General features: G+C 44.6%; 1 protein-coding gene across 5 annotated transcripts; it reads left to right on the top strand.

Annotated features, from left to right (window-relative positions):
* Window positions 1-239,428: 239,428 nt before the first annotated feature.
* LOC138300066 (receptor-type tyrosine-protein phosphatase V-like) lies at window positions 239,429-812,799 on the top strand. 5 transcript variants are annotated; one of them, XM_069238932.1, is made up of 49 exons: window positions 239,434-239,546; window positions 363,845-363,908; window positions 369,092-369,155; window positions 390,687-390,767; window positions 441,343-441,406; window positions 446,816-447,082; window positions 454,575-454,844; window positions 460,698-460,967; window positions 464,652-464,921; window positions 468,603-468,872; window positions 472,546-472,815; window positions 476,496-476,765; window positions 480,158-480,427; window positions 486,998-487,267; window positions 494,165-494,437; window positions 515,461-515,727; window positions 532,530-532,805; window positions 558,128-558,397; window positions 590,980-591,249; window positions 613,471-613,743; window positions 629,956-630,228; window positions 633,982-634,254; window positions 636,061-636,333; window positions 640,398-640,670; window positions 649,439-649,711; window positions 654,321-654,593; window positions 656,465-656,737; window positions 658,768-659,046; window positions 668,168-668,302; window positions 682,033-682,249; window positions 689,857-689,924; window positions 695,808-695,934; window positions 697,562-697,609; window positions 698,305-698,398; window positions 706,186-706,276; window positions 710,145-710,221; window positions 715,759-715,893; window positions 730,750-730,872; window positions 740,989-741,149; window positions 748,857-748,992; window positions 753,501-753,580; window positions 761,195-761,282; window positions 762,584-762,677; window positions 763,527-763,603; window positions 765,683-765,817; window positions 771,974-772,090; window positions 782,052-782,209; window positions 782,398-782,533; window positions 811,846-812,799. In XM_069238932.1, the coding sequence occupies exons 4-49, from the start codon at window positions 390,699-390,701 to the stop codon at window positions 811,903-811,905; spliced, it is 8,736 nt and encodes a 2,911-aa protein (XP_069095033.1). In that variant the 5' UTR covers window positions 239,434-239,546; window positions 363,845-363,908; window positions 369,092-369,155; window positions 390,687-390,698; the 3' UTR covers window positions 811,906-812,799. The 5 variants fall into 5 exon arrangements, with proteins under 5 accessions (XP_069095035.1, XP_069095033.1, XP_069095034.1 ...); XM_069238933.1 differs by lacking the exon at window positions 239,434-239,546 and adding an exon at window positions 316,799-316,899; XM_069238934.1 differs by lacking the exon at window positions 363,845-363,908 and having other exon boundaries at window positions 239,429-239,546.
* The last annotated feature ends 340,634 nt before the right edge of the window (window positions 812,800-1,153,433 follow it).

The following is a 1,153,433-nucleotide window of genomic DNA, read 5'->3' as shown; positions in this document are numbered from 1 at the left end:
ATTGTGGCTTGCTGCACCTGTGCCCCGAAGAGCTGGGGCTCTACACGGACTATTTCCTCCACCATGACCCTGAGTTCGGCGTCACTGAACCTGGGGTGTCTTGGGGGGGCCATGGGGTGGTGTGGTTGAGGTGTGGGGTGGCGTTTGTGGTGATGAGTGTGGTGCGTGTGGTGGTGTGTGGTGTTTAGTACGTGGATTCTGTGTGGGTGATGGTGTTGTGTGCCTCTGTGTTGTGGGATTCTCTATTCTGTGCTCTGTCTCTAGCCTTCGTCAATGATTTCCGGTGGTAGGGGCTTGTGGGTTATGTGGGTGTGTGTTTTATATTGTGTTGGGTGTGTGGGAGTGGTGTTAGTATGTGTATCAGGTGTGTGTATTGCGAAGTGACCAATGTGGCTGAGTTTTCTATGGGTGTGTGTATTTTGACCGCAGCGGTGTGTACCGCCAATGGAATACCGCGTTTGAAAGAGCGCCGCGTGGATTTGTGGATCGGAATGGTATGGGCGTATTTCTGTTGGCGTGACGGTGGAGGTTTGGTCAGCGCCATTTTTTTGCTGACCTTTGGTGTGACGGATTATTGAGGATGTCGGGTTTTCGGCGGTTTGGCAGTTGCGGGTCAGAATGACCGTGGCGGTTTACCACGGCCGCGGCGGTGTTGTGGCGGTCTTCTGACCGGCGGTAAGCGCCTTTTACCGCCGAGGTCAGAATGACCCCCAATGTATCACGTGACCTTGTGATTTTAAATCCTACTCCAACCAGAATGCACTGGAAATGTTGCCATATGTTCCCTTAGACCCCAGTGCATTATTTTAAAAACAGCAAGATTGCATTCAAAGCGCTGTCATCGCATCAAAATGCCCCCCTTTCCAGTGCACTGATATAAAGTCTCTTCCATTTAAAGTGACCACGTGCAATTAGAAAACAGCCTTGCATAACATTTTAGTAGCCTTATAAACCTTCAGCACATTAGAAATAAATTTATATTAGCTCACAACTGCAGTGTAAAGTGTACTTTATCTTCCAATATAAACATAGTATCCCAGTTTCAAATTCATATTTGATACGTACCATGCGCTGAGTTCATTAATGTACATCGTGCCAACCCAGTCACTGACATGTCCTTGGAACACAAGGGGTCTGAAAAAGTAGAGACGAGGCATATTGTCCCTCCTACATCCCTTGCTACACCTCTGTGCTCCAAAACAGCAGGCTAAATGCTTCACTTTGCATGGGGTCGAGCGGATCATGCTCCCAAAATGCATCCAACAGTCAGTCTCCGAACTTAGGGAGCCCCTGACCTTGCAAGGTAGCTTCAGCAATTCCAGGACGGAGCACCCCAGTTTGTTTGTAGTACCTCGCACTTTGCATTTTGGTAATTATAATATATGAAATTGAATTCCTTTAAAAAGCACATAGGTTGTACCGGCTTGTGCTGTCTCCTAGATCTGCCTTGCGAATGGATAGTGGACTGGGGCAGGCATTCTCAGGAGAGAGAATCATATATTAAGTGCTCTGTATACACCATGTAGCAGGAGTTTTCAAATTCCATTGTTGTTGGTATATCATGACTTATTTTTAGCTGGGTGCTATCACAATACTCGCCAAGAAAGGTCAACAAATGTTTCTAACAGAGTGAAGTTGCCTTAACATTACCAGGTTGTCCACACAGAAGAAGAAGTGTAGACATATTGTGTCCACTCATGGGTGGAATCCCTTAATTAGGGTCATTTCATAATTAAGTTACACGATAAATAGATTGAAAACATGGGGCTAACAAGCAAACTATGGATTCCAACATGCATTAATTTAGACATGCATTTAGACCTTACAAGCATCACAGCTACACACAAAACTTCTCAAGACCTGGCTGTTCGAGCAGTAGCAGCACTTCACTCCCTTCTCCCTCCCCCTTATCAGCACTTTGAGACCCTCACGGAGGAGTAGTGCACTTTACAAAATCCTGATTGATTGACATAGATATGCACACCATTAATGAATGTCTCATATTCAATAGAGATTTGTTTAAACAGGGTGGCCAGTAGGCATCCCCCCACCACCACAAAGGGCTCAGGTAAAATGGCCTTTCCTTTCCTGTAACTACCATCAGTATCTTGTAGCCCAGGCAGAAAGGGCAGTAGGCACTCTCTTACAGCAAATGCAGATAGAGTGTCTCCGCAACCTCAAACCCCATCAAGGAAGTGTCCTGAGTGGAGTTTCATGATTGCCAAATTCACGGGTCGGAAAAAGAGAGGATCAACAGAAAGATGTCACAAACCACTGCATTACATTATTTCAGAGCCATTAAGAGGACTTTCCGTCCCAACATTCGCCAATCAATGTTTTTTTTTTTCCTGGTTACTTTCATCTTTCACTTATTCTTACGCAATTTCAACTATTTTTTTTTTATATAACCTAAAGTTTTACTTCAATACGTTTCCTGTTTAGCCACCAGTGGACTTCATCCTCTAGCTGATCATGAACCTTGTCCTCACCACCGTTGTTCAGTCCTGGCTTCCGCTACCACACTACCAACATTATCTGCATTTGGAATGCCACGTACATAGATGTCGAGACGCCGAGATCAACGCCCTCCTCAAAAAACCCGTGGCAGACCCAAAGGACCTCAAGAACTTCCAGCCTATCTCCCTGCTCCCCTTCCCGGCAAAAGTCATCGAGAAGGCCATCAACAGACAACTAACCCACTTCCTAGAGGAGAACCGGCCCCTGGACCCTTCCCAATATGGAGTCTGCAGCAACCACAGCACCGAAACCGCCCTCATCGCCGCCACGAACAACATCAGAACCATACTGGACAGCAGCGAAACCGCGGCCCTCATCCTCCTGGACGTGTCAGCCGTGTTCGACACCGTCTGCCACGACACCCTATGCTCACGCCTCAGCAATGCTGTAATCCGCAACAGAGCCCTGGACTGGGTCACCTAATTTCTCACCGGCAGAAACCAGAGAGTCCGTCTCCCCCCATTCCGCTCGGAGGCCACCGAAATCATCTGCGGCATACCCCAAGATTCGTCCCTCCGCCCGACCCTCTTCAACGTCTATATGGCCCCGCTCGCTAATATCGCCGGATCCCACAACCTCAATATCATCTCATCCGCCGACGACACCCAGCTGATCCTCTCCCTCACCAAGGACTCCGCCAAGACCTACCTCTACGAAGGAATGAAGGCCATTGCCGAATGTATGAAGAGCAGCTGTCTCAAACTCATTTCGGACAAGACCGAAGTCCTTATCTTCGGCTCCACCCCCTCCGCATGGGATGACCCCTGGTGGCTGCCACTCTCGGAACCGCTCCGACTTCCACCGACCACGCAGGCAACCTAGGATTCATCTTGGACCCCTCACTATCCATGACCCAGCAAGTCAACCCCATCTCCTCCTCCTGCTTCAACACCCTCCGCATGCTCTGAAAGATCTACAAATGGATACCCACCAAAAACAGAACAGTCACCCTATCCCTCGTAAGCAGCAAACTGGACTATGGCAATGCCCTCTACGCGGGAACCTTGGCCAAACTCCAGAAGAGGCTGCAACGCATCCAGAACACCTCCTCACACCTCATCCTGGACATCCCCCGCACTACCACATCACAGACCACCTGCACTGGCTCCCAGTCAACAAGAGAATCATCTTCAAACTCCTAACCCACGCTCACAAAGCACTGCACAACACCTGACCAGAATACCTCAACAAACGACTCTCCTGCTACACCCCGACAAGGGTTCTCTGCTCCACTGACCTCGCCCTCGCAACTGTCCCATGCGGCGGTAGATCATTTTCACACCTCGCCGCCAAAATGTGGAACACTCTTTCCACCCACCTACACCAGACCAAAGACCTCCTTACCTTCAGGAAACTTCTCAAGACCTGACTGTTCGAGCAGTAGCAGCACCTCCCTCCCTCCTTCTCACCCCTCCCCTCCTCAGCACCTTGAGACCCTCACAGGTGAGTAGTGTGCTTAACAAATCCCTGATTGATTGATTGATGTCTTTTTTGCCACTATTGCCGTTACTGTGCCTGGCGCGTCTGCCTTTATCAATCATGAGTCTTAGGGCTTGATTTAGATCTTGGCGAAGGGATTACTCAGTCACAACGTTGATGGATATCCCAGCCGCCGAAATCTAAATACCATAGAAAACAATGTTATTTAAATTTTGGAGGAAGGGATAACCATCACCATTGCGATGGAGTAACCTCTCTGCCGAGATCTAAATCAGGCCCTTAATTCGCTGTTCTGTATCAGTTCATCTGAACTGGACATTAATTCACTTATATTGAGTCTCGTTTAAGTTAAGGAATTTAGAATCAAATGCAAGAGTTATGGGATGAAGCAGAATTGTTCCTAAAGATCTCAGCCAATGGTTCCAAGGCAATAGATGCTACGCCCTCATGGGAAGCCTGCTACAACCAGGCACTCTTGGAAAACGATGTAAACAATTTTCAAATTATCCTGCAAGATAAAGTAATTTCTTGATGGATTTTAGCCGAATTGCCACGTACATCTTCTTGTTAGTATTTCTGGCCAATCACAGGTTTAATACCACCCTCCTATTCAGGGTCGGCTCTCAAATCGCCTGGGAAAGAATTCACTGTTGCAATCATTCTGGTTTCCAAACTGTTTTACATTTTTCTAAGCAGCATGAGTTGTTTGCTTCACCAGCTTTTTAAAGTCATTATTGTTTCCGGTTTAGTACTGGTGAATTGAAAATAATATTTTTTGTTCTTTACAACCATTTTAATTACAATGACTTAGAAGAGGGGCTTGCAGAAAGAATTTCAGACCTCATGGTAAATACAGGAAGGTTGTTTGCTGTAAGTGAGCTTGTCACTTTATTATTCAAACCATCTTCACGGCTGGAGTCTGTGCTATCATATGCAAATATCACAAGCTCCTAAATGGCTATATACTTACTTATTTCTTACATATAATAATTACTGTCTTACCCTATCATCTCTTCGAACTGAACCGTCTATGTTCTAATCTTGTGTTGATTCTACCCTTTTTATTCCATTTCAGAATCTCTAATAAACAGTCTGTATTACATCACTTACATCACATTACTACAGAGTCAAGCACGTCTATCACTTATTTCCCCTTTGCTGATATGGAAGGTAAGAAAGTGGATAAAGTGTATAACAGAAGTCAGAAAATTATATGCATCAGTAACCTAATTCTTAACATTATTGTTAAAGAGAGGCTTTATCGTATCTTTGTGAGTAAAAGGCAACCCCAGCTCTCAAAAGCTGGACAAGCATCCCTTATATCTGGCACAAATGAGTCTATCAGAAGAATGGGAAAAGTCAGGTGTCTTCTGAAAGACTGCCTTCCTGCCCGAGAGAATCTATTAAGCAAGTAAGGTTTGATGAGTCTTCATCAAGGCTCTTCTTCGAGCGCGATGTTGGAAACCCTCAAGCTGAGTCCCACTAGGAGCTGGTGCCCAGTCTCCCATTATCTTCTCTAAGCTCAGCCTCAGAGTAAGGCTGCAAGGAGAGTCGCCTTCCACTGTATCTCATGGTACCAAGCCCAGAAGGTAAACACAGATAGCATGTCAGCACTAGAGCACTTCTTTTAGCGCTAGAGGCACTACAAGGAAATCCTTGAGCAGAGTCCCTCCTTCGATCTATTTGTGCAAGCACAGCATTCCGTAGAACACCTCAGTGACGGTGTGCATTAACAGCGGATTGTGAGGCTATCCCAGATGGTAAACAGAAACCCACGGTATGCCTTACATCGCAAAGTATGGCAATCAAAAAACTATTCACAACTCAGGATGCACATGACCAGCCCGGAGAGAAAAAAAAAAATCATACTGAGAAAAGTAACTGCAACATCAGCACTGCCTTGGAAGCACTGATGACCAGTGGAAGGAGGTTATGTCATGGGGCTGTGTAACCCTTACACATCCCAGCATCACTGCACCATATAGAGCACAAAATCCAATAAGCACATCTGAAATGGCACTAGATTTAGTTAGAAAGAAGTTGGCAGCCACAGGAGTCACTACTGGGCAGGTATGGTTAGGTGATGTGTGTTGGCAACCTATGAGTTCTGGTTATAGGTGATAGGGTGCTCACTTTCATGTACAAGTAGTACTCTATAACCCCTGATATTGGTGTTTCTGGTAACAGCCAGGCCAACAAAAAATGCAACAAAAGGGATATGACATTCATAATGTTCTGTCAATGAGAGCGTCACTGACTTGTGGATCACAAAGACACTGCAACTGACACACGGCAGACAGTCACTGCACCAATATAAGAAGATGAACCCAATACATTTCCACAACCATACTTGTGTGCAATATATTAGCTTGCACAGTCTGTAGAAGTCACCTAAGTTATGCATCTATGAGATACATTCAGTGTAGTACACCTTTCATGGGTTAGCCACTGCAAACATTCCATCTACCCAACTTGCACATCTTGGTTCTGATTACACTCTGCATTCTCTTCATCTCTGCTACGGGGAAGACCTGTGTTTTGCCTTTCTATTACCCTCGCCTAATTTGCCTTCTAGCAGCAATCATTGCCCATCCCCAGACCAGTGTCCTAAAGCTCAATGATGGGTCCCAGAATTTCACGTCCTCTTGGGTCTACTGTCCCTGGAGGTAAGTCATTAATCTTCTTGTTATTGAAATGTCCTGTTTGTAAGTGATATTCCACTCTCATGAGCAAAGCCCTCTGTTCCACACAATACTCAGTGACAGTGTCCGACTCATGCAAGACAAATACCCCACCAGCCTCAATCACACATTTCCACAGCAGTCATATAGTGAGAGTTCAAAGCAATGTATTTGTTCAATTGTTAGGTGATTTAGCTTAGCTTTGCTTTCTTATTCAACCTTGGGCATATGTGATTGACGTCAGTATTGGCTTATGCCATTGTGCATTCATCTATTCGAAGACAGATAGATTTGATAACCATGCAGTCACACATGGATACATAGAAAGAGTCCTACATGCTTCTTTTGCCATTTTAGATCTAACATGCAGAAAACTTTGAGCAGTGTCCATGTTGCTCCCCAGCAATACTTCCTCACCCAGTCGCTCCCCACTCTTCCAAATGTGGTCTTTGGGAAATAAAAGGTTTTTTATCGATTTTGTTTTTGGAAGGCCTGCAGCTGCCACCTACTCACATGCTGCAGGGTCGCTACTTTTTTAATTTGTGATTTTTGCATGTTCAAAAGAGTTAATGCATTATATAGGTTTTATTGTAAATAATATTTAAATTTCAAAATTCATTACACCAATGTAAATATATTACTAAAATGTTACCAAACTGAATAATATTTATATAAATTGATCATTTTAGAGCACATTATTCTTAACTTTAAAATGAACTTAAGTAAAATTACCTTATATTTAATTCTAATATTAAAACATATAACTAGGTCTGAGAGAAATGTTAACTCATCTAGAGTAAGTGACATAATTTAGGTAGCTTTGCCTAACACCATTTACACAGAATAACTGACATTACACTATTATGCCACATTTTGTAATTTCAAGGGGAAAATTTAATGCAAGATGTACCATTTGGGTAACTTTTGAGCGCAAGCAGTATTTCAGGTAGTTTTTTTGTCCAAACAAACTATTGAGGTAATTATCCAAACAAGAGCAACTGGAAATCAACTTGTAATTACGTTTTCGAGTTGAATTGTTTACCTGAAAAACCCCTGTAATTTCATTTGTTTTTGCTGTCACTTTGTGTGATATATGTATATACACAGGTACTGACCTATTGAAAGAGATTAAATTATAGATGTTATAAATCATCTAATAAATGAGATTAGCTATCACTTTACCCAGTGCTTTAAATGGGCCGGTACTCTCCGGTACTGAGTACCAGCACTTTTTTATTTTGAGCGGGAGAGTACCAGCACATCTCAAGAAAAAACGTAATACTTTTAATTGGAGAGTACCGGCACTTCTCAGAAACAAGCAGATACTCTGGCACAGAGTACCTGCACTTCTATTTTTCCATTTAAAGCACTGACTTTACCCATACCATTTTGACAATTATAAGTGATTTATCATTATTTTTTTTCATTATAGTTGTTGTAGAATTACATTTCATTTTCAAGTGTTGTTAATATTGAAATTAATATTGTGAGGCCCCCTCTTGATGGATCTGCACAAAACTTGCCATGAAGAACCCAAAGTAGATGTACTTTTTTGGAGGCTGCAGAGGAGACAGCAACGAGAGCAGTTCTGATTAACACTTTCTTCTCTGTCTCTTCGGAGTCCCTGTCTCTTCATGCTATTGGACGAGTATGAGAGGCTGTCTATGAAATGTATCCTTGAGGACAGGCATGGAGAAATTGTGACAAAGTTGATTGTGTTGAAGGCAAGGTAATGTAGCAAGCACTCTCAGTTCTGATAACATGTTTATCGTTGCCTTCTCCCATCCTTAAGTGCACACTGTACCTTTTGATGGAAAGCGATAGTTTAATGCTCCCTCTGTCCACCGCTGCACAAATTTAAAAACGAATCTAAAGGCCCGATTCAGGTTCAGTCTGTTAGCTTAGTTAGCTCAAATGGGGCTGTTAAAAGTGACAGGGCTCATCCTCACATATCCTGATGGACCTGTCACCAATGGCTTCTTCTTCCAAAACGTTACGGAAAGAGGTGTTTTATTGTCAATTATGGGGATTTGCAACATATCATTGTCGACCAACGGAAGCCACATAGCTTCTACTATTTGGTATGCCTCAGAGCACACCCTTTCGTGCTGTTATTATAGTTTACTTGAGTTGAATGTCAAAACATTGTTAACAAAATTATAGTTTGACATAAATTTCGTGCCTGCCTATTAGTACCTTGAGGCATTAAGAAGGATGAAATGCGATTGAATTATCTTGTTTTCTTAATATGAAACCCAGAAGGATGCCACAGTTACAGCAGTATTGACCATGTCTGCGGGGCACGGTGGAAACTGAATGATCACATTGAAATAAATAAAAAATGCTGTTATTAGCCACTAGCCTTTGTTTTGTCAGTGGTGTTCAGAGGAAGGGCTGAGAGTCGACTTTGCGGGATTCACAAATATGAGGTGCAGCGAGGACCAGTTGTGGTAAGAAAATTTCGTATTTGCCGGTCGGTCTGTCTGGAGCGTATCAGTAGATTGTACCTGTTCTCTTGATTCCGGACCCACCCCACACTTAAAAAAGTGACAATGAAACAAGGCACACGAGATTAGGTTAGACAAAAAAACATAGTTTGACTCATAGAAAGGTACTCAAAACTTGCATAACACTATTGTCTTTGTTATTTCCGTGAATGAGGTAAACACAAAAGAAGACTCTGCAGCAGCAGAAAAAAAATCTATTGACAATGACGTTTGTTTGCAGTGCAGCGCGCGCTTTGTTTCCAGTACTAAACATGCCACAGGAGCATACCTGAGCGGCAAGGGCGCCGGCCTGAATTACTGGTGTGTGTTTGTGTTTTGGTCTGACGGCATTGCACACAGGTGATGTTGTGTCTTGTGATCAGGTTTGGGGATGCCACTGCGTGACTTGCACGGTCTTATTCAAATCATGGCACAGAGCTTCAAAAGTAAACTTGTCAGACACTTTATTCTTGATAGCGTTTTAAACTGTTATTCTAGCACCCACCTAATCCAACGGTATGTACAGAGGGAATCTCAAGAGATGAGGGCACAAAAGAAAAGGTGTTCCAGGATATGCGGCTGTTAGGATTGTACCAGCAATGGATTATAACACTGGGAACTGCCCTGATGAAGGTGACCTCAGTAATAGAGGAACACCGAAACGTGTGTAGGCCCCTGGTTCCTACTGTATTTTATTGATATTATAGCATCATCATTGTTCCTTCTTAGCCATAGATCTTTTATGTATATGTTTACAGAGTGTCATCGTAATCTCGTTAGTTTTGTATATTTTCCAATCTTTTTATTGACATGTAATTGATCGCCATTCTTGGCCTGTTTTTTGTCATTGTTTAATTGTCATTCTCTGGGACTATTACAGTCCTTTTCTGTAGGTTTGTTTTCTGTACCTTGTATCTTAGTCATCCTTAGCCTGGTATGTATGTGGTATGGTTGAGATAGGTTATTCGTTTCATTTTCTCAGTATTAGGTTTAGTGTCATTAGTATTTTGTATAATCATTCAATACATTTATATTTTGTCCATAGAATTTGCTCTCTTGTTATTCAACTTGATGTTCAGCTTTATTGTTTATCCATGAGTCATTGTCATTCTTTCGACATACAACATGACGGGTATCGATATCTATTGAGATATGAGACCTGAGGAATATCCATCCTACAGGTAAATTGTTGTAGCTCTTTATTTAGATTTCCTCTATAGTAGCCATTTCCCTGCCAGAGCTACATTCATTAAATCAAAGAACCCCTTTTTGGTATTTCTCTAAAGGCCAGCCTTTACCTGGGCTGTTTTGCAGGGGCGGTACCTCCACTTGGGCGGAGGAGCGTCGCCCGCCCAAAAAATGACCCCCATAACAGAAAAATAAAATGGTACTAAACTTAGTTCATTATATGGTGACCAGACGTTCCGGATTTCCTAAAACAGTCCTGGTTTTTAGAGGACTGCCCGGTGTCCCGACACTTCTCGTAATTTTAAATAAATGTCCCGGTTTTTGGGACAAAGGTCAGATTATTGAATAAATGTCCCGGTTTTTGGGACAAAGGTCAGATTACTAAATGAATGTCCCATTTATTGGGACAAAGGTCAGATTATTAAATAAATGTCCCGGGTTTTGGGACAAAGGTCAGATCATCTAGGGAAGCATACGTTAAAGAGGCCTACAAAGTATGAAATAATTAAAGTATTTTATCTGTTACTGTCAGGCAACACAGTCCCCTGTCTGCTCCCAGCAGAGGGATGTAGTGGGGAGCAGAGAGAGGTGGTTGGGGGTGCAGGGTGGGAGGTCAAGACATAGCTCATTTTATATATGTAGTCTTGTAAATGTGTGTGTGTGTGTGTATATATATATATATGTGTGTGTGTGTGTGTCTGTGTGTGTGACACACATACACCTGTATAGGCACACATTCACAAAGCTATGCAAAAAAACTGGACAGGCCAGATATAAAAGTGACAGTAATGTCTTTAGTCCTTCTTTTATGTCTGACCTGTCCCAGTATTTGCTTCTCAAAATCTGGTCACCCTAGCTTATTACCATTTTATTTTTCCAGACCCCGTCCTGAACCTAGTGTCAGGGCAGGGCGTGGCAATTGCTGCCAATGGCAGCAAGGAGCTGTGGTCTTGTTTAAAGTGTGCATGTCCCTTTGGCCAGCCATCTTGCAATGGCCAATCTGACCTGTGCACTTTAAACATCTCTAACTCAACTGTCTTAAGACAGCTCGGTTAGAGAAAGCATAGGTCCTCCAGTCCTCTGGTGAGTGCTAAGAGAGCCTGCTCCCACCAGTCCTGACATAGGTTTCATGCTGGTAACCAGCATCAGGATTGGCTTGTGCAATTTCCTGGGTCCCATGACTGTTGCGCTTCGGAGATGAGAGAGACGACGCAATGTGAGGCGAGAAGATCGTCAACAGGTTGGTGCCATTTTTTACATTTTTTTTTTATTGTATCCCCCTCCAGCCGCCACATTGCAAAAATGAGCTGGCCGCCACTGCTCTTTTGTTCTCTCATTAATCCATGGTACAGTGGCATGATCCAAGAGAGGATTCCAATGCAATAGCATGTACTCTGTAGAAGGGCTGGATGTTCTTCTAAAATATCAGTCATGCAACAAAATGAAATGTCAATAAGGACTGAATGCCACTAAGTAATAGCTCTCATAATATAGTGTGCACTATGTAGAAGGGCTGGATGTTCAAGTAATCTTCATTTCATGTAGGTGCGGGTGAAAATTCCGCTCCACCAGTGCAGTTTGCATAGATTTGCCCACTCCGTAATCCTCATGGAGTGCAGAGTTCCAGCAAAACTCTGCCAACCGCCGCCTGGAGGAGTTTTTTCTCATGGGCGTCATGGTAACTTTAAATTGGTGAGCGCAAACAAGAATTTGCATTGTCTAGTTCAATTTACAGATGCTAGTACGACTCCGGGCGCAATTTCTCAATGCCTACTTGAGTGGCAGAAAGAAGCAGCACCCTCTAGCGAGCCATGTGGTGTAGTTTGCGCTGAGTTTACAGCGCAGAACAAGCTCCTGGCGCTAAAAATCAGCGCAAGCAGTGCAATGTGCTGGAATTCCACCAGCAGAACTCCAGGGAATCATGTGGAGTTTTATGTAACTCTGCAAAATTCTATGGAGTGAAACTCTGCGAGTTCCTCCCAGGCCTAATTTCATGGAGTAGAGTGGGATGCTCCAGAGATACACTTTCTTCGAGATAGAATAGTGTTACTACCCTTGGTATAAAATGGGATGGTATGTTATGCTGGAAAAATTATAATCCTGTTCAAAGACCCTTAAAACATAAATTGCTGACTATGAATCAAATTTTCCCTCTCACTGCTCACATACAACTGATATTGGAGAAAATTACTGAAAGCTTAAATGTCAGTCATTAAAATGATTACCATTGCTGATTGCCTACAGCTACATAACTGCATAAGAAAGCACTCTGTACTACTTTTTTCATCATAATGGAGAGCTTGCAGTTCTTACCAGCTGCCAACCATTGTCACCAAGATATCCCTGTCTTGCTTGTCCCTAGAAATATCCAGAAATCTAGATTTACTTGGACACCCTCAATACAAGATGAAGTAGTAAGAAGAAAGGGAAGGTACCAAACCTAGACACACAGGACCAAACTGATCCACAGAAAGACTTCATTCTCCAGAAGTCTCCAAACTGAAATGAGAGAGGGAATTATGAGGGCAGAAAAATAAATAATTTATAAACAATATCTGTCAAAGACTACTAATTACCTTACATGACTTTGAAATGAAAGAAAAATCTAAGAACTCAAAAACAAGCCTAATGTGAATAGCCAATACAAAATGCAAGGGAAAACACTATCCTAACTATCCCTAAGCAATCCCTTTACCAAGTATCTTTAGAGGCTAAGGGGGTTATTCTAACTTTGGAGGAGGTGTTAATCCGTCCCAAAAGTGACGGAAAAGTGACGGATTTACCACCAGCCACATTACGAGTCCATTATATCCTATGGAACTCGTAATACGGCTGGTGGTATATCCGTCACTTTACCGTCACTTTTGGGACGGATTAACACTCCTCCAAAGTTAGAATAACCCCCTAAGTCTCTCATTACAACTTTCGGGGTCCGAGGACTGCCAAAGCAACAGTGGTGGCTGGACCGCAGCACTCCTGGCAGTCCAACCACCAAATTACGACCCTAGCGGTTGGACTGCCAAGGGATCACCACCACCACTAGGAACAAGGTTAGCGATGGTGTGGTGGAGGTCAGAGTCGTGGTCAGTCACAGCGGTGCTGAGCTCAGCGCCACTGTGCTGATTCCAGTTTCTGACAGACTTTTCATGGCGGGAACTCCATAGTGGGCTTCATGGAGGGGCCCTGCACAGCCGATGACATGGGCAGTGGTGTGGCCCCCCTGCCCAGCACCCTCGGAATGCACACTGCTCCAGCAGACAGTGTGCATTCCGAGGGAGCTGGGAGCACCCTCATTGTGAAAGCATTGGCCTCGGATTCCTAAGGAGCCGAGGCCAATGCTGCCGCATGGTTTTCACTGGGCGAACCAGCGGAAACCTCCAATTTCAGAGGTTTCCACTGGTCAATCCAGTGGAAACCTTGCAATGGGGCCTGAGAGGAGCCCGCCAGCTCTGCGGCAGTCTCCTCTCTGGCCCCATCAGCCAAGATCCAATGGTAAATAAATGTCATAGGATTCACGTGTCACTGGATGTGCTCACAGTTCCAGATCATTTCCCCTCTCCAGGAATGGCAGGAGAATTGCCCCAACCAATCCTGGAATCCTGCTCCCACTGAGACCACAACAGTGGCCAGCAGGGAGGTGGTCCAATGAAGACCGGAGATGGCCCTAGTCATGGCTAAGTGGCTCCATATGTTAGGCAGCCCTGAAATGCCAACCAGCCCAAGAGTGAAGCTGTGACAAGGAAAAAACTCTTTCTCCTTTCTCTAATCTCTAATGTTTTTGCATAATTCTATTCTTCTCACATACACAGCATGCACACATTTACAAAAAACACACTCACAAACTCACTCAACACAGTACAAGGAAACACCTGCTCACAAAAACAAAGGGCCTCATTCTGAGGCCGGCGGACGGCGGTCGCCGCCCGCCTGGTGGGAACCGCCATATGGCCGCTCCGCGGTCGAAAGACCGCGGAGGCCATTCTGGCTTTCCCACTGGGCTGGCGGGCGACCGCCAGAAGGCCGCCCGCCAGCCCAGCGGGAAACCCCTTCCCACGAGGAAGCCGGCTCCGAATGGAGCCGGCGGAGTGGGAAGGTGCGACGGGTGCAGTTGCACCCGTTGCGAATTTCAGTGTCTGCTAAGCAGACACTGAAATTCTTTGTGGGGCCCTCTTATGGGGGCCCCACGACACCCCATACCGCCATTCTGTTCCTGCCGGGCGAACCGCCAGGAACAGGATGGCGGTATGGGGTGTCGGAATCCCCATGGCGGCGCAGCAATCTGCACCGCCATGGAGGATTCCTGAGGGCAGCGGAAAACCGGCGGGAGACCGCCGGTTTTCCCTTTCTGACCGCGGCCAAACCGCCGCGGTCAAAATGCCCTTGAGAGCACCGCCAGCCTGTTGGCGGTGCTCTCGCGGTCGTTGACCCTGGCGGTCAATGACCGCCAGGGTCAGAATGACCCTTAGAGTACTGTATTTTCACATAGTCCTTTGGATTTACATAGGTTTCTGTCTAATGGTGCTTGATGTACTACCTATACTGATCTTGACTGTAATGGGTGCTTCACTAACACAAGTAATCACTCTGTAAATTCATTAGTACATTTGCCTACTTTCTCATTCTATCACATTTCTCATGGCCTTGCTTACTCATAGAAATATTTTACCCGGCGGCCCATCTGTCAAAGAACCACTGGTCCCAGCGATGTTCATATTGCCAAATTTAGAGTAGAAGGGTACTTTGACAGAATATCGGAATTTGAGTTCTAAAACTTTACTGTAAATAATAAAATAAATATTTAATTAAAACATTATATTTCAAAATATATAACTGTTTAATTTAATAAAGTGAACTATATAGAAAACTAAATAAAACTAAATAAAACATATTTTTTTATGATTAAAATGTTTTTAATTTTTTATGTTGAAATTTATATTATTGTAAAAAACAAATGTAAAAAAAATTGGTTTATATAATTCTTAAGTTAATGATTGTTAATTTTGAACAATAATATTATTTCATATTTTATGTTTCCACATTTAGAAATGGTAGTTAATAATTTAAAAAATACATTCATTATTAATAATGTTAATGTTTTTTCACATTTTACTGTTTAAGTATGAATCTATAGGTTTGTAGTTTTGGTTACTGTGTGTTTTTGTGTGATTTTAGTTTATTTTATATATTCAAAATTTTGCATGAGTATGTACTCATTATTGTGTAAAGAAAAGTTGTACTTTGTAGCATCTTGCAAAAAGTGTTTTAGATGATAGCAGAAATAGTAAATTCCACCCCTTTAGTGTCCCGAACCTTTCACAAATTGGTATAGATTGTAGTGGGAATAGTAATATCACCCCTTTAGTGCCCAACACTTTTATCAAATTGGCTTATCTTGAGTGGACATAGTAAAATTCAACTCTTTAGTGTCCAACACTTCTCCCAAATTGGCTTAAATTGGAGTGGCAATAGTAAATGTCACCCCCTTAGTGTCCAACTATTTTCCCAAATTAGTTTAAATTGGAGTGAGTATATTAAATGTTACCCTTTTAGTGTACAACAGCTTTGCAAAATTGGTATAGATTGGAGTGAGAATAGTATATGTCAACACTTTAGTGTCCAAAACCTTCACCAAATTGGTATAGATTGGAGTGGGAATAGTATATGTCACCCATTAATGTCCAACACATTCACCAATTGGTATAGATTGGAGTGGGAATAGTAAATGTTACTCCTTTAGTGGTTGCCCGAGACATTGTTTGCAGGCACTGTAGATTTATGGTGATCATCTTAGAGAGAAGGCATCATTTGTAGTGAGACCAGCCATGCTTATTTCGTGGGGGAAGTTGCGTATCTGTCTCAGCTCAGAAGCAAGCTAACATTTTGGTGTAAAAGCCTAATATAAATAACGACCATGATATCTCTGAAACCACTGATTGTTGTAAGTTGGTTGATTTGGATGGCACAAGTGTGATGTGCCTTTGGAGTAGTGGATGTGAGGTTCTGTTGAGATACTGAGCCAGACGACTTGGTCTTGAGAAGACCGTTTAACTCACAAGGGTCCGAAACATCAATATACTTCTCTCTTGGTTTCTAGATTATTTATAAATCAACATTGTTCGATGTTGTACACACATGTATGTGTTAGAAAAACTTTGTTGTGAACTAGGGATATTTCTTGGTGTCTTTTATAAAGATATTACGTGTTTATGCACTCACTTAAGCACTGCATTGTCTTCACTTTTTTGATCTTAATTGTACTGTCATTTGCATCTGCATTGGAGAATATACAGCTGCAACAGAAACTTTCTCAGTCTTAGATGTATTATCTATGTAACCTGAGTGAGAATTCACCACTGGGCTACTCAAATAATATACTGATTGCTGGTCTCCCGAAACCAGTGTGAGAGGGTGGTCCACTTGATAGAATGAGACCAATGGTGGACTCTGTTTAAATAGTAAATGCTGACCCTGGTCCCCGTGGACATTTAGGATTGTCCTTGTGATACTGTACTCTTTTATTGTCCAACACTTTAAAAAAAATTGTTTATGTTGGAGTGTGATTATTAAATTTTATAATTTTAGGGTGCAATCCATTGTTTATATTGTATTTGTATGTAGTAGAAATAGTATGTGTTACTTAATTAGTAGTGTTGGTGTTTAGTAATATAATAAAAATAGTTTTATGTTTGTCATAAATAATATTATTAATTGCATATTTTTATATGATACAGACATGTAACACATTTTTGTAAATGTATTTATGTTTTCACAGTTTATTTTATTTAAATCATTTTTAAGTATACAAATAATATATATATATATATATATATACATATACATATCTATAGATAAATACATAAAACATTTTAAATAATGTTTATTATTACATGAAAATGTAAATAATATTCAAATTGTATTGCATGTGTTACATTTTCCACTGGTTTCCCTATTGTATAATATTTTTTTAACTTTTCCTAAAGAGTTTTATAAACATATTTTCTACATCATATTAAGATACGTTATTTTAGTTTATATTAAATAATTGTATAAATATGTCATACTATTATTTAATTTATATTTTACATTTTCTACATTTCTTTAAACATTTTTAATATGTTGCATATGTTTAATATTTTGTTACATTTTTAAATACATGTGTTCCTCATTTTTCCATATTATACCATTCAATTCTATGGGGAGATAGTCTTTTTTTAGTTTCATTTAGCAACCATTTTTTTTTAACTGCCACCTTCTATTTTGTTGTCATTTTTAGTCTATTTTCTGGAATCCAGGTCACAGTAAGATGCTGCAGTTCTTTGGAACAGGTAAATCGTTTTTAAAGGTTTTTTAAGGGAGGTCTAGATGTTAGTTATAGTGGTGTTTGTGGGCGGTTTGTACATTTAGGGCCTGATTATGAGTTTGGCGGTCAGACCGCCAGACCTTCATGGTGGCGGCCACCAAAAGACCGCTATGTTGATGGTCAATCAGATCGCCGTATTATGAGTCACACAGACAGGACCGACAAAAGTCAGACAAAAGTCAGGCAAAAATCCAACACCGCTAGTACTTTGGAGGGCGCAAAATAGGCGGTCCGACCACCAGCTCTGACAGTTCATCAGCCAACCACCAAACCTATTACAAGTACAAATACCGTCAGCCATGGCGGTCCGAACCCCAGCGGTTTGCAGTCAACAAAGTAAAACACAACACAACAATGGATGGATTTGAAAACAACACAGCTGACACATGTTGCCACACCCGACACATCTGCAAAGTACACCATAAAACACACCCATTCACACAACACAATCCTTTGAATCCACAATGCCAAAGACAGTAGCCAGAGTACATGATAAAAAAAATGAAACCATAGAATAGGCATACCACAAACTTAAACTAAACACATATCCCACACCCTCAACACACTATAACATCCATTTGTACCACACCACTCCATTTACTCCCTGTCACTTCTTTAATTCTCACCACCTATCAAATTTTTATTATCAGCATGTCACTCCAGAAACATCCCAGTTTCACTGAAGATGATTTAGGGTTCATGGTGGATGAAATCAGTAGAGTACAGTGACATCTATTTGGAGCGCAGGTCCAGCACACTACTATCGCCAGAAAATGGAAATATGGCAAAGGATAGTCGACAGAGTGAATGCTGTAGGCCCCACCCCGCACACAAGGGACAACATCAGGAAGAGATGGAACTACCTCAGGGACAAGGTCCATTCCATGGGATCCAGGCACCAGCTGCAAGTCCAGAAGACTGATAATGGGCCCCCACCTCCTCCCTTACAACTCAAATCCTGGGAGGAGAAGGACTTTGCCATACTGAGGGCTTGACAGGAATACCTGGGGAGTGGATCGGGTAAGTCACTACAACAAAATGTCAAAATGTTTTATTGTCATGCATGCTCATTGATCACCTTATGCCAACTTCACTGTCAAACCACTCAACAGCCCATTGTCCACCTGTCCATAGACCCCTGTCTGTCCTCCAACGTGTGAACTAGACTCACCTGGGACAACAGCAACTCTGTATTGTGTTTGTAGTACAGGGATTGACAGCACTACAATTCCCAGCAGGCATTGTTGCACCATCACTAAAACCTGAACAGTATATCCTACTCAAAATTATGTTGGTTGTCACCTCCACATTGGAATGTACAAACCTGAGAGGATGCTATCTGTATATCGTGTGGGTAGGAATGGCACTGACAGGAAGGCTTAGGCCAGGTGGCACTGCTACTCTGACCCCATTCAGCCACCATTGCGTCCTCTGGTCCAATTACCCTTCTCCTTCTACTCAGCATTTGACCTGTATTCACCTGAGAGGATGCCATCTGTATACTGTGTGGGTAGGACTGGCACTGACAGGAATGCCAAGGTCAAGAGGCACTGTTATTTTCACTCCCCTTAGCCACCACAGTGTCATCTGCTTCAGATACCCAGCCTCTGAACTGTACACATCTGAGAGGATGACATCTGTATACTGTTTGTAGTACTTGGAGTAACATGACTTTAGATCCCAGGAGGGCCAGTCCCTGTAACTCCAATAACCAGATCAGTGTCAATAGGACATTTTGCATCTGTCAGTGAACTCACAAATTAAGTTTAACTACCTGGGAGGGACCAACATACAGACCAGGGTACAGTCTGTGATGTGCCATACACCTAGATCTATCTTGAGCAGCTATGCCAAGATTAAAATATTGTGAGCAGGAAGGACAGCTCAACCTGTGTGCGAAAACAATTTAAGACAGACCATCGTATGAATGGTACTGGCAGCAGACACATTCACAATGCACTGACCACATGACGACAACTATCACATATACAACAAGGTTCTGAGCCTGCCTGCATAACAGTCAACTAGGTATTAAAATGACCTAAACCACATCCTGCACAGCCACTGTTTCGCCTGCACTGCTAACAACAAATGAATCTATGGCAACCCTTCCAAGTGTTATGAAACTAAGACATTCTGAAGCTAGGTGACTGAAATGGAATTGGTATGTTACCCAAATCTCAGGTCAATGCAACCGATAGCATGTCTACCTGTCACATAAGGGAAATCTGCAAATACACTGTGTACGTGGCCTCAGCCAAATGTCACTGTTCACTATTGGAGGTAGATGTCACAATACAACCTTTAATATTGTACCTCTCACATCAACAGGTCTAGCTGCCACTGTGAGCCCACTGAGGAGACTGCCACTACCCCCATGGATGAGGCCCTCAGTGAAGACATCACTCCTGGATGTTGAGGATGATTCTAGCTTATCTGGGAAAACTGGTCAGACGATACCAGTGAGCCTCACCCTGACCACATTAATTCCATCAAATGGGCCCCCAAGTAACCATTGAGACATGATGTAGGCAGCATATAAGTTATGTTGCACTGTAATTGCTAGGGCTTTGGCATACATGGCCTTACATTACATATTGACAATGACGAGGTCTGCCTAGGTACTTACCACATCTAGTACTATCCCATTGGGTTCAAGGTTTCATCCCCACAAGTCTAGCAGTTATGAATGCATGAGGATTGCAATCGGACCAAATCAAAGGTACTAATCAAACTACCCTACTTTAGCAATTTTCACATACCCAATAGATAGCAGATGGCCAATATATACAACTATCAAGCCATTAGTCCAGTCCTATACAGGCCATATCTGTGGTGGAAATGTAATGGCTGCCACACATGGAGTCAATAATATAACCAATTCTTGATGTATGTAGTCCCAGTGACAAAAGTTGAATCACACAGTTGCAAATACAGGTGTGCATACAGATGGGAATGGACTGACAGCCCAGAGCCACAAATATCCAGATGCATATGGATTGGAAAGGTCATACTCAATGGGTAGGGTGTTACACAAGCTCACATCCATAGTAAAGGCAGGATGTGGTCACACGTGTGCAATTGTGATTAGACCATCACTACAATGCAGAGAAGTCTGGATATGGGAGATGACCATCCACTGACAGCAAACCATCAAAACACATCTACAACTAATACTCAGGCCGGGTGGCTACTACCCATTCCCCCCAAGTCTACATACATGTTGCATTGACTACATTGTCACATAAGCTACAGTGAGGCAACTAATTCCATACAACCCAAGTCAAGTCCCAGGATACAGTCAGCACTCACCCCCTTGTGGCTGCTGTGCTGCTTTCAAACAACCATCCACCTCAGGGTAGCCACCGCCAAAATGCAGGCCACTGGGGGGACAGGCTTCAACAGGCATCCCTCCCTCATTGGGAGGACATCCCCAGCTGGGCCTCTGCAGTCTTCCGGGCCCAGCATCTCAGGTCCTGCCACTGCTTGCGACAATGGGTGCTCCGCTGGGTGTGTTGGCAAGCCAGATCCCTTTCTTCTGATGGGTGTACACCTTCATGGATGAGACAAACCAAAGGAGAAAGTCATGTACACTGGCAACATAGCAACAGGAGTGGTCTATTCACTTCTGACTCCACTCTGCCCACACACCTTCACTTTATGCCCCCTGCCAATATATACTCCCTCACCAATACACTTACCCCATTCACCGTCACACGCACCCCTATCACATATGACTTTGGCATTAGGCTCACCTGCTCCTCTGGTGCCCTATATAGCTGTTCATACAGGGGTAGGAACCCGTCAACAAGCTTCTCAAGCTCTTCTGGGGTGAAGGCTGGGGCCTTATCACCTGCAGGATGTGGCATGATGGCTCCCAGAGACAGCACACAGAAGCTCAGGTCTGGGAGGTCTTGCTAGCTACAGTGTCAGGAGTCAAGTGAGCAAGGCTGCAGAAAATGGTGGTCACAGCCACCACGTACATGACCGGCACTGCCAGCGGTCCTGGCCATTGACCCTAGTCCACATAGGCAGCAATGTTAACCAATAGATGCACAGCAGTTGCGACTGCCTACCGCCAAGATGACATATGCCGGCGGACTTAGACCACTTTCAACTGTCCAGTGCTGCAGGACAGGCAGCTGCCATTTTGTACCCATATCATGCTTTGATGTGCCAATTTAAGTGCCCTATGCACATATTTGACCAAATTGTGAAGTAATCCTAGGCAGTGCCATCATGGTAAACTACAGACATGTGACATGCATGACACAGTGACGCGATGTGGCAGTATATCTGTTGGTGAGCTTGCTTAGGTAATCGGAGGCACATAGGTGGCAGCCTGATTTAGGTATATCCCATTACTTTTGTAATGATCAGTGCAGGACAGCTCAGTCTGCCACATATGGTACATTACACATGTGATATGTGTCCTATGCGACTTACAGGTTCAGCATTGTGCTGCTAGGCTGGTGTCCAAAGCGATTCAGCATGCCCATTATAGTATATCTCAGCAGTGCTACACATGTCCTACAGTGTGGGCACCTCGGATCCACGCAGGTTTGGGATGACTTTGACGCCCAGGGACGATGCATGAGAAATCCGCATGGTGTTATAAAAATGCACTGTGTGGGGGTTTGCGTCATTATAAGCAGCTGCAATCGGGTGCTGCGCATCGTTTTTGTCCAGCCACGATGTGTTGAACTCCCAGCTGCGATGCAGTTGGAGTGTCAATTTCAGCCGCAAAGCTGGCAGCGTGTTGTTTATTAGCTGTGTTGCAGATGGTGCATCGAAAATTTACCCGCATGCTGATCTGTTCGTGGATTTCAGCTCTTGTTCTGCCAACTTTACCTTTCAAGGGCCCAGGGACTGGATAGGACACCACACCAAACTCCATATTTCTATCTGCACCCAAAGAGAATTTGCACTTAAAAATGATTTAAATGCAGCCCCCATGTTAACCTATGGGAGAGACAGGCCTTGCATACTGAAAACTGAATTTAGCAGTATTTCACTGTCAGGACATGTAAAACACACCAGTACATGTCACACCTTTAACATTCACTGCACCCTGCCCATGGGGCTACCTACAGCCTATATTATGGGTGACTTACATGTAGAAAAAGGGAATGTTTAGACCTGGCAAATGGGTACACTTGCCAGGTTGAATTGACATTGAACACTGCAGTGGCAGCTCAGAACCAAGTTTACAGGGCTACTAATGCGGGTGGCACAATTAGTGCTGCAGGCCCACTAGTAGCATTTGATGTACAGGCCCTAGGCATCTCTAGTGCACTTTACTAGGAACTTACTACTAAATCAAATATGATAACCATGGAAAAGCCAATTACACATACAATTTACACAGGAGCACTTGCACTTTAACACTGGGCAACAGTGGTAAAGTGCCCAGAGTACAAAAAACTGCAAAAACAAAGTTCAGCACACAGTAAAAACTTGGGAAGCAAAGGCAAAAAAAGACAGAGGAGACCACGCCGAACATGCCAAGTCTAACACATCCAGACCTATCGTCTGAATCGTCATACCATCATGGATCTATGTACACAGTTGGAGCCTAATCTCTTACCAACTATACTCAATCCCTATGTTATCCCTCCCACAGTACAAGTCCTGTCATTGCTGCATTTCCGTGCCACAGGTTTCTTTCAGAATACAGTGGGCTTGACGGCAGGGATGTCAAAGCCCATGGTCAGTCTTGTGTTGAAGGATGTACTGTGTGCATTGTTGAAACACCTGGATAGCTACATCAGGTTCCCCCAGCGTGCAGATTTGGCCTATGTGGAGGCAGACTTTTATGATATGGGGCACATCCCTCATGTGATAGGGGCCAGTGATGGCACCAATATATCCCTGGTCCCCCCCAGTGCCAATGAACAGGTGTATAAGAACAAGAAGATTTACCACTCCATAAATTTTCAGGTGCTGTATCTGGCAGACGAGTACATCTATGGCACGACTACACACGGAGGGCGTGGTTCCTTGGTATGTATACATGTGAAGGTGTTTCACTGTTCTGGCACCTGTCATCATATTCTTCCCTCTAGCTGTACCTGTAATTTCACTGGTTCTACATTTTTAAACACAGGTGACTCTAGCTATCCTAACCTTCCCTGGCTGTTAACACCAGTGACGTACCCTGACACAAAAGGAAAGGTATGTTTCAATTAGGTCCACAGGAGGACAAGGCGTGTAATTGAAAGAACATTTGGTCATCTGAAGGCAAAATTCTGGTGCCTGGACCTATTTGGAGGTGCCCTCCTCTACCCACCCCAAAAGGTATGCCAGATAATAGTAGCCTGCTGCATGCTCTACAATCTAGCTCTGAGACATCGGGTATCATTGCTAGCTCATGAGGGTGTGGCAGCTGGACCAGTGGCTGGTAATGCTGACATGGCAAGTGATGAGGAGGCAGAGGAGGAAGGTGCACTGACTCTAGGACTTAGCTCACCAATCAGTACTTCCAGTGACATACAGGTATGGTGAGTGTGGGTTAACAAGTGTTGTATATCCACATGATTGTCTGACACTAGTCCTCCTGAGTTGACTCATCAGTGGGGGTGTAATGTGGTCATATCCCTGTGTGTGTGTGTGTATAGGGGGAGCAGCCTGATTGAATGTAAGGTGCACAGTAAAAGTGTCTCAAATCTAACAAGTGTACTCACTGAAGTTTCCTAGATTCACATCTCCAATGTACAGACCAGTATTGAGCTATGCTTGCTGCATTCTCCTGTTCTCATGTCACTCCACCCACTTACTGTGATAAAGAAATATGTGCCTCTGCTACCTTTGGCTTGAGGTATTCATAGTCACTAGCCATTGCTGATTGATTTGAGAATTGAGGGTTGTAAATGAGAGATGGCAGCCACAGCAATTTATGATGAATAATTTGTGACTGATGTTGGTTAGGTAAACTCTGGGGGGGGTCTGGTTAGGATGTATTCTACACTGGCCACTACATATATGTGCTGCATATGTGCTTTGTGTGGCTCCAAGCCTTCCATCTTGACGGTACTCTCTGTCATTGTCTTTTTGCAGGTGGGAATACTGACTATACTCTTGTGTGGGCCAAGATTTTGGATTGTCTGAAATGTGTCCTGGGACATACCTATTGTACTGTATTTCCTGCTGAGGATGCCTGCCTCTGCTGTCCATCACACTGCCTGTTAGATGTAGGAGTGCATTACCATTGCACATTTAGCAATCAAGATTTTTGTTGATTTTGTGCCTACAGAGCGGGGAACTTGCTGGGCTGCGCAGCAGCAGCGCGCTAGAGCGTGGCATTTGGGTTGCTGGCTGTTGGAATGCGAGGTGAGACGCCCAAACGCGATGCAGGTTTAATGTGCCAGCTCACGCTGTGGGGTTCAAAGGCTTACCTGGGAGGAATTGGCAGCTCGCTCTGGACCACTACCTGGTATCGAGCTGCCCTGGAGCTCCTCAGGGGCCACAAAGCAGCCGTGGGTGTCCCCCTCTGGGGGACGGAGAGCAGGGTCAGCACAAGCAGGAAGTGTTTGGCAGAAGTCACAGGAGTGGATGGTGAGGTCAGGAAAGCGGGGGAAACGGTTGTGGAGGGCGAAGTGGTATGCTGCCATGAGGTGGGAAAGGTGGCTCACGCTGGGACAAAGGCTGTGGGACTACAGGATGAGGTAAGCTGCTATTATAAGATCAAAACATTGGATAAAGTCAGTTTAATGAGGGAACATACCCGGAGAAGTGAAAAATGGCAGTTTCAAGTCAGAAGAGAAGTTGTACAAGTTGTGCATGAGAATACACTGAGTAGAAACAGTAAAAAGGGTAAAACTTCCAAACTTAAGATCAGTCTCTCGTTGAGGACATCCTTTAAGGCATTACCATCAGTGGTGAACATTAGCACCCCAAATATAATGGAGCATGGATTAAATAAGAGGCCCCTCGATTTTCAAGACATGGAGGACAGAGAGGACAGCGATACTAGGGAGAGCAGACACTTGGCTCCAGGGAATTTGGGTGCTAACCCCGAGGATTCAGTTGTCCAGCTGGGCGATGGTGCAACATGTCCTCCTGTAAGAGCCACCACGAGGTTATCAGCGCCATCAGGGCCCTCTCAGGAAGTCCTTGATTCAACAAATAGCGTGGCTCTTTCCGCACCTGCATTTGAAACTATGCTATTATCTCTATTAGATTATATCAAAAGGGGTTTTGCGGTCTCCGAGACGAATCAAGGGGAGGTAAGGGTAGCCTTTGAAAATTTGGAAAATAAATTTGGGCCCATATTTATACTTTTTTGGTGCTGCGTTTGCACCATTTATTTACGCAAATGCGGCGCAAACTTACAAAATGTAATTGAGCTTTGTAAGTTTGCGTCACTTTTGCGTCAAAAAACAACGCAAATGCGGCACTAAAAAAGTATAAATATGGGCCTTGATCTCTTGGCAATTAGAACTCAGGCTCTTGAAGAGTCAGTTGGAGCTATGCAGGACAAATTGAGAAACAATAAAGAAGAAATCCAGTTGTTATAAGAAAACAAGCAGGAGCTATTAAATAAACTAGAGCAGCTGCCAAACAGCTCTAGAAGGAACAACCTGAGAATTTTAAATGTCCCTGAATGAGTGGAAGGGGACGACCTAAACATTTAAGTGGTCTCTAACATTAAGATGGCAGTCTTGTTGGAGAAAAGTAAGGAAGAGATTGCAAATTACATCCAGAGGATTCATAGGGACCCATTCAGGAGAAACCCCAAAAATAAGAAGCCGTGAAAAATGTTGTTGAATTATCAAATGTATGTCCTAAAAGAGAAGATACTGATGAAAGCGTTAAAAATGAAAACACTGAGAGGAGAGCATATTTTCTTTGAGGTTAGGTCAGATTTGTCTAGGGTGACTTTAAATAGGCAATGGGAGCTAGGGAGACATCTGGAGGAGTTACAAAGTTGAGCACAATGGCCCAACTCAAACTTCTGGCTTCTCTCTGAGTCATGTATAATAGCAAGATGCACAACCTCAGAGATCATAAAGCAGCAGATGAGCTGCTGGAGGCTATTAAAAGTAGTGATGCCTGTTAATTAAGGGCTAATCTGTACAATGATGTGTGATGGCTGGGAAACCCATAAGCGCTCTTAACCAGGACTAACATCAGTCCTTTGAATCAGGGGGTGCTCGCCTGGGTGGTGGCAAACAGGAGAGGTAGCACGGGGGCACAGGGTGAGGAGCATGTGGGGAAAGAAAGCAAGAAAAAAACCTCACTCACCTCGGTTACTTGTTGCAATCTATTAGATGGTTAAGATTGGTGGTGGCAAGGGAGACAGCAATAAACTAATCCAAATTATGTCCTGGAATGTTAACAGTTTGCATACTAAAGGGAGGAGTAGTAAGATATTGAAGTACTTGAGGGATTATCCAGCACATTTACTAATCCTGCAAGAAACTCATTTAACCAGAGCAGAATCCACGGAACCGTTTATGTCCCAAAGATGGGTTCAGTGTTTCGCTTGCACAGAACATAATTTTAACACTAAGGGAGTTGCAATTTTGATTAAACAACAGGTTGGTGCAGTAATAATAGAGGTGTTATCAGATAAATCAGGGAGATGGATCATAGTCAAATTGCAATTATATGGTAGGGGACTCATGCTGGTGGGGTATTAAGGCCCAAACTGTGACGATATATAGAGCCATTCAGAAAGGTCTTCTCTCATCTTTTGAATTTCCCTGATCCAGTCATTATGGCTGGTGATTTTAATGTGGTCCTGGATAATAAATTAGATAGAACAACGAAGTGTAGATCAATAGGCACCCTAAAATCACAGCAATATCTTAGACGGATGATGAGGGAATTCAGGCTGTGTGATCTGTGGAGGCAAAGCGCTGGTGCAAAGAAGGGTTTTTCCTGTAATAACAAGAAATATGGTCATGCCTCCTGGATTGATAATTTTTTAGTGAATCAGATGCTGTGTGATTCAGTCGAGGGCAATGCATATCTTGCAGCACACCTGTTGGACAACGCAGCTGTAGTTCCGAAAATTAGTCTCGTGCAGGAAACAGGAATAAGGAGTTGGACACTTAATCATATGTTATTGTTGGATACCGAGGTTATATCTCAACTCCACAGGAAGATGGAGTTATGTCATTGAACAGTCAACTGGGTGTCTCAGGGGCACACAAGGGAGACAAATCAAATGAGGGTCACTTTCTAGGCAGTGGGTATGGTCTTGGCATCTGCTCCAGTCGGATGTCTGGATGGACGTCCACGTTTGTGGGGGGGTTCTTCAGCTACAGAAGGATAGGTGTCTGAGGGCTGTGATTCCCCTGGCAGGACCTCCATTCCACTAGCTGCCACTGATGTGGATGGCTCAGATGTTTTGTTGCTAGCAGAATGGACCTGCTAGTGGGTGGAGGAAGTACCCAGGGTGGTGTTGATATAACTCAGCACCCCTGCAATGGTGGCCATGGTGGCATAGTGGACCTGCCACTGCTTCATGGCATCCTGGTGGTATTCCCTCTGCAGCCTTTGGTTTTCCCCCCAACATGGTGATAGTCTGGCCCATCCTGTCCTGGGATTGTTGGTATGCTACCAGGTCTTGGGAGATGGTTTCCTGGTCAGTCAAGTCCCTTGGGGGGCCCCATGCTCTGGCCCACAGCTTCCCTCCCATGGCCCCTACCACCATGTGCCTGTGCCCCTGGCACAGTGTGCCTACTCCCAGTGTTTGCAGGACCTTCATTTTCAGGGGTCTGAGGGGTTGACTCAGGTCCCTGGTCTATGGGGCACACAATAGTTTGATCTGTCCTTGGGACACAGGTTTGGGAACAAAGGGTTGGCTGTGATGTAAAAGCCACAGGGTTGGGGGGATTAATGTAGGCAGGGTGAGGCTGGGAGTCGTAGACTGACCAGGTGTCCCAGATGGGCCAGGTAGGTTGTCAGTGTCTCGACATCCACGCATGTTGTCCTAACTGGGGCCTACATCCTGAGGTGGGTTGGCAGTCTCTGGTATCCTTTCCATGGTGGCAGTGGTACCTGTAGATGGAGTGAGATCATCATATATGTATACAGTGGCTCAACACGATTCCTAGCAATGACAGTGACAGATACTGCACAGCATACCATTGGTGGTAGATAGTGGTCTGTGACATATGTACCATACTCCATTTAGGTTGGTGTCATTCAGGTTTAGTTGATCTAAGTGTGTGTATGGTTACTGGTACTGACTGATAGTTCACATGGTACTATTCAAACTTGTTAGTTGTGAGTGGAAAATGGCTGGACACAGCAGCATGGTGTCCCAGTGATAGAGGGTATGGGAGCATGCAAGGTTAATTGTCCTGTCTGCATATTGTGCAGGTGCATGGAGTCTGCCATCTTAAATTCCATACCATGGGGGGTGACTTTGTGGGTTGTGGATACTGATTAGTGGCCAATGGAACAGAGTTGTAGCTGTGCTGAGCCTTGTTTGCCATTGTGCTGCGCCATTGCATTGCTGACATTGCCATGTAGTGGTCCTTAGTCGTAGCATCTAGCTGTATTAGCTAGTCCAATAGTCATACATGCAAGAGTTGTGATGTGATGTGCACATTCCAGGTATGTACGTAGATAAGCTAGTGTATTGTGGGAGTCATAGTGATAGTATTAGCCAATGCTATCCATGCCTTTGGCAAGGGCTGTCTTGGCAGTTGGGCTGGGTGGAGGTGTGGCATGCAGGAGAGGGGCATTAGGTGGATGAGTGGGATGTGTAGTGAGACATGCAGTACATTGGCGAGTATTTGGGTGGTGAGGAAGCATGTAGGACACAATTGTGTGAAAAGGAAGTTGTGTGTACTTTCCAGAGTCCAGTCCGCCTGGTATTTCATTCCGGCCCTCAGGATGCAGAATGTCCAAGACCTTCTCCTCCCAAGATGTGAACTGTGGGGGGGGAGGTGAGGGCCCTCCACCAGTCTTGTGCATGGAGATCTGGTATTGTGAAGCCATGGAACGCACCTTCCCCCTAAGGTCCTTCCAGCTCTTCCAGATGTCCTCCATTGTGGGTGGATGGTTGCCTACTGAGTTGACCCTGTCAACTATTTTCTGCCACAACTCCATTTTTCTGGTTGTCAAGATTTGCTGGATCTGCGTCCAAACAGTTGAGGCTCCACCCTGACAATTTCATTCACCATGACCCTACAATGGTAGTGGCTGTGTTGTCAGTGGGAGGGAGAGTGTAGTGTGTGTGTGTAAGGGTGCAGTGAAGGGTGGTTGATGGGGTGTGGGTGGTGCGTAGTAGGTGATGGATGCTTGTGGTGTGTGTGTGGTCGTTATGTGTGTTTTGTGTTGGTAGTGCAGTCGTGTTGTGGGTGCTGGATGAGATGTCTGTGCTTATGGAGTAATGGTGCTAAATGAGTGTATTTGCCTGCTCTCTGTGTATGTGTGAATCAACTTAGTAGCAAAGGATTTTGGGCAGTGTGGGGTGTGTTATACACTCCAGTGAGTAGGTGTGTGTGGTGTGTGCATGTGTGTCAGGTGTGGGATATTCAAGCTATCCATTGTGGTGTTGTGTTCTTACAGTAGTGGTGTCTGAGTGCGACGGTTCGCACCACCAATGGTTTTTCACTGTGAAAGAACTGCTGTGGTGATTTGTGCCTCGTAATCTGGTGGGTGGAATTGTGTCGGGCTAGTGGTGGAACCACCTCTTTCCCGCACTCCTGTCTCCTGGCGGTGTCAGGTTTTTGGCTGTTTTTTAGTAGTCTTCACTGTGTGAGTCGTAATACAGCAGTCAGATTACTGCCAACATGGCAGCCTTTTTAGAGGCCGCCACATCAGTGGGCTTCTGAAAAGACCATCAAAGTCATAATGAGGCACTTTGTTGTATTAATAGTAGTACTTTTCACTAGAGTGTAGTTTATGGTTTCCATATAGTGTTTTAATAATGTTTTGTTATATTACTTTATGCTATGTTGCACTTTTTGGACCTTATGTATTAAAGGATTTTGCATTCGCAAACAGTGCGAATCCCAAAATTCCACCATTTGCGAATGCAAAAATGCCTTTCAAGATTTATGAAAGGCATTCGCAGTGCAATTTCAAGGAATCGCTAAAATAGTGATTCCCTGAAATTGCGACTCCATTTAGGGAATCACAAATTGTGACTCTCTAAATAGGAAATCGCAAATAATGAATTCCTATTTGAGCTTTCCAAAGCACATGTATCATGCATTTCGTAAATGCGAATTGGGCATTTAGGAAATGCAATTACCACCAAATCCAATTTGGTGGTAACCATGTGCAATTTTAAAAATGCTTTTTTTTAAATGACATGTAACGCACACATGCCCCAATGGCATGTGTGCGCTTCACATGTCCACTAATATTCTTTTGGGGTACATCAAAGGGAGCCTCAGGCCCCCAGCACCCTGGGATTTCCATTACCTAATTTGCAAATTCCTAATAGGAATTCACAAATTCAGAAATGCAAAACCATTCACACATATGGGCCTACCTATCAGCCCGTAGGGATGAGTGGAGTCCCATTCCCTAATTGTGATTCAGTAATAGCGATTGCAACTATTAAGAAATCGCTATTACCGAATCCCAATTTTCATACATCCCATTTTGCATTTCTTAACTAGCGATTTCTCAAAAATCACTACTTAGGAAATGCAAACCGGGATAATGATACAGCTAGCCCTTTATGAGGATTCAGTGTAATGTAGATGTATTTTTCGGAATGTTACATGTTTTGCGGGTGGGTTTCCTTGCTTACTTTATGGATTTTTGTCAACAAACATGACCTATGGGCATTGGGAGATACCTTTTTCTTTAAGGAAACTGTTGTGGTTTATGATGAACCAATATTTTTAGCTTTGATTTCCTTTTTTAGGTTTCCAGGAGTGTTTCTCTTTTTAAAAACTTTTTTGGTTTTTTAATGGTTCCCACACACTTTGGATTGCTTCGATGGATGTCTATTGGATGTGTTTTATTTCTACATTTTTTGAGAGGTTTTGGAAAATATTTTTCTCATTTTGGTGGTTTATTACTTTTGACTATGTGGACACAGAAGAAGATCTGCAGCTACTGAACAGTAGGTTCTATATATATATATTTGTATTTTTTGGGTCAGACATGTTATATTTTATTGCTTGTCTAAATATTATGTGATTGTTATTTGGAAATGTATGGTTTCTGTATTGTATTTATTTTATGTGATGGTTTAAGTTTTTTTTGTGCATTTTGGTTAGTCATGTTTACTATTTCGTTTTTTATAAGCTTTGGCTATTACTTCTAAGTAAAATACTCTTTTGTTCTTTATGAGGAGTTTAAATTTAAATATTAGCATGTTGATTATACTTTTGGTTTATTTGCTTTGTTTAGGTGCAATTTGGATAACAGTTTGCTCCATTCATAGTTGTTGGTAGCTTTACTCTTTTTTGTAATGCTTCTATAAATTTATCGAGTTTATGTTGGGGTCTGCCTACTGTGGATTAGAAGGTATTGTGCCATCCTTCCATTGTGTTGTTTGTAGCTTCTTGTGCCATGGTGCTGCCATTGACATTCCACCATGGTATTTGGAATTGGGGCCAGTGTCTGTGCCAAGAGCAATGCAGTCTGCCAACACACGTGTCTTCGAAATAATCCATTAGGCAGCTTAGTTTGCCTTTGTTTTGTTGGTGGAAATGACTTTGTATCAGTAAAGTGTAAAGGGTAGCTACCTCTGTGACAGGGACATAGGCTGGTGCTATATTGTTTTAATTTCCCAGGTGAATTGGCTATTTGCAGCATATTCTAGATTTGGTTCAAATTGTTGGAAGTGTCTCCCTACTCTTTGATTGAAATGGTAGTAGAGTTTTCGGGCTGTGTGGGGGTACATTTTCAAAATGGTCTGAATCATGACTTGTCCAACGTCTATGACTTCTTTTGTGGGTAGTAATTATTTGTCTTGTGTTTAATGTGGGTTAAGATTTCATAGTAAGCCCTGCTTTGTTTATTTGGTAGTACGTAGTATATAAAAGGGATGCATGTGTGTGTTATGATATTCACCATGTATGGTCTGTATCTGAGTGAAAGGTTTGGGAGACATTTTTCAGGTCACATCCATCGCCCAGGTTTGACAATGGATTAGTGTAGTAAGTTATTTGCTGTGGAGAATATTAGGATTTGTTTCTCATTGTTTAGGTTGCTATATAAAAAAAGGATCCTCATTTGTGCCATTGTTGAATGTTTAGGTATTCCAATGTCTTGATATGTTCTAGGGACAGCGGGGGTATCACTGGTGACTTTTTTAGTTCATGCAATTAAACATTTTAAAGTGATTATAGGAGGTAGTTGCCAGTGATATACTCGTGGACATTGTGTGGTATATCTTTTAGGCTTTTGCGTGTGGGTTCCTGGAAGCTACTGCATTCCTGTCTTATATTCTTGTATACCTCACTTTCTTCTATTTCTGTCATATTTGAGGGGGGGAGTTGTGTTCTCTTACATGAGTTACAACTTCATCTTTTGTAGTGGTCCCCCACGGCATATATTAAAATAATATTTGGTGCATTTCCAATTCACATATTTTGTTGATGCACTTTCTTGGTTGTAGGTTTAACCCATGTGATTTAGTAATTGATTTTCTTTCCAGGATATTATATATTTGGCTTGCTTTGCTATTGTGTCTCAAAGTAGTGAATTAGAATAATTCAATACATTTTTGCTAAAGTTTAAATGGTTGGTACTTAAATATAACATTATGCAACTACTTCTATTTATACTTACATGTATGTTCTGTTTAGATGTTTCACACTGTTTTGCAGCTTTTCCATTGGGAGTGTTGTGATGTGGAGCAGATGATTCCTTCTCTGTTGGAAAAAAACACACATCTTAATAATTTGTTCAGCCTTACTTTGTTACATCCTTTTGATAGTTTGTTATAGGTGTTTCTTTCTGGCAAATTAACACCTTTTGGAGTCAGTGTTTTAGAAGTTGGAGAGTGTTTTGTTAATTAATTTATAGTTTACATTTTTAAGTGTATCTATGAGTATGTTTTAGTTTAAATATCAGTTTTACTTTCTTGGTTAGGCAGTTGTTGACATGTATATATTTCTTCTTTAAGAGTCTGGTTCGAGAATCCAGCAGTGTTTCTGATCTTGCAGTATTTTTTGTTTCAGAAGTATTTTGTTGCTAAAATGAGTGTGCCTTTTATATTGCTGATTTAGGGCCAGATGTATCAAAGGTTTTTACCCATTCTATGTCTATGGGAAAACGTGTTCATACATATGGCCCCTAATTTTTTATCTGATTTTTTGGGTTAAGGCTGTTTTAAGTTTATTTTTTTTATCAGTTATGTCCTTCTATGGTAAATGCTAATTTAGGTTTTAATAGTGGGGGCCAAGAAAAAGCGAGCAGTCAAAAAAACGTGTGTTTTCCATGTTAATCCCCATAGGAATTTTGAACATGACTACAGCCCAACCCGCTGGACAGAATTACACCAAATTTACACCAAATGTGGCAGAAAGCTAGATTTTGTTCTGCAGATTGTGCTGTTTGTTATTTGGTGTAAATTCCTTCAGTAGTTTTTGAGATATTAAAGGGAAAATAAATGTTTATACCTAGGGCTGTTGATCCGTCAAAAAACATTTGCAATCATCGTGGTGTATTCGCAAATGTACGTGCTACTAGAAATGCTGTGATTGGATGGCCACAACATGAGCAGAAAGTTGCTGCCACTATTTTAGGCTATGGGACATGGTCCCCAGGGCTGAAAAATGAAATAAAAAGTGGTATAGGGGGTCAGGGTGGAGTTACCCCGATCTCAGGGGTGAGATAGATTGGTGTTTATTAGGGTACAATGATGAGTTTAAAATGATTTTTTATACCACATGCAACATTCATGAATACTTCACAACGCTCAGCGTGCCCCCGTGTAACGTTGCGACAAATTCGCGAATAACACTGAAAAAAAGTAATTTACTCAGATACTCATGCACCACTCACAGACCCACTCATGCACCCACTCACAGACCCTCTCAGACATTTATGCACCCACTCACAGATGCACTGAGGCAATCATGCACCCACTCACAGAGCCATTCCAACACACATGCACCACTGACAGACCCACTCAGACAGTCATGCACCCACTCACCAACTCACTCAGACTCTGATGTACCCACTCACAGATCCACTCAGACACTCACACACCCACTTACAGACTCACTCGGAGACTCATGCACCTATTCACAAACTCACTCAGACACTCAAACACCCATTCACAGACAGATTGGGGCACTCACACTCACTCAGACACCCACTCAGACACTCCTGCACTCACTCACATACTCAATCTCAAAGGTTTCTGTTACAGTTAGGAAATAAAATTAAAAAACCTCTGAAAATCACTTAAAGAATCAAAGGTTACAGGGACGATATAGTTAGGCTAAGATATCGTACAAACCATAGAAATGCAGCTGTTACAGTTACCTGTAACTATAACTTACCCCTCCGCATTACACTGCTTATGACCTCACATACTACATCACCCATGGCATAGTCAGTGCCATCACTGATGACAACACTGACAACATCTCAAATGACATCACTGATGACATCATCCACAGACCCTCTCACACCCACTCACACCCCTATACTACCTGTCTAGGGTACCCACACTCACACAACCACTCACTTACCCATTCAGAGACCCATACAAGTACTTACACAACCAGTCACGCATCCATACAGCTACTTAAATAACCAGTCACTCACCCATACAGTCACTTACACAGCCACACACTCACCCACATAGTTACTCAGAAACCCACTTATCATCCTATACAATCACTCATATACCCCCTCACTCACCCATACCACCTCTCAACACAGCCACTGAGTCACCCATACAAGTACCCACACACCCACACAACCACTTACATACCCATTCACACATCCATAGAAGTATTCATACATCCACTCACTGACCCATACAACCATTGAAACAAATACTCACTCTCCAAAACAGCTACCGGCACACAACCTCACTTAACAAAACACCCACTCACTCACTCATACAGTCATTCAGATACCCATTCACTCACCAATACAGTCACTCACAGTCACTCACCCACCCACACAGTCACTCACCACTCATACAGCCACTAAGTCACCTATACATCCATTCACACACACTCATTCTCCAACATAGACACTCATTTACCCATAAGGTTACTCACACATCCACTTATACACCCATCCAGCCCCTGGCACACCCACTCACGTACCCACACACCACTCATGCACTCAGTCACTTACTCAAACAGCCACTCACACAACCATTCACTCACCCAGCCAGCTACTCATACAACTTGCCACTCACCCATACACCCACTCATAAAGCCACTGACTCACCCATGCAGCGACTCACACACCCTCGTAGACACCCATACAGTCACCCAGATACCCACTCTCACACAGATACACAGTCACACAGCCACTCATGTAATATATGTTAGAAGTATCACCACTCATTAGTAGTACACCTAGTATAGTAATTTAACTTTTGTAGTAGGTTAGTATATATGTCTAACAATTAGAAACTTATAGAAAACACATTCACTGGATGATGTCATCAGTGATATCATCATTGCTGTTAATTGAGACGTCATCAGTGATGTCACTGACCACAACATGAGTGATGTAATATGTGCGGACATAAGTAGTGCATTGTGGAGGCATACGTTATAACATCCCTGTAACCTTTGTTTTTTTCAGTGCATATATTCACTATGGCTGTGCAAGAGTGCATAGCCCACAGGGCTGGAATTGCAGATAAGGAAAAAGGCAGCATTCTGCACAGTAGTGAACAGTGGAATGTGTTAACTAGTAGGAATGTATTTTAAATTATGTATTATTGTAAGTGGATGCCGGCAGATCTAAGTTAATCTGTGAGTGCATTGGTTGTCCATGTGGACATGAAATTATATTGTGTGCGTGCTATATGATCCCCAGCCCACATGGGCAGAATTACTAGTATAGATTGTTAATATGTTTTACATTAAGAGTACTGTCAGGCATATTCCACTTTATGGACAGTATTAATTGTACTGTATAAAAACGGTGAAATTGAAATAAGGTATTGTCATGCAAAATGAAAGTCTGTTGTCTATGCCATTGTCACATGCACTTTATAAGCTAGAAGGAAAATGTCCCCTCTATGTTGTGAGTAAGGCTATAATTCAGCTGAAAAGCATTAAGTCCTGAGAACGAAAACAGTTTAATAAAATCTGGGAGGTTCTGCAAGGGTGGTTGATTTGGAGGGGAGAGTGCTAACTCTGCATACAGCTTACACACATTCTGATATGCAGTGCGGCATGCAGCAACTGCCAGCAATAAGGATATATATATATATATATATATATATATATATATATATGTTTTAACAGATGTATATTGCCTTAACCTTATTGGTTTAATCATGTGGGTAGGTTAAAGGTTAAGGCAACATGGAGCTTCAGTAGATGACAAAGGCATTGTTTTGCCGAAACGCGTTCTTGTTTCTGCCACAAATAAACTTTGATGACACTTCGTTCTCCGAGTGCTGTCCTTCTTTGGATGTGAGGACAGGAGAGCCTGAATATATATTTTTATATATATATATATATATATATATATATATATATATATATATATATATATATAAAACCAAAGGTGAACGGGACGTTTACCTGACCTAATGCATGCTTAGTCTCACACATTTCATCACTAATGACATGGTCAGTGACATCACTAATGACATCTCAAATAACATCACTGATGACATCATACATTAACATTAACTTAAATTACTTGATAAAAATATATTTACATTTTTTAAAGTAACAAGAGCTCACTGTTTGTATTCTTTTACACAACTTGGATTTGCATTGACTTTGCTGTCATCAAATGTAACTAGATACAAACTGGGTAGTGTTCTAACTTGAGACAAAGCCACATATGACATGCCTTCTTTAAATACTGTACTACCAATATTAATAAATGCTGCATAAACCTTGACATTTATGAATGGTAACATCATATGCTAGAGAAACTGGAGACTGTTTTTGTTGAACATATATGTCTTTCAGAAGTAAAAAACATACAATAGACCTTTCAATCTGCTTTGCATTTTCACTCTGATCAAATTTAATAATTCCACCTCATTCCTATTAGGATAGGAAATAAAATCAATAACTGTACCCATAGCACCATTAACTAATCCTTCTTCAACATTTACATTTTTGCACAAAATTACTCTACCGTTCTTGCAAATACTTAAACATTTCTCCAATTCTGCACCTGGTGAAACAGATTTTTCAGATGAATTCAGTTTTACTTGTAACTTGTCCTTTAGCTATACTATGACACACTGGTGTTTCATTTTGTCTATTGCTATCAGTTCCACCAATTCTTCTTTCTCCAATTCCAGAAATTCTTTATTGAAAGAAGCACACTACTCTAGTGTGGGCAACAATAACACTAGGTTTTCTTTCAGGTATGAAAGTGAACATTAGGTCTGCTGCTGTCTTCTTTGTTGGAAACAGTTTTTTTTAAATATGACTTTCTAGCAAATGCCTTTCCTCTTTTGAAAGATTAACTACTCTAATCATTGAGAATATTCCTATATTCAATGTCAGATGCTTGTTGCATATTCCTATTTAATACTTTATATTGGAAGTTTAACCAAATATTCACATTTTCAATGCTTCCCAATGAATACCGAGTTTCATCCTGAAGCAGTGTTTTGAACAGAGGTTGTCCTTTGAAAGGTGTAAGTTACAGTAGATCTACGAAAACAATCACACGTTTTTCTCCAAATAAGACATTATAGTCTGCTCTTAGAATCCGTTGCATTCTCACATGTACAGAGGCAGGCATTAATTTGGAGACCATACTCAATTCATCGATAATGAAAAGTTTAAACTTTTTTTTGGCAGTTTTGACAATTCATGGTAAACTTCACTGGATAACTTTTGGTATTCCAGTTTGTTGTCTTTCTCCACAGGCAACTAAAAAGTAAAAGTAAAATAATTCATTTAATATTGAGTGCAGTTAATCCAGTGGGTACTGTAACTGCACATGACAAATTACATTCTGTAGTCTTCTGTTGGAAAATAGTTTGAACTTGTACTGAGAAGCTTTTACCGGTACCACCTTGATATACAACAGTATAGGCTTAAATGTTGAGCATGCACACTGCTTCATGTCATGGAGCAATCCATCTGCAACCATGGCTTTCACCTCCATACATATTGCCTTTTGTACACCACTAAGTTGTCCAACTAATTCTGCCAAATTAATTGTTTCCTGTCTTGCTTGTTCCATTGCTTTGTCCACCTCATTCATTGCTATGGCAGCTTCATTTTCAACTGTTGGCTGTCCATGTGGATCTTGACTTGGTGGATCTGAACTTTGGATGCTTCGTGAACTCTCCTTAGTTACCTCAGCAGCAATTCCTATTCAGTTTTATCATTGAACATTTTAAAATGGCTAGGAAATAGTGAACACTCCTTAAAAGAGGTACAAAGCAAGATAGCCCTGTGTCACCCATTCTGTTTGCTCTTTTTATTGAGCCTTTAACCATTGCATTAAGGCAAGATTTGCAGGTTTGGGCTCCCATTCAAGATACACCCAAGATAAAACTCTTTGCAGATGATATGTTTTTTGTATCTGGCCACAGAGGAGCAAAATTGTCTCAATGCATTTGCCAAAATTCAGGCTTTTACAGATATTGGAGGCTACAAAATCAATCATGCCAAATCTGAAGCCTTCCTCTTCAACAGTACCCTAGTGGTTTTACCAGCCGCAATGAGATCTCACTATTCTAGTTCTCATCCCATTAGATACCTGGGCATCTTTGTTACACAAAACATTTCAGATCTATTCAAACTAAATTATGCTGCCACCTTCATCAAGGTGCATGGGTTACTACTTTAATGGAACTCCATGCCCCTTACTATTATAGTATGTGTAGCTTTAGTCAAGATGGCTTTTCTTCCAGTATTCGTCTTTATCTTTTTTAACATCATGATCTTAATTCCCCAGTCTTTTTGCAATGAAATTGATTCAATGCTTCATCACTTTTTATGGCAGGTGAAGAAAGTTCACACCAATTTGAAGACTTTACAGCTGAATGTTGAAGATGGAGGGTTAGCTCTGCCACAACTTAAAAAGTACTACCAAGCTGCATTCTTCAACTGGCTTGTTCAAGGCTGCCACTTTGAGTAATCTCTGACACTAGATACAAGGTACCTCACATTATGTTTTTTGGATATGCTAAACTAAAAGAATAATTTCAGATTCCTCAGTTTCATCCCCATATTCCTTTGAGGGAATGTCCCTGGTTAGGATTACAATTATACATCGCTGTCACAAGGGGATGGAAAAGGGCAGGATTTTACAGGCTCTGTGATTTTATGTTGACTGAGATGGTGAAATCCTAAGAACAGTTGACTACCAAAAATTCTGCCATCTCTCCATAACCGCGAAACACTCATTTTTTAGGGACCTACAAACAACCTCCTAATTCACTTTCCAGGGACATTACTCAAGCCTATTTTGTGACTAGCCTCACTACAATACGGAATTGGTACCATTATTATATCAGAAGCTGCGTGAGGCAGTGGTCCCTGCATTTTTACTAATGTGCAGACATTCACAGACCGCAAGATTGATTTATGGTCATGGGTCCGGTATAATCAAATGGCCCACAAAGCTGTTTGTGGAGCAAAAAAAAGGATGGCTTTTAATTACGAATGGCGGTGTATTATACTCACCTTTGAATGCAAAAAATGTTTCCCATCATCTCCGCAGTTTGTTTTAGATGTGGCTACATGAAGGGTGACTGACTTCATATCTGTTTTACATGCCTGGCTCTTCACCGTTCTTGTAAAAAAATATTTTGTTTTATTAGCGATAAGCTGCAGGTTAGCATTGTCCAGACCCCTATGGAGCTTTATTCCGCATGTGTCCTCCATGTATCCAAATTACACTACATTAGCAACAATTTATTCTTATTACTGTGCTTATTGCTAAAGCTTTAATCATGCAAAAGTAGAGATCCTCTGAGGTCCCTACCTTTAACCAGGGGTTGGGGAAAATGAAGGGGGTGAAATTCTTTCAAGAGCTCTATGCACAAGGAGTAGGTGCTATTACAAATTTTGGGAGATATGACATGATTGGTTGGACTGAGTCATTGTATCATGCTTTTAAGTTTTGCCTTTAATTTTAGCTGTGTCAGTGTTTTATAACATGTTTCCGATTTTGTGATGTTTGCTTTCAATGGATGGTATAGCCTTCCTCTTACACACTCTGCTGGATATATGTTTTACTTCTTGTATTTGAAAGAACTCCTGAATCATGATGGATATTTATAATATTTGTACATAACTTTCTAACTGATCAATGAAAATAAAATAAAAAACACTCAATACTATCTTTGCAGCATTAAAAGAGACGCCATAGCAATCAAACTTTTCTTGTAATTCTGATTCAGCACCAAGGTTTAAATAGCTTCAAAAGTGCCAAATAGAAAAACTCTCTTTTTTCAGTAGTCTGGCAACTCAGTTGTCTATGGTTAATTAGACTGCCTTAGCTCTGTTGTACCAAACTATCACAACCATCTGCTGCAAATTTACCATCATCCACATTTTCTTTGACATTATTTCTATAGCTGTAGTTTTGAAATATTTCATAAAGACAAATATTTTCAAGATGTACAATCCTTTATGGATAATAAGTATCCAACATGTTTGTTTTTACAATACCTGTACTTTCTGGGTCACATTCTGCAAAGTATTGAATTTCTGGAAAAGACTTCAAAACTCAGTTTTGTGTGCATGCTAGGCCTAGATTCACCCAAACAATTTATTTTGAGTTAGAGTATAAACTAGGTGAGCTCAACCTATCACAGCACTCATAGGATCCAATTTCCCTACGTGAAAGCATCCACAAACTGAAGCTGTACAATTTCTTTGTTACTTTTCAGCAGAGATCTCTTCCCACACATCTTTCATCTCCGTCTTCTCAGATTTTCTTAAGTATGAAGTTAAATAGCGAGCAGCAGCTATAGCGGTGTCTGCCACAAACTGAATATCCATATTGGCATTCAACATTTTGAGAACAGCAGGATTGTAGTCATTAAGATAGTTCAATACCTCTGTTCTCCTCAGGTTGTAGGTGTTTTTGGATGATATACAAGTAAGTGTATGTCTCACTGCAGACTAAAAACTGTTGACTCTTCCTTTTGACATAACAGGTCTTGGAAATCCAAAAAGACATTTAGTGTAAATTTGCCTTTTGTTCTGTATTTCCGCTGATAGTACTTCCCACTATGTGATTGAAAATGCAATACTTGCTGTTTTAGCCCTTTCTCCTCACTGTCTTTTGGGGGATGCTACATGTAACATACTTTTTTATGAAAGAAAGTACAGACTCAACTGTGTCTGGGCCAGATTTTGTTGCATTTTTTATCCACAACAGCATATGAAAATAAGGAGTGCCTTTTGCCTGGTACTCTTTACGTCGAAAGAAATTAGCAACGTCTACAAGAAGTAGGTATTTTTGTTGCAGATGAAGGAGAGTATGGCTTGAAACCTGTGATAACAATGCCTACAACCATTTGCAGGATTCTCCTGGTGTCTTCAAATGGATGCCCTTAATGTTATAGTTTGCTTCTCTTAAAAAGCCATGCAAGTCATCCCATGCATAATCTGCAAAATTCAGGGACACAAACCAAGTTGGTGCACCTAACTTTTGCAACATACACTTGAATTCACCAAGACGATGAAACCAGTACACATTTGTCCCACGTTGGCATGTCATTAAATTTATCAAATTGTGTTTCAAATTCTCATCTTTTCATTGAAGTTTTCAAAAAACTATTTTGCAGACATGTTTTGTAGATTAACTCCTGTGTTAAGAATTTGGTTAACAGCATATGATAGTCCAGGCAAATTCACTTCCAAATAAAAGATGGAATATATATGGAATACTTTGTTGAAGTCTTGGGTCCTCCGAAGATAATCTTGACCTATACTCAGCCACCTACACCAGTTGAAAACAGTTTTGGAAAACAAAGAGCCTCTAAACCTGTCTCTGATACACTCGTTGGAGTTCTAGTTGCTTGTTTCATCTCATATAGTTCAATGGCATCCACCATAACCTCTTTTGAATGCATTGGATATATACTATAGGGCTCATATATTTCTTCACATCTACTTTTATCCACTTTTTGAAACCGTCTACTTGAAGGCAATATTTTTTCCTCCATGCAATTTCCATATGCAAGAACATCTACATCTTTGTAATAGAGATTATTCTCTTTGAGATAGAATGTCGTTTTCTTTGCCTTATTACCATCTAGTAGTTCCTGACAGATTTTTGTCTTTTTGTAGGGACACCTTTGAATAGAATAACATGCTGCTATTCCAAATCTCTCTCTACACCCACAGATTCAAAATTGGGTTTAAAATATAAAGGTAAGTACTCACCTCTACCCTTAAGGCCTTTCTGTAGCCCAAGCAACACAAAAGGATGATGGACAGAGTGCTGAACAATGCAAACACTCACCCCCAGTCACAGATCTGGGTTTAATCCATCGTTCTTTTGCTCACCATGCCACCCCAGTTTGGACCCAACCATATGCAAATCAGCCTTGACCCTCTTCCTTATGGGAAGGTCCTCCCTAGGACCGGTTTCAAGGTGTCACCCTTCTTCAGCCAGGATAGCTTGAATCCAGTGGCACAGTGAGCAAGGGACCCACGTCTGGGCATTCTGTAGCTCAGTCAGAGGTAGTTTGCCACTCTTTGGTTCCATACAAACTACTGCTTAGAAAGGGTTATACATTGTACCAGTATTGCTTCATAAACATTTAGATGTCGAAGTTCCTCTGGAATTTGAATCAACTCTAAGTTATTATCATTTATTGTTCTGGCAGGTATTTTGTTGTCCTCTAATTAGTCATAGCAATACTTACATATGATCACCTCCTGTGCTGACAAATCAAAGTGTTCTTCCCCAAATAAGTACACAGCAAATTCTAGCTACTTATCTCTTGCTCAGTTTTCGAGAACATATCAACATTTCGAATTTGGCTTTTGTAGTGAGTTCATCGACAACAGTTACAAACATAATTTGATTTCTCTGTACAAACTGTATCAAACGTTACTATTTCTTATGCAAAGCTATCAGTACTAATATCTGTGTTTTTCCATCTACTCCAGAAAAGACCACTGACTCATTTCCATGAGACTCTACTTCAGGATGAAAAACCTAACTGAATATCTTCGCAAATTTTTTCAACTTCTCATACTTTCCCATACAAAAGTGCTTTGTTCATTTCTTCTAAACACAATGCAGGACTTTTTACAAAATAAAGGGCCTGATTTAAAACATGGCGGTACCTGACCTGCTTTCACTCTTTCATTTGAAAACAAATGCGCCGCCATGACTTCCTGCTCTATGTAAGTGTTAGCGGGACCATGGGCAAAAGACCGCAGACGGTCTGCTGTCACCGCCAAGAATCTCCACCCATGTTGATGATGCCATAGGCAAAAGTGGCTGGCGTCAGGACTCCATCCCCTTCTACTACCGAGCCAATCACGATGTGCATTCCCACCGATGCAACTGTGGTGGCTATACCTCCACACCTGAGTTAGCAGATTGAGAGGAATAAAAGCATGAAACTCATGTTTTTTCCACTTTTACCATTTGCTGCCATCATGAATCCTATTACCAGTCTGACCTTTGCTGTTGCTGCTGGACAAAGACAAAAATTGACCCAATCATGGCCCCATCGCCAGAACAGAAAGTAAGTCACTCTTTTATATGTCATCCTTGGAATTGTCACTGTACAGAAGCACTGTATTCTAGCTTGTTTGCCAAAGGTTTGCAGACAAAAGTACAAGCATGTGCAATGTATATGTCTGTAATGTCATATTTAGAAAAATGTTTAAAAACACACCTCGAGATGTCAGTAGTACCCACCAACCTGGCACTAACTTCCTTCATGGCAGTGGACACCTCTACCAAAAGTCCCAGCAATCCCAAATAAAAAATGATCTCTACAGGTGTGTACAATAACGTTCCCTAATCTAACATATTACATATATTTACAGTATACACAATGGGAACAACTCATATTCCTGACACTGTAGCAATTGCACTACAAAATGCTTCAAAGGGATGTACACAGAATGTACAAACAATCCTACCTCCAAAACTGCAAACATGTCAAAGATCTATGAAGGTCACATGTCCCCTTAGTGTGTGCAATTTTTAAAAACCAGTAAATGACATTTAACCCCAAAGTGTCATGTTCCCTCTGTAATGCATATGTGCATATTGTTGACACAACCTGTCAAAATAAGCACACATGCATTCTCCAGTCTCAATATCAGAAACATTTAGGTGTAAGTGTCCAGTAGCATGATGAATGCTTGCACCAAAACTAATATGTCCATACAAATGTACAACAGAAATGTATGCATTTAAAAAAAAAATAACTAAAATATACAACCTGTGCTTGTCACTGTCACAAATGAGACACATGGCACACACATTAGCAGAAATAACATCATCAGCAAACAAACAATACAAATCCAAAAAATAAGACCAGGTCAAAAGTATTCAAAGTTAAATGTTTTTTAATATTGGTATGAGATACTTCTCTCATTTAACTCATGTTATTATCAATGAGTAATGTCTAAATTGTCCACAACTGGACACATGATCTGCAGGCCCTGAACCTGCCTCCTAATTGTACTGCCATGTACAACCTCCTCAGGAAGGGGCATCTACTGTGCAGAGAGCAGGCACTTCAATGATTTCACTTGTGGTGTGGGGGTCCTTGGGTTTGGGAGGGGTGGCTTTGTGTTTGGGAGTGGTGGGTTTGGTTTTGGAGGGTTAGATTTGGTTTTGAGAAAGGTGGGTTGGAATGTGGAAGTTGTCGGTTGGAGTATGGAAATGGTGAAAAGATGTTTGGGAGGGGTGGAGTTACATTTGGGAGGGGTGGTTTGGATTGTGGAAGGGGTATGTTGGGGTGAGGAAGGGGTAGTAAAACATTTGGGAGGGGTGTTTTGGGATGTGGAAGGGATCAGGGCCAGGGCAAAAATAAGGTCCTCCTTGGGAAAATATGTAGGGTGGTTGGCAGGGAGTTTGGGCTGAGAGGGAGTGGTAGTATCTGATGTGCATGCATCTGTTGAAGGTGTGGATCCCTTTGGGTCTGGTGTATGTGCTGTTTGTTTTTCTTTGCATTTTTTACTGGTTGTCTGATGTTTGGGTGAGCGTGTGTTTTTTTTTCAGTATGTGTGTGTGTGAATGTGTCTGTTGTGGAGGTGGTGTGTGTTGTTGTGTTATCTGTGAGTGTCCTGGTACATGTGTGAGTTGTGGGTATGCTGACTGCAGATGTGCTGGTTGTGTGTGTGGGTGTTTGTGTTGGTGTGGGTGTTCTGACTAAATGTGTGCTGATTGTGTGTGTGGGTGTTTGTGTTGTGGTGGGGGTGCTGACTTCAGGTGTGTTGGTGGTGATTATGGATGTCTGTGTCATGGTGGATGTGGTGACTGCAGGTATGCTTGTGGTTGTGGTGGTGTGTGGTGTCAGCATGTGTGTGTGTCTGTGTTTTTTGCTGTGCTTGTGTGTTTGTGAGACTGTGCTGCTTGTGTGTGTTGGTGTGTGTGTGTGTGTAAAGGTGTGCATGTACTATGGATAGAGCTGTTTAGAAGGATTTGGATGGGTAAGGGGTGGGAGTTGGGTCACAAGGTTGGGGTGGGTGGGAGGCTGCAGTCAATGAGAAGGCCAGACCCTGGAATGACAGCTATAGGCAAGACAGAGTACTGTGAATACCATTAAGGTAAGACAGCATCTGGGTGTTCTCACTACTCAGCCCCTGGATGGCATTCAGAAGTTTGGCCTGGCCTACAGTGATAGTCTGCAAAAGAACTATAGCCTCCTCATTAAGGGCAGCCTGGGACAGCAGGACAGGAAGGGGAGCTGCCTGCAGCAGTGGTTATGCCAACCCTTTCAGGGTTGTGCCTATGGCCAAATGGGGGAGAGCAAGTGGGTGGAGATTGTAACGTGGGTGGCAGATGATGAAGCAAGAGTAAAAGTTGCTCACGGGTCCACCACTAAGGGCTGGTCTTCATAGGACTTCTCCAAAGAATATGTTGAGTCACCGGTGGCCTCCATGTCAGTCCCCTCACCATCCATGCCACTGGGTCCCTCTGTGTCTGTGGTGTCCACACCCGAGCCACAGTGGCCAGCTTACTACCCACTGACATGGCTGCTGTCACCTTCGCCTTGCCCAGATGATGCTGAGAACATAGATACAACAGTTTGAGAATGTCTGTGTGAGGGAGGTAGGGCGATGGTCGGGGATGCAGAGAATGCGGACACAGATCTTAAACCCTTTTGTAGGGATTTTTTCTGTTTTATTTTTAGATTCTTATAAGAGGGTGAATACAAATAGGATAGTGTCCTTCCTTTCCTCCTTCTTGTTCTTCTTCTTCTATTCTGAGGGAGATCCGGGGTCCTTAAGGGTTTTTAATCTTCTCTCTTTCAGATGGCGAGTTTCAGGGGTCCTCCCCTCGTTCCGCGCTTCCCTCGGAAGAACAACAGAGGATACCGCGGGTAAGTGGGACGATATTCCTTTGGTTTATGGGTTTCTGTGCTTAGTGAGGGGAGAGGGGCGGTTGTGAGGGAAGTAGTGAGGGATTAACAAACTCTAGTATTTCTATGGGGTTCTTCCTTCAGTGCATATAACTAAGGGTTTTGTGCAGAGGGGGGGAGTTTTTTTTCCCTTTATCTAAGAGTGAGTGGGAGGGTTCCTGGGTGTCCTTCCCTGGTTTCCCCTTCTCTTCCCTCCCCACCTTCCCTCTCCCCCTTCCCTTCATTCCCCTTAGTGTGAGTGCCCTTAAAGAGGGCCCGTACCTTGTTTAGCCACGACCCTCCTGGGCCGTGGCAGGCTACTCCGTGTCCTCTGGGGTTCGTTGCACCAGCCGTTTCCTCTCTGCTGGAGTCCGCTCTCGGCTCCTGTTCGTCTTCGTTGGGGTCTGCAGGGAATTCCTTCGGCTCCGATTTCACCGCCCGTCCTCCTCTCTCGGCGGCGTCCATTTTTAAAGAGCCGGCAACCCGGAAATCGGGTGCCGATTGCCGTCTACGCCCCCACGCGTCTCCCTGACGACGTGGGTGGAAGTCGGGGAAGGCGTCGGCCATACGCCAGGTTTGACTGTCCGTAGGCGAGGCGAGCGACGCCCGCCTACAGTCTGTTTAAATACAATCGAACATGAACATTGATCACACAAATTCCCCTTGCTAGCTCCTACATAATGTTTGCCTTTGCCTCTTATACACTTGCAGTCCTCTCCATGACAAAGGGCACAGCATGGGTAAACACATAGGCCTTGAGACATTTCAACCCCACTGCAATACAGAGCTTAAATATACTATAATTTCCAAAAGTATCATATTTTGGGCACGATATGGACTTCTCAAGATGGGGCACCACAACATGTGTGTGATGTAACCTCTGATCTGCAAATGTCCATTTAAGCATCACATTTCTCCCCATCATTGATTTCCCATCTGGACAAGACTAAGGCCTGAGAGAGTGCCTTAGAGCCCAGTGGCAAGCAAGGCTAGGCACATTGTGAAAATACCAGGCTACTGGTGGTGACAAGCTGGTTTGCAGCTGCTAATGCTGGGCCCCAAATAAAGGGTGGTCTGAGGTTGTGTGTAAGTGCATAGGAAGCAATTGCAAGGCTGGTGCAAGACAGGGGGTGTGCTTGGCCCTCTGTACCAAGCTCGTGAAGGAGGGCAGTTGGTAAAGGGAAGTGTGCAGGTTTGGAGAGCAGCAGGCTCCAGACCGGTGAGCTGTGTGTCAGTACAAGAGGCTTGAAATGTCAGCTTTCGCTGCCTAGGGACCTGACCCGAATGCACCCGATCACAGAAGTGCTAAGGTGGGTCTGGCCTGGTTAACCAGCCCCAATCCTGCTTAGCATTTCTGGAATCAGGCGCATTCAGCCCAGGTTGCCACTATAGGGCAGGTGGCACTCCGCAGCATGTGGAACTTAGCAGAATTCCACTGAGTTTTAAGTCAACTCCACAGATTTCCATGGAGTAGAACTCTGTGAACTCTGTCCAGGCCTTTTCGTGACACACACAACAAATGCTACTGCAGTCCAATTTATACACAGGGGCATGTCTTTGCCTTTCTTATACCTCTTTAGCTATCTCTTCCCCTACATTTCTAGGAACCATCTCCTCTTCTGCAATGGTAGTACCATATTTTACCTCATAGCATTGGCCAGTTGATTCAACTGCATGTACAAATGTGTTCTGTTATAAGTAGCTTACTTCAGTAAAGAAACCCCCCAGACTAGACTTATGTTTTCATTCTTCTTTGAAAATTGTTTGCAAAAAGTACTTTTATTATTAAACCTTTTTTGTCTCCTTTACTTAATAGACAATACTGTTTTATCCAGTGTTCTCATTCTGTTTAGTATAAGAATAAACAATTTGCAATTCAAGGCAAATGCTTTATCAACCACACTCTTAATATGTTCTTTTTGCTTCAACACTGCACTTCTCTTCTTGTACTTCTTCCCGTTTCATATCAAATTCTGTATTACCCTACTTCTAAACATTCCCATTCGTATTTCTTTAAATTGTGTCTGCCTCCTTGTCAGAATAAGTGTTTTTATAACATTTTCCACTTTGAATGTGACTTACTTCTTTTCCTTTGTGAGTTGATCATAAACCTTACTTTTTATTTGCAATATTTTCCACATTTTTTATTTTTCCACATACTGTTTTAAGAAACTCCTTAGTTCTCTTACCAGCATTTCTTTTTTTCCCACTACATTTTCTCCATCATGTTCTTTTTCATTTCAGTGTTATGTGGATAGCACTGTTCCTTCAGTTTTTTTGTCTCCTCTGTTCCATTCTTGTCATTATAAATCCTTCTTTTTCAACAGAAGAAGGTATCTAAAAACCAAATACAGAATATATTTAACTTTACATGACATACTATTTGATTACATACTATAAGCAAGTGAATACCTTTATAGTTGATCAGTGTCAATCCATTCCGGAGGAATTAAATATGACAGCTCTACTCCCTCTCAATCAGGAATAACAGCTTATTAAGTGTGAAAGGAATCCCCAATGTTATTTTATGAAATGAGTAGGCATCACACTAGTTAAAAATAAGTTTTAAAGCTTTTCATTACAAGGACATCCAAAACTTAAAAGTAGGCCTGTGCAAGGAGCTCCGCTCCACTGGCGGAGCTAATGGAGTTTTCTGCTAGCCCCACCAGCGGAGTGGAGCTCACCCGAGTGCGTTGCAGCCCAATAGGGGCTGCACAGCACAAGAACAGACAGTCAAGACCGGGAAGACCCACGTAAGTCCTCATCAATGTTTATTTTATTGTTGTTTGTGCACACTGGTGCACAAATAAGGACTAAAACGTCAGCTTTCGCTGTCTATGGCCCTGGCCTCTATTCAGCCCAAGGCCGTAGGAGGCAAAAGCTGCTGTTTCAGGTTTTTTGTGCACCGGCCTGCCCCGTGTGCAGTGCACATGGAGCAGGCAAGTGCACAAGATGCCTGGCAGATTTCATTGAGTGGATGTGTGAGTGTCTGTGTGGTTTTCTAAGTAGGTATGTGAGTGACTGTATAGGTGTTATCCCTGGGTGTATATCAGGGTATATGGGTGTCTAAATGTGTGTGTAAGTGACTATAACTTAAAACAACAGCCCATATTTATACTTTTTTAGCCCCGAATATGCATAATTCTTTTACTCAAAAGTGGCACAAACTTACAAAATCTAATTGTATTTTGTAAGTTTGCACCACTTTTGCATCAAAAAATGACGCAAATGGAGCGCTAAAAAAATATAAATATGGGCCTACATGTCTTACCTTTTAACTTAACAGCAGCCTGCCCTTTCCGCTACTTAGTGCCCACCTTAGGGGTAATGTATGTTGAATAAAAGGGGAGTTTATGGCTTGTCAAAGGGTTTTAAATGCCAAGTCGACATGGCAATAAAACTGTACACACAGGCTCTGCAGTGGCAAGCCTGAGACATTTTTAAAGGTATACTTGTGTGGGTGCAACATCAGTGCTGCAGGCCCACTAGCAGCATTTAATAACAAGCCATGGGCACAGGAAGTGCATTCTACTAGTGACTTACGGATAGATTAAATATCACAAATTTGGATCAGCCAATGGAACCTTGTTTAGGGGAGAAGCACATGCACTTTACAACTATCTAGCTCTGTTAGTGCTGGATACATAAGTGTTGAGTGGGTGTCCGTATTTTAACCCTTTGTAAGACTCCTGTTAAGAAGTCCAATTTGGTAGTGTTTTTGAGCAGATCTGTAGATCTGTCATGGTGCTCAGTGCAGTCCCATGTAAACTCACTGTGGACCTGAAAATCCACACGGAAGCCCATAAAATCATTTAACATTGTACTGTTAAGGTTTTGCATCTACATTTCACTTTGTACGAAACTACTGAATTAGAAGGTCAACAGTCCCTAATAAGTAATGTCCTTTTAATTTTCACTGTGCAGTCTTTTTTTTCCCCTTCTCCCACTCTCTTTTAAGTTTCCATAGTAACCATATTTGGAACACTCTTTCCTAGGACTAGGTCAAACTGTGACCAGCATATTAGCTTCAAATTAAACTGTAGCAGATGCGGTTGCCTGTTTGCAATTCCGAACATATTCCAACCACCATATCATTTTTTATTTTTCAAACGTCATTCACAGAGTTACTTACTTTGTTTTCTTTAAATCACTACCTAATACACTTCCTTGAACATCTTCACCATACAATCTTCAAAACACCCTCATTCAGCAGCAGCCTTTTCCTGAGTACTATTCCTGCTTGCCTTCACAATGGTCAGAGGGTGAATTGTTGGTCATGGTTTTGTGTTTTGGGCCAGAGAAAGTGCTAGAAAGAGTGGCATTGGCAAAGACTTGGTTTTTCCTAATTGAGACATTACCTGGGTTGGCCAAAGGGGATAAAGTGGCATCAATTGCTGCCTTTAGTTGAAAGCATTGTGAACTGCCAACTTTCGGACCTCATGATCGTGCACTGTGATGGCAATGACCTAGGCACAATTACTGGGGTAGGACTGGAAATCCTAATGATGGATACCTTTGGTAAATTAATGACACTTTTACCACACACTTCCTTCATGTTCTCCAACATTTGCCAAAGGCATAAGTGGAGGTGGTCAAACAAATTTTGCCCACAGACAGACACATCCAAGAAACATGTGAATAAAACTGTTTCTGCATTCCACAGAGACCACAACATGGGCTCAATATATAACACAAGTTATACTTTGATATGGATGGAATATGTTGAAACGATGGTGTTCATTTCACAGTGAAAGGCAATAGGGTATTTCTCAACAACTCAAATAACTGCATAACGTTCTATCTGTCGTTATCATCTACTCATTATAAACATAAAGGTTCTTTTCAGAGCCACCCTTTTTCCCCAAACACTGGTTTCTTTTATTTTCAATTCCATTTTAAAAAAAAATTCATTAGGGTCAGCAGATTCATCGCTGATCTACAAACCAAAACCAAACATCCAATACACAACATGAACACATATGGGCCTATGAGTGGGTGTGTGAATGTCTGAGCAGTTCTGTGAGTGGGTGTGGGAGTGTCTGATTGGATCTTTGAGTGGGTGTGGGAGTATCTGAGTATGTTTGCTAGTGGGTGTGTGGGTGCCTGAGTGAGTCCATGAGTGGGTGCGAGAGTGTCTGAGTGGGTCTGTGAGTGGGTGTCTAGTACTGCATTGCAAGTTTTGGGCCGAGAAAAGGGGTGTGTCAGAAAATGTGTTTCCAATGTTATTTCCCATAGAGATGTTAGACACAACTACATCCCGAACCCTTGGATGGAAGTAAAACAAATTTGGCTAGCTTTTGGTCCGGAAAGAGCCCTTTTTGTTATTTGGTGCAAATCTGTTGAGTAGATTTGGAGTTATTAAAGGAAAAATATATTTGTATATCTAGGAATGCAGATCCTTCGTGGATCGGACAGTAGGAATCCCCTGGCCCCCTAGGCCAGTGCAAAAAAATGCTTTAAAAAAATGGTGCTGCAAATCTACGGATGATCCATGAATACATGCAAAAATGTAAAAAAAAAAAAAACAAGGGCAGTGTGGTGGGGTATCGGCGCTACTGAGGAGTCTGAGCCATATATAGAGTGTGAGAATGTATTATTCTTTTGGTAAGGTGAAACTATAAGTAATGTCAAGTTAAAGGGGTACAACAATTCCAGTTGACTCTTTCTTGTTTTAACCGTCTCTGTTCTTTGTCATCGTTTAGGTCCGGATGGCGTCAAATCATGCGGTCTCCCCGTTGGTACCGGAAAAATAAACACAGGAGCAAAACAAAGGTAAGTCGTTGTGGGGTTCTGGTATAGGGTTTTAGTACTTAGGCATGCAGGAAGGGAGGGGACTCTTGAGGAAGAGGTGGAGGTGGAGGTGTAGAAGGATAGGTCCTGTAGTGAGGGGTGAGGGGTTTTAGGTACTCGTGACACTCTCTCTCTCTCCGTGCACTGTCCAAGGGCTCACCTGTCTATTTCCCTCCTTTGTGACCCCTTTTCTCCCAGCCCTCCTCCGTCCCTCCCCTCGTTTCTCCGTCCACCCCCTCCCTTGCGTTCTAAATAATATAACAGGCTTATCGAGGTCCTTGTAACAAGGACCGTACCTTGGCAAGCCACGACCCTCCAGGGTCGTGGCGGGAAGTGCACGCTTCCGAGTCTCGGCTTGGATGGTCTCCGCGGGATACGGGAATCCCCTCCGATCCGGTCTCCTCCTTGACAGCGCACGGCGTTCCTCTCTTCTCCGTCTTCGGCGTCCCTCCAGAAAACTCCTCCCTCTCCTCTCTGCAGTCCATCGTTCCTTTTGGGCCAGGAGCCCGGAAATCCAGCTCCCAAGTGTCTGATGGCGTACCCATGTCACCATGGGAACGCTGGAGGTCTCCAAGTGAGGCGCGCGAAAGGCGCCAGTCCGAGGAGTTGCAAGACCCGTTCGAGGAGACCCGTCTACACTCCCCATCCCACGATCGGAACTAGAGGACCGAAGAATCGGGAAACCAGGACAGAAAATCGGCAGGGCCCTGCTGGGAACCCGGAACATGGCGGACCTGAAAGGTAAAAGGCTGAAGCTCAAGAAACCAACGCAGCACCCTAGAATTGGAGTCCTTATGGGAGGCCAACCAAGTGAGAGGGGCATGGTCGGTGAATAGGATGAAAGGTCTGCCCAAGAGGTAATATTGCAAATTCTCTACGGCCCACTTAATGGCCAGACACTCCTTTTCAATAGTCGGGTAGTGGCACTGCCTGGGAAGTAGTTTCCGGCTGATGAATACAATGGGATGTTCGTGTCCCTCACTGTCGGGTTGAGTGAGGACAGCACCCAAGCCGACGTTGGAAGCGTCGGTATATAAGTGGAAAGACATGGAATAATCCGGGCATTTTAGTACAGGTTCGGTTGTGAGGGAGCGTTTAAGTCGTTCAAAGCTGTGGAGTTGAGAGCTGGTGAACGAGGGTAATTTGGTGGGGTAGTGTTTTTTTAGGAGATCCGTGAGAGGGGTGGCAATCGTGGAATACTGGGGAATGAATCTGCGATAGTATCCCACCAAACCTAAAAAGGATCGCAGTTCTTTCTTGGTCTTGGGTTCCGGTACCTGCAATATGGCCTCAATCTTATCTTTCTGTGGCTGTAGCATCCCGTTACCTATAAGGTAACCAAGATTGGATATTTGCGTGTTTCCTATAGCGCACTTTTTTGGATTGGCGGTAAGGCCGGCCCCAGCCAAGGCGCTGAAGACTTCCTCGACATGATCAGCCCAAGTATTACTAAATATTACAATGTCGTCTAGGTAAGCCGCTGCAAACTCTTGGAATGGGTTTAACAGCTGATCCATTAAGCGTTGAAAGGTAGCTGGAGCCCCATGAAGCTCGAAGGGAAGGACAGTAAAATGATAAAGGCCTGACTGGGTTGCAAAAGCTGTTTTCTCTTTGTCCATGGATGCGAGGGGGATCTGCCAGTACCCTTTCGTTAGGTCCAGGGTGGACAAATATCGGGCCCTCCCTAATTTCTCCAGTACATCATCTACATGTGGAATAGGATATGTGTCAAAGAGAGATATGTCATTTAACCTACGGAAGTCGATGCAAAACCGAACAGACCCATCTGGTTTTGGAACGAGAACCACCGGGGAGCACCAGGGGCTCATGGATGGTTCGATAATTTTCTTTATTTCTTCTTCAATGAGATATTTTCGTGCTTCGGGGATTCGGTAGGGCCGTAGGCGAATAGTTTGGCCCTCCGGTGTTCTAATTCTGTGGTGAATTAACGTAGTTCTGCCTGGTGTCTCAGAAAAAAAATGCAAGTGGTTTTGTAACAGGGAAGATAGTTGGGACTTTTTGTCTTCGGTAAGAGAGCTGTTTATACAGGGACCCTCCCACTGTTCTTTGCTCGGAGTGGGATAGAGCTCCATACCTAGAGCAGTGGTGGGTGTTATTAGAAACCCGGTAGCAGAGGTGTTGGGAATGTCTTCTGGTGTTTCCCATTTTTTTTGTAAATTGACACGGTATATTTGGGTCCTCTTAGGATTTTGATTTAATTCGAGAAGGTAGGTGACGGGGGAAACTGCTTTTATCACTCTGTAGGGCCCTTGCTATTTAGCTAACAGTTTATTTTCTGAGGTTGGTCGCATTATTAGGACTTGTTCATTAGGGTGGAAAGATCGTAGTTTGGACCCTTGGTCATAAGAAGCCTTTTGATTTGCCTGTGCCTTCTCTAGATGTACTCTTGCATCTTCCCATATGGTTTGTAAATGTGATTTCAGTTTATGGACATACTCGAGTAAGGGTTTTTCTTCTTCTTCCCACATTTCTGCGGCCATATCAAGTAGATTACGGGGTTGTCTCCTAAACACTAATTCGAAGGGCTATGTCCCGTGGAGGATTGTTCATGAGTCCGGATGGCATAGAGGACCAGAGGCAGTTTCTGGTCCCAGTCCCTTCCAGATTCATCCACTGTTTTCCTCAACAGGGTTTTGATAGTGCGGTTATAGCGTTCTACTAAACCGTCAGTTTGGGGGTGGTATACAGAGGTTTTTTATCTGAGAAATCCCTAGTAATTTACAGATCTGTTTCATAAGGGCCGACATAAAAGGAGTACCTTGGTCGGTTAGGATTTCTTGGGGAAACCCTACTCTAGAGAAGAAGGTTATCATGGCTTTGGCTACCGATTTTGTGGTCATACTGGGTAAGGGAATTGCTTCTGGATATCTGTTAGCGTAGTCGACCAAGACTAGTATATAAGTGTGACCTTTGGATGATGGCAAGAGGGGTCCGACCAGATCCATACCCACCAGATGAAATGGAATCTCAATAATGGGTAGGGGTTGTAAAGGGGCTTTCCTCAAGGTTCCTGGTTCTGTTAATTGACACCTAGGACACTGGGTGCAGTATTTTCTGATTTGAGCATAAACCCCTGGCCAATAGAACCGCCTTAATAGATATTCCTCAGTCTTTTCCCGACCGCAATGTCCCCCCCCGGTTGGTTATGGGCTAAGAATAGGACCTGATTCCGATAGGATTCAGGTACCACTAGTTGTTTCTTCTCTCCGTTTGTGGATGTAGTAATTCTATACAGAAGATTCTTATGAATTAGAAAATAAGGACCCACCTCCTTTGTGGATTCCGTTTTGGCATTTTTCCATGCGTGACCTAGAGTGGGGTCCTGTCGCTGGCTAGCCCTGAAAGAAATGGTGGAGTCGTCGGTACTGGCTAGAAGTTTCTCTGGGGTCTGTTCAGGCCTTGACTCTTGATACCTTTGTTTTTCTTGTCTTTTCTCTCTCCTGGTTATGTTTTATGCGAACTGGAGGACTCTCGATGTGACTGTTGGAAAACAGTGCTTCCGTCCACCAATCTGGAGACTGCATGGGTACTCTTGTTTTATCTAAGAGATCATAGAAGAGGATATAATCCGTACCGATGATACAATCTTCTATCAATCTGTCCATAATCCCTAGGGGAAGAAAATCGTGATACTCTCCCCACTCTATTTTGACCAGCCCTAGCGGATAGTGTTCTTTGTCTCCATGAATGCAACAGATAGTAACCCACTGGCTTGGGGTCTTATCTGTTTGGTTTAACAAGTCTCTGCGTATTACTGACTGGCTACAGCCCGAATCAATTAAGGCTTCTATTGGGATTCCGTTTATGTTTATGATCTGTTTGAACTTACGGTTCCCTCTGCCCGTACATAATACTCTACCCCGGGTGACCCCGATTTCCATAGGTTCCACCCCATCGCCTTTTCTTGGGCACCCTGTCGCAATGTTTCCCCACTCTCCACAACTAAAACATTGGGGTTGTTGTATGGGGTTACCCTCTCCGTGTTTGTGGGTCCCTGGTTCTTCCACTGATCGTCGGGGAGAATATTTGAGTGAACCCACGTCGGTCTGACAAGGTTTCTGGGGCCTAAAGTCTTAACATCCACTGATCGGTGATAGGCGCAGGCTAGGTCTATAGCCAGTTCCGTATCTATCTTGGGATGTTGTCTTATCCAGTTCCTGGTACTGCTTGGGAGGGAGTCTAGGTACTGTTCTAAAATAACCGCTTTAATGACATCTTCACGGTTTGTTCCTACCGGTCCCAGCCATTTCAGTCCCAAATCCTTAACCTTGAAATAGAAAGTACGGGGATCTTCACTCTGTCCCCATTTCACCTTTCTGAACTTCATTCTATAGTATTCCGAGTCATGACCGACCCTTTCTAGGATACTGCTGTTAATATCCTTGTATGGAGTGGTACCTCCGGGATTAGCGGCCTGGTATGCTGTCTGAAGGATTCCCGTTAGGAGGGGTGCGATATACTAACCCCATCGTTCCTCCGGCCACTGGGCCGAGGAAGCCTCCCGTTCAAAGTTTGTGAAGAAGGAGTCAGGGTCTTCCCCTTTTTGGAATTTTTGCAAGACGGAGCTCGGAACGTTAGGGTGTACTTTGCTGGCTGAGATGGTGTCAGTTAATTTCTGTAGTGCAGTCTCATGCACCGGCTGATTATTAGCCATAATGGTGGCTTGGCTTTTTTAATGCCGTTTGAAGGGCCTCTCTGTCTTCTTTTGCCTCCCTTTGAGGAGCCTCCCACACCAAATGGAGGTGTCGTTGTCCCTCCGCCAGCTGTTTAATCATGTCCTCTAGCGTAGGCTTCTCCCCCATTTTGTTCAACTCTTTGTACCGCCTCTGGTTTCCGATCCCACTTCTGACACCACTGTGGTGGGGTATCGGCGGTACAGAGGAGTCTGAGCCGTATATAGAGTGTGAGAATTTATTATTCTTTTGGTAAGGTGAAACTATAAGTAATGTCAAGTTAAAGGGGTACAACAATTCCAGTTGACTCTTTCTCGTTTTAACCGTCTCTGTTCTTTGTCTTCGTTTAGGTCTGGATGGCGTCAAATCATGCGGTCTCCCCGTTGGTACCAGAAAAATAAACACAGGGGCAAAACAAAGGTAAGTCATTGTGGGGTTCTAGTATAGGGTTTTAGTGCTTAGGCATGCAGGAAGGGAGGGGACTCTTGAGGAAGAGGTGGAGGTGTAGAAGGATAGGTCCTGTAGTGAGGGGTTTTAGGTACTCGTGACACTCTCTCTCTCTCTGTGCACTGTCCAAGGGCTCACCCGTCTATTTCCCTCCTCTGTGACCCCTTTTCTCCCAGCCCTCCTCTGTCCCTCCCCTCGTTTCTCCGTCCACTCCACCCCTTGCGTTATAAATAAAAAAACTGGCTTATCGAGGTCCTTGTAACAAGGACCGTACCTTGGCAAGCCACGACCCTCCAGGGTCGTGGCGGGAAGTGCACGCTTCCGAGTCTCGGCTTGGATGGTCTCCGCGGGGTACGGGAATCTCCTTCGGTCCGGTCTCCTCCTTGACAGCGCACGGCGTTCCTCTCTTCTCCGTCTTCGGCGTCCCTCCAGAAAACTCCTCCCTCTCCTCTCTGCAGTCCGTCGTTCCTTTTGGGCCAGGAGCCCGGAAATCCGGCTCCCAAGCGTCTGACGGCGTACCCATGTCACCATGGCGCCATTCCGAGGAGTTGTAAGACGCGGTCAAGTAGACCCGTCTACAGGCTGTCTCCCGCACTTGTTTATACTGCAGCCCCGTTGGGCCAGGTCCCATGGCCAATGTTAATATATAAATATTGTTTTTGTTTTTCCCCTCTTTTTCTCTGCTTTCTCCTTTCTTTTTGCACCGTTTTTTGTGTGCCTTCTCCTTGCTTTCCTTTCATTTTCACTGCTTTCTCTTTGCTTTTTCTGGTGCTTTTTTGTGTGCCTTCTGCTTGCTTTTCTTTTGTTCTCACTGCTTTATCCCTCTTTTCCCCCATTTTATGTGTGCCTTCTGCCTGCTTTTCCCTTATTTTAACTGTTTTCTCCTGCTTCCCCCTATTGTTTTTCCTTCTTCTTGCTGTTTCCCCTGTATTTTATGTGCTTTCTCCCTGTTTTTCCCTTGTTACTGCCAACTTCTTGCTTCTTCTCCTATTTTTTGTGTGCCTTCTCCTTGCTTTTCCCTCTTTTTCACTGATTTCCCCTTGCTTTTATCCCTGTTTTTGTGTGCCTTCTTCTTGCTTTTCCCATGTTCTCACTGCTTTCTTTATGCTTTTCCCCCATATTGTGTGTGCCTTCCCCTTCCTTTTCCCTCATTTCACTGCTTTCTCCTTGCTTTTCCCATTTTTTTAGTGCCTTCTCATTGTTTTCCCTAACTTTTACTGCTTTCTCCTGCTTTTCCCCCATTTATTTTGTGCCTCCGTCATGCTTTTCCCTCATTTTCCCTCCTTTCTGCTTGCTTTTCCCCCAAATTATGTGTGCCTTCACCCTGCTTTTCACTCATTTTCACTGTTTTCTTCCTGCTTTCTCCCTATATTTTGTGTTCCTTCTCCTTGCTTTTCCCTTATTTTTACTGCATTCTCCTTGCTTCTTCTCCTATTTTTTGTGTGCCTTCTCCTTGCTTTGCCCTCATTTTCACTGCATTTCCCTTGCTTTTACCCCTGTTTTTTCTGTGCCTTTATCCTTGCTTTTCACATGTTCTTACTGCTTTCTTTATGCTTTTTCCACATATTTTTTGTGCCTTCTCCTGGCTTTCCCCTAATTTTCACAGCTTTTTCCCATTTTTGTGTGCCTTCTCTGTTGTTTTCCCTCGTTTTTCCTGTTTTCTCCTTGCTTTCCCCCCATTTATTTTGTGCCTTCTCTGTGCTTTTCCTTCATTTTCACTGCTTTCTCTTGCTTTTTCCCATTTTTTGTGTGCCTTCTCTTTTGTTTTTCCTCATTTTTCCTGCTTTTTCCTCGCCTTTCTCCCCATTTCTTATGTGCCTTCTCCTAGCTTTTCCCTCATTTTCACTGCTTTGTCCTTGCTGTTCTACATTTTTTGTGTGCCTTCTCTTTAATTTTACCTTGTATTCACTGCTTTCTCCTTGCCTTTTCCCCCTTGCCAGTCCTGCATGTGGCCTGTTATTTTCTGCCTTCCGCCTAGCCCCGCCCAAAGCCTCCCATCACCCCTCTCTCCTCCCAGGACCTTCACTGGGGCTCCCAATAGACCCTCCAACAAGGAGGAAATGTGTGCCTAGGGTGGGTTATAGGGCACCCAATTATTTAGGGTGAGGCACTGAAAGATGGGTTTCCTGGGGCCGATATTGGCCCTGGGAGGGGGGGCACATGCCTCCTTTTAAATGCTGGGCATACCCAAAGGAATGGGATCCCAGGGCCAATACTGGCCCTGAGAATGGGCTGTATGCCTCCTTTTAAATGTTGGGCAGGCCCCTGGGGAATGGGGTCCATGGCCCAACATTGGCCCGGGGAGGGGGGTAGCATGCCCCCTCCCCCTTAAAAAGGTGTTAGGCCACAGGGGATGGGGTCCCCTGGACTGAAATTGGACCAGGGAGGGGGGGCTTCATGCCCCTCACCCATGTTGACTGCTTTTAAGGGGTTGGCCAAAGGGCCCGGCAGCAGGCCAGGCCTTGCGGGCAAACCCCTGTTGTGTACGGCCGAACGCTGTGCACATCATGGGGTTGGCTGCATGTGGTCATGTGAGGGGTTAGCCGAAAACCATGTGCAGCAGAGGTTGGATTAACGTATGGTAATTAATTATTACTTTATGTTACAAAAGAGATAGAAATTCACTGAAATAAACAAAGATTACAGGTATTTTACAGTAAGCACACAAAACCATAGAAATTCAGCAGCTATAGTTACAGTTATTTCAAGTAACTATAACTTGTGCCCTATAGTAATTATAACTCATACCTTTGCCATGCACTATAACGTTCCTGTAACCTTTGATTTTTAGCGGAATTTTGAAGATTTTGAATTTAAAAAAAAATGTGTTTCCTAATTATAACATCTCTGTAACCTTTGTTACACCTTTCCAGCTCCTGATGCACCCAATTTCTCCTCAAGCACGCACAGCCAAATGGAAATTGTAGATGAAGGCAGTACAATTTAGGTCAAAATCTGTATCTTTATTTCATACTTGCATCAACACAGTAGTGCACGGGTGGTTATTCACAAAACATGGCAATGTGTTTCAACTGTAGCCTTCAACTGGCTATATATATATATATATATATATATATATATATATATATATATATATATAAAGTTCACTTAAAAAACAGAGGTTGTAGGGACGTTATAGTTAGGATCACATATAAAATGTACAAAACCATAGAAATTCACCTGTTATAGTTATGGCTATCTCAAGTAACTATAACTCGTGCCCTAAGGTAACTATAACTCGCTCCCTCGCCATGCACAGTTTTTTGTAAAAAAATGTACTGTTTAGGGGAAATACAATGTTGTGTAAGTTTATTGTGCAGATATTAAAATCCATTACAATTTGAAACCAAGAACAAATAGTGCAAAACAAAAATTACTGCAAATATTACATTGATATGATTACTGATGTTATTAATGATGTCCTGAGTGCTGTAATTTTTGGGGTTGTTAGCAGTGCATGGTGAGGGTGTGAAGGACGTGGGCGGTGGCAGTTGGCAACAGGGCCGGGCCAACCCCCTGTAAGCACCCAACCTTGCACCATGCATGGCCTTCGTCCATGAGCAGCAGAGGTTGCCCACAAGGCCTGCATGCAGCCATTTCCTGTGGCCAACCGCCCAACTCTACTCTGAACACAGCTGTTTGGCCATGCGCTACAGGAATTTACCTCAGCCTAGCTCTCTCTATGTGAAAGAATATGTGTAAGAGGGTGTATCTGGGGGTGAGAGTGGCTGTGAGATCTCTGTCTGGGTGTGAGAATTTGTGCATCACTGTCTTAATGGGTGCGTTAGTGTTTACACAGGTGTGTGAATGGCTGCATGAGGATGTCAGTCAGTCTGTGAGTGAGTGTGTGAGAGTCTGAATGGGTCTAAAAGTGGGTGCGTGAGTGTCTGAGTGGGTCTACGAGTAGGTGCATGAGTGTATAAGTGGGTCGGTGAGTGGGTACGTGAGGGTCAGAGTGGGTCTATGCATGGATACATGACGGTCTGAGTGGGTGTGTGAGTGAGAGAAAGAATTACAGAGAGAGACAAAGAAAGAAAGAGAGTGAGAGAGATAGCGTTTTAGGTGCTGATGGATGAGTTCTTTACAATAAGAGATTTTTGCACAAATTGAAAAATAAATGTATTTGTCAACTAAAAAGAGTGAGCTCACCTTTCAGTATGAGCCTTAATCATGTGAATTAAAATGAAAGAGGAAAACGACCAGGGACACACCTGGAATCAAACTGTCAATGCTCAGTGTGAAGGTCTGTGAGCTATTTAAATTTTTTTCATCATTTTTTTTAGCCCTTTATGGGCTATCTAGGACAGTGGGGGAAACCTCAAGGCCTCCTCTGAGGTCCCTGACTTTTATTTTATTCATTTTTTACTAAGCCTTTTACACCTCAAGGCCTCCGGAACAGTCACATTGCTTCAGCAAGCTTTCTACAGCAGCTCCCTGCTTGCTGAAGCAAAGCTTCATCTCTGTTCCCTGCACACAGAGGTGAAAACTCAGCTTTTTGACAGCAGGACCGGTTTGATAAAGCGAAGTGTTTGCTGTGACTTGGCTGCAGCTGTCAAAGCTGCAGCTAAGCTACAGCAAACAGCTATGTCCCAGGAATGGGCACCCTGGGACATAGCAGGAGCCAACCCTGGGTGTTGTGGTACCTAGGCCAGAAGTGGCTCCATGAGGGGGCTGCATGATCCCCAGCTAACATGTATAGCCCCAGGAGGAGGTGGTCACCAGGGTTAATCGGGGTCCGAAACAGACCCCCTATAATTATTTCTAATATACCCCCGGGGAGGTGGTGGTCCCTGGGCTGATGGGGGCCTGCGCATGCCCTGCACCCGATTCCTGTAATGCCCCAGGGTGTGGTGATCCCTGGAGTGTGGGGGGGCCGTGGGCCCCCCGCACATAATTTAATATATTGCCCCGGGGAAGTGATGGTCTGATGGCCGCCCCCACATTATAAAAGCATTTCACCCCAGGAGGCCTCCTCTATTAAAAAGAAAACAGTGCCCCCGGGACCTGGCTTATTTAAAAACACACATGGGAGTACGCACTTATATATATATTTTTTTTTACCACAGATTTATGACCCTGTCACAATTTTGCGGTAAAACATTTAACAAATGCTTTTTAGCCCTGGGGGTCCCTTTGGGACCTCAGAACCAGATCTAAGAGGTTAGGTTATTCATACCCTGGCCCCTTTTGTATATTCTTTTTTTCTGGGACTCAGCTAGAGATAGCTGCCAACACTTCCTTGTTGAAGCATTGGCAGCCAATCAGATCTCAGCACGAGAACGGAAGGTGTTGCAAATCCTTCATGCCCCTATATTTACAAATTTAGATTTCCATACATTTCTCAAAAACTACTGAACGGATTTACATCAAAAAGGGTTCTTCTGGACCAGGAGCTACCACTCTTCCAAAATTGGTGTAATTCCGTCTAGTGTTTTTTGTGTTATCGCTGTTCAGTTTTTCCTATGGGAATTAACATTGGAAATGCTCTAAGTTTCACCCCTCCTTTATCTCAACCGCTGCTTGACGGATCACCCCAAAACTTTCCAAACAGTTGCTCACATGACTGTTGAATTCTGGAAACTTTTGTGAAGATTTGTCAAGCAGCGCCAAAGATATAGGCAAGCAAAAAACAGCTTCTTCTATAGAATATATGTATATATATATATACACTGAAAACAACAGAGGTTTACATGGACGTTATAGTTAGGTTCATGTTCAGCAGTTATAGTTATTTTTAAAGTTATACTTATGTTCAGAAAGTTGTGTGAATTTTGTGTGGGTAAAACATGAACCCAACTACAATGTTCTTGTAACATTAGTTTTTTTGTGTGAATTTCTATGTTTTCTTTAACGTAAAGTAATATATAATTACTGTATATTAATACAGCCACTGCCGCACATGGCCTTCGGTGGGGGTTGGCTGCAGGGCCTGGCCTGTGGCCAAAACTCCTCATGCACCCAACCCCATGCTGCACGCCGCCTTCAGCAGTGTGCATCGGGGGTATCTTGTGAGACTGGGTGAGGTTTTGTTTGTTCAAATGGGGGGGTCGCAGTGTGCAATGTAGTGGATCTGTGAATCGCCAATTGGCAAATTAAAAAAATGGGCAACTTTTTGCACAGGAGGAGTCCCTCAGAGTCTTATGGAGTCAGGATACCTGACCCTTATGTGTGCTTTTATTCATGTTTTCTTCCCGGGGGCCCAGCTAAGAAACAAAATAGTGGCCAATCAGCACCTTGCTTTTTGCCCTGATCTGCGAGTACATGCAGTACACCCACAGATCCAAAAGGGTCCAAATCCTTAGATATATACTTTTATCTCTTTATTAATATCAAAGCTACTGAACAGATCTACACCAAATTACAAAAAGAGATCTTTCTGGAGCAAGATCTAACTTTCTGCCAAATTTGGTGTAAATCTGGTCAGCGGTTTTGGCTTTAGTCGTGTTTAAAAAATGAACAATCCCCATAGTCAATGCATGGGGAAAAGCAACCCACTTTGGAAAATATTATAAAATGTGCAAGACTACATTTTCAGAATGCACTTTTCAACTCACTTTAGAGGCCCACTGGGGTAGAACTGATATTTAACAGAGTAATCAGGTGCCTGCAATTAAAACCAGCTGAGCACCCATGCACTTGGTCTTTGAACAGGGGAGGAGATGTCTGTAATGCTTTCAGCACTGACCTCACCTACTGAGGAGAAACACTACAGGCTGCATTTCTCTGCTGAGGAAAGGATGAACCCAGAAACATGTGTCCAGAGATGAATGAAAATATAAGGCCAGGAATAATGAAAATGTCAAAAGAATTCACTGTAAGTTGCTGGCTTGCCATATTCCCTAATATAAGCTTTTGGGAGTGCGCTTTCATAGAGGACAATCCCTGTATATATATATATATATCTATGTATATATATATATATATATATAAAACTGCAGTAGTGAGGAGAATTATGCTATAGAAGAAAAGATCATGATGAAGAGATTCTGTGAGAGAGGCTATCCCGAAACGTCACTTAGGAGAGCTAAGAGAAAAGTGAGGGATATCTCAAGCGATACTATTCTCTTCCAAAGCACACAAACCCCCAGGGAGAGGGAGGAGGTGACCACAAAGTTTATAACTACCTTTAATGTTGAGACTTAAAAAGTTGCGAAAGCTATCAAGAAAAATTGTAATACGGTTACCAATGATGCTACGCTAGGGCCCATAGTTGGCAAAGAACCTAGTTTTACCTACAGAAAAGGTATAAGTTTGAGAGATATGTTGGTGAGAAGTGATATCACTGTCAATGCCAAAGAGTTCCATCCGTCTGCAACTGTAAGGCGTGTGGGTATAGTAACACAATTAGACTATTTGTACTGTATGGAAATGGTACCAAAAAAATCAACCAATTTCTTACCTGCAGCGCCCCCTATGTTGTTTATATTTTGCAATGCCCCTGCAACAAGAGGTATGTGGAGGGCATGATTCACGCCTTGAAGAAAAGAATCCTGGAGCACATGTGGGCCATAGATATGGTGCATCCCTATTAATCTATGGGCAGACATTTTGAGGAGGCACAGTAAAGAGACAAGTAAACTTGAATTCTTTGCCATTGAACATATTGCTAATAACAGAGGGAGTGGCGATATGGAGTTGAGGTTAAGGCAAACGGAATCACACCACATGATTGATTTGGAAACCAAAACACCTGGCAGCCGGCTCACAGAAGAAAAAAATGAGGATTCGTCTAATTGGAGACTGAAGGGTATCTGTGATACTTCTGTACCCTACTATGCAGAGTATTAAGAAGGCTGTTTTTTCTTTCCTTTTAAAGTTGCGGATGCTGGATTAATTGTAGCTGACTGTTGATTTTCGTGTCTTTCTTTACAGGAGAAAAGGGAAGCTCTCATTTGGTATGATGCCTCCCTTCTGGCAGGAGCCCCCCTATCCTTATTCTCTATTCTTCTTGATTTGTAACCATGGAACAGCGTACATTTTCTTTCATTACGATTATTTTTCAGATATTTCGAACTGTGATAATGATCTCTGGGAGAAAGTGGCCACCATAATAATATGGATGTTCTTGATTCGAGTAGTACAGCTATGGCCGGTCCACTTCGGCTTTATGTATCTCACTCGGTGGGGCTAGCTGCTCTTTAACCTTTCTAGTTTTGATTTATGATATAAATCCTAGTAATAAACTTGAGGAGTCGGGGTACTGCACATTCTGTATGTATAATGTCATTAGTTTTTTTCTGAAGATGTGAGCCAGAGACTACTCGGTTTGAGCAGGATACTGATTGTAATGTGTTATTTATAATTATTCTTACAACAAAAAGTTTGCAGGTCACTCCGGAAAGCCGCCACCTTCTATGCTATGTACTGTTTGCATTTATATTACTTTTACATAGCCTGGCCACTCGAAGACATTTGGCCTTTCTCTCCAGTACCAGCCTATTCTGATTTTATTTGAACGTTACAAGATGGTGCATTATGGTTGGAAGAAGTACCTTTTTCCTTTCTTGAGTTTCCTTTTTTATGTTCATAATTTGTGGAGTTTAAATTGCCATGAGTGATGGTCATGTGATCAAGGCCGTGAGGCCGAAGCCCGTCATGGGTGGGTATTGACAATAAACTTGTGCTGCACTTTCATCACGCTTCGTGGGATAGCATTTTTTGCATTGCGAAGTATCTATCTATATATATATATATATGTATATATATATATTTATACTAAGAGAAACCAAATGTTACAGGGACGTTATGGTTAGGTTCAGATTTTACACGCACCAAACCATAGTAATTCAGCTGTTTTAGTTAGAGGTATTTCCAGTAATTCTAACTATAACAGCTACATTTCTATGGTTTTGTGCATATAAAATCTGAACCTAACTATAACGTCCCTGTAACCTTTTGTTTGAGCAATCTTAGTGAGTTGAAATGCGTTGGTGGTCGCTGAAACACTGAAATAAAGATACTTTTTGGGACCTTCTGGAGTGTGGTGAATTACCTTTTGTAACAATTGTTGCCTGGAGGATGGTCCCCTCCATCACCAGCACCAGCAGCTGAGCGCGATGACCAAAAGTCTGTTCAGACTATATTGCATCACAAACTTTTGTTTTTCTAGTGAATTTTTAAGGTTCTTATTTAAATCTGTTTCCTAACCATAATGTCCCTGCAACATTTGTTTTTATCAGTAAATTTCTATTTTTTTTAAAATGTTAAGTAAAATGCCTATTGCCATGCGTGGCGTTGGGGATAGTTGCACACAGGGCCTGGCTTGGTATTGTGCTGCTCCCCCCCCCACCCAAGCTTGCTGCTCCTGCCCCTCCCTCCTTGCCATCCATTGTCCAAGTCCATGCCCCTGCTCCCTCATTACAGCCCTGTGTCCAATGTTCTTCCACTGCCCTTGCCTTCTGCCCTGATCAGTCAGCTTACTGCCCTAGGCCCCTCCTCCCTATCCACTGTCATCCGCGTCTATGCACCAACCCACTCCTGCCCTGAAAGGTTTGATGTGCTGCCACTGCCCTCTATTTAGCCTGATGTCCCTGCCCACTCCTCCTGCCCTCCGCTGCCCAATTCTATGCCCCATCATTGTCCTCCTGCTTAGCCTCTTCCCTTAGCTTGCTGCCCCTACCCTCCTTTCCCCTGCCATCCAATGTCTTTGTGCTTACCCCTGCTCCCTCCTTTTTGCCCCTCATGATCCATTAACCTGCTACTGCCTCTACTTTCTACTGTTCTGTTGTGCTTCCACTGCCCCTCCCAGCTACCTAGCCTGGTCAGTTGACTACCGCCTGTCCCTGCCACCTCCACCCTGCCTGTCCAAGTTTCATGCCCCTATCAACTCCCTCATGATCTCCATGGTCCATTTTGCTGCCATTCCTTTCTGTTCTCCATGCTCTGTTGGGCTGCAACTGCTTCTCCTGCCTACCCAGCATGGTCTGTTGTGAAGCCCCTTCCCCTGCCCTCTCTTGTCTGTGTCCAGCACCTACCTACCCCTTCTGTCCTACATGGTCCTCTGTGCATGACCCTGCCCCCCACTTGCCTACCATGACCAATCTGCTGTCACTAACACTCTCACTTGCCATGCATGGTCTTCTGTGCTGCCACTGCCCCTACCGACTGCCCTGTGTGGTCACCTTGCTGTACCTGACCCCCTTTCACCTTCCTTCTTCTGTCTGTGTGTATGCCATTATAGTCTCACTGTTGCCCTCCATGGTGTGTTGTGCATCCAGTGCCAATCCTGCCTGCTCTGCATGGTCAGCTTGCTGCTCCAGCCCTGACCCCTTCCCATCTGTTTTCCATGTGCAAGCCTCTATCTCTCTCCCTCCTGCCGTGTTTGGCCATTTGTTATGCTGCTGGCCCCCCTGCCTTTCATGGTCCATTATACTGCAACTGTCCATTCAGTCTGTCCAGTATGGTCAGCTTGCTGTCCTTGCCTATTTCCCCTCTGCTCTCTGTTGTTCATGTGTATGATCCTGTCCCCTTCCAATAGCTTTCCATGGTCTGTTGTGCTGCACTGCCATCCCGCTTGTCCTGTGTGGTGTATTGTGCTGCTGCAACCCCTGATGCCTGCCCTTTGAGGTCAGTTTGGTGCCCCTGCCCATCTCCCTCCTGCCCTGTGTTACCCAAGTTCATGACCCTACTCCGTTCCTCCTGCCCTCTGTAATCCACTGTACCATACTTGCCAACATTTTGTACTCGGCAAGAGGGAGAGTTTAAGGGGAAAAAATCCCTAGGGAGGCTTAGGAGTTTGAACCGCTTGAGGGAACATAGAAGTAGCTGTAGATCAGGTTTTCCAGTCCATCTTATATATAGGTACTTAAGGCTTCTATAAAAGTAACTAGAAAAAAGGCATTTCCAAATACAGGTGTGGAATAAAGATGAACCAGAGAGGAATTAATTCAACATAGCCATTGGGATAGTGGTAGCTGCACCCAGGAGGACAAGACTCCTTGGATAGTGAACTAGGAACATATCAAAATAATTAATACTGACCTATGAGAGTGGTGTGAGTATGTATCTCCCATTAGTCAACCAGAGCAAATATCAATCACAGTTGGGTCCTAAAGAAGAAGGATTCTGTATTTTTCATCACCCACGGAAACAAGCATTGACTGCTTTTAAGAGTGATCACAGCCCACAACACAACAGTGGTTGAAATTGAGGCTCTTTTCCTGCTGTAATCTTGTGGTGTATGTGGGGTGTGGCTGGGATTTGTATGAATGTTGTATGTGAGAGGATGTATTCTGCGAGATAGAGAGTGGATTGATGAATGGGGAGATAATGATGTATGTAGCATAAATTTAATATGGTGTACTGATGATAGCTTCATGTAAAACGTACAAACGTGTTTGAATATTGTATAGAAGCACTTAAAATATATGAATGAGAATAATACAGATCTGATGATTTGGAAAAAAGTAAATAATATATTTTTGGAGTAAGTACAGAATTAAATGTTCAGCAATGAAAAATTGAAAAACGAAAGCAAATAAAAATAATGAAAATGTATGAGTTGTAAATTGGTTGAATTTGTCTTTGGTCAGTACATATGCACATTGAGCCATCATAGAAGGAATACAGGTCATGTGGGATGTTGTTCTTTTATTGTGTTTTCAGTTCCCCCCGATCCCAGACCTAAATGAAATTTAGTAGGGGGTTCCCTTCTTTATTGTGATGTATGGCTCTACTGCCTCTACCTCTTCTTTCTGCCCTCAATAGTCTGTTATATTGCTACAGCCTCTGTTGCCTGTCCTGCATGGTTGGTTTGTTGCCTGTTCCAACCTCTTCCCTGTGATTCATGGTCCATTGTGCTGCCACTGCCTCTCCTACCTACCCAGCCTGGTCAACTTGTAGCCTCTGCACCATCCTCCCTACCCTCAATTAACCAATTCCATGCCCCTCACCTCTGCCTCCCGACAGTATTGTACTAAACAACTAGAGTGATAACATTCTATATTTATTACAAAAGTGTGGCATGCCTGACGTCATCTTGATGTAATCAAAACTGTAATACCTAAAGCATTTCCTTTTTGGAATTATAACACTTAGAGGGTCTTATTTCCATAGATATTATAGTTAGTGCTCTAAAAAACTAAACTGAGGACATATTTCTTGAGCTCTCAAATAGCAATGAAGCACTGTCAAATGATTTGCTTTATATCCAGTTGATCACTTGATTATATCTTACACTTAAAGGAAAGGATATAGGTGGTCATTACAACTTCGGCGGTCTTTTAACAAGACCGCAAGACCGCTGAGGGACCGCCGTGCGGAAGACCGCCAGTAGTGGCGGTTTGCCGATCGGCGTATTATGACCGTTGGCTGCCCTCCGTCGTTTGCCCGACGGAGAGCCGCCAACAGCCATACTTGCGGGCGGCGGGGAAGTGGAGGTTGCTCCACCTCCTACGCCACGCCAACAGAACACCGCCCAGTTAATCACGTCCTGTGATTCTGCGCGGCGGTGTTCTGTTGGAGGTGTGGTGTCGGCGGAGCTGCCCCCATGGCTCCCGTCCCCTCCCGGCGGATCGACGGAACAGGTAAGTCGATCGTCCGTTAGGGGAGGGGGATAGGGAGTGTTGTGTGTTATGTGGGTGCATGGGGGTGTGCGTCTGTGTATGTAGGGGGGGTGTGAGTGCGTGTATGCTTGCGGGGGTGGTGCGTGTTTTGGGAATGAGTGTGTGTATGTCTGTAGGTATGTCTGTGTGGATGTGTGCGTGAATGTGTGAATGTGGGTGTAAGTGTCTGAATGTGTGTGTGGATGTTGGCATGTATGTCGGTGTGTGCGTGTATGTGTATTGGTGGTGCCTGCGTGCGTGTTGGGTGTGTATGTGTAAGGTAATGTCGGGGTCGGGGTGGAGAGTGGGGCCCTGCCACCTTTGGGGGGTGGCAGGGGTGGTGGGGGGTGTACGGGAGGGAGTCGGGGTGGGGGTGGGGGAGACCCTATCAGTGCCAGGGAAGGAATTCCCTGGCACTGATAGTGCTTACTGCCATGGATTTCATGGCGGTTCCTACAGCTGGAAATCCACGGCACTCAGCAGGGTCAAAATACCAGCGGCGGTGTTGTCACAGCCGCCGGGCTGGAGACCCAGGTCTCCAGCCCAGTGGTCATCTCAGCCATGGAGGGCGGAACGGAGAAGCAGCGGATGACCATGGCGGTAACTGCCATGGTCATAATACTCAAAAAAAGACCGCCAGCCTGTTGGCGGTCTTACCGCCGCTTTAACACCGTCCGCCAGGGTTGTAATGACCCCCATAGTGTTACAGCCAGAGCTGCTGACTTTGCAACTGGGGAACCAGTTTTTAGTTTTGGTATCAGCTCGTCATCCTGTGATTCGGGCAAATCACTTAATCTCCCCATGCCTAAGACCCAGCCAGCCTTCCCGCCGTGCAGATTTAAATGTGCCTTACTGCCAAGGAAAAAGTGGCGGTCCGACCTCCACTCCTTAGTTGGTGGAATGGGAAAAAAGGGGGTGAAACTCACCTTTTTACCACTCCCCCTGTCTTCGACTGGACACAACTGGACAAGACCTGCCATCGCTGCTGCCACCGACCCACGGAAAAAACACAACCTCCCCCCACCGTTGATGGACTACAAGGTAGGGACTTTGCATTGCCAGCATATGCTGGGTGGGCACTGTGGGAGGTGGGGATTACTGCAGACATATAGATGTCACAGTCATGTTTTTAAATCACTGTGACATGCATATGTCCAGGAATCGAGTGGGTCAGACATGAGTGGGGGCACACTGGTACACAACACATTGTACACATACACAACTGTCATTATGGTGTCAGTATTCATTGCCAAAGAATGCTGGAACCATAATGACATTACATTCAGACCTGTCACGTGTGTCCATGTGTGCACATTGCCATGGGACCTGTACCTGTCACATTGTGCTGTGACTTGTTTGTGTGAGTCAAGTATGTGTATGTGTGTATGCAATGTGATTGGCTGAGCAACGTGCATGTGTTTGTGTAGCTGAGTGTGTGGTTGTTTGTTGTGGTTGTGTGGTGTGTGGGTGCATTGTCAATACTTTGTGAATGTTGTGACATGGATGTGTGTCAATGTGTGTTTTTGGCATGTACCGGTTGTGGTGTGTCGGGCTGGCAATGGATCACTGTGTGTAGGTGTTGTGTAGTGTAAGGGTGCACCTATTGCTAAAGGACAGTGTGTGTGTCCCTTACCTCCCTTCCATAGCTGCTGCCATTGCATGAAGTCTAACAAGCTAACGAGTCCTGCCACCGTCTCCCGCTGTCAGCGAACCTCCACCAGTTCACTACCAGCATGACTGTTACATCTAAATATGGCGGGTGGAACACCGCCAGCTTGACGGTCTTCTCGGGCCCAACATGGCTTGGCGGACACACTGCTAAAATCTAAATCAGGCCCTAAGTGTTTTGCACAGTTCTGTCATAGTACTATACTTGGGCTAGATTTGGGTGATACTTGTGTTACATTTGGGCTCTTTTTTATCTGGTGGCCACCTTGGGAGATATATTTGTTATGAAGCACCCTAATTTCCTAGTTTCCTGCAGTATCCTCAGTAGAAAATGCTTTCCGTTTTCCACTTCGATTCCATCAAGATGGCGGTCAGTGTGCCACATTTTTGCCATAAATTGAGAATGTCAGCACTCTAGTTGCTCATTAGAAAACTGTAGTAAACTGCTGGTCACCAAGGAGTTAACTGGAAGTCTGCAGCTTGTGTTGAAAGCACAGTCTCCATATGATGATATTTTAATGGAATAGAAAGAAAGATATTTGAGAACTCACTTAAACGTGCCCTAATTTCTTTTTCTATTGCTTTAACCATAATTTCTATGACGAAATGAACCCCCTCATTTTGTTACTTTCTAAATTAAATGCTTTAGTTTTACCAGTTTGATTCAATCAAGATAGCTTCAGGTGTGCCACACTTTTGTCATAAATTAGACTGTTATCACTATTGTTGTTCTTCAGAATATTCTGGGAGGCTGCAGTAGAAACACAAGGGAATCAACTGACAGGTTGCTCCTGTTGGAAATATGTTTTACTGAGAATGTCAGACTTTATTCTCATATGGCTGAGAAAGATAGTGTGAATTTACAGAAAATATCCTCTCATTTTAGCTTCTGGAGCACCTTCCATAACTTTTATGGGAAAATCATGAGAAAACAGTTTTCTCTCAAACAAGATTCATGAAACCCCAGCAGAAGACTTTTTCACAGGGTACACTCACCTCAGCAAAAAATTATTTATATTGTAACTAAAATATGTTATCACCCTTTATACATTCTTCTATTTGTGACACTAAAACCTGCCATTCACTGTGATGCATTTACATTTGGTGCTATCATGTATATTGGTCCCAAGATGGCTGTCAGCCATTTCTGGTTGAAGTGCTGAAAGCCAATCAGATCTCACCATGAGGTCTGTGGTTAGGCTCAGCCCAAATAAACAAATTTGGTTCTCAATAAATATCTGAAAAACAGATTTACACCAAATAACAAAAAAGGTGCTTTCTGGACCAAGAGCTAGCTTTCTGCCTCATTTGGTGTAATTCCATCCAGCGTTTCGGGCTGCAGTTGTGTCTAAAATCCCTACGGGTATGAACATGGAAGCACACTTTTTTGACCCCTTCCCCTTTGTCTCAGCCCCCACTTGGCAGAAACTTTCCATCTACAACAAGACCTTAGAGGACACTTTTCTTGGAAGATTTCATGAAAATTCATCAAATGGTACTAAAGATATAGCCAAAAATGATTTTCCTATAGCTACCTCTAGTAGGATATATATATATATATATAGGTTACAGGGACGTTGAAGTTAGGTTCTGATTTCACTCGCACAAAACCAGAGAAATTCAGCAGTTATAGCTAGAGTTATTTCAAGTAGCTATAACTCACGGTCAAAGGTAGCTATAACTCGCAACTCCCTATGCACATTTTTTTATTCAATTATTTGACATCTTATCTTTCACTGACATTTTTATTGGCATAATTAGCAGTACATGGCGAGGGTGCAAGTAATAGTTACCTTAGGGCCCCCCCACTATTTCATTTAAACCTCAGGGAGGTGGTGATCACCAGGGCATAAATAAGCCCAGAAGAGGGGTCTGTGTTTCCCCCGCCTTCATTTTTTATGTGTCCCCTGGACCTGGCCGCACCTATGGGCTTCACTAAACAAGCTCAGGATTTTTTGCCTCAAATTTGCAATGTCACTGTGAATTTGCAGCAAAAGTTTTTTTTTTAAACTGCTTTTTGCCCTGGTGGGGACCCTCTGGGACTCCAGCACCAGAGCTAAGAGATCAGGGTGTCCCTACCCTGCCCCCTTTTCTTTTCTTTTATGTTTTGTCTGAAGCTGAGTCCCAAGATGGATGCCAATGCTTCCTGATAGAAGTGTTGGCAGACAATCAGATTCCTGCACAAGATCCGGAGTATTTGCATAGTCTTTGCACCTCCAGATATCTATATTTAGTTTTCTTTTAATATTTCAAAAACTACTGAACAGATTTACACCAAATAACTGAAACACTCTTTTTGGACCAAGATCTATCTTCCTGCCAAATTTGGTGTAATTCTGTCCAGTGGTTCGGGCTGTCATCATGTCTAAAATCCCTATGGTAATTAAAATGGGAAATATACTTTTTTTGTCCCCCTTTTTCTCGGCTCAAGCTTGACAGATGGCCCAGGAACTTCTAATGCACCACAAGAATTACCAGAACACTTTTGTTTGAACATTTCGTGAAGATCCGTGAAATGGCGGCATAGATATAGGCAAGTCAAAAAACACTTTTTCTATGGAATCATGGTCCTAACTATAACTACCTACTGGGCTATATATATATATTTATGTATTTATATATGTATATATATATATCGTCTTTATCTAGGGAGCTCTGCAATTTATTCTTCAAGCAATCCCAGGAGATGGCACAAATCCACTACAATTTATTGCTTTTTTATAAAGAATTTATTGTTTCATAACAATAAAGTGCAAAGTGTGAGGTACCACCAGAAAAAATGGCCTACGCATTTCGGCAGAAGCCTTCGACTCAATATGAACATATATATATATATATATATATATATATAGTCACTGAAAAAAACAAAGGCTACAGGGACATTATAGTTAGGAAATAGAATAAAAAAATAGTTAGACCACGCCATGCAAAGCTTTTTCATCAGAAATTTCACTGCAAATATTACATAGTGATATACAAATATTATCAATGATGTTATCAACGATGTTAGGAGTGTTGTAATTTGTTGAGTAATTAGTGGTGCATGGCAAGGGCGCGAGTTACAGTTACCTTAGGGCGCGAGTTATAAGTTATTTGAGATAATTCTAACTATAACGGGTAAATTTCTATGGTTTTGTATGTTTAAAATGTGAGCCTAACTATATTGTCCCAGTAACCTTTGTTTTTTTTTCAGTGAATTTCTATGTTTTTTTAAATGTAAATTATCATTACTATACGCTAATCCAACTACGGTTGGCCACAGAGCCTAGTCTGCTGCCAGACCATGTAGCCGACCTCCAAAACCACCCAACCCCACACTGCACAAAGCCTTTGACCATGTCCACCAGGAGTTGGCCTCATGTCCAAACAGCCTCCCTCCCCCAGCCGATTTCAGCCTGGGGACCACATGCCCTGTGCCCAGCCTATATAAAAAAGTTTTGGGTGGAAGAGGGGCTGCGAGCCCACCTCCCCTGGCCGATTTCAGCCTCTGGGATCCCAGTCACAGGGGCCCGGCGTTAATATATATATTTTTTTGGGGGGAGGAGGGTCCCGTGACCCTCCTCCCAGACTGACCTCCGCATCGGGGACCCCAGGGCGCATCCTAAATATTTATTTTTGGGGGATGGGGAGCCACAGGGCTCTGCTCCCCAGCCCGATCTCGGCCCCAGTGACCTCATCCTCTGGGCTCAACCTATTGATTTAACTGTTTTTAGGGGAGGGTGGCCACATGGCCCACCTCCCTAGGCTGATCTCGGCCCCAGGAACCCATTCCCCTGGGGCCTGGTCAAGTGCCTTGGGTGCCCTCCCAGGGCACCCAGTGACAATGTTGGGGACCATGGGCACAGCCTGAAATCCCCTGTGGTCCCAGCTGGCTTCCCACTTCCTGTGGGAGCCGGCATTGTTGTCACAGAGAGAGACCTCCTAAAGCAGCTCCCTCTTTGTGAGAGCAATGTTTCTTGTTTTTCCCTGCCTGCATCTTTGAGGGCAGGGAAACGGAGGCAACCTCCGCTCACAGCAAGTGAGAGCTGCTTGACAGCTGCGAGTGGAGTGTTTGCTCTGACTTGGCAGCAGCTGTCCCGTCGATGGCACTCCGGACACATAGCAGGAACCAGCCCTGGGATGATGGCAGTCCACAGGGATTTCAGTGGCTCCTCGAGGGGGGACACGCGGCCTCCTCCAATGAATAACACCAGGGAGGTGGTGGTCCCCGGGGCCCAGCGGTCCAAAACATACTCCCTATATTTTATCAAATTAGCCCTGGGTAGGTGGCATTCCCCGGGCTGCGAAGGTGGTAGAGCACCCCCCCTGCATTTGATTTAAAGTTTTGCCCTGGGGAGGTGGTGGTCCCAGGGGCTGCTGGGGTGTGGGAGGTCCCCCTGCATTTCATTTAAAGATGTGACCCAGGGAGGTGGGGCTGCAGTGGGGCCGCATGGCACCTCGTTCCAATTAAAGTTCTGCCCCAGGGCGGTGGTGGTCCGGGGGGCTGCGAGGGGGTCAGGCAGCTCCCCTGCATTCCATTTAATGTTGTGCCTCAGGGCGGGAGGTGGTGTTCCTTCGGGTTGCAGGGGGTGGGTGACCTCCCCCACTGTTTTTGACTAAAGCCTCAGGGAGGTGGCAGTTCCCGGGGATGCAGGGGGATCAGGCGGCCCCAGCATTTTGATAATTTCAATGCCCCTGTGACCTAGCCCACCCGGGGGCCTCACAGAAACAAGTGTGGGTGCCTGAGCTCGTTTTTTTAAAAATAAATTCAATGGATTTGCCACAACTTCTGCCAAAATTCAATGAAGAAAATGTTTTTTTGTTCTAGAGGGTTCCCCTCTTGGACAACAGCACCAGAGCTGAGGGGTCAGGGTGTACCTACCCTGTCTCCTTTTGTTTTTTTAAATAATTTTTTCTGGGACTCAGCTGAAGCCAAGTTCCAAGATGGCTGCCAACACTTCCTTGCTGAAGCGTTAACAGCCACTCAGATCTCAGCATGAGATCGGGAGGGTTTGTGGAGACTTTGCATCCCTATATATGCAAATTTGGATTCTTCTTTAATTTCTTAGAAACTAGTGAACTGATTTACACCAAACATCACAAAGGCTATTTCTGAACTATGAGCTACCGTTCTGCCAAATTTGGTGTAATTCCCTCCACTGATTCGGGTGCTGTTCAAAATCCCTATGGGAATTAACATGGGAAACACACCTTTTTTGACCCCCTCTTTTCTCGGCCCCCGCCTAATGGACCGCCCCAAAACGTTTCTGACAGCAGCTGACATTGCCGCGTAGGCTCTCATTATTCTAATGAGACTACTGGATTTGAGCAGCAGAATCACCTGCGGGGTGGGAGACTGAGTCTAATCCACAACAGGTGTCACCTGTCGTCCAAATCTGGGCTTTGCTTCACCTCTAGCAGTGCCTCATCTCTACCCCCAAAAGCAGGGATGATTGGGCAGCCAAGCGCATGACACAATTGACTGCTCAGGGAAATTGTGGTCACTCAGATCGCATCAGTTTCTCTCAGTTACATTAGTCTCACGTATCCAAGGACAATCAGAGGCAGTATAAGTTTCAATAAGGTTTTTAATAAAGCAACTGCATCTTAGATAATAAAGCATGTACTGCAAGAACCAGGACGATGAAACATGACAGGATTAAAATTGTGACAAGAAGAGTGAAGCATAGAAATAATGCTATAATATTGTCACTATAATCATTAAGCTAATTCCTACCTAGACTATATTAAAGTACAGCATGTTAAGCTCTAGTTCAGCCCTTCAGGTTCCCCTGGGAAGACATCATCCCCCATACCTGAGAGAGCCTGAAGTCTGCATAAGCAGCTATAGAGAAGAGTTCAGCAATCAGCATGTAGTCGTGGTCATCTGGCTGGAATCTCCCTCTAGCCTGTATGGGACAGGGAATTGTTTTTGTAATAAAACAGCTGGTGTTCTGAGAAAATGTCCGTAGTAAGGATGTGTATGTTTCTATGAATACCAGAGACAAAGCGTTACCACGTTTACCGGCAACCTATCTTACTGCAGCCTTGAGAGAAGCACAGAGTGAAAGAAATGTCTTGTTTGAGAACGCAGTTCTGGCCTAGGCAAAGAACAGCTAGATAGAGAGAAATAAAACAAGAAAGCAAATGTGGCTATTGTTAAAATAATAAACAAAGCTGAATAAAATATATCTAGGGTAAAGTGCACAGCTGCAGGCCTGGTCTTGCTAAAACAATGTGCATGGAGCTATAACTAAAATGGCTACACACACAACATGACTGTCAAATGTTTGGGTAAAATTTTGTGAAGATTCATCAACCAGTGCCAAAGATATAGGCAAGTAAATAAATGCTTTTGCTATAGAAACTAGGTCCTAGATACATATTTATATATATATATATATATCTATATAGATATATATATATATATATATATATATATATATATATATATATATATATATATCTATATAGATATATATATATATAACCTAGTGGCAGTCGCTCCTAGGTAGTTATAGTTAAGACCTAGTTTCTATAGAAAAAGCATTATTTTACTTTTACATATCTTTGGCACCACTTGACAAATCTTCCAAAAATAATTCATGCCCTAAGGTAACTATAACGTGCACCCTTGGCATGTCCTGCTAATTACCCCGCAAATTACAGGACTCATGACATCTTTGATAACATCACTGATAATATCAATATAATATTTGCAGTAAAATTTCAGACATAAAAAGTAACTATAACTTGTGCTCTAAGGTAACTATAACTCGTTCCCCACCATGTCATCACAAATTTTACTGCAAATATTACATACAGATATTATCAGTGATGTTATCAATGATGTCATGAGTGTCATAATTTGTGTGGTAATTAGCAGTGCATGGCAGGGGTGCGTGTTATGGTTACCTTAGTGCACGAGTTATAGTTACTTGAGATAACTCTAACTGTAACAGGTGAATTTTTATGGTTTTGTATGTTTAAAATGTGAGCCTAACTATAACATCCCAGTTTTTGTCAGTGAACATATATATATATATATATATATATATATATATATATATATATATTCCCCAGCAATTGTGAGGTTTCCCGGAGCTAGGCACCACTTAAGAAGTAAGAGATGGAACAAGGGATAAGAGATTTTGTTTAACAGCAATGTTTAATGAAAAGGCATTTAACCGGAATTGGCAAGTGGGTGCCATATAAGTGATGTAAAGTTCGCATGACTATGCATAAAGTTTTAGAGCCAGCTGATTTATTTCAAAGTATCACAAAGCACGGAAAGTGTATTAGGGCCTGCTTCTGAAGAAAATAATTAATATAAAGGAAACTGGTAATAATGAACTCTAAAAAACTGAAGTGAAACTGGAGTAATGGCTTGGAGAAGTATTTTTACCATGTTGGTTGTAACTGTCTCACGTGCAAAGAATACAAATCAATTAAAGACAGTATTTTTCAGTTGACAAAGGCTGTACAATCAACCGAAACGCATTCTGAATTGGAGACAGTTCTTACAAGAGGATTGACTGGCACCACTAGGATATATTGGGCACTGCTAAATGATTGAATAAAAAATATTTGATCCCAGTTCGAGTGCAGGTGTTTCTCTGGAGTGAAAGAAATTAAGGGGGTCATTCCAACCCTGGCGGTCAATGACCGCCGGGTTGGAGGACCGCGGGAGCACCGCCGACAGGCCGGCGGGGCTCCCAAGGGCATTCCGACCGCGGCGGTAAAGCCGCGGTCGGACCGGCAACACTGGCGGTCTCCCGCCAGTGTACCGCCGCCCTTTGGAATCCTCCAAGGCGGCGCAGCTAGCTGCGTCGCCGAGGGGATTCCGACCCCCCCTACCGCCATCCAGTTCCCGGCGGTCCACCCGCCAGGAACCGGATGGCGGTAGGGGGGGGTCGCGGGGCCCCTGGGGACCCCTGCAGTGCCCATGCCACGTAAGAGGGCCCCTACAAGTATTTCACTGTCTGCAACAGCACCCGTCGCACCTTCCCACTCCGCCGGCTCGATTACGAGCCGGCATCCTCGTGGGAAGGGAGTTTTTCCAAGGGCTGGCGGGCGGTCTTTTGGCGACAAAACTTAGAATACCCTCCGCGGTCTTTCGACCGCGGAGCGGTATTTCGGAGGGGGGAAGTCTGGCGGGCGGCCTCCGCCGCCCGCCAGACGTGGAATGACCCCCTAAGTTTTGATGCTCAAAGTGCATTGGCGGTAGCACTTTACCTTGCACCACCAGTGATTTGGAAGCACACCGCAACTCAAGTGTTATATATATAAACTTCCATCGACACACCTGGATTAAACTCTTGAGCTATGACATTTTTTGTATCTCTTTATTTTTACAGCCCTTTATGGGCTATCAGGGACCGCAGAGGGAAGCGTCAAGGCCTCCCCGCGGTCCCTCACTATTTATTAATATATTTTGTGATAGAACTTTACTTGCTATCAGGGACCGCTGGGGAAGCCTCAAGGCCTCCCACACTGCCCCTCACTATTTTTTAATTTAGTTTGGAATATGCCCTTACATGCTATCTGGGACTGCGGGGGAGTCTCAAGGCCCACTCTGTGGTTCCCATTGCTCCAGGAAGCAGGCAGCTGCTTTAACCAGCAGCTGCCTGGTTGCTGGGGCAATGCTTCATCTCTGTTACCTGCACACATACCTGCTTCCAGGGATCAGAGATTAAAAATCTGATTTTTGACAGTGGAACCTGTTTGACAGGTCCCACTGTCAAAAAAAGGACTTTGTTTGCTGTGATGTAGCTGCAGCTTTAAAGCTGCAGCCAAGCCACAGAAAACAGCTATGTTCCAAAGGTGAGCATGCCAGGAGATATCAGGAGCCAGCCCTGGGGGGTGGCGGTCCCCAGGGCCATCAGTGGCTCTATGTGGGGGGCCGCTCGGCCCCCATCATCGTTGAAAAGCCCTGGGGGAGGTGATGGTCCCAAGGGATTGGGATTCTGAAACTGACCCCCTTTAGATTTTTTAGTATTAAGAGAGTTGGTGATCCTCAGGGCTGCGGGTAGCCCACCGCGCCCAATTTCTTAAATGCCCCGGGGTATGGTGGTCCCTGGGGATGCGGAGGGGGACGATTCCTTAACTGCTCTTGGTGGTGGTGGTCCCCAGGGTACGAAGGGGGGCTGTGTGGCCCCTGTTCCTATTCCATTATAGCCTTGGGGAGGTGGTGGTCCCCAGGGCTGTGAGGGAAGCCCCGTTTTTAAAAAGAAAAGAGTGCCCTCGGGACCAGGCCCACCCAGGGTCTTATATAAAAACAAGCACAGTAGCCCGTGCTTGTTTGTTATGTTTTTTTCACCACAGATTTGTGACCTTGTCACGAATTTGCAGTAAAATATTTGGAAAAAATGCTTTTTAGCCTTAGGGTGGGGTCCCTTTGGGATCCCAACACCAGAGCTAAGGGGTCAGGGTGTTCATACCCTGACCCCTTTTTGTATTTTTATTCTTTTTTCTGGAACTCAGCTTCCGCCAAGTCAACAAGGAAGTGTTGGCAGCCAATCAGATCTTAGCATGAGATTGGAAGGGTCGCGAATCATTCACGTCCCTAGATGTACAAATTTGTATTTCCTTACATTTCTCGAAAACCACTGATTAAATTTACACCAATTAACAAAAGGGCCCTTTCCGGACCAAGAGCTACCATTCTGCCAAATTTGGTTTAATTCCATACAGTGGTTTTTGCGCTATGGCTGTTAAATGTTTCCAATGGGATTTAAAATTGAAAATGCTCTAAATTTCATCCCCCCCTTTTATTTCGCCCCCACTAATTGATGGATGTTGGAAAATGGGTTACTAGTAAGGGCAGGTAAGTACCTACACTTAGCAATAGGCCACTAACATCCACTTAGGTCCAGTTAGGTCTCAGTAAATTAAACCTAGCTCAACCCTTGGTAGCTTGGCAACGAGCAACAAGGCTTAACTTAGGGGACATGTGTAAAGTATTTAAAAAGCATATAAAAATCACAAAACAGTAAATAAGTAAAACACAAAACACAATAAAAATCCAACACCGATTTATAATAATAGATTACATTTTTATCTTTAAAATGACACCAAAACAAATAAAATTGGATAAGGGGAACGGGAGAAATGAATTTTTAAAGAATTACTGCTTTTTAGCGCTTAGAAATGAATAGTGCCAATCTGGTCATCTGGTCGCACCTTGAACGGGGCAAAGTCAAAGCTGAGGTCGACCGCAATGGAGCCCTGCTCGGCTACAGGTCACGGGAGGCCTTAGTCATTTTTCTGGAGATTTTCTCCAGCGGGACCAAGTCGCCAGTCCAATCCAACCTCCTTGAACTCTTCCTCGGATACATGTCGTGGTAGCCCACTGTGGAGATTTTACCTTCGGACTTAGTCATTTTTTTCTAGATGAAAATCCTTCGAACGGGGCAAACCTGAATCTTGATCCGACGTCCCTGGAACCCTCTTCGGATACGCTGCCTTGGAGGTCTAGGTCAACTTCCTACGTTCGAACGTAGTCACTTTCTCTGAGATTTTCGTCACCGGGATGAACCTGCAAGTCAGGCAGGGCCGCGGTTGAGGCAAGCTGGCTAGAGTTGCTGTGGTGGGTCGTTCCCTTTATGGAGCTTTTTTGCAAAAGTTCTTCAAACTTCTCCAAACTTCTTGATCTTCTTCCAGATATTCCTTTAAGGTTCTTTTGAGGTCCACAGCTCATCCCAAGGTTCCAGAAGCTCTGAGATGCTCTTTGAGGGTGTGGACTACAACTCCCAGAATGCACCTGGTGCAAACTCCTTTTTGCCCACTGGACAGTGGTCAGCTGGTTGGTTTCTACAGGAGTTGGTGCAGGGGACTCTGGTTAGCAAGTTTTCACCTGTATCAAAGAGCGAGTCCCTCCTTGAACCAGTTGAAGCCAGACAAAGTCCTTCTTGTGGTGAAGCCCAAGTGTGCAGCTGGTGCAGTCCTCGAGATTGCAGTGTCCAGGTGCAGGTCAGGGGTCCAGCAGGGCAGTCCTTCTTCTTCTGTAGTTCTTCCTGGTAGGGATCTGGTAGGGAACTGAGGTGAGGGTGCAGGTCTGTTAGTTTTATCCTTGTTCCTGGGTAAAAAACAGGGGGGCCCTAGTTCTCCAATCAGGTACAGGGTCCTTCCCCCTGTGATGACCATTTCCTGGGAAGCGTGGCAAAAATCAATCCCATGGCGCAACATTCCTCAAAAATCCATCATGGCTGAAAGTGATTTTTGGAGGTTACATCTGGCTGAGCCCACCCACTGGTGTGGCTAAAAATCCTAAACCCAGCCCTCTCCTGCTGTCGCCTAATCTAATCAAGGGACACCTAATTGTCTGGGATTGCAGGATGTGAGGGAGATGCTGGATTGCTCCAAATGTCCTTCCATGCCTTTGAAGACCTCTTCCAACTTCCCCAGCTGCTGAGGGAAGATCTCCTCCCCAAGGCACATCTCTTTGTGTTGAGCCAGGCCACTTTAGACCTCATCAAGGCAGCCTGGCCCAGCTGCCAAAGGCTGGCCAAACAGATCAAAGCAGCAAAAACACTGCAGGGCTGAAGTTGGCAACTTTTCGGGTAAAGTTTAAAACTTTTTACCTGAACAAGTCATATTAAATCCCACAACTGGAAGTTGTGGGATTTATTATAACTATTAATTTGATACCAAACTTGAGGTATCTGTACTTAAGGGGAATTTTAAAATTAAAATAAAGTCTCCCCATTCTAGCCATTCACTACAATGTGGGAAAAAACGAATTTGGCTGTTTTTCCTCACCAGGGCTTATAAAACTATTTGTAGAAGGTCCCTTCTTATAGTTACATGGCGCCCAGCCCTATGGGCACATAGGGCACAACTTAGGGGTGACTTATATGTAAAAATAAGGTAGTTTAAGACTTTGGAACTACTTTTAATTCCAAAGTCAAATTTGCATGTAACTTTAATTTAAAAGCAGCCAGCAAGCCAGGACTGTCTTTAAAATTACACTGGGCACCTCAGCAGTACACCTATGGGGGCACCAACTATGTTGGGGTCCCTAAACCTACATGCCCTACCATATACTAGGGACTTATAGGTAGGTTGACTTAGCCAATTATAATTAGCCTAACTTGCATACTGATTTCATACAAAGCACAGGCACTGGGACTGGTTAGCAGTACCCAGGGCACCATCAGTCAGGAAAGCACCAGCAAAAAGTGAAAAATGGGGGCAAAAAGTCAGAGGGGCCTCTGCAATCAGCCATGTTTTCCCACAAGGGAACTCCCCAAAACTTTTCTGACAGCAGCTCCTGTGACTGTTGAATTTTTTAAGAATATTTTGTGAAGATTCGTCAAGCAGCGCCAAAGATATAGCCAAGCAAAAAACAGCTTTTTCTATAGAAACTAGGGCCTAACTATAACTACCTAGTAGCGACCACCATATGTATACACACACACACACATATATATATATATATATATATCAATGTAGATATATTTGTAGTTAATTGAAATATTGTTTTTGTTATATTGTTATGAATTTAGTAATATATGTTTGGGGTGAATTGTAAATACTTTGGTAATGTAATGTATTTAGTTTTAATTTAAACATGTGTATGAAATGTTTCGTGTTTATTTTTAATAATTATTTTACATAAAAAAATGTTTTATTCAATATTTATTGATATTGTAATTATTTTGGTGCTATTATAGTAGTCTATATTTCTGACATATTATATATTTATTTAATGGTGACAATACTTTTGTTTCCAATATTTGTGTTTTCAGTATAAGTAGAAATCAATATTTTTAACAACAATATTTGTGTTCTCAATATTTGTCCTTTTTTAGTTAAGTATAGGAAGCCAATATGTTTGTAAACATTATTTATTTTCTGATATTTTGTGTTTTTTAGATTGTATGCATCAGTATCATATCAGTGATCCCGGTAGAACGACCATCATTCAATTTTGCTACTCAGTTCTGCATTATGTGTAATGACCATCCTGGTAAGGGACAATAAACCATGGTCCTGAAGGTCAGAGAGAAAATTCCTTGACCACCAAGGCCATTTGTTTTTTTGTATCTTTAAGAAGCAAACTCTCACCTTAGGAATTTGTTTCAGAAAAACAAGAAAGTTTAGTGGTGCCAAGTAATTTATTGACTGCTCAACCTTCTGCTCTGCCTTTTGAGCATTCTCTGATATGTATCGTTCAGACAGATAGAGATCTCTAAGTATGGTGGCCATTCTTCCACTAGAGGAGCCGCTGCTGGCGCATTTTGCAACCAACTCAGCAGCTAGACCACCCAACAAAGTATAACTGAGTCCATAACTCTTACAGCTCTAAGATCTATGCTTGGGATCTCGTAATGCTGTGCTAGAGAAGATGAGAGCCTCAAGTCTTTTCACAAATGCCTACAAAAACATATCAGTTTTCTCAAAGTTTTGTGACATTGGTTTTCTCAAACCTAGTGAAAGAGGCCAATGACTGGCTTTTTTCACTTGTACACTACACTAAAGCATAACCCAAAATTGTTTTATTTTCATGTAAGATATGTATTCCTTCAGTAAGGGATTTGGATTACAAGAGCATATCAAATGGAATGCAGATCCTGAAAGCTGGCCTTTGGTAACACATGAAATGTGCATTATCCTTATGTAATAATGTTACCACGATAGAGTAATTTTAAAGGTGCATCAAATTTGACATATATACAAAGACTGGCAGGAAGTGGAAGACTTTTTTCTGAAATAGTTATAGTTACCTTATGTATTAAAAGCATACTAAATAGATTTCTTTTGAACATTGAAATTACGGCCCTATCTGTGATACAGACCTACTTTTGGGGTTCCATGGTTAATCACACAGGTTTGATACTTCTGGAAAATGTATGTCTAGAACAAGAAAAATGTGGTCTCAACATCACATTCAGCATGGCCTAGCAGTGCCATTATCAAATTTAATGATGATGACTACCCTGTCCAATATATATGAAAAATGTCTTGAAACTAATGGGTAGTAGAAATTCTATACATTGGCTCAAATTACCTTACCAGACAATTGACAATTTTCTATTCCATGTGGGGAAAGCTATTAAACGTCACCTAAACCTTAGTCAGAAGACACAATTCTGAGCCTCTAAAATTTAGAAATTACTGCATACCACTCGACTCCCTTACATACTTTGCAGTGATCAAAACTGTTAATCACTACACAGTATGCAAGGGCACCGAGTAGTATTTGGCTGAGCTATTTTCATAGTGCAAAGTGCACCCTCGCAGCCATTTCTGGGCACAAGGGTGGATTTTGCACTATGATGATAGCTCCAAAAGCCCATTCTGCACCGTTGTGGAATTTCCCTGAATTTGAGCCAATTTTAATGTAATTCTGCATGATTCCATGGAATCAAACTCTACCAATTCTGCCCACCCCTCACTCAGAACCACTGCTTTGAAAGCACTCAGATGCAGAGCATTATACTGAGAGCACCTATGCCAGACTTCATCTTCACTGGCTGGAGATTGTTTTTCATTTTGCAATTCACATAAATTATTCTACCTTCTTCTGTGCTACACTGTAAGACAAATTTCTTTATTATTTCCCTCCAAAACATGCCTTCTTTCACCGCTCTTGGTTTGCCTTGGTTTCACAGTTCCTTTTGTTGCTTATTTTGTTTATGGCAGTCAAGGCAGTGACGGATTCACCTTGTGTTAGGAGAGGCAATGCTTCTCTATGTGGTGTGTATCGCAACGCAGGGGGTTGTGCCCTTGCTCTGCTGACTTTTGCCCATCTGAAAGCTATGGTACATGCGCAGTGTTACAGGTAAGTCGAGGCAGTGCAGGCAGCAGTAAAGGAGGGTGCAGTTGACTTGCATTGCTCTACCAACCTGTACAATGAGGCGACTTGACGGTAGTCATGCTTAGTTTAAAGAGGATGCACATTGTGTGTCCCACATGAACACAGGACCCCACTCTGGATCGCAGTCTGTGGCACTCAAATTACCCCTAAGTGGAGTGTGGGGGTGGTTGCAAAAGCTTAAAGCTTGTACAATAAACTTGAGGAAGGTGTGCACGATATTCAGAGTCATGCTGGTCCAAGGGAGATAGACAGATTTCAAGTGAGGGAAGAAAACACATCATATTCATTGTCATTTAGCTTGTGGTACACGTCAGGCATCCTTAATTAATTCACACCTTTTTTCAAATATGCCATGTAAATGGTTGGTATTTCTATTTTAACAGCAGATATGGATTATGGCAGCATCTGGAATCAGTCCTGTTACTTTTTTGGAGTAACTCTGGGATTCGCTGTTTAAAATTCAGTTAATTTATTCTCATGTTCTAATTATTAGTGCCTGTCTCCTGCTTCATCTATTATTTTATTGCCATTGCTTTCACAAGGCCATACCAACACTTCTCCTTTGTGTTTTAATTTTTTAAACAAAATGTACCATTGGGTCTTCTTGTGAAATAGTTACTGTTAGACCTGACATGCGTTAGGGTGGTCACCCCTAACTTTTTACCTGCCTCCCTCCACTTTTTGGACTCTGTTTTTGCTTGCTCTTAGACTCTGCACACTTTACCACTGCTAACCAGTGCTAAAGTGCATATGCTCTCTCCCTTTAAACATGGTAACCTTGGATCATACCTGATTGGACTATTTCATTTACTTATAAGTCCCTAGTAATGTGCACTATATGTGCCTAGGGCCTGTGGATTAAATGCTACTAGTGGGCCTGCAGCACTGGTTGTGCCGCCCACTTAAGTAGCCCCTTTTACCTTGTCTCAGGCCTGCCATTCCAAGGCCTGGGTGTGCAGTTTCACTGTCACTTCGACTTGGCATTTAAAAGTACTTGCCAAGCCTAAACCTCCCCTTTCTCCACATATAAGTCACCTCTAATGTGTGCCCTAGGTAACCCCTAGAGCAGGGTGCTGTGTGGGTGAAGGGCAGGACATGTACCTGTGTAGTTTACATGTCCTGGTAGTGTAAAACTCCTAAATTCGTATTTGCACTACTGTGAGGCCTGCTCCCTTCATAGGCTAACATTGGGGCTGCCCTCATACAGTATTGAAGTGGTAGCTGCTGATCTGAAAGGTGTAGGAAGGTCATATTTAGTATGGCCAGAATGGTAATACCAAATCCTACTGACTGGTGAAGTTGGATTTAATATTACTATTCTAGAAATGCCACTTTTAGAAAGTGAGCATTTTTTGCACTTAAATCCTTCTGTGCCTTACAATCCATGTTTGGCTGGGCTTGATTGACAGCTCCTTGTGCATTCACTCAGACACACCCCAAACACAGGGTACTCAGGCTCACTTGCATACATCTGCATTTGGAATGGGTCTTCCTGGGCTGGGAGGGTGGAGGGCCTGCTCTCACACAAAGGACTGCCACACCCCCTACTGGGACCCTGGCAGACAGGATTGAACTGAAAAGGGACCTGGTGCACTTCTTAGCCACTCTTTGAAGTCTCCCCCACTTCAAAGGCACATTTGGGTATAAAACAGGGCCTCTGCCCTACCTCATCAGACACTTGCTGGAGAAGAAACTTGAACCAGAACCTGCATCCTTCCAAGAAGAACTGCCTGGCTACCTAAAGGACTCACCTGACTGCTTTCTACAAAGGACTGCTGCCTTGCTGTTGCCCTGCTGCCTTGCTGAACTCTTGTCTGGCTGTAAGAGTGTTCTCCAAGGGCTTGGATAGAGCTTGCCTCCTGTTCCCTGAAGTCTCAGGACCAAAAAGACTTCTCTTTTTCATTTGGACTCTTCGTGCGCCGAAAATTTCGACACACAGCTTGCTCCGTGGCGAGAAAAACACTGCACACCGATGCTGATCGACTCAATGCCTTCGGGACGACCGGAACTTCGACGCACGGCCTCGCAAGGACAACGCCGCTCGACTTCCAGAGGGGAAATCGATGCAACGCCTGCCGTGAGAGCGAAACTTCGACGCACAGACCTGCAGAACGACGCACAGCCAGAAAACAATCCACGCACAGACCCCGGAACATCTGGTAATCCCGCAACCCACAGAAAGAGACTGTCCGAGCACCGGAAAACGACGCCCTACTTCCCCGCGTAAAGAATAACAATGCAAGTCCGTGTGTGCTGGGGAGAAATCGACACACACACCATTTTTCCACGTATCTCTTCTTATGCTGCCCTTTGCGGAGATTTTCCACTCCAAACCAGGTACTTTGTGCTTGAAAAAGACTTTATTTGCTTTTGAAAGACTTAAGACACTTTATATCACTTTCCAGTGATATCTCTACAATTTCACATTACATCTTTATTCGTTTTGACCTACAATTATCCTGATAAATATTATATATTTTTCTAAACACTGTGTGGTGTATTTTTGTGGTGCTATATTGTGTTATTGTATGATTTATTTCACAAATACTTTACACATTGCCTTCTAAGTTAAGCCTGACTGCTCGTGCCAAGCTACACCCCGTTTGCTGGTGGTCCCACAGTGTTACCGGAAATTCCTACTAGGCCTGGCTCACAACATTCTGGCAGGACACCTGGGCCAAGGCAAGACCTTTAACAGGCTTGACATCCACTTTTATTGGCCCAGAATGAGGACAGCCTCATATAACTTCTGCAGAGCTTGCCCCACCTGCCAGGCTAGTGTGAAGACAGGGAAACGGCTTAAAGGTCCCCTAATCCCACTCCCAGTCGTTGGCACCCCCTTTGAAAGGGTGGGCATTGACATTGTTGGTCCCTTGGACCCCAAAACTGCCTTGGGCAACAGGTTTATCCTGGTTTTGGTGGACCATGCCACCCGCTATCCAGAGGCAATCCCTCTGAGAACACTGACTGCACCGGTGGTGACCAGAGCCCTGTTGGGAATATTTACCCGTGTGGGATTCCCTAAGGAGGTCGTGTCTGACAGGGGCACAAACTTCATGTCTGCATACATGAAGGCCATGTGGGATGAGTGTGGGGTGACCTACCGGTTTAACAGTTACTTTTTATTGTTTTCGTACATATCTGCATTGTGTTCATTGAAATTCTATTAAATAGCTGCCCTGCAAATGGCAGCATTGTTGCATTGTACATGTACAGTCTGTTTGTAGTTCTATGTATAAGCGCAAATTAAACATGGCAGCTTAGCTTTCTTACTGTGTTCACGTTCTCATATGTTACTTCTTAAAATGAGTTCCAAAAGGCAATCAATGGGATTTAGTATTCGCGTCCATGTACTAAGCCTCCAGTTAGAAGGGGATGTTGTTCTGATCCTAAATAATTGGAAAAATTCAATTAAATGCAGTGCAGTTGTTGCACGTTGTTAAAAAACATCAAATGCAAGAAGAGTAATTTGATTTGTTAAATCGCGAAATGTTAATTTGTTTTTGATTGTGCACTTCTCCAGAGTATTTCTCTATCCATGCTTGCTTTGGTGTTTCTGAGGACCATGAACATTATTGCTCTGGTTAAGTTATGGGGCCTCATTACGAATTTGGTGTCCAGGAATCACCACGTGGTGTTGGCGATACAGCTGCCATCGGATTGGCGGTCGGACTGCCTTATGACGAGTCATGTGCCCCTAAGGAGCAAAGAACTCCGTGGTCCCGCCGGCACCTCCAGGCAGCACAAACTGCCACAGTCACAAGGCTGCACAAACAGGCCTGTGTTCCCGCTGGCCAGATTATGAGGTTGCACACTACCAATGTGACTGTGGTGGTCCAACAACCATGTTTCAGCAAGCGGAAACGGGGAATATAAAGGGAGACACTCACCTGCAGGCAGCCTCATACGTCTGGTGCCCCATTTGAGCCCGTCACACACGTCCTGCTGCTGCTTATCATCAACGACGGAGCACAAAATCCATGTCACACACCTATCTGTCTCTTTAACCTTAACAGCGTTGCGCTGTCATCCACATCATATGGGGGGTCACGCGAAGGGTACCAAGTACACTTGGCATTGTGTCCTACATCGGAATAAAACACAAAGAAGGACACAATCACAGTCACACACACACCCTTTGGGCAGGTCACTCACACTGTACTGCAACACTACACAAAAACACATCTGCTCATCTCAGGCACAGGGACAATTAAATGTACACAACATTGTCTCAAACAACACTAACAACAGACCAACATTGCAGCTACAAATACAACTATCACACACACATTGCACACATGCCATGGACTGTCATCACATTCAACATGAATATGTATGGATGTGGCATTGAACACAAACGCCACTACCATCAAACAGCCCTGCAATGGACACACATCACCCACATTGCAGCACAATTGAAGGACAGTGGGATGCACAACAGTAAGACTGAGACAAATATGCAAAGAACACTATGCAAACAATGCGGGCAGAATAGGGTCAGGGCATCTGGAACACTCAGGGAAGGAGTCTGCACTGAGTCACATATCACATTGCACTTGCCCCTTCAAAAAAGACATTTGCACAGGAACTGGCCCTACATGTATCTCAGAGACAAACAATACTAGACCCAAATGACATGCCTATCTGCACAGACCAACTAAATGAACACATGCACAATCAAATGCAAACAAAGGTAGCACAATTGATCACACTCCTTGTCTGCACAAACAAATCTCAGACTGACACACATTAGATTAAGCCAAATCGGGGGTAAGTCTAACACCATACATGCTCACATTGGACAACATAAGATGAAATACTTACCATAATACACAGTCCACAATCCCATGACACCACCATTGCATTTACAACCATATCCATACAGTCAACATATACCCTTGTCTTGGAGGACACCAGCACTCCACACAAACTCAGATACTGCAAACAATAGGAAATGGCACAGCAAGCAGGCTGAAACACACACCTGTAGACACACAACACGCGTCACTAAGGAACAACATAAGGCTAGAAAAGGAATTTCAGGACAAAGGTATACCCCAAAAAACAACTGTTTGGGTTTATTATATTGAAATTTAGTAAAGACCGTTGGCCAGTGCAATTGTCCTGGCACAGGCACATCATGGTGTCATTACTTGACCCCTAACTGCCAGAGAACCTCCACAGGAAGGGGCTTCAACGGGGGAGGCAGACACCTCAGGGATCATCTTTGGGGGGAGATATTTCAGATGGGTGTGTTTGGTCTTGGGTCTAGGAGAGATGGACTGCTTTTCGGTAGGGGTGGACTTTTTGGGGGAGAGGTATGGGTGCATGTAGGGGGCAGATGTGACAAGGGAGGACTGGGAGGTGGAAGGGAGTGGTTGGGAGGTGGGTAGGGTCTCTTGGTTTTGGGCCAGGGGGTAAAGGAAACAGGGGAAAGGGAAAGGTCAAACAAAAAGCTTTCTTATTGACATAGGAACGGCAATCAGAAGGGGTGGGGATTTGGAGATCGAGGGAGTGCTTGTCTGCTGTGCTGGTGTGGATGTCATGGGTGTGTGTATGTGAGAGGTATTCTTGTGTTTGGAGTGTGTCTGTTGTGTGAATGAGTGTGTGCATTTGTGTGTCTTGGGGTCTCGGGGTGAAGGTGCTGGAGGATGGAGTGGTCGATGCGTGTGTATTTGTTGGGATGATGTCTGCGGGTATGTTGGATGTGGTGGATGTGAGTGTGTCTGTTAGGGTGGCATCTGCGGGTGTGCTGGGTGTGGTGGGTGTGTCACTGACTGTTGTGGTGGTGCCTGAGGGTATGCTTGATGTCCTGTTTGTTATGCTGGGGGTGGTGGAGGTGTCTGAGGAAGTGGTGAGTGAGGTTGTGCCTGTGGATGTCTGTTGTTTGCTTGCATGCCGGTGTGTTTTGTGGTGCTTGTGTCTGTGTCCTGCTCTTGCGTGTTGAGATGGGGTGTGTGGCTCTGTTTGTGTGCTTTGGGTAGGTAGAGGAAGAGGGGAATTGGTTTGAGAAGAGGGAGGTAGAGGGGGGATGGAAGGTGGAGGGGGGATGGAAGGTGGGGGGAACTGGCTGCAGTCAGTGAGGAGGCCAGGGCCTGAAAAGATCTCTGTAGACCCGACATTGTACCATAAATGCCGTCTAGGAATGAATTATTCTGCTGGAGTTGGGTTGCAAGTCCCTGGATGGCATTCACATGACTGTCTGACCCACAGAGATACTTTTCAGGAGATCAATATCCTCTTCACTGAGGGAAGCAGGGGTAACAGGGGCTGGGGCAAACAGTGCCTGTGGAAAATGAGATGCATGAGGGAATGTGTTAGCCAATAAACAATGGTGACACACTCCTGTATGTGGCACAATATATAATGTACCCCCACTGTAAATGTCTCATTCAACACACAGGTTGTCATGCACATAATTGTGAGGGAATACAGACATCGGCCTGTAGTGTAGCCATTTTTAATATAGCTTTATGCGTGTTAGCTTAACGTATTAGGCTTCTGTGCACTTTGCCCTAGGTACATTTTATTTAACCTTGCACTGTTATTTTACAATAACCAGTTTCCCGGTCTTGTTTTTATTTCATTCTATCACACTGTTTAGCTTACTTCAGCACTGTGTTCTCAAACAACGCATTCTTGCTCGCTCTCTGCTTCAGTCAAGGCTACAGTCTGGTACATTGCTGGTAAACGTGGTGGAAGTTTAGTCTCTAGTGTTCGTAGGAAATACACATCTTTACGTAGGGACATTTTCTTAGAACATCTGCGTCTTAGTTATAAAAACACTTTCTAGTCCTAGTACAGGTCAGAGGGAGATTCCGACTAGGAACCTACAACTAGATGCTGATTGCCCCGTTGCAGATGCTGATGCAGAATACAGGCCTTTGCTCAGGTATGAGGGTTGATGTCCTCCTGGGGGAACCTGAAAGGTAGGGTTAGAGCTTTACATGATGTGCTCAGACTATAACTTAGAGAGAACCGAATCTAGTTGCACTATGATAGCCTGATTCTTGTGCTTCACTCTCATCGTTACTATTTTAATCCTACAGTGTTGTATAGTTCTGGTTATTGCAGCTCAAGCTTTGCTATCTAAAATGCAGTTGTTTTATTAAACCAATCTTTAAAACCTAAACTGCCTTTGTCATTTATATATGAGACCGCATTGTGTATGAGAAACCGGTTGTGACCTGAGTGACCACGACTTCCCTGGGAAGTACTAAGATGTCATGTGCTCGGCTGCCCAATTGTCTCTTCCATTTGGGAGAGATGAGGCACTGCTAGTTAGCCGGAGCAAAACCCGGATTTAGAGTCACAAGGGTCCTTCACCGTGGGTCAGACTTAGTCTCCCACACTGTGAACGATCTTGCCGCTCAAAATCCAGTAGTCTCATTAGGATAATGAGAGCCTACGCGACAATCCCATCAACACAGGTAGAGCATGCATGAAACAGCAGTTTGCAAATATGTTGATAAAAAGAAGGAGACAAATGCTGACATGTAGGCACAGATAATGTTGGCAACAGTCATGGCACATAAATCGTGTCAATGGACATTCACCACTTTTTAAGGGAAAGTTATGAGCTGTAGCTGCACACAAAGAAAAATTTATGCAGGTCACATGTATGATGGCCGTCTTCACATGACAGACCATAGTGAGACATCAGCACCCGTCGCAAGCTGAAGACAACTGGCGTCTGGGTGGCAGATTCTAAAGTATTCATCCGACCAGACAAATGGCTGAGGAAAGTGATTCAATACTTCCTTACCTTTGGCCTGGAACACTGGGGAGTTGTGGTCTGTTGTATAGAATTAACACCCACACACCAACAAACAAGACTTGATTGATCACTGTACACAGCCATCCCGTCCCTGGAGAGCAAGTTGTTTGCGGATTGTACACATTTGTGACCTAGGTCCCTGGGCCAATAGGCAAGGCATATCAGTACACAACACATGACATGCCCACACAACCATTCAGTCATCCACTGTGTTACACGTGGCTCATCCCTAGTTATCGGGGGAGATGTCAGAAACTAACATACTCACTTTGCAATGTGACAGGCAGGAATATGCCCTGTATTCACCCCCTTTTGGCTTCTCAGCTGTCCTCAAATCCCATCCAGGTCTGAGTAGGCCACCACCAGAATGCAGGCCATTAGGGGGGGTCACGATCCGACAGGCACCCTGTCCCCGTTGGGAGGACATCCCCAGCTAGACATCTGCAATCTTCCAGGCCCAGAGTCTCAGGTCCTCCCACCTCTTCTGACAGTGGGTGCTCCACCGGGCTGTGGACCTCCAGTGTCCACAGGGATACAATCACAAGATTTGGTCACAAAAGGTTGAGTCACATACATGTCAGAAACACCAAGCTAGACATTTTCTATGAACACTCCACAAGTGTGAAACACACAAGCCCATAAGTACAGGTACATGAGTATAGACATATGTATTTTCATCTGCTGACTAACCCGGTAACCTGCCCAGGGCCTGCATTGACTAAGCAAGCTTACTGGCATTAGGAAGGCTATGCTCCATCAACATGTACTGTGAAACTATGTGGCTTATGAAGGCTTAACTCCTTAGGCCTGAAAGGACAAACATATTCACACTCTGTGAGACTGACTCTCTGAGCACAGTCCCTACAGGCAACTGACATAGTACAAACTTCACCTTTACACTTCGTTTACAATGGGGCTGGCAAGGTTGGCACATAAGATTCCTTCCTTGTTGGTATGTGAACATGTGTCATAGCAAATGCATAAGTGAGTTCTGTGGCATGTACATGTACCACAACACAATCCTTTGGACATACGTGTCTATCCTACAGAGATGGCACACAGTGGCCAAAGGCATGCATTGTACAATTAATGCTATGTGACCTACTTATTGACTCACATATCAGGGCCTTCCAGGAATCTACACACTCTCCGCACTGTGGGAGTGTCATTTGTGCAATAAGCCTATATGACAAATGAGGCCTATGTGAAGGTGATAACTGAGCATCATGTGAGGAACATACACATTGCTCACATGATTCTCTGATGACGGATACCAGATGCATACACAGCTCATGCTGTCATGCACATACATGTGAGGTAACATTTACAAATATCGTAAAGAAAAAGATATCAGTGGATGGCAGTAAAGTCTCCTTAGCCAGTCATGTTCATACAACTCATGGAGGATCCATGACCGCAGATTAGCTCACACTACACAAAGTGGCTGAATTGAACATACGGTACTGCCCACCAATACCTGCACCATGTACATTCTATTGATGCCACATAGACCACAACAACAGGCACACAGGAAGTCTAACTGGCACACAGGGGCACATTATAGCCTGTGAGAAGAGAAAGGATGGTGTCAAACAATATTGATTGTGCCTATGGAATTCTTACCTGCTCCTCTGGTGAGCCACAGAGCTGTCCAAACAGGCATAGGACCTCATTAACTAGACTTTCCAGTTCCTCTGGAGAGAAGGAAGGAGCCCTGTCACCAGCTGGATGTGGTATGATTGCTCTAAGAGGTGGCAGTTAGCAGCTCATGTTGTGGAGGTGCTGCTGACAGAAGTGTCAGGAGTCAAGTGAGTGATTTGCAGAACATGGCGGTCACGTCTGCCATGTACGCAGTTGTCACTGCCGGTGGAAGCAGCATTTGGCCCGCGACCACCAACGGCAACAATGTCAGCCTATGGCTGTATCCGCTGTGGTTGCAACCACCTGCTGCCATGACAACCTCCACCGGTAGAAGCGGGCGGGCGGGCGGTTCACAATGTCCAGAGGAGTAGGTAAGGCAACCTCCATTTTGGCACCCTGAAATGCTGTGCTGAACTTTTTGAACTGTGTCACACCCTAGATATATGTCATGTTACCTTACAAACATCTTGATTTTGTATTGCCAAGTAGGTCCTTCTACTCAACCAACATTGATGCATGTTACAGGGCACAGATGGCATTTAACAGCGGTGCATATTCCACCACCGCAGATGATCATTTTTGTGCTGGGGAAGGCAGCCACATGTAGAGGTGCAATTGTGTAACACAAAATCAAGTTTGGTACAATGCTATGTGGTGGACATGTGTGGGAAACCATATGGGTCACATGTGACAGTGGTGTAGTTGTCAGCTGGGATAAGTACTGGGTGCCATATCCATACAGTCAGAAATGCTATGTCACATGATCATCGTGGCATTCATCATGTATGCTGCTGTGGGCACAATGATTGACTAATGTTACAAATCATTTCTTGTCACACATAGGTACCAGAGAGAGACAGGAGCCAACAAACTCCAGTCTACCATCCACTGACAGACCATGGAGCAACATCACATAATCATGTAGTACCGCCAGAATAGGAAAACAATTGTGGACTTATGCCACCAATTGGATCCAGATCTGATACCAGTTATTAGGTGTCCAACTAGCATACCACCATTATACAAGTCATGTTAGCATTGCACTTCCTTGCCACAGGGTCCTTCCTGCATACCGTGGCCCTATGTGCTGGGATGTCCCAGCCTATGTTCAGTCTGATGTTGAGGGATGTCCTCTCAGCAATGTTGAAACACCTTGACTCCTATATCCGTTTCTCCCAACATGAATAATTCCCCAATGTGAAGGCTGACTTTTACGGTTTTGCCCACCTCCCGCATTTGGTGGGGGGCATTGATGGGACCACATGTTGGCTTGGTGCCACTGCATGCCACTGAACAAGTCTATTGGAACAGAAAGAACTTCCATTCCATTAACGTGCACGTTGTCTGGCAGATCTCTACATTTCACATGTCTGTGGGGGTCATTTCAACTTTCCCACTGGGCCGGCGGGCGATCTCCAAAAGATCGCCCGCCGGCCCAGCGGGAAAGCCCCTGCAAAAGAGGAAGCCGGCTCCGAATGGAGCCGGCGAATTTGCAGGGGTGCGACGGGTGCAGTGGCACCCGTCGCTATTTTCACTGTCTGCTAAGCAGACAGTGAAAATCTTTGTGGGGCCCTGTTAGGGGGCCCCTGCACTGCCCATGCCAGTGGCATGAGCAGTGCAGGGGCCCCCAGGGGCCCCACGACACCCGTTCCCGCCAGCCTCTTCCTGGCGGTGTAAACCGCCAGGAACAGGCTGGCGGGAAGGGGGTCGGAATCCCCATGGCGGCGCTGCATGCAGCGCCGCCATGGAGGATTCCCTGGGCCAGGGGAAAACTGGCGGGAAACCGCCGGTTCCCCTTTTCTGACCGCGGCTTTACCGCCGCGGTCAGAACGGCCCGGGAAGCACCGCCAGCCTGTTGGCGCTGCTTCCTCTGCCCTCCACCCTGGCGGTTTGAAACCGCCAGGGTCGGAATGAGGGCCTGTGTCTGTTATCCAGGTTTAGTCCATGACTCCTTCCTCATGCAAAACAGCACCATACCCCAGCTGATGTCACAACTGAGACCAGAGAGGGCCTAGTTGGTTGGTAAATTTTGTCTGTACTAATTCTGTGTGTGCAATAACAGGTGCTATAATCATAAATTGTGGAACTCATTGATGCAAATATGTCCCATTCCTTGAAAGGAGATTCTCCACATCCAATCCGTCCTTGGTTGTTGACACCACTAAGGAATCCAGCTACGCCAGGGGAAGTCTGCTTTAATGAGGCCTGTGGAAGAACAAGGTGGGTTGTGGAGTGGGCTTTTGGGCTCCCGAAGGCCAGATTTCGGTGTCTTGATTGGACAGATGGAGCACTCTTCTACTCACCCAAGAAAGTGTGTCAGATAATTGTGGCATGCTGCATGTCATGCTGCATGTTCGACAACCCTGCCCTGTGGAGAAACATCCCATACATCCAAGAGGAGGGGGAGCCTGCAGTGACACCGGGTAAGACTCTTGAAATGCCAAATGAGGATGACAGCGGTAAAGAGGAAGGAGCTGACTTGCAGGAAGATCTCATCAACAGCTACATTTCCATGAGTGTAAATATGTCATGTGCTGATATGACTGTAACTGTACAATGAACTGTAGTTGTGAAAATGTGTATAGTTAACTGTGCCAAAAACAGCTCTGCAATAACCAGCCAAAGGTTGCTTGATAAATTTGCTTTTGACACATCCCCACCTAGATAATGTTGCTTTGTTTCTGTAAGTTTCCCTGCAATGTAAGTGGTTTTCCAGTTCCTTGCAATGTGATTTGAGTAATGGCCATGATTCCAAGCCAATACTCTTTGTTTTGTCTTTGTACAGGTACCTTCACCAGGGCATATCAGAGTTGTGACATTGGCAGATATGTGATGCTGGTCTGACATTCGAAGTGGACATGGATGATCCAGGTAATGTAGGCCACAGAATTTGGGTGTATGAGACCTGTGCCTAGACAGCTTGCACAGTGCCTTGGTGGAAGTTCAGAAGTGTCCATTGATCTTGTTGTGTGTGCTGTGGGGGGGAGCAATTGCATCATGTGTGTCATTATGTGGGCATGAAATACGTAGTCATAGATTGCAAATAAGTCATTTTCCCTTCACATTGGCTAAACACTTATTGCTTGGCCACTGTGTTGTTGTAGATATGTTTAATCATTGCAGGCCAAAGTGCCTGGACTGTTGTACTGTCATCTGTCTATATCTTTGACTATGAGATATTGGATAACTTTGGTGTGGTATGTGATAAGGCTTAAGCTGGTAACATCATCCACTTCCATGTTTGCCTATTCTATGTGTCAATGTCTGGCAAATCACTTTCCTCTGTGGTCTGGGGGCTGTACCTTGGAATATGGACTATGACTCAGTATGAGTTACACATTCTTATTTCTAAAAGTCCAGACATATGGAAAGCCTATGTGCTGTACACTGTAATAAAAACATTTATGTGACTAGATACTTGTGCTAATGTGTTGGTGTGTAATTATTATAGTCCTTGGCAGGGCACTGTGTACCTGTGACATATCCCTCCTCACACAAGTAGCTTGTGTCCTCATCATATGGTTCACATAGTCTTACATCTCTACATAGCAATTAGTGGAAATTAAACAAGCAGATAACAAGTTTGTGATGGGTGAATTTAAAACAATGCTGTTGCAGAACATAATCTGTGGACAGACAAGAACCTAAAAATAAAATGAAGGGGTCAGCCATGGTGGAGGAAATCAACTGAGCAGATACCACACCATTGTGAGTCCAAAGTCCAGAGTACTTCTCCCATTGGAAATGGTAGGTGGTGCTGGATCAGTCAACAGAGTGAATGTGTGGCATACAAAGGAGGTCCATTAGGAAGTTGTGACTTGCTGGCAGTGGTGGGTGTCTTGCATCTGCACCTCCTGGATTCTTTGCAGGACCTCCCCACTTGCGAGGGGGATTATCAGCTGCTACAGAGGCAGAGGTGTCTGGGTCTGGTCCTTCCCCTGGCAGGTCCTCTCTTTCAGTGGCTGCCAGAGGTGTCCACGTGCTTGGTGTTGTTGTGCCAAATGAAGGGGTGGAGCGATGTTGACTAGCCCTGCCCAGGGTGATTTTGATGTCCCTCAACACCCCTTTTAGGGAAACCATGTTTATATTCTGTATTGGTATTGCATGTCCCTATGAATATCCCTCTCTAACTGCTTGATTTCCTGGAGTTCAGTCACTATCTATCTCATCATGCCTTGGGATTCGTGATAGACCCCCTAAGACATGGATGATGGTGTCCTGTCTGACGGCAGCCCTAGTGGTCTCCTCCCGCTGGCCCATAGCATCCCCATGTGCACAACACCACCATGGGCCTGTGCCCTTGCAATAAGGTGCTTTCTCCAACTTGCTCCTGGATCCTGATTGTCAGAAGTGTTTCATCACAACTCAGGATCCAGGACTAGGGAGCACGAGATGGTAGACATTGTACTCGGTACACAGGTTGGGGGGGCGAATGGCTGCCTGTGATGTGGAGGCATCCGAGCTGGGAGGTGTTGATGTGGGCACAGTGAGACTCACTGCAGCCATCTGACTAGGTTGCCCAGATGGGCCAGAACCAACCTCCATGTCCAGCGGTCCAGGAGTGCTGTCCTCAATGATGGCTTCATCCAGGGGGGTGGTGGCAGTCTCCTCTGTGGCCTTTGTGTGCAGGTGGCAGGTAGACATATGGATGTAAAACCTACAATGTTACTGGTTGTAGTGTGACATCTGCCTCCAACTGTTTAGTGTTACAGTAAGCAGAGAACTAGTACAAAGTGGCATTCCAATTAATCCAAATGTGGCAAGAACCCATGGTATTGGTTGTATTGACATAACATTTGTGGAGCATGCCAGATTCTTTTGGTTGAAACAGCTGCAGAAATGTGCAACTCATTGGCACTTGGAAGTATGGGTTGAGAATTCCTTTGTTCCACCACTGCTGGCAAAACAGTGGCTATGCAGGATATGGCTTTGGTCATTTGGTGACCAAGTTTATTGTGATGCAGGCAGAGGCAGGCGTTTGTTGTATATGTGACTGCAGTGATCATGTCGTCAGTGGAGTGTGAATGTGTCTGCTGCCAATAACATTCTGGCCTTGGGGATCCTTTTTTGCAAACTAGGCAAGCTGTCCTTCCTGTCCTCAATAGTTTAATCTCTTTTCACAATGGAGCTAGGTAGCCAGACACATCTCTGAGTGCAGCATGATCTGTATCTTGTTCACTCCCAAGTGACCAATTGAGAGTTAGCAAGCAAGTGTATTTTGACAAGTGACCATTGGTCTGGTATTTGGAGTAACAGTTACAGGGCCTGCTGGATGTTGCAGTCAGATCACTCCCTATACTCCCAAACACTTGACAGGTGAGTGAACTTCAGCTGAGATTTAACAAACAGGGGTATTTTGGCAAGTGACCACTGGTTTGTGTTTGTAGTTTCAGAAACAGGTCCTGGTCTTTGCAGCAATGTCACTCCCTTTACTTCCCACAATTGACAAATGTTGTCCCCCCAGGTGGGTACACTTATTTTGTGAGTTACCAAACAAGAGTACTTAGAGATGTGAACACTGAACTGGTGGTTGGGGTAACAGTAACAAGGCCTCTTGGGAGTTGCAGTCTGGTCACTCCCTGTACTAAACACCCTTTACCAATGTTCTCCCCCTAGGTGAGTAAACATAATTTGTAAGTTGAGACACTGGTGTATTTTGCCTGAGATTCACTGGTATGATGGTTTGAGGTACAGAAACAGGGCCTATTGGGATTTGTAGTCAGATCACTCCCTGTACTTCACACACTGGACAGATGGTACCCCTCCCAGGTGAATAAACATCATTTGTAAGTTGAGATGTAGGTATATTTGACCTGAGGTAATCTGGTCTGGTGGTTAGAGTTACAGAAACAGGGCCTATTGGGAGCTGTAGTCAGCTCAATGCCTCTATCATACACCCTCTACCAATGGTATCCTCCCAGGTAAGTAAACTTCAATTGAGAGTTAACAGACAGGGGTATTTTTTTCAAGTGACCACTAGGCATGTGTTTGGAGTTACAGGAACAGTGCCTCCTGGGACTCACAGTCATGTCAGTCCCTGTGCTACACACACTATGCAGATGTCACTTCAATAGTGAGTTGCCAAATGGATGTCTTTGGACTGGTGGAAACAGGGCTGGTGAGTGGAGTAACAATAAATGAGGCAAATGGTGAACTAGGATCATGCATTATATAGCTTTTTAGTGACATATTTTTGTGTTGTGACTTACCAGACTCCACTCGCCCAGGTGTTCCTGTCAAGCCTTCATGATGCAGGAGGCAAGAACCTTCTCCTCCCAAGGACAGAGTACTAATGGGGTACTGGGAGGGCCACTACCAGTCTTCATGGCCTGCAGCTGGTGCCTGGAGGCCAGGGAACGTACCTTGTCCCTGAGGTCGTTCCACCTCTTCCTAATGTCCTCCTTTGTGCGCAGGGTAGTGCCTACTGCATTCACTCTGTCGACAATCCTGTCCCACATTTCCATTTTTCTACTGAGAGGAGTATTCTGGACTTGGGATACAAATAATTGTGGCTCTACTCTTATGATTTCATCCACCATGATTCTCAACTCATCTTAGGAGGAACAGGGATTTTTTTAACGTAACATGGTGTGAAAAGTAAATGTGTGGCAGTGACTTACAAAACAGGGGAAATACAAAAGGGTGCAAATGGACATAAGTGTGTAAAGGGTACTCAATGGGATGGTGAAAAAGGGGTGCCTAATATGGGACTCTGTGGGAAGGAATGCACTCTGTCTTTTGTGTGTTCTGTGTCAAATGCAAAGTGTTATGGTCCGTTAAAGGGTGTGTTTTATAGTGTCCCTTGCAGGTGTGTCTAGTGTGGCAATGTATGTCAGCTATGTTGATTACAAATTCCTCAAATGTGCGGTTGTGTATTGGTTTTCTGATGGCGAACTGCTGTGGTTCGGATCGCCACTAGCTGACCTCCATGTGGGTCTGCCATGGTGGCTGTGTGCTTGTAATATACTCAGGGGATGGTCAGGGGGCTGGCAGTAAAGGAGGTTAGTCCACCCTATTTCAAGCTGCCATGCAGCTGATGGTCTGCCTGTTTTGGTTAGCTGTCGGCAGTCCTGCCTGTGAAACACGTAATAGGGCGGCCTTAAAGACCGCCAACATGGCAATCTTTTGTGGGACCACCAACATGGCAGTCTGGTGGTCCGACTTCCCAACTCGTAATGAGGCCCATGGACTAAGATATCGGGTGTCCTTCATCTAATACAGGGACTCTTAAATGATTCAACAGTTGGGGGTTCAAAAGAACTAAGATCATTAATGCCATTGTCTGCATGTTCCTGACAACTTCAGGCTAGACTCCTGTCTAAGCAGCCACATTGAACTTCTAGTGTAAAGTTAGGTGATCGCCCTGTTTCTGAAGTAAGAGACATCTCTAGTTTCACAATGCAATAGCCTGAATGGTGGATGTGCAACCTTATTTCAAACATACAGACACTTTCAAAGTTCAGAAACTGCTCACAAGAGGACCAAAGGTGATGATTGACCAAAAACTGGATGTGCTGATGAAATGGCAACGGTGATTCAGTTTTTATTAGGGGAGCAATAGCTGGCCTTCAATTTTAACTTTACTAGAAACTAGAAGCCAGTGTATTTTGTAGCTTTAGAATAAGGTTCCTTAGTCTCATAATGTGCAGAGCCTTAGAAAAGGATGGACTTCATTTTGACACTCTTGTCTCTAAGCAAGATGGCCACTGATAGATGTCAAAGAATACTGACACTTAAACCAGGGGCAGCTCCTACACTATGGCAGAGGAGGGTCGCCCCCGCCTCCAATCCCCCGCCAGCAGCAGCAGCTGCAAAACTTTTACTATAAAACCATATGTTTATTATGTTTTTATAGTAAAAGGGGTGGGCCAGGGGGCTGTGCTGAGCGGGAGGGGAGTGCACAGCACTCCCTCTTCGTGCTGTATGTATGACCGGCCTTTTCGGGTCAGCCAAACACACATGTGCACTGGGCTCACTCGAACCCAGCAATGCAGGCACTACGATGCCAGGTTGGAGACAGCAGGCACAGACTTTCACTCTGCCTCGAAGTGCCCTGGCTTGGCGATCCATCCAATCCTAATGCTGCTTTCATGCTGCCAGCAGCATGAAAGCAGCGTTAGGATTGGCTGCAGGGCAAGCTGGGAGCCTCTGCCTGTAGTAGAGGAGAGGTGCGGAGCAGATCACCGGCTTGGCTCGCCAGGTAAGTTATTTTATTATTATTTTTTTTTGTTCTCCCCCGCCATGCGTTGCACTGCCCCTTTCCCCTCCCTCGAGCCACCGCCGACTAAATCAGCTGTTGGCTGCCACAGTGAATCCTGCAATGCACTTTAACCTACCCATTGTATTTGATCAATCTCTCGCCACACACTGCAGACCTGTCAGTTAATCCTAGTGAATGAAAGAGGTGCTATTTTACATCTATTTTGCAGAAAGAATCAATGAATGGAACATTTCAGACCTTTGAAGATTTCGGAAGTTGGTGGCAGGATGTTGGGACACTCTCTTCAGAAGATTCTGCCTTGCAGATGATCAGTGCATAGCAGCTGTTGCCATTCAAGTTGGAAAGTGCCTTAGAATGAAGCCAGGCTTACATCTACCATGCTGAACTTTTTCAAAACATATTTGTCATTTAAGTTAACATCCATTTTTTATCAAGTGGTTTTTCACTGTGTGGGCAAGCACCTGTTTATCAGCAACAGGAAACACTATTGTCACAGAGAGTAGCAGACTGAGAGGAAGTGGTCAGGCTTTCTCGTCTCCGGTTGGTGTTTGTTGCTATGCAACTTGACGCCCCCGCGTCCTTTGTGCACACTAAACGGGATGTTGTCCACAACCTATCTGTTAACTTGATTGGCATGTGTACCCAAGATCAGACACATATATCTTTCCAGGGAACTGGAAGAGGAAAGAATAATATAAGCCACATAAATTGGGCACATTGTTTCCTGATTTAATGAGAGTTATGATGAGTCCATCCAGCATGCAATATGACCCATTCATTCGGGTGAGAATGGTATCTTATTCAGATAGGCTTTACAAATGTTTTCATTTCTCACATATGTTTTACTCTTTTAGGTTCATCCCTTATTCTGCACCAAGGAACTTCAAAGTAAATGTGCACTTAAGATGTAATAAAAAAAAATATGTAAGGAAACTTGAAGAATGTTAATGCTTTAACCCCTTAAATATATATGTATGAGTAAGTCAAATTATTATTTTTTTGGGGAGGGGAGACAGATATGTTTTTCATTGAGATACGATTTTCATTAGGCGGAAGCTCCTTCAATGAATGAATTTAAACTATGCTTGATAAATACGTTTAATAAAGAGGATTTTAAGCTCTACGAGATGTCGCAAAAAATACAAAATCAACCTTTTCCAGAATTCTACAGTATAAGACGTAAGCTAAATCAACATCTTAATATTTTTCTAAATATGTTCTGGTATTTCAATTGTCATTCATACTGAAGCTGGCCGTTTGATTCAAGTCTTTCATAGCATAACATAATATTTTGCTGTGCAACATTTACCCAAAATATATCAAAACCCTCATCTACATAGTATCTCATCAGTGATGGGCATTTTATTTCATATCTTCAATAAATAAAATTTAAATGTACTACCTGTTGGGTTATTTTTCCTTGCAATCCATCCACTTTACACGTTGTTATACCAATATTCACTAAACAACTATACATTCAATTCAACTCGGAGATTATTTTAAAATTGAATTTAACAAGAAAAAACAGAAAACCATTAGCTTCTTATTATGTGATATGTAACATAAAAATATAAATAACAATATTTGCAAAATATTTGCAGATAGCAAATAAAATATTGGCCACGATATTAAACTAGCAAAGCTCACCTAGGGAACTGTGAGGAGGGGGGAGTGGCAAATACCTACCACTTGGAGGAAGTGCGCCACAGCAGGAGCAGGGCCCAGGTCTAAGGGAAAAATTAGAAAGAGAGAAAAACATGATGCAGTCACAAGCGTATAGAAAAAGAAGACAAACTATGAAAAATGAGGAAGGAAGGAAAGAGACAGAAGAAGGACTAAAAAAAACTCTCTACATAGGAAGAGGATTCACAGCAGCAGGAGAAGTGGATAAGAAGTGAAAATAAAACAGGGACAAAGGGTGAGATAAGAAGAAATAGATGGAGAAACGAGGAGAAGTGTGGCCTGTCAGGACGAACAAGGGAGAAGCAGATGGAGCAGAACCCAAAGCCAGCCGAGGAGAACGAGGAAGAGAGCAACCCAGCAGGCTAAGACTCAGGTGAGGAGCCTGGTGTTTTCCACCTGGGTTGACCAATTTAAAAGAGCCCCCCACAATTTAGGAGGGCTGACGTGAGTATAGATGGGTGTCGGGAATTAGGGGGGAAGAAGGAGGAAATAACGGAGAGCAGAAGACATGGAGTCCAAGTTACAGTCCGACGGAGTAATACTAGCATAGTCTATTGGGCCTATGAATCAGACAAGGCCAAAAAATAAATGTATTTATGGCACACAACACCGCTACAAACCTTGGTTCTAACCCTAAGACTCATAATATATGCTGTTATGGTGATGTTTTTTATTTTCCCCTTTCTACTTCTTTGTTTTCCCCATTTTGGATTATACATAAAATTATCGCTATTGAGATAAAAGGGATTGAAGAGAGAGATATAAAGCACACATAAGAAACCCTGAAGAGACACTTTTTTTTATTTTTAGCACTTCCTTTATATTTTCACTTACCTGAAACCTCATTGTTTTTTCATGAGGGACACTCTCTGGCCGAAGATGCCGCCGGTGTGTCCTAGAAGAGAAACAAACCCAAGTGAACGAACGAACAGTGGATTTTTTTTTGTTTCCTGTGAACTTATACCCAACCATATAACCTGATATTATCTGGGACAATAAACACACAACATCAGAATTATCAGAAAATGTCCATTTGTGTAAACTCGCCCTTTCACAGAAACCTACATTGAAAAAATATATATTTTTATTTGTTTCTGTTGAAACATAGAATGAAACATATTTAATACAGTTGCTTATTTCTTAGTCGCAGAACACCCAAAAACCGATGAAAGCTTTTAAATTCGCACTCTAGCCAAAATGAACAACTCATGACTTGACATTGTTTTTAATTGAGTGTGGTTTTACCTACCATCCATGTATTTTGCTGAATTTGTATTTAATAAATATTCTTCTCATAATTGATCTATGTATTTATTCATTTACTGATTAATAAAGCATGAGTACACATAAAAAGGCACATTCCAATGTTGACTTTACTGATGATTGCCCGGTTTGACAGAAAGATGAAAGTGGTTCCATCGTTGTGGCTCATCTTTCGGAGCACTTTGCCTCCTACAGACTAAGGGGGTCATTCTGACCCTGGCGGCCGGTGACCGCCAGGGTCACCGACCACGGGAGCACCGCCAACTGGCTGGCGGTGCTCCCGAGGGCATTCTGACCGCGGCGGTTCAGCCGCGGTCAGAAAGGGTAAACCGGCGGTCTCCCGCCGGTTTACCGCTGCCCCAATGAATCCTCCATGGCGGCGGCCGCCATGGGGATTCAGACACCCCCTACCGCCATCCTGTTCATGGCGGGAAACCCGCCATGAACATGATGGCGGTAGGGGGTGCCGCTGGGCCCCTGGGGGCCCCTGCAGTGCCCATGCCAATGGCATGGGCACTGCAGGGGCCCCCGTAAGAGGGCCCCGCAAAGTATTTCAGTGTCTGCTTTGCAGACACTGAAATACGCGACGGGTGCAACTGCACCCGTCGCACCCCTGCAACTACGCCGGCTCAATTCTGAGCCGGCGTCCTCGTTGCAGGGGCATTTCTGCTGGGCCGGCGGGCGCTCTTTTGGAGAGCGCCCGCCGGCCCAGCGGAAATGTCTGAATGGCCGCCGCGGTCTTTTGACCGCGGTGCGGTCATTCGGCGGTGGAACCTTGGCGGACGGCCTCCGCCGTCCGCCAAGGTCTGAATCAGGCCCTAAGTGTTCCTCATGAATGATGGTGGAGAGGGTTATGGCTTTTGGTTCTCCTTCTGACCCAGTTGACTGTGTTGTGGTCCAGAGTGTTTGGTAGTCAGTGGAGTAGCTGTTGAATTTATAGGGTAGGTCAGAGGGACAGTGCATAAGCAAGTCACTTGTGAACAGGATGGTATGAGTGAGAGCGCAACACAGAAGTTTACAGATCATCCCTAAATTCTCTTGGATTACCTTGCTGCTCTGGTGGTTCTGAAGGTAAGATTTTTGTATCTAGTTTATGCAATGTCTGAGAAGCTGTTAGGAAGGGGGCATGCCTTAATCTAAAACTTTGTAAAGACATTGGTATGTGGGTGATTAGGATAGGCTAGGATAGGTAAGTATGTTTGTATATGGTGCTTCTGTAGTGCAAACCTAGCCAAAGGACAGAAAAGGGATGTACATTATGAAAGACATCCTTAAAGTCAACGACTAATAGTAGAGGAAGCTGGGTTGGGGATGGTTAATGCATTGTGATATAGTGTCCTTCAAAGAGGCAAGCATTGGGGTAGTCATGATGGCTACAGGAATGCTGATCCATTTAATAACACAAAAGGATGATGGACGGAGTGCTGAACAATGTAAACACTCACCCCCAGTCACAGATCTGGGTTTAATCCATTGTTCTTTTGCTCACCCCAAGTGGGAAGGGTATGCCCAGATGTGGGTCCCATGCTCATTATGCCACCAGATTCAAGCTAGCCTGGCTGAAGAGGGGTGATACCCCGAAACCGAACCCAGGATGCTTGTTTCTGGTCCAGGGAGGATCTGGCCTTGCAGTTTTGGCTGGACTGTTTCCATGGTGAACAGGGTCAAGACTGATTTGCATATTTCTAGGTCCAAATGGGAATGTCATGGTGAGCAAAAAAACTGATGGATTAAGCCCAGATCTGTGACTGGGGGTGAATGTTTGATTTGGTCTACATTCCGTCCATCAACTGTTCTTAATCCATTTAATGGCTACATAGATGGAAAAGGCCAGTTGTCTTGTTTTTTCTTTTTCACACTTTTTATTCTGCTGTCTGATGGTGTCCTGGCTGCTGGCGTTCCAAGATCCACCACAGATGGTGAGTTTGCCTGCAACATGAAGGGGGGTGCTTGTTGCAATGGCTTTGTAAATGATGCAGTTAGTTGCAAAATGTTAAGGGCTGGCAAGGGAAGCCAATGGAATTCTATTAAGATGGGGGTGATGAGATCATAATTTGTCAGGCCCTGGATGAGATGTGGTGTGGTGTGTTGGATGACCCTATGGGGTACCAGTTGAGAGTCGGGGAGGCACTGGAGTAGGGCATTACCACCATCCACAGGTGAGAGTTGGAAGGCTTGAACAGCAGTTTTGTACTTGCTTTCTGGAAGAAACAGATTGCCTCTCTTTAGAGCTGTAATATATACGGATAGCCAAGCCAGAACGACGCAGCCTGACTTCCTGCGAGAAGAATCGACGCAGTGCCTGTCGTGTGACAGAAATTTCAGCTCCTGTGACTTCGTCTTGAATGCCCAGGATTTCTCCACATCTTCCCTGGGGGGTCCAAAAACCCCACAACCCTAAGAGGACTCAAGTCTGTGCGCCAGAAATCAACACAAGGCCCTGGCTGCGTGAAAAATATTGATGCATCGTCTGCGTGCGCCCGGTGAAACCGACGCACAACTCCCCGTTTTCCACGCATCTCCACCTCTGGGGACCCTTGCGGATAATTTGTGATGCAAACCAGGTACTTTGGGCTTTTTAAAGACTAAAGACTCTTTTTATCATTCTCTAAAGTGATATTTCAATGTGTACTTATCAAATCTTAATCATTTTGACCTGCAGTTAATCAGATAAATATTCTATATTTTTCTAAACACTGTGTGGCGTATTTTTGTGGTGTTATACTCTGTTATTGCATGATTTATTGCTCAAATACTTTACACATTGCCTTCTAAGTTAAGCCTGACTGCTCAGTGCCAAGCTACCAGAGGGTGGGCACAGGATAATTTGGATTGTGTGTGACTTACCCTGACTAGAGTGAGGGTCCTTGCTTGGACTGAGGGTAACCTGACTGCCAACCAAAGACCCTATTTGTAACACAGGCTGTATTTGTTTTCTTTGTCAATGTGTTCCTTGTAGGTGAGTATGGTGTCCAGGGTGAATCAATGTGACTTAGCATTCACTGAGAGTTGAGGTTTGATGGCGAAAAGGTTCATATCATTAAGCCAACAAACAACAGGAATTTTAGGCCTGGTTAATGTGCAAGCAGTGTTTGAGGCATTAGATGTCTGAAGCAGAGGATATGTTCAAGTAGGGTTGTGTATCATATGCATATTGTTGAGTCTTGATGCTGTTATATGTGATTAGAACACCAAGCATCACCATGTGATGGTTGAAGTTGGAAACAGCATGGGAACCTGGAGACTTCCACACATGATAGAGATCTTCTGCTTAGGAGTGTGGGATGGTCGATTGTGCAAAGGCAGCTGAGCAGCCCAATAATATCAGGAGACAGGGACTTAGGTTAGGTCAAGTGGTTTGACGGGGGATAAGTTAGGTTTGAACAGGTTAAGCTGAGATAAGTTAGTTTATGTTATGTGAGGGTAGGTTAGAAAATAATAGGCTTGTTCCTTCCAGAATAGCAAATATTCACCTGGCAAAAGTATTTATGTGCAATCCTTCATGATCAAGTATCACATCGTCAGGCGGCATGTGAATGAGGCACTGAAACAATTGTTAACAACATTTCTATAACAAGACTTTTGTCTGTTCCCTTGAGTTCCCCTGATCTACAGTGATAAAGTCCAGCCTGCCAAGCCTCGTTTAATAGGGGTGTCCATTGGAAACTTTCTTTTATAATACCCACCCCGCACAGGGAGTCAATGAAGAAGAATGCATAATCTATTTCATATGACTTGGATCCTAATAATTTGCAACATTTCCAGCATCATTCCAATTTTCATTTGGAGTGTACAAAGTCCGATGATTGATATACCCACAGTTCAGTGCTTCTGCCACATAGATGCTCTGACATAGTTTTTCTAAGCAAATTGACTTTTTTGTCATAGTGTTTTTTGCCAAGGAAAATGGATGGTCTGATTTCCTGCGAGTTAACTTTAAAACCATTTCCCTCAGGATGTTGAAACAGAAAGTATGTTTATAATCTTTTTTCTCTCTAATCAGCGTTAAAGAGGCATACGAATTTCGGTTTTACATGAATATTCACACGCACAACACAAGTTTTAAAACCCGTTGCAGGCAGTTTGAAAGAGGAAAACGATTTCACCTTCACACGTCTCCAGCTTTGGAATGCAATGCACACGTCTCCAAAGAACATTTATGTGTATTGCACACCTAAGCAGGTAATGGAACATGGGGGGAATGTGTGTGTGCATTCCGCTGGTGCTGGACGGGGGGCCCCTGCACTGCCCATGCCATCCACATGGTCAGTGCAGGGGGCCCCCTGTGGTCCCCTGCACTGGCTTTCTTACAGCATTTAGGCAGGCATACAGCTGAGTTGTATTCAGCCAGGCGGCAGTGAGTTCAGTGCCGCCCTGGCTGGTTACAACTCAGACCTCAATCGGACTGTCGGGAACTATGTTCCCAGTGGGGACGGCGGTCCCCTGGTGGGTCCACCCACCAGGGTTGTAATGTGGCAGTCCGGACCGCCACAGTTGCAGCAGCCTGACCGTCACTGCCAGGCTGGCAGTCCTTGGACCGCCAGCTTCGTAATCAGGCCCTAAATTTCTCTTATTTCACAACCAAGCAAAACCTGAGGTCCCAGATAATATTGACTTACACCTTTGCTCAGGTGTTTTCCAACAGCCTAACAATACAAGTTTGTAGGTTGTGGGTCCTCCAGTAAATGTAAAATGTTCTTTCAAGGATGTCAGATTGTTCACATTTTCAATCCTGTGAAGAACCAGATGAATAGCTCTGGTCATTGCTTCTATTGACTCATTTCAATGTACTGAGCTTATGAAGACAGACTAGACGTGTCACTATTGTATTCCTTTTAAGGTAACAGTTCAAGGTGGGTGAACCACTGAAAAATATAACTCCAATGTACACATGTAAGCCTTTCATTCTAATTAAGTTACCCCTTGCTGTAAGGAAGACAATATTGATTCTTTTTTAACTCTAGGACCAAATGATTATTCATTTGAAATTTCCATGTTCTAGAAAATAGCTTTCTTTGTATTTTCGAGCACTCCAGGGTGGTTAGCATACAGGGAAATATTCTGTTGCAGACAGTTCACTGCTGGAATTCCTCCATCTTGAAATCACAGCCTGTGCCCAGGCTCTGCCCTGTTAGCAAACACAGAAGTTTATTCTGGTGTATATTTTTTCACCACGTAGTGCAGTGCAAGACACGTGCAAACTGTATGGTTTTTATGTTTGTTTTCTTTAATTCTATGGGCAGGGGAGAGGTGATTATTATTCCCAACATGTCCTATACCACAGTTTCCTTCACAAGGATGAAGCAGGTGCGCTCGGGGTCCCCCTTGTAAAGACCCCGCTTCAATTTCGGACTTTGTGATAACTAGCCTACGGTTCTTTGCACTTGGGAATATCTTTTTTGGTTAAATGTTTCATTATTTGCAGAACAAAAAAACAGTAACAGTGCTGCTACAATTCAAGTAAAACATGTGACAGTATTGCAAAAGTGAAGATACACTATGGGCAATAGGAGCGAGGGATACATAATAATCAGCGAACACAGCAACTTGTCCGTACAGGCAGACTAGTCTAAACATACCAACAGTGGCTCATTAGGTGGTGGTGTTATTCAGAGTCTGTATGGAAGTACGCAAAGGGGCCCAAATGTCTTTGAGTCTAGAAGTGGAAAGTTGAAGGGAAGCATAAACCTCATTAGTTATGTCACAGTATTGCATCTCAGTTAGCCGATCAGCTGCTGTGAGTGGGGAATTGTTGCCCCAATGGACGGCAATGCCACGTTTAGCAAGGATTAGGGCCATTGCAGCATATCTGAGAGCACCCGGGCTCAGGGGATTAACATATCCCAATAAAGCCAGGAAGGGGCCGGGAGCTGCTGTCAGATCGAGCATGGTGGAGAGTGTGGTAAAAATATCCACCAAGTTAGCATGAACTACCCTGCAGGTCCAAGTGACATGATCAAAGTATACCTGCAAGTCTGACAGCAAGGGCAATAATGGGACCTAGAGGGGTCATAAAGGGCCAGGGCCTTCGGCATGATGTGAGCCCAATGTAAAAATGCAGGAGCTTATGTTGACTATTAGGGGAGACTCGTTGTTTTTGTGTACAGAACTATGTCCAAGTCTTGTCAGAAATGGGATGACCTAGGTCCCTCTCCCAGACTGTCCAAGCAGGGGAGGTGCATGCGGATTTCAAGGTCAGGCTTGCATGACTATAAAGACAAGATACCAATCTGGAGCTATCCACTGAAGCAATCACCATGGGGCAAGACAAGAATGTAGTTGGCGTGTTGGGGTAAAAGGAGAGTTTCTCATGTAGGGTACTATGTAGTCACATGCAAATGAACTTGTCAATCAGGGAGAGAGCCTCAGTGGAGTCGAAGTTAGGACGGAGGTCTATGAGACCAACTACGACCAAATCCGCCATAGTGTGAAGGTGGCGAGACGTCAGTGTGCGCTCCACTATTGCTTCCTAACAAGGGTTTCTCCTAAGAGGAATATGTGGAGAATATAAGAGAGGGGCACCAAGTATCTTATGGAGTTTGGTCCAAGCCCAGAAACTTGTGGAAAGCATGTGTATATCCGTGGACTCACAAGGTAAACCCAGAAGTAGGAGTGATACCAACAGTGTTGGGAGTGCCTGTTGAGATTCTGGTTTGAGGTAAGGGAGTCAAGCGTCCGGGTTGTACCAGTAGTATGACAAATGGCATTGGGCCAGCAAATGGCATAGCTGGAAGTAAGGTACTGCACAGTTGCCCCGCTCATTAGGGAGAGTTAAAGTGTCCCTGCTAATTCTGGGGAGGCGATTGGCCCACATAAGTTGGAGCAAAAGGCCGCGCAGTGTCAAAGAGAAGGAGTTTGTTAGGGAGATAGGAATATTCAATAAATTATAGAGTAAACCAGGTAGCACCACCATTTTAATGATAGCTATCCTCCCGGCGATAGATAGTGGGAGCCGGCCCCACCTATCAATTTGAGATGAAAGTTTATCAATCGCTGGACCATAATTGGGGCGGATAACTTCCTCTGTATTTAGGAAGATACCAAGATATTTAGTGGGGGAGGTGAGTCTGGGGTTCGCATACAAAAAGTAAAATATCAACAGCATATAGAGAGGCCCTTTCATAAATTGTAAACCTCTGTGAAGGTGTTGGTCCTGAACAAAAGCAGACGAGAGGATCAAGGGCAATTATAAAAAGAAGAGGAGATGGGGCAGCCTTCTGTAGTGTCCCTGGATATGGGAAGGCCTCAGTCATGTGGCAACTGACTCAAAGGTGAGCTGTTGGGGAGGCATAGAAAAGCTGTATAAGATCGCAAAAATTGCGTGGGAATTCTAGCTTGAGTAAGGGGGCCTTCAGAAAGGGCCATTCAAGAGAACCAAATGCTTATTCAGGGTCCAAAAGGGTTGCAGCCATGGGAAGAGTGGGAAACATTTGATTAAGGACTGAGAAGACAGTACGCAGGTCAATGGCCGTAGAGCTATGTGGTATGAAGCCCATCTGCAAAGGAGAGATAATCTGATTTAGCAGTAGGGACAAGCGGAAGGAAATCACCTTGGCCAGAATTTTGTTATTGTGATTTAGAAGTGATAACGGACGGGGCGACATGCAACTGTCTAGGGATTTGCCTTGTTTAGGCAATAAGGCAATTACTGCTTCACGCAGAAAGGGAGGATAAATGCCATCTTCGAGGGCCTTGGTATATAAATGTAGAAGATGGGGAATAAGCACCTGCTTGAAGCTTAATAAAAATTGCCGCCAAGGCCATCAAGGCCGTGGGCCTTGATCCCTCTGAGGTCATCAAAGGCTTGTGCAATCTCATCCACCTAAATTGTGGTCACTAAGAACTGTTGTTGCCCATCCGTAATCCACACCATAGCCACCTCAGAGAGGTAGGAATGAAGGGCGTTGAGTGAGCCCGCAAGGCAAGAGAAATAAAGGTGCCGGTAAAAGTAAAGGAACTCCTCAATGATTGCTGCGTTATCAGTAGCAGTGGTACCAGAGTCTGTAGCTATACTTTTGATGTAAAAGGCTTGGTACTTAGGGCAGAGAAGTCAGGTGATTGTCCGTCCAAGCCGATCGCCCTTTCTCTAGCTCTGGGCCAATGCATATTTGCCAAGATAGGCTACCTCGCACTCTGCCTGCTCCCTAGAGTCTTTTGAGGGGGTAGCACACCAATAGGCATGTGGGGCCGTTGATGCATCAAGAGCGCAGAGTTCGCGCTCTACCCCAGCCAACTCAGCATGAATGCTGCTCAGGATGCCAACCCGCTTAGAGATACAGATGCCATGGATGTAAGCCTTAAAGACCTTCCATAGTGTAGCATACTTGGAGAAATAACCCCTAATAAGTTGAAAATATTTGATAATTGCAGTTAGAAGCTCAGATTTGAAAGCAGTGTCAAATTATGCATTATCGGGTAGCTGCCAGGTGTGTGCACAAGGGGAGAGGGGCGGGAAGGCAATAGTAAGCAATACCAGGGCATGGTCTGAAAGTGTTCGGGGTAGGTGATCTGTAGCTGAAAGCCTCAGCATAGCGACTGAGAAATCCATGGGTTTATTGAGTTCATGGACATTCCAGGAAATGGAGGTAAAGGAAAGGTCAGTGTTCACTTCTGTATGGGCTGCATGTTAAGGGCTCGGAGTGGTACAAAGCAGGGCACAGATAACACCAACTCATAGTTGTAGCAGGCAAATGGTGGCAACAAACATAAAAACAATAAAACACAACAAACAAGGGAGGTTGATGAATCCCTATCCAAACACCTCCCCCAACTCTCAAAATCTGGCATGGCCAGAATAAAAGCATAACAGAAAAAAATAAAACATCATAAAAGTTGTGTACACTGTGGGAGGTGGTAACGTCCCAGGGAGCATGGCCGTCAGCTGTGACAGTGAGGTCTAACAGAAATGAATGACATAAAAGATTTGCAGAGAAGTGGAGTAGTATCCAGTAGGGACGAACCTCCAACAAGGGCACAGCAAGTGTAAGGGAGTGTCCCAGCTTTTATCGGGGAAAGTACAGAGAGTGAGGAGGCCCATGCCATGAACCTCAGTCTGGTGGATCATGAGCGGGTGGGTGAGCTGTCACATCCTCAGTTGGGGTGGGGAGCAAATCTTTGGATGGCTCAGAAGAGTTCAGATGTTATTTGCAGAACTGTGCTACTTCAGCTGGGCTGTTGAAAATTTCGGGGCGATCCTCGAGATCCAGGCGAAGGCGTGCAGGGTAAAGCATACTGCACCTCAAGCCTTGTTTGCGAAGAAAGTTCTTGAAATCAGCATATTTCCTCCTAGCATCTTGCACAGCTTGTGTGAAATCCGGGAAGAATGATATTATAGCATCTTGGTAGTTAATAGGACATCGTTCACAGGCCAGTCTCAGGGCTGTGTCACAGTAATTAAGGAGCAGTGCGATGATCGGGCAGGAAGGGGCGCCCACAGGTGGACGAGGGGCCAAAGAACGATGTGCCCGCTCCACCACAAACATGTCAGTGAAGGACTGTCTACCAAAGAGTTCCACAAGAAGATTTTTAACAAATATGTAGTGGCGTGTAATGTGAGTGTTTTTCGCAATCCCCAATATGGTTTTTACGGCACAAGCATGCTTCCAGATCTATATTTTTCGCCTCTGTAGTCTTGAGGAGGCATTCAATGCATTCCATACGTTTGTAAGGGTGTAATTCTTGTCCTCCACAGTAGATAATCTCTGCTCAGCCTCACCAATATGGGTGACATGGCGCTCAATGCATTTGCAGTCCAAGCGAGCATTGAGGGAGTCCAGACGCATGTCAATTGCTTGAATACTAGCACGTAGCTTTGCCATGATGGCAGATGCGGCATTAGCGGCCATAGCATAGTCACCATCAGGAAGAGAGTCATCTGTATCAGATGTTTGCTCACTACACGGTGTGCGCAAAGCCTCAAAGGTTATTTTCTTCTGTCTAGGGTCACCTCAGCCCATAATGTAGTGCCGGAAATGTAATCAATAGACTGTGGTAAGCAGAAGTGGTGCTGGGTGAGACTGTCGCAGTGTCTCCTGGCTAGAGAGGGAGCCACCAGGCACTGTGAAATAAAGCAGCAGGTTCCTCAAACGGTGTAGGCAGATGTAGACTTGGGGGGGAAGTGAAGCATAGGCTGTGAAGCAATAGAGCATAGAGCCCCCCCCCCAGTACTCACAGAACACTGCTGCGTATGGTGGATCGTGTCAGTTGGCCTCAGCATTCAAGTTCATGGAGGGCTGAGAGATGTCACTGCCATCTGGCTGGATGTGCAACTAAACCTGCAACCAGGAGAGCCACGGCACCTGCCGCAGTGTCGTCTCACCTCACAGGCCCATCTGCCAGGCCCACCAACCAAGACAAATCGGGTGAGAGGCTCAAAGCTGCTGCACCGCCCATGGGCCGAGCAAGATCGATCCAGGGCTGGGGGGAACCGCATGCAAGTGGGAATTTGGGGGCACCACAATGCACAGCAATGAAAGGCGGCACAGCCAGACACCCACACCACGGGCCCGCCCTCAGGCTCACCAGCGACTACTGTCGTCATGGGCCACTGAGGGACATGTCAGGCCACGAAGGGGATCAGTGGCAGCAGGGTCCTCAGGCATGGATCCTGGCCAGAAAGGCAGCAGCTGGGTGACTGTCAGCTGAGGGAGCGGGTCCCAAGGAGCAATCACATTGCAAGGCACGGAGAAGGCCTGGATATCAGGAAAGACATCTGCCGTTCCTCTGAGCTTCAACGTCCCACGGCCATCTTGGCTGCTGGCATGACCACGCCCCCCCACTAGGGAATTTCTGATATTGCTAATTATATAGAATAATAGCCAGACCAATATCTACATGGGCCCCAATGAGTGAAGCACTATAGTAGGGATACATTTCACAATGTCTCAAAATGTAAAGAATATCTTTAATACCCCAGGGTAGTGAAAAAAACTATACCCAATCAGTTAATTTCCCAGTAGGTAAAACATTGAGACAATTCTGGAGTGTCCATGTGAAATTCTGGCCTGACTATGGCCTTTACATACCAGAAAATTGTGAAAATTGACATGGATAGCTATGATGCTCTGCATACTGGGGCTTTGTGAAAAATGTTCAGGCCCTGGTGTTTTAGATACTGAGGGCCTGATATAGAGCTTGACTGTTGGATTACTCTGCCAACAAACGTGATGCATACCATGTCCCCCCTATCACAACTCCATTATATACTATGACTCTTGTAATAAGGTGCACATGCCTGCCTAATGTGTTTTATATGTTGTGAAGAAGGGCATGGCTATCGTATTTTACTTATTGATATCAGGCTGTGTGATGATGATAAAGGAGTGCTAAGCCCAGAGCTCAGTTTGGCTATGGCACGAAGTCTGACCTATTGCCAGGCTATGTTCCCCATGCCCCCACTCTTGAAGTCTACCTGACATCGTTTTTAGCCATGCCAAATCTTTTCAGGGTGCCAAGCCAGGCCATCAGCCAGGCCTTTATACTAATCTGTAGATATAACATCCCTATTTCCAGGGCCCACCGCACATGTACCTGTCCATCAGTGGGCTCATGACATGGGCCTGAAGGCCAGACCCTGTCAGGTTCAGGACTCAGTAGCCATAGTTTTAGGACCCACTGGACATGGCCTACCATTATGCTTAGAGGACTCTGACTTGCGTTTCTAGTCTTTCCCAAGCACCCACAGTGTTAGTCTCTTTCCCAAGCACTCACAGTGTACGACCTCAACAGTGACCACTGGTCTCTTAAAAGAAAACGCGCATGTTTACCCCTCCTCTAAATTTATCAGGCAGCATCTTTAGCAGGACACAGGAGTTTTAGGCAGATAGGTAGAAATGCCAAGATAGAACCTTCTTATCTCAAGACACAACTCTCTTACGTTACAGTTTATTAACCATGCTTATTCTGAATGTGTATCCTTATCTTAGGTGTACTGCAAATACCCTATGAGAATATGTGAATATGTGCATGTGCTCTATATCAAAATTAAAGAGGCTGTATTATTAGAGACTGTATGGTTAGTTATCTTCAAAACACCTAAAAATATTGCTGCAAGAATAGGTAGTGTTCCCACCCCACACTGACAAAGAGTTCCCTGCAGCGATTTATTTAAAAAGTTTTAGGGGGTACACAGAGGACCAGAGTAAAATTTGAGGAACTACATATCATGGATCATCATTAAGAATGTCCCCATATGTATTTATGTGAAAATAAGGTGCACTGGGTTGCCACTTGGTATTTATAGTTAGGATAGTGCCTTTTTGTGTTGCTACTAACTTTGGTGCCGTTCAACAAATCTCTACGAAAATCTTTAAGCTGGTGTTACTGTTTGACTAGTTTGCACATGGAAAAGTTTGAGGTGATCTGTCAAGCGGAGGCTGAGAAAATGGGGGTTGCAAATCAAGTTTTCCCCATTCATTTTTCCATAGGAATTTAGAGCCATAAGTGTGTAGCTTTTTTCAAGTCGCAAATGGAGCAATTAGCTGAATAAGGTCCTTTGCCACCGGAAAAAAGCATTTTCTGATGTACCAACCTATTTTGCAATTCGGTAGCCTATTACTGAATCACAAAATAGGTTAGCGATTCAGTATTAGGAAAGACGTGTTAAGTGTGTCCTGTCCTAATAGTGATTCACACTGGTATGTATGAATGTTTTGCAACCAAAATGCGGTCGAAAACTCTTGCTTTTTACCACCAAATGCAATTTGGTGGTAACCCATTCGCAAACTTAAAGAGGTTCCTAAGTAACCCATTCCCCTTTGTGAATTCATGCAAAAGCGTTTTTTAAGGGCAGGCAGCGGTCCAATGGACCATTTCTTACTCTTAAAAAATGAAACTGAAACGTTAATTTTTTTTTTTCAAACACATCCTGTTTTCCTTTAAGGGTTGCATTTAAAAAAAAGGGTCTTTATTTAAAAGCAAACAGAGACATGGTGGCGTGCTGTCCCAGCAGGCCACCACCTCTGTGTTTTTAGTGATTCCAAATGGGTCACAAATTGTGACCTACCTCATGAATATTAAAGAGGTAGGTCATTGCAACCCCATTATGAATCGATAAATGTATCAAGGACACATTAGTATATAGGTGTTTGTGATTTCCCAATAGCGAATCGCAACGATTTGCTATTAGGAACTCAAAAATAAAACCTACGTACGTGTGGCCCTTAGACACAGCTACAGACCAAATTACATAAAATTTGTCAGAAAGCTAGATCTTGGTCAAGAAAAAGTGTTTATTGTATTTTGTTGTAAGTCTATTCAGTAGTTTTGGAGATATTAAGGGTTAGAGGTTAGAACATATATATATACCATGCCTCAAAGGGGTCCGAGGACTTGAAAAACCTGAAGCTGAGAGCTCATTGGCTACCACCACATCAATTATGATGAGGCAGCAGCCATCTTAGGGCTCAGGACTCATTTCCGAATCCTAAGGAAAAAGGTACAACAAATACATAACAGGCCACAGTGGGGATACCCTGAACCTCCTAGGCTTGGTAGTGAGTTCCCAGAGGGAGGGACCCTACCTGGTGCCAAAAATGTTTTGTTTTTTAAATTTTCATGAATTTGTAGGGACTCTTGTGCATCTTTTTTTTTTTTTTTACTTCGGTTGGCAAGGGCCCAGAGAGGCAACAATAAGTTTATATTTTGGGGAGGGGGCACATGGCTCCCTTCCCCAAATGCCCTGTGGAAGCCATGCCCCGGGCTGTGATTAAAAAAAAACATAAGCAGGAGGGGGTGCATGGCCCCCTCCCTGAAGGTAATTTGGCCCCGGAGACCCTGTCCCCTGGGGCTATGTAAATAAATAAAGGGAGTGGGGTGTGCAGCCCCACTCCCATAGTCTAATTAGTCTCAGGGACCCCATTCCCTGGGTCCGTGAGCATCATTAATTTTGCCCTGAGGAGCCCACCCCCCGGGACACAGTAGTTTTCCTGCTCGCACTAGCTAGGGCAGGGAAATATAAGCTTGCTCCTGACCAGAGGAGCATTTTTAAATCTCTACCCAGACCAGAGAAATAATGCAAGCCTGCTCCCACCCAGCAGGAGATTTATACATGCTCCCACAAGCTGGGAGCAGACTTCTGTTTTGCACTCCTGTGGACAGGGAAACAGAACATATATTGCTCCTGTCTGGAGGGAGATGCAGTGTTGTAGAATGCAGTGGTGCAGATTAGAGTGGTGCATAGTAGAGTAGAGTGGTTTAGAGTGAAGTGGCACAGAATAGTGTGGCACAGAATAAAGTTGCGCAGAGTTGAGAGACACAGAGTTGAGAGACACAGAGTGCAGTGGTGTAGATTAGAGAGGCGTAGGGTGATGCAGAGTGGAGAGGCGTAGAGTTGAGTGATGCGGAGGGCAGTGTAGAGTCAAGTGGCAAAGAGTGCAGTGGCATAAAGTGCAGAGTAGAGTTAAGTGGAATAGAATGCAGTGGTGTAGAGTGGTGCAGAGTAGAGTACAAAGCCATAGAGTTCAGTGGCATAGATTTCAGTGCTGCAGAGTAGAGTAGCATAGAGTGGAGTAGCTTAGAGTGTTATAGTGCAGAGTAGAGTGGCGTACAGTTCCGTAGCAGAGAGTGCAGTGTTGCAGAGTAGAGTGTCAGAGTGCAGTGGAGTAGAGTGGCACAGAGAGCACTGGCATAGAGTACAGTGATGCAGAGTAGAGTGCAGTGGCATAGAGTGCAGTTGTTAAGAGGAGAGTGGCAGAGATTGCCTTGCAGAGTGGAGTGGCACAGAGTGGATTAGAATGGCATAGAGTGCAGTGGCATAGAGGTGGCAAGGGTGCAGAATATATTATAGTGGGGTACAGTGGATTGGCTTAGATTTTAAGGTCACAGAGTTGAGTGTTACAGAGTAAAGTGCATTGGTATCGCGTGTATTGGCATAGAGTGCAGTGGTGTAGAGAGCATTGTTGCAGAGTGGCACAGAGTGCAGTTGTGCAGAGTAGATTGGTGTGGCCTAGACTGAAGTGGGGTAGAGTGCAATGGCAAAAAGTGCAGTGGTGAAGAGTGCATTTACATAGAGTAGAGTGGTACACTATAGAGTAGAGAGGCCTGGGGTGAAGTGGCAGTGGTGTAGAGTGGAGTGGTGCATAGTGCAGTGGCGTGGACTCGTGTAAACTGGAGGGGTGCAGTGTAGAGTGCAGTGGTATGAAGTGCTGCAGAGTAGAGTGTAGTGGAGTGCAGAGTATGCATGGTCTGGTAGCACAGACAATAGATTTTCAATTGAAATGACCATAACACTTGCACAGACATACAGTTTTACTAATAAAACTAAACAGTGCACATATGAAAATGTGTCGTAATTGCATCACCTAGCGTAATGATTTGTTTTGATGCAGAGTGGAGTGATGCAGATACAGTTTTAATAATACTACTATAAAATGCACTGACGAAAATGTGTGGAAATTGCATCACTTAGTTTAATGATTAGGCCCACCTTGTTGTCTTTTGTTTTGCTTGGTACTGTGGTTCAGAAAGTGGGCTTTTTGTGATTTGGTTTTATATCCGTTCAGTAGTTTTTGAGAAATTAAAGCTCAAAATGTATAGAACAGTGGTTCCCAACCTGTGGTCTGGGGACCCTTGGGTGTCCGCGAAGCCTTCTCAGGAGGTCCCCGACTGCTTAGAAAATTAAATAATATTAACAGATTAGGTCCCCAGCTTTTAGTAATGACTCATTAGGGGGTCCCCAGATTCCAAAAATGATTCAGTGGGGGTCCCCAGGTTCCAGTAATGATAATGTGGGGGTCCACAGATGTCAAAAGGTTGGGAATCACTGGTTTAGAAATTTCTTGTCATGGACAATCCTCAAGATAAAATCAGATTGGCTGCCAGCACATCAATAATGATGTGGCGACATACATCTTAGGACTGGGGACACAGTCCTGAAGCCTATAAAAAAGTATTAAAAAAAGATTTAACGAGGGCAGGAAAAGGATACTCTGCTTTCCTATGCCTGGTAGCCGTGGGGTCAAAACATATTGTTTGCATTTTTTTAATTAATTTGCAGTGTATTCATGAATCTGCAGCAAAATAAAACTTTTTAAAATAACATGTGCTCCCATATATTAATATAAATTAATCCCCCATTGTGGGGGAACTGCATAATTCGTCTTGAAGGGGAGGAGGCATTCAGCCTGCCCTTCCCTGAGCTTATTCAGGCCCATAGACCAAATACCCCAGGGCTGTTAGCATTTTGAAAACATGCAACCCCCACCCCTACCAAAGCCTTTAAGAAGCCCAGGGAACCCATCCCCTGTGGCTGTATTTTTCTTTAAAGGAGAGGGGGCATATCCCTGTGTCCTAGCTGCAGCCACGCATCTCTGTACAAGGCGTGCAGTGCAGCTGACAAACCAGAAGTGAGAAGAGAGGCCAAGGCAAGGGATGTGGTCTAATCTTTATGCCTTCCCCTCCATTGGTCCTCCTCTCAGAAGCAGAGCTGGTCACAGCCAGGTTCCTTCAGTGCAGCATCATAAAAGTTGCTCTCAGGAATCAATTTTTACCTGTTACTCTTTTCTTGTAATGTTATGTGGTGATTGTCACACACAAAGGTATCCAGATGCTGAGTATGTCAGTTTAGGTGATTGGTGAGGCTGTGCCTCAGTTTAGCCAGTCTTAATGGTCCCAGAAGAAGACTAATTGAAAAGCCAGGTCTTCAGCTTTGTCACAATTCCATCTTGAGCCCTATGTGTGGTGGGATTTGCCTGCTGGCCTTATGTCACCCTTCCTTTTTGGTGCCTCCCTAACCTGAATAATCCTAGTCATGCTATGCTTTCCCCCTTCTGCTGAAGTCAGAACCATTGTGCCTCCTGTTGTGTTGCTACGTGTGTTTCTTTCAGTTTGCACCTGCATATATCACGTGCTCATTTACAATATCCATATTTCCTCTGAAGAACAACCAGTTGTACCATCATGCACTTGAGTTCCATTGCCATGGTCATGTGTCAATTACTATTTCTACGTGTTACTTGGTAGGTCCATTTCCCCTGTATGCAACATGTGTATTCCCCCCCCCTCAGGTTCATTATAACATTACACACCTCCATGTGTCTTCTAGAACACTCCTGGCTTCCTGTTTAAATACCCTCCTTGAATCTCCATCAAGTCTTGGCTTCAAACCTGTTCCCGATGTTCACCAACATTGTTTCTGCACTCATCTTCCTGTCTCCAGTCCAGTGCAAATCACATCGTGCACCAAGATTTCTGTTATTTTGGATTCCAGTTCCAGAATTGTTAAGGCTAAGTACTTAAATCTCAGGTTAGTGGGCACTAAACCATAGATTTGTGATATCTCAAGACTTTTTCGCTGAGATGCTCTGAACTCTTCATATATGAACTGAAAGTTTGTCATTATGTTTTGGAAAAGTTGTATGTGACACCTTGGACTAGGTTTGAAGAGACTATTATATGTATTCAGACTAAGAATTCCTGTGCGTTTTCCAGAGTTCCTGAAGTTCTTCTTGAATAGACTGCTCTTCTCTCTTTTATGAAATGTTTATCATGATGCCTGTGAGTTTACCGAAAGTATAAATAATTGTTTTTGGGTTATAAGTGGGAAATAGTAGGTAATATTGTTTTCTGTTGTTTGTAGTGTATCACATCTGCATAGAAGATATCGAGGCCTAGAGAATACAAAACATCTAGGCAGTTTATAAGAAGTCGAGCAGTTTCTGCAGTGATGGGGATATTCTTTTTCTTGTTTTATCCCTCTTTGCCCTATGGGGGCTGTTGATGGGACCAGACAGTCATTACTTATTACACTGTGCAGTCGAGAATGTAGGTCCAGCATCGTCCCCGCCATTGGAACCAGGTGACTGCCTGCAAAGCTTTTTGCAAAATTCAAAAAGTGAGAGAGAAGCCCTGAGGTGTTGGGGGAGGTTGTTCCAGGATTTGATGACTTGGTAGGAGAAATATTGACCTCCCATTTGGCTTGTGTGGATGCAGGGTGTGTGCAAGTGAGAGTGATGCTGAGCGAAGTTGTCTGGTGGGGTGGTGAAAGTAAAGCCGGTGAATGAGGTATATGAGTCTTGTGTAGTGACTTGAATGCATGTATGAGAAGTTTGAACCTGCAGCACTTCTGGATGTGGAACCAGTGGAGCTCTCTGAGGAGTGAAGTAGTGTAGTGTGGTGTGGTTTGGCACTGGAGGTCCAGGACAAGTCTGTCAGCTACATTTTGAATGGTTTGAAGTCTGTGAAGAAAATGGGTTGGATGTCTGCATAGAGTGCATCGCCATAGTTCACTCTGCTTGTGATTAGTGCCTGCATGATGGTGCATCTGGTGTCAAGCGTGAGCCACTTGAAGATTTTACATTACATAAGGAGGATGTGGAAGCATGAGGGCATAATTATGTTGATCTGGAATATAATGGTGAGGATGGTGTCTGGGATGAGTCCTAGGTTCCTACCATGGGCGGTTGGGGTGGGTGTGGGCCCAAGTTTTGCAGGCCACCAGGTGGAGTCCAAAGGTGAGCTTTTATTCCCAAGGAACAGCACTGCAGTTTTGATGGTGTTGAGCTTTAATCAGTTTTCTTTCATACAACTGGCTGCGCTGGTCATGGATTGTTTGAAGTTTGTCTTGGTGGTAATGGTGTCATCTGAGAGGCAAAACATGAGCTGAGTATCATCAGATTAAAAGATGATGTTGATTCCATGGGATCTGATGATGTTAGTCTGACAAGTCATGTAAATGCTGAAAAGTGATAGGCTCAGTGATGATACCTGTGGGACTCTGCAGATGAGGAGCATGGGTTCTGATGAGCCTGTCTCGTTGTATTCTTCCAGTGAGGAAGGACACTATCCATTTGAGTGCTGGTCCTTGTATTACAGCTGTGTGTAGTCTGGTGATGAGTGTGTGGTGGGAGACAGTGTCAAAAGTGATGGAGAAGTAAAGGAGGATGAGGGTGGCGGTCTGTCCATGGTTGAGGCTGGTGTGTATGTCACCTGTGGCAGAGATGAGGGCTACCTTGGTGCTGTGGTTGTTTTGGAATCCTGATTGCGAGTTGTCTATGTGTTTGTGACTTTCTAGGCAGTCAGAGAGTTGTCTGTTGATGCTCTTCACAATGACTTTGCCAGGGAAGAGGTGAAGCGAGATGGGTCGGTATTTGCGGAGTACTTCAGTAACGCCTCAGGGTTTTTTGAGGATGGCAGTGAATCTGTAGTGTTACCAGCTAACTTGGAAGGTGGCTGTCTTGATGGGGTCGTTGATGATAGAAGTGAGTGCAGTGCTGATCGTGGCTCTTACCAGGTTGTAGACATGGTAGGGGCATCGGTCTGTGAGTGCCCTTGTGTGAACTGTCTTCATTATTGCTGCAGTGTCCTGGATCGATAGAGTGTTCAATGCTGTCAGCTAGTAGACTTCTGTTGATGAGGTTAGCAGGCTGGGAATGTCGATGGAGGGTGGCTGGGGTTCGTAGTTGCTGTAGATCTTAGTGCTTTTTAATGAAAGAAGTCAAAGAGGTTGTTGCAGAGTTCTTATGTAGGATTGATGGTGTTGATTGTGGCTATTAGGTTGAAGATGGTAAAGAATTCCTTGCCATTGTTGGAGCTAGATTTTGATTCTCAGGGTTAGAGCCTTTTTCTTGGTCACTTGGTATTTTTCAGGGGCACCAAGGTATTGATGCAGGTGGGGATCCAGTTATTGAAGTTCCTTGTGTCATTGCTGAGGTCCTTCTGTGGGTTCTGAGTAGCTTAGCTGGATGTCATTGAGCCATTCCGTTTCTGTAATTTGTTTCTTGTAGTGGCTTGCGGTGTTGCTAGACTCCGTAGGGGTGGTTGGTGGCTCTGTTGTGTGGAAATGGAGAATGGAGTAGTCCATCCATGTCAGTGGAGTGGTGTGGCTGACTTTAAGCATGTTGCTGTCTGAGAAGATGGGTTCCAGGGTTTATTCTGGTGATGTGGGTAGATCCTGGTAAAAAATGGGTGAGGTAATGTTCTGTATACTTTTGAGCAAGTCCGTGGACATGGAGTCTGTGGGGCCATCAAGATGACAGTTGAGATCGTCTAAGAATATGAAGTCTTTGGTGCCCATGGCAAGGAATGAGGTGCACTCAAGGAGGCGGTTGCTAAAGTGGGTGTGAGGTCCTGGGGGATGGTAGGCGAGGGTGCCTTTGATAGGGGTTTTACTGTCTGTTTGATGCTTAAAGTGCATGTGTTCCATAGATGTGGCTTATGGATGAGTGTAAGGGGTACTTTTGATGGTGTCTTTGTGGATAATAGTGAGTTCTCTTCCTGGTTTATGGGGTCAGTCCTGGTGCAGGATTTTGTATCCAGTAGGGATGGCTGAGGCAATATCCGGCGCCAATCTGGGGTTGAGCCAGGTTTTAGTGAAGAAGAGGAGGTCTGGTGAGTTGGAATTAATGAAGTCCCAAAACTTGGTGGGGTGCTTGCAGAGTGAGCATGTGTTGAAGAGCAGGGATGCGAGGCTGTGTGAGTGCAGGTCTTCAGTTCTGACTAGGTGAGGGGTGCGGTGTGTGTGTGGGCAGTGGGAGCATATGTGAAAGGCATGTGAAGTAGCAAATAAGGGTAGGCAGAAATCACAGAGTTTCACTCCATGGATGTCACACCTACTGTGATCCATATACCAGATACGGCAGGGAGCAGCAGGCATAAAGCCATTCTCACCCGGCAGGAAACTGCTTGGCATTCTAGTGTTCGCACCTGCAGTTTCCTGTCATCTGGTTCACTTATCTTCCACTTCCAGGTTACTACACGCCGCATTTGGTGTTTTAGACAGTTCTACATCGGTCTTGTCTGTGCTTCATGGATTCCTCAGTATCCTGCATTGCAGTTCCTGCTCAGCTCCCAAAAATGTCCTCCAGAGACAAAGAAGGAAAAAACAGGACATTTAAAGAATTGCATTTCTTCAAGCATATTGGTGGTAATGCATGCAGCGCTTCTAGATTATTTTACTGTATTATATGAATCTGACCACAGCATTCAGCCTCAGCAGTCCTCTATTCTGACACATGAGGAGATAATCATATGGACAAAAGTGATAGAGATAAGTACTTGTTCCTGAACGCTACAGACATAAGCACAAAGGAATTTTATCAAGGCTTTATATGTTTCTGTAGTGTTGAGCCATTTATTATCTTCCTGAACAGAAAGTTATCAGGTATGCTTAACCCTCACATAATTACATAGGATATGTTGTGTTCTTTATATTTGTTACCACATAACTCGTTACTCTATTATATTTCATTAGATTGCATAATACTTCATTGATGCCACCATTTGTCTACTTAACAGAAGAGGGGATTCACTCAGGTATTCTCACACCAGTAACAAGCTATATCTACACAAACTGTACAGTTTCTATGTTCCTAGCAAATTTACTGATTCCCACTTTCCCTGTAACCTTTGGTTATTTATTGAATTTCTATGGGGTTTTTACATTCTGTTTCCTAACAATAACAACCCCATGCTACATCAGAGGAAAGGCCATGCACTGCTTGCGATTGGCTGCCTGCGGAGGGTTTGCCACATGGAATAAGCACAGGCCAGGCCCTGTGGCCACCCCCCCCCGTGCACGGCAAAAGGCCAGGTGGAGTAGGATTTGGCATTACATATTGTGATAAAATATTACTTTATGTTAAAAATAAAACTAGAAATCCATTGAGAAAAACAAAGGGTAAGTAATGTTATAGTTAGATGTGATAAAAAACCTGTTTTTGTTTAATAAAACCTTAAAGTCACTGAAAGAAACAATTATTAAGGTAATTTTATAGTTGGGTGAATATATCAGCGACAACTTTAACGTTTTGAACTAAAATAAACACAGAACTTCACCAATTAAAGTTAGCAGAGCTATAACTTGCACCCCTACGATGCATTGCTTATGACCTCACAGATTCCATCACTCATGACGTCTTCTATAATATCATTTTTGAAATCACTGATCCTACCCCTAACATCCAGGCCCCTAAACGATTATCCAAAATGAGCACTGCCAGCAAGAGGCTCACCAGTGGCTGTACACAATAAGGGGGAAAATGGTCACCCCTATCTAGTGCCCAGTCCCACAATACAGGAGTCAGGGATACATTTACCCAATGCGGACCCCGGCTGTAGGAGCCAAACACAACAGCACAGTCCATTGTACATACCATAGTCTTATAATAGGAAGGGATTCATGACAATTTTAGGATTAACCCAGGTATGAGGGTAGGGTAATGTCAACACATGAACCTAAGCAACCAAAACACAACAACCCAACTCTTCAACCCCAGGACAAGAAGAAAATGCCTCCCCAGCCAAACCTCAAAACAAGCATACAACTATGTGGAGTCATCATGCGCATACTTTGAAATGGGACATGCACCATCCACAACACCTCCTGGGTTCACATCACACCATCCAGAAGGTGAATAGTGAGATCATGCCCACAATCGACACAGCCATCCCTCAATAAAATAGAAGGTGCAGTATGCAAGCATTCCTGGATTCTCTCCTAGTATCAGACCACAGCAACATTAGGGCAATTAAATAATTTCATCAGAAGTGGAGGGGTGACCAGAGGAAACAAGTCCCCTGAGCTTCTGGTGGAGGTCGAAGCATGATCAGAGTCAGTGTCTCTTGGGTCATCTTCTCCCACCACACAGGGGAATGGGAGCCGGCTCTGCACATGGCCACCACCGCCTCCACCACTCTACGCTGTTCATGCAGTTCTTTACAGTTTTAGGACCCTTCCTTGCTTTCCAGGGAGACTCCTGGGTGTCTCTCAGTCACCAACCTGCTCTTCTTCTCCCACGTGGGAAGGCCATCAATCAAGTCCCAGAGCGGTGGAAGGGAGTTAAAAAAGTGCACTGCGTACTCATGAGTTACATGTAGCCGAGTGGGGAATAGCATAGGAAATTCCTAGTTCCCTGAGGCACTCCTTGGCAGCCTGGAAGGAGGCCCACCACTTTTGGAGTTTCATGGTAAAGTCCAGGAAGATCATCATCTTCTGGTTCTCCACAATGATATCACCTTTAATCCTGGCCTGCCCGAAGTTATGGTCAAAGCAGCTGTAATGCAAAAGTTTGACCACCGACGGTCTGAGAGGTGCCCCGGGTAGTGAAGTTTGTGCCGGCACTCGATGGACTTGTTCCAGTGCATAGTATGGAGATAGCCCCTGTGGGGCCACTTCTTTGTGGACCCAGGCCGCGGAAAAATTCACCATATTCCTTCTGCGGCCTTTGATACACTCAGGCAGACCTATAATTCGAAGGTTGTTCTTCTTCGCCCTGTTATCGGCGTCTTCAGCTTGGGCCTCCAGTGTCTTAACTTTGCTCTCTACCGACGTCAGCCGTTCCCTCATGGAATCCATTTCAGGCGTAACTTCCTCCATTGTGCATTCCATAGCTGTACCTCATTCGGCCGCCAATTGCGGGTGGTCATCTCTCAATAGCCCAAAGTCAGAGGCAACTGTGTTGATTTCCAGCTCTCGAGCTTCTTTATAGGCGCCAATGGTTTGGAGTATAGTGTCCAATGTAGTACCTTATTCTCTCCCGGGCAAAGACCCTGCACTAGAAGCCATCCCATCCAGGGCATCAAGTTTTGAGTCCTGGGAGGAACTAGGGTCTGAAAATTCCTTCTTTTTCATGTTTATGCACCAATACAAACTCAGTAAGATGACAAAAGAAGGCACAGCAGGTAGGGCACTATTGTCTGGGAACAGAGCTGCCGAGCACAAGAACCACATGTTCATAGGTTAGTACCTGGTGCACATAATCTTCTATGTTATGTATTGTCATTCTGTCTAATGACTCAAGTCTGCTCACAATACTACATAGAATATGTAGATTCTTTGCTCTGTTGAAATCTTTTTCTGCGGAACCAAACAATGTGTATTGCATATCCTGGACACGAGTCATCAACTGTTGTTTTCACACAGAGTTACTCTTCAATACAAAGCTTTATAATATGTTCGATACCTCGCCACACTTTTGATGCATTGGAAGCACATGTATTTTGTGAGCACATTACACCCATTAGCTGTACAGCGGCTGTCCAAAATTAGGTAGAAAACTAACATGGTAGCGATCAGCCACAATGTAAACTACAAAACACTCATTGGATGATGTCATCAGTGGTTATCATTGATGATGTTATTTTTTGGGATGATCACGGGAGTTAGAGTACAGAGAAGCCCATGCACAGAGGAGGTTAAACACTGGTGGGGGGTTAGCCACAGGTCATGGCCCAAGGTCAAAAGCTACATTTGCCTTGGTCCAATCTAAAATATTATCAAAAGACCTCAGAAATTCACAGACAAAAACAATAGAAAACGTGAGGTTCAAATGGGGTTAGATTACAAGAACTTACCTTAAGTTAAACAAAATTTACTGAAAAAACATATATTAAAGTTATAGTTCGGTGCTGGAATGAGACATGAGCTTACATAAAAAAATAGATACAATAGATAAAGTTAAGTCAGCTAACTATAACTTATCATTATACCTTGCTTATTACCTCACACATTATATCACTCATGACATGTTAAAATTTTAAAAAGGGATGAGAATGTAAGTTGAAAGTTTGTAGAGAGATAGTTGCAGTGCTTGGCCTAATGCCAGGTTTGGATCAAATTACATGCAGTGAATGCAAACACGTAAAGGTATGAGGGGGAATGGCCATAGTACATTCCTGAAGATCAGCCCTAAGGCTAGCACCTAATATGCATGGCCAGAAGTAGGAGTAGCAGGGTTGCAACATACATGTTTGGTTGAGGGATGCCCCACATGGCGGGTTGGGCACAGGGCTGAAGGCTGTGAGCAGCGGGTATCAGCTGAATGCAGGGTGTTGGGTGGAGGCACTGTCACTAATCCCTACTGCACATCTGAAGCTGTGCACAGCACCTGTGCCATGCACTGCTAATTATCTCTGTATGACAACTTCTAAGACATCATTAAAATATAAGTGAAACATTACCAGTCAAATTATCGAATGGGCACGAGTTATAGTTGCCTTAGAGCGCGAGTTATACTTACTTGAAATAACTGTAACTGCTGAATTTCTATGGGTTTGTATGAGTAGATTTAGAACCTAACTATACTACTGAAACATCCCTGTAACCTTTGTTTTTTTCAGTGAATATATATAAATATTCACTGGGTAGGTCTTGGGCTCGAAACAGGCAATACCGCAACATAGCATACCTGTTTCTGGGCAACGCACTTTCCTATGGAGCCCAGTCCGTAATGAGGGATGGGCGACTTGTTGTTTAAGACTGTCCGCAATGAGCAGTTAAAGTAAGTGATCAGTTATCTTTCATTGACTGTATCCGAATCTAGGCACTTTCTCCAGGAGGAATTATGTTTTGTTGGTCCTGAGGAAGCGTCATTGTACCCTTTCTGGCCACCTAGACGCGAAACATGTCATCTTCCTAGTTGAGCGTGAGTGCAGTCGAGCATTATTTCTTCCAGTACTCCCCACACTTGTTTTTAATCTTGGCCTGGACCTTTCCTTACTGAATTAATAAATGTGATGCTTGTGGTTCAGAGTCAATTTTATAAAAAAAAATATTTTCTCCTGCACACACCTTTAGTGTGTGTCCCGTACAGGCACGCGCATCATTGGAAATATGTTCATCGGTTAAGTCCCACCCTTTCCTCTTTGAAAGGGCGGTCCATCAGACACTGCAGTGCCGGTCTGATGTGGAGCTTTGCGCAGTGATGAAGCTTGACATCCTATTGGATGGGTGAGGGCTGCTTTGCTCCATATTTTTTCTGTTTCCCTATAGACTAGTTGTGTTTCTTTTTTTGATTCTTTTTTGTGTGGAACAGTGTACTGTATTACTATTAATAGTCTTGTCAGGGAGAGTGTAAACTGAACCAATAATCTCCCTTTCTCTTTGGTCTTACTTTTTATATATATATATATATATATATATATATATATATATATATATATATATATACACACACATATGTATGTGTGTGTGCAGTTTTTGTACCCTTAATAAATTTGCTCCTTGGCCAATCTGCACAAATGTTCAGTACAACATTTAAGAGTGTGCTATATATGGTGCAGATTAGTGAAATGATTCAAAGACTATAACGGAGGTTCAATTTTTTTTCCAAAAAGCGTAAAATGAGATCTCCCATAGAATAAGCATATTAACTTCATTTGAGTGCTTTTGGCACAAGTGTTTTCGCACAACAAATCTATAGCATGAATGATTTATTACAATACTATTGGAAGATGAAACAGTAGTGTACACAAATTGACTTCAGCAGTAATTCGATGGCTTCAAAATAAGTAAGGGGCCGCTTCACTATAACGCAGTCGAGAAGAGAAGAGAATTTTGTGTGTGACTGTGATACTGCAGTATAAGGCTGTCCAACATCGTGGCCTGCCTTGGCGCAAAACACAGGGTGGAAGGTAGTTTACTTATTCACTCCCTAGCCTTACTTAATGATCAGGGAGGGATGAAACTGCACCCATACCTTCGTGCATTTCTCAGGGGTGCTAGTACAATTTAAATTCCGCTACATCGGCAAAGTGAATGCGGAGATTTAGTCGACCCCCACCCACCTTGTCCATGGGCAACAGGGTGACAAATGGTCTACTCTCCCCTACCCCCCAAAAAATTCAAATAATGTTTGCTCTTCTGCTGGAGTCTTCTGGTAGTTTTACATTTTTCCAAAGAATTAGGTGTGTGTCTCCTTCTAGTATCTATTTTCTAACTGTTTTCTAACTGAAGAGGAAATGCCATCTTCTTGCATAGTAGAAGTTACACAGGGCGGCTCCTCCTTTGGGGCGGAGGAGCGCCGGAGGAGCAGCTGCAAAACCTTTCACTATGTTTATTATCGTTTTCTTTGAAAGGGGTGGGCCATGGGGGTGACGGGCTGGCCAAACACACATGCGCACAGGGCTCTCTCAAGCCCAGCAACATAGTTACAGGGCTCCAGTCACCTTCTCATTTGTTCTGGTTTGAGTAGAGCTTTCCTTCTTCAGAGGCATGGAGTGATCCCCTCTCTAATTGTTTTGTCATTTCCTTCTTGCTCAGGAATGTAGTAAACCTTGAAGGATGTGGCCGACAAGATGGCCGAATGGACATGAACTTACACAGCTCCATCCAGCTCATATTAAACCCCTGCAAAATTCTGAGTCTACGGAAGAATCCAATAACCTAAATATTGGAATGAGGTTTCCAGATAGCCTGCAAGTCTGTGTAGATGGAAAAGAAAGCAGCAACCCAGACGTGAAGAGATCCATAGAGGCTTGAATTTGCCTGAACCCAAGATAGTAGCAACTATGAGGTAGGAGCAGCGGCTCAGCCTACCATTATCAAGCACCATGTTTAGAGTGACATTGGCATCTAAGGCGCAGAAATGAAGTAAGGAGGCCTGAAGCCACAACGTTTGAGAGCATGAGTGGAGAAGCAGCAAGCCTTGAGAAGAAAGCCCCGCATGTATTGCGACTGAAGCATAGGTTGTCCTTCAATCACATCCTTCATCCCCACACAATTAGCATGAGGGCCAGGGCAGGACCCAGAGATGGAGGGCACAGGTTGTACGAAGGAGAGTGACCAGGGTTTGCGACCCCCAGTAATTACCAGTAGCTGAGATTAATTCAAGCATTCTATCCATCCATTTTTTGTATATTTCAGTGTGACGCCCTAAGTGGGACTGGTATGCTCAGACGTAAGTCCTGTGCTTTCTGTGTTGAAGGAAACAAGCCATACCTGACTGATCTGCCCTAGTAAGGGCAACACCGGTCTTGGGTTGTTTGTGTTCGAGGTCAGGAAGGTCATGGCTTGGCAGTTCCATGCTGGTCTTTTTCCATTGGAGCGGGGTCAAAAGTGATTTGCATATGGCTGGGTCACTAGTGATGTGGCAAAAATGCAAAATAACCATAGGTTTGGAATGCGGCCCAAGTAATTACCAGTGGCTGAGATTAATTCAAGCGTTGCATCCTTTTTTTTTATATACTTCAGAATGATGGTGGCACTCCTGGTGCCATAGTGGGGGTCCAGAATAGAAATTCCAGTGAGTAGTAAAAGGGGGAAAAGGCATTGACTTCCCCCTCTCTTGATGTGGCCCCAAGTAGAGACTGTGGAGAGAGTTTCCACTGCCGACCGAGACAGTTTGAAGATACTCACATGGCACCATTGGAGGTTGAGATACTGGAAAAGAGGAAGTGAACCATACACAAGTAAAATCCAAGGCGGGTATTCCAGGACCCTCACCCCCACCCCAACACATATAGAAAGTGATCAACACCACACAAACAGGCTTATGTAGGCAGAGTGTGCAAATGGAAGATAGAAGGAAATATGTACCCAACTTCTCTTGCAGGGTGATTCCCCAGTAAAGATGATGAAACTATGTGAAATGGACATCCGGCCAATGACCTGGAAGGGACCACTTAGAGAGTGGAAGGGTGAGACCACTTAGAGAGTGGAAGGGTGAGCCAACAGAAGTATTGTCCCCTCAACTGAATAGGCCACAGAGTTACAACAGGAAGTACCGCCTCTTGGATGTCTTAATATAGCTCCAGAGCACTGACCAGTGAACGCAGCATCCTGGGAGGGAGAGAGAGTGGAGTGATGACAACGGTGCAGCATACCACCCTAGGGATGTACAGCCCCCAAACATGGGAAACATGGCAAAAGTGTCAGGACAGACACACTAGAAAGATTACAGGCACACAACTAGTGGCCAAAGATAAAAGACACCAGAAAACAAAACAAGGGAATATGGACGTGTGCACCTAAGTATTACTACTGTTTCTGAGACGGCTGCATCAGCAGACAGGAGGCTGAGGAGGCAAAGGAGTGGGCCTCCTCTGCCCTTAAGAGTTTTAATGATCAGGGCATATAAAGCTCCAAAACAAAATCCTCGAAAATACAAATTAGTAAAACAGGACGTATGCAATGTTGTGGCAAAAGCATTTTGCGTGGAGTAACAGATCTCAGACCTAGAGGACACAGTCATGGTTCTCAAGACCCCAGTGACTCAGTGACTCATGTCCTCAAAGCAGTTAACAATGCGAGTAGAGGGCGTGGGAGGCCCCTGGTAGTGGAACAGACTGTGATTGATAGACTTTCATTAGGGAATAAAGGGGAGAGATCCAAAGGAGGTTTTAACCTGGCTGACCACAATCATCGTGTGAGAGAATTTCACATCAGATTTTGCAACAGAGAGGGCACACAGTGCTCCGCACCAAAGCCATCCTAGCCGCCAGCCAAACCAATGATTGCTGGCTTTCTGGGTTATAGCGAAGGAGATACGATCCTCTAGGAGATCAGAATTAAAGGAGATGATTAATTTGAGAAATTCCAAGCAAAATCGTATTTCTTTGAGAGACTGGAAGAAATATAGACCAGGGAAGAGGAAAGTTCCCAAATGTGTGCTGTGATGGTCTGTGGCTGAGGACAAAGAGCACCAGCATGGCTGGTAGTGAAGCCCAAGAAGCAAAAGGCATCTTACCAACATCAACTAAGGTTAAAGGGGTGGCAAAGAGGGCCCAGGCTGCCTATTGGAAATTGTGAAAGTATTATCTCCAGAGATGAATCGTTGGACACAGATCGCGCCTCGGAAACAGAGAAAAGGCACAACGAGTGGGACAAAGCAGAAACCAATCGACTGCAGAAGTGGAAAGGTCAATACCTACTAAACTCTAAGCCAGAGAAGTTAAACAGTGGCATGATGAATAACAATGATCTGGAAAGAGAGTTCCCTATGTTTGTAAAATGGGCTGGATTTGGGAACGTGTTGTCTCCTCCATGAAACTAATGGGCCTTTCAAGGTAGACTTCAGCCAGAATGTAAATAGGCAAAAAACGTACAAAGTTTGCTGTAACAGGGTACCCACAGGAGTTCACGGTCCCTCACGTCCTGTGGCTGACAATGCAGCTTGTGTGAGATTCATCAAAGAAGTTGGAAAACAGAGAGGTTAAGCGTGGGTTAACATATTGGTAAAATATGGGAGAGGGAAGGCAATAGAACTCGCCAGTCTTTGCAGGTTAGTAGTTTTAAAGTTAGGAAGTGGATAAGTGGGGAGGGAGAGGAAGAGAGGATAGGGAATGTTACAGTTTAGAATACAAAATCCAATGACCACCATCATACATAAACAAGCTACACAGGTGAGAGGATGGGCACAGTAAAGGAAAAGGGGAGAATAACATAACACAATGACACGTATGGCACAAAATGAAAAAAATAAAAATTATCTTATTAAATGTAAATGGCCTTGGCAGCAAACTAAAGAGACAGCAAACTAAAGAGAGAAATAGTAGCCCAGTACGTAGGTCGACATGCACCAAACGCAGAGTTTATCCAGGAAATGTACTTGATGGGAACGAAGTGCAAATTCTCAGGGAGTGGTCAGTATGTCTTGATGGCTCTTTTTGGGCATCTACTAAGGGTCTAGGATGGTGAGAGTATTTATGAAGAGAATGCCTCCTTTCAAAAGGTTTAAAAATGAAATGACCCTATTGGGTGTTAAATAGGACTGCAGGGAGCATGGACAAACATAATGTCACTATTATAAACATCTATGCACCACCTAGATCTCAACAAGCCACACTAGAGAAAGTGGGAACCATACAGCCAAAAGCAGGCTGACCGTTGCATATACTATAACGAGACTTCAATGATGTCATGGCACCAGAGGTAGATAGGATAGAACCACTTGCTATCAGTACGTACCTTAAGCCAGTTATCTCAATATGTCAGAGACAAGTTCCTGAAGAACATCTAGAGAATGAAACACGCCGTGGAGAACCAGTACTCCTACTTTTCCTGGGCACATTAGACTTCCTCTAGGCTTGATCAAATATTCATCCCAACAAGGGACTTTTGTCTTATTGGGGAAATAGAATACTTTTCAAGGGGAATCTTAGACCACTTCCCATTGGTCATAACATTGGGGAGAAACACTAGGTGGAGAAGGTGTAACTGGAGGTTAAATCTATGGGAGTTGAGCCAGAGATGATGGCCGAGTTTCTGGCTGATTCCACAATATATTTTCAGGAGAATACTGACTTGATAGGATCCCAGATGGTATTATGGCAAGCGTATAAGACAGTACTCAGAAATCAAACACAGAATGATGTCGCTCTAATGAAGCAATAGATGATAGAACAATTCAGAGCACTAGAAACCAAGCTCTTGAAGATGGAAAAATATTCATAAACCGGCCCTACCACAGAACAGTCAGAAAGACTAGACTAGATAGTAGGAAAAGACTACCAGAGGAAGTACATTATGCGGTGCACCAGCACTCTTTTGCATCTACTTCAAATTCCGTTCTTTCATGCATTCCATCAGACACAGTCTCTTTGTGTCCTTTAATTTCTTGATCACAACCTCTTGGAAACCTTCAATGGAATCAAATGATAAATTCCAGACACAACGTGATTTAGGTTTTTTTTCATTCCCATTTCCTCAAGTGTTCTTATCATCGCCTCTGTATCCTTTATGTTTTCAAGGTTTTCCAATGTGTCGAGATTTTTGCCCAGGCTTTGCACCCCTAATAATTCTTCTGCATCGTCTGCAGTCCATGACCCTATTTCCACAGTAGGAGCTGGAGTTCCTCTAATATTTTTCTTATCATTCATGACGGCATGTGCTTTTATCAGTTTCAATTGTCGAGTTAAATTAAATAGGTCAATCCTTGTATTTGGGTATTTAAATTCAGCTGTGGGCAGAAAGATAACTCTAGATTTAAAACGTGCTCATTTTAACAATTGATATGTTGGGACCCCACATACTCGTGTCAGCTCAAGTCCCCATAGAAAGAGGCCAGTCCTTCTCATGAGGTCTATTACAGCTAGCTTTTACAAACTGCATACAACTGGGTAAAGGTGATATCCATATAGTGGGAGCGATGCTCTAACGCCACCACAGTGTCAGTCATTTCACCGACTCTCTGCAGCAACTGGTAAACAGAGGTGAACGCTTGAATACCTACTACAACTTTATACTTTATACGGTGGCCCCTCCGTGCTTGGATCCATGCCTCTAGCTGATGGAGATCCATCCTATCTCCATCATGGTGCAAGAATTAAAAACACTCTCAACAGACAGGGTAGAAACAAAAGAAATCTCCGAAGTGCCTCCATAAGGTGTAGGAAATGTGCAGTCAGTGTAAGTAGGATTCTGTGCACTAAGGGTCCAAAAGGAGTATCCACCCTGCCATGTCCTGGGAATAGTTTGGTTGAAGCATTTAATGTGTGTCCAGAGTCATGGAGAAAGAACAGATTGATAATATCTCCAAGAGAGTTTGTGCAGGGTTTGCTATCATGGCGTTGGCTATGTCAGAAGAACATATTCCTACACAAGGGTAGACCAGCCCGGTCAAAAGAATAAGCAGACATTTAAAAAGAAACACAGCTGGTCATGCGGTATATGCCTTGGAAACAACACATCAGAGCACCACAAATAGGCAATATACATGAAAAAAACATTTAAAGAACTTGAAAACTGGATATATTCACCACACGTGGTGAAGCAAACGTTAGTGCAATAGCTTAACTTGGTTCCCTTCCCAGAGATGCAGTGCATTTCCTGTTGTTGAGGCAAGCTGGTCATCACAGCACAGTTAGGATCTTTTAAGAAGGTAAATTGTCTGCAGACATGTGGTGATTCACATTTAGGTTGTACCGTTTGTGCCACCAGCAGTGGCTTAGCCCCTGGGAGGCATAAATAGATAAATGAGCGGCCAGGATGAGCTGGGAAGCCAGAGATAGTTCAAGTCCAAAGCACCCGATGAGCAGCCGAAATGATGGAAGATGATGTAGAAGCAAAAGAAGAGTCTTACTTGTCCAGTCGGTTGTAACAGCAGGAGCGTGATGAGACAGTGCAGGGCCATCAAATAAGAATGAGGCACAATGTAGTGGGGGATAAGTAAGCTACTGGTTTCCAGCACTGAGATCACTAGTACACTGAGAAATGTAATGGTCAACACTTTTTGTTCATGATCGAAATGGCATAGATCTTAATTTAAATGGTTAAGAAAACCAAGCTCATTAATTTGCGTTTGCTCGACTGTCAAGTTGCAGTCAAGTGTCAGTAAAAAAAAGTTTACATTCACTAAGTTTGACCGAAAAGGTGCAGTTTTGTGTTTCAGCATTACAGGGGTCCGAGCTCTCCGTGGGTGGTAGGCCCTTGATTCATAACCTCTGAGCCCTCCTGTAGTCAGTATACCGCCATCGGCTCTCCCATTCTGAGAAGCCCCATCTCTACTCGCGCGTAGCAGAGCATAGGGTTATCAGGGTCACTTTCTTCTTTACACAACCCTTGTGGCGAGTTGCACTGATTCTTTAGTCGGGCTTCATAAAAATTCCTTCCCAGCACTTGAGCGCTCCCCTTCCGTTCTCCTCTGTCTCGCTCAAGCACGTTGGTGTTCAACCATGTGCTACTGACAGAGCTGAGGCAGCCCACTGTCTCCGACAGAGCTCTATGGCCACTAACTATCTTTCCAGAAGTTACAATCAAAATTAGATATTCTTCGAATGTTTACCATTTGCACTACAGCCTTAGCCTTTAACATTGGTGACATCTGTAGGAAGTTGGCTCTGTATGTGCTATTTCAAAGTAAGGAATAGCATGCACAGAGTCCAAGGGTTCCCCTTAGAGGTAAAATAGTGGTAAAAAATAGATAATACTAATGCTCTATTTTGTGGTAGTGTGGTCGAGCAGTAGGCTTATCCAAGGAGTAGTGTTAAGCATTTGTTGTACATACACATAGACAATAAATGAGGTACACACACTCAGAGACAAATCCAGCCAATAGGTTTTTGTATAGAAAAATATATTTTCTTAGTTTATTTTAAGAACCACAGGTTCAATTTCTACATGTAATATCTCATTCGAAAGGTATTGCAGGTAAGTACTTTAGGAACTTTAAATCATAAAAATTGCATGTATACTTTTCAAGTTATTGACAAATAGCTGTTTTAAAAGTGGACACAGTGCAATTTTCACAGTTCCTGGGGGAGGTAAGTTTTGGTTAGTTTTACCAGGTAAGTAAGTCACTTACAGGGTTCAGTTCTTGGTCCAAGGTAGCCCACCGTTGGGGGTTCAGAGCAACCCCAAAGTCACCACACCAGCAGCTCAGGGCCGGTCAGGTGCAGAGTTCAAAGTGGTGCCCAAAACACATAGGCTAGAATGGAGAGAAGGGGGTGCCCCGGTTCCGGTCTGCTTGCAGGTAAGTACCCGCGTCTTCGGAGGGCAGACCAGGGGGGTTTTGTAGGGCACCGGGGGGGACACAAGCCCACACAGAAATTTCACCCTCAGCAGCGCGGGGGCGGCCGGGTGCAGTGTAGAAACAAGCGTCGGGTTTGTAATGGAAGTCAATGGGAGATCTAGGGATCTCTTCAGCGCTGCAGGCAGGCAAGGGGGGGGTTCCTCGGGGAAACCTCCACTTGGTCAAGGGAGAGGGACTCCTGGGGGTCACTTCTCTAGTGAAAGTCCGGTCCTTCAGGTCCTGGGGTCTGCGGGTGCAGGGTCTCTCCCAGGTGTCGGGACTTAGGATTCAAAGAGTCGCGGTCAGGGGAAGCCTCGGGATTCCCTCTGCAGGCGGCGCTGTGGGGGCTCAGGGGGGACAGGTTTTTGTACTCACAGTCTTAGAGTAGTCCTGGGGTCCCTCCTGAGGTGTTGGATCGCCACCAGCCGAGTCGGGGTCGCCGGGTGCAGTGTTGCAAGTCTCACGCTTCTTGCGGGGAGCTTGCAGGGTTTTTTAAAGCTGCTGGAAACAAAGTTGCAGCTTTTCTTGGAGCAGGTCCGCTGTCCTCGGGAGTTTCTTGTCTTTTCGAAGCAGGGGCAGTCCTCAGAGGATGTCGAGGTCGCTGGTCCCTTTGGAAGGCGTCGCTGGAGCAGGATCTTTGGAAGGCAGGAGACAGGCCGGTGAGTTTCTGGAGCCAAGGCAGTTGTCGTCTTCTGGTCTTCCTCTGCAGGGGTTGTTCAGCTAGGCAGTCCTTCTTCTTGTAGTTGCAGGAATCTAATTTTCTAGGGTTCAGGGTAGCCCTTAAATACTAAATTTAAGGGCGTGTTTAGGTCTGGGGGGTTAGTAGCCAATGGCTACTAGCCCTGAGGGTGGGTACACCCTCTTTGTGCCTCCTCCCAAGGGGAGGGGCTCACAATCCTAACCCTATTGGGGGAATCCTCCATCTGCAAGATGGAGGATTTCTAAAAGTTAGAGTCACTTCAGCTCAGGACACCTTAGGGGCTGTCCTGACTGGCCAGTGACTCCTCCTTGTTTTTCTCATTATTTTCTCCGGCCTTGCCGCCAAAAGTGGGGCCTGGCCGGAGGGGGCGGGCAACTCCACTAGCTGGAGTGTCCTGCTGGGTTGGCACAAAGGAGGTGAGCCTTTGAGGCTCACCGCCAGGTGTGACAATTCCTGCCTGGGGGAGGTGTTAGCATCTCCACCCAGTGCAGGCTTTGTTACTGGCCTCAGAGTGACAAAGGCACTCTCCCCATGGGGCCAGCAACATGTCTCGGTTTGTGGCAGGCTGCTAAAACTAGTCAGCCTACACAGATAGTCGGTTAAGTTTCAGGGGGCACCTCTAAGGTGCCCTCTGGGGTGTATTTTACAATAAAATGTACACTGGCATCAGTGTGCATTTATTGTGCTGAGAAGTTTGATACCAAACTTCCCAGTTTTCAGTGTAGCCATTATGGTGCTGTGGAGTTCGTGTTTGACAAACTCCCAGACCATATACTCTTATGGCTACCCTGCACTTACAATGTCTAAGGTTTTGTTTAGACACTGTAGGGGTACCATGCTCATGCACTGGTACCCTCACCTATGGTATAGTGCACCCTGCCTTAGGGCTGTAAGGCCTGCTAGAGGGGTGTCTTACCTATACTGCATAGGCAGTGAGAGGCTGGCATGGCACCCTGAGGGGAGTGCCATGTCGACTTACTCGTTTTGTCCTCACTAGCACACACAAGCTGGCAAGCAGGGTGTCTGTGCTGAGTGAGAGGTCTCCAGGGTGGCATAAGACATGCTGCAGCCCTTAGAGACCTTCCTTGGCATCAGGGCCCTTGGTACTAGAAGTACCAGTTACAAGGGACTTATCTGGATGCCAGGGTCTGCCAATTGTGGATACAAAAGTACAGGTTAGGGAAAGAACACTGGTGCTGGGGCCTGGTTAGCAGGCCTCAGCACACTTTCAATTGTAAACATAGCATCAGCAAAGGCAAAAAGTCAGGGGGCAACCATGCCAAGGAGGCATTTCCTTACACAACCCCCCCCCAAACGAAAGAGGATGAGACTAACCTTTCCCAAGAGAGTCTTCATTTTCTAAGTGGAAGAACCTGGAAAGGCCATCTGCATTGGCATGGGCAGTCCCAGGTCTGTGTTCCACTATAAAGTCCATTCCCTGTAGGGAGATGGACCACCTCAACAGTTTAGGATTTTCACCTTTCATTTGCATCAGCCATTTGAGAGGTCTGTGGTCAGTTTGAACTAGGAAGTGAGTCCCAAAGAGGTATGGTCTCAGCTTCTTCAGGGACCAAACCACGGCAAAGGCCTCCCTCTCAATGGCACTCCAACGCTGCTCCCTGGGGATTAACCTCCTGCTAATGAAAGCAACAGGCTGGTCAAGGCCATCATCATTTGTTTGGGACAAAACTGCCCCTATCCCATGTTCAGAGGCATCAGTCTGCACAATGAACTGCTTAGAATAATCTGGAGCTTTTAGAACTGGTGCTGAGCACATTGCTTGTTTCAGGGTGTCAAAGGCCTGTTGGCATTCCACAGTCCAGTTCACTTTCTTGGGCATTTTCTTGGAGGTGAGTTCAGTGAGGGCTGTCACAATGGATCCATATCCCTTCACAAACCTCCTGTAATACCCAGTCAAGCCAAGGAATGCCCTGACTTGAGTCTGGGTTTTTGGAGCTACCCAGTCCAGAATAGTCTGGATCTTGGGTTGGAGTGGCTGAACTTGGCCTCCACCTACAAGGTGTCCCAAGTAAACCACAGTTCCCTGCCCTATCTGGCATTTGGATGCCTTGATAGAGAGGCCTGCAGATTGCAGAGCCTTCAAAACCTTCTTCAGGTGGACCAGGTGATCCTGCCAGGTGGAGCTAAAGACAGCAATATCATCAAGATAAGCTGTGCTAAAGGACTCCAAACCAGCAAGGACTTGATTCACCAACCTTTGGAAGGTGGCAGGGGCATTCTTTAAACCAAAGGGCATAACAGTAAACTGATAATGCCCATCAGGTGTGGAGAATGCTGTTTTCTCTTTTGCTCCAGGTGCCATTTTTATTTGCCAGTACCCTGCTGTCAAGTCAAAGGTACTTAAGAATTTGGCAGCACCTAATTTATCTATGAGCTCATCAGCTCTTGGAATTGGATGAGCATCTGTCTTGGTGACAGAATTGAGCCCTCTGTAGTCCACACAAAACCTCATCTCTTTCTTTCCATCTTTGGTGTGAGGTTTGGGGACTAAGACCACTGGGCTAGCCCAGGGGCTGTCAGAGCGCTCAATTACTCCCAATTCCAGCATCTTGTGGACTTCCACCTTGATGCTTTCCTTAACATGGTCAGACTGTCTAAAGATTTTGTTTTTGACAGGCATGCTGTCTCCTGTGTCCACATCATGGGTACACAGGTGGGTCTGACCAGGGTTTAAGGAGAAGAGTTCAGGAAACTGTTGTAGGACTCTCCTACAATCAGCTTGCTGTTGGCCAGAGAGGGTGTCTGAGTAGATCACTCCATCTACTGTGCCATCTTTTGGGTCTGATGACAGAAGATCAGGGAGAGGTTCACTCTCTGCCTCCTGATCCTCATCTGTTACCATCAACAGATTCACATCAGCCCTGTCATGGAAGAGCTTAAGGCGGTTCACATGGATCACCCTCTTGGGGCTCCTGCTTGAGCCCAGGTCCACCAGGTAGGTGACCTGACTCTTCCTTTCTAGCACTGGGTAAGGGCCACTCCATTTGTCCTGGAGTGCCCTGGGAGCCACAGGCTCCAGAACCCAGACTTTCTGCCCTGGTTGGAACTCAACCAGTGCAGCCTTTTGGTCATACCAAAACTTCTGGAGCTGTTGGCTGGCCTCAAGGTTTTTGGTTGCCTTTTCCATGTACTCTGCCATTCTAGAGCGAAGGCCAAGTACATAGTCCACTATGTCCTGTTTAGGCTCATGGAGAGGTCTCTCCCAGCCTTCTTTAACAAGGGCAAGTGGTCCTCTTACAGGATGACCAAACAGAAGTTCAAAGGGTGAGAATCCTACTCCCTTCTGTGGCACCTCTCTGTAAGCGAAAAGCAGACATGGCAAGAGGACATCCCATCTCCTTTTGAGTTTTTCTGGGAGCCCCATGATCATGCCTTTTAATGTCTTGTTGAATCTCTCAAGCAAGCCATTAGTTTGTGGATGGTAAGGTGTAGTGAATTTATAAGTCACTCCACACTCATTCCACATATGTTTCAGGTATGCTGACATGAAGTTGGCACCTCTGTCAGACACCACCTCCTTAGGGAAACCCACTCTGGTAAAGATACCAATGAGGGCCTTGGCTACTGCAGGGGCAGTAGTCGACCTAAGGGGAATAGCTTCAGGATACCTGGTAGCATGATCCACTACTACCAGGATATACATATTTCCTGAGGCTGTGGGAGGTTCTAGTGGACCAACTATGTCCACACCCACTCTTTCAAAGGGGACCCCCACCACTGGAAGTGGAATGAGGGGGGCCTTTGGGTGCCCACCGGTCTTACCACTGGATTGACAGGTGGGGCAGGAGAGGCAAAACTCCTTAACCTTCTGGGACATATTGGGCCAGTAGAAGTGGTTGACTAACCTCTCCCACGTCTTGGTTTGCCCCAAATGCCCAGCAAGGGGAATATCATGGGCTAAGGTCAGAATAAACTCTCTGAACGACTGAGGCACTACCACTCTCCTAGTGGCACCAGGTTTGGGGTCTCTGGCCTCAGTGTACAGGAGTCCATCTTCCCAATAGACCCTATGTGTTCCATTTTTCTTGCCTTTGGACTCTTCAGCAGCTTGCTGCCTAAGGCCTTCAAGAGAGGGACAGGTTTCTTGTCCCTTACACAGCTCTTCCCTTGAGGGTCCCCCTGGGCCTAAGAGCTCAACCTGATAAGGTTCAAGCTCCAAAGGCTCAGTTCCCTCAGAGGGCAGAACTTCTTCCTGGGAAGAGAGGTTCTCTTTTTCTGACTGTGTTGCAGTTGGTTTCCCAACTGACTTTCCTTTTCTCTTGGTAGGCTGGGCCATTTTTCCAGACTCCAGCTCTACTTTTTCACCCTGTGCCTTGCATTGTGCTCTTGTTTTTACACACACCAGTTCAGGGATACCCAGCATGGCTGCATGGGTTTTTAGTTCTACCTCAGCCCATGCTGAGGACTCCAGGTCATTGCCAAGCAGACAGTCTACTGGGATGTTTGAGGAGACCACCACCTGTTTCAGGCCATTGACCCCTCCCCATTCTAAAGTTACCATTGCCATGGGATGTGCTTTAGTTTGATTGTCAGCATTGGTGACTGTGTAAGTTTTTCCAGTCAGGTATTGGCCAGGGGAAACCAGTTTCTCTGTCACCATGGTGACACTGGCACCTGTATCCCTCAGGCCCTCTATTCTAGTCCCATTAATCAAGAGTTGCTGTCTGTATTTTTGCATGTTAGGCGGCCAGACAGCTAGTGTGGCTAAATCCACCCCACCCTCAGAAACTAGAGTAGCTTCAGTGTGGACCCTGATTTGCTCTGGGCACACTGTTGATCCCACTTGGAGACTAGCCATACCAGTGTTACCTGGATGGGAGTTTGGAGTGGAACCTTTCTTGGGACAGGCCTTGTCTCCAGTTTGGTGTCCATGCTGTTTACAGCTATGACACCAGGCCTTTTTGGGATCAAAGTTTTTACCCTTGTACCCATTGTTTTGTGAAGAGGCTCTGGGCCCACCCTCCTGTGCAGGTTTTTGGGGGCCTGTAGAAGACTCTTTACTATTTTTAGTTTTGGTTGTCTCATCACCCTTCCCCTGGGGAGTCTTTGTGACCCCTTTCTTTTGGTCACCCCCTGTTGAAGTCTTGGACACCCTTGTCTTGACCCAATGGTCCGCCTTCTTTCCCAATTCTTGGGGAGAAATTGGTCCTAGGTCTACCAGATGCTGATGCAGTTTATCATTGAAACAATTACTTAACAGGTGTTCTTTCACAAATAAATTGTACAGCCCATCATAATTACTTACACCACTGCCTTGAATCCAACCATCTAGTGTTTTCACTGAGTAGTCTACAAAGTCAACCCAGGTCTGGCTCGAGGATTTTTGAGCCCCCCTGAATCTAATCCTATACTCCTCAGTGGAGAATCCAAAGCCCTCAATCAGGGTACCCTTCATGAGGTCATAAGATTCTGCATCTTGTCCAGAGAGTGTGAGGAGTCTATCCCTACACTTTCCTGTGAACATTTCCCAAAGGAGAGCACCCCAGTGAGATCTGTTCACTTTTCTGGTTACACAAGCCCTCTCAAAAGCTGTGAACCATTTGGTGATGTCATCACCATCTTCATATTTAGTTACAATCCCTTTGGGGATTTTCAACATGTCAGGAGAATCTCTGACCCTATTTATGTTGCTGCCACCATTGATGGGTCCTAGGCCCATCTCTTGTCTTTCCCTCTCTATGGCTAGGATCTGTCTTTCCAAAGCCAATCTTTTGGCCATCCTGGCTAACTGGATGTCCTCTTCACTGGGGCTATCCTCAGTGATTTCAGAGGTGTTGGTCTCTCCTGTGAGGGAACCAGCATCTCTGACTATTATTTTTGGAGTCAGGGTTTGAGGGACCCTGTTCTCCCTAGATAGGACTGGTAGGGGGGAATTGTCCTCCAAGTCACTATCCTCTTCCTCTGAGTTGCCACTCTCAGAGGGGTTGGCCTTTTCAAACTCTGCCAAAAGCTCCTGGAGCTGTATTTTGGTAGGTTTGGGGCCCATTGTTATTTTCTTTATTTTACAGAGTGACCTTAGCTCCCTCATTTTAAGATGGAGGTAAGGTGTGGTGTCGAGTTCCACCACAGTCACATCTGTGCTAGACATTTTGCTTCTAAAAGTTGGAATACTTTTTAAGAATCTACAACTGGTTCTAGAATCTAATTCAAACTTTTACAAACTTTTAAACTCTAAAAGAAATGCTAAGCAGGGACTTAACACACAAGGCCCTAGCAGGACTTTTAAGAATTTAGAAAACTTTTCAAATTGCAAAAATCAATTTCTAATGACAATTTTGGAATTTGTCGTGTGATCAGGTATTGGCTGAGTAGTCCAGCAAATGCAAAGTCTTGTACCCCACCGCTGATCCACCAATGTAGGAAGTTGGCTCTGTATGTGCTATTTCAAAGTAAGGAATAGCATGCACAGAGTCCAAGGGTTCCCCTTAGAGGTAAAATAGTGGTAAAAAATAGATAATACTAATGCTCTATTTTGTGGTAGTGTGGTCGAGCAGTAGGCTTATCCAAGGAGTAGTGTTAAGCATTTGTTGTACATACACATAGACAATAAATGAGGTACACACACTCAGAGACAAATCCAGCCAATAGGTTTTTGTATAGAAAAATATCTTTTCTTAGTTTATTTTAAGAACCACAGGTTCAATTTCTACATGTAATATCTCATTCGAAAGGTATTGCAGGTAAGTACTTTAGGAACTTTAAATCATAAAAATTGCATGTATACTTTTCAAGTTATTGACAAATAGCTGTTTTAAAAGTGGACACAGTGCAATTTTCACAGTTCCTGGGGGAGGTAAGTTTTGGTTAGTTTTACCAGGTAAGTAAGTCACTTACAGGGTTCAGTTCTTGGTCCAAGGTAGCCCACCGTTGGGGGTTCAGAGCAACCCCAAAGTCACCACACCAGCAGCTCAGGGCCGGTCAGGTGCAGAGTTCAAAGTGGTGCCCAAAACACATAGGCTAGAATGGAGAGAAGGGGGTGCCCCGGTTCCGGTCTGCTTGCAGGTAAGTACCCGCGTCTTCGGAGGGCAGACCAGGGGGGTTTTGTAGGGCACCGGGGGGGACACAAGCCCACACAGAAATTTCACCCTCAGCAGCGCGGGGGCGGCCGGGTGCAGTGTAGAAACAAGCGTCGGGTTTGTAATGGAAGTCAATGGGAGATCTAGGGATCTCTTCAGCGCTGCAGGCAGGCAAGGGGGGGGTTCCTCGGGGAAACCTCCACTTGGTCAAGGGAGAGGGACTCCTGGGGGTCACTTCTCTAGTGAAAGTCCGGTCCTTCAGGTCCTGGGGTCTGCGGGTGCAGGGTCTCTCCCAGGTGTCGGGACTTAGGATTCAAAGAGTCGCGGTCAGGGGAAGCCTCGGGATTCCCTCTGCAGGCGGCGCTGTGGGGGCTCAGGGGGGACAGGTTTTTGTACTCACAGTCTTAGAGTAGTCCTGGGGTCCCTCCTGAGGTGTTGGATCGCCACCAGCCGAGTCGGGGTCGCCGGGTGCAGTGTTGCAAGTCTCACGCTTCTTGCGGGGAGCTTGCAGGGTTTTTTAAAGCTGCTGGAAACAAAGTTGCAGCTTTTCTTGGAGCAGGTCCGCTGTCCTCGGGAGTTTCTTGTCTTTTCGAAGCAGGGGCAGTCCTCAGAGGATGTCGAGGTCGCTGGTCCCTTTGGAAGGCGTCGCTGGAGCAGGATCTTTGGAAGGCAGGAGACAGGCCGGTGAGTTTCTGGAGCCAAGGCAGTTGTCGTCTTCTGGTCTTCCTCTGCAGGGGTTGTTCAGCTAGGCAGTCCTTCTTCTTGTAGTTGCAGGAATCTAATTTTCTAGGGTTCAGGGTAGCCCTTAAATACTAAATTTAAGGGCGTGTTTAGGTCTGGGGGGTTAGTAGCCAATGGCTACTAGCCCTGAGGGTGGGTACACCCTCTTTGTGCCTCCTCCCAAGGGGAGGGGGTCACAATCCTAACCCTATTGGGGGAATCCTCCATCTGCAAGATGGAGGATTTCTAAAAGTTAGAGTCACTTCAGCTCAGGACACCTTAGGGGCTGTCCTGACTGGCCAGTGACTCCTCCTTGTTTTTCTCATTATTTTCTCCGGCCTTGCCGCCAAAAGTGGGGCCTGGCCGGAGGGGGCGGGCAACTCCACTAGCTGGAGTGTCCTGCTGGGTTGGCACAAAGGAGGTGAGCCTTTGAGGCTCACCGCCAGGTGTGACAATTCCTGCCTGGGGGAGGTGTTAGCATCTCCACCCAGTGCAGGCTTTGTTACTGGCCTCAGAGTGACAAAGGCACTCTCCCCATGGGGCCAGCAACATGTCTCGGTTTGTGGCAGGCTGCTAAAACTAGTCAGCCTACACAGATAGTCGGTTAAGTTTCAGGGGGCACCTCTAAGGTGCCCTCTGGGGTGTATTTTACAATAAAATGTACACTGGCATCAGTGTGCATTTATTGTGCTGAGAAGTTTGATACCAAACTTCCCAGTTTTCAGTGTAGCCATTATGGTGCTGTGGAGTTCGTGTTTGACAAACTCCCAGACCATATACTCTTATGGCTACCCTGCACTTACAATGTCTAAGGTTTTGTTTAGACACTGTAGGGGTACCATGCTCATGCACTGGTACCCTCACCTATGGTATAGTGCACCCTGCCTTAGGGCTGTAAGGCCTGCTAGAGGGGTGTCTTACCTATACTGCATAGGCAGTGAGAGGCTGGCATGGCACCCTGAGGGGAGTGCCATGTCGACTTACTCGTTTTGTCCTCACTAGCACACACAAGCTGGCAAGCAGGGTGTCTGTGCTGAGTGAGAGGTCTCCAGGGTGGCATAAGACATGCTGCAGCCCTTAGAGACCTTCCTTGGCATCAGGGCCCTTGGTACTAGAAGTACCAGTTACAAGGGACTTATCTGGATGCCAGGGTCTGCCAATTGTGGATACAAAAGTACAGGTTAGGGAAAGAACACTGGTGCTGGGGCCTGGTTAGCAGGCCTCAGCACACTTTCAATTGTAAACATAGCATCAGCAAAGGCAAAAAGTCAGGGGGCAACCATGCCAAGGAGGCATTTCCTTACAACATCCATCTAATTCCTTTAGTGCTGTCATTCACCTATTTATCCAGCCAACCATCCAGGCACGCATTTATCCAGTGATTCATCAATTCACTCATCCATTTAGCCATCAGTTATCGATGCACCTAATCACACACACACACATTTGCCCATGTACTCGCTTTCCAAACAACTGTTGACTTAGTCTCACATTCAGCCTCGTATCCACCAACACAACCACACACACACATGTGCAGAGCTTCACAGCCTTTTGGCAAGGTTCAACCTATGGAAATACTGTATACATAAATAAACATATACACTTGCTCGCCAATTCAAGTACTTATACTAATATAAAAAACATCCCTATTGGCTTTACCAGTGCGTTTTAACTTCTGCGCCTAGCACTGACTTTGTCAGGTCTGAAGCTAGGGGTTGCGTGGACAGTGTTAGAATATCAAGACCCTTTGGTGGCCCCATAGTGACATCCAAGTAGATACATCAATGGGGGACAAAACATGGGTACCCAATCTCAGTGTTCCCAAGCACTTCTATGCACACTTCACATGCAATCAGAAGGAACAAGGGGGTGAAGCTTGACACACTACACACATTTACCAGGACGAGGTAGTAGACTCTTTGGGATCCAGGTAAAAAGGCCTGTACCTACTACTATAATCAGCTGTCTTCAACCATTAGCTGTACCTTGGCTATGTTAAAAAGAGCACCACTTTCAGAGGACCTCAATACCCCAACCATCTCTAGCACTCTATTGGCGAGCCTGCACACCATAAGCATGCACAACATTTGTCAGCAGACTTGTGAAATATGTACTTTGCACGCAAAACACATCAGGTCTTCCAGAATTATGAAATGAGTTGAAGGTTGTCACAGTAACAGAGCACCAAGGATTCAAGACTCCGGCCACTCACGAAGGTTGGCATTCATAACCAGTTTCAACCAGTGCACACTGCAAGAAGCAGCCGCAGGTTATCACTAGTTACTGAGCTTACACCGACACATGACATGAGCCTTGATCTCCAGACCACCCCCTCCTGAACCTTCGCAGGCAAGTGCTCCACGCGGCATCTTTCCTACAAAAAGTGAATAATAAAGAAAACAAACTGTCCACACGGGTTCTAGTTTATTTAAAGCATACGAAATGTGTTGTTCACAAAGTTCTTTTTATTAACACATATTTTCCTCAAATATATCATTCTGTGTCATTCAACTGCTTTAGAAACAAATTAATTCTGGTCAATAATATAATCGATTGAATTGAAATGCTGAAAAGGAGACTCAGATTGACATAATCCTAGGGCTTCCCACAGGAAAGACATATGGTTTGGAAAGTACTGAAAGGGGTGAGGTGGAACACCTGTGCAGCTCTCTGCACTTTGTGGGCCCCACTGCTGCAACAGGAAGCGCGGGCGGGCTGCTGTCCAGGCGCTATCCGGAACCCGTGGGAGGTGTTTTTCAGAGGCAGTGAGAGCGGAGTTTCTCACATGCGGTGAAAACCCGATGGTACCAGAATCGATGCACCATGACCAATGTTCCCTCTAATTATATTTTTTCTTTGTGAGGAAGCAGAATGTTTGTGAGCGCGCTTCATTCAGCTCTGTGCGAAGTCAAGCTTGTAGCATAAATATGAGCTTTGAGGTGTGCGCCCCCCAGTAGTTACAACATATAGGGACAGGGATTGGGTTTCCCTTCATCAATACAGTGTAAAGTGGTACAGCGTGGTAGAATTTTAAAGCAGACATACATTTTGTATACATGAAAAGTAGCCTTCAGTCAAACCTAATGAGATTTAAGAATAACTTTACACGGTCTTGTACGTGGGATTTTGGGGGAAATCAGAGGTACAGTTTGAATTATATTTGGTCAGTAATGGTAGTGGAAACGTAAAGGCATTTAAAAATAGTAGGACTTCACAATGCTGTTGGGACTACATCTGAGACAATTATTGAAATAAGAATCAGATATTTAGCTTGAAACATTGATCTTATATGGCAACAATTTAAACTTAGAAGCACTGCTTAATTTGTGAACGAGTAAGTACTGTGCCCACATTTTCCTCAGAAGTCCACTAGTGTCACTGTTGAATGTCGGGGTTGCTGAAAGCTAAGGCTCTCTTCTCTTAATTCCACCTCACGCTTCCTTCATCCACCATCGTACTCTCCTCACCCTTTACATCACTCTTGAAAGTTGTTTTGTTTCCCTTCTTTCTCCCTTTTGTCACCGTTTTGATATTTCTGTTAATTAAAAACATGGTCTAGTGCCCCAGACAAGAGTTCTAGTGGGTTCCACCTTCAACCACTAGCTCAAATAAGCACAGCTTACAGTGGTGCAAAATGTTTGGAAAAATATGTGTTTTCCATTGGATCTGAATGGATTTTGAAGGCAGCTGTAAAGAAATTGATGGAGGTAGCGGCATGACTGCCTCATACTATCCTCAGTTTTTGCAGCAATGACTGCAAAATGTGGTCTGGAAGAGACTGCTATCAGGATGACAAGTGGTTACGGTAGGGCTAGTCTACTGGAATGTGTGAACGGTGATTTGGGAATGACTGTGCAAAGGGTGGGAGCACTGGCTGCATCTCCATTCACAGGAACAGAACTAACTATGTCTCGACCAGTATCTGGAAGTGAGTTTTAGTGACACAGGTTTGGTCTAGACTACCTGTTCATGGTAGTATTCCTCCTCCTCCAGCACTACACATGCCTTTTGGCTAAGTAAGCACAGTGCATAGCATTTGAAATGGTGAGAAAGGTCAAAACATCTAGTGAAGGAACCACCACCATCTCTTTGATATTTAGCTGGACTTGATTGCACATACAGATAGGCTTATACAGATAGGATTTCTCTCTCTTTAGAAATGCAGAATATTGGTGCTGCGGGGTTGGCGGACGGCCCAAAAGGTGACAGGGTGGTGGGGGTGCCCCACCCAACAGACCACACTATGGCAGGGAACACATTTAAGAGAAGTGGCAGGTCTGGAAGGATTCCAGAAGTGGGACAGCATAGGTATCTCTACACTGTGTGACGTATGGGACGGCTCACACATGCGCTCTTTTGAAGACCTCCAGAAAATGTTTTCACTAAACAAGACGCAATTCCATAAATACCTCCAGATCCGCCACGCCCTACTGACAGAAATCCAGACAGGGGACAACATACCTGAGTATAGCCCTATGGAGGCGAGAGTTCTGATGGGGAACCTGGGTAGAGGAGGTGTCTCCCAGGTATATCGTTTGTTAATCGCCACCACTGCCGGCTTCCTGGAGGGGCTCCGCCGGAGATGGGAGGGGTGGGTGGGTCCTATGGAAGAGGTGGACTGGAACGAAGCATTAGCAGCTCCACACACTTTAACGATGACGACTCGTCTCCGACTAATACAGACCTACTATCTCCATACGGCCTACCTAACACCCGTCAGGCTGCACAGGGCAGGTCTCCGTACCGCAGCCGACTGTCCACGTTGTATGGGCCCAGATGCAGACTTTTTCCACATGGTATGGACTTGCCCAACTATTAAAGCCTTTTGGGGGGCTGTTACAAGGGAGATCTCAACGGCCTTAGAGACGGACATGGGGTCGACACCAATGCCGCTCCTGCTGGGGATTATGGGTGATACTGGACTGAGGAGGGCGGAACGGACCTTTCTGGGGGTGGCGTGCCTGGTGGCCAAAAGAGACATAATGACAGACTGGAAAACCAAAAGCGCACCGGCTTTGACTAAATGGAGGCAAGGAGTGGATTGGTGTGCTCAGCGTGAAAAACTCGTTTACGAGGCTAGAGGGTGCCCGAATAAATATAAGAAGGTGTGGGGGAAATGGGAAGCCGCAACAATCAACCTCCCTGCACTACCGACTGGCTCAACACCAGAAAGAGCCTGAACAAGCTCCTTCCTTCTCCCCCTCCTAATGGGTGAAAACATTCACGAGACACTTTTACAGGGAGGTGCATAATCTTCCCACTCAACGTATTGTCCAGGACTCGGGATTGACCATTGTTCGGTGCCCGTTGGCGCCTAGTTACATGTATGTATCACTGTTTTACCTTTTGCAAAACCAATAAAAATGTCTTTATAAAAAAAATAAATGCAGAATATTTACGCGGATAATTTACAATAGTAAAAAAGAGGTCACTAGGACCATGGATAAAGCTCCACAGTGTAAGGCAGTTTCCTAGTTCAATAAAACTCATGATGGAGCCAGCACTGCTGAAGAGCCTTGTATACTTCTCTTTGTAATAACTTCTCAGCAGACCACTCTTTTGATACGACGGTGTCCACATGTCCTTGCAGGGACATTTTTACTATGTTCTATTATTCAGAAATGTTCAAAGAATAAAAGTAAGGCTATTAATATCGGCCAACATTTGAAAGGATTTTAAATTGCACTCTGTAGAGTTATTTGAGGATTTTTCTGTCAAATAAATGTTTGACGCTGAATTCCCATTAGTTCATTCAGAATTATGTGGGGCCATGTACAGTGATTCAGATTTGATATTCTTTGAGAACTCCATATATAGACCTAACTCACTTTGTTCCTCTGTTTGTCTTAATTTATCAGATTGTCTGTGTTTGACTTTTTTTTGCTTATGCAGGGTCATCCCCAATCGTTTTGCCTCCTGCTTCCTATTTTGTCTGACCTGTTGCTGTTGGCTTTTGAACTCTGAGCACGTTACCACTGCTAACCAGTGCTAAAGTGCATATGCTACCTGTGTAAATTGTATGTAATTGGTTTATCCATGATTGGCATATTTGATTTACTAGTAAGTCCCTAGTAAAGTGAAGTAGAGGTGCCAGGGCCTGTAAATCAAATGCTACTAGTGGGCCTGCAGCACTGGTTGTGCCACCCACATAAGTAGCTCTGTAATCATGTCTCAGACCTGCCACTTCAGTGTCTGTGTGTGCAGTTTTAACTGTAAATTCGACTTGGCAAGTGTACCCACTTGCCAGACCTAAACCTTCCCTTTTCTTACATGTAAGGCACCCCTAAGGTAGGCCTTGGGTAGCCCTAAGGGCAGGGAGCAGTGTATGGTTAAGGTAGAACATATTGGGCCAGATGTATCAAAGAATTTTGCATTCGCAAAGGGTGCGAATCGCAAAATTTGGCTGTTTGCGAATGCAAAAACATGGTCTGCGATGCATGAGAGGCATTCGCAGACCAAAAATAAGAAATCGCAAAAATTGTGATTTTTTGCGTTGCGACCTGGTTTTGCGAGACGCAAAATGTGAATCGCAAAACCCAAATCGCAATTCGATGCATCAAAAAAACAAATTGCAATTTTTAGCAGAATGGCATTTTGCACATGCAAAATACCACTAAGTGAAACCAGGTGGTAACCAGGTGCAACCTTTATAAAGAGGCCCAGAATGCCTCAGACTCTTTTCCATCATGGCGAAGAGGATGAGGATCTCGGCAGGTTTGAGGAGAGGGAGGAGGAGACAGGAGCGCATTTTCAGAGTGCGCATCACACTTTTTGACCAGACAGAGGAGGAAATATTTGAGATGTATAGGTTGAGCTCAGCCATGATACTTGATCTGATAGCTGAGCTACAACCCATACTGCAGCACAGAACACATAGGACCCATAGCATCCCCACCCATGTGCAGGTATTATGCTCTCTGCACCTACTTGCCTCAGGGAGCTATCAAGGGGTCATAGCAGCAGCTGGAGGGGTCTCACAGAGTACCCTCTCTAGATTTTTCAATGCATTTATTAACGCCATGATGAGCAGAATACACCAGTACATCAGATTCCCCCACATCCCATAGGAAATACAGCAGACAAAAATAGATTTTTACCAGATAGCACAGTTCCCCAATGTCCTAGGTGCCATAGAGGGGACACATGTTGCAATATGTCCACCATCTGCCACAGAGTATGTGTACCGCAACAGTAAATACCAACATTCAATGAATATACAGGTGATATGCAATGCCTCCTATATCATAACTGATTTCGTGGCCAGGTACCAAGGGAGCACCCATGATTCGTACATCTTTTGCCACAATGGCATTCACACAAGACTGCTAGCTGGGGAGTTTGGTGAAGGATATCTACTAGGTATTGACAATCTGTACACTAGCACATTGATGGCGTGCTGATATCAGATGGCTCAGTTACTCAATATACCCTCTGTCCCTTCCAGGAGACAGTGCGCACATACATGATGATGCCCTACCTAAATCCTGCAACACCAGCAGAACGGAGATACAATGCAGCACACAGGGCGACCCGCAGCGTGGTGGAGCACACCTTTGGCCTGCTGAAGAGTCGCTTCCGGTGCCTCCACAAAAGTGGAGGGGCACTACAATACAGCCCAGAGACAACATGTAGAATAGTGGCTACTTGTGCAATCTTGCACAATATAGCTACCACCAGGGGCATACCTGTGGAAATATCGGAGCCAGACTCAGATGAAGATGATGATCCCATACCACCCCTACAGCCAGCAGACAGGACCAGTGCAGCAGAGGGAAGGCAAAGGCGTGCTGACATCACACACAACCATTTCAGATGTAAGTATGTAAACACAAATCCACTGACAAATGTACCTGTAGTGAGTAAATTTATTACCTTAATGTCAGGTAATGTTAGTCCAACGAATACCCACAAAAGTGATTGTGAAAAAAAAATAGCAGTTCACAGTAAAGCACTATTCCTTCATAGTGTACTCATTCCAGACACACCTACAGTCCCCTGTGGCCACTACAGTCACTTCTTTCGGCCATGCACGCCACTCAAGTGCGCAGTTGCCTCACTGGCACCTCGATTGTCTGCTTCTGTGGCAGAGCTGTGCCTGGCACTGCGCCGTCTGGTGTCCATTGCGCACACAGCTAGGCTGCTGAGGCTGGATGTGTCCTCCTTGTCCCCCAGTCCAAGCTCGCTAGGTGTGGCTGACCGGTTTCCCATTAGATTGTCGATCACATTAGTGATCTTTACAAGTCCTTGGGCCACATCCCTGCTGCTGTGTGCTGCCTCAACCTGTGCAGCCACTGCACAACGCGATATTTGGGAGGTGGAAGTAGCCAGCCTAGTCACAGAGCGACAAAATCCTCCAAACATGCTCATGAAGCGTCGCTCCTGCCTGCGATGGCTCACCCTGTCATGGCGCAGCTCCTGACATGGTTCCCTCTCAGCAGTAGTGAGCTCCCTTGTGTCCTGCGAGGCCTGGACCTGTCCCTCATGCAGCTGTTCAATGTTGGCATTTAGGCACTCCAGCTGGCGATGCAGGCCCCCCATGTTAGCATTATGTTGCTGCATCTGCCTTTGTAATGCCGTGATCTTTTTATTTTGCAGGCGCTGCTGCTGCAACATAGCCGATTCCAGGCCACCAAATATGGATGTTCCCTTACCTGCCTCATAAGCCTGTGCACCTGCATATGTCGGCATCCTGCGGGGTGCTGGGGTTTGCTGTGAAGAGGGCTCCTGCATCTGGGTGCATCTGCCAGTTGGGGACGGTGTTTGTGGGCCTTCCTGCTGCTCATCTCCCCTGCACTGGCACATGCTGTGGCTGCTGGGCCTGGCCCACCTGCAACGACAATATGCAGCATGTCAGTTATGTTTGTTACAATTAAGGTCACACAATGGTAATAAAGGTACAGGTACTTCTCTTCACTGTGTTGTGGGTGTTGTGTTCTTCTGTGTGTCGCTCTGCCTCTTACATTGTATGTGCTACTTTCAGCTCTGGGTTGTGGACTACCACTCCCATAAGGCATTGTTGTGCTGCTTCTAAGATGTGGAATGGACTACTTCTCACAATGTTTTACATTACTTGCTAATTCCTAAGGGGCTTTTGTGCATACACATATGGGGTTACAATTCAATATTGCACTTACCTTTGCTGGTACTTGGTGTGCCGGAGGTGTCAATCTCAGTGACCCCACTGACTGCTTCCGGGAGGAGTGTGGACTCCACTAGGTCCTCTATCGGGGTGGAGGGTGTCTCTGTGGGTGGTCCGCCTCCTGTGCTCCTGGCCTCCTGCAGTTGTCTTACCACCCTCTCCTTGGCACGGGACCGCAGGTCGTACCACCTCTTCTTAATTTCTTCTACAGAGCGCTGTGCCACTCCAACGGCAAAGATCTTTGTCTGGATATCTGCCCAGAGTCTGCATTTTTTACTCTCAGGCACTTGGAGTGAGCTTTTGCCAAACAACCGGTCATGGCTCCTGACCACATCCTCTGTCAGTACCTCCAGCTCTTGCTCACTGAACTTCAGCTTGCGCTTTCTTTCTCCCTTCTCCTTTCCTTGGGTAGAGGTGTCCATGGTTGTTCTGGTGTTCTGCCTCCTTCAGAGTGTTGCTCAGTGTGGCTGGGCTGCAAAAATGACATCTAGGATGAGTCCAGTGAAGTCGCAAACTGGAGTTTCCTATGCAGAAATGCATTTTGGGAGTCGGGACCGACTCGCAAAATGCATTTCCGACTCGCAAATAGGAAGGTGTGTTCTCTTCCTATTTGCGACTCGCAGTGGTATGCAATTCCATTTGTGACCGCGTATGCGGTCGCAAATGGAGTCGCAGTTACCATCCACTTGAAGTGGATGGTAACCCACTCGCAAATTGGAAGGGGTCCCCATGGGACCCCTTCCCCTTTGTGAATGGACCCCAAAATATTTTTTCAGGGCAGGTAGTGGTCCAAGGGACCACTACCTGCCCTGAAAAAATACCGAAACAAAAGGTTTCGGATTTTTTTTAAAGTGCAGCTCGTTTTCCTTTAAGGAAAACGGGCTACACTTGAAAAAAACAAAACTGCTTTATTAGCAAGCAGTCACGGACATGGAGGTCTGCTGACTACATTAGGCCTCCATGTCAGTGAGTGCCCATAGTCGTTATGGGGCCGCAATTTGCGACCCACCTCATTAATATTAATGAGGTGGGTCTTTGCGACCCCATAGCGACTCGCAGACGGTGTCTGAGACACCGTTCTGCATAGCAAATTGCGAGTTGCAATTTGCGAGTCGCTCGGACTCGCAAATTGCAAGTCGCAATTTGCTTTGTACATACATCTGGCCCTTCGTTCTGTATTTCTCCAAGGCACTTGTTTCCTTTTGCCCTGTTTTTTTTTTGTGGTATTAGGATATCAAAAGATCCCTGTAGCCACTCATTTAGGGGCATATTTATACTCTGTTTGCGCCGAATGTGCGTCAAACTTTTTGACGCACAATCGGTGCAAACACTGCCCCATATTTATACTTTGATGTCCGACCCCGCGGGCGTCAAAGTTCCACCATGTGCGTCATTTTTTGGAAGGGGGAACCAGCCTTGCGTTAATCATATGCAAGGTAGGCGTTCCCTTCCAAAAAATGACTTTAAGGCCTGTGCGCCTTATTTATACTGTGACGTCATTTTGCCTGGGTCAGGGCAGGCGTTAAGGGACCTGTGGGCTCAGAAGGAGCCCAGAGGTGCCCTCCCATGCCCCCAGGGACACCCCCTGTCACCCTTGCCCACCCCAGGAGGACACCAAAGGATGGAGGGACCCATCCTAGGGAAGTTAAGGTAAGTTCAGGTAAGTATTTTTTTTCGTTTTTTTTTGTGTGGCATAGGGGGGCCTGATTTGTGCCCCCCTACATGCCACTATGCCCAATGACCATGCCCAGGGGACATAAGTCCCCTGGGCATGGCCATTGGGCAAGGGGGCATGACTCCTGTCTTTGCTAAGACAGGAGTCATTTCAATGGGGGTTGGGCGCCCAAGAAAATGGCGCAAATCGGGTTGAGGCCAAACTTTTGCCTCAGACCTGACTTGCCCCATTTTTTGACGCCCAAGCTCCATTTTCCCCCTACGCCGGCGCTGCCTGGTGTAAGTCATTTTTTTTTACGCACACCAGTCCGCAGCGCCGGCTAACGTCATTCCATAAATAAGGCGCCCGCATGGTGCTTTGGAATGGCGTCAGCCGGCGGTAAAAAAATTTACGCACAACTGCGTTGGCGCAGTTGTGCGTCAAAAAGTATAAATATGGGCCTAAGTTTTTGAACAGAATTTATTGTGTCTAGATCTGTGTTGGCTGTTAGTTGTGTTTCTAAGTATTCAAAACTGAGGTTGTTCCAAGGTCGATAGGTGGATTTATGTAATGTGGTCTTGGGTGTGTTAATTTCTGGTGTTTTGTGTTGGAAAGTTACCAAACGGTGGCCTGACCATGTGACTGGTGTGATGCTTTGAACGGTAACTAGTTCTTGGTTTGCAAAAATGACATCTAGGATGAGTCCAGTGATGTGTGTGGGTTTGTGTACTATCTGATGTATGTTCAATGTGACTAGGTCAGTGATAATAGCTTTTGGATGGGTTTGTCAAACCATATGCTTAGGTCCCCAAGAATGAATAGGTTTTGAGTATAGTGGTATCTGGTTTGAAACTGTGTCTAGAAATGTGTCTAGGAATGTTGAATTGCTAGATGGTGGTCTGTAAAGAAGAAGGATGTTACAGGAGAAGGATGGTGTAGGGGTGCATCTGGTAATAAGGGTCTCACAACCTTGTTTGGAAATGTCTGTTTTGCTGAGATTTTTTGCTTGCTGAAATATCACAGCTAGTCCACCTCCTCTTTTGCCTTTTCTTTTTTGTGTGATGGTTGGGTAGCCTTGAGTAGTGGCTTCATTCAACACTGGGGTCATGTCATCTCCCAACCATGTTTCAGTTATGAAAAGTAAGCCAGGCTGTGTGTCAGTAAGTAGGTCATACATGCGGTGCTTGTATTTAGAGAATGATCAAGCATTTATCAGTAGGCAGTTTAGAGTTTGTGCTTTGGCGGTGGTGTGATTTTGTTTTGTAGAAGAGTGATCAGTATATTTTGAACTTGTATCAGGTGTGTTATTAGTGCTGATAGTAAATGTATGTGGGTCACAATAGTGTTGTTTTTCTATATTGTGTTCCTCATCCAGCAGGCTTGGAAGGCATTATGGGGGTCATTCTGACCCCGGCGGGCGGTGGGCGCCGCCCGCCGGGCAGAAACCGCCCAAACACCGCACCGCGGTCAAATGACCGCGGCGGTGATCACAACTTTCCCGCTGGGCCGGCGGGCGATCTCAAGCAGATCGCCCGCCGGCCCAGCAGGAAGGCCCCAGCAAAGATGAAGCCGGCTCCGAATGGAGCCGGCGGATTTGCTGGGGTGCGACGGGTGCAGTGGCACCCGTCGCGATTTTCAGTGTCTGCTTTGCAGACACTGAAAATCTTAATGGGGCCCTGTTAGGGGGCCCCTGCAGTGCCCATGCCAGTGGCATGGGCACTGCAGGGGCCCCCAGGGGCCCCACGACACCCGTTCCCGCCAGCCTCTTCCTGGCGGTGTAAACCACCAGGAACAGGCTGGCGGGAAGGGGGTCGGAATCCCCATGGCGGCGCTGCATGCAGCGCCGCCATGGAGAATTACCTGGGGCAGGGGAAAACCGGCGGGAAACTGCCGGTTCCCCTTTTCTGACCGCGGCTTTACCGCCGCGGTCAGAATTGCCCCGGAAGCACCGCCAGCCTGTTGGCGGTGCTTCCTCTGCCCTCTGCCCTGGCGGTTACAAACCGCCAGGGTCAGAATGAGGACCTATGTTTGGTCTGTGTGTGTCGGTGGTGGAGATGGTGGTTGCAAGTGACATGGTGTGTTGTGCCCTTTTTGTAGAGTAGCTCTGTTGTGTAATAGACATGGGGATGCGAAATTGTAAAGAGTGGCATGTTGTTTATTTAGTTTACATCTGTTTAGGGTGGAAGGAGTATGGGTTAGAGGTCGTGGTGGAGCATATGGGTCATATTCCAAAGCTCTAAATTGTGCCATGGATGAGATGCAGATAAATGAATGTGGCTGTGTTGGGGTGTTTGTGGTAGATGTTGGTGATGACTGCGAGTGTAGAAGTAAAGTTGGTTCAGGATTTGTATTATTTGTGTAGTCATGGCGCTGGTAGTGGGTGTGATGGAAAGTGTCATGACAGTGTGTGTGTGTGTGATTTTGATGTGCTGGTGTGTGTATTTTTTTTTTTTTTTTGTGGAGTAGTGAGAGGAGATATTGATGAAGTGGTTTTCTGTGAAAGATTTGTATGTGAGTTACTACTGGTGAGTGGTTTGTAAAGAGTACCGGAGGTGGTGGTGTGTTTTGGAGAAGAGTGTATGTGGTGTGTAAGAGGGATGGACAAGAGTTATGAGTGTGTTAGATTTGATCACTGTAAGAGGTAATATGTGTGGTGGAACGGAGTGTAAGGATTGTACAGTTGTGTTTAATTGGTAAAAAGAGAAGGGTATTGATGGATGGTGTGATATACGGCTGAGTATAGGTATGATAAAAACCTATGTTTTGATAAAAAGGGATCTGTTAGGATGAAGTAGAGGTTAGAGCTGGTGTTTGTATGAACAGGAAATGTGTCTGGATGAATTAGTGTTATGTTTTGCGGCTTTGTGTTGTGTTGGTGATGTGTGGATTTGTTAGTGGAATGGGACAGAGTTGTGTTTTGTGTGAGAATGAATGTGCCATTGTGTTGTAGCTGTGGCAGAAAAATGCATAGTTGTGGTTTGTGGGGTTTTGTAGTGGTTGTTGAGATATTGAAATCTGTATGAGATTTGTTTGTGGTGCATGAGTAGAATGTATTAGCTGATATTGTGTTTGGATGTGGGAGAATGTGACGTGATTAAGGTGGTGTCTGGTAAAAGAGAAATTGGGCAGCATCTCTGGCCCTAGGCCTGACCTGGCCCAAACAGGCCCAAACAGCAACTGCCCTTTTCCTCTCCGCCCTTAGTCTCAAAGCCCGGACTGAGACACCCTGAGCCCTAAGGGTCAATAGACCTATTGGCCAATGAACCCCAAGCCCTAACCCTAACCAATCAGAATACTAACCCTAAAACCTAGAGCCAATGGGCGGCCTGGCTCTATTAACCAATCACAGCCCTAGCCCTAACAGCCAATCAAAACCAAAGAACTGTAATCCTAAACCCTTAGTCTAGTAGTCAATCAGAACCAATCAGCCAAACACGTCAAACCGTAAGCCCTTAATCCAATAGAAATACTAGCCCTAGCAACTAATTACAGCAACAGATGCAACAACCACTATAACCTTATATAGGGGGCAAGTGACCTTAAGCTGAGGCTGCTAGGGCAGGAAGGTGCTCCTCTATTCAAAATCTCCTTGGATAAAGACATGCACAATCCACACTTTCTAGCTATCAGATTCTACTTTTCAGGTAAGAGACAATTTTGAAACCACTGAAATACAGATTTTCCCGCTCTTAAACTAATCACTTTTTCAAGCCAAAAACAAGTGCTACATACACTTTCCAAGCACAGTTTAAAACACAGAGCAGATTAAGCTGTCTCCTAAACGCACTCTGGGTCGCCACTGAGGTATACTTAGCATGTTTTAAACCTTGTAAGGAGGGTGTTGAGGCTTAATGCAGTCTTTGTGAAAAACTAGGAAGGAAATGCATGCAGTCACAGTTAGAACAAAAACAGCAGTTTAGGGGTACCAAGTTTGCAGATAGACAAGAGGTAAATTCAAACAGTCACAGGCAGAACAGAACAACAGTTTAAAACAAATGTTTGCAGAAAACCAAGATATAAATTCATACGAACACGGGTAGAACAAAAGAGCTGTTTAAAATACCCAGTTTGCAGAAAAACAGAGAGCCAAATATAAACAGACAAGAGTAGGGAAAAATAGCTTTTTTTTAAATTACAAGAATACACAGAAAGTCTGTGATCTTACCACCTTCTTTGACTCTTGCTCAGTGGGATGTTTAAGGCCCAGGCAAGATGGGATCACAAAATGACAAATATCACCATTCCATAGCAAAACTGAAATCTCAAGGCTGCATTCAGAAATTAAAACATGTTATTTGGCATGTTTTTAGAAACTAGCCATGCTGCTTTTCATTTCCAGCCTTTGAACCCTTACATTTTAAATAAAAGGAAAGCTGGCCTCATGGGGAACTGTTAACCAGCTTGCATAAACAAATGACAGAATGTTGATGAGGAAACAGTTATCTCCATTAGGACCATAGATCATTTAAGCCTGTCACTATCACTTTGACATTTATATATGTAGCAAGACCATAAATCGCCCAGCCATAAACCATTTTGGTTTCGAATACATTGAATCTTGGCGCTGGAGTTTGTACTTTCCTGTGGGGGGGTACTCCTTTTAACCCTTTTTGGCTTAACTTGTTACCTTTGGTCATTCGTTGGTGCTCTGGCGGACCTGGGCTGCGAGCACCGTGTTTCATGTACCCCCTCCACCGACTGTCTTACCATGCAATAACGCATCTTAAGGTAAGTAGTGTTGCCACCCCATCATCCTTAAGTTCCTTTCCATCATTCCGCCTTTGGGTTACCATCCAATGGCAGCTCCCCCAAATTTCAGCCCCTTTATTTACAGCCCACTCGTTTCATGGCTACCCGAGGTTCACCCAGAAAAACTCTGTCCCTTCTGTGGACGAGTGGACCCCATCGTCTTGGAAGTGCTCCAGCCTCTGCAGGTTGATGAGGCCCTGCCTGATGCTTTCTCAGCCGCTATCAATGCAAAACATTTTTATTGCCACATTAAGCTTCTTTCTTGACTTATCCAGTGCTTCAGAGGACCTGGCTCCCCTCCATTTCTGCCTTGGAATGACCCCTGACCAGATCATCCTTGAGTTAATGAATAGCCCTGCTGCCTCCGTTAAATTCAACCTAATGAGTGCCAGGAGCTTCCTCCTCCCCAGCTTCTCCAGGTTGTTGACCCCCAGGTGCATAATCAGAATGTCCTACTTTCGTGGCTGGATTGCCTGCAGCTTTTTGAGTGTAGGACTTAGTTGTCCCCATCGCATACCTGGTAGCCCGAACCATTCAATGTCAGTCTACTGTAGGTGTAGGTCCTCCAGGCCTGTTTTTTCTGCACAAATGAGTGGCTGACCACCCAAGCTGTTTTGCGCTCAGTACACATTTGTGATGTAAGCGCAGGAATGTCAGGCTCTCGTTTCCAACTGTTCCCCCCTTGTCCCCTCTGTAGGGGTGTGGGTTTGTTGCTGGTTCTTTAAGAGTGTGTGTGGGGGGGGGGTCACCCTCTAAATGCTCCAATTCCTGCCCAGGGGACTGTCCCCAATGTAGTTCCTATATGCGTTGGATTGCCATTTACCTATTGTTTTGATGCCTGCAGCTGGCAAGCCGTAATGGGCCACCGTGGTTGCTGCCCCTCTGCGGAATGAGTGTGTGCCAAAGCGGTTTGCTGCCAATCCTGCTTTGGTCAGTGCCATCTTCAGCACTGTTTTAAACAGAAAGGAGCTCAAGCATTCTGTATTGCTGTGCAGAAAAAGCACATTGTCCCCTGTTGGTCACAACACTAAGGCCCTCATTATAACCCTGGCGGTAAATCCTGTTTGCCGCCATGCTGATGGCCGTCAAGATACCGTGGCGGAAATTCGCTACAGGTATCACGACCCACAGCTCGCAATCTGCCACAATTTAGGCACCGACACAAGTCCGCCCCACCAAAGGTCAGTGATAAACTAGCGATAGCAAAACCTACACCGTCACGCCAACAGAACTACGCCCACACTATCACGACCCACGAATCAACGCGGCGGTCATTCAACCGCGGTAATCCATTGGCGGTACACACCGCCGCGCTCAAAATACACACACACATACAAAACACAACCACATTGGACAATTCAAAATACACACACCTGATACACATACACACACCACGCCCACACACCCAATCCAATATAAAACACACACCCACATTACCCACAAACCCTTACAACAATATTTTTGGAAGAAGCACAGAGAGAGAGAATAGCAAACACAACACCAGCATCCACAGGCACACAACACCATCACTCATACAACATCCACCAACCTTAAACAACACACCCCAACACAACACATCACACATCACAAAAAACAGCACCTCACACATCACCCACACCACATCATGGCACCTCAAAGACACCCCAGGTTTTCTGAGGAGGAGCTCAGGTTCATGGTGGAGGAAATCATCCGGGTAGAGCCACAGCTATTCGGATCACAGGTACAGTAGACATCCATTGCAAGGAAGATGGAGCTATGGCGGAGAATTGTCGACAGGGTCAACGCAGTGGGACAGCATCCAAGAACATGGGATGACATCAGAAAGAGGTGGAACGACCTGCGGGGGAAGGTGCGTTCCGTGGTGTTCAGACACCGGGTAGCAGTACAGAGGACTGGCGGTGGACCCCCACCTCCTCCCCCACAACTAACAACATGGGAGGAGCAAGTCTTGGTGATCATGCATCCTGAGGGCCTCGCAGGAGTAGCAGGAGGACTGGACTCTGGCAAGTCATATCTTTACTACAAGATCCCCCCACCCTACCTGCATGCCATCACAAACTCCTAGCCCAAACCTCACACCCATCACCCCAACACCCCACAGTTACCCCACTATCACAATCCACACATCCCTAAACCAAGCCCTGCATGTCACACCAATGCATAGACACCCATCACCAAAGCACGTCCAGTACAGATACTCACCCAGGCCCCAAAATTAACAATCACACAATGCCAAAGACAATAAGCCAACCAAAGGAGTAGAGGGTAACTCACACATTGGACAAGAGGACACACACAGATACAATAACTATGCATTTACACCCCAACAGAACCCCTACCCAACGTCACCGGACAGGAGGTGCCAGACATATCCAGTCCCCCTACAGAAGAGACCCACAGTGACGACAGCAGCTTCGTACACCTGGATCAAAATGACCAGCCCGGCCCATCTGGGACCTAGGGACAGTTGGTTCCCCTCCCACTGTCACAAACAACCACAGGAAACACAAGCACAGCACACACCCAGCGGGCCCATCCCTCTGTCCCCAGGACACGTCAATCAGCAGTGTGTCCACCACTACAGGGACCCCAGGCAACCCCACAAACACAGGACGATAAGTGACCTGGTGGCAGTGTCAGTGGGCACACGGTTCAGGGGACAGAGGCACAGGATAACAGGGAAGCTGGGAGGACTGCTGTGCGACAGGGGGAGGACAGGCCCAGGGAACCCACTGTCCACGAGGCACTCTTCAACATCATGGGAGCATACCATCATTCCCAGGAAACCATGGGCACAGTACTGGCCAAGTTTCAGGAGACCCATTGGCTGCAGGAGGAACACTACCTGGGGATCAGGGAGGACTTGAAGTCCATTAACAACACCCTGGTCACCATTGCAGGGGTGCTGGCAGACATGGCCAACACCAAGAGGGACACAGTGGCACACCAATGGGACCCTGACACTAGCCTGAACGATAAACAGCCCTCCACCTCCGCCAGCGCTAGTGGACAGGAGGTCCCACCACAGGAACAACAGGCCACCAGCACCCCACCCCCTGCAGAAGGAGAACCACCCCGCAAACGGTCCCTGGGATCCTAAAACAAGACAGAGAACATTGCCAAGGCCCCTGCCAGGAAATAAGACTCTCCTGATTATCACCCTTCTGTCCCACTCTGTTACCCTGTCTACCTTCAACTGCCATTAGTCCACTTCCTATGCCCCCTTGGACAATGCTCCTGTGATGCCAATAGACTGGACTCCACCATGGACATTCCTCCACCATCACCCCAGCCCATTGCACAGCCCCCTCCACTTATTAGCACAGAAATAAACACCCTTGAATCACAAAACAATCTGGAGTCAGTCTGTACTTTCACAAATTTGTTATTGCAACCTCTCAGAAAAATAGCAATGTCAATGTTCATCTTCAAATACAAATGTTAGACAGTTGTTGGGCAGCAGTAAACATAGCAGAAGGCAGAAAGTGGTACAGAGATCTGTAAAATGGAAAGCCAAAGTGAACTGTCAGGGTCCATACACAGAGGCAAAAAGGCAGAATCATGCAATGTCCTAGAGTAGTCTGATATGAGAGAAGCAGTGCCAGTCTCTTACCTGTATCTCACTGGAAGTATTGCATGATTTTGTTGTTTCGGTTGTCTATATCTTCTTCTTCTGCCTCCTCCTCTTCTTCACTGTCCACAGGCTTCACAGCTGCCACAAGACCAACATCAGGCCCATCCTCCTGCAGCAAAGGAACCTGGTGCTGCAAAGCCAGGTTGTGCAACATACAGCATGCCACAATTATCTGGCACACCTTCTTCAGTGAGTAGTATAGGGAGCCACCTGTCAGATGGAGGCAGCGAAGCCTGGCCTTCAGGAGGCCGAAAGTACGCCCAATTATCCTCCTAGTTCTCCCATGTGCCTCATTGTAACGTTCCTCTGCCCTTGTGCTGGGATTCCTCACCAGGGTCAGTATCCATGCCAGGTTGGGGTAACCAGAGTCACCTGCAAATATCGAGGGACAACTGTGAGACATACACCAACCATTAGGGACTCTACCATACCCAGACAACTATGTAATCTTTGTTGGGGCCTTGGGCTCACCTATTAGCCACACACAGTGCCTCTAGAGTTGCCCCATCACATAAGGGATGCTGCTATTCCTCAAAATGTAAGCGTCATGCACTGAGCCAGGATAGTTGGCATTGGCATGGGAGATGTACTGGTCTGCCAAAAACACCATCTGCATATTAATCGAATGGTAGCTTTTGCAGTTTCTGTACACCTGTTCATTCCTGCGGGGGGACAAATGCCACATGTGTACCATTAATTGCCCCAATGATGCTGGGGATATGTCCCAGGGCATAGAAGTCACCTTTCACTGTGGGCAAATCCTCCACCTGGAGGAAAACGATGTAGCTGCGCATGTGTTTCAGCAGGGCAGACAACACTCTGGACAATACGTTAGAGACCATTGGCTGCGACATCCCTGATACCATGGCCACTGTTGTTTGAAAGTACCCACTGGCCAGGAAATGGAGTACTGACAGGACCTGCACCAGAGGGGGGATTCCTGTGGAATGGCGGATAGCTGACATCAGGTCTGGCTCCAACTGGGCACACAGTTCATGGATTGAGGCATGATCAAGTCTGTAGGTGATTATGATGTGTCTGTCTTCCATTGTTGACAGGTCCACCAGGGGTCTGTATACCGGAGGATGACGCCATCTCATCATCTGCCCCAGTGGACGTGCCCTATGGAGGAGAAGGGTGAGCAGAGGGTCATACACCACATAGGTTTCATAAGGGTGTTTAGAACAAATGTGATGTAATCTGTGTTTAGCGCTGTATGTCCGTATTCCTGCACCAAACTGCTGTGACGCAGTTAGTTGGCCTGCCATGTGGCCACCTGAAATGGCAGATGCCTGACCTGTAAGGAGGGACAAGGGGAAATGAGGTAACTGCGCTGGCGTTGTACAGCGTCACGGTAGGCGGACGAAGACCGCAGGGCAATTCAGCATTGGTTATCATTGGGGTCTATGGGTTCCACGAGCCAATGACGATGTACGCCGGCAGTGACGGTACGCACCGCCGCGGATGTGACCGACATTTTCTATCTGTTCACTCACTTGATACACGCAACTCTACGGTCCACCAGACAAACAGGTGAGTACACTGTGAGCATGATGAATGGGACATGAATGTATGGAGTGGCATCGATGGAAGATACAGGTGGGGGGTGGGCAGAGGCCAGCATGTGAGGATGGACAGTGTATGTGTTTGTGGGCCAGGGTGGGAGGTTGTGGCCAATGAGTAAGAATGACCGGACGGGGGAGTAAAATCCATTCCTACTTTACATTTCCTCTAGGTCAACGCCCACGAGAAGAAGGGTATTTGCCGTGCCATCGCCAAGGAAGTGTGGACCCTGGGGTCTACCAAAGACGGAGCACCCACTGCCGGAAAAGATGGGAGGACCTGGGCCACTGGAGCAAGAAGACAGCGGAGTCCCAGCTGGGGATGGCCTACCAATGTGGAGGGGGTGCCCGTCGCACCATGACCCCCCCTGATGTACCGGACCCTGGCGGTGGCATATCCTGAGTTGGATGGGCGCTTGAGGGCATCACAACAGCCACAAGGGGGTGAGTACAGTCTCATGCAGCTGATTCTGCGTGCTTTATGAGGTTTCTGGGTGTGGGAAGAGGGCTGTGGGTTCCCCTAGGGCAGGGCAAGCGTGCCAGGGTAGATCCATTGTTAGGCAGGCTCAGTGCCAGTCCAACCCTAAATGTTGTAGTGGCCCTCTACACCTAGTCAGGCTCCTGTGGGTTCTAGGTGTGCATCAAATGGGTATGGCATGTGAAATTCCCCTGAACTGTTAGTGCATGGCCTAGTGCATAGGGCGCTCCCTGTGTGTTGTGTGCGCCAATGATGGTGTTGTTGCAGGCATTGACCATGTGTCTCCTCTGTCTTTCCCCCCTTTTTTTTGTCACCCTGTCCTTGTGTACATTAGCATCATCTGGTGGAGGAGCAGTGGCACCGGAGCAGGAGGGAGCTGTGACTCACATGGCCCTGGAGGGTAAATGTACGGAGTCTGAAGGCACCAGTGGGACGGAGGGCGAGGGGAGCTCAACGACGGGGACAGGAGGAGACACCAGCGACAGCGACTCCTCCTCTGATGGGAGCTCCCTTGCGGTGGTGGGCACCTCTGTGCCCACCGCAACAACAGGTACAGCCGCCACCCCCCCTACCAGCACCGCCCTCCCAGCAGCCCCTCATCGAGTTTCCCGTGCTCGCTCACCTAGGAGGGTGGGCATCTCCTTCGCCCCGGGCCTCTCAAGCCCTGCACCAGTCAGCCCTGCTGCCCTCAGTGAGGAGGCTATTGACCTCCTGAGATCCCTCACTGTTGGGCGATCAACCATTTTGAATGCCATCCAGGGTGTCGAGAGGCATTTGTAGCAAACAAATGCATACCTGGAGGGCATTCATTCTGAAGTGGCAGCCCAACAGAGAGCATTTCAGGTCTCTGGCCTCAGCACTGATGGCAGCCATTGTCCCTGTGTCCAGCCTCCCCCCTCCAACTTCCACTACCCAGACCCAACCCCTGTACCTCAGCCTATCCCAAGCACACCATCAGAGGAGCATGCACACTCATCAACACACAAGGCGTGGACATGGCAAACATAAGCACCACACATCCCACAGGCACTCACACAAGCACCATCCCCATGCAGACACACCAACATCCACTGCCTCCACTGTGTCCCCCTCCTCCAGGTCCTCCTCCTCCCTCCCAGTCTCGTCTCCACTCACACCTGCATGCACTACATCCTCAGCCACTACCTCCATCACCAGCATGCCCATCACAACACACCGCTCACGTGCAATCACCACTCCCACTACCATTCACACGTCCCCTGTGTCCTTTCCCAGGGTGTCTGTGAGCCGTCCTCCCAAAGTACACAAATGCCGGCACACACCCACTCAACAGCCATCCACCTCACAACAGCCTCCAGCCCATGCACCCTCACCCAAATTCAGCAGACATACACCTCCTACAACCACTACCTCTTCCTTCACTCCCAAACCCCCTCCATCTTCCCGTCCCAGTGTGCCTAAAAAACTTATGCTCGCTAACTTTGACCTCTTTCCTATACCTCCCCCCATCATTCCCCTAGGGCCAGGATATCCAGATCCCAGCCCAGCACCTCAGCCACGAACTCCTCGAGCACTGTGGTCCCTGCAAGTCCTGTAACATCGTGGGCTGCACCCATCAGGGCTGCCAGTGTACCACCTAGTGAGGCCAAGTATCACCCTATTCCGCCACCTGCCAAGGTGAAGAAGGGGACAACATGCCGTAGGGAAAATCCGCACCAACCAAGCAGCAAGGCCTCCTCCAAGACAAAAGAGGACAGTGCAAAGGTCCCAGCAGGGACTTCCAAGGTGGGGAAGGGACACAAGGCTAAAGGGAAGTCAGCTCAGGGCACAGAGCCTCAGGGTGAGGGACTATTGACACCCCTTCTGCAGGACAGAACAGCAACCTGTACGGCGGTGGCCACCACCGCAACCACGCCACCTGCACGACCACCTGCACACCCACCTGCACGTCTGCTGCCTCTGCTACAGTCCCCAGCATCATCCCCAGTGGGAAGCCGTCTGAGGATGCAGGAGACGTCCTGGTGTCTTCCTCCACAGGTGCTGACACATGCACCACGGCCAGCATCTCTGCTGCTGACACCACCGGAACCACCACAACCACCGCCACCTGCCCGCGACGTACTAAGACTGTGCCGCCACAGCCGACATGGACATCATCCCCAGTGGCCAGTCGTCCAAGGCTGCAGGAGACGTCATGGACCCTGCACAGCGTACATGAGGCACCACAACAAGCACTGGCAGTACCAGCAGTTGGCAGGCTATGTCGCCGCAGGGTGGAGTGTGTCTCTGCCTCCATGGAGTATCATGCTACCTGTTCCCAGGAAATCTCATGGCTCTGACACACAGGTGCAGGAATGGGAACTGACACACACCATGTGAAGCACTGTGGGCACCAAGCCCCCTCCAGAAGCAGAGGAGAGATACATCCACTACCCCAGTCCTTAGCAGGATGAAGCACTCTGGGCATCAAGCCCCCTCCAGAACCAGTGGAGAGATAGATCCACTACCCCAGTCCTTAGCAGAATGAAGCACTCTGGGCACCAAGCCCCCTCCAGAACCAGTGGAGAGATACATCCACCACCCCAGTCCTTAGCAGGATGAAGCACTCTGGCACCAAGCCCCTCCAGAACCAGTGGAGAATAGCATCCACTGGAGAGACTGTGGCTTTGCACTCCCCAGAACCAATCAGTGGGCAACCCACCCACTTGAGAGACTTCTGAGACTGTGGCTTTGCACTCCCCAGGACCAAACAGTGGGCAACCCACCCACTTGAGAGACTTGTGAGACTGTGGCTTTGCACTCCCCAGGACCAAACAGTGTGAGACTGTGGCTTTGCACTCCCCAGGACCAAACAGTGGACAACCCACCCACTTGAGAGACTTGTTAGACTGTGGCTTTGCACTCCCCAGGACCAAACAGTGGGCATGGAGCCCCCTCGAGGAGTAGTGGAGTCGTCCCATCATCCGGCTGAGGTGCCCTCCTCCCCTTCCCCCTGAGGTGCCTGTTTTTTTCCGACCTGATGGCCCAGCAGTGTTCTCTCCGTTTTGAGGCAGGTATCATGTGTGGGCTTCACCCATGCATTTTGGGACACTGGTCCACAGACAATGAATGGAACACTATCCGGACTTGTGTAGTTACTGTACATATTTGTATATAATGACCTGTTACAGACCTGTTTCCATATCTGAGTTTTCGATGATTACACTCGTTACAATCATTTCCTTTTGTCCTTGCGTTCTTCCAGAGGGTTACGGGGTGTATATGTAATGTTGCTGCATGTATTTGTGTGCATGGTGTTGTGGGTGGGGGTGGGGGTGGGGGTGTTGCGTGTTGCGTGTGTGCGTCACTCTCTTTTTCCTCCCCCCCTCCCCTGGGTGCTAGGTGCAGTACTCACCTTGGTCGTCGCCGCCGTCTTTGATGTTCCAAGTAGAAGAAGAGGTAAACCAACATTGGAAGCACCTGTAACTCGGGATCCACTGCGTCCTGGTTCCTTGTTGGGTGTCGAGAGGTGAGTGGTTTCCATTCCAAGTACTGTTTCCGCTGTGCTTTTGATGGCGTTGGTACTGCCCCGGAAAAGCTGGCGGATTGGTGCCTTGTAATACAGTGGGTCGTACATTGTCCTCTGCCTGTCTGTTGGCGGTTACCGCCGCGGTGTTTGTTTCTACCGCAGTGGCGGTCAGAGTGTTAAAGTGGCTGGCTGTGTCAGCGGTTTCCGCCATGGTCGTGATTCCCTTGTTTTTACCGCCGGCCTGTTGACAGTATTACTGCTGCTTTAACACCAACTGCCAGGGTTGTAATGAGGACCTAAGTATCTCCTGACACTGCACACCAGGTGTAGATTATAGTCGCTAAGGTACCTCAATATCACCATGACTCCTTTACCTAGCTTGTCTTGGATCTCCTAAGTAGTACTTGCATCTGCCCTGTGCTTATCTGTACATCCTTGCTCTGTAGGCATGACTCACATCTGGCCTGCTTTGAGGGGGCCACTAGTTCATTCACTCTAAAACCCTCAAGGAACGCGTGTGTGAATGCTGCTTTGAACAGCGTAGTCTCAAAGCTGTCTGAGCACACCACATCCAGCACCCCCACCAGCAGTTTCACTGTGTGGATTTCAATCAGGTGCCTTGCATCCTATGAAGCCCCCTCTACCTCTGGCACTCTTTCATGGCCACCCTTATGTAATGTGAGCTGGTGGGGTCCCCTCCTGTTGTGATACTGCTAAAGTACTCCTATGCCCAAGACTTTTATTTCTTCTGGTTGAACGCCCACTGTATGAACCTCTCCATTGCCTGGTCTGTTGCCTCGTGATTGTCAAAAGATATTAGCCCCATCATCCTATGGACTGTTTGCACATGTCATATAGTGTTTGGCTCTCTTTGGGGCTAAAGCATGCTCTATTAAATTTGACAGGTCACCTCTACCAGTTCTCACAAGCTGTTTGGGAACGATGTCAAACAATGCTCTGCTTCCAGTGCCAATCTCCTGAATCCCCCCATCTGGAAGCGAGAGAGTGTATCTGCTTTAGCAATATTTACTCCCGGGAAGTGCTTTGACCTGATGTCTTGGTTGCTTGCTAGCTGGATTTTTATCAAGTACTAAAGCAATTTTAATACTTGCGGGCACTGGGCTGCCCCTTTGTTAATTGTGTGGACCACTGCCTGGTTATCTGAACACAGTGTGAACTTCATGTTTTTTAACTGTTCTTCCCATGTTTTCAGAGCCGCCACTATAGGGAATAGCTCAAGAAGCATAATTGTCTTGGTGAGACCTGCCCTAGCTCATTCCTGTGATTATCCCTTGGCACACCATCCATTCTTAAGTATCGCACTGAAATCTAGGCTGCTAGATGCATCTGTGTATAGTTCTGTCTGCCTTGCTGGCACCCAGCTCTCTCTCCAGATGAGGGTACCGTTAAATTCTTCCAAAAATGTTAGCATTGTTTGTAGGTTCTGTTTCACCCCTGAGCCTAGTCTTGCCTGGCGATGCTTTTTCTGAAGCCCTCTTGTCAAGTCTACGAGTTGTCTTGCGAACACCCTCCCTGCTGGGATGACTCTGGCTGTGATATTCAAGTGCCCAATGAGTTCTTATAGTTTCCCTAGTGCATCCTTCTGTTTACTCAATAGCGCTTTAATGTCCTTTCTCATATAATGCACTTTATCCTGAGGTATGCTGGATGTGCTTAATCTAGAATCCAATTCTATGCCTAAGAATACCAACTTGTAATTGGATCCACTGTCTTGTCCTCTGCCAGAAGAACGCCGAGCTCTGCTGCTAAGATTTGGAATGCCCTTAGTAACTCTCCACACTGTGGCCCATCTGGCTTCCCTACAAACAGAAAATCATCCAGGTAATGTAGCTTTCCGCCCCCTGGGTGTGGCTTATATATGGTACACTCCAGGAAGCTGCTGAATCACTCGAATTAGGCGCATGAAATGGAGCACCCCATTGGCATCACTTTGTCAAAATATGTGTCCCCTTCAAATTTGAAACCCAGGATGTGATAGCTTTCTTGATGAACTGAGAATAATCTGAAATTGAATTCAGTGAATGCCCACCTTCACCATCAAAGCTCCTCACCCATTAAGTGCACTATCTCTACTGTGTCCTCTACTGATGAGTACCCCACTGTGCAGTCTTCAGGGGCGATTCCATCATTCACTGATTCATCTTCTGGGAATGAAAAATGGTGGATGACCCTGAATTGGTCCTGCTCTTTCTTGCCAGGGGGCCACTGTCCTATAAGGGGCTCTCCACCCTCCCCAGCTCCTTCTATTTGTTGATTTTCTTCATGACTATCTCTGGGTGCTCGCTTGCTGAGCGGAGGTTCCTTGGTTATTTGCTAGGGACTCTCCCTTTGGATGGGATTCTAAATCGTTGCTCAAATCCTTCACACAGTAATTTAGCATCCTCTTTGTTATCGTATTTGTTGGCTAGTGGCCTTAACCTGTATGCATTGATGGGAGATCTAGCCAACTCCACCTCTCCCCCTGACCAGGCTTTGCGCTTGCTAGTACTACTTCGTCTTCTCTTTGTCCCTCTTGGGGCTGCCTGCGCTGCATTTTTTGCACTCTGCTGCTGAGTGACCTCCTCCACATAATGCCTGAATTTGCATACTGCTCCCCAGGTACATTTGTCCTTGTTGTATTTAAAACATATGTATGATGCACCTTCCCCTGACTGTGTTCCCTTTCAGCTTGTGTAGTGTGGCTGCTTGTAGTAGGGCTTCTGCTTCTCATGTTTCCCTTTCTGATAGTTCCCACAAAAGGGCTGCTCACTTTTCCCAGAAAAGCTCTTGCTATCATCATCATCTTATGCATGTACCCTGCCATGGCTTCCTCATCCCATTTCATGTCTGAGTGAGCCTGGATTTTTAACCTGAAATCTTTATCATAATCCAGCCATGCATCACTAACAAACTTGCCTCTGTGCCTCATGTATCTTTGACTCAAATAGCTATAGGTCATTTTTGCAGTGGGGGAACTTCTCTACTATGATACAGGCCATGACCCTAAAGGCATCTAGCCAGCTGTCAAAGTTCCTCTCCTTTCTAATCCTATTTCTCTCTGTTTTCTCCTACTCTTTCTAATCTACTGTGGTCAGATCGAGGCCCTCTACTTGTATCTCCAAGAGTGAGAAAATGTCAATGAATTCCCTGTGCCAAATGAGCTTTTTGACCGCCAGCGGTGTCATGCTGTCTAAACCAGGGGCTCAGGTCAATCAGGTTCTTGTAAAGCATGGCTAATCACCCGTTAGGCTCTCAAGGCACTTGGGGGTGTTAGGAGCGTAGGAGGCTGTCCTGGCTTGTAGTGGGTACCTGATGGTACTTGCATCTTGTGCCAGGTCCAGTTATCCCTTATTAGTAGATGCGTAGTGTTCTAGCAGCTTAGGCTGATAGAGATAGCTATAGAAGAGCAGTTTAGGCTGAACTAGGAGATATGCAAAGCTCCTACTATACCACTTATATCATATAGCACTATATCATAAGAATCACAATACTCAGAGTTACTAAAAATAATGGTACTTTATTTTAGTGACGATGTGTCAGAAATATCTCAGAGGATATACTCCCTTAGGAGATAAGTAAAATACACAAAATATACACATAAACCAAAATCAGGTAAGTAAACAGTTAGAAAAGTAGTGCAAACACTGAAGAATACAATAGGGTGCAATAGGCCTAGGTCATCACAAACCATATACTAAGAAAGTGGAATGCAAACCACTTAGGGACCCCTTGCCTAGTTTAGTGTGTAGAGGGTCGCTGGGAGTGTAAGAAAGCACTAAGGGTGTCCAAGATACCCAACCCCAAGACCCTGAAAGGTAGGAGTAAAGTGAGCCTACTTTCCCAGGAACACACTAAAGTCGTGATAGGAGATTCTTGAAAGACAACGACAGACTACAAAGCACTGAAGATGGATTCCTGGACCTGAGGACCTGTAAAGGAAGGGGACCAAGTCCAAGAGTCACGAAAGTGTTTGGGGGGGCAGGAACCCACCAAACCCCGGATGAAGGTGGAAAATGGCTGCCACTGGGCGGAAGAAGCTGAAGATTCTGCAACAACAGAATATGCCAGGAACTTCTCCTTTGCACAGAAGATGTCCTACGGAATGCTGGAGGAGTTGTTTCTTTGGAGAAAGACTGCAAACAAGCCTTGCTAGCTGCAAAGGTCACAGTTAAAGAAAATGGGTGCTGACCAGGCCCAAGAAGGACCAGGAGGTCGCCATTTGGAAGATGAGACAGAGGTGGCCCTTAGCAACAAAGAGAGCCCATGCAGAAGAAGAAAGCACCCACAGAAGTACTTGAACATGGGTTGAAGAAAACTGAGCATGGCGGTCATCTCAACACTACAAAGGAGGGTCCCACAAAGCTAACTCAGCAAGTTGAGCAATGCAGGACTGAGTGCTGGGGACCTGGGCTAGGCTGTGCACGAAGGATTCCTTGCAAAAGTGCACAGAAGCCCTAGCAGCTGCAGTTCACGCAGGACACAGGATTACTATCTGACGAGGGGAAGCAAGGACTCACCTCCTCCAAATTTGGACAGATGAACCATTGGACTGTCAGGGTCACTTGAATCCAGCACCTGTGTTTCAGGGACCAGACTCATCACGGTGAGGGGGGACCCAGAGGACCGGTGAAGCTGAAGTTTGGTGCCTGCATTAGCAGGGGGAAGATTCCGTCGACCCATAGGAGATTTCTTCTTGGCTTCCAGTGCAGGGTGAAGGCAGACAGCCCCGAGAGCATGCCCCACCAGGAAACAGTCGAGAAAGCTGGCAGGATTAGGCGCTACAATGTCGCTGGTAGTCTTCTTGCTACTTTGCTGCAGTTTTGCAGGTGTCCTGGAGCAGTCACGGTCGGTCCTTGGCAGAAGTCAAAGAGGGAGATGCAGAGGAACTCTGGTGAGCTCTTGCAAATTGTTATCTGAGGAAAAGCCCACAGGAGAGACCCTGAATAGCTCTCAGAGGAGGATTGGCCACCTAGTCAGGTAAGCACCTATCAGGAGGGGCCTCTGACATCACCTGCTGCCACTGGCCACTCAGAGGCCTCCAATGTGCCCTCACATCTCTGCATTCAAGATGGCAGAGGTCTGGGACACACTGGAGGAGCTCTGGGCACCACCTCTAGGGTGGTGATGGAAAGGGGAGTGGTCACTCCCCTTTCCTTTGTCCAGTTTTGTGCCAGAGCAGGGCTGGGGTTTCCCTGAACTGGTGTAGACCGGTTTATGCAAGGAGGGCACCATATGTGCCATTCAAAGCATTTCCAGAGGCCTGGAGAGGCTATTTCTCTCAGGCCCTTAACACCCATTTCCAAAGGGAGAGGGTGTAACACCCTCTCTCAGAGGAAATCCTTTGTTCTGCCTTCCTGGGACTCGGCTGCCTAGACCCCAGGAGGGCAGAAGCCTGTCTGTGGGTTGGCCGCAGCGGTAGCTACAGAGAAAACCCCAGAGAACTGGTTTGGCAGTACCCGGGGTCCATGCTGGAGCCCCGGGGATGCATGGGATTGGCACTCCAATACCAGATTTGGCATGTGGGGACAATTCCATGATCTTAGACATGTTCCATGGCCATATTCGGAGTTACCATTGTGAAGCTACATATAGGTATTGACCTATATGTAGTGCACACGTGTAATGGTGTCCCCGCACTCACAAAGTCAGGGGAAATTGCCCTGAACTATGTGGGGGCACCTTGGCTAGTGCCAGGGTGCCCTCACACTTAGTAACTTTGCACCTAACCTTCACCAAGTAAGGGTTAGACATATAGGTGACTTATAAGTTACTTAAGTGCAGTGTAAAATGGCTGTGAAATAATGTGGATGTTATTTCACTCAGGCTGCAGTGGCAGTCCTGTGTAAGAATTGTCTGAGCTCCCTATGGGTGGCAAAAGAAATGCTGCAGCCCATAGGGATCTCCTGGAACCCCAATACCCTGGGTATCTAGGTTCCATATACTAGGGAATTGTAAGGGTGTTCCAGTGTGCCAATTAGAATTGGTGAGAATGGTCACTACCCTATAGTGACAATTTTAAAGACAGAGAGAGCATAAGCACTGAGGTTCTGATTAGCAGAGCCTCAGTGACACAGTTAGTCACTACACAGGGACACACATTCAGGCCACACACTATGAGCACTGGGGTCCTGGCTAGCAGGATCCCAGTGAGACAGGCAAAAAAACAAACTGACATACAAGTAAAAATGGGGGTAACATGACAGGCAAGATGGTACTTTCCTACAAGGAGTTCTGTTGAAGAGCCACGTCTTGAGGTCCTTCTTGAATTGAGGTAGTGAGGGTGATTGCCTGGGGTGTAGTCGGAGAGCATTCCAGGTCTTTGCAGTGAACTAAGAGGAGGATCTTCCTCCAGCTGAGTTTCTGCATATCCTTGCGGGTGAGGCAAGGACCAGTTGGGCAGAGCAGAGGCGTTGGGTAGGCATGTGGAAGGTCAGGCGGTGTTTGAGGTTTGCTGGTCTGATGTGGAGGGCCTTATATGCATGCATGAGGAGCTTGAAGGTGATTCTTTTGTTGACCGGGAGCTAGTGAATGTCTCTCAGGTGACCAGAGATGTGGCTGCGGTGGCGGATGTCCAGAATGAGTCTGGCTGAGGTGTTCTGGATTCTTTGAAATTTTTGTTTGGAGTGCTTGGGTGGTGACAGCGTAGAGTCCATTGCCGTAGTCCAATTTGCTGCTGATGGGCACCTGGGTGACTGTTCTCCTGTAATCGATCAGGATCCATTTGAAAATCTTTCGGAGCAGGCTGAGTGTGTGGAAATACGAGGATGAGATGGTGTTGATTTGGCGGTTCATTAAGAGTGAGGGGTCGAGGATGATGCTTAGGTTCATCCCAGGATGAGTATCTTGGTTTTGTCCGAGTTGAGTTTCAGGCAGCTGTCCTTCATTCAGGTGGCAACTGCCTTCATTCCATTGTGGAATTTGCTTTTTGCAGTTGTAGGCTCGTCGGTGAGAGAGAGGATCATCTGGGTGTCAGCATGGGAGACGATTTTGAGTCAATGGTTTGTGAAAATGTTAGCAGGGACATGTAGATTTTGAGGAGGGTGGGGCTCAGAGAGGAGCCCTAGGGAACTCTGCAGCTGATCTCTGTCGATTTGAGGAGAATGGTGGGAGCCTGACTCTCTGGGTTCGGCCAGTGAGGAAGGAGCAGATCACTTCTAAGGCTTTGCTGCTGATGCCAGCGTAGTGAAGCCTAGTGCAGAGGGTGAGGTAGGAGAAGGTGTAGAAGGTGGTAGAGACATCAAGTTGGATGAGGGCTGTGGTGTCATCTCGGTCGAGGAAAGTGCGGATGTCGTCCGTTGCTGCAAGGATTGTCTCAGTGCTGTGGTTGCCTGAAGCCTGATCGGGACGGGTCCGAGATGTTTGCTTTCAATCATATAAGGGATCCCTAGGCTACCTCTTTTGTATGCTTCTGGGGCCATCCCTCCTGTGGCTGCGCTGGACTGCCTCTGCCCTTTTAAATCCCAGTTCTGTGTCCCATACCTGTGTAGGCAGGGCCACAGCTCTTGTTGCTGGCTCATCCTCAACCCTCTATGGTGATAGGCATCCCTCACTGTGCCCCACTGCATGAGGAGATGGAGACCTATTACTTGGGTAGCTTGGTGTAACCCTGGCTTCTTTGAGTGCTTCAACCCCACTCCCACCTGACGTGACCAAACTCCCTTTGCATGCAAACAACAATTACACAAATGACTTTAAGCATTCTTGTACTATTGCGCTGATTTGCTCACCAATATTGCTGTCACCATGTCTCCCTTGTCCTTCTTTTCTCCTTTCTTGCCGCTTCTGCTTGAATTTCAATGCTGTTTCTTTGGTTGCTCAATTGTGTCGGTCTCTTCCCTGGTTATTCCTGTGTTGCCCTTGTCGCTGGGCGCTTCATGCGCAGGCCGCTCCCTTGCTCCCTCTCCCCTGATTTGGAATAGAAGCCACTCTTTACTCTATGTCAATTCTGCTTCCCTTGCTGCCTTGTGAATCTCCTCAAGATAGGACTGCTGGCTGATACTTTGGGCTTCATGCTCAAGTTGTGGGGGTGGTTTCAGTTCTCACTGGCAGCTGGGTCGGGTTGCCTCAGTAGGCTGCCCCCAGCTTCCTGATACTCAGTGATCTACAGCCTGTCCCTGACTGTTTCTTGCCTCCTTGTTTTATTAGCCGGTTCGCTGGTCAACTCTGGTCATGTCACCCTTACGTGTTTTCCCAGGTTGTTTCTGTATTGCTTCTAGAACCAGGTTGGATCGCCAAGAGGCTGCCCCTGGCCGCCCCCTTTGTTTGCTTGCCTCATCTGCAGCTGAAGTTGTCCTGATTTGTATGATAATATTGTATGCGGTGCCTTTCCAGTGTTAGCCCAGCTGCTAAGGAGCTTATTGCCTGCACTAACCAATGTTCATGCAGCAATGCGGGAGTCCCTTGCTTAATGTGTTTTCTGTGATTTGCAACTAAGATCACGGTGTGCACTTAGTACCTAGCTAGATTTGCTGCTGATTACGAGTAATGTTCAACTTATGTCCTGCAGGGTTTGTAAAGGACTTAAACTTAACATTTTTACATTTGGAGATGCCTTTCATTTAAACACGAATGTCCATGATCACCTGACTCCAACCCGTAACCTTCAGAGTTAGAGTCCAGAACCTTTAACACTAGGCCACAGGTCGCTTGTGCTGGACGGCTCCCGCGCTGATGTACTAACGAGTGGGCCCACTAGCATGCAACGCTTACCTGCCCTCATTGTTGCAGGACACTCTGGTTCCCTAGCGCTCTGACAGGCTGACAAAGGGTTAAAGCTGTGAAGGGCATGGCCTGGGTGCCCCATCTTCCATGCTGCTTCTTCCGGCTCCTTTGCCGGCTGACCTGGCTTCTCGCTGGATCTGCTGCTTTGGTGGGGGCCCCCTGTCCTCCCTCGATCTGCAGTGGTTCTTCCGGCGTCCTGGATTGCTGTGCTGTCATTCTTTGCTCAAACCTGGCCTACGGTGGTGTACTCGCTCCCTTAATGGCTGCTAGCTCTTTCTCCTGTGCTGCAGAGACGGCTTGGTACTCCTTACCACCCCCTGGGTTGCAGGGTGGAGAATGGGCTCTCCTGTGTCTCGGGAAGCAGTCAGACGCTCCAAGATAAGGCTCCTCTTCCTTGGCTGTGATTCCTGGGTCTGCGGCGGTGCAACCACAGTGTCCCTCCAGCTTCTTGGGCTGCTGGGCACTTCCCGCTCGTTGCAGTAACCTTCTGCGTTTCTGCTCGTTCTTTCTTTCATAATGGATTGCTGCCCGGCCACCCTGCTGAAAGAAGGGTTCCTAGCTGAAGCAGACCTTTTATTGCTCCCCAGGAACCTTCAGGGTGTGAAGGGGAGAATTGAGACTTAAACACGGCCTACTATTGGCCACCTGAGTTCATGCCCTTTCTGTCCGTTCCCCTTTCCATCTTCCTGGCAACAACAGGGGGTGTGGGATGCCACTTCCTATTGGCACCTTTTTGCATTGTGACCTCCCTTTCTTGGTTGGCATGCTTTCTCCCGGGACTTAGCTGGGTTTCGACTCCGGCCCCTTAGTCCTCTTCGGGTGCGGGCCTTCACCCTAACCAAATTACAGAATGTCGACGAGGAAGCAGTCATCATTCATCTGCTACCTGAAAAGTGTGTGCGCTGTAAATCCCTCTGTGTGCGACATCAAGTATGAAAATGAGTGGCCCTGCACAGGGAACAGCACGATGACCAGGACCGGCACTAGGCATGGGCAGTTTGGCCAGCTGCTCAGGGGCCCGCACCCACCCCATCAGCATGGGGCCTTGCACCTGTGCCTTACGGTCAGGCTGGTACACTAATCCTCTTGTTCTTCTCCCAGTTAATTAACAGCAAGGTTTGTCTCCTTGTTGGGAAAGGGGAGAGGGCCCTCCCTTCAGCCTAGCAGCCATTATGTAGTGCTGTGAGACCAGGGAGCTGTGGGCTCATCCCCTGGCCCGGGTAGGTGAGATAAACTGTGAAATTATGTGAAGCAATCAGGTCGTCTATCTCACCCTGAAAAGCACTGCAGGATGTATATTGTCTCTTAGCAAGTGTCCCACCTTGTTTAACCCTTTCAAAGGCTAGGCAGCTCCTTGAGCCCTTTAAGGGCCATGAAAGAGGTGCAAGGCCGGACTGGCTGCAGGGGACATCAGCCGTTTCCTGTGAGGATGGAATGGTAGGGGCGCTTTTGTCATTGGGGGGACGGTTTTGTAGTACTGCAGCAGATTTAAAAAGACTGAAGATTTCTTTCCATATGCAACAGTTTTCAGGCAACAATAAAAGTGCTAAGAAAATTCCAGTGATTAATGTACCTTATGGAGCGAGATCAGAGTTTTGTCTAGTGGCAGTTTTGACTCATGTAAGGTAGCGCAGATGGTTATACCTGCTACAAAGAACTTGTGCTCCGCAGACCACAGAAAAGTATTTTATGTTCAGTGCTCAGAGAGATATTGCTTTTGTCACAGAGATTCTTTTGTTACTGTAACGTTCAATAGTTACAATCATAATCTAGCACAGTGAGCTGTGAATTGCTATCAAAAAGCTGCATGCAAACAGGTTAGAAAGTTATGTATGTTCCTTGTCTTTGATTATCCTACATTTGCTAAAAAGGGTTTGTTTGGGTAGACATAAATTATTAGTAAAGTCAACCATACTCTCTGTGTTACATGCTGAATCCTGACTTCATGCTTCCTCAGACCAAGCACTCTTAAAAAACTGTCTACCAGCTTTAAAATTGAGTGTTTATTTCAGCATATTTAGGTGAGTTGGTAAAGCTGCAATTAGATGTTAAATATCCTAGGACCATGGATAAACCATGCCCACTGGAACAGGTATTGTGGCAGTCGATAGTTATTGGACAGTAGACATTGATATTTACTACTACTGTTTCAAATCATGAGTATTTCATTTGTTTAGATACTAGAGTTGTTCACTGTCTAAATCCTTCTCTCAAAAATTGCATTAGCAAACAGTCAAGGTTTACTTTAGGAGGTGGTAAATGGATTAAAAATCAAATTCAGCGTGAATAGTAATCACATTCAACAAGGTCAATCTCCAGCAGAGTTATCTTATAAGATAGACTAATTTAGAGAAGGGAATATAGAATAAAACAGCAAAATTGTGCCATACGACTTGCAGCCCCTGCTCCCCAACAAACATCTTCTGATGTCTCTGCATTTGCAAGGTGTCTCTGCACACACACATCTTGTGATGTGATAATATAAGGTTTTTCAATGTACTTGGGCCTCGTACACCTAAACCATGGCTGCAAAGTCAAAGGCAGTGGGGCACTCTTCCATGGGCCTTGCAGCACTATCCATGCCTGTGAGGACTATCATCCCTCACAGCAAAAAACTATGGCAGGGGGGACTAAGGATAGTGGGGCCCCTTCCACTGGATCGCTAGACAATAGATGTGAGGCCCAGGGAAAAGCACTAAACCACTGCTACGAGTCCCAGAGTATAGGACTCTCATGCCCTGTGCTCCTGTCCCCTGGGCCTCACAGCACTAGTCCTAGGTCTCTTAGCTGTATTGTTGGGCTAGAAGGTCTTGGGAAGGGCCCCCTCCTCTGGGTCCAAATTCAAGTGCTTCATCTGACTGTTCTATGACAATATGTATGGAACCATGCAAGGGACTTAGCCATCAGCAGTGCAGCAGGTGCAGTGGCACTGAGCCCTAGAGGTACTTATTATGTGGCCAATTTACCCAAATTATGGCTATACATTAATTTGTAGTAAGGAGACAGGATGTTGGACCCTTTTACTTTGCAGGAAGACCCAGTGCCACCATTGCAATACTACTTGCCTCTCTTTCATTAACTTCACAGTCATAGTTAGACACATAGGAGAGGGGGGTGATCAACTATGGGCTTTGCAGAGTTGAACTATGGCTGTGAGGCCTAAGCGATAAAGTCTCTCTCAGCTATCAAAAATACAACAAGTGCAGTGGTACCAGGGCTTAGGAATGTGAGGGACCCAATGCACCCAAATTATAGCTCTGTTTTACTTTCCAGCATATTTGCTTTCTTTAGGGGTCGTTGCTATGCTACTGGCCACTTCTCTCATGTCTCATGCAACCATTGCCTCCTATCTCATGTCTCTTGCAGCCATTATCCATACTGAAAGGTCCATCAACCCCAGGGCCTGCAGCCATTGGCCAGTGCTGCGAGGCCCAAGTGAGGGAGCTTCCTCCCCTGGGTCTCGCAGTACTGCACAATGGCCAGGCCCAGGGGAAGGGCACCTCTGAAGAGCTTGGCACTGTGGCACTGTTGGGTTATGGGCCCAATGCACCCAAATTGTGGCTGTGTTTTACTGTCAAGTAAGTGACTGGGGTTCAGATGGACAACAATTTACATTGATTGCGCCAGAGCTTGTTGCACCATTGATACGCCATTGGGTCTCCTGACTAGGGGCCTCTCAGCCATGGTCATCCAATGTTCCCCTGTGAGGCCTAAAGAAGAGCGGAGGTGCCTGGGCTTCCCTGGGCCTACAGCAAAAACACCATTGCTGCAAGGCCCATGTGATGAGGAGACTCTCACTGGAGCCCAGGAGTATTAGGGTTTAATTTACATAAAGTATGACGGTAGTTTACTGTCTAGCCAGTGGATGGTTAGTGAGGGGGGAGAGAGTGATCCATTTATCTTGCTTTCACCAGGGCCCATAGCACCATTGTTACTCTACTGGCCTCTCTCCCATGACCCTTGCAGTGCTAGTCCAGTGTTTAAGTCCAGCCTAAGGTTGCAAGGTGCAGGATTGTCCCCCATTTCAGGTACTTGTCCTGCATCCTCCAGTGAGCTCCTGCAGGATGCCAAATGTCCAACTTCGTTTTGCTTACCAAAAAAAAGATGCAGGTAAGTGGGCTACTCAGTAGGAGATATAAAACAAATAGGCCAGCTGCAAAGCCTGGAGGTGCCCAACCCAGACGGAAGCACTGACCATGGGAACAACCACCTTATATAGGTACGTGAGGCCAGAATTTGTTAACATGGGAACTGGGAAGGAGGACATGTAGCACTGGAGGTGACCTACAGAGGCTACTTTAATAAAATGTATACTTTTAGGCATGCTAAAAAGGATGTAAAAGTGGAAAGTGAAACAGCTCAAAACAAGTAGGCAACCACCTTCAATTCTTTTCTTTTAGATTATGACCAGCAAACACCTGCAATAATAGCAAATAAGGAGAAAAGGCCAAGAGAGAACATCATTTTCCCAAAATCAAACTATTTGGTCAAGTAGGAGAACCAAAACTGCAACACAGGACTGCTTTTTCAAGACACATACATTTCTAATTACACCACATACTTCATCTGCTAAAGATTTTAGTGGCCTGAATTAGAACACGGTGCAATGGGAAGAAGAGCCCTGCTGGTGGCCAGATTGTTATTCATTTGCATCAGCAACTCACTACCAGCTACACTTCTCCTATGACTTTTTCAGGATGAAATATGATATTAAAGACTGTTGACAGGTCTAAAGGTACCAGTGTCTCAAAACCTCCATTGTCAGCCCTGTGACAAAGATCAACCAAGCCCAATACAATCACCAGAACTGTACTGTATCCGGTCTAGAATCTGGCTTTGACGGTATCCAAAAGATTGTTTTCAAAAAACTGTTTGAGCTATTTGAAAAGTTTTTTCCAAAAGTTTGCCATGAAATAGTACAAGGCCAATTGGCTGAAAGTTGCTGAGATCTTGTCGGTCAAGGGTGTTTTTTAAAAGACAAAAATAGACATTGATTTCTCAGTGACTTTTTTCCATGCCATGTAGAAAGTACCTTGTCTTGAAGAACAGTTAAACATGTCCAGGAGTTGAGCTATCAGAAAAAGGAACAGAAGTTGCATGACTTTAGCTGGGTGTAAACAGATAGGATGACAGATTGTAGCGGTGGAATCAAGATCAGCCCCATCAATAGATGTGAAAGGGTTTAAAGTATGTGTATTTTGAGTTGTCACAGAGATGTAATCGGGTGTAGGAATTTGTTCTGCCTGGATGTTGTCATGTAATAGTTTACACTTGTTGAAGCTGAATTGAGCAAGATTATGAAATATTTGTTTAGAGTGTTGTGATGTAGCAGAGGGCTGAGGAAGCTGAAGGAGGTTGTAGTTCTACTGCCATATGGAATAAGTATTTTAATAGGATCAAATACGATGAGAGAACTAGCTTTACTTGGATTTGCTGATTTGATAATTATATCTGGTAGCTAAGTTGTATTTATTTAAATACTGACTTTTGTTCATTTATCCAATGTTTCTTCTGTTTAAGCATGTAAATACTGGCTGTGCTAGTAAAACTCTAGGCCAGGTGTCAGTGCTTAATTTGAAAATAAAAATGTGCCGGTGCCCAAAGCTCTCCTCTGAAACACGTGTCTGCTGCAATTAAATGTGCGAGCACGGAATAATGAGGTAACGTAATCCTGAAGCCATCTCAGGCCTCTTTAATCCATTTACAACCACTCCCTGCTCCTCCAGCTCACTCTTACAGCTTTCTGCATTCTCCCTTTGTGAAGCTTTTTCATGTTTCTCTTCCTCCATCTTTCTCAAATGAGTCTTTTGCTCGCCTGAAATGCTTGAGGCAGAAAAATAAGTGCCGGCCCTCCAAAATAAGTGCCAGTGCCATGCACCGGAAACCACTGTCTCAAATTAAGCATTGCCAGGTGGGAACCCAAGAGGCCTGTTCCCACTCCACAGGGCCTTGCAGTCAAAGTCCAAGGAGACTAGCCTGCATCACCTACAAAGCCATTATGACTGGTGCCTCTATCTACTTGGATGGTAAGTTCTCCAGCTCCAGTGGTTCTCCACACATCCTCAGTGTTAGAATTTGGGTTGTCGGTTGGCTGAGGGTATGCCCTGGTCACGCGGCAACCACAATCCTAGCAGGGTAAGGTGCAGCCAAACCCTAAAGTGACCTTTGTTTACCCTCTGGTAGCTTTGCACAAAGAAGTCAGGCTTAACTTAGAGGTAATGTGTAAAGTATTAGTGCAACACTTCAAACAGGAAAACAGGGAAACCACCCCTAAAAAAGATTCCATACCAGTTTAGAAAACTAAAGCAGTTTTTAATAAATAAAACAAGACCAAAACGACAAAAATCTAATAAGTAGAACTTGAGTCATGAATTTTTATAGATTAAAATGTAAAATAGCACTTAGAAGCAAAAAGCACCATCCAGGGATATTTGGTCATGCCGGATCAGGACAAAATCAAAAGTTCAGACTGGCTGCGATGGAGTGCAGGCAAGATATAGGGACCCAGTGAAGCCCACTGAACAAAAGTATCTTAATCCTGGTTGCGTCGACAACAAAGGTATGGGTTGCAGCTGAAGCAATGCCCTGGTGTCAATATCCACAGCAGAGGAGACGCATTGGGTTTCGCCGTGCAGTAAAGGAGATGCATAGATTTTTTTCACGCAGCTATGCATTGGTGCCAGAATGCGGCAGGTCTGAAGGCAATACGCTGGAATTGATTCTTGCAGCGGAGGAGATGTGTTGATTTTCCCCACGCAGTAGAGGTGGATGTGTCAATTTTCTCCACGCAGCAGCATCGAAGTGTGGGTTCTGAGATGCGATGGGTCCGAAGTCCATGCACTAGTTCTATTCCTGCAATAGCTGAAAAGCATTGGAGTCAATCCCTGCAGCAGAGGCAAAGTGCCTGTTCCAGTTCACGCAATGAGGGTGATGTGCCAGTTGCGATCCATGCAGCAATAGCAATGTATCAGGTCGACGGAGGATGCGTCAGCTCGGCTGCAGCAAGCACCTCAGGCCCACTTTCAAGGGTCCAAGCCTGGAGTAGTACCATTTGGAAGAGCTGACTCACAGTAGGCAGATTCAAGGGGCAGTCAGCTGGCCCTTAGAGTCACTCTGGGTTCTGTGTTGAAGAGATGCAGGTCCAGTCCTTCTCAGTTCTAGACAAGAGGGCAGCAGGACAACTCAGTAAATCAGGAGTCCAGCAGAGTAGCAGTCAGCAGAGTGGCAGTCCTTGTTGGAGCACTGCAGTTCTTTGTCCTGGCAGGGTATCCACGTGCCCTGAAGTGGACTGAAGTGGTAGTGTCAGAGGTCCAGTACTTATACCCAGTTGGATGTTTGAGGTGAGGGAGACTTCAAAGACAGGTCTTTGAAGTGCACAGAGGACCTGCCCTCTCTGCCCCCCCTGCCCTGGCTCCAGACTCACTACAGGAGGTTATGCAGCCCTTTGTGTGGGGACAGGACAGGTGTAAGCGAGATTGTGGCCAGCTTCTCTCTCCCATCCTGCCAGGATGGCCCATCAAGGCCCATCAAGTCACATTTAGGCTCCCATTGTGTGTGGCTGTCTAGGGGGGATTACACAAAGCCCAGCTGTCACCTACCCCAGACAAGTGATCAGAGACCGGCAGCAGGCACCAAATGGCTAAATTAAGACTATGCCAATGTTCTAAATCCAAATTCACCTAGGTGAACTCTCTGGGGTCTTGGAACAAGACCTTGAATTAACCGCCGGGTTGACCCTATTAGGCATGATCGACAAGATTGCAGCCCACAGGCTCACTGCACGTTTGTGGGCTTTCCCACACTGGTCGCTAAACGAGACCTCGCTCAAAGGTGGTACGCCCCAAAAGCCTCTTTACTGGTGAAATGGAGGACAGGAGTGGACAGGTGCACCAAACTGGAAAATTATGGTTTGGGTTGTGATTTGTCGAATGATAAATTGTACTGTGAAGGTGCAATGCAGACACAATTGTTCCCCATTTTGTGGATTTCAAAAATGTAATAACCTTTTGTTATTAAAAAAAAAAATCTGACTTCACTATACATTGTGATTTTGAATTGTGATTCCAGAGACAAAAAAAAATGAAAAGTTTCTCTTTTCATGGTTGTGAATTACACTTATAAGATGTAATATAGTAATCCCAATGTTATCCTATGTAAGAGATGGGCCTTGCTGTAGTGAAAAGCAAATTTGGAATTTTTTCACAAACAGGACATGTACAACTTAAAAGTGACTGTCTGCCTTTGAAATACATTGCTCCTTTCCTCTGGGTTACCCTGAGCCTACCTTAGGGGTGGCTTATATTTACAAAAGGGAAGGTTTGGGCCTGGCAAAAGGGTTATTTTGCCAAGTCAACATGGCAGTATAGAACTTCACACACAGGCTCTGCAATGGCAGGCCTGAGACATGGTTAGAGGGCTACTTAAGTGGGTGGCACAATAAGTGCAAAAATGGAGGAAGTAGGCAAAATGTTGGGGGTGACACCACCCTAAGGCTGTCAGGTCAAACACACAGCAAGGACACCTATCAGACAGAAAACAAAGTGTAAAAAAGAAAAAACAATACTCATTGCTTTACACTACATCATGATGTTGTAACAGTCCACAAGCTGGCTACACGATCTATCACATATTGACTATGTTTTTAACTTTGATCATCTCTCTTTCACCTCACGACTAGGTTTGTGCTACGCAATACCAACATACATAATACATAAAGGAATACGGTAATCTGGAAATAATCTGTTAACGTTTGGTTAAAGGTATACATTTTGAAGAGAGCTGGGTGAAATTTGTCCACCCAGTGTTACTAATATAATGTATTAGCGTTGTTATTTATGTTTTTTATAGTTTAACTGCTATACACACCACAAAAGTAGCTTCTTCCAAACTTGCTTTAAGATGCACGAGGACAACAATTAATGGGACTTCCTGTGATGTAACTTCTTGGGCTGTCACATATGGTTTGCAAATTAGAAGTGCCATCGCGTGTTCCCTTTCTGCCTAGGCCCCCAAAAATCCTAGAACCGGCCCTGGCCATGACTAACAAAAAGGTTTTCAGCGCCTACTCGGAAAATGGTGGCTGTTATTACTAGTTTTTGCTACATAAATAAGAAAGTACAGTGCCGAACAAACTGAAAAACACTTGCTTAATTATTCTTGATTGAAATAAACCAGTCTGGTTGTGGAGCATATAACATTTCAATATTGTTGTCTCACGGCCAAAATTGGTATTGAATTTCACTTCAAAATGCTAAGAATCAGCGCCAGGTGGGAAAAATTCCTAATTGTGGACCTTTTAGTGCCATTTCTGAAATTGTGTAGCCAACTGAAGAACACAAATCTTGTTCCCTGTGATGTGCTTGTAACATAGGCGCACGCTTACTGTCACGCAAACATCGATTGGTAAAAGCCTAGTCCTCTGACACTGAAATGCTACGAGTACTGTTACTTTTCACTGAAGGTCAGCAGATTTGATAGCTATTTATCGAAGGACAGGCAGAAGGCAAAACGCGATCGATTAGGTGCTACTTTTTTGAGACTATCAGAACACTCAGAGCTCTGCCTGCTGCTTTTTCTTAAAATGAGAACTCAAGAGACATTTTCCATGTCTAAGACATAATCGCGAAATTCACTGGAAGTGGGAGGAAGCACAACGAGGATAAAGTGTGGACAATAAAGAGAGAAGCAGAACTCAGAGAAATACTTGGAAAATATGGGGAGTTTAATAGGACACATAAGCAGGGACCAATAATGATAGCACTCATAGACTAAAGGCAGTAGACTACACTGAAATGAGAATGATACCCATATTGATGCATAAAAGAGGAAGTAGAAGGAGGAGGAAGAGAAAAAAAAATAGAATTGAATTTACAGTAAAGTGAGAATGGTAACCAATAAAGATGATGCATATCAGAGGAAATAGAGAGAGGAGCAAAAAGAGAAACAAGCTTTGGCAAAGTCAACAAGCCTTGCCTATGGGAGACTTATTGGCTTTTACAGTTTCATTTCATCCATGTTGTACAGATGCGCGGCTGCTGTACAGCATAGCTGAAAGTAAGGGAAAAAGTGCTATGACGTGGCCAGTGCTGACTGCAAGGGGAAGTGATACATTTTCTTAGTATGGGAGTATTCTCTGCATTCACATAAAAAAAGTTTAGTTATCCCAGGTCCGAGCTGAAGTTTGCAGCGTTGGCCCTGCATGAAGACAGTACCAAGAAGGCCATGCGGAGCAGCGAGCCCAACTCACTTTGCATCTTTGTAACATCTTCAAATCTGTTGGTGCGACTTTTGGACTCTTTTTCTTCTGGTGAGATGAAAGGGGCGATCAATAAAGGGGGAGTGGGTGGGGTGGATGGGGCAAGCAACAGCTGGGAATGAGCGAAGGCAGACAGAACAAACAACAATGCAGGAGGAGGGAAGGAGCAGGGCAGGCAATAACATCAGAGGGGAGAGGGGAAGGGGTTACAAGTAAAACCAAAAAAGGTGGCTCTGAAAGAAATGACCATTGGAGGGACACTGGCAAGAGAAGCAGTATTTGGGTCTTGCTCCAGAGTAGGGACAAACATGAAGAGGAAGAGAAGCCAACAATCACTGACTAAAGAGATGGAAGAAAATGAGAGGACGAAGAAGCCAACCATTGGTAAGCAATGGGTGGGCTCTCAGCATGCATGCTCTGTTTCAGTGAAGGCCTACAGTATAGGGTGTAGAGGGACGGAACGGGGAAGTGTCAAAACAGTCAAAGAGGAGAAGGTACCTTCCAAACATACAGCAGGACATGAAACAACTGATAGTGCCCATAAAACATTTAGCAGTGCTGGAGTGAACTCAAGTAAGAGTGTGATGTGTCCTGTCTGAGAGGAAACAGCATTGACCATGCAGGACCTTACCACACATATTTACCACACAGGTAATCACCATGTACCTGACCACGGGGCTAAAAAACTGTTGAGCCCTTTTTTGGGGTGGGGGCATGGCCATGACCATGGCAGGCAGCCCCTATATTTCTTAATAATTGTCTCTATTTTCTAATGTGCTATCTTCCCCTGTGGTGGAGGGTCAGGATGTGAATAATAGCCTCATCTGCTGCCCAGGAAGAGGGGGCATGAAAACTACAGGTGCCTTTTTGGGGTGGGGGCATGGCCATGCCCATGGTGGGTGTCCCCCACCCCTATATTATTCTTTAAACATTTTCCCTGGGGCCTAGTGAGCTTTCTGAGCCCCCCTCCCCAAGAGGTAGTCACCCACATCCACTACCTGGGAGAAGGCAGAAAGACTTACATTTTCAGGGATTGGGAGCTGGGAGCTGGGGGTAGCACAAGCTCTTGCCTAAGGCTGCTCCTCCATGTCTCTAGTGTTTAGTAGATAGATTCCTGCTAGGGGATCGCTCTCCTGTGGCGATCCCCAAGCAGGGATCTACCAGGAAGAGAGACCATTGGAAAGGGGAGATACTCCCCTTTGCAATGATGCCTCTCCCAAGCAATCAGTGTTCGGGCGCTCAGATATGCACCCCAAGCACTGATGCAGTGAAAATAAAACAAGACTATCGAATCATTTTTCTTTCACTTTGCAGTAATGACGTCAGCTGACAGCCAAGGCTTGAAAAGAGTAATTGTGCTGCATCATATATTGATGTGGATGAATAATCCTGCCCCTAAATATCGACATGAACAAAATCGTAAAGCCCATTGTAATAGCCCTGGAAGAAACCTTTGCAGTAGTTGTCCTGATCACTTGTTAACTAATTGATCTAGTCTCGCAAATTACTTATTGTGCTTGTTCCTGGACCTCTGTGCTTTGAGACATTCAGACATACCTCATGAAGAGTCTTATTCAGAGCAAAAACAAACCTACTAAATCAACAAAGGAACCTGTTATACTTTCTCTGCAGGACATGTTGGTGAGAAGCAGGTTTGTCTACTAGGCCCTACAGAGGAGATGAGCAACATTCCTACCTATGCACACAAAACAAGTATCAAATCATGGCTGCTCCAGCATGTCCTCAGTCCTTCTCTATCTAGATTGCAAATGCATAGGTTGTTTGCAGATCCTCAGCTCCCATATGAATACTGCATCCGCCAAATCACAAGGGGCACAGGAATAGTTTCAACAATGCTGCTATATGCTTAAATCTCGGTACAGGATAGGCTGAACTTAATATTCTGTCTGGAACATCAGCAATGAATCAAAGTGCCCTTACATATTTAGGGAATGGAGAGCACCAGGAAGCAGGTACTCATATCAATGGCATAACATAACGACATATTTCAATGCCACAAAAAACATAACATTTACAACAAGAAATATATTTACAAAGGGCACTTTCACCTGATTAGGCAGTTGAGAAGGGTTTTTTTCCTGCTAAGTCTTGAATATGAGGAAGTATACCTAATGCCAAAGATGAACAGGCAGATAGATCCAGCTCAATTGATCCTGGACCCGGTGAAACCTGTGAAATGCCATCAATCGGTGTCCTGCCAAATACATAGGCATGATCAGATGCTAGGGACCCTGAATCACAATCACACTAAATTGCCGTTCATTGTGGGCACAGTGGATAAATGATTTTAGATATCACAAACTTTCAGTTCACAAAGGATACAGAGAAAACAGAAGCATTAATAACTCAAAATTGCAGATCAGCATGGGCAAAGGGAAATTACCACTTACAATTGAAGTTCCTATAGGGTACTGTGAGCGAAGGGTTACCAACCACTCCAAATTGCGGCATACAAAGAATATAATGACCACAGAGGTATTGATTACTCAGAATGATAGTTTAGAGTGGGTACAATGAGAACAACATTTGATATGATCCAGTGCTTCTTTTATATAAGGGCTGGAGGCAATAGTTTTTTTGAGGAGGAGGTCACCCAATTTCCATACTGGAGCTGCCCACTTCCACCAGTGACTCTGCCCATTGCCTGCAAGGATAATCCTGGGAGCTGGAGAGCAGCACCTGAAGCAGGAAAGCCCACTTTTTCAGAAGATCCAAGGGGTGATCTCAACCACCTAAGACAAGTTTTATAAGTAAAGGGCAGAGAAGAGCATTTAGCACCAAAAATCTACACAAAATGTATGTAAAGGTCTTTTTCTTAGTTTGAAAGGGAATTCTGTCTCGTGTTGCAGGGTATCCCACAGCTCTTTCTGCTGTTTACCATATTCTCATCATCTCTCTCTTTTACTCTAACACCGTATCTGTTTCTCTTCTTTTTCTGTCATTCTGTTATCTTCTTTGCTTTTTTATGTCTCTTCCACGCTCTTGCTTTTGCCACATTTGTTCTGACTATTTTGTGTCTCTCTCACTTTTTTCCACTTTAAAAAAGGCTCATTCTGATTTTACATGTTCTCTGGCTAGTCCGTTGTTTCTATGGGCCAAATGTATCATTATTTCAAATAGTGACCGCCTAATTGTGATTCTATGTGAATTTCAATTAGGTAATCGCTATTCTAATGTATGAAACTCCATGAGTTTCAATTAGCATTTCCTAATGGGTCGCAAATCGATCTACCTCATTATTATTCATGAGGCAGGTCACAACTTTCAGCCCATTATGATCCCCAAAATTCACATGGATGGTGGCCTGTTGGGGTCAGAAGACCACCATACCTGTGATTGCTTTTCAATAAAGCAACTGGGATGTGTTTAAAAAAGAAAAATGAAAAGTTATCTTTTCATTTTTTAAGAGTAGGCAGTGGTCCTTAGGACCACTGCCTACTCTTAAAAACGTTTTTGCATTCAATCACAAAGGGGAAGGGATCCCTTCCCATTTGCAAATGGGTTATCACCCTTTGAAGTAGGTGGTAAAATGTGAATGTTTTGCAACAGCATTTTGGTCACAAAACATTTCTTCATATCGCTGCCATTCGGTATTAGAAAGAATGCCCTGATCAGGTCCCATACTAATACTGAATCGGTATGTATTTCGCAATTCCAAATTGCGGTTAGGTAACATGTTACTGAATCACAAATTGGAATTCCTACATAACAAAATGCAATTTACCTATTGCAAAACGCCAGATTTTGTGAATCGGGCCTTTTGCCAATCTAGCCTGTTGTGAACGGTAAAATGCATGATACATATGGCCCTATTTTACATTGATTTTATTTTTTGCTGAAATTTTGTGGGACTTTTGCTTACTTCATCGCTAATTCCATAGTACTCTTTATCTTTACTACAAAGTAGTTCAGGGAGTTGAAGATTCACTACAAAGGTCTGAGTGTGCCCTGCAGAAAAAAATAGAAATCCCAGCAGAGACCATTTATACTCTCACTTTCCAAAGACAAAACATGTAATAATAATGAAGCAGGTAAAACCAAAGGCATCATCAAGCATCATGTTTGTTGTTACTAGGCCTTTTTAAATGTTATTTCTTGCCTTGTCTCCATGCCCCTTTTCCCGCATTTTCCTCCACAAAGAAGTACTGATATTCATATGATTAATTTCTTTCTTCCTTTCCTTTCCTTCACAATCTTTATCTCTTTTTCTTGATTGTCATTCTCTACTCTCTCTTTTGCACCTTTCTCCTCTTCATATTTCTATGCTAATTGTCCTAATTTTTCTCACTTTTCCCCTGCTTTCATTGAATCATTATTACATCTTTTTTTGTTTGACTAATTTCTACTGTCTTTCCTCTTAGCCATTTGTAAATCTTATCCTCTGTTCTTCTTTCTTCATTTATATTTTACTGTCTTCTCTTTTTTTTCTTCTTTTGATTGCCTCTGTCTTGTCATCTTTTAATTTTCCGGTCTTCATCTTCATTCTAGTATCCTTATGATCCCCTTCATATATTTTCTCATTTCTTTACTCAACTTTTCCTTCACTCCGTTTAGTGTCTTTCTAATGAAAGACATCAGACGGAGTTATGTCTTCTCACTTTCATTTATGTGCATATTTTACATGAATTCCCTTTAAGTCTTTTTACTGTTTTCACTTTTCTTTCTTCTGCTACTTCGCTCTACTTCCTCCTCATTATTATCAACCACGATAATTTCCCTGTTTGCCTCTGCAACTACTATTTTCCTACCTGGATCTTTCACTCTTTTCTTCTTTCCTTTTCATCTCTCTTCTCTCTAACTTTACCTCTTCACTTCATTGCTTTTCCCCTGCCTATTCTCCATTCACTCACTTCTCGTTTTACTCTAATTCAATCTGATTTTTTTCTGAAAATATTCCATAAAATCCATACATTAATTTTATATTTAAATATATATTTACATTCAGAGAATGCTTTGCAACATCCTGAAATCCCATGTATAATAAACCACCAATCATTACCCTGAAAGAAACAAAATGTTCCGAATCAATCCAGAGTTGCATTTAATACAAATTCCTCTACTGCAAATTTTAAAAACAAACACACCCTCGAATATGACATATTCAAATTTTCAGACTACAAAAAAACCGCACCGATCCTTTCATGTTTATCTGCCAGTCTTCATCCACTGCTGGGTGGCTTCTACACTCCGTTTTCAATTTTTGGGCCACCATCCCAGTCTTAAAATGACAGATTCTATATTCTTTCACACTTTTGTTTCTTGCTAGTGAAACCTCTGCCAATTTAGAAGACTATTCCACTAGTTCCAGTTAGGTCATCATTAAGCAACAGCAAAATAGCTGCCTCCTTGCAATATCTTATGTCTTCTTTTTCAACAAGGGTACTAGCAATACTGTCCACCTCATACCATGCACATATTAAAAACAAATGGATCATATCATCATTTACATTGCCTCTAAAAAAAAAAATCAAGGCTGCCTTACCCGTTAATGATTGTTTCCTTTATTCGTGTTCTGCTCACCAAAGATAAGTTCCCCAGCCCGGCTGTTGTTATCACCACAGGGTCAGAAGCACCGTAGATTTGAGCTAAATAAACCCTCATCTGTTAAAACAAAGAAGAGCAGGCATTCTGCAAATGCTGCCCTGTCATATTGCTCTTCAACCTTTCTCTTAATTTAAAGTCACTAAATATTTCTGATAACTGCATTTTGGACCACATGACCATTCATTAGGCTGCTTCAGCAGAAGGCGAAAAACAGTGCATGCGACATCATTGTCAGGGGAGCGCTAGGGAAGATATAAAGTCTCAAGTTGAAAAAAATCATTGCACCAGATCTGAATTCGCCTCCCTCTTGTGCGCTGCTACGCTCAACCTAATAATTGCACCAGATCTGAATTCCCCTCCCTATTCTTTCTCTTTTCCACTTTTGTTTTTTAGGTCGAGCATAGCTGCTCACAAGTGCTACTTTTCCAACGTGTTGGTATATATCTGGGCTTTTAACCACACCCATCACTATCATTCGTTCATGGGCTTGTCCTTCAAAAATCCTTTATTTTCATTGGTAACTGCTTTATATGTGCCCCTCCTTGGGGCAGTTTAGTTACCGCCTTGGACATCTCCCCTGTTACATGGCTAATTGCACTTTTGTCTATATGTTTGACTGCGAACTAACTTCTTTTTAGAGTCAAGCGCACAAGCGCTCCATCTCTATTGTAATCCCTCTTTGGGCTTTTAACCACGCCCATGTCACGCCTGTCACTTTCATTGAGTGGTGGGCTTGCCCTTTAAAATCTGTTTGATTTCATTAGTGAAAGGTAGGCATGGCTTTTCTTGTGTTTAGCCCTCCTCGGGCGCACTGACCAACTACTAAAAACATATGAGGCTCCATGTTTACAGCCTGGTTTCTACACTGCTTTTTCTTTTAATTTTCCATGCAGTCCGATAGCGCAGGGTTTTACAAAGCGCGCTTGTTTTTTTTGTCGTTTTTTTTTCAATTTATGTGGCAAGAAAAGTCCAGTTAGGCGTTTACAACCCTATTGGCTCCAGCTGGTGCAAACGCGAGACCCGTTGCATTGTAAATGCGTGTTCCTGTTGTGTGCTGCTTCACGCTGATGCCGTGGAGCTTTGAATCAGCTCGCCTATGTGAAACTGTTTTACTTTTACTCTTCAATTTATGTGGCAAGAAAAATCCGGTTAGAAGCTTACATCGCTAATAGCTCGAACTCGAGCAAATGCGAGACCCATTGCATAGCAAATGCTTGTTCTCTCAAGTTTTCCACTCTTCTGAAATACTGCAGTAATTTACTTCAGTTTGGTTAGCCAAGGCAGATAAGTTCCTTTAAAGCGTTAGAATTACACAGAGGTAGAGTTATAGCTTGTTTCCTGTCTGCCCTCCGAGGTACATTTTCGTCAACGTTTATTTTTAGATGCTACGCGCCACCTCGTGTCAGAAATTAGCACAACGTGCTGTTTGACAGTGTTTGCCTACGTCATCCCCGAGGCGTAGATCGTTGCTTGAAGGTTCCAAGAACAAATGCTGCTCACGCGCTGATTTATCACCTTTCCTTGGTGGGGTGCGATATTTCTACGTTTCAAGCATGGTGATTGCCTGGCGTTGACACGCCTCTCTCAGTAGATTATTTACCTTAGAAATTTAATAAAATGATTTGAGGAATGTTGGTTTTTTACTCCACATCCTAGCAGACCCTCATTCTGTTGTACTGTATTGTAGAACGTATACAGCTCTTCTTACTACCGAGGCGGCGGTGGTTATAACTTTCGCCAAATTGTGCTGGTTTGTATGTTCCCTCTGTCTTTGTGTAAACACAACCAAATGCAATTATGCAAACTCTTAATAAACAATAACTGTGAAAGAATATTCAGCGGTCTCATGGAAATACGACAGTGCCTACCGTTATTCTCCATGTGTTTGGAAAAACGGCGAATTTGTCTTTTTGTTGTAATTCGAAGTTCACACTAGGTGGCACCCTAAGACTATTGCCACAACTCGCCATGTAGAAGAATCGACTCAGTTGGTAAGCCGCGAATCGAAAGCAAGCAGGAAACCAGAAAGAGGAGCAGGGAAGTGGTAGCTTCGTGGGGCGGGGAGCTTGCGGAGTGTGGAGGGACCTTTTCCATATGGAGGGGAGATAGGAGTTTGGGGCTATGGGTGGAAGCTGAACTGGGCACAACAGTCACAACTGTTGTTACAGGCTGGGAAGAGATGTGCGAGCTAACATATTAACAGAAAGAATCGAGCCTGAAACGAATCACGGATTAGGCTTGGAACTAAAAGCCGTGCACTAGTAGAGACATGAAAATATTTGTCATCTAAATCATGCAACATTATGTAAAAAATATGATCAAGTCGCTTAACTTTTTTAAACATGCAAATGTGTTTTACCTTAGTGTTTAAGATTACATTGATGAACTGAGAGCCATTTATCAAAAGTAAAAAGTTCTAAAACCTAGGTTTAGAAATATTTATGCCTCCTCTTACTTGACGACAATGACACTACTGAAATCAGAGGCAATTCAGTTGTCATGTGTAAGAAATTGAGTCTTTAGTTGGCATAGGTATCACATAGGGACCACAATCATAGCCAGGGTAAGTCAGTTACAGACCATAAATTAACCTTTGCCTATCCTCTGGTGGCTTGGCCCAAAGCAGGGACGCTTAACTTAGAAGGCAATGTGTAAAGAATTTGTGCAACACTTAAGACAGTAAAACAGTGAAAACACAACATAAAAAGAGTCTACACTCTGTTAGAAAAAATAGATTTAAATTAATGACCAAAACATGAACAAGACATGAACAAAACGACAAACATCTAATAAGTAGAAGTCAAGATATGAATTTGTAAAGAATATCTGCAATTGTAGTGCTTAGAAACTTTAATCACCAACCGGGGCAACCTGGTCCTGCTAGACCGGGGTAACTCTAAACGTTCAGGCTGACTGAGATGGAGCACAGGCTGGCTACAGGTACCAGCTTTGTCCCGATGAAACAGTACCTTGTGTGGAGGGTTGCTTAGATGTCGAAGATCCGATGTGAGGAGCAGAGGAGATGATGTGAAGACGATGCATCAGTTCCAATCAGTGCAGTCAGGGATGCGTCACCATCGAGCTGTGTAGTCATTGACACAATTTCCTCAAGGTTCGGCGTTGAACCCTTTACGATGAAGGCGTTGCATCATCATCAAGCAATGCATCCGACAATGCTAAGGCGATGCGTCGGGCTGAGGGCGATGCGTTGACGTTGAGTCCGAGCTGTGAAGTTGGTACTGCGATGTTCTCCTCCTTGCAGCAGTGGTGATGAGTTACTATTGGGTAGAGATGCGGCGGTTCCCATCGGCTCAGTGATGACGAAGCCTGGATTTCTGTAGAAGACAGCTTCCCAGGGCCCAGGACTGGATTGGCACCACTTGGCAGGGTAGGACTCAAAGTTGTCAGAGTCCAGAAACTGTAGCAGAATTGAATGAAGTCTTTGATGTCCTCGAGACTTTGGAACATGAAGCAAGCCAACAAGCCGTTGAAGTCACTTCGGTTCTGGGGATGTAAAGATGCAGGTCCAATCCTTCTCAATCCCAGGCAAGGAGGGCAGCAGGATAGGCATAGCAAAGCCGAATTTCAGCAAGGTCCAGCAGAGTTCCAGTAGAGGGACAGTCCCTTTAGGAGCACAGCAGTCCTTCTTCCTAGCACAATGTATTCAGGTCTAAAAGTGTAAGTCCAGTTCTATACCTAGTGGGAGTGACTTCAAAGAGGGGCTAGCTCCAGACACACTACAGGGGGGGTATGCAGCTCATTGTGTGGGGCAGACTCTGCCCTATTGAGGTACAAGTGTCACCTCTTCCCTCCCATCCTTCCCAGGATGACCATTCAGCCTGGTAATGCCCCATCAGGCACACCTCAGTTCCCTTTGTGTGTGACTGTCTATGAGGAATATACAAAGCCCAGCTGTCAACCAGTGCAGAAACGTATTGGAAGCAGGGCAAGACACACAAGGCTTAAGAGCAGAAAAATGCCAACTTTCTAAAAAATTGCAGTTTTGAAGTTGCAATCATAAAATCAACTTTAACATTGAGGAGGATTTATTATTATAAGTCCTTTAGGTACCAAACACAACAGTCCTATTCCTTCTCAATCAGGAATCACACATAACTGTAGTAAGCAATCCTCAATGTTATCCTATGTGCAGAGTAGATGTCACAGTAGTAAAAATAAAGTTGAGAGTTTTTCACTACCAGAACTTGTCAAACTAAAAAGTGTATGTCCTGCCTTTTACTTGCACCACACTGTGCTCTATAGGCTACCTAAGGCCTACCTTTGATGTGTCACACGTGTAAGAAATTGGGAGTTTAAGGCTTGGCAAGGGGTTTTAAATGCCAACTCGACATGGCAGTGAAACTGCACATACATGCTCTGCAGTGGCAGGCCTGAGACATTTTTAAAGGGGTACTTAAGTGGGTGGCACAATCAGTGCTGCAGGCCCACTACTACCATTTAATTTACAGGCCCTGGGCACTTATAGTGCACTTTAATAGAGACTTATAAGTAAAGGAATTATGCCAATTGCGTATTCACCAATGTTACCATGTTTTAGGAGAGTGAACATGTGCACTTTATAATTGGTTAGCACTAGCAGTGGTAAAGTGTCCTCAATCCTAAGGCCAACAAAAACAGATCAGCAAAAGTGAGGGAAGCCAGGCAAAATGTTTAGAGATGACCCTGCAGAAAGGGCCTGGTTCAACATCATGTGAACACCATATGTGGCCTACATTATTATATATTGAGCAACATTATAATCTTTTGAAGTGATATTTATGTTTTAGAAACTCAGCATCTGGGGCTTCAAACCACTGAGCTGTCCAGTAGTGAGAGACCATTAATACAGATGGCAAGACATATCCTGCATTGTGCATCTCTGACTGGCATTTATGTTCCCTTGACTAAGACTTTCTTTGTAGATATATGGGTTACAATAGATGCATCATAATGTTTTCCAAGCCATTTAGGAAAAGAAAAAGATCATTTGTGGTGACTTATCTGCTCTAGCAGGTTCTAACACCCTTTGGCTTTCACTATTTATCAACATTTTAACTGTTCTGTTTACTTTTGCTGTAAATGTAATTCCCCTTCTTTCAAGGTCATTTAAATTAGGTCCGGCTACCACCTTTGACTGTTGTGAATTTTGGGACTCAATTAATAAAAGGTTTTGCAGTCGCTTCCCCTGTGGGGCTCAAAATCAATGGAATTAGGCCTAAACATGTTGTTTAGCAATCAAATAAACCTATTTTCAAAGTTATAAAAGCATTTACGGCTCGCAAAATATGTTTTGCACTTCTTTATTAATTGCAGTTAGGACGTGGTGTAAATAGGCTTTTCCCTCGGAACTGCCTTTAAAAAAGTGTCAATATATTTTAATAAAAAATTCCTTAGGCATGGCTTTTTGTGACCTTCTGTGAAACAACAATTTGTGATGCAACGTGTTAGTATTTAGGTCGCATTTGAAATTACATCCTCATTTCCAAACCAGTTAATGTGCATCTTACCCATTCCTGCTTCTGGGAGTGCAGTAGTGCCTTTGATTATTATGGAACCTTTTCCTGAACTGTCTCTAAAACGTTTTTGTTTTCATACTTTGGCTTTTCTTTATCACATTCAATTACTTCTAGAATTCACTCCTTATTTTTCTATCTATTTTTTCTTTTTTCAATCCATCCCTTCCTCCCATGGCCATTTTTTTATATTTCTCTAGTGGATTTTTCAACCAGGGAACGTTATTTCTCCGTTTTATATACCCTTTTCGTGTAGCGCTGATGTTTTCCTCATTAGTAATCTTTCTGGTACATGATGGGTTGCTCCTTTGCCTTTTTTCTTTTTTCCTTTCGAAGCACATCACTGTTCAGCTTTCCTGAATTATTTTATTTATCTATTTGGCTACCTAATTCTTTAGTCATTTGCTTGTACTGCCAAGATGTATTTCGTTCAACTTACTCTATGTTCGAATATCTATTTCTTTTCATTTATTTCTTTGTTCATGCTGTAATGGTAATTTTGTTTTCTATCTGATGAATTCTTTACTTCACAATTTTCGTTTATTGGTTACTGCTCCTTCTTTTTGTGTTCCCTTTTTGTATTATTCCCTTATCTTTATTTTATTTATTTCTTCTGTAACTGTTTTTGAAGCTTTACTTCTTGGCTACCTCTCCTTATTTTCGTCTTGCTTGCACATTTGTTTCTTTGTTTAGATCTTTCTCTTGTTTCTTCCGTTGTTGAACTTTTGGCTCTTTTGTCCTCTTTCTCTCGTCTTACATCAACTCTTGATTTATTCCCTTCCCTGTACTTTCCATCTTTTCATTGCACCCTCTCTTTCAACTCTATTAAGAATGATTTATTTTAATTGGACACTCCCAGTGCTCGAGCACGCAATCACTCACACTTTGCAATTCTCCAGTCTCCTCCTCTCACAGGGGTAGACAAGAGATAATCCATTTCCATTCACTGTGCCTTTACAAAACTCAGTACACTCCCTTGGTGACTCAGGTTACTAATGAAAAGAGGTTTTTGTTACTGAGCCAACAAGCACAGTCATCGACCATTTTAAAGCTCATTTGAGTGCCAGAGAAGGGCAACATCGCATATGCAGAAAATGAGGCAATGCAATGTGGCCTGTAAACTGTTAGCTCTCAGAAAAACAGCTGGCTTTCTTAAACAGTGGTGTATTAGCTGAAGGTAAGTCTACCTCTCTCGGCCACAGCTCAAATGAGTTATTTAAACTGGGCCCTGGGTGGGTGTTAGGCAGTGGGTGGATATGTGATTGATTGACTGGTCAATAGGTAATCAGAAAGGAGTCAGGCAAGTGTTTGAGAAGTGTGGCAGGGCGAATGCAAGAGGTCACTTGGTTAACAAACAGAATATGTGCTGTAATTTAGGTGAGGCAACAGAAAGTTTTAGCCACCGTACAAAGCTCATGTGATAGCAAAAAAGAGAATGCAGACTGGCTTTTAGTGTTGAGGTGCATAGTTATTTATTTTCCATTGCGGTTTTGCATTCGAGAGGAAGCAAAACAAGACGTGTCTTTCCATGATCGCACTATGGTGCTTCCATGACCCCAAAGCTGCCCCTGGCTCTCCCTGTGTATTTGTATTTAGCGTAATAGAGCACGCTGCCCCAGAGGTGTCATGGCACTATGAACCAGGAGAGGCAGAAGGAGACAAACTGTGAAGAGCAATGGAAGAGTTATTGTTTGAAGAGACATGTCTTTAGGAGTTTAAGAAAGATGCAGATCATTTTAGGCTAAAGCTGTGCAGAAAGGTAAGTAGCCACCTTCAAGATATGTTCTGCGAACCTTAGGAACAGAAACAAGGTTAGCTGTGGAAGAAAGAAACCTTCTTGGGGGACTGTTCACAAACACCGAAGTGATGTGGCTGAATGGCAGAAGAAATGTGAAAACAGGCTTGTAACAGAAGCACACAGCTCTAAATAGACAGCGTTTTTGAACGGGAAGCCAGTGTAGGGAGTTTAGATAGGAGAGATGCTGACCAATGAAGGTAAACTCACGACAGGTCTGGCAGAGGTGCTCTGTATAAGCTGGAGTTTATGCATCAAGAGGGAAAGGCGTCAGACTAAAAGCACACTGCAGTAGTTAAGCCTGCTTGATTAGAGCCTGGATTAGAAGTTGCCTAGCACAGGGGATGAAGGGCAAAGAAGCCTCAGAAGCTTGATCATAACAAGTAGAAGAGAGTATATTGATGTGGGCTTCAAAGGACAGCTTGGTGCAAAATATGACACCCAGCTTGGGTGTATGAGTAACTGAAGAGGGACAGAAGCCTACTTCTGATAGCCCCCAACCAGGTGACCAACTGAGGGAGTCAACCAGCACCAAGATCTCATTCTTGTCAATGTTAAGTCTGAGATCAGCATGCATCCAAAGCTGAAACCACATCTACCTCCACAGCTCTGAGCACAGCTATTTGCTATGCGCAATTGCAGGGCTTTATACATATGGCCCTTAGTGCCTTTGTGCAGTTGCACATTTCTTTTCTTTTTTTTTTGTCCACAAGAAGAATATTTTTCCATGTGGAAATATCACTTACCTATCAAACTTACTGTCCCACTGAGGGTGAGTCAGGACTAGGGTTGGGCAAAAATTAAAATTACGCTGATATAATTTGTGTAATTTTGGAATTTTCAAGTTCTACTTCAAGTTACACCACTACCCCTATTAACGTAATTATGCACCATCACCGTAAATATATAAAGTAAATGCATCATTTATGGTAAAAAAGTTAACTGGGGATTGTAGGAAGTTGGCTCTGTATGCACTATTTCAAAGTAAGGAATAGTATGCACAGAGTCCAAGGGTTCCCCTTAGAGGTAAGATAGTGGCAAAAAGAGATAATACTAATGCTCTATTTTGTGGTAGTGTGGTCGAGCAGTAGGCTTATCCAAGGAGTAGTGTTAAGCATTTGTTGTACATACACATAGACAATAAATGAGGTACACACACTCAGAGACAAATCCAGCCAATAGGTTTTGTATAGAAAAATATCTTTTCTTAGTTTATTTTAAGAACCACAGGTTCAAATTTAACATGTAATATCTTGTTTGAAAGGTATTGCAGGTAAGTACATTAGGAACTTTGAATCATTTCAATTGCATGTATACTTTTCAAGTTATTCACAAATAGCTATTTTAAAAGTGGACACTGCAATTTTCACAGTTCCTGGGGGAGGTAAGTTTTTGTTAGTTTTACCAGGTAAGTAAGACACTGACAGGGTTCAGTTCTTGGTCCAAGGTAGCCCACCGTTGGGGGTTCAGAGCAACCCCAAAGTTACCACACCAGCAGCTCAGGGCCGGTCAGGTGCAGAGTTCAAAGTGGTGCCCAAAACGCATAGGCTTCAATGGAGAGAAGGGGGTGCCCCGGTTCCAGTCTGCCAGCAGGTAAGTACACGCGTCTTCGGAGGGCAGACCAGGGGGGGTTTTGTAGGGCACCGGGGGGGACACAAGCCCACACAGAAATTTCACACTCAGCGGCGCGGGGGCGGCCGGGTGCAGTGTTAGAACAAGCGTCGGGTTCGCAATGGAAGTCAATGAGAGATCAAGGGATCTCTTCAGCGCTGCAGGCAGGCAAGGGGGGGCTTCCTCGGGGAAACCTCCACTTGGGCAAGGGAGAGGGACTCCTGGGGGTCACTTCTGCAGTGAAAGTCCGGTCCTTCAGGTCCTGGGGGCTGCGGGTGCAGGGTCTTTTCCAGGCGTCGGGACTTAGGTTTCAGAGAGTCGCGGTCAGGGGAAGCCTCGGGATTCCCTCTGCAGGCGGCGCTGTGGGGGCTCAGGGGGGACAGGTTTTGGTACTCACAGTCGTAGAGTAGTCCGGGGGTCCTCCCTGAGGTGTTGGTTCTCCACCAGCCGAGTCGGGGTCGCCGGGTGCAGTGTTGCAAGTCTCACGCTTCTTGCGGGGAGATTGCAGGGTTCTTTAAAGCTGCTTCTTTGGATAAAGTTGCAGTCTTTTTGGAGCAGGTCCGCTGTCCTCGGGAGTTTCTTGTCGTCGTCGAAGCAGGGCAGTCCTCAGAGGATTCAGAGGTCGCTGGTCCCTTTGGAAGGCGTCGCTGGAGCAGAGTTCTTTGGAAGGCAGGAGACAGGCCGGTGAGTTTCTGGAGCCAAGGCAGTTGTTCTCTTCTGGTCTTCCTCTGCAGGGGTTTTCAGCTAGGCAGTCCTTCTTCTTGTTGTTGCAGGAATCTAGTTTCTAGGTTCAGAGAGAGCCCTTAAATACTAAATTTAAGGGCGTGTTTAGGTCTGGGGGGTTAGTAGCCAATGGCTACTAGCCCTGAGGGTGGGTACACCCTCTTTGTGCCTCCTCCCAAGGGGAGGGGGTCACAATCCTAACCCTATTGGGGGAATCCTCCATCTCCAAGATGGATGATTTCTAAAAGTTAGAGTCACCTCAGCTCAGGACACCTTAGGGGCTGTCCTGACTGGCCAGTGACTCCTCCTTGTTATTCTCATTATTTTCTCCGGCCTTGCCGCCAAAAGTGGGGGCCGGGGCCGGAGGGGGCGGGCAACTCCACTAGCTGGAGTGTCCTGCGGTGCTGTGACAAAGGGGTGAGCCTTTGAGGCTCACCGCCAGGTGTTACAGCTCCTGCCTGGGGGAGGTGTTAGCATCTCCACCCAGTGCAGGCTTTGTTACTGGCCTCAGAGTGACAAAGGCACTCTCCCCATGGGGCCAGCAACATGTCTCTAGTGTGGCAGGCTGCTGGAACTAGTCAGCCTACACAGACAGTCGGTTAAGTTTCAGGGGGCACCTCTAAGGTGCCCTCTGTGGTGTATTTTACAATAAAATGTACACTGGCATCAGTGTGCATTTATTGTGCTGAGAAGTTTGATACCAAACTTCCCAGTTTTCAGTGTAGCCATTATGGTGCTGTGGAGTTCGTGTTTGACAAACTCCCAGACCATATACTCTTATGGCTACCCTGCACTTACAATGTCTAAGGTTTTGTTTAGACACTGTAGGGGTACCATGCTCATGCACTGGTACCCTCACCTATGGTATAGTGCACCCTGCCTTAGGGCTGTAAGGCCTGCTAGAGGGGTGACTGACCTATATTTGCATAGGCAGTGAGAGGCTGGCATGGCACTCTGAGGGGAGTGCCATGTCGACTTACTCGTTTTGTTCTCACTAGCACACACAAGCTGGCAAGCAGTGTGTCTGTGCTGAGTGAGAGGTCTCCAGGGTGGCATAAGACCTGCTGCAGCCCTTAGAGACCTTCCTTGGCATCAGGGTCCTTGGTACTAGAAGTACCAGTTACAAGGGACTTATCTGGATGCCAGGGTCTGCCAATTGTGGATACAAAAGTACAGGTTAGGGAAAGAACACTGGTGCTGGGGCCTGGTTAGCAGGCCTCAGCACACTTTCAATTGTAAACATAGCATCAGCAAAGGCAAAAAGTCAGGGGGCAACCATGCCAAGGAGGCATTTCCTTACACAACCCCCCCCCCAAACGAAAGAGGATGAGACTAACCTTTCCCAAGAGAGTCTTCATTTTCTAAGTGGAAGAACCTGGAAAGGCCATCTGCATTGGCATGGGCAGTCCCAGGTCTGTGTTCCACTATAAAGTCCATTCCCTGTAGGGAGATGGACCACCTCAACAGTTTTGGATTTTCACCTTTCATTTGCATCAGCCATTTGAGAGGTCTGTGGTCAGTTTGAACTAGGAAGTGAGTCCCAAAGAGGTATGGTCTCAGCTTCTTCAGGGACCAAACCACAGCAAAGGCCTCCCTCTCAATGGCACTCCAACGCTGCTCCCTGGGGAGTAACCTCCTGCTAATGAAAGCAACAGGCTGGTCAAGGCCATCATCATTTGTTTGGGACAAAACTGCCCCTATCCCATGTTCAGAGGCATCTGTCTGCACAATGAACTGCTTAGAATAATCTGGAGCTTTTAGAACTGGTGCTGAGCACATTGCTTGTTTCAGGGTGTCAAAGGCCTGTTGGCATTCTACAGTCCAGTTCACTTTCTTGGGCATTTTCTTGGAGGTGAGTTCAGTGAGGGCTGTCACAATGGATCCATATCCCTTCACAAACCTCCTGTAGTACCCAGTCAAGCCAAGGAATGCCCTGACTTGAGTCTGGGTTTTTGGAGCTACCCAGTCCAGAATAGTCTGGATCTTGGGTTGGAGTGGCTGAACTTGGCCTCCACCTACAAGGTGGCCCAAGTAAACCACAGTTCCCTGCCCTATCTGGCATTTGGATGCCTTGATAGAGAGGCCTGCAGATTGCAGAGCCTTCAAAACCTTCTTCAGGTGGACCAGGTGATCCTGCCAGGTGGAGCTAAAGACAGCAATATCATCAAGGTAAGCTGTGCTAAAGGACTCCAAACCAGCAAGGACTTGATTCACCAACCTTTGGAAAGTGGCAGGGGCATTCTTTAAACCAAAGGGCATAACAGTAAACTGATAATGCCCATCAGGTGTGGAGAATGCTGTTTTCTCTTTTGCTCCCGGTGCCATTTTTATTTGCCAGTACCCTGCTGTCAAGTCAAAGGTACTTAAGAATTTGGCAGCACCTAATTTGTCTATGAGCTCATCAGCTCTAGGAATTGGATGGGCGTCTGTCTTGGTGACAGAGTTGAGCCCTCTGTAGTCCTCACAAAACCTCATCTCTTTCTTTCCATCTTTGGTGTGAGGTTTGGGGACTAAGACCACTGGGCTAGCCCAGGGGCTGTCAGAGCGCTCAATTACTCCCAATTCCAGTATCTTGTGGACTTCCACCTTGATGCTTTCCTTAACATGGTCAGACTGTCTAAAAATTTTGTTTTTGACAGGCATGCTGTCTCCTGTGTCCACATCATGGGTACACAGGTGTGTCTGACCAGGGGTTAGGGAGAAGAGTTCAGGAAACTGTTGTAGGACTCTCCTACAATCAGCTTGCTGTTGGCCAGAGAGGGTGTCTGAGTAGATCACTCCATCTACTGAGCCATCTTTTGGGTCTGATGACAGAAGATCAGGGAGAGGTTCACTCTCTGCCTCCTGATCTTCATCTGTTACCATCAACAGATTTACATCAGCCCTGTCATGGAAGAGCTTAAGGCGGTTCACATGGATCACCCTCTTGGGGCTCCTGCTTGTGCCCAGGTCCACCAGGTAGGTGACCTGACTCTTCCTTTCTAGCACTGGGTAAGGGCCACTCCATTTGTCCTGAAGTGCCCTGGGAGCCACAGGCTCCAGAACCCAGACTTTCTGCCCTGGTTGGAACTCAACCATTGCAGCCTTTTGGTCATACCAAAACTTCTGGAGCTGTTGGCTGGCCTCAAGGTTTTTGTTTGCCTTTTCCATGTACTCTGCCATTCTAGAGCGAAGGCCAAGTACATAGTCCACTATGTCTTGTTTAGGCTCATGAAGAGGTCTCTCCCAGCCTTCTTTAACAAGAGCAAGTGGTCCCCTTACAGGGTGACCAAACAGAAGTTCAAAGGGTGAGAATCCTACTCCCTTCTGTGGCACCTCTCTGTAAGCGAAAAGCAGACATGGCAAGAGGACATCCCATCTCCTTTTGAGCTTTTCTGGGAGCCCCATGATCATGCCTTTTAATGTCTTGTTGAATCTCTCAACTAAGGCATTAGTTTGTGGATGGTATGGTGTAGTGAATTTGTAAGTCACTTCACACTCATTCCACATGTGTTTTAGGTATGCTGACATGAAGTTGGTACCTCTGTCAGACACCACCTCCTTAGGGAAACCCACTCTGGTAAAGATACCAATGAGGGCCTTGGCTACTGCAGGGGCAGTAGTCGACCTAAGGGGAATAGCTTCAGGATACCTAGTAGCATGATCCACTACTACTAGGATATACATATTTCCTGAGGCTGTGGGAGGTTCTAGTGGACCAACTATGTCCACACCCACTCTTTCAAAGGGGACCCCCACCACTGGAAGTGGAATGAGGGGGGCCTTTGGATGTCCACCTGTCTTACCACTGGCTTGACAGGTGGGGCAGGAGAGGCAAAACTCCTTAACCTTGTGGGACATATTGGGCCAGTAGAAGTGGTTGACTAACCTCTCCCACGTCTTGGTTTGTCCCAAATGCCCAGCAAGGGGAATATCATGGGCTAAGGTCAGAATAAACTCTCTGAACGACTGAGGCACTACCACTATCCTAGTGGCACCAGGTTTGGGGTCTCTGGCCTCAGTGTACAGGATTCCATCTTCCCAATAGACCCTATGTGTTCCATTTTTCTTGCCCTTGGACTCTTCAGCAGCTTGCTGCCTAAGGCCTTCAAGAGAGGGACAGGTTTCTTGTCCCTTACACAGCTCCTCCCTTGAGGGTCCCCCTGGGCCTAAGAGCTCAACCTGATAAGGTTCAAGCTCCAAAGGCTCAGTTCCCTCAGAGGGCAGAACTTCTTCCTGAGAAGAGAGGTTCTCTTTTTCTGACTGTGTTGCAGTTGGTTTCCCAACTGACTTTCCTTTTCTCTTGGTAGGCTGGGCCTTTCTTCCAGACTCCAGCTCTACTTTTTCACCCTGTGCCTTGCATTGTGCTCTTGTTTTTACACACACCAGTTCAGGGATACCCAGCATGGCTGCATGGGTTTTTAGTTCTACCTCAGCCCATGCTGAGGACTCCAGGTCATTTCCAACCAGACAGTCTACTGGGATGTTTGAGGAGACCACCACCTGTTTCAGGCCATTGACCCCTCCCCATTCTAAAGTTACCATTGCCATGGGATGTGCTTTAGTCTGATTGTCAGCGTTGGTGACTGTATAGGTTTTTCCAGTCAGGTATTGGCCAGGGGAAACCAGTTTCTCTGTCACCATGGTGACACTGGCACCCGTATCCCTCAGGCCCTCTACACTTGTCCCATTAATAAAGAGCTGCTGCCTGTATTTTTGCATGTTAGGCGGCCAGGCAGCTAGTGTGGCTAAATCCACCCCACCCTCAGACACTAGAGTAGCTTCAGTGTGGACCCTGATTTGCTCTGGGCACACTGTTGATCCCACTTGGAGACTAGCCATTCCAGTGTTACCTGGATTGGAGTTTGGAGTGGAACCTTTCTTGGGACAGACCTTGTCTCCAGTTTGGTGTCCAGGCTGATTACAGCTACGACACCAGGCCTTTTTGGGATCAAAGTTTTTACCCTTGTACCCAGGATTGGTTTGTGAAGAGGCTCTGGGCCCACCCTCCTGTGCAGGTTTTTGGGGGCCTGTAGAAGACTCTTTACTATTTTTATTTTTGGCTGTCTCACCACCTTTCCCCTGGGGAGGTTTTGTGACCCCTTTCTTTTGGTCACCCCCTGTGGAAGTTTTGGACACCCTTGTCTTGACCCAATGGTCCGCCTTCTTTCCCAATTCTTGGGGAGAAATTGGTCCTAGGTCTACCAGATGCTGATGCAGTTTGTCATTGAAACAATTACTTAACAGGTGTTCTTTCACAAATAAATTGTACAGCCCATCATAATTACTTACACCACTGCCTTGAATCCAACCATCTAGTGTTTTTACTGAGTAGTCTACAAAGTCAACCCAGGTCTGGCTCGAGGATTTTTGAGCCCCCCTGAATCTAATCCTATACTCCTCAGTGGAGAATCCAAAGCCCTCAATCAGGGTACCCTTCATGAGGTCATAAGATTCTGCATCTTTTCCAGAGAGTGTGAGGAGTCTATCCCTACACTTTCCTGTGAACATTTCCCAAAGGAGAGCACCCCAGTGAGATCTGTTCACTTTTCTGGTTACACAAGCCCTCTCAAAAGCTGTGAACCATTTGGTGATGTCATCACCATCTTCATATTTAGTTACAATCCCTTTAGGGATTTTCAACATGTCAGGAGAATCTCTGACCCTATTTATGTTGCTGCCACCATTGATGGGTCCTAGGCCCATCTCTTGCCTTTCCCTTTCTATGGCTAGGATCTGTCTTTCCAAAGCCAATCTTTTGGCCATCCTGGCTAACTGGATGTCCTCTTCACTGGAGTTATCCTCAGTGATTTCAGAGTTGTTGGTCCCTCCTGTGAGGGAACCTGCATCTCTGACTATTATTTGTGGAGTCAGGGCTTGAGAAGCCCTGTTCTCCCTAAGTAGGACTGGAGGGGGGGAATTTCCCTCCAAGTCACTATCTTCATCCTCTGTGTTGCCATCCTCAGAGGGGTTGGCTTTTTCAAACTCTGCCAAAAGCTCCTGGAGCTGTACTTTGGTAGGTTTGGAGCCCATTGCTATTTTCTTTAGTTTACAGAGTGACCTTAGCTCTCTCATCTGTAGATGGAGGTAAGGTGTGGTGTCGAGTTCCACCACATTCACATCTGTGCTACACATTATGCTTCTAAAAGTTGGAATACTTTTTAAGAAACTAAAACTGGTTCTAGAATCGAATTCAAACTTTTAACAAACTTTTAAACTCTAAAAGAAATGCTAACAGGGACTAACACAAGGCCCTAGCAGGACTTTAAAGAATTTAGAAAACTTTTCAAATTGCAAAAATCAATTTCTAATGACAATTTTGGAATTTGTCGTGTGATCAGGTATTGGCTGAGTAGTCCAGCAAATGCAAAGTCTTGTACCCCACCGCTGATCCACCAATGTAGGAAGTTGGCTCTGTATGCACTATTTCAAAGTAAGGAATAGTATGCACAGAGTCCAAGGGTTCCCCTTAGAGGTAAGATAGTGGCAAAAAGAGATAATACTAATGCTCTATTTTGTGGTAGTGTGGTCGAGCAGTAGGCTTATCCAAGGAGTAGTGTTAAGCATTTGTTGTACATACACATAGACAATAAATGAGGTACACACACTCAGAGACAAATCCAGCCAATAGGTTTTGTATAGAAAAATATATTTTCTTAGTTTATTTTAAGAACCACAGGTTCAAATTTAACATGTAATATCTTGTTTGAAAGGTATTGCAGGTAAGTACATTAGGAACTTTGAATCATTTCAATTGCATGTATACTTTTCAAGTTATTCACAAATAGCTATTTTAAAAGTGGACACAGTGCAATTTTCACAGTTCCTGGGGGAGGTAAGTTTTTGTTAGTTTTACCAGGTAAGTAAGACACTGACAGGGTTCAGTTCTTGGTCCAAGGTAGCCCACCGTTGGGGGTTCAGAGCAACCCCAAAGTTACCACACCAGCAGCTCAGGGCCGGTCAGGTGCAGAGTTCAAAGTGGTGCCCAAAATGCATAGGCTTCAATGGAGAGAAGGGGGTGCCCCGGTTCCAGTCTGCCAGCAGGTAAGTACCCGCGTCTTCGGAGGGCAGACCAGGGGGGTTTTGTAGGGCACCGGGGGGGACACAAGCTCACACAGAAATTTCACCCTCAGCGGCGCGGGGGCGGCCGGGTGCAGTGTTAGAACAAGCGTCGGGTTCGCAATGGAAGTCAATGAGAGATCAAGGGATCTCTTCAGCGCTGCAGGCAGGCAAGGGGGGGCTTCCTCGGGGAAACCTCCACTTGGGCAAGGGAGAGGGACTCCTGGGGGTCACTTCTGCAGTGAAAGTCCGGTCCTTCAGGTCCTGGGGGCTGCGGGTGCAGGGTCTTTTCCAGGCGTCGGGACTTAGGTTTCAGAGAGTCGCGGTCAGGGGAAGCCTCGGGATTCCCTCTGCAGGCGGCGCTGTGGGGGCTCAGGGGGGACAGGTTTTGGTACTCACAGTCATAGAGTAGTCCGGGGGTCCTCCCTGAGGTGTTGGTTCTCCACCAGCCGAGTCGGGGTCGCCGGGTGCAGTGTTGCAAGTCTCACGCTTCTTGCGGGGAGATTGCAGGGTTCTTTAAAGCTGCTTCTTTGGATAAAGTTGCAGTCTTTTTGGAGCAGGTCCGCTGTCCTCGGGAGTTTCTTGTCGTCGTCGAAGCAGGGCAGTCCTCAGAGGATTCAGAGGTCGCTGGTCCCTTTGGAAGGCGTCGCTGGAGCAGAGTTCTTTGGAAGGCAGGAGACAGGCCGGTGAGTTTCTGGAGCCAAGGCAGTTGTTGTCTTCTGGTCTTCCTCTGCAGGGGTTTTCAGCTAGGCAGTCCTTCTTCTTGTTGTTGCAGGAATCTAGTTTCTAGGTTCAGGGAGAGCCCTTAAATACTAAATTTAAGGGCGTGTTTAGGTCTGGGGGGGTAGTAGCCAATGGCTACTAGCCCTGAGGGTGGGTACACCCTCTTTGTGCCTCCTCCCAAGGGGAGGGGGTCACAATCCTAACCCTATTGGGGGAATCCTCCATCTCCAAGATGGAGGATTTCTAAAAGTTAGAGTCACCTCAGCTCAGGACACCTTAGGGGCTGTCCTGACTGGCCAGTGACTCCTCCTTGTTATTCTCATTATTTTCTCCGGCCTTGCCGCCAAAAGTGGGGGCCGGGGCCGGAGGGGGCGGGCAACTCCACTAGCTGGAGTGTCCTGCGGTGCTGTGACAAAGGGGTGAGCCTTTGAGGCTCACCGCCAGGTGTTACAGCTCCTGCCTGGGGGAGGTGTTAGCATCTCCACCCAGTGCAGGCTTTGTTACTGGCCTCAGAGTGACAAAGGCACTCTCCCCATGGGGCCAGCAACATGTCTCTAGTGTGGCAGGCTGCTGGAACTAGTCAGCCTACACAGACAGTCGGTTAAGTTTCAGGGGGCACCTCTAAGGTGCCCTCTGTGGTGTATTTTACAATAAAATGTACACTGGCATCAGTGTGCATTTATTGTGCTGAGAAGTTTGATACCAAACTTCCCAGTTTTCAGTGTAGCCATTATGGTGCTGTGGAGTTCGTGTTTGACAAACTCCCAGACCATATACTCTTATGGCTACCCTGCACTTACAATGTCTAAGGTTTTGTTTAGACACTGTAGGGGTACCATGCTCATGCACTGGTACCCTCACCTATGGTATAGTGCACCCTGCCTTAGGGCTGTAAGGCCTGCTAGAGGGGTGACTGACCTATATTTGCATAGGCAGTGAGAGGCTGGCATGGCACTCTGAGGGGAGTGCCATGTCGACTTACTCGTTTTGTTCTCACTAGCACACACAAGCTGGCAAGCAGTGTGTCTGTGCTGAGTGAGAGGTCTCCAGGGTGGCATAAGACCTGCTGCAGCCCTTAGAGACCTTCCTTGGCATCAGGGCCCTTGGTACTAGAAGTACCAGTTACAAGGGACTTATCTGGATGCCAGGGTCTGCCAATTGTGGATACAAAAGTACAGGTTAGGGAAAGAACACTGGTGCTGGGGCCTGGTTAGCAGGCCTCAGCACACTTTCAATTGTAAACATAGCATCAGCAAAGGCAAAAAGTCAGGGGGCAACCATGCCAAGGAGGCATTTCCTTACAGGGATACACAGGAACAACAAAGTGCTAGCACCTGTTGTCTGTGATGTTTTTGGATGTTTGCAATTTTTTTGGGCACAAAATACATTCTCAAGTCAAAAATTCACGCAAGGACGTGTTTCGCGCTAAAACAGTGCAAAATGACAGATTTGCAATTTGCATAATTGCACATAATTTTAGCTGTAATTTTTCATAATTATGCAAAAGTAAATTATGGGAATTTCACACACCCAGGGCTGCTCACACTTTCCTACCTTCTTCTCCAAGGATGCTAATATAAGCATGCCTGAGAACAGGGAGGAATGGGGAGTGGGAAAAGAGGCATATGCTGGGTCGCACCCTCATCTGGACTTGGTGTGGATTCTTCTCCTATCCTGTGTTTTAAATATCTTTTGTGCTACAATAGGTAAACTAAGGCAACATTACCACCCCAATGTTATGAAATTAACTCCCTTAGAAAATTAAGTTATTATGTACCTGTTATGGCCAGCGACCTTCTGCCGCTACATTTGCTTATGAAGATCAAGTGATTCTCCTGGAACACATTTGACTAAGGTTAATATAGATTTCAAAGCCTCCTATAGTATTCTGAAACACAACACCTCCCTTGTAAGAGAAGTATATATCCTTTAAAATACTGGCAAAGAAATTCTGGGCAGAAACCATTGTCAACGAAAAACTCCAAAACCTGGAATGAAGAACATGGGAAACACTGATCTAATGATAATCATAGAGAAACTGCATTCAAGTAGAGTATGACACAACCAGTTGAGCAATATTTGGAAAGAAAGGATGTTCATCCTAACACTTGGTGGTTTAAAAATTGCTACTGCCAAACAGTTTGCATTTGTTCTCATTGAAGATGCAAAATCTCGTGTGGAGTTGGCCACCATCTTGAACTGTGAAAATTCACAAGTCTTTTTATATACGACGTCACTGTTGACAGACACATTACATATCGGAAAGGATATTCAAGGCATACATCAGATGTGGAATTATTCTGGGAAGACATGGTATTAAAGAAGTACATATTATTTTATGACCTAGCCATAATGTGCATCATGTCCAATTTACCTTTAGTGGCCCCTGTAACGAGTAGGAATGGGTGCAAATCCGGGTAGCATACCTACGTGGAATTACCTAAGAATTCTGCAAGATTGTGCTTGAATCACGAGAGAAGAGAAATTCTGCACTTAAATATATTTATTCAAGTAAAAATGCCCCCATGTCCAAAATGGACTTGAGGATGCATTTTGTGTTAAGAAATAGCGCTACATGCAATAGACCACAAATACCAAGCACGAGCAGCCACTCACGCTAGCTACCAGTTTTCTTGGGACAGGATTTTCCCCAACTTACTAATGTCATTTAGCACTAATTTCTTAGTGCAAAATGCACCTTTGCTTCCAAATTGGATGAGCTAAGAAACAGTGCTACATGCAGCAGAACATAATTAGCAAGGTCGAGCAGCTGCTCGCACGTGCTAAATGTACTCTTGCAGTATGATTTTCTTTTTCTCCAATTACTCCTAATTGTGTAATTATTAGTAATGCCGCACAAAAGAGTAATGCGAAGTTACCAAATTACTCTGATTACTCCAGCATAATCAGAATTCTACCAAGGCTTCGTAACGAGTCCTCTGTAATTTGACCGCATGTCAGACACACTGTGTTAACTTTCCTGACATACCCCACGCCCTCAGAAAGTTTAAAGGTATTTCCCTCACGTTCTGATCTTGGACATTAATTTGCTCCAGACATTTTGATAAGCAAAGTTCTGATCTTTTTTAAGATGGTAACGTGGTGGAGGGGAATTTGTAAATGTTCATATACTCACAAGTTAGTGAATATTTTTAAACCTACACAGCTACATATGCCATGGGATGCTTACTATTCACTCCATGCGTATGGGTTAGTCTGTGGAACTAAACATAGGCATGGTGCACCTTAAAAAGGTAAACATGGTTGTGAACCTGCAAATTATCTGTAGTTGTATTTTAAAAATCGACTATTTTTCTATATTTTTAAAATTTCTACGGCCCTGGTCAGGTCCCTAAAATAGTGATTATAAATTAAAAGTCTTTACTATAGTTAGGCTTTAGTTTTTTGAAAGTTGGCAAAAGTATTTCTTAAAGTCAAAAAGGTCCCAACTTTAGTAAATCAAAATGTCTAATGCAGAGAACCAGTTTAAGGAGCTCGTTCGGACCCCTTGGCTGGAGTTGACATACCCCCTGTCACTAAGAAATCACACGAAATACTTTTATGAATGGTTATTAGGTTTAAATACAATAATTTCCGTAGCGATTTCCTACATTCATAAACAAAAGTGCTATTTTTAATGGAAGCCCATGTCTCAAGTTTATTCTTAAAAGTAAAAAAGCTCTATGCTGACTCCAACTGTGTGTAAAACTAAAACGTTATCAATTTCACAGAATAAATAAATGCACACACCTTCAAAGATTAATAGCTTGCAGGCAGATACATACTTGGATTGTGTCTCTTGGAAACTTTAGCCTTTCAATGTTTACTTAGGTTAAACATCAGATTTGGTTGAGGCGTGAACATAAATATTTTCTTATAATGAAATGACCATGAGCATAGAATGTTTAAAGCAATGTTGGTGACTTTCCTATAGTAACTGTAGAATTGTTCAGTACTATTTAAAAAATGCTAGCGTAAACTAAAGCATTTTGCACTTTTTTCCCTTATTTTTCAGTATGGCATTGTTATGACATCGGTTTTGGGCACCCAAGTAGCTATGGATTGTTAGCTCGCCCTGTGCTTACAGGTGGTAAGTATTTTCTGCACATTGCTGAAATAATTTGTAATATGAAAATTTGCCCTGCTGCATGGATTTATCATCAGAGGTTTCACTGTTTGCAAATGAGAGATGGGCTTGGGACAATAAAGGTGTTACTCAGCCTTTTTGTCGCAGCAGTTTTGCAGTCTGCTCTCTATCTCTCACTACGGAGCAGGGATACATCATTTTAGCTGACCAGATCACCTCTAATCCGTCTTTTTCATCCACTCACTCCCACTTGCCACAGGAGGTCAATATTTCTATTTTGAGACTGCCTGTGACCTTGGCAAATCTTTTAGCTCCTCGATATCTCTCCTTAGGCTGACTAGGTGGGTTTCATGACTATGTCCTTTCAGTCAGTGTGTGGAATATCACCTAAAATACTTCTTTCCCTTTCACTTTCTATCCCTTAAATACTGATGCTATCATAGCAAAGCATTGCAAATCCATGGTCCGGTGGATCCTAGTTTAAACCACTTAGGTAAAATATAAAGTCTCAATATATAATGGCTCACTTTAGACTGCACTTGATATCCTACACATATACTCTTTGTTCCACAGGGCAAGCTGAATTAAAAAATAAATTCCAGCTGATATTTTAATTAGTTTTGGAAATCACTTTATAATATAGATAAAATGCATCACTAGGGCTGAAAACATCTACTCATGGTGGATGATAAAAGAATAGGTAAATGTGTAGGTACATTTGCTGATGCAACAATATTGCTTCTCAGGTGCCTCCATGCCATTGCATCACCTTGCATGCTCTCACTCAGTAATGTCCCCTTACATGTACATGGCATGCATGAGCCCTGTGTATACCCAGGACAGACCGTGAATGCATTGATAAGACAGTGCAGACATCGTCCAGCTGAACATACACAGCCTGACCCACAAATGCGCACAAAACGATGATCACATGTATTTCCTTGAAGAAACATTTGTTTGTCAGTGTGCTTGACGGGGTAATTCTTAACACCCTTTTCTATACCGGCTATTCTTCTAGATACTAATCTGGAATCACGTTTTTATGTGTCTCTCCTAATCCAGATTGCTGATGAACTGAAAACTCACAGTGAACTCTAATCCACACTGGGTGTGCAGTGCCACGGTGGTGGTATAAGGGTGAGCACTGGTAGTGTGCAGTTACAGGGTTCGTTAATGCTAAAGTCTGCAGTGTCTTTGAGGGCAGTTTAAAGGTGGCAAAATGATGGTGGGCTATGTTCAAATTGGCAATTACAGCACAAACCTTTTGTGTGTTCAGTGTCAGAGTTGCAAGAAGACTCTAATAGCCAACATAGTTATGCATTATTATCTACAGCGTCATATATCTGACCAATCTTCACTAAACCACAAGATGATGCCTGGTATCCCACAAAGGTAAGAACAGAAATCTGGCCACCATGCCCAATACCAAAACTCATTCCGCATAGGCTGCTTTACCCACCAACACTCCGCCTCATGGATGACCATAGAATTATTACTCTACTCCTCTGGATATCGCTTTGGCATCTCATCAAATAAATAATGTACTATATAGATACAACTGCAATCTAATGCAATATATGGTTGTTCCACATTCATATCTGGTCCGCATCTCAGATAACTGAACAGATTCATGTATAGGCAACAGTGAAACTTGGAATGGATCACAAGTCTTTGCTCCTTTTAACGTCTGCAGCCTCAAACTGGATGGAGAACCCCAGACAGTTTACAACTGTACTCATCTTTAGCTTCTCTTTCTACACGGTTCCAGGGTTAGGTCTACGGTGTGTCTCGATTCACCTCCATCTCTCAACACTTTTTGTCCTGTCCCTTACCAATGGGCTTCTTGACCATGTTGATCACTCATATTTTCCCCCTTTTGCTCATACACTGAATAGTGTCACCTGGAGGACATCATTAATTGAATATAAAGGGCCTGGATTGGAGCATAAAGGCCAGTGCACAGCGATCAACACAATTCTACTTTTGTATATTTATTGAATTGTGATAGTGCTTTGCGTATCATTGCACTTGTGACAAGTGGCCATGTACTCGGAGCAGTGCCTGCTCTTGGTATGGGACTTACCACTCCAGGGTCATTCTCCTAGGTGCTGATAACCCCACATGCCCACAGATGATACTTTCACACCAGCAGCAACTCAATCTGTTCTAGGCCCTACCCAGAAGGGTAAAGTCATCACTAGATACCTGGGGTAGGGGGCTCAACTGGTCTTAACTACTATTCTCGATTGCTCACTGGATGGCTGATACACCCACTCTCTCTATAGTGAAACTACGAAACTAGACTTTCTTCCTTTGATATGGTAGATCCACTCTCCATACTGCACTGTACTGGAAGAACTGGGATTTGAAAAATTATACCTCGCCTTGATGAAGACTTATGCAGACAAAAAAGAAGTCCTACTACCGGCCGGTAACCAGGCCCAAAAACTACCCTGGATTCTGCCAAGCATGAGGATGCAGGATGAATGTGACACTGCTATCACAATCCTGAACATGCCCTTTGAGCCTCTTGTACTCTTGGATTTATGAGCAACTACTATTGTGATAGGCCAAAAAAACACCAGTGAGCCCGCTGACACACCATACCTGGATCTGTGAGTTCATCAACAAATACATGACAATAGGAAATTTGTGCCCAAGAGGAGAATAATGCCCAACTCATCCGAGGATGTCAACCTGTGAATCAGAGCAGGTCCTTCTCTGTGATCAAACACGTCCCTACTGAACATCCTCTCCCCAGCTGACTCCAGCCAATGCACAGTCAGTGATCACTGAGGCAACCATCAGATCAGAATAAGGACTTCATTATCATTCTTTTCACCTGCGATCATAAACCACAGAGAAAGAAGGTGGAGTTCAAGTGGATATTGTGGGGCAGCATCCTTCATGCAACAGAAAGCCAGGCCAGAAGGATAAAATGTTCCACTCGTGGGAAGGCCAAACTCTTCACAAGTATGTGCTGGCATGGCTTCAAATACAGTTAAAATAATAGCCCAGCATGCAATTCGTCCCAGACAAAATGCAAAAGATATGGAGCAAAACAATTCCAGAGAGATTAATCATTTCAGAGACATGAAAATTGTGATACTGGCTTACAAAGTACTGAGGATAAGGTCATATCATAAACATCAAGCCAGGAATACACACAGGAAAACAGCACTTCTGTGGACATTATGTCATGTGAACATTTACTGTCTATCAACTGATGCTTACCCTTGTGCCAGTCCAAAATATGTATCTATGCCAATGGCCACACATCTCCCAGCCTGCTAAGTGGAGTCTTTGTCACTAAAATATCGAATAACCTCCCCCTCCACCTCATAGGTGCTTAGTAGTCACTCTGTACAGTTGGGGTGGTAATCTCTCAAGCAAACGTAAGGTTATATTGCAGTAATACCACACCAATACAATGCAATTATGAGTTAAAGCCCAGGGAATACGAATTACTGTGTGGGACTAGATTTACCCATTTACAACCACACACAATTCCCAGTTCCGTGGGGTTTAATGTGTAGGTTTGCCATAACCTTTAGGTAGGTGGTAAATGTATGCTGTGCCTTCGGTGTGAGGTACGGGTGAAGGGAGTGTGGTGTGGAGGGTAGGGAGAATAAAGAAGTCAAATTCTGGAATGGGGAAGCTTTTTTATGCTCCCTTCCCCAAACCCCATCAGACAAAATGCAAAAGAAGCTTTGCTACTGCTTCAGACAATGCCTAATGAAATGTTTCCAGGCAGCATTACTGCCAGGTGAAATCTGGTATTGTTTTCCCACAACCAGGAAAACCAGGTGAAGAACACCAGTCCACTAAGAATTAGGCAATGTGGAGTTCCATATAGTAATTCCAATCCACCTGGCTCATAGTTTAGGTATTGGAAATTGGGTTACAGGTTGAGGGAGTTGAAACTCTACTCAAGCTGCAACCTCAATTCTCGTTAGGATGAAACACAAGCAAATCTCAAGTTAACTGGTGCTTAACCCTCAGGGAACTTGGCACTGAGACTTAACTTAGAGGCAATGTGTAAGGTTTACTTTATGTAGTACAGTAATAAAGTGAAAACACAACTCAAGAAAAAATCCACATCAATTTAGAAAAATAGAGTAAACTTTATTAAACTATTTGATACCAAAATGACAAACATCAAATCAGTAGAACTTGAGATATGTGATTTTAATGATTTAGGTCAAAATAGTGCTTAAATGCACAAAGAGCAAGCAGTGGTTATCTGGTTGCACCAGACCGGTATAAAGTCACAAGTTCAGGCTGGCGGCTATGGAGCGTGGAAGTTAGTCCCACTTTGAAATGTAAATTAAATACAGATTATGGAGTGTTGGGCAACACAGCAGCAATCTCGAGGAACAATAAGAGTTCCTGCTATGGGGATGTGTTGCACAGCAGTGGTTCCAATGAGCCCTGAGGGCTGCAATGTGGACCTGCAATGAGGCTGCTTCGGTTCTGTTAAGGCGCTGCAAGGACCTACGTTGCATGTGTAAATCCGAGTCGAGACCACAGCTGGGCTGGCAGAGCACTTTTAGACCCACTTCCAAGGGTCCAGGACTGGAGGGGCACCACTTGGACTCACAGCAGGCAGAGTCCAGGTGGAGGGGTGAAGCTGGTTGGAGCCTTTTTTGTCCCTGAGGCTCTGATAAGGAGACCAGCCAACTAGCCCTTGGGGTCACACTGGTGGTCCAGGGTTCAAGATTCAGGTCCAGTTCTTCTCCCTCAAGCAGCAGGGCAGGAGAGTAGCATGGCAGACATCTTCTGAGTCTTCCACATGTTCAGAAGTGAACTGAAGAGTTAGATCTGAGGGTTCACTACTTACACCTGTTGCCCACTTTAAATTGGGAGAAGCTTCTAGAATTCCCCCCTGCAGAGGTGTTTGGAATTTCCTGTCCTCCTGTCCCTTACTTGTCTGAGATCACAGAAGATTAGTGCGAAACCTTTTGTGAGTGTGCTCAGCCAGAGTCTTTGGTATGTGCAAGTCCGGTAGGTGAGAGTGGTGACCTCCTATCAAATCAAAGATGGCCCATCTTTCCACCATCTATTCCTCCTTTGTCTCACTGTTCGTGAACAATATGCAAACACCAACTGCCAGCTACACCTAGTCATGTGACCCATGATGCAAACTGCCGTCGCAAAATGGTAGGGACAAGAAAATGCCAACTTTCTAAAAGTGGCATTTTTAGGTCGAGCATAGCAGTGCGCAAGCGCTGCTTTTCCGACGTGTTGGTATGTATCTTGGCTTTTAACCACGCCCACTGCACGCCCATCACTATCACTCACTCATGGGCATGCCTTTCAAAAATCCTTTGTTTTCGTTGGTAACTGCTTTATGTTTGTCCCTCCTTAGGACAGTTTTGTTATTGCCTTGGTCATCTACCCTTTACATGGATAATTGCACTTTTGCTGATAACTTTGTCTGAGAGCGAACTTCTTTTTCCTTTAGTCTCACTCTTCTCGCTCACGGCGGTGCTTTGAATCGGCTTGTTTATTTTAACTGTTTTACTTTTTATTTTCAGTTTGTGTGGCAAGAAAAGTCCAGTTAGGAATTTACAAGGCTAATAGCTCTACCTTGAGCAAACGCAACACCCATTGCATTGCAAATGATTGTTTAGAATTGTGACTAAAAATCCAACTGTACCATTAAAGAGGGTTTTAAATTACAATTTTTAGACACTAAACTCGACAGTCTCATCTACTCCCAATTGAAAGTTTTAACTTTTTTAAATGTAATATGGTAACCAATGATATTCTATGGGAGAGGCAGGCCTTGCAGTAGCACAAAATGAACTTGTATCAGGTAGAAAAATCCATAGCTCCAGGGTTAAACCAGGTACCAGATGAATGTGATCATTTAAAGGTTCAAACATATTGGGGGTCATTACGACCTGTACCGCCGTGCTGAAGACCGCCAGTGGTGGTGGTCTTTCACTCCGCGTATTGTGACCGCTGGCAGCCCGCCGTCCTTTTTCGTACGGAAAGCCGCCAGCAGCCACACTGGAGGACGGCGGGAAAGTGGAGTTTGCTCAACCTACACCGCCACGTCAACAGAACACCGTCCACTGAATCACGTCCCATGATTCGCTGTGGCGGTGTTCTGGTGACGGTGTTCTGGTGGCGGAGCTGCCCCCATGGATCCCGTCCCCTCCTGGAGGATCAACGGACAAGGTAAGTTGATTGTCCGTTAGGGAAGGGGGTGGGGGGTGAGTGAGTGAGTGTATGCGTGCGGGGGTGTTGTGTGTATGGGAAATGTGTGCAGGTCAGACGGTGTGCATTTCTGTGTGTATGTGTGCGGATATGTGTTGTCGGGGTGTATGTGTGCGTGTAGGGGTGTGTATATGTGCATGTTGGAGGTGTGTGCGTGTAGGGGTGTGTATATGTTCATGTTGGGGGTCGGGTGGGGAGGGGGGTTGTGCCACCTTTGGCGGTGGCAGGGGGGTAGGGGGTGTGGGGGGAGGATTCGTGGGGGGTGGCAGGGGGTGGGGGAGACCCCTATCAGTGCCTACCACCATGGATCTCATGGCGGTTCCCAACCACCAGAGATCCATGGCCGTATGCAGGGTCCTGATACCGTTGGCGGTCCAGTGCCGACCGCCGGGCTGAAGACCGCAATCTCCAGCCCAGCGGTCTTCACCGTCATGGCGGTCGGAATGGTGAAGTGGCGGATGACCGCGGCGGTCATAATTCCATTTTTTTTTCCACCGCCCTGTTTGCTGTCTTACCGCCGCTTTACCACCAACCGCCAGGGTCGTAATGAGGGCCATTGTGTTTTATTTAGGTCACTATTCTAGCAGCAATATGACAAAATGTTTTGTGCTTCAAACAATGAGGAAGCACCTTGATTGACTAAGGTGAATTGTTGTGACATGCAACTTGTTGTGATGCATAGAAATGCAATAAAATAAAAAATAACGTTTTTCACACATAACATATAAAACTTAAATGTAACTGTCCAACTTTTTTAATGCACTGTATCGTGGCCTATGGGCTGTTTAGGGCCTACCCTAGAGGTGATGTACATGTATTAACAAGCATTTGCAATGCAACGTGTCTCGTGTTTGCTCGAGTCAAAACTATTGGCACTGTAAATTCCTAACTGGATTTTTCCTGCCACATAAATTGAAAATGATAAGTAAAACAGCAGACATTAGCTAGCTGATTCAAAGTGCAACGGCCGCCATAAACATGAGTGCAAAGGAGAGACACAAAAAGAGGAAAACAAGTTTGATCACAATCAAACGTATCGGCAAACTTGCAATTATGCTTGTAACAGAGTCAATGGTCAAGGCGGTAACAAAACCACCCCAAGGAGGGACAAATGTAAAGCATTTACCAATGATTACTAAGAATTTTTGAAAGGCAAGCTCATGAACGAGTGATAGTGATGGTGGTGCAGTAGGTGTGGTTAAAAGCCCACTGATAGATTACAACAGGCCAGAGCGATTGTGCCCTTGACCTAAAAAGGAAGGTTTATGCCTGGCAAAAGTTTACTTTGCCAGATGGAAATGGCTGTTTAAAACTGCACACAGAGGCTTCAACAGGGCAATAAGTGCTGCAGACCTACTAGTAACGTTTAACTTTGATGCCCTGGGGACATGTAGTACCACTCAACTTTTCTGTGGACTTACAAACAACTTTAAATGTACCATTTGGGTGTAAGTCAATTTTATCATGTGAAGAGGAGAAAGCACAAACACTTTAGCCCTAATTAGCAGTGGTATGTGTGCTGAGTCCTAAGGCCAGGAAAAACAGGAGGATTGAAGGCAAAAAGTTGGAGAAACCCACACCAAGAATATCATATCCAACATTAGATTGTACATTTTAGTGTAAGTATTCAAACCTGTAAAACAAAGGACATACTGAAGATAGTCCAAATGATTTTCAGTTGTCAAACAATTTGCAGAATCAAACTCCATGTTGATCAAACAATGTAGCCTACTACCCAGCTACCACAGCATAGAATTCAACATATGGAGGAAGGCCTGTTCAAAAGACATAATTAAAAAAGATCAAAGGATTGACAATTAGGTATTACCAGAGAGCAGTTCATTCTAAAAAATTAGCCTGGAATATGGGCACTATTGGTATTGGTCCATTACCACATTCTCAACTCATGAAGGTATTTGAAATGGGAAGCACCTAAAAGGTCATCTCTAGTGCGTTCAAGATATTGAAAACCTGCATCATAAGCTTCTTGTCAGAATAACACCTTTGTTCACACAGTCACTATTGAGCAACACGTGACAGGCTATACGTTTTCTGAAAAGGAAAAGTGATTTAACCCTGTTAATGCACCAACATCGAGTTGTTTGTCTACCAACCCTCAGCAAAGGCAACAGCTCCTGAAGCCAAGGAAGTGTCAGAGGTGTAACTTGGTCAGTAAGACTAGGGAGGGGGAAGCTTCAGATTTTCCAACAATCACACTGGTGTTAAATGTGAAAAAGAATTATACAAGCAGGTGACATAAGAGGGGCTAAAGGGGCAGAGGAAAGGAGAGAAATGCGGAATGGTAGCGGTACTAAGTGAGAGTAAGCACAGTATTTTGAAAATAAACAACATTTCTGAAGACTTTCAAAGAGGGTGGGAGAGAGTGTGTGCGTTTTTGTCTTTGTTTGTGTAAACATTCCTTCTGAAATCTGCCAGACACCCCAACATATCCGACTCAAAGCACCTGTCTCCAACTATTTTCCAGATAATACATTAGGGGGGTGTAACACACCACAAACACCCCCCTGAAGTTATGCTCCTGAGAAGGGCCAGATAACAGAGCCACTTCTGCCTTCCCCAAGCTACATACTGCAGATTCTTCTCCAAGAATGACATTTTTCTCACTTGGCCGTTGCAGGCCCCACTCAAGGTAACTTCAGTCAGGGAGAGGACTGAAGAACACTACTAACATTTCCAGTTCAAGGAAAGATATGTTGTAATCATACACCACTCATTTTGATATCACTCCAACAGAACCAAAGTGGTGACATTGATGAAAGCCCGAGACCTTGGGGGGCACTCTCCAAAAGCATGAATCAGATGAGTGGGCCTCCACTGACTATGCCAGTTGCACATTTATTGCTGCTTACAGAGCCACGCTACTGCCACATTAAAACAAGCATTGGCAATGCTTAAATGGTCTTACTTTGGGACAGCAACGGCAAGATGTTGCGGAGGGCGGCTAAAAGAAAAAATAGATAAATAAAAAGGTGCAGTGAATCACACACATCATTTTGTAGGTGCGCACGTGTCATTACCCATGCACAACTACAAAATGACGCAGGTGCCATTTGTTTTTAACAAATCCGAGGTGAATCTGTATAAAAGAGTATTGGAAAAAAGACGGTGGCAGTGGGGGACAATGGAGAAGCATGTAAAGGGAAGCAACAGGGAGTGGGTGGGTAAGAGAAAGGTAACACACATAAGAGGGCAACAGAGGGGTTGGGGGAGACGCATGTGTGTGAGAAAAAAACACAGAGCTGGGAGGAGGGAAGGAGTTGGGCATGAAGAAGCACACAGGAGAGAGTTTGCATCAGCTTCACGAGGGAGACAGAAACCCAGAGCTGAGGGTGGAGATCTTTGGCAAGTGTGGGAGAAGCACATGAAGGAGCAAGGTGGAAAACGTGAGCACTTTCATGGAGTGCTTAAGTTAAAGGAAAAAAAGTTGTTCCATAAAAGTCAGCAGTAGATGGATAGAAGTCAGCTAATCGGATAGCTGGTAAGGAGACTATGATCAAGAGGAGGGACAAACACATCGAATAACAGGCAAGCAAACAAGAGAGACCAAGTGACCCTAAAGCCAACCAATGGAAAGCAATGGCTCGACTGCAAACCCTTGTACGTTCCAGGTAAGCCCACAATAGGTCATTTGCAACCAGACTGTCTGCCCTGTCTGATAGTCTTGATCTAAAAAGGAAACATTAGCAATAGTTAGGGGATGAATCCAGCCATACTTGTACTGACATTATTTCCATGTAGTAATAGGTTTGGAGATTTCATTAAACTTCCACAAGGCTCTTACATTCTGTTTGATGTCACCTATGTTGCTTTTCTTCTTTGTTGCCAAAGCTGGATCATGGCTTAGATAAGAACTCTAATGGAAGGACAGGGATGAGGAAGTGAAATGTAGATGTAATGTTTAGAGTACTTGTGGTAGTTCAATTACTCCACTTTTCTATTCCTGTCCCATGCCTTGCAATCCTTTTGCCCCTCCTCTTCCACGCAGCTTTGCCCTTGGGCTTGGACAGTTGTTCCAGGGTCATGCACCTTTATTTATGGCTGTATGGGGGGGGGGATTAGGCCTCGTCTCTTTTTTTTCTCCCGGTGGTCCCTTCTTAAAGGTGCGTACAGGGCAAAGCAGTCTCCTTTAAACTTAGGACTGTACGATGAAGGAAATAAGTCAGCTTAGTGATTACAATACGTAATCTTAAAAATACCTGCTTTATATTTGATGAGGACGGGGCGTCATGCCCAGAGTTTAATTTGTGCTGGTGGGTGCATTTGGTGGAACATTTTTGGGGCACCCAGACTAATTCTTCATCAACCAACTTTGACTCAGAGCAAGAGTGAAAGGCACAATGGGGGCAAAGAAGTACAGGATGTATTGCTTTGTGAAAAAGTCATGAGGTGGAATCAAGACCACCTTGGTATCTGGAAAACCTTGACATTAGGCAAACTGTGATAAAATCCTGGGCACCAGCTCTTATTATTTATTTATAAACTAAGCAGTCTACATTATGGCCTGTGTTGGGTTGTATACCTTGCGCCTTGTCTCGCACCCTCTGTCGCGTGCCTCGTGCGGTGGAACGAGGGAATGTAGAGACAATGGAATGAGGAATGTTGTGGGTGGTTTGTAAGCTGCGTGGCAGTTGGGGTCGGAGAGTCTGAAGAGGGAGGACGGGAGTTGAGGCTGTTGAGCATGTTAACTTCTCAATAAACATTGTGAACCTACCTGGTGTTTGATGTCCATCTGACTCTTCAGTGGCGACGAGGGTCATCTCCACGAACCTTCCTCCCGGACGCCAACATGAACAAACCATCGACAGCTTCTTCATCCGTGTGTGGAGAGCTCTGTTTTTTCTCCGGCGATGTCTACACGACGTTTTCTCCTTGAAAAATTGGCTTGCAGACGCCTTGCTGAACGTGTCATTTAAGCAGACGCGTTATCCCTCTGAACTCGTCACGTGAGTACTGATATTAAATAAACTAGAGCGCATCACCTTGGTGGCCATATTGGAGTAAGCGATTTGCATGTCACGGTGACATGCACACCTACGGCGGCCGTTTTGAGTGCAATCGATATCAAAAGTTGCGTGCCACAGTGACACACACACCAAGCTGAACTGTTATTTTAACATATTACAAACTACTTTGCGTGTCACGGTGACGCACACACCTACGGCCTGCTGCACTGATATTTTAACACATTAAATACTACTTTGCATGTCACGGTGACGCGCACACCTACGGCGGACATTTAACTGTAGACAACATTAAGGATTTTGCGTGCCACCCACACCAGTCTGCATCTATAAACCGATATTGGCACACCTTGGCAGCCATGTTGAGGGAACATTTCATTGGGCAATTTCCTGAGCACCAAGCAATATTTTAACCATTTTCACTTTCGTGTACGGTGATACGCACACCTTCTTTTGACTTTGTGTATAGTTAGTGTCACACACATTTTGAATTGAATGTATATTCCAACACATCATTTTTTGTTTCAACGCTGTTTATTTATTTTTCTCTTTTAATTCTTCTTTTTCTCCCTTTTTAATTTTATTCATTATGCAGCAGTCCATCTCTCCACCGCCCTCTTTTGTTCCTAATCCGGCTCTGCCAGATGCAGATTGGGAGCAATGGAAAGAGGCATTTGAGGCGTATTTGGATGCTCTTGAGGGTGAAACTTTCACCCACAAGAGGAAATTTGCGATTCTAAGGCATTATTTGGGGAATGAGGGACATAAAATTGTGAAATATATCCCTAAGGTAACTGTCGTAGCTATGGAAGGTGAAGGTGATGGTGTAGAAGATGAGTGCGAAACTGCAATTAAGTCTCTGGATGCGAGGTTCAAGAAGTGCAGAAACGTCACATTGGAAAGACATAAATTCTACAAAAGGGTCCAAGCTGAAGGCGAATCTGCGTCTAGTTATGTGGGGGCATTGAGGCTTTTAGCGGTTTCTTGTGACTACAAGGAATTTGAAGAAGAAATGATTAAAGACCAACTAGTGGAAAAAACTAATAACAAGAAAGTACAGGAGGCCTTGTTATCTACGCCCAACTTAACTCTACATAAAGCAATAGAGATCGCCACCAGAATTGAAAGCACTGTATCGTTCATGGAACAAATGTCAATTTCTGACAACAGATGCCAGTCTCCACAGCCCGATGTGCTTGCGATCAAGACAAAATACAAAAAAGGAAACAGGAAGAGTGGGAGTACACCACAATCTACGGTTGGCAAAACTGAAAAAAAAAATTGTAACAAAACCTTGGAATGTTATAGATGTGCTAGCACTGCTCATTTGGGTAATGCTAAGTAATGCCCAGCTATTGACAAAATGTGTGCTAAGTGTTATAAAAAGGGACATTTTGCGAGAGTATGTAAATCCAATAGGTCCAACAGATCGGACAGACCGGATTCCAACAGGGTCAACAGTGTCGCTACGAATAATTCCCCATCTTCTACTAGTGATGAAGGGGAAGTATTTGTAGTGAATAGCAATGATTCCTTGATTGGTGAGTTAAAGAATTCTTGTATGAAAAGACCGTTTTGCCTGCTAGAAATAAATGGTGTTCAGGTGATGGCTGATTCTGGATCACCATTTACACTTTTGAGCGAATCCAAGTGGAACGAACTGTTCAAGAGTCAAGGGGTCACTCTAACTCAGTCCCGAATTCAGCCAATTGGATATGGAGGGAAATCAATTGATGTGGTTGGTGAATTTCAAGCCGAACTCAGATTTAAGAATAATGCAACACCAGCAACAATATATGTGGCCAGAGATAACGCATGTCTCTTAGGGTGGTTTGATCAGGGCAAATTAGAATTAGTGTTAGACCCAATTAACCCTGAACAATTAGTAGTGAGAAGTGAATACATGCAGGTGTCTTCTGTTACATGTGATAAATGGGAGTCACGTTATCCAGAATTATTTAAAAGTGATGTGGGATTATTCAAGGGGTTTGCTCATAAGATGAAGATCAATGAGGATGCTCAACCAAAGGTCCATAAGGTACGGAAAGTTCCCCTCACTTTGAGAGATGATTTTAGGAAAGAATTGGATAAGTTGTGTACTCAGGACATTATTGAACCGATTGAGTCCTCGGATTGGGTTGCACCCGTAGTCTTGGCTCGCAAGGAGAATGGTTTGTTGCGAATGTGTGTGGATTTACACAACCTTAATGATCAAATTTGGGTGGACCAATATCCTCTACCCAACATCTCAGAAATGTTATCATCCATCAGGGGTGGTAAAATATTTTCCTTGCTTGATATGACGTCTGCATACCATCAAATTAGTCTACATCCGAGCTCAAGACATTACACGGCTTTCATTACAACATTTGGTTTATTTCAATTTAAACAAATGCTGTTCTAATTGGCGTCTGCTTCTGCTGTCTTCCAGAGGACGGTAGAAAGTATGTTCAAAGGTATGTGTGGTGTGAAGGCATTTCAAGACGACATTTTGGTTTATGGCAAGGATGCGTGTGAACATGGTGAGAGAGTAGGCTGTGTGTTGGAAGTGTTGAAATTGAAAGGTGTGACTCTCAGTTCCAGTAAGTGTTGTTTTGGTGTATCTGCTGTGAATTATTTAGGCTTTGAGTTGTCAGCGGATGGCATCAAACCCAAAGTAAGTTTAGTAAAAGCCATTCAAGATTTTGTGTGTCCAGAGAATAAAGATCAGTTGAGGTCCTTCATGGGCTTAATAGAGTTTTATGCCAGATTCATACCTAATTGTTTAGAAAAAACACATAATCTAAGGAATCTACTGAAGAAAAATATTAGATTTTTGTGGGATGTTAGCTGCAACCGTGAGTTTGAGAGCATAAAGCAAGAAATTATTCAGCCAATTCCTTTGAAACATTTTGACACCAGAGATCACACTATCATAATGACTGATGCAAGCCAAAAAGGTTTGGGTGCTGTGTTGTTGCAAAGAAGGGATGGCAAGGAGGAAGTGGTTGCATTTGCATCGAGGAGTTTGAAAGGAGCTGAAGCAACGTATTCGGTGATCGAACGTGAAGCCTTAGCGTGTTGGTGGGGCATTAATCACTTTAAACAATTTGTGTGGGGCACTAGGCTTACTGTAAGGACTGATCACAAGCCTTTGGTCCAATTATTTACAGCCAATGGTGCGGAGAAAGCCACACCATGGATTGCCAAGTGGCAGTACAAATTGTGTGAACACAATTTTAAGTTGGAGTATGTTCCGGGTATGAAAAATGTGTTGGCTGATTGCTTGTCTAGATTGTCCAGCACTGATCCCTCAGAAGATATAACTACAGACATTAGTTCCAAGGATGAAGATGGTGAAGTTGTAGTGTGTTTGATAGATGAACAATTGGATGGGGCGTTGGACGAACAGGAGTGGAGGAGAGCTTGTGAAGAGGATCAGGATATGAGGTAAATCATGCATGGAGTTGTTGTGGGATGGTCGCAGTGGACTCCTGGAGGTGAACTGAGGGATAAGTACAAGCATGTTTTTGATGAGTTGTCGGTTATCAACGGATTATTATTCCGGTCAAAGTTGTTAGTAGTGCCGGATAGCATGAGAATGAGAGTTTTGAGTTTAGCACATGAAGGTCACATTGGAATGCGTGCCATGAAGAGGAGGATTAGAGAAGGTTTTTGGTGGCCAGGAGTGGATAAATGCTTAGAACATTTCGTTAGGGATTGCATGTGTTGTGCTGTCAGTGGCAAGTCCCAGGTTACAGTACCAAGCCCGATAGAAGTGGTGAGGGTTCCAGACAAACCCTGGAGCAAGCTAGCAGTTGACATAATAGGGCCAGTGAATTTGTCCCATGGATCTCAGGAATGCGGCTTAGTACTTATTGATTATTAAAGCAGATGGCTAGAAGTAAAATTTGTGAAAGTTCCTGACTCTAGCAATGTGATCCAGTGGTTGGAAGGGATTTTTGCTAGGGAAGGGATTCCGGATGAGATTTTGATTGATAATGGGTGTCAATTTACTTCGGGACAGTTTGAAAAGTTTGTGAATTTTCTGGGCATTAAACATTCTAAAACATTGTTGTACCATCCAAGGAGTAATGGACTTGTGGAGAGGTTTAATAGGGTCCTCAAGGATAATATTCAGTTATCCAAGGCGAGTGGACTGCACTGTAAATCTGAATTAGCAAAGTTATTGTGGGCAGTGCACACTACGAACAATTCTGATACACATGTATCACCTTTTGTACTTCTACGAGGTTGCATTCTGTCCTCAAAACTAACTAGAGAGTGGATGGGTTGTTTTAGTGTGCCATGGCACAAAGTTGATGGTGTGATGGCAAAACGAACGGCGGTACAACAGAAGTATATGCAAAGTTCACAAAAGGTTCATCATCGTAAGTTTGATTGGAAAGAAGGGGATGTAGTGAGAGTGAAGTCTCCGAGAACCATGGGAAAAGGCATGTCTAAGTTCAGTGGTTGTGTTGGGTTGTATACCTCGCGCCTTGTCTCGCACCCTCTGCTGCGTGCCTCGTGCGGTGGAACGAGGGAATGTGGAGACAATGGAATGAGGAATGTTGTGAGTGGTTTGGAAGCTGCGTGGCAGTTGGGGTCGGAGAGTCTGAAGAGGGAGGACGGGAGTTGAGGCTGTCAAGCATGTTAATTTCTCAATAAACATTGTGAACCTACCTGGCGTTTGATGTCCATCTGACTCTTCAGCCTGCATCCCATCTGATAATGTCATTCTCCTCCTCCACACCCGCTTTGTTTTCCCTGCAAACACTGACTGGTGTCACACATGAGACACAGCTAAATGCATTGAGTGCAAACCCAAGAGCGCATTAATAAGCCAAATCGCAGTACTTGTGAGCATCAGTGATGTACTGCAAAATGATGGGACCTATTGTCATGAGGGCCTCTAGACGCCCATCTATCACAGTTACTTAGGGCCAGATGTAGCAAAGGGTTTTACCCATTTTGTGTCTATGGAAAAATGTGTTCCTACATATGGCCCTTATTTACCTTAGTTTGCAGTAGGCAGCCCCTTCTAGACCCCTTGCACCACACAGGCTTTCCTTAGGCTGACGGCGTGCATTTATTCTAACTGGTGCATTCTACAACATAGTAGCCGTCTGGGGCGTGGATGTAGGGAATGCCGACTCTAGATACTACACAGGGGCATCTGACGGTAGAAGAACACAGATATATAGATGTCGGGGTCAGTACGGCCTGTTGCCGAACTTCAGAACAGATTGCTAAGTATGTACATCAGCGCTGGCCGTTAGTGGGGCTGAAAGTCACGACGTGGAGTTAACTACCCTAAATCGTGAGATTAAACAAAATCGATTTCACTAGACGTTTGTGAAGGCGGGAACAATGTTATATTTCAGCTCGGTTGATGGTTACTAGACGCCCCGTGCTGCCAGAGATATAACGACATTCCAGGCCTGGGCTTTCTCGATAAGTTCAGAAGCATCTTTCCAATTGATGCAGTTACAATAACTGACAAGAGGCATTTTGTTCTTAAACAAAGCCAGGGCTAAGAAATGTACCTCTGGTAATACTTCAGCACGGTATAAATCACGGGTACACAAAAGAGGTCGAGGAAACATTAACTACACACACCAGAGCGTGCATGAATAATTATTAGGGGTTGAGCGCTTTAGATGTAATACGCACACTGTGTTCCGTAAGCTTCACAAAACATAACCAGGTTAAGCCTCATCGAATGCTAAGTACTCCGAATATTTGCTGATTTCGATTCAAGGAATTTCTGACTTTCGCGCGGTTTCGTGCAAAATGTAAGCTGGAACCATGGGTAAAACGGGCAGTTGCCCGGGGCTCCACCTTCCACGGGAGCCCCAAGGAGAGTGAACTTGCGCTCTTTCTCTCACCTCTGTCCATTTGTGTACGTTAACCTCTCTCCTCTCTGATTACCCCGATTTCTCATTCTTCATCTCTTGCATAGGGTTATTTTAAAGACTTTGAGGCCCCGCAGAGGGCACATTTCAGGTGTTTTTGAGCGACCCCCATTCTGAATAATTCTTTAGTTTCATACAACTTAAATTAGCATAAAATAGGAAATAAAATGCGAAGTTGCTTAGAATAGATCCCAGCCAAGGGATATTTCACCCGTGACCCGATTCCATTAAGTTATCAGCAGCAAAGTGCTTGAAGTAGAATAAAACATGTAATGACATTCAAAGTGTTCCGAACAGAGCCTCTAAATATGTGTTGGCCAACGCTCTAAAATCAGGACACTAATTTAACTTCTGGCATTTTTGCTAAAATCAATTTGAATTCTGATATTTAGGTGTAACTTTACTGCGGGACTGACGTGGAAATTATTGAGCTAATGAGAGAAGTGGTGGCTGAACATCTCGCAGCTGAAAAGGGTCAACTTGGGAGCTCTTCATTTTTTGTTTACTTTGTATCACGAATGAATATGACAAAATGTTGAAACCGCTTATTTTTGTCATAATTATATAATGTAGGACATTCCATTACCTCTGAATAGTAAAACAAACCAAACATGCCCCATTCATTTTAAAACAAAAATGACAAATTAATATTGCAGTGTAAAATATTAGCTTTTTTTTTTTAATCCGTCAGCTCTTTGCATTTTGTGGGCCAGAGAGCCGTGCGTGCAATAGAAACTGCATGTCCCAGAATGCAAAGCGGTCTTGGGCAAAAAGCCAGGACTCGCGTTCGTGGCCGCGCTTGAAGTCGAGTCCACTTGGCAAGAGTCAGTGATGGACCCCTCTCCATGATGCACACCAACCACAGATGCATTACCCCGCGTTCGAGGCTTCTTCTTGTTAAGCATTTTGCAAATCCGCGGTGAATGGACTGTGCGTGTCTTTCGCTTTACAAGGAGGCGCGGTGAAAGGGATACCCTGCTGCGCCTTTCCTTCCAGTCCCTCCACCTGCTGCCAGGTGAGCTCAGTGTCGGCTTCTCTCGGCGTTGGCAGCCGGGCTGCAACCTCTTCCTTGCCGGCCCCTCCCTGAGCCCTGCAGCTACCATGAGAGAAGGCAAGCCGAGGCACCTCTAGCCGCTGCCAGCCGGGACATGATCCGGGGCGGCGGGCGAGGGTAGCAGGAAGAGCGGCGCGAGGAGCTGCAGTGCGCCTACAAGGAGCGAGAGCCCGGCAGCGGTGGTCGCGTCGCGAGGCAGCGTAATCGAGATCAGCAGAAAAACAGGTATCGTAATAGAGACGGTCCTTCTCCCTGTCACATTACGAGCAAAATATGCCGAACAGCCGGTCTTGTAAATCGTAGCAAGGGGATGGACTGTGATGAGTGGAAGCTGGGGCATAGACAGTCATGTCTTCAAAGATCAATGGTTTCATTCGACCGTGCTACCTTCGGTCTGACCTAGATTTTTAACCAGCAACGTTTTGCATTCTGGGGCTTGTAGTTTCAAGATTTAACCTTGTGAAACGGCGTGGCAAATTCCAGCAAAGTGCTGCGGTTAGAAACATGGATTGGATGATGACGCCGGAAAGAGTATCACTTGTCTGCTATGACATCCCATATGTGATGTGACTAGCTAATCCAGTTGCGCCCGTTTGCTTTTTGTCATTTGTTGTTTTGATATTTACGTTATAAACCTGGACAGCATGTACCAGAATACAAACAGCATACTAGAATTTCATGCGCCACTAACACTTGTTTTGGGCGATCTCCATTTCAATATATGTGAATACACCTTAAGCGCCAAGGAAAGGTTTATAAGGACTTGTTGGGCATGGGTCTATCATTTTTTTACGATAAGCGCTCAAGGGAAGGGATAGGACTTTGCACATTGTTTACTGATTGAACGCGCACGAGGCTCGTGTATTGCATGTCTTTATTAGATACATTTTTTCAGAAAGACAATGTGCGAAAGCTAGATCAACATTTCTAAAGGGGAATTAGAGACACATGTGGCTACATTGGAAGTCATCGCTCATTTCTCATACCTTTAGCAACCAAGCATTATAACATTTAAGGGTGAACTTTTACTTGTTGAAAAACTTCCCATTTTAAATGCAACAATCAATTTGCAAAAGTAGTTTTAAAATGTTACTTTGAGTCATTCTTAAGGTGAAATCCCCAATACATTGAAAATGTGCATCTGATTTACATTAGTAAACTAAATATTAATTTCACATTTCCAAATGGGTTAACATCTAGTTTATTATGTATAGTGTTCAAATTTTGAGTGTGGAAAAACTGGGCTGATTGCAGAAGCCCCCTCACCTTTTGCCCCAATTTTTAGCTGATACTGGTGTTTTCTGACTCTGACTGTGCACTGCTAACCAGTCCCAGGGCCAGTGCTCTGCATAAAATGGTATATGCAAATTAGGCATAATTATAATCGGCTCTGACAACCTACCCATAAGTACCTAGTATATGATAGGGTATATAGGTTTAGGGATCCCAAGGTAGATAGGACGCCCTTGGGTGTACTCCTGTAGTCCCTGGTGTCCTTGTAAAGGCAGGCCTGCCTTGCTGGCTGCTTTTAAGTTGAAGTTAACCTCAAACTCAACTCTGGAATTAAAAGTACTTCCAAAGTCCTAAACTACCTTATTTTTACACATCTCCCCTAAGGTCTGCTTTAACTATCCCCAAGGTTGGGTGCAGTGTAAATATAAGCAGGCACTTTATCAAATATGTTTTATAAGCCCTGGTGAGGGAAAAACAGCCAAATTAGGTTTTCCCTATTGTAGTCAATGGGCCCCATAGGCTGACATTGGAGACTTCATTTTAAAATACTAAAGTCTTCTTTTCCAAAGAGATGAGCTAAATATAGCAAGTTTGGTACCAAACTAAATGTTATATTAAATCCAACAACTCGCCAATGTTGAATTTAATATAACTAGCACAGGGAAAGAGTTTTAGAACTCTTTCTGAAAGTTACCAAATTCAGCCCCGTAGTGCCCTTCCCTGACTGGTCAGCCTCTGGCAGCCTGAGCCAGGCTGCCTTAATGAAGTATGAAGTGGCCTGGGCTGGCACAAAGGAAGCAGATGAGGGGGCAGAGAACTGCTACAGCAGATGGCAGAACAGGATTGGAGAAGATTAGCCAAACTCTGCCTTCAAATGAGGGAAAGCAACTTGGACAGAAATTGGACCTCCCCCCATTTCCTGCACTCTTAAACAGGTAGGAGCCCCACTGATTAGATTAAGAGATGGGCTGGAGGAGGTTCGGCAAACAGCCAAATTAGTTTTTCCCTATTGTAGTCAAAGGGCCCCATAGGCTAACATTGGAGAATTTATTTGAAAATACTAAAGTCTTATTTTCAATAGAGATGAGCAAAATATAGCAAGTTTGGTACCAAATTGAATGTTATAATAAATCCAAGAACTTGTCCATGCTAAATTTAATATAACTAGCACAGGGAAATAGTCTTAGAACTCTTTCTGAAAGTTGCCAAATTCAGCCCTGTAGGGCCCTTTCCTGATTGGCCAGCCTCTGGCAGCCTTAATGAGGTGTGAAGGGGCCTGGGCTGACACAAAACAAGCATCTGGGGAGCGGGGAACTGCTCCAGCAGATGGCCGAGTAGGATGAGGAAGAGTAGCCACATTGGCCTTCAAAGGCGGGAAAGCCACTTGGCGCAGAAACTGGACATCCACCATTTTGTACACTTTCAGACAGGAGGGAGCTCCACTGGTTTGATTAACAGGGTGACTGGAGGAGGTGCGGCAGGGAAACTTGACCAGACCTTTGGATGGGCTCAGACAGATGTAATCTTAAAGGAGATATTTCCTCCATGTTGGATTTTTAAAGAATGTTGCTTTCTGGGATTGATTTTTGCCACAATTCCCAAGAAGTGGTCATCCCAGAGGGTATTGGCCTGCACCTAATTGGACAGGAGCACTCCTCGCTTTTGACCCCCAGGAGCAAGGATAAATATGGCAGAGCTGCCCCACAATCCAGATCCCTGCTGGAAAAATATACTGGAGCAGAAGAACTGCCTTGCTGGACCCCGGGTCTCCATTTGGACACTGCACACACAAGGACTGCACCAGCAGCACACTTTGGAGTTCAACTAGAAAAGGACTTTGCCTTTCTTGTGCAACTTCAGGAGTTGACTCCATATAAGCTACAGGTACACTGGAGCTGCCCAGAGTCCCCTGCATCAAGTCCTGCAAGAAGTGCCAAGCTTACCAGTGTGCAGTGGCCATTTGAGGATTCTGACCAGGTGCATTCTGGGAATTGTAGTCCCAACACTCAAGGAGCAACTCAGAACCTTGGATCAAGTTGTGGACCCTTCAATGGCCCAGAAAGGACCTCTGGAAGAAGATCCAGAAGTTTTTAGACATTTGAAGCAACTGTTGTGAAAAGCTTCATAAGCTGAGACAGTGCATTGTGGGAATTGTAGTCCCAGACCCCAAGCTGCAGTCCAGACCCTCTGAACCCTGGCTGGTGCTGTGGACCACTTTCCTTAAGTGTAATAGAGCTCCATCGTGGGTGACCTGAAATCTGGACTTTGTCCCTGTCCAGTGCAAACTTTATTTTTAGCCCTTTGAGTGCTATTTGCTTCTAAGTGCTAGCTTTACTTTTAGTCTTTAAAAATCATACCAGTGGTTCCATACATTGGATTTTTATTATTTTAGTGTCATTTTAAAGATAAAAATATTTAAATTTTTTATAAAGTGGTGTCAGATTTTTATTGTGTGTTGTGTTTTACTTGTTTGCTGTTGTGCTGATATTAAATGCTTTACACACCTGTCTCCTAAATTAAGTTTAACTGTTCGTAGGTCAAGCTACCAAGGGTTGAGCAAGGATTAATTTACTGAGACCCTGATTGGACCTAGTGGGGGTTTGTGGCCTATTGCTAAGTGGAGGTTCCTACCTGCCCTTGACAATAATCAGCTTTCCAACATTGAGGAGACCTCTTCAGTGCACCAATAAAAACATAACTTGGTAATCAACCTCTCAGAATCCCTACTTGTGGTTTATATATAAAGCTATGCTATATATATCACGTATTAACAAGCATATACAATACTAAGTTTTTACCTCTGCTATAAATATAATGAAGGGTGTTTATGAGGTTGCAGCAACACTTCGTTTGATGGAGTGACATTGGTTCACATCGTCTTCATGTATTTTTTCCCCATCTGTTTTTAATAGTACTTGGTCCCTGCTTTTAGGGTTCAAGGGAAGCAAGCGTGGATGTCCATCATTTAGTTGGCTGGCGGTATGCTATTTTTTTTTTTTTTTTATAAATACGTTGCTTTTTTATTGTTCTTGAGTTAGGATGTTTACTTTCATTCCAGGCTCTTTTCCATGGACTGTCACGCTTATGAGTAAGGGCTCACTGTGTGACACACGTCATTTCACTCATACAAATTGGACCGCATCAATAATTTGGTGAACCTGGCTCCTATGTACAAGATGCTCAGTTTTTGTTTTTGACTCTATTGAAGGAGCAGCATAGTACGTGACATTTGGACTTCACTCTTTTCTGGACTGTAGTCACTACATTTTTCTTTTCAAAAATGTTTTTTTCTTACAATTGTTTTACACACCTTTAAAAAGTAGAGCTGTGTTTTTTTTTTTGTTTTGTTTGTTGAAAGGTTTTGTGCACTTCCCATTAGATCACACATAAAGAAAGCTCTGCACTATCTAAAGGGCTAGTGCTAGATTTCTGGAAGGATATATTAGTATGATGACAGGTTTGAGAATCAATGTTGCCATCTGATGTCAAATTCGGCAGCATCAGCCTGGTATCAGGTTTACTGAGGACAGGGGTAGACTAATTTCAGTTCTGCAAGTGATGTCACTGTCTGAGGTGGAACTTTATTGGTGATATCAGTGCGTGAGATCTAGTTCCATACTCTGACTAGATAATTGCTAGATAGATGCTGTTTGCATTAGGTGGTGATCATTGTGTGTGGCACATATTATATGACCTGCTTTCATAGGCACTGAACCCTGTAAGTGCTACGCTGGATAGTTGCTCAATTAAAGTTGCTTTCAGTACATGCTGAGCAGACGCTGACTTGTTATGGGATTTTGATCACTCACTTATGTCTAAATGTGCTACAGTCTGTTGGCCCACGGCATAGCTATCAACAGTGCAGGAGGTGCAATGGCACTGGTCTCCAGAGGTGTAATGGGTCCACTGGACCCTAATTGCTAAACTGTGAGAGTCTTCCCTTTTAAAATGAGCTGGAGCTCCACACAGCTAAGACAATCCAGCACCCTGAAGTGAAAGCAGGTTTCAGTGAGGAATTCCAAGCCTGCTCTTGTCAGCTTAGCACAAGCAGAATTGCCTTTTTGGGACTAAATGCATGTTCTTTTTTAAAAAAAGACACCAAAATGATAAAACTTGAATACGAGATATGACGTTTCAAAAACACATCCATAGATGACAATGGGGTTTGTAAAGTAAATGTTATTCTATGGCGAGTGACAGACAAAGTGCTTAGCACCGTTTGTAGTGACTGTAACAGAGCGAGGCCAAAGAGGAGTGAGTCTCAACTAAAGGTTTTTTTTTTTTTTTTGTTTCTTTAAAATTTGCATTTAGGCCCATATTTATACTTTTTTAGCGCTTGCGCCGCTTTTCAAAAAGCGGCGCAAATGCGGCGCTAAAAAAGTATAAATATGGGCCTTAGTCTTTATCTTGGAGGTCAAAATCTGCCAGGAAGGCAAGCCAGGAAGCAAGGGCTCAGATGAGCTCCACAAGTACAGACACACCTCTTTTGCAGTCCCACTGTAACTCCATTCTGAGCTGTAAAAAGCACAGTGCAGAACAAAGATTTCAATTTTAGTTGCTGTTGGGTACATTTTAGCACCCTTTACCATTCTCATGGATTTCCATAAACTGTAAACATTTTTCTTTGGGTCAGAATCTGTCAGCGAGGCAAAGCTGAAGTGTATCACTGGGCAGCCTGCCATGAGGCTGGATACTTTCTTCATAGAGTCCTACCAAATCAATGTTTCCTGTGGCAAAAAAGCTTTAAGTCAGGCAAACCTGAAAATCTTGGGCACAAAGCTCTTTTTCTCCAGGGAACCTAGGCAACTTGTCCATTTCCTCCAGAGATGAAAATGTTTCCAAGTTCCTGCTATTAGAATTTGCAAACCTTGTTTCTTCATTTCTGAGTTTTAAATATCCCCAAGTATTCAGGCACTGCTTTTTGGACACAATTTACAGGTTAAAGTAGAAACAGTGATTTCTGTTTCTACTTGAACCTGATCAAACCCAGATCGAAACATTAGTTCCAATGGGTCTTGCTGGTTCATCTTGCAAAGATGTCCTGGACACTTGTTTCCTTGTGTGTCTTCTAAAGGCAATGGTCCCCCAAGAAAGTAGCCTTTACAGTCAGCGATTCAAGGAGAGGAGAAGGAGGAGAATTCCTGTACCCTGCTGCAAGTAAAAATGACTTCCCAACACCAGTCTCCTTCTTTTTGTCACGTCACTGGAGATGCCAGCAGCACTCTGAGCTGTGAGCGATGGGAGCAGTGTTTTTTTTGTAGATGCTCCAGCAGTCCCCTGAGGTAAGCCTTCTGTTTGTGAGATCTTGCAGTTTTAAAGGGAATGTCGCTGGGGTTCAGTTGCTGAAACATAAGACAGAATCCTCTTTATGAAAGATGGTTTTGGGAAATCTCAAACACACAAAAGGAGATGGAAGAAATGCTTGCAAATAGTTTAAACCACTGGCAATCTCTATAGGTAGGATTCCAACCTGTCACTTTTTGACATTTATTTCAATCTAGAGAGAGGCATGCCTTATGCAACTTAGTACTGACCCTGCTCCTCATGACAACAGTCCACCCGAACTACCAGATGATGCCTCACCATAAAGCAACACAAGCTACACCAGTCCAATTTCAGCCTTGTAAAGCTTTGTCATATCTCACCTGCCAGGAGGCAGCAAGACCAGAAAACTGTCCGTGCCTCGTCTGAAAAGGCTTCTATTCACTGGCAATCTGCCTTTCACAGATGTCAGTCCAGCAGGATAGGAGTGAAGCTCAGAGGCTATTGTACATCATCAGACATCCCCCACATTGAAGGAGGTGCAAAAGAAACTAATTACAGGTTCCTTGTGAATAGCCCATCCTGACAGAAGATGCCAGCCACCAGGTGGAAAAGGATTGCTTTAAGGGCGGAAATATAACAATCTTATCTATAATTGTGACATTTAAAATAAGAATCGGTTTTGAATATTGTTTTTATTTTTGCTAATTATTTATGTCGCAAGAAATGACCTTGCTTCTTCCCAGCCAAACATAGAAGACTTGGGCTTTGGACATGGTCTAGAGTGGAGTAGTTTACGTGTAAAGTTACTGCAGCTTCACAAATAGCGTTAGCATTACACTTAAAGCCCATGTTGATAATTTCTGCTTGTAAACAGGTGCAGCTCACATGTTTTAAAATTGAATGATCTGCAAGTGGATCTCAGTGCTGCAAGCTACAACTGTGGCTGTCATTTCTATTTTTACATGTTCTACTGCAATATAAACAAATTCGGATTTGTCTGCAGTATTTGCACCGCTACCTGGCCTACTGTGTGAATGAAAGTTTTTCGTTCCTCTTGTTGTGATTTTCCCTTTGTCTGTTTCACAACAGCCTCACTGTTGCCCACATGCCGATTTGATTTTTACAACCCATTGCGGTTCGTGCACAATTAAAATTAAAAAGTAAATTACTTCAATTAAAGTAATGAACTAGATACCAAAGTTTAAAGACACGTGCACTGCCCAGAGGTCAGAATCATCAACAGTACAACCAAACAAGCATTTGCAATGCAATGGGTCTCGCGTTTGCTCGAGTTAGAGCCATTAGTGTTGTAAATTCCTAACTGGACTTTTCTTGCCACATAAATTGAAAAATAAAAGTAAAACAGTTGACATCAGCACGTCAAATCAAAGCGCCATGGTCACCATGAGCGTTAGTGTGAAGGAAAGACACAAATGGAAAAAGAAGTTCATTTGCAGTCAAACATATCGGCAAACGTGCAATTATCCATGTAACAGGGTCGATGGTCGAGGTGGTAACAAAACTGCCCCAAGGAGGGACAAACATAAAGTGTTTACCAATGATAACCACCACAGATAGATTACAACACATCAAAGCGCTTGCATGCTCGACCTAAATACCCCTCCCTCACCATACATACACTGAGCAACCTCCCCTCATCATTACAAACAAATTCACTTATATCCACTCTTTGATTTTACGTATGTGGATCAACTCCTTATGCTACATCCTAAACTGCTGTTCACTCATGATCTGATGGTACCATACATTGAATTGTTTCTCTTTATTTTACCTTTATGTTATATTATTCTTCTGTTGTATACAATCTCAATAAAACACTCTCTTGAAATAACATTTAAAAAAACACAGCATCGCCCTTATGTCTGATACCTTAACCCAGTACAAAGATTCCCTCACTTCTGCCAAATTTAACAGCAGTCTGCAATTAAAGACACACATGAGAGGGGAATTCTTATGTCAGATTTGGAAACAGTTATTTATGATGTAGTCTTTAAGAAACGTAAAGCACAGGGACAACACTTAATGCGATTACCCATCTTCTGTGTGGCTTCAGGCTTCCTGGGCCACACTACAGAGCTATCTTTCGATTATTAAAGACTAAGGCCCTGAGCTGATGTGCATCACTTGGTCAGTTTGTTACATCAAGGCCAACACCCTACAGATTTTATCTCAACGTCCTAACTATGAATTTGCATTTGTTTAGCACCACAGCCCAGAACTTATTTCAGCGTCAAATACAGAAAACGTTTCCACCTGCAGGGTGGAACCAGCCACCACTATTCTGCTTGAGTGTGTGTGCGGAAGGGAATAAGACCATTATTATTCCAACAACATCAGTACAATTTATCATATAATCTTTATGCTGTCACTTCCAAATGTTCAATTATTGGCAGTGCATGCTCACGCTAAGATTCTAATTATGAGGCATTGGAAATAAATGGATGATTTTAAATGTCTAAAAAAATCAAGCAAAACGGACAAAATACAGGGATGTATGGCTGAAAAAGAGAAATATTTTACGGATAATAAACATTAAGTTGGCTCTGTCATAAGGTATTTAGAGGGAATCACTAGGTGGCTGGAATCAACAGCCCATTTTAGGACGTGCTGGGCAAAAAAACAATATTTGACATTCGCAAAAATAGTAGGATTCTCTAAACATTTGGATGGATCATTCGATCGAGCATAGAGGCAGGAGGTAGTAAATCACAGTCATAGCCAACTCACTAGCACCCCAGAGTTTGTGATCAAAGAGATCGTTGGGTAAACTGGATGACCATGTCCCTCGGGTCAGTGACTACTGTAATCTAGCATCTGTGTCACAAACTTGGGTGGGGCAGGGGCCAGTGGCATAGTAAGTGTGTCATGGGCCCTACTGTAAGGAAGGAAATGGGTCCGTGGCCACCGTTCGAACTGTGAAATACAGCAATATTCATAGCTTAGTGGGCCCCTCAGGCCTCTGGCCCGGTGACACTGTACCTGCTGCACCAATGGAAGCTGCGCCCTTGTTGGGGGGATAAAATATTTGCAAGGCCACTTTTAGGTTTCTTAACAAAAAGTAGCTCCTAATTAGGAAGACGTACACGGGGTAAAGTTAAAACACTGCATTTGGTGTCACCCAGTGGTATTACTGTGCTAGCTGTACTTAGGCAGCCCAACTCTGTCTTTCTTTGTTAGGTTTCGCATGCACAGCGCTTGTGCGGTGCTTGTGAAATCTGTTGTAGTCAACATAAATCTTCATACATTGAAAGGAAAAAACAGCGCTGCTACATTTCACTCGTAATGAAACCATTCGGCAAAAGTGCCACTATCTACGTAACCGGCAAAAGTGCAATTAACTATGTAACAGTGTTGATGTTATGCAAAGTGCTTGACTTCTGCCAAGCGAGATCGCAATGCGAACAAAAGCTAAAAAATAGTCCACAAACCTGACGGGAAACAGCGAGCCTCGCATGTTTTCAGTACTTGGTCGCTGCGCTCGAGGAGGGCTAACCACCGGAAAAGGCATGACATATATGCGTGCCTTCCACTAACGAGAGCAAGCAGATTTTGAAAGGCAAGCCTACGAACCAATGAAAGACACTGACGTGACGTGGACGGGGCTCCAACCCCTTTTCTAACTCCTAAAGCATCACGCAAGCGCATGCGACGCAGACTCTACCCTAAAAATGAGGGAACCAAGCAAAAAGGAGGATATGAAGGTATATCTTATTCTGAAAGTGTGGCATGTATGCGGTCCTCTTGGCCCTATGTTGTATACCCCTGTTTTATTTTGTCTTCAGTGGCCGTATTATGAACCGGAACAGAAGTGAGTGTGCTACCATTTTCCAAGAAAGCAGGCAGCAGTGCTTAATTTGTAAATAAAAAATTGCCGATGCCCAAAGCTCTCCTTTGAAACACACGTCTGCTGCAGTTAAGTGTAACTGAGGAAGCATAAACCTTGAAGCCATCTTGTGACGCTTTAATTCATTTACAGCCACTCCCTGCCCCTTCAGCTCACTCCTGCAGGTTTCTGCTTTCTCCCTTTGTGACGCTTTTTAGTTTTTCTCTTCCTCCGTCTGTTCCATATGTGTCTTTTGTTAGTAGTAAATGATTGTGGTAGAACAATAAGTGCCGGCCCTCAAAAATAAGTGCTGTGCGCCCTCACCGGAAACCAGCGGCTCAAATTAATCACTGGGCAGCACTAACCAGGTAACTCCGTTATGGCATTCGCTGTAGACAGCACAGCTCTTGCGCTGGGAGCGTTGGTCAGTGTTCCTGGAGAGTGCCATGATTTTAGTGTGCAAGTGCATATAGATGCAGAATGGAGCTTTGTGTCACCCTTTTAAAGCATTTGCTCTTCTGGCTATGCATGGTCTTCTCCAGCGAACGCAGGCCGAAAAACTCATATAATGAAGGAGCTTGCCTTTGGCAATAAATATTTCAGCAGCAGTACCGAGAAATTTCTTGAAAAATCAAAACAGGCACCTCACTTGCACATCTTTGTCAAAGATGTCCTGTATGCAACAACACATGTTCAGCAGACAGATTCTTGAGGCCAATTTGCATAACTTCGTTCCACGTTTGTGTCAACTTAGAAATTACAGGTATATTTCAGTTTCTTTATGCATAAAGAGTTCTAAGGTTCATATAACTAAGTTCAGCATTGACACATTGCATCTAGAAATGCAACAATAATATTTAACTTTCTGCCTGCTCATAAACCAAAACTGGGACATTGTTCATCTGGCAGGGGCATTATGCTGTAACCAAAGGGAACCAAACTATTTTGCATTGGACTGAGCGCTGACAAGCCAAAGAGCTCACTTATTTTAAAATCACATTATAGATATCATTATAAGAGGTGTGCGAAATTAATGCAGTTTGCTTTCGCATAATTACTCGAAATTTCGGCTTTTTAGTACAACATGTGTCCCCGAGTTAGTTTTTAGAGGGAGGACACGATTAAGAAAAGCACTGCAAACAGCAGCCGCTCCTGTTCTGTTTCCCCTTTCCACTCAGTAAATGTGTACCGCACATGGGTTGTTCGTGGTAAATACGTATTGCAAATTGCAAATACGTATGTGAAGTGGCGTGATTTCGGGAATTTTACCTAGCAAGCGTTACACAAAATTCCCCAAAAACGCAAATTACACTGACATATTTTTTATTTCACCACAAGACCTAAAATTAATAAATATATATTATTCACCTACGAAAGCCACAGTTAAATTGCAGTCACGGTTATGAATTTCCTAAAAAACACTGAAATTCATTGTGATTAGGACCACAATATGTAATTCACACCACAGTTATGCAAACCATAACTCACACACAAAATGCAAGGCTCATGACTTCAGCCTTAATGAAAGAGATGCAATCACAAATGTTGTATATCATTTTAAAGGTGAGACAACATATCTCATCACCCATACTACTTTGTCAGAGACAACTTTGAATGTACTTTTATTTATTGGTTTCATTATATATTATTTTTAATTGCATTTTGCTCTTCGCGTTGTCACTTTTTGGTAAAATGTTTGCGAGGTCATCCTTGTTGCAGTTGGTATGCGACTTGTGGAGGTATGGCTGTAGTTTGACATGTGGATTGTGGTCCTAACCATAACTTGAGAATTTCGGTGTTTTTTTTTTTTTTTTTTTTTTTTTTTCCGCTTTTCATTCGTAGCCATGACTGCACTTTATCTGTGTGTGTTGTGTGTGTTTTTTTTTTTTTTTTTTTTTTTTTTTTTTTTTAAGCACTGTGTGCAGTGAGCTCATGTTGCTGCGGGTGGCCAATATCCACTTTTAAAGTCCTACAGACGAGTTCAGTGAGGATTGGCCATAGGGCTTGGCCTCTGGCCTGGCCATGAACCCCACCCTCCACAGGTGACCAACCCCCACTGTTAACAAACTTCAACCATGCACAGCCAGAGTTGGCCACAGGCCAGACCTCTTGCAATGGAGGCTGGCCTCCTGCTGCAGGAAATACTCCCAGGGTCCTGCCTCTGGCCAAGCCCTGCTTCCAACTCTTCCCGGGTGGCTAAGTCCCACTGTACATAACCTTTGGCTGTGCACAACATATATTAGTTGCAGGGCATGGCATCCTAAAACTGGGGTTGGTCTTGGGGCCTGGCTTTCTCACATATACTTAAGGTGGCCATTCCCCACTGATTATGCTCTTTGACCATGAGTAGCGGGGTTTGGCAAAGGAACTTGACTGCTGCTTCACCCTACTCCCACCCCAACATGTATGGCCAATGCTTACATGTGGCAGTTGGCTAAGCACAGCAGTAGGACACAACATTTTTCTCCACTTGTGTTAACCCGATTTGAGGGTCCACTGTTGGATTCATGAATTCTGGACCCAAATAGGCCTGATAGGGTCAGTGTGTACAAACTGCCTAATTATGCCTATTTTCTTCTGCTATTTCCCAAGATGGTGCTTAGTGCATGATGTTATGTATTCGTGACTGCAACAGACAGGTTTCTGTGATGGCTAGCCACTCACAAACCAGTGTGTTCATAAATCCACTGCCAGATCCCAGGATCTGCAACGCACAAAGGAAGAAAAATCTCCCTAGTACTTTAGTGTGCATTGATTTTTTTTATTTTTAATATGACTCTCAAACTCTCTGTAGATTCGCAAATTCACTATGTTAACTATTTAGATACTTCTAAATTTGAACTTCTTCATGGCCAACTCAAGCACTATTTACATATTTAAAACATGAAGGGCCACATGTACAAAGCATTTTGCACATCGCAAACAGCGAATCGGGCCATTTGCGACGTGCAAAATGCAGTTTGGGATGTACAGACCCATTTTTGTGATTCGGTAATCTATTTACTGAATCACAAAAAGGGTTTGCGAGTCTCAATTAGGAAGGGGTGTTCCCTTCCTAATTGCGAGTCACAGTCCCATGCGTAATTGTTTTGTGAATGCGGTCGCAAAACAGTCACAGTTAGCACAAGTTGCAAACTGATACTAACCCATTCGCAACCCCTTCCCCTGGGAACCCCTTCCCTTTTGTGAATGGCAGCGAAAACATTTTTTCATTTTCTGTTTTAGAAATACATCTCGTTTTCCTTTAAGGAAAACGGGCCGTATTTAAAAAAAAAAAAAAAAAAAAAAAAGAAAAGAAAATGGCTCATTTAAAAGCAGTCACAGACATGGTTGTCTGCTTTCTCCAGCATGCCGCCATCCCTGTGAGGGAGGCCATTCCCAATGGGGTCGCAAGTTGCGACCTACCTCATGAATATTCATGAGGTAGGTCATTTGCGACCCCATTGAGAATCGCAAACCGTGTCATTGACACTGTTGTACATAAGGTTTTGTGACTCGCAAATTGCGAGTCACTCTGACTCGCAATTTGCAAGTCGCAAAATCTATATTTCATACATGTGGCCCTAATTTCTCAAAAACTACTGAATTAATTTATACCAAACCAAAAAAAGGCACTTCCTTTAGTAAAGTTCTACCTTCATGTGGAATTAGTGTTATTCTGCTTAGCCAATTTGTGTATGTTGAAGAATCAAAAATCCGACAGGAATCAAAATGGGAAATTGCATTTTGGGACCCCTTTTTCATGGCTCCCGCTTGATGGATCTACATGAAACATGCCATTAGGCACCTAAAGTGGATGCCCTTTTTTTTTTTTTTAAAGTGTCATACAAATTAGTCAAACTGCATCAAAGTTAAGAAAACAAAAAGAAATGCTGACTCAAACATAATTACACTGGTGCTCCCAGTGCCAGTGTAAAATATACACTCAGGTGCTTTCATTTGCTTTTTTCCGTTCTGTGGCAAATATTGTTTTAGAAATGGCACAATTAAACCAGCCTTTTTATGAAGAGGAAAATTCTAATGAGATTAAAAGCATTAGGTCTGCTGCGTTTCCCCAAAAAGGCTTTCACCTTTAGCAGGATCCCTCTATTCTCCTCCATTACACCACCAGCCTGTGTGATGAAACTACCGCTTTGATGTGTAAAGGTACCTGTTACGTCTGACACTTTCTTGGAAATGGCCGTTCTCAGTTTTAGGCCTCTTTGCACTCATGCATGAAACATTCTCATCAAAGAATTGGAAAGAGTTCTGGTAGCATGGGGATCACTTTGTGTAGTACGAGTCCTTTCCTGAAAAAAGTGTATCCTTTACAAAGTGAATTTCTTAGTTCCTGAAATAGTATAGTATAAAGATTATTAAACAATTGAATACACCAGAAACCGGGCTACACCATGTTCTGAAATGGAACTTTTTTATGTCCAGTTGGAGTCTCCTGAATTAATTTCTGTCAGCTAAAAGTGGAAAGTAATCCTACAGTAAAGAATCCACTGCATTTACAAACTTTAATTAGAAAAGAGCTAATGCCAAAGACAAAGAGACGTCTTGATAGTCGTCAGCAATGCATGTATTGCAAAAGCTTGAAAAACATTACTAATAAAAAACGTAAGAGTGGTTCAGAGCTTGGTAAGTTTTCAAATGATGGGACCAAGTCCAAGCGTAGTAGTTTGAAAATTCAATGTTTTGTGTTTCTCATCTGCATCAGACAAGTAATATTTTCATGTGAATCATGTTGACCATGTGTTTTTTTAGCACTCCGTTTTTTCTCGTTGTTCCTTATCAACATTCATTACTATTTTTTCTATGATCATTTTTTTTCAACTCATTTATGTATCTACCTATAACTGTCAGGATACCATATATATATATATGTGTATATATATATATATATATATATATATATATCGCGCCCCTGAAATGTACAGTTTTCTTATCAATAATTTTATTGCAAACATTGCAGTGAAATCAGAAATGCCATACAAGATCTTATCAATGACATAATATGTGGAGTAATTAGCTGTGCATGACGAAGGCACGAGTTATAGTTACCTTAGGGCGTAAGTTATAGTTACTTGAATGAACTCTAATTATAACCTCTGACTTTCTATGGTTTTCTACGAGTAAATTCAGAACCTAAATATAACATCTCTGTAACCTTTTGTTTTTTTCTGTGAATTTCTATGTTTTTTTTAACATCAAGTAATTTTAATTACTATACATTATTCCAACCTCCGCTGCGCTCAGGCTTTGGGCCGTGCGCAGCGGGGGCTGGTCGCAAGGCCTGGCCTTGCAGCTAAGCCCTTATAACCACCCAACCCCCCACAACGCATGTCCTTTGGCCGTGCGCATGTTGGCCACAGGGCCTGTCTCTGTCAGTGGAAGTGTGAGTAGGTGCATGAGTGTCTGAGTGGGTGAATGGGTACATGAGCCTTTGAGTGTATGTATGAGTGTAAGAATACATGTTTGAATGAGTCTGTGTGTTTTTTTTTTCTTTCAAATTTTTTCATAATCGCAAATATTTTGCAAAAAACTAGAATTGTCACCTAAGACACAACTTTCTAGTCAGGTTGCGGTCAGCCAATTGCAATGCTTCTTTTCACACTCGTATTCGCAAAAATTTGGGAATTTCGCAATTAATCGAGGACAGAGATGTACACATTTATTTGCATTTAAATATCTCCTAAACTACTGAACAGATTTACACCAAATAACAAAAGAACAATCTGCCTACCGGCAGCTATCTTTCTGCCAAAGTTAAAGTTAGAGTTAATTCAAGTAACTATAACTAGTGCCCTAATGTAACTATTTTTTCTGGCAAATTTATTACTGCAAATATAACATTGATATTATCAAAGATGTCATGAGTGCCGTAATTTGTGGGTTAATTAGCAGTGCATGGTGAGGGCACAGGTTATAGTTACCTTTAGGGCGTGAGTTACAGTTACTTGACATAGCTCTAATTATAACAGGTGAATTTCTATAGTTTTGTGTGTTTTAAATGTGAGCCTAATTATGATGTCCTTGTAACCTTTTGATTTTTAAGTGAATTTCTATGGGGTTTTTTAAATTCTATATTTTTTTTTTTTTTTTTTTTTTTTAACTATTACGTCCCTCTAACCTTTGTTTTTTTCAGTGAATTTCAATGTTTTCATTAACATAGAGTAATTTTAATTACTGTATGTTAATCCAATCACCGCTATGCACGGCCGTGCATGGTGGCGGTGGGCCGCAGGGCCTTGCCTGGGGCCGAGCCCTGCGGCCAACCACCTATATCCACCCAACCTTGCACTGTGGGTTTAGCCATTGGACCTGGTGTGTGTGTGTGTGTGTGTGTGTGTGTGTGTGTGTGTGTGTGTGTGTGTGAGAGAGAGAGAGAGAGAGAGAGAGAGACTTTGATGAATTATATATTTAGAATGAGATATTTTTGGACAAATTTGAAAGAAAAGTGTATTTGTCATTTAAAATAAGTGAGATCACCTTTCAAAGTTAAGAGCAATTAAAGAAGGAAAATGACCACTGACACACCTCGAGTAAAACCCTCAACTTTTAGGATGAGGATCTGTGACCTTAATCTTTTTAGGTTATAGGTCACTCTATACTGTGATGCTTCCAGACATACCTACGACAGTCAACCCACACGTAGTTGAAAAGAAACCTGAATGTTCATCACTATGAAAGATTAAAAGTCAAAATACTCGTAAATAAATGCACTGCCAAGCGATACTAGAATATGAACCTTCAGCCTACTGAGCGACAGCACAAAACCTTGACCATTACATTTGTACCAAACATCTTGCTAGTCTGTCTCTTTGAAGTCATTGCATGGAGGGACCATTGTAATGGCAGTCTCTCTCTCTCTCTCTCTCTCTCTGCCATCTCATTATGGATGGAAGAGAGAGAGAAGGAGAGGAACAGAGAGAGAGAGAGAGAGAGAGAGAGAGAGAGAGAGAGAGAGAGAGAGAGAGAGTTTGAGTGAGTAACAGGACTGCAGAGGGGCCTCAAGGCCCCGTGGTCATAGCCTGCTCGCAATGTCGTGCAGGAGCCTGCATTGCTCCCAGAAGCAGGAAGCTGCTTTAAATAGCAGCTCTTGCTTGCTGGAGCAATGTTTTCATCTGTTTCCCTGCAAGCATATTTGCATGCAGTGAAACAGATGAAAACTTCACTTTCTGCAAGTGAGAAATGTTTGGCAGCTCTCACTTACAGAAAATGAAGTGTTTGCTCTGACTTGGCGGGAGTTGTTAAAGCTCCAGCCAAGTCAGAGCACACGACTATGTCCTGGGGGTGGGCACCATGGGACAAAGCAGGAGCCAGACCTGGTGGGTGTCAGACCCCAGGGCCATCATTGGTTGCTTGAGGGGGGCCGGGCAGCCCCCTCCAACTCTAATTGTCCTAGGGAGGTTGTAGTCCCTGGGGCTGGGGGTTCAAAACGGACCCCCTAAGTTATTTAAATTTAGCCCTGGGGACTTGGCAGCCCTGTGTCTGCAGGGGAGTGAGCACTCACCCCCATATTTATTTTCAAAATCTGCCCCAGGGAGGTGAAGGTCCCCATTGCTGCGGGAGGCCAGATGGCCCCCCACATTTCCTCACAAACTGTGCCTGGGGAGGTGGCAGTCCCTGGGGCTGCATGGGGGGCAAGTGCCCCCCACATTTAATTTCAAAATCTGACCCAAGAAGGTGGCTGTCCCTAGGGCTGTGGGGCATTGGGAAGCCCTCAACATTTATTTACTATGAAGCTTTGGGGAGGTGTCAGTCCCCAGGGCTGCGGAGGAATTGTGCAGACCCCTCATTCAATTTGTTTAAAGCCCCAGGGAGGTGGCGCTCCTCAGGGCTGCTTTGGTGGCAGGCAGCCCCCAGCATTGAAAATGGCAATGCACCTCGGACCTGGCCCAATCAGGCTGCATTTAAAGCACAAAAGCCGCAGCTCCTGCTGAAAATTGTTTTTAAAAATACTTTTTTGCTCTTGGGGGTTCTTTCAGGGACCCAACCACCAGAGTTAAGGGGTCAGGGTGACTCTACCCTGGCCCCTTTTGTTTTTTTTCATACTTTTTTTTTTTTCATGAGTCCCACATGGCTGCCAAAACTTCCTTGTTGAAGTGTTGGCAGCGAATCATATCTCAGCAGGAGATCAGGAAAGGTTTGTGGTGCCTTGGCGTCCCTATATATACAAATTAGTATTTTTAAAAACAAATATTTTAAAACTACTGAACAGATTTGCATAAAATAATAAAAAGGGGGCTTTCTGCACCAAGAGCTACCTTTCTGCCAATTTTGGTGCAATTCTGTCCAGTGGTTCGGGCTGTAGTCCTGTTCAAAATCAATATGGGGATTAATGTGGGAAACTCACCTTTTTTGACCCCACCCCTTTTCTCCTACTTGACGACACCCAGAAACTTTTCACACACCAGCTGACGTAAGCGTCAAATTTTTTGGGAACATTTTGTGAATATTCATCAAAGATATGTGCAAGTAAAAAAATGTTATTTCCACAGAAACTAGGTCCTAACTATAACTGCCAACTTGTGTGTGTGTGTGTGTGTGTGTGTATATATATATATATATATATATATATATATATATATGTGCTTGGTCAGTTTTTAATTGTCCTATATTTTAGAAGCCCCAATGAGCATTTTTGGTAAAAGTGTTCCAGTATATCACCATTTTATGACTTGTGCGCAAGCGAAATGTGACGTCATATGTCTGTGCAGGAGCTGGGATATCAGTTATCTGTTCATGAGAAAATACACCACTTCATGAGGAAGGAATCACCGTTGTTCTTCACAGGCCAATGGATTTTTTATGGTTACTGGGATTTATCAGGAGCTGTACTGTTTATTAAATTGACATCACAATCTCTAGTCCATTTTCAGTCAATAATGAGAGTTTGGTATGAGGTAAAGGGTTTTATTCATCAAATCTCTTAGTATTTCATCTTTACTAGAATCAGCATATATATTAATCAATATCAGTCATTAGGTTTGTCAGTAATCTAAAGGAGTCATCAATAAATAATAATAAATGCATTGAAGTGTGTTCCATAAAGGAAAGAATCCCTAATCTAGGAATGGGAATGAAGTGGTGTCTGTCTCAAAAACCCATAAAGAGTTCTGATTCAAGAGAGAGATCATAAGCATAAAGCTTCAGCATCAAAAATTAGTTCAATAATCAATCAAAGCACAACTTCTCATGAAGAGAGGTTCAAGAAACTTGGTAACATTTCCAGCGTAGACAAAGGTCTAGGTTTGTGGGAGAAGGGGAAGCAAGAGTTTCACCTACTCTAGGAACAGACACTATTATAGACAGACAAAATGCAAGTTCATGTTGTTTCTTCTATCTTCAGTTGACCAATCAGATTTCAATGCTTTCGTAGGAAATGGATCTCTCCTCGCCTTCTCACCTGGATCACAGTAACTTTAAATGGCAGCTTTCAAGACCTCAACTATTTCTTATCAAATAACTGTTTAGTATAGTTTTCTCATGACTCATTCTACTGTTCAAAAGTACTTTTCCATGTGTGGACTTTCATATCTGTCTTTGGTAGACAGTTGTATTACTGGTTTTGAAAGGGCAGGCTGTTTGGAAAATATAGGAGACTTTGCTGGGTAAACAGTTTTTTTTTTTCTTGTTTTTTTAAACATTACTATCACGATCCTTTTGAAAATCTGCAAATTACTATTTAAAAAAAAAAAGAATTTTACTAATTTTTTTTAATAAAAGGAATGAAGTTATATTTGCCTCTAACCTTGTTTTTGTCAATGGATAGGTCTTCAGCTGCAGATGGATTGTCAGTCAAGACGTTAAGGTTTAAAATGTCACTGGGTGATATTGTTTCAATTTCTGCTTCTTAATCCGTATCATGTTTTTTAATCTCAGTACAGATGAGTGCTAGCACAGTGACTTTTTTGAATGTACGTTTACTAATTTGTGTAGATTTGATTTTTGAACTGAAGGCTTGTAATCAATGTTTATCTGTTTTTTTTTTTTTTTAAATCTACAAGAAGAGACTGTTGGAGTGTTGGATCAAGTAAGGGGGCTCAAGTGAATGAATCCTTGGCATTGTCAATCTCTTTTTGAACCCATTTGATCAGGAAATTTAGGTTGCTCATGTGTTTTTTTATCAGTTGACACCATTAATTCATGCTTTTTTTCCAAAAGTATAGATTGATTTTCCTGAATGAGCAGTTGTTTAGACAGCACCCTCATCATTACATTTAGAGCGGCTGGCATTTCAACCCACGGGCTGTATTATAGAAAGTGGTTTGAGGGCATATGTGCCCACTTTGTGTGCCACTGGGGCAGCTTGGTATTACAGAAGGGGCAGTTGACACTTTTGCGGCCCCTTCTGTAGTATTATTAGAGCTGGCATACATGTAGTGCCAGCTCTATCTCGAGAGGGTGTTCCCTCATTTGCACAACCCCATGCAAAAGAGAGAATCTCCTTATTATGGATACTAGTGCAAAGCCAAAGAAGCAGTCCGGAAGCTCGCAGTCAGTGCGCCCTGTGATGGCACCCCTCTAGAGTGGGTGAAGGGGGTCGACAGGGAGGGAGAGGCTTTGCTAGTAGATCCTCATCTGGAATATGTTTGACCTAAATCATATTGTTTTCTCATGAGTCCAATTTCTTTATTAAGTGGACTTGGAGATTTGCTGCTATTTCATGTATCAAGTGTGCCTCCTGCCATTGGGGAAGCAATACTATGGTTATTTTAAATTGCAGTTTGCCTTGGATTTTTACTTCTAATCACTTGATTTTAGTAATCGTGAGGGTAGTTCCTTTAACGCGCGCTAAGTGTGTGGAAGTAGTGCGTCTGCAGCTATATCTCTACTTTTGCATTTGGATTTTGGCCCCTTGATGTTGAGTAGTTGCATTGTTTTATGAAGTCTGGCCCCCCTCAGATGCTTTTCTAGTAAGTTTAGGCAAAAGGACTTATGAAATGATTTGCTCCACGTATTTTGGTTTTATGGATTAACAATGTTATGAATTTCAATAACGACCACTGTAATGCAGTACTCTAGGACCCCTTTGGCGTGGGTGAGGAAAAATGATCTCTCTCTGGGATAACAGATTTGCTCCTAGCTTTGGTATGATTCTGATGATACTTTTTGGAGAGCTCGATGTCAAATATACTGAGTTTGAATTCAAGGTTGAGTCAATGTAGGTTCTCGTTGCTTAATTTGTAAAACAAGTGCTGGGACTCAAACCTTCGCTCAGAAGCTGCGGCTGGCGCTGCAACTGATTGTTCAAGGCTGTGAAATCTTGATTCCCGTTCATGTGTCTTTAATCTTTCAGCAAACAATCCCTGTCCCTCAAAGACACTCCCGCGCGCTCTTTTTCGTCCATGCCTTCTCTCTTTGTCACTGCTTTTGCATGTTTCTATTTCTCCTTCTTTCTCCCTTTTATGTTTTTCTTTCACTGTGTCAAAATCTGATGAGGAAAAATAAGCTCCTATGGGCTCCACCTGCATCCACAAGTTCCCCAGAGATAACTTCACTTTTCTTCACGTTTCTTTTGTGCGCGCTTGACCTGCAAACTCCACCAGCACCGCGCGCCTCTCCTGCACGGCCCGGCTTCCTTCCCACACCCCTCCCAGCACACCGCCTACGATGATATCAGCCCACACCCAGGTTCAACTCCTTGACCGAGAAAGGGAAAGAGAAAGCTGGCGTGGCTCGTGCAACCGGGGTAGGGAGGTACACAAAGCAGCAGGGGCACAGAGGTACCGGGGAACAAAGTCTCCCCTAGAGGCAGGACAGGAGCATGCTAGCAATTTCGGCAGGGAGCCCCCATACGGCAAAGCCTTCATGCAGCATAGCGCTACTGCTTGTCTGCCAAGGTTTCAGCCTGCTATGTGTGACATTTTTATAACTTCAGTGTAATTATGAGTGACATTTCAACGACTATTGAATGAATACTCTTTCACGAGCAAAATCAAGCAATGAAGACAAGGGAAACATGGAACAACATTTACCACTGTGAACATTGGTGGTGGGACATCTAGGGGGGCTGGGCTACTGGGAGAGTTGCAAATTAGGTTATGATAATAAGATAAGTATTCTTCATTCAGACACCGTCACTCATTATTCATGAAAATGTTATTGCAAATGTCACACGTATGTATGAAAATGTTATTGCAAATGTCACACGTATGTATGCGAACGCCACTAGAGAAATGTTACACACTGAACTGAAACTTGGCAACAATTCTTTGGAAGGACTGCAGTTTTGTCGTCAGGCAGTGCTCGGCTTGTACTACAAACTCGTACCGTTTCCTAGTCATAATTCTGGCGCCTAGGGCGTGCTTTGACTCCCGTGTTTATACTATGTAGTATTAAGTCAAAGAATAACGTGGGACCAGGGTTTGCGACAGGACCTGTTCCAGAAAGAAGCACCCATCGCATCACGTGCACGCCACCTCCATGTGAGGCCGTGTGTAAAGCAATAATTGTAGTGGGCTGTGCCACTGCCATGTCATCACATGCATGCATGCATGCATGCATCCATCAATCCTATGCAGATGAGAGGCGAAGTGTTCTTCTGGTAGAAGCCAGAGCTGAGTGTGGGCATTGGTATGGGTTCTTTAGGTGAGAGCACCGTTACCTCTGTTCTGTAGGGTATCCTTGAGGATCACTCTGTACTGCTGATGCCACCCAGAACAGGGTTGTCCTCCCGCTGCGCCTTCTGCTATAGGCACACTCTGATTCTTACTGGTCACATGGCCGTGACAGCCACAATGCCACTAGTCTGGGCGGTTGTGGTAGGGAAAAACAAAACAATTCCTGGTGCTGCTGCTTGCTCCAGTCATGCCGCTATGAGAGCTTGGCTGTTCCTGGTAAACAACACAAAGATCCAGGACCCACTTGAGGTGTGGACCCTTAACTTCAGGCTGTTTGTCCAGTAGTCACCGGTTGACCCAATGCCACATGTGAGTCTGAAAGGGCCCAGACCACGACTGCCAACTTGTTTTTACTGCACAAAATCGGTGTATACAATGTATCCAAGTACAAAAGACGGGGCTGGCCCAGTTCATCATTGCAACAAGTGAGGTCTCCCAGGCCAAACCAGGAGACCATTAACATGTGAATTGCTGAGCGGGCAGACCACTGAGCAGTACACAGTAAGCGACACACGGGCTGCTTTTATAAAAGCAGAGCACCTCATTGAGCCCACGGTGTTAGAAGGAGCTCTGTAAGCATAACTAATGCATTTTAGTGTGGTGATGCGCTCGTCAGCGCAAAAAATGTGTTAGTCTAACACAAGATGCTGGCACCCAGCAGGGCTGCTACTGCAGGTTCAAAGAGCGAGCAGTTCCGCCAATGGTGCTTCCTGGGGCTACAAAATGTTACAATGAGGTGCAAGGTACCACCAGCAGCCTCTGAATCACTTGGGCCATTGAAATTCTAGGGACACTCGGGTTACATCAAGCTTCAGCCTCGGACACAGAACCAACAGGCTCTTCTCTAGGGGTTGGTCCTCTGCTTCACTCTGGCACATTTTGTTTGTCCATGTCCATGAAAAAAGCCCCTGTATTCGGACTACTAAGTCTAGATTTTGAGGTTAGACACTCAATACATTTCTTTGTTACTATGCTGAATGTTAGTCTAGACTAGCTACTGTTTGAAAAATAAAGAAATGGTGAAAACACTCTGACTGTAAAGTCTCGGGCGCACTCAAGTCTCTTCTCCTGGCAATTACTTTTCCCTTGACACATCCTATTGTAATAGCGTTTTTATTCAGGAAACTGAAGCAAATCCATTTTTTTGTGTCCCTGAATACGCTCCAGACAATCGTGTCTCTTAGGCTAGGCAGGAGATGTGCTTTCAGATATTAACCAAACTCGGTGTCTGTCCCTTTTGCTAGTAGTAGCAAAAAAATCCACTAAATATATCTGCTACTTTTACTGGATCTTCTATTAGAGCTGCCTGAGGTTTTGTCTGACCTGGCTGCATTCCTAGCAGTTTAGGTGGAGCTTCGAGACCTGTTGTGTTCTCTTTGTGTGCTCTGAACACTCCCACTGCTTTGAATTCTTTTGTTTCAGTGCCCTTTAAAAATCCTTGCTTTCTAGTGGTATTTGTTCCCATTTGTCCCTCCTTTTCTTAGTTTGTTCCGTCCCATGGATCAGACAGTCAGGACTTGTAGCCTTCCACTTGGGTGCATTTAGACTTGTCTTGACACTACTTTTATCTTTTTATTTCTGCAGGCCACACGGGAAGTCTGTCTGGTAGCACAGCTGCCCCCCACTCTGTGTCGCCGCAGACTGCCCCTTGTGTGCGCTGGGCTCAGACCAACCTCTGTTGCTTCCTCTGGTTTGCTGCTCCTGTTTGAGGAAAGGCTCTTCTTGTACATGACCTGCAGCAAGTACTGATGTTAATTGTGCTCGTGGAAAATGGCTAAAGGTTTAGCATGAGAAACCCATTCACCCTTACATCCTCTGAGGCTCAGGCTTCAATCCATTTAGAGCATATGACACCCCTCCTGCTCTGCCAATAACACCCGCCTAATCCCGGCACATGCCACCAGCCACTACAGTAATCCTTCCCCTTCCACACAAAGTTTTTCAAAAAACCTTCTAAAGCAGCCCAAGCTGTTAATAAAGAAGGTCGTACGTCGCAGGCACAGGGCAGTGTGGCAAAGAGGAAGCTTCGCCCAGCCGCAACAAAACTCCATGCAAAGGAAATCAACAAACAGAAAGAAAGTGACATCTGCCACATTACTGCGGTAAAGTAAAGTTCAGAGTATAGAAACCGGCAAGGAGAGAGAGGAACCTGGCAGCTTCTCTCACGTCTTGAAGTTTGGATCCTTGGCACCGGCTGGAGTGCTGCTGCCCCTCTGGCAGCCAGCGAAGCCTCAGTCTCTGCAGGGACCCTGGATGCTCCAACCAGAGGAGAGGAGATGCCCACCAGAGGAATCGCCTATGGCAGGTTCAGGAGCCCAGGGGCTCCTCCTACTCTGCTCTTGAGGAACATCTCACCCCCTCCCTAATGGTTTCAAACCTTAGGAATGAATGTGTGTAAGTGGCCTCTTGCCCTGTGTTTACAGAAATGTCCGCAGGAGAAGTCAGTTGTATTTGTTTCTGTCACTGGAGCATATTACACTTTCACCTTAGAGAAAAGCATCCAACACTGAAGAACGTTTTCACGTTATGTCCACTTGGCTTGTGTTTCCTGTTTTCAGGAGTGAGTGATTTATTTAGTCCGTTTTGTTCTTTCCATTCCGATTCCTGTTCATTCCATTTTGAATTCAATGACATGATGATAACAAGTCAATCAACAAAGTGGGGTAAATGGGCTACTTATTTGTTTTTTTAAAAACTCAGAACCTTTGATTTACCTTTGACCATCAAATAGGCGCTTATAATGACACTCTCTGGATAATAACTTAATTTGACATTTCCCTCCCAAGTGAATGTCCTGGTCATCTGATGACTTTTCAGTCAACAGCAATTTGCATGCTACGACTTGAAGGCTCAGTCTTATAGCAAACACAAAACTACAAGTCCCGTCATGCGAAGTTATTTTGGCTTCTTTTAATGCTAAATCCTCTAACAGACATTGGGATAATGAAGCAATGGGGTTATGTTGTCAGTCTTGCATCTTTATAAAAATGAACAGTTAAACAGCAGCTAATAAGTACAGTTTTTTTAAATTACCAGGGCACTAGTCAACACTTGGTGTTTGAATGCACAAAATCATACTCATTAATCAGCATATATCTGTGAACGACCGGAGAAAGTGCACAGGAAATTGCCTGCCACACTTGCCCTGAAGACTTTGAACTTAAAGTCTGCCTGCTCTGTTGTGATAAAGAAGTGGGTCTGGGAATAAGGCCCCAGAGCTCGCTTTGGCAGCATTCTTGTCTGGACTGAGGTTTCAAATGCCAAATTGAAGAGCAGCCACAGATGGGCCACCAGTGGCCCTTTCTCGTGTGTGACACCTACAGCCAGTCCTGGCTCTGTAGTCCACAACACGTGTGATTTGCAGTGAGTAGTTTCACACATATCTTGAGGACACTTGAAAACTATTAAGTTTTGTGTTGCATGAATTGTGTTGCCAAGGGTTTTAGAAGTACGAAGAATGTTTATGACCCTACAATAATGGAAAATAAAGTTGAAGATTGCTGTAGAGCAGTGGTTCCCAACCTTTTTATTTCTGTGGACCCCCACTTTAACATTAATGGAACCCAGGGACCCCCACAGAATCATCATTGGAATCTGGGGGCCCTCGCATGAGCCATTAGTGGAGGCTAGGGACCTAATTTGTCATTATTTGTTAATATTTTTGAACTTTCCAAGCTCTCGCGGACCCCCTGAGAAGGCTTCACAGACCCCCTGAGAAGGCTTCACAGACCCCCAGGGGTCCCCGGACCACAGTTTGGGAACCACTGCTGTAGAGGTATCACTTCCACTTTTTAGTTTAAAAGATATAGCTAATCATCTGCTAGTACGAAATCCAACCTTTTAGGTGCCTCAGTTCCACAAGTATCTGTTCCAGTCTAAGATGTTTTTTTTCCATTCTCACATTAGTACGTTTGTTGAGTGCATCATCAATTCAGGACTACAAGTCCCACAATTCAAAGAACTGGATGCAGTACTCCTTCAAAACCTGGGAAGCTTGCGGGGTTAACAGAGCCCACTACAATGTTACCAGATGATGCCATTTCAGGCCACTTCTCCAGATTCTGGTGGATTCTGTGTTATTGGGCAGTCGTGGCAAGTTTCAGCTGTTGTATGTGGTTTCAAGGGCTGAGTTCCTACTGATCGAAATGCCATGAGCCTCCTAATCGTGATTTAACTTTCAAGTGGAAGAGATTAAGAGGTTAATGCATGCCTTAATTTGAAGGACGTCATTTAGGGGTTGCAGCTGCACCCCCAGGCTTGCCCCTTGCGACCCCTGGCATTGCCTTTGCGACCCTTGGAGTCAGAGGTAGTAAAATCAGTACCAGGAGCACACAGGCAAGTCGTCCTTATGGACGTCGGTTGGGGCACCACTTTCTTTGTTTTCTGTCAGTATTTTATTACAGTAAAAGTGACTAATATATTATTCACTATTATTGTAATCAAAATGGAGTACAATTTGTTGGATTATGACCCTCTCTGGAGGCCGAAGTAATTAAAAATACTTTTAAATGTCTGTTGTCTACGGGCTTGAGGGTGAGAGTCTATGTGAGAGAGGGAGAGAGTGTATGCGCGAATGTATGTGTAAGCATGTGTGTGAGTAAACGTAAAGGTCAAATGGGGAGTGATGTTACTTCCGCTGCCCCTGATCTTATGACAAATTGATGTTCAATGCATAATTTGAGGCTCAGACCTTAAACTCTACTAATCAAAATCACCTAGAACATGGAGCTTCTCACCTCCTATAACCAAAGTGTGGGAGTACAATAACCTTGATGGAGTTTATTACATGCAGTACTACTTTCAGCTAAATACAGAAACTGACTTTCTTTGTAGGATAAAGCCCCTTTGGAATTCTTCTGCAGATAATCCTCCACGTCGCTATGGTTGCCACCCATACAATATTATGGTTTCTTTCCGTTTTAAGATTCTGTAAGTGCCACACGTTGGTTCTTTGATATAGATGTTCATAAAATTCTCTGTATTCTTTTTTTAGCCTGCCAATTGTGCATATCGTGGATCAAAAAATCTCTTACACAGTTCTCAGTTACTTTTGATGTGATTTCGTCATGTTTATGCTGTTTCAACTTTGTCTAAAACTCGGAAAAATGCAGGTGTTGTTGATTTTTCATAATTATTTCACCAGCTATGACTTGCAAATTCAGGCTTAGCTTCTGAAATGGTGGTGCGTGTTTCAGTAGCTTGTACATTCCAGGATTTTTAGAGTGCATTCTGGGACTTCTTGTCCTGTTTAGTCCATTTTAACAGTTTCAGGATGCAAAGCAAACACCTGGACTGGATGACCTTTTCATATATGAACCTGGAAAACATGAAAGCTCTTCCATCTTCCACCCATCTCTTAATACTTTTGCTTATACATTGCCTGACCCTTACACCTCTTCCTTCCCCTTGATTGCCTATTAATGTCACCGCACTAGAATAATAGGCTACATAGTGACTGATCTCTTTGCCTTAACGTTCTGATCCGTTTCTAATGTTTGCTAATGGTGTCCCCTGTGATCTCCCATCTTTTTATTGTGTTCCCTCTTAGTATACACCTGGGATGGAATTGGTAACTAGCGTCACCGGAGAGAGGGGTCCTGTTTATGTTGCTCACATATCTGTGCTTTCCGTGTCTTGGTACTTACTGCCTCTGGCATATAGTCCCACATCTGCTTTGTAGAGTAGCCTGGAGTATGTGTAAGACTACTTTTTCTTCTCGTTACTAGACAGGTGTACTCCTTCCCTTGCATTATTTTTGTGCGTGCTCTTTGTAAATGTAACTTCAAAAATCAGTCAAGAAAAAACACAATAAGGAATTCGGAGAGTGTATTTTCAAACGTAAACACTCGTGCCCCTCCCTCTCAGATGAGCTGCCTACACAGGCTAATGAGAACACTGGAGATCACCATGTGGCAGTCACTGGGCAGTGGGAGGACCCCAGATCTCCCCGCCCTGGCACCAGACTTCCACCCCACCTCTCTTCCTTCTGAGCGTCATAAGGAATCAATTGCCAGCAGGAACGGGGAACCACCAAAAGGGGAACAGTAGTCAGGCATGTCTAAGTCACACATGTGGGAGCAGGCTATGAATGGGGTTGGCAGCGTCGCGTCTGACCATAGCGCCTTCATGCACAATAAAAATGTTGTCTCAATGCACCCCATACATCGCAAAAGATCAAAATGTATCTAGAATCATTTTATAGACCTTATAGCAGTTCATTAGATGCCTCAAGCCCCACGCAACTACAATTATATCCAGTGGAAACTGTTCACAAATTGCATACTGGAACTTACTCCTAGGCTGCCAGTGAAAGCTAAAGAATATCTTCAATTAGAGCAAAGTCATGGGCCTGATCCCTGCCGAACTTACATGATTGCCATCGCAATACATCAAACCATAGAAGCCCGATGCTGTTGAAATGTGAGTGATCCAGTTTCGACATCTATGTCTCAGGGCCTGATTTAGGTCTTGGCGGAGGGGAATACACTGCTACAAATGTGACCGCTATCCCGTCCGCCTTATTACGATCTCATGATATCATATTGGTGATCGCAATAAGGTGACCTGGACATCAGTCATATTTGTGACTGAGTATTCCCTCCATCAAGACCTAAATCAGGCCCCCAGTCTTCGAGGATAGTTTTTTTTCTGTTTCGTCATTCTCACACACGACTCAATCCTCGGAGTCATGTGCTGAGAGGGAGATTCCTATAAGAAGACATAAAATGTGTGCCTATTCCTGAACTAGTATCTTCTGCAGTATTCTCTTTTCTCTCTGTTTTATTGTGCCATACTTTTGACCATGTGTAACATTGAATTATTTTTTAAAATGTCAGTTTTTAAATATGTAAATGTGTACCATTTAAGTGCATGATCTTTCTCATTCGTCTTTTCTCTAAGGTTATTATTTTATTCCTAATAATTTAAATCTATGAATTTAGTTGTTTTTGTGTGGTTAAAATATGTCTAATGGTTCTGTTCTTCTTAGTTTGACTCCGATACCAGTGTTAGGCACTTTTTGCTAGTTTTTGATGACATGCTTTTCTATCAGTCCATCCCGCACTTTTATCTATTATCCATGTGCTAGAAGGGAGACCTCTATAAGAAGACCAGCGTTGCACATCCGCACAGCATGTTTAAAACAAGCCAGAGAAGAATCAGAGTATTATCAGTTGGGGCCTTGGACTTTATCACTCAACACATTTAGATCTACCATGTTACTATGATATTTTTGCTGCGCTCATTCAAACCAAGAAAATGCGGATCAGCAGGTGATGCTCCCTCATCCAGCACAATCCTGCCTTTCTTTACCTTCTAAGGGTATAGCTCTTCTATTTGGATAGTGATAGCCCTTCTGTTATTATTCTTACTCTGTTGGAGGCTCCTGAATGAAGTTTCTTCTGTTAACACTCCTCTCTCTTAAGCTGCTCGCAATAGTGTCCCTCCTTGCTGTGAAGAACATTCTTTCCTATAGGTCTTTAAAATGTATCATTTTCCAAGTTCCCCTCTCCAGGACCCAATTAGATATTGGCATTTTAATATTCGTACTTTAGACCAACACCAATGGAAACACGTTTTTTTCATCTATTGACAGTAGTGCCTTTGATTTTTTTTTTTTTTTTTTTAATGGTCACCTTGCTTCATGAGGCTTCTGTGTCTGAGACTGTATTTGCCTTCCTGATAGACATTCCATGCTTTTCCATACTAAGGAGTGTCAGGAAGGACAAGGGTTTTGCCCTAACACCTAAAACGCATCTAAAGATTTTATTAGCTGAATTGAAAGAAATTCACTACCATCTAGCAGAATGTTGCCTTCTATACTTTTAATTTATTGATTACCCTCCGCTCTTAGAGCATTCTTGGACTGCTTATTGATGTGATTGGCTCTGTTAATCTAAAGGGAGATGGGATAATTGTCCTGAGGATTTTCAATATCTGGGAGGATGATCACCGTAGTAGAATTTCTAGAAGTCATGTCAGGGTATGGCCCCTCACAGAAGGTTTCTGGCCCCATTTATTAGACAGAGTATATGATTGATCTTTTCCTCAGCTGGTTTAGTTAAGATATGGGAGGTTCTACCTCTCAAGCAGATTAACTCTCATTGATAATGTTTTATGTAATTGTGGCTCAAAATATTTTTACTAATCTGCATTCTATACAACTATGGTCAGTGCATGCTTGTAACAAACTAGATTCAGTGCAGGCAAGTGAGATTTTTAGACAGCTGTGGAATACTTTGCAACACTCACAATCACTGAATAATACGTATGACACTTTCTGCACTTATTTTTCAATGATGATTCTTCGGGCGAAGAAAAGCAGAAAAATATTTTGCAATACGGCCGTCAGAGCCAAACCCCAATAATTATCTGAATCCCAATACTTGAACACCCCACATTTTTACCTGTTCAGTTTTTGGCTCAAAATCTGCTGTTGATCTCGCAATAAGAGACTACACTCCTCATCTACAACCTCATAGCAGAGTTAAAAATAATATAACTTCAAAAGCATTACTAACTGAGTTCTGAATCCGGATTAAGGAAAAATAGATTTATTACATAATTGGTAAATATGTGCTACAAAGAAAAATGTGGAAATCGCCATGGAAGTTCAAATCTAGAATTGTAAATGTAATAAAGCTATTATTATTGTAAAAGCCCAAGAGAGTCAACTTCATAAAGAGTACTGGCAGCATCCCAATAGGGAATCTAAGAACAAATGGACAGCAAAAAACAAAAAGCCTAACCTACAAGTCCAGCAGATTCTCAAAACTCAAGAGGTTTTAAAGGAAAATCACATAGGCTATTAATAGATTCTGCAAATTCAGCAAGGTATGATCATTGTTAGGGTCGCTTTGGCAAATCAGAAACAACAACGTATTACCTTAAATCCTTCACACTAATCCATTTACTAAGGTAAAATAAATTGTCCATCCTCTTCTCAGCAACTGCACTCTGGAGTTGTACAACCCAAAATGAAACATTTCTCCAATAATGGTTCATAGAATTAATACCCTTACATTGGGGCTTCCAAAGGAAGTCCATGAATAATTTACCATGGGTACATAACGGAAGCTTCATTAACCATAGACACTTCCTAATACAATGGTTTATTCTCACATCTTTGACGTCATTCACTTGGTGTCTGTGGAAACAATGAGAAAAGTGACTTGCCGTGGGACACTGATTGGGAGAGGTCAATGCGACGGAAAAACATGAGTAGAAAACATCAGAACTGCATTAATTTTAATAAAATAATGTCTTCCACTATCATCTTGCATAATTTCCTTACAAAATTAATTACACTTCCAGGTGTTTTTAGCAAATTTGTTTCACATGTAATCTCATTAGTTCATCAATTACAACTCAATGTATTATTAAAATCATTAATGTTCTAAAATAATTTTCACATGGATTTGCACATTTTCTAAAAGAAAATGTATATTACACAGCTATTCCCTGGTTTATGCCCGAATTAAGAAAGGAATGATTCAAGGTCCAGCTAGCCTAAAGAACCTGCTGCTGCACTCACTCAGGTAAGATGCTAGCAGTTATTTGTGTCCAACTAACAACCTACACATGAGATCCAGTTGAAATAAAATGACTTTTTGCAGTAACACTAGCTCTATCGCTGTCAATTCAGACAAAACTTTATCCAAATTGTTATAGCACCCATGAGTCCTGATATTTTGAAATCCAATACCATATTCTCACTATTAATATTATTATCTCTCTATTTTTTCATAAAAACATCAAAGCTATACATTCAGAAGGTTGTCAGATGCGTGACCAAATCTGCGTTGGTTTCCAGGTGCAAAGCAAAACCAGTTTAAGGCTTTATTTCTCTGTTGCAAGGTCTTTAAAAAGATTGGCTAAATTTTTCTCCAGAATCTGTTTCCCAGAATCTCTGTCGGCGCTCCTTGAGATCAAGTTCTGTATCTCAGCTGACAGTCCGATGCTTTTCAAAAACTAGAATAGGATATCAAGCCTTTTCTATTGCCACACTTCCCCTTTCTTGTTTCCTAATCAAAATCAGCAACTTTTTAGCAAAAGACTAATTAACTTCATTTTCTGTTCAATTTGGCGCCGTCAACATCACATGTTCAGCACCAGGATGCCTTCAAGCAAATGCTAACGTTCTTTTAAATTATGTTCATTGATTCATTAATAAATGACCTTGCAAGCACAGCTCTTTGGGGTAGTTCATCTGTCTACCTTCTCTTTTACTTAGATTATGTACATGTGCACTCAGTTTCATTGGATGATCGTTGAAGAGCTTCCAGAAAATGTAAAGTCACCCAAATAGTGAGCCTTAACATGAATCAAAGGCAAAATATGGTAGAATGGAAAGGGTATTACGCATTGGAACCTCTACCTATCCCATGAGATGCTATATTGTTTGCACATATTCCTCACGCAGATTAAAATAATCGATTGAGGGCACACTGCCAAAGCTTCTCTTTTTTATATTGATTGGTAAAAATAACTGCCCAGTGGTTTAACTCTGGTTCTGAAAATATCACTCGATAATTTCTGACTAATGCTCAGATCCACTTGCTTGCATGTTTTTATGGTAGTGTTTGATAATCTTGGTACCATCCGGGGACAGCTAGACATGTTGTCACTGTAGCCCACCTCTAGACCTCTTTGACTACTTTCCCCATTCTCCTAAGTCCTGTTTTTTAAGGTTTCGTAGACTTTGATTTGACGCTAACAGCTTTTATTCCTTGGTGAATACTCCTGCATACTTTTAATGTGCACACTCTTGTGAAACGTTGCCGTTCTTAGCAGCGTTGCTTCAACATTGCCACTTTATGGGGGCTTAGGCACACCCTGTGGGATCTTCATTTGTACAGCAACCTCAGTCTCCTGCAAACTAAAGAGAGAAACAACTTCTACTTTCTGCAGACACCAGATGTTCATATATCTGCTCCAAATTCACACCACCTTTGCTCACTCTTTTATTCATATACCCACGACTGTCTACCTCTCACATCGATCTGTCTGTCGAGACAAAGAGGTATAAGTGAGAGATAAAGGGCATATCTGTCAGTTTCTGTACAGAGTCCTGCAGATCCCAGGTTCTAGCCCCAGCTCACCTGTGTTAGCCCTGTCAGCCTTAGTGTGGTATTCCCCCCCCCCCCCCCCCCCCCCCCAAACGGGTGGCTCCTTCCCTCTCCCCCATCCCCGGCCAGCAGCAGCTGCAAACCTTTTACAGTAAAACTATAATAAACCATGTTTATTATGGTTTTATTGTTAAAAGGGGCGGGACCACGGGCGGTGACCGAGGGGGAGTGCACAGCAGTCACCCTCAGTGCTCATGTATGCTTGGCCTGCCGTCTCGGGCTGGCTAAACACACATGCACGCAGGGCCTGCAGCACTTATTGTTCAACCCACATAAGTAGACTTTTTCAACATGTCTCAGGCCTGGCCTGTGTGTGCAATTTTAAACTGCTATTTCAGCCCGGAAAAAAAAACTGTTGCCAGGCCAAATACCTCCATTTTAATACATGTAAGTCCCCCTAGGGTAGGCCATGCACAGCCCAAAGGTACAGTGCAGGGTATTTACAATGTTGGACATGTACTTTTAAGATTTTCATGTGTGGGTAGTGAAAAACTCCTAAATTAATTTTTCACTACTGTGAGGCCTGCTTCTCCCACAGGACAACATTGGGCTGACTTATGCCATTTAACAAGTGCTAACTTGCTAACTTTAAATTGTAAATACATATCTTCTCCCATCGTAAATTTGCATTTTAAGTTAGAGTTTTGAAAAGGCCACTTTTAGGAAGTTGCCATTGTCCGACCCTAACTATTTGGTGCCTGCAGCCTATTCCTATACGTGTTGTTGACAGTTGGACTTTGTTTTGTCCTTCCACACAGCCACACAATAGAGGGATTAGGTGTGCCTGGATGGGCTGTCAACTGGCAGGATGGGGGTAAAGCTGGGCATAGCCCCACTTGCAACTGAATAAGCTGTGCTCTGCCCTCACACAAATATCTTATCAGCACTGCACTGTTGATTCAGCCAGCTTGGAGCTAGGACAGAGGAAAAAAGAAAATTCAGTTATTTCAAAGGGAATTCTTTAGAAACTTCTCCCACCTCAAAGAAGGCACCAGATATAAATAGTGCACCCTCAGACTCAACTCTTCAGCACACTCCTGGACCTGTAGGCTCTATAGAAGAAGAGCTGCTGTGCGGGTTTGCTTCCAGAAGAACTACAATTCTGCTGCACTGCTACTCTGCTGCCTGCAGCCTTGCTTGCTGAGAAGAATGCATCCTTCATACCAGGCTGAAGTGACCCTGAGGATTATCTAGCTGACCTCCTGTTCAGAGCTATGGGGACATAACAAGCTCCAGAGGCTCCCTGCAACTGCCCAGCCAACCTGCTGCCTGGACCTTCAACTGAACCTGCAACTGGATCTACCTGAGCCCTGCTGGGGTCTGCTGGAGTGACTTCCTGATTCCCAAGTGGTGCCTTTCAGGTCCTGGACCCTTGGTGTGGCATTAATGTAACTCTTTCCTTAATGAAAGGAGAAATCCTGAAGTTTTGAGCTTTTAGTGAACAGGCCAGTTTGTGCAAAGATCTTGCCGCTTGTCATCGCAAAGATCTGGTGAACCCAACTGTTCGTGCCACAATGACTGCCAGCAACACACAGCTGCGGGAGATCTCTGCTTCATGATACAGCATCGACAACTCTTAGTGATCACAAAAGCAAAGCTCCAGCAACAACTGTTTGTTACCCCTGGAGGAATATTCACGCTATAGCAATGACAGTCCATAACATCTGGCCTGCTCTTCGGGCTAATTCAACGACCATACAGACGCTTTCCTTGCTCCTAGCATCCCCCTCCACCATGAACAGACCTCTTTGCGATGGACTTTGAAGATAGCTCTTTCTGTGGGATGAATCTGGTCCCTGTATTTGGCCTGCGCTCCATCGCTGTTGGCCTGAACCGGTGACTTTACCCTGGTCTTGCATGACCAGGTAACTGTGAGTGGCGCTTTCAGGCTTTTAGGCACTTTATTTCCCTGAAATCTTTAAAATTGTGTGTTTCTAATTCTACTGATTGGATTTTTGTTGTTTTGGTCTCAAATAGTTAATTAATATTTACCTAAGTTGATGTGGGATTTGTCTTGTAGCGTGATTTTACTTTATTAATGTTTCCAGTGTTGTATAAATTCAATACACCTTAATTCTAAGTTAAGCCTGAGTGGTTTTGTGCAAACCTACTAGAGGGTTGAGCACAAGAGTTGTGGTTGCTGATTGCATACAATTTCACCTCCCTCAAATATTAACCCAATTTCCAATCAGTTTGTATTTTAAAAAATTGGCTAGGGAGCTCTTTAATACGGTCAATTTCCTGGTAAATATCAACAATAAAAATACCGCTGGCCATAATCAGCCTTTCTGTGATATGCTGGATAAATACTTTCAACATAAGGTAAATGAGGTTTATAACGAATTCTCTTTACATTTTCATGTTATCTCTTGCCTGATTGTTCTATCTCCACGCAAGAACATCTCACAGAACGTTCCCCTCTGTCAGTAGAGTTGGTATATAAGCTCATGGAATCCATCAAAACAGGTGCTCATAATGATCATTGCCCTCCAAAAATCTTGCATCTGGTCCCAAGGACAATAGCCACTCATCTTACCATACTCTTAAATAATATCTTCAAATCTAGATACTTCCCTAGAACCTGGATAAAGGAATCAATCATATCTTTAATAAAGGATCCCTCATAATCCCACTGGAAGTTAGTAGCTAATGGCATGTCTCACTACATCTGTTTCCGAAAGCTATGAATACTGAACTGTTGTCTTTCCTTTCTACTAACCAATTGCTCAATAATTCATTTTCAGGATGATTTTAAAGGTAGTCACAGTATGGAATCTGCTCTGATTGTAGCTACTGAGGAGTTTAGAGAGATAATTGACAATGGTGGCAAAGCTGCCCTCAGTCTTTTAGATTTATCAGCAGCTTTTGACACCATCAACCACAAAGTACTGTTGGCCCACCTGAAGAGTACTAGAATCAGCGATTGTGCTCGGATATTGTTAGGATCTTTTTTTAGCAGGTCAGTCACTCTTAGTAATTTCATCTCTAAGCCATTCTCGCTTCCATGTGGGGTCCCACAGGTCTCAGCATTAAGCCCCGCATTGCTTAATGTCTATGTTATGGGTTCTCCACAGTGTTATCTGATGATGACACCCAGATAGCGGGCTCCATTTTCACTAAACTGCTCAAGGTAGCTAAACGCTTCTGTAACTGTATGCAGGAAGTCTGTGAATGGATGAACAAAAACTGTCTTAAACTAAACTCGGGGAAAACATAGGTTCTTCTATTTGGTCACAATACTTAATTCTGGTCCCCCATGTAGTGGTCTCAGGATTTAGGCAACCTGCCATGTCCAGTCAGGACAGTTAAAAACCTTGTAGTCTACTTTGACGACAAGCTTACTTTTGCAGACTACATCAGTCAAGTCACATCGACTTGTTTCTATCTTCTGAAAACCCTGAGGAAATGTTTCCTTTTATCCATTTTGAACTAAGGAAAATGGTAACTGTTACCTTTCTACCATCTAGAATCTAGTATTGTAAGTCCTTGATGTGGGTTTACAACTGCAACTGCTGAATAAACTTCAAATCTTGGACTCACTCTGCTTTGAACTGTTTACAGAAGTAGTTAAAGAAAAGTACATCCACTGCCATGAGCTGGGAGACAGAGTTCTTTTTTAGGTCTAGCTAAAGACAGCTACACTTTAGATTTATTGCAGATACAGGGCCTAATTACGAGGTTGGCGGGGGGGGGGAGAGTTACTCAATCACAAATGTGACGAATATCTTGCCCGCCAAATTTCAGTTCCATTATAGCCTATGGAGCGTATAATATGGCAGATAGGATATTCGTCACATTTGTGATGGAGTATCCCTTCCGCCACACTCATAATCAGGCCCATAGTCTTATTAATTATTTAATCAGACCTAAAGGACCCTTCTAGTCCTCCTCACTGTAGTACTACTCTCTCATCATATGCTATAGACTGTTTGGTTTATCATTCTGCATCATATGGAGTGTTTCCTTGGCCAAGCATAAGGGACTATTGTGCATCTCAAAAGCAGACTCTGTCATCACACTTGAAATTCTCTGTTTTTGTGAATTATTATATGCATAAATGAATATTTTACCCACAGAATCAGATTTGTTTTTTGCTAATTTTGTAAAATCAAGAGTACCAGCTTGGTACTAAGATTGCTGTATATTATCTTTGCGTATGGATGGCCTGACCCAAAGATAGCTGCCCTCAAGTTTTGATTTTGCAAGCATCAATTATATTATTCTAGCATTTTTTGTCCAGGTTTGGTTTCTCTGCTGTCCTGAGAATGTGCATTTTTTTTTTTAATAACTCCGTGTTTAGGAATTGCTTTTTGACCCCTGCGGCAGCCTAAGTAAAGAGCACTTGGCGCACTAATCTGATCAGCGCTGCTGCCTCCTTCTGTCTCTGCAGCAGTTTCCACTGCCCACGCTTGCAGGTGCGGCCTTCCTCTCACACTCCTAACCCCACTGCTGCAGGTCACCTCACGCGGGGCCTCCCCCGAGGCTCTTGCCATCGCCATGGAACTGGCAGTGCAGCCTTCTGAACATTACAGCAGAGGTAAAACTGGGTTTCCTGACAGAGTAGGCGTGGAACCTTCGCGCTTCGTGAACCCGAGGCTCCTCTTCTACCAATTACAGCTCGGTGGTTTTAAAATAGTCTTAAATGCCAATACATGTCGTAGACTCAAGTCTGTTTTTTTACAGCAGAAAAAACAGCAGCCAATGCAGTTCTTAAGAGTTTCCCATTGAAGAACTTATAAATGGCCTGAGGCACATGAAGTGGTTATACTAGTTCACTTTTGGGGCCTGTGTTCTGCATGCTGTAACATAGCGACAGATATTTATTTTCTCCTCTAACTAAAAGCAGTGTATCTTCTGAGGTCTCCCTACTGTTACCGTCCCCACGACTGGCAGCATATTTAGCATATACAACACTGTACACTACTCAGATGTATGGTGAACTTGTAAGATAAGTCCGCATTAAATCTGATAATTAAAGTGTAGCTGGCAGGTCGTGTTGCAGCCATACTGTTAGGATTCACTGGAATAATATTGGCATTACTTTGCATTGTAATAACATTATCACTTCTGTCGATATGGGGCCGAGGCCTTTAACATTTGGGTTTTCATGTCTGCCTGCATCAAGGCACTTTCTTATACCGCAGTTCCTCCATGCGCTGTCATTTAACCGTCCATCCAGACGCTCACACATTGTTTAGCTGTGCAGCATGCTCTCGCTCATCGACCCACCCAAGTTCTCGCACTTACCTGCACATCCACCCACACAAACTGATGAAAGAACTTCACTAATCAAAAAGCTCTAATTGCTGGCTTTACAACGTGAGTTCCTTTTTGTGCCGGATTAGGATTGGTGGCGAAATTAAAATTATGCATTTAACTGTTTTTTTTTTTTCATTCCAAATAACTTTATGCTACATTTATTTCAGTTGCGCTTCGTTCCTTCGTGTTGTATTTTTCTATACTTGTCTCTTCCTCCCTTCTCACGTTTTACTCAAGTGAGACCCTCCTCTTTCCTTTCTCTCATTTTCTGCCCCTCGTTCTTTCCATCTCTTGGTTCTCATCAGAAGCTCTTGTTCCCTCTTAATGTGCCTTCTTGCTTTCAGACTCTGTGATTCTCTCTGCCTCACATATTGAAACTGTCTCACTCCTTTTTTTAATCACGCTCACACTTCCCTACACCGTAGTACACTCTTATTCTTTCTTGCGCTTTTTCCACGCTTGCTTTCTTTTCTGTCCCCGTATATCTTTCTTTTCTACTATTTAGTTCTCGCCTAGGCAATGCATGCGCTGTCTCTTCGAGACATGCTGTTATCTACTGTGGAGAAAGTGCACACCCAATGGTGCCCGTTGCTTTTAATTGGTTCTTTGTAGTGCCTCTCGTAAATGAGTTTTTTTTCTTTTACTGGTCTCTTACTTGTATTTGTCCTTCCTTTCATTGCTTGGTTTCCTCCCATGGAGACTGCCCCTGTTACATGTAGGCTTACTTTGTTCTTTAATTTATGTGTTTGTTGATGCACTATATTTTTCTTTGGTTTGTTTCATTTTCACGTACAGAGTGGCGATAGAGATCCCGTCAAAATGGAATGCAAGTTCATCATCCAGCCAGCACTTCCCACTTAGGGGGACACTGATTCATGACCACCACACTTCCGTGTACTCAAGCACTTTCCTCGTGGCACACACTTCATGGATGCAGTGTGTATAAATTTTTTTAAATTTATGCACACACTTTGCGCAATGTTATTTTTATTTATTTATTATCTTTCAAAACTGGGGATGCTGAGAGCGGTGCCCAGTTCAAGGCCGGCATGCTTCCTTTGCTCTTTCGGCCCTTTGCTTAGCACTGCATGACTCTGGGACTCCACAATCTGCACCAAGGCTCAGGAGCACCCAGGTGGGGCACCAGGATACTGTCTACATGAGGCCTGTTGCCATAGCTCGTCACTCCTGTGGCCATCTTCCTTGGTGGCTAGGAAATGCCCTCTCCCACCCCCCCCCCCACATTTTGCTAGGCACTTCATGGTGCTTTTTATAAACATCCAGTTAGCCACCTCTGCCTACCCATCCGCATACCCACTTCCCCCCATTTGACAAAGTCCGGAGGTCACCCATTGGCGAGACATATTGGCTTTACCAGTGCTTGTTTTTATTATGTTATTCCTATGTTTTCTTGTCCTTTCTCTTTTTCACCCTCCTGCTCTCTGTCCTGATATTTTTCTTTTGTACTCCTCTTTCTCATTTACCCTTTACATTTTTCTCTCACTCTGAGCGGTTCTCTTGCTCCAGTTAGCTTTTCTCAATCTATTCTGTTAGTGCCATATCTTTTCCCCTCTCTCAACCTCTACCTATCTCCCTGTTTCATAATATGTATCTGGTTTTCCCTCACATCTCTCTTTTCTCTCTCTTTTCCCGCTCTGATTGTGCATTAATTCAGACATACTTTAGTGACATAACCTGTTAGTTTACCAGCACTGCCAAATGCATTGCATCATACTTTATGTGACGCTATGTCTCTTCAATGTTATGTGTACTCTACTGTGTTTTCAGCAGAAATGGTCTATCTCCAAGAAGGCTGCAGATCTTCTGTTCTCATTGAGCTTTGTGAAGTCACTAATCTTGTTAGAGAATTGGCCACAATAGCAGTTCATTGTTCCCTCATACATGGGGAAGTGCATTAGAAAATATGTCGTTTTGTATGAATCCGAGAGGCATTATTGATATATTCAGTCTTTTATTAGGTCTTACCTGAGAGAGAGCATGCGCTGTTGCTTGCAAGCCATTTTGTTTATATAGTGTGGGATTAGAGGTTGCTCACTGCTTACCCTTTGTTACCTTCATTTTCATTATTTGCTGATTTTGGTTTGGTCAGCACATGCTGGCTTCACTTTCTTTTTGTGTGTTTCCATGCCCGGACTAAGCACTGCTTCCTTTTCTTGGGAGTATCTTTCTGCTGCTTCCACTCTCTTTCTTGGCCTATTTTTCCTCTGCTCACAGCACTTCATAAGAATGTATGTGTTTTTATATTCTTTCGCTCTTGGTTTTAGTCCTCGTTGTTGCTTTAATCATTAGTTTCTTGTGTTCCTTTTTCATTTTCACTGTCTTTCGTTCTACTCTTTAGTGCACCATAACACCATGAGCATGCTGCAGGTTATTAGCGTCACTTATAACAATGATTTCAAAACATATTAATGGCTTTGCATTATCACTATTAAGTAATCACTCATATAGTCAGTAATAACGTGCATTATTAGTATGTGTTTCTTGCTTTACAGGATGTCTTGGACATGTTTAAAATGTTTTGTAAGAAACAGGGTGTGTTTTAAACTGGTTTATATTTGCACAATTACGGGTTAGATAGAACATTCTAGCATGAAAATGATCTTATATTGCAAAATACTTGTTTAACAGCTCACATTGCACTTCCTCCCATACCACAATGTAAACATTGTAAAAAAAGACTTGAAGCTTTGTTGCATCTCCATAGTTTAAAAAAAATACATGGAATTTGCCAGCATGTCGCTTTTCAATGGGTGAGAAATGTAGAGTAGCATAATAACTAGATTTTTACAATTGTTTTCAGCGGCTGCTCCTCCGTTAGGGCGGACCTTCCTACTCCGCCAGATGCAGCCACTGCAAATCCTTTAACAAACGAACCAATAATAAACCATGTTTGTTATTGTTTCGTTTGTTAAGAGGGGAGTGCACTCTGCACTCCCCTCCGTGCGCATGTATGTTTGGCTGGCTGTCTCAGGCCACCCAACACACATGCGCAGTAGGCTCTCTCCAGCCCAGCAACATAGTTGCCAGGTTGGAGAGAGCATGCACGGGCTCCCAGTCTGCTTGGGAAAGCACTGTCTGGGCACTCCCAGTTAATCCTGACTCTGTTCAGGGCAGCGTCAGGATTGGCCTCCGGGCAGGCTGGGGAGCCTGTGCCTGTGAGGAGATGGAGGAGCGGCACGACGCTGTGCAGCACACAGGTAAGTATATATATTTTTTTTCTTTTTTTTAAAACTTTTTTTAATTAAATTTTACACCCGTCCACCTCCTCCCCTCCACCCCACACACCGCAGCCACCCCACCCGTGGGAGGGCAGTGAGCCATGAGTGCTGTTTTTACATTCTCCTCCTCTCGGTTTTCCTCGACCCTGTTGCTTTCACCTGCTTTTTTACCATGTTTTTTTTTTTTTTCCATCCTCTTTCTTCTACTCTGTGGTGCAACATAGCAATTCTAGCAGTTTGCAGTTATTAGCGTTGCTTTTAACCGTAATTTCAAAATACATTAATGGCTTTGTCAGTTATCATTGAGTTAGAAAATGGGTTGTTCGTTGACTGAGGTGTGAGTGCTAAGCAACAGCCAAAGTCCCTTTTGGGTGAACCCCAAAATGTCACTAAATTAACCTGAATTTAACCCTGGGTAGCTTGACACAAAAAGGAGTTAGGCTTAACTCAGAATTAATGTGTTATGAATTTATACAGCACACGAACAGTAATAAAATGAAAACACAAACAAGAAAAATCACAAACCAGTTCAGAAAAATAGAGTACATTTAAATAAATTATTTGACACCAAAATTACAAAAATCCAATCAGCTTTCTCATATTTTCTCTCTTCCCCCTTCTCTCTTTCTCAAAGTAGCTGTCTGTCTGTTTTTTCATAGACATTCCCTAGATATTTCTCTAGCTCTTTAGATATTTTCCTTGTCCCCTCTTTTTTGCCTCACTGCTTTTCCCATTTAGTGATGTAGCTGAATATCTTTTTTTTAATTTTTTTTTTTTTTTTTTATTTCTCTGTGGTCAACGCCCTTCTTCTCCACCTGTCTCTCCTTCATCTGTTCGGTTTCTATGTACCTTAGTATGTGTTTCCTATTAGGTCATATAAAAATTGCCCATTTTTACAATGTCCTAAAAAATAGACATTTTGTAATGGGTACGCGATTTTGAAACGGAGTTCTGCAAGCACACAACACACAATTAAAATGTAAGCTTTGATAATGTTTCTAAAACTGAAGTACCTTTAAGCAAGTGCCCTGCCCAGAGATGCTTATTAAAATGCTAACTACAGAGTTTTGCCTGTAGAAGCAAAGCGCTGCCAGACAGAGGGTAAATGGAGAGAAAGGCTTTCGGTAGGCCTTTGAAAGCATACTGTGTTCTAATTCCTCCCCCTGCTGGCCACGGAGTTCCTTTCTGGTACAGGCAGCATCTTTAATAGGAAGAATTCACGTGCGTACAACAGGTTGCAGTTGTTTTCAAAACCAGTCCGAATAAAACATCACTCCACAGCGCCACCTTGTTAATTGAGAATGTATTGCTGAAACTCATTTTTAACACCAATATGTCAAAGAGATTCTGTCAAGCAGCATCTGGCCCTGTGAGTAGCCCAACCCCAGGAAAGCATTGTTAGTTTTCGTATAACCCTTTAATGCATTCTGGGTCCTTCAGCTGAGCAAATCCCTTAGTACGCTGAGATGAGAATCTGAAATTTGTGTCAAACTCAAAAGTTAGGCCCGAGATTGGAAAAGCAGCAGTATCAAGATGGTCAGTGTTAGAAATGGGGTTTTTGGTTGGCAGTCAGGTTACCCCCTGTCCAAGCAAAAGCCCTCACTCTAGTCAGGGTAAGTCACACACAATCCAAGATTATCCTGTGCCCACCCTCTGGTAGCTTGGCACGAGCAGTCAGGCTTAACTTAGAAGGCAATGTGTAAAGTATTTGTGCAATAAATCATACAATACCACCATATAGCACCACAAAAATACACCACACAGTGTTTAGAAAAATATATAATATTTATCAGGATAATTGTAGGTCAAAAAGAATAAAGTTGCAATGGGGAATTGTAGAGATATCACTGAAAAGTGATATAAAGTGTCTTAAGTCTTTAGAATATGAACAAAGTCTCTTTCAAGCACAAGTACCTGGTTTAGCGTGGAAAAATCTCCTCAGAGGGCCACAAGAGAAGAGGTGCGTGGAAAAAGGGTGTGTGCGTCGATTTCTCCCCAGCACACACGGACTTGCGTCGTTATTTTCCACGCGGGGAAGTCGGGCGTCGTTTTCCGACGCGCGGACAGTCTCTTTCTGTGGATCGCGGGGATTACCAGATGTCCCGGGTCGGTGCGTGGATTTTCCTGCTTGTTCTCCGGCTGCGCGTCTGTCTGCGGGGCTGCGCGTCGAAATTACGATCTCACGGCAGGCGTCGCGTCGATTTCTCCTCTAGACTTCGATCTGCGGGGCTGCGCGTTGAAATTACGATCTCACGGCAGGCGTCGCGTCGATTTCTCCTCTAGAGGTCGGGCGGCGTTGTCCTTGCGAGGCCGTGCGTCGGATCTTCGATCGTCCCAAGAGCGTCGCGTTGATCAGCGTCGGAGTGCAGCATTTTTCTCGCTGCGAAACAAGCTGTGCGTCGAAATTTTCGGCGCACGAAGCGTCCAAGTAAAAGAGAGAAGTCTTTTTGGTCCTGAGACTTCAAGGAACAGGAGGCAAGCTCTATCCAAGCCCTTGGAGAGCACTTTCACAGCCAGACAAGAGTTCAGCAAGGCAGCAGGGCAACAGCAAGGCAGCAGTCCTTTGTAGAAAGCAGGCAGGTGAGTCCTTTGAGCAGCCAGGCAGTTCTTCTTGGCAGGATGTAGTTTCTGGTTCAGGTTTCTTCTCCAGCAAGTGTCTGATGAGGTAGGGCAGAGGCCCTGTTTTATACCCAAATGTGCCTTTGAAGTGGGGGAGACTTCAAAGAGTGGCTAAGAAGTGCACCAGGTCCCCTTTCAGTTCAATCCTGTCTGCCAGGGTCCCAGTAGGGGGTGTGGCAGTCCTTTGTGTGAGAGCAGGCCCTCCACCCTCCCAGCCCAGGAAGACCCATTCAAAATGCAGATGTATACAAGTGAGGCTGAGTACCCTGTGTTTGGGGTGTGTCTGAGTGAATGCACAAGGAGCTGTCAACCAAGCCCAGCCAGACGTGGATTGTAAGGCACAGAAGGATTTAAGTGCAAAGAAATGCTCACTTTCTAAAAGTGGCATTTCTAGAATAGTAATATTAAATCCGACTTCACCAGTCAGTAGGATTTTGTATTACCATTCTGGCCATACTAAATATGACCTTCCTGCTCCTTTCAGATCAGTAGCTGCCACTTCAACAGTGTATGAGGGCAGCCCCAATGTTAGCCTATGAAGGGAGCAGGCCTCACAGTAGTGTGAAAACGAATTTAGGAGTTTTACACTACCAGGACATATAACTACCCAGATACATGTCCTGCCTTTTATCTACACAGCACCCTTCCCTAGGGGTTACCTAGGGCACATATTAAGGGTGACTTATATGTAGAAAAAGGGGAGTTCTAGGCTTGGCAAGAACTTTTAAATGCCAAGTCGATGTGGCAGTGAAACTGCACACACAGGACTTGCAATGGCAGGCCTGAGACCAGGAGAAGGGGCTACTTAAGTGGGTGGCACAACCAGTGCTGCTAGCCCACTAGTAGCATTTAATTTACCAGCCCTGTGCACATAGAGTGCACCTTACTAGGGACTTATAAGTAAATTAATAGTCCAATCAGGTATGATTCCAGGTTACCATGTTTTAGGGGAGAGAGCATATGCACTTTAGCCCTGGTTAGCAGGGGTAAAGTGCGCAGAGTCTATAAACCAGCAAAAACAGTGTCCAAAAAGTGGAGGGAGGCAGGCAAAAAGTTAGGGGTGACTACCCTAAGGCTGTCAGGTCTAACAGTCAGACATTGAAGCACATCACTTGAAATAAGCTCCTTCACTCACTCTTTGCTATAATGGTTTTGGCATGGAAATGTTAGAGCAGTGCATTTGTAAAAAAAACACCTGGCAGGTGAGGAGAGGGAGATAGAAAGGCCAAAGATGTTTATGGGTATGGTCATGCGGTCCTCCAACTCCTTGATAATAAAAACAAGTCTGCCCAAACTGAATACTTCTTAAAAGTACCCTTGCCTCACCTTTTCATAACTGACTCAGACGCAAAAAACGTGTTCTTTGGAAACATGTCGGGGCCCTGGTGCACCAATCCAAGGACAAAAGCTGTTAGGTAGAACTTGAATGTCCTAAACAATTTTGGAAAGTAAAAGCAAGCAGTATTCAAGAGTCACAAATTAATGCTGTGTGAAAGGTAAAGTGGAGTGATCAACATAATAACACCTTAAGCACTTTGACTATAAGTCGGTTAAATCTGAAACAGAATGTCCAAGAGCAGCAACAAAACGACTCTCCAAGTCTAGCCAATGACTTTCAGGCTACCTTAGTGTGGCCACTAAATGGTGATGCTTCAGTGACAAACTAAATCAATTTTCAAACCTCCTGGCCACAGTCAGAGTGAAAGGAGAGGCTCAGCCAGGATTTCTAACTTTCAGGAGTGTCTGGCTGATTTTTGTGGATCCTCTAGTGTTCCACCACTAACAATTCATATTCAGGATGTGAAATCACCTCAGTCTCTCCACAGCAAGGAAGCAGGGTGCAGCAGTATGTATAGTGCCTGTTAGAAATTGGGTCTCTAGTTGGCTTGTACTCTGTCCAAGTAAGGATCACAATCCTAGTCAGGGCAAGTAAGATACACACCAAAAGTTTACCTATGCTTACCCTCCAGTAGCTTGGCACAGAGCAGTCAGGCTAAACTAAAGAGGCAATGTGTAAAGTAGTTGCGTGCACACATAGTAACAAAGTAAAAATACTTCAAAAGAACTGTACACCATTTTAGAAAATAGCCAATATTTATCTGAGTCAAACCAGACCAAACAAAAATCCAAAACACACAAGTCAACTTATGAATTTTGAAAGGTTAAATCAAAATGCAGTGCTTAGAAGACAGTAGCTCCAAACTGAACTATCTGATTGTGCTGGACTGGGGCAAATTCAGAAGTGCAGTCCCACTATGGTTGATCGCGGGGTGGGTACAGGAGCTTTGTTGTGTCAATGTTTGGCAACGATGTGTTGATCCTGAGGAGGGGATGCATCGTGCTTGCAGGCAATGTCGTTTCCTTAGCGGGCAAGGTTTTTGATAAATTGATGCAGAAGCGATGAGTACTAGTTCTGATGATGGGGAACTGCATCGGCCAAGCTGGGGCTGCATTGTAAGTCACAGTCATTGTGTCATGCATTTGGCGAGTGGTGTCCACGGCTTTGGTCCAGGCAGTGGCAAACCAGCATTTTTGCAACAGGATGAATTGGGTCCAAGTAATGCACTGGTGTTGTTCCATAAGCTTGTTTTGCAGCAGCACACTCACCTCCAAGGGCCCAGGACTGGATCTGGCAACATGTGGCAGAGCAGGACTCGCAGGAGAAGATCCCAGGTGCTGGTAGCAAGATGCAGGTGAAGTCTTTGATATCCCTGAGATTTCAGAAACAGGAGGCAAGCTCAGTTAGGCTTTTGGAGAAACTTTAGATTACAGGATGTAGAGAGTTAGTGTTGGACCTCACCTTTTTTGCAGGGTTATCCCCAAACTGTTTGCATTCTTCCTCCTATTTTTTCTGATCTGGTTTGTTGGCTTTAGGACTATGGACCCTTTGCCACTGCTAGCCAGTGCTAAAGTGCATATTCTCTCTATCTAAATTGTATTAGTGATTGGTTTGTTCGTGATGGACATTCTTGAATTACTAGTAAGTCCCTAGTACAGTACACAGTGTGTGCCCAGGGCCTGTAAATCAAATAGTACTAGTGGACCTGCAGCACTGATTGTGCCACCCGCATGAGTAGCCCTGCAAACAGTCTCAGGCCTGCCATTGCAGTGCCTGCATATGCAGTTTTAAACTGCCATTTTGACCGTCAAGTGCACCCACTGTAATAAAAAGTAAGGGTTGGGCCTGGCAAGTGAGTACACTTATTAAGTCAAAATGGTAGTTTAAACTGCACACACAGGCTCTGCAATGGCAGACCTGGGACTTGTTTGAAAGGCTGCCATTGTGGGTGGCACAACTAGTGCTGCAAGTCCAATTGTATCATATTACTTACAGGCCCTTGGCACACACGGTGCACTTTACTAGGGACTTAGTAGTAAATCAAATATGCTAATCATTCAAAAGCAAAGACATGGATGTGAATAGTCCTTACAAGGCCATACCAAAAACTTTGAAGGACTGTGACCTTTACTTTGAAACTTCATTAGCCTATGCTAAAATGTATTCAGCTCACTTACTATTGCAAAGGCAGACCAGACATTTGTTTGTAAAACCACTGAACTAGTGGTATTTTCAAGTTGCATATTGTTATCTCTAATGTTAGTATTTGATGTTGAACTGTAAATTTAAAAACGCACGAGAGTAATGAGTAGAGAGGCAAAGTGTGTGTGTGTGTGTGTGTGTGTGTGTGTGTATATATATATATATTATTTTTTTTAAATCAAATTGTTCATCGCATGTAGAAGTAACGAACATAGTCAACTAATTTAAAGTGTTTACATCTCATAAATGCATAACTGCGTTTTTATAGCGTCTACACAATTCCAGAGACATTTCTGTTGGAGAGAATAGAGTTTCCTCCCAGTAGGCAACTGCTAAACTAAAGGAGTCAGCAGTTATGAACTATTATGTTACATTTGTGCACTTTACACAGAAACTTAGTTCCTATGTACAGAGCATAAGGCCTGACACGTACATTACCAATATTCCCTGGAAGACTGTCGAGAAGTGAGTTAGATGCTACATTGGTAACCAGAAGCCTTGAGAACTTTGTTTCTAGGTGCAGGCCCTGGAAGTTTATCAAAGTATATTTTGTTTCAGGGCATATCACCTTTTTCGCCCTGTTTTAAATTGTAAATATGTGTAATGTAGACATATACAAAGATGTGCAATGCAAATATATACAGACACTGACTGCATTATGCGGTGTAGCACTGCCACAATTAAATATAACCAGATTTCAACCCTTTCAGTTCACTGCACCCCATACAAAAGATGTGATGTGTTATTGCTTGAATCAGGAACGCCAAGTTCTTGAAGAGTCATTTTCTTTTGAGGGGAGGTGAAGGTCCATTTCAGCCAGTTAAAGCAGTTTCGGGAATTCGGTTGCCTTGGAGACGTTTGATGTTGGTTGTAAACCAACCCCCGTTGTTTTTGCTGTGTTGAAGTGGGGATAAGCGGGTGAGCATCCTGGTCTGATAGTTAATGTCTGATCCTCTTTAATGGTTTGTGTCTGTGAGAACGGCAACCTTTTATCTTGTCTTGGTATTTTCTTTGCCGTGTTGTACTCGGGTCTCTTGTTCATGGTATTAACAATATAATAATAATTCCTTAGTCCTTGACTCCACATTTCAGCAGAGAAAGTTATTTTCGCAGGTGTTTTAACTGTTATCTAGCATGTTTTACACCGATCTCTTTATTTTCCTCTTTACTTCCCTCTTATGGCAGGCCCTTACTTTCACTTTCCATTAATTCCTTTATAGACTGGCATTAATAAGCTAGTTGCCTAGCTAACTCTGCAGCATCACTCCTAAAGAATGCTCCCCTTCCTTGCTCCTCCATCAACAATAGCGTGACTCTGCGTTACTCAAGCTGTGAATATACTGCAGCCCTTTAGTAGCTCCCTGGGTAATATTCTGCCTCCACCTGCCCCTACTATCCCAGCCTATAGTACCAACCTATGTGTTTGTATGTATGAGATTTATAAAGTGCAAACCTAGCTACAAAACAATGGAATACATTCACTCCACTCCACACCATATATTGTATTCCATTGTTTTGTAGCTAGGTTTGCACTTTATAAATCTCATACATACAAACACATAACTATTATTTCATGACAATTTCTAACTTCCTTTTACTTTTAATTGGTTTTTTAGTATGAGGCATAGCTCAATTCTGGTAGGTGTTCATGTGAGTATTGTAAAAGTGAACTTTCCCGGTATTTACCTAGTGTTTATTACTTTAACTCACTAACGTAATATTGTTGCTGCCGTTGTGTTAAATATATGTGGAACACTTTTAACACAATTAACTTTTGTCTACCAGCCTCACTTATTTTCTGTGGTTCCATCCGTGTTTTACCTGTTATACTGTGAGCCTCCAATCACACTCTCCAATCACTCCGAAGGCGTTCTGTCGGGCAGCCCAACTCTGTGAACCAGCCAAGATGGATGAAAGGTAGCAAGCCCTTTAAAGCTCTTTGAAACTTGTCTAAGTCATCACATGCAGTCACCCCTGAAAGATGCAAGTTTATCCTACGGGGGCGGTGCATTCTAAATTTCACTCTACTATATTACCCATGCATGTTTGTATTGCATTAACATCCTAGCCGCCAAAGAGCAGCATTCAAAACCCCAGACCTCGCATTGTTTCAAGGTACGCCTTGGTGCACCTAAGGTTTCTGAATATTTAATACAGTGTGAGGAAACTCCACCATGTTTTTTTTTTCAACTTTTTATGACCTGACCTTTGTTTTTCCACCTACAATATCAGCCATCTAAAAAAAATCTTGAGTTTTGTTTTGGTGGCATTCATAAGCAGAGAGCAAGGCTCTTTCTGCCGAGGATGCACCCACATTATACCCCACACAGTCAAGGATGCTTCCACACCACCACCAACACCCTCACACTAGGCTACATGGGAAACCAAAGATGCTGGTTCTACTTCATGTGAATACATGTTTTTTACCTGTAGCGTGAAAGGGAGGGCAGGCTGTCCAAGCATCCTGTAAAATCTGTTCAGTCTAATAACTGAGATCCTTGCTTTCTTCTCAGAGCAGGCTTATGCGCTGTGCACTTTGTGTATGGCACGTTAGGAAAATATGGTGCGTGACTCGGAGACCATGTGCAGAGTGAATGGTTTCCTATGGAAAAAACTGAATTTTTGCACAGTATGGGTTTTTTCCAAAGCTAAGGCAGGCAGATGAGGTCCCAGCAAAATGGTGTCACTCCAGATTGTAGGCATGTTTCATTTTTAAAGATGGCTTGAGTTCTTTAACAAGTGTCTTTGTTCTCTGTCTGGACTCTAAAGAAGGCTCTGAGCTCAGGGTCGGACTGGGACAGAAAATAGGCCCAGGTACCAAAATAAAAATGTCCCCTTTGGCAAATCAGATAACTAAAAAATGTGGCCCACATTTGCAAACCAGTGTAGTTTTGAACTTGTAAGGACATTCTATATAGGTACTTTGTAAAGTATGGGAAGCTGTATGCATTTGCTCTTGCTGCAGGGAATGTTTGTGCTAATTTAAGGGAAATTAACAGTAAAAACTGGCCCACCAGACAATAGAACAGGCCCACAAATAGCCAGAAAACCATCAACACACTGACCTGTCTGACCAGCCTCTCTGGCGTTGCCTGATTGCCCTATCAGCCACCTCGACCCTATCTGTGCACTAGCTTAAAGAGCTGTTTGACAGGAAGGGGACACTGCTTGTGGTTGCAGTCTTCTACAGTCATGTCCAAGCATTAGAACATCTTGAAAAAGTGAGCCAAGCACCAGCTTCAAAGACTTATAACCCACTTGCTGCTAACCCGGTTACCGCATTAATCCTCAATTTACCACCCCATCACTACGTTTGTGGGACTCCTCGCTGTCCACTTCCAGCTTGCAAGTCTGAGGCTTTTATCTTCAACCTAGGTATTGAAGTAATGTGCTGTTTGGTCAGTGGCTCATTGGACTAATGCATCCACTCCAGGTATCTGTGTTTGACCTCATGGTCACAGGTTTGAATGCCAGTGGATCCAATCCACCTTTCATCATATAAGTTCAATAACATGAGTTCCATTGATTTAGATAACAATAAACATCTGTTGTTAAAGTGCCAAGAGACCTAAGACTTAGGTGAATGTGTGCTGTAAAAATACACTGTATTTTATTCCACAGCAGGACATCAAGTTTATTGAGTGTAATGTAGATTGTCTTAGTATTTATGATAGAAAGTCTTAATTTCATTAAAGACATGGAAGCAAGTATTATGCTTTTCTTTCCTTGCTTAAACTTAATAGCAGCAGTCAAGATAAATGAAAACTACAACTCCCAAGTGTCAAAGGAAATAAGCCAATGGGAAGAAAAACGTAATACAAGAACATTAACCAATCAGTATGACCTACACTCTATTATGACATCGCTTGACTGAGAACAGTTCTCTTTTCTTGCTCGAGAAGTCAAACAGAACAAAATAGAGGTAAAATAGAAAATAAAATCAGTTTAGTCATGATGAAAGAAAGAAGTTCATAACATAAGTTCATGAACCCAGGCTACGGGAAGAGGTCTGGACTAACAGGACCGGCAGGATTCCCAACACTTTTTGAAGATGAAGTGTCTGTGTATTTGGACGCCAAGAGGTCTGCTGTCGAATTACGAGGAAGGTTAAGTAGTAGTCGTGGTCACTGTCAGGGTGGTAGGAAAACAACAGTTAAACATTGTGGTGGAATAATACTTGCCTCCATGTCTTTAATAAAATTAAGACTTTCCATCATAAATACTAGAAAAATCTACATTTTATGTCTAGACCGGAGGCTCCTATTATGCTTGTTCAAATCATGTTAATCACATTCGTAGAAACATAATCAACAGGCTTACAATAGAATACTTTAAACACATTGTCGTTAGACCAATCTGCTGATCTAAGAGTGTCCTCCAAGCGGGAACCCACCAACATGCTTTGGATGCCATCACTCCCCTGGAAGAATGGGCCCCAAATGTGAAAGTATCAATACCTGCCAGGGACATGATCCATTTTACCCAATGAGCCAGAGAAGGGGAAGACACAGGATTATAGGGTTTCCTAAAGGAGATAGGAGTTGGGATATAGAGGCAATTTTTTAGGTCTACAGTCTTCTCCTCATAAATCATTCAACATTGTCCAACACATATCTTGGGATGAACAGGAAAATCAGGATAAAATACTGATGTTAGGTAAGTTTTAGTTCGTCGAAGCATTGTGAACAAAACACCTGATGGAGTAAACTGGTGGAAAGAAATGTCTAAAACTTTATTGTCTGATAGTCGTTTAATAGAAATGAGGCATAACAACATCGTTAACTTAGCAGATAACATTTTCAGGGATAGCATAGAATTATCAGGCCATGACAAAAACACTATTTAAAACCACATTCATGTCCCATACCTGACTATATTTGGGAAGCGGAGGATTAGAGAATTTTACTCCCTTCAAAAGCCGACAAACGAGTGGATGCTCTTCCACTGGTTTTCTGTTAACATAAGGATGGTTGGATGATATAGCTGATCGGTAAAGGTTGATGGTGCGATAAGATTTCCCTTTGCTAGCCTCTGCTGCTAGGAAATTAATAATGAATGTTACATCTACTGAAAGGAAGTTGATGTCCTTTCCAAAAGCACCAGCTGTACCATAAAGACCAAGCTGACGTGTAAGTCTTCCTAGTCACTGGAGCCCAGGATTGTTTGATATATTCTGAAGCCTTCAACGAAATGAGAGGGAGAAGTTGAGGATTCCCAGAATTTTCCAACCCAAAATGATCAGAAGGTTGTCTAGGATGAGGTTGTGAGGATGATTCAGAGGGTCTAACAAGAGGTTCCGAAAAGAAGGAAGAAGAATGGGAAAGTCTATTGATAATTTCAAAAGGGTTGGGAACCATACCTGGGATTGCAAACACAGAGCTATAAGCACTAGGGTGGTCTGTTGCCGCCTCACCTGCACAAGTGCCCTGCTGATCATAAGGAAGGGGGGTAATGCGTAATTAAGAGACATTACCAATCCTGTAAGAAGGCATCTGAGGCCAAGGCCAATGGATCCGGGCACCAGCTGTAGAATGGAGGAAGCTGGAAATTGAGCCGGGAGGTAAACAAATCTATTACTAAAGGACCCCACTTGTCTTGAATTGGCTGGAAGACCAAGTAATGAAGTTTACAGTGGCTTGAATCCCGAAGATGGCGTGAGTGCCAATCTGCGATGGAGCTGAGAGATCCTGGAAGATATTATGCATTAACTTAAATTTGGTTTTAAAGGCAAAATTCCCAAAAACCTTTTGCTAGCTCGGCTAGGAGCTTGGATTTTGTCCTTCCTACATGATTTATGCACCGTACCACTGAAATGTTGTCCATCCTGAGATGGATAGCACAATGAACCTTGTTTTTTTGCAAGGCTTCTGATTGCAAAGGAGCCGGCAAGCATCTCTAAACAATTGCTATGCAACCTGGACTCCTCTAAAGACCATGTACCTCCAGTCGATATTGGACCACAAAGGGTCCCCCAGCCTGTGCGGCTTGCATCTCATTCTAATACAAGATCTGGGGCTGATGCAGAAATAGTTCTGCCATTCCAGACATCTAAATGGTCTATCCACCACTGGAGTTCCATGCTAGAATCGAGATCTAGAAGGAATAGTGTCTCAATAGCTTGGCCCTTTCTTAAATGTTTGATTTTTAGCCTTTGTAACACCCGATAATGAAGAGGGCCTATAAATATGGCTTGGATAGAGGAAGAGAGGAGGCCTAATACTACTAGAGCTAGAGATCTGAGAGAAATCATGTAGCTGCGTAGGATCTGAAGAATTTCTGATTTTATGGATTTTACCTTCACCAATTCTATTAGATGAGTTCGAGACAGAGAGGATTTCTCTTTGTTGAGAATAAACCATAGACTGGATAAGATAGAGCATGTCAGTGTCATGTGAGAAACGAGGGATCAAGGAAACTGGCTCATTATTAGAATGTCTAGATAAATTATGAGCCTTACTCCTTGAGCTCTGAGGCGAGCTAACACTAGTTTCATTAACTTGGTGTGAAGCATCACAGAGCTAACAAAAGATTGAAGGGCACAGGGCTAAACTGAAAGTTTTAGTCTAACCACTGAAATTGTAGACATTTCCTGATATCTGCATGAATCGAGATGACGAGGTATGTATCTTGTAGGTCCAAATGAATCATTCAATCGTGTTAAAGCAGAGTATCTGAGATGAAGAATTGTTTCCATTTTGAAATGTCGATAGACTACAAAATGGTTGAAACACTTGAGATTGATTACTGGACGCATATTTTTGTTCTTCTTTTGAGCTAAGAAAAAGGAACTGGTGAATCTTGATCGGTGGGGCTGAGTAATGGCAATTTCTTGTTTCTGGAGAAGAGACTGTACCTCTAAAGGACTGAGATCGAACATTTCTGTTGAAAATTATGAAAGGAGAGGTAAAGATGACTGGACAGGGTTTGATTAAAGTTCTATAGCATAACCTTGTACTGTAGTATTAAACACCCAAGGGTCTGAGGTGATTGACAACCATTTTGGGAGACAAAACACAAAGATGGCCCCCTACAGGAGGAAGGCCAGGAGCTCTGCCTCTTTGCAGGTAAAACAGCGGCTTGTATTCCTGATGGGGATGCATTGTAGGATCCTAGGGAACTTTGGTTGGAATAACCACAGCCGGCAAAGTGGTTCCTACCTCTGCAGCCCTGGCAAAACCCGTTGGGAGAACATTTTCTTCAAGGACTGTTGAGCCTTGTCCAAAGAAGCAAAAGTGTAAACATATTTGCTTAGCTCTTTAATGATCGAGTCCCCGAAGTCCATTCTCCATTTTGACAGCCGGATCTGCTGTCGCCAAGTTCATCAATTTGGGATCCATTATGGCTAAAAGACCCTTACTCCGTTCATGTGTTAACACAGAGTTAGCATTGCCTGGAAGTCAAACTGCCCTTGAACCCATAGCGAAAGTTCTTCCGGGTCAATAATACGTCATCTAATCTGGCAGACTCTACAAGATCAAAAATGCGCGTTAGGGGGCCAACCACATCTAAATAGATTGTTTTGACAAGAGGACCATGCGTTATGCACCCCTTTACAAGGATCCGTACCAAATTTAGTTAAAAAAAAAAGTTTAGAAGAGCTGGATCAATAGAAGGGGTAATTGTGACTTTTTGGGGAAGAGGGGGACAAGGGCATTCCGATCTTAACTTGGCCCTAGTTTGTTTGTCAAAGGGACAACTTAATCTGGAAGTTACATACTCCCCCACATGATCTGCAGGTACCCACTCTGTGGAATTTGGGTTGAGAATATGGCTTGGCTCAGACATCAGTACCCCTTTGGAATCCATGCCCGGCTTAGGTCTAGGAGCCTCTAGTGGAGATAATTTGGGTTTCTTAATAGTAGGAAGATATACAGTAAATCCATTATCCTTGTCATATAGATCATGATCTGAATCCAGATCAGCCAAATCGTCATCCGTATCAGGGACAGAAGATAGGATAATAGTGAACATGATATGTCTCGATTTTGTCTTGCATTTTAAAGACGTTTTATGCTTTTCCTGAGTTTTATCCTCCTTTGCAGGAGCCCTGTGAGGAGCCACTTCTTCTGCCCTATGTGAGGAAACCTCACTAACCACTATCGCCACCTTTGCTGTTTTTTGGGTTGATTAATGGCTGAAGGGCGTTTTTTGCTTTACCCCACAGACTGGGCCAACATCGTCTTAGTCATCATATCAAACACAGAGGCTTCTACATTTTTTGACAATTTGTCCATGGATGCAGAAACCACCTGCTGTACAGAGGCTTGAATAAAAGTACTCAACTCCTCCTTAATTGTATTCACCTCCGCAGGACCATCCTGCAGCAAAGGAAAGCTGCCAATCTCCATAATGCTGTGAGAAAATCAAACCACCAATGTTTTGTGATAAAAATCGGTACGGAAAGGGTTAAATTTAATGGGAAAGCTTTTTGGATACAAAACCCCGCCGATGGGCGGTGAAACCAAATCTTGAGGGTGTGAAAGGGCCGGACTGGGCGTGTCCGAGACCTCGCTGCGAGAGATAAGCAGCGAGGCTCAGGAAAGACGGAAGCCTCTGTCTAAAAGAATATCGCAGGAAAACGAATGCCAGTTTGGGCAGATGAAAACAGTACTGATGCTCCTCAGATGTGGGCTAAAATGGTGATCGCAACCTGAGGAGACTTTTGGAAACATTTTGAAGCTAGCACGAGGAAAAGCGCTTGTGAAGCATGCGGCAACGTGCCTTCTAACAATGAAAAACGCTAATGGTGCGTCACCAAAACCAAGTTAGATAACAGAAATACAATATATAATATAATGGAACATTGAAATATTGGAGAGCAACAATGGGAAAAGTACTTAACTTGACTGCGAGCAGCATGAAAAGAGGGCTGTTTGGAGTCAAGTGACATCATAATATAGTGTAGGTCATACTGATTGGTTAATGTTCTTGTACTACATTTTTCTTCCCATTGGCTTAGTTCCTTTGCGACTTGGGAGTTGTAATTGGGAGTTGTAGTTTTGATTTACCCTGACTGCTACTATTACATTTAAGCAAGGAAGAAAAATCATAATAGGAGCCTCCGGTCTTGACATAAAATTATCTGTCAGATACCCTCACTGCTCTTGAAAATTAAGTATACAACTTTACTACCCAGGGGACATGAAATTGAACCTCAGGCACTGGGATTGTAGTGAGAAATGACTGTATTAACTGCCATTGATACTGCCCAGTAACCCAGTGAGTACCTCAGGATCTATGGAAAAAGAGTGTTGCATCCATAGCATAGTAGAGAGTGTATACCTGCACCAAGAGAGACAGTTGGTGATCAGATTGGAGGAAAGGTTAGGCAAGGTATGTTCATGGCGAGAGACAATCAAAGAAGTGCAAGAAACTAATACAATAATGGGAACTAACACATTACTCTGAGGCTAATGAGAAGTTACTCATGGAGCGGCCATACAGCAAGGTAACAGGGGTTCAGACAGGAGCTCTTTGAGACTGAAGGAGAACGAGAGAGGTGGACAGGTGCAGAGAAAGAAAGGTTGTATGATGAAACTGATTTATGACTAGGAAAGAAGCATTAAGTGAGGCGGGAGAATGAATGAAAGTGGGTGTCAGCAAGATTAAGGGTATCAAATATGTATGGAAATCTATAACGGAGAGTGTCAGTGAAAGTATGAAAACGGGAGACTGTTGAGTAGGATTAGGGCCCGATTTCACAGATAAGCAACAAATATCCAATGTGCATTATTTAGAGTGTATAGACCTTCTGTACACCTTAAAGAAAGCGGACAGGACATCTGCCACTTCTTGGAGGATGCCGCACCCCATCTAAACTAAATGCAGGAAAGCCCAGCCAGTGAGAGGGGGAGGGGATGCGGAAGGGAATGGAGCTCTTCTGGCCCATCACAATCCAAGCGGTCATTGAAGGGGTGGGGTCAGGAAGAGGGGTGGTGCTTTGTGCAGAGCATTACAGTATCCCCCACTGCTACCCATCCCCATAACAGAAAGGCTTCTGAGGCAGCCCTCCATGACTATGGGACATGAGAGGCTGCATCAAAAGCTGTAATGGAATGAGTATGTGTGAAGTCTACATAGGGCCTGGATACCTCGATGCCCAGAGGTTTCCAGCTCACCCTGTGCTTATGTCATATCAGATCTTCGCCGGTGGCAGTATCAAGGGCACATGTGTCATGTGACACACAGTGGCATAGTGTGCTTTGGCAGGCCTGAAATTTGGCCCATCAAATTTTTGGAGTAGGAAATGGGGACTGTTGGCACAATAAGATGTAGCATCTATGCTATGAGTGCTTTGTAAAGTGCGGTTTTGGGATTGCTACAAAATAAGGCCTTAAAATGCAGATAATAGAGAAACCGAAAACGGGAAAGGTTACTCTCGCAGACAAAGGTACAATCAGGAAATGGACACAGGCAGGAGACAGTTCTTTATTTACCCTCAACTGACAGCTGACAAGAAAATATAGAGGAACCAGAAGCTCTGCCTCTTAATTTGACACCCAAAAGTGGAGAAGCAATAAAAAAATAAGTGCAGTCCCCAAATTTCAAACATCTGTGTCCATTTCGTGGAGATCTGGAAGTCATTGTTGGGATTTTGTGGTTATTGACCAGGGCGACGTCTTCATATTCAGAACGACTTGTCTTATAGTATTCTAGAAAAGTAACTTCAGCAATGGGCAAAATGCCAATTATATTTGTCACAAAGGAAGCTCTGATGAAAGGCAAAGCACAGACTGACCAGAAGCCACATATTTGCGTGACACATACACGAAGCCTGACAATGATTTTTTACACAAAGTCCATCTGGTGCCCGCGCGTTCCACCCAGCCTCAAAGAAGGGAGGCGCTGTCTCCCCTTAGATAAAAGCGGTAGAGATATGCAGTATTAACCTCTTGACAGATAATGAAAGACCTCGTTCTGCCAAGGCTAGTCCCTCAGATCCGCTCTTCCTCCCCCACTCTCAGCTGCTAACCACGCCATAAACGAACATTACGTGGTTTCCGGATGGCCAGGTTCTTGCTGACAAATTCCCGTTTTAGACTCGGGGGCCGCTTAGCTTCTGATGTTGTTATGAAAACTAACCTCAAAATGATCTGGAGCTGGGCACACCCAGGGTTTAAATCTAGTTTAAAAAAACTCAAAAAGATTCCAGGAGAAAAGCGCTGTACATTCAGTCCCTCGTGTTAGGTGCAGACGTCCACGATGGTCATAAAACAAAGATTTTATGGATACAGTTTGCATCTGGCTGGTGCTTCTCAGCCAGCGCCGCCTATATTTTTATATCTGTGATAGCAAAACAAAGGCAAATGCAGTGAAATCCGGAAGTTTTTCTGAAATATAAGCCTTAAGTACCAAACGCATGAAGAAGTCACAAGAAAGCAATTTGAGAGTAATCTAAATTAGTTCTAAATCATTGCTAAAGCGTAGTAGTTGGGCCAGAACATCAAAATGTTACAAACGCCCCGTAGTTTTTTTTTTCTTTTTTCAAAAAATGTCAATAGTACTTATGGATTAAATAAGGTGATGACACCAATACGTTTTTCGTCATATATTAAACATGAAGGAACAACAGTGATCGCATAACTTAGAGCATTTGTCCTAATAGTAAGCAAGGAGCAAGCACCCATGACAGCACCTAACCACACCAGCTTATGTGGTACTCCGCGGGCAGAGCCTAGAACTGAAGGCTTCAAGTCCAACCTTGCTGAGGGACCAGGTCCCACAAACAACCAAGTGTTACAGAAAGCAGAACTGTTGCTTCTCAAAAGCTGAGCAGGATTATAGAAAAAAGGCAAACAGACAACTAGCAAAGCCTTAAGCCATCCCAGCTGCACTATTGCTCCTCCATCCACATGTCCTTAATTAAGGTAGGCCAAAGTCTCCTGCTAAGCCTGTTACATTTGGGGCTTTTAGTACTATTTGGCAACACGCAGCAAAAGTCCCTAACTTCAACCTTTATGCCTTTCTCAGGTGTGTTCACATTGAGTGAGGGTGGCGCTTGAGCTAGGAGTTAAACCTTCCCTCAGCCTGGTTGCATGCCCTGTGCCAGGAACTTATGCCCATAAAATGTGTCTCTTCCCTTGCTCATTTCACATTTGTCAATTTTGAGAATAAGAACTGCCTCTTGCAGTGCAGCACAGACTGGGTGTAGGGAGGGATGCATTGTGTTCTTGTGTGGCTCTTTACACAACGATATCAGCACTTTAGTTGAATGCATTTACTGTGGGCGTGTCACTTCTTGAATGGCTTTCTGAAAAATTTCTTCTGCACATAGCATGTCTACATGACATTGTAGATCCCTGCCATTGTTATTTCAATACCATGGTTGTTGGCAAACCCTGGAAGAGAGGACTCTCGATTCCTTCATTATTTGAAGTGCAAGCAGTGCTTGAAGTTCGCATACATAGTGCTTTGCAGACGGAACGTCATTCTGTGTAGTAGTTAGGGTACACGTCTTAAGGACTGGTAGACTTGCATTTTGACCTTGCAGTCTTATTTTCACCTAGCCCACTGAAAACCTTTGGAAATGTATTTCGAATTGATGAGCATGTGTTGCCCACATAATTGCAGCTATGTTACCGATACGTTCTGCTATTTTGAAGCTTAGTAGACAGTATGCTAGCATTTGCCCTGCAGCACCTGTCTCATGGTCATATTTCATAGTATTTGTCTTTAAATATGGTAGAAAATAACCAAGTCAATTTAGTAGTTTAGGTGCGGCCTGTGTGTATACAAACACTCCTACATCTGCAAGGGTCAGCAGGGTCGCCCTTTTTGGTGGGCTAATGGCCAAGACCTTTTGTTTTTACTAAACTATATGAATATTTACTTACAAGTGCTTTCAGCTAGCCCGCTTCCTTCATTGGTCAGTTATCGTGTCATTCACATTTTCCCTTCCACCACTACAGCATACAGTGTGGAACAATGGGTCACCCATTTCAGTAAGTGGCTAACATCACTGGGAGGGATGGAAGTCTGTCTTTGCAGAGGGACTACAACCACTCATAAAGTAGTTTTGTTATGTGCCAACGACTTCTATGGCAATGTGTGCTTTTTGAGAGTAAACAATATTTTTGCTTTTAACCAATGTTTTTTTTCATAAACTGATGAAGGACCGGTACCTTTTGCAACAATAAATCTTTCCAAAAACCTTGACAAAACAAAAGTAGCATTTTCAAAGCTAAAAGGCTGACAGACAACACCAGCTGGCTTTTATCAATGCTTGCCAGTATGAAACTGCGTTCATGACTTTGAGGAATGCCACATTGACCAGAACAAATTGTGTCTGATGCCCTACGAACAGTAGGTCACTGGGAGGACATTTCATGTCCTTGAATTAGCACATTTGCTTATTTTTGAAACAGTATAGTTGAGCTCGACAATCCCTTACTTGGTTGCTGTTTCCAAGTTTAAAGGAGAAGCAGCAGGTACTTCACCTTCAGGAATTGTTTTATGTTGCAGCCTGACTGCCAACCTTCCTTTGCGCATCAGTGCATTTAGGCTCTTCCCACACCCAAATTTGAGACTCAGTCACTTCTGGTGCTGGTTTAAGTTTTAGAGCCTTCAATTTACTCTTGCACATAATGTTGATGGGTGCCCCACTATCAAGCACAAAACTTGTCAGACACTCTCCTATGATTAGCGCTGGCGGCTTTACTTTAGTTTTATCTGCTTGATATCACAGGCAGGTATTCTTCTGTGCCACTGTGAGACGAATAGTTGTATGTTACAAATCAGGTTGCCAACCAGGATTGTCATGTCTCTGTGTTAACTGCTCATATGAATTGTTTGGTCTATCAACTTCGATTTATGCTGCATCTGGGTGGAGGTGCTGCGTCATCTAAATTTACCCCACAGTCCACCTGGAAGTGATTTACTTTGCCACCTTCTAGTCCTATTTAACCCACCTTTGGAAATTGTCCATTGTGTGGATACTCTTGTCCCCATTGAAAGTCTTTCTTTTTGTCATTCATACCTTTTTGTCAACCACTCACAAGGTTGCTGTTAATAACCATCATTCGTAGCCCTTGACATCATTAGCTTACCAGACCATGAGTGGGCAGACTTGGCATTTGCAGCTTGCTTTTCTGCCCAATCATCTGCACTTGCTGTCTTTAAGTAAGCATCAAGCTAATTACATTTTTTTGAGTAAGCCCCTACCGAAGGATTCTGGTTAGCCTCCATCAGTGCTGCACAGTTACTTAGCTTATTTCTTATTGACCTAATTGAAATGACAGTTCTTAATTAAAAGTGTGAGGCTAATGAAAGTACTCTCTAGGTTCCTGTTAGATTTGGTGAGCTCATAATCATTAGTCAAAGGGTTGAAATAGCCTGTTAAGGCCTTCTAAGGTTTTTGATAGGTGTCAGTGTTGGCAGTGGGAAAGGTTTTCTTTCAGTAGTACATTGGCTATGTTTTAATATTCTCAGAATCTGTGTGCCTGTTCTTTCTTCTTTTGCCTCCACAAATTTGTCTTCTATTTTCAGACTGACATAGCGCCTTGTGATTTCTAGATCTACATTAAGAAGATCACTGCTGAGAGGATGGTATTGTCAGGGCAATACAACCCACTTGTAACTTTCCCTTTTGATAACACTAGGGATTCCTTATTACATTTAATAAGTTGTAATTCCTAAATGAGACGCAGTAGGTATGTCATGTTTGGTACCAATAGAGCTGTAATGATAAACCGTCTTTAATGGTAAAGTCAGATTTTTCATTACACTTTTGAAAATGCCACTTGTAGAAAGTTGACATTTTCCTGCCTTTAGACCTTTGTGTTATATGCCTGTCTTGGGTCACATGACTGGCTGTAGCTGACAGACTTTGGAAATTCCTCCCAGACAGCGACACAGTAGTGAGATTAGGTGTGTCTCCATGGGTCATTAACTGGGTTGATGGGGGCAGTGCTGAGCACAGCTGCACTTGCACCTGAATAGGATGTGATCTATCTCCTCACAATAGACCACTCTGTATTGTCAATGCAGACATCTTAATGCCAGGGCAGGGGGAATCAGGAAATTGCAAGAACTTCAAAGCACCTCTCCAGAAACATCTCTCACCTTCGAGCAGAAGGGCACCAGGGTATAGAAAGAGAGCCTTCTGACCCACTCTTCAGTTCACTACTGGACCTGAGGAAGGACTCTCAGAGGGCTGCGTGCTTCTATGACCTGCTGTGCACTCTGTCACCCTGATGCTATACCGGGAAGGACTGCTTTGCTGCCTGATGGCTGCCTTGAACCCTTAGAAGCCAGCTCTGATGTTGAGTGCTGCTTCTAAACCTGCACCAAGTACTTCCAGAAGTGACTCCAAGAGCTAGGTTGCTGGCCTCCTGTTCAGAGTTAAAGGAACATAAGTCTCCCACCATCTTGAACCCACTCCTGGACAGAGCCTGAGTGAGTCCTGAACCCCTAAGAGGTCACCAAACACTCCTGGACTTTTGTTTGTGGTGCTAAGGTGACCAGATGTCCATACTTGGTGCTTTTATCTTGTAGGCACTATTTTGAACTTTACATTTTTAACATTCATAATTCCGGTTCTACTGTTTGGATTTTTGTCTTTTTAATGTTTAATATTTTTATTTAAATGTACTCTTTTTCAAAATTGGTTTGTGTTTTTTGTGCTGTGTTTTCTCTTTATAACTGTTTTTGTGCTGCATAAATACTTTACACTTTGCCTCTAGGTTAAGCGTGACTGCTTTTTGTGCCAAGCTACCCAGGATTAAGCACAGGTTGATATAGTGACTTTTTATGGTTCACCCTGCAAGGGATTGTGACTGTTGCTTGACCAGCTAAACACCTCAGTCAACCAACAACCCAATTTCTCACAAATGATCTTTGGCAAAAACACTTCATCATGAGACTCCAACTGGTTCCCTGTCAAACTTGGACCCACACAAGGAGCCTTGAAATAGTCATCATCATCAAACTGGACATGACCGCACAAGTCAATGCCGTCACTGCATTCTGCTTCGACACCATAAAAATGCAGAGGAAGATCTTCAAATGGCAAGCAAGTTGGGTTATGGGAACATCCTCTGAGCTGGGATCACCAGTTTATTCACTAGAATACTACAAACTATCCAGAATTCACCAGCCAGACTCATCCTCAACCTCCAACACAGTACCCGCATCACACCACACCTCAGAAAACTACACTGTTCCTGATACACAAACGTACTCAATTCAGACACCTCATACACATGTTCAAGGCACTACACAACTCAGGCCTCACATGCTGAACAATTGCATCTCCTTCCACCAACTTCCCAGACACAACTGTTCCTCAGGACTCCTACTTGACACATCCCACACATACACATACACAGAACCAGATCAGAAAGATGGGGGTTCTCTTATATTGCTCCTAAAGCATGGGACGACCTGCCACTGCACATCCACAAGAAGCTGAAGACCTGGATTTTTAATTAACTAACCTACCATAGGCAGTGCTAGGCGCACACACATGCTCAGCTGCAGAATACCATCACAGTTGATAGTGCTCTTTACATATACACATAACAGAACAGGTGTAGAGACATTCTGATAGCAAACTGCAACCATACTCTTTGGCAGCCTTGTCTGAGGCTTTCTAAATTCTCCTTATGTTTTCTCATATGTGTTAGTGAAATAACATAAGATTTGTATTACATCGCCTGTCTAGCTTTATTGGTCAGTGCATAATCCTGGACATCGTTTAGGAGTCTAAACACACAGAAAGAGAGATGCAGATGTTTTTGTGGCCCCTCCTTCAATTTCAAGCACCTGCGCAAATCTAATGGGTTGATTTTCTGCTGCACATTAATTGATGGAAGTGGCATTACTTCAAGCCCTCTAGAGGCTGAAACGGAGGTTCAAGTGCTCCAGGTTGATTCATACACCTGCCTTTTATCTGCCTCTGTAAGATTCTTCTATAGAGTTGCCCATCTTTTTGCACTTCTACGTGGAATCCCTTGAAATACTACTTACTGACAGCAGCATCAAGGTCCATCAATATGCAGATTCCACCCAACTCTAGCTGAAAACGTACATAATTCCTGACATCCGTTGTCTCAAAAACCTGTTTCTATACAAAGCCTTTCCACTAAATGATTCACCACGTATGATCATCCTGCTTTATTGTAAATGATCCTGAATCATTACTTGGGGTGCCAATGCTTGTTTAGTGCTGTGTTGTTCTCGCGCAAGGTTCATTTGCTGTTTATATCATTAGTTTAACACTTCTCTTCTTGTGGTGTTGTAGATCTGTCTTCAGGTAGTTGAAAGGTGGCAGTAGTCTTTTGTTCCTTCTATTATTTCAGTAAAATAATATTAGTGTGCACAAAGAGCGTATCATGGGATTCCTAATTTTCTACTCTTCCTCAATTTACAGAATAAAACATCCCTTTTCTCACCACATAAATAGGTATTGGGTCTGGATCATACAATGTTTTTATTTTTGCATGTTGAAAGATTGTTGTCTTGCAAGGCAGATGCAAAGAGGTGTATTTTCCTACTGGTGAAAAGCTCTTTTGTAATATCATATCTGCCACTTTACCCCTCCCCCCTCCCCATGCCACTTGGCTCACACCTTGTGTGTTTTATAGGTTTGCAGGACACATCTCTGTGGAGGTAATCACCTATAGATACAGACGCAAGTAATGTACACCTCCACATGATAAAAAGCAGCAACATATGAAGTCTCTGTGAGGGGAGTCTGTTCTGCTTTGCTTCACACTGACAGGGAACAAAGCTAAAGAATGCAGCACTCTTTCTGAGTATTAATTTATTAAGGCACTTCCCAGGTTTCATACACAAAAAGAATAACGTGAGCCTTTAATTTAAATGCAGCAACACACGTGCAGCTACTAAAATAATCACAACAATTGGCTAATAATAATCAAAGAAAATGCAATACATCAACAGTGAATGGACATATATTCAGTGGCTATGTATATTTATGCATGCACACAGTAAAGCTACATATTAATAATTAAAAATGCATCACCATTGGGATCGTATCCAACATGATCCTTGTCTGCCAATGTCAAGTTGTGATACCCGGAAAAGCTGAGACAGGAGGAATTTTCCCCAATGGGACTCTGATCTTCCTGAGCAATGCGTCCACCCTCAGGAATGAGTTCCTTCTACCTCGGTGTCAAGCTTCCCCACCTTATATACCTTAAACAAACTGAAGAGGAAGGTTCTAGAAACCCCCCCGCCCACTGAGTAAGTTGAGAAAGTCAAGCACTGGCCATACTGGGTCAGTGTTGAAAAAACACGCAAGAGACTGGCCAGATCCCAAGGTGTATTTCCAAGGCCTAGCTGTACTCTTCTGTACCATAAACATTCTCAGCCTTGTTCATCCTTATCAGTATTGCATCCCCCACGTTATGTTCCCTTCCCTAGAGAGAAAAGCGAAAACACGTTAACAAGCTGTCTGTGGAAAAATACCTGTGCCACCAATGTGACAGCCTTTGAAGCTAAGCTAAGCACAAAATGGAGTCTGTGCTCAATATGGAGTCGGTGGGTAAATACAGATAGCATTACACTCCAACCTTTGACCAGTGACTTCCATTGCATATTGATTGAAAAGGAACACTTTTTGGATTAAACATTTCAAATAAATTAGGTGTGCATTGTACACAGCAACATAGAATGATTATAATACAAATCACTATGAGTATCCCACCTAAAATATTGCATAATTGCCCAAAATCAGGTATCCATTTAAATAGCCAGTCCCACCACCCTTGGTCCGCATCTTGTTTTGCTCCTTCTACCAATTCACTTAAGGTGTCTATATGAGATTGACTGGATTTAGAGTGGTCTGATAGGTTAAAATAGCATATGCCCTCAAATTCGGAGCAACCATGATTGTGCTTCAACAGCAAATTGTCAATGGCGGCCCTGTTTTGCAATGCAGCTTTTCTAGTACCCTGTATATCTAGCAATGACTCCACTACAGCGATGGAGTTATGATTGATGTTCTTAACCATTAAACATGCTAACTTGTTACTAACTCCAGTATTATAAATAGCTAATCCTGGAACTTCTACCATAGAAATGCTTAAAAGCATATATTCTGAGTTAGATAGTAATTTAATTTCAGAGTCAGAGTCTTCACTTAATGGAACTGTCTCCCTTTGATAGCGAGTATGTACAGAGCGAAATGGAAACAGCATGAGTCCTAATTGTGTGAAGGTACACAGTCCACCAGTTATATTAGCAGGAATGTATGTAAAAGTTGTATTTCTACAAGAGAACAACCATCCCTCTGGTAGTTTGACATGCTTGATACGACTGGTAGCAGTCACAATTGGAAGACAAGACATGCTATTATCCATATTCTTACAATGTTTATTGTTTCTATGCTGACTCAGTGTTCGTTGTTCCCACAGGATCTCTAGAGGAGACCCCCTTGTTGCCTTTTGGCACATTTGAGCAAATTTTGTGATTTTGGAAGAATCACAAGTTAAGTTATATCAAACATCACTGAGGGTAATATTGTAAGTACTTACCTGGGTCAAATTGTCCCATTTTTCATCCGTTACCGCTTGGCAAAACCTACAATATTCGTAGGAATTAAAATGAGATAGCACGTCACTTTCTTGAACTGCTCCATCTTTGTTGGTGGCATTAAATATTTGTATTAAAACCTTGGCAGGAGTGGGGATAGCCACCAAACAGGTGGTGATGACATCTACCATACTTTGCATCTCAGTTATACAAGAGTCCGACCGGTTGAGTGCGACTTGTGCCAGATGAGTCCAAACATTTGGTCAAGTGCAGTAAAGATGTCAATCAATGTGGTCAATCAATCATTTCGGAGCAGGGGGCTTTTGGTCACTCCCAAAATCACATGCCCGAAGGGAGACCATGTAGCACAAATGGCACACAGACACCTCATAGTTTGATCTGTAAAAGAGACAAGTATGATCATTCTTGCAACTAACATTTATCCACTGGTACATATTCCCGTCGTTCTCTACCTGGTTTCATGGCTAGCAGTACGTTGTAATTGCCTTTGGCTATGATTTCTGCTGGTTCTGGAGGATGATTTCAGGATTCTATTCACACTTCAGCACCTGGGTATTTGTCAGTTGAGCCAAAACCTCCCTCCCAATGCACTGTAAGAAGGGCTGGGGCAGTCCCCTTTTTCACTATTCCTTCATTCACTGGGATAATTACAATCTGCTCAATTCTGTCTCCAGTTTGTATTATCATGTCAGTGTCTCCACTATTCAGGAAAATGGTTTTGATTTCTCATTGGTAGTCTGTATCGGTCACCCCCCCCCCCCCCCCCCCAAGACCTGAATACATTTGAGTGCCAACCCAGATCTGAGAGCAATCAATCCAAAATGCTCAAGGGGAATCTCTATTCCAACTCATGTTTCAAAGAGTGCCATGTCTCTTGGTTTCAATGTGTAGGCTTGTAGGGCATGTAGATCAAGACCTGCAGATTCTGGTGTGGCTCAGTAAGGAGCTAAGGCTCCTCGTTTTAATTCCAAATACATGATGGTGTTAATCGCTACATGGGGTTGTATCTGTAATGCTGGGGTTAGCATTCGCATTAAAGGGGTCTCTGCATTTGTCAATGGTCTGTTATTCAAAATTTGGAGGGCTTCATTTAAATGCTCTCTCCAGTTTTTCAAAGTTATATCCGATAGTTTTCATAATTGGGTTTTCAGCAAGCCGTTCATTCTCTCAATCAGTCCTGCAGCTTTTGAATAATATGGAATGTGAGAAATCCACTCAATGTTTTGTTGTGAGCAATAATATTGTACCAATTTTTCTTGGAAATATGACTTGGAGTGGTACTCCGTAATATAACATTGACAATTCCAGAGTCTTGATGGTGTTGTACTGGGTGGACGGCAATCAGGTAACCAGAATAGGTGTCCACTTCTGCGCAGGCGTATTGACACCCGCACCTAGTCGCTAGTGGTCCATTGTAATCAATTTGCCATACCTGCCCTGGCAACGTCCCTCTCCCCAAATTATCTTTGACTGTTTGCGGGACAGATTTTTTTGTGTGTGTGTGTGTTGACAAATAGGACACTGCATGATCACACTTTTTATCAAGTCTAGGGGAATGTGCATCTCTCTAATCTCTGCCCACCTGTAAGTGGCCTTCTTTCCCAGATGTCCACATTTTGGTACCCCCACTTACCAATCCCCACCGAGTCAGAATCCTGTGTCACCACTTCAGCCTCTGAGATTTTGGCTTTGTCATCTGCAAGGGAATTGACCCATTGTTCTAGTGAGTTGATGGGACAGTGGGCATCTACATGATACACAGTAACAGTACTCTACTCTAGCATTTCCCAAATTTCTTTCCACAACTCCTTGCCCCACACCTCCTTAGAATGTATTTGCCAGTCATGTGCATGCCACGTGGGATGCCAACTGGCTAACCCATTGGTGGAAGACCAAGAATCAGTGTAAATGTGACAAGTCCCAGGTAATTCTTGTTTCAGTGCCTGATACACAGGGTACAGTTCTGCATATTGACTACTCTTCCCTACTCATGTAGTAGAAAATAACTTCAAGGTGACTGGGTTATATGATACTGCCTTCAAATGTATTTTGGCCCCACATACTTGGCAAAAACCATTGGTAAAAACCATACATGCTTCCTAACCTCAGGGGACAAGGATTTGAATGGCTCACCCCATCTCACTGGTGATTCTTTTATCTGTGGTACCTCCTGCACCCTCTCATCACCCTGCACAGGGTCTTGTGACACCTGTTCATGTAGAGCTGCTGTCCCTACTGTCCCACTCAGGCCCTGTCCTGTATGTACCATTTCCACCTGATAATACTGACCTACCTGTGCATGTCCTATGCAGCGAAGTTTAGGTGAACTCATCACCCACTGCGTTGTTGGAATCTCAGGTCTTAGAATTATGACCTATTGTAATTTGCTCAATATCCAGTAGAGCCCAGTAACAAGCAAGTAACTGTTTCTCAAAGGGAGTATATAGCTCTTCAGCATCCGGTAGCTTTTTAGTCCAGAAACCCAGGGACACCCTCGTTCTTCCCTGTTTTTGCCACATGCTTCAATTTGCATATTGCCCCTTAACGGTTACATGCAACTCAATGCTCCTTCCTGTATTGGCCATAAGTCTAAAGCCTGTTGAATTGCTTCCTTTGTCAAGTCAAACACACATTGCTGCTGCTATCCCCATTCAAACTCCTGTTTCTTTCTTGTCACGTTGTACAAAGGGGACAAAATCTGACTCAAGTGAGGGATATGCTGTCTCCAAAACCCAAACAATTCAATGAATCACTGAGTGTCCTGATTAGTGCAGGGAGTTGCAAATTCTAAGAACTTTTGTTTTGCCTGCAGCAGCACTTCTCTATATCACTGATTCCACTGAATTCCTAGAAACTTCACATTTTGAGAGGGTCCCTGTGTCATACCTGGATTAATCATCCACCCTTTGCTCTGCAAGAGCTTCCCAACCCGGTCCAACTGAGTCTGCACCTGTTCTTGTGTCTCTCCCTGAATCATAACATCATCAAATTGATACCAACCATCATCCAAATATAAACGTATCCCCTTTAGAATGTCAGTTCCCAGTATATATTCTAGGAGGGGTGCAATCAGGACAGTATATTCTCTTTTTGGTGTTCTTCCTATTGTTATTTGAACAGTAGTCTGCATGGCAGGGGTTTGTTTTTCACCCAACCCTGTGATGGTGTAGGTCTGACTGGTAAACTTTTTTGTATTCCCATAAATTAAAGAGGCATCGGCTCTGGTGTCAACTAATGCCCGGACCCTTTGAACATTTTTGTGCTTCCATTGTATTTCTGAATCAACATGGGATCTGTTACCTTTACGAGCCCATCCCTCTACCCGAGCATGGCCTGTTTCCTAATCTGATTTAACCCTGTCAACTTTTGCCCAAGTCGGGTCTGGATATATGTTTTCATATCTACAAGCACATTCCTCTCCTTCCCTGTTCTCAGCAGCTAACCATTCACTGTCCAAATTTTCCTTCTCTTTTCCTCGTAAAGAAACATTTTTCTCCCTCTCTTTTCCGTCCTGCTTCTTTGGCTGGTCCTGATTCACTTGTTTATTATCTTGCTTGTTAACCTTTCTGCTGCATTCCTTTCTGTCCAACCCTCTCTATTACGGTACATCTCCCACAAGCTTTTGGTATCCATCACATCAATTTGCTCCTTGTTGACACCATCCTTCGGTAATGCCATAAACCTGTCTCACCTAAATACTCTGTTATCTGTGTGACCGTCAGACCTCAAGGTTCTCTCAGGTTTTGTCCAGTCTCCAAACTCTGCTAGATCTGGAACTGCCTCCAGCACATCCTTCAATGCCTGCCTGTCTGTTTAATTAAGAGAGTCATTATTACCTGCTTGTAAGCTTAAGGGAGCAAAGCAAATAATTTTATTCTGAACTGAAATTATCAGTGGAACATCTAACAAATTGTGAGCTTCATCCAACAGAATAGCAATTTTTTATACTTTCATCTTGAATTCTTTGCATATCATGTATCAACATGTACCGAGGCTTATCATTTGATGGCCAGTTCTTATTCAGTACGATATTTCTGACTACATCCCACAACAGCCAATTGCAGCAAGTTAGCTGCTCCTTGATTTCCATAACCTCTAAACTGTTTTTGTATCATGAGGTCAGTGATAAGAGTACAGAACTTTGTTGCATCTCCGTCATCCAGTGCCAACCCAGAGGCACTCGTGTCAAACAACCGCACCATCCAAGTAAGCAATGCTTCCCCAGATCTCTGCTTGAATCTGTCAAACAAATCATTAACTTCTTGCTGGGTATAATCTTCTAGGGAGTGCATCTCAATACCTCCTGGGTTCTGTGGCATGCCCTGTAACTTCTATCTAAATATTGGCTGTGCACAAACCACTTTCTTTTTGTCTGGCTCAAGTTGGCCCCAACCTTTTTTAACTGCTTCATCACTGGAATCTGAAAAATCTGTGAATTCCCGGATATTTGAGTCCCACATTTCTGGATCCCAGTTTAACCCTGCCCCTCTGTTTCTGATACCTGGTTTGAGCAACTCGGATAGCTGCCTTCTTGGTGACAGATTGATAAGTATCTGCTTTATCTTGTAATACCTTACTCTGACAAGACCGCATGGTTACATTATTTTTAGTTTCAACTAGCTGTCTCTCTAACTGTTGGTTTTCTTCTTCCATCTGCCTACATTTTTCATGCATTTTTCTATAAGCAGATAACAGGATCCAGCCCTGTCTGCCTAGAATAGATAATCACTTCCCTGTTCCAGAGGTACTTTCTGTAAACAAAGAAAAAGTTTTTTTGGCTCAACATCGCTAAGACATCCGTCCTAGCTCTCGCATAAACCTGCACAACAAGGTTAATTCTCCCACCCTGGAATCTCATGTGAATCCTGGGAATCCGCCTTTGACTTCTTGCCAAACATTTTTCACTTTAAAATCTTTCACTTTTCAACCTTCCGCCTCGTACTGCTGACAACACCAATTTGTTCTGCTTTGCTTCAGACTGAGAGGGAATGAAGCTAAAGAATGCGAAGAATGCAGCACTCTTAGTTTGAGTAATGAATTTATTAAGATACTTCCCAGGTTTCATATACGAAAATAATAATGTGAGCCTTGAATTTCAATGCAGCAACACACGTGTAGCTAATAAAATAATCGCAGCAATTGGATAATAATAATCAAAGAAAATGCAATACATCAACAATATATATATATATATATATATATATATATATATATATACACATATATATATATATATATATATATACAGTGACTATGCTTATTTATGCATACACACAGTAAAGCTAGATATTAAAGAATTAAAAATGCATCACCATGGGGATTGAATCCAAAATCATCCTTGTCTGCCAATGTCAAGCTGTGGAGCTTGGAATAGCTGAGACCAGAGGAATTTTCCCCAATGGGACTCTGATCTTCTTGAGCAATGCATCCACTCCCAAGAATGAGTTCCTTCTACCTCAGTGTCAAGCGTTCCCACCTTATATACCTTAAACAAACTAAAGAGGAGGGTTCTAGAAACCCTCCTCCCATCAAGTAAATTGTGATATTCAAGCTCAGGCCAAACTGGATGAGTGTTGAAAAAACAAACAAGAGACTGGCCAGATCCCAAGGTGTATTTCAAAGACCGAGCTGTACCCTTCTCTATCATAAACATTCTCAGCCTTGTACATTCTTATCAGTATTGCATCCCCCATGCTAAGTTTGCTTCCCTAGTGAGAAAAGTGAAAGCATGTTAACAAGCTGTGTGTGGAAAACTACATGCACTGCCAATGTGACGGCTTTTGAAGCTAAGCTAAGCACAAAATAGAGACCGTAGTCAAGATGGAGTCAGAGGTTCAATACAGATAGCATTACAGGGTCAGGCATTTTGTCTTCATTCAGATTTACATATACAACAGAATTGTGCTGGCACTACAAGAACAGCCCCCCACCTGCCCCCCCCCCCCCCCTCAGTTAGAGCTATGGTGGCTGCAAGCTGCATGCATCACTTTCCAAAACAAATAGCCACTATTCCTCTTACACCATTCTTAGCAATATTTCCCCCATGTACCTACAACCCATTAGCCAGTAGGCCACATGTCACAAGATAGTAGCCATGTTTTGGGTTTTCCTAGTGTTTTGCCTTGAGCCTTGCAACACTTTAGAAAGCAGCACTTTCTGGCAATGGAAAATTACAACTTCTCAAATGTTTTAAAAAAAACATTTTTATGACATTTTAGCATTCTCAAAAATATTCTAGGACTGATTTAGAATAGCAAATATATCTCCCCCTACATTGGCCAGCAGCCCATCCTATTAGGTAATGTTTCTCACATTATTACTCCCCTTATTAGTAACGGTTCATCACTTAGCAAACCTTGCCATTCTCAGCCACTAGTTACTCATAATCAGCTATCACCAGCTTTTATCCTACAGCCTTTCATGAACTTGTATGGCTTGCAGGGCATCAATGGTTAGGGTTGTCTCCAGAATTTCATTTGAAGGAGACCACCTGTCCAACTTGTGACCCAAATATTGTATGATTGACTTCAAGATCTATAAAATAATGGCTATATCTCAAGCTTCTTATCACCTCTGGAATCATTAAGATGATTGCCCCAGTGTAATTACTGAAAGGATTCCTTCTTCTTATACAGATGGGTGCACCTGGACACTCCAAGTCTGATGCTGCAAGATGGTTTAAGATCAATGGTCTGCCACAATTGCCATGATCGGTTCACCACACAGAGTAGCAGGTTGTATTATTTTGTATCCAATATTGAGAAAAATATGTAGACTTCTCTGCCCCGTTTTCAAATTTTACAATGGGCTTGGTCCCAAATACTTTGAGATGCTTTTCCAAAAATACATCTTTAACTATAACATAAGGTCAAACAAAGCAAATCTAACTTCCCAAGTTAAATATAACTGCAGAAGCATAGAGGGAATGAAAGTGGTCTGATCACTGAGCCCTCAAATCTTCATTGCACCATGCCCAGACCTCCAGTGCATTCTTAATCTGACTGCATCCAAAGCGGCATTGCTACCTGTCCTATTCTGAACTTACTTGTATCTAATGGAATGTGCAAGCCTGAGAGAGAAACTGGAATTTTGGGGGAGGCCAGTGTGGCTTGGAGAAGGTGGAAGTTGCAGGCTGGCCTTTTGAGCTGCTTTACTGAATAAGTATTGCCAGCACTGTAGTGTGGTACATTTTAGTGGCAATGAGGTTGGATTGATAAAGGGATTTAAGCACAGAATAAGGCTCTGTGAGTATACCAGACTGGTTGTGGATAAAGTGTGACCTGTTCCTTAAGCAATAGGAGGAGAATTAAGAATGGAGTTAAACAAATTGTGCAAGCAGGGGATTATAGAGCCCATCAAAGCACCCAAATGGTTAGCCCAAGTTTTTCTAGCTCACAAGGCTGAAGAGGGGATCTGGATGTGTGCTGATCTCAAGAATCTTGATTAAAATATTTGGAAATACCGCCATCACATAACCAACGCAAATGAGATGTTGAACACACTAAAAGAGGTGAAGGTGATCTCATCATGAGACCTGTCCTTAGCCTATTATCAGATAATTCTTGATAATGAGTCCAAACCATTAACCTCATTTCTGACACTGAAAGGAGGATTTAGATTGTTGTGTATGCCCTTCAGACTTGCTCCAACATTTTTAGAGAAGATGATGTGCCAATTTTAGGGGATGTAAAAACAAAATCACATACTTTCAAAGTGACATACTAATTTATGGTAAGAATGTGATCATGCGCTCAAATTGGTTTTGGCTATCCTAAAAGGAAGTGGTTTGATCCCTAGAGTGAGCAAATGTCACATAGGCACTAGAGGGGTTGATTATTTGGTTCATCACATTCATTGTAATGGAGTACAGCCCAAAGAGAGCTTTGCAAGAGCAATTCAAGAGATGTCTAACCCCAAAATAAAGAACAGCTATGCTCTTTCTTAGGAATGGGTAAATATTATGCAAAGTTCATTGCATACTGATTGCTAAAAAACAGTTGTCTTTCCATGCTGAGCGGGTTTGTTAAATCAAGCGTGAGATTTCCTTATCTCCTTGTCTTAACTGTTGAAACCAGATTACCTACTATCATAACGTGGGATGCAGGCAATTACGGTTTGGATGCTATGCTAGCACCTGTAAAAGACTGTAGTAGGTTATGTATCAAGGGCCTTAAAACAAACTGAACACAACTATTCTGTAATCAAAAAAGAAGTAATTGCATGTTAGTGAGGAATCACTCACTTTAGACAGTATGTGTGAAAAAACAAGTTTTCTGTGTGGCCTGACCATAAACCACTGGTTGATGGTTTTACAACAAAAGGTACAGGCAAAGCCACTACACTCATAGTGTGTTTGATGATCAGGCTATAAGAATATGTTTTCTATGTGGAATATGTACCAGGAATCAAGAAAATTACTGCTGATTGTTTGCAAAACCTTTCCATTACTAACAATGATTCCATGGATGATGAGGATGAATGTGTGAGCAGCAGTGTGGTCACTTTGCTACTTTAAGTTCTTGTGGCATGCATGATCTTAATCTTGTGACCATGAACTTTCTCTCCCAAAAGTCAGTTGTCATGTTTCAGAAGTATGTAGAGATTAGAAATGTTATTGACTTTTCTGAAGATATTTTTGTAAGGGAAGGTGTCCGTTCTAAAATAGTTACTGATAATAGGGTACAGTTAGTGTCAAAGGACATGGAAACATTTAAAAGCAAACTAGGTGTAGGACATATTAGAGCATCATTATATTATCCTCCAGGCAATGCTGTGGTGGAAAAGTTGAAGAAAGTTCTAAAGGAAGGATTACAGTTGGCGCTTGGTGAAGGATGTGATGGGCGTGCAGCGGTAAAGAGACTAATAGGGGCTTATCGGACAACTCCCAACAGTAGCCCAGAAGAAACTGTGCATAAATTGCTCTGTTCCGAGTTGAACCGGGCTGGATATTGAAGTCTATGCCTGGAATGACTCAGAACAAGGTGCAGGAAATTACACATCAAATTTGTGACTGTGATTGGGTGAGCCTCAAAGTGGGATGTGTTGTAAAGAAAGGAATGTCACAATTTTCCAGGCCTTTGCAATTGAAGAGAGTGGGGTGTGTTTTTGTCGAATTATTGTCGAATTGTCGAATTGTTGGTATTGTGTGGAATATCAAATAAGTGGTCAAAATGCCTGTCTCCTAACTTCAGGTTGCGTGGAAGAACAGAACTAGGGTGATCTAAATGTGCAGCTTGAAAATGGTCCCAGTGTGATGTGGATTGTGCAGTTGGTAACAAGTCCGAGATTAAGACGATGCACTGACAGATGAAAGACTTCAATTTCATGTGAGAATGTGGGTTACAGATATATATGTACTATGTTTTTTCCCTTGTGGTTACTTTGGGCAATGTTAAAATGTTCAATGTACTATCCCTTACTTTATCATTTATTTATCTTTTGTTATTATTCTATTGTAAAGAGGGAAGTATGTTGTTTTATGAACTGACGTGCAACTAATGGAATGCGGAGGTTTGGATATAACCAGGAATGTTGCGGGAGGGCAGTTTGGCTGAGTGAAAATGGAGGTTGCAGGCTGGTCTTTTGAGCTGCTTCCTTGAACTAATATTATTTCCCTTACCAGCACGGTAGAGTGGTACTTTTCACTTGCTCTTCTCAAAGTTAACACACTTATTCCTCGTCTTCCAGGGACGGGGCCCCAGCTCCCTTAAGAATGCAGAGCAAGTAGGAGGCCTTACCTAATCCATCAGACACTTTCTTTCCTCTATGGGGAAAGAGGATTATGCAAGATGTGTTCTTCAGTAGATAACAGGACAAAAATATCTGCCACAAACAAGTAAATTAACTCTTAAACCGTGAATCTGCCACCTTAAAATGGTGCTTTCCCTTCCGGCTCCACCCTATGTGTACTTCTGTCATCATCAAGCAGTAGTGGTCTTCTATTTTGCCAAAATTCAGCATTGCTGCACCAAACGTTTGGCTTTACCATGACAGCTTTGCCTTTGTGTTCTGAGCTTCTTCCAACGTACCTATCTTCTCGCCATAAGATACAAAAAACTAAGAAGGCAGTTGTAAAGAGGAAGACGTCTGACGTGTAAAAATTGGCCCAGAGTTCCAAAATGGTGGGGTATGGTATCCTTAAAATGTAGAAAATCAAGGAAGTAGAAAACTTGACGCTGAAAGGGAACTCATTCCATTGCTCTGTGGTAAGGCAGAGAGTTATTGTTACTTACACTGCATCCCCCTAATTGCATGTATATCATGATTTCGAGTAGAACTGTGCACTAAAAATCTCCACATCAATGTGCATGAAACGAGTCAGTCTGACCCAACAGCTTCTGTGGATCCAAAAGTGGATCTTTGCGCAAATTGGTGAATTAGAAGAGTGGGCACTTTTTGGAAAGAGGTAAATGGTAACTTCATTTCACGTGAGCACACTGCCTTCATGCTGAATTTTGGCCTCTGGTGAAGTCCAGCTGGACAGCATACATGAAATTTACCAAGTCTGCTTCGAACTTACCTACGACCCAATTCGGCCTCGACGAGGAATGAAAGAGCGAATGCAGTTAAGCAGGATCAGGGAAAACCCCACCTTCTGTGACTCCAATTTATCAGTGGGTTCGTGAAAAGTACACGTTTCCTAAAGGGCTAGATGCATGAGATGGGGTGTTGAAAGAGTGACATTAGGGACGATGACTAATTGTTGATCTTTTCGTTGCATTGTTAAGGATCTCTTCCATTTGTTTTAAGCTGTACCCAGTTCATGGTTGCATTGCCCTGTTTGACCAGTCATCTAAATCAGCGTCCACTCCATACAATGTGTCAAACACCATATAAGCAGTACGTTTCCTAAAAGAGCTCACAAAATATACATTGGATTGTACTCTTTTTTTTTTTTATTTTTTATTTTTTATTTTTTTTTTATTACAAGCACAGTGCAGCGGGCAAGTACATGCATGTTTTAAGAGGGAACGCCCACCTCTTGCTTTTCAAATCCTATTTGGAGCTTGCCCAAGTCTTGAAGTAGCGCCGCTATAAACATGGCTTTCCCATCTCTGGAAACCCTTGGCTCAAGAGCATAAAGTTAACTAGCATGCGAGTGCTGTCCTTGCGGGACTCATCAGTGTGATGTGATCGATCCACACTACTTTATGCGGAGGGTGTTCTTGAACAGGGTAACCGGGTTTAAACAGCCTGCACTTTTGTATGTTGCTGAAATAATGGTTCTCGGTCTCTGATCCATGTGGCATGGCTTTCTGTGTGGTGTCCGGAGTAGATTTGCTGCCCTGTCTAATTACCACAAGAGGTATTACTAAACTGTACTCTGTAGGCAACCGCATTTTGGGAGGAGAAAGGATGTGGTGAGAAGAGTAGGTGGTGATTTGTAAACGTGGATTTCCCTAACAATGGCTTATTGGGTAGATATATGTGCAAAGGGAGATATGTGTGCATAGAAAATAGGTTGTAGGGTGAGTAGGCTATAATTGGCGCGCACTTAGCAATTATTATTCAGTCTTATGGCAACTTAGCAAATTAACGCATGCCCAAGAGGGGATGTTCACCCACCCAATAGTCCTCAACAGAACAAAGTAAAACATTTACAAAATTGCTTTCAAACACTCAAATAACATGTCAAAGGACAGCATAGAGGACCTATGAAGATCCGTGGGAAGACTACAATTCAGCAAAGATGGAATAAAGACTTTTCACTGCACTTCTTTCAGATCGGTGTGAACTTTACACCTTCTGACTCACAAACATCTGAAATGTCATCCCCAATAGGATTTGAACGGTGGAATGCAAGTTCCTTTTTGTTGGCAACCACTGTGCACACTTCTTTCAGCTGGTGCAAGTCAGCCTTTCAGCAATGCTTTGGAAAGCAAAATCCTTCTAAGAATTCGGCATTGGAACAATCATCCCTCCACTTTGAAGCAATGTTGACGTATATTTATTTTGAATTCTAATGGAAGATATTAACGTGCCCAGGGTCACACTAAGAGTCAATGCAATGTGGCATGAGTCATGAACTCACGAAGAGTTTAGGTAAAGTAATAACCTCAAACTGTATAGGAAATAATCCTTTTCAGTGATTGAGTCATTTTAAAACATAGCATGCAGTATGCTTCAGAGCTGAACATATTTACATAGTGATTCTTGGTTGGGAGGTGTGATAGAACAAAGTCACGTTCTCGGACTCAATAGTGATGCTGACAGACTAAGAAAGTGAGTGCATTCTTATACTTTTTTGCTTCTGTGCTTTCTCTGCAACGTGCTTCCCACACCAGGATATATGGGCACCACCAATTTAAAGGGAAAACCGCAGCTTCTTCTAATTAACTCCTTTGGAGGAAGACTTATTGGATGTTATAAGCTGCAGTGTTAGAGCAGCTATGTACATTGATATTTTGAAGAACTGTTAGGAATGAGGAAAACTGCAAGGTCTGATATAAGGCCCATGAACAGCAGATGAGATTATTTACCAGAGATCTTCCTACACTTTCCAGGGCAACCAAGACGAGGACACACTTTCGAGTATGTTCAGGGAGCTTTGACTTCAGAGGAATGAGATGAGGAGAACGGATTCAGCATATACAATGCTTTTAGCCCACTTGACAGCAAAGTAAAACTTCTATTGAGGTGCAATCATCAGGAGTCTGGCGATCATTAGAAAAAGCGGGTGCAGTTAAGGGAATAGAAAATGTTCAGTACCTGAGAAGAATTCTAAATGATTGGGGTGACTTTGAAGAATTCATGGGAAGTGGAGATAAGGGCATATCACATGGGGCTATGTGTATTTGTGTGCCTTCTATAGCAGATGAGTAAAAGGGATACTACCTTTAAACAGTGAAGCTGTTAGTTCCTTGGTTACACTCATTAACATCCAACATGTTTGTGCTCTTCAAAAAACAAATTTTCAGCCATCTTTCACACTGTGAATACTTTATTTCAGTAACATCACTAGAGCTTCACCTACAATGGATGGAACATGCAGGTGGGGTCCCAGAGACTTTTGTTGCGGGACAATTTTCTACATATTTTGACCTCGCCATTCTAAGTAGGCTAATTTGCTGTCTTTACATGGATTTACATAGCACTAAGTGTTACTCTGAAGTGACCCCGATCATGTTCTATAGGTTTTCAAATGGAAAGCTTAAATGATTGATTACTCAAGATCACGCTGTATGTTAATTGAGTAGACCATTCTTTGTCATTCTTCATCATCTGGTCTTCGTTTTCAAAGAGTTTAAGAATTCAGGAATGCTTTGAAATGGCTCCAGCCTGGTGTGGGTGGGTGAGATGGGTGTGTGAGACTTTGTTTTAGGTCCTTGGGATGTACGTGGTTGCTATGGCAGAATCATTGACATATGCAGTTCTTTTTTCAGAGGAATACCAGGTGATCAGGTACTATTTAATGCAAATGGAAAATAAAGTTACTCCATTTATATTCTCGACTTTTCGAGGTTAGAGAGAGACAACTTACTTCAGGAAGTGAATCAATTGCTGATGGTGCACCACCCTAAACAATATTCAAAAAGTCCAATTCATAAATATCAGTCCATTTTAAATCTTCCCTTTATTATTCTTATCTTTTTAAAATAAGCCAGACATCACAATAAAAGACAGCCACAGCCAACGCGTTTCTTCCATACAAAGGACTTCTTCAGGGCTGTAATAGGATACATATAGATTACTTACAAACATACATATAAATATATATAACAACATGAATATATGTACATATAACACTTAAAACAAGACAAACATGAACATGTATACAATAGTCCCTATTGTGAGGATTCATAAAGAACAAAAACAAAAAAGAGAAAAAAATGTAAAAAAAAGGACAAAGACAAAAACAAAAACCCAAGTGTTAATCTACATAAAAACAATATATACAAAACCCATCTTCAACATAAGCACAAACATACTAAAATAAAACACTGCTTCAAAAAATTCCAATCATCCACACCCAATAGTAAAAAAGTATGAACATACAAAATTACTCAAAATTGTGCACACCCAAATAATCCAACAATAAGTGCAAAATAAAACATACCCATAAATTCAATACGAATTAAGCAGTCATATTCTTATTCATATTGCGAACAGAGCATCCAATGCATTCTGTATCAAAACCTAATTAGGAATAAACAATTATGTCATATCTCAAAAGCAACCTATATAATCCAAATAACGACATCATTTGAAAAATTAGAGTACCAATTGTCAGCAAATAATGTAATTTGAAATAAAGTTTTTACCCACAAATATAAACACAGACGGTCCAAAGCTGTCAACAAGAAGAATAAATGCCGCTAAGCTAATATAATAGCCACCCTGTGGCCAAACCCTACAAGTAACAGAAATATTACACCCCACAAACAGGAGTGCCAAAAGCTCATTGTACTGATAATCACACCCTTATTTGTTTGCTCTTCTATACAGCTGGGGAGGGATTGAACAATAGCTGAACAAGGTATGCCGGGTCTAAATTACAGCCACTGCTATTCGTAAGCAGTTATTTTTCCCCATACTTTGCACCATTACATACACGACATTACATCTAAAAAAGTCAGTGGTCGAGCCTTGAAAATATGAGGAACTCAATGCTCTGAAGTTACCACCTCAAATTAACCTTCTTCTTTGCAAGAGCTCTACTCCCTTGCCTTACCGCAGGCTCTCCAAGATTGTCTATCTGGCCGGACGGCCTAGCCTTGAGGAAGTCACCTGAGTGAGTAAACACGTGTTGTCTGTATTTTGAAGAACACGCAATCTTGAGGCAGACTGTGCCTATAATTAAAGACACTTTCTCCAATGAGTTCGGGATCTTCACGTATTCTTTCTCCAACCTTAACCGTTCTACCAGGCATACATATTCTTGCTACGTTATTGGACTATTTATATCTGTGTGCTGTGGTCACATTGCAATTGTAGGAACCAAAAGTTAATTGGTCCTTGTCACAAAAGTAGCCAACTTTTTCAGTTGTTGTAGGCACCAACGGGATGTGGCAACCACTAGACTCACGTGCTCATCAAATACATTAATTTAGGCTTATGATTCAAATGTAACTTCAGTGAATGATAGATATAGAACTGTAAGAACAACAGAGATAATTTATGCAGTTCCAACTTCATGCAGTTCACACATCCTATGAGACACCACACTTGGGAAGATAATGAACAAGAAAATCTCTGGGTCCATCTGTGTCTGGAAAGAAGCTCCCACCATGTGAGCTTGGTTCAGGGAGAATCCCGACTCTTGCAGTCCTGAAATACTATCTGCATATACTCAACAATGATGACACAGATGCTGTATGCGAGATCTGTACAAATTGTCTGCAAGTTCCTCATGGTTCCTTTATAGGACATATTAAATTTATTTGTGAAATGATCATACACAACAGCTCTTTAGTGCTACATGTCAGTCTGTCAAGACAGCTTCAAAATTGGCTTTAGGCTGCTAACTTTTTGTATTCCTCGAGTCAGGCTAACTCGTTTTTACGCTGCTTGTTGGACAACCTTTTTCCAAGCCAGTTTGCTGTCCCTTTCAAATAGTTAGTTGGGGTAGTGAAATGAACCTCTTTCAAAAGTCAAAATGCAGTGCATCTTCTGGATAGATGGAGCAAGTATTTTGTCTGTTCCCAATGAAAACTGCAACAACTAAAACGCAAGCTTAGTTTAAAATTAAAACAGTCCTTTAAGCACATCAATGCTTCCAATCAGGTTTAGCATTGTTGTATCCTATACCTCGCTCGTCCTTTTGTTTCCCAACCACTTTCCCATCCTCCCTTGGTTGTGATCATAGATCCACATGGGCATTCTAATTTGTCGGTTATCAGCAGCATTTCAGGATCAGGCTTTATGTGTTTTAGTTATTATTTATTCATGCTAATACATTTTGATTAATCACTATACCTTTTAGCCTTTCACTTGTCCAAGCTCTGTCAAATAGTTTTGGCTGAACTCAATTTATCTATACTATTCTCTCCTCATTGATAGGTGTCTCCAAGTACAACACACAAAAAGGACATAGTGATTAGATACTGTGGCAGGCAGAACCTGATTGGCTGAGAATCTAAGGTATTAACTCCACCCCCTCAGCCACCTGCTGGATGTTAGGGGAAGTGCCCTATGGACAGCAGCGTGCAAGTTGCCGAAAGAGGAAGTACAACCTGAAAAGGAATTGCCTTTTGACCAGACGATCGCCTAGTTGCCTACGAACAACCTTCACACAGGACATGGTTTACCAGTGCTACAGGACATGCTACAAATACAGCACTCGGTGCTCAAATGTTAAAGAAAGGATGAGTTACAGGGAGTATACGCATTTTCTAGGTAATGGGTTGATAGATATGCTGTCAATGCCTGGACCTCTGAATTAGAATCGACTGCCTCAACTATCAGTGTCATCCTAACATGATATAAAAAAGCAAGTGCTACCTGTGGATATTGTTGGGTGCACTCTCTGGCCAGCAGAGGGCTCTGTTGTCAAACGTCAGCAAAAATCATGCCATTCCATTGTGTGGATTCCACCAAATATCAAGGCCACTGGTGGAAAATCGCAGGAGATACAAACTCGAATACGCACCTGGTGCACTGCTTTCCCACTCATATGAGGACGTACAGACTCGCAGAGCTCGACAAATTAACTGAAAATAATAGATGAACTCCTTCCAACTTGCAGTAACGTCTTCTAGTGAGGTTTGGAAACGGCACCTCAAACAGGCCAGCCTGTGTTTTACTTTCGCGACTTCTTGGAAACTGTGATATTTTAGCAGTTGCGTCCTTCCAGAGCTCTGGAGACAAAGCAGCTCTCCCACTTCTATGGGAGCCGAGGGTGAGACGCTCCAGAACCTGCACTGAGACTTCCACAGTCATGTGCGTCACCAGTTGGCAGCCCTTGGGTCTCTGACATCGATTTTCCCCGCAGTAAATATTGCAAGTTTTCGGCATCACGGATTGGGAGGCTCCTGCCTTGTTTAGGTAACTGTAACTCTCCCAGAAGCCCATGAGCTTTCTTCCCCCGTCTCATTTTCCGTAAACCACTCTTAGTTTAAACACAGATGCCCACAACAGGGAGTTAGTTGAAGTCTTTCTAACATGGACATGACGTTTTAGGAGAAAAGGCGGCCTACTGCTTTTCATACCGATTAAAGCACTAGTCGGCTTCTCCTATTGGGTTTTGACAGATTGAGATTATGACACTCAAGGAGAAGTGCTGAACGCGCGGAAACGTTAGTTCGTGTCCAGATGAGTGTCACTGCCTCGATCATTTTAACGTGCCCATCCGGCACTTGTAATTCTAGTAACCACTGCTTAGTTTTCCCGGTCTTTTGTTGGGTGACCAGGCAGGTACTACGGAGACTTTTGTACCTAATTCCCTGATCTCTGGCAACATGTCCGCGCCCCACAATTGTTCTATTCTCACCAACAACCTGTGTCAGATTCTCTCCCTACCTCGTTGCCAGTGGGCGTGCCCCTTTCTTTCTGGACCCCTCACTGGGTCCCTCTTTTTGGCATCGTCTTCTGTTGTTTTTCTTTTTGTAAACCCCCAATCAGATCCTTTTCCCTGCTTTCCTAACCCCACACTACCTCAACATTTTCCCTTACTGCTGCCCATCTCTGCCCTGATCCATCCACAAACACGCCCATTTTTCCCTGTTACATCAAGAACCTCATTTCTGTGCACTCCAAACATCCAGAAACCCATCTCTTGGTCCCTCTTACATCCACAGACCCATCCCTGTATCTCTCATACATCCACAGCCCTCCTCTGTATCCCTCTTACATCCACAGCCCTCCTCTGTATCCCTCTTACATCCACAGCATCACCTCTGCCCATCCTACATCCAAACATATCTATGTATCCTTCTTACATCCTCAACTGCACCTCTGTCCCCTTAGACTCTCCACCCCTCTCACAACCAGCACTCCAACTCTGTGTCCCTGTTACCTCCTGTGCATGGCTTCGAGCGGTCAAACCATTTCTGGTGCAAATATCAAAGGGCTGCGCGGGCCGGTGCACCAACTATGACTTTGTCCCACCTGGTGTGGAGGCATTGAACTCTATCCAGTTAGCACTGCTGAAGAACGGTGGCAAAAAAACACTGTGAAGGGTACCTGGCTGGGACGTAAGATGCTGTCAATGGGATGGACTGTGAAAGCAGGAGATGTTTCTGGAAAATCGGAGAGACCATGAGTTATCATTAAGATTTTGATCTCCCCGACCTCTCTTACAAAGCACAATGGCACAAGCTTTGACTTGAGAAGGAGAGACCTTGTTCTCTGCTTGCAGCACCTTCATCTTGTGTTATCAGCCTTCCCTTCATGCAGTTGCTGGTTCCAGCTTGCTGCATTTCTCCTCAACAGAGCTCCCCAACCTTTTTAGGAGTGAGAGCCGCTGCTGGTCTATCACAGTCATCTTGAGCTGCTGCCTAGCATATGCATCGGATACCAGCACCATAAAGGGTAAGCCTCTTAAACACTACTCCAGCAGGGTACGCACGGCCCTCCATACTAAGCATTTCTGTGCACAATTCTGTGCAGTGAAGTGTACTTGTGAGTTTATTTTTCCATTCAGCTTCCAAAAAGACTTTCCATGTTTTACACGAATAATAAGCAAGGTGCAGTGTTTCTTCACCGAATCAGTTCTCTCATTATTGACCTCCAACAGAATTAGATGCATTACAGTTTTCTTTTCCCGTACTTTTGTTGTCAAGTAATGAGATCCACTGTTACCTGCCGAGCATGCTGCCCAGTGGGATGTTTTAGCTCATTCCTGTTAGGAACGCTCCTCCCTCTTCTGACACACAGGCTGTGGACACAAGCGCGCTAGAGTAATAGTTAAATAAATAATAAATACATGTTCAGTCCAGAGGCTTCCAGCGGCCTCTCATCCGTCCGTCGGTGCTCAAGCTGCATGACATGGTCAGCCATAGATTAATTGATTAATGAGCTACTTTTTTTTAGGCCGGCCAAGGTCCAAATGTGTGTTGCATTATCTCTTTGAGGGCTGTAAACTACTTCACACTCACTGTCATTGACATTATTTCACGCTCTAGCTAGATTACAAGGTTTGTCCGGCCTGTCGTCTAATCGGGGCTGTAGAGTCCAGCTGGACTCATTCTAGTGTTTCTGTCAGCCACTCTGCTGAGGGCTGGTCTTACTTGTATAACACACACCCACCCAACACAGGCGTCACCAGTCAGGTGACCCTGCCAATAAAAGGGGCCGGGCGCACATGCCTGGGGCCAGTTTAGTACCACCCCACCACCGTGTCTGCGTCCCTTCCTTTACTAGCATGAGGGCCTAGGGCCCCACATTACAATGGCGACGAGTGGGATCTGCAGCCCCACGTGGTTGCAGACATTAACCTAATCGGTGGAAGAAAGAGGAGAAGTGAGGCCGTGCAGTTCCAGCCCCATCGGTAGGAAAAAGGGGGTGAGTGCTGCTGATCAGCGCGCCCCACAGCACTGCCAAAACGGCTGCGGGCGCCGTAAATAAAGCGCTGTGAGGCTTGTGTTCCCGGTGCCCCCGAAGAAATTGCCCTGAGCCCACCCCCCCCCCCAAGAGTCAGATAGAGCGCGCCCGCAGGGGGTTGCTGCGCGCCCTCAAAAGAAAAGTGAAAAGAAAGTGGAAAAAAAAATGGCCGGGGCCGGTCGCCCCAGAAAAACAAACGCGGTCCGCAGCTGTCCCATGCTGCTGCGGCCGCACGTACAGAAAAGAAAAAAAAACATGGTGCGATCGAGCACCAAGATTGGAAAAAGACCCGGGGTCGTTTCCCCCCCTGGGTACTTTTAAATTGGCGCTGTAGCAAGCCGTGCGCCATGAGGGGAAGAAGTATTGTGCCGGGGCCGGTCGCCCCCTTTTCATTTCAACAATGGTGCACTCGTGCACCAAAGAAAACGTGCCCAGGGCCGCCCCACCTCGAAAATGCCGGCAAAACGGCCGCAGCCCGGAGGATTGCTGCGGCCGCAACAAGTGACCCGCGACGGTGTCACCAGGCATCCGGAAAATAAATGAATATGCCCAGGGGCTCCCCCCTCGTCCTGGCAGCAACTAAAGCAAGAGGTGCAGACACGCACCGAAATAAGTGAAATAACATGGTGCAGGCACGCACCAGATGCCCAGGGCCGCGCCCCCACCTCCAACAAATAACTGAATGAAGAAGTGAGGTGCTCACACGCACCTAGAAAGGAGAAAAACAGTACCCGGAGCCCCCAACCCCCCTCACTAAAATTCGTGCCATCTGCACACCTCTTTAAACGAGGCTGTGCTGTTTTAGGAAAAAAAAAGTGGACAAAAAAAAAAAAAACACAGAAAGGAAAAGAGAGAAGAGAAAAGAGAGAGATAAGAAAATAAATAAAATTGCACTTACCTGCAGCCCCCACCAGCATGAGAAGTCCTCCCAGCAGCACGCCCTCCTCACCGGCCGGCATCTGTTCAAACAAACGAGCCGGTAACAGGAAAGACTGTCTTTCAAGCTAGAAAAAAAAAGTGCACTACTGGCATCCAGTGGCCAGAGTTGGTATTGCACCCTATTTCTGTTTTAAAGGGAAGAGAAGCTTGGATGAAGGCAAGTTTACAGCAGCACCTTCAGAAAGTGACTGCCCCAAACCAAGACTGCGCCCGTAGACAGAAACGGCGCAGAAGACGGAAACGGCGAAGAAGAAGGAACCGACACGGGCGACGCTGAAAAAAGGGAAGGAGAAGACTGCAGCTGTCCCAGCCAAGCTGCAACGGTGAGAAACGGACGCAAGTGCCACGTGAGGTACAAAGAGAGCGCGCATGGTCTGCGCAGCCTCTGGCGGCTGTCCGCCGCCACCGCCAAAAGAACGCCACATGCCCCAGCAGTGATGGACATCACCGCAGGACAAGAACAGGACATGCCAGGCGTTGCCACAGGACGCCCAGAAAAAAAAAGAGACTGACACGTGCGCAGCGAGCACAGAGAGCTGCGCCCGAGAATGTGACGACATGGGTAAAGTCCGTGAAGATGGAGAGAGTACCCGAGAGCGTGACGTAACGCAACGCACGGGAAAAGAGGCCATGTCAGCTGGCCACAGCGACGGAAGATGGCCACTGTTGACCCATCAGTGAGCAGGTCATCTGAACTGACCGACCCTGCCAGAGCAGATGGCAAGAGTGAGCGCCGTAGCAGCGCATCCTCGAGGCGCAAGAATGGCGCCCTCGAGTGAAGAGAAGGAGGAAGAGAGCGGTGACCCTCCTGCCAGAGAAAGGTCCACCAAGAGGATCCGGGAACGGACCAGACCGGGAGAGGTCTGCCTGAAGAGCAGATCATGTCCTACCCGCAGGACTCAGCCTGTGAGAGGCTGCGACCGAGAAAGATGCACCAGCGAAGGTGCAGTGATAGGTCCATGTGAAGCAGCATGCGACCCGTGGCACCACGCCACGTCGAGGACAAAGAGGAAGATGTACCAGCAGAGGTGCAGCGCAAGGTCCATGTGCCGCAACATGTGACCTGTGGCACGACGCCACACCAAGGAGAAGAGAGAGTGGCACGATGCCAACAAGAAATGAGAGGAGTGTGACAGACCGGTCACACCACAGATCAACTCCATCGCAGGTGTGAAAGTGGAAGGAAGTAGAGTGACAACTGAGGACTCGTGCGAGCAGATGAGGAGGCACCCATCAGTACAAGACAGTCACTGGGGTGAGCAGACGTCACTGAAGACAGCGATGCGGGTGGTCCCCCGCGCTTCCCAGTACGACCGTCCTGTCACCTGTCACCGGCTGCTTGGCTGTGATAGCATCCCTGACGCCGACTGCACAGGCCACACAAGACCCGCCGTGGCCCCTATGTCCATCAAGTGGTCCTTCCGCTGACGAAGCCGCCGCCACCTGTTTTGATCTGCAAAAGGATGAAAAAAAAACATCATCATCATGATGAGGTGCATCGCCCAATCATCGAAGGAGGAGCACAGCACCACCTGAGTGGAGACAGTCAGCAACAAGAACCGATGCTGACAAGGCATGTCTGGCAACGTAGAAACTTATCACCTGAACACTTGCCATGAGCTCCGTGAACCAGACGCCTGCCGGTGAGAGCAGACCAGATCATTTGGACCATCCACCCTTGGGGTTGCACAAGACTAGGACGTGGCCCTGTTGGGAGTTCAGAGAGACTCCTTTGGCGTGGCTGACATTGGCCCGCACAGCCCACGCAGTCCCGCCGCAATCCACGGACAAGGGCCTCTGACAAATTCCTGTGAGAGCGGAATATCGCTGAGAGAGAATGCATCTGAGACAGCTCCACGTCAGGCATCCGGAAGCACGGAGGTCTCATATCGAGAGACTGGTCACCTGAAGACTTTGCACTATGGCCAGAGCACCTGAATCCGGATGGCTCGAGCAAGCTGACCCTGCATCAACAACCCTTGTGGCTCCATGCGAGACTAGGATGTGGTCCTGTAGGCTGTTCCTCTGAGACGTCTTTGCTGGGCCTGAGATAGGCAAGCACAGTCCACACAGTCCTGTGGAAGCCCGCGAAAGGGCCTCGAGGAGACTCCTGCTTGATGGAGGTCTGGCACGAGAGGGAAGACTGCTGCTGCTCTGCCGCTGGACTTCCAGGCGCCCCAGGCTGTCACGTCATCTGCAGTCTTAGGAGGTAGACAATCTCCAGAGTCAGAATGCCGTCCAGAACTGTGTACAGTGGACTCCCCACTGCTCCAGATGCACCCACATCAGAAACTGTAAATAGACTTTGACCACATGAGCCCAGGCAGGACCCGATCAACAATATCCAGCGAACTGTGAGGTCGTGGACAAGCAACTGAAGTATCTGGACTTCATCCACACAGTGTTCGTGCCCAGCTGTACCTGGTTAAATTATGGACTCGTGCGGAGGTGTCCGGGTGCTCCCAGCTGCACCATGTCCACTGCAATTCTGCAGTCTGCCTTTTCGAGGCCGAGAGACTGATTGTGGTGCTTTGTTATTTGTTTCTTTTACAGGTTGGACTTTTGTTTGGTTCCTCAATAAAGTTTGGAAGGGATATAGAGTCCAGCTGGACTCATTCTAGTGTTTCTGTCAGCCACTCTGCTGAGGGCTGGTCTTACTTGTATAACACACACCCACCCAACACAGGCGTCACCAGTCAGGTAACCCTGCCAATAAAAGGGGCCGGGCGCACGTGCCTGGGGCCCGTTTAGTACCACCCCACCACCGTGTCTACGTCCCTTCCTTTACTAGCATGAGGGCCTAGGGCCCCACATTACAGGGGCCAAGCTCCATTTTCCGTTTACAGAAAGCGGCTTCACCCTGATTTTCCTTGGACCCCAGTGCATCTCGTTAGCAGGGGGTGGCCTACAAGACCGCCCTGGTGGGTGACCACACAAAGGCAACAGGGTAAGGAGTGTATGAGTGAAAATCAAAGTCGTTTGCCACATGTTCTGTGGCCCAACCTTAAAACCTTAAGCGATCATCTACTTCACTGGAGCTTCTCTGTATTACGTCAGGCTACCCCAAAGTTTGAGAATGAGAGCTCTCAGTTTTCCCAGACACCAGGCTTTAGTATCTCATCAGCAGTGGCGTAGGTCTGCGGGAGGGGCCTAGCCTTCCAAACATAAAGCCCCCCCAGCCTGTCGGTTCGAGGGGATGGGTATAGCAAGGGATCCCCTAGCAATTTCCTGCAGGGTAACCCCATTGGATTTCCTGAGGTATAGCTTTCTTCTTTTCACCACGGTACGCGTTGCTTTTCCTCTAGAGAGAAGTAAATAGAACTACAAGTACCACAATGCAACGAAACAATCTGGAAAAGTTGAACTTGCACATGGAATCGTGAAACTACGGCTGAATGTGGCCTACTAATTTTGCCTCACTTGCTCTCTGAATCCAAAATGTCGATGTAACTCTGAATCCAAATGGAATTTCTTCTCCGATCCTGCGACTTTGTACTTTCCAGCACTATCTAGATAGACGTTTTCAATCTGTGTATTTTTTGCGCGGTGCCATGACGGGAAGGCAGGCCTCCACACTGTTAGGGTCAAGAGAAGTGGGAGGCTGCAGAGGTGGACTCTGTCTCCCCAGCATTAGACTGACCGAAGCAGATCAGGTTTCAGACTTGAAAGAAAAGTAACACCGCAGCCCTTGTTTCCGTTCAGCTTCAAGCACAGCCCCCGCGGCACAGCGTGACACAGAGCGGAGCGAGACAGTGGGCAGGCACCGCGACCCTTTCCTTCCTGCCTTGGCACTTCACCAGCAATGCAAAGCATTAAACCGGACCTCTCTCCCTAGACATTACTGTTCAAATTTCATCATTTAAATAAAAAAAGAAATCCTGTTCTGTTTTGGCCAGCTACACCCGCTGAAAAGTAACAGAACATGAAGCCAAATGACCTCAGTGCTTCATTTCTGAATGCTGAAGTAAATTAAGAATTAATGGGGAATTATACACCCAAGGGGGCAGGGGCGTGGGCATTTTGAGCTTAGTCTATTTGTGAAGTGTACTTTAACTGGAAAAGTGGATTTTTTTTGTAGGTGTTGGTGATAGAGTGACCAGGTTTTGAAAAGAAAAAAACGGGACAGGTCCGACATAAAAGTAGGACTAAAGCATTTAGTCTCACTTTTACATCTGGCCTTTCCTGTAAATGTGCGTTAGGCACGCGCTCGCGCGTAGGCAGCAGACGGGCAGAAACCCCTAAACTACTTCTTCAATTATTTAAGATTCTAGAGCTACATATGAAAGAAGTGCATACTTTTTACTTCTGTCTCGCAGGGTGACCTGACCTTTGTCCCAAAGAACGGGACATTTATTTAAAATTAACAAAAGGTTTACAAGTTTACCTGACTTGTGCCCCAAAAACCGGGACATTTCTTTAAAATGAACAAAAGCGTCGGGACACCGGAACAGTCCTTTATAAACGAGGACTGTCCAGGGAAATCTGGGATGTCTGGTCACCATTGTCACTGACATGAACTGGGGACATTTCCCCTAGCATAATTACCACAAAATCAGTGCTTTAAATGGGCCGGTACTCTCCGGTACGGAGTACCGGCACTTTTTTATTTTGAGAGGGAGAGTACCGGCATATCTCAGGAAAAACGTAATACTTTTAATTGGAGAGTACCGCCACTTCTCAGAAACAAGCAGGTACTCTATTACAGAGTACCTGCACTTCTATTTTTCCATTTAAAGCACTGCACAAAATTAATCATAATTATGCATAATTCTATGTGAAGCGTAATCAAGCATTTAGCATAATCTTCTTAGTGCAAAATGCACCTTTGCATCCAAAATATGCTTAAGGATGCATTTTGCACTAAGAAAACAGCACTAAATGGTACAGGACATGAACATTAGTAGCCAGCATCCACTTACTTTCTCTTAATTCATTGTTCCTGTACTCCTGCCATCGTATTTTTCCCCACTATTTCTCTTAGAGAGAGATGCAGCTTCTAATGTAGATGTTTGCTAGCTATATGTTGATGATGTTACATGTATATAAAGCAACTGAAGGTTCCTATTCGAGCCCCTATCATAAACACCTGCTTAACAAAGTACCTTAAAATATGGTTGCGGGGCAATGTGTGGAGCCCAGGTGAAGATATGGTGAGGCTGTGGTGCAAGGTCCTGTTGCTTCAAAGTCGTACATCCCATCAAAAGGGCTTGTGATGCAAAAGCCGGTGTCTGGTATGCATTGCCCAGCTGAGCTGATACGGCGGCCCAATGAGCGGTAAAGCTGTAATGAGGTGCTTTGGCATCATCATCGAGGCTGCCTTCAACAAGGGATGCAAGGACCCTCTCTGGGGAAGCATTGTGCAACAGCGGTTCTGAAAGTGATGCATCAAACGCAAGATGTGGGATCCAGTGGCAATGCAAGTCTTCTGCGCTGGGTCCAATCAATGCAGCTGCAGCAATACTTCAGTTCTGCTCGAGGATGCGCCGTTCAAACGAGGAGATGCATTGCTCTGCGCCGCTCAGCAGAGAGGATGCATCAGTTCCAATGGGAAGCACTTTAAGCCCTTTTCCAAGGGTCCAGGACTGGGTTGCCACGACTTTGCAGGGTAGACTTACAGGTAGTAGAATACAGAAGCAGGATTGGTTGTGTTTTATGTCCAAGACTTCAGATCAGGAGACCAGCTAAATAGCCTATGGAGTCACTCTGGGTTCTGTGTTGCAGAGATGCCGGTTCTGTCCTTCTCACTCTCAGGCAAGAAAGCAGCAGGCAACAGGTCCACACAGCAAAGCAGGAGTGCACCAGAGTGCACTTCAGCAGAATGGAAGTCCTTCAGCAGCATGGCAGTCCATCTTCCTTGTAGAATACCCACAGGTCCAGAAGTGTACTGAAGTGGTGGTGTCTGAGGTCAAGTTCTTATACCCAGTGGTGCCTTATGGGGTAGACTTCAAAGACATGTCTCTGAAGTGCACAGATATCCTGCCCTCGCTCTCCTGGCTCCAGACTGACTACAGTGGGTATGCAGACATTTGTGTGGGGGGAAGGGTACAGCCTATTCAGGTGGAAGTGAGGCTGAGCCCATCTCCTCCTTCTCACCCTGCCCTGGATGGCCCATCAAGTCACACCTGAGCTCCTATTGGTGTGGCTGTACCTAGAAGGAATGCACATAGCCCAATTGCCAACTACACCCAGTCAGCAGTCAGGCACCAAAGGGCTAAGGCAAGAAAATGCCAACTTCCTAAAAGGGGCATTTTCAAAATTGCAATTTAAAATCCAACTTCACCATAAATTGGAATTTTAAATTGTGATTCCAGAGACACTAAACTTAAAGGGGTCATCTCTTCCCTTTTGGAAATTACGCTTGTTAGACTTTTCATCATTGGTGTGGTCTCCCTTAACTTTTTGCCTCTGTTTCCCAGGATGTTGATGTGTGCTGGATTCTGTTTTTGCTGTTTTTGTTACTCTGGGCACTTTACCACTGCTAACCAGTGCTAAAGTACAAGTGTTCCTATGCAAAATGTGAATGTAATTGGTTTATCCACGATTGCCATATTTGACTTACTGGTAGGTACCTAGTACAGTGCACAACAGGTGCCCAGGGCCTATAAATCAAATACTAATAGTGGGCCTGCAGCACTGGTTGTGCCATTCACATTAGTAGCCCTCTAAACATGGCTCAGACCTGCCACAGCAGTGTCTGTGTGTGCAGTTTAAAACTGTAAATTCAACTTGGCAAGTGTGCCCACTTGCCAGGTCTAAACCTTCCCTTTTCGTACATGTAAGAAACCCCCAAGGTAGGCCCTAGGTAGGCCCAAGGGCAGGGTGTAGTGTGTGGTTAAGGTAGGACATCATAGTAATGTACTTTATGTGTCCTGACAGTGAAATACTGCTAAAATCGTTTTTCATTGTTGCAAGGCCTGTCCTTCTCATAGGTTAACATGGGGGCTACCTTTACATATTATTAAAGTGTAGATTCCCTTTGGGAGCGGATGGACATGTGGAGTTTGGGGTCCCTGAGCTCACAATTTAATAATACACCTTTTAGTAAAGTTGATTTTCAGATTGTGTGTTTGAAAATGCCACTTTTAGAAAGTGAGCATTTTCTTGCTTAAACCATTTCTGTGACTCTGCCTGTCTGTGGATTCCCTGTCTGGGTCAGTTTGACAGTTGGGCTGGTTGCACCTCTCACTAGACAGTGACACAAAGGGAGCTGGGGTGTAGTCTGCATTTCCTGATGAGCCATCTGTGCTAGGAGGGAGGGGAGGAGTGGTCACTCACACCTGAAAGGGCTGTGCCTGCCCTCACACAATGCAGTCTCCAGCCCTCTGGTGTGGATCCGGGGCCTGGCCTGGGCAAGGCAGGATTTCACAAACAAGCGAGACTTTTCTTTGAAGTAAGCCTACTTCAAAGGGCAAAATGGGTATAAGAAAGGCACCCAAAACCGCAGACTTTAGATCACTTCTGGAAACCAAGAGGAACCATTGTCTGGAGAAGAGCTGAAGAGCTGAGGAAGAAGAGCTGCCCTGCCTTTGACTGTGCTCTGTGGAGCTATCCTGCAGTTGCTGCTTCTGCCTGTGCTAGAGGACAAAGACTGGACTTTGTGTGCCTTCCTTCATGTGAAGAACTCTTCAAGGGATTGAATTAGAGCTTGCCTCCTGTTGTTTGAAGTTTCAGGGACAGCAAAGACTTCTCTCTGCCAGCACCTGGAGCCTCTGTGAGACTCCTACTATGCCAAGTGGTGCACATCCAGTTCCTGGGACCCTGAAAGGAGAAGCTGACAGACCGAGAGTGAGAAATCCACGCACAGACTGCCGTGCGGGGAAAAGATCAATGCAACTCTGATCCATGGCTGAAAAATCGACGTGCCGCCAGCTTCACGTCTAAAATCAATGCCCGCCTGCAGCGCAACTGAAAGATCAATGCACGCGGCTGAAGAAACGACGCACAGCATCGCTGACGGAGGCTGGTGAGATCGCAACCCACTCTGCATGGTTTTTGGATTATCGTGCAGCAGGATTTCTGACGCAAACATCGCTTGGCCTGTAAAAACAACACAAGGCCTGCCCGGACCGGAGAGTGCCGTTCGAATCAACGCATTGCTCTCCTGCGGAGATAAGAAATGATGCACGCCGACTCGACTGAAGGAGGAACGATGCACAGTCTCGTGAGTGATACTGATGGATCGTAAGCCCCTTTTGACGCATACTCGCCCGTGCGCGGTTATGTTTGACGCATTCAGGTACATTTCCACGCTAACAGCGTTAGCGTTGTGTTTAAAATTACATGAAGACTCTTTTTGGTTTTTAATTGATGACTTGTGTAGTGTGGATTTTTGTTGCTTTGGTCTTGTTTTGTTTAGATAAATATTTTCTATTTTTCTAAACCTGTGTTGTGTCATTTTATAGTGTTTTCATCAAGTTACTGTGTGTGTTGGTACAAATACTTTACACCTCGCACTTTGAAGTTAAGCCTGCTGCTCGTGCCAAGCTACCAAAGGGGTGGGGGGGTTCGCTGAGGGTGATTCTCTTTTACCCTGACTAGAGTGAGGGTCCTTGCTTGGACAGGGGGTAACCTGACTGCCAACCAAAGACCCCATTTCTACCAACGCTTATAAAGTGTAATAAGGCAATTCCATGGCTGACCTGTGGGAGAGATAGACCTTGCAGTGGTGAAAAACGAATTTGAGTTTTTCACAAGGACATGTAAAGCTAAAAAGTGCATGTCCTACATTTTAAATACTTTGCACCCTGCCCTCTGGGATGTCCAGGGCCTACCTTAGAGGTGACATACATATAAAGGTGACAACGGAATATTTGGCCTGGAAAAAGGTTTATTTTGGTAGATCGAAATTGCAGTTTAAAACCGCTCACAGAGGCTCTTCATTGGGAGACATGAGACATGTTTAAAGGGTTACTTAAGTGGGTGGCACAGTCAGTGCTGCAGGCCCATTAGTAGTGTTTAATTCACAGGCCCTGAGCTCAGGTAGTTCACTTTACTATATGTAAAGCTACCCATAAGTAAATTATCTATACCCATAAGTAAACTAAATATGCAAATTGGGTATATATGCCAATGTTACCAGGGTTTGGGGAAAGAACACTGGTTAGATGTGGTAAAGTTCACAGAATCCTAAGGCCAGAAAAAACGAAGTCAGCAAAAACAGGAGGTCTGAAGACAAAAACTTAGGGGAAACCATGCCAAGGATTCCAGGTCTACAGTGAGGTCATCAGGGTCTAGGTAGGTTTCTTTAGGAGTGGGAGAATCTGGCCTGTCTAAAGAGCTGCTAAGAACCTTAAGTGAGGGAGGGAATGACAATGGGAACTAGTGGTAATGAAGCGTCCCCAGAGAGAGCCTTGATGAAATATAATGGTGCAATGTCACCTTCATAAGATGAAGCTTTAAAGAAGGTGACTGAGTCAGTGATATCTGGCAGAGATGGGGCTTTGAATGCTGACGAGTGTTGGGTTCTACAGGAAGACATGGGTAAAAGAGATGGATAAAGCTTGGTGTTGTCTATGTGCTGCAGGATCATCTATGTTTTTTCACTGAAGAAGAGGTTGATGGCCTTTCACTTTTCTGTAGTTGAGGAATAGGTGGGTTTGACAGGTGTTTGGTACAGCACTTAATTGCCTTGGACAGTGCTCCACATCTGTTGGTGGCTTCATTGATGGTGATGGAATAGTACTGTGCTTTGTCTGATATGATGACCTTTCTGCGTGTTGTGCAGGGAGACTTCAACACCAAGAGGTCTTTTGGAGTTCTAGTTTTCATGTCTGCCAATAGATAGCTTGTTTGTCAGCAAGGCCTTTTGAGTAACAGGGTGCTGAAGGCTTTGGTTTACACTTGAATGTTGTTATTAGGGCATGGATGTTTACATAGCTTTCAAAACAATTGTTGAAGTTGTTTAGAAAGGCATTGGTGTCCGAGTTGGAATTGATAGGGTGAGAGATGAGTTCAAGGTTTAGGTTGTCTTTGGAGACTTCTTTGAAGAATCTGAAGGTTTGGTCTTCTCTTTTGCCTTGACCTTGGTCTGTTGGTAGGATGCTTAGCAGGGAGCTAGGACTAGCAAAGTGCTTGATCCAGTCCAGGAGTATGGGTGGTTTGCATTGGATTGTTGGTGATATTGAGAACACTAGGTCAAGAATGTGGCTTTTGGAGTGTATTAGTTGTGTGTCATGTTGACCACATTGAATGTATCATTTAGGGGTTTCTTTTTAGCTTGAATTGTCTGGGAGGTTGAAGTCTGCCAAGAGGGTGGTGTGTGCATGTCAGATGAACGGGGTGGTGAGATCTGCAAATCATTGATTATTTTATATACTTCCAAGGTGGCAGTTACAGTGATTGTGTATAGTTGCAAGGTGGCAGTCTACAAGAAAGTATAGAAAGTAACTTTCCAAACTGGCAGAACATTATTTTCTAGAATGTCAAGATGGTTACCACATTTTGTCTAGACAAACCACCAACTTATAAATACACTGTTTGAAAACCTCAAGGGGTTTATGTATATAACATTTTTAGACAGCTTGCTAGATCTCATGAAAAGAGTCCTTATTCAAGCGCATTGTTCAGAGCAGGAGTGTCCAAGTCCCAGGTAATGATTCCTAGAGTCATATGTGTCTGATAAAGCTCGCTTGTTAACTCTCTTCTCAGAACACATTTAGCATCATCATCTGCCTCTGCATTCTAAACCCGTCTGCATAATGTCACACCAAGAAACCAAGACTTCTCTGATGTCTATTGTTGTGGTCACCTATACATTTTTAAGGGTAGCACACTTAGCTACTACAATTCACTTTTGTTTTCACTGCTAATGTGCAATAATAACATTGCTTAAAGGTTAACATAGAGATGTTGTGTTATACTGTAACCTTTTATCATAGACATAGAAATGGCTCAGTGAGTAGACACTCATCACTGACATCAAGTGATATAAATACCTTTAAATAAAATTGTTACGCATTGAACACTTTTCATCCCATAAGGTAAGTTTGTATTGGCAATGAAGCCTTCACAAATCATTTATACCCATTCTCTATTACTAAAATAGATGCCTACTCCAGTGCTTAAACTGAGCCTGAAGTGGCAGGTTGGGCCCGCAGGCACTCATTTGTTTTGGGAAATATGACTTATTTTCCATTCATCAGACTTTGGCCTAGAACAAGAGAGTGAGGAGCAGAACAGGGACAAAGAAGGGGGAAGGGAATGACGGGAAAACCGTAGGAACATGAGAAAGTAGAGATGACAAGAGCCTGCAGGAGTGAGGTAACGGGATAGGGGGTGTTTGATGGTCGCTGAAGGAGGCATGGGGTGAAACCAAGACTAGACGGCCTTGGTAGTCGCAACCCTCTTGTTCAGCAGCGCCGGTGTTCCATCTGTGTAAGCACCCCATCTGTCAGATGGAATTCTTAGGAAAACTTGGGCCCCAGCACTTTTTCTTTTACAGACTGAGCGCTGGTTTACTCCCTGGAGGTGGTATATTACAACACCATGTGCCAAATGGCCGCAAATATCATTTGCGGGTGTAAACTAGATTCAGAACACATACTCTACACGACACATATTTTAATAGCCACCGCTTGGTTTTATACAAGATAATTACACGCAGGTCTAACTAATCCTATTACTGTAAATGTCAATCTTTTCAGATTAAACAACCAGAGCCGCGGTCACGTGGGCCTCTCAACAACTCACAGTACGTACTTTGACTATGTGCTCAGCGTGGTGGGAGAGGTTAAATGAACCACTGCGATTACAGGCTCTGAGGGAATGTCCTGCGTTAGTCCAAGGACACTACGAAAGTTGAGTAAGTATGAGTAGCTATCAGTTGCTGCTGATATTCCACAAACTGAGTATGGCTTTGTTCTTCGGCAATATGGCCTATGGCTTCCTGACTCAAAGCTGCTCATTTTACCAGTCTTTGAAGGGTGGCACTCTGCGCTGACCCTGTGACTTTCACCTTCTTTACTACCTGCATCCGCTTTCAACCCACTGAGCAACTTAATGGCTGCTGGGGTATTTAGGAGGAAGGGTGGGATAACCACATGCGGATGAAAACTTTTCTAACCTGAAAAACAGAGCCTCTGTTGCTGAGCTAGTCATTGACATGGGTAAACTAAATCCCCTAATGCGCACCCCTCCCCCGTACCCTCCACTTTGATGCTCTCCTATCATCCTTGCACACACTTCCTGGAAAGTTCAGACAACCCAGCTGGGAACAACATGTTATGGGAACATTGCGTCTTGAAGGTCGGCGCTATGGAACAGCAGAGCCGCCAAACAACAGGAACCCAGATAGGGAGGCGTCTGACAAGGTGAGGAGGGCAGCATCCAATACATGCATAATGGCTGCTTTAAAAGTTTTCCACGTCTAAGGCTTTTGGGGTCCTAGACCAAGTCTCCTTGCGAGTGCCCCATGGCCACTATTACTGTAAACCACGGGGACAGCTCGAAGTCCGGAAGTAATCGAGACAAGCCAGTCCAGCATTCCGAAAGGGGCATTTTGGGCCAATCCTTCATAAATATTTTAGAATAAGTGGGCAATGAGACTTTTTAGATCACATTTCCTAAATATGTTGGAACAATGGACTGGACATTTATTGACTTTTCTGAAGGGGATGTCCTGAAATACTGCAATATTTTAATACCTGTCTCAAATGCATGTTGCAGCCAAAAGAAGACTTGGGCGCAGAGGTGAAATAGTTTTGTCCCAGATGATGAATCCCATCCACAGTACAGATGTTCACCTCTGAAGCACTCATTCCAGGAGAAATAACAGCACTTCGATATCCTGCGCCGAAGACGTAATCACTCTTCTCTTTACTCAGCCAGGGGATATCAGTGCAATGGAACTGCCATCAGCACTAAGCTGTCCTTCGGCATCCAGGTCTTTCATAATAAGGGCTGGGATGAGCTTGATTAAAACATGTTGTAATTAAGATTACCAGTAAGTAATCAGGGCATTATCACTTCATCCCTCATTCTCTGAGCGGGACGAGGGTAAGTACAGTTCATTATATTGAAGATTACCAGTAAGTAATCAGGGCATTATCACTTCAGCACCCATTCCCTAACTGGGAAGTTTGTAAGTAGAAATCATTGTATTGAAGATTACCAGTCAGTAATCCGGGCGTTATCACTGCATCCCTCATTCTCTGGTTGGGAAAAGTGCGAGTAGAACTCAATGTAATGAATGTTGCCAGTAAGTAAATGGAGCATTATCACTTCATCCCTTATTCTCTGACTGGGATGAGGGTGAGTAGAAATCATTGTAATGAAGATTACCAGTAAGTAATCAGGGCATTATCACTTCATCCCTCATTCTCTGACTGGGATTAGTATAGGTAGAACTAATGTAAAGAAGATTACCAGTAGGTCATCAGGCATTATCACTTCATCCTTTATTCTCTGACTGGGAAGAAGGTGAGTAGAACTCATGGTAAAGGCGATGAAACAAGTATTTGGGGGTATTATTAAATTCCTGTAATGGCCATCAGAGTTACTGTTGCAGGAGAGCAGCATGGTGTCACCACTTTCTGGAAGTAACAGCATAGGAACGTTTTAATATGTATAATACGGTCTCGTTTATGTAAAAAATGAGAGGGACTAAAGTTTGCTAGGCAGCTTTGTAGGAGAGCCTTTGGAATTCTCAGAAGAGGACCTCCTGGAACATTACATAATAATAAAAACATAAATAATACATTGATTTGTAAACTGCACGGATAAGTGCAGTTTTGCTGTTTCAAAAACCTGTACATAACATGGTATTGTTATTCACACCAAAGATACTCTGCTTTCTGACCTCGAAGGGTCAAAGGCTGAGTCTGCCCTTTTGGTTTTTGGACACAGATCACGGGCAGATGTCTCGACACACTACATGACAACCTATACTACCTAGAAATGCAGCACAACATTTTCTGCAGTTTACCTCTACGAAGATGTCAGACAACTAGTTATTCTAAGATAACTGTTTACCAACAAGCAGTTTGTGGTATTACCTCCAAATGAATTTCTTCATTCAAATATCAACTCTCCTGATTTTTCAGATGATTTGGGGGCTTGGACAACTGCAAAATATCCTCCCACGTTCTCCAGTCAGAGATCACCATGACTTCTGTTTCAGTCCCTTTTGGGCATGGGGCAGACTCCTAAGGTGCAGTGCAGAATTTATTTACGCCTTTCAGGCAAAGAGAATGCCCACCTGCCCAAGGAACTAGAGAGTTTTTGATACCTTCAGTAGTCAACATAGCTTATTATGTAGTTGTCTGGAAGAAGACCTGGGATAACTACCCTGCCCTCTTCGCGTCAAAGATATGATGGTAGATTATTTAGCCTTGAGTGTTCCAGTACAGCTATAAGCTGCTCCAAGTTGCTCCTGGCCTTACAGTAGCTGACTAGTATGTCCAGGATTGAAAATAAGAATACTGCCCCTTCCAGAAGGGAGCTATATAAAACACTTCCTATGTTATTTGTGGGGGCTGAGGGTGGCAGCCTCTTCAATGGGACATTAACAAAGTGCAACATTTGATGGCCACTTCCAAAGCTTGCCCCGTTCACGGCTGGATTCAGGAGACTCAGTGAATCTGCAAATATGTGTGGGTTTCAAGAATGTCTCCGGGAAGACCCATTAAAGTTTGAGGATTTCCCCAAAAAGTTTTCCGGGACCCACAGGGGCTGGTAACGGAGCAGGTTCATCACCTTTTATTATGAAGAAACAAGTAAGCTTTTAGAAACATGTAGTTTTTCTCAATCAATAAGGGTCACTGAATATTTCACACTTTTATTTGCCACTCTTGTTATCACAGCAGCACCTCAACCAGCTAAATGGCCAGGGTCATTGGCCCATATCTCATTTCTACCTATGTTAAAAGAGAACAAAGAGAGTGAAATAACAAATCTGGGTATATCAATTGGACACCAAGATTACAGCATTAAATGAATAAATCCTCAATTTGATAAATCAGTAGCAAAGAGAAACCCTAATCACTGCAATATATATAGCATGTCTCTTACAGCTTAGACCAGCTCCTCAGGGGTGACGTATAGGTGAACTACAAGATGACATAAGCTCCACACACTACTTGGCATTTTGGTGCATTTGTGAGGATATGATCAAGCTCCAAACATCTTGGACGTGAGATTATTTGGATTTACTCCTAGATAGAGTGTAGGTATATAAAGGCATAAAGATTAGGAAGGTGGATTCAACTGTCATTTTTTCTTTGGCATATTGACAACCTATTTGTTCAACTCTAATCCGGGCTTGGGCACTGTAACTAAACAGAAAGCAGAAAAAGTTCCCTATTTTCGCCTTTTTATCAATCATAAGTGTGTCAGTCCTACTCTTTTTCAAAGAAGCAATGTACTTATGTGCAAATTCACTTAAACATTGGATGGGTCTCCAAACAACAAACACCAGCTGAAGTGACTGACTATGTTTTCCATGAACCCTTGGAAGGTGGAAGCGTCAATGTGATGCAAAGCTTCACAAACGTGATAAAGTGTGTGCACTGATGCGCACACACTTATAGACCCCTTCATCAGCCAACCATGGTTGAGATGCCGACTGAAAGCTGGAAACAAACAGCAGGATTTAGGATGACATTAAGGTCGTGAAAAATGACTTGACATCCTTGACAAACTAATATTGCATGAAATTACTGGCATGAATTAATAGGAATAGTTGCTCTACTTGTTAATAATGACAAAGTCTGGATCATTTTACTTCCTATTTACTTATAGTGTGTGACCCAAGATATTTTTTTGACATAAGTCAATCACCATTTTATTAATTTTCGTGTGCAGTGCTGTGTGTCCCCTCCTTTATGTTGCATGCACTATGCAGTGTTTGATTTGTGTGTCTTTAATGGCTACGGTATCACACTCGTACTGGTTTTATATAGGGCATATTTAGGAGGTACAGGAATTGAGATAAATTATACTGAATGTATCCATATCTTTGTCATTGGCAAGCACCATCAGGTGCAATAAGTACTCCGGGTAAGCAATCCTGCATGTTTTACACTTAATCCCACATATAAACCAGACTGGTAGAGATAAGACTTTACTCAAAAACATTAGGGGGGCTGCCTTTTTTACTCTAATAAGTTATGGATCCTTAGGGGGCCTTAGATAACGACTGAAACATGTTGATATGTGTTGGGATGTATGGCTAAATATATACCATAGGCATTCACATCCTATTTTGTAAACAGACCTAGGGCATCCAAAATAAATGGAAACCAGGTTAGCCCTTACGTATTTTTATCGCTCAATCTGTACCCCAAGAAGAAATATCCAAAGTGCTTACTCCACCAAGGTCCAGCACATACTGTTTTATAGGGACAAGGATGAGACCCAGTGATGAAGCATGCCACTAACTGTGTGAGAGAGGGTCTTTAAAAGAATGCATCTATGTTACGATTCCACTACGCCTCCCCCTTGGTTCAAGGATACCATTTGTGAATATGATTGCTTAATATGGAAGGAAGTGTTCAGCCCTGGCAACAGTTCTCTCATACCCCTCCACTTTGAATACCATAGGTCTCTTTTTTTTATAGCATACTGCTATTTGGGATGGCCACTCTGTTTTTCATTTATTTTTGGATTCACCTACTGGTAATTGTGAACTCTAACACTGAAGCACTGCTATTCGGTCCCCAGTGTATGTACTCTGAACCCTAAAACAAAGTCAAAATTGACTTAAAACCTCATTTGGCATATTTACTTGTACTCTATTGTATATGTGTAAAAACTATATTTATAGCATGTAAATATTACATGTGGAATGAAACACTATATTGTGCCATTCACTATGTGACCTTGAAAATATAACACAGGCCTGCACTGAGACATGCTGTAAAATAAGGTTAGCTTGGACCTACAGTAAGTATCTCACCAAAAGTTATTTTCACGGTTTTAGGCTTAGCTGTTTCCAGGAAATACTGGTAAAGGATATAAAATCACTATTTCTGCATTATCAAGGAGGAAACTGCTTCAGAAAGATACCAAGACTGTTTTGAAACATCTAGTTAATTGGAAAAGTCAGAGTTTGTTCAACTAGTTAGGAAATATAAGTTTCAGAAGTTATAGATACTTGCCAGGACCTCTTCAGCAGTGCTTAATGTGTAAACGTTTAAGTGCTGCAACCCAAAGTTTTGCTGTGCAGTCCACAGACAATGCGGTTGAATGCCAGTGTCCCAAATACTAAGGCTCCATAGCCTTGATTCCACTTCATACCTCTTTAATCCACCACTGAATTCTCCCTGCCCCTTTATTTCACTTTTCCAGGTACTTTTAAGCCCTGCTTTCTTCCGTTGTCACTGTTTTTGTGTGTTTCTATTCGTCCTTCTTTCCCCATTTTGTGTTTTTCTGTCTTTCCCTTGTCAGTCTGATGAGCAAAAATATGTTCTGGTCCTCAAAAATGAGTGCCGGTGGGTCCTACCTGTAACCAGTCATTAGGGTGACCACGCATCCCAGATTTGCCAGTGCAATCCCGGTTTTTCACCAGCTGTCCTAGCAGATTTTGGCAAATTTGGCTTATGTCCCAGTTTTCAGAAGGGGTTGACTGAAAACAGTGAAAGGCAGTTTTTTAGGTGTTTTAAAGCTGTGCTAGTTAGCACCTGTTATAAGTAAGCAATTTAATTAACAGGTATGATTGTGTTAAAAATTACATTTTATTTCTTTTCATAGTGCCACTTCTGTGTTCCTATGTTGATGAGAATTGTCATACAGCACGGCTACATTGATGTAAAATTGTAGTCCTTCTTCTATTTTTGCAAAATGTCATGTTTTGGTTCTCAAGACCTGGTCACCCTACCGCTGGTCCAAATTAAGCAGTGCACTATGGGCAAATAAACCATAGCCTGCAGCTGCTGGACATCCCTGTCTTTCCTATAATGTGTGAAATTCTATCCAGGAGCCACATAATAAACCACTTTCATTGATTGGTTGACCTGAATGGGCACTGATGACCCATCCATTCACAGCAGAATATTCAAAGTCAGGGATGCTATCACTTCTGTTGGTGCAACAGTGTCAAATGCTGTATGACGGGTCTGTTTGAGGCCCACGTAAAACATGTGCCCCTTTTGAAAGGGATCAAACTGGCCCAGATCACAATTCTTGTGTATCACCAGCATGGTTACTTAAGGACCATACTTTGTCTTACTAGACCTCTGTCTCATTTCATGTTGCGGGTCCAGGGCCTGCTTCAGACTGGAGTTTAGTGTTGCATGTGGAAGGACAATCAGACCCCTCCCCCCAACCCAGCTTTTTGCGATTTTGCCATTTGCTAATTTACCGCAAAATCAGTAGTAGTGCGTGATCCCCGCAATTTCTACTACAGAAGTTACTAAAAAAAAAAAAAAAAAAAAAAAACTTCAGACCAGTAATCCCTTGTTTTGCCGCTTTGACTTTTTTTTATAATTGAGGAATGGCTATTGACATTTATAAGTTCAATAACTATTGTCAGTCTGCAATACGCAGCCATAACATGCCCACGCATGCCTCAGTGGAGCCGGCCGAAGAGCAGTTTCGTTTTAGCCTCTTTAGGGAGCAGGGTGTCTCTAGTGATGGCCACACTTCTGGAAGAACTTGCCTTGCCATATGTTCCTGCACACTTGCCTTGTAGCAAGGCTCAGTTATTCCTGCAGTTGCATGTGCAGCCTGACAAGTGAGATGAGAACTCTCCGCTCCTCCTCCCTGCTATTTTTTGTGAGGAGTGCTCGGCACAGTCCCTTCTTATCTGTACAGCATAACTTGGAGACTCGCTGGGCTATGCTGCACGGATAAAATAAATGTTTCTATTTTTCTTTCATGAACAGTTCACTGAGCAAGGGTGAAAATACAGAAAGAATGTAGCATATTATTCAGGGCACAGTGAGTGAGGAAGCAGGGTCACACGTAGTTAAACAATGCAGTTTTATTTTATAACTAATGTGTTGCCTTTTACATGCATCTAAGTGTATACTATAAGTAACATGTAGTGCACACACCTTAAATTACTAAAAATACAAGTTAAAGCTATGTGTGGGAAATGCTGTGCTCAACTGGGAAGGCTCAGTTAGTGCAATCACTTCAGGCCTTCTGTGTGTAGGAATCAGGTCAGTCATTTGACCTGCCCTGCCTGTTTATAGGTATGAGGACAGCGCCTAGGGCAGAAAGTGCTGTCGGTCTGCAGTCATGGGCTTCAATAGCGTACTACACTCAGTACAATATACACTGCCAAGGATGTATGTTGGGGATGGGGACCCTGCTTTTTTAAAATGTACTCCTATTCTCCCTTTTCCTATTCCGTTCCCTGAACCCTAAAATTATCCCCTCCCGATAACACTAACCTTCCTTTGCCCCTACCCACCCCTAAGCGTACTCTTACCTACCTTTAATGCCACCCTTTACCAAGCCCCTCATCCCTCTTTACCACTACTCTCCCCTGCACCCTAATATTACCTTTACATCCCTGTATTACTACCCTCCCCTACACCCTAAAATTATCTTTACCTCCCTTTACGTAAAATTAGCCTTACCACCTTTTACAACTACCCACCCTTGTGTGTGTGTGTGTGTGTGTGTATATATGTATGTATATATATATATATATATATATATATATATATATAATTTGTTGTTTACAAACCTCATTTAAATAACCACAAGATGGCGCTCCAGTTGCTGCGACAGGTGCTTTATTTCCAATCAAGTAGAACGAACAGAAGCCCAGCCCTAATCTACAGGGTTAACTCTCCAAAATGACCCAAACACTGTTTAGTTTCCTATGAAAACCCTCACCCACCAGGGTTACCTCTTGGTGGCATGCTTCATCATTTGGTCCATCCCGTTCCGTTGCAGCTGTGGTGAAACCGACTGATATGTGGGGGCACTTAATATGTAATTCACCACAATGGTGTGCAAAATAGAAGAGGCGGTCATAAAAGAAGTAAAAATATCTGCCTCCTATGAAATCCAATGTTTTTATTCATACTCTAGTGGCTGTATGATTAAAAGTGGGGTGAGTGGAAAGAGGGGTATGCTATGTACCTATCTTTCCAATATAGGGTCTACATGTTTCAAACCTACCCCCCAGGCTGTTAATACTGAAGGGATACTGCACCTATTTAATTGTGGGTTGTTTCGAAATATCACCTGTAATACATAAACGGAGAGTTAGCCTGACAAAGATTGGCAGTGTTTCTGATACTTGCACGGAAATACTGTGCCTGTAATATACATCTCACCCTCAAACGTGAATCTGATATGTATGTTGTGTCCACATTATTTATGTGTTTTGTGCTGTTCTGTGAAGTTAGATGTGCAAGTATCACTGAGTGATGTCACATGCTTATTTTCTCATCACGAGTGAAATTCACATTTGAGGGGGAGATGTATATTACAGGCACAGTATTTACGTGCAAGTATCAGAAACACTGCCAATCTTGGGCAGAGTTAACACTCCTATTATATATATCTCTATATCTATAGCTATATACACATGGCAAAGGCATGTATGCGTGGTATTGAATGCATGGTAAAGGCTGTTGATGCGGTTCTACCAGTGTTTAATTTGAGCTGGTGGTGCCATGTGTGGCCCACCAGCACTCATTTGTGGGGCCTGCACTTATTTTTCCTCAGTCTAGAGCAAGCAATAGATAAATAGACGAGTGAGAAAGAAGGAGGGGGGATGGAAAAACTGTGACAAAGGGAGTATGCATGGATGAAAAATAACCCGAAAGAACCAGTTAAAGTTGCAAGGACTGTCTGGTAGTGGATTAAAGAGACATGAGCGATCTCAAAAGCACGTATCCATTGTTTCCAATGTCCTGACCTTTGATAGCATCAGCAATAGGCTTCTGAACAAATGAATGGGCCTCAGCACATATTCTTTTAGAAACTAAGCACCGACTGTCACAGTTTTAAAATGTATTGCACAGAATGGAAGGCAGACTGCTTGTAGGGAAAGATAAGAAGCCACAAAATGTTCAAAAATATGATGTATTTAAATGATTACAATGTATCCAGAAGTTACATTGACCTATTTCAGAAAACTTTGATGAGCAAAGGAAGGAGGGGGTGATGGCCGAGGGAGGTGAGGACCGAATGGGATAATGACGGTAGTGAGGTGATAGCAGAGAAGCATGAGAGAGATGGTAGAGAAGGGGGAGGATCATAGCACAGGAGTGGGATGGGTGGTTTATGGCAGAGGAGGGGATGGTGACATAACAGTACTGGAAAGGGAAGGTGATAATGTAAGGGTAGTAGCAGAGGAAGAGAATCAGAGAAGGGTGATGCCTGAGGTGCTTAGTGGTAGGAGAGGGTGTGGTTTTGGGAGTTTCAAACTACAATAAATACATACATATTAATGAAATAAACCATCTCGAAATTGCCACAAAAACTGCTACTTTGTGCTGCAAAATATCCATTTTGGTTCCACAAAATCCTGGGGGTTCTGGATAATAGTCAGTTTGATTGTACACTCTCTTTCACATTGCACCTCTCAAAGCCCACGTTTAGTGTGACTGAAGACTTGCGCCATTTGGGCTTGCTCAGACACACAGCATTTAGGGTATGGTATAGGAAGGCAAACGAAAACTACTGAAAAAGTAGGTGAGCCAAGACCTGTGACTCTATAGTTTAGAGTGGGGCTATCAGTGTCTGAAGGAGAGGGTCTAGGAGTATCTAAAGGTGACCCCCTTCCCTCAAGCTCGTGAACCCTACAAAGCTTTTGGAAAACCTTTCCACAATGGCGGATTGGATTTCAGCTTTGTCCCACGCAAAGACCTCTGCTCCTTTGAAAAAACGGATAAGTCCCGTACTGAATTGGGACTTGCTAAAGGTATCGGACTGCAGTTTTAGCAGCTTCTGGCATAGAGAGGATTTTGCATCTCAAAAAGTGAGAAAGTTCCATTCTGTGTTGTGACTTGGAAGAAATGTTAACCTTTTTCTTCAAGAAAGTGACTACGTCCTTTTCTGAAGTGGAACTTTAAAACTTTTTTGAACTTTTTGACTTCCAAGCTTTGACTGAGACGAACCCACGGGGGGCCCAGGCTCCATCACAGTCAGCCTGATATTGCACCTTAGTCCTGATCTAACACAAATATTGACTTACATTGGCACTTTATTTTTCTTGGTGCTTTTTCTCTTTAATTCATTAAAAACGTATATCTCCAGTCCCTCTATTGGATTTTTTGGTGTTAGTTTACTTTAAAAAAATCTTTCATTTTAAAATTGGTTGTAGAGGTCTATTGTGTTTTGTGTGGTTTTCCTATTGTTTATGTACTGCTTACACATTGCCTTTCACTGCTATGTGTCCAGCAACAGAGCACAGGTTTATTTTATTAGATTTTTGTGACACCTATCAGGTAGTGGCCTTACCCTTTGAGGTGGACACTTGCCCACCTCAAATAATAATTCAGTTTCCTACACAGCATACCACATAGTCTGTAGTTTATTTCACATTTATGAAGAATAACTGGAGTTAAACCTATTTCTCTAGGGTGTTGTTTAGTAGACGACAGGGGTAAACGCACGTCACCCTTACAAGGCCTGTGGACTGCTGGATATTTGTGATGGCTTTCAGGTTTGCAATCACTCATTGTTAGTAGGCTGCAAGATGCGAACTTAGGTTTTATATCAAGAGCCTTTAAATTATTTTCGGATGTGGATCACAACCTCGAAGAAATGTCAATGTCCTTATTGGGTTAAAGGGGACCCCCCCCCCCCCCCCCCACCACCATCTTTGGCATACTCCTTCTCTCTCTGGTCTGATATATGGACAATATACATACTAACTATGCCCTGAAGCCCAGAGTGTGGAATCCATGGTACTGTAGAAAGAGGCACCTATATTGGCAGGGTTGGTTTCGTTGTATTGAACTTGGATTCATGTTTTGTATGGTCAGGGTTTTTTATTTTAACAAAATGCAGATACGTACTTGAGATCAATAGAACACTATCTGAGAGAATAATCTCATTTTAGATCAGGAGAGCAACTGAAATAAGTCACTTTACACGCTGAGGGATAGGAGAGTGGCCGAGGATGTTGCGCACTGTTGCCATAAATATCATTCAAAAAGGTTCATTAAAGGTATCTTATTCCCACCGTCTAATGCTGTAGGACTATCACAAGATTTTCTCAAATGTCAGCGAACATGCGACTTAAAGGAATACAAACCTTGAAAAACCATCAAGCCTTAAGAATAAATAACTTAATATTCAAACAAAGTTCCTAAATACAATACATTTTTAGCGATTAACCACCAAAAGACACTGAAGAAGGCTAAAATAGACTGTGTGGGGATAATAATTTCTTAATTAGTTTGGGAAAAATACGTTAAATGAAGAAAAAAAACATCTAAATACAACAAGAGAAAGTAATCTCGTCAGGGCGAAAACCTCTGACCATTTACTAGACTCAGCACTTAAACCAAATGACAAAGCCGTGGGACACTACTGGCCCAGTGGGTGCCTCCCACGTTTCTACGACTCCTTCTGCAGTGCCTAGGAAAGGATCGAAGGAACCTCCACTGCCATCTGACAACTCATTTAAAAAAATGTATTTGGTTTTAAAAAGCAACCTTTGGGTATTGCCTCCTCCACATCAGATAAATGGAGCAAAAAGATAAGAAAGACTTCTGAACTGGTTCCCGGTGTCTGCTGAGAGGTGGCTGTTTCTGCACAGGTATCCCAGTTTGGTCCAATGGAAGAGGCTTCCAGGTCTTATCTTTGGGGGAGGGGGGTGCGGAGGTCAGGAAAAGTCTACAAGACTAAGGACACTTGCATACTTGAGTGGGTCCAACAAGGGCCCACACAGCATAATTTTAAGTCTGTGCAGCCCATATATGAAGGTAACCAAAAGTATCTACAAATTGTACTACGTAATAAAACCTTAAATAATCGCACCCATGAAGACCACCCTGCTACTAGAGCAGCTTAAGCCATGCCTCTCATTAGTGCATCTATCTCCTTTAAGGCTTCAATTGGGTGAAAAACAAAACGATGATGCTGGATTCATTTCAATCTTGTACATGCCAGAAGTAATATCATAGTCTTCAAATCCCAGTCCCAAAACACTTGGTAGGTTTAGAGCATGTCACAAATATATATTAATAAATCATCTTTATGTAAAGGAGCTATTACACGCTTCCATCTGTGCTGAACTGCTTCAGTATTACAGCAAAACACATCTCGATTAAAATTGAACATAACAGAAGGGAATGGGGACAAGCCTTTTCTTCCCACCAGCAGTGACCACTTTGCTGCCCGATTGTCAAATTGTGGGTTCCATGAATTAAACTGGTCTTGCTGCACTGGCTACCTTCTACTAAGTAAATAACCCTACTGACTCATACATTTAGGAACAATTCATACATCATTTTAAGCCAAGTTCAGTTTAAAACCAAACAAGTTAAGGAAACAATAGTTTTAATCATTTGATATCTCCAACATTTACTAAAAACACATAAATAGAAATAGTATTTTTACTGTGAAATATTACACATATAACTTATTTGTTATATCCAGTTGTCTCAATCTTGAAAAGATCTCGGTGGTATTCAATTAGATAATTCATTGTTATTCCTTGTATATTTAAAATAAGCATCTCTAATAAAAGCAACAGCCCACCAGGATATTCACAGCCAGCATGTCTTTCCTGGAGGAAAACCTCTTCTTCAGGGTTAAATAGAGAGAGTAGATAGTTATTAAAATAAATGCCCCGATCACCATTGGTTTCCCAAACTAGTGGGGTCCAAACACCTCTGATTGGAGACTTGTTTACCCTTCAGATCACTTGTGTACCTCACCACTTCAGAAACTGCAAAATGTTATAATAGGATACAGGGCTCTATTCAGGATAACAATTTGGTCCAATCCTCAATATCACTTACTGCCTCCCAATTCGTATTACAGGACCACCACATCTTATATGTCACATTTGCCACATCATTTCAGAAACCATTTTCATTATCACCTCCTGCATGTATAAGTTGATATAGCCACTTAAATAGCCCCATAGCAAATTCAGTGTGTAAGCATTGTGAATACTAATTCTTTGAGATGCAGCCCGATTGTGCCCAGTCTACCTCCAACAATAGTCACCTCTATTTATTCCAATCAGTGGACCAAATATCTAGCCTTGTTTTTAGTGCACGATTCCATTCCCTGGAACTGAAGGCCACAAAACCCTGATTTAGTAGAAATCCATATCCCTTAAGCTAACATTTACTGAAAGAGAAGTGGCCCTATTTTTGTTATGTTCCCACAACCCAATTTTGTTCCTGTCTGATTTTTCTCACTGCCTGCCAAGAGAGGGAAGCACAGGTGCTTTAATACTGCTCAGCCTAGAATTTCTAAGCTAAGCAATAGTAAAGCACTTATGTGTCTCTCCCTTAAACATGGTAAAACATGTTCTGTACATTGGAACTCCCTGTTTGGCTGATTTAACTTCCCTATATAACCATTGTTAATGTTGCCTAACATGCACCTATGACGTAGAAGGATAATCCAATTTAATGGTGAAATCACAATTTAAAAATTGATTTTGTGATGTCTGCCACAAAACAGTCCTTTAAACACGTTTTGCCACACCAGACATGGAATACACATCCTTGGTTGGGAGAATTAACATCTCTGGCCCAAAATCCATTAGTCTCCTTCTGAGTTGAGGTAGAGCAGATGGGTGATCACTGTAGGCCATTTGGCAGGAATTAGCTATCTGGGAGTGGACAGAAACAGTTGACAGGCCAACAGGCAGCTTTATCACTACCTCTTTTGACACACAGATGGTAGGGAGGAACGGCATGCTGTTCATTCCCAGTTGTATCAATCTTGAAAAGAGGGAGAACCCTCCTAGACCCACAAGGCTCCAATCACAGTGCCATAGAGAGCATTTTTGACCCTTTAATGTGGGAGGAGAACTCATCGAAATAGGAGAGTGACTAAGGAACTAAAGGCAGGTCTGCCCAGTGGCAGAACAGTTCTACCATCTTGAAACAAAGCTTTCTAGATAATTGTACAGTAAGGAAAGGAAGTAAGTTCAATAAAGGTATCTAAAAAAGGATAACTGTGGAAAAATGGTTAGAATTGGGTAGTAACATTTCTTCAATTACTGGCTAGTGCATGAGATAAATCTGGCCCATCAACCTCCACATTTTCAGGACATTCATGGTCCTGGAAAGATCACCTGAAGAAAAAAGTCATTTTGGAAGAAAGAACACTCCTGCCTCTTGCTGGCAAATGATGACTCAGTTACTCATGGACTCCTAACTCCGGCTAGCACCTGCGGACTGGAATTGCTTTCCAAGGGTCAAAAGTCTAGTCCCATGTTTTAACTGCTTTAGAGGCACAAAAAACAGGATGACTCCTGACACTAAGAGGACTCGGCTGACCATTGAAGACCTGGCTTGAGAGGGACCTGCAGTCTAGACACCTGCCCTTTGAGCTTAGTGCTGCAAAACTGACCAGAAGAACTTTCCCAGCAGGTGGAGACCAAATCCGAAGATACAATTTTTGAGTAGGACAACCCACCTGATGAATTTGACCTCGAGTTCTTAATGGTTGTCCTGCAACTGCATTTCAGTCCTGATCAACCGCAAACTTTCTAGGCCTAGTTTGCATTAACGTTTTTAAAATTCATATCTTTGGTTCCCCTTAACCGATTTTAATGATCCTGAAGTCTTTCTGCACATTATATTTTTCTCTGTTTTTCTAAATTGTTTGGGGATTGTCTTGGCTTCTAAAATGTTGGTACTGATTAAACTTAACGCATGCTTCTGTGGGGATTGCCTGCTACTTGTGACATAGCTACCAGGAGTTGCACAGTGATTCCCTCAGAACTGTGATATGACCTAAACAGATTTGGTTTATCAAGATAGTATGAGCTCCCCTCCCCAATTTCAAACATGTGACATGGTCTTTTAAGTCTATTCGTCATGTCACATGCTTCACTGATGTTTCTTCAGCTCATACAGTATGCCGGTACGACCTTTCGCTGTCTATCATGTCATCCCAGTAACATGCCTTGCTATCCCATGGCAACCACAATTGCACTGTCATCGCACATTACCCATGACTGCCAAGTAATTAACTGTCTCCACTGCTTCCTCACCCGTTATCCTTCAACTTTAAAACCACACAGGATGGAGCTCCTCCACTGCTTTCCTTAGCAAGCCAATGGATATTTGAGCATACCACTGCGAGCATTATGAAATATATTGAGCTCTGGCTACGGATATACTCATCCGCTTGGCTAAAATCAAGCCTACGTGTCAGCATCAGCCACATGACATATGAACTCGGAAGACACCTGCAACTGGTTGGCTTTCATAGGTACCAGACACACTTGTGAATTCAACACACCCTTCGCCTCCTCTCTCTACAGATTAACTCCAGCAGGCTGCTCCCAGCAACAAGGTGTGTGGTGATCATTCTTCAAAAAAGGCTGAACTAGAAGACTCCTGCTCTCGCCACGCCACAACAGCAGTGGAGCTTGCTCGTCCTTTCCTCATCCTAGTACTTAACTGTATGACACGATGCCACAGTCCCTCAAAGTTACCCATGTTTGCTAACATCCCCATTCCAGTGCTACTCCAAATGTAAACCACACTCCTCAATTCTCTAGGTTGTGAAGCTTCGGTCATGCCTCCTTCCTTTTAAACTGTGCATGTAACTCAATGTTGATTTCTCTACTTCATAAGGAATTTAGAAAGTATTTTTATGTTCACCAGGTACAGCTGTTTAATTGCCACAGATATGTCGCATATTACTAGGTGTAAATAGTGAGTCAGAAATCCACACTGAGAATTGTTAGCTAGCCATCCTCGGAGACCCATTCAAAATAACTCCCCCTCAGATATCTTAAATGTAAAATTACAAATACCAGAGTGCAACTGTGTGAGGTTAAAATGCAGGACTTGCTGAGTATCTGGCTCCTAACTTAGCACAAATAAAATGTATCGTACATGCCCACAGCTGTGCACACCGCCAGTGAAATATTTTCTTTTCTAACACAAGGTCAACGGGTATGCACAGTAGATGACTTTTGGGCATCGTTAGATTCTAATTAGTGCCGTCTTTAAATTAAAAAAACGTGGTTTACATAAAAGTGTTCTCCTGACACCTCCAGAGAGACGTAGACAATGTGCAACTTACCCACCCCACCAGGAAAATTACCAGGCAACTTAAAGTATGTGGAAAGCCCACACATAGCCCTTTTATTACAGTGTTAGAGTAATACACGTTAAACATTATATAGCATTATAATAGTATACCACATCTAAACCATCAACCCAAAGACACCCCCAGGGGACAGCAGAGTTCAACAGACAAATACTTAGGAGACATCAAAGATAAGGAAGATGTGGCTTCAAGCATTTAAAGGTTTTTACAAGGACAGCAGCCAGCCAATTGGTTACAGCACTCGTGGAGACAGTCTTTTCCCCCCTAGGGCTGCAGCATACATTGTGCCAGCAGGCCACAACCGCACCGCCACCCAGGCTTTTACATCAGTCAGCAGAGGACATCACCATAACAACTTTGCAACCCTTCCCTCCAGAAGGGTGGTGATGTTGCCTCTTCGTTGGACTTGAAGTCTCCTCCATGGGGAGGGGGCAACGGGGGGGGCTCCTACCTGTGGCGCAACTAAGGGTGTCCGTCCCCCGGGCTCTGGGGGGCGCCTGGGTATACTGAATGCAGAATGTGCAACTTGCCTTCTTCACCAGGAAAAATACCAGGCAACTTAAAGTATGTGGAAAGCCCACACATAGCCCTTTTATTACAGTGTTAGAGTAATGTATGTTGAACATTATATAGCATTATAAACGCTTATACCAAATGTAAACCATCAACCAAAAGCCCCCCCCCCCCCCCCCCCCCCCCCAGGGGATGACAGAATTCAACAGACAAATACTTCGGAGATAAAAAAGATATGGCTTCAAGCTTTTAAAGGATTTTACAAGGACAGTAGCCAGCCGATTGGTTACAGCACTCATGGAGACAGTCTCTTGTCCAGCACTGCTGCAGCACGCATTGTGCCGGCAAGCCCCAACCGCATCACCACCCGGGCTTTTACATCAGTCAGCAGAGGACATCACCATAACACCTTTCGCACAACAACTTTGCATCCCTTCCCTCCAGAAGGTTGGTCCAAGCAAATCTCAGGATAGCCCATTGGCCACGCCGGGGTACCTGAACACAGGTGTAGACACCCCCCTCCAAGTTCCAACCAGGCATCCAGGGCAGGGTAAGACAGTCCTGGTCACCAGCAGGTCAATCCTCGTCTTTCATCAGAGCAGTGCCAACACACACACACCCCGCTCATGGCTCAGTCCAGCCAAGAGTCCATATTCAGAGTATTCCCTGCTATTTCCAGCCCTGAGGGACGAGTGGGTGGGATCCAATTCTTCAAAGGGCGTGACGATGCCTGGAACACCTTCAAGGATTGGAGGTGCAAGGAGGGCGAGGCGAGTGTCCAGACCGTTTAAATACCCTTCCAGCTATGGGTCCCCTGGGGCCCCTGATGATGCGCTTTCTGGATGACATTGCCTCTTTGTTGGACTTGATGCCTCCGCCATGGGGAGGGGGCTCCTGCCAGTGGCGCAACTAAGGGCATCTGACCCCCAGGCTCTGGGGGGACGGGGGGTGCCTGGGTATACTGCATGCACAATGTGCAACTTGCCTCCTCCACCAGGAAAAATACCAGGCAGCTTAAAGTATGTGGAAAGCCTACACATAGCCCTTTTATTACAGTGTTAGAGTAATGTACGTTAAACATTATATAGCATTATAAAAGCATATACCATTTGTAAACCGTCAACCCAAACCCCCCCCCCCGGGGATGGCAGAATTCAACAGACAAATACTTAGGCGATATCAAAGATATAAAAGATATGGCTTCAAGCTTTTAAAGTATTTTACAAGGACAGCAGCCAGCCAGTTGGTTACAGCACTTGTGGAGACAGTCTCTTGTCCAGTAGGGCTGCAGCATGCATTGCGCCGGCAAGCCCCTACCACATAACCACATCGCCACCCGGGCTTTTACATCTGTCAGCAGACGACATCACCATAACACCTTTGGCGCAACAACTTTGCATCCCTTCCATCCAGAAGGGTGGTCCCATCAAACCCCAGAGTACCTCTTAGTGCATCGGCCCCGCCGAGATACCTGAACTCAGGCGTAGCCCCCCCAAAGTTCCAACCAGGCATCCACTGGCAGGTCCACCCTTCTCTCTCGCCAGCCCAGTGCCCACACAAACACAACCTGCTCAGGGGTCAGTCCAACCAAGAGTCTATATTCGAAGTATTCCTTGCTATTTCCGGCCCTGGGCCCCTGCCACAGGGTGAGGAGCTACCTGGCAAACTCGCCCTCCCCCCAACGGCACTGAGCGAGACCGACTATAGCTGCCAAAAAGGTCTGGATGAACAACTCTTGGCCCCTGATCGACAAATGCACCCCGTCACAGTGAAATAACTCAGGCCTAGCCACCTTTATCATGTTGTTGCACACCGTGCCAATAGACGAATCTGCCATGATTTTCTTGACCGAACGGTTTAATTTCCTTACCGAGTCATTGATTGCCCTGGTGGATAATCCCCCAAACCACTCCAATCATGGGACCATTTCTGACCACAGCAAGGCCACTGTTGGTGACTGATTCCTTACCTTAGACAAGTTGGAGAAGAGAGCCTCCCTAACACCCCGCCTACCTAGGGACACCATATCGTTGCCCCCCTATGGAATAACAATGATGTCAAAAGGAGGGACCGCGCCTTCGTCAAGGCTTTTGCAAGATGAGAAAATAAATCTCCTAGCTTGAGGCCGCCAATCCCCACCCAATAGTGGCGGAAACCTGCCTCCCGGTGGGCCTTCTCCAGGCCAGAGTCAGTGAAAAATTGAGCCGCTCTTCGAATGAAGGAGTGTTCTCGCCAGCAGACATGAATTGTACCACGCCCGACCACTGGAACAGAGGGAAAGGAATCGAGGTCAGAGATGAAGCCTAAACCAAATGAGGGCTCACATAGTGTTCATAGCATTTCAATGAACCTACCAACCTTCCTGATGGTTCCCCGGATAGGCCCAAAGCAGCAGCTTTAGTGGCTGCACCAATGTGAAAGGAATGTGAAGTAAACCCAGACACCTCCTTGCACATAATAGCCAGGGCGCGCTTACATACTTGTGTAAATTGGAAGCGGTTGAGCAGGGACCCATCCTCGTGTATCAGCAACTTGGAGCAACCGGCCCCAGGTCGCACCCGTAGGAACTCCCCAACCAGCGTCACTGGGCAGTAGGTGGTCCCTGGGGCTGAACCTAGACACACCCAAATGCCCTTTACCCGTGGGTCTGTCTTAGAACTCTGAACCTTCACATGCAGAGAACTAACAGTGACAAGATGTCAGACAGCTCGATTCCCTGAACCCAAGCCAGCCTTGGAGGACTAGTTCTGAGATCCTGAATGCCCCAAAAAAGGCTAGAGAGTAGGCAAAGATGAACAGATTAAGTTCATAGGGAGATCTGAACACCAGTACCAGGACCACAACCATCCATGCCAGCCTCAAGGCATCGATAGGCCTCCTGGAATCTTCCTTTGGGGGGGGAGGGGTGTTCCCAACCCATACTAGCCCTCCTCACCCTTGGGTCTTTTGTCGGGTCCGATACCCCTTTCAGCCCAGCAAAGAAGGCAATTGCAGAAAGCTGCCTTTGTACTAGGTGCAAAGAGTTACCCCCCTCCATTTGCTTCACCAGGAACTTCAGGACTCCCTCAGGGTGACAGTGCTCCACCACTACTGGGGAATCAAAGGAGGCATTGTATATTTGCCAAGCCGACTCATACATGCATTTTGTTTTGGGCGCCAAGGATACTGTGATCAGGTCGCAGTCGATGGGACACCAAGCCTCCAAAACTGCAGAGGAAAAAATGACATTGCCTTCTCCGCTTGCGGCCACAGTGCTCTGAACTCTGCCAACTTGGAACAAGACAAGGCATCACTCACTGTGTTATTAACCCCCGGGACATGTTTTGCTGAGAAGAACACGTTATGCGACAAACAACTGCAGACCATGGCTTTAAGCAAGAGTAACACGAATGGACACTTTGCACTGTGATTATTTATTGCTGTATGACCAAAACACTATCCTGCTGTTGGCCAAAGTGTCTCCCCAAATCTGCAGTGCTACCACAATAGGAAAAAGCTCTAGGAGGGGGTAATGTTTCTTGTGAGCCCAGAAGCCCTCCATTCTTCTGGCCAGTGCTGAATGCACCATTTTGTGACAAAGATTGCCCTAAAACCAATGCTGCCTTCTGCGTCTGTGAACAGTGCCAGCTCAGTGCTAGACCGCGACGGCTGTTGCCAAAGTAGTGTGCCATTAAAGTTACCCAGAAAGCTCTTTCAGGCCATCAAGTCCTCCCTGACCTCCGAGGATAATCTGGTGTGGTGATGCTTGGCCCAAAGGCCTGCCATTGACCTAGCGATAGTCTTTGAGAAAGCTCTCCCCATAGCAATCATCCGCAATGCAAAATTCAGCTGCTCAACTAATGCTTGCAGCTGGTGCAAGGTGACCTTCCTTCACGCTGAACAATTCTCTTTGGAGGCTTTGAATGGCATGACTTTGTCTGCCGGGAGCCTGCACACACCTGCCTCTGAGTCAATTTCAATGCTCAGAAATGTTATCTGCATAGAGGGGCCGTCTGTCTTGCTAGCTGCCAATGGTACGCCCAGTGCCCTGGCCAGCTGTTGGAAGCCTAGCAGGGCCTTTCCGCAACCTGTAGAGCCCACGGGTCCCATTACCAGAAAATCATCCAGGTAGTGCACTACCCCATCTGTGGCTGCCACGTCTTTAACTGCCCATTCTAGAAACCTGCTGAATGACTCGAAGACTGAGCATGCAATGGAGAATCCCATGGGCATGCACAGATCCAGAAAATACTGCCCTTCAAATGTGAACCCCAGAAGGCGACTGTCTTCTGGGTGTACTGGCAGGAGACAAGCTGATTCAATGTTGGATTTGGCCATCAAGGCCCCCTTGCCTAACTTCTACAATTTGACCAGGGCTTCATCATAAGTGGTGTACCGCACCAAGCAGAGGTCTTAGGCTAAACCATCATTGACTGATGCGCCTTCCAGGAAAGAAAGATTGTGGATTAGGCAACATTTCCCAGGCTCTCTCTTAGAGACAAGACCCAGTGGTGAACAGACCAGGTCTTCACAAGTAGGGGAAAGGAAAGGGCCCGCCAACCTCCCTGCCTGCACTTCCTTCATGATTTTTTCATGTGCTATCTTCAGTTGGACTGACACCTGATTCTTAGGGGGGACCAGGGTAGAGGGAACACTAGTAGGTATGCGGAATCCTTCTTTAAAGCTGTGGTATAGGGTATTGGCATCTTTTGAATTCTTGTTCCTGCCAAAAGGGTGACCCAGAACATTAAGACGTATGGGCATAGGAAGCTTGGTGGCATGTGTGCTACTGCTTGCTTTTGGGGGGCTGTGAATCTTTTGGTTTTCTTTGCTTCTTGAACTTGCTTTCGGGTGCCCCTGGGACACTCCGAAGGAACAAATGTGTTTATATTTGCAGACAGGTCCCCTACCGCATTTCTTTTTAGGGTCAAGTGCGTGTAAGCGCTCTGGCCCCTGTTGTAATCTCTCTGTGGGCTTTTAACCACGCCCATCAGTTTGGTTGGTTTGTGGGCTTGCCTTTTAAAATTTTCTTTATTTCATTAGTGAAAGGCATACGTCATGTCTTTTCCGGTGTTTTGCCCTCCTCCACAGCACTGGTTAGCTACTGAAAACATACGAGGGGCCATGTTTTCCGAATGGCTTCTGCACTATTTCTTTTTATTTCCTATGCAGCTCGATCTCGCTGGGCAGGAGTCGAGCGCTTTGCATGACATCGACCCTGTTACATGGATTATTCTACTTTTGCTGGCTACATGAATAATTCTACTTTTGCTAGTTACATGAATAATTGCACTTTTACCGATAAGTTTCACTGCAAGTGAACTTCTGTTTCCTTTTATGTGTCTCTTTCAGGCTCATGGCGACCGTCGGCTCGCTTATGAGAAACTGTTTTTCTTTTCATTATCAATTTATGTGGCAAGAAAAGTCCAGTTAGGAGTTTACAATGCTATTAGCTCTAACTCGTTTAACATTTTGCCTATTGCATTTTTATTGTAATGAGCTTCAGGCACATCACAATAGCAAACATAACTTTAAGCCAAGTGAAATATAATAATTCCCTCTGCATTACCATCTTTGATTGGCAGTCAGGTTACCCTCTGTCCAAGCAAGGACCCTCACTCTAATCAGGGTAAAAGAGAATCGCCGTCAGATAACCCCCGCTCACCCCCTTGACTTCAGAGTGCTAGGTACAAAGTATTAGTACCAACAGACACAGTAACTCAATGAAAACACTACAAAATGACACAACACAGGTTTAGAAAAATAGAGAATATTTATCTAAACAAAACAAGCCCAAAACGACAAAAATCCACAATAAACAAGGCAACTTATCAATAAAAATGCAAAAAGAGTCTTCATGTAATTTTAAACACAACACTGACGCTGTTAGTGTGGAAATGTACCTGGGCGTGTCAAAAATAACCCTGCACGGGCAAGTGTGCATCAAAAAGGGCTTGCGATGCGTCTATATTACTCATGAGCGAGACCTTGCATCGTTTCTCCTTCAGTCGGGTCAGCGTGCGTAATTTCTTCTCTCCGCAGGAGAGCGATGAGTCAATCCAGTCAGCACTCTCTGGTCCGGGCAGGCCTTACATTGTTTTTACACACCCAGCGATGTTTGCGTCGGAAATCCAGCCGCACAATGATCCGAAAACCACACAGTGCGGGTTGTGATCTCACCAGCCTCCGTCAGCGATGCTGCACGTCGTTTCTCAAGCTGCTTGCATCGATCTTCCAGCCGCACAACAGGCGAGCGTTGATTTCAGCCACCAAGCTGGCGGCGCATCGATTTTTCAGCCGTGGATCGGAGTTGCATCGATCTTTTCCCCGCACAGCGGTCTGTGCATGGATTTCTCACTCTTGGGCTGCCAGCTTCTCCTTTCAGGGTCCCAGGAACTGGATGGGCACCATTTGGCACAGTTGGAGTCTCAGCAGAGGCTCCAGGTGCTGGCAGAAAGAAGTCTTTGCTGACTTTGAGACTTCAAACAACTGGAGGCAAGCTCTAAATCAAGCCCATGGAGAGTTCTTCACATGAAGGAAGGCAACACAAATTCCAGTCTTTGTCATCTAGCACAGGCAGAAGCAGCAACTGCAGGATAGCTCCATAAAGCACAGTCACAGGCAGGGCAGCTGTTCTTCCTCAACTCTTCAGCTCTTCTCCAGCCATAGGTTCCTCTTGGTTTCCAGAAGTGTTCTAAAGTCTGTGATTTTGGGTGCCCTTCTTATACCCATTTTGCCCTTTGTAGTAGGCTTACTTCAAAGCAAAGTCTCTCTTGTTTGTGAAATCCTGCCTTGCCCAGGGCTGGCCCCAGACACACACCGGGTGGTTGGAGACTGCATTGTGTGAGGGCAGGCACAGCCCTTTCAGGTGTGAGTGACCACTCCTCCTCTCCCTCCTAGCACAGATGGCTCATCAGGAAATGCAGACTACACCCCAGCTCCCTTTGTGTCACTGCCTAGTGAGAGATGCAACCAGCCCAACTGTCAAACTGACTGTGGGGTTGGGCTCAGGGGTACAGAGGACACGGACTCGGATTTCAGAACCCTTAACAGGGCTGATATGTGGTTTATTGGTATTATAAGTCCGATGAGAAAATAACAAGGATGGTATGTCTTCTTTGCTTCGTGGATTTTCTCTTCTACGTGGGTGGTGGGTTTATAAGGGTCCTTTAATAGCTTTCTTTTTCTTCGTCTTAGGTGGCGACCTTCAGGTGGCTTCTTCTGGGTCTTGCGGTTTCTCTGAAGAAAAAGGATAGGCCAGGTAAGTGGGACGATATTTTATTTTCTCTCAATTAAGTGGTTAGTGCAGGGGAAGTGTGAGGGGGTACGAATTATAGGAGGTGGTGTTTTAGTCGGGGTTTAGGAATTTTTAAGGGAGCAGGCTGTGCTGGTGCTCTATCAGGCTAGGGATCGGGTGGGAAGACGATCTGTGATTTCCCCAGTCCCTGTTCCCTGAATAGCCTTTCTTAGCCTCCTCCTGCCCTCCCCCTTCTCCTCTTCCTCCCTCCAACTCCCCTTTCTCCCTCCAACTCCCCTTTTTCCCCTTTATTGTGGCTGCCTCTGAAGAGCGCACGTACCTTGTACAGCCACGACCCTCCGGGGCCGTGGCAGGCTGTCTTGCTTTCTCTCGGGGGTTCCGTGTCTTCAGTGCCTGGACTGGACGTCTGCTCAGCACGTCTTTCTGATCCGGCGGCGGCCGTCTCCTCACGTTCGGCGTCTTTGTTCGTCTTCCTCTCTCTGGATGCGGCTGTGCGGCTTCTCTCCTGCTCCTCCAGCTCTGCTCCGCTGCGTTCGGTTGCGGCGTCTTCCTTTTGTGAAGACGCGGCGACCCGGAAGTCCGGTGCCGATCGTCGTCTCCGCCCCCACGCGTCTCCTTGATGACGCAAACTCGTGCCGGAGGAAGTGTGCGGCAGCTGCCCTTGTTGTGCGATGGTAGGCGAGGTGAGCAACACCCGCCTACATACCCCATCCCATAAACGGGACTGGTAGAGTACCGTGGAGTCTGGGCAGCGGGAGAGAAAGTCAGCGGGACATTGACGTGACCCGGGAATGTGACGAACCTGAAAGGTAAAGGGTTGTAGTTCAAGGAACCAGCGCAACACTCGGGAGTTAGTATCCTTATGGGATGCCAACCAGGTCAAGGGCGCATGATCGGTATACAGGACGAAAGGGCGACCCAGGAGATAATATTGGAGACACTCTATTGCCCATTTTATGGCAAGACATTCCTTCTCGATAGTAGGATAGTTTGTTTCCCTAGGCAATAACTTACGACTGATATATACAATGGGGTGCTCGTGTCCCTGATCGTCAGGCTGCGCCAAAATGGCCCCCAAACCGACATTGGAAGCGTCGGCAAAAAGGTGAAAAGGTCTGGAAAAATCAGGACATCTTAACACAGGTTCTGTAGAAAGGGCTTCTTTCAGACATTCAAAACCTTGGAGTTGTGAAGGAGAGAAAGAAGGAAGGGTGTTAGAATATTGTTTCTTTAACTGGTCAGTAAGGGGGGCAGTAATGGTAGAATACTGTGGTATGAACCGTCGGTAATACCCTACTAACCCCAGAAATGAATGGAGTTCTTTCTTTGTTTTGGGGAGTGGTATCTGCCTAATGGTCTCTACCTTATCTTTCTGAGGACGCAGCACTCCCCTACCGATGACCTATCCAAGATAAGAAATTTGAGTCTGCCCCAGGACACATTTTGTAGGATTGGCGGTAAGACTTGCGGTTGCTAACGCTGAGAACACTTTCTTTAGATGGAGGAGGTGGTCTGGCCACGTGGTACTAAAAATGACAATGTCATGGAGGTAGGCGGCCGTAAAGTCTTGGAAGGGTCTTAGGAGTCGGTCCATCAGGCGTTGGAATGTCGCCGGGGCACCGTGAAGGCCAAAGGGGATGTCGGTAAATTGATATAAACCCGAAGGGGTTCCGAACGCTGTCTTCTCTTTGTCTTGTGGGGCTAAGGGAATCTGCCAATATCCCTTCGTCAGATCAATAGTGGACATAAAACGGGCCTGCCCGATTTTTCTCTAAAACCTTATCTACCCGCGGAATGGGATAGGTATCGAAGAGTGATACCTCATTAAGTTTTCTGAAATCGATACAGAATCGGACTGAACCATCCGGTTTAGGCACTAAGACGACAGGAGAACACCATGGACTCGTGGATGTTGACTGACTCCTAGAGATAACATCTTTGTTATCTCTTCCTCTATAAGGATCTTTCTAGCTTTGGGGATTCGATAGGGACGTAGACGAACAGTTTGTCCCTCAGGTGTTCGAATATGATGTTGGACTAGGGACGTTCTTCCAGGAAGTTCTGAAAAGAAGTTGGTATGACTCTGGATTAGCTCGAATAATTGTCGTTTCTCCATCTCAGAAAGGGACTCGTTGATACTGGGATTTTTGTTGTTGGTCTGGTTGGGGTGTGGGACATAGTTCTAACCCTAGTGGGTTTGTCGGGGAGATCAGGCACCCCCTCGCAGAAGCGTTGTTATCGTTTTCCGGATTCTCCCATTTTTTTAATAGATTGATGTGGTAAATTTGAGTCCGTCTCGGGTGATTATTTAGTTCAATCAAATACGTAACAGGGGTGACTGCTTTTACCACCTGATATGGCCCTTGCCATTTAGCTAGTAGCTTATGTTCAGAGGTGGGCCGTAGGATCAATACCTTATCGTTGGGCTGTAGTACCCGCAGTTTGGTGCCCTGATCATAATAGCCTTTTTGTGCTTCTTGTGCTTTTTCTAAATGGTGCCTTACATCTTCCCAAACCGTCTGGAGGTGGGTCTTTAGTTTGTGGATATACTCTAGGATGGGTTTCTCCTCGTTGTTCTCCTCTTCCCACAATTCTGCTGCCATATCGAGTAAGTTGCGGGGTTGTCTCCCAAATACAAGTTCAAACGGGCTATGCCCGGTGGAGGATTGTTCATGTGTCCTTATTGCATACATTACTAGGGGAAGTTTCTGGTCCCAGTCTTTTCCCGAGTCGCTCGCCATTTTCCTCAAGAGGGTTTTGATGGTGCGATTATATCGCTCCACTAAACCATCCGTTTGTGGATGATACACTGACGTCTTTATCTGTATAATGCCTAGGGATTTGCATATCTGTTTCATAAGTCCATATATGAAGGGTGTCCCCTGATCGGTAAGAATCTCTTCGGGGAACCCAACCCGGGAAAAAAATTTGATCATGGCTTGTGCAACCGCCTAAGTGGTAGTACTGGTAAGGGGAATCGCCTCCGGATACCTGCTCGCATAGTCGACCAGGACGAGGATATGGGTGTGTCCTTTACTAGATGGTAGTAGTGGTCCGACTAAGTCCATACCTACTCGTTTGAAGGGGGTATCGATAATAGGTAATGGACGTAACGGGGCTCTTCTGATGGCTCCCGGTTCTACTAGTTGACATGTTGGACAGTGGGTACAGTACCTTCGAATATGCGCATATACCCCTGGCCAGTAAAACCGTCTCAGTAAGTATTCCTCGGTTTTCTCCCGGCCACAATGACCTCCCCCCGGCTGGTTGTGGGCTAGGAATAATACCTGAGTCCGGTAAGGTTCGGGAACTACTAGTTGTCTCTTCTCCCCATTCACGGTTGTGGTTACTCTATACAAAAAGTCCTTGTGCACTAAAAAGTAGGGACCTACCTCTCTGGTAGAGTCGTTCTTGGCACTCCTCCAAGCATTTCCTAGGGTGGGATCTTCGCGTTGGCTCATTCTAAACGATACAGGGGCGCTGTCTGTATTGGCCACTAATTTTCCTACTTCCTTCTGTCCTTGTTTAGTAGAAAATCTTTGTTTCTCTACGCTCTTCTTTTCGAGTTAACCTTTTCCGTTCGGGGGGGCTATAGATAGGGTCATCCCGAAAAGGAGCAGGAACCCACCAATCATCTATAGGATTGTGCTTCCGTGTTTGATCCAAGATCTCATCAAATCTTTGGTAATCAGTTCCAATGATGCAGTCTTCTATTAAGTTATCCATGAGCCCCATGGAGAGGAAGTCATGGTGAGTGTTCCATTGTACTTCTACCACTGCAAGGGGATACTGAGCCCGGTCCCCATGAATGCAACATATAGTCACCCAGTGATCGTTATTAGGGTTTATAGATTTGACTATATTGCGACGTATCACTGACTGACTACATCCGGAGTCAATCAAGGCCATGACCGATTGTCCATTTATCCAAAGGGGGTGTTTGAAGGACGCATCACTTTTCCCCAGGCACAGGACTCTCCCTCGAGTAACCCCTATTTCCATCGGTTCTACTCCCTCATGTTTTTTTGGACATCCACGGGCGATGTGGCCCCACTCCCCACAGCTGAAGCACTGAGGTTGTTGCATGGGATTTCTCTCGGTACTCCGGGAGGGTCCGGGTTCCTCAGTGGTTCGTCTGGGTGTAAATTGGGGAGGATTTATAGGCATTTTACCCAGGGGTCTGGGGTTTTGATGCTTCACATCCACTGACCTGTGGTAGGCGCATGCCAGGTCAATGGCTGTCTCGGTATCTATTTTAGGGTGCTGCCTTATCCAGTTCCGGGTGCTTGGAGGCAGGGAATCTAGGTACTGTTCTAAGATGATGGCTTTAATAACATCTTCACGGTCATTCCCTATGGGTCCCAGCCACTTCAGTCCTAGGTCCTTCAACCGGTAATAATAGGTACGTGGGTCTTCGTTGGGTCCCCATTTCACTTTGCGAAATTTTGTCCTGTAATACTCAGTATCATGTCCCTCTAAAATACTTTTCTTTATCTCAGAATATGGGGTAGTGCCACCCGGATTTGCAGCCTGATAAGCGGATTGAAGCGTGCCTGTCAAGAGGGGAGCGGTGTATTGGCCCCACCTATTTTCAGGCCATTGAGCGGAGGAAGCTACTCTTTCAAAGTTCGTGAAAAAAGAATCAGGATCTTCTCCCTCCTGGTATTTTTGTAATACCGAACTTGGCACGTTCGGATGTACCTTGCTGGCAGCAATTGTGTCGGTCAGTTTTTGGAGAGCGGTCTCATGAACCAGTTGATTATTGGCCATTGTAGTGGCCTGACTCTTCAAGGCGGACTGAAGAGCCTCCCTATCCTCCTTGGCCTCCCTTTGCTGCGCCTCCCACACTAATTTGAGGTGGCGTTGACCCTCCGCGAGTTGTTTTATCATATCCTCGAGGCTGGGTTTTTCCTCCATAGTTGTAATACCTCTGTACACCCAGTATGCAGTCGAGACCAACTCTCATCCCGCTTCTGACACCACTGTGGGGTTGGGCTCAGGGGTACAGAGGACACGGACTCAGATTTCAGAACCCTTAACAGGGCTGATACGTGGTTTATTGGTATTATAAGTCCGATGAGAAAATAACAAGGATGGTATGTCTTCTTTGCTTCGTGGATTTTCTCTTCTATGTGGGTGGTGGGTTTATAAGGGTCCTTTAATAGCTTTCTTTTTCTTCGTCTTAGGTGGCGACCTTCAGGTGGCTTCTTCTGGGTCTCGCGGTTTCTCTGAAGAAAAAGGATAGGCCAGGTAAGTGGGACGATATTTTATTTTCTCTCAATTAAGTGGTTAGTGCAGGGGAAGTGTGAGGGGGTACGAATTATAGGAGGTGGTGTTTTAGTCGGGGTTTAGGAATTTTTAAGGGAGCAGGCTGTGCTGGTGCTCTATCAGGCTAGGGATCGGGTGGGAAGACGATCTGTGATTTCCCCAGTCCCTGTTCCCTGAATAGCCTTTCTTAGCCTCCTCCTGCCCTCCCCCTTCTCCTCTTCCTCCCTCCAACTCCCCTTTTTCCCCTTTATTGTGGCTGCCTCTGAAGAGCGCACGTACCTTGTACAGCCACGACCCTCCGGGGCCGTGGCAGGCTGTCTCGCTTTCTCTCGGGGGTTCCGTGTCTTCAGTGCCTGGACTGGACGTCGGCTCAGCACGTCTTTCTGATCCGGCGGCGGCCGTCTCCTCACGTTCGGCGTCTTCGTTCATCTTCCTCTCTCTGGATGCGGCTGTGCGGGATCTCTCCTGCTCCGCCGCGTTCGGTTGCGGCGTCTTCCTTTTGTGAAGACGCGGCGACCCGGAAGTTCGGTGCCGATCGTCGTCTCCGCCCCACGCATCTCATTGACGACGCAAACTGGTGCCGGAGGAAGTGTGCCGCAGCTGCCCTTGTTGTGCGATGGTAGGCGAGGTGAGCGACACTCGCCTACATGACCCAGACAGGGAATCCACAAACAGACAGAGTCACAGAAATGGTTTAAGCAAGAAAATGCCCACTTTCTAAAACTGGCATTTTCCAACACACAATCTTAAAATTAACTTTACTAAAAGATGTATTTTTCAATTTTGAGCTCAGAGACCCCAAACTCCACATATCTATCAGCTCCCAAAGGGAATCTACACATTAATCATATTAAAAGGTAGCCCCCATGTTCACCTATGAGAGGGAGAGGCCTTGTGACAGTGGAAAAACAGATTTAGTAGTATTTCACTGTCAAGACATATAAAACACATTTCTATATGTCCTACCTTAACCATACAGTGTACCCGGCCCTTGGGGCTACCTAGGGCCTACCTGAGGGGTGTCTTATATGTAAGAAAAGGGAAGGTTTAGGCCTGGCAAGTGGGTACACTTGCTAAGTCGAATTTACAGTTTAAAACTGCACACACAGACACTGCAGTGGCAGGTCTTAGCCATGTTTATAGAGCTTCTAAGGTGGGTGGCACAACCAGTGCTGCAGGCCCACTAGTAGCATTTGATTTACAGGCCCTGGACACCTCTAGTGCACTTTACTAGGGACTTACTAGTAAATCAAATATGCCAATCATGGATAAACCAATCAACCATACAATTTACACAGAGAGCATATGCACTCTAGCACTGGTTAGCAGTGGTAAAGTGCTCAGAGTTCAAAAGCCAACAGAAACAGGTCAGAAAAAAATAGGAGGCAAAAAGATTGGGGATGACCCTGCAAAAGGGCAAATTCCAACAGCCTTCATCTTCTCAGGGCAGTTGGTTATTGGGCAGGTCTGTCAGTTTTAATGGACAACCATTCTGCTGGGTCCTGTGTCATCTTCTCATGTGTCTTCAACTGTTGCCCATCGTCTGATGCCTATTTGGCTAAGTTGTGCCTCCACAGTTCATTCTTGTGCACCTTAACCTTCACCCACAGAATGGTTATGCGCTGTTTGGCGAGAACAGTACCTGCAGCGCCCGTCTCGTTTTCACTTTGATTCTTTCTCATGAGACACATACCCAGCAAGAAAGCATTGTTTGACACATTTAAGAGGTCTGAAGCCCATAGAAGTATTCATACCACTTAGTACTTTATCCCAGAAATCTACAGTTTTGTGACCTATCCAACTATGTGCGGGAAAACTGCCCTCTTCTGTCTTCATCTGCCACAGGTAAATGTTCTATCAGGGATGGTCATTGCCATCTTCTTATGTGTGGTGTATGTCATGTAAATAATGTCTTCTGACTAGCTTGAGGCACGCATTATGTGAAACTCTTCACTTGTTCACACGCCTTATTGTATTGTCTGTTAGGGTCTCAGGCCGCTCCCATGACCATCTGTCTCTAAGTAAATGTGTACTTCCTCCAAAGGCATGTAGTAATGCCGAGTATAGATTAGTGACCAGCCGCCTGTTAAAACCAGGGTGTCTCATTACTTTTTATCAAACATTTTTATCAGGGTTATTCTCCCCTTGATCAACGAAGGTAGGGTCTTATGAAGATCCACAGAGTGACTGGGCCCGTTCACCACCCTCGCCATGTTGAGAGTGCATTGGACTCTCCTCTTCAGAGGTGACTGCATCCCCAGATATCTGAAGCTGTCCGCTTCCCATACCAGCCCCAAATCTGGGAGAGAGCCAGGATCCGCCGCCCCAAATTATTAAACAGGAAAAGTTTTCAAATATCCTTTTTATTATTTATCTTTCTTTGGCATTGGGATGCTTTTCAGTGCTCACCCTTTATACCATTACAGAGCCAATAATAGATTGTGAATTTTTTCTTGTATGAAAATCTCTAAACTTGTGCAAATGTGTTTTGTTTAAGCTTACTATAGTAACCAGCATATTTTATACAGTCCACGTGCAATCTTTCCATTTGTGCATAATGGTGAGATCAACGGTGTGCTTTTTTAGGGTCAAGCGCAAGCACTCTAGCTTGCTGTAATCTTTCTGTGGGCTTTAAACCATGCCCACCGCACGCCCATCAGTTTTGTTGGTTCGTGGGCTTGCCTTTTTAAAATTCACTTGATTTTATTAGTGAAAGGCATGCATACGTCATGCCTTTTCCGGTGTTTAGCCCTCCTCCAGAGCATCGACCAACTACTGAAAACATCCGAGGCTCCATGTTTTCCGCATGGCTTCTGGACTACTTTTCATTTACTATGCAGTGCATTCTCGCTGGGCAGTAGTCGAACGCTTTGCATGACATCGACCCTGTTACATGGATAATTGCCTAACTGCTGATAGGTTTGACTGCGAGCAAACTTCTGTTTCCATTTGTGTCTCTCCTTCGCGAGTCACGCTCATGCCGTGGCACTTATATCAGCTCAGTTATTTAAAAATGTATTACTTTTCATTTTATGTGGCAAGAAAAGTCTGGTTAGGACTTTACTACACTAATAGCGCTGAGTTGAGCAAATGCAAGACCCATTGTATTGCAAATGCTTGTTATACTGCCAGCATGCAAGTTGTTTTTCCCAGAGTGCCATAGATTAAACTCCCTCTGATCCCACACCATTTCTGGACTAACCCCCTTCATCTGCCTGTACTTAATATCATACTCGAGCCAAGAGGAACCCTGAAATTCTGAGGCCGCACTATGAATAAGTGAAATGTATGCGAGCAGCTTAGGGGCCAATGTTGGATGTTTCTATGTCAAGATTGAAGCATAGATTGGAAATTCCTTCACCCAATTCTTCAAGGACCATTCCACCCAAACCTTCCAAGGTCTGAATTCCCCTTCTGTTCCTGATCTGGTCTTTCCTGGGACCACGCCCGTGTTAATTAAGTCAAACACATCAACATATTCTCCCCTACAAATCTTTTCTTTGGTCTCTGAAAGGACATGCCAGGTAATTGCCACAGGGAAAGCCAGGATGGGTGCTATGGAGCCAAGAAATAGTGGACTGCTCAATAGCGCAGCCTGTGTGGGGATATTTGGGACTGAGGGAGGTATCGCCGGTGGCGGCACCCATACCTGTGCTGCCACACTAACTTGCATGACCATTGAATTTGACTGGATAGTGATGTGTGCCTCACCCACCTGCAAGTACCGGGTTGGCCTGGGGAAACCAATGGCTGTGCTCTGAACAGCTGGAAGGGGCTGATGGTTGTCCTACCCGCCCCCCCCCCCCGGGATTGCGCTACCTCGGACACCCAGCCCCTCCCAGTTAAGCATTAGTTTGGGGCCCGGGTGAGTAGGGGATATCCTTAGCCCCCACACTGGTGTCGCCCATCAGACCCCCTGGGGGCTGACTTCTAGTGCTGGGTGCCGAGAACTGGCTTGTGGACTCACCCTGCACACCTGCTGCTTGTCTTCAGCTGCATGCTGGATAAAGGCCCAAGGGCTGGGGAGGCATCCCTGTAACTCGTCAGGGCCCTCCTCTGCCATTTTGGTAGGGGGTGCTGGAACCAGCTATGGGTTCTTTTCAGGACCTTCCGATAGCTTCTGGAGGGCCCAATCCATGCCAGAGGTCTTGGCCATCCTCCACAGATCGCTGAGAAAGCAAAAGTTTGCCTACGACATGTGGGCGTCATATGCTAGTGCTGATCGTGGGCGTTTAGGGTCCATTCTGCAAACGCTTGGGGAACCGTGCCTTTTCTATTCTAAAAGAAGAGAAGGATGCATTAGGTATGCAAATGCACACAGATGCCAACCACCATGAACTTGCACAGACACGCCTACTTCACAAACAGGTGAGGGTAATGAGTGAGACACAAGTGCAATTTATTTTTTTTCAAATCAACAGCACCGGGGTGGGTACTTCACAATACCCCCCTTTGTGCAAGCAAAACACCTGCATGCATCACAAAAACAACAACTGCTCTGGAGGGTATTCCCCAACCCCCATGTTCTCCCACAAGGCATAAACATCTACATGCTTTAACACAAGGTGTGCCCATGTAAGCATACAATAGCATGTGGCATGCAAGGGGTTAACTGCAGAAGAAGGCCATTTCCATTTATTATAACCTGCTACACAGACCAGCGCGTATAACAACTCAAGGTGGAATACTTACCCGCCCCCCTCCAACTTGAGCATTTGGCATGCAAGGGGTTAACAGTAGGGGAGGGCCATAGCACCGGCACACCACCATACCTATCCCTGTTATTATCTAAATTAACAAAAGCATTCATGCACTCAAAATCAGAAACACCCCCAACTCTCGCACATAACAGCACTGTGTTTTTTTTTTTTTTTAAATATATGTAGACTCCTAGCGCTTCACACGAGTGCCCGCTATGCGCAGCGCCACACGTGAGCCACAGCTACAGCATAAACAGACCTTGGCAAGCATGGGGAGAACAAGAAAAGAATTGCGTTTGATATATGCCTTGATTTTATGACCTCATACCCCACACACTCGCCAAGGCTCGCCCTATGTTCCCAAACAAAGTTGGCAACTACAGTGGCCTCTGGGTGTGTGGTCATAATGAACTGCTATAAACATTTGGAGAATGAGGGGCATCGATCACGCTAACTTGCACGTGCTAAGCGACCACTCTTTCCGAGAGTTACCACTTGCACCACACGCCCATTTCCCCGACATCAGAGAAACAAAGGCGGCAACACTGCCTCCTCCATAGAGGCGAAGGAAACCATGGCAACCTGCGACAATGGAGAACAAGGGGGTTGGTTTAGGAGCTGCCCGGAGGTAGTATGCCATGTGAGATCCCACACCTGCAGCCCCCTTTAAACATGCTAAGCATAAAAGTCATCATCAAGGCCCGGACGGGGTTTGAACCCGTGATCTTGGATTTCAAAGGATGATGCCTTACCACTTGGCCACCACGACAAGGTGTAGTACCGGTTCATTCTCCCGACACAACCACGTGAAACATGAGACACGTCAGGTGCCCCCCCCCCAATATCTAACACCCGCCACCCTTGTGCCCCCATCAACCTGCAGTGAAAAAGACGAATCCGGCCGATAGACTCTGGCTCCACGTATCAGATCCGACGACTCCACCGGATCCAATTCTTCAAAAGGCACGACGATGCCTGGAACACCTGCCAGAATTGAAGGGGCAAGGAGGGTTAGGCGAGGGTCTGGACAATTTAAATATCCTCCTTGCTACGAATCCTCTGCGCCCCCTGATGATTCGCTTTCTGGACAATGTTTCCTCTTTGTTGGACTTGAAGCCTCCACCATGGGGGGAAGCGGGTGGGAGGGTTCCTTCCCATTGCGCAACTAATGGCACCCCTCCCCCAGGCTCTGGAGGGGGCACCTGGGTAAGAACCGCATGCATGTCACTAACAAATAACATCACTCCAGCTCACTGTTTGCAAAGGAATGGCATTGGTGACATCCATTTAAACTGGAAGATGACACCAACCAGTCAAATTCTAGAGTATAGCTCTTACAAATATTTTGGCAACCCATTTGCAAGGTGCCATACCAAGTGGGATTACTGTGATTAAAGAAACTGATCAGAGAGATATTTATGCTGAGAAACTGCTGCAATATTTTTATTAATGCCAATGAACACTACATTATGAAACAAATGTAGAAACCCTGGAATGCTCTTATTCAAAAATACAGCGTCTGTTTCACACTAAACCAGTAAATAAACGAATAAAAACGCCTTATGATTAAAAAAACAAAACAAAAATAGTCTAATATTTTGCTGTGCAACCGCTTGTAACTCAAAATTATAATTGCACTTACTATCCCTGACGAGGTGTTGAAGCACTTTGCATCGATTAGCATGCTGCTGTGGAACCCAATGGTAAAGTTAAATAGCTAGTAGATTAGTAATATGTGGTTTCCTTTTTTTCTTTTGGTTTAGTTGTGATAAGTTTGTGCTCTTAAGTTCTTGTGTGTTTAGTAGTGTTTTAAGTAGAGGTAGAATGAAGAGAAAAGATTAGAGAAGGGGAAGCCGTAAGTTGTTACTGAGAGTAGTGGACATGTGTGACTGTTAATTGGGTGAACTTGGTAAAAAGGAAGAGGAAGTTTGAAAAGAATGTTTAGAAGTTTATAGTAGTTAGGAGGGGTCGGGATGTGTCTGAAAGAGGATGGATAGAGTAAATGTTAAAGGCAGTATGTATATGTATGTGTGTTTGTGTGTGTGAATACAAAAACTCTTTTGGGGTTAGAGTGGCGCATAAATTATGCTAAAAAAGATGAAAGAACTCTGAGTAGTTCCCAGGTTTAGGTGGAGAGCAACACCAGCCACACATTAGATTTGCTCACCTCATATGGCTGTTTTTCTAGCAACATTTTTAAGCATAGAATAAGCAACGGACACTTGAGGTGAGGCAAGTTAGAGTATCAATGTTTTTGCACGGTTCTCCTAAATAGTGCTGCTCTCCACCTAAACTTGGAAACTACCCAGAGTTCTCTTATATAAATAACAGTAAAGTTTTACATGGTCTCACATGTATCATGTACTGCTGTATACGTTTTTCCCCTTATATGAATGTATCTGCTTAAAACCGGGAGTATAGTTTGATATACAAGAACATAAATCCTCATATGGATACCCTGAGAAGCATAGTTTGTCATGTCTAAGTATACATGCATTGTCCATATATATATATATATATATATATATATATATATATATATATATATATATATATATGGAGAGAGATATGCATACGTAGTCATTTTTTTAATATATCTAAATATATTGGAATACTTTCCTATAATCACATTTACATATTGTGATGTGTTTGCATATAAAAGCGACATAAGGCCATTTGTAAACACTTCTCCACTTATGATCTGTAAAGAAGATGTATTTATTATGTACTGTGACATACATAACTATGTAATGCCAAATATATACATTTATTGTTATATATTGTTCCCCCTTCTTGCTGTAACTAAAGTACATATATAAATGTATACAAACCACACATCTAGAGCTATTTTTGTGTATAGTGATATTACTGATGTACAAGTAAACGTATTTACTATTTAGCAATGTTATTTGCTGCTTAGTATGCTGATGAGCTAGATTTAGTGTCTTTGTTTGTCACATTCTTCTGCATAGAATTTGCCCCAAATGCTAAGGGAGTACTTTGCATGTAGCAACAGAGAAAAATAAATATTGGAGTGCAAAATGAACAGCTGATAGGGCCGCACTGTAGGGTTAGTGCAGGGAGCGAGGATGGTCTTCCGTGTGCTAGTGAAGGGTAGCAGAGCTCTCCAGATGCACCATTATTTTTCTTTCTTAAAAGTCGTTTTATATAGTCTGACCAAGCCATTAAATGGGGAAAATCACTCTAAATAGGTTCATGTTGTTTGCTACATGCAAAAAGTAAAATGTTAGGAAAAAAACAGTGAAAAGACGTAAATCCATCAACAATATGTAAAGTGTGCGGAAACTCTGCAGAACAAAAGTAAAAGAAATTACTAAATATCACTTACAGTAGAGTAGTGAGCTCTGAGTCATTGTGATCAGCTCGATTTCAGCTTGAACTGAGGGGGCTTGGCAGAAAAAGCCAAAATTGGCTGTTTTGGGCTTTTTACACTTCTGTGATTCCCAGAATAGCCTGAGCCATGCAGTTCTTGACAGGCAAATTAGACGGTATAAGGAAAAGAGGAGACAGAAAGGAATGCGCCTGAACGCAAGTTTATATCCACTTCTTGGTTGTTGAAACTGGAATGTGTTTAATGATGGATGCACTCTACCTCTCCTTAATCTCATACCATATGTGGCTTTATAGTGGGTGTGGTGCGAGAAAAGGGGTCCACATGGGACACTAACCCTGTCCAATCCACTCTCCCACTTTACCACAGCGCTTTCAGTTTGGAGCTCTACAGCTTGAAATCAAAGGACCCGGGGCAGGTGGCATCACCAGCTGTCTTCAGACAAGTATTATCCTCTGTTGAGCAGTATTGGTCCTAAAGTCCTACAGAGCATTGTTTGTCAGCAAGAGTTTACAGGAGTTATGTGTTCTACTGCAGTATGGTGCAGTCATAAAAATGAAAAGGATATGTAAAGAGTCGGTTTCCTGTCCAAGGACCTCATGAACTGACATTTTTAGTATTTGCAAACCCTTTGATTCAGCAAATCAAATGTTTTGCGAATGCTAAAACCGTTTTTGAAATGTGCAATGCTCAATCAACGATTTTAACAATTCCCAAGAGGGAAGGGGACGCTAAGGGACCCCTTCCCCTTTGCCAACGTTAAAAGACACATTTGTAAGAGTGGGAAGTGGTCCAAGGGACCACTGCTTACTTATAAAAAAATATCCCTAAAACATTCCATGTTTCTTTTTAAACACATCCAGTTTTCCATTCAGGAAAAAGGCCTACTTAAAAAGAAATTAGTTTATGGAAAAGCAATCTCAGACCTGATGATCTGCTGACCCCAGCATGCCAGGATACCTGTAATTGTAGCCAGTCGAAATGTATGACCTACCATATTAATATTTATGAGGTAGGTCGAGTTATGATTATTTTGTGAACCAACCTACTAATGCACAGGTCAGTTCACAAAATACAAATGCATTCAGTAAAATTCGGTGTGCAAACTGCAGCCACGTTTACTAAATACATTATTAGTATATTAGGCCCCTAGTTTTTAAATACCTATGTTTAAGTGATTTTGTGGAGAATTCGGTTGAGGGCCTGGATGAACTTACAATTACATTACAATATTCACTTTTAAAGCTCATGAGTGGGTGTTTTTCTGCACTATTACTTAATTTTGATGCATTTCATGCACCTGCTTTTAGATTCTTCTTATTAGACCATATTATTTTTACCTATGCTGCGATGATCTCCCACAAGAATATGAATTAATATTTTAACTTTTTTTTAAATGCTCAAATAAACACATTTAACTGTATCCTCATTTAAAAAATGCAACAAATCTCACATATGTATAAGTCGAATAGGATATTGTGCAGGCACAGTCTGGATAGATTTGGATCCAGAGGAGGCACTAACTACTACCCCTTTAATTATTTACCCCAGTGGTTCTTAACCTTTTGTCTTCTGTGGGCCCCATTTAATCATTACTGGAATCCAGGGACACGCACTGAATTATTACTGGAATATTGGGACCCCTACTGAGACATAATGGAATCCAGTGACCCCCGCTTAAGCAATTTTGATTATTTTCAGTGCAAACCAAAACACAAATATACGGAAAAAAGCATTCATCAAACACATGCACAAAAAAATAAAGATTTTATTTAATTCACCAAAAATGTTTTAACAAAAATTATTTTAATTTTAATGGGAAGGTCGGAACTTTCCTAAATTCAATTGAGGCCACCCGTTCTCCATGGTATATTCAGTTTGATGCACTTGCACTGCTACCACAAATCTCTTTGAGGATACCAATGGAATTTTTATCCTCCAATTAGAAATTTCTTCACGTTTACAAAATGTTCTAAAGTTTACGATTTTACATTTTTCTTCTTTATTTATGTACACTTTATTTATTTGTTTACAGTTAATTTTCTAAGGGTTGCAGACCCCCTTTATAGGAGTTGTGGACCTGGAAGTGCTCCCGGGCCACAGGTTAAAAACCACTTATTTAACGTTCTTGTGATCTATTCAAAGTTTACCATTCGGTTTTGATCGAAGACAAGTCTGCCACAGTTTTACTAAATATTACCTAAGGTGAAAAGAAGAAACTCTTCTAAATGAAATATGTAAAGAACCCTATTGTTTTGCAATGTTTCTCCATCCTTTTGCTCTGGATAGCTTGTGCTTTGCCCACTGAAGTAGCTAAGTTTCAAGTTCAACCGCATGTAAAATTATAGGCCTGTATGTTTTTTAAACAGTCACACATCTAGTCCAGTTCCTGCTACTGCAGCAAAAGCTATATTTACGAGGTGCAAACGGATGGCAGTCACAAACAGGGACAATAACTAGGGTTAGCATTTATTAAGAAGGCTTTATATTTTATTTTATTTTGGATATTTTTAAAGTGCTAATAACCACCCTCAGTTTGCTCCACAGTTCTTTTAAGTGTGTGTGTGTGTGTGTGTGTGTGTGTGTGTGTGTGTACCTACAGTAATGGTGATTGGTAGGATAATGTTTTGAAGAGTCTTATGGTGAATAACCATTTAGTACATAGAGACAGGTTGTGTCTACCAAGAATACTAGCCTTCAAGGGTCTCCCAAAACAATACGAAATCTTAATAAACGGAATCCAGTCAGACAAAAGTGAAGACACATTGGTCTTTAAACATCCATCAAGCTAGGGCTTCATGAATAACTGACGGATAATGTGAGGACTAAATTATGCAAATACTATGGAGAATTTGTTTCCAAATCTCACATGTGTAACAAGATGATGGACTTCCTTCCTGTGTCCATGCTTTGTGACAGAGTTCCCTGAACCAAAACACCAAAATGATACATTTTTGTCTGTTATTCTGCTCTCTCTCCCTATCGAGGCCTATTCTGTTGAGCATCTTCAGTTCATTTCCATGAGCTTCATAGCAATTGGATTCCTCAGAGCAACACCTGTTCCATGCCTCGTGCAGGGCCTGTCTCCACTGGGTCAATTGGGCCACATCTCTGAATGTCAATGGGTTTACACGCTCTGGTATGTCAGAATTAATCTAATTGGTTTACTCCGCATTGTAAGCCCAGTTCTTTGAAGTGGCACCTGGATAGCACAGCCACAAAAGAAGAGAATGAAGAAAATACCTATATTCACCAGATCTGGCTCCCCTCACTCCAGTCCTCTCTTTTTCAGTTTCTGGAGGTGCATTATGGGGAACGAACCCCGACCAGATATCTTTCAGATGCACAGGAAATACCTGGTTCCAACTGCACCACTGATATTCTTCAAGGCAGACAACATCTTCCTCCATCTCCGTACCTTCCATACCCTACAGCCTCAGGTAGGGAATGTTCACGGAGACACACGGGTGCCATTGGCATAGCCACTGCCTCCTTTACCCTTGAGGGTCAACAGAAAGTGTAGACCACCAGCCATAGAGCAAAATTCTTTAAGGAGGCGTCCAGGCAGAGCTAATGACAATTTTCTATCAGACAGACAAAAATGTTTTATGTGGCAAGTAGGGAATTCTCTTCTCCTATTTAAGTCATATTTTTAGACACATAGACCTTCCAGCAAATTGGTGACCGCATTTTCTAAGCACTCTTGTAGTCGATCAAACAATGCCTGGTTATCAGTTTCGGTATCAGGTGGTTTTGGAAACAATCTTGAAGACAGACTAGTTGCTTATTAGAAAAGTGAAATGGCTGGGCCTAAAATGTGTTTGAGCTGGTGTTAGAAAAATTGTCAGAAGTGACATGTTGCTTCTGAAACTTTTCACAAAAAAGACGGCCTCAAGAAGCTAACCCAGTATTTCACATTTTATTTCAAGCATGAAAACAATTCAGCCTAGGACTCCAGAACTGTACCCAACACACATGAAGTGGCCATGAAAACTGAGCATAAAACTCACCACACGATAAGTCCTCCAAACATAGACACAGTGCACTGGATGGGCCACCAGAACTTGACCCAGTATTCCAAATCAAGCTTCCAGGATTGCTAGAGAAGGTGTGTTGGGGCCTTCAGATTTGATCACAACATGCAAGGTAATGTTTTTAAAAGTAATAGTAATTGTCAGAGTGAGGTTTAGAGAAGTGGAGACAAGTTTCGAGATGGAGCATAGGGCACGTGATTCAATACTTCAAATGGGCCTTCTAAAACTGGACAAAATGTTCCATGAAAAGTATCTAGATTTGGATACAGCACTCAAGATGTGGCCTCTAGAAATGAACTTAGTACTCTAAAAATGACTTCCAGAACTGGAATTTTATGTAGTGGTTTCCAGAACTATAAAAAACTTCAAGAGGTCTTCCAGACTAGACAAAAAATGGCCAAGGTCCTCTACAGAATTGAAAAACAGTAACCCAAGTGAGATTTGCTAACAGAACAAAACATTCCAGATAAACCATTATAAACTGCACATCATCTTCAAGATTATTCATCTGGGAATTAACACCATACTCCGAGTGAAGGAACCAGAACTGGTTATCAAATGAAAATGATGATCTCTCAAGCTGGGCACTCTACTCCAGATGAGATCTCCAGAGCCTAGTACTACACTCCAGATGTGACAATCAGAACGGATCACAATACTCCAGATGTGAAATCAGAAATGGGCTGAGTTAACTTCCAAAACTAGATTTAATGCCAGGTGAGGTTTTCAGAACAGGACGTTATAATGTAGAGATAGCGTACAGAAGATGACACAGCTACCCGACTGAGGTGTTGTGAAATGCACACAAATGTCCAGAGGGTTTCCCTGGAATTAACTCAATAAACCATGATATTAGGCTACTGGAACAGGGCATAATACCACATAGGTTGCATTCACATCTGATTACAGTACTCCCAATGTGGTCTCTAGAAGTGGAACTCCATACCTAAGATAAGAACTCCAGATGTTAACACAGGCCCCTTACACTGCACCTAGAAAAGTACACAACACTTCAGATGTAGCCTGTTAACTGAACGAAACAATATGGTCGCCAAACATAGTAGCAGTGCGCCTGATGAAAAATATATAACCGGTTCAGGCACTTTGGATAATAGTCTAGACAGCCTTTCAAGAGCAGAGGCAAAAGACAAAGAACATCTAGAGAACTGGATACAAAGGACGCTATATGGCTCTCAGAGCTGGGGGCATTGGGCCAAATGGTTTATCAAGAACGGGACAAAACGCCAGGCACACCTTTCATTAGCAAGAGCATTTGAAAGATGATGTGCTGTACATAGAACACTATGAAGCGTGTTGTCGGTGAAAACCAAACTATAGAAACTGTGGCTTAATTGTGAGAAGGTTTGTAATGTGCAATTTGGACAGTACTAAAAAGTACACTGGATAGCTTAATTCTTTGCAAATCCGAACTATACTTTTTTTTGTTCATAGGTATAATTACATATAATTCTATTTGAATATGCATACGTTATTTGCAACAGGGAGATTTGTCTAGAATCATACAATGGTTTAGTTATGTGTTATAGCCTCTAGGGAACAAGGGCAGTGTGATTCACTGGGGAACAGTCTCACTTCCTGGAAGTGACTTCCTCATTGCACTAGCAGACTGTCTCACACACTGAAGAGCACGTCCACTCACTGGAATACAAGGTCACTTGTTTTGCCAGTTTAACTCATTACATGGTTGGCACACTAATTTGGAGGGCAGCCTCCCTCATCGGAGGGCAGAACCAATAATAGCGTCAATCATGGAGGCACATGTCAGTCATTTGAGGTCTACAAGTACACACGCCCCACCTCAAGGTCGCCTCGGGGTTTCATTTTCTTTACCAGAGAATTGGAAGAGCCTCGGGCACTCTCTCCTCAGTTGGCTGCCTGTCATCCTACAGTGGTGTGTTTGGGCGGGGCACCCTTGTTTCCTGTTTGGAAACCTTGGAGAATATCTTCAGACCACAACGCAAACAGTGGAAAATAGCTGCTGTGCTGAGCGACGACTGGCGTGTGGGACACACACAGGACGGGTCCAGTCAGGCAAATGCATCATTTGGGTCGCTACAATATTCAGTACGTTCTGTCTGCATACTGATTGTGGTATTTACCGTTTGCAGTATTGCCACACCATTCTGAGTTCCATATCTCCGAAAAGGAATAATACGGAAATGCAGCTTTTATTCTTTCTGTGCTGCAGAACCGAGAATGCGCAGTATTTCCCCCGCACATATTCCACCGTCATACCTGGTGAGATTTGTGCAGGACAAAACTGTGGTCTCACTGTGGTTTTTTTTTCAATTATGACGAACTTCAGTTTAAGCCCGGCTCTGATATGAGCGCCTTTGAAGAGATGGGATGGGCTTAGGAGAGGCAATCACACCCCGAAGAAGGGAGAGATGCACTTTCACTTCCCACACACGTGTAATGCTCCCCTGCAGAAAGACAGAATTCCACCGGCTTTGATAAACGCCCTTCTAGATTTCTCATCACCTGCACTCCTTTTCTTCCAACCACCTACCCTCCCTCCGACCTCCTTACTAGTCTAATTCATCCATGTGCTTCATTATATCAGATTCCTCCTCCTACCTCTCACGGAGACCCACTCAACATACTCCTTCTCTCAGTATGCTCATCAGTTGTTATCAAACTTACTTCTCCATTCACAGTCCCTCAGTCGGTGCCACCTTACCTGTCACTCAGCATATGATGATGGGCCTTGCTATGCTGGCACGCAGTGGGCCTCCCTCTTCCTGGCCTCCTTCTGCCTAGCCACCCGCCCCCTTTATAGATTGTATTACCTGTCACATTGTTGAAACTCGTGTTCACTTGAAAGAAAAGAATTGTATGGGTTTAGAAGTCCACAACCAATGTTTACGAATTCAGTATTTAATTAGAACTGAGAAATGGCACCATTCAGTGAACATTGGAGGAGTGTGCCATGATCAGCCATGCCACCTTTCCCAGTGGAGGAGAAAAATGAGGTTAATGTTAGTTATAAATATGCATCATGGCTATTCTACCCCAGTCCTAATTACTGACTTGGCTTTCTCACTACAGAGTCAACCAATAAGCCTTCCGTGAACCTGATTTGGGTATTCAAGTGGGTCATGCTGTTCCTGCCATCTTCATTTATTCATTGGTGCCACTAGGTGACAAGTAGTACCACCAACTAAAGTGTGGAAAGGGCATGCTACTCCTGAGCAAAGTGCACCTGGTTTAGAAGGGTGGATTTTTCTGCTGCTAGTGTCCTTCAAGCGAAAGAGCAAGCTGTCGCTGCAAGCGCTCCTGGAGATATAGTGCGCAGGGGTGGAGCTGACTGGAGTCGCACTCAGCATGATGAGGACAAGGAACCTGCAACACTAATACCAGCGGTCAGTGTAACATAGTTTTAGGTAGAGTGCAAGCCAGAGGGGGCCAGCCCACTCTCGACATAATATCAACTTTCAAGCCCAAACAAGTGTCCCCCGGCATCAGCATGTGTCTGTGAGACCGGGGGAGCTTTTGGTTCCTTTACAAATATAACATGGAAACAAACTGAATTCTGGAGTCAGCAGTTATTTGTGGTTTCCTGTGTAATGTGCTGACACCAGGACCATAGTGCTTGTTCCCAGGAACTCAGAGTTGGGTGTGGCAATGTCTATATTCAGATTTCTCCTGAGATCTACAATAGTCGCAGTCCAGGCACTTTTGCCCTCCCTTCCCCCCACCCCTGAACCTTTAAAAAGGTGTTGACTTTCACCACATCTCCTTCTTCATCCCCACCGCAGGGCAGGGAAAAGCCAAGAGAGTAATTATACATTAAGACCTTACCGATGGTGGGTTACTGCAGAGTAGCAATACTTTTAACTTGCTACTCATCCTTATTTTCATGAGGAAATACCTTTTTGTGTGTTTCGTATTCGATCAGCTACTTGGAGGTTCACAGACATGCAATGAGCATGAGAGATACCAGTGGTCCTTTGTTCACTACTGCATAGTTGTGATTCTCTTTTGAGTCATAGTGAGGCAGTGAGAGAGGGAAGCAGAATTATGTATTCCTCCTCGGCAGTAGGAAATGTGCTTTGAGTTCTCCATTTTTTCTTTGATACTTCACTTGCTGTCACTCTTTAGCAAAACAGCCCTGGATCTGTGTATATATATTCTCGTCTCCAACAGGCCTCAAACAGCATCTGGGATGGCCTTTATGGATACGGGGATGTTGCCTTGTTTTTTTTCTTTTTTATACTTCTTAGCCTGCAGTCTGATGGCGTCCTCGGTGTGGCTGTCTCAAAAACCACCAGAGATTGTGAGTTTGGTTTGTCTGCAAGATAAACACTAGTACTGCGCTTGATGCCTTTTTAAATGATGCATCTGGTTTTGAAGATGGTGTGTGCTGGCAAGGGGAGCCACTGGAGTTCTATCAGAATGGTGATAATGTGATTATATTACTTTAGGCTCTGAATTAAATGTGCTGTCCTGCTTAATTTGAGCTGGTGGTTGCAGGTGGGGGGGTCCACTGGCACTCTTTTCACCAAGAGAGAGAAAAACACAAAAGTAAGGATGAAAAAGAACTTGAAAGAGTAAGATAAATGGTCGGAGTGCCTAGTGGTGGATGAAAGGGGCATGAGATGGAATAAAGACTACGGAGCCTTGCTATTCGGACACCCCAACATTCCGTAGTGCAAAACCGCAGGCTTCTAAGCTAAACTTTGGCACAGGCATTTATTTATATACAAATTAAGCACTGCTAGTGTGGAGATTGGTAGGCCATGGAGCAGGGCGTTACTACCATCCAGATGCAAGAGTAAGAGGGCTTCAACAGCAGTTCTGAAGTTGCTTTAGAGAATAAATAGTTTTGCTATCTTTAGAAGAGAAAGCTCACACCAGGCTTGTCTTTATTTTTTTGTCAATGTGCTCATTGAGAGTGAGGTTGGAGTCCAGGGTGAATCCAAGTTACTTATCATTCAGTGAAGTTGGGATAAAAGCCAACAAGCTTCATCTCACTGATCCAAATTTGTATTGTTTCTTGCTACTTTCACTGGAAACATTATAGGAATTCTCCCATGATTGGGCTGAGCTTCATGTAGGCATTGGACATCCAGGTCTTGATGATGTGCAGGTAGTGTTTGAGGCACTGGATTTCAGAAGCAGAAGAGAATTTGAAGGAAAATTCTATATCATCAACACATTGGTGAATATTGATGCTATTATTTGTGAGTAGAGGACGGTGGCCCCATGTAAAAGCTGAAGATGACAGGAGATAGTAGGGAACACTGGGGAAATATACAAGTGATAGGGAACTTTTGGGACTTGGAGTTGCCCATCGGAGCAATTTGGCATCAATTGGAAAGGTAGGAGGAGACCCAGTGACAAGTATTGCAGTGAATCCTATTTGAGACTCAAGGTTGCGTATGAGGATTGGATGGTCGATACTGTCAATGGGAGTTGAGAGGTCTAACAATATAAGGAGGCAGGGGTCATCTACAACGTCATCTGTGGTGGAAAGACTATTGTCTTCGATGTGTATTGCAGCAGTCGACCTACTGCAGTGTGATCAGAAGCAGGATTGGCAGTTGTTCATGAGATGGTGAGCATTGAAAGAGCATTACATCAGAATGCATTAGTAGTCCACAATCCAGCCACCTCTCCTATCACTTGTTGTCTTTATGCTTGTCTTTAACCCTGTACAATGCTCTGCTGCCTTTTGCAAGGTTTGCTCTTAGAAATACCACATAGATAGATGATGCATGTAGTAGCAATTGTACGTGTTTTATCTTTTTTTTTTTTTAAAGTAATTCAACCTCATATTGGAAAACACTTTTTCCCTGGGCAGGAGAGTAGCTAGGGGAACTAGTGCCATGTGTCCTACGTTTTTATTATTTCCATAAACAAACTTAACAATTTTTACCTAGGAAACCCCTGAGATGGTTTGTATTGCTTGCTACTGGCATGTATCAAAAAGTGTGTGATTGTAGGCAACTAGTAGTATCTTCATGCACCTAAAGTTGTAAAGATATAAAAAAAAACTAGCTTCATATTTTGCTGTATTGTACAGTCCCAAAGTTTTTTAAATGAAAATGTGTCCTCTTTGTTAACAATAAAGCAAGCAAGAAAACGTCTCCCCTTAAAGTTTCCACCCGGACAGAGTATTCAATAATAATGCTTATGCACTGGCAAACCTGACACTGGCTCTCCTGGTGGGTCTAGCCCTGCTGTGCCTTCACCCTTCAAACTATGGGTTGGCTGAGTAAATGTGCTCCCATTAGAGTGCTCTAACCTTCCACCCAGCTTGTTTAGTCTACCTTGCTTCTGACTTTACGTCCAGTCTTTTCATCTTCCCTTTCATTTTTACTACCATCCCTTTCACTGCCATTTCTTATTTCCTTCCTTTCTTCCTGCCCTTGGGCCCTCCATCCTTCTTTCATCCTTGTCTTTCTTCTTTCCTCATTCCCTCTACAATTCTCTCTCCAAACTTTCTTGCCGTTCTTTCTTTTTCCTTCTTTGCCTCGATGGTGGTTGTTCCTTCACTCTACATTTTCTGTCTTGTTCTCTTCACATTTTCTAACTCCTCCCTTCCACTATTATCAAGGTTTTCACGCTCTCTTTGGTTGTCTCACTTTTGTGTTTCTCAACCTTTCTCTGTCTTATAATTTCCTCAATAGACTATAGTATCTCCTCGAAAAAAGTATATAGAGCAGCCATTAGGTACTATCATGATTCCATTAAACTAGCTCAATCCTCTTTCTACAGCACCAGAATAGAGCAATCGGCAAATTCTCAGAAAGATCTTTTACATTTTTAAAGAACTCACCCATCTATCTCTAGATGACTTATCTATACAGGCCTCGATTGAGCACAGTAATAAACTAGCAGCCTTCTTCCAGGAGAAGGTTACTGACATATACTTGTCTTTCTCAGTTATATCCAATTATGAATCTAGCTACCAGCCAGTCACTGCGCAGTCCCCACTGGTTTCACTTGCAGTTTTTCAACCTTTGACAGAGATCTTGGTTACTAACTTCCTTCACACTATTAAATCAGGTTCTCCCTTGGACCCTGCTCCTCCTACTATTTTTTTTACATTAGCTTCTGATATTATTGTTCCGCCCTTGACGAGTATCCTCAACCACTACCTAACCATAGGATTCCTACCAAAATCTATGAAACATGCCGTCGTCAAACCCTTACTGAAAAAACCCAAGCTTGATCCTACTATCCTCAGTAATTATAGGCCCATCGCTCTCCTTCCAATCCTAGCCAAAATTTTGGAAAAGCATGTCAACAAGCAATTGACATGTTTTCTCAAGGATCATGAACTCTTAGACTCCACCCAAATGGGATTTAGACCTCAATATAGCACAGAATCGGCTCTGCTAGCAGTTACTGAAGCTACTCGTCAAGTATTAGATCAAGGTGGACATGCAGCTATTATTCTACTTGACCTCAGTGCCGCTTTTGATACAGTAGATCATAATATCCTCCTTGACAGGCTTTCTAATATAGGAATAGTAGGTGATGCATAAACCTGGCTCTCCTCTTTCCTGAAGGGCAGAACCTTTCAAGTTCTGGACCGTTCTATTCTGTCCAGTATACACCCCCTTACCTGTGGCGTCCCACAGGGTTCTTCTTTGATTCTCACCCTTTTTCATTGTATATCTCTCCTCCCTATCTATAGTTGCAAAACCTTATGGCCTCTCGGTGATCTGATATGCTGACGACACACAATTGGTAGTCTCTTTCTCTAATGTCAAGGACTCTTCCCTGACAAATTTTTCTTCTTGCCTAGCTGAGATTGGCAAATGGATGAATATGTCCAAATTGAAACTTGATGATGGGAAGTCGGAAGTTATGATTGTGGGCAATGGTGCTCCCCTAATCTTTTGGCTCTCTACCCAGAGGCCTTCAGTAACCTCCCCGTCCCTAAGGATCATATAAAGAGCCTAGTTTTTTGGCTCGACGGTCGCCTTACAATGGAACAGCAAGCAAAATAGATTTCTTCCTCTTGCTTTGGTCTCATGAGAACTCTAAGAAAAATTGTCAATCTTCTGCCACCTCGAGCCAGAAGAATTCTGGTCCAGACGATGATACTCTCCCGTCTGGACTATGGCAATTCCCTCTTTCTTAGCTCTCTTGAGTACGTATTGAAGAATCTTCAGGTAGTACGGAATGCGGCCGCAAGACTTCTGATGAATATACTGAGACATCAATCAGCCAAATCAGCACTAACCTCCCTCCATAGGCTGCCAATAAAACAAGGAATTCGCTTTGAGGCCCTATGTATGGTACATAAAGCTCTCCATAATAAGGGCCCCCATTTTCTCGGACATAGCATCTCCCCTTATATTCCCACAAGAACCTTGAGATCTTCCACCACTCAGTTAGCTCACATACCACGGTTCAAGAGATCTTCTTGGGGAGGTAACTCCTTCTCAGTCAAGGCAGCTCGCCTCTGGAATTCCCTACCTCTAGAACTTCGGCTGCAGCCACTGGAACTACCATTCCAGAAAAAAATTAAAGACCTTCCTTTATTTAACTTAATTTTTCTATTTCTCACATAGCTTGGACTCTTGCACCGAATGTCACTTCCTTTTTAGTGCTGGGAGGCCTTCTGGTAGCCATGCGCTGTATAAATCTGCTTAACTAAACTAAATTCAATGCCCAATGACGACCTGATGCTCTCATTCCTTCACTGGCCTTCTCTTATCCTTTCTTCTCTCTGTGTATGTCTCGTTATATCCACTCTCTTGTTTTTCTCCTTCTCACCCTCTTTCTTTCCTTCTTTTTTTTCTTTTTTTACTCCTTTTTTCAACTCTTTCCATATCCCTTCCTCATTATCATTCTCTCCCCCACCTCTATACGTTTCTGATTCTGCCCTTTCCTCATCCTTCCGTTTTCTTTCTTTCTCTCCCTCGCCTCTTTAAAAATCTCCAAATTCTCTCTTTGATGCTTTCCATCTCTTCCTTATCCCCTTCACTCTTCCTACCTCCATTTCCATGTGTTTGCTCTCTCTCTCTCTCAGGCATTCGCCCCTTTCTCAATATCTACTTCTCTGTCCCTCTCCAATTTCCTTCCCCTCTATTTCCTCCTCCCCTGGTCCCTACTCCGTCATTATTTTTATAGCACTCGAACTTTTTACACCCTTCTGTTTTCTTTTCAATTCACTTTGTCTCTTTCCCTCCATCACCCTCTCTGTCTACCCCCTCTTTCCTTTTCTTTCCCCCTCTCGTCCACTCTCCTTCTCTTCCTGTCTCTCTCTCTCCTTCCAGCTGTTCCGAACTCCTCCAGGAGCCCTCCCTTTCTGCTGCTGCTGTGCACACTGCAGCTTATGTCATTCGCCTCCCTGGATTCGGAGGCATGTGCTTGCAGAGCTCTAACCGCACTCTGCGGGGTCGGGAATTCAGCTGAAGAACTGCAACTCTTTTTCTGTTTCTTGCAGGCGGCTCGGCGGATGGAACAGGAGGTGGCGTTCCCCCTGCTGAGGGTGCTCCTGTGCGTCTCTGGACTGCTGCTGGCCGAGGTAAGGATGCCCGGGGTGCGATCTCGGTTTTAGTCAGAGGAGCTCTCCAGCTACCCAGTTTGCCCACCTCCCTGTCTTTTCGCACTGTGAAAGCGCAGCACGTATGATCCCGTCCTCGCCGAACGCTGATGCCCAACAGCTGGAGGACATTAGCCATGTTCGCCTTTGTGTTTGACTGATTTCTGTGTTCGCCCCTTCGGTCTGAAATTAGATACTGCCGTTCTCGTTTGGCAGAACGAAACTTATTTTAGGAGGAAAATATTCTGGACGCTCAATGATTCTGGGATTTACTGGAATAACGAGTGCAAAGGAGGCAGGAGGAGGGATTAAGTGCTCATCAGCAGACTGTAAGAACGAAAATTTGAATGACAGAGCCAAAAAGATACATAGTGAGTTCTCCCATCTGAACTTCGTGGGTCATTGCTGTCAATGGCAGGTGAGTGCGTGGGCCCTCCTGGTGGATGTGTCAGGTACTGGTGCATTGTAGCAGCAGTATGAGGAAATTAAGGCGTTTTAACAAGCGGTGGACTTAGGTGATTGATGCGTTATGTTTGACTCCTGTGACAGGTGAGAAATGGGCTCTATTGAACATTGACTGTAATGACAAATAGACATAGATGGAAGGTGTTTTGTGGTCAAACGTGGGCTACGGTGGAAGGTAGGCAGTGGTGGAATGCTCACTCTGATGATGGGCCAGCTCTGGCGACAGATGAGCTTTGATGGTGGGTGGGCTCTGGTTAGCTGTGGTAGGGTTTGGTAACTGGGAACGGGGTCAGTAGGTTGTCTTTGTTAGAAAGTGATCTCTAGCAGTATATGGGCTCTGGGGACAGGTGAGATGTAGATAAGGATGGTTGTGGTGGAGACCCTGGTGGTAGTCAGTCTGACATGTTGGCTCTGGTGAAGGTTGGGGACTCTGATGGCAGACAAGCTCTACTGACAGCTGGCTAATGGTAGAGTCTATGCTAGCAGGTGACCTCTGGTGCTAGGTGTGGTTTTATAGCAAGTGGATTCTAGAGGAATATGAACTGTGGAGGAATTTGCATTCTTTTAACTGCCACGTTTTGTGCTTTCCAGTGCCACATTTGCTGTTGGGAGGTGGCAGAAGGCGTTGCTGTTAAAAAAATAAAAAAAATAAAAAATAGGCACCACCTCAGGCGAGACTTTTTCATTTGTGTTTATCGAATTAAGTAATAAATATGTGAGCAGTCACTTCATGAAACATAAGTAACAGCCTTAAAGATTTCCAATTTTAAAATAGATTGTATTTGGTGGTTAGAGATTTAGATTATAGAAATATATATATTCCTTATGTTATTTGCACTTTACTTGGAACACATGTTTTAATAAATACTGATTCACGCAATTATTACTAAAGTGCCCAGCATAAATGACTGGAGGAAACAATGCTTATTCTACCATGGGTAAATAGGAAAAAAAAGGTATCACCAAATAACCCTTAGACCTGGGTAGATAAATACTGGTAAGTACAAATTTTGGCCAAGAAGGGGGAAGTATAAACCTAGACTCCCACGTAAAACAAATTATGATTCTATTCAATATCGTATTTTAAGCTGCTATGCCTTTTATTTATTTATAGCAACAACCAATATGACCTCTTTTATTATAGATAAACTTGAAAATAAGTTCTAGGTGCTCTAAGAATAATAACACAATGACAGTGAATATTGTGATAAATAAAGTGCTAGTGATATGTACAATATATACAAAAATGTAGTTAAAAAGACAATCAGTGAACTTCAAAAGGAGTCCTTCAATCCAGGAGTCTTGAAGGCACTATATTATTTATACAGTAATCCACATTGAACATTTTTGTCGACGTTTCGACCCTTATTAAGACATAAATCAGAAATGGGTCATCATCAGGACTGGGGATTCCTCTGAATTAGTAGCACCTAGAGACAAGGGGAATAATATTATAATCCTGCCAGGGTAATTTAAATTGTTTGACTTTATAAAGTATGAGGGGCAATAGACCACTCACCTATATTGTTCAAGGGCATCTAATGTAATAATCCCAGTATGTTTCTTATGTGAGGTTATCAGCAATATTTGTCCTTTTGCTAATAAAAGGAAAAAGGGAAAAATAAATAATAACACAGGCCTATTAGGTCCTATATTTTACCATTGTTGAGAAATTATCTCAGGCAGTGGTAGCAAGTATTATTTTCTTTTAAGCAAATGCTAACCTTCTTGGTGATAAATATTTATAGTAAAATCAACAGAATAAAACTATATCCGAAGGTCTAATCGTTGTTAATATCTTATTGTAGATTTACATCAATCCAAGATTTGAAAAAAAATATTCTCTTCTTAGGGGTGCCCATGAAAGAACGGGCGATGTTCTGATTAGCATCAAATTGTCTGTCGTACACTTTGCTGCCCTGACGAAGTGTAACTTTAAGTCTTAGATTCCCTGAAAGAAAATAAGGATAATCCAAAATGTACCTCTATGACCTACAAGGCGGAATGAAGAAAGGACATTTGATCTTGAACTTACTTCCTTTCGTATACGACCGCCGCGCTGCAGGACACTGATTAATGTTCTGAAAGGTGGGTCGGCAAACTCACTGTTTAAATAGGGTGCGGTCATATGTGGCGTTTACGTTGCCACTCTGACGGTTCCCTTTCTGGTCCACAGAACGAGCTGCCATAGAAATAGAAGGCAGCTGGGTATAGCGCTAACGTCGCCACTGTTGCGGTCCTCTTTCTGGTCCGCAGATAGAAAGTGCATAATGATATAGCCGCGATTGAATTATGTGTACATCAAGCATGGTAATGAATTTGTTAAAGTGTATCTATTTCGGGTCCACAATTTTTATAAAAAGATTGCCATCGTTTACGGCAAGTATATTTAAAAAAGGTTGTTGCCGTTTCCCTTCTGGTCCGCTTACATTTTCCGCATACCTGATTTAAGTAGAAGGCAATTCTATTTTAGCGTTTATGCCGCTATTGTGCCGATTTACACTCTGGCCTGCCTAAAATTTCCAATGATCAAATTTGTGTGGAAATGGTCTTACTGGGCGTTTGTGCCGCTATTAAGACAGTCTGCTTGGCAAATGATGTTTATGTTTGTATGACTGCATATCGGTTTGTGTATCTCATTCCTACAGTTTATTTACAAAAATGTATCTGTTATTATTGTGGCACCGTGCCAATCCTTCATTCAGCACAGAAACAGTGCTTATGGCTGCTGCAAATCATATTTGTATGATCAGGGCCTTCTTTAGGATGGTGTGACTGGTGCCACTGCACAGGGTACTGACTTCGGGTGGGGGTGCTGCCTTCCTTGCCTCCAACAATTTTCAGGCAGGAATAAAAATATCAAGATAACTGGTGATTAATGTTCTTTGTGGAGAAAGATCAAGTTTTGTATAATGGAAGCACTGACTCAAGTAAGGTAGCGCAGAGGGTTAATATGCCTGATGTAGAGAAGGTGTACTATACAGATCACAAAGATCATATAATGCAAATAGGTCAGTGGGTTACCGCTTGTGTCAGAGAGATCCTTTTTGGTACTTGCATTTTGTAAGTCAAAATCCTAATATAGAACAGTGAGCTATTAACTGTCATCAAGAGCTACATGCAAGGTATAGATCAGAGTGTTATGATTTTTCTACAGTCTTTCATTATCCTAATGTTGCAAAAAGAGTTCATTTGGGTAGAAATCAATTCTTAATATCAAAGAGAACCCTCAACGTGGTGTTTTGTTTTAAATTCTGAGTTTGTGCTTCTCTAGATCAAGCACTCTTAAACTACACTGCTCACCAGTATGGATGACATGTGACTAGCTGCTTGAGTATTGCGGTCGGGACGCAGGCGCCGGGTGGTTCACGTCGCGCGGAGTGCAGGGCGGAGTACGAACGCTGCCGCTACTGCCGCCACTGCTACTGCTGCTTTTGGGGGCCCGAGGAGAACTCTTGCCGGGTGGCTCACGCTCGGAGCTTGGAGCTCGGAACTCACTGCGGAGTGCAACGTTGCCGCGGCTTTTGGGGTCAGAGGATTCTGTGTACCCCGGCTGTAGTTTTGCATTCCGGCAGGGAGTGTGGGCGACCCCCTCCCTGCACCTTTCCACCGCTTTGTTGCTGTTGTTGTTTTCTGTGCGGCACGGCACGGCGGGACCAGGTGTGACCTAGGCTCTAGAGGAGCCAGAAGCCGGAAGGAGTCAGAAGGAGTCCTGCCATCCCCCCTGTGGACCTCCTGTGGCCTCCTGTGGCTCCTGAAAAGACGCTGAGCGGGTGAGCAGACCGGGGAGAGACCGGGACAGACCGGGAGTAACCGGGACAGACCGGGAGAGACCGGGTAAGCAGCCTTCCTGGGGGGGGGGATCCCTGTTCATACACTGTTATACGGGACCCTTCCTGGCCTTTGAACCCCTCTCCTGTTCCTACCCTCGGCCCCGGCCCCGGCTCCAGCTCCGGTATCGGTGCTCAACCGCGTCACGTCGCCCCACCCAGCCCCACCCAGCCCCAGCCACAGCTCTAGCCACAGCTAGCCCTAGTTTTGGCCTTTGGCCTTGGACTTGGACCTGTCGTCGTTGTTGGTGGTCTCTCCTAAAGACTGAGCAAGGAAGGAACCCAGCAAGGAGCCGAGGGGAGCGGTGAACGGTGAACGGAGGATGGTTGGGACAAGAGGAAAAACAAAGAAGGCTAGGGAGGCCAATAAGGCGCTCATTCACCTAGCGGAATTCCAAAGATCAGAGCAGGAGCTCAAAAGTTTACAAGGTCTAGGGTTAGACCAGGACCAGGATCAGGATCAGGACCAGGACCAGGACCCCAGAACCATCCAGCAATCCCAGGGGGGATTCGCAAACCTAGGTGAGGACACAGCAGAGGGTGTCCAATTCGGGTCTCCCGCTGACAAAAGCGATTCCGAGCCAGGAGAAGTGTCAGGTGGGACATTAGAAGTGGTGACAGTGCCTTGTTTGCCAGCCCATACTGACTCCGATGACATAGGGGGTTCCCTACTGAATGCAGGAGAAACTGTAGGCGAAACTGTGGGGGGCCTTGTAAGTCCTCTGTGCAGGAGACATAAGTATACACCGACGCACCCGGGCTCGGGTGGAACCACGGGAGTAAGGAAAACTAGATCAAAAATAAACACTATTACTAACTATTACAACCAAGTGAACTTAAACTCTGAACAGCCGCAAATGCAAAGTCCTAAAGCCAGTGGCCTCCGATTACAGCCACCGGGGGAAGTGGGTGGCTACAACGTGGGGGGGGCGAACTGGAGCTACCAGTGACCGGGCTCCAGGACACTCGCCTACTTCAGCAGCAACAGCAACCGGTTGGTTTATCGCAATTATTCTGCCCAATGAGTAATCCCCTTGGGGATGGTGAAGTGGAGTTAAAAAACTCCCCAAAGTGGAGCAACTTTTCGGGAGAGCAAAGAAAAAGCAACGAAATACTTTATCCTGACCCCCAAAGGGGACTATTAAACTCCGGGAATTTCTCACTAACATTCTCTCCACAATGTGCCCAAGCAGAATTCATAGCACTCCAAAATATAATGGGTCCGGAAACAGATTACTCACCATCTAAACAGACCCATAAACCTCAGAGCCACAGCTTCACTGCGGAAGTCAAATTGTTAAAACTAATTTAATGCTGGGCAGACTCAACAGTAGTTCCTTCAGTCTGGAGCTGTCCTCGCCCGACAACTCCGTTATTGGCAACATAGACCCTCAACTAAAAAGCATAACATCAGAAGATCTAAACTTCCTGGAAGGTAGTATAATAAAAGGCCACAGAGGAAAGGAAGGTAAGAATCCAGAAGGTCAGATAACCAACGAGCAAAGTGGAAATAGAGATGACCTCTCATTAGACCAACCAATTCTTAGCATCATGAAAGTTATATGTACAACACTGGGCTCAAATGCAACAACGATTATGGCCCAGTCTCAAAAATTTGATGATCAACTCGAGCTGACCAAACAACTTACATCCTCAATACAGTCTATAGATTACAGGATGGCCCTAGTAGAGGGCGTAATTAGGGAAAACCTGTTGCATCAAGCAGTGGCCGATAAAATGGACAAGTTGGACGGACAAGTCTGTGGACCACTGCTGGAAAAATTATTGGAAGTCCCAAAAGTAATCAAAGACATAATCGAAGACTGCAAATATAGCCTTAAAAGCACACAGGGGTGCAATTATGAGCTAGGAAAAACAGAATCTAGTTTAATTGAAAGGCCAACAGACAGAGAAAATAGAGAAAGGCACTCTGACCCAGGACGAGAGAACTATCCAGATGCAAAAAATCAGACACCTAAGATGGAGAGAACCAACGGAAGTCCTGAATTTGGAATCAAAGTCCTAAACTCAGTAGAAAAAAGGCCACCGGGTAAAAGGCCTCAACTAACAGGCAGATGGAAAAACACATGGAAGAAAGCTAGAGGAAAAAAAAAGCACCAGCAGGAAAGGCTTTAAATATGTTACAACAGATAGGCCTAATAGGAGAAATCAGGAACACAGGTGATGAGATCGCCCAACAACAGCATAGAGATAAAAGCATTAAGTCGGAGAGTTTTGAGAAACCTACTGATAAAGTTTTTAACTTTATAAATAAAAATCCTGTATTATTGTGCGACAAAAGTTGCACTCACCATTCCCATATAAACCGTATACCCATTGGCCCCAGGGGATACCAAGCATCTGGGCATGACTTAGACAAAGAAAGGTGGTCTGGAAAAGTTCCTGGAACAAATCATAGGATAAATGAGGCAAACGAGGTAAATGATCCTCCAGCCAACGAACAACCCAAATGGAGCCCAGGAACATCCAAATCTAGCATCGGTATCGATAAGCACTTCCCAGCTACAAAAACTGAACATTTAGTTCAGGTACATCACTTAAATACAGTAGAAGCCACTACGGAAAATGCCAGCAGCCTCCGAACTCCATTAGTGAGGGGGCAGAACAAGATAACAGCAAAGGCGAAAGTAGAAGGGCAGAGACCCCAGAGTATATACGAAGCGAACAAAGTATAAGAACAACCATGTGCGTGGACAACACAACAGCCCCAGTTCCCGCACCCCGGACAAAGGCAAAATATTGCTCTCAGGTCAGCCCTGGAAATTATAATCTCAGCAACCAGCCTGGGTGGATCACTGATTCGCCTGCACCATCGCGCCCAGCACTGGACCTGGAAACCAATGAAATCAAAGGAAAAAGGGACAATTGTCCTCCAAACAGGCAACCCTACGAAGAACAAAGGAACAAAGAATTGCAACTGGGGAGGGAAAAAGGCCAGGTAAATCGAACATTTACTAGTCGGGCAGCTACCACTCAAGACAGACAAAATGAGAACACCCAACTCCAAGGAAGACTGTCGCAGGAAGGTGGCGGGCACACTGAGATCCGGTCTGAAACAACTAAAAAGCCTGAAGCCACGATCATGTTCATGCCTGAGTACTCCTCAAGAGGAAGTCACGACATCCTGAACAGGTCTAACATCTTATTTCTTGTCAACTCCCTGCCAGCCTTACAGAATGTAATAACTAAAGATCTCCTTTCAGTAAGATTCATACCAAAAAAAGAATTAGAGAACGGGGAATTAACAGAAACAGTCTGGGCCTCACCTTGGATAGCAGAACAGATCTTAAAATGTTCAAACACGATGAAAACCTGGGGAATATCCATTGCTACTCCGCAAAAAGAACCATATCCAACAATACTTCTTGAAAAAGCTTCAAACCGAAACATGATGGGTAGGCAAGAGGCAAAAGGCAACTTTGGTTCGATACTTCAGGGAGCAATCAGCTCCAAACAACAACTCCCTGAACGAATAAACTTGAGTAATATGAGGTTCTGCCTGTCGGCTAATTCCCCTAGAAACAGTAGGGGCAATCCCCCACAGTTACAGAATTGCAAAGAGCAATCATTTAGAAGCTCGTAGCAAAAAATGGATAGCTTGAACATAAAAAATAAAATCAGTCCCATATTAAAAATTCTAAGCTGGAACATAGCAGGTTTAAAAAACAAAATGGAAGATAAAGACTGGGTCGAATTTATTAAAAAACAAGACATCAGCTGCTTCCAAGAATCTTGGTCTATTCACGCTATTGACCTAGATGGGTTCTCCACCTTCCACTTACCTGCTATTAAGCAAAAAAAAGGAAGACCTTCGGGAGGTCTGAGTATTTGGATCAGAACTTCATTACTGAGGAACTCCGTAGTAACTCACACTGTACAAAGCAAGGGAATCCAGACGCTCGCAGTCAAATACGAGGAATGGTCTCTCGAAATAGTAAATGTGTATTTCCCACCTATCAGCCGGGCTCAAGTTATGCCAGGGGTGCAGCTCCTTAAGGAACATATCCTAAATAAAAGAACTAAGGATCGGAGGAACCCAGCACCAGGTCACACAAACAATTGCTCTCCCCAACCTTGTAAAACCTTTTTTTTTATATGTGGTGACTTTAACACTAAACCTCATTCTATCCTCTGGGATGAACAAGTAGCAGAGGAAGATTATGCTTGGAATATTCCAATGCCTCTTATCCAACGTTGTAATGACTCCAAGAAAGGAGAATTAATCTTTGAAGCATTAATAGAAGGAGGAATCCGCACATTAAATGGGAGAACAAAGTCAGATAAAACCTTTAAATCTACCTTTCGAACTGGAAAAAGGCAAAGCATAATTGACTACATGGCAATAAACATCGAAGCCTGGCATTATGTCATCGATATGGAAATAAGGGACAGAATCGAGAGTGATCACGACCCACTGCTAATGGAGATAGTCCATCCGGACACGAGCCCAGGGAAGGCGGAGTCTCCATTCAACGGAAATAGCCTAACAATAACCATGAGACCAAACAGGAAAAACATATTAAGGTCAAATGAGGATGAACCTTATATGAGTGTACCCAGTCAAACCTGGTTGTCATCACTTAGCACGTTCCTAAACCCATCAGTTAATGACGCTATACCCCTCCTGCATAACTTTAATAATTTGCTATTGCAAACAAAAAAGGAAAAGATCAAGCATCCTCAAATCAACCCTAAAATGATGGAGGGCTGGTTCGATGAAGAGTGTTTAAAGCTAAAAAAGACCTTATCACAAGCATTGAAGAACCAGCACTTGAATAATTCCAATGAGCAACATTTTTATGGATGTAGGCAACAGTACAAAAAATTATTAAGATACAAAAGGAAGATATTTCCACATAAACTTTGGAAAACTTTACTGCAAGCAATAACGGCAGGGAACTCCAAAAAGTTTTGGGAGATAGTCAGGTGGGGATGCGAAGGTCCCCCGAAAAACCTAGAACTGAATATCAACCCTCAACTTTGGGTAAAGCATTTTACTGCCTTGTATCAGGAAGTGGCCAAGACAGCACCAGGGATGACCAATAACCCAAACATCCTCACTCAAGGGCTGGCAGGCAGAAATCAAAGATTAAGTAAAGTATTTCCTCTTCAAAAGACTCACGCAGCATCTTCAAATCGGCTTGTTAGATTGGTAAACGAAACCCAGAATGTACTAGTCTCCAACGAATTTTCCAACACAAATTCTACGCAAGTAGCCCATGTCATTCCACGTGCAATGAAGTTAATATCGGAATTCAGTGAAAAAGAGATTAAACAAGTCATCCTCCTCCAAAAGCCGCATAAGGCTGCAGGCCCAGATGGTATCCCTTCAGATGCTTACCGTAACCAGCTAACGTTATGGTTACCTGCTCTAGCCCGTCTATTCAACAGTGTTTGGCATTACGAGGTAATCCCTCCTTCTTGGAAGGAATCAATAATCGTTCCAATTCACAAAAAAGGGCCTCGGGACATGGTGAGCAATTATAGACCTATCTCACTGCTTGATAGTGTTGGAAAGATTTTTGCCAAATTGATTCAGTCGCGTCTAGACCAATGGCTAGAAGACGGAGATTTAATATCAACACACCAAGCCGGTTTTAGGAGAGGCCAAAGTACAACAGATCAACTTTTTAAGCTAAACATGATCTGCGCTAAATACGCCACCCTTAAAAACTGTCCATTATACCTGGTCTTTGTGGATCTACAAACAGCCTTCGACAGCGTAAATCGCCAAACATTATGGCAGTTATTGTCGGACATGGGCATACAGGGAAAAGTCTTACGGCTGCTAATTCTATTGCACACAGGAAACACTGCCAGGGTCAGATATACTACAAGAAATGATTATACGGCTGAAATTCCAATTGAGCGAGGTGTAAAACAAGGCTGCGTTTTGGCCCCAACCTTATTTAATTGTTATATAAATAAAGTAAGTCAAGTTTTGAAGGAATTAAATCTGGATGTGCCAAAACTAGCCAATGAAAGTATACCTATCTTGCTCTTTGCTGATGACGCCGTATTACTGGCAAGAACAGAGATAGCAATGCATGGACTACTTAGGGGCTTCGAATCTTTTTGTACCTCAAGGAGCATGGTAATCAATGAGGGGAAAACAAAGTTTATGATTCTCAACCAAAAACAGACGTTGCAATCGACTTTTAGGGCAAATAATCAGCCTTTGGCCCGAGTGGCCACCTATGATTACCTGGGCTGCAGACTAGATGAAAAACAGACATGGAAACCACAAATCTACAAAAGTAGAATTTCCTTGGCCCAACAAGCTGGAGCAGTACTCAGATTTGCAAAAGCTACAGGCAATCACTCCGTGAGCTCTGCACTGCTTGCATACAAAACTAAAGCAAGAGCCGCAGCACTTTACAGCGCAGAGATCTGGGGATTCAGAAAGATTCCATCAATACAAGTAACCGAGAACAAATTTTTACGCCGATTACTTTGTCTAGGTAATGCCACACCAATGAATGCAATAAGAATTGATCTACAGATGAGAAAGGTTGAGGACTACATTGCTCTGGCTCCAGTAAGATACTGGATCCGTATTTGGACAAAAGAGGCTCTCAAACCATTTAGAGACGTACTTAAGGACATCATGAAGCTGAAAAACCATCGGAAACTGCCCTGGTTCAAACATATCTCAACTATCCTGGCTGCTATCGGCCAGGACGACTTTTGGCTCCATCCAGAAAAAATCGGAAGGCCTAGTCTAGCTGTTATAAAAAAGGCATATTGGGAGCAAAAGACTGAGATTATGTGCGAGTCATTTAGCCCTTTATTCAAGCGGTATATTTTGTTTAACCAAGAGCTTAAACCAGCAATATTCATAGACAGTATTTATCCGGAGGAAAAAAGGGCTCTCTACTTTAAATTCCGTATGGGCACACTACCAGTGACAGCGGTGGTCAACAGATGGCAATCCGCTCCTCCGGGTAGATTAGAACGCTGTCCATGCCTTCATGGTTGTCCGGAAACACTTTCCCACTTCCTCTTATTATGCCACTTTACGCTCAAACTCCGTAAACTGTACCTTCGTCCACTTTTCAGATCTTACGGAGTTAGGAAGTGCAAGGAGGCGGAAGCGCTATGTATGCGTTCAGATGAGAAATACATTGTGACAAAGGTCTCAACTTATATCTTGGAAGCATGGAAAATACGTCTATCAATGCACCCACAGTTGGCATAGGCACAACAGCCTATGTTATCCCGTAGCTATCTAGCTTGGGAAATCGGTGCAGGGTAGTGTAAAACTGGGTCAGGCCTCGGGCTTTTATTAAATGGTTGGAAGGCACTGCAAGGTCCCAAATGATTCGTCCCAGAATAAGACATTTTAAATATTAGATTTATAATGTTTTTCTAGAATAAGTTAAGTTTTTATGTAAATTATGGTCATATCAGGTTTTACGATAATGCATGGTAAATTGGACACATTTTGGTACATGTTAAATCAAAAATTCAAGCATAGTTTCCTTTTTACTGAGATGTTTTATTCAATGTGATTTTTATTGAGTTTGATGGATTGATATCTATTGTGTGATTATTGTTAAGGCCGGATAGGCTAATAACAATTAAATAAATGGTAAAATGGTAATGGCACATTGTTGTCCTCTGTCATATATAACATTTCCTATCCGCTGATTTACGTATGATTGTCTTTGTGTACTGTATGTGTGATGTAAAGAGCTTTGACACTCTACACTGGTATGAGTAGCACAGAAAACGAATTAAATGCATCTGAGAGAGAGTGGTAATAGAGATTTTAGGGGCACTGTTAAAGGGTGATAATGAGGGGATCCATGGCGGAGGTGCCGACAAACATTTTGCACCAGGTGACACCTGCAGTAAAGCTGGCCCTCTGTATTATCTTGAATGATGGGAGTTCTGCAGCTCTCGTTCTCCAGCTCTCGTTCTCCTTGATCTGTTGGCAACTTTTGACAGGGTCTTGAATACTGTTCTTGTGGAGAAAATTAACTCTATTGTTATTCAATGCAATCCCCTCAAATGGTTTAAGTCCTTTTAAAAAGACAGAACACAGGCTGTTCAAATGGCATTGTACCCTTCTAGTTTTAAATATGCAGTTTGTGGCATCCCTCAGGGACCCGCTCTGAGCCCAACACATTTTGACATTTATCTTACCCTGCTAACTTACTTGATTGCTTCTTTTGGATTTCAGATTTATGGCTTTGCAGACAACACTCAGATTATTATACGAATTGAGTAAATATTATCCACCTGCTGACTTGTGTGGAGATGGCCAGCTGGATGAATGGCAATTTTATGTGACTAAACCCTGATCAAACTGAAGTATTAGTGTTTGACAGTCCATGTTGGTCCTCCTCCTGGTGGCTTCAGTCACTAGATCTTGTCCTAGTCCGGTAATTCAAGCCCACTATAATGGAACCAGATTTGGCAACAAAATGCAGTTGGAGCTTTATATAAGAAAATTCATGACCACTTGCTTCCTGAATCTGAACTAGTAAAAAAGACCTTACCATTCATCCCACAGCAGTCTAGATAGTTACTAACGTAAGCTTTCATTATCAGTTTGGTAGGCTACTGCAATGCATACTATGTTGGCCTTCAAGGTTATTTGATACACAGATTGCAGTTAATTCAGAATCATGCAGCTTGACTAATATTTGAAATTAGGCAGCATCTCGGCACACATAAACTAAGTGCAGAAGAGTTGCTAGGCACTTTCTATGTGCCATAAGGCTTTCAACTCCAAGTACTGCTCTAATTATATTGCTTCACTGCTTAAAAAGCATGTCCCTTCACTCAGCTGTCTTCCGCATCTGCTAATTTAGTAGATGTGTCTATGTTCAAACCCCCCATATCAGTGCATGGACAATGACTGCACAACTGGACTTAGTTGCCATGGAGAGTTGGAAGAAGGGACTAGCCAGAGGCAAGGTCCTATAGTTAACCTTGCTGCAGATGGCTGAAAGCGGTTTACAGTAGAGGTTATCCATCTGCACATGGCCTAGCCAAAGGCAAGGCTTGCAGCAAACACCTTTACATATGGCTGAAGGTAGTACACTGTGGATGTTGAGCACAATGGCAGGCCAGAGGCAAGCTCTTGCAGTCTACATTGCTACATACAGCCGAAGACTGTGTATACAGCAGAAGGCTTAGAGCCATGACAATTGTCAGCCTCCAGTGGTTAAGGGAAAATGACGTAGCTGGAGGCCAGTATTTGCGGCCAACTCCCTGATGTGCACAACTGAACTGAATGTGCAGCTGAGGTTGGACATCTATAGAGTGTTGGGTGCAGGGACAATGGCCAGGCTATGTGGCCAACTGCTTCTGTGCATAGTTGAAGGCTGTGGGGGACAGGTGATGGCAGCCCACAAGGAGCAAGGCATGGAGGCTGGTCAGTGCCTATGGCCAGTCCCAAACAAGCCTGGTCAATGGACATGCTAAGTGGGGGGAGTGTTGGCCCCAGGTCCAGGCCAGAGGCCAGACCCTCTGTCCAGCTCACTTTATGCTAGGCCAAATGCCTTCTGGGTGGCCAGACTGCTGTGGGTGGTGGCCACACCCACTGCACTTGGCTAACGCCTGGAGGTCTGGCCCTGTAGTCAAGTCCACTGAACAGAGGAATAATTTGCACACCAAATGCAATGTTTATGGCCTCACAATACTTATACCAATAAATAACTAGCTAAAAGTGAAATGTAATTAAACAGCAACACATAATCAAGGCAATTAATGATACTACAGTCAGCAGTAGCATGGGTGTTGTGATATGTAATCTTATCTGTAAGATCATTTACAACATTTGCAATTGCATCAGATTCATTACGAGTGAGCTCATGAGCTTTACATTTGGTGTGCAAGTATTAACTTTTATGGATGTTGTGCGATTTATGGGCTGTGCTCCCAGCCATAGATGGTGAATTTCAGTGTTTTTCATTTGTGTTGTGCTGATTGCTAGAGAAGCTATCTAGTCACAATAAAATCCACATCCAAAAGATAAAACACTCACTTAGAGCTCAATTGAGAAAGGTTATTCCAGGTGCAGGCAAAAATAAAGAAACGTGTCTTTGTTTTTGCCTGCACCTGGAACAAACTTTCTCAACTGAGCCCTAAGTGAGTGGTTATATAGAGCTATATAGATTTAGATCTATACCTCCATCTATAGATTGATATTGATATATTTCTAATAGTTAAGTCATGATCTTGTTTCCATATGAAATTAACTTTTTGTGTTGCTAATATCTTTGTCGTCTTTTGACAAATTTCCATGGAACCTTCCAAAAAAGTGCTACTTTTAGACTGGTTTGCACATGAAAGTTTCAGGGTGATTCGTCAAGCGGGGGCTGAGAAAAAAGGGTGGCCCAAAACATGTTTTCCCCATTCATTTTTCAATAGGAACACTAGACACAGCTACAGCCTAAACTGCTGAATGGATTTAAACCAAATCTGACAGAAAAATAAATCTTAGTCCAGAAAGAGAGCTTATTGTGTTTTGGTGTAAATCCATTTAGTAGTTTTTGAGCAATTAATGCTAAAAAAAAAAATCTGCATACCTATGGATGCAGAGCCTCAGTGAATCTGAAAGATGATCTGCTGATATCGGATTGGCTGCCACTGCCTCAACCATGAACTGGTGGCAGCCATCTTAGGAATGGAGACTCGCTGAGTCCTAAAAAAAAGTTAAAAAAAATAATAAAAAAAAACATAAGGGAACCCTGTACAGATACCCTGACCTCTAGGGCTGGGACCCCTCCCTAAGGCCAAGAACATTCTTTTTTTTTTTTTTCTCACACATTTGCAGATGATCGGTGAATATGTGGCAAAATAAAATAGAAAACAACTGCATACTCCTGTTTTATTTTTTAATAAGGTAGGCCTGGGCGTAGGGTGGGGAGAGGAGTTTATTTTTTCGGGGAAGGGGGTGAGGTGCGAGTGGCCTTCCAGTCTAGGCTGACTTTGGCCCTGGGTAACCTATCCTTTGTGACCCAACATTTTTTTTTGGGTTGGAGGAGACATGCGCACCTCCACCCCACCTCCCCGGGACAGTTTCAACCTTGGGGCCTGATGTATTTTTGATGGGGAGGGTGGCATGCAGCCTCCCTCCACCGGGACACTTTTGGCACTGGGGAGCCCATCCCCAAAGGCCATTAAATGCTTTAAAAGGGATAGTTACCACTTGGTCCCCGCTCCCAGAGCCATTAATGACCCAGGAACCCAATCTCTGTGGACTGGTTCACTAGCTATGTACCGGGGAGCCCACCTCCAGGACATAGCACTGATGCGTCCCAGCAGGAGGTAGCAATGTTAATAGCTGTTCCCTCTGGAAGGGAGCAATGCTGGCTGGCACAGTATGTGTTGAACCAGTTAGGGGTTCAGGGGCCTACGGGCTCCCCTCAGCCATCAACAATTATGTGGTGGGTGCCCTGGATTAGCACCAGGGCACCCACCTTCAAGTAATGAGGGCCCCAAAAGATAGGGTCCCTTTCCCATTTATTTATGAAAATGGCCTTGGGGTTGGGTCCCCAGAGCCTAATAAGGTTCGGGTGGGGGAGCATGCAGACCTCGCCCTCTTAATAAAAGAAAGGCCCTGAGGGATGTGAAGGGACCCCAGGTGGTCCTCCTCACCTTTAAAATATAAATGGCCCTGGAGGATGGAGTCCCCAGGTCCAGGTCTTGTGGCCAACCCCACCACATATGCCCAACCCCCACCACATATGCCCATGACAGGAGGTCGTATTCAGTGTGGGGTTGGCTGCCTTTGGTGGGGGGAGGAGTTTGGTCAAAGAGCCTGGCTGCAGTCCAGGACTTCAGGCAAAACCCCCCTACTTAAGACCATCCCCCCCACATGTATGACCTAAGTCTGTGCACATAGTGGGATTGGGTGCATGCTGAGGGTTGACTGCAGGACCTGGCCACAGACCAGGTCCTGTTGCCAACCCCCTACCATGCACAATGGAAGGCCTTGCGCAGTGTGGGGTTGGCTGCCTTTATGTGAGTTAGCCTTAGGGTCTGGCCGCAGGCCAGGCCTTGCAGTCAGCCTCCCACTGTGTACGGCGCAAGGCAAGGCACAGTGTTTGGTTGGCTGCAAGTGGGGGTTGGCCACAGGGCCTGGCACTAAGGACCTCATCCCCCTGGGCCAGGTCCCTTGGCCAACACACATGGCCAAAGGCCTTGTTCATTGTGGGGTTGACTCCCTTTGGGGGGGTTGGGCATAGAGCTGGGCTACAGGCTGGGCCTTGTGGCTAACTGAACACAACTGAAGGTCATGCACACCATGGGGTTAGGTGCATGTAAGGCATTTGGCCGGAAGCCATACCCTCTGCCCAACCCCCTGCCATGCACAACCGAAGGCCCTGCGCAGTGTGGGGTTGGCTACCTTTATGAGGGTTGGCGAAAGGGCCTGGCCACAGGCCAGGCCTTGTGACCAACCCCCACTACACACATGTTGGATTTATGTATTATAATTAAATAGTACTTTACCTTAGTGCCATCATTTGGCATCTTTGAAGCTCAGACGGCTCCCACCTAGTGGGAACAAGCGAATTCAGCTACTCCTGCTGGGAGGGAGCAATGCCAGCTTCTGGAGCACCCAGGATGGATGCATGCTGGGTGCGGGTAGGGACGTGAAGGCCCCAGGTGGGGACCGGGATGCCTACATAAGATGCCAGATGATGCGGGTCACCATGGCCACTGTTGGCTTGGGTAGGAGAGCCACAAGTTCTGCTCCCTTTAAAGGCTCCATGGGATGTGATCCCCAGAGCTTCTAGTGGCTCAGGGAAGGGACTGCACACCCCCTCCCCTTAATTAAAAAATAAAGGCCCCAGGGGCTCCTGCCCTTTTACAATAAGCCCCTGGAGGTGAGGTAGGGCTGGGGGGGCCGGTGAAATTTACTATTTGGGGATAGGGATGTATGCCCCCCCTCCCCTTTGTAGCTAATGGATGCTCTGGGGCCCTCATCTTTGGGCTGAATTTTTGTTTTAGGGAATGGGGTTGTGTAACCCAGCTCCCCAAACCCTCCAGGTTAATTTTTCTTTTTTTTTTGGCCAGTGGGGCATGCGGTCCTCCTCCTCAATCTGTAGATTGGCCCCAGGCACACCATCCCTCAGGCCCTGATCTAAGAAGTGTTTTGGGGGCCCCATACCACAGAACACTGCTGTTTACTGCCAGGATAACCAATTTTCTCCCTGGTGAAAGGCAAGTTCGAAAGCTGTTAGCATCTCCACCACAGTGGCTGCTGACTGGGACCCCAGAGGCATTGGAACACCCACCTGAAGTCTTCAATGATTTATCCTTACATGGGTGCCTGGGTAGGCACTGTGTCACACCACTTTCAAAAGGTGGCTCCAGTCAGCACCGCTATCAATGCTTGCTGAGGAGCTGGCTGCACCGGGTGGGCAATGGGGCATCCAAAAAAAATGAAATGTAAAAAGGGGGGAAAAGAGTAATAAGTGAGTAGCAGGAGCTGCCTTTAATTTATTAACCGCTTGGGCATGGACTACCCCGTAATGCCCCACAGGGGCTTTTTAATCATTGGTTTGATCTTGGTGGTGCCCCTACTAGGGTTAGGAGCACCACCGAGCATTGTTTTAATGTTCTAGAGGGCTGGCAGAAGCACAGAAGTCCTCTGGGCAACATTAAACAAAAAACACAGTAAATCTTCTGGGTCATTCGAGTGCTTACCACATTGTTTAACAGCACACCAAGTTGGTGGTTGTTCGTTTTATGACTGTATTTTGTAGCCTGAAGACTGTAAAAAATTGTATGAAACATTGCTGTGTATGAATTTATCAAATATTATGGTTATTAGCAATTGTTTGACAAAGACAGAGTTCTGTAATTGTTTGTGTGCTGACCTCTTAATAAAGCCAATAGTCCCACTTTTTATATTTTAGCGTTCCAACCATTTGATAAAGTCTGTAGGTCTGCCTCTCTTTTTTATTGTTACACCACATAGTCAGCCATGCACTACCACTGGTTTGGGAGGATGCAGTGGGCACCCAACCTCACATGGCTCGGCCGAATGTCAAGTGCAGAAGGGGTAAGTCACCAATAGGGGTTGGGTGCATGGGCTGGCCACAGCGAAGAGCCATGAAAACCAGGGGGTAGGGACTGGATGCAGGCCAGGTTCTGTGCCCAATCCTGTGCTGCGCATGGCCAAAGTTCCTGGTCCCAACCCCAAGCTGCACATTGTGATGAACATTTTACTTAATGGTAAAAAAAAACAAAATTGAAAAAAACGGGTCAAAGTGACATTATAGTTAGGACTTGTAATAATATTTATTTGATATTGAGAAAAAACTTAGAAATTCACAGTAAAAAACAAAGGTTAAATGAACATTAGAGTTAGGTGAAAATGTCAGTTAAAACATACAGTTTTAAACAAATGAAACCAGTGAAACTCAACAGTTGTATCAAGTAAACATAACTATAACTAGTGCTCTTGCCAGGCACTGCTAATTACCTCAAATATTAAATCACTCATGACACGTTCTATGACATAATTGATAATAACACTGCAACGTCTTTAATTACATTGTTGATGACAACACTCTGCGTGGTAGGGACTCTAAATTAACCAAAGAAACTCTTTTAAGGCTATATCATTACTGCATAAAACCCTTCGCAGCCAGAACCCTGCACCTCTAGTGTCTAAATTCACATGGTACTACCCATACACTTACTTTATCTTAATTAACAGTGGCCAGTTTCAATTCCTAAAAAAAAAAAAAAAACAGCTAAAATTGTTGACAAACTTTGGAATACCCTACTATTCCACCTGAGATCTGAATCGAATCTGCTGTGGTTTAGAAAACGTTTGAAAACCTATTTCTTTAAAGGTTAAACTTGGCTTAGCTCACTGTCTGCAATTATCAGCGGCAAGAAGTTTTGGATTTCATTTGCACTATACACATTTCATCCATACACAAATGAAAATGGGTGAGACATATCTTGCATAGTAATATATTACACAGTGTGGCTATGGTTCAGTCTAATTTTCCAAAGAAACAGTTGAAAAGTGAGTTATGGCTCTGGCTCAAACTTTTGAAACTACTGAAATTCACCATCTTCGATTAGCAGTGCATAACATATGTCAAAATGTGCAACATCCTCCATCGTGACATGCTGTTATCTTGATGCTCTTTTGTTTGCCAAATTGGTGTTCTGAGCACGGTGTGTGACATACGTTACAGTGTGTGTTGTATGCATTGCTAACCATAAATTGTGAATTTCAGTGGTCTGACCGGTTTGAGTCACAATCATTACTCACCTTTTAGCTATGTTTTTACCAGTGAATATCAGTACTTTTTTTAACTTTAATTTCAATCCCTGCAGCACATGGCCTCTTGGTTCTGAATGGGTCCTGTGTCTGGCCTCGTGCCAACCCGCCATGGCTGCCCAACCCACCACTGTGTACAGTCTGTGATGTACCTATATCATACTGTTAGGCCTTTGTCCACTCCCAGGTACCTTCAGCAGGGTGCTGCAAAGGTTAGTTGCAGGGCTCGCCTGACTCTGGACCTGGCTTAATTTACTAGCTGCCAAATTTCATGCAGATTAATTGAATACTAACAATCATATAGGTGAATGAAACTATAGTTGCTCCCCAATTTACCTTAACCCCACCCTGGCTGATTTGCTCAAAACTTGTCATCAATTTTGTTGATTCATCAAACAGTACCAAATTTATTAACAGATGAATACTTCCTACTCTCCCCTTGATATCTCTACCCTACTCCCTGATTGTCCTACATAAAATCGAGAAAACCTGCAAAGTCTCTACCAAATCTCTTGCAGATCCATTAGATGGTGGCAAAGTTATTAGAACATGAACAATGTTTTGACCTCTTCCTCTTCCCATTGAATCTGCATAAAACCTGAAAGATCTGCTCTGGTTGTAACTTGGTAACTGTCTGCAACATTTGATGCAGGTTCATCCAATAGTGCTAAAGTTATCGGCAACTGAACATTTTATTGCCAATCACTTTCAGCTTGTCCCCCCAGAGACCAATTACAAGCCAAACAAACTTTCCGAGCTTCTGCCAACTTTTGTGGAGATTGATCACGTTATTCGTCACATGCAGAATCATCAATGTTATTAGCAAAGAAACACTTTTTTACTCTCGCCCCCCTTTTAAATCTGCACCCCGTTGATGCAGATCTGCATGAACTTAAAAATACTAAAATTAAAACATGCAAAGTATCTGTCAGATGTTGTGTACATATATAAAATGGTGCCAAAATGATTAGTAAATCAAAAGTATTTTTGCCCCCATCCACCAACATTGGATCTTAATGAAACATAATATACTTGCACTGTGTATTGCTTTCTAACTAGTTTCCACACTCTACAGAGATTGATCAAACAGCGCCAATTTTATGAGCAAATGAAAATGTTATTGTTCACCCTTTTAAATATGCCACCACCACTTTTATGGATTGGAACAAAACTTTAAACGACATAGATTTCCTTCCTAGCATCTGCCAAAAGTTGGACCAATTTATCACAGACAGCCAAACTTATTAGCAAATATATATATTCTGTCCCCTTCTTTTAACTGCCCACCTTTATGAATATGCACAGAATAAAAAACGAAAATAGTGACCTGAACGTGCCAAGTGCCTGCAAAATTTCAGGCATATTCCTCAAATGTTGCCAAAGTTACAAGCAAATTTGTAAAGTGCATCTCTTAATTGACAAGGTATGTAAATGTGTTAACCATTTAAATCCTACCTGGCCCTGATATCAAAAACTACTGAATGGATTTACATCAAATAAAAAAAGCAATTCCTGAGTAGAGTTCTACTTTTATGCCACGTCTGGTATACATCTGTTCATTGTTTTTTACTCTGTTTTAGGCAACATTTCCTGTGGCAGATAAAGTGGGAAAGGATACACCTATTCACCTCCCCTTACCATTTTCTAATTGGAATGATCTTCACAAGTCTTTGTACATTTTCAGTTGTGTGTAAATTCATCCACATAATGAAAAGTTATAAGAAAATCAAAACGTACTTTCAAATGGAAAATGAGACTGAACCATAGCCACACTGTGTAATATATTACTATGCAAGATGTCTCACCCATTTTTGTTTGTGCCTTACACACTATTTTCTTTAACATTTATGCATTTTAATATTGTGTCAGTTTGCACCTTGTGCATTTTATTGTACACTGTCTACAACTCTGTATAACCACCTCAGCTAGTTTTTGTAAAGCGTTCAAGATAAAGTACACACATTGCTTGATTCATATAGCTGTAGGCCAAATATAAACAGCTACTTCACTCTGGATAAAAATCTGCTTCTACTCTAGTGCTGCTTTTATAAAGCAGCACATTTCCTTGTCCATGAATCATGTAAGACTCAAAAACAGACCTGTCCTCTAACAAAGCAGTTTCCCACCGTACTATTGTTAGCTACCGTACCCCTAACAACTGCTCTTCTATTGCATTCAAACTGGGCCTCTTGAAGCTACTTGTATGGGTTAGTGTGAGAAAGCCCGGCAGCCAATTTCCTTACTGTTTGAACCTCTTGATTTGACCTTTGCTTGCGCTGATACTGACGAAAAGGCCTCCAGCATTAAAAAATATCTTCCCCGTACAGTGATGCCCGTTTTCAAATAGGATTGGCCTATCACTTAAATGGGTAAAAGGATGTCACAGTTGGGTGCGACTTAGTAATAACCAATATTGTATGTGCCACTTACCCAAGTGTAACAGCACCACCAAAGCCAATGATGTGCTTACGGATTGGTGAACATAGATAAGCGAGAATAACTGGTATATTGGTAAAACGCCATTCAGACAGCCACGATTATTTGAATACAAATAATCTTAGAGTGTAATTTCCCAGTGTAGAATGACCAACACAAAGGTATGTCTATATCAAGTGTTGATGGCGTTTCCTATCCTTTAGAGCATACCAGGGTCTAATCAAGTCATATAATAACCTGGAGGAACTAAAATAAAAGTGAAATTAATTCAAGTATGTAAAAATAAAATAAAAAATAAATAATTAAAAAGACGGAAATTGGTAATTGTGCGTACTAATTGCCAAAATGAATTTGGTCTAGGCACCACTTAGTATTAGTAAACTCTTGTCCCCCGCTTAGAGGGGTTCCAGGAGGTAACCTGTAAGGCGAGGGGGCGGCATTAGCAGAAAGGAAGACTCTAAAAATTGCAGACATGGCTCAGTCAAAGGTCTAGAATTTTATGTGCCACTTTCCCAAGTGTAACAGCACCGCCAAAGCCAGTGATGTGCTTACTAATTGGTGATCATAGAGAAGCACTCAGGAAACGAGTGTAGCAATTTGGAGGCCAAAAGGATTAAAAAGCAAGATATAAGGCCAATTTAAGGCAGTGCCGAATAAATAAATAAGAACAAAAACTGTAAGAAGTTGAAATTGAATGACTATGTGTAACTTCACCACTGACTAGTCATATGTGTACTTGTAAATTAGACCTGGGAAGTGCATAAAAAGGTTACCCTTCAGTTTAACTTTAGTGTTTTCCACTCACTAAACTGTGGATGTCCGGAACCGTATGGTCATTTATCAAGGTAAAGTTGGCGAAAAGTATAAACTGTCTGCTTGCACAGAATACTGCTTCTTCGATGACAGAAGACGTTCGAAATCATTGCATAGGGGTGAGGAAATGGGAAGAGGACAATAGTGCTACATTCCTCCTTTAAAATCGAGAGGAGGTGTGCCTGCGCCACTGTCAGGCTTTCCAGGAATTCCTCCTCTGCAAGTAGTAGGCTTCTCTTGGTATTCCTCAGTTTACTCGCTGCCTCCGTCTGTGCCCTGAGATCTAGAAATCAGGCACTGCCATGCCACTGGATTATAGGCCTTCCATAATATGACCTCTGATGTGACCGAGTCCTTATTTTCGGCAAAATAATTTTTTGTTGTCACAGTCCCTAAGGTACCAGGTATCCAATCTGCATGGTAGGCAGCTAGTTATGGTCTCTGTCGTGAGGTAAGGGTATAACAGTAAGTGATCTGAAATTACGCCTTAACAGGAACACTTTACCCCAATACCTATGTTCTTCAATGTGGGGAACCAGGGTACCTATTACTCCATAGATACTGCAGCCCTAACGCCCAAGCAAAAGTATGTAGTCTGTGATCCTACATCCCCTAATTGCCCCTTTACTGTTAATCTGTCCAGGTCAACACTCATTGTCACGTTCAGGTCCATTCCGATTAGTAGCATTGCGGGTGGCGCCTGAATGACCCATCTCTCCATCCTCTCTAAAGCATAGGACTGCAGCCCCTGGGGAGCATACCAGGATACTAGCAAAACAATTTCTCCATTTCATTCCATTTCCCTAGGACTATTGTGCAGCAGCCCTCAGAGTCAGTCCATAGCTGTGTTATCATCAGAGGGAGAGATCTATGCATGAGGATGCCCACTCCCTTGGCGTCTGATGTAAACCCAGAGTGGACCACGGTTTTGTAATGACCCTGACCTAGAAAAGTCCATCTGTTACCCTTCAGGTGCATTTCTTACATGATATCTGGGTTGTGCCAATGTACAAATCTGTGCACGAGATCCCTTTCACATTGTGTCCCAACCCATTCATATTCCAGGACAAAATGGGTAAGCCAAGAGGGCCACCCACAGTCAGTATTCTATCTGCTTATCTGTCATGGTAGTCATCCCATTTGGGTCAGTCCACCAGTAGCCTACACAGCTGTCAGTTCCCCATCAGATGCCTATGTGTGTTCCCCCTAAGAGGTATCCCCACTTGAAACGAGTCCTCCCTCTCGTTTTCATCTGATGAGGAGTCGTACATTCATTGACCTGTGCAGATGCCCTCTCTGCCTGTGCCTGCTTCCCGCTTTGTCCGGGGTTGAGAACCAGGTACTTCCTCACTGGTCTCGATGGGACATCTCAGCACTGTCCCGCCCTCTAACTGCTGGCCCCTCTATCCTTTCAACCAGTCCCACATCTCACTCAGGGTTTGAAAAAACAGGATTTTTCTTCTGCTAGTACTTTCAGCTTTACAGGGTAGAGCAGTATATACTGTAAGACCCTTTTCTATATTTATGCTTTTTCCTTATCAAAAGTCCTGTGTTGGGTCTGTACCTCCTGGGTGAAATCAGGAACTATCATGACTGTGTTGTTTTCCACATGGAATGGCCTCTTATCCTGGAGGCCGGCAGGATTGCCTCCATGTTCCTCTAGTCCAGGAGTATTGCAATGATTGGTCTTGGCCATATGCCTGGAAATGACACCACCCCAGGAACCCTATGCACCCTCTCCACTGCAAAGTGTAGCAACAGTTGTTGTGGTCAGAAGAAGGATCTAAGGATTTTTTTCAATTCTTGCCTTTCACTTTTTCAGGCACTCCCACAAAGCTGAGGTTATTTCTCCTCGACCTCCCTCCCTTCTGCATCCTCCTTAGGTGTTTGTAAGTCAGTAGCGGACACTTGCAGACGTTGCACCGCGTCACTCAGCTGTCAAATGGCCTCTCTGTGCTCCTCCTCCTCCGGTTCGACAGTCTACATCTTCTGAAGGCTGGCCCTCATGAGCATGAGGTTCACTTCCATTGTGTCAATCTTGTATTCCAGTGACATTTTACTGTCTCTCACGGCTAGCAGTAGATCCCTCAGGGAGGTTTCAGATATCCCTGCGTCTTCCCATGATGACCATCTTGTGACCATTCATCTCTCTGACTACGGTGTGCTGAATTCGAATGTCTGTGTTTGTGTGAGGTCTTTGCCTTCTGACCCTTGCCCCACACCATTGTATTTCTGTCAACCTTCAAGGGCACCACTGTCAACAGCTTCTAGGCCCTCAGACCTTGGTGCAGTGCTAATTTGGGATAATGTACTCCTCACTCCAGGGTCGAGTGGACAGTTCTGTCCAGTCTGAATCTTCTGCCTTACGCCCCCTATCCTCATTCAGTCCCTCCTCCCCCATGTATTTTCGTACCCAGCTGCAATCTCCATGCCAACCCTTTACTTACTGTTGCCCGGGGGTGCAGACTCAGACAGGGCAGTGTGCAGTCCACTACAGCCAAGGTCACTCTGCAGCATAGTATGTGGCATATGCTTTGTTGGCAAAGGCAAAAACACTGAACTGTTCACATGAAACTAATTTTGTAATATAAATATAATAAAGCATAAAGTCATTCATTGAATCAATCAGTAATAGAACATTTGCATTGAGACAGTGAACATTCTGTCAGAAATTAATCCATGATGATCATAATGTTAACAAAACAACTAGTACATTTAATCACTAAGAATTATGAAAGTTTGTATTCATGAATGCAAAAATATGTAAAAGGAACAAAAACATTCACAGTTGGTGAGGAAACAGATAGTGGTAAGTACACCAGAAGTGAAGCAAACCAAAACAAAAGTTTCAGATCTTGTGTGAATAACTGACAAATTGGTAAAAATGCATTCAGACAGCCATAGTTGTTTGAATACAAATAATCATAAAGGGTAATTTCACAGTGTAGAATGACCAACACAAAGGTATGTCTATGTCAAGTGTTGATGGCGTTCTGATGCTTTAAAGCATACCATCGTTTAGTCAAGACATATAATAACCTGGAGGTAGTAAATGAGAGTGAAAAGTTAAGTATGTAAAAATAAAATAAAAAATAAATCAAAAGAAGGGAAATGGGTAATTGTACTAATAGCCAAAATTCATTTGGTCTAGGGACCTCATAGTATCAGTGAACAATGGTCCCCGACTTAGAGGGTTTCCGGGACGTAACCTGTAGTGAGAGGGGGCGACATTAGGAGAAAGGAAGACACTAAAAATTGCAGATATGGCTCAGTCAAAAGTCTAGAATTGTATGTGCCACTTACTCAAGTGTAACAGCACCACCAAAGCCATTGATGTTTGTTAGAAATGGGGTCTCTAGTTGCCACAGGTATACACCCTTGTCCAACTAGGGACCACAATCCTAGTCAGGGGAAGTCACACACAATCCAAATTACCCTGTGCCCACCCTGTGGTAGCTTGGGACTGAGCAGTCAGGCTTCACTTAGAAGACTTAAGAAAACAGGAGGCAAGCTCAATTCAAGCCCTTAGAGAGCACTTCTCAACAAAGTCAGGGGGCAGCAGGGCAAAAGCAGGGCAGCAGTCCTACTCAGCAAATCAGTCCAGATGAGTCCTTTGGGCAGCCAGGCAGTTCCTCTTTACAGGTTGCAGGTTCAGGTCCAGAAGTGTCTGGGTTGGTGGGGTCAGAGACCCAGTTTATATATCCAAAAATGCCCTTGAAGTAGGGGAGACTTCAAAGAGTGGTTTTAAAGTGCAGAAGTTCCCCTTTCAGTACAGGTCTGTCTGATAGGGTCCTAGTAGGGGATTTGGTAGGCCATTGTGTGAGGGCAGGCCATTAGCATTTGACATGTAAGTGACAGGCCCTCCACCCTTCCAGACCAGGAAGTCCCATTCTGTATGCAGATGAGTGCAGGTGTGACTGAGTATCCTTTGTTTGTGGTTGTCTGGGTGAAATGCACAAGGAAGCTGTCAACCAGCCCTGCCCAGACGTTGACTGGAGACAGGCTGTAAAGCACAGATGGAGTTTAAGCGCAGAGAAATTCTCACTTTCTAAAAGTGGCATTTCAAAAAAAGTAATATAAATTCCAACCTCACCAATAAGCAGGATTTTCTATTACTATTCTGGCCATACTAAATATGACCTGGCTACGCCTTTCTGATCAGAATCTACCACTCAAACAGTATATGAGGGTAGCCCTGATGCTAGCCTATGAAAGGAGCAGGCCCCACAGCAGTGGAAAATGGATTTAGGAGTTTCCCCTACCAGGACATATACAACACACGTGTGTATATCCTGCCTTTTACCTACATAGCACCATGCCAATGGGTTACCTAGGGCCCACCTTAGGGGTGACTTATATGTAGAAAAAGGGGATTTTATGGCTTGGCAAGTACTTTTAAATGCCAAGTTGAAGTGGCAGTGAAACTTCACACAGGCCTTGCAATGGCAGGCCTAAAACATGGTTAAGGGGCTACTTATGTGGGTGGCATAATCAGTGCTGCAGGCCCACTAGTAGTTTTCAGTTTACAGGCCCTGAGCACATGTAGTGCACTTTACTAGGAACTTACTGGAAAATCAAATATGCCAATTGTGAATGAGCCAATGTTACCATGTTTTTAGGGAGAGAGCACGTGCACTTTAGTGCTGGTTAGCAGTGGTAAAAATGTCCAAAGTCCTAAAGCCAGCAAAAATGAGGTCAGAAAAAGAAGAGGAGGAAGGCAACAAGTTTTGGAATGACACTTCAGAGAGGCCATTTCCAGCAATGTGTTAATAATTGGTGAACATAGAGAAGTACTCAGGAAATGAGTGTAGCAATTTGGTAGCCAAAAGGAATAAAAAGCGCTGGAGAACTCTACCTTTGTGCTTCCCTCAGCAATAGCATATCAGAATACTTTGACATTAATGAGAAAACCTCCTCCTCATGACAGGCCGAGTGGGACACCTTTGAAGTGGCAACCAAAGGGCCTTGCCTGGGAAGTGCTGTGACTATGCATTACCAGCTCAAAAGTAAAGTCTCCCAAGTGGAGAAAACGCTGCTCCGATATGAGTAGGCACATTCTTCTGCAGAGGGCAGGAAGCATTTCAACTAAGTGTGCCTTGATAATGCTGCTTTACTGGGGAGACTTTGCTGCCTCACTTATGCAACTCACTCTGGGGAGATACGCTCTGAGGCGGATAAATTGGGAAAGCTGCTTGCCTGGCTTGTCTGGATAGAATCAGCCACATTGTCCCATAGTTGCCGTACAAGCAGAGTCTGGAATGCTCGTACATATGGAGAGGGATATACATGCTGCATTCATGCAACATTTTATTTCGCTGTACATGTCCGCATCTACTGCGTCAGTAGAGGAGGTTGAATCCTTCTTAACTAATGTGTCTCCTCCCTGAGTGCTGCTGAAACAGAGGAAGGAATAGGGACATCACCCTTTTTGAGACCAAAGGGGTTAAACACGTTCTTATCTCTGACAAGACTCTGGGCCTTGACAGGTCACCGCCTGAATTCTATAAAATGTATCCCTCTATTCTCACCCAGCGCTTGCAGATGCTATGCGATGAGGGAATATCAACTGCTTGTCTTCCTTCCTTGTTTCACAAAGATCTTTTTATATAAATACCGAAACCTGGCAGAGATCCCACTGCACTGGAGTTGCATCAACCTCTGGTAATCCTCAGCACATGTTACAAAATACTCACTAAGATCCTAGTAGATCGTATTGCCCCCCTAGTCCCGCATCTGGTCCATCTGTCCCAAAATGGGTTTATAGTGGCCAGAAATACTTTCTCAACTTCCATAGTTCTTTTTTTTCCACATACTGGAGTATTTCCCCGCTGTCTGGCATCGGGCAGGTTGTCTAAGGTTTGATTTAGAAAAAGCATTTGATTCTCTGGAATGGACCTACTTGTTTGAGGTGCTTTCTCAATAGAGTCTGGGAACCAGCTTCATGCCCTTGATTAGACTCCTTTATGCCCAAACTCCCGCTAGGGTAAAAATGGGCCGTCTCATTTCTGACCCGATACCGAGCCACAGGGGCAGCCATCAAGGATGTCCACTGTCCCTATTATTCTTTTCTTTAGTAATAGAAACGTTGGCTCACATCCTTTGTGTGCAGGGACAGCAATGGAGTATACCACTAACTGGTGGACTTCATTCGGTCTCGCTCTATGCAGATGATATACTCCTCTACCGTAGGGACATCCATGATGTCCTGGTGGCTATTGAACTGACACTCAATAAATTTGCATGTGTATCAGGCCTCAAGGTTAACTGGGCTAAATCTTGCCTCTTCCCATTTGCCGCTCCTGCGACTGACCCTGATCTTCCAAAAAATGGAGCTCTCTTACCCTGGCAGCCCGTCATGTTCCTCTACTTGAGTCTAAGAATATATCATAGCTCTGCAAACCTCCTGGATGTCAATCTTACATGTGCAGTGAGCTCACTGTGGGCTCAGATGGCTTTCTGGCAGACCCACTTGCTTTCAGCGGCAGGCTGCATACGTCTCATGAAAATGGTGATGTTGCCATGCCTGCTGTACTTTTTTTGCCAATCACCCCCTTTTTGTTACTAAACTATTCTTTCCCTCAAAAAACTGACAGAAGATTTTATTTGGCATGCTACGTGCTGCAGGTTTGCACTTGCTAAGTTCATCTTCCACCTAATGAAGGAGGTTTAGAAGTCCCAAATTTTGAACACTACTGTCTGGCTTCTCACCTGCAGTAGGTGACAAGATGGCTATCAGGCTACCAGCTGGGCGACCCTGTGACTGCCTCCCTCCCTTGGGAGTTAGCCCTTCTGCTACACCTTTTCCATCCACTTTCCAAAACAGTCTTGCTCCCACTCCAGTCTCATTCTGGTTGAGTGCTGTTGCTTCTGGAGAAGCCATTCCTTACTTGCTAAGTGATACCATATGCTCCTGCACTCCCGCTGCTTCGAACACCTTGAGGTTGGTCCAGTGCTTAATTTGTAAATAAATATGTGCAGGTGCCCAAAGCCCCTCCCCTTAAACATGCCGCTGCTGCATTTAAATGTGAGCACAGAATACTGGGGCAGCGTAATACTGAAGCAATCTCGGGCCTCTTCAATCCATTTAAAGCCACTCCCTACCCCTTCAGCTCACTCTGGCAACTTTATGCTTTCTACCTTTGTGACGCTTTTTCGTTTTTTCTTCCTCAATCTTCCCCATGTGTGTCTTTTGCTCACAGCAAATGCTTGAGGCAGAAGAATAAGCGCCAGCCCTCAAAAATAAGTGCTGGTGCTCAGCACCGGAAACAATAAGCACAAATTAAGCACTGGGTAGATCAGTCACTTCCCTGGTGGAGGTAGGCCGTTGGCATGAACTGAGACTCCATAGTTTAGGGGATCTTTACCTGGATGGCATTCTTCTCTCACTGGAGGAAGTTATCACTGATGCTGGGCTTCATCTGTGTCAGTTCATGTTATGCAGTTCCCAATCAATTCAGCAGAAACACATGATGCGCCTAGTGATCTAATATTTTCATGTCTTTGGGACAGGCGGCCTACTAATAAAATGGTTTGATAGATCTCAATGCACACATGCTGCAGTGCCATTGAAATTGAGAGCGGGGTCACCCGTGTTCCCAGAGGCAGAGCCTCCTCACATACCTGCCTTGGTGTCTCGTAACACTTGTTTCAAGTTAATTCAATACTACAGACTCACTCCAGACAAAATCAACCACTATTTCCACCTTACAGATGCTGTTTGCCCCCTCTGCCTCTTGTCAGGTGCTGATTTCCTTCATACGTTATGGCCGTGCCCCATACTCTCCAGTATTGGCTGAGCGTCACAGCTCACTTCACGGTGCGGAGGGAACACCTCGCTGCACACATGGGACGTGTGCTTGCTGGGTATGTTCCATCGTACCACAAAAAATAGAGTAACTGCGCAATTCATAGATCAGGCTCTTCTGCTTTCTGAACATGTTATTACTAGCAGATGGAAATCACCCGCCCCCTCCCCCCCCCACACACACACACTCGGCCTGGATGCGCTCCACGGATTGCTTGGCTCTAGCTGAGAGCTCCGTCTTGTACCAGGAATATGTTAGGAAGATGTTATGGGCCTGCGTAAATACTCTTTGCCAGTTGGGACGCTTGCAAGAGTGAGCTACGGTCTACCTGGAAGGACGATGATCTCCTCCTTCCCCCCCTCCCCCCCTGCACCCTATCCAATCGCAATTCTTTTTTTTTTTTTTTCTGATTGTCTGTTTCGATTGTACAATGTTTGACTGTGGTCGAGTTCCGTCTTTTTATTGCTTTTCTTACGTTTCGCTTTCTCTACGCTGCGGGACTAGTCTTTTCATTTTTATTAACCACTGATAAACACGCATCTGTAATCTCTGCTATGTCATTAACCGGTGTGTACCGATCAACGGCGAGGGCAACTGTATGATATGTCTGCAGATTGCATACGAGGCTGTATGTATAAAAACAAAAATGCTTGATAAGATTTTGGAGAAAAAAAGATAAATGTCCTGTTAATCATTTACTGCCTTTATCACATCTACCATGGAAAGGACAGCTTCCAAACAAGACCAAACAATCATCCTTCAAATGTCTGTCTTCTTAAAATCGAAAATTCTGAGAACGGGAACATCTCCTGCTGGTTGGAAGGATCGCTTACTAATAAAAACTGAGCAGGATCTCCTACTCTGTGTTAAGCGATTGGACTCCCCTATAAATGCTTCATTGCCATGTATCTGCCAATCTTGCAATGTGTATACCTATTGTTAGTTTGTGCTGGACAGATGTGCTCACTGTTGAATACGGACAGCAGATCTCTCCGTGACCTTTTTACCCCGCAGACTGGGTGCAGACTGAATTCTGAAATGCACTGTTTAGGTCTAGCCTTCCTTCCTTTATAGGTGACAACAGCAGCTTTCATATGACTTACTTGTCTACATTATTTCCAGACTCATTCTGGACGATGTGCCCTGAATCGTTCTTGCTGCAGTTGTCCTTCGTATTCTTCCTCGCTACTGTTGTCGGATGGTGTATCCCAGGAGCCCCGGGCTAACGCAGTGCGATTTCAGTGTTGGTTTTTGAGCCTTGACCCTCCATGGACTGGCTTCTTTCTCACACCCTATGTTTAAGACGCTAGTCTCCTTGTCCTCGCCATCTCGGCGCTATCATTCACCTTGAAATCCCCCAAGCGTCAAACATCTACAGAGCCAGCGTTAAAGTGTAGCTTGGTGTTACCGCGACTCAACAATCATAAAAAATGTGCCAGATTTTTTTCTTGCATCCACCAATTTAGATATCATGATCACTCTGCCATATACTCTGCTATCGTGATGTATTTTCATATCCTTTACCAGTTTCATACTCTGTTACAGCATGATTTGAAGTGTTCATATTTCAGCCTTTCTTATTTCAGTACTTACTGCATAAGGAAGTTTTAAAATTATTTTCAATCACAGCCAATCTATTCACCAGTGCCACATTTTCAACTAGGTTTTCTTCCTTGTGTGAAGTTCGCACATGACTAAATTAATGCTCAAATCTAACTTGAATTCTTCCTTTATTTTATTTTAATGGCTAGGTCTCCTGAAATATGATTTGGTGATGTCAGGCTGTGGTGAGAGTTTACCCTATATTGTTTGGTTGATTGTCAAAACTTGGTCTCACCAATCTCTTGGGAACCAACTCCTTCTCCTCAGTGTGACTATGTCTAGTGCCGCATGCATGAGTCATCTGCTTCAACTACATATTTTTGAAAGCCCTCCAAGGGACTGTGTTGTGTTTCTGAGCTCAAGCAGCTTTGACCTTAGCTGCACCTGTACATAATCTCATACACTACACATGGTTAACAACATAATCTTGCTGAGGTAAATCTGTGTGCTCTAGAACAGGAAATTGGATGGATAGTTTTATCCTTTTTCTGACCGCAAGCGACCTGAGAATGATCTGTAGATTAGAAGGAAGAGAATTTCAAATGAAAGTACCTAATGTGAAGTGTAGCTGCTAAGAGTGGAAATTTTATGGAATATTAGAGTCTCTAGATATCCCGGTTTCTCAAACTGTGAACCCTACAATCAGTATTAAATTAACTGTGCACAGATTGGCATGCAGTGATCTAAACTTCAGATTGCAGTTGAAAAGGTAGTGAAACTGAAAGAATCTTCTACAGAACACTGATAATGTTATAAAATCTCTTCCTTTGATCAAATGACGAGCACTGGATGCTATTTGAAAGGGTGCCGTTTGTGAACCTCCTATCAGTTATCTTGCTACTCTCTTTAACACGAAGATCTTGGTTCGTTTGTGGTGATGTACTGGGGCATCCTGTTGCTCGGGTCCAGTGCTTAATTTATAAAAGAATAATTACCTGGGCTCTAAGGTTTGCTCAGAACGCCAGAGCTGGCTCTACTGAATGCTGGAATGACGAAAACCAAGGCTTTGTAGCCTTGACTCCACCTCATACTTCTTTAATCCACCACCATACCCTCCCGGCCCCTTTATCTCAATCTTGCAGGTTCTTCTTCACCCAGACTTTTTAGGTTGAGTCTACGAGACAGCACAGCTGTCTAGCTGCAGCTGTCATGGTGGGCTTACCAAGAAAATACAGGGACTCCACTGCTTATCATTGGTTGGTTTTCCTGTCACTGTCATTTGCTTCCTTCTTATTAGTGCTTGAGATCTTTAATCTTGTGTTTGTCCTTCCCATGAACATTAGTCTCCTTGCCATCTCTTTTGCTTGGCTGGCTTCTGTGCTTCTACTGCTTGGTTTTCAAGCACTGCTTTTTTTCTTGATTTTGGAAAAGCACTCCACGAGGGTGAACGTGTTTTTCAGCTGCATCTCTTGAGTACTTATTTACCCCTGCACTTTGTGCTGCTCACTGTAGCTCTTGTGCTTCTCCTTGCCACCCTTCATGTTTGCTTGTGTCTCCCGCTTCACTGTCACTTGTTGCTTCTCCTCTCCATCCCCTCATTGCTTTCCCCACCTGCACCCTCCATGTAGCTCTTCCCCACCTGTGCTAGAAAATATTGCTTTCACACATTTTGTGTTATTTGCCAATCCAACTTGGATTGGTAAGTAAAAAGAAAAACAACTGGTGTGCCATTTTGTAGGTACTCGCATGTGCGGTGTGCAGACCTACAAAATGGCTTTTTTTTCTTAGTCAGCCATGCAGCTTCCAATAAATGTCTTGAATATTTTATAGCATTTGTGATGGCACACAAATAAGTACCAGCAACCAGTGGCATTACCAACTGACTTCAAACTTATTAGCATGCTGTTTTGTGAGTGTCATTGTTACATGTGTGCTGGTAACTTGTAGTTGCTCTTAGTTAAACTAGGCTGTGTTGTGTTATAAAATATCAAGGTCAGTTGAGCTAAGTAATGACTAAATATAGCTTATTTGTATGTATGTATATATACATCTATATCTGTCTGTCTATCTATATATAGAGAGAGATAGACATATATAGATATATAGACATATATAAAGATAGTCAATGAACAAACCAAAGGTTAAAAGTTAGTTGTAGTTAGGAAAACGTATTTTCTCTGTACAAAGTTTAAACGGCACAATCTTAAAAAAATAATAGTTATAACTTTCATTTACGATTTATCCACCACCTTCAAATTACTATAAGCAGCAGAAATTGTAACACACTCTTTTCAGCTACCTAAACAGACAATGCTGACTATAACTCTCCACTCTATCATGCATTGTGGTGTGACAAATAATGTAATTTGAGAAGTTACAAGTGTTATGAATGCTGTGTTTTCCCATGCTATAAGTGATGCAGCATTCAAGGATATGAACAGTGCAACAGTGCATGGCAAAGGAATGTAGTGTAACAAATGAGGTGACAAGACCGTGTTTGGAGGAGCGTGAATTATAGTAATTTGAAGGTGGTGCATCAATTAAAGAATTTAAGGTATACTTAAAACCTTACAACTTTTAATGTTTGTGCATTTTAAGTTGGGTTTGTATAGAAAGAATACATAAGGTATTTCTAACTGTAAATTATCCTTAAACTTTGTTTTTTCATTGTATGTTAAAGTTTTAGTTTTTTGTAAATGTGTTTCAATTCGCAGTGTGGAGTGTCATTGATTGGAGTGTCGTAAAGTGGAGCATAGTACAGTACTGTGAAGGAGAGTGTTGAAGATTCTAGTGTCATAGAGTGGAGTTTTTCAGAGTGGAATAGAATGGAGTGATGTAGCGTACAGTGGAATAAAGTGTTATACAGTGGAGTGGTATGTCCTATTTTGTTCTCTATTGTAGAGGTGAGCGACATTTAGTACAGTGTAGTGGAATGTTGAACAGTAGAGCTGAGTGTTGTACAGTAGAGTGTCATCAACTGGAGTTTCATGAAAGGAGTTTGGTGGAGTGAAGTGTCATAGAGTAGATTGTTGTAGAGTGCCACAAATTTTAGGACAGTGTTGTAGACTGCAGTGCTGTAGAGTGCAGTTCAGTAGAGTGTTGTATAGTTCAGTGTTGTCAAGTGTAGTATTGTGCAATAGAGTGGCAGAAAGTCACTTGTATGGTGGAGTATCGTTCGTTAGAACACAGTGCATGGCAGAGTGACGAGTTATAGTTAATGTCGTCTGGTTAGCAAACTGAAAAGAGTGTGTAATCATAGTAGTCCTCCACTTATAATAATTTAAAGGTGGTGGATACACTGTAAATAAAAGGTATAACTATGACTGTGAAATGTTTGAAGTTTGTGTAGTTTAAACTTGGTTTGTATAGGGAAAATAAGATTTCCCAAATATAACTAAGTTTTAACCTTTGTTTTTTGTAATTGAATTGATTTTTTTTTCCAGTTGTAATAAAAATGTATTTCAAATTGTAGAGTCCGGTGTTGCAAGAGGAGAGCTATACGGCATTTTGTACAGTACTGTGAAGTAGAGTTCTGTAAAGCGTATTGTCATAGAGTGGAGTATTGTAAATTGGAACAGAGTAGAGTGTAGAAGCATATTGTACAGTGTAGTAAAGTGTTATGTAGTGTAGTGGTAGGTGTCTCATATAGTAAAGTATCATAGATTGGAACAGCGAGTTGTACAGTGGAATGGCATGTCAGACAGTAGACTAGGGTGTCATAGACTGTCATAGAATGAAGTGGTGTATTTTAGAGTGGAGTTGGGTGAAGTAGAATGCTATAGATTGGAGTATCATAGAGTACAGTGGAGGAGTGTCCTATTGATCTGCATGTCATATAGTGGAATAGTGTATCATAGAGAGAAGTTGAGTGGTGTGTCATTGAGTGTCAGACAGTGTAATACAGAGGCATAGAGTGGATAGGCATACACTGGAGTAGAGTGACAGAGTGTAGTAGTACAGTGTGGGAGATTGGAGTTGCATGCAGTGGAGTACAGTGTTGGATAGTGGAACAGCATAGAGCGGAATATAGTACAGTGATGTAGAGTTGGATAGAGTGCAGTAGAGTGGAGCATAGTGAAGTAGAGTACATTGGAGTGGGGTAGTGTAGAATGGAATAAAGTGTCATAGAGTGGAGTGCTGTGTCATAGACTATAATGGTGCAGAGTACAGTGGAGTGGAATGATGTAGCATACAGACGAGTAAAGTGTCATAAAAGTGTCATAAATTGAAATACAGTGTTGTGCAGTAGAGTGTAGTCGGGTGTCGTACAGTATTGGAAAGTGATGTAGACTACAGTAGAGTAGAGTGGCATAAAGTCTAGTTGGATTTTGTGGAGTGGTACACAGCATAGTAGTGTTGTAGAGTGTGGTAGAGTGGATTTGCATAGAGTGTGATAGATTACAATGACACAGAGTTGTGTAGAGTGAAGTGTTGTGCAGTGGAGTACTATGTTGGAGAAGAGTGGAGGAAAGGGAGGCGAAGTTGCATATAAAGAGTTGTTTACATTGTTTAGTGGACTAGGATATCATAGATTGTTGTACAGTGGCACATGGTATAGTTCAGTGTTGTACAGTAGAGTGAAGGGGTATTTACAGGAGTGAAGTGTCAGAGTGGCATACAGTGTAGTAGAGTGTTTTGGAGGTGAGTTGCATAGAGTACAATAATGTGTGAAAGAGTGGAGCTGCATAGAGTGGATTGTTATGTAGTAGCGTAGAGTGAGGTAAAGTCTCATGCAGTGGAGCAGAGTCAAGTGGAGTGGTGGAGCGTGGTGTAAAGTACAGTTTAGTCTATTGATGTGTCATAGAGTGGCGTGGAGTGTACTGGCATAGCAAAGGTAGTAAACTGTTATAAATTGGAGTGGGGTATCGTACAGTAGAATGGAGTGCTGTGTACTTTAGAATATATAGAAAAGTGTTGTACAGTGGAATAGAGTATTGCACATTGAAGTGTATGGGCATAGAGTTGAGCATAGAGTTTGACAGTGGAGTGTATGGGGATATAGAGGAGTAGAATGTCATAGAGTGCCATAAAGTGTGGTACACTTTTTTTTTTTTTAGTTGAGTTACATAGAATGGAGGTGAGTGTCATACAGTGGAGTGCCTTACAGTGAAGTGGCATGTACTGTAGTGGCACAGAGTGGAGTACTGTAAAAAGGAGTAGGGTGCAGTGCAACAGCGTACAGTTGAATACTGTACAGTGGAGCATAGAAGAATGAAGAGGCTTAGAGTGGAATAACGTAGAGTGGAGTGGTGTACAGTGGGGTTGCATAAAGTGGAGTATGGTACAGTGGATTAGCGTAGAGTGGGGTGGCATACAGTGAAGTAACGTAGAGAAAAGGAAACTTATCATTTGGAGGGGCATCTCCTACAGTAGAGTGGAATACTGTGCCGTACAGTGTTGGTAACTGTCTTAGAGTGCTGTACTATAGAATGTATGGGCATAGGGTTGAGTGCAAATTTGGACAGTGGAGTATACAGGGATAGAGTGGAATAGAGTCTAGTAGAGTTTTGTAGAGTGGAATTATGTAAAGTAGAGTGGCATAGAATGGAGTAGCATACAGTGGAGTGGCATAAAGTGGAAGAGAGTAGAGCAGAGTAGCATAGACACGTAGTGTACCGTGGTGTAAACTGGAGTGGTGTATTGTGGGGTGGAGTAGAGTGCAAAAGCATACATTAGGGTGGTGTACAGTGATGTAGGGTAGAGTTGAATACCCTACAGTAGAGGGGCAAATATTGAAGTTTCGTACAGAGTAGTAGCGTAAAGTGGAGCTCTGAACAGTGGAATATCGTAGAGTGGAGTACAGGGTTACAGTGGAGTGGCATAGAATAGAATGGGGTAGCTTGGAAGAGCATAGAGTAGACGAGCATAAAGTGGCATACACTGGAGTGGAGAAGAATGGAATGGTGTACAGTGGAGTGGAATATAATGAAATAGCATAGTGGAGGAGCATAGAGTGGAGTAGTGTTCAGTGGATTGGCATACAGTAGAATAGCATAGAGTGGAGTGGTGCATAGTAGCATGGTGTAGACTGGAATAACGTATTGTGGAGAAGCTTACACTGCAGAAGCATAAAGTAAAGTGGTGTAGACTGGAGGGAGTACACTGCCATATGTTAGAGTGTAACAGCATACAGTACAGTGGCTTGCAGTGGGATGGCATCCAATGCAATAGTCTGGAATGGAGTGGGGTAAAGTGGTATTAGCTCTTTATTGTGTGGTTAATTACAAACCATTACAATTTTAATAAGAACTCAAGTAAGCTAAAAACAGAAGATTGAAGAGAAACACAGGTGTTTGTCTTCGTAACAGGAATGCCAATGTGCAAGAGGTATAAGTACACCAACCTTAAATGCAAGAACATTAACAAAAATAGGATCACAATTGTATTGAGCCAAACGTCAGAAAAAAAGCAGTAAAAGCATTGTTAAGGCATTGTGAGCATTTAAACTGACTTCATGTTAAAAAGATGAAGAGAAAGAGAGTGTACATTGATAGAAAAGTGCTAGTGTAGGGGCAGAGTAATAGCAGCATTTTTTTCACAGTCAAATCGGAGTCATTCCACCAGTGCAGGGGCACGGTAATAGCAGCAATTCTTCACAGTCAGGCCTAAGGCAACAAACCTGGTGGTCTGGGCAGCAGGGAGCCAAAGTGCACTTATCACATACTGAAATAACAAAAACGAAGTGTTGGGGGATGAGGTGGAGAGGGTGGCACTATAAAGATCCTATGGTGGATGTGAGAATAATTGGATGAGAGGTACAATCACACAGCATCCGGTGCCAACATTTTCATAAGAGCACACAATAATAATATAACAGTGGAATAGTGGGGTAGAGTGGAGTGGCCCACACTAGAGTGGATAAGAGTAGAGTAGCATAGAGTGGAGTGACATACAGTGTAACAGCATAGAGTGAGTGGCATACAGTGGAATGGTGTAGAGGGGAATAGCATATTCAAGTCAAGTGACTTATAGCAGAGTGGCATGCAGTAGAGTGGCATACACTGGCGAGGTGTATAGTGGAGTTGTGTACAGTGTAATAGTGTAGTGGAACATCGTATAGTGGAGTAGCATCCAGTGAAGTGATGTAGACTGGAGTGTCATAAAGTCGAGGTGTGTACGGTATAAGAGCGTAGATTCTAGTGGCATACAGCTGCGTTGCAAATATTGTAATAGCATAAAGTGGAGTGGCGTAGAGTGGAGGCTTGTACAGTGGTGAGGTGTAGAGTAGAGTGCCATAAAGTGGAACAGCATATAATGGAGTGTTATACGGATGTATGTGAAATTCACCAGCAATGTAAATTATGGTATGCAGAGTAATGCACAACAGTGAATTGTCCTGCCTTGCTATTCTCCAGTCTTACCAATCACTGCACTCACTTAAATGACTCACCACAAAAATGTACATCTCAAAATTTAGAAAATACTATGGGCCTGGAAAGTTTGTGATGATTCTCAAAACAGGTGTAAAGTTATTAGGGACCTAATATCGGAGGAATTCCTATCTTTGGGAATGCTAACTATAACCACAAAGTGACAATCAGTTTGTGTGGCTCACTGCTAGATGAGTTTTTCATTTTGTTGCACTGGGGTGCATGAGAAAGATGATTTTTGTTTGTCGTCCAGGGCCAGTTTTATTTTGTGAGCCAGAGAACATGCAAATAAAATCGTATGTAGATTAAGATGTATTCTATTTGTTGTGTATTTGTTTACAGGTTTCCATTAGCATGTGACCATAAATAGGTCTTTTAGTTGTTCATGTAGTAAATCTGAAACTGTACATATGCAGTCTAGTTTATTTTGTCTTCCCTACTAACTTTAGTATCACTACACCAAGGTACCACTAAGTTGTTAGCCCTTATAACTCAATAACCACTTCATAATATCACTCGCAGTAGCAAAACAAATCATCTACATAGTCTAATGTACATTGCTGTGAAATGTCATTACAATCAGGTCATCCGTTTTGCCTAGTGAAAAACAAGTCTATGTGAAATGCTTTGGGATTTAAGCATTTTTTTGGGCTCCCATTTTTATTTGCACCCACTTGACCAAATGCCACAAAACTTTCAATTTTTCAAAAACGTAACAGGTGCAACAGGTTTGCAAGGTTTTGCAAAGATTCATCAAATGGGTGCAAAGTTATTAAGGGACAAAAAGCCAAGAAATCCTTATCGCTGGTAACCCTAACTATAGCTACAAAGTTATAGGTGAAAATGTCAGTTGAAGTATTCAGTTTTAAACATACAAAACCACTGAAATTCACCAGTTATAGATATGTCAAGTAACTATAAAATGTGTCTAAGGTAAGTATAACTCATCCCCCTGTCATGCACAGTTTTCTTAACTATAATTTTATTGCACTGTTGCTGTCATATTTTCCCTGATGTGATAGATCATGTCTTGATGAGCAATGTCATATATGGGGTAATTAGCAGTGAATTGTGTGGGTGCTTGTAATAGTTACCCTAGGGCTCAAATTATATTTACTTGAGATAACTGTAATAAGTGAATCTCTGTGGTTTTGTATGTTTAGAAACGGCATGTTGTAACAACCATTTTCACCGAAATATGTTGTCACTTTAACCTTTGTTTTTTAAAAGTGAATTTCTAGGTTTGTTTTTTAATTATAAAGCAATATTTTCTTTACCATACTAAAAGCCAACCCCCTACCACTCATTGCCTCCGTGCCTTTCACTAGGCACACTACATTAACTAAAACGTATGCATTTACAATGCACGGCTTATACCCTTTCATATCACATCACTTATACCATGTAAAATCATACCATTCATAACAACATATCTCAAATGACACCATTTGTAAGAACACTGAGCATGGTAGAGTGGCGAGTTATAGTTAATGTATTGTGGCTATCAGGTTGACAACACTAATTTGTAGGTGGTATGTAAATTATACATTTAAGATAGAAGTATAACTTTAGAATTTGTGTACTTCAAGTTTGGTTTGTATAGAAATAATAAATAAAGTTTTCCTAACTATAACTAAGCTTTAACCTTTGGTTTATTTATTGATGTTCTATGTTTTTTCATTTTTGATCAAATTGTGTTTCAAATCGTAGAAAGGAGTGTCGTCTAGTGGAGTGTTAGGTGGAGTGTGGTAGAGCACAGTGGAGAAGAATGTCGCACAGTGGACTATCATGGAGTGGAGTACAATAGAGTGGTGTAGGATAGAGTGGAGTAAAGTGTTGAGTGGAGTGGCATGTCATAAAGTAAAGTGGTGTGTTGCAGGATGTTGTTAAGTGTGGTAGAGTGGAGTGATGTACAGTGGTATGTTGTAGAATACAGTGGAGTAGTATGTCATAGAGTGGCATCGTGTAGGGTGTCTTAGAGTAGAGGGGTGTAGAGTACCGTGGCATACTGTGTAATGGCATGTTGTATAGTGTAGTGTTGTGGAGTGGAGTAGGGTATCATACTGTGGAGTGGCATTTTGTGGAGTGGAGTACCATCTTGTATCCTGTTGTACAGGGGAGCAGAGAAGCATAGTGTGTAGGAGTATACAGTGGAGCAGTATGTTGTAAAGAATAGAGTCACAGATTAGTGTGGCATGTTTACAGTAGAGTGGAGTGTCATAGAGTGGCATGTCATATAGTGGAGTAGATTGACATAGGCTTTGGGGTGCATAGAGTGGAGTGTTGTAAGTGCAGTGGCATAGAGTGGAGTGGCATCTCGTGAAGTAGATTGGAGTCGGGTGCTACAGAGTGGTGTGTTATGTTGTATACTGTTTTACAGTGGAGTGGTGTGGAGTAGAGAAGTTTGTCATTGAGTACAGTGGAGTCAAGAAGCATGCCATGTCATAGAGGGAGTTTGGTAAAGTGTCATATTTAAGTACAGTGCCATGAGTGTAGTAGAGTGGAGGGGCATAGAGTGAGTGGTGTAGAGTAGAGAGGCAGAGAAAAGGGGCGTGCAGTGCCATAGAGAGGATTTGTGTGTCGTAGAATACAATGGAGCAGCATAGAATGGAGTGTCATACAGTGGAGTGTCATTGATTGTAGTCTCATGGAGTGGAGAGTCATGGAGTGTCATCAACTACAGTCTTGTAGAGTGGAGTAGCACAGAGGGGAATAATGTGTTGTGCAGTGACATACAGTGACGTGTTCTTGAATGGAGTCTCATACAGTAGAGTGGAGCAGAATGTTGAACATTTTAATGTTGTGGAGTAGCTTGTCGTACAGTGGAGTGGAGTAGAGTGGCATAAAGTAGAAGACTATGCACTTGAGTAGAGTTTTCTTTAGTGGAGTACAGTTGGAGTACAGTAAAGCGGTGTGTGGTAGAGCACAGTGAAGTGTCATACATTGGAGTGGGGTGTCATAGAGTGGAGTAGAGTGTCAGAGTGGAGGGGCATACAGTAGAATTGAGTCTTCTAGAGTGGAGTGGAAAAGAGTGAAATGGAGTGTTAGAGTGGAGTGGCGCAGAGTGACATAGAGTGCAGTACAGTTGTGTGGAGTGATATACAGTGGAGAAGAGGTTCATAGATTGGAGTATTGTCGAGTGGAGTGGATGAGAGTGTTGTATAGTGGATTGCTGTGTTCTACAGTGAAGTGATGTGTCAGAGAGGAGTGGAGTGGTAGATTATCACACAGTGTAGTACATTGACATAGAATGTAGGGGTATAGAGTGGAGTAGTGTTGTAGAGTTTAGTGTGTTAGAGTGGAGTGGTATAGAGTGTTGTAGAGTAAAATATTTTAGAATTAAGTGATGTAGTGTGTGATAGAGCAGGGTGCAGGAAAGTGGGGTGGAGTAGTGTATAAAGAGTTGCATGGAGAGTTGTAGCGTGTCATAGAGTGGCATTGAGTGGAGTAGAGTATTGTACAGTGGCATAGAGTGGAGTGTTGTAGCATGGAGGGTAGGGGCATAGAGAGTAGTAGAGTGTTGCACAGTGGCATAGAGTGTATTAAGGTATTGTTGAGTTCCATTCAGTGCAGTAGAGTGTCATAGTGGGGTGTGATACAGAGGCATAGGAAGCAAGGATTAGCCCTGAAAGCTCCATGCCTTGACTCTGGAAATACTTTTGAAGAGGCAGTGACAGTCAGCACTGCTCTCTGTTCCTGAAGGTCCCGAGTCCGAAAGGCATGTTAAGAGATTCTCGAGATAGAGCCTTGAAACCAAGACCCTGAGCCTGAAAGCCTGATGCACCTGTCAGAACAGAGATCGACCCTGAAATTGATATCGAAGCCAGCCTTGAGCACAGCTCAGGCAATGGCAACCAGCCTGATGTATGGCAGATGAGTGTTTGCAGCCACCCAGTCTCTGGGCATGTTGATGCATGGCCTCCTCTATCAGGCAAACCAGACATCAAAAATGCTGTCTCACCCTTGATGAGGTAAATGTGAAAGATGTCCAGAACACCCCCACCTCTTTAAGCCCCATCACCGGCCCATTCCATTCATACAGAGTCCGGCCAAGACCCCTTGACAGCACAACTAACCCTTACCATGAGCTGATGGTCACAATAGATGGAGGGCAGTCCTTGGCATGACTAGAACATGGGCCATCCAGACAAACGATCTTGAGAGATATCCTGTCCGCTTTCTGCCCGCAAGGATTCCTCCTCATACCACGTGGTCATCTGATGGCCGGGCAGCCACCAGAAACTCAAATGTTATGTGGAGGAGGGCGACTTCCTTATTGAGACTCAGCAAGACAAATGATCTGTGCAATTCCCGCTAATGCTTAAACGCATGCCAAAAGCTCCCCTGAGAATGTCCGAGACCAGGTCAAGGCACGAGCTATTGCACCCAGTGTGGATAAAACATTCAGAGCTGCTCCATAAGATCCCATCTTCTTTATCAGTCCTGCTGCATCTGGTTCCTTTGTTGTCTAGACGGCACATAAAAGGGCACTCGTTCAGGCTACAGGGGATACCGCTCCACTCAAAAAGGTAAGAAGATTGATGCTGCTGGTGAGTGGGCACCTTAGGGGCTCCCATTAAATGGAAAATCAATAGCTCCTTGTCCTGCTCTCCAGTTGTGATAAACAGAGCTTTAGGAAATGGAGAAGATTGCAAAGCATATTCCCGAGGCTTACTGAAAGTGAGAGAAAGAAGTTGTCCACTTGGACAAGAACATCTCCCATTCTAAATTCAGGTGTCCCCTCGACGCCATTGGTATTGCTCCTACAATACGAACACCAGCATCCTACCACACTGTTCTGCTTGGCTCAGTGTGTCCCATTTCCTGCCTGACATGCAGCAGCACCTCATTGGCTTCCCCTTTACTGGAGAACTCCTCTTAGGCCAACAAGTTTACTTCATCCTGGAGAATATAAATAATGACACCAACCCTGTGAAGGCCACAGGAGTGCTCCAAAACCAGCTACAAAAGTCAGGGCTTCATAGCACCCTGGTCAAATGTTTTATTATCATAAGAATTTGGCTATTCAAAAATTGAGTAAAGATAAATAAGTGTTTGAAAAGTACACTTATTAATTAACTCCAAATATTACAAATCTTATGTCTGTGTTTATACAATACTGCTTTTCTTCCCATATTACACCCATTATTATATTCCTTGAACATATATTCCCTTACTATGTATTTACATATCTATTTATGTATTACTCTAGTCCTACTGTGCTAGAGAAAAATTAGATTAAAAAATCTATAAAATTAAAATGATAAATAAGTCAAAATAATGATAAAATGTATATATAAAAAAAATATATATTAAAGTTTTACTCTCTTGTAAGCTTTACTTTGTCTACCCATCACCATGTCATGTCTTTATCAATCTATCCTCCATCCCCACTCTGACTCATCCCAAACCCATTCTACTACTTTCATCTCCTAAATAACACTGCCTAAGCTCGTCCCTTCTCTTCCACTTGTAACTCATCCAAACCTCAGTTTACTACCATGATTTCCCAAACAACCTGACTAAATTCTCCCTCATTTATCTCACCTCTGACTCATCCAAATCCCCTCCTGCTACTATGATCTCCCTAACCCTTTCCACAGACTCTTCCCTCCTCCATCCCCCTTTACTCGTCCCAAGCCTCATCCTATTACAATAAACTCCTAATTAACACTTCTGTATTCTTCCCTCCTCTGTCCCTCCATTACTCCAGTCAATCCAACTAACAAACTCACATATCCACGGCTCAAATTAACTCATAATAATACTAAAACTATACTCCTATTTCCCTATACTAATCCACCGCTAATTCCTTTTGGGTTCCGGAGTAGCGTGCTACTCGCTGAAATCGCTTCAACGCCTCGTCAGGGGTAGTAAACGCTATATAAATACTATTACAATACAATACAATATTGTAGAGTATCATGGCATACAGTGTCATGGTGTACATTGTTGTGGTATAGACTGATGCAAGCTTTATCTGGTTGTGCAAGACTAGGAGAAAGTCACAAGGTCAGGCTGACCACTATGGAGCATGAGTCGGATGCAGGGGCCAGGTTAATCCAATTGAAAAGCTACCTCTTCAGTCCAGCAAAAAGAGGCCAGTGGCCGTGAGGAGCAGAGAAGCACCCCGGATGGCAGTTGCAGACTGGCATCGCTGCAGTGCAAAGATCCTGTTGGCTTCACAAACAGGTGGGCCGACGCTTTGCTATGGTGCACTCCACGAGTGGTCAATGCTGTAGTGTAGTCGGTCTGATGGAACTTTTCTTTGGCGGGATTGTGCGAGTGACAAGTTTTTGGAACCAACTAACCTGTTTGCAGTTATGAAGCCCCTAAAAACTTAAATTCAGCCTCCCTAAGGCCAAACTAAGGGTCCAGGAACAGCACCACCTGGGGGTCAGCGGCTTGCTCCAGCTAGATCTTGGTGCTGGTCAAGTGATTATGAGCCTATTATGTCCCTGTGGCCCCGAACAGGAGGCCAGCAGACTACCCCTTGAAGCTGCTATCAGAATCCTAGGTTTGGGTGCAGGCCCAAAGGCCTAATCTCTCTGACTCAAGCAGGAGGAGCAGCACGGCAGCAGTCCAGCTAGGAAGCAGTCCAGAAAGGCAGTAGTCCAGCAGGGTACTAGTCCAGCAGAGTGTCAGTCCTTTCAGCAGCACAACAGTTTTTCTTCCTAGCAGAGTCTCCACATGTCCAGAGGTCTACTGAAGGGTTGGTGTTTGAGGTCCAATATTTATAACTTATCCTTCCTTTCAAGTGGGAGGAACTTCTAGAGGTTTCCTTTTGCAGTACTCCCTCCCCTGTCCTGGCTCCTGGCCAACTGCAGGGGTATGCAGACCTTTTTGTAGATGCAGGACCCAGCCTATTCAAGTGTAAGTAATGCTGTGCTCAGTTTCGCTTCTCTCATTCTGCCAGTGATGGCCCATCCATCCACACCTAATCTGTCTCTTGTGTGTGGCTACCCCCAGGTTGTGACACCGAGACAGGCTGCAAGCACCATATGGCTAAGGCAGGAAAGTGCCAACTTTCTGAAAGTTGCATTTTCAAATTGCAATTTAAAGTCCAACTTTACCTTAAAATATGATTTTTCATTACATTTTCGAAGACACCTAACATGAACTGATTACCTGTTTTTATTTGGAAATTGCAGTTTATTAAATGTAATAAGGGAACCCCAATGTTATCCTGTGGACGAGGCAGGCCTTGCAGAAGAGGAAAAAATAATGTAGGAGTTTTTCCACTATCACAACATGTAAAGGCTCAAAGATGCATGTCCAACTTTTTAAATAGACTTCACCTTGGCCACTGGGCTGTCCAGGGCCCACCCCAGGAGTGACATATGCGTATAAAAAAAGGAAGACTTGGACCTGGGAAAACATTTATTTTGCCTAGTCCAAATTGCAGTTTAAAACTGCGCACAGAGCCTACAGTGGCAAGCCTGAGGCATGGTTAAAAAGCTACTTAACTGGGAGGCAATATCAGGGCTGCAGGCCCACTAGTAGCATTTAATATATAGGCTCTGGATCCACATATTACCACTTTACTATGGAGTTATAAGTAAAATAAATATGATAGTTGGATATATAGAGAGAGCACAAACACGTTTGCACTGGTTAGCAGTAGTAAAGTTCACAGAGACCCACGGGCAACAAATATAAGATCAGCAAAAAATGAAGGTGGAAGGCAAACTATCTGCGGATGAGCCTGCAGTACTAATATATACTATCAACAACTGGTATGCCCCTTCAACCTTGTTCTTAAGAAACTATTTTTAGGTGTCAGTATAGATGCGTGCCAGTAAAATCCAGTTGCTTTTTGTTGATTTTCTTTTGTTCTTATCCACTGTACTTTGTTTTGCTATAGAGCATCAATGTCAGTTAAGTAATCAATAGATATAAAAGAAAAGGTAATTTTTTAATTCAGATATACATAGATCTTTTTTAAGTAACTAGATGTTCCTCGAGTTAGATGGAAAAGTCTGAAGTTTTTCACAATGCTATACTACTTCTAGTTGTCACTATGTGTCCCTCCAGGACCACATACATTTGCTTGAAAGGTCATTCATAAATATTAGGAAGTGTAGCTTCAATCTGGAAATCCTTTTCTATAGGATAAAGCAATATGTCAGAGCTTATTTATGATGACCACTTTTAGTAAAAGTCCTAAATGTTCTGAAAGTAGTTGATGACACCCTACTATCCATTACCAAACATAGGCAGTGGCAATCACTGGTAGATACAAGTGCCTTAACTTCTTCACTCTTGGGGAACTATTTTTTTGTTTGTTTGTGGAAGTGTACATGTGAAAGGGAAAAGTACAGTTACTGAAAATGAAAGTATCCAATGGCTGAAGTGGGCTCACCTATTGATCTACAGCTTGTGCTGTGTTGGAAGAAAGAATAATTTGAGTGACATTTGAGTAGATCAATAGCAAGAGTATTGCCTGAAAACCAATATATGTTTATGCATTTTTGTTATGTTTCTTTTTTGGAAACCTGAAGCTGGTCTTAAGGCCAGACAAAAAATGGGGAGAATTTTGGAAACCGATTAAAACTAAAAGCAAAGGGTGTAGCTAGCTGAGTCTGTAGCCGGGGCGTTTTATTTTCTTATAAGAAAGATAATAAAAAAATGTATGTACTGTTATTAAATAACTTCGCAGAGTTCTAGAGTATTGAAATGTAAGTAAAAAAGGAAACTATTGTGAGCAGCTTTGCACTCCTGTGCTGATTTGTGCTTTCTTGCGTTGATTAAATGTTTTCATCTTTTTTTTTTTTTTACTGCCTTCTTCAATCTCTCCTTCCTTTTTTCAATAAATTCGCAATTGTACCTTATGCAGGATAGACTCTGACATTTTCTTGTGTATAATCATGCATTTAAACATGAATGGAGTATTGTAACTGTGTAGAATGGCAATTGTATTTTGTCACCCTCCACTGAGTTCTCTCTTTAAAAGACCAGTAACTAGACCTTATTTTAAAAAATGAATTAATTTTTATTGAGTTACATAGAGATAATTTTAAAGCTCCTGCATCAGTACCTTAACAAGGGCCCCCCTGAGCCCCTGCGGTGTGGGAGAGGGGTGGAGCTCCAGGGGGCCCCCCTCCGCACAGTACCCTTGCCTGAAAGCTCCTGAGTGAGCTTGGAAGGGGCCCCCTGCATGTACTTTGCAGGGGGCCCCCTCAAGTTTCATTACGCCCCTGTCCAGCATGACTGCCTCATTCAGAACCAATGTGTTGCCTGTCGCCGTCTAGGAATAGTAAAACAAAGATACACTATAGATAATAAATACCATTCCATGGTGACAGCCTTGTAAAGAGACAGAGGCTGACTAGAATGCGGCCCACTGCAATGCTAGGGCTCATCCGCCAGAATGGCAGTTTTCCATTTTCTCCTTTTATAGGTCACCTTAAATTTATTTTTACTTCTCTTTTTATCTTATTTTACTACAGCTCCTTAACCAGTGCTAATGAGATGTTAGGTTGCCACTCATTTCATCTGCAGTGGACCGCATTCTAGCCAGCCTTGTTGAGACAATGAGCCCTAGCATTGGCTAAAGTGGGCTTATCTATTGGCCCATTCAGCACCCTGTCCTGGATCGAAGAAGGTTGTGGGTGATACTTATACAGGCCATTGGCAGAAGTGTGTGGACCCAATGTCCCTCTATACATGTGTAAAATTATTTATGTATGTAGTTTTTAATTGTTTTGATTGCAAGTTCCTGACAGACAACTAATCTTGTCAGGCCTTCTTACAAGAATTTAGCAAGTATTACTACAGTCTAGGTCTTATACTCCAAGGGAGTATAAAAGGGGTTAACTATCAAAAATATCCCTGCCTACAATGGTAATCTGTGAGATCTGAAATAACAAAATACATTCAATTAAAAAGAGGGACTAGGAACTGATGAAGGTTCAGCACCTGTGCTCCTAAATTACCTTAACTATACATTAAAAGGATGCTGTTTCTTTAGAAAATGTCAAGCTATTGGTCAGAACCAGGAAAGGGGCTGATCCACCACATCAGAGGATCTGAGTGATCAAAAGTGGTAGCCCTCACACACCCAAATGGGTGCCATGCTTCATCATTGGGCTGCTCCTCTTTGGCCCGGTACTGCAATGCCCAATGGGCCCAGCAAGGGGCTCTTTCTCGGAGATCTTCTGATTTGTTTTTTCCCGCAATGATGAGTGCAAATGAGGGTGTGATGAGTGTAGGGTGGTGTGCTAGGAGGGTGAAACTTGTCTTTGGGTACCAAGTTAATTTAAGTGGGGTGGTAGAGGAGGCTAGTTCATGGGTAAAACACTGCTTGGGACCACATATTTCTGCAGGCACTGATCTCTGCCTGGATATAAAGGGCATAATTGATACTCCAACAGAGCTTGAACCCATCTGTCTGGTACTTCAGCAGGTATGGACGACGTACATTGTTTAGACATGTTCCTTTCATACAGTTTGACTCCCAATCATGTGTAGGGTATGGATTAACCTGTTGGTCCTTAAGAAATGCCTAAGATCCAGATGCAAAAATCACAAGGTGATGGGGTGGAATGCTTCAATTAATCTCAGCAACTGGCAATTGCTCAGGCCGCACCCCAATCCATTATTTTTTGGCAACCATGCAGCCTAGTTTGGACTCAGCCATATGTAATTCAGAGTTGACTCTTCTCCTCATGGGAACAGTCCAGCCTGAACTGCCGGGCCAGGTCCTCCTTTGACTGGAAATTAGCATCCTGGGACCGGTTTCATCATCATCATCAGCTAGACAGTTCCTTTTCTGTTGATCACACAAGGTCTGACAACTGCTCTGCTAAGCCAACCTAATATGAGGCAGGATGGTTTGAGGGGAAGTCAAACTCATCACTCAGGTATTAAATGCAGATGCTGGCTTTGTGGTAAGTTTGAAGGGTATGCTAGAGAAAGTTCTTTATTGCAACACCATGCTCCTAAGTATATTGTGATGTAGGATGTGAACCATGAGATGCTGAGGTTCAACTCTCCTTTCTATTTTTTCAGGCAGACGAATGCAGCAATAATGATACAGTCACAGGAGGATTGGGAAATTGGGAGACAGAAGATGGTAATACCACTTAGATTCTAAAACTTAAAAGTCAATTACTATCGCTTTTCTTTTCTGGCAATGTCTTCTTCTATGGTTACAGCCTAAAGGCAATGGTACTGTAGTAGTCACACTCTTAGTGTATTTACATGATATCATGCCTTAGAATCACTTTGTTGTGTGACATGCTTGTACAACAACCAGGAATCCATTCAGTCTTTTTATGTGGCTGTAGGGAGACAAGTAGCATGATCAATGATAGGAATTTAGTAAAAATTTAAAATTGAATGCAAATTTAGCAAGTCAACCCCCGGTCTAAAATGCTTGCTACCTGGCCAACAAAAATGTTTTGTCAGCTAGTCATGGATATAAAGATATACATAAAAATGATTAAGCCACACTCTTTAGCTGTATTGCCAACAGACGCCCATTTTTCACAATATTCGAATTATCTTAATTTAATGCTGGGTAAGGCATTTTTTACTTGCAAGGTGTAATGGTGTTCAGTTCATATTTTCTGGAGACAAGCTGTTGTAGTAAACCAGTATCTTGTGTTCTGTGACACGAATCCTGAAGTCACTGTACATCTTTTTTCCAGAACCGATTTCCTTTCTGTCAATTGCTTATGCATTGTGGTGGAGTCTCTAATCATTACATCTCTCAAGCATGATTTCCAGCTGCCTGCAGAACCTGTGAAGAGGGAGCAGAATGACAATTTGTTCCAGATATTTCTTAAATAATTTTACTAACTTCTTCTCATTGGCAACTTATATTCAAATATTTGCCTTGTTTTTTAGGTCCAGAATAATTAGATTGTGGCATGACCATAAATCCTGCCAACTCCTAATTCACAGCTATTGATGGAGTCAGAATCTAATGTGTGCATGAGAAAATAGTCTATTTTTATTTCTGTGCTGTGGGTGCAAGGTAAAAATGTATAGTCCTTATCCATTGGATATAAGAGTCTTAAGGAATTTGAATACAGTGATATGGCAGGCAATCCTTGAGTGGACCTCTCTTGTTATTGACCAGTATCAGATCAGGTGCCAGGTCCCAAACTCACCTATAACTAACTGCTGTTGTTGAAATTCTACCAGGATTATATGGTCCTCAGAAAAAGATTGATTTTCTATCATAAAGGGGCATAGATTTAGCTACTGGTGGGCGATAAATTCCGCTCCGCCTGAGTTCTGGCCAAATTTTGCCAACTGCCCCATGACAGAGTTTTTTCTCATGTGCAGTTCACCAAAGGTAAATTGGCATGCGTCCGCTAGATTTTACGTCTTTTAATCCAAATTTTGGTCACTAGGAGGGCACCTAGTGAGATATAACAATGCTGGCGGTCATGGATTGTCGCAAATGTTCAGTGTCAGAAAGCTGCTACTCTAGTATAAAATCAGCTCAAGCAGCAGCAAAATCAACTTGAGAAGCAGCCCCCTCTGACATGCTACCTGGTGCCGTCCATGATGAATTTTCAGAGCAGAATAAACTCCCAGCACTAAACAGCATGAGCAGTGCAACATGCCTAATTCGGCCTATATGTAGAACTCCGTGGAATCTCTCAGAGTTTTCATGTAACTCTGCAGAATTCGACAGAGTGAAACTGTGTGAGTTCTGCGCACCCCTAGATTTAGCTTACTGTAAGAGAGTGACCCTGTAGCAGCAGCTTGGCAGGCACAAATCTGTGCATAGCATTCAGCCATGTCACCTATATCTTGACTGATAGTCTCTTTACGAGAAGATGGCCACCCTAATTTCCCTGTAATGCTGTGGTCCAGTGGCAGGAATTTCTGTCCCAAATTTAGAACAAAAGCAGGAGATTACCTTCCCTACCCACTATTGTTTGACTTTTTCATACTCTGACTAAGATTCTTGTGTCTTCTGTAAGAGAGTAACACCTGGTTTATCAGAGGCTAGAAACCCTAATCATTTTTTGTTTGATAAAATTTGTCAAACCTTAGATATTCATGGGCGTAATTATAAGAGATTTATCCCTAGGCATAGAATGGAACCACTGCTGGGATGAGCAGAGGACAGCCTACAGAACAGGAGATCAGATGAAGTCTGAGGGGCAGATTGAGGAGGCAAACATTCTGATGCATAGGTTCTCTGTAACATAAAGGCATAGGACCTAATAACCAAACTAGGAGTGTTCAAATCACTCAAACATTTTAGGGGTTGTTTTCCCCCACAACTGTAGTGTGAGCACCCTGGGTAATTGCTGGTGCAAGTAAACATTACTGTTGGTTTCTGAACTGTGTCTGATGTTCCAAATAATTGTTACAATTTGAGGAGTGATCTGGATTTATGCCTTTCTATCACAGGAGGCAATTGTGAGCTGTGGTCTCATGCTGAAAGTATTGTTACCATGGTGACTGTAGATGGGTGATCCCCCATCCATATTAGGAATCACAGAAAGGATAGCTGACTGGTGGCGTAGGTCGTCAGTAACAGAAGAATACATTTATTGAGAACTGGTTCAGGTTTTCAAGGAAACTTTCAAGAAACTCAAGTTCCTGTTGGTCAGAAAGCTCCTTAAGTCTGCTGTTTATCATTACTAGCATCGTAGTTGGGTCTAGAAAGCCTTATCTGAGTTATCATTGCATGAACAAAGGACATGGAACTAAAACTCTCCTCCAAGTGAGGCTGACTTTATAGGAAAAGTCTGCAACTAATTAGATCTTGTGATCTTTGTAAAAGAATGGATTGTCTTTTAGCAGTCTGTGTAACAAGGTGTGACTTCTGGTAGTAAAAGAAGTGCATCATGATTGGCCTAGGAGAGTCTTTTGTGTCATTCCATTTTGGATGGAGCAGATACACCAACCTCAATTCTAGCAGTGGTCTGAACTCGTAATTAAGGAGTTGCTGAAGTAAGAAGGATAAGAAACGTATTGTATCTTCCTTTTCTTTACTCTCAGGATCTCCATGCAGACAAACATTATCCCTCCTGCTTCTATCTTCCAGGTCTTTGACCTTCTTTTGTATATTCCACAGTTTCAACCCACAGTTTTGAGCTTATAGGGTCTCCAATCGTTTCTCAGACTTACCAAGTTGAGACTGAAATACAGGCATGTCAGATTTTAGACATTTCCACAGTCAAATTTTCCAGTGCGTTAATAGAGGACTTGGGGCCCTAATTTAGAGTTTGGCGGGATGGGTTGTTCCATCTCAAATGGGACGGATATCTGTAATGGAATTGTAATACAGCAGACAGGATATCCGTCATGTTTGTGATGAAGTAACCCCATTCACCGAACTCTGAATCAGGCCCTTAATATCCTTTAATTCTTCATGAATGTGTGTAAGGTCATCACCACTATATTTTGCACACCATTGATTGGCAAGAGTTTCTTGTGTTCTCTTTTGATTGCTTCAGAGAATATTAGTTGCTGTCGTGGCTTGCTGCACATTAAAGTGGCGAGGCGGCGAGTGGAGGGTGGACGGGGGAGCAGAAATATTAAATAAAAAATAAAATAAAAGAATAAAAACGTACCTGCTCTGCTACGCTGCTCCTCTTTTCTGGTCACTGCAGGCAGGCACAGGTTCCCAGCCTGCCCTGCGGCCAATTGCTTCTTAGAGCAGAGTTTGGATTGGCTGGAGCACCCAGCCAGGGTGCTCCTAGCCAGACTGGGAGCCTGTGTCTGCTCTCTCCAACCCGACAGCACAGTGCCGGGCTGGAGAGAGCACAGTGCAAATGTGTGTTTGGCCAGCCCAAGGCAGCCGGCAAAACACACATACGCACTGAGGGGGGTGCACAGTGCACTCCCCTCGTCCCTGTCATCCCTATTGGCTCTGCCCCTTTAACAACAAAAGCATAATAAACACAATTTATTATCCTTGCATTGTTAAGGTTTTGCAGCTGCTGCTGCTCGAGGTGGGAGACGCTCCTCTGCCATAGTAGAGTAGCTGCCACTGATTAGTTGCCTTAAGGACCTATTTCCAAGCATTTGCTCAGTTGCCCTAGCCTAAGGGGTAAGGAAATAATTAACAGTGTCACCAACCTAAAGACACGATGTAAAAAGCATTAAGAAAATGGGAGTCCATGGGCTAAAGCTGGCTCGTAAGGCACCAACATTGTCCCTCCAAGGAAAGTGTATGATTTCCCTCAAATGCCAGTAGATAGCATACTGCCTCAAACAGAGTCACGATAGACTGTGGGGACTGCTGCCAATTGCTACCTCCAACTGTTGTGAATGTGTCACCAAAGTCCGTCTGTCCCAATTCAAGATGGATGCTTCCAGTACATGTCCAGGCTCAGAGTCCTGACGGTAAGTCAAAGGGAATCCACAGTCCCACCTTACAGTTTCTCTGGTTGCCGCCCTCCAATCACTGTCTGTCCTGGGGAAGTCAGGTGGGTCCACCTCCACCAGTAATCTGCACTCTAGTAGTTAAAGACAGGTGACACCGCCTCTCAGCCCCGTCTGTCAGTCCCCAACGACCTGTGCAATAGAGTTTTTGAGACTTTATTGCGGTTCTGAGAGTGCTCAGCATGCAGTTGTAGGCAAATGCAGATAGCAGCACATGCCAACCCAACTCAAACCCCACCCATAGCACAGAAGAAAGTCTTAGTACAACTCAGACCACATTCTGCTTACTTGGATAACTGAGAAACTGCTCCATCCAAAGCTGTAGCTAACAAATTGTCTAAATGCACACAATTCTGAATTCCTCCTCGCAGGACTCTCTTTTGGTGTTTCCCACACACACTAAATGCAGATACCATATTTTAACAGTTATTGGGCATAAAGGTAGGTGTCCTGTAAAAACGTTTTACCTTACCAACTTCCACATATTAAAATATAATAATTTCTTATATCTACTGTTTGACTTACTACACAGGTGGAGATGATTCTATAGTTATGTCACTCAACATAAGGGTACTGTTCCATCTAGATGCCTTTGTTAGGACAAAATAGGCTTTATATGTCTAAGACTTCTCTAAGTGCACCGAAAAATACCTTCCCCCTAACAAATTGCACTTAAACAAGAATAATCTGGAAGGTAAGAAACGTGCTTTTTTAAATCAACTTTTTAGGCCTGCAATAGTTCAGCTGTGAGTGTATGTTCTAGTAGCATTTTTATTATAAATGTTATTGTTTTTGTTATCTAGGAAAATGGCTTTAAAGCGGCCATGGGCCACACGTACTGCTGTATTTATGTATGTATTTGTTAATGAGTATAAATAGAATGTGGTACATCAATCAGCCGTTCTACTTCTAGGTGGCAGTTGGAGTACCACTCCTTACACGTTACTAGCAATATTTAACTTGTTCTAGTTGACGGCTGTAAATATATAATTTCAACACTATAAACAAACGTTGTGGGTCTCCGTCTCACATAAAATGTAAACGTATTTGTAAATCTAAAGATGTTTAGTCTGTCGCTCATTTCAATGAGTTTTGTAGTTGAACACAACCATTTTAATTTCAGGGCACCTGCTTAACCTGGTGGTCCGTCCTGGTGACAGCCCAGATAATCTCTTGCTGCAATGGGATAAGCCGATTCCAAATGTGCTGAACTACGTTATCGTGATATACGAAGTCGCGACAGATCTGGTGAGAACGAACGTATCAGTTGGCCAGGAGGCTACCAGTTACGAACTTCAAGGTCTTGCCCCCGGCACGCACTACGGCATCCAAGTCAGGGCGGTATCGGAGTGTTCGGGACTACCCACTCAGACGGTCACTGCATGGACATGTAAGAACTGTACATTGTGATATGTCATGAAGGTTTTGAGTCGTAAGAATGGAAGACACCTTCAAAGGTGCATGAAGTTTAGGTCTTGCTATGCATGCATTTTCAAAGAGATAACATTGATTAGCGTTTTTGGAAAGAAGGCCGTTTATATGACTTAGGAAGACAGTGTATTCCCAGCGTAAGCCTATTATGTCTTTGTACACCCGAGTTTCAAATCTTTAAATTGAAACTCATTGATAAAAAACAGTGCAAATTCTGGCTTTAAATATTACTTATCTAACTTTCCCGTAGCGTTCTCGTTTCTGTTTAAAAAGTGAGATGCTTGGAAGCTCCACGGGAGACATCAATGTGGTGATGTTGCTAGGAGCTGCATGGAACACGGTGACATCATGGGTCTGCGATGTGATGGTGTCCCATGCCTCCTGGGTGTCAGTTACTCTCTGTGCCCCCTTTTACACGGATGTTATCTTCTCCATGTCTCCAATAAACTGCTGACATATGAACCCTGGGTGAAGACTGCCTTTAGAGTTATTGTGGTCGCTAGAGAGGGAACGTTGCTCGTCAACTGGGTGCAGCATTGCATGGGCTAGATTAAGAGAACAGTGCACATTTCTGAACATGACAAATCATCAATGGAACTTGTAGAAAAAAGGAGTGTGGTTCAGAACTTTAGTGACTGGACTTTGGTTTCAATCTGCTCCACCCCCAAGCCTGGATAGGGGTGTGTTTATGAAGTGGTTGTTAGCTGGGAGAAAGGACCTATAAGGAATATAGGATGCCTAAGGAGTAGGGGGACACACATCTGTCCATAAGAAGGAACTGGTATAGGGTCTGTTAAGAGGGGAAGAGGTTGTTCCTTCCCATGGCTAAAAATTAAAGATGCTGCAGCATATATTTTGTTGTCTATTGCTTGTCTAGCATGTCTAGTCTTTCACACAGTTACATTCGGAGTTAATACTTTTTATTTATATAATTATTTATTTGTGTTATTTGTGTGATTTTCTATAGCACAGACATGGCTCAGAGGCATCGGAACGCTCCACAACAAAGCAGAAGCATGTCATTAACAAATAGAACATATACATGTACATGAAACGTGAAGTGATTACCAAGTTAGCCTCTTTTTTGAGGTATAGCGCCTCGCACATATTCAGTGTAAAACACAGCAGTGAAAAGCAGGTGGTACAGTACCCTGTGAGAATAGCTCATGCAGCCTGAGGTTGGTATGTGATTGGAGGGAAGGCAGAGTTAGGAGTAGGAGCGGTGTAGGCCTTATGTCGTTTAAAGAGAAGAACTCTGGGTCTTTGAAGGTCTCATGACCTGCGGTCAGGCTGAGACTCAGCGGGAGGGAGTTCTAGACTCTTGTGGCGCTTTCAGAGATGGGTTTGTGTGTGTATCACTCATGCTTGAAAGTGGGGGGTTCGCAGAGGAGCAGTTGAGCATTTCTTGAATCTCAACTGGATCCTGAGAGTTCCAGTTTGTCGGACAGGTAGGAGGGTAAAGAGGACTGAAAACCTTTGACTGGGACTAGCAGGTTTAAATTGAGCTTTCATATATCGATGCAGAACATCGCTGCGTGGATATTGGGTGTGGCAGGCCTGGATTATTAAGACTATATAGTGATTGACTGCAAGACCGTCTCACTGAAAATATGTTACCGTGAATTGGAAGATATTTGGAGTAACTGCGCATGTTAGCGCCTCCTCTGTTACTAGCGAGGGCTGGAGTGCCGGTGCATTCCTTCAGGCATTTCCCCAGCAGGCTGGAGCCATTACAGGTTGGTTTTGGAAGGAGGCGAGCTGCTGCTGACCCCTCTGCCACGTTCTCCTGCTCCCCTAGTTAATGAAACGGAGAGGGATGAGAGAAGGCAGGGGCCAGGCGGGTTCGTATATTTTTGCCAAGGCTGCTTTTGGTTCCCAGTTCAGCCCTAGTTACTTTACCAATGATTGCATGGAAGTGAGTGCTGTCAGACCTCTCCCTGCTAATAAACTTTGAATGGAGAGACATGCGGGACTAATATTACTGTAAAACACTAGTACTGGTAGGAATATAGAGTTGCACAGCTACGCGGCCCCACCTTTAACTTGGTGAAGTTCTAGTTTCATACTCTGTACATTGTCAGATGTGACTCGAACTGCGTCATTGCCTGTTTGTGCAGACCCCTCGCTTGGTGAAGAAGAAGGTACATTCCAAAGCCTTACTAACAGACATTCGTCCCATTGGGTAATATGGATGTCGATTTACCAAAATGCCAGCTGTTGTAGGAGTGACATCACGCATTCTTTGACTTTCAGTATATCACAGGAATTGCTATCAGATCACCCTGGACCCCAAGTCTTCCCAGGAAGTGGTGTTAGAGGACAAAAAATGCCACACAGAAATTGGCAACAATGAAAAACGTGACAGTAAATTTGTGCTAGCTTACATAATTGGTCACAAAGAGTCTGCCGTCATAATAATCTTACAACATTACGACACCTCCTGCACAGTGCTCTAATGAAAATGTAAAAGTGTGGGTACTCCTAGTCCCACAGTGCCAGTTTGTTGCTGAGAAGTGCGGATAATCGTTCTTTACGGTATTGGACAGTGCTAAAAAGTGCAGGTAGTATGCCTTCCAAATTGAAGATATGCAGGTACAAAGTACCTGATAGTACCTGCCCATTTAAAGCATTGCCGTTGCAGGGATCGTTGTGTACCCATCAGTTTTCAGAGTATTATAATGACAGTAAGCTAAATCGCCTGGTTAATACAGTTCCAGGAGTGTTCTGTGATTTGTCCTGTCACAGTTTTGAATCATAAAGTAGCATATGTTGTTAATGTGTCTGCTGCATAGCACATCATATAACTGGCAGATCACAGATTTGAATTATCTGTAGATAGGTCAGTGGGTTGCTGTTCTGACACAGAGATCCTTTTGTTACTTTCAGTTCATAAGTTGCAATCCTAATATAGCACAGTGAGCTGTGAGCCAGCATCTAGGAGCAGATTGCAAATTGCAAGTCATGGCTTTAGAGCCTTATTTTTTCCTCAATTTGTTATTATTCCAAGGCTGCACAGAAAGGTTCATTTTTTTTTAGTAATCCGAGTAAACTTTCTCTAAACTACTTGTGAGGTGATAAGCTGTCAGCCTTTGTTTCCTTTTACTACATTGATGTCTAAGTGTTAAGCTCCAGGTGGCTCCCAGCAGGATAAAACTTGAACAAAAAAGGTCTCATGCCCATTTAAATCAGGCCTTTGTTTTAGACTCAGCTGGAAGTGAAAATAAGAAAGTTAATTGCACGTTGCTGAGCGGACTGCTTGCAGACACTGCTGAATTGTGTCCCAGTGTCTGAAATGTCACTAGGATAAATTCAGCACATTTCACATGGTAGGCCAGACCCTACCTCCATCTCAGAAATAGCTGCTGGAACTAGGATCCCCTCAGACAGCACTGATGACATCACAATACTTGACATTGCTGAAGTTGCATATTAGCTGCATGATTACTCTACATACACAACACAGGCAAATGTGTATTTCTAACTCCACTTATATTAGATGCTGACAAGATCTCTAACAGCTGCACTTAATTGTAGCAAGCACAGCAAGTGAGCAAAATCTTTTCTTTGGTGGTTTGTGTGGAGTTCTTCTCTGAGAAAAGTTTGAAAAAATGGGGAAAAATTGGCTCAAATACTACATTTTGAAACTGAATTTTCACATAGATTTGGTGAAAAGCCATAGGCTCTGAAAGGGCACTCATTAAATACTCAAGCCCGTTCACGATGTGCCAAACCAATGAAACGTACTGCTCTGAGGAGTTAATCTCATGTTTTAAAAAAAAATGTTTTGGGTGCCCGCATTTTCCAAAAATTACCCCAGTTGTGCATGAGCCAGCATTTTACCATTTTCAGCATTTTACCACTATTGCCATTCATATACAGTGGGAGACCCTTATATTGAGAATTTCTTGTGATACGCCAGGGCCAGCATTTTGGAGTGATTGTGCCCCTCCAGTATGCCACAGTTGTCCGCCCATATGCCAAAAATTACATTCAATCGGTGAGCACCAGCATTTTGCCATTGAGGCCAAGAATTTTCTCAAGATTGCCAGTGCTAAAATTGTTCTATGGGTGCCCAATATGCCAATATTTACCTCCTAGTTTGCTAGTATCAGTACTTTAACATGGGTGTCCATTACACATAGAACTTCCTCCTATGTGCCTAGGTCAGCATTTTGTCACAGGACCCTGTCAATCTAGGAATGGACTCCAGTGTGCTCTTGCGAGTATTTTGCCATGATTACCTTTATATGCCCAGAATTACCTTTAGTATGATGGGGGCAATGACAGTTTCACAAGCATAATGCCACATTCTCACTCACACTCATTTTCACTCACACTCACTTATTTTCACTTATTCATTCATTCTCACTCTTCACTCTTGCAGTTACTCTTACTTTTATTTGCATTCACTCACTTTCAGTGACACCTTTAAACTAGCTCTAATTCCCTCATTCTCTCTCTCTCATTCATTCACATCCACTCCTACCCTCACTCATAGTAATTCATTCTCATGCATCTGCACTCACTCTTACTTTCACTCATGCATTCTCACGTATTCTCACTCCGGCTCACTCATTTTCACTCACAATTACACTTACTGTCATTCATTCTCACACGCATTCATTCTCACTTATTCTTTCTGACACTCCCTCATATTCATTGTCATTCATTCACATAATCTCACTCACTTGTGGTCAGTTTTACTTTCATTCTTACTCACTGTGACTCACTCATACTTATTCGCTCTCAATTTCCCTTCCTCTCTCACTAATTGTCACTGAATCTCACAGACTCGCTTTCATCCCACACGTGCTCACGCATACTAATAGACATATACGCACACACAGACACGTGCTCTCTCACACACTCTGACCCGCAAGCATGCCGAACATAGCCTGCATATAAATGCATTTGAATTTGAAAGCATTTTTTAACATGCCTCAGATGGCATTTAAGGTCCCATTCCATCTAAAGGTGTTCCATTTCTTATTACATTAATAACGAATAATACTAGTGTAATAAAAAAAGAAAATGAGAATGGGAGAGCCCGGATGTTCCTAAGGGTGAGCCGCCCCAGTGTCTTGGCACTGAAGTACCTTCTCCTAGGTCAGGAGTCGTAAGGTACAACCCAACAATTGTCCCTGCGGCCCCTAAATGAATTCCATTTGGGCAGTGGACAAATGTGAGATTTTTGAGAAAGAATGACGCAGAAGGGTAAATAAAGTTGCCAGATGACTAGAGTCTGGTGGGATGGTTTCATGCTTAAATTCTCTAAAACTCAACTAATATAAAAATAAATGGAGAAGTGCATTATGGATACCTTTAATACTACTTCTAAAATCAGGAGAGCTTAGCAGCCATAGTTGGGGCTGCCACTGGGCACTATAGGCTGGATTCAAATAGTCGAATTAGCAAAGTAAGGTACTAGTCTGCCCGTAAAACCTAGTAAGTGTAAGTGAGAATCATGACACAGTGGGTGGGTATGAAGCCAAGCAAAGCGAAGGAGGCTAGAAAGGCTGTCTGATAAAAACGAGAGAAAGGAGGACAGCGAGAAAGGAAGATACAGGGAAAAGAAATGTTAGAAAAAAGTAAGTAGCAGAAGAAAGAAAAAGATAGCCCAGAAAGGGAGAGAGGAAGGTAGTAACGAAAGGGCAAAAAAAGGAAATATGAAAGGAAAGCAGATTGGATGAAAGGAAAGGGGAAATGTAGGGTGTACCTGTGAAAGGAAGAAAAGCTTAAAGGTAAGGTCAAAAGTAAAGGTGAAAGTAAGGGAGGTCAATTGAAGAAGGGCAAAAGGATGGTTGGAAAGAAGGTTGAAAAGACAGGTGATAAGATGGATGGATTTATGGAAAGGTGGAAGGATGGCTGAATCCGTGGTATGACAGAAGCATGAAGGGATGTATGGATGCCATAATCAAAGGATGGAAGGGTGAGATGATCGATGGATGGATGGGTAAAATGAATGATCGAATGGTTAATAAGGCGTATGGATGTTTGAGTGGGTGAAATAATGGATGAATGCAAGAGAGGATGGTGGCTGGAAAATTGTAATGATGGGTAGATAAATGAAAGTAAGTATACAATAGTTAAAGAATAGATGGAATTCTGGAACTATAAATGAAAGAATGGTCAGATGGATGGATAAATTGGAGGATGGATGAAAGTTGAATAGAAAGGCCAAACCATGGATGCAAGGAATGGTGAAAGGTTTAGTGGATGGAAGGCTAAAAAGATGGACGGATGGATGAAATAAAGGATAGAAAAGTGTAGGAAAGTCTGCTATCTCGCAGTGGTATTAGTGGTACGGGTGTGTGCGTAGGGTATCTAAATTTTCTGCCTCATCCATTCGGTTCTCATTTAACGCTTCAGATCGGTCAACCGTATTCCGGCATGTTTGCGAGCAAACCGGAGACCAAAGCAATGTTAACTGTCAAGGCATACCCAATGAGGCCATAGAAAGATGTGTTTAACTACATTGACGCGAATCCGTTGTCTGCAGACATGTTCAGTAGGGAACGCCTTGATGTGGATCCAGAGAGGCTTAGACGTGTTTTGAAAAGCACACTGCTAGTAATCTGAAAGCAGAGAATACCAACTTAGTTTTACCAACTTAGTCTTCATAACACCATCTCTGCCTACAGACGTACCTCGGCACGTGGATACTTACGTGAGAGTAGCCCTTGGTGGGAAAGCTGCATAGGTTCTCAGGCTTACCTCATGTACAATAAGTAGTAGCCCTGAGTCTCACTCCCAGTCTCATCAGCTCATGCAGACCCCTCTCCAACAGCTCCTCCTGGTAGAGCCCATGGGAGCTCCGTGTCAGTTCATTTCCCTCTGCGGGTCGGCCCCACGCCAGGGGCACCACGGGCCGTCACTTGGGGAGAGGAAGAAGAGAGCACAATCTTCAGGTACAGAGAGGTGGGCGCACGTCTTGGTCTGGCGCGTGAGTGCTTTGCCACTGATTTCCACTGTGAATATAGCAGTTTATTTTGAAGAGTTCAAGGCATCTATGGATCCCGAAAGGACTTTCACTTTTTAAAGGGTTTACAAGAGTTATTCACAGAGATTTCTGGTTCTATATATTTCTAAGTCTCCTGGTTTGTAGCACAGAAGAATGTTCGATGCCAAACCCTTGCATACTACATGCATTAATGGCACTGTAACATTACAGAGCGTATTACAAGTTATCTAGGGTCCTTTTAACTCATTGCAGGCTCAGTGTTTCTAGAGCCCGACCCACGACCCACAAACCACAGAGAAAAAAAAATGAACGTTCTCCAAAAACAAAGTGGTTGAAAATATTTGTGTGTTATAATTTGCACTTCTTTTGCTATAACTTCCAAATGTCCCTTTTCAGTTTCGGTGTTGCTCTACATATTTTAGTGACCAGTGCAGGTATGAATCTGATGTATTTTCTGAAGATCTCGTTTTTATTCTGTTCTTAACCCTAGATCCTTTAGCTGTCCACAATGTGAGACTGAAAAGTGGAAGGACCCCCGGCGAGCTGTCTGCTTCTTGGGAGGAGCCCCTTGGTGGCAACGAGGGCTACCAGCTCACGCTCTACCATACCAAGTCACATGAAGCTGTCAGGAATGAGTCACTTCAAAAGGGAATCTCTGAATATCAGTTCCAGGGCTTGGAGTCTGGGAGTGAATACATGCTGGAAATTGCTACGCTGTCCGGACCACACCGATCCATCACAAGAGCGAGAGAGTGGACATGTAAGCAAGGCCTACGCACATCGTTCTATCTCCACTGTGGTTGTTAATGTCTGTGGTCAGTTCAGGGATTATACTCATCCCAGCACTTTCCTAGAGCCTTCTCTTCGGTTTGCTGTCAATGACTGAGCTACCCACAGGGAAGCATCCCTAAGCCATAGGTGGGAGCACCAGTCCTCAACAACATACTAATGCCCAGATAGCTTTTCATTGGATGAGACAACCACTCAAGCCGGTAATCATCTAACACTTGTATTGTGATGGATAGTACTTCAGCTCTTCTTTGTACAACCATATCTCATCTTAGTATTTCTACCCCAGCCTCACTAAAAATTGCCCCCAGCATTGACAATGTTGCCGTCCATCCATGTATAACAAAATTTAGGCAGCACATAACTACGGCACGTTGTTTGACCTATGTAAGCAAATAGGGTTAATTTATGGGTGTTCCATGTGTTCAATGCTGTGTTAAACTGTAATGACTGACTCCCTGCCTTATTATCAAATGGAGTTATACAGCGTAAGATTTTTAGTAATACCTTACACACCCATTATTCTTCATTTGAAGTGCCACTCACTGAAAAAGAATGAAAGATGCTCCTGTGAGCACTTTATATAACCAAAGAACTACTTTTGGCAGTAATGCAACTGAGATTGATGTGTGTACTAGGACTTTGACTCATCCAAAATCCCTCTTGCTACTATGATCTCCCTAACCCTTTCCACAGACTCTTCCCTCCTCCATCTCTCCTTTACTCATCCCAAGCCTCATCCTATTACTCTAAACTCCCAATTAACACTTCTGGATTCTTCCCTCCTCTACCCCTCCATTACTCCAGTCAATCCAACTAACAAACTCACATATCCGCGGCTCAAATTAACTCATAATAATACTAAAACTGTTCTCATTTTTCCTTATACTGATCCACCACTAATTCCTTTTGGGTTCTGGAGTAGCGTGCGACTTGCCGAAAAGTGCTTTGATGCCTCGTCAGCAGTAGTAAGCTCTATATAAATGCTAGTACAATACAATACAATACTAGGTTTCCATAGACGGCTCATCCCACAGCAGCCTTCCTCTGCTCAGGGTGGCCAGGCCATATTGGCAACTGGAAAGACAGCACAGCTATTCCTTTCGCTGGTCTTACTCTGGCAGATATAACCTTAAGGTAGATGCAGTGCCATTGTGAACCCCACGCTTTAGAAACTATGGCTGGGTAGGTGTGTGGATGGCTATGTGAAGAGATGGATGGATGGAAAGGTCAAAGGAAGGACAATGGAGTGGTGAAAGGATGGAAAAATAGATGGATGGATGAATTAGTAGCTATCAGAATGGATCTATGGAATGTGCGATAGATGGATGCATGCGTGCATGATGGATGAGTGAAACTGAAGGTAGGAGATGGAAGCATGAGAGTATGTATGGATGAATGTCTGGAAGGGTGAGGGCCGCTCTTCTAATGAGTGTTCAGGTCACTTGCTCTGCTAATTCAGTGCAGTTAGATGCTTAATTCAAAGTACGGGTAATTGTTTCAAACTCCTTGGGCAGATGTAAAGGAGGCTCAATGATTGTATATGTGGAAAGACTCACCTGCTCTGTGATACAGGCACATGCCACCGAAGACCCAATGCCTGTTCTGATTCCCTGATGTTTTTAGGATGCCTGAAGCAATAGTCAGCCTGAAGTGTCAGGATAAGGTGAGTCTGGCCACAGAGTGCATTGTACATCAGAGATTGTCCCTTATCTCCAGAGGGTTATTTCATCCTAAGAACATTCTCCACCTCACCTAGTTAATGAAAAGTAGAAGGATTAGAGGAGGAAGGGAGCAGACTGGTTCAAATATTTTTTCCCAAGGCTTCTATGGTTCGCAGTCCAGCCCTGGTTGCTTCCCTAATAATTGCATGGAAGTGAGCTTTGCTAGACCTCTCCCTGCTAGTAAAATTAGGCCGGGATCAAAAAGGCAAATTAGCAATTTCAGGGACTTGTCTGCCTGTAAATCACCAGGTAAAACCTAATAAGTGCAAGTGAGAATCATGACAGAGTAGATGGGTAGGTGAGCCAAGCAAAGCGAAGGAGACTGAAAAGTCAGACTTTTAAAAATGGGAGAAAGGAGAAAAGAAAATACAGGGAAAAGAAATGTAAGAACAAAAGTAAGTAGGAGAAGAAAGAAAAATGTAGGTGGGAAAGGGAGAGAAGGAAGGTAGTAACGAAAGGGCAAAAGAAAGGAAATATGAAAGGAAATCAGAACACATGAATGGAGATGGGAAACAAATGATGTATTTGTAAAAGGAAGAAAAGCTTAAAGGTAGGGTAAAAAGTAAAGGTGAAAGTAAGGGAGGTCAACTGAAGAAGGGTAAAAGGATGGTTGGAAAGAAGGTTGAAAAGACAGGTGGTGGGATGGATGGATTTAAGGAAAGGTAGAAGGATGGCTGAATCCCTGGAATGATAGAAGCATGAAGGGATGCCATAATCCAAGGATCGATGGGTGAGATGGTTGATGGGTGGAAAGATGGATGGATGGGTTAAATGATGGATCGAATGGTTAGTAAGGCGTATGGATGTTTGAGTGGGTGAAATATTGGATGAATGGAAGAGAGGATGCTGGCTGGAAAATTAAAATGATGGGTAGATAAATGAAAGTAGGTACACAGAGTTAAAGAATAGATGGAATTCTGCAACTATAAATGAAATGATGGTCAGATGGATAGATAAATTGGAGGATGGATGAAAGATTGGATAGAAAGGAAAAACAATGTATGCAAGGGATGGTGAAAGGATTAGTGGATAGTTTGAAGAAAGGATAGGAAAGTGTAGGAAACTTGCTAGGGTGGGTTGTGCTCTCACAATGGCATTAGTGATGCGGATCTAAGTGTTTGTTGAGGGTATTTTAGTTTTCTGGCTCATCCATTCAGTGCTCATTTAACTCTTCAGAAAGGTCAACCATAATCTGAAATGTGTGCAAGTAAACCGGAAATCAAAGCAATGTGAACTGTCAAGACATACCCAATGAGGCCATAGAAAGATATTTTAAATGCATTGCAGCATATCCACTCTCTACAGAGATTTTTACTAGGAAATGTCTTGTTGTGGATCCAGATAGGTTTAGACGTGTTCTGAAAAGGAAGAACAATTTAGATCAGAGATTCTTCTGTTGCAACCAGGGTGGGTTTTCAACGTTTCTCTTCCAGTCTTCATAGCACCATCTCTGCCTTCAGATGTACCTTGCCACGTGGATACTTATGTGAGAGACCCTTGGTGGGAAAGCTGCATAGGTTCTCAGACTTAAGTCATGCGCAATAGGCAGTAGCCTTGAGTCTCAGTTCCAGTCCCATCAGTTCATGCAACTCCTTCTCCAACAGCTCCTCCTGGCCTCTGCCCATGGGAGCTCCGTGTCTGTTCATTTCCCTCTGAGGGTCGGCCCCACGCCAGGGGCACCACGGGCAGTCACTTGGAGAGAGGAAGAGGAGAGCACTATCTTTGGGTACCGAGAGGTGGGCGCTCGGGGCTTGGTCATGGTCTGGCGCGTGAGTGCTTTGCCACTGATTTCCACTGTGAATATAGCAGTTTATTTTGAAGAGTTCAAGGCATCTATGGATCACGAACGAACTTTACTCTTTAAAGAATCTGCAAGAGTTGTTCACAGAGATGTCTGGCTCTATATATTTTTCAGTCTCCTGTGTTTGTAGCACAGAAGAATGTTTTATACCAAAGCTTGCATACTACATGCATTAATGGCACTGTAACATTACATAGCGTATTGCAAGTTGTGTAGGGTCCTTTTAACTCATTGCAGGCTCAGTGTTTCCAGAGCCTGTCCCACGAGCCAGACGGACAAAGTGTGATCGTATTCATCCTGATTGTGCATTCATCAAACCACAGAGAAAAAAATGAATGTTCTCCAAAAATATATTTTTTTATATATGTTTATTGAGAAGTACATGTCAATATACAAACTGTGTTAAATAGAGAAACAATACATCAAATTATGGCCATATATGAAAAATATTATGAAATATTAACTTCTCAGATTTCTAAACACAAAAAAATAAAAAAAATATTATACATATATCAATAAATGCAATATATGAGATTATTTATAAGGCATCCAACTGTGCATTAACTCTTAGAAGTAGACCTATAACAGAAAATCTGGAAAGAAAGAATTATGCAATATGTATTAAACCATATATTATAGGTTGTTAGAAGACAGTCGAGATAGTAATATCATACAAATCCACATATATAACATTTCAAATGGAGATATTCCTGCCAATTCAACAGCGTTGAATTGGTGAACAGTAAGTCCTACTTAAAATAACAGTGTTAATGGGTGAGATGTCAATTGTCTTAATAAAAACATGACTCAAAACAATAATAAAAATGTCTTAATAAAGATAGGAGACAAAGAATGAGAAAACGTTTACGTGTGAATATTAATTGAATGTGTATTAGCTAGAAAGGGTTTCCAAATTTGGATGAAAATCCCAACACTATCTTGCAATCTGTAAATCAGCTTTTCATATGATGCCATGTTATACATTTCAATAAGCCATTCATTATGTGTAGGACGTTGTGGTGTTCTCCAATGTCGTAATATAATTTTTTTTGCTACAGTGAGTGCAATAGCAATCAATCGTCTTGTATGGTTTGGTAGATTTGGGAGATCAGTAACATCATGTAATTTAACTAATTTTTCTGTTAAAGGAATGGGCACATGTATAGCTCTGTGTATAGAGGAAGTTATAGAAGACCAGTATTCCGTCAAAACTGGACATCGAAATAAAATGTGTAGGATATCACAGTCCTCATGAGGACACCTCCAACAGGTAGAATGGTGTAGTAAACCTGCTGCCTTGAGTTTTTGTGGTGACCAGTACCAATTATGAAGAATTTTGAAAAGAGTAAATTTCATTCTTGCCTCTCTGATTCCTTTATCCATGTTCATAACAACATCCGTCCAGTCCTCATTGGAATACGCTACATTAAGTAATCCTTGCCATTTGACGTGGAGTTGTGCTAGTAATGGTGATGAATGTAGTTTATGCACAATGTGATTATAAAATCCAGAGACCGCTCCTTTCAATTTCCCCCAAGTTTTTAAGTATTGTACGACTGGGGAATCCTCAGGTATCCACAGAAATGGTCCTAGTCTACTAAGTAGAGCTTGTTTCAATTGTAAGTATTTCTCCTTTTGAGAGCTAGGGGGTTGAAATTCTATCTGAAACATCGTAAAGGTTTTAAGCTTGCCTTCTAAAGTGAATAAATGATCCAGCATTAGAATACCTGCTCTCTCCCATGTATCCCAGGAAATTGTCTGTTTCCCTATTCTAATATCAGCGTTATGCCATATGGGAGCCTTATTATGTAGTCTTGGATTACTCTTAAAGAGTTTGTGGGAGTGTATCCAAATCTGAAGCATAGACTGAATAATAGGGCTAGAACTTTGTAAAGCAGGCGATTTATGAGTATAAAACATTTGCAAACCTGAAGATACCTGTAAAGATTGCTTTTCAATAAGAACCCATAGTGGGGGGTCATCCTGTATTGGCCAAAGATAAACCAATGGAGATAAATGGAGGGCTGTATAGTAATGTTCAATGCATGGTAAACTAAGGCCACCAGATCGTCTGTGAGCAATCAGTTTGGAGACTTTGAGTCTAGGTCTCAGAAAACCCCAAATAAAGGTTTTAAAATGTTTTAAAATATTTGTGTGTTATAATTTGCACTTCTTTTGCTATAACTTCCAAATGTCCAGTTTCAGTTTAGGTGTTGCTCTATATATTTTAGTGACCAGTGCAGGTACGAATCTGATGTCTTTCCCGAAGATCTCGTTTTTATTCTGTTCTTAACCCTAGATCCTTTAGCTGTCCACAATGTGAGACTGAAAAGTGGAAGGACCCCCGGCGAGCTGTCTGCTTCTTGGGAGGAGCCCCTTGGTGGCAATGAGGGCTACCAGCTCACGCTCTACCATACCAAGTCACATGAAGCTGTCAGGAATGAGTCACTTCAAAAGGGAATCTCTGAATATCAGTTCCAGGGCTTGGAGTCTGGGAGTGAATACACACTGGAAATTGCTACGCTGTCCGGACCACACCGAACCATCACAAGAGCGAGCGAGTGGACATGTAAGCAAGGCCTACGCACCCCATTCTATCTCCACTGTGGTTGTTAATGTCTCTGGTCAGTTCAGGGATTCTACCCACACCAGCACTTTCCTAGAGCCTTCTCTTGTTTGCTGTCATAGACTGAGATACCCACAGAGAAGCATCCCTAAGCCATAGGTGGGAGCACCAGTCCTCAACAACATACTGATGCCCAGATAGCTTTTCTTGGATGAGACAACCATTCAAGCCTGTCGTCATCCACCACATGTATTGTGATGGATAGTACTTTAGCTCTTCTTTGTACAAACATACCTCAGTATTAGTATTTGTACCACCAGCTTCACCAAAAATTGCCCCCAGCATTGACAATGCTGCCGTACATCCATGTGAAACAAAATGTAGGCAGCACATAACTAAGGCACGTTTTTTGACCTATTTAAACAAGTAGTGTTAATTTATGGGCGATCCATGTGTTCAATGCTGTGTTAAACTGTAATGACTAACTCCCTGCCTTATTAACAAACGTAGTTATACAGAGTAAGAATTTTAGTAATACATTACACACCCAATATTCTTCATTTCAAGTGCCACTCACTGGAAAAGAATATTAGGTGCTCCTGTGAGCACTTTATATAACCAAAGAACTCCTTTTGGCAGTAGTGCAACTCAGGTTGATGTGTGTACTAGGGATCCATAGAAGGCTCATCCCACAGCAGCCTTCCTCTGCTCAGGGTGGCCAGGCCATAATGGCAACTGAAAAGACAGCACAGCTATTCCTCTCTGTGGTCTTACTCTGGCAGATATAACCTTAAGGCAGATGCACTGCCATTGTGAACCCCACAATTTAGAAACTATGGCTGGGTAGTTGCGTGGACCGATATGTGAAGAGATAGAAGGATGAAAAGGTGAAAAGAAGGATGATAGAATGGTGAAAGAAAGAAAGGATGGAAAAGTGGATGGATGGCTGAATGGGTTAGTGGCATCAGAATAGATCTATGGAATGGGCGATGGATGCATGCATGATCGATGAGTGAAATTGAAGGTAGGAGATGGAAGCGTGAGAGTATGTATTCATGGATGAATGTTTGGAAGGGTGAGGGCAACTCTGCTGGGGAGTGTTCAGGTCATTTGTTGTGCTAATTCAGTACAGTTAGATGTTTAAATCAAAGTGCTGGGTATTTTTTAGAACTCCTTGGGCAGATGTAAAGGAGGATCAATAATTGTATATGTGGAAAGGCTCACCAGGTCTGTGATACTGGCGCATGCCACCGAAGACTCAGCGCCTGTTCTGATTCCCTGATGTTTTTAGGAGGCCTGAAGCAATATTCAAGCCTGGAGTGTCAGGATAAGGTGAGTCTGGCCACAGAATGCATTGTACTTCAGAGATTGTCCCTTATCTCCAGGGGGTTATTTCATCCTAAGAACATTCTCCTCCTCACCTAGTTAATGAAAAGTAGAAGGATTAGAGGAGGAAGTGATCAGATCAGACTGGTTCAAATATATTTCCCAAGGCTCCTTTGGTTGCCACTTCAGCCCTGGTTGCTTCACTAATAATTGCATGGAAGTGATCTTTGCTAGACCTCTCCCTGCTAGTAAAATTAGGCCGGGTTCAAAAAGGCGAATTGGCAATTTCAGGGACTCGTCTGCCTGCAAATCACCAGATAAAACCTAATAAGTGCAAGTGAAAATCATGACAGAGTGGGTGTGTATGAAGCCAACCAAAGCAAGGGAGACTGAAAAGTCAGACTGATAGAACTGGGAGAAAGGAGGAAAGAAGATACAGGGAAAAGACATGTAAGAATAAAGTAGAGTGAGAAGAAAGAAAAATGTAGGTGGGAAACGGGGAGAGAAGGAAGGTAATAATGAAAGGGCAAAGGAAATACGAAAGGGAAGCAGATTGGATGAAAGGAAAGTGGAAATGAAGGATGTATCTGTGAAAGGAAGAAAAGCTTAAAGGTAAGGTAAAAAGAAAAGGTGAAAGTAAGGGAGGTCAGTGGAAGAAGGGCAAAAGAAAGGTTGGACGGAAGGTTGAAAAGACAGATGATAGGATGGATGGATTTATGGAAAGGTGGAAGGATGGTTGAATACGTGGAATGATAGGAGCATAAAGTGCTGTATGGATGCCATAATGAAAGGATGGAAGGGTGAGATGATTGATGGATGGAAAAGGAATGTATTGGTAACATGAATGATGGAATGGTTTATAAGGCGTATGGATGTTTGAGTGGGTGAAATAATGCATGAATGGAAAACAGGATGGTGGCTGGAAACTTGAAATGATGGGTAGATAAATGAAAGGAACTTCACAATAGTTAAAGAATAGATGGAATTCTGGAACTATAAATGAAAGAATGGTCAGATGGATAGATAAATTGGAGGATGGATGAAAGTTGAATAGAAAGGTTAAACTATGGTTGCAAGGAATGGTGAAAGGATTAGTGGATGGAAGGCTAAAAAATGGACGGATGGATGAAATAAAGGATAGAAAAGTGTAGGAAAGTCTGCTATGGTGAGTTGCATTCTCGCAGCGATATTAGTGGTACTGGTGTGTGCGGAGGGTATCCTAATTTTCGGGCTCATCCATTTGGCACTCATTTAATTCTTCAGATGGGTCAACCATATTCCGGAATTTTTATGAGCAAACCGGAGACCAAAGCAATATCAACTGTCAAGGCATACCGAATGAGACCATAGAAAGATTTATTTAAATACATTGAAGCTAATCCACTGTCTGCAGAAATGTTCAATAGGAAACGCCTTGATGTGGATCCAGATAGGTTTAGACGTGTTTTGAAAAGCACACTGCTAGTAATCTGAAAGCGGAGAATACCAACGTAGTCTTACCAACTTAGTCTTCATAGCACCATCTCTGCCTTCAGACGTACCTCGCCACGTGGATACTTACGTGAGAGAGACTGAGAGAGACCCTTGGTGGGAAAGCTGCATAGGTTCTCAGACTTAAATCATGTGCAATATGCAGTAGCCTTGAGTCTCACTCCCAGTTCCATCAGCTCATGCAAACCCCTCTCCAGCAGCTCCTCCTGGTCCCTGCTCATGGGAGCTCCGTGTCTGTTCATTTCCCTCTGCTGGTCGGCCCCACGCCAGGGGCACCACGGGCAGTCACTTGGAGAGAAGAAGAAGAGAGCACAATCTTTAGGTACCGAGAGGTGGGCGCTCGGGGCTTGGTCATGGTCTGGCGCGTGAGTGCTTTGCCACTGATTTTCAATGTGACTATAGCAGTTTATTTTGAAGAGTTCAAGGCATCTATGGATCCCGAACGACCTTTCACTCTTTAAAGGATCTGCAAGAGTTATTCACAGAGATGTCTGGCTCTATATATTTATAAGTCTCCTGGTTTGTAGCACAGAAGAATGTTCGATTCCAAAGCTTGCATACTACATGCATTAATGACACTGTAACATTACAGAGTGTATTACAAGTTATCTAGGGTCCCTTTAACTCATTACAGGCTCAGTGTTTCCAGAGCCGGCCACACGACCCACAAACCACAGAGAAAAAAATGAATGTTCTCCAAAAACAAAGTGGTTGAAAATATTTGTGTGTTATAATTTGCACTTCTTTTGCTATAACTTCCAAATGTCTTGTTTCAGTTTTGTTGTTGCCCTATATATTTTAGTCACCAGTGCAGTTATGAATCTGATGGATTTTCTGATGATCTCCTGTTTATTCTGTTCTTCGACCTAGATCCTTTAGCTGTCCACAATGTCAGACTGAAAAGTGGAAGGACCCCTGGCGAGCTATCTGCTTCTTGGGAGGAGCCCCTTGGTGGCAACGAGGGCTACCAGCTCACTCTCTACCATACCAAGTCACATGAAGCTGTCAGGAATGAGTCACTTCAAAAGGGAATCTCTGAATATCCGTTCCAGGGCTTGGAGTCTGGGAGTAATTACACACTGGAAATTGCTACGCTGTCCGGACCACACCGATCCATCACAAGAGCAAGCGAGAGGACATGTAAGCAAGACCTATGGAACCCATCCTACCTCCACTGTGGTTGTTTCTGTCTCTCGTCAGTTCAGGGCTTGTACTCACCCCCAGCACTTTCCTAGAGTCTTCTCTTCAGTTTGCTGTCATAGACTGAGCTACCCACAGAGAACCATCCCTAAGACATAGGTTGGAGCACCAATCCTCAACAACATACTAATGCCCAGATAGCTTTTCTTGGATGAGACAACCACTCAAGCCTCTAGTCATCCACCACATGTATTGTGCTGGATAGTACTTTAGCTCTTCTTTGTACAAACATATCTCATCTTAGTATTTTTACCGCCAGCTTCACTAAAAATTGCCCCCAGCATTGACAATGTTGCCGTCCATCCATTTGTAACAAAATGTAGGCAGCAAAAAAATAAGCCACGATTTGTGACCTAAGCAAACAGGTATGGTTAATGGTGATTAATGTGTTCCATGCTGTGGTAACTATTTACTGACTCCCTGCCGTATCACCAAATGGAGTTATACAGAGTACGAATTTTAGTAATACATTACACACCCAGTATTCTTCATTTGAATTGCCACTCACTGGAAAAGAACGTAAGGTGCTCCTGTGAGCACTTTATATAACCAAAGAACTCCTTTTGGCAGTAGTGCAACTCAGGTTGATGTGTGTACTAGGGATCCATAGAAGGATCATCCCACAGCAGCCTTCCTCTGCTCAGGGTGGCCAGGCCATAATGGCAACTGAAATGACAGCACAGCTATTCCTCTCGGTGGTCTTACTCTGGCATATATATCCTTAAGGCAGATGCAGTGCCATTGTTAATCCCACCCTTTAAAAACTATGGCTGGGTAGGTGCATGGACGGATATGTGAAGAGATAGAAGGATGAAAAGGTGAAAGGAAGGAATATAGAATGGTGAAAGAATGGAAGGATGGAAAAGTGGATGGATGGATGAATGGGTTAGTGGCTATCAGAATAGATCTATGGAATGGGCGATGGATGCATGCATGCATGATCGATGAGTGAAATTGAAGGTAGGAGATGGAAGCGTGAGAGTATGTATTCATGGATGAATGTTTGGAAGGGTGAGGGCACCTCTTCTAGGGAGTGTTCAGGTCACTTGTGCTAATTCAGTACAGTTAGATGCTTAATTCAAAGTACGGGGTAATTTTTTAAAACTCATTGGGCAGATGTAAGGGAGGCTCAATGATTGTATATGTGGAAAGGCTCATCAGCTCTGTGATACAGGCGCATGCCATGGAAGACTCAGTGCCTGTTCTGATTCCCTGATGTGTTTAGGAGGCCTGAAGCAATAGTCAAGCCGGATGTGTCAGGATAAGGTGAGTCTGGCCACAGAATGCATTGATATTCAGAGATTGTCCCTTATCTCCAGAGGGTTATTTAATCCTAAGAATATGCTCCACCTCACCTAGTTAATGAAAAGTAGAAGGATTAGAGGAGGAAGGGAGCAGGTGGGTTCAAATATATTTGCCAAGCCTGCTTTTGGTTCCCACTTCAGCCCTAGTTGTTTCATTAATAATTGCATGGAAGTGATCTTTGCTAGACCTCTCCCTGCTAGTAAAATTAGGCTGGGTTCAAAAAGGGGAATTAACAATTTAAGGGACTCGTCTGCCTGCAAATCAGCAGGTAAAACCTAATAAGTGCAAGTGAAAATCATGACAGAGTGGATGGGCATGGAGCCAAGCAAAGAAAGGAGACTGAAAAGCCAGACTGATAGAAATGGGAGAAAGGAGTAAAGGAGTAAAGAAGATACAGGGAAAAGAAATGTAAGAATAAAGTAAGAGGGACAGGAAAGAAAAATGTCGGTGGGAAAGGGAGAGAAGGAAGGTAGTAACGAAAGGGCAAAAGAAAGGAAATATGAAAGGAAAGCAGATTGGATGAAAGGAAAGTAGAAATGATGGATGAATCTGTGAAAGGAAGAAAAACGTAAAGGTAGGGTAAAAAGTAAAGGTGAAAGTAAAGGAGGTCAGTGGAAAAAGGGCAAAAGGATTTATGGAAAGGTAGAAGGATGGCTGAATCCGTGGAATGATAGAAGCATGAAGGGCTGTGTGGATGCCATAATCAAAGGATGGAAGGGTGAGATGATCGATCGATGGATGGAAAGATGGATGGATGGGTAAAATGATGGATTGAATGGTTAATAAGGCGTATGGATGTTTGAGTGGGTGAAATAATGGATGACTGGAAGAGAGGATTGTGGCTGGAAAATTGAAATGATGGGTAGATAAATGAAAGTAAATACACAATAGTTAAAGAAAAGATGGAATTCTGCAAGTATAAATGAAATGATGGTCCGATGGATAGATAAATTGGAGGATAGATAAAAGGTTAAATAGAAAGGCACACAAATGGATGCAAGGAATGGTGAAAGGATTAGTGGATGGATGGAAGAAAGGATGGAAAAGTGTAGGGAAGTCTGCTACGGTGGGTTGCGCTCTCACAATGACATTAGTGATGCGGATCGAAGTGTGTTTGGAGGGTATCTTTCTTTTCTGGCTCATCCATTCAGTGCTCATTTAATTCATCAGAAAGGTCAACCATATTCTGAAATTTTTGCAAGTTAACCGGAGACCAAAGCAATGTGAACTGTCAAGGCATACCCAATGAGGCCATTGAAAGATGTATTTAAGTGCATTGCAGCGTATCCGCTCTATGCAGAGATTTTTACTTGGAAACGTCTTGTTGTGGATCCAGATAGGTTTAGACGTGTTCTGAAAAGCAAGAACAACTTAGATCAGAGACTATTCTGTTGCAACCAGGGTGGGTTTCAAAAGTTTCTCTGCCAGTCTTCATAGCACCATCTCTGCCTTCCGACGTACCTCGGCACGTGGATACTTACGTGAGAGAGACTGAGAGGGACCCTTGGTGGGAAAGCTGCATAGGTTCTCAGGCTCAACTCATGTACACTAGTAGCCCTGAGTCTGACTCCCAGTCCCATCAGTTCATGCAAACCACTCTCCAACAGCTCCTCCTGGTAGAGCCCATGGGAGCTCCGTGTATGTTCATTTCCCTCTGCGGGTCGGCCCCACGCCAGGGGCACCACGGGCAGTCACTTGGAGAGAGGAAGAGGAGAGCACAATCTTTGGGTACAGAGAGGTGGGCGCACGGGTCTTGGTCATGGTCTGGCGCGTGAGTGCTTTGACACTGATTTCCACTGTGAATATAGCAGTTTATTTTGAAGAGTTCAAGACATCTATGGACCACGAACAAACTTTACTCTTTAAAGAATCTGCAGGAGTTGTTCACAGAGATGTGTGGCTCTACATATTTCTCAGTCTCCTGTGTTTGTAGCACAGAAGAATGTTTTATACCAAAGCTTGCATACTAAGTGCATTGAGGGCACTGCAACATTACATAGCGTAATGCAAATTATGTAGGGTCCTTGTAACTCATTACAGGCTCAGTGTTTCCAGAGCCTGACCCATGAGCCAGACGGACAAAGTGTGATCGCATTCCTCCTGATTGTGCATTCCTCAAACCACAGAGAAAAAAAGGAATGTTCTCCAAAATCTAAATGGTTGAAATTTGTGTGTTATAATTTGAACTTCTTTTGCTACAACTTCCAAATGTCCCTTTTCAGTTTCGGTGTTGCTCTATATATTTTAGTCACCAGTGCAAGTATGAATCTGATGCATTTTCTGATGATCCCCTGTTTATTCTGTTCTTCGCCCTAGATCCTTTAGCTGTTCACAATGTCAGACTGAAAAGTGGAAGGACCCCCGGCGAGCTGTCTGCTTCTTGGGAGGTGCCCCTTGGTGGCAACGAGGGCTACCAGCTCACTCTCTACCATACCAAGTCGCATGAAGCTGTCAGGAATGAGTCACTTCAAAAGGGAATCTCTGAATATCAGTTCCAGGGCTTGGAGTCTGGGAGTGAATACACGCTGGAAATTGCTACACTGTCCGGACCACACCGATCCATCACAAGAGCGAGCGAGTGGACATGTAAGCAAGACCTATGGAACCCATCCTATCTCCACTGTGGTTGTTTCTGTCTCTGGTCAGTTCAGGGCTTGTACTCACCCCACACTTCCCTAGAACCTTCTTTTCAGTTTGGTGTCACAGACTGAGCTACCCACAGTGAACCATCCCTAAGACATAGGTTGAAGCACCAATCCTCAACAACATACTAATGCCCAGATAGCTTTTCATTGGATGAGACAACCACTCAATCCGGTAATCATCTAACACTTGTATTGTGATGGATAGTACTTCAGCTCTTCTTTGTACAACCATATCTCTTCTTAGTATTTCTACCCCCAGCCTCTCTAAAAAATTGCCCCCAGTATTGACAATGTTGCCGTCCATCCATGTATAACAAAATGTAGGCAACACATAATTAAGACACGTTTTTTGACCTGTGTAAACAAAAAGGATTAATTTATGGGCGATCCATGTGTTCAATGCTGTGTTAAACTGTAATGACTGACTCCCGGCCTTATTACGAAATGGATTTATAAAGACTGAGGATTTTAATAGTACATTCCACACCCAGTATTCTTAATTTCAAGTGCCACTCACTGGAAATGAATATTAGGTGCTCCTGTGAGCAATTTATATAACCAAAGAACTCATTTTGGCAGTAGTGCAACTCAGGTTGATGTGTGTACTAGGGTTCCATAGAAGGCTCATCCCACAGCAGCCTTCCTCTGCTCAGGGTGGCCAGGCCATAATGGCAACTGAAAATACAGCACAGCTATTCCTCTCGGTGGTCTTACTCTGGCAGATGAAACCTTAAGGCAGATGCAGTGCCATTGTTAATCCCACCCTTTAGAAACTATGGCTGGATAGGTGCGTGGACGGATATGTGAAGAGATGGAAGGATGTAAAGGTGAAAGGAAGGACGATGGAATGGTGAAAGAATGAAAGGATGGAAAAGTAGCTGGATGGATGAATTAGTGGCTATCAGAATGGATATATGGAATGGGCAAAGGATGGATGCATGCATGCATGCATGATGGATGAGTGAAATTGAAGGTAGGAGATGGAAGCATGAGAGTATGTATTTATGGATGAACAGCTGGAAGGGTGAGGGCAACTCTCCTAGGGCGTGTTCAGGTCACTTGTTGTGCTAATTCAGTACAGTTAGATGCTTAATTCAAAGTACGGGGTAATTTTTTAGAACCCCTTGGCCAGATGTGAGGAAGGCTCAATGATTGTATATGTGGAAAGACTCACTTGCTCTGTGATACAGGCGCATGCCATGGAAGACTCAATGCCTGTTCTGATTCTCTGATGTTATTAGGATGCCTGAAGCAATAGTCAGCCTGAAGTGTCAGGGTAAGGTGAGTCTGGCCACAGAATGCATTGTACTTCAGAGATTGTCCCTTATCTCCAGAGGGTTATTTCATCCTAAGAGCATTCTCCACCTCAAGGATTAGAGGAGGAAGGGGGCAGACTGGTTCAAATATATTTCCTAATGCTGCTTTTGGTTCCTACTTCAGCCCTGGTTGTTTCATTAATAATTGTATGGAAGCAATCTTTGCTAGACTTCTCCATGCTAGTAAAATAAGGCTGGGTTCAAAAGGGGGAATTAGCAATTTATGGGACTCGTCTGCCTGCAAATCAGCAGGTAACACCTAATAGGTGCAAGTGAAAATCATGACACAGTGGGTGGGTAGGGAGCCAAGCAAAGCGAAGGAGACAGAAAAGTCAGACTTTTAAAAATGGGAGAAAGGAGAAAAGAAGATACAGGGAAAAGAAATGTAAGAAAGAAAGTAAGTAGGAGAAGAAAGAAAAATGTAGGTGGGAAAGGGAGAGAAGGAAGTAAAGAAAGGGCAAAGGAAAGGAAAGCAGATTGGATGAAAGGGGAAATGAATGATGTATCTGTGAAAGGAAGAAAAGCTTAAAGGTAGGGTAAAAAGGAAAGGTGAAAGTAAGGGAGGTCAATTGAAGAAGGGCAAAAGGATGGTTGGAATGAAGGTTGAAAAGACAGGTGGTAGGATGGATGGATTTATGGAAAGGTAGAAGCATGGCTGAATCCCTAGAATGCTAGAGGCAAGAAGGGCTCTATGGATGCCATAATCAAAGGATCGAAGGGTGAGATGGTTGATGGGTGGAAAGATGGATGGATGGGTAAAGTGATGGATTGAATGGTTAATAAGACATATGGATGCTTCAGTGGGTGAAATATTGGATGAATGGAAGAGAGGATGCTTGCTGGAAAATTGAAATGATTGGTAGATAAATGAAAGTAGGTACACAAGAGTTAAAGAATAGATGGAATTCTGCAACTATGAATGAAATGATGGTCAGATGGATAGATAAATTGGAGGATGGATGAAAGATTGGATAGAAAGGAAAAACAATGGATGCAAGGAATGGTGAAAGGATTAGTGGATAGATTGAAGAAAGGATAGGAAAGTGTAGGAAACTTGCTAGGGTGGGTTGTGCTCTCACAATGGCATTAGTGATGTGGATCTAAGTGTTTGTTGAGGGTATTTTACTTTTCTGGCTCATCCATTCAGTGTTCATTTAACTCTTCAGAAAGGTCAACCATAATCTGAAATGTGTGCAAGTAAACCGGAAACCAAAGCCATATGAACTGTCAAGGCATAACCAAAGGTTGCCATAGAAAGATATTTTAAATGCATTGCAGCGTATCCGCTCGCTACATAGATTTTTACTAGGAAATGTCTTTTTGTGGATCCAGATAGGTTTAGACGTGTTCTGAAAAGCAAGAACAATTTAGATCAGAGATTCTTCTGTTGAAACCAGGGTGGCTTTTCAACGTTTCTCTGCCAGTCTTCAGAGCACCATCTCTGCCTTCAGACGTACCTCGCCACGTGGATACTTACGTGAGAGCGACTGAGAGGGACCCTTGGTGGGAAAGCTGCATAGGTTCTCAGGCTTACCTCATGTACAATAAGTAGTAGCCCTGAGTCTCACTCCCAGTCCCATCAGCTCATGCAAACCCCTCTCCAACAGCTCCTCCTGGCCTCTGCCCATGGGAGCTCCGTGTCTGTTCATTTCCCTCTGCGGGTCGGCCCCACGCCAGGGGCACCACGGGCCGTCACTTGGAGAGAGGAAGAGGAGAGCACAATCTTTGGGTACCGAGAGGTGGGCGCTCGGGGCTTGGTCATGGTCTGGCGTGTGAGTCCTTTGTGACTGATTTCCACTGTGAATATAGCAGTTTATTTTGAAGCGGTTCAAGACATCTGTGGATCTTTAAAGAATCTGCAAGAGTTGTTCACAGATATGTCTGGCTCTATATATTTCTCAGTCTCCTGTATTTGTAGCACAGAAGAATGTTTTATACCAAAGCTTGCACACTACATGCATTAATGGCACTGTAATGTTACATAGCGTATTGCAAGTTATGTAGGGTCCTTTTAACTCATTGGAGGCTCAGTGTTTCCAGAGCCTGCCCCACGAGCCAGACGGACAAAGTGTGAGCGTATTCATCCTGATTGTGCATTCATCAAACCACAGAGAAAAAAATGAATGTTCTCCGAAAACAAAATGTTTGAAAATATTTGTGTGTTATAATTTGTACTTGTTTTGCTGTAACTTCATAATGTCCCTTTTCAGTTTCGTTGTTGCTCTTTTAGTCACCAGTGCAGGTATGAATCTGATGGATTTTCTGATGATCCCCTGTTTATTCTGTTCTTCACCGTAGATCCTTTAGCTGTCCACAATGTGAGACTGAAAAGTGGAAGGACCCCCGGCGAGCTGTCTGCTTCTTGGGAGGAGCCCCTTGGTGGCAACGAGGGCTACCAGCTCATTCTCTACCATACCAAGTCACATGAAGCTGTCAGGAATGAGTCACTTCAAAAGGGAATCTCTGAATATCAGTTCCAGGGCTTGGAGTCTGGGAGTGAATACACACTGGAAATTGCTACACTGTCCGGACCACACCGATCCATCACAAGAGCGAGCGAGTGGACATGTAAGCAAGGCCTGTGGAACCCATCCTACCTCCACTGTGGTTGTTTCTGTCTCTGGTCAGTTCAGGGCTTGTACTCACCCCCAGCACTTTCCTAGAGCCTTCTTTTCAGTTTGGTGTCACAGACTGAGCTACCCACGGAGAACCATCCCTAAGACCTAGGTTGAAGCACCAGTCCTCAACAACATACTAATGCCCAGATAGCTTTTCATTGGATGAGACAACCACTCAAGCCTGTAGTCATCCACCACATGTATTGTGATGGATAGTACTTTAGCTCTTCTTTGTACAACCATATCTCATCTTAGTATTTCTACCCCAGCCTCTCTAAAAATTGCCCCCAGCATTGACAATGTTGTCGTCCATCCATGTATAACACAATTTAGGCAACACATAACTAAGGCACGTTTTTTGACCTGTGTAAACAAATCGGGTTAATTTATGGGAGATCCATGTGTTCAATGCTGTGTTAAACTGTAATGACTGATTCCCTGCCTTATTACGAAATGGATTTATAAAGTGTAAGAATTTTAATAGTACATTACACACCCAGTATTCTTCTTTTCAAGTGCCACTCACTGGAAATGAATATTAGGTGCTCCTGTGAGCACTTTAGGCAGTAATGCAACTCAGGTTGATGTGTGTACTAGGGTTCCATAAAAGGCTCATCCCACAGCAGCCTTCCTCTGCTCAGGGTGGCCAGGCCATAATGGCAACTGAAAAGACAGCACAGCTATTCCTCTCGGTGGTCTTACTGTGGCAGATATAACCTTAAGGCAGATGCAGTGCCATTGTTAATCCCATCCTTTAGAAAATATGGCTGGATAGGTGCGTGGACGGATATGTGAAGAGATGGATGGATGAAAAGGTGAAAGGAAGGACGATGGAATGGTGAAAGAATGAAAGGATGGAAAAGTAGATGGATGGATGAATTAGTGGCTATCAGAATGGATATATGGAATGGGCAAAGGATGGATGCATGCATGATGGATGAGTGAAATTGAAGGTAGGAGATGGAAGCATGAGAGTATGTATTTATGGATGAGCAGCTGGAAGGTTGAGGGCAACTCTCCTGGGGAGTGTTCAGGTCACTTGTGCTAATTCAGTACAGTTAGATGCTTAATTAAAAGTACGGGTAATTTTTTAGAACCCCTTGGGCAGATGTAAGGGAGGCTCAATGATTGTATATGTGGAAAGACTCACCTGCTCTGTGATACAGGTGCATGCCAGGGAAGACTCCATACCTGTTCTGATTCCCTGATGTTCTTAGGATGCCTGAAGCAATAGTCAGCCTGAAGTGTCAGGATAAGGTGAGTCTGGCTACAGAATGCATTTTACTTCAGAGATTGTCCCTTATCTCCAGAGGGTTATTTCATCCTAAGAGCATTCTCCACCTCACTTAGTTAATGAAAAGTAGAAGGATTAGAGGAGGAAGGGGGCAGACTGGTTCAAATATATTTCCTAAGGCTGCTTTTGGTTCCCACTTCAGCCATGGTTGTTTCATTAATAATTGCATGTAAGTGATCTTTGCTAGACCCCTCCCTTCTAGTGAAATACGGCCAGGTTCAAAAGGGGGAATTAGCAATTTAAGGGACTCGTCTGCCTGCAAATCAGCAGGTAAAACCTAATAAGTGCAAGTGAAAATCATGATAGAATGGATGGGTATGGAGCCAAGCAAAGCGAAGGAGACTGAAAAGTCAGACTTTTAAAAATGTGAGAAAGGAGAAAAGAAGATACAAGGAAAAGAAATGTAAGAACAAAAATAAGTAGGAGAAGAAAGAAAAATATAGGTGGGAAAGGGAGAGAAGGAAGGAAGTAAAGAAAGGGCAAAGGAAAGGAAATATGAAAGGAAAGCAGATTGGATGAAAGGAAAGGAGAAATGAATGATGTATCTGTGAAAGGAAGAAAAGCTTAAAGGTAGGGTAAAAAGTAAAGGTGAAAGTAAGGGAGGTCAATTGAAGAAGGGCAAAAGGATGGTTGGAAAGAAGGTTGAAAAGACATGTGGTAGGATGGATGGATTTATGGAAAGGTAGAAGCATGGCTGAATCCCTAGAATGCTAGAAGCAAGAAGGGCTCTATGGATGCCATAATCAAAGGATCGAAGGGTGAGATGGTTGATGGGTGGAAAGATGGATGGGTAAAATGATGGATTGAATGGTTAATAAGGCGTATGGATGTTTCAGTGGGTGAAATATTGGATGAATGGAAGAGAGGATGGTGGCGGGAAAATTGAAATGATGGGTAGATAAATGAAAGTAGGTACACAAGAGTTAAAGAATAGATGGAATTCTGCAACTATAAATGAAATGATGGTCAGATGGATAGATAAATTGGAGGATGAATGAAAGATTGGATAGAAAGGCAAAACAAGGTATGCAAGGAATGGTGAAAGGATTAGTAGATAGATGGAAGAAAGGATAGGAAAGTGTAGGAAACTTGCTAGGGTGGGTTGTGCTCTCACAATGACATTAGTGATGCGGGTCTAAGTGTTTGTTGAGGGTATTTTACTTTTCTGGCTCATCCATTCAGTGCTCATTTAACTCTTCAGAAAGGTCAACCATAATCTGAAATGTGTGCAAGTAAACCGGAAACCAAAGCAATGTGAACTGTCAAGGCATACCCAATGAGGCCATAGAAAGATATTTTAAATGCATTGTAGCGTATCCGCTCGCTACAGAGATTTTTACTAGGAAACTTCTTGTTGTGGATCCAGATAGGTTTAGACGTGTTCTGAAAAGCAAGAACAATTTAGATCAGAGATTCTTCTGTTGCAACCAGGGTGGGTTTTCAACGTTTCTCTGCCAGTCTTCAGAGCACCATCTCTGCCTTCAGACGTACCTCGGCACGTGGATACTTACGTGAGAGAGACTGAGAGGGACCCTTGGTGGGAAAGCTGCATAGGTTCTCAGGCTTACCTCATGTACAATAAGTAGCTGCCCTGAGTCTCACTCTCAGCTCATGCAAACCACTCTCCAACAGCTCCTCCTGGTAGAGCCCATGGGAGCTCCGTGTCTGTTCATTTCCCTCTGCGGGTCGGCCCCACGCCAGGGGCACCACGGGCAGTCACTTGGAGAGAGGAAGAGGAGAGCACAATCTTTGGGTACCGAGAGGTGGGCGCTCGGGGCTTGGTCATGGTCTGGCGCGTGAGTGCTTTGCCACTGATTTCCACTGTGAATATAGCAGTTTATTTTGAAGAGTTCAAGGCATCTATGGATCACGAACAAACTTTACTCTTTAAAGAATCTGCAAGAGTTGTTCACAGAGATGTCTGGCTCTATATATTTCTCAGTCTCCTGTGTTTGTAGCACAGAAGAATGTTTTATACCAACGCTTGCATACTACATGCATTAATGGCACTGTAACATTACATAGCGTATTGCAAGTTATGTAGGGTCCTTTTAACTCATTGCAGGCTCAGTGTTTCCAGAGCCTGCCCCACGAGCCAGACGGACAAAGTGTGATCGTATTCATCCTGATTGTGCATTCATCAAACCACAGAGAAAAAAATGAATGTTCTCCAAAAATAAAATGTTTGAAAATATTTGTGTTATAATTTGCACTTGTTTTGCTGTAACTTCCTAATGTCCCTTTTCAGTTTCGTTGTTGCTCTTTTAGTCACCAGTGCCGGTATGAATCTGATAGATTTTCTGAAGATCTCGTTTTTATTCTGTTCTTAACCCTAGATCCTTCAGCTGTCCACAATGTGAGACTGAAAAGTGGAAGGACCCCCGGCGAGCTGTCTGCTTCTTGGGAGGAGCCCCTTGGTGGTAACGAGGGCTACCAGCTCACGCTCTACCATACCAAGTCACATGAAGCTGTCAGGAATGAGTCACTTCAAAAGGGTATCTCTGAATATCAGCTCCAGGGCTTGGAGTCTGGGAGTGAATACACACTGGAAATTGCTACGCTGTCCGGACCACACCGATCCATCACAAGAGCGAGAGAGTGGACATGTAAGCAAGGCCTACGCACCCCATTCTATCTCCACTGTGGTTGTTAATGTCTCTGGTCAGTTCAGGGATTATACTCATCCCAGCACTTTCCTAGAGCCTTCTCTTGTTTGCTGTCATAGACTGAGATACCCACAGAGAAGCATCCCTAAGCCATAGGTGGGAGCACCAGTCCTCAACAACATACTAATGCCCAGATAGCTTTTTCTTGGATGAGACAACCACTCAAGCCTGTAGTCATCCACCACATGTATTGTGATGGATAGTACTTCAGCTCTTCTTTGTACAACCATATCTCATCTTAGTATTTGTACCGCCAGCTTCACTAAAAATTGCCCCCAGCATTGACAATGTTGCAGTCCATCCATTTACAACAAAATGTAGGCAACACATAACTAAGGCACGTTTTTTTACCTAAGTAGGGTACATTTATGGGTGATCCATGTGTTCAATGCTGTGTTAAACTGTAATGACTGACTCCCTGCCTTATTACCAAACGTGGTTATACAGAGTAAGAATTTTAGTAATACATTACACACCCAGTATTCTTCATTTGAATTGCCACTCACTGGAAAAGAATGTAAGGTGCTCCTGTGACCACTTTATATAACCAAAGAACTCCTTTTGGCAGTAGTGCAACTCAGGTTGATGTGTGTACTAGGGATCCATAGAAGGATCATCCCACAGCAGCCTTCCTCTGCTCAGGGTGGCCAGGCCATAATGGCAACTGAAAAGACAGCACAGCTATTCCTCTTTGTGGTCTTACTGTGGCAGATATAACCTTAAGGCAGATGCAGTGCCATTGTTAATCCCACCCTTTAGAAACTATGGCTGGGTAGGTGTGTGGACGGATATGTGAAGAGATGGAAAGGTGAAAAGGTGAAAGGGAGGAATATAGATGGTGAAAGAATGGAAGGATGGAAAAGTGGATGCATGGATGAATGGGTTAGTGGCTATCAGAATAGATCTATGGAATGGGCGATGGATGCATGCATGATTGAGTGAAATGGAAGGTAGGAGATGGAAGTGTGAGATTATGTATTCATGGATGAATGTTTGGATGGGTGAGGGCAACTCTTCTGGGGAGTGTTCAGGTCACTTGTTGTGCTAATTCAGTAGTTAGATGCTTAATCCAAAGTGCTGGATACTTTTTTAGAAATCCTTGGGTAGATGTAAAGGAGGCTCAATGATTGTATATGTGGAAAGGCTCATCAGCTCTGTGATACAGGTGCATGCCGCCGAAGACTCAGTGCCTGTTCTGATTCCCTGATGTTCTTAGGATGCCTGAAGCAATAGTCAAGCCTGAAGTGTCAGGATAAGGCGAGTCTGGCCATAGAATGCATTGTACTTCAGAGATTGTCCCTAATCTCTAGAGGGTTATTTCACCCTAAGAACGTGTGCTTGACTATTAAACTAAGACCCGTAAATTCCTTAATAAAGTGGCTTCTGGTAGTTCAGCACAACACTAAAATGCAAATGTTCACATTTGAAGTTATGTGACTCACACGGATCCCCGAGGTGGGAAGTGCTTAGTTACAGGCAGTGCTTTGAAAGGGCATGTACTCTCCGTTACTGAGTCACCCTCACTTTTTTCATTTGAAAGGATGAGCACCTGCACTTCTCAGCGCTGCTGTCATACATTTAATAGGAGAGTACCGGCACTTTTCAGGAGCAAACAGGCTCTATAAAGAGTGAGTACCTGCATTTCTATGTTTCCAATTAAAGCACTGGTAGTAAAACCACCATTTTATGATCCGTGCAGACAATAGTTTCTCACAGTTCGTGACCGCTATAGCCAAGGGTAGCAGGCGGTGCCCTTGCTGACAGGAGTTATGAACGCAGCGAAAGGAACAGAAAGTCAATGGTTGTTAGAGCCCCGTTTTCTTTCTGTAGTTTTCAGACCTTTATCCCCTAATGTGCAAATAGGGCCCAGCTGTAGAACAACAGGTAAACTATGTAATGTCTTTAGGGACCAACATTTTCCTGGTGTCACCTATGCTACTCCAAACATTTTGGTGAATCGACATTCATGCTCCGTACTGTAGTTGTCGGTATTCTCACTTGAGGGGGCAGCAGCGATGCGGAGCCCGGTAGCGGAACTGTTCCGCTGACCTATGCCCTGCCTGACCTCAGAGGCCGACAGACAGCTGCGGTCCAGGAACGCTGAGCCGCCTGTCTGCTGCATTCATCTCCCTGGGCCCAGGATAGGTGGGATGGAGGACCGAAGAGGGCGCAGGCCTCAGCGTGTCTGAGCAATGGGAGTAGAGCACTTTTATTCGCTGCAGTTTCCACTGTCGACACCTCTAGGATTGTAGGAAACTGGCACACAACACTAACATCCCAGCTGGAGAAGCTGCCCTGATGGCTTTACAGAGCAAGGCCCCTGAGATTCTCCACCACCGAAACATCTCACCTCATGTAGAAGGATCGTCATCAGAGCATAGTTCCAAATGGGCAGAAAGCTTACTCTGGTTTGCTTTTCTCTTCATTTTTTGAAGTCAATAAAATTGTACCATTGAGTTCGGTAATAATACATCTTATCCAGTACCAAGGGGGTCATCTGAGTACTTTTGCTATCCATATGTAATCAGTCAAATACTTATTATTAGACACTTTAGAAAAGTACTTCTGTAGTGTACGCTGTATATGTTATTGCTGATATTTATTTTGTTTTTGTTATTATTGATGATCTGATAAATTATATTAGGTTCTCATTGGCTTCAGTGTTACATCTGCGACAGAGTTGTGTAATCAATCCTCAATTCAAACATTATATTGTTTACATTGTGAGTGTGTCCGCCTGTGTGTGGCCCACCCACCCACTTCCTGCTAAAATTACCAGCCGCCATTGGTTTTACCTTTTTACTCGTCCTCATTTGTCCCCGTTTTGGTTTTCCTTCTCTTGCACTTAGTAAATATCTGCTATGGAAAAATGAGTGCTGTTCCTCAAAAATGAGTGCCGGTGCCCCCCTACTGACTCAAATTAAGCACTGATTGATTTATATTTTTACATAAAGAAATCCATCTCTGGTTAATTTAAGTGTTTTTTTTTAGTTTGCAGCAATGTGGCTCGAGCTTCTATTTTTGTACCTCTCCACTTCTTGAATTGCTGCAAACCAAACACACTCGACTAATACTACATGGTTTTAACAGAAAGAAGTATAGTTATACTGCTACATTCTGAGTTCACTCTCCATAAATATTTACATTATCTATGCAGTGCAATGGTGTCAGCAAACATAGTACTGAAACTGTTTGAGCATTTATCTGTTTTACATGTTGTGCTTCTTGTAATGATTCCTATTTGTGCATACTGTTACAATGTAGTTTGCACCATCATTACAGTTTGAACATCCCATACCTTCTTCCAAGTAGATGTTACTTTCTCATCTTAGATCCTTTGGCTCCCCATAACGTGAGCCTGAGAAACACCATCAACCCTCAAGATCTGTCTGCCTCTTGGAGCGAGCCTCTTGGTGGTGCAGAGGGTTACAGACTTGTGTTGTACCATGTCAAGTCGGACACAGTCACCAGAAACATCTCTCTTGATAAAGGCCTCACCACATATCATTTCCAAGGCTTGGATCCCGGAAGTGAATACATGCTGGACATTTCCACGGTTTCAGGGCCATACCAGAACAGCACCGGTGTCAACGAGTGGACACGTAAGTAAGGGCTCTTGGGCCTTCTGCATGCATAGTGTTGATATTACTTGCTTTGGTTATGGGCTTTGATTCAGTTTGGCAAGCAGGGGTCAGCCTGTTGACATCATTGTATAGGAAACACTCGGTTGGACTGTAGGTGACTTTCCAAAACATTGTCTTGAAGGACTGTATGTTGCCATTATGGCCAAGCTGTGGTTCAGCTCTGGTTCAAATCAAATCAAATCAAATCAAATCAAATCATTAGCATTTGTAAAGCGCGCTACTCACCCGTGCTGGTCTCAAGGCGCTAGGGGGGAAAGGGGGGGTTATCGCTGCTCGAACAGCCAAGTCTTTAGGAGTCTCCGGAAAGCGGAGTGGTCCTGGGTGGTCCTGAGGCTGGTGGGGAGGGAGTTCCAGGTCTTGGCCGCCAGGAAGGAGAAAGATCTCCCACCCGCCGTGGAGCGGCGGGTGCGAGGGACGGCAGCAAGTGCGAGGCCAGCGGAGCGGAGGGGGCGGGTGGGGACGTAGAAGCTGAGGCGTCTGTTGAGGTATTCCGGTCCCTTGTTGTGGAGGGCTTTGTGTGCGTGGGTGAGAAGACGGAAGGTGATCCTTTTGCTGACTGGGAGCCAATGCAGGTGTCTCAGGTGTGCGGAGATGTGGCTGTTGCGGGGTACGTCGAGGATGAGGCGGGCCGAGGCGTTTTGGATGCGTTGCAGGCGGTTTTGGAGTTTGGCGGTGGTCCCGGCGTAGAGGGTGTTGCCGTAGTCCAGGCGACTCGTGACAAGGGCGTGGGTCACGGTTTTTCTGGTGTCGGCGGGGATCCAGCGGAAGATCTTGCGGAGCATGCGGAGAGTGAGGAAGCAGGCGGAGGACACGGCGTTGACTTGCTTGGTCATGGTGAGAAGAGGGTCCAAGATGAAGCCGAGGTTGCGGGCGTGGTCTGCGGGGGTCGGTGCGGTGCCGAGGGCCGTGGGCCACCAGGAGTCGTCCCAGGCGGACGGGGTGTTGCCGAGGATGAGGACTTCCGTTTTTTCAGAGTTCAGCTTTAGGCGGCTGAGCCTCATCCAATCTGCGACGTCCTTCATACCCTCTTGTAGGTTGGTCTTGGCGCTGGCGGGGTCCTTGGTGAGGGAGAGTACAAGTTGGGTGTCGTCGGCGTAGGAGGTGATGATGATGTCGTGCTTGCGTACGATGTCGGCGAGGGGGCTCATGTAGACATTGAAGAGTGTCGGGCTGAGCGATGAGCCTTGAGGTACGCCGCAGATGATCTTGGTGGGTTCTGAGCGAAACGGAGGGAGGTAAACTCTTTGGGAGCGGTTAGCGAGGAAGGAGGCGATCCAGTCCAGGGCCTGGCCTTGGATCCCGGTGGAGCGTAGGCGGGTGATTAGGGTGCGGTGACAGACGGTGTCAAAGGCAGCCGAGAGGTCGAGGAGAATGAGGGCGACTGTTTCACCGTTGTCCATCAGGGTTCTGATGTCGTCTGTGACTGAGATGAGGGCGGTTTCCGTGCTGTGGTTGGTTCGGAATCCGGTTTGTGAAGGGTCGAGCAGGTTGTTGTCTTCCAGGAAGGTGGTCAGCTGTTTGTTGACGGTCTTTTCTATTACCTTGGCTGGGAAAGGTAGAAGAGAGATGGGGCGGAAGTTTTTCAGGTCGCTTGGGTCAGCCGTAGGTTTCTTTAGTAGGGCGTTGACTTCAGCGTGCTTCCAGCATTCGGGGAAGGTAGCAGAAGAAAAAGAAGAGTTGATGACGGTCTGGAGGTGCGGGGCGATGATGTCGTCGGCTTTGTTAAAGATGAAGTGCGGGCAGGGGTCCGAAGGGGCGCCGGAGTGGATAGAGTTCATGATGGATTTGGTTTCTTCCGTGTTGATGTGGGTCCAGTTGTTGAGGGTGATGTCCGGGGAAGCGGGTTCAGTGGTGTATGGTTGGGTCTGGTGTCCGAAGCTGTCGTGGAGGTCGCTGATCTTGCGATGGAAGAAAGTGGCGAGGGATTCGCACAAATCCTGTGAGGGCGTGACGGCGTTGTCGCTGGCGCTGGGGTTGGAGAACTCTTTGACGATGCTGAAGAGTTCTCTGCTGTTGTGGCTGTTTTTGTCTAGTCTGTCGGTGAAAAAGTTCCTTTTGGCAGTGCGGATCAGGTGGTGGTGTTCGCGTGTAGCGTTCTTGAGGGCGGTCATGTTGTCAGCGGTGTGGTCCTTGCGCCAGGCCTTCTCAAGGGCACGACAAGTTTTCTTTGATTCTTTGAGGGTGTCAGAGAACCAGAGAGGTTTTTTGGTGTTGGTCTGTCGATGCGTGCGTTTGAGGGGAGCAAGGTTGTCAGCGCAGTTGGAGATCCAGTTTGTGAGGTTGAGAGCTGCGTCGTTGGGGTCGGTGGTGAGGGTGGGTTGGTTGGCGGCGAGAGCGGAGAAGAGTTGCTCTTCAGGGATCTTGTTCCACTGTCGACGAGGGATGGGTTGAGTGCGGAGGTGGGAGGTCTCGCGTCGGAATGTGAAGTGGACGCAGCTGTGGTCGGTCCAGTGCAGGGCAGAGGTGTGGCTGAAGAAGACGTGTTTGCTGGCGGAGAAGATAGGGTCGAGCGTGTGTCCGGCGATGTGGGTGGCGGTGTTCACCAGTTGTTTGAGGCCGAGGTTGGCGAGGTTGTCGAGCAGGGTGGTGGTGTTGGGGTCGTTGTTTTGTTCCAGATGGAAGTTGAGGTCGCCTAGGAGGATGTAGTCCGGTGAGGCGAGGGCGTGCGGGGAGATGAAGTCGGCGATGGCGTCGCTGAAAGAGGCGCGAGGTCCGGGAGGACGGTAGACGAGGGATCCTCTGAGGGTGGTCCTTGGGTCGGTGCGAATCTGAAAATGCAGGTGTTCAGCGGCGAGGGGGGGGTCTTCGGTGGAGGTGGTGACGCTGATGGAGTCTTTGAAGATGATGGCGACACCTCCTCCTACTTGGTTGGTGCGGTCTTTTCTGGAGATCTTGTAGCCTTCGGGGATGGCGGGTAGCGATGTCTGGAGCAGAGGAGGCGTTCATCCATGTCTCCGTGATGAAGGCGACGTCCGGGGCTGTGGAGTCCAGGAGGTCCCAAAGTTCAACGGCGTGCTTGTGGACGGAACGAGCGTTGACCAGGATGCACTTGAGGTGGTTGATGGCGCGTGGGCTTGTGGTCGTGGTAGTTGCGTGGTGGAAGATGCGTTTGCAGGAGTTGCAGGCGAAGGGTCCATGGGTGCGTTTGGGGTGAGCTAGGAAGCAGGTTTTGGAGCGCCCTGGGTTGAGGGCGTGGAGGGTGGTGGGGTCGTAGCGGATCAGCGGGGCTTGGGGGAGCTGGGGACCAGGGGTCGTGGCGCTGGGCGCGGGCCAGGCGCGGACGGGCGCAGACGGGCTTGCCTCTGGCGCGCCTCCGGCGCGCCAGCGGCGTGCCCGATGCGCGCGCCCGCTGCGCAGTCGCGCAGCGGCCGCCATAAGAGGTAGGAGGGGGGGGGGAGGGGTCAGCTGGGGGCGAATGGGAGCTGGGGGGCGGGGGCGTGCAGGAGGTCGCGGCGGGAAAGCGCGAGGGAGGGGGGGGACAGGTAGAGTGAGAGGAGCTGGGGGAGGGGGTTTAGGGTGGAGGAGGGTGAGTGTTAGGAGGTTTGGAGATTAGGGAGAGAGATAGGAGTAGGGTTGTGAAGATAGGGGAGGGGGGGTTGTAGAGGTGGGTGAGGGAGAGAGGTAGAGTGAGAGGATAGGGAGATAGGTAGTAGAGGGGGTGGCGGGAGGGGGGGAGAGATAGAGAAATAGATAGAGAAAATAGGTAGAGAAGTCGATAGATAGGGAAATAGATAGATAGACAGATAGGTAGGTAGGAGGAGGTGGAGAGTGGGGGAGTTAGATAGTGAGATAGGGAGCTAGAGAGATAGGAAGATAGGAGGAGTGAGGGAGGTAGATAGCGAACGGGTTAGCTAGGGGTGAGAGAGGGGGAGGCGAGTGAGGGAGGGGGATGAGGAAGGAGCAGGAGGGCAGGCTCGGGGGAAGAAGACGGAGGAGGTAGAAGAGCCGAAGACAGGAGAACAGAAGACAGGAGAACAGAAGACAGAAGAACAGAAGACAGAAGAACAGAAGAACAGAAGAACAGAAGACAGAAGCACAGAAGATCGGAAGATCGGAAGAGCAGAAGAACAGAGAAGAACAGAGAAGAACAGAGAAGAACAGAGAAGAACAGAGAAGAACAGAGAAGAACAGAGAAGAACAGAGAAGAACACAGAAGAACACAGAAGAACACAGAAGAACACAGAAGAACACAGAAGAACCGAGAAGAAGAACACAGAAGCACAGAGAAGAACAGAGAAGAAGAACACAGAAGACCGGAAGAACACAGAAGAACAGAAGGGAAGAACAGAAGAACAGAAGGGAAGAACAGAAGAACACAGAAGAAGATTGCAGAGGGGGAGCGAGGAGGAAGAGACAGAGAGGAGGAAAAGAAGCAGGAGCAGAAGAGAAGGTGAGTGGCGCGGGGCAGGGCGAGGGGCTGGGAGGAGGGGGGTACTTACAGTTAGGTGGGTCTCAGGAACACAGGAACTCGGGAACTTGGAGGAGCTGCAGCGGCAGGGGGAGCGACCTACCCTTGGGTCAAGGGTCGCTACCACTGTCGCGCAGCGGCCGCCATAAGAGGTAGGAGGGGGGGGGAGGGGTCAGCTGGGGGCGAATGGGAGCTGGGGGGCGGGGGCGTGCAGGAGGTCGCGGCGGGAAAGCGCGAGGGAGGGGGGGGACAGGTAGAGTGAGAGGAGCTGGGGCAGGGGGTTTAGGGTGGAGGAGGGTGAGTGTTAGGAGGTTTGGAGATTAGGGAGAGAGATAGGAGTAGGGTTGTGAAGATAGGGGAGGGGGGGTTGTAGAGGTGGGTGAGGGAGAGAGGTAGAGTGAGAGGATAGGGAGATAGGTAGTAGAGGGGGTGGCGGGAGGGGGGGAGAGATAGAGAAATAGATAGAGAAAATAGGTAGAGAAGTCGATAGATAGGGAAATAGATAGATAGACAGATAGGTAGGTAGGAGGAGGTGGAGAGTGGGGGAGTTAGATAGTGAGATAGGGAGCTAGAGAGATAGGAAGATAGGAGGAGTGAGGGAGGTAGATAGCGAACGGGTTAGCTAGGGGTGAGAGAGGGGGAGGCGAGTGAGGGAGGGGGATGAGGAAGGAGCAGGAGGGCAGGCTCGGGGGAAGAAGACGGAGGAGGTAGAAGAGCCGAAGACAGGAGAACAGAAGACAGGAGAACAGAAGACAGGAGAACAGAAGACAGGAGAACAGAAGACAGGAGAACAGAAGACAGGAGAACAGAAGACAGAAGCACAGAAGATCGGAAGAACAGAGAAGAACAGAGAAGAACAGAGAAGAACAGAGAAGAACAGAGAAGAACAGAGAAGAACAGAGAAGAACACAGAAGAACAGAGAAGAACAGAGAAGAACAGAGAAGAACACAGAAGAACCGAGAAGAAGAACACAGAAGCACAGAGAAGAACAGAGAAGAAGAACACAGAAGACCGGAAGAACACAGAAGAACAGAAGGGAAGAACAGAAGAACAGAAGGGAAGAACAGAAGAACACAGAAGAAGATTGCAGAGGGGGAGCGAGGAGGAAGAGACAGAGAGGAGGAAAAGAAGCAGGAGCAGAAGAGAAGGTGAGTGGCGCGGGGCAGGGCGAGGGGCTGGGAGGAGGGGGGTACTTACAGTTAGGTGGGTCTCAGGAACACAGGAACTCGGGAACTTGGAGGAGCTGCAGCGGCAGGGGGAGCGACCTACCCTTGGGTCAAGGGTCGTTCAGAGTATCACTGTCAGCTCACTGGAGTCTCCAGTGTGCCAGCAGAAGCTTATCAGATGTCAAAAGCATGCTCCTCCCAGTCCTGATGTAAACGTTGTGTTTACGGAAGCATGGACTATTATGTTGTGTGTAGAAATTGCCATTGCGCACAGAAATAATCTGTTACATTAAATATAAATGCCAGTTGTAAAGTTGATGACCACCCTTTGGATCGGTGTAATGCCTTTCTATCTGTTAATCTGCATTGCTGAGCTCTCCTTTCAAGTCCATTTCTAGGATTTATAAAACTCACACCTTCCAAGGTTACCTTTATCGGGAAAAGTGTTTTCACAGGGACCGTGAGAATGGCCAGTGCCTAATTTATGGAGTGCATTGCCTTTGAATACATCTTTTCCTCAAATTTAAATTAACTCAGGCAAATTGAAGGAATTAATATCCAATTGGAAAGAGCCTGTGAAATGTATATGTTCTGCAGACAAACAGGAGGTCTATCATAATCTTACTTCTTTGTGCATCATAGAGATGAAAGTGTTGAATCCTGGCTGAGTCCCCTTGGCTGTTCATCCTTCTAAGGTAGATTCCAATAGTATCATTAGGTTAGACACTTGCTACATTTGTCATTTACATTCTTGCAAAGCTGAAAAACGGTGTCAGGAAAACAGTATTATGAAAACAATTATTATCCCCGTAGGGAAGCATTTGTTTTTTGTTAAGGAATACATTGTCTGATGTCTTGTCATGGCTTCCAAAAAAGGTAGAGCGGGGAAAGGGACTCATTTCTTCCTCAAATAGCATCCCACCCAGTGACAGAATCTTTGCCTCTCGGAACAGGTCCTTTGCCTCCTTCGAAAGTGACCCTGCACAATCCTGGTTCCAGTTCAAGTCTGATTGCAGCCTGGGACAACCCCTTCGGAGCTGCCTGGTTCTACCTCAACCTGCACAACGTGGACTCTCAAGCAGTGGTCCAGGCTGTCTCAGCCAAACGTGGCGTTCATGAACACACATTTCAAGACCTGACCCCCGGAACTCAGTACTGCCTTGTGATCACCGCCGTATCTGGACCCTATCAGACACTCGGACTAAACGCAACTGATTGGACATGTAAGTAGGACATTGGTCTTTGCTACAGGACATGGGTGAGTGACTGGGATTGCATGTAAATTAAGACAGTGGTTTATTGTTGTTTTTCAGAGAACACAAGTGTTTGCAGTTAACTTATGTAAACAATGTAGTGATTGTGAAATCGTGAACACCAGAATGAATGCAGACAGACAGAATTCTGATTCCACCTATAACCGGTGCACCTGTCGTCAGGGTTACCCTAGGATACATTTGTATATATGTTTTGTTGTAGCTAAATAGATGATGGATAATGGGCATGCCTTCCGCCAGGGTAGAAACCAAAATCTACCCTGGCTAAAATGATTAAAATATCCCTGCTTTGCAGTAGGCCACAACTAAGATGTGGCATTGACGATATGCATGGTTGGATCGTGACATCCCATCTTGTTCAGAAAACAGACCTTTCTTCAGTGTACTAGGGAAATTCCAGAGTGTGATAGAAGGGTCAGTCTTCTCTGGATTCTTCCAAAACAATATGACAAGCCCAGCCCGTCCACCACTTCCTCTGCCACTTCCTTCTCCTGGGACTGTCGGAGGGGACATAAGTGGGTTGTGTGGTGGCATGCAGGAGCACTCCATGTGTGTTCTGACCAGTCAGTAATTGCTACACATTCTCAGGATCCGGAAAACCCACCTCACCCTGATTGATTAGTATTTAAAAGCAGACTATGATTGGCATTGGGCTGCTCTTTAACTGGCATGGACTAAAAGTATAAGCTGAAGCCCCTCCTTATAGAGCTATTTAATTTGCAAACCTGTGTGGAACTTTCAAGAACTTTTAAGCTGCTCATCCCCATTAAGATAGAAATACACTCCCAAAAGGATAAGAGTACCTGGCCTTCCATCCATGCGCATGGGTTGGAATCAGGCAAACAGGATGAGGAGGAGAAGAATGGCTAAGCGGTGGGATTTCCTTGTTTGATAAGCCAGTTACATATCATTACAGAAGGTAGGATGTGTACAAGGTTTCTTGAGCTCTGCATGGTGTCTTGATCAAAACACTTTAGTGCACTAGGCACCAGTGCGAGACAGCCGGTACTGAGAGACGTTCAGATCGAATGCTCTTGCGGAGACTCTTACAGTCTTGATCTTCAGATGCTGGAGCCTATTGAGAACACTTTTTGGTAGAATTAGGTACAAGCCACTGTTTTAGCCTCCTTGAAACCGGATCACTACCTGTGTAGATTGCATACTATGTAGATAGATACACTAGGTAGTGCAACAGGCTTTTTCATATTGAATATTTTTTATCCACGTAAACCTGGATGATGAAAACACAATTGTTAAATTTCCTATTGCCATTGCCTGCTGTGTGACTTGATAATTTGTGTCTCATACACATAATTGCAGTACTGAGAAATTATATAAATAGGGTTGTAAGGGGGCGTTGTCGAAGATTGCCAAGACGCGAAGTAGGATGTGGTCTTCAATGCTGTCTTCATCAGACATGCACCTAGTAAGGAGCAATCCTACTCCGTTCCCCACTCTAACCTATGGACAGTTTGATCAGCGTTTACCTTGATAGTACCCTTGCCTTTAAATTACCATAGTCATTCCCTGCAGCTTGGATCAGGACCTTAACCCAGACATGGGAGAAGGGATGCTGATAACATGAAAAGCTACTGATCTTTTCTCTAGAAGGGAGGAAATTGTAGCAGTTCTAGGGCCTCGAAGACCACGCCAGTTATTAGAGGTATACCCTGATTTAGTAGTAAGATTAATATGGCACCCTTGAAGACACCTCAATAAAGTTTTTCTGGCACCATATCATCACCGGGGGAAGTGGAGCACGTGCTAGCAGCTACCAGGTGCTCTTTTTCAGTGAAAGAAAGAGATCATCTTTATAACCCCGCGTGTTGATCAGCAAGGACAACTCGTACAACGATGGAGCAGTGAAGGATATTTACAAGCCTGGTCTCACCCCTCAGCTCCCCCTGGATTTTAAGCGCAGCTGCTCTCTTACCACTGAGTTGTTTGGAAGAATCAACATTATTACCAGAGGGTGCCAAGCAGCTACCAGGCAACCTAGCTGTGTTTCTGTGACTTGGAGTTCAATATTATTTTCGTTTTTCATTGATAAAGGAAAGGTAGCGTCACACTTGTTCTAAAGACAAACATTAATGGACCTCTCTACGCGCTCTGAATGCATTCAACAGGTTCACTTCAGAAGTAGTGTTGTACACCACTTTGCCTTCCCTTTGCTATGAGCCTGGGGTGTGGAACAGATGATCTAACGAAGCCGGTCCACATAGAGTTAAATGAGGTGTTCTTCAGTGACGCGTAGAAGGCAGAGCAGAGCTTCTTCAGCAGCGAGTTGTCATGGAAGAGAGTGAGCACATTACAAATATCATAAGAAAAAATAGTATCAGCCCAAGATGGGGGATGTGGGGACGGATTATGAGTCAGAGGTCATTTCATTTATAAGTGCGTATGAAAAAACTATGTTACTTCCCTCAGTTCAGGTGTGGGGCAGACCGGGGGTCCAGTGGTGTAACAAAGGCACCTGTGGTGCGAGAGTGCCCTTGAGCTCCAGGGGGCCCCCTCAGCAAAGTACATGGTGCACGGGCCCCTGGCTGGGTACGGGGGTGGGGCCTACAGCTACTTTGCAGAGGGGCCCCCTTAAGTTTTGCTACACCACTGCGGGTGTCAAGAGGTGGGGGGAGATGAGAAAGACTGAGAAGTTCTAGGGGCACCTTTGCCCAATGCTGAAGGGCACTATAAGGCTGTGTGGCAAATTATAGGTTGCGCACAGTCAGTGTGCCTCTCCAAGGCAGGTTTGCCCCTGTGACTGTCTGTGATGTGGCGTGGTCGCAGGTGCAAAGACATTCCGTCATTTGCATGAAGCCAGATCCCAATGCAAATGAGTGTGAACCATATTACAATATTACAAAAAGGGGAAGTACAAGTGTCCTAGTTCCCCAGAGAGAGTGATAGGGGAAGGGAGGAGGGGAAGCTCGAACAAAGCAGGCTCAGTATTTTGGTGGCACCTTCTTGGTCTCAGTATTACTCCCCTCTTTTGGTAGTCGATGCAGTGGTGGCTACCTCTAGCAACTCTGGTCACAGGGTTTCTCTGGTTCTTCCACACCCCCATCCAGAGTCATGTCGCCGGATGCCTGCATGATGGTTTGGGGTGCTGCCTTGGATGGTCTCTCAATCACTGGGTTGTGGTCGTCTCTCATCTCACTCTGCTCTTCTGTCTGGCAGGTATTGGGTTTGCTTTCTCTGACACTCTTTCGCTGCTTGCCGCTATTTACCCTTCTTTGGATCTGCTTTCGCCTGTCCACTCTGTGGCAACTAGCTCTGTCAACTCGCATTTGGGGACAGGTTCTCTATCCTTGGTGGCTGTTGAATTTCCTATTGTTGGTGCGGTGGTATCTCGTCTACTCTCTCCGTCTGCAGCTTGCCTCTAGGGGACTGACCATGTTTGGGCCACCAGGTTCGGCTGCCTCTTTCCATCTTCCACTGGCTTCTTTCTGCCAGGTTCCTGATTCCAGGGTGTGGGGTGGGGGGTATGCTCTCTCGCGTCCCTAGCCTTCCTTTCTTTTAAGGGCCTTTCCTCCTTTCCCCTTGTGCCCCAGTCTCCTGGCCCGAGTGTGGAAGGGAACCTCTTTCTGATTGCTACCTTCTCACCTCTCCTGGGTTGGGTCCCTTTCCTGCACTTGCTTGCAATGGCTAGGGAAAGCTCCTTCCTTCTCGCCCCTGCTAGCTCCAGTCTCCATTTCTTGCCCAGACACTTCGAGGATGGCATTGCTCCTGTACGAAAGGGTCTGAGATTCCAGGATTTGTCTTGCTAATGATGTTGAGGCTCCTTGTGGCGTTCAGCTGTTGATTAGATTGGGTCTCGCTTCCCGGAAGGGTTTTCTTTTCCAGGCCTCCCTTTCAGTCTCCTGTTCCTGCCTGGGGTCTTCCACTAGTCTGCGGAGATTTGGACTCTTCTCCTTTTGAGCCATTGGAGTGTGTCTCATTTCCGATTTTTTGCTCTTCGGTTGCTGCTCAGGTTGGACAAAGGGTTTCTCCCTTTGATGGTCTACTCTGTTCATTGACACCAAGGACTGGCTTTGACCTCCATTTTTCCAGCTCCCTCTCTACTTGGGTTGGCACTGTGGCTCTCTTTAGCTGTTTGGGTGGTGTGCATCTCTTTGCCAGTACAAGGGATTTCGGACGTTGCCAACTTGTGCTTCTACGTTTTCATGTTCTTAGTCATGACCTGAAGGCTTCCTCTCTTAACCTAAGTCAGTGGATTTTATCTCTGCTTTCTCTTATTTGTGCCTCACAGTTCAAGCACTTGCCTTGCATAGTACGTCGGTCTTCTACACGTGGCCTGTTGGCCTCATGGGCTTCTATTGCGGATGTTTCTTTTGTTGCCCTTTGTATGGCAGCTTCCACGGCATTCCCGCCTGTCTTCTTTCCCCTTCTCATGTGGAGGTGGGAGTCTTTCAGTTCCTGGGCAGGGTTCTGGCTGCGGCTCTGCCTATACCCTCTGCTTGTGTTTATTCTCCTCTATTGGTTTGCAATGAGTTCAGTGTTTCCTTTTGCATTGCCAATGGTTGTTTTTTGTTTCTTTGGGATTCAGGTTGTGCTGGCCTTGCTTTGGAATATCCTCATTTAATAAAGTATTGGTACGAGATAAAGGTTGAGGAGGTAATGGTTTGATTACTTACCGGTAATCTTCATCATTCCAAATACCTTTTTCTTGTACCAGTAATTACTACCCTCCCTCCCAGATCCCTCTCCACACCCTGAATCCTCATATTGGCTTGGGGGGCGTACAGAGCGTGTTGTAGACTCCATCCCCTATTATCCACCATATGGGTGGGAGGGGAGAGTGGCGTATAGCGCTAAAACTTGGGATTGGTTCTCGCTAAGTGCCTGGGTAGAGGTTGAACACCTCACTTAAGTAAGTATTGGTATGAGATAAAGGTACAGTGTAATGAAGATTACCAGCCAGTAATAGAACCATTACTAAAAGGGGAAGTACGAGTGTCTTCATTCTTTTATGTAATACAGAGTTTCACGGAGGGAGTGATGGGTGAGAGCTCGCAAAAAGCAGACGTAAATGCTTGTTTTACTCCTGGATAAGACAAGACCCTCATTAGGAGCTGGGGCATTTTATTTGAAGCAGTAACTACCGGTGGACATTCCAAGTGTGTCCACCCTTGGAACTCTCCGGTTTGAAAACTCCAGACTAGATCATTATTGGGCCTGTTAATGTTGCTGCAGGGCAGCGGCTGTGGGCAGCAGCATTGCCCGCTCCTGCTTACCACCTGATTCAGTCGTGAGGGAGCAGAACATGCTCCCACATGACATACGCGTGTGCCCTGCGCCTTCTCCCTTGACCCCATGCCCCACGCACCACCAGCACTCCCACTGACTTCTTCTGCCTGCTTTGAGCAGGCAGAAAACATCAGCAATGTATTTTTTCACAGAAATTAGGAATATCTGCCCTGTAACTCTAGCTTCGAGGAGTTATTGTCTATTTCTGTGAAAAAAGTTCAGAAAGGCCAGACCTTGGTGCGGAGATACCGCTGCTAACATAGATTCTGACCCCAGTATCTCGGTACCAAAGTCGGACTCATAATCTGTATGAATTCGCTTGGACGAAGCTATGGGAGAGTGATTTATATGCTGAGGAGAACAGGCGAAAGTATACATTTATAATACTACAAGTATTACCCTGGCTCCACCATTCACTTAATCTTCTTCTTATTATTAAACCCAAAACCTCAAATAGAACGACAATGTCTGACCTCAAATGATGGAGTTTACTGGGCTGTGCATCCCCCGGCTGTGTGTCTGGATTTGCCTCGGTTAGAGACACGATGTATACCATTTTTGGAAGGGTTCTTCTGACAATTTAAAATGAATGGAGCTTGTTTTCTGCTAATTACATCTCAGAACTGTGTCCTGTATGCAGTAATTTAGGAATGGAATTCATCGATGTCATCGTACTTTTGCAGAAATGCAATCCAATTTGGAGGCAGTAAGTGGAGTGAGAGTCAAAGGAACAGCCAGAGGTCAAGGCCTCCACAGAGAAGAGACAGAAAGCTAGAAGAGATTCAAGGACGCCATGTCAGAGGAGACGTAGCAGGGAGTGAATGGTCTATTGTATGTCCAGCGTGGAATCCCGTTTATTTAGACTGCATCCTGTGAGAAAGGACAGTGCAAGCAATTGTGTGAATCTTGCCAAGACATCATTCGGTTGAATACAAAGTTATTAAATGCATGGCTTGAGGCTTTTTCACAATCCGATATTTCAAATTCCTTCACTTGAAAGGCCTGGGAAATATCTGAAGAAGCAGAAAGTACATTTACACTGAGAGTTGAAAGGTATTGGTCTTTTCCCATCTTATGGAACTAGATCGAAATGTTTTCATCAGCATCAAGCAGGCAGGCACAGGCCCTACCCGAGGTGACTGAGAAGGAAAAAAATGAGAATGTGTTGTAAGCCCAGTGAGTAGAAATATTATTGTAGTGAGTGGTCTAGCATCTCTTCTTCTAAAGGAGGTAACGGATACTGCACCAATCTGCAAAGATGTTACCTCAGTAGTACCAATTAAATAACCAAATAGAGAAATAAGGAACTGATATATGACCACTTTAACCTTTGCGAAGGGCCTGCTACTGTGACCCATGTTGCCACGCTTTTAATAACTAGGATCCATTTGAGTTAGAATTTCTTTTCTTAAAATCTGCAGAGCAAACATCAGAGGATGGATGATGTAGCAAATGAGGCAAATGCACAATTGCGTAAAAAATTCAGTGCCTGCAGATTCACATAATTCCAGTAGCCCTGGGCATAACCTAGTAAAGACTCTTGAATGTTCTCAACCATGATCTAGTAAAGTATGTCTTTAAAACCTGTGTTTAACTTTGCAGACCCTTTGTCACCTTCCAACATAAGTCTCAAGAGCTCGAGGAATGCCACAAGTTTACGAGCACAATGGACGAAAGCAGCTGGAGAACGTCAGTCCTATGAGGTGATCCTTCACAGTGCAGAGACTGGCGTACTAGAAAAAAATATCTCCATAGGAGGAAACATGGCTGACGTAGAAGTAGAAGGACTAAAACCTGGAACCCAGTACACCGTCCGAGTTGCAGCCGTAGCAGGACCCTACCAATCAACCTCTGATGAGGCAGCAGCTTGGACATGTAAGTAGTAGAAAGGCCTGTGCCCTTTACTGACCCATTTTCCTACCAGCTCTGCACTTATCTACAGTTTAAAATGAGTAGTGCCCCAGCATCCAGGCCTCCTTTCATTCCTACTCTAACTAGTGTACAAAGAAGATGGTCGCCTGGTGTTTGCTGTGTGACAGTTGTGGTTGAATATAATTGCACATACAATGCTATATGAGGAGTTCAGGACCAAAAAAAAAAAAAAAAAACAATCAACTGACAAAGCCAATAGGTCTGGGCTTAATGTGCCAAGGAAAGGGAACAGAATTTGTGCACGCCTGTTTTTGCATACAATAGCACATGACTTTTGCGTGCAAGTAATAGCATATTAAAGCCAAATCAATAGCTCACTAAGCCACGTCATGCCTTCTTCCTGTTCATATATCAGTAGATCCTACTCCCAGACCCTTATACATTGATGAGTCTACTCTTACAGACCATACAATCATACAAGCAAACACTAAGACCACATATAGATGGGCAGCCATGAAGCCAGAAGGCACACATGGGATCAGCAACTTGAGCACATGCCAACTGTAAGGTTATGGACATTATAGTGGAAGGCTTGGGGGGCACTAAGGCTGTAGAGACACTTTTTGTTAATACGTTTTTTGAAGGGGGTTTCACAGAAGTCACAATATGCCTGACTGTGTCATAACTCTCAGGTTGCTTACATTTGACATGTACGGTTTTTCGACGTGTGTATTTTTGGCATTTCAGTGCGACATGTATGATATTTCGAGTGACAGGTTATCACAAGCAGAAAATTCCGGTTATGTTCATGCAGTGACATGAGTTTTAAAAATTACCCCTTTAGTGGTCCGGAAACAATTGAATCACTCCTGATCAGCCCTGCAAGTTCTCAAATCTACTTCCTCGGTTCCTCTTTCACTCAGAATACCAAACATAAAGGGTATATACCTCGAAATAACTTTGTTGATTCCCTGCGGGATGTAAATAACGTTAATATGGCTCCCAACACTGATATCTCGATACCCCGTAGCAAAAATGCACCTCGAGTTGCATGTGTGACAGAGGCCAAGGATGCCCTAATAAGAGAACCAGCAAGCGTGATACGTTTTTTCCAAAATTGTTTTCTTCATTTCCCATAGTTTCAATCTTCAAATCCAAATTGAAAAATCTTGTATTCTAAGTATCCTTTCGTTGATTTCTCTGTTGCCCACAGCCTACCACAGACTTAGAATTTGCAAGAACCTTGCACTGTGGCCTACACCTCTGCTTCAATATTGATATTACCTTCTTGGATATCGGACCTCTTCACATCTTGTTACGCTGTCTACGTGACTGGTGTAACTTATGATTTTTATATGTTTTTAACTTCCTGGATGAAGTGCTCTAACACTTCCGGGCAGTGTTCGCATAAATAAATAACATTTCTTTCACCTTATCCCTGTCTCCATCTTGTTTCCCTCGACACTTTTAACTCTTCACTTTTTCCTCCTCCACACTCGCAGGGAACCAGGTGGCTCTCGCCAGAAGCCCTATTGAGAAACAAAATGCAATGACATCGCGTCAATGAAGGTGTATGTTTTGGTTCGTGTGCAGAGAGGGGGGAGGGAGGCTGGCTGCTTATGCCAGCCTTCTGTTCATGCGTGGAAACCGCATTATTGCTTTCAGGAACTCCCAACGCAGGGATACTTGAGGACGCCTGGGCACTGGCCAGGATATGCTTCTGTCACACGCTGAAACAGCAGGCCCGACCTCTATTTGCACCATTATCCGTATCTAGAACCTCCAGAGCCTTGCTGAGCTGTAATACTGTCATTAGGGTAAAGACTGGAAGTTTTTAGGATCCAGCATGCACAAGCGCTCTGGCACCTGTTGTAATCTCTCTGTGGGCTTTTAACCACGCCCACCAGTTTGGTTGGTTTGTTTGTAGGCTTGCCTTTTAAAATTTGCTTGATTTCATTAGTGAAAGCCATGCATACGTCATGCCTTTTCTGGTGTTTAGCCCTTCTCTACAGCACCGGTAAACTACTCAAAACATATGAGGCTCCGTGTTTTCTGAATGGCTGGATAATTCTACTTTTGCCAGTTACATGGATAATTTCACTTTTGCCAATACGTTTCACTGTGAGCGAACTTGTGTTTCCTTTTCTGTGTCCTTCATGATCATGGTGACCATCAGCTCGCATATGTGAAACTGTTTTCTTTTCATTATCAGTTTATGTGGCAAGAAAAGTCTGGTTAGGAGTTTACAGTGCTAATAGCTCTAACTCGATCAAATGCAAGACCCATTGCATTGCAAATGCTTGTTATGAGTTGTGGGCCATTTGACGTGAGACCTCACATTTATGCACACGTTCACCCATGGCTCTGCAGCAATTCCACCAGACGCCATCTTTGAGCTTCTGATAGTTGGGACCATAGTTGGTTGGTGCCGATATGTGATGGCAGAGGAATTCAGTGATGTAGAGACTCACACCAGCTTTAGGGTGCATGTCTTGGAAATCAGTTTACCAGGCCGTCTGTGACTCAGACCACTGACCCCATAGTGCTCGGAGAATGAAGCATGGGAAGAAGCGGCTGCTGCCAGTTAGGGGCGGGGCAGCGCACGGAGAGGGGGAGGTAATAATATATTTTTTTTAAACGTACCTGCTGTCTTGGTGTTCCATCGTTCCTGCCGCCTCGATTCTTCTTGTCTTCTTCCTCCCCACCCAATCCTGATGCTTCTCTCATGCTGGTAACAGCACATGGCTTAGGTGGGGAGGGACAGAGGTGCCAGGATTGACCTGAGCGGGCAGAAATGCTGCTCAGGGAGGGAGTGGGAGACTGTGCTTGGTCTCCACCTGGCTGTACAACACAGCGGATGGAGAGTTCTTAAGTGTGCATGTCAGTTTGGCTGGCCTCAGACAGATGACCAAACTGACGTGCACTTAGAAGTGCACATTCCACTCCTCCTCCCTGGTGACGTGGGGGTGGCTGGCCCTGCCCTACCCTCACTAAGTGGAAACATATAGTGATAATAAAACACTTTTATTATCACTTTAAATTTCTGCTTACAGCAGCAGGGCAACGTTCCTCCGCCATAGCGGAGGGCTGCCCCTGAGCATGAGCGGTCTCTGAAGCAGACAGGCAGATACCAAAGTGGCAGCACAAATCACAATGCCTGCCTGAAGAAGAAGGCGAGCTTCAGATCAAATCAGGATTTTAGGAACACTTAGGGGAAGGGCCATCAGCACACATGACCCTACATGCTCTTCCTGTTGGTTGTCTGTGGCAACTTCAGGCAGAAACACAAGTAAAACGTAAAAGGCTTCAAAGAAAAGGTAATGAAGAGACTGTCAGTTCAATCAGTTGATTTGCATGACCATTATGGGCACCTTGTCTCAATTCGTGCAAATTCCCTGAATGCTTAGTGAAACCCTACATGGGGGACTCTTGGCAGGGCTGCTCCCTAATCGTAAATGCAAGCAAGTTCAGGAAATGACCACAAAAGGTAAACACATGTCCAGTTAAAGATACTCTAGGGTACGCAGCAGGGGGCTTTCCACCCCATTTTGCAGGGCTGTACAGCACACATTTATAAAATAGCAACACAAATTCACAAAAAACTTTGAAGTCCCCTAAGGCAATTGTAATATATACAGATACAATACATGCACAGAAACAAGCATCTATCTGAATTGTGTTAAATTGCAGACTGCTCAATGCACATAGCTGACTCCACAAATACGTATAGCTTTTCTCTGTTTGTTAAAAAAAGAAGTAAGGTATCATACGCCATATGGCAATTTTTCTTGTTTGTTGAAGTATAGGATACCTGTCAAGGCTAAGAGAAAGAGAAGTGATACGTCTGGTGTTACTCGCAGCACAGGAGAACACCATAACCTTCAGTTTTAGCATCGAGACTTTATTATTATGGTCTTGCTCTCATTGTGTCTGGCTGTGCCTGAAAATTGTCTCATGTCCTCTGTGAGCGGAGGGTGGGTGGTGTTGGCTCAGTGGCTGCCTTTGGGTAGTGGATTAGCTGAGGGGTGTGGTCAGCCTCATAGAGAGTGTGGAGCACAAGCTGAGGTGTTTAATCGTCCCTCAGGCATTCCAATAGACATCAAGAGGATGCACTCGTAGCCAATAACATTAGGTAAGATAGAAATACCCTGCTTTTCTGAACAAATATATGATGGAGCAAGACACTGGCTTCACACCAGTGGCTGAAGAGGATGGTAAAAAAAACACAATAGGTGCAAAAAGTAGACCCAAATGTATTGTAGGCAGAATGTTTGTTTGACTTCTGTGCTGCCAACCCACAAAAAAATGAAGTCACCTTCATTCAAAAAGCTCTATATGAAACAATGGCTTGATAAAGAACCGATCTTAATGCTCCTGTCAATCAAGTTATGGTGAAATATTTACACATATAAAGAGAAGAAACAGCATCACTCCACATAAGACGAAAGAGGATACCTATCTCAATGGCTGTTGCTTACTTCATATAGATGCATACCTTTGTTGAAGCATGGGCCTTCACTGAGAATGAAGAGTCTATTTAAATTATCTGCCCCAGACACCACATAAGGTGTTTTCTCAGCTTTCCTTGATCGATCATAGAAAACAGCAATTGAAAAGGTATTTAGTGAGTAGACAGAGAAAAGTCCTTTGATTGCCCATATCCATCTTCTTAACCAGGGACTTTCTTAACACCAGGAACTAGGCAAGTGTCAATCAACAAGTGTCAGGACGTATGTATCCATGTATCCTTCGTTCAAAGCATTTCCCCCCAGAAGTGGCAGGACACAGTGTTTTCACTAATGCAGACCCATGGAAAGAGTGAAACTGTACCAGACGATCTCGGCACTTCTTCTCTCATTTGAAAATGCACTAACCTCTCGGGGTCTTATCCATTTGTAGCTTGTCTTGTAATGTGGCAACAGTGTTAACCTACTTCACATTAACACACTGCTATAGGCCACTAATGAATCCACGAGGCACTGAGGGACACGAGTGTTTCCCAGTACTGCCTTTATGGGGTGTACTAAGTTGTATTTCAGATGGCGCAGCCAACGTTACATGATGTGAATAAATTCACAGACAGTTTGGAGTGTGGAATTCTTGCTGCACGTGATTACATTACTCCAGTTTTGATAAAAGCCATTAACCAGCGTAACTATGAGGTTTTCCTGGTTAGGGTTTGCAAATGTCTGCATTCCTAGCCTCCTTAGTGCACCTTTGTAGGTGCCGCCAGAAAAAGAAAATCAAAAACATTGCTCTCCCTACCACACTCTTATAGTATCAAATATGGCAATGTGAATTAAAGACTTCTAGCAAAGCGCCCACATTCGACCACACTCACTTGAACTCTTCCAGATTCCTGTAATACTTCTCCTTTCCTAAAGTGGTACACCCTTGCTCGTCATAATACTCCCAGGCTTTAATCATTAGTGTTTCATCCTTTACCAACATTTGTTTGGGTAACTTCTACCTTAGTGTGGAGTGTCGGTAGTGTAATTTTCCGCTCATGCTCCAGGGTCCACTCTACAATTAAATTGAATAACCAGCATATTCCATGTTAATCTCCATCTCTTTGTTTTGGTAGGTAACAAAGTGCTTTGAAGCTGCCAGAGACAGACCCATATGTGCGCACATACATCCAAACAATTAAGCGCTGTAATATTTACACACTTACAGAAACACTCAACTCCCTCGCTCTCTCTAACACATACACGTTACCATAATGCACCAAATAGAAGGAAATTAGATGGCAATGTTAAGAGCTAGATCAGGGTTCTCCAACAAGTAGCTTTTGAGATACTGGTAGCTCTCCCACCACTTATAAGTAGCTCTCCTCTGTGCAGCCAAGCCTACATAAGTAGAAGCTTTTGCTTGGTTGAATTAATATGTTAAACAAAATTAAATGGCGTGTATTCTAGACAAAAATATTTATTTTCAGACCTCATAATTTCCAAAATAGATTTAAAGCTGATACTTGAGTGATAATCAGATGGCACTTGGGAGATGTTACTAATATTATGAATTTGGTACCTGAGGCATTGCTGCTATGGCAGTTATGTATTACCCATGTACAGATATTTCAAATAGAAAAAGCCTGTTTTATATTGCTGCTGGAAGCCCTGCCTGATGGTGATCACTGCTAGTCATCTTGCATACAGTGACCAGTTATGTAATCTTGTCTCATATGGCCACTATTACAACACTATTTATATTAGTAACTCAGGTGATTTTCATTTTACATAAGTAGCACTTATTACGGAAAAGGTTGGTGACCACTGAGCTATATCTTACTAGTCAGGCATTTTAGATGTATTTATCTGCTTGGCTGTCCCCTTGGTATTTTCATTGTCAGATGTATCATTGTCTATGTAAACTCCTGTCTAGATTTCATGGTCTAATTTGATTTTGATTACATAGTAGTCTATAATGTTTTTCTCAACTCCAGTAGGCGTTAGAGTACAAGGCTCGGTACAGTGTAATTTCAGAGAATAATTAATTACAGAGAGAACATTGATAATATAGGTAAATAATTACAAAGAGGCCTTTGTCTTACAGACAAAAAGTAATGTTCAGTTCAGGTCTGAATATGAAAGCTGTGGCGGGGATCATTACCAAGAGAATGTCCTAGCTGAAGTGAGATAACCTCCCAGGTGAGGTGGCAAACTGAAAACAGGAGTAGGTTTTTAGGAGGAAATGAGTTCAAGTGAGTTGGAACTTAAAGGCCAGGACACCAGATCAGGTGACTGAGTGTACTCTCAAATAAGATGTAACAAACTGGAAGCAATTGAGTCTTGTGTGACATGGAACAGTGTTTCATATTCTGTAAAGGTGAAAAAGCTAGACGCGTTCTAAGAGTTTTTTCTGGTTTGAGTTAATTTGAAAATCTTAAGGAAGGGAATAATTCTTATGGAAGAGCATGGCAACTTTTTCAGCATTCACTGAAAAAAGATAATTTAAGGGTGGCTTATTTTTAAAGGGAAGAGCCAAAAGATCTCAAGTTTCTGAGAGAGGTAAGTTGAAACAGTTTTTCATGAATAGGTAAATAGTTAGTCTTCTTCAAGGCAAAATAATTCACTTATACGTGACAAGCTAAATTTAAATGTTTCCTCCTACTCATAATGGATTACACATAATTTAGCAGGAAGGCACAAGTTCTAATTCCTTCCCATCTGAGAAGGCACATGTTTGTCCTCGTACTTTACCGTGTACCCTAAACTAGTTTATTTGTACTCAAGTCCCTTGTGCTCAACACGTTTAGTTAATTTTAAATACGATTCTAGTGAAACCCGTAAAACATTTGATAGGAATACTCTAAGTATAAAAGGGACATATTGGGTTATGATTTAATGAACAAAATATTCAAATTGTTTGCCTCATGTTTAAATTGCACTGAGGAGACCTCACACTTATTATTCGCTTGGTGAAGGGGATAACAGAAAAAAATGTTTTACTGTAACTGTTTAATTTACATGGCGTACACCACTGATGGAAACACATTAACATTAAGTGGAAAAGATACAAAGTAAAAGTATTTATCTGATATCCGTAGTAAGTATCTATTTCTTCCTACTCCATAAGTAGTTCCATATTCAATACATGACCACCAAAGCTTCAGCAGTAGATCTGAAGTTTATTTGAGGGATGATGTTGATGTTCTTCAGTAGCTCTGATTGATATCTAGGACTCTTGTTGATGTCCTTGACATGAAGGTCAGAAATGTATCTAGAGTTAAACCAGATAATTTAGCTTAAGTCTTATAGAATATTTCTAGATCCTTTATTTTTTCTTTCTGTTTGAGTGAGCTGGCAGCAGAGCACAGAACTCTGTAGTGTGAAGATTTAGCTTTAGTTTCATCTGAAACATGCATGGGCCATGTTGTAAAGTCCCCTTTTTGGATGGTCACCTCCCCCCCCCCCACACACTTTGTACTGCTTGATGCTGTTGCTTTTGACCCGATAGTGTATTCAGGCCTGCTAACCAGACCTCAGTATCAGTGTTCTTTCCCTTAAATTGTACTGAGAATTTTGCAAACCCAAGTGGTAAAGACTTTACCAGCCCTGAAAGGCCCTTGTAAATGGTACCAGTGATACCTAGGGTAGGGACGGTAAAAGGGTCACCAGGGCTGCAGTACTGATTGTGCCTCCCTGTTTGCCCAAGTAAAAATAAACATACAGAGCTGTCATGTCAGCCTGCATGAGCAGCCTGCCTGCTCGAGTTCAACTCTGCCCTCACCAAGTACAGGCAGAGTTCATTCACTGCCCTAGCACAGGAGAGTTACCCGTAAGGCAGGCCTCCTATAATCCAGGAAGCAGGGTGCACTGTGTTGTGATTGTGGGCATATATACATGAGCATATATGGTCCTGTGGCAGCATTCAAAACTCAATGCTACCAAAAATGACTAGCAGTCCAGTCCATAGGATAACATGGGCTGGCATGTTGCAGTCTTCAAATGTTCATCCCCATGATGGCATGACCGATCTTCCCTATGTACGGTGTCAAACACTGTGCTTTCTAACCCTGAGCATGATTCCCAAGCCCAAGATTAGTAAAAATTACCCAGGTGGCATCCTCAGAGGACGCCCACCAAGATACCAGCTTTCCCCTGCCTTGCGGCTCTTCTAAGCCATTTGCCGCCAAGACAAGAGCCTAGCCTCCTTCTGGTTATGCTAACACTTCCTCAAGAACGCAGACAAAGGACTTGAGCAGGACGGAGGTCACACCTCTACCCTCCCAGGATGGCTAGCGTGTACAGTGATCAAGGCGGTGAGCCTCAAAGGCTTCACTGCCCTTGATATGAAATCTCTTGTCCCCCACTCGAGAACAAAGCCCTTCCCACCCTGACCAAGCTGGCATGTGGGGAAACTAGTTATTCAGGAGGTGTACACCTCCCAAAGACGAGCCACACCTTAAGGGTGGGCTTGAAGGTCTGGAAAGGATCTGCCATGTTGGCAAACCTTAGGAATAGTGGGTTCTGGGTAGAAAAGTGACATACTCACACAGAAAGTGGTCACTTCAGGGGAGGACTAGGCGCAGGGACCAGTAGCCCATTTGCTACTGTCCCCCATACCCTCAGCACCCCCTAAACCATGATTTAAGTGCCTCCCCGGGCACCAGAAACTCAGTTCTGTCTTTGAAACCCAGAAGAGGCACAGGGAAGACGTGGTCACTGACAACAGGACTTTGGACTCCACTGCAGCACAAAGAGAGAACATTTAAGTGCCCTGAGGAGACCATATAATGGAACTGTGTGACTGCCATGTGCCCGTGGTGAAAACTCATTGCTCCCAGCAAGAGGGACTCCAGTAGAAGCCAGAAAGTAAAGAATCCTCCCCTGAATGTTGATACCAGTAACCACCAGAAGAATAGTTGTGCTGATGTCCCACGTAGCGCAACCTGTCGGGCTCCTTGCAAGCAAGCTTATATAAAGTCGGTGACCTGGTAGTGAAGCTCCCACCAAGTTTCGAGAAGCTACTCCATCCCAGATGACCTCCAGCCAATGAAATAATGACAGACTACTTTTGCCGCTGCCAAGGCTTGTCGGTTGCTAGCCTGGTAGCTGTAGGAAAGTACCATCTTGCCTGGCATGTTACCCCCAATTTCACTGTATGTATGTTTGTTTTAGCCCTTGTGTCACTGGGATCCTGCTAGGCAGGACCCCAGTGCTCATAGTATGTGACCTGTATGTGTTACCTGTGAGGTGCCTAACTGTATCACTGAGGCTCTTCTAACCAGAACCTCAGTGTTTATGCTCTCTCTGCTTTTTAAATTTGTCACTGCAGGCTAATGACTAAATTTACCAATTCTCATTGGCATACTGGTACACCCATATAATTCCCTTGTATATGGTACTTAGGTACCCAGGGTATTGGGGGTCCAGGAGATCCCTATGGGCTGCAGCATTTCTTTTGCCACCCATAGGGAGCTCAGGCAATTCTTACACAGGTCTGCCACTGCAGCCTGAGTGAAATAACGTCCACGTTATTTCACAGCCATTTTTCACTGCACAAAAGTAAATTATAAGTCACCTATATGTCTAACCCTCACTTAGTGAAGGTTGGGTGCCAAGTTACTTAGTGTGTGTGCACCCTGGCACTAGCCAAGGTGCCCCCACATCGTCCAGGGCAATTTCCCCGGACTTTGTGAGTGCAGGGACACCATTAAACGTGTGCACTATACATAGGTCACTACCTATGTATAGCGTCACAATGGTAACTCCGAACATGGCCATATAACATGCCTAAGATCATGGAATTGTCACCCCAATACCATACTAGTATTGGGGGACAATTCCATGATCCCCCGGGTCTCTAGCACGGAACGCAGGTACTGCCAAACTGCCTTTCCGGGGTTTCCACTGCAGCTGCTGCTGCTGCCAACACCTCAGACAGGATTCTGCCCTCCTGGGGTCTGGGCAGCCCCGGCCCAGGAAGGCAGAACAAAGGATTTCCTCTGAGAGAGGGTGTTACACCCTCTCCCTTTGGAAATAGGTTTGAAGGGCTGGGGAGGAGTAGCCTCCCCCAGCCTCTGGAAATGCTTTGATGGGCACTGATGGTGCTCATCTCTGCATAAGCCAGTCTACACCGGTTCACGGATTCCCCCATCCCTGCTCTGGTTTGAAACTGGACAAAGGAAAGGGGAGTGACCACTCCCCTGACCAATACCTCCCAGGGGAGGTTCCCAGAGCTCCTCCAGTGTGTCCCAGACCTCTGCCATCTTGGAAACAGAGGTGTTGGGGCACACTGGACTGCTCTGAGTGGCCAGTGCCAGCAGGTGATGTCAGAGACCCCCTCTGATAGGCTCTTACCTTTCTTGGTAGCCAATCCTCCTTTCTTGGTAGCCAAACCTACTTTTCTGGCTATTTCGGGTCTCTCCTCTGGGGTATTCTTCAGATAACGAATGCAAGAGCTCATCAGAGTTCCTCTGCACTTCCCTCTTCGACCTCTGCCAAGGATTGACCGCTGACTGCTCCAGGACGCCTGCAAAACCGAAACAAAGTAGCAAGACGACTACCACCAACATTGTAGCGCCTAATCCTGCCGGCTTTCTCAACTGCTTCCCGGTGGTGCATGCTAAGAGGGCTGTCTGCCTTCACCCTGCACTGGAAATCCCGAAGAAATCTCCTGTGGGTTGACGGAGTCTTCCCCCTGCTAACGCAGGCACCAAACTTCTGCATCACCAGTCCTCTGGGTCCCCTCTCATCTCGACTAGCTTGGTCCCTGGAACACAGGAGCTATATCCAAGTGACTCCCACAGTCCAGTGATCCTTCAGTCCAAGTTTGGTGGAGGTAAGTCCTTGCCTCCCCACGCTAGACTGCAAACCTGTGTACTTCGTGATTTGCAGCTGCTCCGGCTTCTGTGCACTTCTCCAAGGATTCCTTCATGCACAGCCTATCCTGGCTCCCCAGCACTCCGTCCTGCAGTGCTCAATCCTCTGAGTTGGACTCCAACATCGTGGGATCCTCCTTTGTGACCCTGAGTGGACTCCGGTTCACAAACCTTCTAAGTGCCTGCTCTGGTACTTCGGTGGGTGCTGTCTGCTTCTGTGGGGGCTCTCTGAGTTGCTGAGCGCCTCCTCTGTCTCCTCCTCCAAGGGACGATATCCTGGTCCTTCCTGGTCCCCAGCAGCACCCAAAAACCTCTGCCGCAACCCTTGCAGCTAGCAAGGCTCGTTTGTGGTATTTCTGCATGGAAACACTTCTGCATCCTCCAGCACACCATGGGACATCTTCCATCCAAAGGAGAAGTTCCTAGCCCTTTTCGTTGTTGCAGAATCCTTGGCTTCTTCCACCCAGAGGCAGCCTTCTTGCACCTTCATCCGGGGTTTCCTGGGCTCCTGCCCTCCCTGGACACTATTGCGACTCTTGGGCTTGGTCCCCTTGCCTTGCAGGTCCTCAGGTCCAGGAATCCGTCTTCAGTGCTTTGCTGGTGTTTGTGGTTCTTGCAGAATCCCCCTATCACGACTATTGTGTCCTATTGGGGTAGTAGGTGTACTTTACTCCTACTTTTCAGGGTCTTGAGGTGGGGTATCTTGGACACCCAGACTGTTTTCTTACAGTCCCAGCGACCCTATAGAAACTCCCATAGGTCTGGGGTCCATTAGTGATTCGCATTCCACTTTTGAAGTATATGGTTTGTGTTGCACCTAAACCTATGTTCACCTATTGCATCCTATTGTAATTCTACACTGTTTGCATTACTTTTCTTACTATTACTTACCTGTTTTGGGTTTGTGTACATATAACTTGTGTATATTACTTACCTTCTAACTGAGGTTACTCACTGAGATACTTTTGGCATATTGTCATAAAAATAAACTACCTTTATTTTTAGTAACTGTGTATTGTGTTTTCTTATGATATTGTGCTATATGATATAAGTGGTGTAGCAGGAGCTTTGCATGTCTCCTAGTTCAGCCTAAGCTGCTTTGCCATACCTACCTTCTATCAGCCTAAGGTGCTAGAAACACGTCTATTCTACTAATAAGGGATAACTGGACCTGGCACAGGGTGTAAGTACCACAAGTTACCCACTATAAACCAGGCCAGCCTCCTACAGTAATCAATCCCGTCTCTGACATCACGGACTCCAGAGCAGTTCCCAGCATAGAGATCGATGTCTGCAATGACCCCACTCCTGACATCCTGTATCCGGAAGGAGATACTTTTTGAGAGAGTTGACAAAGCATCTTTTGTTACATTGGTGTTTCAAGGGTGCAGATCTTGAACTTTTGTTTCACTTCACCACTTAGACATAAGTATATTTTTGGTTACACAAGAAATCCTCAATTGTCTTTAGACCCACAAAGCATTTTTTAGTATTTTTTTTTTTTAAATCAAGTTTAATTGCAATTGCTGGGGCCCTGTGTTACACCCTCATTCCAATAGGTTTCAAAAAGTTTTAAAAGTTCAAAAAAGTATCTAGGTAGCTAAGTAAAAGCATTTTTAAACAGTTTTAAAAAGTATCCAGCTCCATTGATAACCAGTGCACAATGGAGAATATCACATGCCTCGATCAGTCTGTCCTCTCCATCCTCAAGATCAGTGATCTGAGGGCTTTTTGCAAAAGTAGTGGCATCAGCTTTAGGGCTACTACCAAAAGAGAGTACCTCACAGAGGCCCTCACATCATTTGAGGAAAACAGAGATAGGGAAAATGTTTCTGCCTCAGAAAAATAACTTATGGATCTGGAGGAGAAGTCCCTGGACCAGTAAGTGAAGGCAAAGGAGGTCTTGATTGAAGACCTTGATTCTCCACCTTTCCCCAGGCCACCTTCACCAGTAGGAAGTCACTAGAGTCACTCTAGTAGCTCCCCACTGGAAGGCTGGGTAGGACTCTCTTGAACAGGCTTCAACAGCTCTCCTTGGAGGAGAGGAGGCTTGAGATCGAGGACAGGAGACTAGCCCTGGAGGAGAGAAGGGCTTGACTGGGACTAATTCTCAAGGACGGTGACAGCAAAATAATTAGGGAAAGTGAGGATTCTTATGATTCTAAGGTCCCCAAAATGATTGTTCACAAAAACAATGCAGGAGATTACATTGACAAATGGTTTGCAGCCTTGGAGAGGTGTTGCAGAATGAGGAAGGTATGTCCGCTGTACTGGGGCTCTCTACTTTGGGAGTTATTCCTAGCTAAGGGCAGAGATAGACTACTGACCCTTCCTGAGGAAGAAGCAGAGTCCTATCTCCACATGAAAGAGACCCTCGTAGAGGGTTTGAACTCACCACAGAGGTACAAACTCAAGCTAAGGGGTACCCGAAAAGGTCCAGACTAAACTTGGGTAGACTCTGTTGACTCTTCAGTCAAGGCTCTAGAAGGCTGGATCAAGGGCAACAAGTTAGCCACCTTTGAAGGGCTGTATAATCTTTTGATGAAGGAGCACATCTTGACCAACTGTTACACATTGTGATAGCATCTAGTAGATTTGGATTTGTCTTCTCCCAGAGAGCTGGGTTATGATAGCTGACAAATGAGTTAGGTCTAGGGCTACCCTGAACAAGGCTCACAGTGGAGGTGACTCCAATAAGGACGCTCATTGTTCTTAATAAGGTAAGGGGAATAGCACCGACAAGGGTAAAAAGAAAGAGTCCTCTCCACCCCCCTCCCCCAAAAGAACTCTAAGGAGGGTGGGCTCCAAGACTCTTCTCAGTCCAAAGCAAAGGGGTATCAGGGTAAAAACTGGGATCCCAAAAAGGCTGGGTCCTGATTCGACTGTCAGCAGCCAGGGCACAAGAGGGGTGATGCAGTTTGCCCAAAGAAGCCCCCCAAGGAGGGGCAGTCTAAGGGTGTTGTTAACATTAGGATGAGAGTAGAAGTGTACTCTGGAGAGGCACACAGGAAGTCATCACTTCAATGGCGGACTAGCCTCAGCGACCAGTAGCCCATTGGTCACTGTCCCCTCACCCTTAACACCCCCTAAACCAGGATTTAAGGGGCTCCCCTGGCACCAAAAACTCAGTTCTAACTTTGAATCTGAGAAGAGGGTGCAGAGAAGAAGCAGTCACTGACAACAGGACTTTGGACTCCACCGCAGAGCAATGAGAGGACACTTAAGTGCCATGAGGAGACCATATACAGGAACTGTGTGACCGACATGTGCCCGTGGTGAAAACGTGTTGCTCCCGGCAAGAGGGACTCCAGTGGAAGCCAAAAATTAAAGCAGACTCCACTGGCTGTTGGTACCAGTCACCTGCAAGCTGCAGAAGAATTGCCTTGCTAAAGTCCCAAATTGTGCAACCTGTAGGGCCCCTTGTGAGCATGCCCAAAGAGGGTTTGTCACCTGCTCCCCCAGAGTGGTAGAGAGACTCCCACCAAGTTTTGAGCCGCTACTCCGTCCTGGACAACCTTCAGCCAATGAAGTAATGACTGACTACTTTTGCCACTTCCAAGGCTTGTTGGTCGCCAGGCCGGTACTCGACCCAGTCTCAGACATCACCAACATGAGAGCAGTTTTCTTCATGGTAACCGATGACGGCAATGACCCCACTCCTGACATCCTGCATCCTGAAGGAGGAGACTTCAAGAGAGGTGGCAAAGCATCTTTGGCAATGCCAGACCGTGATTGACAGCTGAAAGGCTGCCACTGCACCCAGAGCTCCCGGACGGGGTAGTGAAGATCCTGGGACCCCAAAGGCCTCTACTGTCTGTGGGGAGAGTAGTTCGACACCTAAGTATGTGTTTGTCAAATGCTGCAATTTTGACATTGCCCACGGATCCCCTTAGCACCAAGGATAGCCAGAGCACCTCTGCACCCGGACTCACTGGGCAAGGTAATGAAGAACTGGCTGTTGAGTCTTAGTTTAGGGATCCGCCAAACCTTAACTCCAGGTGGGTTTCAAGGAACTCACCCCACAAGTGTCTAATTGCATGCTGTGTTTTTCACCTGTTGACTTCAATGGAACTGTGAGATATTTAAAAGTGCATCTATTTTTCAACGTCTCTAAAATTCAAAACTCTAGTTGTATGTCAGATACAAAGTTTGTTTTGGTGTCAAATTTAAGATAAAAATTTATTTATATTGCTTAATTGCTTTATTCTTCCAACTTGGTTTCGGATTTCTTTCGAGTTGTGTCATTTACTTATTGTCCATGTGGGTGTTGTGAAATACTTTACACATGTTCCTCTAAGTAGCCTGAGTACTCTGCCACACTACCAGGACTGAGCTAAGGTTTACTGGTGTGAACTCAAGTTCCACTTCTGGTCAACATGCTAGTATTGTATGGTAAGACTCCCCAATCATACCACATAATATTGACACCTTTCTACAGGACAGTCTTGGAAACAAGTGTGAGGAAGTCCATACTTTGTCTACCATTGATCTTTACGTAAAACTGTGTATTACTGAGGTACTGATAGACGTCAATAAAGAATTTTGAAAAAATGACTTCATGGCTCATAATATATTTTGAAAAGCAGAGGGACAGTGAGGAAACCCTGAGGAACACCTGTGTAAGTTGAAATGGAATTGCTAATTATATATTTTGGGATCTGCTTATCAGATAAGATATAAACTCTTCTATTTAATAGAGAAAATATGCTCTGGAATCAAAAGCAATGGACCCATCAATGAGCATGAGTATTTGCCAATTTCAAATGTGTGTCATTGATGATTTTGAGCATGCACGATTCTGTACCATTATCTTATTCCAGATTGGCAGCTTTTTTTTTAAATGGCTGGCAATAATTTCTCCATGTTCTTAACAAGAAACCTAAAACAGTGATAGGTGTGTTTTCTTTCAAAATATCAGGGTCAGCATTATGCTTTTCAGGAGACGGCAGAAATGACCAGGTTGATGGGCTTTCAGGAAGAGAACTACTTAATCTCAAGTCTTGAACTGGAAGGGAGTGAGAGCATCATCATGTTGTTCAGTAAAAAAGGGGGTCAATCGATATGAAGAGTAAAGTACATCAGTAGCATTGCTGATGAAAGTTTATGGTCCATTTTAAGTCTGATTTAAAAAGGACCATAACTCTTAGAGTGCTATACTGATCTAGGTGACTGGTTCTGATTCCTTTGTGACAGTAAGGCTGTAAGTTGTTCTCAAATATTTGGAGTCTTCTTTGTAAATTCCTGGGAGAAGTAATTGTAATTGAGTTAATGGAGAGATGATGAAAGGGTTTTATGAGATTTGTAATGTAAGATCTTGAAACATTCTCTTGTTCTGTTAATAACTTTCTGAAGTTTAGCTTTGAAAAGGAAGGATCATTTGGAGAGAGTGGAGCATTGGTTGAACTGTTCGTGGTCAATGTATTCTAGAGTTCGAGATCTAAACATTGTCCTTTGTCAGTACCCACCACATCAGGTGAGGTACCATTGATCTGAGTGGGCAGGTGGCAATGTTGTGTTAAATCAGTTTTTTGAAAGAACACTGCCATATTATCTCTGGATGATGTCAAATAAATATTTGCCTTTATGAATGTAGGAGCTGGATTGTTATATAACCAGTAGATTCCTTGACAACTAAATTATTATTGTCAGGGGGATGATATACAGTGTGTAGTTTTGTTGTAATTGGATGGGTATTACTTATGTTCACGGTGAGTAAGGAGTGGTAAGTGGGTATTAGTAGCACATGTGAAGGAATACTTGTAACTGATGGCTATAATACCTACAGTTTCACCAATTTTGGATAGGTGGAGAATTTTTCATCATTTTGGCAGAGAAGTGGTCTGGAGGAGGGAGAAAACTCGGTTTACTTGAGCATCAAGATATCTTTAACATGGTGAATGAACCGCTGAAATGGATATTGAAAAATGTTAGTTTATAAGCGTGTTTCTCATGTGGCATTAGTATGATTGATTATTGTTAAATGTTTACTAAACTGTCAGACCATACTGATCTGACTTTCATTCAAGTGCACCTTAATCTGTAGATGGTTGTAATAGCGGGAGAAGTCAGTCTACATTCTAAGTGTTATTCCCATTGTCTTATTTAGGTTATTCAAATTAATTTCAGTGTTTGTGTGTAGAAGATGGATGCAGTATTTTGATGCAGTCTGGGGTTGGGGAAGTATATTGAGCAGTGCAAGTGATCAATCTGAGCAAAGGCGTGCTATTGGAGTGTTACTCTGTTTTTAGAGGGTGGAGAAGCCATTCAATGGGAAACTGGGACAAGGTGCGATAAATTCACTATATCAGAGTGTGTGTTCTGCAATGTAAGCATTGCATCACAGATGAGGTTTAGGTTTTGGTAAGGGGTTGCTTTTCACTGATGAGAATAAGTAAAAAGGGTCAGCTCTAGAGGGGTATTTGAAATCCAAATTAACTTATTTCACAGAGGCACTGATGAGATTAGAGAGTCCAAGGGAGGGCATTGTTAGCGCATCGGTCCGTAATAAATAAACTTAAAAGGGGAAGCGTATAGGTCGATGAACCTTTTGTTTCGTTTAAGGTGTTCTTGCCATAGTTTCAGTACAGAATCAATAATCAACACACACTAATCAATAACCATTAGACCAATCAATAATGAATGGAGTCAGTAAATTTCACACACCACGACTCTTCAGCCATGAATAACCACACCTTTAATTATAGGTTTAGTACGTTTTATTTCCCTTATATTAACAATACTAAGTCAGGAATCTTAATCATCCACTTCAAATCAAACATTTTAATAATGCATGTTGATCAGTAAGTCGCAGAAAACATGATCTAATCAAAACTTGAATCAAAAGACATTCTAAGGCATCAACACAAAACATTAGTAAAACCCAATTCAGCACGGCTATGATGTCCATAAAATTCAGCAAAATAGTCCGTCAACCATTTGTCTCTGTAATTCGTCAGTCGTCATGTGAGTACCTCAACTAACCCAAATTGCTTCATGCAAAGCAATTTAGAACACAATTTTAGAAAAAACATCTAGATAAGAAAACTATTAAAACAGCGCAGTTGGTAACTAGAAAGGAAAGGCATAAGAATGCAATTCAGTCACATTTACATATCTAACTATCCACGGTATGGGTCAGCAAGCAGAATCAGACTTCGTCCTCTTGTCATCAGTCAATCAGGAAAGCATCAGGCTCTCAGTTAGAGAGAATGAGCCCAAATGACAGAATCTCGAATCACTTCTTCTTGACAGCGGTCTGCCTAAAAATCTCCAAAAATCTGAATCTGGTCTCCTCTGTCACATTGTTATATCAAAGTCTCCCAAACTATCCCCTAATTTCCAATTGGTCAATTAATTATACGTTATTACTCTATCCAATAGTTATTCTATACCAAATCTATGAATTCTAATATTTTGCACTTCACACGTCGTTGATTGGTCTGCAATACATCATCCGGCTCATCAGGTATTGAATTTGTTGCATTTTCTTCTCCAGTCAGTGTCTTCGTTGTTCGCGTCCTGGGAAAGTACATCTCACACATTTTACACACAATTTGTTACTTTACGAGAGACCTCATCTCCTGTCCGTCGGTTCCTAGGAAAAGCTTTTGCTAACATTTTATTAAAACAATGAGCATTTTACAGTTAGTTCAATCTGTCAGCATTTTTCATTAAACGCTAAGAAATACAGCTTCTGCATGAGGCTGTCAAAACTAGGCCAAGACACTAGCTAAGTTAAGGCCTACAATTAGTAAGCAAGAACATAATTCATAACCCTTAATATGACATACTATTACATTAATCTAATACATGTTCAATATTTTGTATGTATTAATCATAATTTTAGTACATTTCATGAAAACTGGTGGCCATTCTTTCAAGGTCACACCTTCAAACGTACACATTATTTTTCTGCGTTATTCATTTTTTCTACATAAATCATTGTTCAAAAGACATAAATACTCATTAATTTCTAATTAAGACATCTGCTTCAGCCGAATTAGGGTCTAGTTTTAAATCTGCAGCAGAAGGCAGTAGGCTGATTAATGGTGAATGTTCAAAATGTATAAGGAGAAATGTTTGTGGTGTTGGAGTTATCATTTGAGTGTAGGGGCTAGCTTGTGATTTGTATTGTGAGTTAGTAACATAAGAACTGCCAGTTAGTCAGGTCCTTGATCCACAAGAGATGCAGACCCTATTGAAGGGAGGAGCGATCATGTGGCTGGGCTTCAAAATTAAAGAGAAAAATGCAAATGGATCCACCAGGAGTGGAGCTCCTAACAGTGCAGGGTCCTACTAAAACACAACAAACTTTATTGGAGGTTTCCTTTCCAAATAATCACACAGAATGAATGGGTTAATATACAGTCTTTTAAGGAACAAAAGCTGCTTGTCGAAAATCAGTAATAGTATCACAAAACATGCCTTGCAGCATTGTAATAATGAAAGTGCAGACAATGATGATAATGAATTTATGCTCAATGCCCTGGCGATTGCACTATACCTGAGGCATTATATATAACTCCATATTATTATTTAAGAAGGATACCTCTGTGAGCAAAATTGCATGGGTCAGCTCAGTTGTTGGTCAATGGAGAGATGGGGTCAAAGATGCTTTGTTCAGGAGGAAGTGATGAGCAGGTAGAGGTGCTCAACTTGAGAGATGAGAAGACGGGAGATTGGTGTCAGTGGATTATATCATGATATTTCAGTTGTCTAGATGATTGAGTGCCATAACTTTGATGACAATAGGAAGAGACTGTGTACCACGCTATTAATAAAAAAGGGTGGTCTGTTTGATTTGGAGCTGTGTTTATCTGTAAATGTTTGTTCAGGGTTTGCTGATAGTCCTCTATGCTTGCAATTTCATAGTGCATTTTTAGAGTAACGCTGGAGATATTTTAGTTCAACAGTGTCTATGAAAGGTCTGTCAGGTGGAGGCAGTGAATAGTAATGTGACTATATAAATAACATCAATGCTTCAAAAACGTGTTAAGAATGATACTTATTATAGTCCGTATTAATGCAGTATATTCCTATAAAAACACTGTAGTCATCAGTCTGAAATGCCTGTGGGCCAATTTATGCGTAGACAAGCAAAGCTAAATTGCACAGTGCATAGGTGAAAGTTTCAGGAAAACGTCTTTATTATGGATACTTCACAGGACAATGTGGCAGAGTGGTTTATTTTGGTTTTTGTTTCATTTGTTTTACTTGTTTGTCTTTAAAGGACTACTTTCGTGAACTGACGAGTGCAAATGTTTAAAAGGTTTTAATAAATCATAGATATGGCATTATAAGAGTGGTATAGAAACTATTTAACACTTTAAATAGGTATTATAAAGCTGGTTTTGTACAACGTTGAAGCATTTTGTGATGGAGTTTGTCTCTTCCTAGCGCCCATCAACTGAAACCACACCGACAAGAAAAGTGTTATCATCCAGAGCGATATAAGATCTGTTTAAGATGTAGAACAATAACCAGAAAAATAGAAATCATTTTTAAATGCATTATTAATAGAAAGTTATTTGCTGTATAAGACGTTGAGCGTTTTTAAATCCTATAACGATATTAAATCAAACAGTAGATCAGTAACCTCATAACAGTGCTAAGTAATTATAGAGTGGAACCACTGCTTGTTTAACTGCACAGTTGGGAAATAATGAGCACTATCCTTACTGCTTCTTCCTCCAAACTTTAGACCCCTTTCCACCATCCGGACTGAGCCTGAGCAGTCAAGGGAGTCTGTCGTCTCTGTCTGCCCACTGGAACCCCGCCATCGGCAGCGGCTCTGTCACCAGGCTGTACACGGTAGAGCCCAATAAGCTTCTTCATAACAGCTCCTTGGGAAGAGAAGTCACCAACATCACCTATTCGTCGCTCACTGCTGGAGAGCAGTACCTATTTGAGATCAGCACTGTGGCTGGACCCCACACCTCCGCTCCCCAGTATGCCACCGAGTGGACCCGTGAGTGCACACATTTTGTCGCTGGTGTATTTGTGTATTTCTGCATTTATAGAAGTGAGTGTTCTAGTGCCACATAGCTCATATAATGAGTTCCTCATGTTTCCCTTCTTGGCAGAGCTGGTTACAAATCATTGTCATTGAGAGCGTCATTCCAAATAGTTCAATGGAAGCCATCTATGACTACATCTTATAGATTCATTAACATACAAGCTCAGGACAGAACATAATACCTTGAAGAAATTATAGCTAGATAGAACCTTTAAATTAGTGGGTTATGTAGGGCTTATCATGGTGCCTCTTAGTCACATACGTGTCTTTCATGTCTCTTTAATCACGTGTGTCTTTAGATTCCACCCAGGTTGTCTTTAACAAAAGGCTGGGTAGTGAGTGCCAGTGCATGAAAATGTATCATAAAGACTATTTGAAACAAATCAACTACTGGCCATATGCAAATGTTCTCTAAGTTATTATGCCAATTTGAAACCAGTACCTAAACTGTCTAATCCTAGGCAATGGCCTTTGTAAACTCACCCTCCTGTTAAACATGTGCTTACAAATGGCAAACCTTGCTCAATTGAGTTTATTACAAGCCACCATTAAAGTGTTTGTTCTTGGTATACCTCATCAGTAATGCGGCTGCATTCACTGGCACAGCAAGGAAATAGGAAAACAGTATCTGAGGCTTCGAAAAATCCTTTACCCTTTTGCCCAGTACAGTGCATGAAGCATCGCTGCAAACCTCCATCACATAAAAAACAAGTTCTGGGGCAACAGGGCTAGCATCCCTTACACACACCAGATACAACTGAGTCAACAGGAATACAAGACGCCCAGACACAAACATAGAAAGGAGTATTGGAGTAAACTTCGGTCACACAATTGGTACAGAGCAGGCAGCAGCAGTGCAAGCTACAGGCACCCACGCCCACCCACCACACCTTTATACAGGTTGAGCTGCATTGTTCCTAGTGGAGCAGGATCAAGTCAATTTGCATATTGCTGGCAGAGATCTGGAGAGGCACAATGAATAGAAAATGGTGAATTGTAATGGCAACCTAGTGATTAGCCCTCACTGCGTAAGGCCAAAGGCTGTACAAGGCAGAGGTTGGCCACTCCTGGCAGGTTGCAAAGTAAGGTATATTTTTTATAGACGCTTGATGTTACTGATTATCAAACCTCATAAATACAAAAACGAAAGTGAATTTATGCTTGCTATTAGTTATAACATCTTAGCATATGTTTAAAAAAAGTTAGTTTCTGCAATTCAATTAAAAACAAAGTCAAAGTGAAGTTACTGTGACAAAAGAAAATCTAAAAAAACGAAATGTGGTTAGTTATGGACACCTCTTCAATAAATAACTCATACAATAGCCATGCAAACCACAACTTTCACACCTAATGCAACACCTATGATATTACAATATTTATACCAGTAAACATCTAAAGGCAGAACATCATTAAATGAAAACCCTTATAAACAATACTACCTGCATAGTCATGCCATTCATAATGTCACTGGTATTGTGATATGTATTCTTATTTTTAAGACTATTTATGACATTTGTAATTGCATTGTCACATCAATGGTGAAGTCATGATCACTTCATTTAGTGTGGGATTTGAGGATTGATTGGTAACTTTGTGAGTTATGAATTGCAGAGCTTACCATAACTGGCACATTTCTGTGGCCAGCTTTTGACCTTGATCTTTATAACTAAAGAGTAACCATAAAGGATGAGGGAAGTGCTTATAGGCTTATCAATTCACAGAAATGCCAAATGACCATGGATCACTGAGTGACATCAATCACCATATAACTTCCATAAATTCCATTGGCCCATATATGGACCCTTAACAACCTTTTATTATCTGATTTTGTTCTGCCTTTGCTAAGAAAATGAGAGTAAGCCATAGGTAGCAGGCCCTTTCCCTGATGGATACCCTTCAAGCATAGTTTCCAGCACTGCGATATCTGATACAGTACCATTTGATTACATTTAGGTTCATTCTGATGTTCCACTTAATATGGGACCTCTGAGGAGGACCCAGCGTGTGTGGTGAGGGTCGAGTTCACAATCAAATCTATCCTAACCCTCATAAACATTTAAAAATGCCACCCTGAGTGGTGATTGGTGTATTCAGACTGCGCAAGTCATTCTTCCTCACCATTTAGCTCTTAATCAATATTTTAGGTCTCAGAGGTGTAAAGAAATGCCCTTCTCTGATATTTCACAAAAGGGTAGAGGTCAATGCTAGCAGAGACAATGTAGTCATTCACAGTTGAGGAGAAGATGACCTACCCACTTTAAATGTCTATTTAATTTCTGTATAAGGGCTAATGCGAAGCTCTCTGTAGAGTACTACTACTACTAATAATAATAAAAATAGAAGCACTGCTTCATTTGTAACATTGACCTTGTCCAGGAAAGAACAGAAGAAATACAACAGCCGTATTCAACATTAACCGTTAGCCCCACAAACCTTGGTTTACAAGACAATGGCTTTCAGCACAGTGCCTCTACCACACACAGTCTTTATTTTCTCCTTTTTTCATTTTATTGAAGGTATTTATGAGTTACGTTCCTTTTATAACATTACTTTCACTTCGGTTTTTAATTTAATTGCTTTTAATAGGAATTTTGAGGGTGTTGTTTTTTTTGTTTGTTTTTTAAATAAACAAATATTAATTTTATCTCAGTAAATGTAACCAAATATTCCCTAAGTGTTTGTGCGAAAGTGCACTACCTTTGGTCTATAGCCAAGTCTTGCATGACCCCCCACCCCATCCGACCAAAATCAGCTGTGACTTCAACTGTATGAGCAGAATATGGGCACTGTGCCCTGTCCCATTGAACAAGCTGCACGTCTTTTTGCCATGCACAGCAGCCTTTGTAGAAAGAGTCTATGGCAAGGCCCTAACCAATGACTTTCCTACTCAGAACAGCTGCACTTGGCCTCTGGTCAAGCACAGCGTACTCTGGACACTGAACCTGGCACACAGCCAGGGAGCGTTCCTACCACTGTCCAACCCAAACCAGCTGTGCAAAACTCTGTGTACAGCAAACTCTAGAATCATAGCTTGGTTTATGGCTTTGCTAATACACCCAGGACTCATTCCCCTGAACCAGCTGCACAAGGCCATGGTCGTTTTGAACACTCTGTATTGAAGTCAAGGATCAGTACTCATCATGTGAATCCATTAATCCAAAATGGCAGACCTCCAGATACTGTAGTGAAACGGGGGGCTTACTTTTATGGTTGATGGCAGTGTCTACCTCTCCAGCACATGCCTCACATTCTCCCTTGGACGAGGGGATGTTAGCCTAGGTCCCTTTTGTGCTGTGCCACTTTTTTTCTGAGCTGCAGGTTTCAGTGCCTTGTACCCTGCAATTGCAGCCATAATACGTTTTTTTCTTTTTTAACCAACCAGGCAGATTGCTAGGGTTTGCGGATCATTGGAAGTTGCATTAATTTGCACTGAACCAAAAGAAAACGTGGTATCTCCTCCAGTCAGATTCCTTTATATTTTTTAGTGTTTGACAGACTTGGCAAATCCTAGGAGGAAGCCCAACTGTCAAGACGGCTGAACATTTTTTTGTCCTCACTTAAGCTGTAGTTCTAATTTTGAAAAAAAAACAACTGCCCGTATTTTCACAACACCAAAGACGCATCACAAGTTCTACCAGGACTGTTCACCTCATCCAGGTTTTGTGAAATTGCGTCTAGAGATTTTCGCCTCGGGTGCCACATTTTTGTCTGTATTGGAATTTGCATGGAGGTCTAGCACTTTCAGGGTCCTCCTCCCATCCTTATTACTTAGGCTTCATTACAGATCTTCAAGAAACACTCCCGGATCGAAGCGGTGTGAATGGCCTAAACTAAAGAGTCGGGAATGCCACGTAGCCAAACTTTTAGGATTCAGACTGTAACTTAATAATATAGCTCCGTGTAAAGATACGAGTATGTGTGTGTGTATATATATATATATATATATATATATATATATATATATATATATATATATATATATATATATATATGACACAAAGATTTGTATTCAGTGCTGTAATGCCATTACAGATATAGGTATAGAGCGAGTTTGATTGAATAACCATTGAAACAGGCAGTGCGGTGGACGCACCTAAACATCAGCACGCCAAATACCAAGTTGATTGTCTTAACTCCACCTCAAGTCTCTTTAATCCACTAACTACCAGGCGCTGTCGGCTGATTTGTCTCAATCTTGCAGATTCCTGTTGTCTCCCGTTGTGACGGTTTTGCTGAGGCACTTATTGCCACGTGAAAACCGACAGGACTCTGGACAGGCAGCGGTGTGGTCGCAGCTGATGTATCGCATAACAGTCGAAGATTTAAAATGAGATTCTGGAAAATGTTTCCTGCCAAGAGAGTAGTAGGAATGTGCTTTTTCTATTTTGTTAAGAAATCAGTTCTAAGATGTCAGCAAGCAAAAGGAGTTGATATCTTTCCTGTAAAGAGTCCAGGTCACAGAACGTAAAATTGCAAGGTGTTCTATTTCATACGGGGGACGCAGATTATTTTAACACTCACTACAAGTAAAAATGGGTTTTTCTTTAGCTCGTTCTACGAATGATTCGGAACTATTGCAAAGAAATAGGACTGAGGCACATTTAAACAGACTGGTTTGCCTCTGAACCCACAGTTCTGTCGAGCACAAAAGTTAGGATTAGATGTAAGAGGTTTGAGTTCCACAGTGTTCAACTGAGCTGCCAGATCGCAACTTCTCATTTATCAAACTTTACCTTGAAACCACACTGAAGGGTCCTGTCATACATAAAGTAGTTAAGAACTGGCGATGTCACCTTTCATTGTTACAGCCACAATTCAGCTGGACAACCATTACCTCGAAACTCCTCAGTCTTTCCTTCTCCAACGTTTCCATCCCTCCCCTTAAAATCTCCCCTCCCTCCATTTGTAAGGAGATGCACAAAGGGCCACCATGTCACTATTCTCCATCGTAAGATTGTATTGTCCACATTCTGCCCAACATTCTCTTCCTAGTCAAATCTAGTCAAATGGCCTCAGACCAGGGGGTAGGTTTCCTCCATATCTCACCTGGTTACATGCATACATTATTTGGGAGAGGGGTAAATATATCTAAAAACGTATCCATATAGTATGGCAGATGGAAGAACAGCCTTTCTATCCCCACAGTTTTAATGTCCATTATTGGTGCTTGCTGTTTCCTCCAGTTTCACCTAATGACGAACACCGCCTCCATGAGCAGTCGGTATACTACCGTTGTCTCATGCATTCCAAAATGTTGGTTTTAGTCCCAGGATGACCAGGGAGGGGCAATTAACCAGGATTAATCAAGATTCCATGATATGTTTAACAGCTGACAGGAAATACGTCCAAAGCACTTGAAGACAGGAATACACATCATATGTGCAATGCCAATCTTTGTTCCCTAAACCCTGTCCAACATTCCGAGTGTTTGGGAACTTGATTTCCAATTTATCTGGATGTATGCGACATCCACTCTTCACCCTATATGTTGACTACCTGACTGCTACCACATTATTACTGATGACAGCCACTCAGGGCTCAACTCCCTTTTCCACTTATTCTTACACTACCAAACTGGTTTAGTTTGGGGTCTGCTAAATATCTATTTAAAGGAAGACCCTAGTCCATTGGTGTCACCATGTTTGAAAACGCAGACCTCAAACAGTGTTCCACCCTGTGCAACTGCTTCCTGATCTACAGTCATAGCACCCAGTGTCTGAGTTGATATGTATAATGCTCTATCTAAAAAACCCACATTGAAGCATGTAGACTCTGAATGACTTGATGTTGTGGCCCGCAACATTCTCATCATTATTTTGCTGTCCTCATCTGCCCAACTTCGGTGTGAGAAGTATACATCTTCAGGCTAAAACTATGGCTTATAATTTATGGGCATGTGCAGGGACAGATGAAAGTGTCAAGGATCTGTCATGGAGTCTCAGATGTTAAGCATTACACGGGCTATCTGGCTACAGTACACATTAGACAGTCTGCACTTTTTCAGCAGCAACAAAACATACAGTAGTTTTTTTTCCTGATATTCAATGATTTCCTCATCTTCAGCAATTGTTTCCAACATGTTTCACATAAGGTTGAAACATGGATATAACATACATAAAGCTCTTTCTTACTTCATTTAGTTCAGATTTTAAATCTTCTCACCATTCCCTTTGAAGGTCCCAGTGGTAGGCTTTAAGACATGTCTTCTGCAGAGGGTCATTATTTTGGATGCCGTGTTTGGCTGTATTCCTGTGGGGTTGTCACTTAGAAGGGCTTGATCAACAGACACGGCAGATAGCCTCCAGCAGCTGCAGCATTCTCCTATGTCTTTTAGGGAGTGGAGACACTAGATTGCACTGAGTATACTTTTAATACTTACAATGGTTTCTCACTGAAGTCTTTAGGACGTGGGCCAGTCCTAGAATGAGGCACAGATAATATCAAGTCTTCAGTTCACTCATACTTAAGGCCTGATTTAGACCTTGATAATATTAACGCCAATCCGCCGCGGCGGCAGACCCGAGTACTCTGTTAAGTTTTCTGACCACTGTATTTAGATGTTACAGTCCTGCATGATGGATTTCTGATGAAGGGAGACAGTCGCCAGAGACAATGGACAGTGTAAAATGGCAGCTGCCATTTAATATACGTAAGTTATACACACAACACACACACACACACACACACACACACACACACACTGTACCTTAACCGTATGTGTCCAGCTGCACAGCACACTACAGACTACATACACACTATTATCCTTTGCCATGCCACCACAAAACAAAACATACATGCAGAAAACATACATTGCCATACATCCATGATACACAATACACACACTGTTGAAACTACACCCACATACATCACAACCACAATAACCAACACAGTGAGAATCTCATCAACTCAAACACACTCACAGAAAAGTACAATTGTACATATCACGACAACAACCACAACACAACAACACATACCAGGCTGTTGCACACAACATAGAACCCAACATACACAAAAAACATCAGACCCACATGCATGTGACACACATATTGACACAACCACATCACCCACTTCGTTTCCCTCTACCTCCACCAGCCAATCAATTCACATACACACATGCAAGTACTGACTCGCATACACAACTGGAAGTACAACATTACAGGTACTGGTCCCCCTTCAATGAGCCAATAGAGAGATAGTTGCCAATTGTGATGTTATTGTGGTGCCAGCATTCTTTTGGCAATGAATCCTGACACCAAAACAACATTTGTTTATATGACCAATATATGTCTTGTACCAGTATATTGACACCAATGTCTGATGCAGATGTTTATCCAATTTATTCATGTCATAGGTGTTCAAAAACAATACTGTGACATGTATATTTCTGCAGTGGTCCTGAGTCCATGTGCAGTGACCACACAACATACATAGGTAATGCAGGATCCCTAACTTTGAGTCCGGTGACAGTGGGGTCGTGATTCCTCTGTGGTCCAATGGTAGCATCAACGGCAGGTGACGTCCAGTTTTGTCCAGTCCAAAAGAGAAGCGAAAAATTTAAGTTGTTGCCTCCATTCCCCTCCGACCCGCCAACTCAGGTGTGGAGGTAACACCACCACAGTTGGCTTGAAGAGAAGGCACATCGGAATTTGATCGGCGGGAAGAGTGGCCCCTGTTTTCCACCTTACCTGTCTTTGTGGCTGGAGATTCCTGGAGGAGTTGGTGGAACTCGACGGGGGGAGGGGGTGGGGGTATTTTGCCTATGGTCCCACCAACTCTAAATCGAGCGGGCAGACCTCCAAGGCGACCTATGGGTTTTCAAATGTAAAACGGGCAGCAGGACTGTTACAGCCAAGATCTAAATCAGGTCCTCAGTTCTATGATCTGTATGGTACGCATTCTTTGCAGCAGGTACATTAACTCTATGCTCTACTAGGATGAATCAGCACTGCCACTAGCAAAAACTCCATCTCTCTCCAGAAAAAAAAACATGAATCATCAGAGTTGTCTTGCAATTTTTATTGTTGCCTGAAAACTGCTGGACACACAAGGAACACTGCAGTAGGTGCTTAGTTATTTTTAAACATAGCCCCATCCCCCTTGACGCCCGGGCAGGTGCTGGTGCACTGGTCACACCACCCTAAAACCGTCCCTGAGTGGAAGCACTGAACTTAACGATAATAAGTATACATCATCGACAATGATCTTAGTAACACAATACAGAGAGCCATGTAAACCTCAGTAGCAATAGTTACCTAAAACCATGGGTTAACTTGATTGACAAATGGGTGAGTAAGGATTCCTTGGGCAGTGTGCGATTGGACAAATCTGACCAGTTTCATATAGGCATGCCTCTTTAATAAAGGTCACCTATGGATAGAGGAACATGAATCTTAGACAGATGGTCCTGTCCATCCTGGGGAGGATTCTAGCTTCATCTAGCTTCATCTAGAATCATTGTCATATTTATCACTGAGTTTGTATCACTCCAAAACCCACTCAGTCCATATGAGCCATAGCCATGTTCAAAGAGGAGAGTGAGACTAAGATAATGAGGTTTCATCAATCGATGAAAAGTGGATAGAAACTGCTTTCTGGACAGATGAAGAAAAAGAGTTACACAGAGTTCAAGCTTCAGAAATGTAGGACTTCCCACCTGCTTGTAAACTTTTTAGATGAAGAACTTTGTTGTGAAAGGACAAACCACAGACACTTTTCTTTATCAATGTAATGGACCCTTTCATCAGAAGCAAGTTGAGCTCACATAATCAGTGCACTTTGACCTAACTATGGGCTCTAAACAACCCTAACAATGCATCCCATCTTCCCTATTACATTACACTTCAGCCAATACTTCAAGGCTACCTCTCCCATAACTTCAAACTTCACCCTTCTACACATATTAACTCTATACATATTAACTCACTGGTCTTACCAGCTTCTTTGCTCTTTAATCACTCCCCACGTTCGTGCCCACCCTTCCTGTACTAGGTCCATTGCTGTTTCCAAGTTCACTCCTTGAGATGCTCTCACTCTCCACTTCCTAGTCTAAGTCTTCCCTGCTGTCCCTTTGGCTTTGCTGGGTTTTCTCTTCCTGCTTGGTTCCAGCAGCAACATTTACAATTTTACAGAAATAATTTCAGCACAACCTGCTTGAAACCATGTCCTAAAACCATGTAGCAGGGTGTGTGGTGAGATTTGTTGCCGAGCAGGCTTTGACTATTAATCTGCACTTTCGCAGGACTTTATTTGCCAGCATGGTGTCTTTGCGGCTCTTGCATCACAGGCTACTTTGTTGCTCCATGTGATCCCCCAAAATCCCCATGTGGCAATTGTTGTTACCTTCTCTAAAACCCATGCTTAAGTGTCAATGGTAGGTCTCGGACCGTCCGCCAGCAGCCGCACATTGCTGGACCTTACCATCGTACTAAGGCCAAAGGATGTACTGGCTTCTCAAAATGCACTAGTGCTTGACCATGAAAATGATTTTTGTGTAAGAGTCATTGTCTTGAAGTTCTGCCTAATTTTAACCAGAAACCAGTACATTGGACAGCCCACCAATATTCACTTTTGAGGATGTACTTGACTGATTCGCTCTAAAGTTCTGCAAAACCTGAAGATTCTGAAAGTTAGTTTGTTCATAAGAAGGTAATAAACATAACTGTCAACATTAGGGGTGGGAGTAACTTGTTAAAATTAATTGTAGCATAATCACGATAAATTACTTACGATATCTGTGTGATTATTTAGCATTAGGCAATAACAGCAATTCTGTATTTCACACTGTGTAGAAGCACAGAAATGCCCCCCTCGTCAAAAATTGAAGAGAGGATGCACTTTGAGCTAAGAAATAGTGCTAAATGTAACAGAATATAAATAGCGACCCTGAGCGGCCACGTGCACTTGCTAAATGTGTGTCTACAGTAGGATTTTATGGAAAGACCCAGAGGCTAACATTATGCAATCTCCTCTATTGCCAATGCTCACAGCAGCACCTTTGAAGAACATAGAAATTTAGAATTTCAGCTCAATCAAAGCAAAGAATACACAATCCTCATCCTTTTTTGCTGCTGCTTCTGTAGATAATTCCTAGTACGAAAGAGTGGTGCGTGTGTGTGTATAGTTTTTGATTAATAAATCTTGACTGTACAAATAATAGTGATTAAATAATAACATATCAAAATGAATTCGTTTGAACGCTAGATAGGGTTGTTGTGTTAACTATTTTAACATGATTTGTTTAACTTTTAAACTTTTTATTGTATCTGATTTAACACTGGCTTAACGATTTCGTATGAAATTTTTTCTGACTATTGAAAAGTTTCAAGGGTGTTTCAAATTGTAGGATTGATTGTTTTCATTGTACCTGGTCATAGTAGAAAACGGTTGGGGAACGATCGTTGATTTTCTTTTGAAGGCGCTATGCGCGAACGGAGCGCATGTCAGTGATTGCATGCTGCGATCACTTGAACGAGGCTCTTTTTTTGATGCAGAATGTTAAAAACGAGGCAGTCGTTGCGGAGACATGGGTCGCTTTACTTGCGAAACAGTTTCGTGACAAGGTCAAGCGACGTTTGTTCGCACATTAAGGTTATGTGTGGCTGCCTAGAAACTACATTGCTTATTCCATTACGATGGAATACGTTGGAAAATAATGCATTCAAGCCTTCAGAATCAATGCAGAAAAATACCGTGTAGCGGTACATTTAGTTGAAAACAGTACTTTATTTTAAATTTCGATTTATTTGCAAGTTCAATAAACATGTTACAGTAACCATTAAGATGGGACTAATTTTGAAGGTGTCTGAGTGGCCATTTCAAGAAGTTGGGGTATGTTTTATGCATTACAATCGAAACAGGTTTTGACAGTTTACATTCTAGAACGTCAGTTACTACTGTCAGTTATTGGTTATTTGCTTCACTGATTTCTGTGTAAGGTGTTTTAATAAAGGAAGCGAGGGATTTCAGCAGGATTACTTTTAGTTAGTAGAATAGTTTGACATTGTTAATGTCAGATGTTTGGTGGATAAGTGATTAGTTAAGAAAATGAGTGAGGATAGGATTCTGGTTTATATCGAGACTGCTGGTGAGACTTCACAGGTAGAGAAAGGAGGTAAAGTTGCAAGAAAAAGGAAACACCTCTGTACTGATCAAACTCAGCATAAGAGAAGGAGATCTGCTTTGGCAGAACAAGATGACTGTGTTTACACAATTGAAGGTGGTGTCGAGGACACGCAAGGAATGCACTTTAATGGCCCAGATATGAAAGCACGAGGTACTGGAAAGCGTTGTGCTCATAATGTGGTGATGTGTCCTCTGGGAGTGTTGAGGTCGAGTTAAGCTGCTCTATCGGCTTTTAATTCTGAAGATTCAGATTTAGAGAATGTCTATAGGAAACACGATTTTATAAAGAAAATAAAAGGAAAAGACAATTACATTTTGAAAGATCCCATGGAGGATTCCATGTTTGACTCTTTTTTTAATAAGGCATCCTTTATCTTCTGAATGGATGGCAGTGGATCATGTTGCAGATTATGTGCATTATTGGGTCAAGAGGTCAGTGTACGATTATGATCTGAATGTCGAGGTTTTCTTTGGACAATAAGGTCACAACACCACCAGAATTAGATGCAAAAATCTTAGCTTTTTTGGTCAAAGGAGGCCGTGGTCCACGTAAGGGCCTAGATAAAAGATGACGTATATGTCAGGATAGACTCCTGGTGGTTGTAGGTCCACTAACTAAGATTTTTTAATTAGTGGAAGAAGCACATATTAATGAAAATTCTTTAGATATTGCTGAACTGAGGCTATGGTTTGAGCTCGCAGTATGTCTGTTGGGAATTGTAATACAGCGATTTCTGTTGAAAGAAGAAAGAGTATTTGCTTAAAATAGATCCAAAGTTAGTTGATCTTGCAAACAATGCGGAAGGACCATTGGCTAATGCTTTGCTTTTTGGTGATGATCAAGTCTATGCCAAAACTTGTTGTAGTTTATTCCTCGCTACATAAGTCACAATGTGATATAAAGAAAGTTTTTAATGAACGTGTTATGGCATGGGCTGCGAGAAGAAGGGGTCATTTTCCCAGCCGACTTATGGGAATTTTGAGAGGTTCATTTTCCCACAGTTGTGGCCCCATTCTGGTACAAGGATCTTGAAGATCCTCAAGTTTTTATCCACAAAGGCAGAGGTCGAGAGGTTGAGGAGGACGTGGTGAACGTCAGATTCGAGGATCAGGTAAGGTTAGACTTTACTGTTATTACGATAAGGTTGAGCAGCAGGCTTGCCCAATTTTATTACAATTGGTCAGAGGTAATAGGAGACTCTTGGATTCTTCAGACAGTAAGAGTTTATCAAATAGAATTCATCAAGGAACCACTTCAATCCAGGATCCTTGAAGGGATTCAGTTCAATCCAGAACAGACAGTAAAGGTATACAAAGAGGTTTCTTACTTGCAGAAAAAAAGGTGCAATAGTGGAGGGTTATCAGAAAGAAGGAGGATCTGTAATCAAAACCTTTTCGGTCTTAAAAGAAAGACAAAGGTATGAGACGTGTAATAAATTTGAGGAGTCTAAACTATTGGGTGGTGTACCACCACTTCAAGATGGAGGGTATGCATATGTTAAGACATTATTCAATCTCAAAATTGGTTGACTAGTCTAGATTTGAAGGATGCTTGACAGTTCCGATTTGGGAACCACATTAAAAGTTTCTAAAATCATTTTGGGCTGAAAAAATGTGGAAATTTGTTTGTCTTCCGTTCAGTCTTTCGTCTGCCCCGTGGTGTTTTATGAAACGTCTACGTCCATTGGTGTCTTTTTGGAGGGAGAGAGGTGTCAGATTGATCATTTATCTGGACGATATTCTTGCCATGGAGCAGAACAAGGCAAATGTAAAGGAGTATACACAATTGACTATAGATTTGCAAGAGCGTTTGGGTTTTGGGGTCAACAGGGAGAAGTCCAGTTTAGATCCAAAACAAGAAACTCCGTTTTTAGGTGAATACGGTGGAGAGGGTGTTAAAACTCCCCAAAGAGAAGTTGAAAAAGATAAGGAGAGAAATTCGAAGAGTATTGCAACAGAATAAGATATCTTTAAGAATGTTAGCTGAAATGATTGGATTACTGTCTTCCACCATCCAGGCCATAATTCCAGGACCATTGAATTATCGAGGTTTGCAGAGGTTGAAAGGAATGCAGGAGGCAAGGGTGCAACTCAACTGGTGGTTATAGAATGTAGAGGCTTGGAATAAGAGAGCGATTTTTGGAGTGAATGCAGACTTGGTAATAGAATCAGATGCAAGATCAGTTAGCTGGGGTGCCCAATGCGGGACAGTGTCAACGGATGCCCATTGGTCAAAGGAGAAGAACATGGTGCATGTAGATTGTCTGGAATTATTGATAGGATAATTTGCAATAAAGAGTTTTCTGAAGGACAAGGTGCAATGTACTGTACCATTACGGATGGACAATGTGTAAGCAGTACGTTATATAAACAAACTAGGGGGTCCGAAATCGATGGATCTGGTGGACCTAGCAAAGGTTTTCTGGGAATTATATTTGCAAAGTGGAGGCAGATGCGTTTTCACGGAATTTAAGAGGTGCGAGCGATTGTAAGTTGAACATGTCAATTGTTTGTCAAATAGAAAGGATCTGGGGACCTTTTGTAGTGGATCTGTTTACAAAGAGAATGAACATTATTTTGGAGAAGTATTTCAGGTGGCATCCGGATCAAGATTCAGGAGGAGTAGACGCGTTTTGTTAGGATTGGAAAGGTCTCAGTCCGTATGCGTTCCCACCTTTCTCGATGATTGCTTGGGTGACTCTGATGGTGTTCAAGGGGATGGAGACAGTTGTACTAATTACTCCTCTTTGGAAGGCCCAGGTGTGGTACCCTGTCCTACTGGAAATGTCAGTGTATTTTCCAATTCTGTTGCTGACGTTCCCTCTACTCCTACATGGTCCAGCAGGGGAACTACTTGAATTAGTACAGTCAGATCAATTGACTTTAGTGGCTTGGAAACTTTCAGGAGAGTATGGGAGGTCCCAAACCTTTTGCAACAGGCTTCTAAACTTATTAAGGATTCCTGGACTACAGGAACAAGAAAAATGTATAGATTGGCTTGGCAAAAATGGGTTCCCTGGTGCTTGGAGAGAGATTTTGATCCCTTTCAGTGTCTGCAGTACATTTAGTGAATTATTTATCTGAAAGGTTTGAAGCTGGACTATCTTATAGAACAGTGAATGTTTATAGATCAGCAATTGCTGCAAGTCATAAATTAGTCAATGGTCTTTTAGTTAGTCAGGATGTTATGGTAAGAGGGTTAATGAGACGTAATCGGATTGCTGAGGCCCCTGTTTCAAGTGTAACTCAGTTTGGGATGTTTCAAAAGTTCTGGATGTATTGGACAGTTAGGAATCTGATGAGTTGTTGAGTTTGAAGAATGTAACTATGAAGTTAACAACATTGTTGTGCTTGATTTCTTTTAGGAGATTTTCTGATGTAAGAGCACTTTTTATAAGCCAAATGCATTCCCCAGAGGGTGTCTGTTTCTATTTGTCCAAAAGAACCAAGTCAAATTCAGTTTCAATTATTTACCCATTTTTCCAATAAAAAGTAAATATTTGTGTAGTAAAATGTGTGAAAGAATATGAAAAGAGAACTTCAATGGTAAGACCTCTTAGTGTGAATCAGTTACTGATTTCTTTTAGGAGTCCATACAAAGCTGTGTCCGCACCAACGCTTTTAGATGGGTGAGAATTGCAATGACAAGAGTGGGTGTAGATGTAAGTATGTTTGGAGCACATTTTGTGAGAGGTGCAGGTGTATTAAGAGCATTCATGATGGGAGGTTCCTTGCAGGATGTTTTGAGATGTGCAGATTGTTCAAGTTGGGACATTTTCAAAAGATGTTATTTTAAACCAATTGACAATATGGCAAGTTGTTTGTTGAAAAAGTTGAAACTTGCATAATGTTAGCCTCCAGGTCTTGGCATTAAATGTAGATTTTCTACAGCCTGGTGGGCAGAAAATCTGGATTTTATTAAAGACACGGAGGCTAATATTATCCCTCCCTTATTCCCATCCTTGGATTCATTTCTTGTTTGTTTATTTGTCGCTCGTGGTCAAGCTTAAAGGACAAAGGAGTTTGCAGGGAGGATGTGAAATCCAGAGCTTCAAGAACATATTCATGGATGTCTTTTGGGAATTTGGATATATTTTCCAGTTTACAGACTTTTAATAGAGTTTATCTTTAATGTCAGTTGCAGTCGCAGAAAAAGAAGGATGAGGATTGTGTATTCTAAGCTTTTTTAGAGTTGAAATTTTAAGGTTCTATGTTCTTTAAAGGCGCTGCTGTGAGTACTGGCAGTACAGGAGATTGTATAATATTAGCCTACGTGTCTTTAATAAAATCCAGATTTTCTGCCCACCATACTGTGGAAAGTCTACTTTATCCCTCAAATCACTTTAAATTACGCTACCAGGAGTACTTAGGTTACTATTGGAAATTCCGTGTTAAAGGATATTACGGAATTACTGAAATTACTCTGATTACTCCTGCGTCATGGAAATTCCACCCAGGCCTAATAAACACCCCATGTTGTTAGAGAACTTTATTTCTATTTACTGCTTTCTCCCATATGTGTCGGGGGAAAACAAAATAGATGCCTGTATTTTGTAATTTCATAAGGAGCTGGTAGGTAGGTGGGTGGGTGGATTCAGAATACGGTGTTAGTGATTGCCTCAATAACCACTTACTGACTTTCTGGAGACAGCAGGTTGTCACAAATTCCCTTTAGTCCCTGCAAGAGTAGTGTCAAATAAAACATATTCTGGCCCAGCTGTAAGGCAATTCAATGCTAACCTTAAACTGACAGTAATAATAGCTAAGCGACGCGTTAATCCTTAAAACTCCCTTGCAGATGTATTTTTTTTTTTAAACATGGCATTCTTTATATATTAATGTACGAGGCCCCGTCCATTTCCCGTGTCACACCACTAAGAAGAGCATTAACTCTCTATTGTAGGTTCAACAACTCTCTCTTTGTCATCATAGTCACTGACTGCATTCCTGAACTTTCCCCCTACAACATTGTTATCAGAGGAGCCTGGTTAGCTCACTGGGAGCAAACCAAGGCTCCAACACCCAGAATGCATTAGGCTGGCACACAAAAGCCCAGGTCTGAAACCTCCGTCCTTAATGACAGGGAGCGAAGGGGCTGCCCTACCACATTGCCTTTCCCTGTGGCACTGATGACTGCAAATAGAAACTGTAAACATAAGTAAGTGAGGGGGAAGATGACAGAGACTTGCATTTCTGTTTGTGTTCGTAGTAAAATAGAAAGTACACTTTGAACCTGGCACCAAGGATAGATCGCCAAAGCCACAGAGGTGCTAGTTCTCCAATTGTTTTTTACCCAGAGATCGGCGTGTACTCTAGCTTTTCGCTTTATTAAACTGCCCACGTTTCCCGTTTTGCCTTCGTCACTTGTGTTGCACGATGTTTTTTCGTGTTCCGTAACCTTTATATTTTGAAGCCATATGTTCAAGCTGTACTCCTGGGCCTCTGCCTAAAGAATGAGCAAGTTACTGAAGTAGTAACGTGAAACACACGTGGTACCAATAACAGAATCCACAGACCGCTACCAACCTGTGCCCTTCTTCAGATGTGCTTTAAAAATGGATTGTCTTTGCATGGTGGTATGACCTTGAACATGTTGAAGAATATCTAATGTGATGTGTGACTCTTATCTCCAGATCCTCTGGCTCCCGAGCAGGTGACTCTCCAGACCGAGGGAAACAGCAGCATCCTCCGGGCCTCCTGGTGGGTGCCTCCAATGGGAGAATCCTGTACCCAAAGGATCACACTCTCCGAAACAGAATCACAGATATTAGTGAGAAACACGACAAATAACAGAGACATAACTGAATTAAGCTTTGACGGACTCACCCCCGGACGACAGTACACGCTCCAGATCTCCACGCAGGCCGGGCCGTACAAATCTCCCACTCAGACAGCATCAAACTGGACCTGTAAGTATGCAAGAATCATGAATCCACAGGGTGGGCCGCAGGGGTGAGTGGCGGCAACATGCATGTATGCAGGCTTCATGGCTGATATTTTCTCATCTAGGTCTGATGTGTCTATGTGCCTTACATCCTTTCTGTATACCATGCCTATGTTCTGTGTTTTCATTTTGAATATGCGTGTACTGTGTATAAATAGCGTGCTTCAGCTTTAGAGGAATTATCTGTCCAGATTCTCCAAACCAGCTGTCCTGGGCCCCTTAAAACATTTGAAGTCCAGTAAAACCTTTGACAGCAAAATCCGTCAGTGGTACCGACTAATAAAAAAATATATATATTGTGTAGTAGAAAATATTAGCCAGTCAGCATGGCTACTACTTGGCTGCTTTATTTTGTTTTACTGTTGTCATGCTTATAATCGACAAACTCTGTTATGCTTCATTTTTACTTACTGTACTTTTATCACATTATTTGACACAATAGTACAGCTATGCACTCTACGTGTAATACAATATAGTGTTCTTTTTTTGTACATTGTCTATATTTAGTGTGTATACTTATTGTATGTACCCTGCAAATATACATATTTTACTGTATAAATAGTTGTTTTCGTCATTAGGAATCCAGGATGGTATTTGGGATGTTGTTTTAGCGGATTAGATCTGCTTTCTATCACCACTGCCTCACTAAAAATATCCCTCTCATCGCTGCCGCGATCCTCTAGCTAAGTTAAATGACGCTAAATATGATGACCGTTTTGGTCTTAAAACTTCACCTGCCACTGCCTGTTCTGTGGCCAGAGCTATGTGTAACTTAACAGTAAGTCACTTTAGCTGGCTTCCTTTCCCTCACTTTAAAACTACATACCAATACGTCTAGAATATGTGTGCTTGGGTAGTGTTTATGAATAGGTATGGTGCTTTAACCTTTACAGTTTATCTGAAATGTTTGCAAAAAACAGCGATCTAAGCCAAGTATAGGTCATCGTTAGAATATATGCTTCAAAAGTGTTGCACCTGGCCCTTTTTGCAGGGTCATCCCCAATCTTTTTGCCTCCTTCCTCCTAATTGTTCTGACTCTGGGCACTTTACCACTGCTATACAGTGCTTAAGTGCATATGTTCTCTGTGTAGATTGTACTGTTGATTGGTTTATCCATAATTGGCATATTTGATTTACTGGTAAGTCCCTGGCAGTGCACCAGAAGTGCCAAGGGCCTGTAAATCAAATGCTACTAGTGGGCCTGCAGCACTGGCTGTGCCACCCACATTAGTAGACCTGTGAACATGGCTCAGACCTGCCACTGCAGTGCCTGTGTGAGCAGTTTAATACGGCCAATTCACCTTGGCAAGCGTACCCACTGGCCATGTCTAAAACGTCCCTTTTACTACAGGTCAGGCACCCCTAAGGTACGTCCTAGGTAGCCCCAGGAGCAGGGTGCAGTGTATGTTTAAGGTAGGACATACACTAGTGTAGTTTATATGTCCTAACAGGAAAATATTGCCAAATTTGGTTTTCACTGTGCAAGGCCTATCTCTCTCATAGGTTAACATGGGGGCTGCCTTTAAATATCCTTAAAGCGCTGGTTCCCCATGAGAGCAGATACAAATATGTAGTTTAGGGTCTTGGAACTCACAATTTAAAAATACATATTTTATTGAAGTTGGTTTTTGAATTGTCTGTTTGAAAATGCCACTTTTAGAAAGTAGGCATTTTCTTGCTTAATCCATTCTGTAACTCTGCCTGTTTGTGGATTGTCTGACTGGGTCAGTTTGACAGTTGGGCTGTTTTGCACCTCTCTAGACAGTGGCACAAAGGGGGTGGGGTGTAGCCTGCATATTCTGATGAGCCATCTGAGCTAGAGGGGAGGGAGGAGTTGTCATTCACACCTGAAAGGACTTTGTCTGCCCTCACACAATGCAGTCTCCGACGCCCTGGGGGTGTCTGGGGCCTGGCCTGGACAAGGAAGGATCTGTCAAACACTTGAGACTTTGCTTTGAAGTTTGCCAACTTCAAAGACAGAAAGGGGTATAAGAGGAAGACCCAAAACGCCAGACTTTTAGAATCTTTCTGGAATCAAGAGGAACCTCTGCCAAGGAGAAGAGCTGAAGAGCTGGAGGAGGAGTACTGTCCCTTTGCTGTGTTGCTTTACTGAACTGGCCTGCAGTTGCTGCTTCTGCCTTAAGAGTGCAAAGGGTGAACTTTGCTGTGTGTCCTGCTTGAGAAAGTTCTCCAAGGGCTTGGAGTGGAGCTTGCCTTCTGTTGAAAGTCTCAGGGACACCACTTCAGTTTCCTCGACCTGCAGCACTGGGACCTGTGTGTTTTGTACTGTTCAAGAGGAGAAACCATTGCGACAGTGCCAACAATGCCACTGGTCTGCACTGTGACCTGCCAACGCTGCACAGTCTCGCATTTCCCCGCTTCGCACCACGACCCTGTTCTCACCGACACCGTCATAAGACGACTTCACCGAGCCACTGCTCGCACCCGCAACCTTTGGGCCCTGCACTCTGGCATCGCCTGCTCACACCACAGCCTGGGCATCCCGACGACCCCACTCATGCTGACACCGACGCCGCTGCCTGCACTGTGGCCTGTGGACACCGCTTGTGAGGAGATGAAACACCATCCCGTCCTGCAGCCCCAGTCCACCGATGCCAGCACCATTGACTCCAGTGTCGTCACCAGGCATCCCTGCCTGCACTGTGGCCTCTAGACACCGCTCGTGAGGGTCACGAAGCACCATCCCATCCTGCACCACTGGCTTGGGCCTACTGACAACAGTGCTTCAGCAACAACGATGACGCTGCCTGCACCGTGACCTGTGGCCACCACACGTCACACCGACCCGCTTCACACCGCAGCCTTGGTGTCACTGAAGCCGCTGGACGACCGTCACCAAGCCACTGCCTGCACCATGACCTGTGGGCACCGCACGTCGCACTGTCCTGTTTTGGACCGCAGCCCCGATGCCATCTACACCAGCGCTCCTGACTTCATCAGCCCAGAGTTCGAGCTGCAACACGTGTGACTTCAAGGGCCCGATGACTCCCGCACCGACACTGCGACGCCACTCTCCGGAGCACACCGTGAGGATCAAGATGCACTGCAAATCCAAGGTACTGTCTGCGGGTCTTTCTGACACCATAGCTGGCCCGCCACACTGTGGCCGGCCTGAACTGTTGGTTTTGTTGATCCCGATGCCGTGATAGCCCCAGGTCGAGCTATCGACTTCAAGGAACTGTATTTTTAAGATAAATCTTACAAAATTCATATCTTTAGCACTGTATGTTGGATTTTTCTCGTTTTGGTCTTGTTTTACACAGATAAATATTGGCTATTTTTCTAAAACTGGTGTGGTGTCCTTATGTAGTGTTTTCACTGTATTACTGTGTGTTATGTGCAAATGCTTTACAAATTGCTTCTGAGATAAGCCTGAATGCTCATGTCAAGCTACCGAGGGGGTTAGCAGGGGTTATCTAAGCAGGTATCTCCCTTACCCTGACTAGAGTGAAGGTCCCTACTTGGACAGGGTGCAAACTGACTGCCAAATATGGAGACCCCATTTCTAACAAAATGTATCTGTTCAGAGTTAACATTATATTCTCTAGCAAATCAATGCTTACATTCCACTTTTTAAGATGGAGCTTGCATCCCTTTACAGTCCAGTTCTCCATGCTTGTTTTGTGCATGTGTCATCTGTGTAGGGGAGAGAGGGCATCTGCAGTTCTAAGGTTGGTCTCTGGTGGCTTATTTCTAATAGGCAATCAGTGTTTTGTAGTATAGTACCCAGGCTCCTTAGGTCAACGAGAGGCACTTTTTTTCCAAGCTAAGTATGTGCTGTGTGTTAATGGTGGTGAGAACTACTATGTACACTTTGTACAGTCTATTTGTTATAATTGTACAGTCTCCATGTATATTGTGTGAATCTCATGCTTCCATTCTGTTTTTTTTTTATACTGTCCGTGCATTATATCAGGGTACTGCCCTTGTATGCCCTTTCCATACACTCTGCATGTATGAGGTGTTTAGCAGTATATTTTGACAGGTTATACCTTAACAATAATCAAATATAGCCCAATAAGACTGCATATACATGTACCCGTCTTCCATGGAGAGCCAAACAACCTACACATTTTCAGGTGTTATTGTGGACTTGTATAGCGCAGCATAGCTTAGGAGCAGGGTGTTGTCACAACACAAGGGGTATGGAACATCAGCAGCAGAGATACGGGGAAGACAAAAGGGCAAGGTAGGGTAAAAAAAACACAAGAGGATGCCAAGAACTTAGGAGGCAAGTTGTCAGCTGCATCCATTAACGGGAGGGAGGTGGCTGTGATGAGGTGTTCGAAGGGTAGGATCCAGCTCCTTTATGAAATGCAGAATGGAAATTGCCTCAGGAATGTCAGCTAGGTTGGAGTGTTTGCAGAAGTTAGCACGAGATGGCCTGGTGTCTGTATTTTTTTCATCTTCCTGGACATCTTTTACCTGCGCCACCGCCATTCAGTTAGCTATTCAATACTTTTACTACAAATATTACATTACATCACTGTAACCTTTGGATTTTAATGTGAATTTCTATGTTTAAAGCACCTGCTTTGTTTATATCTGTAAATGCTTCCTGTTGAGGTTTATTTTCTGTGAAATGAGCATTGTGTCAGAATGAATCCCACTGTGAGTGTTTATCCAAGAAAAAGCCAGAGTCTTCTGCAGAATGTCTACCCAACTTGAGTACTTTTTAGTGGCTAATTAGCAAGTGCTATCTCGTTGGGTAAATGTTTAGTGCCTCTACACTACAGCTGCATAGAGGGCACCGTGGTAATGTCTCTGTAAGACTTTTCATCCTTGGAGTGGTCTCCCTTAACTTTTTGCCTCTGTTTCCCAGGTTGTTGACGTGTGCTGGACAATGTTTTTGCTGTTTTTGTTACTCTGGGGACTTCACTGCTAACCAGTGCTAAATTGCAAATGCTCCGATACAAAATGTGTATGTAATTGGTTTATCCATGATTGGTCTATTTGATTGACTAGTAAGTTCCTAGTATAGTGTACTAGAGGTGCCCAGGGCCTGTAAATCAAATGCTACTAGTGAGCCTGCAGTACTGGTTGTTCCACCCACATAAGTAGCTCTGTATTCATGTCTCAGACCTGCCACTGCAGTGTCTGTGTGTGCAGTTTTTAACTGTAAATTCAACTTCGCAAGTGTACCCACTTGCCAGGTCTAAATCCTCCCTTTTCTTACATGTAAGACACCCCTAAAGTAGGCCCTAGGTAGCCCCAAGGGTAGGGTGCAGTGTGTGGTTAAAGTAGGACATATAGTAATGTGTTTTATGTGTCCTGACAGTGAAATACTGCTAAATTCGTTTTTCACTGTTGCAAAGCCTGTCCCTCTCATAGGATAACATAGGGGCTACCTTTAAATATGATTAAAGTGTAGATTCCCTTTGGGAAAGATTTTATTTTCCTTTGTGACGTGTTTCAGCCGTACCAATGGCCTTACTCACACAATCACTTTTCTGTGCACATCTCGTGAAATACACCAATCTCCTACATAGACAGTGATGATGGACTAACAATAAAAAACAATCCATACTCTGTCCCTGATTACCATATCCTTACCTGAGTGGGTGCTATTTATGAAGTTTGGGACTGTTGATGTTTTGACCAGTGTGCTCGTCTGGTCGTTCACCCTAACCCTCTATGGGAGCAGAGGTCTATATCAAGCTGGACTGTGACTTTGATATTTGAATGACCATTATCCGGCTGTTTGTTCTTAAAGCAGTATTGGATTGTTTGCTGGTGGAATAATATGCACTGGATTGTTTTCCTGGTGTAATGAGACGCGCTCCTTGGTTGCAGAGGAAACAGGAATAACCTTGACAGGAAGCGTTCGAGAAAGAGGCGAGTGCCCTTTGCCATTCAACCGGTTAGGGTCGAGGTGGGTGGGAGCACACGCAGTAGACTTGGAACCGGGGTGTGGCTGGGGTGTTCCCCCAAGGGAGCGTTTCCTGGGGATGAAGATTTAGGAGGAGTTGTACTCCTCTCGATGTATGAGTGTATTTCAGCGTACAAATCAAATACGTCCTAAAGCAACATATATCTGACAATAAGAACGAGAGCAGCAAGGGGAACTGCCACATTTGTGACTGGTTTGGATCAGATACTTAGTTAGAAGCAGTAATCGTGGTAAGCATCACTACGAAAATAGATCAAGCTGTGGAGCAACAGAGAGCGGCTGCATTAGTCTTGTTTGCTAAAGATTCCACCAAAGAAGGGAACTCATTTGAAAGTGGGGAAAGGAATGAGTCAGCAAAACAGAAAATAAGGAATTTAGAAAAACTACAGAGATCAGAAATCTAGAAATGGTGGGAGGCTACATCTTTACAAAATTATGGTGAACAGGGCATTATACCTCGAGGATTGAGAATATATATTACACCAGCCTTTTGAATCGCCTAACCCACAGATGCTAGTAGAATGGGCAAATAATGCGGCTATTAGCTCATGAAGAATGTTGGAAATATTAATCAAATATACTTGGCCTGACAGAGAGAACCTTCTCAAACAAATTGATTCTATAGAGACAGAATTGAAATTGCATTTTGATAAAGACTATGTCATGATATTTACAACAGATATGAATGCACAATGAAAGAAACACGAAGATGAGATAAAAACACGAAAACAAACAAAGTGGTTAAGAGACATTGAGGATTAAGGGAATGGTAGAACTTTAACCTTTAATCGTGAATATGACACTGACTTTGATAACAGCTTTGTTAAAATGACTATTACGACATCTAGAAGAAGAGATTTGTATGAGAAAAGTGGAGTGTCAGAGACCGATACGGACAATTTTCCCTGACTGACAGTAGCTGTTCTGGGAATGAGCAAAATCCCAGGTCAGCATCTTTTTTTTAGAGCAATATCGGCTTCTCAGAAGGAGCCATCAGAATAATCTAGAAATGTCAAATCTAGTGAACAAGGGGAAGGGCTCTTATTTCCACAGCAGAGGAAGAGGAAGAGGAAGGGGAAGGAGCGCTGTAAACAGGGGAAAGAAAATCTACGACATAGAAACAACAAGAAATGGAGAAGAGTTCACAAGATGGATGGGAATGAGAGCAAGTCCGGATGTGGAAACATAATGGATAAAGAGATGATTGATAAGATTATCATTAACCTATCTGACAGGATTCTGACTGAAACTGAGAAAGAATTATTATGTTTCGGATTATCATTTTCTTTGTAAAATAATTTTGATTATGTGGGGACACGAGTTGACCTTTTCAAGTTTATTAGGAAACTTAAGTTGACGAAATGGCATTCCTCTAAGAGTAGCCCTGGTAACATTAATATTAACAATAATGAACAAATGAGTTTATCAAGCCAGATTCAGATCAAAGATGTAGAAACGCTATCAATCCTGCATGAACTACAGGGTTTTGAAATAGATTCTAATAATCCGTACGATGTACTGGATCTTCTTGGACTGGCATATGATGATTCTAATCCCAGTGGATGCAAACCCCCTCTACATTTCTACCATGTGTGCCACATGATAACATAGATACTTTTCAAGAATTAGTTATCAAAGATCTTAAGAAACTTAAAATGACTAATGGGACGAAGATGGAACACAACATCGGTGTAGAACAACAACAAGCCTTAGAGACACTAGCTGGAGATACAACCATCATTATACACCCTGCGGACAAGGGTGGAAATATTGTGATTCAGAGTCCTGGACAATATATATTGGAAGCTAACTGACAATTGCAGGATAAGACTGCATATGTAACATCTAGCAGGGAAATACAGGCAGAGTGTAGCTTCCTTGTGGGACAAACTTCTGGAATTAAGTGACAAGGGTATTCTTGATTGGGGATAATATAGCTATTGGAAAAAAGAATATCCTAAACTACCTGGTTTGTATTTTTTGCCCAAAATTAATAAAAGCAGTCGCAATCCCCCAGGTAGACCACTTGTTTCATCTAGGGAAAGCGCATTTGAGAATGTATCCAGATATGTGGATCTGATTTTACAAGATCATGTGCTCACCCTCCCCTCCTATGTGAAAGACACAAATTATTGTTTAGTGAAGATTACAGGCATAAACTGGGAAGATGACGTCCTCTTAGTAACCCTAGATTTGAATTCCCTGTATACTGTCATTGATCATGAACAAGGGATTAAAGCATGTTACCACTTTTTAAGAGCTAGACCAGTCAGGATGCTAGAACATACTAACATGATTCTAGAGATGATGAGGCTCTTCCTTGAGAATAAACACAAAAAGGGTATGGGGTTCACTAGTGATAGGGAGCTGTGTCCACGGGAGATTATCCAGGGGCCCCTAGACCTCAATGGGTGTATAAATGGAGTGTGAGTGCTGTGAGGTGGTGATTGGTAGGGGGAGGAGGTATTTCCTTTACGGACTAGGTGGTCTCACACACTATATAGTGTCATGCTTCATCATTTGACCACCTAGCCCCACCCAGGTAGGACAGTGCCACCTGGGCGGACTCAACCTCACCGTTAAAGGAACGGGAGGGAGTGCAAAAATTATTATCTGGAGTAAGTGGGATCCAGCTAAGCTAGGGGAAGATATAAAAACACCTAAGCAGTTACCGGTATGCAATCTACACTTTTAGTAGTGGTGTCTGCTGGTGTATTAAAAACAAGGATGGGACACCAGGGTGAGAGCAAGGACTCACTAGGTCACCTATCTAAAAAATGGCCGACATGTTTCTGCCCTCTACAATGAGCCAAGGAAGGTTTGGGGGCATTCTTCAGGGCCTAGGATCCCTCGACGTCATGCAATGCAAAGGCAAACATCCAACACTCAATAAGAGAGTGGGAAAGGAAATATAATAAATGATGGGGCCTACCTGTGGCGAGGAACTACCTAGCGGAGGCCTGGAGGAACAGAAGCGTGATTAACGTTATGTGAAAAACAACAACACAGCACAGCAAAACACACACCGAGGGGTGGCACAGCAAGCCAAAGTCATGCAATGTATACCTTGAGAATAAACTTTATCATTTTAATGGCCAGTTATATTGGCAAATTCTTGGCACCGCAATGGGTACTTGTTTTGCTCCCAGTTTTGCGAACCTTTTTCTAGGCTGGTGGGAGGAACAAATGTTTAGTAATGAAGAGATACAAACACTATGTGACCAAGTTGTCTTATTGCTACGGTACATCGATGATGTGTTTGTCATTTGGAAAGACTCCACAGAGGGAGTGAAGGAGTTTGTTAGAACTCTAAACAACAATAATAACAATCTCATCTTTTCTTCGACCATCAGCAGTACCAGTATTGAGTTTCTAAATGTAGTTGTTGGAATCCAACATGACAGAGTAGAAACCCGGCTGTTTAAAAAATCAATGGCTGGCAACAGCTTGCTGCATGCCATGAGTGGACATCCCAATAATCTCAAATGGGAGTAAACCTTATGGTGAACTCCTAAGAGCTAGAAGAAATTGTAGCACAGATAATGATTATAGAATTGAAAAACAGATTATGGTACAGAGATTTAAGGACAGGGGATATCCCAGTTGGGTATTGCGAGAAGCCAGTAGAAAGGTGAATTGCATATCTAGAGATAAGAGAGTGTTTTCTAATGAGAAGGCATCAAATAAGAATACAAATTTTACAACAAAATTAATCCTAACATACAGCAACAATGTTAGAGCAGTCATGAAAAGCATATCCAAACATTGGGATATCTTAAAGAATGATAACACTGTGGCTACCAAGGTACAAGAGAGACCGAGTATTACATTCCGTAAAGCTAGATCATTATGTGATACTTTGGTACACAGTGATATCACTATAAAACAAGTAGATATGAGATTTGGGCTGAAAAGCTTCTTTCCATGTTCAAGCATACAGCATGTAAATCAAGTCAGATGAAAAAGAAGCACAAAATCTTTGGTACATACATACGCCCTATCAAACAATTTATGACGTGTAATACACAATATGTGATCTGTGCATTGGAATGTCCATGCTCTTTGAGATATGTAGGGAGCACAACATGCGCAGTAAAAAAATGTGTTCTAGAGCATATGTGTGCTATACAACACGGAGATCAAAAGTACCCAGTAATATCATTTCAAAGATCGCACTAAACTATTGTTCTATGGCATGAAAACAGATCCAGATAAACCCCAGGGGAGGTAACCGGGTTGCGAAGCTGCGTAAAAGAGAATCTGAGTACATTATGGATCTGCAAACCCTTATGCCAAGTGGACTCAACCTAGATGAAGGACTTACTGAGCATTTGTATTAGCAATTGATAGACATCAAGATATCCATATAGAATCATGCCATGGATAGGCATTGCTCCTTGAATTAAATTATTTCAGGTGCTTTGATGCTTCCCATGTAGTAAGGTAGATTTTAACTTGTATGTTTTATGTTTATTTCTATCCTTCTAATCACGTTGGGTGTGGGGCAATTACGTAGCACATAGTATATTAGGATAGATGTCGGACAACACAGAAGAATTTAACAGAGTGGCGAAGCCGGCTGTTTATTTGAATGAAAATATATATATATAAGGGGAGCATTAGGAGTACTGGGGTTGAATTTAATTATTGATATTGGTTTCCATATGTACATTTAAGAAACAGAGCATAAACCTGAGCAATTTTCAAATGATACATGGGATGCATACAAAACTGATTTCTGGCACACTAAGAATGGATTGTATACATATGTACTTTATCAATCTGGACAATCGGCTTGTATGGAGTAGGAATACACATTAAGATCTGTATGTTACACATTTATGTCAGTGATCCCGAAATAGGTTGTCCAGTAAATCATTGCTGTATTAGTTAAGGTAATTTTGAAATGCTGATAAGTGAATTGAGCATGTATTATTTGCAGATGAATGCCAAAACAGGGTGGAGTAGGACTGGTAGCCCCAGTACCTTGAGCTATATAACACAATAGAGCGAGGTACATACAAAGATGGCGCCCGCGAAAGGACAAAGTATGGATTGTTTTTTAAATGTTAGTCCATCATCACTGTCTATGTAGGAGATTGGTGTATTTCACAAGATGTGCACAGCAAAGTGATTGTGTGAGCAAGGACGACAGTACGGCCGAAACTCGTCATGAAGAAAAATAAATTGATTGATTACCATATCCTTGCCTGAGTGGGTGCTGTTTATGAAGTTGGGTACTGTTGATATATATATATTTATATATTGTACATTTATGTAGTGCAAGGGCCCAGGGTATGACTGAAGATCACAACAGATGGGTTCCTATTGTTTGGGGAGGATAGTACTCCATGAATAGACAAGTCTCCAGCTTCTTTCTAAACCACGCAAGGTAAGGGCAGTTCTTATATCGGAAGCAGTGGTGTTCACTATCCTGTTAGCGTCGACAATAGACATGCCTGCAGGTTCTTTCCTCTCTCTACACTTTGACAGGGGTCTCACTGTGCCACTGAAACCAAGCTGTACCCGGCTGAAGAGACTGTAATTAGGGCTTGTGTTGAGGGTGAATTCAAATAATTATGTCTTGTCTGTCAGTTGACAGGTGAAACCATTAGGATTCATATTGAATAGGCAGACATGGATCTGTGGTTGTTTCAAGCTGTTAGGCAAAAAGAGGAATGTTGTTTTTGTCCGGTTGAACTCTAGCTTCTTTCTATCCTGTACTGGATTAGCTGGAGGCAGATTTTGAGTTTCTGGATGTCATTGGTTGAGCATACTTTGTGGTACAGTTGGGTCTCCTATGCCAATTGGTGGATATTGATGTTTTTGTTAGTGAGTAAGTCTCCATGTAGAGATTGAAGAACAGAGCGGATGATTGCCAGCAGAATGTCACAAGGAGATGTAGAGCTTTTGGGATCTTGTGGCTCCTAAGTAAATGACCTAATGGTTGGTGAGGTGGGTGGTGAGCCTATGTAAGACTGTGATGGAAAGCCCATGAATTATTCCAGGATGTGAATCAGTGCTTGATGGGTAGCTGTATCAAAGGCTGTGGAGAGGTCCAGAATAAGGAGGAAAGGCTTGTTTCTGTTGTAAATAGTGAGAGTCATGGACTACTTGAAGAGATACTGCCTCCATGCTTCAGTGTTTTCTGAAACAGGAGAGTGCAGGAGAGTGTTCTGCTCCTATAGTAGGGTGTAAACTGCTTTTTCAATGGTTTTTCTTATGAAAGGTAGGTGGGCGATTGGGTAGAATTTGGCAAGGTATCCATCATTAGTTTCTTCAGTAGAGAGAGGATTTATCCTGACTTCAGGACATCCAGCAACATTCCTTGGCAGAGAAAATAACTGAAACTGAGAGTGTTGAGGAGTGGTGTGAGGGAATTTCCTTGAATGGACTTGTTGATTTTAGGATATTGTATTCATCTTGATAGACAAGTGAATTTAGGATGCTAGTAAGATCACAATGTGAAAGGAGGTTGAAGGAATCCCACTTGGGTGTGGAGTAATGCGAGATGAACAGTAGAGCTGAAATGGATTTAGTGTTGTCAATTTTAGAAATTGGGTCTGTAGTTGGCAGAGGTATGCACCCTATTCAAGTAGGGACCACATTCCTAGTCAGGACAAGTCAATTACATGACATAAATTAGCCAGTGCTCATCCTCCGGTAGCTTGGCGCAGAGCAGGCAGGCCTAACTTAAAGGCAATGTGTAAAGTATTTGTGCAGTACAGATGCAATAATCACGGCGGTACACCACAAAAGGAGACCCCACACGGATATGGAAAAATGAAGCTTGTTTATCTGGTTAATTTTAAATCAGCACATTGCAGATCCAGTTTGTAACTGGTTAAGTATTTGTTTTGCCGACTCAAAAATAAAGCACTGTTGATAATCAGTTATGCGATCAAAGAGGTGGTGCCGAGGAGTCCTTGGCATGAGTGCACATTGATTCCACAGACCACGGTAAGGTCCTTGTCTGCACTCCTGTTTGGGAGCGAACAGTTGATTCCCGGGACCTGTCACCTGGGAAGCAGGTAGGGAACATGGGATGACAGTGCAGCAGACAGGTTTAGCAATGCCACTCCAGGTGCAGGGAGAATACGTGCCGCGGCAGCTATCGATCCGCTCAGGGTGACCGAAGCTGCACACAGCAGAGTTTGGCAGGACTGCTTCGGATGACCAAAGATTCCAGTGACTGAGTTTGGCAATGCCGCTTGGGGTAATTTGAAGTAGTGAGCAGCAGAGGTTCAGCAGGGCTACTCTGGTTGAACAAAGTCGCAAGTGGTACAGTTTGGCAAAGTTGCTCTGCGTGATTTGGAGTAGTGAGCATCAAAGGTTCAGCAGGGCCGCTCCAGGTGACTAAAGTTGCAACCGAAAGGTTTGGCAGAGCTGCTTAGAGTGATTTGAAGGATTGATCAGCAGAGGTTCAGCAAAGACCCTTCAGGTGATCAAAGTTGCAAGTGGCAGAGCTTGGCAAAGCTGCTCGGGGTGATTTGAAATAGTGAGTGGCAAACGTTTAGTAGGGCCACTCTGGGTGATTAAAGTTGCAAGCAGGTGAGGTTGCTAAAGCCGCTCGGGGTGATTTGAAGTAGTCAGCAGCAAAGATTCAGCAGGGCTGCTCCAGATAATTAAAGTTGCAAGCGCAGAGTTTGGCACAGCCAATTGGCGTGATTTGAAGTAGTGAGCTGCAACGGAAAGCAAAAACCTCTCGGAGTCACTCTGGGTTTGGTGAACGAGTCTTGGGCTATCGGGCAGAGATAAGCAGGGTGGCACAGCAAAGCAGGGCAGCAGTTCCTGGGAGCAGTCAGTCCTGTCAGAGCGGCAATCCTGGTACACAGCAGTCTTTACTCCAGCAGTGTTTCCTTCAGTCCAGAAGTGTACTGTTTTTTAGTGGGCCACGGATCCAGTGCTTATACTGAAGAGTGCCTTTGATGTGGGGTGTGAATATACGATGGAACAACGCATGCTGGAACCACGCATGCCTGAACAACACGGTCACAACAATGACTGTGGTGTTACCACAAATGCCTTAACCACAAATGCCTTTACAACAATTTTTCGTTGTAAAGGCATGCCTGGTAAAGGCATGTGTGGCAGAGCATGCTTGGTTCCAGCATGTGACCCCCCGACACCCCACCCGCCCCTAAAACAAAACTACCCTGACCCCTCACCCCTTAAAAGAAACCTTCCCCGAATGCCCACCCCACCCCAAAAACAAATCTACCCCATCCTCCCACCCCACCCCTAAAAACTAAAACTACCCAACCCCCCACCTTTAAAACTACCCTGACCGTCCACCCTGCCTCTAAAACTAAAACTATCAGACCCCCCTCACCCCGCCCCTTAAACTACAGCGACACCCCACCCCTGCCCAAAAAAACTAAAACCACCCCACCCCCCACCGTGCCCCTAAAACTAAAACTACCCTGACTTCCCACCCCACCCCAAAAATCTGAAACTACTCCCACCCTGCCACTAAAACTACCCAGACCCCCCCACCATCGCCCCTAAAGCTACTGTGACACCCCGTCCCTAAAAACGAAAACTACCCTGACCCCATACCTGACCCCTAAAAACTAAAACTACCCTCACCCCCTACCCGACACTAAAAACTAAAACTACCTGAACCCCCCTACCTCACCCCTAAAACTACCCCGATCCCCCCCATACCAGCCCCTAAAACAAAACTACCCTGACCCCCCCCACCCCTAAAACTACCACTACCCACCCATCCCACCCCTAAAAATGAAATCTTACCCAGGCACCCCACCCCGCCCCTAAAAACTAAAACTACCCCAACCCCCCACCCTGCCCCTAAAACTAAAACTACCCCAACCTCCCACCCCACCCCAAAAACTAAAACTACCCCCACCCTGCCCCTAAAACTAAAACTACCCAGACCCCCACCATTGCCCCTAAAACTACCTTCACACTCTGCCCCTCAAAACTAAAACTACCCTGACCCCCACCCTTAAAAACGAAAACTACCCTGACCCCTCACCCTGCCCCTAAAAACTACAACTACCCCGACCCCCCCATCCCGCCCCTAAAAGTACCCCAACCCCCCATCCCCACCCCTAAAACAAAACTACTGTAACTCCCCACCCCTAAAACTACAGTGACCCCCCCACCCTGCCCCTAAAAACTAAAACTACCCCAACGCCCCACCCGCCGCAAAATGAAAACTACCCCGACCTCCCACCCTGCCCTAAAAACTAAAACTACCCCCACCCCGCCCCTAAAACTAAAACTACCCGACCCCCCACCATCGCCACTAAAACTACCCTGACCCCCACCCCTAAAAACGAAAACTACCCTGACCCCCCCACCCTGCCCCTAAAAACTAAAACTACCCCAACCCCCACCTCACCCCTAAAACTACCCTGACCCCCCATCCCGCTGTTAAAACAAAACTACCCTGACCCTCCACCCCTAAAACTACAGTGACCCCCACCCCACCCTTAAAATCTAAAACTACCCCAACCCCCACCTATATGCTAAAAACTAAAGCTACCCAACCCTCCACTCCCACCGCTAAAGCTACCTGACCCCCAATCCTCCACCCCACCCTAAAAAACTAAAACCACCCTGACCCCCACCCCTAAAACTAAAACTACCCCACCCCTAAAACTACCCCCACCCTCTGCCCCAGCATTACTTACCTGATTGTGTCCTCTCCCGATCCCGACTCCCTTTGTCTCTGCCTTTAACACGCATGTGCATTGTTCAGCATATGCGTGGTTAAGGCAGAGAAAAAGAGAGTTGTTGTTACTTTAGCATTGTTCCGCTTTCGTGAACAACGCAGTCATTGTTCCAGAGTCGTGATTCAGGCTGTTTCCCATGGGGTGTGACTACAAAGAGTTCTTGTGAAGTGCACATGCCCCCTTTCAGGTCAGCTACAGCTTCAGGCTAACAGTGGGAAGTAATCAGCCCTTTATACGAGGGCTCTGGCCACTACCCTTGGAAATGTAAGTGGGAGCCTTCCCAAACGCCTCACCAGGAGGACCCAGGCAGATTAATGCAGATGTAGCTGAGTATCCTGTGTGTGGATGTCTGAAGGCAATACACAAGTGTAGCTGTCACCTAGCCCAAGCCAGATGTGTATTGGAGATAGGCTGTGGGCACACAGGGCAGTAAGTGCAGAAAAATGCCCACTTCTTGAAATGTGGTATTTCTGAAATAGTAATGATAAATCTGACCCTACCAGAAAAGAGGTTTTATTATTACCATTCCAATGGACTTAAACATGATATAGATTCTCCTCTCGGATCAGAAATTACAGCTTAAAAGTATTATAAAGAATTCCGAATACTAGCCTGTGAGAGAGGCAGGCCTCACAGTAATGAAAAACGACTTTGTGAGTTTTTCATTATCAGGACATGAAAACTTAAAAGTATAGGCCCTACCTTTTGCTTGCATGACATCCTGCAATATGGGATACCTAGGGCCTAGTTTAGGGGTGACTTATATGTAAGAAAAGAAGGGGAGTTTAAGACTTGGCAAGAGGTTTTAAATGGCAAGTCAGGGCAACAGTGAAACTGCCTGCACAGGCTCTGCAGTGGCAGGCCTGAGACTTGTTTACAGGGCTACTTAAGTGGGTGGTACAATCAGTGCTATGGGCCCACTAGTAGCATTCAATATACAGGCCCTGGATATAAGGTATGCCACTTTACAAGAGTCTTACATGTAAATGAAATAATCCAGTTGTGGATACACCATTGTTATCATATTTTAGGGGAGAAGCGCATGCAGTTTAGCAATGGCCAGCAGTGATAAAGTGCTAAAAGTCCTAAGGCGAACAAAAAGATTGTCTGAAAAATAGGAGGAGGAAGGAAAGAAGTTTGGGGATAACCCTTCTGATGGGCTATTTCCAACATCCATTAAATCTAATTTTGTTCAACTTGTTATTGAAGAAGTGAATGAAAACACTGACTGCACTGTACTTGTTAAGTGACTAACTGCTGGGAGGACCTGAGAGTGAATTGATGTAGTGCTTGATGGTGTTAAAGATTGTTTTGCATCTGTGAGTTCCTTTGTGAATTGGAGGTCACTTTGATTTAGGGGGTCTGGTCTATATGTGAAGGGCAGAGTGCTTTGAATTCTGTGGTGTTGTCAGGGGCATTGTTCCATTTCAATTTTTTTCCCTGTCTAAATGTGGCATCTTTGTTCACTAAGAGGTCTTTGGTGTCGCAAGATGTGGAGGGTTTGGGATTAAATCATTTTTTCAGAGAGGTGGCGAGATCCACATGGCTTTTCAGTGTTGTGTTTGAGCTGATTCGGAGTATATTGATATCTGATGTGATGCTGATGGGTTTTAATAGGATAAATATATTTTTTTCTGGGAAAATCAATGGAGATGATTTTGAAGAAGAGCAAGCCTGCTTTTCTTGTTTTGATTAACCTTAAGGTTGGTTAAATCATTTGATGGTGAAATAGTCCATTAGTACGGGATCCCTTTAGTAAAGTGAGGATGATGCTCTCAGGATGAGGTTGTTGCTATTGATGTGGATAGGTTTGCTGGTATGACGTTTGATGCCAATTAATGCCTTTGGAAGTGCTAGGTTTAGAAATGTCTCCTTGGAATATCGGGGATTTGCTGCATGGTGGTAGCGGTGATGAGGTCTTAGATTTATTCTGTGAATCTCATGTTGGATCTGGGGGCCAGTTGTTCAGAACAAAGTAGACTGTCTGCGATATTGAAAACGGTAAGTGGCAGACAATTTGATCAAATAACCTTTAGTGATGTTTGTTTGTTTAGGGTGCAGACGAGAAGTACTTGATGGTGATTAGTCTTATTACTTTGTGTCTTAGTGTTCGATATCATAGTGTGCCAGAATCTGAATGTCTTGGAATGTGTTTGGGGGTTATATTATGTTAGTTTATATATAAAGTGCATCTGTTATCCACAGGACACCCTGATGCTAATTATGAACATCAATTCACCAAAATGACAGGGGTTAAAGAAGTGACATCACACTCGATTTCACCATTGCTTTCACTCACACATGCATGGTTACACATACACACACATTCACACCTACATTCGCTCTCACGTTAATACCCTCTCACCTGCAAGCACACACACAACATACATTTAAAACAATTTTTACTTACCTCAGCTGCCGGTGGGACCATATTCCAGCTAACTGTAATCCCTTCTTTATTACACTAATAGTGAATAATAAAACATTATTCACTATTAGTGTAATACAAAATTGACAAAAAACAAGGAAAATGGAGCTTCAAACGACGTCCATGAGGACGAGCTGCTCCTTTTGTTTTTGCCACCTCTGAGGTCAGGGGTCACAAAGACAGTGCCAGTGGTCGCAATGGGCAAGCCAAGGGTCGCAGCTATGACTCTTGGCAACCCATAAATGACGTCAATGGTGCAAATGGATATCTATTAGCAGAGATTAAACCTCCCATTACCCTTGTAATTGCCTGCAAAAACTAGGGTCTTGAAGGATTTCCTAAATGCCAACTAATTTGATGCGCATGTAAGTGTAGTTGGCAATGTATTTTGTCATGATGGAGTATTGCAAACCCATATATTACACATGCTGCTAAATTCTGTGTCCCTTGTAGTTTATAGACAGGTTTGCCGGAAGCTCCTAGTAGAAGTTTACTACAATAGTGTAAGATGCCTATCACCATTTCCCACACTGCCAAAGTTCTGCAATTTTGTGGAATAAAAATGCTCATTTTTTCAGTTTCTTTTAGTTCATTTATGAGGAAGATGCAAGTGTTTCAAAGTTGAAGGATTTTTCAAAGGTACCACCTAGGTTCCTTGCTGATTTAGCTGGGACCACTGGTGGGCCAGAACTTGAGATCTACCAATGATTTGACCATATGTCCCTTTGGTTGTTCAGAATTATAACCTTTAAATCTATATTTAATTTTAAGGTGTTCAGTCCCATCCAGGAAGCCACTGTTGTCAATTTATTTTAAAAGTTATCTTTCATTACTCCAGGAGGGCCCTCAATGATTACTAGCTGAGCTTTTCTTCATATGTCATGAACAAGATGTCAAAGGTTCTAAACAGGCCTGTGAAGGGGGCCCCGTATATTCTAAATAAAGTTGGATTCAAGGAATAGCCCTTATGGTGTCCCTGGTTAACTGCACCAAATTTTAATTAATACGGTTGTATCTTTACAGCTTGGTTTCTCTCGTGCTAACAGGAGGCAATTCACTTCAAAGGATCATCTCTGATGCCGATTTTGTGAAGCTTTATCAGTAGTATGTCACAAGAGTTGAAGTTGAATGCTGCAGACCTGTTTAATAATATCTGCCTTGCTGTTCCACCCTTGTCCAGCACTCATCTGAGATCATTAGCCACTACTACCAAAGCTGATTCCATGCTGTATAGAGAATGAAAACCAGATTGAACCACATCAAGCACTATGTTTTGGTTTATAAATTTTGAGAATTGCTTATATATTTTTTTCTCGTATCTTGGTTTGAGACTGGGAGAATTAATTCTAGACTATAATTGCTCAGTACAATACAACCTCTCATTTCTTTCCTTAATAGCAAGGTTATTCTGGCCTGTTCCCAAGTAGGCTGCATTGTGCCATCTATTAAGTGAGTGTGCATCATGTCTCTTTAATGAAGAGCAAGTCTGTTACTTTTAATGATGTGTCACCTATGTCAACAGCATGGACGACTGCAGACTGAATTTGATAGTTAGTGGTGTGGGGAGTGTAGGGGCAAATGAGTGGTATGTGGAAGAGATTATTGGGGTTGAATGTACAGGGAGGGTGTCTCATTTTGCATGGTCTGGCTGTGACTGGTTGCATATTGAAAACTGGCTTGTGTATGAGACATTTCGTACTGATAGTTTACCTGAGGAATGGGTTCTGGCAATGAGCCTGTCCTAGCCTTACCAGCCTCAAAAAGGAGACCCTTGCCTTTGGAAGCCCTTTGCTGCTGACACCTGGGTGTGGTATTGCCAGATGGGGAGCTACAAATAGTGCAGTATGTGTACAATTTACCATGATTAGTGAAGGTAAGTGAGACAGTGGGGTTACATCTAGTGACTCAAATTTGTTTCCTGATAGAGAGCAACTTTGGTCTTCCTTTGGGAGGTGGCCCATTTAAGTTGTTCCAGAGTACTTGAGGCTTACCCGGATTGGTGTAGGGGGATGGGAACATCTGGTGGCATTAGGTGCCTTGACTGCATTTTCTGCTGGTATGGGCCTTCATCTTCATGTATTTGGGGTTGATCAGTACGGATTGGTTTCAGGTTATCAGACTTGGTTAAAAAGTGCATCTCTGGCACATTCAGGGTAAGTAAAACATCCAGGATGCTGCAGACCTACATTTGCTACCCCTGCTGTTATTTGTAGAAAAAAACCTATCAAGGAGAAAGTTGAAGTAGTCAAAGGTGAACCAAGCTGAGTGAGAATTGTACCCCCAAAGAGATATGAGCTTAGCTCATTGCTCTCTATCTTTGATCTTATCTCAGCACATGATTGCCATTCTTTCAGCTGCACTAGCATCCCCCATTAGTTAGCTATGGTAAAATATGATGTTTAGCAGCTATGCCCAGAAATTAATTGACCATGTGCTTTTATGAAGTTCAGAGGAACCAAGTTACAGAGGCTGGGTGTATATTGTTTGTTGTTTTCCTGTCCTGATCTTATGCCCCACACTAGTTACAATGATAGTTCCTTTCACTTTCTCAAAACCAGTTTTGCAACATCATGAAAAAAATGAGTCAAAGCCATTAGCAAAATGGTGGGGAGCAGAATGCTTTGAATTTCTTCTCACTTTTATTGCCACAGTAGCATTTTCAATTACGTCTTTCTCAATTATGTTTGTACCAAAGGGTGTGAACATCAGCTGAACATAGTTCAGTTGGCCTTAAAGGTAGGGCTATGCCTTGTGGCCTTGTTGTGCCCTGGAATCTTTCTCTTTTTTGCAAAACCATGGGCTGACCTTACTTTCATTATTCTAGGTTTTACAGCGCAAGTATGACAATGTACCTCATACTCATTCAATGACCCTCAAAAAGTCAAATCACACATGAGTAATCGCACAATACAAGAATAGGATGTAATTGATTGTTTTTTTGCAGTTCACAGCCACAATTCAGGTCTAACAGTTATCACTGGACTTGCAGGCATCAGTCCTAATGTATTGGCTGAATAGGTTGTTTGCAGAGAAAATAAGGACATACCCACATAGTTCCAATTAGTATTTCCTAAAGAAGCCATCTTTTTCCCTTTCTGTAGAAAAGAACATTTCAATGTATCACAAAAGAGCTTGCAAAAGAAGTGCCCATATGTCACTTTGCAAGATTAGCCCCCAACAATCCATGTCTTAGTGGTCCTCACTACATCCAAAAGCTATACGTTTAGATTTCAGCTAATCTTTAGACGGTTTGGTCAGAGAACATATCCAAAATATCCAGCTCTGTCTAGATGCCCAGCAGTGTCATGTAATAGAGGATGATTGTGTTGTTGTCAGACGTGATCTTCCCCCTGCCAAACTAGAAATGGATTCAGTCTCCTGAGGTCGTCCACAAAGGCAGAAATGTAAATGATAGAGAATTGGGGAAACAACACCTTTCTGTTTCATCCCATACCTATGTGACACTCTTTTGGTGATCAACCCAGAGAGTGTGGCAACAGCTTCCATAGTAGAAATCAAAACACTTTGTTGATACAATTTGCAAAGTCTGCAAATGCCTATCTTAATAAAGGGCCCCCTTTCCTCAAGACTTTCCCTTCACTAGGTAGCAATACCACAGCTGGATGTTCTTGTTAGATGTGGGAGCACACTAAAATTATCATAGCACAGTTTCCATTCACACTCCGTCTCTGAGCCCAAGTTTATTCTCCGACGTGGCAGAAGACCTTCACAATCATGGATTCACCCTGACACATTGCATTTAGGACCTGTGATCAGTAAGGCAAACAGGAACTGCTGTAAAAGTAAATAGGGCAGGGCCAGGGAGTCCTTTACTCCACTGTCCAGGAAGGAACAAATAGTGTCATAGGGTGTCCATTACCCGCATGCCAGTGAACCCTACAAAGCTAGATAATTACCCAGCCTTCCTCAGAACACTGCTTCGGAAAAAATACCAGGTGGACCTGTGCGAAGGACCTGAGGTGGTGAGACACCCTTCCATTTCAAATCCAACAACAGAAAGATCTCCAAGGTTTATAAGGGTGATTCCCCTGGATGCTTCCAGCAACATACATAAAGTTGAACATTCCTGTGAAGAATCTTAGCTGATCAGTAGCTACAGGACTGGCACTGGACTTTGTTGTTGCCTTCTGCCTGCCAGCATGTGATTGTCTTCTAATCCTCCCTGATGTCCTGGGGTGTTGGAAATGTACTTCTGTGGTTGTTTGAACACCAAAAGAAGTTGTGGACTTTTTCAGAACTTTTTTCCAGAGAGTCACTGGAACCAACCAGCAGTTCCATGGTATTCAATGGAATTTAAGGTTTGACCCATATGGAGAAGAGTTTTTTTCTCAGAAAAATGACAAAGTGCATTTCCAGTTAGGGACTTAGAAACATTTTTTAACTTCCCTACGTCCATGCCTTAGCAGGGCTAATCTTCTTGCTGTACCTCTCACCATCACGGTCAGACTCAAACTGCACCTACGATTACTGTGACCATTGACCATCGTTGGTGCTTTGGGCATTACCACCTAAAATCTTTAAACATTCATATCTCTGGTTGCCCGTATTGGATTTTTGCCATTTTTATGTTATTTTGCCTGTAACATTTGCTCCATTTTTTATAAACCTAAGTGCAGTTTTTATTGTGCTGTGTTGTAGACTTTTTAATCATTTTAGTACTTCTAAATGCTTTACGCATTTTCTCAAAATTAAGCCCATCTGCTCCATGCCATAGCTGTCGGTGATTAAGGTTAGGTTTAACTGATTGAAGCTTTTTAATTGACATAACATAGTAGTGACTTTATTAGTTGTGGTGAGACCTAATCACAGTTGGGATCACTCAAGACCCTTTCTATGATTGGCAGGGCTCCTGTTGTATTTACAGCCAGTATGAGTCGTTTTTACAAACTTGTCTTCTGACACGTTGGGAAGTTTTTGTAACCTGATACTAAACCTGAGAACTTCATAAAGTTGACAGTGTTAAAAGTTGGTGAAAAATCCAGCAAAGGGAGATTTTTGCAGGAGAAATACATGTTATAACAAACTTTTGCAGGAAAATATAGTACATTTTAATGCAAGAAATTTCCGTGATAGGTGAGGTTCATAAACGTACACTTTCATGGATCTGAAGATATGTGAACCTCAGACACCTCTGCTGGCAAAAGTCTAATTTCTCCCACTACTAAAATTAAATTCCTCAACAAGCATCAGAGCATCACACTATTTGGGGAAGGTTTTCAAGGCCATGTCTGACCACCTGTCCATGCCTTAGTTCTTAGAAGGTGATATAATATTGACAATAGAGGACCCCTTCACTCACCGGAAGTAGCAGTCCAAGGAGCACCAGCTTCTATATAGAAACTGGCATGTATGTGGATAGGTTATGTATTTTTTCCAGACAAATTCATCTTAAACACACAATAATCTTTATTAACTACATTCTGAAAAAGCTAGTATCTTCCACTTTAAAATAGCTGTGCCCTGTTGCATTATGGTATCAAAGTCTTTTGACTAGGTTTCAGATTTGTCATACTCCTGAATGAAATTTAAATTATGCAGGTGAGCTTTGCGAAATACCAGCAGCTTCACATTTTGTTAACCTAGTGTGCACCTCAAGTAAATAAGTCTCTCTCCATAGGAGTGGGAGACTGGATCACACAGAAAATGTCTTTCCAAAAGATATTTTCTGCTTGAACTAATCTCCTGCTGGTGTCATAAAAGATTTTTTTTTTTTTTTTTTACATGAGTTGAACACTTGACAAACCCCATTTTACTTTGAAAGTATAATTTTGTTAAATTGTCATAGAATTTAACAGAATTTTATGAGAAAGGGTTAGATTTCACACAACCATAGTTTTTATATCACTTATTAATTATGTTCGTAGCCTGGTATATCTTGCCAAAAGGTGTCTATTTTAGCACTGTGAATCCTCTATAATTCTTAAAATATATTGAACAAACTCCAACAAAAGAGTACCAGCTTAGCTTAGCTTCCAAACTCATGGATTAATTTGCTTTACTGAGTTTACCATGACAGTGGCCAACTGGGAGTGGCATTTAAGTCAAATAGTGTCTGACAAACAAACCACTAAATAATTTTAAGGAGATACCCTGGCAGAACCAGAGCAGAAAAAACTTTGTTGACATGTACATGTGAAACTGTGGCAATAAGTCAAAGCGGTGATGAGAAGTTAAGGTGAGAAGGTATAAAGACTGAGATGTTATCTTGTAGCTCAGTTGCTAATCTTGAAACCTAAAATCACACTTCCTATCCTAACCTTTTGAATGAAGAAATTGTATGATTCAAGGACATTAGTGTGTATCATCATACTTCAAATTATGCATTTATGCAACACATTGTAAAGCTAAACTGTGCACATTGTTGTATTTTGAGGTATATTTTTAGAGCCCATAGTTTATGTCTGAGATGCTCCAGCTAACATTAAAAAAGCTTTTCTTTGTACATTTCCTCACTGTTCCATTGCTCATGGTCTTTATTGTGGTTTCTAATCCAACCCAAACCCATTTGCATTTCCTCGTCAGGATGCGGGCCATTGATTTCTTCTAATTCTCATGTAAGGTTCCCCCTTTTAAAAATTTTCCCAAATCTCCTCCCCTGCTTTTACTTGTTGAACTTGCTTCTCATGTTTTGTACTATTTCTATTCATTTCAGTTTAGCAACCACTTCTATTTAACTGTCAGTTCTTAGGGTCTTGGCACTTCAGAATTTTACAACTAAATGATTAAAAAAATCCTTTTATATGGTGTGGTAGTGGTTACATCTTGCCTATGTGATCATGTTGGTTATCCTGTCTCTTGAGCTTCTAAAGTCTCTTTCTCTGATCTGCAAAAGTTGAACAGGATTGACACATTCATAGGGTGGGGTAAGGCCACCGCAGCTTTAAGGATTTACCTAATGTAGTTGCAAAATCACTGCTGATTGTAGAAACAAGGTATGGGTAGTGCTTTAGGAAGCAAAATGAACTCTTACCTGCAGCATTGAAACTTTTCAAACCATTCCTGATAGTGAAAATACTTTGGAAAATGTAAATACTGAATTAACGTGTTATATAAATATTTTGACACTTTCACAGAGAGAACACATGAAATAGTAGGCCAAGAATGACACTCTGTTAATTGATTTGGAGTAAGAGACGTATGGTTGAAATGAGTCTTACAGTGACAAGTTGAATTCAAAGTGAAGATGTCAAACCACTGGTAATACATGATTTATTTTTCTTTCGCAGACCCATCTGTGCCAGGTAATGTGACAGTGGCCAATCTTGGAGAGTCCTCCATTCTCTATGCATTCTGGAACAGGCCTCAAGGAGACCACACCGGCTTCACTATCCAACTGTACAGCTCAGAGCAGCATCTGGAAAGGAATGAATCATTGGGGCCAGATCTGCTCAATATGACTCTGGATGGTCTTCAGCCTGGCAGCAGATATACTCTCAAAGTATCAGCTGTCTCAGGACCCTACACATCACTTGCAGCCACTGCTAAGGAATGGACCTGTGAGTATTATTCTTATCATTAATATTGTTTAGGTTTTTATATTGTGTTTCAGACCACTTTGCATAGTAACTATATAGATATAAGTTTTATTAATGTGTGGAAAGAAGATGTCCTATAGCTTGAAATCCAAGGATTGTGTAACAGTGTCTAAGGTTTATGAACCCAGGGTTACAAATTACAGGAATCTCCTAGCCCACAGTGAGGTTATTCAGAGACAATTGTGTGTAAAATGCATTGTTTACTCCATTCTGGTGAAAAAATTAACAGTTTGGTAGCAAAACAATAGGGAATATGACAATCCTCCAAAGCTATCCAGTAGCGAAACAATGTGAGATTAAATAGTTAACAGTGTACTAAGTTATTGCAAGGTCAAGCAGTAAGGGATGTTATAGGGGCGGTAGACCTACGTAGCCAATGCCTACATCAGGTTCCTATTTAACTCCGATATATGGGGTGAGGTCATTTATGTTTCTGTATTAAGTCTGTAATCCTGAAAAAGGTATCCAAGAACTGCCACATACATGTGTTTTTTGAGAGTTTTACTCAGCCAAAAAAGTATTTTTAGTCAGTGTTCATGATTCCTGCTTTTAAGTGTGTCTGGCAGTAAATTATCAGTTTGGGTCTACTTACCATTCAATTTTTGCCTTCTTAAGTGATCACCTTGGAGCGCAAATTAGGATGCTCATTAGAGAGTTTGGAGTTGGCTTACGCAGTTTTCTCTTCTTGTGCAGGAAAAATATGATGTATGTTTTTGTTTTTGGGCACTGCCATTGCCAATTGAAAATGAGTTTCAATTCCACGTGTCACCCTTGAAATAGTTTCTGTAGTTCGAATAAATGGTTGACTTTGAAGATTCACATGATTTATAACGCTCCTGCATTTTGCATTATGCAGGTGCATGGCCAATTCCTTAGCCCTTGGTAAAAAAAAAAAAATGTTGTAATAAGTTTAGATTTAGGATTACAGTATGATGGGCAGTACACAAAGGGCACCGCCTGAAACACTTCTTATTGATATCTTTTCATCTAAAGTTGAAAACAAGGGTATGAAGAGCTTTTGAAAGAACTGGGATCTTAAAAGCTCATATTTGATGTGCAGTCATTGTGAGATCACTTCCTTTGCTTTATTTTTTGTTCTCCTGGCCTCTTTTATTGCTGGGCTTTAGAAAAGGGCAATTTTGTGTCAGAAAAATATTTGTCCTAACCCAAGAGGTTCCCTAATATTTGGTTCAAATCAATAACATTCCTGCAAATCTCCTTATCTGGCTGAAGAGTGCTCAATGGGTTTCTTGGTTGGTATGTTATAAAAGGAGTAATACCGAAAGTCTGTCATAGTCTCACATTCATTGCTGGAAGTAGGACTTCCTCACACTCCATTCCATAGACCATGGGAATCCTTGATGCAAGTATGCCTGGACGAGTAGTGAACATCATGGGAGATTATTGTCCCCCTCTGGACGTCTGGTTGTCCCTCCAGAAACATCTATTGTTGCAGGAAGTATAACGTAATTAAGGACCCGCATATGATGTCATAACATGTTTTTGTTTTATATGAATCTAAGAAAAATTAATGGGAAGATTAATTGAATATTTTATTCTGTTTTACATAGATTATTTTATGCTGATTTTATTAATTAGCTTATTTCAGAGGTATAGTTTTACATTTCCTTCTTTTAAAAGCACAAATATTGCTCATTATATAAAACAAAAATGTTATGACGTACCCTATGGGTCTTCAGTTACGTCGCACTCGGACATATAAGTCAAGGATGTTATAAAACACCACAAATCAGACTCCATTGTTATGCAATTTCAAACTTCTATCAACAGGTCTGTCTTTGGTCTACATTCAGCATGCATTATCTTTTCCAGATCTTTTGAAAGTGTCATTTCATCTAAACAAGGACTTTGTTATAACATTCGGCAACATAAGTCATCATAATATCTGTGTCTCAAGGTGTGATAGTAGACATGCAAAATAAACATGTAGTCTGAGTTGATGTATCTTTATCATGCTGGTTTAGGCCATGTATAACCTGGATTATTGGAAAGTTCCCCAAGGTAGGCTAAATATCAGTGGTCAACCCTATATCAACACCTTGAATTTGCTACTGAATTCAATTGGCCTTCGTCCCAGGTTATCACAAAAGGCCCTTCCTCTCAGCTGTAACATCGACTCCTATGCCAACAGTCAGTACAGTGGTGGGAGTAGCTGGGCCCAGCTGATCGTATTTTCCTTCCAAGAGAACAGACCTCCCAGCTGAAGTCTTATAGCCACAGCTGAACCACAATAAACAGGTATGCAGTGTGTTGGGCCCCAAGCAACTCTAGAGGCAAGTTAGCTACTCCAACCTCTGCTAGTATAGCACATAGATGTGGTTTTAGGGTTGTAGGTTGCTAGGAATATTCTAATGATATTGGAACTGTTCCTTTTAACCTAACTGCACAGCAGTCTTCTTCTTTTTCCGCATTATTAACCACCTCTGAGTTACCAGCCTGCTGGCATGTGGTAGCTCGACCTTCTAAGCCATATTTTAATCCATGGCTCCCCCATAGAGTGTGACTACAAGGGGCAACCCCCCTTTGTCAGTTCCAAGACCAGAGGCTAACTGCCTTTTTTCGCAAGGTAAGACCATTTTAATAGGCTTCCCTTACCAAACAATAGTAAAAACTCTTGCATGTGTATGTGTGTTTTTTCCACAGCATGTTTCTGACACCCTCAGTGTGCTGTGGTTTGGAGTGAAGTGGCACATATATTTCATGACTGTTTACTTTTTATCTTATTTCTTTTTTAGGCCATAACCCTTAAATTTTCCAGGTAGGCCTATTTTCTTTGAGCACTTACCTCACTCAACGAGCATACAATCCTACTCCTCACTTTTAGGGATTCTTGACCCTGATGAATGCCCCAGTCCTTTTTGGCTCTTAGTGTGGGCAGAAACCTGTTGGTCCCCATTTTTTAGACCCCCTGAGTCATCATACGCAAAGGAGTCCCCATCCCCATTTTTACTCTTTCCTACAAACACCTACATTACATTTCTTAACTAAACAGGTGATTTGTAAGGTAATTTCATCTTTCACTTCCCTTATCTGGATCCCTTGTACTATCCAGCAAGATTTATCAGCACTCCCTCTGAAGTTTTTTTTAACAACAAGGTTGAGTCCGCCCAGGTAGTACCATCTTACCTGGGTGGGACTAGGTGGTCATATGATGAAGCATGACACTATAATGTGTGTGATACCACCTAGTCCATAAAGGGAACGCCCTCATAGGTCTAGCCACTCGTTACACCCATACGTCCTACTTCCCTCCACGACATGCCACTCCACCCTACGCCACTTACTGTATATCCCTCTACTCTAAGACACTCTGACTCACCATTCTATGCCACATTACTGCACTGTATGCCCCTCCACTCTGTGCCAGTGTACTCCACTTCTTGATACTCTGTGACATGGTACTCCACTCTAATCTACAGCACGCCACTCTACTGTATGACACGCAATTCCACTCTATTATATGTCACTTCTATCTGTGACACCGCACTCCACTCCACAAAACACCAATCCACTTTACGACACACCAGTCAACTGAACAGCATGTCACTCCACCCTATAACATGCCAAACCAGGCCATTCCACTCTACATCAATCCACTGCAACACACTCTACGATACACTACTCTCACATGCTACTCCACTGTATGCCACTCCACTCTATACCACTCTACGCCACAACACTCAGTGCCGCAACACACTATGCCACTCCAAAGTACTTAATGCCACAACACTTGACGTCTCAACATTGAAAGACACTGTATGACATGCCTCCCCTCCATGGCATGCCACTCCACTGTATGCCACTCCATTATAAGCCACTCCACTGTAAGACACTGTGCGACAAGACACTCTACTCAACTGTATGACATGCCACTACACTGTATGCCACTCAACACTAGAACACTCTACTCCACTCTAGAACACGAACTCCAGTCTTTACCCCCTCACTCCACTCTGACACACCAGTGAACTGTACAATATGCCACTCCATTCTTACATGCCACTCCACTCTGACAAGTCCCTCTACTCCATGCCGCTCCACTGTACACCTTTCCACTTTGACACTCTACAATATGCCCCGTGTGACATGCCACTCCACTGTACTCATACACAGCACATGCTCTATGCTACTCTATCGTATGCCACTCCACTCTAAGCCACAACATAGCAGTATGCCACACAGTGCTCTAAGACACGGCACCCTATGCCACTCCACTCTACTTTACAAGAGTTGCTTCACTCTACAACACTCTATGCCCCTCCCCTGTATGAGACTCTACTCCACTCTATTGTACTCCTCTGAGCAACACTCTACTCAACTCTGTGTCACTTTACTGCGCTGTACACCACTCTACGCCACTCTCCGAAACTCTATGCAAATCCCTCTATGCTACCTTACCCCACTTTCACTTTAGTCTGACACACTACTCTACTGTGGTCAACTGCACTCTATGCCACTCATCTCTACAACACTCCAATCTACTACTCCACTCTACGACACTCTGCTCTACTGTGTGTCACTCCACTGTACAATAGTGTAGTCCCCTCTCTCACAGCACACTGCTCCACTCTACATCATTCCAGTGTACAATTTCACTGTACAACATGCCACTCTAAGCCACTCCACTATACGCTCCTTGACTCTAAGACACTGTATGGCACCTCACTCCATTATATGCCACTCCACTCTACTGTAGGACACACCACTCCACTGTAAGCCACTCCACTCTACAGACTTTACTTCACTTCATGCCCCTTCTCTCTAAGCCACTCTGACATGCCAATCCACTCCAACTTCAGACACCCCCTCCACTCTGAAATACTACTCTATGATAAACCACTCCTGTGTACGACACTCGACTACACTGTGGGACATTCCACATCACTCCACTGTATGACATGCCACTTCACTCTATGATATGGCACTACATTCTACGATATGCCACGCCGTTCTACAATATGCCACTACACTCTACTGCATTCTAGTGTATGCCCTCCCACTCTGATACATCACTCCACTCCAGTCTACAACACATTACTCCATTCCACAACACTTCATGACACGCCACTGTACAACACTTCATGCCTCTGTACTTTAGGACAGACCACTCCACTGTACAGATTTGCATCCACTTTATGACAAGCAAATCTATTCTACTACATGCCACTCCACTCTACCCAATGAAATTCTACACCCTTCTACTCTAAAACACTCTACAATATGCCACTGTACGGCACGCCATTACACTGTACGGCACACCACTCCACTGTACGGCATGCCACTCCACTATATGATACAGCACTCTACACCACTGCAGTGTAAGACACTCTACAACACACCATTCTAATGCACTACTCCACTCTTCTGTCTAGCATGTCTCTCCACTCAATGCCCTGCACTGTACAACAATCTACTCCACTCTATGCCCCTCCACTATACTCTACTGTACATCATGCTAATCCACTCTACTGTACAACACACTGCCACTACAATTTATGCCACCCCACCCCACTCTACACCACTCCACTCCTCTCCATGCCACAACACGACACTCCACAATATGACACTCTAAGCCACTCCCTTCCACTCCACTATATGAGACTCTACTCCACTCTACAACACTCTATGCCCCACTGCTTTATGAGACTGTACTCCAGTCTGTGCTGCTCCACTGAACAACATTCTACTTAACTCTATGGCACTCTACAAGTCCATACACCACTCTGTGACACTCTCAGGCACACTGTTCCACTCTGAGCAACTCCCTCTGTCACTTCACCCCACTTTTTTCCTCTCCACTCACATTACTTTACTCTACTCCACTACTCTACTGTATGCCACAGCATTCTGCTTGTCAACAATATGACACTCTATGCTATTACACTCTCGGACACTCTACTCAACTGTACACCACTCACAGCAGGGTGTTCTAATCTATGCCACAACACTCTGCTCCACTCTACAAAACTCCAGTGTACAACACTACACTATACAACACTCCACTGTACAACATGCCACTCTCAGCCACTCCACTCTATGCCTCTCCACTCAGACACAGTACAGCACACCACTCCACTCTGCTGTATAATGCCCTGCTCCAGTTTATTCCACTACACTCTACAACACTCTGCTTCACTCTGTCCCTCTACGCTATGCTACTCTATGACATGCCACTCCACTTTAACCTCAGACACGTCACTCCACTCAGTGATATGCCACTCTACTATGACACTCCACTCCAGTGTATGACACTCCACTCCACTGTGGGCTACTCCACGCCATTCCACTGTATGACAGGCCACTCCACTGTACGGCACAAGTCCACTGTACGATATGTCACTCCACAGTTTGATATGCCTGTCCAACCTATGATATGCCACTACACTCTAATCCACTGCATGTCCTTCTAATATAAAACCCTCTACCACACACCACTATGACACGTCACTGTAGGAAAGTACCATCTTGCCTGGCATGTTACCCCCATTTTTCACTGTATATATGTTGTTTTAGTTGTATGTGTCACTGGGACCCTGGTAACCCAGGGCCCCAGTGCTCATAAGTGTGCCTGAATGTGTTACCTGTGTAGTGACTAACTGTCTCACTGAGGCTCTGCTAATCAGAACCTCAGTGGTTATGCTCTCTCATTTCTTTCCAAATTGTCACTGACAGGCTAGTGACCATTTTTACCAATTTACATTGGCTTACTGGAACACCCTTATAATTCCCTAGTATATGGTACTGAGGTACCCAGGGTATTGGGGTTCCAGGAGATCCCTATGGGCTGCAGCATTTCTTTTGCCACCCATAGGGAGCTCTGACAATTCTTACACAGGCCTGCCACTGCAGCCTGAGTGAAATAACGTCCACGTTATTTCACAGCCATTTTACACTGCACTTAAGTAACTTATAAGTCACCTATATGTCTAACCTTTACCTGGTAAAGGTTAGGTGCAAAGTTACTTAGTGTGAGGGCACCCTGGCACTAGCCAATGTGCCCCCACATTGTTCAGAGCCAATTCCCTGAACTTTGTGAGTGCGGGGACACCATTACACGCGTGCACTACATATAGGTCACAACCTATATGTAGCTTCACAATGGTAACTCCGAATATGGCCATGTAACATGTCTATGATCATGGAATTGCCCCCTCTATGTCATCCTGGCATAGTTGGCACAATCCCATGATCCCAGTGGTCTGTAGCACAGACCCTGGTACTGCCAAACTGCCCTTCCTGGGGTTTCACTGCAGCTGCTGCTGCTGCCAACCCCTCAGACAGGCAGCTGCCCTCCTGGGGTCCAGCCAGGCCTGGCCCAGGATGGCAGAACAAAGAACTTCCTCTGAGAGAGGGTGTGACACCCTCTCCCTTTGGAAAATGGTGTGAAGGCAGGGGAGGAGTAGCCTCCCCCAGCCTCTGGAAATGCTTTGTTGGGCACAGAGGTGCCCAATTCTGCATAAGCCAGTCTACACCGGTTCAGGGACCCCTTAGCCCCTGCTCTGGCGCGAAACTGGACAAAGGAAAGGGGAGTGACCACTCCCCTGACCTGCACCTCCCCTGGGAGGTGCCCAGAGCTCCTCCAGTGTGCTCCAGACCTCTGCCATCTTGGAAACAGAGGTGCTGCTGGCACACTGGACTGCTCTGAGTGGCCAGTGCCACCAGGTGACGTCAGAGACTCCTGCTGATAGGCTCCTTCAGGTGTTAGTAGCCTATCCTCTCTCCTAGGTAGCCAAACCCTCTTTTCTGGCTATTTAGGGTCTCTGTCTCTGGGGAAACTTTAGATAACGAATGCATGAGCTCAGCCGAGTTCCTCTGCATCTCTCTCTTCACCTTCTGATAAGGAATCGACCGCTGACCGCGCTGGAAGCCTGCAAACCTGCAACATAGTAGCAAAGACGACTACTGCAACTCTGTAACGCTGATCCTGCCGCCTTCTCGACTGTTTTCCTGCTTGTGCATGCTGAGGGGGTAGCCTGCCTCCTCTCTGCACCAGAAGCTCCGAAGAAATCTCCCGTGGGTCGACGGAATCTTCCCCCTGCAACCGCAGGCACCAAAAAGCTGCATTACTGGTCCCTTGGGTCTCCTCTCAGCACGACGAGCGAGGTCCCTCGAATCCAGCGACTCTGTCCAAGTGACCCCCACAGTCCAGTGACTCTTCAGCCCAAGTTTGGTGGAGGTAAGTCCTTGCCTCACCTCGCTGGGCTGCATTGCTGGGAACCGCGACTTTGCAGCTACTCCGGCCCCTGTGCACTTCCGGCAGAAATCCTTTGTGCACAGCCAAGCCTGGGTCCACGGCACTCTAACCTGCATTGCACGACTTTCTAAGTTGGTCTCCGGCGACGTGGGACTCCTTTGTGCAACTTCGGTGAGCACCGTTTCACGCATCCTCGTAGTGCCTGTTTCTGGCACTTCCCCGAGTGCTACCTGCTTCAGTGAGGGCTCTTTGTCTTGCTCGACGTCCCCTCTCTCTTCAGGTCCAATTTGCGACCTCCTGGTCTCTCCTGGGCCCCAGCAGCGTCCAAAAACGCCAAACGCACGATTTGCGACTAGCAAGGCTTGTTGGCGTCCTTCCGGCGGGAAAACACTTCTGCACGACTCTCCAAGGCGAGTGGGATCCGTCCACCAAAGGGGAAGTCTCTAGCCCTTTTAGTTCCTGCAGAAACCTCAGCTTCTTCTGTCCAGTCGAAGCTTCTTTGCACCCGCAGCTGGCATTTCCTGGGCATCTGCCCATCTCCGACTTGCTTGTGACTTTTGGACTTGGTCCCCTTGTTCCACAGGTACCCTAGATTGGAAATCCACAGTTGTTGCATTGCTGGTTTGTGTCTTTCCTGCATTATTCCTCTAACACGACTACTTTGTCCTTTGGGGAACTTTAGTGCACTTTGCACTCACTTTTCAGGATCTTGGGGAGGGTTATTTTTCTAACTCTCACTATTTTCTAATAGTCCCAGCGACCCTCTACAAGGTCACATAGGTTTGGGGTCCATTCGTGGTTCGCATTCCACTTTTGGAGTATATGGTTTGTGTTGCCCCTATCCCTATGTTTCCCCATTGCATCCTATTGTAACTATACATTGTTTGCACTGTTTTCTAAGACTATAATGCATATTTTTGCTATTGTGTATATATATCTTGTGTATATTTACTATCCTCTCACTGAGGGTACACTCTAAGATACTTTGGCATATTGTCATAAAAATAAAGTACCTTTATTTTTAGTATAACTGTGTATTGTGTTTTCTTATGATATTGTGCATATGACACTGAGTGGTACTGTAGTAGCTTCACACGTCTCCTAGTTCAGCCTAAGCTGCTCTGCTAAGCTACCATTATCTATCAGCCTAAGCTGCTAGACACCCTATACACTAATAAGGGATAACTGGGCCTGGTGCAAGGTGCAAGTACCCCTTGGTACTCACTACAAGCCAGTCCAGCCTCCTACAGTCACTCCACTCTACAACATGCCTCTCCACTGTATGCCACTCCACGCCACACTACATAACACCACTCCACTCTGACAGGTCACTCCACTGTACAACACTCTACTGTACGACACAATACTCCACTCTGCAACAAGCATCATAATTCTGAAACTCCACTGTAAAACACACCACTCCATGACATGCAACTGCACTCTACGACATGCTACTCCACACCACGCCACTCCACAACACTTCATGTCACTCTATAATAAACCACTCCATTGTCCAACATGATACGCCTCTCTGCAGAACACCACTCCACTCCACTCCCCCCAATTCACTCAACACCCCTCCACTCTAAAAGACTCTACAGTATTCCACTGTATGACATGCCACTCACCTGTACTCAACCACACTCCACTTATTGACATGCCATTCCACTGTATGAACTGCCACTCCACGCTATGACAAGCCACTCCATTCCACTGTGACACACCAATCCACTGTATGGTACACCACTCCACTCTACAACATGCCACTCCATTCTATGGCACGTCACTGCACCACTCCACTGTACGCTACTCCACTCCACTCTACTGTTAGGCATGTTACTCCACTCTATGCCAGTGCACTGTACAACACACTGCCCCACTCGATGCCCTTCCATTCTTTGCCACTCTGCTCCACTCAATGACATGCCCATCCACTCCACTGTGCGACACACTGCCACTACACTCTATGCCACCCCTCTCTATGCCCTTTCTCTCTAAGACACTCAATGACATGCCACTCAGACATGGCACTCCACTGTAATCTATACATGCCACTTCACTATACGCCACTCCACTCTACTCTTCAATACACCACTCCACTGTATGCCACTCTATGCCATTCCACTATTTGCCATTCTTTGCCACAACACTGTGCACCACTTCACTGTATGCCATGACATTGAATGACACAACACTCTACAGCATGACACTTTACCCCAGTTTAGTCTACCCCATTCCACTCTCTCACTCTACGATACCCCACTCTACACCTTTTGCTATATGCCACTCGACTGTATGCCACAACACTGTACTCCACAACACTACACACTCTCTGCTCATACTAACCAACAACACTATCCACTGTTTGCTCCACACAGACCACCTGTCATCATAACAATGCCCAAACCCTGCCTTCAAACACATCACCTACAAACACTCTTCCCCTCTCTTCACCAATTACACACAACCATACAATCCCCACATTTCACTCCACCACACATATTACCTCTTCCAGTCATCGCAACTAATACTAACTCCCCTGACACACACCCATCACCTCTTACACACCTCGTACATTCATCTCCAAAACACATGAACACCCCATCTAACACTCAAATTCCACTTACCAGCACTAACTCACATACAAATCCCTCACCAAAAACAACTACACCAATATCCACTCTCACTATTCCACAAAAACAATACCGACCACAAACATCAGCACATCAAAGCAACACAAACTTACATTACACTTATCATCATACCCACTCCCACCCCCAGGACTACACAAAGAATACAAATTCCATCCTATCTCCACCCCTACCCCCCACTCTTCACAAACACCTACCACAAGCACCCCAACCCAGCAACTTTAATTCACTCGCCTCTCCTCCATTGCACAATTTAGAGCCTTACATCATGATCCACATGCTCCTCCACTACCCTACAAAAAACAGTACATTCCTCATGGCTCTCTCAGCCACCAAGTCCACCACCCACACACACAGACCCATAAAATGCCTCCTTAACCTGCTGGAAGAGGAACACTATGTTGAAAAGCAAGACTATTGTGAGCCTCAAACAGTTATCATGACTAGCAACACTCCTGCTTCAAGCTCACATTATACTACTTTCCCTTCTTCTAAACAAAACAACACTACCACTAACACACCTTTTCTAAACTGCCAGCTCATAAATGCTCGATTACTCTAAAAAAACAAGCACCACATCTACGACCTGCTCACAGACACACAACCTGACTTACTATTCATAACTGAATCCTGGTTGGGAGATGACATGGCACCAGTGTTGCACGAAGCCGTTCCTCTGGGCTGTCAAACCATCACTCAAAACCGTATAGGCAAGAGAGGAGGTGGACTAGCTATTATATTCAAACAGGTAATGAACCTCAGTAAAACAGACAACCTCTCCATACAAGGTTGTGAAGCCCTCCTTAGCAGATGCCACCCTACTCCAACTTCCTCCTGTAACTTTCTCCTCCTTTACAGACCTCAACCTAACAACTCCACTTTCCCAGATGATTTCCTAGACACAGTCTCAAACCTTATTTCACTATACTTCAATCTATGCATTCTTGGGGATCTAAACATTTGGTTTGACAAACCCAATATGCCCCATCCAAAAACTATCACCACTGGCCTAGTCGCATTGAACCTACATCAGATTGTACACAATCCCACACACATCGCTGGTCACATCCTAGATGTCATTTTTGCTAAGCCTGAACTAGTTACTAATCATAGCATCATGCCAATCACCTGGTCAGACCACCATATGATAACTTTCCAACATACAACTCCACAAATCAACACACCCCACAACTACTTGCATACATACACCTATCGACCATGGAGCAAACTCAATTTGGATCACTTAGAAACACAACTAACAGCAAACACAGATCTAGATACAATTAATTCTGTGCCAAAACTTTGAGTGGCTACAGGAAGCTTTTGATGTCCTAATACCACTCAGAAAAACTAAACACGACAAAAGAAAACCAACACCTTGGAGAAACACAGAACTTAAAAAGATAAAGCAACAAATCAGAAAGTTGCAGTGGACCTGGCTCAAAACAAACTACAGTCAAGACAAACTGCAGCTACACAAACTTAACAGGATATGCAAATCATCAATCAAAAAAGCTAAAAAAAGATACTACTCAGACAGAATTCAAAATGCTCAATCTACAACCAAGGAATTTTATAAACTTCTCAATGAATTTCGAAAACCTACATGCATGGAAGGAAGTCATCCCACTACTCAAGATTTCACAAACAAATTGGCAACTCACTACACAACTAAGGCAGACACATTGGACTCCTATTTAAAACAGAAGAAAACCATCAGCACCAACCCCTTTCCTAAAATACCCTTTAAGAATAAACCAACCCAACCTCCACAGTCCTTCAAACAAATATCCCAGGATGAATTTATGGATTTGGTCAAAGCAAGCAGAGCTTCTGGTTGCCCTTCTGACCCTTGCCCACCACAAATCTTCAAGAACATTCTTCTATCTACTTCTGCTGCCACACCTGTAAGAAGAATCATCAACAACTCTTTAACTTCAGGAACTTTTCCTGTAGACCTGAAAAAGGCATACATATGAACTTTATTAAAGAAAACAAACCTAGGCCCGCAAGACCCCAACAACTACAGACCAATCACAAATGGACCTTTCCTGGGCAAATTGATAGAAAGAGCAGTATTCGCCCAGATGTCCCAATTCATTGAAGACAATTCTATACTTTCAGACTTCCAAACTGGATTCCGCCCAGAAAGAAGCACTGAATCGGCACTCATGGCAATCTGGGACGATCTTAAAAACACAGTCGACCGAAATGGAGTTGCTGCACTACTTCTCTTGGACCTCTCAGCTGCCTTTGATACGGTTGACCATGACACCCTAACTCAAACACTCCACAAAGCCGGCATACAAGGGATTGCTCTCGACTGGATTACTTCCTATCTTCAAAAAAGATCTAATATCATCCACTCGCCCCCCTTCTTGTCCGAACCCTACATCACAAAAGCAGGGGTCCTCCAAGGGTCAATCATCTCACCTTCGCTTTTCAACATCTACATGATATCTTTACCAGAACTGATCAATGATTTCGATCTCACATGCTACAACTATGCAGATGACACACAAATACTACTTAAATTAGAATGCCCCAAAAACATTGAAAACTCACAAATCATCAGTTGCCTCAGAGCCGTTGATCAGTGGATGACCTGGAGCCAAATCAAAAATAAATACCTCCAAAACAGAAATACTGATATGTGGTGACTGGAAAAATTATGACCCTCTGTGCGTCTGGCCTGACGATCTCGGACCACCTCCTCAATTATCCAAGGAAGTTAAAAGCCTAGGAATCACCATGGATTCCAAGTTAACTATGAATGCCCAAGTAGACAAATTAGCACGCACAAGCTTCATCACCTTGAAGACTTTACGACGCATCTTCCCCCACCTCGGATTTCCACACAAGGTGCAAGCTACTATCTCGCTTGTACTATCCAAACTGGATTATGCCAATAGCCTCTACCATGGATCATCTCTGTCTGTTATGAAAAAACTACAACGTATCCAGAATTCCGCAGCCAGGTGACTATTACATATAAAGCCGCAAGCCCACATCTCCCCTGCCTTGAGAGCACTACACTGGTTACCCATTGCCAGAAGAGGCACTTTCAAGCTGCTTTGTATCACCCACAAAGCTATACATGGAACAGGACCGCTTTTTATCAGAAAGAAAATTACCAAATACATCCAACAAAGAACCCTCCACTCAAGATTGGCACCCCGCCTTAGAACACCACCATACAAGAAAAAGACTATAGGTGGTACATCCTTCTCCGTCCAAGCAGCCAAACTATGGAATTCATTACCCCCAACTATAAGAGCCACAGATAACTTTCTTGTCTTCAGAAAACTACTCAAGAGTTGGCTCTTTCCTTCATAACCACCATATTCAAACAACTATGAACTGCATATGCCTATGTTGATAAATATTTTTTCAGATTATGTGTATATTTCTATTTATTTATAGTTTCTTTAGAAAATATGTATTGCTACTATGTCATAACAATAAAATGCACACACACTCTTTAAACCTATTTGACTAAGTATTTTTTACCCATGGTTCTAATTATGTATTGTATGTGCATATGTGTGTGTATTTATGTGTGTGTGTGTATATATATATTTATATATATATGTGTGTATATGTTGTTTCTGTGCTTGGCATGTTCGTGTATCATTGCATGGCTCCTGGGTGAGTTGCTATACTAGATATCTATGAATTCCTGCTCTCATCTTATCACACTTATCTACTCATCATCATATGTCATGTCTCTATCAAACTATCCTCCATTCTCACTCTGACTCATCCCAAATCCCTTCTACTACTTTCATCTCCTAAATAACTCTGCCTAAACTCTTCCCTCCGCTTCCACATCTAACTCACCAAACGTCACTCTACTACTGTGACCTCCCACACAACCCTACTAAATTCTCCTGCATTTATCTCACCCTGCTACTATGCTCTCCCTAACCCTTCCAAATACTCTTCCCCCCCTCAAACACCCTTTACTCATCCCAAGCCTTTGGGTTGAGTAAACGAAGGATATACTCCCAATTAACACTTCTGGATTTCTGTCCTCCTCCATCCATCCCTCCATCCCTCCATTACTCCAGTCAATCTAACTAACAAACTCTCATAACCGCTGCTCAAATTAACTCATAATAATACTAAAACTGTACTCATTATTTAACGATACTAACCATCACTAATTCTTGTTGGGTTCCAGAGTAGCGTGCTACTCATCGAAAAGCGCTTCGATGCCTCGTCAGGGGTAGTAAGCGCTATATAAATACAATTACAATACAATACAATACAATATCACAACACTTTACAACACTTGACTGTATTCCACTCCACTCAATGCTATTCCACTCTGCTGCAGTCTACGACATTCTAATCCACACTACATTGCTGTACACCCCTCCACTGTAAGACCCTGTACTCCATTCTATGCTAAATACACTCTGATCCACTCTCTGCCACTCTACTACACTGAACGCCACTCTGCAACACTATACTCCACTACACTCTACACAACTCCCTCTATGCTATTCCATACCTCTTTACTACACTCAACTGCATAACACACTACTTTACTCTACACCAGTCCACTATGTGCCACTCCACAACACTGTATGTTACTCCACTTTCCCATACTTTTCTCCACTCTATGCCACTTTATTGTACAACATTCTATACCACTGCACTCTACAACACTCCACTCTGACATTCTACTTTGTGGCACTCTCCTCAGCTCTACCCAGTGACACTCTGCTCCACTGTACTGCACTGTATGCCACTCCACTCTTTAGTACTGCACTCTGCCCCACTGCAGTCTTTGCCACTCTACTCTGTACCACTCTACTTTATGTCACTTCACTTTATGCCAATACATACACTCCACACTACTGCACTTTACTGTCCACCGGTTCACTCTATCCCACTGCAGTATATGCCACTCCATCATATTCTACACCACTCCATGCCACTCCACTATATGCCACTGTACTCTATGCCACTCCACTCCAGTCCACATAGTGCCACAATATGCCGCTCTACCCCATTCCCCTCTACACACTCCCACTGTACTCTGCCCCACGGTCACTGTACTCTGCCCCACGGTCACTGTACTCTGCCCCACTGTACTCTGCCCCAGATGTACCTAATACTACTCTAGATATGGCATCCTTTCTAACTGCTCAATTCATGTCAGTGATCAATCTAAGAACCCTGCCGGTAGGGCACAGTATCCCACATTTTTCTACCCGCTGTCCCCCCATTAACCAATGTGTTCAAGCTGCAATCAGAGATGTAATCCCACATTCTTGAAGGAAATCCACTATTGTCCCAATCTTCAAGAAGGCTGATAGAATCCAACCGACATACTACCAACTGATCTCACTCTTGGATTCTTTCATAAAGATCTTAGGGAGGGTGATTCTCCGAAAACTTGAGAATTTTTTTTCTCTGGAGTGCAATAGGGCTTTCACCCATGCCTGGGCACAATAGAACTTTCTCTGAACTTGCTCCTACCAACTGTGAAGTATGTCTTAGCCAGGGGAGGTTCTTTACACAGGATGTTTATGGAACTCTCTAGTGCTTTTGATCCAGTGGATAGGGGTAAGTTATGGGATATGATGAGTGAGGCAGGAATTGAAAACTCCTTGATAGAACGCCTCAAATGTCTATACTACAGCACGACTGCACAAGTCTGGTATGGAGAATGGACCTCCTTTACTAGGTCTAATTGGGGGGGGGGGGTTTGACAGGACTGCATTTTACCCACTTTTTTATTTCTCTTATATATATGTTCTCTTGACCAAGTGCTGATGGCTAGAGGGAAAGATTCACCTACGGTTGGCAGTCGACCTGTGCCCGTCCTACTTTATGTGGAAGATGCAGTGTTAATGTCTCGCACCGCTAATGGGTTACAGCTATTCATTGATTACTTTGATGACCGCATGGGGGGAACTCAAAATAAAGGTCAATCACCAAAAATCATATATGATGACTTGTGGCTCAGGAAGAGCACGTTCAGGAACATATAATTAGGTGAGACCCCTATTACTAAGTTAAAGACTTTTAACTATCTTGTACCCCTTCTGATTGTGACGAGTCCTACCACCTGTGAGTTGATTACAACTTCGGCCTCATCTTTTTCATATAGTTCTTGCAAGATCAAGTGTTTTTCAGCATCTATCATAATGATTGCGACCTCAATATTATTGTGTGAATAGTAGTCCAATGCTTGAACCAGGAAATAGGTGTTGGATGAAATCAATCTTGTGGGTATAAAACTGCTTTGAGATGCTGAAATCTTATTAAATAATTTGTAATCAGTATTTAGTAAACTGACAGAGTAGTGTGAACCTGGTTGTTCAGATGGCTTGTCCTTCTTAAGGAAGCAGATGATTACTGCTTCTGCTAAGGAGTGAAGGACTTCACTTCCTTCTAATATTTCATTAAATAAAAACACAAAAAATTCAGCCAATTGTTCTGCAAATATCTTCTACATTTTGCCCTCCAGAATGTCCCTCCCACGTGCTTTGGCATTAGGTATTGATTGGATGGCTGCTCTTGCTTCACCTAATGAAATGTGGGCAGCTATAGGGGCCTGACAATATCAGCTTAATACTGGGAGTTCTACTGGACGTAGAAATTCCTCTATTTGCTCTGCAGGAGTCAAGCCCAAAGGGGTATAAAAATTAGCATAATGATCAAGGAAATTTTCCCAATTAATTTGGGTTGTGTGACTCCATTACAATTGATTTAATAGAATCTCAATTTAGTTTGTGTTTAAGTGACCATGCTCAAAGTCACCCTGCATGCTCACTTTCTTCATAATTTGTCTAAAAGCAAGATCCCTGATTTATTATTTCTTTGACGATATAATAGGCCTTTAGATTAGGACTGGCTTGAAAAATCTTTGCTTCATATACAGGGGAATTACATAATAGATGCCCACTAACTGCCCAATCTAATTTGAACTCCAAGGACGTCACCTCTTCATATCTTGAACTGGACTACAGCCTTAAATAAAATTGCTTCATCTCTAATGAAAGCCTTACAGGTACCCCAGACTGCAAAGATTGGAGCCATATCGAAATTCCAATGAAAACATTTCTCAATCTCTGAGCGCATACGTGAATCCCAGCTCTGCTCTGCTAGAAGTGATTTATCAAGCTGCCATTGTAGAAGTTCTGGTTTAGAGTTATAGAGCATCACCTCAAAAAAGGGGACCCGATGGTCTGAAAATGGATTTTCCAAAATACCAGATCTACTTCTATCACATTTATGGGAGACTAAAAAATAATCATTTTGTGAACCCTAATTGAAGCAATGGGAGTAACAAGCATACTCTCTTATCTGACTCATTTCAGATTATGCACAGTCCATTTTCTGGTAGCTTTTCCTCAGCAGGGCACTTGGATTTCCACCTTGCCTTGCAGCTCCTGTGATAATATCTCAGCAATCTCTTTTCCACTTTAAGTTCATTTGTGGTTATTACTCTAGACCTAGAATTCAATTTCTATGCTTCAATGTTTACACCACCTTGATTCTCAGCTCACATGCCATGCAGTCATTAGTTATGTTTGGTAAGTATTGAGGTTAAGGAAAGACAAAGACATCTAGGCTATGTTAGATTTTTAGCCTTTATTATAGGTGGTTATGTATATTTTGAATTGATTATATATTCTTATCCTGGTAAATCATGAATGAATTGTTCTTATAATCATGTTATATTTGTATGTCTAGTAATTGAGATTTAATCTCTATTTATGTGAAAACCTTTGAGGCTGAAGGGTCAATATTCTATGAAGTGTTGGTACAGTATACTGCACTTTTTTCTGATGTGTTTTTACTGTGTTTTACTACTGATGTGGTCGTCTTTTTATGGAGTTACTGTCAAATAAAAGTATCTTGACTGACTGACAACAAGTTATTTAAAGAGAATATAAATTCAGATGTAATATACTCATTACCTCTTCTAGTTTTTGTAATTCATGAATTTAAGTTAAGTATAGTCCACATAGTCTCTGCTGTGTGCTATAGCAAAAGTTGCACATCCTTCTATTCCTTCTACTCATTTACACTGTTATACTCGCAAAAATGGAGACTTCCAATTTGAGGTTCCCGCCCAACAGCAGAACCACAAAAAGGATATCTCCTCTCAGGAAAATAGTTTGTAGGTTTACAAGATGACCTCTCCCTCCAGAAATGCTCACAAGGAAGAGATGATCCAATTTCCACAAATAAACTGATGAGCAGCAGCAGAGTGGCATCCTTGTGAAGCATCCGCTTTAATCACTGCATAGCACAAGTCAACCCCAGCCATCACTATCCATGCATTAAGGGGAACATTTAAAATGGTGTCAGTTTGTCCCTTTTTTCGGTTTTCTGTATTTTTGGCCTCATTTATCTGTTACAAAGTTACATTTGATCCCCAGTTTTACCTCATTCTGCACCATCTCGCCAAGGACTATAACAAAAATGTGATTTCTATTATTTCCTCTCAAAATTCACAATTCAACATTTATAACCCTGAGCTTAAATTCTTTACTCCCTCCACATTAGATGCAGTCTTTATTTCCTAATCTTTAGGTGTAATCATTAAATAACCCCGCCACTAGTCGTTTGGACCTTTGTTTATCTACAAGGAGAAGTTAAAAGGAGCAATCATCTACATCAGATCCATATACCGATAAAATTATCAAAGACTTTGGTACAGTCAATAAAGAGAATTTACTTGAGTTAAAGGGTTTTATTATTCAATTCTTTAGTTTTTTATTTATTCAATAAATATGTCTTTTAAGTATCGGGATTAAAAATGAATAGTTTCCAATAATTAATATTTCAATATAGGGAAGAACACAATATTTTCCCTATAACAGTTAATATTGTAATAATACAGCAAGTGTGTTCCATAAAGGAATTTCCTTAATGTAAATTAAATAGGATTGGAATAAACTAAGATGTCAGCTTAGAATCCCATTAAAGAGTTCTGATGAGAGATTAAATGTATATGCATAAACATTTTGCATATCAATTAAGAGAATGATAAAGCTGGAAAGTATTATCAGCTATAATCAGCAGACATATGATTAAACAGGAAATGGTTAAGCAATCTCCTGTGTGGAGAAGTATTATCTCAAGAAACTCAGAGAAGAGTGAATGCAAGTGAGAGAAGCACCCCTCTACTCTAGGAGCGCATGCTAATATAAACACTCTATATTCTAGAAGGCAACATGTTTTTTCTTTCATCATTCAAAGTATCCAATAAGATTTGGGAATAAGTAAACTCTCCAATTTCTCACACCTGCACAAATGTCCATAGACTCAAGTCCTTTAAAATATACTTTGTGCACATTTTGCAAATTCAGACAGTTCTTCGCATGGATAATCATTTATGTTGTCTCCTCTCTTTCTGGTGGGAACCTAACGATCAGTTGTTTAGTACAAAACAAATGCCTATTCAGTAACTAACAGAAGGCTTCTGAAAAGTTACAGCACCTGCAGAAAAAGAACCAATCAATGTGGTGCGGAAATTGACCTTCAATGCTAATGTATTATTTTGTAATTAATATGGCATTTTTAGTTAGGCCATAGGTTATTTATTTGTTTTTAAAAAACTTCATAGTATCATCTGGCACAAAATTAAAATGAGGAGGGGAACAAAGAAGGTATGCTGCCTCTCAAACGTGGAAGTCATATGCTTACAATAAAAATATAAAAATTAAAAAAATGAACCATCACATATAATTCATATAATTTGAATTGCCTAGTATGGGTGCTACCTAGCAGGAAAGTGTACTTAAAGCAGATATAAACATATTATTTAGTTTTAATGTACATCACATAAAAATATGAATCTTATTGGTGCAAAGAAAAGCTGATATTTGCTTTCAATTACTATAATCGGAAAATATACTTTAAGCAAACAAGGATTTAAAAAAAAAAAAAGGATTCAGAATAGAAAGAAAAATGCAATGTCAAAATAAAATATTGGCCGAACGGCCTTGGCACTGATGTAAAAAATTTTTCAGGTGAGTGTGCACATATGGCTAGACATAATAACTGTCACACACAGTGCAAGAAAGCCCTTGGCTGAAGTTGGCTGACACCATTGTCTTATGATGTAGGCAGTGGTGGGTAAAAGCAATATGTGAATGACATTTCAAAGGGTGAGTGCTTTCCCAAAACCCGTCATTCTGTATATGTATGCATTTTTTATTTATAAATTATTTTAAATACATGAGGGCCGGCAAGACAACTAAGCCAGACCTAATAAGACGCACTGTGAAAACCTTTTTGTTGGTGATAGCTGCCAAAGAATGCATTGTCTATGAACGTGTTGGAGGCAAAAGCCAAACTGTTCAGACTCCATTGTTTCAATCTTCACCACAAATCCACTTTCTCTGCATCCCTTGAACTACCATCAAGGGTATTGTGAGAATTAAATTTTTCTCATTCTGGTTCCCGCTGGTTGATGAGAGTGACGCTACCTAAAAGATAGATTGACCACCACACCAGCTTTAAACTTGAATTTACATCCAGCTATTTATTCTGTCTGAGGCTGTTTGATCCCTCCAGAAGTGGACAAGAAGCCCGAATGGGCCAGGAGTCGTCTGCTCACTCCTTTAATTTTGGCCAAAATGTGGATGGTGATGTAAACTACTCTCTTGCATTTCAAACAACAATTTAAAATGTTTAACTATACATATGATGGCATTGAAATTAGACCTGGCAAAATAATTACAAATGTTCATTATGTGAATACTGTTCATCAAATCCATTCCCAAATTCTGGTCAACCATTTTGTAAGCTCTCTTGGGTACTGAAGGCCTTCTCATACTGGTTGCTATAGATGTTCTTCCTCCAGGAAATGAGCAGCCACTATCTATTAAGATAAAATAACCATCTCTGGTTGGATTTGTGGCTTAGCATCTTCTCCACAGCCCAATTTGCGGATCTTTGATTGCTGTTTCCTGATGTGAATTGGGGGAACACATCAAGAGGAAGTGCCCTGCTACAGTGCTTAATCTCAAATACAGGTGACTACAGTTGGTGGCAGTGGAACTCAATTTTAAGGATCTGGACTTTTTATAATCAGACTTAGACCTAACACACAACAGAGAGAGGCAGAAAAGGGAGAATGAACGAGGAAGAAAAAACAGTTACACGTGGTGAAAACAGGGACGCAAAAAAGAACGTGCAAGATTGAGGTAAGCATAGAGGAAGTGTAGGGTGGTGGAAGAGACAGGAGGTGAAATCAGGGCAAGAGACTCATATCATTAAAAAAAAAAAAACACGATTCTGCTGTGCTGATGACAGTCTCCTAAACGAACTTTGTGCCCCTTTGTTTTTACTTTATTACAATTTAATCACTGCCTTCCCTTTGCTGAAGGTTTTACCTGTGTAGTGTACTATCTGTTCTGAAATTAGAAGGGCTTCTTCCCAGGCGCAGGTTGAGTCCTAGTATGTGTGCCAAGGTAACAAAGGACTTAATAATGTGCATGGGGAATGCCCAAGTGCAAATGAGGGAACTTCCCTTTGAGAGCTGCCCCCCCTGGGAATGATGTGTTCCCTGGTTTGTGTTCTAGAAGCACACATAATATAATAGGCCATGAGCAGAAACAAAATAAAAAATACTTCAGATAACTTTCCATTTTTTAATATAGAAATGTCTGGCCTTATTTTACCAAATGACTGATGACTTTGGAAGTAAATGTACACGTTCAATACATCACTGGGTACATCATAACTGTATTTGACTCTGGTGAAGTCATAAGAAATCAATTAAAAACAGAATAACACGTCTTCTATTTCTTGCTAGTTTCTCTGAGGGTGGTGTCTAAGAGTCCTTGTATCGCCTCTTCCGTGAGTACCGGTGGAAACTTGGAGCATGATTAACTTAAAAGTTAAGAAACTCGGGATCACTTGAATCCTTTAAGGTCCTGGCTAACACCAGACCTAACAAACATTGGCAAGGTCTTGTCTTTGGGACCGATTGGCTTTGACATTGGGCAATATATTAGTGTATATACATTGCATGCATTTTTAAAGTAGAGAATTTGAAATTATTAAATTTGTAAACTCTTTGCTTTAATGCAATTGTGTATTGCAATTGGAAGTGACTTGACTAAGTATTGGCATAACCAAGAGGTGTTAGCTCAAAAATGCTGAGGTTTTAGGTTTGCCAATGTTTGCCTGGTACATGTGAGCTAAGTCGCATTTAGGTGACCAAGTGAGCTCTGATTGTGGAAGGGTGTTTATAATGGGGCAAGATTGAGAGCCCTGGAGCTGAGGCTGAAGTCAGTGTCAGTTAGTGGGCCATTATATTGTTCAGATTACATGCTCATCGAACCCCTGGGCTCTCTCTAGTGTGCACAAAGTGATGGTCACAGATGTACCATTTCTAATTGACAATTGTAATTATTTACAACAAAATCATTGTTCTTACTCGTTTATATCAAACTGCTAGCAAACCCTCACAAAGCCAATAGGTCTGGCGTATTTAAGCTATATGTTTGTTCTTGTGTCATATGTCTGGATGCAATAACAGAATACTGACAAAGAAGCACCTAAAACAGGTCAGACAGTTCTCTGAGTAAAGCACAGGAGTATAGTTCACGTTTTGAGCCACACCCTTAATTTCTTAGGCCACATCCCTTTCAGAGCTGCCCTCCCGTTTTCATCTCACTTAGTGTACTGCAGTCCATGATAGGCTTTTACCTACACCTTCTGTGGGAGTCCAGGGTAAAGGGAGAAACACAGATCAGGGACAGAAAATGGAACGTGGAGGGTTAGAGGATGAAACTGAGGGAAGCAAGCATGTTCAAGACTGATTTACAGATAGCTTTATCTAATCTGAAGTGGCATGGTGGGCAAAAGACTGATGGGTTGCAATGCAACCCTGTGCAATTGACAGTGGTACTTATTACAAGCATTACTCTCATAACATCTTGTGTGTTTGACAGACAGACAAATGCCAGGTAGACACACACATAAATCCACAAATCACAGGAAAGACCACAGAAGAGGCCTTTGACTTTTGAGCATTGTAACCGAGACATGCCTCTACAACCAGGCCTATTTTAACTTCTCTATTTTGTGTAAAAAAAACAGGAGTGAATGTCTTTAAGTAATCATTCTTATAAAACTACAAAGTCCCCTATTCCTCATCAATCCTTAAACATTTATTTACTTTTGTTTGGCATATGTTTTACATATTCCTCTATCAATAGTAATTGTACATACACAATTTATGTTTTCATACATCTTTTGTCATTCTCCTCATGTTTTGTTAAATGAGGTCATGTAAGCCCTCAACATGGAACAGTATGACAAAGTCTTTATTCCCAAATGTATGTGTAAAAAGATGTAGAAAAACACAGAAAAAATAAAAGTAAAATGTGCCATTCAAATTGAAGTAAATTATTAATTCTAGTGATTAAATCTTGAATGGTATGATTAACCTTCTTCAAACTTTTAATTTACCTATAAACTAAATGTAAAAAAAAACATTATTGAGATGAATACATTCAGTAAACAATATATCAAATGGATAAACACAGACCCATCCCTACAATTGAGCCAGATTTTAAAAATGCAGGTTCAAAAATAATTTGGGGCCAGATGTATCAAAGTGTTTTCCGATCGCAAAAACTGCATTTTGGCATGTAACATCCAATTTGCGATTTGGTAACTTGTTACCGAGTCGCAAATTGGATTTGCGACTATATACCGATTCAGTATTAGGAAGGGGCGTATCAAGGGAGTCTCTTCCTAATACCGAATCACAGAGGTGTGTATGATTGTTTTGTGACCGTGAATGCAGTCGCAAAACAATCGCGGTTACCACCAATTTCATATTGATGGTAACCCATTCGCGAAGTGGAACAGGGACCCCTTCCTCTTTGTGAATGCTTGCGGAAACATTTTTTAAGAGCAAGCAGTGGTCCCACGGACCACTGCCTACTCTTAAAAAATGAAAAGAAAACTTTTCATTTTTCACTTTTAAATGCATGCATTAAAAAAAAAAAAAAAAAAAAAAAAGATTTCTTTATTGAAAAGCAATCACAGACATGGTGGTCTGTCTCTCTGTGCTTACAGCGGCACTTTGAATAGGCTTGCTTATGTCAACTGTTTTATTTTTTATTTTCAGTTAGTGTGGCAACAAAAGTCCAGTCCGGAATCAACGCTAATAGCTCTAACGCGAGCAAACGTGAGACCCATTCCATTGCAAATGCTTGTTTTAGGAAGTCATTGGCAAAGAAGCACCTAATTTCTGCAAAGTGGTAGCAAGCTCAAAGACAGGCACTGGAACAGAAGTGCAAGAATTTTAAAAACGTTGGCAAAATTTGCATAATTACCAGAAATTTTGCATTATTCAATTTTGTGTATTATGCGTGAGTCTCATTCAAGAGACCAGAGCCATTTTTTGTTCTAATCAGAATGGTGCCAGTACTTTACATGTCTTTTTTTACCCAAAGTGGGCGTTCATATGAATTAAGTCCTGCAAGGTAATGGCAGACCCTGTTTAACTTTGCAAGTGTAATTTCCCAAAATTTTTATGCAATTTCACGGGACAAAATTACAGTATTTGACTGACTCTTACACTGGAAATAAGGGAGATGCTGCTGAATATGTTATGTACGTTGCCATGTAGACGGCATTGTCCTTGATGTAAATGTCCATATCCTAATAAGTAACTGATATTTTGCTCATAGGAGGTGCCGAAATCAATACAATTTAGAAAATCCAAGAAAATCTTGAATGTTGATCCACACAATGAGAAAGTTGCCAATATAATTAACTAATTGAATGGCATGTTAAAATATTGTTTGCGATTTAATGACCCGGCCACTAAATACTCCTTTAACTCACATATATGAAGGCAATTGTCAATGTAATCATGGTATTTTCTTTTTTCTGCCGATATTTTTTATCATTAAATAAGGTTGCAGGGCACTGCAGAAGGCATTTTCTTAGAACCACTAAACCGTGTTTACAGGGATTTCGTGTACAAAGTCTAACTTCTTCATCAATTGTTAGTCATTTGTGTGCCGCCTTGAAGTAGCTCCTTATGCTCTTACAGTGTGGCTTTTTTAGTTCTCAGATATATGGAAAAGCATGCACAAAATAAATGATGAATACATTCACAACGATTTAAACTGTTCTGACACTATACTAGGTAGCGTGTTCAAATTTTTTACATTTTATGTGGTTTTGCAACAACGTAGAGAATGATTAGATTGTGCAATGCCTGTACCAGTGCTTGAAATTGTTCTTGTTAATTATCTTTCCTCTAATTCTCTTTTAAAAATGTCATCCAAATGATCCTTTGACACAGCCAGGCAGTCACAAACGAAGACACCCACACTCACATATTCACCCCTAAGCGCACTCCAGCTTGCTTTCTCACCCTACCGTCATACAAATGCAGAATGCTGTGGTCTGCACCCCTCAAAACAATGTGCAGTCAGAGGTTCACTTTCTAAAGTGCTATATTAGACATACATTTCCGAATAAATGAAATTTAAGTATATACAAAAAACATAATTTTTACACCTGTGCATTAGGAAATAATGGCATTATTTAGATACTGTCGGAGGGGTTACTCTGTCACAAACTTGACGGATATCCCATCCCCTGTATCACGATCTCCAAAGGCTATTATGGAATCGTAATACAGCAGACGGGATATGCGTCACATTGGTAATGGGGTAATCACATCCACCAGGATCTCAATCAGACCCCTAGTTTCCTTTAATGCTAGGCTATGGCTGATGCCAAGACTACGGGAGCTTTCATAATCAATTCCCAGCTTCATGAGCATGGAACCATAGTTACTGATTGTTGACCATTTATGTCAGTGGAGGCCATTGACTGTCTTCCTCCGAGGAGAGACCACAAATGTGAAAAGCACAGTGTTAAAGCTGGTTGGCTGTGGCTAACAGTCAGTCACCAGCTACGTTGCTCTACTTCAAATTAGAATGGGTCCATTTTACTCTGCTTAGTTTTGTGCTACTTTTTAAACTTTCAATATCTACATCAGGTCTCAATACCTCTGTATGAAACTTCAGTCCCATAGAACTTCCCACAAATACCTTTAAAATTCGCAAGAGAGCCCATATAATCTGAAGAGCTACGAAGAGGATGAGGGGTACAATGACCAGCACCCAGTGCCTCGACACCCCTACCCCAGAGTCTATGGGGATGATAATTTTTTTATGACTCCCCAATGATCTTAAGTAAGGGTAAAAGTGGAGTTATCTGCTGTAAACTACAGAGTTTATGAATATCAGTTATCTATGACATGGTATAAGTTATTACTGACATGTTTGATTGGGATGTGGCTGTTCTGTTTGCCAAGCCATGCCGTGATGGAGGTCACACTGCTGCCAAACCAGAGGTCCAGTCTCCACATAATGACCCTGGCGGAGCTGCCACCTTCCGGCTGCCGGCACCTGCAGGTTGCCGCCAGTCGACAGCCTGGCAGTGCTTAGGTCTTAATCTACCAGGGCCGCACTGCAAGCAGCACTGCCCTGGCCGATTATGAGTCCCCTCTCCACCAGCTTCTGCATGGCGGTCCCACCTCGAAGAAAAAAGGCTGGCGGAGACGGGAAGCCTGGGGCCCCATGGGGGCTCCTGCACTGCCCAGGCACTTGGCACTCAGAAATCCCATAATAGTGCAGGAGGGCGGAAATCCATGGTGGTGGTTTTTCGTCCTGAAGAGTTTGGCAGGCGCCCTCTCCAGCCCGCCAAACTCAAAATCAGGCCCTTTCTGTCTATGTATAAAGTGCTCAGGTTAACTTAGCCAATCAGTGAATGAAAGAGAGTAGGCGCTCCTATTGCTGTTAGAACAGTAAATTGCCAGTGTTGGGTACAAATGCAACAAAAAGGGGAAAATGGACACTCTTGGCTGTAGGCAACTTAAATTACTGGCCCTGTAGGTTTGACATTAAAACGGTATTTGCATTGTAGGAAAACATCAAATGGAGTGAGTTGATGCATAGATGTAGCACCATTCTTGCTGGGCCAAGTTCGAAGAATATACTGCTGCACTCCTCCACTTAGCAATCTTCCCAACAGAGAGAAGTCCAGATATCCCTGTGAGCCATTTGAGTAAACTGTGTCCACACAGTTGTAAATCAAAGTGCACAAACTCTGTACGCCGTATCTGGGGAGCCACTCACAATGGAGCCCCTAAATAGCCCAAAAAGGGGCTTGGTCACTTTGCAAGGTGACCACCAATCAGAGGGGGTCACTGACGTCATCTGCGTAACATGACCAGTCAGATGTTCCCAGGGGCCTCTGCCCATCTTGATTTCAAGGTGGCACAATCAAGTGGCCACCTGGAGGAGCTCTGGGGGGGGGTGATGGACAAGGGAATAGTCACTTTGCTTTCCTTTGTGCAGTTTCACACCAGAGCAGGGACCTGTGTTCCCTGGACTGGTGGAAAACCAGATTATGCAAGAAGGGCACCAAATGTGCCCTTCAAAGCAAGCTGGTGACGTGGGGAGGCTACCCCTCCCCAGCCTTGTAACACCCCTCTCCCACAGAAAATCCTTTGTTCTACCTTCCCCTGCTTGAGCTGGTCAAGCAGCAGGAGGGCTTAACCCTGTCTGAGAGATTGCACTAGTGTGGCTGCTCGCAGACCCTGGACTACTGGTAGGAGCAATACTGGGGGGTCCTCTAAGGAGTCCCCAGAGTGCATGGGATCATGCCACCAATAGTGGTATCAGTATTGGGGTATGATTCAGACATGTTTGATACCAACATGCCTAGGTTTGGAGTTACCATTATGTAGCTGGACCATATATAGTGACCTATGGTCAGTACATAGCTAAAATGGCTTTCCCGCACTTACAAAGTCTGGGGAATTATAACTCGAATTTGTAGGGGCATCTCTGCTCATGCAGGGGTGCCTACTCAGACAGGAACCTGCACTCTGCCCTTTGGGCTGGAAGGACCTGTCATAGGGGTGTTTTACAGTGATCTGGTGTAGGGTCCAGCAGGGAAAGGGTACCTGTACCTTTTCACGCAGGCTGCAAATGGCAGGCCTGTAGCCACAGTTTGCCTGGGCTCCCATGGGTTGCATAATACATGCTGCAACCCATGGTAGACCCCTGGTGTACCCATCCCCTGGGTACCTAAGTCGCATATACGAGGGACTTAAAGGAGTACAACAGTATGCCGATTGTGGGGTGTAAAGGGTACCAAGACAAAAAAATTAGAGGAGAGAGCACAATCACTGGGGTCCTGATTATCATGATCCCAGTAAAAAACAGTCTAAGTCTACTGACAACTGGCAAAAAGTGGGGACAACCAAGCCAAAAAGAGTGACTTTCCTACAGTAACCCATCCGTCAAACTTTAAATCAGGCCCTTTGTCAAGGACGGTTTTATATTCTCCAAGGACAGTCCTTTGTAAAAGAATGAGTATTGGTGCCCACATCTCTGTTTAGGAGGTAGCGCTATAAAAAGTCTGGGTAGTCTTCAATTCACCACAAGCCTCTTTAATCCAAAAACTCCCTGCCCTTTATCACACTCTTGCAGGTTCCTGCTTTCTCCCTTTTTGATGGTTTTTCCATCTTTCTCTTCCTCCTTATTTACTGTATGTGTTTTTCCATTTCTTGCTCTTGATCAATATTGGATGAGGAAAAATAAGTGCTGATCCCCAAAAAGGAGTGCTGGTGGGTCCCACCAGCAACCACATGCTCAAATTAAGCACTGTCTGAGGACAATGCTCTGTACCTAGTCAGTAAAGTAAGAAGTGAACCAGTCTTGTGACGTTTAGTGAGTGACAAAATAAGAGAGGTGCATAAATATTATTTTGTGCTCCACAATGTTAAAGTCTACAGATAATTCCAGAAGTATAAGTACACTGGTGGAAGGGTAGTTGGCTGCAGACAGTTGGCTGCAGACAGAAGATCATCAAAGACTGCTATCAGCGCAGATTCCATGCTGCTAAAAACTCTGCTTATGAGCAATCCAACAGGAGGTTGGTTTCCAAATATTTACAAGTTGTTCAGCTATAATATTTCCAGATGTTTTTAATGATGGCAGGAGGTAATGTGATTAGCTAATCATTAGCAAAATCTCTGGGATCAAGATTAACATTTTTTGTAAAATATTTCACAAGCCTAAACGTAAACAATTTAGGTACAGTGCTAGAAGTCAAAGAAAGATCCATTAGGTTGTTGATAGAATTAAACCCCTCAGGAATATCTGTGTGTGAAATCTTTATAAAGAGCACATCAAGAGGAGATCCCGACCTACAGCATTTAATCAAGGCATACAACTGTTCAGGACATGGTGAGGTGGAAGTGGAGGTGGGAGGAGTGACTAAGCCACAAACTTTCTTTGACATCTTAAACAGGATAAGATACATTTTTATAACCATTCATGGAGGGAGGTGGCAATTGAGGAGCGGATAGTTTTCAACTTCTGGTCAAAGAAAACTGCAATTCAATCTCATTAGGCTTGGGTAGGACCTGGATATCAATTCATTGATGAATTCAAAAGCCTATTTCTGTAAGTTGGGAGCATTGAGAATGTGTTTGAATATAACATGATTGAGCTACATTACTAGATTTTGTTGTTAGAAAGAAGCAGTTGTTTAGCTGCACTTTTATGTTCCAGCTTGCATTTGTAATGTCATTTTCTTTTGACTTGTCTAATCTTCAATTTTATCATTGATAAACCTTGGAGTATTGTTTTTTTGCTATATAACATTGGTCAAAAGGTGGAGGCAACACACTCTTCTATTTTAGAGGCCCAGTGAAATAGGCCCATTGCCATAGCTAGAGGAAGAGCACAGCATAATGAAAGGGGATGGAAAACGCTGTGTTAAGAGCCTGAACATCAAGTTCAGACCAGGGCCTTAAAGGGGTAGGTCTACTATGCACAAATGAACAGGAATCTTTGTGGATGTTTTTCAGTTGGTCAATAACGAGGGAGTGGTCAGTCCACAGCAGGAGACCAATTACTAAGAAATGGGTGAAATTAGGAAAGGTGCACACCACAAATAATGTATGTCCTGCATTATGTATACTGGACCTAATATGTTGTATGTGTTCTCATTTATGAGATACGTGACAAATTCTGAGGTATGAGGATTCTCATGACTGTCCAAATGAATAGTGAAATTCCCCATCACAATAACGGTGCTATAAGCGGAGTTAAAAGTAGTAAGAACATCAAGAAATTCATGCAAAAATGTGGTAGGGAAAAAGTGCAACTTTGATTAGGTTAACTGCTAGATAAATAGTAAGTATATGTGAGGTGGCAATATTAATAGCTTGAAAGGAGGACACTTCAAATATGTATTTAAACAGAAAAACAACACCAACACCCTTTTTATCCCAGCAGAGGTCATTCCTGATAACCTCATAACCAGGTGGGTGGTAAGCCATCAAACTCCGCTTAAGCCAGGATTCTGAAATAGCTAATATGTCTGTGTCTGAACTTCATAATGTATTTCAGGAGAGAGTCTGTCTCATCTGGTGATTTAAAAAGTCAGATGTTTTATTCTCTTATCTTATCATGTATACGTTGCACAGTTTACCCTTGTTAGGGTACAGCAGTGCACTGATACATTTGTTTACAGCTTGTTAGTCCACAGAATTAATATCTAAGTTGAGGAGATCATAGTAAATTCAAAGATTGATACTATATCATGTGGCCTCTCTGTTCCGGTTGTCCTGTATTGACAAATGTCAGAAATATGTCATGTTCAGGATACCCATAGGGTGTAAAATAAATGGTGTGCACTAGCTACATCCTGACCTAACTGGGTTTAGTGTGCCCAGATGTGAACTAGCGTTCTCTAATGAAACTAAGCTTGAACCTGTGGAAACATAATTCAAATGCAATGCTGTCATGTACATTGTGTTTGTCTTTACTACACTTATATGGATGCATACAATTTACATTGTTGTCACATATTTTGGGAATTACTTCAAAACATCACTGAATCCTGTAACAGATATCCATGTATTTATTTACATTTTCTATTCATATAATTGGTAATATCTGGATTCAATTGATTAATGCAGTTTTATGTTGTAGAACAGTCCATCTCAGTACATATTCCACTGACTGAAATATACATCAGTATCACTCTTTCAAGTACAGGATCTTTATGTAGTGAATGTTAAACTTATAATTAATGCACTGGGCTATCCTTTCAATCTGCAATGACAACAAGATACATTGAGTCACTGAGTGAGAATTAGCATTTCAGGACTGATTAACCATTTCAATCATGTGGGTAGTTCTATGTGTTATCCACTGCAGCTTGTGCAGTTTTTGTTGGGTCTGAAATATCCATATAAGCCCATAATAAATTACTTAAGGATAAGCAGAGCACACAATCTTTAGACACATTTTATACACTGTGAAATCAAAAACTTCAGCATTATGTCATTATTGCATCAAGGTAATACTTCTCCTGGGAGGCTTAGATTTTGAGCTAGAAATTGTATGTATAGGTTTCTTCTCTGTTGTTTGTCTGTTTTATCTTGGTCTGGTCTATGCACTGCCCTCTAACGTACTATGTCATATAGAACCATAGAACTGCAACCAGACTGTGTTGCTACATTTCAGACATGTCTCAGCATGTGTTGTATTTGAATATGTGTTTGTTCCTTCCATTTATTATTTACACCACCTGATACTTGTTTGTATGTTGTCTCTCATCCCTTGTCTCCCAAGATCCTCTACATCCAACTCAGCTAAAGGTGGAGAATGATGACAGCCCTTCCTCACTCTGCGTAAACTGGACTACGGTTGATGGAGGTGGAGAGTTCTGGCTTCTGCTGTACACCGACCACTCTCAGTTTCCTGTCCAGAATGTATCACTGGAGCCAGGGGTCACAGATTTCACCATGGATGGCTTGCACCCTGGGACCAGATACTACCTTCAGGTTGTATCGCAAGCAGGACCATATCGCACAGCTTCACCCAGAGTAACTGGATACACATGTGAGTTTAGACAATTACTCTTGAATGCCTCTGTTTTTGATTCCCAGCATTCTGTCCATTCCCAACAGATCATTTGGAAATCCTCAAAGGGGGTATGTGTTATACAGAAAAATGTGTTGCTCAGTTTGTAACATATTGTCTCATTTGCATGATATACTTTTCCCACAATTCTTGTCGTTGAAGTTTTCTTCTGCTTGTTTGGTTTTCTACTAGGGAAAGAGAAGCACATACTGCCTTCCCAACCACTAAGAAAGATGTTTCACAGGACTTCCATACAAAGCATATTTGAGCCAAACAAGAAAATCTTACCCATATTTCTTCAAATCACAAAATCTTGTTTTTTTTAAACAACCAGATGAAAGCTTGCAAAACAAAATCATTTTTTTGTGTTTTTATTTATTTTTGTCCAATTTATAACCAGTGTTGGAAATGGTAAACATCCCTTGCACAGGCAAAATAATAGCAGAACAATGCGTTATATATTGGTATGGTTTCATCAAGTAATTTTTTTTCTCTCTAAAAAATAAACACTAAAATTCGCATCATCAGCTTAAAAAAAGTTCATAACTTGTGCTGAACCCTCCGAAAGAGCAGCTCAGAAGAATCTTGCTGCAGCTTCCCTGAGGAGAAAGTAAGTTGTAAAAAAATGAAACAAGCATTTGCAATGCAATAGGCCTTGCATTTGCGAGAATTAGAGCTATTGACGTTGTAAACGCATAATTGGACTTTTCTTGCCACATAAATTGGTCAACCCTGACTTATAATTTAACTGCGTACACACACAGGCATATGCCAGTCTGCATAAAAAAAGTATATATATAGCGACCACACAAGTCCACCTTCAAAGACAAATGTTGCATTGTAAAGCACTCCAATACTTCCGATCGAGTTTTCTCTATGTACACGCATTTAAGAAGTAAATCAATAAAATACAGATCTCTTAACATAAAAAAATACTATTTTTTGTCTAAAACAAGAAGCAGATACACCAACGCTCACCTCGAAACCAATTGGCTAAATCTCAAGTAATCTACAATGAATGTTGTTTCCGAAACACAAGAACGTCATCACTCCACTCCTTCCACGCACTGGTCAAGAAAGTCAAGGGGAAAAAAATATATATAAAATAAAAGGAAAACAAACGGAACAGTGATGCCAGAAACTAACAAAAAAAAGTAGTTGCAACAGGGCATAATAAGAGCAATTACACAAGGAATTTAACTGCCCGGAGAACAATAATCCCTAATCTCTACGGTCCGTTTTAATGTGTGCTGTCATGTTTTCAAATCAACCTATTGTGTTTTGTAGCCATGAAAAATCATTGAAACAAACCAGAAGTACACTGGTATAGCAGGTCTTCCCAACTATATCCAACTCTGAGTCCATGGTGGCGTTAAAAAAAAAAAAAAAAAGTGAGGTAAAGGAAAGAAACACAGACACACATATGCGGGGAAGAGCTTTGTATTACAGACCCCGTTCAAAGGGAACACGAAATTCACGTATCTGGCCCATAGAAGGTTAGTTTTCCCACCAAGCGTGTGTGCCATTAATCCATGAAAGGACTGCAGGAATAAAACTCAGTGCATGAAAGAGAACATGTTTGGAAAACGCATAACTGTTTTTGAGAGGGGAAGGGGACAGCACACTGCTGCTACAGCTCAGACCCAAAGGAAGAAGGAAGGGAGCAAGATTTGAACACAAGCATTGTGTTTACACATGCACACATACCACTCCCCTTGAAAAGAGGTTATGTATACAGCGACCACACAAGCCCACCTCCAAAGACAAATGTTGCATTGTAAAGGGCTCCAAAACCTTCCATTGAGTTTTAGCTTACAAAACTTCAAAGCGCCATGGCTGCTAAGGAGCATGAAGGGGAGATACAAAAGAAAAAATTAGTTCACCCTACCAAAAGTATATTGCCGATCGAGCCATAATCCATGTAACAGGGTCAGTCTGCAAAGTGTAACAAAAGAGCCTCAAGGCGGGACAAACATAAAGCATTTACTAATGATATCAAGGGATTGTTGAAAGGAACGCCCCAAAATGAATGAAAGTGATGGGATGAGATGGACATAGGTAAAGCCCACAGAATAGATTACAACAGGTCGAAAAGCAGCGCTGCTATGATCCACTTAAAAACGTAACCTTAATTATTATTTGAAACTTTCCCACATGATTTGATAGGAACTGCAGTCATACAAGACTGATAGCAAAAAGTCAGATATTTTTATTCATTAGTTTTGTACATTGGCATTGAGGAACAGGTCCAGGCAGGGCCGGTTTTAGGGCAGTGTGATCGGTGCGGCCGCACCGGGTGCTGAACTGGAATGGGGGCGCTGTGTTTAGCAATAATTTAGGAAACTTGCAATCTAAAAGCACCTACTGAAAAGTTCCTTGTGAGCCCAGCCTTCAGGAAACAAAATGTCAAAATACCTCTCGTGTTTAACGTCCCTGCTAGAGAGAGATCAGAGTTCTGTCTAGGGGCAGCTTTGACTCGCCTTTCAAGTAGCGCAGGAGGTTAATGTACCTGCTGCAAAGAACAGAACTATATTTTATGTGGCTAGCTAAGTGGATTAGTAAAGCCAGCTTTGCCACCGCTTTAAAACAAATGAGTGTATGTGAAAGGGGGCTATGGCAGTGGCATAACAAAACTGAAGGGGCCCCTGCAAAGTATTTGTAGGTGACTGCCTCTTCCCTGGACCCAATCAGGGGCCTGCCGCCCCTGCAATGTGTACTGTGAGGGCGCTGACCCCAACCCCTCCCCCCCTACCGCGGGGGCCTTTGTTAGGCCACTGGGGAGATAAGGGGCACGTTTGCCCGGTGGTATTGAGTGAATCCGAGGAGGTGGTCATATGGTGGGGGCGCCAAAAAAGACTGTCGCACAGGGCGCTACCAGGCTAAAGTCGGCCCTAGGTCCAGGCAGTATGTTCTTTGATTCTTTGTTTGTTTAATTTCCACACAGAAGTTAATCAAAGTGGACACAGACCTGCGAGTGAAACACGCCTGATGACGTCTCTGTTCCAGCCGTGCAATCGCTCCTCCATTTTACCATTTTAAAAAGAAATATCCTGTCTGCAGCCTGTTCACTCCATGTGACTGTAATGGTCTGGAATTCCGCCTGCAGTTTGTAAAACATGTTTTGAAATCCCTGTGAAATAGTATCCAGACATTTTCATAGTTTTTTTTAAATAACAGGCTGCAGACGCCCAGTTGCTTTACATCATACAATGAGGAGGAATGTAACGTTGGCTGCTTGTTTTACGGCTTGTTTTTAACCAGAAAGGCTTTCTCCGAGTGAAGAAAGCCTGTGTACAAGGAGTCGATTTTTTTTAGAAACAGGTTTGAGCCTTGTAGATATTAAAAGCGTTCGCGCAAGAGACAAAATGTGCATCTTAATGTATCTTTATTTCACTCACAGCATTTGTGTAGAGCGGACCTAGTCGTGGAGACAGGTTTTATTTGAAGAAAAGAGCATGTTTCCATGCCCTTCCTACCTCGGCTATCTTAGTGACAGGGCGAAGGGCGGCCGCTGGGCTCTCTCTGGCTACTGGAGATGGTTAGCTTGCTGACATGCCTTTCTAGATGTTGCACAAAGCCAAAGAAAACATTTTTCCACAAGCCCTTTCGAGGTGAAGTAGCATCTCTCGACTAGTAATCTAAAAGCGGGATTAACAAAAAAAACAAGTGCGCCACACGACATAGACGGATGTTAACCCACGGAGCCCTTACAAACAGTGGACCGCGCTACTACGCGCCTAAAATAACACGTGGTTACCATCCACTAAGCACAATTTTAATTGGTTAAACGCGGCCCGTGTTTTCCTTGGATTCATCCTGCTTCTTGTGGCCCCTGTGCCAAGATTTATAAATGAATTAAACCTCTACTCTACAGATTAAATAAAATGAAACAAGGATTGTCCGCCAGCAGTCCCTTTGGAGAGGCTCAAGCGGTTTGTGTCAGTCCTGGACTGGAAACAGGAAGCCCAAGACACAGAAAAGAGCTCTCCTCATCCGACTAGGCAGATCAAGAGTCATTACCGGGGAAACAGAGCTCAGGGAAGGCGTTAAGCCAAGAACAGCTCTGCTTCTTCTGGGATGTTCCACAGTGAAACAGGAGGAAATGAAGAGCACTGACAAAGCCGGTACTCCTGGCTTTGGCACTGAAAAGATTGCTTATATTGGGCACCAAGAGGTGTTTGTACTTTCTTCGTGGAAGAGTATATTTGTGCAAGGCCATTGTTTACAGAGGATCAAGGTTTCCAGTGGCACAAAGTACAACAGCACACGAGACATAGTCCCTAGAACTATAATGTTTTCAGAGATAACTACAGCATTCATAGTGTATGAGCAAAGGCCTCTCTGCGGACCTAGAGAAGTCTTGAAGAAGTCAGGAGTCTTCTGTTTATTTAGCTCTGAACTGCAATATACACAATTGCTTTATTGCAAAGTGTGTGACAAAGCAGTTCTCGGTAATTGCTTGAAAAACTTAAAAGAATGCAACTATGAGTCTAAAACAGCCATACAGCGGCTGTCTGTTCTTTATTTATTGCAGCACATTTTAATCCCAGCAGTTGTTGGGAGTATGAATATTTCTTATTTTGCTTTCAAAGTTTGCATGCGGGAGAATACGCATTCTTCTGGTATTATATGTATCAGGATGACACATCCCGTTGCTAGACGAATGTAGCTGGGAGACAGCTGGCATAGTCATAGTACTCCTTTTCTACGAGGTATTGGTATCAGAGAGTTAAAGCTCTGTTTAGCAGCACCTGCAGATTGGTGGGATCACCTTTCAGAGACTGAGGTGTCTCACTAAGGATTATGTAAACTGAGTCGTCTAATGATTCTTCTGACATTCCTGAAACCTGAACTCTGAAGAAGCTACCTCTAAGAATTCATTCAATAAACTGTTGCCACCTGTGTTTTCAGGAATCTCTGCTTTGCTTTCTGATTGGCTTCTAGTGTAGAAAATGTTATGTTACCACAGGTGAAATTCTTTAGAGATCCTGTCAGGGAAACATTCACAGAGAGGACCATACATGCACATTCCAGGACGCAGACCCATATTCATGAGAGAGTAAAGGTTGTGTGTCTTTCACTCCGAGAGGGAATTGGGCAGTACACTCTTCCACGATATTGACAACTAACTGTATGCAATCCTCGCTGTTCCTTGGGTGAGAGGGTGTCCAATGTGTTTTGTTTCAGGTGCTCTCTATGGCACCTCCAAGAGTGCATTACTGTTAGTTCAGAGTGCTTTGTTGTATTGTATTGCAGCATCATTATGGCACTTACTACTCCTGTGTTGGGCGCTGAAGCGCTTGCCTACAATGGTATTTGTAATTATGAACATTGATTTGAGATGAAGCATTTTTGGAGATTAGAATTGCTTTGTATTGAATACTGTATTTGGAAATATTCAAATTTAGTTAAGGGCTTATAGACTGTATAGCTAATTGGCCGATGAAATAAGTCCCACGTGACAATTGTGTGATATTGTTTGTAACCATCCCTGTCCCGTGAATGTACTGGGTGGTCCTTGTTGGATATACAGGATTTAGCACAGGTGATTGTCTGCAAGGACATAATCCACCTACAGAAGACAGTAGGTACTATGGACAAATATACTTTATTATATACTGATGAATATATTGCTATAAGTTTGGAAGGATCTTCATTATTAAGTGACACCCCTACTACAAGTTTTAATAAGAACAGAGCAGATACTGAAGAACTAGAAAGATTGAAAAAGAAAGCAATAAGAACAGAAGTGTATGCTAAATTACTGGCAGAATATTTCAAAGTTGATGTGATTTTTGTGGGCCTACTAGTAAAAAAGAATGCACCTGTAATTTTTACCCATAAGGAGAAATTCCTAAAAAAAATCACTTACATTGGTAACAACTGTTCCCGCCACTGGGTGGTGTTAGGAATTGATACGCGCCTTGAAGAACTCAACATTTTGAAATGTTAGATTACACAATTAGAGAATAACATCAAGAATAACACAGCTATTGAAAATACCAAGGCTGTCCTTGCCAATTTACAGAAAATGATTGAGGAATTTCCTTTATTGAATTAGGGAAGGAAATAGACAAAATTCATAAAGATAAGTCGAGGTTTACCATAGAACACATATATCCTTACTTAAGAGGAAACTTCTACAATTCCCCTGGACAACAACCTGTGTACAAACTGGTAACCTTTTCAGATTTGTCTGTTAACTCCGACGAACAGGAAACACCATGCCCAAGTACTTGAGATAATTCATATGCCCCTCCACAGATACAGCCAGACACCGGGGCATTTTTTAGGGCAAAGACCATACAGGTCAAGACCCAGAGGCAGGGCAGGGTCCGCAGCAGGGTTTTGCATGGCCCTAATTACCGACCAGGAGAAAGACAAACTATGAACCAGTTTTACAGTTAGTGAATACACCTGCGAAATCTAAATTTCCTATAATTAATATTTCGAGACATAGTCTTTCTATTCATGAGACTAATCTGTTAAAGAAAGGCATTGGGTTTTGCACTTATGGACAGTCCTGTATATTTTAAATCGAAGAGTGAATTGTATAGGTTTTTTTAGAATGATTATTGTTAGAAATGGGGTCCAATTATACTCAAACATTTCTTTAGGGACGGAACCAAATTGGATCTTCCTACCCTTCTCAGGAGTGCAGAAATCATAGCATTTGAAAATTTGGTTTTCAAACAGATAGAACATTTAGAAAAGAAGAAAATGTTAATTCCCTATAATATTACTAAAGATGAAAGAGGCACTTTGGGACAGTTAATGATAAACACTGACTTCACAAACCAGCAGATATGGTGGGGCCATTGTGATCCAGGCCACGGTTAGCTATAAGGCAGAAATCTGTAGACAATTACAAACATTTGAGCCATCATGAAAAATTTTGTTCAGATCCTCTTAAGAAAATTCAAGAGAAGATTAAATGCATTATTTTAGAAGCATTAATTGCTGGAACGATCACTGATAAAGAATTTGTGTATTTGAATAAATATCATTTTGGAACATCTGTAATTTACACATTGCCCAAGATTCATAGGAACACATCTACATTCCCTGGTAGCCCAATGGTATCACAGTGTGGTTCAGTTCTAGAGCCCCTATGTAGATCTGTTGACCAGTATATCAAACAGGAGGATCCTACTACCCAGGCCTATTTTAGGGACAGTATGAAATTCATTAATCTAATGATGGTCTAACATTCCTCTGAATAAACAGTTGGTTGGTAACTATGGATGTGGAATCGTTGTACACAAACATCCCCCAAGATGAGGCCTCCGAGGTAATCGATGGGTGTTTGAAACAGGCTGGGATAAAGGAGACAAGAGGTGACTTGGTTCTGACAATGCCTGAAATTGCCCTTTGAAAAAACGATTTTTTATTTGAAAAAGACTTCAATGTACAGAAGAATCGTGTATCAATGGGGACTTGTTTTGCTCCAGATGTGGTGAATCTCTTTGTCAATGAATTCAAAGAGAGAATTTTTTATGAACATTCAAATCCCTACTGCGCCCAGTTATATGAACTAAAGGCAATACATTGACAATGTTTTCTTCATATGGTAAGGAAGCAAATGTGAATTAAAAAACTTTGGTCGTCGGCTTAACAGTCAGAGCCAGGATCTACATTTCACTGTGCATTATAACAAACATGAGATAAATGTTCTCGATATACTAGTCAGATGTAGGGATGGCAAGTTGTTCACTACCCTGTATAGGAAGCCCAGTGAATCCAACTCTCTTAACGTTACAATAGTCACCATACCAGAGCTTTGAGGAATAACCTACTAAATGTGCAGTTGTTTCATATTCGAAGGAGCTGTACAAATAGAGAAGGCTACTTTCAGGAGGCCAATATATTAAAACAGAAGTTTTTGAGGAAGGGGTACCATAAGAAGATAACCACCAGGGAAAGAAAAGAGCATGGTTTTTCCCACTGGAGGAACTACCAACCCACAGAGTAAGGGAAGATGGGCAGACTAGAGTAGTGATGGTCAGCACCTCTTCCCCTATCAGTAATGATGTCAACAGAACTATTTTGAAGCAGTGGCCAATGCTAAGGGACACATGTGCAGAGCCCCCGCTCTTTGCATTTAAGAGGAACACAAACAGAAAGGTCTATTTGGTAAGATAATTGAGGGAAGACACTAGGAAAACAGACATTGGTACCCTATGGGAACTTCCAGCGGTTGTTGGGCAGTATAGATGTGGAAACTGCTCTATATGTGCATTCACAGGTGATACCAAGGAATGGAAAACTGATGAGAATGTTTTTGTGTTGAAATCGTGTAACTGTAACACACATGGGGGGGGTCATTATGAGTTTGGTGGACAGAAAAGGCCGTCTGCCAAACTCCTGCGGCCGTCTGCCAAACTCCTGCGGCCGTCTGCCAAACTCCTGCGGCCAGTGCATCCGCCTTCCCATGTGCCCCATTACGACTTCCCTGCTGGGTCAGCGGGTGGAAACGGTGTTTCTGCCCGCTGTCTCAGCGGGGCACAGCCTACAACATTGACGCTGGCTCATGATTGAGCTGATGCAATGCGTAGGGTGCAGGAGAACCCATTGCGCTGTCCACTGAATGCAGACAGTGAATAGCATGACAGGGCTGGCCATGGGGGGTCCCTGCACTGCCAATGCCAAGTGCATGGGCAGTGGAGGCCCCCTCCTGGAGCCCCCTACACCCTGTCTCCACCAGCCTTACCATGGCAGTGCTACCACCATGTAAATGCTGGTGGAGAGTGGGGTCGTAATCCCCAGGGTAGTGATGCTTGCAGCCCTTCTCTTGCGGATTCGGACCCCCAGCACCTCCAGTCGCTCCTGTGGAGATAAACTGGCAGTCAGACCGTGGCGCAACCGCCACAGTCGTAATGTGGCAGTCAGACTGCCGCTAAAGCAGTTGGACCACCGCTTTGGTGGCAGTCAGATCTTCACCACGACCCTGGCGGACTCAATGGCCCCCATTATGTAATTTATGTAATTCAATGTCCTCGCATGTTGGTCTATGTGGACAGACATCCCAGATGGTCAAGCAACATATTGTTCAACATAGAAGCCGAATAAAGTGTGGAGTTGAAGTGCAGCATTGGGGAAGCATTTCAAGGAACACAGCCATTCTGCAGACAACATCTATTTGTAGGTGTTGGAAGTGGTCAATCTCCCCAAAAGTTGGGGAGAGATGTCACAAAGTTGCTGAGCATCAAAGAGTGCAAATGGATGGATATTTTGAGAAGCATGAGCAAGGGACTGAATGATGTGAATGATATGATGAGACTGGCAGTGCCACAACTTTAAATTACTCTTTCCTCCCCCTAACAGGAGGATATCTTGAAGTGTCAGACATTGTGAAATCCTTGTAATGTTTGTATAGTCAATATCCTGCATTAACTATCTTGCATGTTCGCTCTCATTTACTGTCCCATGGTACACCACATGCACCTGGAGATTAGACTTTGCTGGTCTTAGAATGTCCTTGAACTATGTATCCCTTTTAAAATGTAAGTTAACACTATGATGGAGTTCATTGTCTGTACAGGAATTACCTAGGGGGTGAAAGTTACAGGGACCCTGGATATGTAAGGGTGACCCATTGAGCTGGAGGGAGGCTCAAACTCCTTTAATTATAAGGTAGATACTTACTAAGTAAGACATTATAAGGTACTTGGGTTGTGACCCATGGAATCATTCATGGGCCAGGCTCATGATTCACTGTTGGTTCTCAGCTGATGTGTAACAATCGCCTTGGGTCTAGTAGGAGCGTCTGCCTTGATATTTTGTATATATACTTGTGGCTGTATATGTACAGTGAGGCTAGTTTGGACTTCCCATGTTGATGTCAGTTGTGCTCCGTACACTCGAGCAATAGGGATCACGTGGAGCTACACCATCCCTACCGATGAGATACACACTGGTGACCTGGTATGGTGATTAATGAGGGTAATTGTAGCACCCCTAGTTGTAACCTGGTGCGCCATAAATTCCAGGCATATATGTTATCTTCCCCTATAATTAGCCTCCATTCTGACTAATAGTAGTGCAAATATTTGGAGTACGGACATGAAGGGGTGACGCTTAGTGAGTTGTAAAGCATGCGGACTGAATACGTACGTCCCAAGATGGCACCCAGGGTTTGCAGTTTAGTTGTTTTGAGCAGCCCCAGACAGATAAGATGTGGACATCTGACGCATTGTCTTCATTGTGCTGACACACAGCTGTTTGCCATGCTATAGAATGAATCCGAGTGGTGGTAAAATGAAGGTGTCTTCCCCTCCCCACAGTATTTGGGAGCATGTATGCCTAGCATTAAGGGCTAAAGTAGCCTAATTTGGAAGGACTATAGTTAGCATGAATAGAATTAATTATAATCTTTTGGTTTACAGTGTTCGCATTGCTTTCCATGGATACCGGGTCTATTTAAATATTGTACTTAGCTTGTGAATAATGTAAGTATCAGTATATTAACACATAAATAGAAGTGTTGCACTTTAAAAGTGACACTACAACTTAAACTTGTTATATTTTAGAGGATGACTTTGAATTGGGTCCCAGTGAATAATTAAGTTCGGCTGCCGTGGGTAGGGAATCATAAGTGATAGGGAGGCATGGAATGTTTAGCATGGGTGACAAATACGTGAAGGATTGGTTTCACTTACACATGCATGGTACATGAGACACTTGTATTGGTGCTCACAGACCTATTTGTTACCATGGCATTAGGTGATGTTTACCGGTATGCAAGTAATTTAGGAACAATGGGTATGACACTATGTCACATTTGATGGACATTGTCTGACATGATTGGCAACATGGGGCTATACAACAACATTAGTAGAGAGCTTGCTACACTGGGTTGTGTTCCATTTTGAGGGTGCTTCTCCAATTTTGGAGTTGAGGTAGTGATTGAGAGAGAGTTAGCACCAATTCCATTGGCAACATATGCTGGACCTGGACATAATTTGAGCTTTGTTTAAATCCATAGTTGTGTGAGGCAGACAATTGTGTCCTGAGGAGACCCCATTAGTGATTAGCGGTCGAAACGTCAACAGACTGCCCCCAAATGTTCCAGGACTTTTTTTGTTGAGAAAGGAGTAGCTCTGACATAAGGGCAGCCCATTATTGAGACTTAAGTGACTACCATTTGGGCATATACAGTGCATTGTTTGTCCTATATGTTTGTATTGGTGTGATTAAATGTGAGCACTGTGCTGTCTGCACGTTTTGATTCCCTTTATTTACACATTCAATGAATGGATTGTTTTAAATTACGATTGGTAAAAACTTAAGTAGATGAATACAAATAAGATCAATCCCTTTGATGTGTCCATTATATGCAATGTATTTATGAAAAATGATTTGAGATGAAACATTTTTGGAGATTAAAATTGAATTGTATTGAATACTGTATTTGAATAAGTAAAATATAGTTTAGGGCTTATAGACTGTATAGTTAATTGCCCTATGAAATAAGTCCCACATGACATTGTGTGATACTGTTTGTAACTAGCCCTGTCCTGTGGGTTTACTGGGGTGTCCTTGTTTGATATACACAATATCTGCATAACGAAACCAGCATGCTGGTTAAGTTGTTTGGAAATCATGAGTTGTAACCTGAGGATTGCGCTTGATGGTGTGACTGTTTTCTGCGCTGTGTTACAGGGAGTGAGTTGTGATGCTATCTAAGAAATGCCCAGGTTTTCAACTGTCTTCCGAAGTGTATATGCTCCTGGGTGCTTCTAACATTGGCTTTTTGGGAGTTCCAGAGCTTGGCAGCATGTACTGAGTAATCAGTCCCTCCTACAGATTTCTTATGGCAGTGTTCTGTTTGGGTTGTATTGTTTGAAATTAACTTGTAGCTATAGAGATAATTTTCCTTTCGAAGCTCTGTGGACAATGCAGGGTGCCTTGAACATTGTCCTTCTAGCTGTAAGAAGCCAACGAAGTGATTGCAGGATTGGAGTCATGCTTTCTCTTGGGTGAAGGCAGAGAAGAAGCCTTGTAGCAGTATTTTCAATGAGTTGTATTTTGTGATAATTAATGCGAGTGTGCTAAGGTATAGGCTGCTGGCATAGTCAAGCTTGGAGATTACGAGCATGAGGATCGCTTCCAATTTATGTTGGTATGCAAGGTATGGAAAGATACAATTTAGCATTTTCATTGTGTAGAAGGCCCTCTTTGTGACTTTGTTAGCAAGTGGTATCAAGGATAGTTCTGAATTCATGGTTACTCATTGTTTTCTAACTTTTTTTTATGTTGGATGGGCTTGAAGTTCCTTAGGCCACATGGCCTTAGGCTAGTAGTTTTGCCATCACCTGCAGGTCATAATACTGTTTTTGTGGTATTGAGCTTTAGATGGTTATTCATCTTCCAAATACTTATGGCACAAAAGCAGTTGTTGAGTTTTGAATTGTAGAGGTCTTCAGTGCTATCCATTCTTAAAATAATATGGATGTTATCTGCATAGCAGGTGAGGTTGTACGATTTAATCAGATTTAGTAAGATGTTACTGACTTAAATGTGACTGTCTTACTAAAACTGATCTTTCCTGCTGGGTAGCATGGCTAAAATGGGTTCTTCCTGTATTCAGGATTTAATGTCTCCAAGAGAAAATAAGAGTCCACTTTTTCCACTTCCATGTGGACTCCAAAGGTGTCTACTGCTCTTTTGATAACACCATGGTATATCGATTTGTCAGCTGAACGGAATAGGTTTTGGGGGTTACTCATCTACTTTCGCATGGGGAGAGTCTACACAGTGTCTTCTCATTTGATCTTCCACTTCACATGTGTGTCAAAACCTGTTCCATCTGCCTTGTGGGAAGTGAGCTTCCTCTTCTCCCATCACAGTCTCCTGCTCAATATCCTGTGCCATTTCCAATGTAACATGTTTTTACCTCCTGCCTTGGTTTCTTCACAGTCTCCAAGATTTAGGTTCCCTGTGCTGAGAAATAAGCTCACCAGAAGTCCTATTTTTAATGAGTTATTTGATCTAGACTTTCAGTGCTCTCTTCTTCATCTCCACACCTGTGATGCAAAATGCCTTTTTGTCCATATGGGGCTTTTCTTTCAGGAGTGCCTGGCCCATCTTCTCCTTTTAATCTAGAACATCCATACAAATTACACAGACACCTTTCACCAGATCCTTATCAGTGGCTTTTTCCTTCAACCCAGTTGGATGGAAAGAATCCTGAACTCTTTCAGTTGCAAGCAATCAAGGACTTAAACTTGTACACCTCTGTCTTTTCCCCGAAGGCATTAGATTGTAAGCTACAGAGTGGATAACTTGTCCTTCAAGGGCTCTGACTGCTAATTGGTTTGGTACAGTGTACACGTAGTGTCTTCTCTCTTCTTTCCTTTGATCTCTGGAAGAATTTCTGAGTCTGAGCCTTGATGCTAGCCCCGAACATCCTCAGTTTTGACTTCGTAGTTGGAAAAACCCATCTCCTCCATTGATGGAGTACTTGTTCTCTATCTTTCAGAATATGATAGCCTAAGCATACATACTGGATATTTGTCATGAAGTGTGAAATTTCCAATGATAAATTGGTAAAAATATGAAGTTTATGCTCATAATCCAAAATGTCTGTGTGGAATCTTGGGGACCCCACCTCAACCAATTACCACTCTCAGGCTACTTCAAAGCAATGCCCCAGTTCCACAGTACATCCTAACAACCTTGATCAAGTTTCAGCAAAGAGCTCCTGTATCCCTTCTAAGGTCTTTGATCTAACTTGGATGACTTCTTTGTGAAATCTCTCGTCACTCCTCCAATCCCAAAGGTGGAAGAATAATCTGGAATGATGGGCAATTGAGAGGGATTTAGGGCGTATGGCTGATGTCATATCCAGGCTCTAAGTCAATCCCCTGGAGGAGTATAAAGACAACATTTTGTAGTCCAAAACATACAAATCCAACCACTAGGTGGCAAAAGTATCCATACCATGTGAAATGTCATGCTAAAAAATGTAATTCTATAGAAAATTTCATGTTTGACTATTGAAAACTAAATTAGGATTGATCTCAATAAGCAGATATCACTTTTGGTGAGGCTTATGCGAATGTCGCATCTAGATGGAAAAAAGAACAAACATTTGCAATGCATAGATCTGACATTTTCTTGAGTTAGAGCTATTGTAAATTCAGAACTGGACATTTCTTGCCACATAAATTGGTCAACCCTGCCTCATAATTTTGTATTTTCCTGCCATGTTTTGGTGGTCACTTGTGACTGCCGTTATAAAAAATCACAAGCCCTTCAGGAGGGACGAGAAGATAACTGCACTACCTTGAGGTATTTAAACATCTGAACGCAAATTGGAAAATAAGGCTGGAAAAGTATTTTCTTTTTATGTAAACAGAATGAAAAGTCTTGCAAGCATTCTTGCTTCACATTTCAACAAAGCTCTAATGAAGTTAAAAATAGCAGAGCAGCCTGAGAAGTTTTATGGCCCCAAAAAAGGAGATAAGCAATGCCCTGTGTCCGTGAGGGCGAGTAGGGAGGGGCCCTGGACAGAGAGACTCCAGATGCCAGTCTCTGCAAGTTTCATATCACTACTTCTAGGTTTAGCTACATTCTATGAGAAAGGGCATATTGTGGCTTTCCTGAGTAATGAACTAAGCACTTAGGCAAAGTATGTTTCTTTTGTAAAATAAGCTTATTTTAATATTACATAAACATGCACAAAAATAAGCTTACTTCAGGATTAAATCAATGCGTGTGCAGAGTTGTTCTAAAAGAAGGGAGGAAGTGGGAGGAACAGAATGCTGCAATAAAACGCAGGCAGCTACCAGCCTAAAACACCCACAGTGAAAAGGCAGCAACAAAGAAATGACAAAAGTAGTCCGTCACAGCAACAGATAAAGAAACCAAAGTGGAATAATACAGTAGTTGGTCACTTCTCTGAAACAGAAAAAGGCAGAACTGACCAATTTTTAAAGAACACTGCAACCAACAAATGAAATCGCTTCAAGCCATAAAAAGTATACTAAAAGTATACACGATATCGAATACTTACGCTCGACCTACATACTAAAAAGTATACACAAGGTCAAGCGTACCTAAAAAAAAAAAACATTGCCTATTCCCAGCTCCTGAGTGCAGTCAGAAGTATAACATAATATTCACCTGAATGCCTTGATTTGGTTATTGAATACAGATGTGTGAGGTTACAACTGTGCCGGGTGACACCTATAAATATCTGAAATTATTTCATTCTAATCAGTGGTTGCGCTAGGCCCATTTTGCATTTTCAAATCCAGAAATATCGAAAAGGTGTAAAAAAAAAAAAAAAAAACTGATTAGAAATCAAAGCTTGTAACATATTTAATTGCATTTGAAATTCAACTGCAAGTCTAGCGCCTCTAAACCTTAGATTGGGAATACTCCAACTACCATTGTCTGTGATTTATTCTAATTTACTTTCAAAATTGAAAAAAAATGAATACAGAAGATCATTGTATGGGCAGCACAACTATCTATTAATTTACATCTAAGTTATCACTGTATGTGTTTATTTTCTAAATTGTAAACATGGAAGCTTGTTTGCTTCCGTATATAAAGCACAAGACTTTGGAAGGTTTAGGCATGGAATTTCATAATTTCCTTTCTCACAAAGCTAAATAAAGCTGTTTGTGTACTGAAGTTCTTCCTGCATTTTGAAACACCATTGGACAGAAAGAGATACCATTCAAGGCAAAAATAAAGATGCACCTTTATAATATTCCTCACCAGGAGGATGAAAGGGCGCTCTTTGCAAGCACATATACGTACACATATATAGTAACACACAGAGTTGGTAAAGTAAGCATAGATGCCTTACAGTGCAAGTTGGGGCCTGAGAGTCCATGTTCACTCCAAACAACATTGAGAAGTAAAAAGGACTGAGACTGCAGCTACCAGGGTTCTGCAGAGATGTTGGACAGGATTTCATCATTAACTGCTTCTAGGGCCACCTCCTTTGGCACCTCTGTCTTGAAGTGGCCCAGCTCTTGTTGAGCCCATGCATTCTGACATACTATTGTTCAATTGATATGTTTGCTTCAAAATGTTTTCGACTGCTAGGCAGGAGGCGTGGATCACCTCTGACTGCTGGTGATAGAAGGAACGTTGGTTTGTGTCACTGGGACAGAGGATAAGCCATTCTAGTCATAAGGCAGTGCTGCCCTCACAATAATGAAGAGTGCGGCTAGGGTAAAGCGTGGGAGCTTTGGTGGAGAGAAAGCCATAGGCCACAGCTTTTGCCTAGCTATTTATTGTGGGATATGGAAAGGGGATACAAAATCTCCTATCTTTTCATACTTGCGCCCTGATTACGAGTTTGGCAGATGGGAACACCTGTCCGCCAAACTCCCGACAGGGTGGCCACCCATGTAGTGGTACCTGTCTGCCACCCCCATTATGACTGTCCCGCTGGGCTGACGGCAAAGCTGACACCCGCAGGAGGCATTGGCACCCTGTATTGTGCACTGTCTGCACAGCAGACAGTGCGCATTATTAGGGTGGTGGAGAGGGGGACCCCTTCACTGTCCACGCCATGGGCAGTGCAGGCCCCCCCTGTGGCCCCTCCACCTGTTCTCCACCAGCATTTACATGGTGGTAAAACCACCATGAAAAGGCTGGCGAAGAATAAGGTTATAATCAGCAGGGTGGCGCTGCGTGCAGTATCGCCCTGGCTGATTAAAACCTGCACCCGCTGTCAGCCCATTGCGATCACTGATCCCCTCGGTCGTTATGTGGCAGTCAGACTGCCACAGCAGCGGCGGTCCAGACCACCACCGGGAGTCTGGGGGTCTAGTGACCGCTAGACTCGTAATTAGGTCCTTAATGTTCAACCTGTCCCAAATACATCCACAGACATTCTCACGAAGAAGTCTGATGTGCCCTCCAAGATGCAGCTGGAAGCCATACAACAGACTAGAGCTGATCCCTGCACCAAAAGAAAGCTGTAAGCAGTGACCCTAGAATTATTGGACAAGGGTGGACCAAAGTGTGTGGCATGCTTAACTAAATTATGGGGGGGTGGAGGAAAATGGCGCAATGTGGCACATTTTTGTTAGTATTACTTCATTATTATGTAGTTTGTAAACATCTTGCCATTGTTTGGGCAAATATTCGTCCTTTAGTTTCATTTTAGCACCCAGATAAACAATAAGGAACTGGAAAGTGACCAGTGAACATTTGTGATGGGCCATATACTGCACAGCAATATGCAGTCAAATTTTTGCCAACATTTGATCAATTTTAGCTAGGAAACATTTCCTTTTTGTTATCTTCTGCAAATTATGCAGCAGGTGATTGATTGTTGCAAATGCGACAAATCCATAACTCTGCAGTAAGCTATCGTTTATCTATATAGTACAACAAGGGTTCTACATGAACCCTTATTACACCAGCCAGGCCTGCTTCCACCACTGATATCAGTATATCAGTTCTGATTCTCGCTACAAGAAATGCTTTACTCGCTCTTCCTAAACAAATTAGCACATTTAAAACCAACACAACACTTGGTGTGTATCTGAATTCCTGTTAAGGTGTACACAATCACATAATGGGTCCCACCTTCATTGTGATGACGATCAAGAGTGGGCAAAATTTTTAATTATTTAGACAAATCCTAGTGACCTAAACATTCCACTACCATCTTGCGATAGAGATGAAAGAATAATCTACATTATAATGTATTCTGATCAGGGGTATACATGTAATCACTTTGGGCTCTAGTTATTTCAACCAAGGTTTAAAAGTTTTGTTGACCATGAATCCCAAAAATGGCCTTCCTACAGAAAACAAAACACACATGGATGGGCAGACACAACATTAACTCAAAGCTTAGCCATTAATATAGACTAGATCAATGTGCATTATCCAAGTTTCACTCACAATGTTCAACCTTTGCCAAGTGTGCAGTTGCACATGTTAAATTGTAATTAAACTGGAGTCCTCAGAATGACTTTGAACTAGAATGATAAACGGGTAACATCCAGAACCGCGACTCCGGAACCACAATGCCATTGTTAACGCAAGCAGAACCATGCTTCTGTTAACAATGACTCCCTTTTTCTCTGCCTTAACCACGCATGTGCTGAACAACTCACATGCGTGGTTAAAGCAGAGAAAAAATGAGTCCGCATCGGGAGAGGATGCGCTCAGGTAAGTGGGGCTGGGGCAGGGTTGGGGGGTAGTTTTTAGGGGTGGGGGTGGATTAAGGGTTTGGGGTAGGGGGAGGTCGGGGTAGTTTGTTTTTTAGGGGTGGGGGATTGGGGTAGTTCTGGTTTTTAGGGACGGAAATCAGGACCGTTCTGTTTTTAGGGGTGGGTGGGGGGTCAGGGTAGTTTTGTTTTGGGGGGTGGAGGGGTCGGGTAGTTTTGTTTTGGGGGGTAGGGGTGGGGGATATGTGTAGTTTTGCTTTTTGGGGTGGAGGTAGTTTGGTTTTTGGGGGTGGGGGGGTCGTTTTTGGGTGAGGGGGATCGGGGTAGTTTGATTTTTGGGGTGGGGGTCGGAGTACTTTTTGGGGGTGGTGGTGGGGGATCAGGGTAGTTAGGTTTTCGGGGTCAGGGGGATCAGGATAGCTTGTGTTAACGCGTCCGTCTATGTTAATTTATACATATCAGGACTCGTTTTAGGCCGATGAATCTTTGGGCCCAGTGGTGAGACACCGTAGGACGAGATAACTGATCAAAATATCAATCAATATGTCAATAACATTGTTAACATTTAACACCAAAATATATCTTACTTTAGGCATTAATAAACATTCGGCGCAACCATGACCTTTCAGTCATGAATAACCACACCTTAATGAAGTTTTATGAGTTTTATTCCCTACTGATTACAATCTAATAGTAAATGCATCAATCTCAAAGCCAGGAAGCATATAAGCACAGTCACAAGATGACAACCATAATAAGCTTTCAATAATGCTAAGATCAGTAGCATAGACAATCAGATGGATATAAGCAAATCGTAACACATCGAACTTTCTAAAGATACTAGTTCAGCATAGCATTACGTCAGTCACGTCAGTTTGTCAGTCAAAATGAATACCTCGTCTAACCTCTAATTAGCATTAGCATGTTGGGCTTCATGCAAAACAATTTTGAACACCAATGTGGAAAACTTCTAACTAAGGTCTCTAATCAAAAACATACAGCAGTTGGTACCTAGAAAGAAAAGCAAGTAAGTAGAGTTCATTAGCAACATTTGTTATTACCCTCCTCAAGATAGGTCAGCATACAGGATCGGTCTTCGTCTTCAGGACATCAGTTAGATCGCCGTCAGTCTATCTAAATTAAGCAAGGGACACTCTGCTCATAAGGAGAAAAGTGTAAGGGGCAGTCTATGGGCAAGGATGGTTTTATCTAAGTCTCAAGTCACAAAATAGAGTGACAGAGTTTCGGGATGCAATCGATATTATTCCCTACCTCAATGTCGTTTGTCTCCTGTGTCATGGGTTTTTATCCCTTTTTCATGATACATTCCCCCAAAATTCTATTGGTCAGTCAATACACCCCACCATTGGTAACCTATCAAATTATACATTAAGTAATGCATTTTGTCATTTTCGATTATTCTTTTCTTTCTAATTGGTCTTCATAATTGACGTATTTTCGTAGGTGGCTCATCCGGGATTACTTCATCGACTTTGCACGTATCAGGTCAAAAGTTCTCTTCTTCGCGCTCCATCGTCCTTGGAAGTGTCCATTAATGTTTCAAAGTATATAGCTGTTATGCTAGAAACTACTAACATGCGGATGGGAGAATCGGGGGATGTTGCAAACTAGTGAAGAAAAGAACAATCGCTGGGTCATGGTCTTTTGCAAGTCAGTACACTGAAGAGACAGAAAAATACGCTTTAATATGAGAGCTACACAGCTTTGCTTGACTCACGCTGACTTAAGATATACGAGTCCTAACGAATGCAGTCTTATGCGTTTTAATGTGCACAGCTTTGACAATCTATTGACGATTATTTCTTACAGATGACATTAGTTTCCACACATGAAAATCCTTTACGTTAATGAATGTTTCAATTAATATTTTATTTAATGCAGCATTGTTAATCATAAGCATTTCACGTCTATAATATGTAATATCAAACTACGCTCTCTCACTTGGTTTTTGGGGGTCGGGATAGTTTTGATTTTTGGGGGTGGGGGATTGGGGTAGTTTGGTTTCTGGAGGTGGGGGGATCGGGGTTGTCAGTGTTTTGGGGTGGTGGTTGGGGTAGTTTTGTTTTGGGGTGGGGGTTGGGGTACTTTTGTTTTTGGGGTGGGTGGGGAATCAGGGTAGTTTTGTTTTTTGGGGTGGGGGTAGTTTTGTTTCTTTGGGGTGGGAGTCGTTTGTTTTTTAGGGGTGGGGGATCGGGGTAGTTTTATTTTTGACGGTGGGGTCAGTTGTTTTTAGGTCGGGTGGGAGGTTGGCATGCCAAAACCACGCATACCATTCTACACATGCCTTTACTGGGCATGCCTTTACAACGAAAAATCGTTGTAAAGGCATGTGTGGTAAAGGCATTCGGTCGAAACAATGTGCCCGTTGTTTCGATCATGTTGTTCAGGCATGCATGGTTGGCGTACGCATTGTTCCATCATACATTCTGATAAACAAATGATAAATATGTGTGGCCATCACAACATGGGTGATAGGGTGTGGACATGGGTTGTTTGGGATTCATTTGAGAGAGGTAGTTATGATGTTTTATTACTCTTTGTCTCAATAGAGTAGTTTTGTGTTTCTTTGGGACTGATCCTGAATGTGCAATGTGTACTTATCCATGGGAATCGTTTATCAAAGTTTAGACCATTTGAATCCATCATGATGGCCCCAAAGAGTAGTGATGTATCAAGAAGTGGAGACTATTTGGCTTTAGTACTAGGTAGTTGGATGGAAGTATATTCCTGAGAACTTAGCAAGTGTCATTTTTAATGAGGATTCTATGGGAGTGTTAGCGGCAAGTTTGCAAAACTCCAGATATTCATTCAAGGTGTGGACCCTTTGAAATTTGTGCCCAGAGAAAAAGGCATCTCAATCTGTATGGAAAGGCTTAGAATATATATGTGCTTGTCAGGATTTTGGGCTTCTAGGTTCTGAGTGTTATTGGTTTCTGTGCCCCATCAAATTATCAGTGGTGATGATTTTCAGATAGAGGGTCATCAAATATCCTTTGAGCGTACATCATTCAACAAACTCATCACATGACCTTTGATTTTGACAATTGGAAAACGTACTTTGTTAAAATTTGTCTTGAAAATTTTAGTTTGCAGGATGTTAATAGACATTTATTGATAGCACGCAGAGACAACAAGCTACTACAATTAGCAAATGCTAAAGGCAGCTGCGGCTCCTCCGCTAAGGAAGAGGAGCATCGCCCCACTGCTTTGTGTAGTAAAGGAAAAATAAAATGATAATAACAAGTTGTTCTTATCATTTAACTTTTCCTCAGAAGCCAGGGTAGGGTGGGACATGGCTGAACTACCTCAGAGGGAGGAGAGGGGTATGTGCACCATAAGTACGCATTACCTTTTGGCCCGCCCTATTGGGCCAGCCAAACAGTCATGTGCACTTAGCATTTCTCCACTGCTTGTATTGGACAGCCGGAAGGAGAATGTGCACAGGCTCCTGCCCTGCCTGAGTGCTGAACCTGGCCACTCAGACTAATCGCGACTCTGCTGTCATGCTGGTAACTGCAGCGTCGTGAATGGCTTAGCGGAGTCTGAGAGCCTGTGTGTTTCCATGTTGCTGGGAGTTGGGGAAGAGAAGAAGACAAAGGAGAGACTGAGCCATCTCTCTCGACAGAAAAGTTAAGTATTTTTTTTTTTTTTTTTCATACCCCCTACCCCGCCACCCCATTGAGTAGCAGCTGCCACTGACTAAGGAACATTCTTACATTGAGATATCAGTCAGATTTCTTATATAACAAGGTCTACTACTCAGTCCACAAGATATGCAAACAGCAATATACCTAGTGAGTAAGAATCTTGTGAATTAATTGTATAGTTATCACACCAGACACTGTCACTAGATTCTTTCTTTGGTGAGTTGCGTTTTACTGGTCTGTCCATATATGATTCACTTTATGTCTTGAACTTTCAGTTTACAACAGTTTAGAATTTGCAAAAAATGAATTGGAATGTTTTCCCAGCAGGTTGAACATCAAGTCTAAGAAAAACGCCCTAATAATCTCATTTTTTTCTTTCTTAGATCCTTTGGCACCTCTAGCTTTAAATGTCACCAGTGGAGGTCCAAACTCTTTGGTTGTAAATTGGGAGAAACCTGCAGGTGATAGAAACAGTTACTCTCTTTCAGTCTCTACAGTAGGATTTGGCACGGCACTGAAGCTTTTGACCATTGACAAGAACCACACCAGGGCCACGCTCACAGAATTGGTGCCAGGTACCTGGTACACCATATATATCCAGGCTGTATCTGGGTCACATTTCAAATCAACTATGCAGAACCTCACAGTCTGCACAGGTAGGTTCATGAAAGCATTTGATGTCTACTTTCAAATTGGGTCCTGAGCAGGAGTTCACTGCCATTGCATAATCATCTGCCTTTTTAATAGGAAAAGTGTTCATCCGTATTTCTATGAGAGGCACTATGTTAAATTGTTCACAGCAAATTTATTATTAAGCTAGAAAATGTTTTTCTACATTTTGTCTCCGCATCCATGTAAAAATTACTTTTATCACTTCAGATATTGCAGCCTCTCTACTGCCACAGGCAAACTAGCTACAGGAAAGAAATCTCTATGAAGTCCGTACTTCCCTACATTTTCTATTTCCCACCTATTGTCAAAGAGATGTCTATTTTATTCACTTAGTAAGTTCTGATGCAAGAGTGATTTTATTCTAAGCAAGAAACATTAAAAGAGGCAAACATCTTTGGTTAGAGGTTGATTGTAAGATTGTGGAAATAGTCTTCAACTCTAGCATCATGTATGTAATTGATGTTTGCTCTGTTTCCATGCACGACAGTAATTGACACAAAAGCAGTATCCCTACTGACCTTGTCCTAAACACTCACTATATATATCCCGTCCCATTCCGTTCCATTGCAACTATGCAGGAAATGGTTCCATACCTCAAAATCCTTCTTAATTATCTTCAGTAACCTATGAAATGCCACTCCTGCCTCAAACCCAATGAAGCTCATATCTGGTATCTTGACATTGGCCTACCCCAAAGAATTATCTTGGTGGCAATATTTGATTGCTCAATGAGTGATTGGAGTTGCTTCAGTATACATTTCTAAGCTGTTTCACAATACTTCATGACTTCCTTTTCAATAGCCACCTTGTCTATTGCCTACCTTGGTTCTTGCTTAACCAAGTCAGTCTCAATCCCTAAGAAAGGCAAAGTGGTTGACAACCCCCTTCCAAGGGAGTACTGACGCAATTCAATGATAGCAATTACCTTGAATAATGAAGACTAGAAAATGGTAACTCTGCAGCGATATAGGCTTGCTATCCACTTTCACTAGTAATACACCCTCTTTTGCCCTCAGTCTTTCTTACCTCCTGGAGGATGTGTAGACCAATCAGCAGTGTTAAATTTTAGATCATGATGTCATACGTTGATAGATGGTAAATCACCCTGCTATTAAACATCATCTTGCCAAATCTGCCGAATTGCACCTTCTCAATCTTCTCCAATAGCGACTTGGGCCTCGCTCATGAATTTTCTTGGTTGTTTGCCATGGAATACTGCAAAAAGTCTCTTGTATGGCACCCTAAAACCTTTCAAACATCCCTGCAGAAGAAATGCTCCTTCAAAACTGATCAAAGCTTTTTCGCGCTCACTAACTTGAACCAGAGGGAGAAGCAGCCATACAATTAACTTCCACCTACCCCTCTTCGCCTCCTGCCCGATTATATTTTTTATATTTGTACATCTCCATGTGTATTATTCCTACGACTACTCTTCATCCCTTTCTCTCTTTTGCCGTAGTTGAGATGTTTGCTGTGGTTTTGTCTGTAAGAGTGAAAACAGTCATTTGCTCAAAGTGTCTTGGACTCTGGAGAGACCCTGAGGGGTCATTGGCTCTGGGTTTCACAGGCCCTAATGTTTGCCACCTGTTCCTGAGGTCAGTGGTGGCCTAGAGGCCCCCCTGCCTTAGTGTTCCATGAAATAAGCTATTGACTCAGCCTTTTTGCCACCTATCTCCTCTATTCTCAAATATTTACATCACAGCACTTGGTTGCATAGTATATGATTCCACATATTATGGTCCAGTCTGATGGCATTACACATACAGCACAAGTAAGCAAACATTAGTAGTTTACTAAAGCCATAACAATTACACAACAAATCTTTACTATACTATATTTGTGTATAGTAGGACATAAAATGGCTTTTTATTTTGGTTCCTTTCACAATTTTACTCCTTAGCTCATACCTTTTTCTACACTAATTGAGGAGACATTGCACTGACATGATAATAATTATCCCTATTACACCCAAATCCATAATCGTTTTATTTTACAGGACACAAGGCAATTAGGTCATGGGAAAGGGCAATCAAGCCCTTTTATCATGCTTTATATGTATATAAGTACTGTTTGCCATGATTTGTCCTCACATAAATGGACAGTTAGCTGGCATTACCCTGCATTTAGTCCTGAAGGAAGCCCTGGAACCTTAGGCCTCTCATACAGGTCTGAAACATGTTGATTTCTCATTGGGTGTAGGAAAATTATCTCCATAGGCACCCCCCCAAATCTCTTTAATCATGCCAGAAACCCCACTAATAAAGGCACACCAAGGTGTTACGATGTATTTTTAGCAGACTCCAGTAGGAAATTATCCTAATTGCTCCCTGGAATATGGTTAAGCCCATCCTGGATTTTAGGGACAAGGATGAGATCCAAAGATGAAGCATGACTTCAGTAGGGTGTGTGAGGATCTTACAAACAAATTGGGGATGATTGTGGACTTGTGATCACACAGAAGGATACTAATATATTTAGTAACACTCTGAGAAAGTAGCCTCTTTCTAGCCTTGTTACCCCCACTTTTGGCCTGTTTGTGAGTGTATGTCAGGGTGTTTTCACTGTCTCACTGGGATCCTGCTAGCCAGGGCCCAGTGCTCATAGTGAAAACCCTATGTTTTCAGTATGTTTGTTATATGTCATCTGGGACCCTGCTGGCCAGGACCCCAGTGCCCATAAGTTTGTGGCCTATATGTATGTGTTCCCTGTGTGATGCCTAACTGTCTCACTGAGGCTCTGCTAACCAGAACCTCAGTGGATATGCTCTCTCTGTACAAATTGTCACTAACAGGCTAGTGACCAATTCACCAATTCATATTGGCATACTGGAACACCCTTATAATTCCCTAGTATGTGGTACTGAGGTACCCAGGGTATTGGGGTTCCAGGAGATCCCTATGGGCTGCAGCATTTCTTTTGCCACCCATAGGGAGCTCTGACAATTCTTACACAGGCCTGCCACTGCAGCCTGAGTGAAATAACGTCCACGTTATTTCACAGCCATTTACCACTGCACTTAAGTAACTTATAAGTCACCTATATGTCTAACCTTTACCTGGTAAAGGTTGGGTGCTAAGTTACTTAGTGTGTGGGCACCCTGGCACTAGCCAAGGTGCCCCCACATTGTTCAGGGCAAATTCACCGGACTTTGTGAGTGCGGGGACACCATTACACGCGTGCACTATACATAGGTGACTACCTATGTATGGCTTCACAATGGTAACTCCGAACATGGCCATGTAACATGTCTAAGATCATGGAATTTCCCCCCCAATGCCATCCTGGCATTGGTGAGACAATCCCTGATCCCCCGGGTCTCTAGCACAGACCCGGGTACTGCCAAACTGCCTTTCCTGGGGTTTCACTGCAGCTGCTGCTGCTGCCAACCCCTCAGACAGGTTTCTGCCCTCCTGGGGTCCAGCCAGGCTTGGCCCAGGAAGGCAGAACAAAGGACTTCCTCAGAGAGAGGGTGTTACACCCTCTCCCTTTGGAAAAGGTGTTAGGGCTGGGGAGGAGTAGCCTCCCCCAGCCTCTGGAAATGCTTTGATGGGCACAGATGGTGCCCATCTCTGCATAAGCCAGTCTACACCGGTTCAGGGACCCCTCAGCCCTGCTCTGGCGCAAAACTGGACAAAGGAAAGGGTAGTGACCACTCCCCTGACCTGCACCTCCCCTGGGGGGTGCCCAGAGCTCCTCCAGTGTGCTCCAGACCTCTGCCATCTTGGAAACAGAGGTGCTGCTGGCACACTGGACTTCTCTGAGTGGCCAGGGCCCGCAGGTGACGTCAGAGACTCCTTCTGATAGGCTCCTTCAGGTGTTGCTAGCCTATCCTCTCTCCTAGGTAGCCAAACCTCCTTTTCTGGCTATTTAGGGTCTCTGCTTTGGGGAATTCCTTAGATAACGAATGCAAGAGCTCATCAGAGTTCCTCTGCATTTCTCTCTTCACCTTCTGCCAAGGAATCGACTGCTGACCGCGCTGGAAGCCTGCAAAACTGCAACAAAGTAGCAAAGACGATTACTGCGACCTTGTAACGCTGATCCTGCCACCTTCTCGACTGTTTTCCTGGTGGTGCATGCTGTGGGGGTAGTCTGCCTCCTCTCTGCACTAGAAGCTCCGAAGAAATCTCCCGTGGGTCGACGGAATCTTCCCCCTGCAACCGCAGGCACCAAAGAACTGCTTCACCGGTCCTCTGGGTCTCCTCTCAGCACGACGAGCGAGGTCCCTTGAATTCAGCAACTCTGTCCAAGTGACTCCCACAGTCCAGTGACTCTTCAGTCCAAGTTTGGTGGAGGTAAGTCCTTGCCTCCCCACGCTAGACTGCATTGCTGGGAACTGCATGTTTTGCAGCTACTCCGGCTCCTGTGCACTCTTCCAGGATTTCCTTTGTGCACAGCCAAGCCTGGGTCCCTGGCACTCTAACCTGCAGTGCACGACCTCCTGAGTTGTCCTCCGGCGTCGTGGGACCCTCTTTTGTGACTTCGGGTGAGCTCCGGTTCACTCCACTTTGTAGTGCCTGGTCTGGCACTTCTGCAGGTGCTGCTTGCTTCTGAGTGGGCTTCTTGTCTTGCTGGACGCCCCCTCTGTCTCCTCACGCAATTGGCGACATCCTGGTCCCTCCTGGGCCACAGCAGCATCCAAAAACCCTAGCCACGACCCTTGCAGCTAGCAAGGCTTGTTTGCGGTCTTTCTGCACAGAAATACTTCTGCACAACTCTTCACGACGTGTGACATCCATCTTCCAAAGGGGAAGATTCTAGCCCTTGTCGTTCTTGCAGAATCCACAGCTTCTACCATCTGGTGGCAGCTTCTTTGCACCCACAGCTGGCATTTCCTGGGCATCTGCCCACTCCTGACTTGATCGTGACTCTTGGACTTGGTCCCCTTGTTCTACAGGTACCCTCGTCAGGAAATCCATCGTTGTTGCAATGCTGGTGTTGCTGTTTCTTGCAGAATTCCCCTATCACGACTTCTGTCTCTTTGGGGAACTTAGGTGCACTTTGCACCCACTTTTCAGGGTCTTGGGGTGGGCTATTTTTCTAACCCTCACTGTTTTCTTACAGTCCCAGCGACCCTCTACAAGGTCACATAGGTTTGGGGTCCATTCGTGGTTCGCATTCCACTTCTAGAGTATATGGTTTGTGTTGCCCCTATCCCTATGTGCCCCCATTGCATTCTATTGTGACTATACACTGTTTGCACTGTTTTCTATTGCTATTACTGCATATTTTGGTATTGTGTACATATATCTTGTGTATATTTGCTATCCTCATACTGAGGATACTCACTGAGATACTTTGGCATATTGTCATAAAAATAAAGTACCTTTATTTTTAGTATATCTGTGTATTGTGTTTTCTTATGATATTGTGCATATGACACTAGTGGTATTGTAGGAGCTTCACTCGTCTCCTAGTTCAGCCTAAGCTGCTCTGCTAAGCTACCTTTTCTATCAGCCTAAGCTGCTAGACACCCCTCTACACTAATAAGGGATACCTGGTGCAAGGTGTAAGTACCCCTTGGTACTCACTACAAGCCAGTCCAGCCTCCTACAAACACCATGTTTAGGACACCATTGTGACTTATAAGATGGGTTGCACACAGTCTGTCACAAAATGTACAAACATATTTTGCTTAAATGTTAACAGTGCTTTCAAAAGTTGTTTTCAATAAAGTGCTGATTGTACCCAGTGTAATTTTTTACAGGTTTCCTTTAGGAGGATAGTTTCCAGATTCTGTAAATCAATTATAATCAATAATGGCTCCCAAGTAGCATTCAGATTTGCTGATTAGCCAGTTGCACACATTTCCATTTCTTCTGGCTAGCTGAAAGCTTGTTTCTTCTTTATCAGTTTCTCCTTTCTCTCAATCACGTTAAATAAGACCCTCCTTTTCCCCTTTCAACCTAGGGGAACTGAAGAGTTTAGCAATGATTGTTCTTTTTAATGTAAATTATAATTACTCTTTTGATCCAAGTGATAAAGTTTGAGAGTGTTGTTTCCCCATTCCCCTAAACACTTCGATCTCTGATTAGCCCTATGAAAGAAGGCTGTCATACCTCTGTTTGCAGGTCGAACTCCCAGTGCTCTGAAAACTGGGTGTAGGAAAAAAGGATGCTCACTATCCAGTCCTGGGCAGCCACATAATAAATGCTGCATACACTTGGATTTATAGCTGCATAATCCTCAAAAGCCACACTTGAGTCCATGTTTTTTCCAAACAGATCTAATCACAGTAAGAATCTTGTGTAGAAAAACATGCCTGATTTCATTGAACAATGCGTACCTGTTCCGGGTGTATTACACAATCCAATATCTTATTTTTATTTATGGTAATTATTCATTAACATTTGTATTCCGCCTACTTAATAACTTAATTGATTCTAAATGTAAGTTGAAAAGGAGAATGCAGGGAAAGGCAGAGAGAGATAGGGAGCTCATAGAACAGGTTTCTTTTCAGTATTTTACTGAAAGTGAGTAGATTAGGCGAGTCACCCAAAGTTGGGGGCCACAGAAGGACGCCCTACAGAGAAGAATATGTCACATCTTGTTGGACATGGCCCTTTTTGCGGGGTCATCCCCAAACCTTTTGCCTCCCTCCTCCTGGTTTTTCTGACCTGCTTTTGTTGGACTTTAGCACTGGTCAGCAGTGAAAGGTTGCCAGAGTCTTAAGTGCATTTGCTATCTGTCTAAATTGTATTGGTAATTGGTTTATCCATGACTGGCCTATATGATCTACTTTTAAGTCCTTAGTAAAGTGCACTAGTTGTACCCAGAGCCTGTAAATCAGTGCAACTAGTCACCCTGCAGCACTGATTGTGCCACCCACATGAATAGCCCTGTAAACATGTCTCAGACCTGCCACTGCAGTGTCTGTGTGTGCAGTTTTTAACTGCCATTTTGAACTGGAAAGTGCACCCACTTGCAATGCCCAAACCTTCCCTTTTACTACATGTAGGTCACCCCCATGGTTTGCCAAAGGCAACCCCATGGGCAGGGTGCAGAATATTTAAAAGGTAGGGAATGTACTGGTATGTTTTACATGTCCTGATAATGAAATGCTGCTAAATTTGGTGTTCACTATTGTAATGCCTCCCTCTCCCTTAGGGTAGCATGGGGATTGCCCTACAATATCTTTTAAGTGTAATTTCCCATTCGTAGCAGATAGAGATGTGGAGTTTGGGGTCTCTGAACTCACAATTTAAAAATACATCTTTTGGTGAAGTTGGTTTTTAGATTTTAAGTTTGAAAATGCCGCTTTTAAAAAGTGGACATTTTGTTCTTGACCATTCTGTGCCTCTGCCTATCTGCTGGAATACACATCTGGGTCAAGATGTCAGTTGGGGTGTTTGTGAATTCACTCTAGACAGTCACACAAAGGGAGCTGAGGTGTGCCCTGCATATCCTGATGGGTCTTCCTAGGCTAGAGTGGTGGGAGGAGCTGACACTTGCACCTGAATAGGGTTGTGCCTGTTCTTCCACAAAGCAGTTTCCAACCCCCTGGAGTGTGTCCGGGGCCAGGACAGGAAAGGCAGGATCTTGAGCACCACAAAGACTTTCCTTTGACATTTGCCTACTTCAAAGGCAGAAATGAGTATAAGTATTGGGCCTCTGAGACCACAATTTTAGAATCCTCCTGGACTGAGGTCATTCTGACAGGAAGAAGAGCTGGATGCTGTAGGAGGGAACTGCCACTCTGCCTGTTGCGTTGCTGTGCTGGCCTGCTGCTTCTGCACTGGGAGTGAAAGGTCCATACTTTGCCTTCTACATCCTACTTCCAAAGGTTCTCCAGGGGCTTGGATTGAGCTTGCCTCCTGTTACAAGTCTCAGGGACATCAAAGACTTCATCTGCCAGCACCTGGCCTTTCTTGATGAGAGTTCTGACTTGCCAAATGGTGCCAAATCCAGTCCCTGGGCCCTTGGATGTGAGTTCTGGTAAAACCAAGAAGCAACCAAGTACATAGACTCCAGAGTTACTTCAGAACAGGTGCCACTATCTGACTCCACGCCTCTGCCTTCACTGGAGTTGTGGTCCCCGCTGGGTGCATCTACTGTGACCAATGCCTCAGGCCTGATGCTGCTGCTGCGCCTTCAAAGTCCCGACACAGCGTGAGTCCTGAGTGCCATGTCCCTGATGTCCGGGACACCCAACTGCGACTATGCCGCAGTAACTGGTGCCCTGTGGTGTGATCATGACACCACGAACTTGACGCCTTGCTTCTTGACCTGCTGGATTCATCGACCCCGCTGGATAGTAAGGAACAGATGACTCACCACCGGCATCACCTCATCTCCCCTGCAACTTTAAGGAAGTGACGCATCACCTCCCCTGCCTAGCAGTGAGGAACCGATGGCTCACCTCTTCAGTAGCAGTAAGGAACCGATGCTGAACTGGCTCCAGCAATGCCTCACCTCGCCGTCTCTGTGCAACATCTTTGTTTCATCATTTTCATAGGTACTCTACATGAGGTCTGTGTGACTCGGTGACTGGCACACACTCCCTCGCAAGTGGCGTTGGAATGTTGGGAACAATTTGGATAAGATGCCGTGATAGCCCCAGTTGGAGCTAAGCGCTCTACTGAAGCGTAATTTTTGAAAATGTGTATCTTTGCATGTGTATGTTGGATTTTTGTCATTTTGGTCTTGTTTCATTCAGATAAATAGTGGCTGTTTTCCTGAGCTGGTGTGGAGTACTTTTGTGGTGTTTTCACTGTGGTACTGTGCATGTGTTCAAATACTTTACACATTGCCTCTAAGATAAGACTGTCTGCTAGAGCCAAGCTACAAAGGGGGTGAATAGGAGTTATCTTAGCTGTGTGACTCCCTTACCCTGACTAGAGTGAGGGTTCCTACGTAACAGGGTGCAACCCACTGTCACCTAGAGTCCCCATTTCTAACACATCTACATTTTACATATGGAATTGGACCTCGAAATGTGGAGTAGGTTGAGATTTACTGATCACAGTGCCTTAGCTGGATAGTATTTGTGTATTTAGTCTTAAAGGTAAGTAGAAGCAGAGCCGCTGACGCATTTGAAGGTGACACATAGGATCTACAACATTATGCTGTTTTTGACTGGGAAACAGTGAAAGTCTATGTGTTACTGAGAGCAGTGTTGAGTTTTGTGTAGGTTGAATATGAGGCAGATTCCAGCACTATGGGTTATTTGGAACTCAGTGAATTTGTAAGATCACAGGTTTTTGTGCAGAGAGCTGAATTAGTCTATACATAAACTTACGAGTGAGCCTACCACTACAGGCTGTTCAGGTTTGGGTGAGATGGTATCTTTGTCTTTAGTAGTTGAGCTTTGTGGAAGGCAGATTTGACTACTGCTCCAACTTGTGTCTGACCTTTGTGTCCCGCAGGGTGCATATGTTTTTCACACATGGGTTAATGGGAATGAAGACTCCAAAGATAGCTGGGGGTTAGTAAACAGAGGAGGTCAATTGGTTTCATTACATGTTGGTGACCCTAGGTCCAAAAGTTAAATTTTGTTGACCCTTCCAGATTTTGATAGCTTTGAGAGTGTGCAAGACATTATCGAAAGGTTGGGAGAGCCTGCCACTCCCAAACAGAGTTGGGCATCATCTGCGTTGGAATGAGACTGAAGGTCGAAGAAGCAAATGAGATCCACAGGGGGAGAGGTTTCACATACTTACTCAAGAGGAAAAGTGACTGGGGATGTATTGAGAGGGTAGGGTCGGGAGGGGTTTGACCTGCAGGCCATTTGTCTCTGGGAGGGCTGAGGAGAAATTTCCTAGTCTGACTATCTTGGATCAGTCCTGTAGGAAGGACTTAAAGAAGACAGGAAATGGTTGTTTACACAGTTCACTGAATGAAGTAGGTGCAAAAAGGGTTATGTGATCCACCATGTCAAAAGTAGTGGTAGTTCCTGATCCCTCATCTGTCATATGGAGGATGTCACCCCATACATTAAGCAGTGTGGTCTCGATTCTGTACTTCCATCAGAAGCTTGACTGGTGGAGATGAAGATGTTGTTGGAATGCGGGTGGACTTGGCAGTGACAGTTTTCTGGATAGCCAAGAAGACCAGCAATGGGATGTTAGTAATTTAGGTCAGCTAGTTTGAGGGACTTTTATTTTTTAGAAGGGGAGTGATTCGAGTGTGGTTTTTTTTTGGAGGGTAATGTGTCACTTTGGAGGCTATTGTTGATGAACATGGTCAATGCAGTGGCAAACAAGGAGGTGTGATAAGCAGAAATGTTGGTTGAACAAGAGCCATTAAGGTTGGTACATGGTGTGTCTTGTAATGAAATTGTGTTTTACAGCTGAGAAATTAGAAGACTTGACAGGAGGGACTTTGTCACCTGTGGATTGAACTTTAAGGGAAATGGGGGAAGGAGATGGAAGTAATACTGTAGATATCCTGGTGAAGAATGAGCCTAGGGAGTTACAAAGTTCCTTTGTGGGTGGTGTGACAGTGGTGCAAGAAGTTGAAAATCCCTAGTGTTTGGTGGAAGCTGTGTTTAAGAAAGAGGTCAGAAAGAAGTGAGAAGAAATCATTGAAGATGCATTGATATGAGGGACTAGTGTTTAATAGCATGTCTGAATTTTGATGTTGGTGTTTGGAGTGGGGTGGAAGGGTATACTGAGACATTCAAAATAATTGCTGGTGGGAATGGATAGATTGGTGGCATTTCAGTTGCTTCTGTGGATGATGGTTAATCCAACCCCTCTGCCTGAAGTCCTGCTAGTGTATATTTGGCAACAGTTGTGAGGGACGAGGTGTCCAAAAGACATTCAACCATGTCTCATTAGTGAACGTAACAATATTAACACAGGCTTTATTATGAGACAGTTATGGTTTTAGAGATGTTCTTGTTTTCATAGTTCCTTCACTGGACTAGACCAGAGAAGGGGGCTGTAGTCCAGAGGGCAAGGTGTATGGTCCAGTCCTCTCCAGACCCTAATAGGCCTAAGTAGGTACATAGCTTTGAGCGGCAACACTTAGGCAAGGCTACTTAGGAAGAGATCTTAAATAGGCGAGCAAATACATCAGGTTTGACAGGAAATGGGGTTCACTGATCACACAGGAAAATGGGTGGATCCCCTCAAAGAGCTGTATTGGCTCATTGATGTGTCTTCCTTTTCCCTCTCAGCCCTTCAAACCAAGGCAGATGGGTCTCTGAGCATGCTTAGGCCTTGGAACTGCTTTCACAGCCTCCTCGTTCATGTGACAAGAAGTGAACTTTTGCAAGTCCTGCAAGCGCAATAGTACTCCCACTTGAACCTAAATATTTCTCTAAACACAGCATGTTCTCACATCCAAATTCTAGTCACCTCCTAGATCCAGTTTGAAGAAATAATGTTCGTATAAGTGAGGTTGACTTTCATTGCACTCTGTAATTAAGCCAAATCAATGCTTTTAGCTGCTCCTCCCTTGCAACTTGAGTCCAAATTGAATATTTCAGACACATCATGATTTATATTCCAGGTTAATTGGACATTTACATTGTTTAGCAGCTTTCTGAAGGTAAAGTAAATCTTGGATGAGAAATGATTGTGTTGCAAAGCTTTGAGCATTGAACTGGCAAGCTTTTTAGCACCACATTCCTTGTATTTAAATATCTGTGGCAGGCTGAATTGGGAATCACATGAATAGGTGCCCTTGGTGATTTGAAATGAAGGGTCAGTTTCTGCAAATATCCAAGTCTCCTCTACTTGAATTGACTTTGCTGAGCTTGATTTGTGATGTACCCACAAGGCAGTGGATTGTTTTTGGAGAAGATTTTATGTGATCTCACTGTTAAGGATGAAAATTAACACTTTTGTGCTTAAGTTTTGGACACTATGTCAAATAGAGTATTTACCAGATTAAAGTGTTGAGGTGGAGTAGACTAGCCTAGCTGTGACTAAGCATCTAGACAAATCTACCCTGTGTTTTATGTGAAGGTGAAGATCAACGTCATCTCTTCATCATGCTTTCACACCATATGACTCCTGCACAGTGCTTAATTTGAAAACATAAAGGTGCCGGTGCCCAAAGCCCTCCTCTTAAACAAGCTCTTGCTGCAATTAAATGTGTGAACACGGAATACCGAGGCAGCGTAATCTTAAAGCCATCTCGGGCCTCTTCAATCCATATAAAGCCACTCCCTGGCCCTTCAGCTCACTCTAGCACCTTTCTACTTTCTCCCTTTGTGACGCTTTTTCGTTTTTCCCATCTGTCCCATATGTGTCTTTTGTTTGCAGCAAATGCTTGAGGCAGAAGAATAAGCCCCGGCCCTAAAAAATAAGTGCCGGTGCTCAGCACTGGAAACAACAAGCACAAATTAAGCACTGCTCCTGCGGAAGATTTTCAAGTTCATTCCCTCTGACACGAGGAAGACAGTCACCCACGCACTCGTCACTAGCAGACTGGAATACAGCAACACACTCTATGCCGACATCACCAAGAAACTTCAATCCATACTACAAAGAGTCCAGAATGCAGCAGCCAGACTCATCTCGGACATCCCCCGACACAGCCGCATCTCCTCCCACCTCAGAGACCTACACTAGCTCCCAGTCAACAAGCGCATCACATACAAACTCTTGATCCACACCTACAAGGCACTGCACAACTTAGGACCGGCATACCTCAACCACCGCCTCACCTTCTACCAACCCAATAGACATCTCCATTCCTCCCAGCTCGCCCTTGTATCCATTCCCAATATCCGGAAAAGCACAGCAGGAGGAAGATCCTTCTCCTACCTAGCAGCCCAGACATGGAACACACTACCTCTCAAGCTCAGGCAGACCGCATTACTGAAGCAGTTCAGGAAGGACCTCAAGACCAGGTTCTTCGACTGAGCAGCATACCCACAAACAGCGCCCTGAGACCCTATGGGTGATTAGTTGTGCACTATAAATCTATGTTTGATTGATTGAAGATATCTAGTAGTTTGCAAAGTCATGAAGCTGGAATTTGATTTCATTGACAACATTATTGATTTGATGTGTGAAAGTTATTTAAGAGTTAAACATATCTCCCAGCTTTCTGACTTTCTTGGAAGGATTAAATGTTGGATGATTGCATTCATTTGGAAGAAAATGTACACTTCGCTCTCTCAGCATAATGGTCTCATTTGGGTTTTAGGAAGTTAAAGACTGCCTTCTGTCACTCAGCGGAAGATATACTCCAGACCTTTAGTGATTTTAGCCTGGTTCCCCAAGTCTTTTTCCAGGCAGAGATACATTTGTTTGTGTCTGCTACATGCATCTAGAAATCCATGTCAATTTACTAAACTGTTGATATAGTACCTTAAATTACTAACCCTTTACAAATGCTTGTAATGTTGGAAGCCATACTGGCAGCATGTCTTTGAGGTAAGCCGTTGAATGCAGTTTTGTGGAAAGCTAGTTGTGCTGCACTCATGGGTCACTAATTGTGGTCTCTACTTTAGTAATCCTGCAAGGTCAAAAATGTGTATTGTCTTCCTTGGAAGCCAGACCTTAGCCTTTTTCACCCCTAGCTAGCTGTTACCCCCACCTTGCCAGCACACCCCACCTTGCCCGCACCCGTGATACTGGCCATGTGATGTTGCTGATGATTGTTACAGATTCAAATAAACCAGTAGTCAGTATTTCAAACCAAGATAAAATACTATATCAGTTAAAATGACTAACAATATAGAAAGAATACAGCAAACATAATCTAAAAGGGAAATTTTCTAAGCTAAATTAAAGGTTTTGGTCAGCAAATAGTCTGAATAAAGGTGTCAGTTCAGAAGAGCTCTGATGAGAGAATAGTTGCATAAGCATGAAGCTTTCATATTTAAGCCAATGAAATTTCAAGGTGGAAATTATACTCAGCTATAAATCAGTTGACACCTTCTATAAGTGAAAAAGAACTTAAAAGGAAATCTTTCTTGAAGAGAGAGAACCTACGGACCTCAATAAAAAGTCCAGATTGCTCTGGCTATCAAAAGCTTGAGGGACTGGAGTGAGTATCTCAACCTACTCTAGGATCACACACTAATATAATTACAAAATACACAGATGGAAACAACATATTCACTGTTCTCAATATCGAGTAGGATCTCAGCAAATCCTGTGAGCAGGTAAACTCTCCACTTTCTCACATCTTCACGGCAGACCACTGAAATAAGTCCTTGAAAAGATATTTCATCCACATCTTACGATTCACACCGTCCTTCCAATGAGTCATGCTTCTTGCCATCTCCTCTCCTCCTAGTGAGAACCTTACTATCAGTTGTCTAATACAAAATAAGGACCTATTCACTCACTGAGGCTTCTGAAAAGGTACTTCTACAGCAAAAAGAAAAAAATCTTGTTCAAAACAACAGTTCAGCATGAAAACAGGCCTTTCAAAGCGGATATATATTTTACTGTTAATATGGCATCAATAGTTAGTCTAATTTAAGTCAATGCATTACATTATTATATTTATATGCTTGCAACATCTAAGTACGACTACACACTACAAAATTTAACATGCCTATTATTTGGAGTAGACTTTTCCAGTTTTGAATTAAATGTTTTTGATTTACAAAATGAGGAATTTCACTCCATCATTTATACTGAATTGCTAATTTATACCTGGGTTCATGTTTGTATTTTGCATTCAAACAGAAACTGTGATGAGAACTGGTTGAAATAAAGTAATATGATAAACAAAGTTCTTTCCCTTAAACATGAAGATTAAGTGCTAATAGATACAACTTTGAAATAAGAGGCTGTCTGTGTAGTTGTAGCCTCAAGGATTGCACAGGATGCACCATTAGGTGGATGTGGGATTATTATAGACAGGATGTTTTCCTTCATAAATTGAATGCATTGCCATTCAAATGTTTACACTTTGTTTTTGATGTTTGATGGGGTTAAATATTCAGAATTCCTTTTATCTGTTTTGTTACACATGTTCACCTAAGGTGGGTGTCCTATCTTTGTATTCAAATTGTGATTGAAGGATCCAAAGTCAGGATAATCTACCAAGTTTGGTGTAGGGAGTCATACTACTTGACGTCAGTAGATTAATGAATTAATTGGTCAATAAACCTGACAAAACAACGTATGAGTCTGAAGTTCCTTCTGTAGTACCAACATGGAGCAAAGAAAAGTCTTAAAGGAAAGAAAACACATGTGAACTTTATTGATAATTGACCCACAATCGGTAATTTTCATCCTATTAGGACTTGCTGATACTGAGGGAAGTATTTCCAAATAAAACTTTGGAATCTCATTTTAAATACATCAAGTAGCACCTTACAGCTTCCTGCTCTCTTTCTCTGTGTGTGCATTGAAACTCTTCCCTTTCCGTTACTCCTGTACTCTCGCTTAATGGCTGTCCTCCAGCTATCCCGTCTTCATCTGACTTACCTCACTGCTGTTTTCTCCTGGTCCTCAAATGACTATGAAGTGGCCTCAAGCCGATGGAATTGCAATATATAGATTTCATATAATTTTACAGAGACATGTATGGGGTGTGTGATTTCGTGAAAGCATTAATAAAGCTACAAAGACACGCATGGTTGGACTTGGAAGTCGCAAGTGGCAGGGCACCTTGAAAGGTTTGGTGCAATATCCCCCATACCGCAATATCCCTCATGCAGTTCTTGACCCTGTGAACATGAGCTGTGCCTAGGTGCTTGTGAGGAGTGCAGCTTTAGAAACATTCTCTACCTATAGAGATGCTAACAAGGAAAATGTTAATAATCTTCTATTAATCTGCTTGCAGGACACTGGACCTAATCCATCAGGTACTGGCAGAATACTAACCACAAAGGCTTAATTCCTCTTGTTGCTGATTGTTAGAAATGCAGGACTGGGCAAGAAGAATCATGACGTTATCTACATTGAATACCCCTTTAAAGTTAATTGAGTGTAAATAAATTGAAAAAATGCAGTATGAGAAGCCAATCCCTTGTGATGTGAGCCTGGATTGCAGATGTCTGTTCATTTAAATTTTACTTCTATGCACAAATGCAACGTTCTTAAAAGTTCTACGGCCCTTACTTGGGTTCAATACTGAAGCACTCACACCCTACTCTAGTGTTCTGTGGATGTGACCAGCATTAGAGTAACCATTGAAGGGAGCAGAAAAGGAGTGATTTTTCTGCTGGTGAAAAAAGTGTTTGTTTTATTCAAATTCAACCCACCTGATCAGACTTCAAAATTTTAGTGCTTCCTTTGCTGGGACCTGAAACTTATAGATTGCGTTTTTGTTTTCCCCAGAACCTCTACCACCTACGGATGTGAACCTCACAAATGGAGGCAGCTCTACGATGCTCCATGCCACCTGGACTGCCCCTGCTGGGGAGAGAGACTTTTATAGGCTGATTTTACTCAGCAACCAATACCAGGCAGTGGTGAGAGATGTCTCTGTAGGGAACAACCACAGTCTCTTCACCTTCAAAGGTCTGTCTGCAGGGAGCCAGTACATCATGAGGATAGCAGCCGTGTGCCAAGAACACGAATCCTTTTCCCCAAACTTCACGGAATGGACATGTGAGTATTCATTGTATCAATTTGATTTTTTGTAATAGCTATAACTTACCTTTGCAGTTCACATTTATGTATCCCCCAAGTGGCAAATGTTTATATTATAGATATATTATTTTACTATTCACAAAGAAGGTGTAATTTTTAGGCTATTGGGTTATTCCTCAGGTTAGATGAAGTTTCGCTATCCATCAGTTTCTTAAGAATCTGCAGAGCGAGACCGAAAAAAATATATAAATGAGGAAATTAAGAAACTAAACAATTTTTTGTTAAAGACAGTGTAACATAATCCTGTATAGCCAACAATAATGTCAGAAAATGTATGCTACCTGAATACCTTTCCTAGGCTGTCATCTCTCAGCATAGCATTTGAACTTTTTCCAAGTTGATGGGCACCTTAATCATATTGTGTCTTCATCCTTCAGAAGACTCTCCAGCATGGCGAAGTTCACCTCTGCCTGTTCACCTCGTTGGCTGGAGATTAGGCCACATAATGATGTGGATAAACTGAAGATGGCATGTGTCTAAATAATTGTTAATTAACTGTATGGGAAAACTGATATTTAAACATTGAAAGACATGAGTTCCTAACCTAACAATCTTGAACAGTTCCAGCTTGTGAATTTATTAAAAATACCAGTGCCACAGAATTGTAGCTGCAGGGTAAGGCGCTTTTTCTTTTTATTTTCGACAAATGAAGGAGAGGACACAGCTCTTAGAACTTTAACATCTATCTTGATTGTGCTGTGCTTGAGAAAAACATAAAGTGAATTACGTGCTTAGACTCCTCCAACTCCTAGACTTCACTTTCTTATTGTGTTCTTCATTTCATTCTACTCTTCTCAATTATACCTTTCCACGCATCCCAGTCCGGATCCTCACCCACTTCATTTTCCATGCCGTTGGAAATTGGGTTACCAATTGAGGGGAGTGAAACCCTACTCAAGCAGCAACCTAAATCTCTGTCAGGGCGAAACACAAGCAAACCAAATAGTAACCTGTGCTGAGCTCTCTGGTAGCTTGACACAAATTCTGACAGGCTTAATTTTGAGGAAATGTGTAAAGTATTTCTGCAGCACTTCATATAGTATTAAAGTGAAAACACAATACAAGAAAAATCCCACACCAATTTAGAAAAATTGAGTAAAATCAGTAGACCTGGAAATTTCAAAATGTTAAGTAAAAATAGTGCCTAGAAGCACCAAGCACCAATCTGGTCGCAGCCGACTGGTACAAAGTCACAAGTGTAGGCTGACTGCGATGGAGCACAGGTCAGGTACTGGGACCAAGTTAGCCCCACTGAACAAGTTACCTTAAATCCTGGCTGTAGAGCATTGCAAGATCTCATCTCAAGAATGCATTATGCAGCAGCGGTTACATGGAGCTGCAAGGCTGTGATACAAAGTCCTGCATCATTATTGAGGATTCCATCAACAAGGGGCTTGCAATCCAAAGTCCTGCGTTGAAGATTTGTTGCGCACCAGTGATTCAAAAGAAGCTGCAAGGCTGCAATGTGGAGTCCTGCATCGTTGTCAAGGATGATTTCAACATGGGGCTTTTGATGTGAAGGCCTGAATTGAAGATGCGATGTGCAGTGGAGGTTCCATGGAGACTGCGGGCTGTGTCGTGATGTCCAGCTTCAGGGATATGTCATGCTGCAGCAGTTCCAAATGGGAGCTGCGAGGAGATGTGTTACACTGCATCGGTTCTGCCCACAGGACCACAGCTGGGCTGGCAGTGCACTTTCAGGCCTACTTCCTAGGGTCCATGAGTGGAGTGGCACCTCTTGGGAGCAAGACTCTCAGTAGACAGAGTCCAGGTGCAGGGTTCAAGTTGGTTGGAGCCTTTTCTGTTCTTGAGGCTGTGATCAGGAGGCCAGCCAACTATCCCTGGGAGTCATTCTGGTGTCCTGGAATCAAAATGCAGGTCCAGCCCTTTCACTCAGAAAGCAGGGCAGCAAAGTAGCAGTCCTTTTTGCAGAACAGCAGAGCTGTCCTTCTGAGTCTTCCACAGGTCCAGAAGTGTACTAAAGAGTGTGTCTGAGAGTTCTATTTCTTATACCTGGTGCCTTCTTTGAAGTAGGAGAAGTTTGTAGCGAATCCCCTTTCAGGTTCCTGAAGTTTCCTGCCTCCCCTTCCCTAGCTCCAAGCTGACTGCATGAACAATGCAGTGGTGACAAGTCCTTTATGTGAAAGCTGGGCATAGCTTCCTCAATTGCAAGTGCGGCTGTGCCCAGCTCCTCCCTCATCCTGCCAGTTGGTGGCCATCCAGGCACACCTAATCATTCTGTTGTGTGGCTGTCTGGGAGGAATAAACAAACTCCACGGGCAACTGCACCCAGTCATGTAACTCAGGAACAGGGTCAGACCCAAATAGTTAGGGCAAGAAAATGCCAACTTTCTAAAAGTGGCATTTCAAAATTGCAACTTACAATACGACATTACCATTAAAGAGTGTTTGAATTACAATTTCCCGGGCACCAAACATGAAATATTAACCTGATCCCAATCAAAATGTTATTACATATCAAATGTAATGAGGCAATCCAAAGATATCCTGTGGGAGATGTAGTCAGTATTGAAAATAGAATTTGTATGTGTTTTTTCACTACCAAGACATGTAAAAGTTAAAAGGATATGTCAAACTTTTTAAATACACTGCACCCTGCCCTATGGGCTGTTTCGGGCCTTCCCTAGGGGTGACGTATGTACTAAAAAGGAAGGTTTAGGCAAGGCAAAAGGTTTATGTTGCGAAGTCTAAATGGCAGTTTAAAACTGCACACACAGGCTATAATGACGGTACTGTTACGTGATTAAAAGGGCTGTTTAGGTGGGTGGCACAATCAGTGCTGCAGGTCCACTAGTAGCATTTACTTTGCTGGCCCTGGATATATGTAATACCACTTTACTAATGACTTACAAGTAAATTAAATGTGCCAATTGGGTGTAGGCCAATTTAATCATGTTCAGAGGAGAGGGCACAAGCACTTTAAAACTGGTTGCTAGTGGTAATGTGCACAGAGTCCTAAAAACTATCAAAATATTTCAGAAAGCCAGAGGGTGAAGGCACAATGTTTGGGGATAACCCTTCCGGAACGGCCAAGTCCAACACTTGTCCACTCTTCTTCTTAATTCTCCTCTCTTGCCCTAGTCTAAAGACGCTCATGTGTATTTTTGCTGATGATTACTCTTCGACACATTCTCTCCTTTTTACCCCAGTCATCTTTATTTCTCCCTCCACAACTATTCTTCTTCTTGCCCCTTCTACATGATGCAACCCTTTTTGCCTTTCAGTGACCTTCTGCTCATCTCATGACTTCTGTCCCTACTGTAGGGCACTGTTATAAGGTAATCAAAATGCAGTTGAGTAATCCGAGACTTCTGCCTCCATAGTAGATCAAATCTACAGTGCACTGACACCTTTCTTTGGAAAATGTATAGCAAAATTATTAAAATACTCTTACCTGGCCTTCATGAAGAGGGATAGAATTCTACCACTTCTTCATTTCTCTTACATGGGGACTTCACTCTAGGAGAGGCAAGCCCATCCAGATTAGTGGTTTTGAAACAAGTATGGTTTTAGGACAAGGCAAAACTAGACGGTATCACAGGACATTATAAGAGGGCTGCCAGATCGCCCCTATGAATGCACTTGATGCAAGATGTTAACGTTTCTGTGGCTGCAAAGTTCTTCTAAGAGAACTGAGTATACCTAGTCTATACATTAAAACATATTTTATTCTTTACTGTGCTTGTACAGATCCTTCAACACCATCAAACCTTATCCTCAGCAACCTCGGCAGTCCTTCGTCGCTACATGCATCTTGGGATGGATCAGAGGGGTGGAGAGAGAAGTACATGGTTACCTTATATGATGCTTCTTCTGGGAGTGTTGCTTGGAACACATCAGTGGTCATGGCCACTAAGGAGTACACATTTCAGAACCTCCGCCCAGGAAAACATTACACTGCTCAAGTCAGCGCTTTGGCAGGACCGTACAGAGCCACCACGTTGAATGTCACCAATGCAACATGTAGGTATCTGATGAATGGTATTAGTGTCCTACCCACCCCATCAGTTTTGCTTATATATTATGTATCTTGTGAGTTGTGTGTGATGTCATCATGTTAAAGCATCATGTTGGTTGACTGTGATGGGTTGCAGCTAGGTCCAGGCGAAATTTCTCTTATGTGGGTGCAATCTTGCATAATTTTGCTAATTTTGCCTTGGATGAAATTCCTGAAATTACGCTACAATACACCATGTTGCGTGATTACATGCCATTCGCTGTGAATATTTAGTGTATAGGAACAACATGAATGACCAGAACACAGCGTCTGCTGTTTGCTATGCTTTTTTTTTTTTTTTTTTTTAAACATTTTTGAATGGTGAAATATATCTTGACATACAAAATGGACACTCGGACGTATTTCACCCTAAAATAAACCTCAAAATTCCAGGTTTGCCTTTTCTGTAGTTACGCCTACTTTAATTTCATTTTTCCAAAATGTCTCATAATTATGTAAAAGTACATTTCTCACACCCCTAGTTGCACCTAAGATGTGGTACTCATCGTGTTCATTATACAGTAGACCTCCTCTGCTCCACTTTACCCTCCTCCTTGCCTTACCACTTTCGTACCTGAGCACAATAATATCTCAGTGAGGGAAGATATGTGGCTGTTCTCTTACATCTACTAGTCAGCCTATTGTTTACACTGATATGAGCTTCTTTCCCCTAGTCGCTGCTTATGTCCTTCCCTTTCTTGGTGATTTAATTATCTTGTTTTTGCCTTTCACAAGCTGCTGAGATCAAGATCATTACAATTCGGTGTGAATAGCACAACCAATAATAATTAGTGAATTAGGCTGCTGTTGGCGTTGCTCCACGTAAACCACAACAGTAGACATCTATTTCCATATTCCTTTCACTAATTTAAATTCGTTTACTTATAAAATGTATTAAATGCATTTTTGCTGAAGTACTTTTTTTAATGCTGCTCCTAAAAGTCTTTAATATGACTGAATGATTTATAAAACATCTTCTAGATATCAAAAAAGAAAAGGTCGTACTGGAATTGAGCATGTTCCAAGTTTATTTTTATAGTGGCAATGACCATTAAGTGCTTAAACCAAATCAGTGCTTCTATTCCACTTTTTAAGATGGGGCTTGTTGTACTTACTTATGTTTGTAGCATTGTTGGTATGCAGAGCATGCAGGGAAACCCAATGTGGAGCGCGCTACCAGCTGGAGGGTTCTGCGACTGGCAGTGACCCTGAGGCTGCTGTGGAAGCTCCGTGTTTTATCTGCGGTCCCCTGTACCAATAAAGAGACTTTTCAGCATCTAGTTGTGGCGGCATCTGCTTCATTAATAAGGCCCTTAACCTTCTGGAGTGCCCTACCTTCTATTTTGTGTAGAATCAGCTTTTGTGAGGAGATTCAAGGTTATATGTTTTTCGGGCCTGATATTTGTGGCATCTTTGAATACGGTACTAGTATAATGCACACACCAGGTCTTGGCAATGGTGCTCACACAAATAGACTTTTACAAGGCAGAATAAAAGTCATATTACTGAAGACTATGACAGCTACTCTACACTGCATTATCAAAATAAAATTGCACCATATTTCACAGAATATGAATATAATCTCATCCGACCTCCTGTATAAAGGTTATAGTTGTGTTTATAATTTACCCATTGAAGGTGTTTGAATGAACACATTGTTAGCGAGTTGTCTCTTTAGGATGAATGGCTCTATATTAAACGACACAATGGTTTGTTAGTAACCCTTAATAGGGTTATCACTCATCTTAGAACTTTTTTCCTCTTGCTTACAGGTCCCTTGGCCCCACTCCGTGTGAATCTGAGAAACGCAGGCCACTCTAACAGGCTTTATGCCTCCTGGGATGCTGCAGAAGGCGAGAGGGATGGCTACGAGGCCATCCTGTACAATAAGAAGTTAAGCACCATAGCTGGAATGGCATTCGTTGATAGGAACACCAGAAGTTATGTTTTCACTGCCCTTACTGCAGGGATCGAATACATGGTCCAGATTGCTGCCTTCACTGGCGCTTGTCGGAACTTCTCTAAGAACGTCACAGAATGGACACGTAAGTGCGACAGAGTTTTATATTCACTCACCTCTGTACAGTTCTTGAGAATAAGGTTCGATCAAATACGTAGAGGCCATTTCCTTGTAATAGTTTAGTCATGGACCATTATTTTCCTCTGTGTAGTTTGAATTGATATCCTCTGTTCTCGGAGGTTCGATTTTTGCTTTGGAGCGCTGTGATGCGTTCGAAAGTAAAAAGACTGGTTCATTTCTGACATCTAGCGAACGTTTAAGGTATGACATCAGAAAAGGATGTGAGACAGCCCGTAATGACGGATCAGATCCAGGTTACTTGATTTGGCTCCTCCGCATGATGTGGTACCATAGAAGCGGCTTAATTGTCCCATCGAGTTGAAAAGGCTTTCTAGACACCGAGGCCACTTTTTCAACGTTGAGGAAGCTCTCGCAAAGTCAAGGGAATTCTTTCAGTATTCAGGGGTTTGGTTCTATGTGGAAGAATACCTCTTGAAATTTAGGATACTCTTTTCATTTTTGAGGATGGTCTGTGTCAGCAAGAACACTCTTTTGATGTTGGGATGCCCTTTGATTTTGAAAATGCTCTATTTTACATTTTGGGGATATCACAGAAGTCCTGGACTCTTCTTCAGACGAAACAAGCATTAGTACTGCCAATCGGTCTGGCTTTGAAGGAATGTTGTATGAAAATGTTTAAGTATTGCAAGTAAATAGCATGGGAATAGATAAGTATTTTTGTGGAAGCAAAGAACGGTAGAATAATGTTGGTGTAGATTACAAGGAAAGGTTACATTTGCTCTGTCAAGCCAGACATACAAATCCATGCATGTTAATGACTGCCCTCTTCCCATCTGTGCTGCTGCCATAACAAAACAACGTAATATATGTAGTTATCTAAGACTCCTTAAAAGCATTTCAATGTCATGTGTGTGCGCCCCTGAAAGTTCAAGCTTAGGCAGTTGGATAAATAAACACAATAATCACAGCTTAGTAGAGAGTAAGCACTTTTTTATGGAAGTACACAACTTCTGCCCAATAAAAACATGTACTCCTCACTCCAATTGTTAAAACAACTTGTACGTTACTAGAAACCATAATATTGAATACCCCTAAAGATCTACACACTTTAATTCCTTCCAACATTTGGAATAATAAATTTATTAAATTAACTAATAGACCAATTTATTGGAAAACCTAGAGAAAATCGGAGTTAATATGGGTCACCTAAATATTATATCGGGACTCCCTTCTCTCCTTTTCACAGACTCAGTCACTTCTTGGACTTTCATCATCTCACCATAGGTTCTAGCTTTTACAGATTGCCATTCTTGAAACACAATATTTTCAAATCCAACCTTCCCTTTTCCCTGGTTTAGCAAACTCCTCTTGGTTACCTTCTTCACACAAATCCAAAGGTCTCACCATTTATTCACACTTACAATGCATCTCTACTAACAGACTTAAAACAGATACAGAACTATCATGGGAACACGACCTAACATATTGAACTTGTAATCAAATTTGAATAAATATCAATATATCTTCCAGAGCAGCAAATACAACACTAACACTTGTTGATATGTATAATAGGCTATGTTTTAGCCCGGTATCCTTGCATAAAATCAATCCAGATATTCCAGACTCTTGTTGGACATGTTCAGCACAACATACAGATCTAAAATCTTTAGTATCCACATGCCCTTTCGTCTATAATTTTTTGTCACAAATTTGGAAAAAAAAAAGAATTAAATCTTTATTTCCATGTTCTTTCTCCATTTCTAATATATTTTGAGGAAGCATATCCGATGATTGGGCAGATGTAATACTGAATGTCAAAATAATAAATTTATTATTAGCAGTTGCTTTTCAGCAAATAACATGAAATTGGAAAACATTTACTCAACTATTTTCTAAAGCATGGTGATGTGATGTCTGCCATAATCATAAACTGGGCACAGCATACATGCACCCTATACATCTTTCTTAAGACGAAATAACTTATGGATCCCAGTTACCTACTTCCTTAACACATTCTGCCAAATCATTGTTTGTCACCTCACCTAGTACAGAAGTTCTTCAACCACCATGACTTTCCAGCTTTCATAATTTTACCTTTCCTATAATATATATTACTTTGTTTCCTTGCATTTTTATGAGACTACATTTCCCATGAACCATATACCCCCTTTCCAGGCACGGTATATATTTATACTGATTTCCATATTCTAATGTTTCCCTTATTTAAATTGTTGAATATTCTCTGACTGCATCCTATTTATCATAATAAACTTATACCTTCAAAACATGTGCTCCTGGCTCCCAGTCTGTGGCGGAGGCAAAGGCCCTCTCTAGCAATTCTCATTTAATTATCTGGCGACAGTTGCGCTTTCAAACCAGACCATAACCAGCCAGATAGTCCATACAGAGCAGTTGTGTTGCTGGATCATGTTCTAAAGCCAGTGAATAAAAACTCAAGATGGTTCATTGATGTTTTCCCCTTGAGTTTATACATAATTATGACACCTCCTTCAACACATTTTAAATCACTGTATCTTTCATCCGCACTATGAAGGCAATTTGCCCTGGAATATTCACCCTCTGGGCTCAGGCACATAACCTCTTCGCACCTCTGCCTCTGGCCCGTATCTGTCTGTGGCTCTGGAAATACACAGGGACTGCCATAAGTGCTGACCTGGCAGCAATCTCCTCTGACATGTTTCTTCTGTTTTTGTCTTTCTGGAATGGTTTTAACCTGGCAGTATAGCTGTGATCCTGTATTGAGAGCTGCCAATACACCGTAATAGCTCCTAGTTCAGTGTGCCACAGGCCTCAGTATAAGGATGAAGCATCCTCATGCCACCCAGGCATATGCCTTCAAATGGCACAGCTGCTTAAAGCAATGACATCCACTGACCTCTCTTTGTAGGTGTCTAAATGCTGCCAGACAACTTTGAGATACTCGGGCTTGGCAACTTCATGCCCCTTCATCAATCTCATTCAGAGGTAGTTTCAACAGTCCACCCTTCACCTTTGTTAACCTGTTCATGGTTTTTGCATCTGTATTTTCAAAATAAAAAAGTGATAGTCATCTCAAAAGATTATTTTACACGTCCTTCCCAGATTATGAGCCGTCCTCATCATCCAATTTGAACACATAACAAAATGCGCTCAAGAGCCTCTCTGTGCAGATAAAATGATTTTGTGTTGCTGTATTGCGATTTACTCAGGTTTTTAGGAGCATTTTAGGTATATGTTCCAACTGAATAATTAATTCCTCCTGCTCATCTTTATTGATTGTTATTTCTGCTGCTGATTTATCGAAAATTAATTGAGATAGAATCGGTATCTGGACCACTGGCTAAGCATCGTTGGGGTTTTTTTGGGAGCCGGTGCCAGATGGGGTCATTTGGAACAAATTGGAGTCAATGTGTCTAAAGTGTATTGGCAGAAACCTATGTAAAAGTCACTGTTATGGAGTTGTGATCTTTAAACGAGACAAATGACTTATTTGAAAGCTTGGAATTATGGACGCGCCAGAAAACTACCCAGGAAGAATTAACTGCCTCTTGGTTCTCTTGTTAAGCATAATTACTTGCATTTAACTAGTTCATAGTTAATGCCAGAATTCCACATGTTTATTAGAATAATCCCAGCAATGTGTTTTAATAATACTAACCGTGTTTACACGGTTATATATACAATTCAGGGATAATACCAGGAGTAAAGACAAAAACACTGCATGCATTGTAACTTATCTTTAGTTAATTTTATTGGATATTTGAGCATGAGCACACAAATCACCTTAGTAATGGGATGCATTAAGTTCTGGGCTGGACAAAACCCCTTTTGGTGGAAAAATGATGAACAGTGTCGGATAGTGTTGCTGCGCCCATCGATGTACATTTAAGTGACTGCAGGGAGAGTCGACGTTTCTCTTTTCTCAGTACGTGTCCATTTTAGAAAGGCTGTGGTATGCAACGTTACCAAATAGATTACAGGGGGCCTCCGATATTACGGGATGTTGCATCAAACTGGTCTTTTTTGGAATGTGTACTGTGGACAAGAGCTTGTCTTCTTTTTTTCCAGATCCCTTAGCTTCGCCCCAGGTGTTTATGGAGAACGAAGGCAGCCATGACAGTCTGCAAGTGATCTGGGAGGAACCCACGGGCGTGAGAGATCGATATGCGCTGGCACTGTATGATGGAGAAGGGCAAGTCGTCGCTGAAGAAGCCTCAATAAAAGATGATGTCAGAAACTATACCTTTTTTGGCTTGACCCCGGGAAGCAAGTACCGAGTGGAACTGGTGTCAGTGGCTGGACCCTATAGGACGTTTGCAGCAAACATAACCGACTGGACATGTGAGTGTTCAGGGCTTAGCTGGTGTTAGTGCATTACTTGGAGAAAAAAAACACTGGGTCCCAGATTGTAATACAAGTAGCTTGAAAAACGTAAACTCTACAGTATATTGAAATAAATAATGTGCTGCAATGAATTGTATTCATAAAGAAAACACTGAGATTGACACACTGTGGCATACTAAATAGTTAATGCTGCTTACACTTTTCATTTTGATGGTACTTTACCACAATTCTATTTCACTAGACAATGCTATATCAAGGCCATCACTGCAGGCATTCTTTACCACAGAATGCCAAATGTAGAGATTTTGTGGCCTTCTACCACAGAATGCCAGAAGTATAGGTTTTCGAGGTCTTCTATAGATTCTATCACAGAATGCCAAAAGTAGAGAATTTGTGGTCTTCCTCTGATGTAATGAACTTTCAGGAAGAGAACACAACCTGTCTGGTGCTTCAAAGCTCACTTATCATAGGCCTAATCTGATAAGCAAGAAATCTTTTTCAATCACTTTTATGATTTGTCATGTTGGTGCCATGCTGTCATGTTGATGCTGCGCTGTGTCACGTTGATGATATGCTTTTTCATGTTGGTGCTGTATACATAGGACCGTTCACTACAATTCCTATTTTCTTTCCATACTAAGAGAGTGGAAAGAGGGGACTGGAGAGTGAGCTCCGCTACACACGAGGTGAATGAGCTAAAACAAAATAAAAGTGTCAAATAGAGACAAATCACAATTCTGTTCAGAATAATTTAGTCATATTATAATAAAATACAGCAAGGAGATTGCCTTAAATGTTAAATGTTTTGTGAGAAAAAGGGCTATTAATTGAGCCTGTAGGCAGATGAAGGCGATGTCATTTCATCTGAATCAGCAATTTGTGAGAGAGTTTTCAAAATGGCTGCCTGTGTTGGCAGAATGCAATCACAGAATGAAATGGCCAAAATTGCATGAAGAAAAATTAAGAAGCAAGTCTTTTAAGACTGGAACCTCCTGTAAGGCTCAGGTGTTCTTGTCTGCCTCATCAATGGAAGCTCTTGCATCTCTACTCAGTGGTCTTACTAATGTGTCAAAAATTACCATAGTAATAATAGTCTTAAGAAAGGTCCTTTGAATGTGCTGTGCCTGGTGGCATGAAGGAAGGTGAGGTTGCGCACTAAGGCGAGGGGAATGGCTGAAACTCATGATACATGGAAAGGATGAGCAACAGGCATTGGAGAAAGCTGAAAGAAAGATGAAGCAGGATAATAATTATCAGAATAAAGTCATAAAATTTCGAATTGTCAATAAAGGGTGAAATAGCAGAGAATTTTACATTACTCAGCAAAAGATGGGTGAGAAAGTACAGGGGTACTGTCATAGGAGTTGCAAACAAGGAGACAGTCCGGGACTCTTGAACAGTTCTTTTTCACAAAAGATTCAAGTTATGCTTCTAAATGTCAATCAGGCTAGACATCTTGAAGCACACTAAATGCTAGGCTAGTCTTTAAAACTCTGATTTAGTCTGGTGGATCTAGTCTAAGAATAAAAATCCCTGCTAACATCTTACAGCTTAAGTGTACCATCCTTGTTTATTCAATATACCCACTACCCTTGAACATGGACGTCAATTCACTGAGATGCCAGATGCAGTGGAAGTGGCATCACATGCCTTTGGACTTCCCCTTTTACTCACACACATAAACAAAAAATCACACTCTATCTCTCTCAGATAAACACACTCTCACCTGCAACCAGCATACAACATACATTTAAAAGCATTTGTTATTTAACATCAGTTGCTGTGGAAGGGCATATTCCAGCTAATTGTACTCCATTTGTATTACACTAATAGTAAAGAAGACATTATTATCAATTATTAGTGTAATAAAAAATTGACAGAAAACAAAGAGAGTGGGTACCCAACTGCCACCCATAAGGATGAGCTGCCTCTGTGTTTCTGGCACTGAATTTGCCACCTCTGAGACCAGGGCTCGCAAAGGCAGTGCCAGGGTATGCCAGGGGTCGCAATTGCGACCCCTAAATGAGGTCCATGCCCTTGAATGTCCCAGCACAACCATCTCACATAAACCTCCTTATATATTTCATCATGGTTTACCCATCAATTTGTCCATGTAACCATCATAGCATGACCTTCCCATTAGTCTTTGTCTACCCTTTTCCTTTCCCCTACATTTCTTCATTCTGACTCCGTCCTTCTCACAGCTCAACTGCAACCTCATTCCAAATCTATTGGACCTCCATTTGATTCAAACACCAAGGACAAACCTTACTGATGGTCTCAACACTTTAGCCCCCAAATCACTTCCATAGCGATTTGTCCAACAATTCATGCCCCATCAGGCACAAATTGTTCCTCATAAATGATAAATGCACTGTGTCTTCCTTAGAGAGCGGATAATCTTCCATAAATCCCCCAGCATGTAAAGCATCCTTATTTATTGATTTGGCTTCCTTTTGGCATTATCAACTGATGGGTGCTTTAATACTCCCCAAGTCTCTCTCAAACTTTGAAGTAACTTTTTCCACCCAGCCATCTCTTAATCTCAAGTCTCTTTTCATCTCTTTAAGTAGCATCACTCCCATCACTTAGACCACGTTTTCTGTCCCCCAAATTTCACCAGTGACATGTCTAGCCCACGTCTTCTTTATAATTTTCTATTAATGTTGGCAATATCTGTTCTCCAGTGTTAGAAGCAATATCCCCTTTGGCTGAAGAGATGTCCTACAACTCATTGGCTGCCCTCACCAAATGTCCCGAACCCGCTCCTCTTTAAAACTCCTTTTTCTTTCCAGAATGGCCAAGTTCTGTATCGTCATGTCAGTAGATGCAGCTTCTTCTACCTTAACTTCAGCAGCTTCAAGATTGGAAAGCCTATCTAAAGCATTCTGTTTGTACATACTTGTCCAGTTTACCCTGTGCACACATTCTCCAAAACCTTAACTGGGCCAATAGTTCAGGCATGATTTCCTTATTATTACACTTTCTCCCTCCTTATCTGATCTATCTTTGATTTCCTTAACGATATCAACACAAAGCAAACCACCCTCTGCCTTCACATCATCATTAACCCTATTCTCTTTTCGTATTTATAGCTTTGATACGCTAAACATGTGAAATAATGATAAAGGGATGCAGCACTTGTACACTGCCTCCCTATCTCCTTCTAAATCTTAATATTCTGGTAGAAAACCCTTCAAGACAAAGATTGTGCATAGCTCTAGTGTCAGTTGATCACTGCCTTGCCCACAGTGAAGTTAAACTGCACTGATGGCACACCACATCCCTTATAACACCAATGTCCCCATGAAATGGAAATATTTCCACTCTTCCAGCCATTGCTCCATCCACCACTTCATCTAGTGACCACGCCTTCACTCAGTTGAACCTTCTTGAAAGAACCTAGCAAAGCACTTTGGTCCAGATTCACTGCTATCTTCAACCTGCCCACATGATGTGACATCTTGGCCTCTGACACGAAAAAGCTCAAGGGCCTAAAATATGTTTGACTGCTTGCAAGCAACATTCAAGAACTTCAACAGTGACTGAACTTTCCCTCAATTCAAAGTTCTTGACATCAAGTGCTTTCTTAATGTACGTGACAATAGTTCACACATTTACTTGAGGTAGCCTTGCCTCCATCCTGCGAAAGTCATTTCCACTTCCAAAACTGTTAACCGACTTCACATCACTTCCATATTTTTTCTTGACTTAAGAGCACCCTCAACTCCCCCATTGCTCTCTGGTCATGACCAAAAGCCAAACCACAGCCATCTTCCTCCTTATGTGCAATAAAGAAAAAAAAGTATCCAAATATTCAGTGCCTGATTTAGAGTTTGGAGGACTGGTTAATCCATCACAAACTTGATGGATATTCAGTCCACATAATTACAAGTGCATTAAGGTATAATTCACTTGTAATTAGCTGATGAGATACCCGACACATTTCTGAGGGACTAACTCGACTAGCAAACTCTAAATCAGGCACTTACTCACCAATGGACATGTCTGTCAAATAAGAAAAGAAACATCACTAGGAGAGTTATATTTCTCAAACGGCATTCAGCACATTGTACTACCCCTTGGTAAGGACTTCTCAATAAAAGTGCTACTAATAAATTGCAAACCTAGCAGTGCAGAAGTTCTCTGGATGCACCTGTGAAAGTAAAAAGGCTGAATTAATGTGACACAATGCCATCCCTACCCACTTTCCACATTGTCTCACTAGTCTCTCTGCATCATCCAGAATAGTGTATTGCTTTTAACTGCCCTCTTCCAGAATAAAGACACTAACTATTATGCCTTAAGTCACGTCAGTTGATGAATTAAGTTCACTTTGTATGGAACTAGTTATCAATATCCAATGACCCAAAAGGCCTACAAGCCTACCCTTTCTATTTCTTTTTTGCACATTTATCCTCACCATCTTGTGTATTGCCTTTGATGATTTCAAATTCTCAGTCCATTTCCTCTTCCTTAGCACCACGTGCCAAAACATAAACCCTTTCCTTAAACCCTGTTCAAAACTCCCTCTGCCTCCTGTCCATTTAACAAGCTGGCTGAAAATTCATGACTTTAACATAAGTGGTGTTTGAGTCCTTTACCAAATTTCCTTGCCATTGTAGACCCGAACTGCTTATCCCTGTGATATACATCCAGTCTTCCCGAAGCAGTTTTTGGCTCCCGGTTCAAAATATAAAGAGGTCCTTCTGTAAAACCCTCTGTTAGAGGAATCGCCTTCCCCACCTGCCTCCAGCTGTGGCTCTCCCAGATCACCTACCTCACAGGAGGCGCGACACCCCACAAAGGATAAAGGGACTAAGATGGCAAACCATGGGCACTGATCTAAGTTAACATCATCCACTTAAGTTACAAATCAACCCCCTTTCCCCTAAGTATCTGCTGTCGTTTGTGTCAGAAACTCCTCATTAGATCTGAGCCATGTCATCATGTCTCTGAAGTTAGCCCACACAGTGGTGCTGGAACAAGTTTTAGAGTGGGGGTGTTGCCCATTGAGCAGAAGAGTAGTATTGATGCTATATATATCTGGTGTCGCATTTTGGAGCATACTGTCACACGCATTACTAAAGCGTGATGTGGCAGCGCACTATCATTTACAGACAATACATTTTCCACAACCAATAATGTCTGGAAATTGGGGTTCAGCAAGAAAAGTGTCTTGATTGGTTATGCTCCTATTAAAATATTTGTTTCCATCACACTTCAAAAAGCTGCTTAACTTGTGCTTTCCTAACTGCCCATTAATCTTCAAATATTTGTACAGTTCATTTATGGGTATTTCAGTTTTGTTGTGTGTTAGGAAAAAAGCTACATCCTATGGTCTTCCCTTTAACACCAGCAAGATTGTCACATAATTCACTTTATAAAATCCGCACACTCACCAGTCAGAGAAAGAAAAGTAAACGCCAGTGTCCGTGTTAAAGAATAAGCAGCGATTTGTCTGAAGACTAGCCTTACAGTTGATCTCGGACTTTGAATATACAACAAATGCAACACGTTAAAAATAAAATTTAAAGTGATCTGTAATGTTTTTTCACCCTCAGAACTCCAGCATGGTTGTTTTGAGGGTGCTGTAGCACCCCTGCTCCCTTACTTCCAGCAGCTAGAAGCCCATACTTTTTAAATGGCATCAAAACTCCCACTCCAGTTTCATGCGAGTAAATTCCACTCACCATTCCACTTCTCAATATGCTTCATAAAGTTAAAAAGTTCAATGCAATATTACTGATAGCATTCACAATACATGCTAGCATAGCCTAGAAAAGTGGGTGTCCTATACGTGGTACCCTATCAATTGCTTTTCTTTTTAAACCTCTTTCAACCTCACCTCCCTGTGCAGCAATTTAAAATGCAAAATCATCAATAAAGTCCACCTTCCTCCATTTTTTAAAATGTTGTCATCACTATTGAATGGATAATAATTTGGTAATACGCATGCACAGTAATTTGCAGCCTTCATCAATGCACTCATGTTTTCTTCTTCCCCTTCTTCAACCTTACACTCTATTTTGGCCCCTCTCCGAAACACCCAATTTTGTGTTCAGCAACACAGTTTTCTTGTCACCTCTTCTGCATGCTACCCATTTTAACACTCCGTCTATTTCGTATATATTTACCCAGCAAACCTTTGTCCTTCTGTTTGTTACTTTCACAAACCAACACCTCGGTATCTCTCCCAAACCACCAAAACCTCCTGGAATCAATCCTTTTTAACCTCTCGCCCATTTATCTCCCCCCATGGAAACCCTGATGTACTTGTCACCCTGTTGAAAATGTGAAAAGGCAAAGAGAAACCCACTTGTCAAAACCCCTTTCAGAGGGCCATGAGGCACGCAAGGGCTACTGGGCCCAACTATGGAGGTTGAGGCCTTTTACTCCTGATGTCTCCAGACCTGACCTACTATGGAATCCGCTCAACTGGGCCAAGTACCCCTTCTGCACTTGCCTCTCAGTGGTTTCTGTGGTCGAGCAGTCAAGGCCCCATTGGTGAAGTGGGGGTCTGGGGGATGTAGGTACAGGTCAGTGAACACAACTCAACCTCCTTCTTAGAGTCCTTTTCCAGACACCAAATGTGATTTAGGGGTCCGGGTCGGTGACGTTTTATGTTGGGATTCTGCTTCCTTTTAAAGTGGGCACTTCTAATTTTCATCTTCCTTCATAAAAGAGGTCTGACACAGAAGGCATGATGCCAAAGCTGATAGTTCACAGCACAATTCATGAAAGTGCCCAGAGTTCACAGCTGGAAGTCAGCCACAGTGATATGTGCAACAAAAGAGTAATCCCAGACCCCCAGCCATACTCTTTATGGTTTTCTTCTCAGCCCTGTATCCCAGCTTGAGATGTGTTCAGGTCCCTTCCTTGTGATCTATCACTGAATCAAAAAGCAGGTTTTTGGAGTGGAAAGGGAGTCTCTTTCTTTTTCCTTCAAGTGTCTCCCCACCCAGCTTACAAGAATGCAGCAATACACAAATCTGTCTGGGGGAATTCCTTTCCTCATCATCTCTTTGCCAGCCAGGACTGGGCATCCCAAAATGGAACACCAGCCCCCCCCCATACAATGTACCATTGCAGGTACCCTTCCTCTGTGTACTTTCACCCCTCACTTTGGCTCTGTGCATTTTACCCTTACACATGCATTTAGTTCACACGCTCAAGATGTACACACATTTCAGCACTGAGGCTCTTCTATAATTAACCAGGGTGTGCTCTTTACAAACATATACACTGCCAGCACACACACTCACTATGTGTGTGCTGCACAACACTTCACCCTTCATATATTTTACTGCACACAGGTATAAATATTCCTTGTACTTATCTACACATTCACTGCACAGCAGTACATTTCTTATGTTATGCATTCCTCTCAGGCACACATGCACTCAGTACATTTATTAACCACACATGCACAACACAGTACTGCTCTATCCTTGCACTGTACCTTTTCAAGGCACACATACAAGTAACAGATTCACTACTCCTGTGTTGTGCAGCACTCCACAGCGTACCTTAAGTAGGACAAGGGTGAGTTAAGCACACAGCAGGGGAACTTTTAAAAAGTTGAGCGAGTCTGTAGGCCTCACTTTAGTGACATAGGGTAAAGAGATCCCGTTCACTATTACCGATCACTATCTGTATGCTGCCACCACCACACTTATGCCGCTTAACTCTTGGTGAAGGCGGTAGCCTTCAACCACTATGAGGATAGTGCTTTGGGTGTCCCTCCCAGTCCAACAAGACTGCAATTCATGAGACAGGCCTATGCCATTGCACACACACATGATCTATGTTTGTCTATGACAAAAAAATCAGCATTAGGGATCCAGGCAACTGTGCATGTGGGCACTTTGGGCAGGGGTGCATGTCTTTACTAGGCAGAGGACTTTCTAGTCCCAGTACCACTTCTGGCGTTCCATAATTCCACAACAACATGCCACATCAGGCAGCATCTCCCACCTAAATGGCCCTATTCTTCCACAGCCTAATAGATAGGGTCTGGTGATGGATGGGTGGAATACCATGTGGATATTTTGACTGAAGTTAAAGATGTGATGTTTGCTCCAAGTAGTGGACTTCTTTCCAATGACTGAGATAGTCATTTTGCTCTGCAGTAGCCTAAAGAGTTTTGCCTGCCAAGTACGTGCACCAAATGAAATACTGGTGGAAATAGAGTTCTTCTTGGTTAACACAGAAATATATGAGGGCTGGCATAGTGCTAGTTGTCAAAGCAGTTGAGATTTCCTAGGATACATAGATTCAGACTGTCTACCATAATGTCTGATATTGAATCCAGAGCATCTGCAAAAATAAGGGATGTATGTGCGGGGGGACCAGTAGATGAGAAGGAAGGAGATGGAGGATGTTAAGCTTGATGTCACATTTTTCATAGCATCCCCATCAGGGAAGTGACAAAGTTCTACAAAATAGTTGCAACGTTGTTGGAAGTGGTGCAAAATATATTCACAATTATAAACTGCAGCCCTCTAACAATTTAAGCTCTGGTGTTGTAAAATCAAACTGTCCTGTTTTCAAACCTGTTTTTCATAATTTTTGCCATTTAGTGCTATCGATTTCCTTTCGAGAGGTTTGACTACGTTGACATTTGAATGGTACCTCACATGAATTCTTGTATATTTGAAAATAACTTTCATCAAGGAGTAAGGTGCAATCTTTACTCCTCTGTTGTTTTAATTTTTTTACGACTTTTTTTCCAGAATGTAACACTCTTTCCTTGATTCACACAGACCCCCTAGAACCGTCTGGTGTCCAGGTAAATAACTTGGGCAGCACGGACAACCTGCATGTATTCTGGGAGGAAGGTGCGGGAAAGAGAGACAGCTACCTGGTAATCTTGTATGATTCTCCGGCCAATCACATCAAGGAGAAGGCCTCTGTTGGAAGGGCCACACATAATTACACCTTCTCTGGGTTAACCTCGGGGAGCAAGTACAGTGTTGAGATCTCTGCCATCGCAGGACCCTACGCAGCTCCAGCAGCAATGGTCACAGACTGGACATGTAAGTACGGCACTGGTGCCAGTGCGTGAATGGCGGTGAAATATAGGTTGGTAACAATGGCCGTTCTACCTACAGCCTTGGACCACAACAGTTTTCGTAACGTTATTTATTTATTTATCCTGCGCGTTATGCACTTATTTCTTTCTTTAAGAGAGTTCCATGATTTCTTTTTTGTGGAAAATGAAAGTGGTATAGACCAGCCTGATAGTGTTGGGGAGAGAGGCTGCTGTCCACTTTTTAAAGGTATCAACTTACACCATATACCTATAATAGTAGATAAGCGGATCGCTCTGTGAAAACTAGATCTGTTTCATGGAAGTTTCATGCATTACATAGAGGTCAATGTGGTTACCCCAATTGTTCACTCTACAGCCAAAAAATCCAGAGCAGAGGCTAAACAAAGCGCTGAGCTGGATTTTAGTATAGAATCATTACTAAATACTTTTTTTTCAAAAAGTCGCATACAAAAGAGTATTGGGTCTGTAAACCTTAGTTGGCATTAATGAAACACTGCTATCACGTTTCTTTTCTTTCACCAGTGAGAGTTAGTTTCAAGTACCAGTGGTTGTTTGATGTGGGATGTTATTAAATGCCCATATCCCTTAAATCATTATACCCACACGTCGACTTTATCTATTAACTTTGGACTCATTTAACTTTTAATCAAACATTGTGGTCTGAGCTAATGTGTTTTGTCTAATCATTGATCTGTGTGAACACTTCATGAGAAATGCAGTTTGGCAGGACACTGCTTACATTTTCCAGTCCTCTGACCAGTGTCTGCATTCTGTGTGAGAGAGAAGTGTATCTTCACCATTAAAGTCAAAATCGTGCCCCCTTTTGTTTCTGTAGTGACCCACATGTTCTTGAGCGCCTAAACATCCAGATGAAGCATCCCTAGTCTTTCTGAAGCATTCCAACCAGAAAGTAATTGATGGTCAGGCATTCAAAAGCAAATTTGGCTAGCTGCAGAATTGTCCATGGTTAACGTGCTTTCCAAACAAACTGATTAATTCCGATACTAAGTTGTTCTATTTTGTAATTTTAGTCAAACTTCTTTTAAGGAGCAGTTGCGACCCAATTAGAATAGTCTAACAGATTGTGGTTGGGGGAGGGAGGATAATATATTCCTTTCTACTGAGCCACTGCATCTTTCACTACTCTGAAGCCTATATGGCAAGCCTTTAGCAGGAACCGGAGGGCAGCCAGACCTCAGCCCGTCTGTGCCAAAATGAAGCCTTGGAAATGCATTCTGCCCTCTCCATGTAGATGTCCATCACCTACTTCACGAAGATGGAATCTAGGTTAAGCTATACTACTGGAATTTTTATTTATGTGGGACTTCAACATGTCGTAGATGAAAAATAACCCCTTCACGCTGTTCAATGGAGATTAAATGTGCAGTCAAATGAAGGCATCTTAGCTGACTGAAGGCAGTGTTTATAGCCTTCGTCTGCCAGAGTCCAGGTTCTCTCGTTCTCTCTGCTTGTCTAACTAATAGTTTGTTTATTTGGAGAAAGGTTGAGTTTTGAAGGTTTACGTGTTTTATCATTAATTTTCGTAAATATATACTGTCTTTAAATATTTACACGAGAGCCCGAGAGATTGAAGTAAATATTTGCACTGGCAGAGTACTTGCTCCAGGTTTGTGCACATAATTTTATCACGTATATTAGATATTTATCTATGCATACAACAAAAGCAAATTGCAGTTACTTCTGTGAAGTTTGTTACATGTAACTACTGCTTGTGTGATAAAAGAAATATTGTACCATGTGGTCTTGTATTCCATTTGTAACATGGCACTACACCTCTGCCCTTTCCTACTGCTCTGCGCTTGTGCTATGTAGGGCCCTCTGTTTGTGGGTGATGGAGAAGTTCTGCTGTTCATAGCCTGACCATGAGCCCCATCTTTGCGAATGTGAACTGGTATTTTATAGCACCACAAGTGTCACAGAGACTCTGCAAAGGTAGATTTATCGATCAGAATTCTTGAGGCATTTAGTAATATCGATGATAACTACTGTACATAGCCAGCACAGCACACATCCAGGCCTGGGTGGACACTATCAAAATAGTTTTTTAAAACGCCGAGGCTCCTAAACCTTTCAGGGCACCACCGGGTAGGCCCTGGTTTAACAGCTCTGACGTCATGCCATCTAAGATTATAAACAATTCAACTTAAATCTTGATGGGGAATCACATTTAGGGCCTGATTACAACTTTGGAGGACGGTGTTAATGCGTCCCAAATGTGACGGATATACCACCTACCGTATTACGAGTCCATTATATCCTATGGAACTCGTAATACGGCTGGCGGTATATCCGTCACATTTGGGACGGATTAACACCGTCCTCCAAAGTTGTAATCAGGCCCTTAGTCTTTTTTGTCGGAGGAGATGCTTTTCATAGGTGAGGGGGTCAGTAGAGAGAACATTGTAAACACATCGCTGTGGTAGCCATGTCCCGTGGAGCATGCAGCGTGGGACCACACATCGCTGTGGTAGCCATGTCCCGTGGAGCATGCAGCGTGGGACCACACATCGCTGTGGTAGCCATGTCCCGTGGAGCATGCAGCGTGGGACCACACATCGCTGTGGTAGCCATGTCCCGATGGAGCATGCAGCGTGGGACCACACATCGCTGTGGCAGCCATGTCCCGTGGAGCATGCAGCGTGGGACCACACATCGCTGTGGTAGCCATGTCCCGTGGAGCATGCAGCGTGGGACCACACATCGCTGTGGTAGCCATGTCCCGATGGAGCATGCAGCGCGGGACCTTTAAGGATAGTGGAGAGCGACAACAGCATTGAGTGTGAACTGAGGGTTACATACTAAGCACATATGACAGTGATGTGGGCTACAGGAAGTGTTTACTAGACTAGACGTTGTCATGGGCTAAAAGCACTGAGGGAGTACGAAGGATCAGACCTAACCCTGCCAGGTAGTCACGAGGACCGTAGTCTGGCCTCTTGCCAGAAATGCCATGCCTTGGTCCTCTGACTAATGACCTTCCGAAAAAAAGTGCTAACAAATCAGTTGTATAAACCTTTGTGAAGTGACGAATGGTTTCTCACAAATTGCTATTCAAAGTAGCAGAAGAGACGGTGCATTTACAGCAACAGAACATTCGTTCCTCACACACAGGACAAGTACAGTACACAGCAGCATCAACACGTCTACAACAGGCGCAGTACTGCAGAAGCAGTGCAAGATAATAGATTTCGACAGAAGCCCCCCCCCCAACTCACACAGGTTCTCACACACACACTCACTTCTCCCCTCCCCCATCTAACTTGTGCAGCTGTACCCACTGCGACCAGTGGGCTATACTGCCTGCTACTTGGCCCAGAAGATAGTCGGCTGTGAGCGATCAAAGAACCGGGAGGCCTGTATCTCTAGGTAAAGGTTAAGACTCAGAGTGTAGAGCTGACAATGCCAGAATCTTAAGAGCCAATGTATTCCTACTCCTATTCCTGTGTAGGACAGGCATGAAAAGGTCACATTTGGAACTCCATGGACCGGTGGCCTTCCTCAGGTAGGTCATTTAGTGACCAGCCTGAAAGGTCCTGGAGAAACCTTACTCATCCAGATGTGGGACCAATCTGTTGTGTGAATAATTTCAGTGTCTCAGCCAGACAGCCCTTCTCAAATAACACTCTGCCAGCCAACCTGCACGAGTGCATTTTGAAGCCTTGCTGCAGGACAGGTTTCTCTCACTGTGCCAACTTTTCCTGCACCCAGAAGAACCACTGCAACCTAGGATCAGGGTTCTTTTTCAACAATAAAGAGCACCTCATCCCTCCCCTAGGATGAAGGGGAATCGTACAAATCCAAAATGGTGTAATGTCAGTACTGCCAAATCGATGTGTTCTACTAAAGTAGTCAACTTTGCCTTAGCGCCACCAACCAATGAGAGCACTCCTTCTAAATAAAGTCCTTTCGGTAAGGGAAAGTCTTGATGTGACTCCACATCAAGATTTAATTTAAATGGCTTATGTTCGTGGATGGCATGATGTCATGCCTATTAAACCAGGATCTGTCCGTGCTTCCCTGAAAGTTTGGAGACTGTTTGTGTTTTAATAATATTTTGATAGAGTCCAACCTGGCCTAGATGCATTCTGTGCTTACTACTGTAGATATCATCGACATTAATTAATGTCCCGAGAATTCTGCTTTCTACTGTAATCTACGTTTGAGGGTCTCTGTGGTAAATAGTGTTTTTCTTAGTTTTCGGAATAAGCTGATAGTTATTTGACTTGGGGCATTTAAAGCCCAAAAATAAGCATTTTTTTAGAGTTGGCTTTGTGCATTTTATTTTTTGTCCAAGCAAGTTGAAATAGGTCTTAACACTAGAGAGAGAGAGACACTCACTGCTATCTCTGTGAGAGGAACTTCTTCTTCTGCAATGTACTACTATCAGTGGTTGACATTGGAAGAACTAAGATCTTACCAGATTCCTGCACTTATCACTAGCCATCATGACCCATGAATTGTCTTGTGTTTTTGATGCATTTAGAGGTGTTTGATTGGTTCAGCAAATACAATTCAAAGACGCTACGCATTGTCTGAATTGATTTACATTTGTCTTTTTATTTTCTCTCTAGATCCTTTACTGCCACACAAAGTCAGTGCCACGAACATGGGCAGTTCGTATAGGATGCATGCATTCTGGGAGCATGCTACAGGCGAGAGAGATGGATATGTTGCAGTACTCCATGATGCACGTTCGGGCACAATTTCAAGAAAAGCAAATATTGGGAGAGATTCCAGAGATTTTGTCTTTTCCAAACTGACTCCTGGAAACAAGTATAACATTGAGATAGTGGCAAAGGCTGGACCCTACTATACATCGGCAGACAACATTACAGACTGGACTTGTGAGTCCTTGTATTATGTGCATGGGGCTTCCATACAGTGGAGTGGCTTTGGGTGATAATAGACGTGTGTTGGTCAAATATGAGTCTGTGCATCTAATACCTTGAGGCTTATGCTTGGTATGGCCGGGACAGGGTACTGCTTTGTATATCACACAGGAATGAGGATGGCCTCCCATGTAGCACTGGGCTTCCCACTCATTTCCACGGCCACAGGGAGTGTGTTCTGACCCATGGTACTCCATGAGTGAACTTTGAGTATGGAGTGGTCTACATCCTCTCCGGAAGAGGCTTGACATGTCTACCTCTTGCGCAAATTACCTCTGCACTGAGGGAGAAGAGCTTTATCTGTACTACTGAACAAGCCCCATTCATAAGGCTATGAGCGTAGTGGTTCGGGGGATAGCTGAATACAGCACTCACCGGGCTCACTGGAGAATACTAGAAGAAGAGGGCCTGATGAGAGGAATTCATGTTTTAATAACAGTCAGTGAGGATGTGTATTTTGATGAAGTGCATTTATCTTCCATTGTTTGTTCATGCAACTCTGTAGAGCCACTGCCATCATCTCTTCAGCTTAAAAGCAACACCTTGATAGTTGTACATCCTGTGAGAAGAGCAGCCATCCCATATCATGGTCCACCGGGTTGTTGTTTTACCAGTCTCAGAACTGAGACCATAAGGGCTCTTGCTATCCATTTCTGGCAGCGCATAAGTGAGAGCAGGCTTGGGCAATGAATGAGCATCGCCGTGATTGCTCATTAGATGTGTGCTCACGAACTAACTCGGACAGACACAGCAAAAGTAGCTGCCAAAGCCCCTGTGCCATTTCTGGGCAGTAAGTGTGCGACTCTGCCTGCCCCCTTTATCTCTCACACCATCTGAACGTTGTGACTCTGGGTCACTTAAAACGCATCGGACAGTAAACTCTAAACTCGCTCATCGGAGAATTTCTTGGCGATTTGGGGACACATTTGAATAATAGCACGTCGACGTTGTTAAGCTGATTTTGTGGTGGTAGTTAGCATGGTTAATAATCCTGCCTGATCAATTACCAGTGTTTTTTTTTAGTATGATTTTTAAGTGAAATGTTTTAATATTATATAATATTTTTTTGCATAATGAATACACCTTTTTCCAGACCAAAATTATTTGTCAACTCTGCTTACAAGTAAGCATTTGTTTTTGCATTCTCAAGTGATCTAGATGTACCTAATCTGATTGGTTAGCCCCACATCCCAGTACATGCCTGTCATGCATAGATCTTTTAGCATGAGACAAAGTGGTACTTGACCTGTTGTGACCTCTCCTGGGGCAAGAATAATGCAGCCCACCATCAGACCATATCTGACTTTCCATTCAGAATGTATTCGAACCAGTCTTACCAGAGTTACCCAGAGGTGCAAATTGACTGTGTGTTACTCTACCATGTGTGCATGCTAGACTTCACATACGTAATATGACCCTGAATTACCTCAAGCATGTGCTACAGACCTGCCTTAAGTAAACTGCAAGGCCTGTGGTGGGAACCTGCTTGACCTTTAAGAATGTGTGTTACAGAACGCTATGGCAGACATTCCCTATGTTGTATTTCCCTGTTATTAGAAAAGCCTATGCAAGACATTGAAGCAAAAAGTTGTATGTTATCACAATGCAAAGCTTTGAGTTTAGTTAGTAAAAGTATAGTTTTATGTGAATTTGAGAACATTGGGCGAATGCTAAGCAGCCGAACTTTGGTACCCCTGGTAGACATTCCCAGTGTGACCCTGCATGGGAACCTTTGCCAGTGCACAAGGTATGCTACGTTGATTCTCTCAGTAGGTATTTAGCGGATGCTGTTGTCACTCTGCCTCATGCCTTCTTTTGTCCTACAGACCCGCTGGCACCACAGAATGTATCTATTGTGATAGAAGAGAACAACACAGTGCTGGTGCTTTCGTGGAGCAGGTCCAGCGGGATACTGGATCACTACAATGCCCAGCTTTTGGATCTTTGGGATCAGCCATCTTCAAAGAACCAGACCCTGCACAAAGAAGAATCCCAGTATGCTTTCCAAGGCCTGGTCCCGGGAAGGAATTATTCAGTTTTTGTTAGTTCTGTGGTGGGCCCTTACCACAATTCCTCAAGGAGTTCATTGGTTGCGGTTGGTAAGTGCATGCTTTGCAACCGATAAATAAAATGAGCTGTGTGATGGCTGTTTTTTTGCTCAGCTGAACATGAATAGTTTGTTAAGTTTAAAACCATTCTATTTAATGTAAATATTTAGGGAGAGCATTTCAACACAAAAGGAGGGAGAGAAGGAAAGATAAAGTGGAGAGGGGGGAGATATTCTCCTTAAAGGTAGCAGGTATCCATTTCTTTAGAATAATTGAGTGTTCCTTTCCCTTTGCTTCAACTGCACAGACAGTGACATATGTGGTGCCCAAGGCTCTGCCTTGAGACCAGCATTATTCATTGTTCATCTAAGGCTAATGCCCCCACTCATGTTATGTTAGCCAGATTTTTCATACATGCGGATGATACACAGATATTTCTGCTTACTTGAATCATCTGATCCGAACTCAGCCGACTACCTAGTGTTGTCTTTTTGCCATTTCCTGCTGGATGCAGCAAACTCCTTTCAAGCTTACATAGCCAGTGAGAAAAATTAGAGTTACCTATTAATGAAGACTTGTCTCTTGCCACCCACATGGAGGCAGTCACTACATCCTGTCACTGTAAACTGAATTGGCAATCCTATATTTGCGGCCCAATGTGTAGCATTGTGGTGTGGCTAGAGTCACTGTATAACATAGGCTCCACAACTGAAAAAGTATATGTTGTACATTGGTAGATGGTAGATTGGTACATGTTACCTCGCCTGCAGCATCTTCAAAACATTGTGATGCCCATTGTCGCGACCATTAAAAACACGCATTTTGCATTTAAACATTTTGTTCTTGGCACATAACAAGTCAAAACACGCATTCTGCTGGTTGGGGCTCTCCCAATACCGTGAAATTGTCAATTGTGCAGACTAGCTGCAAAGTTTTGCCCAACCAGTACGTGGCAAAATTAGTTCACCTTAGGTTTGCACAGCAATTTGCATGGGGTTCACATGGGCTGTTGCTCCTTTAGCAAGTGGCAAAGTTGTTGAACTGCCTATCTTCGGATCGGTGACAATTGAATGGTGGGTCATCTAGATTTTTCTAAACAGTTGGAGACTTGACTGTTAGCAAACTACCCCTTAGGATCGCAAAGTAGTCAATCAATCTTCAGAGGATCATTGTTCTAAATGGTAAAGAAGCCCTTTTTAATTGCTCAATTAAAGTCAAATAATAGTATAAGAAGAAAATGATTGTGTCTCCACGGGGGTGAAACGTTAATAAAATAGGGATGTTTGAGGCTTTTTTGAGGTGTGAAAAGCCAGTGGAACTCTATTGAGATGTATAAAGACAGTGTTATGGAAATGGACGAGACTCCATGAAAGTGCCTAGTCCTAATGATTCTTCATTGTTGCGCATGATATCTGTCAAGTGTGAATTAAATTAGACTTGTCTATTTGGTTGAGGTTACACATCAGAAAGGAAAAAAAAGCACCATTTTAAGTCCTTAAACCAATTATATGGGCAATAATTCATGTGATTTTGCTTTATTTTTAAATTATTTCTGAGTGTAAGATGTAGAAAATGGTAACCATGCGGCATTACAGTCTCCTGTGAGTCATTGCAGCATATCTCCATATAAGCATATCTCCATATATAAAGGTTTTGCCAGAGTCATGGCCAGTGAATGTAGTGGTTTCAAATGCTGAGAACCTCACAAGAGCCCGTGTTTGGTGCAACATTTATCACACCCGAAGATGTGTGATTCCAAAGAAGTCAGAATTCATCAGGTGCAATAAATAGCATTTATTACAAGCTTTTCCCCCAAGAATGGGGCACAACAAATGTATGTTAGTGATTGGTGCACCAAAATACATGTGAACTTGTAATTACCAGCCATTTTGTATTGTAAAATAAATAACAGCAGGTTTGACCTGCTCAAATTTAACATGATATGCAGTAATTACTAAGTGTGATAAATGTCTAATTTTTAACTCTGATCCCTGCGCAAACGAGGGTGTGCACAGGAATTGGGACCATAGTATGTGTTTTCTGGTTTTGGAACCTTGTTTAACATACATTACATTTTTCAGAGCCAAACCCTGTAAAGTCACCAATCTGCTGGTCCAATGAAACGGGGCTGTACCTGAACTGGACTCAGCCACAGGAAGATACAGACTCCTGCTGGCTGGAGGTCGAGAAGATATCTGAAGGGGTCCATCTACCGGTGTTGAGTATGATGACCATAAAGAGGGAGGCAAGACTGCCGAACTTGGCACCAAACACTTCCTACCACATTGGACTAACTCTTCTCGGAAGCAATGGCATGAGAAGTCGGACTGTGACCCTTCTGTGCAACACTTCTCCAGAAGGTATGAGCAGAGCCTATTGACAAGTTTCCAATCGGATATTTGGCTGATAGCACAGGTTGCTTTCATTTAGACACAATAGGATAGGATGGTGGATGAAGCTCAGACACCACTCATTAGTGTATAACTGTTTCTTTCCTTGATGTAGCTAAACATTTCTATTCTAAACTTTACCTCTTAAACCAGCAAGCATGAATATAGCTTACCACAATTTTGATCATAATTTCATCAATCTTGCTTCTCGCATAATTGTGACTTATTCTCTTTTTCTTGTTCTTCACCTCTTTCCCTTCATACAATTATATCTTATTGTACAAATGTAAATCATATGAATTCAACATCATCTCTCATTGTCTTTGTCTTCCTCTTTTCCTGCCACCAGCAATATCTCTCCCCAGACAGTACACATTTATGTCCCCTGGCCAACTTCTGTCTTTTGAATCTCATAAAATCCCTCTACTGTCATCAATTAAGTCTCATTTCTATCAAAGGATAGATGTAAATGTTCTTACCGAGAAACTATGGTCCATAGAAGTGTCCCATATGCCATCATCATCATGCAAGAACCCATCATCACACTCTTCATATTTCTCTCTGCCTTTTCCACTGCAGGGCCATTACTTATGCTCTTCTTAACCATCATTAGTAGAAACTGTGTCCATTCCAAATGATTCTCTGTCCATTACCAATTAAATGGCCACAAATCCATATTTGCAAGGGTTTTGCTGGTCTGCCTGTCACGCCTAAAAGAACAAAGCGGAGCAAGTTAGTTTTGTTCTTTCCTACCTTTCCAAACAACTACAAACCTCCACACGTGTATGACCTAAAAGTATTCACCTTCCATCTTCCCAATCTCATCACCTCTTTCCTCGTCACAACAATTCTCATGGCTTCCGTGGCCATCCCAATCCATAGGGAGTGAGTGTCATGGCTCTCAAAATGCAACTCGTATATCAAGAAGCACTTTCTCAGAGACAATAGCACATGCCCTTTCACCCTGCTCCCATCTTCATGTGTGAACAAACTAGTCATCAACTCATTAAACAGCTTAAAGCTGACCTAGGGCATAACGCCACTCCATCTAAACATAGCTACACTACTGTCCCCAACCATCTGCCTTGCTCTTGCCTATCCAAAATATACCTATTTCACTTTTTCATAAATGAAAGCCTCTCCACTCAAATTACCTACTATCTCTGCAACCCAAAGCACCCCAAATAACATGGTCACAAACAAAGCCATACACAAATCTCTCTCCCATCCTGAATAACAAGTGCTTTCCGAGCAACCTTCCAAACTTTTCAGCAACGTCACTTTCCTGCTGGAGTAGAGGAAGCTATACATTATCCAATCAATCATAACACATGGGGATTCCATGTCACCCTTTTGCATACCTTTTCCTGAGTTGATATTCACTCTGTAACCCTGGGTACAAGTTCACTTCGTACAGTTGTTAAGTGTTTGAAGTTGAGGGGGATACAGAGGTCTCCAAAATCGTCTCTTTGTTATTTACAATGGGTATTTTGGCCCTCAAGTGTACCTCTCTTGTCTCCAGCTCAAACCACATAACCTTCCACTCTAGGAACAAGATAACACATCAGCTACTTGTTGGACATACCTGGCACGTAGCATGCACAAAACAGTATTACAATACTGAGAGCAAAGCATTTACAAACCGTATCTTGCAGCAAACTATTCAACCACCAGTCTTTTGCTGAAATATATTTACAGTGTGCACCATTGTTGCTTTATTGAAGCAAAAATCACTTTCGAGTTGCTCAAAGCATTGTTCCATATTGTTACAGCCAACAAAATGGGCAAGAATTCCAAAAAAGCAACATTCTGAAATCTTGCTATTTAATAGTTAGGAGATCTCTCTTGGCAGCATTCCCCTTACCAATGCACAATGAAACCCAATGACCCATCTGCATATGGGCATACTTCACATTGCCAGTGCCTTACTTACAAGTATGTGTCCCAAAGTTCCAAATTATTTCAAAGACTATTGCTTGAACACACTCTTTCATGAGGCAGATTTGCTCTGCATGTGAAGTTATGGCCAGATGTCTGTAAATTACTCTGCAGGCTATTATTACTTTGCATTCAAAACTATGTGCAATTGCTGCACTTTTCGCAGCTCGCACATTCACAAATCTGTTCATGCCATGCACAAGCTCTCTTAACGCCTCCAATTTGTTCGGAAATAATCACCATCACTGGCCCTTCTGTCTTTTCACCTACCAACGGGAGCCCCAAGTCTTCAACCATCAACAGGAAATAGTTGAAATACTCCTACTTAGTCTGCCCATCGCCAAATCCCACACAGAAGAAATAACATCCTGACCTCCATCTCACCGCCCAGGCAAGGAAAACGCTGAACTTCTCAAATGCAGTGCAGGAAATCGCACACCCCATTGATAGGCTAATGTCTACCACAATATTGCTGGCATTTTTAATCTTCTTTTGATGAAAGCCATTAGGTTGTACCAGCAATACACGAGATGTTTATATGTAATCGGATTTCGCCATCTCAACGCCTCTGCCACAACCTTTAACCATCTTTGTTCACACAGCAGTACACCACAGTGCAGGTCTCTTGATTGATGAAATTAATCAACGAAGCCCCTTCTGGCCTAATGAACTATGGGTGAGTCTCTATTTGAACTCTGTTTTCTTCTGTACGATACTCAATAGCAATGTTATCAGGTCATCCAAAAGTAAGTAGTTGACACACCATACAACCCTCTCTTAATTCTTTGAGTAGCTTGTCCCATATCATTGACTTATGCTTAGTATCTGTGAACTTTCAACTCATCTATTTTAATGAGGCATTTTGCATGATTTCCTATATCTGGACTAATGTATCAGCGGTCTGTCTCCGTCAGGTGTTCAGCACAGTGCTTAATTTGTAAATACAAAGGTGCCGGTGCCCAAAGCCCTCATCTTAAACATGCGGCTGCTGCAATTAAATGTGCAAACGTGGAATACTGAGGCAGGGTAATCCTCAAGCCATCTCGGACCTCGTCAAATCCATTTAAAGCCACTCCCTGCCCCTTCAGCTCACCCCTGCAGCTTTCTACTTTTATCATTGTGACGCTTTTTCGTTTTTCCCTTCCTCCGTCTTTCACAAATGTGTCTTTTGCTCGCAGAAAATGCTTGAGGCAGAAGACTAGGCGCCGGCCCTCAAAAATAAGTGCCGGTGCTCAGCACCGGAAACAACAAGCACAAATTAAGCACTGGTTCAGCACATCTAGTTTACCCGGTGTATGGGTTTTTTAATAGAACCTTTCACTGGATCTTTCCTGGCTCGTTTGCTCCATCTGTCACCAGGCCTTTTCCTTTTAGCTGAACTACTGTACAGTAGCCCTAAGCGTTTTCCACGCACACTTGGAGCACTTGCGGTAGAACTTGCACAGTAACGTTTTGCACAATCCCTTATCAAGTACCCACCATATGCCTTTGTTAGGTCTACTAACCTTTGCAAATGACCCCACCCTTCCATGGTTGTTACCTTATAAAGTGAGGCTCGAACAGTGATGAGGAATGCTACCCATAAGTTTAATATGCTACTAAAGGCCTACTTTGAGCTTTCAAGTTCAACTATAAGCATCTAATTTGTGTCACATAATGCTTCTGTCTTCACCTTTCCGTTCCTGAAACTCTTCATTATATTTTAAACCAGCAGTATCCCCAGAAATTACATGCTCCTGACCAGTAACATCCAGCTACTTAAACAAAGACACACTGCAGTCTGATATCAGTAGCACACTTGCAGAGATATAGAAAAAGTAGGCGCCTAGTTCTCAACAATCTGTGCAACTTTAGCCCTTGCACCAGCCCCCTCTGTTCTCTTTTTAACACCTCCATAGTTTGTGTGCGCCCCATACTCTTACCCCCTGCTACCACTGCATTGCAGTACTAGGCACCACTTTGTTAACCACTGTAGCTATAGCCAGTTTATTTGATGCTATTGTATCTGCTGTCGTGTATTGACTTTGCCATCCCTGTGCATATCTGAAGGCTGTCCTAGAAAAGCGGCTTTCTCTCCTTTATCCCTGCCAACCCTAGTCAAATCTGCTGCATCTTCATCAACAGCTGCACGTTCTTAAATTCTCTTCATCAATACTCTTCCTTCACGCTTTAAGACACATGATCTCACATTATTATTCTGTCCCAAATGCTGAAATCTCGTACGCTTGCCTAATCCCTCTTCCTCACAAACTCTCAATCTCTCATCCCCTGAAAGACTGTCGTGCATGCCTTTTGCACTGATGAAATTCATTGATGCCTCTGACATTTTTGTCCCTTTCTCTCCAAAACATTGTCCTCTCTCTATCCCTTCTAGCATTCATTCCAGCACACGGTCTCTCACTGTCCTTGGGCGTCTTCAAGCTTGTACCATCGGGGGTACACCCTGCTGCTTCATCCTGTTGGGCTCTCCACTGCTGCTCCAATCCCAGTTCCTTGCTGTACTCCTTGCTCTCCATGCATGTGCTGTTGACCTCTGGAAACACTTCGTATCCTCTTTTCCAGTTTCACTCTAATAGGGCTTTCATTCTATTCTTGAAAAACAGTAACAACCCTTCTCCGGACCTCACCCTACCCATGCATTGTGCCCTGCGGAAAGCTCCATTCTCCCTTTCTGATCTTCATGCACACATACTCTCCCTTCGGCTAGCTCTGATGGTGACATTTTGCAGACAAAACCATGCAAGAAGTATGGAAGAGGATCTGTGAGCACAAATCAAGTCACGTGTAAAACACTGGCCCCTTGTCCAGCGCTTTGTACAACATAGAAGAAAAGCTACAATAGCAATCTTAATGTAGCCAAGCAAAGCCCAAGAGGTGCAAGTGCCTAAAAAGTATTTCTAGGAAGCCACACTAATCCTGAAGTTTAACACTGCTCTCAGGGGGCTAACTGAAGCTTCGGAATTACCAGTATATTGATTAAAGGCTTTAGCATCTTCGACATACCTGTAAGGTTTCCATCTAGGTTGCGTGGATTTCCTCCTAGCCTGTCCAAATCCATCATTTACGATCATTTCAGTCCATCCAGTCTGTAGAAGGACAAAACATCTTTTTCTGGCATAGGTCACTTTTCCTTCAGTTAAATCATTTTAGAGTAATATCTATGCAACCTAGTTAGATTGAGTCATATAAATACAAACAAGTCTTGTCCCTCGGAATACAGGACAATATGCGTTTTTAAGTCACAATTATAAACAAAAAGAAACTATCCCCATAACGATCTGAGGGAATTACACTTGGGAGGACCCGGCAAGCCACTTGCCAAATACAGCAACAGTGCATTATTGCTTGATGCACACATAAGTACATAATCGACTGGCTAGGCGAGGATGTTGATATCGCCAGCGTCATCGTTCAGACATGGTACTGCTGGGCAGGGACGAACGCTTCACTAGCCTCCCCAAATGCACTAAGGAAGCACTAGTGGCCACTCCAGAGGGAAAGGAAGAGGCCAGCGATGACTGGGGTTCAAAATAGACTTTACACCAACTTTGGGATTCTAGACAGCACACATTGCGTTACCAGCCCAGGATACCTGACATGTATTTGCAAAACCTCTTAAGCCAAGTGACTGGCCATCTGTTGAAACCGATAATGGAGATATCAGACAAATGACAGTTTCAATCCACCGATGCCCAGCTCTGTTTTGATTCTTTCACAGATGATTGGTAGACAAAGATTGAAGCAGTCCAGACCCGAAACTCCTCTGCTAATAAATTGTAGGTAGGAGCTCTCCCCTAATCCACTTTCCCTACCACTCCACTAATAAGCAATCTGCCTTAAATAGATTATCTTGGCCTGTTAAAGGAATACCCCGAACATGGACTCCAACGTGGGGAACTACCACCAAGTATAAGGTACACAACACCTAACATGATGAGGTTAACACTGCCACCTTGCTTTGTAACAGCCATTAATACCCACTAGATCCATACATTTCACTTATACCACCGGATCCTAGTCCTGAGGAGACTTCTAAGTTCCATTAAAGTGGAGCGATCATCACAAAGATGAACTAACCCTCCCCTTCCCCATAAAAAACACAGACAGCACTCTAAAGACTTTTGCAGAAGATCTAAGCCTAGTGCTCTAGGTGCATCAATTAAACCTTCTATGGGCAAAAAAATAGGACCCCCGAAGACTTTATACAGTGATCCTACCGCCCATTAAAATCAAATGACTTGTGTCATAATTTTTCTTGTTTTCCTTTCTCAACTTCATACACATTTCTTGAGCACTTTCACTCTAGGACAAGTTTAAAAATTCTAAACTGATTTAATAATTTATTATTTGGTGTTGTAATACATACAATTGATTTTGTAGGCGTTTCTATATACTTTGTTCAAACAAATTAATTTGTGTGTTTTAGTTTTATATAGTACAATCCGTTATAGATTTATACTTTGATCGGTTGGGTGCACTTAAGTTAAAGGCAGGTGGGGTATTGTTTTTATTCTGAGTCAGGGCTGCATCACTTTCTAAAGTGGCAAACTCTTCAATAACTAGTAGTTCTCCTGTGTTTCCCCAAAAATCGTTGCTGCTTTCACCAGGTCTCCTGGATGCTGATGCTGGTCTTTGAACCTGGCCATATCTTGCACTCTAGCTGGCACACTCCTGACTGTTGGATTCTAAAGAACAATTCCATTTCCCATCAGAGACCTTAGTTCTCCCCTGAGGCCCCCGCATAGATGGTCTTCCTCCCTCAGCCACTTACTCGTCTCTGGACATCCACTTGCATCCCTTCACTTCAGCTACCTTCCATCACTGACTCTGAACTATATATTTTCCACTCGGTGACTTTTTTGTCTGATCTTCATTGCCCCACCGTTTCTCTCAGCATTATGCGGTGCGGATGGACTTCCACTGTCACTGTTACCGTTTGTACCTTGAGCCTCTTACCTCCAGTATCTCCTCTTCTGCTACCCACTCTCACTTCTGTGGTCGAGGTCGTAGAGCTTTGCAGCTCTTCAATTTCAGTTTCTCCTCAGCTGTTTCTCACGTCAACAATATCTAGGCGTCTCTGCTCTGGTCACCGTGTTCACCCAGGCAGTTCGCTCCAAGACCACACCCTCTGCTGATCTCCTCCCAGAAGGACCCCGCTTCTTCCCTCCAAGTTGCTGTCCTGTTTTCAAATCCTGCTGGCAGCAGTCCTCATTTAGCCTCAGTGACCTCTACTGCCTATCGCCGCCTTGTCGCATCTGGCAAACCACGTTGTTTTGTGTGCAGCGGTCACTTGACATATTGCACCCTCGCTGCCTGTAAAATGAGCATACATTCTTTCCCTCTTGAAAGGTATGGCCCACTTCATCAAATCTTCCCACCCATTCATATTCTCCCAAAGTCCCGAGATCCCTTTGAGGCAACCTCCTTATCTCAGAAAATCCCTTGTAAACATCAATATAGATTCCTGCCTGTACGATCTACTTTGCAGTTCTGAACCATGTTTTCTCTCAGACAGGTAGATAGGTTGTGTCAAACACGGCACAGGTATAGTTCAGTTTTGCCGGTGCTCCTCGCAGGGACCAGGAGGCTCTATGCTGCCCACATTTCTCCAATACTATGTTAGATGCCAGGGAAAAAGCTTCTGTATGTAATGCTACTCACATAATCATGTTTCCATCTCACTAACAATTGTTACAGTTATTAGTCATTGTGACTAAACACAGTTACGTTTTATGACATATGCTGTATGTCACGTTGGATCTCAAAGTTTGACATGTGCTAATGGCAATCCTCTTCATGTTGGCAAATGTATGTTTGTCTGTTAGGTGAACGTGTGATGAAGCACGTACATGTGGAAGCAAATAAGGAAACCTGGCCAACCACTGTTTGTTGTGTTGTTTAGTCTCCTTAAAGCGCTTCCCACCAGATGACTTTTGGAGACTGCCTATTGTATTTAGTTTTAAATGTGCGTGCTCCTGCGGGGCTTGTTATTCTCCACGCTCGCTGTGGGGGAGCACTGTGGTTCCACGGAGGCTGATGCACCAGCTTTGCAAGGTTTCAAGGCATGCCCTCGAGATGTTGTATAAACAATCTGTTTTACACGGTTTTTAAATTATATGTAGTTGTCCAGGACAATTATATGCAACCTCACAAATACTGAGGGATGACTGGATAACACACTAGTCGTAGCGTTCTGAAATCTTCAGAACCAAAAACAGCAAGGTTTGCATCCATATCTGTAATTCAGATCAGCTGCTAGATCTCAGTCTCTTTCCACTGACCTTGTCATCTTTTCTCTGTCCATCTTCTCTCCTCCCAGACTCACAAAATATACAGTGTGCGACCCAACTGCTGCAGTCAGCATAGGAGCTGTAAACCTAATTAAAACCATAAACCATGAGACCTGCAGAGTGAATTATAAGCACCAGCTAATTGCAATTCTGTTTTGCACGCCTACCTCTTACACCTCTTCCTCCACTGTGAGGAACTGTGCCCCAAGACAAGATAAGAGCACCTCTCTGGTCACTCACCTACAACACCCACATCCTTCCCACCTATGATTACAACACACAACATGCTGTGGTGCCCCCACAACACGATATGTCGATAGAGTCCAAAACAATATATTTCCTTTGTGGCCCAGAGTATTGCTAAGCTTCTTGCATCCCAATACACACTTTTATGTATGATGATGGGTCCCTGTCTCGGAGGCTTCCAGAACCAAATTATCTTCTGGTTTGCCAATGATACTGATCCGTGTCTCTAATTTTATTTTCGGTTTCGAACTACAGTCGGAAAATTGCCTTGATGCTCTTATCTGTATGGTGGCTGCACCCTGGGTCAAACGACCAGGTGTACAACAGTGACCTGGGCCACCGACTCTCTCCCACCTGCTTGGCACACTGACAGTTGACCACAGTTCCTTTTCTTGTAAATTGTGAGTGACTTTAAGTCTGGGCCTTGGTCCTCTCTAATTTATTATGGTAAACACCGGAGCATGTACATTTCCACAATAAGCACAGGAAATGAGCAACAGGTAAAACAGACTGGACAGCGTCATTATGCGATTCTGACCTCACGTGTGACCCTCTCACTCCTGCCCTGCTAAACGCTATGTTTATATCTTTCACTGTTGGTTTGTTTCCTCTCCCAGTCCTGCCCCCGCCGCCCAGTGACAGCGCCCCTCTGTTCGATACGGAAAGTGGAGTGATTATTTCGTCTGACATGTTCAGCGAGGAGAATGGAAGAATAGAATACTTTGGAGTAATTGTCACTTCCAACACATCGCGTAAGTGCCAGAACTTTTTGTGAAGGGGGAAAAGGGCTCTGGGATTGATAGACCTATTGGTTGCTGGTCAGGTTGTCCTATAATACGCAAGAGTTAAACGGTGAGGTCCATGATTCCACAATGAATTTACTCTGTTGTTTCCTGCTAGACGTTCATGTCGAGACGCCTTTGATCCAGGGGATTACATGGTTGCTTGTGGTGTACAGGAACAAGTAGGGGAAGGCAATTGACCACATTTCCAAAGAAATTATGAAATTGTAGAACTAGAAAGTGTCAAAGTATCCGAAGAACTAATGCAACAATGTCCGCCTTAAAGAAATGAACGCATATTATTACAAGGGTCAGTTTCAAGCTAAAAATAGACTACACTGCTACCTTGAAGCCCACCAGAAGAGGAGACCCAATTGTCTTTTGAAGCTGTATTTCCAATCCCTATGCACAGCGAGTGTTACAAGCCAGAATTCGCATATTGTCCTTTTGCATAATTTGGCAAATTTCAGAAAATAAAAAAAAATATATATGTGAAAAGCAAATCTGGGATTTATCACTACATTTTTCTACAGAATGCATAATCAAATCCATTTTGGACACAAGTACTCGTTTTAGTCTAAATATCTATATATATATATATATATATATACATATATATATACTAGTGCTGTGAACAACAGCAACTCGTGCTCTGTTCATTCATTTTGTTCGAGTGCTCCTGCAAATAGGATTTTACCCAAACTGACTTGAATTTATGTTAGGTGGTGCAGTAGTGTAATGTCAGGTATTCTGGGTAACCAATGTAAAGCGAAATGCCCGAAATTACATCAGATTGCCCTGGCCTGGTAACACTTTAACATTCACTGAGTTAGAAACTGTCTTGCATTAACCCATAACTTGAATGGGAGTCAGGCGAATAAATTATAGGCAATCTTTAAATATTACCTTATTTCAACATTAGGGAAGTCTTGAATTCTAAAACTTCACGTCTACTTACAGATCGTGCTTTGGAACTGCAATGTTCATAGCATGCGTGGTTGTAGATACACAACCACTGCATACTGCTGCCAGCTAGTGTTGGGCATGGACGTTGCAAGTTGCTTTTCTTTTTTCGAGTCACAAGGTCTCGGTTACTCCTCCTCTGGTGGTAAACTATGTTTCTCCTCCATCAAGTTTGGATGTAATCCAGCATCCTGCCGGTCTCGACAAGTTTATTGGTTCCCGTCGAGGCCTTGAGTCTGCTGTGTTCCACCCAGTCATGAGAAGATTCTTCTACAAGTTTTTTTCGGCATGTGCTGCTCAGTGGCGGATGGTGACTTAGGAAAGTGGTAAGGTATTAATTGCAAATATATTCGAGATGCCAATACTGCTCTAACTAGGCTGATTTCAATCAAGGCACCATAATTAATTTAAACCAGCATTAAACGATACAAAGATCGCTCCCAGCTTACCGCCTGTATTCCACTTGAATAAACTATACCCAAGCTGTTCTGCTCCCTAGTATGAAAGCCTGTGCTTCCTGCACCACACACCGATGGCTTCACAATCAAGGTTGTCAAGGTCTTTTAATTGCCGCACTCCTACGTAGCCTGTCTATTAAACCAATCCTGATGCTGCTTTCATGCTGTTTGTATGAGTGAACAGTATGACAACAGCACCCTGATTGGTTAGAGCAGGTGAACATAGTGTTCACACGGAGACCTGGAGTTTGCGTCTATGTTCCGCCTGGCTCACTGACACAGTGCTAGTTACAAGAGCTGAAGTACGCAAGTCAGGTTGGCCATGGTTAAAGAAATGGCCAAACTAATGTGCACTTCATTTTACAGTGAAAGGCAACTTGGCTGCCAGTCAGTCTGCCTGAAGCATCCCACTTTTCCACTATCCAGTGACCCAAGGCAAGTAAACTTGCAAAACACAGAACGAGAATGCTATGTGATAGCTGGAGCTCACTTGCACATAGCAGGTCAATGCCCCTGATGCTCCTTAGGACAAGCCTCCCCTAGTGGTGCTGATTTCATCCTTTGATCCCTTTCATGAGGAGTGACCGGGCTTTGTTGCCACTCTAAATATCCCTGGGCAGAACTCTACATGGTCTGCAACTTGTCCTTCTAGCCATAGCACAATGAGAGCTGCTTGGTGTTTTGCAGCAAGGTGACCTCGCACCAATGCTACGACTGAGGGTTGACATATAGCTGGATGGCTCGGTTATCTTCAGAGATGCTGATATTATCAGTGAGGCTGTATCCCATGAGCGCTGATGAAGTGGAGGAGGTGTTGGGTGAGTTGCCAGAGCTCCTGGCCCACCAGTCTAGCTCCGAAGTCATCAGCTTGCAAATGTCAAAGTCAGTCGAGGAGGAGTTCCTGGAAAAGGAATAGGCTCCTGAGGATGCTTCATCCATCTCTGTTGGCTCTGGTTCACACATGAAGACCACGTCATGTGTGAGTACTGTCTATGCCCCGGTTCTCACCATCCCTCATAAATGACTGGATGTCGAAGCTGAGCACTGCCCCTCAGGGAGATGGGTATCGAGCCTGGTGCCAAAACCACCACCACCTTCGGGTACACCACTGCCTTGAAGCACTAATCAACAACGAGCCGAGGCCTTGGAGCCAAGGAGAGAGACAGCCAACATCCTCAATCCTCGACCAGCTTCGAGCCAGAGGATGCCTGTAGGTGCAGAGCCAACAACGCTGGCTCCAATATCGAAGACAAAGGCACCACGGCAACATACACCCTTGGTGCTGAAGCCTGCCACCCTCAGTCTTGAGAAGCACCCTGTCCTCGAGAGGCTTCAGCAGAAGCTGGCCAAGAGACAGTGGAGGATTGTCATCCATCCATGCACAGGTAAAATCTTGGCCTCATACAAAGCTCTGCCCAACAAGCACAAACTTGCCTTAGAGGAAGTTCAGGTATTGGACACTTCTATGCCCTTCTTGCTCTCCAAGAGGCCTAAGAATAAACTTTCTATCTCCTTTTCCTCTGCCTCCTGCTCCACCACCTCCTCCAGCTCCTCTACCTTATCAACCCTCATCTCCACCACCTCTACCCTCACCTCCTATGCCTTCTCCTCAGGGGTCCGCGGAGCCTTACTCCGACACTAGCAGCCCAAGCCATTATTTTCCAGCTGAGGACTTTGCTCTAATTTACCCTAATGCTTCAGGACATCCCTGGTAGGATAATGATGTGGACCTCCACAACAGATCCTGATTTAGACCACATCCCTGTCAGGGCCAACCCCTGATTCCCACTTTGGCATGCCGCAGGGTTACCCAACGTGCAGCTGCCTATCATAAGGTGAACATGTATGCCACCCCTGAAGAAAATGACTTGCTAGTGGAGACATTCTACAAGACTTGACCATTCTGTACAGTACATTTCTCCTCCATTGGGTTTGGATGTAATTCAGCATGCTGCCGGTATCTATTAGTTCACTGGTTCTCATTGCAGCCTCGAGGCTTCTGCGTTCCACCTAGTCATGAGAAGACTCTTCTACCTTTTTTGTTTTTTTACATGGGGTGCTGGTACCATCTCTTGATCCCTTGGAAGATGTGTGGCCGGGACAAGGGGATTCTCAAAGGGATGATTAAATCTGCCCCTGAGATACTTAAGGAGCTGGTCAAATCATGTGTGGTCACACCGTGCATTGAGAAAAATACAAACAGGCCCCCTCTGACCCACTCTACATCAGGAGTCATGTCCCACCTGACTCCCTAGTGGTCACCACAGCTAAGAAGAGAGCAGCAGCCCAGACCGCAGGAGACGCTATACCCCTTGAGAAGGGGAGCAAATGCATCTATGCTGGGGGGAAGAGAGTAGCTGTGGGTCTGGCCATGTACTGATGCATCACCAACTCAGTAGTTTTCCTCTCCAGGTACAACAAAGCCCATTGGGAGGAGATGGAGGGGCTCTTGCAGCACCTCCCTGACCAGTATCATGTGAGGTGTAAAGAGCTGGTTGAGGCAGGAAAGGCCATCTCCAGTGACACAATTAGGTATACTTTGAATGCAGCTAATACTGCAGCCAGGGGAGTGAACACCTTGGTCATCTCAAATCACCACTCCTGAATCTGTGTGTCTGGCTTCAGGCCAGAGGTGCAACTTGTCAACCTCCTATTCAATGGGGAACACTTCTTCAGCCCTCAGGTTGACAGCATGCTTGAGAAAGTTAAGAAAGACGCAGAGACCACCAAGGTAATGTGTGCCTTTCAGGTCCCTTCTGGCAGGGGACCCTTTTGGTGGCAACTGTCTAGACACTTCTTAAAAGCAATTTCCCCCATCCTACCAGAGGCAGCAACAGGGCTATCACCAGCAGAGTGGCAGGGTGTTCACCCAAGGAGACTTTAGAGGGAATAGCTCTAAGGGCAGATGCACCCCCAATATGGGATCCTCTACCTCCAATCCCTACAGGATGTTATCCCCCTGCAGCAGTAAGACAACTTCATGGCCACCCTTGAGCTGAAGGACACCTACTTTCACATGCTGAACCATCCCGCTCATCAGGACTACCTCCACTTCATGGTAAGTGTTCAAAATTATCCCTTCAAAGTGCTGTACTTAGGAGTCCCCATGGATCAATGGTATACACCAAGTGCTTACTGGTGGCAGTCCTCTAACCTCACCTCCTAGGCCTTCTCCTCAGGGGTCCCTGGAGACTTACTCCGACACTGGCAGCTCAAGCCCTTATTTTCCAGCTGAGGACTTTGCTCCAGTTTTCCCTAGTGCTTCAGGACATCACTGGTAGGATAATGATGTAGACCCCACAAAAGATCTTGATTTATACCACATCTCTGTCAGTGCCTCCCCCCAGATGCCACTTTGGCTCAGGAGGAGGGGAAATAACGTCTTAATTTACCTAGATGACTGGCTGATCAAAAGCATGAGCAGACCAGAATGCCTGGCTCACACCCAGGCTACAGTCTCCCTCCTACACAGCTTGGGGTACACCGAGAATGGCACAAAATCACAATTTAAGCCACTGCAAGTTCATCACTTCATAGGGGCATCCCCAATATTGTGTTGGGCAAAGCTTTCACCAGCCCTCAAAGAATGCAGGTGTTCCAACAGTTTCTGCTTCTTTTTCAGCCACTCCATTAACTGCCTGTTCGCATTGATTGCGAGGAATGATGCCCTCTTGCATCATGATAGTGGCCAACACCAGGCTCCATATTTACCCACTAAAAGAGTGCCTCTCAAGCCAGTGGCCACAAGCAAAGGGCCAGATGGAGAATCTAGTGTTGGTAAGGGCCAGCAGCCATCGCTCTCTGCAATGGTGGAACAGCAAAAACCTTTTGCAGACCCAGTTCTGCAGGGGGACATCACTACGGATGCATCTCTTACTGGCTGGGGGGAGGGGGAGCACCCAGACATAATAGTCCAAGGTCTGTGGCCACCTCATCTGAAGGGTCTCCACATCAACCCCTTGGAACTGTTGCCATTCATGTAGCTCTCAAAGCTTTTCTCCTATAGATGCAAGGTAGTCCTGATGAGTACAGACAACATTTCCGCCATGTTCTATCTTCAGAAAAAAGGAGGCATATATTCACCTCACCTGTCTGCAGTATAACAGATTTGGTATTGGGCCATCCATCACCGGGTTCACCTACTGACAGAGTACCTTTGGTGAGAGGACAGCAACTTTGTAAACCTGTTCAGCAAAATGCAGCAACAAGTCTACAAGTGGGAACTGTATCTACAAGTCCTGTTCCCTTTCTTTCACAGGTGGTGCACCCCTGAAATAGACCTTTTCACCATAGCAGAAAAAAGCAAAATGCCAAAACTTCACTATTAGGTTTCCACACCCCAGTCCATGGGCAATGCTTTGTAGATGAACTGGTCAGTTATCTTAACCCACGCTTCTACTCATTGCATATGTGGTCAGGAAGTGTAAGGAGCACCCCTTACCCTTATCCTGGTGGCTCCAACAATATTCACAGCTGTTATGCTCACATTTTAAACGTACAAAACCATAGAAAGTCACCAGTTATCGTTGGTATTACCTCAAGTAACTATAACTCGTGCCCTAAGGTAACTAGAACTCGCGCCACCTCCGTGCAGTTTTTTTTGCCAAAAGTGTGACTGTAAATATTACATTGATCAATGATGTTATCAAAGATGTCATGAATATGTGGGGTAATTAGCAGTGCATGGTGAGGGCACGAGTTATAGTTACCTTAGGGCACGCCACTAATTAATTTACCCCAGGGAGGTGGTGATCCCTGGGGAACGGGGGGCCCGCACATAATTTCTCTTTCGCCGCAGGAAGGTGGTGGCCCCCGGAGTGGCACCGGGCCAGGCACCCCCTCCACATTCCTATAAAAGAATGCTCCCTAGACTTGGCCTACCTGAGGGCTTAAAAAAGACAAAGCACCAGAGCCTGCGCTTCATTTATTATTTTTTTTTTTTTTGGATTCTCTGTGCATCTGGGAAAAAATGTTTTAAGAAAAATGCCTGTGGAGGGGGTGCTCTGGGAACCCACCACCAGAGCTAAGTAGTCAGGGAGTCTGTACCCTGGCCCCTTTTATTTATTTTTTTACATTTTTTTCTTGGACTCGGCTGCTGAGTCCCAAGATGCCTGCCAATATTTCCTGGATGAAGTGTTGACAACCAATCAGATCTCAGCATAAGATCAGGAGGGGTCGCAAATCCTTTGCGTCCCTATATATACAATATTTCTTCCCTTAATTTCTCAAAAACTACTGAATGGATTTACACCAAAACAAAAAAAGCTCACTGTCTGGACCAGGACCTACCTTTCTGCCAAATTTGGTGTAATTCCGTTCAGTAGTTTCGGTGCTATCTCTGTTCAAAATCGCTATGGAAAAATAAATGAGGAAAAGGGGTTTTGGGCCCCCCTCCTTTTTCTTGGCCCCCCTGGACTGATCACCCTGAAACTTGTCATACAGCTACTGACATGACCAGCATATTTTTGGGGAAAATGTTGTGAAGATTCGGCATCAAAGATATAGGCAAGTAAAAAAAAATGCTTTTTCTATAGAAACTAGGTCCTATAACTACCTAGTGGCGACTGCCACTAGGATATATATATATATATATATATATATATATATATATATAGACAGAGAGAGATATATACATAGCCACCATGTCTGCCTATATGTAGAACAAGGGACATCCTTACCTCATCAAAATCCCTGTAATCAAAGTTTTCATGGAGAGCCTTAAAATGTGTAATTCTTCCAAGGATGCTCCCTTCGCCAGTCGGAAACCTCAACATTGTCATTACTAGACTGATGAGGTGCGCTTTTGAGCCACTGCATTCATGTCCTCTGCAGTTCCTTTCTTAGGTTTCCTTTCTCACAGCAATTACTTCATTCAAGCACCTCAGTGAATTGCAGGCCCTCGTGCTCCAGGATCATTTTTCCACAAAGACAAGCTGGTTGTTAGAACCAATTATAAGTTTTTGTACAAGGTCGTCTCTCCTGTACACATTACACAATCCATCGCACTCCGAGTCTTTTGTCCATGACCTGGCTCAGTAGCTGAAAGTGCACTCCACCTTCTTGATGTTAATCGTGCTCTTATGTTCTACATAGACAGGACCAGATCCTTTCACAAAACACAACTGTTTATATTTTTCTCTCAGCCTCAAAAAGGCCATGCTATTTCAAAGGTAGGGATTGTCAAGTGGATCATCAAATGCATTAAGACGTGCTAATACAGCTGAAAGAGCCCTACCTTCCTGCCCCAGGCCACACTATGGCTTTCCTGGGTGAATATACCCATTGTGTACATTTGTAGAGCTGCCAAGTGGTCCACTCCACACACACTTACAAAACCCTACTGTGTGGACGTCCTGGCAAGAGAGAAGCCTAGAGTTGGTCAAGCTGTCCTCGAGGATTGTTTCAGACCTTTGACTCATCCACTGGCTAGACGCAGCTTTGGGGGAGTATTGGATTATGTCTATGCAGAGCATGTGTATCTACAGGCACACATGCAACAAATGGAATATGTTACTTAAACTGTAAGCCTTTGTTTCTTGTGCCGAGTAGGTTCGCATGTGCTTGTCCTCTTCCCTGGAAGCCAATGGTTGTTTCATATATCTTGAACTATAAAATGATTCTCTTCTACGTACATTATCATTATTTCTTATGTACACTCTACTGTATACTTACACTAACCTATGAGACGAAAAACAGTCTAACAATGGAGTAGTGACCTGGCATATCTACAATCAGAGAAGTATTAACAGAGACTGCATGACACGAAAGACCTCTTAGAAGAAAAACAACTTGCAATGTCCAAGCCCAACACTAGATGGCGGGTGTATGCATATCATGTGAATCTATAGCTGGACAAGCAAAGAACAGATGTGTATCAGTTGTAAAAAGGATCCTCTTATACATTTTTTCTTTTTCTTCTGACTAAGTTATAAGATATTGCTTTCCAAATTGGTGTGAACCTCATAGCTCCAGCAGGAACAGGTGAATGTGGCTTTTCATCTACTTCTTCTCTCCCCTATCTCTTACCTAGACTTGCTCAAACTGCTGGGTATGATGACTGTAGACTATCCATCATCACAAAATCACTTTTCTGAACCTGATAGCAAGTCTCACACGGTGGAAAGATATGACAACCCTACATTTGTTGTCTTTCTGTTTTGCTAAAAGGCTCTCTTTCAAAGTATTCTGATTCTTCAAATCCATAGAAGACATTTAGGGGATCAGACCGCCAGGGTCGCTGTAGGAAAGTACCATCTTGCCTGGCATGTTACCCCCATTTTTCACTGTATATATGTTGTTTTAGTTGTATGTGTCACTGGGACCCTGGTAACCCAGGGCCCCAGTGCTCATAAGTGTGCCTGAATGTGTTACCTGTGTAGTGACTAACTGTCTCACTGAGGCTCTGCTAATCAGAACCTCAGTGGTTATGCTCTCTCATTTCTTTCCAAATTGTCACTGACAGGCTAGTGACCATTTTTTCCAATTTACATTGGCTTACTGGAACACCCTTATAATTCCCTAGTATATGGTACTGAGGTACCCAGGGTATTGGGGTTCCAGGAGATCCCTATGGGCTGCAGCATTTCTTTTGCCACCCATAGGGAGCTCTGACAATTCTTACACAGGCCTGCCACTGCAGCCTGAGTGAGATAACGTCCACGTTATTTCACAGCCATTTTACACTGCACTTAAGTATCTTATAAGTCACCTATATGTCTAACCTTTACCTGGTAAAGGTTAGGTGCAAAGTTACTTAGTGTGAGGGCACCCTGGCACTAGCCAAGGTGCCCCCACATTGTTCAGAGCCAATTCACTGAACTTTGTGAGTGCGGGGACACCATTACACGCGTGCACTACATATAGGTCACTACCTATATGTAGCTTCACCATGGTAACTCCGAATATGGCCATGTAACATGTCTATGATCATGGAATTGCCCCCTCTATGCCATCCTGGCATTGTTGGTACAATTCCATGATCCCAGTGGTCTGTAGCACAGACCCTGGTACTGCCATACTGCCCTTCCTGGGGTTTCTCTGCAGCTGCTGCTGCTGCCAACCCCTCAGACAGGCAGCTGCCCTCCTGGGGTCCAGCCAGGCCTGGCCCAGGATGGCAGAACAAAGAACTTCCTCTGAGAGAGGGTGTGACATCCTCTCCCTTTGGAAAATGGTGTGAAGGCAGGGGAGGAGTAGCCTCCCCCAGCCTCTGGAAATGCTTTGTTGGGCACAGATGTGCCCAATTCTGCATAAGCCAGTCTACACCGGTTCAGGGACCCCTTAGCCCCTGCTCTGGCGCGAAACTGGACAAAGGAAAGGGGAGTGACCACTCCCCTGACCTGCACCTCCCCTGGGAGGTGTCCAGAGCTCCTCCAGTGTGCTCCAGACCTCTGCCATCTTGGAAACAGAGGTGCTGCTGGCACACTGGACTGCTCTGAGTGGCCAGTGCCACCAGGTGACGTCAGAGACTCCTTGTGATAGGCTCCTTCAGGTGTTAGTAGCCTTTCCTCTCTCCTAGGTAGCCAAACCCTCTTTTCTGGCTATTTAGGGTCTCTGTCTCTGGGGAAACTTCAGATAACGAATGCATGAGCTCAGCCGAGTTCCTCTGCATCTCCCTCTTCACCTTCTGATAAGGAATCGACCGCTGACCGCGCTGGAAGCCTGCAAACCTGCAACATAGTAGCAAAGACGACTACTGCAACTCTGTAACGCTGATCCTGCCGCCTTCTCGACTGTTTTCCTGCTTGTGCATGCTGTGGGGGTAGTCTGCCTCCTCTCTGCACCAGAAGCTCCGAAGAAATCTCCCGTGGGTCGACGGAATCTTCCCCCTGCAACCGCAGGCACCAAAAAGCTGCATTACCGGTCCCTTGGGTCTCCTCTCAGCACGACGAGCGAGGTCCCTCGAATCCAGCGACACCGTCCAAGTGACTCCCACAGTCCAGTGACTCTTCAGCCCAAGTTTGGTGGAGGTAAGTCCTTGCCTCACCTCGCTGGGCTGCATTGCTGGGAACCGCGACTTTGCAAGCTTCTCCGGCCCCTGTGCACTTCCGGTGGAAATCCTGTGTGCACATCCAAGCCTGGGTCCACGGCACTCTAACCTGCATTGCACGACTTTCTAAGTTGGTCTCCGGCGACGTGGGACTCCTTTGTGCAACTTCGGCGAGCACCGTTTCACGCATCCTCGTAGTGCCTGTTTCTGGCACTTCTCCGGGTGCTACCTGCTTCAGTGAGGGCTCTTTGTCTTGCTCGACGTCCCCTCTCTCTGCAGGTCCAATTTGCGACCTTCTGGTCCCTCCTGGGCCCTAGCAGCGTCCAAAAACGCCAAACGCACGATTTGCGTGTAGCAAGGCTTGTTGGCGTCCATCCGGCGGGAAAACACTTCTGCACGACTCTCCAAGGCGTGGGGGATCCATCCTCCAAAGGGGAAGTCTCTAGCCCTTGTCGTTCCTGCAGTATTCACAGCTCTTCAGCCTAGTAAGAGCTTCTTTGCACCAACCGTTGGCATTTCTTGGGCATCTGCCCAGCTACGAGCTGCTTGTGACTTTTGGACTTGGTCCCCTTGTTCCACAGGTACCCTCAGACAGGAATCCATCGTTGTTGCATTGCTGATTTGTGTTTTCCTTGCCTTCTCCCTCTAACACGACTATTTTGTCCTTAGGGGAACTTTAGTGCACTTTGCACTCACTTTTCAGGGTCTTGGGGAGGGCTATTTTTCTAACTCTCACTATTTTCTAATAGTCCCAGCGACCCTCTACAAGGTCACATAGGTTTGGGGTCCATTCGTGGTTCGCATTCCACTTCTGGAGTATATGGTTTGTGTTGCCCCTATCCCTATGTTTCCCCATTGCATCCTATTGTAACTATACATTGTTTGCACTGTTTTCTAAGACTATACTGCATATTTTTGCTATTGTGTATATATATCTTGTGTATATTTCCTATCCTCTCACTGAGGGTACACTCTAAGATACTTTGGCATATTGTCATAAAAATAAAGTACCTTTATTTTTAGTATAACTGTGTATTGTGTTTTCTTATGATATTGTGCATATGACACTAAGTGGTACTGTAGTAGCTTCACACGTCTCCTAGTTCAGCCTGAGCTGCTTTGCTAAGCTACCATTATCTATCAGCCTAAGCTGCTAGACACCCTATACACTAATAAGGGATAACTGGGCCTGGTGCAAGGTGCAAGTACCCCTTGGTACTCACTACAAGCCAGTCCAGCCTCCTACAGTCGCGGTGGCAGTCGGACCGCCGTCAATGTGGTAGTCTGACCACCACATTATGACTGTGGCGCTACTCAAACCACCAGCACAGACAGATTACGGGTCTTTGTAGGTCTGGCGGTGCTGGTGATCCTAATCCTCCAAGGCAGCACAGCAAGCATCGCTGCCCTGGGGGTTACAAGTCCCTTCTCCACCAGCGATTACATGGTGGTAGCACTGCCATGTAAAGACTGGCGGAGACTGGGTGTAGGGGGACCAAGGGGGCCCCTTCACTGCACATGCACTTGGCATGGCATGGGCAGTCAAGGGGCCCCCGTGGCCAGCCCCACTGCAATGTCCACTGTCTGCTTTGCAGAAAGTGAACATTGCGACGGGTGCTGGTGCACCCTATGCACTAACACATTGCCGCCGGCTCTATTATGAGCTGGAAACAATGCTGTAGGCCATTTACTGCTGGGCCAGCGGACGGAAATACAGTTTTCGCCCGCTGACCCAGCGGAAAACTCTTAATGGGGCCTGTGGGAAGGCGGCCGCACTGGCGGCAACCTGCCCGTCGGTACTTCGACGGATGGGCTTTCCTTCCGCCGAAGTCTTAATGACCCCCATTTAGCCTTTTGTGCCTTTCTAATGCCCATGATCCTCATGTTTTCCGTCTATGTTCACACTATCTTTTGCATCTTTTTCTGGTCAGAAGCATTCTTCTGTTGCAGGTTACTTGTCACGACGTGGCATCCACCAAAGTTATGAAAGTGTTCGTAGTTTAGGATTACCTGACACACTTGATATTTGTTATAATATACCATGTTGTTTGTCGTTCTGAGTCATATCTCTAATAACAACTTAAACTGTTAACCTACTCCATAAAATACAACATTAATTGCTGTCAATAGATTTCCTTCACAAATTACTGGGCTTCATCTTGTCATTTAACAAGCTTGTCGTTGTTTTACATACAGATAAGTGAATCTTTGAAATTGGCTGACTTCGTCAAAATTGTTTGATTTAAGTCAATCAGCCAGTATTTTGTAGAGTTGTTTTTCCTCCTGTATTAACTACAACTAACAGATGTTAAATTTTCTTACATCCCAAACTGTTTTGTGGCATTTCAAATCAAGGTAAAATTAGGTGATACTTTATTGCATCATATGCAGTAGGGTTACTAATCAAACCTGTTCAATCCATGAGCTCACTCTACACAAAATAATATTGAGTAATATCCCTCTATTGATGTTTGAAGAGCAGCCATTTGAAAGTCAGATATTGCCTTCTGCGAACATTACTGCTCAACACCAAGGTTAATATAGTACAAAAACATTAAAACTGAAGTCTCCTTTCTCAGTGCTTTAGTATTGTTTACCTAAGAGAGGGTCACTGCTGCCCTGGTGCTGGTGGTAGTACTGTTTGTACAGCAATAAAATGCATATATCATCTCAATGCCAGAGAAGGAAAACAAAACTTAACTACACCTGTAAATTCATAGCATGGAATAAATAGCTTTCAAAAGAAGCTGAAATATTATTTTCTTTCCTCAACTAGAAACACAACAGGGCTAGAGGAATTCTCGAGGGCAAATTCATCGTGGTAAACTCAGCAGTAGTCTACTGATGAAATTCTGTATTGAACTTTCAGACAAGCCTTCATGATCCTTACCATATGCCGGATAGGATTTAGTTGCATTATCCTTCCTGGACACATTTTAGTACCTGTTACATTGTACAAAACAAGGTCTGTAGCATCAATGTCTACAGAATGTAACAGACTTTATAAAATATTTAATCTCAAACGCCTGAATCAAAATAGCTTTCCAATATGTAGTGAAAAGACTGATTTTTTTTTAGGGAAAGATGTTCTGAAATTCTGTCACTTAGTGTGAAAATAGTCTGGACATGTAAAACTATAGGCGATGTCCACATGGGATAAGGTTTTTCAAAGTAAAACTGTTTGTAATGCTTTAAGGAGCTGTGAGTATTTCTTACCTGTACTGGTAGTAGACAATGATCATGATTTCTTGTTAAAAGTATTTTTATTTGCCTGCATGTGTTTCAACTGTCAGTGTCTAGACCCACCCAACAGATAACAACCAGCACCTGGTACGACCACTTTTACGGCCACAAAGATACATATTTGGCCGTATTGGTGCCAAATCCATTCCAGCCAAGTGAAAAGGATGCTGCAGCCAGAACAACCTGGGCTATACCAGTAGGAACAGAGGAATGCAACCAGACCAGAGAAATCTGTAATGGGAAGCTAAAGGAAGATACACAGTACAGGTAAGTCAAGTAAACCACGCTGTTCTCATACCAGGAGGCTCAAGACAGAAGTACAGTACAGTAAATTAAGGTGTAACATCAGAAGGCTGATGAGAAACCTACCGGACAGATAATTTGTGTTGAGAGCCTGATGGCAGACATACTAGCTAGGTAACCTTGGTGCAGCACTGATATACCATAGGGAGAACCTCGAAAACATAAGGCTTGTTTAGGGCTTGATTACTATATTTAAACTCACAGGGAAGATATGTAGTAGAGCATGTGAAGGCAAAATGCAAATTTCCACAAGATGCACAAAAGAGATGCCTGACTAGGTAGCCCACATTTACAAAAATCAGTATTGAAAATACATTTTAGATAAATACAGAGGAGAAAGATTGATGTTTGATGATTAGTTAAAAACAAGTACTGCATTGTGGTGGGGGATGTGAGAGGACTGAAAAAACTATAATAGAAACAGATTTCCAGATTTCCAAATGCCTCTACTATCCGCAACCTAACATTAGCCCTTCAAAAGTGGAATGTAAGTGGCCTGCAATCTAAACAAGCATTGGCAAAGAGACTAGGTCTCTCCTATGCGAGAATTATTGGCTTTGGCAATGTGTTTAGCCATGTTGTACACCAGCGTGGCTGCTGTTCAGCATGGCTAATAGTGACATAGAGAAGAGTGGAGTGGAATGTTGTAGAGTGAAGTATTGTGGAGCAGAGTGGAGCTGTGTGGCTTGGAGTGGCATTGAATGAAGTGAAGTGGTGTAATGTGGCGTAGCGTGGAGCGAAGTGGCATAGAGTTGACTGTAGTAGAGTCATAGACTGGAATGGAGTAGAGTTTTGTGCAGTCGTAGGCTGGACTAGAGTGGCGTAGACCATCCTTGAGTGGAGTGTCGTAGAGTAGAATACAGTGGCATAAAGTGGAGTGGCATAAAGTGGAGTGGTGCAGGTAGAAGTAGTGCAGAGTGGAGTGGCATAAAGTTGATTAGAGTACAGTGGAGTGAAGTGGCATAGAGTTCTGTGAAGTGTCATAGACTGGAGGGGTGTAGGGTATCATAGAGTGTCATAAAGTGGAGTTGTGTTCAGTGGAGTGCAATAGAGTTTCGTAAAGTGCAGTGGCATAGAGTGGAGTAGTATCGTAGAGCGGAGTGGCATAGAGTTGAGTAGAGTGGCATGGAATGGAGCAGAGTGTCATCGAGTAGAGTGTTGTACAGTGGAATAGACTGTTGCAGAGCGGAGTGGTGTGGAGAACAGTGTGGTAGAGTGGAGTGTCAGAGCAGAGTGTCATAGAATGGAGTAAGTGGAATGGCATAGAATATAGAAGGGTTGTATAGTGGAGTGGCACTGAGTGGATCAGAGTGTTGTAGAGTGGAGTAGAGTGCTGTGTAGAGTCTTGTGGGGTACAGTGTGGTTGAGTGTCGTAGAGTGGAGTGTCGTAGAGTGGAGTGTCGTAGAGTGGAGTGTCGTAGAGTGGAGTGTCGATTGTCAAAGTGGAGTAGTTTGGCATTGAGTGGATTATTGTAGAGTGTCATGGAGTGGAGTGGTGTAAAGTGGAGTTTGAGTGGAGTAGTGTGTCGTGGAATAGAGTGTGGTGAAGTGGCATAGAGTGGAGGAGTGTCATAGAGTAGGGTGCCGTAAAATGGAGTGGATTGTTGTAGAGTGATGTGGCATAGAGTGGAAGGGCATACAGTGTTGAGTAGAGTGTACTGGAGTAGAATGTTGTAGCATAGACTGGAATAGTGTCATGGAGTAGAGTGGGATGACATATAGTGGATTAGAGTGTCATAGAGTGGAGTGGTTTAGAGTGGAGTAGAAGGTTGCGGAGTGGAGTGGTGTGAAGTGGGATAGAGTGGAGTGGCATAAAGTGGAGTAGAGTGTCATAGAGTGGAGTGGCTTACAGTGGAGTTGCGTAGAATGGTGTATGCATGGTGTGGTAATGCACGGCCATTACAGCGAACACAATTTCAATTGAAATGACCATTACATTTGCACAGACATACAGTTTTACTGATAAAATTATGCCGCACTCAAACGATAATGTGTGGAAATCAACATCACCCTGTGTATTGATTCGTTTTGGCCCTATTAAAGTATGTGTTGCCATGTGCTTCATTTGTGCTTTCCTAATTCTGATATATTGTGAAATATTCCTACAGTTCATTTACAGGCATTTATATTTTGTTGTGTACTAGAAACAAAATAACATCCTACAGCCTTTTTACAATCCCAAACCGGGCAAGATTGTCACATAAATCCTTTCACTTTGAAGTCAGAGAAAGAAATGTAAACACCAAGCTACCAGAGCCTAACATTTGATCTCTGTCTTTGAATTCACATCAAATGTGAAAAGATAAAAAAGTTAAAGGCCTGTTTATTCACTTCTGAACTCCAGCATAATTATTTTGGGGGTGTTGCAGCTGCCCCCATGCCCCTACTTCCAGTGCCTATGGCATGGGCGTGAAATTGAGGAAGAGGATTGTTTAAGTAATGCTATTAGTAAAGAGCACCAACCAAAATAAACTAGGTGGTAGACAGAACATTGTTCCTCACAGGCATGCAAGACTGATGAACTGGTACTGGCAAAGATAAGTAGAATCAGTCAAGCAGAAAGATAGGAGGTAGGAAAACTCTTCAAAGAAATACAGCATGTTTCCTGCTTCCTGAACTAGCACACATGTTCTCTTGCGGAGTGCATCACTAAAAAGAAAAAAATAGTTCCCAGAAAGCAAGCACTTGTGTAAGAATATAAGAAGCTTGTCATAGAGGTGGTAAACAGGTTGTGCTCCACAGGAGGGACAACGACATGATACACAGCCTAAAACAAATCAAGCCAATCTGAAGGCAAGCAAATGCGAGTGACAAACTAGAAAGACAATAGTAATCAAAGGGCAGAATGCATTCTTAGGTCAGATTTCAGAATGTCCCCAAGAAATTGTTTGCAACCAGGCAGCTGTGCTTCTGGTAGGCTTCGAACTAAAAAGAGTCATAATGCCATGTCACACACACTCTGAGGAAGAGTGAATAGATGCCCACTGTGTTCAGAATGGGAGTCCGAGGCACACTTATAAAGAGCATATCATCAGCTTCAGCATATAAGTAAGACAGTTAAGGTGAACCAGCTGAACATGGTAAACTAATGACCCATACACACATGTCCATACAGTGGAATGAATTTCATTTTCAATAGGAAATAGAATAACTAACTTCATAGTACCTTACCTAGCCAGACCTGGTGAAGAACATCATCCTTATAGAAAAATATAATCTGCCTTGGTAGGAGTTTCTTCTGAGACGTCTGGAGGACATATTCAGCCTTTCTTGGAACTGGTATTGGGATAGCAATAAGGAGAATTTAAAAGAAAGTTGGTGTTTGTAAAGGTTTGCTTTTAGGCTGATAACACAATGAGCTATAATTGATGTATATTTAGGGAAGTTATGCCCAGAAGAAGGAAAAGGGCGGACAAAAGAAAAAGTGAGTATCTTTGGCATTAGAAATACTGCACACTGAAGCTGAGATCTCCGGAACCACAGTGTCACCATCTCCAAATCCTGTGCCCACCACAGCTGTACCTCCATATGCTTTTAATTGTTTGCAGGTTTACAGGATTCCTGCATTTCTCTGTCACCAAGGCAGAGAGTTCTTTAAGCTATGCGCCTTCCCTGATCTACAGCCTGTTATAAGGAAGTATAGCGGTCGGTGGGATGGAGCTTTGTCATCAAAGAGTCTGTTCAAGATTGAGGTGAAAATTATGGATGCAAGCTTCTAGAGGCTGACCTATATTGTGGTAAAAGTGGCAGAGCTACCTGGAGACAGAGCTTATTTTTGGGTAAGGGAGGTATTGACATGAAAGCTAGAACTTGTTGAAGGATGAGAAAACATTCACACGCTAGTGTCTTAGCCCATAACCGGTGCTTAATTTGTGCTTGTTGTTTCCGGTGCTCAGCACCAGCACTTATTTTTGAGGGCTGGGGCTTATTCTTCTGCCTCAAGCATTTGCTGCAAGCAAAAGACACATATGGGAAAGACGGATGAAGGGAAAAACGAAAAAGTGTCACAAAGGGAGAAAGTAGAAAGCTGCAAGAGTGAGCTAAAGGGGCAGGGAGTGGCTTTATATGGATTGAAGAGGCCCTAGATGGCTTCAGGATTACACCGCCTCAATATTCCATATTGACACATTTAATTGCAGCAGCCGCATGTTTAAGGGGAGGCCTTTGGGCACCGGCACCTTTTTATTTACAAATTAAGCACTGCCCATAACTGATACATTTACTGTAGCTGGTGGTGTATACCCTTTGCCCATTGGCCCACACCTCCTGCCTGAGCCACAGAGCACTCATGGGAAACACTTTTATCCATGCTCTCCTGAATAGTATTTCTTGGCGATATCAATTCCACCTGAGACTCTTAATCTGAGTTTTAAAGAGTCTGTGGGGTTTAGTTTGGATGACTGCCTTCCTCTGGGTGATAAAGTGTATTGATTCTAGTGTGATAAAATGATGCATTATAGGTGTTGCATTCTTGTCTTTTTCTGTTGAATTAATTAGACTAACAAATCTGAAATTGATGAAAAGTTTGGGACTGGAGACAATTCCTGGACTGAGGTAGTCACTCCAGGGGCAGTGGGGTTGAATCCTATCCACGTGACTTTATATCATGTGAAGATTAAAGGACAGTTTCAACTTGAAACCATAGTCTGAGGATATGTTTATGTTATCTGAGAAGCAGCAAAGGTTTAAGTGCCCAATGTTCCTGCTAGATATCTAACTCCCCAGAGATGCAACAGGAATTAATAGGTTTTAGCCCCTTTAAACTCCTATGTTGATCAATGACTTCAAGACCTTATGGGATGTTCTCGAAGTTTTGACTCTGACAAAAGCATCCCGATATTCAATGGTTTAAATACCCTTGAAGAGTGCCACTGCTCTTATTTCTCACACCACTGACAGCCTGGGAGTTACAGACATGTTTCACGCAAAGTGTTATAACTTTAAGTACGTGACAGTATTCACTAGAATGCCTTTATTGTATGATTAATAAACATCTTTAGAATATAAAATGTAAAAATAATCAAAATAAAAGGACACAGATCGCTTAGGCCAATTATGCTAGGAAAACTTAATAAAGAGCTGTCTCATAAAAACAGATATTGAAATACAAACTTTAAAATCCAGTTGAGCTGAAAAAACTAAAAATACAGCAATGATAGATAAATAAAAAACAATACCTTAAAGTACTTCGTCAGGAATAAAGCGCTTACATTCAAGCATTCACTTAACCTCCTGGTAAAAAGTATCTCAAACAAGCAATCCAGGCATTGTTATTTGTCAGTGAACAGCCAGGTCCATAGCCTACTGTCTCTGGGTAAAATTACTCCCGCCTCTGCTAGGAATTCCTGCAGGATGCTAATGTATTTTCTGGATTTTGCCAGTTCTGTTGGCTCTGTAATGATAAACAGAAAAGTATTGGCCTCATTACACGTACGAGTGAGGTGCGTGAAAAAGTGGTCTTAACAGTCTTCGACGCGATTGCAAAACAGACGGACAGCAGCATAATAGATGGGTGAACGACTCGCTCTGATAGTTACAGAATCTACAGTTTACAATCTTGGTGAGGGATAGCCATCGTTGGATTACTTCCTTAATTTGAAGACCCACTAGTCTTGCAAACATAATTTGTTTAAGACAGCTCTTTCGAAATGCTCTGGAAAGATATGGTTGTGGTCTCAAATAATCCAGTTTGTCACTACCATATGACAGGCCCACTGCCTGCAGGATATGTAATTGCAGGATATGTAATTTGGTAAACCTGACCATGTCGCGTGCTTTCGAATTATAGTTTGCGTTTTTAAATATGGTTTTAAGTGCGACACACACGGGCTGTAGTTTACACTCTGATCGATTTGAAGGGTGCCAATTTAATGCTGTAAATATAAGACCAGGGATTCCCCTGTTGGATTAAAATCAATTGAAGAGCAGCTTTCAAAGTGTTAGATGGAACTTTGATGACCCTGTAGTAGCAATTTTTCAAAAGACGCCATACTTGCCCAAGTTTGGGCCACCAGCCCAAATTTCAGCCTAATCAAGCAGCTCCGAAGATATGATGGAAGTCCAAAGACCCTTTTATGCACCTTGACCTGGTATAGGTTCAAAATGTGAACTAACTGACCTGGGTAGGCTTTCTGACCGTAAATAATTGTTGGGAGCAGAGTGGCGGTCAGGGCACGCCTTCTGAGCACAGCAGACGGGCTTCCCATCAATTTATTCAGTTTTCACAAACTATTATTGACTCGGCTAATATGATGGAATGGCATTCGATTGTTTTTTGGGTCGTCCTTTAGATGTTAGCCTGACGCCCAGATAGTTGTAACTGTCGGCTGTTTCAATTCATAGAGGCCTCAGGCTCCATCTAAAATACAGGGGCGGCTGCTGGCAGGAAGGGCTTGTGGGGCACTGCGCGGAGCGGGAGGGAGGCAGATAATAAACACAAATGTTAAAAAAGAACACTTACCTGCCTCACTACCTCGCGTTCTGCCTTCCTCCCTCCCCACCCAATCCACAAGCTTCTTTTATGCTGTTACACAACATGAAAGAATGCCCCGGATAAGCCTGAGTGGCCTGAAATGCTGCTTAGGGAGGAAGTGAGAGCCCGCACTTGGTCTCCACCCGGCTGTGAAACACAACCAGATGGAGAGTTCTAAATGCACATGTCAGTTTGTTTGGCACTTAGCACTCCTTCTTCCCACCCCCCTGACGCGGAGAATGCTGGCCTTGCCCCACCCTATCTAAGCGAAAAAATAAAATGATAATAAAAATGCTTTTACTATCATTTTCTTTTTCTGCTTCCTCCTTTCAGCAGGGGTGCTATGCTCCAGCACCACAGTGGAGGGCTGGCCCCGCTAAAATACGTGTTTTTCATTGAAATACCAAAGGACAAGATTTTGGTCTATGAGCCGTTTGCCACCATTTTATTGGCCAAGTTATAGTTATGCAAAGCACTGAGACATGACAGTATTGATAGAGTATGAAAGTAGGTGGTGCTGTTAGTCATGATGCAGAAGGATATGGCTCAAATCATAAGGGATGATACTTAGAAAGTGGTGAAGACATATTGTGATGTTAACTATTACACATACCTGTGGTGTACGCTTCAAGTCAATATGATAAAAGCCTATGTGAACTATGAGGCTTCTGGGAAGTTAGACCAGCACCTCATTCTCATGGGAGGGAGTGCACAAACTTTAGGAATTAAAAGCTGTCCATAATTATGAGAGCTTACAAATACGCATATTTTTACCTCTCTTGGCAAGTGGACTTTTTGGCTTCTTTTCCATAAGAAGGACATGTAGCTGCCCATGCTGTGACATCCTATGGAGTTGCTTAGTTTTGTCTTAAAACCACTCATGCTTAGAGAAGGAGCCTATAGAACAGTCCTGTGCTCTGAAGCCTTATAAGCACATTTCCATGAAGACAGGGTTTGGATCATTAACATAATGAAAACTAAAATACTTGTATATGAAATGTCTAAATGTCTTCATACAAACAGTTTTTTCAAACATTCTCATGGATCTGGAGTGATGGAGATTATAACATAGTGTTTGGGTGTCTTTGATCTACTTCAGGTTCAGCGTCGCTGCCTTTACAAGATACAATACTCTGGATCCTGCTGTGTCATTCTCCGCATTCTCAGGTATTTGTTAGAAACTTGTTCTACTTGGGTTTGATTTAGGAGCTTTATTTATTAATCTAGCACTGATGTTCTTGCTTTTAAAAGATTATCCATGAGACTGACAAGTACGATACACTAAATTATCTGACTCAATTCTTCCTCTTCACTCTGTTTCAAAGCAACTTGTGCAACATACCCGTGTTTAGTGTAATACTGACTTTATAAGATTTTGTTGACGGTGGATATTAACAAATGGTTAAGTCAGTCGGAAGCAGCAACTTTTTTTTAAGGTTCAATAAAATATTGAGTATACATGCATGTTTTAGTGATAGGTTATGTGGGAACTCCATTTGGGAGTAGAGATAAACCTTTAGGCAGTAGATATGAATATGTGGACTTTTAGAAAGGTGTGGGAGGGGAGGGGCAGGGTGTGGGCCAAATATGAGGAAAGTGGCCTTACTCGTGGGACTATAGGAGGGAAATTGCCCTCAGTGGGGAAACTCTCAAACCTTGGGTACTAGCCCTTCTAAACCTCAGTCTTTAGACCAATAACCTTCCTTAACTCTGGTGGCCTGCTCTGCTTCTACATCAATTCACACCTTATTTCTTCCTATAACCTACTGTCCATTCCTGCATGCCGATTTTCTACATTTTCTTTTTCCAGTCAGTGTACAGGGAAGCAAGGTTAAAAAACGAGTTCAGGGACTCGTACCCTACTGCTGATACACCCATAACCCACCATTGGTTGATGTAAGAGTTGCAGGATTCCTTCTCCTGCAAGCCTACCCTTGCAGATATTGGATTCTGCTCCTGTGATTTCAATCTAGAATTCTCTGTGAGATGCAGGTTGGCTGGCTTCAAGGATCAGTTCTGCCTCTAGTGCATTGTACTTCTTGCATGGTTCAACTCTGCTCAGCACCTGTTTGCAAAAGGATCACTCACTCCAAGATCACTCACTCCAGTGAGATTATAAGGTGTGTAGTCCGCCAAGTTGAAAATGCTGAAGGAAGTGGGTCAAGCCATTGCTTTCTCTAAAGGCCATTCCCTTGTTTCTGCCTGTAATAATACGTAAACGGCAGCACTGGGGGAGTTGATGCACTCCTGCATGATTTCCAGATTTTCCAGTGGTTTCCTATGATATTCCTACCCTGTATTTGTTAGAGATTTCTCTGTACTTTATTTACATATTCCACTCTTGCTTGCCGGCAGATACACCTATGTTTTTAATTTTTATTGTGAAGAGTGATTTCTTATTGTAACTTTAAGGGGGAACCACCATCTCTTCCCACTAGTACATTCGGCCCATTAAAATGATTGTTTTTTAATTTGTAATTCAACCTGCCTATCACATCCACTTCTCCTTTTGTTTTCTATACTCCTGCATGTCTTTGTACTTGTGAAGTGATAAGACAAATTTACCCTGTAAAGTACCAGCTTTACAGAGCTGCTTCACACCCTTGGGTTACAATTTTGAATACAGATTCCAAGCATTCATGCACCCGCTGAAGCAGGATAAAATTAGTCCCTTTGAATAGGATATTAATAATCCTCTTGACTTACACATTGAGTGCCAATTGTATTTTGTTGATTACGCTACATGAATAATTAATATTATGAAACAAATTGAATCTTTATGTTTTTTTAAATCAAATGGATATGGATTGCACTTTATGAACATAACTTGTAGCTCAATAAATGGAGAAAAGTATTCTGTGAAAATGTTTGACATTGATAGACATGTATTGCTGGTCTCATTTGAAGCACAGGAGCCTGGTATTACTGGAAGCTCACTTTAGTTCCAAGAGCTTTGGCTTTCTGAGGTCAGTGAGGTCAAACGGTCCAGGCTTAATTTTGGAGAGTGTATGGAACACTTAGTTCAGCTATCAGATGTATGATTTCCATTGAATATAATTAACAAGTAGTTTTATTCATTTTGAAAAAATATAAGGCTGTTTTTACAGTAAGGAAAACTCCTTAGTTACTTCAAGACATCTTGTAGAAGGCATGTGCACATTGTGGGATATTTGGGAAAAACTGGCAGTCACGAGGTAGAGGCAGACTTGTCTTCATACCAGAGTCTAGGAGGCACATGCACTGCCACATCAAATGGTGGAGTCACACAGCCCTGACTGGAGTTCAGCATGGTAGCCAATGAAATCACTGGGCAAGCATACATTTAACCTTGCTGTTTACCACGTACTTCATTCATTTGCAAATTTGATGGCATAGTATTTGCATTTCTGCTGCAATATGAGTCTGCACTTCTGCTTGTTGTACCATCCATGGAAGACAGCTCAAAATGCTAAGCTCCTGCAAATAGACTCAAGTTTACAATTGTGCAAAGAGTTTTGCAAGCACACCTCTGTGCTTCTTAGTCTGGCTTTAATATCTTGAGCACACTGGAGGAGAAGCACTTGTTTTTGTTTGCTACTCACACAGCACTTCACTGCTACTCTGGGGTGTACCCAGATTATCTCCCTGCGTAGCAGAGGGTGTCTACTGCTCCCTCCCTAGGCTATATTGGCACTGATCTTTGGAGACAACCGATTTATAACTGGGGAAGAACATTGTTCTGATCATTACTCATAGGAGAGTTATGTACTAACTTCCTCATTATAATCTGTTCTGTCTTCCATAACTGGAGTTCTTAAGCTCCTCCTAAGTGTATGTTGTAGGGTTGTCCTGTTATGCGATAGCTTTTGAGACTATGTACTATACCCTAATTCTGGATTAATACCAGCGGGGAATCCTCATTTGCCTGCTCTGGAGGTTTTTAATTTAGGTTTGGCCCTTGCCATGGATAAATTGGCCTGGCGATATTAAAGCAGGAGGGCAGGCCTAAGAAAACTAGTTGGCCCTGGTTTAAAAGTGATTTGAAGGTGCTTCAGAGGAAGTACCGTCAACAAGAAAGACTATGGAAGTTATATCCTAATGAGACAGAGAAGGAGAAATTAAGAGTTGTTTCAAAAAAGTACAAGGCAGCTTGTTTTGAGGTGAAATCAGCCTTTTTTTTCTACTAAAATTAAGAATGCATCTAATGCGCCTAAAGAACTATTTAAGGTAGTTCGCTCGCTAATCACGCCTCCTGTTCCACCTACCACTTCACCGAATTCTCAGGCAACTTGTAATCAAATTGCGGAGTTTTTTTTAAACCAAAATTCGGCAAATACATGCAGATTTCCCCTCGGTGGATCCTTGGATAGCCCCTCTGGACCCTCCTAATCAGGATACTCCCCTGCTTACATGCTTCCCTCCGTTGTTGCCGGAAAGGATTAAAGAATTCCTTATGGGGATTAAATCGGGTTCACCTATGGATCCCTGTCCACCCGGCATTTTGCAGATGATTTTAGACTCTGTTGCTCCGAAATTAGATACCATTTTTCAGGATGTTCTATCCTCAGGGGTCTACCCCTCTACATGGAAGCAGGCCACTGTTATTCCCCTTAAAAAGAAGTCCGATCAAACTGCCTTTTATTTAACAACCTGCAACCTATTTCCTTGCTACCGACATTGGCTAAGATATTTGAAAAACACATTAATTATGAACTGTCCATGTTTCTTAACCAGGCTGGAGGCTTTGATCAGTCTCAACATGTGTTTAGAAGGGCTCATACCATGGAATCAGCGCTACTTACGACATCGGACTCCAACCGGAAACTACTGGACGGAGGGGCAAGGCGCTGTTCTTGTACTATGAGATCTGTCCGCGGCATTTGATAGCATTTTGCCTGCGATCTTGGTCTCTCGCCTTCATCATGCTGGAATAAGACATTCAGCTCTTAAAATCCTGGAGTCCTTCTTAAGTGATAGATCTAACATTGTAAGCTGGGGGGGCTTTAAAGCACCAGCTTTTCATCTGCCATGTGGTGTACCCCAAGGCCGGGCGTTGAGTCCAACGCTTTTTAATGTCTATGTGGCCCCCCTGGTAAGACTTATCCGATCATATGGTTTCATCCCATCCTCTTATGCAGATGACACTCAGCTTATCATTCCAGTGTCTAGGAGCAACTGGGAGGAAGTGGCAGAGCAATTTAATAGTTGCATGCAGGATGTTAATCGGTGGATGAGACCGAATTGGCTTAAGCTTAATACTAACTAAACGGAGATTGTCTTATATGGTTGCAGTAAGGAACTGTGGAGTCCGCGATGGTGGCCGGATGAATGTGGGCAATTACCGGTCCCATGCGGGGCTACTAGAAATTTAGGAGTGATCTTTGATGACTCATTAAGTTTTAAACCTCAGGTTAGTGCCTTAGTCAAGTCTAGCTATTGGGCACTAAAAATCCTGAGAAAAATCTTACCGTTCCTGAAGCAGGAGGAAAGTGTCATGGTTATGTTAGCATTGATCATGTCCAGATTGGATTACTGCAACTCGCTGTTGTTGGATATTGATTAGAGCACTTTGAGGAAATTGCAACTAATTCAGAATAATGCAGCTCATATGATTTTGGCACTCCCACGTTTAGCGTCGGCTTCCCATAGCCTAAAGTGTCTTCACTGGCTCCCGGTGGGCAAGAGGATTATTTTTAAATCTCTCTGCCTTACCTTTAAAGCACTATATGGGGACGGTGCTGAATACCTGGTTGATAGACTCAGGTGGTATCGTCCAGGACGTGTCCAAAGATCGGACAAGTCTTACCTGATCCAGGTCTGTAGAACGCGTAGAGTCAGGTGGGGAGACAAAGCGTTCACAGTGGCGGCTGCCAGGTATTGGAATGGTCTACCGCTATACATCAGGAAAGAACATAATTTCTTGATATTTAGGAAGAGGGTGAAAACTTGGTTGTTTCCACGGTAGGGCTACTGGCTTCAGTCGTCCTCTCATTATTTATGTCCTTGAGCGCTTCGATGCTAAGGCCGGAACGCGCTATATAAATGCCCATATACATAGAAATACACATACATACAATACCGACCGTGCACAGGCAGTACTTTCTATTTGCTTAGGTGTTACACTGAAGCACCATCTCAGTCGAGAAAATTCAACCAGACCTTGGCTTAGATCTTCTGTACCTCATGAGGCTCTGGAAAAAAAACATCTAGAGAAAAAGGCCCAGCTGTTGCGTCCAACAGAGAAGAAGCAGATATGCAGTGGCTTCCATGGAAATTAGCATCCCAGGCCCGCAAGGAACAGCTGACTAAGGCCTACCTAGAGAACAACTATCAGAGGGAGCGTCTGCTCCTTATCCAAGCTACCTTTTATAGTGCTTGAGAAATATCTTTCACATCTGGTTTATGGGGCAAGGACATGATGGATACATTGTAGGACTGTTCTTGTTAGTGACCCGATACTGCTGCTTGACCTCCATTCTTAAAGTCCACTGTACTAGTCAGTAGTGACACGTGAGTCTGTGTCCCTGTGGCAGGCAGATCTGTCTCAGAGAGGCTATGGTACCAGTTTTCAAAGTGAACCACCAGTTTTGAGGTAGTATTGGTCCCTTAAAGTGTGTTTAGTAACCCCTGTTGCCACCAAGAGAGATTGAAGAGACTGGTACACCTGACATCCTGGCGAAATTAGACTTTATCTAGACTCCATCTTAAGAAACAGTAGCACACCATTTTATTGGTTTATTATTAGTCCATTTTAGCATGGTTGTTTTCTTGTTTTACCACCGTATTGCAGTACGAGGTCAGGTCCACTGAAGTGTCTTGCTTGTCGTCCGAGTTGGAAGTGAAACTGTAGCAAAGGGCAGACATGTCACTCCAGCTAAGATACAATGCGTACATCCTTTGAATAATAGTAATAAATGCTTTTTGTTCTGTGTAATACTCGTCTTTTCTGTAAATGTCATTGTTAATAGGCTGTGACTGAATTGGCTTTCAGTAAGTCTTTAGACTCGTTTGCTAGAAATTCAATTCCAGCTGAAGCAGTGAGATACTGATCGCCTGTACTTGTACCCACAGCCCCTCCAAGCGATGGAAATTCCAATCCTATCCCCATTCCAGTTGTGGCTGGAGTTGTCGGTGGTATCCTGCTGACAAGCATGGTATTTGTTGTCCTGGTCTATTGGCGACGATCCCGGTTAAGGAGGTAAAGTTATCTGCAGCATTTGCATTTCACCATTTGTTCAAATACAGAGCACTTCTAACTACTTGAAGCTGCTGTGATAGTATTGTAATACAATAAAGAAGTTCATATAATCAATAAATGGGTACATTTAAGGACATGATTACTAGGTTGAGCGAGGTAAATAAAACTCCTCCTCAATCTCATTATTTCAGGTAAAATGTATATTTTTGATCCACTTCATTGTCCAGATATAATTTGTAAACTATACTAGTCAATTACATTAGTTTAATATTCATGCTAATAACCAATAGTGCTTTGTCAAAAAATAACTTTATTTGCAAAGCCAAAAATTAAATAAAATAAGCTATATTTACTCATTAATCTATTTTGAAATATATATATGAAATGCGTTGTACTTAGTTTCAAATTACACAGAACTATTTATTGAAAACCCCAGCATTTTTAAAAACTTAGTTAGAATTCCACAAACTGGAATAACCACAATTTGAAGAAGACATCCAATTTACAAAGGAAAAGTATAACAAATGTTGACTAATCAAACTTGCCCAGAACACAATCTACCTCAAATATGCAGCAGGTGCTTTTGAAAACGTTATACCAAAATTGTCTGGAGCATAGAAGCCCTGAGGCTGTTCCATATTGTCAAGGGGGCAGCAGATGCTAGTGTTACCCCTTCCACAATACACATTGGATGGGGGCATCTTCCGTGGTCACTCAATGTGAAAAGCCATTTCATTATTTCCAAGGTGGTATGTCCTCCTGCAAACGAGGCAAAGCCTTTGTATATGCAGTGCTACCATTTTTGCAGAAGCAGGCAGAATCTGCAGCTCTTCATACTCCGCAGAATCCAACCAGTTCTTTGTACTCCCTTGTGATGGCCCATTGTAGCCTTGTATACACTGGGCTCCCAAAGAATCACTTTCCTGAGTTGAGATGGGTAAAGCCAAGTGGAAAGAATGTGTCCAAATCTGCAGCAATAGGACTATTAAAAGTAACTACCTTTGAAAGCATTCCACTAGCTCTCATCAGATGCACGAAAGAAAAATACAGTGTCCTTTGTGCCATTCAGGGAGTCCGGGACTAGTCATTTAGTGAATACTCAACAGGAATCTGCAAACCATTTTCATCAAATTAAACTACTGATAGAAAAACAAAGAAGTAGGTCATTCAAATGATGAGGGCTCAGATGATTTGCAGGACAACTCTTAAAAAGTACTACAATTCGTTGTAAAAATAATTTGTTCGCAAAAATATTTCTTGGGACAATTCATACCTTTGTCTCCATTATAAAGTTTTTGGCCTCAATTGGGTGATAGTGGGAAATCCTCCAGTTTCTGGAAAAAGAGCTTAATCAAACAGGAAATTCATAAGTAGAACTTCCTTTAGCATTCAGTTTCTATGGTGAACGAAAGTCATTTCAGTGGTGGATTCCAGAAACTGGAGGATTGTCCGTTACCATGCAACTTCAAACGGGCCCTTCGCTCCAACATGAGAACACATCAATCTGACCCACTGCATATGAACACATTACCACTGTTGCTTGGTATATCTTTTACAGGATTCTTTAGATTCAATCTTGTTACTGAATTTCTGCTCATACAGTCTAAATGTTTCATTATTATTTCAGATTGAAGAAAAATAACCCAACACAAGAGATGACAACCTATAGTTTGAGGTGAGTGGAGGTGTTTTTTTCGATCACAGTGGCTCCTTTTGAATAACTCATGCTTTTGGGGAGATTGCTAATTTAACGCAATGCCAAAACAAATACATTTTCACCTTGTTATGTGGCATGACATTGTTTTGAAATAGGGTCAGGCATTTACTTCAATGATTAGGTTATGCAGAAACAGTTAAGATTTGCTTTAGTATTTGGGAACACAAGGAGTGATATCGTAAAAGTTTGCAACTATGGCCAGATGTGCTTACCACGCAAGATGTCTAGATGCTTAATTCTCGCATGTTTAATACAGCATTTAAAGGTGATGGTCAGTAATATTAGAGCAGTGTTACAATTATCTAGAATAGCTGCTGTACCGTGCAACAGTGCTACTAGAACATTATGCCCAGTGAGGGTGGAAATTATTTCCTAATGCAAGAAGCGTGTCCTCCCAAATTGCATGTACATGTCACATATTGGGAATAGTGAGGTACCTGTGGACAGACACTATCTTGGGACATGGATCCTAACATAAGGGGTAATAATAGTCTGGGAGGTAAAGTTCATAAACAGTCTTTAAAATAAACATGTAAAAACTAGTAGAAATAAGGAAAATAACCTAAATGATAAGTATTATTTTTCTCCCTGGGTTTGGATCTTTTCAGTGATCATTGGCTACTGCCATGAAAGTGTGTGTTTTGATTTTACAGAAATGTTCACCGATCTATCACAGTTCAGAACTTCAAGCAGGTCTATGAGATGAAGGCTGCAAATGCCAGCCAAGTCTTCTTCCAGGAATTTGAGGTAAGAGCATGCCAGAACTTCTCCAACAAACAAATCTTTATTGCAGCAAAAAAAAAAAAGAAAAACACAATCCTACGATTTTTTAGATTGGTGGTCTTGAAAGAATTGAATAAGATAATAGGCGGGCAGCAAACTATACTATTAGGGCTCCCAGGTCTTTAAAAGGGGCAAATGCTACAAACCATGCTTTAAAGATTTGGTGACTACTCTGATTTTAAAAGAGAGAAGACGAGACAGACTCAAAGAGGCCACTATGCAGATATTACATGCTGTTATTAAAATTATTTCCAACAAAATCACAAATGTGGAAGCACTTAATAAAAGACCGTGAAAGTATAAGAGAACCAATCTAAAGTTGTATCTCTCCTGGTAGTATTTCCTCCATAATGTATTTTCTTCTTTGTACACATATTCAGTTTTGTAAATTAGTCACAGGTTGATCTGATCAAGGGAGTCTGATTTTAAATGTTTACACCCTCATGCTGAGAATACTTCTGTTTGCTGGGAGAACTGAAAGTGCTGGCAGCTGGAAAGTCAGTTTGCACCTATTCTACCCCACTGCATCAAAAACAGAATTCATGATAACGTGTTAATCTCAAAATCATCAATGTATGTATGTCACTGGCTTTAGACTGCCTCAAGTGTGCAGTGGAATCCATTATGTTGCTGTGTTCCCCCCGTTTCAGTTAGGCTAAACGTTAGTGTTTTGGCCTCTCCAGTACATGTGATCAGCTTAACAGATTCAGCCACTTGTGGCCTGTCGGATGTAACATTCAGTTTGTTTCAAACTTCCTTAGCTGTCCCTCTTGCAAGGCAACAGTCTGTTGAACTCCTGTGTAGTTGTATAAAGGACAGGCATGGAAGGAAAAGGGAATTATTTGTTTGTCCACCCTGTTTTTAACATATGGCATAGTTTTACATTCCTTGATTTTCTGGAAGTCTCTGCAGAAGGACCTATGAAATACAAAATGTATATGAAATTTATTTAGCAACGTATGACTGAAAAGTACAATTAAGACCAATGTTGTGGTATATAGATAAATTGTGATGGAAAGAAACTTGGTGAAGTCAAATTTCTGTTATCAACTTCCCATAATGCAGATATTCAGACCGAGGCCAGTTTAAGTGGATTTCTATCTGGAATTTCACACCTTGTCATACTTTTAGCACTGCTCTCCAACTGTTGCTTCAAAAAACAGTCCACCAGTTCCCAGTGTGGTTCACCTTTGTCATATTGCCAGTTGTTCTGATTTACTACAAATAAAGCAATATGAACCTTAAGTCTGCAAAGTGTAGACTCTAGAAGATTTATAATGTTTCCACCTGGATATCTTTGGGTGCCCGCCGCTCTGCTCTAAACACCTGCCTGTTAAGACACTATTATCTGATAGGCAATAACAGGAAAGAACATATGGGCATACAAGCAAAGAGGAGGGCTGTGCACCCATTAAATGGTCTGCAGCACAAGCACTCACTGATGAACGCCTGAAGTGATCACATGTATATAGGTATATTGTATGTCTATAGTGCAAACCTAGCAAAAATGCAGTGGAGAGCTGTACAGGGTCAAAGACAAGCATAAAGTCAGGAGAAGTAGTTGGTTTGTTGAGAGGTAATGCATTGTGATGTAGTGTCCTCTTAAGAGATCAGTTTTCAACTCACCTAAATTCAAACAGCCCTTAGGCAGTCCTGAAGTACTTAAAGATGTTGCAACAGATCCTGGGTGCATGAATATAAATGGCCTACTGCCTTGGTATTTCTTTTTTACACTTTTTAGACCACAGTCTAATGGTGCCCTGGCTGCGGGTGAGGAGAGAACCACCAGAGATGGGGAGCATGATAAGTGGAGGTCCTGAGAGTGATATTTTTGTAAATGTTGTAGGTGGTTCTGAAGATAGTGCAGGCCGAAAAGGGGAGCCAGTGGAGTTCCATCAGGATGGGGATGAAGAGATCAATTTATACGTGTTAGAGAAAGCTGAGTACAGATGCACCAGGCAGTGGTGCACATGCCACTCAGTTACTGTGCAGATGGTCTCTGACTCGTGCTCACTCTTTTGGTGGCCTTCTTGGTGCATCTACAGGTTTGGGGTTCTGCACAGAAACATGAAACATCTGGTGAACCACCACTCCGAGCATCCATACATTCGGTAAATACGTTCATAAATTAATGGATTGCTCCAGACAGTGCAATTTTGCTTTGTACCAATTGCCCAAACTCATTTTGCACTTCTGCACCTGCACAGAACGTGGCACTGCTCTTTCATGTTGCCTTCCCTGCTCGCAAATTCATTTCGGTTTTGCCAAACCAAAACACATTCCAGGTCATTGTTTCATCTCACAAATAAATGAAACTATAATAGCATTAAAAAAATATGATTCAAACACATCACTGTTGATACCAGTCTTAAAACAATGTGTAAACATCCGTGCTTCCCCAAATCCAACCGGATCCTTGACAAACAAGTAATTAAACAAAAAAGAGAGAAAGAAAACAAGGATAAAAGGAGAAGGTTCAAGAGACCTTCTCCCCCATTGAAGAAAGAGACTCCAAAAACACACAGGAAGGAATGGAGGTCAGCGGACGGTTTCATAAAGTAAAAATAAATGGAGTGGAAGTGGGGGGTGAGGCGAGGGAAGTGTAGTGGTAACTCTTCCGGACAGTGAAAGATTCGAAAGGGTCATCAAAATAAATAAGCAATGGCAAAGCCAATAGGTTTCTCCTTTGTATTCTCTTTGTCATTCTATTTTACTAACAGGATTATAATTAGTAGATAAAGGTTATAATGCTTGTTTTAAATGAGATAAACAGTTAATAGTTGTTTATGTTATGATGTATGTCGAATCAATAACCCAGGGTTCTAAACTTGCAACTTGTACCTTATTTAATATTCCATTGTATTTTATTATAGTAATGTGTAGTTAGTAAAGTGCCACTGCACCCCTCTGTACCATTCAAATAATTACCGCAGTGCCTGCTAGATAACTGCACTTGTGACTGCCTGTTACTGAGAAAATAACCATTCAAAATAAAACATCGCCCAATTATAAAAAATAATTTTCTTTAAAAATGAATAAGTGGTGATTTAGGAAACGAACACACAAATCATTTTAACAACTGTTATTCATCAGAAATGCATTTCAGCATGAATTGACTTGGCTTCGGTTAATCTTTTTGCAAACAAACACTAATAAGTAACCAATTACCAAGAACCATGAGGTGTACTTTGGGTACACTCCATGCGACGGTAAAAGCAGAACAAAAAGCAGAGCAGTAGAGCAGGAAGTGACTAGTTAAAAAAAAGGCACGCCAATTCAAGCAATTTTGGAGCAAAATTTGAATGCACAAACAGGAAGTTCAAGTAAGTAAGCGGTGAAGTAGGGGCCCCTTCAGTCCCTTTAAAGTTTTTTTTTTTTTTTTTTTTTTTTTTTTTTTTTTTTTAAGTAACATAAGACTTCACAAGCACTGAACAAGCACTGTGCAAGTAAAAACCTAATAATGGTTTGGATGTATCGCACAATCCCCACACGTACGGGTAGCAGTTCATTTACCATTGAGTGTAAGAATTCCATAATCTAAAAATCGTCAAGATTGGTTAAACTGCACTCGCTTAGCGAATTGGCCTTTGGAGGTGGTTCAAGATAATATTAAGGTGGCACAAATGTAACACAATATATTTCATGGCGATAGATCAGCAGCAAAAGCAGTGCAATTGGGAGTGAGGGATATGGTTCGTAAACGAAAAGCTAAGTGAGGTAAGAAAGTACATTTTAAGTTCCATTGAAAGTGATTTATTGTAATTCAGCCAAACTCAGTGATAAACACATTTGGCACATGAGCATGTTAGCCAGAAGGGATACGGATATGAAAGATGAGATATGCTTAGTTGGTGCTGATGAAAATATTGATTTGAATAATATCATTAATTGAGCCTACTGAAAGTCATGACCTGGAAGTGCTGGTAGTGACATAGAGGAGGTGGTATTCAGCAAAGTAGACAAGTTTGGTTGTGTTAATAAATGCCCAAATCATTTGGGGGTACTTTGTTCCTTAGTGTATTGTTGTAGGTCCATTTTACTCTTACTTTACTGTCAGCACAGTTACCATTCTACATATTATATCTAAGGCGTTTAGTGTTCATTATTAAAGAAGTGTGATGTGTAGTGTTCTTCTGGCATGTCTTCTGTGTTGTTTCTGTCACTGTGTATGTCATGCAGAGTAGAACGTAGAATACTTTGTTAATATTGTCTAAGAATTATCTAAGGGATGGCTGGAGCAAATCAGCCTTAAAAAGAGATGCCATCAGGCTGTTGTCCAGAGCAGAAAAAAATATTTATTTATCTGCAATTCCTGAGGTTCTTTGAGACATTGCAACAGTAGTCACCCTACCTGGAAGATCCCACAACAACAGATCCCAGATGTTTCCCCAAGAGGGATAGTGGCTATACAAAGAATTCCACCAACAAAGTGTAGGGTGACCTCAATGAGTCATCTGGGTCACAAAGCACAACACGGTATGGGATGCACTTCAGGAGAAGTCCAACACATTGCTTAAGAGAACGTTCAATACTTACTGAAAATACATTTTTATTTATTTATTGTTTGTTATGAAAGTTGGGTAGAAGTGTAGCGTGCCACTCATCAGGCATGCACGCTGATGTGCCTGCACAATGTCACCAGATTTGTGAAAGAGTGCCAAGCGGTGGCCATTCCTAAGGTGTGGCTACTAAACCTACTGAACACATATTTTAGCACTTTAGAATGCTTCTAAAATGCAACATAAATCTGGCCTAGAAAGGTTGCCACATCTGAACTGAGATCCAAGAGCGCGGGCAACAAAATAACCTTCACTAACATCAGTCGGCAACGCAACGCTCCGTGTAAGGTCCAACCGTTGCTCACTCCCACTATCCGAGGCTCACCCTGCGGTGCCTTCCACCTTCTGCAAGAGCAGGCAATATAGCTGTTCTACCCGAACCAACAGAGGTTGACATCGCGGGAATCATCACTAGAGCACCACACATAAACATCATATCCACTTTTCCCCATTCCAAACTGTCTGGCATTATCCAATCGACTACAGCTAAAAGAACGGCCTGCGGACTGCACAGCCTCAACCAATAAGCAAGTCGGAATTGTGTATTAAGAGGAAGTGGAGCGCATACCGGTCACAGGCAGGCCGAATTGTGAGAAACGCAGTCTGTGCAGAGAGACAGGCTGCAGGAGCCTGGCAGGACTTGGGTACTCACAGAGGGTGGAAGGCAGACAGTGCTGTCCTCCCATTCACTCCCACGTCTTTTCTCTGCTCCACTGCGGCAAAATCACATGGTTCACGAACTGAAGGTGACAGCAAAGTGTAGGACACTGGCCAGGGACCGGAAGGAGTACTTGGTCCAGAGGCAACTCGACAGCAATGTTGGCATAGAAGACAACAGGAAGTGATGTGCAGACAGCGTGCTGGCCAATCAAAAGCACTTAAATCAGAGCGACGTTGGAGTAAGCCAATGGTAAGTTCAGGTAAGTAAGGGGCTGGTTATCAGCCCCTTTTAAGTTATATTTTTTGGGGGTTATTATTATTAACAATAGATTTTGCAAGCAGTGCGCAAGTGCGCATGCAGGCGAAACCTAAAAATGAAAAACGGCTCAAAAATTTACATCAAAACATTTTCAGGAAGATTTACGCTCACCCTTTGGGTTTCATCAACCAGGTAAATGCCATTCAAAGTAATAAAAAAAAATGCTGAAAATGATTCAAATAAAACAGGATGTCAGAACTGGTTTCTTCATGTTTGGTTTTCAACACTACCAACCATCGATTTCAACTGCATGGGGAAAATGTATTTCGTTGACTTGAGCATTTTGTACATTTCTAGCCTTCACAACTGGTCCTTGCTTTCATTTCCAATGAGGGAAAAATGTGAATGTACAAAGGATTTTGCATTGCTTTGGAAAATGAGTGAAACCAGTCGGACATTCAACTGTGGAAGCAGCTGCAGACTCGCACCTTTAAAATAGCAATTAGCTCAGGATGTAACAAATGTGTAATATATAAGGGCTAGAATTATTACAGAAAACCTTTGGGTTTTCCAGGTCTTAGTCTTATTAGAAAAGACACACCAAGAAGAAGCATCAGCAGTTTCTGCAGATAGTACCATTTTTTGTCGCATGGCTGCCTAAAGCCCTCACATTCTTGTATAATTGATTACTGACTTACAACCAAACATTGTAGTTGGAGATAAGCTGGCTCGTGAGAAGAAGCTCAGTAGCACATGTAGCCACTCGTTTGAGAATACTTTGGAACTAATATTACCTCATTGAAAGATATGACTACCATGAAATGAACTCAGACATGAATGATGCTGAGCTGCCATATGGGTACTCCCACAAGGAAGACCAGTGAAATAATAGGTTATAAACAAACATGAAGATGATGTGAAACTGCTTTCCTTCCTGTCTGGTGCACCTTTGTCTTTTGCTTTCGACCAGCCAATACCTTGGCACCTTTGGGTGAGTGAAATTCCCTTAAGAAGAAGACTGTCACCCTCATCGCTTATAAATGTCCTAATACTCAAACAGCCAAAACCTGTCCCAAGCCATTAAAAACCAATATCCTGTAGCTGTTTCCGGATGATGAAAACTGTCCATCTGTCATTTGGATAGGCCTGGGACAGAGAGGTTTTTAGCTAAGATGATGTTCAAACTATGTTGATGTCTCAAGTCATGCAGCTATTACCGGAAACTGCAAACCTACAATCCACTTGCAGTTGTCATTTTCTAATTTGTAATGAGTTGAGATGTCAGTGATACGTATGAAGCAAAATATGATTGACTCCTATGGATAATCAAGAGTCTGCATTTCACAGCGTCTGATCTATCAAAAGTACACAAATGGAAAGTCTGGGTGCAATGGTTCCCTTAAAAAGTTTACTCTGCACAATGCTGAAAAGGGCATTGGGGTTGTGTGCCAAATATAAGTGTTAGTGATGTTGGAAGTATGACCATTAGATATGATTTTGTGGTCAACGTTCACCACCAGGAATACTGCTTACACAGTAATTGAATTGCTCTGACTTCCATTTCATCAAGGCTTTAACATCTTACCAGTATCATCCAGATGACACCAGGGAAGATTTAGGAATATAATCAAACTACTGTAGCTGACTCTATCCCGTCAACTTGCTGAAATTCATTTTTCTTCTTTAGAAGGTCTGGAATGCTAGCTGAAGATCATAAGGACAATACTTTTTGACCTCCCACTTAGTCTGTGTAATTTCTTCATAACTCTACCCTCCCAATAGCAACATGTTTGGATGCTGCCAGTAAGTGCATATTCTGCTTCACAGCCCTACAAAAATGCATAAACACCTGAATAACTTTTCCGTTGACACACCTTTTGGAAATCATCCTATCAAGTTTACTGTGCATTAGACTGATTACTTAAATGATTCTGGTTGTACTACATTCAATGTACTGCAAGACTACCCTGTTTTCATTCCCCTTCCCATTACATAATATTCATCAAAACCCAGATCCCAAAGGTTTTCAGAGTGCAATGAAGGGTGTATCAGACAATTGAATTCCTCTGAAGGAGAGGCATAGGCATACCCTAATATGGTGTAAAAGTAGACAACAGCATGCGTGTACACTAGAAATAACATCACCCTCGGAGCTACCACATCTATTTCTTTTTAATTAATTTTCTAGTTTGTTCTTGATTTCATCTACTATTCCAAAATTTCTTAGCTTTTCATTTTGCTAATGTTAATAATATTGACAAATTGTTCTACAGGAATTGAAAGAAGTGGGAAAAGATCAGTCCAAGTTGGAAGCAGAACTTCCTGACAACATTGCTAAGAATCGCTATCCACACGTACTGCCTTGTAAGTTATCTTGTTATTTTGCCGTATGAGTCCTGCTGCATTCCTGCAGCCAATGAAACATTTACATGGGCACATCTAGGTAAAGTGCACAGGGTACGGGGTCACTGGAATTTAAAGGGCTCATCAGAGCTTGTTATTTGATTTCCTTGTACTGATTTTTTTTATCCACAAATGGCAAATATTGAGGGGGCCTGGAACCCTTGAAATAGCCACCTCAGCAGTCTAACTGCTCAACTATAAAGGTGTCAAATCCCCCAAAAAACATTTGCTTTGATAACAGTTGAAGTTCGGACTGTATTCAGGTCTTTGGGCCATTTTATTATGACACTGAAGTTACAGCTTAGTAAAAGTGACTGGGGGTCTAGTGAAGAGCTGTTGAGCAGGGCCATCTGAGGAGCTTGGGCAACATAAGCAACTTTTAAAACATGGAATTGCCAAAGCCCAAAGGCATCCTCTTGTAATGAAAATGATTAAGCCCAAAACAAATGCTACCCTTGACATGCTTTGTATAAGAGTGGCATGCTCCAAAGTAGGTTCCCTATCTATGCTTTCTTTTGCAAACACAGGTGTTTTTTGACTAGGGTTGAATGGAGCATGGTTATTCCTGTATGTGAAATAAAACGTTGATACCTATTTAATCTGCAATTTTAGGTATTCCTGTCTGTTGGCAAAAACATTAGAAAAGTCCACCACAGAGCATAAACCCTCTATGGATGCCAAATACCCCGCCAATTCCACTATACATGGGATGCCAAGTGGAATTACTTGACCAGACATCCAGTCCAGTCCAGGAAGGCAATAGGGTGTATGAACTATTCTGACTGCCCTGGGTGTAGAAGCCAATCTGATTAGTCACAAAGTGGTTGATCACTTTGACAGAAAAACACTTTAGTGTTTCCCCATCTGACTGGTCATGCTGTAAATAGGCATTGATTTAAGGCTAATCTGATTGGCTGCAGCGTGATCATTCAGAAAGTCTGATGCCGCATTTGCCTTCCTTGTCTGATGTTATGGTCCTGGAAGAATACGAGTACCACAGGATGACCCAGTGGAGGTGTGGAGGAGGTAGTTTCTGATAGGAAGACAGATTTCTAAAATAATTGGATTAGCCCGGCAGAAAACTGAAAGTGTTGGATTCCTTCTGTTTCAAATTATGCAAGTTAGTTCATCCAAACATATTGATGACGTATTTGGCCAGCAGGCAGACAAGAGGTTCTCTTCTATAACGTATCCAGTACCATATTCTCGTTGATCACTGTGTGTCACTGCTGTACTGTGCTTTCCCACTCATTTTAGTTTGTTGAGGTTTCTGTACATTAATAACACACTTCATGCATTTCAAAATATTTGGTGGGCTCCAGCCTTTTATTGCATTGCATTTCTTGCTTATTCAAACTAGTGGCTTGCAATCCCCTTTTCTACAGTTGCAAATCATTCCCCCTCTCTACAGTCCATCCAAATTACTTCTGAGTGGTGTCAACAGAGCTTTTAGATGACTGGTTAAAGGGGAATGTAGGCTCTTCTCAGAGCTATCGGTCTGCTCTAGCATAAGAGTATAATGGTATACCTTTCCTTCTTCCTTGCAACCAGTGAGTATACATTCTCAAGATTTTACATGCTTAGCTTGGACCTATCCTCCAGTCATTAGAAGTTAATTCTAAATGTATTTCCCTGGTTTGTCAACTATTGACATCTTACCCAATAGACCACTTCAGACAACTGGGGTGAGATTCTTTTCTGTCTTCTCACAAAGCTTCCCCACTTTTTTAGAACCCCACTATGAGGCATCAGGTCTGTAAATAAATCATGGGATTTCATAGAAAAGCAATATTTCACACAGCTGGGGAGTAGGTTTGTGAAGTTAGTATTCAATATCTGTCTCTGGAGTTTTTCCAGGGAGGGTGAAAATTGCCAGTGGGCATAGAAATGTAAGGAACATACATTTGTTTCAGGTAGTTTTGTATCAACAGAGAGGTAAGCTCATGAAGTAGTGAAAACAGGGCAGACGACCACCAGTGATTGGAGTTGAGATGTGTTGAGGACCTCAGATGGCTGTAGACACGGAGAGGATGTAGAGGTGTGTGCGCGCTCCATGGAACAACATAGAAGAACCAAAGAGGTGGAAAATGTAGAGTGCTGGAAAAAATTGAATGGGTGTCCAAATCTTGTAGCCAGGGAGCTAACACACACAATCACTATAAGCAAAGAGAATAGCTACAGTGATTGGATGTTAAGGAAACAATTCTTCAAGCTAATTGCGGACATGAGTATGAAGACCAAAACTGGGAGTTCTAGAAAGGCCCACATTGGATGGGGGGAAACTGCCTATTCCAGGCACCCGAAGAAAGCATTTTTAAAGAAAGTTAGAAAACATCTAGTGACTGGCAACGTGACCAGTAATGGAGATTGAGTGGAGCCACAATGACTAGGAAAAAGGCCTGTGATTGAGACAGGTGAGGGACCTGCTTGACCATCGACATCATGGGAGATGGGGAAAAAAATTTCAATTGTGAAAGGAGCAGTGATAGCTCAAGACAGATCAAGGTCTTCCAAGGCTATACGGGTGAGATCTCAGATGGCTGGACTCTAGCACAAGGCATCAGATGGATGGAACATGGGAAGACTTCTGATAGGGGGAGACAGAAAGTAGGCTTACCTTGGCTGGAGACAGTACAGAAATATTGACGACTGGTGATAATGAAAAGACCTCTAGTGTTGGAGGCGTGTAGTAGACATATCGTAGCCCTGGACAGGACATTCTGAAAACAAAAAGTGGTGGAAGGAATGTTTGCTAATAGACTAACCACTGCTCTGTGTAGCATACCAACCCATCATGTTTTGCCCTTCATGCCACCTCAGAGTAGACCCAGCAGTACGCAAATCCACCTTAACTCTGCTTCCTTGGGAACAGTCCAGAACAAGCTGCCAATTCAGGTTCTATGTGAACTGGAACACAAGCAACTGATTTTGGTCTATTTGGCCCTCTTCAGTCAGGTGTGTCTTGGTTCCCATGCTACAGTGAGCACAGGACCCACATCTATGAAGAACTTAGCCACGTAGGGCATTACATCAAACACAGATATGGCACGGTGTAGAGGTGGCATGGTTAGCAAAGAAATTACGAGTTGGAATGTAATCACGAGTACCTGCTAGTGGTTAAACTATTTACAAGCATTACTCCCACCACTTTCTGTGTATTTGACCGGACATTATTGTTCATATAACTTAAGGAAGATGCATCAGTGACATGCAGAACAGCTGGCAATTATGCAAGGCAAAGGAATGAAGTACCTGGTGACAGAGGCAACCTCCGATAGCCATAGAAATAGATGGCTGAAGACAGACTGTAAATCTCCAATAATTACAAGCAAGCTGAGGAGGTCCCATCGCGTTCTGTAATACTGGCGAAATAAACAGTCTCACCTGGTGCAGGACTGGCAGGAGTTTCCAAAAATTGCAAGCTGATTAAATACCTTTTGTTATTGGCGACAGGGGCTGGATAAAATGCTGCGAGTTCTTACAATGTTTGGAGAAAATATAAAATGGATAAACGCAAGGTTAAGTTGGGTTGACAGAAGGCACGGAGATGACTCCTGATTCCTAGATAATACCTGGATAGTGCTTTGTATGCCATGGATATTGCTTTCAAGATGGGGTTTTCCTTTGGCACCATGGTGTAGCATGATGAGCCCTCATCGAGACAACGTGTGCTCTTTTTCAGATTACATGATTGGCAAAAATTGTGACACATGATAAGAAAGTCAGATTGAAGAGGCCCTCTCCGGGCCTCTATGAGTGCATTATGTTGGCTAGTGAACTTATTTTACACATTTTTGCTTTAACCATATCTAACTTTTCATATTTGCAGATGATCATTCAAGAGTCAAATTAAGTCTCATTGGAGAAGAACCCACTTCCGATTACATCAATGCCAACTTCATTCCAGTAAGGCTCAAATATTTAGTCCAAAACTCTGAGTTCATTGTGTAGCTTTATGTAGCACCCTGTGCCGCCATAGGCAGCACGGGTGTGCCTGAAAAAATTGCCTGGCCATGAACGAACAGGAAGTGAATTATCCAACATCATAATGCATTAAGTAACTGTAAGCTAGGACCCATGACCTCAAACCTGGTTCGTTTGTCACCTCTCACCTTCTCTCACCTCTTCTCTGCCATCCTAACCAGCACCAGGCCTTCACAACGTTTTGTCCCTGCAGCATCTGTAAGTGTTTGCTCATCCCACTGCTGTTCTCCTCTTTCATTTGAGCATCGAAGCCTCTGTGCTGTATAAACCACGTCCTTCCAGAATATCTTTCTATCTTTCACCACTCCTATGCGTTGTCTTGATCTCTTCACGTGTCTTTCTCTCACTTCTTGTCTCATAATTGCTGATGTTTGAGTAAGGTATTTACCCCATTTGCGTGACTTCTTTTAGTTGAAGCTGAAACCAGAACAACCACTATAGAGGCATAAAACAAAGGAGCAAAGAGTGCAAACCTGACAACATTTTTAAGTTGAATTGAAGCATGGAATTCTGTGTAGTCTACAGACGTTCAAGAGTCTTGTAGCATGTTAGCAGAACGACTGTATGCCCATCCAATAGAAAAGTTGAACACACCCTGCTTGGACACAGCTGGAAGAAGCCGACTGATAACAATTCGTTTAAATGAGAAGCAGTGTTATAGAAATGTAAATTAGCACTTGTATAGCGCACTACTCACCCGTTAGGGTCTCAAGGTGCTGAACTCATACCGCTATGGAACCCCTCCTGGCTTTTTCCCTGTGAGGCGCCCACTCCTGAGCACCCCCCCGGGTGAAGCCAGGCATCCAAGCGCTGTTGGGGCCGTTGTGGAGATTAAGCAAGCTATTGCCCAGAGTTGCAGAGTGGGACCCCTGAATTAGATTAGGCACCGAGGCGAGAATTATCTGTTCAAGGGAAATTGAGCCCAAGACCTGCCGAAGCGGGACTTGAACCCTGGTCTTGAGCCAGATCTCTGCTTCAGGGTCTGCCGCTCTAACCATTGAGCCACACTTCTCCATAGAAGGCACAATGGCAAGGCCCTGTACATAGGGCATTTCTTAGCTGGCAGTATGTGGAATGCCACTAATTCAATCAAAATGCTACTCCGGTGTTCTAGGCAATAATGTTTCTGGGTTTTTTCGGGGGTGTTGTAGCTTTTCTTTAATCGAAAAGAGTATCCAAACAGGCCTAGGTAAATTACATTGGCACTGTTGAGATTGGGTAAGAACGGGGATGTGATTTTGTGGACGCCTGTTGTATGCACCAGGTAAGGAAAACAAGATCGGGTAATATAAATAAAAAACGATTTATCATTATATAAGAGGGCTAGGTACAAAAAGTGGCTCACTAAATCTCAAAGTTTGAATATGAATTAAATTATTCGGAATATTTTTTCCAAACTAAGGCCACAGTGACTTGATTCTGGAGGATAGATTTACAACAACTAACACCAAAAGCTCTATGTACGACTGACTGAACAAGAATAAGAAAAATCCAAGAAAAGCCCCATGGCTCTAGATTCGTGAAGCCTGCATAGAGGAACGCATTGGCTGATGATTTTGAATACAGCTAATAGGTATAGCGGAAGTGTTAGAAATTAGGTCTCAAGTTGGCAGTCAGTTTACACCCTGTCCAAGTAGGGACCCTCACTCTAGTCAAGGTAAGGGAGTCACACTCCTAAGATAACCCCTGCTCACCCCCTTTGTCGCGTGGCACAAGCAGTCAGGCTTATCTCAGAGGCAATGCGTTAAGTATTTGTACCCACACACAATAACACAGTGAAAACACTACAAATGGACAGCACACCAGTTAGGAAAAATATCCGATATTTATCTAAGTAAAACAATACCAAAAAACAAAAATCCAGCATACACAAGCAAAGATATGACTTTTTAAGATTAAATCCCAATAAAGCACTTAGAAACACAATAGCTCCAGCTGGTGCTATCACAGCATTATGACTAAGTCATTCCCAACAGTTTAATGCCACTCCCAAGGGAGTGCAGCGCAGGTCACGGAATCATACAAACCCCCAGCTACAGTACTTTAGAAATGTGGCAGAGTCAAAGACATAGCATGGAGTCGAGGATATGAGGCATCGCTGGAGCCGGTGCAGGGTCGGTTTGGTGCTGCTATGCAGCAGGTGAGGTGTTGGTTCCTTAATGGAGTCAGCGGAGGTGAGGCGGTGTCAGTGGCAAGCCATCAGTTCGTGACGATCCAGTTGGGTCGAGGAGTCCAGCAGGTCAAGACATGATGCGCCAACTTCACAGGGTCGCGGTCACACCAGGGGCTGCAGGCACCGCTGCGGAATCTGATGTCATGGACGTCTGTGACACAGCACTCAGGACTCACTTTGTCACAAGACTTCAGAGGTGCTGTGATGGCACTAGGCCAGTGGTGCCAGGCCTGCGGCATCGGTCCTGGTCGTTGCACTTCAGTGGGGACGATGGCTTTGGGTGCAGGCAGCAGCACAGAGTCCAAGTGCCTGGTTCTTTTTGTTTTTATGACATCTTTCACTTCCAAGGGCTGAGGATCTGCAGGGGGCACCACCTGGCGACTCAGGGTCCTCAGCATGAGAACCCAGAGGCTGGTAGGTGAAGTCTTTGCTGTCCCTGAGACTTTTTAACAGGAGACAAGTTCAGGCCAAGCCCTTGGAGAAACTTCACAAGTAAGATGCTCAGCAAAGTCCAGTCTTTGTCCTCTCCAAAGTGGAAGCAGCAACAGCAGTGTATCCCAGTAAAGCACACACAGCAAAGGGGCAGTACTTCTCCTCACAGCTCTTCAGCTCTTCTCCTTCGCAAAGTTTCCTCTTGATCCAGAAGTGTTCTATCAGTCAGGGGTTTGGGTCCGGTATTTATACTCATTTCTGTCTTTGAAGTAGGCAAACTTTAAAGGAAAGTCTTTGTAGTGCACAAGACCCTGTCTTTCCAGCCCTGGTCCCAGAAACACACTACAGGGTTGGAGACTGTATTGTGTAAGGACAGGCACAGCCCTATTCAGGTGCAAGTGTCAGCTACTCCCACCATTCTAGCCCAGGAAGACCCATCAGGATATGCAGGGCACACCTCAGCTCCATTTGTGTGAATGTCTAGAGTGAATTCACAACCAGCCCAACTGACCCAGAAGTGTATTCCACAGCCAGACAGAGGTACAGAATGGTTAAGCAAGAAAATGCCAATTTTCTACAAGTGGCATTTTCAAACACACACGTTAAAAAACACCTAGACTAAAAGATTTATTTTTAAATTGTGATTTCAGAGACCCCAGACTCCATACCTCCATCTGCTCCCAATGGGAAATTATACTTAAAAGGTATGTCAAGGCAATGTTAACCCAAGGTAGGGATAGGCCTTGCAATAGTGAAAACTGAATTTGGCAGTATTTCACTATCAGGACATGTAAAACACACCAGTCCATGTACTGTCTTTTAAAGACTCTGTACCCTGCCCATAGGGCTACCTTCGACCTAGCTTTAGGGGTGCCTTGCATGTACTAAAAGGGAAAGTTTGGGCCTGGCAAGTGGGCGCACTTGGCAGGTCAAATTAGCAGTTTAAAACTGCACACACAGACACTGTAGTGGCAGGTCTGAGATATGTTTTCAGGGCTGCTCATGTGAGTGGTGCAATCAGTGCTGCAGGCCCACTAGCAGCATTTGATTTACAGGCCCTGGGCACACAGGGTGCACAATACTAGGGACTTACTAGTGAATCAAATATGCCAATCATGGATAACCTATCATAATCACAATATACACAGGGAGCACGTGCACTTTAGCACTGATCAGCAGTGGTAAAGTGCCCAGAGTACCAATACCAGCAAAAACGAAATCCAGCACACAGTCAATATTACAGGCGGCAGAGGCAAAGAGATGTGGAAAACATGCCAAGGATGCCAGGTTTAACAGGGAGCTAGCCACTTATATGGTTTTTACCGACCAGTGTGTAGCAATCATCTGATACTAAAGTGAGAATTGACTCTGTCCCCCATCCAGGCCACAAACTGGACAGTAAATTGTCCAGAAAGTTGAATGCTTCTACATAGACTTGTAGTTTGCCTACTACTACTGTCTCCGACAGTTGTGCTAAATAGGGTGGACTATAGATGAGAAGCTAGTTTGCAGTGTTTAGGGAGGATAGCGATCATGCTATACCTTTTAAGTCTTTTGGGCAAAGAGGCATTAAGAGAGCCGTGTATATTGATAGCCAGTCAAGGAATAGACAACAAATTCAGAGAAGCATTAACCTGAAGGGAGTCTCTGTAATAGCCAGTGTATTTGTCATCTGCTCAGCACTGCTTCCACCGACATAAAATCTCTGGCCTAAGTGAGGGCCCAACTCTCAACTGAGTTTAGACGTTTAACTTTTTTGGGCCATCTAATTCATCTTAATTCAGTAATAATGATATCACCTAAATCATACTTTGATTAGCAAGCAACGTTTATTGTTCTCTTCAAGTTGTGCAGTGTTGGAAGTTGATTGCTGCACAGAGCATGTCAAGCACCTTGTCTACCTTTCACCCTCTCGATCAGTCTCCATGGAGAGCACTTCAACCTTAGAACTTCTTGTTAGTTGAAGGAAAGCCATGCATGAAAAGGCATTACCTTCTGAAAAGCAACATGAAATCCTCTCAAGAAGACATCCCTAGGCGTTCCTCCAGACTAGCAGAGGCTAAACTGGGAAAATTACAGGATGAATGAAACTGTAACCAATATTACATCCCCAAAGCAGCATTTGCCTTTGGTAATAACCGATCCCCTGGGGAACACTCTTAATGCAGAGATCAGACATTGTCTCTCGAGTTTTGTAACCATTTAGCAACTTTTTAGCAGTCAACACTATTAACATTTATATGAAGATCGCAACCACTTACCAGCTCTAGTTCTCCATGGTAGGTCATCCAGAACTCACAGCTGCACTTGCAAATGTTTTCCTTATTCTGAAACATGCCCATTAAAGTTGATGCTGTGGTTCCTACTTTGTTTATGTCCCACAGGGTTAAGGCATTATGAAGTTACCAATTGCATTATTCTCAAATGTTGTATTTTTTAATAATTTTTGTTTATGTTCTAAGCAGTGTTAAGAGCAATAGAGGCCATTTCTCGCCACCTGTGTTTTGGCTGTTTTATTTCTCTCTTTCACATCTAACCTTATTTCTACATCATATCATGCCCTGCAGGTTCTGCTCTCTCACTTTCATTTCTCAATATTTACTTTAGTCCTCTTATAAACTTTCAACATTTATAATTGTGTTAAGCCCCTTTCCTGAAAACATTTGTGATGTCAGCACTAAAGCTTTAGGCCACTTTCCTGCTGTTGCCTAAGGTTTCTTCATAAAATGCCATGGAAATCCTTATTTTTGTCCATACAGTTAATCTGCAGACCGCACTCTATAATGCTGTAGTAACAACCTCTGTCTTTATTCTTGACATTGTGAACAATTTACTTTATCACTGCCTTCTTTAGGGCTATGTCGGATATCAAGAGTACATATGCACTCAGGGGCCACTGAGGAAAACCATTGATGACTTCTGGCGACTAATATGGGAGTACAACGTGCGCAACATCGTAATGCTGACTGTATGCATGGAGAACGGCCGGGTGAGTCTGAGGTTTGATAAAATGACAATGCACGATGTTTGCTACAGTCTTATAATTAAAAAACATAGTGCAACTATCACAGACACTTCATTACATGCCAGATATACAGTCAAGATACTCACAGTGCAATTGCTATATTAGGTCATCATAGAGTGCAATAACTGGCAAGGATTTAAAACCTGTGGTAGTAAGAAAGGGGATGCTGATAGTAGTGCAAGTATAGAATCCTGGAAAACAAAGTTGTTAAACATAGAATAGTCATGCTACTGGGACTTGAACACAATCTGTCGGCCCAGATGAGGCAGAATGACACGAGGCCTGATTTAGAGTTTAGCAGATGGGGTTACACTGTAACAAATGTAACTGATATCCCGTCGCCGTATTACAATCCCCTTATATCCTATGGGAATCATAATATGGCAAACAGGGTAGCCGTCATGTTTGCGACAGAGTAACCCATCCGCCAAACTCTAAATCAGACCTAAGTTGGGATAGAGTTATTGAAATGCAACCAGACATGGTGTTATGTTGTATAGCTCGGACCACAGAGGAACAAAAGAACTCCAAAATATTATGAAGTGTTTGGAGGAAAAGTGCCTGGATAGTGAATGGGGAGTCAATGTGAGTAGGCCATCTGCGATAACAAACATCAGGGTCATGGAAGGAATGCTTGAAATAATCTAATCTTCTGGCAAGCACTCGGGCACGTTCCACACCATTGTTTTTCAGTGACTGTCACTCTAAACATAGACCTGACATATGCAAATCAGTTAATAGAAACAGCCCAAACTGATAATTGCTTTGAGTGCACTGGGGGTTCAAAATTATAAAGTAAACCCACAGTAGCCTAGACATGCAATAACTTAGCGATTACGGCACCCAAAAACACTTGTTATGACCTGCTACATACTACACAGTTACACATCTGCTGGGCTACTGGCATGCATACTAAAAAAGGAGACACCTAATTAGTTTGGTACTGCATCACACCTCACCCATACAGAATCTCCTAACCTACTGAAGTTGACATATATTCACCAATCAGTGGGATAATCTCTTTCACACTATTGGCAGCACATGTACACAACCTGACAAAGGCTCTGGTCTTCCATGGAAACCTTACAACCATTTAGAACATGATTCTGAGACCACTGAAAGAGCTAGAATACCATACCAAGGGCGGAGTCTGCACTATAGTTGCCAGCACAAATGCCAGTTTCATCACATTTTGTTTCTTATCTGAATGGAGTTGTGATCTATTGATGTAGACAAGTTACTTTTAGAAATTAAGATCTCGCCAGGTGACCCCTGGACTCTGATCTCTCTCAACTTCAATCTCTCTTATCATAAACAGGTTAAACACCTCCTTAGGATGTGATACTGTGTCACTATCTCAGACAAAGGGAAATATGCTGCTGATGAAAAGCATGATTTAGACCCAGCCTGCCCTACTAAACTCCACCCTGTTAGAGGGATTCCTCTTGTTGTGCTCTTTCTTAAATGTCAATGACATGGGAAATCCAGCACTGTTTGCAAAGTTACAGTCTCCTATGTTTGAATCTCTCAGGTTTATGGCCAGACTGGGATAGGGAAACACAGCTTTTTGGTATTTGAGTGTTTTTTGAGCACCCTAAATGTAGGCGGCTTTCCAAGCTGATGTTACTAAACCCATCCTCATATGATATGGTTGACCTATCCCACTCAGTTGAACATGTTGAACTGACCTGGAAATGTGTAAATAACTTCTCTGAATTCAACTTTGAACAGTCCTAAAATGCTGGAACACCTTCGCTGCAATTGGGAGGACTGGATTGGGGAACTTGTCGAGGGAGACTTGCGTGAGACTTGTATGGCCCGCATGAACTGGTGACCCTGGTGCATTTACGCTTAATAAAACAACACTATCTCCACCACACTTAAATGTTCCCTCTACTCCTCCACACAGCTAATCTTCTTCCTAACTCTAACTGTTGGAGGTGAGGGACCACCCCGCAGACTTCTTTCACACAGTACGGCAATGCTCCCCTATAGCTAGATACTGGTCTTCAATTGAGTGTACACTTTCGGCTATCCTGGACATTCCAGTGCAGCTGTCTCCCAAGTTGGCTCTGCCGGGAGTGATAGGGGACATGGGTGGCCTTCGAAGGGATAGAGACCTATTGGGCATTGCAACTTATGTTGGCCAAGAGAGAGATTGCCAGTGTGTGGAGGACCCCAGAGCCACCGTAGATGACTCAGTGGTAGGCTCGGATGGCCTGGTGTGTCAAGCGAGAACAGAGTATTTACAAAGCCCGAGGGTACCCTAAGAAATTTGTGAAAATCTGGAGGCAAATTGTGGGAATGTTATGGACTAGATGTTTGACCGTAAAATGCTTATTTTATGGATGTGTTAGTAAGGAGGGACCTGATATGAGAGAGGGAGATACCAAAGGCAGATATTGTGAGTTGTTCAAACACTATGGGGGTTATTACAACTTTGGAGGAGGTGTTAATCCGTCCCAAAAGTGACGGATATACCACCAGCCGTATTACGAGTCCATTATATCCTAACTCGTAATACGGCTGGTGGTATATCCGTCACTTTACCGTCACTTTTGGGACGGATTAACACCTCCTCCAAAGTTGTAATAACCCCCTATGTTACTTATAATTTCTCCACTCTGCAATGCCTGCTATGTACCTGCTTATGGAAAACCAATAAAAGTTGTTTATCCCAAAAAGACTTCTCACATATCAAGATCAATCCATTAGGCTCTTGATTCTTCGCTTCATCCCATCTTTATCAAATCTGCAGGTCTGCTGCTGTCTCTGCTCATTTTAATGCCTATGTGCAGTCCCTGAAGGCTCATCTATTGACATATATTTGTCAGTTCATTCCCCAGATTCCTAAAAAAAAAGGTATGCCAAATCATGTACAGTAGAACATTATTGGGAACTTTCTAGGTGGGATTCTGTTCTTGAGACCTCTAGTGATACAAGATTTTTAAAATAAACTTTTCTTCCTGTTTGGTTAAAGAGTTTTCCATGTGCTGCAGCCAATATTACCTTTCAGAACACTACAGCTGGGACATTCCTGAATACCAATTCCTTCGGTCAAGGATAGTGTACTGAAGCCCAGCATTCAGGGACACCCACAGTCTAGGCCTCCGTTCGCTGGCTTGGAAGGAAGTGAAAATGTTTTGTTTCAAATTCATAAGGAGATGTGGCCTAATGGCCAGAGCTGCTAACCTTAGAACAGGGAGACCAGGCTGGAGTCCTGGAGTCGACTCAACATCTTGTGATTCTGGGCAAATCGCTTAAAGTCTCTGTGCCTAAAAAATAAAATCTGAGCTTGTTTAATGTAACCTGTTGCTCATGGTAAGTGCTGCAATGTTTATCCAAGTCTGTAAACTATCACAAAAACTGGCAAACAGAAAATAAATTCTGATTAATTCAATATTGTATGCAATCCAGAATTAAGCAATATTCTGCTGCTAATACTCCAGTGTCCAAATGAAAAAAAAAAATTATCACTCACCCTTCCATCTCACTTTTATTCCAGTTTCTCTGTTCTGGACTGACTCCGGATTAAACTCTGTTAATGCTGACCTTAAACCTTAACTCCAAAAATGTTAATGCCTTCCTAAAGTGGACCTTTTTGAATGCTTGAGATCCAGTCTGCAATCTACTAGTAAGCAGTACAGTCAATCAATTATCAGGATTTATAAAGCACTGCAAATCACCTGTGAGGATCTCACACTGCTGGATTTGCTAGCAGCTTCGTGGTGCTCTATTTGTTCGAACAGCCATGTCTTTAGTCCTTTTCTGGATTCCCACAGTGATGCGGCATTCCCAAGATGTAGGGGAAGGTCATTCCAGGCTCTGACCACCAGATGAGAGAAGGAGCAACCTCCACTGTTGGATCAGTGGATCATCGGAAAGCTTATTTCCATGTCATGAGCTCTGTAAGAGTTAGCCACTCAGGTGATGTCACGACGTTGAAAAGACCATTTGCTGTACTTAAATAATAATGTTAGAATTTTTTTTCATAAAGAGGGACAGGAACAAAAACCAGCATTTTCAACACAATAGGTGTTGCGTTTGCTTGAGTTAGAGCTATTGACATTGTAAATTCATAGCTGGACTTTTCTTGCCACATAAATTGGTCAACTCTACCTCATAATTTGGCCTTTTCCTGCCACATAATTCCAGTGGCTCTGCATATAAGTAAAGCACTTCCATTTACCTCCTTTCTTTATCTGCAGCCAAAAATGAAAATGTTGCCATTTAGCATCCTAATTTAAATCTGCAATGCTAGTGCCAATAGAATACCACTCTCACCAACCTACCATCAGAGTTGCTGGCTACCTAACACAATTCTGAAAAAAAAGATACAAGACAGCCATGTAGGAGTAACAAGAGAAATAAACTAGAGGGGTCGCCCAAAAGTGTCAAGAGTGTTCAAACAGGTATAGTGTAATAAGAATGTTAAATTGCCCTGAATCATGGTCATAATTGTAATAAGGAGAGATTAATAAAACATATACAATTATCATGTAAACCCAATAAAAACTTGTATCAGAAATTTACTTGTGGCATTAGACTGTAATGCTCAGAACAGCCCCTAGAGAACATCACAATGAAAATAGCATTTTTAGGAAACATGGTAATGGAACCATATAGTTAGCCCTTAGAGGGCATAAATGCATAAAAAAGTCTGAAAGAAATGCAGTGTAACTATATATTTAGCCCCTATAAGGCACAGTGCATTACATGTTTTGAGGGCCAGCAGGCCTTCTGCAATTACATTACAAATAAGGCATTTAAAACACAAACTACTCTCAGCTGCAAAACAAAAGTTGCAACCATGAAAGCGCTTAAAAAGACACTGAACGGTGCAAGGGGTTATTATTTTGGGGTTCACACTAACCTAGTGTGGGGACCCAGAGACGATGTAGATGGAAAAAGCACGTTTTGAAAATGGTCCCATTGTCCTAGGAACACTGCAGGCTGAGTTATGAGCAAAAATGTTTTGTAAAAGTAATGCCCTGCAAAGCCTTATGGGGCGAGTTTTTGTGCCTGCAAATATTGTAGTATGTTGACTGTAAAGCTCAGAACAGCCCCTAGAGAACACCCCAATAAAAACAGCACTTGTAAGAAACATGGTCATGTAACCATAAAGTTAGGTCCTAGAGGGGGAAACCACATGAAAAGAGAATGGCAGAAAGTAATGCAGTGTAACCATATATTTAGCCCCTAGAGGGCGTACTGCATTACGCACTTTGAAGGATAGCAGACCTAGTGCACATTGCAACAAACAAGGCCCTTAAAACAAAACGACTGCCAGCTGCAAAAAAAACATTTCAGCCATGAAAGAACTTAAAAAGACACTGAATGGTAGGAGGGGTTATTATTTTGAAGTCCCCACTAACCTAGTGTATCGACCCAGAGATGATGTAGATAGAAAGAGCATGTTGTGGTGAATGTTTTGAAGGTGGTGCTATTGTCCTAGGACCACCACAGGCTGAGTTAAGACCAAAAATGTTTTGTAAAAGTAATGCCCTGCAAAGCATTATGGGGCAAGATTGTGTGCCACAAATATAGTACTATGTTGATATGTTGACTGTAATGCTTAGAACAGCCCATAGAGTACACCACAATGAAAATAGCACTTGTAAGAATTATTGTCATGTAACCATATAGTTAGCCCCTAGAGGGCATAACCACATGAAAAGAAAATGGCAGAAAGTAATGCAGTGTAACCATATATTTGGCCCCTAGAGGGCGTACTGCATTACGCACTTTGAAGGATAGCAGACCTAGTGCACATTGCAACAAACAAGGCCCTTAAAACAAAACGACTGCCAGCTGCAAAAAAAACATTTCAGCCATGAAAGAACTTAAAAAGACACTGAATGGTAGGAGGGGTTATTATTTTGAAGTCCCCACTAACCTAGTGTATCGACCCAGAGATGATGTAGATAGAAAGAGCATGTTGTGGTGAATGTTTTGAAGGTGGTGCTATTGTCCTAGGACCACCACAGGCTGAGTTAAGACCAAAAATGTTTTGTAAAAGTAATGCCCTGCAAAGCATTATGGGGCAAGATTTTGTGCCACAAATATAGTACTATGTTGATATGTTGACTGTAATGCTTAGAACAGCCCATAGAGTACACCACAATGAAAATAGCACTTGTAAGAATTATTGTCATGTAACCATATAGTTAGCCCCTAGAGGGCATAACCACATGAAAAGAAAATGGCAGAAAGTAATGCAGTGTAACCATATATTTGGCCCCTAGAGGGCGTAGTGCCTTACACATTTTCTGAGCTAACAGGCCTACTGTAATGATACTATAAACAAGGCCCTTAAAACACAAACTACTCTGTAAAACAAACGTTCCAGCCATGAGAGAGCTTAAAACAACACCATGGTGGGAGGGGGTTTTGGGATCCCACTAACCTAGTGTGGGGACCCAGAGATGATGTAGACAGAAACAGCACATTGTCGTGAACGTTTTGGTGGCAGTCCAATTGTCCTAGGTCCACCCAGGTTGAGTTATGAGCAAAATAAACGTAATGGCCTCCAAAGCATTATGGGTCAAGTTTCCTGAGTGCAGTAAATATTGTAGTATCGGCTCTTCTTCTGTATCAGGAGAGCCGCTTTGAGGATTTCTGTTGTTTCTTACGTAAAGCATTTATCAATTACACATGTTTTTGTGAAAGCTATAAAGCTTGAAGGGGAGAGCTAAAAGAAATGACTGATTAAGTAACAGTGTGAACAATGTGATCAGCACGTCAATACCACCAATGGAGTTCACGCTGTTCTGTACTGTTAGTGCTGTGAGCACCATGGCCGCCATAGAGCAGGAAGGAGAGGGACAAAAGAAATAAAATAGTTCACCCATGCTGCAGTATATCAGCAATCATGCAATAATCCATGTAACATGGTTACTCTGCAAGGTGGTAACAATACCCCAAGGCAGGACAAACGTAAACCATTTAGGAAAGACATCAAGGGATTTTTCAAAGGCAAGCCCACGAGTGAGTGAAAGTGATGGGTGTGAGATGGACGTGGTTAAAGGCCCACAGAATACTTACAAAGGTCAAAAAGTGCTTGCGTGCTCGACCTAAAAATCACATGCACCACTACCTATTTTGGCTAGAAAGATTTTTAATGGTACAAGCAGTGATCTATACTGCGTTCACAACTAAATCTAAGCTCCAAATTAAATGGCTCCCTGTTTTTTTTTTTACATTTTCACACCTTTTTAAACATGTGAGCAAGGTCTTTAAAGCAGAGACTAAATCACCATGACTGCTCAGCTTGTGTACTGGCATAGGACTGCTACTTGAGAAAAACATTAGATTGCTAGTACAGTGTCTTTTGCGTTTGCTTTATCTACTGCGCCTGTGCCTAGTTATATTGTCAGAAAAGGCCCACTCTAGTTATCAGGCCCAACAAGCGTGTTTTCCTGTTTCAACCGAGAAATAAATGTCTTAATGTATTGGATCATATTACGCTCCCAGACCTGAATTTGGCAAAGGGTCTCTCTTTGCAGGGTATAAAACACAAAAACACTGTCAAAAGTCACATTGTGATTCGCAGATGATGTTGCAGTTTGAAGCGTCAACATAGCTATTTACTCGTGAAAGTCGTGGACTTTCACACTTTGTGAAAAGCTTCCCCCTTTCCCTTTCATTCATCAATTATATACATCGACTTCTCCAATAGCAAAGCCTCGGAATCTTCTTGACTGTTCTTGGTAGTTAGTGAACAACTGGAAGCTGTCATTGAAGGCCAGATTCCACTGTGCATCGGGGGTACCGACAGAGGTCCGACGTCTGCTCCATTCCACACCCCAGGTTCGCTTTCAATGTAGCACTTTAGTTTGGTAAAGTGATGGGGTCGCAACACAAGCAGAATGAATGCAGAAATGTAGGTCTGCCTTTCCTTGCAAGCCCACATCTCTGCATTTTGGCTGTTCACAAATATTCGTGGAATGCGTCCTGCCTCAAGCATGTTAATGATGAGGTTTTTTACAAAAGTTGGCAAATGGTTTGTTGAGCTGTGCCAGACTGAGCCCAGCTGTTGTGCTAGCTGCAGCCAATGCTTCTCGCTGAAACCTGGCTTTTAAATACATCTAATTATATACTAAACAAGGGTCGCAGTTGGCTTTCTTGTTATTAGATAGAGATAGCAGCAGAGGGGAGGAGAGAACACCTATATTCAGACGCCCATGCAAAGTAAAATGATTAATATTATTTAGATATTAATTAAACAAGTTTATGATTTATGTGTTTTACCCAAACTAAATATACGATTCTGGCGCTCTACCAGACAACAACATATGACCCTCTGCTCCCTGATTTGTTCTAGACCAATGGTCTTCAAGCGTTTCAATTCTGAAGCCCCCCATGTAACCTAATTTCCTTGTAGCCCCTCCAAATGACAAACATTGTTTAGCGCATATATCATAGTAAATTAAAAACTCTGCAAGCATGCCAAAAGGATTTCAGTGGGGCTTTTTGGCAGATCCTCTAACACTTATAAACTATGTTGTAGTACTTTTTAGCATACCACAGTAAATATATTCACTGTAAAACAAAGCAAGCAAACCAAACATGTTATCTGAGTACCTTCGGAAGAGGGGCATTTTAAAATCATATTCCTTTAGCAGAATTGTGTGTGTGTGAGACACATTGCCAGCCATGACATGAATTAGAAAAGTCTTCTCTAGTTGTCCATTACAGTGTGGCTAACATCCTCTCTGTTTTCTTTATTTTACGACGGTGTATTTGAGTGTAATATTTATCTGCACTCTTCCTAAGGGCTCTCTTTACCAGGGACTGGCGCCTCTCTACTTTTCATTAACACACATCCCAAGGGGTGTCATGGGGGGAACAGTTTGATAATCACTGTTCTAGACTATCTATCTTTATTACTGATTGCAATTCTACAAGCCAAAGAAGGGCAAAGTTTACATAGAAAATTGCCAGATAAACACAAACAAATCTTTGTGAAACACTAGTAGACAATCAGGGGACTTTTCCCACAAACTAAGCATTTTTTATTTTGCTAATAACTTTGGTGCTGTTTGATGAATCTACACAAAATGTCCAAAACTTGTATGCTAATTCGTTTAGCTGCTGTCTGGAAAGTTTTCGGGTGATTCGTCAAAGAGGGAGCCAAGAACACCTTTCCCCATGTTTTGTCTAAGGGGATTCTCCAGTTTTTAACATAACTACAGACCAAACCAGACAAAAAAAAAAATTCACCCATTCACAGACAAAACCCCGCCATGCACACCCAAAGGCCATGCCCATTGTGGGGTTGGGTGCATGTAGAGTGGTTGGCTGCAGAGCCTGGCTCCAGGCCAGGCCCTGCGGCCAACCCCTGTCATTCATACCCAAAGGCCATGCGTGGGGTGGTTATATTATTGTATGGCAATTATATATTACTTTATGTTTTAAAAAAACAAACTCAGAAATTCACTGAGAAAACCAAAGGTTACAGGGACATTAGAGTTAGGTTCACATTTTACCCACACAAAACCATAGAAATTCAACATTTACAGTTATACTGATAGTTATACTTATCTGAGGAAACTATAACTTGTGCCATAAAGTAACTTTAGGCCATGAGTTATAGATTCTTAAAATAAGTATAACTATAACTGCTGAATTTCTATGGTTTTGTATGGGTGAACCATTAACCTAACTATAACATACCTGTAACCTTTGGTTTTCTCAGTGAATCATTTGTAATGTGGAGTCCTCAGTGGTGCTAGAGCAATCCTCAGAGTAGGTGTACATCACTGAAGGCATAGGGATTTGTTCCCCCCAAGGATTGTGAGAAATACAAGCAGCACGCAGAGAACTAAGTATCAAGTAACCCATGCCCATTCAGCAAGAGAGTGGTAAGCATGTGGGACATAGCCAGTGGTGCATTTTGGAGCACGCTATCACAAATATATTACTAAAGCATGGTGTGTTAGTACACTGTCATGTACAAATAGCACATCTTCATTTAATTCATCACAAAATTTGCAGAAGTATGTTGTTTTATTGATAAAACTAAATAGGACACAAGCAACTGTTTATGTGTAGGATTTCAGTAAATATTTATAATTTGCCCATCATCAAATAGTGTCTTCATATGTTTTGATTGTACTATAATTTTTGTTTCCCTCACTCTTGAGTATTACAAAACATGTATTTAATGTCTGCTTTCTTAACTGCTGATATATGTCTAAATATTTGAACAGTTCATTTACAGGAATTTACATTTTCTACTGTGTTAGAAAAAAAACAGACATCCTAAAACCTTCTCTTTCATACTCCCTTTATCCCAGCAAGACAGTCACATAGTTCACTTTACAAAATCCTCTCACTTTGTAGTCAGAGAAAGAAAAGTAGATACCAATCTGCATTTAAAAAGAAGCAGCAATTTGTCAGAAGGCAAAAGAAATCTGATATTTGTTCCCAGTTTTTGAACGCACAACAATTGTGAGAAGAGCTAAATGTTAGAAATGGGGTCTTTGGTTGGCAGCAGGTTCCACTGTCCAAGCAAGGACCCTCACTCTAGTCAGGGTAGGTCACACACAATCAAAATTATCCTGTGCCCACCCTCTGGTAGCTTGGCACTGAGCAGTCAGGTTTAACTTAGAAGGCAATGTGTAAGGTATTTGTGTAATAAATCATACAATAGCACCATATAGCACCACAAACATACACTGCACAGTGTTGAGAAAAATATATAATATTTATCTGGATAAATGCAGGTCAAAACGATTAAAATGCAATAAGTAAATGTTGAGATATCAATGAAAAGTGATATAAAGTGCCTTAGGTATTTTAAAAGCAAACAAAGTCTCTTTCAAGCACAAAGTACCTGGTTTGCATGAAAAATCTCTGCAAAGAACAGCAGAGGAGGAGAAGCGTGGAATCAAAGGGGTGTGTGTTGATTTCTTGGGCCGCACACGGTGATGCGTCATTTAGTTTTCACGCAGGGATGGCTGTGCGTCGATTTCTGGCACTTGGTCGTGGATCATCTTTGATTTGCAGGTTTTTCAGACGTGCCAGGGACGATGCATGGATTTACTGTGCTGGCAGGACGGAGTCACAGGAGCTGGGTCAATCCGGTGGGCGTTGCGTTGAATTTTCTTAAGCGTGGCAGGTGCTGCGTCGATTCCTCTCTGGAAGTCGGGCTGCGTCGTTCCGATTCAGCTGTGCGTCGATCCAGTGGGACGTGCGTCAAATTTCCATTCGCTACACTGGCGCTGCATCGATCTTCTTGTTGCGAAGTCGGGCTGCGTCGTTCAGGTTCGACGTGCTGTGAAATACTCACTGCAGTGCAGGCTGTGCATCGTTTCTGGCAGGCTGTGCATTTAATTTCACCGCACAAGGAGTCCTTCTTGTAGAGATGAAGTCTTTTTGTTCCTGAGACTTCAGGGAACAGGAGGCAAGCTCTATCCAAGCCCTTGGAGAGCACTTCTTCACCACAGCCAGAGAGCAGCAAGGCAGCAGGGCAACAGCAAGGTAGCAGTCCTTCACAAAAAGCAGACAGGTGGGTCCTTTGGGCAGCCAGGCAGTTCTTCTTGGCAGGATGCAGGTTCTGGTTCAAGTTTCTTCTCCATGAAGTGTCTGAGTTGGTAGGGGCAGAGGCCCTGTTTATATACCCAAATGTGCCTTTGAAGTGAGGGAGATTTCAAAGAGTGGCTTAGAAGTGCACCAGGTCCTTTTCAGTTCAATCCTGTCTGCCAGGGTCCCAGTAGGGGGTGTGGCAGTCCTTTGTGTGAGGGCAGGCCCTCCACCCTCCCAGCCCAGGAAGACGCATTCAAAATGCAGATGTATGCAAGTGAGGCTGAGTATCCTGTGTTTGGGGTGTGTCTGAGTGAATGCACAAGGAGCTGTCAACGAAACCCATCTAGTTGTGGATTGTAAGGCACAGTAAGATTTAAGTGCAGTGAAATGCTCACTTTCTAAAAGTGGCATTTCTATAATAGTAATATTAAATCCAACTTCACCAGTCAGCAGGATTTTATATCACCGTTTTGGCCATAGAAAATATGACCTTCCTACTCCTTTCAGATCAGCAGCTACCACTCAAATAATGTATGAGGGCAGTCCCAATGTTAGCCTATGGAGGGAGCAGGTCTTGCAGTAGTGTAAAACGAATTTAGAAGTTTTACACTATCAGGACATGTAAACTACATAGGTACACGTCCTACCTTTTGCCTACACAGCACCCTGCCCTATGGGTTACCTAGGGCATACCTTAGGGTTGTCTTATATGTAGAAAAAAGGGGAGTTTTAGGCTTGTCAGGTACTTTTAAATGCCAAGTTGAATTGGCAGTGAAACTGCCCACACAGGCCTTGCAATAGCAGGCCTGAGACAAGGTTAAGGGGCTACTTAAGTGGGTGGCACAATCAGTGCTGCAGGCCCACTATTAGCATTTAATCTACAGGCCCTGGGCACATATAGTGCACTCTACTAGGGACTTATAAGTAAATTAAACAGTCCAATTGGGTATGGTCCAATGTTACCATGTTTAAAGGGAGAGAGCATATGCACTTTAGCACTGGTTATCAGTTGTAAAGTGCGCAGAGTCTTAAAACCAGCATAAACAGTATCTACAAAGTGGAGGGAGGCAGGCAAAAAAAGTTAGGGGTGACCACCCTAAGGCTGTCAGGTCTAACAATAAACAATATTTAAATCATTTTTATAGCTTGTTCGCCTTCTGAGCTCCAGCTGCAGCACCCCTTGAACCTCTTCTTCCAGCTCCCTTGGGAGTCATGTCCACTGACAAGGTCAGACCATCAAGCTGCCAGTTTCCTCTTGCAAACTCCCATGAAATCTAAGTTAGAATACTGTGAGAAACAAGATAGAAACAAATCACACAAAAAAACTCCTAAACTTGAGCTCTTGTTTTCCTTTGAGCACTCAAAAGCTCTCTAGAAAACAGGGCTGGCAACACCTCTCCCTAACCTTTGCAATATCCAGGGCAGCATTAACATTAGCTCCAAAACATTTGGAAAGTAAACTCTTCTAAGTAAGTATTCGGAGGATATTATGGTAATGAAACTGAAAACAAATGCTCAAGAATAAATAGATATGGGGGAGTGCTATCTGAGAAGAGAACTCCTAGTAGGGCAACTGCATATACAACATAGTTTCAGAAAGGGGAAAAAAGTTTCTACCTTGAGACACAAAGCGGGACAAAAACTGGTCGAACAAAAGTCTGACATTGTAAAATGCCTTCAATACTCAAAACCTCCTGCTTCCAGAATAGCACTTCCTGAGATACCATAGGCTTCATTTGGAGGTGAATGCTAATAGGAAATTAAACCCAAGTCAGCTGATTCCCTGACCCACCTTCTTGTTGTTTCCATACTTCAGTCAGAAATTAGGGAACTGCTGTTTTCTTATTGCCAGAACTTAAGTCATCTGTTGAGCCACCTAGGAGGATGATGTCACTGGACTATTTTTTGGGGGGTGGCCCTCTGATGTTGATTTCACTATTTATTTCCTGTCCAAGACCACCATTTGTGGAATGGCAGTAATGATTTTTTTTAAATAACTTGGTCCCTGATGCTCAGGAGAAAACTGATGGACCTTCATTTCTTTTTGTCTTTTTCCAGAAACAAACCTGAATTTGGGTGTTTGCTTCTGAGAAAAGGATTCCACCATGCCACTACAACATAGATGGCAGGGTGGCATTGCACAGTTTTGATGAAATTGCTCCTTCCATGTTACTGGAAGCAATATTAGTGAAAAGTCCCCATCTGTTTTGCAGAGAACCCTAAATTTGTCAGTTGTGAGCCCAACAGTTGACAATTCATCGAAAGAGCCAGAAGGGGGGAACAATATATCCTGTGTGTCACTCAAAGGTGAGCGTTTAAAAACATGTTTGGTAAGCCCTCACACTCCCACCCAGGTGTCATGCTTCATCCTCAGGCTTCCTCGTTCACGAAAATGGTTCTAATGGTGAGCAGACTTCCTTAAATAAGAAAAGCACTTACAAAATCTCCAATGCATCGGTGGAGATAGAGAGATCCCACGAGGTGTGATTAAAATCTCCCAGATATCTCTAAAACTGTTTCATTACTCCAGTATCAGGGTGATTATTAAAGACAAATGTATGATGTCAAAGGAGAATTGGTAATCCTGCACCACAATCGTCAACATATTTCTGCAAGTGGCCCTATAACAGTGTCAGCGGCATTCATCAGGACCAAGATTCCTTACTTAATATGGACACTCTCTATACGACAACTCATACATCATGTGGTCAGCCCATGTTTCACCATTTGACAATCCCATATGGTTTTCGGCCCATGCCCTTCCAACTTTTTACCAACCCTCCCATATCAAGGGGGAAAGCCTCCTTTTTTTTTTTTTTTTTTTTTTTTTTTTTATGACAAGGTTAAGGAAAGGGGAAACAGAAGGACAGATGGTCCACTGCTGGGCACACCATTGACTAGGTGGGTTTTTTGTATTTGTATCATAACAAAAATTACAATATTTCTACTACTGTAATATTACAACCACAAAAATTGGGCTGGATGGTATTACAAGCTTAGTGGAAACACCTAATCTCTGATGTGACACAGCTAATAATGCATCTGGCCAATAGCCTTCTAAAACCCTATACTTAACTTGGAAAAAAAAACACTCTCATTGAGAACTTCTATTGTTCAGAAAACAAAAAAAAAGTGACATTATTTTTTATTCAAGAAAAAGAAAGCTGAAAGAGGTGTTTGAGAGTACTGCTTTACTAATAGTCGTGGTTGTCCTGCTATGCAAAGATCCTACATTGTGTGCTATTTTCCAGAGTATGTCCTCTCTTCCTGATTGCCTTCTTTCACCTCCAGGTTCTCTGTGACCATTACTGGCCAACGGATGGCTCTCCCATCTCATATGGGCAGATAAATGTGCGCTTGGTGGCACAGGACGTTTCTAGCGAATGGACGACGCGAGAGTTTCGTCTGTGGCACGTGAGTGGAAGAAATGCTGCATCCTTTCATTTAAGACAGTCACTTTCACAATGAAAGGCGTTGTAATTCACTGAACAGGGAGTCAGAATTGTTCACCTGTGCAAGGATTAGTAAAAGCTACACGTTGTAAAAAGCTACACCCACTGTGCCAATAATTTCAGGTTGTTGACACAAGGTATTTTGTAATTGTTTGAAACTTTTAGAACGTCTAATCCTACTTTTTGGTTTATTGATATAGATGGTTGAAGTAGACAAGTCATGTGAGAGGTTAGAACATGACTGGGACACTCACTTGGTTTCATTCAGTGGGGATTCCTGACATGTTATCAGTAACTGAGCTTCACCTTTCATTGTTTGCCTGGTGCCCGTTCTTTCAAGACCCATGAACACCTTGTTTAAATGAAAGGTTCATGGCTTTGAAAGCCACCACTGGCAATAAAATGGTCTTTTCATAAAAGTGCAGTTCAGGTCAGTGTTGCTTGAAAGAACAATGGGTGTGGCGGTGCAACATAAGCGCATAACCCAATCACTGCTTTGGCCGGTTTTGAGACAGTAGAGCAGTTGGCAGTGAAGTGATGGCGGGTGGGAGTTCCACCTAAAATCCTAGCATTGCCTACAGGTGGTTGCCAAAACACATGAATTCTGGCAAGACTGAAGGCCAATAAAGGTCTAGAGTGCAAGGGCCTCGGATGCCCCGAGTCACGGAGTTGTCAATAATTGTTGAAAGGAAGAGTAATTTATGACAAATGTAACACTCCTTAAAAAACGAGTGAAGTTCTCTGCCCCATTATATTATGTAATAGTGAAATAGGAGTAATCAACTGCACAGTAAACTGCTGCACAGAATACATTGCAACACAGATACAATAAAGATGAGGTTTATTCTGATTTTGTATCTCTTTTATGTCATAATCTTGATTCCACTGGCCTTACGATAAAGGAGGAGCCACTTGCCCATGAGGGATGGCTGCTGTGCAGGGAATTGGAGTTCAAGGTCAAAGCACCAACTTTCCTCTGGAGGTACCAGACAACACACCCACAATAGTGACTCTCTTGTGAATAACCACCATCATACACTGTAGGTAATGCCGCAATCTCTCCAGACTAGGCTCAGGGTATCCCTGATTGGCTATTTCCCCTTGTGGACAGCAGATAAAAAATTATGCTTCCTCTTGGCCCTTATAACAGTGGTTTACGCAAATGCTTGCCTAACCGGTGCATACTGCAGTGACTCTGTATTACACGTAAACAGTAGATACACATTATGGAAGTCAGCCCTACTCCCTTTTAGGCATTTAAAAAATCGTATATTAAATTAAGTACTAGAATAACTGTGGTTACTGCAAGTCGCCGGTGAGGTTCATGGATGCTGCCTTGTTGAGCACTCCTGCAAAACCAGCGAAGCTGCTGGACTTACATGCATTGTTTTGTCCTTATGTTCACTTCCTTACAGGAATAGAAGATTTTTGTGCCTTGCCGTTTCGGTATACCAGCTCACTAGTGGAGTGCCACAGTGTGCCGTGGTCTCAGGGCAGACAGAGCATGCTGGGCTCAGACTCTAACAATGTGAGCCCGTTTTGACTAATGAGTAGGGGGTTTTACCTTACTATTGAGCCCAAAACAGAACACCTACTACAACCCCACGGTTTAACCATCAGGAGAATCCCAAACTCCAAGGTTTATCCAAGTGCGTGGTTTGTGGTAAAAACGACGAAAACCATTAGAAATATTATAATAGTCAATAAATCATTGTCCAGCAAGTGCTTTATGTAAGAAGAAAAAGTTTTTTATTTGTGCTACTCAACGCCATGCTGTGCATTCAGAATCAGACAGAAGAAGCATGATATATAGTTATCAAGGTTGTAATCACTGTGTGACGGAGCTGATATTGGCGTAGGATATTCTCAGTGACAAGGTACAAAATTATAACCAGTACATGTTGGGGGCCATTGCCCTCCAGCACCACTCCTCAATAGTCATTCCGCATCTTCCCTGAAGTTGGTATCAAGGCACCCTTCCTGGCAGATTGCAGGAGTCTTCAGGTTCCTGTTCCCAGACCTGACAAAGGAGGAAATTAAAATGGATTCCTGGAATGCCACGGCCACAAGTACCATACATTGTACAAGCAGACGCCTTATCCGTGTTTCAAATGAACACTAAAGTTTGCATGTGTATTTGCCTTACGTCCACTGATGACATAAAATGTGAAACAGAGTAGGGCTTTGTGGTCTGAAGTGGCACACCATATACACTCTCCTTCACTGTGCATGACTACCTTAAGCTCACCGGGCTGAGGAAGACAGATAGTGGTGGCAGTAACTGAGTGTAGAGGCAGATCAGGCAGAGTTGCACACCTGTTTTAAACTGGCATGTCAGTCCCCCATATTCTCTTAGTCTGTGGAATATCTAATAGCGTCAAAGTCTGTTTATAAGCTTTGCAATGCCATTGCCCTGATAATATCACAATCTCTTTCCAGCTTAAGGTAAGCTAATATCTCTGCCAATCAGGAGTCCATCAGTCAGTGGCTTTGGAGCTCCATCTGAAAGGATGAAGACAGACTTGGCACATTTTTGCAGATTATAGCTTTCACTATTTTCTTCATACGTATTAGGGTAAAAAAGAAAATGTCCTGAGGCAAGCTCTTCAAGCGCTAGCATCCTATTCTTCTGTAACGGAGAATAGGCTGCTGTCCTCAAGTAATCTTTTACACGGTCTGAACAGTGAGCCATTTATCACCTCCAGCAGGGTATGGATAAGAGAAGAAAACATTGGTTTGTCAGCAAAAGTCATCCAGTACACTGTCTGTTCTGAACTATCCTTCGAAATCCTGCAGTTGCTACACATGGGATAAAGTTCATACTGGCATATACTGTAAGGACACTGCTAGTCACTGAGTAGTTCTATGACCATGTTAACGCGTTCCTCTATGATTCATTTATACACTTTGGGACTCGTTTTAGGCCAATTAATTATTTGACCCTGATTGAAGACACCTTAGGACGAGATAGCTAATCAACATGTCAATCAATACATCAATAATATCATCAATATTTATTACCACAATGCATTTCACCTTAGTCAATGACATTTATTTAAGTTCAAGACATCACCCTGACCTTTCAGTTATGAATAACCACACCAGTTTAGTATGAATTTTGTGATATTTATTCCCTATTGGTTACAATTCTACTAATATGTTTATTAGTCTCAATACCAGAAAACACATTAGCATAGTCACAATAGGGCAACTCTGATACGATTTCATCAAAGCAAGAATCACAAACATCAGAACATAACAAGGCGTGAACATAGGCTATCCTTAGCAGAATATTATTAGCACGTTATTCAACAAAGCATAGATTGTCATTTGTCTATTTGCGTCAGTTTACTGAACCCCTTAACTAACCTCGAATTAACATTGGCATATTGGGCTTCATGCAAAACAATTTAGTAACACTAATTTAAAAAAAAAATCTAGCTATGGTCTCTGTCAAAAGAAAAGCAGTTGGTACCTAGAAAGGAAAAGCAAACAGACAATCACAATTTCATTGTCATATAGTTACCCTCCAAGTTTGGGTCAGCACTCAGGTTCGGTCTTCGTCTTCAGGACATCAGTTGATTCGCCATCAGTCAGGGACTCAGCTCTCTAACTAAAACTATCAAGTCACTAGTCAAAGTGACAAAGTGTCTGGATCATAGCAATTCGCATCAGTATCTCCCCTAATCTCTCTCCTATCCCTCCTGTTCTGATTTACTTCCTGGTGTCAAGGGATGTTATCCCCTTTTCGTTGTACATTCCCCTAAAATCTGGTTGGACAAGAGGTTGCACCCCACTATCTTTAACCAATTAAATTTACATTAGGTCATTGAATTTGTCACCCCACATCAGTTCTCAGGCATTTTATTGGTCCATATGATTGACGTCTTTAGAGGTAGTATGTCCGGTATGATTTCATCCTTTTGTAATTCTTTGTGCATCTTCGGTCATTAGCTCCATTGTCCGTACCTATTTAGGCGACCTTGTGCATAACATTCATCTACACTGTTGCATTTAGCTAGTAATGTTTCTACAAGCAGGATGAACTCCATGAGAATGGATCTACTACAGTTACATTCAGCTTCTAGTTTGAAGAAAACAAAAGTTCATGTCCTTTAGCAAGTCAGCACACTGCATGTTAGAAAAATACATTTAATATGAGAGTCAGGCAGCTAGGCCTCGACTTATGCTCACTAAGGCCTAACGATTTATTAGCAAAACTTTAGTAACACAATCATTAATAACTTAGTGTAAAACCATTTAAATGCAATAATTTCATCAACATTAGTCATTTTCATTAGTCCCAGTATACCTTGGCGGCCACTCCCGGTGGGCACATTTCAAGTGCACATTTTAACAAAATATATTAATACAGTTTCTATGCAGCATTATTGTACATTAGTTCATAAACATTTCATGTTAATATTAATTATATAGGCTATGCTCTCTCAACCACATGGAGGAACAAGGCCAAAGGCAGAGTTCTTTTAAACGGTCAGGGAACTCAGGGGAGTCTGGCAATATCATTTTAACACACAGCAGAGTGTATGTTACTCTTTATAACATTGTCACATCATAACACTTTTGGAAAACTGCTTAGATCCTTGGTGTATTGCTCTTTTCATATGAAAGATAGTATATTTGCAAACATGAAGAATAAAAACGTACTCTTTAATGTGAAGCTAAGCCAAGCGAAAACGTTTTAGTAATTTGTTGCAAAAGTTATATTAAAAGCTGTTGAATGTAAAGCCAGGAAAAAGTAGTAAGACTTTGTAGAAACCTGCAAGAGATTTTGGCTTTTCTTTAATAACCTATAACATGCAAAACACAAACATATTGCCATACATATCTCCATTCTGCTGATCACTGTTTATTTTCGAAGAATGAAAAAACAGTTCTTGTTTTCCTAGTTTATCCTGCAGCTGCAAGTATGCTCTGTTAATTGCCTTTCGCCTTGGCTGCTCGATACAAGTGTGGCCACTTCTGATTTAAGGACATACAAATCACAATATTGAGAGTTATATCGTGGACCACAAAGTGGGGAAATGCAAATTGCTTTTCAAGTCAACTAATATCTTGTGCAGTGGCCATGCAGGTGTTGCTAGTGGCCACACGGCAGTGAAGCTCTGGCAGCTAGAACCCCAAATGTTGCAGATTAAGGCCCTCTACATGTAATCGGATACCATCAGAGGCACGTCAATGCTCACAGGTGCCACCCCGACAGCAGGGGGTGGGGCCGGACCCACTGACCAACAGTCTTGTGTAGAATGGGTGGCATCCATGTGACCAGTGGCCCACTTCCAGTCTCAGAGGCCTTGTGGCGATAGGGCCTGAGGGGGAGCCTGAGACTTGGGGCTATCCAGCTCTCCCGGCCGCCTATGTCCTCACGCCTTTACACCTTCCAGCTGGATGCTCTGTCGGCCCCTGATCACACTGGACACTAAGCTGCTCCTGCTGCCTGTGGGGCCTGGTGGCTGGGCCACACTGCCCAATATCTTCCTGCTGCGATTATGGGAATAGGGGAGCGCCTTTCTGTGGCCATGCCTGGCTGCGTCATGATCTGCGCACCTTCTGTGGCTGGCCCCCCATATCTTGAGTGACTTTGGCGGAGGTGCGACTTGCTGCAAGAGACCCCCCTGGTGGACTGCTGTGACCATCTGGTAGGCTTGCAGACCCTTATTGGCAGTCAGGAAGCCTAGCTGGTATGTCGCATTGTGACTGCACACACAAGAAATGCTGGAAGAGAGGGGCTGATGCTTTGTGGCGCAGGAGGGGACAGCCCCATATGCTGGGCACCCTGTGGTGAGTGCGGGGCTGCATGACTGTCCTCCTTCTCTGGGCACGATACCCCCTTTGCTGGACAACACTAGAGAGTGTGCCTCCCATCTCTGCATTCTGCGATTTGTGCCTCACTGCTAGTTGCCTGCTTGGGGTTGAGTGGTCTACCTTGCTGTGCTGGTGTCCCCACTAGGGCCCCTACCTGTGACCAGGGTAGAGTTGCTGCAGTCCCATAATATTTGCGGGCAACGCCTATGGCCTCCCTTCTACTTCTTTCCCTGAACCATGTGTCCATTGCCTCTGGAAGGCACCGGGAAGAAAGAGTGTGGTGTGATTGCAGACATGGGGAGTGGTGACCGCAGGAAGAGAAAGCTGCAATTTGAGAAAGTAGGAGAGGCTGACGGGCCTAGGGCCCCAGTGTATGTGGGGGGGGGGGGGTCACAACTGGCCACCCCCATTCTGAACACCTGGCTGGCATGAACGTCATTATGGCAGAACTCCGATCGGGGCATGATTCTTTGAAATACCAGGGACACCTGGGTATTCTGCTAGCAATACAGCAAAGACCACCAGAGCCCTTGCTGCGACACCCCAGAATGCCCCCCCCGGACCTCAGCACCTCCAGCAGTTCGGAACTCTTTGCATGTAACTGAGCAAAGTATGCCCCCCCAATTCCAGTTTTGGGCCTGCCTGTCAACTCACTGAGCGCGCCTTTAACTCCGCTTTGTGTACCTCTGCATAATGTTGTTTCTGATATTTAGTCTTAATCCTCCTATTACTGCTACATCTACATTCATCATCGGGCTTGCTGCCCTGCATTGCCCAATCCCTATGGTGTATACCACTCCTTTGCTTTGTTTATTGTTTTATTCTTTATGGTTAGTAGAACTGTTATGGAGGGGGGATTTGCTGTGCATGTGAGGGTACCTGTTGTGGGAGGGGGTGTGTTGAGGGTGTTCATTTCTGGTTGGGCAGCAGCCATTCACTTTTTAGGCAGGAGGACCACATGCATACTCCTCATGCCAGTACACTGCTGTTCTTTGACGACTGAGCATGGCGCGTGACACAAAACCCATGCCCTTGACATTTCTTTCCTATCCTGGAACATCCATGGCATCAACAACCTTCACAGGAGCAAACAGGTTCTCCAATATCTTACACAGCACAGCGTCAAAATTTCCTTCTTGCAGGAGATGCACTTCCCAACTAGTCCCTCCTCGCATGGGGCATATATCCTGATTCATTAATCAGTTTCCTTCACTCCTAAAACTAGCTTCATAAATTAGGTTGTCTGATATGTTGCGGTCACGGGCATCTTAGCAGGACATAATGTCTTACAGCTCAATGGTACTATCCTTATTGGGGCGAGTGGACACTGACCATATCATACTAGGTGGGTGGGGGGGGGGCAACTTCAGTATGATTGTGAACCCACAGCTAGATACTACCACCTTGACAGTAAACCACGCCCATTGTGTATCCTCTGTGACATTTGTGATGTGTATCTCCTCTGGGATGTCTGGCACCATGTGAATGCAGACTCTGTGGTATACATTATATCCTGCACCACACAATACCTGAACTCGCATTGACTACTACTTACTATCCCCCGGCTCTCCTTTGGCTGGAGTCCACGTCACATCTCCCTCGTACAATGTTTGACCGTTCCCCAGTCCATATGACTTCAATGCTCCCTCTCTCGCTAGGCCTGAGTACCAATTGCGATTCCCTTGTAATGCTCTCTTGTGTGGCACCATTCAGAGAAAGAGTTCCACCCGCTAGTGGATTGGGAGGTGGCACACTTGGGCAAGCACACTCGCGCTTGATGCTAAGGGGAGGGCGATCGCCTAAGCCACACCCTGGCAAGACCAGTTGTTCCCTTTTACGGATGCCACAGACCCATTGGTGGGTGACTTTCCCCTTAAATGGAGCGTGGACTCTGGTTTATAACTGGGGATCCATATTCACCGTGAGAAGGAGCAAATCCTTCATCTGAATTATTACCTGACCTCTGATCACCTCACGAGACAAATTGACCAAGGGATACAGCTTTCAATGGCTGGCCAGATCGCAGTCATCAAGATGGTGGTCCTACCTCGGTTTTAATATTGTTTTATTTTTTTTAAATATACAGATCCCACTCACAAACTCCTTTCTGTTGCTGTGAACTCTGCTTCTTCGACTTGTATAGGCAGGCCGCTGACCCCAGATTTGCTGGGATTTATTGACCCTACTGTACAAGCGTGGCAGCTTAGGTGTGCCATACTTTTGGCTTTACTTCCTGGGAGTGCAGTGCCAATTTGTGAATCACTGGTACCATGGAGACAGGCGAATACCATACACCATACCTGAACATGACCAAGCAGACACATTGTCCCTGCATGCCATACTCCCACAGGGGATACCACCGGACCCTTTAGACATCTTGACCCTATCAACGACCAGTTGTGCATGGCATAAACTCTTACTGGGCAAAGGGCTGCTGAAATCCCCTCCTTTGCCTATCGCCAACAATCCCTGGCTAGTGCCTGCTAGCAAGCTGCTGGTCAAGTGCGCCTTATTCCTTTTTGCACTGCACACATTTGGAGATCTTTCCCTGATGGACATGTACTATCCCATGTTGACGATACTTGCTTTGTGGATGCCACCCCGATGGACCACTTTGCACTGTGCTTTACATGCGCAGATTGCCACCTACCCATTGCAACGCAGGGAGTTCATATCCTTGACAACACTAATCACTGACCTGAACCGGTAGACGCATGGGGTTCAAACAATATCACACTAGTTTATCACGGCTGCTGACGGGAAGCCTAGGGTGACATGGGAGCGTGAACTACAATGCCCGCTCACTGATAAAATCTGGTGTTACTATTGCCAACAAACGAAGCTCAGATCCATGAATCACAGACATAAACTCATCCACTTTAAATTCTTCAGACGTGCCTACACTACACCCAGTGCATTGACTAAATATGACCCCGCCAGATCCTCGCGATGCTTTAAGTGACACACGGAAGTGGCCGATTTTGCACACCTGACGTGGGCATGTGCCCAAGTAGGGGTGTTTTGGAAAGATGCTTTTCCTTTACTATCTCACATGACAGGAACCACTCCGGACCCAGACCCGCTTGTTGTCATGCTGGGATATGAGCAGTAGATACCGCACGAGGTGTGCAGATTTACTGCACTGGCGCGCCGACTGGCTAAAAGGGCGATTGACATCTACTGGGGCTGCCGCTGGGTACTGAACACACGAAATTGGCTTGTTAGCATTACTAGTTGTAACATTAGTAGTGAAATCTATGCAAAAACGCTGCCACACGCCTCTAGATCCAAAGACATTTGGGTCCCCAATCAGAGACTACTTGCTAAAGCAAGAATCCCAATAACCTACCTAGCACACACTCCCTCTACTACACTGCCCATGCATGTGCTACTCTATGGGTTGTTGTGGTTAATTGCACTCGCTGGATCTGCGACCTGGCTCTTACCGGCCTTGTCCTACTCATGCATGTGTCAGCATCGACATGCCTAGACTTTATAAACCCGCCTGTGGAATGTGTAAATCTCTATACTGAGACATGGTAACCCTGCTTGTACTGCACTGTTCTATATAATAATTCTGCAATTTTTTCTTGTTATTGTTGTTTTATTTTCTTTTGTTACTGTCTCTCATCCACTCTATGCTTTAGAGCCACTACCTTTCGCAATTAATACTTAATAGCTGTGCTTTATGATGTAAGATAGTTTTTTTTTAATTTATTTTTTTAAGTAAACACATACCTTCTAAGTCTCAGTTGGAAAATAAGTGCTTCCTTCTGCCTTTGTAATAGGTTTAGGAATGTACTGGCTAACAGTTTCATCACCGTATTCTGGCTTTTACTTTGAGTACAATCCATTTCCTACCAGGCCTGAACCTGCTACGTTTGTCTCTAGGCATGTAGTTAATTTGTAATCGATACTGGTAGGAGGTGTTGTCATTATCAAATACGATAAAATTATGTGTTGGACAAAGATACGTGTTAGAGCCTTCACTTGGGCAGTGAGAAACATTTCGGAGATTTGTTTATTTCTTCAGGTAGTTTACTGGAGGAATTTGAATGATTATCGCAGCGTGGCCTGACTTGAACAAAGTCCTGAACATTAGAGTATAGGTCCATTGCCTTCCATCGTGTTCTGCACCAACTCTCTACCTCCTACTCTTAAGAGACCCTACATTACCTGCATGTGCACCATATCCAAAGACTAAAGAGATGCGTTTAGCTTCTTCACCACTGTCTTTTACCCTTTGCTTCAGGAAGGCTTGAAGCTCGAGAGAGATGTCCACCAGCTGCATTACACAGCATGGCCGGACCACGGCCTTCCCGAGACCACAACTTCCATGATGTACTTTGTGGAGCTTGTGCAAGAACATATCCAAGCAGCCAAAGGCTCAGGACCCACAGTGGTGCACAGCAGGTAAGGACCAGCCCCATGGTCCATGGTGAAACCAACATGAGTTCTGGAAATTGAGATGTAAATATGGAAGTGTTCATAATTATGACAGTTGTATCGCTGTTTTAATATTACCCTTTGTTATTCCTAACCCATCACAGATTTTGGATGTTATGTTAGGTGTTTATAAGCGCACAAATAGAGAAAATGTGCCCTGGCGCTGAGAGAGAAAACTACTACTACATCAACCTAAACCTACAAAAGCACAAAACTAACGGAATCGTTTTAAAGGATGTTGTTCTGGACATCATATTTTGTCTTTTATAAACTTAATTGAACATAACAATTTTTTTGCTTATGAGAAGACTAGAGTGTAGTCAAAGGTTAGGACTCTCATCCTCTACTTGGGTAGCATGAGGATTCAAGTTACACTAATAATTTCATTTGTATCACTTGGATGATTTGTGCCACTCTCTTCACTGCAGGATGTCACAGAACATTTATTTTGCATCAATCATAATTAAGCATATCTTAGAGCAGAATGTAACTCTATATTCATAACTCCTAAACATCATTTTAACGCTATGTAAATGCTCTCTCCTTCCCCTCAAAATGGTAGTATTAGCCTTTCTGGATCCCACGTGGGAATGATCCCTGATTATGCAAACGGTTATTGCCCTTCCAACGCACACTAATTTCTCGTCCTACTTGACAGTTATCTGAATCAATTCCACCTATTTCCAGCCTTCCTTGTTGAGTCTTCAGTTCCACTTATGAATCTAAGGGCCCTTCGTGTTTTTCATTCACCTCTGTTTTATATACGTTACTACTCCCAACTGCTATCAATTCATGACCTCCAGCATGGGTGTTGCACCTGCCCTCTCTGCAGGGTCGTCCCCAGACTTTTTGCCTTTTCCCGCCACTTTTTTGCTTAATTCTTTTTTGTTAGCTTTTTGACTCTGGCCACTTTACCACTGCTAAGCTGTGCTAATATGCATGTGCTCTCTGCTTTAAACATGGTGACATTGGCTTATCCACAGTTGGCATATTTAAATTACTTATAAGTCCCTAGTAAAGTGCACTAACTGTGGCCTAGGCGTGTAAATCCAATGCTTCTGGTGGGCCTGCAGCACTGATTGTGCCACCCACTTCAGTAGCCCTTCAATCAAAACTCTGGCTTGCCATTGCAAAGCCTCTATGCGCAGCTTTAAACTGCCATGTCAACCTGGCAAGCTAACCCTCTTGACAGGACAAAACGTTCCTATTGAATACATATAAATCACCCACAGGGTAGGTACTAAACACCCAAAGGGCAGGGTGTTGAGTGTTTAAAAAGTAGGTCATGTACTTTTAAGTTTTATATGTCCTAGTGGTGAAAAACTCTTCAATTAGTTTTTCAGTACTGCGAGGCCTATCTCTCCCATAGGAAAACATTCACATCACCTCATTACATTTTAAAGTGCAATTTCCAATTGAGTTTGGTATCTCTGGAGTCACAATTTAAAACCACAATGTACAGTGAAGTCAGATTTTACATTGCAATTCTGAAAATACCACTTTTAGAAAGTTGCAGTTTTCTAACTTTAACCATCCGGTACCTTCTGTCTGTCTCTGAATACACATCTGGATGGGGTTAGCTGGGCTTTTATGCATTCCCTTTAGACAGCCACACACAAAAGGAGCTTAAGTGTGACTGATCGAATGTCTGATGGGCCATCATGGGCAGGATGGGAGGAAGGCAGTAGCTGACACTTACACCGGAATAGGCAGTTTCCTGTTCCCACACAAAGGGCTGCATACTTCCTTAGAGTGAATCTGGAGCTAGGGCACGGAGTCTATGTTAATCAAAGGCCTCTTTTTGAAGTCTCCCACACTTCAAAGGCACCACTGGGTGTAAGAACTGGACCTCAGACACCACCAACTCAGTACACTTCTGGACCTGTGGATAATTTGCTAAGAAGTACTGCTGTGCTGCTGAAAGGACTGTCACTTTGCTGGATTCCTGTTAAGCTGGGCTGACCTGCTGACTGCCGCTCTCCTTGCCTGGTAATGAGAATAACTGGAGCTGATTATCTCCAACCCAGAACCAAAGTGACTCCAATGGCTTGCTGGCTTGCCTTCTGTTCCTCTGAAGTCTCAGATACATCAAAGACTTATCTTCATCCTGCAACAGCACCTGGACTTTGCTTGCTTCAAGTGCCAAGTGGTGCCAATTCAGTCCTGGACCCTTGGAAGTGGGTATAAAGTGCTGAAACTGCCAGAACCTGTGCATCAACGCTGTTGCGGCAATTGGAAGTGGCACATGTCTGCCAACGCTTTGCCGCTGTTGCAATGATCAAGGACACCTCATCGCCACTGGTGCATCGTTGCTGCTATGAGGGTCCGGAACACTGTATTGCCGACTGCATGATGTATTGCCTCCATTCCCGACGCATCTTCGAGTTTGCGGGGCTTGGATCCAATGAACTGCCACCTTCTATGGAATCAACAACAACTCATCACCTCCTTTGCTCCTCACATTTTGTTCTCTGAGTCAACGCAACTCCGAACCAAAGTACTGTTTTCAGCAGACCAAGGCTGGTCCCTGTGTCAGAAACGTGCTTCATCGTGGTCACCCTGACTTTTCAAATTTGACCCGATTGAACGCTACAAGATAGCCCCAGATGGCGTTTTATGCTTTTATGCACTAAATTTCTGTTTATTCTTAAAAAATTAATATCTCAAGTTGTACTTATTGGATTTTTGTTGTTTTGGTCTTGTATTGTTCTTTAAATGAAGTTTGTTTTTCTAACTAAGTGTGGTATCTTTTTGTGTGGTGTTTTCACTGTTTTACTGTTTGAAGTTTTCCACAAATACTCAACACATAGCCTTTTAAGTTAAGGCTGACTGCTCTGTGCCAAGCTACCAGAGGGTAAGCACAGGTAAATTTAGGGTATGTTTGTGACTTATCCTGACAAGGATTGTGGTTCCTGCTTGGATAGGGTGTATACCTCTTCCAACCAGAAAATCAATTTCTAACAATGGGCTTTTGTTTCATTCTCATCTTTGTTGTCAACTTGGGAACAAACTGGTTTCCATCCACAAATGAGAACTGAAACTCATTATGCAGCCTCTTCCTCTTTTCCCGTATGACTACTCTTTAATTTTCTCCATTCCTTCACTTTCTATATGAGACTACCAGACAGGTCATGGAACTAGTTAACCGAGGGTAGGAAGGCCCTTTCCAGGAACCCATCAAGGGTCACGTTACATCCTGTAGCAGGTGGAACACAGCCCTCAATCCTAAAAACGGGCCTCTTATGTAGATGGTTGATGAATTGCTCTCTTTCCGAAATACAGCACCCCCAAAACTCCTCTTTTGAACTTATTGTTTGAAGCATGTGTGGCTGTAGATGTACATGTCCAGCATACTCCTGGCATTTAGTGTTGGGCTCAGATTGTTGCAACTTGTTTTTCTTTGAAGACGTCTTCTGAGTCACTAGGTCTTGATAAATATGCATGGGCACCAACTCCATTGTTAGATTGTTTTTCTCTTCCGTCAGGTTCGGACTTGCATCAAAGTGGCTCCTGATATCAACATATAAGGCACTGAACCCCCTGTTCCTAAAGCTCTTTGCTACCATTCCCATTGTGGAGAAGACCTTTCTACTTCAGTTCTCATTATATCTTATTTCTCCTCTTCTTCACTCTCCCACTCTGGTCATAGTTGTTTTGGCCCACAGCTTCCTTACTGATGCTGGAGAATGAAGATGCACAGAGGGTGATGGAACAGACATTTAAAATACCCCAGGAGTTTTCTCCATGCTGTCTGTAACCTGTACCTCTCCCCAGCACCACTGCCCTGGGGCGGTCATTGCAACAAGGCAAGGCCTCGGAGCTGAGACTGGATCCACCCAAGAGGGCCCCTCTCCCCCACAGGATTTCGATTCAGAGACGACACTCCTCTACAACCAGCTCCTCCCAAGAGGCCCAAGGACACTGCTCTCACCCCTCCATGTCTTCCTCCCCATGTCCTCCAACAGCACCTCCACACCAACACCTCCTCATGCCTGCGACTTCTTCTCAGGGGGTCATCAGGGTCCTATTCAGGTACACGTGCCCTACTCCCTATTTTCTAGCAGAGGACTTTAAAGCGCTAGTCTACCCAAAACCTACACACTATCCCTGGGAAGAGTAGGACATATATCCCCCACGGGGTGACCCTAACCTTGACCATGTCCCTGTTAGGGCTTCCCCACCATACAACACTACCACATGCCACATTCTCATCCAATGTGCCACCATCTACCACAAGGTGGACATGTCAGTACCCTGATGGATGAGGACTTCCTGGTGGACATGCTCTCCAGAACCTAGCTTTCCCTCTAGATTCTCCCCATCTAGAGGGGATAATAAAATCTGCCTCAGAGTTGTTGAGGGAGCCTGTAAAATCCCTGGTGGTAACACCCAGGAATGAAGAGAAATTTAAGCTTGCACCTTCAGATCCCCTCTATATCAGAGGTTATGTCCCCCCAGACTCCATGATCATTTACACTGCTCAGAAGAAAGCAACAGCCCATGCCACAGGTGATGCTACCCCTCCTGATAAGGGGTGTAAGTGCATTGCCATGCCCAGCAGGAAGGTACCGACCGCTGCCACTACGCAGTGGTGCATTGCCATTTCAGGTGACCTCCAGTCTTGCTACCACAGGGTCCAATGGGAAGAAATGGGGAATTTACTCCAAAATCTACCCGACCAGTAATAGAAGAGGGTAGAAGAGATTGTGAAGGAGGGGAAAGCCATATGCAACACCACTATTCGGTGCATGTTAGATTTTACTGATACTGCTGCCAAGATGGTGAACACATGAGAGGTCCTCTGCCACAACTCTTGGCTGCATGTCTACAGCTTCAAGCCAGAAGGTCAACAACATCTCATAAACCTGGACTTTAATGGAGAACACCTGTTCAGTTTGCAGGTTGATGAGATAAAGAAAGAAACCAAAGCTTTTAAGGTCATGGGTGTGTTTCAGCTTCCTTCAGTCAGCCACCCTTTCAGAGGCAATAAACTTGGGCATGTCCAAGGCTACTTTCCCATACCTCATGCAGCAGATTTACCACCAGCAGGGAGGTAGGTGTTATGCACTGCCACCTTCAGGAATTAAAAACTGCAAAAGCTGAGTCAGAGACACTCCCTCCAAGGGAGCCTCTACCTTCAAACATTAACTTGCCCCACCTCACCTCCACCTCCCCCCCGCCCATCAAACTACAGCTGTCAGGGGGGGACTCACAGGATTTCATCCCCTGTTAGGAGGAGATCATCACAGACTGGTAAATTTTATCAGTCTTTGAGAATGGCTACTGCTATAGCTCATATCAACCCTATCAAACATTTCACCCCGCCACACATCCACACCCTCAGCCCTGAATACTTAACCTGACTTCAGGAAGAAGTCCAGGTGTTCCTTCTCAAAAAAGCCATAGAGCCAGTGCCCCTTCAATACTGGGGCAAAGGCATTTTCTCTCTGTATTTCCTCATCACCGAAAAGGGCAGCTCATTCAGACCAGTTCTTAATCTTGGGACTCTTGATAGATACATCCTCTTGGAACATTTCTACCTGGTCACCCTACAGGATATTACCCCCTTGCTACAGTAACTTCATTGCTACAGTGACTTCATGGCCACACTAGACCTAAAAGACACCTGCTTTCACATCTCCATCCATCCTGCCCATCAACTCTACCCACACTTCATGGTAAGTGGCCAACACTACTATTTCAAAGTGTAACCCTTGTGAGACACCATGGCCTCATGGGTCTTCAGCAAATATGAAGTAGTGGTAACCACCCATCTCAGAGGGTGGGGAATGATGAGGGAGACTAATATCTTCCCCTACTTAGATGATTGGATGATCAAGAGTGGAAGCAGACAGCACTGCGTAGCCCACAGCAAAGCTGCTATCTCACTGTCCCACAAAATGGGCTTTAAATTCAACACCATCAAGTTCCACGCCCAGCCACTTCAGTTCCAACCCTTCCTATAGTCAGTCCTCAGTGCACTGTTTGGCACGAAAGCAAAGGGTGGCAGCGTTCCAGCAGCCGCTGCCTCTTTTTCAGCCACTTTGTCTTCTCACAGTTCGAACAGTGATACATCTCCTTTGTATGATGGCCTCTCACGCAGTGCTTCATGTGTGTCTGGTCCAAGAGTTCCTCTCAGCACAGTGGTCACAAGTGGAGGATCACTGGGAGGATCTAGTGTTGATAAGGGCCAGCACCCATCACTCCCTGCAGTAGTGGAACAGCTACAATTTTTTGCACAGTAGGCCTTTTGCAGACCTGATCCCTCAGTTGATCATTACCAAGGATGCACCCCTCCTCAAGTGGGGAGAGCATCTGAATGACATGACAGTCCAGGGAATGTGGCCACCTCATCAACCTGATCCACACATCATCTATCTGAATCATTTAGCCATACACAGAACCCTTAAATCTTTTGTCTCAGACATTCAAAGCAAGGTGGTCCCATTGCCAACCGACAACTTCACTGCCATGTGTTTCTTCCAAAATCAAGTTGACACACACTATCCGCAACAGTCCACACTAATGCAGAGAATCTGGCATTGAGCGATCCACTACCAAGTGCATCATGTGGCGGAGAAGCTCCAGTAGGTGGACAACAACTTTGCAGACCTGCTCAGCAGGACACAGCAACAAGTCCATGAGTGGGAATGCCATCCAAAAGTCCTACTCCCATACTTCTGGCAGAGAGGGCCTCCAAACATAGACCTCTTCACCACATGAGAAACTCAAAATGCCCTAGCTTTGCCTCGAAGTTTCCACACCCCCAGTCCATGAACAATGCTCTCTGGGTGAACTGGGTAGGAATCTTTTTCATCCTCTTCCACTTTTCCCGTGTGTTAAGGAAAGTGGAGCAAATATCCCTTGCCCTCATCCTGGTGACCCCTAAGCAGGCCAGACAAACATGATTCGCAAACATTCATATTCCTTTGTGTGCTGTTTTAGAGCTAACCAAACTGCCTGGCCAAACTATCTCTGCGACATTTCTCATCTCCTCTCAATTCTTATATTCCCATTGGGGCCAAGAGCAGAAATATTTCTGCAGTTTATCTCCCCTTCACAGTGAATTCTAATTGTGCTTCTTGGTCTCATTCTCAAAGTAACTTAATGGCACAGAGATCATAGAGGTACTGGTAATGACATAATTTGCTCCCTGACCATTGCTCAGTCTCCTGCATCCTAGTAAGGAGCGAGGTGTGTATTGTTAAATAATTTTTTAATATGTTAAGGCTGCAGCGTATTAATGAGTATGAATGATAATAGACTCACCAACATCTAGGAAATACCACCAACGAAAACTAAAGGTTTAAATGCTCTACAGTCTGTTTGGTTCAATTCCACAGGTGGAAAGACAGTTGTAAGGGGATTGCTAGCAGCAACACAAGTCTAGTATTTATGTATGTTTGTGGTTTATAGAGCAGTAAACAGCTGCTGTACAAGAGGTACATTACAGAGAAGACCAGGAGCGATAGGGTGCAGAAGGTGGAGTCGCATGCTGCAAGGGAAGTTTTCTGAGTGACATACGACTTATCATTGGCAAAATGCTTATACAAAACATTTAATAGATTTGTCCATCATAAAAGTGAATGGATGAAGGCACTTGAAATACACCTCAGAAGACAAAAGAATCAGCAAACTGTGATGCGTGAAAGCTGATCTTCTGTTTGCTTCCAGTGCAGGGGTTGGCCGCACTGGAACTTTTATATGCCTCGACCGGCTGTTGCAGCAGATGAAGCACGAAAGAGCGGTTGATGTCTTCCACACGGTGTACACAATGAGGCTCAATCGCTACCTCATGGTTCAAACTCTGGTGAGTCCTGCTATAGCAGACATATATATTTTTTTTCATTTATATGGCTGCTATTGCCTTTTCATACTTGGTTCAGCCTGAACACGGAATTGTTGCTCTCTATTTTCTTTATAGGTTGAGCACACAAGCGATTTGATCTGTTGTTAGTATTGTGAGCTTTTAACCACGCCCAACCCATGCCCATCACTTTCACTCTTCATGGGCTTGTCTTTCAAAAATTACGTGATGTAGTTGGTAAATGTGTTATGTTTGTCCTGCCTTGAGGCTGTTTTTGTCACGCCTTGCAGACTGACCCTGTTACATGGATTATTGCACGATTGCTGATATACTTCAGCATGGGCAAACTATTTTTTTTCCTTTTGTTTCTGCCTTTCTCGCTACACGACAGCCATAGCGCTCACAATGGGAACAGGCACAACAGCATGAACTCGTTAGGAAATTGCAAAGGAAGGGTGGGTTGGAAGCTCTCTCAGAGGAACCCTTTTGTTTCCATACTTAATGTATTGCCCAGGTTCACAGGATTACAGGGCAACGCCCTATTCCAGTGGTTCCCAACCTTTTGATTTCTGTGGACCCCTTCTTTAACATTAATGGAACCCAGGGACCCCCACTGAATCATCATTGGAATCCGGGGACCCCCGCCTGAGTCATTACTGGAAGCTGGGGACCTAATTTGTCAATATTTGTTAATATTTTTTAATTTTCTTAGCAGTCGCGGACCCCCTGAGAAGGCTTTGCGGACCCCCAGGGGTCCCCGGACCACAGGTTGGGAACCACTGCCCTATTCAATTAAGGATTGGCAGAAGAGCATCACTGGCTTATCTCTGAGCCAGCGAGCTATAAATTGGTAGAATCCATACTTGAATCCACCTCCATTGACAATAAAGAATGTGCAACAGGACTATGGACACTTACTCTGCATTTCATCTGTTTCACTGGAAAACTCACAAAACTGTTGCCACGCACTTTAATTCTGGATAAAATGCTTTAAACTGTAGTCAGCGACATACAGCTGGTGAAATTGTGTGTTGTGTGTGTGTGGAAGGTGATTACCATTAAATTGGTGGAACAGGAGCTCCTGTTATCTATGGGACCTCGCAAGGACCAAACTGCACTATCAGGCGCTATATAATAATGGTTAACCAGTAACTTATGAAACACGTTATACAGTAGAATGAGCCTGGTGTGCAACTAGTGTTCAAGGGAAACATGAGCAGCAGGCGGTATTTTGACATGCTCTAACTTACTTGGCAAATAGGTAAGAGTTCTTAAATCTCGTTGTATTGTTGCGAAGTCTGCCCCGCCTCAGAATGCATGAGTCTGTGTCTGTAAATGATCAGATTAATCTCAGAACATCTCAATACTTTGCAGAAATGACTTTTTTTGGGGCTGGATGAGGTTGCACCCTCTATTATCCAACTTTTACTTTTGCTGCGAGTAAAATGATTTGGGGGTGAGGGGGGAGCTGGGGAAGTAGAATTTCATCTGTTCAGCTGGTGTGGTGTTAACATCAGTTTTACAAGGCTTCTCCCTTTTCTACTCTCCTCCCCTATTTATTCAGTTTCCATTAAAGTACGTCTAAGCTACACGTCTACAACGAAAATAGCAAAATACAAGTACCAGATTGCTACCCAAAATATCACTGGCAACTGCACCAACACTGGTGGGAGGAGTTAAGATCTCCAAAGCTGGCTGTCAAGTCTCGGCCGGGTGATTGCGACTTCAAATTTTTCTTTGTAAATGGGAACAAATAAACTTGCTTTAAAGCAACCCCACATTTGGTTCCTGTTTTTTAACAACACGCTCGAAGTATTCATTTCGCTTGCCGTCGGCCTGGCGTGTGTATTTTGATTGGCCCCGTTTTTCTTTGCATTCCTCTTGCTTGACGTTTTGTTTTTTTCCAACACAATTTAGTACAAAAAGTACCCGAGTTTAAAGAGCAATCAGTAGTTGCACTTATATTGTTTAGCAAATACTTGATTTCGGTAAAAAAACATGAAAGCATAGAACAATCATAAGTAATTTATAAAATTAAAAAAATTGATTCAGCCACATAAACGTCACAGCGCCTCGAATCATTTATATTCAAACCACGAGATAAATATAATAGTCAACACTCAATCTAGCCCTTAGTTATACAGGTGTTTGACCAGCTCTGCATGGCGTCATAAATTACCAACTATCCGCAAAATCACAATCTCCTAAAATAACAATAAGACATAGAAGTCTTGGGATAAGTTCATAAAAAAATGACACAACTAAGTAGTGAATAAAGTGCATATATACATATATGGATAATACAACACTGGGCTACATGTTTTCCTAGGACAAAGCACGCAAAGTAGTCTCACGGGGAACAGACTCTCTGACTTCGTAGGAGAACTTCTTCCAGTTGAGTCATAGTATTTGTCCTAATGATGCAACTCCAGTGTAAGTACTTGGCTACTGCGCACACAAACGTCTCTGTAGTCTCAGCATTCAGCAATCTAAGTGCAGTATAACACTGGCAAACATCTATCTTCCTGCAAATAGGGCCTTGCCACTATTTCCTAGGGCGGTAATAACCTGGGAGAAAGAAGAAGTGGAAAAGTGTCTCGTTTGCATGTGAGCAGAGGACAAACAATACTCTGGTTTGGAAACCCTTATGGTTGTTAACAAGTTGATATTTGTCCTTTTGGGTTGTTTGACCCTCTTACAGCGCATAGTCAAGGTTTGGTGTTTCTCTTTGACCCAGGCTGAATTTCTAATCTCAATCAGGAAAGAGACGAACTATCAGACAGCCCTCTTGTATATTAGTTACTTGACAACACAGACATGTCCAACTTTATTCCAACCTGAACTCTTTTGCCTCAGAATACACTTTCCCAATTTTGTTGGGGAAAACGTTTGCAACATCACTAAACATGTGCTTAGAGATCCTTGCAGAGTTGTTTCTGTTTGGGTTCGAATTCATTGAGGATGCTAATAGGTTATATGGGGACATCTGGAACATTTGTAATTTTAGAAGTATAATATGTATTTTGAGGAGAGTTTCATAGCTATATATTGACGAAGAGGATGAGAAATGTTTATTAGGTCCAAAACATTTATAGGAAGATCGCTGCTTGCTAGAAGTCAAATTGTCTTTTTAAGTAAGTTTAAATGTGGCTTCGTACGTAGACCAGATTGGTGTGCAGCCCAAGATCCTATCCCTGACCACCCACTATTAAACTCACAAATCAGGTTTGGTTAGCAGGTTACAGGTATGGGTGCAAGTTGGCCAGGTCAGTAAGGTAGGCACAGGGAACAGTGCTTAATTAAGCCAGTGGTTGTAGGTGGGCTAAACCTGCCCTAATTTTTGAGCACCGCTACTTAATTTCCTCAGACTTTGAGCCAGAGGAAGAGATAGGAAAACACAAAAGTGGGAAACAAGAAGGAAAATAAAGATGAATAAACAGTTACTAAGAAAGAAAGAAAGAAAGCATGAAAAGGAACCAGCAAAAGAGTGAGATAAAGAGGCAGCGAGTGTCTGCTGGTGGATAAAAAGAGCTAAGACCGTGCAGTCTTGGTACCTGCCACTCTATGTTGTATAGCACGCCCTGGCGGCTGAGTAAAACTTTGGTCCCTGCCACGTATTCTATAAGAGATGAAGCAGTGACTGGGACTGCAGCTTTGATAAATCTTGACAGCATAAAGCTACTCTGGACAGCAGCAGTTATGCATGGTTGTAGTGAACATTCATACTGCCTGCTAAAGCGTCCGTAATAAAATCAAACATAACTTCAATCATCTGTAACAACCCTCTCCCAGTAAATTAAAAATTACTACGCTAAGTAGAAAACCCCCATTTAATAGCAATGTTAAAATGTTTAAATTCACTTTAGTGGAAAAGTAGGTTAAGTTAGGGAGACATAGGTGATTGACAGCGAGTGTGGAGTCTGATTGCGGGTGTGGCTCTGAGCTTAATGAATGTGATTGTCTGTTTTTTAATAGTTCATTTGATCGTCACAGTACATGGTAGAGGGGACTGAGTGACACATAGTGTGGGGGGAGAATTCGAGCAGTGAATTGCTCAGCTGATGGCGCTCAGTCCTGCCGAGAGAGGTATGAGAGCAGATATCAATTGTTTTTTTAGACCAGGCGTGTGCATGGCTGCGGAGGCTGGGTTGCTGCTGAATGTGCAATAGTCTAGTGTCTAAAGACGAGTGTGCACGATTACAGTGGCAAATTGACGCATGTGTATGAATATATTGGGTGAATGAGTTTGCAAGGGAAGGTTATGCATTTTTTTTATGCAGGGAGCAGTGAGTGACTGTAAAGGCAGTGTATCATGGTAAATGAGAATATTTAGCACTTTTATCTAGCACCAGAGCCCCCTTCTTGAATAATGTAAATGAGGCCTGATAAAGGGAGACCGCTTTGCATTCATCTTTGACCTGATGCGTGAAGCTGGATAACAGTCTCCATATATTCGAAATAGCTCACAAGAGTATGCCATTCAGTTTCCTGAATATTTTCTTACATTGCAGAGACAGTATATTTTCCTACACACATGTATTCTGGATAAAATCACAGAAGAGCAGCTGGCAGGTCTTGGTGACAAAGATACGTAAGTATTGACTTTCATTATCTATTTAGACGTTTATTTACAAAGAAAAATACAAATATTATATGTTCTATTTATATAACCCGTGTAAATCAAATGGCTTTTTGGTGCTGTAGTAAGCAGGGCAAGTGCTGAGGTCAGGCTTATTGTGAAAATAGTCATGTTTTAATAGCAATCCTCAGAAGAAAGGTTTTCCTCCTGCCGCATATGGAGAAAACTAGTTTCCAACCCATAAAGACTACAAAAGCATTTATGCATCACGAAAACAAGAGTTCCTCAAGGAGGAAAAGAACATGGAATGAAAAAGCAGACTGAAAGGGGTGAGGTGTATGAAGCAAATACCCCCCAAAAAAGGATGGTCCGACTATGTAAATACCATGCGACGTTATACATATCTGTACTATCTCATCCACATTGTGAAGGACTCCCCTCTCAATAACTGAAGTAGAGACTACTCCCTGTGGAATGTGATATGTATTGGTGCATCCACAACTCGGACTATAATACCCTTGTGTCGAGTCTTTGGTACACAACCCAGCAGGGACCACCAAGCACTCACAACATGAGACTGGGATTGTGGGGTGTCTTGTATGGAGCTCTCCTGGACTAGATCTGCTGTGGACAGTTAACCTCAATAAAGCTCCCTGGCTCCTGGGGAGGATGAGCAGCCAAGGACTACGTCAAGGCAGCTGGTGTCTAGGCTCAACACAACGCCATTATCAGAGTTATAGTAAATATGTGGATGTCCGGCCAGAGTTGTGAGATAACACAACACTGAAATAATACTTGTAATAATTTTTAGAACATATGCAAATATAGTAGCATTAAAAACCACATGTTCCAATGGTAGAACTTACCCAAAACATAATACACACCACAGTACACAACCATTACATAGCTATAGCAGTAAAACGAGGGGCCCTTGCAATGCATTCTGCGTAATGTTTACAAATGTCGGACACTTCGGATGTTCAGAGCAAACCGGGGGTGGGAAACACAGAACCAATGCAATGTAGTGTGGAAACAACAATATTGATTGCAACCAATGGCTTAAGTGTACATGATACCATAACAAAGAGGACATATACAATCTTTCCTGCAAAAGGGTTACTATGTAGCTTACTGGCAAATACATATTTACCACTCGAGGTTTGCCAATATCGAAATAACCCAGGAAGAAACAATAACAAAGGTAAATGAGTTGCAATGTATTTAGTAAATAAATGCAAACAGTGCAGACATGATCTCAAAATGTGTGTGTGTGTGAGAGTGTATGTGTTGCACAGGTGGATGCAATGGGTGTGGGCACACTGTCTTCATCACATACTATGATGTGTTCTGGTTCTAGCTCGCAGGGTAGCCAACAGTGTACTGGAACACTGCAACCACTGGGTTGAACAACAGAAAATAAAGAAGGTGGTGCAGGGAAGAGTGAGTTTGCCAGGCAGGGGCCTCCCCTGAATATAAAGCAAGCAATCTGTAAACATTCCACATCTCTTAGTGATGAGCTGTATAATGGGGTTAAGCAGATATTCACGATCGTCTGCAGCCTTCAAAGTCACTCTTTGGACAGGCTGGCTTCGGTCTCTTATGAGGGGTAAAGTGAGCTGCAAGGGGCTGGTTTGGTTTATCTAGTCTTCTTTGTAAGGTGATAAGTTGCACACACGCAAGACACAATCAGAGTTTTAGCATGACCTTCTTGCCTCTTCTCAGACAAGTGATTGGCCTGCTCTTTCACTCTCTGTATCCACTGATGAAAAAAAAGGTCCATGCATGTCCACGTCCAAAGGTGTTCAATGAGCTACAGAGTAGATCCTGATTATAAGAACAAATCCAGAAGTTAAAGTATCAATGAAAGTCACGGCATTTCCCACTTTTGAATGTACAGTCATTCAGGCTGGTTAAGTCTTTTTCTCCACAGTGTGGGAAAAATACGTCACACAGCAGTCAGACAGAAACAAAGAAGAGTTGGGGCTTGGGTTGTCCCCTGTGGGACACATCTGTACCCTCTGTATTGCAAACACCATCTGTTAGACAATTTACCAAGGAAGCACCTGCACTTTAGCACTGGTCAGCAGTGAAAAAGTGCCCAGAGTACCAAAAACAGTAAAAACCGAGTCCAACACACAGTCAAAACATGAGAAGCAGAGGCAAAAAAAAACAGGGGAGACCACGCCAAGGATGCCAGGTCTAACAATTACCCCCAAGCTGAAAGTGGGGATACCTACCCAACCTCATGGGAGTTCTCATCACTAAGACAGAAGAATCTGGACAGACCATCAGCATTGGCGTGTTCTGTTTCAGGGCGGTTTTCCACCATAAAGTCCATTCCCTGTAGGGAGATAGACCACCTCAACAGTTTTGAGTTTTTACCCACCCCTCATATGCATTAACTATCTGAGTGGCCTGTGGTCTGACGGAACACAGAAGTGAGTCCCAAACAAGTAGGGTCCTAACTTCTTCAGCATCAAGACCACAGCAAATGCTTCACGCTCAATTGCACTCCACCTACATTCCTGGCGAAGTAATTTCATACTAATGAAGGCCACAGGCTCGTCTAGGCCCTTTTCATTTAGCTTTGAGAACACTGCTCCTACTCTGAAGCATCAGTCTGCTTGACAAATTCTTTAGAGAAGTCAGGTGCCTTCAGCACAGGTGCCATGCACATGGCTGCCTTCAGGGCGCATCAAAAGCTTTCTGGCAAGCCTCGGTCCAGATCACTTTCTTTGATTGTTTCTTGGAGGTTAAATCTGTTAGGGAGCAACAGTGGTGCCATACCCCTTAACAAACCACCTATAGTAACCTGTGAGATCTAAAAAGGCTCTTACCTCATTCTGGGTGTTGGGAGGCTTCCAAGCCAGAATGGATTCAATCTTTGGCTGTAGGGGTTCCACCTGGCCACTCCCCACCTGGTGTCCCAAGTACACCACAGAACCCTGCCCTATTTGGCACTTGCTTGCCTTAATAGTGAGGCCTGCCTTCTGCTAGGCCTCCAACACTTTGCAGAGGTGCAAACTGTCCCAACACCTAGCGACAGTCCCTCTGTTGCTCTGAGGTCAGTGAGGGGGAGAGGTTCACACCCTCCTGAGGCCCATCTTTCTCCTTAGCAGACAGGAGGTCAGGAAGAGGCTCACTGACTTCCTCCACCCCACCATCTGTTACTAGAAGCATTTTCATCTCTGTCCTCTCAAAGTGAGGCTTTAGGCGGTTCACATGCAAGACCCTCAAGTGGTTCCTAGGAGTCCGCAAGTTCACCAGATAGGTGACATCACTCTTGCGCTCCACCACCACGAAAGGCCTAGTCCACTTGTCCTGGAGAGCCCAAGGCTCCACTGGGGCCATCATCCACACTTTCTGGCCAGGCTGAAACTCAACCAGAGCGACATTCTGGACATACCAGCATTTCATGTCCTCCTGGTTTGCTTCCAGGTTCTCTTGAGCGAGCTTCCTGAAGCGTGCTCTTTGGCTTCTAAACGCCAGCATGTAACTGAATACATCCTGGGGGCCTACTGGATGCTTTTACCAAGCCTCCCTTAACCAGACTCAAAGGTCCCCTCACAGGGTGGCAATACAATAATTGAAAAGGGCTAAATCCATGACCCTTTTGTGGCACTTCCCTATTGGTGAACAGAAGGCATGGCAAGAGAACATCCCACTTACACCTCAAGGGCTCTGACAGGCCCATGATCATGCCCTGCAAGGTGCGGTTGGCTCTCTCAACCAGTTTGTTTCCTTGGGGGTGGTAAGGAGTGGTAAACTTGTAGGTTACCCCACACTCCTTCCACAGAGACTTCATATATGTAGATATGAAGTTGGTACCCCTTTCGAAAACCACTTCCTTGGGGAATCCCATGCGGCTAAAATCCCCCATCAATGCACGTCCCACAACAGTGGCAGTGATTGATCTCAAAGGAATGGCTTATGGGTACCTGGTGGCATGGTCCACCGAGACCATGATGAACCTGTTGCTCATGGCTATGTTGGAATCCAGAGGCCCCACAATGTCAATATCAACCCTTTCAGAGGGGGTGCTGACCACAGGGAAAGGTTGGAGGGGAGCCTTACATTTCCCCCTACTCTTGCCAGTTGTCTGACAAGTGTGGCAATACCTGAAGTGTGGATCTGAGTGCCTGCGCATTTAGGGCTAGTAGTAGTGGGTGACAAGCCGTTCAAAGGTCTTGTCCTGCCCAAAATGTCCAGCTAAAGGCACATCATGAGCCAGCCCAAGTAGGAAGGCTCTGAAGCACTGGGGTACCACCAGCACATAGGCTGAGCCAGGCTCAGCAGCCTTAGGCTCACTATATAGGAGGCCATCCTCCCAATAAATTAGATGTGAACCAGACTCCTTGCCAGACTCCTGGTCTGCAGCCTGCTGCTGCAAACCCTCAAGGGTAGGGCATGTCTTCTGTGCCTTACAGAATGCTTCCCTGGTGGGTCCCCCTTCCTGCTGCCACTAAGTCAGCTCAGGGACCTCCCCCAGTTCAGCCACCTGTCCCCCTGTAGGTTCTGGGGCCTCCCCTTCAGGTTCAGCCTCCTCCCAGACCATGGGAACTTATGGGGCGGGTTTCCTGCACCCCTTTCTCCTTCTGACAGACACCTGTGCGACTCTTTCAGGCTCCAGGGTCTCCTGATTACCTTAATGGGCTGCCTCTGACCGGGTGGACACACACACCCACCTAGGCAGACCCCACATCTCCAAGTGAGATCTGTGTTTCACCTCCTTCCAAGGTGAATACTCCAGGTCACCCCCATTCAAAGGGAACTTGCGCCCCTCTGCAGAGGCACACTGAGTTGTCTACCGCAACTACTTAGTGAAGTACATGGGGATCTATTTGGTCTTCAGACAACAGGTGACTTCTCACAGTAGTCACACTGGCTCCTTGCAAAGCAGTAAATGTTTTAAAACTGTTATTGGTAATCTCAACTACAGTGTGGCCAGTAATATTACAAATCCTTTTGTGGCATTTCGCTCATTCCAGTGTTTGTGAACAACAGTGAAATATTGCCTGTAATAATTTCAAATATTAAATATGAAAATAAACAGGAAGGGCCCCCTAATCATCCCCATGCCCCTAGGCTTAATATACAATTGTAGAACCTGAAGTTATCTCCCATCACTACTACTGAAAACCCTATACACAAGAATGTGATGCCAATCACCAGGGCTTATATATAGGAGCTGGAAATGGCCTGCCCCCATAAGACTTCAAGGAGTGAAGATTAAAGGAGTTTCTTCCCATTTCCAGGACACACATGTAAATGCCAGCTTTGCAAGCTCTACCAAAAAGTAAATGCTTAGGGCAAAACAAACATTGGGAATATTACACATTAGCTGCACAGATCATGGGCTTTTATTTCAACAGCAAGTCACAGAAGTAGCACTGCTAATTCCAGAATGTAGAAGAACTGTGCATAGTTTCAACAAAGAATTTGGTATGAGTAAAATTACTTATCACAACTAAGTAATATTCAGGTCCAATCATACCAAAAAATTACATAGCCATAGAATCTAAAAGTAATTAAGCTTCACTCTATGGCATTATACTTCTAGGGATTCCTTCTCTGACAATAATATCCTGAAAGAATGATAAACATGGACCTCTGATCTGACAAATTGTAACACAACTTCCCCTGCTGCAAATACACCTGTGCAATTGAAGATAGCCACTGTGTGCTATTGGTTGCCATATTATTTAGATTACAGATAACACACTTGGATATCATGTCAAAATCCATTTCAGTGGCTAGCAACCAATAAACCTTTGATGATATTTGTATTTGAGAGACAGACCTAGATGTCCTCCTATGGGCTCTGTTTCTACTTAACAAGGGGACCTGTGAGTCATCAGGGTCCTTGGGGAAACATTGTAGTGCAAAAGAATGGACCCAAGACTTAGAAATGCATCATTGCTTCCAACCAAATGGTTTCTTATTCCAAACAATAATTCGAAAAATACTTCTTTCTAAGAACATTGTGATTTGCACTACAACTCTTATGGGCAGTAATATCAAGAACTGTGAATCAACAGAGGTGGTATAAATTACCACCTTACAACAAGAGATAATTTTTACGATGGGTATTCGGGCACTTCATTATTGGAAAAAACAACAGGAAGCTACTTCTCTTACCCCAGTATAACTTTGTTAACTTGCCTGCATTCTACATGTTAAAGATGCCAACAATGGTTTCACCTATAAAATCAACAACACACTGTCAGCATCCATCCATGCCTCAGCAAGCTGAATCTAGTTAGGTATGAAGTAGTCTTTCCAGTAAATAAAGGAAGCAAGGACTCGTGACCCTTCCTTAATAGATAATTTTCCCTGACCTCTATTATTGAAATACTTCACTGCCCAGGTAACAATTTTAATGTTCACTTCTGAATATTTTTGCCTAATTAATGTGCATGCATCAGTCTGCTTCTGGTACTCCATGAACTGATTTGCCCCTGCATCCACTCCACATGTAATCACACACTTCATCAGCGAGAGTATTTTGACAGTACATTTCTTAATGCATTCAAACCACGTCTGCCCACAACACATTCCAAGCAAACACTCTTATGTCTCTGTAGAAGAAGATCATCAGAAAACAAATGAATGCATAGTACTCCCATCCTTAAGACTAATAAAAGTTGTTTGTGATGTAAAGATCAGCTACAAATGTAGAAATCAATGCAAGATTCTTTTTTATGAAAACCCTCTGCCCCAAATATATTAATCTCCATCATCTGTGGTTTGGCTCTACAATGACCCCCCAGAACAGAGGATCTATGCTGTGAAAATCACTCTACAATTACCTGTGTATCACCTGTAGAGCACCTTTGTTTGCTGGTATTCTGGTTCATCTATCGCTGTCAAATAAATAATAGATTCTCAAGACAGGGCTAACTTGGGGAAGCTAAAGCATGATGGGCAGCCATATAAAGAAGGTATCTAATATTGGTTCTCTTAATTCCTTTAGTTCTGGCCAACCTATCCCCATCAGAAATGTCCTTGCCGCAATTTGCTAGTCCAGTTTGCCAGAAGAGGGGCTGTGCTGTTGTGCAGCGTTTCGCAAATAATCTGCACCAGCCTCTGCAATATCTGTTGGGATTACAGCCAGCATATATTGCTAAAGGTCAAAGATGTCTTGTGATTCACTGGAATCATTTGCATTTAATGATGTGGAATGAGTTGTACTGAATTATACAAAAATGTAATAAATGGAATGCTTGAATTATTAGGGATCATCAGTCTGGTATAACTTGGTTCTAGTGGCACAATGTGTACGGGACCAATGTCTGGGCATGCCCATTCCACTTACGGTGTTACACTAAAGTATACAAGAGAGTGATGGATGTAATGCTCTAATTACTCTCAGCCACTGGTAATTACACAGGGCAGCATCACAGTCCCTCGTTATTTTGCACTCCAAGCCACCCCAGTTTGAACACAGCCATATGCAAATCAGTAATGACTCTTCTCCAATGGGAACAGTCCAGACCATACGCCCAGGCCATGTCCTATCTGAAGCGGAACACAAGTACCCTATTAAAGGACCGAATTGCAAACCTATGACTGGTTGTAGTAATCCAAAGACTTTAAACATTGTTTCAATGTTGTATGTCTTCTCAGATCAAGACCCATCCTACAGAAAACATTTACCCAGCACTACTTGAAAAAATCTGCCAATGGTAATACTGGATTCCTTCAAGAATATCAAGTAAGTGCTTCCTCAATATAATAAAAGCTATGCATGAACCCAGGCTCTTATTTCTTGAAGGATCTTCTTGAAATGATAGCATAGTATATTTCACCACATTTTCAAACCATTTCAAGCAGCCTTATTTCAAATGCTGATATGTTTCTTGTGCACACAGTAGCTTTAAATGTGTGTGCGTGTTTGTGTTGGTGTGTATGTCCTAGAGAGGTGAGTACTCTTTGGCCAAGAGAGGAGGAATTCCTGTGACATCTAGTAGATTTCGGAGCTCCTCTTCTAAGGTTACATGCAGACCAGGGCTTGGAAGACATCTGTCTTTCAACCTTTGGATCAGGGCTTTGATTTTTTGTCTTGTGTGAGTTCTAATGAAGCCCAGCCCTTTCCACTCGGAGCACAATTATCTGCCCATGTACTCCTGCACCCATCTACAAATCCTAAGTGTATGGAATGTTTTTCCTTACCTCAATGGCTTTGAAAAATGGGAATCATAACATTCTAGAAAGTCCTGTGATTTACATGTGGGTGACATTTGCTCTATCTGAAAGGTTGTTAGGAAGCTCTGGTCATTGCCATGGAAATCTCAACTTTCTCTAGTATGCAATTTTCAGCATATTCATATAGTTTTTATAATCTCTGCCAGTGAGGACTATGTTCCAAGGTATCTACCCTTTACGATTTAGCATTTAGAAAACCTGAGAGGCTCCCCTAATCCTTTTCTCTAGGCAACTTCAGTTTTCATTTACTCTGGAAATGGGTCTCATCTCACTCCCAATCTAGAGCAACAGGGAGAAACTGCAAGCTGTAGAGTACCTCTTTTCTGAGGGGTTTTGTACGCCACAACATCCACCTGCTTGTCTGCGGACTTCTGTGATAAATCCTCTAGTCAGGAAAGCTTGACATAGAAGGCAGTAGAGTCTAGAAGAGAACAGGAGCATCTGTGTCAATAGACTTGCCCTTGAGGTGAGACAAGTCCACATGTAAGTTACACATTTTATATTACAGATAATCATTTGTCAGTTGTGGGACTATGGAAACAAGGATTTGAAATTTGACATTTAGTCGGGGAGAGGAGGTTCTTAATGCATGCAGATTGGGGATTATAACGATGCTTCAGAGGATTTTAGAGCACTTCATGTTTCAAGGAATAAATCATGTGTCTTTGTGTATCTCTATCTGTGCCCATCCCTTTTCAAGGTGTAAAAACTTGAATTTAGATTCTGATTCAAACTGAAAACAATGTTCCCTTGCCCCATGTCTTTGTCCTGTTTGTAAGTTGTCATTCTGTGATGTTATTGCTCTTCAAGGTGCTCCTGGAGGCAGCCAAGGATGAGGTTGGTGCAGATCTAGCAGCTGCAGGCCTTGTCAACCAAACCCACTCCTACCCCAGCGTCTTACCGTGTAAGTATGTGCTATGGCAGTCTTCTCCTACGAACAATGTTTATTGAGAGTCAGAATGATAGTGTCCATAATCAGTCTGCATTCATGCTCCATGGGGCTAGAGAGGGCATTATAACGGATGACATCATAAAATACATATACTATTTTTTCATATTTGCTGTACTATATACTTTTTATATTGTTAGGGAGTCTTTGGAACTAAATTAGAAAAATGCAGGCTTCTACCCAATAATTCCAATACTTGGCCAAACAGAATTTACAAGAGGTGCTGGTGGTATCAGCCCCGTTTGGCATATGTCTAATCGTTCTACTTGGTTCAGTCACATGGCCAGTCAGAGGTGGCAGGTTGTTTGGAGTTATAAACTGTTCACGTTTCAGATCAGCTGTTTGGCTCACTGAGCTATCCTGTAGTCAGGCTATTTTTCCTGAGCCTTGTTTATGTTACTATAAATTTGGAGCAGAAACGCTTTTTTATCGTTCCGGGGTCTGATGCACTGCGAAGAAAGATTGCACTAGGGAGAATGCATAGGTGAGGGTCTTTTTGGGGATAGGCCTTACAATGAAAGCATAATTGGCATTTTATCTGTAAGTAAAAAAAAAAAAAAAGTCCCATCTGAAGAAGGCCCTGAAATGCTTGCCACACTGCAATGCCGCGGCCTGCCCTTTGGAACCCAATATTCACACTTCTACAATTTCCATTGTAGACGCATTTCAGGAACATAGCAGACGGTCCTTTCTATGAAGGAGGGCAGGGAAGGCCAAGTTGTCTTTGGTTTGCCAGTAGTTCATCTCGTCTGACTAGTGACTTGCCCTTCTTGTGTACACTGATTTTCCATCCCTTGTTTTCAGATGACCGGTGCAGAGTGAAATTCTCAGCAGTGGGCCCTGATCCCTTGTCTGATGCTGCCAAGGCCTGGTTTATCCCTGTGAGTAGATGTCCAAACCATCGTATTTATCAACTCAAACAATGGTCTATTATGTTTCTTGACGGAGGCTAATATGAAATGGACTACTAGATATTCTTAGATGTGACATAATTGTTGGCTTCTTTTCATTCTGATAAGGGCCCATTTCTTTGATACACACTGTTTGTTCCTAGAATCTCTTCCTGTCCATTTCCATCTGTGCTGTCACACTATACCGTGGACTCTACATCAAGCCCACGATACCAGGGGAGAAAGCAACTCTCTGCAAATTAGCATGGGTGTCAAGCAAGCATGTGCAAAGCTGTATTTTTTCTACTGTCTAAGTTTTTGCCTATTGTAGATTTAGTAAAGTGTCCTGGAATACTTTTTCTAACCTTTTAGCGCATTGCAAGATCATGTTCATCAACTCACCAAAAGGCCAGGGGTAGCGGAAGTGACGTCTCACGCCATGGGACCTTTACATGCACTCAACACACATGCTTACTCATACATACACGATTACACATACAACGATCTCGTATAAGTGAGCACTCACCTGCACACATGCACATAACATACATTTTAAAGCATTTGTTACTTACCTTAGCTGCCAGGAAGGGTTACATTCCAGCTAACAAGACTACATTTTTTATTTTAATAGTGGATGTTTTTATTCACTATGAATGTAATAAAAACAATAGAAAAACAAGGACATTGGAGCCCAACCGATGTCCATACGGACGAGCTGCACATGTGTTGCTGGCTCAGATTTTGCTACCTCTGAGGCTAGTGGTCGCAAATGCAATCCCATGGATTGTGGGGGCAAGCCATGGGTCGCAGCTGCGATCCATAAATGACGTCCATGGCAGTGTGTGTCTCTGTAAGATTCCCTCTTGGAAAGCATTTGTAGGCACAGTGGCAAATGTTTGCAGAATTCTCCCAGCAAGTTTATCTTCCAAATAACTTTTCTATGCAAAAAGGTATTGCACAGCAAAATAACAATGTGGGTCTCGCTGCCACTAGTGAGGAAAAACCCATGCTGTCATTTAGTACCTGAAATTACCGTATGGTGATTCATCAGCTTCGGTATTACCAAAGGTGTTCCCCTGAAAATTGAAAATAGCTACTGCAATCGGCATTTGTTCTTTGTCCTCGTTGTATTTCTTTCTTCCAGTGGAAAACATTTCCCTTCTCATATAGTCCTGTGAAAATATATGTTTTTTCTTCCTGACAGTTGACACAGGTTTATGGCATTTGAAACTGGATTGGTGTAAATTGTGGTGTCCAGGAAAGTATGGAAAATATATTAAAATAGTTATAACTCTGGTTTTCACCTGAATAGCTTGGACCTGCTCCTGAAGTTACTCAATACGTGCCTCATTATGCTTCGGTGTTACTCCTGGTGTTTCCAAGCCACCTTGAATTGGCAATTGTAAAAAAACTGGTTTATTTGAAGGGGAATACCAGGGGACTAAGGGAAAATAATGAGGGTGCCCTCAGAAATGAGGAATTACTAGGGCACTCAATAATGGAATCAACAATTTCTCAGCCACTTTCCATAGTCATCTTCAGTTTCCCATGGAGTTTTACCTGGAGATTTTGGCTGCTTGGAGCAAGGGAAGTGCCAAGTGAAACACACCAGATAAGCAGTAAATTTCCAAACCTCTTAATTCTGATGGGACCATTAATTTTGTTCACAGTACAATTAGAATTACAGTGGCACTCGTAAGGGCCCTGGGTGTCATTTTGGGTTGATGAATAATATGCTTACTTAACGGAGATCTAGCATTCGTAAAGGACATCTTAATGTGCAAAAGTACCCTGATCTTGCTTGGGTAAATATGGATGACATTTTGCATGCTCACTTGTTTACATGGGGCGAGAGGTTCTGCCAAATTGGTCCCTAGTGTGTAAAGGTGAAAGAGGATTACTGTGTTTGGTAAGTATAAATATCTATGAAGAGTTGTAGGAAGCTCACTGTGCTTGAACCCATGCAGAGGGAAATCCCTGGATATGCAATAACTGAAAATCTACTGCACGTAAACATGGTCTGACTTTGGGAGTCTAGGTTCTTACAACAGTTATGCTGATTCTTCACAGGGCTTCAACTCAGCCAAAGATTATCTTGCCATTCATGGGCCTGAAGAGGACACTATTGAGCAGTTCTGGAGGATGGCTTGGGAACACAACATCCACACTATTGTCACTCTGGTGCCCTTCAGCGAGATGGACGAGGTGAGTTAAGTGGGCTTAACAGGTAAACATCAATGGACATCGATAAGTGTGTTTTTTGGAGGTCAATTGTGGAACCAAGTGTTGCGTAAAGACTTGAATGGAAAAGAAGAACTCTTATGCTTTGGTTACAGTAAGAACAGACTCAAGAATGGGGTTAAATGGAAACACAATTACATTTCTCAGGCTTAGTGTAGAACTGTTGTATTGGGCCTCTGAATGAGCGTAGTAGTTTTACAGGACCTCGGCACCACTGGAAAGCTGCATACAATGTGTGTAGTACATTGATGGCAAGAAACTGAAGATCAACATTCTCTGGTAGTGTATTCTTGCAGAGATACAAATGCCCAACCCTTTGCATTACTGCCCAGTGAATGATACTCATTCAGAGCACTGGATTTAGTTTTAGTGTATCTGCCTCAGCAGTTTATTTTGTACCTCTGTATTATCAGAAAGCCTCTAAAATGCCTCGTACCTTCAGAAACCATTTAAAAAGCCACCCTTTCACAGCCATAATGGCTCTTTTTTTTTTTTGGGGGGGGGGGGACTTTGGGTCAAATGTAGCACACAGCTTTGTTCCTGGATGGGACATAAAGAGATTGTTACGTTAGTCCATAGAATATTCAATTGATGCATTGCAGCTCTTTCAGATACTGCATTTTCTGCTTGTAAGATCTGGCATCTTTTTGCGTGTTGCCCCTGTCTTTTTGCCTTCTGACCTTCTGTTTGTAAGGTATGCTGTACTTTCTATTGGCTGGTTTATTGTCTCTGTGCATTTTACCACTGCATATCAGTTCTAAAGTACAAGTGCTTCCTGTGTAAATTGTATTGATGATTGGGTTATCCATAATTGGCATATTTACTAGTATGTCCCTAGTAAAGTGCACTGGAGGTGCCCAGGGCCTGTAAATCAAATGCTACTAGTGGGCTTGCTGCACTGATTGTGCCCCCCCGCATGAGTAGCCCTGTAAACATGTCTCAGACCTGCCACTGCAGTGCCTGTGTGTGCAGTGTTGCACTGCTAATTCGACCTGACAAGTGTGCCCACTTGCCAGGCCCAAACCTTCCCTTTTTCATGCAAGTCACCCCTAAGGTAGGCCCTAGGTAGCCCAATGGGCAGGGTGCAGTGTATTTAAAATCTAGGACATGTACTGATGTGTTGTACATGTCCTGATAGTGAAATACTGCCAAATTTAGTTTTCACTATTGCAAAGCCTATCTCTCCCATAGGTTAACATTGGGGCTGCCTTTATATATCTTTAAGTGCAATTTCCCTTTGGGAGCAGATGGAGATGTGGAGTTTGTGTTCTCTGAATTCACAATTTAAAAATAAATCTTTTGGTAGAGTTGATTTTAAGATTCTGTTTGAAAATGCCACTTTTAGAAAGTGGGCATTTTCTTGCTTAATCATTTTATGCCTCTGCCTGCCTGTAGAATCCACATCTGGGTCAGATTGCCAGTTAGGCTGTTTGTGAGTTCCCTCTAGACAGTGACACAAAGGGAGCTGAGGTGTGTCCTCTATATCCTGATGAGTCTTCCTGGAATAGAGTGGGGAGGGAGGAGCTGACACCTTCACCGAAAAGAGCCTTGCCTGTCATCACACAAGGCAATCTCTGACCCCTTGGAGAATGTCTGGGGCCAGGCCTGGGCAAGGCAGGATCTTGTGAACAACAGAGACTTTCCTTTGAAGTTTGCCGACTTCAAAGGCCGAAATGAGCATAAGATGACCCAAAACCCCAGACTTTTAGAACACTTCTGGATCAAGAGGAACCTGTGCTAAGGAGAAGAGCTGGAGGAGTACCGCCCTTTTGTTGTGTGTGCTTTGCTGGGTTGGCCTGCAGTGGCTGCTTCTGCCTTAAAGAGGACACAGAATGGACTTTGCTGTGTATTTCCTGCTTTTGAAGTTTCTCCAAGGGCTTAAAGTAGAGCTACATCTTGTTGGAAGTTTCAGGGATATTAAAGGCTTCAGGCTCATCTGCCCACAGCACTGGAAACTGTGTTTCGTGCTGCAACAGAAGAAAAACCACCAAGACACCATTGACGACACTGCTGCCTGCACCAGGACCTGATGACGCTGCACGGAGCAGTGACCCACTTCGGACTGAAACCCTGCTCTCACAGACACCCCCACCTGACGCCGTCACCTAGCCGCTGCTTGTACCATGACCTGTGGACCCCCCACTCCACATCGCCATGGTATCCCTGCCGCCACCGTTCTCTGCTGTCGCCGTTGCCTGCACTGTGGCCTCAGGACACCGCTCATGAGGTACACGAAGCACCGTCCCGTCCCGCACCGCAGCCCTGGTCCACCAACACCAGTGCCATTGACTCCAGCATTGTCAACAAATGCCCCTGCCTGCATCGTAACCCATGGGTGCCGACCGAAGTCGTACCCCCGCCTTGGGCCTACCGACCACAGCGATTCAGCAATGACGACGCTGCTGCCTGCACCACGACCTTGAGACACCGCACGTCACACCTTCCCCCCGCTTCACACCACAGCCCTGGTCTCACCAATGTCGCAGGATGCCGTCACTGAACCGTTGCCTGCGCCATGACCTGGGAACACCACACGTCACATCATTCCGCTTCACACCGCAGCCCCAATGCCATCAACGCCAGCGCTTCTGACTTCGTTATCAGCCCGGAGTTTAATCTGCAACACCTGTGACTTCAAGGCCCTGATGATCCCTGTGCCGGCCTCTGGAACCGACACTCAACGATGACTGCTGACACCAGCGACACCACACTCTGGGTCTCATCGCGAGGATCACAACTGCCTACGTTTCCAAGGTACCGTTTGCTGGTCTTCCTGACACCGTAGCTGGCCCGTGACCCCGTGGTCAGCCTGAGCTGTTGGATTTGTTGTTTACGATGCTGTGATAGCCCCGGACGGAGATATGGACTTCAAGGACCTGTATTTTTAAGTTAATTCTTGCAAAATTCATATCTTTATTACTGAATGTTGGATTTTTCTCATTTTGACCTTGTTTGACATGGATAAATATTGGCTATTTTTCTAAAACTGGTGTGGTGTCGTTTGTAGTGTCTTCACTGTATTACTGTGCGTTATGTGCAAATGCTTTACACATTGCTTCTGAGATGAGCCTGACTGCTCGTGCCAAGCTACCAAGGGGGTGAGCAGGGGTTATCTGAGCTGCGTATCTCCCTTACCCTGACTAGAGTGAGGGTTCTTACTTGGACAAGGTGTAACCTGACTGGCAACTAGAGACCCCGTTTCTAACACCTCTCCGCTATAGGATCTTCAATTTATTCTCAAGCTTTGCATGAGTGTCTGAGTGAGGACCAAGAAAACCAAGTAGCTCCTGGAGTAATCATACATATCTTGAGTAACTCGGAGGACAGACTAGGGATTTGCATCTCCTGTCAGAATACAAACAGTAGTGCTGAGTGAATGTATGAAATCGCTATCTTGGGACTTCATTATTACAAGTGTTAGAGTGACTTTCCAGAAGAACTTTGACAAAGTATATTGCTATTTGGTAATCAGTAACTTTTTTTGCGTAGAAAATGTTCATACAAGAAACCAATCCACATTGATTTTACCTGTCTAAAGGCATGGTTTCATACAAAATCTGATACTTTTATCACAAAGAGTTGCCTTGTATCCAGGGTTGGACTGGGGTGAAAAATAGGCCCGGGCATCCTATAAAAAAAGTGGCCCACAATTGTGGATTAAGCCTTTTTGCATAACACTGCTTCAGTGTTTGAAGTAGTAACAAAATAAGGAGGGGTGTTCGCTGAGAGACATGTCCTAAAAAACAGAAACAGAATGATCTGTCTAGCTGTCAAGATCTAGGATTATAACTTTTGTTTTCTTAGCTCCACTGAGATTTAAAAAAAGCAAACATTGCCAGCTCTCCTTGTGCATGGATTAGTTTTCACTAGTGAACCACAGTTGAATATCAGTGAGGTCATTTTCTGTTCAGGTCCCCTGCTCAATCTACATACATTAATGTGCCCGTAGCAGGACCAAGTTAGCTTTTTGTATCAATGTGCCAGCCCAGCAGGGGGCTGGAATTGATGACTCCTGTCCTGTTGGTGAAGGGAAGATAACAAGGCCTTCAGAAAGGCCCCTTAGGACTCTGCTAGGCCGCTGGTAGCATCTGAACAGGCACAGATCGATCTCAAATCAGCCACCGCTCTGTCCTAAAAAGCAGCCTATGGCTACATATAAGACACTGGCCCATCGGCTATTGCACGAGTGCCCGCCTTACCAATCTGACCCTGCTTGTATCCCATAACAGTTTTGTTTATCCGAGCATTTAAACATTCAGCAAACACTGAATGATTCCAAAGACTGTACTATTTATGACAAAAATCTTCCAAATTAACATTATGCTGCTTTATTGAAACTTTAAATCACTCAAGCGTACACAGAGAAAGTAATATTGAAAGAAGGAAATATGTCAATGGCTTTACCAGAGAAAATCCAAAATTTGCAAGTCGCAATTCAGGATGCAGGATGGTGTCCCTGACAACATCTGCGACTCGCAAGGGGGTCGCAAAGGCCCACCTCATTAATATTAATGAGGTGGGTCACAATTTGCGACCCCCTTGCGACTCGCAGCAGACCACCATGTCTGTGACTGCTCTTAAGTAAAGCAGTTTTTTTTTTTTTGTAATGCAGCCCGTTTTACTTAAAGGAAAACGAGATGCATTACAAAATGAAAAAATGAAACGTTTTTGTTTCATTTTTTCAGAGCAGGCTGTGGTCCATAGGACCACTGCCAGCTCTGAAAAAATGTTTTCCATGCCATTCACAAAGGGGAAGGGGTCCCCTGGGGACCCCTCCCTTATGGCGAATGGGTTACCACCAGTGTGACACTGGTGGTAACTGAGATTGCTTTGCGACCGCGTTCGCGGTCACAAAGCAATGCAGCATCACGCTGCGACTCGCAATTAGGAAGTGGAACACCCCTTCCTAATTGCGACTCGCAGTCCCGTTTTGTGATTCGGTAACCAGGTTACTGACTCGCAAAACGGGAATTAGGCATCGCGATGTGGGTTTTGCATGTCAGAAACAGCGAAATTCACTGTTTGCGACGTGCAAAACCTTTCCTACATCTGGCCCCTAGTGCGGTATTCAACTGCTGGCTCTCCCGCCTTCTGGAAAGTTGTGATCAAGCTTCACAAAGTCTAGTCTGAAACATCTTCTTAGACTTAGGGCGCTTAGTATGCAGGACAGAGAGCTCAGTGTCACAAGTGATGTTTGTGTGCAGCTAGCTCTTAGGTGTGGCAGAAAAAGCAAGTCTTTGCTGTTATATGGAGGATCGTAGCAATGGGCAGTTTGCTTATGCTTTAAAAACGTATATTGCTTTCTTAGTGTTGGGTGATTAAAGGAGGACATAGTTTGAACGTCTATTTTAATTACCGTTTTCTTCAGAATCCAGAAGCATGTGGGCCTATGCAAATCTACATAGTATATTTAGTGGCTAGATATGGCCAATCTATGCTATATGCATGAGTGAGAACCAGGCATGCTCCCATCTATCGAATATGCATCAAACGTGATTTGTGAATGACCCCCTATAATTGCACAATATGTGAATATGGGACTAGTCTCCTCCATTTTCTTTCGGACCCCTGGAATGTTACTCATACATTGTATGGTGTAAAATTGTGTCATTGTTCAAGAGGCTCCGTGCATCTTTTTCAGAAAATGTTTTGTGTCCGATTTTTGTGACTTTTAAGGCCTATAAGTAAGTCGTGAAATTCAGGCACTTTGTATCAAGAAGTCTTACTCTTTCGTTTGAAATAGACGAGGGTGTCTCAAAGATAGTGTGTTTCTGAAAAACAGAATTATCCAGATGTAGAAGTGAAGGTGTAATATAATCAATTTGGGTGAGAATGTTTAAATGTACCAATTGTGAGATAGGCTGGCACAACTGTGAGGCTGTGAGTGTCCTGGCTCAGTCAACTGATTCATCATATAATCTCTAAGCCACTTTTTGTCTCCCTGTCCCTTATTTGGCCTGTTGTCGTCTGGTTGCTTCTAGAAGTTGTGCACTGTGGACAATACATGGTATCTTCTGTAGGACACCACAGCATCTTAAGCACTCAGCAGTGCTGGGGCTCATAATGTAGATATGCTGCTTCCCCTCACCATATTTAACAAGGGTGTCCCTGTCTCCCCAGCTTCCAGAATGCTGGCCTGTGGACGCCAGTCCGATCCGCAGTGGTGGTGTGACTGTTCATCTTGCGTCAATGAAGAGCATTATGGGCTGGAAGTGCACGCACCTCAAGATGAAGCACGTGAGTATGTGCGTCTCTGGACCTTGGTGTGGAGTTGTCATTGGGTTGGAAGCGGTAAAGTGCCATGGTCCTTTTGTTAGGAGTGAGGTCATGCCCACAGGACAAGATTTCAACAGGGTGAATTGGGTTCAAATGTATCCTGCTTGGGGTAGGACTGGGAATGGAAAACAATCTCTAGGAAACATTCAGACTGCAGACAAGAAGTTGGCAGAAAGGGAGGAAACTCAGTATGGGCGGTGTCACGATGGGTATTGCCAATATAGTCAGCCTAGGGTTTGCCAGTGCTTATTTGTTATTTTTACAACGCTTGCAAGCAAATAAATTCAAAGGGAATACTGACAGTAAAGCTGTTAGGTCATAATCTAATAGACACAGTCAGAGCACATTTAAGTTAGCTCAGGGCCGGGGTTGGAACTTGTTTTAGGCATCTTTCTGTATCCGGCAAGTTTTAGCCGATAACACTGGTTATATGTCTTAGGTGATGAATGCACTTCCTCATAGATGTTACTTACTTTACAGATGTGAATCGTCTTAAACTAACCTAACTGTATAATAGCTGCCTGCTGTAAGGCATTGCTTGTAACCAGCAGGTATCAGGATTGTATTCTATGTAACATAGTCCAGAGGGTCAATGTGTTAAGTGCAGAGATCATTGTGGAGTGTGTCAGTCATAAGTTCCAGTACTAGTAAAATAGCTCACGGTGTTGTGTGCCTGCTGCAAATTATTGCATGGAACCTGCAGGTAATATAGCTGAATCCCGGCAGCTGCTAACTTAGTGTTTCATTTTTAACTCAGCGTTTCATTCTTCTAAGGTTGATAAAATTAATTTTATGAGTTTGGTAGGTCTACATATGTATTGTACAAGTCTGAAAATCAAACTCAGAATTATGTACAATGTAAATTGTCACTATGACATAATTTTAGCAAATATACATTGCATACATTGGATAGATACAGAGGGTGAGAAAGTAAAAAAACTCTCTCGGTTTGTCTCTTTGCCACATTGTGATGTCCAAAGCAGAGTATGTCTTTCTTTCCCTGTTGGGTTTCTGAGACTGAAAGGCAACTGCAACTGGCTAGTTGTGCTGCTTTTTGCTCATAATACCTGTTCACACCCACAGCACTATCTTTTTTATATAAAGAATTTGGTGCTGGCAGTGGGACCAGTAGTGAAGGGACTGGTGTGCGTGGGTGACTGTAATTCAGGCCCTTAATATTTCTAGCCTGTACTACTCCAACGCTGTGACCCTTGGACTGCCAGACTGTTATCAATAGATTGCAGGTGATCCACAATGCAGCGGCACGGCTGCTACTTAATCTACCTCTGAGAACCTAGGTTTCTACTCACCTTCATGCCCTCCATTGGCTTCCTGTGAGAAAACAAATTTTAAGACACTGGTTCTACTGAGCTTTAAATAGGAGAAGCGCAAGTTACTTGACCCCAGAACTCACTTCTACTGTTGTGCTGGGAAGCTCCTGCCCTCTAATAGGGCCCTAGGTAAGGTCCCAAGAATTCACCATACCAGCGCAGGTGGCCACTCTTTCTCCTTTCTTGATCCCTCCGAGTAGAAAAAACTTCCCCTGGACCTCCATTTGGCACGTTTGGAGCAAATCTTCAAATAGAAGTTGAAAACATGGCTTTGTACTCAGTCGCAATTGCACAACTGGAAGGCTAGCACAGGGACACTCCTACACTCCTTGGAGCATCGTGCACTTTACAAATTCCATTCATCATAATCATCTTCAAAAGACCTGTAATTTAAAATCCTCCTTAATGGTAAAATCGGATTTTAAGTCACAGTTCTGAAAATGACGCTTTTAGAAAGTTAGCATTGTCTTGCCTTAACCATTTGGTGCATAAAGCCTGTGTCCTGGGAACACGACTGTGAATAGTTAGCAGTTGGCCATATTGTATTCCGCTCAGACAGTAAGACAAAGGGGGACTGTGTTGGCAGTATTGCCATCATTGCAAGATGGGTGAGGCGGAGCTGTTCTCTGCCCCACTCACATTTCAAAGGGCTGCCTCCAACACACTCACCAAGGAACTTGACACTAGCCTTTTGTCACCCTATACCACTTGGAGCCTGGGCAGGGGAAGGAAGGACATTTCCAGCACCAGATAGAGGGGCAGCCTAGAACTTTCTCCCACTTCAAAGGCTGGGCACCAAGTATATAAATTGAATCCTCACATCAACTCTTGAGTACACTCCTGGGGAGGGCTCCCAAAAATGTTGCCTTATACTTCAGAGGACTGCCCTGCTGCTTTAGGCCTGCTTTAGGCCTGCTTTCTACCTCAGACATCTAGCCTACTGCTACCAGAGGACTACCCTGCTGCTTGAAGCCTGCCTTGTATCCTCAGAGGATTGCCCTGCTGCTTGAGGCCTGCCTTGCTTCTTGATTTCAATACTACCAAAGTGACTCCACGGCCTAGTTGGCAGGCCTCCTGTATGAGCTACAGGGACATAAGGAGCTGCAGTGACTGTGAACCCTTCACCTGGCCTCTGCCTGGAGTGAGGCTTGCCCCTCAATAGGTGCCCAATATGTTTTGTAATCTTATGCTATGTTATGTTAAAGAAATTTATAAAGCGTCTGGTTATTCCAAACTGGAGTGTCCCGGCACTAAGGTTCAATTACCAAAAGAGACAGTTCCAACTCTAGAATAAGGTGGTTTGAAAGAGCCAGGTCTTTAGCTTTTTTACAGAAGATCGGCTCTAGATTTCATGCCTAAGATCCAGTGGCAGAGAGTTCCATAGTTTAGGGGCTGAAAGCCTGAAGGACCAGCCTCCCATATGTGCTTTTCCCACTCTTGTGATTGATGTTAATGCTGCAGTTGAAGATCTAAGACTTTTCTTCAATCAGTGAGCAGTAATCAGGGGATGTAAATAGCGAGGGCTCTTTCCCACCAAAATTTTATGGCACAAGCACTGAGCCTTAAATGCTACTCTTTTCCTTAGTGGAAGCCAGTGGAGAGTGGCGAGAGCCTGTTCCAGCGAAGAACATTTTGGGGAGTTTAGTAACTGGCAAGCAGCACCCTTTGGAGCTTTAAAACTCCGCTCCTGGTGGCACCAAGGTACAGTATATTACAATAATCCAGTCTTGAGGTAATTAGGGCCTGAACAACAGTTTTCCTAGCAGTTACTGGCAGGAGGCCAATGTTTTTCCATAGCCTTTTGAAAATGCCAAAACAGGTGCCCATCTGACTAGAGATCTGTTTTTTTAAGCTAAGACTGGCATCAAACCAGACGTCAAGATTTTTCACTGGTTACTTTGTAACCATCACTGATCCCAGAGCGTCAGGCCACCAGGCCAAGGACCAGATTGAGGGTTGGTTCCCAAACACTGCAACTTCAGTTTTCTCAGTGTTCTATTTGAGACAGCTCTGTCCCATCCACCTGGCTAAGCTAGCCAGGCAAAATTTGAGGCATTCAGCTGAAGAACCCTGGTCCTTGGTGATGGTGATGATCAGTTGGGTATCGAATGCATAAGACACAATTTTGAAGCCCCAACTCTCAATTACCTCAGCCAGAGGATGCATGTAGAGATTAAAAAGCGTTGGACTCAGGGAAGAGCCCTGAGGCACACCTTGTTTCAGTGGGAAAATCTCTGAGAAGCAAGACTGTTGAACTACCTGAAATATGCAGTTCTGAAGAAAGGGGGATATCCACCTTAGGGCAGATCCACGAATACCATAGGACCACAGACCCTCCAACAGTATGCCATGAGGTACGGTATGAAAAGCCATGTTTAGGTCTAACATTATCAGAGCAGTTGTGTTGCCTTCATCTGCAATATGTCTCAGACACTCGGAGGCTAGCAAAAGAGCAGATTCAGTGTAGTAAGGGTGAAAGCCTGATTAAGTATCATGCAGCAGGTACTTCCACTCAATGAACTGCATAAGCTGCTGATTCACAGTCATATGTTTCCATTCTGGGGGCAACTGATCCGTATTAAAGCACAGGTACAACAGTTCACAGAGCACTGGTACAATAACCTCCATACCACGTTCCAGAATCTTAGGCAGGGCCGGGTCAGACGGAGATCCAGATTTAAACTTGGATATGAGCCACTGCAGAGCAGTCAGCGACAAAGTTTCAAACTTGGTGATACCGTCTCTGGGTTCAGTAAGGGTAAACCAAGATTTGTGGCAACGCGCTTCCCTAAATTCCTGAGGAAAGGTGGTATAGATTTTGTCTACTTTGTCAGAAAAGAATTGTGCAATCTGATTACAATTCTCGGTCGAGGGCACAGGCAACGCAGAGACGCGATCTAAGGAGGATAAGGATTTCATTACAGGGAGTGCAGAATTATTAGGCAAGTTGTATTTTTGAGGATTAATTTTATTATTGAACAACAACCATGTTCTCAATGAACCCAAAAAACTCATTAATATCAAAGCTGAATATTTTTGGAAGTAGTTTTTAGTTTGTTTTTAGTTTTAGCTATGTTAGGGGGATATCTATGTGTGCAGGTGACTATTACTGTGCATAATTATTAGGCAACTTAACAAAAAACAAATATATACCCATTTCAATTATTTATTATTACCAGTGAAACCAATATAACATCTCGACATTCACAAATATAAATTTCTGACATTCAAAAACAAAACAAAAACAAATCAGTGACCAATATAGCCACCTTTCTTTGCAAGGACACTCAAAAGCCTGCCATCCATGGATTCTGTCAGTGTTTTGATCTGTTCACCATCAACATTGCGTGCAGCAGCAACCACAGCCTCCCAGACACTGTTCAGAGAGGTGTACTGTTTTCCCTCCTTGTAAATCTCACATTTGATGATGGACCACAGGTTCTCAATGGGGTTCAGATCAGGTGAACAAGGAGGCCATGTCATTAGATTTCCTTCTTTTATACCCTTTCTTGCCAGCCACGCTGTGGAGTACTTGGACGCGTGTGATGGAGCATTGTCCTGCATGAAAATCATGTTTTTCTTGAAGGATGCAGACTTCTTCCTGTACCACTGCTTGAAGAAGGTGTCTTCCAGGAACTGGCAGTAGGACTGGGAGTTGAGCTTGACTCCATCCTCAACCTGAAAAGGCCCCACAAGCTCATCTTTGATGATACCAGCCCAAACCAGTACTCCACCTCCACCTTGCTGGCGTCTGAGTCGGACTGGAGCTCTCTGCCCTTTACCAATCCAGCCACGGGCCCATCCATCTGGCCCATCAAGACTCACTCTCATTTCATCAGTCCATAAAACCTTAGAAAAATCAGTCTTGAGATATTTCTTGGACCAGTCTTGACGTTTCAGCTTGTGTGTCTTGTTCAGTGGTGGTCGTCTTTCAGCCTTTCTTACCTTGGCCATGTCTCTGAGTATTGCACACCTTGTGCTTTTGGGCACTCCAGTGATGTTGCAGCTCTGAAATATGGCCAAACTGGTGGCAAGTGGCATCGTGGCAGCTGCACGCTTGACTTTTCTCAGTTCATGGGCAGTTATTTTGCGCCTTGGTTTTTCCACACGCTTCTTGCGACCCTGTTGACTATTTTGAATGAAACGCTTGATTGTTCGATGATCACGCTTCAGAAGCTTTGCAATTTTAAGAGTGCTGCATCCCTCTGTAAGATATCTCACTATTTTTGACTTTTCTGAGCCTGTCAAGTCCTTCTTTTGACCCATTTTGCCAAAGGAAAGGAAGTTGCCTAATAATTATGCACACCTGATATAGGGTGTTGATGTCATTAGACCACACCCCTTCTCATTACAGAGATGCACATCACCTAATATGCTTAATTGGTAGTAGGCTTTCGAGCCTATACAGCTTGGAGTAAGACAACATGCATAAAGAGGATGATGTGGTCAAAATACTCATTTGCCTAATAATTCTGCACTCCCTGTATTGTGAAAATCTCTCATGCAGAATTCTGAGCCAGCTCAATGTTCTGAGCAAAGAATTGTCTGCAAGCAGATTTGACCTGTTTATGGTAATCTTTCAGGACCTTTATGTATAGCACTCTCTCAGTGGCACTATAATTCCTGCGCCACTGCCGCCACTGGACCTTTGAAAGTGGTGCTAAATGTGCTTCTCTATCCAAAACGTGAAACTTGGGACTTGCAAATATTATCACCAAGAAGTGGCTCAAGACCCAAAACGTGGCCTGAGAACTAACGGGGACCTACCTGCTCACCAATCCGCCAGAGATATATCGCCGGTTAGCCTGACTTCATTAAGCTGGACCTCTCAGAAAGGAATCTGGTCCGGCCTCATAAAGCTCTTGTCTGCTACAGCCTTTGTTAAATGGCAGAACGTAGACATCTTTACCAAGACTTCATCTAGTGGCTCCCTGACAGCAACGCTGCTTCTTCTAACACCACTGGCTGCCTTGCCATGCTGAACTTTACCTTAGGAGGTTTTCTTAAAAACTAATTCTAAAGAAGCCGAGGCTGGCCACAATCCATCTCTTTTAGCTGAACCACGCTCCATCGCAGTTGCCTTAACTTGTGGCTTTGCCCTGGTCTCACATGACCAGATACCTTTCATAACTCTGGTTTTACAGACTGGGTTTAATATGTTTTTGTGGCATTTTGTTGATTCAATTTTACTCTATTTTTCTAATTTGGTGTGGGTTTTTTCTTGTGTTGTGCTCTCATTTTATTACTCTTGTGTGCTGAATAACTACTGAACACAGTAACTCTAGTTTAAGCCTGACTGCTTTTGTGCCAAGCTAATTTAGAGAACTTTGTGGTTCACCCTGACAAGGACTGTGGTGGTTGCTTGTGAAGGGGTTTCACCCCAATTTCATACACAAATACATCTAATTCCACTGACTAGAGTGGTGAATTATGTATGCAAAAATAATACAAAATGTCTCCATTTTGGTGCACCTTCATCTTCAGCGCCCTCTGAACAAGCATGAGCCTGTTGTGACCAGTAGCATTTGAAATCCTTGGTGGAGAGTGCACTTGCTTATGCACCCTCTAATTTGGATTTATGTGACCCCAACGTTTTCCATCTGGTACAGTGACTGGAGGAAAACAAGGCAATAAAATAATTACTTATCAATGCATTTCACTACCCCAAATCTGCTGCCCCTCATCCCAGTCCATAACAAAATTAGACAGACCCACCATCCCTCAGCTTGTACCAAGTAAGTCCTCTTTCTGTTTTCATGTCCAATATGGACTTAGGGCTCCTCCTCCTTTCAAACATCCTGTGAATAAAAAGACCAAAAATGAGGTGCTGAAGAAATACTCACCAGGAAGAGCCTTAACTGATATGAGGGAGACCTTATTGGGTGTATTGACGTATACAGTTAGTAATGGTGTTATCACCCCCTCATTGGTCCCCTTCATCCCAGTTCATAACGGGAGGAGAACTACACAAGCCCTAAAGATAAATTAATTATGCAGCAACTTTTGATGCTTATCATTGTATATTATCAACAACAATGACTTCAATGCTGCCAACATTTCAACCACGTTTTTTAGATGTTTCATCCAATACATCCAACCTGTAGTGTTTCACAAATGTATGGTGGGATGCCAATGTAGCCACTCTATATATTTTATGTATGCAGAGAATGATCTGGTTGGTCCACCTTCGGTCTGGGATTGGGCAGTTCCCCAAATGAATTGTAACACTAGAAAATTGCCTGCCAAATACACCTGCTCAGAGTGGATGAGGACACCTTTTTACCCTTATTAACGCTTTCAAACAAAATAAAGAGAGATTTTGAATCTCTAAATTAATATATACGATGTAAATACAGTAAAAGCGCACTCCTAACATTAAGGGAGGATACTTTCTGCTGCTTCTCGTCTCCTGAAGTACAGGAAGGATTATCTCCTGCTCAAGATTACATTTTGAATTTATCTTGGGAATGAATCTGGGATCACCCTGTCCGACAGACTTTTAAGATGGGGGTACATCACCACTAAAAATCCCAATGCTTCTTGCTGATGTAATTGCTAATAAGATGGCAGTTTTCACTGCTAAACATACTGTATCGTTTCTAAAGGCTCAAAAGGTTCCACCTATAGCCCTCTCAAGACAGTAGGCAAATCCCAAAAATGGGATCCTCACCAAGGAAATTGTTTTTTTTCATAAACAAAACCGCTTTTATAATCTGCACACAAGAGGGATCAGATTAACTACATCTTCCCAAACACTACTAAATGCTCAGATGGTCACCCATTGACCTGCTAGAGCTGAGGGAGCTGGATTTTAAGAAGCCCCTCTCTTATAAATTCAAACATTTGGCAAAGGATACCCTGAGAAAGAAACTAGTGATTTAATAAAACACTGTTTCAAGATTGAGCTCCGATGATTTTTATTAGAGGCCTGAGTAGAATCTTTCCTAGACAGTTGGACCTCTTCTGCAACCTGACTAGTGCAACCTAGGTTAACTAATCTGAGATTTATTTAAAGCTCCAAGCCGTTAGACTCAGCTGTCAGAACTACCACAGCTGCAACTCTGGAAATTGTAAGGGCAATGGACTTACCGGGGATATAAAGAATGAGCCCTTGGGCAGGCTCATCAGGAGAGAGAACCATCTCCGCTAAAAAGGTGCCTCAGAAATCACCAATACTCTCTACCCATGAATAGGGAGGAGGGAAATAGGTGGAAAAGCATAGAGAATAGCTTGTGGCCAAGGAATCCAGGGAGGGTCCACCGCACAAGCCTGAAGACAATAGATCTCTAAACAAAAAAAATGGAAGTGTTGCATTCTTTTGAGACACAAACATGTCTCTCCGAGGATTGCAAAATAAGTGACAATTCGAATGGCAGCTCCTTGAATTTGAAATGCCTCCCTTCCACCACAAACCTTAGGCAGGGTTGACTGTAGGAATGGATAGAGATATAGAAATAGGCGTCCTCTAAATCCAAGGTTGTTACATAGTTAGCTTCTTTGCTCACAATAACAAGTATGTATAACAAGAGCATTCAAAGTTGTTTCAGGTAGCCCCACTTACCAGTACTTCAGGTTCAGTACAGGACGAAATGTTCCAATCTTTTTAATACCAACAAAAGGTTTGAATAAAAACTTTCTCCCTTCTGTTCACATGGGACCTGGACACCTTTTTCTGGAGTAATGTTTCTACGCCTGACAACATAGCTTCTCTCTTTGTCCTGTTGTTTGACAATGGTGCATTCCTGAAAACCAGGAGAGAAAGAAACTGCTTGAAATGAGTTTTGTAACCATCTTGCACTATTGAAAGAAACCAGTAATATGTTACAAGAGCAGTCCATTGAGGAAGGAAGAACTTTATCCTGGCTCCAACTCCATGCAGTAATTTGCTGTTGGCATCTTTCTCAGACTGTCCTTGAGATTGGGGCAAATTAACAAACATGGCTCCCCGACCATAAGCTCTTCCAAAAAAAGGGAAAAGACATTTCCCCTCTTGCGACTGCTGAGTCTGCATTTTTTCCTGTGATAGTTTGAATGGTTTTAATACTTCCTCCTCTGCTGTACCTCTCTGTACCATGAGATCAGTGGTGCGTAGCAGCATCACAATACAAGTTACCAGACAATTGTAAATGAGCACTTGAGGTGAAAATAAAAAATTGTTCGCCCACTGCTGCAAATGTGGTGATTATGCATTACAGCACTGATCATCACTTCAGGTTTATTTTACTACTGCAGCAGGGTTAACTTGGGTTCAAAGCATCACAAGGGTTTTGGGGCAAGGAATGAAGACACCTCTATCTCGGGTGACACAGTGTTATCCTGTTTCTTGACTACGAATCTGCGTTGTATACGTTTTTCAGTCATCTCCGCAATTACCACTATGCGAACGCTTCTGTCAATTTTTCAGATAATGGCACTCTTTAACGGCAGGAACAATGTTTTTTTTTCTCATCCAAAGCCAGCAATTGTATATCCAAAGTAGGGACGTGATAGGTGGGTCCCTGTTTCTGAAGGTAGCTCTCCCTGGCCTCTGGATATATGCCACAGAGGAACTGGGAAGGTATTATACTTTCTTCCTCTTTTGTGTCTGTCAGGAGAAGAAGACGAAGGAGAGGCTGATCCACCGCTTCCATTTCCCACTGTGGAACGACGAGGATGAACCGAATGGTGAATCCATCATCAAGTTCCTAGTTGCACTCCGACAGAGTGCACCGGGCAGGAAGAGATCAGCTCCCTTGCTGATTCACTGCAGGTGAGGATCCATCTCTCTTTTATTTATGTATGCTTCTGGAGATTACTGTCTTTGGATTATGGGGACAAACTGCTGGTACAGCTCATCAACCCCATTAGAAACTGCCTGCAACCTTGCATGTAACGGGGGCCGAGGCCCACAACTCACTCTAACAAAAATGATTTAATGGGCCTGTTTTTTTATTCTAGTGCTGGAGTGGGCCAGATGGGCATTGTCCTGGCTCTGGACTGTCTGCTGCACCAGACAAAGAGTGAAAAGAGTGTGGATGTGTATGGTGTCACCCTAAGGATCGCCAAGAGCTGCTGCTTCATGACTCCCACACTGGTACGCTGGGCTTTGCATGAATGGGAAGGGGTATGTCTTGGGTACTTGCAGAGGGCTTTGCTTAAGAGTGTGATCCCCACAGGATCTGTTGTGAATACTTGTGAAACTTGTGAATTACACAAGGGTTTGTGTTGTCAGACAGAAGGCATGATTGAGCACTGCTTACAAAAGTAGGACTTGTGATACTTACAACGCTTCATCCTAGTAGTATGTGAACCTTTTCCAAATGGGTTCAATAGTGTTATACAATCAGTGTCCATCAGCTATACCCACTTGTTTGTGCCAAATGCATTGCCTTCATCCAGATCTGTGTTCTACCTGGCTCCATATTTCTTCTAAATACATGTAATAATCTATTACAAAGATTAAATTCAATATCCATCCCCTATCGCAAGTAACAAAACATAGCCGTCTACATAAAGAAATCTTCAAGACTATGTTTCGGATATATTCTAGGTTTTATGTTTGCATTTGCACAGAAATGTACAGTATTAAACTTTACATCAAACACAACAATACTTTCCAATTTGGCAATACAAATCATGACTTAGATACATTGATGCTGCACAAAGATTGTAAAATAGTGGATTATTATTTGGGGTGGATTGCCACCATTTCAAGGAAGAACAATATCTTATCAGGGTGAACCCCAAAAGCTCAAATCCCTAGCAGGAGTGGCACAGAGCAGACAGACTTACCTTAAGGTAAATTGTAAAGAGGGTTTCTTGTACTAGACCAGTATTTCAGTTAAAACATAATACCATAAAATTCTCAAACTGAATTAGAAACCTTCAGTACATTTTAATAAAATTACACTAAAATGACAAAAATCCAGTAAGGGAACCTAAGATGTGAATTTTTAAAGTTTTAATTGAAAATAGCTTCAAACAGCCAGTCTTTGGTTACAGCAAGGAGGGTTTAGTCCTCTTTTGATCATGTCCAGAAAGTGTTCTTAAGAAAGCATCTTGGGGTGCCAAATTTACTGCTGGTACTAGCTAGTGGGAGGGGGTCACTCCTTCCTAACCAATGGGGTAACAATTTCAGGGCAAACTTGACCCCTTTTTCAGAAGGTCCTGTTTGCCCTACTGCAAGGCCTGTAGGCCCCTTACCCCTAAAACTCAAGATCAGAAATAGTTTTTCCCTTGTGCAGAGCCTGTCTGTCCTCCAAAAAAGGTGCACATGAAACTGGATAGCCGCCTCCTTTGTGGATGCTCAAAACTGGTTCTGGGGAGCAGCTTCCCTCCCACTGGGTTTGAAGCCAGTCTGACTGGGGAAACTAAGATTTCCCTTCTCAAGATCTCCCCTTACATTTACTTGTGGATGGGTAGGCTCTTTTCAAGTTAAAGAAGTTCCAGGATCCACCCTAGGTGTCTTCTTCCTGCAAGGGGAACTAAAACACCTCCCTACACCCAGGTCAATGTTTCTGCATTGGGAGCAATTTTCACACCTCATTAAGGTCAAATCAGGCAGGCCAGCTGTCAGTAGGCTAATAGTAATGAGCCTACTGGAGGGTCAGGCAAGTAAAATGTTACTTTTCCTAAATATTTACTAAACATCCACCTTCATGATTAAATGACATTTGTAATAAATATTAAAAAGGTCTTTGAATTACTTTTTTGTATTAGTTTAGTGTCAAATGTTACATATTAGTTTATAATCCATGCTTTGACATTTTCTAGGAATTCTATGGCCCTGACCGTGAAAATAGCTTTTGGGGGCTAGTCACTGGAGGACCATGGCAACTTTAAATTCACACATCTTCACTTGTACTGTACCTAATGGGCAACAGGGATCACAGTGGGGTGACATTAATATTTGAAAGCAGTGGCAGTGTCACCTGACTGTCAAAAACGGTTATTCTGACAGGTTTGATAGCAGGCTTTTAGGCTGCTGCAGTCAGGCTACAGATGGCTTTGAGCATTCCATTTGTATGGGCCCAGTTTGTGAATGGCACAATATGTGCTATGGTCCATAGGTGGCCTTTCAGTCCTCAGGGGCATGTTCTACACCACAAACTAGGGACCTGTAAGCAAGTACATGTGTCAATCAGGAATAAGCCATTTTAACTATGTTTAAATGGAGGAGCACAAGCACACTGCTCCTGCTTAGTGGGGCAAAGTGCAGATAGTTCTAGGTGCAGCAAAAATTGGGTCCAGAAAAAGGCAAAAAATCTGGGGTGACAAGGCAGAAATGCAGACCTGCTACTGTTTTTCAGTTTCTTTTTCGGGATAACATTATAGATCACTAAATTAAATTAAAATGTACTGTGTTTATGCAACAAGCTACAAATCATATTTGATTGCTGCATGGAATTGCTTACATAATGTGTCAACGTAAACACATCCTATTTGTGAAAATCTGTTGCTGGCGAAAACATGTGCAGCTTTATAATTATCCAACTACACACTGTCAAATGGCATTGACTCGTATTATTAATTTCAACCCCTGGACTACCTCAATCATTGAGCCTACCATCCCTCTGCAAAGCAAGCAATTCAGTATGACTAAATCTACAGCCCCTTCATCTACTGAAATATCTTAGGGCTCTAAAATGTGACTTTAAATCGGCAGGAGCCGCATAAAGGTATTCCTACGGCACATTAGCAAAATCCAAATACAGAAAGGCCATTAAACTTTACAAAGCACAATCAAACTTGCTAAGGCTGAATTTTTCACTACTAAAATTGAATCCGCATACAATGTGGCACACAAGCTATTCTCGTTAAATCACAACTTCACTCATCCTAAGGATTCAAACATCTCCATTCCACCTTCTCAAACTCTTTGAAATAATCGCGCTTCATTCTTTAAAGTAAAAATCCTAAATCTCTGTTGGAACTTCTCAGAGATAATGATGACCTTTCCTTTGAAATTGAGGCTTTATCAAGAGCGGGCTTATCTCTATTTTCTCCACTCTAACAGATGATGAACCTCTACATTTCCTCAATAGTACTTAATCTCGATCTCCTTTAGAATCTTGTCCCCTGTAATTATTCAACTTTCTGCATCACACGTATATACCACCCTCTCATTGGCCTCTGTAATGAGTATTTATCCAATGCCACACTTATCACCCTTTGGAAAAAGGTTTGCTGGTTCCTCTACTCAAGAAACCCGCTGCCAATCCATTGCTACCATCTAAATATAGATAAGTCACCCTATTCCCTCTGCCTGCCAAAATCATTGAAATAGCAATCTACTCTCATCTTTCTACCTACAATGAAAACATAACCTTCTTCGCAGCTACCAGTCCTATTTTTTTGCAAGCTCACAGCATTAAAACTGTTCTGTTCAATGTTGTTGACAACATTTGTGGTATCTTAGACCATGGTGATTCCACAGCATTGCTGAACCTCTCCATAGACTTCAATATGGTTTCTCATCAAATACTGCTCACCAGGGTTATGGATTTCAAAAGTGTAAAGTTGGCCTTAAAGTAGTTCTGCTCCCTTCATAGTAACATAAGTCAAATAGGTACCTTCTCTCCTTTTCAGTTTTCCATACAGTGCAGGCTGTTGGAGGGCTCCTCTCTAAGACCAACATTATTCAACATCTATATGGCCCCCTCTGGCACAGGTGGTAAGGTATTGTGGTATCTTTATCACTTCCTATGCTTACAACACAGATTATTATTTCCATCACCAAAGACATTGTCACTATGCAGTCCAGCTTGAACAATTATATGGCCTCATTTGCTACATGTGCACTCGACAAAACAGCAAATAAATAAATACATATTACATTTATCAGGAGGGTTTGCCATGTTTTTGTTCCATAGATTGGTCCCTATGGATCCTCAGGGATGGATCTGGTCTTCTGTTCCACCTTTGCCACCTAACACCCCAGCAGCCTTAGACCCTGGATGGCTCGATAAAGTCTTTTCGCCATGGTCACTGGACTATCAGAAAAAGGCATACGTCCTTTCCATAATACTTTCTTGACCTTTTCCCCTCCGTTCCCCACCCTCCACCCACTAAAAATGTCCATTTGTTCCAGGCACTACTTGCTTTCTTACACTGCCCCTCCTTGATTTTCATGCTATGGAAGTCCTGCAACAACTGAGGCCCCTAATGGCCTTTTTGATCATATGTCCTCTCATATCCTCTTAGTCACGCTCAGGATGGCTTTGGATGATGGTCTTACTAAGGACCAATGAGCTTAGAGCAACATCTCTGGGCTTACTTTATATATGCCCTGCCAGGGTAGATTTCATAATCCCCAGCAAGTGGCTCTAACACACTGCCCATCATTGCCATGAAGCTAAACTCCCTCCTATATTAGGGTCCGGACAAAGCAGAACCTTGTAGAGTATCTATCATCATGTACCCTGTGACTCGAACCATCACTTGAAGTACAAATTAGGATGACAGAGAAGACAGGCACTGTGCTGCAAAGGCAACTGTCTTCAAAGTGCAAGTACCTCTCTGTAGGCCTCTCAATCACCCCAAGCACAAAACAACACACTCTATCAGCATCTGCACTCACCACCAGTCATATCCCAGTGGAAGGAAAAACACTCCAATCCACATATAAACCTTACCACACCATACTTCTATCAGCACATTACTCCACATAACATCACATTAACATTTCTGAACAGCAATATTCTGACACATAAACTCCATACCACCCACATCATCTATAATCACATTTCTCCTTACAAGCACATCACTTCATATCACGCAGTACCACTCTACCCAACGCAATGGCACTTCAAATTACATCAAAGTATCCCACGCCTCACTGTTCAATACATGCTATTTATAGTTAAAAGCCACTACTCTGAATAAAAGCAATCCACACAGCCCCCGCAAACCAAGTCTTTGTTGAATTGCATCACCACTGTATCCAACACCAAAGCACATCACACACTGCACTGTACAAACTGTGCCAGACAACTCAAAATTAAACATTAACAAAATCCAATGGCAATGTTTTAGCAAATCAACCACAAATGTCAACTGTCTACCTCACTGACATAATGAGAATACTGACAGTGATAAAAAATAAATCTCTAAATCACAGGCAACTCCAAAACACAGCAGGACAAATCTTGACACTGACTGTCAACTTTTGTAAATATTATGTAGAAAATAAACTGCAAGTAAAGAGCCGATGGTACTGTATCCTAAGTTACTAGGTACCAGCAACGTCCATATTACACACAAAGTAATCAATATGTTACTTCCAAATACTCTGGTTATATAAACCATAAATTTAGAAACAATGTAACAATAAAAATGTTGCATTCGCACAAAAACCCAAACGGAGCATTTCGATTTCTGTAAACAATTTCCTGTCAACATCAAACCAATGTTTTAATTATGTTTTCAGCTAATGAAACATTTTACAAACCAAGCCAGAATTTCTTCCTGCCAGACCTAAAACGTATTCTGTATTATACCTTTATGAAAATACGTTTGCCCCCTAATATTGTGGCTGCTACAGACTTTCCAATAGTTTTGTCGAGATACTACTTGTAAAAATATAACCTTTCTAAACCAAGCGGTTTCTTTCTCTAAATGCGGATGTCTTCTAACAAAACACACCATGCTCTGTTGAAAAGAACTCCTAAAATAAAAGCAAGCAAGGACCTAGTCCAGAGTCCCCCGCAAATCCTGAATCAGACATCAACTTCAATTTGCTTCTCAATTAGAATACAAACATGTGTAATAATGGTGCCCCACACTGGTGTTTGCCTGCACAATGTTCACAACAAAAAACTAGCACAAACCATCCCAACAAACAGATCAAAATGTGACTTTGGATACCTTGGAACAGATGGAAACACATGATATTAGTGTTTTTGCATTCCCCAGATGTGCCCCATTCTGAGATACAGAAGTGGAATTGTATGGTAATTTCACACAGGACAACCACCACACCCCACTGTAAGGCAACTACTAGCTACACAGTTGGCTTCAAGGATTGGGGCACTTGTCATGAAGCTAATAGTCTTCAACCATAGATCCAACACATCTTACCAACCACATACAGTTGCTTTTTTTAAAAGCAAAAGTAAACAAGAAAATGAAAACCTATTATGGCTATGTGAGTAGCCTACATACTGAACTCTCCAAAGAGAGTGACTGATAGTTAAGCTACCCGCTAGGAGGTATATAAATGCTTAATCTATATCAATATAGTTAGTAGATGGCATCACAAGACCCTGTTACACTAATGTTTGATCTTTTCCACTATAATGGATGCTTTGGCAAAAAGGTGGAATACAGATGTTAGATCTATGTCAATGCAATGGAAGGTTTCACAAGATGGCATACAGATGTTTGATTTATCTCAATAAAAGATAACGTATTGTCTCAAGAAGTAAAGATAAATGATCTGTTTCAGTTTATCATGAGGTAATAAAACTATCCTAACAAACTCGCTTTTAGTAGGCGTTAGGTTCTGTTCTGAATCATCCACACTTCAAATTCAGCAAAGATGCATTTAGGGCTTCCAGATCTTGCACTGGCAGTTTACATCAGGTGCTCAGCAGGACTGATTTACAAAACGTCATATGTGCTCAGGGTGAAGCTGCCCAACTACTGCATTTGATGCAAAATCCGAATCAGACGCCCGTGGGTCGTAGGATGACCTTCGTACAACCTTCAGTCCAAAAACCCAGCAGAGCCACAATGGTACTTGGTAAGACGGTTTGGGTGGCTGCATAAAGACTGAGTCACGAAAGAGAAGACCGGAAGCTTGATTTTGGTGTGACTGCTGCGTGGACTGCTTGGAATCCAGTGATTCGGCCTTTCTGTCAACCGATATTTTTAAATGGAAACATCTCTTTCAGACGTATCTGACGTTCAGTCGTCACTTTTTTACTAACGTGCTGCAGTCCCGTATATTTTTTATGAAGGGTGCTAAAAAAAAATAAAGTCGCGTCGTTGTTAAGTTTTTGGGTCAAAGCGCCTTCGATGTCATGTGTCGTTAAAGGGCCTTGTAGCGTTAACTTCTGTCATGTTTTCGGATAAGGTCACTGGAGGAAACCTTCAAGGACGCGACTTGTGTCTCTCTTAAAGAAGACATGGAGACGATCCGGCTCAAAGAAAGGACGCTGTTTGAGAAGAATTCAGCCTCTCAGACTCCGATCACGAGCTTGTTTTGGGAGACGTGAAGATGGCTCAGGTTAACAAAACCTGGGTCATCTGATGCGAGTTAGTGTAAACCTGAGGGGTGTGAGACGGATTTGCACCCCGGGCAGAGTTCGTGCTACTGGTGGGCATCTTCCATGGTCTATTTTGAGAATAGAGCAAAATAACCATCAGCTGTAAAGCTGGTGATGAGTTAGGGTGCAGACTGCAAAACACATGGGATATGAGGGGCGTAAATCTCTTGTGAAGCTCAGTGCTGACCTAGATTCCGCCACAGGTATTTACCACCCTTACAGTGCAAATAACGGTAAACGACTGTAAATACCTGTGGAAATGAATGATGAAAATATCCATGGGTGTTTAATCAGGTGCAGCCCGTCCTTTACGGCGCATTAGCCACGCCCCTTCACCTTTTGCCCATCATGAAGAGTGCCAGGCTGAACAAAGGTCAGCCTGACAGAAATCTTCATGTTCAGGTCAGGCAGCCATGAGCGAAACATGCGCGATTTGTGCAGACTCTTGGCTACCTAAGCTGAACTTTGCTTGGCTGAAGAGGTCACAGCTCCTGTGGGTGTGACCTCCTCGGCTCAGCAAAAGTGCCTCGAGGCCCTCCCCCGGGTGACGAGGGAAGCGTCACCCAAGCGCCCAGGTCGCCCTGAAGTGCCCAGGGCGAGTGTCAATCAGTGACACCTCGTCACAGAGTGGGGTGGAGTCAGAAGTCTCACTGACCCCATACCACTCTGTGACGAAGTTGGGACTGCTGCCTTCCCTCCTTTTTTTTTTTTTTTTTGTGAGAGATATCTTTTTAAATGAATGGTGCGTGCGTGTATGTTTGACTGTTGATACGTGTTGTTAATGGATGTGTGTGTGTGTGTAAGTGTGAGTGTGCTTCCCGCCCGCCTTTCTCCCTCCCTCCAAAAACTGCCGGCCGCCACTGTGTTTAATTATGACTGTCGAACGAAACTAAGGTATACAGCTTTATCCCTTAAGCCTAGCCATGGAGATTCGTGAATCTCACGAAGAGAAAGATGAGATGACATCTAGTTGTGGCCACATATCGGGATGCCTTTGTGGTTGTGCAAACATGCATGCAATCGCTTGTTTATCTATCCTGCTCTTTTTTTCATTGGGAAAATATGCTCCTTTGGGAGACAAAGCAATACGTGCCATAGTCAGCAGATGGCGGTGTTCACCTGTTTGTTGAAAAGATTTCGTTGCAAACTTTGTGTGTGGAATCATAGAGAAGTAACTTTTGTTCATCGAAGAGGGACACTAGTTTATTTTTTTTATTCTTGCAGTTTTATATAGCACGAACATGTCCCTAACCTATTGGTGCTACTTACATGAGCAACAGTTACGTTTACATTTATTGTTTTAAGCACCAGGAGAAAGTGAATTGCCCGAATCACAGGATAGTGTAGAATTACACGTGTTCCTAAGAGCTGAATGCGTCCTTTCGACAGTTGTAACATAGCCTGGAGGTTTTAATCGGGACAGTTTGTTTTGTCATGCAGTCAGTGCTTTAAATGGGCTGGTACTGTCCGGTACTGAGTACCGGCACTTTTTAATTTTGGGAGAGAGCACCTGCACTTCTCAAGAAAAACGCAATACTTTTAATTGCAGAGACCGGCACTTCTCGCAGACCAGAACTTCTATTTTTCCATTTCACGCACTACATGCAGTATAACATAAGACCTACTTGCGTTTGTGAGTAAAAATCCGGGCACAAAGCATTTCTGCGCAGGGCTTCATGTGCGTCAAGATTGTTGTGTATACGTGGCTACATCTGAGGAGAGTTTGCTCCCCGTAACGGTACACTAAATTTCCGGCACATTCCCAAACATACAAACCAATGTCCACCACTAAACAGCAGACTAGCTGTGGCCAGACTTCTGGTCTTTTTCATGCACTTAATCAGAACTTCAAAACCAGACGTAAAAGACACCAACTTATTAGAGTCTGGGAATGCAGCCTCCCTGGCTTCCCATCCTTCAGTGACATCTTAAGAATTTGTGGGACCTCAGGCAAGATATATTTCAGAGCCACCGGTTTGGAATATGTATGAATTTACTATTTTCAGAACGTTCAAGCCTTTGTGATGCCAAACAATATAAAAGTATATGTTAAACCTTCAGAAAAGACAGGCGAGCAAAGACAGGCAAAACAGCCGAAAACTCGAACTATGTGGTGTCCTCCACTAAAAAGTACCTAAGAACAGGGTCCAACTGGGAAAACAAAAGCAGCCCTGGCAAACATTTTCAAACCAGTCCTGCTCCCTTTATCTCTTCACGCACTCACTATTATCCATCCTCTCCCTCTCTCTACTCCTTTCATTTCCGTTACTGATCACCTTCTCTCTACCTTCCCCCTTCTCACTCTATTTATCACTCTCTTAAAGCCTCCCAGTGTCTGATGTAATTTATGGGATGGTGACAAAAGAATCTGGAGAGGCCCATGGGGCTTTCCAAACCGCCTCCACTGTGGAATGAAAGGCTCTCCAAAAGAAAAGCTTGACTGAGCATTGATAAAGCCATTTCTTTTTGAGAATGGATCTAGATTTTTTTACGTGAAACATTTTATTTGAATTGAGTGTGTAACCAGCTTGTTACACCCACTGTAGGAGAAACTTGTGCAAGGGTTACTGGATTGATGTTAATGAACTAGTAAATAACATCAAAATAAGACATATGCATTTAACACTTGAAACTGTAGCTTTACTTAACCAATATTTGTATTGACAAATCTACACCCCTTCATCATTGGCACTCTTTCTGGAAACCGTAAAAATAAATGTGCTCCTCTAAGGAATTTCACCACACCATTAGTTAAAATCCGAAGGTTTCCTTCCTAATATCTATTTCCCTGACTTATCCTTATTTTCCTTTTTATATATGTGCACTTCTCTGGCTAGTATCTGTGTCTCTGCCGAGTATGAGAAATTGGTCAGATCCCGGAGAAGGGCAAAGACAAGACTATAATGAGGGAATTGAAGTAGAGGGAGAAGTTGGCAGAAATGGAGATAATCTAGAACCGCAATACTCAAAGTACGGCCCGGGGGCCATATGCGGCCCCCTGGTCAACAACAGCACTGGGCTGCTTTTTATCCATCTGAGCACTAACATTGCAAAATGTTAACTAAACAGGCATTTATTTACAGGTTAATTGCAGTTAGAAAAAAAGGATATGACTCGGTGGTCCTGCACCATTTAACTTTAGGAACACTTTCATTTTTAAAGACATCTTTCAGCAAAAGGGTAAAAATATGATGTCTCTTCAGAATTTAAAAAGTGTATTTTGTTAACCTGCAGAACAGTTTCAACTTAGTAAATCATATTTTATCAGTACATAGAAAATTGTGAAGTTTTTTATTTTTTTAAAGTGTTTTTTTTTTTTTTTTTAAACATGACTATAGAAACATTAATTCTTCCCCTACCCTGGCAACAATGGCAATTGTGCACTAAGAGGCAAGGCACTTGTTATGTGGTCCTTTAAGTGGACTGGTTTTGTGTTATACATTAACAACAATATTGTTTATTAAATCAAATATAGGAGAAAGTTTTGTTCACCAGTCATTCTGAAGTCCTGTATTTATATTGCTTTTATATGTGAGAATGGAGGGAAAGTGGAATAAAAAAAACGGCATATGATAACACAATTTGGTAAAGTGAGGAAGCCAGGATTAATCCCTGGTTTTCTGGTTTCACTTTGTGCAATTCAGCCTCTAAATGTTTATGCTTTACTCCCCTAAACCCACCTAACCTCCAACACACCCCAAAAAAAACCCAGCTACGACTGCCACCCTGTTTGCTTTAATGCAGTCCTCGGTCACATCACAGACCAAAATCTTGGCCCACTGAAAAATCTTTGCGAGTACCAATGACCTAAAAGGATTTGCAAATAGCCAGAGAATTAGAGTATATAGAGAAAGGTGAAATAGCCATAAGGAAAGATAAAAACAAGTACAAAGAAACAGAGGAAAGTTAAGATAGGTAAACAGAGGTAGGTAAATAGATACGCTTTTAGAGAGAGACAGATAAGGAGAAGGAAATGTAAAGAGACAGTGAAATAAAGTTCTCCGAAGGGGTGAGGTGCTGACAGAAGTATTGTAGAAAAGGAGGGTGAATTAGAGTGAAGTAGGGGCAGCAGTAGGTAGAGGTAGAGATTACTGGAGTAAAAACAATAAGATGTAAGGTAGAGAGAAAGAGAGAGTTACTGAGAAGTATAGAAAAACAGGTTAGGTAAAGACAGTTATGGGAAAGTGAAAAAAGGAAATAGAGGTGTGAAGGCAAGAAAGAGAAATGTGACGTAGAGCAAAAACTGGAGACATACAAAAAAGTTAAAAGAGAGGTGTGGTGACTAGAGTGGTAGACTTGAGACAGAGGAAGAGACTTTAAGGTGGAGAGATCTATAAAGAAGGAGGTAAAAATATAGATGTGATAAAGGGTGAGTTGAAATAGAGAAAAAGGTCAAGAGATAAGTGTTGTATTTGTGTGTGCGAGCGAGAGGTAGGTGTTGATGATAGATGAAGAGGAACAGAGGTGGCCAGAAAATAATAAGATAGCTAAATAAGTGAACGAAAGGGATCAAAGAGAGAAAGGGAAAGTGTGGTAAATAAAAAGGTTTGATAGTTGGAGAGACAGCTGTGGAATGGAGAAAGGGAAGGTAGTGATGGAAATTTAAGGTAGAAGGAGAAGTGCAACAGAGAGGGAGCAGTGACAAAGAGAAAGGGCTTAGAGAGAGGTAGAGGCAAAAAGGGTAGTAGAGACATGGAGAGGTGAGGTAAGGAAAGAGGTGGGGTTGTGTGAGATGGTGACATGGATGGATGAGAGAGACAGGGAAGCTAGATGGAAAAACAGCAGTGTGGGACAAAGAGAGGAATGTGTTATGGAAAAAGTTGAAGTCGAGAGAGGGGACTTAGTGGCAGAAATAGAGGTATGCACAGAGACTGACATGGAGGCAAAGTCACAAAGAGGAGGTAGGAAAGTGCCCCTTTTTAGGTCAAGCGTGCAAGCACTTTGACCTTTTATATGTATTGTAGGCTGTTAACCACGCCCACCTCACGCCCATCACTTGAACTCGTTTATGGGCTTGCCTTTCAAAAATCACTTGATGTCATTGGTAATTGCTTTACCTTTGTCCCGCCTTTAGGCTGTTTTTGTCAAGCCTTGCAGACTGCCCCTCTTACATGGATTATTGCATAATTGCTGCTATACTTCAGCGTGGGAGAACTGTTTCTTTTGTCTCTCCCCTTTGTGCCTCCTGGCAGCCATGGTGCTCATAGTGTGAACAGGCACAACAGCGTGAACTCAATCAGCGGTATCAGAGCGCTGGTCATATTGTTCACAGTTACCTAGCCAGAGTATTTCTTGTGGCTCTCCCCTTAAAAAACTTGAAATTGGTGAATGCTTTACTAAAACAGAAATCCTCAAAGCGAAAGTGGCTCTCCCAGCACAGCGGGAGAGCCGATATTGCAATATTCACTGCACTCAGGAAAATCGTCCCATAATGCTTTGCAAACAAACAGTTTTGTTCATAACTCAGCCTGTGGTGGTCCTAGGACAATGGGATCACCACCAAAACATTGACAATAACGTGCCCTTACTGTCTACATCATCTTTGGGTCCCCACACTAGGTTAGTGGGGAACCCAAAATAATCATTTCTCCCACTATTCAGTATCTGATAAATGTTTCTCATGGCTGGAGGTTTTGTTCTACAGCTGAGAGTAGGTTGTGTTTTAAGGGTCTTCTTTGTAATATCATTGCTATAAGCCTGTTAGCCCTGAACATGTATAATGTACTATGTCCTCTTGAGGCTAAATATATGGTTGCACTGCATTACTTTCTGCCATTTTTTTGTGTGGTTATGCCCACTAGGAGCTAACTATAAAGTTACATGACCATGTTTCTTACAAATGTTATTTTCATTGCGGGATCCTCTAGTGGCTGTTCTAAGCATTACAGTCGTATGAACATATTAAAATATCCATGGCAGGAAACTTGTCCCAAAACGTTTTGCAGGTCATAACTTGCACAAAACATTTTTGTTCATAACTGTCCTAGGACAATGGGACCACCTTCAAATCAATGACCACAATATGCTCTTTCTGTCCACATCATCTCTGGGTCCCCACACTATGTTAGTGGGAACTACAAAAAAATCACCCCATCACCCTTCATTATCTTTTTAAGCTTTCTTACGGCTGGAATATTTGTTTTAGAACTTACAGAAGTTATGTTTTATGGGCCTTGTTTGTAATATCATAGTAATAGTTCTGCTAGCCTTGTAACTGTGTAATGTACTATGTCCTTTAGGAGCTAAATATATAGTTATACTCCATTACTTTGTCCCATTCTTTTTTCATGTGGTTATGCTCTCTAAGGACTGACTGCATGGTTACATGACCATGTTTCTTCCAAATGCTATTTTTATTGTGGTGTGCTCTAGGGGCTGTTCTGAGCATTACAGTCAACATACTATAATATTTGCGGCACAAAAACTCGCCCCATAATGCTTTGCAGGGCATTACTTTTACAGAACATTTTTGCTCATAACTCAGCCTGTGGTGGTCCTAGGACAACGGGACCACCTTCAAAATGCTCTTTCTGTCTACATCATCTCTGCGTCCCCACACTAGGGTAGTAGAGATCCCAAAATAATAACCCCTCCCACCATTCACTGTCTTTTAATCTTTCTTATTGCTTCTACTTTTGTTTTACAGCTGAGACATTTTTTGTTTTAAAGGTCTTGTTTGTAATATCTTTGGAGTAGGCCTGCTAGCCCTAAAATGCCCTCTAGCAGCTAAGTATATGGCTACACTGCATTACTTGCTCCTGTATGTGTTTTATGGGGTTATCTCCTCTTGGGGCAAACAATATGGATAGATGACCATGGGCCAGATGTAGAAAGCATTTTGCATGGTGCAAACTGCGAAAATCGCAGTTTGCATCATGCAAAATGCCTTTTGCGATGCACATTCACAATGTAGGTGTTGTGGTGTTCCCTTCCTATTTGCGACTCGCATTGCTATGCTAAATTGCTTTGTGACCGCGAATGCGGTCACAAAGCAATTCGCAGTTACCACCAGTGTCACACTGGTGGTAACCCATTCGCAAAAGGGAAGGGGTCCCCAAGGGACCCCTTCCTCTTTGTGAATGTTGCCAATAAGGGTTTTTTTCAGAGCAGGCAGTGGTCCTTTGGACCACTGCCTACTCTGAAAAACCGAAACCAAAAGGTTTTGTTATTTTTTTATTTTGCAACTCGTTTTCCTTTAAGGAAAGCGGGCTGCAAAATAAAATTTTAAAAAACTGCTTTATTTAAAAAGCAGTCACAGACATGGAGGTCTGCTGACTGCAGCAGGCCACCATCCCTGTGAGTGCAGGGACTCGCTATGGGGTCGCAAAATGCGACCCACCTCATTATTATTAAGGAGGTGGGTCTTTGCGACCCCATAGCGACTCGCAGTCGGTGTCTGAGACACCGTACTGCATCCGATTTTGCGAATCGGAAAATGCGAGTCGCACTGACTCGCAATTTCCGATTCGCAAAATCGGAAATTGCTACATCTGGCCCCATGTTTCTTACAAATTATATTTTTGTTATGGTGCCCTCCAGGGGCTGTTTTGAGCATTACATTCTAATGCCAAAAGTGTATTTCTGATAAAGGTTTATGTGATAATTGTATATGTTCTAATAATCTGTCTTTATTACAATTATGACCAATATTCAGGGCAACTGAAATTTTTAGTACATTATGAATGTTTGAACAATCTTGATCTGTTTGGGTGACACTTCTTTTTTTATTTCTCTTGTTACTCCTCCATTGCTGTCTTTTGTGTCTTTTTTTGGGAAATTGTGTTAGCCAGCCAGAATCTCTTACGGTGGGGTGGTGAAAGTGGTATTCTATTGAAATTAGCAAAGCAGAGTTAAATTAGGATTTTAAATGGCAACATTTTTATTTTTTTGCTGCAGATAGAGGAAGCAGATAAATGGAAGTGCTTTAGTTATATGCAGGGCAACTGGAATATATGGCAGGAAAAGACAAAATTATGAGTCAGAGTTGACCAATTTATGTGGCAAGAAAAGTCCAGTTAGGAATTTACAATGCCAATAGCTCTAAATCAAGCAGTGTGAGACCTATCACATTGCACATGCTTGTTGACTTGGTCACCCCCACTTTTTGTCTGGTATTCAATGCGATTTTGACCAAAAGTGCACTGGATTCCTTCTAACCAGGTCCCCAGTGGCAGATCTCTTTCCCTAAAAGTGTACAATTGTTCCCCAATCAGCAATACCTTTGCCCCCCCATAAGTCCCTAGTTGGTGGTACCCCTGGTACTTAGGCTGTGGCTACCAAAGAGGGTCCCCAAGGGCTGCAGTAGAAGTTGTGCCACCCTCAAGGACCCCTCACCTAGCATACATACACACTGCCATTTCAAGCTGTGTGTCTCAGTGCACCTAGAAGTAAAAACACAACATGGCACACCGCTGGTGCGCCATGTCCCCCAACACTGCGTGAAATATATGTAAGTCACCCCTACCATAGACATGGCAGCCCTAAGGCACAGTGCATTATATTACATGTGAGGACATAGTTGTGTGAGCAGATATGCCCTTGCTATGTCTCTGATGATTCTTAGACATAGTGAGTGAGCAGGGAAGCAATTTTAAGAACATGTGCTGAACACTGATCAATATGAGTTCCCTAGCTCCATTATGGCTTCACTGAAAATAGGGATGTTTGGTATCAAACATCTCATATTAATAAACAATCACTGATGCTAGTAATGGATTTATTAAAGCATGCACCAATATGGCATTTTAGAGGTACCCCCTGAAAACCTACCATCTGCCTGTGTGTGGACTGACCACTTTTAGTGTTAGCAGCCTGCCGCCACCAGACACAAGTCTGACTCCCCTCTAACCGCCCCCCCCCCCCCCCCCAAGGGTGAGAGCCCTTGGTTTCGGGCAGTCAATCACAAAGCCTGCTCTGGGAGAGGTATTTACACATCCCACCAAATAGGATGACCTGCAAACCTGCATTCCAGGGCAGGGGCTCCAAAGAAGCCCACCACTCTTGGTATTCAGATCTGCCTTCACTCACAGGAGAGATGCCGACCCCCTGCCCCAGTGCCCAAGTGGCACCTGGACAGATGGGAAATTTAGTATTCAGGGAGGTGTGTCCACCCCTCAGGGTAGTCCCACGCCTAAGGTGAGCTGCCTGATGTGGACACAACCTTTAGAAATCTGTCATCTTGTTGTTGGCAGGTTTAGGAACTCTGGAACAGGGTTATGCCCACCTCCCACAGGAAGTGGCCATATAGGGGGTGTAGTGACTCAAGGGGTAAGTAGACCCTCGACTTTTCAAAACTGTAAAGATTTTCATTGCAAAATGTGCTTACCTCATCCTATTTATTCTGGTGCCAAAACATATATAAAGATACTTGATATTTATGTAAATTGGCATGGATCTCCTTCTTGAGTCATGTGTCTTATTTAATGACTGTGTGAGTATTTGCAGATGTCTAACACTCTTCTCTGATAAGCCTAAGGCTGCTTGACCAATCTAACCCCTAAAAGTGCACCCTGGATCACTAGAGCAAGCCCCTGTCCACTGGTAAGGGAACACCTGGACTCCTTGCATGATATATCTCATTTTGATATATCATAAAGAGCCGGCTTCCTACAGAACGGTAGTGAGAGATGAAGTTGAGTGAGGTATTTAAAGAGAGAGAGAATTGATGTAGACAAAAGTGAGTTCACGAGAGATGAGCTTGAGAGAAGATGTAGGTACATAGAGTTATGGAGAAAGAGAAAGAACAGTTTAGAGAGGGGTCTAGTGGAATTGGTTACATGAAGTATGGAGAGAAGAATGACACAGAAATATTACTTTTAATTTAATCACCATCAACTGCCTGAGAGTGCAAGGATTAAGACAGGGCAGGCCAGGTGTGCACACTAAGAACCAGATTAAACAATGCTTTGAGCCAGTGTAAACTCACCAAAAGTAACACCGTCTGGCATAATGTGTTGTTTTGGAATTTACGTTCCAGCACAAAACTTATTTTGCGCTGAAAAGTTGCTGAAAACCAACACAAAGTAGCACTGTGTACTCCTTTGTGCCAAGTGGGGAGTCTCTTGTGTGGTGCATTAATAGTCTCATGCTATCCATACTTTTTTACGGCACAAAGCACTATCTACTAATATTTGTAACCAGGGCTTTGCCTAAAAAAATATGTTTCCTTAAGACGGGTGTAAAGTAGGAGAGAAGGATGTTTCATCACGATTTGCACATTTGCTGCACAGTATAGCACACATTCAGAGTGGGAAAGGTTTTACAGCCTATGCATAGTGCTTTGTACTGGAAGGCTACCCTTCAAGAACAAAACATATGTTAGACACACACACACTCTGGTGCAAAGGTGTGTGCCTGCAAAAGGCAGCTCAAGTGTGTGTAACAGCTTGAGAAGAGAGCGGCAGCGCCATATCTCAGTGGATGCTGTTCTGTTGTTCTCCCTTTCATACAGTGCAGCGCGGCATTATTGGTTGCTGTTGTGCGTTGCGTGAAATAATAACTGTCCCTCTATTTCCGGGTAGCATGATCAACTGTTAGATTGCACAGAGAAGCTGGTATATATGAGCATGGCTATTATGGCAGGAATTTTAACTGTTGAACAATGTGCCGTCTGCGCACTCATTTTTCTTCAAATATTATTGTTGTTGTTAATGAAGTCTGCTCTCTCCCTCTTGGCACAACTGTCTCTGAAAGTAATCTATGTGCTGGTGGTGCACCCACTCACCGGCCCCCAGACGCCCTTTAATGTGACCCGCCAGTTCTTAAATTCGTATTAATTTTCACTCATCAGAAAATATTTATTCTCCTTCAAGCAATTGCTTTCAATGGCCTTCTATAATAAACATCTTCATATATATCTTGCTTTACAAATAATATTTGTGGCGGCTTCTGTTTTTGCCCCGTATCATCACATACAGCAAATCAATCTTTTTTGCATGATCCGATGAATTATTATACCGAATGAGTTTTGGGCCACGGGACCCTTCATCAGGGGTCTCTATAACAAAACAACATACATCTAGGTATATGCAACACCTAGAGGATGCTGCAAATATGTATAACAATGGTTACACTCATCAGATAAAATGGAATCTTCTGTGCGTGTAGCCATTTATAACACCGTGCACTCACGTGTTACAATATCAATAATGCCTTCCATATGCCAGTCAGGCATCCACAGTGCCACATCATACCCTTTAGTTGTTTCCAATGGTGGCCTTATCCTTGCTAAACACATGGTACTAAACCCCTCGTGCCTCACCTGTGCCCAAAAAAATGTCGATATCATTGTAAAAAGATCTATAGCGTCCAAATCTAAGTGCTCCACAAATTAAATCGATGATATCAATAACATATGGTGTCATGAATGTCCATGTGTTTGTCAATAGAAAAGTGCTCCATGCATACATTTGTTCATGGATACATACATAAAAATACTCCATGCTTGTGAAAAGGAAAACATGATAAAAAGTACTTCCATCGGCCGTCTGTGATGTGTATAGAACTGCGCCAGGATGCAATTCCAAGCTTCTGTGCCTCTTTCACCACTATGTGTTCGACATTATCCTGGGTGGGCCACAACAATTAAAGGGCTCAATGTGAAGGGCCCAAGGAGAACTTCAGGACATGCTCGTCGCCCACAAGTGACCTCTGTAAAGCCCAAATGGGCTACTAATGTTAAAGAGCCCATTGTGTATGCCCCAAAATTATAAAAACTAAGAAAATACGACTGTGTCCCCGTTAAAGTCACACAATCTTGTCCAAATGTAAGTACTTTATGATTTACTTGTTGTATGGAACATGTATATAAGGTAAAATGAGGGACTAATAGCCCAAAAAGAAAACCTGCAATGTGATGGTTGCCCAGCTGTGGGTGAAACAAAGTAGTAGCCTGGAAGGCATTTTTGGCTGAGGTGAAAATACTAGTGCCACAAATATATGAAAAAATAGGCAAACCTACAAGACAAAAAATGTTCAACTCATCAACAATTGTCATAATTAGATAAAAGCATGATTCCACAATTTGTAATTGAGATGGAAAAACATAAAATAACAGAGCAATTGCTTGAAGTTTAAATATTCTCTAATAAATGAAGATTAATATGAATTTAAGAACAATAAAGAGCATCGGTGGGCTGGTGAGTGGGCGCACGACCAGCACATATATTACTTTCATTGAAATTGTAACTGTCCCATGCACTTTACCTGAGGAGGCTCAAGGAAGGTAGCGGCACTGGGCAATTGTCCACTTTGCCCCATCTTAAAATATCTCTGCAGCCTTACAATGTGTCTTTACCAAAGAAGACTTTGCATATCGTTGCGGCACAGTCAGAGCAGAATGCAGAAGCCTCCGTTTTACAAAGGTAGTATCTGCACTCTACCATGCGTCTTATGACATGCATTCTCAAACAACACCCACTGCCTGTGCTGCAGCCAGGGGGTAGAGACTGCATGCCTACCGATGGCAGGGGCTATATCATGAATGTAAGCACTCGGGCACAGCAGAGCTGTGCATCTGTCTTTAAGACCTTGCAGGGTCTAACAGAGTTGGACAGTCCAGCAAATTAATAGTGGGAGCAGTGTCAAGCCTGGGATCTGGCTTGGTTCTGAGAGCCATAACACAAGCCAAGTCATCAACATATTTGGTATGTAAAACAAACAATATGTAAAAAATGATAAAAACTACAATTTAAACTAGTGTATTTCTTCAACATGCAGAAATGGTTCACTTTAGTACATTAGAAGAGAAGTCCTAAACATGATCTTAGAAACATTTATACCCCACCCCAGACCTCCATGATTGATGCCATTAATGAACTAAGTCAAATCAGTCGTAATATGCCCCCCTACAAGTGGCCTGGATTGCTGTTATAGATGGAGCAACGTTGTAGTCGGTGGTAGAGGCTTTTTATACAGTGACATCCTGTAATAATATCTAGCAAGGTCTTCTCAAATGTGTTTATGAAGGAAAGGTGAAAGTTTGTAATTTGTTTAGGGCCACACAGTTTAATCAAGTGGGTATGTCGGGACTGATTCCACGTTACCTGGTTTCACAATATACAGTTCAGGCACAAGATAGGCATCTATTTCATTCTCCTGTTTTACATCAAAGGTTAATGCTTTGATTCTTTGAGGCTTTACAGCAGTACAGTAGGCTAAATAAATAAAGTCTATTACATTTTAGAGCAAGTTGAGACAAGAAGTCTTTTAGGAAAAAATACAAAGTTAAGGGAAGGCAGGGAAATATTTTATTGCTGATATCACCTGCTTCCTCTGACCTCACAAAGAGGCCAATTTCAAGAGATTAAAAGAGGTTTAATACTTTCAGAGAAGGGAATTGCATACATTAAAAACACAAAGTTCTGGGATAGCACACAGATTTCACAGGACAATGCCAATGTCCTAATGACGGCCTAGATGTTTCAGTTTTCAATATTTTATTGAAAATTGTTTGGTTAAATCAGAACGGCCTGTGGCAGTGTGTTTGTTTTCTTTCATCCTTGTGCTCCCAGGATTCTGCCCCTTGTTGTAGCCTCTTAATTTGTTTGGCGGTGGCCAGGTATTAGTTGATGTGGCTTTCTGCCAGATATAATGTGTGGCCCTCTTCTGCTTGTATTATGTGAATCAAATGCTCATCTCACCAGAAGCCAAAAGTGTTCAGTGCATTCAATTAGATAATTTTGTTTACGGCACTTAAAAACAGAAGAAAGTTGGTACAAAGCATCGTATAAATAAGCACAGAGAAAGTCAATGTTTCCTCTTATGTCAGAAAGTGCTTCTTATTTGATTGGTAAGTTTGTTTGTGTGGTACCATGGACTGACTAGTGGTGAATGAAATAATGAGTCGATAAAAGTAAAAGTTGTTTAAGGCAACACCGGAGTAGTTTGTTTTTGGTCGTTTGTTGACCAAGGACTATCATGAGACTAAGATATCAAGAAAAGTGTATTCTGTTTGCTTTTAAACCAAGATCACAGTCTACAAACTGCATTTTGTAGTACACAAAGCAGTAATACAGTAGTTCTACTCACATACTGCAAAATGCAATTCACAGATCTGGTGACATTTCACCACAGGACAAATACAGACACACTGTGGACGCCGGTGTTTGCCCCACTGTGATTGCTGTTTTTTTTCTTCTTTTCACAGCGGGCATTCCCCCCTGTGCAACTGCTGCCCTCTACCCTGTGCCCCCAGGCATTTCACCACCCACAGCTGCAGCACTGGTTAATTGAGCACTTCATTGTATGTGGTGAAATGTCAGTTGGCATAAAAAGCACGGGCCAGTGCCCGCATACCCAATTCAGAAACCTGCAGCTTGGTGGCCTTTGCACATCCTATCATTTTGGTAAAGAGATCTCTGCTACAGTAGTGGAGAATCCATACATGTAGGTATACTACTATGTAGTAAATGTGAGAGGGGCTTGGGTTGATGGGAAACTAGAAAGTTATTACTCGAAAGTAGGCTCTGTTAAGGGTTAGATTAAGGAAGGGTTTGAGAAAGATATGTTAATAGAGAACACTAAATGTTACAAAACAGGCTTTAAATGTACTCCAGCCCCACCTTGGAGTATGTCAAGAAACATGCGTGATTATTTAATAAATATTTTATTTTGTAAATATAAAAATAAGCAATTAACAAAATAATTAAACATTTAAAATAGTTTTAAAGTTAAAAAGTAATTAAATACATATTTTTGCCTATATTCACTGTCAATTAAATAAACATACATGTTTGTGATGGTACGTATTTTTTATATTATTGTTTAAAAATTAAAATCTTTGAATTCCATTAATACATGTAAAGGATTTCACAGACAGTTAATTTGATGAGTCAATGTGCAATAGCATGTTATTTTATAAGTGCTAGGTTTATAATGACTATGTAAAATTGTTTTGTATTTACATTATACATTAAATATTTCGTAATTTTCTTTAAAAAAAAAAAATACACTTTATTCACTGTCCCTATACTTTCCCCTTATGAGGCGGGATATCTCCACCAACAGGTGGAAAGTTAATAGTAGTAAACTCCTAAATTCTATTAACGGAGGCACTACTGCTTCATTTGAGAGGGGTGGAGACACACTGGTCTATACTAAGTGTAAATCTCCATTCAAAAATGGTGACTAGCAAAAAGGAAGTGAGCTATTTTGAGGTGTACACACAGATGTACATTTACCTTTGTGAATTAACCCAATGGCGTGATTAGGGCTTACTTCATATTTACCGTTTTACTGGGCCCTATTTAATTAATTCGGATGATCAGTGGATATTCTTGAGGCAAGAACAGGGGGGACACAAATTCTTGTTATTCCCAAAAACTTTTTTTGTAGGTTATCCACCTCTAGTATTTTTCTACTCAATACTGAAATATGTTTGAAATGTTAATAAGTCCAGTTCACATATTCTTTAACATTCCATCAAAGTAGGGTATATACCTGTGTGTAAAATATCATATATCTGCCCTGTGTTGCAGCCATGCCATCTACATACGTTGCAAGCTGTGGATTCTCTGTATCCTGAGCTTTTCTGTCTTCAGTATAGTTTACTGTTGTTGTATGAGTTAGAGAATGAGACATATTGCTACCAAGAACTAGTAAGGAGGACAAACATCAGCCAACATTAGTGAGCAGCAGGGTAAGATGGAACTAAAGAGGTGAGACCTTCTCGAGTTATTAGTCTTTTGCCCTTACTCATGCTATCCTCAAAACCTTTTTGATTGCATTGGGTGGGACCTGCATCTACTTGCTGTTCCTTGCATCCTTCTAGCCCAGAACCCTCAAGGTAGACAGCAGATCCGCCCCTGAGTACTTTCCCAACTCTTCATGACGCCATTGTTTTGAATATGAATAACATGTAAAGCGGAACGGAGAGAATAAAATCAAAGAAAGGACTACACCATCAGATTCTGTTAGTGGCCAAAAAACAAACTGCAGCCACATTAGATTTGGGTAAACAGTCTTGTCCGTTCTAAGTTGTTTGCAGTAAAGAGATGGCTGGCCAATGCCTACTCCACGGCAAACACAGAAAAAAGGAGATACTACATTTAATTTTTGATGATTTTCTTTTCTTAAGCACCTACTAATTTTTGCAAAGTGCTTTATCCATCTATTAAAATGAACTAAAATGTTTTTTAAATGAACATGGGTTTGTGTTTTGTCTTGCTTTTTCATTTTCATATTGCTCTCGTCTTAGTAAACACAACAATTTCAAGATACCCTCTTCATTTGAGAACAAGGAAAGTTAATCCACTGCTCTCTTTTGTTTGTTCTTTACTTTCTTTAAGACACATTTGCAACTGGATTACACACTGCTCCTTTGCATGGATTCATAAGAACTATAGACACGTTACGTATTCTAAGACAGCATATTAGAGTCATGCAAATATCTTCAGTTTGATATGGCAGATAGCTATCCTGCCTCTCTCTCGGCACAGTAGAACCAAAGAAATGCAATAGTCTCTGATCCTAACATGGTGCCCCTTAAGGAAAAGGCCTTCCTAGATTGAGGTAAATATGCACAGTCAGTGCTGTATAGGTCTGTCTTCCATCCCACATGAGTCTGAAGGAGAGGGTGCAGAAGAGGGTGAGGCGTTTGCATTAAGGGCTGACTACACTATGGATACTTCCAGCTCTGCTGTGGAATTTTTTTGAGTGTGTTTACTGTACAGAGTATGAGGCATACAAATGTTTAACATGCCTATGTTAGGTGTCCAGAAAAGCGGTATCCCCTACTAAAACTAGCACAATCTCCCAGAATGTAAGGAAATGCTTCTTCTGCATATTCATGCCCACATTTTTGAACTGATGCTGCTGGATGTTTTACTCTAAGAGTGCACCGAGGCATGCTAACCAGACTTCAGTGCTAGTGTGTTAGCCCTTCTCAAAGTGTATATCGAATTGCCTAAACTCAATTGGCGAGTGCTGACTTACTTATAAGTCCCTAGCATGTGGTACCCAGGGTATGTAAGGCAGAGTGATCACCCAGGCCTGCGGCACTGTTTGTACAACCCTGAGTGTGACAAACTACAAAATAGGTCCTAGCCTGCTACTGATGATTGAGAGGGCAATGTTTACACTGCTAGTTTGACTTTGCCATTTAAACTGATGGCAAAGACACCAATGCCCTTAACATAATATTTAAGTCTCCCCCAACGAAGGCCTATAGAGCCCCAAGGCAGAGAGTTTTATATTGTTACGTAGGATGTGTATTTTTATATGTCTTAACACCAAAAACCCTCTAATTGTCGTTTTGCTAAGGAAAAGTTAGTAGACTCATTGGCTAACACTGGGTTACTGGCTGGTACCCGAGCCTGGCTAACTTCTGAATGGGGTTACGTTACTGGGTACTGTAAGGTATCAAATTCATTGTGGCATTAAGCCTGACCTGATGTCTGAGTTGAATTTAATGTCTGAATTAAAGTTTTGCAACTTTCAGAAAGTTGCCACTTTGTGCCCACAGCTGGTCCAGTGGCCTTGCACAAGCTGTAGCCCACAGAGCGCTTTCTGCATGCCTGGAGAGACATGAGAATGACTCCCAGGCTTAGTAACAAAGGCAGCTGCCTCAGGGCCAGGTGTTACCTTCCCTCTCAGGAGGGCCACTCGGGATGTTATCCCAAAAGAGAAGCTTCTAATGGGAAGCTGCAAATGGTGACAACACTCCCAAGCAAGTTACCTTTCTTTTCCAGTAGACCAGGAACAGAGAGGGAAAACCTGTCCCCAAACCTATTTTCCCATTGGAGTTTAGCCTCCAGATAGCCACACCTCTAGGGTGGGCTACTAATCTCCTGACGACCGAAGAGGGGTCCCAACACCTTGAAAGTAGCTAGAATAGTACACTCTGGGATTGCCAGATGCCACACATGGAAGGAAATTTGTCACCAGAAAGGAGGTTACCTGGTAGCCCATTGGCTAGTGACCACATGGTCCTCTCAGGGCACTTTTCTGGGATGAATATGGCACCCCTGAAGCTCTGCAAGTCATATCACATTGGATTTTGAGAAGGACAGCAGAAGGACTGCCCTGTTGTCCTTGAATCTGCATAAAGAGAGGCTGCACCATTGGAAGGACTGCACCGCCTGCATTTTGGGCTAGTGAAGTTTGGACTGTGCCTGTGGCTCCTTGCTCGAGGAAAAGCTGATTGCCAGATCTCAGTAGTGACTTCAAGGATCAGGTGGCTGATCCCCTGGAACTGGCTCCAGGGACACAGGAGCCGAAGAAGCCCAAACAGACAAGCTGATAGCCACAGAAGAAGTTTTGCTGCTGCCAGATGCCCCAATAGACCAATCCTCAATGCCCAAAAGTTGCACCTGAGTCTGCCAGACCCAGGAGTGTTATCATAGTCTGATAAGTTATCTAAGAGGACACTAGCCCCTAGCAAAGGATTTTGCCCCAACTATGGTGCAAGGAGGCCAGTAGCCCAGCAGCAGCTAGCCAGCTACTGCATCAAAGAAGACTTTGTGGGACCCAGACCTCTGTGGCCAAAGTCGCCCCACAATACCCGTCGACAGAAGAATCACCACAAAGGTACCCCCCATTGACTACACCTCAGCAACAGTATCCTTGAACATCTTTTCATCCTGCATCAGGACCACTCCATTGTAGTCTATGGCTGCATTCTCTAAAGGCTGGAACTGGACTGACAAAGGCTCTGGTGGCCAGGTAACTGTCAAAGTATCCTTTCTGACCCCTATATCTCCATCCTGTCTGATTTGGTCACCCCAGCTGAGATGCTGATTTAACTCTTTCAAACTTATCAGAAGTGTACAAACCTTTAGTTGACCAATGCCTGTTTGCGGTTGCATTTAAAAGTGATATTATCTTCTAAAATCTGTATGTCCGGACCAGTCCAGTGGATTTTGCTCATCAAGGTCTCTAAAAAGTCATAAAAAAATCAGTGTCCTGGTTATTTTGTGTTGTGTGAGTTTCTTATTCTGTTATTTGGTACTGTTAAATGCTTTACACTAAGGGCCAGATGTAGCAATTTCCGATTTTGCGATTCGGAAATTGCGAGTTGGTGCAACTCGCAATTTCCGAATTGCAAAATCGGATGCAGAACGGTGTCTCAGACATCGTCTGCGAATCGCAATGGGGTCGCAAAGACCCACCTCATTAATATTAATGAGGTGGGTCGCCATTTTGCGACCCCATTGCGATTCCCTGCACTCACAGGGATGGTGGCCTGGTGGAGACAGCAGACCTCCATGTCTGTGACTGCTTTTTAAATAAAGCAGTTTTTTTTTTTTTGTATTGCAGCCTGTTTTCCTTAAAGGAAAACGAGTTGCAATACAAAAAAATAACGAAACCATTTGGATTTGTTTCTTCAGAGCAGGCAGTGGTCCATTGGACCACTGCCTGCTCTGAAAAAACATTTATGGCAACATTCACAAAGGGGAAGGGGTCCCATGGGGATCCCTTCCCTTTAGCGAATGGGTTACCACCAGTGTGACACTGGTGGTAACTGCGAATTGCTTTGCGACCGCGTTCGCGGTCACAGAGCAATTTAGCATTGCGGTGCAGGTCGCAAATAGGGGCACCCCTTCCTATTTGCAAGTTGCTTGCGAGTCAGTACCAACTCGCAAAATGGGAATGAGCATCGCGATGCATGTTTTGCATGGCGCAAACTGCGATTTTCGCAGTATGCGCCATGCAAAATGCTACCTACATCTGGCCCCAAGTTTCTTTGTGCAAGCGTTGCTGCTCGAAAGCCATAGCTGACAGGATATGAGCAGTACTCCTCTAGGTTGATAGAAGATTTTAATGACAATGTCTTAAATTAAAGGTGTGCCAAATTGTTGTTATGCCAGCAAATTTTCAAAATTTCACATAATGTGAATTTTTTAAACTGCATTCCATTTAGTAGGTACTAAATGTTCCCTTTTTTATTTTTTAACAATGGTGACTTGATAGAGCACAATATGTCTTACTGGAGACTGTTTCAAGCAAAAACTATTTTGAGTGGCAGTTATACTCCTTACCACAGTCATATCGTTGTTGCTTCTTTGACTTTTGCATACAAGGTATGACCCCGCATTCATGTATCCTCGAAGGTGCAGCAAAATTATGTTTGTGGAATTTTGTTTAGTATTGCAGAGTTATCATGCATTTTGGAAAAAAATATTAGATTGTTGTACTCTCCTATCTTAAAGCAAAGGGTGTTCCTGTGTAATTGTTTAAAACTATAGTTTTTGTCTATGCCTGATTAAAAAAATCTTTTATTGTTCTAGTTTCTGGTAGGAGTGTTTTTAGCACCGGTCTGATTTGAAGGTTATTTTCAACCACTTGGAAATTTTGAAGGTGGTGGTTTGGTCCTAATTAAAGACTTACGTTAACCAGAGCTGTAGCTTTTGGGGGAAGGTGGTGTTTGGGGTTGACACTCCTAAATATAGGCATTTCTGGCTTGGTAGTTAGGTCTGGGGGCCCTGAGATGGATCTGCTATCTCCGTGTCACTTTTTCTTGCTGTGAGCCAAGAATGCAAAACAAAACTGTAACCTTTGATGTGAAGGAGAGAGCGATGCAGAGATACCCATCTGGTGGATGAATTTAAAAATGTGGGAGGAGTTAAACTGGAATCAATACATACTATCTTGCTTTTCTAAATTCTGTGATCCTCGGCAAATATTTTATTTCATTTCACAGAGCCTCCTTTTTTTATTTTTTTATTTTCACATATGAGGGCACTTTTAAATACTTGAGTTCAGGATCTGCAGTGTTCAAGCGCCTTTTGATTTATTAGCCTATTGTTCTCCTCCATCAGTAATAAGAATCAAGGCCAAGTTTAGGGTTTATAAGACTGCTAACTTGCTTCCTAGTTTGATAATGGCATTGTTGTTGGTGGCGGGAGCAAGCCATGAATATTTCCAAAACTATTACTTAAAACAAAAGTCTGCAGTACTAAGGTGAAATGCTTCCACATGTTAAAGAAATAGACTTTTTTGAATCTTGAAGAGAATGTACCATATTATTACGTTATGTTTCTTAAATGATGTACATGCCAAACATTTCATGGCTTGACTTGTGTGTCAACTGTTAGAGCCAGGCCAGACCCATGACTCTGCTATGGCTCGGCCTGCCCCAATAATTTGTCTGCATGCCCTTTTCTGTTTGCGACTTGCCCTTAGTACATGGGGCCATCAGTATTGTGAGGAAGCATGGATCCCTAAGCACATGCACCAATTTGACAGCTCTACCACCAAGAGTTATTGTGGTAGAGACAAAGGAGAGTTTGTGCAGTGAAAATACATTTAAAATAAGTGATCCCAGGGCAGGGATCCAGGCTGTTGTGCTGTACATGACTGTAGCCCGGAGTTCCCATGGAGAACTACCAGGCCAGGAGGGACAGACAGGAGCATAGCTTCAGTGGAGGCATTTTTTGTATTGAGATCTTTATACAAAAACAAGTTTACCAAAAAGTATTACACTTGCACCTGTAGAAATACTCCTTGAATAGATGGAAATATACTACTTTTTGGAATTCCAACTCCCATGCAAATGAGGGAAAGTCTTCTTGAGATTGCACAGGTGCACATATAGCCCTGGCACTATCTTTATTACAAAAGGGCCCACACAAACATCTGTGGGTAGAGGTGTGGCCACCTGGGGGCAACACACCTTCTGTATTACCAAAGTGCCCCAGGGGAGCAAAAAAAGAGCACATACACCTGTTGCGACCATAGGAGTGTGTATATACCATGGTTCCTACGTGGTTCTTTTCCCCACTAGCTAGCAGTATGTTGGTAGCACATCAAAGTAGGGTGCCCAGTGAGTACATATGGGTGCTGCATGGGCATTTACTACCAAAGGCAAAGTGACATGTTTCAATAATTCAATCTAATTCCCACCTGCTGGTGGCACCTGCATACTCTTCTTTTACATTAACCCGGTCCTTTCAATACTATAGAAAAATCTGGATAAATCACAAAGTATTATATAATCTTTCTGGGACTGTCAAATGCATTATTGTACAATTCAGGGGTTGTCTCAAAACATTAAACAACCTACAAAAAACAAAGGTGTGAATTTCAGTGTCAAGAACAAGCAAGATGAGCTCATGTTTATGATATAATAGTGAGATGAAAAAGTGCGCCTTAAAATACTACTACTCATAATACCAAATTTGTGTTTACCTTCATTTCCTAGGACCAGTATGTTTTCCTCCATACGTGTCTCAAGAATGTGCTGTCTGAAAAGCAGTCCTGAAAGGAAAAAAACTCAAGCGATGTCTGATGATTACCTGCACCTTACAGCCCCAGACAAGGGAAAACAATGGCTCCTGCTGGGTGAGGCTCAGGATGCCAGAATGGCTTTGAAAAGAAGAAAAGCTGAAGCAAGATCAGCCACAGAGGAGCAAACAATATGCACCCAGGCTTTGAGTCCAGTAGATCCTGAATGATGCAACTACTGACTACTCTCTCCTAAACCCTGGCCGTGACTGAATGTGCAAACGTATTGTTGTAACAGTACTCACCTGCCGATAGAGGCGAGCACTATAGTGTAACAATGCCCATTCCGAGAATGGACACCTTGGTGGGACAGCACAAAGGCTTGCCATTATTTGTGTCTCTTTATGACGATCTCATAATATCTGCATAGATAATTCAAGGGAGAGCTCTGGTTTGGCTTTAACTCACATAATTAAAGTTATATTGTCAATGGCTGGTGACAGGTAGCAGGGATACTGTTCTGGTGAGTGGAAGAAGGGACGTGTTCTCTTCCACTGATTCTTTTTTATTAACATTAATATTTGAGCTTTCTAATGGATTGCTGAGCTTCTAATTATTGTCCAGATTTTAGGAACTTTCATTTATTCTTTGGGCCGTTAGCTGCCCAGTGAGGGTCATTTTATGTCTGGCTTGACAGCGCAGCTGTCTGTAGACCTATTGTTATCAATTGGCTATGCCAAGAGAAGTATTTCTCTCTGGCCACGTTATTGGACGGTTGGGGTATCATTTTGCCTCCTACGGAGTGCTTGCTTTGCAGTGAATAAGAGATTATTGTACAACTCAAAAGTACACTAAATCACCACACTTCGTCTTTGTATCTCCTAGGTCTTTTTATAAAATAAACAATCATTGTTTTTTTGTTTGTTTTTCACTGTAGTGTCCTTTTTCATGATTTAACCTGACTCAAAATTCAAACAAACCTGTAGACCTTACCAATGCTTGTCCTAACTGTTCCAGTGCCCACCAGAACAAGTAATCGCTATGCAACATGTTGATCTATGACTGATTGTACATCCTTTCAAGAACCAAGAGTAAATTCTCTACTATAGAAGAAGCAGTGCTATTCTTGCCTACTTCCAGCCAAGAATGTACTGTGCCATACTTATTAGTTCTGGTTCATTTCCCTGTGTATATGTGTCAGTAGCCCCTGATGTTGTCCTCTGCCTTTGGAACGGTGCGGTAATGGAGTCTATCTTTCTTCTCAGTGCTTCTCCATGGTCTTGGCCATGGGTGCAGGCCCAGCATTAAAGTTGGCATCAGATTCGCTAGGCTTTCCTTTTCATGGCCATATACTGTCAGAAAGCTATAGCTTGAGACAAAAAGGGTAGAGATATCAAAGGTCAGGGTAGATGAATGTCATGTTATTAGTTTTTTGTTAAGCTTACATGCAACCTCAAAGGACCTCTTTGAGCTAACATAAGGACATCTGTTGAGTGAGCGATAGTTATTTAGCAATCATTACACAAGTGAAAAGCCAGGTCCTTAACTGCTTGTATAAAATTAAGTGTTTGGGTTCTGGACGAATAATAGGTAGAAGACTGTTCCAGGCTTGAACAGTAAATACAGAGAAAGCTCTCCCACATGTGGGCATCTTGGTGACTTTGGGCATGTTTACTAAATATAATGAACTGTAACAAAAGGGTGTACCAGGCACATAGGGAAAGAAGAGAGAAGACTTCTGGGCAAGGGGCCATGCATTGATCTATGACAGAAACGAAAGCCCTTGAAAAGGCAGTGTTTGTGTATAGGTATCCAGTGAAGGACAACAAGATGAATGGAACTGCTGAGGCATTAGTTAAGACCTCATATAAGATGAGCAGTTGCATTTTGTATCAGTTTCAGTCTACAAAAAAGATAGCAGGAGAGTCTAATGAAGGGAAAGCTGCAGCAATCTAACCTGATGGTAATAAGAGTTTAGACTAATACTTTCATTGAATGACTAGAAAGTAGAGGAATAATTATTTTCAGATCCATCATCCTGACAAAACTGATATCCATACTTCTATTGGTATGGGTTTCAAATGAAAGTTTAGTATCAAAAATAGTTACTAGATTGCTCACCAGGGAAGATGGAGTGTAACATGGACCTAAAGATTTAGGCTATCAATTCTAAGTCCAGATGGAAAAAAATGCTGAAAGCCAACACCATGGCTTGTCAGTGTTAAGCCTAAAAGAACTTTCATTCCTCCAGTTGGCCACTTAGCTTCTAAAATTTTCCTAAACAAGTTTAGCCTCTCCATCCAAATGTACAATAAATTGGAAAATACTGAATACTATAACGTCTAGCAAGATAAGTTGCATAAAGATTGAACAACATTAGGCTCAACAAGGAATCTAGGGGCCTCAGCAGTTTTAAGTGCAGAACAATAGTGGGCCTTAGAGACTGTCTTAGTGAGTCACCCCATGCAGGAAGTGAATCAACTGTATAAGTTGCCCTATAGACTAACTGCATATAGGGGGTCATTATGACCTCGGCAGTCTTTTTTTCAAGACTGCCGAGGGACCGCCGTGTGGAAGACCGCCTGTGCAGGCGGTTTGCCGCTCGGCCTATTATGACCGTTGGCAGCTCTCCGTCCCTTTACGGACGGAGAGCCGCCAACAGCCATACTGGCGGGAGGCGGGGAAGTGGAGGTTGCTCCACGTCCACCGCCACGCCAACAGAACACCGCCCAGCGAATCACGTCCTGTGATTCGCCGTGGCGGTGTTCTGTTGGTGGCGTGGTGGCGGCGGAGCTGCCCCCATGGCTCCCGTCCCCTCCCGGAGGATCGATGGAACAGGTAAGTCGATCTTCCATTAGGGGAGGGGGGTGAGGGGGTTTTGGGTGTTGTGTGCGTGCATGGGAGTGTGCGTGTGTGTATGTAGAGGGGGTGTGTGAGTGAGTGTATGCTTGCGGAGATGTTGTGTGTATGGGAATGAGTGCGTGTATGTCTGTGGGTATGTCTGTATGCCTGTTGGCGGTCTTACTGCCGGTTCTCCGCCATCCGCCAGGGTCGTAATGACCCCCATAGTCTATTGAACAGAATGGCATTTGAGTCCATATTAAAACCCATCGAAAGGTCAAGGAGAATTAAAGAATTAGAGAACTATCCAAAACGATAGTGATGCTGGTGACCATCAACATGGTTTAAGTTCTGAGGCTGGATGAGAAGCCTGATTGATAAGTATCAAGAAATAACATTTCCCCTATGTAGTTTGAGAATTGTGTATTGAAGAAATCTTCCATAATTTTACCCATCAGAGGCAGTAAAGATCACTGCTCCTGTGTAGCCCTTATGTAATATCATACATAGATCATCTGAGTTTGAGGTTAATACATATTCAAAACTGAGTCTTGGGCAGAATCAAGAATATTATTTTGCTCGACATAACCTTGCAGTTGAGCTGTCACCTCTTTCTCTGTTTGTTTGGTGTCAGAACCCCTTTCAGAAAGCCACGGGGCAAGCAGGAGCTACTTTACCCAACGATGGGGGACATGGCCTTTTACTCTTGATGGCCCAAGGCCCAACCTAATATCAGTCCTGAACAACTGGTCCAAATACCCCTTCAGCACTTGATTCTCAGTAGTAGCATTGGTCAAGCAACTCAAGGCTTCTCGGAAGGGAGATAGGTGAACACAGGCTTACAACTCAAAATACGAACACCAACAACCATAAATGAGTGCCCAGTCAAATGCTTGCTTTTATGAAAAAAGGAGTGTGTATATACTCCTTTTACCAAAACTGGGAAGAAATAACAACAGACTCGTGGGTCCTAGCCATTATCCAACATGGTTATTGCATAGAATTCCTACAATTACCACCAAATGTGCCTCCAAGAACACACAACATGTCCAAACAACACATGGATCTATTACAGCTAGAAGTCCAAGCGTTGTTGCAAAAAGACGCTATAGAACTAGTACCCAATCATCAGAAAGGAACAGGTGTTTACTCCCTGTATTTTCTAATACTCAAAAAGGACAAAACTCTAAGACCCATCTTAGATCTCAGAACACTAAATCTTTATATCAAATCAGATCACTTTCACATGGTGACACTTCAAGACGTAATCTCAAACAACAAGACTACATGTCAACATTATATCTCAAGGATGCGTACTTCCATATACCCATACATCCTTCGCACAGGAAATACTTAAGGTTTGTAATCCAAGGGGTACATTACCAATTCAAGGTGTTACCATTCGGGATAACAACAGCACCAAGAGTATTTACAAAATGCCTTGCAGTGGTGGCAGCCCATATCAGAAGACAGCACATACATGTATTCCAGTATCTGGACGATTGGTTAATCAAGACCAATACGCAACAACGGTGTCTTCAACACACAAAATACGTCATAGAAACCCTTCACAAACTAGGGTTCTCACTGAACTACCAAAAATCACACTTACAGCCGTGTCAAATACAACAATACTTGGGAGCAACAATCAACACAAAAAAAGGGATTGCCACTCCAAGTCCACAAAGGGTACAAGCATTCCAAAACGTAATACAAAGCATGCACCCAAACCAAAGGTTCCAGGTAAAATTAGTGATGAAACTACTAGGCATGATTTCCTCATGCATAGCAATTGTCCCAAACGCAAGATTACACATGCTGCCCTTACAACAGTGCCTAGCAATACAATGGTCACAAGCACAGGGTCAACTTCAAGATCTAGTGTTGATAGACCGCCAAACATACACCTCGCTTCAATGGTGGAATCCTAAAAATGTAAACCAAGGGCGGCCTTTCCAAGACCCAGTGCCTCAATACGTGATCACAACAGATGCTTCCATGGTAGGGTGGGGAGCACACCTCAACCAACACAGCATCCAGGGACAATGGGACACTCAACAGAAACAACTTCATAAAATCAGTTAGAACTACTAGCAGTGTTTCTAGCGTTGAAAGCATTTCAACCACTAATAGCCCACAAACACATTCTTGTCAAAACAGACAACATGACAACAATGTATTACCTGAACAAACAGGGAGGGACACACTCGACACAGTTGTGTCTCTTAGCACAAAAGATTTGGCATTGGGCGATTCACAATCACATTCGCCTAATAGCGAAATACATACCAGGAATTCAAAACCAGTTAGCCGACAATCTCAGTCGGGATCACCAACAGATCCACGAATGGGAAATGCATCCCCAGATACTACAAACTTACTTCCAAAGCTGGGGAACACCGCAAATAGACTTATTTGCAAAAAATAAAAATGCAAAATGCCAAAACTTCGCATCCTGGTACCCACAGCCTCACTCCAAAGGCAATGCGTTATGGATGAGTTGGTCAGGGATATTTGCTTACGCTTTTCCCTCTCTCCCACTCCTTCCGTATCTGGTAAACAAATTGAGTCAAAACAAACTCAAACTAATACTAATAGCACCAACTTGGGCACGACAACCTTGGTACACAACACTACTAGACCTGTCAGTAGTGCCTCATATCAAACTGCCAAACAGACCAGATCGGTTAACTCAACACAAACAACAGATCAGACACCCAAATCCAGCATCGCTCAATCTAGCAATCTGGCTCCTGAAATCTTAGAATTCGGACATCTAGACCTTACACAAGAATGCATGGAGGCTAGAAAACCTACTACAAGACATTGCTAAGCAAATAAGTGGAAAAGATTTGTTTATTACTGTCATAATAATCAAATCCAACCATTACACGCATCTGCAAAAAACATTGTAAGCTACCTACTACACTTACAAACGTCTAAGTTAGCTTTTTCATCCATTAAAATACATCTCACAGCAATTTCGGCCTATCTGCAAATTACACATTCTACTTCACTATTCAGAATCCCTGTCATAAAAGCATTTATGGAGGGTCTAAAAAAGATTATTCCACCAAGAACACCACCAGTTCCTTCGTGGAACCTCAATATCGTATTAACACGACTCATGGGTCTACCATTTGAACCCATGCACTCTTGTGAGATACAATACTTAACCTGGAAAGTAGCCTTCCTAATAGCTATCACATCTCTCAGAAGAGTAAGTAAATACAAGCCTTTACCATACAAGAACCCTTTATACAAATACACAAACATAAAGTAGTTCTACGCACAAATCCCAAATTTTTGCCAAAAGTCATATCACCGTTCCACTTAAATCAAACAGTGGAACTCCCAGTGTTATTTCCAGAACCAGATTCTGTAGCTGAAAGAGCATTACATACATTAGACATAAAAAGAGCACTAATGTACTACATTGATAGAACCAAACAAATTTGCAAAACAAAACAATTGTTTGTAGCTTTCCAAAAACCTCATGCAGGGAATCCAATATCCAAACAAGGCATTGCCAGATGGATAGTTAAATGTATTCAAACCTGTTATATGAAAGCAAAGAGAGAACTGCCTATTACACCAAAGGCACACTCCACTAGAAAGAAAGGTGCCACCATGGCCTTTCTAGGAAATATACCAATGACAGAAATCTGTAAGACAGCCACATGGTCTACGCCTCATACATTTACTAAACATTACTGCGTGGATGTGTTAACAACACAACAAGCCACAGTAGGACAAGCAGTATTAAGAACATTATTTCAAACAACTTCAACTCCTACAGGCTAAACCACCGCTTTTGGGGAGATAACTGCTTACTAGTCTATGCACAGCATGTGTATCTGCAGCTACACATGCCATTGAACGGAAAATGTCACTTACCCAGTGTACATCTGTTCGTGGCATTAGTCGCTGCAGATTCACATGCACCCTCCCACCTCCCCGGGAGCCTGTAGCCGTTATAAGTTGATAAAAAATGCAACTTGTACATTTGTAAATTTGTAAATATATCACTTTTAGTCACATTATGTACATACATACTTACTCCATTGCATGGGCGCTATTATTATATACACAACTCCTACCTCACCCTCTGCGGGGAAAACAATCTAAGATGGAGTCGACGCCCATGCGCAATGGAGCCGAAAGGGGAGGAGTCCCTCGATCTCGTAACACGAAAAGACTTCTTCGAAGAAAAACAACTTGTAACACTCCGAGCCCAACACTAGATGGCGGGATATGCACAGCATGTGAATCTGCAGCGTCTCATGCCACGAACAGATGTACACTGGGTAAGTGACATTTTCCATATATATATATATATATATATATATATATATATATATATATATATACACACATATATATATATATGAACACAAAGTAAGATATGGCATACACAAATAATATACACAGTCCTCCTAAGGTCAGTTGTCTACTGTTAGATGTTAGAAAGGTGCCGGAGTCCCACTTCCCCTTCTCTGTTGGTAGTGGTTATTCCCTATTCATGTAAGGCAACATCCAGGTTAGGCCTGAGTTTTAGGAGTTCCACTCTGACTCTTTCAAAATCAAAAATGTTCCTGTGTCTCCCCTCAATGCACAGCAAGTTCCCCTGGTCTCTTCTGCCCTATGATTAATAATACACGTTCCCACCAGCGGTGCTCTGCCAGTGTCAACAAGAGTGTTAGACCTAACAGGTTCAGAGTGGTCTTCCCTCCAACTTTTTTGTCTACCTCCTCCATTATTTCTGACCTCGCCTGACAGACTTGAGAGGTCTCTGATTACGCGGTGAAGCCCGTGCCAGATGTAGGAGTGAAGTAAGCAGCCGCTGGCTTCCCGCAAACTGCGAGCAGCACATCGATTGGCTATCGCTGCCGTTTCTGTCTGCTTGGTCCGTTCACGTGTGGCCCGCCTACTTGGTCTGTTCCCGTGTGGGCCACAGGCCGCCCCACTGTGAGCCGCGAGTTAGTACCGCTGCCGGCTGTCGCCGGTGTTCGGTCTCCCATTCGGCATCTCGTGTGAGCCATCCAAGCCCACCCCAGTCCATGAGGGATCCAGTGTGGGAACTGGATATTGGATACCTGAGCTCGGAGCCCGGCCGGCAGTGAGGAGCCATGAGGAGATGCGAGGACATGTAGGAGTGAGCAGAAGTGTGGATCCAGGAGCGGCCACAGCTTTTACAGCCATAACACCCACAACACCCATAACAGCGTCCCTGCAATGTGGTGCACCTGATATCAGGAACCGGGTGCTGGGTGACTCTGAGGCGCCCTGTCTTTGTCACCACATGCCTGCACTTTCCTATAGCCTCTTGTGGGTTGACCTCACTGCAACGCTGCCCTCTCCGCCAGCTGGGCACAGGCCTGGTCTGCTGTCTGGTGCTTGGAGGAGGTTGTTGGCCATCGCAGTGGAGGGGAACAACTGGAGCAAGCAGTGGAAATTCTCTTGCCTGTCTGTTTGTCTGCACCTGTTTCAGCTTCTGTTCCAGCCTTTTCCAGTGCTTCCTGTTCACCCATGCTACAAGGTACTGTTGTCTTGCCAGATCATACTGCCTCTGTTCATCTTTAACAGCAACCTTGTTGTGCTTCTCTCATCTAACTGATATCTGTGCCCCTTTCTCACCAGTGGAGTTTCTCGTTTATTTTTTGCTGTTGCACAAGGAATACAGCTATTAAAACTTCGTAAGGTATAATGACTGCCAACAAATTGAGATCTGGCCGTCTACTCCTGGGGAGATCTTGTTGTAAAACCAAATCTAACCCTCTTCACAACAGGGGAGTAGCTGTGCCAGGCCTAAAATGCAGAAACCAAATGTTCCCTCTCTGGGACAGAGAGAAGGCTCTCCCTAACCTATCCGAGTCCGGATCTCTTGTCCGTAGAGTCATTTTACCATCAGGTGAACCTCTCCACCTTAGTTCTCACCCTAAGGAGTCAGCAAGTTTTAATGTTTTGGAAGAATCAATCCGAGGCTTTTCCGCACCCCTAAAAACTCCCTCTAACATCGAGGTTTCTGCTTCCCGCCAAGCCGCCTCGCCATACTCTAGTGCAACCCTTCCTTCAATCCATGACTCCATTGGTTTGGCATCTGCAAGGGAGGACTCGCCTCTCAGAACTATTAGTAATGCCCCTCTCCAATGTATTGGCATGGAAATTCCTCTAGTTGATTTCACCCTCCCCAATTTGGATTTGGAGCTATTTAAAATATGTGGGCCCTGCCGGGGAGGGAATTCTCCCCCTCCCCTTCCCTGCTTCCATCTATGGGTGTGCAGCTCTTTAGTAGCACTCCCTCCAACCACACTTCATTATGTTCACATCTCTCAGTGACTCCCGATTTGAGCTTAAATGTTACTCCCCTATGTAATCCCCCTGATGAAAACAGATTGGTTTCCTCCTCCCTTTTAAGCTTAGAATGACTTTTATCCTCCATTTTAAATCTCCTAGAAAAAATGGTTGGGAGATCTTACTGTATGTTTGACTCCGTAACAGCCATATTAAAACAACTAATCGCCGGCAAAGGAGTTAACTCTGAAATATCTATACCACAACGAGAAGATCCTTTTGCATAGCCATGTGCTTCTGTGAACACGGATATATGTCTTGGTACTGACTTTTGTTCCCAGACTGGCTCCATTAGATTGTTATTGAGCGATTTATCATCAGGGAAAAGCCTGGTTCCAGATCTCCAAAAAGGTTAAAACACACAATATCAAAAATTACATCTCATGAAATCAATACTAGACTATGACTCTAAGCATTGTCATTCTGAAAACATGAACAACCTAAGAATTAGGCTTAAAATGACTAAGTTTCAAGATGACCGGATACCTGTAAGGGAATCAAGATGGATTAAATGAAACTTTCAAATTCAAGTACTTTCCTTTACATGAGAATCCGGAAAACATTCTGAATAAGTTCTAAACCAGTCATATGAATCCTTTTTTAAGAATGCATATTAGGACCATACAATAGTGCATCTAAAAACTCTGGCTTTTTGTGTTCTCTTGAAAGGTTTCAACACGAATTGCGCACATTGCAGATTTTCATATATATATATATATATATATATATATATAGTAAACACCATGGAAGGATTGTGCACCATGAATAACACAATATGGATTCAAGAAATAAATCACACAACTTGTCAACTCGAATATTTCCAAATAAATGTCTTAGAATAGTGGCATACAATGAACAACATGAATTAAGCTCGAGGAGAGAATTGTGCGTCTTGACGATTCGAGTGCCACTATGTAAATGCCAAGAAATAAATAGCGCGCAATAAATAACAAGGTTAAAGCACCATGAAACGAATTGCGCGTTTTGCCGATTCTTAAGCCACCATGTAAATGTCAAGAGATGGTAGCGCACAATGAATAACCGGGTTAAATCAACATGAAACAAATTGCTCGTCTTGTCGATTCGGAAGCCACCATGTAAATATCAAGAAATGGTAGCGTGCAATGAATAACAGGGTTAAATCAACATGAAATGAATCGCGCGTCTTGCCGATTCGTAAGCCACTATGTAAATGCCACAAACACTCAAGCGCACATTTCACACGTGCAAAGTAATCTGTTAATCATAAAAGAATTAGGCCCAAGAATATGAGAGTTCTCAATAACGGCGTCAGGGGGGGCAGCCCAACCACCGTCTTACTGCCCAGAACAAGGATCACCAATGAAGGATGAAGGGCAGAGGCCTGGAAGATCAAAAGAGGCCACCGGGACAGGAGCTCAGGAAGTAGCTGCTGCTCTGCACCGGGACCTCTGAATAGTGAGCACTTGGAGCTGGGCTGGCTCCCTTTTATAGAGTCTTGGCCCAGCCCACAACCACACCCAGGCATGCTGCAGGGAAAGTCACTAGAAGGCCCTGGAAAGGGACCACACCCTAACACACTCTGAAAGCCTGCAGAAATACATTGCAAATGAACAGTATTTGTAAGCAAATTAAAAATAAGTCTTCAGGATTGAACTCTGCAATGCAAAAGGTTAAACAACAACATATCAGCACAATGCATAAATTACGTTGTTTTGAAAGTGCTGGGTTTTTGCATTCTAGTCGCCAATAGAGCGCGCGCTGCCCTGGTGTTGACAAATCCAAAGATTCCCCAAAAAAGGTCATAGAAAGGTGCGATTCTCTGAGGATTACTCTGAGCCACGAGAACCTAGAACCCTGGAGGCTCCAGTTCACACCGCTATTACTGACTCTCGAGTAATGGCTGTGCCTCTACGCTTAATTTTGATCCAAGATTCACCTATATCTCAATCAAATGGGCTACCTTTAAATCCCCTTGCACAACCTTTTGGAGTTCCTCCGGGGTTGAAGCTTAAGCCGGTTTGGTCGCAACCCTCAAAAAGGGAATAGAGATGAAATTCTATGAATACTTTGATTCAAGATTTTATGCTCTGATTTGATACAGATGTTTTTTTTTAATAGGTCTCAATTGTTAGTCTTTTTCAGAGATAGAACCACTCTGAATAATTGAAAGTAGTGACTTACACTTGGTTACTCTGGTGGATTTGCGTTTTGGTCCCAAGTCCAGAGTGTCCTTTCATTCAAAACTGATTGCAAACTTTCAGAATTATTTAAGATTTTGTTAACAATGTAAAGGCATTGGTGTGGTACCTGTTTTGAGCGATGTGGAAAGCACGTTGGCCGTAATGGCCTCGCTGCATATCTACAATGCTGTGAGGAACCACAGCTCTACATCTATTGCCCTAGATAATTTTTACAACTATCCCTATGGTCATCAGGGTTTTAAAATCTTCTTGGGGGAATATGGCCAGAAAGTGTAATTTAGGGATCCTCCAATGCGTTCACTCAATGATCTAAGTATCAATTCCTATTCTTGGAACTGGCTACCAGCTGCGTTAAGTAGCTGCGCCACAACTCCTTGTCTAACAGCACCTTCATAGTAGCAGTGAGCTTGCCATTGTATCTTGGAATGCGGCAGGTATAAACAGTCTGGGAAGAAATTTTTTAATTTTTGAACTCTTTAAATGCTGATATATTTTGCCTCCAAGAAACTTGGTCCCTTGGGGAGCTGCTGTGTGATAAATATTACTTGCTCTGTTGTAATGCTACCACCCTCAAAGAGAGGTCACGCCAAGGGTGAAGGAGCATGTTTGCTGTCCAATAGACTCCACTGGCAGCATGAATGCTATAGAGACCCCAGCAATCAGTTTTTAGCTATAACCCCTCACTGCCCCTCAAACATACGCATAGCCATATAGACCCAGCGAGCTAATATAAGCACCCGACGGTCTCGCGTACCGCCTAAGTGCGTGACCAGGATACGATTTGGCAAAGGACAAGAGGCCATTCCCGGGAAAGTCTGCCTGATGGCGCCAGAGTGGAATACATAGCTTCACGGACCACGTATGCTCCATGAACAGGACAGGTTATACATCTACCCTGCCACTTACATTGGATGCAGCTGGGAATACATACCCACCCGGTCTCCCTGAACGTGGAAAGTGGCCCTTGTACTGGACCCCTCGAACCAGGGAACACCCTCAGGCCCCACGCCACCGCATCACCCCATCGTTCTCACAGTGATGCCTCGGAAACTCATAGGGCTCTCCTTCACGGGTGGAGGTGCCCGCCGGCAAATCAACAAGTAAACACACCCTCCAATTACTGTTTTCAGAAGCTATGGCGCTACCTAAACCCATGGTACCAGCTAAGACCCCACCCCCCCAGTTCTGCGGCCTCGTCGGCTGATCCATGCTCGGATGCTGCCACGGAGCGCATACTCCAGGAAATCGTTGCTGCGGGCCGCTGCCTAGAAGCTATGGACTCAAAGATTACAGACCTCTCCACGGCCGCCACCGCCATCCGGACAGACATAGCCAATGTCCAAGATAGGATCACAGACCTCAACCATCACCTCACGAATGTTGAAGGCCAACTTGCAACACTACCAGGACGAGACTCAGAACTGCAGTTCCTTCGCATAAAGATTACGGACCTAGACAATAGGAGCCAGAGGAACAACATCAGTTTTTTTGGAATACCGGAACACAAGGAGGGATCAGATGTCAGGGCTTTCCTCAGGGATTTCTTACCTGAACTCATGCGCCTCATCTTTTCCCCGTCATTGGAGTTTCAACGGGCCCACAGAATCGCCCCGCCCCCCAATAAAGCTAATGCAGGAAAGCCCGTCCTATCATCCCATGCTTTCTACGCCGTGAGCAAGCCTCCCAGGTTATAGCTGCTGCCAGAACTCAAGGTTCATATTCTATGGAAGGGCATGAAATTCAAGTGGCCGTTTATTTCTCACGAGAAACTAATAAGAAACGGAAAGCATTTCTGGCACTCCGTCCACAACTGAGAAATATGAATAACAAATTCAGCCTCTTTGAGCCAGCTTGTATGTGGATCACACAGGATGGCAGATCCAGAGACTTCCTCGAACCAGCTGACCTGTGTAACTTTCTGGAGGGCCTTGCCACCTAACCCATGGATCATGCACCCATGCACTTGCCGCCAATCACTCCTGGTTTGGCGGACTTTCCCCTCATACTCCGACCCTAGCAGTCATGGTGAACATGTTGTAATGCAGAAGAGAGGCAGGACCTATGATTACTCACAGAAATCACAGGAAGGCAGGGAACATGCTCTTCAGGCCGTGATTGCTCTCACCCAAGACCAGTGCAGGGACAATTCCCACTCCCCCTTGAAACATACACCCCCTACCGACCGACCACAATGAAGGACTGATAAAGCATCCTGGGGTTCCCACCTGGAGGTCCGGAGCATATATCCAGAGGACGGCTAAGTACCCTGCTCATATCTTTCAATCATTCCTGCCTTTGACATAGATAATGATCTTGTTATTGTTCTTACCTCTGTGTATGTGGCTGCCACAATGAGTGACTTCCTAGTTGTATTCTGCTGTCTCTCTGATACCGTTATTATAAGTAGATCCACATGTATTTCCTGTGTTTCAGCTAATTGTTGCCCTGGACAGGCTGCATACTACCTATGATAATGTGATGCTGTTTCGAATATGTTTGTATGTTTAGACCCTGCTGCCATTTGAGACCAGGCACTGCTCTCCCTCTTGCACTGCATGCCCCTGAGCCACACCCAGACATAAAACAATGGAGGGTAACCCATAGAGTCCAGACCTAGGGCACTGGGGGCCCCCTACCCTCATATACCCATTCGTTGCTTCGCAGCCTGTGGGGCTCATGCAGGCGGACCATGAGTGGCAAGCCCCCATTGCAGCTCCCTGATTCAGTAACCCTCCGAATATCATAACATAATCTAAGCTGGATCTGTGGCCACGACCGTGCCCACCAGTGAGTCAGTCCTACCACGGGCTGCTCACCCGGGAGTGGGGACCTTGTTGGTATCCGTCCAGAAGCCCCCACCCTAGCATGCTATAAACCCCCACCCCCCCCAAAAACCTAAATTCCAAATTCTTTCCCCCGTCAGACACTTTGGGAAGACCACGGGCACAGCTTTCAGTACCACTTGCCCTTCCTCCCCCACCACCCGGCAAGGGCCCACGCAGGTGCATTGGGAGAAGGACAGGGGATAGACTACGTGTTAACACTAATACTATTGCCACAGATAATGATGCCATAATAGGGGTTACTGGCCCTCAACTGCGAGATATCGAAATTAGAGGTCGACCTAAAAGAGTGGAGACTCCAGGGACACCCACATCATCTACCCTCCCCTATTGCCCGATGCTGGGGGAGCGCTGATTTACCCCCTCCTCAGCGCCCACCTCTCTTCTCGCTCCCTCCCCCCACCCACCATACGTACCCGGGAACACATGGCTGATTATTGTCGCCACCCTCCTCCCCCGTGCGCATATCTGGTGGGCAGACCCTACAGGTTCCGACCCGCAGTCTAACAGGACTCAACACTTGCGAGGCGTTTACCTTGGTTTCCATTGGTACCCTGCTACACTTCTTTTTGTGTTTGTTCTTTCTCCCTGTCCACCCCTTTTCCCCCTCTTTATTCTGTCCTAGTGAGCCCTATCTATTTCATTCTATTCTATTTTATTATATCCTATTACTTCCACTTTTTCTGCCCCTCCCTCTCTGCCTTCTTGACTGGTCCGCCTCTCTCTTTTCCTGACCGAGGGTTCCCGCCCTTGTTCCCCCACATCCCACTGTGTATTGATATTACTACTGTACCCTCCACTCCTTGCGGTGTTGATATGGTGTTGATATTGATACCAATCTCAGTGGCCTGACGGCCCGGCTCTCGAATGAGGATATCATCTCCGTTGACAGCCTTCTCATGTAATGTTCACGGCCTAACACACTACATCAAGAGACAGAATGTTCTGTCCTACCTACGGTCCAAACGAGCAGACATCTCCCTCTTGCTGGAAACGCACCTTTCCCCAACAGAACTGGAGAAACTGCGCAGGGGTTGGGTGGGTCAGGTGCTCTTCAGTGGGGCTCCGTCCGTAACCTCCGGAGACTCTGGCTCCAGGAGAAAATGCAGGGTGCCAATTCTCATCCGCCGGTCCTTGCAATTCAGAGTATTCAGAACGTGGACTGGTTGAAGGTCGGTACGTCCTCACCAAACTTAGACTGGATGTTCACACAATTTGTGTTTGTTCCATATATGCCCCTACGGGCTCCAAACACCTCTTCTTCCTCTCTCTCTCAATCATTTGCCAACAGAGATTGGAGCCTCACATTAATTACTAGGTGGGGATTGGAACCTGGCGAAGATGCTGTTTTGGATCGCCCGGGCAGATTGGATGTAAGTAACAATGCGGACAAGGCACTCCTTGGGGATGTCCTTTCGAACCAAGGTCTGGTGGATCACTGGCGCCTCTCCCATCCACTCGACCGCAAATACACCTTTGTCTTACCGGTCCACGGGACTCAATCTAGACTGGACTACTTCCTTACTACCCACAGATTGGTCCAATCGATCAGGGAGTCCCAGATATTGACGGCAGCGCTGTCAGACCATACCCCGGTCTTGATAGCATTAGATCTGGGCTTAGCTACCCCTGGGTTCAAGCCGTGGCGTCTAAATACTTCCAGATACTGGACACCACAGGGGAAAGACCAACTTCGTTCACATGTTGCTACCTACCAGATTAATAACAAAGGCTCGGTCTCCTCTCCACAACTCCTGTGGGCTGCAGCGAAGGCAACGATAAGGGGCCAACTTATGAGAGATGCTGCCATCGCTAACGTTCAGAGACGCTCCCGTCAGAAAACCTTGGAGAAATATGTGTTAAAGCGGATGAAAGGACGTCATTCTGAACATGGAGAAAAGGCGTTCATTGGCTCCCCAGCTCCGTCAGAGAGGAGTGGCATTAGCCACTCTAACCATACAAGACTCTGATGGCACAACTCCTACTCACCCCAAGGCAATAGCAAATGAGTTTGGGCGATTCTATCAGACTCTTTATAGAGGATCACAATAGACTGGCCACATTTTTTGAGAAGGCACGATTACCTTGCCTCTGGGTGGAAGGCAGGGCACTCTTAAAAGAGGAGATCAGCAAAGAAGAGATAGTGCAGGCAACTACTAAACTCCCTTACCACAAGGCCCCAGAGGATCATGGGTTCCGGACAGAATTTTTTTAATGGACAGGAGCAGAAACTGTGGATTCCCTATATGAGGCATACCGGGGGAGGAGGGGGGCATAAAGGTTCTTTGAGCCCCCACTCTAACAAAACTTCCGTAGCAGTGTTACCCAAACCAGGGAAGGAACCTCTCTTATGTGGCAGTTACCACCCCATCTCCCTTCTTAATGGGGACATCGAGATACTAGTGGGAATCCTGGCAACACGTGTCAAGAAAGTTATACCATCCGTCATTCACCATACGCAAGTGGGTTTCTCCTCCAGGAATCATGTACGTACCATATTGCATGCCCTATTGACTACATGGGACTCACGGGAAGAGGCCCTTTCCCTCTCTCTTGATGCTGAAAAGGCATTTGATAGAATAGAGTGGTGGTGTCTTTTTGAAACTCTGATTCGATTTGTGCTAGGGACCAGTTTTATTAATAGGGTACACTTGTTGTAAGACTCCCCAATGGCGCAAGTCAATTATGGGGAGTTTCCTATATGATGTCTTTTCCATTAGGCGAGGGACCTGCCAAGGTTGCCCTTTCTCGCCGTTGATATTTCTCCTAGCTGTAGAACCCCTAGTGGCCACTATCCGCAGATCTCGCCTCATTACAGGAGTACCCATCCCTGGTGGTAGCTCCACCATCTACTTAAATGCCGACCATATCCTGTTAACAATCACAGACCCGGCTCAGTCCCTCCCAGCGCTTAGGTAAATTTTAGTTGAATTTGTAGCACTCTCGGGTTACAAAATAAACTGGGATAACAGCGAGGTGCTCCCTTTATTCCCTGTGACAGTAAGCATTACTATACAGGGCTTCCCTGTTAAGTGGAAGCAGTCAAGTCTTTAGTACTTAGGTATATATCTCAATAGGGGCCTGGACCATATGGTGGAAGATTACCTAGTTCCTCTACTTGCCAGCACGAAGAGGGACTACGACAAATGGTCCCAGCTAGGTCTCTCCATGTGGGGAAGAGTGCAGGTGGTACGCATGGGGACTCTACCAAGGTTCTTATATGTCCTTGGAATGTTGCCCTTACACTCCGAGAGGTAGATAGACGCATACAGGCCTTTGTATGGGGGTCCATGCATCCCAGGTTATCCAAGTCCACACTAATAGCTCGTCATGAATGTGGTGGGTTAGAATTACCATCAGTGGAGCATTACGCCCTAGCGCTGCATCTCGCGCAACTTGTCTTCCTGCTACCAGGAGCATCGGACACGCCATTGGGGGTTGAAGCCAAATGTATGCTCTTGCGCTCCATACCTGGACTCAATGTGCTCTATAGTGCAAGAGATATCCTGCCTCAGCCCATCTACACCATGATCCAAGCCAGGCGGAATTCCTGGAGGCGGGAACACCGCTTGCTGGGGGTTGATTCACTGATCTATGCTCATGCTCCCCTATGGAGCAATGCGGGTTTCCTAATAGGGGGAAAACAATTAACTGGGAGGATAAGCGGATGAGGGGCCTCTTACGCATTGATCAATTCTAGTCAGTGTGTACCTGAAATAGTTTGCGGCCATTCGGGAAGAATTTGATCTGCCTGCCCACCACTCGTGGCATTTTCTCCAGCTTCAGCACTGCCTCCGACGCCACACGGGGACTTGTCCTTGGCAGCTCCACCGCTCCCCAGTGCTCAGTTATTTAGAAACCTGGGGCTCCTCCCGGGGAGTCGTGTCTGGCATGCATACCCTGTTAAACCGTCACCTGTTCTCCCTCCCCCTCTTCGTCTCTCTCAAAGCCAAATGGCAGGCGCGACTACAGACAGAATACGAGTTGGATGATTGGGCTGGCTTGATGGAGGCAAGAGACAGAGGAGCACGGGAGGCTCACTTGAAATTCTGTCTTTTCAAAACTTTGCATGACTGGTACTGGACACTCCGGAAACTTTGGGCTGCAGGGCTACTGCCCCATGCAGCCCGCTGGCATTGTTCCCATCCCTCCTGTGACCTACTTCATATTCTCCATGACTGTCCGACCATTCAACCTTACTGGCAGGCAGTAGGGGATACCCAAGAGAAGTTTTGCCGCTGCCACCTCCCCTTACACCTTCCCTCCTCCTTCTGCATAATACAGGCAACACCCAAGGTCTGTGCCGCCCACAACTACGTCTTCTGCACACAGCACTGTCGACGGCCAAATTATGCATTCTAAGACATTGGCACGCAGCAACATCCCCCACAACGAATTACTCTCAGCAATGTACCAAGCTGCCTCTCATGAATGACTTATTTACAGTCTACCAGACAAGACTGAGATATTCCTCCAGAACTGGGGCCCTTTCCTTTCTACCCTGGACGACTGAACGCCCACACAGTTCCCCGATAAAGGGTACAATACTGCAGTCCTCCTGTATGGTGGTCCCCCACTGTGCCTCTTCCCGCTACTGCTCAGAATCATAATCGTAACCACATCAGCTGACCCTCCTCCCCTTCCCTCCCTAACACATGCACTCAATCCCATGCCGCATTACCCCCTCGGTCGTTTGCATTTGCGTTATCGTCCTTGCTCTTGTTTCTCTTCTTCTCCTTCCTCTTTGCTCTTCATAGTTCTTCTTTTTGCCCTCCTCATCTGTGCTCTTACTATGGTTCTTCTTATCATTTTATTATTTCATATAGCTACTACAGCTTTTTTTACTGTCTTCGTTTTCGTCATCGCTGTTCTCATCCTTATCGTCATTATTTGTCCCTCATTTTGTTCATAGGACTGATCTTGGTTCCTCTCCTTCTTTTTGTCCCTTTGATCTCCCCTATATCCTTCTTTACCCTCTTCTGTCCCCGCTCTTTCCTCTACTGTTTTCCCCCTTTCCTTACTTCAACATCCCTGCTCCTCTATTCCGCTGCTTTTAATGCTACCCATTCCTGGTCTCTCATGGCCCCTCATCCCCAAGCTCCGCTCTCATCCTGCCCTTATATTTATAGCCATTCTTGATACATATCTTCTCTCACTCTTTACCCAGAGAATCAGAGCCCCCACGATTGGTCAGGATCTATACTTACATATCCTCTTAGTTCCATCTCTGCTTCTTCTCCCTAGCCTTCGTCAATGTCCCGATGAAGTCTGTGGTTGGTCGATGGAAAGGCGCACAGGGGGGTCCTCTTAGTCTTCCTTATGGCACTCATCTCATGTTGCCCCTTTCCATGGGAGCTCACTAGTGGTCATAAACTGGTTTATACATGGACAATCAGTGTAAGACTTTGCTCTTATAAATTGTATTTAGAACGTAAACATGATCACACTCGGTAATGTATCCATGTATGGTTGTTTATATATTTTTGTAGCACCTGAAATGACTATCCTGCTGTATGGTTGTATACGATCCTTCACTTGTTTCCCAAATAAAGAATTACAAAACAAAACAAAAAAACGGGTAGAACGCATTGGTCTCCCGGCAGGCTTGAGTGGCTTAAAGATATCGCAGAGGCCATCTCCAATAACCTTGGTAATTGGGAAGGGAAGGTTTTGGAGAGATTCACTGTGTTTATGCAGCAGCTAACTTTGACCACCCGCCAGAAGGCCCAGAGCAAGCATAAGGTAAAATTCTGCCCTCTACTTTTAGTAAACAGAGAAATTAACACTCTCATTCATAAGCAACGTAGGGTTTACACGTTAGAAAGGCAATCTTGTTTAGACCTATTAAAAAGGAGAAGGAGGCGTTTGAGAACCCGTCTAAAAAAAAGACGCTATGGATAGATTCTGGTTTGGGGTAAGGGAAGCACCCTCCAAAGGCCATACCATGCGTTTCTGGTTATTGGTTGCAGACGGGTGTGGCACGAGAACCAGATCTTTCCCAATGACCATTAACGAATCCACCTGGTCAGCCTTTATATCTTGCCTTTATGCTTCTATTGGGAATACCTTGGAACTCCCCCAAGTTGGGGAAGACTCCCTATATACACACCCCACTTTAAAAGAAATCAAGGGTGTAATTAGAGGAATGCGAAGTTCTACTGCAATGGGCCCTGATTAAATCCCTATGCTGGTAATAAAACATGATATACCTTCCTGGTGCAAGATTCTGTTCTTGGTCTTTCAATACTGCCACAAAACCAGGAATATCCCCTTGTCCTGGAAGGGTAGTATTATTGTTCCCCTATACAAGAAAGGGGACCGAAACTCCCCTGGGAATTACCGCCAGATCGCTCCTCTGGATGCGGTCAGAACAATTTTTTGCAAAGTTTCTGCTTTCCCAGATTAATGATTGGGCAGAAAGGAATAAAATTACCCCCCTGGAGCAATCAGGCTTTAGTGAAAAACATGGTACAATTGATAACATATCCGTCCTGCAAGTGATTAACAAGAAACATGCCTCCTTGAGAGGGGAGGTAATCTATGCCGCCTTTATTGACTTTTCCACACCATTTGATAAAGTAGATCATGTCATGTTGTGAAAACCTCTTAAGATTAGGCCTGCCTGGCATTGTTCTTGACCTGGTGGTTACCCTTCACTCCTCCACCTGGTGTAGGGTATTGCTAGGGGGAGAAAGAGGCCTGTCACATGTAATTGCAACCGAGAATGGCTTAAAACAAGGTTGTATGTTGGCCCGTTGTTATTCTCCCTGTACATCTCTGATTTACCCACCTATTTAACCCAGTGGGAGGTAGACTGTTATGTTGTCTTCTTTATGCAGATGACATAATTATATTGGACCGTACCCTGAAAGGGCTTACTTAACCGTCTTCATGCCCTTGGGCAATTCACTGAAGCCCATTTTTTTAAAAGTAAACTGCTCCAAAAGTAAAATCTTGTGTTATCATGGGAAAAAAAGGGTTTAAATATAGCAGTTTCCGTTAGTCCTTGGGAACCCAACAAATTGAAAGAGTAAACTCATACACCCTCTTGGGCAAATTCGTCTGTGGAAACCTTAACAACAGAGAGCATATTGAACTTAATCAGCACAAGGCTCTATCCCAAGCTAACGGCTTGAATGCCCTGTATAGGGCAACAAGTAGGAGACATTTCAAATACCTCCTAGAGGTTTACCGGCCAAACATACCCCATCTCTGTTCTATGACTTAGAGCATATTGACATTTCCAAATGGGTCTTTCTTGATTAACTTAAGGGATGTATTTTGAGGAATCTCACATCTGTAAATTCTGCTTTTTCAGCAGCATTATTAAAGCTGAGTTGGGCTTGCGCAGCGCTTTTATTCAAGGACTAGCTGCGGTCATTCGCTGGGTGGTTAGCTTGATGACGGGTGTTGATGACTTTGTGCGTCATTGTTAAAAAAAAAAAAATGAAATCTTGGCCGGTTGCAAAAAGAAATATACTTTTAGCAGGAATTTCATATATGCTTTAGATCTTTTACTATTAGATCCCACAACAATTTTTACATTCTCTCCCGGGCTGCTTAAATCTACAATTAGGCAAGCAACTTGGGCTGCGAGTCTCTGCTTGGACAAACAGGCTTGTGCACACAGGCAGAGTTTTCAATCTATATCCGACACCATACGACTGAGGGTAATGCAGCCCTATCTCAGTTGGAACCTGCCTCATGGGGTGAGAAGATTCTGGCTCCTGCTGCGACAGGGGCTGCTTCCTCTTAATATATTACAGACTAGACAGTACGGCTCCTCTTCTATCTGGACTTTTTGCCAAAATGGCACCCAAGATTTGAATCATGTTGTATTTATTTGTCCGGCCTTGTCGCTATATTGTCGTCGATGGCTACACCCCATTTGCCGTACTCTCTCCTTACGCACTGCTTCAGAGTTATTGGAGGCCTTCTCGCTCCACCAAATGAATTGTTTTGTATTAGAATTTTTAACTATTTTAAGTGTTTCTTATTGTTGTATTAACCTATTTAACTGTATATGAAGGCTCAGTTTTTACTTTGTATATTTTATGTGGACCTCCTGCGGAGTCTCTGTATCATAATAAATATTGATTGATTGACCGCATTTTTGCTGGTATTAGGACTTTGCACACTTCACCACTGCTCATCAGTGCTAAAGTGCTTGTGCTCTCTCCCCTCAACATGGTAATAGTGGCTTATCCTCAAGTTGCAAATTTAATTTATCTATAAGTCCCCAGTAAAGTGCATAATATGTTCCCAGGCTGCTAAATTAAATACTACTTGTGGGCCTGCAGCACTGGCTGTGCTACCCACTTAAGGAGCCCTTTAATCAAGTCTAAAGCCTGCCACGGCAGAGGCTGGGTGTGCAGTTTTACATTAAAATGCCAACATGGTAAAATAACTTTTTGCCAGTCCCACACCTTTCCTTTTTATACATATGTCAACATTAAGGTAGTCCCTGGACAACCCAGAGGGCAGGGTGCAATGCATTTAAAAAGCAGGAATGTGCATCAAAGTTTTACATGTCATGGTAGTGGAAAACTCCCAAAGCTGATTGTCACTACTGTAAGGCCTATCTCTCCCATAGGATAACATTGGGATCACTTTATTACATTTTATAAGTGTAATTCACAGTCTGTAAGAGAAAACCTTTTTGAGTTTGGTGTCCCTGGAATCACAATTCCAAATTAATACTTATGGTGAAGTCGGATTTTAAATTACAATTTTGAAAATGCCACTTTTAGAAAGTTGGCATTTTCTTACTTTAGCTATTGGGTGCCTGCTGGCTGTCTCTGATTACTTGTGTGGGGTGTGTGACAGCTTGACTTAGTGTATTCCCACTAGACAGCCACACACAATTGGAGCTTAGGTGTAACTTGATGAGCCATTCTGGGAGGATGGGGAGATGAGTTGGATGTAGCCTCACTTACACCTAAATAGGCTGTGTCCTGTCCGCACACAAAGGGCTGCAGTGAGTCTGGAGCCAGGCAGGAAAGGAAAAATGATCTGCACTTCAAAGGCCTGTCTTCGAAGTCTCACCCACTTCAAAGGCCCAACTGGGTATCAGTACTGGATCTCCTGCACCACCAACTCAGTACTCTTCTGGACCTATGAAGACTCTCCCAGGACAAAGGACTGCCACTCTGCTACACTGGTGCTTTCCTGGACTTCTACATTGCTGTGCTGCCCTGCTGTCTGCTGTTCCCCTGCCTGAGTGAGCAAGCCTGGGCCTGCATCACTTGAACCAAGGGTGATTCCAAGGCCTAGTTCTCTGGCCTCCAGATCTGAAGCCTCAGGGACATAAAAGATTTCCAACCACCCTGCTCCTTCACCTGGACCTTTCAATCTGTGAGTCTGTGCTGTCAAGTGGTGCTACCCCGGTACTAGACCCTCTGAAATTTAGCTAAGGTGTTTACTCCAGTGGGCTTAATGCATCCTGTGCTGAGGTAGCATAATCGACGCAGTGCCGCTGTTGCGGGGATCAGAGCAAGTACATCATTGCTACTGCATGGGTCGGAACCGATGCAACAGACCAGCATCACAGCATCTTTAACGTGGTGCATCATCTTTGGAACTGCTACTGCACAACACTTACCCCGGCACCAGCCATCTCATCCTTCATCAACGGCAGTCTGGACAATGATGCTACAGTTCCTTATCAAAGCCTCTGCGCTCATCAGTAACAATGCATTCCCTCAGCAGTGCAATGCTTCCTTGACACTGGCCTCCGCATTACAAACCCCAACAATGGGATCCTCGACGACGCAACAGGACCTCTCACAGAATCTCAGAACCAACTCATCGCCTCAGCTGCACAACACATCTTTGGTGCGGACCCACGCAACACTCTGCAACAAGGATTTAAGGTACTTTGGATCAGCAGGCCTAATTTGGGTCTCTGTAGCCAGCCCACACTCCATTTCATTCGGCCTGAACTTTTGGCGCGACCAGACATCCCAGTTGGAGATTCTTGCTTTTAAGTGCTATTCTACAATTTAGTTTTAAAAAAAATCATAACTCAAGTTCTACTAATTGCATTTTTGTAGTTTTGCTCGTTTTATTTATTAAAATGTGATCTTTTTTTCTAAACTAGTGTGGAATCTGTTTGTGTGGGGTTTTCACTGTTTTATTGTTCGAAGTGTTGCACAAATACTTTGCACACTGCCTCTAAGTTAAGCCTGACTGCTCTGTGCAAAGCTACCAGAGGGTGAACAAAGTTTAATTTGGGCTTACCTGACACCTTGACTAGGATTGAGGTTGCTGTCTGACTGAGATTTACACCGTAGTCAACCAACAATCCAATTTTTAACATAAGTGCTCCATGCTTGGACAACACAGCAGCTTGCGACAGTGAGTAGCACTCTTTGCTTTGCAGGAGGAGCAGCCGGTCATTTGTGGCACTCCCTCCAATGACACCATAAGTTCCTTTGATCCCTCTCACAGGTAGGGATGATCGTTTGGGTTCAGTCAGGGCACAGGCACTCACAAGTCAACACAGCAGCCTTCCCTCTTGGTATAAGCGACCCAAGTGATGACCCTTGCTCTTCACAGCTGCCCCCTCTCTGGCATAAGGAACGCCAAATTACTCAGCACACGGACTACGACCCAATCAGCATGACAGTAATCAAGGCAGCCCCCTCTGGCATACCCAGTGACTGACTTTATTCTGGTCACCGGTTGCCGCCGAATCAACACAGTAATATACTCTTCAGGGAACCACGTCTGACATGCGGTGTCACCGAAAATATACTGCGCATGGGCTATGGCCCGATCGACATAGCATTAAAGCACTCCGTAGGGCAGCCTTCTTTGGCAAGCAGGGTCAGCAATTTTAACCTACCCACAGGCGATGGCCCCATCGATGCAGCAAAAGCTAACTTCACAGAGCCCCACTTTGGCATCCGGGGTGTCCTACTTAAGTCTGCACATTGGTGAAAGCCCGATCGCTGCAGCAGCCGCTTCCTCAAACCTTGCTATGGGGATCCACTTGCCAGGATCCCCCAATGGACTTTGCTCTCTCCAAGGGCTCTCCTCTTCCTCACAGGGCACACTGATCCTGGCAAGCACTGGTGTTCTAGGCTCCATCGCAGGTGGTCTTGGGTTTCCCTGGTTGATGTCCCCTCACCCAGTTGGGTGATTGGCAGACCTTAGACCCCAGCCACAAGTGGAAGTCTTGAAGAGCTTCTTCACCCTGACCTCCACCATGACGCCCCTTCTTATGAGCCACTTCTTGACACAAAATGTGATTTAGTGTTTGAGTCTTGTAGTTTGTGTTTCTGCTCTGCTTCTTTTTTTAGATGACCACTCCTCTGTCCTGCCCTTCCTCCAGAAAGTAGGCTGTCGCAACAGGAGCAACTCCAACTATGATAGCCCCACCAAGCAGGCCATAGGAGTGACTAGAGTTTCATACCTGGATGTCAGCCACAGTGATATGTGCATCAAAGGGTTATCAAGTCCAGTCCAGTAAGACCGCAATCCACAGGCCTATGTCATGTGGCACATGCATGGTTCATGCTAACCAATGACTAAAAAAATCAGCACCAGGGATCCAGATATAGTTGCATCTGGGGCACTCCGGGCATGAGTGCATGTCCATCGCTATGCGTGATGCACTTTTCCACCCCAACATTTGGCTATCTGTGGGAGAAGAGAGAGGAGTGGAAAGTTGACCATATCCTCCACTATTTGCACTGGTTTCTTAAGTATAGGGTTAACAGTTGCAGGTTTAAGTTGAGTGGGCACAGTTTCTGAATTTAATCAGCTATTGTTATGTGCCTATGTGCCATATCGGTGGAGCCATCGTCAGACCAACCTCCTTTACAATACAGGCGGGGCAGATGTCCAATTTTTTTCACTAATGATGTTCACACACAATTGGAAGCATCTCGATGGGAAATGCCCCAGTCATCGCCCAAGAGCTCTGTCGAACGTCTCAGGACATGAGAGGTCTGATGACAGCCGCACTGCCCACTCTGCTCTGGTTCTATACCATCCAGGCTGTGGATGAACCACGTGGATCCCTTTAATCTGGCGACAGTTACAAACAGCTCATCACTCTGTTTAGACAGAGAAATCCCACCTGTGTGCAGTTCAAATGGCTAATTGTGCATACTGCTAAGAGATTCGTACCCCTCAGCAGTTGCCAAAAAGGATCTTTTTTCGCACATTTGTATCCATCCCTTGGCATCATCCACGCGATAATGAATGTTCTCACCCTGTGTAAAGCTCGCGGCCAAGGGTGCGGAATTATGTCATCGAACGTCACTTAGGGACAGTGCCACAGCTACAGAATTGGCTCATTGATCTTCTAAAACTGTATCAGCAGTTTCCAAGGCCTTTAAGAACAAAATTAAATTAGTACAATGTTGCTACGTTGCCCTGACCCTTGGTTACATTGTTCTCAGGCCGTGAGTCTGATCGCATTATACCATTTAAGTCTCGTTGCTTTCACTCAAAATTTTCCATATTTTTTCAGTCTAGTGAAACTCAAGTTGTTGTTGTCCCTTCTTCTCATGTGTCTGCAAAGCTCGCAATAGGCAGTGTACATTCTGACTCATTAAACCACTGCTTCGTTACTACGCTTGGGCAGGATTGCAGTTTTTTTTTGGAACCGCGAATATCGCATGACAGTTGGTGCAATTGTAATTTAGTCACAGGTTGTTTTCAGAAGTAAATCCTCGTGAACTCCGGTTTCCATTAAGAAAATTCCACAAAAGACCGCTAGCGCGGAGTGCATTTTCTCAGCATTTGTCTGTGTGCAGTTTTTCCGTTCAGTGGGTGTTTTCATTTCTCCCCTGAACATCAGGTTCCTTCACGCAACTGCCTGCACGAGTGGGAACAAATGCACCTCTAATTTGTTCAGGTAAAACACTAGAAGGAAATGAAATCCCGCATCTGCTGAGTTTTTCAAAAATAACCCCCACTCCAGACAGTTTTTGGGAAACGAATGTTCCCAATGGCTAGTTTAATAGACACCAACTTTAACTTCTACAGGTTGCTGTGGCACACATTTAGATTCCAGTAGGTATTTGCTAGCTGGGCTTTTATGGTGAACTGAGTCTAACTTCTGAACGTTCGGCCGTTTGTACCCTACTTCTGCAATTTCGACCTTCATTGAATGTTTTACTTTCGTAAAATGCTAAATATCTCTAGTTTCATCTTGCTGTCAAAGTTTTTGTCCAAGAGTTTTAAAAGTAGAAAAATAATAAAAACCTTCAAAAATAAAATCCAGGAAGGTGGTCCGCCAAAGACAGCAGTGTTTTTAAAACATCACTTACACTTAGGGAAGCCCCAGTAGTATTCTCTTAGGTGAAAGGTAAATATTGTCCTTAAGTAGTGAAGTGCACGACTTAAAGTTGCCTTTAACTTCTAGTAGATTTTTATATTTTACTTGGAAGACATTAAAGGTCGTAAAGAAGTGCGGGATGAAGTGTGAAACTAGATAAGCATCATAAACAAAAAAGTAATCTATTGTCTGTAAAGTTAGCTTGCAATGTATGGTATTTTTGGCATTTTCTGATTCAAATTTATATTAAAATCTGCCTTAAGATGCATTTGCAGGGAAGCTTACTGAGTGAGACCGCTTTCCCTCTTCCTTAGCCATAAAACAACATAACTATTCTATTTTATACGTCTTTTGATTCATTCCTGTTGTTTTATTGTGCTCATCCCATAAGAGAGATTTTTACAGAGCTCAAGACCACCTCAACTAACATCGATCCGCTGTTGCTGTCTCCCACGGATACTTTTGCCATTGTTCTGGATAAAGTCACAATAACCCTTTAACTTTTGTCACCGCTGAGATCAATAAATAATAGATTCAATCACAAAACAGCGAAGGTGTGGTTCACTTACGAACTCCAATCACTGAAGCAAACAAGATGGTCCCTCGAACAATGATGGTAAATATGTTGATTGCAGACTGATGATTGCACTTGCCAGGACCAATCAAGTGAATATAAGCTTGTCTGCATCAAAACTAAAAGGCGCACGTCTGCCCTGTATTGCTGAAGCATCAAACTTCACTTCTGGCGATTTTTGCACTTAACAACAAATACCTTTATTCCATGTGCATCTATTTTCTACCAACATGGGTGCATTTTGTAACAACATCACATAGTTCTTCCAAAGTAAAATGGGCTCATTCAGGGCAAACATCTTGCCTGTCAACATTCAGCTAGCTGGCAACCATCCATTTAAACCAAAATCCCAAAATATGTTACTTGACTTTATGCCCAATGAACCAAAGACCCATAACAACATTCTCAGCTCCCTCAAAAAACCCTCCCTCTTAGATGATCTTTGCAAAGCTTAAGTCATTAACATTTTCCACCTTAAGCTGACCTTCCCCATTGCCAACCTTACTGATGTCCTACATTATCATCAGGCCATGCCGGGAAAACATAACACAGACCACCATATCTACATACAAACTGGTGATATGTCACCACCCCAGTATAGCAAAGGCACAGGAGGTGGTGGTAAATTCTAAAGTCTCCTAACACTGGGAGATCCATAAGCTACTGAGTGATTTTCAATCTATTTGTGTTCTGCCCGTGGAGAAGAGCAGACCTGTTGACCACTAGTTGAATCGTCTGTCAGTGGGGCAGAGATTAGTGGAAAGTCACAAAGGTCGCTTATGCCTTTCAACAACAATCATATGCAGTAGGTTAAATCCAGCTATAGCCTTTCCAATATGTTTGCGGTCAAAAGTGGTGTACAACAGGCCTCAGACCTCTTGCTCAACCTCTTGAACATAGACAGGCTATCCCTTTCAAACGTTTTGGCAACCAGTCATACTTCTTGTTATAGCGTGTGGCCCAAGGACTCTCCAATTTATCTCAAATCAGATGTGCGTCTTAAGCTAAAAAAAAAAAATGAACCTGCAAATTGGCTTATGGAATCTAAGTCTAGTATGCAGGTGGATTGGTTAAAAATATACAAGACATTAGTGATCCTACTCATTGGACCTATTGCCTCAACAACTCTCCCTTTCGTAGAGTGTGACTCAATGGTCCTCAATAATATTTATGGAAGCATTTAGTCTGGGTGTGCTCTCTCCTTCATCCCCCCACATATACAGAACAACCATGCTGTCGGTCTCCTATCTAAAGTAGCTACCTGATGTCCTCCTTTTGTTGTAGCATCAGCACACAATAGCTGTAGTGCTGCCATTCAGATATGATCGAATTAATTCTTGAGAGTCCACATTTATGTTCCTCGACTCCTATTCAGTCTCTGGTTCCATAACCACACTTTCCCAGTCTTGGAAGCTCTACATATACTTCCAATTAAAAAAGAGCACAACTGTAGACCATATGAATCATGCATCGGCTGCAGTCTGGCTACACACCTGCATACCTGTAACAAATCCTCCTGCCATACATTCCAGCCAAGAACTTGAGATCGTTTTCTCCAAAGGTGCCACAGATAGATCAGTGGCTGAATCTTCTATATGCTGGTCTCTACCCTCTGAAATACCCTCCCAGCTTATCTCAAATTCGTGGGTGGAGGCTTTCTGAATTCCAAAGTGGCCTGATGACACACCTCTTCCTTTGCATAATTCTTGGATATGTGACACCTCCCAACCCCCCCCCCCCCCCCCCCCATTTTCTGTCATCATTGGATGGCCATTCACTCTGACTTTCAATGCATCATACTGCCGTTCATAAACTTACCTTTGACCATTCCCTGCACTATTAAACTGTCCAGGGCTCTAGAGATGTCCCATTACCAATCATTTACCATCACATATCACTACTTGGTTGTTAAAATATTCGATTTGAGACATTATTTTAGCTTTATCGCTTGCTGCTTTATTTTACAAACCCTGCCTCCCCTCCCCTCCCCAGCATTCTAAACACCTCACTTGATCTGTGTCGAATGCTTTCTAAAAGACATTAAAAAAGTGAGGCAACGTCGTGCTGTCCACCTACCACATAAGGGTAGAATAACCGATGCACAACAAAATAGGAGTAACAAGAACAGAACCTATGCAACATTTTAAAAGCATACATTCTGTGCACTGCACCTTGCTAGGGAGAGGCCGGTTTTGAGCAGGAAGTCGTGAACGCCATATGAGTCTGAAGATTCTGTGTCAAGTCCTAGCTAATCTTCTAGGCCACACCTGCCAAGGAGAGACTACAAACCACTGGTAGGCCACAGGTAGGATGAGCAAGCGCCCCATATTTGCTAGAACAATTACGTTTTTTTCACCTGCTGTCCCATCAGATCTCAGCAAATGTGGTTCATGTTGGTATTCCGAGAGTGGACTGAAAACAGTGACAGGCATGTGCTTATTTGTTCCAAAGCAGGTCTAATTAGCAGCTCTTATTAGAAGGCAATTTAATGAACAGGTAAGGTACTGGGCTTAAAATGCATTTCATTTCCTTAGTTCCTTGTTGTCTGTGTTTTGATGTTAATGGCCACGGTCCTTCTGCGCACCCCAGATGATGAAAAATTGTAGTGTTTTTTCTCATGAAATGACCTTTTTTATTTAAAAATCTGGTCATCCTAACCACAGCCCTAGAATACCACACATACCAGGCATGGCTCTCGCTGCCATACATTTCCGTCGTCTGCCTCAATTCCATAGTTCAGAACATTCCGAAACCTTTCTACTGGCTTTGGTGGCATCCAAATACCCTGTTGATATGTTCGTCCAAACATTTTCACTTTGTGTTCTAACAGAAATGCATTTCAGGGACTAAAAAGTAGACTTTAACAGCGGGCAAGAAATTAAATAAAACCTAAACCATCAAGAGTGGGGAGATAACTTACCGTACTTTCTTTATACTTGCCAGAAAACAGCAGTGCAGGAAGTTGGCAGAAGGTGGATAGTACCTTATACAATTGTTCTTAATAACTCTTGGTGTATAGCTCTTTCCTTTTTATGTTTATTAGGCGGCAGGCATTGCAGTTACGCTGCCCCACCTGAAGTGGTTGTGACGCCTTGGTTTATTATGGTTAAAGAGTGGAGAGAGAGAGGTGCCACAGAGTTTTGACTGTGTAACATGTCCACCGTGCAACTTACATTAAGACACCAGCTGAACTAGATCATCTGCTTCTGAATAAGTTAATACAACAAAGAAGATATCCAGAAGGAAAAAATGTAGACACAACTATCCAAGCGAAAACCTCAATTTCTCACTGAAACTTAATTTCTTTTAATATAGTCAAAATAATTAAATCATAGTGTCAACTAATTACCTGTGCAGCTAGAAAGACTAAAACACCAGATAAAATCTAAATATATACAAGTCTTATACATAAAGCACCACACCCAACAAATACATTCGGGCACCGTAATATATAAAGCAAAAGGCTGCTTAAACCATCCAGTGGCAAGCAGTAACAGAAACAGATAGTGACCGTAGTCCAAAGGAAGTATCTGGCCTCAGTGAGAGAAACCAATCACTGGAAAAAAGTCCGATACAATCCTCAAGTTACAAATCCAATAATTCAGAAATTCCGTTGGTCACTCCTTTGAAATAACAGTCTGCTACATTTTGTCCCTGTTCCAGGGGGGTTATAGGGACGCCCCCTCCCTTTGCCTTTTTTCTGAAAAAGTTAATGTCAATGTTATGGAACTTGTTAGGTGCACTGTTATCCAAGGGTGTTCTGGCGCAATGATAGATACAGAAACCAGATTGCTTAAACAGTGTGTAGTCATGTTTTCAGCGGCCTTTTGAACAACTGTAATTGTGAAATAGAGCATCGGCTACAAGCTAGAGTGTTCCAGACAGAGAAAGAGCAACTGCCCAATCTAGCACAACAGAGCTTTGGAACCACTAATAGGTGGATGTTAAGAGCACAGTTTTTACCCAGGCGCCCCCCCAGTGTCTGGGGAAGAGGCACCATTAGCTGCTCCAAGGGCAAGAGTCCCTTCCCCACGCGCACAAGGAGGCGGTGGGGACAACTAAGAAGCAACGTACAAACGGAAGCTTGTCATCAGGAGGCAAAGGGGACCTGCGGCAGGGAGGATATTTAAGCGATCAGGACCCTCGCCTCCCCGTCCTTGCCCCCTGTTCTCTGGAGGTACCGGACATAACGCCCTACCAAGCAGAATCAGACCATCGGAGTCCAAGTCCATGGTGGAAGTCTCCAGATCGCCGGTGGAGCGTTAGTGTTCTCTCGTAGCGGCGCTGGTTGGGAGCCCACCGGCAGTGGAGCCTTCGGCGTCTCTTGCAAGTTGGTGGGGGGTGCGAGGGTCGTGGATGTTGGGATGGGGGGGGCACCTGGCGTATCTCTTTGTTCGCCCGTACAGGCATTGCACAAGGGTCTTCATTAAAGGTAATTCGGGTTTTGTGTGCTCAATGCCGTGGGCTTTGCTCTTTGCCCTTGGGTAATGGAGCTGGTGCTCAGGTGAACATTTCCAATACCTTCAGTTTTAGAACTGCAGCGCATTAAAAATGCTGCATGTATGTCACGATCATAAAACGCGTGGCTATTGTAGCTCAATGGATTTACCTGATACCTCTATGTATAGGTGAGCGGCAGCCCAACGTTTCGAGACTCACTCGGGCCATCGCCCTTAGTAAATAATTATTTACATAGCCTCGTCTCTGCGGATCCCGAATGGGACGGGCTTCCAAACGAATGTGATTAATCCAGGGAGGGGCAACAACTGTTAGGATTGACAAATGCTTGTTCCACAGCCACTAAGGAGTTTGAGCCCAAAAAGTGATTTTATCTTTAATTTGAGCAATGAAACCCCCAGTAAAATGGTGCCCTAAAGTCTCTGCTACAGTGCCTGGTTTATACCTATATTCCCACTGCTTTATCATTCTGTCTGACCAAAAAGATATTTTAAATATATATATATAATTGTATTTTGTGGAAAGATGGACATTAAGAGGAGAAAAGGAGGCAATGCTTGCATAGAGAAACAATCTGTCAAGGGTATCAGTGGGCATGGGCTGAGTCATGCTTCTTTAAGGTGTGGGAGTGCATGGAAGATTGGTGATTATGGGCATATTTACATATTTAATGAATCACTTTCTTCTTTTAAGGTTAGATAAGGCACAGCTGCATTCAGAATTCCCCCCAAACAGGCATAATCGGCAACGGCATCAGAAACTCCCATGCCGCAGGCAGACTTTAACTCCATCAGTGAACTGTAGAGGATAGCCAAGGCCCATGGCATGGATTGAGCACTCGAGAAGCTGTCAGAAGGTCCTGACAAGAATTTGCAGCCATGGCCAGCGCTTCCCTACCAAAGCAACAGAGGAAGGCCCCAGCACGTTGCAGGGATTCCTCCCCAGTCCCAGGGGCTAGATCCAGTATGCATTCAAAGTCATCAGTGGTTGAGGGTAAGTTCACAAGGCAATACCCGGCACTGGAACCCAGAAGTCACCCCCCAAGGGATCTGTGGGAGTCACCAGTGGGAAGGGGGGTGGGCAACGGTCTATCAATCAATAAATCAGGGATTTGTAAAGCGCACTACTCACCCGTGAGGGTCTCTAGGTGCTGAGGAGGGGGAGGTGATGGGGGGGGGGGTGCAGCTACTGCTCGAACAGCCAGGTCTTGAGAAGTTTCCTGAAGGTAAGGAAGGCTTTGGTCTGGTGTAGGTGGGTGGGAAGAGTGTTCCACGTTTTGGCGGCGAGGTGCGAGAATGATCTGCCAGTTGTACTTCTGCGGACGCGTGGGACGGTTGCGAGGGTTGGCGGAGCAGAGATGCCGGGTTGGGGTGTAGAAAGAGAGTCGTCTGTTGAGGTATTTTGGTACGGTGTTGTCCATTGCTTTGTGAGTGTGGGTGAGGAGTTTGAAAATTATTCTCTTGTTGACTGGGAGCTAATACAGGTTTTTCAGGTGGTCTGTGATGTGGCAGTGGCGGGGGATGTCCAGGATGAGGCGTACGGAGGCGCTCTGGATGTGTTGCAGCCTCTTCTGGAGTTTGGCCGTGGTTCCTGTGTAGAGGGCATTGCCGTAGTCCATCTTGCTGCTTACAAGGGCTTGGGTGACTGTTCTTCTGGTTTCGGTGGGTGTCCATTTGTAGATCTATCTGAGTATGCGGAGGGTGTTGAAGCAGGAGGAGGAGATGGTGTTGACTTGCTGGGTCATGGATAGTGAGGGGTCCAAGATGAATCCTAGGTTGCGTGCATGGTCGGAGGGAGTTAAAGCGGTTCCTAGAGTGGCAGGCCACCAGGAGTCATCCCATGAAGAGAGAGTGGAGCCGAAGATGAGGACTTCTGTCTTGTCAGAATTGAGTTTGAGGCAGCTGCTCTTCATCCATTCGGCGATGGCCTTCATTCCTTTGTGGCGGTAGGTCTTGGCGGAGTCCTTGTGGAGGGAGAGGATCAGCTGGGTGTCGTCGGCTTATGAGATGATGTTGAGGTTGTGGGATCGGGCGTTGTTAGCGAGCGGGGTCAAGTAGACGTTGAAGAGGGTCGGGCTGAGGGACGAACCCAGGGGTACGCCGCAGATAATTTAGGTGGCCTCCGAGCGGAATTGGGGGAGGCAGACTCTCTGGGTTCTGCCGGTGAGAAAGGAGGTGACCCAGTCCAGGGCTCTGTTGCGGATTCCAGCATTGCTGAGGTGTGAGCGTAGGGTGTGGTGGCAGACGGTGTTGAATGCGGCTGAGAGGTCCAGGAGGATGAGGGTCGTGGTTTTGCCACTGTCCAGTATGGTTCTGATGTCATTGATGGTGGTGTTGAGGGCGGTTTCAGTGCTGTGGTATCTGCGGAATCCAGATTGGGAAGGATCCAGGGTGTGGTTCTCCTCTAGGAAGCAGGTTAGTTGTCTGTTGATGGCCCTCTCGATGACCTTTGCCGGGAGGGGAGTAGGGAGATAGGCTGGAAGTTCTTGAGGTTCTTTGGGTCCACCTTGGGTTTTTTGAGGAGGGCTTTGATCTCGGCGTGTTTCCAGCTCTCCGGGAAGGTGGCGGACTCGAAGGAGCTGTTGATGATCTTCCGTAATTGGGGTGTGATGACAGAGCTTACTTTGTTGAGGATGTGGTGAGGGCAGGGGTCAGAGGGAGAGCTGGAGTGGATGGTGTTCATGATTTAGATGGTGTCGCTGTTGTTGATGGGGGTCCAGGAGAGCAGGAGTTTGGTCGAAGGTGAATCTGTGGTATTGGTGGTTGTCGGGGGGGGGTCTGGGTGCTGAAGCTGTCGTGGATGTCTGCAATCTTGCAGTGAAAGTAGGAGGCTAGGGAGTCGCAGAGGTCTTGGGATGGCGGGATGTCGTTGGTGTGGGAACCGGGGTTGGAGTTCCTTCACAACATTGAAGAGATCCTTGTGGCTGTGTGCGTTGTTGTTGATTCGGTCCTTGAAGGCGGTTCTTTTGGCGGCTCAGATGAGTTGGTGTTGTCTGCAGATAGCGTTTTTGAAGGCTGTGTGGTTATCTTCTACTCACAGAGGAACTAGTGCAATGCTTCACCCAGGCCGGGCTTGCATCCAGAGGCAGCACAACCTCAGGGCGGTCCCGATTCACATCTATCTCTGCCAGCGTTTACAGGCACAGCTGGGGGTTTCACCGGGTCAGCTCTGGTACAAGGGATCGGGCAGACGGGTAATGCACAAGCCACTATCCAGGCAAGTCCTGTGGGCAGGCAGGTTAGTGGGGCAGCACAAGTATGGGCGCCACCTCCGGTGACACCCCCACACCCCAAATATCTCAGTGCAGGCTCTGCTATCGACCAGTCCAATCAATCAATCAGTATTTTTAAAGCACAGCTACTCACCCATGAGGGTCTCAAGGCATCCATTGAACCTGGACTCCTCAGTGCCCACCCTGGCTCTTCCAGCAGCAATTGCCAGGCATGTTCCCGCGAGACCAAAGAAAAGATCTATAAGGGAGAATAAGTTGACGTGTTTGACTTGATTAACGCAGGTGTGGGCCGGGGAAAAATCAGATCAGGAAAGGGAGGGGAGCTGAGACCACGGAATATTTGGGTGGAATGGTCCTTGAATAATTGGGTGACAGGTTTCAATCTGTGTATCGATCTTGATAGAGAAACATACGTCATTGGCCCCTCAGCTGTTCACATACATCTCACTTATTCATACGGCAGCCTCCGAATTTCATGGTTCCTCTTGGCTCCAACTTGATAAGTTTAGGCAGATGAAGGCAGTCAGACCAGAAATGGCATAGGATCAAAAAGTGATTAATCTATGACACTCAGAATTCACCATGTTCTCTTATGGGTCAAAAGTTGGGCAGCCCTTTCAGTCAGATAAATGTTGGGGGGACAAAAAGCTTGCATGCTGAAAGTATAACAAACAAGGAATGCATTATGGACCCTGCCTGCAAATATAAACACATTTGCTTCTTCTGTGGGTCACAGGGGCACCTCGAAAGTAAGTGCTTTAAGAGGCACAGAAAGCCAAAGAGTCCCAGCACCCCCAAAAGCAGGCAGTAGCAAATATGCCATACATCTTCATGTTCTGGCTCATCTTCCTGGCAGGTAAAAGAATTTGAAAGATGCCCACCTCTTATACCATAGCATTAAAGATGGATTCTGCATACCTTCTACTGCCCGTCCTACCCTGGCCCTCCCTAGGAATCAGTTGTCGGTCCTCTGGCAACCAGAAACAACACGTGAAACAATTATGAAAGAGGTACAGGCGGGAAGGGTGGTCGGGCCCTTTCCCTCCCTTCCCCCACCCCTCTTGCGAGGGCTTGGTCTGTTCACCACTGGGTTTGGTCCCTAAGAGAGAGCCAGGAAATTTTCACCTAATCCACAATCTTTCCTTCCCGGTAGGTCAATGATGGTTTAGACCAAAATCTCTGCACTGTGCGGTACACCACCTTTGATGAGGCCCTGGGCAGACTGCAGAAGTTAGGCAAGGGGGCCTTGATGGCTAAAGCTGACATTGAATCGGCTTTCCGTCTCCTACCTGTCCACTCAAAAGACACTCGCCTCTTGGAATTCACATTTGAGGGACAACATTTCCTGGGTCTCTGCATGCCCATGGGATGCTCCATTGCATGCTCAATCTTTGAGTCACTGAGCAGGTTCCTTGAGTGGGTAGTGAAAGATGTGGTGGCCACGGATGGGGTGGTACACTACCTGGATGACTTTCTGTTCATGGAGCCCTCAGGCTCTGCTGATTGCGAGAAGGCCCTGCTGGGATTCCAGCAGTTAGCACAAGCCCTAGGGGTGCCATTGGCAGCGGACAAGACTGAAGGCCCCCCCCATGCGGATAACATTTTTCGACATTGAAATTGACTCGGTGGTGGGCGTGTGAAGGCTCCCGGCAAACAAGGTCCTGGCATTCAAAGCATCCATTGAGACTTACTTAGCGGGGAAGAAGGTCACCTTTCGCCAGTTGCAAATCTTGGTTAGTCAGTTGAACTTTGCATTAAAGGTAATTCTGATGGGGGAGGGCCTTTAAAAAAAATATATCTCCAGGGCTATGGCAGCCCTTCAGGCTAAAGATCACCACACCAGACTGTCCTCTGAGGTCAGGGATGACTTCAGGACCTGGAAAGACTTTCTGGATAATTTTAATGATACCCTCCTATAGCAGCTGCCAGCGAGGTCTAGCCCTGACTTGGCCCTGTTCACTGACACAGCGGGGCTTTCAGGTCAAGCTGTGGCACAAGATGGTGCATGCAGCATTGGCCTGTAGAGTGGAGGGCCTCTGATATCATCTGCAATATTACCTTCCTAGATCTGTTTCCTTTTGTTGTAGCACTGTATATCTAGGGACATACCTTGGCTAACAGCAAGATTGTGTTTTGGTCAGATAGCATGTCGGCAGTCATGGCAATAAATAATCAGAGCATGAAGTGTCCATTTGTGTTACACTTGCTTAAGGCTCTCATCCACAGCTGTTTGAAGCATAATGTGTTCCTCTTAGCAAGGCATGTCCCAGGCGTTAATAATAGAGTGGCTGATGGTTTGTCTCATTCCAAGTTCGCAGAGTTCAGAGCGCTGTGGCCACAAGCGGACGAGACAATGTCAGTCTTCCCTCAGGAGTAATAGAAGCATGGTGCCCCATTGCCTCCGACCGGATTGCAGCATCCTTGGTGCCCAAAACCAAACATATGTATGAGTTAGCTTGGCAAATATATGATGCCTCTTTGATTCGCCTGTCGCAGTGCAGCGTTTCTTCCCTGAGGGCGTCCTAAATTTCCTGGGAAAGCAGAGAGAGGGTGGTAGATCCCTGCACCTAGTATGGAAGCAGCTGTCAGCAATTGCCTTCTTTACTGGCCTCAAAGGGGTGGCTGGCCTGACCAAGGATCCTAGGGTAAGGAGGGTGGTCTTAGGTTGGGAACATATGACCCCACCTCTCCCCCAGGAAGATGCCAGGAGGCCCATTGATGCAGCGAGGCTGGCACGAATGATGGGGGTTTTGATATGGGTATGCCGATCTCCCTATAAACTTAGCCTATTACGCTTTGCTTACACACTATCCTTTTTTGGGGCATTCAGGATCTCTGAGCGCATGGCATCCTCCAAGGCTGATCAGGGATCAAGCTGTCTGATGTTATTGTGGAGCGTAATGATCTTCACGTAAAGGCCTAGAGGATCATGGGTGTGTCTAAGTGCAGTCCCGGGAACTGCCTACTGTCTGGTGTCGCTGGCCTCGGGAGTTCCTCCAGGCACGACAGGAAGGGAGTTGTTCCAAGTTGTCGATACATGAGGATTGGTCCCCACTCCCCCGCTTGCTTTTTTTAAGGGTATGTAAGCACGTCCTGGCTCTTATGGGCGAGGAGACTTCCGGTTTTACCCCCCTCTCCTTTCGCATTGGCGCAGCCACAACGTGGGCCGCTCTGGGCCTATCTGGGGATGCCATTAGTGGGGTTGGTAGGTGGAAATCAAAATGGTACAAACGCTATGTGCGCCCCCATTTGGTTTAGGCTTCTCTTTGACCTTGATTCCTTTTCCCTCTATTCTAGTGGTCGGGTGTGGTACAATTCAGGCATGTTGGTGTGGACACTCCTTTGTCCGAAGAGTGGCTCAATATTTCTCAGATGCTGACCTGGAGAGGACGCAGCAGGAGGTAGGTTTTCAGCTTAATTGGTTGGGTATCGGAGGTCTCAAGATAGGCAATTTAATTCACCATCTGGCAAAGGCCTTGGATGAAGGCGTGGTCCCCCCTCCTGACATCACTATCATCCATTCGAAGGGCAACAACATGGTGGCCCTCGGTAGGCGAGGTGTTCGTGAGGCTCTCTTTCTACCCTGTCTAAGGTGCAGAATCGGTTCCCAGTAGCAGCCTTGCTGTGGTCAGTGATTATCCCGCGATTGGAAGGGTCTGGTGGGGGTCCACCAGGGCAATTAATGACTCCGTGAGGAAGTTGATCCCCTCAATAGAAAAAAATCAGGATGGGTTCATCTAGGGGCACGGTGCACCACACCTTGATCTACCTAGCTAGGCCTGAGTTATTTCACCCTGATGGGTGCATTTGTCCAGCAGGTCCAGGAGTTGATCACCCACACCATTTTCGGAGCCATAGTCAGTCTTGCCCGGTGCCAGTGGGGGGAGAGGGAGTTTGCTAGGTAGCTCCACACCCTGTGGCGGGGCCCAGGGCGGGAAATAGAATGAAATACTCTGAATATGTACTCTTGGCTGGAACGACCCCTGAGCGGGTGTGATTGAGTGGGCACTGGGCTGGCAAAAGGGGGGGGGGGTGAACTGCCTGTGGCCTTGGACTTCCTTGCCCTGCCCTAGATGCCTGATGGAACTTTCGGGGCTACGCGTGTGTTCATATACCCCGGCAGGGCTGATGCACTATGCAGTGCCCTCAAAATATTGCTGGAACCACCCTTCTGGAGTGAAGGGAGTCAAATTATTGTGCCAATGGCGTTATGCTGTTGTCCTCTGCTGACTGACTTAAAAGCCAGGGTGGAGGTTCATAGTGTAGCCTGCTGGCATGATGCACACAGCAGCCCCAGTGGCAAGAGCCTGTCTCCACGAGTGTTGTAACCAATCGCTGGCTGCTGTCCTAGAAAAATGTGTAAATGCTTGAAGCAATATCTCACATACCTTGATGTCTTATGCATTTGCCTGTTGAATTCTGCTGTCCCTGGTGGTGATTTTTGGGTTGATGGTTTACATGGTGCTTATGCTATTCAAAGTTTAAATGTGTACTACTGGAATAAAAGGGTTACGTGTGGGCGATCCACATACTTGAGTGGTCTTGAATCTTTTTGGAATGGGGGGTGGGCAAGATGCACATAGTGCGCACATTATTGACAGGGACATGATTCTTGATATTATATTGGGGAGAACCTGGGCTTGGCTTGTGAAAGGCACGAAAAATTAAGCATGTTGCCTTAAAGAAAACATGCTTGTACACAAAGGAGCTAATGACCCTTTAAGTGCAGCAGATGCACAAGCTCTTGAAATCAGTTGGATGGCTTATTTAGCTACTAGGCTTTGAACTTGTTGAAAGCCAGCCAGCAGATAAAGGGATGAATGAAGAAGCAATACATAACAGTAATCCATGCGGCCTAGTATGGTGGCTTGGACCTCTGGAGCTTGCTTTGCTGATGGCAACAAAGGCAAGATTTTGTGCAAAGCACGTAACAGTGTCACAGGAACCAGAATGATGGTTGACCTGTGCCTCAAAAGTTAAATTAGTATCCATTTGGACACCAAGGTTCCTGACATACTGAACCAAATTTGGGAAGGGACCATATACCGTGAAGCACATTAAATGCAGGTTATGGTCAGGATTTCAACATAATCTCTGTTTTATTTGAGTTGAATTTTGCAAATTGTCAGCTAGCCAGCAACACTACCTTCATGCAGTCCTGAAACCTGACTGCAACATTGCCATTGAGATCGACACAAGCAATAACGAGCTGTGTATCTAGCTCTAATAATGTACATAACACATTAATTTGAAATTGAAGGCAGCAGTCAACTGTACTAAAGGGAAAACAGATACATTAGAGAGGGCCAGACTCCGGGGGATAATCCCTGAGGCACCCCTGCCCTAGTTTCACAGCATTAGATTGAAAAGGCAGCAAGTGTACCGCTTGGCTATCGTCCTGTAAATATGCCTGCAGCCATTTCAAAGCCATACCTTCCAAGAAAGTATTAATAGCCTTCTCCAGGATCCTAGTGGGAACGGGAGAAAAGAAATTGCCACTAAGTTACTTAAAAGGCCTGGATCAGCTGGGGGTTTCTTTAACAAAGGAACAACCACAGCAGTTTGCTCTGTCTCATGCTTGTGCTGAGTGTCCGTTGTCTTCCTGGTAAAAAACCTGAATACTAATGAGAGCAGCAAGGAATAGGAGGAAAGAAATTGCCACCTCAATGCCAAAACAGTCCTAAATTTATCCAGGCTGCACTGATCCTCCTTACCTATCACCTGCATTTTTTATTTCCATGCTATTTAAATTTCACATACCTGGTCCCAAAGTGTAGCAGAAAACTGTACATAGGAGCAGAACTGTGAGCCAGGCGTGCATGGTTACAGCATGTACATAATATTTAGAAAAATTCGGTGATACATAAATGTTAGCAATTTCACAGGTAGGGTAGCTTGGAAGATACTGAGCGCACAAGGTTAGTGAGGAAATACAAAACTATTGCTCCCAGTTACAAAATTTGAAACGGGGACTCTAAATAAATTTAGGTTGGCTGCCTCAAAGATACACCAAGGCCCTGCGGTGGACGGGATTCTTTGAGGTGTTGTACCGTCCTGCATTGCAGAAACCTATGATACAATAAGTCCCAGGGTGGGTAGGCATCCCATCCGTACTCACTATAAGATGAACACTTGCTATAGTGGGAGGTTTCTTGAAGTTGCACAAAATGCAGAGTAGGTGTGCTAAGTGGCGAAAAACATTACAACATAAAGCAAATGATAAACTACAAAAAACAGCATGCATCACTGCCTACCCAGCATGAAAAATATTCAAAGGATACGAATGAAAAGCATTTTCCACTCTGCTGCATGCCTGTTTCACCTTAAACTTGGTGCACTGGCAAAATCATGGGTGAATGTAATATGTGATGTTCTGTTTCTTTAATTTATATGTTCTATTTGTGTTCTGTATGTTTTGTATTCCATATTGCGTCAGTGCCCTGGCCAGGTTCTAGAGTCGGTGGTTGGCAGTTGGTGACTGGCTCTGAACTCGTCAAGGTGCTGCTTGCTGTCTGTCGTGGGTCTTAAATTAATGAAGAAGCTACCAAGAACTTACACAGGAGTGTGAGCGCTCTTCTCTTGTGTTCAAAACTCCCCACTATTCTACAAATTTTGGTACCAGGAGTGGGGCGCTGAAAGTTTGATCCACCGACCACGACCGGTGTGTGTACGACGTGCCTGACGTCTTTGAAGAAACGACGCATGTTGACCGTCTTCAAAAAACTACTATACCGCGGGCAACAATTATTTTCCTTAATTCTGCGCTGTCCAGGAGGTAAGCTTTGGCAAAAAAGAGCCAGAGAAAGGATTTTCTGGTTGAGCGCTCAAAGGAAAAGATTTCCCTCGTTAATCGATCAAGCGAACGGCTTAACCTCCGCATGTGTAAACACGAGTGTGCCTGTTTGCGGCACTCAACGCCAACCGCTACCTTGCAACTTCGTGTCTCCTGCTGCCTGTATTGCTGATGCATGGGTTGCTAGGGCAACGCTTCCACGCTGGAGGCCTAGGGCAACGCATCCACGCTGGAGGCCGTCTCCTCGTTTTTTGCTGACAATTCATTGGGACGCAGTTAGATGCTCGTTTAATCCTGTGAATTCGTACCTGGCTCGGCAAGATACTGCAGATGCGGTAACATTTGAGAGGTGAATTATTTTACTTATCCCAAATTGACACTTTGGTTCTGCTTACAAGAAAAAAAAAAGTTTTGGGGGGGAATTTAAGACATTGAACCAGTTACACAAAGGAGGGGGAAAAAAAAACCTGTGAGACACTATTTGCCTATGTTTTGATCTGTCTTTATTACTTGCAGCATTCATTGAGTCAATATCATTTATTTTATTTTTTTGCTTATTTACGTGCTTGTTTGCTTGGAACGCTCACATTATACCCTGTTAATATGGCGTCAAATCAACTGGTGAATCAACCTCCTCCATTCTTAAAAAAAGCTGGCAAGCCAGAAATAAGATGGAATGAATGGCTAAGAATTTTTGAAAACTATTTGTCGGCGATAGATGCTGTTGGATACTCACCATCTAGGAAAATGGCGCTTCTTTTTAACCATCTGGGAATTGCTGGTCAATGTATTTTTGACAATATACTTGTAATCCAACCACCGGCTGGAGATAACATTGTTTGGGACGTTTACATCGAAGGAAAGGAGAGGATCAAAAAACAATATTGGTTCAACTTTGCTGTGTGCAAGCAGTCTGCAGATGAATCTGTAGATTAATATTTAGCTAATTTACGTGTACTTGCAGCAAAATGTGATTACGGTAACATTGTTGATACGTACATTAGAGATCAGTTTGTTTTCCATTGCTATTCGAAGAAAATTCAAGAATGCCTACTAGCTTGTCGCAACCCTTCCTTGGAAGAGGTTGTTGATTTAGCTAAAGCTATTGAGAGATCAATTGTCACATCCAGAGTTGTGTGTGGACAGAGTGTTGCATATGGGCTAGGTGAACAAGTGAATGTTAATCTGTTAGCTGATGAATCAGCAGTAAGTTTCATTAGAGAGAGATAAATTAAACAGAAGAAGGTTCAGACCCAATTGGGTAGGACCTGCTTCCGTTGTGGGTCTCAAAATCACATAGGTAACAATGCTACTTGTCCTGCTGTAGGGAAAAGGTGTTTAAAATGCCGTAAGATTGGTCACTTCCAAGCAGTTTGTAAGCAGTCAAGCTTCAATACGAATTCCGGGTCCAAGGTGAGAATCAGCAACGTGTATACTGAAGGTGCAGAGGAAATAGCTCATTGTTCTAGTAGATTATCTAACGTAGTTCTCACTGTGGACCTTCCTGATCACAGTAAGGGGTGTTTTGGGGAACACTTCAAGGGTCCAATATGTGAAGCGAGTGTAGATTCAAGAGTAATATTTGTAATGGCTGACTCCAGTGCTCCTATCACCATTCTGGCAGACAAAACATTTTTCCATCTATGGCCAGAAACTAAAAAACTAGAAAGAGCCGACATCGCACCCAAGGCATTTGGAGATCAAGATATTGATCTTTTGGGTTTCTTCTGTGCTACTTTAGAAATGTTGGGCAGATCTATCATTACAAAAATCTATGTGGCTTTGAAAGGCAGGAACATAATAGGGTGGAACGACTTAGCACGTTTGGGCATTGTACTATGCCCAGGGCAGGAGAATCCTATAAGATAAAGTGAGAGGCCGCACATGGATGAAGGTGGATCTGTTTTACACATAATGCCCAATAATATAGTTCCAGAACACTATACACGCGAGTTTCCAAATATTTTTGTTGATAAAGTTGGGAACGTCAAAGGTTTTAAGCACACTATCAAACTCAAAGAAGGAGCTATTCCCGTTTCTCATAAAGTCAGGCCGGTCCCGCTGTCCTTAAGAGATCAACTTAAGGAGTTGCTCAACAAGTTAGTAAGAGACAACATCATTACTGAAACTAATGCATCAGAGGGGGTTTCTCTGATAGTGGTCACAAAAAAGAAAAATGGAGACCTTAGATTGTGTGTGGATTTGAGATCACGCAATAAAAATATCCTAGTTGATTGTCACCCTCTACCACATATACTAGAACTGATAACCATGGTGGGAAACTCAAAATATAGACCTACATTCAGCTTATCACCAGATTCCCCTTAGCAAGGACTCCCAAGATTTAACTACTTTCGTTACACCCTACGGTGCATTTAAGTTTCTCAGATTGCCTTTTGGTCTTGCCTCAGCGTCGAGCGTTTTTCAAAAAATGATGGATACTTTGTTTGGGCATCTTAAGGAAGTTTGCGCTTTCCAAGATGACATTCTAATTCATACGGCAACCATAGAAGAGCATGAGCAAGCTCTAGATAAAGTATTTACTATCCTCCAAAATTGTGGGTTGACTATCAAGACTGAGAAATGCAATTTCTTGGTTGAAAGTGTGGACTACCTCGGTCATTCTATATCTGCTGAAGGCATAAAACCCAAAATGTGCAATCTGGAAGCCATTAAGAAAGCCCCTTCTCCATCTAACAAAGACGAATTACGCTCCTTTCTGGGACTGTGCGAGTATTATTCCAGATTTGTAAATGGTTTTGCAATAATAGTTCAACCTCTCCGGTCACTACTGAAAAAGGGGAATCAATTTGTCTGGGACAAGCAAGTTAATGACGCTTTTGAGCATATCAAACAAATTGTTCTATCTGCCCCTACTTTAAAATCCTTTATTCCTTCTTCTAGGTCGTTCATAACAGTTGATGCTAGTCTTAAGGGGCTTGGAGCGGTGTTTGGGCAGTGGCAGGATGGTCAAGAACATACAGCTGCATTTGCATCTAGAGCCCTTTCTAGTGCTGAGTGTAACTACAGCACTATTGAAAGGGAAGCCTTAGCTTGCGTTTGGGCCGTTCAGAAGTTTAAGACATACAGTTGGGGAACTCATTTTGAAATCTACACAGATCACAAACCTTTAGTATACTTATTGAGCGGCAATGGTCTGGGTAAGGCGTCTGCCCGGTTGGTGCAACTCTTATCTAAATTGCAAGATTATAATCTTGAAGTGAAGTACGTAACTGGAGGGAAAAATGTAAGAGCAGATTGCCTATCTAGACTTCCGCTGCCATACACTATGGATGTTGGGGATGATCAAGACATGGAATGTGTAGTAGGGGTGTTGGATTTGATTACTGCATCAGGTGGGTTTTTCTCACAAGAAGATTGGGAGTCGGCCATGGACAATGACGCCTTACTCTCACAAGTCCTGTATTATGTCACGCACGGTTGGCCCAAAAAAAAAAAAGTATTCTGGGGAGATGAATACCTACAAACAACTTGAAATGCAACTGTCCTGCGAAAATGGCTTCTGCATGAGGGGATCAGTGTGTGTACCTCCTAGTGATTTGAGACCAAGATTGGTTAAAATAGCACATGATGGTCAGCTTGGTGTTTCTGCCACGTGCAGAATATTGAAGGGAAAATATTGGTGGCCCAATATGGATAAACAAGTAGCAGAGTTTATCAATGCATGTCCGTCGTGTGTAGTGTCTGATAAACACTGGAAAAGCAATGTTAAACCCCTGCACACTGTTACTTAGCCAAATAAGCCATGGGAGATAATTGCTTTGGATTTTTCTGGTCTGTTTCATTTGTTGCCTAAAGATATGAGGTATCTGATTGTTACTATAGACTACTTTTCAAAGTGGATACATTTTTCATTTGTAGATAGTACAGATACTGATTCTGCAATTCAATTCTTATCAGATTTATTTGCTCTGGAGGGTGCTCCATCAGTGATAGTCACTGATAATGGGGTACATTTCACGTCAAGGAAAATGGCATGTTTTTTAGAAATGTTCAATATTCAACATCTACAGGTTGCTTTGTACAGTCCTGCTTCGAATGGCTTGGTAGAGAGGGCCAATAGAATACTGAAAGAAGGAATTCAGACAGCTTTAGCAAGCAATCGTGATGTCAGAAATTTTCTCAAAGAGACAATTTGGCCTATTTGAATACGCCACATTCCACCACAGGTATTTCCCCTTTTACTCTTCTCAGAGGTAGGGAATCAAGGTCCAAGCTTGTATCAGCTTGGTTGGCCAACTCACTTAGGGACAATTCAGATAGGTCTGATGTAGCCATGAGTGAGATGAGAAATCTTGTCTTAGAGAAACAATTAATTCTAAAAACAAATTACGATAAAAGAAACAATGCTAAGGACACAGAGATTAAACGTTCATGATTGGGTGTTGAAAAAAAAAAACCTCAGAGAGTTGCTAAAGGGGAATCAAAGTATTCTCTCCCTGTGAAAGTATTAAAAGTAACCAAAGCTTCTGTCTTACTGGAGGGTAAAGGGTGGTTGAACAGAAACAGTGTTGTTCCTATCACTAACAGTTAGGCACAGATATTCAAAGAAGTTTACTCTTATAGGAATGTTGATGTCTCTAACGGTCTTTTATATCACGATGTTCCTACATCTCCAGTTACAGGAAAAGGTACATCATTTTGTTTCAGAGATGTTGAAGATGGATTGCAAACAAATGAAACAGTTGACATTACAGAAACAGAAACATATCTCAGTCCACATGAGATAAACTCACCTGGTAATGACACAGGCAATTCGGATATCTGTAATTCATCAGGTTTGAAGTGTACTCGCAGTACTAGAGCAGTCAAAATTCTTTCCAGGTTTCATGATTTTGTTTTAGATGGATTTTGATGTCTCTTAGTTTTTGTTCCACCATTTAAATGTTTTTTTTCTCTCATTTTAAAGGGGGGAAATGATGTAATATGTGATGTTCTGTTTCTTTAATTTATATGTTCTATTTGTGTTCCGTATGTTCTGTATTCCATATTGCATCAGTGCCCTGGCGAGGTTCTAGAGTCGGTGGTTGGCAGTTGGTGACTGACTCTGGACTCGTCAAGGTGCTGCTTGCTCTTGTGGATCTTAAATTAATAAAGAAGCTACCAAGAACTTACACAGGAGTGTGAGCGCTCTTCTCTTGTGTTCAAAGCTCCCCACTATTCTACAGTGAAATCAAAATTCAAAGCTCCCGACGAGACACAAAGCATTAGCTAATATGATTTGAGAAGAGGGAAGGCTGACAATATCTACTTTCAAGAAAGAAACTTGTTGGAATGTGGCTGCACTCTCTGCCTCTTGCAGGTACTATTTTTACATATCAATTTATATTACATAGATTTATATGACACAGCCCTTAATAACTGTATACCATTTGCACAGCGCTTCCTACTGTGTTTAATGTTGGCTGTCAATTAACCGAGCCCGTGAATACAAATTTAAAAAAAGTTGACATTTTAATATTTTTTTAGATTACATTTAGTTTACTGTGTTAAGACATTCCACATTGGATTACTCAGTGTTTGGTTAGAAGAAATGAACAAAACATGTCTATGTAAAAATGGACTACACTGGGTTTGATTGACAAATGATAAGGGGCATGGGTTGGTTTGCTAATGGTTTACACATTTTTATTTGTACTTTTTGTATGAACCAGGCCAAGAAGGTAGTACGTTAACCATACAACGCATAGAAAATCACTTAAAATTACTATCTCGCCTGTTTCTTTTTACTGTCCCAATTTTAACCAGTCAGGTCAAATAAATTATAATTGCCAGAGACATATCAGATACTTATCAGCTCAGCTGCCTAAAGATTTCAGGTTTAAGATCAACTATGTATTAATCTTATCCAATGGCAATTTATGACGAGTTTCAAAAGAAAGTGATTTAAGAAATTGCTTCATTTGAAGCTGTGAACTTTGTATTGGCCTACAAATGTTACATAAACCTACTGATATTGTAAGTTTAGTTTCAGGAGCACACACGTCCCTATCTATACTAAACAGATTTCTTGACACCCTGATGTTTGTTGATATTTGTTTTTAAAACTGACTGTGCAATAAGGTCAGCTGGATCAATGAATGGCACACAGTGCATTGACATATCTATCTTCCCATCCACATCCATCAGTCTAATCACCCATTATTTATCCATCGACGAACATTAAAGCATTCATTCACCCACTCACATCCAATCATTCACCCTTCCAGTCATGCTTTCATCCGTTATGATGTGTACCCATATCCATCTGTTTATCCATACAGCCAATGCAGTTGCATTCACCATCCATTTATCAATTCTATATCCATAGACATCATCCATGTGTTCATATAAAGTCCACACCTGCATAGTCCCACATTTTTTAGGCCTGCCTGCATGAGTGTGTTTGTGTGTGTGTGTACGCATATGTGCATCTTCATGTATACGGTAGCCTGCCTGTATGTTTGTTCTCTGTTTGTACAACCAAACATGTCACACAATAATTACTGGAAAGTGTCTTTGGGAATATGTGAATAATGCAGGAGATATTCCTGCACAAACCCATACGTTCCATAGTAGAGGGACTGCTAGTCTCTCAGTAGTCAGACAACTTTGGGATACTGGAACAGAAGAGTGTTGAAGTCCACTGTATATAAGGGGCCCCTCAAGATTGCCACATCTGGTCAGAGTAACCACGTTCATTTTGAGGTGGCCAGTCCTTAGATGGAAACCTATATATTTTGGGCTGTTCTCAGAAATCTCAGGGTGCAGTGGGCAGTGAATAGAACAAACTTGGGAGGTGTGAAAGGTTCGAACATATTTTATGTTGGAAGTCCTCAAAACAACATCAGTAGGTTATGAAGTCCTTAGAAAATTGAAAGAGGTGAGGGGAAAGGGGAAGCAGTGGTTTGGAATAAAATTGCATGGGAATCACAGCCCACAGCCACAAATTAGCATTGTGCCTCAATTAGAATAATCAATAGGTTAGAATTGAGGGATGGTACTTATTACTTGATTAGATGGAGGTTTAGTTGGCTACCTTGCACATGGTATTCTAGGAAGGCGACCCATGATTATCGGTGAATTTAATTAGAGGTATGTTATTAAACTGTACAATCATGTGTATGATATCCAGCTTAGTGACAATTTAATTGCCTTCAGTAATCTAGTTGTTTAGTGCTAATGCTATGCAAAATAAAAGTCACCCAGTATAATTTAATAATATACAACACTGGCCATGACAGAGTTTCACAGGTTATTTCCATTAGAAATAACTATGTGTTGGCAAACAAATTCTCTCAAGAAGATTTTTAATTTTCATATGGACAAAACAAATTGAACATTAAAAGTAACAAGCAGTATCTATTTATGAATGGAACCATGAAAATGTAAGATTTGATAAACAGAGAAGTCTCGGGTATTGTGCAGATGAACTTTCATATTCTGCAATAAGAGCAGTTTTAACACCGCATTAAGATAAAATCACAGAGAGGCAGCCAACATTTTAAAAGTTGGTTTCCTGTATATTTACCAAAAATACAATTTCACCATTGAATTGGATCTTTAATAAATACTAAAAACAATGGCTGATTCAATTTTGAAGCTTATTCCAAACCAAAGTTAGCAATAATATTATTTTATTTGAACTTTTATTTTTTTCTTAGGATCAGTTACAGCCCATTGCAGGGAAAAAAAGCTTTTGGAGGCTAGTCACTGTAGGAACATGCTAACATAAAATTCTAACACCTTTCACTTTTAAAAACCCGGCACTTTACCTTGTGAACTGCAAGGCTACTCAGGGGTGACTTTTTGAATATTTAAAAGTAGTGTTCTTTCCTGCCAAAACGATTATTTTGACAGGTTCGCCTTTAGGTTGAAAAGTTGCAGTATTGAAGCTACGTGTGTAATCTTGAAACTGTTTTCCTTGTCAGCCTAGTAGTTGACATAATAGGTGCTGCAGTCCATGGGTGACGTTTACCTTTCCATGCCATTGGTGTATTTTCCTGCACCATATACTCAGGTCTTAAAAGGCGAATAAATATGGCAATTAAAGATTAACCAATTTTACCATGTTTAGTAGTTAAGGGGCATTCACTTGTGACTGGACAACAATGCCCCAGTGTGTAGAGTCTTAAAAAACATGTCACTACCAGTCAGAAAAAATTGGGGTGATCATGAAAATGAGGGTTTTCCTCACACTGTTATTATGGAAAGTAATGATGGATGAAGTAACGCTGTTTACTTTGGAGATATCAATAGTTCCAGAGAAATTAATAAATGTAGATAACTAAAAAGTTCCTTTCAATAGTTAGTCAAACACCTGCAAAACCACAACATGTTCTGCCATGTTCCGGGATATGCAGAACAGGAGCTAGGACAGGATTTAAAGATGTTAATACTTAACTATTCTACTCAAGTAATCTGGGTTATAGTATATAAACCATATCCTAAAGAATTGTAATCTATGCAGTTTATTTACTCGACTAGATGATGCATTAAAGGAAATAAGGGCCTGATTTAGAATTAGGTGGATGGGACACAATGATGACGGATATCCTGTCTGCCGAAATCTAAATCCCATTGGTCATAATGGGATTTAGATTTCAGCGGATGGGATATCCGTCACCGTCGTGATGGAGTAACCCATCCACCATATTCTAAACAGGCCCTTAGTCTATATAATTTTTTAAATAGCTAAAGCCCACATTTTTCATTCTACTTCTTTAAAATTTCCACTTCTGAACTGAAGCGGCCCTCCTGCAGCCAAACATACCAGTTACTTATACCTAATTTACTGGAGTCTAATTTATGGAGATATTAAATCATGTCAACTGCACAGACAATGGGCCATATTTATACTTTTTTAGCACCACATTTGCGTAATTTTTTTATGCAAAAGCAGCGTAAACTTAAAAAATACATTTGTATTTTGTAAGTTTGTATCACTTTTTGTGTCAAAAAGCAGCGCAAAAAGTATAAATATGGGCCAATATTTGGGCCAGATAATGTACTGAAAACTCATCTTACATGGAAGAATGAAAGCATGCACCACAGTATATTGCTTTGGTTGGTTAACAGGAGTTAAGATAGTCCTTAACTTGATCTAAGTGGAAAAACTACTGTGCCTTAGAAATGGACAGAGTACTACATCGCTAGGTAAGAAAGTTATTATTAAGCATGTTGAGTCATACAGTCCTTGAGTGAAGATTCCAAATGTGTGTTAGGAATAGTAAAAAAGAAAGCAGTTGACCATTTAACTAAATTTGCTAAGCACTTAAAATGGACTAGTTCTGATGTTTGAGGGATACAGATGAACCATATTATTTCGTATGAACATAAATACTGTTAGAATAATGAATACATTATCTAAACGATTTGATCTTTCTCAATTGATGAAACATGAAAAATGAAGGTAAAATTAGATTGCATAATACTAACAAAGGCCAGGAAACTCCATACCTCCATCTGACGTAGGCATTTTAAGTCTATACAAGCTGAGCTTATGGCTGTCTATTTGTCAAGATATAAAAGTTAGCCTGCTTCTCAGCTTTGAGAAAATAACTACAGGTAAACAGCAAGGAGCACAACAAAGGAAAAAGGTAGAATTTACATCCTGATGAGAGCAGTTCATCCTGTCAAGTTAATTGACAAATAAGTGTACCAATCCAAGAAAGGCCTATTTTAAGAAGTGACCTATACTTCAATTTTAAAAACGAAGGAACAACTGCAGTTAAAGTGTTAAACAACATAACATATATTACAATTGACATTCTACCCTCTCTAATTTGTTAACTGTTCTATAATATTGAAAGTTGCTTGGATAACTTGATATTTGGCCTTCACAACAAGTGCTATACCATCTTCATATATATTGAGTGACATGATGTCGTTCATTGGAGATAGCCTCTTCTCTGAATTGCAACTCAATACCAAAGGTGGCTCAATGAATTATGCAAATGATGTAAATAACATAAGTGACATTGGGTAAACCATGACGGGTTCCCCTAGTCATTAATATTTTGTCAACTTCTGAATTTTTTCTAATAATACTGCCCATACAGTCTATATATACATTGGGGATCAACCTTGTCAGCATGCCTTCCACCTTTCAGAAGGTAAATTACAAGGAGTATAACAAAAGAAAAAGAGGTAGAATTTACACTTAAGTGGGAGCAATCTATGCTCTAAAGTTAAAGGATGTAATAGAATTCCACCAATCCAACATATCTCTTACTTTATTGAACAACAGAGAATAGTTCATGGCATACATATTAACTGAATTTTAAGAGAACTCTTCTCTCTGGTATTTTTTAGGGAGTGAATTACCTTTTAAGTTAAACAGCAGAGGAATCCAGGCAGTTGTGGTGTTAAGCAACATACATGTCATTACGATTGACCTTCTAACCTCCATTTGGTAAACTGTTCTACATTGAAGATTGCTTGGTTAACATAAGATTCAGCCTTCCTTATATGTGATATATCATCTGCATAGAGTTCGATTACCATGATGTCACTTATCATAGGTAGAATCTTCTCTAAATCAGAAATCAATACTGCAGGTGGTTCAATGAATAATACAAATAATATTTGTGAAATTGGGCAGTCTTGACAGGTTCCCCTTTTCCCAAATATGTTGCTAACTTGGGTGTTGTTTATAATAACGCTGGCCTTGGAGTCTCTATATAAATAGAGATCAACTTTGTGATCTGAAGTGGGAAGTGGAAGGCCTAGAGCACTGAAATTGCAGATCTTCAACTCACAAGATAGAAAGTATTTTTTAGCATCAAGAATGCTTGCTGCCAGTTTCTTTAAAGTTGTGAATAAATGTATATATGTATTTATTAGTTTAATAGAGCATGCAATTACCCATGGGTTTCCAGTCGTTAAACTAATACTCTTTATACGCCAACTCGCATGGTCAATGGCTCCAGGCAAAGCCTTTGTAAATAAATGGGTTTTTAGAGCCCTGCAAAATTTTAAAATATCCGGTTCTAAGCGTAACTCAAGCGGTTTGTTCCATGCCTGATCTGGAACCACAAAAAAAGCCCATATTCCCAATCTTGCACTCCGGTATTTGGGCACAGCAAAGCAGTCTGGGAGGAGTGTATTTTTTAACTTTTTAACATATTCAAGACGAAATCACCAGCTTCCGCCATTAAAGAAGCATCCTCCATGACTACCCTAAAAGCTAATGCTGTATGTGGCTTATTTAGTAACCAGTTGACTTTTGAGGAACGTAATAAAGCATTTGGAAGAAAATGCAAATCGCCAGTAATCATGACATTTTTGGTGGAGTCAGCTGAAAGACGCCGTATTAAATCACAAAATGGACCTGGATCAATAGTTATTGAGCCATACTATGTTGCCAGATGAACTATCTAAGTCTATTTAGCAGCTATTTATTAGCACCCAGCCGTTCGGATTCATCACAGTAGACTGCGTTTTGCCTTGGAAATTCGTATCAGATAAGATTGCTACCCCTCTGTGTGAGGCTGTTGACCAGAAGTAGTGCTTTTGACAGTTATGATCTTTCCATTTCTGGGAATTACAGTGTGTTCTTTGGATGCTTCTAGAAGGCTATTCAAGTTCAGACAAGCAATTTGAAGCTCAGCATGTTTAGCCATTCTTAAAATGCCAAGATGATAGAAAGTTTGATCAAAGGCTCTTTATAACCTTCATCTACATGCTTCCAAATGAATAATTTTTCCTTTACTGCAAACAACCCTGAACCTACCACCATTCCCTTAAACCACTGCATGTCAGCCCTGTCCATACCTAAAGCCACTACCGAAAGGTAAGGGCACCATCTGCCACATATGCATGTGTACCCCAGTCTTGAAATTGACAGAAAATATATGCATCTTGCTGGCATGTAGATTCTTTAATTTCGACTGCTGAACAAACTTTACATGGACCCTGTACTGCAGTAACTGGAGGAGATTCTGTTTTCATTGCCAGCTACATTTAAATGTTTCATTACACGTCTGAGAAGATTCTCAAATTATACTCATTGTTGATCTTGACCATTTTTGCTTTGAATACAATTACTAGAAAAGTTCTAGGGTAGGCATTTGGTTTTAGAGGTTTGGGGGCAGGGGAAGTGGGTGGACATGATAGGCCCTAGTAATACTTACATTACGTTGAAAGTCATTTAAGATGTTTTTGCAGGTCAGCCCTCCTATCAAAGTTCTAGCGTCATAGTCTCTGGAGTCTCACATTTCTTGACCTCTAACCAATCGTCAGATTACAATAACAAAAACAATTTAATTTTCAAGAAGGGGATTTCCTTCGTGAGCTGGAGAATGTGAGACCGTGATCCCAGGTTGAGGTCTTCATTGTGAAAGACTTGCTATTTAGTTACTCCATTCTGTTCAGAAGACTTTGTAGCTTCTTATTTGTTGTGTTAATCCTCTGACCAAAGAACGTGATTCATAATGCATGCAATAGTTTCATCGCTTCCACATCATTCAATGTGTTTAAAAACATAATAACACCACCTTCCTGCAGCAGTAGTGTAACGAACTTGAGAGGGCCCCATGCAAAGTACATGAAAGGGCTCCCTATTTCCAGGCACACCACCTACCACTTTTTCTTAGGAGGCCCTCTGGAGCTCGGGGGCCCTACGCACTCCGGGAACTTATGTTACGTCACTGTCCTCCGGGATGAGAACATTATGGAAGATAATCTGATCTGAGTGTCCTGCACTGGGTGTGCTAATTATCTCTTGGGATTGTGACTGAAAACCACTAGATTTCCTCCAGAATTAATTGTAGACTCCCCACCAGTAAACCCCTCCTCCCTATCCCTGCCAACCCCACAGCTCCTTCCACAATGTCTAGACTTGTGTTCTGGCCTGGTATCAGGATCGGGAACTCATCTGATAACAAAGAAGAAGAGCAAAGGCTGCCCCCTTAGGGGGCTCAAAGGGCCGGTGCTGTAACGGCCGCCATGGACCCGGAAAGGACTGGTTAAGCCGGTTTTGAGGCCCCCCCTTCCCCCTCCCAGGATCTGCAGGTCAAGGGAGAAGGCGCGAAATAAGGTGGGCCAATGAGGGGAGTTTGAAATTATTCAAACCCCCCCCAATGGCTTGTCAAGAAGAGTCCCGTAAGGGGGGGACATTTAAGGAGCGTGAGGTCCTCTGGAGGGTCAGATAGATGACCCAGGATGACGCGCTAGCACGACCAACAGGAACAGACACGACCTTGACGACACCCATCAGTAAGCTTCCCCAAGTTCGTGCTAGCCGCTCTTTCTCACCCTAAGTGAGGGACCGCCCGACGTGACCCTGCTGTTGGCGCAGCAGCCTCTTTTGGCCATTTTGCCATTTTTCAGCGACTGAGCATCGTGACTCCACTTTGGGAGCCACAGAAACTACAGCATCCGACCAGTCTACTGAGCGGCCAGCTCCTGATCTTCGCCGGAGTGGGGGACCGCCCTGCCGGTACTCCGGAAGGTGCAACAAGACACCTGTGATGCGACCCCGTGGGTGGCGCACCTGTCTCTTGCCTGCCGCGAACCCTGAGCTCCATTTCTCGCCGCCGGAGCGGAAGTAAAACGGACACATCCTCACCCCGTGCAACCATGAGTGTGGTCCGGCACAAACGCATGACGCAACCAGGCGGCCGTCTTCAAGCGCGGCTTGAGGATTTAATACCAAGTACTCACTTGAACGGGGGACCGTCCGGACAGGCGACGAGACCCCGCTGGTGTTGAACGAGGCCATCCCCAAGCACAGCTTAGGCACTCAAAACCAAGGACTCACCTGAACGGGGGACCACCCGGCCGGGCGACGCAACCCCGCGGGTGTTACACGCGGCCATCACCAAGCGCGGCCTAGGCATTTAAAACAAAGGACTCACCTGAACGGGGGACCGCCCGGCCGGACGACGCGACCCCGCGGGCGTTGCACCTGTCTCCGGGTGCGCACCCTGAGCTCCATTTCTCACCGACCGGGTCAGAGACAAAGCCGACGCCTCCTCGCCCCATTGATCTTTGAACATGGGACCGCCTACCAGGGCGACGCGACCACGTTCAAGGAGATAACAAAAAAAAATAAAGAAAAGAACCCCAGCCGGGGCAACTGCACACGAGGCAGCGGCCCCCGCCAGCCAACATCGCCCACCACAACACCCGGCCAGGCGATGCGACCCCGCGGGTGGCACTGGTCTCCGGCCCCCTCCCCTGCACCCAGAGCTCCCTCTTCATGCAGACCTCAGACCTCAGATCGTGGGACTGCCTACTCGGGCGACGCGACCACGTGCAAGGAGGTCACCAAAACAAAACTTTCCAACACACCAGCAAAATATGCGGCAGGTGCGCCAAGGTACAGGGACAAAAGAGCTTTGTTGCGACAGCTGAGATACGTGGGGGAAATCACAAGCAGCCGGTGAAAGGATGAGAAAGGGAGATTCCAAACCTCAGGCTACAGCATGGAAGAAGATCAAGTGGTAGAACAACAAGATGACCTGGAGAGGATGCTTGCGCAAATGAGGGCAGAAGCACTAAAGCGTGGGAAAGACTGGCTGCACGCTAAAATGGAAGAGAAGAGCGAAGAAATGCAAAACCCGGACATTCCTAATCCATGTGGCTTGCCCTTGGTGGATGATACAAGCGACATGGGGTCAACCCCGCCCCCCCCCCCAGAAAGCAGGCAAGCGTCAGAGAATGGAGGGTAAACCTGCGAAGAAGACACCCAAGAAAACAAGGGGGACGGACTGGTCCACCGGGGCACCATCCACTCTGGAACCGTCTGAGAGCAGCATTCCGCTTACACCAGCAGAGGGTGAGCATATAAGCGCGATAATAAAAAAATGTTTGGAATCATTTGCGCCATTGTTGTTGAGAGGGAGCGGCCCAGGGCTAAGCATAGAAGGTGCAGAGAAGGGTGAGAGCCATGGGCATGCAAGCAAAAGCGAACAGTCAGGTGGGAAAGGGCAAACACCCCCAGGGGACCCCTTGACAGCATGGGATATAGCAGGGAAGGTAATAGAACCTCCTAAGGCGATGGGGAACCCTCCCAGAGTCATAGGCAAGGCCATCCCTGGGTCCCCCGGCTATAACAACAAGAGCCGCCGGCCTGGCAACGGCCATCCCGCTAGCAGTGACAGAAAGAATATGGAGAAAATAATTCAGAGACATTTTCTCCATGCTAGAAATCCAGGTGGAAGGGCTAGATCTCACTATATGCGACAAGAAGGAGGAGAACAGGAGGAAAAGAAAGAGGGCCAGGAAGGAGAGGAATTTCGAGAATTGGCTGAGCGCTTTCAGGATAATGGCCTGCGTAATAGTAGAGAAATTCCCACGCTGCACGGCGGACCTATGGTTGTAGGAATCTAAAATACATGAAGCGCACCGCCAATTTCTGGGGGATGCGTGGTTAGAATATGACAAGAGTTTCAGACTGAAAATGCAGGCCCACCCAGGAGGAGATATCCAGTTACATACACAAGATGATGGTGGCCAAGGAGGTTGGCTCTTGGGCCAGGAGGGGGGGGGGTGTCAGTCCTTTTGAAATTTGCATCCCAAGGGGAAACATGAGAAATACAAAACATCCCATAGGTACAAACCTTGGCACAGTGGTAAAGGGTAGGGCGACAAGGGACTACAGGCAATCTGCTGGAAATTTGAAACAGATGAGTGCACTTGGGGGAAAAATTGCAAGTTCAGACACAGCTGCTCATCATGCAGGGGGGAGCACCCAGCATCAGCGTGCAAGAAAAGCAGACACAGGTCAGACAAAAAAGAAAAGAGAAAGAAACAATAGGACAATGCCGACAGCAAACCATGTGGCTAACCCGAGGAAGTGGAAACTAGCTAGTTCCCCCATCAATACCAAATTCTTGAGAAAGTTAGCCAATGCATACTACAATTAAAAAAAACGCAGAAACATTAGTTAAGGGATTTGAGGAAGGTTTCAAAATCCCAGTGAGAGGACAGATAGTGGGGGGCAATGGCAGGAACTTGAAATCACCCACAGAACACCCACAAGTAATTTGTAAAAAATTGAAAAAGAGTTAAGGCCGGGGCATATTGAAGGCCCTCCAGCTGCCCCCCTCCCAAAAGATTTGATCATTTCCCCACTGGGCGTGGTGCCCAAGAAGGAGGCAGGCCAATTCAGACTGATATATCATTTGTCATTCCCAGGGGGAACATCAGTAAACAATAACATCCCAGAAGAATCTTGCTCGGTAGGTTATGCCACCGTAGATGACACCATTGATATGATCAAGGCAGCAGGCAGAGGGGCACTACTGGCAAAAGCAGACATTGAGTCAGCTTTTAGGTTACTACCAGTAGACCCAGACAGTTTTTACCTATTGGGTTTCCAACACAATGGACAAGTGTAGGTTGACCAAGCCATGCCCATGGGCTGCTCCATCACATGTGCATATTTTGAACAGTTCAGCACGTTCCTGCAGTGGGCCCTGCATAAGAAACACCCAGCAGGAGGGAAAATGCACTACCTGGACGATTTCTTATTTGTGGTTGGCGCTGGCACAGGAGAATGTGCCAGTCTACTGAAGGCTTTCCAAAATCTGGCAAAAGACATGGGCGTCCCCCTGACTGCAGACAAGACAGTAAGCCCAACAACATCACTCGTTTTCCTGGGCATTGAGCTAGATTCAGCTGCGGGAACTTCAAGGATACCAGAGGGGAAGGTGGCAGAACTAAGGGAAGAGATCAAGTCCATGCAGGGTAAACAGAAAGCAACCCTCTGTGAGTTACAGAGCGTGGTCGGAAAGCTTAACTTCGCAACCAGGGTGATCCCAGCAGGATGAGTTTTTGCTAGGCGTTTAAGCAGACTGACTTCAGGTTTGCGCGAGAGACACCAGCATGTTAGACTGGGGACGGGCGTAAAAAGAGACCTCGCCATGTGGGACGCCTTTTTAAAGGAGAGAGGCCTGGATATCCGCCAAGGAGATTTCGCTGTTCACTGATGCCGCAGGCGGTTGTGGTTTTGGGGCCATACTGGGCAAGGAGTGGTGCAATGGCAAATGGCCAGACAGGTAGTACAATTTGGGTATCACCAGGAACATCACATTTTTAGAACTATTCCCCATAGTGGCAGCCGTGACAGTTTGGAAGGGCCAGTTGCAGAACATGAAGATAACGTTGTGGTCAGACAACCTAGGCGTGGTCATAATCATCAACAAGGGGTCCGCATCCTGCCCGGATACGTTAAGACTGTTGAGGCATTTAGTGAGCATACAACTCAAGGGCAACCTGGACATCAGGGCAAGACACGTCCAGGGCATACAAAACTCACGAGCAGACGCTCTCTCTCGTTCCCAGATGGACAGATTCAGGAAACTAGCCCCGGAGGCGAGCCGAGTGATGACACCTTTTCCAGAAAGCCTCTGGGATCTGGCGGAGCCGACCTGTCAATATTAGTGCACAACGCACTCAAGCCAGAGACACATAGAAGGTATGCCAAATATGCCAGAGATCTCATGGAAATAGGGGGACTGGAATCACTTAGTGACCCAGTGGCAACCAGAGCAGCAGTAGAACATTTCATCAAGTGGGCCTACCAGCAGGGAAAAACTAAGTCCTGGGCCCAGGCACACCTCGCAGCGGTGGCTCACTACTCTAAACTACAGACAGGCATAGACCCCACAGCATCACATTACATCAAAACTGCAATGAAGGGGTGGAACGGCTTGAGGGACCTAAGATAGACAACAGACACCCCATAGATTTCAACAAGCTGGCCCAACTAATAGATGCTTTGGAAACAGTAGCAGACAACCCTTATGAGCTGGTATTATTCAAAGCAGCTTTCAGCACAGCGTTCTTCAGGGCTTTTCGCCTAAGTGAGTTGGTCGCCTCAGCAAAAATGTTGGGGGGCGGCACCTGCCTCCAAGCGAAAGACTGCAGATTAGAATCAGACAGGGTACACCTCTTAGTGAGGCAGTCAAAAACAGATCAGCAGGGCAAGGGTACACGGATAGAGCTCAAATGCATAAGTCAAACAAAGTATTGCCCGGTCTGCATTCTAAAAGACTACCCAGCTATGCGCCCCGGGTTGCCTGGCCCACTGTTCAGGCACAACAACGGGGAATACTTGAGCAAATTCCAGTTCAATGCAGTCATGCGCAAAGCATTAAAGAAAGGAGGCCTGGCCCCAGCAGATTTTGGATCCCACTCCTTTTGCATAGGGGCAGCTACAACGGCAGCAGTGTTGGGCTTAGATGAAAGCGCCATCAAAACAGTTGGCAGGTGACGATCCAAAGCTTATAAAAGTTACATACGCCCACATCTGATATAGAGGGAATTGTTTTTTGATTGCATTGACAGGTGCACCACCCAGGTCTATATGGGTGGCTGGGCACTCTTTCATATCCAGGCTACAATCATGGTGGAAGCAGAACATCAATATCAGGGAGAGAAAAAGATCAACAAAGTCAATCAGGTGGTGGGGTTTCCTGGGTATGAAGTGGGCACAGCTCGCTCAGACATTACAGAACTTATTAGAAGCTGCACAATGACACCCGACGTGATAATTATACACCTGGGGGGTAACGACCTGACCACAGTGGGGAGAAAGGTCCTCCTGAGCGAGATCAGACAGACATTATTAACAACTACAAGACTTTGCGGGAACTCCACCATCATCTGGTTAGAGATTATCCCCAGAATCATGTAGCGAGGGGCCGTATCAAGCAAAGCAGTAGATAACTCCAGAAGAAAACTGAACATCGCGGTCGCCAAGCACTGCAAAGTAAATGGGCTGGACAGCATACGTCATGGCTTGATCCACCCCAGACGACCAGAACTATATGCACCAGACGGTGTACATCTATCAGCGGAAGGGATGGGCATCTTCTGGTCCAACCTGGCTGCAGGAACGGAATAGCCAAGCTGCAAAAAAAATTTTTAAAAAAAATTGTTCGCGGGGGAGCTGCCCGGAGACGGAAGCCTCTCAGGCAGCGGGCGGTAATTAAGGAAACTTTTACCAAAATGGATCGTAAGAACACCTAATAAGACGGTGTGCAAATAAAGGCCACTCACCTGGGGATGCCTTACGGCAGGGTGAAAGAAGACCAACTAAGGGGAGTAAGCGGAACAGGCACTCGCAGCCCAGACCGCCAGGTCGGACGGCAGGACACAGGTACACGACAGGTAGCAAGTTGGGCATAATCCAAAGAACTTGAAGCTACCCCCTTTGAGAAACATGGTAAAACAAACACTATGGATTCAGCCCCCTCCAAGAAACGAAATGTGGGATTGCCTACAAACCTAAGGGCGAGAAGAGACATGACAAACGGAGGCCAGGACTCGAAGGCCGATCCGCCACTGCTAATCGTGCAACTATGATTGATTATTGAATTAATTTTAGATGTATTGATCTCGATATATGACTAAGCGCGAAGATTGCATTGTCTGAAGTGTGAATTAAATTTCAGTAAATTTGATGCTTGCAGAATCAAAGAAATGTAATACTTCACAGGCAGTTACACATTTGTTAATATCAATAAAATCGGCCATGTTATATCCACTGTTAAAACGGTGCTCGTTGCTTGGTTTTGACAGTACTCCACAATGGGTAAATATTGTTTACAAATGCAAATTTCTGGAGTGGGAAAAGTGCGGATGTTAGTGGAATCAGCAACTCTGTGTGTTTTTTGAGGAGGTACTTAAAGCAAGTGTCTTGATTTCTCCAGGTAATTTCTAGCGATTCCTTCAAGTGAGTCGCAAGAGTCTTGCTATAGCAAATGAAAAGTGGAAATTCTTAGCAGGCTGATAATTTTTGCACAAGGAATTTGGACTATCATGGGGCACTAGCTGGGCCACGCTCAGCTTCTAATGAGATCTTCATAAGGTACATTGAAGCTATGAAACAGTGACATAATATGGAAACCGCTGGTTATGAAGCTCTTAAAGGAAGGACAGGGTAGAGCAGATTCTGCTGCAGAAATGTTTGAGGAATTGTTCTTGGGTCGTCCTTCTTAATAGAGAGTACTGTTGTTTTGTTTTCATTTTGACCCGAAGCAGAGGAGGTGGCAGTTGCTTGTTTTGATACAGCAGACTGAATTGATTGCACATAGGATACTGGTCATGCTATAGACTTTGCACTTTCCTGGTGGATTCAGTTTGTGTGTAGAGCACATGCACTACAAGATAGAAATTTCGTCTGATTACACTCATCTGCAAATAACACTGATCAAAATCACTACGAAATGAAGGTATAACATGGTGGAACACACAAAATGGTGTGCTCAATCACCAGAGGATACAGAGAAAACCTTGTAAAATATAGCAGTCCTATAGAAAGGAAACCAGTAGCTTTGTCATTTTATTATAGTTTTGCTACTGCAGAACACAAATGCCAGTGGCACACAGTGAGATGCACCACGTGTTCTTCAACACCTACTAACTTTAACATTAATTTAATATCCTCAATAGTTTTTACCCACTATATAATGTAAATATCAGTAACAAGGTATCAATTTAATACTTTAAAGTGATAAGTCTGTTGACGGGAAAGATAGTGTTCAGATACTGTTGTACTTTGAAACGGTTTGCAGAAATCACAGATACTAGCAGCATCACTGCTGCCATATCACCACATAGCCTTCCATATACCTGGTTATGTTACTATTGAGAAGGTGCTTGGCTCTCCAAGTGGACCTGTGAGTCCGAGCAGATGCAGATGGCCAGCCTTGCTGGGGAGCATGAGCCCACCATCTTCTGCTGCGATAGTAGCGTGCTGCTTTGCTCATCCACTCCAGACTGAGGACAGCTAAGCTGAGGTTGAAATTCAGCAAAATCCACTGACTCTCAAATTCTCAATCTCCTAGATGTCCGATGCACAGCAAGATGGCTTAGGCCAGAAGAACAACTCAGTGAGCTCAAAGCTATGACTGGACAATCTGTCATACTACCACGGAGGGGTAGGCAATCATGCTCCTCCTCCTCAGATGAGCGGGTGATACAGATTTCAGGCAATCAGCCGGACAGGAGACAGCATGCCTCTCAACCAACAATGTGTTAACCTTTGATAAGAGGGGAATATCTGGAAATTAAGCTTTATTCTATAAATTGATAATTCTTCTAAGATCATCCAAACAGTGTATGATGATACTCCTTAAGAGCCACTACTTTGGGAAGCAGAATCATATCCCATGCTTGGGACTGGATCCCTGCCACTGTCAGCTTGGATTTAGGCTCTAAATGGCTAATACTCTATTTAAAAACAAGATGTGAACATTATTAATTATGAAGTTTGTTGGGAATGTCCATCTTCTGTGTGGTATTTCAACAAATGTGTGCATTCTGTTGATGAACCTATTTTTGTTGGCCATAGGACTCTGTGCACTTTACTCTTTCCCTTTTAAACCTGGTAAAATTGCCATTTGCATAATTGAAACATTCAATTTAGTTATATGTCCTTAGTATGTGGTACTACAAGTACCCTTGGCATGTAAATTAAATACTACTAGTGGATTGCAGCATTTATTGTGCCACCCACTAAAGTAACACAGTAAAACATAGGGCAGTGTGCATGCCATTTCAAAAGTAGGACATGTATATGTAAATGGTTTACATGCACTGACAGTCAAAAACCTCCAAAGTTGTTTTTCACTGAGGCAATCCTGGCTCTCTCATACGAAAACATTGGGTTCAATCATAACAGCATATAATGCTAAATTTCAGTTTGGGAGCAGCTGGAGAATTGATTCAAGCACTCATTTTAATAGTGATTGATTCAAAATCCAACCTGATGGTCAAGTCAGATTTTCTATTACTATTTTAGAGATTGCACTTTTAGAATGTTGTCATTTTCCCGTCTAAGCGAAAAGGGCCTTTTTGCAAGTGTCCTGTGAGGCCTGACTGCTGATGGCTCCCCTGTGGTGAGATGTGGATTGCTCAATGACAGTAGACAAAAGACATGGGTGTAGAGAGGTGTTTTTTTTCCTTGAGCAGGATGACTTGGGGGCTGTGCCCAGCCCATTCCTGAGCTTAAAAGGATGCCCACCCTGTCCCTAGCAGATGTAGCTCACACCTAGGCCTGCCCCTCTTGTTTACCTACCCAGCTCGGTGCCAAACCCAGTGGGAGGAAGGAGCTGTACCTGAACTGAGTTCAAGTGACTACAAGGACGGGTTCCCCATTATCATAGCCACACCTCCGGGTGGGCACAAGAAGCTCTGACCAGGGGAAGAGGGGTTCTTGCATAATAGAGTTAGGTAGAAAGGGGAAGTGTGGGATAGTTTCCACACAGGTAGTGTGGCAAAAGTGGATAGGCTTACCTTAGTGAACTTTACACCTATTGGCTAGGTAGTGGCCTAGAGTTTCCCCTACCCACAGACTGGATCTGGGCATAAATGTGGCAACCCAAGGTACACTCCAGAGAAAACTCCTGGACCTGTGGAGAATCAGAAGAAGGACTGCCATTCTGTCTAGTGAACCTGAATGTCACAGATGTCAATGTCGATTTGCTGGTCTGCCTCAGCTCGCTCATTTGCCCAGCTGAAGGAGATCTGACTTCCAGAAAAGCTTCTCAGTTCTAAAGTAGAGGACATCAATGCCTTCCTGGGCATAGACTTTGGAGCTTTCATGTCAGCACCCCATCCTTCAGCAGCTTATCCTCCATTGAGCCCCACTTCAGATCCACATTGCAGATTTTCCCACTGATGACTCGTCATTACTACTTTTTCTCCAGAACAGTGTCTAAGTCCGAAAGTAAATCCTCCAGCACAAGAAACCTGGTCCCTGTAACTGATCCACCTTGCAGCTTTTTCCATCGATGACTTGTCAACACCTACTTTTTCTGCATAAGAGTGTTTAAGTCCAAAGGTAAACTTTCCATTGGAACAAACCTGATCCCTGAATCCGACATTTGCTCCTTTGGAATCAGTTTTAACTTTTGACTTCGACCTGGTCTAGTGCTACCAAATAACATAATTTCATGCTTTGTTTTTTTAGAGCGATTTTTTAATTTATAATTAAAGAATTCATATCTCTGGTGGTTCCACTGATTATATTTTTGTTGTTTTTATGTCATTTTATTTAATAAAATGCACTCAATTTTTCTAACTTAGTTTGGGATTTTTCCTTTGTTGTGTTATCACTTTATTACTTTCGGAATACTGCATAAACACTTTACACATTGCCTCTAAGATTGACTGCTTTGTAAAAAGGAACTAGAGAATAAGCACAGGTTTATTTTGTGACTTTTGTGAATGCCCCTGACAAGGGCTGGGATTATTATTTGAGGTGGGTTTGCACCTCCCCCTCAATTAATATCCCAAATTCTTAAAGACATATAATGACAATGAATACTTGTGTGCAGGAAAACCAGGTCGGAGTGTCTGATGGCTTAACATGAGGCTTTTAAAAATAAAACACAAAATTCAGGAAGCCTAAAGTTGAACTACCTTTTAATGCAAAGAAGCGAGCAGCATAGTAAAATATCTAAGACAATTGTCATTTCAACTGACCAGAGCTCTCATTGAAAAACAGTCAGTGAAGAATAGAGATACTCAAAAGTGTACAAAAATCTAACCAGCATATGTATGTTTTTTGTCAATACATTTAGCGTTTAATCATGACAGAAACATGCTACTCTCAGCAAAACCATATCTAACAGTCAGGTGTCAGGATCTGGATGTCCTGAAGGAGAATATATCATTTATATAAGCAGTACTAGGATTGTTATTCTCCTAAATTCTGCTTTCACTTACCAAGTTTGAAATTGAGGTTGAATCTTTAGGAAATGTGCAAGTGTACAGCTCTGGGATTTCTAGCTTCAGAGCCTACATCAGCCATAGAAATTAATAAACATTTTCAATGTCACAGGAAGCTTCAAACCACTATAAAACTGCATTCATAATTGATTATAAAAATATTATCACATTCTTGCTCATATACACAGCGAGTAACAGTATACTACACAAGCATGCATGAACATAATACAGGCAAGAGTTAAATTTCCACAGGGTACTAGGCCCCAATTGCAACAACTGGGGTCTTTTGCCACTGATGCCTTCAGGCCCATATATTGCAGACGACCAATTGGGAACCAACTAACCATTTTTTTATCACTTGATTCTCAGGGTAGTGAGGCAAAGCAGTCCAAGGCTTGTTTAGGATAGGTACTGTGGGCTACAGACTCAGAATTTACTAATGTAACAATACCTAATAAAAAGCTGCCCAGTCAGTGCTTTTGCTTATAAAAAGTAAAAGTACTTTATTATACACACAACTAACTACTGCTCACAAATTAAGAAATACATACAAAAATGATAGGTTAAAATAACTAGGGTTACACCTTTTAAAAGCCTCACAACCAACAGCGTGCACTCTCTAGAAAGAGGTCAGATAATCCCCTAAATGTTACCTGGACTCTGTTCTTGAGGCATCTTTAACACTTTACTCACCAGCAAGCCCTGACCTCTAAATCAGAGTAGTTCCCGATCTACACGACATGAAAGGTGTATTAACTAGAAGTCATCTTTCAGAATGTCGCCTCAATAATCAAACACAGTGGAAATCAATATTGAAATACATGCAGTGAGATTCTGTCAATAATGTGCATGTCAATAAAATGTTCAATGAATCTTACTGCTACCTTTAACCTTTTAAATTGTGGAAGTCAGCCGATGCCTGCACTCCTTCCCCATTGCATCTGTTGCCCATTGGCTGATGCAGGGGAGGGCTGTAAAGCATCCTCTGGAGCTTCCCCAGTAGCCAGAGTCTTTGTTTTTTGTGTGTGAAATGATAATCAGCTTGCATGGTGTTACAATGTCATTTCACTGAAAGTGAAAGTGAAATGAGATGATCCGCTCATTTCACTTTCAGTGGATGAGTTCTTGGGGCATATCTCAGCCCCCGAGCACTGATTTGCATGGGGGAAGTATCATTAGAAAGGGGAATCCAATGTCTAATGATAACTCGCCTTGTTTGGATCTGTGCTTGGGGTCGTCACAGGAGGCGATTTCCAAGCAGGGATGCACCCACTAGACACCAGGGATAGGATAGCAGTGGGGGCAGTGCAAGCCCTCCCCCCCGGTATGGGCCTCTGCTCCCTCCCGACTCCAGGGGAAATTGGACTTTTTGCCCCCTGAGAGGTAGATGGGGGTATTTAGCTCCAATCTGCCCCTCTGGGGGTGGGGTGATGGCAGAACCATTGGGCACACACCAATGATTGTGGTCGCACAGTATTTTTATGTGGGGAGCAGCCACACTAGGAAGTGGGTGGGGGTATTCACTCCCAATCTGAAAGGCCAGAAGACCTTCTGGGGGAACTCCCATTAACCCTTAATTGATCCATTCCTGTTGCGAGTACTAGGCCCAGCCAATGAGAGTTTTTATTGGAACAACTGGAAGAAAGCTGGGTGGTAGGAATTTTGTGGATTCCTGAAGGTTCTAAAAGTTTACGTCACAGAAATGCAAGCAAAATGTGCACATTTAGGCTATGTGTTAAGTGTGCAGAGCATTGTGAGTAAGAAACCATTGGGAGATCCATGGGAGGCACACCATCCTGGACTTCCCTGGGTGCCTAGTTTTCAGAAATGCTCAAGTTTTTTTAGGTTTTGTTGGCTGCCAACAGAGCTAGGGCCCAAATTCCACAGCCACCAATATTACAGAAAAGGGTTGGTCTTTAGGTGTAAAAATGTGATCATCCCATGTTGCTTTTTGGGCCGATTCCTGTAGCGGGCACTAGGCCCACCCACACAAGTGAGGCCCCCTTAGTATGAGGAGGGTGGTAGGAAATGTGTGGCTTCCCCCAGATTCCAGAACTTTCTGTCACAGCAATGTGAGGAACATTAGTGTTTTTAGGGACATTTTGAGGTTTGCAAAGTCTTTAGAGTAAATAAAACTGATTAGAACCACACAAGTCACGCCACCCTAGACACCCCCAGTTATCTAGTTTTCAGAAAAAATTAAGGATGGTGGATTTTCATGGGTGGCGGCAGGGCTAGGGCCTAAAATAGGCAGCTACCCATGTTGTAAAAAAGAAAAAAAACATGATGTCTCTAGGTCAAGTTTTAGGGTGTATTGTGTTGCAGGGGCTAGGCCCAGCCGCACAAGTGAAGTATTGTTTTTATTGGGAGAAGTGTGGGAACACAGAATAGTAGAACACTTGTGTTAGAAATTGGGTTGTTAGTTGACTGGGGTGTCAGCCATAGTCAAATAGCAACCACAATCCCAGTCAGGGTAACTATCAGGCAAACCATAAATTAACCTTTGCTCACCCTCTGCTAGTGTGGCATAGAGCAGTCAGGCTTAACTTAGAGGCAATGTGTAAGTTAATTGTGCAACACTTCAAACAGTGAAAACACCACACAAAAAGATTAACACCAGGTTAGGAATATAGAGCAAAATTTAATAAATCAATCACTACCAAATGACACAAATCCAATAAGTAGAGTCATAGTTATGATTTTTTAAAGAATAAATTGCAATATAGCGCTTAAAAGCATAGCATGCCAGCCGCAGCAATCTGGTTGCCATGGGTGATGTGAAAGTCAAACGTTCAAGTCAACCGCAATGCAGAGCATGTCAGATACAGTCCCGGATTAGTGCTGCTGAACTTTTAGCTTCTCAAGATCTGTGCCAAGAGTCCCGTTTGTGGGTAAGAATTTCACCAGGAGCAAGAAGACGTATCACTGTTGATGGTCAGTGGGAGGCGAAGAGCTGGCCGGGCATCGCGGACAGATGGGCCGGAGCCTTGCAGTGGTGAGCCGCGATACTTGCTGTGGGAAGACACAATCTTGCGGCTGCTCATGCTGGATTTCTGGGTGAACGACGAGGCTCCAGAGCAAACTGGCCCATTCGCATTAACAAAGAGCCCAAAAACTAGACTTGAAGAGCAAAAAGACCCCTTCCAAGGGCCCAGGACCTGAGAGGCGCCTCTTGGGTGTCAGGAGCTCATTGAAGATGGGTCCAGGAGCTGTGGGGAGCCTGTTACGTTTTTGAGACTCACATCAGGAGGCCAGCAGAGTAAGCCTAGTCACTTTGGGGTCCTAGGTTCAAGATGGGTTCCATGACCAGTTCTTCCTCTCCAGGCAAGAGGACAGCAGGTCAGCAAGGCAGCAGCTCTTTCAGAGTGGCAGACCAGCAGAGTGGCAGTCCTTTTAGCAGCACAGCAGTCCTTCTTCTTGGCAGAATATCCACAGGTCCAGAAGTGTCCTGAAGTGCTGGTGTTGAAGGTCCAATACTTCTACCCATTTGGGCCTTTGAAGTGGGGGCAACTCCAAAGACATGCCTTTGAAATGCACAGAGGTCCTGCCCTGGCTCCAGACTCACTACAGGGAGTTAAGCAGCCCTTTGTGTAAGGACATGACACAGCCTATTCACGTGTAAGTGGGTCTGTGCCCTGCTCCTCCCGCCCATCCTGCCAGTGATGGCCCATTAAATCATTCCTAAGCTACTATTCTGTGTGGCTGTCTAGGACGAATACACAGGGCCCTACTGCGAACTACACACAGTCATGTGACCAGAAACAGGCTGTAGGCACCAGATGGCTAAGGCAAAAAAGTCAACTTTCTAAAAGTGGCATTTTCAGAATTGTAGTTTAAAACCTGACCTCACCATAAATTAGGATTTTAAACTGTGATTCCAGAGACACCAAACTTGAAGGACACATCTCTTCCCATTTGGAAATTACACTTATAGAATGTAATAAGGCAACACCATTGTTATCCTATGGGAGAGATAGCCCTCACAGTGGTGAAAAGCAATTTTATGAGTTTTGCACTACCAGCACATGCATCATCTAAAAGCACATGTTCTACTTTTTAGATACATTGTCCCCCTGCTCTCTGTGCTGACAAGGCCTTCCCTATGAGTGATTCATATGTATTAAAAAGGAAGGTTTAGGCCTGGTAAAAGGTTTATTTCGCCAAATTGAAAAAGCAGCTCAAAACTGCACACGCAGGCTCTGCAATGGCAGGCCTGAGACTTTTTAAAAGGGTTACTTAAGTGGGTGGCACAATAAATGCTGCAGGGCCACCAGCAGCATTTAATTTACAGGCCCTGGGCAAATGTAGTGCACTTTACTAAGGACTTTAAGTAAATTAAATATGCCGATTACGCCACTATTATCATGTTTAGAGGGCACAAGCACTTTAGCACTGGTTAGCAGTAGTAAATTGCACAGAGTTCCAATAACAGCAGAAAAATGGAAGAAGAAGGCAAAAAGTTGGTTGGAAGGACACTATGTCATCATAGTCTTCCTTGGACAGTGAATTGCACAGAAACAGGCTAGTAGTATTGGTGGGCCAAAAGTGACTGTGAGTTAGTCCAACTCGTCTCTGTTTGATTAGTTGTGATTGCCAGAGTGATTACATGGGTTCTAGAAGACGTTCGAAGAGGGCTGGCGTGAAGGGTTTAGCAGCGCAGGAAGGATCAGTTTTAATGTTGTTAGCGCGTCCGGTCCTTAGTAAGTGAACTTACAAGGGGACGCGTATAGGCCGATGAACCTTTTGATTCGCATGGAGTATCCTAGCCATGTAGTGACCGAAGTCATCAATAATCAATACGCAAATCAATAACCATTAAGCAAAACATTAATCAGCAGTTAATAGCGTCAACATTTCATGAATAACCACAACTCAATATATGTTTTAGCAATTTTATTTCCCTACTGGTTACAATACTAATTCACAAGATGAATTCAATATTTATTCAATCAACTCAAGATTAATACATTAGTGACCACCAATAACATAATTGTAAAGAAATGCCTCCTTGGAATGGTTACCCCCTGACTTTTTGCCTTTGCTGATGCTAAGTTATGATTTGAAAGTGTGCTGAGGCCTGCTAACCAGGCCCCAGCACCAGTGTTCTTTCCCTAACCTTTACTTTTGTTTCCACAATTGGCACACCCTGGCATCCAGGTAAGTCCCTTGTAACTGGTACCCCTGCTACCAAGGGCCCTGATGCCAGGGAAGGTCTCTAAGGGCTGCAGCATGTCTTATGCCACCCTGGGGACCCCTCACTCAGCACAGACACACTGCTTGCCAGCTTGTGTTTTGTAGTGGGGATAAAAGGACTAAGTCGACATGGCACCCCCCTCAGGGTGCCATGCCAACCTCACACTGCCAACAGGTATAGATAAGTCACCCCTCTAGCAGGCCTTACAGCCCTAAGGTAGGGTGTACTATACCATAGGTGAGGGCATAAGTGCACGAGCACTATGCCCCTACAGTGTCTAGACATTGTAAGTACAGGGTAGCCATAAGAGTATATGGTCTGGGAGTCTGTCTTGCACGAACTCCACAGCACCTTAATGGCTACACTGAAAACTGTGAAGTTTGGTATCAAACTTCTCAGCACAATAAAAGCACACTAATGCCAGTGTGCATTTTATTGTAACATACACCCCAGAGTGCACCTTAGAGGTGCCCCCTGAAACCTTAACCGACTACCCGTGTAGGCTGACTGGTTTTAGCAGCCTGCCACACACCAGACATGTTGCTGGCCACATGGGGAGAGTGCCTTTGTCACTCTGTGGCTAGTAACAAAGCCTGTACTGGGTGGAGATGCTTCTCGCCTCCACCTGCAGGAACTGTAACACCTGGCGGTGAGCCTCAAAGGCTCATCCCCTTTGTTACAGCACCCCAGGGCACTCCAGCTAGTGGAGTTGCCCACCCCCTCCGGCCACGGCCCCACTTTTGGCGGCAAGGCCGGAGGAGATAATGAGAAAAAAAAGGGGGAGTCACTGGCCAGTCAGGACAGCCCCTAAGGTGTCCTGAGCTGAGGTGACTCCGACTTTTAGAAATCCTCCATATTGCAGATGGAGGATTCCCCAATAGGGATAGGAATGTGCCCCCCTCCCCTCAGGGAGGAGGCACAAAGAGGGTGTAGCCACCCTCACGGACAGTAGCCATTGGCTACTGCCCTCCCAGACCTAAACACACCCCTAAATTCTGTATTTAGGGGTTCCCAGAACACAGCAAGATAGATTCCTGCAACCTAAGAAGAAGAGGACTGCTGAACTGAAAACCTGCAGAGAAGACGGAGACACCAACTGCTTTGGCCCCAGCTCTACCGGCCTGTCTCCCCACTTCTAAAGACACTGCTCCAGTGACACGTTCCCAGGGTACAGCAACCTCTGAAGCCTCAGAGGACTACCCTGCATCTAGAAGGACTAAGAACTCCTGAGGACAGCGGCTCTGTTCCACAAAGACTGCAACTTTGCAACAAAGAAGCAACTTTGAACCAACACACGTTTCCCGCCAGAAGCGTGAGACTTTGCACTCTGCACCCGACGCCCCCGGCTCGACTTGTGGAGAACAAACACCACAGGGAGGACTCCCCGGCGACTACGAGACCGTGAGTAGCCAGAGTTGGCCCCCCTGAGCCCCTACAGCGACGCCTGCAGAGGGAATCCCGAGGCTCCCCCTGACCACGACTGCCTGCTTCAAAGACCCGACACCTGGTAAAGGCACTGCATCCGCAGCCCCCAGGACCTGAAGGATCCGACCTCCAGTGCAGGAGCGACCCCCAGGTGACCCCCAGGTGGCCCTCTCCCTTGCCCAGGTGGTGGCTACCCCCCCCCTTGCCTGCCTGCATCGCTGAAGAGACCCCTTGGTCTCCCATTGAATCCTATTGCGAACCCGACGCTTGTTTGCACACTGCACCCGGCCGCCCCCTGTACTTTCTGTGTGGACTTGTGTCCCCCCCGGTGCCCTACAAAACCCCCCTGGTCTGCCCTCCGAAGACGCAGGTACATACCTGCTGGCAGACTGGAACCGGGGCACCCCCTTCTCCATTGAAGCCTATGCGTTTTGGGCACCACTTTGACCTCTGCACTTGACCGGCCCTGAGCTGCTGGTGCGGTAACTTTGGGGTTGCCCTGAACCCCCAACGGTGGGCTACCTTGGACCCAATTTTGAACCCTGTATGTGGTTTACTTACCTAAAAAAACTAACAAACACTTACCTTCCCCAGGAACTGTTGAAAATTGCACTGTCTAGTTTTAATGTCATTTATGTGAAAACTGTATATGCTATTTTGCTAATTCAAAGTTCCTAAGTGAAGTACCTTTCATTTAAAGCATTACTTGTAAATCTTGAACCTGTGGTTCTTAAAATAAACTAAGAAAATATATTTTTCTATACAAAAACCTATTGGCCTGGAATTGTCTCTGAGTGTGTGTTCCTCATTTATTGCCTGTGTGTGTACAACAAATGCTTAACACTACCCTCTGATAAGCCTACTGCTCGACCACACTACCACAAAATAGAGCATTAGAATTATCTCTTTTTGCCACTATCTTACCTCTAAGGGGAACCCTTGGACTCTGTGCATACTATTCCTTACTTTGAAATAGTGCATAGAGAGCCAACTTCCTACAATAATCTAATCGGAACTTGAGAAAACATACATTGGAATGCTTCAGCATAAGCCAACAAAGATTAATATGTCGACATGAGTAGCAGAGTTCAGCAAATCAGTCCGTCAATCATTTGTCACTATATCTGTCAACGTCTCAGAATAGGAACCTTACCTACCCCAGATTAGCATTAGCATGTGAGACTTCATGTGAAAACAGTTTACAACATGAATTTGGAAACAATCTAAGAGAAAAACTATTTAGACAGTGCAGATGGTACCTAGAAAGAAAAGGCACAAAAGTTAATTCAGTCACATTGTCATAGCTACCTATCTATAGTATGACCATCAACAAAATCAGTTTTTGTCTTCAGGTCATCAGTCGATCAGCATTGCATCAGGTTCTCAAAAGCAATGAGCCCAATGACAGAATCTCGCATCAATTTTGGAAAAGTCTCTCCTCTAACATCTGCCCTTAACATCTCTCCATCTGCATCAGTTCTCCAGTTCTCTCCCTTTGTCACGACATTATATCAAAGTCACCCAGACTATCCCCCAATTCCTAATTGGTCAATTAGTCACACATTTATTTACATAGCGAATGGATAAAAAACACCAAATCTATAGATTCTAGTATTTCATGATTCTCAGACTGTTGATTGGTTCACTGTACGATGTCCTCATCGTCCGGCTCATCAGGTATAGTAAATGTTGCAGCTTCTTCTCCAGTCATTGTCTCTATTGTTAGAGTCCTGGGAAATTACATCTAGTCTGCTTTACACAGTCCTTTACACATTTTTGATTCCATCATCTCCTGTCCGTCGGCTCATCGTAGAAAATTCTAGCTAAGTAGACATTATTAAACAAAGAGCAGTTCAGGGTCAGTTCAGCACATTAGCTTCTCTACATTGCGCTATTATTTAGATTCTGCATGAAGCATGGCAAACTATGCCACGACTTCAGCTAAGTTAGCTCTACACTATAATGCAAAACATATGTTCTATATCTCAATATGACATATTACTACATTATTATTACACATTTTCAACATTTCACATATTTTTAGTCACTTTTTAATATAATTCATGAATCTTGGTGACCACTCTCTGTGGGCCCATTTTCAAACATGCACATTAATTTTCTATGTTATTTATTTCTACGTTTTTCTTATTATTCAAAATTCATAAACACTCATTAATATTTCTAATTAACATATCTGCTTCAGCAATGCTGACCAAGGAAAACAGAATGGAAGCTTCTTACAGTGTTTTTTTTCTGGTGCCCAAAGATCACAGACTTTCAGACCTTTATTTACTATCCATTGGGACACTCGCCAGAAGACAAACATATGGGCTATTACCCAATGAGTACTTGCTGGTAGATATCTTTCCCAAAAGGTGGCACAGCTGTGGATGTGGGAATATGAGATGAGCAACTTTACAACAGTTAGTACTGCTGTGAATTGGGAATTGTATAGGACGAGATGTAAGGTATGTTTTCGGAGGGGTTTTTGGTTAATGGGTACAGATAAGTTGTCTGGGACATCATACCTCCCAGGTGTCTGTCTTGTTCCATAATCCCAAAACTTAAGAAGTGCCCTACTAACATCTACTACTGTGCAAGTTTAACTTTTTTCAGTCCAGATGTCATTTTCTTAAGCCCCCCAATTGGTATAAGAGCATCAGACACAGCATCGTAGTTTTATCTCGGTCCTAGGAAGTGCCGAGTCCCGCACACTACAAGAACGTAGGTCCTGGTAATCCGTAATGTTCAGGTAAAATATGTTTTTACCTGGTGTGAGCATCGAAGTCAGAAGATGTCATGAAAGTTAAAGTGAAGAATATTTGAGAAGAACATTGAGGATTGGCTGAAATGTGGGTAAGCAGTACCTCATTGTGGGATTGTGTGATATCCAAGACACCTAAGCAGGGACTTGTTCATTATAGTTTGCTGGGTACAAACTTAAATCCGGTCTGGTTTTCTTGGAAGTCTGTTTATCTGATGATCTTTGAGTTTTGATTGGCTTAGAGCCTACCATAATCCAGACATCAAGCATTTGCTGAAATTTATGTTGCTAGAATGTATGTCTGTGCTGTTGCCTCCTAGACAATGTGTGCCCGAATCACAAAGTAATTTTGGAATGTATAGGTGATACTCCTTTCACACACTGTTACATTCTCATACATGTCTTTTGTAGTATTGGCTCCAAAACATCTAAAAAATGAATATTTGGGGAAAATACATAAACACGTAGTACAAATAGAAGGACTTTGCCTTGTTTGTGCTTTCACTAGTAGAAAGCTGGATTTTAGAGGCCCATTCATAAAACGTATGTAAAAGACTATCCCTGTAGTGCTACTTCCCATACTTGAAAATGATTTTATGAATGGCCGTGTGTGTGAGCCCAGGCTTTTGTACTCTACTTTTCTTGAATATGCATAAGTGCACCGCCCTGTGATACTTGATGCGCAGTGTTGCAGTCCTGTGAGACTCAGAAGCCCAACTCGGCATAGGGAACGCATAAAAGACACGGTGTAAAAAGCTGTAGCAGACTGTAAGCGGGTAAGAGTTGAGAGTGGGCCAGGATGTCGCTAAATGTGGTGATTGTAGCGTCGCGCGGGCTAGATTGCGCGCGGCTACCAAATAAACACACGGAGCCGTGTGTGCTTATAACTTCGTTTAATCAACTGTCGCCAACACTTCGTCCCAAACTAAACTTCCCGCTCTTTCCCCTTTCCTTTTATGCCCTCCCCCTCCCGCCAAATGGTGCAAACCACCTTGCACCTGTTTCGGAGGGGTCGGGCTCCAGACCCCCTTCTCCTGCTTCCTTCCTTTGGTGTTGACCGCTTCCGCTGTCAACACTACATCCCTCCCCAACAGGGAAAGGTGTGGAGATTAAAATATCAAACAAAACTAACTTGGTTAGCTGGAACAGCTCAAAATTCACACAAACAATAAATGCGTGCGGATCGGGTTGGGGCAGCATGCTGGAGGGATCAGTCACATGCGAAGTCCGCATACCGCCGTGAAGGCCCAGGGTTGTGCCGTAGTGAGTATCTTTCTGCGCCGACCGTCCTGATGTTTGTGCTCCTTCTCTGCTTGGTTCAGACATTCCTGCCTCTGTCGTTGATGCTTGCCTTTGTTCCGTTGGTGGTCGGTCTCTTGGTTGCTCTTGACCGTGTCCCGGTTCATCTAGTGTGAGACTGCAGTCGTTTGGTTCTGTGTCTGACTCGGCTCTTGTCTCCGTGTGGTTCCTGCCCTCTCTGCTGGGTGTTTGTGGGGTTAGCCTCTTGAAGAAAGCCACATTCCTGGTTACTTTTTCTTGGCCCCTCTGGGCCGTCACCATTGTGCCTTTTACGGTGATCACCGTCCATGGTTTGACTTCGAAAGGTAGTCGGAACTTGCTACCTGGGTGGCGGTCTTTCACTAGCACTGTGTCTCCTACTTGCATCCTTGTATGCTTGGCCCCTCTTTTCCGGGAGGCGTACCTATTTGTGGCACTCCTTCTGGTCGTTGATTTGCTGGGTGGCGGTGTACTTACTGCCCAGGATGGGTGGTGCGGGATGGCATCTACTACTGTTCTGCCGAAACAGAGTCGGCTAGGCGTGACTCCTGTGGTGGCATGTGGTGTTACTCTGTACTCCCTTAGGAACACATAGATTGCTCTCTCTATGTCTCTAGCTTCTGCCACCACTATACGGATGACTTTATTGAGGGTCCTCACAAACCTCTCCACCTCGCCGTTTGCTTGTGGCCACCGTGGGGTGATGCGTCTGTGTTTCGTGTTCGTGGACTCTAGGAACTGTTCCCACTCGCGGCTGTTGAACGGGGGTCCATTGTCTGTGCAGATTTCGCCGAAGAATCCGTGAGTGGCCATGAGCTTCTCTACTTTGGGAATGACTGTTTGTGCAGATGTTGATTTTACCACTTCTACCTCTGGATACCGTGAGAAATCGTCTATCATAATGAGCATGTGCGACCCGTCTGGTAGGTGCCCAAAGTCGGCGCTCACTCTTTGCCATGGCGCCGTCGGGTCTTGTTCCGTTATGATGGGTGCAGGGGGGTCGGGGTTGCCACTGGCTTGGCAGGCCATGCACCTTTGGATTGTGTCTTCCACTAGTCTGTCCAGGCCTGGGAACTAGACTTTGTTCCTGATGCGGGTTTTGGACTTGACAACCCCTTGGTGTGCTTCGTGTGCCAAAGATACTACTCTGTCGGTGAGGCTGGTTGGTATTACTAGACGGAGTCCCCTGAGTAGGCAGCCTTCCTTGCTTACTGACAGTTCTTGGCGCACGTTGAATAGTGCGTGCAGGCAAGCTTGGGCTTGCTGCGTGCGGAATGAGTCCGGCCTTTGGAGGGGTCTCCATTCTCCTGTGCGGGTTGCCGCTATGGCTAGTTGCAAACACTCGTCCTGTTTGGTTGCCTCCACTACCTCCTTGAGTGGTATGGGTGCCGGCCGTGCTCTTTCTACTATCAGTCTCACATATTCTTCTGTGTCTTTGGCTTCCACGATTTCTTTTGAAGTGGCTGGGCGTGCGTGCCTGGATAGGAAATCCGCCGGGTTGATATGTGAGTGTGAAGTCATATTCTTGTAACTGCAGGATCCACTTTTCAATTCTTGGGGGTGGTTTGGATGATGACCCTTTGAACAACGGAAGTAGTGGTTTGTGGTCTGTTACTACTGAGAATGAGTTTCCATAAAGGTACAGGTGGAAATGTCGGCATCCCCAGTGGATGGCGATGGCTTCTCTTTCGATTTGGGAGTACCTTTGCTCCGTGGGTGTGAGCGTACGGCTTGCATAAGCGATAGGGGCCCATCCGCCACAGTCTTGTTTCTGTCCCAGTACTGCCCCTAGCCCCGTGGGGCTTGCGTCCACTACAAGCTGTGATTGTCGTCGGGGGTCGAAGAATGCTAGGGTGGTGTCTGCTGAGAGTGCATCTTTGGTGGCCTGGAATGCGGTCTCTTGCTCGTTCTCCCATATCCACGGTTGGGCGGACTGTGTGAGCTTTCTTAGGGGGCCCGTGATATCGGCCAAATTCTTCATGAATCTTCCGCAATATGTGACCATTCCCAGGAAACTCCTTACACCTGTGACTGTTGTTGGTGCTGGGGCGTCCTGGATGTCTTTGACCTTCTGTGGATCCGGTCCGACTCCTTGTTTCGAGAATCGGAATCCGAAAAAAGAGATTTCTTCCCTGAGGAACTCACATTTGTCTCTGTGTAGCGTCAAACCTTTTGTTTGAAGTCTCGTGAAAACAGCCCGTAGTCGTTTCATGTGCACTTCGATTGTCGGGGCATGAACTAAAATGTTGTCGCTGACGTTCAGTACTCCTGGGAGGCCATGTAGGACATCCTTAATCACCTGCTGGAATATTTCAGCGGCACTGGATATGCCAAAATTTTGTCTTTTATAGCGCCGTAGGCCGTTGTGTGTGGAGAAGGTGGTGATGGGCCTCGATTTAGGGTGTAACATGATCTGGTGGTACCCTGATCGGAGATCCATCTTCGAAAACCAACAAGACCCTGTCAATTCGCTCAGGATGTCGTCGATTGGGGGGGTAAGGTGGCGCTCTCTCTTTATTGCAAGATTTGGTATTCGCATGTCCACACAAATTCTGACCGCGTCGGGTTGTTTGGGCTTCTTTGCAACCACGATCGGAGATACCCACGGTGTGGGCCCTGTGACCCTTTCGATGATCCCAGCTTGCTCCAGCATGTGGAGCTCTTGTTCCACTTTGGGGCGGAGGTGGAAGGCGACTCGGCGGTGTCTGAGCGCCGTTGGGGTGACCGACTCGTCTATTTGGAGCCGTAGAGGGGGCTCTCTGAGGCACCCAATACCGTCAAAAAGGGCCTTGAACTCTTGTGTGAGCTGGAGCAACGCATGTGCGTGTATGCTGAAAGCAAAGTGTACCAGCTCGAGGTCCTGGGCCGTTTGGCAGCCTAGTAGGAATCCTGTCCCGTCCTTGGATACATATATTTTTGTGGGTTTTGTGGTGTCGTCATGGCTGACCTCGGTGGTGAAAGTCCCTGCTATTTTTAAGGGTTGGCTGTGCCCGAAAGCGAACATTTGGAAGTTTGTGGGTCTTAGTGGTGGCAGTGGTTTAGGTAAAGTGTCATACACATCTGTGGCCATTAGGTTTATTGATGCTCCGGTGTCTACCAACGCTGATACTTGTGTGCCTTGGATTTTAACTCTGCACGTGGGGAGTCACCGGCCTTTGATGGTGTGTATGATGTGCACCACGTGAGATTCGTTGTCGGTATCGCTCTCTGAATCGGGGTCCCAGGTGGTGTTTACCATTTTGACAGTTGTCCTGGGGGCTGCAGTAGACTGTTTTGGAGTTGACCTGCACACTTTCGCGAAGTGGTTCATTTTTCCGCAAGCACTGCACATTTTTCCCCACGCTGGGCAGGTTGTTGGATGTGGTGCTGGGCCTCCGCACCATTTGCACATTCTGCTTTTGGGTTTGCCTTTGTACGTTTCTTTGCGTCACGTGGACTCCTTTGTTACTGCATTTGCTGTTTCGGCCTTTAGTTGGGCTGTCGAGGGTTGTTTCATATGTGCTGCGCGAGCCCGCGCAAGCTCTTGTGACCGCCCTAGCGTTAGTATGTCCTTCATTGGCATATTCGGCTGTTGTAGTATGTGTTCTCTGAGTTTTGATGACGAGCATCCTTGGATGAACTGTGCTCTGACCTCGTCGTCTTCATCGGGCAGTGTGCAGGTGCTCGCTAGTTCTTTGAGTCTGGTGTAAAACACATCGACCGACTCATCGGTTGTCTGTCGGGCCTGGCGTAGGAGGAATCTTTCATAGTCTGCGTTTGCATATGGTTCGAAATGCGCTGTGATTGCTGCTTTTAGAGTGTCATATGTGTGAGGTCTGGCCTCAATGACGGTCTTGAAAATTTTGTGTATGTCTGCTCCCCCTATATGGAGAAGGAGTGGTCTTTTCCTTTCTGCTTGTATGCCTAGAGCTTCAAAGTATGTTTCTAGGCGCTCCACCCAGACCTTCCATTTTGCTGCTTGGGTGGGGGGGGGGCACCTGTGACTTGGAAAGGCTCCAGGGGCGGTATTCCGGCCATGCTGGCTAGAGGGGTGTCGCGGGGAGTGTTGTGCGCTTTCTGTTACCTCTTTTTACTTATGCACCAGTGTCCTTTGTGCACCGCCAGTGGAAAAACAGAGCAGCTGGAGAAAGAAAAAAATTTGTGCTGTGGCTCCCTTTTTTTTTTTTCCTTTCTTTAGTTGTGTCTTAATTGTATTTTTTTTTTTTTTTTTTTTTTAGAGTGGCGCAGCGGGCGTCTGGGGCTTGCGGTGCTGGCGGGGCTCACGGGGCACTTGCGCTGTGGACTGGGTTGCAGATTTGCGCAGTGGAGCGCTCGAGAATTCCAATCCGCTTCGGGCATCTCACCTGGTGTGCTCCGTTGCTTGATTAGTCTCTGGGGCCTGCAGGTGGGCGTTCCTTTCAGCAGGCGCGCAGTCTTTTGGCTGTAGGGCGCGACCTCCTCCGGTCGGCTGCCCGCGTCGGAGCGGGACCGCAGTAGCGCCGTGCTGACATGTCTGTGTCAGTCTCCGATGGCTTCGCGGGACGGCGAGGCTCAGCTGGATGAGTTCCTGTACTTCGGTGAGCGTTTGCGTTGATTGCTTCCTCTTTTTTCTTTTCGAAGACGTGGGTGCGGGCCAGAATTTTTCTTTGTGCCGTGGCACACAGGGGTCTTAGTTACCTTCGTCGCCAATTGTAGCGTCGCGCGGGCTAGCTTGCGCGCGGCTACCAAATAAGCACACGGAGCCGTGTGTGCTTATAACTTCGTTTAATCAACTGTCGCCAACACTTCGTCCCAAACTAAACTTCCCGCTCTTTCCCCTTCCCTTTTATGCCCTACCCCTCCCGCCAAATGGTGCAAACCACCTTGCACCTGTTTCGGAGGGGTCGGGCTCCAGACCCCCTTCTCCTGCTTCCTCCGCTTCCGCTGTCAACACTACAGTGATATACGAAACAGGTTGCCAGTGCTAATTTTCTGTGTAAGCAAACTGCCCATTTTACATCTTTATTTGGAATAGCACTTGCTGTTTGCGAATGCCTTTTTCCCCCGAAATCTGACCCAAACATCAATATGCGGTCGCTGACAGCTACCAAGGATATAGGGAACAATAGGACCTCAAGACATCGGCTCTCTCTTCTAGCTAGGCATAGGCAGAGAGACAGTCCACAGCTTCACCTGTTACCTGATGGGCCGCACACAGAAAATGTAAGCATGGTACAATAAGCAACACTGGACTGCCCATTTGGTTCTAAATCCTTCCCCGGTGTGATCCAGATTCTAAGCGCTCGTGTGCTTCCGGTAAGACGGCATAGTACCTACCTAACGATCAGGCCTTACTATACTAGCACTAGTACTATAAATGTAACAAGACATGAGCAGTCCCGCTGCCATTCGGGGTTAGCGCCACTCGCCTCTTAATCTCCCTCGGCATGGAGTAGGAAGACCACCAGCTATAGTACGCGCCCTGCCGCTGCCTGCCCATCACCTGCTGTCGGCAGAGAGCGCCACCCTCAGGCCGGTCAGAACCGCTCCCTTTCCTTGTAGCTGTAACCCAAGCCCTGTTTTTTGGGGGGGAGACAGTAGCCTGCGATATCATGTCTACTTCCAACGTTTGCTCCCGTTGAAATCAAATGGCTTAAAGCCTTTTTTTTTTTCTTTTTTTTTCATTTTCTTTAATGATTTTGGGAGCCAGACGATAACTTGGGGCCTTTCGGATGCTGCTTTGTTTCTCCGAGATCCGCATCTCGGCAGAGCTTTGATCCGGGTTTCAGGGGCTTCTTTTCTTCAGGCCATTTTCCTTCAGTGAAAAACAACAATGCCAGAAATATAACACCCTGCTCGGAAATAACAAGTATTCTAAACTCCACGCTCGCCGCCTCCTCTCCCCACCCGCCTCTTTGATTCTGATTTACAGTGTGCCCCGCCCAAGCTCTGTCATTCCTTGTCATCAAAGACCCAACCTCGCCCACCCCGCCTCTTTCCATCAGTTCCCCTCGTCTTCGCCAGGCACTCTCTTTATTTCCGCGTGGTCTCTCCTCCCGCGTGCGTCTCTCTTTCTCTCCGGTTCTATCGATCTTTGCTTCAGCGGGAAAGCGATTCAGGGAGCTGTGTACACACTGCTGTAAGCTGTTATCAGTATGAGCTCTGGAGTTTAAAGGCTAAAAACCCCAAAGGTCCAATTCAGCCATTCGTCATTCCCAGATCAGTACATGGACTTCCATTACATCGGTGTCCTTTGTATTTACATAGTCATCTAGCACGTCCTTCTATTAATATTATGTATTTCTAGAACTATTGATTTTTTTTTATTTTATCAGACTTCTCTGCCTCGTCTGTTCCTCACCTGAGTTCCCCTCTGTCCTTTCCCCTGACCAAAGTCCTTTTATACACATTAAATGAGAGGGTGAATAGTGAGTGATAGGCTCTTCCTACTCTACTTCTGTACTGATATATTCCACTATATCACACGGTGCAAATGACTGGGGTCAAACCCTCTAAATCCCCTGAAAGGACAACTGTATGTTGTCTGAATATGAAACAAATTCAATTGCACACGTGACAATAACTCAAGGACAATCTTAGTTTCATTAAAGTATTCAGATTCTATTATATACACAGTATATACAAGAGCAAATCAAAATAATACAATTCAATCATCCATCAAAACTCTACCCCTAATATCTAGGTTTTACAAAAATCCAACCAAAATGTATTTTTATCCTGTTCTCAGTCCAAAAATAGTGTCCATCAGTCCATATCGTATATCCTTATGTGATTACTTCCAGAGTTACCAATTTACATCCTTATGTGGTTTAGTTCCAGAGTTATCAGTTCAGCCCAGCAACTTCCTCTTTTGTCCCTTTGTCAACACGTGTTTCATCTTGGAGTACCCCCAGGATTTCCTCAGGACTTCCTATAATAACATTACGTACATGATGTTATGTAATAAAATATCATACGTTCTAAGTACTTCTTGATTTGTGATATTGTGATAATGTAACATGCTTAGCAGTAGGAATCTTTTATAGTGTGCCAAGCAGAACCCACAGGGGATGCAACACCGTGGCATCTAATTTAGGTTCCTCTTGGCTTCTCATCCTCTCGCCCTCCAGCTCCCTGCTCCTCTCCTCCTCTCTCTTGTCTGTAGTAGGGGTGGACGAAACGTTCCACCGCAGGGGCAGCAGGTGGTCTATCTGGGGAGATTCTGCCCCTGCATTCAGAGGCATAAGGCACTTTCATTGCAATGCTTAGTTATACTCCAGGCCAATGGTGGACTGACTGGTCCTTTGTCAAAAACGACTAAACTCCAACTATTGTGAAACGTTAGACCTAGATTTGAAAAATGCCGAAAACACAGGAAAAGTGTGAGCCGTTTCCTGTCTTTTTAATCGGAGTGGAATGCCTCTCTATCAATCTTTCAATCAATGAATGAATCAATCAATGTTTGTAAAGCGCGGCTACTCACCCGTGAGGGTCTCAAGGTGCTGGGGGAGGGAAGGGGCCTTATCCGAAGGGCCACAGCTTGAGGTTCTTCCTGAAGATGGTGAGTGATTGGCTTTGTCTGAGGTGCAGGGGGAGGTTTTTCCAGCTCTATGCTGCAGTGTAGGTGAAAGATCGTCCTCTGTCAGTGGTTTTGTGGACGTGAGAGATGGTGGCCAGGGCCATCTGGGTGGAACGGAAGGATCTGGTGGTGGTGTGGAAGGAAACGCTGTGGTTCAGGTAGGCTGGTCCTGCATTGTGTATGGCCTTGTACGTGTGGGTGAGAAGTTTGAAGGTGATTAGCTTCTCGACCGGTAGCCAGTTGAGGGTCCTCAGGTGTTGGGAGATGTGTTCTCGGTGAGGGAGGTCCAGAATGAGTCTGGCGGCAGCGTTCTAGATGAGTTGAAGTTTTTTGATGTTCCTAGTTGAGGTGCCAGTGTAGAGGGCGTTGCCATAGTCAAGCTTGCTCATGACTAAGGTGTGGGTGACAGTCCTTCGGCAGCGTGCTGGGACCCATCTGAAGATCTTCAGAGGTTTGCAGAGTGTGTCCCGGCAGAAGGAGAAGACAGAGTTTACCTGCCGGGTCATGGATAAGGAGGAGTCCAGGATGATTCCTAAGTTGTGGGCGTGCTCGGTCAGTGCAGGGTGGGCGCTGAGGGATGTGGGCCACCAGGAGTCGTCCTAAGCTGAGGTGGTTTTTCCGAAGATGATGAGCTCCGTCTTGTCGGAGTTGAGTTTGGGGCAGCTTTCCTTCATCCAGGTGGCGACGGCTTCCATTCCTGCGTGAAAGTTCCTTTTGGCCATGTCCAGGTCTTCGGTGAGGGAAATTATGAGTTGTGTGTCATCGGCATATGACACGATGTTCATACCATGGCTTCTGACGATGGCAGCAAGAGGGGCCATGTATACATTGAGCAATGTGGGACTCAGTGAGGATCCTTGGGGGACTCCGCAGTTGACTCCTGTGGGTCTGGAGTTGTAGGGTGGGGGCATGACCCTCTGCGTCCTCCTGGAGAGGAAGGAGTGGATCATTCCAGGGCTCTTCCGCGGATTCCTATGTCGTGGAGTCTGGTGCGCAGAGCGCTGTGGGAGACCGTGTCGAAAGCTGCTGGGAGGTCGAGGAGTATGAGTTCTGTGGTGTGGCCATGGTCTAGGAGTAATCGTATGTCGTTGGTGGGTGCCAGGAGTGCTGTCTCCATGCTGTGATTGCAGCGGAAGCTGGAGTGAGAGCTGTCCAGGGAGTTGTTGGCCTCAATGAAATTCCATAGTCGTGCGTTGATTGCTTTCTCTAGTACTTTGGCGGGGTAGGGTAGCAGCAAGATGAGCCGGAAATTCTTTAGTTCTGATGGATCAGCCGAAGGTTTCTTCAGGAGAGGACGTATTTAAGCATTTTTCTGGTCCTCAGGGAAGGTGTCCCTGCTGATGGAGCAGTTGATTGTGTTACGAAGCTCGTGGATGATGGATGCGCTGGCTCTGCCATGTATGTGGTGCAGCATGGGTCGGAGGGGACTTTGGAGTGGGTGCAGTTCATGATGTTGACTGTTTCCTTTCTGGTGAGCGTGGACCAGGTGTGGATGGTCTTGGTGGGCTCTGGGGGGGATGGGTTGGTCGCTGGTTCCGTTGCCAGAATTTTCCAGGAGGAAGCTGTTGTAGATGTCCTGGATCTTGTGGTGGAAAAAGGAGGTGAGTTTGTCACAGAGGTCCTGTGACGGGGGATGTTCGTGGTTCCGGAGGGGGGAATATGTGAACTTGTTGATGACTGAGAAGAGTTCCTTCAAGTTTTGTGCGGAGGAGTTGTTGCACTCCAAGAGTGCGTCCTTCCTTGCGTTCTTGTTTCTTTGTCGGTGGGTGTCGGTTGCAGCTCTGAATGAGGCAAGGTCTTCGCTGGATTGGCAGTTCCTCCATTTTTTCTTTAAACCTCTGCGGGATGCTTTGATTCTTGGAGTTTGCTGGTGAACCAGCTGGCATTCTTAGGTACACATCTGGCTGATGTCAGCCGGAGAGAGGCTAGAGTGTCGGCGCATTTTGTGGTCTATGTGTTGATATTGTGCGCTGCTGTGTTGGCATCATCAGAGGGGGGAGGGAGGGATTTGGGGAGTGATGAGGTGAGTTGCTTGTTGGTGATTTCATTCCATTTCCTGTGGGGGGTCCTAGAGGTTCACGTGCGGCTGCTGGGTGTAGTGATAGTGAAATGCATGCAGCAGTGGCCGGTCCAGTCTGGGGTGGAGATGGTCTTAATGGTGATCCGGTTGCTTGAGGAGAATATGGGGTCCAGTGTGTGTCCTGCGATGTGTGTGGGTGTGGAGACTAGCTGTCTGAGGCTGAGGGTGGCAAGGTTGTTGAGTAGAGTGGTGGTGTTTGGGTCGGTGCGGTCCTCGAGGTGGAAGTTCAGGCCGCCGCGGAGGAGCTACTTGACTGACGCCAGGGCCTCAGGGGTAGCGATGTCTATAACGTCGTCTATGAAAGCTGGGCAGGGGCTGGGTGGCCTGTACACCAGGGTGCCGCGGATAGAGGAGTGTGGTTGGAGTGGACCAGGAAGTGAAGGTGTTCCAGGATTGTGCAGTGTTCTTCTTGGACGGCCTTGACACATAGTGAGGACTTGTGTACGATGGAGAGTCCTACACTCGGCAGGGAGGGCTGGTCCCTCCTTAGGATGCTGTAACAATCTGGAATGGTGATGGCCATGTCTGGACCTGAGGTGGGGTTGGTCCTGGTCTCAGCGAGGAAGGCGATGTCCGGTCGGGTGGTGTTGATCAGGTCCCAGAGTTCAGTGGCATATTTGTGGAGGGAGCGGATGTCCAGGAGAAGGCAGTTGATGGGATTGTGGAGGTTGTTGGTATCTTTGTGTGCGGAGAGTACCTTCGGTTTGTTGAGGGTGGTGCTGAAGTTGCAGTTCCTGCACGTGAAAGGTCCGTGGGTGTCCTTGGGGGAGATGATGCATCAGTTGTTGAGACGTCTGGAGTTGAGGCAGAGGAGGATCTCGGAGTCATGACAGAGGCAGTCCAGGGGGTGGTTTAACGGAGATCCAAGGTTCTTAGCGTTGGGTGTGGTCCAGGCACGGACTGGCGCAGATGGGCTTGCAGACGATCTTTCCAAAGAGTACTTTACCTAATTTTTCATGTCTCACTCAGGCACGACCTTCTGTCATGAACAGTTCACAGAGAGGGGCTTTGGGTCATTCCCTTCAGCAATTGCCTATGGAATCCCTACGTTTATCCTTAAGTTATCCGTAAAGAAGATTCCGTATCTGCGGAATGTATGATATTAAGTATGTGCACAAACTAGCTCAACTGCGCCTACAAAGGTGTAGGGTCAATTCTCTGCATGCAAATCTATATGATCAGAAGTGTACATGAAATCAGGTGTGTCTCCTCTGACCGAACTCTGACGTTGAGATCTTGCTTCTGACCTTGTAGAAGGCCAAAAGACACATTTTGCGTTTAGCGGCATCAGTGGCTCCAATTCAAACAAAAAAAAGACATTTTAGAGATGACTATAGCCCAAACCACTGGATGGAAATACACCAAATGTGGTAGAAAGGTGGCTTTTGGTTCAGAAAGCAAGCATTTTGTCATTCCGTGTAAATCCCTTTAGTATTTTTTTTAGATATTAAAGGAAATTCAAATTTGTACATCTAGAAGCGCAAATACTTTGCAAATAGTCCCAAGCTCATGCAGGGCAAAAAAGTGCTTGCTTTTAATCTTGCACCCAGGTGGGCCAGGTGCCAGGGGCATGGTCACTTATAAAAATAAGGAGAGAGTGCATGCCCCCTCTTAGGGCTCTAAAAAGCCCTGGGGACAACCTCCTCTTTGGGGCTACATTTTTTAAATATGCAGAGGGCGAGCAGGACACTCCCCCGACCACCACCTACCCAGGGCCACATAATGAAAATTAATAGAGGAGGCCATGCGGAACACCGCCCAACTCAGGCCCTGGGGACCACCACCTCCCTGGGCTACATTTAATTATAAAGAGGGGGTTTGTGCAGAGCCCAGGGCCCCGGGGACCACCACCTCCTGCGGGCTAATAGCTTATTTAAAGTGAAGGAGATGGGGGACTATCCCATACTAAACAAAGAAGTGGGGGGCAATGCGGCCCCCCTCCTAGAGTCATTTATGGCCCTGGGGACCACTAGCCCTGGGGCCAGTTCCTGCTACCTCGCAAGGTGCCCACCCTCAGGAGGTAGCTGTTTGCTTCTGCTTGGCGGGAGCTGTTACAGCTCCCACCAAGCAAAAGCAAACACTCCACTTCCAGCATTCAGGCACTGTCAAAATGCTCCTGCTCGCTGGAAGTGGAGTTTTCATCTCTTCGGCAGGGAAAGAGATGAAATATTGCTCTTGCATGCAGTGAGCTGCATTTACATCAGCTCCCCGCATGCAAGAGCAATGCTGGTTCCCGCAGAAGGCAGGCAGCTGGTTGGGACTGCAAGGACCTTGAGGCTCCCCCCATGAACCCCATCCTAAAAAAAAAAAAAAGAAAATGAATGAATGCTGCCCAGCTGAGAGCAAGGAAAAAGCAGTGAGGAGGTAAGTCAAGAAGCAGGCATGCAAAAAACATGGGTGGAAGGGGCGAGGAGCAGTAAGAAGAAGAGAAAGGCATGCAACAGGTAGCACAAAACTGAGATGAGAGCAAGAAGAAAGCAATGAGCCTTTTCTTTGCTTTTCCCTCAAAGGTTGTGGACAGCGTGTGGTTGGATGCACACACGGGGCTGGACGGCGTGGGGTTTGGTGGTTATAGGGGTTCGACACAGGGCCTTGCCTTACAAACCCCTGCTGCGCACGGCCAAAGGCCGTGTGTAGTGGTGGTTGTATTCACGTAAACTAATTAAACTTACTTTCTGTTAAAAAACCCATAGAAATTCACTGAATAAAGGTTGTAGGGACTTTATGGTTGGGAAATAGAATAAAAACAAAATCATAGAAATTCACATAAAATTCCAAATGGCGCGGGGTGGGTGGGTGGTTATAGGGGGTTGGCCGCAGACCCTGTAGCCAACCTCTGCCACGCACAGCCGAAAGAATGTTATAGTTATGTTTTGATGCACAGCAGAACAGCCTCATCTCTTCCCTACTAGTAAAGCTCTTGGACTGTCACGATGTAGGGTGAAAGTTTAAATCCTGGTATCTCATGGCAGTGTGTCTGTTTATTTACTTGTGTGCTGAATGTTAAATATTACTAGTGATGGAACATTTATGTCTTTTTTTCCCTTCACCATCATTGGATTGAATGGCATAGAGATGTCTTTACACTGCATAGTAAAGAGGTGGTTGGATTAACACCTGGTAATTAAAATTACTCTAAGTTAAAAAACAAAAAAAAAAAACAAACATAGAATTCACCAAAAGAAACAAAGGTTACAGGGATGTTATAGTAAGGAAATAGAATTTAAAAAAACATGGCCCCCTTCTTCATTCAATTTTGCCCTGGGGAGGTGGTTGTACCCAGGGACGAGGGTCTGCGTCAGACCCCCTACATTGTCAATTAAGCCTCGGGGAGGTGGTGTTTCCCAGGGCACCAGGGGCAAGGAGGGGTGTGGCCCCCCCATAGACTGTATTAATTGCCTCATACATAATGTGCAGTGCGCCAGGGAGGTGGCGGTCCCCGCGGCACGGGGAGACCGAGTGGGCTCACCCGCTTACATAAAGAAATATTACCCCAGGGAGGTGGCTGTTCCCGGATTGCTGGGAGTGCGCATGGACTCCACTCGCATACATAATGTACAGTGCCCCAAAGAGGTTGCGGTCCCTGGGGCTTTGATAAATCCTAGGAGGTAGGCCCCTTCACTTGCCCTCCTATATTTTGGCAATGCCCCCGGGACCCAGCCTACCCGGGGGCTAAATGAAAAGCAAGCATGTGAGACCAGGCTTGCTTTTTTTTGGTTAAAAAGATGTTGAAATTCAAACATCTGCTGTGATTTTCACTGTGAATTAAAACAAAAATACATTTAAGCCTTGGGGAGATCTCTGGGGGGGACCCCTGCACCAAGGCTAAGGGCATCCCTACCCTGGCCCGTTTTTTTATTTTTTTTAACATTTCTTTTTTAAGACTCGGCTGAAAGCAAGTCTCAAAATGGCTGCCAACACTTCCTGGTTGAAGTGCTGGCAGCCAATCAGATCTCTGCATGAGATTGGGAGGTTTCACCAAGCCTTCGTGCCTCTAGATATACAAATTTGGTTTTCCTTTAATATCTCAAAAACAACTGAATGTATTTACATCAAATAAGAAAAAGGGTGGTTTCTGGACTGAGAACTACCTTTCTGCCAAATTTAGTGTAATTCCATCCAGCGTTTGGGCTGTAGTCATGTCTAGAATATCTATGGGAATCAACACTGGAAACACACTTTTTTTTTAGCCCGCCTTTTTCTCAGCTTCCACTTGACAGATCACCCCCAAAATTTCCAAGCACAACAAAATTCTTGGCCACACAATTTTAGAAAATTTTGTGAAGATCCGTGCCAAAGATATAGGCAAGCCAAAAAACACTTTTTCTATGGAAACTAGGTCCTACTATATCTACCTACTGGCAACCGCAGTCGCTTTATATAGTTTAAGGTCAGTTACCATTTGAAAACTGAAAAATAAATAAAGTCATGCACCTCAGTTCTTTCCTGGAATGTTAGGAGTCATCCACCAAGTGCAAGCTGAGAAAAATGGCCCTCCCAAAGCATCATTTTCCCATGTTAATTCCCATTGGAAATTTTGGAAAGTGATGCAAAAAAACTGCTGAAGGTAATTACACCAAAATTTGCAGAAAGGTACAACTTTAGTCTGAAAGCATGCTTTTCATGATCTCTGTTTAGACATTTTTGAGAAATTTGTGGCTAAAGAGGCACTCAAGGTGGTCAGAAAATAGGTTTATCTGCTTGATTGAGGCAGTGGAAGTACTACAGGAGTTCTGCGGGATCATACATTTAAAAAAGTAGGGTTTTTGATTGGCTGAGAGAGCTTTTTCTCCCATTAGCCTTTTCGGTGCTGCATGACCAGTACCGTCTCCAAGGGAACACCAAATCTAATCTGCTGCCCACAAATAGAAAGAAAATGATGCAGCTGTCCTAACAGGTTATGGATACTCAGTCCCAGTGTCCAAATTAGGTTAAGAAAAAAAGAGGGCAGGGTAGCAACACTCTCACCCCTTGGTACACATGTGAGGGTTACAGGGGACCCCATCCAGGTGCCAAATAATACATTTTAAAAATTGTGAACCACGGGTATCATGGTACTCCCACAAGACCCAGTGTAGCCATCCTATGAGGTACCATTGTAATCTTGTAGGACCCAGCGCAGCCCTCGGTGAGGAAGTGTGGTACTCCTGCTGGAGTCATGCCACTGGACCTCAAACTTTAGTGATTTGTAAAGGATCTACCACATAACATTCAACATGCATAATCGTGCTTGCCACCAGGGTTTATGCTATGTGCCAGCTACGGACCCATTCATATATACTCAGTTACTATTGTATACATGGTTATGCTGATGCTGTCATGCAATGGTTCATGTCCTACCACAAACCTTATCCCCATAATCAGTGGAATTTACCAAGGCTCCACCATTCTACCTTTATATGGCACACTTTTAGACTTGCTAGCCAACAAGGACACAAATGAATGACCGCCTTGCCATTGTCCAAGCAAAGATGTCAAAAGCTCAGTCTCCCAAAGGGAAAATGTGTATTTACCACCAGCAAACTCAAGCAACAAGTGCAAGGTTTGCTCACAGCTACAAAATGTGATGACTTCATTCCATAACTGGCTGACATCTCTAAATCCCATTGGTTCCTGATAAAGACCAATTTTAATCTCAGGGCTCTCATCACACACAAGATTAAAGTTGTTCCAAAGAAAAACCCATTAATATAATCTGACTTTAGAAGTGCCATTCAAGCATAGGCTCTTTTCCGGGTTTTGTGGATGGCAGTGACACATACTTGACCCCCAGCCCAGAGAGTGCCATCACCAGTTCTTGGATCAATGCTGGTCACTACTACCCTAATGGAATTCCACTTAAAACTTCGGGCTGGTGTTTTTACTGTGGTTAACCCGTCTCACGATACCCCAGGTTATAAGTGAGACAATTTGGCACAAAAGGATATATAGGTAGTAAATTAAGGCAATTATTCTGAGACTGTTTTCTTAATTACAATTCCTTATCATTTCCCCTATGGTATGCCTTCTCATTTAAAATGTAGGCCTCACTAAAAGCTTTGTCCTTGGAAAATACCATGTGACAGAACTTGTATTAAGCTACCTGAACAAGTATGATACTTGTTCAGCAGCTAATATTTTTCTAAAGTGTACTTGTCAAGGGAATGTTTATTTCTGCATATTGTAGGTTTTATAAATCACCTATTCAATTAAGTGAATTGCTATATACCCTACACGAAAAACATAAAAGTATTCCAGATGCTGGGTCATGCATGGTGTTATTCATAGCTGTGGGCTTTTTTGTTTAAAAGTGAAGGTGAGATAACAAGGGCATCTGTTTCCTAAATTGATCTACCTTAATGCGCAAGAAGCCATGTGACCTAATCTGTAATTGCAAATCTTAACTAGAATTAATGTATTCTGAGGAGTAGAGAGCAAATGTCGGTCACTTGAAAACTACATATGAAAATACACTACAAAGTAACAAAACAATGAAAACAGAGGACGTGAGCTGACTGCAGCACCAGCATTAGTGAGGACTACGTGTCCCAGCTTTCCAGGGGCCGATGAGGAGGGCCCTGCTAACTGCTGCCACATGAGACTGATCATTCATTATATAGCGCACATGCTGCTCCTGCACATGGGATGCACGAAGGCTGCGCCCTGGCAAAGCCATGGGCAAGGGCAGGCCCTGCGATGCCCATCAGAGACCAGAGGAGGTCGGGACCCCCTCTTTGCTCAGCGTGGCTGCATATACGGCACGACTAGCTTTGGTGCCCCACCAGCTCTATCATTTTGTCATCATCTCCACCTCTATGAGAGGTTTTGACACTTACATTCCTTTGGTGCCTCGTAGGAGCATTTACACCACTCTGTCAGCCAGCTGTGGCATGCTAGTAGGAGGCTTTACTCTGTTTTTCTTTTCCTCTTACCAGTCAGTTTTGCAGGGCGTAGTGATTATTTAAGTGCCCGTTTCATGTATTTAACAACTGCAGTTGGTGCATTTGAAGAAGCCAACTATATTTCTGATACAGAGGTGGGCTCGGATTGTTAATGTCTGTGAGCATCTTTTTGGATTCTCACCACATCTTTGGTACCCCAAATCCTTGTCTTTGACTCTGTGCGTGGTTACATTAGACTACTTGGACTGACCTAACTAGGTGCTCCAAAATTTAGGAGGCCCAAATAAACTTGAGTCAGCATGGGCAAGTAGAAAGCGAGTGGTTGTGAACTAATGTCTACCACTCCCGTAAAAACCACCTCCATCAAACGTATGCTTGAGCATTCAGTGAGTGTCACTAACACAGAAATTGCTCTAACAGAAAAGAGAGTCTCTTTAAATTTGGGATGTGGTCCTGGGTCAGTCTTTTTTGACTCTCCTTCCATGGACTCACTTTCGCTACCTAACACAGCAGTTTTAGATAATCGATCTAGTCAAGGACCCACTCTTACTGCCAATATGACTTCATCTAATACTCCACTTGCAAAGTGTTACGCTTCCACAGCAGCACCCACCGGGATAACTAAATGGGGCACCCAGCCTTGGCAACCGGGTAGCAGTAATGTTGTATCAAAGAAAGCTCCCTTGTAGGCTGAGGATCTAACAACCCATCAGCCCCAGGCCCCCACATCGTCATTAGATATAGAGAAATCGACTCATAACTCGGATCAGGATAACTTAGCGAGTTTAACAGAGAGTAATCTTGAGAGGCTTCAATAAAAAGTAAGGGTGGAAATCAATCCTGTTCTCCATGCTATTGAACCTGATTTGGAATCATTGCGTCCGTACACTCACTCACCCATTCTATCAATTGGTAACCCTCCTACGCAGTTAGAAGGGGCTGCTGAGCCACCAGTCAACTTCCCAGCTTCTATAATCCAAGCTCTTTTGCATACAAATTTAGCACCTCTGGGAGATACTCAACTGGCAAATCAATCAATTGGACCAAACACTGTGGCTGCATGCAAGGCGCCTGGTGCCCACGCCGCACCCCACCCCGAACCATCAGTCCGGAAGAAGGTTTCACTGCAGCTGGTCCCAAGGAAGGAGTTGTAATCAGATCCAACTCGGGAAGGTCGGTGGTTAATCTCCCTCCAGCTGCATGCCCATATGTAACTGTCTTGATTTGGGTTCTACCTTTACGCAGTGGACAAATTGAATCTTATGATGAACTGTTCAATAAAATTGTGGTTAGTGTGGTACAAAGGGTTGCCTATCTATCATGCCAGTGATATCTTGTTAGTGAGAAGGTGTTCATGGATTGGCCCTGGCCCTGTTGACACTAGGGTCGATTGTGTTATCATGAGTTTTAGGTTCCCTTCCTGACTCGTAATCTATTGTCTGAGTTTAATAGTAAAAACACCTTAAGGAGCACTATCATGCTGGACTCCCTAGGCTGTTTTTATAAACCATCTCACCTCTAAAGCCAAAAGCATGACCACCCATTAGGAACTCCAGCAACCAACAAACACCACCCGCCTAACTCCAGGCATGTGTCCTTGCCACGCTTGTCTGGGACCCACCAACACAGAAGACCAGTTAGGGAGCCTAACCAAGAACTACCGGCCTCTGCAGTTAGTCCAATTGTCCTTTTTTCCTATCCCCACTACCAATAGATTTGATGTCCTTTCAGATCTGAACTGACTCCCAGTAGTGGTAAACCATTCTAGTGTTCAGGGAAGTAGTTGGAACCCCCTTTCTGTTAAGGGTGAACCCTTAGGTTCTAATGAAGGGCAACCCTTCTCTATACTAAACTGGAATATTGCAGGTTTGATGGGGAAAATTAATAATCTGCATTGGCATGCTTTTGTTGATTAGTATAACATTATAGCTCTACAAGAAACGTAGTCTATTACCCCCACATCCTATGAATGTTATGCCTGTTATTCTAGCCAAGCTGTCCGTTCAGCTCATGACAGAGCCAAGGGTGGCTTACTGATCTGAGTCAGCTTGAGCCTTTCTACAGATGTCACGGCCATTGGTTCTGGGTCTCCAACTATTTTAGCTTTGAAGTTGTCATTTTTTTATTTAATTAAATTTTATAACGATCTTACTAATGTCTGTACTCATTTTATTAATTTCTTTAATTTTCTTGTTAAATTACAAGCTGCAGAAGGCAGCACAAAAGGGCGGCCTTTTTACCTGTGTGGTCATTTTAACACTAAGCTGGTAGGTTGTAATGGGGAACCTGGACCATCAGTGGTGGACTGTGGGGTAACTAGCAATGATAGAGGGGCTGAGCTGTCTAGATATCTAGCAGCAAATGATCTAGTCTTTTTACTTAATACTCTCAAGGGGGAACAGGGTATTTCTACGATCCTTTAAAGGCATCGGCCACATTTCAACCATCGATTATATGTTTGTATCCATTCATTTTGTATCATGGTTTACTAAAGGGGAGGTTGTTCAGACTGAGTAGATAGATCATAACACCCTTCAGGTCATAGGCCAACTACCCATGCCCAGCTATAAACACACGCTTAATATCATCTCTATTACCCAAAATTCCACTGATGGCCTAAGTGTAGTGATATGTCAATACAGATGGAATGGAATGTGGAATGTGGATGTGGAAGGTGTGGGAGAAGCTGGGAGAAGAGACCGAAGGAGGTGGAGAGAAGAAGCAGCTGGGAGTTACCTGTACTGATCTAATCTACATTTACCAGAATAAAGTATTCAAGCATACAACGACTTCTTTGATTACTACAGAATTGGCGACGAGTGGGATCTCTGCGCAGGGGGCAGAGCAGAAGTTGTAACTCCTAACCCCTGACGAGAAACGCAGAAATAAACTGGCTCTAGAAGTGAACAGAGGAAGAGCAGAAGATAGACAAAAAGAAAGAAAAGGAAAGACAAGAAAGGAAATCTAAAAACAACAGAATCCGATCAAAGTAATCGTGAACTGTGTTTGCTGTTGCAATCGATCGTTGAAAGTAAACAAATGCACAGCGTCTGAACCTTCGGAACGAAACAAAGAGCGTGAGTCTGGAGCGCCGTCCACGCGCTGTACTGTATTCTTTTAGCGCGTTCTGCAACACGTGAATGGAGTGTGCTGAAACTCTGCACGTGTCGTTCACACGTCTTTTAACCTCTCTCCAGCGCGTTTTACAACGCATACGATTTTAGAACAATTTATAATTCAGAACTTGCGGCAGATAAAGGAAAATACCATTTCTTTGAAAACAAACTCACGAGTCTTGATGAGACATCCTGATCACAAGTCTTAATCCTGGAGACATCCCACTAACATTGAAGAAACTGTAAAAGGACTAAGGAAGAAGTGAGAGGACTGCATAGAACAAAAAAAAAGACTTCTATTAGGCTGTGATGGAAAATTATTTCACAGTAATATTAATACTTTAGATTGTTATTTTAGATTGTTATTTTAGTAAATTATGGTAGTTCATTATTTTAGTTTCTTACTTTAAATTATTACTTTAGATTGTTATTTTAGCTTCTTTCACAGGCATGGCAGAACAAGGTATCTCGTCACCACCGTGCTTTTTACCCTTACCTGCTGAACCAGCAGTAACATGGAAAAGATGGAAGAACATATTCACAACGTACCTGTTAGCTATTGCAGGGGACAAATACAATCCACTTAGAAAACAAGCAATTTTATTGCACCACTTGGGAGCAGAAGGTAGAAGAATTTGACGATTTGCCAGAGATACCTCTGGGCATGGGGGATGGTCAGCCTGAAAATGTCTACAAAATTTCATTACAAATGTTAGAGAAACATTTCACTCCACAAATGAATACTGTATTTGAACGTCATAAATTTTTCTCTCACATTCAAGGTCATGATGAGGATATAATGTATTTTGTTGCAGCTCTAAGAGGCTTAGCAGTAACATGTGATTTCCGTGACTTAGGCGATTCCTTAATACATGATCAAATAGTACGCTGTACAAATAACAAGAAAGTGAGAGAGAAATTATTATCAATTGATCCATCATTGGAGGAATCAATACAAATTGCTAGAAGCATGGAGCACACAGAAGCGTGGATGAGGGAAATTTACATGACAAAGAACTGTATGAAGGACTTCAACAAAGAAAGGGCTGTTGAGGTGAATGAATTCAAATTGAAGAAGCGGGTAGGAAAATGCTGAAAGACCCGCAGAGAGGAAAAATACAAGTATTGCATGTTTTAGGTGTGGGTGTCCTGGGCACATAGTTTCGAGTCCAACATGCACAGCATGAACCCTAACGTGTAGATTTTGTGGTAGAAAAGGTCACATAGCCAAAGTATGCAGGTCAAAGGGTAAAATGTTGACCAACACTGTAAACTCTGTGGACGATATAAAGGAGGTTAGCGAATAAATTGTACTCACAATTGGTGGCGAAGAAGTATCTGATTGGAAGAGTGTAGAGTCAGTGAATAATAGTAACTTGAAAAGGGAGAGTGTAGGAGATTTGCAAAAACCCCATTGCGATATAACCCTAGGGTCTACGCAGGTAAGAATGTTGGCAGACTCTGGAAATTTATATACGCTAATATCTAAGGAGGTGTACAAAGATACTTTGAAGGGAAATTTCGAGGACCTTAAAAAAACTGATGTGAGAGCTGTTGGTTATGGGGGGAAAAGAATTGAGATTCTTGGAATGTGTTGGATGGACATCATATTTTAAAAGAATGGAGTGTATGAAAAGGTATATGTTACTGAAGAAGGATCAAATCTATTGGGGTGGAGACACCAGAAGGACTTGGGTATTGTGCTAGATCCTAATGCTAGTGAGCCAGTTATGATAGTGGAGCGAATGGATTGTGTGGAAAGTCAAGTGTTGAACCTACAGTGGTGTACGAGTTTAATGGAAAAATTTCCTGAGGTTTTTACCGATAAGTTAGGTAAACTGAAAGGCCTCACGCATAGAAATTTTTTAAAGAAGGGTGCAATACCAGTAGTACATAAAGTGAGACCAATACCATTTTTAATGAGGGAACCGCTCCAACTAGAATTAGAAAGATTGCTTAGTGAAGGCATAATTGAGCCGATTGAATCTTCAGAATGGTTGGCACCAATTGTTGTAGCACCAAAGAATGGTAACAAAATTCGTTTGTGTATTGACTTAAGAGACCTCAACAAAAAATTTGGGTAGATAGGCAACCTTTACCCAATATCACTGAAATGTTGAGTATGATGGGCGATGGAAAAATCTTCAGTGTATTAGACATGTCAGCGGCATATCACCAAGTCAACTTGTATACTGAGTCTCGCCATTTGACTTCTTTTGTGACGCCTTTACGGGCTTATCGTTATTGCAGGATGCCATTTGGTCTTGCATCTGCCGTATTTCAACGCATAATGCAAAATATTTTACAGAGCTTAGACAATGTGTTATGTTTCCAAGACGACATCATAATGGTTGGGAATTCATTTGATGAACATGACAATTTATTGATGGAAGTCGTGAAGAGGATTGGTAAATTTGGACTAACAGTGAAAAAAGAAAAATGCCAATTGAGGAAAGATTGTGTAAATTATCTGGGACATGAAATATCGGCGGACGGAATCAAACCAAAGAAAAGCATAGTGAAAGCTATCAGTGAAGCTCCCGAGCCTAATACTAAGGAGCAACTCAGATCATTCCTAGGACTAGCGGAATATTGCTCTAAGTTTGTACATAACTTTGCAGATTTGGTTGAGCCCTTAAGGATGATATTGAAGAAAACCGCAGCATTTGAATGGGGAGACGAGTGCAGAATGGCGTTTACAAAAATTAAGCAGTCAATTGCTAAGGCTCCCACACTAGGGCATTTTGATGTACAAAGGAAAACTATTGTAATGACAGATGCAAGCATTGTGGGACTGGGTGCAGTACTATTGCAAATGGAAGGTAATGAAGAGATAATCATTGGGTTTGCGTCCAGGAGATTGCAAGGTGCTGAACGATCATATTCGGCTATAGAAAAAGAAGCACTGGCCTGTTGCTCGGGTATAAGTCACTATAGATACTATCTCTGGGGAATGCCATTTGTGCTTCGCACTGATCACAAACCTTTGATACAGATTTTTAAATGTGGTCGAGGACTCGAAGGAAGCATAACGCATCGTATTTCAAGATGATTAATATCAATCATAGAGTTTAATTTTGCAGTAGAATATGTGAAAGGTGATAGAAACGTATTGGCTGATTGTTTGTCACGAATGCCAATTGAGTGTGACCAGGTGGGAGTATACGAAATGGAGGGAGAGAAGTTGCCAGGGATGGGTAAACCGGCCCTGGGGCAGGATGAATGGGATGAGGCTATAAAATAGGATGTAGAGTATAGTGAACTAAAGAAAGTAATAAGTGGTTCAGATGATGGGGCATGGCAAGGAATCTTGAGACAGTACACAGAAGTTAAGAATGAATTGAGTGTGCATGGAAAAAAATATTGAGGCGTGACAGGATTGTTCCTCCTGTAAAATTAAGGGCGAGGTTGATAAAAATTGTGCATGCAGGACATCTGGGGAGGAGTTTATCTAAGAGAAGGCTACGGCAATTCTATTGGTGGCCTGGAATGGACAAGGAGGTTGAAACAGTTGTGAATGATTTTCAGGCTTGTAGTAATAGTGATAAAACAAAAATTGTTAGGCAACCGCCTTTGGGGAATGTACAATTTCCTGATAAGCTGTGGGAAAAATTAGCTTTAGATTTCCTTGGTCCAGTAGAAAGACTTGGTAGGAGAAATCGGTTCCTTATAACTCTGGTGGATTATCACAGTAAGTGGTTTGTAGTCAAGGGCGCGGAGCAGATCACAACTGTTAAGGTCATTGAGTTTCTCAAGGAGGTATTTCTAGAAGAGGGTGTACCTAAGGTTATAGTTACGGATAATGGAGTACGGTTAGTGTCTGCGGCCATGACGAATTTCCTTAGTGGAATGTAGAATGTGGAAGGTGTGGGAGAAGCTGGGAGAAGAGACCGGAGGAGGTGGAGAGAGGAAACAGCTGGGAGTTACCTGTACTGATCTAATCTACATTTACCAGAATAAAGTATTCAAGCATACAACGACTTCTTTGATTACTACAGAATTGGCGACAAGGATGGGATTCGAACCCACGCGTGCAAAGCACAATGGCTCTTATGGCATCTCAAGAATCCAGCTGGCACCTTGGACACACTGTTAAAGTCAACTATGTATTAAAGCTAGTGATGGTCTCATGCTAGCCCATTATGATAACTTACCCCAGTGCATCAAACAGTCTCTGCTCAAACCTATTCAATCCAATAAAGGAGAACCTTGCTGGTTATACAGGATTTATTTGGCGGCCAACTGTAGACTGAAGAAGGCATTGGCAGCCATACTGGGAGATATGGCTCTGGTACGGGCTGCAGATCTAGATTATAAATCCACCCTTAAATCCAGGGAAGAGGGCCTGTATAAAAGGGATTGGGAACTGCTGAAACTGGCTACAGCTGGGAACAATAGTATGGCCCTCATTGCGACTTTGTCGGTCTTTTTACAAGACCGCATAAGCTGCGGGCGCGAAAGACCGCCATTGCTGCATTATGACTGTCATCAGATTTCCGCCTGAAGTCGAGAAGAAATCGGACAGCAGTCGTGCTGAAGGTCTGTGGGGAAGAGACAGTTCCACCACCAGCACCGCCACGCCAAAAGGACGCTGCATGCCATATTATGACCCATAATAAGGCGTGGCGGTGTCCTGATGGCCGGGTGCTGCATGCGGTGGAAGCGCCGGGACACATCCCCTCCCGGACGACCTCCTCAATGGACAAGTTAAGGGAGAAGGGAGGGGGATGAGTGTGTGCTTGTGTGAGTGCATGTGTGAGTCTCATGAATGCATGGGGAGGTGGGTGCGGGTATGTTTGTGAATGCGGATGAGCCGTGCAGAAGGGGTGGGGTGGTGAATGGGTCTATGTGGTGCAGAGGGGAGTGGGGCATGAATGTGGGTATGCGCTGGAGGGGGAAGGGAATGCGTACGTGTCAGCGGTGTTTGTGTATGAATGTCAGTGTGAATGGGTGTGCATGTCGCATTTGCATGGGTGAGCGGGGTGTGTTTGTGTGTAGAAGTGTGTAAGTGCATGCGTGCAGGTATGTGGAAGTGTGTACGAGTGTATCCAGGTGACAGGAGTGCTCATTCCTGTTGCCAGGATGCAAGACCTCCAGCTTTTTCTGGCGGTGCGACCACCAGAAAAATTCTGGCGGTCTCCCATGTCGTAATGCCACTAGCGTCCGCCGTGCTGGAGGTGCTCACCTCCAGCAAGGCAGACAGCGGAAAAGCAGTGGGACGGGTGGCGTATCAGCGGTTTGACCAAAGCCAAACTCGAAATTTGGCAGTCTTCATCACTGACCAGTCGGCGGTGAGACTGCCACCGCAGCCTTGGCGGTCTTCGGACTGCCAGGGTCGTAATGATGGCCTATGACTTTTTGAGACCTGGTAAAGAAGATTAGATCTAGGAATGTCCACAAAAATCCTTTACTGCAGTGCAATATTTTAGGATCTGACTGGGTCTTGCACTTTTCAACCATCTACCACATCGATGTGAGTGCAGATTTGGTTAATACCCTTCAGGATAGAGTGCAGCATTCGCTGTCATTTTTGTGTCTCTGCTGGAAGTAGATTCGGCAATATGGCAGTGTTCAGGTGGGAAAACACCTGGCCGAGACAGGGTCTCAATCAACCTCATAAAGTGCATAAACAAACTATGGGGCCCTTTGATTATTAACCCTTTTAATGAATCCCTCAACCTAAATATCCCTCATTCTTGTCTACCATAGTCCCTATATATAAAAAGGGAGACCATTTGTCCCCAAAATCCTACATCACTTATTGATAGCATAGCTAAAATCTTAGGGAGAGTGGTTTAAATCGTCTTGTTACCTGCACCGAAGAAAATAACTTCCTTTCCCCTTTTCAATTCGGATTCCGTTCGGCTTGGGTATTATGGAGCAATGTTTGAATTTGAGTTTGATAGTGAGTAAATATATCCATTTCAAGTGCTGCCCACTGTACCTGGCCTTTATGGACCTGTCCACAGCCTTTGACTCAGTGAATAGGGCCCGTTTGTGGTTGATGCTGCTGGATCTATGGGTGGATCTGCCTTTGGTGAATTTTCTGCACTCTGTAAATGCAAATCTAGTGACACGAGTGCATTTCGGCACCAGTGGGGAAATGTCCCCTGAATTCTTCCTAAAGAGAGGGGTACGACAAGGTTGTATTTTAGCACCCCCACTTTTTATCATCTACATCAACCTAGGTTCTTATTTGACCTCAAATCCAGTAGATACTCTGAGGATCATCTACCTAAAGGTGCCTGCATTACTTTATGCAGATGATGCAGTCCTAGCCTGTACTCCTAACGCCTTGCGGTTGTTGGTAGACCACTTTGTTTCCTTTATGTCTAGCTTTGACCTAGTGACCAACTATGGGAAGTTGCAAATCATGTATTGTAGGCCTGGTAAAACCTGTTTATCCAAAATTACAATCAAAAGCCAATTCCTTGTTAGTGTTAGCGATTTCAGCTACCTAGGAGTCATTTTTAGTGAGTGGGGTTGTGGCACTCCCAACTCAACAGCTCACACCTAAAGCTTAATAGATCTGCTGGAGCAATTTGTAGTCTTACAAGGCTTACAGGAAAAAGGACCTTTGTTTTATTTTTGAATGTGTATAATGTACAATGTGTTACTGCTGCCACATATGGCAACACCTATTTCCTCCAAGCTGAGGAAAATCACATTTGTCAGAAGATTTTGCACCTCCCCCCATCCACATGTAGTTTTATTGCACACTTAGAACTAAACTTAAAATATATCACAGATAAGGTCTATTTAGCCCCTCTAGTACTATGGAACAGCATCTGAGTAAATCCGGAGACGTCATTATGTAGAGAAATAATTCTGAAATGCCTCAGCATAGATAACGGATTATTAATCCCTTAGTTGAACTATATTTCTAAAACATTTCAATCCCTTGGCATGTCCTCTTTGTTTACGAATCCAAAGAGTATTGTTAGAGAGTATAAAGCAATGGTTAAGTCTCTTTTCCTAGGTTACTGCGAGGAATCAAGACAAAGAAACGAACTATCTACGAACTCAGTATTACTTATTATAGGTCTATGGTGTCGAAGGAACCTGTTATGTCATTAGACCTTACCCTTAGGAAAGATCTCTTTTTTGTTTTAGAGCAGGAAGAATCAGGCAGGTTTTTTGCTTTAACAACGACCTTGGAATGTTGGGGGATTCAGTTTCACCCTGCTCCTGTGATACAAGAGAACAGTCACTGTTGCACCTTGTTTTTCTGCAGTTTTTTTTAGCTTCTCACATGCAAATTTTTTTAAGCCACTATTAAAGATTATGGGGTCCCGCTCCCCGCCAAGCGGGAACCGCCAGAAGACCGTACCGCGGTCAAAAGACCGCGGCGGTCATTCTGAGTTTCCCACTGGGCTGGCGGGCGACCGCCAGAAGGCCGCCCGCCCGCCCAGCGGGAAACCCCCTTCCACGAGGATGCCGGCTCCGAATGGAGCCGGCGGAGTGGAAAGGGTGCGACGGGTGCAGACACTGAAAATCTCAATGGGGCCCTGTTAGGGGGACCCTGCAGTGCCCATGCCAGTGGCAGGGGCACTGCAGGGGCCCCCAGGGGCCCCACGACACCCATTCCCGCCATCCTGTTCCTGGCGGTTTTTACCGCCAGGACCAGGATGGCGGGAAGGGGGTCGGAATCCCCATGGCGGCACTGCCTGCAGCGCCGCCATGGAGGATTCCTCAGGCCAGGGGAAAACCTGCGGGAAACCACCGGTTTCCCTTTTCTGACCGCGGCTTTACCGCCGCGGTCAGAATTGGCCTGGATGCACCGCCAGCCTGTTGGCGGTGCATCCGTGGTCCCCGGCCCGTCGGAATGACCCCCTATGTTGTATCGGAGATGCAGAGAAACTTTGTTGCATTTGCAACTATTGAATTTCCCCAACATATGTTTCTGTGTTAGCACTTTTCTTAAATCTGCCATAAGGGCTATAAATTTGTTGGGAACGTAATCATGCCCATCCAATCAATCTCTGAACCTCATAAGGTATATTAGTTACTTAGCCTCAAAAGTTGCCAACTGTGTTTCCTGACCAGTGGGGTTACCTCTTTGAATTTGCATTTTATGATACCTGCAAGAATTTTACATTTTTGACCGAAGGTTCAGACATGTGTTTTATGTCTTGTTCTTTTATGACGTAAAATATGCCAAATAAAGATATTTTTTTACTTTTGACTTTTAGCAAACCAATGCGATACTATCATAAGAATCTAATATTTATGTGTTTTTATCTTCAAGTAAGTATTTATTCTTATTTTAAAAATCTGTTATCAAAAGTACAAGTACTAGATGTGGCAACATTGATAACAGTCCCAGTAAAAGCCTATTTGAGAAAGTCAAATTCCATATTGCAAAAGGGAAGTGTTGGAGGTAGTGTTTTGCAACAATCTAATATTCATTTTCACTGGTCTCAGCATCCAATGTGAAGCATAAACTTGATTTTGAACTGAGCCAAAACTGCTCACAGTCCAATCATTTCAGGACTGGGTTAATGTTAATTGAAATATTATTGTTTTTTTTTCCTTTAGATTTAACTCCTGGGTCTTTAGGTTTTGTTCCCTTGGAGTGATTCAACCCCCTGTCAAATATCTTGAATTTCCTGCGATCCTCACAAGACCGCCCCATCTTGGAAAAGAACAATAATAGCAGTAATTCAGGGTAAATTCAGTGCTTAATTTGTAAATTAAAACGTGCTGGTGCCCAAAGCCCTCCTTTTAAACACGCAGCTGCTGCATTTAAATGTGGGAACACGGAATACTGAGGCCGCGTAATCCTGAAGCCATGTTGGGCCCCTTCAATCCATTTAAAGCCACTCCCTGCCCCTTCAACTTACTCTTGCAGCTTTCTACATTCTTCCTTTGTGACGCTTTTTCATTTTTCTCTTCATCCGTCTTTCCCATATGTGTCTTTTGCTCGCAGCAAATGCTTGAGGCAGAAGAATAAGCGCTGACACTCAAAAATAAGTGCCGTGCACAGCACTGGAAACAACAAGCACAAATTAAGCACTGGGTAAATTACATTGTCACAGGATTCTTGAATTTCTATTCAGGACAGATTTTTTCCCTGCCCACTTGAATCAAGGTTTTGAATTTTACTTCTGAGTTCTAAATTAGACTGTAGACAACTTGCTTCCATTTAATTTTCTCTTTAAAATTCAACACGATCACCCCAAGAACCTCTGAGACCATCAACAACCCTCCAGCTTCAGACCCTCCAGAACATCACAGATCCTGCATTGCTGGACCACCCTTACCACGGAGGAGACCTATTCAGTCATGAGCGGCACCCACTCCGGAGCCCCTACTGACCCCTTTCCTTGCCACATTTTCATCAAAGCCAATACCTCCATCGCACCCAAGTTCTGCCACACTCTCAACTGTTCCATTGAGATAGCTACCTTCCCCGAGAATTGGAAGCATGCAGAGATCCGTCCGCTCCTGAATAAACCCACGGCAGACCCCCTGGACCTCAAGAACTACCACCCCATCTCTCTGCTGCCTCTCCCAGCCAAGGCCATCAAGGCACAGCTCCGCAAACACATTGAGGACAACAACATCCTGTATGTCTCCCAATCAGGTTTCAGAGCAACCACAGCATAGAGACATCCCTTCTCGCCGCCACAGACGACATACACTCTTTCCTTGACGGCGGCCTAACAGCAGCCCTCATCTTACTGGACCTATCGGCTACATTCGACCCAGTCTCACATCACATCCTCTGCTCCAGGCTCCACGCAGCTGGCATCAATGGGAAGGCCCCAGAATGGATACACTCCTTCCTGACTGGCAGAACACAGAGAGCCAGACTCCCGCCTTACTGGTCAGAACCAACAGAGTTCAATTGCAGAGTTCCACAGGCGGCCTCCCCGAGTCCTACACCCTTCAACATCTACATCACCCTTCCTGCATTCATCGTCAAGAACCATGGACTGAACATCGTCTCTTATGCCTATGACACCCAGCTGATCACCTCACTGACCAAAAAACCTACAACTGCTGAGAAGAATTTCCACGAGATGGAAGCGTTTGCCGCCTGGATGATGAACAGCTACCTCAAGCTTAACTCGGATAAGACCGAGATCCTCATCCTGGGATCCTCCACATCAGCCTGGGATGACTCCTGGTGGCTTGTTTCCCTCGGCATCCACCCAACAAACGATGCATGCAACCTTGGCTTCATCTGGGATTCATTGCTCACCATGACCCCTCAAGTCAACTTGGTCACATCCTCTTGTTTTCACACAATCCGACTTCTCCGGAGTATCTTCAAGTGGATCCCGAATGACTACCGCAAAACCGCAACCCACGCCTTGGTCACCAACGGACTCAACCATGGCAATGCCCTCCAGGCCGACACCACCCAGAAGAACCTGACGAAATTACAACAGTTGAAAAACACCTCCGCCAGACTCATCCTGGACGTCCTATTGCTGCAAACACATCACCAGACACCTAAGGGACCTCCACTGGCTCCCCGTCGACCAGAGGATCAACTTCAAACTCCTACTCCACGCATGCATGGCACTCCGTGACCTAAGCGCCACTTACCTCAACCACAGCATCGCCTTTTACTCCCCCTGCCAGACCTCTCCATTCCGCTAAACAAGCACTAGCCACCATATCCCACATTCGGAAGATCTTGGCTGGAGGAAGATCCTTCACCTACATTGCGGCAAAGAGTTGGAACACCTTGCCTCTTCACCTCAGGCATTCACCATTGTTGCCTCAATTCAGGAAGGACCTTAAGACCTGGTTCTTCGATGAAGCACAGAGAACCGACCCCTTCAATGCCTTGAGACCCTTAGAGGTGAGTAGTTGAGCTCTACAAAGATGATTGATTAATCAAATGGCAACATTGCCATTGGATTGAGAGACAGATTGTCGAAAAAAATGCTGTCCAGTATGTGGCACACCACATGACTATGGCCCTCATTACGACTCTGGCGGTATAGAACCGCCAGGGCCGCTGGACGGGGAGGCACCGCCAACAGGCCGGCGGTGCCCCGCGGGGCATTCTGACCGCGGCGGCTTAGCCGCGGTCAGAGAAGGGAAACCGGCGGTCTCCCGCCGGTTTCCCGCTGCCCCCAAGTAATCCTCCAAGCCGGCGCAGGTTGCTGCGCCGGCTTGGGGATTCCGACTCCCCCTCCCGCCATCCAGTTCCTGGCGGTTCTCCCGCCGGGAACCGGATGGCGGGAGGGGGAGTCGCGGGGCCCCTGGGGGCCCCTGCAGTGCCCATGCCAACGGCCTTGCAGACAGTGAAATACGCGACGGGTGCAACAGCACCCGTCGCACCTTCCCACTCCGCCGGCTCGATTATGAGCCGGCTTCATCGTGGGAAGGGAGTTTTTCCCTGGGCTGGCGGGCGGTCTTTTGGAGACCGCCCGCCAGCCCAGGGAAAAACTCATAATACCCTCCGCGGTCTTTTGACCGCGGAGCGGTATTATGGAGGGCTGAATTCTGGCGGGCGGCCTCCGCCGCCCGCCAGAATCAGAATGAGGGCCTATGGGCATCTGTCAACTGAACAAGGCCCAAAACTGGCCATGATATCAATTAGGCACTCTGAATCTCTGTGTGAAAAGTTCTCCAAATAGAAATTAAAATCCAGAGGACTGAGTAATCTGCAAAGTTAAATCTGGATTCCAGTAAGTCACTGATGGCCTGAGTAAAAGTAGATCTAGGGCCTGGAGGGTGGTAAATAAGTAGCCCATTAAAGGTGTTAATTTTGTTCAATTCAGTTTTAAAAGAAAGTGCTTCTTACTCAGGGATTCATGAAACAGCCAGGAAAGTGGAGTGGTGGTCAGCTGATTGTGGTAGACTATCGCCAGTCCTCCACCCCTCTTTAAGAGTCAGTCCATTCTGAAAATGGAATATCTCAGCAGAAGAGCGGCCACCAGGATGGGCCCAGAGGACGGGTCCACCTAAGTTTCTGTTATAAACACCAAGTCTAGTTTGTGGAAATCTAAAATGTCGCAAAACTCTTTTTTTTTTTTTTTTAAACCAAGGATCTTGCTGAGGGTGCAGGAGATCATTTGCTGAGTATCATGTTTATTTGTTATGGGTGAAATAGATAAATTATTGGTCCCTTGTGTGAGGTTGCATTTCTAACATTTCATGGTGTCAGTTAAATGTCATGTTATACTACAAGCATTTATAATGCTCACAATTCACCCAAAAGGTATTGGGTTGGCCCAGGGTACCCAAGAGGATAAAATAGCACAGTCCACCAGAAAAGAAAGATAGCAGGTTACTGGGGAAAGAACCAGGTCTTCAGCGCTTTCTTGAAAGACAGCAAGTCTTCCATTAGTTGGAGAGGGGCCAGGAGCTGGTTCCATAGTTGTGCAGCTCTAACTCAGAACGCCCGCCCTCCCATTATTGATTTTATTATCCCTAGGAACACAGGCTAGGAAAGCTGATGAGGAGCGAAGATTCCCCCTTGGGATATATATATAGAGAAACAATTCTGCATAGGGATTGGCGCTAGTGGATGTAAGGCATTAACGACCAAGCACAGAGATTTAAAAGCGATTCTCTGCTTAATCAGCAACCAATGGAGCTCCCTTAAGGCATCTGAGGCAGACGACCTTCTGGCGTGGTTCAGGGCTCGCTAAGTTGCAGCAGCCTCTACTCTGTATAATCGGTTTATTAAATATTCATGGGCCCCCAGCAGGAGAGAGTTACAATAGTCAAGCCTGCTCAGGATAAAGCTGTGGATGATGAGTGGTTTCACACTGTCTGAGAGCAAAGGAAGCAGTTTTCACAAACCCTGATGGAGCGAGTAACATGTCCCAACTAGTTTTGTAGTATGAACTACAAGGGTCAGTTTATTATCAAATACAACTCCTAGGTTGCTGCCTGAATCTAAGGGATTGAATGTATCCTTTGCTGGAAGGGGCCAAACATGTACAGGTAAATTCACAGGGACTTTATTTGCTGAACAGCAGAAAAAAAGTCAGTCTTATCCCCATTGAATTTGAGAGAGTTGGAGTTCAGCCATATCGCAATATCCTTCACACACCTGTGGAGGACCTTTACTGCAGTCTGATGATCACGGTCCAAGGACAGAATCAGCTGAGTATCATCTGCATCGTTGACTACTCTTGGACCATGAGATTTAATAAGAGTGATAAGAGGTCTCATATAGAGATTGAACAGAATACGACTAAGGGTGGACCCTTGCGAAACACCATTTTCAACCTTCCTAAAGGTCAATCTGAAAGGCAGGAGGGCAACTTCCTGGCTGCGGTCAGATAAATAAGAGTGCAGCCATTCTAATGCTGTTCCTCCAATTCCCGTCAAGACAAGTCTGATAAGCAGGGTGCTGTGATTGACCGTGACAAACGTGGCAGACAGATCAAGAGGAATCAAAATTGCAGGCTGCCTATGATTGACTATCAACCGTAATTCATCCAAGGCTAGAAGTAGGGCCGGCTCTATCCCATGTCCGGGTCTAAAGCCGAACTGCTCCTGTTCTAAAAGATTATGTTGCTCAAGGAAATTAGAAAGGTCACATTGTGAGGATCAGCAATGAATCCTATACAACTAAAATTAAGGTCGACATGGTTCAGCCTGACATGGCCACTTATGATCCATGGCTTTCATCAGGACCTATTGTTAATTAGATTACCTGCAACTTTCAAGTAATCACCAAATGTAGTTATGACCCACGAATCATAACTACATTAGGTGATTACTTGAAAGTCATGGACCCTGTGTACCTGTGTCAGGCTGAAACATGTTGACCTTAATTTTACTTGTATAGGATTCATTGCTGATCCTCACAATGTCACCTGTTTTTAATCTTACCCTTGTCCTTTTTATGGCCACTAATAAATAGAATTTCAGGATATGAGGTAATTTTAACTCACATTTTTTTCACTTACCTTCTCACTGAGATATCCTTCAGTTCATTTGGATAAAGGGATACTGAAGTGAATGGAGAGCCTATGATGATGCTACCCACAAAATAACCCCACAGTGGTAACATTCACTGTTGAGAGTAGAATAAGTGGTTGAGGGTCTGTTGAGAAAGATCTCAGAAGGCCTGGAATTATATGGTATGAGGGTTCACTTCTTTTGGTTATTGGTGCTCCCAACTTAGCCTGTTTAAGTTTCCTGACTTGAAGATGGAAAGTTATTAATGAGTGGTCAGTCCAACAAAGCAGTGAAATATTTTCTACCATAATCAAGCCATCAGGGGCCATTATAAGATCTAATGTGCGGCCACTAAAATGTGTGGGGTCAGAGATCAATTGGTTTAGCCCTAGGCTAACACAATAACTACTAAACTCACTAAACTGACGGGAAGGGGGCAGTTCTCCTGCCCACATATCTATATCACCCAATATAAAACAATTGGAGTGAGTCAGAGCCATACTGGTAATTGTCTTTATGAGAGGAGGTAAGTGAGACACTGGCAGACTAAGGGGGATGTAGCATAAGATCCCTGAGAATAAGCAGCCTTTCTTCAATTTCAAGGAGAAACCCATAAGGACAATTCTAGGTGGATCATCCAGGGTAATCGATGTCCGGTTCCAGCAATGTTTAAAAATATCCCCACTCCCCCACCTCTTTTGAAGATGCACAACTTGTGGAGGGCTACAAAGCCCGGAGGGCAAGCAAAACCTATAACAAATGCAGAGTCTGAGGTAGTCCAGGTTTCACTTAGAAATAATGTGTCCCATGTGCCATTGGTTAGTAGCTGATTTATTTCAAAGGAGTGTTTAACTAAGGATCTAACATTTGTCAGACCACATTTTAGGAGGCCATAGGAAACTGCAGTCATTGATCCTGTGAGGTTCCAAAGTGGTGCACTGAAATGTCTTACCTGAAATATTATACTTTAGTATTTTTTCTCTCGAGTACCTAAGCATGGTGGAATGAAGAAACTGAAAACAGGCAGGGGGGCAGGCACTAGGCGCTGTCCGGGCGCAGATGGGCTTGCGTTTGGCTGACATTCGGGTGGGCATGGACACTCAACACTTCTGAGCAGGAGTTTGAAACATGTGAAGTAAAATTAAAAGAAACAAGGGTCCAGCAACCCTTCTTATGCTGCCAAAAGCTCCCTTGCAGAGTGTAGCTACTGGTAAAGATAGGCAAACAAAATTAAAGGTGAGAAATCTAGACAAAACATAAAACAAAGTAAGGAAAAAAGGCATGAGCCTTTTGCATATGGCACTTGTGAGATGATGCAGGAGCCAGACACCTCCTTAAAGCAGCATGCTAGTGCTTACAAGGAAAGTAATTGGCAGAAGAACTACCTTCTATAGAGGCTGCATGGATGTGCTGTGTAAATCGTTTTGCAGGCTGGCATCAAGGGGGCATGTCAGGGGGCATGGTGATTGAGCGCTTCTCAGTGTGAATCTGAAACCGGTGAGGGTAAATTAAAACAAACAAGGGTCCAGCAACCCCTCCTATACAGCCTCAAGCTCCCTTGCTGAGTATAGCTACTGGTAAAGAAAGCCAAAATAAATTAATGGTGAGAAATCTAGACAAAGCATCAAATTAAGTAAATAAAAAAAGGCACAAGCCCTTTGCAAATGGCGTTTGAGAGATGATGCAGGAGCCAGGTACCTCCTGAAAACAGCATGCTAGTGTTTACAAGGAAAGTAATTGGCAGAAGAACTAGCTTGTGTAGAGGCTGCTTGGACAGGCTGTGCCGATTCCTTTGTAAATTGGCATGTCAGGGGGCGTGGCAACTCAGCACTTCTCATAATGTGAAACCGATAAAGGAAAGTGAAAACAAACAAGGGTCCTGAAACCCCAGTACTGATTTCTTTAGTATATTCGTATCGTTGCACTTGTAAAGCATTTGTCATTTTTTAATGAGTTAGTCTCAGTTCTTTATTAGCTGTATTTAGGAAATCAATGTACACATACTTGTAATTTCTTATACTATAATGTTATAAACCATAAAATGAAAGGTAGAGCCCAAACAGCATGCACATGTGAGCTATTACCCCTATATTCATGGACTAACATCTTGGTTGTTTGTTGATGCTGTCAAATTAAAGAATCAATGTGCATGTCATTGTAACCAAACTTTGAGACCATGCCCCACCAGCGAAAAGATTTGAGTTGTTCCTGTATTTGTTGATTAGGCTATATGACCCAGAATGTCCTCACATAGAAAAACTATCTTCAGAAAATTATTTTAGATCAAATACATGTAGATTTGTGCATTTTTAAGTTGACTTTTGTCTGTGTTGATAGTAGTTTTTGAGTGCTCTTAGGATCTGCGCCCTACTGAAAGAAAAACCAGGATTAATGCATACTCCATGCCTAATTAGGTTTCTAAGTACAAGATAACTATGCTGGCAGGGTTTGTGATATATGAATCCCTTACACGCATATAGTCCTTGAGCTGGCCTCCTAGGTCCGTATGCCACCACTCTGAAGGATAAAACTCTGTGAGTCATATCAGAGGATGAAGTTTTGTGTACCCCCATTCAATGCCGTGGATCAAGGTATCAAACTCCAGCTTCTTTAATATGGAAAAATCTCCCACATCTTCAAGCTCTGCATCGTATGGAGCTGAAAAGTGTCCTTCTGATTGCAAGATTGTTATGATTATTGTGTTTCTTCTCTTGTAGGTATTCTCCTTTCAGCATAGTGAGTATGTGTGATTAATATGGAATGCACATTTCTTTTATGCCACTGTTCTTTTTAAAAAAAAAGTGGTAATCAAGCCTGCAGTATTTAATCTGAACTGGTTATTCTGTTCTAAATATTTGTTATTAAGTTGTGAACAAAGTTTGAGAGACAGCAGATGACTATTGTCGTATTTGTTATTTTTGTGTAAGAGATCAGAGTTTTTTAGTACAAAAATGAGTTAGAGGGCATAAGGGCACTCTCTGCTAACTGTTCAAATATTCAACAACAATTAAAAAATGTTGTGCAATCTAAGCACACGGTGCAAAGGTTTAGAGAGGAGCTATGTTCCAGGCAACACAAGTGAGACAGGCTGAATAGAATCACTTCACCCTTTTTGGCTGAAGGCTAATGGAAAGGCATTCAGCCTTCACTGGCTTATGAGACCGTCTAAGAATACAATAAGATAATAGTAGGTTCTGTTATTATAGTGAACAAAAAGTCTTATATTTCTAATAGGTATGGGGGTGTGAATCATCACTGAAACTAAAATTAGGCTTTCCATTTAGAGCTAAGCTTAGCCTATTGAATCAAAAAATGAGGATGGGGTTGCTATAAAGTTATACATTAAACAGGTTGAATGTTTCCTGTTATTTATACTTTTAGTAAATGTTGCAGCTAACATTCAGTTTCTTTGATTAAAAAATAAAACATTTAAATGTATCCATGATTTCCTAGAGTTCTTGAGTGTGTTCTTCTTTAATAAAAGAGTGTATGGAGTTCCACTAACTATCCAAGTATTTGAACACAGGATTGATCTTTACCTCAAACTTATCTCACTGAGATATTGCTAAGTGGGTTGTGGGGTGGTTGCAGTCCAACTGGTTTACTGTCTTGGTTTGGCACATTGACTAAGTCCTTAGTGTCTGGAATCAGAATTCTGAGTTGTGATCAAGAAGAGGATCTACAAAATGTACCTGGCTTAGATTATTTCAGCATTAGTTATAGTTGGTTTCCAATGATACTCATCAGCAAACTGCAAAGGTTTCAACGCAAGGTAGCCAAACTGTGCTCTAATCTAAAAAAGATATAACTATCCAGCTCTCATACCGCTTTCATGTTGGTGAAAGGTGAGAAACGTAAGAAAGAAGTTCTTAGTCCTTCACTCTATTCACAAGACCATCCTGAACAAGTGTTTGGAATGTTTGCAGAACCTGACCTCTGCTGGGTTTTGCCAGAAATTTACAGTTCACAACTGCATGCCTGATAAGTCAGCAAGACTTCAAGTGTGTAAAAATGGAGACAGATCTTTGGACATCTAGGGGTGAGGGTGAGGAGTGCCATGAATGTTGTAAAGTAAGTAAAAGATTTGGTAGGCAGAACAATTTGCTATTTTTTAATTCCTTATGTTCCAACACAACAAATTATAAACTAACTGTTGGCAGAACAAGCCAATTACTTAAACATGTTGTATATTATTAGACAGAAACACTGTATTGCATCATGCACACCAATATAATCCATCATATAGGACCTTGAAGATGTCTATGGGGCATACATCATCAGTAAAAAAAAAAAGATCAATGATAGCCAGTACAGAGATAGCCAAAGGTATATAAAATACATAGTGCATACCGACCCAAATTAGCCTACTGCCCCAGAGAGAATACTTTATCCAAAAAAGAGTATACTGTCACACTCTGATGCATTCCCCAACTAAGGGAAAGTATGCTCATAGAGGGCCTAATAATGTCGCTTGCAAAGGTCATAAAAGGGTGTAGTGTTCAGTGTTTTCGATACACATGGCTATGTCTCTTAAACAGTCTGTTACCTGGGGGAAAGGTTTCTTCATCTAATGTTTCACCACATTAAGTCTGGCCAATAGAATCACAGTACCACCAAATGTTCTTACTGCTATACATATATGTATATGTTAAAGTATCCCAAAAGTGCCACCAGGCAGGTAGATGAGTTTAAATGATCAAAGAGCATGGACAGTATGTCCCGAACTTTTAACAGGTAGATCTGCAGGTCTCGACATTGCCATGAAATATGTATAAAATCCACTCATGGAAACAAACATCTACTGCAAGCTGAACTCAAGGATAAAGCTAATTTATGCAGATTATTGGTGTATGGTACAGATCATTAAAATAATTAACTTGTATCCACTTATGTCTATAATTTATAGGAGGATAAAATGTTTGGACGCAGTAATAATGCCAACAGTCCATTAAATATTGGCATTGTGATTGCAAGCTAAGACTGAACCTGAAATATACAAACCTATCTAGTGTGTTTGTGGCACCACCTTCAAAAAATTGATCAGCAGTTAAAAACGTTCTCTCTCTCTCTATACATATATATATATATATATATATATATATATATATATATATATATATATACATACATATATGTATGTGGTGCGCCACCTCAGGTTGGCACTGCCTCACTTTGGAATTTGTGAGCAGGCCTGAACAGTGACTGTGCCGATGCGCCCCTAAATTAAGAGGGTCTGGGGCCCGTATTTTTGGATGTGAATTGCAGTAGTGGAAAGCATCTGATCAATAACAAATTGAGTTTCTAACATCATCTTCAACCAAGGAAGATCGAAGTAAGTGTTGGGCACGAACTTTAAAAATTAGCAAATTGGAAACACAATTATAATACAACCAATTGGTGAATTTTAATAAGATGTGAACAGGATGCAGCACAGCAAATCTAGTATATGTCAAAATAAGCAATGGACAAGCATATCATTGTGTTATTCAAGTTGAAATGAACATTTTTTTAGGGGATAAGATGTGTTGCAATTGAAGTGGACTTCTAATCCCAGAATGCAGCTCATAGAATACAACAGTTGCTTCATGGGCCAAACCCCGGATAAATGTTCTTGGTGTACAAATGTTGTTGACTTTGATTTATCAAAAGGCATAGTTCGTGATTAAGTGGTGACTAAACAGTAGCGATTATGTCTGTGCTGAAAAGTTAGCTTATTGAATCACCGCAAATGTTTCTTTTAATTGGTGCAGCACCGGTGATTGCGTGCCTTAAGCAAGAGCGATGGGTTGTTACCAGCTGGAAGGACTTTCCATTATTAGCATGAAAGATCGTCTATAAAACTGGGTAACAGGATGTGATTAGCAACACAGACTGAATCACTTTGAAGAAGACTTATCGTCGAAACGCATCGTGATGTCTGTTGCTTTCTTGTGCAATAAATGAAGTCTATATTTACAGACTCCAGGAGTGCGATGTCAGTTTATTCGGTTGGATATATATATATATATATATCAATGTTTCAGGTTCAGAATCCTAACCAGGCCACCTATGGAAACTATCACTGACCTCCTGGCTGTGACAGGTAGAAAATTATTATTATATGGTGGCAAGGCATGTCAATATGGTGGTTTTTGCACTACCATTTTCTCCATCTCTTACCATACCTGTCTGTTGATAATGCGGTGCCAATCATCGTGTGAAATGTACATATTTGGGCATCAGATGCCAGTGGAGCATTCCCTGGTGAGTCCGATAACTCTCTGCAGCAAGGTGCAGAAGATGTAGAAGATGAAACCAATACCATTCAATGAGTCTAGTGAAAGATGTCACAAAACCCCTCTTGTGCCCTCTGTACTCTGGGTTTTGCACACCGGGCTCATGTTGCTTTTCCCCTATGGCACCTCACAGCCTTATGCAAACCATTGTTCCCCTCCCAGAGCTCTTCACCCCCTTGAAACTCCTGCATCGTTGCTCCACCTGGTTTCACTCTTGTAAGAAGAGTATTACCTGTTTCCTAGTTTATTAGCTGCATCCACCATTAGGTATTACAAGTAACCATTTAGGCATATTTTTCCACCTGTCTTGGTTATTGGCACCAACTGGCGTGACCCACTGACTCTAGCAGCTAATGCTCTTGGTTCCGGTTGTTTTGGTTAACTGATTCTAACTGTCACTTTCACCTGCCATCAGCAAAGAATACATCCATTAGTTTAACATATATTTTCTCCCAGGATTCCATTGTAACTTTCCAGCCTTTCCATGTGATCCACGTGCACTTCTGGAACAGTCTTCCCATTGAGTATAAGTACTCCATCAGAACTGAGTCAGGACTTGCCTCATTCCAGTCTTGTGCAAGCATCTTCCCTGCACTCACCTTCTGATTTGCCCAGAACCTCCGGCGCTCTAGTCTCCCATGCCTTCCTCTGATCATGAGATCCTGACTCTGTTGACATATCTAGTTTCTTTGCTTCCAGAGCTACGATTCTACCTCCTCTTGTGGCTTCTTGCTCCTCAGCCTTTCTCTGGATTCCAGTTGAAAAATCAAAGACTAGGCTAAGTACTTGATTCTCAGGTTAGTGCGCACTAATCCTTAGTTACGTTTTGAGAATTGTCAGGGACTGAGCTCCTTCAAGGAGAAAAACTAAATCTTGGAAAATGGACATTATGGGGGTCATTACAACTTCCGCTGATGGAAAAAAAACGTCAGCCGAAGTCCCGACAGTTAGGTTGCTGCAAGTGAGGCTGCCTCCCCTCCTGCCCCATTACGAATTACAGCATTATCTCCAGCTCGTAATAAAGCCGGCGGCAATTCTGTAGTGCGTAGGATGCACCAACATTGTGACAGGGCTGGTCAGGAGGGCCCCTGCACTGCTCATGCCAAGTGCATGAGCAGTGCAGGGGCCCCCTGGAAGCCTTTGCACCCCATCTCTGGCAGTCGTTTTATGGCGGTGCTACCACCATGAAACCGCTGGCGGAGAAGGGAGTCCTAATTGTCAGGGCAGCGCTGCTTGCAGTGCTGCCCTGGCGGATTAGGACCTCCACACCGTCGTGTTGACAAAAAGTGGCAGTGCTGGCGGTCTGACCATGGCGCTACCGCCACGGTCGTAATGTGGCATTCAGACCACCACATTGGTGGCCGTCCGACCACCACCATGACCCTGGCGGTCATTGGACAGCCAGGGTCGTAATAAGGCCCTATGTGTTACTACGTTTTGAAAGGCCTAGCTTTCTGGACACTTTATCTCGCGGGCGCTCCAAACTTTATTTGACTCTGAAGTGTAGGTCTTCAGGTTTGTATTCTTGACAAGTTTTTGTATTAAGAACACAAAAAGACTTTAACTGCAAAATCTTGACTTTTGAGTTTCAAATTGAACATTGTTGTTTTAGACTTTCTGCAGAGTGCCAGTATACTCCTGTGAATTTGTATCTGTTCTCAAGCCTTATTGGTGATGAAGTCTGTAAGTGATACTGTTTAAACACCATATGCTAATAATTGTTAGTAAACTATTCTTCTTGTTGTTTCGATGTACCACACCCTCATCTCCACACAAAGGTCCAGGGAGTGCATATCCTCCTGTGCAGTGTCGCAAGGCAGCAGAGCAGACTGTGTGATGCAAGTCTATCTTTTTCTCATTTTATCCCAACAACCCCTCGGAGGCAGTGAGTCAAGGTTGTGGTTACTTGTTTCATTCACTACCCCAGGTGGGATCAGAGGTCCAGCATTAAATCAGGTGAGTGCGTGACAAAAGATCTGGAATGAAAATAAATCTCTACCAGGGTAAAGTCAGCATATCCCAACATTTGTGTGGGTGTTTACTAACCCAATTAAGCCTAGTCAGGGCAGAACTAAGGTATGCAAAGAAAGCCTTAAGTTACAGAAGAAGATATGAACTAATACATAAGTAAATTTTGGCAACACCATTTTAATGGGGAAATTTTCCCTGTTACAGGTAGTGTTCATACTTTCTCCATTATTGGACCATAGTTATCCGAGATCAACGTTTCTTTCTGTAGATTTTAATCTCCAGACATGTAACTGAGTTGGTGCACCAGTGATGTGTGTCTTCCATCTCTATCATTTCAGTGATTAGGGTAAATTAGACCACCTCAGATTTTTCCCAAATTAGCATTATCCTGGAAAAGATTCATATCTGATAGTTTCATGAACCATGTGACAGAGGTTCATCCTCAAATGTTTAACGAATAAGAGAATGTTGTCTGCATACACTGATATCAATAGAGAAGAAGATAAATCTATCCCTCTATGTGCATGATGTTCTGACACACAACAGGACACTGTCTCTCCTGCAATTTCAAATAATAAAGTGGGAAGCAGGTAACGCTGCCTGGGCCTCTGTCTATCTACAAGGACATTGAAATGTCCCAGGATAAGATCAACCAATCTGAGCAAATAGTCTCTCTGGCCCATCCTGTATAACAGATTTCTCTGAAAGGGTGACTCCAAAGGACTTCATCAATAAAAACATCATGAAACAGTGAGAGACTACATCAAACTCCAGATTCAGATAGTGTATCAAACAAATTAGAGAACATAGCCTATACAACATCACCCTGGCATGGACAAAGTCAGCCTCATCTGGTAGCACAAAACTCCATCAGAGGAATATGTTTGTTGGCTACAACACAAGATTTGATTTTGCTATCTAAATCGATAAGTAATAAAGGTATATAACACTGACATAGAGAGGCGTCCTTGCCAGGCCTTGCCAATGTCATCATCTCTTCACTTGTGTTGGAGGGGAGTGTGCTATCTTTTGGAGCCTCTTGGTACATCGCCAGCTAGTGTGGGACAATCTGGTCTTTATATGCTTTATAGAATTCAGTAGTCGGGCCATCTATTCCAGGAGCTATTCCATACCCAAGACTATCAATGACCACCTTAATTTCAACAAACTTAAGGGCTTCAAATCGGAGCTGCTGACGATCCTCATTTACCCAAGCAAGTGGGATGGAGTTGGTATAGTTTTCAATTTAAGTATCCAAGAACCCTGTAGAAACATGTTTATAGTAATCAGTGAAAACATAGTATCAGTACTGTCTACATCATCCTTGACAGCTGTGATTATATTTCGAAATGGGCGGCAGTAAAGAGCTATACCAAAGTTCATCCTGCATGGTCTCCCTCACCTAGACTACCCATGTAAGGGATGTTAATGAAATGTTGACCTCTGCCGCAATCTTAACATTGCATAATTTGCTGTTAGGAAGTACTAGCTTTTGTGCTCAGAATCAAACAGAAGCTACGCCCTTTTTTTGTCTCTCACGAGTGATTAAGTGCACAGAGATATGATGGCCAGTTGTAAAAACAAAGACACAGGACTCCACCACTCTGACTCATCACTTCTCAATAGGAGTGACAAGGGTGTCTGCAGGATGTAATGGATATCTACAAGACAAAGATACCCCTCCGGTAAATTGTGATTGACGTGTCTATGATTAACTGCAATATTGTATGACTATACCTTATATCTGTGTAACTAACTCACTGTACTGTGATTTGAAACTAGTAATTGTCAAAACTTAACATAAAAAGATTGAGTACTTCAACCATATGTACTATATGTATAATTAGAGATGGGAAATAGTGAATTATGGTGATGTTTTTCACTGAAGTGCTCTGAGTGACATCAAATAGACAACAGGTGCAAAGTTTGAGTTGTCTATGATGTCAGTGAGAGTCCTTCAGTGAAAAACCTCCTGTAATTCACTTTTTATCCATTATGTTATGTATGGCCCGAAAACCATCTGCCCCTGCTTTCAACTTCTGTGCATGAGCAGAGGAGTAATAGAGGAGCAATACATAACATGGCCTCTCCTCCTTCACCTAAATGTAAACAAAAAAAAAAACACCTTTCCTGCCACCTTTAACCAACCTCCACGACCTTTTCAGCCTTCCATCACCCTCCTGCCGCTGTGCATTCTGCTTTCGGTCAAAACAGACAAGCAGCACTAGCCTGGAAGCTGCTTGTGAAGTAGCAAGAGTAGGTAAAAAGTTTTGTTAACAACTTTTGCTACATTGTAGCAGTGAGCTACCAGGTAAACGATTGAGTATTACCATGGAAGCCATGCATAACAACAGCTCTCCTTTTTATTTAAAGAACTACCTTAAGCTTTGTCACTATGCACTCTCTTATGGGTGTTGAGTTATAGTTTCTAATATGGTCAGGTTGAACTGCAAAATATCGAACAGTGTTACTATTCTGTTTTCCCTATTCCAGGCAATTTGTATGTGAATACCAGAATTTTAACACCGAATTCATAATATTTATTTATACTTGTATATAAGTCTAAGAATCTTTCCTGTTCTATCACAAGATAGCTCTTTGCGTAATGTAAAACTATCAAGACTTAGACGAGTTCAGATACAATATTAAAGAAATAGTTTAAAGAACCTTTTCCTCAGCAACACAACCGTTCTGAGTACTTTTCTGTATTCCCAATGCTCATCCATACAAACTCTTAGGAAGCAATATGTCTTTGCATAGAAAATCAGAGATCCACATAGCGAGGTGTTGGCTGCAGCAATATTATATTAAGATTGAGGTGCAAAGTCGCTATGAAATGAGAGTTAAAGTTATACCTAATAATTCACAATGGCCTTCCCCTCTCCAGCATACAAAATAGTTCACGGCCTGGTGAGAATTATAGTTCATTGTCAGCATGCAGCCACATAGCATGTTTTCCTCGTATGAGCAACTTTAGTCCAGATACTGTTGAAGATCAATAATGACTGCCTGGGGTCGAGCAGGTATGGAGTACCGCTTCCCCTTGATCGAGCCATGCTAAGCAGTAAGCAGGGTCTGTATACACACTTCTGGACATGTGCATATCATTTCTATGGGGGTTACCAAAGTGGATTCCTAGTGGTTTAGTTGTTTACTATTAAAAGTAAAACACAATCTATTTGGGAACTTAGCGTTTAATGCAAAATACAAGGTTTAGGTTTTCATTGCATGTAAAGATATGAAGACACCTGCGTGCTGTGAGATTTGAGATTCCAACCCCATGAGCAAACAATTTAAACGCCACACAGACCATGGCATATTTGGGGACAGAGTCCATATTAGCCTAAAAAACTCAGCAAGGTCCACTATAGTCTAAAAAACTCATCAGTAGCCAACTGTATCTCCTGCTTCAACAGAGAGTCCTGTAAAACCTCCAATGCCTACCCAAGGGATGTGCAGTTAGTATATTTACAATCATCCTGACCAGTGAATGATTGGAGGAAATCATATAGGCAATCTCCAATATCCAAAGCATTAAAATCTTCAATATAGACGAATGTGAGACTAAGAATTCTGAACTGTCTGGTATTATGAGAATCCCATTGTTCATCTATGTCTAGTCCTCCATAAGTCAACCATTTCAAAATTTTCCATGATATGGGTCACTGCTTTGTCACCTGGCTTATCTAAGTTCAAATCATGACCCACTGAGCATCAGGTCTATTACTAAACTAGCATCCAAACCCATTGAACTTTGTATGTATTGTACCTCCTACAGGTACCTACATAGTTATAAAAGGTGGGTGAATTGATATTTGGAGCAAATAAGTTAACAAAAATGATGTGTGTCACAGAAGACCCCATGCACAGCCAAGGGGCTTATTCAAAAGAGTAGCTATGAATACAGGAAGTTCTGGTAAATGAGTACTTTTTTTTACGTACTCTTGCATGCCCTCGTGAGTAAGTCTTGAAACACTGAATTTTATATTATTAAAAGAAAAAAGAGGACTAGTCCTTTCTAATTCTAATAATTGCATATGACTATTCCCCATATATTCTTATTTGATTCCAATTTTAGAAGTTTAAGATGTGTGCGCAATTCATAAAGGCATGTAAGACTGTGTAACAAAGTACAAAAGGAGTACTACTTTCTGTAATTTAAAATATCTTTGTGAATAGCCCCCCAAATATGTGTCCTCTGGATAAGCACGAACATTTCCACATTTAAAAATCTAAGGACCTGCACATCATGAAAGCCACCTCCCTGGCCTAGGTACTGTCTGAAACAAAGTATTTGTTAGATCCCCATTTAGAAGCAAACTGTGTCTGTCCCTTCTGTTCCAAATATGTCTTCTGGCAGGATGCACTTGATTGCGTCTAGGTTTCTTGGAGTTTTCTAGCCCTTTCACGTTTCTAGAGAAACATTTTGGTAGCCTATTTCCATCCTGCAAGACCCGAGTTTTTCCCTATACCAATGTATTTAAGTCTGTGCCCAAACACAATGTCCATGTCGACAGTGTAATAACCATTGTACAGACCCAAACTGTACAAAATCAGAACTCCTACCTTGTACCTCTTACCCCTAACTCTCCACTCACACTAATCCTCCTACCTTTCATAGAACCCACCGTTAGAAATGGGGTCTCTAGTGGGCAGTGGTTTACACCCTATCAAAGTAGGGAACCTCACTTTAGTCAGGGTAAGGGAGTCACACAGCTAAGATAACCCCTGCTCACCCCCTTGGTAGCTTGGCTAAAGCAGTCAGGCTTATCTCAGAGACAATGTGTAAAGTAGTTGTGTGTATACACACACTCTCTCTCTCTCTCTCTATCTCTCTCTCTCTCTCTCTCAATAGTACGCCACACCAACTTAGAAAGACAGCCAATATTTATCTGAGTAAAACAAGACCAAAACAACAACAAAAGAAACATACACACGTAAAGATACGATTTTTCAAAGATTAAATGTAGTATAGTGCTTAGAAACACAATAGCTCCAACTGGGGCTATCAAAACAGCCTGACGGAGTTGCTTCCAACAGTCCGGTGCCACCCGCAAAGGAGTGTGGCCGGCCACGGAGTCGAGTAGACCCCAATTACAGGACTGTGGAAAACAATGAGGAAACAAAAATGTCGCCCAGAGTCGGGGAGGTGAAGCGTCGCTGAAGCCAGAGCAGCATTGGTTCCTTACTGCCACTGGGGACGTGAAATGTTGGTTCCTTATTGCCAGGCCGGGAGGTGAAGCATTGGTTCTTTATGACAAGGCGGGGTCCAGGAATCCAGCAGGTCAAGACACAAGGCATTGACTTCACAGTGTCTTGATCACACCACGGGGCTACAGGTGCTGCAGCGGAGTCGGGTGCCACAGATGTCGGTGGCACAGTACTCTGGACTCATGTTGTAGTGCGACTCTGGGGGCACTGTGGCAGCATCGGGCCTACGTTGCAGGTGGCAGTTGTTGCACTCAGCAGGGGCCACGGCTCCTGTGCTGGCAGCGGTGCAGGATCAGAGAGCGGCACTGGCTCCGAAGTCATTCTGGAAGTTGGTCCACTAGTTTCTTCCTTGTTGCACCAGAACACACTCCCAAGGGCCCAAAACCTGATTTTGCACCATTTGGCAAGTCAAGACTCTCAGCAAGAGAGATCGGGTGCTAGCAGGTGACGTTTTTGATGTCCCTGAGACTTCTTAACAGGAGTCAAGCTCAGTCCGAGCTCTCTGGAGAACCTTTAGAAGCAGGATGTAGAAAGCCAAGTCCCATCCTTTCACGTCCAGGACAGAAGCAGCAGGCCAGCACAACCAAGCAGCAGGCAGAGTAGCAGTCCCTCCTCCAGCACCTAGCTTTTTTTCCTAGCAGAATTTCTCAGTCCAGAAGGACTCTAACTATGTTGTGCCAGAGATCCAGTACTTACACACAGTTCTGTCTTTGAAGTATGCAGACTTCAAAGAGAAGTCTTTGTAGCGTACAAGGCCCTGTCTTTCCCTACCCTGGCCCCAGACATACTCCAGGGGGTTAGAGACTGCTCTGTGAGAGGACAGGCACAGCCCTCTTCAAGTGCAAGTGTCCGCTCCTTCCACCACTCCAGCTCAGGAGGACCCTTCAGCCTGGAGATGGGCCATCAGGATTTGCAGGGCACACCTCAGCTCTATTTGTGTGACTGTCTAGAGTGAATGCACAAGCAGCCCAACTGTAATCCTGACCCAGGCATGTATTCAGCAGACAGATAGAGGCAGAGAATGGTTAAGCAAGAAAATGCCTACTTTCTAAAAGTGGCATTTTCAAACTTACAATTGCAAAACCAACTTCACCAAAAGATGTATTTTTAAATTCTGAGTTCTGATACCCTAAACTCCATATATCTATCTGCTCCCAATGGGTCATTAACCTAAAAAAATATTCTGAGGCAATCCCCATTTTGCCCTATTGGAAAGTTAGGCATTGCAATAATGAAAACCTAATTTAGCAGTATTTCACTATCAGGACATGTAAAACACACCAGTACATGGCCTACCTTTTAAATACACTACACCCTGCCCATGGATCTGTCTTGGACCTACTTTAGGGATGACTTACATGTAGCAAAAGGGAAGGTTTGGGCCTTGCAAGTAGGTGCACTTGCCTGGCCGATATAGCAGTTTAAATCTGCACACACAGGCACTACAGGGGCAATTCTGAGACATGTTTACAGGGCTACTGATGTGGGTGGCACAATCAGTGCTGCAGAACCACTAGCAGCATTTGATTTACATGCCTTGTGCACACATAGTTCATTTTACCAAGGGTTTACTAATACATCAAATATGCCAAACATGGATAAACCAATCACCCATAAAATTTAAGACAGGGAGCACTTGCACTTTTGCTCTGGAGTCCTAAAACAAGCAAAAACGAAATGCAGTACAAAGTTAAAAACAGGAGGCTAGAGGCAAACAGTTTGTGGATAACCCTGCAAAATGGGTCATTTCCAACACCCACCAAGCAAATATAGAACTAACCAATAAGAAGACATAACAATCTGTTGCATATGCAAAGGAATGTGGATCATTGCCAACCAAGGCATTCTGCAATTGCTAAACAGTCATAATTCTAGCAGTCTACAGGATCCTTCCAAAATCTTGCCACCCCAGTCTTCATTAATATTGCCCAGCAATGAATTCATCAATAAGCATATAACCAGAAAAGAACACCAGACAAGCAATTAATCACGACATCAGCCATCTCTTATATGTGTCCCATGGTCTACCACACTCTGGAAAATCTCAATCAGAGTCACTGGCATTTCTGGGAACCTATTTGCCAGATGTTATTACATCTCAATCCCCTAGCTTCTCTGCCTCGTTCCTAAATAAATTTAAATGAAATGAAAGGCCTCCGCAAGGTCCCGAATTTGTGTGTTTTACAGTTCAGTGTCGCCTTGTTTCTGGTTGTGTACAACATAGCATATTTCTCACCCCCATAAGATAATTGCCTCTTAACTTTTCCAAATGTTCTCCAAGCATCCTATACCGAAGTTGTAAAGCATAGGTAGAGAGTCTTGCATTCTGATATTGCAAATTATCTTATTTCCTGGCTAGACCTAGAACAGTATCTCTACTATTCAGAAGACGTGCAATCAATAGTCTGGTGGAGGAGAGGCTAGATAAGGGGTCATAGAAGACAAGGATCTATTTACTTCTCACCACGAACAGAGGAGAGGGAACTCCCCAACAGGTCAGAAAACAGTGTTTCACCAAACACGTCAGGTTTCACAATGTTATAAGTCTTTACCTGGCCTACACTCCTGAGATTGTGATTCTGCAGACACAGCCCTGAAATTCCTCAAAACGTCCACATAGTGAGCAGCTACTGATATAGCCATTGTGTTGTTCCTCCTCGTCTAATATTCAGTGTTCTGGCATGTTGATTGTGACATTTTGCTTGTCTAGATGCTCCTTCATGTGATCTACAAGCATAGCAACTATCAACATTCCCATCCATTGATGCAGACAGGAGCTGACACATCCAGGCATATAATGTGGTCCCCATCACACTGGGATCCTGATGTTTTTTTTTTTTCATAAACGTTCAGTTTGCCCTGCTGATAATCTCCCATGGTGTTCTCAGCAATGGAGCATGTCATCTATCCCCTGAATTCAAATGGATGTTGAAGGTTCTTGTAGGGTCCTCACGGATCCTGGTGTCAGCACAGCATGTCAGCAGTAGATGTGCCCTCTGTACTCAATAGCTCCAGAGGCCATATGTATTATTCTTCAATAAAGGCAGCTGCCAGATTGGGGTGATAAAAATAAGCCATTTCCCAGTTTGCACAAAAAGAAGCTATATCCTAGCTGCCACATGATAATAATTAGGCATGTATCCTCTAAGAAAATGAAACAAGTTTGCCACATCTAAATAGACTAATGTCCAGTATATATGTTGACAGGGAGTAATGCATGTGCCCACCCAAATCTGGTCTAGTAGAACAAAGGAAGTGGCATTACAAGGGCACCACTGAGGTTTGGTGCATCTCAGGCTGCATAGTCTTCTGCAAAGCCTGTGCTCACCACCTCAGTGCGATCAGATGCATAAGATCACCTTGATTCAATGCAGATTCAGCCAGAGTACCCCACACCGTACCTGGGCACTGCTAGTATGTCCTCAGAGAGCTCATCAACACCCCTGGTCACAGTCAGGCATCTAAGGCAGGTATTCTGCTGATCCCCACATGCTGGGACAGAGAAACAGCGGGCAGCAAAGCCACAGGGTCCTTGCACAACTCATACACAGAGACCCCACTGCCCGCTACCTCTTTCAACATCAGCAGATAGTGGGTACTGGAAATCAAGATGATTCTTAAAGTGAGGGCTTCTGTTGATACAGAGCTCCACTGTCAAGTAGACATGTTGCTCAGACTATGGCCTTACTGTCACAGGTGGCCCCCTCATTAGGACAGAGGAGCATCACCCCCTGCTGCCAGTTCAGCAAATGTGAAAAATGAAATGGTAATAAACTGAATTACCATTTTATTTTTATTGCTCCCAGTCCAAGCAGTGTTTGGCAGTGGGGCTTTGCTGCTGACTGGCAGAAGGGAGTGGTGCTCACTTCGCTAGTTTACACTGCGCTTGGAAGTTCGGCCAGCTATCTTGAGATGGCCCGCTTCACATGCGCAGTGTAAACCTCTCCACTCGGCTGTCTGAGACAGGTGGGTGGAGAGCAGGCACAGGCCCCTGTGCCTTTTGGAGCGTCAAGGCAGCCTGATCAATCAATCCTGGCGCAGCTCTCATGCTGCTCATCTGCAGCATGAAAGCAGCGCCAGGATTTGAAGAGAGGAGCTGCTTGAGGCTCCAGGAAGTGCAGTCATGCTGACTGGGCGACGAGGATGAAGGAGGAGAGTGGGTAAGTATATATTTATTTTGTGGGCCGACTGACAGTCACTGTGAGAAACCCATATTGCCTTCAGCTTTAATTCCAGAGCTCTGAGTCACAGCCCGTTATAATGACGAGCCATGATTAAAAGCTTTGGAATTTGATACTAAAGGCACTGTGTTTTTTCACAGTGCCTGCCACTGGACTGCAGCTCGACGACCCTCCACTGCTAAGGGTCATCGGCCGCTACTGCTTGCTGCCCAGAACCGGTTTCCTAGTTAAGCAGATGATTTTTCAATGTACACATTAGTGTTGCCTTTGACCTTGTCCCTAGGGAGGCACCGTGGAAGGTTTTCATCTATGTGGGGACCCAAGATATCTTGTACATGTCATCATTAGGCTCCACTTGAACAACTTTGCTCAGGTCAAACGCAGCTCCCTTGGCAAATTGACAGCACCCGTTCCGGTCTCTCAGGGAGTGAGAAAAGCGAGAGAATTCGCTCTGACTTGTTCCTGCTATATATTAACAATCTGCAAGCCCATCTAGAGCTGTTTAAGCTTGAAACCCCATGACTTTACTGGTCTACAAATTGCCTATGTGTCTTCAAAATTGGTTGGACCAGTTTGGTGGCTTTTGTAGGCAGAGAGGGCTAGACATCAATCTTAGTAAAACTAAGTATATGGTCTGAATCCCCGCCACAATACTCTGCAACATCTGGCTCTCAATGGTGTCCCCCTGGAGAAAGTTTGCATATCTAGGATACACAGAGAGAGAGAGAGAGAGAGAGAGGGCTCAAATATCTAGGAGAGAGAGAGAGAGAAAAAAAAAGAAAGATAAAAATATCTAGGAAACACACTGGGTTGGACAGCCCAGATTTAGAAGTGCAAACTCAGGCTAGAGCATTATACAGGAGGTATCTTGAGGGCCCTGTGGGGCTCTAGTATCCACCGGCTATCCCTGGCCCTTCAGGTTTAAAATGTACAAGTACTCGGAGTAGGGAGGGGGGGCTCTACACAATGGGGAACTTTAGGGACATGAGAATGTAAGCAATATGGAGCTGGTGGAGAATTGTTTTTTAGGACTGTTCAATAATCGCCCCACTGGTACCCCACTTACTCCCTCCAGTTGGAATTTGGTCATAGGATAGGACTCAGACCCCTGTTGTGTTGGAAGGGAGTCTGGGGTTCTGCAGATTTAGGTCCTCAATAGGGCTTTGGTGGTCTTTTTCAAAAGCCGCTGCAGCCAACAGACTGCCAGTGCTGGTGGTCTGCTGGCTGCCATATTTGGAGTCGTGTAAGAACTTCCGCCCATTTATAGGTGGAAGTCCGACTCCGTCGGCCTCGCCGAAGGAGTTGAAGAGGCAGGTGCATCACCAGCACTGCCATGCCAGCAAGACTCTGCCCGCCGTATTACGAGCCGTAATATGGCTTGGTGGAGTCTTGCTGGTGTGGTGGTGCTGGCGGAGCAAAACCACCAGGACCCATCCCCTCCCAGACGACCAGCTTGCTGGAAAAGGTGATCGTCCGAAAGGGGGCGGGGGAGTGTTGGGTACATGTGTGTGGTGTGTGCATGTATGTGTGTGAATGGGGTGCATGTGTGCAAGTCTGCCAGTGAGTGGGGGTGCATGTGTGCTAGTGTGTGTATGCAGAGGGGGGAGTGGGCGAATGCATGCGTGGAGGTGGGGGGGTGAATAATTGTGGATGGGGTGCATGTGTGAGCGATTGTTTGTGGATGGGATGGCGGAGTGAGTGTTTGTGGATGTAGGGGTGTTTGTGGGTGCGTATGTGCATGTGTTTGTGTTAGTGAGCTGGGAGAGCGGGTGAGTGTATGTATGCGGTGCAGTGGAAGGGGTGAATGTTTGTGGAGGGGGTGCGTATGTGTGAGTGGGGGGTGTCTATGTCAGTGTGAGTGCGGGTGCGGGTGGGGTGTTTGGATGGATCTGTACGGTTGGGGGGAGTGTTTGTAAGTGTGTGGACGGGCGAGGGGTGCATGGAGGTATGGGACATGTGTGCATGTGTGTGTGCCGGTGACAGGAATGAGGATTCTTGTTGCTGAGTGCATTACCACCAGGGTTTTCATGGTGGGGTGACCACCACGGAAAGCCTGGCAGTCTACAGCCTTGTAATCCAGCCGACAGGCTGAGGCCTGCCTCTGGGCTGGAGGTCCTCACCGCCGGCTGCGTCTGTGTGACTGCACAGGCAAGCCAGGCGATGGGGTGGAGGTTTGGCTTCTGCCAAACCCCACAACTTGTGATGCGGCGGTCTTTACCGCCGGGTCTGCAGCAGTAAGACCTACACAGCAAGGCTGGCAGTCTGATGACCTCCAGCCTCGTAATGAGGGCCCTAGGCTCTCATTATGACTCTGGCAGTAAATTCCGCTTACCGTCATGCTGACGGCTGCCAACTTACTTCCACAGTGACGGATATCCATTCACCATATTTTGACACACACACACACCAATCCGACATAATTCAGCCACATACAAAAATCCACCAGACCAAAGGTCAGTGATAAACTGGCGGTCTCAAAACCAACACCGTTACGCCAACAGAACAACGCCCATCACAATATGATCCACAAATCACCATGTGGGACATTCAACGACGGTAAACCATTGGCAGTGCATACCACTGCGCTCACAATGGACACCCACAGACAAAACAAAACCACATTGGCCAATTCAAACAACATACACCCGACAACCGTACACACACCACACCCACACCACTATAAAAACACATACCCACAGTACCCACAACCCTTTACGAATACAAATCATAGGCACGAGATTGACACCAAGACCACTGCGACAACTAGACACACACACCACTCACACCCATACACCCCTCATGCACTCCACTTCACACACCCCAACATATTACCCAACACACCCTCACCAACACACATCACATAACTCCCATGGCACCACAAAAGCACCCCCGTTTTGCTGAGAAGTTAAGGGCCATGGTGGAGGAACTTGTCAGGGTAGAGCCACAGCTATTTGGAGCATAGGTGCAGCAGATATCAATAGCAAGGATTATGGAGCTATGGCGGGGATTCGTGAACAGGTTCAACGCCATGGGACAGCACCCCAGAACAAGGGACGACATCAGGAAGAGGTGGAACGACCTATGGGGGAAGGTACGTTCCATAGCACAGCAAGACACCAGCTCACTATATAGAGGACTGGCGGTGGACCCCCACCTTCTCCTCCACACCTCTTAGCATGAGAGGAGCAAGTCTTGGCAATACTGCATCCTGAGGGCCTGGCCGGAGTTGGAGGAGGACTGGACTCTGGTCAACTTTCAACAATTATCACCCCCCATACCTGCTTGCCATCACACACCCTCACTCCCATCACTTCATTCCATCCCACACACTCCACTATCACATCACACCAATCTCAATGCCAAGCCCTGCATGCTGTACCAATGCATGGACACCCCTCACAGCCCTGCATGGACACTCATCACTAAAGCATGCACAGCATAGGGAAACTAACAATCCCACCATACACCAACATACACAAGTAAAAGCTGGCAGGGCAACACCAACCATAGAGGGGAAGCCAGGGATGTACAAATGTCAGACATATGAAGCATAATACATCATTTACATCCCCACAGGTACCCTAGCCAATGTCACTGGAGAGGAGGTGTCATCACTATCCACTCCCCCAACAGAAGAGGCCCACAGTAATGACAGTAACTCTGGACTTCAGGATCTGGATGATCTACCTGGCCCATCAGGGACCACTGGAGAGCCGGTTACCCAAGCCCAGTCACAGACCACCACAGAGCCTCCCCTATCAGGAACCAACATCACAGCACCCACCCAGCATCCCCAACCCTCTGTCCCCAGGACACGTCAATCAGCAGTGTGCCCACCTGTACAGGGACCCCAGGCCACACCTCGCACACAAGACAATAAGGGACCTGGGGTCAGTGGCAGTGGGCACACCATTCAGGGGACAGAGGCGCAGGCCAACAGGGACACTGGGAGGACTGCTGTGCACCAGGGGGAGGACAGGACCAGGGAACCAACACTCCAGGAGGCACTCTCCAAGATCCTGGGAGCCTCCCAACATTCCCAGGACACGATGGGCCAGATCCTAGACAACGTGCAGGAGAACAGGCGGCTGCAGAAGGTACAATATCAGGGGATCAGGGAGGACTTGCAGGCCATCAACAACACCCTGATCTCCATAGCAGAGGTGCTGGCAGATATGGCCAACATTATGAGGGAGGCAGTGTCACACCAGCAGGCCCCTGCCACTAGCCAGTCATCTGAAGAGCCCTCCACTTCCGCTGCCGCTAGTGGCCAGGAGGCCCCGCCACAGGACCAACAGGCCACCACCACCACCACCCCTCCCCCTGCTAAAGGTTCACCCCGCAAAAGTTCCCTGCGAACCAGACAGAAGCCAGAGACACTTGCCAAGACCTCTGCAAGGAAATGAGACTCTCCTGATTGTCCCCCTTGTGTTCCACTTAGTCACCTTGTCCACCTTGAACTGCCATTGCTCCCCTTCCTATGTCCCCATGGACAATGCACCTGTGTTACAAACAGACTGGAACAATACCCTGGACTTTCCTCCATCATCACCCCATTCCATTGCACTTTCCCCTCTATATTCTAGCACTACAATAAACACCTTTGGATAAAAATCAACTACTAGTATTTAATGTATTTCAAATACTGATTGACTGAAACAGCTACAACCATTGCAAATGAACTGTACATAGAATGAGCATAGAACTAATGACCTGTAGCTGGCTGTTGTGTTCACACCAGGAGAATTTGTCATATCACCAACATCTGCAAAATGAATATCTAGAGGTAACAGTAAGTGGGCAAAGAAGTGGAAAATGCCAGCATGCCAATGCCACACAGAATACAACCAAAGTTATAGAAATGTAAAGTTGAACTGTCTTACCTGTGTGTCATTGGAAGTACTAACGTATCACAGATGTCCTGTTGTCCACGTCCTCATCCTCTGCCTCCTCATCCTCACTGTCCTCTGGGTCCACTGCTGCCACAGGGGCATCTCCAGTCTCCTCCTCCTGCAGAAAAGGCGCATGTCGTCTGAGGGCTAGGTTGTGCAACATGCAGCATGCCACTACTGTCTGGCAGACCTTCTTGGGTGACTAACACAGGGATCCACCTGTTAGATGGAGGTACCAGAACCTGGCCTTCAGGAGGCAAAAGGTCCTTTCAATGATCCTTCTGGTTCAGCCATGTGCCTCATTATAACGTTCTTCTGCCCTTGTCCTGACATTCCTCACTGGGGTCAGCAGCCATGATAGGTTTGGGTAACCAGAGTCACCTGAAAATATTGAGGAACAACATTTAGCCACACACCATCCTATATGGCCCACACCATAGCCATACACCAACATATACTGGGTGGGAAACCGGGCTCACCTATTAGCCACGCCCTGTGCCTCTGTAGTTGGGACATCACATTTGGGATGCTGCTATTCCTCAGGACAAAGGCATCATGCACTGACCCAGGATACTTAGCATTGGCGTGGGAGATGTACTGGTCTGCCAAGCATACCATTTGCACATTCATGGAGTGGAAACTCTTATGGTTCCTGAACACCTGTTCATTCTGGCGGGGGGGGAGAAACAAATGCTATATGTGTCCCATCAATTGTACCAATTATATTGGGGATATGTCCCATGGCATAGAATCCGGTTTTTACAGTGGCCAAATCCTCAACCTGGTGGAATGCAATATAGCTGCACATGTGTTTTATCAGGGCAGACAACACTCTTGTTAGCACATTTGAGAACATTGGTTGTGACATACCTGCCGCCAAGCCCACTGTCACTTGGAAAGAAACAGTTGCCAGGAAATGGAGAACTGATAGCACTTGCACAAGAGGGGGGATCCCAGTGGGGTGACAGATAGAGGATATCAGGTCAGGCTCCAATTGGGCACACAGCTCTGTGATTGCGGCCCTGTCCAGTCTATAGGTGAGTATTATGTGCCTGTCCTCCAGTGTAGCCAAGTCCACCAGTGGTCTGTACACAGGGGTATGTCTCCATCTCCTATTCATCCACAGCAGTAGGTATCTAAGGGACAAAAGAGTGAGGAGGCTGTCACAAACTGAACAATGGAGCCACAACAGCAGTCTGCAGTGTGCAAACATGTTATGGGACAGTGTAATTTGTGAAGTATGTGCCTATTTATCCTGCGATGCAGCATTAATCCATAGGCCTGTTCCCCCCCCCCTGAAATGACGTCCTCCTGTCCTGTGTGGAAGGACAGGTGAAAGTGAGGTAATGCCTCTGACGTTGTGCGCTGTGGAGGTAGGCGGTCGTGAACTGCTGTGCAATTCCTCATTGGTTATAATTGGGCCCTATGAGGTACAGTGGCCAATAGTGATCTATGCTGGTGGTGACGGTATGCACTGCCACAGACATGACCTCTTGGTGGTTTACACGTTGTGTGCTGGGCTAGGTGTGTGCCAATGGTGAAGGAAACAGGAATGGTGGGCCATTTGTGTGACTGGCTGGACTGTTTGTTTAATGGTGTTCTCCTGTCTGTATTGCCTCTGCAAGTCAGCGCCCATCAAAAGAAGGTAATATGGCGTGCCATCCCCCAGGATGTGCGGACCATGAGAGTCTATGGCAGGCAGAGCACCCACTGTCAAAACGGTGAGAGGACCTCAGACGCTGGGTACGGAAGACTGCGGAGGCCCAGCTGGGGGTGCCCATCAGACCCTGACCCCCCCTGATAGCTGCATACTGGCGGTGGCCTACCCTGAGCTGGATGAGTGACTGGGGGCATCACAGCAGCCACATGGGGGTGAGTACAGTGGCTATCATTGAAACTCACGGCTGGAGGGGTGGTATCCGGGTGGTGGTTGTGTGTCAGTGGGTGCCCCTAGGCCAGGCCAGACATAGCAGCATAGGTCCTCTGGTGGCTAAGGGTTTGATTGTGAAATACTGCTTACCTAGCCTGTTAGTATTCACTATTGGTCAGGGCTGTGTGGGTTCCAGGTCTGCTGCAATTGGAGGTGTATACCCCTCCTCATTCCTTGTTGAGTAGCCATTTCACTGGTAGTGCCATGCATAGTGCATAGGCCTGTTCCCTGTGTGTGAGGGTGCTGTGTACGCCAACGGTGGTGTTGGTGCAGTCATTGACCCAGTGTATCCTTTGTCTCTCTCCCCCCCTTTCTTGTTTTGTCATCCTGTCCTTATGTGCATTAGCACCATATGGCAGAGGAGCAGAAGCACTGGCCACAGAGGGAGCTGCATCCCACAGAACCCTGGAGACAGACTCCACCGTCGCTGAGGGCACCAGTGGGACGGAGGGTGAGGGGAGCACCACGGCGGATACTTGAGGGGACAACACAGACTCTGATACCTCCTCCGATGGGAGCTCCCTGGTGGTGCCGACACCTCTGTGACACCCTCAGCTGCTGGTACAGCCGCCTTCCCGTACCAACACCGCCCTCCCAGGAGCCCCTCAGCGAGTTGCCCGTGCCCGCTCACCCAGTAGGGTGGGCATCTCCTTCGCCCCAGGCACCTCAGGCCCTGCCCCAGTGAGCCCTGCTGACCTGAGGAGGAGGCTATTGACCTCCTGAGATCCATCTCTGTAGGGCAAACAACCATTGTGAATACCTTCCAGGGGCTGGCAGTCCAGATGCAGCAATCTAATGCATTCCTGGAGGCCATTCACTGTGGATTGGCGGCCCAAAAGAGATCGATTCAGGCTCTGGCCTCCTCTCTGATGGCAGCCATTGTCCCTGTTTCAACCGTCCCCCCCTCCAACTTCCACTTCCCCGTCCCATTCTCCTCAACCTCAACCCATCCCAAGCACACAGGCAGATGAGCATGCACACAAGACAACACCCAAAAGTGTCACAGGCAAACACAAGCACCACACTTCAACCCACAGGCACTCACACAAACACCATTCATTTGCAGACATGACAACATCCACTATCTCCACTGTCTCCCCCTCCCCCTCCTCTCCTCCACCCCCCACCCAGTTACGTCCACACTCACACCTGCATGCACTACATCAATATCCACTACCAGCATCCTCACCACACCAAGCAGAACACACACCTCACTGGCAGACACCTCCACAACATCCATGCATACGTCCCCTGTGTCCTCTCCCACCCCCTCCTAAAGTACACATACGCAAGCACTCAGACACCCAACAGTCATCCACCTCACAACAGCATACAACCCATGCACTGCACCCAAATCCAGCAGACAAAAACCTCCAATAACCACTCCCTCTGCCTCCACTTCCATTACTCCTCCCTCTTCCTGCCCCAAAGTCCCTAAAAAGCTTTTCCTTTCCCAGATTGACCTCTTCACTACCCCTCCACTCCCCCCGTCCTGCACATATGGGCAGGTTAGCAAGGACCCAGCCAAGCACCTCAGCCAAACATTCCACGGGCCCAGTGGTAGCACCACCTACTCGTGGTGGAAAGGATTTCAGGCCAACAATACTGAAGGTGAAGGAGCCTGCAGCAGCTGCGAAGAAGGGGAAGGAGTCTGCACCAGCTGCATAAAAAGAGGAAGGAGCCTGCACCAACTGGAAAGAAGGGGAAGGAGCCTGCACCAGCTGCAGAGAAGGGGAAGGAGCCTGCACCAGCAGGCAGACGGAGAAAGAGCCCATCCACCAGTGCCAGGAAGGGTAAGGGACCCCCAACCCATAAGCAGGTGTAGAAGAGGCAATCTACCCCTGCGGAAGCTGACAACCATACACCTCCACACCACCAGCTGTCACAGAGCCCCCTCCACCATCCGTGGTTGTGCAGCCATCAAAGAGTGCAGGGGCTGGGCAGGAGCCTCCCACAACCACCAGCACAGTGCAGCCATCGGAGGGTGCAGGGGCTGAGCAGGAGCCTCCCACAACCAACACCACAGTGCAGCCATCGGAGGGTGCAACGGCTGAGCAGGTGCCTCCCACGACCACGGTGCAGCCATTGGAGGGTGCAGGGGCTGAGCAGGAGCTTCCCACAATCACCACCACAGTGCAGCCGTCACCGCCACCGGACGCCATATAGTCCAGCCTCCAAGGGCTGCTGTGTGGCTGGACAAGTCACCCACTCCAGAGACTGTGGCCTTGCACTCCCCAGGACAAAGCAATGGGCATGTTGCCCCCTCCAAAACCAGTGGGCAAGTCACCCACTCCAGAGACTGTGGCCTTGCACTCCCAAGGACCAAGCACAGGGTATGTTGTCCCCTCCAGAACCAGTGGGCAAGTCACCTACTCCAGAGACTGTGGCCTTGCACTCCCCAGGACCAAGCAATGGGCATGTTGCACCCTCCAGTAACAGTGGGCTTATTTCCACATCCAGCTGAGGTGTCCCTTCTCCCCCTGAGGTGCCTGCCTATTTGCCAACTGATGCCCCTGCAGTGTTCTCTCTGGATTGGGGCAGGATTTGAGTGGGGCCTTGGACTTTGCCATGTGGGCCCTGTGAACTATGAACTGGGCAGTGTCCCTTTTTTATACATGTGTACAGATCTGCTCAATGTGTAAATCGGATTGTTGATTTTAGTGTTGGACTGATTACAATCATTTTCGTAAATTCCTGTTGCCTTGTCATTATTCTGCAGATTTTCGTGGTCAAATTGTTATTGTTATGCATATGGTTGTGTGTATGGTGTGTGTCTCTTTTTCCTCCCACCATCCCTTGTGTGCTAGGCATCTGAACTTACTGTCATCGTCTTTGCCGGCGTTGGTGTTCCAAGTGGAGCATAACATAGAAGATCAGCGGGAATACTTGCAGTTCGGGTTCCATGGCGGCGTGGTTCTTCCCTGTGTCTTCAAAGGTGAGTCCTTTCTCTTCTGTGATGTGTTTCTGCCAGGCTTTTGATGGCATTGGTACCGCCCAGGAAAAGGTGGCGGAGTGATGTTTCTTAATATTGTGGGCAGTACTTTGTCTTCCGCCTGGTTGTAGGTGGCTACTGCCGTGGAGACTGTTGTTTCCACCCTGGCGGTCGGTGTGGTACATTGGCTGTCTATCGGAGATATCACCGCCATGGTCATAATTTGGTGGTACTTACCACCAGCCTGTTGGCGGTATTACCGCCAATTTATCACCCACCGCCAGGGTCGTAATGAGGGCCTTATTGTTTGATAGGATAGGTCTTGAGGACATTCTAAAGCTTCCTGGGGTTCATGTGATCCCCTGGTTTGGGTATATTATATCCCGTCTGCTTGTGCTCGGGTGTGAGAACCTCTGGGCAAACCCAGAGACTGTGTGCAGAGTTTCAAATTCTCTTCTTAAGGGAGTTTATTGGAGGCACATGGATAGCAGGATAGATAGCAGGTTACACAGGGCGGGCTCTCTGCCTTCTGCCTTCCTAGAGTTTAAAGACGTCTACTCTCTGGAAAAGTATACAGGTGTGATTGAGTCCCCACTTGCCAAAGCCCTGTATATTCCGGATTGGGACCTTGCCGCTTTGCACAGACACTGCCAAATGGCGTCTTTTTTCAGATAAAGACATGACTTGCCCTTCTGCCCCACGATAAAAGAATGCAACCCTCATGTCCTCTTCTTTTGCCCTTACTATCTTACAATCATGTCTGCAGGAGGAAATGGATATTGCCGCTGTGCCATAATATGGGGGCAGGGACTACAGAACAGTCTCCAGGATATTAAGATACAACACAGCACAGCCAATTGTATTTGCTGTTTCACCTGTAATTGATATATATGTGGAGATGTAGGCAATGGGCAGGTCTCCTATGCTGTGACGGTTCAACATTGAGATAGCATTGCAAGCATTTTATGTCCGTTTTATTCTATGATGGTTGGACATTGATATATATACCTTTGCATGCATTTTACGATAATTCTTTACCCTAATGTTGGGCTTTTTATCTGAGTGTTTGACTTTTTATTGTGTCTTAGGTATTTGGCCAGTGTCATGGATAATGCTTGCACTTTATCACTCAAGCTTCTATAACTGGACTTCTCAGTTTCTAATTTTCCTTAGGCGATTTTAAATGGTTTTATTTTATTGATGTTTTATATTCTTTTTTATGTGCTTTTATGGCAAATTGCTAAATTAAGAATTATGGTATGGTATTAGTGTGTTATGTCACTAAGTTAGAATGTCAGGAGAACGCAGTGATTATCATTGTCTTTTACCATAAAGAGTTCTAACTGCAATCTCTGTTGATCTCCCAGGTATTGGTGCCTTTTACAACACTTACTCCTCTATGATTTTGTCTGTCTATGGAATCTAAGCTATACACCTATTAGTGCCCCATCCCCGTTCTATTGTCAGTGTAGAGGTATGCCACAGTTTTTTAACTCTTATTTTTGGGTTACCAAGAGCACACAGGAGTAGCAAACCCCGGGCTCCACCTTTTCCTAGCCAGGTTTACCTAATTCTGCTTACCCTCAGCCAAGATAATCTTTGTTTTCATTCACGGTTTTAGCTGGCATGATTCACAAGGGGATAACCCAGGGGTGCCACAGGTCATTTGTCTTTTGGGTTTAGGCATCTTCCCAAGTTGCACATGCTGAATCCAGGTGTTGAACTGTGAACTCCCACACTACGCTAAAGATAACTACTCGTTCCCCTCTCCTTTCTTTTCTCAGGAACAGGGACTGTTTGCCTAAGGAGCTAATCCTGTTCACGTCGCTCACAACGTAGAGGTTGCACCAACTCTGCTGACACAGCAATTCATAGCCTACCAAACTAGCTCATTAAATCCCTGAGTTGGTTGTGGTGCTTTTCATTGTGAAGTGTTGTTCTTACTCAGCCCTGGCACTTGCACTAGTAGCTTAGAGCCAGATGTACATACATTTTGTCTTCTCGCAAACAGCCCGATTTGCAGAATCGGGCTGTTTGCGACAAGAAAAAAGCATTTTGGTATGTGCAAACCCTATTTTGTGATTTGATAATCTATTCACCGAATTGCAAAATAGGTTTGCGAGTCATAATTAGGAAGGGGTGTTCCCTTCCTAATTGCGAGTCTCAATGCGATGTATGATTGTTTTATTACTGTGAATGCAGTCACAAAATAATCGCAGTTAGCACTGATTTCAAATTGGTGCTAACCCATCCCCTTTATGAATGCTGTGAAAATGAAAAGAAAACATTTCATTTTTGTTTTTGAAATGCACCCCATTTTCCTTTAGGGAAAACCGGATGCATTAAAAAAAAAATTTTAAAACAGCTTTATTTAAAAGCAGTCACAGCCATGGTGGTCTGCTGAGCCCAGCAGGTCACCATCCCTGTGAGGGCAGCCATTCCCAATGAAACCGGTTCTAGAATGCTTGTTTCCGGTCCAGGGAGGACCTGGCCTGGCAGTTCGGGCTGGACTGTTCCCATGGGTAACAGGGTCAAGACTGATTTTCACATGGCTGGGTCCAAACTGGGGTGGCATGGTGAGCCAAAGAACGATCGATTAAACCCAGATCTGTGACTAGAGGTGACTGTTTGAAAAGTTTCAACACTCCGTCCATCATCCTTTTGTGTTGCTATATTTATGAGGTAGGTCATTTGTGACCCCAATGGGAATCGCAAACAGTGTCATTGACACTGTTGTACATCAGGTTTGCCACCAAGACTCGCAATTTGCGAGCCGCAAAACCTAATATTCGTACATGTGGCCCTTAGCTTCAAGGTACAGCCTACCAATCTATTGCAATCTATGGCAATCAGGCAAGCATTTTCATCGATCTTAAGCCAACTGCCTTATGGCGTGTCTGTCTGATACATTAAAAGATGTGTATTTTTCTACATTTTCAAGTGGTAGGCATGAAGGTCTTCACTTATAAGAGCACCTCGATATATCTGACATATATGACACTCTGACCTGTGATGCCTGCCTTTGCTTTATTTGTAAAAGAATGAGTGATGGTGCCCAAAATTCCACTCCAGCAGTGCTATTAACAATTGTTGCGCCAAATACCAGGGCTGCATAGTGTTGTGCTCACCGCAAGCCTATTTAATCTACTACCAGACACTGCACCCTTTTTATCTCACTCTTCCAGGTTTCTGCTTTTTCCCTTCGTGCTGGTTTTTCTGGCTTTCCCTTCCTCCATCTTTCCCATTTGTGTTTTTTTTCGCTCTCACTCGCGGTCCATATCTGATAAGTGAGTGTCCCCAAAAACGAGTGTTGGTGGCCCCCACCAGCTCACATTGAGCACTGATGCATTAATCTTTTCTCTTTTCTAATACAATGTAACGTTACACAGGCTTGATTGGGGGGGCTGGTGCAGCCTTATTTAGCTCTCAATTACAGGCCAAATGCTTTTGATGGAACATGACCTATTCTGTCTGCAGCCTGGTCTTTTGTATACATGTTGTGTTCTTAAATAGCATGACAATTCCCCAATCTTTCAGTACCATTTACAGATATGCTCAGGCGACATAATTTCCATTTCTCCTACCAAGTACATTGGTGCTGATCATTCATCTGAATCAAATAAGTATACACTTCCAGAGTAGCACATTTTACAGATGCAAAAAACAGAAAAGACAAATCTTGAGAAAGGTATGAATACAACCCATATTTACAGTACAGAGTTTTACTGCATGGTCACATGCACCATGTGAAACACATATAACAAATTCCATATTTATTTATGCTGTGTTAGCGTTGCTCTTACAATGACGACGTACACATAAGCACACTCCACTTAGGCCCTTACTTAACATAAGTCAAACATTATTTCCATCATAACTGCAAACACTGAAACTCCTTCATAGTTTAGATACATTGAGTGACAGCTTAAACAACATGCCACTTCAGTTCAGCCTTGTTTTTATCAACATTAACCCCCTAAATTTGTTGCACAATTTACCAAATATACATTTACCATACCCGTGAAAATTATACAAGGAAAACGTATGATTGGGAAAGAGCGCGGACAACTTCCATGCTCATAGCTCACAAGTGACACATGCAAGGCAGGGTACAAGCTTAGGGTTTTTCGTAGTTTACTCATGTTTTTAGTCTAAAAGCGGCCGGTGTGCTGCTATGTCCCACGACAATGCATTTCAATGTTAAAACATCATCGTTACACCTTTAGCATGTTGAAAGCTTTGCCAATCTCTTGGCAAATCGCAGAAATTCCAGAATTGCGAACTAAAATGTTCATCTCACTTTATACCACGGGCATAAACAGAATATGTACCAGAGTCTGTGTTTGCCAACGGATACACAACGTACTCGTTTTCTTTCTTTTTTCACTCTTTTCCAGAATTATCTCAGAAATGCAACCATAACATCAAAATGAACATAAACTTCCACAATAATGTGGTGCACAGGTGTGCCATTCATTAAAACCCTATGTCCATTTGATCCTCCGCGAAATTTTAGAAAAAAACAAAGTCATATTTAAGCGTTATATAGGAAGAACTTGCAACTCCTGGCCCGCACAGCTGCTCACTCGCACCTCTAAAAGCAGTCGCCCTTCTCATGAAAATAGCTGAAACATCATATCACATCACACCTATCCCAAGAGATGTGCACCGGCTGCCTCCTGAAGCTAGAACCAACTTTAAAGCATTCTGCATTGCTCCTCAAGCTCCAGTGTCCGAACAATAAATTTCACATTTTTTGAGATTTCAAAGACACTATAACAAACATACGTCTAGAAAGACCAAAAGCCAAAAAAAACACAACCTTCTCGTGCAATGCACTCAAGATCTGCGATCTTCCAGTGGAAGCACTAACGTTTTTACCTTCTGAAAGAAGCTTAAAGGTCTTGTTTCAGGCAGTACATTAATATCCAACTTCCACCACCTCGTCTTTTCCTTACAGTCTTCATTGTTGTACGTAGTCACTACTGCTTTAAAGTACACGTTCTGTCACCTAAAGTGATCGAATGTCCATTTGGCTAGCTCTGCACAAAAGAAATATCGCAAATGAATTTACAAAAATAAAAGAAGAACTCTATTCTCCAACATCAGGAGCCCATTGTTCTTGCATTAGCCACCGAGGTGATCCTCAATGCCTGCTTTGATCAAAGGTAAAAGTTAAAGGTGGGTCAATTGCAGTTGAATGTATCTGATGTTCTCTGGCATTTAGACCTACATGTTCCTATTGTTTTTGTACAATTAAAGTGAGCGTGGACATATTGGGGCCTACTCACAATCTGCATTTTGTATGTCTACACATATTCTACAAAATGCTATCACTAACCTAAGGGCGGAGACCTCCGCCTCTCCTATCTTTTCTCCTATCTTTTTTCAAAATGAGGGTGTGTGCAATAGGGGAAAGTAAAACAGGATTTAGTGAGGGACAGACTACTACAAGCTCACACCAACAAAAGATCAAGCCCATCGCTGATTGCAAGCTACCCCTCTAAATTTACTACAGGCCTAAATTTACTGCAGGCCTAAATTTACTGCAGCATTTGGATACCCTCATGGGTGACACGAAGCACTCTACAAATCTATGTTGGGTAAGTCAAGCACCTCACATGGCCCCTCACTTGTACTGCAGCACACTTAAAACAATAAAAAAAAAAGTTACATTATTTGAAGACATATACATTCAGTGATGAAACAAAGGTTAAAGGAACTTTATAGTTAGGTGAAAATGTCAGTTAAAACGTGTTTTAAACTTTCCAGGAACCAGGAAGGAGCTGAGGAGAGCTTTTTTTTGGGAAAGTTTTCCCCTCTTAATTCCCAAATGGGACCCGGGGACTTCATCCCGTAGGGCCATATTTTAATTAAAGGGCAGAGGGCAAGTGGCCTCCTTCTCAAGCCTTAAAAGGCCTCAGAGACCCCATCACAGGGGCCAAATACCTTACTATTAGTAGACAGAGGTGCATTGACCCCTCTCCAAGCCAAATGGGCCCTGTGGTCCTCGTCCCCGGGGGCCAAACATAACATTGGGTGCTGAGGGTGAAGCACCAGGGCCCCAGCAGGCTCCCTTATTGAAACTGTCATTGTTCCTACCCGGTGGTAGCAGCTACAGCTGCTTGCTCATGTCGAATGGGAGAACTCACAGTTTCCTTGCCCGCAAGAGCACGGGCAAGGAATCAAAAATGTGCTGCCACCCGGCTGAAGCATTTTCAAACTCCTGCCAAATTGAGAGTACACTTCTCTCTCTGCCCTTTGTTCTGAGGGCATTGAAAACCAGTGTGTCCCATGGCTGTACTTCCAGAACCGAATGAAAAGAAACAGCCTCGAGGGATGGGGTCTTTGGGGCCTTCAAAGGCTTTGGGAAATAGCCACATGCCCTCTCACCTTTACTTACTGCTTGGCCCCAGTGGATGGGTCCTCAGGACCGCTACAGGCTCGATGAAGAGGGGTGTGCGCCCCATCCCCTAAAAATAAAGTGTTTGGCCAGGGTTCCCTGGAGACTCTATAAGCTGAGGGAGCAGGGACTGTGTGGCCTCCTCTGCTTTATTTAAAATTTGGCCCTGGAGGATGGGGTCCCCGGGGCCCAAATCAGGTCAGGGAAGGGGAACCCACACACAACCCTTCCCCAAATATTTTTTTTTAATGGGTGACACGTTAACACCATAAATGCCTGATTTGTTTCCTATTTTGGGCCTAAGGGGGGTGGGGTCCTGTGTGACCCCTCACCCCACAAGGGATAGATGGGCAGGGCAGCCCCACCCTGACCCATTTATATATTTTATGTTTAAACTCAGGACAAGGAACTAAGGCCCTCATTATGAACACAGCAGTCCGTTCCGCGGCGGTGGCGGTAAACACCGCCAACAGAGGAGCGGGTCGGACCATGAAATAATGAACCAAACAAAAGACAGGCATCCCGAAAACCACCCACCGCCAGCAGAGGAGTGCCGACGACAGAGTATCCCCACAGGCCGACGGAACGGCCCAACCCGCCCATCAAATAATGTACCACCAGTCCGCTGCCAGTTCTGGGGCGGGAACCACCGCCATGCAAAGCCAGGCGGAAATGAACCAAATATAAGGAAACACTCACCGGAGGCCCACACAACGCGCTGAGGCAGACATGGATAGAGAACTGCAGATCATACCAGCCCTGCTCCTTGCCACATACCTCCACGACTGAGACCGCCGACGAAGACGACGATAGGAAGTACTGCAACCTACGAAACAAGGGAGGAAAGGGCACAGTCACATGCCCATCCACTCCACCCACCCTGCAACACCCCCCAACCCTACACAGCAGCACAAGTCATATACCCCACAGCAAAAGGTACTTCCCCGACACAAGGCAAATCCAACTTGACCATAGTACATACAAATGTCCCACACCCATAAACAATTAAACGAAAGACCAGGGTTCAACAGTGTGCGGCCAAAACACAGGCCACTCAGAAATCTTTAATGAAAGCTCACAAAGCCAAATAGCCCAAACAGGGCCAATGGCCAGTCCGTACGGCTACAACTGCCATGGGCCACAACAGACTCAACCTGACTCCCAAAAGTGCACGGTACTCCTCCTAATGGGGCATCCAGGCACCTCATGGAGCGGGACATTGGCTGGTGGGGGAGGGGATTTGCGACGGGGTGGGCCTTGGACTTCCGTTTGGAAGGTGGAGTGGGGGTGGGCTTGTCCTTTGAAGGTTTTTTTTTTGAGCAGGTGGAGCCAGATGGACTAGGCTTAGCCCGGGCCTTTTCTTTCTCTGGGGAAGGGGCACAGGAATGTAAAGGGTGGACAGGGATGGGCTGTGAAGTGGAAGGAGTGGAAAGGGCAAGGAGGTGAGCACGCTTGAGGACAAGACGGGGTGGGCCAGTTGGTTGGAAGAGGTCAGCACGGGAGAGGAAAAGTTTCTTTGGAGCAATTGGGGTGGTCCTGGATGAGGGCATGGGAGTGGAGGCAGATGCAGTGGATGTATGTGGTGTAGGGGTGAGTGTAGTGGGTGCAGGTGACTGGACAGTATGCTGTGGTGTGGTGGATGTGTGATGGGTGTCTTGGTGCGTTTGTGTGTTTTTGGAGGAGGGGGGTGGACACAGTGGGAGAAGACAGGCAGCTAGTGTGGATGTATGTTGTGTGGGTGTCTGCAAGTCTGGTGAGTGTGCTGCATATGTCAACTACAGTAGTTGTGGTGAGTGCAGGTGTGGTGCATGGGGTGCATGTATTGATGTCTGCTAGTATGGTGAGTGCAGTAAGAGGAGCAGCAACAGTGACTGAAGGTGCAGTGCATGAGGGTGTGGATGTAGAGGGGATAGACAAGGAGGCGGAAGAGGTGGGCACACTGGGGGAAGTGGATGTTGTTGTGTGTGCATGTGTCTGTTGGCTGTGTGAATGCTTGTGGTGGGAGGTGTGGTACTTGTGTTTAGAAGTGTGCTTCTTGTGTTTTGATGTGCTTCCCTGCGTGTCTGAATGTGTGTCTTGGACGGGTGAAGGGAGTGGGGTGCTGGATGGGGTAGAGGAGGTTGGAGGGGGGACGGAATGGCCAGGGAAACTGGCTGCCGTCCAAGAGGAGGCCAGAGCCTGAAAAGATCTCTGTAGGGCAGACACGGCACCATGAATGACATCCAGATAGGCATTTGTCTGCTGCACCTCTGATGCTAGCCCCTGGATGGCATTGACAGTGGTTGTCTGCCCTACAGAGATGGTTCTCAGGAGGTCAATAGCCTCCTCTGTGAGGGCAGCAGAGCTGACTGGGGCAGGGGAGGAGGGGCCTGGGGCAAAGGAGACGCCCACCTTTCTGGGTGAGCGGGCACGGGCAACTCGTTGGGGAGCAGAAGGGAGGGCGGTGATGGAATGGGGGTGGCGGAAGATGTCGCTGTAGTGGTGTGGCCAGTAGGGTCCTCCACCGCCGGGGAGGCCCCATCGGAGGAGGTCTCGGAGTCACTACCTCCTGTGGTAGTTGCATCCCCCGTGGAACTCCCCTCGCCCTCCCACCCACTGGTCCCTTGGGCGTCGGATGTCTCTACCTCCAAGGATCTGTGGACCGCTGCTTCCCCACTTGCCGGTGCCTCAGCTCCCTCACCAGATGTTGCTGCTGTACCAAACCAACACAAGAGAACAGGGATGGGGAGAAAAAACAGGAGAGACAATTGTAAATAGCTGAATGGAGGTACATAATGGCCAGACATACACCCACCGAGAAGACACACCCAACAGGCAGCACCGTTCATTATGCCCATGGCCATGCCACTAACTACTGACCAGAATACTGCTCTATACCTATCCCATGGACTACCTAAGGAGGTGACGTTTGGGAGACCTGACAAAGATGCCCCTACACCCTTTGGGGACCATAAAGTTGATGGACACCAGTCGGAGTCCCTGCCTCTAAGCAGCATGAACACCAATGCACACACAGACATCCTTCCAGACTGAAGTTTGTGAAATGAGTACTCACCCCCTTGTGACTGCTGTGCAGCCTTCAAGCGCCCATCCAGGTCTGGGTACGCCACCGCCAGGATAAGTCGCATGCGGGGGTCAGTGCCCGACGGGCTCCCCTTCCACATTGGGAGGACTTCCCCAGCTGGGCTTCACAGATCTTACACGCCCAGCGCCGCAGGTCCTCCCAGCTCTTTCTGCAGTGGGTGCTCTGCCGGTTGTAGACCCCAAGGGTCCACACCTCCTTGGCGATGGCATGCCAAAGTGCCCTCTTCTGGTGGGAGATAACCTAAAAGGGTGACACAGATATGGAACACAGAGGTCAGGCACTTGCAAGATAGGTACAGCTGGCTAATTGTCCATTATGGGCCGGACAGTACTCTGACGTATAGGCCATACGCACGCAGCATGCCATGCACCACGGCCCATGCAGGATCAGAGGTGCACACACATGTCCATTCAACACCATACATTAAACTCAAACAGTCCCCCCCAAACCGAGACTCACCTGTACCTCTGGCCGTCCGTACAGTTTGGCGTACAGGGGCAGGACCCCCTCCACTAGCCTCTCCAGTTCCTCCTGGGTGAAGGCCGGGGCCCTTTCCCCTGCAACAAGAGCCACATCCATTGCCAGAGGCAGACCACAGCAGTACACACAGTGGGGTACTTGTCCGCACGAGATCAGCGAGTCAATTGAATACTCAAAGATTAAATCGCGTACGTTCCGTGGCGGTGTACACGGTCACCGACGGCGGCAATCATGATACACCAGGATTCTCCATTGGCATCCATGTTAACCAATGACGGTGCGAACTGCGGTAAACACCACCTTACGCTGTGATGTCAACCGCTAGTGGTTTGAGGTCACTTTCACAACAAAAGGTCTAGATTACAGTGGGCAGACATTTTGGCAGTAACTACGCATCTATAAATAAAACTTTGCACTATGCAGGCCCTACTAGCCACATGAAGCACCTAAGCATGTGTCCATTCCGTGATATACCACACATGAAATACTCTGTTCCCTCATTGTGGTGTAGATCTGTCAGGAAGCAGTTAATGTTGAGTCACTACAATGAACTATGCAGTGCACAAATGAGGAAATGTGTGCCTATGTATGTGTCTTCATCACACCTTTTTGAAACCCCTCGTAGGTACTGACCCTCAAGGCGAGGAAGGGTACCATCGATGTACAGACCACTTGTGGATATGAGGGCCATGGTGGAGTGTCAGATCATAATCAATTACAGACTCACACGTGCAACAATACAGGAACTTTGTGCTTTACTGGATCCTGCCCTAACTCTGGAAAAACCGTAATCAGCACGCCATCCCTACTGAAGTGCAGGTGCTCTCCGCACTCCATTTCCTGGCCACTGGCTCATTTCAAATGACAGTGGGCAAGGTTGCTGGATTTTCACAGCCAATGTTCAGCATAGTACTGACAAGATTTCTGAATGCATTTGTACGACTCCTGCAGTCCTATGTGAGGTTTCCCCAGAGTACTGACCTCCCTGCCATCAAGTTGGAATTCTATGCCTTTGCCAACATACCCCAGGTTATATGTGCCATCAGTGGCACTCACATACCGATCATCCCCCAAGAGTGAGTGAACAGGTGTACAGAAACTGAAACAACTTTCACTCCATGAACATCCAATTGGTATGTACTGCAGACCAGTACATCTCAAATGTGAATGCCATGTTCCCAGGTTCAGTCCTTGTTTCCTTTGTGTTGAGGAACAGTAGTGTGTCACACAAGATGGAACAACTCCAAGAGGACAGAGGGTGGATCATAGGTAAGTGTGCCTGTCACTAACTGACACATAGCAGACAGCCAGGCTGTCTGACTAAGGGGCAGAACAATGACAACTCTGTATTGCACCTTTTTCTAGATGATTCTGGCTATCCAAACTTGCGTTGGCTCCTGACAGCAGTGAGGAATCCCAGGACGGATGCAGAGAGGAATTACAATGAGGCCCATGGGCATACTAGGAGGGCGATAGAGCGAACTATAGGTCTCCTGAAGGCTAGATTTCGTTGTTTCTCATGGTGGGGGTCTGGTGCTGTACTGGGGGCCTCTTGTCCTCTGTGGGTGTCAGACTGGTTTTGGACCAGCTGCAGCAGTGCTCCTGCTATGGTGGCCATTGTGGCGTTGTGCTGCTTCCACTGCTCCATGGCCTGTTGGTGGTGTTCCTGCTGCATCCTCTGACTGTGCTCCACGGTGGACACAATCTGTGCCAACCTGTCATGGGTATGCTGGTAGGCCCCCAATACCTCTGATATCACGTCCTGGGCTGCTGCATCCATCCTGTGGCCTCCCCCCGGCCCACTGCCACCCTTGCAATTGCCCTAGCCCCCTGTGCCTGTGTCCCCTGCACAGGTCTGGCAGTACCACTTGTACTGGGGCCCTCGCCTTCCTGCATGTTGGGAGTGTGAGACTGTGGCCTCTGTACCTGTGTTTCACCAGTCTGTGGCCTGGATACACTGGTGTGGGGACGCTTGCCCTGGGCTGCTGGTCTTGACTGGGTAGTAGGGGTGACAGTGGTTTCCTGGGTGGGGCATGGTGAGAGTCCAGGACTCTGTGAGGGTCCTGCTTGCTCATCAGTGTCCAGGGATCCTTCACCAGTGTCCTGTGAGGTGCCTCTGTCTCCCTGGGGGGGCACTGGCACTCCTTGTCCCATCCGTTAGGGTTGCATGGGTGGTGGTGCCTGTTGGGGGACATAGACATGTCTGTTACAGCTGCATGAACATTTGAGATGAACAGGACTGGGATATTTTGCGCTGGGGTTACTTTCAGTGGCCTTACAGGGTGCCTTTGTGAGGTTGACACTGCATTTAGCATTGACTGTGGGGTTGCATTGTGGTGGGGGGTGTTGTTCCATTATAGGTACTTGCAGGGGTAGGTGACTGTGCACAGAGGGAGGGATGTGGGCCTGTTAGTGGGTCTGTGGTCATGCAGGGGGGTGGATTCAGTGGCTGATGCCTGGGTGGGGTGTTGGTCCTGGTGGGTGTGGGTGGGGTGGTGCATGCATTACAGGTATGGTGTATATGTTGATGACTTACCCAAGTCCATTCCTCCAGTGAGTCCATTGAGTTCCTCAGGGCGCAGGATGGCCAGTACCTTTTCCTCCCAGTCTGTGTATTCTGGTGGTGTTGGTGGCGGTCCTCCCCGAGTCTTCTGCACGGCAATGTGGTGCCTTGATGTCATGCCCCAGACCTTCCCCCACAGGTCATACCATCTCTTCCGGATGTCGTCCCTGGTGCATGTATGGTGTCCTACTGCATTGACCCTGTTCACAATGGTCTGCCATAGCTCCATCTTCCTTGCGATGGGTGTGTGCTGCACCTTGGCCCCGAATATTTGTGGCTCCACCTTCAGGACCTCGTCCATCATGGTCCTTAACTCCCTTTCGGCGAAGCATGGATGTTTGGGGGGTGACATGGTGAGTGTGGTGAATGGTGTCGGGCTGGGAATGCGGTGAGGGTGCTCTTCTGTGGGTCGGTGTGTGTCTCCTGTATGCTGGTGTTCGATGTCTGCCTCTGGTGCTCTCCGTCTTCTTGGCCTGGTTTTGTTGCAAAGGATTGTGGGGTATGTCTGGGGATGTTCTATGGGGTTATGGATGTGTGTCAGGTGTGTGGGTTACACGCTTATCCAATGTGTGCACTTCTTGCTGTTAAGTCCACTTGCCGCCCGTGGCGGTCGGAGCCGCCAATGGTCGTTCGGCCTCCACTGTGCGCCAAGGTGATTTGTGCATCATTATTTGGAGGGCGGGATGTGGGGGTGTTTGGCGGTAGTGGGGTGGAGAGGTCCGGGATTCCTGCCGACATGGAAATGGCAGGGAGGGATGGTCTGGTGATTTTTGGCGGTGTTGGGATTTTCGTTTATTATATGGCAGGTTTCCATTCAGCGCCAACGGCGGGATTCTGTGTACTGCTGCCACGGCGGTCAGCGGTGTTTCCCGCCGTGTTCATAATGACCGCCTAAGTCCCCAAGTCCTGTAATTGCTGACAGCAACATTTTTCTTCATGTTGCTGACAGCCAATCAGAGCACTCGCTCTTGTGGGAGTGTGTCTCCAGTGGGAGCAAATTGGTCCAAGTTAAAAAGCCCCCTGGGCTAATCAGAACGCTCTATTTTTTTTTAATTGGGTTTGAGGGACTTTACTGAGAGTCCCTCAAGCCCAACAGCCCAGATAAACAAACATTTATGAAGCTCAATAGCCCCAAAACTAATGAATAGATTTACACCAAATCCCAAAAAGCTAACTTTCAGGTCCAAGATCTAGCTTCCTACCAAATTTGGTGTAATTCCGTTCAGTAGTTTTTGCGGTAGTGCTCCATTAATACATCTATGGAAAATGCACGGGGATTTTGCATTTTGAGACCCCCCACATTTTCTGGGTTCCCCGCGTGACCGATCATCTTGAAACTTTTCATGCATAAACTAGACAAAAACTGTACTTTTTGGAAAGTTTTGTGAAGATTCGTCAAACGGCACCAACGTTATTAGCAATTTTAAAAAAAGGCATTACATATGGAAATGCTGACCTTACTGCAACTATCCAGTGGAGACCACCATTGGTTAACATATATATATATATATATATCCACAAATACAACCCTCCTTCTGGGCTCTAACAGCCCATGAGGGATAAACCGGCAGAGCATACCGGTAAAAATCAAATCCACAACAACAAACAACCAAAAGTCAATGTATAACGCACACTCAGGACCTCAGGAAATGCAAAACATTGCATGTTTAATAGCAAAACACATCGCGTTTTAGCTAAACTCCACAGCCTTGATCACGTGCATGTCTTCCAATCAAAATCGCTTAAATACAGACTTTTCCATTCACATACAAACAGGACAGTAACAAAAAAATATCAGTGAAAATACAAGTGAAAATAGATAGTGTCTACATTTACTATGCATCGATCTTTACTCATTGATGGTTATTAGTAACCTTCACACATTGAATCATTTTGAATATATTACACCTATGTACGATTCTATAATTATAAGCTTTATTCTAATTTGGAGAAAAAAAATGTTTTGTTATCTGTTTCTTCGGGATAATACCATAAACAAATGACAGACAACCACCATTATGGAAACACTCAATAACTAAATCACAGCAAAATGCAAAAAATATTGTTAATCAGTGTCCCCAAAATGATGCCAGGAAGTCCTGTCTCAGATATCACCATACACCTTGTATCCGTGAGACACCAAGTTGCCATGCTGATTGTTTAAAACAGTGACAGGCAGTCCCACTCTCCTACATTACACTTAGCCAGTTCTATATCTATCTGAATGTCAGTGGCTGCATTGTCAGAAGGAAACACAAAATAATAACATAATTGACAACTTCCTTGTATCATGGTCAAGTGTGCAAATCCCCAATATTTCACCACACATCACATACTGGTCCTATTGGTCATACACATAAAAACCAACGACACATGCGTAACATGCTATCTGTGAATCGCCACACCTGTGCTGGACACATCACAAAGTGCAGGTAAGTGGGAGAAGTAAAATAAGCAATCCATGTCCTAGCCTCCATCAGACCCCCTTCTTCCTGTAAAACACATATGCATATAACACTATTACTCACCCAATAAACCTTCATAGCATAATAAAATCCAAATTAATTTCTAACTACATATAGAAAACAAAATGTAGACTCTATGTAGACAAAAGCATAGATTTCTCTAAAATTACACTTCATTTGCGAAATATATATACTCATCCCTCATAGAGATGGATATTTAACTCTTCATCGGTATTCAATCCCTTCAGCAATTTAGTTGCTAAGTCTAATATGTATTTTGATTCCTTCTTCCTTAGTTGCAGTAGTCTCTAACCCCCCCACCTATGATTAGATGCAATATGTTCTATGGAGAAATAGGAGACTAAAGAGTTGTCAGAATTATGTTTCTCTTGGAAATGTCTGGCCACCGGATAGTGGGAATCATTGGATGTAATCTCTCTCATGGGTTCAAGAACTCATTTCTTAACCATGTGTTTTGTACTTCTCACATACCACCTATGACAAGGACATTCCAATACATAAATAGTGAATGGAGTACTGCATGTCAGAAATTGCTTAATTTATCTCTTTTCACCTGGTTTGCATGTGGGAAATTGATTTCGCATGACGCTGTTAGGTCAAGCTTTGCAATGCCCGCATGGGAAAAATTCCTGTAAGTTATGGTCTTTGATTTGAGGGACAGTGGTAATATCATAAAATCTCAAAATATCTTGTAAACTCCGCCCCTTCTATTGGTGATTTGGGGTCTCTCTTGTATTGTTGAACCAATATTAGGATAATTTCTAAGAATATCCCAGTTTTTTACCAGAATCTTTTTGATTTCTACTACATCTTTGTTGTTAGTCATGAAGATCCTGGTCTCATTATGCTTGACCGTGCTTTTACACTGGTTATTGTCAACCAAGGTTTGTGATCTATCTATCCATTTACTTTATCACTAGCCTTCTTAATAACCCAGTCTGGATAGCCTCTTTCCTTAAATCTAGTGATAATATTTTTTTTGTTCAACATTGAAAGCTTCCTCAGTACTACAATCATCTCTAGCCCTCAGCAGTTCACCATAGGGAATATTCCACTTCAGATTTTCTGGGTGGCTGCTGAGTGCATCAATCAATCAATAGAGGTTTTATAGAGCGCACTAATCACCCGTTAGGGTCTCAAGGCGCTGGGGGGGGGGGTGGGGGCTACTGGTCATAGAGCCATGTCTTGAAGCGTTTCCTGAATGTCAAGAGGTCTTGGGTCTGGCGAAGGTGGAGCGGTAGGGAGTTCCAGGTCTTGGTGGCTAGGTGAGAGAAGGATCTTCCTCCGGCGGTGGTGCGGCAGATGCGGGGGATGGAGGCGAGGGCGAGGCTGGCGGAGCGAAGATTGCGGGTGGGGGTGTGGAAGGTGAGCCTGTCATTGAGGTATGCTGGGCCTGTGTTGTGGAGGGCCTTGTGTGCGTGGATTAGGAGTTTGAAGGTGATCCTCTTTGATACTGGTAGCCAGTGAAGGTCTCTGAGGTGGGGGGAAACGTGGTTGCGGCATGGGATGTCCAGAATGAGGCGGGCGGATGCGTTTTGGATTCTTTGCAGCTTTGTTAGGAGTTTGGTTGTTATTCCTGCATATAGGACGTTTCCGTAGTCCAATCGGCTGCTGACCAGGGCGTGGGTGACAGTTTTCCTGGTTTAGACGGGAATCCACTTGAAGATTTTGCGGAGCATGCGGAGAGTGTTGTAGCAGGAAGAGGAGATGGCATTGACATGCTGTCATGCTGAATGTGGAGTCCAAGATGAAGCCTAGGTTGCGTGTGTGGTGGTGGGTGAGGGCGCGGTTCCTGGTGAGGTGGGCCACCAGGAGTCATTCCAAGTTGAGGGGTTGGTGCCAAAGATGAGGATTTCTGTCTTGTCTGTGTTTAACTTGAGGTGGCTTGATTCCATCCAGCTGGCGATGGTGTGAAGTCCGTTGTGGAGGTTGTTCTTTGCAGTTGTAGGATCTTTCATGAGAGAGAGGATGAGCTGAGTGTTGTCTGTGTAGGAAACTATGTTGATGTGGTGGGTTCGTGCAATGTTGGCGAGGGGCGGCATGTAAACGTTGCATGAAGTAAACTGTTACCTGCAGTAGGTTTATGAAAAAGTTCAATGTTTATCTTGTTGTCTATCTGTATTTTCTCGTCCAGGAACTCAATTGAAGAACTACACGTACTAGAGGTTAAAACAATATTATGATTGTTGTTGTTTAATTTCTCAATAAATTTAGTAGCTTGCCCTTCTATACCCTTCCAGATGATAAATAAATCATCAATAAATCGAAGCCGTAATATGACTTGCCAAAATGCAGGATACATCTAAATGTCCTTTGATATCTCTTCCTCCTACCAACCAAGGAACAAATTTGTGAAACTCACGGCAAAGCAAGTCCCCATAGCTGTCCAGAGTATTTGTTTGTACAACACTTCATCAAATAAAAAAAGGTTGTTCATCAAACAATATCTGATCATTTCCACAATCATATCAGTGTGTGCCAAGTACTTAATAGGTCTTGCTCTAAGAAAGTGTCTACATGCCTCGATTTCCTTCTCTTGCTCAATGATCGTATATGGGTAATTGACATCTAAAGTTATAAGTATAAAATCCTCTTCCCATGCATACCTTCACGTTTACCTAGAAAATCTTTGGTATCCCGTACATAAGATGGCAAACCAGACACATTTTCTAGAGCACTGTCCCATGACAACACAATAGGTCTACTTCGGGGATATTCCCTGTCTTTGTTTTTTTTGGTAGAAGATATAGTACTGGTAATTTAGGGAACTCTTTCTCAAGGAAACATTATTCTTCCCAAGATAGTAAACCACTATCTTTGCACACTTACCAAATCAATGTGATACTTCTAGTATAAGTTTCCTTAGTAACAATGGTATAAAACTGCTTGTCAATGAATTGTCACATAGCTTCTTAAAAATACAACTCTGTGCTCATTACCAAAATGTTACCTCCTTTGTCAGCAAGACAGATAATAGTATTCACATCTTCAACTAACAATCTAATGGTTTTCTCAGTGCCAGAGTCAAATTCTGATTTTGTCTCACCTTAAACTATGTCTTATGTCAGAATTGTAATAAATTCTGAGCTGTTACATCATGAAAGGTATCAATATTGTCACGATTTATAGTAGGAAGAAATGTAGACACTGGTTTAAACGTCGAGGATGCTGCTAGGTCATATGTGATACCAAGATCTCCTAAAGTATCATAAACATCTTTTGGACAATTCAGATTCATCTCATTATTTTCTAATTCATGTAAAGTTAAAAAGTTATCAACATCACCTATATCCAAAACACTGTGTGTCTCATGATCACCTAAGGGTCACTTGTATTCGTTCTCTGACCTTTCAGTTTGTACCATTTCTTAAGTTTCAATTTTTTCACAAATTTAAAAAGGTCAATCTGAGTCTCTGCATAATTGAAACGTTCTGTAAAACAAAAGAATAACCCTAAACGTAAAGTCCTCTTGTCACTATATGTCAATATATGATTGGATAAATTAATAATCGTTCTATTCACCGCTTCTCTATTCATCATATTTCCAAATTGGAGCATCTTGTTATTCTTCCCATGTGCCCATCGTTTTTTGTTAGTTTGTCCCCTATGTCGAAGTCTATAAAAAAATATATATAATATACACATTTTGTGAAAATCTGTGGACTCTTCTTAGATAAATGAGCAGGTGTGCTTCTGTTTTGGCCATGATGCTCATTTCAAAGAAATTAAACCTCAACAGGAAGCACTGACAGATATAAATGTAGCAGGTGCCCCAGTTGAAGCTCCACTTCTGTAAAAGACAAATGATCCTAACTCCTGGGCTTGGGGAAGGCTAAGCAAGTGTGTTTACTCCGCGATTCCATATTGAAAAAACGTTCTGAAATCCTTCATGGAGGTAAATGTACCTTTCATCTTTTGGAGCACAATCAGACACACTCACACCCACATAGCCCCTTTCGCACCCACTTTCACACCCAGAGAGACACCCTCTCACAGTTATTCTCACGGCCAGAGAGACAGGCCCTGCAGCCAACTGCCGCTGTGCATGTCTAAAGGCCGTATGCAGCGTGGAGTTGGGTGGTGAGGGGGGTTGACCGCAGGGCTGGCTGCAGGCCAGGCTCTGCGGGCAACCCTCGCCACGCACAGCTGAAGGCTGTGTGCAGCACAGGGTTGGGTGGTTCTAGGGGGTTGGCCGCAGGACCTAGCCACAGGTCAGACCCTGCGGCCAACCCCTGCTTGCACAGCAGTGGTTGGATTAATGTATAGTAATGAAATTTACCATAGAAATTAACTGAAAAAAAACTAATGTTACAGGGATGTTATAGTTAGGAATTAGAATAAAAAACATTAGAAATTCATTTAAAAAATACAAAGGTTACAGGAACGTTAAATGTAGGCTCTGAATTGACTCACTGAAAACCAGAGAAATTCAGCAGTTGTAGTTAGAGTTAGCCTAAGGTAACTATAACTCGTACCCTCGCCATGCACTGCTAATTACCACAGAAATTACAGCACTCACGAAAACGTTCATAAAATCAATAAAGACATCAATGAAACATTAGAAGTCAAAATATTGAAGGAAAAAACTGTGCATGGCAGGAGCGCGAGTTATAGTTTCCTTAGGCTGTGAGTTATAGTTACTTGAAATACGTATAACTATTACTGCTGAATTTCTCTGATATTGTGCGAGTAAACTCAGAACCTAACTATAACGTCCCTGTAACCTTTGGTTTTTTGAGTGAATATATGTATAGTCACTTGAAAAACCAAAGGTTACATGGACTTCATAGTTATGCTTGTTTTCTGAACATACAAAACCATAGAAATTCACATACTATAAGTTAGAATACTTTCAAGTAACTATAAGTCACGCCATAAAGTAACTATAACTCACGCCCCCACCATGCACAATTATGTAATCAATAATTTTACTGCAGATGTTAAAGTGATATTGTCAACTATGTTATCAAAGATGTCATCAGTGCTGTAATTTGTGGGGTAATTAGGAGTGCATGGCGAGGGCATGAGTTATAGTTACCTTAGGGTGGGAGTTGTAATTACTTGAAATAACTCTAACTATAACAGATGAATTTCTATGGTTTTGTATGTTTAAAAACTGAGCCTAACTATAACGTCCCTGTATCCTTTGTTTTTTTTAACTGAATTTATATGATTTTACAAAATTCTATTTCCTAATTAGAATGTCCCTGTAACTTTTGGTATTTTCAGTGAATTTCTACTTTTTCTTAAAGTAAAGTAATTTTCATTACTATACGTTAATCCAACCACCACCCAGGCCCTGCGGCCAACCCTCCTGCATGTAACCAAACCTAAGCTGCGCACCGGCCATGCGCAGGATGAGCTTGGATGCATTTTCTGTGGGGTTTTTTCTTCTTTTCTGGATCGGCGGATCCACCTGTGGAATCGCGGATCCATGGATCCAGTCGTGGATCCACTGATCGTGGGAAAAAATTTGGGCAATTTTTTGCCCATGAGCAGTCCCTAAGTGACCCCTCTGTGTGTCCAATGGAGTCAGGATGCCCTTATCCTGACCCCTTATCTGTTTTTTCCACTGCTAGTTTCCCACCCCCTGAGCCGATGCAACAAAAGAATGTGGCGGCCGCAACTTTTCTGTCAGGTTGCGGCCAGTCAATCAGGGCCTTGCTTTTCCCCTGAATTAGGGGATCCGCACCCAGATCCACAGGTCCGTATCCACAGAGGATACACATTCCTATATATCTATATTTTTTGGCCTTAAATTACTCCAAAACTACTGAATGGATTTTACCAAACCACGAAACACGTGCTCTCTGCAATAGGATCTAGCCTCCTGCCAAATGTGGTGTAATTCCTTTCAGCGGTTTGGGCTGTAGGTTTGTCTAAAGGTCCTATGGAATAATGAACCGGGAAAACACATTTTGGGACTCTCACTTTTTCTCAGCCCCCGCTTGATGGATCACCCTAAAACTTTAAAGACAGGAGCTTAATTGACCAAAGTATAAGTTTCAAAAATGTTATAAAGATTCGTCAAGCGGCTAAACAGTTCACTTTTTGGTTTTCTAATAAGTTTGGCCCTGTTTAATGAATCTTCACAAAACTTTACAAATGAAAAAAGATCATCTATCTCAGTTCCTTCCTGGAAAGTTTGGGGGTGATCAGTCACATGGCGGCAAGAAAAAGGGGGAGCCCAAAACGTAAAATCACCATACATTTTCCATAGATTCCTTTAGACATGGCTACAGAAAAAGCTCCTAAACGTAATTACAGCAAATTCAGCAGGAAGCTAGACCTTGGTCTGCAGATTATGCTTTTTCTGATTTTGTTTTTTTGTAAATCCACTTAGTAGTTTTTGAGAAATTTAGGGTCAAATATAATTGTTCATTTGGTTAGTTGGGCTGATAAGAATCCTGCGGCAGCGCACTTTAAAAATGGGGCCCTGTGATTGGTCGAGAGGCCCATTTTTCCCGCGATCTTTCAAGCTCCCACAGAAGCGAGTGGCACCCGCGAGTCTTGTGAGAGCGAGCATTGTGATTGACTGGCTGATGGAATGTTAGAAATGAAATGGCTGCCATTACTATTTACTGTGAAAAATTTGAGGTGTTGTGGAAATGAAATAAATAACAGCTGCATGAAGGGGCAGCAGAAAGGCATGCTTTCCCCCTAGATTTAGAGAGAAGGTGCCTAAGGGATAGCTACTGTGAAAAAAATAAATGTGTATTGTTTTTAGCTAATTTTTAAGATCTTGAGCGACTTCCGTAGAATCGTGACTAGTTAAAAGGGGTAGATGAATTCTGATTACACTCCATTAGTAGGAATGCATATTGTGATCATTGTTTTTGAGAGGAAGTTTGTAAGGAGATAAGTACTGTGATGAGTAGTTGGTTAATTCCTATTTTCCCCAAAAAAGGTACAATCTGGAGAGACTCAAGGGATCGTGAACAGAATAAAAGGAGTAGGTGATCTTTGAATAGACTGCAGTATGCGCACTTACTCCTGCAGGAAGCCGTATTAATGGAGATGGTTTTTGTTAGATTGTACCATTTATGCCCATCGATTTCATAAGAATTGTGAGTAGGGTATAGTGTTTTCCCACACCCTAGTATGCACACAATTGATCAGAGGGAGCGATATTAGCAAGGAGCACAGTCTCTCTCCACTCATTACTACTTACATCTGTAATCTGAGAGAGAGGTTTCAGTGGAGAGGCCAGTCTCTCTCCACACACTCTCCTATACACAGCCATCACCTAAGAGAGAGGTCTGAAAGAAGAGACTAGTCCATGAACACACCTTACTACGCTAACCTGTCATCTGAGAGAGAGATCTGACAGGGGAGGCCAATCCATGTATACACCCTAATGTGCACACCTATCATCTGAGAGAGAGGTCTGACAGGGGAGGCCAGTCCCTCCCCACACACTACGCTACAAACGTACCCATCATCTGAGACAGAGGTCTAAAAGGAAAGGCCATTCCATCGAGACACTCTAATATGCACACCTGTCATCTGAGAGAGCGATCTAATAGGAGAGGCCACTTTATGTATACACCCTAATTCGCACAACCGTCATCTGAGAGAGAGTTCTGACAGGAGAATGTGCACAGCCATTATGTGAAACAGAGGTCTGACAGAAGAGGCCAGTGCATGTACACACCCCAATACGTACACCTGTCATCTGAGAGAGAGGAGTTATTGGAGTGGCAGTCTCTCTCCATACACCCTACTATGCAAATCCATCATCTGAGAGGGAGATCTAGAAGGAGAGGCCTGTCCACATACACATCTTACTATGCACTCCTGTTACCTGAGAAAGAGGTGCGGAAAGAGATGGCTGTCCTTGCAGACACCCTACTATGCACACCTTTCATGTTAGAGAGAGGTTGGAGAAAAGAGGCCAGTCTCTCTTCACACCCTACTACGCACACCCATCATCATTTAAGAGAGAGGTCTCACTGAAGAGGCCAGTGCCTCCATACAGACTACTATGCACACATGTCATCTGAGACAGATGTCTATGTAGAAAGGGCAGACTCATTCAATAGTTACCATTCTTATTGCATAGTTGAAAAAATGTTGTGATGTGGTTAGGTGCAGAATCAGGGATAGCTCAGATTGTTCTTGGTATTTTGGAGAAGAAGGAAGCCTATTGGAGTTGTGCTCAGCAGAAGTGACTGAATTTGGAACTGAGACAGGCTGGTGTTGTAGGAGGCTGTCCTGGCTTGTAGTGGGTACCAAAGGTACTTACACCTTGTGCCAGGTGCAGTTATCCCTTATTAGTAGAATAGAGGTGTTTCTAGCAGCTTAGGCTGATAGAAGGTAGCTATGGCAAAGCAGTTTAGGCTGAACTAGGAGACATGCAAAGCTCCTACTATACCACGTATATCATATGCACAATATCATAAGAAAACACAATACACAGAGTTACTAAAAATAAAGGTACTTTATTTTTATGACAATATGCCACAAGTATCTCAGTGAGTACCCTCAGTAAGAAGGTAAGTAATATACACAAGTTATATGTACACAAACCACAAATAGGTAAGTAAGAGTCAGAAAAGTAATGCAAACAGTGTAGAATTACAATAGGTTGCAATAGGAGAACATAGGTATAGGGGAAACACAAACTACATACTCCAAAAGTGTAATGAGAATCACAAATGGACCCCAAACCTATGGGAGCTTGTAGAGGGTCACTGGGACTGTAAGAAAACAGTCAGGGTGAACAAGATACCCCACCCCAAGACCCTGAAAAGTAGGAGTAAAGTACACCTACTACCCCAAGAGAGCACAATAGTCGTGATAGGGGGATTCTGCAAGAACAACAAACACCAGCAGTGCACTGACAACGGACCTGAGGACCTGCAAGGCAAGGGGACCAAGTCCAATAGTCGCGACAGTGTCCAGGGGGGGCAGGAGCCCAGGAAACCCCAGATGAAGGTGCAAGGAAGCTGCCTCCAGATGGAAGAAACTTGGAATTCTGCAAGAAAGAAGAGGACTAGGAACTTCTCCTTTGGAGGAAAGATGCCCCACGTCACGATGAAGCTTGCAGAGGTGTTCCCATGCAGAAATACCACAAACAAGCCTTGCTAGCTGTAAGGGTCGCCGTAGAGGTTTTTGGGTGCTGCTGAGGACCAGGAAGGACCAGGATGTCGCCTTTTGGAGGAGGAGACAGATGGGGCGCTCAGTAACTCAGAGAGCCCTCACAAAAGCAGGCAGCACCCGTAGAAGTACATCAACAGGCACTTAGAAGATTAGTGAACCGGAGTCCACGCGAAGTTACAAAAGAGGGTCCCATGACATCGGAGGCCAACTCAGAGGGTTGTGTACTGCAGGACGGAGTGCTGGGGACCAAGGCTAGGCTGTGCATGAAGGAAATCTTGGAAGAGTGCACAGGAGCCGGAGCAGCTTCAAATCACGCAGTACACAGCTTTGCAGTCTAGCGTGGGGAGGCAAGGACTTACCTCCACCATACTTGGACTGAAGAGTCACTAAACTGTGGGAGTCACTTGGACAGAGTTGCTGTGTTCGAGGGACCACGCTCGTCAGGATGAGCGGGGACCCAGAGGACCAGTGATGCAGTCTTTTGGTGCCTGCATTAGCAGGGGGAAGATTCCATCGACCCACAGGAGATTTCTTCGGAGCTTCTGGTGCAGGGTGACGGCAGGCTACCCCCAGAGCATGCACCACCTGGAAACAGTCTGGAGGCTTAGGCGCTACAATGTTGCTGGTAGTCGTCTTGCTACTTTGTTGCGGTTTTGAAGGCGTCCTCGAGCAGTCAGCGGTCGATCCTTGGTAGAAGGCGAAGAGGGAGATGCAGAGGAACTCTGGTGAGCTCTTGCATTCGTTATCTGAAGAATTTCCCAAAGCAGAGACCCTAAATAGCCAGAAAAGGAGGTTTGGCTACTAAGGAAGGAGGATTGGCTACCAAGAGAGGTAAGAGCCTATCAGAAGGAGCCTCTGACATCACCTGCTGGCACTGGCCACTCAGAGCAGTCCAGTGTGCCCCCAACACCTCTGTTTCCAAGATGGCAGAGGTCTGGGACACACTGGAGGAGTTCTGGGCACCTCCCCTGGGAGGTACTGGTCAGGGGAGTGGTCACTCCCCTTTCCTTTGTCCACTTTCACGCCAGAGCAGGGCTGGGGGAATCCCTGAACCGGTGTAGGCTGGCTTATGCAGAGATGGGCACCATCTGTGCCCATCAAAGCATTACCAGAGGCTGGGGGAGGCTACTCCTCCCCAGCCCTTCACACCTATTTCCAAAGGGAGAGGGTGTAACACCCTCTCTCAGAGGAAATCCATTGTTCTGCCTTCCTAGGCCAGGGCTACCTGGACCCCAGGAGGGCAGAAACCTGTCTGAGGGGTTGGCAGCAGCAGCTGCAGTGGAAACCCCGGAAAGGCAGTTTGGCAGTACCCAGGTTCTGTGCTAGAGACCCAGGGGATCATGGAATTGTCCCCTCAATACCAAAATGGTATTGGGGTGACAATTCCATGATCTTAGACATGTTACATGGCCATATTAGGAGTTACCATTGTGACGCTATACATAGGTAGTGACCTATGTATAGTGCACACGTGTAATGGTGTCCCCGCACTCACAAAGTCCGGGGAATTTGCCCTGAATGATGTGGGGGCACCTTGGCTAGTGCCAGGGTGCCCACACACTGAGTAACTTGGCACCCAACCTTCACCAGGTGAAGGTTAGACAAATATGTGACTTATAAGTTACTTATGTGCAGTGGTAAATGGCTGTGAATTAACGTGGACGTTATTTCACGCAGGCTGCAGTGGCAGGCCTGTGTAAGAATTGTCAGAGCTCCCTATGGGTGGCAAAATAAATGCTGCAGCCCATAGGGATCTCCTGGAACCCCAATACCCTGGGTACCTCAGTACCATATACAAGGGAATTATATGGGTTTACCAGTATGCCAATGTGAATTGGTAAATTTAGTCACTAGCCTGCAGTGACAAAGTTGGAAAGCAGAGAGAGCATAAACACTGAGGTTCTGGTTAGCAGAGCCTCAGTGATACAGTTAGGCACCACACACGGAACACATACAGGGCACATACTATGAGCACTGGGGCCCTGTCTGGCAGGGTCCCAGTGACACAAGGACTAAAACAACATACATACAGTGAAATATGGGGGTAACATGACAGGCAAGATGGTACTTTCCTACAGAAGCAGCCCCCCCCCCCCCAAACGAAGGACAATAAGACTAGCCATGACCTGATGAGTCTTCATTGTCTAAGTGGAAATATCTGGAGAGTCCATCTGCATTGGAGTGGGTACTCCCAGGTCTATGTTCCACTGTATAGTCCATTCCCTATAGAGATATGGACCACCTCAACAATTTAGGGTTTTCACCTTTCATTTGTTTTAGCCAAAGTAGAGGTTTGTGGTCTGTCTGAACAATTAAGTGAGTGCCAAACAGGTATGGCCTCAACTTTTTCAGTGCCCAGACCACAGCAAAGGCCTCCCTCACTATGGCAGACCAACGCTTTTCTCTAGGGGTCAACCTTCTGCTGATAAAAGCAACTGGTTGATCCTGGCCCTCGGAATTCAGTTGTGATAGTACTGCCCCTACCCCTAATTCAGATGCATTAGTTTGAACAATGAATTTCTTGGAGTACAATGGGCTTTTTAGGACAGGTGTAGAGCACATGGCCTGTTTGAGCTCCTCAAAAGCTTTCTGACAGCTAGCTGTCCATAACACCTTCTTAGGAATTTTCTTACTTATGAGATGATTAAGAGGGGCTGCTATGGAGCCATAATTTTTAATGAATCTCCTGTAATACCCTGTGAGACCTAAAAAGGCTCTCACCTGGGTCTGAGTTGTAGGGGGAACCCAATCCATACTTGTCTGGATTTTCCCCTGTAGTGGTGCAATCTGTTCTCCACCTACGAGGTGGCCCAGATAAACCACCTTTCCCTGCCCTATCTGGCACTTTGAGTCCTTGATAGTGAGGCCTGCCTTTTGCAGGGCCTCCAATACTTTCCAAAGGTGGACCAGGTGCCCATCCCAGGTTGAGCTAAAGACAGCAATATCATCAAGATACGCTGCACTGAAAGCCTCCAACCCTTGCAGGACTGTGTTCACCAACATCTGAAAAGTGTCAGGTGCATTTTTCAAACAAAAGGGCATCACTGTAAATTGGTAGTGCACTCCTACAGTTGAAAATGCAGTCTTTGGTTTAGCATCTTCTGCCAATACCCTGCAGTCAGATCAAAAGGGCTAAGATACTTGGCAGAAGCCAGTGTATCAATGAGCTCATCTGCCCTAGGTATAGGGTGAGCATCAGTTTTTGTTACCTGATTGAGACCTCTGTAGTCTACACAAAGCCTCATCTCCCTCTTTCCATCTTTGGTGTGAGGTTTTGGTACAAGCACCACTTGGCTAGCCCATGGGCTTTCAGAAGGTTCAATCACTCCCAGATCCAGCATTTTCTCTACCTCTTGTTTAATGCAGTCTCTGACATGGTCAGGCTGCCTATACATTTTACTTTTGACAGGCAGGCTGTCTCCAGTGTCGATTGTGTGTTCACACCAGGATGTTGTACCTGGCACAATTGAAAAGAGGTCAGAAAATTGTCCTAGGAGATTGATGCAGTTGTCTTTCTGTTCTGCAGTCAGACAATCTGCTAAAACTACTCCCTCCACTAAGGCATCTGCTTCAGTGGTGGAAAAGAGATCAGGGAGAGGGTCACTCTCTTCTTCCTGTCCCTCATCTGTTGCCATGAGCAGGGTGAGATCAGTGGGTGAGATCAGTAGGGTTTCAGGTGGTTGACATGAATCACCCTAAGGGGACTCCTGGCAGTGCCCAGGTTTACCAAATAGGTAACCTCACCCTTTTACTCAACAATCAGATGGGGTCCACTCCATTTGTCCTGGAGTGCTCTTGGGGCCACAGGCTCCAATACCCACACCTTCTGTCCTGGTTGGTACTGGATCAGAACAGCCTTCTGGTCATGCCATTGCTTTTGCAGCTCCTGTCTGGCCTGAAGGTTTTTACGGGCCTTTTTCATGTACTCAGCCATTCTGGATCTTAGGCCAAGTACATAATCCACTATGTCCTGTTTAGGAGCTTTTAAAGGTTGTTCCCAACCCTCCTTCACAAGAGTGAGTGGACCTCTTACAGGGTGTCTAAAGAGGAGTTCAAAGGGGCCGAAGCCCACTCCTTTCTGGGTTACCTCCCTGTAAGCAAAAAGGAGGCAAGGTAACAGGATATCCCATCTCCTCCTGAGTTTTTCAGGGAGTCCCATTATCATACCTTTGAGAGTTTTATTAAACCTCTCTACCAGTCCATTAGTCTGTGGGTGGTAACGAGTGGTGAACTTGTAGGTAACACCACACTCCGTCCACATTGCTTTCAAGTATGCAGACATAAAATTGCTACCCCTGTCTGATACTACCTCTTTAGGAAAACCCACCCTGGAAAAGATTCCCAGGAGGGCCTTTGCCACTGCAGGAGCTGTAGTGGTCCTTAGAGGAATTGCTTCAGGATATCTTTGGCATGGTCCACAACCACCAAGATAAACCTATTGCCTGAAGCAGTAGGAGGGTCAAGGGGGCCAACTATGCCAACCCCTACCCTTTCAAAGGTCACCCCAACCACTGGAAGTGGAATTAGAGGGGCCGTTGGAGTGCCACCAGTCTTGCCACTGGCTTGGCAGGTCACACAAGACTTGCAAAAATCTTTGGTGTCCTCTGACATCCTAGGCCAGTGAAACAAGGGGACAAGTCTTTCCCAAGTTTTTATCTGGCCCAAATGCCCAGCCAAAGGAATGTCATAAGCAAGAGTGAGAAGAAACTTTCTGTACTGCAGGGGAATGGCCAATCTCCTGGCTGCTCCAGGTTTTGGGTCCCTTGCCTCTGTGTACAAGAGGTTGTCTTCCCAGTATACTCTATGACTGTCACTGACATCCCCATTTTGCTGCTTGGCAGCTTTCTGTCTGAAACCCTCTTATGGGGGACAGGTTTGCTGTGCCACACTCAGCTCTTCCCTGGCAGGCCCCCTCCACCCAAAAGCTCAGCAGTGTCTGCTGCCAGCTCATCTGGTGAAGGTTCTACACAGGGAGGAAATTCCTCTTCCTCAGAAGGGGAATCATCTGTAGAGGGAGGGATAGTGGGTAGGGATTTACCCTTGCCACCCCTAGCTTTAGGGAGCACTTGGTCCATTGTTCCAGGATCCAAGTTACCCTGTCCTTTTTGCTTTTTGGCCTGAGCCCTGGTTAAAGCAAAACTATGCCCAGGAATGCCCAGCATTGCTGCATGAACCTCCAACTCCACTTCTGCCCAAGCTGATGTCTCTAAATCATTCCCTAGTAGGCAGTGTACAGGTAAATCTGAGGCAACCACAACTTTCTTTGGACCAGTAACCCCCCCAGTTGAGATTCACAACAGCCATGGGGTGGCTAAGAGTGTTGTTATGAGCGTCTGTCACTTGGTACTGCTGACCAAGTAGGTGTTGTTCAGGGTGGACCAGTTTTTCTATCACCATAGTTACACTGGCTCCTGTGTCCCTGTAGGCCTGAACCTCAACACCATTTATTAGGGGAAGTTGCTTGTACTTATCCATATTAAGGGGACAAGCAACCAAGGTAGCCAAATCAATGGCACCTTCAGAGACTCTGTGGTCTCCCTAACAAGACCAACCCCAACTACATTGCCAATAGTGAGCCCAGCCACACCCTTGGATTGGCTATTAGTAGGTTTCCCACCACCACTGCTATTACTAGGGGCACTAGAATTTGCAGCAGGGGTTGTGGTGGTGGGAGGTTTGGTGTTTTTCTTTGGACAACTGGAATCAGTTGCCCAATGGCCTCTGACTTTACACAAATAACTCCAAGGCTTTTTAAGTTGATTATTGGAAGAGGATTTGGACCCACCACCCCCAGAGGATTTTTGTGGGCCTGATGAAGACTCAGTATGTTTACTTTTGTCCTCACCCTTGTCAGAAGACTTCCCATCCTTCTTCTTGCCATCCTTGTCACCCCCTGTATGAACGTTTCTGTTCACCCTTGTTCTGACCCACTTGTCTGCCTTCTTTCCCAATTCTTAGGGAGAGGTCAGATCCGAGTCCACTAGGTATTGGTGCATCAAGTCAGACATACAGTTATTCAGAATATGCTCTCTCAGAATAAGATTATACAGGCTTTCATAGTCAGATACCTTACTGCCATGTAACCACCCTTCCAAGGCCTTCACTGAACAGTCCACAAAATCTGCCCAGTCTTGAGAGGACTCTTTTCTGGTATGTCTGAACTTAATCCTGTATTGTTCAGTGGTTAAGCCAAATCCATCCAAGAGTGCATCCTTCAATACTGTGTAGTTGTTAGCTTCACTTTCTCTAACAGTAAGGAGCCTATCCCTACCCTTTCCAGTGAAAGATAGCCACAAAATAGCAGCCCACTGCCTTTGAGGGACCAACTGTACCATACAGGCCCTCTCAAGTGCAGCAAACCACTTGTTGATGTCACCCCCCTCCATGTAAGGGGGGACTATCTTGTGCAGATTCCTGGAATCATGCTCTCTAACAGGATTACTATCAGGAATACTGCTGCTGCCAACATGGGGTTCTAACCCCAACTTATTTTTTTTTCCTTCTCAATGTCTAGGGATTCCCTATGTAAGGCCAGCTGTTGCTGTTTAAGCTTCAGTCTTGTCTCTTCAACCCTCAACTTTTTGAGTTCCCTTTCTAACAAGTTATCCTCAGGGTGGGTGGGTTGGGAATGCTTTGACACAGATGACAAATTGGAAACTTCAGAGGGGGACCTGTCCCTAACTGTCTGGACCCTGTTAACCTGGCCTCTAGGAATAAAGGATGCCCTACTGTGATGGGAACCTCTATCACTACCATCATTACTAGGTGCCCTGCTAGGGGGCAGAACCTTATCGGAACCCTCCCCAGCTTCCTCAAGGGGTTCCTCTGAATCAGACTGGGAAGCTTCTACTAACCTCTCATTTGATGGGCCAGACTGGTTCTTGTCATCCACCATAAGCATGTTAAACAGAAAATCTTTTGTAGGGTTCTTTCCTATAACTAAACCTCTGTCTAAGCAGAGACTCCTTAAGCTCTTGTAGTTCAAAATGTCATAAGTAGCATTGACAGTTTTGAGAGTAGAATCTACCACAGACATGATAGTAAAAGGTTTAGAGATAGGGAGAAAATAGAAAAAGTTTTAGGACTTTTGAAACTACAGAGAAAAAAGCTTTTTCTAACTTTTAGAAAACTTTTAGAAATTTTAAGAAACTTTTCAGAACTTTGTAAAAAGTTTTAGGATAGAAAAGCAAACTTTTGGGGTTATGTGTACATACACTGAACTGTTTGGTATATGATTCTCTTATGAAAAGTACAAAATGACAAAGTGGGAAAGCAGTTGCAAGTACTTATCCCACGGCTGCACCACCAATGTAGGAGGCTGGCCTGGCTTGTAGTGGGTACGAAAGGTACTTACACCTTCTGCCAGGTCCAGTTATCCCTTATTAGTAGAATAGAGGTGTTTCTAGCAGCTTAGGCTGATAGAAGGTAGCTATGGCAAAGCAGCTTAGGCTGAACTAGGAGACATGCAAAGCTCCTACTATACCACTTATATCATATGCACAATATCATAAGAAAACACAATACACAGAGTTACTAAAAATAATGGTACTTTATTTTTATGACAATATGCCACAAGTATCTCAGTGAGTACCCTCAGTAAGAAGGTAAGTAATATACACAAGTTATATGTACACAAACCACAAATAGGTAAGTAAGAGTCAGAAAAGTAATGCAAACAGTGTAGAATTACAATAGGTTGCAATAGACAAGCATAGGTATAGGGGCAACACAAACCATATACTCCAAAAGTGGAATGCGAATCACGAATGGACCCCAAACCTATGGGAGCTTGTAGAGGGTCGCTGGGACTGTAAGAAAACAGTCGGGGTGTCCAAGATACCCCACCCCAAGACCCTGATAAGTAGGAGTAAAGTACGCCTACTACCCCAAGAGAGCACACTAGTCGTGATAGGGGGATTCTGCAAGAACAACAAACACCAGCAGTGCACTGACAATGGATTTCCAGACCTGAGGACCTGCAAGGCAAGGGGACCAAGTCAATAGTCGCGACAGTGTCCAGGGGGGGCAGGAGCCCAGGAAATCCCAGATGAAGGTGCAAGGAAGCTGCCTCTGGATGGAAGAAGCTTGGAATTCTTCAATAAAGAAGAGGACTAGGAACTTCTCCTTTGGAGGAAAGATGTCTCACATCGCCATGAAGCTTTCAGAGGTTTTCCAACGCAGAAATACTGCAAACAAACCTTGCTAGCTGCAAGGGTTGCTGTAGAGATTTTTGGGTGCTGCTGACGACCAGGAAGGACCAGGATGTGCCTTTTGGAGGAGGAGACACAGGGGGCGCTCAGCAACTCAGAGAGCCCTCACAGAAGTAGGCAGCACCCGTAGAAGTACCCCAGCAGGTACTTAGATGATTAGTGAACCGGAGTCCCCGCAAAGTTACAAAAGAGGGTCCCACGATGTCGGAGGCCAACTCAGAGGGTTGTGCACTGCAGGACGGAGTGCTGGGGACCAAGGCTAGGCTGTGCATGAAGGAAATCTTGGAAGAGTGCACAGGAGCCGGAGCAGCTGCAAATCACGCAGTACACAGCTTTGCAGTCTAGCGTGGGGAGGAAAGGACTTACCTCCACCATACTTGGACTGAAGAGTCACTGTACTGTGGGAGTCACTTGGACAGAGTTGCTGTGTTCCAGGGACCATGCTCGTTAGGATGAGAGGGGACCCAGAGGACCAGTGATGCAGTCTTTTGGTGCCTGCATTAGCAGGGGGAAGATTCCATCGACCCACGGGAGATTTCTTCGGAGCTTCTGGTGCAGGGTGACGGCAGGCTACCCCCAGAGCATGCACCACCTGGAAACAGTCGGCAGGATTAGGCGCTACAATGTTGCTGGTAGTCGTCTTGCTACTTTGTTGCGGTTTTGCAGGCGTCCTCGAGCAGTCAGCGGTCGATCCTTGGTAGAAGGCGAAGAGGGAGATACAGAGGAACTCTGGTGAGCTCTTGCATTCATTATCTGAAGAATTTCCCAAAGCAGAGACCCTAAATAGCCAGAAAAGGAGGTTTGGCTACTAAGGAAGGAGGATTGGCTACCAAGAGAGGTAAGAGCCTATCAGAAGGAGCCTCTGACATCACCTGCTGGCACTGGCCACTCAGAGCAGTTCAGTGTGCCCCCAACACCTCTTTTTCCAAGATGGCAGAGGTCTGGGACACACTGGAGGAGCTCTGGGCACCTCCCCTTGGAGGTACTGGTCAGGGGAGTGGTCACTCCCCTTTCCTTTGTCCAGTTTCGCACCAGAGCAGGGCTGGGGGAATCCCTGAACCGGTGTAGGCTGGCTTATGCAGAAATGGGCACCCTCTGTGCCCATCAAAGCATTTCCAGAGGCTGGGGGAGGCTACTCCTCCCCAGCCCTTCACACCTATTTCCAAAGGGAGAGGGTGTAACACCCTCTCTCAGAGGAAATCCATTGTTCTGCCTTCCTAGGCCAGGGCTACCTGGACCCCAGGAGGGCAGAAACCTGTCTGAGGGGTTGGCAGCAGCAGCTGCAGTGGAAACCCCGGAAAGGCAGTTTGGCAGTACCCAGGTTCTGTGCTAGAGACCCAGGGGATCATGGAATTGTCCCCTCAATACCAAAATGGTATTGGGGTGACAATTCCATGATCTTAGACATGTTACATGGCCATATTAGGAGTTACCATTGTGACGCTATACATAGGTAGTGACCTATGTATAGTGCACGCGTGTAATGGTGTCCCTGCACTCACAAAGTCCGGGGAATTTGCCCTGAATGATGTGGGGGCACCTTGGCTAGTGCCAGGGTGCCCACACACTGAGTAACTTGGCACCCAACCTTCACCAGGTGAAGGTTAGACATATATGTGATTTATAAGTTACTTATGTGCAGTGGTAAATGGCTGTGAATTAACGTGGACGTTATTTCACGCAGGCTGCAGTGGCAGGCCTGTGTAAGAATTGTCAGAGCTCCCTATGGGTGGCAAAATAAATGCTGCAGCCCATAGGGATCTCCTGAAACCCCAATACCCTGGGTACCTCAGTACCATATACAAGGGAATTATATGGGTGTACCAGTATGCCAATGTGAATTGGTAAATTTAGTCACTAGACTGCAGTGACAAAGTTGGAAAGCAGAGCCTCAGTGATATAGTTAGGCACCACACAGGAAACACATACAGGGCACATACTATGAGCACTGGGGCCCTGCCTGGCAGGGTTCCAGTGACACAAGGACTAAAACAACATACATACAGTGAAATATGGGGGTAACATGCCAGGCAGGATGGTATTTTCCTACAGGTGTCTTTTGCTGTACATAAGAAACTGCTTTAGTTTCAGGTAATTAGAAATATACTTTATGAACTTTGTTAAGAAGAATCAGTAAGTGCACTACCGTAGTGGTAAATTTATTCTCTACAAGGATTAGTGAGTGAAAAGCTGTTTGTAGAGGTGCATGTTTTGAGAGGTAGACCTTAGATTGTGGAGAGATCTCACCAATTAATGGATGGTGTGTGAAAAAATGAAATGTTCAATCTGTATGTAGTTGTAAGTAAAAGAGGCAGTGTCTCTGAAATTGTAAAACAAAGCATCTGCAATCTGTTAATACAAGTCCTAAGATTTTTATGTGCGCATATTTTACCCCAGTGAGATGTTTGAGTGAAGATATTGCAATTTCTAGAGTAAAACACTGTTCACTGTTAGGAAAGGTGTGTACAGAGGAATGTGTTACTTTTCCAGATTGTTATGGGACATTGTTTGAAGGCATGTTATATCTTAATTGTGGATAAAAATGCAGTGTGGAATTTTTTTTAACAGAAAGGAACATGACATTAGTTGTGAAGTTCATATAAATATGTGATTATGAGTGAAAAATGTGGAAATCGTCAGAGAATGTAGTGATGCATCATTGTTACCAATTACTGGTCAGTGTGTAACTTTATATTTTTTGAATTTTTTGTCTTTTTTTAGGGAGAAAATGGACAACAAAAGCTCTAAAAAAACAGAAGTACCATGTCACGCAATATATGGAGGAGTAAAACATAAACTCTTTGGAAGAAAGATGGAATAGTAACTGTGTGGACAGTTGGGAAAAAAATGTAATTGCACAACTGATGTTGTTCTTAAAGCGTGCAGTGACATTTATACCCTTGGGGAAGCTTGTTCTGTGTAGCTCTTCTCTACGTGTTTTTGATGACAAAATGACCTGCTAACTTAAGCAGCAAAACTGTGCTTTATTTATATAGGAGGGTTGTTATCTGCTTGGGCACTGAGTACCTGGGCAGGCACAGTGTCACCAGGTTCAAAAGATAGGGACACCCCTGAGGAGTTATCAAGCTCATCAGCACAGGTTAACTCAGCCTGAGCAAGGCGTTGAGGGAGCATAGCCATCAAATGTCACCACATGTCAGTGGTACTCATTGTGTATTCCATGTTCTTGCTGCCCCTGTTGAACTCCTTTTGTATATTTTACAAATCAGAAAAAATAAACAATAATTTGTGAAGTTTGTTGTTTTTACTGTTGTTGTAGTTTATTAATGTTATTATTATTTGTTATATTGTTAAATTGCTTTTTTAAATAAATGTTTGAAGTTACTACTGATTTCTTTCCTTATTAGCTGTTAAAGATTTGAAAATTCATACAGTTTTCTAATCTTGACTTAAAGTTGCAGTTCATTCTTTAAGAACTGTAACTGTTCTTCTGCATGTATATGTATGTTTAAGATGCTATGGAGGGATTAGTGCTTCTTCCCACTGTAGAATAAAGATTTTAATACAGGAGGCAGGTTTTGGTACAGAGGCAAATGTATTCTCATTGTATACTATGCACTGCTGTCTGCTGGTGGAGAGAGCAGTTCTTTGGCACATCTTGGTATATATGCTTGTCACTCTGGAGAGAAGTTTCAGCGCAGAGGTTTGTCTTTGTGTACACCGTGCTACACATGCCTGTTCACATAAGGAAATGTCTGGGAGAGAGGTAAATGCATCCTTACATTCAAATGTGTACACTAATTGTGCAAGACACAGTTGTCAACCGAAAAGTTACTCAATTTTACACTCTACTAATGGTATTGATTAGCATGAAGAGAGGAATGAGCAGAGACAGCAGTTTCTACCCTCATCGTAGTTTGCAGATGTTACTCTGGGAAGATGTCTCAGCTGAGAGGACAGTTTTTTTTTCATATCATAGTCTCTACAGTTGTTATGCAAGATATACTTATGAAAATAAATGTCATTTCAACTGCATACTTTACTTGAACTTCTTTCATAACAGGGAGATGTGTGACCACAAAGGTAAGCCACTTTTCACACCCTAATTTGCACAGGCATGATCCAAGAGACACATCATAGGAGAGAGGTCAGTCTGTGTACACACTTTCAATGCAGAGCTATCATGCAAGAGACTTGTCTCAGGAAACATGGCAGTTTCTCCCCACAGTCTACTATGCATATCTGTCACCTTGTGAAGAAGTACGAGTAGAGAGATACATTTCTCTCAGACCCTACTAGAGACACCTCTTACCCTGGTAAAATGCATTAGCAGAGAGATGACTTCCTTCCCAGACAGCACTAGATATTGCTGTTGTTCTAAGGAAGGGTATGAGGACAGGTGCCACTGGTTTACTACACTGTATATCCAAGTTGTCATGAAGATAGGTGTTAGAGCAGAAGACAAGGTTTCCCTACATACTACTATCTACAACTGTCATGCTGGGGAGAGCTGAGAGTGGACAAGGAAATCCGTTCCCACACACTAATAAATATAGTTATTTCCTTGGGGAGGGGTCACAGTGGGAGGCCTGTACTTGTTATACTTAGGCCCTGATTTATACTTTTTGACACAAACCTGCGTTAGCGCAGGTTTGCGTCAAAAAGTATACCGCTGGCTAGTGCCATTCCTGGACACCAGCCGGGTGTCATATTTAGGCTATGACGCTAGCCGACAGTAAGGCCCAGTTAGCTTCAAAATTATTGATGCTACCCGGGTGGGGGAGGCGTAGGGGAAACTAGAGGTTGTGCGTGAAAGAATGGCGCTAGTCAGGTGAGAGTAAAAAAAAATACTCTAACCTGATTAGCATCATTATTTCCACGCACAACCCCTTTGGACATGACTCTGTCTAAGACAGAAGTCATGCCCCCCAGTCCAATGGCCATGCCCAGGAGAGGTCTCCCCTATGGCACTTTGAAAAAAAAAAAAAAAAAAAATACTTACCTGGACTTACCCGGGATGGGTCCCCCATCCTTAGGTGTCCTCCAGATGTGGGTGCGGGTGGGTGGGTGTGTCCCTGGGGGCAGGGAAGGGCACCTGTGGGCTGTTTCCATGGTCTCTGACCCTCGAAAAAGGCGCACATGTCTCCTAACGCCTGCCCTGACCCAGGCGTTAAATAATGGTGCTAAGGAGGCTTAGCGCCATTATTTAAGGTCCTCCTCCTACCGTGCATGATTTTTGCATGGGAGTATATATAAGGTGCTAGGGCCTTTGAGTCATTTTTAGCCCGGGAACGCCTACCTTGCTTCTCATATTCACAACGTAGTTTTCCGCAGGCAAAAAATGACTTTAGCTCCAATATTTTGATGCTAGACATGTCTAGTGTCAAAATATAAATGTGGAGTTAATTTTGCGCTGGATTTGCGTAAAAAAAATGCTGCAAATCCGGCGCACACAGAGTATAAATATGTCCCTTGGTATGGAACAGTGGGGCCTTACATGTGAGATGAGTACCATCCTCACCCTACTATGCATTCTACTGAGCCTGGGAAAGGTGTGAAAGGAAAGGCAGTGTCTCTTTATACCATACTCTACACACAGTTATCTTCATGCAAGGTCTTAGTGGAGACGGCAGTGTCCCCCGTAGTCTAATAGTAGGTATTATAAAAGTAAGTATTGTAATGAAGGAAAATGCAAACTCTTCCTCTAAAGTATTTTTATGATCTTGCGAGAGTCTTGCAGGATTGTATAAAAAAAAAAAAGGGTAGTGATAATCTGGTGCACATAAATTATACCCATTATAAAAGGATATATTCAGTGAAAATGCAAAGTCCATTATAAAAGTACGCTCTCATTAAAGGCTCGTGAGCGTAAAGCAGCCAATGCTCCCCCCTCGTCGTGCACTTGAAGGACTGTTCCCCTGGCTCTCACAAGAGGATCGCAGTCAACCACGGTATGTATGAGAGCATCAGGGCTCTCATGAGTGTCTTGCAACAGTCATGAAGAAGAAAAAAAGAAAGGGGTAATTAGTACAAACATACATAATGAAAGTACAGGGTAGCTCTGAAAAGAGCTTTTTTCAAGTAAAAATGTCCACAACTGTATTTTTCTGTGGTTTTTAACTTTTGTATTTTTTTAAAAAAGAGATAGAACAAAAACAAGAAACTGGGATTAAAACAAAACTAGCATCTCCTTCAAAACAAAGAGAAAAATGTAGAAATATATATTTTTTTAACTACTGCCTTAATGGGTATTTATGATCCTAGACATACTTCATTTGTGCTCCAAGGCCTGTCTCAGAAGAAATAACAATCTCCTTGCATAAACCGCAAAAAAGGGCTCTGTTCAGGTTGTCCCAGGTTGTTATTTGCTTGCGTGGTGAGTTACTGGTCAGGAATACTGTCACCAGACTGGAAAGATGTGGACGCCCCTGAGGAATTATTCAGGCCTGCAGCACAGGCTAACTCAGCCCGAGCAATGCGTTCTGGGTGCATAGCTCTGAAAGGTTGCCACATTCCAGTGGCACTCATGGAATATTGCTTGTTGTGGATGTCCATGTTGAACTCTTTTTAGCATAAGGTACAAATTATATATTTGGCAGACACTTTCTTCCCACCAGGCCTCATCTGAAAAAATTGCCAGACCAAGGACTCCCTGGATGGCTGATGTGGCTGAGGTAGCTGACTTACAGGAACAGGAGTAGGGTTTTTAACTGAATCACATGAAGACATTCTGATCACAGAAAATCAACAAAGTCAAAGATGTAGCCAAAAGGGCGCAATCCGAGAAAACCCCAATAGGCAAGTGATGTAACAAGGAACAAATCTATCTTTGCTAAAAAGAAGACAGCTGTATGAGCCAATTAAAGTCCTTTTTTGGCATGTCTTTCCTCTCTCTGGTTGCTCAGAGGTGTCTCGGGAGAGGACCGCAAGATAATAAAATATAGAGAACTTTCTTCATTTATCAAATGCAACAATACATCAACTGTTTTTGTATTTTAAACAGCAAATCTGTCCTACTAAAATGATGAGCATACATTTATGAACTGAATTTCAAATGTATGATCTTGCGAGTGGATCGTGAGACTTGGACAGAAAGTAAAGTCCCCTGATAGTGCACACAGAGGATTGTGTGTTCGGCTCCCGCGATCCTCTTGTGAGAGCTGCAAGTTTGTAAACAAAGTAATTAATACAATATAAATACAGTAGTTACTCTATTATTCAACATTAGCATTCAATAATAACTCACCAGGTGAAAAAGAACTTCACAATATATTAGAACAAAATGTATAACTCTGCGATCTATCGAGCCTCACCCACCCTAAAAAAGGATGTACATAGTGAAAACACATAGTTTACAGTATAGGAAAAACTGATCAGTGTCTTTTTTTTAAACATAAATATGACATTTACGTAAAGATACAAAAAAATACTATGAAAACTATGCTTGGAATATTTCTGTATAGGTAAGTTACAAAAACTAAGAAGTTGAGCATTCTTAGCGCACATATTGTTGGAGTACTTAATTTCTTTGTATTTTTTGTAAAAAAAATATTTTTAAAAACCCTAGAAATTCACTGAAATAAAACAAAGGTTAAAGTAACATTATAGTTAGGTGAATTTCTCAGTAACAATATTAATATTTTGAACCAAAAAAACAACACAGAAATTCATGAGTCACAGTCAGCAGCACTAATTATAGCTTGAGCCCCGCCACTCATGACATGTCTGACATCATTTATGACATCTCAAATTACATCATTGATGACGTCCCTGATGACGTCATCCAACCTTTGTTTTCCTGCATATTGCTGTATACATTGCTATGGCTTTACACGTGGGATAGTTCACGTTAACAATCAACCACACATATTAGAGAAGCTCTCATTGAGAATGGTATTCAATCTGTATATTATTCATAGAAAGCCAAAATAGTGAATGGCTATTCCAAAATGGATGCCCTACTTTGGACAGCTTTAGTCTGTATCAAACCCCTGACACACACCAAACATACATTAAGAAATGAAGTTGATATCAATAGAAAACTGAGTAATGTAAACAGTGTTTACTTTATTAACAGAGTTAATTCTGTGCCACACTGTTTGCAAACAGTAAAACTGTCATGTAAATACACCAAAAAGTATTCAAAAGAATCTAATAAGAACAGTGTACACTCTATAAAACAGTGGTAAAAAAAGACACTAAGGCCCTCATTATGACTTTGGCGGTCTTTTTGGAAGACTGCCGTGCTGGCAGCTGCCAAAAGACCACCTGTGACGAGAGTGACCGCCATATTATGAGATACAAACTGAAGACCACCCAAATACCGCCCCAAATCTGAAACCGCCAGGCCAACCGAGGGTGGGAGAGAGACAGTCCCACCACCCTCACCGCTATGTCAACAACACTCCACCCTCCACATTATAGACTTCAAATCAACACAGCGGTCATTACACAGCGGTAAACCATTGGTGGTGCGAAACCGTTGCTGCCAAAACATCACCTACGCCAGAACCTGACACCACATTGGATAGTCTGAATACCCCACATCTGACACACACCTCACACACCTGTGAACTGCACTATATAACACACCCTCACACCCTCCCACAATCCCACAATCCTTTGCAACCACAACTACCAACAGAGACACGGAGGAGCACACCAACGGAGTACACTGCACGTCTAAATCATAGGCACCAACACGCTTCCCAAACATCGTACAGCACACAACTGTACCACCAACACAATACACATATCGTCACTGTACACATACACCAGATACTACCAGCACACATAACCAAACCCCCCGACCCCACCAACCACCCTTCACTGCACCCTATACACACAACAGACCCCCCCAACACAACGACCATGTTCCGTCAGAAGCACCCACGTTTCATTGATGGTGAATTGAGGGTCATGGTAGATGAAATCATCAGGGTAGAGCCACAACTCTTCGGAGCCCAGGTCCAGCAAACCTAAATATCCAGGAAAATTGAGTTTGGCGGAGGATCATTGACCGGGTCAACTCAGTGGGCACCCATCCACGCACAAGGGAGGACATCAGTAAGCGGTGGAATGTACTACAGGGGAAGGTGCATTCCATGGAATCCAGGCACCAGATTGCCATTCACAAGACTGGTGGTGGGCCCCCACCTCCTCCTCCTGAGCTCACATCATGGGAGGAGAAGGTCTTGGACATCATGCATCCTGAGGGCCTGACTGGAATCATCGGAGGACTCAACACTGGTAAGTCAATAACACTCTCCAGCCACCAACCACTCATGCCCAGCATGCATCCCCACCACCTATCACTCCCTAATCCACCCCATCGCACACTTCTGCCCCCATCACCCAACACCCCTCCCCTGCATGCCACACCACCCCACTGCCACTATCCCCACACGGTCCCTCCCTAATGCACAGATATAAATCACAATACTAAGCACCCCAACTCCCACAGTGCATCACTCCCTACACATCAAGAATGAGCAGTCCCACTTTACAGTGCAACACCTGCACGGACAACCATAGCACATGCCACACCAACTGGATGCTTCAACTGTGTACCAACACATGACAATGACAGCAATGCTATCCCCAACCTTAAATGCTAATTTAAAACAATGCCACATGTCACACGCAAGCAATGTCTGCAGTGCTGCAGCTGTCATTGCCATCACTGGAATGTAAGTCAAGCTACTCCAAGCATCAGACAATGATACCGACAAGAACATCTCAACAATGTAACTCCCTCCCTTTCCATCCACAGGTACCGCTGCCACTGCCACCCGGCAGCTGATGCCAGAGACAGACCGCTCTCCCCAGGATCAAGGCCCCAGTGGATGTCAGGATATTGATGACTTGCCTGGGCCATCTGAGACAACTGGTTAGTCAACCAATCAAGTACTTGTAAAGCGTGGCTATTCACCCATTAGGGTCTCAAGGCGCTAGGGGGGAGCAGTAATTGAAGGTCAGAGGAGATCAGGTGAAGGGCCAAGTTTTGAGGTCCTTTCTGAATTGTGAAAGCGTGGGAGATCTTCTGAGGTGCATAGGGAGGGAGTTCCAGTTCTTGGTGGCGTGGTGGGAGAAGTACCTTCCTCCGGCTGTGGCCTTCCGGATGCATAGGACGGCGGCGAGGTCGGCGGATCGGAGGTGACTAGTGGGCATGTGGAAGTGGAGTCTTTGGTTGAGGTATTCTGGTCTGGCATTATGGAGGGCTTTGTATGCGTGAGTGAGAAGTTGGTATGTAATTCTCTTGTCTATTGGGAGCCAGTGCAGGTCTCTCAGTAGGGTGGAGGTGTGGCTGTGTTTTGGGGAGTTCTTGATGAGACGGGCGGAGGCATTCTGGATGTGTTGTAGTCTTTTTTGTACATTGGTGGTGGTTTCGGCATACAGTGCGTTGCCGTAGTCCAAGCGGCTGCTAACAAGAGCCTGTGTGACTGTTCTTTTGGTTTTAGTAGGGATCCATTTGAAGATCTTTCGAAGCATGCACATGGTGTTGAAACAGTCAGAGGAGACTGCACTAACTTGACGGTTCATCAAGAGTGATGAGTCCAGGATGAATCTGAGGTTGCGGGCATGGTCGTTGGGGGCCGGAGTGCTTCCGAGGGCCACCAGGAGATGTCCCACGCTGAGGGAGTGTTGCCGATGATGAGGACTTCTGTTTTTTCGGTATTTAGCTTGAGGCAGCTCTCCTTCATCCAGGCGGCGACTGCCTTCATTCCATTGAAGTTGGATTTGGCTGTGTGTGGGTTGTTGGTGAGGGAGATGATTAGCTGTTTGTCGTCGGCATATGAGACGATGTTGAGTGCGTGGTGTCTGGCTATGGTAGCTAGAGGGACCATGTAGAGGTTGAAGAGAGTGGGGCTCAGAGAAGAGCCTAGTGGGATGCCACAAGTGATCTTGGTGACCTGAGTAGAAGGGGGGAGTCTGACTTCTTGGGTTCTGTAGGAGAGGAAGGAGGTGATCCATTATAGTGCCTTGTCTCGGATGCCGGCGTCGTGGAGACGAGTCTTTAGAGTGTGGTGGGAGATGGTGTTGAAGGTGGCAGACCGGTCGAGGAGGATGAGAACCACAGTCTCACCCCTGTCTAGGAGGATGCGAATGTCATCTGTGGCGTCGAGGAGGGCGGTCTCAGTGCTATGGTTTCTCCGGAAGCCAGACTGAGAGGGGTCAAGGATGTTGTAGAATTCGATGTGTTTGGTGAGTTGTCTGTTGACAGCCTTTTCAATGGCTTTGGCTGGGAAGGAGAGTAGAGAGATGGGCCGGACGTTCTTGAGGTCGTCTGGGTCTGTGGTTGGTTTCTTCAGTAAGGGCTTGATTTCAGCATGTTACCATACTTCTGGGAAGGTGACGGTTTCGAAGGAGCAGTTGATGATGTGTCGGAGCATGGGTGCGATGGTGCTACTCGCTTTCTTGAAGATGTGGTGGGGGCAGGGATCGAAGGGAGAGCCGGAGTGGATGGAGTTCATGATGTTGAGGGTTGCCTCGTCGGAGATGTTGGTCCAGCAGAGTAGGTGGTGGGAGTTTGGGGGAGCTTCAGTGGAGGCTATGACGGTGTTGGTCATGGGATGGTCCTGGGTCGGAAAACTGTCGTAGATGTCTGCTATCTTCTGGTGGAAGTAGGTGGATAGGTTGTTGTAGAGTTCTTGTGATGGGAGGATGTCCCTGCAGTTCGCTCTGGGGTTGGTCAGTTCGCTGACGATCGTGAAGAGTTCTTTGCTGTTGGGTGGGGGGTGGTTGATGCGTTCTTGGAAGGCGTTTCTCTTGGTGGTCCTCATGAGTTGGTGGTGTGCGTTTAAGGCTTTTTTAAAGGCTTCGTGGTTGGTGGGGGTCTTGTCAGTGCGCCATTTCCTTTCAAGGCATCTGCAGTTTTGTTTAGACTCCTTGAGGGCTGGGGTGAACCAGTTGGCTTTCCTAGATGAGTGTCTGTTGGAGGATTTATTGAAGGGGCTAAGGCGCTGGCGCAGTCTGAGATCCAGTTGATGAGGTCCTGGGCAACTGTGTTAGTTACGAGTCCACCACCGCAGGCCCCACCCTGGACATATCTGAACGCCCCTCCCATGTGGCTACCACAGCACAGCCAACCCTACATCCCCCCATCTGTGTCCCAAGGACAGGTCAATCAGCAGTGTGCCCCCCCTTAAAGGGACCAGAGTCAAGGCCGCACACCCAAGACAATGATGGTCCTGGTGCAACTGGGAGTGGGCACAATGTGCCAGGGGCACAGGCACAGGGGGCCAGGGGCAGTGGGAGGGTACCTTTGAGGCCAACGGATGGGGCACCCTCCATTGCAAGGGTACTGAAGGAGCTGACAGCCATCCTGCTTGCGTCATCCACCCACCAGCTGGCCCCATCCACATTCCAACAGAGGCCTCCACTAGCTGCAGCTAGTGGACTAGAGGCTCTGCCAGAGGACCCGTAGACCACCAGCACCCCTACCCCTGTAGCTGAGGAAGCAACACGCAAGCGAGGACGTCTATCCAGACATCCTGCACGACCTGATACCAAGACCACTGCCAGGAAGTGAGCCTCTCCTCAACATTCTCCCTTGTCTGCCACTGACACACCCTGTTGACTGTCCACTGTCATGCCTCCATTTTCCCATGCCCCCTTGGATACTGGACCTACTCTAATGATTACACCCATCATGACCTCACTCATCACACATTGCACTTGTTAGTAACATTAAAAACCTTTAAGCACAGCTACTGCCTATGTGTCTTTATTGTAATAAGTAAGATTCACATTTGAATGACATGTCAGCACAGTCAAACCATTGTCCTGCAAATGTCTATGAAATAGACAGAAGGGAGAGCAATATGCAGCAAGGTTGATGGTAGAGCAGATATAATCTGGATACATGTGTCAAGGGAGCCACCAGGCAAGGCAGGAACCAGAGTTGCACCACACGAACGCCCTGCAACTAGACCAAGACAGGGAATAATATCATGATAGGAGAACACTGAAGGCCACTCAACACACATGCTTAACAATCTCTCAATCCCTAGGGTGATATAGCATGTGGAATCACAAACCATATGCCCATGGCAGGTCTACATTTCCGCAACATCCACACCCAATAGTCATTCCCTCACAGCTGACAAATCTCAGCTAAAGGCATGTTTCACAGGCTGTAAAAGTTGGGTTACACATTCTCCCATTGTGGACTGTGAGAAATAATAGCAATACTGATGACAATACTATCAGTGTCACAACAATTGTAGTTGGTAAAGCAGTACCAGGAACATAGCACATGGACAATAAATTGCATGAATGATGCTATACAACAACAGAGTAGAAATAGCACTCACATTTGAACTGAAACACCTCCTCTGATGGGCTAAATGTCCCCCCAACCCAACCAGAGGGTGAGCTGCACTCAACACCTCCACTGATGACAGACACCATGAGGAGCTATGGCGCAATGCAGACAGGAGTGTAGGTAACATACATTACACATGACACATACCTGTTTCTCATGGGAAGTATTTTTGAATTTACTCTGCTCTGAAGTCAGCTGCATCCTCATCATCTTCCTCTTCATCACTCACTATGTCCCCTTCATCAGCTACTGGTCCTGCGGCTACCTCCTCTACATCCAGCAAAGGGATGTGACACCTCAGGGCCAGATTGTGCAGCATGCAGCAGGCAACAACGATCGGGCAGACTTTAAGTGGTTTGAAGAGCAGGGCACCTACAGAGACATGTAGGCAGCGGAATCTGGCCTTCAGTAGGTCAAAGGTCCTCTCAATGACATGCCTCATCCTGCTGTTGTCAGATCCCTCACAGGTGTCAGCAGCCAGGGAAGGTTAGGGTACCCATAGTCACCTGTGTGCACAAAGGTAGGACACATCTCAATACCAGTGGGAAACTGGGTAGACTGTGAAGTGACGTGATATGACAGGCGCACACATCCTATTAGGTACATACCAATGAGCCATGCACGGTCCCTCTGTAGTTGTGCCACCATGTGTGGGGCGTTGCTGTCCCGCAGAATGTATGAATCATGTACAGAACCAGGGAACCTGGCCGTTACCATTGAGCTGTAGTGGTCAGCGAGACACACCACCTGCACATTGATGGAATGAAAGTTTTTCCGATTCCTGTACACTTTTTCATTTATCCTGGGTGGAACCAAGGCAATGTGGGTGCCATCTATGAACCCTATTACATAAGGGACATGTGCCAAATCATAGAAGGCAGCCTTAACAGTGGTCAAATCCGCACGTTGAGGGAACATGATGTAGGAGGGCAGATGTTTGAGAAAAACACACAGTACATCCTTCAACATATTGCTGAACATCGACTGTGACATCCCTGCTGGCAAAACCACTGTCATCTGAAACGAACCTGAGGCAAGGAAAGGAGAACTGACAACACCTGAACTAAGGGAAGGATGGCATAGGGATGACATATGTCAGGCAACAGATCAGGCTCCAACTGGCTACACAGCTCCATGATGGTCTGTCGGTTCAGACGATACGTCTGAATGACGTGCCTCTCTTTCAGGGTAGCCAGGTCGACTAGGGGCCGGAACACAGGGACATATCTCATCATCACCATTGCACCATATCTGGGAACAGGAGAGAGGAAAAGCCAAAAGTTGATGTATGCAATGTGTCGACATTGTCAATCTATGCTGTAGGCACTACATATCCATGATGCACATAAAATTAATCTGCTATTTACTTATTGCATGTAAAATGACAGCTGCCTGCCCTGTATGCACAGGACAGTTGGAAGTGACCTCATTCCGCCAGCGTTAGACATCATGGCAGTAGGCAGTCTAAACCGCCTTGTAATTCTTCATTGGATGACATTGTTGCCTATGGTAGACTGGGGCCAATGGTGTTCACCACCAGCGGTGATGGTCATGTATGCGGCAGATGTAACAGCCATTTACTGTTACATAGCTCACTTGATTCCTACACTCATGCAAGCAAGACCTCAACTGCGTGTGCTGCTGTGTTCTGCCTCTGGAAGTCAAGATGCCACGTCCTGCAGAATATAGGGCTCCAGCCTTCACCCAGGAAGAGTTGGAGAAGCTTGTGGATGGGGTCCTTCCCCTGTATGGACGGTTGTATGGGGCACCAGAGCAGCAGGTGAGTCTGATGTCACTGTCATGTGGGATTGTGATGTTTATGAGGATGAAAGGAGTTGGGATACAGACGCGTAAAGAGAGACAGACAGAGTGGATGCATGGAGATAGGTGAGGAGTGTGAGCATTAGTGGCATGAGGACACGTGAATGTGGTCATGAAATGTGTTTGATGTGTGATGTCCACTGCTGACCCTGTAATGTCAATCTACATGACTTTGTCCTTCTGTCTGTGTCACCCATGCAGGTCAGTGGCAATCAAAAGAAGGGGATTTGGCGTACCATCGCCAAGCAAGTGCAGACCGTGGGGGTCCATGCCCGGCGGAGCACCCACTGCAGAAAGCGGTGGGAGGACCTGAGACGCTGGACCCAGAAGATCGAAGAGGCCTAGCTGGGGATGTCCTCCCAATGAGGAAGGGGTGCCTGTTGGACCCTGACCCCCCCCCCCCCCCAATGGCCCGCATTTTGGCAGTAGCCCACCCTGAGGTGGATGGGTGCTTGAGGGCAGCACAGCAGCCACAAGGGGGTAAGTACACACTGACACCTCGATGATGCTCTGCCTTGTATGGCTTTGGGTTTCCTACTAGTGGAATTATGCAGCATAGATCATTGTTAGTAGCACTCCAACTATGGGTATCAGCCACCCTGGCAGGATTGGGTCATAGATGTGTACCCATACCAGGCAGACAGTGACATGTGGGCAGTTACTTCCAATTTGGGAATTGTATAGTGACCCTCAACAAGGTTTAAGATCCAAGCTCCTAGCATCAGCATTAGTACAAGTGAGGTGTCAGGGCATTGTCATCAGTATCAGCCTACCACTGTGAGTGAGGTAATTAGTGTGTCCTCAGTCAGCTGCCATGTACAATATGTATAGATAGGTGCAATGGGGCCAGATGTCACTGTGCTTTTTGTCAGTGGATTAATGGGCATGCTACCTCCCCATGCAGGATTCTGTTGATTAAGGTGTACAGGAAATTAACCACACATGGCAATGGGAATGTGCCAGGTACTGGGCAAGTGTGACTAGGTTGTGCCTCATCAAGTATATGAGTGCTACAGTTCCACCATTAGCAGTTTCCATCAGCATGGCTGTGGTATCCCCCATGGTGTTCTACTGTTGTGGCATGTATAGGTGATGTAAAGGCCTACCATGGCATAGCAGCATATTATGTTGTTGTAACTCTGTGTGTATGTAGGGTTGTTATGGACCCATTGCACCCTGTCTTTCTCTGCCACCCTCCATCCCTCTTGTCTTTGTGTGCATCAGGATCATCAGGTGAAGAAGAAGGGGCACCAGCGAGTGGGGAAGCTCCAGCCCATGGGAAACAGGAGGCTGATGCCAGTGGAGCCAAGGGGACCAGTGGGACGGAGGGAGAGGGGAGTGCCACTGGGGAGACAGAATCGAGGATTACATCTTCGGATTCCTCCTCCGATGGATGCTCCCTGGCGGTGGCAGACACATCTGGGTTCATCCCAGCATCATCCTTGTACACCACCCCCCTTACCAGCACCGCCCACCCTGTAGCTCCCCACCCAGTTGCCCGTGCCCACTCACCCAGGAGGGTGGGCATCTCCTTTGCTGCAGGCACCTCTGCCCCTACCCCAGTCAGCCCTGTTGCCCTCAATAAGGAGGCTATTGACCTCCTGAGGTCCACCTCTGTTGGGCAATCAACCATCGTGAATAGCATCCAGGGACTGGCATCACAGAATCAGCAGTTGAATGCCTACCTGGAAGGCATTCACGGTGCTCTGGCTGCCCTGCAGAGATCGTTTCAGTTTCTGGCCTCCACATTGACATCAGCCAGTGTTCTTTCTTCTTTCGTCCCCCCTCCAACTACCTGTTCCCAATCCCACGTTGTTCTCCACTCTCCCATCCAAGGGATACTTTCATACCAACATGCATCGACATCAACAGACCCATATCACAAGGAAAACACAGGCACCACAAAAGACACCACTGCCATGCACACACACACAACATTCAGATGCAGACACAACCACATCCACTCGCTACACAGACTCCCCCACCACTTCTCCCCTCACAGGCACTACATCACTCATACCTGCAGTCACCACATCATCACACCCAGATCTTGCCACAAGTGCACTCATTCCCACTGTCAACCAAATAGCAGACCCCCATGCATTCACCCTATATACCACATGCGCCCTCCGCACAACTGTCAACACCCCCACATGGAGCACATCCACCCTACCTGCACACACCACTACAACATACATTCACACATCCCCTCTGCCATCTCCTTGCATCTCCTGACCCCTCCCACTAAACGCCCACACTCACACACCCAACAGTCACACAGCACACACGACATCCACACTCACACGTGCACCCAAGTCACCTCACTGTACACACCTCATAACCACTCCCTCTCCCTCAACTGCCAAACGTTACTCTCATTCCCAACCTTGTGCCCCTAAAAAATGTTTCCTGCATTTGTTTTCCCTGTTCCCTCTCACTGACCCAGTCCCTGCAACCCCCAAGCACCCTGTTCCACTCCCAAAACCCCTGCCTTCCACCTCCCAAGCCTCCCATACTGCACCTGGTACTAGCCATGCCCCTCCCTCACGTAAGACATCTACCCCCACCAACAGCGAGCTTACCCCTCTGAAAGCAAAAGCCAAGCTCTCTCTCCCAAAATCTAAATCCAGGGCAAAAGCCCCACCCCAATCAAAACAAAAGGGCCCGATCCCCAAACCCCTGCCTAAGGACCCCCCTCAAAACCCAAATTCCCACCTCACCCTTCATCACCCTGAGGTGCCTACATGCCCCTGCCATATTTATTAAGATTGCACTTTAATATATCTGCACCAGGGACCCCTTGGTGTTGAGGGTTACATACTTGTCCTGGCTTTCCTTACACATGCATGTGTTGCATATGTTTGATTTGTTGAGTGTGGTTTGTGTGTGAGTGTGTGTATGTGTGTGTGCTTCTACGGGTGTTTATTTGCGTATGTGTGTGGTCGTCGCTAGCCGTGCCGGGTGTGTGTGTGTGTGTACTAATGTCCTTTCCTGCAGTGTGTGCTAGGCGGCTGTACTTACGGTTGGTGTCTTCGTTGCTAGTTCTGGAGTCGTATGGCCAGCAGGAGCATTGGGAAGGCTTCCAGTTCGGGTTCCCTGGCGGCTGCGGACGTGTTCCTGAAGGTGTGTCTCCTCTTTTATGCTGTTCATTTCTGCCAGCCTTTTATGGCGAGCCAACCGCACCAGAAAACCTGGCAGTGTGCAACCACGTAATATGGTAGTCGAAAACATGCTCCCCGCCGGATTGGAGATGCCTACCGCTGGCGCCGGCGGCCAGCCCGCACTGGCGGGACTGGCAGCGATTTGGCTGTGTTCCACTCGGAACACCACCATGGTCATAATGTGGTGGTCTGCTCCGCTGGGCCCGCGGTGGTGCGACCGCCACCTCCACCGCAGCGGTCATTCAACCACAAAAGTCAGAATGGGGGCCTATTTGCTAAAAATAACCAAGATCTGAGGCTGATAAAGATATTATTAACTGCACCCTTGCTAGTGTTTAACCTTTACAAATAGCCTTTCTTTTGAAGCAAAACAATCACACGTTCACATAAGTTAGTACCTATTTCACACACACTTTCATGTGTAGTATAAATGATCGAGCTGGCATGATCCTCTCTAATAACTCAACACTCATTATAACAGTTAGTATCTACAACATAAAATCTTTCTCCTGTTGGAATCGTTTTCAGCTGTCACCTGCACACAGAGTTACTCTTGAATGTAAACATTTATAATATGTTCAGTACCACTTCAGCAGCTATAGTGGATTAGAAGCCCGCGCGTTTTGTAAAAACTCATGCCCCAAGGTAACTATAACTCACGCCCTCACCATGCACAGTTTTCTTATCAAGAATTTACCTGCACATGTTATACTAATACGAATGATGTAATAGAAGATGTTATGAGTGATGTAATATTTGGGGTAATTAGCAGCGCATGGCTAGGGCGCGAGCTATAGTTACCTTAGGGCACAAGTTATAGTTACTTGAAATAACTCAAAATATAACAGCTGAATTTCTATGGTTTTGTGCATGTAAAATCTGAACCTAACTATAACATCCGTGTAACCTTTGGTTTACTAGTGAATGTCTAATTTTTTTTAATTCCATTTCCTAACTATAAAGTCCCTGTAACCTTTGTTTTTTCAGTGAATTTCTAGGGTCTTTTTAACATTAAAAAATGTCCAGCACTATGCACATTGGGTTGGAGCGGGGGTTGTATGCACGGCCTGGCCTGGCATTGTGCTGCCACCACCCAAGCTTGTTGCTCCTGCCCCCCTCTTCCTTGTCATCCTTTGTCCAAGTTCATGCCCCTGCTCCCTCATTACAGCCTTGTGTGGTTGTTGTTCTGTCACTTCCCTTCCTGCCTGCCCTGAACAGTTAGCTTGCTGCCCCATCCACTTCCTCCCTATCGTCTGTTTTCTATGTCCATGCATGAACCCTCCCTCCATCCTGCCCTGCATAGTCTGATGTGCTGCCCCTGTCCTCCATTTAAATTGATGTCCCTGCCCACTCCTCTGAACCTCCGTTGCCCAGTTCTATGCCCCATCATTGCCCTCCTGCTTAGAATATGTGCTTAGCTTGCTGCTCCTACCCTCCTTCCCCCTGCCCTCCGATGTATGTGTGCTTGCTCCTGCTCCCTCCCTTTTGGTCGCTATGTTCCATTGACCTGCCATTGCCCCTCCTATCTAATCTAAATGTTTTTTGGAGCTGCCACCACCCGTCTTACCTGCCTAGCATGGTCAAATGACTATTGCCTTTCCATACCACCTCCACCCTGCCTGTCCAAGTTCCATGACCCTATCTTCTCCCTCCTGTCCCCCATGGTCCATTTTGCTGCCACCCCCTTCTGCCCTCGTGCTCTGTTGGGTTGCAACTGCTCTTCCTGCCTACCCCATTGGTCTATTGTGAAGCTCCTTCCCTGCCCTCTCTTGCATGTGCCCAGCCCCTACCCACAACTTCTGTCTTCTATTGTCCTTTATGCTTGCCTTTGCCTCCTCTCTCTTGCCCACCATGGCATGGCTGTTGTGCTTCCACTAACCTTCCCACGTGCCATACATGGCCTTCTGTGCTGCCACAGCCAGTGTCTCCTGCTCTCTCTGGTCAGCTTGCTCCCTGTAACCAGTCCCACCTTCCTTCGGTTGTCTGTGTGTATACCATTGTAGTCTCACTGCTGCCTTCCATGGTATGTAGTGCTTTCAGTTTCCATCCCATCTGCCCTCCATGGTCAGCTTGCTGCACCAGCCCCGCCCCCTTGCTCCATGCCCTTCGTGTGCAGGCCCCATATCTTCATTCCATCTTGCCTTGTCTGGTCCATTGTTGTTTCCCTGGCCCCTCCCTCCTGTTTTTCATGGTCTGTTATGCTGCAACTGTCCCTCCTATCTGTCCAGTATGGTCAGCTTGCTGCCCTTGCATCCTTACCCTCTTCTCTTTGTTGTCCATGTGCATGGCCCTGTCCCCTCCCTCTTGCTTTCCATGGTCCATAGTGCTGTACTGCCGTCTTTCTTACCATGTGTGGTGTAATATGCTGCTGCAATCTCTAATACCCCTCCCTGTAAAGTCAGTTTGGTGACCCTGCCCATCTTCCTCCTGCCCTCTGTTATCCGAGTTCACATCCCTACCCCATTCCTCCTGCCCTCAGTGATCCAATGTACCATACTTGCCAACAATCTGAACTTAGTAAGAGGGGGATTTTGAAAACAAAATGTGTGGAATTGATTTTCACCATTAACATTGCATAACATTAGCATTGAAAAAGGGGAGATCATAGGCAGGAGAAAGATAAAATAAAGCCTTTCCCTTAGGGCTAAAAAACATCAGAAGTCTCCTGCATGAATCGGGTCTCTTGGCATGTTTGGCTGTAATGGTGAAAAAGCAAAACTCCCCAAGGGGAAGAAACCGATCAATACACAGTCACAAACATCCAAACACTCCAATGATTGATCTCAAATAAAGGGATCTATTAAAAATAATTATTTCATAATACAATCCCATACAATTATAAAATAGAATAAAACCACCCATAATAAACCAACAAAACCCAATACGAAGGAGATTGAGGTGTTATAGCCAATGCTAAGCATATTTTCACTGTAACATGCTACTGTTTCAGTGATTTTTTTTGTTTTTTTGATCAAATACCACATCCAAAAATACCATGGTTCCTGCTGATAGACAATCCCTACTACACCTACCCTTTGGCCATTCCCTGTGCAAGCCCTCCTGCGGAGACCATCCCCTACTAGGCACAGGGTTGTGCTCTGCCCAACAGAGATTCACCATAGGGCATCTGGCCAGGCTTGCCCCCTTCTCTCTGTGAGTGACCAACAGAACCATTGCAACAAGGCCTTCAGCCATGTGCAGTGGAAGTTGGTTGCAGGGCCTGGCCTCTGGCCAGGCCATGATAAAACATGCCACAGACGCCCTCCAGGTATGATGGCCAACCACCTGTGCAAGGCCTACAGCTGTGCACAGCAGATGTTGACCACAAGGCTTACCTTCCACAGGTGGCCAACCACAGCTGTGCAGCCAGGCAACCAACTACAGCTGTGTACTCTCTTCAGCCATACACAGCAGTATGTTAATCACAGAGCGTGTACTTCATCTAATTGCTGCTCCCACCTTGCGGCATGGGGCTAATACTCATGTGTGGCCTTTGGCAAAGTGCAGAAGTAGTACAGTACTTTAAAAAATGACAGGATTTGCAAATCTTGTCGCAATGTTTGAGGCTCAGAATGGCCTGTCTTTCCCAGGGAGGGTGCTGAATTCATGAATGTGGTTTAGGATACACAAACTATGGAATAAAAAAAACATTTTTTGATTATTTTATCGTCAGGGCTCAAACCCCTCCACATGGGCTGGGGGTACAGGGTAGTATCACCTTGCTCAATCATGCTCCCTTTTTTTGTTTTTCCTAATATTGTGCTCAGTGCACTGTGATAACAAATGGCAGCCACAATATATTTTTTTCTTTGAGGACTAGCCAATCAGAGCACAGCGGACTCACAGATCTGCAATGCAAATTGGAAGAAAAAGCTCCTTAGAGCAATGGTGTGCTCTTTTTTTTTAAATTGGAGCTGCAAATCCTCCCTGGATTTGTGAATTTGAGGAGGATCTACGAATTAATGGTTTCTGAAATGTAGCCACTTCATGCCTTGCACACCTTTATAAAATTCTGATTTCTGGTGCCCTACTGAACAAATTTACACCAAAGGCACTTCCCTTAGTAAAGCTCTACCTTTGTAACAAATTTGGCATATTTTCGATCATCCAATTCTCTGTATCGAGGAGAAAAGTATCCTTTTGGATTAAAATGAGCAATGGCATAATCCACAAAGGTTGGTTCACCGTCCATGAATAAATAATTAATATCAATCGTTTGTTCACAAAATCATGTCATAATTTATTGAATGTTCATAATTAATCTCACATTCGTATTATTTTTTAATTCTATGTTATTCAGTCTCTTCATGTTTTCTTCAATATATTCCAATTAATTTAAATAAACCCACGGGATTCCACCATCATAGTCTGTGGATCACTGGGCCCAAAAGGCATGGGCGAGGCCCACACAAGATACCCGAACAAGTCTGAGAGAACACTGCAGGGGCATCAGTTGGAAATAAAACAGGCACCTCAGGGGGAAGGGAAGGGGTGGTACCTCAGCCAGTTGAGTGCACAACGCCAGATCCACAAGGGGGCTCCATGCACACTGTTCAATCCTGGGGAGTGCAAAGCCACAGTCTCACAAGTCTCTACAGTGGGTGGGTTGCCCACTGTTCAATCCTTGGGAGTGCAAAGCCACAGTCTCACAAGTGGATAACATTCTCCACTGGTTCTGGAGGGGGCTTTGTGCCCAGAGTTCTTCATCCTGCCAAGGACAGAGGTAGTGGATGTAAATCTCCACTGGTTCTGGAGGGGGCTTTGTGCCCAGAGTGCTTCATTATGCCAAGGCCAGAGGTAGTGGATGTAAATCTCCACTGGTTCTGGAGGAGGCTTTGTGCCCAGAGTGCTTCATCCTGCTTGTGGCGGTCTCAGTAGCGTCAGAGCTTTTGGCGCTCATTGGCCTGCGGTGCTGGTGGCGGCGGCGGTGTCCTGTTCAGCGGTGCTTGTGGCGGTCTTGTCCTGTTCAGCGGTGCTTGTGGCGGCGGTGTCCTTGGCAGCGGTTCAGCTTGCGGCGGTCTTGTCCTGTTCAGCGGTGCTGGTGGCGGCGGTGTCCTTGCAGCGGTGCTGGTGGCGGCGGTGTCCTTGGCAGCGGTGCTGGTGGTGGCGGTGTCCTTGGCAGCGGTTCAGCTTGTGGCGGTCTTGTCCTGTTCAGCGGTGCTGGTGGCGGTGGTGTCCTTGGCAGCGGTTCATCTGGTGGCGGTCTTGTCCTGGCCTGCGGGGCTGCTGGCGGTCACCTCCTGGGCAGCGGGGCTGCTGCTGGCGGTCCTGTCTGTGGCAGCGGGGCTGCTGGCGGTCTTGTCCGCCGTGCTGATCTTCCCAGACTTGCCAGTTTTACTGTGCCCCTTCCCCACCTTGGATGGTGTCGCAGCTCTCTCCACACTCCCAACTGGACCCCTGGGAGCGGCTTTGGTGGCTGATTTCTTTCCCCTCTCCCGCCAGGCACTGGCCAACTTTTGATGCTTGACAGGTGGGGGACTGTCCGTGCTGTGGCTCCTTGCCACACTGGCTGCCCTGCTGCCTGGTGCACTCCATAATCCGGTGACTACTGGCAGCACTGGTCCCGCCGATGTTGTGGCTGAGGTGCTAGTTTGGGACCTGGAGAGTCGGGCCCTAGGAGACTGAAGGGGTGGGGGAGGTGAGGGAAAGAGGTCAAGGTTGGACAGGAAAAGTTTTTGGGACACACTGGAACGGGTACCTGGAGGGGGTTTGGGAGTGGAGGAAGAGGTAGTGGTTGTAGGAGGTGTACATTTGGTGACTTTGGGTGAAGGTGCATGAGCTGGAGGCTGTCGTGAGGTGGATGGCTGTTGGGTGGGTGTGTGGCTGCGTTTGTGTACCTTGGGAGGTGCCCTCACAGACACACTGGGAGAGGACACAGGGGATGTGTGAATGGTAGTGGGGGTGGTGACTGCACGTGAGCGGGGTGTGGTGGTGTGTGTGCTGGTGACGGACGTAGTGGCTGAGGATGTAGTGCATGCAGGTGTGAGTGGAGACGAGACAGGGAGGGAGGAAGGCGACGAGGAGGAGGGGGACACAGTGGAGGCAGCGGATGTTGGTGTGTCTGCATGTGTGTGATGCTTGTGTGAGTGCCTGTGGGATGTGTGGTGCTTATGTTTGCCAGAGCTTCCCTTGTGTGTTGAGGTGTGTGCATGCTGGTCTGATGGTGTGCTTGGGATGGGCTGAGGTACAGGGGTGTGGGTCTGGGTGGAGGAAGTTGGAGGGGGGAGGCTAGAGACAGGGACAATGGCTGCCATCAGTGCTGAGGCCAGAGTCTGAAAAGCGCGCTGATGGGCTGCCTGACCAGAGTGAATGCCCTCCAGGAATGCATTGGTTTATTGCAACTGCCTCTCTACACCCTGGTTGGCATTCAAAATGTTAGACTGCCTAGCAGTGAGGGACCTGAGGAGGTCAATGGTCTCCTTACTGAGGGCAGCAGGGGTGACTGGGGCAGGGCGTGAGGTGCCTGGGGCGAAGGTGATGCCCACCCTCCTGGGTGTGCGGGCACGGGGCAAAACCTGAGGGGCTGCTGGGAGGGCGGTGCTGGTAGGGGGGGTGGCGGCTGTACCTGTAGATGTGGGAGGCACAGATGGTGCTGCCACCGCAAAGGAGCTCCCATCAGAGGAGGAGTCCGTCTCACTGGTGTCGGCTCCTGTCCCCGCCGTGGAGCTCCCCTCGCCCTCCGTCCCACTGGTGAATTCGGAGTCCGTAGTCTCGCCCTCCAGGGCCATGTGGGATGCAGCTCCCTCCTGCCCGGGTGCCACTGCTACTCTGCCTGATGATGCTAATGCACACAAGAACAGGGAGACCACAAAAAGGGGTGGGGGGGAGGCAGAAGAAAGACATGTTCAGTGCATGTAATACCGCTACCGTTGGCGGACACGACAGACACAGAAGCCCCCTGTACTACGTCGTGCACTTAGGGTCCACTATTCAATCCCTGTGACATGGCTTACAAGGCTATGGCCGATTTCTGCACACATGGATGTCACAGAAGCCTGATTAGGTGTAGTTGGCACTTTACACAGGTGGGGTGGGGTGAGGTGCCACAGGGCCTGCCCGAAGAACGGAACTTAACTACCAAACTCTCCCTGGCCTAATGGAACCCACAGCCCACCTCCCCCATCCAGACACCTACAATGTGCACTGAATCAGCAGAATGAGAGTGTACTCACCCCCTTGTGGCTGCTGTGATGCCCTCAAGCGCCCATCTAACTCCGGGTACGCCACCACCAGGATCCTGAACATCAGGGGGGTCATGGTGCGACGGGCACCCCTCCCACATTGGGATGCCATCCCCAGCTGGGCCTCCGCTGTCTTCTTGCTCCAGCGGCAAATGTCCTCCCATCTTTTCCGGCAGTGGGTGCTCCGTCTGTGGTAGACCCCCAGGGTCCGGACTTCCTTGGCGATGGAACGCCAGATGTCCTTCTTCTGGTGGGCGCTGACCTACAGGAATTGTACAGGAGAAAAAGAGTAGTAATTAACAACTGCACCGTCACAGTCATTGGCCCGCATCCGTACCCTTCCCATGACGCACCTGCACTCACCGTCGTTTCATGCACGCCTCATTCTCACCCCCCCTATCTTTCATACACCCCACTCCACACAGGCATTGCCCATACAGCATACTCACAGTGTACTCACCTGTTTGTCTGGAGGACCGTAGAGTAGCGTGTACTGGGGGAGGACCCCATCCACGAGTTTCTCCAACTCCTCCGTGCTGAAGGAAGGGGCCCTTTCCCCAGACACACGAGCCATTGTCTCTTCCAGAATGAGGTCACAGCAGCACTTACAGTGTAGGTCCCCTCCTGTCGAAGATCAGGTATCGAGTGAATGAACAGAGAGAAAATGACGGTCATGTCTGCAGCAGTGCGTACCGTCACCGCCGGCGTACATGGTCATTGGCTCCTGGGACTCATAGGGTCCAGTGTTAACCAATGCAGAATTGTGCTGCGATCTTTGACCGCCTACCGCGACGGTGTACAACGCCAGCGCAGTTACCTCATATCCCCTTGTCTCTCCTTACAGGTCAGGCAGGCACCATTTCAGGGGCCCACATGGCTTTATTTTTGACTGTGTCACACATACCTAGGCCTTGCCTCAACACTATTGCAGGCCAAAATGGATTTCTGAATATTTTCAGAGTAAGCTGTGTTTCCGTACCTCAGAGTTGGTTGACTCTCTGCTCGCTGTTCTCCTCCATAGGCACCGTCCGCAGGGGCATGTGAGGAGATGGCGGCATCCTCCGGTGTACAGACCACTGGTGGACCTGTCGACAATGGAGGAAAGACATGTGATCATCACCTACAGGCTTGATCGTGCCACAATCCAGGAACTGTGTGCCCAGTTGGAGCCAGACCTGATGTCAGCTATCCACCATCCCACAGGAATCCCCCCTCAAGTGCAGGTGCTGTCAGTACTCCAGTTCCTAGCAATTGAGTCTTTTCAAACTACAGTGGCCATAGCATCAGGGATGTCCCAGCCTGTGTTTTCCAACGTGTTGTCCAGAGTGTTGTCTACCCTGCTGAAACACATGCCAAGCTACATCATTGTCCCTCAGGTGGAGGATTTGCCTACAGTGAAAGGTGATTTCTATGCCCTGGGACATATCCCCAACATCATAGGTGCCATTGATGGGACATATGTGGCCTTGGTCCCCCCCACAGGAGTGAACAGGTGTACAGAAACCAGAAGAGTTACCATTCCATTAATGTGCAGATGGTGTGTTTGGCAGACAGTACATCTCTCATGTTAATGCAAAATTTCCTGGCTCAGTGCATGACGCTTACATCCTGCAGAATAGCAGCATCCCTTATGTGATGGGGCAACTCCAGAGGCACTGGGTGTGGCTATTAGGTGAGCACATGGACCCAAATCAGTGGGAATAGTTGTCTGGGTCTGTGGATGTCCCTATGAGTTAGTCTGTGTCTAACAGTTGTCCCTCGTCATTTGCAGGTGACTCTGGTTACCCCAACCTATCATGGCTACTGACCCCAGTGAGGAATCCCAGGACAAGGGCAGAGGAACGCTACAATGAGGCCCAGGGGTGAACTAGGAGGATTATAGAGCAGACCTTCGGCCTGCTGAAGGCCAGGTTCAGGTGCCTCCATATGACAGGTGGTTCCCTATTCTACTCAACAAAGAAGGTATGCCAGATCATCGTGGCCTGCTGTTTGCTTCACAACTTGGCTTTACGATAACAGGTGCCTTTTCTGCAGGAGAATGGTCCAGATGGAGGTGTTGTGGCAGCTGTGGAGCTTGTGGACAGTGAAGACGAGGAAGCAGAAGAAGAGGACATTGACAACAGGAACACTGTGATCCTGCAATACTTCCAGTGAGACACAGGTAAGAAGGCAAACCTGCCTGCTACATCTAATTAAAATCTACTACCTCTCTACTGTCTGTCATTTTCACCCAGTGTATGGTCACTGAGTTGTCACTTTCCCTTACGATTTCACAGATGTGGGTCCCACTGTGTGACATCTGCATTGTTTCCTCATGGACTAAAGCTGTGTGACATAGGTATGTTGACATTACAATTGAAAGAGCATTTTGACACTGTAATTGCTAACACACTATTTCGAAATCACAGACAGACTCCAGATTGTTTTGTGCTTTAAGGGTGTTTATTTAAGTGCTCTATATTGGAGGGGGTTGTAAAATGGTGAGGGGTGATGGTGGAGGAATGTCCATTGCAGGGTCCAGTCTATAAGTCTTACAGGTGCATTGTCCAAAGGGGCATAGGAAGTGGAGCTGGGCAGTTTAAGCATGGACAGGGTGACAATGTGGGACAAAAGGATGACAATCAGGGTGGTCTCATTTCTTGGCGGGGGTCTTGGCATCGTTCTCTGTCTTTGTCCTGGATCTCAGGGACCGTTTGCGGGGTGGTAATCCCTCTGCAAGGGGTGGGGTGCTGGTGTGGTGGTCCTGTGGTGGTGCCTCCTGTCCACTAGTGCCGGTGGAGGTGGTGGGCAGTTCATCGTCCAGGCTAGTGTCAGGGGCCCCTTGTTGTGCCACAGTGTCCCTCCTGGTGTTCACGAGTTCCTTCAGCACCCCTACAATGGTGCCTAGGGTCGAATTGATGGATTTGAATTCCTCCCTGAAGCCCAAATACTGTTCCTCCTGCAGCCGCTGGGTCTCCTGAAACTTGGCCAGTACCGTTGCCATCGTCTCCTGGGAATGGTGGTAGGCTCCCATGATGTTGAAGAGGGCCTCGTGGAGAGTGGGTTCCCTGGGCCTGTCCTCCCCATGTCGCACAGCAGCCCTCCCAGTTCCCCTGTGTTCCTGGGCCTCTGTCCCCTAAACCGTGTACCCACTACCACTGCCCCCAGGTCCCTGTTGTTGGGGTGGTGGGTTAGCCTGGGTTCCCTGTAGTGGTGGACACACTGCTGATTGACGTGTCCTGGGGACAGAGGTATGGGCCCGCTGGGTGGGTGCTGTGCTGGTGTTTCCAGAGGGGGTAAGCCCTATAGTGGCTTGTGCCAGTGTGAGGGGAACTGACTGTCCCGAGGTCTCAGATGGGCCGGGCTGGTCGTCTAGATCCAGTTGGACAGAGCTGCTGTCATCACTGTGGGCCTCCTCTGTTGGTGGAGTGGACATGTCTGGACCCTCCTGTCCGGTGACGTTGGGTAGGGGTCCTGCAGGGGGTTAAAGGGATGATTATTGCATCTGTTTGTGCCATGGTGTGCAATGGGTGGGTGACCGTGTACCCCAGTGCTTGCATTCTTGTGTGGGACCTTCTGTGATGATGGTTTAGGGGGGTGTATGGGTATGTGCAGTGGCCATGCTTTCGTGATGGGTGTCCATGCTTTGGTGTTGCATGCAGGGCTTGGGTTTGGGATGGGTGGGTTGTGATATTGGGACATGTGTGAGGAGTAGGAGTGATGGGGGTGAGGGCGAGGGTGGGGGTATGTTTTGGCATGCAGGTAGGGTGGGGGATATAGTAGTAAAGATTTGACTTACCAGAGTCCATTCCTCCAGCTACTCCTGCGAGGCCCTCAGGATGCAGAATAGCCAAGACCTGCTCCTACCATGTTGTTAGTTGTGGGGGAGGAGGAGGTGGTCCGCCGCCAGTCCTCTGTACCGCGATGTAGTGTCTTGAGACCACGGAACGCACTCTTTCCGGTGTCATCCCGTGTTCTTGGGTGCTGTCCCACTAAGTTGACCCTGTCCACGATTCTGCGCCATAGCTCCATCTTCCTAGCTATGGAGGTGTGCTGCACCTGTGATCCGAATAGCTGTGGCTCTACCCGGATGATTTCCTCCACCATGACCCTGAGCTCCTCCTCAGAGAACCTGGGGTGTCTTTGTGGTGCCATGGGGTGGTGTGGGTGATGTGAGAGGTGGTGTGTGTTGTGATGTGTGGAGTGGTATTTAGTGGTGTGTTGTGTAAGATGCGCGGATGTAATGTGGGTGATGGTGTTGAGTGCCTGTTGATGCTCGTTTGTAGATGGTGCTGTCTCTCTGGCCTTCTGTCACAATTGTTGTCATAGGGGTTTGCGGGTAATGTGGGTTCTATAGTGTTGTGGGTGTGTGGGAGTGGTGTGTGTATGTGTATCAGGTGTGTGTATTTTGAATTGTCTAATGTGGATGTGTTTTGTACATGTGTGTATTTTGAGCGCGGCGGTGTGTACCGCCAATGGAATACCGCGGTTGAAAGACTGCCGTGTGGATTCGTGGGTCGTGATAGTGTGGGTGTATTCCTGTTGACGTGACGGTGGAGGATTTCTTATCGCCAGTTTATCACTGACCTTTGGTGTGGCGGACTTGTGTGGGTGTCTAGATTTTAGCGGATTCCGGCCTTTGGGTCATAATGACCGTGGTGGAATTCCGCGGTCGTGGCGGTGTGTTGGCGGTCTTCTGCACGGCAGTAAGCGGCTTTTACCGCCAATGTTGTAATGACCACCATAGTGTTCTGCTTACATTATTGAAGAAATCACATACACTTGGGATCAATAATTATCCTAGTTTTTAATCTATTTCAATAAATTAAGCACAAATACTCCACCATTTTTTACTGTGTTGATGGCTTGTAATCACTCGGACATTTCTGAGGATAACTTGTCTAGCTTCCATTCTTTTAGCCAAGGGAGATTTGCTCTTCCAGTCAGATTTCCGATCTCTTCATTCACACATAATTGTTTAGATACCATTAGCCAGCTAGTGGAGGAACTTCCAGCAATTCAAACTTATTACAACAGGAGAGGAAATTCAGTTTTATAACTTGGTTCTCTAAATGTTCATGTACTTCTCCTTTTCTTAATGCTCATAGCTTGCCAAAGATTCTTTGCATTTCCCCCCCATTTCCTGCACTAAGACCAGGTTCAAAACTGGTTGGTGTTGTTAGCACAACTGATTTGAAACCTGAACTTTATTTTGCGAACAAGTACTAATCAATTGGACTTTGCAAAACCTCCTGCCTCATTAATATTTATGTCGAATTAGGCACTTTTCAATCCAATGAGAATGCCTGTGAATGCTGGGATGGTGGTACGTGGGGGGCAGGGTGGCAGCAGACCTCCAGCCCTGCATTTGCCTTACCACCATGTTAACTTTTTTTTAAATCAGCCCCTGTCTCTTAAAGGGTATTTCTTTGTTAATAGAATTAAAATAGACGACAGCAGTGAAGTGCATTTCCTCCAGTAATTTACATTGTAGCTGAAAAGGTTTTAAGCAGAAGCAATGTAGCTGTCTATGGATTATGAAGTATATGATCTGAGGTGTCTGAATGTGATTTGCTGCACAGTTCTGGGAATATTTGACACCAGAGGTAGTGTAAATACCTAGTAAGAACTAATCCAGAATGGCACGCAGGGGCTACCACAATGTCTGATGGTGGATATGCACTTAGTGGGGCATACACCTACTGTTGTGGGAGCGGGATAGAATTTAGCATTATGAAGGATGTATGCTTTGAAGTTGAAAGGGCACAAGGAAGGGATCTGTGAAGGGATCGATAAGCATGAAAGCAAGCAGGTTAAAGAGACTGTTGTGTCAACAATGACATATTCCTGGTGTGTTGACCTTTGGAGTAATGCTGAAAGTGGAGAAGAAATGGCTCATGAAAATATTTGGTAACAAGGCAGCAGAATTTAACACATGCGTTGTTGTGGGTGGGGAACGCAGATGTTTTGAAAACTTTTACACCACGTATCAAAAGTATACATTGGGTCAGCAGGACGTCACATGCCAAAACGTACAGTAAGAGGGTCTGTCTAGCTGGATGAACATGTTGCTGGCACAGTGTCTGTGAGCTACGGAAATACCATCTCTGTAACCCAGAGAATAGTCACCTGTTAGACGTTCCAGGTTGTCTGGTTTGCATGAGAACGTGCTGTTGGTGCATTGCGTGTTTTCTGCTGTGATGGGTATGTTGTACACGTGGGTATGGCTGCAGGGGTTTGCCTTGTGGGTCCGAAGACTGTTGTAGGTGATTCAGGCGTCCTGGATGTGTATATTTCTGCCATTATATTTGTGCCGCATCAGTTGTGTGGTGTGTGGTATTGTAGCATCTATTGCATTCTGTGAATTTATCGTTTTGGTCGTAAGACAAAGGATGTTTGGATCATGTCCTTCAAATCACTGAGTCCAGCCAGTTGCCAGATTAAAATTGTTGTGTTTTGCTGTGTACGAGAGTGATACAATGCCAGCTCTACAGCCTCAGACACTGTTTTCGCTATCTTTGAGTATAGCGTTGCGCTGGGTGCTTCGGAATGATTTCCTAGGTGTGTGTCATATTTTCGAGTTGTGTAATAGTTTTTTTTTCGCCTTTCTAGTTCTGAGAGATGAATAGGGAGTTACTTATAGCCATCTCCGTGTACCCTATCTGCATGGTTGTGTAGTTTTGGTGCATTTTGTGGGTCTCAATGTGTTATACAGTATAAGTTGGGTTAAAGCGTAGAGTTGAACTCATTATTATGTTGCAGTCATCAAACCACCGTTGCCACTGTTCCACTAATTGAGTCGATGCCGACGCATATTTTCTGATTTTCTGTGTTTTTGAAGCGCTACATATGCCATCTGTTAGTCTTGCGTCAGCATTTATTCAACTAGTCTGTAATGTGCCCCTTTATCTTTTATCACTAGGAACTACCTATGCAGTGTCAGTGTTCTGTTTGAGTATCGCTGTTTCCTTCTCTTGAGGTAAGATGCACCTTAGGTAGGGTTACTTGTATTAGGGATCACATATGTCCTGAAGAAAACCATTGGCCCATATGGGGTTTACTGGTTCGAACAGGTCAACGGAAGGATGTTAGCTTCCAGTATATCCTACTGTATGTTTTGAATCTTATCAGAAGCACCTCTGTTAAATGAAATCTGTGGATTCATCTAAAAAAAATGTAAACACTTAGATCCCTCCACATCTAGTACATGAGAGCTTCCATCGGCGGCCGCCTTAAATCTCAAGTGGAGGGGCGGGCGGGGGCGGAATAAAATAATAATAATTTTTAAAAACGTACCTGTGCGGCTGTCGCAACTGCTGCCAACCGCCTCGCTCCTCCTGGGACACCAGCACAGGCTCCCCCACGCAATCCTGGTGCTGCTCTCATACTATACCTACCATGAAAGCAGCACCAGGATTGCTATGAGAGGGTTGGTCTGCCACTCAGACCATGCACTGGGGTCTCTGTTGTTTTTCCAACCCAGCTGTGCAACACAACCGGGTTGGAGAAACCTAAGTGCGCCGGCCAAACTGACTTGCACACGTAAGTGCATTCCACTCCTCCCATAGCCCAGCCCATCCCTCCCTGCACATGCTGGCTAAGCAAGCAGCTGAAAAATAAAACAATAGTAAAATATTATTTTATTTTTCAGCTTCTGGCTCTTAGCCAGTGGGGAGACATTCCTTCGTCATTGCAGAGGAGCTGACCCTGAGAGCTTCCTCATTAGTGAAGCTCACTCAGGTAACTAAACAGTCCGCAGTGTGGACAGAACCCATGATAAAGCATGCCACAAAACGTGGGTGATGTCTAACTTATGCATATCTGAGACCATTAGGGTTCTCACACAGACAATGGTGTCTTCCTATTGGATCACTGTACTCTGTGATTCAGGTATGTGTTTTTGCTTGGATGTATGAGTAAACTGCTTTTCATCCCTCTCGCTCCATCTTTGCAAACTATGCTGTAACTTGAAACTACACAATGCCATCCCTATAGCCCTTTGTGCATTTACAGCACTCTCTTGTGCTGGCTGTATTGGGTGCTCAGACATGGTTAGAGAGATGTGCTTCATTTATCTGAATGGTATTAATGGTGGGGGGGCGTGCTTGGAGTATATGGTGCAATGAATGTATAGCACTGATAGATGCTGTTCCTTACAATGAGGACTCCCCTTGGTGCACCTTTTGCGGTGTGTGATGTTTTTGGTGGTAGGCACTAGGAAGTGGAGCCAGTTAGCACATGACTCTAATTAATTCTTCGTATTACCTTTTCATTTATGTATTTCATTTCAGTGCTTTGGGGCATTTCTTGTGTGGCACGTTAGCACGGTTACAGCAGTTTTTCACCCCTCAAGTAACTTTACTCAAGTTATTCCTAAGTGAGTCACTATCTAATATCCATATCATGACTGGGCTGGCTGAGCCAGTATTGGGTTCAAGTGTGAGAAATAGTGCAATGGCAGCTACACAATGATTACATTATTTTTTAGGGTTTAGTTTTATAGAAGGTCAACACGTTGTCATCTTGTGGCTTTGGTAATGTGGTGGTTGAATGAAAGTGTTGAGATGCTGCTTCTATTATCTTAGTTTGCACTACAGCATTGGATGTAGGATAGGATGACTAGACGCCCCGAATTGCCTGAAGAGTTTCAGTTTTTGAAGGACTGTCAGGTGTCCCAACACTTTCTTCTAAAACCAAAAAATGTCTCTGATTTTAAGGGACGGTTGAATGAACTTGCCATTCATCACAGTGTTGTGCAGGCTCACATTTCAGCTGGGCCTCTCGGAAAGCGGGGAAAGAAGTACACTTGTTTAGACTCTCCTCCGGTGCTGTCTCACTTTATTCAAGCAGCACAGAAAGATTTGATGAGGTGTGAATTAGGACTGAAGAGCCCGTACATCAAGGCCGATCCCACCAGCAGCCAGACCCTGGAGCTCTTCATAGAAAGGGGAGGAGATATATCATACGCCCTCGCCATGCATAGTTTTCTCATCAATAATTTTACTACAATTTTTACAGTGATATTATCAATGATGTCATAGAACATGTCTTGAGGGCTGTAATATCTGGAGTAATTAGCAGTGCATGGCAAGGGAGCAAGTTATAGTTGCCTTAGGGCACAAGTTATAGTTACTTCAAATAACTCTCACTATAACAGCTGAATTTCTATGGTTTTGTGCGTATAAAATCTCAACCTAACTACCACTTCCAAGTAGAACTCCAAGAAAGTAGACGTAGGAGTACCCAGCTTGAAATAAATAGTAATGCTTCAAGTCCAGTTCTTTCAATTCAAGTGCATTTATTAGTGACAGTTGTGCTTAAGAATCTTTAAATGTCCTGTTCTGTATCACGAATTTGAAGATAAAGAGGAAGAGTAGCCGACACATGCTTCACCGCCTTGTGGTAGGTTCACCTGGGACTTCTTCAAGGCTGCAAATGGTAAGTAATGATTAGAGAGCACTGTGAGATTGTGAGAAATAAAGAGAAGGGCAAAGTTATAGAACCAGAATTTTGTGCCCCATTACTTTCATGTTAAAGGAAAAGAAAAAAGCAATAGTGAAAGGACAGAAATAGTCCCAACTTCCTCAACCTATATGGTAAGAGGTTCACCTATGAGTGATAAGCCATGAAGGGAAAGGATACTTTTTTAAAAATAGAATTAGAGTAGTTTAAAAGTTTTGTAGAACATGAGACTGGTGCCAGCTAGGAAAAAGAGGTGATTTAGTGTACTAGTAAGAAAGATATTCAAAGAAACGAATATAGTGATCAATAGAGATGAGAATAAATAAATCTCATACTTAAATTTTGTTCATAATGAAACATCCATTCTTAAATCGATTGTGATAAATCTGGATAAGAATATTGGATCATTAGGTACATGTTTTCCTCATTATTGATAACAAACAAATATGATGCACTTTTATAATATAAAAAAGTTCATTATTGAACCAGCCAGACATATTGTTGCAGAAATAATATGATTTACCCTTAATGAGCCACTTATGTGATCCTTATAAGATGTTACGATCTGTCTAACATTTATTTCAAGAAAGTTAGCAAAGCATAAAAGAATTGAGTTTGTTCAGGAAAATGCTGAGTATCACTTGGGATGCTAGCTAATGTATTAAGTGCAGTAAGCAATTTAAGAAATGTATCATAAATTGGGCAATACGACAAGGGAGGCTTCATTACGTTAATTCAAGCGATCCCGTAAACGTCTCATTATTATATTTACAGGGCAGACTGAGCTAAAATAACTTTACGAATGAGCCAATTCTTATATCAAAAGTCCCCATGGGAGCTTATTGTATAATATCCATTCAAATAATGATGATAAAAATGAACTTAAGTCAAGTCATTCTTCAGACAACCTTAAATAGATCAATGGACTATTATGCTGTTTGCTCGGTGTAAAAATGTAGAAAAAGGAATCAAATAGTATGCATCAAGTAAGATATTAATTATTTTACGAACTTGGGGCTAATTGGTCCATAACCCTATTGATAACCCATCCATTGGCTGAGAACTGGGCATTTATGTAGATGGAAGAAATGGACCTTCTAACCTTGACTTGAATTACTACGTTATTGTAACCTTTGGTTTTCTAGTGAATTTCTAAGGTTTTTTTATTCTATTTCCTAACTATGATACCCCTGTAACCTTTACTTTTTTCAGTGAATTTCTAGTTTTTTTAAACGTTAAGGTAAATGCCCATCACAATGCACCAGGGGTGCTTGGACGCTGGGTCTGGCCTGACATTCTGCTGCCCCACCCAAGCTTGCTGCTCCTGCCACCCATCCTCCTTGCCATCCAGTGTCCTACTCCATGCCCCTGCTTCCTCATTACAGCCCTGCGTAGCTACTGTGCTGCAACTGCTCCTCCTACTTACTCCATGTGTTCTGCTGTGAAGGCCCTATCCCTTTCCTCTCTTGTCTGTGTCCAGGCCTTACCCATCTCTTCTGTCCACATTCGTCCTTTGTGCATACCCCTGCCCCCTCCCTCTTGCCCACCATGACCACTGTGCTGCACTAACCCTCCAGCTTGCCATGCATGGCCTTCTGTGCTGCCACATTCCCGCACACCTGCCCTGTGCGGTCAGCTTGCTTCCCCTGACATCTTCCTACCTTCCCTTCATTGTCTGTATGTATGTTATTTTAGCTTCAATGCTGCCCTCTATGGTGTGTTGTGCTTCCAGTGCCCATCCTGCCTGCCCTCCATGGTCAGCTTGCAGCTCCAGCCCTGACCGTTTGTCCCCTGCCCTCCGATTTCCATGTGCAGGCCTTTATCTCTCCTTCTTGCCTTGTCTGGTCCATTGTTGTGTCCCTGCTCCCTCCCTCCTGCCCTTCATGGCCTGTTATGCTACAACTGTCCCTCCTGTCTGTCCTCTATGGTCAGCTTGCTGTCCTTGCCTCTATCCCCTCTGCTGTCCATGTGCATGGCCATGTCCCCACCCTGTTGTTTTTCATGGTCCGTTGTGCCGCAGGCCACCCCGCTTGCCCTGTGTGATGCATTGCTCTTTCACAACTCCTGACGCCTGCCCTGCAAGATCAGTATGGTGCCCCTGCCCATCTCCCTCCTGCCCTCTGTTATCCAAGTCCATGTCCCTACCACATTCCTCCTGCCCTCAGTGAATCAACGTACAATACTTGCCAACATTTTGAACTGAGTAAGAGGGAGATTTTGAAAACAAGACCTGGTAATTGATTTTCCTCATTGACTTACATTGAAATAGAGGACATTTTAGATAGAAGACAGATAAAATAAACCACTTTTGGGCTTAAAAACATCAGGAGTCTCTTGCCTGAATCTGGTCTGTTGGCATGTATGTTTATACTGCCTCTTCCTTCCGCCCTCAATGGCCTGTTATATTGCCACATACTCTCTTGCCTGTTTTCATGGTTGGTTTGTTGCTGATGCCCCCCTTTCTCCTGCCCTCCATGGTCCATTGTGCTGCCACTGCCCTTCCGCCTGCCAAGTGTGGTCAACTTGTTGCTTCTGCACCCCACTCCCTGCCCTCAATTATCCAGGTCCATGCCCCTGACATCTGCCTTCCCACAGTATTCTAATGAACAACTAGATTGCTAACATTCTGCATTTATTACAAAAGTGTGGTACGCCTGACATCATCTTGATGTAATCAAAACTGTAGTACCGGAAGCATTTCCTTTAGAAATTATAAAAACGAGGGAGTCTTATTCCCATAGATATTATAGTTAGTGCGCTAAAAAAATAAAATGAGCCTATATTTACTGAGTTCTCAAACAGTGACAAAGCACCTTTTTTATTCAGTTGATCACTTGATTATATGTTACAATTAGGGGAGAGAATGTGGCCTTACAGCCACCAGAGTTTCAGACATTGCAACTGGGAAACCAGTTTTGAGTTTCGGTGGCAGCTCAACATTCTGTGATTCTGGGCAAATCACTTAATCTCCCCATGCCTATGTCGCGTGGGCTCTCATTATCCTGAATGAGACTACTGGATTTCTAGGCAGCAGGATCGATAACGGTGTGGGGGACTGAGTCTGACCCACGTGTAAGGAACTCTGTCACCCTAAATCCGGTTGTTGCTCCGGCTAACTAGCAGTGCCTCATTTCTCCCACGGGGAAGAAATGATTGGGCAGCCGAGCGCATGACATCTTTGGAACTTCTCAGGGAAGTCGTGGTCACTCAGATCCAAACCAACTCTCTCATTCACTATATGGTCTCATATACAAATGACAAAGACAGTATAAGTTTTATATAATGTTTTAATAAAACGACTGTATTTTAGATATTAAGGCGTGAGCCGCAATAACCAGAACAATACAACATAGTAGGATTGATATAGTAACCAGGAGAGTAAAACATAGAAATAAAGCTATCATAATTCCTAACCGTTTCTACTCTCCCTCTGCTTGTTCTATTTAGAGCACAGCATGTTAAGCTTTCAGCTTGCCTTTCTGTATCACTAGGGAGACGGACACACTCATACCTGAGCAAAGGCCTGTGAGCTGGTTCAGCATCTGCAACGAGGCAGTCAGCGTCTAGTTGTGGTTCCCTGGTCGGAATCTCCCTCTTCATGTATTGGGACAAGGAAGTGATTTTATAACTAACATGTCATCGTGATCACAAAATGTTCCTGCGCAGGAATGGCAAGTCTAGACTCCTACCACGTCTATCGGCAATGTACCAGACTGTATCCTTGACTAAAGCACAGAGTGAATATGTTATGAAGAACTCCAGTGCTGAAGTAGGCAAAACAGTGTGATATGAATAAAAAACAACACCGTAGAACTGGCTATTCTGTAAAATAACAGTACGAAGCCTAATAGAAAGCATTTAGAGTAAAGTGCACAGAGGCTCTAAGCTGTTAGCAAATGAATAAAATATATTTAGGGCAAAGTGCACAGAGGCCTTAAGCCTGAAGCTAATGCGCAAAATATACGTAAAACTGACCACACTACACCCTCCCCTTGTCGGTAGCAAGTGGTTCTAACAACATAAAAAAAAAACATGACCTAAATTTAAACCCAACATTTCGACAAGATGAGAAGACAACAAAGTCATAAATTTAGGAAACATGTGACGATAGAGCGAATTGCAATATAGTGTCAATTTAGTCGGGAGAGAGAGAAAAAAAATCCAATTGTCAGACAGAAGCAATAGAACGTAGAAGCTCCTCCACTTCGAGATATGTCAATATCGGAAGATCCACGCCACAAAGTACCATGGAGCAGGTGTGTTCCAAAGCCCCAAAACCATTCAGGGCGGCACCCCGTGTAGTGCCAAGGAAAGAGACAAAACCATCTTCCTCCAGGAAGGGAATCTCATAATCCGCTTCACGAAGCAAACGCAACGTAGTGCACAAGTCTGGGAATGAGCCCTAATCGGGAACATCAACAGATCAAGATCAACCACTGGAGAGCGCTGCAGTGAGAGACAGAAAGCCAGTGCATGTTCAAACGAGCACCAAAGGCATCGAAACACGGGTTGCACACAATCCAAAACCGGTCGGAACGACAAAGACCAGTCACACTCCAAATGAGCCAGGAGTGTTGCTCCAAAACACTGCATCATGCGTTCACGACACAGCTGCGCTGACGGGAGCAGCAATACAGGATCTCGTTGCGGCGGGACAGCCATTGCGAAAAAATAGCAACAATAGCAAAACTCCAGCCAATAAAGCCAAAGTAATTGGGAAACCCCCAAAAATGCTTCCGAAAATAGAGTGTATAGCCGAAGGTATCAAACCGAATATGGAAGAGAAGGTGCGAACGAAACCAACACCAACGGCTTTGAAAAAATGAGCAATACCAGCAGTGCTGGATGCATTAAATATACGTCCCACAAGTTCACCGAAGTGACTCGGAAAGTTAGTATTCAAAAGGGACTGTATCTCCGCCGATGACCTTGCCACTTGAAGTGCGTAGGTCTCGCTAGCAGATGTAAGGGCCACATGCTTTTGAAACAATAAAGCTTTCAGCCGACTCAACTTGTCGAAATCAACCTTGGAAGTAGCAATATGAGGCCAGATGTCCGCTACCTCCCTAAATTCAGTAGGGGGAAACAACACATTCCCGCAGCACGTAACGGCCTTGTTGACAACGACGATGTAAACTATTCCGGCACGCATGCCACAGCAGCGTTCGCTGTTAAGAACAATGTAACTGCCGTTAGAAAGCACCTGGAAAGTGTTTTTAATTACCGGGACGGGAACTCCCTTCAGATAACAAGCTAAGTTAGCAATCGAAGCATTACACGCTCCGTGCAAGGACAGCTGTTTACAAACCATGGAATGGCTAACAGAAGTTTCGCAGTCGCTGCCGCTAAGAAAAACTTCCCGCAAACCATTAACACATCTGTACTGAAAAGGAAGCTCCCACACCTCGTGTATGTAACTGTCACCCAATAGTTCATATCTTCCCACCGGAATGTGCTTCAAACAAGAAGTAAATTGCAGAGTGGAGATAGGCAAATTAATAACCCCATGAATCAACCACTCAGCTGACGGAATCTCAGCCACCGTAAAAGGCAGTTTCTCCAACTTTGCAATATTTAACATAACATACGTCGCTTCCTTCTTAGCCATCAATTGTTGTTGACGAGTTAAATTAAAGGAGATAAAGATCTCTCTGGCACGAATGTGCTGCCATGGAACGCGACCCGCCTTCAAGGTCTGAAGAGTCCAACCCAGCTGCATGATAGATCGTGTCTGACTCTGCCCATGATATAAAGAAGACATGTCTGATTTTATAATGTCAATAGCAGAAGAGACAATGCTGTCAATCGTGTAAACACGGTCAGAAAGGGTATGCATGCCATTATCAACAACAGACAAAGTCTGCAGCAGATTTTCTCGATCAATCTGTCTTAACCTGGCTGCAGCCTCCTGCTGGGAAAGTTTCCAAAACTCATTATACACTTCGTATAAGAACCTTTTTCTCCGGGGCACCTTGGGACCTGACAAGAAATCTTGTAAATCAGTACCATTAGACAGTAACTTGAGGTGTGACTTAACTGCACCCAGCGTGGAGTACTTCAACCATTGTTGACAAAGTTTCCCCACACTGTATGTAGTTATTATATCTGCATGTTCTGGTGAAATGTAACGAGGGTCTGCCCTACTAGTCCTGAACCCCCCAGAAGAGGTAACAAAACGTTGATGACACTGATTAGTGTCTACAGGCCACAATAACCACCCGCCCGGATGTAACGATGAAGCGTTAAGCGTACCATTCTGGACCCAATGCGTAAATTCACTAAAAGTAGCATTCACATAGTGCTGCCAGTTATTTAATTTAGAAGGGACAGGTATGCTAGGCAAAGTCAATTCTCTAATCGACGCCAAGCCCAAACAACTAGTCTGTTGTACTGTGTCATTGAGGAAAATCATTTGCACAGGGATAATGCATGCTCGAAATAATGTATCTCTGCCTTGCATCTGCCAATTTTTCGTACCCCAAACACTTTTCAAGTCAACAGTCTTCAACCAGTATTCATATCCTTCGACCGAAAGTTTAGATACAAACGAATTAGAATACAGTAATTTAGTATCGGTCAACAAAATTTGCTTATTAGAATACGGTGTCACTTTAAAATAGTAAGACTTAGCGCTTCGCTGATCATGCCCAGAAAAATATGCAAATTTATCATTATACGTTTTCGAACTCCCTGGTGGAGGAGTCGAGCAATGTTCCCATTGTACATAATGAAAGATGGACTTAGGGCTACTCGCTTTGTAAATAAAGTGGTGTCCATAATAGGTGTAGCAAAACATATCACCATGATTATCTTTAAATTGGTAAGCATCTTCATCGTCATAGACAGTATAATATTGCAAATCTTTTAGCATAGCATCTACTGTCTTCACATCCCAATCATCAGAAACAATGCCTGGAATAACAATATCATTCATTGATAACTTAAGAACATACGGTATTTGAATCAATTCAGTGGGACCATGTATTTCAAACATTACTTTATCCCACACAATTCCATCCGGAATTGGTATCGCAGAAATGTTCACATTGGATATGTCTCTTCGAACCATATGAGACGAAAAATGTGGTCTCAACACAGTCTCCACGTGCTCAATGTCTGATCGATCAGGAAGAAAATGACCATGTATTACCAGAAAAAAGGTAACCACAAATCCCAACCATAAAAAAATAGTCAGTACAGCCATAATTGCCACAAATAGTTCCAAGGAACAACAAAATATGTACGTTTAAGCCAACTTAGTAGCTTACGTGGACCTCGGATTGAAGACAGCGAAGACGAAGAGCTGGATACAGCCGCATCCGCGTCGTTGAAGCAGCCAGAGGTAGTTCTTGCAAAAGGTGCAACAGTGAACAAGGAAGCTGATGGAGGTTCTTTCCTAGGTACGCTATAAATCACATGTTCAGAAACATCAGTAGAACGTACAGCAACTTGAGAAAAAGAATCGATATCAATCGTCGACTGTGGAACAATCGCAAGATCATCTTCCACCCTCCCCAAGCTCGGAGAGGAAACATGGTCGGTGCTAATCACCTGCAGCGGGACTTCTTCCCCAGTAGTGAGAGGGATGCCGGAACTACTGGGTGTCCCTCTTGGTCTGCTGTGCAGAATCGGCCACATGTTGTAACTTGACATTATCAATGGAAACAAAACGATTTCCTTTGGCCCCTTGCAGCGGCGGCAAAATCACAGTTCTCGTGCCGCTCACCCCCAACACCGGGACAGGTGCTCGATAAGAAGGACCAAATTCTTTCTTTACTGCGACCTTTTCACGCACTAGATCCCCAATCCTGGGTATCCAACCAGTAGGTGTTACTGGCTCATCCTTAATTCCAGAGGAGGCAGAACTCGCAGAAGAGTTATCTTCACGAAATTGTTGTAAATCCTGCAAAACAGTGACACGATCATTTATGTCAAAGGGCGTATCTGCCGCCTCCACACCAGGACCATCTAGATCAGGAACATACATTCGTGTTCCGAACAGGCACTCATATGAAGTACGACCCCCCAGTGACCTTCTAGGCAAGTTATTAAGTGCTCTCTGTACTCCATACAGGTGGGCTAGCCAACTACGACCCGTACCTATAACCCTGGCTGTTAAGGATTGCTTTAAATCACGATTTAAACGCTCCACGACAGAATTTCCCTCGGGATGAAATGGAGACGAAAATTGGAGTTGGACCCCCAACGAAGCCATGGTGTCCCTGAATGCCTTAGAGACAAAAGCAGGGCCCTGGTCCGAATGAAAAGCCGCAACTGCAAATGTATCGACAAAGATACACAAATCTTTAATAACAGTCCGAGCGTCAGCCGAGCGCTGTGGCCAGACCCACACAAATCTGGAGCACGAATCTACAGCAACCAATATGTATTTGTATGCACTATCTGGTGTCAGTGGACCACAATGGTCCAAGTACACACACTGTAATGGTCTATTTGATATCAGAAGAGGAGTCTGCTGCGGGCGTCTAGCCGACGATGCTTTAATTTGTTGACAGACGTCACAACAAAGGACATACTGCTTTGTCTCCTTATAGAGACCAGGCCACCAATAACGGGCCTGTGAAAGCGAAATCGTGGCAGCCACACCAGCATGCGCAGATGCCACCCCTTCATGCGCTGCATAAATTAATCGAGGTCTCTCAATCTTATTCGGTAACTCACGTACACCAACGCCTGGAATATTAACAACAGCATTTAGTGCACCACTCAAGCAGTAACTATATTTAGAAGGGAATCCTTTAGGAAATGGCGTGCCATCAGCCGTAGCTTTTATGGCAGCCGAAATCTCTATGTCTGGTTTTGAACTCGAACGAGTTACCGCGGCTACAGTGGCGATAGTCACTGCCGCCTTTGCAGCCTCATCAGCCAAAGTATTCCCAGCAACGTGTATTCCAACGCGCTGGTGTCCAAGTGTATGTACAACATGGACTTTAGGAAGCGTCTCTTTCAGACCCGCAACCTTACCCCACAACAATTTATGTTTAATGGTGTTGCCTTTAGAATCTCTGAACCCATTCATTTTCCAATAATGCAGATATTCATTGAAGGATTGCACACAGTAGTAGGAGTCACAGACCAGCAAGGTCAATATATCCGGCTCTGCATGCTCCAACGCTAACAAAAGAGCTTTGAGCTCAGCCAGCTGCGCCATGCAATCTCCCAAGGTTTTAGTATAAGTATGTCGGGGGCAGAAAACTCCCCCCTCCATAGTCCCGCTCACCACCGCACAAGCAGCAGAATACTGTTGTTTAGTCCCAACCGCCGGTTGCGCAGAGCCATCGGTATACATGACCACTTCATATTGGTCAATAGGTAATGTGCCAGCAGGAACCGGGTACTCTATTTCATATTGAAGAAATTCTTGAGTCTGCAGCTTAGGGTCAAATATGTAATCCACATCAGTGGCCGTCAAAGACATAGCCCATTGTATCCACCGCGGGTGTAAAGCTTTCGAATTAGGAACACTCGCTTTTGTAACAGCCTCCAAGGCCGGAATTGGGGAAACGACAATAATGCGTTGGCCCTGGGCTAGCGGTCTTTCTTTGATCACAGCCATCTGTACTGCAGTGAGAATTTTCTCAGTCTGTGCAAAACGTTGTTCTGCAGCAGAATACAAGTGGGACTTGTATGCTATCGGGACTGTCTCCCCTTCATTAAAGGTGACATACGTAATTCCAACAGCCCCAGGAATCACCCTGATGACCAAATGAGTTTTATTGTCCCGCGTGTGTAAATGTTTAACCGCTAAGAGATCATTCTGCAGCTCTCGCAGTATGTGTGTATGCTCAATCGTCCAAAATCTACTTGAAAAATTCGGGCGAATCAGTTCATATAAGGGTTTTATACGTGTAGCATAATCAGGAATGTAAGTTCTGCCAAAATTCAGAAACCCCAACAAAGACTGGAGCTTCCGAACCGTATTAGGAGGCTGCAGTAAAGCACATTTCTCCAAAAAATGTGGCGCCAGGCTCTTGCCCTCACTCGATAACTCATATCCCAGGAAAATAACACTGAGGAAGGCAATCTTCGATTTCTTAAAATTAAACTTATAACCAATATCAGCAAAACCCACAACAATGCGCGATACGCGACTGAGATGTTGTAGAATCTCATTGTCCGTCAAATAAATGTCATCAACATATGATAACGCCTCAGGGTCCAACTCGTGCAGAAGTTCAGTCACACGAGCCGAGAACAGTCCTGGGCTATTCTTATACCCCTGAGGTAAACGACAAAACTTTTTCTGAGAGCCAAACGCACTGAAACCGGTATAGTCCCGACTTTCGGGTGCTATATTCTGGCAGAAAAATCCATTCGAGATATCCAAGGTTGTTTTGTATTTTTTACGCACTATATTATTCATAAGTGCAGCGCTATGTGAATTCTGTATAGCATATGTGCGTGTATGACTATTCAAATGTCTGTAATCCACCACTATCCTATAGGAATGGTCCGGTTTAGCAACCGGAAATAAGGGATTATTCATCGGCGAGACACAAGGCTCAATCACACCTTGGTACTCCAATTGTGTAAGAATTTTCCGAACCGATGCCCTTGCTTCAAATTTAATAGGATATTGCGGCTGTGGCTGAGGTTCTCCTTTAATGGGAATGACATGATAAGGTGATTGTTTATCCCACCCCACATTATTTCTATATAGGGCGGGGGCTTGTGCTAGAGCCCATGATTTACCATATGACTCCGCTAGTTCTCTCGGAACAAGTGGTGAAAAGGAAGGCGCAATAACCTCCTCCCCAACTGGACAGTCGCGAACAAAGTCAGGTGGCCAATCTTGTTCGGCCAACAGGACATCATATGATTTCACCATATGGTCCCAAAAGATGGCGTGTACAACGCGGTCAATGTCCCCTTCTAATCGTAGAGTCACAAGATATACTTGATCAGGATCAGAGACTCGCATATCCGCCGTCTCGACTTGTATGAAGTCATCAGTTGCTTTCGCCTCCAGATGCTCTAGAAGACTCCGGCGAACTATTGTGACCTCTGCCGCGCTGTCTAACAGCGCTAACGCCCATGTCTTGTTCGTCAAGAGAACTCTCTTCTTGAGCGGCATGTCTAACTGAGACTGCTGCCACTTTCTTCTTTTTAAACTGCTGTTTTTGTTGCAGCGGTTTCTCTTCTTGTTTAATAGAAACCTCCGCTGAGCGTTGTGAATCCTGTCTCGGTTTCACGTACTCCGTCCTCCGCTCTGACCGCCCACCTCTCTCACTTCTTTTCTCCGAGGAGTCCTGAAAGGAACGAGATTGGCGCGTATCAGTATATTGATATCTATCAGGCGTCTTCAAAGTATCCCTATTCCTGAGATTATACTTATTTTGTGGGGTCTCCGGTTGCGGAGACTGCCCACCATCTTTCTTAGGTGTTTGCTGTTTCTTATCCCAGCGCTTTTTCGCACCCTCAGGTTGCTGTTGCTTAGAATTATCCTTATTATTTTTACCCTGCAATTGTGGTTTCTGCGGTCGAGCCCCTAGGCTATCACGACCAATACTAGAATATGTTTCAGCTATTATTCTCGGAAGTTCCCGCTCCTGATTAATCTGCGGAACGTCCCGAAGACGCATTCGCACTGCTAGTGCTACAGCCTCCCCCTTGAGATTACTCAAAATAATAGAAGAAACCGCGTCAAAATTACCCATCAATTGCATGCCTAAATCCAAGGCAGGGGCAGCCCCATATTCATCCTGAATTTGTTTAAGCACCTCCGGCAAATTAGCCAAAGTCGGTGTACCGTGTGCTGTAGTATAGAGAGCGGCAAACACCGTGCCCCAAGTATTACAAAGATCCACCGTAGGAACCATCCCATACGGCAAACACATTGTCAAAATTCTATGCTTATCCTGAGGCCCCGTATGGGGAAATACTGCTTCCAGCGTATTAATTTTTTGCGCCAGCCCAAAAGGAATGTGTCCTTGTGCAATGGAACTGATGCTCATGTAAAGCACTCCAGTACCTTCGGGTCAAGTCTGTGCTATATAAAACTGGAAAAAAAAAAAAAGTGATTTGCACACTTCTGTCATTGAGCTATACTTGGGCTATATTTGAGTGATATTTGTGCTACATTTGGGCTATTTTTAGGGTCAAGCCTGCAATAGCATGTATTAGTGCATGTGTATCACTAGTGAGATGCTGTTGTAGTTAGAAATGTGCTTGGAGCCAGCCAGTGATTTATCATTTGTTGGCTTGCTTGGCACACTTCTTTACAGCCTCGTAATTCGTCATAGAAGGGCATATCATAATTTCCGTTCCCGTCCATGGAGCAGGGACTAAGCACTGATTGATTCAACATAATTAGTGCCGTCCGCTGCTCCTGACCTTCCTGAGGTACTATTTTCTTCTTTTAACTTCTAGTGCCCTGCAAAAGGAAGGCACATGACTAGTAGAAATGTGCCCAGCGAGACAAACAAAATTTCGAAGTTGTATTTCCAATAGTTAACTTTTTTTATTTTGCCAAGTCTTCTTTACTTACTTTGCACTCATGTTTTATTTTAGCTCCTGGGTGCTCTTCTCAAAAGATGACTAATATCTTGTTCCAAAAATTGCAGAGCAACATTGTTTCTTTCTTATGTGTAATTTTCTAAATTATGCTTTAACACATAATCATGCAGTATGCCCCAACCCAAACCACCCACTCCAATTCAAAACAATCTGCCCCACTCCAATCCAATAAAGACTGCCCACTACAATGCAGCAACCCAAAGCCATCTGTCCCACTCCAATTCACAAACATCTGCTCCACCTCAGTCCAAAACAATCTTCCCCACCCCAACCCAAAGCAATTTAGGACCCACTCCTTCTAAAACAATCTGCCACACTCCAACCTGCCCCACTCCAATCCAAAGCAATCTGCACTATTCCAATCCAAAACACTCTGCCCCACTCCAATCTACCCCACTCCATTCCAAAAACTCTGCCCCACCCAAAACAATGTGCCCCACTTCAAACTGTCTCACTCCTATCCAAAACAATCTGCCCACTCCAATCAGCTAAAATCTAGTCCAATCCCTCCACACTCCACTTCGATCCGCCACACTCCATCCAACTCCACCACACTCTAATACTCCTGTCTCACCCACTCCAATCCGTCCCCCCAATCCAAAGCAATCTGCCTCACTCCTGTAGAACAATCCAAAACAACCAAGCCCAAACAAGTCCACGACAATCTGCCCAACCCCAATCCAAAAGAATCTGGCCCATCCAAAACAATCTGTCCCACTCAAATCCAATAAAAACTGTCCACTCCAATGTAGCAACCCAAAACCATCTGCCCTACTCCAATCCACAAAAACCTGTCCCACCTGAATCCAAAACAATCTGCCCCAACCTAATCAAAACAATTTCGGCCCCACTCCAATCCAAAAGCAATCTGCACCACTCCAATCCAAAACACTCTGCCCCACTGTAATCTACCCCACTCCAATCCAAAACAATGTGCCCCACCCAAAACAATGTGCTCCACTCAAAACAAGCTGCCCCACTTCAATCTGCCCCACTTCAATACAAAACAGTCTGTCCCACTCCAGTCCAAAACAATCTGCCCCACTCTTATCCAAAACAATCTGTCTCACTCCAAAATAATCTGCCCCACTCCAATCAGCCACACTCTAATCCACTCCACAGTGCTTCAGTCCAATCTGCCACACTGCATCCAACTCCATTACACTCCAATACTCTTAACCCACCAACTCCAACATGCCCCCCCTTAAATCCAAAACAATGTGCCTCAGTCCAATACAGCAATCCAAAACAATCTAGCCCACTCCAGTCCACAACAATCTGCCCCACCCCAATCCCAAAGAATCTGCCCTACCTCATCCAAAATAATCTGCCCAACTCCAATCCAAAACAATATGCCCCACTCCCATCCAAAACAACTTGCCCACTCTAATTCGAAACAATCTGCTAACTACAATCTGCCTACTTCATTCCAAAACAGTCTGCCGCACTTCAAACCAAAACAATCTGCCCCACTTCAATCCAAAACAATATGCACCACTCACATTTGCCCCACTACAGTGTAAAACAGTTTCCCCACTACAAACCAATACAATCTGCCCCAGTCCAATCCAAAACAATCTGCCCCACTACAATCTGTCCCAGTACAAACCATAACAATTTTCCCCAGTCAAATCTGCCCCACTCCAATCCAAAGCAAACTGTGTGGCGCACAATTGGGTGGTTAGAGGGGGGTGGCTACAACCCCCGCCGAAGGCCGTGAGCAGTGGTGGTTGATTTAACATACAGTAATTAAAATTCCTTTTTGTTGAAAAAAACATAGAAATTCACTGAATCAAATCAAAGGACACAGGGACGTTCTAGTTAGGAAATATAATTTTTTTTAAACATAGAAATTTACTTAAAAAGCTAAAGTTACAGGGCAGTGGCGTAATTAAACTTGTGGGGGCCCCCATGCAAAGTACTTGGAGGGGGCCCCCACCGCCCCTGGATGAGGTCAGGGACCTGCCGCCTGTGCACAGTGTACTGTGCTGAGGGGGCACCATAGATATTGGGCCCTTCCTCCACTGCAGGGGCCTTTGTTATGCCACTGTTACAGGGACGTTATAGTTAGGTTCCAAATTTACTACACAAAACTAAAGAAATTCAGCAGTTATTGTTAGAGGTATTTCAAGTAACTGTAACTTGCGCACTTAGGTAATTATAACTTGTGCCCTCGCCATGCACTGCTAATTACCCCAGATATTACATAACTCATGACAACTTTTATAACATTAATACAAATATCAATGGAACATTAGTAGTCATTATTCAAGAGAAAACTGTGCATGGCGGGGGAGCGAGTTATAGCTGGGTGGAATAGACTGAAGTGATAGGACTACGATGGGGTGGAGTGGGTTGGGGTGGACTGGGGTGGTTTTGATTGGGGTGAATTGGAGTGGGGTGGATTAGACTGGACTGGAGTGAGGAGGATCGGAGGGACTGGAGTGGGGTGGATTGGATTTATTTGTTTGGAGTGGGGTGAACTGGCCTTGAGTGGGGTGGATTGGACTAGAGTGGATTGTGGACTGAATTAGACTGGAATTTAGTGGATGGATTGGATTGGGTGGGGTGGATCGGATTGGGTAGAGTGGGGTGGGGTGGATTGGACTAGAGTGGGGTAAATTGGACTAGCATGGAGTGGGTGGATAGGAATGGAGAGGGGTTGACTAAAGTGAAGTGGGGTGGATTGGAGTGGGGTTGACTGGATAAAATTGTGGTGGGGTAGAATGGAGTGGGTTAGACTGGAATGAGGTGGAGCGGGTGGTGGGCTGGATTGGGGTGGGTTGGTTTGAGTGGTTAGGACCGGGTGGGGTAGGCTGGAGTGGAGTGTAGTGGGGTAAATTATTTTGGGCTGGAGTGGAGCAGATTATTTTGGATTGGAGTGGGACAGATTGTTTTGAATTGAAGTAGGCAGGTGGGAGTAGGGTAGATTTGTTTGGATTGTAGTGGGGCAGATTGTTTTGGATTGTAGAGGGGCAGATTGTTTACATTGTAGTGGGGCAGACTGGAGTGAGGCATTTTGTTTTGGAATGGAAGGTGCAAATTCTTTAGGATTGAATTGTGGCAGACTGTTTTAGAAAGGAGTAGGTAGATTGTTTTGGATTATAGTGGAACAGATTGGAATGGGGCAAATTGTTTTGGATTGGAGTCGGGCAGATTGGAGTGGGGCAGATTGGTGTAGGTTGGTGTGGGTTGGATTAAGATGTTTTGTGTGGGAGGACTGGGGTGGATTGGTAAGGAGTGGGGTGGATTAAGGTAGACTGTATTGGATTGCAGTGGGTGGGTTAAGGTGAATTGGATTGGAGTTGGGATGGACTGGAGTGGTTTGGATTGGAGTGGGATGGGATGGGCTGAACCGGGGTGGTGTGGGGTGAATTGCGGTAGAGTGGTGTGGATTCGGGTGGGGAAGATTGGAGTGGGGAGGATTAGAGTAGATGGGGTGGATTGGAATGGGGAGGGGTGGACTGGATCAAGTGGATTGGAGTGGGGAGGATTGCAGTGGGGTGGACTGAGGTGGGGTGGGGTGAGCTGGGTTGGATTGGATTGGGGTATGGTAAGGTAGACTAGAGTGAAGTGGAATGCATTGTGGTGGGATGGATTGAATTGGGGTGGGGTGAGATAGAGTGTGGTGAATTGGATTGGAGTTGGGTGGAAAGGAATGGAGAGAGGAAGATTGGTTTGAGTGGGGTGGATTGGGTTGATGTGGGTGGGTGGATTGGATTGGATTGGGGTGGGTTGACTGGATTGGAGTAGGGTGGATTGGATTTGAGAGAGGTGGATTGGACTAGAGTGGGATTAATTGGATTGGAGTGTGGTGGATTAGATTGGTGTGGCGTGTGGTGGATTTAATTGATGTGGGGTGGATTGGATTGGAAAAGGGGTGATTAAGGTGGTGTAGGGTGGATTGGATTGGAGTGGGCTGGATGAAGGTGAACTGGATTGGACTGGAATGGATTAGATTGGAGTGGGATGGACTGGGGTGAAGTGTGTGGATTGGAGTAGGTGGATTGGGTTAAATTGGAGTGGGATGGGTTGGACTGGAATGGGTTGGATTGGAGTGGGGTGGGTTGGATTGGAATGTGGTGATTTGGAGGGATATGTTTTGGACTGGATTGGGGTGGGGTGGACTGTAGTGGGGTGGGTTGGACTGCAGTGGGTTAGATTGTGGTTAATTGGAGTGGGGTAGACAGGATTGGGGTGGATTGAATTGGTCTGGATTGGATTGTTGTGAGGTGGATTGTGGTGGATTAGAGTGGGGTGAATTGGGATAGAGTGGGGTGAATTGGGATAGAGTGGGGTGGATTGGAATACGGCGAGGTGTACTGGACTGGAGTGGGGACAGTTGTTTTGGATTGGAGTGGAGCAGATTGTTTTGGTTTGGAGTGGGACAGATTGTTTTGGATAGGAGAGGGGAAGATTTTTATGGATTGGAGTGTGGCAGATTGTTTTGGATTGGAGTGTGGCAGATTAGAGTGGGACAAATTGTTTTGGTTTGCAGAAGGGCAGATTGGAGTGGACCAGATTGTTGTGGGTTAGAGTGTGGTAGATTGTCTTGGACTGGAGTGGGTGCAGATTAGTTTGAGGCAGATTGTCTTGGATTGGAGTGGGGCAGACTGGAGTGGGGCAGATTGCTTTTATTGGAATGGGGCAGATTGGTTTGCACTGGGGTGGGGTTGATTGTTAAGGATTGGAGGGGGGCACATTGCTTTGGATTGGAGTGGGCAGCTTGTTTTGGACTGGAGTGGGGCAGATTGTTCTCAATTGGTGTGGGCTGATTATTTTAGATTGTAGTGGGGCAAATTGGAGTGGGGCTGATTGCTTTGGATTGTAGTGGGGCGGATTTTTTTGATTATAGTGGGGCAGATTTTTTGGATTGTAGTGGGGCAGAATGGAGCGGGGCATATTGTCTTGGTTTCAGGTAAGGCATATGGTTTTGGATTATAGTGGGGCATACTGTTTTGGAATGGAGCAGGCAGGTTGTTTTGGATAGGAGTGGGACAGAATGGAGTGAGACAGATTGTTTTGAATTGAGAGGGATTGATTGTTCTGGATTGGAGTGGGGCAGATTGAATTGGGGTGGTTTGGAGTGAGGTGGACTGGATTGAAGTGGGGTGGATTAGATTGGAATGGGAAGGGTTGTATTGGAGTGGGGGAACTAGAGTGGGGAAGATTGTTTCAAATTAAAGTAGTACATATGGTTTTGAATTGGAGTGGAGCAGATCATTTTAGATTAGAGTGGGGTAAATTATTTTGGGCTGGAGTGGAGCAGATTATTTTGGACTGGAGTGGGACAGATTGTTTTGAATTGAAGTGGGCAGGTGGGAGTAGGGCAGATTGTTTTGGATTGTAATGGGGCAGATTGTTTTGGATTGTAGAGGGGCTGATTATTTTACATTGGAGTGGGGCAAATTGGAGTGGGGCTGATTGCTTTGGATTGTAGTGGGGCAGATTTTTTTGATTATAGTGGGGCAGATTGTTTGGATTGTAGTGGGGCAGAAGGGCGCGGGCATATTGTTTTGGGTTCAGGTAAGGCATATGGTTTTGGATTATAGTGGGGCACACTGTTTTGGAATGGAGCAGGCAGGTTGTTTTGGATAGGAGTGGGACAGAATGGAGTGAGACAGATTGTTTTGAATTGAGGGGGATTGATTGTTCTGGATTGGAGTGGGGCAGATTGAATTGGGGTGGTTTGGAGTGAGGTGGACTGGATTGAAGTGGGGTGGATTAGATTGGAATGGAAAGGTTTGTATTGGAGTGGGAGAACTAGAGTGGGGCAGATTGTTTCAAATTAAAGTAGTACAGATGGTTTTGAATTGGAGTGGAGCAGATCATTTCAGATTAGAGTGGGGTAAATTATTTTGGGCTGGAGTGGAGCAGATTATTTTGGATTGGAGTGGGAAAGATTGTTTTGAATTGAAGTGGGCAGGTGGGAGTAGGGCAGATTGTTTTGGATTGTAGTGGGGCAGATTGTTTTGGATTGTAGAGGGGCAGATTTTTTACATTGTAGTGGGGCAGGCTGGAGTGAGGCATTTTGTTTTGGATTGGAAGGTGCAAATTCTTTAGGACTGAATTGTGGTAGACTGTTTTAGAAAGGAGTAGGTATATTGTGTTGGATTATAGTGGGACAGATTGGAATGGGGCAAATTGTTTTGGATTGGAGTGGGGCAGATTTGAGTATGGTGGATCGGGGTGAGGTGGACTGGATTGAAGTGTGGTGGATTGAATTGGAGTGGGCAGATTGTTTTGGATTAGAGTAAACAGATTGTTTTGGGTTGTAGTGGGGCAGATTATTTAAATTAGAGTGGGGCAGATTTTTCACATTGTAGCGGGGAAGACTGGAGTGAGGCATATTGTTTTGATTGGAGTTGGGCAGATTCTTTAGGATTGAAGTGAGGAAGATTGTTTTGGAAAGGAATAGGCAGATTGTTTTTGGATTGGAGTGGGACAGATTGGAGTGGGGCAAATTGATTTGGATTGGAGTGGGGCAGATTAGAGTGGGTTGGATTGGAGTGGGGCAGATTGGAGTGGGGTGTTCGGGGTGAGATGGATTGGAGTGGCGTGGGGCAGATTGAATTGGAGTGGAGTGATTGGAGTAGGGCAGATTGTTTTGGATTGGAGTAGGCAGATTGTTTCGAATTGGAGTTGGGCAGATTGTTTTAGATTACAGTGGGGCAGATTATTTTGTATTGGAGTGGGGCATATTATTTTGGATTGGAGAGGGGCAGATAGGAGTGGGGAAGATTGTTCTGGATTGGAGTGGGACAGATTGGAGTGAGGCAGTTTGTTTTGGATTGGAGTGCGCCATATTGTTTTAGATTGGAGAGGGGCAGATAGGACTGGGGCAGATTGTTCTGGATTGGATTTGGATTGGAGTAGGCAGATTGTTTCGAACTGGTGTGGAGCAGATTGTTTTAGATTACAGTGGGGCAGATTGTTTTGGATTGGAGTGGGGCATATTATTTTTAATTGGAGAGGGGCAGATAGGAGTGGGGCAGATTGTTCTGGATTGGAGTGGAGCAGATTGTTTTGGATTGGAGTTGGACAGATTGGAGTGGGGCAGTTTGTTTTGGATTGGAGTGGGGCATATCGTTTTGGATTGGAGAGGGGCAGATAGGACTGGGGCAGATTGTTCTGGATTGGGTGGGGCAGATTGTTGTAGACTGGGGTAGGGCAGATTGTTTTGGATTGAATGTGAGCAGATTGGAGTGAATGGGTTGGGAGAATTGGAGTGTGGTGGATTGGGATGGTGTGTGATGGATTTGACTGGAGTGTGGCTGATTGGACTGGAGATTGGTGGATTAGACTGGATTGTGTCTGATTGGAGTGGGGCACATTGTTTTGAATTGGAGTGAGGCTGGCTGAGTGGGGCAGATTGTTTTGGATTGGAGTGGGACAGATTGTTTTGGATTGGAGTGAGGCAGGCTGAGTGGGGCAGATTGTTTTGGATTGGAGTGGGGCAGACTGGAGTTGGGCAGATTGGGGTGAAATGGACTGGGGCAGATTGTTTTGGATTGGGGTAGAGCAGATTATTTTGGGTTGCTGTATTGAAATGGGGCAGTTGTTTTGGGATTGAAGTGGGGCAGACTGGAGTTGGGTGGATTGGGGTGAAATGGACTGGAACAGGGCAGATTGTTTTAGATTGGAGTGAGACAGATTGTTTTGGATTAGAGTGGGTAAAATTGGAGTGGGGTAGATTGTTTTGGATTGAGAGGGGCATTATTTTGGATTGGAGTGGGCAGGTTTGGGTGAGGCAGATTGTTTTGGATTGCAGTGGGGCAAAACAATCTGCTTCGGGCCAGGCCCTGCAGCCAACCCCCAATAACCACCCAACCCCACACCACTTACAATGAGAAATGTTCTGACAAATAGAAAAGAATGTATTTGACAGGTACAAAGAGTGAGATCACCTTTCTGAATGCACCTTCAATTTTTGAAGTTGAAAAGAATCTAAAGCTGAGAAATGACAATCGACACACCTAGACTGGAACCCTCAACCTTCTGTGGGAGGGAGGGTCTGAGACCTTAACCACTAGGCCACAGGTGAATCCTTACCATGCAGTGTCCAGACATCCCTATCACATTAAAGCTAAAGATGGTGATGGGGAAAAAGATGTAAATGTTCCATCACAGGCAAATTACCTTAGGGCACGAGTTATAGTTACTTGAAATAACTAACTATAACTGCTGAATTTCTAAGGTTGTGTGTGAGTAAATTCAGAACTTAATTATAACGTCCCTATAACCTTAAGTTTTTTCAGTGAAAGATGTTTTTTTTGGTTGCCTATATCTTTAGTGCCGGTTGATGAACTTTCACAAAATTTTCACAAAATTTGATCCTGTGATCGAGGAAACTGAGGTTTCTGAAACGCGTTGGGTACGCTTGCTGCCTTTACAATAAATCTTTTGCTTTGTAAGACGATTGTGGCTTTGGCTGTTCCTTTATTCTGAACTCAAGATGGGAGTCGTCGTTTTAAAGAGAAACTGTTGATATGATTTATGTGGGTTCGTAACCCTGCCAAAGCCTGCTGTGAAGGGGCTGTCGCCAATAGGTAGTTCTAGTTAGGACCATTTTTTCATGGTGTTTTTTGTTTTGCCAATAACTTTGGCGCCGCTTGACGAATATTCACAAAATGTACACTTTGATCAGTTCAGCTGCTGTGTTGAAAGTTTCAAGGTGATCCTTCAAGTGGGGGCTAAGAAAAGAGAGGGTGTCCGAAAACACCTTTTCCCCATTTTCCAGCAATGGGATTTTTCAAATTTTTGAATACAACTACAGCCCGAACCGATGGACATAATTACAACATATTTGGCAGAAAGCTAGGTCTTGGTCCAGAAAGCATGCTTTTTTGCAATTTGGTATAAGTCCCTCCAATAGTTCAGGAGAAATTAGAGTTTAGAAAATATAGATATGTAGGGATGTGGATCTTCCCCAGATCCAACTGTCCCTGTGCTGCTATCTGATTGGCTGCCAACACTTCAAGCAGGAAGCATTGGCAGCCATCTTGGGACTTGGCTTCAGCCGAGGCCCAGAAAAAAAGTTTTTAAAGAAAGGTAAAGGGGCCAGGGTAGGGACACCCTGATCTCTTAGCTCTGGTATTGGGGTCCTAGATGGACCCGGCCACGGCTAAAAAACATTTTATTTAAAAAGCATTTAAAAAATCAGCTGATCCAGATTCACTGATTTTTTCCACATTATTTTTTAAAAAGGGAGGTTTCCTGTCCTTTCTTTTAATTAGCCCCTGGGTGTGCCAGATCCTGGGGTCATTGGGGCTTTAATAAATGAGAGGGCACATGTGGCTCTAGTTCTAGGGGTCTATTAGCCCTGGGGGCCACCACCTCCCTGGAGCGATTAGAATGAAAAATGCAGGGGCCGTGAGTGCCCCCCCCCCCGCAACTCCTGGGACCACCACCTCCCCAGGGCTTTAATCAAATAGCGGGGTGCCACGTGCCCCCTCCACAGCCCAGGGGACCACCTTCTCCACGGGGCTTCAATCTAATACAGTGCATGGGGCATGCAGCCCCACACAGCCCCAGGGACCATCGCCTTCCTGGGGCTTCGATCTAATACAATGCGGGGGCTGTCAAACAACTCTCACTTGTAGATATTGAAGCTTTCTTTTGTTTCCCTGCAACCAAATATGGGTGCCAGGAAACAGATGAAAACATTGCTCCCGCAAGCAGGGAGCTGCCATTTAAAGCAGATGCATGCTTGTGGGGGCAATGCCGGCCCCCGCAGGACACGGGGAGCCGGTAAGGACGTCAGGGGCCTTCAGGCTTTCCCCACGGTCCTGTCACTCTTGGACTAATGTATAGTAATGAAAATTACTTTACATTACAAAAAACATAGAAATTCACTGAAAAAAACAAAGGTTACAGGGAAGTTATAGTTAGGCTCATATTTCAAACTTACAAAACCATAGAAAATCAGCAGTTATAGCTAGTTATCTCGAGCAACTAGAATTTGCGCCCTTGCCATGCACTGCTCAATACCCCACAAATTATGGCACTCATGACATTTTTGGTAACATCATTGATAATATAAATCAAATATTTGCAGTAAAAAAAATTACCAAAAAACTGTGCATGACGGGGGCACAAGTTATATAGTTACCTTAGGGCATGGGTTATAGTTGCTTGAGATAACTCTAGGCATAACAGGTGAATTTCTATGGTTTTGTTTGTTTAAAATGTGAGCCTAACTATAAAGTCCCTGTAACCTTTGATTTTTTAATTTTTGTAAGTGAATATATATATTATATGGAGCTTATATAGCGCACTAAACCCGAAGGTATCAAAGTGCTAGCGGGAACCCCGGGGAACTACACGCTCTTATTCTGAGCAATACTGAGTAAAGAGTCATGTTTTCAGTAAATTTTTGAAAACCAAGAAGGTGTCTGTGTCTGCAATATAAACTGGCAAGGTGTTCCACAGCTTTGCAGCCTCCAACGAAAAAGCCCTACCTCTCCACCTGGCTTTGCGAGATCTAGGACCAACAACCAGTCTGCAAGAGGGGGATCTGAGAGGCTTCCCGTAAATATCAATGAAACATAGAGGTGAGCTGTTCAGAACTCTGTTGGTGGAGGGCCTGGTGAACCATACATAAGGCTTTAAAAGCATTTTCCTTCCTACTAGAAAGCCAGTGGAGGGCCCGCAGACCTTCCCTCACCAATACATGTCTAAAATTAGACGGATGCTGCATTCTGGACAACCTGTGAGAGGGATGCTGCATTCTGGACAACCTGTCCTGTGATATATAATGTCCTGTGACCCAATAGGACATTTAGGGGGTCATTCTGACCTCGGCGGTAAAAGGCTCTTTCCGCCGGTCAGAAGTCCGCCATTATACCGCCGCGGCCGCGGTAAACCGCCACGGTCATTCTGACCCACAACTGCCAAACCGCCAAAAACCCGACATCCACGGAAGGCCGCCTCATCAGCGGTCAGCGATAAACTGGAGATGACCAAACCTCCACCGTCACGCCAACACAAACACGCCCATGCCATTACGACCCACGAATCCACGCGGCGGTCTTTTAACCGCGGTATCCCATTGGCGGTACACACTGCCGCGGTCAAAATACACACACCTTTACAAAACACAGCCACATTGGACAATTCGAAATACACACACCTGATACACATACACACACCACACCCACACATCCAATCAACTATAAAACACACACCCACATCACCCACAAACCCCCACTACTAGAAATTCGGAGAGAAGGCGAGAGAGAGAGAGAGAGAGAGCACAGCTATCGCAAACCCCAACACACAGAGGAACACATCATCACCCACACTACATCCACGCACAAAACACCACACACCACCACACACACCACACTCATCACCACAAACACCACCCCACACCACCCCATGGCACCCCAAAGACACCCCAGGTTCTCGGACCAAGAACTCAGGGTCATGGTGGAGGAAATAATAAGGGTAGAGCCCCAGCTATTCGGCACACAGGTGCAGCACACCACAATAGCCAGGAAGGCGGAGCTATGGCAAAAGATCGTCGACAGGGTCAACGCTGTGGGACAGCATCCCAGAAACTGGGAAGACATCCGAAAGCGCTGGAACGACCTACGGGGGAAGGTGCGGTCGATGGTGTCAAGACACAACATCGCTGTGCAGAAGACTGGCGGCAGACCCCCACCCACTCCACCCGAATTCACATCATGGGAGCAAGAGGTCTTGAACATCCTGCATCCTGAGGGCCTCGCTGGAGTAGGCGGAGGAATGGACTCTGGTAAGTCTAATCCCAACTACTTCACCCCCCCAACCACCAGCATGCCAACCCGCACCCCCACCCTCACCCCCAACCCCCCAGCACACATCCTCCGTGCCAATGTCTCACCAGCATAACCCACCCACCACAACACCAATCCCTGAATGCCAACACAAACCATGGACACCCATCACCCAAACATGACCACTGCACATACCCATCCCCCCCCAAACCACCCTCACAACTCCTCCCACAAGGGAATGCCAGCACTGGGGGACAAGGGCACCCACAAATCGCACGCCATGGCACACACAGAAGCAATAACCATACTCTTTTACCCCTGCAGGGCCCGAACGCCAACACACCGGCCAGGAGGGTCCAGATTTGTCCATCCCGCCCCCAGAACAGGCCCCCAGTGATGACAGCAGCTCTGTCGACCTAGAACCTGATGACCAGCCCGGACCATCGGGGACCTCTGGACAGTCGGTTCCCCACACACAGACACAGGCCACAGCAGACCCAACCCCCTCTGGGAATACCAGCACAGCTCCCACCCAGCGGGCCCATGCCTCTGTCTCCAGGACGCGTCAATCAGCGGTGTGTCCGCAACTACAGGGCACCCAGGCTGACCCACCACCCCAACAACAACAGGGACCTGGGGGCAGTGGTAGTGGGCACACCGTCCAGGGGACAGAGGACCGGGGAAACAGGGCAACTGGGAGGGCTGCTGTGCGAGAGGGGGTTGACCGGCCCAGGGAACCCACTCTCCAAGAGACCCTCACCAGCATCATGGGAGCATACCACCGCTCCCAGGAGACGATGGCGACGGTACTGGCCAGGTTCCAGGAGATCCAGGCACAGCAGGAGGAACGGTACATGGGGTTCAGAGACGAACTCAGGAACATCAGTACCGCAATGGGGACCATCGTCCTGGCCCTCAACCAGATAGTCACCACATTGCGGGACCATGTGGCACCCCAAAGGGCCCCTGTCACCAGCCCGGACGACGAACAGCCTACCACCTCCGCCGGCGCTAGTGGACAGGAGGCCCCCACACCACGACAGGCCACCAGAACCCCACCTCCTGCTGAATATCAACCACCCCGCAAGCGGAACCTGAGATCACACAAGAAGACAGAGTAGGATGCCAAGACCCCCGCCAGCCGAAGATACCCCCTGATGTCATCCCACTGTCCCACATTGTCACCCTGTCCAACCTTGAACTGCTCCTGCTCCATCCTTCCACAGGCATATGGGCAATGCACCTGTGCTACTGAGAACTGGACTCTGCCATGGACATTACTCCACCCCCACCCATCACCGTTTTACTATCATGGACCTATACGCAGCACTTAAAATAAATCACCAATTGCACTTCAAATGTCAGGAGTCTGCTTGTATTCTTTACAAATGTATTACACATAACGGTGCAATAATGTTCATTAACATTGTGATGACAACATACCAGTGTCAATAAGCATTAGTCCATGGGCAAACAAAGCAGAAGTCACGCTGTGGGTCATACAGCTCTGAAAAGGGAAGGGAAGGGAAAGTCAAAAATCAGTGAAAAGGAACTGGGGGGAAACACAGAAAGTAGAGATGCAGGAGGCCAGAAGTAAATGTAAAATGGCGTGGGTGATTCCTACCTGGGTGCTACTGAAAATACTGTTGTATAACTGTGTCCCTGTTGTCCGTGTCGTCCCCGTCGTCTTCCTCCTCTTCACTCTCCACAGGCTCCACAGCTGCAACAACTCCACCATCTGGACCATCCTCCTGCAGGAAAGGCACCTGGCGTCGCAATGCAAGATTGTGAAGCATACAGCAGGCCACGATGATCTGGCACACCTTCTTTGGTGAGTACATGAGGGATCCCCCTGTCATATGCAGGCACCTAAACCTGGCCTTCAGGACCCCGAAGGTCCGTTCTATAATCCTCCTAGTTCGCCCATGTGCCTCATTGTACCGTTCCTCTGCCCTGGTCCGGGGATTCCTCACTGGGGTCAATAGCCAAGGAAGGTTGGGGTAACCAGAGTCACCTATTAGCCACACACGGTGTCTCTGTAGCTGTTCCATCACATAAGGGATGCTGCTATTTCGCATTACATACGCGTCATGCACTGACCCAGGGAACTTGGCATTTAGATGGGAGATGTACTGGTCAGCCAAACAGACCACCTGGACATTCATCGAATGGTAATTTTTTCTATTTCTGTACACCTGCTCATTGTCTTTTGGGGGTACTAAAGCCACATGGGTCCCATCAATGGCACCAATGATGTTGGGGATATGTCCAAGGGCATAGAAATCACCCTTCACAGTGGCCAAATCACCCTCCTCAGGGAAAACAATGTATCTCCGCATGTATTTCATCAGGGCAGACAACACTCTGGACAAAACCTTAGAAAATATAGGCTGAGACATCCCTGATGACATGGCCACTGTTGTCTGAAAAGACCCACTTGCCAAAAAATGGAGTACTGACAGAACCTGCACCAGAGGGGGAATCCCTGTGGGTTGGCGGATGGGGGACATCAGGTCTGGCTCCAGCTGGGCACACAGTTCATGTATAGTGGCTCGGTCAAGTCGGTATCAAAGTATAATGTGTTGTTCTTCCATTGTCGACAGGTCCACCAGCGGTCGGTACACGGGAGGATTCATCCTTCTCCTCGCAAATCCCAGCGGACGGTGCCTAGGAAGGACAACATGGAGCACAGAGTCAAGCAACCCACAGGTTCGTTCCCACAGCTTGCACAGTACACGAATCGCTATGCATTCAAAGGCTTGTATGAGTGGCAATGCAAGGCCTAGGCCTGTGTGACGCAGTAGAAATCATGCCATGTGGGCCCTTGAAATGGCGGCTGCCTGACCTGTGAAGTGTGACAGTGGGATGTGAGGTCACTGCGCTGGCGTGGCACACCGTGGCGGTAGGCGGTCGAAGACCGCGGCGCAAAGCAGCATTGGTTAACATTGAACCCTATGGGTCTCAGGAGCCAATGACGATGTGCGCTGGCGGTCGCGGTATGCACCGCCGCGGTACGCACCGCCGCGGGCGTGACCGCCATTTTCTATCTGCTTAATCACTCGAGACCTGATCATCCACAGGAGAGGACCTATACTGCAAGTGCTGCTGTGACCTCGGTTTGGAAGAGACAATGGCTGCTGCGACTGGGGAAAGGGCCCCTGCCTTCACTTCAGAAGAGTTGGAGAAACTTGTGGATGGGGTCCTGCCCCAGTATGCGCTACTCTACGGTCCTCCAGACCAACAGGTAAGTACACTGGGTGCACGTTGAATGGGCTATGCCTGGGTTGTGTATGGTGGATGTAAGATGGTGGGGTGGGGAGCGAATGAGGAGTGCAAGGCACGACAGATGAGAGCATGTGCCACATGGCAGGGTTGGGGAGGGGGGGGAATCACATCTAACATGCAGAAAAATGTTGACAATTCCTTTCCCACCCTGTACATGTCAAATAGGTCAGCGCCCATCAGAAAGTCGACATTTGGCGTGCCATCGCCAAGGAAGTCCGGGCCCTGGGGGTCCACACAAGACGGGGCACCCACTGCCGAAAGAGGTGGGAGGACATCCGCCACGGGACCAGGAAGACCGCCAAGTCACTGCTGGGGATGGCCTCCCAACGTAGGAGGGGTGCCAGTCGTACCTTGACCCCCCTGATGTCCCGGATCCTGGCGATGGCCTACCCCAATTTGGATGGGCGCGTGAGGACATCACAGCAGACACAAGGGGGTGAGTACCAGCACATTCTGCTATCTTTACACGCAGTGGAGGCGTCTGGGTGGGGGAGGAGGGCTGTGGGTGACATTAGGCCAGGGCGCTTTCTGTAGTGTAGTCCCCTCCTTTAGGCATGGCCCTGTGCCCCCGCCCCCCACCTCTGTAGGGTGCCAAGTACAGCAATCCATGGTCCAGCATCACCCATGTGCGCATATGTTGTCCATAGACCTGTTGGCCTAGTCACAAGTACTGAGTTGTGTACCCCGATTGCACGGCGTAGTGCATGAGGCTCCTGTGTCTGTCCTCTCCGCCAACGGTGTTGACAATGCATGCACTCAACCTGTTTTTATTTCTCCCCCCACCCTTTTTCTTTATCTTCTTGTGCATGTGTGCATTAGCATCATCAGGCGGAGGAGAATTGGCATCGGAGCACGAGGGAGCTGCAACTCACAAGGCCCCGGTGGGCCATGGTACACACACCGAGGTCACCAGTGATACGGAGGGCGAGGGGAGCACCACAACGGGGACCCGTGGTGACACCAGCGACACCGACACGTCCTCGGAAGGGAGCTCCCTAGCGGTGGCAGCAACATCCGGGCCCCCCGCCTCTACAGGTACAGCCGCCACCCAGCGCACCAGCTCCGCCCTCCCAGCAGCCCCTCAGCCTTCGCTCCATGCCCGCTCGCCCAAGAAGGCGGGCATCTCCTTCGCCCCAGGCACCTCAGGCCCTGCCCCTGTTACCCCTGCTGCCCTCAGTGTGGAGGTCATTGACCTCCTACAGACCATCATTGTTGGGCAGTCTACCCTTTTGAATGCCATCCAGGGGGTAGAGAGGGAGGTGCATCGGAGCAATGCATACCTGGAGGGCATTCATTCGGGTCAGGCTGCCCATCAACGATCGTTCAATGCTCTGGCCTCAGCACTGACGGCAGCCATTGTCCCTGTTTCCAGCCTCCCTCTTCTAACTGCCTCCACCCTGTCTCTGTCTCCTGTTCCTCAGCCTATCCCATCCACACCATCAGACCAGCCTGCACACACCTCAACACCCAAGGGCAGCTCATCCAGACATAAGCACCACAGATCACACAAGCATTCACCCAAGCAACACCCAGATGCAGACATGCCAACAGTCACTACCACCCCTGTGTTCCCCTCCTCCTCGTCTCCCTCCTCCCTCCCTGTGACGTCTCCACTCACACCTGCATGCACACCACCATCAGCCAGTACTTCCATCACCAGCACACCCTCCAGTACAGTCCGCACACGTGCAGTCACCACCCCCACTGCCATTTACATGTCCCCTGTGTCCTCTCCCACTGTGTCTGTCACCCCCTCTTCCAAGACACACAAACGCAGGCAGCCACCCACCCAACAGCCAACCACCTCACGACAGCCTACGTCACAAGCACCTGCACCCAAAGACAGCACACCTGACTCTCCTACAACCACATCCTCTTCCTCCACTCCCATACCCACTACACCTACCCTTTACATTGGTCCTAAAAAACTTTACCTCTCTAAACTTAACCTCTTTGCCCCACCTGACCCACCCCCTCCATCTGCTAAGAGTCCCAAGAGCACCTCAGCCACCACCAGCCCTGCTTCAAGTGTCACCATTGTGCACGGGTTTTGGAGTCCACCCTTTCCCAGCACTGATACATCGGCCAGCAGCAAGGGGACAGCCAGCCCCGCCCCTGGAAAGAGGACCCTTAAAATCAGGGGCCGCCGCGAGAAGACTGACACGGCTGCCCCCAAGGAGCAAAGTCCTGGGCCGTCACCTGCCACAACATCCAGGGGAGGCAAGGGCCAGAGAGCCTCATCGAAGGAGGGCAAGGTCAGCAGGGCGGAGAAGTCAGCCAGCAGGGGCGTGGACCAGGAGGGCCCCACAAGCCCCATCCCGGGTGTGAGGGAGGACACCCACGGGCCCAGGAGTCCGTCACAGAAGGGTCCAGCAACTGCACGGTCGGAGGGCGACTAAGCAGGGAGTCCTGGCCAGGTCTGGCTCCCTTGAATGACTGGACAAGCACCGCTGAAGAGGGCCCCGCCGCGCAGAAACGCACCGCTGAAGAGGGCCCCGCCGTGCAGAAAGGCACCGCTGAAGAGGGACCCGCCGTGCAGAAAGACACCGCTGAAGAGGGCCCCGCCGTGCAGAAAGACACCGCTGAAGAGGGCCCCGCCGTGCAGAAAGACACCGCTGAAGAGGGCCCCGCCGTGCAGAAAGGCACCGCTGAAGAGGGCCCCGCCGTGCAGAAAGGCACCGCTGAAGAGGGCCCCGCCGTGCAGAAAGGCACCGCTCCGCTGGGCCCCGCCGTCTCAAGCACCGCTCCGCTGGGCCGTTCCTGTCAAGCACCGCTCCGCTGGGCCCCGCCATCTCAAGCACCGCTCCGCTGGGCCCCGCCGTCTCAAGCACCGCTCCGCTGGGCCCTTCCTGTCAAGCACCGCTCTGCTGGGCCCCGCCGTCTCAAGCACCGCTCCGCTGGGCCCCGCCGTCTCAAGCACCGCTCCGCTGGGCCCCGCCGTCTCAAGCACCGCTCCGCTGGGCCCTTCCTGTCAAGCACCGCTCCGCTGGGCCCTTCCTGTCAAGCACCGCTCCGCTGGGCCCGCCGTCTCAAGCACCGCTCCGCTGGGCCCTTCCTGTCAAGCACCGCTCCGCTGGGCCCTTCCTGTCAAGCACCGCTCCGCTGGGCCCCGCCGTCTCAAGCACCGCTCCGCTGGGCCCTTCCTGTCAAGCACCGCTCCGCTGGGCCCCGCCGTCTCAAGCACCGCTCCGCTGGGCCCCGCCGTCTCAAGCACCGCTCCGCTGGGCCCTTCCTGTCAAACACCGCTCCGCTGGGCCCTTCCTGTCAAGCACTGCTCCGCTGGGCCCTTCCTGTCAAACACTGCTCCGCTGGGCCCTTCCTGTCAAGCACCGCTCCGCTGGGCCCTTCCTGTCAAGCACCACTCCGCTGGGCCCCGCCGTCTCAAGCACCGCTCCGCTGGGCCCCGCCGTCTCAAGCACCGCTCCGCTGGGCCCTTCCTGTCTAGCACCGCTGGCCCATTGGCAGTCCCGGTTCTGTGTCGGGCAGGCCTTCACGACGCACTCTGCCCACCATGCCTCCTCCATGACCAGTGGTCTCTGTAATCCACCTGATGGACTGTGGCTTTGCACTCCCCAGGATGTAACAGTGGGCAACCCACCCACTGTAGAGACTTGTGAGACTGTGGCTTTGCACTCCCCAGGATGGCACAGTGGGCAATCCACCCACTGTAGAGACTTGTGAGACTGTGGCTTTGCACTCCCCAGGATGGCACAGTGGGCATGGTGGACCCTTCGTGGATCTGGCGTCGTGGACTCATGTGGCTGAGGTGCCCCCCCCTTCCCTTCCCCCTGAGGTGCCTGTAGTTTTGTCATCTGATGCCCCAGCAGTGTTCTCTCCAACGGACTCAGGTCTCCTGTGTGGGCTTTGCCCATGTGTCGATACACTTTGGCCCACGGACAGTGGAAATTTAAGTGACTGTGCAGGACTTATTGCCTATGTTTATCGGTTTCGCAATGTTCTTACTTGATTTTTTACAATTCATATTGCTATTTTACCATGACTTCAAAGAACCTCTTATATACATAAATGTTGTTTCTCACTTTAATTATGTCTTTGCATTATTCCGGGGGGTTTGGGTGGTGTCACTGTGACTTGGTGCTCTGCATTGGTGTGTAGATTGTTTGGGGGGGGCGGGGGGGTCGCATATGTGTGTGCCCGTAAGCTTTCCTTTTTCCCCTCTCCCCTGTGTCGTAGGTGCAGTACTCACCGTTGTCGTCTGCGCCGGCGTTCGTACTCGTGGTAGATGAGCAGGTAGACAATAGCTGGTAGGATGTTTAATTCGGGTTCCATGCTGTTCTCCGTCCTCGTGGAGTGTGTATAGGTGAGCGTTTTCCCGTTCGTAGTCTGTTTCCGCCGTGTTTTTATCGGCGGGGCTCCCGCCCCGGAAAAGGTGGCGGATTGGTGAGTTGTGATAGGGTGGTCGGTACATTGTCTGCCGCCTGGCTGTTGGCGGTGACCGCCGCGCTGTTTGTCTGTCCCGCCGAGGCGGTCGGAGTGTTAAAGTGGCGGCCTGTGTTGGCGGTTCCCGCCAGGGTCAGAATACCTTTTTTTTGACCGCCTGCCTGTTGGCGGGTTGGCCGCCGCTTTATCACCGACCGCCAGGGTCAGAATGACCCCCTTAGTCTTATGTCTTTGCCCGTCTCAGTTTTTCGTTCTGAAAATCTGGTCACCCTAGTGTTGGATGAAGAGAAAGCTGGATCACCAGCGGGCCTAGAGAATATAGAGTAAAGGTGTAAGGTTTAGCAGATGGCATTTTACATTCATGAAATTTCCTTGCCCTAGAGTGATACATTATTTTCCACTAAGGTAAGAATTCTGAATATCCGTATTGTTTTCGCCTAATTCTCGCTTTTCATCCACCCAGATCCGTCAGACACTCAAGTGATCCCACGTGCTGACAGAAAGACCTCATTCAAATTAACGCGCTCTGTACATTCTTGGCCCTCCCTATCTGTGAGCAGGGCTGCAGTTTCTGATGAGCACACCAGAGGGCCTTCCAGCTTTCATTCTGTATCTGGGTAGGCAAAGTTAGTGCGACAGACCTGCCGTTCCTAGCTCGAACAGCTCAGGAAGACAGGTGTTAACGGCGAGATGAAGGTGGAGTGGCATAGCCAGACAGAATGATAAATACAAGAAACAGAATACAATTGCATCGGAAGATTGGGGCTTGAAGAATACTAAGAGCTAAAATATGTGACAATCCCGAGGGACTGCTTCCAGCTGGAGGGTGCAGTTGATGCCCCAGGTCAAGTCCAAGTGTGGGATTGAATTTGTTACACCACCACCTAGCCTAGGGACGTTGTAGGATAATTGTCCTTTAAAGCCTCCTTAGAGCCACCCTACGGATCCCCTGCAGTGTCAAAGTGCATGGGGGATTATTTAGTTCCCCATTTTGCTCAATGGTGGGGCAATATATACCCAGAAATGGCCACCCGCGTAGGTGTGTTGTGAGGATGCTTTGATAACATCTCCGAGTTGCTTACAGGGGGGAGTTAATAATTGTGGCCTAACTCGCTTGTCTGGGCCAAGGACGAAGGAAGAAATACAAAAAAACAACTTTACAAAGTGCAGTGGAATTTGAAAGCACCACACCCCGCCTTCCCTAAGTGCAGGGCGTTAATATTATTCCGCTAACTACCTCGTGCAGCTACATGGCGAAGCAGGAAAGTTACAAAAATAACACCTCAAAGGATTAGAGTGTGTTCGTGAAAATGACGAAAAGTAAAGAAAGGAGCAGGGGGCACTACAGTTTTAAGATGGCACCGGGGCACCTCATATCAGACCTTGCATTCTGTTTGCAGTTGCAAACTGGACGCACGAGCTTCTGCCAGCTACCCCATGCCATGCAGAGAAGACACGAAGGCCTGGCCAACGGGCAGCCCCTCTTACGCCCTGTTAGAAATTGTGACCAGGCTCACCTGATCCTCAATGGGTCGTCGAATTTTTTAAGCCCTAAGAACAGAACCGTTCATAGCTGCACAAGTGCCATATTCAGAAATGCAGGGCAGCACCACGAAGCTCTGAGCTGCTTCTAAATTGCTTACAATACCCCCTTCACCTGCAGCCAAGGTGGAAGGGAAGCATGGAACATCGGGCAGCAGAAGGAGATGTGAAGCATGCTACCCTCAATCTTGGGGAAAGATGAAGATAATTAAACAAAATCCACAGGTCCCCGCTGCCATTGACAAGACATTAGATTAAAGTAAACAAGCAGTGGCCAAGCCAATAATTCTTGCCTGTGCGACCTATTGACTTTGGCAATGTTTTGAGCGATACTGTACAGAAGGTTGAATGCTTTGCAGTGTGGCTAAAACTAATTTTAAAATGTGCTATGACCCAGTTAGTGCTACTGTGCTTTTATGTTTTTTTGTAAATGCATTAGCACTGGATGCTTCATAGTCCTTATTGTATTATTATGTTTAGCTATGCTGAACACCAGCCACGTAGCTATACTGCATAGTTACAGATCATTAGCAAAGTTGGCAATGCTCATGCTGTACAGCAGGAACAAATCAACAATCTGAAAGGCAAAACCTATTGACATTGCGACGCTTGTTAGGTCTCAGCACAATCTTCCTCTGCTTCTGACTGAATCAGTTAATCTCTCCATGCAGGAAAAAGAAAACTAAAATATGTCATTTGGCAAATAATCCTATCACATAAAGAAAGCAATTGTGCTGTTGTCTTAGAGAAAATACATTTGGAAGCAGATAACATCTGTTTGAAGCACATGTGACATAGTAAAATATAGTTACAAATGCCATGAGGTTCAACAAGAACAACAGGAAAGAAGAAAAAATAAAAATATGACTTCAGTCACAAGGGGATCAGTGGAAGGAGCGCAATAAAGCTCAAGTAATTAGTACTTGTTCCATGCTCCAGTCAAAAGAAGAGGAAGTGAAGACAGCCTACCGTGGCCAATTAGAAAGCAGCAAATAAGAGTGACAATTAAACCAACAAATGATAAGCAATGGGTGCGGGCTGCAAGCTCCTTGTTGTATGGAATATCTCTTGTAAGCGAAAACGCATGCAGCATCATGTGCTGTCGCAGAGGAGACCTAAAATGGGTTAGAACAAACCTCCTCACCACAAAAGTTTCTAACCCCTCCGATTTTTTTAACAAAATTGCAATTTTGATGAAATTGACCTTTTTCATATCAGAATTGCAGTTGTTTTTCTAAATGTCCACATGAACTGGAAGGTTGTATGTGACTTAAGAGACACTAATTTCATAGAATGCCTTGAATTAGAAACTAGTTCACATAAACTGTTAAATTATGTTTTTAATGTCTATTATTAATTTGTAAATGCCACCAATCTTGAAAAAGGGTTCTTCTTTATCCTTATACCCCTATTTATCCTTATATATAAATATATATTTCTCTGTATTAAAGTCCCCCCTTATATAAGACTTTTTTTCTAGCAATATACCTGCCTATCAGTTCAGTTATACGTGTACATATTGGCACATCTATAATATCAATATCTATATATGTGGGTACATGGTTATGCCATGCGGGCTGAGCAGTTCAAATCAACGCACATACAATATAACTAATAAAACTTTGGGTAAGGTTTACAGTTTTCTCTATTTGGATATTGTCTTTGATTTCTCCTCTTCCTGGAAACGTAATATTTCAGCACATCAGCGGAAATGTATTCAGTTTGCAGGTGTCCTTCTGAAATTGTCACCCAAGTTGGGAAAGAACTCCATTGCCATCATGCTTGAAACTTTTATGCTCCAATATTTATCCATTGTAACATATGGGGCGGGTGTTTGGGGATATGATGATCCACCTTACTTACAAATTGAGGAAAATCATTTTTAGGGTGCCTTATGTCTGCGGCACCATGTGCTGCTTATCATCTCTGCCATGCGGATCTTGGAAAGAATTATCTTGAGGATTTTATTAAATTGGAAACATTATTGTTGTGGATCTCTGTTTGGCTAAATCCCCATGTACACCCTAATCAGTCAATCATTATGGTTTGTTTGACATGTGATAAATGGTGGTCTTTCCCTTGGTTGAGGTATTTTGAAGCAAACTGCATGAAATTGGGCCATCCATCCTTATTTGAGAATGTGTCAACAATTGTGAAAGTGGATAAACTCTCGGTAAAAAGCTACTTCTTGGCCTAATTGCGTCTAAAGAGAGATGACATGAAACTGAAAAAGTCGATCATAAGGCAGCACGTGATCTTAAAGTCGCGCTGCTGCATTGAGCCTTATTTGGAGTTTGGTTCTGGGAGCCTGGAAGACAGCATTACTACTTCGATTTAGGTCCGGTACCGTATGGAGCCTTCTGTGCTTTCCTCTAGGATAACACTCCCTGGCAGATATTCGTATTTGCCCGTGTGATGTTACCTTATGTCAGACACTGTTGTATTTTAATTCTTTTTGCACATTTTATTCCTTTAATGACAAAGTACATTTTTTCATATTACAGATGCTTTTAGAAGCATTTTTATGTTTTGCTGTCGGTTTGCTTTTAAAAAACCACAGTACTCTATCATAACACTTTGTTATTTTAATGTGTGTGTTTTTATTTTGGTTTCTACATTTTATGCGGGACTCTGACATCCGAAATCAAGTTTGTTATTGATTGATGTATGTAAAAAACTGTTGTGAGAAATACGTGTTTATGCGTATAGAGAGAAACAGAGAGAAAGAAAGTTTCATTAAAAAACCGTTACTCGGTGATTTGTTGTTTTGCAAGTTGGGGTTGGCAGAAAGGGGGGGATACAAGGTGAAAATGGGAACCCTTCTTGTCATTGGGCAGGGTGGGAATTAAGTTCATTAAATGTCCCTACCTCATTTGAGCAAGGCAATGGAAAACATAAAAAAAGAATCCCTCATTTGACCTTCACAAAGATGGCTCACATTCTTCCTATGAGAAGAGCCTGGCACCTGTTCATTAGCGCCTATTTGTAGGTTTCTATTCATCGCTGATTCCTCCTTCCATTCACTGGCACTGAGTAAAAGTGTATAAATACAGCACCAAAATATATGGATTCTAGAACTGCCTGCTCCACAATGACTAGTGTGCAAAGTTCTAGTCCACTGAGTTGCCATTTTACCTTTGCTTAGGTTGATGCCTGCTGACTACTTTTGTATTAAGTATGTATAAGGCTTCAGTGTTCTATCCAAGTGTTTTTTATTTTACAGAGCTCGGTGCATTGCCCAGGAAGGACCTTCACTTGGCAAGCATGGCAGATGCTGGACACTTCTCCACACAACAACCATATGCGCCAGAGGTAAGGGAGTGATCTCACTGGGTGAAGTGGAGTGGAGCACAGTACAGTTCTGGACGAGATTATTTAAATTTACGTGAAGTCTAAACATGTTTTTTTCATGTTGTGCTTGCTTGCTTTGCATGTGTTGTGTTGTTTGTAATGTGTTAAAAGTGACTGAAGGTGTAGTCTGGGCAGGAGACAATGGGGATTTGGACAGTTTATGTTATGTTATGCAGATTTATAAAGCGCATGGCTACCTGAAGGCTTCCCAGCGCTGATAGCAGGACACTTGGAGTCAACATAAAATTAAGCTTTAAACAGCCAGGTTTTAAGAGCCTTCTGAAAGGATAGTTCATGGTTGATCGTGCGAAGGCTAGGTGGCAAAGAGTTCCATAACTTGGCCCCTTGGTATGCCAGAGAGCTTCCACCCCATCTAGACTTTTTTACTCTGGGAACGATGGCTAGGAATGCCATAGAGGACCTAAGTTATCTTGTAGGTGTGTAAAAGGAGGACAATGTTCTGAGCAAGAGGGGTCCTCTCCGGTGCAAATCTCTGTGCATATAGCACAGGGACTTAAATTCTATTCGGTGTGCCACAGAAAGCCAATGAATAGAAGAAATTGCTACTTTTACAGATTCGTACCTTGGTATATTAAGAAGTAGGCGAGCCGAGGCATTCTGTACCACCTGCAGCTTTTTTATCACGAATTTAGGAGATCCAATGTAAAGAGCATTTCCATAATCCAACCGTGAGCTAATCATGGCCTGTATAATGAGTCTTTTAGCAGCAGAAGGAAGGATTTTGAAGACCTTCCTCAAAAGCCCAAGCGGGCCAAACGAGGTTGCACAGATTTTGTTGACCTGTTGAGCCATAGTAAGTTGGGGGTGAAGCTAGACACCTAGACTTTTATTAAGCACTTTAGGAGGCAGAAGATTTCCCAAGCCTTCCAGGACCAAGGGATTAGATCTAAGCTGGCTGTGACTGATGTCCAAGTATCATCACTTCAGTCTTATCATTAAGTTTCATCCTACTTTGTGACATCCGTGCCGCCACAGCTTGAAGGCAAGGGGCAAGTGTTGAGCCATTGACATTGGAGTTGTTAGAAAGTGATACTACCAGCTGAGTATCATCCGCATCGGAAACTAGGGACATCCCAAAAGGCTTGACGATTTCTGCCAGAGGTAACATAGAAATTTTAAACAGTGTAGGGCTAAGAGCGGAACCCTGAGGCACTCCACAACTATTAATGACAGGTGATGAAAAGTAGGACCTATCTAATACCTGATAAGATCTGCCCTTCATAAAAGAGGTGATCCAGTCAAGGGCAGATAACGATATTCCAATCGCTCGTATTCTACCAAGTAATATATCAGGGTCCACCGTGTTAAATGCAGCAATGAGGTCAAAGAGAATAATCGCTGTAATAGAACCCTGATCCAGACACCTTCTTGCCTCTTCAGTAGCTGAAATCAAAGCTGACTCAGTACTATGGGAGGGTCTAAAACCCATCTGCGTAAAATGGAGGATATTATTATCCTCTAAGAAATGGGACAGTTGAGTATTGACATGCTTTTCGATTATTTTGGACAGAGCAGGCAACAATGATATAGATCTATAATTACTGAGTATTGTGGCATCTAAATTAGTTTTTTTCCAACAGAGGTTTGACAATGGCATGTTTCCATTGTTCCGGTCCAGCAAGACAGTGATGAAGTCAAAAGATCAGTGATAACGGGTGCTATCACTGAGGCACCTAAAGCCAGCACCTGGGGAGGAGCTGGATCAAGGGGGGGAGCCTGACTTAAGAGTGATGAGAGATTTCAGCACCGAATCTTCTGTTATATGGGAAAATTCTGAGAGGGTGGCAGAGCATGAAACATTCTGACCCATCCCCTCCAAAGTCTGAGCAGTATCTGTAGGGAGAGTCAAATAGATATCTAGAACTTTTTGCTTTGCTGAAAGTACATTGCAAGGTTATTACTATGTTCTTGGGATGCGTCCATGAGCATCAAGTTTTGTTGGGACTGGGTGATCTCGTTAAATATCTGGAAAATCTCCTTAGAGGAGTTTGATGCCTTCTCAATTTTTGACACATAATATGTAGATTGTTCTATTTTAATTTCTTCATGATAGGACCTAATGGCTTTTCTATATCCTGTTTTTAGAGAGTCATCATAGGACTTTAGCCAACTTCTTTCCAATTTTCTACATTCTCTTTTAAGCTGGAGAAGATGTGAGGAAAACCAGGGTGCGCCCTTCCTGCGATATCCTCTGGCTTTAGCAGAGCAGGGCAGGAGCACATCTAGGCTACTAGTAATCCAGCTATTAAAGGTTTCTAGCATGTCCATCCTATTTTCCTTAGTGTAGGGTTTTAGCCTCTCCAAAGTATTACTCCAGTCGTTGGTCTTAAGGTTATGCCATCGTCGGTAAGGTAAAACTGGGTCATGTGAAAGTTTTCTAGGAGTAGGAATGGATAATTTAAGGCTTATCAAAGAATGATCAGACCAAGCCAAAGGGAGGGGAGACATTGAAGTCAACTCCGCCATATTTGAAAAAACGAAATCAATGGTGTGTCCCTTCACATGCACAGGGCCATTGATCAGTTTTACCAGGTTTAGAGCATCCATATCCAGCAGTAGTGATCTAGTAGTAGAGCTATTGGGTAGGCAATAATGGGAGGAGAATAATAGCAAAGGTTGTGTGTTTGTAAATCCATGGTTTCTAAAGAGCGAGCTCTAGAAATACTGTGGAAATGGGGATAATTGGTATGAGTGCCAGGACCCGAAGCACATGCCCTTGAAGGATGCATATGTATGAGAAATAGGTTCTCTGATTCAACTGCCTCAGCTCCTTCGCTGTCCCCTCTGGCATACAACCAAAGGTCTGCTGAAGACAAGCGGATCTTTGGGTGTGAGTGCATGATACATTTCTTTCCCTTCCTCCATGAGATCAGTTAGAGAAATAACTGAGGGACTCATTATCCTGCTTTCTATTTCTTTCCCAACCCCACACCACCTGGTGAGCTGTGGGCCAAGGCTGACAGACCCTTTCTTATTTGTTATATGTGAATGAAGCAGTAGTGATGTTCCTTCATCTAAACGAAGCGAACCATCATCAAAAAATAATGCTATCTATGTTATGTGGCAACAATCCTGGAAAGCCATGTACACATTTTTGAAGTAGTCTGTGGAACTTATTAACAATTTGCAAAAACAGTTAAACATTTCTAAAAACAAGGCTCTGGTATGAAACAAACTGATCAGCTGGAATACCAAAAAAGTCACTTTAGAGGCAAAGTGAAGGCTTGCAGTCCAATTGCTGCTACTTTTTAGGTCAAGTCTAGGAAACACATGTGCTGTCTCTGCGAGGCATGCTGTATTCAGTATAGGGGCTTTAGCCACACCCACTCTTGACATTAGTTCCTTATTGTGCTTGTCTTAAATGGTTCACTTTTTACTGGTGCATTGTGCTAAATGTCCCTCCTTTGCACGTTAAATTCCCACCCAGTGAGCATTTACTAAGAGAAAATTTTTGTTGGCCATCACACTACGTCACGCTTCCTCCTGTTACACCGTGTGATGGCCCCACCGCCCGTTTGGTTTCAGTCTTCCCTTTAATCCGAGCTGCGATCCTTTCTCCTCGTGACTCGGCACCATGCTTCATGTTCAAAGGTATGTTTTTTTTTTTTGTTTAACAGTTGAGCCTTGTTAGGTTCGAGCCTGCGAGTGCATGCACTAGTCCGTGCGTCTCGCGTGCAAGACTATGGGCCTGATTACAACTTTGGAGGAGGGTTTTAATCCGTCTCAAATGTGACGGATATACCACCTACCGTATTACGAGTCCATTATATCCTATGGAACTCGTAATACGGTGGGCAGGATATTCATCACATTTGGGACGGATTAACACCGTCCTCCAAAATTGTAATCAGGCCCTATGTTCAGTAAAGGGCTTGAACACACTCAGTTTCTTCTCACATTTTCTTTTGTTTTTGCTTGTGAGTGCTGTCAAAAGATGACAATTAACTTGATTTTTATTTCTCATTTCATACTGCACTTCTGCTGGCTTCTAGATGCTACAATTAACATTTGTTACTATGTAACGGTACTCTGCTATCTGACCTAAGAAGACTGAGAGGCAGATTCTGGTTTGTCACATCTGAGGGCCCTGCATACATCATTTGCAAGCCTTTAATCTGCTAATCCATCTTTAATCACTTAACCTTCCTTTGCTGGCGACATTTCAACCGAGCCAGAAGGGTTTGTCAGCTCACCAGGTAATATGTGTCCAGAGACTTGTGTGGAAAGTGTGTGACTGAAGACAGAAACCCACATATTTACACTCAATGCCACGGCCCATGCCAGTCCTTGCGCCCCTCTGTGCATCCTGTTTCCACTGATCTCTAGTGTACCACTTCTGGTGCTTGCCGGTGTCTGCTGCATACAAAGATGGACTCATTAAATCTCCTAGACTCTGTTTTCCAACTTTCGCAGATTACATCATGATTGATTTATAGGACAACTGGGCCACTCCTTAGGCAAATGAGAACCAGCGTTTATGCCTATTTTTTGTCATTCATGCAAGAGCACGTTTTAAAATTATGGGAGATCGTTTATACGCATTCATTAGGGAGAGACAGGCATGAATATGCATTAAAATGAAACCCTTTACTGAAACCCGCATTGGCATTTTAATGGGTTGCTCAGTCTTTATGTTAAGGTGCTCACCTTCCAAGCCTCATTCTGCCCTCACTGAACGTTGCTCTGGAGCAGCTGGCACCTCCTCCTCCTTGCAGCTTGAAATTCGATTTTTTTTTACACATCACACTTTTGATCTTTGCGGGCAGATGTCCTGAGGTGCATGTTCATTTCATGAAGGTCTAGCTTGTCAAAGCTGGCCATTTCAGCTGCATCATCCCTACATAAAGATTCTGTAGTACTTTCTTAATGTTTATGACTGACCTGCCCACTTTGCTGTTCAACCAAGTGTTTACCTGTCACTCCCCGCAAGCCTTGCTTTGTTTTTGTCACATGACTCATCTGTCTTTCTCTAAGCCTACCATTCTTTTTAAACATTTGTCAATTAAACGTAGTAATGACATTCCTGCAATTGAAAATTACATTACTTTTTAGGTTGGGCATGCTGCAGATGGAGGAAGAGGGTAAATAGACGTGCTTTAGCACTGGAATTATGTGGCAGGAAAAACAAAAACAAATTGTGAGGCACAGTTGAACAATTTCTGAGGCAAGAAGAGTCCTGTGATCAATTTCCAACACCAATAGCTCTAACTCAAGCAAATGCAAGACCTACTGCATTGCAAATGCTTATCTTATTTATTACCCCAGATCACTGAAGAGAGAAAGAAAAGGAGAACGAGGACCAAGGGAGGAGGATTTGTTCTATATTTACATCATGCCTGCCAATGGGGCTGGAGTACAGATACACTTTAAAAAAGAGCAGCACCTCCAAGACTGCCAGCAAATGGAGCACAACGAGGTAATACACAAGCAAATGCTGTGATCCAAGAAGCTGACAGTAGGCCACCCAACCGAAGTGCATGAATACCCAGGCACGACATAGATTCCACTAGTCTGGAGCGGTCCAAACTGAGAGTGCATTGAGGAGAAGCTGTAGTTTTGCTTCACCTGAGTACTATATCATAGGCACCAAATCTCCCCCAGGGACTGCCACTTGACATCCAAGCAAATTGAAGTTGTTTGTAAGTTGCCGTGCCCAGTGACCATCTGCCAGGTACCGACATTTTTGGGCATGACAGGGCACAGTAGACAATGGCTATCACATTACACCAATATTGCAAGCCCCTGCAAGATATATCAGAAACAGTTGGAGTGGTCCAGTGACGTAAAAAATGCATTTATAAAGATAAAACAAAGTGTTTTTTTTTTATGTTCTTCATGCTGAAATTGTTCTACTTTTTTCATGCTTCAGCTTGAGGTGCCTTCTCATGCGTACAGACCATTCTCTCTCCCACTTAACTTCTGGTCACAGAGTTTGCAGGTTACCCTCCTTACATGTGAGCTTTTCTCTCTGGGGCGTGCCTGAAAAATTCCCAAGTTGTAGAGTTCTTGGGTTTTGTTTCTTCTTAAATAATCTCTTCTATGCAAAATAAATCTTCCTCTTCGAGAGTAGCTGATGATGGTCCAGGAAGCTCATTAAGTAGTTCTTAATCCTGTTTTCTTGATTAGAGTTTCAAAAAAGGACAGGAAACTGTTAGAGGATGAACTGCAATTAGGTTTAGATTCAGCAAGATATTTGAAAGTTGTTTTGATTTATGAAAACCTCGGTTTACGATTACTTACATTAATTTAACCTATTTCCCTTTTGCAGAATTTACTTCTTTAATTTCCCTTTTTGTTTAATTCCCACATGTTTCATTTCAATTTACCTGTATGATTGAAAGTGTGTGCTTGTTTGATTTTTAATGGTTCATTTAGAAACTAAAAACACAAAGGGGGTGATTCTAACCCTGGCGGTCGGTGTTAAAGCGGCGGCCAACCCGCCAACAGGCTGGCGGTAAAAAATATGGGATTCTGACCCTGGCGGGAACCGCCAACACAGACAGCCACCTTAACACTCCGACCGCCACGGCGGTACAAACAAACAGCGCGGCGGTCACCGCCAACAGACAGGCGGCAGACAATGTACCGCCCACACTATTCCAACTCACCAATCCGCCACCTTTTCCGGGGCGGGAGCACCGCCGATAAAAACACGGCGGAAACAGACTACGGACGGGAAAACGCTCACCACTACGCACTCCAGGAGGAAGGAGGACAGCATGGAACCCGAATTAAACATCCTACCTGCTCTCGTCTACCTTCTCATCTACCACGAGTACGAAGTCCGGCGCAGACGACAACGGTGAGTACTGCACCTACGACACACGGGAGGGGGAGGACGAAAGGTTACGGGCACACACATATGCGACCCCCCCCAACTATGTACTCACCAATGCAGCGCACCAAGTCACAGTGACACCACCCAAACACCCCTGAAAAATGCTAGGACATAATCATATTTTGAATAAATATTTATGTACCAAAAAGCTCCAGAAAATTAGCGTACAACCATGAAAGATATCCACAACAAAACTAATGACACACACATCAGTGTATAACTGAAGTACCAAGTCCTGCACAACCTACGATTTCAGCATGTCCGTGGGCCAAAGTCTTGAGAAACAAGGGCAAAGCCCACACAGGAGACCTGAGTCCTTTGGAGAGAACACTGCAGGGGCATCAGATGTAAAAACTACAGGCACCTCAGGGGGAAGGGAAGTGGGGGGCACCACAGCCACATGAGTCCACGACGCCAGATCCACTAGGAGCCACCATGCCCACGGGACCATCCTGGGGAGTGCAAAGCCACAGTCTCTCAATGTCTCTACAGTGGGTGGGCTGCCCACTGGACCATCCTGGGGAGTGCAAAGCCACAGTCTCTCAATGTCTCTACAGTGGGTGGGCTGCCCACTGGACCATCCTGGGGAGTGCAAAGCCACAGTCTCTCAAGTCTCTGCAGTGGGTGGATTGCCCACTGGACCATCCTGGGGAGTGCAAAGCCACAGTCTCTCAATGTCTCTACAGTGGGTGGGCTGCCCACTGGACCATCCTGGGGAGTGCAAAGCCACAGTCTCTCAATGTCTCTACAGTGGGTGGGCTGCCCACTGGACCATCCTGGGGAGTGCAAAGCCACAGTCCATCAGGTGGATGACAGTCTCCACTGGTCAAGGAGGAGGCATGGTGGGCACAGTGAACCATAAACGGTGCTTGCGACGGCGGTGCCCAGCGGAGCGGTGCTTGAGAGGAAGGGCCCAGCGGAGCGGTGCTTGAGAAGAAGGGCCCAGCGGAGCGGTGCTTGAGACGGCGGGGCCCAGCAGAGCGGTGCTTGAGAGGAAGGGCCCAGCGGAGCGGTGCTTGAGACGGCGGGGCCCAGCGGAGCGGTGCTTGAGAGGAAGGGCCCAGCGGAGCGGTGCTTGAGAAGAAGGGCCCAGCGGAGCGGTGCTTGAGAAGAAGGGCCCAGCGGAGCGGTGCTTGAGACGGCGGGGCCCAGCGGAGCGGTGCTTGAGAAGAAGGGCCCAGCGGAGCGGTGCTTGAGACGGCGGGGCCCAGCGGAGCGGTGCTTGAGAGGAAGGGCCCAGCGGAGCGGTGCTTGAGAAGAAGGGCCCAGCGGAGCGGTGCGGTGCTTGAGAGGAAGGGCCCAGCGGAGCGGTGCTTGAGACGGCGGGGCCCAGCGGAGCGGTGCTTGAGAGGAAGGGCCCAGCGGAGCGGTGCTTGAGACGGCGGAGCCCAGCGGAGCGGTGCTTGAGAGGAAGGGCCCAGCGGAGCGGTGCTTGAGAAGAAGGGCCCAGCGGAGCGGTGCTTGAGACGGCGGGGCCCAGCGGAGCGGTACTTGAGAGGAAGGGCCCAGCGGAGCGGTGCTTGAGACGGCGGGGCCCAGCGGAGCGGTGCTTGAGAGGAAGGGCCCAGCGGAGCGGTGCTTGAGAAGAAGGGCCCAGCGGAGCGGTGCTTGAGAAGAAGGGCCCAGCGGAGCGGTGCTTGAGACGGCGGGGCCCAGCGGAGCGGTGCTTGAGAAGAAGGGCCCAGCGGAGCGGTGCTTGAGACGGCGGGGCCCAGCGGAGCGGTGCTTGAGAGGAAGGGCCCAGCGGAGCGGTGCTTGAGAAGAAGGTCCCAGCGGAGCGGTGCTTGAGAAGAAGGGCCCAGCGGAGCGGTGCTTGAGACGGCGGGGCCCAGCGGAGCGGTGCTTGAGAGGAAGGGCCCAGCGGAGCGGTGCTTGAGAAGAAGGGCCCAGCGGAGCGGTGCTTGAGAAGAAGGGCCCAGCGGAGCGGTGCTTGAGACGGCGGGGCCCAGCGGAGCGGTGCTTGAGAAGAAGGGCCCAGCGGAGCGGTGCTTGAGACGGCGGGGCCCAGCGGAGCGGTGCTTGAGAGGAAGGGCCCAGCGGAGCGGTGCTTGAGAAGAAGGTCCCAGCGGAGCGGTGCTAGAGAAGAAGGGCCCAGCGGAGCGGTGCTTGAGACGGCGGGGCCCAGCGGAGCGGTGCTTGAGAGGAAGGGCCCAGCGGAGCGGTGCTTGAGAAGAAGGTCCCAGCGGAGCGGTGCTTGAGAAGAAGGGCCCAGCGGAGCGGTGCTTGAGAAGAAGGGCCCAGCGGAGCGGTGCTTGAGAGGAAGGGCCCAGCGGAGCGGTGCTTGAGACGGCGGTGCCCAGCGGAGCGGTGCTTGAGACGGCGGTGCCCAGCGGAGCGGTGCTTGAGACGGCGGGGCCCTGTTCAGCGGTGCTCTTCTCCACGGCGGGCCCTGTTCAGCGGTGCTCTTCTCCACCGCGGGCCCTCTTCAGCGGTGCTCTTCTCCACGGCGGGCCCTGTTCAGCGGTGCTCTTCTCCACGGCAGGGCCCTGTTCAGCGGTGCTCTTCTGCACCGCGGGCCCTGTTCAGCGGTGCTCTTCTCCACGGCGGGCCCTGTTCAGCGGTGCTCTTCTCCACGGCGGGGCCCTGTTCAGCGGTGCTCTTCTGCACCGCGGGCCTTGTTCAGCGGTGCTCTTCTGCACCGCGGGCCCTGTTCAGCGGTGCTCATCCAGCAGGTCAAGGGAGCCAGACCTGGCCTCGACTCCCTGCTCAGTCGCCCTCGGACCGTGACGTATCTGGACCCTTCGGGGACGGACTCCTGGCCTCCTTAGTGTCCTCCTTCCCAGCTGGGATGTGGCATGTGGGGTCCACCTTCTCCGCGCTCCTGCTACCCTTCTGCTCCTTTGATGGGGCTCTCGGGCCCAGATGGTGTGGGTGGTGAAGTGGCCGCACATTGCTCCTTGGGGGCAGCCCTGTCGGTCCTCGCACGGCGGTCCTTGTTTTTGCGGGTCCTCTTGCCGGGGGGGGGGGCTGGACGTGTCCTTGCTGCTGATCGATGTGTCACTGCTGGCAAAGGGTGGGCTCCAGAACCCAGGCACAACAGTGACACCCGAAGCTGGGCTGGTGGTGGCTGCGGTGCTCTTGGGACTCTTTGAAGATGGATGGGGGAGGTCATCGGGGGGAAAGAGGTTAAGGTTAGCCAGGAAAAGTTTTTTTGGGCCAAGGTAAAGGGTAGGAGAAGTGGAGATGGAAGTGGAGGTAGAGGATGTGGTTGTAGGAGAGTCAGGTGTGCTGTCATTGGGTGAAGGTGCTGGTGCTGTAGGCTGTCGTGAGGTGGATGGCTGTTGGGTGGGTGGCTGCCTGCGTTTGTGTGTCTTGGAAGAGGGGGTGACAGACACAGTGGGAGAGGACACAGGGGACGTGTACATGGCAGTGGGGGTGGTGACTGCACGAGTGTGGACTGTACTGGAGGGTGAGGTGGTGATGAAAGCACTGGCTGATGTTGGGGTGCATGCAGGTGTGAGTGTAGACGTCACAGGGAGGGAGGAGGGAGACGAGGAGGAGGGGGACACAGGGGTGGCAGTGGCTGTTGGCATGTCTGCATCTGGGTGTTGCTCGGGTGAGTGTTTGCGGGATCTGTGGTGCTTGTGTTTGGATGAGCTGCTCTTGGGTGTTGAGGTGTGTGCAGGCTGGTCTGATGGTGTGGATGGGATAGGCTGAGGAACAGGAGACAGAGACAGGCTGGAGGCAGTCAGAAGAGGGAGGCTGGAAACAGGGACAATGGCTGCCGTCAGTGCTGAGGCCAGAGCAGTGAACGCTCGTTGATGGGCAGCCTGACCCGAATGAATGCCCTCCAGGTACGCATTGCTCTGTTGCACCTCCCTTTGCACACCCTGGATGGCATTCAAAAGGGTCGTCTGCCCAACAATGAGCGTCCTTACCAGGTCAATGAGCTCCGCACTGAGGGCAGCAGGGGCAACAGGGGCAGGGGCAGGGGCTGAGGTGCCTGGGGCGAAGGAGACGCGCGCCTTCCTGGGCGAACCGGCACGGAGCGAAGACTGAGGGGCTGCTGGGAGGGCGGGGCTGGTGCGCTGGGTGGCGGCTGTACCTGTAGAGGCGGAGGGCACGGATGTTGCCGCCACCCCTAGGGAGCTCCCATCCGAGGACGTGTCGCTTTCGCTGCTCTCACCAGCGGTCCCCGTCATGGTGCTCCCCTCGCCCTCCGGATCACTGGTGCCCTCGGTGTCTGTTCCTGGGCCCACCGGGGCCTTGTGTCCTGCAGCTCCCTCGTGCTCCGATGCCATATCTCCTCCGCCTGATGATGCTAATGCACACATGCACAAGAAGATGAAGAGAAAGGGTGGGGGGAGAAAAAAGAAGACCAGGTTGAGTGCATGCAATGTCAACACCGTTGGCGGAGAGGACAGACACAGGTGCCTAATGCACTAAGCCGCGCATTCGGGGTACACTACTCAGTACTACTGACTAAGACAACAGGCAAAGAGACGTCAAACGCGCACATGGGAGATGCTGGACCTTCAATGGCTGTACTTGTCACCCTACCGAGGTGGGGGCCGGGGGCACAGGGCCATGCCTAAGGGAGAGGACTACACTACAGAAAGCGCCCTGGCCTAATGTCACCCACAGCCCTCCTCCCCCACCCAGACGCCTCCACTGCGCAGAAAGATAGGAGAATGTGCTGATACTCACCCCCTTGTGTCTGCTGTGATGTCTTAAAGCGCCCATCCAATTCAGGGTAGGCCACCGCCAGGATCCGGGACATCAGGGGGGTCATGGTGCAACTGGCACCCCTCCTAGGTTGGGAGGCCATCCCCAGCAGTGTTTCTGCGGTCTTCCTTGTTCCGCGGCGGATGTCCTCCCACCTCTTGCGGCAGTGGGTGCCCCGTCTGTTGTGGACCCCCAAGGTCCGGACTTCCTTGGCGATGGCACGCCAAATGTCGATCTTCTGATGGGCGCTGACCCATTAGACATGTACAGGGTGGAAAGGAGGAAATCATCAATGACCTGCATGTTAGATGTAATTGGCCCCCCCCCACCCACTTTGCCATATGGCACATGCTCTCATCTGTCGGGCGTTGCACTCCTCATTCGCCCCCCACCCCACCAACTTACATCCACCCCAATCCACACAGGCATAGCCCATTCCATGTGCACCCGGTGTACTCACTTGTTGGTCTGGAGGACCGTAGAGTAGCGCATACTGGGGGAGGACCCCATCCACGAGCTTCTCCAACTCTTCAGACGTGAAGGCAGGGGCCCTTTCCCCAGTCGCAGCAGCCATTGTATCTTCCAGACCGAGGTCACAGCAGCACTTGCAGTATAGGTCCTCTCCTGTGGATGATCAGGTCTCGAGTGATTAAGCAGATAGAAAATGGCGGTCACGTCCGCGGCGGTGCGTACCGCGGCGGTGCGTACCGCGACCGCCGGCGCACTTCGTTATTGGCTCCTGAAACCCATAGGCTTCAATGTTAACCAATGCGGCTTTGCGCCGCGGTCTGCCACCGCCTACCGCCACGGTGTGCCCCGCCAGCGCATTGACCTCACATCCCATTGTCCCACTTCACAGGTCAGGCAGCCGCCATTTCAAGGGCCCACATGGCTTAATTTTGACTGCGACACACAGGCCTAGGCCTTGCATTGCCACACATACACGCCTTTCAACCCATTGCCATTCTTTAACTGTGCAAGCTGTCTGTACGTACCTGTGGTTTGGCTGACTCTGTGCTCCATGTTGTCCTTCCTAGGCACCGTCCGCTGGGACTTGCGATGAGAAGGAGGAATCCTCGCGTGTACCGACCGCTGGTGGACCTGTCGACAATGGAAGAACGCCATATAATACTTCGATACAGACTTGACCGTGCCACTATCCATGAACTGTGTGCCCAGCTGGAGCCAGCCCTGATGTCCCCCATCCGCCAACCCACAGGGATTCCCCCTCTGGTGCAGGTTTTGTCAGTCCTCCATTTTTTGGCCAGTGGGTCATTCCAGACCACAGTGGCCATGTCATCTGGAATGTCTCAGCCTATGTTTTCTAAGATTTTTAGCAGAGTGTTGTCTGCCCTGATGAAACTCATGCGGAGCTACATCATTTTCCCAGAGGAGGGTGACTTGCCTACAGTGAAGGGTGATTTCTATGCCCTTGGACATATCCCCAACATCATTGGTGCCATTGATGGGACCCATGTGGCTTTGGTACCCCCAAAAGACGATGAGCAGGTGTACCGAAACAGAAAAAATTATCATTCGATGAATGTCCAGGTGGTCTGTTTGGCTGACCAGTACATCTCCCATGTAAATGCCAAGTTCCCAGAGTCAGTGCATGACGCGTATGTGATGCGAAATAGCAGCATCCCCTATGTGATGAAGCAGCTACAGAGACAACGTGTGTGGCTAATAGGTGACTCTGGTTACCCCAACCTGCCGTGGCTACTGACCCCAGTAAGGAATCCCCGGACAAGGGCAGAGGAACGCTACAATGAGGCCCATGGGCGTACTAGGAGGGTGATTGAGCGAACCTTTGGACTCCTGAAGGCCAGGTTTAGGTGCCTGCATATGACTGGTGGATCCCTAATGTACTCACCAAAGAAGGTGTGCCATATCATCGTGGCCTGCTGTATGCTTCACAACCTGGCTTTGCGACGCCAGGTGCCTTTCCTGCAGGAGGATGGTCCAGATGGTGGTGTTGTAGAAGCCGTGGAGCCTGTGGAGAGTGAAGAGGAGGAAGACTCAGAGGACGACACAGACAATAGGGATAGAGTGATACAACAGTATTTCCAGTGACACCCAGGTAAGACTCACCCACACCATTTCCCAATTGCTTCTAGCCTCCTGCATCTGTACTTTCTGTAGTTCCCCACAGATGTTTTTCAGTAATTTTTGCCTTTCCCTTCCCTTCTCAGTGCTGTCTGACTCAGTACCTGACTTCTGCTTGGTTCGCCCATGAAATACAGCGTATTGACATTGGTATGTTGTCATGACTAATTGACAGAACAGAAATTGAACAGTAATATGTAATACATTTGTTAATAAGACAGCATGACTCAAAACAGATTAGTGTTCAAAATGTGATTTATTTACAGTGCTAGATATCGGTACATGTGATTCTAAGGGTGATGGGTGGGGGTGGAGGAATATCCATGGCAGAGTCCAGTTCTCAGTCTCACAGGTGCATTGTTCTTTTGCCTGTGGAAGGATGGAGCATAGGCAGTTCATGGTTGGACAGGGTGGCAATGTGGGACAGTGGGAAGAGTTCAGGGGGTATGTCCTGCTGGCGGGGGTCTTGACATCCTACTCTGTCTTTTTCTTTGGTCTCAGGCTCCTCTTACGGGGTGGTTGTTCTTCAGCAGGAGGTGGGGTTCTGGGGGGCTGTCGAGGTGTTGGGACCTCCTGTCCACTAGCGCCGGCGGAGGTGGTAGGCTGTTCCTGGTCCGGCCTAGTGACAGGGGCCCTGTGTGGTGCACCATGGTCCCGCAACGCGTCCTCTATCCTGTGGAGGGCCAGGACGATGGTCCCCATTGCGGTCACGATGATTCTCAGCTCCTCCCTGAACCCCATGTAGCGTTCTTCCTGCTGTGCCTGGATCTCAGTGAACCTGGCCAGTACCGTCGCCATCGTTTCTTGGGAGTGGTGGTATGCCCCCATGATGGTGGTGAGGGCCTCTTGGAGAGTGGGTTCCCTGGGCCTCTCCTCCCCCCCCCTGTCGCACAGCAGCCCTCCGAGCTGCCCGGTTTCCCCCAGCCTCTGTCCCCTGGCCGGTGTGCCCGCTCCCACTGCCCCCAGGTCCCTGTTGTTGTTGGGGTGTTGGGTTAGCCTGGGTGGCCTGTAGTGGCGGACACACCGCTGATTGAGCTGTCCTAGAGACAGAGGCATGGGCCCGCTGGGTGGGAGCTGTGCTGGTGTCGGCAGAGGGGGTCGGGTCTGGTGTGGCCTGTGGCTGCCTGAGGGGAACCGACTGCCCAGAGGTCCCCGATGGTCCGGGCTGGTCATCAGGTTCACTGTCGACAGAGCTGCTATCCTCAGTGTGGGCCTGTTCCGGTGGTGGGATGGACACTTCTGGACCCTCCTGGCTGGTGTGTTGTCGTTCGGGTCCTGCATGGGGTAAGAGAGTTTGGTTATTGTTTCTGTGTGTGCAATAGCGTGCGTGTTATGGGTGCCCTTGTTCCCCAGTGCAGGCATTCCCTTGAGGGAGGTGTTGTGAGGGTATTTAGTGGGGGGGAGGGGTTAGTGCAGTGGTCATGCATAGGTGATGGGTGCCCATGATTTGTGTTGGCATGCAGGAGTTGGTGTTGGGATGGGTGGGTTGTGCTGGTGAGACATTGTCAGGGAGGATATGTGCTGGGGGGTTGGGGGTGAGGGTGGGGGTGTGGGTTGGCATGCTGGTGGGGTGGGGGGGATATAGTAGTTGAGATGGGACTTACCAGAGTCCATTCCTCCGGCTACTCCAGCGAGGCCCTGAGGATGCAGGATGGTCAAGACCTCTTGCTCCCACGATGTAAATTCGGGAGGGGTGGGTGGGGGTCCGCCGCCAGTCTTCTGGACCGCGATGTTGTGCCTGGAGACCATCGATCGGACCTTCCCCCGTAGGTCGTTCCATCTTTTGCGGATGTCCTCCCTATTCCTGGGATGCTGTCCCACCGCGTTGACCCTGTCCACGATCCGCTGCCATAGCTCCGCCTTCCTGGCTATACTGGTGTGCTGCACCTGCGAGCCGAAGAGCTGGGGTTCCACTCTTAGGATTTCCTCCACCATGACCCGGAGTTCTTGGTCCGAAAAGCGTGGGTGCCTTTGGGGTGCCATGGGGTGGTGTGGGTGAGGTGTGGGGTGGTGTATGTGATGAGGAGTGTGTTGGTGAGTGGTGCTTTGTGCTACTATGTGGTGTGTCTGATGGTGCAGTGTGCCTCAGTGTGTCTTGCTATGGATTGTCTGCTGTGTCTCTCTCTCCTTCTCTCAGTAATTCTGGTCGCAGGGGTTTGTGGGTGATGTGGGTGTGTGTTTTATAGTTGGTTGATTGTGTGTGAGTGGTGTGTGTATGTGTATCAGGTGTGTGTATTTCAAATTGTCCAATGTGGCTGTGTTTTGGTGATGTGTGTGTATTCTGACCGCGGCGGTGTGTACCGCCAATGGAATACCGCGTTTGAATGACCGCCGTGTGGATTCGCGGGTCGTAATGGCATGGGCGTATTTCTGTTGGCGTGACGGTGGAGGTTTGGTCATCTCCAGTTTATCGCTGCCCGCCGATGTGGCGGGCTGCAGTGGAGGACGGATTTTTGGAGGTTTGGCCGTTGTGGGTCAGAATGACCGTGGCGGTTGACCGCGGCCGCGGCGGTGTTATGGCGGTCTTATGACCGGCGGTAAGGGCATTTTACCGCCGAGGTCAGAATCACCCCCAAAGTATATATTATTAGATGGATTGCAGAGGGAAGTTATTTGCTTTTTTTCATTGCATTTATAGGTTTTATTTAAAGCATAGCAGTATGTCTTCGTTACGAAAGGATAACACAATCTCGAAATATATTGAAACAAATATATGCACTAAAAATATCTTGAGATATTTATAGTCAGAATCATGTATGGTATAAGATGGAAATGTAGTATATGTTTGAATGTAGGAATCGTTTTATCACCTCTCCTTATGTGAAGACGTATGCCACTATACTGTGCACCTGTAGTCGGGGCATAATTTCCTGATGATGACTAACCCAGAAAGCTCCTTGTCACCTGTGTCGGTCAGTAACTTCCAGTAGATACTGCTATGGACTCCTGCTATTAACAGATGGTGGGATGTGGCTCCTGTTGCTGTTGAGCAGAAACATTCTGTTGTGGTTGAAGGATGTAAAAAGTTTGAACCAATGAAAATATCAGAATGCTTAAAAAGTGTTAAACATCAGCCGACTTCTAGCCGAGTCTGTGGACTTTCCCACACCTTCAGAGGATGTTCCACTTTTCGTTGCTTGCGGTTCGAGGTACAGAGACCTTGACTAAAGCCAACAGACTTCGTGCTTTTATAAACAAATTTGAGGTAACTGAAAACACACCTCCTCAAATACGATATGACCCCAGCCTTCTCCTAAAATAAACATGACATGAGAAAATAATGTATTTACCTAATTTGAACAAATGGTTAAATACGCCTGGAGTTCGCAGGCTTGATCCCAAGTTCACAGACTCATAGCACGTTCAGATATTGAATTTATTTCACAAACTTTAATGTGAGCGTGCAAACCTTACCAGGGTGAGTCCAGCATTGTTATACTAGTGCGGAAGTTAGGAATTTTGCTTAGAGTTTTTAAACTCTCAATGGAGATCCAACATCAGTCACAAGTCTTGAGTTCGAAACTGAGCTTACAGTTTATTAATTCTTCAAAGCTGAGCCAATATCAGTCTACAGGACTTGAGTTCACAAATTTTTTGTAGAATTTGAGAATTTTGAGACATATTGCGGGTCTCAAGCTCACAAAGTCTGAGATCAGGGTTTGCTAACCCAGCTCAAAAATCCACTATCCTTTTTTTTCCGGTGATCCCTTTGGTCCCCCCGTCCACCCATGGGGGTCAGTGTCTGCTCACCCTGGCCACTTTTGTGGCCTTTCAATATTTTTTAGGATATGGAGCAACTGCACTGCATCCTGTAATGGTAACCACAATAAAAATGTTCCGGTCATGACCAGCTAATCAGACTATAATGGTCCATGGGCCCAGCTTTGGATCTGTTAGCTCAAACCGAACAAAACCTATCTTATTCAGTTTGATTTCTTAATTTCTTTTAAATTTGAGCCCTCCTACTGTTTGCAATTGTATGCAAACTGCAAACTGTCCATGAACTAACAGTCAAGATATTTCTGTAATGTAACCCTTTGGAGCTTGCCCAAATCTTTTTGTAATGGAAATTTCGCAAAAGCTAGTAAACCGACTTAAACCAAACCAAGTAAGGACACTATCACCCCAAGTAAAGTTCTACTTAAATGTCAAGCATGTTGTAATTCCATTTATTGGTTTTTGCAGTGCTCAACATTTCATAGGGAGTTAAAAAGGAAAACAAGGAGAGAGAGCTGTGCGGATGGGAACAATACGGAAATAAGGAAAGGGAAAGGAGAGGGCGCATTGGTTGGGAATCTGAAATAGAAACAATGTAATGTTTCTATAAAAGGAGCAGAAAACATTCAATGGTGATGGAAGAAATACGGATGATTCTGAGTTTGAAACATTGGGTTCCCCATGAAACTGTAATGGTAAGACAACAGATAACCCAGCTGTCAAAATATACCATTTGACTATAAAGTAACACTTGACAGTATAACTTCACCATTCACTAAAACCAAAATGTGTTTTATTTTTTGAATAATTGTCTCTTTTCTGTACAGAACCGCCTCGAGCCAACCTAATTTACCCTCAGAATTACTACACCAAACAAATGACACACACATTAAGTAATGATCTAGAGGGAATGGTACCATAGAAGATGTTGTGAACTATTGTTTTCATTGACAGTGTGATTGGCTAGCAATCATCAGTCAAATTAGATCATAAACTGCCCCCAAATCTAAACTGTACCCACCAAGTGTCTTGGCTTCCTCAAAAGGCCCATAGTATCCTAATCCTCGATAAATAGGAACTACAACAAAAGCTAAGTCAGCAGGCCATCCTAGTGGTATATTAGCTTCTCAGCAGGAACAGAGTTTCCTGCATGAACCTTTCTATTTTTATAGTGGTCAAACAGGATTTGTTTTATTTGGCCCATGTTTAGAACGTTTTCCATGGTTCTCTTTTCTCTCCTTAGGGGAATATTACTCGTCTGCACAGATTCACTCCATTTGAAAACAGGTGTCCACAGGCCCGTAGCCATGATTACCTGTTTAGGGTGTGGTCCCAAGAACAACAATAACATTCTCAGTTGGAGTTTGTGTGTGAGTGTAGGGGGGAGGGATAAGGTGAGATGAATGCCAGACTGAAAGTTTAAGTGAAGTACTATTACATTATTTTGAGATGTTTAAGATCACAATACATGTCTTAAATATATATTTTGCAATTACTACACCCCCAAAAATAGTTGGTTAAAATTAGTAGAGAAATGTATTCATTCCTGGAGCACATTACGATCCTCGAAGGCTGCAGGTTCAGCCACTACTGCCCTCCATGTCTGGCGGAGTCACACTATAGAAGACAATTAGAAGAGCCATAATTTACTGATGTAAACGTCAGGGTGTTATTGATCATATAATACAAATTGATGTATGACTAGCATTATACCCTGGTGAAGACACAGGATGTAGCCAAGTGCATCAACCATTAGCTGGATGGGTTGTGGAATGATAGGAAACATTATTGACATATGATGGGAATACCCAAGGCTCAAACCTTTCTGGAAGGAAGTAGCGAACACTTTCTAAAGCATTTTGGGCTTTTCACTCACATTCAATTTAAAAACATTATTGTTAGAGTTCCGGCCAGAAAAATGCACTCACCTGGCAAGAGCAGAAGGGTATATAGCATTACAATGGTTGTGGGCAGCAAAGCTGGCTATTGCATTTGACTGGAAAAAAGAAAATCCGACCACAATCGAACAGTGGTACCAGTGGCTATGGAATATTTTTGTAAGGGAGGAATTTGTTAGCAATCTGGAGGGTACCTATCTCCTGTTTGAATGGCACCTGGGACCAATTCTTGGACGCCTTTTGCAGGGAGCTCTCAGGTGATTATTCCCTCCACGATGAAGGGTGTAGGGCATGTGTTCATGAGTAGCCTGGGGATAATGGACGGTGGGTCTGGGAGGCAGGAGTGGTGTAAGGAAGGGGTTGCTCTGGGATCGGGGGCATCAGCCGGATTTTTCAAAAGATGTTGCCTTGACTTTTTTAAGATGGTGGAGGGTAATCCGGGTGAGATGTGGGGGCCGATCGAATCTGAAGTATTTTGTTTGTTATAATTAGTGAACAAGTTATGTGATGGGTTTCCTAAAACTTAACTACATATGTTGTATACCTAGATAAAAGGTTAATAACGGGTTATTTACAAACCATTACAGTGAAATAAGCGGCCTTTGTCATATGCAGAGGTGTACTTTGCAAGAATGACTAGAGAATGAATCCTGGGCTTACCCCCCAGTCATCTGCAAAATCCTTATCTTCAGTTGTCATCCTCATGAGAGTAAAGTTTATGTAATTATCTTTAGAGAGGAACACATGCAATGGCATTGCTTGGCACTGCTTCTTTTGTAATGAGGGCAGCTGTAGGACTGTTATGTTTACTATCCCTATTACTTTGTTAATGCAGATGTCCACTTACTTGGACCATTCCTCACAGTGCTGCGGCCTCCTGATGTGCATGGCTCATCTTCTGTGACCTACCAATCTAGTTGCCATGTCCCTGCGTCTGTGACACCATGCCCCATACCTCTTTGTCATTTATGCAATGTTTCTGTCCACACGTTCATTTCATTGTCAGTGTTCATGTGTACCCCGGCCTATTTGTACCTTTATCCTCATTTCTTAATGTCTCTGTTTTCCCTCTTGTTAGTCTCTACGGTATCCCATCATCAGTGACCTGTGTTTCAGTGTCATCATTCCATTTCCATTGGCCAAAGCAACCACTTCTTTAAGACTTTCTGAAAGAACTGTAGAGAATATTCCTTCTGGAGATAAAGTGGGAGACAATACTATTGCTTGGGCCCCAAAACAGAAAACCTCTGGTCAGCTTGTGATTTACACATTTATTAAAAGTAGGCTTTGGTCAAAAGCCTTTCATGCATCAGAAATGAACATACAGACCTAAAAATCTGTGACGGTCCTTCTGGTGTCTGCTGGGAGTCACCTGAAGATCTTGTGGAGTATGCAAAGGATGTAGAACAGGCAGATGAGACTGCATCATCTTGTTTCTCCATGGATAGCTTGCTATCTAGGATGATGCTGAGGTTCGGGTGTGGTCTGTTGGAGGGAGGGGTGTGCCGAGCTCTGCCACCATGTGTCAGTCCATGGTGAGATGTTCCCAAAGATGAGGACTTCCATTTTTTCAGTGTTGAGTTTGAGACAGTTGTCCTTCATCCAGTCAGCTATGTTTGTCATGCATCTGTGGAAGTTAACTTTTGTTGTAGAGGGATCTTCGGATATTGAGAAGATGAGCTGTGTGTCGTCGGTGTGGGAGATGATGTTGAGTCCATGGGATCCGACGGTGACAGACAGGGGCGTCATGTTCATGTTGAAGAGGGTCAGGCTGAGGGACGATCCTTGGGGGACTGCACAGATTATCTTCTTGGTCACTGAGGTGAACGGTGGGAGACTGATGCTTTGGGTTCTGCTGGTGAGGTACAAGGCGATCTATTTGAGAGCACTTCCTTGAATCCTGATGTGGTCAAGTCTGTTGATCAGGATGTGGCGGGAGACGGTGTCAAACACAGCGGACAGGTCCAGGAGTATATGGGCTGCTGTTTCCCCACGGTCAAGTAGGGCTCTTATGTTATCTGTGGCTGCAATCTGGGCAGCCTAAGTACTGTAGTTAGATTGAAATCCGGATTGGGAGGGATCCAGGAGGTTGTGGTCTTCTAGGTGTTGGGTGAGTTGCTGGTTGATCACTTTCTAAAGGACATTTCTGGATAGGGGAGCAGAAAAATGGGCCGGTAGTTCTTGAATTCGGCTGGGTCGTTGGATGTTTTTTAAGGAAGGGTCTCACTTCAGCGTGTTTCCAGACCTCTGGAAAGGAGGCTGTGGTGATGGAGGTATTCAGGACCATCCTAGGCTCGTCGCTGATTGCCTTGATTCCAATGTTCAAGATGTGGTGGGGGCAAGGGTCCATGAGGTGCTCCTGAGTGTACGGAGTTCATGATGGAGATAGTGTCTTGCGTGGTGAGGAGTTCCCCGTGGGTGAGAAGGTGTTTGGGGTTCACGTTTGTGCATGTGAGCTGGTTGATTCTGTCTGCAACAGAGGTTGGCATTTGAAGCTTTCGTAGATAGCAGGTATCTTGTTGTGGAAGATGCCTGCGAGGTTGCTGCTCAGTTCCTGGGAGGAAATTATGTTGTTCTTGGTGGCTGTGGGATTGGTGAACTGCGTCACAATGGTGAAGAGTTCTTTGCTGTGGTTTGTGCTGGCTTTGATGCGGTCTGCTAGTGCGTTCTTCTTGTTTTCTTTCAGGAGCAGTGGTACTGGATTAGAGTGGTCCTGAAGGCAGTGCAGTTTTCTGTTTTTTTGCTTATGCACCACTTCCTTTCAAGTTGTTGACAGTTGCATTTGGAGGAGTGCAGTTCCTCTGTGAACCAGCTTGCTCTTTTGCTTTGTTCTTTGACCTTGGCTGTCTTGACGGGGTGATGGCATTGGTGCATTCTGTGATCCACTGGGAGAAGCTCTTTGCTGCTTGTTCAGGGTCATCTGTAGAGTTAGGGAGGTGGGAGCAGAGAGTGTTGTTCCACTGGTTTCTGATACCTTTTTCTAGTTCTTCGTTTGGACTTGGGGGGGCACGATGTGTGGGTAAAAATAACTTTCTGAATAAGAGGCTGGACAGAAGGTCGCTTCCTCCTATTAGGCAAGAACAAGTCTCATGAGCGAGCTTCAGCACTTTTTTCTGTTCATGGTCCCTAGTATATTTGCTGGGCTACAACAACCATACAATCTGTTGACGATTCTCACTTTAAGATATATAGTTTGTTCAGATACCTTGATCCACTGGAAAGAAACTCGTTGGCCTGTTTTTTTTTTCTTTTACTGAACCAGGCAAGCTCTTTATTTCCAGATACCTACCTAGTTTTAATTTGTGGACCAGCGGAAAAGTTATAATAGGGAACCACATATACTGCCAGCACTGGCGGTATAGTGGCGCCCGCGGCTTCGGCGGTCTTCTAGTAAGACTGCCAAAGTCATAATGAGGGCCATAGTGCGTAAAAAATACAAAACAACCTTGGATATTTCCAACGTTTTTTTCTGCCAGAATTTAGCACATGAAAGTCGGGACCTAAGTGCATTCTTATTTGATTCACAAAAACACTTTTTTTGTTTGCCCCAAGGCTACAAGAGCAGCCCAAGGATGTTCTCAGCCTGTGTAACATCAATATGACATGATATCATCCACGTAGGACAACGCCTCAGGATCAATATCTATCTCACAGATGACGACCTCAACATTCATCTAGCCAGGGCCTATCAGATTGTTTTAGGATTCGCAGCCCTTGGCTACAAATTTATTTTAGGAAAACTAAAATAGCCTTTGTCAGCGTATTGTTCCTGGGATACGAGCTATCGAACAAACTTTCTGGAAAAAATGTGCTCAACTCCATCCTCCTAACACTCTCAAGAAACTACAGTATTTACTTGGTTTCTTTCATTTTGGCAGAACTTACATTCCTGACTATGCACAACGTATCAAGCCACTTTGTGACTTAATATGCCCTGATTTTTCTAGCAGACACTGGACTATTGAACACACACGCATCCTTAGGGAATTGCAACAGGACATGCTAGAAACAAAACACTTGCACACATGTGACAACAAAACAAATTTGGTCACCAGAATAAGTGCTGGTGCCATTGGGTTCACTTATGTCACCTTCAACGAGGGCGACAGAGTGCTCATAGCATACAAATCACATTTATACTCCAATGCAGAACAACGTTTTGCACCTACAGAAAAAGTTCTAACTGCAGTTCTGATGGCTGTCATTAAGGAGAGGCCACTTGACAAAGGGAAACGCATTATTGTCATTACCCCGTTGCCAGCCTTAGAGGCCGTCACTAAAGCAAGCATTCCTAATGCTAAAGCATTACACCCATGTTGGATTCAGTGGGCAACCTCCCTGACTTCCAGAGATGTTGATTACATCTTTGATCCAAAACTTCAGACACAGGAATTTCTCCAATACAAACAGGAGTAACCCACTCCTCTAGATGTACTGCCACTTGGCAGTTATCATGCTGTCATTTACACTGATGGTTCAGCACAACCAGCTGTAGGTACCAAACATCAATACTCAGCCGCTTGCGCAGCCGTGAGCGGAGTGATGAAGGATGGTGTATTCCAACCTCACAATACCTACACGCAGACCCTCAGGACTGCACATCGCAGCTGGCAGAACTCAAAGCCCTTATTATAGTGCTAGAACACACAGAGCCAGGATTACTGATTTTAATTGTCTGCGACTCATACTACTGCATCCGGTCTTACAATGATTATATGAATCATTGGCGATTGAACAGGTTTAGAGACTCCAAAGAGAACACAATAAAACACAGAACTCTGTGGGGATGGTGGCTGATCTTAAGGATGAGCTACCTTGTGTCCATGCAGGACATACATTGGACCACCAACGTGTAGGAGTACACGTTATCGGCAACACTTTGGCTGATGAAGCGGCCAAATCTGCAGTAGCTACGGCTTCTGTGGCTGCAGTGACTCGTTCTCAGACGAGATTGGATAATGAAATTCTGACTGCCGTGAAAGCTTCGGCTGAAGGGAGGCCTTTCCAAAAGCATACACTTCAAAATACTCTTATCACATCAGTGCACATAATGTTGCCTACACAACAATTCCTGGGGTTGGAGACCTAGCGATCCCAAACCAAGACCAGAGATTAGATCTCATCACAGCAGCGCATGAGGGTGTCGCTTCTGCTCATGCTGGTATTTCGGCTATAGTAACACTCTTACAGAAACTCTTTTGGTGGCCAGGTCCATACAAACAGACAAAACAGTGTGTCCTTTGTTGTGACATTTGCCAGCAAATTAAGGGCTCCAGCATCAAACGCCCACTGCAGACATCCCTCTTGGTGTCCAACAAGCCAGTACAATGTGTGTACCTGGACCATTGTGGTCCCCTTCAACTTGATGGTGCATACAAATACATCTTAGTCACTGTAGATTCTTGTTCTAGATTCCTGTGGGTATGCTCACAGCAGTCAGCTGATGCTCGAACTGTTATAAAAGACTTGCTGATCTTTATCGGTACATATGCGATTGCGGCATTCCATTCAGACCAGGGCCCTGCATTTGCCTCTAAGGGATTCAGGGACACCATGGGGACGATGGGTGATGTACTCCATTACTCCTCACCATACCATCCTGAAGGAAATGTGGTTGTGGAGAGGAGGAACAGTGATCCAAAGTAGTTCTTAGCAGCTAGAGTATTAGGTTCTGGCAGCAGTTGGCTTCATCGCCTATAAGGGGTCCAGAGAGCAATGAATAATCTGCCAAAATGGTCCTGGGGGGATGCACTCCCTATGAGGTTCTCTTTGGAATACCTATGTATGTCTCAGATCTTCATGGCAGCAAATACACCTTTTGACATAGATGAACGTCTCACTGTCTTACAGAACCTTCAGCAATTTCGTGATGATAAATCATCTGCCGGTACTGCCACTTTAGGAATAAGGGATTTACCAACAACTTCCACTGGCTGGATTCCTAAAGTCAGGGATCTGGTTCGTGAGAAGATCATTGTGAAGAAGAAATTCGGTCCATCCTACAGAGCATCAGTCCCAGTCCTGGAAGCATAAGGTACCAGAACTGTGATCTTACCACCGATGCCTGGTTCCAAAGCAAACAGATTCATTTCCATTGATGGAATGGTTTCAATAATACAAAGACTTAAAAAAAAAAAAAAAAATGCATATCTGTTGCGACAAACCTTTCAACCATTAACAGGAAGTCCACAGTAATCAACAATAACTGGTGGACTGTAAACATAAGTAAAAAAAGCATTTGGTTATCTGCAGATTCACCAGCTTGAGAACTATTCTTACTAAACTTCACCATGTGGCCGATCCTGCACAGTAGACCCAGAGATCCCCTCTCACTACCCAACTAGACATACCTCTTCAAAGCAGAAATAGCATTACTTCTGACTACACAAGTATGTCAAACAATGTTACATATGCTTCCTCGACCGTGGGGAGGGCGGAAAAAGAGCTCCAGCTAAATCCAGTTACCACTTCAATGACAGCACCTGTCCAAGATTTGGCTGTTTTCTACACAACACAGACTGACCACACGGTCTACTATGAGCCTCCACGTGATGTGGATCCATCTACCGGTAATGCACCTGCTCCTGCGTTTGTGTAGACTTCTTCTGGTTACTTCATCGACATTGATGACATTTCTTCAGACTCATCCACTCCTGTGATTGAAAATGTTTCAAAGACACGTAAGCTGTACCTATGGCTTAAAAAGATCTATTTAATTCACCCATGGAACTATTTATGGTTCTGCTTGACATTTTTTGCATTGTTTCTATGGATCGGTTTCGTGATTGTTTTACTTATAAATGGTCATAACCTCCCTGAACGCTCCTTTGTTGAGCCTGTGGATAAAGTCTTAACTCCATATCATTCCTCACATAAGGTCCGAAGAGACTTGTCCCTTATGAATATTTCAGCTGTACCTATTCCTGAAGGGACTGTGTGGGACAATGTTCCATTTGATATATACGGGCCTACTGAGGTCATTCAAATTCCATTTGTCTTCAAAATTTCTATGACTGATGTAATTACACCTGGTGTTGTATCTGATGATTGGGATGTCCAGACCGTTGATTCCATGTTAACTGAAATGAAGGACTATTCAGTATTTGAAAGTGATGATGTATACACAAGTACAAAGAATTATAGGGAAATGTTCTGCTATAACAACTGGGGACATTACTACCTGCACTGTGCCACTAGACATAGGCCAGTAGTTAACTACACAAAGTGGGAACACTGTTCAACACCACCTGTGGGGAGCCCAAAACGTTATTCAGATAAATGTAGTTATTTTTCTGGGCATGACACAAAACATCCAGAATCATATTATTTAAAATTACCTCCTTCAAAAATTAGGAAAGTTTTGCTAACTGATTTATTCAGATTTCTTTGTTTCCTGTCTTGCAGTTGAAGGTTACAAATACTGCAGGAACACTATTGATTTAAAGAGTGTATGGGGAACACAAGATTGGCAAATACAGGGTAGGGAAGCTTTATTTAGAGTGTGCCTGACTCTTGTGCAAATGATCTTTTTAAATTACACAATTCAACAGACATCCTATCTGGGGTTAGTGAAAATAAAGGAAATAAACATGCTCAGTATCACCACACCGGCAAAGTTTAATAATTGGCAATCCTTCCTGAATGTCATCGAGGAAGAACTAGATGCAAAGGTTCAGGGTGGTACCTATAGCTCTTCATTTTCCACTTGCGGCAGGTGGTTGATTTGGCTAATAGACAGAAATGGCTGTCAGGCACATTTTGCGAATTCCTCAGGGGGTTTCAAGATTAGCCAGCCAGACCCTCACTTTGTCTCAGGTCAACACACAGGTATAGTTGCAACATACAGTGTGGGTAAACTGTGGCAACAGTGGGTACAAACTAACACATTGGCCACAGTTAAGGAACATCTTAGCACTCTTTCTGAAGATATAGACTTGCATGACTTCTTGTTAGGTACTAGAAAGCCACGCTCTAAAAGATTAATCTATGCCATATATAATGAGATCTGGAAGCTTTCCCAGATAGAAGCTGCTGCGCATTTAAGGCAAATAGACAAGGAAAACTTAGAAAAGGCTTTAGCTGTTGTTAACAACTGCATGAACACTCTGTCCAACAGGATTTATGCCCTGACAAACATAGTATAATCTGCTATAGATATCATTCACACAAACATGTCCCTTTCATATCATGGGCAAAGTCAGCTGTGTTCCATCATGCAGTTAGGTTGGACATTACAGACTTTGAAAAACGGCTGAGTTCCATGGAAGTATATTAACGGTAGTGAATTGTTCACTGCTTAATTTATCCAAGGAACAACAGACAATGGCTAAAAGGGAAGCACGTTTCACCATGCTTCACATAGAAAAGTTAGAGAAGTTTCCTTTCACAGTTGCGGAAAGTCCATCAACAGTATGGCTCCTACATGGCATGATTAATCTGCCCATTTCCACTTTCAAAAGAGATAAAATTATCAGAAATGTGGCCTCACATTGATACTGCTAATGTAAATGATGACAAGCTGAGCAGACTAAAGGCGCTACTGTTCCAAAAACAAGTCACATTGACATCAGCTAGGGAGACTTATGCTTTTCAGATAGCGAGATCATCAGCTGAGATACAATCCCTATTAAATACTAACCTTCCCCAAGCACTTTGAAGAGGTGGTATCCAGAATTTTCAACGCTTCGAGCACTACAGGGATTGTCCATTTCTTTAAGGCTGTTGGATCTGGATTTGTGTCCATCTTCCAGACTGTCTTCGGAGTCATTCCATCGCCATCCATTCACTCTTTTCAGGTGTGTTTGGCAGCTTTCCTGTAATTTTGGCATTAATAGGCGGAATACTGCTGCTATTTCGTCTGATTCGCAGTTGTTGTGTCTTTCCAGCTACACGAAGCAATGGAGCCACTGCCACCAGCTCAACTGTGCCGTGAACGCATTGTTCAGGTCTTTAATGCTCCATTGCTGGAGGAGTTGGAGCTTGATTGGTCATTGTCACTCCGACCACTCCTATGGTGCGTGCAACAGTCTTTCGCTGCGTATGGTGCCTCTTCGAACACTTGCCTACAATGTGTCTTGCTGTGACACCAGTGCCTCCTGTTGACCAAGCACTGCTGATGTCCCTGATGAGGGTTCATTCAGGGTCGTGCCTCTTGAGACTAAGGCTGATTCAGGAGGACACTTATGAGCCGCCCTTTGTGAATGATCTGGCTCTTTTTAGTGCTGTGGAGAGTGCCACTCCTGCAGGTGGACCTGCACAAGGGACTACCACGCACTACTGCTCTATGGATCCATCTGCCTATCCGGTCATTGATCTAACATCTGACGATGTAGCCTCTTTCCTGAGGTCCTTTCCCTTCAATGGCTTAGAAGATGCTCTTCAAGATCATGACTACTGTTAGAAAGATTTAATGATTGGCTTATTATACCAAATTCAAAGTTTTACTTTATTGCCCTTACTTTGGCCTGCTGTGTGTGTCATGGTCGACATTATGGCCCTCATTACAACCCTGGCGGTCGGTGATAAAGCTGGCGGTAAAAAAAAATGGAATTATGACCACGGCGGAAACTGCCCACACAGACAGCCACTTTAACACACTGACCGCCATGGCGGTAGCAACAAGCACTGTGGCGGTAACGGCCAACAGCCAGTCAGAAGACAATGTACCGCCCACTGTATTACAAGAGGCCTATCCGCCACCTTTTCTGGGGCAGTACTAACAAAATCAAAACCACGGTGGTAACAGCACACAGGAGGCAAAGGACTCACCTCTGGAGACTCAGGGAAGAATCACCCCGCCATGGAGCCCGAACTGCAGATGTTCCCCAAGCTGGTCTACCTTCTCCTACACCAGGAATACCAACGCCAGCGATGACAACCACTGTGAGTACTGCCGCCTAGCACACATGGGTGGGGGAGAGGAAAAAGAGAGTGACACACACACGCAACATGCAACACCCCCACCCCCAACAGCATACACACAAACAGATGCAACAACATTACACATCCACCCCGTACCCCTCAGGAATAATGCAAGGACAAAAGGAAGTGATTGAAGTGAGTGTAATAAGATAAAATACTAGAAATACGTCCTCAAAAATCAAATCAGTATTTACATTTATACAAATGGAGGGACACTGCTCAGTCCATAATGTCCGTGGGCCACAGGTCCACATCACATAGGCCAAGGCCCCATCTTACTCCTGCATCAACACGAGGAGAACATGTCAGAGGTATCAGGTCGAAAATACACAGGCACCTCAGGGGGACAGGGAAAGGGGGGCACCTCAGCTGGAAGATGGTACGACAACACTTGTCCTGGAGGGGGCAACATGCCCTGTGCTCGGTCCTGGAGAGTGCAAAGCCGCAGGCTCTCTAGTGAGTGGTTTGCCCACTGCTTGGTCCTGGGGAGTGCAAAGCCACAGTCTCTCAAGTGGGTGGTTTGCCCACTGCTTGGTCCTGGGGAGTACAAAGCCACAGTCTCTCTAGTGGGTGGTTTTCCCACTGCTTGGTCCTGGGGAGTGCAAAGCCACAGTCTCTCAAGTGGGTGGTTTGCCCAATGCTTGGTCCTGGGGAGTGCAAGGCCACAGTCTGTCTAGTGGGTGGTTTGCCCACTGCTTGGTCCTGGGGAGTGCAAGGCCACAGTCTCTCAAGTGGATGGCTTCTCCACTGGTTCTTGAGGGGGCTTTGTGCTTAGTGTGCTTCATCCTGGCAAGGAGGGGGTGAGTGGATACCTTCTTCCACTGGTTCTGGAGGGGGCTTTGTGCCCTGTGATGCAGCTCTTGGGGAGTGTAAGGTCACGGTCACTCACCTGGGTGTCAGACCCACACAATTTGCAGTGGTCAGGATGCACTAAAGTCCATGGAGGCAGGACTACACACTGGCCGTTGGCGGAGATGGCTGCTCAGTGGTGGCAGTGCTGGTGTCGGTGCTGCCAGTGGTGGGGAGAGGCTCCAGCCCTTCCCCTGCAGCCTCGGACGGCTTCCCACTGGGGCTGCTGCTGCTTCTGGCAGTGGTGCTGGTGGCGATGCAGGCAGTGGTGGGGGGAAGCTCCAGCCCTTCCCCTGCAGCCTCAGACGGCTTCCCACTGGGGCTGCTGCTGCTGGCAGTGGTGCTGCTGGCAGTGCAGGCAGTGGTGGGGGAGGCTCCAGCCCTTCCCCTGCAGCCTCAGTTGCTGAAGTGCCATGGTTGGTGGTGGGGGCTCAAATTCTGTCCCAGCACCAGGCCTCCTGTCCTTCCTGCCTGCAGGGGCAGGCCCTTTGCCCTTGCCATCTGGTGGTGCCTCCTTGCCAGCTGGTGGTGCCTCCTTGCTCTTGCCATCTGGTGGTGCCTCCTTGCCCTTGACCTTGCCAGCTGGTGGTGCCTCCTTGACCTTGCCAGCTGGTGGTGCCTCCTTGCCCTTCCCCTTGTAAGCTTGTGGTGCCTCCTTGCCCTTGCCAGCTGGAGGCACATCCTTGCCCTTCCCCATTGGCAGCTGGTGGTACATCCTTGCCCTTCCCCTTGGCAGCTGGTGCAGGCACACTGCCAGTCTGATGGATGTTTCCTTGGAGCCTCTCACAGCTGCAGTAGCTGCCGAAACTCCTGTGGCTGTGGACTGGCTGGCTGAGGTGCTAGCCTGGGTTCTGCCCACCCTGGCCTGACATGAAGGACAGGGGGAGGGGTAGGGAAGAGGTCAATGGCAGAGAGGAAAAGCTTCTTAGGGACACTGGGGCGGGAAGAGGGTGAAGGTTTGGGAGTGGAGGAAGAGGGAGTGGTTGTTGGAGGTGTCTGTCTGCTGTGTTTGGGTGCAGGTGTATGGGCTGGATGCTCTTCTGAGGTGGATGGCTGTTGGGTGTCTGAGTGCTTGCGTTTGTGTACTTTGGGAGGAGAGGGCACAGACACAGTGGGAGAGGTCACAGGGGACGTGTGCATGGATGTGGGGGTGGTGACTGCAAGTAAGGGGAGTGTAGTTATAGGCGTGATGGTGATGGAGGCAGTGGGTGTGGATGTAGTGCATGCAGGTGTGAGTGGAGATGCTACTGGGAGGGAGGTGGACGAGGAGGAGGAGGGGGACACAGTGGAGGCAGTGGATGTTGGTGTGTGTGCATCTGGATGGTGTTTGTGTCAGTGCCTGTGGGATGATGTGTGGCGCTTGTGTTTGCCTGAGCCACTCCTGTGTGTTGTCTTGGGTGCATGCTGGTCTGAATGTATGCTTGTCTCCGCCGTGGTGCTCCCCTCACCCTCCGTCCCACTGGTGCCCTCACCGTCAGTGGATTTGGCCTCATGGGCCCTGTGGGATGCAGCTCACTCCGTCGCCGGTGCCTCTGCTCCTCCGCCAGAAGATGCTAATGCACATAAGGACAGGATGACAAAAGAAAAAGGGGGGGAAGAGACAGAGGATACACTTGGTAAATGGCAGCAATAACACCACAGTTGGCGTACACAACACACAGGGAACAGCCCTACGCACTAGGCAATGGACTACCATTCACAATGCTAGTCACCATGCCATGGACAGTAATACCTAACGCCAATTACAGCATACCGGAGACCCACAGAGCCCTGCCCACTAGCTTGGTTGGAGGTGGAGTTCATCAGCCCCTGCCCAACAAGGAACCTACCCTGCAATGTCCGGCCGGGCCTAGGGGCACCAACAGGCCAACATCTCCCACCCGGAGACCACCCCACCACGCGCAAGTAGTATATTGGGAAACTGTACTCACTCCCTTGTGGCTGCTGTGATGGCCTCAAGTGCCCATCCAGCTATGGATAGGCCACAGCCAGTATGCGGAACATCAGGGGGACCGGGTTCGACGGGCACCCCTTCCTCGTTGGGAGGCCATCCCCAGATGGGCCCCCACCTTCTTCCTTGCCCAGCGTCTCAGGTCCTCCCACCGTTTGCGACAGTGGGTGCTCCGCCTGCCATAGATCCCCAGGGTCCGCACATCCTTGGCGATGGCACGCCATATACCTTTTTCCAATGGGCGTTGACCTGCAGAGGAAATACACATAGAAAAAGGGCATCAGTCATACCGTCTGGCCTGTTACACTAATGGCCCACCATATCCCTCCCACCCTTACGCACATACATTGCCCACCATACATGCAGCACGCTGCCCAGGACCCTTCAACCATCCCCCCTTACACGAGGCGCTCACATACAGCACTCCATGCATTCATGACCCATGCATCGTGCCCACAGTGTACTCGCCTGTTGGTCTGGAGGCCCATACAGCATTCGGAACTGGGGTAGGACCACATCCACCGGTCTCTCCAACTCCGCAGAGGTGAAGGCAGGGGCCCTTTCCCCAGTGACACGAGCCATGGTTGGTTCCAGACACAGGTCACAGCAGCACATGCAGTGTAGCTCCTCTCCTGTTGAAGATCAGGTAGCAAGTGAGAGAAGAGATAGAAAATGGTGGTCAAGTCTGCGGCGGTGCATACCGTCACTGCCGGTGTACATCACCATTGGCTACTGTAACCCATAGGGTCCAATGACAACCAATGAGGAGTTGCACGACGGTACTCGACCGCCTCCCGCAATGGCGCACAACGTCACCGGCATTACCTCATTTCCACCTGTCCATCCACACAGGACAGGTGGAGGCCATTTCGGGGGGGGGAGGGCAGGCCATGGCACCTAACTGCGTCACAGCACACATAGGCACCATTTGGGCCTATACAACAACATACTGTTTCACTCACAACATGCAATGCACTGTACATTTTTGGAAATGTTGAAGACTGACCAGTTGCTCACCGTTTGGTTCCTAGATTACAACCGCTGAGGATGAATAGGAGATGGAGACATCCCCCGTATACAGACCCATGGTGGACTTGGCAACAATGGAGGACAGGCACATTATCCTCACCTACAGACTTGACAGGGCCACAATCCAAGAACTGTGTGCCCAATTGGAGCCAGACCTGATCTCTGCTATCCGTCACCCCACTGGGATCCCCCCTCTTGTGCAAGTCCTATCTGTGCTCCACTTCTTGGCAAGTGGCTCCTTCCAAGTGACAGTGGGCTTGGCAGCAGGAATGTCACAGCCAATGTTCTCAATAGTTCTGACCAGAGTGTTGTCTGCCCTGATGAAACAAATGGGCAGCTACATTGTTTTCCCCCATGTGGAGGATTTGGCCACAGTGAAAGCTGGCTTCTATGCAATCGGACATATCCCCAACATCATTAGGGCAATTGATGGTACACATATTGCATTTGACCCCCCCCCCCCCCGGAGAAATGAACAGGTGTTCAGAAATCGAAAGAGCTTTCACTTCATGAGTGTGCAGATAGTGTGCCTGGTGGACCAGTACATCTCCCATGTCAATGCAAAGTATCCTGGGTCTGTGCATGATGCCTTAATCCTGAGGAATAGCAGCATCCCATATGTGATGGCTCAACTCCAGAGGCACAGGGTGTGGCTAATAGGTGAGCCAATGGTCCCCACCCAGTATATGTTGGTGTATTGGTATGGGGTTGGCCCTAAGGATTAGTGTCTGGCTAACAGGTATCTCTCGGTATTTGCAGGTGACTCTGGTTACCCCAACCTCTCATGGCTACTGACCGCAGGGAGGAATGCCAGGACAAGGGCAGAGGAATGTTACAATGAGGCACATGGGCGAACAAGAAGAATTATAGGGCGAGCCTTCGGCCTCCTGAAGGCCAGGTTTCGGTGTCTCCATCTAACAGGTGGTTCCCTGTACTACTCACCCAAGAAGGTGTGCCAGATCATTGTGGCATGTTGCATGTTGCACAACATTGCTTTACGTCACCAGGTGCCTTTTATGCAGGAGAATGAGGCTGGAGATGGGCGTGTGGCAGCGGTGGAGCCCGTGAACAGTGACGAAGATGAGGATGAGGATGTGGACAATGGAACATCAATCATACGACCGTACTTCCAGTGACACTCAGGTAAGACCTCAACTTCACCTTCCATTGCAGTTTTGTATTGTAAAATTTCACTGGCAGGCTGATATTCCCACTACTATGGCCACTTACTGTACCCTTTGACATGTCTATTTACAGATATCTGTGCCCCACTCTGGCTCCTTGTAAGGAAATGGCTCCCTGTTGCAATTACCCCCCACTTTTTGCCTGATACTGATGCTGACTTGACTGAGAAGTGTGCTGGGACCTTGCTAACCAGGCCCGAGCACCAGTGTTCTTTCACCTAAAACGTACCATTGTCTCCACAATTGGCACAACCCTGGCACCCAGGTAAGTCCCTTGTAACTGGTACCCCTGGTACCAAGGGCCCTGATGCCAGGGAAGGTCTCCAAGGGCTGAAGCATGTCTTATGCCACCCTAGGGACCCCTCACTCAGCACAGACACACTGCTTGCCAGCTTGTGTGTGCTGGTGGGGAGAAAATGACTAAGTCGACATGGCACTCCCCTCAGGTTGCCATACCAACCTCACACTGCCTATGGCATAGGTAAGTCACCCCTCTAACAGGCCTTACAGCCCTAAGGCAGGATGCACTATACCACAGGTGAGGGCATAGGTGCATGAGCACTATGCCCCTACAGTGTCTAAGCAAAACCTTAGACATTGTAAGTGCAGGGTAGCCATAAGAGTATAAGGTCTGGGAGTCTGTCAAAAACGAACTCCACAGCTCCATAATGGCTACACTGAATACTGGGAAGTTTGGTATCAAACTTCTCAGAATAATAAACCCACACTGATGCCAGTGTTGGATTTATAAAAAAAATGCACACAGTGGGCATCTTAGAGATGCCCCCTGTATTTTACCCAATTGTTCAGTGCAGGAATGACTGGTCTGTGCCAGCCTGGTGCTGAGAGACGAGTTTCTGACCCCATGTGGTGAGGGCCTTTGTGCTCTCTGAGGACAGAAACAAAAGCCTGCTCTGGGTGGAGGTGCTTCACACCTCCCCCCTGCAGGAACTGTAACACCTAGCAGTGAGCCTCAAAGGCTCAGGCTTCATGTTACAATGCCCCAGGGCACTCCAGCTAGTGGAGATGCCCACCCCCTGGACACAGCCCCCACTTTAGGCGGCAAGTCCAGGAGAGATAATGAGAACAACAAGGAGGGGTCACCCACCAGTCAGGACAGCCCCTAAGGTGTCCTGAGCTGAGGTGACCCCTGCCTTTAGAAATCCTCCATCTTGATTTTGGAGGATTCCCCCAATCGGAATAGGGATGTGCCCCCCTCCCCTCAGGGAGGAGGCACAAAGAGGGTGTAGCCACCCTCAGGGCTAGTAGCCATTGGCTACAAACCCCCCAGATCTAAACACACCCCTAAATTGAGTATTTAGGGGCTCCCAGAACCTAGGAAACTAGATTCCTGCAACCTAAGACGAAGAAGGACTGCCGAGCTGAAAAACCTGCAGAGAAGACGGAGACACCAACTGCTTTGGCCCCAGCTCTACCGGCCTGTCTCTCCACTTCAAGAGAACTGCTACAGCGACGCGTTCCACAGGGTCCAGCGACCTCTGAAGCCTCAGAGGACTACCCTGCATCTAAAAGGACCAAGATCTCCTGAGGACAGCGGCCCTGTTCCACAAAGACTGCAACTTTGCAACAAAGAAGCAACTTTTGAAAACAACACGTTTCCCGCCAGGGAGCGTGGGACTTGGCACTCTGCACCCGACGCCCCCGGCTCGACTTGTGGAGAACCAACACTACAGGGAGGACTCCCCGGCGACTGCGAGCCCGTGAGTAGCCAGAGTTGACCCCCCTGACCCCCCACAGCGACGCCTGCAGAGGGAATCCCGAGGCTCCCCCTGACCGCGACTGCCTGCTTCCAAGAACCCGACGCCTGGTAAGGACACTGCACCCGCAGCCTCCAAGACCTGAAGGATCCGACCTCCAGTACAGGAGCGACCCCCAGGTGGCCCTCTCCCTTGCCCAGGTGGTGGCTACCTCGAGGAGCCCCCCCCTTGCCTGCCTGCATCGCTGAAGAGACCCCTAGGTCTCCCATTGAACTACATTGCAAACCTGATGCCTGTTTGCACACTGCACCCGGCCGCCCCGTGCCGCTGAGGGTGTACTTTTGGTGCTGACTTGTGTCCTCCCCCCCCCCCCGGTGCCCTACAAAACCCCCCTGGTCTGCCCTCGGAAGACGCAGGTACTTACCTGCTGGCAGACTGGAACCGGGGCACCCCCTTCTCCATTGAAGCCTATGCGTTTTGGGCACCACTTTGACCTCTGCACCTGACCGGCACTGAGCTGCTGGTGTGGTAACTTTTGGGTTGCTCTGAACCCCCAACGGTGGGCTACCTTGGACCCAACTTTGAACCCTGTAGGTGGTTTACTTACCTGCAAAACTAACAAACACTTACCTCCCCCAGGAACTGTTGAAAATTGCACTGTCTAGTTTTAAAATAGCTTATTGCCATTTGTGTGGAAACTGTATATGCTATTTTGCTCATTCAAAATTCCTACAGTTCCTAAGTGAAATACCTTTCATTTAAAGTATTGTTTGTAAATCTTGAACCTGTGGTTCTTAAAATAAACTAAGAAAAGATATTTTTCTATATAAAAACCTATTGGCCTGGAATTGTCTTTGAGTGTGTGTTCCTCATTTATTGCCTGTGTGTGTACAACAAATGCTTAACACTACCCTCTGATAAGCCTACTGCTCGACCACACTACCACAAAATAGAGCATTAGAATTATCTCTTTTTGCCACCATCTTACCTCTAAGGGGAACCCTTGGACTCTGTGAATGCTATTTCTTACTTTGAAATAGTGCATACAGAGCCAACTTCCTACATTGGTGGATCAGCGGTGGGGTACAAGACTTTGCATTTGCTGGACTACTCAGCCAATTCCTGATCACACGACTAAATTCCAAAAATTGTCATTAGAAACTGATTTTTAAAATTTGAGCTATTTTTCTAAATTTGTAAAAGTCCTGCTCGGGCCTTGTGTTAGTCCCTGTTAGCATTTCTTTTAGAGTATAAAAGTTTTGTAAAAGTTTGAATTAAGTTCTAGAGATAGTTTTAGATTCTTAAAAAGTATTCCAACTTTTAGAAACATGGGGGGTCATTACAACATTGGCGGTAAAAGCTGCTTACCGCCGTGCAGAAGTCCGCCAATACACCGCTGCAGCCGCGGAAAACCGCCACAGCTATTATGACCCACAGCTCGGAATCCGCCGAAATTCAGACACCCACACAACTCCGCCACACCAAAGGTCAGTGATAAACGGCCGAAAACAAAACCTCCACCGTCACGCCAACAGAAACACGCCCATGCTATCACGACCCACGAATCTACGCGGCGGTCTTTCAAACGCGGTATTCCATTGGCGGTACACACCGCCGCGCTCAAAATACACACACATGTCCAAAACACCGCCACATTGGACAATTCGAAATACACACACCTGATACACATACAGACACACCACTCCCACACACCCAACACAATATAAAACACACACCCACATCACCCACAAACCCCTACGACCAAAAATTTAGACGAAGGCCAGAGAGTCAGCACAGCATAGAAATACCCCACCACAAAGAGGCACACAACACCATCACCCACACAACATCCACGCACAAAACACCCCACACCACTACACATCATCACAATCATCACCACATACACCACCCCACACATCACCTACACCACCCCATGGCACGGCAAAGACACCCCAGGTTCTCCGAGGAGGAGCTCAGGGTCATGGTGGAGGAAATCGTACGGGTAGAGCCACAGCTATTTGGCTCACAGGTGCAGCACACCTCCATAGCTAGGAAGATGGAGATATGGTGAAGAATAGTCGACAGGGTGAACGCAGTGGGACAGCACCCAAGAAATCGGGAAGACATCAGGAAGAGGTGGAACGACCTACGGGGGAAGGTGCGTTCCGTGATATCCAGGCACAACATCGTGGTACAGCGGACTGGCGGCGGACCCCCACCGCCTCCCCCACAACTAACAACATGGGAGGAGCAGGTCTTGACCATCATGCATCCTGAGGGACTCGGAGGAGTCGGTGGAGGAATGGACACTGGTAAGTCAAATCTTAACTATCATATCCCCCACCCTACCTGCATGCTATCACACACCCCCACCATCACCCCCTCCCCTATCACTCCAACTCCTCACTAATGTACTAATGACACAAACCACACATCCCAACACCAAGCCCTGCATGACACAACAAAGCATGGTCACCCCTCACTAAAGCATGCCCACAGCACATACCCATAACACCCCCCCAACCATCATCACACAAGCCCCCACACTGGAATACTAGCACTGGGGTACACGCTCACCCACCCATTGCACACCATGACACACACAGATGCAATAATCACGCCTTTATACCCCTGCAGGACCCCTACCTAACGTCACCAGACAGGAGGGTCCAGACATCTCTACCCCACCCACAGAAGAGGCCCACAGTGATGACAGCAGCTCTGTCCAACTGGATCCAGATGACCAGCCCAGACCATCGTGGGCCTCGGGACAGTCGGTTCCTCTCGCACAGGCACAGCCCAACACTGATCTTCCACCCTCTGGAAACACCAGCACAGCACCCACCCAGCGGGCCCATACCTCTGTCCCCAGGACACGTCAATCAGCTGTGTGTCCACCACTACAGGGAACCCAGGATAACCCACCACCCCAACAACAACAGGGACCTGGGGGCAGTGGTAGTGGGCACACGGTCCAGGGGACGGAGGCCCAGGAACATAGGGGGAACTGGGAGGGCTGCTGTGCGACAGGGGGCAGACAGGCCAAGGGAACCCACTCTCCATGAGGCCCTCTCCTCCATCATGGGAGCATACCACCACTCCCAGGAGACAATGGCGATGGTCCTGGCCAAGTTTCAGGAGACCCAGCGCATGCAGGAGGAACAGTATTTGGGGTTCAGGGAGGAACTCAGAACCATCAGCTCCACCCTGGGCACCATCGTAGGGGTGCTGAAGGACATACAGAACACCATGAGGAACACAGTGGCACTCCAAGGGGCCCCTGACACTAGCATGGACGAAGAACTGCCCACCACCTCTGCCGGAGCTAGTGGACAGGACGCCCCACCACAGGACCACCACACCAGCACCCTACCCCCTGCAGATGGAGAACCACCCCGCAAGCGGTCCCTGAGAACCAGGAACCGGACGGAGCAGGATGGCAAGACCCCCGCCAAGAAATGAGACTACCCTGATTGTCATCCCACTGTCCCACTTTGTAACCCTGTCCATATTGGAACTGCCCCAGCTCCACTTCCTATGCCCATATGGGCAGTGCACCTGTGAGACTAATAGACTGGACTCTGCCATGGACATTCCTCCACCATCCCCCATCACCATTTTACCACCACCTCCAATAATTAGCACTTCAATAAACACCCTTGAAGCACAAAACAATCTGGAGTCAGTCTGTGATTTTGAAAATGTGTATTAGCAATGACAGTGACAAAAAGCGTTTTCAAATGTAATGTCAACATACCTATGTCACACATCACAAGTCAATGAAGGATGCAAGCAGATGACACACGTTGGTAACCACACCTGTGAAACCGCAATGGATATGTACAACTCAGTTACCAAATACTGCTTGAAACAGACAGACAGGATAAAGGTAGAAGTGTGAAAGTACTTGTAGTAGGCAGGAATGTGTTCTCACCTGTGTGTCACTGGAAATATTTCTGGATGACTGAGTCCCTGTTGTCAATGTCTTCTTCCTCTGCTTCCTCCTCATCACTGTCCACAGGCTCCACAGCTGCCACAACACCGTCATCTGGACCATCCTCCTGCAGAAAAGGCACCTGCGTCGCAAAGCCAGATTGTGAAGCATACAGCAGGCGATGATGATCTGGCACACCTTCCTTGGTGAGTAGAATAGGGAACCTCCCTCATATGGAGGCACCTGAACCTGGCCTTCAGGAGGCCGAAGGTGCGTTCGATCATCCTCCTAGTCCGCCCATGGGCCTCATTGTAGCGTTCCTCTGCCCTGGTCCTGGGATTCCTCACTGGGGTCAGTAGCCATGACAGGTTGGGGTAACCAGAGTCCCCTAATAGCCACACCCGGTGCCTCTGGAGTTGACCCATCACATAAGGGATGCTGCTATTCCGCAGGATGTAGGCGTCATGCACTGAGCCAGGGAACATAGCATTTACCTGGGAGATGTACTGGTCTGCCAAACATACCATCTGTACATTCATGGAATGATAACTCTTCCGGTTTCTGTACACCTGTTCACTCCTGCGGGGGGGACCAAAGCCACATGGGTCCCATCAATGGCACCTATGATGTTGGGGATATGTCCAAGGGCATAGAAGTCACCTTTAACTGTAGCCAAATCCTCCACCTGAGGGAAAACTATGTAGCTCCTCATGTGTCTCAGCAGGGCAGACAACACTCTGGACAACACGTTGGAAAACATAGGCTGGGACATCCCTGATGCCATGGCCACTGTTGTTTGAAATGACCCACTTGCAAGGAAATGGAGCACTGACAGCACCTGCACTTGAGGGGGGATTCCTGTGGGATGGCGGATTGCTGACATCAGGTCAGGCTCCAACTGGGTACACAGTTCCTGGATTGTGGCAAGGTCAAACCTGTAGGTGATGATTAAATGTCGCTCCTCCATTGTCAACAGGTACACCAGCGGTCGGTACACCAGAGGATTCCGCCATCTCCTCACATGTCCCAGCGGACGGTGCCTAGGAAGGACAACAGCGACCACAGAGTCAAGCTACTCAGAGGTATGTACCCACAGTCCACACAGAACACGAAACATAATCCAAAAAGTTATCTGTAAATGTGTTGAGTCCAGGCCTAGGTATGTGTGATGCAGTTGAAAATGAAGCCATGTGGGCCCCTGAAATGGCGGCTGCCTGACCTCTAAACTGGGACAATGGGATGTGAGGTAACTGCGCTGGCGTTGTACACCGTCACGGTAGGCGGTCGAAGACCGCGGCGCAATGCTGCATTGGTTAACTTTGGACTCTATGGGTCCCAGGAGCCAATGAGGAAGTACACCGGCAGTGATGATACGCACCGCCGCGGACGTGACCGCCATTTTCTATCTGTTCAATCACTCGATACCTGATCTTCGACAGGAGAGGACCTATACTGCAAGTGCTGCTGTGACCTCGGTCTGGAAGAGACAATGGCTCGTGCGTCTGGGGAAAGGGCCCCTGCCTTCACTGTACAGGAGTTGGAGAAGCTCGTGGACGGGGTCCTCCCCCAGTACACGCTACTCTACGGTCCTCCAGACCAACAGGTGAGTACACAGGGAGCACGTTGTATGGGCTATGCCTGGGTGGAGAGGGCTGGTTGTAAGAAGGAAGGGGGCACAGTTCTGCGAGCATGAAGGACTGTGAATGCATGTGCCACATGGCAAGGGTAGGGATGTGGGCCACTCACTTCGACGGTGCAGTTGCTAATGACTGCTCTTCTCCCCCTGTACATGTCATGTAGGTCAGCGCCCACCAGAAGAAGGATATTTGGCGTGCCATCGCCAAGGACGTCCGGACCCTGGGGGTCCACCAGAGACGGAGCACCCACTGCCGTAAAAGATGGGAGGACATTTGCCGCTGGAGCAAAAAAGACGGCGGAGGCTCAGCTGGGGATGGCCTCCCAACGTGGGAGGGGTGCCCGTCGCACCATGACCCCCCTGATGTTCCGGATCCTGGCGGTGGCCTACCCTGAGTTGGATGGGCGCTTGAGGGCATCACAGCAGACACAAGGGGGTGAGTACAACATCATTCTGCGGACTTTGCGCGCAGTGAAGGTGTCTAGGTGGGGGAGGAGGGCTGTAGGTTCCCCTAGGCCAGGGCGAGTTCCGTAGCCTATGCCCCTCCGTAATGCAGGCCATGTGGCACTCCACTCCACCTCTGTAGAGTGTCAAGTACAGGTATACATGTCCCTGTGTCATCTATGTGTGCAGATGTCGACCATAGCCATGTAGGACATATCCCAGGAATTGCATCTGTAGAGCCCAACAGCGCAGCGTAGTGCAGGGGGCTGCTGTGTCTGTATTGTCTGCCAACGGTAGCGGTAAGCCATGCACTCAACCTGTCTTTCTTCTGTCGTCCCCCCCCCCCCCTTTTTGTGCTCTCCCTGTTCTTTTGTGCATCAGCATCATCAGGCGGAGGTACAGTGGCACCGGAACACAAGGGAGCTGCATCCCACATGGCCATGGAGGGCCACACCACGGACTCTGAATGCACCAGTGGGACGGAGGGCGAGGGGAGCTTCACGGCGGTCAGCGGATCAGCAAACAGCGACACGGACTCGTCCTCCGATGGGCACTCCCTTGTGGTGGCGGCAAAATCTGTGCCCCCCACTTCTACAGGTACAGCCGCCACCCCCCCTACCAGCACCGCCCTCCCAGCAGCCCCTCAGCCTTCGCCCCGTGCCTCTCACCCAGGAGGGTGGGCATCACCTTCGCCCCAGGCACCTCAGCCCCTGACCCTGTCACCTCTGCTGCCCTCAGTGAGGAGGCCATTGACCTCCTCAGGTCACTCACTGTTGGGCAGTCTACCATTGTGAATGCCATCCAGGGTGTAGAAAGGGAGTTGCAACACACTAATGCATTGCTGGAGGGCATTCATTCTGGTCAGGCTGCCCATCATCGAACCCTGCAATCTCTGGCCTCAGCACTGATGGCAGCCATTGTCCCTGTGTCTAGCCTCCCCCCTCCAACTTCCTCCACCCAGACCCAATCCGCTGTACCTCTGCCTATCCCAAGCACACCATCAGACCAGCCTGCACACACGTCAACACACAGGGGAAGCTCTGGCAAACATAGGCACCACACATCCCACAGGCACTCACACAAGCATCACCCACATACAGACACAGCAACATCCACTGCCTCCACTGTGTCCCCCTCCTCGTCGTCTCCCTCCTCCCTCCCAGTGTCATCTACACACTCACCTGCATGCACTACCACTACAGCCACTAGGACCCGCACCAGCACACCCACCACCACACCCCGCTCACCTGCACTCACCAACCCCACTACCATTTACACATCCCCTGTGTCCTCTCCCAGTGTGTCTGTGACGCCCCCTCCCAAAGTACACAAACGCGGGCACACACACACCCAACATCCATCCACCTCACGACAGCCTCAAGAACATGCACCTGCACCCAAATCATCAAAAGTTACACCTCCTACAACCAGCTCCTCTTCCTCCACTCCCAGGCCCCCTCCAGCTACTCGTCCCAGTGTTCGTCAGAAACTTTTCCTGAGCAACGTTGACCTCTTTCCCACCACCCCCCCCTCCAATTCATGGGTCCCGTACTAGCACCTCAGCCAAAATATCGGCGGTACCAGTGGTGCCTGTTAGAGGTATGCGGAGTGCACCGACTACCAGGGCAGCAAGTGTGACACGGAGCCACAGCACAGCCAGTCCACCCCCACTGTGAAGCACCAGAAGTTGGACAGTGCCCGGCGGGATAGGGGGAAGACTCCAGCTGGCAAAGCCGCTCACAAGGGTCCCGGGGGGAGTGTCGAGTCAGCTGTGACTCCTCCCAAGGTGGGGAAGGGGCAGAAGAAAGCGCCAAAGTCTGGGAAGAGCAGCACGGCAGAGAAGGCCGCCATCATCCCCGCTGCCCAGGACGCCACCGCCAGCCCGATCGTCACTGGTCAGGAGACCACCGCCAGAGTCCGTGCCCAGGAGGGCAGTCCTATTGTCACTGGTCAGGAGGCCACCGCCAGAGTCAGTGCCCGGGAGGGCAGTCCTATTGTCAGGAGACCACCGCCAGAGTCTGTGCCCAGGAGGGCAGTCCTATCGTCACTGGTCAGGAGACCACTGCCAGAGTCATTGCCCAGGAGGGCAGTCCTATCGTCACTGGTCAGGAGACCACCGCCAGAGTCAGTGCCCAAGAGGGCCCCGGCAGCCACAGCACCGCTGAACAGGGCAAAGACCGCCATGGCAAGCACCGCTGCACAGGTCAGAGACAGCAAAGTCAAGCACCGCTGAACAGGGCAAGCACCGCTGAACAGGGCAAAGACCGCCATGGCAAGCACCGCTGCACAGGTCAGAGACAGCAAAGTCAAGCACCGCTGAACAGGGCAAGCACCGCTGAACAGGGCAAAGACCGCCATGGCAAGCACCGCTGAACAGGGCAAGCACCGCTGAACAGGGCAAAGACCGCCATGGCAAGCACCGCTAAACAGGTCAAGCACCACTGAACATGGCAAAGACCGCCATGACAAGCACCGCTGAACAGGGCAAAGACCGCCATGGCAAGCACCGCTGAACAGGGCAAGCACCGCCAACTCAAGCACCGCTAGCCCATGTGCGGCAGGGGCAGTGACGGAACTGGGACCGTCACGGTGAGAGTGATGCACTCTGTGCACCAGTCCCCCTCCAGAACCAGTGGAGACATGCATCCACTCCGTCTGTCCTGCACAGGATGAAGCACTCTGGGCACCAGTCCCCCTCCAGAACCAGTGGAGATTCACATCCACTACCTCAGTCCTTGGCAGGATGAAGCACTCTGGGCACCAAGCCTCCTCCAGAACCAGTGGAGATTCACATACACTACCTCAGTCCTTGGCAGGATGAAGCACTCTGGGCACCAGTCCCCCTCCAGAACCAGTGGAGACATGCATCCACTCCGTCTGTCCTGCACAGGATGAAGCACTCTGGGCACCAGTCCCCCTCCAGAACCAGTGGAGATTCACATCCACTACCTCAGTCCTTGGCAGGATGAAGCACTCTGGGCACCAAGCCCCCTCCAGAACCAGTGGAGATTCACATCCACTACCTCATTCCTTGGCAGGATGAAGCACTCTGGGCACCAAGTCCCCTCCAGAACCAGTGGAGACTGTTATCCACTTGAGAGACTGTGGCTTTGCACTCCCCAGGATAAAGCAGTGGGCAAACCACCCACTGTAGAGACTTGTGAGACTGCGGCTTTGCACTCCCCGGGATATGGCAGTGGGCAACCCACCCACTGTAGAGACTTGTGAGACTGTGGCTTTGCACTCCCCAGGATATGGCAGTGGGCAACCCACCCACTGTAGAGACTTGTAAGACTGTGGCTTTGCACTCCCCAGGATTGCACAGTGGGCACCCACCCACTGTAGAGACTTGTGAGACTGTGGCTTTGCACTCCCCAGGATATGGCAGTGGGCAACCCACCCACTGTAGAGACTTGTGAGACTGTGGCTTTGCACTCCCCAGGATATGGCAGTGGGCAACCCACCCACTGTAGAGACTTGTGAGACTGTGGCTTTGCACTCCCCAGGATATGGCAGTGGGCAACCCACCCACTGTAGAGACGTGTGAGACTGTGGCTTTGCACTCCCCAGGATACATCAATGGGCAAGGAGCCCCCTCGTGGATCTGGCGTGGGGCTGTCACCCGGCTGAGGTGCCCACCCTTCCCTTCCCCCTGAGGTGCCTGTTGTATTTCTATCTGATGCTCCAGCAGTGTTCACTCCGTTGTGCTCAGGTATCGTGTGTGTGCCTCGCCCATGCATTTTGGGCCCAGTGGTCCACGGACTATGAATAGTGCAATACCTGGACTACTATTCGTGGTGTATATTTTGTTAATAGTGTATATATGTATATATTTGCTTACTCTATTTTGATATATTACAATGGTTCCACTCATTTCCTTTTGTCTTTGCATTCTTCCGGTGGGGGTTGGGGGGTGTTACTGTAATGTTTAGATATGCATTGGTGTGTGTGTTGTTGTGGGTGAGGGTCGGGGTGGGGGTGGGGGTGTTGCGTGTGTGTGTCCCTGACTTTTGCCTCCCCCCCTCCCCTATGTCGCAGGTGCAGTACTCACCGTTGTCTTCGGCGCCGGCGTTGATGATGATCGTAGAGAAGCAGGAAGACTATTACAGGGAGTATTTGGAGCTCCGGCTCCATGGTGCCCTCGTTCCTCGTGGAGTGTGCAGAGGTGAGCGTTTTCCCATTGAAAAAACTGTTTCCGCCGTGTTTTTATCCACAGAGAATCCGCCCCGGAAAAGGTGGCGGATTGGTAGGTTGTGATACTGTGGGCGGTACTTTGTCTCCCGCCTGTTTGTTGGCGGTGACCGCCGCGCTGCTTGTCTGTACCGCTGTGGCGGTCGGAGTGTTAAAGTGGCTGTCTTTGTTGGCGGTTTCCGCCACGGTCATAATTCCCTTTTTTTTCCGCCGGCCTGTTTGCGGTATTACCGCCGCTTTAACACCGACCGCCAGGGTTGTAATGACCACCCTAATGTCTGCTGCAGAAGAGATAGTGATGGAACTCAACCTCACCCCTCACCTGCATCTTAGGATGTCAGAGTTAAGGTCTCTCTGCAAAATAAAAAAGATTAAAACTGGTTCAAACCCTACCAAAGTACAGCTCCAGGAGCTTTTGGCAGAGTTTGCTAAAAACAACCCCTCTGAGGATACCTTCCCAGAGGGGGGAGCTAGTGATTTGGAGGATTTCCCACCCCCACTCCTAGTTAGGGAGACCAGGGTCCCTCAAACCCTGTCTCCACAAGTGATAGTCAGAGATGCTGCTTCCCTCACAGGAGAGTCCAGCAACTCTGGAAGCATTAAGGGCAGCCTCAATGAAGAGGACCTCCTGCTAGCCAGGATGGCCAAAAGATTGGCTTTAGAGAGACAGCTCCTAGCCATAGAAAGGGAAAGACAAGAGATGGGTTTTGGTCCCATCAATGGTGGCAGCAACATAAATAGGGTCAGAGATTCTCCTGACATGTTGAAAATCCCAAAAGGGATTGTAACTAAATATGAAGATGGTGATGACATCACCAAATGGTTCACAGCTTTTGAGAGGGCTTGTGCAACCAGAAAAGTAAACAGATCTCACTGGGGTGCTCTCCTTAGGGAAATGTTCACTGGAAAGTGTAGGGATAGACTCCTCACACTCTCTGGAAAAGATGCAGAATATGACCTCATGAAGGCTACCCTGATTGAGGGCTTTGGATTCTCCACTGAGGAGTACAGGATTAGGTTGAAGGGGGCTCAAAAATCCTCGAGCCAGACCTGGGTTGATTTTGTAGACTACTCAGTGAAAACACTGGATGGTTGGGTAACTGGAAATGAAGTGCATGACTATGTTGGGCTTTATAATTTGTTTATGAAAGAACACATTTTAAGTAACTGCTTCAATGAAAAGTTGGATCAGTATCTGGTAGACCTAGGTCCAATTTCTCCCCAAGAATTGGGAAAGAAGGCAGACCACTGGGTCAAGACTAGGGTAACCAAAACTTCCACTGGGGGTGACCAAAAGAAAGGGGTTACAAAGTCTCCCCAGGAGAAAGTGGGTGACACTAGAAACAAAGAGAAAGAGTCCTCTGTAGGCCCCCAAAAACCAGACCAGGTGGGTGGGCCCCAAGACACAACCCAAAACAAAGGTGGGTACTAGGGTAAGAACTGGGATGCCACTAAGGCATGGTGCCAAAACTGTAGACAGACAGGGCACCACACCAAGGACACTTCTTGTCCCAAAAACAAACCCCCTAGCAAATTCCCAGGGGTGACCAGTGTAGCCATTGGAGATGACTCCTCAGATGAGGAGGTCTTCATAGCCTTCAACTGGAAAAAGGGCCCAACAGGTGAGTTGGAGATTCCAGAGGGAAGTGGACACTTCCACCACCTACTGGTGAATGGAATTCCAGCCACTGCCCTGAGAGACACTTGTGCCAGTCACACTATTGTGCATGACAGGCTGGTGTTCTCAAACCAGTACATCCCAGGTGAGACTGCCAGAGTAAGAGTTAGCCCAGACAGGGTCACTGATAGGCCTGTGGCTTTTGTGCCCATAGAAGTGGGTGGGACTTTTAGCTGGAGAAGGGTGGTAGTCAGTACAGACCTCCCCTTGATTGTCTCCTTGGAAATGACTACCCAGAGGTTAGTCAGAGCCCAAGAGAGGAACTGGTCCAGTGCCAGTCCTCTCCCAAGGATTCTGGAGGGTGCTACCCCTGCACTAACTGCAAATAGGCCCCAAAAGAAAAAGAAAGGAAAACAGAGTAGGAAAGGTGGACAACCTTTAGCCAAGGTTCCAGCAAGCCAAGGAGATTCTGCTCCAGTAGGGGAGAACTCCAAAAATGGCACTGGTAAAGTCCAACCTGACCCACAAGAAGTCCTGGCTAGTCAGGCAACTGTTAAAACTGAGTGTGTGGCTCCTCAGTTAACAGAAGAAAGAGTGGAAGAAGGGTGTTTACTACAGGATGTAGTAAACCCTCACTCTAACAAAGCAGACAGGCACCCTGAACCCAAAGAAGCCTGTAACTTAGCCCCTTCACTTGTAGGTGAAGAGCTAAAGGTGTGGTTCTGGGCACTGACAGCTGTCAGTTGCCTCTGCTGGGTGTTAGCCTTTATGGCTGCACTATCCTTGGCATGGTGGTCTGACCCCATGCCAAATAGCAAGTTAGGCCCCCTGACCCTATTGGTCATGGTGGGGTTACTCCAGCTCTGGGTAACCTCTTTGGGTAAGCTAGGGGTGACCCTGGCTAAGATAAGATTAGCAGAGGTGGATACCTCTAACCCCAAAATAGAGAGAATGGGTGAAGACATTAAAAGCACAGACAAGAGGCAATTCAGACTAGGTCTTATCACTGTGGAAGTGGGTCAGTTCCCCAAAGGGAATGACCTGAACAGGAGGATGTAAGGCAGAGTAAGCCCTGCAACAAACCAGCCTATTTCCTATACTCTTCCTCGCCTGACAGACTAGGAAGACTCTCCCAGCTTTGGCTGAGTCTCCTGGCCTGTGGGCTGGGGGGGGGGGGGGATTGTGAAAGGAAATGGCTCCCTGTTGCAATTACCCCCCACTTTTTGCCTGATACTGATGCTGACTTGACTGAGAAGTGTGCTGGGACCCTGCTAACCAGGCCCCAGCACCAGTGTTCTTTCACCTAAAATGTACCATTGTCTCCACAATTGGCACAGCCCTGGCACCCAGGTAAGTCCCTTGTAACTGGTACCACTGGTACCAAGGGCCCTGATGCCAGGGAAGGTCTCCAAGGGCTGCAGCATGTCTTATGCCACCCTAGGGACCCCTCACTCAGCACAGACACACTGCTTGCCAGATTGTGTGTGCTGGTGGGGAGAAAATGACTAAGTCGACATGGCACTCCCCTCAGGGTGCCATGCCAACCTCACACTGCCTATGGCATAGGTAAGTCACCCCTCTAACAGGCCTTATAGCCCTAAGGCAGGGTGCACTATACCACAGGTGAGGGCATAGGGGCATGAGCACTATGCACCTACAGTGTCTAAGCAAAACCTTAGACATTGTAAATGCAGGGTAGCCATAAGAGCATATTGTCTGGGAGTCTGTCAAAAACGAACTCCACAGCTCCATAATGGCTACACTGAATACTGGGAAGTTTGGTATCAAACTTCTCAGAATAATAAACCCACACTGATGCCAGTGTTGGATTTATTAAAAAATGCACACTGAGGGCATCTTAGAGATGCCCCCTGTATTTTACCCAATTGACAGAAACAAAGGCCTGCTCTGGGTGGAGGTGCTTCACACCTCCCCCCTGCAGGAACTGTAACACCTAGCAGTGAGCCTCAAAGGCTCAGGCTTCGTGTTACAATGCCCCAGGGTACTCCAGCTAGTGGAGATGCCCGCCACCTGGACACAGCCCCCACTTTTGGCGGCAAGTCCAGGAGAGATAATGAGAAAAACAAGGAGGAGTCACCCACCAGTCAGGACAGCCCCTAAGGTGTCCTAAGCTGAGGTGACCCCTGCCTTTAGAAATCCTCCATCTTGATTTTGGAGGATTCCCCCAATAGGAATAGGGATGTGCCCCCCTTCCCCTCAGGGAGGAGGTACAAAGAGGGTGTAGCCACCCTCAGGGCTAGTAGCCATTGGCTACTAACCCCCCAGACCTAAACACACCCCTAAATCGAGTATTTAGGGGCTCCCAGAACCTAGGAAAGTAGAGTCCTGCAACCTAAGACGAAGAAGGACTGCTGAGCTGAAAAACCTGCAGAGAAGACAGAGACACCAACTGCTTTGGCCCCAGCTCTACCGGCCTGTCTCCCCACTTCAAGAGAACTGCTACAGCGACGCGTTCCACAGGGTCCAGCGACCTCTGAAGCCTCAGAGGACTACCCTGCATCTAAAAGGACCAAGATCTCCCGAGGTCAGCGGCCCTGTTCCACAAAGACTGCAACTTTGCAACAAAGAAGCAACTTTTGAAAACAACACGTTTCCCGCCGGGAGCGTGAGACTTGGCACTCTGCACCCGACTCCCCCGGTTCGACTTGTGGAGAACCAACACTACAGGGAGGACTCCCCGGCGACTGCGAGCCGTGAGTAGCCAGAGTTGACCCCCCTGAGCCCCCACAGCGACGCCTGCAGAGGGAATCCCGAAGCTCCCCCTGACCGCGACTTCCTGCTTCCAAGAACCCGACGCCTGGTAAGGACACTGCACCCGCAGCCTCCAAGACCTGAAGGATCCGACCTCCAGTACAGGAGCGACCCCCAGGTAGTCCTCTCCCTTGCCCAGGTGGTGGCTACCCCGAGGAGCCCCCCCCCCTTGCCTGCCTGCATCGCTGAAGAGACACCTAGGTCTCCCATTGAACTACATTGCAAACCCGACGCCTGTTTGCACACTGCACCCGGCCGCCCCGTGCCGCTGAGGGTGTACTTTTTGTGCTGACTTGTGTCCCCCCCGGTGCCCTACAAAACCCCCCTGGTCTGCCCTCCGAAGACGCGGGTACTTACCTGCTGGCAGACTGGAACTGGGGCACCCCCTTCTCCATTGAAGCCTATGCGTTTTGGGCACCACTTTGACCTCTGCACCTGACTGGCCCTGAGCTGCTGGTGTGGTAACTTTGGGGTTGCTCTGAACCCCCAACGGTGGGCTACCTTGGACCCAACTTTGAACCCTGTAGGTGGTTTACTTACCTGCAAAACTAACAAACACTTACCTCCCCCAGGAACTGTTGAAAATTGCACTGTCTAGTTTTAAAATAGCTTATTACCATTTGTGTGAAAACTGTATATGCTATTTTGCTAATTCAAAGTTCCTAAAGTTCCTAAGTGAAATACCTTTCATTTAAAGTATTGTTTGTAAATCTTGAACCTGTGGTTCTTAAAATAAACTAAGAAAAGATATTTTTCTATATAAAAACCTATTGGACTGGAATTGTCTTTGAGTGTGTGTTCCTCATTTATTGCCTGTGTGTGTACAACAAATGCTTAACACTACCCTCTGATAAGCCTACTGCTCAACCACACTACCACGAAATAGAGCATTAGAATTATCTCTTTTTGCCACCATCTTACCTCTAAGGGGAACCCTTGGACTCTGTGCATGCTATTTCTTACTTTGAAATAGTGCATACAGAGCCAACTTCCTACACTCCTGGTGTATTGATTGCAGCCAACTACAGGTCACACCTATGTATACATTACTGTACAGTTGAATTGCAATGTCTACAGATTGCTAAACAAATACATAGTTTAATCACTTGACAGACTCAATACTTTAATTTTTTACAAGGATGTTTTTTTATGTGCTAATAAGTGGATGGGGTATTGCTATAGGATGGGGGGGAGAGGTGGTGGAGGAGAGTCCAGGTAAGAGTTCCAGTCTATTTGTATCACAGGTGCAGTGTCCAGGGGGGCATAGGAAGTGGAGCAATGGCAGTTGAAGGTGGACAGGGTGAGAGAGTGGGACACAAGTGTGACAATCAGGAGAGTCTTATTTCCTGGCAGGGGTCTTGGCAATGTCTCTGGCTTCTGCCTGGATCGCAGGGACCGTTTGCGGGATGGTTCTTCTTCTGCAGGGGGTGGAGTGCTGGTGGCCTGTTGTTCCTGTGGCGTGGCCTCCTGTCCTCTAGTGTCAGCAGAGGTGAAGGGCTGTTCATCGGTGTGGCTAGTGTGAGGGGCCCCTTGGTGTGCCACTGCCTCCCTCATGGTGTTGGCCATGTCTGCCAGCACCCCTGCAATGGTGAGCAGGGTAGTGTGGATGTCCCTCAGGTCCTCCCTGATCCCCAGGAACTGTCCCTCCTGCAGCCACTGCATCTCCTGCAACTTGGCCAGTATCTGGCCCATCATCTCCTGGGAATGGTGGTATGCTCCCTGGATGTTGGTGAGTGCCTTGTGGAGAGTCAGTTCCCTGGGCCTGTCCTCCCCCGTCGCACAGAAGTCCTCCCAGCTTCCCTGTTGTCCTGTGCCTCTGTCCCCTGGTCCCTGATCATCCTGTGTTTGTGGTGTGGCCCGGGGTCCCTGTAGTGGTGAACACACTGCTGGTTGACGTGTCCTGGAGACAGAGGTATGGGCCTGCTGGGTGGGTACTGTGCTGTTGTTTCCTGAGGGGGGAGGCTCTGTGGTGGTATGGGACTGTGCCTGGGAAACCAACTGTCCTGAGATCTCTGATGGGCCAGGTTGGTCATCCTGATCCAGGCGTGCAGAGCTGCTGTCATCACTGTGGGCCTGTTCTGTGGGGGGACTGGATGTTGCTGGCACCTCCTCTTCGGTGACGTTGGGTGGGGGACCTGTGGGGATTTAATGCAGTGTTATTGTTTCTGAGTGTGACATCTTGTGCATGGGTGTGTTGCCCTGTGTGGTTGTGATTACCCTGGCAGCTTAGGCTTGTGGGAGTGGTGATTTGGTTGGATGGGTGATTGTCTCAAGTGTGCATGCCTTGGTGATGGGTGTCCATGCAGGTCTGCAATGAGTGTCTGTGGATTGGTGTTGCATGCAGGGCTTGGTAGTGGGAGGGGTGGGGTGGGTTGTGATGGTGGGGTGTATGTGAGGTGATAGAGTGATGGGAGTGAGGGTGGGGGTATATGATGTCATGCAGGTAGGGGTTGAGAGTAATAGAGATTTGACTTACCAGAGTCCAGTCCTCCTGCTACTCCTGCCAGGCCCTCAGGATGCAGTATTGTCAAGACTTGCTCCTCCCATATTGTTAGTTGTAGGGGAGGAGGTGGGGGGTCCACCGCCAGTCCTCTGTACTGCTATCTGGTCTCTTGCAACCACGGAACGCACCTTTCCCTGTAGGTTATTCCATTTCTTCCTGGTGTCATCCCTTGTTCTTGGGTGCTGTCCCACGGCTTTGACCCTGTCCACGATTCTCCGCCATAGCTCCATCTTCCTAGCAATGGATGTCTGCTGCACCTGTGATCCGAATAGCTGTGGCTCTACCCGGATAATTTCCTCCACCATGACCCTTAGCTCCTCCTCTGAGACCTTGGGGTGTCTTTATGATGCCATGGGTGTAGCGTGAGTGGTGTGTGTGGGGTGATGTGTTGGGGTCTGTGTTGTGAGATGCGTGGATGGTGAATGGGTGATGGTGTTCTGTGGCTCTAGTTGTGTGGGTGCTCTTGCTGTATCTCTCTGTAGTGGCAATTTTTTTTAGTCATAAAGGGTTGGGGGTAATGTGTGTGTGTGTGTGTGTTTTATAGTGGTGTGGGTGTGGTGTGTGTATGGGTGTCAGGTGTGTGTTATTCAAATTGTCCAATGTGGTGCTGTTTTGTTAGGTTGTGTACCACCAATGGTTTACCACCATTGAATGTCCACCGCGGTGATTTGTGGCTCATAATGCTGTGGGCGTAGTTCTGTTTGCATAACGGTGTGGGTTTTAGTACCGCCGGTTTATCACTGACCTTTAGGCTGGCAGACTTGTGTGTGTGTCTGTATAGTGACGGACTGCTATGTGTGTGTCATAATATGGGTAGTGGTAAACCGCGGCGGCGGCGTTTATGTTGATGGCAGTCAGCATGGCGGTAAGCGGGACTTACCGCCAATGTCATAATGAGGGCCTATATCTCTTAGTATGTTTTTTAGCTATTGACTTTTAACACGTTTTTAAATGTGATCTTTTATCTAGTTTTATGCTTTTAAGCTTTTCGTCCAGAGCACTTTTTAGCATTGGATTCATTCACCTTCAGTGGAGTCAACTTATGGGGAAGGTGTAGTGAATCCTATCTTGCTTTAATGGGAAACAGGGGTTAGCTTAGCCTTTGGCTTGGAGACTCGTGCCCCCGTCACCTAGTGACTTTTACCCTACTTAGGGGGTCATTCCAAGCTTGGCGGGCGGCGGGAGCCGCCCGCCAAGCGGGAACCGCCAGAAGACCGTACCGCGGTCAAAAGACCGCAGCGGTCATTCTGGGTTTCCCACTGGGCTGGCGGGCGACCGCCAAAGGGCCGCCCGCCAGCCCAGTGGGAAACACCCTTCTACGAGGAAGCCGGCTCCGAATGGAGCCGGTGGAGTGGAAGGTGTGCGACGGGTGCAGTAGCACCCATCGCGAATTTCAGTGTCTGCTAAGCAGACACTGAAATTCAAAGTGGGGCCCTCTTACAGGGGCCCCACTACACCCCTCACCGCCATCCTGTTCCTGGCGGTCGAAACCGCCAGGAACAGGATGGCGGTGAGGGGATCGGAATCCCCCATGGCGGCGCAGCAAGCTGCGCCGCCATGGGGGATTCCTCAGGGCAGCGGAAAACCGGCGGGACACCGCCGGTTTTCCATTTCTGACCGCGGCCATACCGCCGCGGTCAGAATGCCCTTAGGAGCACCGCCAGCCTGTTGGCGGTGCTCCCGCCGACCCCGGCCCTGGCGGTCAAGGACCGCCGGGGTCGGAATCACCCCCTTAGTTTGCTCTGTTTTAGCGCAATTATTTAATTATATCTTTTAAAATGGCTGCCTTGTTTCTAGTTAGGCAAATGTTTTAGTTTCAAGTTATCAGTGCCACCGCTCTAAGGTGTCAATATCAAGCGACAAAGATAAACAGACAGTAGTTGTTCACATTAGGTGCTTTGCCTCTTCACACCTTCGAGGGAATTTTTTACATAAATTACCATCCCAAGCATGTCTTGTTATCTATTGTTTGGGAATAGACCTATGCCAGGGGTCAGAGCAGATCTGTATAAATGCACCTCACTTAGAGAGATAGTCAGACGGATTCTGACCAGATGCCATCGCTGCTATCGATGCTGCACGTCGCCTTGACGCTGACCTTGTCTTTGTGTCCCTACGGAGTCTAAGCTAGAAACCTCATTCCATGGTAACGAGGATTGGGGGGCTCTTCTCATGGACATGGCATTGACAGATTAGGTATAACACACCTAGCTCTCTTCTAGGTTAGAGATTAGGTTCACATTATTAGGGTATGAGGACATATTTCATATCTCATGTCACTTCATGTCATTGCATGATGGTGGGGTCTTTGTATTAATGACTCTTGTCTTTACCATTCTGTTTCTTGCACTGTTCATTATCCTAATCATAGCAGCCCATGCAACGTATCGTAGATTGCAGTTTTGTTGAATAAAACCTAATGAAAACTTTACTGCATCTCTTTCATTACCTGTGTTTGATTGAGACATGTTGTTCAAGTGAGAAAGGGGTAATCTCCTTTTAACCACGACACTCCCTGAGATGTCACACTCTTGAGTCCATGTGTAAAGGATGCCACAAATCAGCTTTTACTGTTTGGGTTTTTGGTGAGGTGCTGCTTATGAGCCAGGAGGGTTAGGACGACAGTTTCGATTTGTTGTAGGACAGGCATAGTCATCTACAAACATAAGTACTGTCATCCTTACACCAACAGTCTTGCCTAGAGCAAGAGTCAAACTATGACATAATCGGATGTACAGAATCGCTCAGCAGGTCTGTTTGTTTATTGTTTCTAATAGATAAGGTTGTGGCTTCTCCACTAGGTAGAAGTTGTTCAGGAGGACCAGGATAGCCAAATTCTTTAGTAAGTATAGGAGGTTGGCTCTGTATCTACTACTTCTAAGAAATAGTGTGCACAGAGTCCAAGGGTTCCCCTTAGAGGTAAAATAGTGGCAAAAGTAGATAATTCTAATGCTCTATTTTCTGGTAGTGTGGTCGAGCAGTTAGCTTATCAGAGGGTAGTGTTAAGCATTTGTTGTACACACACAGGCAATAAATGAGGAACACACACTCAAAGACTTACTCCAGGCCAATATGTTTTTATATTGAAAAATATATTTTCTTAGTTTATTTTAAGAACCACAGGTTCAAGATTTACAGTAAACACTTTAAATGTAAGGTACTTCACTTAGATATATTAAGAACTTTGAATGAAAACAATATAATGTACAGTCTTTGTAAAAATGGCAATAAGCTATTTTCAAAGTGGACACTGTGCAAAAATCAACAGTTCCTGGTGGAGGTAAGTAAAGGTTAGATTAGAAGGTAAGTAAAACACTTACAAGTCTCAGTTCTGGGGCATAGGCAGCCCACCGTTGGGGGTTCAAGGCAACCCCAAAGTTACCACACCAGCAGCTCAGGGGCGGTCAGGTGCAGAGGTCAAAGAGGTGCCCAAAACACATAGGCGCCTCTGGAGAACAGGGGTGCTCTGGTTCCAGTCTGCCAGTAGGTAAGTACCTGCGTCCTCGGGGGCAGACCAGGGGGGTTTTGTAGAGCACTGGGGGGACACAAGTAGGCACACAAAACACACCCTCAGCGGCACAGGGGCGGCAGTGTTGGGTCCAGGCGTCGGGTCCCTTGTTACAGGCAGTCGCGGTCGGGCTGAGCCTCTGGATTCTCTCTGCAGGTGTCGCTGTGGGGGTCCAGGGGGGTCGTCTCTGGTTACTCACGGGCTTGCAGTCGCCGGGGAGTCCTCCCTGAGGTGTTTGTTCTCTGGATCTCGAGCCGGGGGCGTCGGGTGCAGAGTATGAAGTCTCACGCTTCCGGCGGGAAACGTGAAGTCGTTGGAAGTTGCTTCTTTGTTGCAAAGAAGTAGCTGGTTTTGAACAGGGCCGCTGTTCACGGGCGTTTCTTGGTCCTTCAGTCCAGGGCAGTCCTCTGAGGCTTCAGAGATAGCTGGTCTCTGTCGGATGCATCGCTGGAGCAGGTTTTCGAAGTTGGAGACAGGCCGGTAGGGCTGGGGCCAAAGCAGTTGTCGTCTTCCTCCTTCTCTGCAGGCTTGTAGGTCAGCAGTCCTTCTTGTTTCTTCAGGTTGCAGGAATCTGATTTCCTGGGATCTGGGGAGCCCCTAAATACTGAATTTAGGGGTGTGTTTAGGCCTGGGAGGGCAGTAGTCAATGGCTACTGTCCTTGAGTGTGGCTACACCCTCTTTGTGTCTCCTCCCTGTGGGGAGGGGGGCACATCCGTAATCCTATTGGAGGAATCCTCCAAACTCAAGATGGAGGATTTCTCAAGGCAGGGGTCACCTCAGCTCAGGACACCTTAGGGGCTGTCCTGACTGGTGGGTGACTCCTCCTTGTTTTTCTCATTATCTCCTCCAGCCTTGCCGCCAAAAGTGGGGGCAGTGGCCGGAGGGGTGGTCATCTCCACTAGCTGGGATGCCCTGTGGCACTGTAACAAAAGGGGTGAGCCTTTGAGGCTCATCGCCAGGTGTTAAAGTTCCTGCAGGGAGTACAGGCTTTGTTCCTGGCCACAAAGTGACAAAGGCACTTTCCCCATGTGGCCAGCAACATGTCTGGTGTGTGGCAGGCTGGCAGAACCTGGTCAGCCTACACTAGAAGTCGGGTAGGTATTCAGGGGGCATCTATAAGATGCCCTCTGGGTGTATGTTACAATAAATTTCACACTGGCATCAGTGTGCATTTATTGTGCTGAAAAGTTTGGTACCAAACTTCCCAATTTTCAGTGTAGCCATTATGGAACCGTGGAGTTCGTGTTTGACAAACTCCCAGACCATATACTCTTATGGCTACCCTGCACTTACAATGTCTAAGGTTTTGCTTAGATACTGTAGGGCCATGGTGCTCCTGCACATATGTCCTCACCTGTGGTATAGTTCACCCTGCCTTAGGGCTGTAAGGCCTGCTAGAGGGGTGACTTACCTATGCCACAGGCAGTGTGAGGTTGGGATGGCACTCTGAGGGGAGTGCCATGTCGACTTAGTCATTTTCTCCCCACCAGCACACACAAGCTGTAAGGCACTGTGCATGTGCTGAGTGAGGGGTCCCTAGGGTGGCATAAGACATGCTGCAGCCCTTAGAGACCTTCCCTGGCATCAGGGCCCATGGTACCAGTGGTACCAGTTACAAGGGACTTACCTGAGTGCCAGGGTTGTGCCAATTGTGGCGACAAAGGTACAGTTTAGGGAAAGAACACTGGTGCTGGGGTCTGATTAGCAGGGTCCCAGCACACTTTAAAATCATAACTTAGCATCAGCAAAGGTAAAAAGTTAGGGGGTAACCATGCCAAGGAGGCATTTCCTTACAGTAAGGTTAAGTCCTGGGCCCTCAAGCTTACCTTCAAGTTCCTGTTTATTGCCTTTTTCTAGACTGTGTAGGGGACATCCCCTTCTTTAATGCAGTTTCTTCAATTTAATGGGACGTGATGGCATCCTGCAGATACTGGTGCCAAGGGTTTCTTGGAGTCTCAAATATACCTTTCAAGTGAGCCTTTAGCGAGTTGCCAGGTGCCTTCAGGACCTTGACGTAATATTTCAATATGGTGGCTTTACAGGATAAATATTGTTTCATCAAGCCAGATTCCAGTCTGAGTCTCGTCTGACAGATATAGCATGGCTGTTGAAATATTTTTTTGTGCCCTGTGCAATGAATGATCTCCAACGCTGGGGCACAGGCCCTGGAGAAGCCCTGGTGCCCATACTGTAGATTGGGAAGAAGGGTTGCGTTCATGACCCTTAATATGGGAGCAGCTGAGGCGCTACTTATTGTCGTGTTCAGTTGGTTGATGCTCTGAATGATTGCTTCACCTTTCTTCTTCAAGGAGCCTAACTGTGTAGAGTGTTTAGAGTTTTCTGAAAACCAAACTCTGAGACAGATTTCTTGGCTGGGTTAATGGTCTTACTACCTACAGGCCAGGTAAGATGTTTCTTATTTCTGTATCCCCCAATGATGAGAACCTTTGTTTTGTCCTGATTTACCCTAAGATGGTTTTCCTTGTTGTAAATGTTTAGAGTGTTCAGAGCCCATTGAATGCCTTCCTTAGTGTGATCCATTATCACAATGTTCTCAGCATTTTGAATGATGTGGAGTTCAGTTGGGCCCAGCTTGGGAGGGGCAAGACTGCCGCCTTCCATGGCTTTTCCTAAGTCAGCTGTGTATATGTTGGATAGAAAAGGAGTAAGAACACATCTCTGTTTTAGGCGATGGTAGGTGCAGATGTTGAGGGTGATGGTCCTGAGTCCTGTTTTCACTCTGACCTAAGTCTGTATGTATGGTGAAGTTATTGCCCCTAGTAATTTTGAAGGAACGCCCCACGCTTCTAGTTTCGCCATAATGTAGGCCAGTCAACCCTAATTCTCCCCACCTTTCCCTCCCTATTGCCCTCCCATCATCTGGATATCAGCGAGCTGCGAAGGAGGAGACACAAGGAGATAAAGGCAATCAAGGTAAGGTGAGGGAAGGGTGGGCGAGGGGTAGAAAGGAGCTGGGCAGGGTGAGAAGCCTTACTGCATTAGGTGTAGTAGTAAGCAGTAAGCAGCAAGCAGCACCAACGAGAAGGGGCTGAAACTGGTGTCCCCTACACCACGCCACATTGAGCTCTGTAGCCAAATGGCCTTCCAAAGACCCCCCTAACTCAATGAGGAAAAGCAGAGGAAAGCAGTCCTACATAATTTAAAGCAAACAAGCTACATGGTAAAGATGCCCAAAAGGGCAATTAGTTACTGACTTGTGAGACGATTACTAATTGGAAAGCCATTTATATGGCATTAAGATGAAGAGGTAGTGGTTGCGAGCTCCACATGATGAGCTTATCAATGTCTATTGGGGTATGTGGTGGCTTACATTTGGTTGTGGTTTGTGCCTGATGTTGTCTTTGCCTGAGGTTCTTCTGTGTTCTCTTGAGTGCTATCTTGTCCCAGTCAGTCCTGGAAAAGATGGGGATCAACCGGATCCTGGATCCCAAAGTTACTTTTGAGCCAGATCCACGTCTGTCCCGGTGAAAAGAGCTTTGTCCTAGTGCAATTTCCCATCACCCAGACACATTCAGCAGCATGTATATTTGTGATGCTAAATTCAAAGCAGCCACCTTCAGAGGGAGAGGTAAATCCCGTTTTCATATTTTCATTTCCAACTGAGTCCAATAGAAATACTTAATTTAAAGAGCCATCAGCACTCCTTCTGTTTGAGTTTTAGCTTGGTTGAGAGCTATCTGGAACCTAATCCCTTGAAGCCAAAGTCGTTAACAAAACAAAAAGACACATCTTATCAGTTCACAAGTGCTAAAAATATATGATTTGGAGGGAAGTTTTGGGCTTTTCCGAGCCCTTGTGTGTAAGAGATATGAATGCTGTGAGGGAATTTTAGATGTAGCTGTCTACACAAATAATTACACTAATCACTGTTTACACCGCACTTTCCAAAGTAATAATTTTTAGCAAACTTACAATAATGCGAAACTAAAAACAAAACATAGGGGGTCATTATGACCCCGGCTGTCGGTGGTAACATGGCGGTATGTACCGCCAACAGGCTGGCAGTACCTACCACCATATTATGACATTGGCGCCTTGGCTGAAGCCAACCCGTCAATGTACCACTCCAATTGCCATGGCAGTGACAGTCGCCGGGCTGGAGATATCTATCTCCATAGGCAAAAAGGGTTGGAGGGACCTGGAGGTTATGTGGTCCAGTGTACAGTCTCCCAACTATAATACGATGAATAAAGGGACGCCGTATCGAGGGTAGGTCCACAACGCAGAACCGATGATCGCAATAGATTATTTTGAGTCCACAGTACGTGCATCCTGAGGAGCCTATTCTCAAAGTAGGGGATGGGCGACCTGACTTGACCAGGTGACCAGAATGTAAGTGACTGTTTCACCTTTAAATTAGGACACTTAGATATATTTGATAACAATATCTGATTTCGCTTTTTGGAGAAGACATTTTTTCTTTGGTCCTGATGAAGCGTCAATGGATCCGGTTGGACCGTGAGGACGCGAAACACGTTGGCCTTGATATGTAGAGGCACTATATAATCTATAGTTCCCCTCGATTTTTTGTTTTGAGAGTCACTTGAGCATTGTACTCTCATGTGACCCTCATCCTCTCTTTTTAACCTTCGTCTTCATCTAACCTATACTGATTAAAGTTTTTGATGTTTTGGTATGATGAATAACCAATTTTAACAGTCCTTTTGCTCTCTCCAATTTTTGAATTTACTCCTGGTGTAAACTATTACACTTACTCTAGTAGAGCAGTACGGCACAAGAGCCCCCTTCGGGGAGCCCGCCAGGCATTGCAGAGCCGGCCTGGTGAAGAGCATGTCCCGATGATGATGCTTGTCATCCATTGTGATGCATGAGGGCTCTTGCTCCTGATAGTTCAGGTCCCCTATGAAGCCAGTACAGTTTTGGAACAGTGTACCTTTATTTATCGTACGATATCTATCTCCAGCCCGGTGTCCGTCACTGTTCCGCCCACTGGATTATGACCCCGCCTACCGCCATGGTTTTCGTGGCTTCCTTACTGCCACGAAAACCATGGCGGTAGGCACTATCATTGACAGGGAATTCCTTCTCTGTAACTGATAGGGGTCTCTCCCCCTTCCTCTCCATAGTTCTCCCACCCCCCATTCCTCTCCAAACCCCCCTACATTCACACCCTCCCTTCACACACAAGCATACACACACCCATACACACATGCATGCATACATCCATTCACACACACATCCGTACACACTTACATACATACACGCAGACACGCATTCACACAACACAACATACATGCACTCACGCCTCCATTTATGCACACACGTTCAAAACGAAACACACACCCACAAACACGCATGCACAAACATTGACACCCACACACACAAAACACCCTCCACCCACTCCCTTGTCGGAGCACCCACCTACCTGTGTTCGGGGGGTCCTCCGGCAGGAGACGGGATGGGGCGCTGCTGCCAGCAGCAGCGTCCGCCAGCAGAACAATGCCAGGCCGTATTATTGGTCATAATACGGCTGGCGGCGGTCTACCGGTGTGGCGCTGCTGCTAGCAGCAGCACCACCTTACCGCCATCCGCCGGCATGGCCACGGCTGGATTTCCGCCATCCTTCTGGTGGAAATCTGGCTGTGGTCATAATATGGCAGATGGCTGGTAGCATTGGCGACGGTCTTTTGTCGGCTTTCGCCGCGGCGGTAGGCATTTTTTACCGCCAATGTTGTAATGAGGGCCATAGTTTCTAAAGAAATGTACTGCAATTTGTATGCAGCTGCTTGTTGCCAGTTCATAACTCACTAGTCTACATTACAAAGGATTTAATTTGTGGCTTGCAAGTAACACAAGAATCTGTGTAGCAAAAGCATGGTCTGTCTGAGATATCTACAGAAAATACAAATATGTATTCAGCAAGTTACACGCTTTTCTTTGCAGTAGGCAGATTAACCCTCTATAATATTGTATATGTCACATCTGTAAGCAGACACAGTAAGTGAATGTAGGAGGCTGGACTGGCTTGTAGTGAGTACCAAGGGGTACTTGCACCTTGCACCAGGCCCAGTTATCCCTTATTAGTGTATAGGGTGTCTAGCAGCTTAGGCTGATAAATAATGGTAGCTTAGCAGAGCAGCTTAGGCTGAACTAGGAGACGAGTGAAGCTCCTACAGTACCACTAGTGTCATATGCACAATATCATAAGAAAACACAATACACAGATATACTAAAAATAAAGGTACTTTATTTTTATGACAATATGCCAAAAGTATCTCATTGAGTACCCTCAGTATGAGGATAGCAAATATACACAAGATATATGTACACAATACCAAAATATGCAGTAATAGTATTAGAAAACAGTGCAAACAATGTATAGTTACAATAGGATGCAATGGGGACACATAGGGATTGGGGCAACACAAACCATATACTCCAAAAGTGGAATGCGAACCACGAATGGACCCCAAACCTATGTGACCTTGTAGAGGGTCGCTGGGACTGTAAGAAAACAGTTAGGGTTAGAAAAATAGCCCACCCCAAGACCCTGAAAAGTGAGTGCAAAGTGCACTAAAGTTCCCCAAAGGACATAGAAGTCGTGATAGTGGAATTCTGCAGGAAAGACACAAACCAGCAATGCAACAACGATGGATTTCCAGTCGAGGGTACCTGTGGAACAAGGGGACCAAGTCCAAAAGTCACAAGCAAGTTGGAGATGGGCAGATGCCCAGGAAATGCCAGCTGTGGGTGCAAAGAAGCTGCTACTGGACAGTAGAAGCTGAGGTTTCTGCAGGAACGGCAAGGGCTAGGAACTTCCCCTTTGGAGGACGGATCCCTCACGCCGTGGAGAGTCGTGCAAAAGTGTTTTCCTGAAGATAGACCACCAACAAGCCTTGCTAGCTGCAAATCGTGCGGTTAGGGTTTTTGGATGCTGCTGTGGCCCAGGAGGGACCAGGATGTCGTCATTTGCGTCTGGAGACAGAGGGGGCGTCGAGCAAGACAGGGAGCTCTCTCAGAAGCAGGCAGCACCCGCAGAAGTGCCAGAACAAGCACTACAAAGTGGAGTGAAATGGTGCTCACCCGAAGTCGCACAAAGGAGTCCCACGTCGCCGGAGGACAACTTAGGAAGTTGTGCAATGCAGGTTAGAGTGCTGTGGACCCAGGCTGGACTGTGCACAAAGGATTTCCGCCGGAAGTGCACAGAGGCCGGAGTAGCTGCAAAAGTCACGGTTCCCAGCAATGCAGTCTGGCGTGGGGAGGCAAGGACTTACCTCCACCAAACTTGGACTGAAGAGTCACTGGACTGTGGGAGTCACTTGGACAGAGTTGCTGGATTCAAGGGACCTCGCTCATCGTGCTGAGAGGAGACCCAGGGTACCGGTGATGCAGTTCTTTGGTGCCTGCGGTTGCAGGGGGACAATTCCGTCGACCCACGGGAGATTTCTTCAGAGCTTCTAGTGCAGAGAGGAGGCAGACTACCCCCACAGCATGCACCACCAGGAAAACAGTCGAGAAGGCGGCAGGATCAGCGTTACAGAGTTGCAGTAGTCGTCTTCGCTACTTTGTTGCAGTTTTGCAGGCTTCCAGCGCGTTCAGCAGTCGATTCCTTGCCAGAAGGTGAAGAGAGAGATGCAGAGGAACTCGGATGAGCTCTTGCATTTGTTATCTAAGGAAATCCCCAAAGCAGAGACCCTAAATAGCCAGAAAAGAGGGTTTGGCTACTTAGGAGAGAAGATAGGCTAGCAACACCTGAAGGAGCCTATCAGAAGGAGTCTCTGACGTCAACTGCTGGCCCTGGCCACTCAGAGCAGTCCAGTGTGTCAGCAGCACCTCTGTTTCCAAGATGGCAGAGGTCTGGAGCACACTGGAGGAGCTCTGGGCACCTCCCAGGGGAGGTGCAGGTCAGGGGAGTGGTCACTCCCCTTCCCTTTGTCCAGTTTCGCGCCAGAGCAGGGCTGAGGGGTCCCTGAACCGGTGTAGACTGGCTTATGCAGAAATGGGCACCATGTGTGCCCATGAAAGCATTTCCAGAGGCTGGGGGAGGCTACTCCTCCCCTGCCTTCACACCATTTTCCAAAGGGAGAGGGTGTAACACCCTCTCTCAGAGGAAGTCCTTTGTTCTGCCATCCTGGGCCAGGCCTGGCTGAACCCCAGGAGGGCAGAAGCCTGTCTGAGGGGTAGGCAGCAGCTGCAGTGAAACCCCGGGAAAGGCAGTTTGGCAGTGCCAGGGTCTGTGCTAGAGACCCGTGGGATCATGGGATTGCACCAACAATGCCAGGATGGCATAGAGGGGGCAATTCCATGATCTTAGACATGTTACATGGCCATATTCAGAGTTACCATTGTGAAGCTACACATAGGTAGTGACCTATATGTAGTGCACGCATGTAATGGTGTCCCCGCACTCACAAAGTCCGGGGAATTGGCCCTGAACAATGTGGGGGCACCTTGGCTAGTGCCAGGGTGCCCACACACTAAGTAACTTAGCACCCAACCTTTACCAGGTAAAGGTTAGACATATAGGTGACTTATAAGTTACTTAAGTGCAGTGTAAAATGGCTGTGAAATAACGTGGACGTTATTTCACTCAGGCTGCAGTGGCAGGCCTGTGTAAGAATTGTCAGAGCTCCCTATGGGTGACAAAAGAAATGCTGCAGCCCATAGGGATCTCCTGGAACCCCAATACCCTGGGTACCTCAGTACCATATACTAGGGAATTATAAGGGTGTTCCAGTAAGCCAATGTAAATTGGTAAATTGGTCATTAGCCTGTTAGTGACAATTTGAAAGGAATGAGAGAGCATAACCACTGAGGTTCTGATTAGCAGAGCCCCAGTGAGACAGTTAGTCATAACACAGGTAACACATTCAGGCACACTTATGAGCACTGGGGCCCTGGCTGGCAGGGTCCCAGTGACGCATACAACTAAAACAACATATATACAGTGAAAAATGGGGGTAACATGCCAGGCAAGATGGTACTTTCCTACACAACCCTCCCCCCCAAACGAAGGACAATAAGACTAGCCATGACCTGATGAGTCTTCATTGTCTAAGTGGAAATATCTGGAGAGTCCATCTGCATTGGAGTGGGTACTCCCAGGTCTATGTTCCACTGTATAGTCCATTCCCTGTAGGGATATGGACCACCTCAATAATTTAGGATTTTCACCTTTCATTTGTTTTAGCCAAAGTAGAGGTTTGTGGTCTGTCTGAACAATGAAGTGAGTGCCAAACAGGTATGGCCTCAACTTCTTCAGTGCCCAGACCACAGCAAAGGCCTCCCTCTCAATGGCAGACCAACGCTTTTCTCTAGGGGTCAACCTCCTACTAATAAAAGCAACAGGTTGATCCTGGGCCTCAGAATTAAGTTGTGATTGGACTGCCCCTACTCCTAATTCAGATGCATCAGTTTGGACATAGAATTTTTTAGAGTAACAAGGGCTTTTCAGGACAGGTGCAGAGCACATGGCCTGCTTCAGCTCCTCAAAAGCTTTCTGACAGCTAGCTGTCCACAATACCTTCTTAGGCATTTTCTTGGATGTGAGGTCATTAAGAGGTGCTGCAATGGAGCCATAGTTCTTAATGAACCTCCTATAATACCCAGTGAGGCCTAAAAAGGCTCTCACCTGGGTCTGAGTGGTAGGGGGAACCCAATCTATAATTGTTTGGATTTTCCCCTGCAGTGGTGCAATCTGGTCTCCACCAACCAGGTGTCCCAGATAAACCACCTTCCCCTGCCCTATCTGGCACTTTAAGCCTTGATAGTGAGGCCTGCCTTTTGCAGGGCCTCCAAAACGTTCCATAGGTGGACCAGGTGATCATCCCAACTGGAGCTAAAGACAGCTATATCGTCCAGATATGCTGCACTAAAAGCTTCCAGCCCTTGCAGGACTGTATTCACCAACCTCTGAAAAGTGGCAGGTGCATTTTTCAATCCAAAAGGCATTACTGTGAATTGGTAATGGCCTCCAATGGTTGAAAATGCAGTTTTTGCTTTTGCATCTTCTGATAATTTGATCTGCCAATACCCTGCAGTCAAGTCAAAAGTGCTTAGATACTTGGCAGATGCCAGTGTATCTATGAGCTCATCTGCCCTGGGTATAGGGTGAGCATCAGTTTTGGTTACCTGGTTGAGACCTCTGTAGTCTACACAAAACCGCATTTCCTTCTTTCCATCTTTGGAATGAGGTTTTGGTACAAGTACCACAGGAGAAGCCCATGGACTTTCAGAGTGCTCAACCACTCCTAGTTCTAACATTTTCTACACCTCTTGCTTTATGCAGTCTCTGACATGGTCAGGCTGCCTATAGATTTTACTTTTGACAGGCAAGCTGTCTCCAGTATCTATAGTGTGCTCACACCAAGAAGTGGTACCTGGCACAGTAGAGAAGAGTTCAGAAAACTGACCCAGGAGATTTATGCAATGGTCTCTCTGCTCAGCAGTGAGACAATCAGCCAAAACTACACCTTCCACTAGAGCATCTTGTTCTGTGGAAGAGAAGAGATCAGGGAGAGGGTCACTCTCTTCTTCCTGTCCCTCATCAGTTGCCATGAGCAGGGTGAGATCAGCCCTGTCATAGTAGGGTTTCAGGCGATTGACATGGAGCACCCTAAGGGGACTCCTGGCAGTGCCTAAGTCAACTAAGTAGGTGACTTCACCCTTTTTCTCAACAATTGTGTGGGGTCCACTCCATTTATCTTGGAGTGCTCTTGGGGCCACAGGCTCCAAGACCCACACTTTCTGCCCTGGTTGGTACTGAACCAAAACAGCCTTCTGGTCATGCCATTGCTTTTGGAGCGCTTGGCTGGCCTGAAGGTTTTTACTGGCCTTTTTCATGTACTCAGCCATCCTTGATCTGAGGCCAAGTACATAGTCCACTATATCTTGCTTTGGAGCTTTTAAAGGTTGTTCCCAACCCTCCTTAACAAGTGTTAGAGGACCTCTTACTGGGTGTCCAAAGAGGAGTTCAAAGGGGCTGAAGCCCACTCCTTTTTGGGGTACCTCCCTGTAAGCAAAAAGGAGGCATGGTAAAAGGATATCCCATCTCCTGCAGAGTTTTTCAGGGAGTCCCATAATCATGCCTTTGAGAGTTTTGTTAAATCTCTCTACCAGTCCATTTGTTTGTGGATGATAGGGTGTAGTGAACTTGTATGTCACACCACACTCCTTCCACATGGCCTTTAAGTAAGCAGACATGAAATTGCTTCCCCTGTTGGGAAGCCCACTCTGGAAAATATTCCCAGGAGGGCCTTTGCCACTGCAGGTGCTGTAGTGGTCCTTAGAGGAATTGCTTCAGGATATCTGGTGGCATGGTCCACTACCACCAAGATAAACCTATTGCCTGAAGCAGTAGGAGGGTCAAGGGGGCCAACTATGTCAACCCCTACCCTTTCAAAGGGAACCCCAACCACAGGCAGTGGAATAAGGGGTGCCTTTGGAGTGCCACCTGTCTTGCCACTGGCTTGACAGGTTTCACAGGACTTACAAAATTCCTTTGTGTCCTCTGACATTCTAGGCCAATGAAACAGGGGAACAAGCCTGTCCCAAGTTTTCATTTGCCCCAAATGTCCAGCTAAGGGAATGTCGTGAGAAAGAGTTAGGAGGAACTTTCTGTACTCCTGAGGAATCACTAACCTCCTGGCAGTTCCAGGTTTAGGATCCCTTCCTTCAGTGTACAAGAGGTTGTCCTCCCAGTAAACTCTGTGAGAGTCACTGACATCCCCATTTGCTTGTTTGACAGCTTGCTGTCTTAGACCCTCTAGTGTGGGACAGGTATGCTGTGCCACACTCAGCTCCTCCCTGGCAGGCCCCCCTTCACCCAAAAGCTCAGCAGTGTCTGCTTCCAGCTCCTCTGGTGTAGGTTCTGCACAGGGTGGAAATTCTTCTTCCTCAGAAGTAGAATCCACTGTAGAGGGAGGGATAGTAGGTAGTGCTTTACTTCTACTAGCCCTAGCTTTAGGGAGCACTTGGTCCATTGTTCCAGGATCCAACTCACCCTGTCCTTTTTGCTTTTTGGCCTGAGCCCTTGTCAAAGCAAAAATATGCCCTGGGATGCCCAGCATTGCTGCATGGGCCTCAAACTCCACATCTGACCAAGCTGATGTCTCTAAATCATTCCCTAGTAGACAGTCTACAGGTAAATCTGAGGCAACCACAACTTTCTTTGGACCAGTAACCCCCCCCCCCCCCAGTTGAGATTTACAACAGCCATGGGGTGGCTAAGTGGGTTGTTGTGAGCATCGGTTACTTGGTACTGGTGACCAAGTAGGTGTTGTTCAGGGTGGACCAGTTTCTCTATTACCATAGTCACACTGGCACCAGTGTCCCTGTAGGCCTGAACCTCAACACCATTTATTAGGGGTAGTTGCTTGTACTGATCCATGTTAAGGGGACAAGCAACCAAGGTGGCTAAATCAATAGCCCCCTCAGAGACTAACACAGCCTCTGTGGTCTCCCTAATCAGACCAACCCCAACTAAGTTACCAAAAGTGAGCCCAGCTACTCCCTTGGATTGGCTATTAGTAGGTTTGCTCCCACCACCACTGCTATTAGTAGGGACACTAGGTGTAGCAGTAGGGGTTGTAGTGGTAGGAGGCTTGGTGCTTTTCTTTGGACAACTGGGATCTGTTGTCCAATGGCCTTTTATTTTACATAAATAGCACCATGGTTTCTTTTCTTTGTTTTGATTAGAAGAGGATTTGGGCCCACCCCCCCCCCACCAGAGTGTTTTTGTGGGCCTGATGAAGACTCATTTTTAGATTTGTCCCCACCCTTGTCAGAAGACTTACCATCCTTCTTCTTGTTGCCATCTTTGTCACCCCCTGTATGAACTTTGCTGTTCACCCTTGTTCTGACCCATTTGTCTGCCTTCTTTCCCAATTCTTGGGGAGAGGTCAGATCAGAGTCCACCAGGTACTGGTGCGACAAATCAGACACACAATTATTAAGAATATGCTCTCTCAGGAATCAAGTTATACAGGCTTTCATAATCAGTAACTTTACTGCCATGTAACCACCCCTCCAAGGCCTTCACTGAATGGTCAATGAAATCAACCCAGTCTTGTGAAGACTCCTTTTTGGTCTCTCTGAACTTCATCCTGTACTGTTCAGTGGTTAAGCCATAACCATCCAGGAGTGCATTCTTAAGAACTTTGAAATTATTGGCATCACTTTCTTTCACAGTAAGGAGCCTATCCCTACCCTTTCCATTAAATGATAGCCATAGGATAGCAGCCAACTGCCTTTGAGGGACATCCTGTACAACACAGGCCTTGTCAAGTGCAGCAAACCACTTGTTAATGCCATCCCCCTCCTTATAAGGGGGAACTATCTTGTGCAGATTCCTAGAATCATGCTCTTTTGCAGGATGACTATTGGGAATACTGCTGCTGCCACCATGGGTTTCTAAACCCAGCTTCTGTCTTTCCCTTTCCACTTCTAAAGACTGTCTATCCAAATCCAGCTGTTGCTTCTTGAGCTTCAGTCTGGTTTGTTCCACTCTCAATCTATTGAGCTCCCTTTCTAACAATCTGTCATCAGGGTGGGTGGGTGGGACATTCTTTGAAACAGAAGTATTGTGAGAATGTACAGAAGGAGAACCATCCCTTACAGAGGGCATCCTAACAGCTTGGTTAACAGAAACATCACTTCTACTATGATGTGAAGCAACACTCTTGCCCTGATGTGAGACAACACTATCAGTATGGTGTGACTCTACCTCAGTACCAACTATGCTAGGCTGTCTTGTAATGGGCAGGCTAGGAAGTTTCTTTCCTGAATCTTTTTCTAGGGGAGTTCCTGGATCAGATTGGGAACCATTAGCTACTTTTTCAACAGAAGGGGCACCTCTGGCCTTATCCTGTTCTATAAGCATGTTAACCAACAGTTCTCTGGGGGAATTCTTACCTACACTTATACCTCTTTCTATGCAGAGACTCCTTGCTCCTTTCCAGCTAAGGTGATCATAAGCAAGTTTGGACAGATCAACAGTTTGGCCTGTGCCAGACATTTTAGAAAGAGTTAAAGTGATTGAAAAAGGAACAAAAAGTTTGTCAGAACTTTTAGAAAGACAGGAAAAAAAAACTTTTAAAACTTTTTAAGACTTTTTAGAAAGTTTAGAAGTACTTTTCAGCACTTTAGAAAAGAAGTGAGAAAAGAAATGCAAAACTTTTTGGTTAGGTGTACATACACTGAACTTGTTTTGTATATTTTTCTCTTATGAAAAGTACAATGACAAAAGTGGTAAGTAGTTACAGAGCACTTATCCCACCACTGCACAACCAATGTAGGAGGCTGGACTGGCTTGTAGTGAGTACCAAGGGGTACTTGCACCTTGCACCAGGCCCAGTTATCCCTTATTAGTGTATAGGGTGTCTAGCAGCTTAGGCTGATAGATAATGGTAGCTTAGCAGAGCAGCTTAGGCTGAACTAGGAGACGAGTGAAGCTCCTACAGTACCACTAGTGTCATATGCACAATATCATAAGAAAACACAATACACAGATATACTAAAAATAAAGGTACTTTATTTTTATGACAATATGCCAAAAGTATCTCAGTGAGTACCCTCAGTATGAGGATAGCAAATATACACAAGATATATGTACACAATACCAAAATATGCAGTAATAGTATTAGAAAACAGTGCAAACAATGTATAGTTACAATAGGATGCAATGAGGACACATAGGGATAGGGGCAACACAAACCATATACTCCAAAAGTGGAATGCGAACCACGAATGGACACCAAACCTATGTGACCTTGTAGAGGGTCGCTGGGACTGTAAGAAAACAGTTAGGGTTAGAAAAATAGCCCACCCCAAGACCCTGAAAAGTGAGTGCAAAGTGCACTAAAGTTCCCCAAAGGACATAGAAGTCGTGATAGTGGAATTCTGCAGGAAAGACACAAACCAGCAATGCAACAACGATGGATTTCCAGTCGAGGGTACCTGTGGAACAAGGGGACCAAGTCCAAAAGTCACAAGCAAGTCAGAGATGGGCAGATGCCCAGGAAATGCCAGCTGTGGGTGCAAAGAAGCTGCTACTGGACAGTAGAAGCTGAGGTTTCTGCAGGAACGACAAGGGCTAGGAACTTCCCCTTTGGAGGACGGATTTCTCAAGCCGTGGAGAGCTGTGCAGAAGTGCTTTCCTGAGGAAAGACCGCCAACAAGCCTTGCTAGCTGCAAATTGTGCGGTTAGGGTTTTTGGATGCTGCTGTGGCCCAGAAGGGACCAGGATGTCGCCAATTGTGTCTGGGGACAGAAGGGGCGTCGAACAAGACAAGGAGCCCTCTCAGAAGCAGGCAGCTCCCGCAGAAGTGCCGGAACAGGCACTACAAAGTGGAGTGAAACGGTGCTCACCCGAAGTCGCACAAAGGAGTCCCACGTCGCCGGAGGGCAACTTAGGAAGTCGTGCAATGCAGGTTAGAGTGCCATGGACCCAGGCTGGACTGTGCACAAAGGATTTCCACCGGAAGTGCACGGAGGCCGGAGTAGCTGCAAAAGTTGCGGTTCCCAGCAATGCAGTCTGGCGTGGGGAGGCAAGGACTTACCTCCACCAAACTTGGACTGAAGAGTCACTGGACTGTGGGAGTCACTTGGACAGAGTTGCTGGATTCAAGGGACCTCGCTCGTCGTGCTGAGAGGAGACCCGGAGTACCGGTGATGCAGTTCTTTGGTGCCTGCGGTTGCAGGAGGACGATTCCGTCGACCCACGGGAGATTTATTCGGAGCTTCTAGTGCAGAGAGGAGGCAGACTACCCCCACAGCATGCACCACCAGGAAAACAGTCGAGAAGGCAGCAGGATCAGCGTTACAGAGTTGCAGTAGTCGTCTTCGCTACTTTGTTGCAGTTTTGCAGGCTTCCAGCGCGGTCAGCAGTCGATTCCTTGGCAGAAGGTGAAGAGAGAGATGCAGAGGAACTCGGATGAGCTCTTGCATTCGTTATCTAAGGAAATCCCCAAAGCAGAGACCCTAAATAACCAGAAAAGAGGGTTTGGCTACTTAGGAGAGAAGATAGGTTAGCAACACCTGAAGGAGCCTATCAGAAGGAGTCTCTGACGTCAACTGCTGGCCCTGGCCACTCAGAGCAGTCCAGTGTGCCAGCAGCCCCTCTGATTCCAAGATGGCAGAGGTCTGGAGCACACTGGAGGAGCTCTGGGCACCTCCCAGGGGAGGTACAGGTCAGGGGAGTGGTCACTCCCCTTCCCTTTGTCCAGTTTCGCGCCAGAGCAGGGCTGAGGGGTCCCTGAACCGGTGTAGACTGGCTTATGCAGAAATGGGCACCATGTGTGCCCATGAAAGCATTTCCAGAGGCTGGGGGAGGCTACTCCTCCCCTGCCTTCACACCATTTTCCAAAGGGAGAGGGTGTAACACCCTCTCTCAGAGGAAGTCCTTTGCTCTGCCATCCTGGGCCAGGCCTGGCTGGACCCCAGGAGGGCAGAAGCCTGTCTGAGGGGTTGGCAGCAGCAAACCCTGGGAAAGGCAGTTTGGCAGTGCCAGGGTCTGTGCTAGAGACCCGTGGGATCATGGGATTGCACCAACAATGCCAGGATGGCATAGAGGGGGCAATTCCATGATCTTAGACATGTTACATGGCCATATTCGGAGTTACCATTGTGAAGCTACACATGGGTAGTGACCTATATGTAGTGCACGCGTGCAATGGTGTCCCCGCACTCACAAAGTCCGGGGAATTGGCCCTGAACAATGTGGGGGCACCTTGGATAGTGCCAGGGTGCCCACACACTAAGTAACTTAGCACCCAACCTTTACCAGGTAAAGGTTAGACATATAGGTGACTTATAAGTTACTTAAGTGCAGTGTAAAAGGGCTGTGAAATAACGTGGACGTTATTTCACTCAGGCTGCAGTGGCAGGCCTGTGTAAGAATTGTCAGAGCTCCCTATGGGTGGCAAAAGAAATGCTGCAGCCCATAGGGATATCCTGGAACCCCAATACCCTGGGTACCTCAGTACCATATACTAGGGAATTATAAGGGTGTTCCAGTAAGCCAATGTAAATTGGTAAATTGGTCACTAGCCTGTTAGTGACAATTTGAAAAGAATGAGAGAGCATAACCACTGAGGTTCTGATTAGCAGAGCCCCAGTGAGACAGTTAGTCATAACACAGGTAACACATTCAGGCACACTTATGAGCACTGGGGCCCTGGCTGGCAGGGTCCCAGTGACACATACAACTAAAACAACATATATACAGTGAAAAATGGGGGTAACATGCCAGGCAAGATGGTACTTTCCTACAGTGAACTTGTTGGGTACTCTACGATTTCTACAGCATGTGCCTTGGCCTTGTAAGATGTTATAAAATGCAGGCTGTCTGTGACAAGTTAAGTCAACCAGAAGAAATATAGGCCCACATTTTGACCTTGGCGGCAAATACCGAATACCGCCACGCTGACTGCCACCAGCATACTACTGTGGAGGCGGACATCCGTCCGCCAGATTATGACACATATATTCAAAACCGGCAGTAAACAGCCACAACCACAAATCCACCAAACCCACTGTACATGATAAACTGTTGGTACTACCACCCATACCATTACGCCACCAATACTATGCCCTCCAAATAATGACCCACTAATCACCACGGCGGACATTCAACGGCGGTAAACCATTGCCAGTGAAGACTGCTGCGGCGGATATATCCACCCAAATACAAAACAAGACAATATTGGCCAGAACAAAAACACCACACCTGACACAAATACACACACCCCACACACCCACCAACAGCACTATAAAACACACACCCACAACAATCCAAAAGAGAACTGCACACACATATCACAGCGACCAATTCATCAAACACACACCACACACCCCACCACATCACACATCACCCTCTGCACAACCTACACACTCCACCCATGTCCCCACAAAGGCACCCCCGTGTCACCGATGAGAAGTTGCGGGTCATGGTTGAGGAAATAGTCAGGGTAGAGCCACAGCTGTTTGGAGCACAGGTCCAGTAGATATCCATTGCAAGGAAGATGGAGGTATGGCGGAGGATCGTGGACAGGGTGAACGCCGTGGTACTACATCCATGCACAAGGGACAACATAAGGAAGAGGTGGAACGACCTATGGGGGAAGGTGCATTCCATTGCAGCAAGGCACCAGCTCACCATTCAGAGGACTGGCGGTGGACCCCCACCTCCTCTCCCACAGATGACAGCATGGGAGGAGCAAGTCTTGGCGATCCTGCATCCTGTGGGACTCACTGGAGTAGCCAGAGGGCTGGACACTGGTGAGTCAGCATTTACTAGCTATCACCCCCGTACCTGCATGCCACCACCACCACCACCCCTCACCCTGACCCTCATCACACCACCCCACCCCACACAGTGCACCACCCCAATTAACAAACCTAAATGCCAAGCCCTACATGCCAGACCCACTGCATGCACATCCCTCCCAGCTCTGCATGCACACCCATCACCAATGCATGCACAGCATGAAGAACTAACAGCTGGAGGACAGCTGTGTGTCAGGGGGAGGACAGGCCCAGGGAACTGACTGCCCAGGAGGCACTCACTAATGTCCTGGGGGCTTACCAAGAATCCCATAACAAGATAGGTCAGGTGATAAAAATCATGCAGGAGAACCAGCAGCTGCAGGGGGAACACCACCAGGAGATTGCGCAAGAATTGCGGGCCATGAACACCACCATGGTCTCCATTGCATGGGTGCTGGGTGACATGGCCAACATTATAAGGGACTACACAGCATACCAGCAGTCCCCTTCTACTAGCCAGTGTACTGACCAGCCCTCCATATCTGCTGCAGCTAGTGGACAGGAGGTCCTGCCACAAGACCCACAGGCCACCAGCACCCCTCCCCTGCAGAAGGTGAACCACCCCTCAAACAGTCCATACTACCCAGACAGACACCAGAGACAGTTACCAAGATGACCACCAGGAAATGAGCCACTCCTGAATGTCTCACTAGTGTTCCACTGTGTCACATTGTCCACTTTGAACTTCCAGTGCTCCCCTTCCTATGGCGCCTTGGACACTTGACCTGTGCTACAAACATGCTTGCCTACTACACTGGACTATTCCCAACCATCACCCCACTCTATTGCACTTTGCATTGTATACAAATTTTCAATAAACACCCTTGGACACAACTTGAGTAATAGTGCTTTATCTGAAGGTAATATACAATGTATGGAACTGTAATGAACTGCATGATCCTGTAAATGTCCAGTAAGATGTTGATCCAACCTACAAATGTGTCTCAGCAGTCTGTACACATCACAGCATTACACTTTTGTACCCACAGCAACATCTGCAATAAGGGAAGGCATAGGTCACAGTCAGGTGGGATTCAAAGGTGATGACTGCCATTTTGCTACAGCCACACAGTACAACACTGAAATGGAGAAATGTTTAGTTCAACAGTCTTACCTGAGTGTCATTGGATACTGCTGGATCATGTGTGTAGTGTTGTCCACCTCCTCCTCCTCCTCTTCCTCCACTCACTGTCCGCAGTGTCCACTGTTTCCACAGCTGCATTGTCACCCCCCTCTTCCTGCAGATAAGGCACATGGCGTCTGAGGCCCATGTTGTAGAACATGCAGCACACAACAACAATCCAGCAGACCTTCTCAGAGTAGTGGCATAGGGAGCCACCTGTCAGATCGAGGCACCTGAACCTGGCCTTCAGGAGACCGAAGGTCCTTTCAACAATCCTCCAGGTACTTACATGAGCATCATTCTACCTATTTTAAGCCCCTGTTCTCGGATTCCTAACAGGGGTCAGGAGCCAGGACAGGTTTGGGTAGCCAGAATCACCTGCAAGAAGTGAGGTACACACATTAGCCCTGCAAAATGGCATGGTGTATGACTCCTGAAGGCATACACTAACATACATTGGGTGGGGACTCAGGCTCACCTATAAGCCACACTCTGTGCCGATGTAGTTGTGCTATCAGCTGTGGAATGTTGCTATTCCTCAAGACAAAGGCATCATGCACCGACCCAGGATACTTGGCAGTGACGTGGGAGATGTACTGGTCAGCAAGGCACACCATCTGGACATTGAGTGAGTGGAAACTCTTACTATTCCTGTACACTTGTTCATTGGCCCAGAAGGTGGGCGGAACAAAAGCAATATGGCTCCCGTCAATCGCCCCAATAACATTTGGTATGTGTCCCATTGCATAGAATCCAGCCTTCACAGTGGGTAAATCATCTACCTGGGGGAATGCAATGCAGCTGCACATGTTTGAGCAAGGCTACCAAAACCCTTGCAAGCACAATAGAGAACATTGATTGTGACATTCCTGCAGCCAAGCCCACTGTCACCTATCATGAGCCAGTTGACAGGAAGTTGTGCAACGGATAGCAGGTAGCAGATCAGGCTCCAGTTGTGCACACAGTTCTGTGATTCTGACCCTCTCCAGACGATAGGTGAGTATGATGTGCCTGTCCTCTAGTGCAGCCAAGTCCATAAGGCATCTGTACACGGGTACCTCCTCCTCCTATTCCTCCACAGTGGTTGGTACCTAAGGGACCCAAAAGTAAGAAGGGAGTGACAACAGGAACCATGAAGACACTACAGTAGTGTACACAGAGCATGCTTGTATGTTGGACACTGGAATTGTCTAGGTGTGTACATTCGACTACAATGATGCACTTTTAAATCTGTTCATGTGTACTAGCATTAGAAAATGGCAACCACCTGTCCTGTATGCAGGGACGGGTGGAAGTGAGCTCACTCCGCCAGTGTTCCCATCATGGTGGGAGGCGATCTGCACCACCGTGCAATTCCTCATTTGCTAACATGGCCCTCTACGGAGTATGGGAATCAATGATGATCAATGACGGTGGTGACGGTGTTCACTGTCTCGGACATGACTGCCATTTTATTTCTACCACTTCACTTGATTCCTGACTTTCCACAGAATGACATCTCCAGTGTTGTGCTACTGTGACCTGTGTCTGGAACCTGCCATGGCACATGCAACAGGGGAAAGACCCCGAGCCTTAACGTTAGAGGAGTTGGAGAGCCTCATGGATGGGGTCCTACCCCTGTATGGGTGGTTGTATGGGCCTCCAGACCAACAGGTGAATACACCATGGGTACGTTGCATGCGACATGGCTGCAAGGAGATGTGTGTGTGTGTGCTGGCAGTTTGTTATTTGGGGGGTATGGCTGGTGGCATTGTTAATGCAGAGGTGTGGCTCATGTGTGTGCCTGATGAGAGGCAAATGAAGTTTGAAGGCCATATGTGTGACAGGCTGGATTGTCTGGTTCATGGTGTCCCACTGTTTGTGTTTCCTCTGCAGGCCAACACCCATCAGAAGAAGGGGTTGTGGCGTGCCATCGCCAAGCATATGCAGACCATGGGGGTCTATAGCAGGCAGAGCACCCACTGCAGGAAACGGTGGGAGGGCATGAGATGCTGGGCCCGGCCTCCCGAGGGAAGGGTGCCCATCGGAACCTGACCACCTGATGGCCCGCATACTAGCAGTGGCCTACCCAAAGCTGGATGGGCACTTGAGAGCATCACAGCAGCCGCAAGGGGGTGAGTACAGTGTGTTTGACAACCATCTCTGTTGCCTGACATGGGATTTGGGTACAGGGTACTAGTCACTGGGAAGACATTGCTGCGTTCTTCAGCTTATGTAAATTGGGTGAATGCATGTTTTTGATAGCTAGGTAGCTGGCTTTCCATGGCAGACAGGGCTTAGTTGGTCTCAGTTGGTGTGCAGATGGCAGTTTGGCTTCTACCTGCAGTGGTACTTAGACAATGGTATGTCAGTGTGGTCCATACTGCCCATTCTCAGTCTCAGTTTGTGACAGTGTATGCCATCTGTGCTGTTGGTGCTGTGATTGAGCTTGTGCTCCCTTTCTTTCTCCCCTCCTCTCTCCTTTTGTCATCCTGTCCGTGTGTGCATTAGCATCATCTTTCGATGGAGCAGGGGCACCTGCAAGTGAGGGAGCTACAGCCCACGGACCTACGAGGCAGAGTCCACTGACGCTGAGGGGACCAGTGGGACGGAAGGCGAGGGGAGCACCACGGCAGGAGGAGGAGCTGGTACCACTGACTCCAATTCCTCCTCTGATGGGAGCTCCCTGGTGGTGGCGGACCCCTCTGGGACCACCCCAGCTGCAGGTTCTACCGCCACCCCAGCACCACCCTCCCAGTGGCCCCCCCAACAAGTTGCCCGTGCCCGCTCACTCAGGAGGGTGGGCATCTCCTTGGCTACAGGCACCTCAGGCCCTGCGCCAGTCAGCCCTGCTGCCCTTAGTGAGGAGGCTATTGACCTCCTGAGATCCATCTCTGTAGGGCAGTCAAGCATAGTGAATGCCATCCAGGGGCTGACATCCCAGATGCAGCAATACAATGCAATGCCTTCGAGCTATGCTTCCCCAAGGACTCTCCCCTACTGTCGCGTAGGCTTCCATTATCCTAATGAGACTACTGGATCTTGGTGGCAGAATCACTTGCACTGTGGGAGACTGGGTCTGAGCCCACTACAGGTGACACCTGCCAGCCTAATCCAGGTTTTGCTCCGGCTAACTAGCAGTGCCTCATCTCCACCCAAGAGCAGGGATGATTGGGCAGCCGAGCGCATGACACAATTAACTCCTCAGGGAAATCGTGGTCACTCAGATCTCATCCGTTTCTCTCAGTTATATTAGTCTCACATATACAGGGACAATCAGAGGTGGAATATATTTCAATAAGGTTTCATTGAAGCAACTGCATCTTAGATAATAAAGCATTACTGCAATAACTAGGACGATAAAGCATGACAGGATTAAAATTGTGACAAGGAGAGTGAAGCATAAAAATAACGCAACCATGTTGTCACTACAATCATTAAAATAGTTTCTACCTAGGCTATGTTAGAGCACAGCACGTTAAGCTCTAGTTCTGCCCTTCAGGTTCCCCTGGGAAGACATCATCCCTCATACCTGAGCAAGAGGCCTGTAGTCTACATAAGCAGCTGCAGCGAAGCACTCAGCAATCAGCATACATTTGTGGTCATCTGGCTGGAATCTCCCTCTAACATGCATGGGTCAAAGTAGTGCTTTTATAATAAAACAGCTGATGTTCCAAGAAAAGATCCATACCTAAGAGTGTGTATGTTACTATGAACACTAGAGACAAAGCGTTACCACGTTTGCCAGAAACCTGTCTTACTGCAGCCTTGAGAAAAGCACAGAGTGAAAGAAATGTCTTGTTTAAGAACGCAGTGCTGGCCTAGGCAAAGAACAGTTAGATAGAAAAAATAAAACAAGACCGCAAATGTGGCTATTGTTAAAATAATAAAACGAGGTTGAATAAAATATGTCTAAGTTAAAGTGCACAGCGGCAGGCCTAGTTTGCTCAAATTAAGTGTGTAAAGCTATAACTAAAATGGCTACACAACACCCTCCCCTTGCCGGTTCAAAGATGGTTCAAAGCCTAATTATGTATGAAACCTAAGGCAGATATATAAGAATCGTCAATAATGACAAGTTAAAAAGACACTTGAGCATGTTTAAAAAAGACAATTTAAAATAGTAACTGTGGCGTAAAAAGGGTCGAATTTCAAGAGTCAGTGTCATTTTGGAAGTTGTCAATCAAATCCGGGATAATTGAAGACAGGAAATCTTCCAGTTCGGCTGCAGTGAAGTAGGAAGTTCATCGCCAAGGAAAAACAAGGAGCATTCGTGTTCCAAAGCCTGAGCTCCAGCCAAGGCAGCAGCAATTCGTGGTGTGCCCAACAATGAGTTTAGAGCTGCTTCCTCCACGAAGGGCAACTCATAAGCAGCTTCCCGTAGCAAACGCACCCTCAACAAGCATGTCTGGTAATCAGCCCTCAGCGAGAACATCAACAGATCACTGTTCAATGAAAGCAAGTGCTGTGTAGAAAGGCAAACTTTCAGTGCATGTTCGAACAAGCAGCAGAGGCACCGAAACATGGGCTGCACACAATGCAAGACCAGTCCGAATGACAGAGACCAGTCACACTCCAATTGCTCTAGGAGTGTTGCACCAAAGTATTGTATCATGCGTTCACAACACAGCTGTGCTGGTGGGAGCGCTTTCAGTCCTCCTTGCTGTGGCGGGACAGCCATGCACAGAAAAAGTAGCAATAGCAAGATATCACTTATTGTAGCCAAAGTTATCGGAAATCCCCCGAAAATACTGGAAAATATTGAGTGGATGGCTGATGGTTTTAAACTGAATATAGAGGAGAAGGTGTGACCGAAATCAGAACCAACATCCTTAAAGAAATTTGCAATTCCATTAGTACTGGACGCATTAAATATTCCTCCCACAAGCTCACCAAAGTTTCTCAGAAAGTTAGTACTAAAAAGGGACTGTATCTCTGCTGATGACCTTGCCACCTGAAGGGCATAGGTCTCACGTGAAGATGTGAGTGCCACATGTTTTTGGAACAATAAAGCCATGAGTTTGCTCAACTTGTCAAAATTCACATTTGAAGTAGCAATATGGGACCAAATCTCAGCTACTTCCCTCTGTCGTGTAGGAGGAAAAAGTACGTAACAATCTTGGAGACCGAAACAACATAGACTAATCCGGCTCGCATCCCACAACAGTTTTCACTTTTGAGGAGGGCATAGCTACTATTTGAGAGCACCTGGAATGCAGGTCTAATCAAGGGGACTGGAACTCCCTTCAGATAACAAGCTACGTTTGCTGCTGAAGCGTTACACGCCCCTGCAAGGACAGCTATTTACAAACCATTGAATGGCTTACAGAAGTCTCGCATTCACTACCGCTAAGAAAGACCTCTTTCATGCCACTGAGCCATTTGTACGAGAAGGGTAGCTCCCACACCTCATGGATGTAACTTTGTCCTAGCCTTTCATATCTGCCTACTGGCATGTGTTTTAAGCAGGACGTGAATTGAAGTGGTAAAATAGGCAGATTAATAACCCCATGTATTAACCACTCAGCAGATAGTATTTCAGTCACAGTAAAAGGCAACTTTTCTAATTTCTCAATATTTAACATGACATAAATTGCTTCTTTCTTAGCCATTAGTTGTTGTTGTTGTTGTGTTAAATTAAATGTGGAAAATATGTCCCTTGTGCTAATGTGTTGCCAGGGAATGCAACCTGCCTTCGGTGTTTGTAATGTCCAACCCAACTACATAATGGACCGTAGTTGACTCTATCCATGATGTAAAGAGGACACATCACTTTGTATTATGTCTACTGCAGAAGAAATGATGTTGTTTAAGGTGAATATCAGGCCAGACAGGGTATTAATCCCATTATCTACAACAGCTAATGCCTTCTGTAAGTTTTCCTGATCTATTTGCCTTAACTGGGCAGCAGCTTCTTGTTGAGAAAGCTTCCAAATTTCATTATAGACTGCATATAAGAAGCGCTTTCTGTGTTGTTTTCTGGGGCCTAACAGGAAATCCTCTAAGTCCATGTTATTAGACAGGAGTAGGAGGTGTTCTCTAACAGCATCTACTGAGGAACTCTTCAACCATTGCTGGCATAGTTTCCCTACACTGTATGTTGTTAATATACCAGCATGTTTGGTTGACACATAGGCCCGTATTTATACTTTTTGACGCTAAACTGCGCTAACGCAGTTTAGCGTCAAAAATATTTGCGCCGGCTAACGCCATTCTGAAGCACCATACGGGCGCCGTATTTATTGAATGGCGTTAGCCGGCGCAAGCAGACCGGCGCTGCCTGGTGTGTGTGGAAAAAAACCACGTACACCAGGCAGCGCCGGCGTAGGGAAAAATGGCATTAGGGCGTCTTAAAAATGGTGCAAGTCAGGTTGACGCAAAAAAATCGCCTCCACCCGATTTGCGCCATTTTTAACGACGCCCAGACGCCATTTACATGACTCCTGTCTTAGTAAAGACAGGAGTCATGCCCCCTTGCCCAATGGCCAGGCCCAGGGGACTTATGTCCCCTGGGCCTGGTCATTGGGCATTGTGGCATGTAGGGGGGCACAAATCAGGCCCCCCTATGCCAAAAAAAAAAATATAAAAAAACAAAAATGTATACTTACCTGAACTTACCTGAATGTCCCTGGGGTGGGTCCCTCCATCCTTGGGTGTCCTCCTGGGGTGGGCAAGGGTGGCAGGGGGGGTCCCTGGGGGCATGGGAGGGCAGCTGTGGGCTCATTTTGAGCCCACAGGTCCCTTAACGCCTGCCCTGACCCAGGTGCTAAAATCCGGCGCAAATGCGGGGTTTTTTGCCCCGCCCACTCCCGGGCGTGATTTTTGCCCGGGAGTATAAATACGACGCATTTACGTCGCAGTCATTTTTTGGGACGGGAACGCCTACCTTGCATCTCATTAACGCAAGGAAGGCGTTCGCGCAAAAAAATGACGCTCTTTACTCATACTTTGGCGCTAGACGCGTCTAACGCCAAAGTATAAATATGGCGTTAGTTTTGCGCCGAATTTGCATCGAAAAAAATTACGCAAATTTGGCGCAAACGGAGTATAAATATGCCCCATAGTGAGGGTCTGGCCCACTTGTTCTAAAACTCCCAGTGGAGTTTATAAAATGTTTCTGACACTGATTGGTATCTATTTGCCACAATAACCAACCGCCCGGACGTGATAGTTAAGCATTAAACGTGCCATTCTGGACCCATTCATCGAGCTGATCTTCAGTTGCATTTATATACTTTTGCTATTTATAAAATTTTGCAGGGGCAGGAATACTGGGTGCATTCAATTCCTTAATCTTTGCTAAGCCTAAACAACCTGTCTGTTGTACAGTTTCATTTAAAAATATAATTTGAACAGGTATGAGGCATGCTCTGAATAAAGCTTCCTTCGCCCTTATTTGCCAATTTTTAGTTCCCCACACACTTTTTAAGTCAATTGACTTCAGCCAATATTCAAGTCTTCTATAGTCAACCGAGAAACAAAGGAATCCGAATAAATGAATTTCATATCTGTCAATAATATGTGTACATTTTCCATCAATGGCAATTTGAAATAATATGAACGCCTTTTTAACATTGTGCCCAGAAAAATATGCACATTTTTCTGAATATGTTTTAGAACACCCTTGTAGTGGAGTTGGACAATGTTCCCATTGTGTGTAACTAAAAATAGTATTTTGGCTACTCGTTCTGTGAATGAAATGGTGTCTATAATAATTATAGCAAAACATGTCACCATAATTCTCTGTAGATTGATAAACATCTTCCCTTTCAATTCAGTCATCATAGCATCAACTGTTTTTACATCCCAGTCATCAGAAACAACTCTGGGTATTATTACATTGTTCATTGAAAGTTTAAACACATATGGTATTTGAATGGCCTCTGTGGGGCCGTATATAACAAATGTGACTTTATCCCAAACAATCCCTTCAGAAATTGGTATAGCAGAAATGCTCACGAAAGACATGCCTCTGCGGACCTTGTGAGAAGAAAAATTGGGTTTTAGGACCTCATCCGCCAGTTCAACTGTTGATCTTTCAGGAAGGTAATGACCATGTATTGATAGAAATAATGTTATGACAAAGCCAGTCCAAAGGAGGAAAGCTAATATAGTCAAGAAATGCCACAGATAGTTCCATGGGAAAATAAAGTAATTTGTTTTAAGCCAGTTTATCAGTTTACGTGTTTTTGGAAGTTCAGATGTAGAAGAGGCAAATGAGTCCAAAAACGTGTCCATGTCGGCAAAATATCCAGAAGCAGTTTGTGCAAAAGCTGGAGCCATATTCATAGGAGGAGAACTGGTAGGGGTCTCCTGTGGTGGTTCACAGTAAATGATGCCATCCGTCTGTGCAGAAGAAGTGTCAAATCGATCAGTGATCTCTATATTGTTTGTTGTAACAGATGTTAGTAGAACTAATGCAAGATCATTTTCCACCCTCCCCAAGCTTGCAGAGGTGTCAGCGTTGCTGCTCAAAACTTGTAGAGGGACATCTCAGCCAGTAGTGAGAGGGATTTGAGAACTACTGGCTGCTCCTCTTGGTCTACTGTGCAGGATCGACCACATGGTGTAATTTGACATTGTCGATAGATACAAAGCGGTTTTCTTTAGCACCAGGCAACGGTGGTAGAATGACAATTCTGGTACCATGTATTCCCAGGACAGGGACCAGTGCACGATAAGAAGGACTGAACTCCTTTTTCACAGCAACTTTTTCATGTACTAGATCCCCAACTTTTGGAATCCAGCTGGTAGATGTTATTGGTATATCCTTAATTCCTGCGGAGGCAGCACTGGCAGAAGTGTTGTCATCACAGAACTGTTGTAATTCCTGCAAGACAGTGACACGTTCATTTATGTCAAAAGGTGTTTCTGCCGCCCCCATGCCAGGATCATCAAGATCTGGAACATACATTTGAGTTCCAAACAGGCACTCGGATGAAGTACGAACCCCCAGGAACCTTCTAGGAAGATTGTTAAGTGCTCTCTGGACTCCATACAGGTGATTAAGCCAACTACGACCCATACCTAATACTCTGGCTGTTAAGGACTGCTTTAAATCATGGTTTCTTCACTCCATGACACTATTTCCCTCGGGTTGAAATGGAGACGAGTAATGGAGTTGGATCCCTAACAAAGCCATGGCGTCCCTGAATGCCCTTGAGGTAAATGCAGGGCCCTGGTCCGAGTGGAAAGCCGCAACTGCATTTGTGCCGATAAAGACTTGCAAATCTTTAACCCCTTAGCTGCTGGGCCTTTCCCCCCCCAGTGCTGAGCCCTTTTTTGGCTATTTGGGGTAGTTCGCGCTTAGGGCTTCATAACTTTTTGTCCACATAAGCTAACCACGCCAAATTTGCGTCCTTTTTTTCCAACATCCTAGGGATTCTAATGGTACCCAGAGTTGGTGGTTTCCCCTGGAGGAGACCAAGAAAATAGCCAAAATACAGTGAAAATTTTGTTTTTTTTTTAAAAATGGGAAAAAAGGGCTGCCGAAGAAGGCTTGTGCTTTTTTCCCTGAAAATGCCATCAACCAAGGGTTTCTGGTGCTGAAATCACTATCTTCCCACCTTTCAGGAACGGGCAGACTTGAATCAGAAAACCGAATTTTTCAACACAAATTTGGCATTTTACTGGGACATACCCCATTTCTACTATATTTGGTGCTTTCAGCCTCCTTCCAGTTAGTGACAGGAATGGGTGTGAAACCAATGCTGGATCCCGGAATGCTAAACATTTCTGAAAACTAGACAACATTCTGAATTCAGCAAGGGGTCATTTGTGTAGATCCTACAAGGTTTTCCTACAGAAAATAACAGCTGAAATAAAAAAATATTGAAATTGAGCTGAAAACAACAGCCATTTTTCTTTATGTTTTACTCTGTAACTTTTTCCTGCGATGTCAGATTTCTGAAAGCAATATACCGTTTTGTCTGCTGGACTCTTCTGGTTGCGGGGATATAAAGGGCTTGTAGGTTCATCAAGAACCCTAGGTACCCAGAGCCAATAAATAAGCTGCACCCTGCAGTTGGTTTTCATTCTATACTGGGTATACAGCAATTCATTTGCTGAAATATGAAGAGTGAAAAAGAGGTATCAAGAAAACCTTTGCATTTCCAAAATGGGATCAAGATAAGGTTTTGAGGAGCAGTGGTTATTTGCACATCGCTGAATTCCGAGGTGCCCATACTAGCATGTGAATTGCAGGGCATTTCTCAAATAGACGTCTTTTTTACACACTCTCTTATATTTGGAAGGAAAAAATGTAGAGAAAGATAAGGGGCAATAACACTTGTTTTGCTATTCTGTGTTCCCCCAAGTCTCCCGATAAAAATGATACCTCACTTGTGTGGGTAGGCCTAGTGCCCGCGACAGGAAATGCCCCAAAACACAACATGGACACATCCTATTTTTTTTATAGAAAACACAGCTGTTTTTTCCAAAGTGCCTACCTGTAGATTTTGGCCTCTAGCTCAGCCGGCACATAGGGAAACCTACCAAACCTGTGCATTTCTGAAAACTAGAGACCTAGGGGAATCCAAGGAGGGGTGACTTGCGGGGCTCGGACCAGGTTCTGTTACACAGAATCCTTTGCAAACCTCAAAAAGTGGCTAAAAAAACAAGTTTTCCTCACATTTCGGTGACAGAAAGTTCTGGAATCTGAGAGGAGCCACAAATTTCCTTCCACCCGGCGTTCCCCCAAGTCTCCCGATAAAAATGATACCTCACTTGTGTGGGTAGGCCTAGCGCCCGCGACAGGAAACGCCCCAAAGCGCAACGTGGACACATCAAAATTTTTGGAAGAAAACAGAGGTGTTTTTTGAGAAGTGCCTACCTGTAGATTTTGGCCTCTAGCTCAGCCGGCACCTAGGGAAACCTACCAAACCTGTGCATTTCTGAAAACTAGAGACCTAGGGCAATCCAAGGAGGGGTGACTCGCGGGGCTCGGACCAGGTTCTGTTACCCAGAATCCTTTGCAAACCTCAAAAAGTGGCTAAAAAAACAAGTTTTCCTCAGATTTCGGTGACAGAAAGTTCTGGAATCTGAGAGGAGCCACAAATTTCCTTCCACCCGGCGTTCCCCCAAGTCTCCCGATAAAAATGATACCTCACTTGTGTGGGTAGGCCTAGCGCCCGCGACAGGAAACGCCCCAAAGCGCAACGTGGACACATCAAAATTTTTGGAAGAAAACAGAGGTGTTTTTTGAGAAGTGCCTACCTGTAGATTTTGGCCTCTAGCTCAGCCGGCACCTAGGGAAACCTACCAAACCTGTGCATTTCTGAAAACTAGAGACCTAGGGCAATACAAGGAGGGGTGACTCGCGGGGCTCGGACCAGGTTCTGTTACCCAGAATCCTTTGCAAACCTCAAAAAGTGGCTAAAAAAACAAGTTTTCCTCAGATTTCGGTGACAGAAAGTTCTGGAATCTGAGAGGAGCCACAAATTTCCTTCCACCCGGCGTTCCCCCAAGTCTCCCGATAAAAATGATACCTCACTTGTGTGGGTAGGCCTAGCGCCCGCGACAGGAAACGCCTCAAAGTGCAACGTGGACACATCAAAATTTTTGGAAGAAAACAGAGGTGTTTTTTGAGAAGTGCCTACCTGTAGATTTTGGCCTCTAGCTCAGCCGGCACCTAGGGAAACCTACCAAACCTGTGCATTTCTGAAAACTAGAGACCTAGGGCAATACAAGGAGGGGTGACTCGCGGGGCTCGGACCAGGTTCTGTTACCCACAATCCTTTGCAAACCTCAAAAAGTGGCTAAAAAAACAAGTTTTCCTCACATTTCGGTGACAGAAAGTTCTGGAATCTGAGAGGAGCCACAAATTTTCTTCCACCCAGCGTTCCCCCAAGTCTCCCGATAAAAATGATACCTCACTTGTGTGGGTAGGCCTAGCGCCCGCGACAGGAAACGCCCCAAAGCGCAACGTGGACACATCCAAATTTTTGGAAGAAAACAGAGGTGTTTTTTGAGAAGTGCCTACCTGTAGATTTTGGCCTCTAGCTCAGCCGGCACATAGGGAAACCTACCAAACCTGTGCATTTCTGAAAACTAGAGACCTAGGGGAATCCAAGGAGGGGTGACTTGCGGGGCTCCGACCAGGTTCTGTTACCCAGAATCCTTTGCAAACCTCAAAAAGTGGCCAAAAAAACAAGTTTTCCTCACATTTCGGTGACAGAAAGTTCTGGAATCTGAGAGGAGCCACAAATTTCCTTCCACCCGGCGTTCCCCTAAGTCTCCCGATAAAAATGATACCTCACTTGTGTGGGTAGGCCTAGCGCCCGCGACAGGAAATGCCCCAAAACAGAACGTGGACACATCACATTTTTTCATAGAAAACAGTGCCTACCTGTGGATTTTGGCCTCTAGCTCAGCCGGCACCTGGGGAAACCTAGCAAACCAGCACATTTTTGTAAACTAGAAACCCAGGGGAATCCAAGATGAGGTGACTTGTGGGGCTCGGACCAGGTTCTGTTACCCAGAATCCTTTGCAAACCTCAAAATGTGGCTAAAATACCACGTTTTCCACACATTTCGGTGACAGAAAGTTCTGGAATCTGAGGGGAGCCACAAATTTCCTTCCACCCAGCGTTCCCCCAAGTCTCCCGATAAATATGATACCTCACTTGTGTGGTTAGGCCTGGTGCCTGCGACAGGAATAGATCACACAACGGTCAATGTTGGTCCTTACGTGAGGCAGCTGTTGACCCTGGGGTGATCCATTCCTGACACAGGCACTAGGTGTAGGCACTCAAGTGGGGTAGTGTTTTTATCAGGACAGGTGAGGAGTCACTGGGTGGTAGGAATGTTGTGGATCCCAGCATATTCCTGTAGTTTGTGTGACAGAAATGCGAGAAAAATAGAGTTTTTTCTCAACATTTCAGCTTTGCAGGGTATTCTGGGTAAGAAAACTTTGGGGAATCCACACAAGTCACACCTCTGTGGACTCCCCCGAATGTCTAGTTTCCAGAAATGTTTGGGTTTAGTGTGTTTCTGTATATGGCCGCCGAATCCAGGACCAAAAACACAGGTGCCTGCCTTACAAAACCAGTTTGTTTTGCCATAGACAATTTTGATGTCTCCACAATATGATTTGGGTGGTGGAATTTGGGGCTGAACTAAATTGGTGAGCTCCCAAGAGAGCACTCTCTATCTGCTTGCCGCCGCATTCACCTGCTCTCTGGGTTGGCCTAACCCACTATTACCCAGTTGCACGAACAGCTTGCGAAGGGACAGCAGGACTGTCCTCATCACCTCCCTCATAATGTACTGGAAGAGGAGTTTTCGAATGGGACTCCTCTGACTGAAAAATCACTCCCAGAGTCTGCGCCATTGTCCTATCCCTCAGATGCTGTCTCAGTATCTGATGTCTCAGTCTCTGATCCTATGTCAGAGCGGTCCTCTATAACCCGAGTGCAGGCAGCAGTCATCCATCAAGATGCCATCTCTGCTATTGGCTAAACTGTTGCTCTAAAACACTAGCCTACGTAGACAGTCACAAAATCGATGGTGTGTGTGAGATACGTGCAACAGTAGAGGCCACCTTACCTGCGCTTCTTCCCTCAATCAGCACGTACTTTCAAGACACTCAAAAAACACCTTGTCACATACCATTCGTCACAGTCTTTAGCACCTCCTGCGCCCAGTCCAACAATCATTATTGGTGCTCCCACTCCCTCCTCCTCGGATTCCCTCATTACCACCCAGCAAAAGTGCCCTTCATCTCTCCATAGACTTTACTAATGTACTCAGCTATTTACATAAAATACAGATGTGCTCTTTGCAGTAGGCATATAAACCTTCTGCGCTTCTTTATGGCACTAAAACTGCCACTAGACAAGTCGGACCCTTTTCCCCCCAGGGAAACCACACACATATTGACAAAAGTGATGTATATATGACAGCCAACCACCTGAAACTCAACTCAAGCAAAACCGAAATAATCCTCTTTGGCCCTCACCAAAAAAACCTGGGACCCCCCATGGTGGCCCACCACGCTAGGCCCTGCACCCACCCCCGCCAACTACGCACGCAACCTCAGCATCATCCTAGACTCCCCCCTCTCTATGACCCAACAAATCAACGCTCTTACCTCCTCATGCTTCAACAAACTCCGTATACTGAAAAACATTCAAATGGATCCCCACAGAGACCAGAAAAACTGTCACTCACGCACTCATCAGCAGCAGGCTTGATTACAGAAACGCCCTCTACGCCGGCACCACTCTAAAACTCAAGTGCAAACTACACGCATCCAGAACTCAGCAGCACGACTCATCCTCGACCTCCACCGACACGAACACATCTCTCCACACCTCAAATCCCTCCACTGGCTCCCCATTGACAAAAGGATCACCTTCAAGATCCTCATCCTCACACACAAATCACTCCACAACACAGGCCCTGCCTACCTCAACGAGAGTCACCTTCCACACCCCCACACGAAACGTCCGCTCAGCTGACCTCTCTCTCGCCTCTGACCCCCGCATCAAACACACCACCACCGGGGGCAGATCCTTCTCCTACATTGCACCCAAAACATGGAACGCACTCACAACCCACATTCGCAAGACCCAAAACCTACTTCTTTTCAGGAAGGGCCTCAAAACCTGGCTTTTTGAACAGTGAACCTCCTAGCCCCTTTCCCTCCCCCCCCGTCCCCCCCCCAGCGCCTTGAGACCCTCACAGGTGAGTAGCGCGCTTTATAAATCTCTTTGATACAGATCTACCTATATATATATATATAAATATATATCTACATAGATATATCTATAGATATATCCATGTACCTAGATATATCTATCTAGATATATACATATATTTTTTTTTAGTTGTTGTATGGTTTCCTTGGGGGCCAAAATGGCCCCCATGGAAACCCTACAACATCTAAAAAAAAAATTGCCCCCACAGGGGGTCACCCTGCCCACGGGCGACCCCCTGTCATTTCATTTTTTTTTTTTTTTAGTTTTTTTTTTTTTTTTTTTTTAAATCCCCTGGGGGGGGGGCACGATCGCGCCCCCCCCCCCCTCCCAGGGGGCACCTACCTTTTTATTTTTTTAGGAAAATTATCCGGGGGGGGGGCGGCCCGTTTTCCGGGGGGGGCTGCCCCCCAAAAGTGAAATCCCTGGTGTCTAGTGGGGTTTCCTGGCCCCCGATCGCAGCTGTGCTGCGATCGGGGGCCAGGAAACCGTTTCAGAAGGCCTCATAAGAAAGGGGAGACTCTCCCCTTTCTTACGAGGCCTTCTGAAACTGTTTCTGGCCCCCGATCGCAGCACAGCTGCGATCGGGGGCCAGAAACAGTTTCAGAAGGCCTCGTAAGAAAGGGGAGAGTCTCCCCTTTCTTACGAGGCCTTTTCAAAATGTTTCCTGACCCCCCCGATCGCAGCTGTGCTGCGATCGGGGGAGCCAGGAAACCTGAAAGTGTTTCCTGGCCCCCGATCGCAGCACAGCTGCGACCGGGGGCCAGGAAACACTTTCAGGAAGGCCTCGTAAGAAAGGGGAGTGTCTCCCCTTTCTTACGAGGCCTTCCCGAACGTGAAAAAGGCCGTTTTCCCCATGAAAGCAGGAAGCGGCCGCAAGGCTGCTTCCTGCTTTCATGGGGAAAACACCTTTGCAACGTCAGCGCGCCTCGCGGCGCGCTGACGTCACAAAGGGGCGGGTGGGGGGCGGGGGGAGACACGGTAGCTTCCGTGTCTCCCGGGGGGGGAAAAAAAAATAAAAAATAAATCCTCGGGTGCGACGCACCCGAGGATTTATTAATGCCCTTCCTGGTGTCGGCCACTGGTCGTGACCCGCACCAGGGAGGGTGTGTGGGCGTCGGCCAGTGGCCGACGCCCGCATTTAAGAGGTTAATAACAGTCCAAGCGTCAGCCGAGCGTTGTGGCCACACCCATAGAAATCTGGAGCAAGAGTCAACAGCGACTAAGATGTATTTGTACGCACTGTCCGGTGTTAGGGGACCACATTGGTCCAAGTGCACACATTGTAAAGGTTTACTGGAAATTAGGAGGGGTGTCTGCAGTGGGCGTTTGACGGTGGAGCCCTCAATTTGTTGGCAGATGTCACAACAAAGACATACTGCTTGGTCTGTTTCTATAAACCTGACAACCAATAATGTGCTTGCACTAATGATATTGTAGCTTCCACACCAGCATGGGCAGATGCAACACCCTCATGCGCTGCTTTAATCAACTCTGGTCTTATGTCTTTATTGGGAATTACTCTAACTCCCACGCCTGGTATCTTTACTTCTGCGTCAAAGAAGCCTCCCATTCAGTATGAATATTTCGCAGGAAATGCTTTTGGATAGGGCGTCCCTTCAGCCGTAGCTTTCATCGCAGCCCATATGTCATAGTCCGGTTTCGTTCCAGAACGAGTTACTGCAGCAACAGAAGCCGTGGCGACTGCTGATTTGGCTGCTTCATCAGACAGTGTATTTCCAGCAACGTGTATTCCAATGTGCTGGTGTCCAAGACTATGTACAACATGGACGTTTGGTAGCGTCTCATTCGGATCTGCTACTTTCCCCACAGATGTCTGTGTTTAATGGTGTTGCCCTTAGAATCTATGAACCCATTCTAGTGCCAGTAATGCAGGTATTCATTGAAGGACTGGACACAATAGTACGAATCACAGACAATCAGTGTTAGCTGTGCAGGATCTGTATGTTCCAGTGCCATCACTAGAGCCTTTAGCTCTGCTAGTTGTGCTGTGCAATCCCTTAGGGTTTGCGTGAATGTATGCTGGGGACAAAATGTGTTATTCTCCATGTAGCCACTTACAACTGCGCAAACAGTGGAGTATTGATGATTTATGCCTATTTCAGGTTGTGCTGAGCCATCGGTGTACATGACTCTTTGATACCGATCAAAAGGCAATGTATTTGCCGGAACTGGGTATTATAGTTCATTTTGCAAAAATTCTTGAGTTTTTTAATTTTGGGTCAAAAATATAGTCGACATCAGTGGCTGTCAAAGACGTTGCCCATTGAATCCAACGTGGATGTAATGCTTTAGCTTTTGGAATGCTGGCTTTGGTAACAGCTTCAAGGGCTGGAATTAGAGATACAACAATAATGCGTTTCTCCTGGGCTGGTGGTCTTTCTTTAATGACAGACATCTGAACAGCAGTGCAAATTTTCTCTGTGGTAGCAAAGCTTTGTTCTGTTGCTGAATACAAATGTGATTTTATGCTATCGGGACTGTCTCACCCTCAATGAAAGTTACATAGGTAAAACCAATGGCACCAGCAATTACTCTGATGACCAGATTTTTTTTTGTCCTTTGTGTGTAAGTGTTGTGCTGCAATCATGTCTGTTTGCAAAGCTCTCAGTATGCGTGTGTGTTCAAATGTCCAGAATTTAATGGAAAAGTCAGGACGTATTAAGTCATATAGCGGTTTTATGGGCGATGCGTAATCTGGAATGTAAATTCTGCCAAAATTTAGGAAACCCAATAGGGATTGGAGTTATTTTAATTGTAATTGGAGGTTGTAATTGCATACATTTTACAAGAATTTTGGCGCTAGGCTCTTTCCTTCACTTGATAGCTCGTATCCCAGAAACAGGACACTAAGGAAGGTTCTTTTTGCTTTTTTTAATTGAATTTATACCCGAATTTGGCAAATCCCACAACAATGCGAGCTACCCATCTTAGATGTTGTAATAATTGATCATCCGTGAGATAGATATCATCTACATAGGACAATGCTTCAGGGCCTATGTTGTGCAATATTGAAGTCACACGAACCGTGAACAGTCCCGGACTGTTCTTGTACCACTGTGTAAACAACAGAATTTTTTCTGGGAGCCTAGTGTGCTGAAGCTTATTAAGTCTCTACTCTCAAGCTCTATATTTTTGCAGAAGAAACCGTTGGAAATGTCCAGTGTTGTTTTGTATTTTTTGCGCACTATGTTGTTCATGAGTGCTGTGCTATGTGAGTTTTGTGTAGCATATGTGCGTGTTTGACTGTTTAAGTGTCTGTAGTCTAAGACTATTCTGTACAATTGGTCCGGTTTAGCTACTGGGAATAAGGGATTATTCATTGGTAAGACACAGGGTTCGATTACGCCCTGGTACTCTAGTTGTGTGAGGATTTCCCTCACGGGTGCTTTAGCATCACGTTTTATTGGATACTGGGGTTGTGGTTGGAGTTGATTTTAAATAGGAATTACTATTGGTGAATCTTTATCCCACCCTACGTGGTTGCGTTATAATGTGGGTGCTTGCACCAATGCCCAATCGATGGCGTAGGATTCTGCGAGCTCATTGGGAACAAGGGGCAAGAAAGAAGGTTTGATAACATCTTCCCCATACGGGCAAGTATGGACAAATTCAGGTGGCCAATCCCTTTCGGCCAGTAGAATATCATATATATTTACGACGCGGTCCCAAAACATTGCGTCGATTGTGCGTTCAATATCTCCTTCTAACTGTAACGTTACTTTGTACACCCTATCAGGCGTGGAGACACGCATGTACGCGGTTTCAACTTGTAAGAAGTCATCAGTTGCTTTCTCCTCCAGATGCTCTTGAAGGTTTCGGCGAACTATTGTGACTTCTGCCGTGCTGTCTAATAGCACTACTGCCCACTTCTTCTTCAATACAGCCCTTTTCTTGAGTGGCATGACAAACTGCAACTGCTGCCACTTTTTTCTTTTTACATTGGGGTTTTTGTTGGGGAAGTTTCTCTTCTTTTTTTAACAGAAACTTCTGTAGAGCGTTGTGATTCCTTTCTCGGTTTCACGTACTCAGTTCTTCACTCTGACCGCCCACCTCTCTCACTGCGTTTTTCTGGTGAGTCTTGAAAGGAACGAGATTGGCTTGTATCAGTATATTGATACTTGTCAGGCGTTTTTATATTACCTCTATTTCTGAGATTATACCTATTCTGTGGGATCTCCAGATATTCTCCCCTTTCTTTTTTTATCTCAGTGTTTCTTAGTACCCTCAGGAGCTTGCTTGGTAGAATCTTTATTAGATTTACCCTGTAACTGTGGTTTTGTGGGTCTGGCCCCAGATTATCTCGACCAATACTAGGGTACGTCTCCGGGATAGTTTTTGGCAGCTCACGTTCTTGATCACGTGGAGGAACGTCCCAGGGCCGCTAGTGCAACTGTTTCCCCTTTAAGGTTACTTAATATAATTGAGGATACTGGGGCAAAATTGCCCATTAGTTGCATCCCCAAGTCCAGGGCCGGGCCAGCCCCGTATTCATCTTGAATTTGTTTCAACACTTCCGGTAAATTGGCAAGTGTTGGTGTACCATGTGCGGCAGTATAGAGCGTGGCAAATACCATACCCCCAGTATTACAGTTACCTACTGTGGGAACCATCCCAAATGGCAAGCAAATAGTTAATATTCTATGCTTATCCTGTGGTCCTGTATGGGGAAATAATGCTTCCAGTGGATTAATTTTTTTAGTTTACCAAAACGGAATCTCTTCTCGTTTGGCGGGTACTTTACCCATGATCGAATGTACAGTCGCTGGATTAATACCTGGTGTTACTGCATGTGGTTGCGCCGGAGCAGCACGTGCTGGGTTTGTGTTTAATGTTTGCATTACAAACTGTACTAATTGTCAGTATTTTGCCGTAAGTTCAGCATATAAGTGACGGACTTCAGCTACTGTTAGGTCTGCTGCAGCAGGGTGAGGTGTATATGTGGCCAATAAAGGCCAGGTAGTACCATCATTACTTAACCTAACATGTAGAATTGTATGGGGTAGGGCGCCATCAAGCCAATTATGATGTTCTTGATAAGATAGAGGTATTTCTAGATATGAATATGCTCTGTAATGTGCAGGTGTGTTTGCAGGTGCATAGTGATGAAATGTATTTGTGTTCCCATCAGTTGCTGGAAATGTGACCCAAGAATAAAAAAATTCTGTTCTATAGGCTGGATGAGCCTCAATAACAAATGTGACTGGACCCCTCTGGGGCGTTAGACCATGTGCCAGTAAATGTGAAGTAAGGGGTGGTCGCATATTCACTGCAATTGCTACCTGTTGTGGGTTCGCCATAATGAATGGTGAGTTTTGTTCAGAGATAAGCACACCAAATGGGGATTATCCTTTTAGAGTTTGAGCTTGAACAACCTACAGCGTTAGTTAGGTACTCCCTACTTAGCTGAGGAGGAAAATCCTCAATATCACGGACATCTCCAAATATATTACTGAGGTTTCTTTGTATGTAGTGAGAAGGAGATACTCAGGAAGACCCGGAAATTAGAGCCTGCCTAAACGTTGGCGGTGCCATGTCACGTAGGCTCCCATTATCCTAATGAGACTACTGGATTTGGGTGGCAGAATCACTTGCACCGCGGGAGACTGAGTCTGAACCCACTGTGGGAGACTGAGTCTGAACCCACTGCAGGTGACACCTGTCGGCCTAATCCGGGTTTTGCTCCGGCTAGCTAGCAGTACCTCATCTCCACCCAAGGGCAGGGATGATTGGGCAGCCGAACGCATGACACAATTGACTCCTCAGGGAAATCGTGGCCACTCAGATCTCATCCGTTTCTCTCAGTTATATTAGTCTCATCTATACAGGGACAATCAGAGGCAGAATATATTTCAATAAGGTTTTATTGAAGCAACTGTATCTTAGATAATAAAGCATGTACTGCAATAACTAGGATGATAAAGCATGACAGGATTAAAATTGTGACAAGGAGAGTGAAGCATAAAAATAACGCTACCGTATTGTCACTAGAATCATTAAAATAGTTCCTACCTAGGCTAGGTTAGAGCACAGCATGTTATGCTCTACTTCTGCCCTTCAGGTTCCCCTGGGAAGACATCATCACTCATATCTGATCAAGAGGCCTGTAGTCTACATAAGGAGCTGTAGCGAAGCTCTCAGCAATCGGCATAGTCGTGGTCATCTGGCTGGAATCTCCCTCTAACATACATGGGTCAAAATAGTGTTTTTATAATAAAACAGCTGATGTTCCAAGAAAGGATCACTACCTAAGAGTGTGTATGCTTTTATGAACACTAGAGACAAAGCATTACCACATTTGCCGGCAACCTTTCTTACTGCAGCCTTGAGAAAAGCACAGAGTGAAAGAAATTTCTTGTTTAGGAACGCAGTGCTGTCCTAGGCAAAGAACATCTAGATAGAGAAAATAAAACAAAACCTCAAATGTGGCTATTGTTAAAATAATAAAACAAAGCTGAATAAAATATGTCTAGGTTAAAGTGCGCAGCGGCAGGCCTAGTTTGCTAAAATAAAGTGTGCAAAGCTATAACTAAAATGGCTACACAACACTACCATGCTACCTGTGTTTCAGACCTCTCCAGGCTGTACTTCTGCAAGCCTGTTTGCCCCTTGTATGCTAACTCACCCTCAAGCGTGCTTTAAATGGAAATAGATATGTGCAGGAACTCACTATTTAGAGTACCTGTTTGCACCTAAGAAGTGCAAGTAGTCTCCATTAAATGTATTGCAGGAGTGCTGAGAACTGCAGGTACTCTTCCTTTCAATTAAAAAAAAAGTACAAGCACTCAGTACCAAATACTATCTGCTCATTTAATGCACTGCCCCCAAAGGTAACAAGTGATGTGCTCCCATTCGCTAGCCCAGCCTGACGTGCTCCATCTATCGTGCCATGCACTGTGCTACCTCATGTCCCATGGTGCTCTGCCACTTAATTCGGGATGTCTCTCTCTGCCTCCGGGCCTCTACTGTGCGTGCTCCCTTCAGTCCCGTGTTAGTTCTATCTGGCCCCGAAAACGGCTCTCTCCTGGAGTGTTGTGCTCCTTCCAGTGCTAAACTCCATGCTGGCTCAGGCTTCTTTGTCAGATGCGTTTCTTCTGCTAGAGGCTGTTCTCGCAAGGGCGTACCTGTCCACAGTGCAGCAGGTGCAGTGGCAAGAAACCCCAGCGGCTGAGGGAGTAAAGCATCCCATTTACAACTGTCTTTCACTACACTACAAGGGCAACCATGTTACAACACTGGCGCTCCGTCTATGTTGTCTCCTTTCCCAGAGTGTACGCCCTCCCTCTGCCCCCGTGTGCTTTCTGCTGTCCCGGTCTGTGTTTTTCACAGAGATGCCCATGTTTGCGCCACTTCCCCGCCCTGAGGGCCTTATTTATACTTTTTGGTGCAAAACTGCACTAAGGCAGTTTTGCCCCCAAAAGTTTTGCACCGGCTTGCACCATTTTTTAGCACCAGCTGGGCACCATATTTATGGAATGGTGCAAACCGGTGCAAAGGGTAGGCTAGCTTAAAAAAAAATGACGTTAGGCAGTTTTGAGTAAAAATAAATGATTCTGACCAGATTATCATCATTTTTTTACTCTAAGGGGCATATTTATACTCTGTTTGCACTGAATTAGCGTCATTTTTATTTTACTCTAATTCAGTGCAAAACTAACTCCATATTTATACTTTGGTGCTAGACCCATCTAGCACCAAATTTATGGAGTTAAAGTCATTTTTTGGAAGTGAAAACCTACCTTGCCTTAATGAGATGCAAGGTAGGCGTTCCCGTGCCAAAAAATGACTCTATGGCCTTAACACCATATTTATACTTCCATGTAAAAATGGTGCAAAGGAGGGAGGAGGGGTCAAAAAATGGGGCAAAGCTTGCTTTGCCCGATTTTTTAAGACCTGGGTCAGGGCAGGGGTTAGGGGACCTGTGGGCCTATTTCCATGGTGGAACACCATGGAATAAGCCCAGAGGTGCCCTCCCTAGGCCCTAGGGGCACCCCCACCCACACGACAGGAACTGCGAGGATGGGGGACCCCATCCCAGGTAAGTACAGGTAAGTGCATTTTATTTTTGAAAGTGCCATAGGGGGCCCTCAGGGCCCCCCATGCATGGCACAGGGTGCAATGGCCATGCCCAGGGAACCCCGGTCCTCTGTGCTGGCCACTGGGGTGGTGGGCATGACTCCTGCCTTTTCTAAGGCAGGAGTCATGTGGCATGGTAGGTTTAGCACCATAAAATGACGCTAATCTGGTTAGAGTCATTTTTTTTACTCTAACCTGCCTAAAGCCATTTTTTGGTGCTAACCCCTCTTCTTCTATACTGCCAGCTCCACCCGACTAAAGTCATTTTTTTAAACTCTAGCCTACTCTTTGCACCGGCTTGCACCATTCCATAAATATGGTGCCCAGCTGGTGCACAGAAATGGTGCAAGCCGGTGCTAAACATTTTGGTGCAAAACTGAGTTAGTGCAGTTTTGCAGCAAAAAGTATGAATGAGGGCCAATATTTTGTACGTTTGCGCCAGTTTTGTGTCATAAAATGACGTTAATGCGGTGCAAAAAAAGTTAAAATCAGGGCCTTGGTGCTAGATGGGTCTAGCACCAAAGTATAAATATGGAGTTAGTTTTGCACCGAATTAGAGTAAAAAAAAATGACACTAATTCGGGTGCAAACAGAGTATAAATATGCCGCAGAGTATAAATATGCCCCTAAACATGGCGTTAAGGCCATAGAGTCATTTTTTTGCACAGGAACGCCTACCTTGCATCTCATTAAGGCAAAGTAGGTCTCCACTTTCAAAAAATGACTTTAACTCCATAAATTTGGTGCTAGAGGGGTCTAGCACCAAAGTATAAATATGGAGTTAGTTTTGCACCGAATTAGAGTAAAAAAAAATGACACTAATTCGGTGCAAACAGAGTATAAATATGCCCCTGAGTGCGTCCCTTGTCTCGGGCTCCGCACCTATACGGAGCGCTAACCCTATCAGGAGCTGTGCGCTCTCCTGCCCCTAGATGCGCTGCCTCGCGTACCGGGATCTG

This window comes from Pleurodeles waltl, chromosome 6, assembly GCF_031143425.1.
Source record: "Pleurodeles waltl isolate 20211129_DDA chromosome 6, aPleWal1.hap1.20221129, whole genome shotgun sequence".
NCBI classification, from domain to species: domain Eukaryota; kingdom Metazoa; phylum Chordata; class Amphibia; order Caudata; family Salamandridae; genus Pleurodeles; species Pleurodeles waltl.
This window is presented reverse-complemented; position numbering and strand designations above follow the sequence as displayed.

Excerpts from the sequence above, each read along its gene's own strand:
- LOC138300066 (XM_069238931.1), top strand. The coding sequence starts at position 390,576 with ATGTCATTCGCCTCCCTGGATTCGGAGGCATGTGCTTGCAGAGCTCTA. Across the intron at positions 464,922-468,602 it reads AAGAGCAAGCGAGAGGACAT|ATCCTTTAGCTGTTCACAAT; the intron begins GTAAGCAAGACC and ends TCTTCGCCCTAG. Across the intron at positions 515,728-532,529 it reads GTATGCCACCGAGTGGACCC|ATCCTCTGGCTCCCGAGCAG; the intron begins GTGAGTGCACAC and ends TCTTATCTCCAG.